At 38.9% G+C, this 1,153,433-nt stretch overlaps 7 protein-coding genes, 1 long non-coding RNA gene, 1 other non-coding gene and 1 pseudogene across 18 annotated transcripts in view; 5 read left to right on the top strand and 5 right to left on the bottom strand.

Annotated features, from left to right (window-relative positions):
• Window positions 1-90,708, top strand: part of Vsig1 (V-set and immunoglobulin domain containing 1) — a 168,819-nt gene extending 78,111 nt beyond the window's left edge. For 2 of the 6 annotated variants that reach the window (XM_037198914.1, XM_037198915.1), the window contains 7 exons: window positions 66,794-66,957; window positions 70,316-70,423; window positions 76,329-76,527; window positions 82,651-82,806; window positions 83,217-83,336; window positions 87,681-87,822; window positions 89,441-90,708. In XM_037198914.1, the coding sequence (XP_037054809.1) occupies window positions 66,805-66,957; window positions 70,316-70,423; window positions 76,329-76,527; window positions 82,651-82,806; window positions 83,217-83,336; window positions 87,681-87,822; window positions 89,441-89,789 (1,227 nt within the window). In that variant the 5' untranslated portion in view covers window positions 66,794-66,804 and the 3' untranslated portion in view covers window positions 89,790-90,708. Of the gene's footprint in view, window positions 1-58,783; window positions 58,932-66,793; window positions 66,958-70,315; window positions 70,424-72,485; window positions 72,592-73,178; window positions 73,279-76,328; window positions 76,528-82,650; window positions 82,807-83,216; window positions 83,337-87,680; window positions 87,823-89,440 lie in introns of those variants that run through there. The other 4 variants (XM_028876984.2, XM_028876985.2, XM_028876982.2 and 1 more) reach the window with 4 other exon arrangements.
• A 13,568-nt stretch (window positions 90,709-104,276) lies between these two features.
• On the bottom strand, window positions 104,277-108,940 carry Psmd10 (proteasome 26S subunit, non-ATPase 10). Its single transcript, XM_037198794.1, has 4 exons — window positions 108,917-108,940; window positions 107,994-108,140; window positions 107,738-107,904; window positions 104,277-104,430 (listed from the first exon to the last, which is right to left on the bottom strand). The coding sequence occupies exons 1-4, from the start codon at window positions 108,938-108,940 to the stop codon at window positions 104,277-104,279; spliced, it is 492 nt and encodes a 163-aa protein (XP_037054689.1).
• Window positions 108,941-110,365: 1,425 nt separating this feature from the next.
• Atg4a (autophagy related 4A cysteine peptidase) lies at window positions 110,366-172,778 on the top strand. The gene is made up of 11 exons (XM_028876902.2): window positions 110,366-110,584; window positions 113,311-113,487; window positions 143,869-143,975; window positions 147,160-147,235; window positions 149,138-149,312; window positions 163,033-163,378; window positions 163,500-163,578; window positions 167,544-167,692; window positions 168,896-168,952; window positions 171,466-171,574; window positions 172,248-172,778. Exons 1-11 carry the CDS (start codon window positions 110,563-110,565, stop codon window positions 172,316-172,318), a joined length of 1,368 nt encoding a protein of 455 aa, XP_028732735.2. The 5' UTR covers window positions 110,366-110,562; the 3' UTR covers window positions 172,319-172,778.
• A 1,691-nt stretch (window positions 172,779-174,469) lies between these two features.
• Window positions 174,470-468,074, bottom strand: Col4a6 (collagen type IV alpha 6 chain). Its single transcript, XM_028876978.2, has 45 exons — window positions 467,803-468,074; window positions 467,553-467,604; window positions 330,076-330,159; window positions 243,199-243,333; window positions 240,997-241,041; window positions 234,971-235,087; window positions 232,669-232,737; window positions 231,017-231,052; window positions 227,683-227,745; window positions 226,354-226,389; window positions 226,135-226,176; window positions 224,968-225,060; window positions 223,406-223,459; window positions 215,393-215,452; window positions 214,263-214,307; window positions 213,740-213,793; window positions 212,966-213,035; window positions 211,871-211,978; window positions 210,635-210,793; window positions 209,546-209,650; window positions 208,162-208,322; window positions 207,273-207,452; window positions 206,550-206,733; window positions 201,716-201,787; window positions 201,353-201,460; window positions 200,124-200,345; window positions 199,596-199,757; window positions 197,870-198,040; window positions 196,910-197,053; window positions 195,216-195,341; window positions 194,596-194,777; window positions 192,021-192,084; window positions 191,316-191,390; window positions 190,782-190,889; window positions 190,594-190,695; window positions 188,080-188,157; window positions 187,681-187,806; window positions 183,740-183,856; window positions 183,283-183,444; window positions 183,034-183,132; window positions 180,824-180,970; window positions 180,242-180,358; window positions 178,767-178,958; window positions 177,793-178,079; window positions 174,470-176,046 (listed from the first exon to the last, which is right to left on the bottom strand). The coding sequence occupies exons 1-45, from the start codon at window positions 467,811-467,813 to the stop codon at window positions 175,786-175,788; spliced, it is 5,085 nt and encodes a 1,694-aa protein (XP_028732811.1). The 5' UTR covers window positions 467,814-468,074; the 3' UTR covers window positions 174,470-175,785.
• LOC119086617 lies at window positions 269,184-284,212 on the top strand. The gene is made up of 3 exons (XR_005089920.1): window positions 269,184-269,523; window positions 273,864-274,011; window positions 284,123-284,212. It is a non-coding gene; the product is annotated as an uncharacterized LOC119086617 (long non-coding RNA).
• On the bottom strand, window positions 301,842-317,027 carry LOC114698293 (annotated as a pseudogene).
• A 1,337-nt stretch (window positions 468,075-469,411) lies between the features above and the next one.
• On the top strand, window positions 469,412-671,057 carry Col4a5 (collagen type IV alpha 5 chain). 5 transcript variants are annotated; one of them, XM_028876973.2, is made up of 54 exons: window positions 469,765-469,835; window positions 527,390-527,526; window positions 540,440-540,499; window positions 544,258-544,347; window positions 550,385-550,429; window positions 555,858-555,902; window positions 555,985-556,047; window positions 558,419-558,472; window positions 558,793-558,819; window positions 561,035-561,115; window positions 562,446-562,508; window positions 565,427-565,462; window positions 565,552-565,593; window positions 565,757-565,849; window positions 567,240-567,293; window positions 567,389-567,445; window positions 568,125-568,169; window positions 571,810-571,863; window positions 572,968-573,009; window positions 575,052-575,184; window positions 582,685-582,858; window positions 583,197-583,280; window positions 588,104-588,196; window positions 589,850-589,920; window positions 590,201-590,392; window positions 591,252-591,420; window positions 592,794-592,886; window positions 592,981-593,085; window positions 594,399-594,496; window positions 595,964-596,114; window positions 607,578-607,691; window positions 610,735-610,902; window positions 611,788-611,877; window positions 612,327-612,476; window positions 615,529-615,627; window positions 620,280-620,369; window positions 621,107-621,246; window positions 628,524-628,650; window positions 636,041-636,121; window positions 637,266-637,364; window positions 638,345-638,395; window positions 639,611-639,796; window positions 641,486-641,494; window positions 653,573-653,581; window positions 656,720-656,853; window positions 657,834-657,906; window positions 658,227-658,298; window positions 661,807-661,935; window positions 662,202-662,300; window positions 664,309-664,521; window positions 666,051-666,228; window positions 668,105-668,219; window positions 668,629-668,801; window positions 669,844-671,057. In XM_028876973.2, the coding sequence occupies exons 2-54, from the start codon at window positions 527,443-527,445 to the stop codon at window positions 669,923-669,925; spliced, it is 5,079 nt and encodes a 1,692-aa protein (XP_028732806.1). In that variant the 5' UTR covers window positions 469,765-469,835; window positions 527,390-527,442; the 3' UTR covers window positions 669,926-671,057. The 5 variants fall into 5 exon arrangements, with proteins under 5 accessions (XP_028732807.1, XP_028732806.1, XP_028732810.1 ...); XM_028876977.2 differs by having other exon boundaries at window positions 628,524-628,587; window positions 636,050-636,121; XM_028876974.2 differs by lacking the exon at window positions 527,390-527,526 and having other exon boundaries at window positions 469,412-469,835.
• LOC114698339 lies at window positions 577,825-577,927 on the top strand. Its single transcript, XR_003735339.1, has one exon. It is a non-coding gene; the product is annotated as a U6 spliceosomal RNA (small nuclear RNA).
• A 15,847-nt stretch (window positions 671,058-686,904) lies between the features above and the next one.
• On the bottom strand, window positions 686,905-701,300 carry Irs4 (insulin receptor substrate 4). The gene is made up of 2 exons (XM_028876972.2): window positions 697,553-701,300; window positions 686,905-689,375 (listed from the first exon to the last, which is right to left on the bottom strand). Exon 1 carries the CDS (start codon window positions 701,284-701,286, stop codon window positions 697,570-697,572), a length of 3,717 nt encoding a protein of 1,238 aa, XP_028732805.1. The 5' UTR covers window positions 701,287-701,300; the 3' UTR covers window positions 686,905-689,375; window positions 697,553-697,569.
• Window positions 701,301-1,044,967: 343,667 nt separating this feature from the next.
• Gucy2f (guanylate cyclase 2F, retinal) lies at window positions 1,044,968-1,130,255 on the bottom strand. The gene is made up of 18 exons (XM_028876901.2): window positions 1,129,447-1,130,255; window positions 1,120,590-1,120,891; window positions 1,103,618-1,103,972; window positions 1,102,189-1,102,276; window positions 1,097,978-1,098,074; window positions 1,091,718-1,091,849; window positions 1,083,671-1,083,760; window positions 1,075,055-1,075,231; window positions 1,072,635-1,072,791; window positions 1,067,400-1,067,549; window positions 1,064,114-1,064,262; window positions 1,061,957-1,062,120; window positions 1,061,044-1,061,236; window positions 1,057,490-1,057,664; window positions 1,054,339-1,054,437; window positions 1,051,264-1,051,358; window positions 1,045,152-1,045,240; window positions 1,044,968-1,045,055 (listed from the first exon to the last, which is right to left on the bottom strand). The coding sequence occupies exons 1-18, from the start codon at window positions 1,130,174-1,130,176 to the stop codon at window positions 1,044,968-1,044,970; spliced, it is 3,330 nt and encodes a 1,109-aa protein (XP_028732734.1). The 5' UTR covers window positions 1,130,177-1,130,255.
• Window positions 1,130,256-1,153,433: the final 23,178 nt, after the last annotated feature.

The raw sequence follows: 1,153,433 nt of genomic DNA on the forward strand, positions 1-1,153,433 counted from the left end.
TGTCTTCAACAGAAGTAAGAACCTGGTACTCCAAGGCTTAAGTGAAAATGACTTCAAGGATTTTGGAGTACAAATGCTGTGTGGTGCCCTGATTGGTCAAATATGTAAACTTGAGATATTCTAGTAACTCATTGTTATGGGCAAAGTGGGAAGGAAGGCGACAGGATAGGCATGTTGGATTTTCAGTAAGAAACAGCTGCAGTTAAAAAGGAAAAACTTAGGGCAGGCCAAACTTAGGCAAAATGACAAAGTAAATGAAATTGCCGATAGACCCCAGTTCTCCTTGGATATAAACACAGGAGCAGAGGCAGATAATAGGCAGCGTGTATCTCATTGCTAAGAGAAACTTTATAGTAGAAAAAGAACATGGGACCCAGATCTTGCTAGATTTGGCTAAACTCCTAGATCCGTTATATACTAACTGTGTAATCAAGATAACTTAATGTCTCTGAGCTTCAGTATCCTTGACTGTTAAATGGTGATAATGCTGCTTATTGACTACTTGAAGTCAATATGAGGACTGAATTGAGAACTCAACTGGGAATGTCCCTAGTAGATATACCCATAGCACATAGGAGGTACTACATGTTAAACCAAATGCATTTCTACATCTTACACCTGCTAGTATGCTAATGTGAACATTTTGGGTGTCTTTGGAACCCAAGGGGGATGAAACTATAATGGTGTGATTTCAGGCAGTGGAGATCTCAGCCTTCTGTGATCAGTGTCCATCTGCCAGCTCAGCAGGCTCGCATGACACACAAAGTAATTTTTAATTCCAATACAACTATGCTCTGTTGGCAACTAACCAGTGGCCAGGTGGCCATTTGTTTCTTGTACAGAACTAGAACACATAATGGAAAGTAAAGGCTTAATGTAAAAATGCCATAGTCCAAAGCCAATTTGATAGATTGAAGCAGAACTGAACTCAGCATAAAAACTGATTTCAAGCCTGCAACAGGAACTGCTGATCTACTAACAAAGTGGTGTCTTTTGATTTCAAAAGCTCAAGAGAGTGCTTATTACCAACCAACCAAAGGGAATTATGTATAATGTGATTAAATCTTAAAGGTTAGGGCCTTCCATAGTAGTCTCAGAAAGATGTGAATGGAATCTTATTATCAATATCGATATAAACCTTAATGTTTCTTTAAATGTAGAGTAGCCTAATAGTGGCATCACCCTACAGCTTATGTGCTACAATAAAGATTCTAAATAACAGCAAGGAAAAATTGTTTTGTTGGGATGGAATGCCATTATGTGTTTTTATGTAAGTTGTGGTGCCATTTTTCATTTCACTTGTGTGTAGTCTTTTAACTAGCATGCTTGTACTGTATTTTCAGGTCAACTTTTTAACCTTTATAATCTAGCACATAGCAAGGTAATAGCAGTGTGCAATAACATTGAATACAAAATGAAGGATCATACAGAGTAGCCATAATTTTCTGACCGCAAATAAATTTTGAGCATTAGAATATATATAGCAGAGAAATCAGTAGAAATCAGTAGAAAAATACATAATTATCCAAATAGATGAGAGGAAGATATGGATTATTTAAAATGGTGGGCTGGAATCAATCCAGGAGTACCAATCCTAGGGGATAATTCTGTCTGAATTGTAAAGATTAGAGGAAAGGTATTTTCTATGAGCATTTTACCAGGGTCTGAATCTTATTCTTGAAACTGTATTTTGCTCTGTAAATATACTAGCACAAATCATTAAGAAGTACATATAAGAGGTCCATTAGTAATTAGGATATCTAGGGGAAAGACAAGACAGATAATGTTCAGTAAATATTAATTTAAAAACTATTTATCTAAATTGTTTATTTTTTAAAAACCTATTTGAGGTTGGGGTTTTAGCTCAGTGGGAGAGCGCTTGCTAGGCCCTGGGTTCAGTCCTCAGCTCCGGGGAAAAAAAGCAAAAAATCATTTATCTAAGCTAGTCAAAGTAGCTCACACCTAGAATCACAGCACTCAGAAGCTCAGGCAGGATGATTGCAAGTTCAAGCTTAGCCTAGGCTACATAGTGAGATCCTAACTCTAACAACAGAAAGGTGAGGTATCTAGTCAGTGTTCCAGCATGGATGGGGGAAGGGCTACAAGACCCTATGCCTAGTTGAAGAGATATAAGAGTCAAAGACTGCTAAGGGAGGGAGAGTCAGTTTTCCTTCAGAGATAAGCCCTCAGAAGGGTTGCCCAAGCCCAAATAGTCAGCCCTATATACATATATAGAATGGGAATTTGAGAGGGGGTGGGGGTACAGGAGGAGCTGGAATGGGAAAGGAGGGGAGATATGACAAAAAATTCATTATATTCACATATGAAATTATTAACTAAAAATAGGAAAATTTTAAAAAAACTGGCTATTAGAAGGCTAAGGGAAAATAAGAGATTGTATAGCCATAATGACAAAGTTCATATTAACTCACTTCCCAAGCAAATGTTTCTGTAGGACTGGTAGATTTTGGAGAGAAGACACTGGCTTGATATTTCATATTGTTGGCATAATTGTGATGAGATCTCAGTGTATGGACTTTTCGTTCTGTGCGTGATGTGGACAGAACAGGTTGGGGCAGAAGAGAGGATGTGTGGGTGCATGGGGCCTAGAGGTTGGAAATGGCTTAGAAGGAAATGAAATCAGGTGGACAGAGGGGACTGGGTTGATGCACTGATTTGTGTCCTGGTCCAAGCTGGAGTGTAAGAGTAGATCTGGCTGAGTGGAAAGGTTGGATGTGGTATGAGAAGAGCCTGACAAAGCCTAGAGGTTAGTTTCTATAAAGGGTCATTTTTATTTGAAACAGGGTCTCATGCTATGCTCCAGTAGTCCAGGTTACCCTGGAACTCCTTCCAGTCCTCTGCATCAGCCTCTCAAAGTAGATGTTGGAATTATAGGTGTGTAGGATATCACACAACATACTCACTCGTCATAGAATGATGTGTAAGTGTGGAATTCCTTTTCAGTCGCTCGAGCAGTGTGATAGTTTGTCTTTTGATAGATGGATTAGTCCTAACTGAAGGAAAAAATATTTAAAGATTTATATTATGTATCAGTAGCTGAAGAGAAAGAAAATTTGTGAGCCATGGGCTGAAGTCAGGTTAAGAGCGTTGTTTTACTCTATCCGTATTTTTTTTTCTTTTTTGCCTTGTTTTAAGCTAGATACATTTGTCGAGAAGGAAGTAGAAATGTGGCAGTTTCATGAATCAAATCAAATGGGCTAGTGGCACAGGTTATTAGACAAGGTAAGAAGGGACAACCATTTTGTCATTTAAAAAAATTGTATTTGCCAGTTTTATGCATGTGTATAATTAATTTTAGTCCTTGTCACCCCATTAAACTGTTTCATTTCCCATTCTCCCACTAAAACGCTTCTTCTCTACAAATTTGCTTCCTACTTTCATGACTTATGTGTGACTGTCTGAGTTGAAATAGGATTGCCTGCGTAGGAGGTTGTTATACGATTTGAGTGGTTACTTCACTGAAGAAAGTGACACCCCTTTCCTCTGCCACCATTCCCTATCAATAGTCCCTGAGAAGAGTTGTGGCCTCATGAACACTTCCCCTTTCCATGATGAAATGTTAACAGGTTCAATAGTGTGGGGTCCTTGTATAGGTAACCACAGCCTGTAGGGAGCTCATGAGTGCATTGGTCATTCCATGTGCTCAAAACACTGTTTCACAGCACTCATCCTCAGACTCTGGCTTCTGGCGCTTTATAATTTCCCACCTTCTCTTCTCTGAGCCTTGCAGTATGGTGGTGTATGTGTGTGTTGTGTGTGTATGTCCCATTTAGAGCCTAGTACTCCACAGTCACAGGCACTTATTTTTTGCACTTTGATAGATCCAATGTAAATCTTTTTATTACCTGCCATTAATTTCAAAGAGAAGCTTTTCTGATAAGGACTAAGAGCTATACTTATCTATAGGTATGAAGACATATATTTAGATGACAGTATGATACTATGTCAGTTCAACAAACCAATATTAGTAGGTTCTTCCCTAGGGCCTATGATCTCCCCAGTCATGAGTTCTTGCCTAGTTTTACAGTACCAGCATCTCTACCTGTGGATTGTGCCTTGAATTAATTTAATTTAATTTAATTAGAAAATGTATGGTTACTCCTATAGCAGCCATGCCACTATTGAACCAATGGACATACTGTGTCAGATGGGTTATTATAGTAGTTTTCATTGTTCATAGCTGGGTAGAACTGTTGATGGCTTTTCTCTGTCAGCAGCCTGCATAGCACCTACAAAAGTTAGCAAGGAAGAAGCCTCCAAGTCAGTACCAGTGCATGTTGTCTTCAGCAATAAGAACTGAATTCTGCTGAGCAACAAAGAGCAACAGCAATAGCTTGCATTACTTGGGAAGGGGGTGTCTATGAGATCATCCTCAAACCATTTTATCTTTTTTTTTTTTGGTTTATTCGAGATGGGGTTTCTCTGTCTTACAGCCCTGGCTATCCTGGAACTCTTTATAGACCAGGCTGGCCTTGAACTCACAGAGATCCTCCTGCCTCTGCCTCCCGAGTGCTGGGATTAAAGGTGTGTGCCACCAGTGTCCAGCTCCATTTTATCTTTTGAGACTCAAGGAAATGGGGAAACATATAATTGGATGGATGGAAGGATGGATGGATTTACTGAGTCATATCATGGAGCAAATCAGATTGAGAACCTTACACTTAAGAATAGGAAGGCTACTGCAGATATCTGTTGCCTTAACAGAAGATTCTTTTTCTTTTTCATGGCAATTACACAGATCATTTACACGAAGACACATTTAGCAAGACAGAAGCTTTAAAAACATAAGCCTGTGGGAGGCAGAGGCAGACGGATCTCTGTGAGTTCGAGGCCAACCTGGGCTACCAAGTGAGTTCCAGGAAAGGCGCAAAGCTACACAGAGAAACCCTGTCTCGAAAAACCAAAAAAAAAAAAAAAAAAAAAAAAAAAAAAAAACATAAGCCTGGACTCAACTGGCAGTTTACAAGGAGAGCCCCAGAGCTGATTGCATAGAGGCTTTATCCATCTTGTATCATCTGTGGGAGGCCAGCTCCGACCTTTTCAAGGATTCCTATGAGGAGGAGAGAGTAATAAGAAATTTTTAGATAGAAAGATAGCAAGCAAAGAGGAGAAAGGGAGGACCTGGGTCAATACCCAATGGCCCCTTCTGCCTCTTCAAAGGAGCTTTTTATAACAATGCCAAGGGGCAGGGCAAAAAGCCCCCCCCCTTGCTAAATGAAAGCACACCACAGAGCCAAGTGTAGACCCTTCCAAACACCTGGTAACCACGCCTGTGGTCAAATCATCCTCTTTATGCAGCCCTGCTGTGTAAAGCAAGCTCAGATTCTTGGAACCTGAGTAAGTTCTCACTAGAAAACCTCTGTGGGTCTCTACAGTCATCCCTAAAATCTGAAGAGTATTGTTTTTTCCAAATTTGTTAAACTTTGTGGAGGATACAAATATAAAATAAGCAGCTGTTTCTTATATAAATCCGCCCACTAGGTAGGGTGCAGCCGGCAGAGGCACCTTAATGTAAGCATCCCCAGCAATATTCCATGCATATAGTAAGTATGTTTTTTATTCTGCTGTCGTAAGAGCCTTCTAAGATGGAAAGATGGCTCTTATATTTGTGAGTTTAAGGTTTTATATCTAATTTATCTTTCATCATAACTGAGGAAATTACAACTATCTAGTTTTCAGCCACATCAAAGACCTGAAAAGGAACATAATGGTACCTGAGAAATGATAGATGGATGCAAGCAACTTTCAGGAATCTTGCAAAAGTAGACCAAGACAGCTGGCAGCCTGGACAGTCACCTAATGTTTCTCAGCAAACTCACAAATATAAGATAGATAGGACATCTTCTTTAATATTGTAACTATAATTCTTGCTTGGTAATTGTTTTGTTATATGTAATGTTACCATGTTAGAGTTAAAACCTTCCTTTTTAAAAAAAAGAAAAAAAAAGGGGAAGTACTGTGGATATTGCTCTATATAAATAAAACACTGATGGCCAGTGGCCAGGCAGGAAGTAGGTGGGACAAGGAGAGAGGAGAATTCTGGGAAGTGGAAGGCTGAGGAGGGAGACACTGCAGCCACTGCCAGGACAAGCAACATGTAAAGACTCTGGTAAGCCACCAGCCACGTGGCAAGGTATAGATTTATAAAAATGGGTTAATTTAAGATAAAAGAACAGTTAGCAAGAATCCTGCCACGGCCATACAATTTATAAGTGAAAAAAAAAAAAAGATGGAAAGATGGTATTCAGGGAAATTGTGATTAGCTACACTGGAATACAGTCAGGGTTTTCAACACCCAAAACATACAGAGAAACAACAGAAACTCTCTCTCTCTCTCTCTCTCTCTCTCTCTCTCTCTCTCTCTCTCTCTCTCTCCCTCCCTCCCTCCCTCCCTCCCTCTCTCCTCTCTGCTCTCTCTCTCAGAAACTAAAGAGACTATACATGTACATGTTATAGCTTATGATGATGATTTTAAATTTGTAATTCATAAATGTGTTCAAGGACAGCCTAGACTACATGAAACCATGTCTTAGAAAAAAGTCCTCAGAGATATAAAGTTAAGTGAATCATTTTAAAACTGTAGATGTAGATATGTGTATTTACAATTTGTCTATAAAATTGTGTGTGTATTTTTCCCAAAAAAACATAGAAAAATATATATGTATATGAAACTGCTAAGAGTGATTACTCCTGACAAGTAGGGGAGTAGAGGGAGCTTTTCTTCTGTAGAAGAAACTTCTCTTCTACTTAACATTTGATGCCATTTGAATGTATTACTTTTGTAATTAATAGAGTTGATGTTAAAAACAAATCTCAAGGCTAGGACTTAGCTTAGTAGTAGAGCATTTTTGTAGCATGTGCAGGCCTTGGGTTGAATCCCTAGCATGGAAATAAACATAAATCCAATCATGCAGCAGAGTTATTCCTTCTTACCTGCTTCTCTTCTCCTTCCCCTTCCTCTCCACCTTTCTCCGCTCCTTATTCTCCCTCCTTTTCCCTTCCTCCTCATTTATTTTTTCTTTAATTTCTTTTTACATGTATTTATTTGTATGTTGGGGAGACATGCATGGTGCATGTGTGGAGGTCAGAGGACAAGTTATGGGGATAGCTTCTCTCCTAGTATGGGACTTGAACTCAAGTCATCATGCTCCCTAGCAAGTACATTTACCCAGTGAGCCAACTTTTTAGATATGTTACATTTTTATTTTTAATTACAAATGTTCATGTTTCATAGCACTATGTGCATGTGACTGCAATTGCTTGCAAAGGCCAGAAGAGGGCATTGGACCCCTGGAACTGTAGTTATAGTGATGAGCTTTATGGGTGCTAGGAACTAAACTTGGATCCTCTGAAAGAGCAGCAAGCATTCTTACCCTCCAAGCCATCTCTCCAGCTCCTCACTGAATCATTTTGCAAGGCTTTTTTTTTTTGTTTTTTTGTTTTTTTGTTTTTTTGCAAGGCTTTTTTTTTTTGGTTTTTTGAAACATCACTCATTATATAGCCCAAACTCCCTTTGAACTCTATGTAGTTCAGACTCCAATCAAAATTGTGATCATCCTTCTTCAGCCCTTTGAGTGCAGGTTTAGCAGGTGAATGCCAAACTGCAGGGTTTTTCTTCTTGTTTAATAATAGCCCAAGGTTATTGTATCCTAATTCTGGAGGTTAGAATTCTAATAGGCCTAAAATCCAAAGGCTAGCAGAGCTACAGTCCCTGTAAGGGTTCTGGGGGCAAGCTGTTTCCTTGCCTTTCTAGCTTCCATTTCTGAGCTGATGGTTCTTTCTGCTGTCTTCAAAGCCAGAACTGTGATGTCTTCTCACAACTCTTTCTTAGACCCATCCCCAGTTCCCTATATGCCCATTTTAGTGTTCTCTTTTTATTTTTAAAGCCTATCAAGTCCAATTTGTGGTGATCAAATACTCTTGGTTGTGGGGACAGCCCTGGGGACTGGGTGGTCTACCAGTGGTCCCACCCTTTAAGAAAACGGACTCACTTTTTCCAAGCAGGGGACAGAAGAAATGCCTGTAATCTCAGCATTCAAGAGGCTGAGGTAGGAAGACTGCCACGAGTTCAAACTATCCTGGGCATAGTGAATTCTAAACCAGCCTCTCAACAGGTTGAAATCATGTTGAAAGAAAAGAAGAAAGAAACAAAAAGGAAAAAGCAAGGATTAGGGAGAGGAAATGAAAAAGAATTAGCTAGAGAGCATGGAATAGGGGTGCTGGTGGCTGTCTAGAGAAGCACTCAGCTTGGTTCCCTGGCACAGACAAAGAATTGAATGTCCACGAAAGACAAGACTTGTCAGCTTTATTCCTTCAGAGTGGGAGAGGCTCCGAGTCCACTTAAAGGACTAAAGGGAAGCTGGCTTGGGTGTTTTTATAGATTACCCTTTCCCCTCTTGGTCTAGTTTAGATAGCTCCACCCTGGTCTTCCTGCCCACTTTCTTCCAATGTCTTATGGGAACAAGAAATTTCAGGGAGCCCACTTTCATTTCCTTTGTCTACCTGTGTCCATCTAACTATCCTTCAGAGCAGGCATTTTCAGACATGATAGAAAAACTCAGAGGAAAAGAAAAGATTTGACAATATTAAACTTAAAAAGTTTCTTAATGCAAAAATTTACATTATAAATAAAGTTAAAACCCTAGAGATCAACTGAAAAGTGATTGGTATACATGTATAAAGGGTTGGTGAATATCCATAATGTAAACAGCAAGTCACTCTGAGAAGACAGTAAAAAATGACTGAATTTATCCTCTTATCTAGCTCAAAAGTCATGTGTGTGCAAAAGAGAGAGAGAGAGAAATTTTCAGACATAGTATAATAGAAACAGAAAAGGGTTGTAGATATAAACTCAACCATGCCCATATTTTACAAGGTGATGAAAAAAAGAGATCATGAATTTGAGAGCGAGCAAGGAGGGGTATATAGGAGAATTTGGAGGGAAGAAAGGGAAGGAAGAAATTATATAATTATAATATCATAAATAAAAGAAAAATGGTTATTGGTAGAATGGGAGAAATTATAGTAACTCTAGTACATGCTGCCTATAGGAAACCCATTTTAAACCTAAAAACAGGGACTTGGAATGGTTAAGAACAGATACTATTCTTGCAGAGGACCCAAGTTCAATTCCCAACACCCCCATTAGGTGGCTCATAACCATGTGTGACTCTAGGTCCAGGGGATCTGACACCTTCCAGTCCCTGAGAGCACCTACACTCAGGTGCGCATACCCACACACAATACACAACTAAAAATAATATTTTAAAATTAATATAAAGCATAAATTATATGTAAGAGACAGGAAAGTATATATGAATATGTCATCACAAAAATACATTTCAAATTAAATGAACATTGCTAGAAATAAGACATTTCTTAATGATAAGGTGTCTTATTCATTGTAATGATATAATCCTTCCATATATAAGGATCTAATAACTGATATTCTAAGCACTTGAAGCAAAGCTGGCTAAACTTAAGGAAGACTAGGCAAATCCAGTTTAGATTTCAGTACCCATCTCTTGATAATTAATAGCCCATGGAGGCAGATAGGAAGTATATAGAAAACTCAAATTCTTGGTAAGATGGAAAACTGGCAGCAGCTTCTTTATGGCCCAGTGGAAAAGGAATGTCAGAGTAAGAACAAATAGACTCTGTTTTAAAGGAGGAAGACCATCAGAGAGATGACACTCAAGAGGACAGAGGAGAAAAATCATAATGTTGCAAAAAGAAGTATGCCAACCCAAACCCAGCTCCAGCCACATGGCTCCTCAGTGGGGGTGAGGAAGCAGAAGCGTCATCCAAAGGACAGATAATCCTGATGAAGTGACGACACTGTCAGTTCTATCCACCAGACAAGCCTACAAGCCACACAAGCCACAAATCAAGTTGTAAAGATTGTACAGAGAGTGCCTTTGATGGCATGAGTCATCAGTGGAGAAGCAGTCCTTGATGCGGATGGTTATGGCTTGGAGCCATCTAGAGGAAATCTAGAGTTAAAAACTGAGCTACCCTTGGGCATTCAGAACAGGGAACCATCAAAGTCAAGCCTCATCAGCTCACCACACTTTCAGGATAAAAGAAATCCCTGGGAAGCAATTGTGAGGCACAGAAAGGCCAGACACCGACAAGCTAAGTACAGGATGGCAGGAGGGTTGGCTCGGGCAGTAGAGTGTATAGAGAAAGCCAGCTGTGCACTTGCTATGTGGACGCCAACCTCATGAATTGAGAATGAATATGGAACTTAATAGCCCCGACCCTCGGGTTAGTGAGAGGGTCGGCTTCCGAAACCACCTATCTGCCAGGAATTCACTTCGGGAGTGCACTCCAAGAACTAAAGACCACTCAACACCCACAGTCTCATTCCTCCAACAGGTTATTAATATTTAGTGGACTTTGACAATAAAATGATGGGCCTGCCTGTCTAGACATCAGTCCTGTGGAAGCTTCTCTCACTCTCAAGGCACTTAAGATACACCTTCTAACTAAAATGTTAGCCACTGTGGAGTCTCAAGAAGGTGGGAGAACCTTTTCAGCCCACAGACTACAAAGCTAAGAGGCTCCTGGAATGAAAAGAGGGGGGTTATTAAAATGGAGATAGCTCTGGCAAACATCAGACATGGTTGCAATACAGGCCCAGAACCAGCCAAATGCTTCTAGTTTCTGGTCCTCCCGCCTTATATCTTTCTGCTTTCTACCACCACTCCCTGGGATTAAAGGCTGGCTTTCTGGGATTAAAGGTGTGTCACCATGCCTGGCTGTTTCCAATGTGGCCTTGAACTCACAGAGATCCAGAGGGATTTCTATCTCTGGAATGCTGGGATTAAAGGTGTGTGCTATCACTGCCTAACTAGTGGTTTTTCTGTTCTCTGACCCCAGATAAGTTTATTAAGGTACACAATATTTTGGGGAACACAATACCACCACAAGACCCTGTCAAAAAAAATTGATACTTGGAAAGAATTGCACACTGGAGCTCCTGTTTCCATAAAACAAATGATAATAGAGATAAGAGGTCATATAGGTCCTGTATTGTGCTGTCAAATGCCAGTCTCATATTTAGATATGTTATCCAAACTAAAAGTAAGCTTCAGGGTTAAACTACTCTGTAGGTTCAATGGACTTGACAGATATCTACAGGATATTCTATAACAGCTCATTCTTCTCAGTTCATGGAGCTTTCTCTTGAACAGATCATGTTCTAGGCCACAATGAAAATCATAGTTGATTCAAAATGATCAAAGTAATTGTTTGTATTTTATCATATCAAGACAGAATAAACTTGATAATAATAGCAAGATATGCTGGCTAGGTTTATACCAACTTGATACAAGCTAGAGTCATGAGCCCAAACACATCAGGATGAACAGTGATGAACAGTGATGTGGAAGCATAAACCATATAAACCTTTTCTCCCCAAGTTGCTTTCGGTTGTGATGTTTTGCTACAGCAATAGTAACTCTAATTAAGACACAAGAGAAATCTCAAAAACAGCACAAGTACTTGGAGCCTGAAAAATACTTTCTTGAATGAGAAGTGAAGAAATAAGTGAGGACATTTTGTTCAATCTTAGAAGGCATGCAGCATCCCTCCATAACTTATGAGAATTCAACAAAGACAGTTCAAACAGTAAAGTTTTTTTGTTTTTGTTTTTTCGAGACAGGGTTTCTCTGTGTAGCTTTGCGCCTTTCCTGGATCTCACTTTGTAGACCAGGCTGGCCTCGAACTCACAAAAACCCGCCTGCCTCTGCCTCCTGAGTGCTTGGATTAAAGGCATGTGCCACCACTGTGGTGGTAATCTAATTGTACTGAAATATTATTTTGATTGTATGTTAATAAATAAAGTTGTCCGGGGGTCAGAGCTATTAGAGCCATAGCAAGAGTGTGGCGGTGGTGGCACATGCCTTTAATCCCATAAGATCTCTGTGTGTTCAGGGTCAGAGCTATTAGAGCCATAGCAAGAGTGTGGCGGTGGTGGCACACGCCTTTAATCCCACAAGATCTCTGTGTGTTCAGGGTCAGAGCTATTAGAGCCATAGCAAGAGTGTGGCGGTGGTGGCACACGCCTTTAATCCCATAAGATCTCTGTGTGTTCAGGGATACAGTCAGCATTGGAGACATATACCTTTAAGACCTAGGGGGCTGTACATTCAGACGGTGACGAGGCAGTCATGTGTTTGGGTTTACAACCAATGAGAAGGCAGAACAACATACTTTAAAAAAACTAACCGACAGGAAGTAGGTCTCTTTTCGCGAAGCTGGGACAGCAGAAGGAAGGGTGAGATTTAGCTCTGAGCTCTGACCTCTTGGCTTTCTCTTTTACATTGTTTCTGTGTTTCTTATTTAATAAGACGGTTGGTTACATCAACACACCACTGTCTGGCTAAGAGTAAAGTTTATAGCAACTGGTACATACATTAAAATTTCAGAGAGATCTCAAATAAATAGTATAATGATTCACCTCAAGGTTTTAGATGAGCAAGTAAAAGCCAAGCCAGGAAGCATTAAGCATCAAAGAATAATGTGATCAAAGAAAAAATGAAATGGAAACTGAAATAACAGTACATGGAACCAAATCAAAATATTAGTTTGGAATATCAAGTTGACAAAACTATTTAATTTTACCAAGAGAAAGAAAAAAAGAGTCAAATTAATAAAATTACATATGAAAAGGGGGAAATTACAGTAGATTCCAAATTAGTCCATAGGACAGCCATTAGGGAAGCCTGAGAAAACTTATGAAATGGGAAGTCTAGGGAAAATAGTACATTCCTATACACACTAAATCTACCAAAATTCAGTCAAGTGGATATAACCAATTTAAACATCCATAGTAGGCAGTGGTATCTAAACAGTATCGAAGAATCATACAACAAAGAAAAGTTCACAACTGGATGGATTTTCTGCTAAATTCTACCAAACCTTTAAAAGAAGAGCTAATACTAAAATCCCTTAAACTAATCTATAAAATAAAAAGATAGTAATGCTACCAAATTCATTCTGTGAAGCCAGCCTCATGATGATTTGAAAACTCAATAGGGACAGAAGTAAGAAGACATATGCAAATCTGTTTACACAAGGAACATCAATTAAATACATGCAAGATGAATTCAAGAGCATGTGGTTTCACCCCCCACATACATACAGGAATCACCATGTAGACTCAGTAGGTTTATTTTATTTTTTAAACCTTTTTTTAAAAAAAGATTTATTTATTTTTATATATACAGTGTTCTGCCTGAATGCCAGAAGAGAGCACCAGATCTCATTACAGATGGCTGTGAGCCACCATGTGGTAGCTGGGAATTTAACTCAGGACCTCTGGAAGAGCAGTCGGTGCTCTTAAGCTCTCCAGCCCTGACTCAGTGGATTTAAAAATTTAGAGTGCCTGAAGTTGGGAGGGAAAAGAGTTTGGGGGGTGGGAATAGTGGATAAGTTTGAGAAGAGGGAAGAAAATGAGTCTGATAAAAATACATTATATACATATACACAATTCTCAGTTAAAAAGCAAACAAAGACTCACCACTATATCAAGTCAAAAGTAGCTCATAATATGGAAACAAATAGCTACAAAACAACACATAAATCCACTTAAGGACAGAAATCATGATCATTGAATAGATGCTCAAAAAGCCTTTGATGAATTTCCACATCCTTTAAAAATAAAAATCCTGAAGAAAATTTGAATAGAAAGAACACACTTCAACAAACAACAGGCTGCATGTAACCATACTATAGCCAAGATTATACCATGTGTGGAAAATCTGAAGGTGGTTCCTCTAAAATTGGGGGAAAGATGGTGGTATCCATGCTTGCTGCTTTATTTTATGTTTGAAATCTTAATGAAAGCAAAAAGACAATATAAAAGGGATGTGGATAAGATAGGAAGTAGTTGCTGGGCGGTGGTGGCACACGCCTTTAATTCCAGTACTGGGAGACATAGCCAGGTGGATCTCTGTGAGTTCAAGGCCAGCCTGGTCTACAGAGTGAGCTTCAGGACAGGCACCAAAACTATACAGAAAAACCCTGTCTCGAAAAAAAACAAAAAGGAAAAAGGAAGAAGTCAAATTATCTGTTTTGAAGATGTCATGATCCTATAATTAAAGTCTCTAAAATTTCCACCAGAAAACTCTTAATCTGATAATCAGTTTCATTTTTAATAAATTTATTTTTGATAACAATTCCATTAAAGTAACTATGTTTCCAAATTAGCTATGTAGCCAAGGCAAGTGCTGAATTCACTCTGTGGTCCAAGCTGGCCTGGAACTAATAAACCTGCCTCTTTCTCCTGAGTGCTGAGAATTACAGGCAATGCCACCATGCCTGATTAAAATTATGATATCCATTTTCCCACATTCATCTCTAGATTCATTGTAATGCCAAGAAAATTCTCAAGAGGTTCTTTGGGAAAGAAATCGACATGCTTAATATCAAATTCATAGGGAAATACAAGTAACCTAGACCTGCCTAAAGAACTTTAAAATATAAGAACTAATGGAATTTAGCTTACCTGACTGCAAGACTTTAAAAATTAGTATGAACAATACTGGTATAAAGAGGATATAGAGCAGTTGAACAGACTTGTCTAGAAATATAAATGTGGACCATTGACTTTTTTTTTAAAATAAAGATGCCAAGGCAAATTCCACTGAGAAGGGATATCTGTCAGGCAATAGTGCTGGGACAGCTGGACAACTATATGCCAGTCAATGTCCCCCAACTTTTATTCCACACCATGTATAAATGTTAATGCAGAATGAATTCCAGATCAAAATGTAGGAACTATAGCCCTCAAGATTCTGGAAAGAAAATGGGAGAAAGGTCTAGTCATCTTGGTTTGGAAAATATTTAGTAAGACATAAATCTTGAGCTAGAAAAGGAGAGAAACCAATACACTGGACTTCATGGGACTGTGAAATGTTTCCTATTCAAATTGCCCATATCAAATATAAAAATGCAACTAAAAACTGGAAATATTTGCAAAATATGTTTCTGACAAAGAATTGGTATGTAGAATGTATAAAGATTGTTGAAAGCTCTTTAATGAAGATGTAAACAGCTCAATTTTTGAAATGGCAAGAATTTGAGCAGACAGTTCACCAAAGAAGACAAACAAATAAATGAAAAGACATTCATATTGTTACTCGTTAGGAAAATGTAAATTAAAGCCACATGAGATACTGCTACACACTCTCTGCAATGGCTTAAATTAGCAACATTGACCATAATTAGCATTTATAGGGGCAGAACTCTCAAACATTTATTTGGAATGTAAAATCGTATGTCCAGTTTGGCAGAAAATTTGTCAGTTGCTCACAATATTATACACACACACACACACACACGCACACGCACGCACACGCACACGCACACGCACACAGGGTGTGTGCATGGTGGGCTTTCACGAGCTCTCCTTACACCTTTACTTGGGTTTCAGGAATCAAACTCGGGTTGCTAGGCTTGTGTGACAAGCGCTTTTACCTGCTGAACCATCTTGCAGTCATTGTTGAGACAGGGTCTTTCTATGCAGCCCAGACTTGGGACTCACAATGTTCCTGCCTCAGTCTCCTAGAAATGTGCCACTACACCTGGCTCACAAAGTTAAATAGTTTTCTAACATGCAGCTAAACCATTTCTTTCCTAGGTATTTTTTCAAGAGAAATGACATCACATTTATACACATCAATTTACACATGAATGTTTAGAACAGCATTAGAAACAACTCAGATGCCATCAGTTGGAATGGATAAACAAATTTATTTTGTAACCATTCGATAGAATACACCAACTTTTTAAAAAGAGAAAACTATTGACTCACATGACAATATAGGTGAATCTCATAATAAATATGCTGAATAAAAGAATGTATAAAAGAGTAAATAATATATAATTCCACTTTTTATAAAATTATAGAAAATTCAGAAAATATTCTCTAGTGCTCAAAAGAATATCAGAAGTTTCTTGGGAAGAGGGGTACATTTAGGAGGGATGAAAGAAAATGTTTGCAGTGATAGATATGTTCATTATATTTTTGTGATTTCAATTAAGAAAAACTGTTCAGTTTTACTTTTAAAATGTGCCCAGTTGTATGCCAATTGTACTTCAATATATGGCTGTAACACATATTCATATATACCCTCACAAACATAATTTGTGATTGTATGTGCATGGGCCTATGATAGTTATATGCACCACATGCAAGAGCTTGAGGAGTCCAGAAGAAGGTGTTAGGGCTCCTGCACCTGGAGTTCAGGCAATAGTAAATGGCCATGTGTTTGCTGAGATCTGATCTCGGGGTCCCCGATAGAGCAGAAATGCTCTTAACCACTGAGCTATCTCTCCTGTCCCCCAAAGTCATTTAAAAGTAACACTTGTTCAATTCCTTTTTTTGAATTTGGGGTCCCAATAGGGTATCACAACTAATTCCTGGTAAGACTGGGATTGGAATTTAAGTGTTTTTGCTGGTATGGTGGTATGCTCCTGTAATACCAGTACTTGGGAGGCCGAAGTGGGAAGATCATCACAAATTTTAAGTTGACATGGTCTACACAGCAACTTTTAGAATAGCCAGGGCTACATAGTGAGACCCTGTCTCAAAAAAAGAAAAGAAAAACAAAGAATTTAAGTGTTCTTATTCTGCATATTGCTCTTTTTAGTATACTGAGTGAAGAGTTCAGATCAAAGGAATGATTATCATTTGGTGGATTTTACAGACTTCCATATTATACTTGTGGGAAAGACATAATGAAAAGGGTTGGGTTTTTTTCCTCCCCAGAATACATTCAGTAGTGTGCTGCAGCTGATCTGTAGTAGTTAGTGAAGCTGATGGTTATTTTTTTTGAATTTGCAAATTAGTTATTCAATAGTGGTTAATAAAATTTATAATTAAATTATATTAAAATACAGATAATATTCAAACTCATCACTTCCTAATTTTTTTAGTATCTTTTACTTTTAACTATTCTTAAGGTTTCTATTTTTCCATGTATATGTATGTGGTGTGCACTTATGTGCAAATGCATGTGAACATTTGTGGAAGTCTCATGTTGACGTTGGGTGTCTTCCTCAGTTACTTTCATCCTTATATATTGAGGCGTGATCCCTCGCTTGAACCGTGAGTTCACTGTCCTGTCTCCATCTCCAGAATACTGGGATTACAGGTAGGCCTCTCACATGGGTGCTGGGATAGAAATTTTTGTCCTCTTGATTGCATAGCTAGTGTTTATCCACTAAGCAATCTTCCTCACCCCTCTTTAAGATTACAATGAGGTTACATTGGTAGCTTGATATTGGTCATAAGGAGAGTAGGTATAATAATAAATTGGCAAGCACAATACATTAGGGATATTCCTTCCCCTGAGAACTGATTGTTAAACCTGTACTAATACATCTCTACCTCAAAAGCACCATTAAAGTCTGGCTTGGAAGGCAATGTATCAGTGTCTAAAGTTATGATTGGTGAACTGGGGGTGGAGGGGGTGGAGGGGGGGTGGAGGGGGGTGAGTGTCCTGGGGCCCAGCTTCTTAAACTGTTGTTTGTCATGCCACATAGCTTCATGTAACTGAATGTGTGTGTGTGTGGGGGGCGTCACAATTAATTTGCCAACAGTAAAGGGGTTGTGGACATACAAAAACCAAAACTAATTTCAAATCAAATGTATAATAAATCCAAGGAGTTTCTGGCATTGTTTCCCCGTTATCTCATGTGACTTCATTGTAGTCTTGGTTCTGAACAAAATGTGTTCACTTTGCACTGTGCACCTGGCCCAGCCCACAACAAGACAGTGCACACCTGCAACACCCTGTCTCTGTGCTGTGGGATGGTCTGTATGTCAAATTGCTCTGATTGGTCAATAAATAAAACACTGATTGGCCAGTGGCCAGTCAGGAAGTAGGTGGGACAAGGAGAGAGGAGAATTATGGGAAGCGGAAGGCTGAGGCAGAGAGATACTGCCAGCCACCACCATGACCAGCAGCATGTGAAGATGCCGGTAAGCCACCAGCCACGTGGCAAGGTATAGATTTATGGGAATGGATTAATTTAAGCTATAAGAACAGTTAGCAAGAAGCCTGCCATGGCCATACAGTTTGTATGCAATATAAGTCTGTGTTTAATTGGTTGGGTCTGAGCGGCTGTGGGACTGGCAGTTGACAAAGATTTGTCCTGACTGTGGGCAAGGCAGGAAAACTTTAGCTACAGCTCTGTGCCTTTAGCCTTGAAGAGAGGCAAGATAGATTAGGTAGACAGGTACTCTTTAAGTGATTAACGTATCTTGGCAGCAGGTTGACCCAAAGTAAAGGAGATGAATGCACAGTAAAGGCAGAGATAACTCCCTAATCAGTTATCCAGTACAAAGTGGTCAGCACTGCAGTCATCTGTACACAAGCAACAAAAATGGACTCAGCAGGTTACGTTTATCTATTTATACATATATATGTAGATAGATAGATAGATAGATAGATAGATAGATAGATAGATAGAAATAATAGTCAAAGAAAAGAGATCATCAGTTTAACAGGGAGTGAGGGGTGACATGGAGGTGTTGGAAGGTGGGGACATAGGGGGGTTGGAGAGAAAAGGCAAGGGGGAAAATAATGTATTTATATTTTAATTAATATGTAAATTTTGAGGGAGGAGCTGGAGGGATGGCTCAGCTGTTTAAAGTACTTGGGTCCTCTGCAAGAGCAACAAGTTCAATTCCCAGCACTTACGTGGCTGCTCACAAACATCTGTAACTCCGGTTCTGGGTGATCTGACACCCCCTTCTGTTTTCCAAGAGCATCGTGTGCACATGTTGTACACAGATACACATTCGAGCAAAACACTCATACACATAAAATAAATACATTAATAATAAATGGAAAGGCAGAGCAAACTGACTTTCATCATGCTTTCAGTTAGCTTGGGAGCCGATGTGAGAAGCCAAATTTTAAACCAAAGCAGCTTCTAAGTACCTGTTACTGTGGGTGCTTAAGAAATGTCCACTGTTCTCCTAAGTGCTGAGGGTGGCAAGGGGCGCCTGGGCAGCACAGTAAAATTGACCCTGTAGACAGGGGTGCAGGTGAGCCAGCCCTGAGGGTGTAAGAGGGGCATAGCTGGTACTGCCTCCCTCGCCTGTGGTGTGGTGGTGGGAGCCAGGGAAAGATGACCTGCCCTCTTGTCTCTACCACCTCCAGCTGGCCAGAGAGCTGACCCTCCACTCTAACCAGCTGCAACACTCTGGAAAGTGGGCCATACACCTTGTCTGGGCAGCACAGTGGAGCTGACCCTGTTTATGGGTGTGGGTGAACCTCCCCTCCCCCAGAACATGAATATGAGACATCTAGCCCCGCCCCTTATCTGCCATATGGCAGCGTGGGCAGGGAAGAGATGCCCCACCCCGCACCTTCATGCCTGAAGGGGTGAACTAGCCAGGACAGTGGTGAAGCACTCCCCCTGCTGGTAAGGATGGAGAGCTGGCTGGCTGACCAACCCTGCAACTACCCAGGCCCAGAACCAGGGTTGTGAGTTGGCCCACTCCAACATCCAGCCCCATCTATAATCTTTGGATTCGAAGCTGCAGGATCTCCACGACACAGAGCAACAACATGATATTTAAGAGGAGTCTCAGTGAGGACCCAGCATGGAAAGTGTAGCAGAAGCCAGAGGCCTCAAACCAGACCAACAACTCTTTGCAATGAACACTTGCGAGTAAAGATACATGCACAAAAGGGTTTACTGTGTGACTCACTGTGTCACACTACAGCTTCCATGACGAGATTTTTCTCTTTTCTTTTAAATTTTATTCTATTTGTGGCGGCAGGGGGGGGGATTGCAAAGACAGAGGGTGGATATGAAGGGATGGGGAGAAAAATGGGATCGAGATGCATGATGTGAAAGACACAAAGAATAAATAAAATGTTAAAAAAGAAATGTCCACTGGTTGGGCCAGTAAAATGATTGAGCAGGTGAAAACACTTCCCGAACAAGCCTGACCACCCAAGTTTGCACCCTGGAGCCCATGGTGGAACTGTGGCACATGTCTGAACTCACACAGAATGCACACATCAAAATTTAAAAGCAAAAGTCTTAAAAAAGAAGCATCTACTGGTGGCAGATGGCTTATGTGGGAATGGACACATGACAGGACACTAAGAACTATAGAGAGTTTCATTAAGATTAATGTATGAAAGAGGCCAGTTGGCTGAAGACTCGGTATCCTTCTTTGAGCTATATGCAGCAGGGTACATGAGAGTAAAGCATACAACAAAGAAATGCTAGAGGAGGGTGGTGCATTATAAATAACCTTATAAATGGTGCTAAGACTCTGGCCCAATGCTTTTGAGCACATACTCCCCTCCCCCCCAACTTACTAGTTCATACCCATTCTCAGGAGCGTCTTTATCTTTCTTAAATTTCATTTCTATTAACCTTACCTTCTTATCCCTGGTACAGTGTTTTGTTCTGAAATATAAGAAACTGGAATTTGGACTGGAGAGATGGCTCATAGGTTAAGAGCATTGGCTGCTCTTCCAGAGGTCCTGAGTTCAATTCCCAGCAACCACATGATGGCTCACGACCATCTATAATGAGATCTGGTGCCCTCTTCTGGCCTGTAGGGACACATGGGGGCAGAACACTTTATATATAATAAATATATAAATCTGAAAGAAAGAAAGAAAGAAAGAAAGAAAGAAAGAAAGAAAGAAAGAAAGAAAGAAAGAAAGAAAGAAAGAAAGAAAGACTAGAAATCTTCACTGCTACTCCATAGTCCAGATTCAGATCCACACCTATAACAGAAGTCCCTTTCCCCAGGTAATTGCATTCTTACCACCTTCTCCAATGTAGGTGTTTATTGATAAGCCATCCCCTTCCCTCTCCTGTTCTCAACAATAAAACTCACTTGCCATGTATGATCTAGAGCTCTAGGCACCAATCAGGAACTAGTTTCATAACCTAATCAAAGATTAGGTATTAGTGGTCAGATGCCATCTTCTAATTTCCTCACCACATAGTAGGTTTGAGTACATTTTTGGTTTTGTGGTGCTAGAGAATCAAGCCCAGGGCCTTACCCATTGTTTGGAAGACACTACCAGTGAGCTATATCCTCGGCCTTTTTCTTTTTCTTTCTTTTCTCTTTTCTTCCCCCTCTCTCTCCCTCTATTCTCTTGTTTCCTCCTTTGACAGGGTCTCACTGTATTGCCCAGGCAGTCCTTAAACAGATCCCTCTGCTTCGGGCTTCTGTGCAGCTGGGATTATAGGTGTGTACCACCGCACCAGGTGCTCTTTAAGAAGAACACAGAGAAACTGGTGTGTGTGTGGGGTGGGGGTTGAAAGCCTGGAAGTAGACTGAGGGCAAGTTAATAGATAGGGAAAACACCCATGCTGTATAGGCAGCTTCTGACTGGGCCTTTAGGTAGAGGAAGCTTTAAACAAAAGGAAAGGAAAAGGAGGTGAAGTGGTCAGGTCTCTCTCAGTAAACTCTTGGTATTTTCAGCGTGGTAGCAGCTACGGTATGAACCTTAAAATTACAGCCTTTCATTTAGTATTCACATATCATTTCCAATGGGATTTTCTGTCGATACATTTTTAACACCTCCACCCCTTACCTGCCTTGTATCCAGAGTCAACTGTCCCCTGAAGTTGTCACTAGTTGGTAGATTAGACCCTGAAGCTTTCTGTTATCTGTGAGCTTCTGTCATAGTCATGGGTCTGAGCTCAGGTGGCAACTGCTGAGATTTCCAGGTCCTTATATTCTGGGGCAAAGAATTGCACTAGAGATAAATGGTAAGATAATAGAAATAGAGACAATTTTTTAAGAAAGAGAAAAATACGCCTCAGAATGGCAACTAAAGGGAGCAGTGACTCTGGAACAGAGGGGGGTAGGAGCTGAGTTTTTTTAATCTTTATTTTTATTTTCTGTGTATGAGTATTTTGCTTGCATGTATATCTGTGCATCATATTTGGCCTGCATGTATATCTGTGCATCGTATGTATGCAGTGCTTTTAGAGGCCAGAAGAGAGTGTCTTATCCCCAGGGAATGGAGTCACAGACAGTCGCGAGACATTGTGTGGGTTCTGGGAATTGAACCTGAATCCTCAGAAGAGTAGCCAGTATTCTTAACTGCTGAGCTGTCTCTCCAGCTCCAAGCTTTGGTTGCTTTGACTTTTCTTGCTCACTTTTCTCTTTCTTGCTTTTCTAATTCTTAGTTGCTTTCCATTACCTGTGTGTTTCAAACAAATGATTGTTTTAATTTCTCTGTTCACTTTACTTTCTTGCTTTTCCAGCTGCTAGCAACCCTCCCTGAAAATACTGGAAATTCAGTGACATGTTCATTCTTTATTGAGACTGTATCATCCTCCATTTCACCAAGCCACTCTTTAATTAAGATGAGAATAGACTGGGCATATTCTGCCTTCCACAAAAGAAATAGTTACTAATAAAAGCAATATCAACTTTTACTATTTAAAAACATCTTTAGACAGCCTCATACTTTACTGAGTTTTCTAAATTAATTTTGTGAAGTAGATTTTAATTTGTGATACTGTGTATGAAGCCCAGCAATATCAAATAATTACCTAAGGTCATATGGGTTAGCAAGTTGATAGAGTGAAAATTCAAACCTATGACACCAAAACCTGTGCTCTTGACGATCATACCACTTTATTTAGATTCCAGCTAGAAATAGAGGAAGGGGGAGTGGACACTTAAAGAACCATTCTATTTAACAAATGTATGTGTACCCCCTATTATGAACAAAAGTGTGTGGAGGATAGGGAGATAAATGTGCATATTCGCTGCCCTTAATGAAATTAGTAGGACAGATGAGACAGGACCACTGTTTAAATGCCTCTAATAAAAGCAGAGTTAGATCAGTACCATGACATAATTATGATAACTGCCACTTATTGAGAACATACAATATGTCAGATATGATGCATTCTGCAATGTTTAATTCTCATGATGACTCAGAGTATTGCTCTATTTTATACATGAGTGAATAAGTGCAGTAAAAGGTTAATTAACTTCTCTAGCTGGGAAGAGAGTGCTACTAGATCCTAAGAGGAAGAATAGGCTCAGTCAGTGTACACCTCTTTTTGAGTGAACTGGAAGTATATGCACCCACGACAGTGTCTGTAAACCTGAACCACCAGTGGCATTAATGTCACATGTACCTCAGCCAGCACTTGTTTTAAAGCAGTGGAATACCTGGGTCACATTCCATTTGCAATCTTGAGACCAGTGAAGGGACCCTAATTACAATCATCAGGTGCCTACCACCACCCTTTGTTGTTTAAAATTAATGAGTATACAAAGTGGCACTGAATGCCAGAATACTATACATCAAAGGGCTTTAAATACTAAATTTTATGTGTACTTTACCAGATAAAATGAAACACTCATGTTAATATAAATATTATTAAAAATACTTGCAAATAAATAAAGATATCAGACACCAAAATTTTCCAGACCCAAAATCTACTCAACTTAATGAACTTATACACAGTCAGAATTTCTGTAAAGTTTGCTGTATGCATGCAGGTTATATTTGCCTTTTTAATATTCTGCTAATTTTTATTAAAGGCAAATAAATGTAACCTGCATGGTCGCAGAAAATTTCTGCAGTTGGTTTCAAAAGCCCGAAAGACACTGTTAAGGTATACATCAGTTGAAACAACTTAACTTCTGATAAATAAAAATTGTAAATGATCTGGGCAGTGGTGGTGCACATCTTTAATCCCAACGCTTGGGAGGCAGAGTCAGGCTGATCTCTGTAAGTTCGAGACCAGCCTGGGCTACAGAGTGAGTTCCAGGACAGACTCCAAAGCTACACAAAGAAATACCCCTCCAAAAATTTAAATGAGCTCCTCAGTTGTTCTAACTACATTTCTTCTTAAAACGTTTTGTTGAAAATTTTTTCACACAATATATTTTAATGTTTTTTTCTTTCTCACTTCCTCCAAGATCATCTCCATCTCCCTACTCACCCAACTTTGTGTTTTTTCTTTCTGTGTTTCTCTCTGTGTCTTTAAAAACAAATAACATAAGCAAAAGAATCAAGAAACAAAAATCACATAAAAACAAAAATCCAAACAACCAAGCAAAAGATAGATAAGACAAAAAGTGCCCAAATGAAGCAAAAGTCTACAAAAATACCATTGACTTTGTTTTGTGTTGGTCAACTATTCCTGAGCATGGGGCCTGCCCTGAGGTGTAGTTAATATACCCAGTGATACTCCATTGGACAAAACTGATTTTTCCTTTGCCAGCAGGTATCAATTGCAAATAACTTCTTGGTTAGGGGTGGCAGCCCATGTCCACTTCCCCCTCTCAGTGCTAAAACCTCATCCGACTTGGACTTGTGCAGACCTTGTCCATTCTGCCAGTCTCTGTGAGTGCATATGTGCATCAGTCTTCTTGTGTCTGGAAGACAATGCTTCCTTGGAGTCATCCATCCTCTCTTGCTCTTACAGTCTTTCCATTTCCTCTTCCACATAGCTCCCTGAGCCCTGATTGGGGAGGGGCTTGATAAATTTCTTAACAGCAGTAGTACAGAGGTTGAGGTTAGCAGGGTAAGGATTTTACAAAAGAAGTCAGAGGCAAGGGAACATAAGGCTTGGAAATGGTAATACAGGAAATCATAGCTAAGTAATAAAGGTGATTTTTAGCAAGAGAGCCTTGAATGAATGGAAGTAGAGGCTATCCATGGACTTGAGAACCTAAGGAATGGAATGGTCATAGTGTTAGCATGGAAAATCTGGGAATAGAAGATTGTGTGTGATTAGAAGATGGGATGCTTCAGTTTATAATGCTGATTAGTTCCTGATTCTGTTGGAGTGGGGAAAATTTCAGGGGTGGATACTGTATGTGTGGTGAAGTTGAAAAATAATGTCCTTTTAGAGGACGTCAAGGAATTGAGTGGCAAGAGTTGTCAGATGGATTATCTTTAGGGATGTTGAAGTCATTCAGGATAATGGTAGACTTTGAGATGAGAAAAAGACTGAGCAAGGACCAAAGTCACTGATTAATGAAAGGGAGGAGTCCCAAGGTAAATTCATAAATGGTTAGGAGAGAAAGGGGTTATAATTGATTGACCTCACAAGATCAGGCTTAGGTTGTATAGTCTTTTCTTTTGTTTGATGAGCACAGGAAAATAATGATCTGAAAGCAGAAATTTGGACAAACAGAACACTACCCTAAGCCATCAGGTTGCAATGAAGTTCAAGGGGGTGAAGGGAACTCTCGATGGGCCTGAGGATATAGGAAAGTTACTGAACATGGTGAGACAATTCCAAAGATACAAACATAATTTTCTGCTTCTGGAAGAGGACTGTCAGGTAGGAACAGGGTCAAAGATGATGATGGATGGGGATAATGGTGGAATAGACAGCAAGTGCCCAGAGTGGGAGGAGAGATGATCTATGTATGGATTTAGTCTCAGCAGATTCTTAGAGGAAAATAGTAACTCGGCCTAATGGCTGGAGTTTCCACTAGCCTGTACTTCATAGTGCAAAACCTGTTACTGGTATAGACTGGAGTGGTCCGAGCCCCAGGACAGACAGTTTCCATCTCTGTCCTTGTGGTCTGGAGTGGTAGCAACCGTAGTACCTAGAGCTGCACTTCTCTGACCAAATCCTGTCTCTCTACTTTGTTGTGACTATAGCTGTTTTTCCAAGTCATTTAACTCCTTTGTCACATGATCTGCCCATCATTTATTTCTCAAGCACTCTGTCAACCTTCTTCATTTTCATCTCTAGCCAAGCATGGTGTGACACACTTATAAGCACTCGAGGGGATGCCGTAGGATGATAACTATGAGTTTAAGGTGAGCCTCGTCTAAATAGTGAGTTTCAGTCCAGTCAGGGCTACAAATCAAGACTCTGTCTCAAAACAAAACAAATTATTTTCAGTTCTATCAACTACCTCTCCAATATTTCCAATAGCCTTGCCTCTGGTATATCCATTTTACTTACAAAATAGAAGAAATCCAAATCTAGTTCATACCAAAAATTCTACCATCTATAGATAGCAAGTGGTTTTAGTCTCAGCTGGGCTTTCAACACTACCTTGGAACCATGTGTCCATTGCTAGCACTGTGTCCTGCTCACCCCAAAAGCCATTTAAGTGATTCTTCTATCTTTCGAAATCCTTCACCCCACATCTCTCAACAAGCATATCACCTGGACTACCACTGAACTCTAGATATGGGGGCTATAAATAACCTTAACTTCTTTCCAGCCAACCTAATCCATCTTCACAAAATTAGCAATGTAAATTTAGACATGGCATCTGTGCTCCATATCTTCCTTCCTTCTTAAGAAGCTTGTGGTACTGTTTAACAACCCTCCCTGCTGCCCAGCTGTATCTTCAACTTCCCTTTGCTACACATTTACTGTTGTATCTGATGTACACACACACACACACACACACACACACACACAGAGAGAGAGAGAGAGAGAGAGAGAGAGAGAGAGAGAGAGGTATAAATATGTTCCAGTGTCATTCAGCATAAAACAACAAAATGTCCTTTCAAACAAATATATCTCTGACATTTATTAAGCCCATTTTGACTGAATTAATTCTGCTTCCACTGCACAACAGCTTGTATGGGGGTGGGGGTGGGGAGAAAGGAGAGTAAAGTAGCAGAAGGGAGAGGAGGAGGAGAGAAAGGGGGGAGAAAACAGCATAGGTGCTGACAGCGTACAAAAGGATGCTTTGCTATAACCATGGGAATATTAAACAGCTATTAGGATGATGATGTTTATAGAGCACATGTGTTAACATTGCAAAGCATTTATAGTGCCTTTTAATTGAAAAACAAGTTAGAAAATAGTGTGTGGGGGTTGATTTCTTTATTGGAAAAATGTGTGTAGTGTATGTATAGTACAATGATAGGCCATAAAGAGAAATGCCAAAATGTTACCAGTGATTGTTCTGGTCTGAATGATAACTCTAGTTCCCAAATATCTTATGACTCTCTTACACTAAACACACAAATTTTGCAAAAACCAAACAGCCTCATGCTCATAGATCAGTGCCTTTCTCAACCATCATCAGAGAAGCTTCCTCCTGCAGCAGATGGGAGCAAATACAGAGATCCAGAGCTGGACAACGTGCAGAGAGTGAGAGACCTTGGAACACTCAGTCATAAATGGGATGTCTTCATTAAACCCCTCCCCTAAGGGCTCAGGAAACCACACAGAAGAGGAGGCAGAAAGAGTGTAAGAGCCAGAGGGGATGGAGGACATTAAGGAAATATGGTCCTCTTAAAACAACATGGTTGATGCACATATCAACTCACAGAGACTGAGGAAGCATGCACAGGTCTGCACTAGATGGGGCCCTAGAGCTGAAGTAGAAGTGGACACATGCCCTAATCCCTAACCCAAAAGCAATCAGCAGTTGATAAGCACATGCAAATGAAAATTTAGTTTTCTCAAAAGGAGTCTCACTGGGGAAACCAACTACTCCAATGTGTAGACTGCATGCCCAGAAGTAGTGGCCAACAGAAAACAAACTCAATGGCATGTTTTGAAGGTTCCTTGTCTCATAATGTTGTGTCAGGGCTCTTTTTTAAAAAAATTATCTCATTTTTTATTTTATTTACATATTTTTATATATTTTTTCTTCTCTCCTTTCACCCTACAGGTACTTTGCATATATATTATGGCTTCTAGTTTAGTGTTTTTATGAATTCCTCAGTGTGTGAATAAGTGGGTTTCTTTCTTTTGCCTTCTCTTGTGTTCTTTTTCTTATGTTTTTTTTTTTTTGGTCCAATTTCAATGTGTCACTTTTTCTTTTAGCTTATGTTTTATTTTCTTTTATCCCACATAAGCATGTCTGTTTTCTAATGAGGGACAGAAAAGGGGTAAATCCAGATGGGATGGGAGGTGGGAAGAAACTGGGAGGAGTAGAGGGAGGGGAAACTGTAATCAAGATGTAATACGTGAGAAAAACAATCTTTTTAATAAAAGGGGAAAAAAGAAACCAGCAAAAAGCTATCAGATAACTTGCTTTAAAGGAGGGAAGGAAGGAAGGAGAGAAGAAAGAAAAGGAAGAAAAGGAAAGAAGACACAGCCTGCCTAGATACTAGGTTATTCTTCCCTCTCCTCTAGTCTTATCTCAGTCCTTCTCTTCCAATCTGAACATTTTGAATAGTCCCCATTCATGGCTTTCATTATGTTCCTTCTCTCTGCTCTTAATTATTATCAGTCTCCCCCTTGTCCTCACCAAGGTCTTCCAAGATAGCCTTGTTGCTAATTTACTGAATGTTTCTCTACTTATTTGCCCCTGACCAAACTGTTGGGCTGAATTTGATATTATACTGCATTTTTCTCTCTGCTTCATCGTATTCCCACCATCCCTTGGATCCCAAGACAATGAGGTTTCTTTGCAACAAATATTTGAACTGCAAAAGCAAACAAAATTGAATTTGAATCATGTCCCTGCTACCAATTATTAGCATAGACTTGGTCAGGGTACTCTCATGTCTTTGAGCCTCAATTTCCCCCTCAGTAAAATGGAATGATAATGCCTACATTATAAAGTTTCATTTGGCATTAAATGAGGTGATATTTGTAAAGCATTTAGCACCACCATTGGCACATGAAAGATGATATTGACATTTGAATTGTGATTATTCCCAGTTCTCTGAATTCTCATTCATCTTCCTTTTTAAAAGCCAATACTCTCAGCCCAGTGGTGGTGGCACAGGCCTTTAATCTCAGCCCTCTCAAGGCAGAGGCATGAAGATCTCTGTGAGTTAGAGGCCAACCTGGTCTACAGATAATTCCAGGACAGCCAAAGCTACATAGAGAAACCCTGTCTCAAAACACCAAAAGTAAATGAATAAGTAATAAAATAAAAACCAATTCTCTCTAGTGTTTTCTTCTTATTTTCAATATCAGCCCTAGATAATCTTATCCAAGTTCATGGCTTCAATCACTATGTTCTACTGATAAACTTACAAATACAGACGCTGATCTACACCTTTACTCTGAGTTTAAATCCTTCTAAAAAAATCTGCTTGAGGAAGGCAGTTATCAACTGGAGGCCATTTTGTTGGGATACTCTGGAATAAGTAATTTTTGAAGACCCAGATTTCCATTCCTGTATGAACTGTCCAAGTGGTGATGAATGTAGACCTCGTGGTTTAGAGAAGTTAGTAACATGATTAAGATCACAGAAGGACACCGGACAGTTGTGGTACACGCCTTTAATCCCAGCACTCTGAGGCAGAGCCAGGGGGATCTCTGTGAGTTAGAGGCCAGCCTGGTCTACAGAGTGAGATCCAGGACAGGCACCAAAACTACACAGAGAAACCCTGTCTCAAAAAAAAAAAAAAGAAAAGAAAAGAAAAAGAAAAAAATCACAGAAGGAGCTGGCTGGGGTACATATCTCTAGTCCCTACATTTAAGAGGCAGGAGGAGGACCTTGTGTTGTTGGCCAGCCTGGATTCCGTAGAAAGATCCTCACCCCCCAACACACACACACACACACACACACACACACACACACGCACGCACGCACGCACGCACGCACAAATGAGCACACACAAATACATGCATGCACACTCAATGCTCACATACGTCCCTTTATAGCTATGTCCAAGAGACAAAGTCTTAGGAAGAGGTTAGGTCAGATGTGTTAGGTCATAATACTAATGAGCAAAGGTAGAGGGTCCAAAAAACTTTAAGTCTTGAGATTATGATTGAAAAGTTGCAGGGAATATGAAGGTTCTCAAGAATACAGTGTGCCTCCAAGCCTGACAACAACAAAAAGGCCCGTATTATGTGATTCCACACATTAAATTTATGAATAAGCAAATATATAGAAGCACAAAGTAAATTATTGGAGCCTGAAGTTGGGGGTGTGAACTAGGCACAAGAGGTCATATATGGATAAAAATGTTCTATAGTTGATTCTTAGTGACAACTTTGTTAAAGCTATTAAGGAACGGTATACATTAAACAAAACAGCTGTGCTGTGGACTAAACATTCAGGTATCCCCAACATGGCACTAACAGAACCTGTGCTTTAGGAAGTGAAACAAATGGGGGGGGTCACCAAAGTTTAGGAAAGCCACCATAAGATGGCATACAAGACATCAGAGTTTGAGAGATCCTGAAGTAGTTATTTGAGTGTATACTGAGTATGAGCTTCCTTTCTGAGCCACTAAGGAAGTAGAAAGACTGAGAAGGCTATGTTGAGAAGTTAAGGAGAAGCTAGGCAAAGGATTGGAGAGTGGAAGAGTGTCTCCCTGCTAACTCTACCACTGAAATTACTATCCAGATGTGTATGATAGTGTTGTGCCCAGATCGTGACCCCCAGAGAGACCACCAAAGACGAGCATGCCGGAATGCAAAAGCAAGGTTTAATTCTGGATATCCAAAAGCAATACAAGCCTAGGCAGGGACTTCGTCCAATACATCCAACACAGTGGAGGCTGGAGGAAGCGCCCACCTGTCTGCAAGCTCAGTTTTTAAAGGGAAAAGTCACAAGGTTACATCATTTAGGGGTGCTGGTACAGGTACAATTCTGATTGGCTTGCTTCTAGGGACTTCTAAAAATTACTTCTAAGGAGTGGTTGCCCGCCACCATTTCTCATTGGCTGCCCTCAGGTGGGGGCATTTGGTGATTACACAGTCACTATGGAAACTAGGGTTGGGACATTCTATGGTCAAGCAGTTGCCTAGGGGGCCAGGAGAGGACATTCCATAGTCCGGCAGCCATTACCTCCTGACTACCTTGTGACTCTGTACTTTTACACTTCCTGTTTCTGGAATCTGAACTGACTGGTCTCAGTAACTTCTGGCCTGTTCCAGTAACTTATGGCCTGTAGCTAAAAGGAGCAGTCTTAGGCCTTTAGTTTTGGGGTGAGAGCATTTTGGTCTTATTTTGGTTCCACATTTCCCCCTTCTCATGTGCCTAATGGAACCCAATCATGGGTTTTGGACAGTTAGCTCGTAAGTATCCCTCTCTAAAAATGGCCATGTATAGTTAGCCATCTTGTCTCTATGTCAGGGAGTTTTCTTTTGACCCAGCATTTCAGCCTTTTCTGAACAGGGATCATGGGTGACGTTCTCTTCTGGAACTGCTTCGAGCTGGCATTGGGGCGCCGATATCAGGGGGCCCCAAAAGGCTGAAAAGCTAGTCAAAGACTGGGCAAGGGGACATTTGTCAGAAGCATGTAGCTGCCTGACCCATAGGGACAGACAGGGAAGAACCATGTTAGCTGGGCTGGTCCACGTCAGCTTTTAACAGGTTTGGAGCTCACAGTCATCTGGAGCAGTGGAGTCAGCAACTGAAACCTGGAGGTGACTGCCAGCCAAATGGAAATCTGTTGAGACAAATTTAAACTAGGAACAGAAGTTAAAATTTATGAACTTATTTGGAACCCTTAGGTCCATACCCTTAGTAATGGGAAAATCAGTAGTCCCAAGACCAGGAGAGAGGAAAAATACCATTTTTAGGAATACTTATCTGGGGTACTTTTGACCTCTGTGAAGTGGGTCTAGGTTTTCATGACTCTTTTGATCCTTTGAGGCCTACTTACAAAATGACATAAAAATTTTAGATACATTAGTATTACCAATCTGTACTGAAATCCATATTGTAAACAAAGCAGGTAATGGGTATCTGTAAAACAGCAGAAGTGGACTCATACCTTTGAGTCCCAACAAGAACTACAGATTTGGGTTAAAAGCTTGTGTATTTTCCTTCTGTCCAGAAAGCCAGGTATAAATTGGACAGAGATTTTTGACCTGATGAGAAGCACTTTTAGGTTTACATTTAGACATATTTAGATGACATCTAAAACAAATCCAAAATGTTGAGCTTGTGACTGAACAGTAAGTAGTCATTGCTCTACCAGCTCATCAGGGCTCCTAAATGTTAAGCTCTGAACCATAGAACAGGAGAGTAATCTGAAACATATCTCATTTTAGACTCATATCTGAATCTTTATGACTTACTTAAACTTTTATATCTTAGAACATTTTCCTAAAAGTGAGCTAACAAGCTAGCTATGGCCTTGCAGAAGGATCTGGTTGATGCTGCCATGCTGACAAAGTTAGAGCTAGCCTGGCCATCAGTACTGTCAGAGATCTGAGAAGGATAAACTATATCTGAGTGCAGACCAAGAAGCTTCTAATCCTATAAATTACAGGGACCAAACCCTACCCAGGTCTCCACAGCGTTGGAGGCACCGGTCAGAACAGCATCAATCTTCTTCCGCCATCAGGTCCATAAGGCAGAGTATTTTTCCTGTGGAATAGGGACATGGAAGACTGACCTTGGTCATGCAAAAGGGTGCAATCAATTCCAGTGTCCTACTGCTTGTCCACAGTCTGGGCTGGGTCCTGGCTGCAGGCGTTTCACTGGGGCATCTTGCCCTGTGGTCAGCGTTGTCATATTTCAGGCAGAGACGTTGTGGTGCCTCGTACGTAATCTTCTTTGGAGACCTTGGGTCACTGCTAGGATCTGGAAGCCTGTCTGATATAGTAAGCTTTTAGATCAACATTTAAATGCCATATTCTGCAGATCTCTGAAGTATGAGGGCTGTCCAGGTATATCTGAATAGACAAACTTTGTTTCTAATTACTTGTTTCAAGCTCAACCCTAAAAACATATGCAAGAGACTGAGTAAATGAGTAAACTTACATCAGTACTTACTTACCCTGACTACAATTAAAAACTTGATTACTTATGACTGATTATTTATGTTCTCTAACAATCTACAAAAGTAGCCTAAAAAAATGCTTTTAAGTTGAAGCTCTTCTAGCATCAAATACAGGTTCAGTAAAGAAACCAAAACAAAATATCAATATAAGGAGAAACATTTTTTTTAAGCCATTGGTTTTTAACTATAAAAACTGTTCTTAAAAGACTGAGATCTCTCAAATGTCTTCCACCACTGCAACTAGACTCTTTTTGGAACTCTAGTCCTGCCATACATTTGCAAACCTCAGCTGTTTCCTATGATTCCTTTATGTTGCAAAGTTTGGCTGCCAGAGCAAGGTATATTCCTGTGAATAAAAGCACTGATGTGCAGCTTTAATAGTAATCAAATAAACATATGTTGCCATCTATTTAAATTCTCTAGAAACTTGCTGTTGAACACTTGGTAAAAGACATAAGTATTAGGTGTTAACCCGAGTAGATCTTTATAACCTTAGTAAAAGATGGCTGCCAGCCACATGGCTGCCCATGAGGTCACTAGCCAAGATGGAGGGAGCCACGTGGTTGCTGTTTAAAGCTCGTTTTTCTAAACAATAATTACTTGCACACATACACACAGTTGGATCCAAGTTACACACATACATACATACAGTTAAAGCTTGCTTACATTTTCAAGTCACATGCCTGTATACATACACACATAAGCAGTTTGCAGAATCATTAGCCACTTTTAAGATGAAAACCAATAAGAATTAAGTTTCAAATTCAGTATTTGCAGGTATAAGAAACCATAACAAACAGTTTACATCATCCTTTGTTCCCTCAGACATTTACTCCGAATTGCGCTTTTTCTTTTCCTTTAAAACAGAAACTCTTACCAAAGTCTTTCTTGTGATTTCCCTCAGTACTCTAGAATATATTGTAAAGTTACAATATTTTAAACAAGAACAGAAATACATGCATACACCATAACAAGAATAACTCTCAATTTGCATCCGCATTGTACCACAGACGAGAAACTGTTGGTGACATTCCATTCTTGGAGCCAGACCTTGATCAGGTTTTAGCCCCAGGGCAGGTCTTGGGAGCCCCACCCAACAGCTTGGAAGAGGAGGACGGGGAAAGCGGGGGAAAGCATGCACCATGGAGACAAAAGATTGCTGTTAACCTCAGATTTTCAAGAACACGAGAATGACAGACTGAAAGCGTCTCCACGCCCTGGCTGGGCCCACAGACCTGTAGGCCACTCCTCAGCTGTGACCCTGGAGGGGCAGTTAGTTCTCTACCAGGCCCCACACTGAGCTCCTTGAGGCTCCTGCTGACTCCTGCCAGCTCTGCCCCATGTCCACACAGGAGCCCAGCCAGAACCTGCCCGCCATATCTGAGCCCCACAGTGCTCACAGCCCGCTCTAGCACAAAGCCATGCCTAGTTCCCATGCAGCCAAGCCTCTACTCCACAGCTTTTTGAGCGAGCTGGGGCCCGAACCCGCTGCATCTAGGCTCCGTGATGCTCACGGGCCGCCTAGCCCTCTCAGCAGCGCCCTGGGTCCCCGAAGTAGCAGTTGTGCAGCCGCTGCCTGCACTCATTGCAAGCTTTCTGCTGCCTACTGCCTGTGCTCTGGTCAGAGAGAGCAAGGAAGCAATGTTAGGTTAGTCTGTGCCAGTTCAACCACCGAAGGGGTCTCCATCCCTTCGGCTGGCAATCGACCCACAAGTCCCAATGCACACACAAGCTCAGGCATAAAACACTCACACATGTGGCCACAGTTCTCACACATTTATACATTTATGAAGGTATAACAAATAACACTGACGAACAAGATAGGCAGACAAAAAGGAAGAACAAGGGCCCTACAGATGGTCCAGGCAGACAGACGAGAGTCCGGAGAGGGAGCCTCGATAATGCCAAAGACCTACAGATGGGACAGGGACAATTCTCCCGATCCCCAGATGGATCCAAACAGACGGACCCCTCATGGGCATCTCCCGATCCCCAGACGGATCCAAACAGACGGACCCCTCACGGGCATCCTAACAGACGGACCCCTCTCGGGCGTCCTATGACGGGGGGACCTGTGAGGACCCCCGCGTCCTGATGAGGGGTTGGAACGTCTTCCAACTCCTCCAGGTCACCTTACAGGCGCGTCCGCCAAGGTGAGCCTGTCAGATTCAACCGGTGGCTTCGGATAAGAAAAGGAAAACAAAGACAAGAAAATGGAGCGCTCTTACCGATCGGTGCAGATGAACCTCCGGAGCTCTTAGGTGTCCCGGCGGGGGGTCTCTGGGGATCCCGGAGAGCCCCAAATGTTGTGCCCAGATCGTGACCCCTAGAGAGACCACCAAAGACGAGCATGCCGGAATGCAAAAGCAAGGTTTAATTCTGGATATCCAAAAGCAATACAAGCCTAGGCAGGGACTTCGTCCAATACATCCAACACAGTGGAGGCTGGAGGAAGCGCCCACCTGTCTGCAAGCTCAGTTTTTAAAGGGAAAAGTCACAAGGTTACATCATTTAGGGGTGCTGGTACAGGTACAATTCTGATTGGCTTGCTTCTAGGGACTTCTAAAAATTACTTCTAAGGGAGTGGTTGCCCGCCACCATTTCTCATTGGCTGCCCTCAGGTGGGGGCATTTGGTGATTACACAGTCACTATGGAAACTAGGGTTGGGACATTCTATGGTCAAGCAGTTGCCTAGGGGGCCAGGGAGAGGACATTCCATAGTCCGGCAGCCATTACCTCCTGACTACCTTGTGACTCTGTACTTTTACACTTCCTGGTTTCTGGAATCTGAACTGACTGGTCTCAGTAACTTCTGGCCTGTTCCAGTAACTTATGGCCTGTAGCTAAAAGGAGCAGTCTTAGGCCTTTAGTTTTGGGGTGAGAGCATTTTGGTCTTATTTTGGTTCCACAATAGGAAACTTAGAAGGAGTTAATGGTGAGGAGTATAGTTTGTGTCTACTAGAAACTAGATCACATGACCATTTATGAATGGAGCTATTTTTCCTTGCTGATCTGAAGAAGACTGGAAATAATGGAGACTGCCTTTTTTGGAGGAGGAATCACTTTGTTTCAGATCGAGTGGTCTGTATAGGTTGCCAGATAAAATATAGGCAGTCTAGTTAATTCAAATATAACATAATCGATAAATCCTCTCTTAGTATAATAGTGTGCTAAATGTTTCATAATACTTATGCCAAATTATTACTCATTTATCTGAAATTCAGATTTCCCCTTTATTTGTAAAATATGGCAATACTAGCCAGGCATCATGAAGCACACCTTTAATCATACTATTTGAGGGTCAAAAACAAGTGGATATCTGTGAGTTCGATGTCAGCTGGTCTACATAGCGAGTTCCAGGCCAGCCAGGACTATGTAGAGAGACCTTATCTCAAGTAAAAAATAAACTTGATACTTTTGTTCCTTACCAAAGCAGTATAGTGGTGGGTCCAGGGTCTCTTCTCTGTGAGTAGCTCTGCCCATCTGTGTGGTATTTGTGTAGGTCCTTTCCCCAGGCTGACTTGATACACATTTCCAGCATGTTGTTTTCTGTGTTTGCTATGCTTTCCAGAAAATGCTGACTAGAGAGTGCTGGACTCGACACGTAAGTCATGAATGAGTACAGTCTGTCAGTCGTCCCCCCGCAACACACACACTTTTTTTGAGACAGGGTTTCTCTATGTAGCCCTGGCTGTTCTGGAACTAGCTCTGTAGACCAGGCTGTCCTCGAACTCAGATATGTCTGGCTCTGCCTCCCAAGTGCTAAGATTAAAGGTGTGTACCACCACCACCTAGCCCTGACAGCCCATTTTTATGCTTCTAAATAACATCAGCTTAAGATCATTCATAAAAGAAGGTGTAGATTATTGTCCATCGGTCCCTAAAATTAAGGTTAGATTTCTTATGACTTTGTTGACAGATTAAGATTATTCCTCAGCCAGTCAAAGAGTTGACGACTGTTACAGCCAGTCCTTAAAAGATATCTGCAGAGGGTGTAGACCAAGATCAAAAGGGGGGAAAAGGCTGAGAGAGGAAAAGCGGAGGTGAAAAGGCAGAGCAGAGGATGGAGCAGGAAGAATGTCAGCACTGAGTCAGACAATAGGGGGCAGAAACAGTTCCAGAGAAAGGACTTTGGGGAGAGGACTGAACACATTAGACTCTTTCTAAATCGTTTTCTCTGCTTTTTTCCCCCATTAAGGACAGACACTCATTGTAATTTAGCTGTCTAATTTCTGCTTTGTGTTAAGGCCCCATGCAAATGCAGGAATCTCTGCATATCACAAGACTTGAAAATGGCCCAAAGAAGTTCACAATTGTGTTCCAATTTCATCTGCCCTCCTAGTCTGACTGCAACTTAATATGCCATTTTATGTTGATAACCATGGGAGACCTGCCCTTTCCTGAACAGAAATGGAGGAGGAGTGGATTAGGGGATGGGAACAGAGGTGGCGGGACTGGGAACCATTTAGCTTGTTATAACCAAGGGCCAGGGTGACAGAAAGGAAAAAGGCCTTGTCCTAGCTTATGACTGTCATCGAGTTCTCTGCTCCCAGAGAACTGAAAAGCTGGAGAAGCTCAAAAGGCAAAAGGAGCCAGGCATGGTAGCAGACATTTTTGATCCCAGCACTCAGGAAACAGAAGCAGGCAAGTCTCCATGAGTTCAAGGCCTGGTCTACATAGTACGTGGTAGGCCAGCCAAAGCTTCATAATGAAACCCCTGTCTCTCTCACACACACAAAAGAGCAAAAAGGAAAATAGTGGCAGTGACTCCAGTCACACAATCCATTAACCCTTTTAGAGAATGAAACCCTGCAATTTTTATGCTACCGCAAAACACTCGGAGCACGTAAGTGGGAACAGGACTTATTTGACTTAGCAAGGGGCCTCCGTATTGGAAGGAAGAACATTCCTTAGCTTGGTCTGTGCTTCCCTGAAACCTCAGTCAATTGGAAGACTTCTCTAGACTCAGGCTGAGTCAGAGAACCCAAGCCTTTAAGACTAAAAAAGAGTGAAAGAGACAGCAGGGTTTATTCAGTGTCTGTGCATCAGGGAGCCAGCACTTCAACCTTAGCGAACACTGAGCCAAAGGGTGACTGCGGTCGGCCGGTGGGCACAGGCACATCTGCTTGATCAAGAGTCATCTGGAGACCACTGGTGCAGTGCCACTTCAGCTGACCTCCTACTCTTAGTGCATCTTGATATGCCACGTTTTGTTGATATCCACAGAGAGGAGGGAGGGGAAAGTGTAGCCAGGATGGAAAAAGAAAAAAAAAAAAAACCTTTGTAAAGTGCTGGCTGAATTGTCCCGACCATCTAATGGCAGGGACAGTGCAGGTGGTGAAGAAACAAAAGGAAAGAAGACCAGAAAATAAAGAGACAAAGTTGCAAGAAAAGCCTAGGCTGTGTTAACTTTTCAGTTCTTCTCACACACTGAGGTGTAACATGGAGGTTGTAATATGGAAGCCACAGAGTTAATGCAGTGACTGAAGTCACTGCCTCTGTTTACTTTTTGAGGCTCGCCAGGGTTTCGGTTGTCTTTCTCAATGAACCATTTGTGCACCCTCCCCTTGAATACACACATTCCAAAGTTCAAACCCCAGATGTTCCCCTTCCCCCACAGCCCAACTCCAGTCTTTCCAGTGCTTCCTCCTCCCAAGCCTCTGTATCCCAGTTGTCCTCATTTCCTTCTCCTGTAGCCACAGACCGTGGCTGAGCTGTGAAGGGAGATGGGGATGCCGGAAATAAAGGAAATTATGGAGGAGGTGGAATAAGAGCTAGAAGACAGAGGCAAGGACCGTCTAGAATGAGACAGTGCTACAGGTGTGTTCATTTTACAGTTTCATGAAGTATATTCTTTAAGCCAATCATTCATCCTGTCCTGAGTAATAGTGTGGGCTTAAAGTACAGAGGTTCAAATACCTAATGTTGGCACTTCCTGCCCATACAGGATAAGCCATAATAGGAACAGTACAGCAGGTTGAGTGGAGCCCCTGACAAACTGGAAAGCAAAAATACTGTTTAACAGAAACAACTACTCAGATGCTGGCAGTTACAGCCATGGGGGCCTGGCTGTGTGATACTGCAGCATCGAAAGAAAAGTCAGCCTGCTGTGATATTTGTCAGTAATCCAAACACTTGGGAGGTTGAGGCAGGAGGATCAAAACTAAAGCCTAACCTACACAGTGAGACCATGTCGTGTGTGTGTGTGTGTGTGTGTGTGTGTGTGTGTGTGTGTGTGTGCGTGCGTGCGAGAGAGAGAGAGAGAGAGAGAGAGAGAGAGAGAGAGAGAGAGAGAGAGAGAGAGAATTGATGTGCTCAAATATGGGTGCAAGTATGCTATGGCACCTTCATCAGTTCTTGGTATTTGAGCCTTTGTACTTTGAAGTATAAAGTTATTGTTACTTAGGACATGATGAGTGATGCTGGCACGAAGATGGTACATCACAAAACTGAAAAATGAATATACTTGTAGCTTCCTCTTCTAGAAGGTCTTTCCCTCCGTACCTATCTTGTCGAATCCTGTCCAGCTCTTACACCACCTCCCCAGTCAGGTCGTCCCTTATTTCATACTCCCCCATTTTCTGTCTGTGGCTTGTGTTATCGCTACAGTTGGGGGAGATAAGGGCAAGAGAACCCGCATACAGAGGAGTCCTTGGTGGAGAGAACACTGGGAATGGCCTGGGAACATTCTGTGAGCATTCCACCCCTGCCATGCTGTGAGAACACTGGGGTTCCACACGCCTGCTTCAGCCCCTTCTTTATGTGGGCTCTGGAGATCCTAACTCAGGCCTTCATACTTGATTGGCAAGTGCCACCGAGCTGTCTCCCCAGCCAAGACCCTGCCTCACCAAAACAACAAGAAGAGGGCCCATGGCATAGCCCCAATTATTTCAGTTAGTAAGGTGCCAGCCATTACATTCAAAAGAAAAAATATATAGGTCTAGCTGTACACATCTTTAGGCCAGATCCCTGCAAGTTTGAAGTTTGCCATTCAGTCTTAAAAGCTTAACTCTCTACAGTGGTCTCCCTCATCCAAGGTTTAATTTTCTGTGTTTCAAATATCTGCAGTCAACCATGTTTCAAAAAGGATTACATACAAAATCCTAGAAGTTGACAAGTCATACATTTTAAGTGATTTTATTGTATTATATTGAGATAATTATTTTTAGTTATTACTGTCACTCTTAGTGTATACTGTTAGTTGCTGTTACTCTTAGTATGTTATAAATTAGTGTGTATAATTTACAAATGAAACTTTTTAAAAAAGATTAATTTTATTTGTGTATTTGTGTCTGTGGGAGTGTATGTCACATGTATGTGTGGTTGTTGGTAGAGCCCAGACAGGACATCAGATCCCTTGGAGCTGGAATTAGAGGTAGTTGTGAGCCACTATGGATGCTGGTAATCAGACTTGGGTCCTTGGGAAGAGCTCTTAATTGCTGAGCCAACTGTCTACCTCCATAAATCAGCAAGCCAGGTGGTGGTGGTGCACGCCTTTAATCCCAGCACTCGGGAGGCAGAGGCACGAGGATCTCTGTGAGTTAGAGGCCAGCCTGGGCTACAGAGTGAGTTCCAGGAAAGGCACCAAAGCTACATAGAGAAACCATCTTGAAAAACCAAAACAAACAAACAAACAAACAAACAAAAACAAAACAAAACAAAAAAAACTTCAGCACAGATATATGCAAAGGGAAAGAACATAGTATATGTAAGTGTATTATTTATACTTGACGTTGCTGTGATAAAGCATCTGAGAAAAGCAACTTAAAAGGACAATGATTTATTTTGACTCACACTTTTAAAGATATCAGCCAGCTACTTTCATTGCTTTGGGCCTAAGGCAGAGGCTGCTCACCTTATGACAGCCAGGAAGCAGAAATAAAATAAATTATTTAAAAGTTCTGTCAGTAAGAACACACACACACACACACACACACACACACACACACACACACACACAAAGATGGGTTAAGGTCAAGGTATATCTCTCTGGAGCACATCCTCAGTGGCGTACTTCCTCAGACTAAAAAGGTAGTCCTCTTGATTTTTATCACTTCCTAATAATGCCTCCAGATTATAAATCCACTGAAAGATGGACCCATTGCCTTATGAGGGTGTCCACTTTCCGTGATTAGACCAATCAGCTTGAGACCAAGACTTGAACATATGAGTCTTTGGGGGGATACTGTTAGGATTCTGTACATGCGAAGCTCAGGGTCTTGTCTGGCGCCTTACACCATCAGTGGGTGATTACGTACTGCCTTAAAAAGCTGGACACAGACCTCCATGCTCTCTCTCTGTGCTCTCTTCCTGTGTTTCCTCTCTCTGTTCCTGCTCTGTTCCCTCCACCAGGCCTGGCTATCCTCCACTTCCCTCCAATAAAGCTCTAAAACTAATATTAGGTTCTGCCATGGCCTGTGACTCTTCTGCCTACCAACCAGCACTGTTCATCCTTTCATTGGTGCCATGACTCAGATCTTGGATAGGAAGTTTTCTTCACAATCAGCGTCCAGGGCTGAATGTTGTGGAACCCTGTACCGAGGGCCTACGACCCTGCCTGCTGCCAACCTGCCGATGCCACCACAGTACTGCATTGGGACTGTGCTCATACAACCGCTGCTGCAGTCCGGCTGTGTCCCGCCGCTGCTGCTACAATTGGTGAGTCCCTTCCCATGACTCTGCAGCCTGACTTATATTCTTTGCGCCAAACCTCCTGGGGGGGGGGGTGTCTTCAGACCATGCTGGCAACAACACATTTTCTCTCCTGATGAGGAGGTCAATGCTGTCAGATCACCAGGTGGTCCACATGCTGTGTATGTTTCCAGCCCTTACTCATAACGTGACGACATTTTGGGTAACTTCTGCTGATTCATAGATCCTTCCTCTACCTCAGGGACGCTTGAGATAGTACCCTAGGATCCCAATTTGTTATTTTAATTTTTTATTTTTTTCTCTGCTGCAGCCATGGGACAAAGGGGTGGATACCAGTAAAATTGGTGGATACCAATAGATTTGGCTGTATAATAGCTTCACGGGAATTTCTGCCAGTGAACGGGCAAATGAAGAGTTACTTTAATCCCAAGCTTTCTGCTAAAGCTCTGAACCCTTCTCCCTCCCCATTTCTGATGTTTTCTCTGCCACATGCAACCATTTCTGTCTATCTGACTTCTGCTTTCCACTTTCTGCTTTCCGTTTTCCGGCAGTGAGTGGGCTTTAGCCCACCTCACCTTAGCTCCTGAACAACTGGGCAGGCTCTCCAGTGTTGTGTGGGCTGCTTCTGCTGACTCTCACCCACCTCAACTTAACTCCTTCCACTCATTCTCAAGCTGCAGTGAGAGGCACAGGCGGGTCTGGAAGCAGGCTAAGATCCATGCAAATAAGTTCATAGTAATCAAGATGGCTCTTAATTCAGAGATCACTTTATAGCCTGCCTTCAGGCAAGTCTTCCAAAAGCTGTTCTCAAGCCAGCAAACATCAAGGAAAAAAAATTCAAGACATGGAGTAAAATCAGTCTCTTGTTCCCCAGACCTCCCAAGTAAAACTTAAGCATCTGGAGAGCAAGACTTCTGACCCCACAGGCGAAAGTGTCATCTGTGGCATTTAAGGAGCACCAGGGAAGAGATAAAAAAGCCCGAGGATGAAATTGCCAAGTGCTGGCACACCTGGCTCCCAAAAGCTGTTGGGTCCCTGTTTTAAGTGAGGAAAAAGGCCACGTAGGATAGCGAGTACACTGCCAAGCCACCAGTAGCCTTGTTGAAAGTGCTGCCTAGAAAGACAACCGGTCAGCTGACTGCCCCCAGGTACTAAGATGGCATGGGAACATCAAGCTAAGACCTCCAGCAGACCTAGCCTTGGCTACAGGCTTGAAGGGAACTCAGAACGCAGCATGGAAGTGATCTGTTTCTTTCCTTCTGGACACCAGAGCCACTGACCTGGTCCTGGGAGTTTTGGGATATTACCTCTCCTTGTTTCCCTATTGTTGGGGTACAAAAGACAGCCTTACCCACCTCACCAGATTTAATTGCACTTTCAGGGTTACTTAATGGGAAAAGATTTACAGCTAAGATAGGAGCTTTCATTTCATTGTTCACTCCATGTGCCTTGCTCCAGACCCACCTACCTGTGCTTCTCATTCTCATGCACACAGACAGGGCCCTGATCTCTGCCTTGTCCCTAATTCCAAAGAAATAAGTTCTCCTTCACCACAAGCTTTTCTCTTCCCAGTTCCCTGTTCTAACTCACTGCTCAGCTAATGGCACAGGACCACCACAGAACCGGAGTCCAGAGATCATCAAGTAAGAAACTGTAACAGCTAAAAGGTATTTACACCCCCAGACCCAAAAGTGTCTGGGCTCTACAAAAACAGACTTTAATATAACCATCTATTACTATTAAATGCTCTCAACAATTGAACACCCGTGTCTCCTGGATGCTAAACTAGTAAAGGAACAGGTACCTTAAAATAATCTGTCTATAAAAGTTAAAAACATGTTCCAATCTCTCTGTCTCTCTCATTAACACTAACCAAAACAAGCAGAGTACTACATACTACCATGGTCACTAATCTTCTCATGGCTACTTCTTAACATGTTCAAATTTTTTCCCAAGCCCCAGAAACCAGCTTAAATGTATCTGGACAGGTCGGATCTACTTCAGGCCTTTCCTGTCTCATCAGCATTCTGTCAGACACAAAAGCGGCCAGAGTGCCAAGCCAAGAGGGATGGACGGCTCCAGAGTAGAGGACCGCCTTACTCACCATCCCAAGACGCCTGTCTTTCTTGGAAGACTCCCTTCCTTATTCCGCCTAAGAGTCAACTGATGCCCACCAAGTCAGCTGGAAGCAGTTTTTCCAGGAGAAACGATGCCCCTATTCCTATTTACTTGTTTTTTTTTTTTTTTTTTTAATAATAAGCAAAAGTCTGGAATGTTAGGATGCTGTGCATGCGCAGCTGGGGGCTTGTCTGGTGCCTTACGTCATCAGCAGGCAACTATGTACTGCCAGACACAGACCCCTACTCTCTCTCTCTCTCTCTCTCTCTCTCTGTGTGTGTGTGTGTGTGTGTGTGTGTGTGTGTGTGTGTGTGCGTGCTCTCTTCCTGTGTTTTCTCTCTCTGTTCCTGCTCTGTTTCCTCCACCAAGCCTGGCTCCCCCCCTCCGCCCCCCGTCTTTCCCTCCAATAAAGCTCTTAAACTAATATTGGGTTCTGCTGTAGCCCGTGACTCTTCCACCAACCAACCAGTGCCGTTCATCCTTTCAGATACTACAATCCAAACAATAGCAATAGAACTTGACACTATCAGTGGTTTCAGGTATCCACTGGATGCCTCCAGACATAGCCTGTATGTATAGGGGGAGGCTACTATACTTAGAATAGCAGGCAATAGTCTCAAAGTATTACCTTTTCTTGGTCACCAGCCTTCTTCCTGTCTACCTCTTTCCTTCCTGTTGCTTTGTGGCCTAATACAATTGGAGCTGTTGGCCATATCACCCTCTATATTCATATGTATGTTGCTCCTTCTGTTACAAGCATTATTATACACATTTTCACTTCAACATCTTTCTGCCTAGTGTGTTTCTTCCTGGGCCATCTCTTTCCTTTGAAAAACTTCCACTAGTCCTTCCTGTGTTTCTAAAAAGCCATGTAGTGTTTATTGTACTGTTTTGTCATCTCCTGTCTGCTCATTTTTCTCCACTACACTGAATGGATAAGCCTGACTCATAAGAGCATGTAAGAAGTATTTGTTTGGAAAATGAACAAATGAATAAATATGTTATCTGTTATATGCAAACATGCATCAAGAAAAATACAGAAATTTTCCCTTCTATAGCAACTCCTACATTTATTCAGTAACAATTTTGAAGAACCTGTTGTGTGCTGTGGACTATTCTTGGTAGGGGGGGGGATACAGGACTGATCATACCAGAAAACATCTGGACTCTCACACAACAGTAAGATGCTAACCACATTATGTATTATAATGGAAAATGGCAATGAAACCTATAAGGTGGAAAGGTTTCTAATAAGAAGGTAGAGTTTGCAGGTGAACTTTCAGAGAGAGGAGTTGGGGACAGGCTCTTTGAAACAGGTAACACTTAAACAAAGGCCTGAGGGAAAGGAAGGAGCCCATCAAACTGCTAGCTGAGGAAGGGCATATCAGGAAGCAGGGACAGCAAGTCCAAAAGCCCTGAGGTGAGAGCATGTTTATCATGTTTGAGGAATAACAACAACATCAGAATGGTTATGGAAACGAGAAAATGGTAGAGTGGTTGAGAGAAGAGCTGAGAGAGAAAGTGAAGGGTCAGACCATGTTACCATCAGCCTACCCAACCTGCACTGAACAAGAAGCCTAGCTGAGTACTGGGATAAGGAATGTTTACCTTTCTAGAATGCATGGTGTCCACTTCAGGGAGATATGCATAGGCCCAAACAGCCTTCCTTACAGATAAATGTTTCCCTTAGATGTCTCCTTACCCAGAATCCCCCAGCAGGTTCTCAGATGTAAGTACCACAGCAGAGCAGGAACTGTTTGCCTTGGGAGGACCATGAGCTGGTGGAGAGTGGCCAAAGTTCTTTCCTGCTGCTCAGGGCTGGGAACGGGTTATGTTACCTCCACCCGGTTGGAAAGGGCTCCAGTCTTGTTATTCATGTGATATGCTGCTATATAGAAGTCTCAATTTCCCACTTCTACACCTACTCTCTCTCAATAAGTCACACCAATAGTGAGGAGACCCAGGTTCTATGTCCCCAACTTTGCCTCAGCAACAGGCTGTGAGCCTCGGGACAAATGTGGCCGTGTGTAACATGAAAGTCCTGAGGTCTGTGTTTCATGTCAGGCCACTTGATTTCTAAGCCTTGCCTCAGGCTGCCCCCGCTGTGGCTCAGCAAAGCTGAACTGTTTATTTAAAAGCAGAACAGAAACTGGGCTTTAACTGAACTGAACTAGTCTTTTCTCTTAAACTTCCCCTTTCCTGGCTTCTCTCCTGCCTGTCCTGACGCTCCCATTAGTTATGTCTACAAACAAGGGTGGGAGGCTGTCTAGGGGCAACACCTAGGAGTCAGAAGACCTGCAGACCTGTCATCATGCCTCAGTCATTCACCTAGAAAGCAGAAAGAAGTGTGTCTTTCTGGAAGGTGTAGGACACAGACTCTCGAGACTGTTGGAGTTCCTTGGGAGAGCCTCAAGTGGACTCCCCCTCAAGATCACTCAGGAGAAGAAGCTCACTGCCTGGGAATATGTTTTACCAGATGGTTGTTCTAAAGAGAAACTTGCTCGATGTAGCAGTTTGCTCTGGAACAAGCTACTGTGTAAAAGATTCCCGAGCTGTGGGTTATTTCAGGCCTTGAGGCACAGTTTAATCCACTAAATGAGCATATGGAGGAGGACACAATTTGTCAGGGCCTGACAACTCAGAAGAAAGCCACATGTTCTTACTTGGCTGCTCTCAGCTCTGGGCTTCCTCCTGTGTTGCGGCTGCAAAGCATTATGGGACCCATAAGCCCATCTCATCTGAAGTACTAAACAGAGCAGAAAGACACAAGACTGGCATGTAGTAGGCTTTTGCAATTGGGGTGCAATTGATAGCCCAGTGGTCCAGAACCTAGAGTCAAAGACATACCTCAGTTGAGGGAGGAGGACAGAAATTTCTTTTATACTCTTAAGAGTTAAAACAGCCTGTGAATTTGGCCAGGTCCAGGTTACAGGCTCAGATAGCCTTTTTTGTGACTCTTTTTGTAAATATTGAAGTGTAGTCAGAACCAGGATGTTCACTTCACTTTAAACTATGAGTCGTATGAAGTGGCATAGGTAGAAGCACCAAGAGCTAGTGCGAGCCGTGGGAGCCGTACATGTCTCATCTAGAGGTAGCAGCTACTATTCAGCTACACTCATCGTTGCCATGTTGCAGTCAACCTGGATGACGCATTTCTGTTTGTTTTGTTGGTTGTTTTAAGACAAAGATCTCTTTCCTCTGTGTGTGTGTGTGTGTGTGTGTGTGTGTGTGTGTGTGTGTGTGAGTTCGTGTGTGTGTGAATGTGTGTTGAGTGGTGTGGTTTCATGGGACTCAGGCTAGCCTTGAACTTGCTATGTAGCCAAGGTTGACCTTGAACTTAGGATCTTCCTGCCTATACCCCCAAGGTAAAGGGGTTTGTGTTCCCATTCCCAGTTTATAAATGACTTTTAAATTATTACAGAGCTTTTGGAAAGGCCGTATGGAAATATATTGTGGGAGAATTTTAAAATATATACATATAAAAATAATTTAAATGTAGTTACCCTATATCAGGGAAATAGTACTCCTACTAGACACCACAGGCTAACAAATAAAAAGCTAAGAGCCAGGAATGTTTACCCTTCTTGGAATTGTTGGCCTGTGAGATCCCATAGAGCTCCAACTACAGAATATACCACATACTTGTGCCATAGAACATGGAGAAATCAAGCTTGTACATATCTGGAAGCTTCATCTCTACTGGCCAGCTTTCCATAGTGCTGGAAGATGTTATGAATGTTCTGGAAGATAAAATGGTCAAACTTACCCAGTCACACCTAGCTTGGCAGGATGTCCCCACTTGTGCAGTAGTGACACAATGTCATGAGAGGAAGCAACTACTTTCTGATTTGGACTTAAGGCCTGCTCCACAAGGTGAAACCCACAACATATACCATTGTCTGAGCCAAGAGCCTATGACTAGCCAGATCTCACGCTCTAGGGAGAACCTACTACTACTACATTTTCTGCTAAATGGGCATATATTAAACTGACCCCTAATGACTTCCTGTTATACCCATAAATTAGTTCATCTCTCAGCCCTCATCAGAGACACTTCTTTTTGCCACAGAGAGCAGTTAACACAGAGACCCACAACTGATCCCAGTGCAAAGAATAATGTAGAATGCTCAGCTCTGAAGGGACCTTTATATCACACACCTCCTTCAAGGCTCAGAGATCATCATGGAAGAGGAAGTGGCAAGACTGTAAGAGGCGGAGGCAGTTGGTGGTTCCATACATGACACAGCAGTCACATGAAGTCACAGTGGTGATAACAGCATGCTCAAGCAGACCAAATCCATAGGATAGAGTGGGGAGGCGGCTCAACGTCCCACCTCAAGTTGAGGCAATTGATAGCTGTTAGAAGAGGGGGAACTTGTTTTGTTTAAAGGTGTGGCCCCTCGTATGTTTTCCTCCCTCACAGTGGATGGCCACACACTCAATAGTACATAGGCAGGACAAATTGGGCTCGGTGTACTTACAACCATAAGGACATAAAGTTGGGAAAGCAATGAAGAAAAGTTGGATCTGGGAGGAACTGGGGAAGGGGTGACTATGATAAAAATGTAATGCATGAAATTCCCAGAGAATTAATAAAAATTCATGCTTGAAACTGAATTTGTTTCCTTTAAATGCTTTATGAAATTGTTCAATTGCATGCATGTGTGTGATAGATTCTGGCTACCCTTTCCTTCCCTCCTCTTACTCCCACCAGCCCTTCTTCTCTTGAGTTGCCTTTCCACCACTTTGATATGTTGTTTTGTTTTTGTTTTGACTTTGTGGCCCGTTGGCTTTAACTGAGCCTTATATTAAGTGAGATAACCCAGGTCCAGAAAATCAAACCTATTTTTTTTAGATTACTTTTAAACTTTAGCCTACAAAGTCATGGATGTTATCATGGCATCTTCCTGACTATGTGTCATTATACCTTTTCATTCATTCCCCTCCCCCACTGCTCCCCATGACTCCTCCCCCATTTCAGCTGGTTCTCTTCCTTCCTCTTGGTATCCCCTTCTGCTTTCTTATCCTTTTATTCTACTATCCACAGAGGAAAGATATTTATAAGAAATTTTAGAATTTCTCACATTTCTGTGTTGGTAATTAATTGTATTTATAATTGTATAACAACCATATTGATAGCACCTAGTACCTGTGGACACTATCCTAAGCATTTTGCAAATAATAACTTCTTTTAAATTCTTGTGAAGTAGCCCTTGTTACATCTTAAGTTTTAAGAAAATGAAGGCCAAAGATGTTAAGTAAGCTGCCCATGGCCCTTCAATTAGTGACAGAACCCGTATGTGCTCTTTGTCACTTTACTATGCTGCTGCTTCAAGCACAGCAAAAGCAAATATATAATATATATATACCAAAACTAAATACAGTCACTGGAGAGGTAGCTCAATGAATAATTTCAGTTTCTGTTTTGCCAGCGCTAGGGCCTGAATTCAATCCCTGGATTCTATGTGTCTTAGTTTAGGGTCACCATAGCTGTGATGAAATACTATGACCAAAAGCAAGTTATAGAGGAAAGGCTTTATTTCACTCACAGTTCTGCATAACAGTTCATCATCAAAAGCAGTGAGGGCAGGAACTCAAGCAGGGCAGGAACCTGGAGGCAGGAGCTAATGCAGCGGCCATGGAGGGGTGCTGCTTACTGGCTTGCTCATCATGGCTTCTTCAGCTTGCTTCCTATATTATTATTAATACCCCTTTTATTAAAAATAGATTCTTTTTTCATACAATATATACTGATTACAGTTTCCCCTCCCTCTACTCCTCCAAGTTCCTCCCCACTTAGCCTCCCATCCAGATCTACTCCCTTTCTGTCTCATTCGAAAAGAATAGGCTTCTAAGAGAGAACCACCAAATATTACAAGATAAAATATAGTAGGATAAACCAAAGACCATCACATCAAAGTTGGACAAGACAAACCAACAGAAGTAAAAGAGCCCCAAGAAAAGCACAAGAGAGACTTACTCATTCACATAGTCATAAATCCCATAAAAATACTGAAATAAAAGCTATTATATATATGCAGAGGACCTGGTGCAGACCCATGTAGGCCCTGTACTTGCTGCTTTGATCTCTGTGAGCTTTGCTCAGCTGATTTGGAGGAATTTGTTCCTCTGGTGTCCTCCATCCCTTCTGGTTCCCACACTCATTCCACCGCCTCTTTTGCAGGGTTCCCTGAGCTCTGATTTCTTAGAGACCCCAGAACCACCATCCCAGAGATGACAGCACCTACAATGGACTGGGCCCATCCCCATCAATCACTAATTAAGAAAAATTGAATTTAATTTGTATTTACAATAATGTGATTTTTTTAATTATTAAAATAATCCCCAAAAGTTAAGAAAAGAAAAAAAAGAAAGAAAATGCAATACAGGCCTGCTTACAGCCTCATCTTCTGGAGACATTTTGTTAATTGAGATTCCTTTCTCTCAGATGACTTTAGCTAATGACACAAGCACCACCATGTAAAAAAAGGGCACAGTAGTATGTGTTTGTAATCCTAGTGTCAAGAAGACAGAGACAGGCCAAACTCTGAGGCTCACTGACCACCCAGGTTAGCCAGCTAGACATGTTCCAGACAAATGAAAAACCCTGTCTCAAAATAAGTAAACAAAAAACAAGGCAGTCAGTGCCCATGGAATGACACCTAAGGTTGGCTGATGACTTCCAAATGCAAGGGAACAGACGTGCAGGCATACACACACACACACACACACACACACACACACACACACACACACACACACACGCATGCACACCCCCCAAAACCTCCACAATGCAGAACTAACATCCAATATACAAACCAACCACCACCACCAAAAAAACCTAGGCCTTTTGCTGATTATCTCTCTTTTAAAGTAAATTCAATGGAATCCACCAACTTTGCTATTTTCTACTGCTTTTGTTTGTACTTTGTGAGCTTCTTCATGCCTGAATCCCATCCCAACATTTTTCGTATTTTTGAGATATTCAATCCTGGTTTCTTTCTAGGACTTTCACATAAGTGATTTTATCTCTTTGTCTGTTATTCCTGCCCTCAGAAATGCTACAGCTCTATCTCTTCTTCGTCGTCCATTATAAATCTTCATCGTCAAAAACACTGCTCTGATCTGACCATTGCATATTGTACATGTATCGAAACGACACATGGTACTTCATAAATATGTATAGTTACTATGTGTCAGTCAATTAAATAATATCCTGTTCCCTTCCTCCCAGAATCCCTATCTTCTGCCAGGCAGATTTACATGGAACTCATGCAACAATGATACAGACCACATTACCCTTTTTGTACTTAATGCTGTCTGTGTCGCCTAACAAAACCTATCACAATCCTCTATTACTTAGTATTAACCTCATGTGGTGTATTTGGCAACAATGTAAGCTTGGGAAGCAGGGACTGTATATTGACTACATGTTTTCCTGTTTCTTTCTGGGTACCAAGAGGTCTTAGAACATAATGGGGAAAAGCATAAGCTTTGGATCAGTAACATCTGGGTGTAAGCCCTTGTTCTGCCCATGGCAAGTTATGTGACCATTGCATATAAAATACTTACCCGGGTTACTGTCATCTAGTAAGCTGTTATCACTGGGTAACCTGTAATGTAGCTCAGATACTCTTAACCAATTTGTGCAGTTGTGAAATGTTTCAGTATTTTCATTTCAGTTTTAGCATTTCCAGTTTTGAAGATTCTTTTTGATCAGATAGGACATTTTCAGAGAGTATTTTATGTAACTGATTCAAACATCAGGCCCCACACTCATCCAGTAGAACATGATTCTTCATCATTTGAAGAATGGAAACAGAGAGGGTGGTATGGGACGCCTTTGTGTTCAATATGGATAAGCTTGTGCATGTGTGTGTTGTCCACGTGGGTTCTGTGCAGCTACTCATATGTGTGATTTTTTTTCCAAAGCAGACTTTATGGCATGTGTTTGTACAGTGCGTCAATACAAATTACTTAGGAGTAGGCGTCCCCAAACACTTTAATGTACACAGCCAGTTGAGTCACACTATCGGTTAACATACAGTTCCTGGTACTAACCCTTTCCAGCCTCTCTACTATCGCTAGGTAAGCAATCTCAGACTACTCAATGGAAGCTGACTCATTCTTACTGTTAAAACATGATTTGCCAAAGAACTTTCGGCATAGTTCTTCCCTGTGGTACAGGAAACAAGTAGTTCCCAAATTCTACTGGACAGGAACCCTCATGGCCCTCTTTAAATATACACCTGAAGTCCCCCTGCTTCATAGTACAAATTAGCATTTTTCTAGAAGCTTCTGGAAGATTCTCAGTCAGATACCCAGAGTATACACTTGAAAACTGCAACTTCATATTAGGTTCATTACTGATAGGAATTCAGGTCTTGTACGTGTGCACAGCAGGGCAAGGGTTACTCTCTTTGTATAGCAACATCACAAAATTCACTTGAGAGTTTGATTTGTTGGAGTTCTTACCCTGAAACTTCCAATTTTGTTGTTGATACAACTAAAAATTACATGGTACTTTTTAATGTTTGCAAGGCAAAGCAGTGTTAACCTGCTATTATTGTTGGGACTGATTATGTTAAAAAAACAACAAATATAATACATCAAATGCATCTAAATGAGTGTTATCCTTCAAAAGATTGAGCTTGAGATACTATGAATATGAAAAATAGAGTTCACCATACTGCTTTTAAGCATTTGGTGGGTGCTAATATCAAACCAGGTCCTTAAGCCACAGTGATTTAACCATACATTAACAGCACCTGTTCCAGAGCCAGGTGACTCTGGAAGCCCTGGCTCTGGCATCTAGATGATTATTGAAACACCTTCTTTGGAATCATTCAACAGAAATATAATATGTAGGCTCTAAGCACTGACAATATAATGCCTATTCATATACAATTTAAAACTAAAAATACAAACCATAAAAATATATTTTAAAAGTCCCATAAACTCTGATTTCTTCATGGTAACTGTTTTGGTGAATAAACACTACATTGTGAAAATCTTTAGCTAAGGATGTCTCACTCTCATTCTTTTGTTTCTATAGATCTTTATCTCTTTGATTCACATGTAGCTTTCCTAAGAATGGCATAGATTTCTTATGGAAACCTCAGATTGCCTCAGAGCTCACAAACCAGTCAAAGGTAACAGACTACTGTAATCACACCTCATTTATTAACTACAAAACAGCATTACTTTGATGATCACTTGCCTTATAAATGAGACTTGGCCTCAAATGACTTAACTGTTTCCAAAGAGTAAATCTCATTCGTGTGATAATGTTTTAACACTATCCAAGACATTAGAATATTTAAAATTGTTTTACTGTATCTCATAATCCAGAAAAATAAAGTTCAGATGTATTGAACCTATATTCATAAGTTTTTCCATTTACAAAGTAGTTCTTATATATTAGCTATGTGTCAGGCACTGTTCTAAACCCTCAGAATAGTGAACAAAACCTGTGAATTCTTATCCTTCTGAATCATACATTCTTCCTAGTAAACTAGTACAGTATCCCCTTCTTGTTAATGGAAGATATGTTCTAAGACCCCTGATGAGGCCTGAGACTGCAGCTACTGCTTAACATTATATATACACACACTCTATTTTCTCCTATACATGCATGCCTAAGACAGAGTTTAATTTATAAATTAAGCTCAATAAGGGATTGATTAAAAGTAACAATTAAAAGAGAATAATTACAATATAATGAAAGCTACTTAATGAGGGTTTTTTTTTATTTCTAGAGTTTAGTATTTAGTAGTTTTGAGGTATGGTTGACCCTGAGTAACTGAAATCATGGGGGAAAGAAGCAGACAGGGAAGAAGAGAGTACTGTATGTTAGAACAAGCGAAAAGGTCCAGGGGGATTGGAAGTCTGATGAGAAGTCAGAATGGAAAATTGTGTGAACAGCTTGTAATCCAGTACTCAGAAGGCCCTCAGATGCAGAAGGGTCATTGAAAATTTAAGACCAGTCTGGTCCTACACAGTGAGTTCCATGTGAGCCGGGGCTACATAGCAAAACCCTATCATTTGAAACAGTGAGTAAAAAATGGACACCTTGGGGACAAAAAAAAAAAAAACAGTTTAGCAGAGACTAGAAGATAACACAGGAATTCTCTCTGTTTATCTCCTAGAGGAAATATTCCTATGTAGTGTCAGCCACCAGAAGGAATATTCTAAAAAGTGAGAACTTGCCTTATGGGCTGGCGACTCAATAAGGAGAGCTGTGTGGCTGATGCAGAGGAGTGAGAGGCAAGTATGGTAGATGAGGTCACAGAGGTTATGGGGTTGGTGAGACATGAATTCCAGGGTCTTTCAAATATTCTAGTTTTAAAAAAAAACTTTAAAAATTTTTAATATTATGCTTTATTTAACCCAATGGATTCCAGATGTTATTTCAACATGTAATCTGATGTGTGTGTGTTGTACTACAACACATCACAATTCAAACTAGCCATTTTAAGAATGATTGAGGGTGATTCATAGCATTAACTTGGGTCTACACAGGCACACAGACACATATGTCACATATATGCCTACACACATGAAAAGTGGAAAAAGATTTAAAAAATTCCTAGCCACCTTGCAAGAGTTCAGAATCCATAGCTCTGAGAAAAACAGAGAAGGCACTAGACTTGATTTAACTTGGAACCTATCTTGCTCCATCAGCAACATAGAACATATTGGTCGAGGCACAGCTGTGAAGGCAGGGCAGTATCACGTTGTAACTGTGATAACAGCGCAAATGAAAGAAACATTCTCATTGTTAACAAGGCTTTGAGAAACGTGCACTCTTTCACATTCTTGGTAGAGATTTAGGTTTATGAACAGTTTCTGGTGGACAAGTTTGTAGTCCACCAAAATTTAAATACTAGTGTTCTTTCATTCAGCAATCTTTCACTAGGAACCCAATCTACAGAAACAATTATACAACCTATAGATACCTAATTGGCAAAAATGGTCATATGAATGGGCAAAATATAAGCAAAAGATGTTCTTAGCACCATCGTTCATAGTAGTAAAACATGGAAATGATTTATTCTATTATTAATTTTCTATTGGTATAGAAGAAAGTATAGTATGCTTATACTATGAAATATTATGTAGTCTTCAAAACAAGTAGAGCACACCTGAAGATGTAATTGGACATAAAGACAAAGATAATAAAGCTGCTTTTTATGTAGAAAATCAAATTATAGAGTAATATGCATAACATGATCAATTTTCTGTTAAAAATCATTATGTGTCTCTTGAAAGGATTTTGTTTCTAGGTTTTGCTTGTTTGTTTCTTTGAGACAGAATCTCAGACTTTTGCTGGGTTGGCCTTGAACTCAGAGAAATTTTCCTACCTCAGCTTCTCATGTACTGTTCATTGTGTGTTTCTGTGTCAGCATAGAAAATGCTAACAGCCTGTTGCTTGTGAGTATGAGGATGAAATTGAACATTTGGGTGAAGGACTAGTGGTGTGATTTTCTTTTGTACATCCCTTTATTTTTAAAATTCCTTTGCATTCTAAATGAATTACTTTTATAATTTTTAAGTTAAAAAATGAGAGAGTACCTTTCTGAATGGAGATGGAGGAGGACTGGTTGGGGGGTAGATGGGACGTGGGGGGAAGAAATGGAAGAAGAGGCGGGAGGAGAAACTGTAGTCGGTATGTAAAATAAATGAAAAATTGTAATAAGAAAATGAGGGAGTGACGAGGCCACACTTTTCTGAACGTTCCCAGGAGAGAACTCAACAGGCAGCACATTTGTTACAATATAATCAGTGTGCCACTGTGGATTGTGATGGGAACAGCCTCTATTATGCACTGTGTGGCCTTGGGAAAAAAACACGATGTTTCTGAACTTCAGTTTTCTCATGTAGAAAATGTAGATAATACCTGCCTTACTTATTTTATCTCTAGTTATGGAAAGAAAATGGAAAAGCAGTTTAAAAATTATAGAGCCCTCTAAAAATGTGAAGACTCATATTTTATGTGCCAGTTAACGGACCACTTCTTTTGAGCAGTGGTCAAGCAACATAAAAATTCAGTTCCAAGTAGGTGATTTGCATGATTTCCTAGAGTTTAATGGAACTCCTGAGTTTTATGTAGCAGCAGTATAGATATTTCACTTGAATGTTCCAGAGTGTTTTGTGTGAACTATCCCTATACAGATAGGTTTACTCTACTTCACTAATCTTAAAGCCAATTACTTTAGTCATGTAGCATTAGTCAGCAAGCTTTTCCATGCTTAGTGTCTAGCATTCATTCCTCTATGGCTAGGTGGCTAGATATCCAGGTTTATCTGGGTCTGTCTCAGTTTACCCTGACCATCTTGTATAATTGCCAATAATGCCCTTTTTATTCCACCAAGTATCCTAGTTATAATGAATGCCTTAGGGTTTCTATTGCTGTGATAACACAAGATAACAAAAAACAACCCGGGAAAGTGTTCTTTGGCTTACATATTCCAGGTCATAGTCCAGTGGAGGAAGCCAAAGCAGGAATTTAAGGCAGGACCTGAAGCAGAAGCCATGGAGAAATGCTGCTTAGTGCCTTTGCTTCCCCTGGCTTTCTCAGTTTGCTTTCTCATACACCCCAGTACCACAGTGGTTTGTGCACCCCCCACATCAATCATTAATCAAGAAAGCATCATGTAGGCTTGCCTATAGGCCAAATATGGAGGCATTTTCTCAGTTGAGATCTCTTTTCCCAGATATGTCTAGGTTATCGTCCGGTTGATACAAACGAACCAGGCAATCAGTTATATTGACACTCTACTATGGTCACATATGGAACATGGGAGGAACATAGAAAGCCCCTGGTTGAAAAACACCATACCTAAAAAGAAGACTAGGTCATGAAATTTGAGAGGAAGGGAGAATGGGAGGAAATAGAGTGGGGAGATGGGTGTGGAGATGATATAAATACAGTACTCACATAGTGAAAATCTCAACAAAAAGAAAAAACAGAAAATGGCTAAATCAAAACAAGCTCTCTTTCTCTACCCGACTCCCATACCAAGAGAAATGCCAGTGGTTTCTAAATGAAAATGGTGGGTCTTTGGGAGACTTCTAAAAGCTGAGGCTTAACCAGGGCTCATAAGAACTGGTGAAGGCCTCCAGAGGGCCACCCTACGAGCTGTCCTCTGGTGCAGAACTTTCCTTATACTTTTTATCCTCATCACATTGATTAATTCTCATGATCCAAAATTTATTTAGAGAACAGAAGCAATTGATCATCAAATAGTGAAAAAGAGGTTGCAAATTGTTCATTGTTCTCTCCTGCCTTGAAGCTGGGATCTTCTTTTACAGAAGGGACTGTTTCCTGGAGGAATACAGATAGAAAGAAAAAAGAAATTTGGAGTATGAGATATCTGCGGAGTGAATTTTCCCTTAATGACAACCTAGGAACTCAGGGGACTGTGAAGGTGGGCTCAGAAAGGAAAGGAGGTATCAGGGGCATGCAATACTTATTTGCAGAAAAATGTCTTGTGCACAGTTCTTGCCTTGAACGGGAAAACATGTTTTTAAACTCTGCCACCTGCTATTTCTTCTCTTTCTCCCCATTCTCTATTGCCTAATACCCAGAATTAGGCTGATTCTCAAGTAACATCTGCATAGGTCTGGGAATATGACTCATCATATTGCTTCTGCAATAATAATTGATTACTAGGTACATTTTTGGACACACTCTTAAGTTATGACCTTCCTGCATAAGGACTCATCTTTCTCCCTTAAGGGTCTCACTCTCCCTCAAAGGGTTCACAGTCACTGGATGTAGGTGAGACTCAGTTAATAAAAAGGAAACTACAGAGAACAATTGAGTATCAACTGTCCAATACTGATTTTCTCCAAACAAAATGTAAATTTATGACAGAGGTATCCCAGCGAGGGCTGGCATGTATATTTACAAAGCCTAAGAACATGCTTAGACATCAAAGTGAGGGAATAGAAAATTCTGAGGAATGGAAGTCCTTAAGGTTTGGTGTCAGACATGGGTGTGGATAGGAAAAGTCTGGAAGGAGGTGTTAGGTCTGATAGACGTGAAATGGTTTTCTTAAGAGGGAGGAATTCACTTCACTAAAGAAAGTTGGAAGTAAAATCGTTTTTTGTAAATTAAAGTTCATAAAACATATCATTTAAAATGAGTGCTTTTCATCTGACTAAACACTTTGAGCAATAAATTTTTGCAGCATTTATTGTGGCTATAGTTCAGATGTAATGAGGACTAGATCATGAAAAGCTGGGAATCCAGATGAAAGACTCTAGGCTTGCTGGCAGTCCACAGACAATGTTAATGAAAATGCATCATTAGAGTTGGGACATTAGCCTGAGACTGGTATACTGATGAAGGAGAAAAAAGTCCAGAAGAGCATTCAGGAGGCTGCTGCTGTAAACTAGATCACAACGGAAGCAGCAGGTTGGAGAAGGGACAAATTTGAGAGTCACTGTGGAGATGGAAGCAGCAGGACTCAGGGAGGCCCTTAGGTTTCTCAGAGTTCCTTAAGCATGAGAGGAACTCTGTCTGAAATTCATGTTCACATTTTCCCATGCCCTTCTAGTGAACCTCTAATTTCTGAAGAAACCCTGTAGCATCTATGAAGTAACTTAATTCTGCAAAAATGCAGACTCACCTAATGCCAGACTTGGAGCATCTATTCACTTACCTGATTTTGCACATTAGGTTAGTGAGTGTTACTGTGTTTCTAACTTTGGAGACATGAGAATGGAATTTTACTTGCAATTTTGATAGAAGGTGTTTATACTGGTGGTCCTTCAAAAAAAAGTCATGTGCCTTGAATTTGTTCCCATAGAATGAATACATTTTTACTTCATAGTCTCTGGGCCCTTCTTCTGAACCTCAAATCCCCTGAAGAAACTGTATCACCAGTTTACTAACCTAGTTTATGAAAGGTGCTTAGTGGATCAATGCTCTAAGACTTTCGTGGAACTATGGGAAATTAATTAGCCTTGTCAAATTTTATTTGTATAAGTTCTCTTCCAACTATATCTTTGTGGAACTATTTGAAATTAATTAGCCTTGTCAAATTATATTTGCATACGTTCTCTTCCAACTATATCTTCTCTCCTCCAAGTACAAGTTTTTAATAAGGTTGATTTTAAACAATGAAACCTAAGAGAATCTGTACAAAGAGCTGGAAGAATTTAAATCCATGAGTTTATTATTAACACAGTAGCAAATATATCAAGGGAACACACCCCGGGAAAAGTGTTTCAAATAAACACAGATCTGCTCAGAGAGGTCTGTACCCAATAAGCAAGCTGGAAAAGGCCTATTTGCTTGATGATGCCCAGCAGATAAGCCAGGCAAACCTCGGTGTGATTGAAGAAGCCAGTTTGAAACTCAGCCTAGTTCAGGCAAACTCCTGACTGGCACCTGCTGCTCCAAGCGATTCTCAGAATGATGGTGTTCGCATTTTGGAAGGTCTTTCTGATCTTAAACTGCCTTGCAGGTAAGGAATGGATCTAACAACCACCTACGGCAACTGGAAGTCGAATTTCTCTTTAGACTAAAATTGCAAATTTTTACAAAAATCTTCTTCTCCCAGACTTCCAAGAGATTGTGATTAACGTGCTGGTTATTTTCAGAACTCTTGTTTAGCAAATATGTTCTGTGTTGATGATTGGGAGGTCAGTCTGCGGTAAAATTGGCTTACACAGCTTCTGAAATGTGTTTCCCAGTTTCTTTGTTTTCCTGTTTTCTTTATTTAGTTCGAAAGGTAAACATGTAAATTTACTCAGAAAGCACAGTTTGTGCTTAAAGATAAGATTTCTGTTTTAGTTCAGTGTATCCCCTAAGCTGGGGCTCAAGACTACGTGAGCATATTTGTGGAGAGAGGAGAGAGAGACTCCTGGAGTGCTCGGTTAGCGAAGATTTCCCATGGAGAGTAGTTTTCGAGTTGTAGGAATGTATTGCAGAAATTATACAATTGACTTATGTAACAATATGGTTGATTTTAGGAATTTGAGCAGAACAAAATCATTTTTAGAGCCTCAAATCCCTGTGTTTATTAAGCTCAGGAGACACAATTTATTTGGAAAGTCCCTTGGCTGAGTTTTTAAAGCTAATGCCTTGTATATTTTGAATCTGTTCTGATGGTAAGTTAAGTTTATGGTAGCTACAATAATATTGTTTATCAAACAAGGGAACTCTTTTAAGTCATGAGTAATGTTAGGCTGTCATTAGCATGCAATTTTATAAACATATTTAATGATACAAAAACATGCTCAAGATAAAGTATGTGAAAAGTCATGACACACAACATTAATTATAATAAATTAAAAGAAGATAATATAACAATCATGATTACTTCTGGGTGATATGATTAAAAATTTTGATGTTATTTCCTTGATATTTTATGATTCGGAAAAACATTAATTGTAATACTGCCTTGTGGTTAGTAGTAAATCTTTAAATATCCATTGTTAAATGTTTTAACAAAGATGTTATATGGAGTCAGAAGTCACCAGAAAGCAATTTTGAATTTATTCCATGATCTATCCTGGTCATAGAGCTGGAAACATGTTACTTAGTTACTTTATCTTAGAGTTTTGTTTTTATTTAATAGGTGAGGAAAATCTTGGTCATCTTTTTCATTTGTTAGCTAGTTTGGGTCAAACCATAGGTTTTCTGTACCAACCCTCTATGAGCACACCTTTAGTCAGCATAATTCTTTATGTAAAGCCTTACTCTGTTCTATATTAGACATAGGATCACAACAGATACATGAATGACTTTTATTATAAGTATGTACATATATCTATATATAATTTTACTGATGATGAATATAATGGATATTCACTATATTTGAGAATATGGAAATTTATAAATAAAATATAATCTTACCACTCAGATTTGAGTACATTATCTATTTTTCTTTATAAGAATGGATATTACCCAGTGGTTGGCTGTGGATCTCTGCATCTGCTTCCCTCAGTTACTGGATGGAGATTCTATGATGACAGTTAGGGTAGTCACCAATCTGATTACAGGAGACGGCCAGTTCAGGCACCCTCTCCACTATTGCTAGTAGTGTTAGCTGGGGTCATCCTTGAGGATTCCTGGGAACTTCCCTAGCACAGGTTTCTCCCTAACTCCATAATGGCTCTCCTGGAGTCCAGTCGAAGAGAGGGAGGAGGGATTAAATGAGCAAGAGGGGTCAAAATCATGATGGGGAAACCCACAGAGACAGCTGACCCAAGCTAGTGGCTGCTCACGGGATCTGGACTGACAGCTGGGGAGCTTGCATGGGACGGAACTAGGCCCTCTGAATGTGAATGACAGTTATGTGGCTTGGTCTGTTTGTGGGGCCTCTGGCAGTGGGACCAGGATCTGTCCCTGGTGCATGAACTGGGTTTTTGGAGCCCATTCCCTATGGGGAGATACCTTGTTCAACCTTGATGCAGGGGGAGGAGCTTGGTCCTGCCTTAACTTGATATGCCAGGCTTTGTTGACTCCCCATGGGAGGCCTTACCCTTTCTGAGGAGTGGATGGGGGTTGGGTTGGGGGAAGTAGGAGGAGGGGAGGGATGGGGTTGGTATGTAAAATGAAAAATTTTCAAAAAAGGAATATATATTACATTCAAATGGGGCCTATACCTTGTACCTCATTTTTCTATTATTTAAACAATGATTTAGCATGATGTTGGGATCTTGATTGTAACTTTCAGTAGATGACCCAATCAGAGTAAGCCATAAATACCTGCGTATTTTTTCTTAATTAATGGTGTGATTTTGTTGTTGTCAGCACTGTTTGATATATGCTGTGTATTTATGCATATATGTTTTAGCTGGCCCAAAGCAAAATCTGATAGCACAGCAGGTGGCATGAAAATATAATATCATCTGCTGTAGTCACCTTCATATGGAAGGCATATAAAGGAAGATTTAGGTAATCTACACGTGTTATTCACAGAGATCCAAGTCACTTTACTGATCCTGAGCCATTAGTTGATAATACGGCTATAGGAAAAATGATAATGTCTCTATAAAAGTATAGTTCCATGCTCAACCTGCATTTGTTTCCTAAAAAGGATATTTTTTTGTATCAGGCATGTTGCAAGGAACCTAGTAAACATGTTGAAAGAATAATTTGCCACCCTCAAACCCAAACATCTGTAAATGATTTTCATATTCACGTTTAAAATCAAATTTCTGCACAGCTAATCAGGAAGACGTTATTTTAATCAAAATACTCTCAGTGATGTCTAAGGTCTTTAATTTCCATTTCAGCAAAACTAATTTTAGTTAAAACTTTCTTGTGCAAAATTGATGCATGTCGTTTTAGCTCCTTGGATATGTAATTGTCACCTGTTGGAAAGATATGTCACCCTTATTTTCATTTAATGGAGGTATGCATTTCAAAGAAGTAATATATTTGAACGTTGGTTTTGAAATCAAATGCAAAAATTGTATGATCATTTGGTTATATTATTTTTTTAACTAAAAAATGAAGCAACTTTACATGGAGGGGGATAGAAATGAAATCATTTGAAATGCACCTAGTAAATACATCCAATTGGGCAGTGTTTTTGCTGTGGCACCATAGTAGTCTAATCTTCCAAATAAGCAAGGACCGCATTGTAGGTAATAAATGAATGAATAATCATCACAAAAATAGAGCACATTTAAACTCTTTAGAATGTTGATTAATTTAAGCATACACATCTTGAATTCTTTTCCTTAGATGATAAACATTTATTTTTAGAAGCAGTCATGTACATTTCAACCACATATGCAGTTTTGCTTTGTTTATCAATTCAGTCAAGTCAATGAGGAAGATTATAAGCCAGGGTTTTGTTTAAATTGGGTATTAATATTTAGCCTGTAATTTATTCACAATTTGGTTAATGTGGGTATTTTTATTTTCTCAATTTTAAATATTATTTTCAATATAAAGTAAATTTAATCCAAAGAAAGAATTTTTTTCTCCTGATACTCACAGAACTGCTTCCTGGTTAGTACTACATTTGCCCTGTTCATTATCTGCATGTGACTATCTAAATTTAAATTAATTCAAGCTAAGTAAAATTATAGCATGACTTCATCGGTTTTCAAAGCCACATTCCATGTGAGTAGTGACTACTGAATTGTATGGGGTGGAGACAGAACACTTCCATGGCCACCATCATCCTCATGATCACAGAAAGTTCTGCTGGACAGTGATGAGCTAGAGGGTGATCTTAGATGATTAAATAATATGCAGTAACAGAATGTTTTCATATTTTTTTTTACTATCCAGATCTTTATTTCCAATCACACTCTCCAATCCAAAGATATATTGCTGTTTACAGAAGTGGTTTATTCTATGTACAAGACAGAAAATAGAGAAGACTGACCCAGGCTAGTAAAGTACATTTGTGGGGCTCTTCAAAGAACCAACTGAAAGAGTGGCCAGATGCTAAAAATTGTGAAATTAAAGTGAATGAGTTAATAAATAATACTTAGATTATAACTAAAACTAGAAGCTAAATGCCCATGAACCCAAAATTCCTGAATAGGGCAAAATTAATGACAATAGAAATCATTTTGATATTCTGGGATAAAAACCACTATATCATTTGGGGATATATTTATATATATTTCTTGTCCTAGAATATCAAAGCGATTTGGGCAGTTGTATTTCAGGAACTCAGTTACTATGACTGCAGTTGTTTGAAATCTCTACTCCATTTAACTATTGCCACTCTACTCAACTAATCCCATCTCAAGGCTATGTATGGAAGAGGCTTGCTATACTTAATTATATGCTTTTCAATATACTATTGATGTTAAAGAATACCCGATATGTGTGCATTTCCTCTAAATTATGCGCCGTGTTGTATAGATTAGTATGATGCATTTAAAAATAGATAAAATATTGATGGTTTAGAGTGTTTCACAAAGCACTGAAATATCGAATTTCCTTAAACAGATGAAGTAAACAGTTGTACCATGAAGGAAGTATTTTGTAAAGTTTTTACATCTATTTAATTATTTTATGTGCATGAATGATTTACCTACATGAATGTCTGTGTATCATGTATGTTCCTGATGCTATAGAGGTCAGAAGAGGGCATCAGATTTTCTGGAATGATAGGGATGATTGTGAGTCAGCATGTGGGTGCTAGAAAGGATACTGGGGTCCTCTTCAAGAGTAACAAATACTGTAAACCACTGATCCATCATTCCAGCCTCCATGAAGGATGCCTTTTAAGAATATTGATGTTTTTTTTTTATTAAAATATAAGAAAAATCCATTTCTGAAGGCTCATCAGAAGTGTAAGTATAGGTACCTGTTTTTTAGACTCTTGTTTGTCAGTGTTTTATTTTTTCTAGATATTTTATGTCATCAGATTTCTTTGGAGTATTCCTGAATCTTTTTCTCCACTTGTATTACTGTCATTGACAGGCAATATTTGTGATGGGATCATTTAGGGATTGACTTGTCTCTCTCTGATGTCCTGGGACCTTAGGCCTCCTAACTTTTGTACATATTTCTTCTCACCCTTAAAGTGCCAGTTTGTACAAACAAGACTATTCATTAATTCTTAATTTACACTTAGGATTTTAAACACTTGCTTCTGTGGTGATATATCCGCTTTTTTTAGTGCTCATTGGTCTGAGTAGAGTTTCTTCCCATGACATCTTTCCCAATCATAGCTCCTTAAATTTCCCACCAGCGCATAATCTTCCAGTGTGAAGGAATAAAAGATATGTTCTCTGTCTAATGCTGTTGTTGATACCTTGATACCTGAAATACTCTTTTTTTTGTCTTAAAAAATAGATCTAATAAAGTGGTCTGGTGATTTTGCTTTGCAATTGTGAGGCAATGTGAAGTGTTCTTAAAAATGTCTCACTTTAAAGTTTGAAAATACTGTCTGAATTCCAATATGTAATTTCTGAGCTTTTATAAATCTCAAATTATTACAGACACATGTGTCTATTATAAAAAATAGGAAATGTTTGAATCAGATTTGTATTGCTTATATCATTAACTTTCAGTCACTACCACTCTGACCTGTGCTAGAAATGGCTTTCTGTTGCTTTGACGTGGGAGGCAGAGATTGGGACTCTTGTTCAACATTATCTCTCCAGTATTGAGCATAAAATTGATGTTCAACACATTCAGAGTCCTAGTTAGACAGGAAATGTAAACTAAAAACCTATTACATATCAAAGTGACCATAGCTAGTATAGTGTGCATTTATTTGTAAAAATTTTTTTTGAGATTATAATTTACTTATATTTCTCCCTTCCCTTTCCTTCCTCTAAACCCTCCCATATGTACTACCCCTTATTCAAATCCATGGCTCTTTTCTTTACTAATTGTAATTATATAGTGTATATTTCAAAGTCGCTAAGATAATACATTTTAAATGTCCTCATTACCAAAAATGATAAATGTGTTAAATGATGGCTATATCAGTTAATGATACAATTACTGTGTAATATATCAGGACATCAAGGATACCACACATGCACCCCATGTGTACCTTTCAGTTAATTTTAAATTGAGAAACAAGGAAGTCAAATAAGAGTCAGACATTACAGTCATCTATTTCCCTGAAGACTTCTTTCTGCATTGCTGGTGATCAAAATCTGCTAGGCAAGTACTCTACCCCCAAGCTGTATTTCCAGTCCTGGAGACTTTTTTAATGTATAACTTCATCCTCAATTTTCCTCTACTTTGAATTATTTTGAAGTAAAATTAGATTATTTGTCTTCCCAAGAAACCCAAGTGGAAATAATAGAACTAAAAAAATACAATAATAAAAATAAGAAACATGCTGATAGTCTCAGTAGTACAGCAAAGATGACAGAGAATAGAATCTGTATCTAGTGAAACTATCTTTCACAAATTAAGGGAAAATAATAATGAGATTCTCAGTCAAAGGTAGAAAAAGTATCTTCACCTAGCAGGCATACCCTTAAAGAATAGCTAAATGAATTATTTCTGAAATAAAGAAGCTGATAAAAGGAAGGGTCTTAAAGCATTATGGAGATAGAAGGAACAAAAGAAATGTCAGAAATATGAATATATATATATATATAGTTGTCTGCTTTAATTTATGAGTTCTGTATATCATATGTGATGATTGAAAGAAAAACTACAGCATTCTCTTATACCATTATCTTCTATTTGAGACAATGACATTTAAATGTTGAGAAGGCAAGTGGACCAAAACATAAGTGAAATTTACACATATCACTACAACTAGTAAAATATTGACAGTAGTAGATTGTTATGCTTCACATATTCATCATGGTTTGTTTGGTCTTTTATTTTGCAGTGCTGGAATTGAACTCAGAGCCTTGTGCAGTGCTGTAAATGACATCTTCTTATATAAACCACACAGCCCACCAATAGCATAATGAACATTTTCTTCAAGCACCTACAAAATGTGGACTGAGAGAGACCACATACTCGGCCATCCAAACCTAAATTTAAAATAAGTGAAATCATACAAATCATGGCATCTCAGTATAATGCGACCAAACACAAACCAGTAATGAGAGCATGAACTTTTAGCTCAGAAGTACAGTGCCTACTTAGCATGCACAAGCCTCTGTTTTCTGGCTTCAACACCACAAAAAGTTACGGAGGTCCCTCAAAATGATTTCTCAATGTACAATATTTCTACCTACATTTTCTGAGTTAAAAATTAAAACAAAAAATTAGAAAAATACACAACATATATTCCTTTAGTCACCAGATCAGTAGCTTTATTACCTATTATGTAGATTTTGGTTCACTTCAGTACATACTCATAAAGGATGAAAGTGTATAAGAAAACTGACATCCTCTTACTACCATGGAATAATTTAGATCTCCCAGTGAGCCCCACCACATACAGTGCTCGTAGGTATAGGACAGTTAACTCGTCCAGAGTTTTCCTAGTTTGGGCCTTGAAAGCCCTGGCAAAGCCTTTGCTTCTGACTTACCTAGTTCTTTAAATAAATGCTCTGTATTCAAGGACCACTCTCTCATGGAAAATCTGGGTTGATTGATCTCCATACTCAAACCTTTTAGTGTTCCTGAGTAAAACCATAAGAAGCTGTGTATAACATGACCCTTATATGAATTACCATATATGAAATACCAGTGATATTATCTCACCATCATCTAGGTTTTGATCATCTTCTTGTCATAATTTGTTAGAAAATTATGAGTTAGAAAGTCTTTCCTGTGTCTATTGTCTGCCTCAGGTCTCCTGTATGTTGCATTCTACTCTCTTCCCCATCTTAGAGTCTCTAAACAAGATGTTTTGTATTTTAGGATGAAAATGCCATCAGAATGTATGCACTACTAATTATCTGATGATTATCTTTTCAGGTCAGGTTCGTATGGTGCAAGTGACCATCCCAAACACTTTTGTGAATGTGACTGTTGGGTCTAATGCCACTCTTCTCTGCCTTTATACCACCACTGTGAAGTCCCTGGACAAGCTGACAATCCAATGGTCTTTCTTCCACAATAAGGACACGGAGCCAGTTTCTGTAAGGATTCTCTAACTAAATTACTCCCACTTAGTATTTCTCTCTGAAAACTGTTGGGATGAGAATTATGAAGGAACAGTGGAATATGAAGGAGCTAGTGAGAACAATGACAAAATTTGAGACACTGAATTTTTAGATAGCTGTTTAGGGATGGCAGTCTATCTAAATGACTTGGTCTTTGTGCTCCCATGTTTATGATTGTCTGTTATCTCAATTTTGATTAGTCAGCATCATGTGTACCACGTATTCCAGAATAACCACAGGCTTCCTCATAGGTGAAGTAATCAGTAGCTTTTAAAGGGTATCTTCCAAATATCTCCCTGTTATTTCCAGAAGACTCTAGTTCACATGCAAACCCTAATGAATCTGCCTAATGTAATAACTGGGATCTGCCTGTCAAGGGAATTCACTCATTCTTCCAGATTGAGTCCTGACACTTTGAGATTCCCCAGATGGATGGAGAAGGGCTGTGGTAGTAATGAACCCTATGTAATCAAGGGCAGCATGAGGTCAGAAGACAAAAGATGGAAGGGATAGACAAAGGTTTTGGGAGAAGTTGCCAGAACAGGGTGGATGAGCACCTATGGGGAAAGATGATTTCACAGGCAAACTGCCTAGCTATATTTTCCTTGTTTGGCTTTGAGAATTACTCTTTCTGAAAATTATCCCAAGAGCTAAAATCATATTACATAGATGTGTGTGTGTGTACATCTGTGCACATGTGTATGCAAACACATTTACCATTCCTGCCTCTATACATCCCTTGAAGAATAAGGTCTACAGTTACCAGGCTCACAAAATGATTCGTGACCCCAAATAGTGAAGAGACCAACAACGGTGGTTTGGAATAGTCAGCTGCACCTGAGTTGGGCTTTGGGGGAAAGGGGAGATTTGTTCATTAGGAAGATGAGGGAGGGTGGCCTAGAAGGAGAAGTGGAAGGGCCGGGCAGTGGTGGCGCATGCTTTTAATCCCAGCACTTGGGAGGCAGAGGCAGGTGGATCTCTGTGAGTTTGAGGCCAGTCCGGTCTATAGAGTGAGTTCCAGGACAGCCAGAGCTACACAGAGGAACCCTATCTCGAACTAACCCCCCCCCAAAAAAAAGAAGTGGAGGAGAAGGAAGGTATTAGCTTGGAGGAGCCACATCTTGGCTTCAGCTGTCACTGACACTTTGTAGGTACAGAATTTCTCTACTTCAGATTGTGAATGTTTCCTTATCTCTCCACAGGGAGATTCCATCATTGCTACCGTGTATTTAAAGTTAAACAGTTTTGTTTAATATTGGTTATTGTTAGACAATATTGGTATCACTCCCTGCCTCTCCCTCTCTTTAAAATACAATAGAATGATAGTACTCATGGGGAATGATCTGTTGTAAGGCATATGAAAACACTTGAAAAATATAAAGCTCTCTCACTTTTATCCCATGGAAACATCAACAGCAGGACCATCAGCAGCAAATAATAACACTAATGCTGCCAATTTCTATCACCTAAAGTGTCCCGATATGTTTGTGTCAACTAAGAAATAATTGCTTTTTCCCACTGGTTATTTTCACTTAAGATGGCAATAATCACATGATCCATTCTTTTAAAACTTTGATTTCTTAGTAGTCTTGTCAACACATTGTCCTTCTCATTTTTCTAGTGGTAGCTGCATTCAGAGAGACCTCGGCATCTTTTGAAATGTCTTGTGCTTGATAGTCAGTTCAAGATGTCCTCAACTTCCTGGAGGCCAGGCCAAGCGAATCTGAGCTCAAGAGCGCAGATTCTTCACTTTGTATGCCCCGATATTGGAATTTACAGAGCCACTCATGATTGAACTCTGGCCACTTAGAAGCAGGGAGAAGATTGTGACTAGCAATAAACTTTTCTTAGGAAGAGACTGCAGGAGAAGAAGCTTTAGGCAATTGCAGTGAGTTTGGCTGGAGCTTGGGCCTTCTCTTAGAAGAGCCTTTTAAAAATCTTTTGACAAGTATTTGATGAATTGCTTTCTTTACTTGCTAGATCACATGAAGTTCTTTCCCCTGAGCTGCTAGATCAAATGAAAAATGCTTGAGACCATTGCAATACCTGTGCTGAGGATGACAAAGAGGACCAGGGCTGCTTGAGGACAAGGAGGGTGAAAACCACCCACCCCAACACAAACTTTCTTCTCTCCTGTTTCCCCATCTTACCTTAGCTTACTTACCCTTGCCACATCTCCATCACAGCCCTCTTTGAGTCTCTACTTCAATATAACTGGATTTCCTCTTCTCTCCTCTTCTTCCCTTTCTTCCCTCTCCTCTCCTCTTCTACCATGCATCCATGGGCTTTTCTTTGGGATCAGTTTGGGGTCCCAGTAGAAACTTTTGGATGAATGTCAGTTCTGCTCCTCACTCTGCCACCTATTTGCTGGCTGGATGACCCTAGACAAGTCACTTTCCTTTTTAGAGATTCAATTTACCCACCTGTAAAATGGGGATACTCACCTATCTTGACAGCTTTAATGAAAAAAAATTGGAGGAGATTGTTCTTATGAAACACTAGGAAGCCTTCTATACTGCAAACGTTTGGTGACTATGAACTATTATCATTAATATCACCATTCATAAAATTGGGCTTTTCAAAATCATCTCATCCATGCCCCAGCTATATCAGCCCAACAAGGTATACTTAGCATAACTATATAACTCAGCTGTGACAGCGCTCTAGGAATTTCCTGGCCTTGGACCCCCAGTTGCTCTCCCTACTAGGTCCCTAATGGCTGGAGGGAGAGCCCAAACCCTTTTCTCTGCTACTTCTCATTCTTGAGCAGAACTTGTTCAGCTAAGAGTTCACAGGGTTGAGATAGTATTTTTCAAAAGAGAATGTGGCTTTCACTCCAGGTGCCTTCCCATTTTTATACATTTAAATGTCTGTAGAATACGTTGTAAGTTCATCTAGCGAATGCCAGTGGGATGTTTGTGGATGTTAAAAAGAGATCACTAGGCTGTAGAGGTAGCTCAGTTGATAGTATGTTTGCCTAGTGTGCATGCAGCCCTGTGTTCAATTCCCTAGCACCACATACACCAGACATGGTCATGCATGCTTGTAATGCTTGAACTCAGGAGGTAGAAGAAGGAGGATCAGAAATTCAAGGTCATTAATGACTTCCTAAAAGTTCAAGGCCTGCCTGTGATACATGAAGTGCTCTCTTAAGCCACCATCTCCTCACATGTATCTGTAATAGAGACTGCTGTTTATAGAACGTTCTGTGATATATGGGAGTAAGGTGTTGCTAGACTGACCACTGAGTGATTTAATTCAACTCCTGGGTTGATGTGGCAATATAGCATGTAGCATTCAGCTCTCAGATCCACCCATTTCTGCTCAAACACAGCATGGCTCGCATCCCAGTACTGAGGGTATGGAGGAAAAGGCAGTCAGTCAGTGTCTAAAAATGGTGCATGCAAGAGACGCTCGGGGAAGATGTAGCTGGACCTCTCAGGTAAGAAAACCCATTGATGTACTACTACTAGATCCCTCCACTAAGTGCAGCCTAGGACACTAGCACCTGCCTTAGGAGTGGGATGGAAGGGTTTATGTTTGGTAACAATACAGATCAGTGCTTCAAGCCCCATATAAATCTGGGGAAGTTTGTTTTGTTGTGGTTTGGCTTTTAAGACAGGACCTGTATCGAGTACAGGATGGTCTTGAACTTCGAATCCTCCTGCTTCAGCCTCCTAAGTACTGAGATTATAGGTGTGTATCATTTGTGCTAATAAAAACTAGAAAAGTATGGTCTTGAGAGATGGCTCAGCAGTTAAGAGAGCTTGCTGATATTACAGAAGACCTGAGTTTGATTCCCAGCAGCCATGTTAGATGGCTCACAATTGCCTAAATCCAGGGGACCCAATACCCTCTTCTGGCCTCCTTGGGGCCTTCACTCCCATGCACATAACCACACACAGATACATATGCATATTCATAAATAGTTTTTTAAAAATGAAATAAAACCCAGAGAAGTGTTTTTTTGTGTGTGTATGTGTGTTTACCTTCTCATGCCCATGCCTAGAATTCTTTCAATCCTCCCCCAAAAGATTCAGGGCCCTATGGCTGCTCTGATCAAGCTAGTGGCCAGCTTTTGCCACATCTCTCTCTCCTTCTCCTCAAAACCATTGCATTAAACAGCAATTTACTCTGGGGGATAGTGTTTCTCAGTACCCAGGGCCACATACTGTGTCTCATTGAAGGCCCTCTCTAGGGAGGTCCCTTTGGTGCATGGAAAATGCTCTTTCCACAAGTCCTCTGATCCTGAGGACAAATATCATCCTTTTGGTCTTCCTTTCAGAAATTTTCTGTGTCCAAAACTATGGACGGCTTCACACCATCCCTCAGGGGGCAGTCTCCTCTGAAAACTCACCTGACACAAGCAGGCTACCAAGTAAGTTTGGGGAGATTTGGTACCCCTCTGGCCATAGATTCTTCCCTTTTCCATCTGGCTTGTTATGCTAGAGCTAGAGACAATACTTAGCCATGAATAAAATGCACACTGACACGCTTAGCATGGGTCCGTTAGACAGTGCTCCACTAGAGTCCTTACAATAGAAATCCTTCACCATCCTGATATCCATGACATATGTACACTTTGGACAACTCCTTCCCCAGAACCTAGTGTCTTCGTATTTTATGACTTCTTACATTTTTAAAACTGTTCTGTCCTTTCTGTTGGTTATATTACTTCAAATGGTTCGGCAATCTTGGTGTGTGTGTGTGTGTGTGTGTGTGTGTGTGTGTGTGTGTGTGTGTGTATTCCATCACTTTAGGGGAATTGAATAATGGAGAGGCATTTATTTTATTCTTGAGGACCTTCAGCCCTTAGTGACATTTGGTGAGTGCTGGCTTAGAGCTGCTATGCTCTGTAACACATGCCACAGAGCCACACAACCAATTGTCCCAAATGCTGCTGTTGCTGTCAGGGAAGAACACTATAGGTCTTCCATCTCTTCTCACGAATGTTTGTCTATTCTGGACTTCATTTCTGTTGAAGAAGTGCACCTAAGCAGGGATCTCCCATTATTTCAGACAAAAAGCACTCTCAACAGTCACTCAAACAGTGGACAGCTCAAGCAAATAACAAGAGAGCCGTTCTGACAGCATTCTGTTTCTATTGTGTACAATCCTAGCCTTCACAGTACAGAAAGACAAAATTCTGGCCTGAAACCTTTGCCACTTTCCCACCCATGTCTAGCTGTTTTAGGAACAATGCCGGAAAGCAAGAAGCTGGAAGGGAGGAAAAGGAAAGAATGTGTGGTTTAGCTGTGGACTCCTGGGCTTCCATATCTCCCAAAGGAACCTGGAAAACAGTTCTGAAAGCTCATGGCATTTAGTAAAGCCAACTCTCACTCAAATCGAAAGCAGATGGGATCCTTTCAAGCCTTCTTGCTCACACATCAAGCTTCTAGTTTGAGAGTGGGTGGTGCAAAATGGAGGAAACAACTGGCTGCCAGCTGCAGCCGTGTGTGACTAGGAACTTGGCATGGCAGGCAGCGGAAGGCTGCCGTGCAAAGATACCAAGGAGCCTGCAGTGCAGCTGGAGAATGCGGAGTGCACCGTGTGGCCGAACTGTTCAGGATAGGAAGCAGCAGACCAGGGAATGGCAGCAACTGGCATGAGGTAGGAAAGGGAGATGGTCCTAGGCAATGGAACGGTCCCAAAGGGAAGGTAAATCATCACCGTTCTCTTGGGCAGGACTGAGAGTGCTACTTAATGCTTGCGGTGGGAATCATGAGGCTCGGATTCCACATTTGACTATAAATTGACTATGTGACCTTGGAAAGAATTATTTCCTCTATTAGGGCCTCAGTGTCCTCTGTAATAGATGAGAATGAATCAGAATTTACAAACTAGAGGCTCGGGGCCGATTTGGCCAGCAGATGTATTTTGGTTGGCTGGGCCAGCATTTTGTTTCCACAGGTTATGCCAGCTTTTCAGTATACCATGGTCCCCTTGGCCTTTATAAGTCTACCCCTACTTCTAGACCCTGGCCCACCTTGTTCTCATATTTCTAATATCCATCTGGCTCCTGAACCTTAGTGACGTGAACTAAGTGATCTCAAAGAGGATCTAATCACTAATAGGCTTCGGTGACTCTACCCACCGGCCACCAGCATGGCAAAGAGGGCAAGAAGAGGAGACATTGAGAGAAAGCCCTGCTTTCTGTGGCAGGATTAATGCTGTATCTCATTGTGACATCATCAAATGTCATAAAGCAGGGCTGGCCTGTCTCCTCTTGGGAGCAGAGGAACTGCTCAGAGGCTTAGGTTGGAAGAGCTGTCCTGATGGCAGCAGGCTGTGTCCCAGGTAAGAGGCTGGATCTCATGCTGCAGTTACCACATAAATAGACTTAGTGTCGCCTGCTGTGTAGCAAAGTCCTTCGATAAGTTAAATCTACATCTGTCTCATTTGAATACCTTGAGTTAATTGTAGCTTTCTGGTTTCTAGTCAAATACTGCCACATCAGGGTTAAGTTCAGGAGGCGTGAATAAATGAACTACAGGACACTGTGCTTAGGGCAGGAAAGAATGTTTGAGAAAACAGAGGAGAGAGTATGTTGCTTTCACTTTAATGATGCTGATGTTTTAGAAAAATTTCCCTTAAAAGTCTGCTTGTTGGTCTTCCTTTCAAATGGATCCCCTTTCTGTGTAAAGGAGAAGAGCTGTGAATCCCACTGGACAATATCTTCTTTTGGGTTTTCTGACTCTCTTCTCTTTTTAATAGATTGGGTGGGTAAAGAGCTCTGGGCAAGGAATTAGGGGAACTGTTTTTACTCCTGTTTAAATTCGTTTTGCTTCTGTGTTTCTCCCCCTTTTTTTTCCAACTGAGGTGAAATGGAGGACATCATCCATGCTAGGCAAGTGCTCTTCCGTTCAGTTTCACACCCATCCCTCAACTGTTAGTTTTGTGCCATTTTTAAAACCTCCCCTGGTTTCAGTTTCTTCCTTGAAGTGAGGCTAATGAAGTAAATGAAATGGAAAAACCATCTAGAAGCTTTTTTATGAAAATAACTTGTCTCATTAGACTAAAGCAATCCCAATTTATGAGACATAAACAGCAGTTGTGGAATGACACACATTTATATTAATTTAGCAAACTGTGGACACAGAATATGTATATTGTGAAGGGAACTGAGGTCTCATTACCTCATCTAGTGATTCCCAGGTTGTAGTCAGTCATGCCCCAGCCTCATAATTTTTGTCATATTTGTGTATCCCTGAAACGATTTTTTAGTTAATAATTTCTATGTTGACTGAGGCTTTTAAATTCCTAAAAGCTGAGTGTCACCTAAGCAATAATATCCCTAAGGTTACATATTTGGTATGCTAGATGTATTCTCTTGCACATATTAACGTTAGAGGGTTTTCACGTAGACATCACTGAAAATCAATGTCCTCCTTTGGAAAACATTGCTCTGGCTCCTCGTTCACATGTGGAAACTAAAAGGTTAGAGAGATTAGCTATCTCTGCTTCTTATCACCCAGCAAGTTGCTATGGAGGCATAGCTAGGGGATACCTCATGTGACTACATCACAGTCAGAGGCAGAGCTGTGGGGAAAACCTAGGTCATGTGACACCTAGGCCAGACTTCTCTCTACCACATCATTCTTATCCTACGTTTGCCATTAATACCTAAGATCCTTGCAATTTAATGGAGATGGGAGTAGAGTTCAGATATTTCTTTAATCAGTTATCTTATTATTTTATTTTTTTGGTTTTTTGAGACAGGGTTTCTCTGCGTAGCTTTGCGCCTTTCCTGGGACTCACTTGATAGCCCAGGGTGGCCTCGAACTCACAGAGATCCACCTGGCTCTGCCTCCCAAGTGCTGGGATTAAAGGCATGTGCCACCACTGCCCGGCACCAGTTATCTTATTATAAAATTTATTTTTTAAACAATTTTGCTATATGATAGTATCTTTTTATTATTTTTAACTTTTGTATATGTGTACTGTATTAAAACATTTCGTCCCTCCCTTTCCTGCCTTCCTCTCCCGTATCTTCCCTTCCACCTTGGTCCCTCTCAAATTCATGTGTTTTTTTCTTTAATTATTATTATTACATATATATGAGTAAACATGTAAATACAACCCGCTGAGCCCATATAGTATTGTGCATATGTGTACATTTTTAGAGCTGGCCACCAGTTAGGGGGCTCATCCCCGGGGAATCCTGATTCTCCCTCTTTCCGCAGCCACTAACTCCTTGTAGTTTTTTTTGTACAATGTGTTTTGATCCTATTCACCCCCTGTACACTGTTCCCAGATCCATTCCCCTTCCTTACCCACCCAATTTTGTGTCCTCTCATTTTCTACCCATCAAATCAATTTGTGATATATATACATATTCCTGAATGGGTGGCCTTCCATTGGCATGTGGTTGACTTATCAGGGACAACACTCTTGAAACTGACTTTTCCTCTCCCAGCAGCTATCAATTTCCAATTGCTCCTCAGCTAGGAGGGGTGGACTTCATGCCCACCTTCCCTCTCCGTGGGAGAGTTGGTCTTGCTTGAGCATGCATGAGAGTGTTTTTAAGGATCATCTTGCTCTCTAGCTTAGGTGGTCCTCAAAATCATGGTGCCCCTGCTTCAGCTTCCCAAGAGACTGAGACTACAGGCATATGTCACTGCTTGCCTCAAGTCCAGTACATCGTAAATGTAACAACAGCAGCAACAAGTGAATCCTGTGCCTTCAGATGAGTCACCTGAAGTTCTGAGTTCCCTTATTTGACATGGAGAGAAAGATGGTAGCTAACATGGGCCAAGTGCCCTGTAAGCATTTTTTTACTGTTTTGCCTGGTTTTATCCCACCACAGCCACTAAGAGAGAATGAGACCAACTGATTTCTCAGGGAATAGTCTGTCCTGAAGCTTTATCCTTCTAACAAACAGAATGAATCCAGGTGTGCTTAGCCAAGAGGTGTGTAAGCATGAAAGGAACATGAACATTTGGAATTTTAGGGAGCGCAGTCTCAGTGGGCAAGGTAAACTCGAATCAGAAGTTCATATAGTGGTAATATCTCTTGAGATATATCTCATATGCGGAAGAGTTTCTACCAGGTAGAGTGAGCAGGTGAGTGTCATGTTTTCCTAGCCCAGGGTTAGAAGTTGAATCCTCTGAATTCCAATTGTCCCCTCTTCTGTAAAATAGGCTTCCCACTCCCTGTGCTAGTGACATCACAGAGCTGTTGGAGGCAAATGAGGTAATGGCTACCAACAGCAGTCAGAAAGTTAAATGCCCCACTGAACTGAGAAATCTTGACTACAGGGACCACAGATAGAAGGGACTTCCTGGTAACTTATCCTCAGCCTGGATACTCTCAGGTTCTCAGTTTTACTATTTTTTTTTTTACCCTAGATTTTCTACTCTGAAGGTGGACAAGCTTCAGCTATTGGGCAATTCAAGGATAGAATTATAAGGTCGACTAATCCAGGTAATGCATCGATCACCATTTTGCGTATGCAACCAGCGGACAGTGGAATTTACATCTGTGATGTCAACAATCCTCCAGATTTTGTCGGCAAAAACCAAGGCATCCTTGACGTCACTGTGTTAGGTATGGGCATTATTCTCATGCCTTTTCTTTCCATGAAGCAACTTAGGACAGTGAATAAGTTGTGGGAGCCCGTTCTCGGGTTCCTCGTGGCTTTACCCAGCAGGTCCGAATAGAGGATGATCAGGACCACGGGCCTGAGTGCAGGTGTCTGAGATGGTCTGCACTTGGCTGTGCTGGGGGAGGAGGTCTTTTGTGCCATCCCTTGGCGTCTCTATAAAAACCCTGGGACAGAGACAGTCAGGGCCCGTTGGAATAAGTTCCAGGCCCTCTTGAGGCTATCCTTTATTTTCTGTTTATCCTCGAGATATTCTCCGAAATAAATCCTTCTATCTAATATTTCCTGCTGCTCTCCCTAAAGAAAACTCTGGGGAGCTGTGGGGTTGGTGGGTAAACACCCCACAATAAGTCAAAGCACTGGGTTATGGTGTCAATTATGTCCCTGGGGCTAATTGTCCTCCCTATTCCTTTTATTATCAGAGACTGTTTTATTTAAGTTTTAGCTTATTAGTAGACATAGTTTTCCAGCTCAATCCGTATAATGATACCTAAACATTACCATAAAATGTACAGAAACAGTAGCATCCCTAGCTTGGAAGGATAGAGTGAGACAAATATTGGCCCACCAAATGATCACCAGTAACTTTCGGGAGGAACTTGCAATTAGAGCCACACTTAGCTACAAGAAGCAACTGTCAACCTATTTATTCCTTTTTCCAAGCCTACCACTAATCTTACCATGAAATCATTTTTTTTCAAACAAAGGCAGAGAGTCTACTTTGTTTGTATTTATCTTTAATTTAGTTTTGTTTTACTTTGAGGCGGAGTCTTGTGGAGCCATAGCTAGTCTTGAGCTTGCTATGTAACTGACTTTTTATCTTGACTTTTGATCAGGAGGACTCTCTTTTTTAAAAATGCTAATGCTATTGGAAAAATGTTACTTGTTAAGCCATTATTAAGAATTAAGTTATGATGAACACATATTTCTTGTATGACATTGGACAAGTCACATATGCTCTGAAAATAGACTTGGAACAGTTCATTTATTCAGGATTTGTGGTGTCCCTACTTTGTGGAAGGAAATACAAGCTTAGTAGTGATGGAGACATGGCTTCTGCCCTTGAGGAGTACTCAATTTGCTTGATTTCTAGGGATCTTTCAGACTCCTGAGTGCTGTGGATGATTGATTGATAAATAAAGCTGATTGGCCAGTAGCCAGGCAGGTAGTATAGGTGGGATAAGGAGAGAGGAGAATTCTGGGAATTCTGGGAATTCTGGGAAGGCTGAGGCAGAGAGACCTGCCAGCCCCGCGATGACAAGATGTAAGATACCGGTAAGCCACGAGACATGTGGCAACTTATAGATTAATAGAAATGGGTTAATTTAAGGTAGAAGAAGTAGATAACAAGAAGCTTGCCACGGCCATACAGTTTATAAATAATATAACTGTCTGAGTGATTATTTTATACTTGGGTTGTGGGACTACAGGGCTTGGTGGGACCTAGAGAGAAGCTCTCCAGCTACACCCGAGAACCCAGCAGGGGCTAAGGACCTATTTGCAGACTCTCAAGTAGAAAGTATTAGAAGGAGGAGGAAAAGGCTTGAAGCCCTTGCCAGCAGCCCAAATGGATATGCATCATTGGAAAGGAAGCAGTAGGCCAAATCAGTGACTAACTAGTTAAGTGGTTCAAACAAACAACAAACGACAACAAGATGCACATCTCCGAGAACTATCCTCAGTTACCTTGCTACCCATGTGATTCTAAAAGGAACCAGTTGATGCTTACTATGAGGTGTGCCATTGCATTTACCCTCCTAAAAGAGAGGGAAATGTTGCTCCGGGGCTAATGTTTAAGAGAAGGTTTGCTCAGTCAGTTGTATTTTGTTGTGCTGAGCCTTGTGCTCAGTATGATGTAGGAATAGATGCACCTATTCCTAGGACAGCTTATGTGGCAGTTCAGAAGATCAGTCTTTCGGGGAAAAAATAGTGTGGCAAGATTGCCAAAAACCATGAGACTGAAAAATCAGTAAACTTGGGTTCTAGGCCTTTTTCTGTTCTCAGTGACCTCATACAATGCAGGCCACCATTGTAAGATAGGTTTTAAGTCTGTCTTCTTTACTGATTTATTATGAGAATCCAATTAGGTGCTGGGGATTAAAGAGCCTTTTAATGTTCAAGTAATTTGAGGGATTAATCTTCTAATGATTTTCTGTTGCCCCTGTGTCTCTGGGGTGATCTGAGCAGAAGCAATTTTCATGAAAAGGCTTGGAAATAGGCCTGAGATAAGCTAGACAAGAAGGTTAATATTCTTAACTTGGAAATTCAGAGGATTCCCAGTGAATTTCCACAAGCTAAAGATAGCTTGAGCTAGTCTGTTTTTGGTTTTGTTTTCTGTGAGTCTTTGGGTCAGATAAGTCTTGCCATGATTTTATCATGCTTTTTCTTGGAGCAGCCAGAATCCATAAAATGAAGATACTGAACAATCTATGGCTTTCTTTCCACAGAAATACTCAAAAATTCTATTCCTATTAATTCAGAAAAGAACAAAATTATCCTATGAATTTCAACTTTCCAGAAATTAGTGATAGCAAATAATCTCTAAATTTTCAAAGTCTGTTTGCAGTTCGTGAATCCCATTGCATATGAGCACCCTGATTGGGCCTGGGCAAAGTAGAGATGGGTGGGTCAGGGGGACCAGTTGTAGGGAGATTTACTGATGCCCCATTGAGGAAGGCTCTTTATAGCACTACATTTTCAAAATCTCTTTATTGTAACGAACTCACAAACAACAATGCCACACAGCTAGATTATGGTAACCACTCAAACACTTGTTCTGGCTCAAACTCAGTGCAACCCAATGAACGTATGAAAAGTTAGAATGGCCATGCTTAGGCCTTTCCTCTTTCACTCTCAGTTACATTTTTATGAACTTATTCACTATAAAAAAATCTATGAGAGAGTTGAAACTAGAAAAAAACAATTAGCTTTACATTCTCTTTTATGATTCATGTGTTCTTTTGCCTGCATTCCATCCTTTCTCATCACCTAATAGTACCCTTTCTTGGTCACCTTTCTAAATGCTACACTACACCCACAGGTATGTTATACAAAATGTTATACTACATCCATAATGCATATATGTTTATAGGTAAACAGCTGTGAACATGGGCAGAGTATAGCAATGCATCTTTGGGAGACAATTCTCACCCAGCATGGCTATCAATCACGTGTATTTGCTTTGCATTCAAGAGTCTTAATCAAAGCCTGAGAACATGCTTCAGTTACTGTTCTAAGCAATGGGAATAGTAAGCTGTAAAAGATAGGGTCCCAGCCCTCCAAAAACCCACTCTAGTGAAAGAGACAGATTGCATGAAAGCTTTCAGTAGGGGAAGCTAGAGAAGGGGAACTGGAGAAGGCTCCTCAGGGAAAGCGACTTCTGTGCTGGTTGAAGAAGGATGCTCAAGAGTGTGTCAAGCAGAGCACAGGCTGAAATGCAGGGTACAATTCAGGTGAAGACAGCAGCAGTGGGCGAAGAAGCAGGTGGTTTGGATGGCCATTCATTTAAGAGCTTTCCAGTGGTTATGACAACCCTGGAAAATCAATCTCTGAAAAACACCCAGATAGACTCTGAATAATTATTATGTGTACATTTGGAATGAGCACTATCTCCATTCTGCAGTTTGGCACATAAAAATTATTAATTTAGAGGAGCTTTGTGAACACACAGAAGCATTTTCATTTATCTTCTGAGATGAGCCTTTTCCTTCTACCTCAATTCTGATGGAAGCAATAAAGGCAAAGGGTAGATCAATGGCTTAGCTGGTAAAACATACTAGCTCTTTGGGGGTATTTTAACTGGATGAAATGTCAGCTCAATTCTGATCCAGTAGTTTTAGAAGATATATAGGTTTGCAGCTTGTCTCAAAATGAGTCACCTAGTGTTTTGTTCCTAATAAACAAAGGAGAGATAGAAGGAGAAAAAGCACAAGAAGAAGAGGCCTAATCTGGATTTAAATCTAGACTCGGTGAATGAGTACAAGTTATTCTAGGTTGCTGTCTATAATTTAGTCCTAGTGCCTGAGGTTTAATGGTGAAATACCCATGTTTTTCTGTTCAGATTGTTCTGTTCTTATACAGGGACTATAGCATTCAGACCATTTTTTTAAAGACATTAAGCGTGATCATGGTTAAATGGCCTAGTTTAAGGTAGGTGAATCAAGTTTTTCCTATCTCAGAAAGCCATTGTTAAGGAAGAAAGGATGGAAATCTAAATAAAAAATGCTCTAAATCAGATGACACCAGTTTTCAAAGGATAGTGAAGCATTTTGAAGAGTTGTGCTTATACACACCTGACTTCTTCATGTGTACAAGGGTTTGAGTCTGAAAAGGGTTACCAGAGCAGAAGCTGTTAGAAGATTGATTTCAATAGCAAAAATTAGTCCAGTCCATAGCCAACAGCAATTCTGTGTGCAAGGTCCTGTTTGTGGTATTTTCTTTCGGCTGGCCAGAGGTTAGATAATTTCTTATTCATATTTTATAGATGAGACAGTTTGAGGTTTCATTGTCCAAATATCTATAGGGTTAAGTTGGAGAGCTGGTGTTCTGTGTGGATCCAGATCTGTGATCATGTGTCCCAGGAGAACCGAAGAGTAGTCTGAAGCATTTAAGGTATAAATTTCATAAGTTAGAGAGTGTTAGCTGCTAGAGGGATGGTTTTTATAATCCAATTTAAGAAGAGCTGGGTATGGTAGCATATGCCTGTAATTCTAGCACTTGGAAGGTAGAGGCCAGATGATCATGAATTGAAGGTTTAATCTCCAGCCATATAGCAAGTTCAAACCCACAAACTAACCAACCAACTAACCAGCCAAACGTAAAAGAAAAGGATGACTGTTAATTGGAAAGTAAAGAACGTACGATCATCATCTGTGTAAGTTATTAAGAACAGACTAATGGCACAAAGTAAGGAGAATGGGGAGATTGTGATTCACAGCTACTCACAGAACTTCTCCATCCGGGTATTGTCATCAACAGCTGAAAAACCAGCACGTTCCAAACTGCCCCCAGTATCACTCCTTCCTCCTCATCCTTTCCTTTAAAACATGTTCCTCTACATGAATTCTTTCTCTTGGGTGGTGGCAGGATCATGGACACAATCAGAAGCCTGGGAATCACCATACATCTTACCCTCTCCGTCATCCTCAGTAGCTATCTGCTCCTAGCTCCTGTGACTCTATTTTCTTCATACCTCTTGAGTCACCTTTCCCTTGGTTCAGGAGCCCTCGGTATCAGAGAGAGCTCCATGTGAAGTGTTAGGAAGACCACCATTACTACCTTTCTTAAGTTCCGTCCATGGCTCCCTGGTCCCAGTGCAAAACATGTATACTATAGAGCCCTCCCTGACACAGCCCCCAGTGCTCTGTGATTTCATCTCTCACTACCCTTAATCCCACTTCGGAAGTGACAACGTTGCTGTTGATTCTGCAGTGCCTAGTCCAGTGCTGGACACATAGCTAAATGCTTGTGGAGTGGCAGAAAAATCAAGACTACATTATCATATAGCACAGATGCAAAATGGGTCTCCTCTGCTGAGGAGAGACACAGGCAAATTCAAACCTTCTAGCCATTTCAGGTCAGCTATAGATGAATAAATGAAAAACTGCCTTAGCCTCACAAAGAAATAGAAAAAAAAGGTAGTATTAATGGAATATTTTAAAAGAATTTCTAAAAAGGTTTTATCTCAAAGTATTTAAGGGCTCTGTTTTCATTTAAGATGGCTTTTTAAAACACAAGCTATGTTTCTACTCAGAGTTTGCTTACATTTGGCTGTTTTAATAAAGGCATATTTTAGGATACAATGAGGAAATGCATGGTTATAAATCCGGGGAAGAGGCAGACAGAGGAGACACTATTTGAATCCTAATGGCTTCCTGACTAGATGATCCCTGAAGCTGAAGTGTTCTACTGCCATCTGGTGGCCCAACCAGAAAATTGCCCCCAAAAGGTTTTTAAAGAATAAAATTAAATAAACATAAGTTCTGTGCAATGAAAGCAGGAAAGTGGCTGCCAGTGTCACAGGCTGCCATTTTCTTGCAGGAATCTTACTTCTTGTTATTGCCTTACAGTCAAACCTTCCAAGCCCCTTTGTACCATCCAAGGAAGACCAGAAGCAGGTTACCCTATTTCCTTGTCTTGCTTTTCTGCCTTTGGAACACCATCTCCTGTGTATTACTGGTATAAGATTGAGGGAAATACCATTGTGCCAGTAAAAGAAAGTTTCAGTGAGTATTGCCTTCCATAACTGCCGGCCTGGCCTGGTGATGGGTCACTTAACAGTATGTGATGCTGGATGCCTATCTGAAGTTCTCAAGCATCTTTCCTTGATGTCAGTGTGTGTGTGTGTGTGTGTGTGTGTGTGTGTGTGTGTGTGTATGTGGAGTGGACGTGTGCTTAAAATGATAGCCATCTGCTAACATGATGACTGTGATGTGTCTGCTTCCCAGAGTCTAGAATTCAGCTGAGAGGTGGTAAATATGGCGGGTCTTTGGTGGGCTACTTGTAGAGCATCGCAAGAGACCTAGTTGAATCCTATTCCTCTCAAGAGAGGCCATTGTAAGAAAGCAGGTGGGCTTTAAACAGTGCAAACTGACATGACAAGAGATTTTAATGATCTGTTTCCTGATTTTGACAGACTCGGCCACTGGAGTTTTGGTTATCGGAAATCTGACAAATTTTGAACAAGGTTATTACCAGTGCACTGCCATAAACAGTCTTGGCAATAGTTCCTGTGAAATTGACTTAACCTCTTCACGTGAGTTGACTATACGGCTTTCATACTTTACCCTTCAGTTAAGTAGCCTGGGTCTACCAGTTGAACAGATTTATTAGGATCTCTCTTTAGTCCTTCCTGCCTCTGGAGATTCCTGAGCTTTACTGGTAAGTTGATATGATGAATCTAAATCTCTCATTTTTACATAATAATCTGTTCCCCAAACTGTTCGCCAAGTAGTTTATTTAAGCGCCACACAAACATTAGAAAGTAGGTATTAGTCTCTGACAAATCAAAACAGCAGTATTATTAACAGTCTAGGATGCTCTTTCTCCTGCAGTTGATAAATGCAGCTAGCCCCTCAGCTATCTTTTTCAAATATACAACTTACAGACTTCCTGCTTCTTGACTGCCTTATTAAGATCGGCCTCTAGAAACCACAGGGAGACACTTCAAGATAAGACACAGGCGGGACTTTCTGACAAGGACTTTGATAGACCAGGAAATAATAGCAAGAACTGATAAATGAGCTTGCTCTTTCATGAAATTTAAAAGCTTTTGCACAGCTAAGAAAACAACAAACTGAATGAAGAGGTAACCTAGAGAATGGAAGGCAATCCTTTACAGCCATTTGGCCAACAGAGGATTGACACTCAGAATAGATAAAGAACTGAAAAACAATTAAATACGAATAATCTAATCAATTAATCAATAAATAGGCAGATGTTTTGTACAGACAGGTCTCAGAAGAATTACAAACAGGCAACAAGTATATGAAAAAAATGCTCAGTGTTTTTCACCATCATGGAAATGTCATCAGAATTAGGGTGAACTTCCATTTCACCCCAGTCATATGACTGTCATCAAGAAATCAAAAAACAAATATGGGCAAGATACACAGGAAAAGGAACCGTTATATGCTGATGGTGGGAATGTGAACTAGAGAAACCACAATGGAAGTCGGCATGGAGGTTCCTCAAGAAACTAAAAATAGAATTGCCGTATGACTCAGCTGTATCACTTCTGGGTCTATAACTAAAAGAATTCAACTCAGCATGCCACAGAGATAGTGGGATAAACGTGTTTGTTTCAGTGTTCCAGACTCATAGATTGCTATCACCTAATGAATGAGTTTTATTCAGCCATAAATAAACACTCCAGTTCAGTAGCATTTTTTTTTGTTTGCAGGAAAGGGAAGTGAGAATTACCATATTGAGCGAAATAAGCCAGATCCAGAGAGACAAATATCACAAGTTTTTCTTTCATAGGCAGAACCTAGATTTGTTAAGAAAACATGAAAGTTGGACAGGGCTGTTTAGGGAAGAGAAAGGGACCAGTAGGAGAAGAATGGAAGTGGAACGAGAAAAAGTAACAGGGATGTGGATATGATCCAAATTACACGTATACATTCAGGAAAACATATGATACCCATAATTCAATGTCTATGTTCTAATGAGAAATAAAACCAAAAGTTTAAAGACAAAAATCTGCCTATAGTAATAACCTGGCAGTCTCATCTACAATCACAATACCTAATGATTACTGTTATTACTATTAGTATTAAATTATTTCCCAGACACTTGGCCAGGTGCTACATGAGTAATATCTCACTCAACCATCCCTACTACCCTGTTTATGGAGGCAGAATAAATATATTGTAGGTCTTCTTTTCTTGGAGGGGACACTGAAGCTCAGGGAGGTAAATGACTTGCCTGCTCAAGTTCATCCAGTTACTAACTGCACAGCTGGGATGCCTCTAAATCCCAATCTTCCGTTGAAAGGCAGTTATTTGCTCTCTGAGATTTATACTTAGGAGCCTTAGGATTGACAGATTAGGCCAATCCTGGGACAAGCCCTCATGAGGGATGTCTTGCCAAACCTCATAGGGACCGACCACTTGACAATACTTAGAGCCATGTTATCTGCCCTCCATTCCCATCATTTTCAGCTCTTTCCTGTGGCTGTCTCTGTTGCCTTTCTTATTTCTCAATTTTTTTGTCTGCTCAGGGAGAGATAGACTCACACTGCAGATGTTCAGCCAGGTAAGGTTAGTATTCACATCTTCTTTCCAACCATCTCCAGCATTTTCCTGGCTTTCCTCCCTCCTTCCCGCCCTCTTCTCTTCCTTCTTGCCTCCTTTCCTTTCTTTGCCCTCCTGTCCTCTTCTTCCTAAGTCACCCATTGGATATCAACTGTGGATCATCATAAGTGATGCAGAGACAGAAGTTAAGAAGAAATATGCCTTTCACTCACATAGCTCCCCATTTAGCTAGAGGGCCAAACCATGACTGCATGCACTAAATGCTACATTATAGATCTACACATGTATAGACACCCAAAAGAGGAACACTTATGGTTACAGATAAGAGGAACACTTATGGGTACAGATCTGGAGCAGCTGGGCTGACCAAGTACTATTTGAGCTGGCACTTGAAGGCACTAGCAAAGGCTATTGTTTCTGTCAAATGGAGAGGCTGGATGGGGAACAAAAGCAGAGCAGCAGCTGTAGAAAGACAATTGGCTCATGGTGCAAGAAGAGGAGGGAGAGCCACAGAAAATATCACTCAGAAATGGAACCACAATAAAGGGAGAGCTGCTGTGTTTGCGTCTATTGAAAGGAATTTATTATTTCCTCCCAATTTCAAAACTAGTGATAATGTATTAAAAACTAAACAAACCCCCAAATGAGGCAGCTAATAACCTTTGGGAAAACATTTTTAAAATGCCGTACAACAGAGAATCATAGTATGGATATTTCTGAGTTGTGAACAGTATTTAATTTTCATACGTTTAATATTTAATTAAAAATAGCACTATAATTGTATTCGGAGAGTGTGGTGGGAGATGAGGAGTGCTCGGAAATTCAGAAAGGAATAATGAACATGGGGAAAGGGAGGGCCATCTAAGAGCAAGCATAATAAAAATATGGAGGCAAGAGCAGTTTTAGAAACGTCCCAACAGTCCCACCCAAACGAGTGGGTCAAGAGAATGCTGTTTTGGTAAAAGTTTAGAATTATTTAATTGTTAAAATTATTCACATGTGTTTTGTTTAATTTCATTGTTTTATATTGTAGTCCTTTTCACTCCGCCCATCCCCCTCTCTCACTCGCCTGTCGCCCACTAGAACCCATTTCTCAACAAGTCCCCTCCTCCTTTCATGTCTTCTTTTTATGTGTAGCCTGCTGACTTTAGACTTTCTTGCCTAAGCATCGGTGGGAGACGATTTGCTGGAGAGAGGTCCGTTTATCAATGGATACACCACTGAAGAAAATGGCATTCCTTCCTCCAGCAGCTGTTGATTGCCAGTGGTCTCTCAGAGAGGGGTTGAACCTCATGGGTCCTTCAGTCATCCATGACGAAATGTTAAAGGGCCCCCATATTGTGCAGACAGTCACAGCTGTGATGAGTTCATGAGTGCCGCAGCTGTGCCATACCCAGAAGACATCTTTCGACTGCCTCTCCCCCCTTCCTCTGGCTCTTACACTCTTTCTATCCCCGCTTCTACAGTGTTCCCAGAGCCTAAGTGATATAGCTGAGTTGTCCTAGTTAGGGTGTTTTTGAGACAAGTTCTTTCTATGTATATAGCCCAGGCTGGTCTCGAACTCCTGATTTTTCTGCCTCAGCCTTTTGAGTGCTAGGATCACAGACATGCACTGCTTTGCCCAGCTACATGGATTTCTTCAATCATAAAAAGGTGAAGGACTTATTATATAAACTTAGTTTCTCCTTTCAAAATATAAACTGTTGATCCTTGTTTAAGGGGCAATAGATGGGTATGGGCTGGCTTATGACCCAGACATGTTCTGTCAGGGACGACACTTCCGGACTTGGAGGTCTGGTGCTCAGCTGGATTGTCTCACACTCATTCAATTTTTCCATAGACTGATGTAATAAACCAGATGCCTGTTTATCCAGATGGCCATATCCTTTCCCGGTGGCTAGAATGCAGGCAGCTCTTTCATGAGCAAGGAGTGTGTGGAGAAGCTTTTTTATTTCACTTAGGTCCTAGGAAAGCTGATGAAATGTCCTTGCCTATAACGGAGCATGTTTCTGGCTTCCAGATTGCCATGACATGTCTCTGGCCACATAAATGCACACTGAAAACTTTATTCCCTAAATACTGCTTTAAAAACAAACTTGCCCGCCAAGTGCCCATATTTTTCTTCACTTGTATACATGTCAGCATTAAGCTACACAGCCAAGGGCCTCATACTTTTCATCCATCAGGATCTAACTAGCAGAATTCTGGGGGTTTCTACCCCCTCCACCTAGACCTGCCACTTTCTTGCTTTGTGAGTCTTCTGGATCGTTTTCACTAGTCTCAAACGCATGCATATGAGAAGAAAATGTGTTCTGATTTACCCGCTATCTGTCTGTGTCCTTCAGATCCAGAAGTTGGAATCATCATTGGGGCCTTGATTGGTGCCCTGATAGGTGCTGCTGTCATCATCTCGGTGGTGTACTTCGCAAGGAACAAAGTGAAATCACAGCAAAGGAAGAGGGACTTAACCCCCAGCACTGAACTTGAGTAAGCCTTTAGTGACCTACATTCACATTGCCATTGCTGTCTTTGCTTGAATACAAGCACTCCTCGGGAGTAACTTTCAATCACCTCTCTCTCCCTCAGCACTCCTTCCGCATAACATAGCAAGGTGAACATTCTGCTTGCTCTCACTGCTTTTTCATGATTGAGCCCTGTTTTAAGAGCCCTCTGTTTTAAGCATTTATATCGACTAATTTAATCATCACAAAAGTCCTTTTAGGTCTTTTTTTATATTTATCTTCATACCGACATGACTGTAAACATAATCATGAATGTTTTTTTTTTTCAGTTCCTTTATTTTTAAATTAATTTGTGATGGCCCCTCTGGGGGAAAAAAACAAGCATGTTTTGATGTAACGGGCGACCTATGAAGGCAAAAGTAGATAGGGCCCAGGGAAATCAGAAGTTGGTTGGCCCATGGCCTGGGCTCTTAGCCATACTGCAGTCTCTTCTGCAGTGTAGATGATGCTCATTCACTTGCTCACCCTTCCTTCTTCTTTTTACATTCATTTTTTTTTGAGATTATAATTATTTTCTCCTTCCCTTTCTTCCATCCAAATTTTCCTATATCCTCCTCCTTCCTGCTCTCTTTCAAATCCAAAGCTTCTTTTTTCATTAATTGAAATTAATGAAACAGTAGCAAAGTTTGTTATGAAGGAGCAACCAAAATAATCTTATGGTTGGGGTCCCCACAACATGAGGAACTGTATTAAAGGGTCACAGCATCAGGAAGAGTGAGAACCACTGGATTAGGGCCTATTTGTCTCTAAAGCTCTACTGTATAGTGTCATGTGAAATTTCCAAGTTTGAAGTTCCCTAATGTTTTTCTGGTAATCCTTTCTTATAGACCAATTGTATTTAGGGATATATATGTATATCATTAATAATGTACATATGTATTCCTAAATACAACTTGCTCAGTATGTATAATGTTACCCGTGTGCCCGTTTTTGTGACTGACTACTTGGTATTGGATAATGAATTGATATATCCTTCCCTGGATTTAATTTAATTTAATTTTTTATATTTAATTGATTTAATTAATTTAATCTAATTGATTCCACAAATAAGTTTTCTATACCAATCAGGAGCCAAGTCTTGTACTAAGGAGTTAGAGACACAGATGCAACTGAGCCATGCTTTGACCCTCAAATACCTAATTAGCTTCTTAGATTCTTTATATCAGTTTTCCACCTTTTAAATGCTGGCGTGTCTTTTTGGACTTTCATATTGTTGAAATCTAAACGTTCTAAACTCCAAAACAGCACACATGGTCTGACAGCAAGTCAAAATATCAGAATGAACAGATGGCCTAAATTATTGGTTCTCAACCTGTGGGTCACAACCCCTTTGAGGATTGCATATCAGATATTTACATTACAATTCATAACAGTAGCAAAGTTACAGTTATAAAGTAGCAATGAAGATAATGTTATGGTTGTGGCCCACAACATGAGGAACTGTTTTAAAGGGTCACAGCTCAGGAAGGGTAAGAACCACTGGATTAGGGCCTATTTGTCTCTAAAGCTCTACTGTATAGTGTCATGTGAAATTTCCAAGTTTGAAGTTCCCTAATGTTTTTTCTGGTAATCCTTTCTTATAGACCAATGACAAAGGCAAGCCATTCCCGAGACAATGAAACGATTCCAGCTGAAAACATCCAGCTAGAAGCAACTCTGCCATCTTCCATCCATGATGCACAGGACACCGAACCTGCTACCACCATCGTAGAGCCAGAATATGAGCCTAACCCCCCTCTTGAAAGTACCACACAGCCTGATCCTGAACCAGAGCCTATGCCAGTGTCTGAGATGGAGATTCAGCTAGAGCCAGAGCTGGAGGTGGAGCTGGAGCCAGAGCCAGAGCCTGAGCTCGAGCCTGACCTCGAGCCTCAGTCTGGAATTATAGTTGAGCCTCTGCGTGATGAGGAAAAAAATCCAGTTAAGGCATAGGCATAGATAGGTATGGCCTTAAGTGTGGCAGTTCTTACTTAGGAACCTATTCCTGGCCTTTAAAATTCGGTGGACTTAGCCTCCAGTTTGTCCTTCCATCATGGACAACCCTCATCTAACAACGTTGCTCATACTCACCATTAATCCAAAATAATAAATGCAACTACTAAAGAAATGTACAGGTTTCTTTGGTCTTAGTATAGATTACTTAAAACTGTACTAATACGTAAATATAACAAATGACAAGGCCGGGATGAGTGGTTCATTTCTAATTCAGTTGGAAAAGCATTTTTAAAAGTATGTTCTGTATTTTGTAGTCACTCTTTTTCATGGCTCACATGTGCACACAGTAAGATAGAGTTCATTTGAATATTAATTTTAGGATTAGTTGTCTTCCTTGTTCATTTTTTATACTTACCACTAAGGAAACAATATGACACAATTGGCTCGGAAATTAGGAAAAAAAAAAACATTTCCCCAAAATAAGAGGGTATGTATCAATTGGTATATGCAATTTAAAACTAAGTTTTACAATTTATCGCATTAAATCTTTATTAAATCACTTCAGTGTCAAACACTTGAGCATAGCAATTTTTTATAACTTATTTTTTTCACTGCCAAGTGGTGTACAGACAAACAATTTAGAATAAACTTTTTCTTGGTGAACATAAAGTGTTGTTATTGGAGGCAGTTTTGAATATGCCTTTGAATAAGCTATTATGTTATCACTGTCGGATGCTATCCATTTTGGCAGTAGGCTAGGATGGTGTTCTCAGTGAACACAGTCTATTTTAGATAATCTAAACTGGTAATTTAAATAATCTGTTTTATTGTTTCTGTAGTCCATGTTAAGAGAATCATCACTCTTATAAATGATAAACAATAAGTAAATGCTTTGATAAAATCCTTTCTTCACTTTTTAAAAGCTTTTCCATAATCATATTTCACTGACACCTCACTCTGAAGAAATTTACAGGTAGATTTACTTTTTTACTTGTGTAATCAATCATATCTGAAATATTATTTTAAGGCTCAATAAATAATATGCAATGAAATCTTATTTAGTGATTACTAACTTTCTTTTTTAATAACTATTGTTGTATAATTTAAGTACTATAAGCTGTATCCATTTTAACTGTACAATTTGGTGAGTTTTGAAAGTTGTACACACTCATGGAACCACCATATCTATGCAGATTTTTTTTTTTTTTTTTTTTTTTTTTTTTTTTTTTTGCAGAACATTTCCACCAGCCCCAAATGTTTTCTGATGTCCTCTTTTTAATTAATTCCATTTTTTTTGTTTCCATTGTGCATCCTAGTTTTGTACCTCTAGATTCTTTTTTGTACCTACTTCTGCCTGCACTTTTTTTTTTGATCTTTGAATCAGTAGCTTTTTTTTTTTTTTTTTTTTTTTAATAGTTTTATTTGTTTCTTTTCTTTTCCTCTGACCTTTTTATAATGATCATGGTATCAATATGTTGAGCATTGTACTTCTGTATATTACAGTCATGAACTATTCTTGTTCTATGTATCTTAATAAAAAATTCTGTAAAAAAAAAAAAAAAAAAAAAAAAAAAAAAAAAAAAAAAAAAAAAAAAAAAAAAAAAAAAAATCTCTGTACATTTTACATGTTATTTATATACTGGTATCTTCAGCTAATGAAACTGTCTCTTCAGCTAACATGTACTTTTCACATCTGACATCTGGTATCTATCCAACATGTAAGAAATCTTGTGTACTAGCGTAATCCCCACCTTATCATCAGAGCCCCCCCCCCCCCCCCCCCCCATACTATCTGTCTATTAGAGAGACATTCTTTTTTTTTTTTTTTTTTTTTTTTTTTTTTTTTTTTTTTTTTTTTTTTGTACGATACCTATCTAAACGATTTTTTTTTTTTTTTTTTTTTTTTTTTTTTTTTTTTTTTTTTTTTTTTTTTTTTTTTTTTTTTTTTTTTTTTTTTTTTTTTTTTTTTTTTTTTTTTTTTTTTTTTTTTTTTTTTTTTTTTTTTTTTTTTTTTTTTTTTTTTTTTTTTTTTTTTTTTTTTTTTTTTTTTTTACTCTATCTATCTATCTATCTATCTATCTATCTATCTATCTAATGCCCATTTATCAATTGAGATAAACATTACATACCTTTTAAGGTGAAGTAAACTAATGTTTATTACTTGTGCCACGTCGTGAAAAGAGACAGCAAGCTTTACTTGTGCATTTTCTTTGATGTGTCAATTAGTAGCTACTCTTGGGGATTTCTGAAGCACCAATGTTTCCGTTAACAGGTGAAATAGAATGCAATGCTCTAATATAAAGTGCCTGATGGGTATAGGACGAAAACTGCTGAAGGTCCTGAGAATGACCTAAATTTTAGATATTGTAAATTAAATACCAAAATTACCAAAATGGCTAAGTAGCTGAAATTTATTTTTCTATTTCTTGCCCATTTCTATTATGAGTAAATCACAGGAAAAGAGATTGGCCTGTAATAGTCAATAACCATAGGGCCAAATTTCTGATGGATCAGTGTTGACTAGGAAGGCTGCCACCGTTGGTGGTTTTAAATGGTCCTGTACTTACTAGAACAGTTCCATCTGAATACTGATGAATAGTTGATTAATGATTTTTTCACATTTTTGAGATTACAGATCACCTTGTGAGTCTGCTAAAGACTATGGACGCCTAGCCTTTGAAAATGCTTATACACATAAGATGTCACATACAGTTGATTTATGTTTTTAATACAGTATTTTAATATTTGGGGAATTCATAGAATATGAAATATATTTTGATAATGTTCACCCCTTTTTCCTCCCCCAAATGCTTCCCAGATCCACCCTCATCTCCCCTCTCCTCCTAACTTAATATGTCTTAAAAAAACCATGAAGTCCAATTTGTGCTGTCTATATACTCCTGGGTGTGAGGCCATCTATTGGAGTATGGTCAACCTACGAGAGGCTACACCCTTAAAACTAAATCTCCCTCTCCAAGAATCCATTAACTGAAGGTCTTCAGTTAAAGATGGGGGCTCATGAGCCCATTTCTCCTTTATGCTAGAATGCTGACTAATTTCAGAATTGCTCTTGCACAGGTCTTGTGCAGGTAATCATAGCTGTTGCATGTAGGTAACCATAGCTGTTGCATGTTCATGAATGCAGTGGTCTTATCATATCCAGAGGATACAGTTTCACTCCAGGCTTTCCTGACCTCTGGCTCTTACAATCTTTCTGTTCCCCTCTTCTAATATGGTCTCTAAGCCCTGGTATGGGTGTAGATGTAACCAACCGTCTTATTAAATAAGAAACACAGAAACAATGTAAAAGAGAAAGCCGAGAGGTCAGAGCTCAGAGCTAAAATCTCACCCTCCTCCTGCTGTCCCACCTTCCCAAAAGAGAGCTATATCCTGTCTGTTCGTTTTTTTTATAGTATTTTGTTCTGCCTTCTCATTGGTTGTAAACCCAAACACGTGACTGCCTCGTCACTGTCTGAATGTACAGCCCCCTAGGTCTTAAAGGCATATGTCTCCAATGCTGGCTGTATCCCTGAACACACAGAGAGCTATGGGATTAAAGGCATGTGCCACCACTGCCACACTCTTGCTATGGCTCTAATAGCTCTGACCCCCGGGCAACTTTATTTATTAACATACAATCAAGATCACATTTCAGTACAATTAGAATACCACCACATATGGGTGATATGGACATCCCATTTGTAGTGAGCATTCCTGCCCTCTTATTAGTTGTGGGCTTCTGCATTAGCCTCATGCACTGCACAAAGAAACTTCTCTGATGAGGTATAGGAGCTGCACTAATCTGTGGGTAGACAGATACATATTTAGAAGGAAATTTGATATTATATCCACTTAGCAAAATACTAGTAGTAGATCTACCCCTGAAGTGGGTCCTTGTCAGTACCAATTTTATTTCTCCGTGTCCTCTGACTAAAGTGTTATGGTATCTTCAACAATAGGGTCTTACCATTGAGTTCTCATTGGCCGCCAAGATCAGGGTGTCACATAGAGTTTTAATAGTCTTATAGAATCCATGAGCCCAAATATTGACAGTTAACTTTAATATCAACACAGAAGGCACAGTGAGTAAATTTGTGGATGATTTTCTCCTGGGGGATTTGAATGCCTATTGTGCTGTATGACAAAACTGATTCAAAATGATTTTGGTGGCTTGGAAAGTCATTGAAGTCAACAAAGGAATTATACAGTAGTATAAGGAAAAGCCAGAATTTTAAAATACAGAGTACATGTTGTCCATGTGAAAACCCTGGCATTTCAGTCTTCCCTGTCAGTCATCTTCCTGGCCTTTGTGGAACTGTGAGTATCCATACTCCTGTTAACTTAGGGAACTTCTTGGGTGCTAATGCCTTAGGCAAGATTCAGCTCTCGGAATTACATCCTTCCTTACCACCTTTTCAGTTGTGGTTTCTCTGTAACTCTTGTCTGATGAACATGAAATTTCATTATCCAGTGATTGAATTCAGGTTGATGAATAAGTTAATCATCTCAAGAAGTATTTGCTTTTTTTAAGAAGTAGAAACCAGAGAAGGAAGATGTATTCAATGTAGCTACTTTGAGAATAGAGACAAAGAGATCTAGCAAATCCCCCAAGTTTGTCTCTCTTGGGTCTTGAAGTGAAGTGAAAATTTTAATGAAGGAACACACATCTTAAATATACACATATACACATTTAAGCATTCTGTATCAAGGTGTGCTCTTGTCTATGATTGGCTCATCACTGGACTTCAGCCTCATCCTGTAAGGTGTTCTGCTATATTGTTAGAACTATATGAAATCTCTGTTGCTGGAGGGCTTCTCTCCAGGTTCCCCAAGCCCCGCAGTCCTACAATCCACTTATAAAGTAATCACTCAGACGCTTATATCACTTATAAACTGTATGGCCGTGGCAGGCTTTTTGCTAACTGTTCTTTTATCTTAAATTAACCCATTTTTATAAATCTATACCTTGCCACGTGGCTGGTGGCTTACCAGAGTCTTTACATGGTGCTTGTCCTGGTGGTGGCTGCAGTGTCTCCCTCCTCAGCCTTCCGCTTCCCAGAATTCTCCTCTCTCCTTGTCCCACCTACTTCCTGTCTGGCAACCTACTTCCTGCCTGGTCACTGCCCATCAGTGTTTTATTTATATAGAGCAATATCCACAGCACTTCCCCTTTTTTTCTTTTTTAAAAAGGAAGGCTTTAACTTTAACATGGTAAAATTACATATAACAAAACAATTACCGAGCAAGAATTATAGTTACAATATTAAAGAAGATGTCCTATCTGTCTTATATTTGTGAGTTTAAGGTTTTATATCTAACTTATCTTTTATCATAACTGAGGAAATTACAACTATCTAGTTTTCAACCACATCAAAGACCTGAGAAGGAACATAATGGTACCTGAGAAATGGTAGATGGATGCAAGCAACTTTCGGGAATCTTGCAAAAGTAGACCAAGACAGCTGGCAGCCTGGACAGTCACCTAATGTTTCTCAGCATTGTTGGTGCATTCAAAGTGGCTCTAGGCCTAGAGTATCTGATAGACCATTTTTAGAAGCAGGAATTCTGAGAGACCATCTTACCCTGTCTTGGCAGAGTACAGTGGTCGCTTTCCTTGTGTCCCACTTGTCCAGAAAGGACAGCATTTTATTTGTACTGTCAGCCATCAAGGCAAGGACAGTTCTTTGCCCAGTAGGCCATTTTGTGCCAAGAAGACAAACTTCCAAATGGAAATGTCTTAGAAGCCCAACATTCTCTCGGGATCAATTGGTGCAGCCAGGAGCAATTGTGTCTCACGTCAACAGAATTTTAAGTTATTTAAATGCCATATTCTCTAGGTCTATGAAGTGTTTGAAGATTACCTATCTATCTGAAATATATCTATGTATACCTAGAAGACTTAACTAACATGGCTACAGATATGATTATCATAGATGACTAATTATTAATCTATTTTTTAATTATCTATTACAATTTTAAATGAGTTACATAAACATAATACCTCAAACAAGAATAGAAATATATATATATACAGTATAACAAAATTAACTTCAAGTTTGTATCAGTAAACTAAAATTTATATCAATGTAAAACATTTTAAACATAAACTAAAATCTATACCAATGTAAAACATTTTAAACAAGTTGTTCTTTAAACGTAGGTTCATTAATCTACCCTTTTATCTTATCATCTCTATATCCTCCTATATATCTATATCATATCCCCTTTTGTTTTTTAGAAAGAGATCACATTTATAATCAACTTGTTTTAAATAAAATTATTGGTTTTTGTCTGTCCCACACCAGAGGGCTCTTCTGATTTGGGACACAAGAATCTCTTAACCATTTTTTTTAAAGCAATATGTCTGGGTTTAGAGGGGGAGTGAGCCAATTCCACCTCTAAAGCCAGCTTGGTATATTTGGGAATTTGGGCATAGCATCTCTTACTACTTCCTGCTGGAGGGGGGCGCTGTATCTTATGGGGACACAAAGAAAATTTTAGGCCTATGGGGTAGTCCGTGAGGCTGTATTGTGTGAACCAGTTGCCTTGAAACCACTCTGGATGTTAGATCATCTGGGCCATGGTGTCATCGGAGACCTTTCAGGGGGTCTTGGCTGGTGAAACCTGATGTATCTTAATCTGGAACAAATCCACAGCCTCTGGCTTTCTGTGGAAACAAAAGCAGAACCTCTTTTCCAAAGCAACATATCCTTATAGCCAAATTTTGAAGTCAAGTTACCTTTAAAATATACATTTTAGCATAACTCAACAGCTTTTGTAATCAAATTTTTTTTTAGTTACGAATATCAAAGAGAACATAATCCAGATTCTCTGTGTGGTAGCCATCTTTACGTGGCTTATTTTTTATATTACCTTGAGCCTATTGCTTTAAACTGCACCATTCTAAGACTGAAATGGCGCTGTGGCTGCTGGCTCCGCCCACTTCAGCTTCCCAACATGGCAGTAGTACGTTTTCCGCCAGCTCTGGGAGTCATCAAGTCTCAGAAATAGTGGGTCTAAGCTTTTATCAAAGCAGCATGTAGTCTAGAAACCTCTTTTTTTTTTTTAATACTAGTAAAGACTAAATCTACCACACAGCTTAATGTGCCGCTGGCAGACGCCTCATTTCCGCCATACTGTCGGTCAAACGCACACGCCAGAAACCTGCCAGTGTTCAAACCTGTGTTTTGCGGCGTCTAGCTGCCCATATGAGACAAGAAGCAGGAACCTGGTTTTGGCTCTGTTTAGGATTGGTTATTAAATATTCTCAGGTTTAAGGTAGAAACTCGAGCCGTTGGGCGCCATTTGTTGCTGGAGGGCTTCTCTCCAGGTTCCCCAAGCCCCGCAGTCCCACAATCCACTTATAAAATAATCACTCAGACGCTTATATCACTTATAAACTGTATGGCCGTGGCAGGCTTCTTGCTAACTGCTCTTTTATCTTAAATTAACCCATTTTTATAAATCTATACCTTGCCACGTGGCTGGTGGCTTACCAGAGTCTTTACATGGTGCTTGTCCTGGTGGTGGCTGCAGTGTCTCCCCCCTCAGCCTTCTGCTTCCCAGAATTCTCCTCTCTCCTTGTCCCACCTACTTCCTGCCTGGCAACCTACTTCCTGCCTGGTCACTGCCCATCAGTGTTTTATTTATATAGAGCAATATCCACAGCAAATCTCTTTCTGGGAGAAATACTCTCCCTCTGGCTGGACCCTTTTCCTTCCTTCCTACAACATAAGATTCCTGGAAAAATTCCCAGAAATGTCTTTGGTGTCCATTGCTTCAATAGTTTGATAGATACAAGTGTCTCTAAGAATACATCTATTTCTGCTAGGCTGGTTATAATTCCCCACTCTTAATTAATTAACTGCCTTAATAAGTCCACCTTGAGGTGGAATATGTCTGTGTCTGAAACAAAATAAACTAAGTATGGACCAAGGTTAGAACACTTGTTAATGCTAGGTAGCCATACATAAAAAGCAATTTTCATAACCTCTTTACTTTTAGTTATTTTTGAAAGGGCTGGCATAAGCAGCTCGAGCGTGTTGATTTGAGATAGGGTCTCATCATGGATTGGCCTTAAATTTATAGTCCTCCTCTATCAGCTTTCTAAGTTCTGGGATTACAGGCAAGTGCTGCCATGTCCACTGAGACTTTACTTAATTCTCTCAACTTCTGCCATGGTCTTTGAACAAAATTATCTGAAGACATTACTAATTAACCAACTACTGGTTTGCTCTCCATAGTCCCACGATTTCAGGGAGAGATTTGTCCTGGTTGGACTGATTTGATCCCACATTAGGGGAGTAAATGACAGGTGTCAAGGACTTAGTGCCAATAATCCCTCTAAGCCCAATTAAGGAACTGGGGTATAGATGAAGTGTCATAGGTCAGGCATCTCTGAAATCCATTCTGCTTGTCCTGTAGGTAACGTCCTAGCATCTCAACTGTACTGTTTATGGTCCTTAGTAGAGTGTTAGAAGACAGTTGTAAGGCTCTACAGAAACAGCTAGCAAGTAAAGCACTGGAGTCAGCTAGAAGGCTTTATAGAAACAAGAGACAAACTTGACAATTAAGTAACCAGGCATGTATTTACAAATAATTGATAGCTATCAATCTTTAAGAGGCATCTACAAATGGAACCTGCAACAGTTAGCACCATGACACAGAGCTATACAACAACTACTTCTAAAGAAACATTTAGACTCTGTTCTAGTAGAATAAGTTTGTAGCAATGACAACCAAAAATTTTAATCTCTTGGCAAACTGAGGAAACAGTGCTTCTTATTAAGCACAGATTACGTACAAGTATATTTTATATATACAATAACAAGTACTTATTTTGTCAGTGTAAACAAGTATATACCCACATTTTAATTAGCAAGATTGTCTGGATGACAATTTTTGATGCCTTCGTAAATCTGTAAGACACTAAGAGGTCAGAATTATACCATACATATAATTAAACCATTTAGGGTGAGTCTTTGAAGGCCCATAATTATCCATTTTCAGTGGGTAGAAGTTTCTTTCAGGAGTCAGTAGCTAAGGGAACTGTAGGGTGTGTTCTCCCCCCCCACACACACACACCTTGCTGTTGCTCGCTTACTGTGGTGTTTCCTTGTTTTTTTTTTTTTGAAGTGGGGTCTCACTATGCTAGCCAGGTTGGCATCAAACTCATGGGCTTAAGTGATCCTCCTGCTTCCTCCTCCTGAGGAGCTGCAACTGCAGGTGTGTTCCACCACCTTGAGTTAGAATTTTTACCTTGTTTGTTCGTGGAAGGGGCCCACTATGTTGTTCAGGTTGCCCTTGAAGTTCTGACAGTCCTCCTGATTGAGCCTCTTGAGTATCGGTAATACACATGTGAACCACAATTATTTCCAGCTTATCGTTCTCTCCCTCTCCTCTCCCCCCCACTCCCTCCTCTCTCTGTGGGTCTGTGTTCGGCATGCTATGTGGACGTCAGGACATAGTGAACAAATTGCTTCTTTCTTCCCTTCCTCTGAAAAAAGAACCTTATGTTATTAAAACATCATAAATTCTATATTCTGTAGATCTCCGAAGTGTATGAAGACCACCTGCCTATCTAAAATATATCTGTTTGACCTTGAAAACATACCTCACATGACTACAAGTTTGATTGTAATAGGTGATTAACTACTAACCTGTATTTCTTTATTATCCTAAATAGTTTGTAATAACTTTCAAGAACTAGAAATTTACATTACATTATTAAATGAGCTGTATAGGTACAATACCTTGAACAAGAGTAGAAACGTATGTACAGTATGTTCTAACAAATAGCCTTAAATTTGTATCAATATACAAACATATCTTAAGAGAAGAAAGATACAGTATAATAAAAATAACCTCAAATTTGTATCAAAATATAAAAATCCATAAATATAAAATATTTAAGACTAGTAGTTGCTTTCTTGGTTTAAAAGTAGATTCAATAATCTACCCTTTTATCCTATTTCTATATCCCCCTTTTTTCTTTTTAGTGTGAGATCCCTGGATCTAATCTCCGTTGTTCAGCTTTTTTTCTGACCATTATCAATAACAAGTTGTAACCAACCCCCTAAACAATGACAAATATCCATAATTTATTTTTGGAAATGTGGGCATAGTTCTCTAGAAGTAACTACTTCCTGATGACTGGGGGCACTGGTAATCTTTAGGGGACGCTGAGAAAAATTAGGATTATGGTCAAATCCTGACTGGAGTATTCTGTGAGGCTAGATAATCTCAGCCAGCAGCCTTGAAGTTGTTCTGGATGTAGAACTCAGAGGAAACTTCAACAGAGGCACTCTGAAACATTGGATCATCTAGGCCATCTGTTCCCATCGGAGATTTTTCAGGGGGTCTTCCTCAATCAAACCTGATTTTTCTTAACCCAGAATGAATCCATAGCCTCTTATTTCCTGTGTAAATAAAAGCAAAATATCTTTCCCAAAGTAACACATCTTTTGACTTAAATTTTGAAGTCAAGATAGTTTAAAAATATATAAGTAGGTTTAATCTAGCCATTTTCATAATCAAATGTCTCTCAGCAGTTATTGGTTGTTCATTACCAATCAAAAAATTTAAAAGCAGCACAGTAGCATATGGTATCCAGACCTCTGTGTATTTTCCATCTTTAAATGGCTTATATTTTTTTTATTACTCTATTCCTTTTACAAGGACTTTCTTTACTCCTTTTCTTTTCTCTCCCAAGCCTACATATATTTTTTAAACACACTGTGACCCATTTAGAGGCTCTTTTTGTCTGAATCTGTCCTTACATCTGTAGTCATTTCTGTCTGCATGAGCAAAAACCCTGCTGTGTAACTTAGATCATGGTGTGCTGGTGCTGGCTCCTCTCCCGTTGGTTCCCTGAGAGTCTAGTCACGTGGTGGTGGCATATTTACTGACAGCTCTGGGAGCCATGTTTACCACCCCAGCTCTGGGAACTTTCTAGGTCTATGCTGCCACCAAGTATCATGCTGCTGGCTGTTCATAAACACCATTTCAGTGTTTGGTAGCAAGGCCTCTTAAAAGAGCCGCCCCATTTTTGCTGCCAGGAAGCTATCTCTTAAAGGAGCCATACCTCTGCTCATTGTCAGCAAACAGAGTCTACTGGAGAAAAGGCAGCTACCAAGAAGCCGTGCTTGACTCCATTCTTGTGTGTCTAGACTCTCTTTTTAAGCTTTGTCAGGTTTTATGTAGAAATTTCAGCCACACATAGAACACCATATGTAAACAGATGTTTCCATGTCCCAACTGCCCAGTCCCAAATAACTGACTCAGAGGCTGAATATGAATTATAAATGTTCAGCCAATAGCTCAGGCATATTACTAACTAGCTCTTACATTTTAAGTTAACCCATATTTCTATTTATGCTTTGCCACGTGGTGGTACCTTTATTAGCATAGTATGTTCATCTTCTGCTCCCTCTGCATCTGGCTGGTGACTCCTGACTCTGCCCCTCTCCTTTCCATCATCCTTAGTTTGGTGGTCCTGCCTATACTTCCTGCCTGGCTACTAGCCAATCAGCATTATATTAAACCAATTCAAGTGACAAATCTTTACAGTGTATAAGAGGATTAGTCCACAGCACAATGCCAGATGATGGGGGACATATTAGAAGGGTGGAACCCAAAGTTCCAAGATTTTGATCATAATCCATTATAGTGAACAGTCCCTACTTACCCTGAAGCTCCAGAGGCCCATCAAGATCTGATCACTGAAACAAGTTGCTCTGGACTCCCAGGAAATTCAAAAGGCTGTAGGAGCTATGTATTAAGGTACTCTTTTACTTTTAGCACTTAGGAAACCAGAGGGTGATAGGAGCTGTATGCTAGGAACACAGGAGAGAAACCAATAAATGCATGCCACTGCTAATTTAAAGAAAAGTACAGGGTAGGTGTTACAACTAATCCCAGCGATTATGAAAAGGCCAGAGTACCATCTACTTGGTTCATTGTTTGAGTATACACACACAAAATAGTTTGGGTTCTGGGGAAGCTGGGTTTTGTTACTGGCTGTTTCTGCAGCTCTCCGTGTTTTATCTTCAAAATGGAAATGATTTCTGTCTCAAAGATTAAAGTGAGAATGGATATAAAAAAAATCTTAGAAAATGGACTTATTACTATTGTTGAACTATATCTTCTGATAATTGATGTGGTGTTCTTTATTATTATTCAGGGGAACTTTTAGGGGAAATCATGGCTCCCTTTGAGGGTTTGATGAAAACTATAAACACATAAAAATACACGAAGTTTTAGGCAGTCAATAGGACTGTAAAGCTGGAGCCATGATCCCCAAAGTGAAGAACATTTTATACCATAACAAACATACCAACAGACTGATTTGAGGGCTCAATAAAAATGATCAATGAGTATGAAAACAGACAAGAACCAGATATAACCATGTTAAGAAATTCATTAGGGTTGGTGTAATTGAGGAATTATGGAGAGAAATACTGGGGGTCAGAGAGATAAACTAAGACATCCTATCATATTGAGACACAAATTTTCCTCTATATAGAACCTAACTGAAATGTTAAATTTATATGTTATGCTGAATGTTGTATTTTCTATAATAGAAACTTAAATATGTAATATCTTTCAGTTTCAGGGCTGGAATGATAGCTCAGTGGTTAAGAGCAGGTCCTGTTCTTGCAGAGAACCCAAGTTCAGTTCACACCACCCATGTCAAGCAGCTCACACTGCATTTAACTCCAGCCCTAGGGAATCCAGTGATCTCTTATGGTCTCAGCAGGCACTTTATTCACATACATAAACCCAGATTCAAAACAAATGCATCCACACATAAAAATAAGATCTTAGATTTTGTTTCAATTAACCTATTTCTTCTATATTATATTATTGGTTAGTGTCACAATTGAATTATCTTATTCTCTGAGTTGATTTTGTTATTACAAGACCTACTGACCTGAATGAGCTTTGTTGCTATTTGGTTTCCTATAGGAACAAGTAGCAATTTGATCAGTGTCAGAGATAATTAAGATTCTGGTTTATATAATTAAATAAGTAATACTAAGAGCCTACCAATTTCCTGAAGTTTGGTTCAATCTGTACTGCTTATTGAAGAAATCTCAAAATTTGTAAAAAGGAAAGGCCTTTACCTCCTCCCACTTTGGACCCTATGGGATAAGACTTACTTTCTGATCCTATTGGGAAAAAAACACACTAGAAATGAATAATTTCATCATTTTTCCCACCAACATTTAACAAATGTTGCTTTCATAAGAAAATACTTCCCTTACTCGTTCCAATAAAGATTAGCACTCAGAATGTTCATGTCAAAAAGTTTTGTTAACAATAACGCAGCTCATATGTACAAGACTCATTTTAGTTACTGGTCATTTAAGTCTTTGACCCCAAATTAATGAAAGTTTGTAGATTTACTTAGATCCCATCTTTTAAGCAATAAGTGCAGCACAAAATTAAAATTCAAAGAGTCACTTGGACTACATTTGCTGACTACTTATCAATTAAGATGCTTTGCTAAATAGAGTTCAAGTTTATAATTATTAATTTTCTTTCACTCTACATTAACTTGGCAATTCAAAAGATTACTATTTTTTATGGATTTTAGTTGCAGTTCAAGCTCCATTAATTTTATTGACTTCAGAACTATCTTGAACTGAAAAATAGATCTTAGCTCAAGATTTTAAGGTTTAAGTGAATGTGTAACTGACTTGAAAGAAATTGGGAGATTCTTTCAACAGTTTATTGCTTGTGGCACTAAAATACAAGTTTTGTAGTACTTGAAATACAAATCAAAATATATTTTGTTATGTATCCCTTTAATAAGCTTGACAATTCTTTTCATTTACAAGGTGAGTTGATATAGATACTTTTAATTTCTTTTTTAAAAAACGGTATGTCTTATTGTGGAGGAAAATGGCTAGTCAAAAAGGTACATGACACATAGGCTGTGGTTGTTGCTCTTCATTATTTAGGAACATACAATTCAACTTAAAATTTGGTCCACTAAAATATAGAACTCCCCCCTCCTCCGTAACAAAAATAAATTAACCTCACAGTTGAAAGAGAAATTTGGCAGAGGTCTCAGTGTGACCTCAAAAGACAAGTCAGGCTTTGTGTCACCTGCACAGAACCCGCCTCAAACCCCCTGACAGTCCAACTGGCTGCCTGTTTCTGGACTTGTTCTGTTCCGCAGCAGGACAGCAGGTGGATGGGAGGATGCTCAAGACTCATGACAGCCACAGGACCACTTACTCCAAATTAAGCAAGGTTTAATGGAGAACAATAAGTGACATCAGCAGAACAATCTCAAGAGTTTTGTTGCCTGAACAGTGGGTTGTAAGCTTAGAACAGGGACTGGAGCAGGAGCGATACAACATGTAAGATTCTGAAGGTGAACAAATGCTTTCAGTCATTCCAGATGCCTTGTGCGCAGTACAACAGTTTCCAGGACAGTGAGGACAACAAAACCCACAAAGAATAAACCCAAGCTGCTTAACTTTCTACAAGTCTCTTGAGTATTAAACCCAGGCCACCCTTGGCCACTTGCAGGGGTGTCTTTTCTTCTTTATTCTCAATGTAAATACTTGCTCCTCGGGTCACCAGTAATTTTGCTTCTTCCACTCTCTCCTCGTCACAGGCTAAGTGTCTGAAATTGGGGATCACAAAGATGAATGAGTCACTACCAGTTCTGTATAGTCGTTAGGATTTCCAGTCTAAACTGCTTATCCCTGGACAGTGGTGATACTGGAAAGTTATTTCATCAGGAAAGGGAAATCAACTGGCATGGGAAAGACTGGAAATTAAACCTAACTAGAATAGCTCTATAAACCAGATCATAAATCATGCTTCTGGTCCCACTAAAACACACAGTTGGCTCTAAATGCTAGCCTACGGCACAACTTCCTCATTTGATGGAGATTAATGGTAACTTACTCTAAGCACTTTAATGTAATAATAATTCAGGGTTAGAATTAAGGGAAGCTTCAATTCATGTTCTGCTTCTATAATAATGCGTGACTTTTGGAAAAACACTTAAAAAGATCTGATCTCAGTTGATTCGTATATCTCCATTGACAAATCAAGGTACAATTAGCACCGGTTTACAGTAGAAGTTGTCACAGAGTTTGTTAAAGTTCTTGTTCTAATGACAGAAGCCAACAGTTAACTTGCTGAGGAAAGAAACCAACCTCTGCCAGTCACATATATAGTTTGACAGGCAAAGTATTAGGCACTTTATACAGCATTTTATTTAAACCTCACAGTAATCCAGTGAGGAAGAAATTACGACTATAAAATTACAGAGAAGGAAATTAAGGGGAAGGATGGTTAAGTTCCTTAATATGCATACTTAATGTAGTTGCAAAGGGGCAGCACTTATATTGAAGAACAGTATCCATGAAATTCTAAATCCTACTTTCTCCCAAGGACCCTATACTATCTAATTCCTAGACTATTTCCAGGCCAATGTGATTAATGACACATGGCGAAATAAGCTAGACTATTCATTTAAAAAAAACAGTCGCTTAGGCCTACAAGAAAGATTTTTAAATTAAGAATTAAGAAAACACTATTTTTCTTGGTCTTCATTGGGTCCCTCCCCTCAGAGATTGGGGAACCCTGTGGAAGAGGGGCATGAAAGACTGGAGTAGTGAGAGGAGATGGAGGACCCCAGGAGGGCAGGGCCCACTGAACCAACGAAGCAGGGCTCACTCAGAAAGTCAGGACACGCTGGGGTCTGCACCAGATCCTCGGTGTGTATGTTATGGCTGTTGGCTTGTGAGAGTGAGCCTCCAAACAGTGGGAGCAGGTGTGTATGTGAATCTTTTGCCTGGTCTTAGGAAGTTTTTCTGCCCACTGGGCTGCCTCAGCCAGCCTCGTTATGAGGGCTCTTGCCTTGTCTTATTGTACTCTGTTCTGCTGTGTTGGCTGATATCTTTTGGAGGCCTGATCCTTAATAAAGAGGAAATGGAGGGGGGGTGGATCTGGGGGAGAGGGGAGGTAGCGGGGATCAAGGAAGAGTAATGGAAGAGAAAAATGTGTAAGAGAAGAATCTATTTTTTTTTTTTTCGAGACAGGGTTTCTGTTAGCTTTGCCTTTCTGAATCATTGTAGCCAAGCTCCGAACTCACAGAGATCCCTGCTCTGCCTCCGATGCTGGATTAAGCGTGCCCACCGGCAAGAATCTATTTTTAATAAAGAAAACAATATTTTTATGACAGGATCTCTCTATGTAACTTTGGCTCCCACAAGAACTTGATATGTAGACAAGGCTGGCCTTGAACTCAGAGATCTATCTGTCTGTCTCTCTTTCTCCCAAGTGCTGGGATTAAGGGCATGCACCATCACTGCTGGTCAGTATTGTTTGTTTTTGTTTTCCAAATAGTGTCTCACTGTGGAGCGCTGGCTGCACTGAAACTAGCTATATTGACCAGGCTGGCTCAAACTCACAGAGATCTGCCTTTCTTTGCCTCTCCAGGGCTAGGATTAGAGGCGTGTGCCACCATGTTCAGCCCTTGAACTTTCAAAAGCTGAACTTTCAAAAGCTGTCTTAAAGTCAGAGGAGAAAAGGTTCAGCCTTATTCTAGACTACAAAAACACCCAGAATTTCTGACTTGAAAAAGATCATTATTCAACAAAGGAGAAAAATGGGTATGTAAAAACCACACACAAAGACAGACAGACACACAGACACAGACACACACAAACACAAGGTAAAGGTTGGCTTGAAGTTATCCACATCCATCAATCCCAGGTAGATTTAAGAGTCACAGAAGTGAATATTTAATTCCTCTCAGGATGAGAGAAAAGCTTTCTACTTGTAATGGTAATGAATAGGTTTGGCTACATAGTAACTGGTCACTTGTGATAGTTGAAAAATCAGGAACAAATAAGTAGACAGACTGAGAAAATATTTTCAACTGCTATGACATAATGTTCCTATTTTTACTGTGTCAAGAGCACTTAAAACGACAAGAGGGTATATATACTACATGGCATACTGAGGTCCCAAAGCCACCAGGACGAATGAGGAAGTGTTGGAAAGTGTGGGGGGGGGAAGCAAAGAGCTTTGTTTTGTTGTTTTGTTACTGTTTTTGTTTGTTTGTTTGCTTACTTTGTTTTGTTTCTTTTGTGGGAGGCACTGTAGGGGTGAGGGGAGGATACAGGGGGATCAGGAGGTAAATGGAATTAAGGCACATGATGTAAAACTCCCAAAGAATTAATAAAGAAGTTTTTACAAAAGAGTCTATCAAAATGAATGAATTCCCCTGGAAGGGAACAGAGAGGCCACAAAATGTTATAATTTTAGGCATTAATAAATTTCAAAATCAGTAACAAAATGGCAGTTCTAACCATGAAGGTCACACTGTGTACAACACGAGGGTAATTTAGAACTGATGAGGAGGTACTAGGTACTGTTAAGATGCTGTTGGGAGGGTATAATGAGACAACTCCTCTGGAAGCAATTTGTCTTGAAGCATGTGTATTTGTTGAAACAATCAACTTCTAAGTCTATCCTAAGGTCACAATCAGCAATATGGGCACAGATTTTCTTAAACAAATCAGTCAATGCAGCATTACTTAAAATAGTCAAAGGCTCAAAGCTGTTTAAGTAAACAGTATCAGGAATGACTAAATCATGGCACATGTATACAGCTATCATAAATGTTTTAAATGTATTTAATGACATTGAAAATGCTCACAATGTGCCATGAGATGAAAACATAAAATTATTACATCTCAAATTTTGCTATTATATGCTACATATATATATCTGCACATAAACAACTGGAAAGAAATATTCAAAAATGCTATTAGTATTTTTGGGGGATAGCAAAATGATAGTCAATTTTAGTTTTTGTCATTATGCTTTGGCATCCTTTCAATTTGTTTTTTTGCTCTTAGCATGGATTGCACTTCTAAGCAGAATAAAAATGACTGCTATTGGTCACTTACAGAGGAGTGTTACCCTCAGTGTCTTGGATGTTTGTGGATGCTTTGTAGAACAGAAGGACATGAACCGTCTTCAAGTTACCCTTGGCTGCTGCCCGGTGCATTGCTGTAGCCTCATAATGGTCCTTCGCATCTGGATTAGCCCCACCTTCTAGCAACATGACAGCAATCTGGAAAGGAGGACAGGAAAACGATGCGGAAGTCTGTTTCTGTTCACGTTTAGAACGCAAAGGGAAATACTGCAGGGACAGAAGCACACCTCATGCCTGTTTTTCGAAGCAGCATAGTGGAGGGGTGTGCAGCCATTTTGGTTGACAGCATTCACTTGGGCACCTTTTACCAGGAGGGCTTTTACAATCTCATCCCGGCCAGCAGAAGCAGCAATATGAAGAGGAGACCAGCCTGCCTGTATAAAAGGTGCGTTTTTACAAACGCCAAGGAGAAAAGGGACAGAGGTATGAACATTAACATTTGTTCAAGGTTTAGAGAGCTGTATAGATAACTTAACAACATTCTCCTCCCACTCCATTAAGCACTGTGGAAAATTTGGAAACAAATATTTATACAAAAGAAAAAAGGAGCTGGAGAGATGGTTCAGTGGTTAAGAGCACATACTGCTCTTTCAAAGGACCTCCCTTTGGTTCAGATGGAGCACAAAGGTCTGTTATTCCACCTCTGGGGATCTGATGCCCTCTTCTGGCCTCCAAAGGCAACTGCACATAGATGGCATACTCTCACGGATACACACAAATAAAAATAAAATCAATCATTTAAAAATAGCCACAATCCTAGAACACAGATATGACATATAAGACTAATTCTAATACATTTTTCTCCCATACAATAACTTAAAAAAATAAAAACTATAATCAGAGTATATGAAATTCTGTCAGGTGTGTTTTCCACAATTTCTACTTAGCATCATAAGAATTTTTCTGCCATTCTTTGGAATGACTGATTTCATATTAACTTACAAAGTATGTATACCATGCTCTATTCAATCATTCTCCCTTAAAATTTTTATTTTCTTTTATAAATATTACTTTAGTAAACATCTCTGAAAATTAACCTGTGCCTACAAAACAGGCTCCATTCTCAGTTTTTACAAATCTTATCTTTTTACTTATATGTATATGCATGTAGGCCAAAATGGGGTGTCAGGTCCTCTGAAGCAGGAATTACAGGAGGCTGGGAGCCACCCGACATGGGTACTGGTATCGGGAACTAGGGGGGTTCAGCCCCTGAATAGTCCCCTCCAAGGGTCCAGGAAGAATCTACAACCAGCTGATAATTAATCTTTGATGAAAAGAAATGAATCTATGTACACGAAACTCCTTAGTTCATACACTTTATTATTCTGTGATAGTTCTCTCTCTACACAGCTTCTATTCTGCTCTCATGCCTAGCTCCTTTCTTGCCTGATTTCTCTCTATATTTATCTACTGTCTCCTCTAGGTTCTATCTTAATTCCTTCATCTAGTTCTGTCCCTTCTAGGTTCTCATCCATCTAGTTCTTTCCCCTATCAGCTCCTCTCCCGTCTCCTTCTCTCTCATCTGGGTTTTCCTCATGTTGTTCTTCCCCTTCTGGCTCTTCCTCATCTTCCATCTCGTTCCTCTAGTATTCTCTTCTAGCCCTTCAATCTAGTTCTTCCCCATCTCAGTTTGTTCCTCTTTAGTTCTTACCCATCTAGTTCTTCCATTATCTTTTCTCTTCTCCGACCTGTGCCCTGGAAGTCCCGGTATAAGAAGGGAGGGTCCGAGCTAAATTGTGTAAAGCTATTACTTAACGTCCACCTTACCTAGGTGGTGTCTCCTTGTGGAATTTACCTTAAGTCAGGAGACTAGCATGTGGGTTGTTATCATTGTTAATCATTGAAAGTTGGGCGCCCACCTGGGCGGTGTTTCCTGTAGTCCTTGAAAGTGGCCAAGGGAGATAATCTGATTCCAGAGAAAGCCTTTCCTGAGGCTGTTCTCCAAATACCTGGAATGTGTATGTCCAGAGAGTGATTAGTCTACACTGTTAGCCCTTTGTTAGTCAATTGGGAAAGCTATGAAGGCACACATGATTTTCATAACAGAATACAGCTGATATATAACAAGTCAAACAACACCAAAAACTCCTTGGAATTTGGCTTCCTCTGGAGGAATTCCCTGATCCCTCCAGGTAGTTACTTTGCCATAACCAGCTGAGTTCTTATGATATATTCCTGCAGCCTGTAGCATACTGGAACCAAACCTTGGTCCTTTCTCCAAGAGCAGCAACTTAACTACTGAAACATCTCTCCAGCTCTCACAAGTCTTATCTTAATATAGCCAGTATCATTATAATAAATGTTTCTACGTAACACATATACATCTAGGCCTTTATTATTCAGGCAACATTCACCAACAATTTTAACATAAATATGTTAACAGTCTTTTTGAGTTCATAATAATAAGCCCCGAATTACAGAGTTTCCTTACCATTCTAAAATAATGTAATCATTAGCCTCTTGCCTATTCACTAAGGCCATACTATCACTTCTACTTATAAAGGTTCCAATTTTGTTTATGAGCTTAATATTCAGACTTCAGTAAATACAAGGCTGGGGTGTAAAGATAACCCCGGGTTTATCAAACCTGCCTAGTACTTACGTCATCTTTATCATTCACTGGCACTCCAAGTTCCAGCAAGAATTCAACAATTTCTGTATGACCAGCTGAGCATGCCCAGTGCAACGCAGTTCTGCTGTCCTAGATGGGAAACAGGGAAGCACAGCTATCAATTCCTGAAGACAAGTAAGCAGAAGAGTGCTGATGCTGGCAAACCTCCAGTTTGAACATAAGAAATGGAGAGCACCAGGTCCTCAGGTAGGTAACCTTAAGCCATATTACTTACCAGCATTTGAGAGGCCCAGGTATTAGTAACATGGGAGAATAACACCAATAAACGTAAGGAATTCTGGGCAGCATAGAGTGATAAAAGCAGTGGTTTCAATACAGTGGCAGAAATGGAGATTTGCTGTGTACAATTCCAACGTTTTTCATGCCTCTGTGAAACACTGTGCCACTTTTAGATGCATCATTTCTTTTGACCCTCACCATTCCATATGGTCCCTATTATCCCCCATTTTACACATAAAGAAACTAAGACTACTTCACATAAGCAACTTATCCAGTGTTTATTTATCACATAATTTAATCCAAGCTCTGTGACTGTGAAATCTCTATGACCACACAAACTTCAAGTGAGAGGTTCTACAAAGAAGATGTGAATTTTTGTTTTGTTTGGTCAGGGTCTTGCTATGTAGCCAACATTAGCTTCAAATTCTCAATCCTTTCCCTCCATCTCCTAAGTGCTAGGTTTACAGGCATATATGCCACTACATCTGGTGAACACATGGATGTTACGGAGAAAGAAATTAGAAATGTTCATGCAAATAGTTGAGATTATTTTATAAACACATACCCCACAGAATCAGTGCAATAAAATTGTGATTTTTAAATAACGAGGTAGGACTCATGATTCTCAAAGAGTCCCTATTTGTGTTGCTTGCCATACTTCTTAGCCTTGAGTAATATAGTGTGATTGTATGTATGCATGTATAATGTGTGTGTGTGTGTGGGGGGTGCTGGTGGGTCAAACCTAGGGCCTCCTGCACGTTAAAGCAAGTGCTCTACCACTGAGCCTGTAAAGCAACTTGACTGTGACACTCTGGGAGTTGCCTGGTTGCGGGTAGAGGCTGTATTAAGAATTAAAAGGAGGGCCGGGCTGTGGTGGCACACACCTTTAATCCCAGCACTCGGAAGGCAGAGGCAGATCTCTGTGAGTTCAAGGCCAGCTTGGTCTACAGAGCAAGTTCCAGGACAGGCTCCAAAGCTACACAGAGAAACCCTGTCTCGAAATAAACCAAAACCAACCAACCAACCAACCAATCAAAAAAAGAATGAAAAGGAGAGGGGTAGAACCGCCATCACTTGATACTTCTGTTGGTGCCCAGGGAGGGAGACAGCTGAAAGAAGTCTCACTGCTGTGGACACCTGTAGCCTTCCATGTCAATGTCCCCAGAGAGCAGTTAAACTTTATGAAAAATTCAAATACTCATAAAATAGAAGGAATATGAGAGAGACCCAGGACTTGGTGGATAGGAGGCTCTCGAGTAGATGGACAACCTGGGTTACACAGGGAGATCAAATCTTAAAGAACAAAAGAAGTAAGATAAATAAAATTAACATTAACTCATTTAAAACAACTAATAGCCAATTTCACATTCAGAATTCCTTGTCTCCTACAAGCCTTTTTTCAGGTGGTTTAAATCTGGATGCAAATAAAGTCCATAAATTAATTGCTTATGGTTGTTATGTAAAGCTTCACAATCCTGACTAATGCTCCCTTTTATGCCACTGACTGATTGAAGAATGGTTACATTTTCAGTGGATTAAGTTTTAATATAATCCATTTTATTAAATTTAAGCTGTATTACCAGACAATAACAAAAGCAAACTGGGTGGACACAGGGGAATTCTCCTGTTGAGTAATAAAGGAAAATTCCAAAGACTCTTCATTTTGAGCTGTCCTCTAAGAGACACAACATGGAGATTTTTGAAGTGTTACACATTGTGTTACTAGTGTTTAACACCGTGTCTGTCAAACAGAAGGCAATCTATGATTTAGAAAACCATGAAGAAAACATGAGATTTTGTTGATCAGAACAGAATCACTTTCCACTGTCCATTTACTTTTGTTTAGCCTCCATTCACTGAGTTCCACTGGATGTGGAAATCCCATTCTTTCTTCACGGTATAAATAACCTCCCTTTCTAAACAAAGACCTTTCCGAATATTTCTATAGATTCTTCCCTTTCCATCCTGAAATGAATACGTAAAGTTCTTTTGGGGGGGGCGGGGAGGTTACAATACATAATATTTCATTTATGCCTACTTTTTCTACTTAACTAAAATTCCCGGCTCCTCTCAAACTTCCTGGCACAAAATAGGCATTCAGTTACACGTGGTCCATTAAATAGGATTACAACTAAAGAAAAAGAAATCCACATGAAAAGCTTTCTTCACAAAACTCTCAGTCTCTCAAAGCCTGGGCATTTCTGAGAAAAGCGGGAGATGTTCTAGAAACCTAAGAAATTCAGCAAGCAAAGCGGCTGCCCTCTCCCCCTCCCAAAACAGTCTGTTGGGGGCTAGAGTCGGACAGCAAGTCTTGAGCTAACCCAAAGCTATGAGAGGGAGGAAGGGGCGGGAGGAGCTCAGAAGTGGCCTTGGACCAAGTCAAGTCCGGGAAGCCATGCAGGGTTTCACTGACGCCCGCGGCTAGGCGACTGGCCTTCGGGCTGCTTTACCTGATCGGTTCTAGTAGCTAGAGATATATCGGCCAAAATGTGTTCCTTCAACTCATCCAGCTTCCCGGTGTAGGCCAGGTTGCAGACCATTAGGTTAGACACACACCCCTCCATTTCGCCTTCCCAGGATCTCCGTGAAACTCAAGTCCCGCCCGTTCACGGCTCCTGCTCCGGCAACCAATCAAAGAGCTAGAGGTTCTCCAATCACTGTTCTCTCTGTTTTCTGTGTTGCCCGTCCAATAGCCCGGAGCTTCTGGGAGTTGCAGTTTGAAAGAATTTCCGGGCCTGGAGGCATCTTCGCCGGCTACTCAGTTCCGGCTCCTAGCAATGTGGAACTACAAGTCCCAGAATCCTCTGAGAAAGCCGTAGTCAAGTTGCCGGTGGAATTGGCCCAGGATGACAGCTGGAGAATGGAGTCAGGTAATGGGAGCGGCTTCTGGAGGCACTGTGTGAAAGAGCTAGGGTGGGTGGTCGTTGGAGGGCCAGTAAATCGGCCACATGAAACGGAAACTGTACCGGGGCAAGAGAGTTCTGATCCTAAAGATCTTGTTCCTCTGGGCCCTCACTTGCAGTGGCAGGCGGAAGGGACAGTAGTTGGAGCTGAGTACTACCTCTTGAGCTTGAACCACGGACTGTAGCTACCCTCCCCCTCCCTCCCACTGTCCAAGGAGTGGAAAGAAGCACGGGCTAGTTACCCTGCCATCCCGGCAGAGTGGCATCAGAGGAGGATTCTGCCACAGCAGCGGTTACACATGACACCATACAGAGGTGATGTGCCAGAGTGATGCTAAAGACAGGGTGTGATGCCATAGGAGCCACTTGATACCTAAGAGACCTCAGTGAGTCTGTAGCCTGGTGACATCGCTACTCAACTGTGGTCACCTTAGGGATACCAGGGTATGATATTGTCACTTTAATATCATGGTAATGGCAATTACATCGAGGCTGGCTAGAATGTTAAGCTAACAATGTGGGTTTTTTTTTTTTTTTTTTAAGGAAATTCCAAATAGTGCTGTAGCAGAAGAGATGCAAGTCTTATCTTTTATAGAGCATATCCGAAAGGGTATTAGAAAATATGTTAAAAATATAATTTTTAAAAATGATCATGTTTATGTCTCTCCTGTTGTGATATAGAACAGGGTTTAGAAAACTTCTTGTAAAATGCCAGGTTATAGATATTTTAGGCTTTTGGCGGGCAAATGGTAAAACCAAGTCTAGAAGACAAGTTATGACAAAGTTAATTGATGAAAGTCTAAATATAATAATAGTAGAATATATTTTTAACACAGAAATACTGAGATCAGAATTATTTGAGAGAGGTACTATTTTGCTTAATTGAGGTTTAAAATTAATATTTTCTATCATCAAAATCAATTCCAGATATTCTTTAGTTAATGAGATTTTTAATCTATTTTAATCTATAGGAAAGTCTTTGAAAAGCTACTACCAAGTATTGATAATCCATGAACACACATTATTTTAAAGACTATTTTATTGATTGTATGTGTCTCCCTTTTCCTCCTTCCCCCTCCCCCGTGTGTGTGTGTGTGTGTGTGTGTGTGTGTGTGTGTGTGTGTGTGTACATGCCTTGGCATGCACGTGGAAGTCTGAGAACAACTTTTGGGAGTTGATTCTCTCCTTCTGTCATGTGGTTCTGGGGATTTAGCACAGGTCATCAGGCTTTATTGTGGAACTATCTTGAAGGTCCTAAGTTCTAATTTTGATTTAAATAAATTTAAACATTTTTCCAGAATAGTTTTAGATTTATAGAAAAGTTGCAAAGCCAGGTGCTATGGCTCACACCTTTAATCCCAGCACTTGAGAAGCAGAGGCAGGTGGATCTCTGTGAGTTTAAGGCTAGTCTGATCTACAGAGTGAGTTCCAGGACATCTGGGACTACATAAAGCAAGACCCTGTCTCAGAACAAATGTTGCAAAGATAGTACAGAATTCCTACATATTCTCTACCCAGTTTTACCTTTTCCTCCCTATATAACATTTTGATTATGGTAACTTACATAGCATAAAAGTCAACTGCGGCTAGGGGTACCCAGTAGTAGAACATTTAGCTGACATGTGCAAGGCCCTAGCTTCAATCCTCAACACTACAAAAACAAAAACCAAATGAAATGCACCTATTTAAGTATTAATTGATTAATAGTTTCAGAGTTATGCAGCTATCACAATGAATCAGTTGTAGAACATTTTGATCCTTCCAGTAAGATTTCTTGCCCATTTTCACTTAATCTTTATCTCCACTTCCTGCCCAGTGTACTCTTTGTCTTTATAAAATTGTTCTTTTTTTTTTTTTGTTTTTCGAGAGAGGGTTTCCCTGTGTAGCTTTGCGCCTTTTCCTGGAACTAACTCGGTAACCCAGGCTGGCCTCGAACTCACAGAGATCCTCCTGGCTCTGCCTTCCGAGTGCTGGGATTACAGGCATGCACCACCACTGCCCGGCTAAAATTGTCCATTCTTAATGTTTCACATAAGTTAAATCATGTAAGATTTGTTCTTTTGAGTCTTGCTTCTTTTACCCAGCATAATAGTTTTGAGACGTAACCATATTGTTACATGTGTAAGTACTTCCTTACTTTTGTTGCCTAGTAATATTCCAGTGTGTGGGTAATACATTTTGGGGTATCTACTCACCAATTGTTGGAAATTTAGTTGTTTTTTTCCCTAGTTGTTGGCTACTGTGACTGATGCTGCTTAGGACACCGATGTACACATCTTTGTGTGGACATTTGTTTTCATCTCTTGTTTCTAGATACCTGAGGGTGGAATTCCTGGGTAATGGGACAATTGATGTTTAACTTTTAAAGCAATTACAAAACTGTTTTCCAAGGCAGCAGTCACATTCTGTGCATGAGGCTTCTTGTTGCGCCACATCCTCACGCACATTTGTTCTCAACTGGGCTCTTCTTGTTGTTTTGTTTGAGAGTCTTATTCTGAGGTCCAGGATGACTTCAAACTCACTATCCTCCCGCTTCAGCCTCCGAAATACTTGGATTTCAGGTGTGTGCCTTGCTCTTTAAAAAGATTATAGCTGTTGAAGTTGGTATGACATGATATATTATAGTTTTAATGTTTATTTCCGTATGGAGTGGCTAGTGGGAGTAAACATCTTTTTAAGTGTTTATAAGCCATTGCTGGATCTTCTATACATAAGGAGCTGCTTCTGTGCTTATTGAAAATCGGGTTGTCATTTAACAGTTGAGTTGTAACAATTATTTCCATAGTCTAAATCCAAGTCCCTGTATATGATATGTAAATACTTATCCCCAATTCATAGTCTGTCTTTTCCCCTTTTGCTTTTATTTTGTTTTTGTTTGTGCTATTTTGTTTTTTGAGACATGGTCTCACTGTGCATCCCAAGCTAGTGTCACACTTGCAGTCCTTCTGCCTTTGACTCCCGAGTCACTATTACTGGTGTGTGCCTCTGTGTTCAGCTTTTTCTGTATCACAATGGTATGTGTTTTGGAGGGAAAGGTTTTGATTGTTTTGTTTTGTTTTGTTTTGTTTTTGTTTTTGTTTTTCTATGACAGGGTTTCTCTGTGTAACAGTCCTGGCTATTCTGGAAGTTGATTTGTAGACCAGGCTGGCTTCAAAACTCACAGAGATCCGCCTGCCTCTGCCTCCCAAGTGTTGGGATTAAAGGCGTGCACCATCACTGCTTGGCAATTTTTTTTTTTGAGACAAGGGCTCACTCTGTAGTCCAGGATGGCCTGCAACTTACTGTGTAACCCAGGCTTGCCCAGGACTCATAGTGATCTTCCTGCTTCAAGCTCCCAAGTGCTGCTGTTACTGGAATCAACACCAGGCCTCACTTATATTTTGATGTTTGGTAAGTCTGAATTTATTCTTTTTTTTCTTTTTAGTGTTGTACCTAGTTAGACTGCAGAATCTAAGATTCTGATGAGTTATTTCCTCATATTTTCTTCTCTTTTTCATTTAAGTCTATGACTCATTTTGTGTTCACTTTCTCTGTGGTGTAACATCAGGTTAGCTAAGGTTGTTATCCAGATTGTTCTAGCAGCATTTGCTGACTCTTTTATTATTAAAATTTTAATTCTCTCTTCTATCAGTGTACTGATAAACATACATTGTATATTTTAATCAACTCTTCTCCACATTTTGTTCCAGTTTAATTAGTTATCTTTGGGCAGTGTCTTCTCCATGATAGTATGATCACACCGCATTTCTGTATCTTTAGAAGCTTTTGGCTTGTGGCAGTTTCTCACATTTTGCTTGCTTTGATGACCTTGGTAGTTTTGAAGTGTACTTGTTAGATATTTTTTAGGTCTATTTTTCTTATGATTGGACTGGGGTACAGGAGCATAGGATTTTAACTGACCATATTTGCTGCTTGAGAAATAAGTCTATTGTCACATTTGCTTTGGGGGATGTCATTACGTTGCAGATTAATCACTTCCAACTGAAGGTGAAAGATCCTCAACTGCACAGGGAAGTGGATCTTGGGCTACAGAAATAACCTTTCCACTGTAGCAGGAATCTTAAAAGTTCTTATTAATAAAATCAAACCCGAGGCAAGTTATTGGGGTCCATGCTGGTAGATCAGAGAGACAGAACAAGCCACAGCTATCTCACCTCGCCGGATCCTCAGCTGGTCTTGTCTCCTCAGACTGGAGGCCTCTGAGTCCTCATCTGGAATGGGTCTCAGCTGAATTACTGCTCAAAAGCCTGAATGCTTAACCAGCCAAAAGCTTCTAGTTTCTGGTCCTCACGCCTTATATATCTTTCTGCTTTCTACCACCACTCCCTGGGATTAAAGGCTGGCTTTCTGGGATTAAAGGCGTGAGTCACCATGCTTGGCTTTTTCCGATGTGGCCTTGAACTCACAGAGATCCAGAGGAATTTCTATCTCTGGAATGCTAGGATTAAAGGTGTGAGTGCCACCATTTTCTAGCCTTTGTATCTAGTGGCTGTCTGTTCTCTGACCCCAGATAAATTTATTAGAGTACACAATATTTTGGGGAACACAATACCACCACATTCCACTTGCCTTAAGGTCTAAAGACTGCTGCTAGAACTGCAGTGTGAACTCAAAAACAATGTGTTCTACCTAGGGCTTACTACATGCTACTTAAACATTCTAGGTCAAACCCTCAGTACCATATAAGTCACACATGTTGGCACATGTCTATAATCCCAGCACAAAGGAGGTGCAAATCTAGAGGAGCAGGAGTTCAAAGTCATGCTTTTCAAAGTCACGCTTGGTCACATAGAACAACACAGCAGCCTGAGCTTCATGAAACTTGGAGGAAATAAGACAATGCCACTGTGTTACAATGCTTTTCTTTAATATTTGAAATGGATATTTTGGTGTTCTCTTATGTAGAATCTGTTGTCAGGGAATGGCTTGGTGTACTTGGCTGGCATTTTTAACGTGGTCATGTTTCTTGGGAAAAATCATTTCTTTTTAATCTTAAAAAAAACATTACTATGTTTCTTTCAAAACACCACAATCCAATTAAAAAATTACTTTGGTAAAAAAAACAAAAACAAAACAAACAAAAAAAAAACCCAATGTGTTCTAAATTTGTGTGTGACTGGGGATACTGTTCCTGTTTTAACTTTTGCTAAAAGGCAGCTGTATTGTGGTATAAATTGTATGCAATAAATCTCATTGTGTCCAGATATTAAAAGTTCAATGTACTTGGTTATAAATCTAGCTGGGCGGTGGTGGTGGTGGTGGTGGTGGTGGTGGTGGTGGTGGTGGTGGTGCACGCCTTTAATCCCAGCACTCGGGAGGCAGAGCCAGGCGGATCGCTGTGAGTTCGAGGCCAGCCTGGGCTACCAAGTGAGCTCCAGGAAAGGCGCAAAACTACACAGAGAAACCCTGTCTCGAAAAACCAAAAAAATAAATAAAATAAAATAAAATAAAATAAATAAATAAAATAAATAAATAAAATAAATAAATCTATACTGTTGTGTAACCAACACCAAAGTCGAGATATAAAACATTTCCCTACTTTCCCTAAATTCTCACATGCTCCTTTATGGCCTTTCTTTTTCCCCACTCACTGTTCTTGACAACTACTAAGCTGATTTCTGACCTTGTAATTTTTTAAGTACATTTATTGATTATAAGCATTTATAGAGTTGTGTTACCACTACCAAAAGCTTGTTTGAAATCATCTACTTTAACTAAGAAGGAAGCTTTGTGTCTCCTGTCATTCTTCCTTTTGCTGTCCTTATACAAACATTAGTCTATAGGGTTTCATTTTATGAGCATTAACTACAAATAAGATAATAAAAATATGTGGCCTTTTATGGCTTGCTTTTTTCACTTAATATAATCATTTTAAAATTTATACAACTATATCATCACTCCATTTATTTTTATGATTGAATATATTCTGTTTTATGATAGTTACCTATTTTGTTTATCCATTCATCAGTTTATGGCCACTTGGGTTATTATTACCTTTTGTTACTTCTAAATATGGCTGCTATACTTTATGTGTAAGTTACTGTTCAGGCATGTATTTTTATTTCTTTTGTGTACATATTTAGGGGTGGATTTTCTGGGTCATAGCCATATGAGCAACTCCATTTAACTTTTTGAGGGTGTGTCAGACTCTCCCAAAGTGGCTATTTTATCTTCTCACAACAGTGCATTTGGATGAAAAGTTTTCTATAATTAACTATATGTATCAATATCTTTCTTTTTATTATAGCCTGTATAGTGGGTATGAAGTGACATTCCATCGTTTTGACTTGTCCCAGCACCAGAAGTATATAAAACATCTTGCCATCCCTGATAGCTCAGACAATATTAAGCATTACAATGGCTTTACTCCTGCTTCACTTAGAAGTTTTGTTTTCTAACTTTAGGTTGAATTAAGACAAATTATCAAGTGAGCAGCAAAAGCTAATTTTTAATGCCAGTTGGTGTTCAGCAATTGTGGTTGAAGGTGGTTCCCATACTGTTTCAAAATGTAAACATCATTTTCATTTTGCTTTCCACAGAAAACATGTCAGATGGACTAAATTTAGTCTTGTATCTGTAGTTTGCTAATGACCATTGTAGAGAAATGTGCTCCATGTGTAGTAGGTGATCTATAAATATTTATCCAGTTTATTATGGAGGCCTGTTGTATTTACCAAAGGAATTGTTATACTGATATTTAATCATAATAATGCATCAAGGAATGTGATGTGATTGTTAGAAAAAGCTTAGAAAAGAACAACACCCAGCATATCCCATACTGAGTTATTTGTTTGCATATTCTTTTATAGCTAGTATGATGTGCTTTTATTTTATTTGGTAGATGTGGTAGTTAACTTTGGATTCTGAGTTCCTTGACATAAGTGTAAGCTCCTTCTTTATGTTTTGAAAGATAGATGATAGATAGATCTCACAGGAAAGGTCTTGTCTTTTGTGGTGCTGGCCCCAAGTTATGGAGGAACAATACAGTTGCTGTTTATGTTCATCTTGGGACAAAGGGGCCCTGTTAGGGTCTGACTTCTTTGCTACTCATATGATTGACTGTTCCCTATTGCCTTTTCTTCTGGCCACATAGATTCTAGGTCCTAGAACAAGCAAGTTAGCCTTCCAGACTTAAGTAAAGCATATGCTAATAATTAGCATCTGTGGAGCACAAGTATCAGATAGTGTGTCTCATGTAATCCATACACTAACTCTTTGAGGCCCTCCAGGCCCTGCATTTTTAAAAAGAAATTTTAAACAAATGGGCATCAACAATAAAAACTAGTATTGCATGCCTAGTAAAACTTGGAGCTAACATACAAATTCAGACAGTTTTATTCCCAAGCTCTAGCATGTAACTGCTATAATGTACTGCTAAATATTACTGAAGATACAATTATGTGTAAATGCAAACCCCAGATAATGCAATAACAATTCCGTCGGAGGGCTCTGGGCTGTACCTGCATAACTGTGGGGGAAATGACATGATTTTTGTGCTGTACAACCGAACTCGCTACATCTGTACTGTTCTTCTTTGGTGCCCCTCGCCAAACAGCACTAATGAGCACTTAAAGTGTGTTTAAGAATTGCTTTTTAATTTTTGTTTAATTTAAAATTAAATAGCTTCTTATGGCTAGTGTTTACCATTTTGGATTGTGTAGAGAGAGGTAATTATCCTTCATTTATTTCCTTCTAATTATCACCAAATAGTTTACTCACTGTAAATATTCCTTCCGTGGCAGAAATGAGAAAACAGTGATAGGAACCTGGGAATACCATACAGGGAATATATGCAGTTCTACATAACTACAGGACAACCACGGGAATAGGTTTTAAGTTTTCTGGCATGAAACTCTTCCATTCTTACTACTGACTAGCTAAGGCCCGAATAACCTACCCCAAGCTTTCTGCAATTGATTTTTCACTATTTGAAAATATAATTTATGTGTCTCAAGATGAGACATTTTAATATTTGTTTTTGATGCCACTGTTAGAATGTCCCTATTATTTTATGTCATTGGTCTATTCAAAATATTCCCATTAAAAAATCTATTTCATCATAAACCTGACATACTGTTATAGCAGTTTGATAAGGCATTTTATTTACCACTCTTTAGTACTTACATTTTTTGTTTCTAGGTCATTTATAAGTGGTTTCCTTAATTTTTGTTATGAATGATAAAAGAATCACAACAAATTATAAGAACACAGAAGGGCTTTCTATGCTCTTCGTTATGTTTACCTCATCCATTACACTATACAGAATAATAATACAATATCAGATGAGATCGGGCACATTCAAGGTGGTATGGCCATAGATTAAAATGCAATATCAAAACCAGGAAATTGACATTGAAATGTTGTGTTTTGGATAGGAACTGTCACTCTATCAAAAGGTCCCTGTATTGATGGCTCCATTCCCTGGTTGAGAGGTGATTGGACCATGAGGGTTAATTCATTAGATGAGAGTGTACTGAATGGGCTGTTAGGAAGTGGGGCCTGCTTGGAGGAAACAGGTAATGGAGATGTATGCTTTTGGTGGTTATGCCTTATCTCTGCCTCTTCCTGTTTATCCTTTTGCTTTCTGGTTGCTTAGGAGGTGAGAAGCTTTCCTCTGTCATGCCCTTCCACATGATGTTTCATTCTCGCCTTAGGCCCAAAGAATAGAGCCAGCCAGCCATGGGCTGAAAGCAAAATCAGCTGTCTTCCAGTTAGTTGTTTCTCTCAGGTATTTGTCATAATGGTAGAATATTAACATGTGGAATAATGTGTGTGAATAGCTTCAAGGTGTGTATGTGTGTGCACATATGTGTATGCATTCATATGTACAGTGTATGAGTGTGCACACATTCATATTTGTATATATGTAGGTACACATGCATAGGCATGTATGTGTATGTTGAGGCCAGAGGTCAATGTCAGTGGCTTTCTCAGTTGCTCTCTGACTGAGTTTTTGAGAAAAGATGTCTCATTGGTCTTGAGCACACCAGTTTGACTACACTGGCCAGCCACTGAATTACAGGATCTGTCTGACTCTCCAGTGCTGGATGACTGATGATCACCAAACCCAGCTTTTTGTGTGGGTTCTGGAGGATCTGAACTTCAGGTCCCCGTGCTTACCTTTTTCTAATTGAGCCATTTCTCTAGCCAGGCCATGTTGTTTTGACGTATATAGATTTGTTTAACAAATACCACAACCAGGAATTATTCTGTCAGTATAAAAATCTGTCTTCTGCTATTCCTTTACAGTCACTACCCATCACCAATTCCCTGACAGCTGTTAACTGTTGTTCTTTTCTGTCATTATGTCTGTATGTTCTATATTCCAAGATATATTTTTAATTTCCCTTGAGACTTCCCTTTTGACTGATGGATTATTTAGAGACAGGATGCATAATTTCTAATTGTTTGGAAGTATTTTCTTTAGTCCCATTGTCATCAGAGATATATTCTGCATAATTTCAAATATTTATAATTTGTGTATGTTTTAGGACTGAGGATATGGACTCTATGTGAATGTCTCTTGGAAGATTGAAAATTTATATTCTGCTATTATGTAGAATTTTCTGTGTATCCCAATCGTATCTGGTGGGTTTATTGTTGCTCAGATTTTTTTTGCCAAATCTTGTGGTAATTGGCTTTATTTAGCCATTTCGCAATGTTTATATATGTCAAAACATATTTTATACTATAAATGTAAAGCATATGTGCCTGTCAATTTAAAAATAAATTACCTTTTTCTGAAATGTGGAATTTTTTCCCAATTACATCTTGTGTATTTCTTAAACACCACACAGTTTTTCTTCTCCTTCTAGAACTCTAATGACATGGATATTTAATATACTGTTATGGTTCCATATGTCCCTGAATCTCTGTTCACTTTTTTCCAACTTACCTTTTCTTTGTTCTTTGCTGCTCATATTGAGTCTTTTCTATCATTCTATCATTAATTCCCCCGATCCCCACCATGTCACCTTCTTTTGTTCTATTGAGATAAGTCAGTGAGTTTTTTTTATCTTGATTATTGTATTTCTTCATTCTAAAAAAAGTGGTGCTTCTCTTTATGCCTCTTATTTTTTACTGAGACTTTCCATTTTAAAAAATTGGTTCTGCAGTGTTGAGAGTTGCTTGTTTGAATCGTTTTAAGATGGGTAGCTTAAAAATCACTGTGGAATAATTACAATATTTATGTCATCTCAGTGTTGGTGTCTGTTAAATGCCCTTTTCCACTCAAGTTGGTATACTCCTAGTTCTTTGTATCATGAATACTTTTGTGCTGTGTCCTTGAATCTTTATATTGTGACTCTCTGGATCTTATTTCATTCTCCTGTTTTGACAAGCCTACTTTGACACCACTATAGTCAGAGGAAGAGAGAATTACTTTTATGTTGCTGGGTATGGATGGGAGTCAAGTTCTCCCTTCATGATCCATTTATCCTCAATGTAGGGATAGGGGTGAGACTATTACTAGGCAGGGGTGAAATTTAAGGCCCTCAATAGGTCTCCACTGACACTACCCTGACTTTAAGAGGAAGGTCTCTACTACCATTATGTACTGGGGGAGTCATTGATTCCTGGCATGGATAAAAGTGCTGGATCTCCATTCTGTTTTTCTTTTTTCTTTTTTCTTTTTTTTTGGTTTTTTCGAGACAGGGTTTCTCTGTGTAGCTTTGCGCCTTTCTGGAGCTCACTTGGTAGCCAGGCTGGCTCGAACTCACAGAGATCGCCTGCCTCTGCCTCCCAAGTGCTGGGATTAAAGGCGTGCGCCACCACGCCCAGCATGTTTTTCTAAAACTATTTCAGGGAGATGGGGAAGATGGTGTGTAACTAATGCCAGATGAAGGTAGAAATCTAGTTATCGTATTTTGTGATGAGAATTGGGGTTAAATTTCTATTGTATTTGACAGGATAATTATTGTCTAATAAAAGTTTTCTTTGTAGGTTGTCACTTTCATGTTCTTTTGGCTGGAGATAGCAAACTTTTTTGAGGGACATTTATTGACTTCTCTGTAACAAGGTTCAACAGAGCCGGGCGGTGGTGGTGCACGCCTTTAATCCCAGCACTCGGGAGGCAGAGGCAGGCGGATCTCTGTGAGTTCCAGGCCAGCCTGGGCTACCAAGTGAGTTCCAGGAAAGGCACAAAGCTACACAGAGAAACCCTGTCTCAAAAAACAAAACAAAACAAAACAAACAAAAAAAAAAAACAAGGTTCAACAGATATTACTAAAACCCAAAACCCAGAGGACTCACTTCCATGGTATTATTTAGGCCCTAAGGACCCTAGCAACCAGAATACCTTGTCCTTTCTACCTTTAAGACATATAAGAGAGATGAATATATTTATTTATGATGTCTTGTGGTTTTAGCTGTATTTCATAAGAGGAACAGAGAAATGTGAGTCTACTTCATGTTTTAGTAGAACCAGAACATGTAAGTGGTTGCTTAAAGAAAACATGGATGTTGTGTTAGTTATAGCCTCTCTCCCAGTTAATTAAGAATAAATAAAATCACTCTGACCTTCATTCCTAGTCCCCACCAAACACAATTCTATTTTATTTCAACTAATTTGACTGCTTAGATTTTTTAGATATCTAATATAAGGGAAGAAAAAAATGGTCTTTGTCTTTTTATGGCCTACGTTATATATGTGTACTCACGCGCGCGCACACACACACAAACACACACACACACACCCCTCCAATCTGAGAATTATGAGTTTCTAACATTTTAATCGCCTGAATAGAATTCTCTTTATTGAAAAAAAAACCCTACTCTCTTGACTTGATTTCTTTGCTTTGGATTTTTATAAGATATAGGGTTTCATTCTCTAGCCCAGGCTGACCTAGAACTCATGGCAGTCCCGTCTCAGACTTCCAAGTGCTGGGATTATAGCCATGGGCCATGATCAGTGGTTCTCAATCTTCCTAATGCTGTGACCCTTTAATAAAGTTCCTCATGTTGTGGTGGCCCCTACAATCTTAAAATTATTCTGTTGCTACTTCATAAATATAATTTTGTTGCTGTTCGACCCCCAAAGGGGTCATGACCCATGGGTTGAGAACTGCTGCAATAGATGGACTATAATTCAGTCATTTTTTTGAGTAAGTCCATTATTATATTTTTGGTTGTGAGCCTAGCCTTTAACGGCTGAGCTATCCCTCCAGCCTGAGTAAGTTCATTATTATGACTCTAATTTTTTATATCATCCTATAGAACCACGATATTCTAAGACAAATTTATTTTTTCCATGTTTGCTTTTGTACTGAATTGTCCCAGTGTTCTTGCTAGGTCTGTGTGTGTGTGTGTGTGTGTGTGTGTGTGTGTGTGTGTGTGTGTGTGTGTATGTGTGTGTGTATGTGTAGTGTTGTGTGTTTGCATGTGTATGTATGTGTAGGCCTGAAGTCAATATTGGGTATCTTTCCTCAATGGCTCTCCACCTTTGTTTTTTCAGACAAGGTTTCTAACTGACCTTGAAACTCCCAGATTTGACTAGACTGGCTGGCAAGTGAGATTCAGAAATCCATGTCTGCTCTTCCCCAAGGCTGAGACTATAGACATATGCCACTATGCTTGGTTTGAACGTGGTTTCTGAGGATTGGCGTTTAGATCTTCATGATGTGAGTTAGGCACTTTACCCACCAACCCATCTCCCTAGGCCCATATTTCATTTTTATAATTTTTCTTTTTCTTTTTTTTCGTTTTTCAAGACAGGGTTTCTCTGTGTAGTTTTGGTGCCTGTCCTGGATCTCACTCTGTAGACCAGGCTGGCCTCAAACTCAGAGATCCACCTGCCTCTGCCTCCTGAGTGCTGGGATTAACAGCATGTGCCACCACTGCCTGGCTCATTTTTATAATTTTTGACTCTTGTTCCTTTTTGCTGCTTTCAACCTACATTTGCAAAATTACCCCCACCTCCTACCTACTTCGGCTCATCAATAAGCTTCTTCATTGGACTTAGTGTCTGAAGGGAATTCTTTTCAAGGTCTAGATACACTGTCTCTGGGTATTTTCTTTGGCTATCTGCAAGCTTGCTCTTATTTGGAAGACTTTATTATGGGACTGAGAACTACATCACCAGGAACATGAGCTCTGGAAGCTCCTGGAACCAGATCACCCTGTTTTTTCTTCTTTCAACAGAATACTATAGGGCTATCCAATTGAGGTTTGTCTGCTAGGGCTACTGAAAAGAACAAATGGTGACAGGAAGTATTCTGAGGTAATTCTAGCCTGCATCACTTCCTCTCATCAAAGAAAATCCTCGAAAATGTGATATAACAAAAGGCACCTTCCATTTGAGGCACCGAAAAAGAGTACTTGGGGTGTTGACAAGGAGTACAGAGTGAGGAATATTTTTAAATTTCAACTTCATGGTAGATGGCAAAGGGTAGAAATGAGAATGGCCTTAAGGGGCAGTTATTGTGAAATCCAGACTTCAAGGGGCCCTACTGTACTGTGTATATTGCATGGGTAGTACAAAAGCAGTTCAAACTTCATGTGTGAAATTAATATAATGGTTGTTGCATGGCTAAAGAGACATATAAAACTCATAACTGGAAAAAGCAAACAAGGAAGTTACTAATTGCATTTCCCTTTATGTATCCGTTGTCAGTACTTATAGTATAATTGTTTCAACATCTCAGACATGTTAAATTTTGAGTATTGACTGACTCAACTGAAATGCAAGGTATGTGTAACAAGCTTTGAAATCTAAGTTCAGTTATCATTGGCCACACCCAGGTACACGTGTTTCCTTTGATGCATCTTATCATTTCTTTAAGATTATGTGATAAATCACTTTCCCATTAGTTTTCTCATTACCTGTTCATTGCAGAACCAGGAGGGAAAGTATTATCAACATTTTATGGATGGGGAAAGGTAATCTCAGAACTTGGAAGAGTGGTCTGAGATGACATGACTATCACTGGTGGACCAGATAGAATCTAACTCTTTGGATTATGGGTAACATTCTACTATATTTTCTTTAGGTAAGATTTAGGGAGCAAAATTATTTAAAATATACATTTGAGCACTTTAAAGTTCTGAAGAGTCTGTTTCAGTGGGTATTGATTTATAAATTGGGTAGCTCTGTTGTAGAATATTATTTTAAGATGTGTTACTTTTGTTTATGTTGCATTTGTTTAACTCTGTGAAACTGTGTTACTGTGCCTGTCTAAAACACCTGATGGTCTAATAAAGAACTGAGTGGCCAAGAGAGGCAGGAGAAAAGATAGGTGGGGCTGGCAGGCAGAGAGAATATATAGAGGAAGAAATCTGAGAGGGGGGAGCTAGGAATGAGAGAGGAGGAGGAAGACTTCAGGGGTTAGCCACCCAGCTACACAGCTACACAACCCAACATGGAGTAACAGGAAAAGCCCGGAGACAAAAGGTAGACGGAATAAGTTAAGATGAGGAAAGCTGGCAAGCAGCAAGCCATGCTAAGGCTGAGTGTTTATAAGTAAGAATAAGCCTCCATGTGTGATTTATTTGGGAGCTGGGTGGTGGGCCCCAAAAAGAGCAGAATACCAACAACAACATAGCTCTAAGGCACAGGCGGTTTAAGCTTCACTGAGGAGCATGAGAGGATGTAAGACTGTTTGATTGATTGTAATGGAAAGCGCCCAGAGATTAGTTGATAGTTTCTAATTAGTAAATTCTATTACTGATTGGTTAAAATTAATTTTCATTTTCCTGTTTACACTGTTGGAGCCTGGTTTGCTGAGGTAGGAATCAAAGACTCTGGAGCCATCTTAGCCTAATAGCCTGTCCCACATACTTTTTATGCACATGTATGTATGGGTGTACATGTGTATATAAGTGAACATACATGTGTGTGCTCTTGTGTGTGGTACTGGAGGACAACCTTAGTGGTCATCTTCAAAAACACTGTCTGCCTCCTTTGAGACAAGGTCTGTCATCACTGGGTGCTCTCTAACTAGGCAAGAGAGGGTGGCCAGTCCCGGGATCTTCCTTTCTCTGCCTCCCCAACGTTGAGATTGCAAATGTAACTACCATACATGGTGCTTTATTACTTGGGTTTGAGGAATCAAGCTCAGGTCTTGCAAGGCCCAAGTGCTTGACTGATTGAGCCATATCCTAGCCACTCCTATCAGCTTTTTATTAAAGAACAAATTCAATACATTTCCCTGATAATAACCAACTGATGCTGTCATATTCAATAAAGCCATGATTCACAGTCAAAATAAATCCATGTATATAGCTAGGATTTAGAATGATATAAATGGAAAAAATCTCATAATTAGATTTATAAGTAATATCTGAAGTTCCTAACTGTTTGCATTTAGATTTGATGTGTATGTATACAGGAAGATAGAATAAATTCATTATATTTTATTTTCTGATAATGGCAAAGGATATTGTTAATATAATTTTGATGTTTATCACTAGTAAGTTCTGGAAGTAAATCTAATGTGGAAACTTAGCATTTCCTTTTTTCTTATAGTTATACCTTAAAAGAGTAAAGTACATTTTTATATGAATGTATGAGGCTTTTTATTTATTTTTCCCTTTTATTGAAAACAGATTCTTTTCTCATATAATATATCCTGATTACAGTTTCCCCTCCCACTTCCTCCTCACCTCACCTCCCTTCTGGATCCACTCCCTTCCTGTCTGTCATTAGAAAAGAACAGGCTTCTAAGAGATAACAACAAGACATGACAAAATAAAATATAATAAGATAAAACAGAAACCATCACATCAAAGTTGTACAAGGTAAACCAACAGAAGGAAAAGAGCTCAAGGGAAGGCACAAGAATCAGAGACCCATTCATTTACACATTCAGGAGTCCCATACAAACATTAAATTGAAATCTAAAATAGATATTCAGAGGATCTGGTGCAGACCCATGCAGGCCCTGTGCTTGCTGCTACAGTCTCTGAGAGTTCATAGAGCTTTGCTCAGTTGATTTGGAGGGACTTGTTCTCCTGGTGTCCTCCATCCCCTCTGGCTCTTATACTCTTCCTGCCTCCTCTTCTCTGGGGTTCCCTGAACTCTGAGGGGGAGAGATTTTATGGAGGCATCCCACTTAGAGTTCAGTGTTCCAAGGTCAGCCAGACTGTCTGTCTGTCTGTCTCTGTCTCTCTTTGTATGTGTCTTTGTTTCTGTCTGTCTCTCTTTGTCTCTGTCTCTCTCTGCATGATGTCTGATTGTGGGTCTCTGTATTTAGTCCTATGTGATGCAGGAGGAAGCTTCTCTGATGAAGGCTGAGCAAGGCACTGATCAATGAGTACAGCAGAATATCATTAGGAGTCATTTTATTGTTACTTTTTAAAAGATAAGTAGTATCTGGTTTTGCCCTAGGTCTCTGGGATATCTGGTCTCTGGTTCTTGGTCACTTAAGCAGTGTGGAGTATGGGTTCCATCTCATGGAGTGGGCCTAAAGTCACATCAGACATTGCTTGGTTACTCCCACGAGTTTTGTGTCACCATTGCCCCAGCATATTTTGTAGTCAGGACAGATTGTAGATCAAAGGTTTTATGGTGCGTTGGTGTTTACATTTCTCTTTTGATAGCCTGAAGAATACCTTCCTGCATCAAAGACACTGGAAGATGGGGTGAAAGTTCTTTGTATTCACGAGCTCAACCTCTCCATGTTCAGTGAGTTGTATGGCTGTTGTCTTCAGAAATAGGGGCTTGCTGTCAGTTTATGGAGAGCAACCTATTGTCTTGGCAACAGCCTGGGTGTTTGGGGATTTCCACAGGACTCGCTTGGCCAACTACCCAATTGAATATAACCCAGTCCCAGTACTAGAAGTTTCGTTTAGTGACAAGAGATAGTCAGTTGGGACTTCATCTCCACAATTACTTGAAGACTTCATTGGGATTGCTATTTTAGGAAGTTTACACCGCACCAGGTTTCCATACCACACTTCAAATGCCCCAGTACAATTTTTTTAAACAGTCTCACTATGTAGCCAAGCCTGGCCTGGAGCTTGCTTTGTAAACCAGGATATCCTTGAAATTATGATATAACCAAGTTTATGCTTGAATTTGTGATAATCTTGACTCAGTTTCTCAAGTACATAGCACACTAAGTACACAAATCTTAAATGCATAGTTCAAAGAAATTTTATGTATGTAAATACCACCAAAATCAAGATATAGTCATTTTCTGCCCCTTAGAGAGTTCTGTTTTCTCTTCCTAGTGAATATCTTCTCCTGAGATAACAGCTGTTTTGATTTCTATAATCATATATTCATTTTGCTTGATTTAAGCTTTATTTAAACAGAATCCCACTGTGCTTATTCTGTGTGCTTCTGGCTTCTTTTGCTTAACATATCTGTCATATCCAGGTTTTTTTCACTGCTGTACAATATTCTTGTGTATGATAGACCACATTTTAAGCTTTATTCCTATGTTGATTGATTTTGATTTATTTCTAAGTTTATGGTATTATAAATTGCAGATGCTTTAGGCATTTTAAAACGTATTTTTGGTTCACAAAAGGCATTGATTTCTTGGAACTAAAGTCTAAATGTAGAATTGTTCTGGTATATTTAATTAATAATTCTTTGAGGAATGTCTTAATGAAGGAACTTTCCTCTGAACATCTTATAAGGAGACATACTTTTTGAATAATCATAGTTAAATATGAAAATTTACTATATTTTCTTTAGTAATTTGAGATTCTCTGCCTTGCAGACATTAGAGAACGTTTTTCTTTGCCCAGTAAGCTGAATCTTTCATGCTTGTGGAGAGTTATTTATTTTTCTGGTGTCTGGTATATACTGTGCACATTGCCATTTACTTTCAAGGTCTATCTTTTTTGGATAGGGTCAAATTGTCTTTTCTTGGGCAATATGTTTCAAATGATAATAAAATAACAGGAAAGCCAAGTTTACTTTATAGAATTTTTCCTTGGGATCAACTTGGAATGCATCTTCAGTTTTGAAAGTGAGAGTACACTTGCAATTTTATGTAATCCGCACACTTGACTTTGGCAACTTAATTTTACATTATTTCAAAGGTAAAGAATTTTTAAACATCATATGTCTGCTGGCAACATTTCCTAATGAAGTGTGATATTGCAAGGGTATGGGGAAAATTCCTGAGGTTTGGGAGGAGGTGGAGGTAGTTATAAATGAGGACAAAACTGGAAAAGTGCTTAAAATGAGGACTACAGTTCCTGGAAAAAACTCTAGTTTTCCTGAGGTGCTCTGACACTTAGTGTGTTACCAGAGGGACCAAAAGGAGACCACCCTTAACCACATTGTTTTTGTTTTACTGTCTTTGTTTTATTAATAGCATTTAATAAGTGTTGAATAGTTAAAAATGACATGGGGGATTTTTTAGTGGACAATGACTTGATATACTACTTCTGTAAATTAAAAATTTCTGTATGTAGTTATGGAGGTGTTAGAAATCCTTCAGAGGCCCCATGAATCCTGAGTCAAATCCAGAATCCTTATTAAGGCTGCCAAGGTCAGCATCTTCTGGTGCTCAATGTTTTCCCAGCCTCACTTCTTGCCAGGCCCCACATGATGTCACTACTATAGTCTTTCCAGCCCCCCTTTCCCTCTCCTCCTTCTCTTTCTCTCTGTCCTCAGTCTCTCTCTCTCTCTCTCTCTCTCTCTCTCTCTCTCTCTCTCTCTCTCTCTCTCTCTGTGTGTGTGTGTGTGTGTGTGTGTGTGTGTGTGTGTGTGTGTGTGTGTGAGAGAGAGAGAGAGAGAGCGAGAGAGAGAGAGAGAGAGAGAGAGAGAGAGAGAGAGAGAGAGAGAGAGAGAGAGAGAGAGAGAGAGAGAGTTGTGTCCATGTTTGTGTGGTTGTGTTCAGGTGAGTGAATGCATGTGGTGGATGTACACATGTATGCATGCATATGGAGGCCGGAGGTTGGCACTGGGTGTCTTCCTCAATAAATCTCCACCTTATGTTTTGAGGTAGGGTTTACCACTGAACCTGGACCTCACCACTTGGCTAAGATGGCTTGCCAGTGAGTTCCAGAGATTTAGCTGTCTCTGCCTCCCAGCACTGGCATTACACGAACGCATCACTGCTCCCAGCTTTGATGTAGATGCTGCACATTTGAACTCAGGTTCTCATGCTTGTGCAACAGGCACTTTACCAACTGAGTCGTTTCCCTCTGGCCCTGGTTCACACTTCTTTATCCTACAGCATCTTTTCCCTCCCTAATTTGATGAACTCTCCTTTCTGTTACCGTCACCTTTCTTTCCAAAGCCTCCTCTAGGCACCAAACTAGGTTAGGCAAACTACATCTGTGCTCCCTTTGGCTCACCATACTTTACAAAATTTAACTTTTTATTTTGCATACCAGAAAATTTTCCATGGCCTAGTCCCAGACTGGTCACTTGGTAGGTACTGATTAAAGATTGGCATTGATGTGTAGATGAATATATCAACCAGCCTAATTTTTTTCTAGGTAGGGTCTCATGCAGTCCAAGATGACCTCAAACTTGATATGTAGCAAAGGCTGACCTTGAATTACTGATCCTTCTGCTTCAATCTCCCAAATGATGGGATTACAGGCATGTCCTACTATATCTGGCCTTTTATATGACCAAAACTACAGGGGATAGATGATTGCTACATGCCCTGAAATTTACAGAGTTCATTTTGATGCAGAGACATGAGATGTCCACAAATAACAGTAATCTAAAGTACAAAGGGCTTGGTGCCATAAAGGAGATATAAATAAAGTACTGTGACAAAGAGACAATTAATGGGAAAACATAGAAAGTAGCATTTGAGATAAGGAATTAAGGGCAGGTAAACAGGAGTGAGCAAAGATAAGAATCTCTCATGTCGGGCTGGAGAGATGGCTCAGAGGTTAAGAGCACTGCTTGCTTTTCCAAAGGTCCTGAGTTCAATTCCCAGCAACTACATGGTGGCTCACAACCATCTGTATGTAATGAGATCTGGCACCCACTTCTGGCCTGCAGGTATACATGCAGGCAGGACACTGTATACATAATAAATAAATACATCTTAAAAAAAAAAAAGAATCTCTCATGTCTCATACAGCTTTGGGCCAAAGCGAACAGATACTATGAAGTTGTAATGAGCAGTAGGAAACACTTGGAACTTTGTGAAGTAGCCCTGTTGGAGAAGCCCACTAAGCTGATGAGTTTGTATTTGTTGTTTTCTCAAGTGCAATAGCCTTAAAAGTCTGGGGCAGTTTTTTTTTTTAAAGCCTAGTGGCATTAGCAGAGAGTCCCTTATGATTAATGTATGAATGAAATATCTTAAGATCTTTTAAGGAAACTGTTATAATTTCTGTAGCCAATAGTATAGAAAAACCCCATGACCTTTAGCTCTTTGACCGTTTCATATCATACTTTTTTCAGTGAAAACTTACTTATATGAAGTAACAGATCACATGACCAATACAGTCTAAGAAGTGAACATCGAAACTGACAAGAGAAAAAACACTACCAAGACAGAAATGCCTTATATAAATGCAGAAACATAGAAAACGTTGTTTGCTTAGGAACCATTTCCAAAACATTGCCTTTAGCTGTCTGGAAAATTCTAGATACAGATGAATTATACTGCTGGCAGTTGTTACTTTCCGGGTAGTTTTAGGTCATTCCAGTTAAATACAACTATGTTCTTCTAACCTCAGTCTGTCTACTTCCTCTATAAGCAGTGAGTATTGCATTCCGGTTGTTTTATGGCATCTGATTTCTAGCTTTGTAAAGCCAGGCCTTGAACACTGTAGGCCTCAATTATTACATTTTCATTGGCCTCTGTCTTCTGTACCTTGAATAGAGTTTGCATCATAATAACAATATAGAGCAGAAAGAATGATGGATGAAGACTAAGAGTGACTTGTGTTAAGTCCTGGTTATGCTGTTCACTAGCTGTATGGCCTTTGGCAGTTGTATCACCTCTCCCAAGACTTTGTTCTTTCATCTCTAAGATGGAAATAGTAGTCCTTGCCCTGTCTTTCTGAAGGATCTGTGACCAGGGATACATGCAAGTACTCTAAAAATGGCCAATGTCTTTACCAAGAGTTGGGCTTCACTGGCTAGCTTTACACTCTATGATGCAATCCCATCTTTCCTCTCACAGTTCAATATTGCCCAGGACCTACCCTCTCTCCAGTGCAAATATACATAGTGTTGTACTCATCTGGAGTATTTGCTTCTCTCATCTCTGCTAAATTCAAGCAAAAATTTAAACACCAATTTCGTCCTCCAGTACCCATTGATTTCCCTTTTGTTAAATTTTGACAATACCTAGTGATTGTCAACACTTGCCTTGTGAATTGTCCTTTATCCTTATCTTCCTTTCATGTAAGGCTCACATTAAATCATTTTATGACCCTTAGCTGGTTCACTTAACATTTACTGAATATTTACAAACTGTTTTCTGTTTTCTTTGTATTCTTCATAGTACCAAGTTCATAACGCAATAAAGAACTATTAGTTCATTTACTTCAAAATTTACATGTAGACTTTAAAAGAGACATGTGAACTCATCTTTCTCCAGGACTTGGAGTACTCCTACTGTCAGCTCGCTCCACCCCTTCGCCTTCCTACAGAACCACAGAAGAGTCCTGAGAATATAACTACTTACAGTAACTTCCTGAGATGATGGAAGTATCTTATGTCCATGCTGCCCTGCATAGTGGTTATTATCCGTTGTGCTTTTTGAGTGACTGAAATGTAGCTTAGTGCTATGAAGGACTGATTTTCAATCTGCTGCTGAAGCTTGAACTTGGAGCCCCACACTCACTACACATGCACTTTGCCATTCCCTGAGCTACTCTCCCAACCTCTTGATTTTTTAATTGCTTTTAATTTAGAAGGCTTGTGTAGCGAGTAGCTTCTGTATTGGACAAGTGGCTTTCTAACCTTTTCTAACCTTTCTAACTTTGATCATCACACTATGAAAAATACATTTTATATTGTAATCTAGTTTATATAAATGTAAGCAGGATCAGCTAATTGCCTCTGTGATATTCACTTTCACTTTTTGTTTGTGGTGGTGGGGATGTGTGGTATATGCTTGTGTGTGTGTGTGTGTGTGTGTGTGTGTGTGTGTGTATGTGTGTGTGCATATAGACGTAAGGAGGATGTTTGGTGTCTCTCTCTATTGCTGCCTGCCTTAGTCTCTTGAGACAGGGGCTTTCATTTAACTTGAACTTTATTCTTTTGGCTAGGCCGGCCGGCCAATGAGCTCCTGGGATCTGCCTATCAGTCCACACTGCCTCCCCACCCCCACCAACCACCATAGCCCAACACTTAGATTACAGACAAGCAAGACCATGCCTTGCTTTATTTTTGTTGCTATGAGTGCTAGAGACTCAGACTTTAATGCTTTTATTTATTTATTTATTTATTTATTTATTTATTTATTTTGTTTTGTTTTGTTTTTTTTCGAGACAGGTTTTCTCTGCGTAGCTTTGTGCCTTTCCTGGAACTCACTTGGTAGCCCAGGCTGGCCTCGAACTCACAGAGATCCGCCTGGCTCTGCCTCCCGAGTGCTGGGATTAAAGGCGTGCACCACCACCACCCGGCTATTTATTTATTTTTTAAGTGGAAAACAGGAAAAGGAGATTTATTCAATATGGCCACGCTGGGAAGAAGAAAAGGACATTCAACACACACACGAATCTGTCTTTGGGTCCTGAAGTGAGATCAAAGTTTAAATTGAGGGCCAAGAATATGCACATCTAAGCAGTCCTTGTCAGGGTGTGGCTATGCCCACCAAAAGTACTGGCTACAACACACTATGTCGACTTCATAACCCTTGATAAATTATGGCCTGAGGTTTTAAAAAAATACATCATACATTTTAAAGTAGAATCTGAAGCCCAAAGAAGTACAGTCAGTCCTCCAAGGTCACAGGTTAAGTTAAATGGCAGAGTGAGGCTAGAACTTACATTTTGGAGTTCCTAGTCTAGAACCATTTCCAACAGCTCTTCTTTCTCTTTACCATGCTATGTATGGAAAATCACAGAGAATCAGAGATAAGAATCAGAAAGCCAGTTAGCATGCTATTTGACTGGATAGTGTCAGTTTCATGGTTTCGGCATGAGTCATGAGCTCAGTAATGGAGGGTCACTGCTGCCTAGGTTTAGTTTGTCTTCTACTGTCCAATGTCACTGCTGTAACAGCATGGAGGTAGAATACTTTTAACCCACTCCATGTGGCAGCGATTGAGTGGCTGGATTAAGAGCGAGAAGGCATTAAGAATGAAGGTCCTTCTCACCTCCGTTGTAGAAGAGGGACCTCAAATCTTACATTATATGGCCACTCAATATTTTTTCTGCATCCGTGTATCTAGTGCGCTGCCCTCTGACCAGCAAACGCAGATGGTGGTATGTTCAGAGCAACACTCGTCATTGCCCAGTTTCAAATTGTCTAAGTTCTTGATCGTCAGAAGAGTCAGGCACAGGGAAGGAAAAGAATGAAGAGGGGACAGGACCTGTCCAGAGGTCAACAGAGACTGGGGGAGACCAGAGCAATAAACAAACCCAGGCAGACGGAAATGAAGGCACATTCTCCAATGTGCCAGACTTTTGGTGTTCTGGACTTTTCTTCTGACTTCTGGCCTTTTTAAGTAACGTGCTACCTACTGTGCTTCTTCTTTTCAAAATTCCTTTGGAGGTTGGCTGCTCCTTATCTTTGTAAATCTGGCACCCTCACCTGCGAGTCTCAACTGTTCTGGTTTCTCCAAGCTTATTACCCACCCACCCACCCACTCCTATGTTTTCCCGTCAACATGGCATCACTCACGCTTGAAAACTCCTAGTTACTTTTTAGTCTCTCAATTTTACCTGCCCCACCCTACACTGAGAAGCTTGCCAAGTCCATCCAGTGTTTTCTCAACCAGGAAGTTCCTCCCTTCCCCATTTCAGCGTCTATCTTATTGCCATTGTTGTGAGTGTACTGTATGAGAAACAGATGGACATGTTTATGTCTTTCAATAAAATCAGTTTATTGAACAACAACAAATTCGTAAGTTATACTGGTGGCCTTCCGTATACAATTTGCCAAGCAGCCCTGGTTTTATTCCAATCTTAATTACTAATATTTAAATCTCGGATCATACATTGCACAACAAACAGTAATTCTGTTTTTATGTGTGAAGGTTCTAGAATAGCTATAGAAAGGTTGGAGTTCAAGGAGTTCAAAAAGGCCTCACTGGATACAGGTAGAGATCCAGTGCAGATGCAAAGAGCATCCCTTCAGTGGTAAGGCAAGGTACCCAGCTGGAGAGCTGCTAAGGCTGAGTTGTTGGGCTACAGGGGTTGCAGGCTGAACTGAGTTGAACCGTAGAGGCAAGGTCTAGTACCGGGAACAGATGGACTAACAGACTTATGGACAACAATTTGAGTAGCTGTAGGGACCAAGCCAAGCTGAAGCCCTGGGGACAGTCACGCATGCCTGCTAATCCCTTGACAAGCATCCCAGGTGATCAGATGGCCTGTGTCACTAGGGGTTGTTGTCATAGCAATTTGAGATGGCCTTCGGGGTCTTGGTGAAGATGTTGAACCTGTTCCTTCTGGTGAGTTGAGTAAGTTCCTGGACCTGGTTTTCTGATAGGCTTTTAATATGCCCATGTGTCATGGAGCCCCAGCTTACCAGTTTGCAAATGCTGCATTTGTAATTCTTACATTTCAACAGTCCTTTCACACCCTAGTTGGTCTTGCATCCCTTCTTTTTCTCACCTTCTATCCTCCTCTCCTTTATATGTTCTACATTCTGCTATTATCTGATTCCAGACACATCTTCCCTTGTGGATTAAAATCCTTTGAAGGACTAATACTGTTTCTCACTGATTGTTTTTTCTTCATGCCTAGCACATAGTAGGTATCCTGTAAAGTTGATGGAAAGAACTAGGGATAGCTATTCGGGTGTGTGTATGTGTTTGCTCCTGTGAATGTTTTGACTGTGAAGATGTGACCGACCAGGATATTAAATATGCATGTATTGCTGAGGAGGCTGGTCTGGAACTAGCAGTCCTTGCTTGCAGTTAGAAAGGGGAACCTACAAGGAGTTAACCTCTGTCACAAATTCCTCCTGGCCCTGAGATTCCCTGGCCTTTAACTCCACCTTAGAAAACTTGTGGCATTTCTTTCTTTAGAACAAGGTTCACAGTATCTTGGAGCCTTGTTTTGTAAGTGTCTTTGTTAAACTGTAGCAAAAAAAAATCTTGTTTTTTCAAGGCAATCTTCTTTTTTCACTTACTTGCAATTTTCCAAAACAACCCTAAGAAAATACAGTCATTCCCTGGGAAAAGTATGACATCAGCAAAAATGGCAGAGCAAGGACCTCTGAAAATTCTCTCCTTAATGGCAACCCCCACCCCACCCCCACCCCCACCCCCCAAAAAAAGCCAGGCAGCACATGTCAGAGTCAATATTTCAGAATTCTGGAAATGAAAAGGCTTGTACCAATTTAGGGGCCGTGTAGCCAAGAAGACCAGCAGCACGTTGGGAAGAAGAGTTTTGCAGTAGTTCTTGTCGGGCCCCATCTTTGGCCTTGTCCTTTGTAGCTAGAATATCCTTGAAAATCACCAGCCTCCAGTCACAGAAACTCCAGCTGCCTAGCAGCCACTATGGCTCTTCTATAGTTTCAGTTCTGAAGAACTGTCCCCATGTCCTCTGTCCAGTTGTTCTTTGGAAGGCCCCACTTAAAGTCTTATTTACTTGACCTCAACTCTGGGTTGCAGAAAGCCTTTTACCCAGGGTGTTGTTTTTTAAACCATTAGACACAATTACCTTCTCAGTTGCTCGAGGCAGTAGATAACCTTTCCAGTTAACTAATCAGAAAGCTTCCAAGGAAAAACAGAGGGCTAAGATACCTCGGGAATTTCTAAAAGCTTGAGATAGTCCTGAGAATCTAGAAAACACATGTATACACAGGGCTGTTGCCTTCCCAAGGCTGTGTGCATATTCAGGACACATTTGTATAGGTCATAAATTCTCATTCTTGAGCCTTACACAAGCAGAAAATGGAAGGCAGAGAGATTGCCTAGCTGGGTTGGTGGCGAAGACATGTCCTAACATATGTATAAATCCCCTTGGTCAAGGATGAAAGGCATTTTGGTTACAGGAGTTAAAGGAAATCCTGGTTTAATCATTAGCTAATCCAGTAGAGACGTCAGTACAATAATTATTCTAACAAGGTAGAGTTTATTTTTCCTTAGGCCTAGTATCAGTTCATTTTGGTCAACCAAGGCATGTTTGGATCCTCAGCTTTAAACAGCCTGAGAGAACAAGGCTTTATGAGTTTGGTATCTTGTTTGTTAAACCTGAAGGGCTAGCCAAACGGAGTTTGTGGAGTGAGGAGAGTTAAAGGCTTTGCTGGTAGTCCAAAGTAATTGTGTCAGAAATGAGATTTTTTTTGTTGTTACTTACTTCAAGCACTTCCCAGGTGGCTTTGCCTTCTGTCTGAGTTCTCCTGGTGACGGACCTCATCTTCCTTTCCCAGGTGCACTTACAGATAGAGACTCTGGGCCACTCCTGCCATTTCTGTTAAACTCATCTTCTGTTTGTTGTGCACATGCAGCCTTGACTCAGGACTTACTGAGGACAGACACACTGCATTCTGGGAGTCTGTCTTCTAAGAGGAGAAAGGATACAAATAGAAGCTCGAATGACCTTCTTGCAGGCCTAGCACAGCTTGAGAATGGGTGAAGAGCCAGAGTCAAATTCTTTGGCTACCATTTCATTCAGAGCCATCCTAAATGAAGCAGGGCAGTTGTCACAGACTTTAAAGGGCTGAACCAAATTGACCAGATAGCTGGCCAATGACTCACTGTGGCAGAGTTGGCAATAGATATCCCTTCCTTCAGTCCATACTAAAAACAGATCTAAAGTTTCTGTGCATACATGCTGTACATTGATAGTGTCACCTGTCTTCATTCTATCCAGTATGCCTGAGAGGTTGTCATTTTCCCATGCTCCTCTCAAGCTACTCCAAAAATTATCTTTTCTTACTGTGGAAGAGCACTGGGTGTTCATTTCTACCTGGTTTCTCTTGTCTGTAATGGATCTCGGGTGGGATGGAGAGGTACACCATGTGATTTACCCCGCCTCTGTCACCCACCACCCCCTGGGAAGGGCTTGACCTGAAAGATCATTTTTAGCCTGGTATTTCCTGTGTGTGGGCCAGGGCCCGAGGCCAGAGGCAGAGAGGTTAAGAGGGCACAGGTTCTCTGGCAGAATGCTCTCTGGGGAATGAGATAGCCGTCCCATGGCTAACTTCTTTAAGTGAGAAACCCTATTACAGAGACTGTAATCTTAGTAAGGAAAACAAACGGATGGAGAAAGGCTACTTACATTCCTGAAAGATGAGAATTCTGTAATATGTTTCAAGAAAATACTCCCACTTAACTGTGTTTCTAAAAGTGCTTGCACAGATTGTGACTTCAACCTCCAGCAAAGTCTTTTGAGCAGAGACACCTGCCTTCATACTTGGCAAGGTCTCCTTTATACCTAGGAGCATTTATTTCTATGAAGACATCATGATTCTGATTTAGAAAACAAATCTGGCAAACAATCTGGCCTTTCAGGTGACTTAAACATATCCCACAATGCACTCCCACAGGAAAATACACCCATGGGACGCTTAGGGACTGCTTTAGAAGGGTCCTTGTAGCTACTCGTAGCTGAACAAAAGGTTCCCTATTCTCTCTTAGCTTCCTTTTGGAGAGGGGCTAGGGAGCCTTCGAAAGCTGAGAGTTGGGATGTAATGGATGCCTTTGCCTTTAACTCACAGCAAATATTTCTCATGCAGATAGAAACAAATTATGAAATACAGCTATCAATTTATTTATTTGGGTACATTAAAACAGATTTTGATATTCTGGCTTAGAAACATATTTCCTACCTATAATATTATTATTGCTTCAGAAGAAAATTACTTAGAAACAATTTGGAGGCAGGACCCCTATACCTACCCATGTCAGTCTTGAATCATGTAGCATACCTCTTCCTCCCTCCCACAGATGTGAATGTCCACTTGAACACCTCTCAGATCACAGAGTTGTAAGCTCTAAGAGTAACTCATGGGATTTAGCTTGATTTCACTTGGTTGCTTTATCTTGAGAGATAACTATAGATGAATATATTAGGAAAACTGGCTTTTGCTACTGACATTCAGCATTCAGCACCTCTGAAAGCCTATGTGTCTGGAAGGGGTGGGTTCTTGTGGGAGCCCGTTCTCGGGTTCCTTGTGGCTTTACCCAGCAGGTCCGCATAGAGGATGATCAGGACCACGGGCCTGAGTGCAGGTGTCTGAGATGGTCTGCACTTGGCTGTGCTGGGAGGGAGGTCTTTTGCTCCACCCCTTGGCGTCTCTATAAAAACCCTGGGCCAGAGACAGTCGGGGCCCATTGGAATAGGTTCCAGGCCCTCTCGAGGCTATCCTTTATTTATTTATTTATTTATTTTATTTTTTTTTTTTTTTTTTTTTTTTTCGAGACAGGGTTTCTCTGTGTGCTTTGTCCTTTCCTGAACTCATGGTAGCCAGCTGCCTCGAACTCACAGAGATCCGCTGCTCTCCTCCGAGTGCTTAAGGCGTGCGCCACCACCGCCCGGCCCTTTATTTTCTGTTTATCTCCGCAAGATTCTCTGCTATAAATCCTTCTATCTAATATTTCTTGCTGCTCGCACTCAAGAAAACTCTGGGGAACTGTGGGGGTGGTGGGTAAACGTCCCACAGGTTCTCAGCATACCAATTCCTTAGCAAACACCAACTGTGTGTCTGATGATTTAATTTAATTTTATGGTGTCCATCTGCCTAGCATTAGGGTCCAATCCTATAGGTAAGATTTCAGTCTGACAAGATTGCCCACACTTGAGATACCAGTTGTGACCTTTTCTTTTGATTAATTGACTATAAAGCGTGGTTCCTATTACTACTGTCCCAAATTCCTCCCCACTTGTGGCTTAATCATTTGCAAGGACTGCTCACAGAGCTCAGGGAAGTACTTACTGACGTTTACCCATTTATTATAAAAAAAAAATTGCAAAGGATGCAGATAAATAGCCAAACAGAAGATATGTATGGGAAGTGGGAGAGGCAAGAAGCTTTCTATTTCCTCTGCAGGCACCAGTATGTATTTAACATATCCAGAACTCCCCAAATCCCAGCACGCAAGAATTTTTTATGGAAGCTTCATCATGTAGACATGAGCTATTTTTGACTCAATCTCTATCCTCTCTCCCCTTCCTGCAGGGTGTGGGGTGGAATGAATTTTTCATACTTTTAATCACTGCTGAGTCTTGCGGGTGACTAGACCCATCTGAGTGCTCACCAAGAATGGTCTTATTAGAACTGAAGGTACTCTTCAGTTCTACATTTTATACAGATGCAAACAAACAAGGAAAGGCAGGTTACAAATCAGAAAATGAAATTAAAGTGGTTCAAAGTCCTTATAATTCTGTTCAAAAATCGATCGGAATTGTATGCTATTCTGATGGTATTAATGGACTTTTCGGAACTTCTCAACATAGTTACTGACTCTCAGTATGCTGAAAGAGTGGTCTTACATATTAAGACTGAAGAATTTATCCCTGATAAGTCAGAATTAACCGTTACTTATTCAGTTACAAGAAATAATCAGAAATAGGAATCATCCCTTATATATAACCTATGAAATTACAAGGGATTAGGAGCTCCATGTCTGGAACTAGGATTTAAGACCAAATACTAGAACAAAAAAAGAGATGCATCTGACATCCCAGTGCTCAGGAAATTACAGGGATTTTCAGAGCTGTGTGCCAGAAAACGGGGACAGCGAGCAAATATATAGTTCTTATTATATCACAACATCACAATAGCCATTTGTGAATCTCAAGAACAAGTTCTATTTATAGTCAGCCTCAAGAGCCTTCTTTGTAGGAGCCATATGTGAGTAAGATGGAAAATAAAAGCACTGTAAAAATATCGAGTCTTCTAGCTACAGTGTTATCATCCTGACAATAGTACATTCTCCAGGCTTGTCACAGCCCCCTCCAAGGTCTTGGCTGCTGGAAATCTCACCATAGAAAGCTCGCCGTATTCTCTGTGAACAGACAGGAGCCATTACTGTCTTACCTTGGTCTGCTTTTGTGGGGAGAAGCTAGGTAAGTGGATATTTATGAAGGAGGCTCATGAAAGGAAAGAATTTTAAAGTAATTCTGGGCATGTGGCTTTTCAGATATCATTTTAAATGGAACCATGAGAAATAGGTCACAAATAGGCTGAGAAAGTAGCTCAGTAAAGTGCTTGCTGTGTGCCCACTTATTTAAATATTCTTTTGGAGTCAAGCCGATGACCTTTTTACTTTCAGGGCAATGGTAGAAATCAGCGAATCATAGAAATAAGCCCTATCTATGAAATTATATTTGTGCTCATTCATTTTCCTTTAGTTATGTCCAAGTATGAAAACCAGATTACTATTTTCACTGACTACCTAGAAGAATTCCCGGATACAGATGAGCTGGTATGGATCTTGGGGAAGCAGCATCTTCTTAAACAGGTAAGCTGGGCAGCACTGATCAGCTGAGGTGGGTGCCTGGGGTTAAGGGTTTCTCATTTTCTTTCTTGGGTTGACAAAACATTGTCTTGATAAGGGCTAACACTACTCTGAGGCAGATTACCTTGCTTGTTGTTGCACAGCTTTCCAAGGCCTCGAGAAGCCTTAACCAAGCATTTACGTGATATGGGATTTTATTTGCACAATTTGCAAAAGCAATGTATTTTTATTATTTTCTGTAAAGAAGCCCTGCTCCCATTCCAGAAGACTTGAGATTCAAAAAAACATGCCTTTATTCATAGTATTACTAACCAGTATCTAGTCATTGGGCTATATATTTCTTATTCTTATCATATCTTCATGCTTCTAGACAAAACACCCAAGGACTTCCACATAAGCCACGGCTTTCAGAAACAATATCAGACACAAGAAATCTTCTCTTTCAGATCTCCTTGTAATGACTGCACCGTCCTAGTTGATTCTGGTTTTGTATATAACTTCTAGTTATTTGCAGTAGATGGAAAGGAGGCTCGAGTTTTCCCACTTACCACAGCATTCTTAAAGAGTGGAAAAGACCCAGTGCTCTGAAATTGATAAGGACTCTACATCTGTATACAGCCTGAGCTGGGAAAGAGGCAGCTCCGAGAGGTATTACTTCCCAAGGAGAGATGTATAGAAGTCCTTAGCATAGAGTAAGAGATAGGAGGAAGCTGATTAAAGGGCAGGAGAAGAAGTAAGGCCTTGCTCTTCCTGCCCCAGTGTTTTATTGTGAACAGTAGAGAGATCATGAAGCTAACCATTAGGGAGACTTTAACTCTAGCCCAGTGGTTCTCAACCTGTAGGTCACGACCCCTTTGGAAGGACAAATGATCTTTTCACAGGGGTCACATAGCAGATATCTTGCATATCAGATATTTGTATTATGATTCATAACTAGCAAAGTTACAGTTATGAAGTAGCAATGAAATAATTTTATGGTTGGGGGTCACCACAAAATGAGGAACCGGATTAAAGTGTTGCAGCATTAGGAAGGTTGAGAACCACTGCACCCCTTAGGGAGACTTTGTTTAACTCTAACTTGGGAAAGGGGCTTTCTCTTTCTGAATCTTCCCTTCCTTTTCCAGGACTTAAAGTGAAGGCTTGAGGAGGATCTTTTCTAGTTCTACTTTCCAAACAACAAGAAAGTCTAGGGTGCCACATATGCCCTTATTCAGATACTTAGTTTCTCTCCCTCTCCCTCCCCCGAGAAAGGGTTTTACCCTATAGTTCAAGCTTACCTAGAACTCTAGAACTCACTATGTAGACTAAGCTGACCTCAAATTCACAGCAATCTTCCTACCTCCGCCTCTCAAGTGCTGGGATTACAGGCATTTGACACTATGCCTGGCTGGGAAATGCCGTTCAAACTGAATTTTTTGTTTGTCAAATTCCTCCCTAGCATAGAGCCAAGCTAGAAGGACGTATAGCGCCTGAAGAGGCAAGCATGACCTGTGTGAATGTTTAAAGGGTCAGGCATATAATAATAGCAACATTTGGCATAAACTTACTGCATACTAGATTATCAATTAAGTGCTTTATAAATGTGTGTGTATGTGTATATTTTAACTTTATTCAAATTATCTTGTTGGATACTCACATCTCCTCAATGAAACAGGTATTGCTACTCCTCATTTTACATATGAGAGGACAGACACTCAGAAAATTTGAGTAATAAATTTATATATATAGTAGGTAGCAGACTCAAGTTAAGTCCCACCCCTGCTACAAGGTTTCAGTCTGTAGCCCAGGCTGGCCTTGATTTTGCAATTCTCTTGCCTTAGGCTCCGAGTATGAGGATTATAAGAATGTGTCACCATACTCTTGGGCTGGGTCTGTAGCTCAGTTGGTAGAATACCTAACATGCACCAAGTATTGGATTCAATCCCCCAACACCCCATATACTGGGACTGGTGGCCGGCCATGCCTGTTAGCTCAGCACTGGAAAGATAGACATAGAAGAATCAGAAATTTAACATCATCCTCAGCAATTCTGAAGCCATTTTAGAGTACATTAGATCCTGTTGAAAGTAGTGCTTTAAAAGACAAGAAGAGAACTCATTTTTTTTTCAATTTTATTTAGTTTATGTGTATGAGTATTTTGCCTATATTCAGGTCTGTGCACTAGGAAGCCAGAAGATGGCATTAGATGCCCTTGAATGGAGCTACAGATGGCTGTTAGCCACTATGTGGGTGCTGGAAATTGAACCCAGGTCCCCTGGAAGAGCAGACAGTGCTCATAACCACTCAGCCATTTTTCAAGGCCCAAGAACTCTTACTTTTAAACATTATCCATCTCCCAAAATGGGGGCTAGGCAATGGGGACAACAAAATGAAAAAAAATACATACAGCTCTATTTTTTTTATTTACTCAAAGAGATGATATTAGAAACTATGGGTAAAATACAATGAATATAGATGCTATACTGAATACACATTGCATGTTGATATTAAGAGGGAGAGGGATGACTAGAGAAGACAGAAACATATCCAAGTATGGGAAGAAATGAAGAAGCCATAATTGTAGTGATTGAAGGAAATTTGCATCATAGAATGCAAGAAATATGCTTTGAAAAGGTATGCAAGATATTTGTGTTATTATACATTCACTTATATGAAAATAGGACCCTAGGTACTATGGATAAAGTTCTTAATACAGTTTGCAGGAGCATTTCCTTTTTAGTTAAATGTATGCATTTGTACCCCTGTTTCTGCACATGAACCTCCTCCAAACATATGAACTCCTGGTTTTAGATAATAGACGATGGGCACTGATACTATCGTCATTCAGGCTGGAGGTGACTGCCTTAGTGGATTATCTAAGATACTTGCTTTTCCTATTTCTTGTCATTTGGGCATGACCTCAGTGGTAATACCTGTTGGGATCTTGAAAATCATTGAGAAGGAGTCAGGAAGCATCTAATATCATTAGAAGAACCTGTAGAGTAGCGCTGGTGAAAATGAAGGTAAAGAGAAATATTGAAATTATTAGGCTCAAATGAGATTAGGTTGCCTGTGAATTTCCCTAGTTCTATAACATTCGTTTGATTGGCTATCTGAAAATAAGCTTGCTGCTGGCATAGAAGTCAAATGTAGGCATTTTTTTAAGATGGGATATGGTGATTTAATTTTAATTTCACATTTAATTACAGAAAAATCTAAGCTGTTGTCTGATATAAGTGCTCGTCTATGGTTTACATACAGAAGGAAATTTTCACCGATTGGTAGGTATATCATTTGTTGTGCTGTGCTCTCTTCCTTGTAGATAGCTTGCCTGAGGTTATCAATGACATCACAGAAACCTCAGAATTAACAGCTCACTGTGGCAAAGAATTTGATTTAGGGGAGCAGGTAAGTTTACCATTTTATCCAAAACTGTCATTATGGAAGTAGCCCATCACATGTGGTTCCATGGCGTTGTAGTGTTAAACCGTTAGTCATTTTGACCCACCTTCAAGTGTTCATGCGACAGATGGTATTTAAAAAAAAATCAAATCAGCTTTAATTGGGTAATATCTAGCTATTAAATTACCTTTCACTGCTATATGGTACTATTTGACTATTAAAGAAGCGTGGGCCTTGAAGGAAAGAAAAGAATTTCTTCTATTATTTTCTCATAAAATGAGAACATTTCAACATTCAGAGATAAATTAAGAGAGATTTCCTTAGAATTTATCCTAGTCTGTCCCTAGCTGCCACTTAGGGGAAAAGAAAAGGACAATTCGATAAGTGCGTTTGCTCCATCTGAGAGGATTTGTAAAATGTGAGCAGTGTAGTCATCCCCTAGTGTCATGGAAAGATGGGGAAAGAGTCTAAAAGTGGTGGAAGTTACTCTCCTAAAAAAGAACCTTGTCTGACCAAGGTTGGACCTAGTAATTGGAGTGAAATTAACCTTTCTGTGATGGGCCCAAACTGAAGTCCACACAAACATTTTCTTTGCTTTATAAGCAGTAGTAACACAAAAGAATAATCTTTAGTGTCCTGGGGTCCTAAACTGTTAAAGTTCACTGGGGGAAGAGACCTTTACAAAGCTCGGCAACTTTTTAGTCAACTCTGACAGTGTTTGTAAAGAGCTGATTTGTCTTTATGTGGCCCTCACCCTACCTTTTCTGCACTGATCTAACCTTAATCCCAGCATTAGCAAGAGCCTTCCAGCTCCAAAATCCATTCACTCCCCTTAGTGTTGACATAGCAATACTGCTTCAGTCCCTACAACAAAGCAGTTGGGATGAGGGAGGATAACTTGGCCTACTTGTTGTCAAGAGTGATCACTTTTTTGAAACTAGTATTCTGAGATCATACTTCTGAGTTGGAAAACAAAATCAACGTATCTGATTATGTTGGTCCTTTTGAATAGGACCCTAGTAGAACTCATCCTGGCCACATGTGTGACTTTAACTTTACATCAAATCATCTTAAAATGGGACCCATGGTCTCATTTATTAACTGGCTTTGTATATTTTAAAGACATAATACATTTCTAACTTATTAATAGCATTTTATGTAAGACCATATTCAAAATACCAAGTATCCTATGTGGGGTCTAGAACTGTTAAATATTTTCTCATTTAATTCTTATAATGCCCACTGATAGTAGGCAGAGTATGTGCTATTATCCTCAATGTATAGATGAGGCTTAGCTTGTATAACTAGATATCAGTCTTCTGCCTAATATAGGGTTCTTTCATCTATTTGTTGTTGTTTTGAACTTCACTAACTACATTTAGAATAGTCAAGAGCCTTTCATATGTCTTTGATCATTTTGATGTCTATCCTTGGTGGTAGTATTTGTGCTTTAGTCAAGGTAATCTCCTTGTTGCTAGTTATCCATGATGGTCACTTACCAAAATAGCATGCATGCTCTGAAGTCTTCAAGCAAGAAACCCAAGGAGCACGTTTAGTTCATTTGTTTGCTTTGTCTTCGACTGTAGAATCTGTTTCTATTGATTTGGCATTGCCTTTACAAGTTTCACTTCTATATTCAAACCCTGTATGAACTCTAAGTGTATTTATTGTCTCTCTTTTCAGAGTTCATGTACATGTATATGTGTTTGTAGTTTCAAATATGATTGAGAAAAGATTAATTTAGGGAACACATTTTCATGCCCATACCATTTTGCCAACAGGGGGAACAGGCCCTTCATCTGATGCCGGCTGGGGATGTATGCTGCGCTGTGGACAGATGATGCTGGCTCAGGCCCTTATCTGTAGACACTTGGGAAGGGGTGAGTTCCATTTGTTCTACAGATGGTTTCAGAGACATCTGCCATATCACTTGTTGCTCTGGTTTAAGAACATTCAGTAACAAAACTGCAGATCCCAAATTGCTTTCTAACAGCTCAAGTGGTGGGCTAAAAAGTCAACCAAGCCCATCATGAGAAGGAAAGAGCTGATACTTCCTTATGACTCACCAAACGAGAGTTATTTTCCGGGCACAGAACTAACCTGGGGCAGATGTATCATTTAGAATTTCCATTTTGACTACTGTTGGAATGGGTCGTTAAAAATATCAGATAATGTCAGATAAAAAAGCTGTGGCTCTAAACTGGCATGATGGTAATCCTGTGCTCAGGAGGCAGAGGTGGGCAGAGCTCTGTGACATTGAGGCCAGCCTGGTCTATTAGAGAACTACATGACAACCAAAACTTCCTAGAGAGACCCTGTCTCAAAACACAAACCAAACCAAACAAAAAGCTGTGGCCGGCCGTGGTGGCATACACCTACAATCCCATCCCTCAGGAGGCTGAGGTAAGAGAACTGCTGTGAGTTTGAGGCTAGTCTTGCCTGCATACTGAGTTTCCAACCAGCCTGGACTATGGAGCAAGACCCTGTTTCAATAAATAAAACAAAAGAAATACACAAAACAAACTGAAAAGCTGACAAAGAAAACAGGAAGAAGGGTGTGGTGATCAGTCTGTTTCTTAACTATTTTAAAATACCCATCTAGCTCAGGATATAAGTGACCTAAAGGAAGTGCTCAGTGAGGAAGCTAGTACTATTTTGGGTTTTGTTCAATGAGTATGTCCATTTGATAATGAAGAAATCCTTAAATTAGCTTCCGCAGAGGGCGGCTTCATTATTTAAGAACCTTCTAGTAATTCTTGTTCTTATTTTCTCTGGGACATATGCATGCTTCTTCATGGACCTCTGTAGAATGATCTTGGATGGACACCAGTTCAGACATTCAAGTAAAAGTCCAATTTCCCATGTTATCAAGCTTCTGAAATTCCTGGCTCTTGTTAATCTCACTGTGCAGACTCACAGGTCCTGTGCCAGTGTTTTGGAGAGGATCTGGAAAGTGCTAGAGAAGGTTTTGGAGCTTCTTGCATTCCTGCCAGAATTTTGGCTATTCGTCCTGCTTTCTCTGTGCACTATCATCATTTCTAGTTCATTGGTGAGAAAACTGAGGTTCATGGCAGTGAGATAATTTGTCCAGGGTCAAGCAGTCTAGATGTGAGATTATAATTCTTATGCTCTGATTCTGTGCCCAGCGAGTACTCTATACATACTTCTTAATCTAGACTTATTATTTTTTAAGGGATAAATCCACATTTTATTAGCATATATCAATTGTACAAAGTAGTAGGTTTTATTGTGACATTCCATACATTGTTTATATTTTGACCATAGTCACTTTCTCTATTACCATTCCTTTTTGAAAAGATTTTATTTTTTAGTGTTTACTATTATATTTGTATGTATGTTTGTGTGTACATGCATATGTGCACATGAGTGTAGTGCCTGCAGGAGCTGGAAGTGAGCATTGAATCCCCTGAGCTAGAGTTAGAGATGGGTGTGAGCTACCTGACATGTGTCCTAAACTTGGGTCCTTTGCAAAAGCAGCACAGTGCTGTTAACCACTGAGCCATCTCTCCAGACTCTCTGTTACCATTCCTTATCCCTCCTCCCCACCTCCTTTGTCCTCTTTCACCCTACCCCCATAACCAGTTTCATTTTCATGCCTTAATTGTTTTCTCTCTAGATTCCACATATGAGAGAAAGCATGCAATACTTGTCATTGTGAGATTGGCTTGCTTTTAGTTTCCTGGTTACATCCTCACTAGTTATTTTTTTATTACTTATTTATTCTCTCTCTCTCTCTCTCTCTCTCTCTCTCTCTCTCTCTCTCTCTCTCTCTCTGTGTGTGTGTGTGTGTGTGTGTGTGTGTGTGTGTGTGTGTGAGAGAGAGAGAGAGAGAGAGAGAGAGAGAGAGAGAGAGAGAGAGAGAGAGAGAATGCATGTGAGTGTGTATACTCTGTACCATAGTGGAGATCCATTCTCTCTTTCAACTATGAGGGGCCTGGATACCTGTAGCACCAATTGTTAGAAGGTCTTATTAATAAAAACAAACCCGGGGCCAGGTATTGGTGTGAACGCTGGAAGATCAGAGAAGCAGAACAAGCCACAGCCTCACCTCGCCAGTTCCTCAGCTGATCCTGTTTCCTCAGACTGGAAGCCTCTGTGTCCTCATCTGAATGGGTCTCAGCTCAAAAGCCTAAAAGCTTAACCAGCTCTAGTTCCTGGTCCTCACGCCTTATATAACTCTCTGCTTTCTGCCATCACTTCCTAGGGTTAAAGGCATGTGTCACCATGCCTGGCTGTTTCCAGTGTGGCTTTGAACTTGCAGAGATCCGGGTGGATCTCTGCCTCCAAAAGGCTAGGATTAAAGGTGTGAGTGCCACCATTTTCTGGCCCCTATGTCTGTCTAGTGACTGTTCTGTTCTCTGACCCCAGATACATTTATTATGGTGCATGATATATTTTGGGGAACATAATATCACCACAGAGACCAAGCTCAGGTCACTGGACTTGGCAATACACACTGTTACCTGCTGAGTTATCTTGCTAGTCCTTTTAATTCATTATTTAAAAACTTGAAGGTGATTTTTCTGAAAGTGAATTTTTGAAGTAGGGGCATACTGGAAAATCCCCAGAGGCATCAGTCACAGTTGTTTCAGCATAAAAACAAGTAGCAGGAAGGATTTGGATGGATCTTGTAGTTAAAATAAATTAGAAGAGGTCATTTTGCAAAAGTCTTTTGGATTCTTTCGTATTCACTCACTTTAAAATTAAGATGAGGTATTCATGTGGCAGTCATCAGAAAATATTTGGTTGTCCTTAGCAGCCAGTTAATCAAGATTTCCCCAGAACCAGATAGTTCAATAACTATTGAAATAAGTTGGCTGTGGTTTGCCCTATCGGATATGATAGAGCTGAAACTTAAGACTTAGTTTCAGGTAGCCGGGTGGTGGTGGCGCATGCCTTTAATCCCACTCAGCAGAGCCAGGCGGATCTCTGTATTCGAGCACCTCTAGTGAGCTCAGAAGCGCAAAACTAACAGAGAAACTGTCTCGAACAGACTTAGTTTCAGAGAAACTAGGAGCAAAGGGGAACTGAGGGAACCAGAGATGATGGCTTGTAGTCTTAGTTACATTTCCAAAGTTGTTAATTCAGACTCTTTTGAGACCCTCCAGAGAGAAATTTAGGTCTTGGATGCAAACTTACTCTTCCCACCCCCTGCCCAAATCCCCAAATCTGTCCCTTTAGACGGAGTTCCTAGAGCTGAGAGGTGATTCTGTAGCACTTTGCAGTTCTCTTCAGTAGGTTCTATGTGGGCCCTGTCACATTTGGGGGCTCTGTTTGTTTAAGGCACAGATGGGATCCTTAGAATGCACAGATGGGATCCTTAGAATCATGGTGATATGTATTTTGATCTTAAGGAAACTGTGAACACCTATCAGATTTTTTTTTTTCTTAAGCTTGTTGTGAATTTTTCTTAAGATGCTGTTGAAAGTTAGAGGCAGTGGCATAAAATATATATATAATCCTAGCACTTAGGAGGCTATGGCAGGAAGATCACTACAAATTTGAGGCCAGCCTGGTCTACATAGTGAGTTCGAGACCATCCAGGGCTATATGATGAAACCTGCATCCAAAACAAAAACAAAAGTGTTATAAAAATGGGGCCAGGGTCACAGTTGAGTGGAAGAGTGCTTGTTGTGTACAAGGCCCTGGCTTCCATAGCCAGTACTGGAAAAAGTTGGTGCAAAAAAAATTGTTAGCATGTATTTTTTTTTTGAGATATGTTGTTATTATGTAGCCCTCATGATCCTAGAACTGATCCTGTGACCCAAAGTGCTCGCAATTCTATATTTCCACTTCGTTGGATGACCCTATCGTGCTGTCCCACTATTCCCCAGAGCATCTCTTAATGGGCGCAGGCGATCAAATGTCACATAGAGTGGTCTATTTGCCAGTGTATTCACGTTGGTGGTGTGTGCTCGTGTGTGTGTTGTTGTGTGTCGCTATGGACATTCGTGTGCACTATCACTAGATTCACTCACAGTTAGTATGTACTAGCACTATCTTCCTAAGGTGCCCGGTTAGTCCAGAACACCTACTGAGATATTAATGTGAGACAGTGCTGCGCTCCTCAAAGCTGGACCTGCAGATCTTTGTGGTTTTCCAGAAGTGCCTGCAATCCCATCTCCCCTAGGGTGTCCTCATCCTCTACAGGTCTCTGTCTTCCCAATATGGATTATAGGTGCATATTACTACCGATAAATGCATTTTACTTACTTACTGTGAGCAATTCTTATCGTGGCTCGCTGGAAATTTCACCATAGCGCTGGTATAGCCACCACTCGGATGCCCTCATTGGCTCTGTTGCGACAGTGCACGATTTTACTTACCCAGAGGTGCGATCATGATTCTAGATCCTCCTCTTATATTTTTGTGATGATAGACTTAGTTCGGTTATATTTGTTTAGTAAATTTATTTGTTTGATGTTACGATTAAGAGTCACACACTTTCTGTGTTAATATATAGCATCTCCAGGGGCCCTTACATCCTTTGAACTCACAACTAGTAATCTAAGAAGGCCCTGGCTCATCCCCTTAAAATTGAAATTGTCTCACGGATAGCCGGTACCTTCCAAATTGCTCGATACTCTACATATTATTACTTTTCTTTACAATATAGTATACCATTCACCTCATTACCCAATTCTACAAAAAAACTGGTGTGGGTGTGAGTTCCTCACTTCTGGGCACCAATAGACCTTGCATTAAGACATCCGATAATGGGATTGGTTGTTATGAGAGTGTAAGATAACCCAGCAGTGAGACTTCAGTTCAAAGGATTTGCTCATTTTTCTTTCCCTGGCTTCCTGGCACCTGGTAAAAATTTTCTGTGTCAGAATTTGTCACTTAACCCCTGCATCTCGAAGTTCCTGACTATTGGCACATAAGCTGTCACAGAAATAAGCCGAATAAAAGCCTTGCAGTATTTTGTGTCAAGGGAATCAGACACAATAGGCTAAGGATAGGCGTTCTGGGTTATACTTCTGAAAGCTGTGGCTAAGCTTTTGCGCATGGAAATGGAGGCGCGGGTTTGATGACCGCTGTTGTCTGTTCAATATCGTTTGCGGCGAGTGCGGGTCACCAGCACGAAAGAGGGCCAAGTTTGCAATAACTCTCTGTGAGAGTTCGATAGTGTACCCTCACACGTTTAGTCCCAACTTGTTGTCCACCATTCACATTAGCTTACACCGAGTGATTTACTGTCTTTCAAGCGATGCGAACAACCCTGCTTTTCTCTTTTCTTACTTCCTACACACCAGCCAACTTAGAACTCAGCTCATATATATCAGCACAGCAACTCCATGCTTAATCCATCGAAAGGAAGATGCATTATATGAAAATGTTAAGCCAAGCACCTTTCACTCCTGAGTGCGTCATCCAATTCTGTTTGATGTCATGCTTTGTTGATAATTATATCCCTGTAGATGTACTGCATCCATGTATCCTAGTACGAGAACAAGTCTCTAAAGGGTCCGCTAGCATTATACTAAAACAACCGTTATATTGCTTATTTCACCCTTCTCCCCCCACAGCACCACCCTCCATCATAAACAGCAATAGGAATACCTTTGCATTCTTCAGCCATGAGTCCCACTAAGCAATGCTTTCTTGTGTGTTCCATAGACTAACTGTGTTTTGGGCATCATCTCCTGCCCTACCCACACACCAGATTGGAATCCTTGCGACGGACGACAACAAAAGAACACCCATATACAAAGAATAAAGGCAAAAGGAACAATTCTTGCATGAGTGTTCCTAGATTACGATAAGAGACTGAGTTGCTATTCGATTCCAATCAGATGGGATAAGACTCCCTGCAGGTCAAAATATTTAGTACGTTCTCGAGAGTATGCTGTGAGCCTTTTTTTTCCTTTCCTAAAGTATAATAAATTTGAAATTTTACTGAAGTCTTTGTGTCCTTCTTCCTTATAATCGCACTATTCCGTCAATCCACACTAAAAAAATCACAGTGAGTTCCCTTGTTCTGCGACACTCAAACAATAAAGGTATCTTATGTGGCCTCCAGACATGTATTATATATTTTTTTCTTTAATTCAACACCAGCCATCAATTGTGGTGCTGTTGTAAGCTTGGCACAATGGGCAGAAAATCAATTGGTGAATGGTTTGGACCAAATACAGTCGCTACAGGTGTTAAAGTAAAGTAAAAGTCTGGCATCTGCTTGTTTCTGCTGCTCTTATGCTTCTTCCCCCGCTCCCGCAGCCAAACCCTAAACCTCCCAGCGTTAAGTGTATGCTTGGCAATCCCAATCTTCCCACCATAAAAGAAACCAGGAACCGTTCATGAACTTCTTCTACTATCCATTTTGTTCAGAACTTCTGGCCCATTCATTATCTTGAATGATGATGAGTTAAGTAGACACGCGTCGACCTCCTTGCTTATCTTTAAACAATAAACCACATTGGTTAAAGCTGTAGTCATGTATAATAGATTTGGCTGTATCCAGGTTAGTACTCATTGCTCCTGTTTCCACCCTACAGATGGCTGTTCATGTGCCAGGGAACCCATCGGCCCGGGTCTTTATGAAGTTAATAGGACATATACGTGACTAATCTGCCTGGCTGCTTAATTCTGACGCTGTGACGCGCAATTGAACAATAGACTCCTATTCCAATCTGTATAGTAATAAAGCCTCATTAATGGGGCTACAGAAAGATGACTCAGTGGGTAAAAGGTGCTGTGCTCGCCACATCCATGATGGGATAACCACGACCGATTTTGAGGCGGCTATCCCTTTTGCCGTTAACAGCCTCCTTGCCTCTGTGACTCAACCGAAGGAGAGAAAACCCATACAACGTTGTTCTGGACTCTCTTTCCCTACACCACAAAATAACTCCTGGCACGCCAAACACTTTTAACACCCAATTCAAGCAACATTTCTACCCACAGATAACAGAAAGCATTGTACCCCACTGTACCCTTCTCATAAAATAAACCATTGTTTTCTTAAAACTCACTAATTCTTTAGCATTTACTGGGTTCCTTTACTATGTTAAGTACGGTACACAGATTAGACGTAGCCACGTCCTTTGGCGCCCAAGTCAAACATGAGTGTACATCACTTTTCACCTGGGATTTATGGTGGGAAGGAAACAGAGATTTTCTCACAAGGAGCGTCATATTGTGGAGATTACAGCCTATTCAATCGTCAATGTCAAGCCACTCGAGCACACACTATTAACGGAATCAGATACTCACATGTCATAATAGTCACTTTATATTCCAGTTGTCTTCTGCTATATAGATGAGGTAGAGCGGCTCAAGGTGTAAGTGGTGTGAATGTCAATCAGTACACATCTGTAGGGCATTCTTGTATTTCTCTCCTTCTGCCATCTGCCAGTGGAGGAAAACTTCATGCACAGACTGTATTGTCTCACCCTCGTACCATCACTAACCACACCCAGGTGCTGATAAACAGGGATGAGGCAGCCAGAACATGAGAACTACTATCAACTTGGGGCCCATGATTATTATACCTGCCATGGCGCACTTTCCTGCCGGGTCCATAGTGAACTTAGCCACGGTCCAGCCTGCTTCAATCCCATACAATCACTATACACACCAGCGAGAAAATTTACAGGCAGAATTCCATAGTACAAGTCTACTTCGACTGTGATTTCATGGTAAAATAGATGAGATTGGAATTTAAATCACAGAGAAATAATTTCAGACATACTAGAAATGCGAACGATAGAACTTGTACGGAGCCCTCTCCTCGTATTCTCGGATAATATTTCTGTGTATGCTCATTTCGTATTATTCAGCCTTGCACTCTCAATATAATTAAGGAAGGTCTGTCCAATTAGCTCTTCAGGCAATTTCATCAAAATATTCCGCACAAGGGCTCTCTTCGTCAAGGGCCATAACTGTCTTAAAACAAAATTTTGTCCCATGGTTAAGTTAGCCAATTCTTAGTCTTTTCTTACTACTTGCAATTACGAGATGCATATGCGTGCCTACTCGAGTAGCACAATAAATTTAGGTTGTTCTTAGTATCATGGATATGCCACTTTGGATAAGGGAACCTTGATTCTTGGATTTCTCCCATCGAGAACACACGCATAAAAAACTCTATAGCTCCTGGCTTTATTTCTCTACCAAGTGTACGTTAACCAGTAAGCTAACTTGTAATGGTACCACAACTGAATTCACTTTCTTGCTGCTTAGGATTGGTTACGTTTCAAAACAAGCCTTAAGATCTGACAGTCATAAAACATTCTGGGCATATCGGTACACTTTGCCTATAGTCTGACCACGTAACGATGAGGGAAGTGGCAGCATTTCCGGAAGTGCAATAGGGTCTACTGGTACAACCTATCCCGAGAAGAATGTATACAAAATAGTTCAGACGTCATCTCATTCACGTGGAAGCTAGGGTCAAAACAGAGTTTCAGCCGCGCCCATATCGGGATTGCTGGTTTCAAATGCAATTCTTTCTTATTCATGGTGTGATTGTATCTTGATTTTTTTTAACAATGAACAAATGGACGGTATTATTTTATTTATTTTAAAACAGCATATTGTGTTCGAAGGGTATCCAGTTGATCAATTTTATCCAGACCAATCTTCTTGCTAGAAAGGTGCATTATTTAAAGTTCTTCTTCGGTTCTATGAATCTCTGCTCTCCTTCTCTTCCCGCTGCAGAAAAAGAAGAACCTGGACAAACCGACGCGATGTGCGTTTAGTAGCACTTAGATGTCAGATCCCCCAACTAGAACTAAGTGTGCCCTCGAGCATTCATTGGCGGCCAGAAAGATGCCCCAAGATTAAAATTCTTATCGAGTTGAACAAAGGAAGATGCATGATTCTTGTTTCGCAATCCTTTTTATGTTCTCAATACATGCTTGTGCTTCGGTTTCTGAGTTGACAGTGTGACGAACATTCTAGCCTTACATCAATATCTCCTTCCAATTTTTTGAGGTTCCTCACTCAACCACTTCTAGCATTAATGTCCTCAGACTTTGTTGGATTGCCGTCGCACATAACAATAAGCAAACAGATAACTCTCACTCTAAAACAAAGTGTGAATTTAAGATGCGATGATTATCGCACTAATCTCTAAGAAGAACCATATTGAGACATAAACTGCAAAAGTTATTGCTGTCTTCTTACACTATTATAATAGTACTAAACTATTGAACTAGTATCATTGCTTTAACAACAAATGGAGACTGTTGCCCCTCATTAATATGATCCAAAAATAGGCTAAAGATTTTGGAGCTATTGTAGCTACCCACTACTAATACATACGACAAAATCTTAGGAACATATCTACCCACCATTAAGATTTTACCACTTGTGGAGACTGGGAGAATTTTCACAAAGCCCCTAGAATTGAATTTGCCAAAACCAGAGATTACAAGACATGGGGTCCTGGTTTTCCATAACTAGCGAAATATAAATGTCATTTTCTACGGGAGGAGTATCCATTGCCACTCACACACTATAGTTAAAGACGTCCCATTACACTTACGTGTGCGCAACTTTAAAGCCATATTTGGGAACATATCGATATCACAAGATCCAGTATATTTGCAAAATCTGGTTCTACTGAATACATGTCATTTCCTACACCAGCATCAACCAGAGAGTCCTTACACGGCCATCATAACATAGTTGATCAGTATTGACATAGTGCACTAAGGGCCAATTTGATTTTCTGACCATAACTCCCTTAGAATATTCAAAATTCTCTGGTTTCATACGAATAGCACCCAATGCTTCATACATAATTTCTCATTCTTCTTCTAGCCACAGCACCGGGATAACAGAAAGTTTTGATCACAAGCGCATTTTTACATAACTTTTGTCCAAAAACATAAACTATCTGGGCAAACCCAGGACCCAGGGCTCTTTATTTCCCATTCAGTGTCTCTTTCCACGCGGGTGCAAGTCAACGCTCTTATAGGCCTGAAATGAGGGTGGAAGCGATCTGCGGGCGATTTATAGGATAGATTCTGGTCTCCACCTACTGGTCATAATTTCCTTAATATTCAAATTACAGCATAACTATGGAAGGAGACACTGAGTCAATTCTACTGAATCACTAATAAGACCTATTTCTACACTATCTAAAGTTAAAAAAAACTAAGTGAACCCAGGAGGTTGGAGAGCCTAAAATGAATCACAATATCACATACGAGTCTTCCAGTTGAGAGCGATTTTTAATTGGCAAACTGGAGACCGTCCGTACAACCTAAAATACCAAGTAAACATTATAAATTTAGTTAAAGTTTATAAGTTTAAAGTATAACGAGGTCGATAGAGAATGACCGAGGATGTGGCTCCACTAAGTACTGTGTTTATTTAATAATGAGGGGTTCTTATTATTTTTTGTTCGAAAAAGCATTGATAAAGCAAGAATACTTTTAAAGGTATAATAGATAACCGAACCAACTATGGCACAAACGGACATACTTCTCTTATGCCAAAACAGTTACGTGGAGAGGTGGATCAGATTTCATTCTCCCTTGAAGGAGCATCTTCAGGCGGCTAACACTGTTGTAGCTGTTAATTTAACGCATCCGATGTCATCATACCTTACTGTCACATGTAATATAGCAGTGAGTTCAGACGCTTCAGAAATAAACACAAAAGTATAGGTGGAGGCCCAGGACCAATTGGGGCAGATGCCACAGCAACTGAGTGTAAAAGATCATGAATATATCACCTAGGTTTCTGGCCATTGTATAGACATGCACACACATCCATCACCAATCACATTCGACACACACACAGAATCAAACAAACGACCAGCTCTGGGGCTTTCAATTCCAAAGAAAGAAGCAAAGTTCGCCTAAAGAAGATTGGGCAATTGAAAGAGGGACTCTTTCGGAATAAATTGATTTTGGAACAATACAGCATCTTCTTATGGGAGAAAGGCCTCTTTCAGAGACTAAACAAACTTACTCTAGATACACAGATTGTGCATTATTTTGCTAGGTATTATTTGTAAGAGATAAACAAACAATTTTTCCAATAGGAATTCCAAACAATAAATCATTCATTGCTTCTAACTCTCAGCTTGTGGAGCATGCTTGTGTAAGGCGAAAGAAAGGATGGAGCAGCCAATATAATTATTATCTGTGTGTGGAATTAATCTTTGTAGAGTGTAGTTATTTATTGAAATGTTTATCCAGTGAGAACTGCCGACTGTGTTATGGTCAGATCAAGCCCGAGACCCTGCGATTTTCGAGCACACTTTCACTTAAAAATATTATACCATCAATATTAAGTTATTTGATTTTGGAGGACTATAAAGATAACGTTTGCAATATGCCTTCAAGATGCCGGTAAAATATATCCTTAATGTATATTATTTAAAGATAATCCTACGTGTCGAGCTAATAACAGACAGAATTGACACCTGAGTTTCTCAATGTACGCTCTACATTATAAGGCTAAGCTAATAGCAATCAATATTTGGACCTTACTATACTTCTTCAAAGTTTTGCACCATTTCACAAATATCTGAAAATGGAATAGTTATCGTCTCACACTTTTACAAAGTTTTTTCCCACCTCTTCTGTGATATGTAATTTGCTTTTAGCCATCTATCTATTTTAAAGTGGTAGCTTATTTTTTAAAATTCTTTTGCTCAATTTGGTGATATCCTAGATCACCATGAAGATATAAATGGCTAAACTTAGAGCATTACCGACCTCCTCACAATCGCCAAAATGGAACTATCGTCACCATCCCCACTGTAGCCCTGATTCATGTTCTCCTTCTCTGTGATTCCCTCAGTAGGGCCATACCCTCTCCTGACCTCAAAACCGCTACAGTCTGTCACTCGACACGTTCCTCCATTGCGAAGTCTGGCATTTCCGAGGCTAGTCATAGAGCTGGGGCACGCAGAGAAGCAAAAATATGGGAGTTCTGGTCCTACTATTTTCTCGTCACCTTGGCTCCTTTGTTCTCTGGCTTCCCTTCTTTTTTGTTTCCAAGCTCAACTCCCAAATACCATTATGGGACCCACACTCATATTGACGCTTTGTGATCTCCTCTCTTCTCTCTCGTCACCCTCTCCTCTTCTCGGTATCGTTCCTGCTGTGCATGGTCCTTACTCCTGCCTTCTGCCGTCTTCACTAGCATTTCTACACAAGCGATTCACCACACACCACACACACACAAACACACACACACGACAGTTTGTACGCTTTGGTGATAGCGAATTTGGTTACTCGAACCTCGAGAAGTGCAGGATTTCCGAATCATGACAACTAGCATAGGTGCAATTATCCTAGGCACGTGGGTTGAAAAAGCTGAAAGCCACACCAGTCCCCAACTAGTATCATTTTAACTAAAATATTATAGCCAAGGCACTCCTTTTTAACATTTTCTTCAAAAGGAAAATCAATAATTGATGACACTAATCGTCTTCCCTCCTATATTTAAGGAAAACACCAAATACCGTTTGGAAATCCACTTTTGATAATTGGAGGAACTTTACTGATACATAGATGCCATTTCTTTTCCTCCAATAGGAATACTTTCATCGTGGCCCATTTGAGAGATCGATCGCGTAGAATATTTCTGTCCCACCCTTCCCCCTAACCTCACAAGAAGTCATTGGGCCGATTCCTTCTTTTAGAAGCTCTCACTTATAAACAAGTCGATCTGTGGTATTCCTCCAAAATCGCCTGCAGAAAGAGGAAATTTTCGGCGCGGACTACTCTGTCAAGGCGCAGAAGCCCCAACCCAACACAGGTCTTTCTGTGGTCTCAGCCCTGTGTGATACATTAGATAAACTGGAAATAACAGTATGTACCATTAATCCAGCTGATAATCATCCAGTGCATTCTTCCAGTGTTGTTTGATCTTTCTAGCTTCTCGCAAATAATAAGCTTTACATTCTATTAACCACAAACACAGTCTTCCAGAATATATCACACACTGTTGATGGTAATATACTTACTGGATGATTTATGTTTCTATATGTCGCATTCGACACACAGTGAAAATCACTCTGAAGATATCTAAGCATGGACGATCCTAGAGCAACGGGGACATACCCTGATGCTCGCAGTCCTACGACTAGGTTAAAGACTTGTGCAATTGGAATGATATTACTTCCTTAACATACAGAGAAGATTCAGACAAAATCGTGGCAGTACTAGAAGGGACAACTACTGCGAGCCTGCTCATATTCACAGAGACACGGGAGGCCTGAGGGAAAAGCAAGAGTGGGCTCTGATAATATACCACATTGGGGAGTTGAACAAGTCAATTAGACCCTGAAAGGAGAGGTAAAAACTGTGAATATTTATATACTCCAGACAGATGCCGCACAGGGGGCTTTTGCTGCAGGAAGCAAAGGTGTGTTTAACTAGAAGTATCGTGATCCTGAAGATCAGCATAGGTAAGATGGGGATCAGATAAGAGGCTTGTGCCGGTTATTCGGCAGGCACAGGCTTACTTTTCCAAATCATTGATTGGCAGGCTCTTGGAGGGAAGGGTGTCTAAAGCTGACTAAGGACACCGACACGCCGAACCTGGTGGAAGATATACATAGATATCCTCACATAGCTACCTCCAAGTGACTAATTTAGAAATGAGATTCTTGCAAAGAGTCTAGAATATCTGATGGACACTAAGAAAGTGCGCAATGGCCAATATGAAGAGCCAGAAGCTGAAGGAATAGCCTGCCATTCCTGTGGGAAGTGGGGCTGGCTGGTCCATGGTGGCAAAGGAGGGGGTCTTCCAGGCATGCTAGGTCCCTCTGTTTTACCTTTGAAAAAGCTCCTATTCCTACATCCTCCTGCCTCATCCAGATCTCTTGCCTTCTGTTTCTAGAGAAAATGTGCTGTGTTCTTCCCGTGGGTGCTGACACAGTTGATGAGAGCCCTCCTGATTCTCTGACCGCTTCCCATCAGAGTAAAGGCCCCTCTGCCACATGCCCAGCTTGGAAACCCCTGCTGCTCATCGTGCCCCTTCGCCTGGGCATAAACCAAATCAATCCTGTGTATATTGAAGCATTCAAAGTAAGTCTCCTTTTTTCTTGAGCCCATTGCTGCCTGCCCATCACACCGCCATGTCAGCACAGAGATCCGTGAGCAGCAGTCCACAAGTGAGTTGAGAATCTTGCATTCTCTTTCCCTTTAGGAGTGTTTTAAGATGCCACAGTCTTTAGGGGCTTTAGGAGGAAAGCCAAATAACGCCTATTATTTCATAGGATTCTTAGGTAAGAAAGGATGAATTGCAAGTAAGTTGTCATGGGCTAGGGAAGGGTGTGGGGCAAAGGTGTTCCTGGGCTATAGGAAGTTCCAGTGAGTGGGCATTGCTTTAGCCTAGGGATACTGTGGCCTCTGGTCAGCTCCTTCTGTCTCCAACCTGACCTATACAGTTAATTCTTGCTTCCTTGTGCTTGATGGATCTGGGGTCCCCATTATGCTTCTATTTCTTTGCTTCTTGATGGGATAGTTTTGCTCTTTTCTTCTGGTTGGACACAAGGTCCCAGCATTGCTCCAGAATGGTCCTCTCCTGCATGTGGGTCCAGAACAGTTGGGTTTCAGTACTTTGCCTTTGCTGATCTCCTTTCTATTGAAGTTCAGGCAACAGCCTTGAAGCATCCACTGGTTGCCCAGGTCACCATGAATAGACTTGCTGTCTCATTATTTAGAGCCATGGATGGGTAGAAATTAGATGAAAAGGCAGAGTTGACCCTTTCCCAATAGTGTGACTAAGCCTTAAAAATAGGAACCTCTGTAGTCCTCTATAGTTGGGTATGGTAGAGCACACCATTAATCCCAACACTAGGGAGACAGAGGCAAGTGGATCTCTATGAGTTTCAGGTTAGCCTGGTTAATAGTGAGTTCCAGGCTAGCAAGGGCTACATAGTGAGATCCTGTCTCAAAAATGAAACAAAACAAACCTATTAACCTTCTAATGTGGGCCCTCCGATTAGTCCGTCATTTTCTGCATATGGTGGAGGTCTTGCCACTTTACTCTAGCTGTGATCAGACACCTTGAAAGCCCTTAGCACATGGCATGCTAGATGGTCCATCTATGCTCCGTTTGTTCACATGTCCCTTTGGGAACCTGTTAAGATACAGACTCAGTAAGTCTAAGATGGGCCTGCAACTTGCTCTTCTAAGGGTCTTCAGTGCTGCTGCTGCCCCGCAGACAACGCTTTAAGAACCAGGAGCCCAGCCAGACACCTGATGAATGCTGGGGATTGTGAGAAAAGGAGGGATATGGCTACAGAGATTTGGCACAGGACATTCTCTTCTGGAAATAGAGCGGTCGGACACTGGGATTCACGAAAGTCATGAACTTAGACTGCTTGCCAGGCAAGAAGAGCTAGAATAGCTGAACAAGCACCAGGAGAGAATATGCAGAGAACAGAGTAGAGCGGGCACCGATCATCTGCTCAGATCTCCTTTGGAGATCAGGGAGGTGGGATGGTAACACACATGACTGCTGACTTTGCACACGAGTCCCCTGCTAGGTCGTGGCTTGACAGCTGGAGAAAGATAACTCAGGCTCATGTTTCTGTCCTTTAAAAGACGCCAGCTCTTGACTCTCTGTTAGGTCATCTCATGGTAAACTACTTGGCAAAGAGTTAGACATAGAGTAAGTGTTCAGTGAGAGATGGCCCCACCCATTACCACTGTCCGTCCTTAGTTCTTTGTGCCTGGCTTTCTTGTGGGGCTTGCCACACAGCTGCCTCTGTTTCTGTAATGCTGCCATCTATTGATCCAGCCTTAAAATGACAACTTAATGGAAAAATCTGGAGCTCATAGTACCTTGTATTTTTCTAAGTACAAAACCCAGTATTTGGAGCCATGAACTTTCAGATGCCCTTTTTGTCTAAGCTTTGGAGTTCTTGTCAAACAAAGTGATACAAAAATATACAGCCATCACTATCACTTAGTATCTGTGGTTTCCCGTGGCTAAGATCTGACTAAACATGCATCAAAAGTATTTTTGGGAAAAGTCTGTACTGAACATGTCCATACTTTTCTCATCATCATTAGCACCCCTGCAAGAGAGACTGTTACTTTCATTTTGCACATAGTGAGATGAAGATTAAGAGAGATTATTTACTCAATGCCACTCAGCTAACAAACAGAGAAGTCAGGATTTGATCCCAATTTGGTCATCTCTGTCTGCCCTCCCCACCTCCCATTTTTTTCCCTAGGGCCCTCCTGCCAAGTGGGCAGCTGGAGAAGATCTAGCTGTGGGAGGCTCTGGCCATGTTGATACTCTGGCTGTCAGATTTTGCTTGCTTGGAGAGAAGGAACTGTTTGTTCTTTGCTCTTGGGTACAGGTTGCCATGTGGAGATCTGCTGCATTAGCCCCATCTGTGCAGATGGCTGACCAGCCTGCCTGTTCTCCACAGGCTGCAGTAGCGACCCTTAGTTAGTCTCAACGTCAGTTTTTGGACGTCATGTCTTCTGCTGTATCTCTTATAGATACTCTCAGAAAAGAAGCAGCCTGCAAAGCTGTCTCCTCTCCACTCATGGGCAAAGGTCATGGCTACAGTCTGACAAGCTATTATCGTTTCTAATGTTTTAACTTAAAGCACTCTGGGAGATGGTTGGGTTCTATCCCTCTTGGGATTTCTGTCTTTATGTCCCCAACTTCCCTTTCCAACTACCTTTTTGTAAGGCCTTAGACAAGCTTCATGCTGAACATCTTTGGTGTTGCTCTTCAGTGTGAGCCGAAGCTATTGTGCTACTGATCTCGCTCACATTGGTCTAGTGAGGAATTTGTGCCTTGACTTTCATGTTTCAAATCATACGGAGATGCTGATTTCCATACTCATAGCTATATGTTTGTGAGTAAATATGTAACTCAAAGTAAGATCATTAAAATAACTTTATATTGGGTACTGTATTGCATATATTTTGCAGAGGTGAACATTTCTGGTTCTTATATACCATGTAAGGTATTAGACCAGGCCCCATGACACCAGTTGAAAATGAGGGTGTTTGAAAGGCAAATGAGTTAGGCAGTTTGTCTTTGTCTATGTGACAGAGTAGTGAAACTTTTCACCAGGCATCAGTAACATATTCTTTACCAGTGGAATCACAGAGATGTGCCCTCCTGCATGGAATTACAAAGACTTTGGGGGCATTTTCTTGCTGCTAGTAAATAATCTTTTGTCACCTGAGTTGAAGACATAGAGACCTAGATGGTCTTGGGCCTGGAGAGTGAGACCAGATGCTTCTTGAGGTATTTATGTCTACTTACCAGCATAGGAACTTCTGCCCTTTAAATATTGGACCACAGTAGACATTTTATCATCTCTAATCTCTTCCAGGGTCGTGTTGAGGTTGAGCTTTTGCAGCTTAGCGAAGCATGGCTTTTCTCTTAGGTGTGAAACTCCCTCATCTTGGACTTAGGCTTTGGCTCAGTGGTAAAATGCTTGCGTAGTATACACAAAGTCTTGAGTTTGATCTCCAGCAACACACACACACACACACACACACACACACACACACACACACACACACACACACACACAGGTCAGGCATTCCAAGTAGTTTTTTTTTCCCCAGTGAATCTGTGTTTACATAACAGAGGCTATCTTTTCTGATGGAAACTGACAGATTTGCTCACAATTACTAACCCACTAGCTAATTGCTAATCATGAACAGGCATCAGCATACTGGGATCTGTTCCACAGAGCTTAACTTCCCATTGTGTGTGGGTAGAATTTCCTTTGGAGGCCAAGGCTTTATCCATTTTGAGAGGTGCTCTCTGAGTATGGGTCTGATAACCAGTGGTGTGTCTCAAGATGCCTTCCAATGCTGGAAGGTGCAGATCGCCCCCTAGTGGCATTGGAGCTCACAGCTTTAGGGATTCTCCTATCCCTTCTTTGCAACTGCTGCTCACAGAGCCTGCCATGTCATCCTGTGTTCTCTCATTCCCACCTTCCCCAGCCCTATCCCTTTTCATTTTGGAAGTTGGACTCAGGGGAGATGTGTTAGGTCAAGTCTTCTCTTTGATTAGATTTTGGTACAGATGTCTCTTCTCCAGCATGCTTACCCTGGCTCTGGGCTTCCTATCATCCCATTCTCATTGTCGCAAGGGAAGGGGTTAGGAGAACTACGGGTAGGGTGGGGGAAAGTGCATCCTTAGGATAGCTGGGGGGCCAGGGCCAGTGGTTCTTCAAAGATTAAACATGTCTTTGTAAAACAGGTGATGAGCTGATTTTCTTGGACCCTCACACAACCCAGACCTTTGTTGACACTTCTGAAGAGAGTGGACTAGTAGATGATCAGACTTTCCATTGCCTGCAGTCTCCACAGCGAATGAGTATCCTGAACTTGGATCCATCTGTGGCCTTGGTGGGTGTTTGAAGGAGCTCTGGTGGCAGCCTGTTAAATGTGGATTTCTTGGCACTTGCCCAAGTTGTCAGGTAGCATAGCAACAGTGCATTTGCTCTGCACCCCCAAATGAGGCACTATACTATGGCAGTTAAGCACTGACCCTGGGTCCAAACTGCTCAAGTTAGAACCTAAGCTCTGCTACTTAACTAGGTAGGAAAAGTCACAACCTTTCTGAGCCCCAGTCTTCACATATCTGGAACAAGGGAAATGATACTTCCCTCATTGTTTGGTTATATGAGGTGTGATATATATATAGGCAGTTAGCACAGGATCAGGCACACAGAAAACAGGGTATAAACATTAGTAATAGCATTAGCCCTCAAATGTTTGCCATAGAAATATAAGGTGGGAAATGACAAGAAGGGATAGGGAGTAAGAATCCTTGAGAGGTCAGTATCTATTTCTTGATGCCCAAATCCAGGAAGTCTCGGGCTTGTTCTAGAAAGTGTTATTGTTATCAACATATATTGAAAGGGCCCCTGCCTGTGAAGTAGCCAGTATTTCTTAGGCCCTTCTGCATCCTCATTTCCTGTTTCATCCATCAGAGCACTAGTGATCAAGGACTGAGCACTCCCCTCTTGTTTTGGACCATTCTTGTCCTACTGAGGGATGACCGTCAGGCAGAAGGATACTTCTGCTTCTCACAAATATAATAGATAATTTTTTGAAGAGTCAAAGCCACGTTTTAAAAGTAATGCTTCTAGCTAAAAGTACTATTTGGATTTTTTTCTCCTGCTGTAATAGAATAGTGTGTGTGTGTGTGTGTGTGTGTGTGTGTGTGTGTGTGTGTGTGTACACTAAATGTGATGAAATTAACCCCATGCTTTAGGGACTGATCTCCAAGTTAAAATACCTAACAATGTTGAGGGGAGAGGAAGAAGGCAACAAAGAAACAGAGACCAGGAGGAAGAGAGGAGGAGGAAGGGGAAGAATGAGTACGGAAGGAGGGAGGAGGAGACAGGAGAGAGTGAAGCAGAAAGAGAGGAAAGGAAGGAAGAAGAGAGAGATTGGCCATGCGTGTGCATCTGTAAACCAGTGATTTCAGGGAGAGAGAGCCCAGGAAGTCAGTGGCCCAGACAGTGGTCCACCTCCCAATTCTGGGACAACAGCTCCATCTTGTAAAGGGAAATTCTAAATAGTGTTCTTCTTCCTCCACCCAAGGGGTTTTTCTGCAAAGAAGAAAAAGACTTTGATAATTGGTGTAGCCTTGTCCAGAAGGTAAGGATGTACAATTTTTTTAAAAGTATAAACATGAAAGCTACTAAATCTGACTCCTTTTTAAGATTACTTTCACATAGTAACACCAAACCAGTCTGATAGAATTTGGTTACAAGAGGAGGAAACTAAGGTAACAAAGAACCTGTCGGATATGGAGAACTCTGCATAAGTTTGGGACAGGCGAAGAAAGACTTACGCCTGTAAGTGTGTCAGCTGAGTGATAGACTCGGCGCTGCCAGTGAGTGCTGCACCTCGCCAAGGCCATGACTGCCAGTGAGTGCTGCACCTCGCCAAGGCCGTGGCTGCCAGTGAGTGCTGCACCTCGCCAAGGCCTGCTGCAGTGAGTGCTGCACCTCGCCAAGCCTGACTGCCAGTGAGTGCTGCACCTCGCCAAGGCCGTGAGCTGCCAGTGAGTGCTGCACCTCGCCAAGGCCGTGACTGCCAGTGAGTGCTGCACCTCGCCAAGGCCGTGATGACTGCATGCCAGTGACTGCAGGCTGCTGCATGAGTGCTGCACCTCGCCAAGGGTGCCATGAGTGCTGCACCTCGCTGAGTGATGCTGCTCAGGCTGTTTTAACCTCAAGCCACCAGCTTCATATTGCTCAGCCCGAATTTCTCCCCTGCTATGGTTGTAACATTGAGATGGTTAAAGAGACTAACATGTTTTCTAGGTGTTTAGTGGTTCATTTACAACTCAGTATATAACATTGTGGTTTAGAGGACTTTTCCTTCTATTACCTGGGTTATTTATCTAAAATACAGGCCTGTGACCACTGAAAGGGATCAGCATTTGCAGAAGTCTGTGACAAATGATTTTGTTTTCCTTTTTGGTATAGCGTGTAAAAGAGCATTATTGTATTGGTTTCCTAATATCTATCCATTTCCCTCATTGTCAGCCTCTAACACACCAAAATAGATGTCATATATTGATATGTGTTCACTGAATGCATTAAGGGAGATCATAGGAAGTATTTTTTAAAGTATCTGGTGGGGTACCAGAGACATGAAGTTCTGTCTTCCAAAACCAAAGGATTACAGGACCCCAGAGTGTTGTATGCAAATGGAGGAAATATTTTTCTTTACAAGGAACAAATGATTAACACTGATGTCCCTAACTGAATCTGTAACCTCAGATAATAGCTTAGTGAAACAAAATGTAGATTTTCCAGTTATTTATTTATTGGAGAGAAGTTATTGCCATGTGGCCCAGGCTAGCCTGGAACTCAGTAGGACGCCCAGGCTGGCATTAAGCTTGTGATACTTCCTCCTCAACCTCTGGTATACTAAGATTATAGATATGAGCCACTATGCCCAGTTCAAGAGAAATATTATTATTACTATTATCACTGTTGCCACAATTCTGAGGACTGAACCCATGGCTTTGCACATTCATGGAAGTGCTCTGTCACTGAGCTTTATCCCCAGCCCAAGAGAATTATTTTTTCTTTGTAGTGGGAAAAACAACAAGTAGTCTTATTGCTGTAACTGTGTAAATATTATTCACAAATAAGGCATGTAATGTGTTACATATATATGTCCTTTCTTTTTTCTTCTTTCAACACACACACACACACACACACACAATGTACTTTGGTCATATTCTCTGTCATTATCCTCTCTTATCTCCTTCCCACCAAACTCTTTCTTCAACAAGTCCCCCGTCCTATCTTCATGTCTTTTTGTTTATTGTTTGTAGCCCATTATATTTAATTAGGGTTGCCTGAATCACTTGAATAAGGGCCTTATCAGTGGCTACCACTGAGGAATATGCCTACCCCACACACAACCAAGAGAATTATTTTTTAAAGATTCACATTTATTACCTTTACTTATGTGTTTGTGTGAGTATGCCCTGTGTATATACGTGCCAATGGAGGCCAGAAGAGGGCATTGGATCCTCTGGAGCCTTAGGTACAGGTTGTGACCTGCCCATTGTGGGTGTTCGGCACTAAAGTTGCTTCTTCTGGAAGAGCAGAAAGTGCTCCTAACCACTGAGCAATGTTTTCAGCTCTAAAAGTTATTTTTTAAAGGAAATGTTTCCATTTTAGAATGTAGCAATGCTGCATTGATGTTTAAAGCCCGAATGACAATTTAATGATGACTATCATTTAAACCAAGACAAATTTGGTCTCTAACTGAAGGCATGCAAATGTGTACCAGAATTCTCTTGGGGCATATTTATTTTGATTAAATGACTGTTTTGAATATTTCACCCCTCCACTTAGCTGAACCTGTATACCTGGTGAACTCCCTGAGCCCCCTGACTGGATCAGTCCATACTGGGCTCCATTAGCTGTCTGCTCCAGTGTCCTTATTGCCTTGTCAATTGGACCCAGAATTGACGTCAGCTGAGGTCTTTAGATGATTCAAGAAGAGGACGAATGTATTTTCTAGGTCCTTTTTGCCCACCTATCAACTACCAGGCTACTCTCACGGTTTAGTTTCTTGGACTGCCAAGTAAGCAGAAGTGTAGTGACTCCATGGTATTTACAGCTCTTTCTTTGTCAACTCAGGAAATTCTAAAGGAGAATTTGAGGATGTTTGAATTAGTTCAGAAACACCCAGCACACTGGCCTCCCTTTGTACCTCCAGCCAAGCCAGAAGTGACAACCACAGGCGCAGGTAAGCTGTTTCTGTAAGCTCTTGGCCAGCAGCCCCGTATGTTGCAACTATTTGCTGAGATAAAAACAATTGTGGACTCATATCACTTATGAAAAAGTGAAGTTTCTACTCATCTAGCCTGATCTAAGAATGGTGCTTCTGAATATTTTAATCTTCGGAGAAGCTGACATTTGTTGGTTTTAAAGAATACTAACAAAAGAACATTAACTTAGTGTAAAAGATTTGTTATTCAAAACTCAAGATGACTAGAATTTGTTTCAGAATAACAAATCAGAGGCATGGGGCCTCAAAAAGTACCTTGAGGTTTGGGTTGGTAGTTGTATGCCTGTAATCACACAGAAAAATAAGGCTGGAGGATCCTCAGTTCCAGGCTGGCTTGAGCTATATCCCAAGACCTGGTCTCAACAAACTGGCAGAAAGACAAAGAGAGTGCCATGGCGAGCCTTAACCAGATCACTGGGAGCAGGCCTCTATAAACAGGCCTGGTTGTTTTGAGTCTTACAGAAAATTTCTATACTTTATAGTAGTCCTAATTGTACATTTCCTCCAGACAAACCCTGCTTTAGCAAATTGATTCAGACCCACAAAGTGGCAACGGCTGGGTATTATCTTGATTGAGAACATCAGCCCGAGTGTCAAGCTTTTCTACTTTCTCATTTCTGTATTCCAACAGAATTCATAGACTCTACTGAGCACCTGGAGGACTTTGACCTGGAGGAAGATTTTGAGATTCTGAGTGTGTAAGATAGTGAGAACTCAATGTAAAGGTCTTCTGCCTTCCATCCGGCACCACAAGAACTTGTTACATAAAACTTTTCTGGTCAGCAAGTGCCTAATATGCCAACAGCATACAAACTCAATAGCAATTATGACTGAGCCAATTATGGTTTTTCAGAAATTAAAAAAAAAAAAAGATCAGTGGCATCAACCCTTCCCTGAAAAGAAAGAGAAAATCATAGAGTCTAGGAGAAGGATTCGGAATCCATTGCCTCCAGCTTGTCTTGCATGGGGACAGCAAGTCTTCAGCAGCTGGAATGGGAGCATCTGGGAGACAGACAGCAGCTTCCGTGATGCTGCAAGTACCAGCGGATGAGATATGGTTCTGCTGTTCTTCATCCTTTCAGGTGTGACCTCTTTGGGGATAAGTACTAAGAAGAAGTCTGCTTTCTTGCTCAAATAATAAAATAAATGAATCAGGGAGAAATACTCTTGTGAAATTATTTGAATGTGTAGTTTACATAACTATAATTTTTACCAAAATATTTGTCAAAGAGATAATGTCAAGTGTCCACCTCTTAATTGTCTTCTGGTTTGGAGGAACCTCTTCAATAGGTCACAGTCTCCACCCTTACTGATTCTTTTGTTTGATATCACCACATCCTTAAGTCAAACCATGATCGCTTGAATCAGAGGGGAGCAAACTTTTTTTCTGTAAAGGAGTAGGTAGATACTGTTTTAGGCTTTGTAGGCCATGTGGCCTTTGTTGTAACTATTCTGTGCTGTAAAAGCAGCCCTAGACAATATGCATGTGACTGAGCATGGCTGTAATCTACTAAAACTTGATTTACAAAAGCAAGTGGAGGGCTGGCCATGGCCTTAACCAGTCGCTCACTTAGTGTTCACTTTTGTTTGAAGGATTAAATCAATTGTTTGAATTATACTGTTTTGAATGATAACTATATTTAGAAAGAACTAGTCATATGATGACATTTACTGTGTCCATAAAATACATGTCCAAGTCATTTCAGGACTAATAACTTTCTAAGTTTTGAAGCACATACTCGTTATTGTGCTGAACATGTGCTGTGGAGGATGCGCAGTTCTCCACAGTATCTCTCCATCTTCCTTTTGCTGCCCCATTAAGTTGGTGTTTCCCATGGCTCTGCAGTTCATCTTCATCCTTTATGGAGTTCCACAGGAGGCCAGTGTCTGCAGTCTCGAAACCAGCACTGACCAACTCACGTGGTTCCTTAGGTTCCATCTTTTCCTTTCCTTCCTCTCTTTCTCTCCTTCCTCCCTCCCTCCCTCCCTTCCTCCTCCTTTTCCCCAGTATGTTATGTATTCCCTATGTTCAAAATTCAAAAGATGCAAATGGTATGGGATGAATTCCCTCCTCCCACAGGTCAGTTTCCTTCCCTGAAAACTCCTGGGATATTCTTGTTTATCCTTCCCCAGGATTGCTTTATGTGTATGTAAACATATGCACATGTTTAAGTTGTATGTACATATAACTTATATGTAACATATGCATATGTGCACACATGTAGTTTAGACTTAATTTTTTAATATTTATTTGTATGTGCCTGTGTGAGCATATGCACATATGTGTGTATACCTATCTCTGAGTACAGGTGGAGGCCTGAAGAGGACGTTGGGTGCTCTTTATCATTCTCTCCATAATCATTTGGGAGAAGAGTTCTCCTTGAACCTGGGGTTCACATTTTCTTGGCTAGGGTGGAAGTCAGTAAGGCCCAGCCATCCTCCTGTCTCCACTTCCCTTGAAGCTGGAGTTTAAGGCATACACAGAATTCATGGCTTTTTTTTATGTGATCTAAACTCCAGTCCTCCGATTGTGCAGCAAGCACTCTTAACTGCTGAGCGATCTCTCCAGCCACAAGATTTCATTTCATTGACTTCAATATTTCCCTACGTTTAATTTATCTGTAAATGATCCTGAGGCCACTGAAGAATGAAAGCTCCTTTCTTGAACTCCAGCATGTGATAGGGATAAAAGCAGTTGAATGCTTATTGTAAAATATGTTGGGGTTTGTTGACCAGGAGAAGACTTTCTGCCCGTTCACTCAATCATTTTCTAATTTTCCCTGTTTCAATGTTTTGTTATAAAGTGTAGTGAGAATAGATATTAGGAAAAAGTTTTAAAAGAGTCTCAAAAAGTCAAATGTTCACATTTCCTTGATTTTATTTGCCATGTACAAAGCGAACACCATTCTTGACTTATGTAGGAGGTGATGACGACAGCAGCTCAGATTATACTGGTTAGGCTTTGCCTGTGTGGGCGCAGTTTACATAGGACTTAAAGAAGTGAAGTCACCCGGAGGGGACTGAGTGCGTCATGTCCGCGTCACTGAGTGTGTTCTATGCAACTGGTAATTAAATGAATTGCTTCAAACAGAAGACAGCATACCTCATGGCCAACTCAGACTCTACTTTGGGTCTGCTAACAGTAGTGTGTGCTAGATTTTGATGAGATTTTGAAAAAAAAAAAAAAACTTTCAAATAGTTTAAAAGGCTACGTGTGAAAGAGTAGTTGGATAGTCATTTTATCAGAAAGTCTCGAACAGCCCCAGAATGCAAGGAGCCAACACACTGCAGCTTCAGTGTGCCACCTGCACAGATTTGGGTGGCACTTGGAGTAATCAGGGATTTCTGAGGAATGGGGACATGAGATTTACCTTTTGTTCCTGGAGTCAAAAGCAAAACTGACAGCTCCATATCTATTCATCCCTCTGCCCTAGGCCAAGAAGAAAGTGAAGTGGTTCTCGTTTCCTCTTGTGAACTTGGTCATGCTTACTGCATCCTTTGTTCTGCTTTGGACCAGACCAAGTTGTCCATCTCTCTGGCGGTGGAGAGAGCCAGCCAGGGAGCAGTGATTTGCCTAGGACCAAATGTTGGCCTTTCAGCCTTTCCTAATCAAGATGGGGCATGGACTTAACTCTGGAAGGAATCACAGCTCAGTTCTGGCTAACGGCTGGCTCCTCATTCTAATCCTGCTGCCTGCCTAGATATAATAGGCTGCCTTGAGTAGGGAGGTCTAGCCAGAGCCATACTTTTAGGGTAGAAACCCGGAGTTCTAGTTTAAGTCAAATGTGCGGTGACTTCTTGTCATAAAGAAATAACTTAGCTGGTATGAAGAGCTTCCTGGTCAAAGCCGTGAGGAAAGCTCTAGCAGTCTTAGAAAATGGCAGTCCAGCACATCTGTCTGAGGTAGCCATGAATAATCACACACATATCCAAATGGAACATTAGCACCAGATTGATGGACATAGAACAGCAAACCCTAGCACAGTGGACTTATCTGTTGGGCCTGAAGGCTGGGATGACCAGTGTCCAGTAGTCCAGTCCAAATGAGACTCTGATGTACAACTTGACAGGCAAATGGCTTCAGGCCTTTCTTTCTCGGACAGCCCAGATGTGTGAGGTGACGGTTGTGAGGGGGTAGGGAGGGTAGGGGCCGCGTGACAGGCAACCCCCTACAGATTTTTCATACACACCTGGCAGCGGCTCACCCTGGTGTGGAGCTGCCCGGTTTTGAGCGTCTCAGAAGCAGGCTCTTCTCGAAACTGCTGTCTTTCCTCCACTGTGGTCAGCCAGAAGCTGTACTTGTTGGCAAAGTAGTGGCAGGTACCACGGGCACCGTTGCACTCAATGAAAGGAGTGGCCCGGAAGTCCTCCAGGCAGGAGCCAGGGGAGACTAGGGACTGGCCTCCGCCCTCAGCCCCAGCAGCAGTGTGCTGAAACACAGAAGAGAGGGAGCTCTGTGAGCTGGGCCAGAACTCACGACGGAAGTGCTCCATGTCCTGTTCTTCAAGGCCTGCAGATGGGCCCCAGTGCAGAACTCCCGACCCCGAAAGCACTCAGCTTCTAGGCAGCATGCTGAACCTGGCCTTCGGGAGCAGGCCCCGGCTGGCCATCCTTCCTGGAGGAGCTGGATGAGGCACTCCCCTCCTGGCTCCTCTGTGCCCTCCATGCCACGTGGTCAGTGATTACACGTCAACCAGTGTTTCCCTGTCTGCTCCTATCATGCAGGCCTCACAGCTTGGTGAGACAGACCCTCACTTACCCCGGTTCTCCGCAGGCCTACGCACCTTGACGATTTTTAAATTATAGTGGTTTATTTTAGGTGCAGGTTGGTTCTGGGAGCCAACTCAGGCTTAGTGGCAAGCGCCTGTACCTGCTGAGCTACCGTCCTGGCCCCGGATATACACCTGAGCAAGGCTGGATTTAGGTTTCCAAATGAACAGTGCTCTAAGCCCTTACTGTGCACTGTCCTCCAAGAAGGAGAAAGAATGTCATACTCCCCAAACGCTCTTTCTTTGAACAGCATGTCCCCCTATAGTTCTCATCCTGAAATGACCTACACTTGAATTCTTTCCATTTTCAACCTGTGCCACACCCTTTAGAGTGACATACAAGATCTACTACCTGATGTTACCTTGCTAAGGGAAGGCCTGGGTATATTTGACCTAAACTGTCTCCAGCCTCCCTCACTTCAGAGGGCTTCCTAGGAGTTCAGTTTCTAGGTCACTCACGGACTGGTAGTCTCCAGTCACTGCACCTCCAGACCTCCTGGTCTACATGCCAGCTGCCTCCCTTCAGCTTAGCCGGGAACACAGGAGGCTGAGATGAGGCTTCAGGTACGTCTGCATCAGCAAGTGGCCAGCAGCCGGGCCATTTGCCCTCCAGTTTCCTGAACTTTCAGAGAGTGATACTTGGCCGATGACTCAGGCTTTTGATAAATGGCAGATTTTGGTGAGGACAATTGCACTGGGACCTTTGGTGATTCATGGAGAAGTCCTGGCCAGTTTGGGGACTTCTGTGAGTTTCACATTACACTTTTCCTGGGAGTTGTCTTAGCCACTCCTGATCTTATTTAAAGAAACGACCCCAATAGTTACAGACTCATCTCCTTGGATTTGCTGATGTTCTCTTTCTTAGCTAGACACACAGCACATCAGGCCACTGCCTTTACACACACACAAAATGGAGAGGCAACACAAGTGCTCATAAAGCCATACATGCACAGTGTGCCTTCAAGTGAATCTTGAAAAAGAGATCAAAAAGAGACAGCAGAAGCTAGACAGATCTGAGGGGGCAGTGGATGGCAAGGCAAAGAATGTTATGCTCGGCTTGATCAGTGCAAGAATGTGCTGGCCTCAAGTGAGGACAGCGTTTCCCTCAGTATCTGGTCAGATTACAGTGTGTTATATTCTTCCTTTGATAGTGACAAAACTGAAGAACACACAGAGTAGAGCCTTGGCTTGTGACTCATACATGTTCTCAGTCCAGAACACCAGGTTCAAATTGCTCTCTTCCCCTACAACCACAATGGGCTGTAATTCACATCTTCATCTCTCTTCCTGTTAAATTCTAAGTGTCCCTTGAGCCTGGAATCAATGGGAAGACCCTTCCCTGAGCTCTTCTCTCCTACCTTCTACCTCTGTGCCTGCATGGAGGGACAGAATGGTTCAAGGTCTTACCATGAGGAAGGAGTAACCAATCCAGAGGCTGCGCCAGCCCAGAGGGCACTGTGGAATGGTGATGTCTTGGCTGTGCACAGCAATAGCTTGTGAGGGTGCCTCACATACAGAGCAGCGACTGATGTACTGGGGAATCTGGGTCTGGCCCACAGGCATCATGGGAATGGGGGCAGTAGTGGAGAGCCAGTAGGATTTATCATTGCGTCTGGCATAGTGGCACACTTCATTGATGTTGCAGTAGATGAAAGGCATGGTGCTGAATCGGGGCAGGCAGGAGCCAGCAAATCCTGGGAAGAGAAGATGGGCAAGGATCCGCTAAGTGCTGGCTAAAGGGCGGGACCACAAGGCCCAGAGTAGCTGAACATGTGAATTTCCAGCTAAATGCTTGCTCAGAGCAGGACAGCTCTCTCCTTACAGTCCGGTGACTCTGGTACATGCTGGAGCCCGAGGATCAAATCATTTCATAAATGTATCAAGGGAGCTGAATAATGATGAGACTCTTTTGATAAAGTGAATAATCACTCCCTAATTAATCTGCTTTGTAAAACCAACGTTTAATAGATGGAATTCACATTTAAGAGTTAGTACACCTGCTGCTAATGCAATTAATCCTGGAGTAATCATTACTGCCCTGCAGGTCATGTTACTATTGTTACAGCTAATCATTAATACTTAATGGAGGCTTAAATATATTTTACATTATGTGATTCATGAATTCCTTACACCACTCTATGTGACATGTACTAGAAATATCTTAGTCCCATTAAGGGAGGATGAAAGCTTGGAGACGTTGAATAATTTACTCAGGGTATGTGGCTTTGAAGTGGTAGGACTTTGAGCCTAAATCCTTTTGACCTCAGAGCTAGTGCTTGTGGTCTACTTTGCAACCATGGGTCTAAAGGACTGTGAGAAGAGAAGAGGTCAGTCCTTGTAGGGACAGGGAACAAGGACTGGCTGTCCGAGCCAGTACTTACCCAGGTCCTGGTTATGGGCTTTCTCCTGCCCCTCCACGAACAGCAAGCTGTAGCCCGTCCACAGTCGGCTCATCCCGACGGGGCACAGGGGCACGTGTTCTGACTGACTGTGTTTGACCAGTGTGTAGCCCACTCTCACACTGTGCCCAGGCCTCCCAGGCCTCCCCAGGGGACCCTGCTGCCCTGGAGCTCCTGGGAAGAAAAGAGCATCCAAGTGAGTCCGGCACAGATGATAGCGACACTAGCCACTCTGCCCCTAAACGCTGTGTGAGGCACATCATATACATGTGCTGAGCCATGTGATCCTGATGTCGCCCAGGAGCTGGCACTATTAGCAGCCTACTCTGCAGATGAAGAAACTGAGGCTGCCAGCTGCTACAGCTAGAAGATCAGTGAACTAGAACTCCAACTCACATGGGTCCAGCTACAGAGCTCCCATTTTTAAAGAGAAACACCATCCATTACCCCTCTCCAGCCACCTGGCCTTGGGTTAGGCCTTGGGCTGAAGAGTAAGTCTAGTGGAATCCTTCTCATGCCCAGCCTTGAAGTCTCTCACAGGACAGAATTAGCTGCGGAATCAGAAGCATTATACATAACATTAGCATTAGAAGGACAAGGCTTCACTCGCCTCTCCTGTCCATGCTGGATATGAATTGAATGGCAACATTTTACGACTGAGCCTCAGAAGTATTCTCTCTCAAGGACAAATGCTTTGTCGTCCTTGGTATAAAAGGGAAGATAAGTGGTGGAACAATGGGCAGATATACCTCATCTCCAACATTATATCTTGAGCTACCTCTCCATCCATGTCAGTAAGACAGAAAGTCATGAAAAGCAAAGCCAGAAAGATCAGGAGTTTGAAGCAAGCCTGGGCTACATAGTGAGTTTGAGGGAGGGCAAACAGGGCTATGTGGCAAGATACTTGTCAAAAAAAGAAAAAAGAAAAAAAAGCTGAAGAACCCAGACAAGGACTGGACAAGGATTTGGAAAAATTTGTTGCCTTCTTGAATCATGCAGGACTTTCCTTCTTAGGCTGGAGGCTGTGCAGTGTGAAGAGAAGAAGGACAATGTAGTGGTCTGCATAAGAATGGCCCCCATAGGCTCCTGTAGTTGACTGCTCAGTCACCAGGGAGTAGCACTATTTGAGAAAGATGAGGAGGTGTGGCCTTGTTGGAGGAAGTGCGTCTCTGGGGGTGGGCTTGGAGGTTTCAAAAGCTCAACCCTGCCCTCTCTGCCACTGATCCACTGCTTACCTGGCTACTGCCATGCTCCCCTCTATGATAATCATGGGCTAAGCCTCTGAAACCGTTAAGTAAGCCCCAATTCAGTGCTTTCTTCCCTAACATTTGCCGTGGTCACGGTGTCTCTTGACAGCAATAGAACTTTAAGACAGACAAGAACTCAGCCTGTGAGCCCCCTCAGAGCGGCACATTCACCACAGGGTTGACTAAGTCTCCAACTTTCGGTCACCTGACCTTCAAATCCTGGAGGTCCTTGTAGTCCAGGGAGACCAGGATCGCCCAGGATTCCAGGTGGGCCTGGAAGACCACTGGGGCCGTCCTTGCCAGGGATGCCAGGTAGACCTTTAGAACCTGTGGGAGAGAAAATCCACACGGTCGGGGAGGGCTCAATATGGAAGGACGGTCCACAGTCTCTCTCCTAAGACTCATGTGCAGTCCCAGGGAGAGCAATAACTCACCCCCTTTGGGGGCAAAGCTGGGACCCAGAAGCCAGCTGTCCTGGCCCCAGCCCCATGCTTCCTCCACTACTGTGTGCCTCCTTTGTCACTCAGCACATCTCTATCTCCAAACGGAAGTTTAGCCATGGCAAGCTATCGAGGGGAGAGACTCCCATGTTCTCTGAAGACAAGGAAACACTACCCCATTGGCTCCCTGGCCTTTCCCTTCCCTGGCAAGAGGTCTGAGAGCCTTGTGAAGTAGCAAGGGAGATGCTTGATGAAGGCCCCTTCTCAGAACTCTACCAAGCCAGGAGCTTCAGCCTCTCAACCGAGGCCGTTCTGCTTCCCAGCTGGCCCCTTCCTCCGCTGTCATCCTTACCTTGCAGACCCACAGCACCTTGAAGCCCAGGGTCTCCCGGGAGGCCAGGGATGCCATCAATGCCTGGAAGACCCAAAGGTCCTGGAGGAACCTGGATAGCTTGGGAAATTGGTGTGTGTCCTGGAGCACCCTGGGGGCCAGAAGATCCTGAGGGCAGGTGGTGAAATAGCAGTGTCAGGCTGGAGCAGAGGAGGGCCACGGGTGTCCCTCCCTCTGCCTGGCAGCCACCAGCTATCTGCTCTTTCTCTTTGTGCTCCCAATTCCCACTTGATGCCTCCAGGGCAGATCACATAACCCTTGATGGGACCTTCTTTCCCCATCTCCTTCTTAGTGGCTTGGTGGGTCCTTGTGGACAAGGCAGGGAACAAGGCATATCCACTTTGGCTCCCCATAGCTCAGGATGGAATCTACTTGGTGCAAGGCAGTTAGGAAATGTCTGCTGCAAATATAAGTAGGCCAAGACTTGGCTCAGCGATGGAGCAATTATTTACTTACATGCTGGTCGCAATGCAGTACCAAATATGCTGTTGAGATGTATCCAACCCAGGGGTGCAGTTGGCGTCCTGCCTAAGAGCCCCACCCAAGTCAACTACCTTACAAGTAGAATAACTTGCTTACTAATTCACTAAGCAAGTATCTCTTGAGTGCTTACTATATGCCGAGGTCCTGGAGATGTGAGACTAGAGCCGTGATGGACATTTATGGATATTGTGCTTAGTGATGAAGATGAACAATGCACAGTTTGACAAATACCATTAACCTCCTCATGCAGATTTTTCTTTTTTCTTTTTTGATTTTTGTTTTCAAGATGGGGGTTTCTCTATGTAGTCGTGGCTGTCCTGGAACTCACTCTGTAGACCAGGCTGGCCTTGAACTCACTGAGATCCGCCTGCCTTTGTCTCATGAGTGCTGGGATTAAAGGCGTGTGCCACCACCGCCTAGCTCAAATTTTAATAGGGACTCCGAAGGAAATGAATAAAGCCGTGATGATGGGAGGGCACATAGGGTGGTCTGGACAGAGGGGTCTGCTTTAGAGTCATCAGTGGATTTTCATAGCCAGGGACTGTTAAGCTGGAACTATTGAAACATGAGAAGTATCTGCAGACAGACATTTAAAGAACTGAAGGACAAGAGAGCATCAGGAGCCATATACAGTATTGATGGGAATGTAAACTAGTGCAGGCACCAAGAAGATCAATATTGGAGCTCCTCACGAAAACAGAATTGCCATAGGATCCAGCAGTACCATTCCCGGTAATATACCCACAGGCCTCCCAAGTCAGCATACCACAGAGAGACCTGCACATCCATGTTTATCCCTGTGGTATTCACAATAACCAAGGTTTGGAACCAGGCTAAGTATCCATTAACAGATGAATGGACAAAGAAAATATGGCACATAGGCATGAAGGAATTTTCTTCTGTCATAACGAAAAGAAGTATGTCATTTACAAGCAAATGGATACAACTGGCGAACACCAGTTAATGTGAGATACACACAAGCATCCATATATATACGACATAAACAGAGGAGAAGGGAACTAGTAGGAAGGCGAGGAAGGGGCAAAAAGAAGGTGATTGGGAGAACATTTGAGAGGCCAACGAGCAGTAAAGGGTACAGGCTGGCATGAGGATAAAAAGGGAGTGCCACACATGATTTTATGGGCTCTAACTAGTTCATTTTTATGCCATGAATAGAATAACGGTTTGTTTTTATTGGCAACTATATATGAAAAAATGATTGTTGTTGGGGAAGGAAGGGTGCTACATGAGAAATGCTGATGGCTTGGACCTGGAGGTAGCAGCAGAGTTGATGCAAAGTGAGCAGGTATAAGGCCTGTTGGGGGGAATACAGCCTCAGGGGCTGCTGAGGGACTGAACGCCTAGGTGGGGATTTGGCTTGAGGATAGAGGGAACGTTGCTTCTTTTCTGAACTGAGAGTAGTGGTCTAGATGCAATGCAGAAGTAATACAGGGGGTGGCAGTGGCCGGACCCATGGTAGCAAAGCAGTAAAGACCTTCGGTCCTGGGAGCGGATGGGGACAGAGGCGTCTCCAAAGTAGAGAAACTATCTCCTGGGTTGGGGAGCATGATCCCCTAGTTGCTTTTGTGGCGTGGTTGGACAGCATGGCTTCTAAAAGCACCTCAACCTCATGCCTTACCCCTTCCCTTCACAGCTCAGGCTTGACCCACAACTTGCCCTGGACTCACCTCTTGGCCCCGCCTTCCCCTTCATCCCGGGAAATCCTGGGTCTCCTGGTGGCCCAACCTTGCCAGGAGTCCCCATGAAGCCAGGCTCCCCTTTCATGCCTGGCAAGGGACAAAGGAAAACAAGTCAGGTGTTGACATGGTGGTGATGAGGGAGACTGGGCAGGAAGGACACCATCCACAGGCCTCTGCAGGGCCACTGGACAGTGCCGTGGTGACTGATGGGTCATGCAGCTGGTGGAACAGACTTACCTTTCAGTCCTAGATCTCCAGAAAGGCCAGAGAAACCTGGAAGTCCTTGGTTTCCCTTGAGCCCTTGAAGGCCTGGAATTCCAGGGAAGCCAGGGTCTCCAGGGTCACCTTGGTCTGAGGATGGGCCAGGGGGACCTGGAGGTCCTGGAAGGCCTGGGCGGCCTAGGGATAAGATTGGAAGAGTAATGAAGTGCAGGAATATGGGAAGGTGCTGAAGGCCTAGGGACTTAGGTGGCCATAGGGTTTTTTGTTGCTGTCCCTGGAGTCCCCATGCCCTGACTTTCTGAAAAACTTCAGCAAAATGCAGCTAGTCCCTCAAATCTTGGTGGAAGGGAAGAAATTGAGGACAAGCATATCCATGCATGCCCAGCAACAGGGAAAGGGCTGCATTATATAAAGCATGTACGAAAACATCAAAGCAGGGTGGCCAGTTCTATTTAGAGCTTCTTGTTTTTACCTCGTTCTCCATCTAGGCCTGGCCGCCCAGGGTCACCAGGCTGTCCTGCTATGACTGAGGGCAAAGAGATGCCTGGGGCTCCGGGGGGACCAGCAGGACCTTGGAGACCTGGGAAACCTGCAAAAAATAAATAAAATGGGGCTTGGTGGGCTTCCTATGTCTAGGAGAGGCCCGGGTGCATTCGGAAAATGGAAGCCATTAAGGTAGCTGCAATACCAGCGGACACCAGCAGAGGGCTCTTCTCCCTTCATCCTATCTGCCCAGCAGGCAGACAACAGTAACTAGGGAAGGCTCAGACTTCCTTTCCAGCTGGAGCTTCGTTTTATCGGGATAGAGCTATGGAAATTTCTAGCTTCCCAGTTTCACTGGTGATGGAAATATTTTAGGCTGTTTTTCTCCAAATCATAAATAAAAGAAGGCATGGCTGAGCAGCTGGAATTTAAGTTTCCCAAGTGTTGTTTGTTATTAAGCACACTGGTACATCAAACAAATTTTCCGAACAGCTGTGTGATGCTGCCCTAAAGTTACGGCTGCTGTATGACTCAACCCAGACCATCCAGAACGAAGGCAGAATCCCCCTGTGTGTCCTAGGTTTCTGAGCTATCTTCTGATACTTCAAGGCGAACAAAAAGACAGTCTTTTATAGTTGTCAGATTAGTGGGATGACGGCTTAGTTGCCTGTTGAACACATCGCTCTGGACCAGATATCGGATCCCCTTTGGCCAAGGTGAATAGTTACATGATAGAGCATTTACAGAGTCCCCTGCCAGACTCTCATAATACTTTCCATGCTTTTGATTTGTGGAACAATTTCTACTATAAGTTAAAAACAAAACCTTTCATCAGATGACAAAATATTTATTTAATGCATGTGAAATACACATATGGCACTCTTGATGGGGAAACATCAAAACTACCTATACACATGTGGTAGTTCCTGCTGTCCACTAAGCGTGGAACAACTGTGCCAACTGGCATATTCTAATGGAGGGGCAAATAAGAAAAGCCAGTGTAATCTGGTGGAGATTCTTTTTTGTATGTGAGAAGAAAAATCCAAAAATATGATTACTCAATTTCCCATCTTATAGCCGCCTTAGAAAACTGGCAAATCCATGTAAACTTGGAAAGAGAGATGGTAGATTAGCCAGAGTAGGTGTTTAAAATAGCTCATCAATGTATTGAATCACAAAGAAAACTGGAGATGAAAAGGTTGATTTGGAGAAAAGGCTCTTGTTAATTTTAGGTCTGTACGAGAGAAAAAAACAAAAAAAAGCACACAAAGAGCTACATGCTGCTCCTGGCAGCGCTGGCAGCTGTGTCGGGGTGACTCTCTCAAGTACTTTTCTTTTTCGTTGAGTAAGGAGCTGAAAAGAAAGACACATTGCATGCTTTTTCCTGGAAATAGCGCTTTATACATGTATAGGTGCATATAGAAAATGTACGTATTTTATATCAACTGAAATCAGGCAAAACGGACAAGGACAATACCATAAAACCACATGTAATGGAGTAAGTGTGGGCAGCCTACAGATTCGAAGAGTCCTCCACGTCAGTTTTTTGAAGACTTGCCTGCCCTTTATCCTCTTTCTTGACTTCATAGTTACGCTAATCTATCATCAGATACTAAATAAATGCACTACTGACCTAAAGTCGTGCCCAGATCTCGTATTGTTAACAACTTACCATTATCGTGTGTGTTTGGGTGGAACTCAGAGAGCAGCTCTATGGGTTTGGGTCTCTCCTTCCACCGTAACTTTGGTTCCAGGAGTGGAACTCAGCTTTTCAGGCTTGTAACTCAGGTGCCTGCACACACTGAACCATCTAGTCAGCCCTCATATGCTTTTGGACGGAAACTAAAATGTTCTACTTGAGGGGCTGCAAATGCAAAATGATCGTTTTGCTAACCAATTCCGATGGCAAAGCCTGAGGAACTCTACATATATAAATGTGGGCTCTAAAGATTTAATGCAAATATGAATCCCGCAGTATAATTGCAAATCATTTAGCCAAAGGTATCGTGAGCACAGGGAATGCAGTGTTTTTAGGCTAAGTCTGTTTTGCTTCCACTAGCAAATCACAGACAGTTTCTTCTGGTGGGTACAATACAGGCTGTATTCTTTTTAAACAAATTGTTCCAATAAAGAATAATCCAGGTATGATGAGCACATCTGCACTCCATTACCACAACTAAAGAAAAACGAAGATGTAATTATCTTGTTAATTATGTGTGCAGCCTCCATAGACTCCATCCCCGTCTTCTCGGAGACAACCATTCCCAAATTCTGCGTTCACTTCCTTCTTTTTCATAGTAATTTGTCATGAATATTTGCAACCGTAAACAGTATGTTGGTTGTTTTGCTTATTTTGAACATCTAATGACAGAACCACACCAAATGTATTCCCTTGTGATGTGGTGCTCCTCATAATTATGTTTCTATAATATATCCATCTTGATGTGTACTATTTACTGTAATTGGAATTATGATTTCATGTCAGCTAAAGTAAATGAATAATTTCATAACCAGACATTCACAGTCAAGATTTATAAACAGAAGAAGAAACGTCATATGCTTCCCTCTGGTACTATCTTCTCTATGTCCTGGGAAAGAAGCCACGGTTGTTCTGCAGGCTCAGACCCTGCTTTGAGCTCTTCCTCTGGAGAAACTCCCAGCTCCCCCAAAAGAACAAGTTTGTCCTGATCAACAGAAAGATTAAACACAGAAACAACAGATGCCCCAGTTCCAAGTGCAGCAGGAAATGAATTAATGTGTACACTGGAAACATATGTACGCTATGTAAACTGAAAGTGTGGTAAGATCTAAGGCCCCAAATATATTGCAAATATCACTTCCCAAGTAGCATGTCATAGCATAGTGCCCAGTATTCCTGGGGCATCAGCGAGACGCTGAGATATGTTCTTTGACACACATTATCCTACTGCTGATAGAATCCTCAGAAAAATCTGTGAGACAGTTTTGTTATTATATCTGTTTCACAGAAAGAAAAAATGAGTTCATTTGGCATTGAGAGACAGGCATGTGCTGGGCGGTGATGGTGCACACCTTTAATCCAAGCACTTGGAAGGCAGAAGCAGGCAGATCTCTCTGAGTTCGAGGCCAGCCTGGTCTACAGAGTGAGTTCCAGGACATCCAGGGCTACAGAGAAACCCTGTCTCGAAAAATCAAAGAGAAAGGGGGGGCATGGAACTTTATTGATTAGGATCATGCAGCTTAGTGAGAGGGAGAACTGAAATTTGGATCTAGAGGCCATCCTCTTAGTCATGAGGCTATACTGCATTCATTTCCTGCTTTACATACAGTGGAAAGACATTATGGGTCTCCAGAACATTGCTAAGGAAACTGAAGAATGGTAATTCATTCTGACTTTTTTGAGAATGTTTAGAGAGGGACACCCAGAAAGACTTCAAGCAGTGTGTGGAGCTGAGATCAGGGTGGAATTTGGTTTATGAAAATATAACTGATCCTGATGGAGGGCAGACTGTGGGCCTGGCCTCAGGAGGCCCTTATTCTCTCAGTCTTGACTTTCTTCTGCCACTCAGTGTCTCCCATCCTCATGGAGCACTAAGGAAATTGTAGCTAAGATCTCACTAAATAGACAAACTCTGCTCCTTGGAAGCATTCATCCTGGGTCCAGCCAAGTGTGAAAAAAGAGGTCCAGGGCTTAACTGGAAAGAGCTAGGGGGCAAAGGGAGGCTAGAGGGCACTTGGAAGAGCGCTCCCCAGCGTTCTTTACTGGAAAGTCACAGGGATAGCCTATCATCCTTTTCTTAGCAGTCACTGTTAAGGACTCTTAGACTCTCCAAAATGCAAAGCCAAGTATAATTCAACCCTGTGAACCATGTGGACCTGATCAATCCCAAACCCCGCGCCCCTGCCAAGGCCTCATTCAGTTTCTATAAGGTCTGACTTGAGCCAACTTACCTCGGTCACCTTTTTGTCCCCTTGAACCTTGTTCTCCTGGGTCTCCAATGCCAATTCCTGGCATTCCCTTTTCCCCCTTGGGACCAGGCAAGCCAGCAGGCCCCGGAACACCAGTGATACTGGCTCCTAGGAAGAAATGCAGAGGGACGGGACAGAGCTCAGGGGAGACAGCCCTTAGGCGTGATTGACTTCCCTGTGGCCTGGAAGAAAAGCTCATTCCCACAGAAAGGCAAAACATCCTCTTTCCCCCTTGTATTAAGAACCTCCAATTGAAGACTGGTGAGGATAACTGAGTCCCAGGATATGGGATATGCTACAGTCAAGAACACATGGAGGATTTCTTCCAGGCTTCTGAAAGAGCCTTATGTCCTTAAACTTGACCTTCAGGGCTTTTCTTACCTGGAGTGCCATGGGTACCCTTGGTGCCTGGAAGTCCATTCAGTCCATGTAAACCAGGTGGTCCAGAGAATCCTGAGGACAGAAAAAGCCAGTTTCTAACATACACCCTGTACCTTGGGTTCTCATGATTCTTATAAGGGCCACTGCAGCTTTAAGAGTAAGATGGCAGTTAATAAGCTGTTAAGGTTTGGATCTAAAATGTCTCCCAAAGGCCCAAGTGTTGAAGGCGTATTCCCTAGTAATAGTATATTCAGAGGCAGAGCCTTTAGGAAATCATTAGACTACAATGATTCTGACTTTAGAAATGTACTAATTCAATGTGACTCAAAACTTAATGAGTTATTGAGTGGTAGAGGAACTTGTATGAAGTGGAGCCTAATTAGAGGAAGTAGCTAACTGGAGGCATGCTATGAATGGAGATATTTTGTCCTGACACTGACTCTTATTGCTTCCTGAGCACCATGAGGTGAACAGCTTGAGGACACAGCTCTGTAACACACTCCCTATCATGATATTCTTCCCTACCAATGATCCAGCTAGAATGAAGCCACGTGACAACTGTGGACTAAAATCTCTAAAACCAGGAACCCAAATAATTAGGTCCTCCTACTTTTCTTGTTTTTGTTTGTTTGAGATAGAGTCTCATGTACCTCAGGATGCTTATCATTCTCTATGTAGTTGAGCGTGACCTTCGACCTCTCATCTTCCTGCATCCACATCCAGAGTGCAGAGATTATAGGTATGTGTCATCACTCTGGTTTATGCAGTGCTGGGGATTGAATCTAGGGCTTTGTATATTCTGGACAAGCAATCTACCAACAGAGCCACACCCCAACTACCGCAGGTATTTTTAATAAAATGTAGGAGTAGCGATGCCAGGACCTTGAGTTGCCTTCTCCCAGAAACTGGGTCTAGAAAATTAAAGCAAGGAAAAGACAACATATGCCAGGGCAATAACTTTCTGTTAGGGCTTCATAGAGTAGCTGCATTCCTCATTTCTGTGATCAGATGCTTGACTCAAGCAGCTTAAAAAGGGAAAGGCTTATTTTGGCTTGCAATTTGAGGATACCATCTATCATGCTGAGGAAAACATGGCATCAGGAACTTGAGGCGCGTGGTTACGTTGCATCCATAGTCATGGTGTAGAGGGTAATAAATGCTGGTTCTCAGCTCGCTTTCTCCTATTTTATTCTAGTCCAGGACTCCAGCCAGTGGAATGGTACTTCGTATAGTTAAGGTTGGTCTACCCACCTAAGTAAACCCAATCTAGAGAATTCCTCACAGGCATGCCCACAGGCTAACCTAAACTACGTTGTCCCTTGAAAGGTGTCCCCAAAGCTTGTCTCCTAGCTGATTCTAGATTTTTATCAAGTTAACAATATCAAGTTAACCACTTCACTTGGATATAGTTTAATGTGTTCCCCCGAGGTCTCCACTGTGATATAATGAGAGGTGGTGGGATCTTTAAGAGGTGAGGTTTACTGAGGTTTTGTCACTGAGACTCTCCACAAAAGGAATAAGGTAGTTCTCATGGACCCTGAGTTCTCATAATTGTGAATTTCTTCAGAAGCGTATGATTGGCCCTACCCCTCACTTTGACCTCCTATCGAGTTGTGTGATATCTCTCTCTCTCTCTCTCTCTCTCTCTCTCTCTCTCTCTCTCTCTCTCTCTCTGCCATGATGCTAACCCCTCATGAGATGACATAGATGTCATCCCCCATGAGGTGACATAGTTAGGGTATGGTCCTCCTTAAAGCCAGTGTCAGAGCTCTTTGGAATTACTGCCTCAAAAATTATAAGCTAGGGGCTGGAGAGATGGCTCAGAGCTTAAGAGCACTGACTGCTCCTCCAAAGGTCCTGAGTTCAATTCCCAGCAACCACACGGTGGCTCACAACCATCTGTAATGAGATCTGGTGCCCTCTTCTGGCCTGCAGGCAGAACACTGTATGCATAATAAATATATAAATATTTAAAAAAAATTATAAGCTAAATCTATTTTCTTTCTAAGTGACCAACCACAGGGATTTAATTATAGTACTGGAAAGCTAATGTGTTTTTCTTGTTAATACTTTTCTTTGTAGCTCTCACATTCTTCTGTTCCCATTCATAATTGGTCACTGCCCTTCTTCCTTCTTTTTTACTGATTAAATATTTATTTATTTTATGTGTATGAGAATTTTGCCTGCATGTACATTTGTGTGCTACACAAGTGCCTGGTGCCCATGGAGGTTAGAAGAGGGCATTGGATCACCTGGGACTGGAGTTACAGGTGGATGTGAGCCACCAGGTAGGTGTTGGGAATCAAACTCAGGTCCTCTGCAAAAAACAAGTGCGTTTTTTGAGCCATCTCTCGAGCCCATTCTACATTCTTCTTTCCCATTAATCCTCATTTAACACCTCACTCTAAGTATGGCTTAGGCCTGGCTGCTACATTCTAAGATGAAGTAGTTGCCATCTGTTATGAGGAAAAGACACCTCCTCCTACTTCCTCCCCACAAACACACATACCTTTAGTCCTATTAAGCCAGAGGGTCCAGGATGGCCAATTGACCCTAGATGGCCAGGGGAACCTGGGAGGCCTGGGTCTCCTCTCATACCTGAAATCCCTTGAAGTCCTAAATGTAAAATGAAGGCAGACGTTGAGAATAGGGTATGGCTTGAAGCTACCTTCTTCAGTAAAAGTTGTCAAGTAGCACAGTACCTGGGGACCCAGGAAGGCCAGGATCTCCAGCAATACCAACTTTTCCATCGTCACCCTTGTTTCCTGGGTAACCTCTGTCACCAACTAGTCCATCTTTTCCCTTTACACCTGTAAGGTCAAGAAAATTGCTGAATGATTAGTCTCCATTTCCGTGGGAAAACAGGAGTGGGAAGGTGAAAGCATTTTGAGATGTTGAGGGAACTTGATTCAATGAAGGAACTCTGGGAAAGATCCTGGTGGTTGTTTTCATATTTGGAAGCTGTTCCCAATTGAGACTTACACAGACTTTTTCTGAGTGTCTTCCAGAAGCAAGAATGGTGGATTGAGATGTTTATGCACCAAAGTTTAGATGAAAATATGGAAACTACATTTTGGGGGCTACACCATGCTAAAGGTCCTTATCAGTTTGCCTGGGAAAACTACAGGTATTCACTGGATAGAAGTTGAAGAACTTGGGGCTGGTCTCCAAAATTCCTTCTAGTCCATAAGTTCCGAAGCATTTGCGAAGTATATGCAAAATTTTCTCAGCCTTACCTTTAAAACCTAATTCACCAGGCTGTCCCTTGGGTCCTGGGCTTCCAGAAATGCCAAGTGTTTGGCCTTGGTCCCCTGCAGGTATAAGAAACAGTTTTTCATTTTCTTTTGCCAAAGGAATCCTTTCAATCTTTACTCCTCAGTTCAGATTCAATATGGCCATAGGAGCTTCTTGACAAAACCATTCACCGAGTAAAAGGACCAGGGAGTCTACCAAGCTACTGGCGTGAGCTGTTCTTGTACAGACCACTCCTTCGTTGGAAACACATCACTAGGCCCAGTATGTGTGAGAAGATGATAAGTGGGACCTGAAATACGACCAGAATGGAATAGTGATTCTTGTAAAGACGGGACCTATTCCTGCCTGGGGGCAGGGGGGCTGTGCTCATCAGTCGAAGAGTTGCTCTGAGCTGAAGTTCTTTTATGCTGCTGTTTTGAAAACATTCCTTTGGCTTTGTATCATTTATTTATTTGTTTGTTTGTTTGTTGGCCCTGAAAGTCCCGGGAAGAGATTTTGGCAGGTACCATTGTTGCTGGTATTGTCTTTGGAGAACAAGGAGTGCAGAGGGTGTTTGGCTAACTGGGAAATATAAAACAAATTCGTTTTCCCTCTAAACACAGCTCTGGCCACCCGCTGAGTTATGAGTTGGTAGAAAACCTTACCTTGGTCTAGGCAAACGGATCAAAAGAGAAAATGTTCCCTACCTTTTAACCCTGGGATACCAGTTGCTCCCAGGGGACCAGAAGTTCCAATGCGACCCTGTAAACCCTTCAAGGCAACATAGAAATCATTATTTCTGCCTAGAGTTTGGAGATGCTCACCATCTTTCTCCTCTCTCCCAACCCCTAGCCATTGCCCGAGAGATGCTGATTACACTCTTTGTGTTAGGTGGGACAGGAGATATATCCTGTAGATGGGAAGGTGCTGAGCCAGGGATAGACATGCATACTTAGGGCTTGCAGTGGGGAATATTCCATCTGCAGATTACTCCTAGTCATATCATTCATAACCTATCAGAATTGACATCTCAATGCATCCATGTATGGCTGCATTAATTATTAAGTCTCAGAAAACGTAGGACATGAATCCCAGGCCAGGAACTCAATTTGCTCTGCAGCTATTCAGCCACCACCATTTTGGCCAAAGCTATAGAGTTACGTCACATCATCATCACTTCAGCCAGGTGTGAGGGCGCATGTCTATAGATTTAGCACTCAGGAAACAGAGGCAGGAACTTCACAAGTTCCCGACCAGCCTAGTGAGAGATCCTGTCTCAAAACTGGAAGAACAAAACAATCACAAACAGTAGTCTTGCTTTTCCTAGCAGGCTAAGGCTCACAAGGAACATGAGTTGTCCTGTTACCAGGTAGCAGGCTGTAAGTGTGCAGGGTGCTAGCCTGCATTTGGATGAGTAGTTTCCATATTCACAGCGAAATCCACCTGCACTCCCTGGCAGTTTTCTGAAACACTCTGCATCTAGGGAGTGTTTATGTCAGCTGCTTTCAGCTGTTCTCATGGTATCTCGTATTTGAAGGTATTTGGAGATGTACCCAGGAAAAATGCATGCCAGTTAGTGCATTGCACAGGAGACTGAGGAATGGGCTGGGTCACTATTTTCATTGGCCTGCTACCTTCGATGGCACCTCCTCCATTCTGCCTGTTTTCTGGCCTGGCTTCATATAGCACACTGCTGTAGATATAGATGTTCCTAATGTGAGTCTCTGCTTACGCTGGGAACCCTTTCTCCCCCAATGCATTCCCACTGTGTTCTATCCCTCCCCCTCTGTGAGTTATGAGGACTTTAAGCCTAGAATGATTTCCTTGGAGAATGTTTGAGCCATGTAAGTGTATCCTCTCTACCAGATGGACGAATGCTTTTGAAAGACAAAAATTTGCTTGTAGGGAGTACAGGTATTTGGGGTCTAATCATTGGATCAGACTACTATTTATGTAGAACATTCCATGTATGTGACACAATGTTAAGTGCTTTGCATGTCTCATCTCATTTAATCTTCACTACTGTCTGAAAGGAGTTTGGCTATTCGTCTACCTTTTTAACGGATGGAAAGAAACATAAGGCTCAGTGGAGTTAATTAAGCAAGGCACACAAGATCACAGAGCAAATGAGAGATGAAGCCTGCTGACATTCAAATTCAGGTCCATCTGTCAAACCTACTCTAGTTTATTCTGTCTTATTTATGTTTTTAAATGTGTGTGTGTAAAACACACACACACACACACACACACACACACACACCACACCACACCACACCACACCACTACCATGCTACCATGTGTGCTGGTATCCATGGAGGCCAAAGAATGCTTTGGATGCCCTGGAGCTGTAATTCATAGGGAGTTGTAAGCTGTCCAAAAAGAACAGCAAGCAATTTTAACCACTGAGCCATCTCTACAGCCCCTACCCTGCCTTTCAAAAGCCCAGATAATCTAGACTTGAATCTTTGCTAGTTGTTGTCCTCTGAGGTACTTCAAACACCTTCCTATTAAACCATCAGGAAATCTCCGAATGCTATGCTTAGAGATACAGCTCAGCAGTAGAGCACTTGCCTAGCATGTTTGAGGCCCCAAGTTTAATACTGAGCAACACCCAAAACCCTACACTTATTTTTAGTTGTGGTGTGGTGGTGCATACCTGTAATCCCAGCACTTGCAAAGGTGAGGCAGGAGTATTATGGGTTCAAGGTCTCCCTTGACAACGTAGTAAGACCCTGCCTGAACACCTTTTCCCACAATTTGTGGATTTTTACATTAAGTCCAGCTTAATGCGGACTCTAGGGTGCTGGCAGTGGGGGTGCAAACAGAAAGGTTTGTAAGGCTATTCTTCTTAAGTCCCAGAAATATTGCTTAGCAAGTGAGAGTCTCTGAAGAACCAAGTAGGAGCAGTTCGATACAGAGCAATGAAAAGTGCCTTGCCAGGCCAGCAGCAGCCCCACAACTCATGATGAGATGGTGCCTTGAAGAGCAGGCAAGATTCGGAGACTGCAAATTAGGCAGGGGGCTTTGCCTCATAGGGTCAATAATGGGAGCCAAAACACAGAGGAAGGGGATACTGAGGGAAAGGGTGGGAAGATGTGTCTCACACACACACGTGGAGAGTGAGCACTTTGATGTTATCGTGAGGGCAAGGGTTGGAAGTAGCCTGGAATCAGAAAGATGGGAACCCAAGGCATGTGCCTATGCGGTGAAGGATTTTTTTGGGTTTTTTGTTTGTTTGTTTGTTTGTTTATGGTGAAGAGACAAGAATCTGGATAAACTTACACTTTTTCCTGGCATTCCTGGGAAACCTGCGATCCCCAGGGACCCCTTGAGGCCGGGTAATCCGCTTCTTCCCACAGATCCAGGGGAACCTGGCTTGCCACTGAGTCCTTTGATGGTATTGGACTGTCCAGGAGCTCCAGGTGGGCCTGGTAACCCTGGGATGCCAGGTTCTCCTTTGTCACCTGGGAAAGAAGCAAAACCTGTTAGAAAAAGGCTAGAGGCAACACGAACAATCTGACTAGGTGCAGGTGCTCAAGGTCATATACCCAATGCACTCTCAGGTGACGGGGAAGTTGGCTTGGGGAGAGGGTGGTGGAAGGAGGTGCCCTTGATGTCTTTCCAACTCAAACATTTGGCAAGTAGCTCAGTATCTATGCCTCACTATCTACCAGGCTCTTTCTGGGTACTGCAGACTGTGGGTCAAAATTTCAGTTCTACAGTGGCAATAGTCTCAGAGATCAAGGGACACTCAGGAAGAGGGAAGATAGCCTCCTTGAACCCCATGTTGTCTCCCATACTGCTGTTCTTGGGGGTGAGCTTTGCTTTTCTTGGGAAGGAAGCCAAGGGTGGCTGTAAATCCTTTCTTGAGAATGTCTCCTGAACATCCCCTGCCTCAGCACCTCTGGGTCCAAGAAATCCATCTGATCCAGCAGAACCTCGAGAGCCTTTTTCTCCTTTGAACCAAAGGGTCAGCATTGGAGGTCTTGGACCGGACATGCCGACTGACCCTGGATCCCCTCTGTCTCCTGAAGGAAAGCAGATTAGGCAGTCAGCATGAGAGAGACAGTTTACACACAAAGTCACACTAGGGCTGACCTTTCATATTGTTTCTTACCACACTACCCCCCAGCCCAGTTTCTAGGCCTTTCTGTCCTCTTCCCTATCCCATCCTCAAACTTTGCATTTCTGCATACCCTTTCTCTTTCTCCAAACCCAAAGAAATCAGTAACTTTAGACCCTACTCAAAATTATCTTGGAAACAACCTAGATGCCCATCAACGGAAGAATGGATGAAAAAAATGTGGTACATATACACAATGGAGTACTACTCAGCAGAGAAAAACAATGAAAGCATGAAATTTGCAGGCAAATGGATGGAATTAGAAAAAAATCATCCTGAGTGAGGTAACCCAAACCCAGAAAGACAGTTATGGTATGTACTCACTCATAGGTGGATTCTAGATATAAAATAAAGAACAATCAGACCACAACCCATAGAACCATAGAGGCTATATATATAACATGGAGGTCCCTAGGACGACTGTGGCTTATAATAAGTTTCGGGTTTACTCAATTATTGAAAAAAAATAGCCAAATGAATGGAAACACATGAACTATGAACCAAAGGCTGAAGGGCCCCCAGCTAGATCAGGCCCTCTGAATAGGTGAGACAGTTGATTGGCTTGATCAGTTTGGGAGGCAACTAGGCAGTGGGACCAAGTCCTGTGCTCATTGCATGAGTTGGCTGTTTGAAACCTGGAGCTTATGCAGGGACACTTGGCTCAGTCTGGGAGGAAGGGACTGGACCTCCCTGGACTGAGTCTACCAGGTTGATCGCAGTCTTCGGGGGAGGACTTGTCCTGGAGGAGGTGGGAATGGGGAGTGGGCTGGGGGTAAGGGGAGGGGGTGGGAGGGGAAGAATAGGGGAACCCATGGCTGATATGTAGAACTGAATGGTATTGTAAAATAATATATATATATATATATTATATATATATATATATATATATATATAGAAAATTATCTTCCAATGATGCACTGGGAATATATAGCAGAGGCCTTCATTTTGGTTTGAATAAGTATCCCCCAAAGATCTGAGTGGTAATGGCTTGATTTTCAGCCATTGACTTCATAGGGAGGTGAGGGAAGCCTTTGATGCAGGGAGTCGAGAGGGAGGAAGTCAAGTTATTGGGTACACGTTCTTGAAGGGGACTGTGGGACTCTCGTTCTTATCACGTTCTCAGTTTTGCTTTCCAGCTGCCATGAAGAAAGCTCTGCTCTATGATCACAGATGGAATCCTCTGAAACCGAGGTCTAAAATAAATCTTTTCCTTCTTATAAACTGTTTATGCTAGGGATCTGTTGTCAGTAGTCAAAAGCTGACTGACACAGTCCATAACATGTAGTGTTAACTCTGAAGGGAATAGTCTTTTGGTTTCAAAGGACTTAATTCAGAAGTCCAAATTTTTGTGTAATACAGAGGTGGCATTCATCACATGAATGACAAAGTTGACAAGCAAAATACACTTTGAAAAACAACGTAGTCATTTTGGAATCTCTCCCCCCGGCCCCTCGTCTCTTTCTCCCCCCTCACCTTTTTCACCCGGAGTACCAGCCTGTCCAGGTTGTCCCACCTTTCCAAACGAACCAGAAATTCCTTTTAATCCATCAGCTCCAGGAATACCGGGAAGACCAGGTAAGCCGGGAAACCCTACTGGTCCAGGGGACCCCTTTTCACCTGTTGAAGAGTAAGACTTAGACCAGGTAACCTAGGAAACCCTACTGGTCCAGAGGACCCCTTTTCACCTGTCGAAGAGTACGACTTTCTTTTATTATCATTTCTGTTGTACATACACGAGAACAAAGAGGCCAAGAAAGGTTGAATTACTTGCACAATGCCACAGAGCTAAGAAGTTGCAGAGAAAGGATTTGAACACAGGTTTCTCTAACTCTGAAGTCTTAGTTAGTTTTTTTTTTTTTAAATCAACCAAGCTTCTTAGTTATTACATATTCTAGGACTCTCTGAATGTGTAATAATTAACCACCAGAAAAAATGTGGACTCTTTTGTTTTACTTCATTAAGTTCAGAGCGCATGTCAAAAAAAGCCTAGGTCCAGGAGGCCAGGGATGAGCACAACCTTGCCCCTTTGTGCTAACCAATTGTATGCCCTGCCCTGAGACTAGCCATTTCCTCCTGTTTAAAACGGAGATGCCACACACCTGACCACTGCTATGGCAATCATAGAAAGTGAGAGCTGTCAGGAGCCTTGGTGTGTGCCATGCTGAGTGATCTATATGGAGCTGTTATTGCCCTGGCTCTTTCTGACCATATTAGTCTTTCCACTGTTCCACACAGCAAGCAGTTTGAGTGACTCCCATTAGGTGATCATCTTCCTTCAGTGCCAGCCTGGTCTAAACATCTTGCTACAGGAAAGCCCTGCCTACCTTCTGTTTCCTGGACAGAGAGGAGGGGGCAATTTGGGCAGCTCAGAATAAATGCTCCTTTGGGGTCGCCCCTGCCGGTTTCACTGGCCTTCCCAATTACTTCACTTACCCTTTTGGCCTAGGATGCCTGGCAACCCAGTGACTCCTGGCAAACCTGGGCTTCCCAGGAAACCATCTGTCCCTTGAGAACCAGGAAGGCCTTTTATCCCAGGTAGACCTCGTTTTCCAGTTGACCCAGGTTGACCTATGTCTCCTCTTTGACCCTTCTTTCCAGATTGCCCTGAATGGAGAGAACACAGGTCAGCTATTAAGTGAGATTCTGGACAGATTTGAGTCACTGCTTATTCCCATTGGTTCCGACTGGCTGTCTTGTTAAACTTTGTTCATGGCCTTTTAACAATACCCAATGAGAGCTGCCAACAAGCTGAGTGCTCAGTTGGTCAGAGCATTAGGACCTACCACCCAGAGCACCATGCTAAATGCATGTCGCTTCTAGCATTGACACAGTGATGGGCAGGAAAAGCAACCCCCTTGTGATTATAACTTCTTCCTTTATGGATGTGCTTTACCCTGGAGCCTCTGAATGGAGCTCTGGGAAGCCAGGGCGGCAATTGGACTCCGGTTTCCTGGCACTTACACTCTGAATCAAGTTACAATGGTTGCTTCCTGAGCCAATTCGTGAAGTAGAGGTTAAAGCTGAGCTGTTGTTCGAACTTCCCAGGGAGTCTTGGATACAGGGTTGCCCTTTTAATCCCTCAAGCAAGCGGTTAAGTCAGCCAGTTCCTTAGCATTATGTTTGAAAGACCCCCTAGTGCCAAGTACTGGAGAGGCCCACAAGGCCCATTTGATCTCCCAGATACCCTGAGTCTTCTTTCACCACACTTTAAGTTGGTCAATGGGATTAACCTCCGGAGCTGCTGCCCAAGTGGAATGTCCAGGTACAAAGCAAGGAAATTAAAAAACCAAAGGATTCAATCAGTGACGACAGAAGTATTTGGGCTCCCAAGGACCTCAATGAATGGCTGACTTAGCTTTCCATGAAATGAAAAGCAGCAAGTAGCTGCGAGCCCCAGGATTCCAATGGGAAGCTGTGAAGAGAGTTCTCTAACCAGAGAGCTGAAGACAATGGGAACCAACCCTCTAGCAGGGGCTCAGGGATCCCTGGCCTTGTAAGCAAGGCCATGTTATAGGGGATAATCAGATAATTCCCCAGTGGGAAGTCGTAGTCGGTGAGTTTGTGGGCTGTTGTTTTCCTTCTTCTTCATGTCACCAGCTTATATGAAGACCCCGGAAACAGAAGGACAAAGGACATAAAGCAGATATTAATGGCTCGGCAAATAACTCAGCTTCAGTCACTTCGTCCAGGAGGCAGAGTGGGGATGATGGTACTGAGTGAAAGCCACTGTTTGCCTATAGATCTTCAGAGGCATGTTCCCTTGACGGGCAGGCCACTGGGGCGTGGGGGCGCAGCTTTAGCTCTCTGTAGCTCAAGTCAGGCTCACCACAGCCCAGTGAGGGCACAACACAACTCAACACAGGGTGGATTCTTTAACAGAGAAAGGCCAGGGGCAGGCCAAAGCATCCAAAGGGCAGGAGGCCATGGAAGGCAGACATGGTAGAGATCTGTTGTCACACTGCAGAAGCTAAACAGTAACAATGTGTTCTGCCTGCCACAGCCAGAGCGATTTCGGATTTGACACTAGAGAGGTCAGGAAAGTCAAATCTCTGAGATTCTGACCATATCACACTGCCACTATTAGTCCCAAGGATGCCTGAGTCTAAGTGAAGCCTAACTAAAGTCTGTCAAGTTGGGATTCTTCCTCTAATGGACCTACCTGAAATGCCTGGAAGGCCTGCTGGTCCTGGGAGTCCAGATGTGCCCTTGATGCCAAATGTATCACTAGATCCTGAGGGTCCTGGCTGTCCTGGTGGTCCTGATGTTCCAGGGTTGCCCTTCTCACCTTTGGGGCCTAGCATACCAGACTTCCCATTCAAACCTAATGAAAAGGAGGGGGCAGGTGTTCATAGCCTAGATCACAGGGAGGCGCTGGGGCACCAAACCATCTTCCAGTAGAAGGGCTTGGCCCAGGATTCACCTCAGACGACACTGTCTTCTTTTGTGAACAGCTTTGCAAGAATTTGACTATTGGTTACAGCTACTCCCAGAATTACTATGATAGGAAAATGGACTCCAACCACATAAGGAAAATTTTCCTCAAAGAGAGCCGGAATAGAATGTCATTTTAGCTTTCTTGTTAATTATCCCAGATTTGGTCATGCATTTCACCCATGCATTCATGCAAAGACAGTAGTCACTATAAAGCTTTCTGTTCATTGTTAAGTAAAGTGTCAAGAAGAGTCACCCGTGGGTCCTGGAAGGCCAGAGTCTCCAGGAAATCCTTTGTCCCCTGGCAATCCCTGTAGGCCTTGCTCCCCTGAAGCACCATTTTCGGCACCAAAGATGTCACCAGTGGCTCCCTTGGAGCCTGGTAAACCTGGACTGCCAGCCTTTCCAGGCAAGCCATCTTTTCCAGGAAGCCCAGGGAAACCAGGCAATCCCTTTTCCCCACGAGGTCCAGGAAATCCTAAATGTAAAGAGGCAAAAAAAAAAATAAATAAAAAAAAAAATTAAAAGGCCGTGGATGTTTAGAAGCAATTTGTCTAGATAGAGATCTGAGACAGATTTTTCTAATACAAAAGCTAATGTATTAATAATAGTCAGCAGTCTCCATTCCTTGGAGAATTTGTGCAGAGGTAGGAACTATAACATGTGAGTGGAAGGAGGTTCTAGTTCTGGGAAGCTGGGAGTAGGCACAGCTTAGAAACCTGCTCCTGTTCCTGGGGTCCGTAGTTGCTAAGAGCCCAAGTCACACCAAGGCCTTCTGGCCAAAGCTCAGTCTCTCTTGCAGTTGTTAAACTCCTGTAGTCATGCCCTCCTTCTTCGTGAGTGGGCAGACGGTAGTGGAAAGAACAGAAGAAATGCTAGACACTAGAGCAGGTAGCCAAGGAGAAGACTCAAACGCTAGAACAACGGTGGTTCAGAACTTATAGTGACACACAGATTATGGGCTCTATCCTGGAGTTTCTGCTCACTGGGTATTGTGAACACACTGACAGTTTGTGTGACTATCAAGTTCCCAGGTGATGCAGATGCTGACCCAGGGAACCCAGACGGAGAAGCAGTGGCACCCTGCGGTCCTGAAGCTCAGGTTGGAACTACCCTACAAAGGGGAAGAAATGGGTAGCTTCTATTGGACTGAACTGAACTTCTTTCTCTGACCTCCAAGAAGTCCATGTGGGATATTGGCATGTGACTGGTAAGCAGATAGCTGCAGAGTCCTGGCTTTGGCACTGGTGGCTTTGTGAAGTATCAGTTGCCTCATCTGAGAGTTAAGGGGTTGCCTTCATTGGTTTTGCATGGCCCTTATTGTCGTGGTATGCCCTCATTCTATGGCTCTCCATTGCATTTTTACTGCAAGTGGAATCAAAGGATTTCAGCCACACCAGAGAGCAGACCTAGCTTATTGTCATCAGTGGAGAGTGAAAACCATCCAAACATAACAGCCGCAAAAGGGATGCCTTCTTTCCTTACCTGGCAGTCCTGGGAGATGAATTAAGCCCGGACTTCCGGGCCCTCCTTTGCTTCCATGAGTGCCAGGCTTGCCTGGAATTCCAGGGAGGCCCCGAGTTCCTTTAGAGCCTGAAACCCCAAGTGAAGGTAGTGAGGAGAAAGGAACACTAGCACAGATAGGCTCGACACATGATGTTTAGTCCACAATTCTACTCTCTTTGCCGGCTTCCCCAGTCTCACTTCCCCACACCACACTCTCCAGCAGCTGTTTCCTCAGTCACCATAAACACCCTCAGCAGAACCCTCATGTGCTATTGGGATCCTCTGCTTCCTTTGATTCAAGGCCCTTAATGTGTGCTTCCTTTCCCTGGCCTCATTCCATACCTGGGGATCCAGGAGCTCCGGGAAATCCTGATGGACCAAATGACCCAGGAATAATACAAGGCAAGGTGACTCCTGTAAATGATAACACATGGAACTGTGAACTCATCAAGTCAGAGAAGAGTCTCCCTTCATGTGCTCCTTTCCTCCTATTCTATTTAGTGGACAACCATTATGTCCCCACTCAGCAGCTAGGCGCACACACAAAAAGCTTGACATCCGAAACTCTTGGGAGGAACTACTAGGGCAATTGCTTATCTTTGTTCTTAGTGTTCAGGTGTCAGAGTATTACTTATTGAACCATTGGTGCCTGCTGAGCAAGCAGTCACCTAGGCAAAGGGTGTTACCTAACAAGGATTCTTAGAGTGCTGCGCAGAACAGCAACTTCTGTCATTCCTTAGATCTCTTCCCATGGCACTTAGTTTCACATAATTATGATACTCGTTTTAGGTTTTTTGAGCTACTGTTCGTTCACATACTTTTCCTTTTTAAAAATTATGAATTTATTTTTAAAATTGTATGCGTATGGTTTTTGCTCATGTTGTCTGTGCACCACATGTGTGCCTGGTGCCCATGGAGGCCAGAAGAGGGTGTTGAATCCCCTGGAACTGGAGTTACGGATGTTTGTGAGCTTCCTTGTAGGTGCTAAGAATTGAAGCCAGGTCCTCTGGTAGACTAGCCAGTGCTCCAAACTACTATGCCATCTTTCCAGCCCCAGCACTTTTTTTTTTTTTTTTGCAAGAGAGTTTTTTTTTTTCAAAGCATGGGGCTCTTTTAAAGCAGTTCATTTTGAGTCTACTAAAACTTATTGGCCATCATTGTTCAGATAAGTGTAGGTCTAAATTAAGGGAATACTTAAGACCACTCCCTTGGCCATGACAGACAAATTGAGACTCCTCAGCTCCTTATTGGAAACTGTAAACTCTGCTACTCAGGGAATAGAGTTAGTCAATTTCAGTATTCAAGATGCTGAAATTAGCATTCACAGCCTTTTCTGTAGGAAATTCTTTGCTCATTCATACTGCAAATGAATAGTCTGCAGGATCACAGAGGGGAGGTTTAATAAATACCGGTGACAGATTGTTTGTGGACTTCCTCAAGTGCCATTTATAAACAATTGCTATGCTAATTAAAATTAGTCTCTCCTATTCATTAAAACAATCCCCAAGGTCTGTCTTAAGCCACAGAGCCAATAATTCCAATAAAAATCTGTAGCATTTGTTAAAAAACAATAACAAAAAAACCATGGCTCTAAAAAACAGGATTATTTTTGAAAATTATGTATAAAGCCTATGATTCAGACTGCTTACACAAGTAGCTGACATTTCTCCTTTTACTCACCTTTGCTCTCCAATATAAAGTCTTGCTTAAACAAATAAAACAAACAAACTCACTTGTTTTAGTCCTAAGTCAAAATTGGGAATTGAATGGTATATTGCACTGGTTATTTTGGGCTCAGGAGGCAGACAGACCTTAAGCTGGTGTCTTATTTCTGTTATTACACATCTGTATTAACACAGCTACTTAAGTTCTCCGAGCCTCGTGGGTCAAAGGGGAACTACCTAATCCACTCGTGTCTGTGAGATGGAAGCACTTGATACAGGGCCCAGCACCCTGCTGCGTGCTCAGCGAACGGTAGTTCTCATCTTCCTTGAGAGAGGTTCAGAGGCGCTCCTATCAGTCAGTCCCTTGCTTTCTACCTTTGTCAGTCTTGTGATGGTACTTGATAGCCTTCCAGGACTTGTGCTCTTCTAGTCATACACCACACAGGTATAAAGATTCTGGCCATCAGCACAAATCCTCTGCCACGTGTTGTCATACCCACCTCCATCATGTCAGACACTAAGGTGGCAGAGCTAGCTATCTCTGAGAATTGTTTCCCCCTTGTGGAAATGTGTTCTATTGACAGGCACCTCAGAGGGAGATGCTTCCCCGGGAGGGTGCTTCCAGTCCTGTACTCTGCTGGGGTCCAGAGTTTTTGAATGAAGGGAAAAGACAATCCCTGGAGCTGGTGTGGTGAAGGAACCCTACACAAGACTTTCCTGCCACCCAACTAACTCCATAGCCCAGCAGTTTCAATGTGTCTGTATCTTACTGTTGTAATTCTATTGCCGTACTAATATGCCACAGAACAAACTAAGTAAAATACAAATATCCCTGAGTGGAGTGTAAACGCAAAGCCACCCATCTCCTCAATTTATCAGACAAGTTATAGAGATTCTTTTCACCCATGAGAACCAGATCAGAGCAAAGCTTTTAAAAGATAGAACTGATGCCACTCATCCATTCTAGGGAAGAAAAATGGTGACCAGAGGAAGGTACATAGAAACAAGAAGAAACCAAGGACACATTTCCCTCCATAATATCCCCTCATAGTTTTGACACAGACTGCACTGTATTGTATTTTGCATGAAGGGATTTAAAAATGATGGGAAGGTTAAGGACTTAACATCAATTTGTATTGTATCTGGCTTTTACTCTACATTGCCATGTTTTTAGCTTCACATTCCTGAATTCAGACCATTCTCAATAAAGCAGAAGTGAGCTTTAGCCATGTTATGCTTTATAAGTGCAACAGATGACCACATTATTCAGAATTTTCACCATGAGTACCAAAATTCATCTTTAGAATATAAAGGCACCTCTAGTTTTCAAGATTATAGTATTTCTATTTGTTTTGAGACTAAATAATAGAGATCAGACATACATGACTCCTTGCACATGTACCTTGCAAGGCAAGTTATAGCCCAAAAAAAGTTCAGAAAATTCAATTAGAAACCCATCAATCCATCAACATACATGGTGAAGGAAATCAGCCCCTCTCAGGGACTGCATGGCACTTTCTTCGCAAGTCCCCTGGAGGTATGCACTAAGGAGCCCTTAAAGAAGTATCAGTGGCCAGTGGCAGCCTCTGCATCCAAGCCTCACAATTACTCTGCCTCCAAAAAGGGTGCAATGTAGCATTTAAGATATCCTGGGTGTCAGAGACAAATGTGAACAAAAGAGACAAGGCGTTTTGCCGACATCGATGTCTGAGACCCTTAAGACGTAGTGAGCTCTTACCTCCCTCTGAGCCAGTCTCTTCTAGTCTGCAGCAGGGGAAAGATTAGGACAGCGGAAAATGAAACCAAGACATGCGTCTGTTGAGTCCTAAGGGAGGTCTTGTGTACAGAGCAGATATACCGGCCCCCCACATTCATCGTGGGGATTGAGTACAGTGCTAGCACCCGCACATAATCAAGTACACAGAAGCCCCCTGCAGTAATAACCTGGGTGATAGATTACATTGAGAATCTGGAGCCAGAGCCACCACAGGGACTGTCAGTTGTCAGCGTTCCCAGAGTTTGTAATAATTCATACCACTAAGTTGAACAGCTTCTGATGAGTACATGCTCTTCCCTGGCAATGCAGATGTCTAGTCCTGGGCTATCACTGGTAGGAATAGGCAACATTTAGAAACAGCATCTTACATTTTTGTGGCATCTAAAATGGCTATAATGCATAAAGGTGCTTTTAAATGATTGTAAAAGAATGCTACATTTAGTGAGTTATATTTAGCTACTGAAGAGAAAAAAGAGCGACAACATTCTAAATGAAGTACTTGCTGTGTACACCTTTAATCCTAGCACTCAGGAAGAAGAGGCAGGCTGATCTCTGTGAGTTCAAGGCCAGCCTGTTCCTACTAGATTGAGTTTTATTTGTTAATCATTCAAGGTTTAGGAAGGATTTTTTTTTTTCTGCAAGTAAATATTGGTCTCAAGGGATGCTGCACTCTGCTAGGCAGGTTGAGAGGGTAAGAAGCATCACCTTCTTCGGTATCTTTCAGAGACTTTACAGTGTTGTCGGTAAAGGGAAAACCATTAATAGAAGCAAGCATAATTTAAGTACTAATGGCACAGTGGAGTAGTCAAGGGAAGGCTAAATGGTAGAGGGTATTTAATTGTCAGCAATGTGCGTAAATAGAATTGAATGGGAAAGTCAGCAAGGAATAGAAGAGAAACTATGAAGGAAATGGTCTTTTGCTCATGTATCCATCCATCTAACCATCCATCTATCTTTTCCAAAAGCACATAGGTATTTGATAAACTAGGTATGAGATAATGAGAAGTTACCAAGCAAGAAGAGAAAAGAAATAATGTGAGGCATTTCCAAGAATGAGATAACCTTAAATTTTCAAACTTCGATGACTATGAGAAGTGTGGTGCCATGAATAGAAACACAGAAATCACAGAACACAAGGGCTATGATGAAGAGGTTTTCTGACTGTACAAAAGACAAGTTATGGTATGGGACCTTCATAATATATAAGCTGGAATGTTGCCTATTATTATCCTTGAAATTCATGAGGGAAAGTAACTTATTGAAAGGGAGTTAAATATCATACAAGGGTTAAGTTAGAATCCCTGAGTAATCTGAGGTTGTGTCAGTTGGGAAAGATTTTTGTCTGTTGATGGTATAACCATACAACTTAGAGAACTATTTATCAAACCTCCCACTAACTACTTTGATGGTATTTACAACAGAGTCATCCATCCTCTCCTTGAACTTTTCTATGGACTATGAGCTCATAGCCCATCTAGGTGGCTCTGTGACATTTTCAGATAGCTCAATTAGGAGAGTTTTCATTAAGAAGAGCTGAAATACACATTGTTCTACCTTATAAACTTACCGAAATACAGTTATGATCCATTTCCTACTTGAAAACCCTTGAGGATTGACTGTAGTGATTACAGCTAGCCAGATCTCTTTTTATGACGCATTTCATGCCTAATGAGTCATGGCCACTCTACAAAAGGTCGATTTTCCAAGTCTAAAACTATCTGATTGTATGACTCACCCTGAGCTCCACGGAGCCCTTGTTGCCCTGGTAACCCATCTACTCCTTTATCTCCAGGAAGTCCACGGGGCCCAGGAAGTCCTGGCAGCCCAATTCCTGGTGGTCCAGTTGGACCATCATGGCCCTTTTCACCAGGAAGTCCTGGTGACCCCTTTTCACCTGGGAAGCCAGATCCACTGTCTCCCTAGAAAACAAAGAAAAAGAGACTGAAAGGTCATTTAAAGACTTATCTGAAAAGGCTTCTAACCACAGTAATGAGGTAGTCACTGAACAATGTTTTGTGTTTTGTGAACATTCCCCGTCATTCTAGTTTATTGATCAGCCTCTGAGTTTGCTGAGTGGAAATGAGTCTTGCCAACTCTGGGTGATCTGACTTGACAAAAGGTACTAGATGAGGCTAGGGGAAGAAAGTAGGAAGTGAGGATGGCAGCAATGACCATTGAGGTCAAAGAAAACAACTGGATTGCTTGGAGGACAGAGCTGTTGGGAAGCTGAATCATTTTATATGGATATGGTTAATTATTCCTAGTGCTTATCAAATGAGATAAGTATTCTGAGACAAAAATCTTATTTTACACAAAATGAAAGCATGGAGTCAACATGTTTGGGGGGGGGAGTCAGACACTCTGTTCTACTTTATTCTGTAATGTAATGACCAGTAGATCTCCCCTAAGTCCACTATGATGATTTATAGAGCTAATCATCCAGGAGTGATCTACTCACCTGAATGCCTGGAAGCCCTGGTAAACCTGGTATTCCATCATTGCCTGGAGCTCCTGCCATACCTGGGGTCCCCTGGGGACCAGCATCACCTTTATCTCCTGACAATTTTGATCCTCTACTGATGGTTGGTTCTCCTTTCTTTCCTTTGAGGCCTGTATGACCTCTCGATCCAAATAACCCCTGAGAAAGAAACAAATGGCAATAACCAGGAGATGCAGACTTCATAGAATTCTGGTGCTTAGCAAAGCTATGACCTAAAGGAAGTGCTTAAAGATAATATTTCACGGTGTTCTGGACATGTGATTATGTCTCTGTCTTGGATAATTACTTCACATTTTCGGTATCTTTTCCAATTTTGAAATCTCTGAAGACTGGGCTTCATCTTCATTTCTAAGCAATATCACCCAGCCAGGCAAATCTAGATTACTGCGTGGAAGGGAAGGAGGGGACAAGGGTAGCTTAAATCAGAAAGCTGCTGCTTTCGAGACCCTCTGGTCAGATTGCTGCATGTGACCAAGGCCCACGGTTTACTTTGTTTTTGTTTGTTTTCAAAGGCGCTCTTAATTAAGTCTCTGCAGAAGATTTTCTCCATTAATTCATCAGCACAATTTCCAATTAGAGCTTAGACTCACAAAAGGAGTGCTCCTGATTTTTCAATTGTTGAGGAAATTTCCTGTGCACCCAATTATCATTGTGATTTGTTACTTGTCAGTGGTAAACAAGAAATGATTTGACTAACTGCATGAATTTAAGCAAAATCTTCAGAGATTGTTATCATATATTTATTTTATCCCTCTCTTTCTTTCATTAGGAAAACGATTGATGGGGAGTGAAGAACATTTAAAATCCTCCATTCCCCCTCTCTGTACCAAAGTTAATTAAGACTTACTGGAGTCCCTGCTGGGCCAGGTGCACCCCTAGAGCCTGGATCTCCTCTAGTCCCTTTAATACCAGGTAGGCCAATGGGACCTTGTGTCCCAGGCAGGCCTGGTTCACCATGTGGTCCAATGTTGGGGGCACCAACTTCACAAGCACAAAACCCAGAGTCCCCTGAAGGAAAAACAGACAACAAATACACAAATACAAATACAAATGACAATAACAAATAAAATAGATTATTTTTCCAAGAGTGGTTATCTATGACTTGACAGGCTTCCCTTGGGGGAAAATCAAAAGACTTTCAGAGACTCAGATAGCCTAAGTTCACTGTCCATCAGAAGACATCTGTGCTAGTGAGTCAGTTTTTACTAGTCTTGGGTGAGGTACAGCTATCACTGAGTCTCATGCTGAGAACCACCGATTGCCACTTAAACAACTGAGAGTCTAGAATTTAATTAGTTCACATATATTGATGTGACTGATGATAGGAGCGTCAGTGAAATGCCTTTTTAAAGACAGGTCGCATGTAGTGCAGGTTAGCCTCAAACTCATGTGCCATTGAGCTCAATGTCAACAAAGTACTTCTGAAGACATACCAAGGAGTCACAATTATATAACCTAACCGATTACAATGCTTCCATGAGCACAGTCTGCAGAACGCCAGGTGGTAACAAATGTGGTTGGCTATATTTCCCTATGATCCTGAAGGGTCTCTTCTTACTTTTAGAAACAGATCTTGGGAACTCTGAGAGAATGGTCTGTTCCTTGGATTAGTAAAAACTGAGCATAAATGCTCTGAAATCCTAAGCAGGGGAGATTTTAAATTTTTCAGATTAGGGATGATTATCTGTCAAAGTCTATGTAATATTGCAGAATCCAAAGACTACAAAATCGGAATCATTTCTGATCCTAAGCATTTTGAATAGGCAAAGACAGTTTGTATTTCTCTAGTGTGACCCTAGACCTCCCAAATGAACCACCTGGGATGTGGTGTATGAGGCAGCTTGCTGGGTCCCTGCTTGTTTTACTGGAGCAAATACCTTAGGTCTCGACCTACACAGAGTCCTAAGGCTAATGGTATTGGGAAGCAGTGTCTAGACAAAGCCTTGCAAACTGGGATTATCTGTGCTGGTTAGCACCCTGGAATGCTGACAATAGCTTCAGCAGGCTCAAGGGGTGGAAAGAGCAGCCCATAAGCCTCTTTGTTTTTGTCCTGTGTGACCTCAATTTCTAACTTCATTCTTAGAGCCCCAATTAAAGCACTTCCAACAGTCCTATATCTTCTCTCGAGAGCCCAGAATACTTCTGTTCAGGCTATTGTCTTGATCAATCCCATTAAAGTCTCTCTAGGGCTTGGGGGAGGAGGGACTAAGAAATTCAAGGGACAAAATCACCTTTTACTCCTTTGAGGCCCTGATGTCCTTTTGGACCTCGTTCTCCTCGGAGACCAGGGAATCCAGGCTCCATGCTAGGCAAGGGTCCCGTCTCAAATGTGCGATCTGCAGGATTTAAAAGAACACATCTCCGTCTCGAAGGCCTGGGTCCTTGAGGCTCAACACACAGAGTAGAGTAGGAGAAAAAAAATCCCAGCCTGGGATACCTGCCAAGTCTGCTGCAGAAGAGCCAACCGGACTCTCGTTTGGCTCTATTCACTCTACCAGCAGAATGACTGTTATCGCCCCCACACTGCACTAGATTCGGAGATGAACAAAGTAACTCAATAACTCAGTAGTGCCAGTCTCTAGCCCAGAAAGCTTCATTTGGGCAAAGAGGAAGCAGGTGCCAGCTGCAGTGGTCAGGGGAATTAGGCTGCATAGAAACATGCTGGGCAATACTTCCAGCCTTGCGGATTCTCTCACAATCCAGAATCCCATCTAAGGAGAATAGGCACTGTGTAGTTGTGCATATTTTATCTATCTATCTATCTATCTATCTATCTATCTATCTATCTATCTGTCTGTCTTTCTATCAGTTATCTCATACTGGGAAAAGAACCCATTGCTTTGCACATGCCAAAACCCTGTCAAACTGGTCTATACCTCTAGCCACCTTCCCATGAAGGCTTTTAGCAGACACCTTGAGGATCAAAGCATGGCTTCTCCTTTCTCAGATTCTTAGCCTACCTGACCAGAGCTCGGGAAACTCTGAAAATCCAAATCTGTTTCCCTAGAATCTGAAAAGCCAAAGTCCTGGCAGGGGGTGATGGGGATGTGGGCATTGAGAGCCGTGTAGGACAGAAGGGTGATGAATAAGGAAGTTAGTGTTTGCTCATCATCAGCTTGCTCATTTCTTGAAGAAACAGGCACTCCACTCCTGTTCCCGTCGGTAGAGGTGGAGCTGAGGCCGATGGGATAGAGCCTTCATTGTTGCCCTCTGCTGTTAGCTGTCCTCAGTGAGCTGTTTCTCCTGTGAGGGGCCCTGTCAAAATCCTAGTGGTTCTGAACCATACCTGGGTCTCAACATCAAAAAAAAGAATAACTTACTAGGTGGGCCTGATGGGCCTGGTAGACCTGGTAAACCTGGTAAGCCTGGCAAACCAATTCTGCCAGGCAGGCCAGCTTCTCCAAAGGTGGTGCGTCCTGGGTCTCCTTGGTCTCCTTTCAGGCCTGGAAATCCCTGAGGCCCGAGGGCACCTGGAAGACCTGGAAAGATACCACCCCCCCCACACACAAAATGCTCACTATAGCACCCCACTGTTTGGGCATTTTCCAGTTAGCAGTGAATAGACAGAACAACACAAGGGAAGAATTAGAGAAATCATTTGCTCCTCTCTTTCATGACAGTTAGAAAAGTCCCTTGGGAATCCATTGGCCTAACTGCCTAGGAAACTGTGGTTAACTTGTGAGGAAAAGCTAGGTTTTTAGCCTCTGACTGCTGCGTTTGTTCTACTCCAGTGCTGGGTCCAATTGTATCTTCTATGAATGGCTGCCTTCAAAACACAACTATCCTTACAGAGGCTCCTCTCTAAGGAATTTAGAAACTAGTGACTTTAATAGACATGTTTGAGCATTTATACTAGGGACAGTCCTGCCTTCCAGACTCTGGCATGCTCTTTAGCTGCCCTATAGAATGGAATATAGATTTTCTCTTTCCGTGATTGGTTCATTAGTATACGCATAGGATCACCCATAGGATCCTGGGGACATTCATTTTGTGCTAGAATTAAGCCTAGAAGAGGGTCTGGGTGCAGATCTATCTATCTATCTATCTATCTATCTATCTATCTATCTATCTATCTTCTATCTATCATCTGTCTCTCTATCTCATGCTGAGAATTGAACACATTGCTTTGCACATGCCAAGAAACTCTCTCCAATTGGCTTACACCTTTAGCCACCCCTCATAAAGGCTTTTAGCAGCCACCTTGAGGATCCAGCATAGACAGATTCTTCTTTGTTAAACTCAAATGACACATCCAGGGGAAGAGTGAGAGGGCTCCAACCACCCAGTCCAGATCTCTAGTTACTTCCAGCCTCAATGGCAGTCTGGACTTGTCTTTCTGCCCGTGGTGCTCATTGAACTCAAAGGAAAGCTACTGACCTAGGCCCTCTCTGCAATACCCTAGCTTTAGGCTAACTATGGGAGAACATACTGACCAGTCTACCTTTCCTTCGACCTTGGGTAGGTATGTGCCTGGATCCCGAGTAAGAGAGGGAGATGCTAGGAAATAGAGTTCAGAGAAGACTGATCAATGCAGAGAATGGATTAGTTTGCTTCACCTGTTAACGATGGGCGGCCAGGGGCGCCAGAAGGGCCACGTTGGCCTTGGATGCCTTCATCTCCTCTAAGGCCTGGGGGGCCTGGCACACCAGGATCTCCAGGATAACCTGGCATTACAATGAAAAAAGAAGTAAAAAAACAAAATGGATGCTCACACTTGCCACAAAATGTTGGAGAAGAGGTGCAGGGAACTGTCATCGGCCTGGCAGTTTTTGTTATTATTCTCTGGTCTCCTAGATGCTGATGGTCTTAAGTGATAATGGGTCTTCCAGAGCTAAGGCTCCACTAGTATTTAATTTTGTAGCTGGATCTCACTATGCAACCCCGGGTGGCTTTGAGCTTACTCTCCTCCTGTTTTAGGCTTCCAAGTTCTGGGATCACAGGCAGGTACCATCATACCAAGTTACTACTAATACTTAAAACTTGGTCTTGTTAGAGCCTTACTTTTCTGACAAAACCTAGAAATTACTAGGAAGGTTCTCCTACTGCTACTGTTACCGCCTTAAATGTTTATTGTTGATGTTAAGATGATTAACAACACTTCTTTACAGTTTTGCTATAGGTTTCTTTGGAGTAGAACTCGGGAGGCCACTATCAACACTGGGCATGAAGATGAATAGTGAAGGCAAAGAGGAAGGGTAGAACATACCTAGTAACTAGGATAAGGACAGAAGAGGACGAACTTTCTAAGTATCACACTGCTCAGGGCCCTAAGCAACTAAATCAGGAGCATGCTTGAGATCGTCTTCCTGAAACCCTGAATATTCTATAGTCTTAGGCTGAAGGCAGCCCAGCTGAGGAGGATGTCAATCCTTCCCTAAGCATTACCAGGAGCACCTTTCTGTTACTCAAATTCAGGCCTAGGAAAGCCCAGATTCATGTCTTGATGGATCAACCCAAAAATGAGAAGCTGTCTTGTTTTGTCTTGTCTAAGAGATTGGAATTCCATTCATTCTCTAAGCTCAGGACTCATGAGTGGCCCTTGATACTGTCAGTCATCCAGTGGATGACAGTGTGTCCTTTCAACAATTACAGGAGATATTGGTTCTAACACTGTTTTTATTTCCTCCAATCAAATCAACAAAGAGTTGCACCTGAGATCACGGCACCATCTGCATCAGTGAAAATGTCTGGGCCTCGCAGACCAACGCCACCCTTTTCACCCTGTAAAGATTAAATAGATTGAACACAAAAGTTCCTTTGGCAACATTACCTAAGATCTATGTGCCTTCAAAGCACCAGGAAAGTAAAAAGTCCCTTCCTCCTTGACTCCTGATTTCCAGGGTAATCTAGTTCAGAGGTTAATTTCCAAGAACAAGAAATTGAAGATGAAGGTGACACAAGGTAGCCAGATCTGCAAATTTGTCAAGGACTAGGGATCTCAATTTTGTTTTGCAACACCACTATAAGGCATCCTGTTTCTGGGCTGGGAAATGTATTACAAACACAGATAACACAACCAAGGAAGAAACCAGATTTCAATTTTTTCCTTCTGTTCTCAGCAGGCTTAAGATTCTAACACCTACTGCCTTTATTGTTTGAATGATGACAAAGGAAGTCGAAAGAGTCCTAATTCTCTGCAAAGACAGGCTCAGTGACTAGAATCTGATTCCGAGGAATACCCAGAGTGGGTGGTAAGGTAGTCAATAATAGGATGCATTGTCAATAGAGAATTTTAAAAACAATTTTGGTAGCATCCGATGAATGTTCATCAGCTTTGTGTGCAGCATGGGGCACATGCATTTCTTGAGAAAAATGTGACACCTAAAACATCAAAATATTAAAAATACTCCATAAGTAGGCATTTATAGGAATCCTTCACTTTTTCACATCTCAAATCCTGGAATTGTACTTCTCAATGATATTACCTTAATTCCTGGGAACCCATTAATTCCAGGAAAACCTGAAGTCCCCTTCTTTCCCTGTGATAGAAACATAGTTATCACTAAGTTCAAGTACAAGTACATAAGGTGGGCTGCCTTGTGGATTATGCCAAGGCGGATAGTACAGGGATCTTGCTGTCATTCAGAGTGTGGACAGCTTTGCAAATTTTTCCAGATGATAATATAGCATCAGGTAGTCAATATGCATATTGAAGTGCATAAGTGTCACAAGGGTATGGATACAAGCAGGATAGCTTTGCCGACCCTTGATAACATGCCACAGTATATTACTACATTATGGCATGACAGAAACCAAAAGGTAATGTAACAGTGGTTGTTCATCTTCTTGGGTGGAGAGAGAGAGAGAGAGAGAGAGAGAGAGAGAGAGAGAGAGAGAGAGAGAGAGAGAGCATTATAGGCGATGTCTCCATTTGGCCATGTTAAGTAAAGCAAGATCTTTTGATTAGGATTTTGTAAACCAATGCTTTATAGATATTAATCAAAATACCTGTCTCCCTGGATGTCCTTGTATTCCTTCTGAACCCATGGGACCCTGTAAAGTGAAGAACCATGTCTTGGAAAGTTGAATAGATCACACCAGAAAAAAAAAAAAAAGCTTCTAGACTCATATAACAAAGTTATCCACTTGAGTTCAGGATTTAGTAGCTCCTAAAGTCAGGTAAGAAAACCTTTCTAGACCTGGCTTAATGACTTTTTTCTAGGCATTAACCCACCAGGATGAATAGCTTCATGGAACATTTTTAAAGAACTAAATAAATGGAAACATTTTAAGTATTAGGAGGAATTGAGTCAAAGGGTTGGATGGTATTATATTTAGCTGATTTGGTTTCAAGTCAGAGGTTTTAAATAGACCATTGGATGACCCCTTTTCTGCTACCCCAAACATATTCTTTGTTGGAGATTGTGAGTTTAAAAACAAAAGATAAGGGAAAGGAGAGAAAGAAACGGAAGAGCAATAACTAAATATTGCTAAGTACTCAGAGACTTAACATCCTCATGGACAAACTAAAACCACAATTCTCTAAAATGTGCTTATGTAAGGTGAAAGTTGACCAATTTCTTATAACCCAAGGTCTCAGTTCCTGAAAGCTAGGAATCAGAAGGGATGATAATTATTTCTCCATTCAAAATAAGATTATTTTGGACAATGCTAGCTCCAAATGTCATTCACTGTGTTCTAGAAGTTCCCAATCTTGTTTATGTCCCATAGAAATTACACCTGGCTCTCTTTCATTCCTATTCTACTTCTTGCCCACATTCCCTTGGAGTACAAAAGAATAAAGGCAAGAAGGCATGTGCATCGTTCTTTAGCTCAGAAGAAAATTACATGTGAAAGTCAGAAGTAACACGTAGGCCGGGGAGCCACCTAAGTGTAGCAGCTACATCATTCCTTGATCAAGGGAGCCAATCAGCCAAAAGAATGGGGACAAGTAGAGAGGTAAGCCTGCCAGAAAGTTGAGATGGGAAATAAAAGAAGCTTAGCTAGCTATCAAATTACATGAGCAAGGGACCAAACAAGACAAACTGAAGACAAGAAAGAGAGCTACATTTCTTTCAAAAAAGAAAAAGGATCAGGTGGCTTGATGGACACAGGCAAGTGACACTCCAGGTTCATACCCTAGGTCCTGGCAAACCAAGGATTCCCCTTTCTCCTTTTTCTCCAATAGATCCAAACTCCTGGGGAAAAAAAAAAGAAGCCAGAAATTATAACACTCATTTTCTCATTGGGATGGTGTGGTGACACATACCTGTGATTTCAGTTCTCTGGCTAAGGCAGGAAGATTCTCATGAATTTGAGGCCAGCCTGGGCTACATAGTGAGTTCCAGGTCAGCCAAGGCTACTTTGCAAGACTCTATCTCAATCAATCCCTTATTTTCTCATTGGTTGCATGGCTCTACTCAAGGGAAAGAGGCAATTTCAAACCACCTGTAACGAGTCCTTAGGGAAGCTCCTTATATTGAACATCTTGCCAAAAAGCACATAGAGAATGAGTATGCCCTAGACCATTCATACAGCATTGCTTTGTGGTTCTGGAAGTAATGCCCCTCCCCCAAACACTATTGCATGTACTTGTACCATCATGAGCTAACAGCACAGGAATAATAAAGTGCCTAAACTCCCACTCTGATTTTACAGATCAGGAAAAACTTCCAGGAAGGGTAAGATCAATAAGAAAGCCGAGTCTTCTGATTCCAGAGCCCTTTCTGGAAGAACCAGCTGCATTCTGCCATCTAGGAACTTGACTCTGACAGAACAATGGAAGGTTGTATGGATGTTTGGGAATTTATACTAGAAGGAAGACATTTTACCCTTTAGATACAAATGAGAACCACAGCATCGTTTTCCATGGGAAAGGAATATTTCTACCTACAGTCCCTCACTGGTACTGTTATCTTGTCACATCCTAGGAGTAAACCCAAGGGGATTGCTAATCAGTTCCTTTTTCACTGCTACAAGAAGTGAGGACTTATAGCCATGGGTTTGATTTTTGGGCTCTCTAGAAACAAGCAGGAAATCTAAGAAGCAGACAGAGAGAGAACTTTGTCAAGTCTGGGTCCAGGGCCAACATCCAGCCCCCAAGTTATAGAAATATTCATTACCAAAGTGGATAAAATCTTTCATGTGAAACTTACCTGAAGCCATTTGTAACTGCTTAAAATTGTACATATTGGACCATGGGTTTTTTGTTTGTTTGTTTTAGCACACAGCATTTATTCCTATTGGAAGAGTAAAGGAGGAAATGAAGCTTTCTCAAATATAAGCTTTTCTAAAGATGCCAAATGTTGCTGTGGCACATCTCCCGTTGTTTCCTCGATGTTCCCTGACTCAGCTGGTATGAGGACATTGTCTTGATCCCATCTGTATCCTTTTCTTCCTCTTAAATAATCTGTGTATTATCACAAGTACTGAAACATGGATGAATATTCCTGTGGCTTTATAGGTTCAAGAGTTTAAAAAAATCAAATGTGGGATTTTCTATTGCTTTTTCATTGTGGAAATGGTATCTTTGGGGGGTGCAGTTTAAATAGAGCTTTGGTTCCCACTTCTCTTTTTCCTTCTCTGCTTCTATAGAGTTCAGTCCTTCTGCTGACTATAGTGTATAATTTAAAAGGACTGTGGTCAGCTAACACCTCTGAACTCCCCCCCCCAAACTTTTTAAAGAGAACATGAAGTTGGGTGTATACGGAGGTAGGGGAGCATCTGGGAGGAATTGGGGGAAGGGAATGAATATGATCAAAATATATTCTATGAGATTCTCAAAGATTAAATAAAAATATAATTTAAAAATCAAATGGAATGCAAATTCGTTTGAAATCTTAACTTCTTCCACTCCATATTTCAAATTGGAAACGGAAGCATGCTGCCACCCAGCAGAATGTGTCTAGTGTTCTCTAAAGTTGAATAATTCAAATAACCTTCCCTGACCTGTCCAAAAAATGTTATGGCAGCTAGTGCTGCCCCAAACTCTTTAAACATAAGACTTCTCTGAAAGAGAGTTTTCTAAGTGGAAGACCTCTCTCACAGCCTTTCCTGTCTCCCTCTGAAGCAAGTGATTGCCGACTGCACATGTGCAAAGTGATCCAGTAAATACCTGCTGATGATGCAGAGAATGTAACCACGGCACAAGGTACACAAGCAAGCAAACAAACGAACAAACAGAAGTGCCCAGGAACTGTAACACGCCTCTATCCATCTTTCCAGGAGGATAAATACAAGAAAGTCTTTTATTTCTTCAAAAAGTGAGAGAACCTGTATTTTCCCCACCATTTTGAGGTCCAGAGTTTGTGAAAAGTATGAACAAAAACAAACGTGAAAAAATGTAAAAAAAAGAAATCTCTCTCTCTCTCTCTATGTTAGAGCCAATACACGATAAATGGCTTGGCAAGATACTGTGCTGCGGGACTCAGCTTGTCTCCCGGCACAGAGAGGCACTGTTCAGAGACCTCGCTGAACAAGCTGTTCTAGCTAGAAATCCTGGGACCTGATCCATTACAGTTGGCCTTGGCGCACAGTCCTGTCATGGCGGCCCCCCACCCGTCTACTCACCCTTGGCCCAGAAACCTTCTTACAGTACTAGCTTAACTCTTTCAGCCCTCGTTCTCCAGGCCTCAGGGCTCTTGCTGCTGTTTTGTTTTGGAGGAGACTCAGTCAGAACACTCCACCTACCCAGGAGTCCCCTCGGATCTACTGAACAGTTACCTTCAGGATTTGTCAGATTCATCTCTGCTCTCACCCAGAACCACTCTGTCATTCTACCTTCTCCCGGGAGGGGGGCCATGTTCCTGGGACAAAGGGCACATGGGTATACAGTTCCGACAACCTCCAAGGAGGGAACTGTGGCCGACAAGTGTGAGCGTGCTGCTGGGGACAAGGGAGGTGAAATGAGTGAAGCTGGGACCAAGCCAAAAAGTCAGGGATTTTTAATTAATTAATTAATTAATTAATCAATCAGTTTAGTTATTTTTAAACCACAGAGGGTGCTAGAGAAAGAATGTGAGATATACATCTATCAGATTGTGCATCTTCTCTCCTGCAAAGATTTGGGCTAAAATAGGAAGGAAGGGGGAAATCCTTTGGATTCCCTAGAGATTTCTGTCCTCTGAAGGCCTTGCTTTTCAGTGAGCATGGGTAACTGAAAGCTGGTGTGATGGAGGCTCTAGGTTCCAGAACTGTGCTTCTCCTGAAAAGCTCAGGATGCCTCACATATGCTATCACCTTTCCTCTCGTAACTGTTCTGTCAGGCACATTAAGGTATTAATGAATGTCCACATTAAGCTGGTAGATGCGTCGGAGTGAAGGCGGGTCTACGATTTGGCTACCGTCACGCACTAAATCCTTGTGGAGGCAAGCTGAAAACTGCTTCCCTTTTTCCATTCTTTGAAATACAATGTGCAATATAAAAGGAAGCATTTCCCAACTTTGATACTTTTGTTTTCCAGTCAGGGTTTCTGGTTTTTCAACCAGAGTTGTGAAGCCTTGAAAAGACGGAGCTGGGAACAGTACTATGCTTTCTCATCACGTGTTGCCATCAGTCAGTCTCTTTTACAGGAGGAAAGGAAACGCGTTAATATTGCCGCGGAGGAAACCCTCCGAGGTCTAAGTGAAGAAACGGGGAGGGAGGGAGGAAACATGAGCCAGTGAATCCCAAATCCCAGAGCAGCAGAGCTCACAACATCTTGGCGATTGAGAGCCAAAATACTTCCACTGGGTGACTTTCGTGAATTGGACTGCAGGGGGCAGTATGGTATGAGGAAACAAATTCTGAACTGGCTAGCATTCAACAATATAGAAAGGCGAGCAGGGTCGGCATGGGTCTGCACCAGGTGCTCTGCGTATATATCATGGCTCCCAGTTTAGTGTTTTTTATGGGATTCCTGAGTGTGTGAACGAGTGGGTCTCTGTTTCTTGTGACTTCTCTTGTGCTCTTTTCCTTCTGTTTGTTTCCTCCAATTCCAATGTGTTAGTTTTTATTTTATCTTATTATATTATAATCCTTTAGAAGCCTATTTGTTTTTTAATGTGAGACAGAAAGGGAGTGGATATGAAGGGGAGAGGATGTGGTGAGAAACTGGGAGGAGTAGAGGGAAGGGAAACTGTAATCAGGATATATTATGTTGAGAAAAAAACTATTTTCAATAAAAGGAAAAAAATTGGTTAAGAAATGCTCAAACAACACTTATTCATTCCGAGAAAAAAAACCAAGAAAACAAAAACCTTGTCCTGAAGGGCAGTCTCAGCTCTCTGGGTAAGTAGCTGTGTGACTCTGGACAAGCCTCTTCACCTGCTCAGGACAGGAGGGACAAACCTCGACTCACTTGCTCATCTCACAAGGATGATGCCAAGTGACAAGAGTCTGTACAGAATGCTCTACAAAGAAAGGTAAAATTGTTATTCCTAAACCTCCTTGCAAGATGCCATCTAATAGAAATATAATGTGAGCCAGTATGGTACTTGCAGTTTTTTAGTATCTATGTTTCAAAAATGAAATAGCAATTTTAACAGTTATCCAAATCCATCATAAATACGAGTTGTCTCAAATTACTCTTTCCACACTGATGTTTCGAGATCCAGTGTGTATATGCTTATGGTACAGCTCATCTCATTTCAGATGAGCCACATTTCAAGAGCTCCATAGTCATCTGTAGCTACAGATTATGTCATCGTACAGGAAAGCGTTGTAAAGTCTTCAATACAGTGCAATTGGACCTCAGAAGGATGACTAGTTACGGCCACCGCCACATTGCTGGAAAGTAGTCCAGCAGTTTGCCCAAGCCCCAGAGGTGGAGTTGATTCCAAGGTGAGGGTGCTCTACCTTCCTTTCCCATTCACTAGCTGCAAAACTGATTAGAATCAAGGGAGTAGAACAAATGATTCTCTGTGCCCCTTTGTGTTTGTGGGGTAACAGGAATCCTGATGGAAGCAATCTGTGCCACTGGTTCCTGGGCTGTGCTTCCTGACCACACGGTGAGACACAGAGTATTTCACAGTACTACCAGGAAGAACTGGAGTCCACAGTTATTCCCACTGTGCCAGCAAGTGGGAGCAGGCCTTGTCGTCCTGGATTGGTCCACATTCTCCCAGTCTCTAACCCCAACCCATGAAAATGTTGTCAGCTTCTTCAAAACACATTTTGTCACGTAAGAGACAAGAAAATGCAATGCAGTGGCCTCTTTCCAGTTCTTATGCAAACAAGGCACCTGAAAACTGGATGTATTTATGATCATAGATTTCTGCCTTCTTAACTGATGTTAAATGAGACCTGATTATCAGGTTTTCAAAATTCCCTATTTTTGAGAAATACTGAAGTGTTTAGGATGAAATCTGTTGATTCCATGCTTCCGATGGACTATGTGCTGCTAACTATGGAAGCAAGGTAATGAGTAACTATGCCATTGTCTTTGTATGTATTTGCAATGTTCCATAATAACAAATTTAGCTTCTTTGTCAAAAATCAGGTGTTCATAGGTCTGTGGGTTAATGTCAGGGTCTTCAGTTAGATTCCATTGATCTACGTGTCTGTTTTTATGCCAATTCCAAGTTGTTTTTATTACTATAGCTCTATAGTAGAGCTTGATGTCAGGGATGGTGATACCTCCAGAAGTTCCTTTGTTGTACAGGATTCTTTTGGCTACCCTGGACTTTTTGTTTTTCCATATGAAGTTGAGTATTATTCTTTACAGGTTTGTGAAGCATTATGTTGGGATTTTGATGGAGATTGCATTGAATCTGTAGATTGCTTTTGGTAAGATTGCCACTTTTACTATATAGAAACTCCCAGGAATCCACAAGGATGATCCCAGCTAAGACTCCTAGCAATAAAATCCTAGTGGAGAGGGTGCCTGAACTGGCCTTCTCCTGTAATCAGATTGGTGACTACCCTAACTGTCATCAGAGAGTCTTTATTCAGTGACTGATGGAAGCAGATGCAGAGATCCACAGCTAAGCACTGGGTCAAGCTCCTGGAGTCCAGCTGAGGAGAAGGAAGGATTATAAGAGCAAGTGTAAGGGGATCAAGACCACAATGGGGAAAACTACAGCTGACAGCTGACCCAAGCTAGTAGGAGCTCATGGACTCTGGACTGACAGCTTGGGAACCTGCATGGGACCAAACTAGGCCCTCTGAATGTGGGTGACAGCTGTGTGGCATGGGCAGTGTGTGGGCCCCTGGCAGTGGAACCAGGATTTATCCCTGATACATGAACTGGCTTTCTGGAGCCCATTCCAGGGATGGAATGGAGGGATGCCTTGCTCAACCTTGATGCAGGGGGAACGGGCCTGGTCCTGTCTCAACTTGATATGCCAGACTTTGTTGTCTCTACATGGGAGGCTTTACCCTCTCTGAGGAAGGGAGGAGGTGGGGAGGGAGGGGAGAGGGAGAAGGGAGGGAATGGGAACTTGGTATATAAAATGAAAAAAAATAAACTTAAAAGATATAGTATGTTTATCTTTCCACTTCCCTCCATTTCCATTGCTATCACCATGGCCTGAGCTATTACCAACATCTTTTGCCTCGGCTGCTGTAGTAACTTGTGCTTACTGCTCCAGATCCTCCCATCTGTCCCTCCCCCAGCCAGAATGATCTTAGTAATACAATCCGGGGATGGGCAGATGGGATAAAATTCTTGCAATGCAAGTGTGAGGAGCAGAGTGTAGATCCCCAGAACTGACTTAAAAGATAGGAAGGCACGGTGACACCCTATAATCCCAGCACTCAGAAGACAGAGGCAGGGATCCCTGGGACAGGCCTGGATTCTGAAAGAGACTCTGTCTCAATAAATAATGTGAAGAGCAATCTAGGGAGACATCCAATGTCATCTTTGGGCTTCCACACACATGTATACATGCATGAATATGCACTTACACACAAAGGTGCACTCACACGTATATAAACATACATATACACAATGCATACACTTGTGCACACACACATACACACACACACACACACACACACACACACACACACACACTCACCCACAAATAGCTTCTCATGACACTTCAAATAAAAGCCACAATTGACTTCTGAAGCTGGCTATGACCCGAGTCCTATGTCTCTCAGTTTGTTCTTTCCTTTCCATTCAATTGCTTTATTTTGGTTTTTGAGATAGGGTCTTGCTGTGTAGCCCATGAGAACTCATGACGGTCCTTCTGCCTCAGCCTCCTAGTTGGTAGGACTAGAGTTATATGCTACCATGCCAGGCCTTGACCACTCATCTGCTGTGCCTCTGAAGTGTTGAGCTTTTCAACCTCAGGGTGTTGGAGCTTAAGGTTCCCTCAGGTGAAAAGCACTCTTTCTCATATTTACATGATGTGTTCCTTCATATTATACAGGCTTCAGCTTACTTAGGACTTAATGAGAGAGGCTTTTGTTGACCACTCTTTCCCAATGCTTTATCACTGCACTCATCCTTTCTCTTTTGTATATCACCATTGCATGGACTTGTTTTGTTCAGTTTTCTTTGTGCCACTGGGAATAGAAGCCAGGGCCTTGGGGGTGCTAGGCAAACAGTGTACCACTGAGCCACATCACAGCTCATGAATTTGCTGTTGATTCATCTCTTGTTTTCTACATTCCTTATAATTTTTCCATTAGAATGTAATCTCAAAGACAGAGAGGAAATTTTATTAGTTGCTCTTATAGCCTCTGAGTCCAGTGGAAAACGTGGCACATAGAAGCCTTCCAAAAACAGTTGCTGAGTGTAAGAATCTAAGTGGGGAGGCAGATAGGAAAGTAAAGCTAGGATTACTCAGAACAGATATTGTTTATTGAATGCTTGATAAGTTCCAGCTATGTACAAAGCTTTCTCTCATGTGTGTTATCTTATTTCATCTTCAGATATACTCTATCACTGTCCTCTTTTCTGGCTAGGAGAACAAAAATCAGAAATCTTAAGAGATTTTTGGCCCAGAAGGCAAGTCTAGGTCTGTTTTAACTCTAAAGTTTGAGCATGTAGAGCCATGCTAAAAGTTCCATGAGGTCAGGAAACAAAAATATTTCCTTCAAGACATTCAGTGAAGACGGTAGCATTCACAGAAATAACCATGGGTGGAGGTCTTCCTGTCAGCCATATGGTGCTTTTTATACAGCAAGACCCCAGAATACATGTTTACCAAGTATGAAGACTTACCGGGAAACCTGGAGGGCCACTCATGCCTGGGAGACCTGGAGGCCCTGGTTCACCCTGGAAAGTTAACCAAAGGCTAATGAGTAGCAGCAAGAAGGAATGAACATGAATGATAGAGGCCCCTTCAAAGTACTTGGGCCACTAAGTAATGAACCAATAATTCTGAGTATCACAGCATGGGACAGTGGTATAGATCCATATGCTTGCCAGGTTGTCTTAGTTTAGGGAGCCCCTAGGCCTATGGTAGGTCAATGAATAATACACATTCTCAGTTGAATTGAGACAGAAGAATGGTTAGTTGTGGAAGAAGCTGCTTCAAAAATACAGGCTACAAAGAAAAGAATGACCTCAAGCCAAGGCTAAGAATCAAAATTTGGAAAGAGACATATAACATTCTAATATCTCTCTTCCTGAAGTGCTAATTTATCTTACATGAACTGTGGAAAAGCTCCCTATGGTTTAGGACAGATTGGAGGAGCAAATAATCTCCCACATACTCTTAGATTGATCCCAAATCAAGAATTTCCCCAATATAAAGCTAGAACAGTTATTCTCAACCTGTGGGTCATGACTCCCTTGGGGGGGGGGTTCAAACAACCCTTTCACAGAGGTTGTATATCAGATATTTACATTATGACTCACAAAAAGTAGCAAATTACAGTTATGCAGTAGAAATGAAATAATTCTATGGTTGGGGGCCACCACAACATGAGGAACTGTATTAAAGGGTCACAGCATTAGGAAGGCTGAGAACCAGTGAGCTAGAGGAAATGGAGTTGACCACAAAGACAACATTAAAGAAATGAGACTCTGTATGCTTCCACCTGGGTCCCTTCATCATGGAAATGGAATCACAAAATTCAAAGGAACCCCAAGAAGGAAGGAGATGCAGGCTCCTGAAAGATATCAGGTCACTTTAACAGAATAGAACTGTTGAAACACAATCATGAACACAGTCATGAACATCCTAACAGAAATGGGCAGATTATGAAATATAACCTCCAGCCTTGGCGGTTGAGGTAAGGCAAATTATATCATCCACTGCCACTTGTTAACAATATTCCCTATATTTAAGGTCAACTATTTCTTTCCCCCAGTGCTGCGAAAGGACCCAGGGCCTTGCACAAGCTCTCTACCACTGAATAAAGCTTAGAGGGCAAATGATGTCTTCAAAATGATAACTCAAAAGGAAACATTTCTACTCAATGCATTTGGTGGACAACTTAAATACTGAGAGGTTTGGAGTTCAGAGGAAAAATATCCAAGCATGCTATGCTTGTTTTAATTTATTTGTCATATTAAAATTGAATGTGCACGCCTGAGATAAAAAAAAATGTTTAAATGAATAGTCAGATACAGGTATACTCACATCTACACACCAGAAAACAACTCAGGATGTTCAGAATTCTTTCCATCAAGAAGAAAACAAAGAAGGCTTTGCCTTCCCTTCCAAAACCCATTACTCCCACTTTGGAATTGGCTCAGGTTAGTCTGATTACTAGACTTGAATTCTAGTATTAACAGGAAAGGGTCAGTTAATTTTTCCTATAATAAATGTTTGATACCTTGGAGCCTTTTTTCCCTTTGGGGAATCCCATGAATTCTAGTTCCCCAGTAGATGGAGGTGGTCCTGCAGGGCCAGGGAGGCCAACATCCCCCTGTAAAATCAAAGAGAGCATTGAACAAAGGATAATTATGCAGACCAATTTTGCAAAAGGTAAGCTTGTCTTCTGGTTGTGATCCACAAATAAATTGTCCATTATTTTGGTCTTTTTACTACATTGTGCCAAGGAGAAAAACCAGTTTCATTGATAAGGGATAAGAAGAATTGTAAGCTTGAGAGTGAGTTTTGTACTATCACCGCAGAGGGATAAAGCAAATGGATGAGAGAAAAACAGATTCACAGTTGCATGCTCATATACAAAAGGGTAGTGAGAGAGCCACATAGGATTTGGGCAAGGGGAATGGCTACCTCTTGCCAACAGTGGTAAGAATCTATTGGGTTTGTGTAGCCTGTAGTCCATAGGCTGCTTATGGCCACCCACAATCAAAAGTAGCTATAGATGTGTCTCAACACAAAATTGTAAACTCTTAAAAAACATTATGAGATTTTTTTTCTGTGATTTTCTTTTAGTAAAACTGTGGCACAATGTCAAAAGGTTGTACATGTCTGATTGGCCCATAGGTGAGAAGGAAGGGAAGAGAAGAGGATAGTAAAAGAGACATTAAGAGAGACAGAAGAGTGAGAAAATACGTGTATGAGTGTTTGTGTGTGTGTGTGTGTGATCGTGCGTGGTGGTGGTGGTGTGGTGTGTGTGTGTGTGTGTGTGTGTGTGTATAGGAGGGTAAGGGGGAAAAGAGAAAGAAGATTAGAGAGAAACAGGAAGCAAAGAAAAGGAAAGAGCAGGCAATAGAATAAGCAAAACACAGATAAATACCTAGGTGGAAGAAAAGGAAATAATACATTTTAAGAGAATATATTTGTAGGCAATGTAGGCTTATACATAGGAAGCAGAGCAAAAATTTTTGAAAGGAAAGACTCCAAAAGCCCATGTGTGTGGCATGTGGCTATGTAGCTCTCAATGGCTCCCATAGGGGAATTATGTGAAGTGGGAAATGGCCATTTTCTAAGACAGAAAAGAAACCTGTTTATTCAAGCATGCATATATGTGTATCTAGAGACATTTCTTGGAGTATGTGAGATGCAGATTGTATTTTCAAAATCTGTTTACCTTGACTCCTTTTTCTCCTTGGAAACCTAACCCCATATTTCCCTGGGGCACACAGGTACATGGAGGAAAAAAAATCAATTACTAATAATCTCTGGCAACTTAAATTGGAATGTGTTATTTTTATTTTTTTAACTAGAAAATAGATTTCAACCAGTATCTTTGTGGGAAAAAATGAGAGAACTTGGTGGCAGGACGTAAATACTACCAAAGCATACTTACATCAGGACCAGGAGGTCCAGGTGGGCCTGGGGGACCCTGGATTAACAAGTAAGAAAAGAGTGAGTATTTCTTCATTACAGACAAAAACAAAACAAAACAAAACAAAACAAAACAAAAAAACAAAACGTGGCCACATTGGGCAATAGCATGGATATGCTGGCTCCCTGCTTAATGCAGACCAGCTCTGGAATAGTGGATTTTTAGCTCCATCTTTCATGATTTCTTTTGAAAAGATTTTTATTTTTAATTATGTATATATTTGTGTGCCTGAGTGTGGGGTTGTGCACACAAGTGCAGTGACTGCCCACCAAGGCTAGAAGATGGTGATTGGATCCCATGGAGCTCCTGGAGTTTACAGACAGTTGTTGGTTATTGTGAGTTACCTAGTGCTGGTGCTAGGAACCAAACTTGGATCCTCCCCAAGAGTGGCATGTGCTCTTAACCCTTGATCTATCTCTCCATTCCCTCTCTTTATTTATTTCTTTTATGCTCTTTTGAAATCTCCCAAATTGGCCTGGTAGTCACATTTATGTGAAGGCAGTAAAAATAGCATGTGTTATTCCTTATAACATGCTAGGAATGTTTCGATGTGACTTGGTGAAGTTCAGTACTAGTAGTAAGTAGCAGGATTTAGGCGTTCGTGAGACTGACCTGGGGACCAGGCCTTCCCAGAAGCAGAGTTGACTAGCTATATTCTTCCTTTACCCGTGATACATAGTTTCAGTGTCAGAAAAAAAAATAGGTAGGTACAGCTGTTAAAGATACAAGGCTGAGAAGATTTAGAAGTAGCCTTAGAAGGGTAATGGTAATGGTTGGAATGATTAATTAGCAATACAGGGCATAATTAGGGAGCAGACGGCATCAATAGATGTGTCAAGTATCTGTTTTCTCTTGGTTACACCTCAGGTTGAGCTATACTAGCAAGCTTTAGGGGCACAGAATGGATGGTTAGGAAAAAACCCCAAAACCCTATCAACAAGGACAACAAATATCTCTGAGCAAGAGCAAGTTTCAAGCCTGGAGTGCTGATATGCCTTTAATCCCAGCACTCAGGAGGTGGAATCAGGTGGACACTGTGATGTCAAAGCTAACCTGGTCTACAGAGTGAGTTCCAGGATAGCCAGGGCTACATAGTGAGAGCCTGTGTCTAAACGAAAGACAAGGGAGGGAGAGAGGGATAAAGAGAATGAACATGTTCTGGTATAATCTTCCAGCAATGGCTTTTGCCCTTCTGTGAGAGAGCCTGAATTACATAGGCCTGTGTTTGATCCCTGGCCCCGTGAAGAACGTGAGTACCGCAAACACACACTAGCCTTAAGGTGGCCTTACTTGTAAGCCTGGTGGTCCTATGGGTCCTGATTCTCCAGGAGATCCAGGGGATCCTGATGGACCCTGGAGACACAAGAAATTTTTAACAAGGTCAAAAGGCAAGATAGCTTTTCAAAAAACAAAAACAAAACAAAAAAATACGTCCACAAGAATTGTATGAGAGTTATTACAGCATTTTTATTCATAATAGAAAATGTTGGAACTGTTCCAAGAAGTCACTGGTACAGGGATTGATAAATGAACTGTGACATACAACAGTGAAAAGCAGCAAATTTACTTATATATGGAACAATATGGATGAATCTCAAAAGCACTGTGGTGAGAGAAGCTAGACCCAAAAGCCTATATATTATATTATTCCATATATATGAGTCTCTAGGTTAATTGAAAACTGATCTGCACTGAAGAATAATCACAACAGTGTTTGCCTTTAGGGTGGGGTAGGGACAGGGATTGACTGTGAAGAGGCAAGAGGGAATTTTCTGGGGTGATGCTATGTTCTGTGGCTTAATAGAATTTTGGGTTACCTAGGAGTATGCATCTGTCAAACTTCAGCAAACACACATTTAACTTTTGTGGTTGTCTTTGCATATACATTATAAACCAAAAGGAAACAAAAGAAAACATTGAAGTTTAACTGATACTAGGCATACTATTGTATTTAGGAGTAATTCAGTGACATGCTTTGAAATGCATCAAAACAGGGTGAACTGATGGATAGACAGTGATAGATAGATGGACAGGAGAGTAATAAAGAGATTCTAGCAAAATATTAAAGTTATGAATGATTATTTTAAAATTTATTATACTTGGCTCTGTATTTGAATTTTTACTATTAAAGTTTTTTTAAAAGAAAAAAATCAAGTTATTTAGTATCAGATAAAACTTACTTCAAGATTAAGGATATTAACCAGATATAAAAAGGGGGCATTTCATAATGATAAATGGGTCAATTCCAGAAGATATCATAGTATTACATATATCTATACATAACAAAAAAGTTTCAACACACACAAAGCAAAAACTGATAGAATTGTAGGCAAGCTAGATAAAACATGTTATCATTAAGTTTCAATATCTTTCCCTCAGTAATTTGTAGAACTTAAAAAAAAAAACAGGTTACTGACTATCACAATACCATCATCTATCTTGACAGAATAAATATTACTTAAATCATTATAGCCACCACCTGCTGGATATGTGTTTTCGCAAGTTTTGATCATAAACCCAACTCCAGCAAATTTAATAGGATTAAACACCAGAGTGTGTCCTCTTAATTTTGCTAAAATCAAACTAGAAATTGATAATAGAAAGGTAGCTAGAAAGTAGCCAAATACTTGGTAATAAGAAAATATACTCTAAATATTCCACAGGTCAAGGAGAAAGTAAAAAATCACATGGAAATTTAGAAAATGTATAGAATTGAGTATCAATACTTAAAGCAAGATTGAAGTTAGGAGAAAGCTGGTCTGGGGACATGTAAGGCTCCATGTCAGTGGGGTAGCAGGATGCAGGTGGTATGTGCCTAAGAAAGGGATGGAAAGCCTAAGAGAGGTCAAAGTTTAGACAATAGGAAGAGAAAAAAGAATTAGAGGATTCTCTAGAAATGAAGATGCTATGATCTACTCATCTACATAGAAGAATAATCACAATGGTGTTCACCTTTAGGGCAGAATTGGGACAGGGATTGACTGTGAAGAGGTAGGAGGGAATTTTCTGGGGTGATGCTAATGTTCTGTGACTTAATAAAATTTTAGATTGACAACCAGTAACAATCTATGGTCTCCTTATTGATAACAAACCTTGTCCTCAAAGCTAAGTCCTTTTTGCATCGTGTCTGTATTGACAGGTAAACACTACGTCTGTGAGCAGGGGACTGAATCCTTAAGAGAAATTGTGAAGCAAACAGAGTAGTTAGTATTATATGAATTTAATGAACACACCTTTAAAGCCATTTTTTTTTTTAGCTCTGGAGACCCTCTATACCTTGATCCTTAGTTATGTTTGTCTTTTTGTGTGGGCTTACATACTTCATATTTTGTATAAACAACCATCCACTGCTAGCAAGTCTAAACTTTATCCATACTTCTTAGAAGCTACATTCTCTTTCATAGATACATATCTCCTATCAGAATTTTAGATACATAGTTCTTCCCTAAGGGCTTCTGGAATTCTTCTGACACATTGCTACCCTTACATTTTTCCTTCCTTTGTGGGAGGGACAATGTCTATATTGTCTGTGGGATCACCCATAGCACTTTGCTCATAGTGGGTACTCCATATGTACTGAGAACTAACAAGACAAAAGAAAATAAGGAAGAACAAATACAAAAAATAGGGGACAGTTCTTAAGCTTTTTCAAAAGTAAGCAGTGGCAACATGGAATCTCAAAGAAAAAGAAATTTCTTAGGAGTACAACTTGTGGACTTTCATGTACTCTCATCAATGCCCGAAAATAAATTGCTGTATGTGATACCTTTAGAAGGAGTGTGTACATAACACTGGACACACAGAAAAACACTTAGATGATTGCTGAATGAAAGGCATGGTACTTTCCTAATACTCACAAGAGAATAGAGTGGACTTCCTTATCCATTGTTTTCCTTTCCATGTTTTAGTCACTCCATCAACCACAGTGAACAGGAAAAGTATGAAAGTGCTTATGTTCAAGGACCTGTTAGGTAGTCACCCAATGGCTATGTCTCATAGCCTACATTATTCACCTCACTTCATCACATCACAGAGGCTTTGTGTTGTGTCACATCTTCACAAGAAGAGGAATGCTGAGTACAGGACACTAACTTACTTTGAGAAGGGATTCAGGTTGTTGTTGTTGGGGGGAATCACACTAACATTAGTTTTATTACTTATCTTACTATAGTATGTTATAGTTTATTAGCAACTGTTGCTAATATCTTACTATGCTTAGCTTATAATTTAACTCTATCATACATACTTAAGTACATAATACTAAGTCCTATATAGACCATGCTCTACCTCTGTATCATCTATATACAGAGGTAGAGCATGGTCTATATAGGACTTAGTATTATCTTCGGTTTCAGGCACCCACTGGGGGCTTTGGGAAATATCTCCTGCCAATAAGGGGTGCATCAGATCTCTGATCTAAGTCTGAAGACTGCCTGTCTTAAAACTTGAGGTGGGCAGTTCATCATCTGGAAAATGCAGATAGTGTGACTTGTTCTAGCTCAACACTCTGGATTTTCCATGAGTAAGTCTATGAGGCCTATTGAATTCCACCAAGAAGAGAAAAAAGATAACCATTTGTGAGTTGACAAAGCACAGAGAGGTCAACACAAGAAGCATGACTTACAGTGATTCCATCCAGTCCAGGCAGCCCAGGATCCCCCTGAGAAACAGACAAAGCACACAGAAGAGATTAATAAATCAAGCCCGCAGGGTTTCAGACAACCAACCTAAGATTCATGGGGATAGAAACAGATTGCTGCAACTTAGGCCCCTGTCAAGGTCTTGTGTTTTAAAATGCATAAATCGCCTGTATCTAACCATTTACTTTTTCCCTGTGAACACTCTGGACTCTAGAAAACACATATTATAGCCTTGGCTGAACAAGATTTCCTATTTTACCTAGATTAATTAATTTTCACATTTGCTAGGAACTTATCAATTAGAAATGGCTTCTGCAGGCTGGTGATTTTCTGCTCTTTTTGGAGGAAAGCAAAGCTACCTTCCCATGTGCCTTCATCCCCAGAGAATCTGTGCCTATATGTATACAATGCAAATCAGACATTTCAAGGGAAAATCAACAGAGCATACAGACTCTGATTACGTTTTAATTACTTTGCAGCATCTTAAGCCACTGTATGAATCTGTAATATAACCATCTCGTGGAAATTGCTGTGTTCCATTGGATCCAAGGTTTCTTTGATTTCTGGCAAAACCATTTAATCAATGTTTGCTAAGACAATGGCTGCATTTTGACACCTGCTAGTCTTGCCCCACTTGGCTTCCAGTAAAAAATCTCTAAGCTCCCTGTAGCATGGAAAGAACACTGCCTGAAGTTTAGTTCTTCAGAGAACTGGCCATCTGGCTCTGAGTAAGTCACATAGCCTTAGGTTTTTCAATCCGTAAAATGAGTGACATGACTCCAAAAAACATGAGGCCCTTGTCAGATTTAATGTTCTAGCTTCTGCTATGGCACCCACAGTCAAGAACCCAAATCTCCTTGCTTCTTCTCTAGTTATCCAGCTGTTCCACCCCCATCTTTGCTTTTACAGCCAGTTTCCAAGGGTCTTTCTTGGCCCTGTACCCAAATGGAAGACAGAATAGTGGTGTCAATTTTCACAGTAAGCATGGTGTATTCTCCCCTCTGGTTGTGGGCACATAAATTCCCATTTGCTACCAGGCCAGTGGAGGGTTCTTTTCCTAGTCTGGGGAGGAATCATTTGAAACCAGCGTTTATTGAGGCTCCACAAAGTCACCAGCTAGCACACAGAGAGAGTAAACCTCAATAAAGGAAGATTCCTGACAAGAGATTAGATTCCAGTCAGTTGCAATGAGGACTGGCAAATTTTTCTAGGCATTCGGGAATCTAGAGAAGAAGTGGGCAAGGATGCTGGGGTGATAGCCATTCTAAACTGTGTAATGATATGGATCCAAACCAAGGCACAGAGACACTAAGGGCTTTAGAGGAAACGAAAACGTGTCTGCCTCTAGAAAATGTTTTGGCTTGTCAAAGAAAATAATAACCATGCAAAACTGTTTGCCAATTTGTCTCTTATTTTTGGTGCAGATTCTGGAAAGCAAATCTCTTGATAGCACAGTTGCAAACATTTCTGCTAATGTTTCCACCACAAGAAAGCTTGGGGTCCTTCTTAAAGCAGCTGGGATTGCTCCTTAAGCAGGGACACAGCTAGTTCTGGAAGTAATTCAGTCTGAGGTGGGGCCCAGCCCTGGGGAACCTCATTTCCCACCCATTCAGCCGCCTGCTGTAGGAGCTTTTACCTTCATTCCTGTGATGCTGCCTTGAAAAGGAGCAGATTCTCCTTTTGAACCTTTGTGACCAGGCAGACCCTGGGTAAAATATGAGAAACTGGTGAGAAATGCATGTTCACACTGTGCATGAGCCTGTGCACTCACCCCCTCCCCTCCACACACACACACAGAGTTTTGCTAGCAATATGACCTGATTAGACAGACGATCAGGCAATGAGAACTTGAAATTATGTGTCTTAGTCTGTGAAAAAATTGGCTGTGTTAAGGGGCAAAGCCCAACCTCTGAAGAGCTCATCTCAAGGCTGGCTGCCTTTCTTCTGTCTCTACGTCTGGGGCCTGTGAAGGGATGAGGGCTAGAAAGCAGCAGACTATATCTATTCAGAGCACTGCTTTAAGTAAAGCTCTACCCCTTTTAGTTATACATTACTAACAGGGTCTTGGTCTAGGTCACAGGTCAACAAAAGTTGTAATGGATCAAGACAGTAATTTAAGTTTTGTGAGTCAAATCTGGGATCTGTCACACATTTTTTTAAAATGTTAAAAAACAGGCTAGAGACTAGGTGCTTTGTGTGCCAATATGTAGGCTATGGGTCTAAAAGATAACTATGAAACCAAATTCATCCTGTGTTTCTGCCACAAAAACTTAGCTTTGAACCTTTGGAGAGGCTAGTGTGTCTCATTATTATCATGGAAAACAGTTCAGTGTACCCGATTGCAGTCTTTCAACCAGATTTTTTCTGTTGTCTTAGTAGTAAGTGCTGATTCATATCTGCTACCATTATGGTCCCCTTGGGGAAATAAATTAATGATTTTACATCTAAGGGGAAGTCCAGATTAGTATTGGGGATACACTTAGGGGAGCAAAGTGTTGATTGACGATGAATTCCTCAAGTTCAGGGACTACTGGTATATTAAAACAATAAGGGCCTAGAAATACAAATTAGTTTCTTGTGCTTCCCCTTATTTTTGTGGTCCCTATTCTTTTCCAAGAAGCTTCAAAGACACTTAGTGAATGGATATTCATCAGGAGGTAAGTTCAGCTTAATAAACACATACTCAGGTTTCTATTTAAGCTTAAGGTGATATTTTAGGCATGGATTAGATTTCTACTCTGGGGTTCTGTCATTCAGAGGATGTCTGTTACCTCAGACATTTATTCCATTTCTTGGGGGTGGAACTCCAGCTTTGCTAGACTTCCATTATCTATTCTACCCCCCTTTCTATTGCCACGACAGTATTCAGGAGCCGTCATGACTCATACAGATTATCCCGTATTAACCACAGTCTTCCATGTTATCCCACTGGCGTATATTGGTTTGGTGTCAGGGTCCTTTAGGCCAGTTTGGGGCTTGTACTTTGCCTGTCTTCTTTGTCACATTTTCACAAGTATTCTCATATGCCACAACTTGGTTATTGAAAGCAACTCATATACATAGGACATCTGTCTAATTGGTGGCATGATTTCTAGTTTCATAAAAGTCTCACACCACAATTCTTATAGATTTAGGTTTTTCCAATTTAGGTTAATATTGAGCTTGAAATGTGTTGCTTTTCTCTTTCCAACCACTCATAAATTACTTCTACTGTTTACATGATATACGTAAATGGCATGATATCTGAATATCGGACCTTGGTCTGAATGAATGAAATTAAACAAAAGTGGAGACATGAGACCAAAAAAAAAAAAAATAGAATATTAACCTTATAATCCAGGGTAATGATGTGGGGTGGGAAACAAACGAAGTACAGTGTTTCTGTACTTCAGTATCACTGATACTGGACAAATTGGTTTGTTGATGTTCTGGCGTGTGTGCTATCCTGTGTCCCTAGTTGTGACATCTAAAGTTATCAATACTAATTCAAATACCTCCAAGGAGCAAAATTAACCCTGGTTAAGAATAACTAGTATAAACCAAGCTTGCCACACCTCTAGCTTCTTGTTAATATGCTCATGATCACATGAAGGTCTTCCAAGCACATCCCAATATTACCCAATATGGGAACATGCCAAATGGCCCAAGTGCATGTTTTACTCTGAAATGTACTATAGCTATTATTTGTTTGCTTGTTTTAATAATCTTGACAATTCCACAAGTAGCATTAAAAAGTAACCTAAAGCCATGTAGAGTGCACATCCCACAAGTGGCATCTATGAAGAGTTTTGCTGTTGTGGTGCCGTCAGTGTAAACTCTTGCATTGGACAAGGTAGTACAGTGACTCTCTGCAGAGACTTAATGAAGTTCCCAAAGAAACAAAAAGGAAGACTTTTGGAGGTGCATTTGCAGTAAGGTACAAAGATCCAGTAACATACAGGTGGTCCTAAAATCCCAGGGTAGCCATCAGGGCCTGGAAATCCAACAGCTCCGTGAGTTCCATTACAGCCATCTAGGCCAGGTGGACCTCTGGGACCTGGTTGTCCAGGGTGTCCCTGTTCAAAGAGAAAAGAAGGGATCAAATCAGGTGCACGACTGTCAGCGAATTCAAAAGGCTCCACAATGAGAATAGCCAAGTGCACCACTAAATTCTGGTTTGTTACTCCCTTAGCTTCATCATGTATGTTTTCAAATTTTTCCTTTGTACCTAGATATATGTTGCCAATCACAGCTCAAGTTATCCCCCACAAAAAGACATCTGGTGCCCTAATAAGATTCAAGCTGAAACTAAAGGGCTCAAACATGGACAGATACGATAGTTAAGGTACTAAACTTCACCTTCATTGAGAATAGAGATATAAAATGGGATTTAGCTATCTGGCAGCTGATCTGCTATCAGCAGAGAACTATGCCAAAGTTTGAGATTCCTCAGACCAGACAGATTCTGGAATAACTTTCTGGGAATGGAGAACAGGAGAATTAAGACACCTGTGTTTTTTCTTTGCCTGGCCCCTCCTCCAACCCAAGTCTCCAGAAGTCTACATACAACTAGAAGATAAAGGGAAAGGGAACCTGCTTGGTATATACTATTTTCTTCTACCAACACAAGTACAGTTCCCAGTAGTTGCCTGAAAACCTAGATAGCAGCAAACTTTATAACCCCATGCCTTTCCCTATGTTTTCAGGCAACTATTGGGCATCTTAGACTACATCCCAAATAAATAAAGGGGGACTATTGTATCAGAGGAAAGACTCATTTACCATATTCTTGTAGAGAAAATGTGCCACAGAATTCCATCTCATTATTTATTGTTACTAGAGTTGTAGAGGGTAAACAGACCATCAATATCAATGTGTGATTTCAGACTACTAGAATGGTGGTTTCAGCTTTGCAGGGGAAACATTCTGCATGCTTGAGTCCTCAACTCCATTGCCAACTGGGATGAGCCCCAGATCTGTTCTTTTGTTAGCATAGCTTTTGCAGGTTGATGGTAGACCTCAAAACTAGCACAAATGTCCTTTTCCTGCTTCACAATTTGATGGGTAGATTTTGTCTTAGGTTAGATTGTAGTAATCTCAGCACATGAATCTTTTCTTTGCTCTTTAAGCTAACTTTCACTTCTTTAAGGGAAGTATTTTACTTCTGTTTATCACATCTGAATTGCCAGCATCACTAATCTTCTGCTTTAGGACCATTATTAAGTAAAATGTAGATTATATGAGCACAAGTGCTGTGATACTGCTGTGAAAATTGATCTGCTAAAGATAGCTACTTAGTGACTAATAGGCTGCTAGAGAATATAGCATAAATATTCATAGATATGCTGGAAAAGGGGATGATTCACATCACAGGTAGGATGGAGTGGGTTGGCATTAGAGTTCATTATACCACTCAGAACAATGTGCAATTTAGAATTCATGAGTTATTTCCATGGATAAGGAGGGACTACTGGTAATTTGAAAGGCCTATTTTGAACGTTTCCCTCAAATCATTAAATACACATTTCTCCATTGAAAGTATGTTTAAGGGAAGGTGGAAGTCTACCTTTCATTAACCTATCCAATAATCTATTAAGCTCACCTGTTTGCACCATGCCCCAATACAATTGGCTTTTATTAGACTAAAACATTATGTTCTTCAAATCTGAAACTTATTGAATTCATATGAGCTATTAAAAAAATGCTTACTAACTCCCCAGCTAACCAATTGCCCTCCCTGGTAGTACATATGGAGAAGAGAAGAGATGGATCCTTAACTGAAACAATTACCTGACATGTGATTGTGACAAACTGGAAGTGTAGGTGAGATTTTAATAAGACTAGATAATTTGTGGCCAATCAGTTTTCCGTAGAGGAGATGCCATGTGAACATATTCCGTTCTGTTAACCAAGATCCAGATCCAGCATCAGTTCCCATGTAGAGCTTTCATATAGAAAGTTGTTTTTTTTTTAGATAGCCAGATTTCCCTACAGTATCTGTTGGACAACAGCTCTATAATAGCTCTGTAATGTTCCAGTATTAATGGTTTGGAGTCAGTTGTTCCATCATCCATTGGTGTTTCCCTGTAATCCTGCCACATCCTCTAAATCTATTCTATCCACCTCTATTTAGTCAAGCTCTATGTGTGGGGTTCCCAATTTCCTAAGGGTTATCTTTCAGCCATGTAGTAGGAATAAGTTAAAGCAATAGTCTATCTCAGTACTAAAGACCTTCCTTACTCCTGGGCCATCAAAACTTTTATCTAGACTCTTATCTTTTGGTATCCTCATGGAATGGTTCTCTGGTTTTCTCATCTAAACTCCTAATACCTCTCACTGGTAGGGAAACCTGTTTACCCCTTCTCTACCTTAGTGAAATTCTCTGGAATTAACCTCTGACCACCAACTCAGACTTACTGCTTCTTTTTCATTCTACTGATACAATGGGCAGTGAAGGTTTTGAGCCAGTCAGATTTATGTTCTAATCCAGCTTTACTATTTTCTGGCTGGAGCACTCAATTCCTCCTTTGGTAAATTGGTGATGAATAATACATGACTTATAGAGGGGTTGTCAACATTAGAAACAACATTGTGCTACGCTTAACATCAAGTGTTGTTAAGTAGCAAATGAGTAAATGGTTAAGTCTTTTTTTTTTTTTTTTTTTTTTTTGGTTTTTGAGACAGGGTTTCTCTGTGTAGCTTTGCGCTTTTCCTGGAGCTCACTTGGCAGCCCAGGCTGGCCTCGAACTCACAGAGATCCGCCTGGCTCTGCCTCCCGAGTGCTGGGATTAAAGGCGTGTGCCACCAATGCCCGGCTATGGTTAAGTCTTAATCTAGGAAAGTCAGCAAGGATAAGGTATAGGGTGGAGTTATACCTCCTTTTAATGATCAGGACCACAGAATTTCTGGCACTTTGCCCTCCTTGGCTATAGCTAATCATTTTACTGGAGTGTGCCAGATTCCAAGGGCCTCTTTGAGTGGGTCTCATGGCTCTATATATCTACAAGGGAATGGATCTGCTGTGTTCCAGAAAAGTTGTGTTCCTAAGACCCAAGTCCCAAGGGAGAAGTTCCCACGATGAGTGCTATGTGATCACTTTCAGGATATAAATCTAGTGTGCTTATTTACAAACCTCTAAACTAGGGGAAAAGTTTGCTGCTGACACCCTGGGGAAAGCTAAATCTCATTTCAAAGGACATCTTGCAATCTTCTGCTCTCAACTCATTTTAAATGAAAGTATTTTAGAAATGTGCATCTGTGACAGGTGCCAACAGTGCTAACTCACAACTGGGATATCTTAAAGTCCTGAGTTGTACCATCCCCAGTGCCTTTTGAGCTGATGTTGAATATCCTAGTCGTAGGCAAACTCTGTTTGCCCTCTCCACTGGCTCGTGTGCCCTTTCATGCAATGAATTGGTTTATCATGAAACTGACTCTATGTTGAAGTTGTCTACATAATAGTAAAAAATGGAATTTGGAGACCCAAACCAGTGGCACATGTTGATGATCAGCCATTGTTAGGAGGGGAACTAGATCTGTATAGTGATCCAGTTTAGTGAGAGGTGTCAGAGAAGCTGTTGGCTTTAGTTGAATGGTTTAATATGTGTTGCTAAAAGTTGAACAGACAGATTAGTTGGACAAAGGCTGTGGGGTCTGTGTTTTTCTGTCTGAGGTAGCTCCATCAATCTGGGAGCTCTGGCTTTTACAGACACTAGAAGTAGGTGTCAATTCTTCAAAATGTTTTAGGCTCACTGGGACTCTTGGGACTCGGGGGGAACAGAAGACGTTATCTGTACTTTAAAGGAGCTAGAGAAAATCATCAACACCCAGGGAACTGTATGCGTCAAGGAACTAGAGTAGCGAATCACATGCCAAGGACTCCTGAGATCTTCAAGAAGGAAGGAAGGAAGGAAGGAAGGAAGGAAGGAAGAGATAAGTACTGCACAGAAGGTACTCAACAGGTGTGTCTTAGATAGTTGGGAGAGGCAAAGTCAGAAACTAGAGAAATCAAAAGTCTAAAGGAAACACAGACAATCTTTGGTCAAGGAAAAGGCAAGAAAGTTGGTGTGTCTTTTGGGAGCAGAGAGCTCATTTAGAGGATTCTGGAGAGCTGCAACTCGTTCTCCTAAGCAATGAAACCACAAAGAGAAGTGATCAATGCCTGAATTGGCCATAAGGTGGAGGTGTCTGTGGCCAGCTGGACTTGGGGACCACTTCCATGTTAGATTTAGAAATAGCCTAGGCAGTACAAGATTCACTTCTTCTCTGTTCCAGCTCAAAAGAGAGAATGGGGGTGGGGAGGATAGTGACATCAAATGTTCCATTCATCTGTGCATCTCTGGCCCAGCCAAGTCTGTGGGATGATTGGGCAAGGCTGCCCTCCAGTTTGGCAGTTACACTTATCTCATGAGCCTGGAAGACACACTCTGGGCAGGGATTCTGCCCTGTTGCAGCCATAGGTACACAGCCATAAAAAAATGTAGGTGGATGTCAAAAAGGATGGTTATACCGTCCACTTAATTTTTCAATTGGCCTGTTTCTGGACATTTTCTAGACACTATAGTTGATTAAATGCAGATATCTGATGGGTGATGTGATTTAAGTAAGAAATACAAAGAAACTGAGTCTTGTATTCTTAGATCTACAAATGTCTACTAGATTTGAGAGAAAAATAGATCAGATGATGATATCTATGAAGGGAAAACCATATTCTTCCTGTCCTCAGAGTAGAGTAGGAACACATAGCAGCTCAAGACATTGTTGCCTAGAGATTGGAACAAAGAGAACTGAATTATCTCTGGTGGATACCAGAAGGTTGTATAGCATAACATAAGACAATGGGTAGTCTAGAGTTTCCCCAGTAGTGTTTTGATAAGGTTCAAAGAACTTCTCAGGGCTTGTTAGAAGGATAAGGGCAAGCTTAAGACCCTCTCAGGTGGAGGAGCATTCCTTTTTTCTACTGTATAGTCCAAGTCTCTTTAACAAGACTGAAAAATCTTGTAGACAAACATGGCCAAGGTTATGTATTAAATATAGAAAGAAAGTGGTAGGGACAAAAGTAGAAAGTGATAGCCAGTAGGTGCCAAGTATTATACAAGACCCTAGCCACATAACCTTTGACCTACAGTCTGTCCTGCCTATGGGATGTTCTGTGGTAAGGGTGGCCTAGAGATTGAGGGAGTGGCCAAGCAATGACCAGTCTAGCCTAAAACACATGCAAGGAGAGTAAGCCCATGCCTGACACTGACTGGAGCATCAGGACACACAGGCTGGGTGACCCAGAGACATAGGATAGAACCAAACATGACTGTGTGGAAAACATGTCAATTTGATGATGCCTAACACTATTCTACTATACACATAGATTGGTGACTAGTCCAATTGTCATCAGAGAGACTCCATCCAACAACTGATGGAAACAGATGCAGGAACCATAGCCAAACATTAGGCTGAGCTCAGGGGATCCGGCTGAAGAGAAGGAGAAAGGATTGTAGGAGCCAGAGGGGTCAAGAATAACACAAGAAAATGCACAGAATCAACTAACCTGGGCTCACAGGAGCTCAAAGAGACTGAACCGACAACCAGGGAGCCTGCATGAGACTGACCTAGGCACTCTGAATATATGTTAACAGTTGCAAAGCTTGGTCCTTTTGTGGGAATCCTAACAGTGGGAACAGGGGCTGTCTCTGACTCTTTTGCTAGTTTTTGGGACCCTACTCCTCATACTAGGTTGCCTTGCACAGTCTTAATACATGGGGAGGTGCTTAGTCTTACTGCAACTTGATATGCCATATTTTTTGATACTCATGGGAGACCTGCCCTTTCCTAAACAGAAATGGAGGGGGAGTGGATTGGGAGCATGGGAACAGAGGGGGATATGGGAAGGGGCTGGGAGGAGAGGAGGAAGGGAAAACTATGACTGGGATGTAAAATAAACAAATAAATTTTTAAAAAATAAAAAAGTTGCTTCAGTGTACACACTCACCGGAATCCCATTGATGCCAACAAATCCAGGAACTCCCATGGGGCCCTAAAGAAAGGAGAAGGAAGAGAAATGTGTGAGACAATCCAACGGATGCCTGTTAGGTTCAATATGTTTGCTGATGGGATTTGAGGACTTAAGTTATTGGTTTTTTTTTTTTTTTTTTTGGTTTTTCGAGACAGGGTTTCTCTGCGTAGCTTTGCGCCTTTCCTGGAGCTCACTTGGTAGCCCAGGCTGGCCTCGAACTCACAGAGATCTGCCTGGCTCTGCCTCCCGAGTGCTGGGATTAAAGGCGTGCGCCACCACCGCCCGGCTGTTATTGGTGTTTTATATCTCCTTCCTCATGCTGTGTTGCCCCATGTCTAAGGGATTGATCTAAGGTCTTGAGCATGCTTATGTTCTTGTGTTAAGCAGTATAGTGGAAGACCTACAAATTAATGCTCCATATTACAGGGAACCTTTACATCTTTGATAAAAACAGAAGAGCTTTGACTAATCTAACAAAATTTTTCTTTCCATTTTTTTTCCCTTCAGATAAGGGTCCCAAGCTTGCTGTGGGATGTTAATGTATGTCCTGTGGGAGCCCTTCTTGGGTTCCTTGTGGCGTTACCCAGCAGGTTTGCATAGAGGATGATTAGGACCATGGGCCTGAGTGCAGGTGTCTGAGATGGTCTGCACTTGGCTGTACTGGGGGGATGGTCTGTATGTCAAGTTGCTCTGATTGGTCAATAAATAAAACCTGATTGGTCGTGGCTAGGCAGGATGTATAGGCGGGACTAACAGAGGAGAAATAAAAGAACAAGAAGGCAGAAGGAGACGCTGCAGCCGCCGCCATGATCAGCAGCATGTGAAGACACCGATAAGCCACCAGCCACGTGGCGAGGTATAGATTTGTAGAAATTCGTTACTTTAAGATATAAGAACAGTTAACAAGAAGCCTGCCACGGCCATACAGTTTGTAAGCAATATAAGTCTCTGTGTTTACTTGGTTGGGTCTGAGCGGCTGTGGGACTGGCGGGTGACAGAGATTTGTCCTGACTGTGGGCAAGGCAGGAAAACTCTAGCTACACAAGCTAGACAACCCTTTTTATCAGAGGACATGTGCAATTCTTGCTTATCCATAAATGACAGTTCCAGTGCAGGCTAAGCCACAGACTTATTCAAACAAGTCAAATCACACCCCCTTTCAGGCACCACAACCTCTTGATGGTAAAGCCTGTCAACTGCAGCCTCTTGGTTCATTCTGTTCCTAAGTACAACTCTGGGTGGCCTTACATGCTGTGCAATGTATTCCTTTCCTAAGATGTGAATATATGTGACTCATGAGTTGCATCTAGATAAGTGTTATAGCTTCAGCTACCCTTATAGTTACTATGGCAATCCCTTCTCCACAATACGAGATTAATAAGAGGTGATGATAATACAGAGGGTCAAAATTAAGTTGTTAAGATTCAGTAGACCAGTCACCATGTTATTACCATTCATTTAGTGCATTCCCTTCTATTTATGGCCCAGAATGCTTCTAAGTCTGAGTTCTTGCTTGCTAGTCTTATCTGTTGTATGTTTGATATCTACTGATCAGCTGATCAGACTCTCTACCTAAGCACAGCTCAAACCCACATGATTTCACATGAGTGTGATAACTTGTGGTGTAAGTAACCAATATATTCACTTGATTGTCTGCTATGAGAGTCTCCAGAAATGGTTTCCTCCACCACCAGCCCATCATTTACTCTATTTATTTCTTTTTCTTTGAGATGGGCGTTTTCATGTAGCTTGGCTGCCCTTGAACTTGTGCCAATCCTCCTGCTTCTGACTCTTGAGTGCTGTGATTACAGATGTCCATCACTATGCCCAGATCACTCATTCACTCATTTTCTTTCTTTTCCCTTCCTTCCTTCCTTCCTTCCTTCCTTCCTTCCTTCCTTCCTTCCTTCCTTCCTTTCTTTTTCTCTTTGTTTCTTTCTCTCCCTCCCTAACTTCCTTCCTTTCTTTTCTTCTAGTTTTATTTTATTGCAGTATAGTCATTGTGCATGTTTCACAAAGACATTTTCACACAAGTACATATACTGTACTTTGACTCAGCTCTTCTTAAAGTATTTGCCCTGGCACCAAAATATTTAAGGACAACAGTATTCCCCTGTGAATTGAGCCTGAACATTTGACTTTTGTACTTATAACCCTTGCATCAAAGGTGCATCTTACCTTATCTCCTTTTGATCCATATGGTCCCAGAGGGCCTGGGGAGCCTCTTTCTCCTTTCAAACCCGATAAACCAGTAGGACCAGCAAATCCTTCTGGACCTGCTGGACCTTGAGTTCCAATTGGTCCAGGGCGCCCCTAAAGATGGACAGAATGACTGAAAATTGGTCAACAGAAGATTTAACATCAACATTTCCAATTTTCTCATGCACAGAGTCCAGGCACCATTTCACTAAATAATTTTGGCTTAAAGATCTGTGAGGCATGCCATCGTTCCAGACATGGATCAGAAAAGGCTATTTTAGGGGCTACTAAGCTTATTTGGATAGAACACATTTTATAAGCACATTTAATAAGATTCATGTGCACCAAGATCCTTCAACTTTGTACTTCTTAGGGGATTAGTTATTCAGGCTGGATAATATTGTACTCTTCCTAGTTAATGCCAGGCCATCCATCAGAATGTCAAAATAGTGAAAGAACAGAACACTGGAGAGCACCATGGCATTTTATAAGTTACATCCAAATGGCCAACCACATGCTTGCAGTGAAGTTTAGAAATGGCCATGTCTAAAGAATGCTGCCCTAGGGGGCCAAACAAGGGTGACTCCAGAAACGGCCAGCTCTTCAAAAATTCATCTTTGTCAGCTGATCCCAGGATCCCATCATTGTACCCTGGCAACAGATACTCACAAGGAACACACACACACACACACACACACACACACACACACACACTCATTGTTCATTTTTTCTTCCTACCCCCTTTCAGTCCCTCCCTCTATTTGCACAGCACCCAATGTGTAAAGCACAAGGAGCCTGAGCATATCTATTAAGTATCAATTATGGTAGCAGGAGTGAGCAGCCTGAAGATTTTGAATGCCTTGGTTATAAAATGTCTGTAACAATTAAGTCTGAGAGTTCAGGCTGACATTTTAAAGCAGACTGAGACTGAGAATTAACCCCAGTGGGTGCAAAACAGACAGCCTGGACTATCATTTAGAACAAATCCCAGTAGGGACTTATTTTATTTTGGCTGAAAAGTGAAAACCATTAGCAATGCGCATTACCTAGCTGAGAACTTCGTATCTGGTAGAAAGCCCATTTCCATAAATGCTTCCAGTCCCACCACCCCACCCCTTTAGTGACTGTCTGCAATTTTCTAAAAATCTGTGAAAACTCTGAAAAAAGCCCATTAAATATGCCCTTTCCCATCACCTTCAAGCTTTACATTTTAAAAGGCTGAAAACAGAACAGATGCCTTAAACACCATGTCTAGAGTTATGTCCTGGTAATGCAAGTGCCCACCAGCTGTGCTGGTCCTCTGGGGTATAATTTGCAGTGTCAATCAGGCCTATGAAGACCTAGAACTCTCGAAAAGAAGTGAAAGATGTTCTACCTGATGAGATGCAAATCTCTGGAACACTATCTGTCACTCAAACTTTCCCATGCTCATGGTGCAGGCCATGAACTGTCTTTCCGACTTCTAAGAGAGCTGGGGTAGATATTGAGTATTCACTTTTTAAGCTGTCATGTGCCATTGGTGGAATTTTGTTTAGAATCATTCTCGTGTTTGTCATTGAAATTGACTCATGTGCGCGCGCGCGCGTGCGCGTGCGCACACGCATGAGTACTACTAAAGAAAAAAGACCCGCAGTACTTTAAAGACCATTATGCTAGCATTCGTTAAAGGTGAGTGAAGGAGTGGGAAACTGGACCTGGGTTTCATGATGAACATACACGCTACCCTGATAGTACCAGTGTGGAACAGGGAGTAAGAGTTTTAAGTACATGGTGGAAAGGCTGCCTGGGAAGTCTGTGGAGCACAACACCTGGCCCATGACTGGGGGAGTCATGGCTACTTGGGAAGGCCGAGCAAACTCCAGCTGGAATGGGTCTGGAAAGTTAGGCAGGAAAGGTGAAGGCCTGGTGTGGTCAGATCCAGAGAAGCAGCTGCGCGGAAAGCAGTGCTCAGTGTTGTAACTCATCAAGAAGCATCATGAGCATCACCAGGAGACCGAGGCAGCCTGCCTGAGGCTGGAACAAGGGAGGCAGATAAAAAGCAGCTGCTGAAGGAGAGGACTCCTCGGTGGGAGGACAGGGACAGGGCGGGCTGTAATATTACTAACAGAGAAGATCCAGCCAGACCACAGAATGTTTGGCCCAAATCTCAGCCCTCCCAAAGAGGTTCTTCCATCAAGGGTAGGGGACACGGTCAGTCATTGGACAGCTACTAAGAGAGCGGGTTGTCTTTTGGCTCAGTTCCAACCCTGCTTGCATTGCTGTGGGAGCTCAGGCAGTGCTCAGTGTGAGCACATGGACTGACACTATGCACCCCTGCTCTCTTGTGCTTCTGAATGCACTGCTCATCAGCATAGGTAAACTAGAAAACTTAGGCTTGAGAAATGCTGAGGGACCTAATAGAATTCTGAGTTGGTCTAGCAGAGGCTGGTTTGGAAGGCTGCTTGGTTGAACAAGCATGCTAAATTAGCCAGGATGTTGCAGATAACTCCCCTAAAGAACTCGTGAGATTAAAAACAAACAAGCAAATTCCAAAGGGGTTTTTGGAGAGGCACCTCTTGGAGAGACAAAGATTCTGGGGCTGCTCTCAGGTTGTTTTTGGTGGCTTGGCTGTGTCAGCAGCTGGCAGGAAACCTCCCGGGCTGACTTCAGCGCAGGATCCTGCCAGATAGATGTCTGGAAGCTTCTGAAGAACTCCTTGAATTGCCTCTCCAGCAGACAAGATTTGAGACCAGGAATCTTCCCACCCACCCACTGAAATCCCTCACACACAGTGGCACAGAGCACCGTGGACAGGTGAGGGCAGCCACGAGAAAAGGAGAGAGACACTTTTTTTGGGGGGGGGGGTGGTGGTTCTTGATCTGTGTTTAGCATTGCTTGGGTTTCTCCCACCCTCATCTCCAATGCGTAGAATTTCAGTGTGCTGCTCAAGCTTCATACTGAATCACGGATAGACTGCAGCATGGTTGTTTTTGTTTTTTGTTTTTTTTTCCCTGCAGACACTTATCTACAACACTTTTTCTAATGACCAGCAGAGGTCAGTGTGAGAACATAGAGACTGAAGATAAACAGGTGGGTGGGTGGGCCTTTCTCACACAGAGAAAAGAGAAATCAAACCAGTGTCAGGGAAGTCACAGAATGTTCAAGCAGGAAAGGCCCTTGGAGACCATTTAGCCCAAGGTTTATTTTATATGGGGTGGAGTAGGCTGAGAGAAGAAAGATTTTGGTGTTTTTTTTTTTTCTTTTTTTAGGTCACATAGCTAGCAGGAACGGCATGAGACTTAAACCAGGCTATCTATCTCCTTTCAGTGCTAGGCTCGTTGCCTGTTTGTTGGCTGCAGATTTCCTAGGGGGTCCTTGAGGGAGGCTGTCTCTCCCTCACCCTAGATCCTCCTCTGGGACTGTTCCCATCAGTAGGCTGCAGCAGCCAGATGCTCACTCATCATTTCTCTCTTCCTAACCCTGATCACAGACCCAATCTGCAGCACCATCACTGTTTGGATGGCTAGCAGAATTTCAATGGGCTTGGACTAATGCCATGCCCTGATACATGTCATTTATTTTGGCAGATGGACCAATCCAGGGCAGAAGGGACTCCTCCACGTTGTTCCAACAAGCTCTCCTGCTTCCATCTGCTCAATATTTTTAATGTACGCAGCAGGACCTAATTCTCAAGGGTTGGGAATTGTGCCTGAGGCCAGGGACTATAGGTCTGCAGCTCAAGCTGGCTATCTCCTCCTGATTATCGTGATTTGGAGTCAGTACACAGTTTAAGGTTACCTTTGATTAGAACCAGACAACGAGAGTAATAAACCCATTAATGGAGTAGTAGAAATATGCATGAATAGCATCTAAGAATCTTAGAAGCACATACCTGAAACTAGGTGGGATGGCAAAACTGATGGAAGAATCTGACTGCATGATTTGGTGTACTTCTGCTTTTTTATCTCCCCAGCAAGATTCTGGTGATCTTCTCTCATAAAATTAAAATTTGGTCCTAAGAATCTGAAACCCATTCCCACTGATGCATGAATGATTGACAACTTTGAGGTTTACTTTTCCCAAGGGGAGGCTTGTCCTTTACTGGAGAGCAAAACATTAGGCCAGGGATGCAAGTGATATTTACAAAGCAAAGAGGGTGGCCTTCCTGAGGATCCAGCTGTATTCTAGGAGGTGGTGGGTAGGGCAGCACTGTTACATGGCCCTGGAATCAGAGCTCCTCAGAGCCATTTTAGTTATACTCGTAGGCAAGTTACTTAGCTATTCCGAGTGTCAAGGGTTTGAGTACTATACACTGTTGTATAGGGTTATTGTTTAACATTTCAGTGGGTCAATGATTGTAAAACACACCTGGTACCTACAACAAAAGTGTCAATTCCCCCTTCTTTTTAGGTATCGTTCATGATAGAATGGAGACGTTAAGATTGAGTAATTCACACTCTTTGCCTGAAGCTTAAGATATGCACGGATGTTATTGAGAAGCCTTTTTTTGGTGGGGGAGGGGCGGGGTGTCAGGCAATGACGGAGCATGTATACTGACAGCCAACATCTGTGAGACCAATTCTCCATTCCTTATAGATTGTGTCCTAGTTCTCCCAGACACTGGGGTCCTCAGTGTCTGCTCATATTTTATCCCAAAGCAACACAAGCTACATTTTAATACCACTTCCCCCACCTCAAGTATGAACCTCTAGCTGAATTTCACCTCTGAATATGTCATAAGCCTATAGCCAGTGTTTTAGCTGGTCTCTGCACTGTGATGTTTCAATTCAACCTCGACAAGAGCTTATTGGCTTATTTGTTTTCTCTGCAATCCCATTCCCTAAACAAGTGCTCATCTCAGTACTTGGCAATAAATATTTGCTGAATGGATGGAGAAAGAAATGAATGAATATACATACTGAGAAGTCAGTAGCTCAGAAAGGACATGACTTCTCAGAAGATCACAGAAAAGAGAGCTGCATAAGATTTGGGAATTACCCAGTTCAGTACTGAGAATTACCCAAGTTCATGCAATATTAACTCTAGACTTTTGGAAACCCAGTATAATTATACCTTTTAGAGCTGTTAAAGGCTGATTTCGTCTATATGTGCTATAATTCCTGAGCACTTTCTGTGTTCTGAGCTCTGAGTAGAATGGTTTTGTTTCCTATACTGAATGGTAGCTGTCTATACAACAGTGAATTTATTCAGCACCTGCCCTATACCAGGCACTCAGGTGAAGATGGTGGGTAAGCATCAGTTTCTGCATTTGTGATACTTATAGTTTTGTTACTTGAAAACAACTGTGCATGGCTCATCAGCAAGCGAATTCAACAGTTTTCATCTCTGGCAGAGTTCTGAACTAGACATGTATGTAGCTATGTGTGGTTAATGAAATGGTGATACACAGGAAAACACACCACATGGCCCACCCTGCTTCTTGGGAATGAGAAGGCTCATCCTAAGAAGTGGTTGTGAATAAAGTTGTAGGCAATACATTTTAAAAAGTGTACTGCATGAGTGCCAGAGGAATTCAGAGATGTGTGATCCAGCAAGAGGTTAGAGACATAAGGAAAGTTTTAATAATATGGTAGGGAATGCATTCCAAATATAGAGAATGACATGCTTGTGGAAATTAGGAAATCAACTTTTGTGAGCAGTGTTAGTGTAACCAACCGTCTTATTAATAAGAAACACAGAAACAATGTAAAAGAGAAAGCCAAGAGGTCAGAGCTCAGAGCTAAAATCTCACCCTTCCTCCTGCGGTGGTCCCAGCTTCCCGAAAGGGGAAGTGCTGTGGGATGGTCTGTATGTCAAATTGCTCTGATTGGTCAATAAATAAAACACTGGTTGGCCAGTGGCCAGGCAGGAAGTAGGTGGGACAAGGAGAGAGGAGAATTCTGGGAAGCGGAAGGCTGAGGAGAGAGACACTGCCAGCTGCCGCCATGACAAGTCGCATGTGAAGACACCGGTAAGCCACAAGCCATGTGGCAAGGTATAGATTTATGGGAATGGATTAATTTAAGCTATAGGAACAGTTAGCAAGAAGCCTGCCATGGCCATACAGTTTGTATGCAATATAAGTCTCTGAGTTTACTTGGTTGGGTCTGAGCGGCTGTGGGACTGGCGGGTGACAAAGATTTGTCCTGACTGTGGGCAAAGCAGAAAAACTCTAGCTACAAAGCAGCAGCCAGGCTTCGCTTGAGTGAAATGAGAAAGGGAGTAGAGGTAAAAACCTCTGGGTCCTAAAGGGTTTACTATGGTTCACAAGCTATGTTTTAAATCTTACATTGGCTCCCATTTACTTTGGAGTTTAGACAGAAAGCCTGGTATAGGAGCTAAGGGGACAAAGATTCAGAGCACAAAGTTCTGGATTCACATCCCCTCTTCATCGCTGTAGGACAATGGCACAAAGGATGACCTCAATTTCCTCATCTTTGTATCAAATAGAGATAATGTTAGTGTCTACTTCATGGGGTACTTACGGACATTAGACAAAAATAATTAATGGAAACCATGGGTTTTACTGCTTAGAACGAGGCAGATTCACCTGAACATGTTAAAAGACAGATAGCCACACCCCACCCTTCATTTCAGACTGGCTAGGTGTTGCTAAGAATGTATGTACTTAGTAAGTCCCCAGGTGGTACTCATGCTACTGGAGTGAGGGCCACACTTGGAGAATGTCCACTGAAAATCATCTTGCATGGTACGTAGAAGAATAAATGTGCAATAAAAATGAATATTTATTGGCACAGTTCTATTAGTAGATTACTGTTTGTGCAGATCAGTAGTTCAAATTTTTGGGAACTCTCCCCAAATTCTTTTATTCCTATGGCTCAAGGCACTTCCACTTCTTTCTAATTCTGCCATGATAGAAGAGAAAATGAAGTGTATGGGCATCAGAACCAGAGATGGAGTACTGATGCTGTACAGACCTCTTGGATAGAAATGTCGATAGTCTGGATTAGATTGCTAGTCCTGGGGATGGGGAGAAGGCAGCACTAAGCAATAGTTCAGAGACTAGAGGTAACAAAGGTTTTGTGTGAGACTGGACTTCAGTAAAACTGAGGGAGGTGTGAAGGTTGACTACCATGTTATTTGATAGGGCCTCTGAAGGATCTCTACACTGCCTTGAGGAAGCCTGGGAGATAGAGAGCCCTTGGTGGGAGATGAGCAGTTCCTGTTTGGACAGTCTGTGTTTAAGAAGTCTGGGAACAGCTGAGGTCAGGTTCAACACTTGCTTTTGCACTAGCCTGGAAGATTCGAGAAGTCAAGGGATGAGGCTGGCTTTACTCATCGCATCTTTGGACACGCAGTATTTAGGATGTGGTAGACATTGAAAACATAATTGTAAAAGAAAAGCTGTGAAATAAATGAAAATGGAGAATTAAATGCACACATGGGACAGTCGTGTAGCTTGGTTTACTTGTGGTACTCCTAACACTTTGGCTGGCTCTTGAAACCCATTCCTCATACTGGATTGCCTTACCTAGCCTTATTAATACAAGGGGAGGTGCTTAGCCTTACTGAGACCTGATATGCTATGCTTTGTTGATACCAGTGGGAGGCCTGCCCCTTTCTGAACAGAAACAGAGGAGGAGTGGATTGGGGGGGTTGGAGGGGGAAGTGTGAGGACGGAATGGGAGGAAAGGAGTGAGGGAAAACTGTGGTTGGGATGTAAAATAAATAAAAAATAAATAATTTTTAAAAATGTACACATGGACCAGCCTGGGCTACCAAGTGAGTTCCATGAAAGGCGCAAAGCTACACAGAGAAACCCTGTCTCGAAAAAAACCAAAAAGAAAAAAAAAATGTACACATGGATTCATTTAGAAGATTCTTTTTTTTCTGGTTTTTCGAGACAGGGTTTCTCTGTGTAGCTTTGTGCCTTTCCTGTAACTCACTTGGTAGCCCAGGCTGCCTCGAACTCACAGAGATCACCTGGCTCTGCCTCCCAAGTGCTGGGATTAAAGGCATGCGCCACCACCGCCGGCTTCTTTCCAAGTCTTATTAACTAGGGGCAAAATGAGATTAAATAATTGTTGCTAGCCTGAAATGTCCCCAGGAACTCCCATGAAGTGGAGTACAATGATTCCTGAGCTCCAGTGCAGGTATTAGCTGGCTTGGATTTTACAAATCATCCTTAATTTACAACTGTAATTCTTATCTTAGTTATAGGGTATGGATTTGGGGGATGAAAACTTTAATAGAATCTGGCCAAAAGAGACTAGCCATACAGTAGAGTAAGGCAGATATTAATGAATACATGCTCAAGAGCAGAGGTACTTAAGGGAATTCAGAACAATACTTTTCTTTTTGCCCTTCCTCGGAGTCATTGCAATACTTCCGAGTGCAGGCTATGAACCTCAAGCTGAGAAGCAGTTAACCAATGGGCCTTAAAGCCCCACAGGTGCTCAGTGGTACAGCTAGTGTTAGGGCTTTCCAATCAATCCCACACTCCTTTATTGGAAAAAAAATGAGATGAGCAAATACAGGGCCCTCTAAAGTCATTTTCCTACTAGCAGCACTAAAGGAGTCCCACTGTCTGTGAAAGGGACCAGGGAGTAAGAATACTGGCCGTGGAAGGATATCTGTAGTATTTGGCAATGAAAGATTTTGGCTGGCATGATAGTGCATACCCTATAATGGTAGCACTTGAGAGTTAGAGGCAGAAAAATCAGGAGTTCAAGGCCATCCTTGGCTACACAGGTAGGGTGAGGCCAGTGTGGGCCACAAGAGATCTTGACTCAAACAGATACACAGACAAAACAATAAAAAATTAAAAAGAAACCCAAATAACAACAACATAAACAAAAATATCCTTATGTAGATATATAGAATTTTGTGACCCACAAATCTCTAGTTTGATTTGATAATTTTAGCATCATCCACATTTTGCCAGTAAGCAAGAGGAATAACCCTTCCTATATAAACAAACAAAGAAACAACATATACAAAGATTTTGTAGATAGATAGCTATGGGCAGCTATCGAAGACTCAGTCTCCAAAATTGTCTGTGTCACTGCTAAGTATGAATATCAAAATCTGGCTCTCTATGCCCTAGATGAAACATTTCTTTTCTAGTTCTTTAGCTGTACTCAGTGTTTGAAAAAGGCAGCCCTGGCATGAAGACATGCATCTACAAGTTTTGTTTGCAGACACACATCTACCCGCTCCACTGGCGGTTGTCGGCATGTTGAAACTTTGGGAAAGACAAATCTTAGAATGACACAGTTAACTCTTACCAGGCAACTCTTTCCATCGCTCTCTTCTACCTCAACACTCACAGTTCTCGTTCCAAACGGAACGGAGATTTCCTTCTACCACCTCTCTACCTTGAACACTGCTCTGAATACAGAAATGCAAACCCATGACAAGAGCTGTTCTGGACAGAAAATGTTAATCTCTTATCGATATGAGAGAATTTTATCTCACTTCACCCAAAATCTTCCCTGGAACGAGCATTAGGAAACACAAATATAGAATTTAATACATTAAGAAAACGTACTTCAAGCAATGACACTAAAACTTACACATATAAAGGATTTCTTTTTATGGGTAATGGGTAGTTTTCTTGGATCTAGTAGATATATTTTGATGCTCTAAATGTTTCAATGGTCACATATTAATTTCTCGGTGGATGAGGGACTATGGGCATGATATGCATATTTTATAATCATTATATAGAGCAAAAAGGCGAGGATTTAGTTTCTAAATGTCAAATATTCTCTTTTCCCTGGGAGAATGTCTGGATAGAGGCAAATAACTTGATGAATCTGCAGGTCTGTCTTCTCCATGACAAGTTCCTAAATCTGTATCAGAAACAAAACCAGAATCAACTTTCCAATAATTGAACACTACAGGGACCAAAAGTCAAACAAAATTGTAAATACGGGCAATACTTGGCCATATAAATGGAAACAAAACAAACACCTCGGGAAGTATTACAAATGGTTAAATGAGCCTGTTCATTCCTTGAAATGAATGCATAGTCTATACATAGAGTCCCAGTATGTATGAGCAAATACATATGGCTCTTTTTGGCATGAATTTAAACTACAACCAGAATATCTGTTTCAAAAATGTGGAATATTTAATTCGTTATAATTTTATTTTCCTGTTTAGATGTTAGAAGAGCCTCTTGGAGGCCTCTTTACAATGATTTCCAGCACACATGAATTGTTGTCTTTGCCTGTCTGAAAATCCTCCTGTTTTACATAAGATTTTAAGATTTATGTTTAAATCTCCACTCTCAATTTCCTGCTGTATGATTTGGAGAAAGGTGACTAATCTCTAGGCTTCTGTCTTCTCATCAACAAAATGGGGTTATTATCTGTCCTATTTCCTGGGGTGCTTTGAGCATTTACTAGAGACACACGTGAAAAGGAGCACTCATTCCATTTGCAAAGCTTTGCTTTGGGGGGGGGAAGTGAGTAAGTAAACTTCAATTTCAAAACAAAATTCTCATTTATTGGGCTCCTAAGGCAATAAGCCCTTAAATGAATAAAGATTCACAAGGAAGAGGTTTTGGTAGAAAAAGATTGAATGAAACAAGTTGCAGAATTTAAAGCAGTGAAAGGTGGGGGCAAATGGTCTGGCACAGGATTCTCATTATAGTTTGAAAGTGATTAGACATACTGCTAAAATATGTGGTTTATTTTTAAACATATAGTTTAATTACCATTGAGAGCCAGTGTTTTTCTTTCAGTTTTCCTATCAAAACAGCCTTGGTTTTGTAATGAAAATCACAGCAGAATATAACCTGCCAGAGATTTCACTTTAGAGTAATTTTTGCTGTAGAGTGTCTATTCCATTAGATAAGGGATACTTGCAGCACTTTTCCCTGACATAATAAATTATCCCTCACTGCTATACTACACAATCTTCGGTCTAATACTGAGCTGGTGTGAGGTGATTGTGTCTGGATCAATGTTGGCTTCCTGCATTCTCTTGTGAGAATCCATCAAGTTTTGGCAATTGAGAAGTAACAGAGAGCAATTAACTACTGCTTCTTAAAGAGGAATATGATAGGATCAAAGGAAATCTCTACTAGGACTCACTTATTATAAAGCTCCGAGATCTCTCAGAGGGAAAAGACAAGAAAAGGATAGCAACGATGTATTTACATAATCCCAGTATTGTTCTTGTGAAAATGAATACCCTGTATTCATTTAGAACCAGAGCAGCATTCATATCCATACTCATGCAGATGAAAAGATACATATTCTAGCCCAAATACATATACCCATGGGCAGAAGAATCTGCTAAAGTGGTAAGGCTGGGTTGTACTCTGGCTTATCTTCCATTATACTTCCCAGCTAGCAGTGAATTTGAATTCAAGAAGCTGGGATGACTTATAGCTCTTCTCACCTTTCCTCACTCCCACTGTATGCAATTATTCCCGTGGGCTAGCCAAAGCATCCACATAGACACACATAGGCCAAAGAGGAGACAGGAAGAGGGAATCTGGAGGGAAAAGATTTCACATTCTGATTTGTTTTCACTTTACACGATGGGCAGTTGAAATCGAGTTTTGTATGCACATGAAAGATAAGCCAGAAGTGACAGTAGATGTAGTATGGGTGACAAATAGAAGCTCCAGAACTATTCGTGATGTTGGGAATAAAAGCTACATGTCTGTATTGGAGAAGAACTTCAGATTTCAAAAAGTGTTTTCATGCCCAGGACTCCATCTAATAATCAAAATGACCCTGTCCTAAGTATAAGTGAGAAAGTAATGAGCCTGAAGTTTGAACAATGACTCCATGGACTTACAAAGTAAGTTAGCAGAGCCATGTCTCCTTAGCCCCAGTCCAGCCCTCTTTCCACTACTCTCTTATTAAGCAATGAGACAATTCTATTGTAAAAACTTCCATGAAAGTATCATGCAATTCTACTCCAACCCTGGATCTGGAGCATGTTACATCTTTATTTTCCCTTTGTCTTTCTGGCTACTCAGAGGCACTCTTATTAAATAGGTAGATACACAAAGCACAAAGAACTCAAACCAATCTATTCTGTCCCCCAAGAACTCATCAGTTCACGGACCAATTACTGAATGTCTACAATGTACAAGGCATGATTCTGTATGTTGGCTACAGACATGGATGTCACAACATCAGCATCTCCTTTGATGTGCTTGTGGTGGTTTGGGTGAGAATGGCCCCCATAGGTTCAATATATTTGGATGCTTGGTCCTCAGTTGGTGGAACTATTTGGAAGGACTAGGGGTGTGTGGCTTTTTTGGAGGTGGTGTATCACTGGGTGTGAGCTTTGAGGTTTTAAAAATACATGTCATCGCTAGCGAAATAGCTAAAATTGTGTCCAAGGTTGGAGAGTAATCTAGTAGGGAACTAGATTCCTGTAAATGATGATTTACTATAAATTTTAGCCTCATCAACAGTGAGAAGTCTGAACTACCTATAGGTGATGTTTGGGCCTTTTCTTTTTGCCCTGTGGCTGTGGACCAGATGTAAGCTCTCAGCTACTACTCCAGTGCCTCCTTGCCTTCCTCCTGCCTTGTTCCATGCCATAACAGACATGGACTCCAACCTTCTGATACTGTAAGCAAGTCCCTAATTAAATGCTTCCTTTCATAGGTTGCTTTGATCATGGTGTCTCATTTCAGCAAAAGAAACATAACTAAGACATAGCTCTTTGTCCAAAGCAGAAAGATAAACTATATACACAAAGGCCAAAGAGGGCAGGAGGGATATGATTCTGAGTCTAAGCACTGTTGATTAATCTGTCTTGGAAACAGCATCCTTAAGTCCTCCATACTACAGAGTGAAAGGAGACATGTAAAGACATGGCTCTTAAGTCCTCCACACTAGAGAGTGAAAGGAGATGTGTGAAGAAAAGACTCAGGACAAATTCAGCTAACCAAGAAGGAAGTGAAGAAATTGTATTCAAATTCATCTAAATTTTCTCAGTGCCCATAAGAATCTTGGACATAGGCAGAGAGAGAAAGTAATTGAGCCAAGGGTGACGAAAGGGCAGAGGACACGATGTGAAGGTCTCTGGGCAGTGTTAAGGCTTGCCAGGAAGCACTAAGAGCGCCATTGACTCTGGAGCAGTGCTCCTCAACCTGTGGGTCTTGACCACTCTTGGGGGCCAATAACCCTTTTACAGGGGTCACCTGAGACCATAGGAAAACACAGATATTTACATTACCATTCATAACAGTAGCAAAATTACAGTTATGAAGTAGCAATGAAATAATTTTAAGGTTGGAGGTCACCACAACATGAGGAACGGTATTAAAGGGTCACAGCATTAGGAAGGTTGAGAACCACTGCTCTGGAGAATGTGTGCACGCATGTGTTCTTCAAACAGCTTGCAAACAAGAGGAACAGATAAAACAGGTGGTGGGGATTTCCAGAGTTGGGGACTGCAAGATGCCTCAGGAGTCCCAGAGGTGAAAATGAAGTTGAATGGGAGGACAGACTTAAATGGAGGGTTATAGGAACGTGGAAATAGCTAAAATTTGGTTGGAGAGTAAATTAGAGGGGAGCTAGAAATTCCTGATAAATGACGATTTACTAAAAATTTCAGCTTTTCCAAAAGTAAGAAGTCTGAACTACCTATAGGTATAAGTTATGTACAGCATTTAGTATTTCAGTCAACTCTTTGATTGAGTCTTGAGCCAGAGACCCCGTAGAAATGCGTACCAGGAGAAAATCCACTAGACTGTTACTGATGTTATGCCACATCTGCCCAGGCTGAAGAACTTGATGCTTGGTCTAATAGTCCATGCAAAGAGAAGGTTTTCGCTACTGTAGAAATAATGATTCCGACTTCCCACATAGGGTGAAAAGCAGCTTACATGCTCAAGGCTCATCAACCAATCAGGTTTTGTCAGAGATCTTCAGTTCTCTGTGTGTTCCCACTTCCATTCTGTCAATGACTGGTTAGAACTCACTGTGTCCGACTGTTGAGCAGTAAAGACACTTAAACAATGTGTTTGTCATCTGGTTCCCAGGAGTAATGTAGAAACTATTCCAAGAGACCTCCGGGGGAATCGTGAAAGGAGGCTCTAACAGTAATCAAATGGACCAGAACAGGGACTAAGAGAAGGCAATAGAGGAAGCAAAACTGGCCAAAGCCCAGGACGCATGGAAGAAAAGGATTACCAAAGTGTGTAGGGGGGCTTAGCCTGGGAGGCCTCTCTATTTTACCTTCCCTTTCACCTCTACTTTTTTCATTCCCTGCTTTTATGAGGATTTTAAAAGCTTCTAGATCTGGTGCTGGCAATCTTTCAGAAAAAGTTAACAGAGAATTCCGTACATATAAAGTCCCCAATGAGGCCTGCCTCAGCCAAGAGGAGCAACAATTGTCCCTACAGCTGAGTGGAAAACAAACCTCAGGTACTTTCCCCTCCCAGGCTTTGAGTGCTTCAGGTCCTCTGGACTGAGAACTCAGCAGCTAAATCACTCTTTGACTTGCTGACTGACAAAGACAGGCTTCTTTGTTAGTCTGGTTTCAACCAGTCTAAACAAGTGTAGGCTGTGGATTGGGTTGGGGAGAGGGCTATTGTGAGTCCATCTGGAAGGGAAGAATAGGCCACAAGGGGCACAAGGAGGAGGAAGGTGTAAACTAACCTTCTGCCAGGAAGGCTACTCTATGGTTCTTATCTCTTAGAATTGTAGTGGAGGATTAACTTTCCTCTCCTTTTATCTTTCCTTCTTTTCATCTTTAAGCATATTCTGATCTGTTTGGTACTAAAACAAACAAACAAACAAACAAACAAACAAACAAGCAAAATAGAGAAACAAAACCCTGTCTCTGACTCCCTGATGCTTACTTCCCATAAACTACCAGATCAGCTCTTTACCACATCATCTCTCTACTATATCATCTCTCTACCACTTTTCTAGAATAAATTTTTTGATGGACTAGTCAAAAGTCCATGCCTCTGCTCTCCTCTTTCCTATTCTTCCAACTCCTGGCAGTCTAGGTTGACAAATACCTCTATCTTGAGAGTCTTCTTGGGGAAGTAACAAGGGAACTATGCTAAGTCATGGCTAACTAAGTTATGCAATAGACCTTGTCTGCAGTGTTTGCCATTATCTTTCCTTTCTGAAACCTTCTCCATGGCTTTCAATACCTCCAGGCTTCTGTGTTCTCACAGCCCTCTTCTTTCCCCACCACTCTGCTCAATAGATCTTGTCAGCCCTCTTCTGATTTCATCCACTGCCTGCAGATTCTACCACCTCGGCTATACAAAGAAGACCCCATACTCATTTGTTTCTCAGGGATTGTCAATTCCCAATGTCTGCTTCATTCTTATTGTCCCATTAGGAGTCAAGAATTAAAGGTTAACTTTGTCCATACTTAGATCACACAGAGAGAGTGTCAACAGCCTCTGTAGCCAACCATAACTGCAATTCTTCTAACATTCTCTGGACAGTCACTTTCCTAGTTATGATCCTATTGCGGCCTTATTCAAAACTGTGAATCACACCTATTATTTAAAAAAAAAACCTGGATTCTTTCATCAGGCATTGAAAGCCCTTCATCCTTCAGCTTACACCTGTCTTCACAGCCTTATTTTCTACTAAACACCATTACTTGCCCTGGACTTTAGATATAAGTCTTCACTGATAAGTTAAACCTGTCCCGTACTTTCCCAAACCCTTTGAAGCAAGTTGTTCACTCGCTAAAAAAAACTCTTGTCTTTCAAGGCTCTCTACTAAAATTATGTCCATCCCTAGAAAGTCATCTCAAATGTGAATTCTTCCAAACAGATTTCTCTGGGTGGAGTCTTCCTTCCCGTATCACTTAAAAGATTGTTTTTGGAGGAAATAAGCTATAGAGACCTAAATTAATCAGAACTCTCAGTTCAATGCAAAATCTTATTCACCCCTGTTATACCTCTTCATCCTTATTCCCATTCCTGTCCCCTCTCAGGTACCTTCTCTAATACTGCAATTCACTCTTTCTTTCAGGGTTATCTACCTATCATCTACCTATACTATGTATGTGTATGTGCTCAAATCAAGATAGATGTCTTTGAGCTACTTATATTCTAGTTCTTATTTTTATAAGAATATCTTAAATATCTATATTGATATTCATAAAAGTACTTCATTGCTTTTGATCCATGTATTATATTCCATTCCATTTGGCACACTTTATTCATACTGATAGACATCTAGTTTTGTTGCAGATGATTCCGTGATTAAAAACAATGATTCTGTAATAATATCCTTGAAAGTGTCTCATTGTTTTAAACAAATGAAGAATTTCTCTAAATATATACCCTATATATATATATGTATATATGTGTGTGTGTGTGTGTGTGTGTGTGTGTGTGTGTTTATTGAGCTTTAAGAATATTTTCATCATTTCTGTCAATACATACAGTCAAGTTTCTCTTCAGAAGCTATATCTACTTATGTTCCCATAGGCAATATACAGACATTCCTTTTCTCTCCCTGCATGCTCATAAATATTTGGCGTTACCTAACTTCTTCATTGTTGTCAACCTTAAGAGTACAGATGAACATCTCACTGTTGCTTTAATGTCATTCCTTTGAATACCAATAAAACCAAATCATCTCTTCATAGGCTTCCTGGCCAGTCTAGTTTTTCTTCTGTGATCCCCATTTTGTGAATGTACTTTGCCCATTGTAACTATTATATTTTTTGTCTTTTTTATTTTTTTATTAAATTTTTTTATTCCATTTACATACCAATCACAGATCCCTCTCTTCCCTCCTCCTGCCCCTCAAGCCTCTCCCACCAACCCACCCCCCCATTCCCTCCTACAAGAAGGTAAGGCCTCCCATGGGGAGTCAGCAGAGCCTGGTACATTCAATAGAGGCAGGCCAAGCCCCTCCACCTGCCTCAAGACTGTGCGAGGTGTCCCACCATAGGTAGTGGGCTCCAAAAAGCCAGCTCATGCACCAGGAATGAATCCTGATCTGCCAGGGGCCCCTTAAGCAAATCAAGCTACACAAATGTCTCTCTATAAAGAGGGCCTAGTCCAGTCCCGTGGAGGCTCCACAGGTGTTGGTCTAAATTTCATGAGTTCTCACTAGTTTGATTTGGTTGTCACTGTAGATTTCTCCATCATGATCTTGATGCTCCTTGCTCATAGAATCCCTCTTTTCTTTTTTCAACTGGACTCCTGGAGCTGGGTCTTGTGTTTGGCTGTGGATCTCTGCATCTGCTTCCATCAGTTCCTGGAGAAAGGCTCTATGATGACAGTTAGGGTATTCACCAATCTGATTACAGGGGCAAACCAGTTCAGGCACCCTCTCCACTATTTCTAGTAGTCTATGCTGGGGTCATCCTTACAGATTCCTGGGAACTTCCCTAGCACCCAGTTTCTCCCTATCCCCATGATGTCTCTTTCTATCATGGTATCTCTTTTATTGCTCTCCCACTCCATCCCTGCTTCAGCTTGACTACCCTGTTCCCTTATGTTCTCTCCCCCTACCCTCCATTGTCCCCACTCATCCCCAGTTTACTCTTGGAGATCTCATTTATCTCCCCTTCCTAGGGCAATCCAAACATCCCTCTTAGGGTCCTCCGTGTTAGCTAGATTCTCTGGAGCTGTAGGTTGTAGTCTGGTTATCCTTTGCTTTACTTCTAGTATCCACTAATGAGTGAGTACACACCATGTTTGTCCTTCTGAGTCTGGGTTACTTCACTCAGGATGATATTTTCTAGTTCCATCCATTTGCCTGAAACTTTCATGATGTCATTGATTTTCTCTGCTGAGTAGTACTCCATTGTGTATGTGTACCACATTTTCTTTATCCATTCTTCGGTTGAGGGGCATCTAAGTTGTTTCTAGGTTCTGGCTATTACAAATAATGCTGCTATAAACATAGTAGAGCAAGTGTCCTTGTGGTATGCTTGAGCATCCCTTGGGTATATGCCCAAGAGTGGTATCATTGGGTCTTGAGGTAGATTGATTCCCAATTTTCTGATAAAACACCATACTGATTTCCAAAGTGGCTGTGCAAATTTGCACTCCCACCAACAGTTGAAGGATGTTCCCCTTGCTCCACATCCTCTCTAGCATAAGCTGCCATCACTGTCTTTTATCTTGGCCATTCTGACAGGTGTAAGATGGTATCTCAGAGTCATTTTGATTTGCATTTTCCTGATGACTAAGGGTGTTGAGCAATTCCTTAAACGTCTTTCAGCCATTTGAGATTCTTCTGTTGAGAATTCTCTGTTTAGTTCTGTAGCCCATTTTTTAATTGGATTGTTCATTATTTTGATGTCTAGTTTCTTGCATTCTTTGTATATTTTGGAGATCAGCCCTCTGTCAGATGTGGGGTTGGTGAAGATCTTTTCCCATTCTGTAGGGTGTGTTAGTTTACCAGAGTTCTTTGGACACTACAGAAACCAATGACTTTTCTCAATCTATCATCAGTCTGACAGTGTCTATGATAGTCATTCATGAATTTAAAAATCTTAGAGTTCATGTGATAAAATCCATGGTTTCTATAACCTAAAATTTGTGGCTTGACAGTCCTACTTAATTCTTACAACATTTCAAACAATAAAGAAACTTTTATTTTTTAATTCTCTCATACATTACATTCCAACTGCAGTTTCCCCTCCCTCCCTTCCCCAATCTCTCCCTTCCACTTAGCCTCCCCTGCTAGATCCACCTTCCCTCTGTTTCCCTTCAGAAAACAGCAGGTCTCCCAGGCCTCAACCAAACACTGGATAATATTTTACTATAAGATCAGGCACATACTATCAAATCAAGGCTGAATGAGGTGACCCAGTAGGAGGAAAAGGGTAAGTAGGCAAAAGAGTCAGTGACTGCCCCTGTTCCCACTGTTAGGAATCCCACAAGAATATCAAGCCACTCAGTCATAACATATATGCACAGGACCTATCTCAGACCCATATAGGCTCCCTGATCTCTGTGAATCTTGCCTGATCAATTGATTCTGAAGGCCCTGTTCTCATGGTATCCTTGAACTCTCTGGTTCCTCTGATCCTTCCTCCCCCTCCTCTGCAGGATTCCCCAAGAGCAGCTTAATGTATGGCTGTGGGACTCTGCATCTGCTTCCATCAGTTGCTGGATGAAGTCTCTCTGGTTCCTTTGATGATGATTCTGCTAGGCTCAGGTTCCAAAACACTCTACAGGCAGGACAAGCTGTAGGCTGAAGGTTTTGTGGCTGTGTTGGTGTCCCATTTCCTCCACTTGAGGCCTTGACTGGTTACAGGCTCTGTGTGCCCCATTACTAGGAGTCTTTGCTAGGGCTACTCCCATAGATTTCATGTAGTTTCCCTTGTACCAGGTTTCCACCTCTCCCCAAAGTACCCCCCCCACATTCCAATAGTTTCTCCTATGCTCCCTCCTCCCAACCTGATCCCTCCTGTTCCCAACCCCACTTGCTCTCAGTTCACCCACAACTATTCTATTCTATTTCCCCTTTCCAGGGAGATCCAAGTGCTCTGCCCACCCCCAACCCTCCTTGTTACCTAGTCTCTCTTGGTCTATGAATTGTAGCATGGTTATCCTTTACTTTATGGCTAATATCCATCTATAAGTACATACCATGTTTATTTTTCTGGGTCTGGGTTATCTCACTCAGGATGATTTTTTCAAGTTCCATCCATTCTCCTGCAAATTTCATGATGTCATTGTTTTTAATAGCCGAGTAATACTCCATTATGTAAATGTACCACTTTTTTTTATCCATTCTTCAATTGAGGGACATCTATGTTGTTTCCTTTTCTGACTTTCTGACTATTATGAATAAAGCTACTATGAACACAGTTGAGCAAGTGTCCTCATGATAGGATGGGGCACACTTTGGGTATATGCCCAAGAATTGTATTGCTGGGTCTTGAGGTAGACTGATTCCCAATTTTCTGAGAAACAATTGTATTGATTCCATCATGGCTGTACAAGTTTGCACTCCCACCAGCAGTGGAGGAGTGTTCCCCTTGCTCCACATCTTTTCCAGCATGAGCTGTCATTTGTGTTTTTGAGTTTAACCATTCTGACAGGTGTAATATTGAATTTCAGAGTAGTTTTCATTGCATTTCCATGGTGGCTAAGGGTGTTGAACATTTCTTTAAGTGTTTCTCAGCCATTTGAGAGTCCTCTGTTCAGAATTCCCTGTTTAGCTCTGTATCCTATTTTTAAATTAGACTAATTGGTTTGTTGATATTTAGTTTCTTGAGTTCTTTATATATTTTGGAGATCAACCCTCTGTCAGATGTGGAGTTGGTGAAGACCTTTTCCCACTCTATAGGCTGCCATTTTGTCCTTTGATGGTGTCCTTTGCCTTATACAAGCTTTTAAGTTTCATGAGGTCCCATTTATTAATTGTTGATTTTAGTGTCTGTGCTATTGGTGTTTTGTTCAGGAAGCTGTCTCCTATGCCAATTCATTCAAAACTGTTTCCCTATTTCTCTTTTATCAGGTTCAGTATATCTGGTTTTATGTTGAGGTGTTTGATCCACTTGGATTTGTGTTTTGTGCAGGGTGATAGATGTAGATCTATTTGTATTCTTCTATATGTGGACACCCAGTTATACCAGTACTGTTTGTTGAAGATGCTTTTTTTCCTGTAATATATTTCTAGCTTCTTTATCAAAGATCAAGTATTCATAGGTGTGTGAATTTATGTGTCCTTAATTCAGTTCCATTGATCAACATATCTGTTTTTATGTCAATACCATGTGAGTGTTTAGAGTGTTTTTTTTTTTTTTTTTTTTTACTATAGTGCTGCAGTACAGTTGAAATCAAGGACGGTGATATTGCCAGAAGTTCTTTTGTTGTATTGGCTTGTTTTTAGATATATTGTTTTTTTTTCTTTTTCTATATGAAGTTATTCTTTTGAAGTCTGTAAAGAATTACATTGGGATTTTGATGGGATTGTATTAAATCTGTAGATTGCTTTTGGTAGGGTGGCCATTTTTTACTATGTTAATCTTACTATGATCATGGGAGATTTTTCCATCTTCTGATACCTTCTTCAAAGACTTGAAATTTTTATTATACAGGTCTTTTACTTGCTTGGTTAGAGTTACCCCAAGATATTTTATATTATTTGTGGCTATTGTAAAGGGTGTTGTTTCCCTGATTTCTTTCTCAGCCCATTTGTCATTTGTATATAGGAGGGATACTGATTTTTTGGAGTAAATTTTGTATTCAGCCACTTCACTGTGGGTGCTATTCAGTGGTAAGAGTTCCCTGGTAGAATTTTGGGGGGTTGTTAATGTATACTATAATTATCATCTGCAAATAATGATATTTTTGACTTCTTCCTTTCCAATTTGTATTCCCTTTAGTTATCTTATTGCTCTTACATTTGAAATTTTATTTTCCACAATTAGGTTTTTGATACAATGATAGGTCACCTTAAAATGTGATATGGGTTGGTAATCTGACTGTTTTTCTCCAAAGACTATTATATCTTAGTATTTTTCAGTTCATGATACCAAGATAATATGACAGGAGATACTTAGCATAAATCTGACAAAGTTGGAGGGCGTGTTGCTTATAGTCAGAGGTGGAGGCCGTCAGGCTAGGGGCACCAGCCACTTTAGGTCCTGCTTGGATATCTCAAAGCTCAAGAAGATCAACAATTCCACACAACTGTAATCCATTTGCATCTTGTAATGTGACATAGACTGGTAAGCTCTGTCATTTGGTGAATAACTCTTTCTAACACCAATCTATACCTAAGTTGCTTTGAAATGTTATTTATTTTATCATCACCATTATCTGCTTCTTATATGCTTTTGGTTTTCTGGCCTTTAATTGCACCACCATTTAGCAGCATCTTCTCCTCTCCTTGTCCCCACCCTGTCCCCTCATTGCTGTAACATTTTTCAAAACTATAGGAAGAGTAAGGCACCTATCTATTCTTGTTTTAAAACTAATTTCAATATCCATAGATAAACAATACCCACCCCCACATATGTGTACATATTCTACTGGTATTTCAATTGCAGTGATATTTAACTCATAGATTTTGACAACTTTTACTCATAAATCATTCCATTCTTCAATAAGGTATATTTGAACATGCATTCAGGTCATTACATTTGTTGTTAGAAGGATTTGCAAACTGTGTCTATAAAATATCTAATGTTCTTTTTTGCTGGATTAATTAGTTATAAAGATATATGTTAAAGGTTTTCTTTTCTGTCATTATTGTGAATGGTCATTCCATACATAGAACCTATATTCAGAAGGTATCATAGACTGAATTTCAAAATGTCTGTTTCCCAAGTAAAGCTTGGACATCTGAAGATGGTCTTTTGTCTAGTATACTTTTCTTTCCAAAGAAAGTGCTTTGCCAGAGTAATTTCTCATTTAATACTGGTTGAGGACACTTTAAAACATTGGCTTAATTGAATTGAGGAGACCGGGAAGTACTTCAGAATGCTTTGGAACTTATTATCCATGTAATTTCTGAGCAACAATGCCATGTGATTTTCATTTAAAACCAAATTAGTTTTGTTTTTTTTTAATTAAATATTGGAGAAAGATAAACTTTCAATTATTAATTAATGTATTTTTTTGTTTTTAAAGCATGATAACCTTCTATATACCCTCTAAGGTAGCTTAAATAATGAAAGATGGAGACAGAAGGATCTCTGCATGAACAGAAACAGCAGCAAATGGAGTAAGCTCTGATATACACCAATTGGGATGAGATTTATGGGAGACTTCTGATGTGAAGAGAATGTTTTTAGATTTGTTTGGGATTATAGGGGAGTTAACTATAAAAATTCTTTATGCTGTACACTTACGACTTTGGTTCATTGTATTTGTAGTGTCATATAATTTAGAAGTTTTTCAAAGGAAACTTATTGGAGGGTTGCAACATATACATATATATGTGTGTATATATATACATATGAGAGATAAAAGATATAGATGTATATATAGACACAGGCATAGACACAGATATAGTCTTCTGGCTGGTAACAATAACATGTAGTACTAATTGTGAGTCAGGTTGGTACTAAGCATCCATAAGGATGACTTTATTAAATGCTTGAAAAATACCTTATGACATAAGTACTATTATTGGCTGTACTTTATATATGAAGAAAATAATGCAAAGGTTAGATAAATCCACATTCATAGATTTGGAAAGTGGTAGAAGCATTGCTCCAACTAAGGAAACTGAGTGTTGATTCTCAATTTTTTAAAAAGATTTACTTTTTTATTTGTTTTATGTGTGTGTATACCTGAGTGTATATATGTGTACCATATGTACATAGTGAACATGAAGGTCAGGAAAAGGAACTGAATCCCCTGGAAGGAACTGGAATTACAGGTGGCTGTAAGCTATTGCATTCTGGGAACTTACTCTGAGTCTTCTATGAGAGCATCCAGTGCTCTTAACTACTGAGCTCGCTCCGGCCCCAGAATCTGCGTTTCTAATAGCTATACTGAACTACCTTCTGGTAAATAGTACTATTACAAATGTGGGAGGGGGTAGGGGTGGCTTTGAACCCTGACAGTAAAGCACCCTCTTGGCCATTCCTTTTTAGAGAGAATTTATCTTTGTGAGGGGTATTCTGTTGCACTTCTGCTGCCATGATTTCCAAGGATTTGAATTTGGAAGCTTTGGAGAAGAAAGGAATTAAGCTCCTCCTGTCTTTCAGTCAGATTATTCCTATGGTCTTTCTAAAGTGATGGGTCAAAATAGAGTCCACTTTTTCCTTTTAAGATTTTTATTTTTGAAGACTTTATAGAAAAATGTAGAAAGCACAATTCTGGTACCAACCTCATACCCATCACCTGATTTTGGGTATCTTTGCATAACCATTATACACTTCCTAAATCTAAGAAGTCAACTCTGGTATAATCCTATTAACAGTACACCCTACTTTATTTAGATTTTTTAACAGTTTTATATTAATGCTTTCTGTGCTACAGGATCCAAACAAGGATTCTGTACCACAATGAGTAAAAAGCATTTACATTTTAAAATTGTGGTAACATACATATCATTCTTCCTCTTAGCCATGCTTAAATGCATAGTTCTGTGTCATTAAGTCCATTTATATTGTACAACCATCACTGCCATTTATCATATTTTTAATGTTCCACAACTGAAACTAGTAAAATGCATTTTTATAACAACAAAGAAAATATGTAGTCCAGTGTAGCAGGAGCCAAAGAGAAACACTGCCATGCAATTAACAACTAAGTTGCAACAAGACCAGACAAAAGGATTGATTCATATGGGAACCATGGAAACAGCTAAATATGAGTGGTTCATGTGGAAACATCTAGACTACTTTAATAGCAAACTCTCCTAAAAAAAACATGTCTTTGGCAATAATAAGCTAGGCAAATCATTTGAGTGGAATCCACAACCCAAACAAGAAGCTGCAAATGGTTTTTCAGAGAAGACAATTTTGTGAAACTAATCCAAAAGAAAAAAAGTCACCAGGAAAAACATGGAGCATATACCTGTTTTTAGAAGAAAACCTACAACTTTAATTTGACATACTTCTGGAAGTTACCAAGCAATGTGCATGGCACTTGAGTGAGTGATCAGCCACCTGGTATAGATGTCTCTAGTGGCCCACATGAGCCTACCAGCATACCAATTCATGTATTCTATTCCTTTGAGCGACTTTCAGAAAACCATACTGTCAGTTACCTGGTACTGGGGACAATCTTGTAGTGTCTAATGAGGTCACATAGCTATTGTTGCAAGTATTTGACTACATAAAGAAGGAGAAAGATGATCTAGTGTAGGAACATGTTAGTTATTCTCAGTCAGTGCTTTTCAGGCTGTACTGTACCCATGAATCACCTAGGGATCCTATTAAAGCACAGGTTCTGATTCAATAGGTTGAGGGTGATACTCAGAACTCTGTACTTCTAACAAGCTCCCAGGTGATGCTGACATTACTGATCAATGGATCGCACTCTAGTAGCAAAGGAGGAAACTAGTATTTTTAAATTTGGCCTCATACTGGAATCACCTAGAAGCTTGAAAAAAAAATACTGATACCTAATTTCATTTCCAGAGGTTCTGATTTAATTTTCTCACTTAGGGCATGTTATGGACTGATTGATGTTTCCCCAAAATTCATATGTTGAGGCTTTAATCTTGAATGTGACTATACTAAAGACAACGCCTTGACCAAAGCGATTCAGGTAAAATGAGGTCATAGGTAGAAAGTTGATCCAATAGAATTGGTGCCCTTACAGTAATAGGCAGCAGACCTGGGCTGGAGAGATGGCTCGGTGGTTAAGAGCACTGACTACTCTTCCAGAGGTCATGAGTTCAATTCCCAGCAACCACATGGTGGCTCACAACCATCTGTAATGAGATCTGGTGCCATCTTCTGGCCTGCAAGGACACACACAGACAGAATATTGTATATATAATAAATATAAATAAATTAAAAAAAAAATAGGCAGCAGACCTGTCTCTGCCTGAGAACACAATAGGAAGATGATAACATGTAGTCATCCTACAAAGCCAGGAAGAGAGTGTACACCAGAGTTTGGCCATGCTGGCATGCTGGTATTGGACAGCCAGTTTTCAGGATCATGAGAAAATTAAATTAAATTCTGTTGTTTAAACCATGTAGTATTTGGCCTCCTAAGGTAGGATATGACCTAGAAGGTGTCAAAGGTCTCCTAGTGATACTATTACTTAGAGTGGAGCATCCAAAGCTCCACTCTAAGTAATAGTAAAAGTCATTGAACTATCACAGATGCACTCATTTATGCACCTACATGAACACAAAAGTTAAGGAATATTCTTGGGGAAACATCAGTCTGTATTATCAATTTGTATTTGAGACATGGTCTCATGCAGTCCAAGCTGGCTGCAAGCTGTAGCCAATGATGACCTTAAACTCCTTCCTGAGCCTCCTGTCTCCTCCTTTCAGGGGCTGGGATTGAAGGAGTGCACCATCATGCCAGGAATCACATCACTGATTAATTCCAGGATAGACAAGCTCCTTTCCTGTTCAAACAATGGAGTTATATCCACCAAGAAAATGAGTGTTTTCCCTAAAGGTGACGACAGTTCATGCGATGTCTGTGAAGAAATAGCTCTCATATTTACATTGTAGTTCTCTTCCAGAGAAAGCTTAAGGACAGTGTTATGATTTGTGTCTTCTGTTTGCTGGCTTAATTCTGTATGGGATCCCTTTCCCGCTCAGCATGTGGGAATCTTGCGGAGAATGAACCATTCCCATAAGTTTTGCTAACATTTTTGCTTTCTTTCCAGGAGAACAATAGGAGAGCTCTTTTCCACTATACTCGGATTCCATCAGGCATCATTGTACTATCATAACATGTATGTGTTCACTTTTAAGGACTTGAGGGGCTCAGGATCAACAGTGAGTATTGTCAGGAAAGAATTGACATGATTTGAAAGACTTTTACAGCAAAATCAAGGATTAGAACAAATGAGTTAAAATCTATCATCAGTCATTTCCTACAGACTATTGGTCATAAATCATAAAAACATGCTACTGGGTGCTGTTTCTTCAGGCTATGCTTATTCTTGGATTGGCAAATAATACCACATTGCCTCATGTTTCAGGCCCATGGTATCTGAACATATACACCTATGCACTTGATGTGCTGAAAGGCACAGCCACTGAACAACTGTTCTACAAAGCAACCCCTAATCATGGAACTTCCTTTGAATGCTGAGAAGGTCTAGAATCTTTACTTGAAAAGGTCTTTGGAAAAGGATTCAATACTTGGTGTATATGATAAGAGCATAGTGATTAGGTCATAAAACTTCCAAAAGCTGTTGAAATGGTTCAGATTTGTAAACTTCAGGCTGGCTCAATGGTCTGAACCACATCTTTTTCTCTTGGCTGCAGATAATCAAGAGCTAAGAATGAAAATTCTTATCAATTTTCTTATAAAATTTCTTGGGCTTGTGCTTTGGTAGATAGCCCCAGGCACTTGTCTATAAAAGAGCCAGTTTATGTGGTCACAGAGCTTGGCTTTACCTAGAGTGAATACATGTCTACTTTCAGATAACTTTATATATATAAAACATATATATATATATTCATTTTTATATATATAACTTATATATATATTCATTCTGGCTGCATCAAGAGACAGTTAAAAATATATTCTAGGGAGAACAGTTACATGCAATAAAATTCAAGACCCTCATAAATTCTCAGATCCCAACCAGCAATGTTAAGGTATTTTCTTTTTTTATTATTATTAAATTTTAAAAATTTCTTCTACATACCATCTACATTTTCCCCTCTCTCATTTCCTCCCATTCACTCCTCTGACCTCCTTTCTAACCCCTACCCCATCCACTCCTCAGAAAGGGTGAGGCCTCCCATGAGAGTCAACAAAGCATGGCACATCAAGTTGAGACAGGACCAAGGTCCTCCCTCCTGCATCAAGGCTGAACGAGGCATCCCTCTATAGAGAGCAGGTTCCAAAAAGCCAGTTCATGCACCAGGGACAGATCCTGCTCCCACTGCTAGGGGCCCCACAACAGACCAAGCCACACAACTGTCACCCACATGCAGAGGGCCTAGGTCGGTCCCATGCAGGCTCCCTAGCTGTTGGTCTAGAGTCTGTGAGCTCCCACCAGCTTGGGTCAGCTGTCTCTGTGGGTTTCCCTGTCTTAATCTTGACCCCCTCCTTGCTTACATAATCCCTCCACTGTTTAAACCATATAGTATTTAGCTGACTATTTAGATTAACTGCAAGCAACAGAAATTAACTCTGCATGTATTCATCCAAAAAACAGCAGAGGTGGCCAAATTTTTTCTGCTAATGGCCAAATAATAAATATTTTCAGCTGTGCAGGCTACAGTGTATCTATTGCAACTATTCAACACTGCCATTGTAGCACAGAAGCAGTCAGAGACAACATTCAAATGAATCTGTATGGTGGCGGTCCAAAAAACTTTTATTTAGATAAACACAGGCAATAGGCTAGATTTAGAGTTGCCAACCTGTAACATAGAGACTTCCAGAATGGGTGAATGTATGAGGCAAACTTTGGAGCTTGATAGGAAGAATCTGGCCAGATTACTATCACCACAGGTGCTGATTACCTCTGTGAATTGAAGTCTGTCTCATCATCTTAGTTTCACTTGCCCCAGATTGAAAGTTAAATGGAATGCATCCTGTTGACTCAGTATAAGTCCTGTGCCCACATCCTCGTTACCCAAAGACAGAGAAACGGAGTATCTGGCTTTTACTGTGAGATGCGGAATCCAACTTTACACTAAATGTCACATAATTGGAGAATCTTTCCAAACCTGAATGACATTTGGATGCTAAGCAATTACAAATAGCAAATATCTACTATGCCCCACAAAGTTCTTGGCATACTATCTTCCACACAGAAAGTTTTCAGTGATTATAACAATGGTAACGATGATGCTTATTATTAGCAATCAGAGACCTGGCACAATGTCTGATTCATGTGGTGTGTGTGGCACCCAAACGCCTACTGTGGTTCTTCCTTCTCATAACTGCCCTACTCCTACTTTCCAATTTGTGTTTCAAAGCCAATTATTCCCTTAAATTTTATTCTTACACTTCTCATTGCCCCCGGACCATTTCTGTGGGGATGGTAGACTGTCATTTGAACTAGTTCATAATCCCAAATAATCATTGCTCTTCTTTCCCTACTTAAAACTTGAGGCCTCGGATGTACCACTGTTGTTACATTTGCACTTCTGGCATAAGGGATGGAAATAGTTTGTGATCCTGTCTCCTTGTTTCTGCCTTCTGCTTCTGTTATCCCCTACCGTTGTCAATTCACTTCATGCACAGTGACCACATTCAGATTCCAATTCCCCAAAGAAAACTCTAAGGGCCATTAAGTTGCTCAGAAACCTTTAGTGCCTTTGTCTACTCAGAGCAACTTAGATTGCGGTCTGAAAGTGGGCTACATCCCTGAGAACTGTATGAAGAAGTAGAGCATCCATGTGTGGGGTTTTGATGACAGGACAGGATATTTAGTTTGTACCAGACCCTCAAAGGAACTTGTAGTACCAAATATTTAACTGATGACCTAAGGTGGTGGCATAACTTTTCTGTATGTTTGATAATGTATTAGTTTTATAATGCATTAGTGCATTAGTGTAAGTATTTAGTTCATAAATAAGTACATATTAATGGGGGATGCTTGTTTTGATAAAAATGTTTTGGAAATACTATTATAACAGATGAAATGAAAATTACTTTCCTCAAAAAAAAGAAAGAAAGAAAATTACTTTCCTCCTCACTCTCTTGTATGAAGCTATTTTTTCTATCCTTATCTTTTTTCTTAAAAAATAAATTTATTTTATGTGTACGGGTTTTTTTTTGTCTGCATATATGGCTGTGCACCCCCTGTGTGCCTGGTGCTCAGGGAGGTCAGGAATGGGTGTTAGATTCCTCCCTGGAACTACAGATGATTGTGATCAGTCATATGGGTGTGGTAATCAAACACAGTATTCTCGAATACAGCTAGAATACTTATCTGCTGAGCCTTCTCTAGACTCTACCCTTATCTATTATTTGAGTCTTCCACATATATTATAGATTCATTTCCAGGTCTAAACTGTGTTTGTGTGCTGTGTACAGTCGTTCACTTCTCTACACATTAGAATTATATTCATGTTCTTGTAGCTTGATCTGCTTAAGGGGCCCCATGGCAGTAGGATCAGGATCCATCCCTGGTGCACGAGCAGGCATTTTGGAGCCCACTACCTATGGTGGGACACCTTGAATAGCCTTAAGGCAGGGCAGGGGCTTGGACCTGCCTCCACTGAAAGTTCCAGGTTCTCCTGACTCCCCTTGGGGGGGTTTTATCTTCTTGTAAGAGGGAATGGGGGGTGAGTTGGAAGGGAAGGCTGGAGGGGTGGGAGGAGAGAAGAGGGGAATCTGTGATTGGTATGTAAGATGAATAAAAAATGTCTTAATAAAAAAGAATTATATTCATGTTCCAAGGTTTTAGGAAAATTCCCACCTCTATCCAAAAGCCCTATCTGACTGCTCCATCTGAAACACCAGTGGAAAACTCTGCAGCACTCACCATGATGCTTAAATAGACAGCTCTTAAGTGTGTATGGTGCATGTTTTACAGACTTATTTCCTACAACTAGAAAGTACACTAGGAGTGCTGGGTAAAATGGAAGATTAGATGATTAGATGCTGACTCTGTGTGACCTGGTACAGAAGAGTCGAGATCAAAATAAATAGGCTTTTTCCCTGGGAGAGAAGGAGAACATTAGAAACCTGCAAAGAGAGGATAGGACAGCTGAGAAGTGTGGGAAAGAAGGAGGGAGGAAACACCCTCATTAAAGGAAGACTGTGGAAATACTTTCCAGATCCTCTAAAGGACCTACCACAGAGCTTGAATTAGTGCTTAACAAAGACTCCCTGAATGGAGACAAAGCAATAAGCTGCTTGCGATGCAATGGGATGGAGTCCTCCCATGTTCCTACCAATTATAAGGCTATTGGTTGGCAGGTGAATGAACTCACATGAAGTAGTGCTGATGATCTAGAAACCAGGTGTCAAAGAGTAAAAAATCCGAGTAAACAAAATCCTATTCTGTCACCCCATAGAACATTGTTCTTCCCCGCCTAGTTCTGCAGGGGTCTCAATTTTCTGTTAAGACTAATTTGATAAATGTGTTTCAGGGGAAAGTATTAATGACTGATAATGTATTTAATGCATGACCTCATTCCAGATAATGGCTGGAAAACCATAATAGAGACCTTCACTGGAGTGGTGGAGAATTATCAGCGGAGGCACTAACAGGATATGAGGGGGAAAACTAGGCTTGGTGCATCCTCATATACTTCACATCACATTCCGCAAATGAAGCATCAGAAAAGGTAAGTAGGGCATCAGGAACGTCTCCCCATTGCAGGGGATGAAATGTCTGTCTGAGGTCAGAGCAGGCTCTGCAGCGCCCACGCCATTGTCACCGTTTCTCTCTGGTGCTATCTGCCTCCCATGATATCTGCCTCCTTCCCAGGAGCCCACAGTTGTAGAAAACCCAAGTTGGGATGAAAATATCCTTCACTGCAGAGTTCCATGTAGTTTGCAGTGTCCTGAAAGACATGAAGCTTGAAATACGGCATTTCAAAATCCAAATAACTCTAAATTTGAAGCTGGATTTACTGCAACGGGTCGAGAGTCCAGGCCTGGATAACAATGCAAATGAAACTTCCATTTCCTTTTGTCAGTCCCATGACATCTCTGTCCTGGGGATGAGGGAAAGCCAGCTGGGCAGGCCAGGAAATCGTAAATTTCCAATTAGCATTCAAGTACTTGCTTTCTGTAGAGCATTGCCTTTTCCTTAGTCTTCTGGGTGGTGGTAAAGGAGCTCTGGTAGCTACAGACAAAGCTTAAGAACTCCGGACCACTTCCCGAGAGGGACCCCAGTAGGAGAAAATGACCTGTAGTGTTTAAAAACTTTCCTTTACTACCAAGTGGTGGGTGAGCATCAGGCAAACATCCTGAGTTGTACTTTTTAACTCATCTCAGTTCCTCTTGGCTACAGTTTATGAAATGATTAATTCCAACCCCCAGGATCTAAAGAAATTCACGGGCATTGATGACAAGGCTGTCACCCTTCCTCTAAAGCCCCATTTCTTTGTACACATAGTCTCCCCTTCCAGTCTGATCATTATCTGGAGGACAGGGGCCTTTGTCTAGAAATTCCTTCTCTCGGTAGTACAATCAGGGCTTAAGTGACTCCCTGGACCTGGAGAACCCCTTCCAATGCCCACACTTCCTGCCTTGAGAGCTCAGAATTCATGACTGTGCAGATGAATGGATTACACACTTGGTCAGAGATTAAGCCTGGTCCTTTGTAAGGCAACCTCTGAGGTCTGGGGGAAGATTTGACCTGTCAGGATCTGTGTTCATTCTGCCTTGATGAGAGCCAGAGCAAAACAGCCCTGGCTGTACAGTCCCACACTCTGGGGTGTGATAATCAGCAAATTGCAGAGAAGGAATTGGCTTTTGCCTGATTCTCATTGTCCAGAGCCCAGGCTGCACTGTTTACTGGATGGCAGGCTATTTTTCTCACTCCATATGGTGGGGCCATCTCTTGCCAGGCAAGCCAAGAAGGAAGGGCCTCCTTAGCTAAGTAAGCTTCCACCAGAAAGAGTTTCAAGGAGCATAATGCATAAAAGTGGGGTATACCCAGGATTCCACCTCGGGGAGGGGGAGCTGACACAGGTAGAAAACTTGGGTCTCAACTTTTCTTTCTTGGCTTTAAGCCTTAATATTTAGGTGTAATAGGCTGAGAATATCATTTAAACAAGAAAGGCCACTGGCTGTAACACACCAACTAGGTATTCTGGGAAGGTGAATCATTTTAAAACCAGATCGCTTCAGCTGCCTGTAGGGTAACACTCCTACTTTAGCTTGCTCCTTAAGTTAACCTCATGTATCTGTCTGTTCCAGTGTATCTTCCGCAGGGACAACGATCCTGCTGCCCTAAACAGTATCAGATCCTCTTGTTATGATACTATCATTTGTCTGTATTTAATCTAGTCATCCGATCAACACATCTTTGTTTCACATTTGCCAGTTTAGCTCCAGACTCTGTAGATACAATAGTGAATGAAACTGACTACGTTCCCAGCCATCATGTACTTTCCTTCATAGTAGGAGAGATGAAAGGATGGTAACATAGTAAATTAAAGTCCAAGTGTGAAACTTTATGCCTCTAATTTTTTTCAACAAGTTTTACATTGATCAATGAATATCCTATAATATTCACTAATGGCTAATTATTTCTCCTTCTTTCTAGTTTAAATAACTCTGATATTAGCCAATAACAACAAAATAGTCATGAGCAAAAGAATCATATTTTATCTGTTTTCACTGTTATGTCAACAAAACGCACTCACATAACACTATTTATTGGTTGTGCTAGGGATCCAAACATTGCACTGTTTACACCTTTATAATAACATTTCCCTTTCTGAATTGTGATGATTAATATCCTGGCCTTATGTCACCCTGTAGTTAGCTACTCGAAGGGAAGGACTATGCCTGACTCATCTTTGCATCCCTAGAACCCAGCCAGGTGTTCAAGAACTATTTGTTGGAATGAAAATCCTGGATCCCTACCACCAGTGCAGAGGCCACTCAGTGATTTGCATGCAAAGCCCAGGAAGAGCAGATGATGATGATGATGATGATGATGATGATGATGATGATGATGATGGGGCTTATGTACCCATCCCAGGAGAGTCCAGGCCAGGCTGGGATAGATCCATAAGCCCCCCCCCCTCAGCTACTGGGAGTTTTATTCTATGATTTGTGAATTTCTGTGAGCCCCATCATCTATTTGCTCATGGCAGTTATTGTAGATTATAACAAATCTAATGAGGACTCTTGGAGAACAGACTGTAGAAGTTTACAGAATTGTTTGATTCAGTGAAGCCTAAGGGGAAAACATTTATTAAAAAAGAAGACCTTCCAAATAGTTAGAGGCAACTTTCTTGCCTCATAAGACACACTTAAGCAGAGATGACACAAAATCTTTCTTGGCTGTTTGAGGACTACCTGGGCCTCCGAATGATTTCCTAGTAGACCATTTTCCATTGTCTATTATATATTGCTTAGTTTTCTTTCAGGTATATAACCCTAATTTCATTATGGATAATTTTTATGATCACATATCAGAAAAGAATAATGTCACAAAAATCCAGACAGCGACAGTACTGGACAATCAAGTTTTCACTAGCATTTCAGTGGGATGTCTATAATCTTATTATGCTCACACTTAATTTAAGGGAAATAACTTTCACTATTCTCTGAGGTAGCTAAGTAAATGTTTAACAAAAGAAGTCCCAGATAGATGGAAGACATCAGGAAACTCTTGATACTTGGTATAAACTAGCATACTTCTAGTCCTAATATTGTGAGAAATCAATTTGGTGATATACAAGGAGAATAATGAGTCTCTCTTAAGGAAGAAATTTTAGTCTGTACTATCTACATTACACAGTTCAGACTTCTCTAGATCTTGTATCAACTGATGTGGTAACACCGGTGGGCACTGTGAATACATATATGCCTATGAGCTTTCCTTATTCAGGAGAATTATTCTTATCTAGTAGAGTCAAAGAGAGTTCAGAAACTAGGTATACGCCAGGGTGGAGGGATAGGAGTGGGTAGGAAAAGGGAAGTTATGCTTGGAGAAACCAGCAATGGAGTAAATCATTTCGTTTACTTTGTCTTATCTAGGCAAATCTGGACTTCTTAACTCTAGTGATTTTTTTAAGCAACAATGGAAAATGGTGCTTTAGGGGAAAACATCAAACTCTGACCACATTTTGTATAAATTCTTCTGTAGATAAGCCAGGGAAGCTTTCCAGAAGCTGCACACTTACAAAGACCCCCAGTGTTAGCTTTGCTATTTAGTCAAACCACTAAATCCCATTGGGATAAAGAAAGAAGAACAGCACCCCTGAATGGAGGAGTGTCTATTTCCTGAAGAGAGTTGGCCACAAATCTCTGCTCTGGTGGCCTACTGTTTGAATTGGACCAAGGAGTGGGTCTACATTATCTAGAAGGGCCTGTTAGTGTCTAGTGTTTAGCACTTTAGTAACTCTAAAATGTAAAGCAGCATTTTCAAAGGGAAGGCCAGGATGGAGAGAGGGAAGATGAGAGAGAGGGAAAAGGAGAGGGAGAGAGGGAAAGTCACTTAAGATACTAGGTAGAGCAGCACAATTTGACCTGGACTACCAAAGGCCCACTAGATACAACACAGAATTCAGAAGTTCCTTTCTCTTCTCTCTCCATATCCTAGTTCTGTTAGTACTCTGGGTCTGCTCTGCAGTTCTCTCCTGCTATTGGTTCTGACAACCTCAATCTGCCACCAAACCTTGACTCTGCTTGCCCATGTTCATTGGTCACACTTCCACCTAATTACCTGGCTGCCAGAACACTTGTCCTCCCTCTCAACTTTGATTTCTTATGATAATAGTCAACTCTGATCAAAACTCCTAGGGTTAAAAAAAAAGACAGACCTTCCAAAATCTATAAAAATACATTAAATGACAAAACCTTGTTAGGAAATTAGTTACCTCACTATTAGAGTCATGGCTGCTATGAAGTCATCAGAAGGTAGCAGGAAGGGGCAGTGAGGTATTCTTTAAGCATACTATTCAGCGAGACTGGAGATTTGGCCAACTTTCTGTGATCATAAATGAGTCCCTCCTTTTCTCTGAATCTCAGCTTCCTTATTTGAAAAAGAAGGGTTATAGCAAAATCAGTTTTCAGAGACACCTAAACCAGTGGTGGCTTGAGGTAGTACAAGATGATTTTTTCCCCCAGTTGATTGCTATTCATTCTATTTTACGTTGACAAAACAGATCCATTTTAAAATAAATTTTCATTCAGGTTAAATTGAGGACCAATCAGAAGAAATGTATAACAAGTATTAATTAGTTCTAACCAACAACACAAACTAGAGTCACCTGGGAACAGGGAACCACAATTGAGGAATTTACTTCCATCAGATCTGCCATGTTTGTGATGATAATTTCTTGATTAATGAGTGATGTGGGAGGGCCCAGCCCACTGTGGACAATGGCACCCCTGCACAGGAGGTCCTGAGTTGTATAAGAAGGGAAGCTGAGCAAGCTTGTCAGCAAAGTTCCTCCATGGTCTGTGCTCCAATTCCTGCCTCCAAGTTCCTGTCTTGAATTCCTGCCTTAGCTTCCTTCTATGATGGACTGGGATAGGGAAGTATAAGTGTCAACTTGTCATAAATTAGAATCTTATGAGTAGGGAGTGTCAACGGTCAATGAAGGAACTGTCCTGATTGCCTTAATTGATGCTGGAAGACCCACCCTGATTTCTAGGCTTTCTGTGTCAGATTGGGACTACTTGGCTGCTGGGATACCCAATCTCAAGGACCCAGCAACTACTGTGTTTTAAGCATCTGAGGTGTGGTGCAGCTGTTGTTACTATTTTAACATATGCTGACTTAACAACTTTACACACACACACACACACACACACACACACACACACACACGCGCGCGCGCGCGCGCGGCGCGCATTTTTGAGTCTGAATTACAGAAGTCCCAAAGAAAAAATATTCTTCTCCAATTATGATATTCTGTATTAGTGAAACTGTAGACTCTGGAACTATTTCAGAGTTGGATGATTTAAGGTGAAACATTAGGAAAATAAAGGGAGGGGAGGTAAAAGTGGAGATTCTCAGAGGCTTAACCCCAGATGTTTTAAACAGAGGGTCTCTTTCATTCAGATTCCCTTGGCAATTTAGAGACAAATACGTTTATATGAAGCTAACATTTGGAAGGCTCACTTTTATACTATATGCTTTGTATGTAGATTCTATAGGAAAAGCTTCAATTTGAGGTCTAGTAGTGAGACATGGCTAGTGAGCTGAATGGATGAATTCTTGTGTGGCCATTAAAATACTTCAGTGTTGGTAGATTATAAGGCATCTGATTTCATGCGGTGTAAGGGGGACAGCAGCAACAAGATTGAGAAAGAAGAATGAGGGGTTGGAAATTTATGAGGCTGATGTTGGTAATTCAACTTTCCTATGAGTGTAGACTTATATATAATCTGGAAAGACCATCTTTCTTAAGCCAAACTAAGTCTTGGAGGAAAGTAAGATAGAAAGAAGCCAAGACAATCGATGGGATGATCTTCAAAGGAGACAGGAGCTCAGGCGAGCTGTGGGCTCTGACTGAACGAGCTGCTGAGAAGCCCCAAACATGTTCAACTTTACCTTTAGTTTATATGTGTGTTGGTAGAGTACATTCCTACCCTCTTCTCAGTTAAGTTACATGTGTGTTGGTAGAGAGTACATTCCTACCCTCTTCTCAGTTAAGTTACATGTGTGTTGGTAGAGAGTACATCCCTACCCTCTTCTCAGTTAAGTTACATGCGTGTTGGTAGAGTACATTCCTACCCTCTTCTCAGTTAAGATACATGCGTGTTGGTAGAGTACATTCCTACCCTCTTCTCAGTTAAGGAAACCTCTCTCTCTCTCTCTCTCTCTCTCTCTCTCTCTCTCTCTCTCTCTCTCTCTCTGTGTGTGTGTGTGTGTGTGTGTGTGTGTGTGTGTGTGTGTGTTATACTTCTTTCAAGACCCCAGGGTATGGAAGGAGATAAGGCATTCTTGTGAAGGAAATTGCAGGTATATATCTTTAGTTGAAGAGTCTTCCAGTGGAAGACTGGCCCCTTCAGTGGAGCTGAAGTGCTTTAAACACTTTGAGATTTGGTTTACTTAAAACAGCACAAAGAACCAATTTCAAAGACAAATACTGGATCTTTAAGACACAAGGTAATTTTTAAAAGGAAAGAAAGTAAGAAAGAAAGAGCCAGACTTGGGTGCATGCCTTTAATCCCAGCAAAGGCAGCTTGATCTCTTTGAATTCAAGGCTAATCTGGTTTACATTGTAAGTTCCAGGAGAGCTGAAGCTACAGAGAGGGACCACTGTGTCTCAAAAAGAAAGACAAGGAAAGAAAGAAAGAAAGAAAGAAAGAAAGAAAGAAAGAAAGAAAGAAAGAAAGAAAGAAAGAAAGAAAAGAACAGAACAGAAAGAGCAGGATGAAAATGGTGGGCATGCCTTTAATCTCAGCAGAGGCAGGTTGACCTCTCAGAATTCAAGACCAACCTGTTCCACATAGTGAGTACCAGGGGAGCCAGCACTACATAGAGAGAACCCTAAATAGAAAAAGAAAAAGAAAGGAAGGAAGGGAGGGAGGAAGGAATAAAGAAAAAAAGATCACTAGTAGCTAGTAAGCCTCCCCAATAGAACTTAATAGGAATGTTCAATGGCCGGATAAACTTTAGGATGTAAACACGTTTTCTAAACAGAAGCACTGACTGTTTGCTCAGAAGCAGATGAGATGCAGCTGGCAGGAAAATGATAATGCCATTGAGTACAAATATACCCTTCTCCTGATTGTTCATTTGTAATAATCATACCGTTTAATAAATAATAATGGTTCTCGCCTTACAAATCATTTAACACTGAAAATCTAAAGAATCTTTTTGGAACTAAATATTAGATCATAAACACAACCCAAAGTACTAGTAACAATGACTCATAGGTTCTTGCTGTTGTAAGAGAACAATGAAATAGGTTCCTCTCCTCTCTATTGAAACTGTGAAGAAGTAGAAACTGTCTAACAATGCTTCCAGTGTTATTACACTTAATAAACACGATCTTGGTATAGAAACTCTATTAAGAGTTTCAGCCATGAGTCTAAAGAACAAACCATTGAGGGAAGAGCAGCACATTAACAAAGGCAAATACTCGGGAATTTTCTGAGGATAACAGCAAGAATTGCACTTCTTAACTGGGTCTGTATTCCCAGAAGACCCTACTAAGCTAGAATGAATTGTTTCAACTAGTGGGGTGCTATGTCTTCCTTCTAATCAGGTGGCATGAACACATGTGTCTACAAAATATTCAGCTCCTACTGATGAGAAAATATGTCAAATACTGGCTTTGGATGTGACCATTACACAAATCAACAGCTTGACCCAGTTTATGGAATTGGACTTCAGTTTTTTTTTCTCCAAACATTCCAATCCTTACCCAAGGATTCTACAAATTCTAAAACAGTGGTTCTCAATTTGTGGGTCGAGACCCCTTGGGGAGACAAATCCCTTTCAAAGGGGTTACATAAGATCATCGGAAAACACAGATTTATTTATAAGTCATAACAGTAACACAATTATAGTTAGGAAGTAGCATTGAAAATAATTTTATGGTTGGGGGTCACTACAACATGAGGAACTGTATTAAAGGGTCACAGCATTAGGAAGGTTTGATGGGGGAATGTCTTTCTGTACACTGCAAATATGTGTTGCTCTGATTGGTTGATAAATAAAGCCGTTTGGTCTATGGCAAGGCACCTTAGAGGCAGGAGACAAATTCAAAGAGAGAGACAGGAAGAAGGTGGGGAGAGACGATAGTTGCCCAAGGAGCAACATGTAGTGAGGCAGAGGTAAAGCCATGGAACATGTGGCAATACATAGATTAATAGATATGGGCTAATTTAAGATATAAGAGCTAGCTAGCAAAAAGCTTGAGCCATGGCCATGCAGTTATAATTAATATAAGCCTCTGTGTGTTTACAATGGGAGAGTTTTGTCCCAGCTGCTGGCAAGCAGGGACACAGGAAATCTTCCGACTACAAAGGTTGAGAACCACTGCTTTAAAACCTATGATAGAAACTCTTGGCTAAGTCAAAGAAGATCATGTATCTGCTGGTCTATCTAATCTGGCATAGCTGATTTTCAACTCAATGAATTGTATTATATGGACCTGTCACTTTTTATTTTATATGGATTAATAAATTTATGTGGCCAACAAATAAAGATCTAGACTGATAAACTATTAAAGGGAAAGGAAACATTTTGCAAATTAGGTACACAAACTTTTATTGTTTGAAGAATATTTAATTAATGTGGGATGATGGAATTTGATTTTGTGCAATCTACTGTATTTGTCTCAAAATGTCCTGTAATGGTGCTGTTTTCCTAGCATAACATAATGTGAGTAAAAGTGTATTAACATTTAAGACAGGAAAGGAAAAGGCAAATTTGTTCAATGGTTAGCTAACCTCTTCCTCCTTTTAGTGGAACTAATAACTTGGCTGCTGAGCATCTTGAAAAGTCTCAATGTGTCCAGAATATGTGATCTTATTCTACCTTCCTCACTGGAGAAAGTAATCATACCCAAGCAGTCTTTGCCAACTAACTCTTCCCCAAATTAGAAGCCATCATTAACTCGGACAATGCTCTTCCTCTGGGAGCTAACCATTTAGTGTTCTGTTGCCCTACATGATAGTTGCTAGTCATATGTGGCTAGAATGGAATAAAATTTTTTTAAAATTCAGATCCTCAACCACATATCTCGAGTGTTCAGTAATTATATATGGCAGGAGACTACCATGTAGGACATCACCAATGTAGAACTTTTGCTTCACTACAGAAAACTATACTGTATGGTGATTGTCTAGAAGGTTGAAGAATTATACCTGGTATGGATGTGGATTCCAAAATGGCTTAGGGTTTCATAAACTACCATGATAACTCATAGCTAGAAAAGTTCTGAAAATTCAATTTCATCTCTTTAAATTTACAGATGAGGAAATCGAGGTTTAGAGATGGTCCATAGCTTACTTGTAGCAGATTTGAGATAAGAACACAGGCTTCCTGATTTTGAAGCTGCCACTAATTTTACTGTGTGCTTCATTAGCTTGTGACCATCCCTTACCAGCATCAGTAGCTTTAGATAAGTGACCAGATGTTTCCACCATCACTCTCCCAACATACCAGTATTTTAGAGAGAGAAACATCAGGAGGACATTGGATAAGGCCAGAGATGGGGTAGAATATGCAATTATGCAAGTAAATACCTAGGTCCAGAATTAAGAGTAAACATTCCAACTGATCTATAAATATTTAACTAAAGTCATACATCTGGGCCCCAAAGAAGCAGGTTTCTTCTTGGCATTTACAATTAAAATGGATTAATCCTCTGAAAATGTTAATACTAACCTTTCTAAATGATAAACACATCCCAGGCTACTCCACTGTGAGTATAAATGTATAGGAACACATTACTCACTGGGTAGCTGACCCCTGACAAAAACACAATGCTCTATTCTTAGTGTACACTGATGGCATTGCTTCAGTAAGGGGCTTGTTGGATCCATAAAGGAAATGGATAAGTTTATAAGGCCAATTAGGCTGTCCCCCAGAGGTCTGAAAGCAGGGTCTCATTTGAGTGGGTCCAATGGTGGATCCAAAAGCCCAGGAGAGTTCTAGGGTGGTATATTTCAATTGGCTACCATTTTCTCTACCACCAAGAAACAGTGGCTGGAGTAAAATCTCGGGGCAATATATCATGAGTGGGTGTTGCATTTCACTGCTCTCATATTTCTTCTCGGAACTTATCTTTTAACTATATGATTCAGAACAGGTACCCACGCAAAGAAATCCAGCTTGCAGAAACAAAATGAGTTCATTCTCTCTCCTTCAGGGAATCTGCCCTCCACTCCCACCCAGTTCAGGTACGTACCAGGTATGTTTCTGGATCAACCTCAAGCTATTGTTTTATTATTCCTCTACCAAGCTAAAGCCATCACTTACTTTCCAAGGGACTGGAGGTGTTAGGGCCTTAATGTATTCTCCTCTGTCTCCACTGAAAACCAGTTAGTCAAAGAGGAAATATTTAAACCAAACGTTTATCACTAATGGTAGAGATTCAAGTGTAAGTTAGGAAATAAATGAAACCTCCAGAAATTTGTTTTGAGAGCTGGGCATGGATGTGTATACTTTTAATCTCAATACTTGAAAAGCTCAGGCAGAAGAATCACTGAGATTTTTGAGGTCAGACTGGCCTAAATAGCAAACTCCAGGCCAACCTGAGCTAAATATTGAGACCCTGTTTAGAAAAAAAGTGAAAACAACAACAAAAATCAACCATTTACTCAAATAATAACAGCAGTGGCAACAATAACAATACAAAAATATGTTGTGAAGAAGAATGTGAATCCCCTTGCTTTCAGTCAACATCACCATCTGTGGTGAATATTATGTATTCTAAATTCTTCTGTTTTTTTTTAATTTCATTTTTTTACAGCTGAATAGTAATTTATTTTGTATAAGCAATACAGCTTTATTGTCTATTCATCTGTTGATAGACATCTAAGTTGTTTCCACTTCCTTGCTATTGTAAAGTACTAAACATGGATGTCCTTTATCTTAAGAGAATTAGTTGCCCCACATTTCATTCAATTTTGTGAAAAAGAAATTGAACCCTTCTTCAGGCAAACAGGAGATATTGGACTGTCTACATTTATCAAATACTCTGATACATTCAGTAACTATGCGCTTTAAGGAATGAATTGGGGGAGGGTGGCAGGTGAGATGGTTTAGGAATTTAGAGCACTTGCTGCTCTTCCAGGAAACTTGAGTTCAATTTCCAGTGCCCACATGGTAGTTCATAACCATCTGCAAGTCCAGTTCTAGAGTATCTGTCACCCCCTGCTGGCCTCCTTACTCACCAGGTACATATATGGTGCACAGACATACATTCAGGCAGAACATATATTGACATAAAAATAAACAAATAAAATGCATTTTAGAAAGAAATGGATGATGGTCTGTGGGTAAGTTCAGTGATGAAGCTAGTCTTTAGCTTGTGTAAGGCTCCTGTTTAAACCCCAGCAATCCCCTTCCTACACTGTCCCACAAGGATGAATCACTTTAGCAAATGTTTATGAAGTCCAGGAAAATCCTCAAGCCCCACCCCAAACAGTCACTAATGGTAAGAGTCTGGTATGAAACCTGGTTTGTCAAATAGAAGGTATTTATTATTTGTAAATAGAAGGTATTCTATTAACTATTATCAAGCCAAAAAGGTTTGACTGACTCAGAAACTAAACCCACAGATAGAGAAATGAAATCATCCCAAGAAGTTCTCCAATGAGAGTCCCTGTGTCCTACTACACAGAACAGCAATTCTCAGCTTTAACTGGAGTATTAAAATCAAGCAGATTCTCCTGTGGAGATTCTGACTTAATTGGTCTGGCATTGAAGCTAGGCACTGGTTTTATTTTAAATGCTTCCCTGGAGATGCTGATATGCAGGCAGGATTGAAATGCACTGCCTGGAGCACAAGGATCCACTCAAAATTTTCCTTAATCCATCTAAAATGTCGCAAATAGATTAAGACAGTGATTCCAATTTTTCTTTTTTCATTTTCACACGCACGTGCAAGCGCGCGCACGCACGCACATGTGGAGCACTGAGGCTGATATCAGGAAGGACCCTTGAGCTCTCTTTCACCTTATCCATCAAGACATCATCTCTTAATCAAATCTAGAGCCCACTGATATGGCTATTCTCCTAGCTCTGGGGTTCTGCTGCCTCTGCTTTACAATGTGGCCCACCACAATCATCTGGCATTTACTTGGAATCTGGGATCTGAACTATGGTCCTCATGTGTATATGGCAGGACTTTACCCACTGAACTGTCGCTGTAGCCTCTCCTTCTTGGTGGTGGTGGTGGCAGTTCAGGGTATCATATTTGCTAAGAGGTAGTTCCAAACATCATTTTACTGAGTTTTAAAATTTTAATGTATATTCATTGTACAAAATGATGGGTCTCACTAGAACATACATGCATATGTACACACACATAGAATCACACACATCATCTACTTTGCTCATATTTATGTATCCATTACCCTCTCTTTTATTCCCTGTTTCTCTTCACCAGACCCCTTCCTCTCGCAAATAGACACACTTATGTTTTCATGATTCTTACACACACACACACACACGCACACGCACACGCACACGCACACGCACGCACGCACGCACGCACGCACTCGCAAGTGTGTGTGCATGTATGCATGCATACGTGCTTAAATCTAGACCTTCTATATGAGAGAAAACATGGAATGTATGTCTTTCTGAGTCTGGCTCAGAATTTTCAGGAGTTGGTGCAAAGAATCCACAATTTTATAAGCTCAGATGGTTCTAATACAGCCAGCCTAGCAATCCACGGAGGAGAGAATAGGCTGCCTTTGGGAACTACAGAATTCAATCATCTGTAAATCTGCAATGGTGCAGAGTAGCGGCATCTCTGGTTGCTATGCTATGTGAATCTTACCTCTGGAGAACTTAATTTATCTGAAGCAGACACCTGGTATTAGTATTTAAAAAAAATGTTCCCTGTAATTCTGTGTGCAATCAGACTAAGGAACTATTGGCTTGGAGTAAGAACATCGAAAAAGAGCCAGCCTTCATGTTCATGGCATGCATCACTAGTCAATTCTGGCATTCTTTCCTATAGTGTCCATTTTGGCCTCATAATTCTTCTCATTATGTTGTAGCCAACCACAGTCATGTCTAGAATGGGCAGGCAATGACTATTTGTTATCTTTATCTTAGATCCCATCTGGCAGAAATCTAATGACTTCTGGAGGGCCCACCCTGGCTTTTATTTCTAAACATAGTACTTAAATGTCCAGATGATTGTCAGCCAGTATATTGCTCTGAAGAAGAAGATGGAAGCCAGAGGTGGATACAAGAGGAAGATCTAACATGTAACCACCTCTTCTACACAGTGAAGTACTTTTCTTTGTTTTGAGATTCACTACATTCACTTATGTATCTGGGACTGGCCTTAAACTCTTGATCCTCCTGCCTCAGCCCCCAGAAAGTGCTGCAATTATAGGCATGTGTCATCATACTTAGCAGTTGAAACGCTCTCCACTTCAGGTCATGCTGCACAAAGAAAGCCTTATGCTTCTAGTTTTATTCATATCAGGTTAATGGAAAATCTAACATCAAGTGTATGGAAACAGGCAAACATGAGGAGAGTTTGCTCAATGGCTATCACAAATCCTGGGCGGGACCCCTGATGACCTTGTTTATGTATCACTGTGTGCTTTCCATAAACATTTCCTCTACTGAAAGCTTTTTTCATAGTGCACATGTGTAGTGCACTGAATCTAAATATGTATCTCAGACTGTGGTTTGCAGGAGAGCACTTGGCCTTCAAAATAAAACTTGTCTTTTACTGTGGTGGTGTTTCCTGCTTTGGAAAAGGGCCAAACAAGCGCAAAGATTCAGCAGTGTTTTCCATAGTTGATAATTATGTGGAATGTGAGGAGGGCAGAAAGAACATAATTTTTTTTTCTTCTAAAGAGGCCTTCTTTCCCTGGGGCCCGTTGTTTCAACAAGTGCATAACCAAGAGCTGCAAGAAGCCTGGGCTTCTTCCCATCTTGGTAAGCTTCAATAAAGTAACTTTAAAGGCAGCAGATCATAATCTTGATTAAGACTGGAGAGGTAAGTGTACATTAAACCTGCCAAGGATCCACAAGTTCACAAATGAGGAAATTTCTCTGAAAGGCAGGTAGCCTGGAAGAAGGCAAGGAGCATGGTCTTTGGAGGTAGACTATGTTGAGTGTCTCTACCATTTAGTAGCTATGTGACTCTTAGTACTTATGTGACTTTAAGTAAAGTACTTAACCTCACTTATCTCAGTATCTTTGACGCAAATGAAGGGGTTGTACACTTCCTTCCTTATAGGCTGGTACCTAGTTTTAAATTAGATAATGGTCCCTTTCTATAAAGCCTCTTAAAACAGACCAGTGCCTAGCTAATGCTAAGACTGGATGACAGCTAGTCTGTGTGCAGGTCATTGTTCTGTGTAGACATTTCATTCAAATTCATATTAGCTTTTCTCAGGGGATGATTTCTAGATAATCAGGGTCTGGGTAGAGCAAAAATGCTGTGGGATGGTCTGTATGTCAAATTGCTCTGATTGGTCAATAAATAAAACACTGATTGGCCAGTGGCCAGGCAGGAAGTATAGGTGGAACTAACAGAGAGGAGAAAAGAAAGAACAGGAAGGCAGAAGGACTCACTGCCAGCCACCGCCAGGACAAGCAGCATGTGAAGATGCCGGTAAGCCACGAGCCACGTGGCAAGGTATAGATTTATTGAAATGGATTAATTTAAGCTATAAGAACAGTTAGCAAGAAGCCTGCCACGGCCATACAGTTTGTAAGCAATATAAGTCTCTGTGTTTACTTGGTTGGGTCTGAGTGGCTGTGGGACTGGCTAGTGAGAGAGATTTGTCTTGACTGTGGGCAAGGCAGGAAAACTCTAGCTACACAAAAAAGCATCTCCTCCTGTGGATTACTAGATGATATTCTGCATCAGAAAAATCAAAATTGGGTTTAGGTTTGAGAACCAGCTGTTTTAGGGAACACTCTTGGTGGTTCTGTTATATATTCAAGTTTAAGGAACTACTACTCTTCATAACAGGGCTAATGTCATCTGGTTTGTTCATTTTACAAGATATAGTTCTGTTATATGGGCGAAACAATGTATAGTAACTTGATGCAAATGACACTATAGATTTTCTAAGGAATGTGAACTGACACCATGTAGGTGATAAGACAGGACATGAAATAAATCTAGGTTCTAGAGTCAGGGAAATTCTGAAACAGAACATCTGACTTCATTGCTTCCTTACTCATCTACATAGTAGATTAATAACTGATAAGGCATATTTTGTCTGGATTCAACAAAGATGCCAAAGTTATTTTAACTATTAGGTATGATTTAGTCTACAAGCCAGGTACTTATGATATTGTAGCAATCAATGGGACAGAGAACACTCCTGCCTTCCCTAGGCTCACATTGGAGGAGACATAATAAATAATTCAAGTTGAGACTAAATTTTCACTCATTTTTGATTCATAAATCCACTTCCAACAAGAATAAAACTTCTATGTAGAAGAAGACAAAAAATTCAAGTAATTTACAGGTCAGTTGGTCTTGCAAACAAACACATGGTGCTCAGGTGCTATGGGCTTGAGAAGATGTTATCAAGGGAAGCCTGATACAGAAAAGGGCCACTGTTCAGATGTGACTTGGAGGGGGTTTGAGGCAGGTGAATGGAGTGGGAAAAGAACCAGATGATGAGGATTGGCGGAACATAACAGGCTTAAAGTTTGATTGAAGAGAACATGAAAGGTCTTTGGGTGTCCAAATAGGTTCTCAAGACAGAGAGGAAAGAATAGTGCTGGATGAAAGTGATGCAAAGGACCTAAAGCATCCAAGCTTACTTACTCACACAGTCTTGTGTTAGGCTGTACGGTTAAGTCTTTTTCTTATAGGTAGGTTCTCAGACCAGGACATCACAGATGTTTTCCCAAATAAGTGATACTCCAGCTGCACCTCCATTTGAGTTCCAGTTTCTGCTTTGTTTTGAGCAATAGAGCTGGTTTTAAGACAACTTTTTTTTTTAAATCAAGTTTTCCCAAACACTGAACTTAGATTGCATGGAGACAGTTGCTCCCCACACTCATATTTCACAAATGTATATCCAATTACTTAATTATAACTAGTGTAATGGATTTGGCAGCAGCACAAGTACTTCTTGGTAAGTGTTCAACTCCGTGTGTGGAAGCAGAAGTATAAGGGGCCAATAGAAGCAAGGAAACTGTCCTTGAGCTTCTAGTGCAGCCCAAGCATTAGTCAGCATGTGTATTCAGTAGGAAGGAAACCGTCAAGTTAATCCAATCAATTCAGTTAAGTGGAGGTAAGGAAAGCTTTTGTTATATTAAAAGGGTTTATCTAAAAAGGCATAGGTAATAGATACCACAGTCTCAATTCACTGCTGTAGTTAATTCTTTTTTAAAGTAATTGAAATGTACATCAGCTAAGATGAATAATTGCTAATACTTGTATAGTGCCTACAATGAGCACAACATGATACCAAGAACATTATGGACATTATTTTATTTAATCTCCGTGAAACCCCATAGGAAGCAGCATGTATTGTGCCCATTTTATGGATGAATAAACTAAGTTAAGAAACTTGCCAAACTGTCGACAGCAAAAGAGACTCAGGTCTAGACAGTCTAGAACCCATGCTCATTACTATTATACTGTATTGTCAGGCATCAGGCAAGCTAGTTAGGAGTAGACCACAGAATCCTAACTTCCACTCCACAGTCCGGTGGTGGTGGAGTATTCCAAAGCAGCTGGCATCATATTCATGACAACATCCATAGCCTGACTCTTCTCTTTCCTGATTGTTGCTGACATGGTACAACATGTACAGTTCTCTTCTGTGTGATGATCCAGCATGAAAATCAGGGCCCAAAGCAGACACTGTCTGAATTTATTGACTTTCTGAAACATCAGTACGTTTTTTTCCCAGTAGCAACATTCCCCCTGCACAACCTTATCTTTATCCCCCGCCCCACCCCCCTGGATTTAGCTGTCATTTCTGAAGGCTCATAGACAGCCACTGTCTCTTGGTTCTACCATTACAGAGACTACTTACCTCCTGTCTCCAAAAATTACTGCAAGTAATCAGTCTTCTAGTCTTCCAAGGAAACATGGGGAAATAGAACATTAGAAATCAGCCTTTTGGCTGTGGCTGAGCCATGTGAACCATCAGAATGAAACTGAGCCTTACTGAATGGGAGAGCCAGGCAGCCATATCAACCAGCTGCTGTAAGTTATGCTGTAAAATAGACCAGGAATGAAAACTGCCAAGGAAATGGGGGATGGAGCTGGGAGGCTTTCAGAACCTGGAGTCACAGGACCTCTGTAGAGATGCTTTACAAGAGCCAAGCACATTGTCAGCATAGGCCAGCCAGAAACCCAGAGGGGCTAAATTTAAGGTCAGGTAGTATTTTCTACCTATAGGATGCCAGAGGCCAGATTTAGGAGTGCAAGTATGTTGAAAGACAAGGGCACAGAGTTGCCATGGAGACTTACACTAGAGAAATTCTTAGTCAGTGTCAGAAAGATCAACTTAAATCTCTTTGGGCTAGGAATGAGAATCTGTAGTCTGAAATTCTACCTGATCAGACAGGGCAGGACGGGGTAGATACATGATGTGAGAGCCACTGGAGTACAAAGGCAGGCAGGGAAGCTCAACCCCAAACTACCCTGGGCCTATTAACGTCTGAGTGAAGCTCAGAATCAGCAGTCAGTAGACTGACAGGTTTGTGGTGATTTAATAGTTCCATTCTTCAAAAGATGGTAGTATGTTAACTTTAAAGTTTTTCTTGTTCAACTGCCATGTGATATTTGGATTTTTTGAACCCATTTTTATTTAAAATGATTATTTGCATGATCTGTTTCAGAGATAGGAGAATTTGTGTATAGGCTTTGTGTGTGTGTGTGTGTGTGTGTGTGTGTGTGTGTGTGTGTGTGTGTGCGCGCGCGCACTGAGGGAATTTCATTTATCTCCCATGCCTAGTCAGATTTGAATGGTAGGAGGTGATGACTATGAAAGAGGGAAATGGACCAAATCTTAAGGGCAAATGAATGAAAGAAAGCAGGACCATGCCTCAAAGTCGTCATTGCCCCAAATACTTGGAGGTCTTTAGCAAGTTATGGGAATGTAGTAGGGATACTGAGAATGGTAACACACCTATAATGAAGAGTTGTGAGAGTTGGGTTTACATTTTGGCACTCTCCAAATTTTTGGTGTGATCTTGAGTGAATCATTTAGCTCTGAGCATCATGTTTTTCATCTGTAAAATGGGAGCAATATATCGCCTTACCCATCTGTGGCAGATTGCACTTTTGACTTTGATTCTTTGTTGGTTCCTTATCTGTGCCATTTTAGTGATTTTTGCTCCCTACATGAGATGGGGTATACTTCCCACTAATTGATTCTGGGTTGTATTATATAACTTACATCGGCTAACAGAATGTTATGAAAATTAACTGTAAGTCTTTTATAGACTATGCCTAAGAGGCATTCTGTCTATTTGCTTTTGCATTGCAGCCTTAAATATAAAAAGAAAATGCTGAGTCTAGCCCACTGATGTTTGGAGGAGGAAAAACATGAAGCATAACTGCATCCAGCCTAGGAACTCCTAGCTTACCACAGACTCATGACTGAGCCCAGACTGGCCAATGCTCAGCAAACTTGGGGACCACTGAGATCTATTATAAAGGTTTTAAGCCAGTGAACTTTGGGGCAGTTACATAATGACACTCAGTTGATAGTTACTTAAAGAGGTAGTGTGTCTCCCATGTAATGATAGTGTAAAGGTAATTTTTGAAATTTTCAATGTTAAAAAAAATAATCCAATATTCTAAATGTAACTAAGAAGCTTGATGGCCTGGAACAATAAGAGAACGAGAAATTGAGTCATTTTCTCTTCTTGTAGGTTGCCATTTGCCACATGTTAACTGGGGGAGCTAAGTCCCAGTCTTCCTCCCCAGTGAGCTCATGAGAAGCTACAGTTGCACAGGAGGTACTGTCCAGGTACTTCAGGCAGGACAACAAAACCTTGAGCAAAAAGAGATAGAAAAGGGATGGCTTAATGAGAAGATGTTCAGACCTCTTCAGACAGCAGAGCAGGATGCCAACAGCTCTTCACTGTACTTCTTCAAATACTTGTTCAGCTCATTAAATCAGCCATAAAATCAGTCACTGGTGGTGGAGTGCTGTGAGCTGTGGCCGGCAAGCTTGCTGGGCAATAATTCTGTCAGCTCTCTGTTCCAAGCAACTGTCTCTGAGAGCTCCAAAAGCTAAACACAGGAAAACCACACCAGCCACAGGCCTCATCAGCCAATAAACCTATGATGGAAAGCAGCAGCTTGCATGGTTGTTTCAAGTCCCAAGAGAGGGACAGCTTGACTCTAAAAAACCCACTGGGCTGACTAAAGATGCTCCCATCATCTACAATTTACTTCAGAGTTTGGGACAGGCTGTATTTTTACCAATAAAATAAATATATGAGATATTTAGAAGACCTTGGCAGGAAAAGTATTAGTAAATGTGAGACTGCAGGCAGTGTATTTTGGGAAATAATATTAACTGGACTCGGTTGAATAGCGAGTAAATTATTTATACTCTTAAGGACTTGGGTCAGACTCAACCATTTAAGGCAGGGAGAAATGGCCATCTGGTGCTCTAGCTACAAGTGACCAGCTTACGTGTGACACAGCACATCTTGAACTACAGCAAGAAATATGAAACAGAATCAGATATTGTCCCAGAAAGTTTCTCTTTAGGGGTCTATAAAGGGGGGGGGGGAATCCTGGGCTCTCTTAATTAGCCATTGATATTGCTAGTTCCTATTTCATGCCACTGTCTGGTGTGAGTACCATCCTACAGAGCGTGAGAAGCAAGCAAATTACTTTATTTCCATTCTTCATGCTCCCACCTTGGCAAAGAAGACTCGACAGTGGATGAATTCCCCGTGTTATCCAACAGCAGTCAGGTATACCTAAGAACACCTGAAATCTAATGAACACATTTCCACTTCTCCTACCCTAAAAGCCAAAATAGATTCTCATCACCAAATTCCTTATCACTATCTTACCGTGTTCAAAGCTTGCAACATGTCCAGTCCTTTACTCTCATATCCCCAGGGATTTCACTTTATCTTTCTTTCAGGTGTGTCTCTCTGTTTTATTTTAAACAGCTTGAGTGACACATAATTGACACCATACAATTCACACTCTTAAAGCACACAGCAATCTAGTAATCCTTAGAAGGTCCTTAGGAGCTTTGCAAAATTCTGTAAACATCACAACTTTAGAACATCTTCACCATATAAAAAGGAGACTCCATCACCACTAGTAGTGACTTCTTATTTTTCTACACATGCCCATGTTTCCTTTTCCCACTGCTCTACTGTCCTAGGCAGTAACTTACCCACTCCCTAGGTATATCTGTGTGTTTGTTTGTCTCAGCCCACTCCCTTCCTCTCCTCTGCTCTAATCCAGAGTCTCTACCCTATGGTTTGCTCACTGTATCAGCCTATAAGCTCTTTGATCTCCACGTTTTCTCAAAGTTTCTTCATATTATATTTCAGGTCATCTGCCCCAGCAACTGCTTCCTGAAATCAGTTTATTTCCTCTCTCTTAAAGGAATGAGAGTGATCCTTGGTTTCCTGTGGCATCAGTGCCTCTGTACAGTGGCTCAGGTACTCTAGCTTCACTCACTGGGTCTAACGGCAAGTCAGTGTATAGAGCACCGCTTATCAACTTAAGACTTTACCCAAATGATTTCCTTCACCCAGCGTATTCCTTAAACCCCAGCTCTCTTTCTAGTAAATACATGCATAGCCAGCTTAAAGTTTCTATCTCTCCAAGAAAAAATTCCGAGAAAATACCCACTAGATGAATAGGAACCCAGTTAAAAACAAACAAGTCAAGGGCAAAAGCAGAATCCAGAGTATTCCCAGTCTTCTTACTGTTGGGTTATTGGTGCTTTCTTTAGCAATGGCTTTTTAGCCAATCTCCTTTCTTTCCCTCTCAGGAGCCTTGATTCAGAATGGCATTCATTCACTACCTCTATTTGCCAGTGGTTCTCAACCTTTGGTGTGCAATGGAGTTACTCAGGGAGACAGAATACTGATTATCCATTCTTTTCATGACAGATTAAGGAAAGCCCTAGAGGTGGTGAGTATACCTAAGGACACCTGAAATCTAATGAACACATTTCCACTTCTCCTACCCTAAAAGCCAAAATAGATTCTCATCACCAAATTCCTTATCACTATCTTACTGTGTTCAAAGCTTGGTATTCCTGGGTATCTGTGTCCCAAAATCTACTCCAGGTAATTTCCAAGTTAAGAACCACTGATCTTCATTATCACCAAGCTTTCCTGCCATGCTTTCTCCATTTTTTTTGCTCTCATCTGCCCTAATTTTACTGCTGTTTCATGTTCATCTCCAAGTATTTCATTTATATACTCAAAATCGTTCCATGCCATATATACATGTGTGTGTGTGTGTGTGTGTGTGTGTGTGTGTGTGTGTGTGTGTACCAGGGTTTGCTGTTGCTGCAAAACAAATCTCTATGCATTTAGAAGATTAACTTTGGAGCTTAAAACAATGAAAACTTATGAAGTCACAGTTTTCATCAGTACAATTTAGCTGGGCCTCTTCTCAGGGACCCTCACTGTTTTAGAATCTAGGGTTTTAAAATTATTAATTTAGGTTTTTTTTGAGCCCTCCAGAATAAGAGGTGAGTACTATTTAAAACATAGTTTCTTATAGTTCCCAAGAGGAGGTAGTTTGCTCTACCAAATAGAGCCATGTAGGGAAATACCAAGGACTGTGAGCAGATGAGGGGGAGGAGTATCATGAGCAGAGAGCTTTCTATGGTTTCTATGGAGAAATAGAAGGCAGGGTAACAGGTCTTGGATTGGCTAGTTTGAACAATTCACTGGGCACTGGCATATGAGGTTATTTCTACTTTTCTGTTACCTGGACCTAAGATGACAGATGCCGAGGAATAGTAAAAGACAGAAAGAAGGGGTGGTTTAGAGTATGGATCCTGGATTGCCCAGTTTTCACAGGTATAGTATGGTCTGGGATATGCTATTTGTTGTCCCTAAAATTTTCCTTAGCCTGGGGAGTTGCTCCTCCATCAGTGGCAGTACACTTTACCAAAGAATGAAAAAAATGTAGAATATAAGAAAACAGCATTAATGTACTCTCCTGGCTCTCCTGGCTGAATTCACAGAACTAACTAGAGCATAATTTAACATCATTTGCCATCAGCAAGATGAAGTTCTTTGTGGCTTTAGGACTAAGATTCTGTTTTCTTGCTGGTTTCCTGTGGCATTTAGTCTTAGGAGGTCCTCCCAGGTACTAGTCTCATGGGTCTTTTGAACCTTGAAGATTTTTCTTCAAAGTCAGATAAAATTTTTACATAATATAATCATGAAAGTGACGATTGTAATGCCTTTATCAGGTAATATAAGTTAATTAAGGAGGAAGACCCTGTCATATTTGTAGATGAAATATTGAAAAGAAGGGGTTGTACACATCATACAAGCAGTGGTATGAATTTTAGAATTCTGCTTTTCTCCATATGAATTTATTTAAATGACTATGTTTTCAAGGGAGAAATTCTGGGAGTGTATGTGTGTATGTGAATACTAATCAGTTATGTTTAGGGGAATTTGAATGGCATTATTTTTAGATGATATTAATTTTTATTTTATGAAATACATGTACTATTCAAAAAGGAATAATGTGGAAGGGAATAAACAAAAATAGAATGAAGACCCTTTCATTTGATTAAATGAAAACACAAGTCCATCTTGTCACATAGCTTATCTTGAGCATAATTCCAACTATGTTCAAATAGTTATCCTCCAATAATACCTCCTTAAGACAATCTCATACTGAAGGCAAACTAACTGCTTTGGCCCGCATTTACCCTGTGCTTTTCTACCTATATGGCACACTCATAATATACCACTTGATTTCTGCCCAAATCCTGTCTGTCACTCAAAGTTCACTGCAGTCTCCCCTATGAAGTCATTCTTTCATCAACCAGGAAGTTTCGGCTTACCTAGAAATTTCTGAATAATAGAGCAGACAATTCAAACCCTCAAACTTGAGGGTCATTGTGCCTACATTTATACTCTTGCATCTTGGAAAGTTTTACCTGGGCACTCTATGGTTAATTGTTTAATCTTTAATAAGCCAGAACGTATGCTGAAAGGACACAAGGGAGAATTTGAGAGAAAAGGGAGTAAAATTCAAAATCCAAGGAACACTGGAAGAGGAAGTATATCAAAATCCCTAAGACAAAAACCCAGGAGAAGCTGTGTATGCCTTCAGGAAGAAATACTTGTTTGGAATTGAGATTTTGGAAATCAAACTTTGGCTAGATGTAAATGAACTGAGCTTTGATGTTCAAGCCCCAAACATAAGCTTTGCCTTGGAGAATACCCTGGAAAAAGTTATAGAAACTAAGTAGGAAGTAAATGCATCATGAAACCAGGCAATGCCATTAGTGATGCCTCTGACTATTTTTTTCAAAACAGACATTTCCTTCTGCTGAGATCTCTTTGTAGAAATCTACCATGTTAATTACAAGTAAGGAAAGTTTGTTTGTGAATTCTCAAGAAGTGAACTTATCCAAGAAAAATAATCATGCCTTATGACAAGTTTTCCCTTTCATTTATGCCAGTTGGATTATGAAAGTCAAAGCTAAGAATAGTTATTTTCCAGACTTGAGCTTAAAATAAACCTCATACCCCATCCTCTGTTACTCACTCTGTTTTTTCAAGAGGGGCACAAAAGGACAGCCAAAGAGCTATCAATTAATATACAAGAATGACACTATGGTGGCAAACCAGGTGACCTCACCTTGAGCTGGTATTTAGAGCCATAAATCTCAATTTTCTTTGTTTATAGACTAATCAGAAACCATAGCACTAAAAGAGAACATGCTAAGTTCCAGAGAAATAACTATACTATTAAGTCCTGCTGTTCATTTACACATACTATGTGACAGCTACTTTGCATGTATGATCTTAGTTTTTATAACAATTCCACTAGCTGGGCAATCTTACCTAACAATGAAAGATGGCATTTGAGGGCAGTGAAATAGATGTGGAAACTGAACAGTTATCACTCACCTCTTCTTTGACTTTTTCTGGTGTCAGGGGTTGGGGGTGGTGGTGTCTTGGCATGAGACAGGGTTTCTCAGTAGTAGCCCTGGCTGTCCTGGAACTCACTCTGTAGACCAGGCTGGCCTCAATCTCAGAGATCCACCTGCCTCTACCTCCCGAGTGCTGGGGTTAAAGGTGTGCGCCACCACCCCACCCTTTGTTTGACTTTTAAGGAGAATGGCCCAAAGCAATTTTTTTCTTGCTTGTCAGACAAGTGATTATTTCTAATGCAGCAACCCACTCTGACATTCTGGAGTGTCTTCTGTCCGCTTGATAGATGGAATGGAGAAGAGGATTACTAGAAGCTGAAAAAAGGGGTGCTCCCATATTCTAATTGTTACACGATTTCCTCCCAAACTTACTTCCTTTTCTGGGGCTGCTTCCTTATCTGTATTCTGCAAGAGTCTGACTAGATTGGTGGCTTGGAAAAATTTGGAAGCTAGAAGAGGTCAGTGTAGTGGCAGTGGCTGAAAGAGCAGAGGCAGAAAGGGAAGGTGGACAGCCTGTGGTGAATCTTAGGGTTTGAATGAGACAAAAGGGTGACCAGAATGCTCACTGATTTCCAAAGGGAAAGAGGTGGGATGAAGACAGAGGCTTTAATAGAGAATATGGGAGTGGGAGTGGGAGGAAAACAATTGGAGACTTTTTTAAAGAGGTTCTGCTGGTAGATCTAAAGAAGGGTCACACTTAAAAAAATGTGAGCAAATGCCCGGTATGGTAGAGCCTATCTTTATTCCCAGCACTTAGGAGACAGAGGCAGGCTGCTCTGCATAGCAAGTTCCAGTACAGTCAGGACTGCATAGTGAGACCCTGTCTCAAAAATAGGAAAAAAGATGAAAGAAGGTAAGAAAGAAAGAAGTGTGAGCAAGACAAAGAAGCCCAAAATACAGAGGCAGGAAAAAAAAGCTTAATGTTATATTTATTGATTTGCTAATCCAACTCCATTGCCCTGGCTGACAGGTAAAGGGCTGACAGCCCTTGCGCTTTAGGCATAATCCACTGAGAAGAAGGGCACAGAAACGTAAAGCTGAATGGGTCTTTTATATGTCATTAGATGAAACTCTCAACAAGGTGGGGGTCTTGGTGTTGTTGTTGTTTTCCTTTTTTCTTTTTCCCTGAAAGACCACCTAACCCTCCTTGATTTGCCTCCCCTGGGAAGAATCACTGTTAAGATTTAGATACTTCACAGATTGAGTGCAATCCCGCTCAAAGAATGATACATTTTACAAATCAATAAAAAGAAAGTAGAAAGAGAGGTCCTTAGCTATAACAAGTGTTTTCAATTTATAGTATTAATAGTATTGGACAGGTCAAGCTGCCATCCCAACTTTGATAGTCATGGTCAAAGAGATAATACTTAAAATAAATGGAACCAAGTTCTAGTTTTTGTGATCATACGGCATCAAGTTTCAAAAATCCATGTTGAAAAAAGATTTCTTTCCACTTTACCTGGAAAGTAGCTTAATAACCTAATCTCTATTTCCTCATTCTGAAAATATCTGCATACTCTCATAAGTTGTTTTTGGTTCACATTGCCTCTCTACCCCCATCTTTCCTTTTACACGATGGCAAGATATAGTGTTTATCTAAATTATTCTAGTATGAATAAAAACTTGGGAGTTAGAAATTGAGATTAAAATCTGATAAATCCAAGGAATAGTGGAGAGATGATCTGCTGACCCTGCTTTCCATGTTTTCCAGGTCCCAAAGCCCCAGAAATCTCCCTCAGCCCCTCCTTCTTTCCTCCTGTCCCTCTCCATCTGACTTCCTCAGTCCTCAAACATCTCTATGGCTGATCCCAGTCAGCCAGTCACTAACTCCATCCTTGATTCAAGGTGGCTTTATTAGCACAGCTGAGTGGCAGTGAGAATAATTCTTCCACAACAGCTATTACCAAAAAGAAAATGGTACCAGACACAGTGCCTTGTCAAGTCAAAAATCCTCACTTTCCCAAGTGGCCCAGGACTGTTCATTCTGGGCCCTCAATAGGAAACCAACTGAGACAGAGCAAGGCAAAGAGGATAGCTACTAGACATATTCCATTATGAACTTTGTGGACAGGTCCACAGTAAGCTAGCCCTCAGGATCTAGAGTAGAATAACCAGCAGGGAAAGCATCCTCCCGAGTTCATAATCTGGAATCCAAATCAGCACTGAAAGTTCCATCCTAACTTCTTCCACCAAAGCATTTCTTTAAGATGTTAGTTTTCTATTCCAAACCCTTATGCATGATAAGTTGCCGCTTCACTATGACTTGGCATAAAGAATAATGACGGTTGTGATGCTAATCACACAGAAGCAATGTGATTACAGGAGGAGAGAGCTTTTACAGGGGAAAGTGAAAATGTCACACTGCAGTGTCTGAAGTGAAGGTTGTTAAAGCAATCAAAGCCATTAGCAACTGGAAAGCACCCAGGCCTGACTTCCTGCAGAGTTTTTGGTCTGTGTTCTCAAGATAGCACACAGAGCTAGTGCAAAATGCTCTGCAGGAACATTTAGTGAGCCAGCTATGACATGTGATTTGTGCAGCATCTTGAAACAACTGCCATTTTTTCAGTAATACTTTCCTGCTTGAGGAAGAACATTGACCGGCAACGTGGCTGGCCCTGAAGAGAATGAAGCCCAGTTTGACATGATAAGAGCAATAATGGCCCTATAAATAGTGAAAAGCTGTTCAAATGGTCATTGAGTTGTAGCACCCAGGTGATTCAGCCCTTCAGATCAGTTTATATAGACAACTGGAAGAAAGTCCGTGTAGGTGTTATACAGTTGGGAGAAAAGCTTGCACCTACTGGGGGCCAACTGCTTCTTTCAGGACGAAGACAAGGAAGGTCAATAGCATGCATTATGAAGGGCCTTGGAAAAGTTGGTTTCAGATGTAGGTGGTGGTGACTTTATTAGGAAAGAAAGCGAGCAAGCCATTTCAGGACTAAGATATAAACACATTGAATGGCCTTGGTGTCTGAGACACGATAAATGTAGTTAAAAGTTAAACAAAGTGTAAATTCCACTTCTAGCTTGGTGCCACTGACCTGGAAAATGGAATAACTCTGGCAGTTTGATATAAATTTAAAAATATACAGAGATGTGGGGGCTGGGATTTTAAAAAAAAACAGCTTTAAACCAAATTGCATAAATTTTAAATTTCTGGGTATCAAAAAATACATAGGGTGGGTTTTATTAAGGTTATTTTAAAGCCAAGAGTCATAATGTTATTCAAACATGGATAAGAACCTTTTCAGAACTATGACAAGGATCTGAACTGGACAAGTGTTCCCTCCATATTCTTACTCCCCCATTCTTTGCTAACTGATTGAACTCTGATATTTTAGCTAGGAATAGTAGCCACCCAGAATAAAGACCAGTTCTTTAAAAACTTTACACTTATTTACGTATTTATTTATTTAAGGGCAGTGCACACCCATCATGGTGAGTATATAGAGGTTAGATTACAACTTGTGGGAGTCAGGTCCCTCCTTCTACCATGTGGGTCCAAGGGATTAACATCCTTACCTCATAAATTGTCTTAATGCCCCCCTTATGCTTTTCTTGGGTTGGTCTACTTTATTTGCCAACTAGTTTACACAGATTAAGAATGCACCCAAAGCAATAGAAGTCTTTTATTGCATCATTCAAATGTCCTAGATTTGCCTAATAATCCAGTGTCTTATTTATCTAGCTGGAAGCTTAGATCTTATTCATTGCCCAGCTATATTGTTACCTTTTCAGAAACATAGATACTATTCCAAAATGTTGTGATAGCCTTGTTCTTAACTTTTGTGGTTTGCTGGACCAAAGCAAACAGCTAAATCTGAAACAAGTTCGATATCACTTCCTTCACAAATTAACTCGTCTTTCTGGACTTGTGATCCTAAACAAGTGGCATCTATATTCATCTGAACCCTGAGGATGTACTTTTCACCCAAGAAATTTTGGATTTCAACAAAAGATCCATTCTATTGAAAAAAAAAATGGTATTGATGGGGAATTGAGTGTAAAAACTCTTCATCTTGTAACAGAATCTCACTGTAACATCCCTGACCATATTCTGTACTTAACTACAGATAGTATGAATGAAAGCTAGTCCCTTTCTATTTCCCCACTATTTGTCAACTTATAGTCTCTTCTTTTTCCTTCTAAGGATACCAAGTTCTACATTTATATGACTGCAGTCCCTCCAGAGAGTTCTTCTGGGGCCCTTAGTGATAACTGTGTATTGCTTTTGAGTGATGCTGACATTTTCTGGAGTGTAAACAGTTTTGTTGCTAGGAACAGTCTTTATTTTTGAAGTAAGAGCAAAGCAAGACTATAATTTTCAACTTCACTTTCAGATGAATGCGACAGTGTACTAAAGTTTTGGCTTATGTAAATGCACTCAAAAAAGTGATGCCATATGTATTAGTTTTTTGTCAACTTGACACAAGGTAGAGTTATCTGGGAAGAAGGAACACCAATTAAGAAAATGCTTCCATAAGATCAGCCTGGAGGCAAATCTATGGGGTATTTTTTTTTATTGATGATTGATGTGGGAGGGCCCAGCCCTTTGTGTGTGGTTCTACCGTTTGACCCATGGTCCTGGATGATTTAAGAAAGCAGGCTGATCAAGCCATGGGGAAGAAGTCAGTAATCATCATTGTGACATGGCTTCCAGCCATAAGTTCCTGAACTGAATTTCCTCCTTGATATAGTACAACCCAAGAATTGTATAATGAAACCTTTTCTTCCCCAAGCAGGTTTTTGGTCAGTGTTTTATCACAGTAATAGAAAATAAACTTATAAACCATGAAATGTGTAAGTGTTTTTAAATGGAAGGGTATTCTTGTTTTTCCTAGTCTCTTGCTCTGTTTCAGTGAAGATCTGTTGATTTAAGTTAGAGTAACAACTTTGGACTCAATTTGAAAATCATAAATGGAGGGGTAACAAGATGGAAAGAGCCTATGGAGCTGTGTCATTCAGATACTTAACTGCCTAGGTAGACTTGAACAGCATCTCAACATTGCATTCTTCATCTTTCCAAGTTCTATTTAGGTCTTTCTAAAGTCTTGACCTGTTCAATCTTTCCTTTAGGAGCTTTAATATGTGCAAAAACAGTTATATTAACTATTTTAAAATACCTGTTCACTGATTGCATCTTCTCTTACTGATAGGACAGTTTTTGAATGACTGACTTTTCTCATTAGTGGTCAGTATTTTCAGCTTATCTGAATGTCTGATGGCTTTCTATTGGATGCCAGATGTGAATTTTATCTTGATTGTTGCTGGACTGTTTGTATTTATATACATATACTTGGACTTTTTTCTGGGAAACAGTTAAATTACTTGGGAAAAGTCTCTCCAGGCTTGTTTTATTAGGCAGGCCTAGAACATCCTTGAATCTAAGGCTATTTTGACACCATTCCAGAAGCAAGAACTTTTGAGTACTCAGTCTGATGCTCTGACAAAAAGGAGCTGTTCCACTTTGGTTGAGCATCGAAGCACTAATATGTCTGAGCATTGCAATGGTTATTACTGTTCCTTTTGGATTTTTTCCTTGGTTGAGGTTAAATTCCTTACACACACATGTTGATCAGTACTCACCCAGGCAAACATTAAGTGGAGACTTACCATAGATCTCAAGTCCTTTCCCATAGCCCTCTCTTCTTCAGGACTTTGCTGTGCAAATTCTAGCTGCTTTGATACCCCAGGACTTTGAGCAAGGATCGTCTCCTCACCTGTGAAACTCAGCTTTGGTATTCTTTCCCCATACCTTTGCCTGGAAGCCTTCCAGGCACTAAGCCGGAGAAAGTTCCAGGGCTCAGGGGCTTGCCTTCATTGTTTCCTGTCTTGTAGGGGTGACTGGTTGTTTTTGTTTGTTTGTTTGTTTTTTGTTTTTGTTTTTGTTTTTTTTGGTTGTTGTTGTTGCCTCATTTCCAACGTCTGAAAGCTATTGTTTTCATTTGGTCTGGTTTTGCCCTGGTTTCCAGCAGGAGAGTAAATCTGGTTCTTGTTATGCTATCTTGGCCAGAAGTGAGGAATTGTACATCAGAGAGGAATAAACGGCTCTATTATTTAACCCACTATTATTTGAGATTTTCTGTCATTTGCAGCCAAATTGAATCCTAACAAGCACAGGGCTGATCCTTGGTTTACATGGGAAATCTTCTGATCTCAACATAAAGAAGCCCTCCTTTTCAGAACAACCATGACTAACGCCTGAAGAAGAAGGTCAAAGATCTGGATGAAAACCGAAAGCTCTGTCATTTCCCATGAGAAGGAAGATGCACAAGCAGCCAAATTAATTCCCACTGGTGCCAGCTGACAAAATCAAGTATATTTCCCACTTAGTGTGATTAGATTCTCATTCATGACGACAGTAGTTGTAATTGGGTAAAAATGTACTGCACAGACTTTGAGCTTCTATTATAGAGTAGGCAGTAGGCTCAGTTCTAATAATATAGGCATACATACTGATCAACCAAATGTGTAAGAGAACTAACTTAGACCAAGGCAAGAACTGTCCAAAAAGACTGAAACATAATCAGCCATGAGCAGTTCACAATTTGGATAAGGGACCTTTTATATAGATAATATCCCTTGTCATGTGAATAGCTCATGAATTTGGTTAAGAAGCTTAGTGCCAGCTTATTTTATTAAAATGAATCTCTTCTATTTTTTTTCTTTTAATTAGGGATAATGCCTTTTCAACTCAGGGCTCTGCAGTGAACCAAGTAATTTATACTTTCAGTCTTAAGAGGCTGCTCCTGAACAGGATATATTCATACAAATTTAAAGCTTTACTGATATCATTGCAATAGAGAAATATGTTGGACACAATCCTAATGAATGATTAATATCACCACTAGTTGAGGGGAAAAGTGGCATTTTATTACTCCCAATGAGAGCATAACATTGTGGTGAAAAAAATGTTTAATCACAATATATTCACAAGAAAAAAATCATACAAATCCACTTGAGATACACCTGAAAAATATTGGCCTGCACTCTTAAAAAAAACTCAATGTCATAAAAAACAAAGGAAAAAAGTAGAATCTGAGAAACTTCTAGAGCAGTGTTTCTCAGCTTTCCTAATGTTTTAACCCTTTAACATAGTTACTCATGTAGCGGTGACACCAAATTATTTTTGTTGTTACTTCATAACTGTAATTTTGCTAATGTTATGAATCATAATATAAATATCTGTGTTTTCCAGTGGTCTTAGATGACCCTGTAGAAGGGTAGTTCAAACCCCCAAATGGGTCTGTGACCCACAGGTTGAGAACTGCTGTTATAGATTAACAGAAATCAAGGAAACTGACTAACTGAATGCAACACCCAGTATTTTATTGGATTCGGTCTTAAAACAAATACAAAACACAGCTAATAGAATATCTTTGGGAAGAGTGAGTGAAATTGAAATTGGAATGCGGATTTTCTAACTATGTATTGTGTAAATGTTGTATTTCCTGGTTATGGCGATTATAACATGTGTATGTGTGTATGTGAGGTGGAGGGAGGGAGAGACTGAATCACTGCAATTACTCTAAGTATCAGTGTTGGAGGCTTAGCTCCTTCATTCCTCTGGGCCTTCCTTTAACTCGTTCCACATTCTGAGATATCTCACTACCCTATACTTAATGTTTCCCACTCTTATGCCTGATATTAAAAAATAAGTTCTGTGCCTAATGTCCACACTTTAGTTCTATTGTGTAACAGTTTCCTCTGAGATTGAAATATTCCATTCTGCAGGGAAGCACTTTAAGACAGAAGGTAAACAATGGAAAATAAGCTTCAGGAAGTCCTTGAAACTGACCAGATTCGTTAGTACTCTCCTTCCCAGGAGTTGACAATAAAGACTATTGAACAATAAAGCCAAGCTGCAAAGAAGATTCTGAGACCAAAGTAGTTGCCTGGAATATGCAAAACAAAAAACAACAACAACAAAAACCAGTAAGCGACCTGGAAGAGATTCAAAATAATTGATACACTCTCCAACCTGTCGAGCTACCTGTAGACTATGCACTGTGCTCTAGGTTCCCAGATTTTGTGAGCTGTCAGCCATGTTGGGGTGGGATGTGGTGATATTTTACACAATCCTATCTTCTGATGAAAGCCACTGGTAACTTTGGGATGTATGTCCTGATTTTAAAATAAGTATTACTTATACACCATGATTATTATTATAAAATAATGTTGTGTTGGCTACTTTATGTTAACTTGACACAAGCTAGAATCATTTAGGAAGACACTCAATTGAGAACATGTCTCCAAAAGATTTGCCTGTAGGCAAATATGTAGTGCATTTTCTTGATTAATGATTGATATGGATGGGCCCAGTCACTGTGGGTGGGACCACCCCTGAGCTGGTGGTCCTGGACGCTATAAGAAAGCAGGCTAAGCAAGCCATGAGGAACAACCCAGTAAGCAGCATTCCTCCATGGCCTCTGATTCAGCTCCTGCCTCCAGGTTCCTGTCTTGGGTTCCTGTCTTGACTTATGTCAGTGATAGAGGGTGATCTAAAAGTTGCAATGCTTTTCTCTCCAAGTTGCTTTTGGCCATGGTATTTTATCACAGTAAAAGAAACCTTAATTAAGACAGTTGTACAAACACTTGTTTGTTGGCATACAAAGTAATGCCACCATTATTATCTTAATAGATGTGTGTAAGATGTGTGTAAGAAGTAGTAGTGAGGAGCCCCATGTAAGTGCTTAGAACCAATTTCGTCCTCTGTACGAACAACAAGCACTCTTGAAATGCAGCCCTGAATTTTGTGTTCTAAAGGCTATGTGGAGAACATTTAGATTACTTTTGAAAGTACTTTAAAGTTAATATCTAAGAAGGCAAACAAGTAAATGAAATGTTTACTCTCTGTGCATTACCTTGTTCATTTTTGGGAGCATACTTAGATATTATAAAGGCAATACAGCAGGGGCACATGACTAGATTGTTCATAATTATTATAGTTCCATTGTAATTGTTGTACCTTTGCTAACATGATACATTATTGGCTTTATTTATAATTCATTCACTACACTATCCCTAGTCAGAAACACAGTTACCATTGTAGCTCACTTCTCAAGGAAGCCATCTTCTTTGGATGTTAATTTCAGTATTGTATTTACTGTAAAAGTGGGCATAGTTTATACCACCATTCTTTCCTCCTCCCACTACATTCTGAGGTAGCTAAGCTTTCTCTGTCCTCCAAAGGGACCCAGGTAGTTTCCAACAGAGCCTGCCACCTAATACTGTCTTCCTCCTTTACCTATTTCCTTCTAGTCCTATTTCTGTAGAAAGCAAACACCATCCTTGCAAAGTGAGACATCATCTCTTATAGAAATTGTCACTTTTTAAATACGAGTTCTCAGTGGAAGAAAGAGCCACCTCCTCCAGCTTGTTGTACCATCTTTCACAAATGAAGTAAAGAAAAGGAATTTAAATGTATAGTGATAGAAACCATTATGTTGTTTAGTTTAGAAAATTTAGACTATGGGAAGTAAGACAAAAATTTCAAGATTCACGTATAGGTCAAAGTAAACCGTTAGCAGCAGCAAAATAATCAAATCCTGAAGCAAATCACTACAGCAATCTGTTTCAATGCAGCTCAGAGAATTTCTTAGCCTTTTTCTGAAAGTCTTAATATACAACTGGTATCCTGCCAGCACCACACAGTAGACAACAAGGAAGACATTCACTTCAACAGCTATCTAGTTAAATGACATGTCAGTTTTATTGCTGAGACAATTTTCTTCTTGTGTCCAAGCGGCCAAGTGTGTGTTCTTTAGTCACTGGTAGCATTGTGTTTGGGGAGGCATTTATGATGGTTGAGGGCATGTATGTTTGAACTAGACAGATCTGTGATTGTACCCTAGCTTTACAATGTTCCAGCTTAAATCCTGTTTCCCTTTTTTTTTTTTTATAAATGGAAATGATAACAGTACTAACTAAATGAGCAAACTACTGACTAGATGAGTCAAGTCCTTAGCAATGTGTCTCACTAATTTTAAGTACCTAAGGACAACTTCTGCTGATAGTCAAATTTGGGGTTCCTTGCTTTTAGACTGTGTAGCAACAGCCCCTATTTGGACCTCTGATCATTGCTTACCATGCCCATGTAAATCTTCAACTGATAACCTGTCTACGTCCTACTTGAGATCTTATTCCCAATCTCTTGAATCTTGGTAGTGCAAGGGTTATCATCTCAGCTAAATTTGGGCCTTTGCTTCTGCTCGACCACATTTCTCTTGCAGGATGACTTGGTCTAGTTAGGCAGGTCATATCCTGGCTGACATTGACATTGTGCCTATTCGTGCTATGTATACTCCAGGCCAAGTAGAGTTTTGCTGTTTGATGACAACCGGGAATCACTGGTAATTCTTAAAGATGGAAAAATGACATGACTGCTTTGAGAAAAGCAGTCTAGGATTTAATGCCAAAAATGATCTTTATGCTTTTAGTTGATTAAACTGGCAAGAATTTGTAGAACAATTTAACTTGATTGGTATAGTACATGGCAGGTACTTCCTTGCTTAACAAATAGTTTTGCCTTGGGGGCAGGCAGCCTAGAGAGAGTTCAGGCCATGTAACATCATGGGTCCTCAATCATGCCCCTTTTATACACTCTCTGATGCTACTACCTACCATCTATTGAGCTGTTTGAGGGACATTTACCATGTACATTTGATTTAGAAATCACAGCAATACTGTGATATGTGTGCTGTTATTTCTCTGGTGAGGAAACAGAAACTTACTGTTTTTTAATGCCCAAGGTTATATAATTAGCTTGGGGTAACCAGACCAGAACTTAAAATTTAAGCTCAAACTATCTATCTCAAACAAACAAAAGCCCAAATTATAATAATACACACAAGTCTGTATATATATATATATATATATATATATATATATATATATATATATATATAGTTTAAATGAAAATTTCTCACCTGGGCTGACAACATTCTCTCCAAGAGACAAAGACTATTTAACAAATATCCTGACCATTCTTTGTGTTGTTGGTCATGGTTTTCTAAGTGACTCCTAAAACACTGCCTTTGGCTGCATTCCCAGAAGTGGAAGGTAAGATATCATTTACTTCATAAACGGGGCCCAGAGACCCATGAGCTGGACCTGATCTGAATGTCTCATTCATGAGGTTCAGCTTTATGGTACCAAAAGGCACCATACAAGCTTCCAAAGGAGGGAAGCAACAAAAGATCCAACTCAGCTATGACATTTATGAACCACAATGACCAGTATGGTACAATAACCCTAGGAGTGCAGCAGTGGCACCCATACCTTGGTGGTAACCAACAGTTCTCTAATTAGACTGGCTCAACAAAAGATAAATCATAGCTGGTGCTGGAAACCTAGCCAACTACTCAGAGCTAGTGAAGCCATGGACCTTGGAGGAGAACCTACAATCACCACTTTACTACACCAGCACAATCCCTAATGACATTGCTGTCCTTATACCCACAGATAAATGTAGTCTTCACCCTACATCAAGGAAACTTCTCTTACAGGTGGAGACTACTACAAAAAACCACAACCAATCAAAACAGAGTTGTGCAGAACACTCTAAGTGGATCTACGAAGGAACTCTTGCACTTAAGTCTCAGTGATCATTATAGAAGAGGGAGCAGAAAGATTGCAAGGGCCAGAGGAACAGGGAGTTTGTTGTGAGATTGTGCTTCCTAGTAATGTCAGAGGTTACACACAAAAGTCTCACCAACATGACTGCCTAAATAAATATGAGATAAACAAGGACAACAACAATAGACATGTTAATATTTTTTGGGGTCGGGGGAGCCCAGGAGACCTCAACCCTACACAAAGAACTGTAGGCAACTAAGTAATGCTGAGAGTAGTCTTCTTTAGGGAAGAGTACACCAATTGATTTTCCAATTCCAAATGATCATCCCTGAAAATACATATACAAGACATATACAAGTAACATTATATAGACTGATCAGGTTGTATTTACAAATTTTACACACACACACACACACACACACACACACACACACACACACACACTGAGGCACTGTCTCAAAGATCCAAAACAAACTTACAAAACCATACCTTTTAGACCTTCAGTGCAAATCCATATCACTGTCTGAGAGAGATTTTTGTCAGGGGACCTGTGTACTATATGATATGATGTGGGCCAGACATGTGGTTGTGAGGAATAACAGCAATGACACAATCCATCAGTCAGGGACAAAGAAAAAGAGGCCAAGAAGTGGTCACAAGACACAACAAATGTCCCCTTTTGTATCATTATTAACAAGAATTATTCCATGGCATAAATGAGAGACAAAGGGAGTAAAAAGGGGGGATGTTGTACGAGTTTGGGAACCAGAGACATCTGTCTTTGACATTCACCTTCATCACTTATATGCTGTGGGATTTTGCCAAGCTATTTAATCTCTGTAAATTGTAGTTGCATCATCTGTAAAATGGACTTTAAAGTACATATCTGTACTTAAAGGCTGCTATGAAAATTAAAATGAGATGAGGTGATGTTATTATATTCTGGAATTAGTTGGTGATGACAGGTGCACAATCTTGTAAATATACTAAACTCCACTGAAATGAATTCCTTAAAAGGGTAAATTCTATGGCACAACACTTATATCTCATTAAAAATTACAAGAGACTATATACCTAGTACAACATATAACAAAGTAAAAGCTTTATTTATATTGGTAACAAAAATTACTAAGTTTATGTTACATGTTACATTTATCATTGAATGATGATGGTGCTGATGAAATAGATATCAAAGATCATCTATTTTAGCTCTGACAAGAAACTTTTGTCTCTGTGAACACTCTTCAATCAAGAGAAAGACATAAAGGTCTTGGGCAGAGCACTTTCCCAGCATCCTAAGGCCCTACATCCCATTCCTAATGAGGGAGTTGGAAAGCAGGAAGAGAGAGAGAGAGAGAGAGAGAGAGAGAGAGAGAGAGAGAGAGAGAGAGAGAGAGAGAGAGAGAGAGAGATTATAAGTGATATCTAAATACATTTGGATCACAGATGGGATTCACTAGGCTAGAAGTTCATTTGGCATCTATAGGAGGCTCAGGAGGCTCAGGAGGCTCAGGCAGCTGGGTTACTGTGGTGGATTGAATGAAGTCACCTCTCCCAAATAGGCTTATAGGGAGTGACATTATTAGGATGTGTGAGCTTGTTGGAAGAAGTGGCATCACTGGGGGTGGGCTTTGAGATTTCAGAAGCTCAGGGAAGGCCCAGTGGCTTGCTCTCTTTTCCTGCTGCCTGAGGATCAGGATGTAGAACACTCAGCTACCTCTCCAGCACCGTGTCTGCCTGCATGCTACCATGTTTCCTGCCATGATGATAATGGTCTAAATCTCTGAAACTGTAACCCAGCCCCAATTAAATGTTTTCCTTTATAAGAGTTGTCTTGGACATGGTATCTCTTCACAGAAATAAGAAATCTTAACCAAGACAGAGGTAGAAAGAATTACAACTTTCGCTTTGGGAATCTACCAACATTTCTTTTGGGAGCCTTGGTCTCCTGTGAGCCCAGATAGACACTGGAGGATCTTTAACAAATAACAGTAGAAGCACCCAAAAGCCACCAATAGTTGGAAAATCATGGAGGCCTTTATATCACTTGCATATCAAACACCTTCTGGAAAACTTAAATAAAAGGGTCCTTAAAAGTTAATGACATCTAGAAATTAAGTTGATTAGCAAGTTCAAACTTTAAGGAAGGAAATGCCAATTTGAAAGAATATTACCAAAACTTCTCTCTACGTGCTAGGAAAGTATTCTACCACTGAGTCACACCAGCAGGTCTAATCATTATTCCTTTCAAAGTGAATAGTTTGAATTTGTGGGTTCATTTCCTCCATTTTGTTTTTGTTTTTGTTTTGTTTGTTTTTTGGTTTTTTGAGACAGGGTTTCTCTGTGTAGCTTTGGTGCCTGTCCTGGATCTCGCTTTGTAGACCAGGCTGGTCTCAAACTCACAGAGATCTGCCTGGCTCTGCCTCACAAGTGCTGGGATTAAAGGTGTGCCCCACCATTGCCCAGTCATGTCTTCCATTTTGTAAGACAGATTACGATATTTTTTTCTGCACTTGGGAGGGAACCATCTAGCAATGCGCAGATAGGCTGAGCCATCTGTAAAGCAGGTTGTTTACTGCAGATCAGATGTATAACAAGTAAGCAAGGATGTAGGGGTTAGATGACCATGGACTAGAACCACATGGGTTTTATTTAATATCATTTCAAATTCACAGTAAAACTTGTCAAATTTTTGTGTGTGAGTGGTGAGAAGAAAAGGAAGAGGCCATAATGTAATGCTATAGTTGGCAGAAGTTAATGGCTTGAATGATTATAAAAACTAGATATTCTATTTTCAGTGGTAAAAAGAGACTTGGATCAAAGATCCTATTTGGTAATTACTTCATTCTCACTCAAAATACTGATAAATTATATTATTAGATCATCAACACCTAATGGATGTTTTGAACACTCACAAGTTTTCTAATAAAAGAAATTCTCCACTTTTTCTAATGCCTATCACCTAAGGAGCCATATTCTCAGGGTAATATAAATACCATTTGTAAATTTATACAGATGTCCATAGGAACTAATGAGTGTACAAAATTGCTCAAAGTTCAAGATGAATAAAAATATAGTTAATCTAATACTATAAGAAAAGTGAATTTATGTTGTGCATTTTGTCAGATACAATAGATAAGCACCATCCTCGCTAACATCTAGCTATCTTTGAATTTCTCCTTTAAACCCAGGGCAGAATGTATTGGCATGATTAATGGGTACGAATGGCTACTCCCTCCATTTTATGGTCCCATTTTTTAAATGAAAAGGGGAGTTCAAATGGCTAGTGTGTAACTCCCTTCTGGAACCCTGTTTCCATGAGTCTCTAGCCACCTCCACTGCAGTTAAGCAGTGGGTAGCCATTCCAGCTTGGATCTGGAAGTTCCAACCCCCATTGAGACTCTGGCAACTGTCACACCTACGAGGCGGGCGAGGGGAGGCGCTGGAAACCCGAGAGCTGGATGGGCCAGCACTCTGTGTGCGCTCTGTGCCTGGACCCTGGACGGTGGAGGTAGACTGAGCAGAGCTCCAGAGAACACCGCTAGATTGCGATACACCTTCCCCAGACCCCCGCAACCTACCTATTCCTCCATTTGTAAGCCATCCACTAAATAAATCTTCCTTTTAACTATGTGGAGTGGTCTTTATAATTTCCCCAATAGCTTTTCGTTACATTTCTTTTCTTAGGCTCTTCTCCAGTCTCATTCTCTCATGCCCTGTCCACGGTAAACTATTTGCTGTGTGTGTGTGTGTGTGTGTGTGTGTGTGTGTGTGTGTGTGTGTGTGTAAGGACGCATATCTTCTTATTTTGAGGGAGGATTTCGAGACAGGTTTCTCTATGTAATGCTGGCTGTCCTGGAACTCGCTCTGTAGACCAGGCTAGCTTTGAACTCAGATATCCACTTGCCTCTGTCTCCCAAAAGGTGTGCACCATCACTGCCCATCAGACATATATCTTCTATTGCATAAAGCACTCCATAAGAAGGTTCAGCACAAAGTACATATTAATCATAACTCAAAAGACTTAGATCAAATAAGAGAGAATAATAATAACATTGACAATAACAATTGTAGTATGGTAGTGATGATGACTATTGAATGTTTAATGTATGCTAAGTACCTTATACATATCATCTCCTTTAATTCTCATTCTAAATAGTAATTCATTCACTCACTCAACAAACAAATCAGGCCAAGTTCTTTTCTTCTTTAAGCAAACAAGATGGGAAACTTGGTCCATATAGGTAGGAGGAGAATCAAAGGAATTGGTATCTTGAAAGTTAAGCCAAAATGTTTTTTTTGTTTGTTTCCTTGTTTTCTAAGAGAGCACACAATGCCATTTCTTTTTTTGTTTTGATTCATTTATTTTATTTTATGTATGCAAATGTTTTACCTGTATGTGTGTGTCTGATACCTGTGGATCTCAAAAGAGGGCATCAGATCAAAAGAGGGCATCTGCTTCCATGGAACTGGAGTTGGAAGCCACCATGTGGGTGCCGGGAACCAAACCTGGTTTCTCTACAAGAGCAGCAAGTACTCTTCACCACAGAGCCATTTCTCTAGGTCCAAAAAGCCTTTTTTAATGTTAATGAAAACAGAACTAGCAATTTTGTCACTGGTGACTTTTAGGAATGGTTCAAGGGAGAATATGAAAAGTAGGGATTTTGATTATGAACAACCCCTTCAAGCAGCTATGTCTGTGGGGGAACCAGAAAAGTAGCAAGATTAACTGTGGGAGGAGTGGAAAGTCTTTAATGGTGCTACTACCCAATAATTAATGAGATACTTTTTTGTTTTATATATGCCAGCATATTTAATGATCAAAGCAGTCCTTTAGGAGCACTGTTATTTCCAGGTCAAAAATGGAAGAAGTGAATGGTTGGGACATTTGGCTAATTCTGAGTTTCTTAACCTTAGCACCACTAACAGGTTGGGTTGGAGAGTCCTATATTGTAGGGCTATGCATTGTAAGGGGCTCAGCATCCTCCATGTACTCTACCAACTAGATGTTTCCTCACTTGTGGCCACCAGAAATATTTCCAGACATTGCAAAATGTTCCCTGGGGCATTTCTTCTTGTTGATACTGCTGGATAAGGATCATCTAGTAAATAGTAAAGGCAGGACTTAAATGATTGATTTACTTGACTCCAATCAAAGTCAGTCCTCTTAACTACCATACTCAATTTACTCCCACAATGACAAATTTCCTACCATGCTTTAGGTACCTATGAGTCCCCTGGCAATAGAAATGATATCTGGTCAGTAGAATTTAGTGTATGTTAGACTTACAGATTCGTTTATTTGTCCTCCAATATGAATTCCTGCTCACAACTCCCCTTGCTGGGATTTGAATATCTGAGCTTCTGTTATATTTTACACCTACAAAGTTGAGCTTTATACATTGAACAGATACTAGATGTGCAAATCTGCAAGTGTCAAAGCTTAAAATATCTGGGTGTGTCCTGGTTGAAGAAGCCGCAAACAAACCTGTACCATTAAAGCCAGACCTCAGTTCTGTTAATAGTTCACTATATTTGCTGATGAGTGGATCTAGCACAGACAAATTAGAACTGAAGTTTTCTAGAATTACCATTTATTGGAAAAGCCCAACTTTAGAAGTTTGGTAAGGAGAACCAAAAAAGCCCGCCTGGCACGATGTGACAAAGGCCTTCTCCTTTACTGGATTAAGGGAGCCGCTCAGGATATGGCTGCTCCAGTATACCACTAGCCCTGTTCTCAGGAACTCAGTTTTTGTGTGTGCACAGCTTTATTAGTTTGTATCAGTTTTCCACCTTACGAAATTTCCATGTTTGATAAGCATCTCTAGTCTCAGTGTTTTAGAGAAGACTCATCAGGACTCCACAGAGACTTGGTACTTCAGATTTTAACAAACTAAGGTGATCTGTGGGTAGAGTCTGAGCCCAGAGAGGGCTCTGATAAAAGAAGATAACTGCCAGACATTCTACAGGACACAAAAAAGTGAATGAGAGACTCTAGGCCTGTGGGCTGAAGACAGATGCCCCAACTTTATAGAGGAACTTCGGATGACTGTCCAGGCTGCCAGCTGACTCTGTCTACTCTCGCAAGACTCCCAAAAGTTGCTTGCATCCTTCTCCAGTTTCTCAGGTAATATTATATCCTTCTGAGGTCTTTGATGTAGTTGAAGACTTGATAGTTATAATTTCCTTAATTATAATAAAAGATAAGTTAGATATAAAACCTTAGACTCACAAATATAGGATAGATAGAATATCTTTAATTTTGTCAAATACAAATAAACTCGATATTATAAATAGACTATATATTGTAACTATAATTCTTGCTTGATAATTGTTTTGTTATATTAATTTTACTATGTTAAAGTTAAAACCTTCCTTTTTTTAAAAAAAGGGGGAAGTGCTGGGGATGTCTTTCTGTATGCTGTGAATGTGTTGCTCTGGTTGATTGATAAATAAAGTGCTGATTGGCCAGTAGCCAGATAGGAAGTATAGTATAGGCTAGATAAACAGAGAGGATAATGCTGTGAAGTGGAAGGCTGAGTCAGGAGATACTACCAGCTGCCGCCACCATGAGAAATAAGATGTAAAGATACTGGTAAGCCATGAGCAATGTGGCAAGGTACAGATTTATAAAAATGGGTTAATTTTAGATATAAGAACTAGATAACAAGAAGCCTGCCACGGCCATACAGTTTATAAGTAATATAAGTCTCTGTGTGTTTACTTGGGTCTGAGCAGCTGAATGAGTCAGGTGGACACAGGAAAACTCCAAGTACACATGTTAGACTTACAGATTTATTTATTTGTCCTCTAATATGAATTCCTGCTCACAACTCCCCTTGCTGGGATTTGAATATTGTTCTTTTCTCCCCCCTTTCCTTCTTCCTTTTCTCTCTCTTCCACTATCTTTCTCTGTCCCTCACTCACCCTTGGTTCAAACTTTCATCTGGTCATCATGGTTCTTCAGAATCTCATTTCCACTGTGGGCTTCAGTCTCCTTATATGGAAGATACAAAGGTTGGACTATGTTATTCCTAAGGTGGCCTTCTGGCTCTGACATCTGTCTTGTTTGTTTATATGCCCTCTTTGTTTTCATGGGATAAACACTTTGGAAGCTGGGGCAAAGTTCCAAGGCTGGGTTTGTTTTGTGTCATGTTTGCTTCTTCCTAAATAGTTTTTCCCACTTCTAAGGACCAAGGGCCACTCTGGCTTGGGCTGCAGGTGGGCGAGGTAGGGCAGCAGGTCCACCAGGTAAGCGGTTCAGGGCCACTCTGGGAGCATGGACTGGTAGAAAAATACGATCACCTCTGCTGGGATCAGCTGCCATAGCTTCTTATCTCAGAAGCGTTTCCACTGGTCTGAGAGGTGACCTGGAGTCTTTGATGAGTAGGTGGGCAGCATTGTGAGGCCAGCTGCCTGTGGGACCAGGAGCTGTGTGTGTGTGGGGGGGCAGCTTCTGAGATGTGATGATTGCTCTATATGTTATGAATTCCCCATACTGATTTCGGGGTTGTATGAGATTCCTGCTAGGAATATGAGAAGCTTCATGAAAGCTATGATGGAGCCAGTCAAACCTATGAGCTGTATATAGGTAGAAGGGATCTTGCTTCTTTTTGTTATTGGAGTGGAGCTGGTGAGACCAGCTTCTATCCTGTTACTGGAGCCCAAGCTTGTTTAGATTTGATTTAAAGTGTGCAACTCAGGAACAAGTTAAATTCTCATTCTGAACAAGCAACTGGAGTCATGGCTCCTGAAGTTTTGATAATGGATTTAACTAGGTCACTCAACTCCCTGTCACATGCTTCAAAAGCAACCCATGTTAGAGGCATTTTGAGCTTCTGGGATTCCCTACTGCTGAGCCTCCCTCTGTTTCTTCCTGAGCTCTTTTGTGGTATCTCTGTGGTTTGGGAGAGTAATATCAAACCTATGTGGATAGACAGGTTTGGGTACATATTTTAGTTCATGGAGTTAAACAGGTTTTAAGAACAAAAAATGCTCACTGGATGTGCAGCTTTTTCTCTCTATGTATGCTTAGTTAATAAATTCTTCATTGGCATTGCAAAGACTTAAATGCTTAACTCCAGGCTTCTTTCTCTTCCTTGAGCTCTGTGAACTTTAAGGTTCCCTTCTTATAGCAAAGAGGCCCTGTCTACGGAACCCCCTCTCTTCCTTTTGTTTGCTTTCTTTTTGTCTCTCTCTCTGGGGAAACCTGGCTCCTGAACCCTGGTTACCTCTCCCTCCATTCCGGGCCCCACAGCATGTTTCTCTCCAGCTCCCTTCTTTGCTCAGAGCTTTATTGGCATTTCTCCCAGCAACATGGGAAGGGGACAGAAATCACTGACTCGTGTCAGCTCTGTGAGGGAACCCAACTAAAGCAGTGCAATGCCAAGTCACTACAATTACATGAACTAGCAAAGACATGCACAGGGACAGAAGCCATGATTTCTTTGATATGAACGATAATAAATCATATACATTAATCTTCCTGAAGGAGGAAGGAATGAGCATTTGTTTTGAGTTTTCAAAAATGAAAAAGTAAGTCTGTGCACAGTATGAGACTGCCAGTGTCACAGCTGGTTCAGGATAAGGGCACAACACTAAGGTACCTGACTGATTTTTCCACTTTAAAATCTGTCTCTTATGAAAAGACTTCCTTTTTCTGCCTCCATGATACTCCAACCTCTGTTTTTTATTCAAAGTTTCCACAACAAAATTCATTGATCAGGAAACAGATGACCTTGGAGAAACCATCAAGTTGATCTTCCTCCCTGGATACCACAGGAAATCCTTGGGAGGTTCTAGTGTCCCACAGAAAAACCATCTCACAGTCTACCTCTGTGATGTGGATTCCATTTGGCTTGAGGATGAATGCTTTTAATGGGATTGGCAGGAACTATGCAATGCTTTGAAGGGGTTAAAGGAATGTAATGGAAAGGAGCAAGCACCATTTTCCAGAGCATTCAAACAGTAAAAATAGGATACATTCATCTAACTAGAAGCCAAGCACCACCAAGTCACTAGCTCAGGTGAATGTATATTTGTATGTTCTAAGGTGGACTCATTCAGAGAAATGTAGCATCTAAACAGCAGACAATGTAAACCTCTTATTCTTTACACTAGAGGTTTTGGACATGCCACTCAACTTTTATAAACAAGGAGTCTGGTATTTGTCCTTTATGTCTCTTACTTCAACCCACCCCATTTATCTCCCACCAACTTAACCTTCCCAAAGAAACATTTCTGTAACAATGTTTTAAAGAGTTTCTTAATCATACCAATACATACAAACTTCTTTGCTTTGGGGGTTTTGTGTCTGCTCTTTAGACTTTGAACTATCTGCATGGCCAGGTAGGTAAGCACTCCACTGTCCCTTCCTCCAGGAAAGGCTTGGTGTTTGTAATATGTTTGCACTGTCTAGAGTGCCAGCACCAATGTTAGGTCCCTGGGTGCTTTCTTTAAATGTTTGTCTAGAGGGTTTGAACCTCACATAACACAACGAGAAAAATGAAATAGAGAATCTAGCCTAGGAATCCACTTCTGTAGATTTTTTAAGTGGAAGAGGTCATTGAATAATTGGACATGTGCCACATTTGTTAAAATAAAAGCCCTTTTGAAAGATGACAATGAAGCCAATTTCTGCAAAGTAATGTACATTTTCCCATTGACTTTTACTAGTGTGCAAGAGAGATTCTGTACAATTAATTTTGTTGAACATTCTTGGAAGACTTGCATTAATACATTCCCCCCACCAAGTAGACTCCAAATGATTTCTCTGACATATACTCAGTAACTTCAACTCTATAATCTGAAGTCCATTGCAATGAGTTTCCATACAGTGAGTGGCCTGCAAAAGGGGAAAGACCTGTTTAGAGCTGCAAGATATGACATGATCCCTCCCAAACTTGTCATCCCAGAAGAAAACCAGGCTTTACTTAAGCATGAAGTTCATTTCTTTAGCCCTTAAAAGACAAAAACATTAGTAAACATTTTAAAATCCAAACAAAAATTGATGGTATTCTGGCAGTATGGAGTTATTGCTTGCTGGGCTAGAAAAATAAAGGGAATTGATTTTTAAGTATCTGGTCTATGTCTAAGCATATTTTCTTCACTCCAAGTATTCTTCAATTCACAATAGTCCAAGCACTGTAAATAATGTAGGGAGTTGAGACAATGATGGGCATGGGGAGAAGAGCCATTTGACATAATAGGAAGAACAGGAAGCAAGGGGAATGAGATGCTTGGTTTAGAGCCTTAGCTATGTCACTTGAAGGTGGCCATGGAAGTCTCTTAACCTTTCAGGTACTTTCTTGTAAACACTTTCATGTTTAATATGAGAAGAAAGAGTACTCCTGGGCATGTGATGAAAGTCTTTTACAATCTATGATTTATAACATTGGTGCTGGATCCAACCTTCCCAAGTTTGAGATTCTGCAATCTTTCAAAATTTTATTCATTTTATGCATATAGGTGTTTTTGCCTGCATGTGAGTCTATGCCCCATGTATATGCCTGGTGCAGGTGTCAGATTCCCTGGAACTGGAGTTACAGATGGTTGTGAGCCAATATATGGGTCCTGGGAGTTGAACCCAGGTCTTCTAGAAGAGCAGTAAGTGCTTTTAACTCCTGAGCCATCTCTCCAGGCCCAGATTCTGTCATTTTGAAAAAAGTGCTTTTTGCTGTCTCATTTCATCTTCTGAGATCTTCACTGTGTTGCTTTTTGTGGTGCTCTCAGGGTGAGGCTCAAACATTCTTTGCATTAGTCTTCTGTATGGAAATCACAAGCAATCTGGTGACGGCTACTTTTCTCTTATGCAGAGTTCTTTTGTATGTTTGCTGGTCCTCATGTAGTTTAAGTGTGGTCTATGTCACTTCTCAAATTGTGGGTCATGGGACTTTGTAATTGAATGTGGGGTTCTTAAAACTTTTGGCAAAGGTAAAGGTTTATGGATACACAAGGACCAAAAACTGAATTCAGAATCAAACACATAATGAATCTGAGGTGTTTCAGGCAGTACTTGCCTTTGTGGCATTATACAGCTTCACTGCAGCCTTGATTCTGAACACATAACACTAGCACTAGGTACTGAACATGCCACACAGTTGTCAATGGATGCTGTTGGAAACACATCCACTTAGGTCTGAGATTACTATATGTTATGAATTGCAGTGCTTTTCATATATATATATATATATATATATATATATATATATATATACACATACACATATACGAATACACACGCACACACACGCACACACACATATATAGTGGTGGTGGTTTGAAATAAAATGGCCCCTAAAGGGAGTGGCACTATTAGGAGGTATGGCTTTGTTGGAAGAAGTGGGTCACTGTGGGGGCAGGCTTTGAGGTCTCCCATGCTCAAGCTAATCCCAGTGTCTCAGTTGACTTCCTGTTGCCTGTAAGATGTACAACTTTCAGCTACTTCTCCAGCACCATGTCTGCCTGCACACAGCTGTGTACCACCATGATGATAATGGACTGAATCTCTGAACTGTAAGAGGGCCACCCCAATTAAATGTTTCCTTTGTAAAAGTTGCTGTGGTCATGGTGCCTCTTCACAGCAATAGAAATCCCAACTAAGACATATACATTGCTCTTATAGAATGGTTTAATTACAAGAAAGAAAGACTTCTAAATGTTTTTACATTATTCCTCAGCATGTGTCTTTGGATTTATTGTGGTAGAATGTTTGATTTTAAAATTGATGCTTGAGTTGTTGACTTTAGTTTCATAAAGAGTTATTAATTGAATTTTGGCTTAGGATTAGGTTATTATTTCCAAGAATTTCTGAAATGGCTGTACACATACTTCTTTGTACTATTTATATGAAATGGCCTTTCTTAGCATCAACAATTAGACAATCAAAATATCCATCAACTCTGAAAAAAATTTAAGATGCTCTATAGATCAGTTACTTGTCTTATTGCTATAACAAAATACCTAACAACAGCTTATTTTGGCTTATAGTTCCAAGGGTACAGTCCATCAAGGTAGAGAGAGTATGGTGGCAAGGGCAAGAGGTGGGTGCTCCCATTCTTTCTATAATCAGAAAACTAATCAATGAATCTTGATACTCAGATGGCTTCCTCCTTTTTACTCTACCTGGCAGGTAGGATGGGTCTCCTACCTCTGTTAATATAATCTAGATGATCCCTCACAAACATGACCAGAGATCAATATAATCTATAATATTCTATATCTTGTAGCAGCAAATATTCAGCAGAGATTTGGATCTTTATGTAAAAACTAACAAGCAAACCTATCTAATCATTATGCAAATTTGCTTTAATCTTTAACAAATAGTGAAATCATATGTATATGGAATTGTTTTATGGTAAGATCCTTCATCATTTATCAATAGTGAATGTTGGATTTGTTATATACGTGATTGGGTTACTTAAATTTTGGGGGGCAAAAATGGGGTATGAGTAGGAAAAACACTTAGTCTAAACCTGTATTTTTCAAAGTCCTTTGATTAAACAGCCCCTTCAGTTAATAAAAAGTAACTTTGGAGTTGGGATGTAGCATCACAGCATAGTGCTTATCTGATATACATGAGCCCTAGCTAGGCTCAATGCCTAGCACTGAAAGCATGCTTCTTTACCGCATGTATGCCTTAGAAGAGATTATTAATAATTATATATCATATATCTGTTCTTCTCTTTGTACATTTACATGAATCTATATACACACACATATAAGATGAAACAGCATGTTAAAAGCCTTGGTCAGTGTCCTAGTTAGGGTTACTATTGCTGTGATGAAACACCAGGAGCAAAAGCAAGTTGGGAGGAAAGGGTTTATTTGGCTTAAACGTCTTTGTTGCTGTTCATCACGGAAGAAAGTCAATACAGGAAGCTGGAGGCAGGAACTGATGTAGAGGCCATGGAGGGGAGCTGCTTACTGGATTGCTTCACAATGGCTTGATCATCCTGCTTTATTATAGACACAGGACCACCAGCCCAGGGATGTCCCCATTCACAATGGGTTGGGCCCTCCTTCATCATTCACTAATTAAGAAAATGCCCTATAGGCTTGCCCACAGCCCAAATTTATGGAGACACGTTCTCAATTGAGGTTCCCTCCTCTCAGATGACTCCACCTAATGTCAAGTTGACATAAAACTAGCCATCAAAGGTAGTATCCTCTTCCCTCCCTCCATTCCTTCTTTCCTTCCTTTGCTCTGAATCAAACGTAGGGCCTTATCACACTATGCTGCATCTACTACTACTCAGCTACACAACTCTAGCCTTAGAATCTTAGTATCTCTAGATTTTCTTAACATAATCCTAAGTATATTGTAATATTTTCTTCCAAACCCAATGGATTGACTTGCATGTCCTAACTCTAATACCAAATTGTGAAGACCACTTATCTAGACTCCGAGATTTAGAATCTTTGGACAAGTGGCATGCTTTTGTAAAGTTCATTTCAAGGACTCTTTCCTGATACCCTGATGATGAATTTTTCATGCTTGCAGAGGTGACAAAGAATAAAGGGATGGTTATACAGACTGGTGACACTGGAAACAATCTCATGAAACAGAATGCGGAAGAGGGAGGTGGTGCGAGGAGGCCATGATGGGGAAAACGCAAAAGAGAGACGGAGAGACAGAAATGCTAAAGCGAGAGTGAGGGAAGTCTAGAGGTGTGTAGGAAGAAATTAGGGACTAGGCAGAAAAGAGAACAAGGACAAAAATTGGAGTAAGTAACTGGCAAGGGACAAAGAAGGCAGTTTCTAGGAGGAGAGAATATGCCACAGATTGATGCACAAGATGCTCACCTATGGTTTGATATCCAATATCTCTGGCATATGGATTAGCAGAATCAGTGAAAGGAAAACTGAACAGTCTCTAAAGACAAATGTCTTGTGCATATGACTCCTCAGGTATGTAAGGTGACCCCAGTCCTTCCCCTCTGAGATGGAGATAGATTTAGACACTATAAGGATAGTGAACCTTGCTGAACTAAGAGTAAATTTCAAAGCTAAAACTGCAAACAGAATGATTCCTAAGCAAGGCAGGAAAGAATGTTATGGTTCTGGCAGATAGCTATCCCTGTGACTATCTTCAAATGGCCCAACTTCAGTGTTAGGAGCCCCTGCTAGCAGCAGGAAAGAAACCATGGCTGGGGGGCTGCAGCCCTAGTTCAGTGATAGGGTGCTTGCCTTGCATATGTGGGGCCTTGGATTTGAACTCTAGTACCTCAAAAGAAAAAAAAAACACATCACTGTGAGTGACTAAAGACAGAGGAAGCTTCTTAAAGCCACCTAAAAGTCAAGATTGTCGAATGTTGCTCTTCATATCTCAATAGCACACTGGAAAGCACAAGAACTCACTCTGTGGAAAACAATTTCAGAACACAGTAACAGAGAGTATAAGGTTGATCATGGGAGGTGGTAGGTCCTTATAGGCCACATAACCCACTGCTTTTTTTTTTTAAAAACTTCAAGGTATACTGATACCCTCCGAGGAGAAAACACTAGTTGGCAAAGCTCAGGCATAACACTTAGTTCTCTAGAGAGCAAAAGAAGTCCTCTCGTCTTTGCAGTTGTGTATTCACCTTCCCCTCCAGCTACATGGCTTCTTTCTAATAGAAGCCCCCCTTCTAGCAAAGAAAATAAACTCCATGTATGTTCCAATATGATAAAAAAATGATTAAGATCATCTGTGAACATCTGCTTGGCTATGAATGCAGCTTGAGCCAGAGCACAGCCACTAACTTTTAAGAGTATCATCAATTACCTTGGACCTGAATTACAATGTGTAATTACCAAAGGACCTTTCCTACCCCCTTTCCCTTCTGCCACCCAGCAGCCACCTCCCTGCTCAGACTTGGGCCCCTTACTCTCCACCAAAGGGAAGAAACAAGTGAAATGCAATCCCATCATTTTTGCACAAGATTAAGAGGCTTTAAGGAAAAAGTTGGTGGAAAGGAGAAGGAAATCAGTGTCAAAAAGTTATGAATTATTTGAGAATGCCCTTATCTTGTTGGAGCAGATTGCTGGCAGTAAAAGAAAACATTTTTTTTTTTGCTCAAATCTCTTGTAAATACAAAATAAGAAGTTATCAGGCAAAAGAAGAGCCAATGTAAAAATCTCAGAGGAGTTAGGGAAAGCAGGATTCCAAAGCAAACAGTAAGAGCCAGAATGTGAAACCCTGACAACCAGTGGGATCCAATGAACAGGAGGAAGTGCCTTGGATCCTCCTTTTTAGTGTTGCTGTGTCCTTTCTGGGTAGGAGACTTCCACATCTTTATAGTGATCTCAGACCTAACCCAGGACATGTCAAGAAGGCCTGGAATTATACATAGTCAGTTGGTCAGCCCTTTATGAAACAGTGTATCATGCTTGACAGCCATGCAGGGTATAAGAAGACACAGTGTCTGTCCTTTGGCTGTTCATCAGACTGGGCAGTGCTAAAAACTGATTAGTTTACTGTAATTCAGCATAAAAGGAAGGATGATAAAGTAGATAACATCAGTTTTATAGTTCATGGAAAGTTGATGCTTGTATTTAAAGGATGGATTAACAGAAGGAAGTTAGCAGAGAACAAGTACAGCCAATGAATGGATAGCACCCTCAGAGTAAGTGGTGCTATCAAAAACACATACCTAGTTCTGACTATATATATATATATATATATATATATCATATATATATTTAACATTTATTTCTCACATGTATATCAAATTATGAGAAATAAATATGTTACATATATGTATATGCTTAAAATTTTGTTTTATTTTGTGAAGAGGCAAAAGTTTTGTAGTGATGAGAGGTAATGCTGGAGAGGTAAAGGCCAGGTCTTGGAGCGTTTTGTACATTTGGTAATTAAGGTTTTAATGTGAATCTATAGGGGTGGTCATTGAAAGATTTTAATCACCAGTTTCATAATGATATTTGTGTTTTGGAAAAAATAGGGAAGCACAATGATTAGGAGAGAATGAAGTAAGGGTCTGGGAGAACAAACTATACTGGATTACAGTAGTTCAGGCAAGAAACGATACAGATTGAGATTGAATAAGCTAGTATAGAGAAAAGCGAATAGTTACTAGATTGATTAAGGTAGCTAAACTGATGACAGATTGAAGGGAAAGAACACAGGAACAGTTGCTAGCTTTCTGGTGTAAGCAACTATTTGATGTGCCATTTGCAGAGAATGCTTGGCTTCCCCTAGGTAAAGCTCATTTGTCCATTTTATGATTTGGGAAGTGATGTCCTACCCAGCTTGAGAGTTTACAAAGCTTCAGTTTCCTGAGAAACTGATCTCAAATGACTCAAGTTCTTGTTGATCTGCATCCTGCTGCTGCTCCCAAGAAAACATATTTACCATTAAGTCCAGAACCTAGATGCACTGGGCACTAGTTGGTCAATTTATTCTCCTATAAACAGCTGGTATTCATTGTATCAGCTGACTTGTTCCATGGGCACCAATACGACTCACAATTTTCTTGTGAATTAGCCAATTGCTAATTCTTTCCTTCCTCCCTCTGTAACCCACAGACGTCTGCCTTATCCTACTCTATTCCCTGTTGTTTTATTATCATCCTGTTGGACCGTGTGTTAATGATCCTTTAGATACAGTGGATAGTGAGGAGTTTACCATGTTGTACATAAACACTAGAAGGCTATGACAACAGGTAAAACTCTGAAAATATTAAAAACAAAACAACAACAACAACAATAAAAATAGACCTCCCTCACACCCCAATTTCAAACACACACACACACACACACACACACACACACACACACACACACACACTAACAGGCAATAATGCCTATAAAGGAAACATGAAAGGGGTAGATATGTTAACCTAAAGTGCTTTGGTTGATCCAATGGCAGGAAAACAAAATAAAAATAAAATCAAGAGAGTAACTCAAAAGAATGCTTCTTCTGGATAACAAAACTTAGACCCAAGAAAGAAGCTTGAAAGTCAAATATCAAATTTAAATGTCTAGCTTTGTTTTTAAGGCAACGACTTTTATTTAACACTAGGAGATATGCCATCTTTTAAAAATTGTCCTTTTATAGTAAGCTAAGATTTCAGTAATAGGATTTAAGTAAGTCATGTTGTACCGTCCCTAAGACGAGAAGCACAGTGAGGCTTTGCAAAGTGCAATGCCGTTCTCCCACACTTGGCTGGAGCTTTTACCAGGTATGGCATAATTTGGAGACATCAGTCCTCAATAGCTGCAGTACAAAAGGGCTGGATTGTGGTTTGTAGGCATGCTAGGTGTTGGGAAATGTCCCAGTCAGTTCAAGAGGCCTTTGGCAAAGGAAAGGTACATACTGCCCATCAAGTTATGTAGTTGATGTGTCTTGAAGGAAGGAGGCGGCCTGCCAGGGGCTGCAGCATTGCTCAGGAGTGACCCAATCTTCCGCTCCCCTCCCAGCTGGAGAAGAACAGCTTGAAATCCAAATGGGGCCCTCTGCTCAGCTAAGGAAAACATTCTCAAATCTTTCTGACATCTGCACAAAAAGCAGACCAAGAGGTTGTCCTGCATGGTTAATAGTGCTAAAGCCAGATTAAACAACTCTGCTTGTCCCTGGAAATCTAGGAGTGCTGGAAGGGTGACAAAACAGGACACAGAGGTTTTGTGGCATTAAGCACTTACGTTCCCAGCTTGTTCTAAGAGCATGGGCCTTACTTGTTTGTGAAAATACAACATTCTGTCTCTTGCCTCATAAAATACAGGTTGGTGCACTGCAACAAGCCTGACATATATTCTCAGAAATCTAAGACTTCACAAACAGACATTAAGAAGACAGTTAACTGTTGAGTCTGTGGCTTTTTAATACTGAAACACAGCTCTGCACAGTGATAGCTCATTTTCTTCTACCCTTGCCCATGCAACCACTCATATTTGCAAAGGAGAAGCCAAACTTGGGCTCCAGATGTTTGGAACTCAAATGAAGGCTCCTCACAGAATCTTGGGGAAAAAAAATCAAACCTCAGCCTTGGCTTAAGCGGTGAGGTAGCTCCAGGTATGTGTGCCTGGTATGGGGTTGGTCTCACTTCAGATCAGTCATTGTTAGATGATCCTAATGCAACAAGTAGTTGAGGGCTTCTCAGTTCCCTGATGGTTGAGTTTTAGTCACCATTTCCTACCCACCACAAGCCATCAGGAAATTCTCTTTTCGGACAAATTTCACGTCTTCTCTGCTTCCACATGGGCCATTTTTATTTGCCATATCACTTCAAAGGATATGTGCACGAATTTCCCAGAAGACACGAACTTGCAGTAAATATGCAAGCATGGCCTGAGATTCACAGGTTGTCAGTGAATGAAGATACATTTCACTCACCATATTAGCAAAACTGTGGCAACACAAACACTCATATACCAAAGGAATAAGGATATGAATTCAAAGATGCTTTGTGGGGGTAATTTTCCAGTAGTTTTGAAGGTTGACACATATACATAATAATTCTGATCTTTACTATTTATGTAACTATCAGCACAAGAAAGTCTGTATAAGTATTTTCAATGTAGCATTGCCTTTATGAAGTGGCAAAAACACAGAACAACCTAAAATGATCAGCAAAGACCATTCATTCAACTAGAAGTAGAAGAAAAGCCCTTGAAGATGAACACACAAAGACACATACACACCCCAAACCAACCACCACCACCACCACCAAAACTGAAAATAAACAACTCCCCAACACATTTCTATTCTATTTGGGAACCAATATTTTAAATGAAGAGTGAATGTATATATGTGTGCACATTACTGATTTCACATAGAAAAGAGTCACAAAGACAGTAGTGGTACTGAGAGACCATCAAAAGAATCTTTGCTTTGTCGTACTTCTGGTACATTGATTAAAAGGAAATAAGGGCCAGCGAGATGCTTCAGATGCTAAAGGTGCTTTCTGCCAAGAGTGACAATCAGAACTCCACTTCTGAGACCAAATTGGCACAAAGACAGAGCCAATATGGTACAAAATGGTACAAGGAGAGAAAAAAGAGAGTTCCATCACTGAGGCCCAAATGGTACAGAGAGTTGTTATCCTCCGACCTCCACATGCATGAAGTGCCTTTCAACAAAATAAATCAATGTAATAAAAATCCTTTTAAAGAACGCACTGGCCTTGGTGGCTACAATAAACATAGCTTCACTAGAAGGCCGGAGTGGGTGAGTGAGTGAAGCAAACAGGTAAGAAATCAAAAGACCTACGTAATAGCTGGGAATCTGTCATCAATTTGCTGTGTGACTCCAGGAAGTCATTGTCCCTCTAAATCTGTTTCCTCTGAACAGTCAGTGGATAAGATGAAGAGCTCCCTAAAATGCTGTCCTTTTCTGAGAGCTTATGATTCTCTAACTTCATGTCTTTAATGTATAATGGGCATGATCCTTTCTGATGGCTTTTTATTCTTTTCCCTCAGATTCGGGCATAGTTTGACATTTCACTGTACTGCAAATGGAAGATAATGAAAGGGAAGGCAGAACGGTCACCGTGTTCCCTGTTTGGCTATGTATTTGAAGGTTTGGTTGACCTATTTATGCTACTACCTTCCTTTGACAGTGTAGGCTCTTTGGCTTATTGGAGTTTGATGAGAATGCAAACATAACATAATTCTAGAAGTTAGAAGATCTGAATTTTACACAGTGGCCCATAAGTTCTGGGAGAAAAACATCTATCTATAATTTTAGTAGAGTGAATGCCTTTGAATACATTTTCTACATTATACTTAAAGACACATGTTTATTTGGTGAAAATTACATGATGGCTAAGTGTATATAGACACTGATGGAAATGCTGTGTTTATTGTGATTCATGTGGCACTTTGTATGGATGTGTAAAATGTATTTTAAAACATATCCTTTATTTTAATAGAGTATTCACAAACCATTTTTATAGTTGCCTGTATTTCTGAACTTTACAGCTTCCCCACACTCTTGATTCTATCCCCCAATAAGTCAGTGATTTGGGACAAGTTGCATCCCAATCTGTAGATAAAAACTGCATCACCTGTTCCCTAGAGTGGCAGGGAGAAACTAAGTGGATATAAATGAGCTATGAAAATTTCCACATATCTACAAACATTATCATAATCTGGTTCTGCACAATCGGACTAGCTTTTGGAAACCCTCCAATGACACTGTGGGGGAGCCTTAGCATTAAATCAGTGAAGGAAACCTCTTCATGGTTCCTCAGAGATTTGACCAGTCCCTTTCTGCTTATTAGTAGTGAGCAAAGCTCCTTCCAAGTTGTTCTCATCACTTTGCTTGTGCTCTGAAATCATAAGAGTAAATTCTACACTACTTAATTTTAAAGGAAACATAAAACAGATAACATCCTCTGGGGACTATTTGTCTTTCAACAATGCAATAAGCAACTTACTCTTGTTCCCTTCTCAGGAGAGCATGTACAGCTTCCACTGCAGTCTTGGCCCCCACATGGCTTTGCATAGGACTTCTTCTGTCCCTATTTAAAAAAGAGAAAACATTAGTAGATCATGTTAACCAGGAAAAGACATTACGCCAGGGAATCTAACTTTTAGTCACATTCCTTAACCAAGTAATGGACTAATGATTTCATCCAATGATGTCATTATTTGAAAGAAAGACTCCACTTATGCTAGTGTGATGGCTATTCTTGGTTGTCAACTTGACTATATCTGGAATGAACTATAATCCAGAAATGGAGGGCACACTTGTGATCTGAATCTTAAGGCAAGAAGACAACATGCCTTTACTCCAGATCTTGAGGCAGGAAGGCACAGCTTTAATTTGGACCATACCTTCTACTGGAAGCCTAGATAAGGACAATGAAAGAAGGAAGGGTTCATTTTTTCTTCACCTGTTTGCCCTCGTCTTGCCATCAAATCCAGAAGACCAGGTGAGACACCCAGCCTCGTGGGACCGAGCAGCTACTAGATTCTTGGACTTCCCATTCACAACCATTGTTGGGCTTGTTGGACTTCAGTCTGTAAGTCATTCTGATACATTCCCATATATTTCTCAGTTTGACTGTTCTTAGGCCACTCCTGAGAACTCACCTTGAGGTGGTCCCTAGTTACTCCCTTTGTTACATTTTCAGCATCAGACATTATCTTCTACCACCAGAACACAAAATCTATTTCATTAAGGATGCCATCTTTCTTGGACAACATTGTAATCTCAATACCTAAAGCAATGTGATGACCCTCAAGTAATGATTAATGACTACCAGATGACACCATGACATGAATCAAGACTAACCTAGAAGATTTGATTTTAACATGTAGGTCTTAATGTTTTCTAAGTCCTCTCTCTACCAGATCCACAATCCAAGGACTCCACATGGAGGAAAACTTTCATTCTGACCTTATCCACTTCGGAAAAACAGCTAAACATAAATTCTAAGTGATATCTACAACACAAACTTTATCTCTAGAGTGGATTTAGTATCATTTGACTTTTTGTTGTTGTTGCTTAATAATGGTCATTTTTCCCCCAACGAGAGAGGCATATTTATGAGCTGACCTCGCACTCAATCGTTCTTCCCTCTCTGTGTAATGTGTGCCTTTTCCTAATTCTCAGAGAACACTGTGAATTTTTCAGATCGTCTCTTATCTCTTTAGACATTCCCACAATATTTTATCACCACAACACCTCCATAATAAGGTAGTGATGGCAGAGCTATGACAAAATATTACTATTTTAGATTCCAAACACCTTCCCAACATGAGCTGTTTTATCTCTCTTTTATGCCTTTGACATGCTAAGTGGTACTTTACACTTTCCAGTTTGCCCTCCATTTTACGGTATGCACACGGGAAAGTTTTTCATGAGAGTAAGCGTAAGGAATACTCTGAGAGGAGGCAGCTTGGAGCTTGGAGCTGGTGGAGAAACAGAAGAAAATAAAAATAAAACCAAGAGAGCAACTCATTTCTGTTTCATGTATTTATTATGTTCCTTTGTAATCCTGAAAAGAAAGTGATAGGATTGATATACTGGTTCTAGATTTCACCCTTGATGTCGTATTGTTTCATATGGAACATTTTTCTTCTTAGGATTATGGTTATTTTGTATTTGCTTGCCCATACATTCCTGCATTTTAAATCACTCTTCAGGGAATGTTTATAATTAGTGGGAGGAGAAAACAGTTATACATGCTATTAAATGGGGAAAGTTATATCCTTCAACTGAGAATACTCAATGGGTTTATTTTGGAGCTATGTTCCATTTCCACATGGCAACTGTTTGGTCTCCCATAATATTAGCATATCAAACTGGAGGCAGGGCTAAGCAACAGTGAAAAATTGGTCTATAATAGACAAAGAGCTTCCATATTTCTACTATAAAAGTCATGGAGCTCAATAAGATAGGAGAATAAAATGCCAATGATAGTAGCTGAGCAAAAATACAAGGAGCGGAAACTAAGGTTTCCTAGGAATTCTCCAGAACAAGCTGATAGGGAGGCATCATTGTTCTCTGTCACTGATGAAAGTAACCAGAGAAGTCCCATTAGTCATTTGGCAATTTCCTGTAATGCTGGCTCTGGCAGTATCCACAAAATTCTTCAATTACAGTGATATGGACAGAGTAAAGACGCTAAGAAAGTCGATTCTCTATCCTGAATTGTATGGGGCCACTCAAATCTCAGTTTTCTCAGTAGTCATTTCTACCATTGAGTACTCTCACCTTCCACTGAAAATTCAACCCTCCGTTTACACCTACAGAAAATTAAAACTATGAAGACCTTGGGAGATAGTATAATGCAGTGTTTTTCTAAAACTTTACCAGACCAACATTATCACTCCTATTACAAATATTTATTATTTTCCTTTGTAATCCTGAAAAGAAAATGATAGGAATAAGTTAGAAGGATGCAAGTGACTTGATCTGGTGGTGCAGGACTATAATGCCAATTACTTGGGTGTCTGATGGAAGGAAGATCACAAAGTCAAGGATAGTCTGAACAACTTAATGAGATCTTGCCTCAAAATAAAAAAGTGAAAAAGTATCTTAGAGATATAGCTTAATGGTAGAGTGCTTGCCTAGTATATGTAAGATCCTGGGTGTGATGCCCAGGGCAAAAACTAAAGACTTTATCAATAGTTTGAAACCCATATATTATGACCTAATTCTATTGTGAAGAAAAAAAAAACAGGTGATTTAAAATGAAACAATATGTATTTTGATATTGAAAATGTCCTTTAATGCCGGGCAGTGGTGGCGCATGCCTTTAATCCCAGCACTTGGGAGGCAGAGGCAGGCAGATCTCTGTGAGTTCGAGGCCAGCTTGGTCTACAAAGCGAGTTCCAGGAAAGGCGCAAAGCTACACAGAGAAACCCTGTCTCAAAAAAAAAAAAAAAAAGAAAAGAAAAGAAAAGAAAAAGTTATAATGGAAAGTATAATGACATAGTCAGCGACTCACAGCTGTGTATTGAATCATCACAAACACGGCATCCTTCTGAATTGGTGATGCTGGCCTATGGCATTGATAACTCAAATGTCAGGACTGTGGTTGAGATTGGTAACGTGAGTCTCTGAAGCAGTAAATAGCTCATTATAACACTGTGGAAAAATGTCATCTTATGAGATCTCCATGAGTAAACTGGGGGTGAGAGGGGACAGCAGAGGGGAAGGGATGGGGGATGAGAACATGAGGGAATTGGATGGTCGAGCTGGGGGAGGGACAGAGTGGGAGAGCAATGAAAGAGATATCTTGATAGAGGGAGACATTATGGGTTTAGGGAGAAACCTGGTGCTTGGGAAATTCCCAGGAATCCACAAGGATGACCCCAGCTTAGACTACTAGCAATAGTGGAGAGAATGCCTGAGATGGCCTACCCATCAGAGTGGTGAATACCCTAACTGTCATCATAGAGCCTTCATTCAGTAACTGATGGGAGTAAATGCAGAGATCCAGAGCCAAGCACCAGGCTGAGCTCCAGGAATCCAGTCAAAGAGAGGGAAGAGGGATTATATGAGCAAAGGGGCATCAAGATCATGATGGGGAAACCTACAGAGACAACTGAACCAAGCTCATAGGAACTCACGAACTTTAGACCGACAGCTGTGGAACCTGTATGGGACTGGACTAGGCCCTCTGCATATGGGAGACAGATGTGTAGCTTGGTCTGTTTGAAAGGCTCCTGGCAGTGGGATCAGGATCTATCCCTGGTTCATGAGCTGGCTTTCTGGAGTCCATTACCTATGGTGGGACACCTTGCTCAGCCTTGATGCAGTGGGGAGGGGCTTAGTCCTGCCTCAACTGAATGTACCAGGCTTTGCTGACTCCCCATGGGAGCCCGTACCCTTTTGGAGGAGGGGATGGAGGTTGGGTTGGGGGGAAGAAGCTAAGGGGAAGTAAGAGGAAGGCTGGGAAGGGGATCTGTGGTTGATATGTAGAATAAAAAATATCATCTTGTCGCTTTTTAATTTGGTAGCTTTACTAAGGAACACTAATGCCATGGAAAATCATTTCAATATATAAAATGTACCTATGTTCTGGAGTCTGATAATTATACCCATTTTCACCTACATGAATGTAGGTCAGAATACAGTATAATTCGTCACAGTGTACATCTATCCTTCAAGGCCCTAAACTTTTGCCAGCATTTAGATAATCAAATATATGGCTGACCACTTCTAAAATACCTTGTAAGAGCAAATTCCTTGTGTAAGAGGCTCTAATGGAGTTATTTTGGTCTGGACATAATGGTAAGGAGCATATCCTAATACTTATGATCTTAATGCCAGTTCTATCCCACTACTCCACATGTCAATGCCACATTCAAGTCTCATATCTTCCCTAGCCACCTCAGCTTCAGTGAAAAGCTGCAGGACTCAATGCTCCCATCATTGAACAAGCATCACATATTGCTATGGGACAGTCTTTCCAACGGTCCTCAGGTTGTGAGGCACAACAACTTGTTTCTTCAGCCAGATGGTAATGTTTGTGAAGAAAAACCAAGCTTTTTTCTTCCAATATAGTTCCACAAGTGTTAAAGAGGAAAATCTATGTTGTATGTACTGCCTGAGGTATTATTATGTTAGCTAAAATATACAAATTATGGGCCTAGTGAAATGGCTCTTTGAAATAAGAAGCTTGCTGCCAAGGCACCAAGCTTGATGAACTGAGTTCAATTTCCAGGAACCACACAATGGAAGAAGGAGAGAACCAACAGACTCCTAAAATTTGCCTTCTGACTTCTACACACATGCGGTGGCATATGTACATGGGAACACATACACCTCCCTCTCTTTCTCTTAATATACATATACATACATAAACACAAAATAAATTAATGAGTGTAATGTAAAACGTTTAAGTACAATTATAGAGTTGATCAGTACAAATTTAAATCTCAGCTCTAATATTTGAAGGTGGGTGAACTTAGGGAAGTGAATTTATCTCTTTTAATTTAAATATTTTTATTTATCCTTTGAAAAATTAGCACATTCTTATTTGTCTGCTATTACTCTTCCCTAGTGCATACACCTTGTCTACCTCTTAGCTTCATGTCCCCTTTTTAAAATTGTTATTAATAATCACAGCTGACCTGAGCTCATGGGAGCACATGCACTCTGGACCAACAGTTAGGGAGCCTCCATGTGACTGACTTGGGCCCTCTGCATGTGTGTGACAGTTGTGTAGCTTGGTCTGTTTGTAGGGCGCCTAACAGCGAGATCAGGACCTGTCCCTAGCGCTTAGCTGGCTTTGGGGAACCTGTTCTGATTCTGGATTACCTTGTCCAGCCTTTTTGTGGAGTGTGGGGAGGAGCTCGACTTGATGTGCCATGCTTTGTTCAAGCCCATGGGAGGCCTGGCTCTTTCTAAAAATGGGGACAGAGGAGGAGTAGATGGGGAGGGGGTAGATGGGAGTCGGAGAGAGGGAACTGGAGGAGAGGAGGGAGGGGAAACCGTGGTCAATATGTAAAATAAATGAAAAAATGTTAATAAAATAAAATAAAATAATTGCTTGAGTCCAATTAGTGTTAGGCATACATGCAAGGGTGTGGGGCTACTCACTGCTGTGTGGGCCACCTACCAGCAGACATGTTCCCCAAAGAGAGTGATTCTCTTTACCTCAGCTACTACTAACTGCTAAGCTGCTCCTCTGCTAGGCATGGGGCCTTGGAGGCCCTTTATACACCCATAATGGATTTTTTTTTTGCCAGCTTAATCTTGTGCAGGCCTTGTGTGGACAAGCACAACTGCTCCGAACCGGTGTATGGAACAGCCATGCCATCATTTCAAAGCTTTCCTCCCCATCTTCCAGATCTTGCATTCTTAACACTTCCTCTTCTATGATGTTCCCTAAGCTTTGAAGTGGGTAAGTGTGTGTGTGTGTGTAGGGGGGGTGATAGCTCTCATACTCAGTGTTTCAATCAAGAAAACGGGAATAGGATGTGCAGTCTAGTCCAGTGGAAGATTCAGTAAGTATATAATAGAAAGTACTGAAGTACCTAATAGCTTCCAGTGTTAATTTTCATCATCATGTTAATGTTCACTGTGTCAGACTACTTAACATTTCTGCAACATTTGACCTTGCCTTTCTTGAACTGACCACCAATGTGATATGCCCTGGTACTTTCACAGCATTTTATCATTCAAATAGATATTTGGCTGGGTCAGAATGTCCACTTGGATTTGCACATGTTAAATAGTTTTAATATCTCTTCCTTCTCATATCCACCTCTTTGTAGATAATGTTTATCTGCTTTCTACCTTCATACCCCCTTTCCTATTTACTACAAACCAAACTTCTAGCTAGTTATTCAAACTCACCCCGAATACCATCTTCTTGATGAAGATATCAAAAATGTAGCCTCCCTCTTCTAACAATTTCAGTAGATGTTCTAGTTCTCTCATTTTGAAAATTCCATTCTGTCTTAATTTGCTCAGTTGATTCTGCCCTCAGACTGGGGTCAGGATTATGTCTGCAGCTCTGAAACCAGTAACCAGCCAGGAAAAGGATGGGAAATAATTCCCCCCCCAAACAAGTGAGTTTCTCGTGTTGCACCTGGCACTCCCACTTTCCCCTTCATTTAAATAAAGAGTTATATTACTTTGCCCCCCTTCACCAGAAAATATATGTTTCCAGAAATCATGGGTGCTTCTGCAATTCCTGATGTCTGAAATGATAACAATGCAGAAGAAAGCAAGAGACAGACTATAAGGAGAGCTCAGCCAGGGTAAACACAAACTACCTTTGTGAACAATTTTATACAGTAGCTAGCTTGGGTCACAAAAGCCTGGCTGTGCAACATTTTAGTTTGTTCAGTCATTCAAAAAATTTATTAAATGTCTATTATGTGCTAAGCACTGCATTATATATGAAGTGTAGAGGAAATATCACACAATCACAAGAGAAAGGGAGTTCCTATTTTCATGATGTTGATAATCTAGAGCAGTGGTTCTCAATCTATGGGTCAGGACCCCTTTGGGGGGTTAGAATGACACTTTCACAGGGATTGCATATCAGATATCACACATATCAAATATTTACATTATGATTCATAATAGTAGCAAAATTACAGTTTTGAAGTAGCAATAACATAATTTTACAGTTGGGGGTTACCATAACATGTGGAACTATACTAAAGGGCCAAGCCTTAGGAAGGTTGAGAACCACTGCTCTAGAGAGAAATCACAGAGTAAAGAAATAAATGTGAACTACCTATCTGTAAGTTGATATACACCATGGAAGTGAATAGGAAAAGATAAGGAGAATAGGAAGCATCATGGTCAGAATGCTACTCTGTTGGGAAAAATCAGAGAATACTTTGTTATGAGAAGAAAATAGTGCTTTTTAAAGCAAAGTCCTTGGAGTTTCCAGGAAATGAACAGTTTTGTTCCTTCCTGCAGTTATAACCATTGTGAGGTAACCAAATCTCTTGATTTTTTTTCCACTACCAGTTTAAGAAAGTTGAGACACTACAATTATTTATTTATATCTATACCTACCTTTCTAGATGTTGAGTTTTTGGAGATGAAAGCCGTGGTTGGTTTAATAACAAATAAATCTAAATCCTCTATGCCTCAATGCCTGACATTATTTTTCAGGGCTTTGTGAGGTTTGATGTACTACTCCTAGTAAAATGCTGGGCATATATAAGATGCTCAATATATAAGATGTTAGATGGGATGAACTGTAACTAGAGTATCCAATATTGTACAGAAGGTCCTTAAGAGTTGCTCACTCAATGACCAGTTCTCTTTAAACGTGAGGAAATTCAGGCTCAGCTATTATATGACTTCCTCAACATAGGAAGTCAAATACCAGAGTTGGGATAAGAAACCAGGTATTTCGATCTCTAGTCCCTCTTTTTCATCTTGGATTTATTGCAACTAGCTTCAAGATTAGTCTGAAAATGAGCAGCCAGGGAAAACAAGGGAGAGTGAGAGATATCTTTATATGCAGTTTTCAACATTACATTAGTTACTTCCTATTATTACCTTACAATTAGTGCATTTTCTAGACAACCTTCATATATGAGTCTTATAACTAATTTAGAAACAACTTTCTGTTCAACCATTTTCTAAATTGAATAAACAACACCAATACTTATAAATTTCAGAGATGGTGCCATTTGCCATTTAGGCTACAAAGTGAAGACTTGAGGCTAGGTCTTCTCTTTCCAGTGCACAGCTGAGTGAGTAGAGGAGGAAGATGTTACAAGACAGTAAGATACTCTTATACTATCCATTCTCTGTTGTTGGGCCCAGGGTTCAGGAATCAAGAGATAAACTTCTTGGAGTGCATTAGACATATTCCTGGGGCCACATTCATCAGCATTGCCAGCGTGAACATCTGCAACACACTAAGCTAAATAGTTCATGCCTTTTATCTCATAGAACTGTGGGGCAGGCACTGTTACTATCATATTTCATAAAAGAAAAAAACAGGTTTGAGCAGTTAAACAGACATCTGTCCAAGGCCACAAGGTTTCAGTCCCAAGTTTGGTTCCAAATCTCAGAGCTTTTCTGGTAACTCAGATCCCCTTTAACAACGTCCTAATGTTCCTCAACATTGTACTAATAGTACAGAGAGTCACTATGACTTTGAACAGTTATAAAACAAAAGCTGCTCAATGAAATATAAACAAATACACATGTTAAACCATACTGAGTTCTGTCCCAGGTTTAATGTGTATTTCCCTTTGAAGAAAAGCTCCCCATGATTTTATGAATGAAAGACTGAGAAGAGAAGGAAGTGAGCTGTAGGAGCTGGCTCCTCACCAGATGGGACTTGTCGCCCACATTTTATCTTAAAAAGAAGCTGACACCAGACACTGCTGAGAAGTTCTAAAAGGCACTTCTCTCTAACATCTGCTCAAGTGTTTTCACACCAGACACAAACATAGCAGACAGGGTCAGGGAGTCAGAGAGAAATGAGCATTCTGGATTGCATAGGAAAAGCTCTACATATCCAGAATGAAGTAGGACCGATAGGGATGTATCATTGCTTGGATAGAACTTAAAATTGCCTAGCAAATACTTAACACACAATCTAAATGTTGCCCATGAAAGACAGTATTTTCCACTGAGGGATGCTCATGTGTTAAGTTTGCAAGACAACTGAGGAGGCAGAGGTCCCATAATTTGCAAATAATCAGAGTGGCTAGATTTAGCAAATAAAAATTTAGAATGTCAAGAATATTTTTGTAACATATATGCCCCAAATTGTAAGTATGTTCCATGCAATATCAAGGATGTACTTACACTAAAACTCTTCTCATTATTCATTTAAAATTCAAGTGTAACTAGCTGTCCTCTAGTTTAGGAAACCATACAAGTAGTATCATGACATTGGTGTGTCAAGCTCACTTGTGGTGTGTGTCAAAAGTAACGTTCAGTAAGAAAATATAAACTCCGTAAAAGTAATTTGGGAAATATAGGAGAGGGCTCAAGTTTCTTTCCATAATAGAGTCAGTTTTTATTCATTTATGTCCTAATGTAGTATGAAAAGTAGGTGGGAAAAAGTAAAGTTATAATTATTATTTTAAGGGTTAAATTTGGTAATTTATATCTAAAAAACAATTGTTTATTGAGTACCTGCTATGTCTCAGTATCTGTAGTAGATTCTGTGGATCTGATGATGAATAATTGGATATGACCTGCACATGAATGTTTGTAACTGTTTTCTTCATGTGGAAATAGTCCAAGTACCCATTAACAGGTGAATGGATAAAGATATTAGGATGCATTTTGTAAAATGATGTAGTATTCATCAATAAAAGAAATAAAATATTGATTATATACATATATATATAGCCACACACATATGTATACACACACACACACACACACACACACACACACACACACATCCACAAAGTTAAGCCTCATGGTTATGTTGAAAGAAGCAGAAACAGAAGAGCATTGTTTGTATGACTCCCCTTAGGGGAATCTCTAGAATACACAAAGTGCATACATGTCCCTACAAACCAGAGTAGTGATTACTCCTTCTGGGGCGGGAGGATAGAGGCAATTGGTAGCATAAGGGACTTTCTAGAATGGCAGACTACGTTCTATGTTTTATTTGGGGTAATGATTTTTATTACACACCTCTGACTAAATTTCTATAATCATATTTGCTGTATATTTATAATCTCTGTGTTTTGCTTTTGTAGACTACACAATGTAAACAATAAATATAGTTCCTGCCATCATGGAATAAACTTACTCTTATGGAATAAACTTACATAAGTGCTTAAAGAATAAGAACTGTGCTAAGAGTAACTGAAAGAAAGTCAAGATGTTATGTTAAAATTTTAACATGAAGACATCTACATTTTTCCTTCATTAACAAAGTAAGTGTTAGTGAGCTAGGGAGATAGATCAGTTAGTAAAGTGTTTGCTGTGTGAGCATAAGGACCTAAGTTTCATCTCTAGCACCAACAAAGAAAGCCAGGCAAGGCAGCACATGCCTGTAATCCTAGGGAAGGCATAGACAGGCAGGTCCTTGAAGCTGTTTCAAAAAATATGGCAGAGCACAATTGATGAAGAGATCCAGTGTCAACCTCTAGCCTCCACGTGCATGGGCAATGACATGCACACACACACACACACACACACACACACACACACACACACACACACACACTCACATACATACACACATCCCCCAAATAAAAACTATTTACCTGAGTATTACCTTGTTTCAGGCACTGGACCTGAACTTAGGTGCATAGTGTTAAATAAAGCAGATTTGGTGCCCTAAGCTCAGTAACTTATATTTGACACTGGAAAAGCAAACAATACTCTTTCAAGGATATGTGAACATCCAACATGAGCATCTGGCCTCATTTGTGAGACAGGAGAGGTTTTATATTAGAGAGGGTGGTATGAAGAGTGAAGAAATGCCAGTAAGGTGAAGGGATGAGGCAAGGCAAAAATCATTCCAGGAAAGAGAACATTAAGTGACAGAGAGCACACCATGCAGTGAAGTAAGAGGTTATAGTAACCGAATCAAGAAAGGCAAGGGGAGGATGACAAGGGTTCATCTTGTACAGGAAGGCAAAGAAACATCTTATGTTTAATACATGAGAAGAAGGACCTCACTAATTTTGGTCAGAGAGTAACGTGGTCAGATTGAGGTTTTGTAAAAGGGAAAAAAGAACATGTTTCTAGTGGTAGTAGAGAGGAGGAGGGACGACTAATTAGGAGACTGCTACAGAGATCCCCATAAGAGAGGATGGCAGCCCGAGCAAGGGTTATATGGGGGTTGGCTAGAGAGAGGAAGCAGACTTTGGAAAGAGTTAAATAGAAAGGATGCAACTAGGAACTGAGCAGGGTTGAACCAAGATCACTTCCTTGCTTTGAAGACAAACTTTAAGGCACATTTTCCAAATACAAAGGCAGGCTATTAGACATTATAGGAAAAATATTTTTTAAAATATTTTAAAAGCACATTTCCCTGAGGAACTATAATCCCAATAAAGGAGACAATTATTATGAAAATAAGTAAGTGAGAAGCATCTTTCTAAAGATCACCTAAGCACAGGAACCCGGGAACGTAATTTATAGACCTTTAAATCAGATTTGACTTTGTATTGCAGTCCTATCCCTGTTCTGGTCATAGGGGTCAGTGGTGGTTTGATTGAGAATGTCCCCTATGGACTTATGTATTTTGAATACTTAGTTCCAAGTTAGTGATGCTGTTTGGGGAGGTTTAGGAGAGGTATCCTTGCTGGAGAAAGTACATCACTGGTGATGAGATTTGAGAGTGTGTATCCTTGCCCCATTTCTAGTTATTCTTTGTTTGCTTTTGTGATTAGAGATGTGATCTCTTAGCTTCCTGCTTTATCTTCCTGCTACCATGCCTCCTGTACCATTGTGGACTCTCCTTCTAAACTGTAAGCTAAAGGAAACTCTTCCTTTAATAAATTACCTAAGTCATGTTGTTTTATCATTGCAAAGAAAAGTAATAAATAAAAAGCCTGTTGACCAGCTATTCATTTTCCTGGAGTATTTTTCATATTCCATCCACTGCTTGGGAAATCTTAGTCATGTTCTCCTTTTTCAATCTCTGGTAATAGTTTTATTATAGCAACTTTACTGAGACGTAACTCATATACTACATTTCTCACATTCTTAAATGTCACCTTACTTCTTTTCCAACGACTTTTAATGTTTAATTAAAACATCTATCACTCTCACTAACAGCCTGCCTTTTTGACTACTTCAGAGGAACTGTGATGAGTATTTTCCAACTAAAACATACAGAATGATTTCGGGTGGTTGGACTGAGTTGTTTCTTCAGCTGTGCAATGTGTGGTATGGCTGTGCATGCTCTGCTACACCCTGAGAGCTTATCTTGTTCCTGCTAGACTTTATTTACATGGTAAATTTCATGTGCTTTAGTGGCTTGGCTGAGAATATTACTGCTCATTTATTATATGATGCCCTTAGGAAAGCTTGTGGCAAGTTGAAAACAAAATCTTTTAGTGTTTCTAAGTGGGAGCTTATGTTAGGATAGAAGACCTGACTATCTCTCCACAAGTTGAAAAATATCCTACAGGAACAGAGAAGATTGGGATTCCAGAACAGACTGTTTCCTCTGTGATTAAGTCTAAATGGCCAAGAATACTGCCATTTCTGCCTTTTGTATCAGGAGGAAGGAATCTAATGAATGTCTAGTTGAGAAAGACAGGGTGTCCAAGTGTAGTAGCAGGAGACTGACTGGGAGACAAACTAGGTTACTTCCGTGAAGATAGTGAGTCATGATGAGATAATTTGTAAGTCCTATAAGTGTTGAGAAAGCTAAACGAGCTTCAGCTTGCTCAGAGATGGGGGAAGATAACATTGGAAAGGGACTCTGCTACAGAAAAACAGAATGGCTCATAGGAAATCCACTAGAGTGACCCTGTCTGTATATTTTAGTTAAATAACCTTATTTAAAACAATTCAGTGATTTCTAAGACAGTTTGAATGACTGAAAAAAATTCAGATTTCTTAGAATGTCTCTGAATACCCATATGTGATCTTTGCCTAAGGTATAGCTTCATTTGGGCCTCTCTTCCGTCACTTAATTTGTATGAACTACACTACTTTTCATTTCTTGAGTATGCAAAGCCCCTTGTACTCTTATAGCACTTCTATATATTCTGATTTTGCCAGATGGGACTACCATATAACACCCTTGAGTATATATACCTAAAGGAAAGGAAGCTAGCATAAGTAAGGTGTAGCATGAATCTTAAAAGTTCTTATTAATAAAAACAAACCTGAGGCCAGTTATTAGGGTGAACACTGGAAGATCAGATAGACAGAACAAGCCACAGCTAACCTCACCTGGCCAACTTCTCAACTGATCTTGTTTCCTCAGACTGGAAGCCTCTGTGTCCTCATATCCGAATGGCTCTCAGCTGAACTGTGCTGCTCCAAAGCCTGAAAGCTTAACCACCAAATGCTTCTAGTTTCTGGTCCTCACATCTTATATACCTTTCTGCTTTCTACCACTACTCCCTGGAATTAAAGGCTTGCTTTCTGGGATTAAAGGCATGAGTCACCATGCTTGGCTGTATCCTTGAACACATGGATTTCTGCCTCTGGAATGCTACGATTAAAGGTGTGTGCTACCACTGCCTATCCTAAGTATCTAGTGGCTTTTCTGTTCTCTGACCCCAGATAAGTTTATTAGGGTACACAATATTTTGGGGAACACAATACCACCACAGTAAGGCACAATACAAATAGCTGCACACACATCGATAATATGGCACTATCCACAATAAAAAGTTATGGAATCAGTCTACATGCTCTCAAAAGGTAAATAGATAAAGGAAATGTGGTATATATACAGAATCAAGAATTACCCAGCCAAAGAAGAATAAAGTTGTATCAGTTATAGGAAAATGAAACTGGAGTCATAATATTAGGCAAAAGAAGCCCAACACAGAAAGACAAAAAAGATGTGCTTTCTCTCATACATAGAATCAAGATTTTTAAAACATGAAGGTCAAAGAGAAGATATTACAGTAAAGTGGAGATGAATATGATTCAAGTATTACTGTGTATGAGAGATTTTGTATAATGGATATTCCATGATAATGATGGTGGTGGTGATGAAAACCAAATCCATACTTTATAAAATTGAGGAGATAAAAGAAAGTAAAAAAAAATCACACAAATAGGATAATTAAAACACCTCTGAACAATAAAAGAACTGCTGGAGGTCTCATCATTCCCTATTTCAAGTTGTACTACAGAGCTACAGTAATAAAAAAAAACATGGTATTGGCATAAAAACAGAGTCATTGATCAATAGAATCAAATTAAAGATCCAGATATAAATCCACATACCTATGGACACCTGATTTTTTTTTTTTTGAGACAGGGTTTCTCTTTGTAGTTTTGGTGCCTGTCCTGGATCTCACTCTGTAGACCAGGCTGGCCTCGAACTCACAGAGATCCACCTGGCTCTGCCTCCCGAGTGCTGGGATTAAAGGTGTGCGCCACCATGCACAGTACTTATAGGACACTTGCTTTTTAATAAAGAAGACAGAAATACACACTGGAAAAAAAAGACAGAACCTTCAACAAATGGTGCTGGTCAAATTGGATGTCTGCATGTAGAAGAATGCAAATAGAGCCATAATTATCACCTTGCACAAAACTTAAGTTCAGTAGATCAAAGACCTCAACATAAAACCAAATACACTAAATAAAATAAAGTATTAAAAATAAAATTATATATGTATATATAATATATATATTAAAAAATAAAATTATAAGCCGGGCGTTGGTGGCGCACGCCTTTAATCCCAGCACTCGGGAGGCAGAGCCAGGCAGATCTCTGTGAGTTCGAGGCCAGCCTGGGCTACCAAGTGAGCTCCAGGAAAGGCGCAAAGCTACACAGAGAAACCCTGTCTCGAAAAACCAAAAATAAAATAAAATAAAATAAAATAAAATAAAATAAAATAAAATAAAATAAAATAATTATATATACATATATATATATATATATGCCACATAAAGATGGAAATTACACAGAGAGACTGGATTATATTTTCTTGGGATTTTTAACTGGAGAGAGACATTTGATTATAAATCTGTGGATATCGTTCTGTGTAAATAAAACACTGATTGGTCAGTGGCCAGACAGGAAATAGTCGGGACAAGGAGAGGAGAATTCTGGGAAGTGGAAGGCTGAGTGAAGGAGACACTGCCAGTTGCCACCATGACAAGCAGCATGTGAAGATGCCGGTAAGCCACAAGCCATGTGGCAAGGTATAGATTTATAGAAATGGGTTAATTTAAGATATAAGAACAGTTAGCAAGAATCCTGCCACAGCCATACACTTTGTAAATAATATAAGCGTCTGTGTGTTTATTTTATAAGTGGGCTGTTGGACTGCTGGGGCTCAGCAGGACTGGGAGAGAAGCTCTCCAGCTATAAGGCTGCTGAAGTAAAGCAATATGTATATTTTAAAGGTATCTTGACTTCAAAATTTGGATCTAAGGATATGTTGCTTTGGAAAAGAGGTTCTGCTTTTGTTTCCACAGGAAGCAAAAGGTTATGGATTTGTTCCAGGTTAAGATGGATCAGATTTGATCAAGCAAGTCCTCCTAAACTTTAACAGATCATACCTATCACCAAAGGTTATAGTCAGTCTTTCCAGGAGTTGAACATTATCTCAAATTTTCTCAGGATCCACATAAGATTACCAGCACGCCCAACCAGCAGGAAGTAGTATGAGAAGCTATATCCAAATTGCCAAAATATTGTTTGTAAATGTTTATTTTTATTTAAATGGAGTTGATTATAAATGCAATATTTTTCTAAAAAAGAAAAGGGGATAGTATAGATATGATAGGATAAAAGGGTAGATTATTATTATTTTTTTTTTATTTTACACCACCATTCAGTTCAACATAATAGCCACAGATTCCCCTGTTCTCCCCGTCTCGCCCACCTCCCCCTCCCCCAGCCCACCCCCCAATCCCACCTCCTCCAGATCAAGGTCTTCCCTGAGGACCAGGGTCGACCTGGTAGAGTCAGTCCAGGCAGGTCCAGTCCCCCCCTCCCAGACAGAGCCAAGCGTCCCTGCATAAGTCCCAGGATTCAAACAGCCAACTCATGCAGCAAGCCCAGGACCCGGCACCAATGCACAGCTGCCTCCCAAACAGATCAAGCCAAATGACTGTCTCACCCATTCAGGGGGCCTGATCCAGTTGGGGGCCCCTCAGCCTTTGGTTCATAGATCCTGTGCTTCCATTCATTTGGCTATTTGTCCCTGTGCTTTATCCAACCTTGGCTTCAACAATTCTCGCTCATATAAACCCTCTTCTTTCTCACTAATTAGACTCCCAGTGCTCCACCAGGGGCCCAGCCGTGGATGTCTGCATCCAGATTCCTCAGTCCTTGGATGGGGTTTATGGCACAACTATCAGGGTGTCTGGCCATCCCATCACCAGAGTAGGTCAGTTCCTGCCGTCTCTCGACCATTGCCAGCAGTCTTTTGCGGGGGTATCTTTGTGGATCTCCGTGGGCCTCCCTAGCTCTCTGCTTCCTACCCTTCTCATGTGGTCTTCATTTACCATGGTCTCCTATTCCTTGTTCTCCCTCTCTTTTCTTGATCCAGCTAGGATCTCCCACTCTCTTTCCCTCGACCGTCGCCCTTCATTGTTCCCACTCATGACCAGGCTGTTCATTAGATCTCGTCCATTTCTCCGTGTCTTTTTTGGGGTCAAAAGGGTAGATTATTGAATCTGCATTTAAAGAGCAACAACTTGTTTAAAATGTTTTACATTGCTATGGATTTTAATGTATTGACACAAATTTAAAGTTAATTTTGTTATATTGTATGTGTATTTCTACTTTTGTTTAGGGTATTATGTTTGTGCAGCTCATTTAAAATTGTAATATATAATTAAGAAATATAGATTAATAATTAGTCAATCATATAATCAAACTTATAGCCATGTTAGTTAAGTTTTCTAGGTGTGAATAGATATATTTCAATTAAGTAGGTAATCTTCAAACATTTCAAAGACCTGCAGAATATGGCATTTAAAATGTTTTTAAAACTTAGACTGTTTTGGACAATGAGACATATCTGCTCCTGGCAGCACCAATTACTTCAAGGAGGACGATGGGCATCAAATAAACTCATTATGGAGTTTGCTTTCTTTGCAGCAAAAGTTAGCCACTGGGCAAAAAAAGTGCCTTTGCGTTGACTGATTGACACTATGTCGCATAAACTGGACATGCAGGCTCATAGGAAGGGGACCACTGAACTTTGCAAGATGAGATGGTTCTTCAGGTTCCTGCCAGATATTCTGCAAGACATAGGGAGAAGCAACTGAGAAACTATAGATCTATAGGCTGAAGATGGATGCCCCACCATAGTAGAGGAACTTTGGATGACTATTCAGGCAGCCAGCTGTCCCTGTCATTCTAGATTTTTGAAAGTTGCTTACAATGCACTTCCTATTCATGTAGGCAATATTATATCCTTCTGGGGTCTTTGATGTAGTTAAAGACTAAATAGTTAAAATTTTCCTTGGTTAAGATAATAGATAAATTAGATATGAAACCTTAGACTCACAAATATAAGATAGAATTTTTTTTTACTTTGCCAAATACAAATAGACTAGATATTATAACTGTAATTGTTGCTTGATAATGGTTTGTTATATATAATTTTACTATGTTAAAGTTAAAACCTTCCTTTTTAATAAAACCAAAAATGGGAAATGCTGTGGGAAAATGCTCTTGTACACTGGTCTAATAAAATGCTGATTGGCCAGTAGCCAGGCAGAAAGTATAAGTGGGGTGAACAGACTAGGAGAATGCTGGGAAGAGGAAGGATGGAGTTAGGAGTCACCAGCCAGACACAGAGGAAGCAAGATGACAAGGCAGAACTGAGAAAAGGTACCAAGCCACATGGCTAAACATAGATAAGGATTATGGTTTATTTAAGTGCAAATGCTCATCAATAATAAGCCTGAGCTAATGGCCAAGCAGTTATAATTAATATAAGCTTTTGAGTGATTATTTTATAAGCAGCTGCAGGACCACATGGCCAGGCAGGACCAGGGAAACCTTCTGACTACTGTGGTGGTATTGTGTTCCCCAAAATATTGTGTACCCTAATAAATTTATATGGGGTCAGAGAACAGACAGCCACTAGATACAGTGGCTAGAAAATGGTGGCACTCACCCCTTTAATCCTAGCATTCCAGAGGGAGAAATCCATCTGGGATCTGTGTGAGTTCAAGGCCACATTGGAAAGAGCCAGGCATGGTGACACATGCCTTTAATCCCAGGGAGTGAGTCTTTAATCTCAGGGAGTGATGGTAGAAAGCAGAAAGATATATAAGGCATGAGGACCAGGAACTAGAAGCATTTGGCTGGTTAAGCATTTGGTTGGTTAAGCTTTCAGGCTTCTAGCAGCATAGTTCAGCTGAGATCCATTTGCATATGAGGACACAGAAGCTTCCAGTCTGAGGAAACAAGATCAGCTGAGAAGTTGGCCAGGTGAGGTTAGCTGTGGCTTGTTCTGTCTATCTGATCTTCCAGTGTTCACCCCAATACCTGGCTCAGATTTTATTTCATTAATAAGAACTTTTAAGATTCATGCTACAGACAACATACACTCAAACCTGATAGTAAAGAAAGTGGGGAATAGCCTTGAGTACATTGGCACAGGAGACAACTTCCTCAACAGAACACTGATAACACAAGCACTAAGATCAATAATTAATTAATAATTGGGACCTCATGAAACTGAAAAGCTTCTGTAAGGCAAAGGACACTGTCAGTTGGATAAAGAGGCCACCTACAGAATGGGAATTCCAACTCCACATCCAATAAAGGACTAATATCCAAAATATATAAAGAAACTAGATATCAAAAATCCAAATAATCCATTAAAAATGGGGTATAGATCTAAGCAAGTAATTCTCAACAGAGGAAACTCAAATGGCTGAGAAACACTTAAAGAAATGTTCAAAATCCCTAGCCATCAGGGAAATGCAAGTCAAAATGACTCTGAGATTCCATTTTACACCCGTCAGAATGGCTAAGATCAATAACACAAGTGACAGCTCATGTAGAGCAAGGGGAACAGTCCTCTGTTGCTCTTGGGAGTGTAAGGAGCCACTGTGGAAATCAATATGGCAGTTCTTCAGAAAGTTCGGAATCAATCTACCTCAAAATCTAGCTCTACCACTCTTGGGAATATACCCAAAGGATGATCCATCCTACCACAAGGACACTTGCTCAATCATGTTCAATGAGGCTTTATTCATAATAACCAAAGATTGGATAAAGAAAATTTGGCACAATTACACAATGGAGTATTACTCAGCTGTTAAAAATTGACATCATGAAATTTGCAGGCAAATGAATGGAACTAAAAAAACTCATCCTGAGTGAGGTTTTCCAGATCCAGAAAGATAAATATGGTATTTTTTCACTTATAAGTAGATATTAACTGTTAAGTAAATGATATCCAAGCTACAACCCATAGATCCAGAGAGGTTAGGTAAAGAGGAGGAGTCTGGGGGGGGCACACATGAATATCTCTAGGAAGGGGAAACTAAATAGATTTTATAGATTGACTGAAGGTGATTGGGGATAGGAATGGGACTATCAGGTGGTGGGGGAAATAGGGTGGAGGGAGAGAGTACAGGGAGAGATGGCTGGAATTGGAGAGCATTTGGGGGTGTTGGTGTGGAAACCTAGTGCAGAGGAAACTCCTGGAAATCTATGAAGGTGATCTTAATGAGCACTCCTAGTAATGGGTAATCAACTGGCAAGACTTCCATTGGTGGGACGAGGGCACATTCAGTTCAGTTGGTGGCCAAGTAGGTCCCATGGAAATCTCTAAAAACCCAGGCTGTTGCTAAGACAATGGATTACTCTTTGCAAACTGACATTGGGCTCCATTGCCAAGGACAACACACACACACAACACATTGAACATAGAGAAGCTGAGCTACTTCCTACATGGAGCATTCTCTCCTCTGTCATATTCTCTTTGGTGTGGGAAAGTACTCTGCAGTTTACCAAAAGAGAAACATGGACACCAACAAAGGCACAAAGCCTTTGACCTATAATCTGTCTTTCCTGAAAAATATGCTAGGGCAACAGTGGCACAGACTTGTGGGAGTAGCCAAACAATGTCTGTTTTGATGTAAGGTCCACTCCACAAGAAGGAACCCATACCCAACACTGCTTGGGTAACCAAGAACCAGAGAATAGGTATCTCAGAGATCTAGAGTAAAACCAAACACTACTGGTCTAAAGGGCAAGGGTCGAGGGAAAGAGAGCTTAGGGGAGCGGGAGATCCCAGCTGGATCAAGAACAGAGAGGGAGAACAAGGAATAAGAGACCATGATAAATGAAGACCACATGAGAAAAGGAAGAAGCAAAGTGCTAGAGAGGTCACAGAAATCCACAAAGATACCCCCACAAAAGACTGCTGGCAATGGCCGAGAGACAGCCGGGACTGACCTACTCTGGTGATGGGATGGCCAAACACCCTAATAGTTGTGCCAAAAACCCCATCCAACGAGTGAGGGAACCGGATGCAGAGATCCATGGCCAGGCCCCAGGTGGAGCTCCGGGAGTCCAATTGGCGAGAAAGAGGAGGGTTTGTATGAGCGAGAACTGTTGAGACCAAGATTGGAAAAAGCACAGGGACAAATAGCCAAAGGAATGGAAACACATGAACTATGAGCCAATAGCTGAGGAGCCCCCAACTGGATCAGGCCCTCTGAATAGGTGAGGCAGTTGATTGGTTTGATCTGTTGGGGAGGCATCCAGGCAGTGGGACCTGGACCTGTAATCAGTGCATGAGCTGGCTGTTTGGAACCTGGGGCTTACACAGGGGCACTTGGCTCATCCTGGGAGGAGAGGACTGGACCTGCCTGGACTGAGTCTATCCGGTTGAACTCAATTCCCAGGGGAGTCTTTGCCCTGGAGGAGATGGGAATGTGGGGTGGGCTGGGGGAAAGTGTTGGGGGAGTGGGAGGGGGGAGAACAAGTGAATCCGTGGCTGGTATGTAAAATTAAATTAATTATAAAATTAAAAAAATAAATTAAAAATTCTAAAGTATCAATAAAATGATCCCTAATGATATTCTGCTATATTCATAGATCAGTGCCTTATTCAGTCATCATTAGAGAGGTCTCCTCCGGCAGCAGATGAGAGGAGGTACAGAGACCCACAGTCAGACATTATGCAAAGAGAGAGTCTAAATTGGAGATCTCCATCAGATACTCCCCTCAGAGCTCAGGGAACCCTGCAGAAGAGGAGGCAGAAAGATTTTGAGAGTCAGAGGGGCTGGAGGACGCCAGGAAGACAAGACCCTGTGAATCAACTAAACAAGGCACATGAGAGCACAGACACTGAAGCAGCAAGCACAGGGCCTACATGGGTCTGCACCAGGTCCTCTGCATGCATCTTAGAGCTATCAGCTTAGTGCTTTTATGGGGCTCCTGACTGTGAGCATGAGTGCCTCTCTGACTCTTGAGTCTGCTCTTGGGACTCTTTTCCTCCTGTTGGGTTGCCATGTCCAACACTGATGTGATAGTTTTTGCTTCATATTATATTTTATTTTGACACGTTTGGTTGTTATCTCTTAGAAGCCTGTTCTTCTCTAATAAAAGAAATAAAGTGGATTGAGAAGGAAGTGGAGGTTGGAGGAACTGGGAGAAGTACAGGGAGGGGAAACTATAATCAGGATATATTATATGTATGAGGAAATAATAATAATAATCTATTTTCAAAAAAGGGAGAAAATCACACAAAGTACAAAACCAAGTCCATAGCAGATCAAGACCTCAGCTTTTATTTGCCAAGAACATGAAGTTATTTCTACTTCATTTTATTGCTGAAATTTTAAGACAAAAATTCTTTCAGAAGTGTAGTTTTGTTTGCATCATGAGCAAGGCAAATCAACTTGTCATGTATGCCTGGATTTCTAAAATTAGAACGAACAGCCCTAAACCCTTTCCATCTGCAGAAAATAGAAACTAGTCAAGTAGTCTACTTTGTTAGTGGAAACTGACTTTAAAAGCATCTCTTTCTCTCTCATACATAAAACAGAGAGAGAGAGAGAGAGAGAGAGAGAGAGAGAGAGAGAGAGAGAGAGAGAGAGAGAGTCCCCTCTCACACAAATCATCACATGTCAAAAACAAAGTCAAATTGCAGGTCAAATATTTTGCAATTAGCTAAACCCACACACAGAGTGGCCCAGGATTTCTGTCTCATATTCCATGTGTTAGTACTTTAAAACTCATCTACTTTTCTTTCTATCTCTAGGCAAAGTGACACAAAAATGATTTTAGAAAGCCTATTTGTGGAAAAGATGTAGTTACATCTTCTGTTGTTTATTTATTTATTTGTTTTTTTCCGAGACAGGGTTTCTCTGTGTAGCTTTGCACCTTTCCTGGATGTTATTTTTATTTTTATTTTTTTATTTTATTTTTTTTTACAAAACATAAAATGCCAAATCTCACCCGAGAAAAATAGATAATGTAGAAAGTTCTTTCCCTATTAAGGAAATGGAATTGAGAGTTAAAAATATCCCCATAATGGAAACTTCCGGGCAATATGGCCTCAGTGTTTGTTTCTATCAAATATTTAGGAAAAAAAATCCTGTGTTATCCCAACTCTTCTACAAAGCTGCCTATGGGGGGATTGTTTCTTATCTTACTGATTCAAGTAGAACTATTATAGGGCAGTCATTTTTAGAACTAGTTCATGCTTAATCATGAATGTAGTAGCAAATGGTTTCAGGTTGTTGGGGCAGGAGGGGAACATACATGTATTTCCAATTTTAAAGTCTCATTTTTGTCATATCTAACTCTGTGGAGAGTAGCTGTTGTTTTTGTTTATCTCACCCACTTTCCATTCCCATTTTTTCTGAGCATTTGTATCCTGTCATTCTTGGATGTGACATAGGTGTGGCCATGCATGGCAATATTTTTTAAGATATATAGGTTAAAAATTTTTTAATAAAATTTAGGTTTTAATTTCAGCAACATAAAAGTGATGGACATTATGGACAAATGTAATTTATTTCAGGTATTGTAAGTTGGTTTAACAACTAAAAAACAATGAGCGTTATCAGTCATACTTATGATCAAAGAAAGAACTGCATGTGACAGGCTAAAATCTAAGTAGATGTCAAAAATGAATTTGAAAAAAAATATTCTTTGTTCTTGCTTAAAAAAAGGCCCAAAGCAATGTAAAAAGTAAAAGGTACCATCTTCAACCTGCTAAAATATATCTACAAAACCAAACCACAGTTAAACAGAGCAAATCTGCAACAGCAAAACCAAAACCAAACCAAACCAAAACAAAAACCCAAACAAAACAACAATACTGCAATTAGCATTATACCAAAAGATGGAAGACTTTAATACTTTGGCCATTAAGACTGAGAAAAAAACAAAAATCTCTGCATTTCTATCACATTTTCATTTTCATTCAACGTGGCGCTTGTTCTACCCAGAGCTACGAAACGTGCAAAGAAGATAGATTCAAATTTGAAGGGAAGAAGTACAAAAGTCCTTATTCACAGATGACACAAACTACAGAAACGATAGTATGAAATCTACAAAAGAGGTATCATACATTCAATGCAATTCAAATTTTTACATGGCAATTGGAAGTATCTGACATAGTTAAATGACTTTTGAGAGAAAAAGGTTTAAGTTACAGCAATGAAGATATCTGTGCTAGTCAGTGTTTCATTGCTGTAATAAAATACCCAAGAAAAACAATGTAAAGGAGGCAAGATTTATGTTGGCTCATAGTTTTAGATAGTCATTTCACGGTCACTTTATTCTATTGCTGAATGCTTGTTTTGAGGTAAAATATCATGGTAGCAGATAGAGGGGGTCAGGAGGAACTGACACTATATCCAACTGGGTACCACTTCATTTGTTTTCTACTAAAGAATAATTCCATCACATTATGAATTCATTAATGTATGAGACCACAGGTGAGTTTATTAATATTGACTTGTATAAGATCAATGAAACAATCTGTTGTATTTCTATATGCTAGAGTACCCTGTCAGTGGTACCCATGCCTTCAATACAAAATCTTTCATGAGACATGTCAGATTCAAACCATAACAACACTACCAGTTTAAAGACTGACACACAAATATCAGTGGAACAGAATAGAGTGTCTAAAAAGATATCTACATATACATTGGCAACTGATATTTTTATAAAGATGCAAAGGTAATTCAGAAGAGAAAATAGTCTTCAGCAAATGCTACTAGAAAAGGTGGGCATTCACATACAGAATAAATAAGTAATGAATTTGGATCTACACCTCATGCTACGTACAAAATCAATTCAAACTATATTACAAGCATAATAATGTAAGCACAAAGCCTTAAAACTTTCAGTAGAAAAATTAGGAAAACCATCTTTATATTCTTATATTAGGTAAAGATGTTTTATATAATACTAAAAATGATATATGAGACATACTGAGAAACTGGACACCATCCAATTTTTTTTAAATTACTTGTGCTAGATCTGATCATTAATCGTTGTCAACAACTTGACTGGGCTTAGAATCATGGAAACAAACCCCTGTGTGTATCTATAAGAGTATTTCCAGAAAGGTTTAATTAAGGAGGGAAAACATACCCTGAATATGAATGACACCATCCCATGGGCTGTGCTGGTTAGTTTTGTCCATGTGATACAAATAGAGTCATTTGGGAAGAGAGAACCTCAGTTGAGGAATTCTGTCCATCAGATGGCCTGTGGCCATGTCTGTGGGGAGTTTTCTTGATTGACCATTGATTGACTATTGACCATTACTGTGTGTAGGGACACACCACCATCCCTGGGCAGGTGGTCCTGGTTTGCAAAAGAAAACAGGATGAACAAGCCATGTGGAGCAAGCCAGTAAGCAGTACCCTTCCATGGCATCTGCATCAGCTTCTGCCTCCAGGTTCCTGCCTTGCTTGAGATCCTTTCCTGATTTCTCTGGATGATAGAGTCTAAACTCTAAGCTTTTCCCCTATGTTGCTTTTGGTAATGCTTTTTTTTTGCACAGTAACAGAGAAGAAAACTAATATAGGTGGGTCCTGAAGTGAATGGAAAGGAAAAAGCAAGCTGAGAAAAAGCATACACCTCTCTTTTCTGACTCTAGCCACAATGTGACCTGCTAACTCATTCACCATCTACCATCCATGACCTCCCTGTCATGGCAGATTATACCCTTAAACTGTAAGCCAATATTTACCCTAATTCCTTCCCTTAAGTTTCTTCATGTCAAGTATTTGATCACAGCAACAAGAAGAAATCAATAAGGAAGCTATTACATTAGTTTTAGAATGTAAAACTCAGAGAAAATATTTATGAACCATCAATCTCTTAAAGGATCATGAGTACAGGCAATATTATAAATATAAAATGATGATATTGAGCAAAAACAGTTGGAAGAGAAAGCAAATGCATTCTGAATTTCTAGAACACTAAATAGCAGATTTTTTATTGTGCCAGGATTGAGGGAAGTGGAGAGTTGTGAGGGGAGGATTACAAAGAAATGTTGGAGTGTGAAAGATTAAGTCTGCTTCCTGGACTATGATGATTCATTCATGATTGTGTATATGTGTCTAAACTTGTGAAATATATTTTATGAACACCATACTGTAACTCAGTAGCACTGTACAAACACAACAAAGTATGTGGGTCATTTAAGGGAGGCAAATCTGGAAAAATAGTAACAATGTGAGCATTAATAATGATATCTGTACTAAATGAAATGATTACATTGTTAGTGATTCCATAACCTCATAATGGTGCACTTCCTACACACACACACACACACACACACACACACACACACACACACACACACACTTGTGCATGCACACGCATAAATGTACATGCATATACCACTTATATTTGGTAAATAGTAAAATTTATTTTGAAAATATTTTTTAAAAGGTAATGGAATCAAGCATTTCTCCTAATTTTCCTCACTGAACTATAACTGAAAGTAAATCATAAAAATTAATGAAGGGGTGTTTCTTTAAAATGAAGTGCTCAAGAATGCATAAGAAAAGACAGAATTATAGAAGCAACAGGAATGAAGAAATGGAGTAAGGCAATAAATACCAACATCTGCTAACATTACTGAAAAGGGAACAAACAGATATCACAGATATTTTATCCATTGCTAATGATGAAAGTATCTCGAACCAGTATGTGGAATAGTCTACTGGTGAGAATGGAGTCTGATTATTTCTTTTTGAAATACAGGGTCTTGTGCATGTTAGGCAACCCCAAATTGCCAATCCCTTTTTAATGTTTTATTCTAACTTACTACATTTATTCATTTCATGTGTATGTGTGTGAAGTGCACACAAGCCAGAGAGTGAGTATGGAGGTCAGAGGAAATCCTGCAGGAGTAGGTTCTCTCCTTCCACCATGTGGTTGGGTACTACAGAATCTAACTCAGGTCATCAGAACCAGTGGTAGATGTATTTATTAGATGTACTATCTCACTGCCCTCTATTTTTATTTTTCATAATTAACTTACAAAGTAGCAGGTTTCCACATAGCATTTTGATACATATTTCGTTTTGGTTGATTCTCTCCCTGCTTCCCCCTTATCTCCTTATCCCTATTTTTTCATGGTAACCTTGTAAGTATGCCCCAGTATTCTACTTTCTACTTAATTACATTGTCATTCATGCTTCCTTGCCTTACAGCCAGTTTTCCAGTCTCATGGCCTCTTTTCTGGATTCCTGGACATTGCCTTCATTTACTCACCTAGATATACATATTTAACAAAGACTGAGCCTTACCTTTGAAAAAGAACATATGCCTTTTGTATCTGAGCTACCTCACTTAATACAATGCTTTTCCAGGTCTGTTCATTTTCCTGAAAATGTTATAATTTAATTTTCTTTATAATTCAATAATTCAATTGTACATTTATATTGTGCTTTATTATCCATTCATGTGTCAGTGGACATCTATGCTGGTCTCACTTCTTAGCTATTATGAATGGACTGAGCAAGCATAAACATCCATGTGAAAGTTTCACTGTAGTGTGAAGTAGAGTCATTCATACAGGTAGATATGTGCCCAGAATTGACATAGTTGTGATTTTGATTTTTTTGAGAAGCTCTTCCACACTGGTTTTCCTGGTGGCTGCAATAGTTACACCATCAAAATGGTGGATAAAGGTTCTTCTTTCCCCATATCTACTCTAGCATTTTTTTTTCATAGTAACTGATGGGTGGACAGTATCTCAACACAGTTTAAATTTACATTTCTCTGATGCTATAGATAGTGAATGCTTTTGACTCTCCACACATGCATTCTGTTGCTATTGCTCTTGTTGCCCTCCACAGGGGGTGGAAGGTAAGTCCCTATTGTTGTAGACAACATGCACTTCAGAAACAGGGCCCCAGAGTTTCCTGGGCTAGTACTGACTGGAATGGCTCTTCCCTGAGGACTAGCTTTCATGGTACCAGAAGGCATCATGCAACTAACAGTTCTATCTCCTATGATGCCTATGAACAACAACAATGACCAGCATGGCATGATAACCCTAAGGGTACAACAGTGGCATGTATATCTTGGTGATAACCAAAGCTTTCTAGTTAGATTTAAGACCCTTTCAACAAGAAGGTATTTATATCTGATACTGGAAATCTAGATAACTACTCAATGTTAGTGAAGTCACAGTTATTCAAGGAGAATCTACAACCATTTTCTAAACCAGCATAATCTCTAACAACAATCTATAAACATCTGTTCTTATACCCACAGATTAAATGTAGTCCTCAGCTCTCATCAAGGAACTTCTTTTTGCAACAGACAGGATCTATGACAGAAAACCACAATCGATCCAAATGCAGACTTGTAGAGCACAGTCCCAGTAGATACATCTACAAAAATCTCTTGTACCTAAGGCTCAGGGATCATTGTGCAAGATGGGGCAGAAAAGACTGCAAGAGCCAGAGAATTGGAGAGTGTTCTGTGAGTTTGTGTCTCCTAGTAACATCAGCAACTACACCCATAAATTCTTACCAATGTGACTTCCCAAATATGATCTAAACAAGGAGGACACCAATGATTTTGCCAAACTGCAGGGGGAAAAGTCCACAATACCTTAATGCCACACAAACAAGTATAGATAACTGAGTAAAACTAGGATCAGGAGAGGCGGCCCTCCTCAGGGAAGAGCACATTGATTGGTTGTCTGGAATCAAATGGCCAGCCTTAAAAAACATACACACAAGTAACATTATATGGACTGAAGAGGCTATATTTAGGAATATATGCATATACATATATGCATGTAATAATGAAAAAGGTCATTAGTTTAAAAGAGAGCAAAGAGGGGTTTATGGAAGGGTTTAAGGGAAGAAAGTGGAAGAGAGAAATGATATAATTACATTATAATCTTAAAATTAAAAAATATTTATTGAGTATTTGTATTTCTTCCTTTGAGAACTGAACTGCTAAGTTCATTGGCCCATTTATTGACTGGTGGTTTGGGGTCTTGGTGTTTAATTTCTTTTTTGCTTTTAGTTGTTAAGTCCATGTCTGAAATACAGCTGGCAATGGTTTTCTTTCATTCTGTAGGCTGTTGACTCTATTGATAGTTTATTTTGCTGTGCAGAAGCTTTTAAATTTATTTTCAAGTAATTTTTGGGGATCAAGAAACAATCAACTCAGCCGGGCGGTGGTGGTGCACGCCTTTAATCCCAGCACTCGGGAGGCAGAGCCAGGCGGATCTCTGTGAGTTCGAGGCCAGCCTGGTCTACAGAGCGAGATCCAGGAAAGGCACAAAGCTACACAGAGAAACCCTGTCTCGAAAAAAAAAAACAAAAAACAAAAAAAACAAAAAAAAAAGAAAGAAAGAAAAAAGAAACAATCAACTCAAATTAGAAAAGTCTTACAGGGCAAAATAATCCACCTTCTTCAACAAAAGAGTGAGGAGAGAAAAGAGAGATTGAGAAAAATCTATAGATTTAGGGGCTGCTCTATCCTTGAACTCATGAACAGATGGTTGTAGATGCCAGCAAGTTTGAAATTCACAGTCTAGTATGGAGGCCCAAGGAAGAGTTGAGGCTGGAGTCCAAAGGTATTTTGTCTTTTTTTTTTTTTTTTTTTTTTTTAATCTTTAGGATTGTGCATGTCATACGTATATGAGTGTGGGTGCATGTGTGTTGTGGTATACATGCTGGAGGTCAGAGGACAGCTCTTGAGAGTCTATTCTCTTTGTCCACCTTATTGAGGCAGGGCCACTTTTGTTTCTGCTGTCAGGCTGTATACTCAAGGATTAATGGCCTGTGAGTTTCTAGACTATTCTCTAGTCTCTGCCTCCAATCTTGCCTTAAGATTACTAGATCACAAATGCCTGCCACTGCACCTTGCTTTTTAAACATGGATTCTAGGGGATCAAACTCAGGTCATCAGGCTTGCACAAGTGCTTTTATATACTGAGACTTCTTGCTAGTCCTCCAAACATATTTTGGAAGCAAAATTTCTTTTTCCTCAGGAAAGTCTTCAGGTATTCAAATGATTACCACATCAATCATTTGATTACAGATTACATTACAGATTAGTCTGCTTTAATCAAAGTCTACCAGTTTAAGTGTTCATTCTTCTAAAGAATTTATCTGCAGTAACATCTAGACTGCTGTTTGAAGAAATGAACCAAAGTCTGCCACAGTGGTTAATGTCCATTAATATTCTAGAACTAAAACCACCTGTGGATTGCCTTTGTTTGTGTGTCTCCTTATGAGTGACCTCAAGGGTGGGTGAGAAAAAAGGAAGGCCAAATGGAAGAAATCAAGGTATGGGAGGAACTTACTATCTTCCCCAATCTTTTACTCATCTTTAAAACCAATGAACCATTGCATCATTCATCCGTTCAGAGGCAATAAAGTAACATGAGCTGGAATTCCTTGAATGAGTTTCTAGTCCCTGCTTTATTTTTGTCTGAGTAACTCTGGGAAACTGGCTTTGCATTTATTGATTTCTACTTAAGCAACAGCAAAAAAGTCTCTGGAATTCTTTAAAGCAAGTATGGTCTAGAAAAGATCTTGGTTCAAATCCTGCTTCTGACACAGACTAATTCTGAACAAGTTCCTGTGGCCCCAAAGTAGGAATAATAACTCACAATAGAACTGTTCTGATGATCAAATAAGACAAGTTGAGTGCACAGAGTACCACAGATGTTACATGAAGGAAACATCTGTACAGATGGAAAGTTAATCCCTCTTAGAAAAACATAACTTCCAACAGAGACTAATTATAAGCAGGGACCTGAGAAAATCCATTTGAGAGTCTTGTACTGCTTTTGTTATGGCAGAATTTGACTTCATTTGGGAAGAATATTTATGATCATTTGATATTCTTTCAGGTCTAGATGAAGTCCCTTGGCTCTTTAATTCCCACGAGCCACTGATGGCTTGTGGTGTGTGGGAAACAAGCTCAGTTTAAGTCATGGGAATTTCTGTAGCCCCAGAGAGAGGGTGACCCTTTTGCTATGTGACTATTGGTAAGATGTGGTTATCTTATTTAAGATTCACAAAATGAGTAGCACTGATAGGCATTGCTTGTCATGGTTTTGTATTTGCAAGCAAGGAAACTGAGACTCAGAGGTGGATGAGGTAAATTGTCTAGGAGTACACAGCTAATAACCCCTGAGGTGGATTTCATTCCTATGTCTGTTTAGAACATGCACTATTCACTAGAAGACTCCATTGCCTCTCCTTGAATAGGGAATCCCTTCCTCTTTAGTCACAGCCACATGTGTATTTGAGATGTTTAAGGATTTTGTCATTGGAAAATTATTGTGTATGTGATATGTGTGTACATACATATAAATATATATACTCGCTCCCTCATACACAAAGTCCAAGAACTTAAATAATTAAGGGGTTAAAGAACCAGGATAGATATTTTTTCTTGAAATTCAAATTACTTTCTGAGTCCTTGAATGGGGTGGGGCAAGGATAAGTAGAAAAGTCACTAAGAGGGCCGTGGCTCTGCTTAGCTGAGATCCTTGACTGTATATCATATTTTAGATGAGGCTTGCAAAATTAATTCCAGTAGTTGTCATGTATTTAGTGTTTACAGTATGTCAGGCAATTGTGTGTAACCCTAGGCACTGCACCATAGAGTAGCCCAAATAATCTTACTCAGCAAATAAGAAAGCTGAGAAGTCATATCATTTCTTAAGGTCATGTAGCTAGGAAGTAACAAAGCCAAGATTCAACTCAAAGCGCAGAGCTCTTGTTTCAAACCAACTAAGTGGATTTCTGGAGAAACATAGCAGTTCTTCAGTAAACTAAACATAGAATGACTATGCCATCCAGCAATTCCATAGCTTGGTATATGTGCCCAAAGAACTAGAAACAAGTGTCCAGGCAAAATCTTGTAAAACCAACGTTCCTAGCAGCTTTATTCACAAAGACTCTGAGGTGCAAGTAACCCAACTCTCTGTCAATAGCTAGATGAAGTCTACCTGCAATGAAATAGTACTCATCCATGAAAAGAATGGTATATATTATAACTTGGAAGAACTGGGAAGCCTTCATGCTAACTGAAAAGAGTCAGACCCAAAAGTCATGAGTTCTATGATGTAATTTTTTGTCAACTTGACACAAACTAGGGTCATTGGAGAGAAGGGATCCTCAACTGAGAAAATACTTCCATAAGATTGTGGAGCATTTCTTTGATTAATTATTAATGGGGAGGACCAAACCCTGGCCCATTGTTGGTGGTACTGTTTCTGGGCAGGCAGTCCTGGGAGATAGAAGAAAGGCAGATGAATATGCGCCTCAGTAGCTCCTCTGTGGTTCTTCTTTAGTCTCTGCCTCCAGGATCCTGCCTTGAGTTCCTGCCCTGGGATATGTACGCCAAATAAACCTTTCCTCCCTGTGTTGTTTTGGTCATGGCCTTTATCACAGCAGTAGAAAGAAGATTAGGATATGTAGCTATATGAAATATTCAGTACTGATAAATTCATAAAAACATGAGATCAGTATTGGTCCTGGACTGCTTAATGTGTTTCCATTTTAGAAGATGAAAACATTCTAGAATCAGATAATGGAAATATTTGGAAAATAGGGTGATGATTCTTAATGCCAGTGAATTATACTTTTAAAAGTTGTTCAAATGTTTGAACACTTGGTCCCCAGGAGGTAGCTGTTGGGAAGATTAAGAGATGTGGCCTTAATGGAGGAATTATGCCACTGGAGATTTTGAGGTTTTAAAAAGTCTCAGGTCGTTTCAAGTTGGTTCTCTCTGCCTCTTGCTTATAGTTTAAAATGTAAGCTGTTCCTGTCACCAGGCTTTCACTCCACCATCATGGACTCTAACCTTCTGAAACCATAATCTTAATTCAACAATTTTTGTTTATAAAAATAAAAATAAAATTGTTCAAATGGTATTTTTATCATAATAAGACTAAATCAGGAAAGCAGTTAAGAAGTTATTGGTCCCTGATTTTCCCTGTGCCTAAAAGCAATGCTTCTTAAACCCTTTACAAATGTCTCCTCTCTGCTGGGCCATAAATACTGAATCCCTTTTATTCTTTCTATCTAGCTCTTACCATCCCTTCCCTATTGTTCCTTAGACCATGGGTTTCAGAATCTTGAATACTACCCATTCTTCACAGTCTAGGCTGCCCATCCAGACTTCACTGACTGTTCATTCGCTTGTTTCTCAAATGAAGACCCAGGTCCAGATGTGATGGTGCGGGCCTGTAATCCCATCACCTAGAAAGCTAAGAGGATCATGAGTTTGAGGCAAAAAAGAACTCTAGAACGACCAAAGTGAAGCCCACTTTGGCCATGTTTTCTTTTCTATAATACCCCAGTGTCTCCTTCTCCCTCTCCCTCTCTCTCTCTTTCCTTTTGTTTTTTGAGACAGGGTTTCTCTGTGTAGTTTTGGAGACTGTCCTGAAACTCACTCTATAGATCTGGCTGACTGAAAACTCAGAGAATTCATAGAGATCCACCTGTCTCTGCATCCATCTGCTTCTGCCTCCTGAGGGCTGGGATTAAAGATTAAAGGCATGTGCCACCACCACTGGGCCCCCAGTGTCTCTTATAGCACTTAAGAGTTGTTAAATGCTGGGCAGTGGTGGTGCACATCTTTAATCCCAGCACTTGGGAGTAGTTCCAGGACGTCCAGGGCTACAGAAAGAAATCATGCCTTTAAAAACCATAAAAGAGTTGTTAAATGAATTGGCACACACACACACACACACACACACACACACACACACACACACACACACCACACACAGAGAGACAGAGACAGAGAGACAGAGAGACAAAGGCAGAGACAGAGAGACAGAGAGACAGAGACAGAGACAGAGACAGATTCTTTTTTTGTCTTTTGCTCTGTTGAAATTTGTTGCAAAGGTGGGCAGTAATCTGATGATTTGGTTAGAAAACATCTGGATCACACAGTAATTCTTTGTTTAATTTATTGGGGAACTGCCTCATTGCTTCTTTTGTTATGGAAAAGATTTTGTTAACTTTATGTCTATGGTTACATATCCTTCAATGGCATTTTCTGTTTCTTTTCCATTTTCAATCACCTTTCCATGTGAGGTACATAATAGATTCCCAACAAATACTTATGGTAAACGTTCTACAGATTCATGCAATGGGTCCTCACACCATTGCTGACATATCAAATAGGACTGTATAGTCCAGTTCTCCATCAGAAAATGAACAGTCCAGTGTGTTTCAGTTTACAATCAATTAAATTCAGAGGAACTCCTGCTAGTGCTGATAGGAGTAGATAGACACCTTCTAAGAGGAGGCAACAGCATATGTTCTGAATCACAACAGGCATGGGAGTAAACTCTGATTCAGGGTTTACAAGCTGTGCAATCTTGGGCAAGTTACCTCTGCTCTCTGAGCTTCAATTTCCTCACCTACACACTAGGATATGAGTTATAGTACCAAAACTCATTGCTTTTTCTTCTCACGAAGAGCTGTAGTATAGAAGTTTTTCTATTGAGTTGTGAACAATGCCATGAAGACCCAATAATAATGATTATGGAAAATCCAGGCTGATGTTGTAGCACTGTAATTATGACCTTATATCTTCTATTAGCTGTGCCAACCAGATTCCTAACCCTGAGAACCAAAGTGGCATCTGAAAGGAGGACTAGTTTGCATCCTGGAAGAAGAACAAGAGATCTGCTGGTGGCTTTCCAGCTGATAATAGAGAAATCAGTGGACAGGAACGACATGGCATTCCCAGTGTTTAACCATAAGAATAAGCCTTTTAATTCTTTAAGCCCCGTGGATCTCTTGGACACATGGTTAGTCATCAATTTACTTTGGACATTTGATTGCTCATGCATGCCAAGAGAACTGTCCACATTTGAGTAGACTGGCTCATGCCTCAGCACTGGAATTGGAGGCTGAAAAGTGAAGTTACATGAGGTAGGAAGAATAAGTGGAGTCAGAACAGGAAACGGCCTTGGGAATAAAGATCTGTAATTTTTGTAAGGAATTAACAGTGCACATACATAGTAGGTTTTAGATTGCTCTTACACAGGAATCTAAGCTTCTTGTCAGTATCGCTGGAGGGGTTAGAGTAGCATTGGGAGAGAGTCCTGTACTTGCAAATGCACTGTTGGTACACAGTTGGCTGCTCTACTAATGCCTCAACTCTGCTTGTAGGATTGTTTTCTTAAGGTCTGAAGAAAGGCTTGTCTACTCTGTTGGGAGGACCACTTCTAGTCTGTCTACCATACATTGTGATCTCAGAATCCATGGTTCGAAATGAGATTGCACTATCGTTAACATCTACAGGAACAGTTTTCTTCGCTCTCGTTCTTGAATCTTGTTTCGAAAATGGGTACTAATCTGAACACTGGGTGTGAAAACAGCTGAAAGTGTAAGTAAATTGTAAGTATAATATGCAAGAAGTTAACCAAGATAGGATCTTATTGCCAGGCTAAAGTCTACAAGATATGAGAGAAACATCAGCCAGTCTGCTTGATTCATGCGTTTGAAAATGGCCACCTTGAATAGTCTCTCTACATTCAATTTCCTTTGTGGCCAAAATTCTGCCCAAAACCACAAAAAATGTTGGGAAACAGATTTTTAAATTGCCACTTCAGAATGAGACTAAGTTTGTAGAAAAGAGCTGAATAGGCTTTCAGGAAAACTAGGAGTGGCCAGTAGCATATCTCAGAAAACAGTGCAGAAGCTTGGAGCTTCAGTTCTCTTTGGTTTCTGACTAAATTAGACCCACTAGTTTCTGAATTCTAGTCCACAATCCTGATGAAAATAATTTTATATTTATGTGTGTGTGTGTGTGTGTACAATTTGCAATCAACAATATATTAATATATTTACAACAATATATTGTAAATTATATTTACAACAATATATTAAAATATCTTAAAATATCCCTCTCAATCTATTCTGTCTGTGATTGACCTTTCCCCCTTTTAACTTTTCAATTCTTTGCCCTTTGATAGGTTCTCCTTTTAGCACACTTGTATTTTACTCTGCCCAGAGTCATTGCTCTCAGAAGTTCACTTCTTAGCCCACTTAAAGCCCCAACCTTCCAAATTTGAAAAGTCCCTGTAGTTGGAGCCAAATCCTCTTCTTCCATGTATTTACAGATAACTCTGTTTAAGCACGGCATCCAGTAGAAGTGTAAAAGCCTCCCTTCTTGGGAGAGTCAGCGATATAATTAGGAAAGGAATGGATTTTGATATCAGGAATGAAAGTTTGCCCAGCCCTTAAATCCTGGAACCCCAAATTCAGCTACCTCCATGTAGTTCAGTGCCTCTGTTCTCAACTGCTTTTCTGGACCTGCCTTCTACTCCGCCTCTTGGCCTCATTTTAATCTTTTTGGCTTTTGACCTCATTACTTACTTTGCCTTCTCAGTATTGCCATGGATTTGATTATTGCTACAGCTTCTCTGTTTCTGAGCTATCTGGTTTTCTCCTCAGTAATTATTCAACTCTCTTGCTATGATACAGTTCATGGACCTGTACCAATACCCTACTCAACTTTCTAATCTTACGCACAGGACCCTGGTACTCTGTTCAAACCACCTTTCTAAACAGTATAGTGATTACTCCTGGAGCTAATTTTCTATGTTTCAAATAGCTTTGTAATGCTATACTTTCATACTAATTCATCCATCCATCCATTCACTCATTTCATAGTGAATAATTATATGGTCATTCATATACAAAGAATATACAATTAAAGCTATTATCTAGGGTGGCAATGAGGAATTTAGTAGAACCTTCGGTGAAGATAGAAATGCTCTGTAAATATGCTGTTCAATTAGCTAGCCAACCACTAGCCACTTCTGGCCATTCAAAACCTGAAATGTGACTGGTGCAACTGTGGGACTATATTTGCATTTTTAATATTTTAGTGGTACTGGGAATTAAATCTGGAGCCTTGTGTATGCCAGACAAGTAAACTCTACCATTGAGCTACATGTCCAACTCACTCTAATTGTTATTTTGAAGTGATTTTTGTGCAGGGTGAGGTGATCTAGTTTCATTCATACATTCTACATGTATATATCTGGTTTTCCCAGAATCACTTGTTGAAGAGGCTGTCTTTTCTTCAATATGCATTTTTGTTATCACTGTCTAAAATCAGGTGGCTCTGGTTATGTGGATTTATTTCTGAGTCCTTTGCTTTATTATATTTGTCAATATTTCTGTTTTTGTGTCAAACCATAATGGTTTTGCTACTATGGGTATGTAGTTTGATTTAAGGTATTATGATTCCTCTAGCAGTATTCTTTTTGATCAAAATTGTTTTGTATATTCGATACTTGTTTTCTTTTCTTTCTTTTTTTTTTTTTTCTGGAGCTGAGGACCAAACCCAGGGCCTTGGGTTTGCTAGGCAAGCGCTCTACCACTGAGCTAAATCCTCAACTCCGGATTATGGTGGTATTTTATTTGTACTGAAATGTGATTTTAATTGTATGTTAATAAATAAAGTTGCCTGGGGGTCTGAGCTATTAGAGCCATAGAAAGAGCATGGTGGTGGTGGTGCATGCCTTTAATCCCAGCACTTGGTAGGCAGAGCTAGGTAAGTCTCTGTGTGTTCAGGGATACAGCCAGCATTGGAGACACATGCCTTTAAGACCTGGAGGGCTGTACTTACAGGCAGTGATGAGGCAGTCACGTGTTTGGGGTTACAACCAATGAGAAGGCAGAACAGAAAGACTATATCAAGACAAACACACAGGAAGTAGGTCTCTTTCGGAGAGGTAGGACCACCGCAGGAGGAAGGGTAAGGTTTTATCTCTGAGCTCTGACCTTTTGGCTTTCTCTTTACATTGGTTCTGTGTTTCTTATTTAATAAGACGGTTGGTTACATCTATACTGGATATTCGATACTTGTGACATCACATGAATTTTAGGATTTTCTTGTGCCGTTTATTTTTTTTTCAATTGATGTGTATTCATTACACATGGTACCTAGCTCCATAAGGATATTTCATACATGTATATAATGTATTTTAAGAATATTCTCCATCATTACAATTGTTTCTAATCACCATTAGTCTCCTTTAAATGCTATAATGTCATCTCATCACTTCTATAACTTTAGTCTTCTTAGTTTCCACTTTTCTCTCTATATAAAACATTGCCTCTACAACCTTGTCTCCTTTGTTTCCTGATAATTTAGCCATTGAGAATAATGCTGTGGTAAATACCAATGCTCATGTACTGCTGTGGTTTGTTAACTTCAAGGCCTTCCAGTGTATACCCACCCAGGGGTGGTATAGCTGGGTCATACAATAGATACATTTTTAGATTTTTGAGGAACCTCCATAATGGTTTCCATAGTTGTTTAATTAGCCTACATTTTGAAGTATATGGGGGTTCTTTTTTGTTCACGCCTATGTCAGCATTTGTTTTTTAATGACTGCCATTTTGACTGGGACAAGATGGAATATCAATGTAATTTTAAATTACTTTTCTCTGATGGTTAGTGAATTTGAACATTTTCTCATATGGTTCTGGTGATTTGTAATTTATCTTTTAGGAACTGTTCATCTCATCAACCGATTTATGTATTCAGTTATTTGATTTCTTGTTATAAAGGCTTTAGTGTTCTGTAAATATCCTGCATATCATTCTAACAGTTTCAAAGTTTCTGGCCTTATGTTAAGGTCTTTGCACAACTGGAGTTGATTTTTCCATGGGGTGAATGACTAGAATCTATTTTCATTCTTTTGCACATGGATAGCTACTTTTGTGGTGCTGTCTTTTCAACAGTGTGTATTTTTGACATCTTCATAAAAAAATCATATGGCTATAGCTTCATAGGTTTATGCCTCAGTCCTTCATTTCACTGATTTATGTTTCTGCTTTTATATCAATATCAAGCTGTTTTTGTTACTATGATTCTGTAGTATAACTTGAAACCAGGTATGGTGGTACCTCCTAGATTGTGTTTTGAGCATCTGGGGTTTTTATGCTTTAATACATACATTAAAATGTCTTTCTGTTTCTGTGAAGAATAACATTGGGATTTCTATGGGGATTGCATAAAACCTGTACATGTAATTCTTCTAATCCATAACATGGATTAGAATTAGAAAACATCAGAATTCTTGTAATTCTATCTTCTAGTGTCATCTACAATTATTTCAGTGTTTTTAAGTTTTAATTGTAGAAGCCTTTTACTTTCTTGAATAGGTTTATTCCACAGTATTTTTGCTGTTGTTGAAACTATAGTGAATGGTACTGAATTACTGATTTCTTTTTCAACATGGTCATTGTTGATATATAGGAAATACACTAGTTTTTTTGTATTATTTCTTTATCCTGCCATAATGCTAAAAATATGAAAAATACCAAGAGTTTTCTGATAGAACATTAGAATTAGGGTCTTTTAAGTATAGGACAATGTTGTTTGCAAATAAGGATGATTTGACTTCTTTATTTTCTATTTGTAGCTCCTTTCTCTGGTCTTACTGCTCTGGCTACGAATTATTGCACTATATTGAATGAAAGGAGAGAGATTTGGCAGTCTTGTCTTATTCCAAATTTTTTAAGTTCTTTTCATTAATTATTTGTATGCTTATGTAAGGTGGAGGGGTACAAGTGTGTGCATACTACTGCACATGTGTAGAGGTCAGAGGACAATTTTGTTGAGTTAATTCTCTCATTTCATAGTGGGATCTGGGCACTGAACTCAGGTCATGAGGATTGTTTGGCAAATGCTTTTATCCACTGAACCACCTTGTCAACCTTGATTACAGATAAACGTAGAGGATATTACAGGTAAAGACAGGGTATTTAAAGAACCTTTATAACAAGAAATAAAAATGCCCTACTAAACTGGACAGTTCAGATCTGTTTTTATAGTAGACTTAGTTGAAAAACATCAAAATTATCAACTTTTCTTGATTTTGTAAGATGTTTTCTAAAATGGTTGCCTCTGTAATCCCCAATACAGAAAAAAATCAATAAATGCAATCAGTAAGTATAGGCATACAGTAAAATACTTCATGGGCTTATAGAGGAACAACTCTCATATTTTTGTGCATACTTAGAAGTGATTTTGACAATTCATGGATCAAGAGTCAGCTTGTGTGAAGTAATTCATTCAGAATAACAAATACAGTGTCCTTATATGTGTAAAGGCTGACTAAGAGTAAAGCAATAGATGATGCATCTGAACCCTATGACTTAGGGCTTTTCTAAACTCCCCATGGGCTAAACTTTATTACTTTTGGCATGAGACAGTACCTTACAGGCCTTCAGTACAATTGATACAAGTTGTTCTTACTATTTGGGAATTACCATATCATCCAACCTACTCCTAAGAGTTCTCATTTGAGGGTGAACTCTAGTTTCATCCCCCTTGGAAAACTTTGCTGAGCTCAACAAGTCAAAATTAATTGCTCCTGCTGTGGAATAATTTCCACTTGAAAACATTGCAATGACTCTTGGTCAGAAACATATTATTTGTTTCTTCCTTTGAGAATTGTACTTGATTATATAAAGGATCCCAGAGGACCTAACAATGCACCCACCAAAGTCTTGAGAATTTTGATGAATGAAATTACAACATATGAAATAGATAAGATTCAGAGATGCAAAGTTACCTTTGAGGAGACAGTTGAGGTTCTAGGCTTATAGCCAATTCTGACAGTAACTCAATGAATGTTGTTATTCTTAGAAACAGAGCCCACAGGGAGGAAGAAAATGACTTGGAAATACTAAAAGGCGGGATGTTCAAACAGAGCTCATTGGCAATACAGCTCTGCCAAAACTAGGAGGAAGCTCTGGCTCAAGAAAACTACCTTCTGTCCTCTGAGGTCAGCACATACATCCTCAGGATGGATAGATCATCCCATTTGACGTGGTTGCCAGAAAATATTAGCATTATGTAACCAACTGTCCATGCAGTGGTGCCAAGTACACCAAGAGTCCTCTTTGCTATCCTCTGGCTTCCCCCATGGATTTTCCTACAGGCTGAAGACTTGTTGATGTAACCATCTGTTTCTCAGCTGTAATGATGTTGTTCTAATTGTAAAATCAATCAGTCAGTATTCTAGTGCCAGTATCTGCCTCTTGTTGGTAGTGTGAGGTCTATCCTAAAATATGATTGTTTCAAATTGGAAATATTAATTTTTGAGAATTTCATACATAATTACTATATTCAAATCATTTCCACTCCTCCTCTTTTCTCTCCAAGTGCTCCTATGTGCCTCCCCACCCCTCTCAAATTCATAACTTTTTCTTTAGTTATTGTTGTTACATACAAAATTATATATATACATATACATACATATATATATATACATATACATATAAAACCATTTGGTATTGCTTATATGTATGTATGTTTAGCACTGACCCTTTGAGATTGGGTAACACAACAATTAGGGAGCTCCTTCTCAGAGAAAACTGATTTTGCCTCCTCAGCAGGCATTGATTGCTCTTTATCTGGGTGTGGGACCTTCTGAAATTCCCTCCATTCACATTGGTATGTTGACTTGTGTTGCCATTATGTATAACTTGTTTAGGCAACCTTATTGTTGTGATTTCATATGTGCCACATCTTTGTCATGTCTAGAAGACACTATTTTATGGTCCTCTGGCTCTTAAAATCACCCACCCTTCCTTGAATTTTCTCTGAGCCTTAGATGTAGGGACTGTATTGCAGATGCACCAATTGGGACTAGACACCCTATGACCAATTATCCTCTGCATCTTAGCCAGTCATGAATCTCTGTAATAGTATCCATCTGTTGAAAAAAAAAGACTTCTTTGATGAGGGGTAGAGTATGATACATTCACTATTGCCCTTGAACTGACAAAATTGTTTCCCAGTATACTAGTGTCAGACCCAGAAATGTGGAGGACATGACAAAGTGACACTCAAAGGACTACAAAACTCTTTCCTGGGAAGACTTCTAAGCTATCACCACCTTTGAAACAAAACTACATGGCATTCAGAACTACATGGTATTCAGTGAGTAAGTGGGAATGGCCACAACACATTCTATGAATAACTTTTAGCAGAAATCTTGCTGCACAGGTATGTTCCCTCCTTATCTAGGAAAGTTTTTCAGAGACAGGTATATTTTGCTAAGTTCTCTGTGCCTGCAAAAGAGCAGAGTATAATACTTGGCTAGTAGATTCTCATTAGAGCTTGTATGAAAATGACCCTACCAACTTTCAAAATGGTGGAATTTGAAGTGTGTGTGGAGCTAGCTTAAGAGTCAGAGACTTCACTCAATTTTTCAAACATGCATTTTGGAGACCTTTATATGTTATAGCTGTACACACACACACACACACACACACACACACACACACACACACACACACACACACACTTTTCAAGGTGGACTAGAAAACAAGAAGGACATGGTACTTGGCCTCATGAAATATATACGACCAAAGACTCATTCAAAGAAACAACTATAAAGAAGGGCATTAAGTAGTATATTTGCACATATATAGATAGGTAGTTTGTTTTCTCTCAATGTAAAACATTAGACATTGTTTTAAATACTATGAGGGAATGGAGAAAGGAGTGCAAGGGGAAAGTTTAAGTTAGAGGAGTATTCAGGGATGGTCATCCTCACTAAGTTATTTAAGCTAAGATCTGAACTACTAATTAGTCTTAGAAACAATTGGAAAGAAAACATTCTAGGAGGTAGCAATAAGCAATATGTAGGCCCTGCATATTGGGGAATTGGTGCAGCTGAGGACATAAAAGTATAATTAGAACATACTAAGTGAGGGGAAAAAGATTGAGTTAAGGCTTAAGATGGATACAGAGCCAGGCATTGTGGGTTATCCTGAGAGTTGTGGGGACCAGAGAGCAAACAACAAAGGGTTTTGAGTTGTGGCAGACACTTGGGCAGACTTGAGTTTTGTAAAGACCATTTTAAGTGCCCTGTGTGGAATATACTAGGGCATATAGAACTAACAAGTAGATAGTTCAATTGTAATAAGCAACTCCATGTTTTTTAGCCATTTATGGCTCTTCTCCAGCATACAATGATAGTGTCTTTCATTTGTCTCAGATCCATCAAAGGCTACCAGTTGTTTTCAGAGTAAAGGCTAAAATCGTTACAAAGACCTTTAAGACTCTAGATGCTTTACCCACTTATTCCTTTAACTCACTAATCTACAACTCTGCCTCTCATTCACTTCATTATTGCCACATTGGCCTCATTGCTAAACTATATTACACTCTCAAAAGTAGGATGGTGGCACTAGTTTTTGCTTGAAACATTCTTCCTCTTGGCAGCCATAGACCTATTTTCTTATTTCGTTTCAATCTTGGTTCAAGTTGTATCTTTTTCAGGAAGTGTATCACTTTCTAAAGACAAGGTCTTTTGTATTTGGGGCTGTCCTCAAAATTACTAGGGAGATAGGTATGAACCTGAACTTTTGATCTTTCTACCTCAACCTCATGAGTGCTGAGATCACAGGATATGCACCACCATGCCTGGTTTTGTGAAGTTCTGGGGATCAAATCCAGGCCTTCAAGCATGAGAAGCAACAGCTTCCCTAACTGAACTATAACCCCAGCCCAAAGAAGCCTACATTGACTATCCTACTCAATATTGCAAATCACCTACCACATTTCACTTTTCCTTATCCAGCTCTTTTCTTATTTTATGATAACCTCTAAGACCTTTTTGCACACTGCATAGTTAACTTATATATTCTGTCTGTTTCTTTCCATAAAACAAGTGGAATGAAAGTTGTTTCTGTTTTGTTTAATGCTGGAATCAAAGTACCTAGAAAAAAAGACCCGGCACACAGTAGGCACTTGATAAATATTGATGAATGCCTAATTGGTATGGAATGTAAAACCAAGGTCTGAACTAGTAATATAAATTTGTCTTCAGTGCATACTAGCTCAGTAAAGCATTACTTAAGTAAAGCACTACGATTTGACTAGGGAAACAAATAATGAAAAATGAAAAGGTACAAAGCCAAACCTTAGGGAACTTTATCATTTGGAGGTCAGAGGAAGCTAAGTCATAGCAACAGATTTGGGGAAGCATCCAGGAATGTGGGAAGAGAGTAGGCTGATAAAAGTTCTTATAATAAAGGCAGACAAGAAGCCACTATTGCACCTCAAAACAATATATTCAGTACAGTGTAGGCTTCTCATCTCTTGCTTCAGTCTATGTAGTTGATTTACAATAATGATCTACTTCCTCCTGTTCATTTTCCTGCATATCCTATATACTGAAATCAAATGAGCATTCCTACAAATACTCATTTTCAGTATTTACTAAAAGACAGTATGTTAAGAACCAAAAAAAAAAAAAATGGTAACAGAAGAAGAATTGCCAACTAAAATCAGCATATTCCCAGACAAGCCCCAAGCAAACAATCTTTGGCCTCATTGCATTTCATTCCTCTCAAATGTGGGTATAGAGCCTTGACACAAGGGGAGGAGGTTGGTCCTGGGTCCTGCCTGAACTTGATGTGCCATGCTTTGTTCAAGACCATGAGAGCCCTTCCCCTCAATGGAGAAGGAGGAGAAGCAGGAAGAGGAGGGAACAGGAGGAGAGGAGGGAGGGGAAACTGCGGTCCATATGTAAAATAAATTTTTAAATGTTATGTTATTTAAATAAAGAATCACAATTGTATACTAACAAGATGGCTTAGTGGATAAAGACATTTGCCATTAAGCTAATGACCTTGGTTTAATCCTCAGGACTCACAAGGTAGAAGAAGAGGAGAGATTCCTGTGAGTTGTCCTCTGACCACTATACATGCACACCTGTGGCCTGTCTGTGTGCATGTACATGTGCAGAGATACACATACAATAAATAAATGTAATAAACAGGTTTTGAGCCGGGTGGTGGCGGCACATGCCTTTAATCCCAGCACTTGGGAGGCAGAGCCAGGCAGATCTCTGTGATTTTGAGGCCAGCCTGGGCTACCAAGTGAGTTACAGGAAAGGTGCAAAACTACACAGAGAAACCCTGTCTTGAAAAACCAAAAATAAATAAATAAATAAGTAAACAAACAAACAAACAGGTTTTGAAAAAAAGAACCACTGTCATCTCATAGCATTATCATGGAGATCCAGTGAAATGAATGCAGAACAAGCATATGGGGCTTGTTCCCTAAGCAGCAACTGCCCAGTTTCAGAGGCAGGGATGAACTATATCTTGTTTCCAGTGCTGTAAGCCAAGCTGACTAGAGCGAAAGTGGGGATTTGGATAGGATGAGGTTATGAGAACTAAGACTGAGGGCACAGCCACTCTGCCTTGTTAGGTCACACATTGATTTGTGGCTCACTGTGGCCTTGCACAGTTTTCCCTAGCAAATTCTCAAACTTAAGAATTATGAGTTGCTGCTAATCCCTCCTCTTTTCTCCAGAGGAAGAGAAGCACATTCTCTTCCCCTGGAAGTTGTCCACTTTTTCTTCCTTTTCTTCATCCAGAGTGCCACAGCTTCCTCTGGGGACTATTTTACCTCTTTCTTGTTGGTGGAGGGCTTCTCTCCAGGTTCCCCAAGCCCCGCAGTCCCACAATCCACTTATAAAATAATCACTCAGACGCTTATATCACTTATAAACTGTATGGCCGTGGCAGGCTTCTTGCTAACTGTTCTTTTATCTTATATTAACCCATTTCTATAAATCTATACCTTGCCACGTGGCTGGTGGCTTACCGGCGTCTCTACATGCTCTTCTCCTGGCAGTGGCTGCAGTCTCTCTCCTCCTTCTTCCTGTTTCCCCAATTCTCCTCTCTCTTTGTCCCGCCTATACTTCCTGCCTGGTCACTGGCCATCAGTGTTTTATTTACATAGAGTGATATCCACAGCACTTTCTACTCTCTGATACTTACTATAACTGTTGACTATGGGTTTTACATTTACGTCAACACTTAAGTTAACATACATATATTAGTTACTATTGCATAACTGTCACCCCAAAGCATGAGAGAATATGGGAGGAAGGATTTATTTTCAGATTTTTCATAGGGCTTAGTCTATGATCTTCTGACTTCATGTTTCTGGGTCTGTGGTGAGCACATCATGGAGGTGGAGATGTGTGACAAAAGTTGTTTGTCTCTGGATAGCAAGGAAGCAGAAATTAAAGAGACCAGGGAGAAGGTTTAACCCTCAAGGGCACTCTCCCAGGATCTTACATTTACCAGCTAGACTGCACCATCTGCACTTTCTATCACCTTGCAAAATAGTGCCACCAATTGGGGCCCCATGAGCCTGTTTGAGACATTTTCATACATAAGACATTATGATACATAATACTGCTTTGGAAATGCTTTTACAGCCTAGCCATCTTAGATGGTCAATATTCATTTGTCTATAAAAGTTGTACCTCTAAGAAGAGTAAAACTAAACATCCTCACACAGCAAATATTTATTGTGCAACTACTGTTTACTCAGCACTGTTCTGTATGTTGAGGATATACTAGTGAACAAAACAAAGATTCCTGCTGTGGTATGGTCTGTATGTCAAATTGCTCTGATTGGTCAATAAATAAAACATTGATTGGCCAGTGGCCAGGCAGGAAGTATAGGCGGGACTAACAGAGAGGAGAATTGAGAGAACAGGAAGGCAGGGGGAGACAATGCCAGCCATCACCATGACAAACAGCATGTGAAGATTCGGTAAGCCACGAGCCATGTGGCAAGGTATAGATTTATGGAAATGGATTAATTTAAGCTATAAGAACAGTTAGCAAGAAGCCTGCCACGGCCATACAGTTTGTAAACAATATAAGTCTCTGTGTTTACTTGGTTGGGTCTGAGTGGCTATGGATCTGGCGGGTGACAGAGATTTGTCCTGAATGTAGGCCAGGCAGGAAAACTCTAGCTACAGATTCCTGTCCACACATAGCTTGTATTAGTCAAGGAAAGATTACTGCCACACATCCTAAGACTACAGAATGATATCTTAATTGCCATCAGCAAGGTACAAATAAAATTCCATGGATTCAATTAGTGGTATCAGGGGAACCAGCATTGTGGTGCAATGGAATGAGCATAAGTTTTGGAGCTGAGCCATATCCTAGCTTACATTCTCATTATGTTACTTTAGTGCAGTGGTTCTCAACCTTCCTAGTGCTGCGACCCTTTAATACGGTCCCTCATGTTGTGGTGACCACCAACCATAAAATTATATTTGTTGCTACTTCAAAACTGTAATTTTGCTACTGTCATGAATCCTAATGTAAATAGCTGACATAAAGGATATCTAATATGTGATCCCTGTGGGGATCATGACCCACAGGTTGAGAACTGCTGCTTTAGTGAACTATATGCCTTGGATAAATGACTTAACTTTACTGAGCTTAATCTTTGAAATGATTAATTCATGCACAGCTCTTTACACATTCTATACCACTAACTCTACTACTATCTTAATCCTTTAGAATTTTCACATATTTGATCTAAGGGTTTGAAAATTAGGAAAATGTTTAGCATTTTTTAAATTTCAATTTGTTTATCTGTACACTGTGGATTAAGATAATTACTCCTTGGGTTGAGCATTAAGACTATGTATTAAAAGCTTCTTGTAAAGTGTCTGTCTTTTTACATTGCTCAGGTCACCCACATACTTATAGTCAGTGTTCAAAAGTCACTTAGGGGCTGGAGAGATGGCTTTTCCAGAGGATCTGAGTTAGGTTCCCAGCCCCTACAACAGGTGGCTTACAGTCATGTATAACTCCAGTTCCATGTGATCCTTTGCCTTCTTCTGCTTTACTTAGGCACCTGAAAATGTGTGGTGTGCACAGAGATATGCAGAATACATACATTATAAAAATACAAGGTAATTTAGAAAACTCAACTATCAGTATTTTTGATGAAAATCTACTTGGCATGCATATTGTGAGGAAATGTGGCATGCACATTCCTGCCCTGCTGCCCACATATAAATAAAAAGTTCATTCTCTCCATCCCAAAGTGTTTACCTCTTTAGGGGCAGTGGAACCAGGAAGAATGGAATTGACAAATGAGGTGGACTAAAGTCTAATGCAATAGCCAAATTTATTAAGAGCATCAGGGTTTATACTGTGAGGGTTTAAAAAGAGACATCTGAGTAAAGTGTCCAATCACAAGTGCAAGCCACATGTGGAAAAACATGTTTTTCCTTAGAGGCATATGATCAAATAATAATAGCCAGTTGTATTGAATAATCTGAAGTAAACTCACTCCTATCCATTATACCTGGGAGTAGCATGGAAACACATTCTGAGAACAATTCTGTGTTTTGAAGAAACTGAGGTCACAAGACTCTTGTTTTCTTGGAGTTTTTTTTTTTTTTTTCTTCACAATCACTCAGAATTCTCCTCACATGATTCCATTCTTGGACTGTGTTCCAACACTGAAGAAATCTAATTCCTTTCTTTTTCTAAGCTCACTGCTTGGAAAATCTTGTACAGCTTGAGGATGGGAACCCAGACTAGGGTCAGCAAGGCAATGAAGAAAGGACACACAGACACAGACAGACACACATAAAGAAAAGCTGGGGTCAGGGAAAGCGGGCTCTCTGATGGAGATGAACCCCTGCCTCCTTTCCTGAAAGCTCGGTGTTTTATTATATACAATTGAGCAGGGAGGTGGGGTTATGACATACAACAGAACAAGAAGGTGTGTTTATTACATACAGACAAACACGGAGGCAGGGTTTACGGGGTGCAGCTGGATCAAGAAGACAGGTTCAGCTAATCTTGGTAGGAGCAATGTCTGTAGGGGGAGAAGTCTTCAGGCAGTAAGAATTCGAGAGAAGAAAGCTACAGTGGACCTTTGCTGCACGCACTGTCGGTAATTGAACTCAGACCTAGGAAGCCTTTGGCACTCAAATGGGTCTGAGGTATTGTTTCTCAGACCATGACCATGCTCATATCAAACAATACACATTCTCACAGGACTTAACTTGTTATCTACAACCCTACAATGAGTGATTCAGAAGTGCTGGTTACAGTCAACCAAAAGCTGCAGGAAGCTCATATTTATGAACGACTAGAGAAGAACCTAGTTTATTTTTTTTACACCTCTTTGTTTTTTAAAACAAAGTAAGAGTGGAGCAGAAGACAGGAGCAAAGTACTCAAAAGGCAGAGGCTGGAACCACTGGGTAACAGTTCAAAATCTCTAACAGTTCTAGTTCTGTTTGATGGTGTTGGGGGCTGAACACAAGCCCTTATGTGTGTCAGGCAAGAACTCTACCACTGTGCTGCATCATCGGCTTAAGCATTTCTAACTTTTAAAATAAATACATGTACTTTAGTATCTATCGTTGTGATACTAGTAGTGAGACTACATAAAAACAAAATATTCCCTATCATGTAGAGATATACACCAAAGTATTTCTGACTGAGATGCTGAAGTTACCAGCAAATTTGAGTTTTATTTTTTTATTGTTTGACAATTTCATATAGTTATATAATGGGTTTTAGTCACTTCACTGTTACTCCTAAACTCCCCTTTCTACTGCCTGATTTTGATTGTTATTAAACTTTTAAATTTGGGAATGCTTTGAGAGTATTCCAGTTTTTTAGCAAAATATGCCAGGCCCAATTGTATCACAAATCATAAGTTTATTTACAAGGTGATGCTCTAGCCAAGTTCCTTCTGCAACCCCACCTTATTCTAATCCAAACACCCACTACTTGTACAGTCCATCAGGGTTTAACTGAACACCGGCCTTTATATATGTGCAACAATTTGGGTTTGATGTTCTTTTTAGAATCTACAAGTAGAGCCAATTCAATTTAAACAAAACATCTACTATTTATAAGACAAAAGAATAAGACTCTTTCCTTTCTGCCATGTAAGTTGAAAACAATACTGTAGGAAAATCAGAGTTGTAGATAACAATGACAACAATTTATGGCAACCCAAAATTAAGAGATTCTCAAGGTCTGCTTTTGGTTGTATTTGAGTCAAATTTTATAACAAAACTTAGGACTTATAAAATAGCCCCTATTTTAAGAAGAAACATAACTAAATAAATGCTAACAGAAATGAAGAGCTGTATCATAAGGTCCCATGCAAACTTCCAAAGAAAGGAAGCAACCAATATTCCTACTAAGCTATGGTGCCTATGAATTACAACAATGACTAGCATAACAAGATAACTCTACGAGTGGACTAGTAGCATGCATTTCTTGAATGTAACCAACAGCTTAATAATTGGACTTAAGACCCTCTCAATAAGAAGGAAATCATGCCTAGTATTGGAAACCTAGTCAGCTACCCAGGGCTAGTGAAGTCATGGTTATTGGAAGAGAACCTACAATCAACAGTTTACTAATCCAGCCTCATCCCAAATTACACTCTAAATATTTGTTATTATACCCACAGATAAATGTATTCCTCACCTCTCATGAAGGAAATTCTCTTTGCAACAGACAGAGTCAATTACAGAAAACCACAACAGACCAAAATGCAAAGAACAAGATCCTGTGGTGTCCAGTTCCAGCTGATACATCTACAACACAATTCCTGTACAGGAGTTTCAGGGATCATTGTAGAAGAGTGGGTGGGAAGACTGTAAAAGCCAGAGGATCAGGAAGTTAGTTGTGAAATATGTCAGAGAAGCTACACCCAGTCTCATCAACATGGCTGCCAGAGTAGAAAGAACCTGATCAATGAAGACACCAATGAACACATTAACAAACAATGGAGAAAGCTTGAGGGACCTCAACACTAGACAGAGAACTATGGGCAACTGGGGAATGGTAAGATTGGGAGAAATGGTTTTTCCCAATGAAGGGTCCCCAGTTGGTTATCCAATACTAAGTGGTCAGCTCTGAGATTATATACACACAAGCAACATTATATGGACTGAGCAGGTTGTATTTATAAACTTAGGAATGTGTGTGTGTGTGTGTGTGTGTGTGTGTGTGTGTGTGTGTTTATCCAAGAACAACTAAAGAATAAGAGGCTGTAAATTTAAGAGAAAGCAGGGGGTGCATAGGATAGACTGGAAAAAGGAGAGGGATGGGGGAAGTGATTCTATTTTCAAAAATAATATATATAGGAATAATACATCTTCCATATAAATGCTACAAGGATTAAATGAGAGGCAATTCATAAAGCATTTCATAACACTGCCTGCTATATAGTAAATATAATTTTCACTAAATATTGCCTTTTTACTCTTAGAGGAAGGCAGCACCCACTTGGCACCTGTCTGTATGGTTGTATGTAAAAGAGTCAGCTTATCTTCCAGTTAAATATTTGTGTCCTCAAGCCTCCTGGTTTCCCTTACTCTAGTAATTATATTTTGGACCTGAATTTCTTAATCTTGACTGCACATTGAAGTTAGAGGCAGTAGATTTAAAATGTGGGTGTCTGACCCCTACCTCCCCACCTCCAGAGAGCCTGACTTAATTCATCTACCATGGAGCCTGGGCTGGGCAATGGGATTTTTCACCCCGCTCCCTCCATGTGAGTCTAGTGTGCAACCAGAGTTGATAATCCCTTGATTTCAAGCAGATGCTGCACATCTGTGCAGAGATGATGAAAGACCAAACTATACTATTGAAGTAGGCAGAATACTACTGCAGCATCCTTGATCCTGGATTCCTCCCAAATCTCTCGACCCAGGGTAATGATCACTAATCCATGAAATTTATGCTGGTCCTCACCTGTAGTTACAAATATCACTCATCCATACTGTGCACTTCTCCACTAAATATATTCAGCTGGTGCTAAACGGGGATTAAAAAGCTTAGACCTGGCCTCATAATGAGGTTGAGTAATGTACCAAGGTAGTCTAAGAGTTAATCTCATTAATGTTGATCTCCTATGCTTGGGCTGTTAGCTGTTGCTCAGCTTTTATTAATTTAGGCTTCAACATGTATCTGCCTTGTCCATGATTCCAGATGGTGCTATAACTCATACCCTTCTGTCAGTTCCAGAAGATGACTACATGTGTTTTATTTAGATAAACTGTAATTATGCTGACTTTCAGCTGTTTGGGTAATTTTGGTCCATTTGTGGGTGATAAGTGGTAAAATCCACTCTTCATTATTACATACTGAAAATCATCTGAAAACAGATTGGTTTTCATTAATGAATTCTCCTGGGATGGGGGTGGGGTGAGGAAAGGAATCCAGTACCTTGGAGTTTAATACACATAGATTAAAAAACCAAGTAACACAACTTTTATTTGCATAGAAGGCCCAGAGCCAGAGAACAAAACCCTACCTTGAAAGGGCAGCAATTAAGAATAGGTCTCCAACCTGTATGTCTATGAGGTGTTCTGGGCTAGTTGAGACACTTAATCCAGTCCAGGATCTACTAATAATACAAGTACACTCATTGCCTCTACTTGAGGTGGTGTTTGTCTAGGTGACAACCCTAGCTTGTAGTTGATTTCAATACAAAATGGAGCTATAAATCATACCCACTCAAATACTTGCATTTCTCCCTAGATTATTTTCTCTGAAAGTTTCACAGCTTTGCTCTGCCAATTTTATTGGTTCTTTAAATAATATATAAGCTGGGCATAATGGTGTACACCTTTAATCCCAGCACTTGGGAGGCAGAGGAAGATGGATCTTTGTGAATTTGAGGTCAGCTTGGTCTACAGAGAGAGGACAATCAGAGCTACATAGCGAAAACTTGTCTCAAAAATAACAACGAAATTAAATAAAATTACTATACAAAGTAATGGGTTACATTGCTTTTGACAGAGGAAAAGAAATATGACTTTTACATTAGGAAAAGATTTAGACAGCAAGTTGCTGAGTGCCCAAAAAATATCTAGTTGCAAGTCAATTCATCAATTTGAAATGAAAGGACCCAGAATCAGAAACAATTGATGGCTGTTCATACAGTATTATATTAACTTAAAACATTCTTTTCTGAGGCAGAGACAGTTATAAATCTGCGAGTTCAAGGTTAGCCTGTTCTGTATAGGCAGTTCTAGGCTAGCCAAGACTAAAGAGTGAAATCCTGTGTCAAAAATGACAATAACAACAAAAATAATTATTCATTAGAAATAAATCATTGGTAACAGCATTTAATGTGGACTTCAGTTGCTCAAAAAAGTTAAAGATGTCCTTTTGAAATCTAAAATAAAATAAAATAAAATAAAATAAAATGCCGCCTGAAAGGGCTGTAAGTGCTGAGCCTCTGCAAAACTGAAGCTTTATCTCACTCACAAATCTTCTGTGTTCCAAAATCTTCCCCCAAACTCTGGGATTCTGCCAATAGGATGTCGAAAGCAGAAAGGAGACTAGTTGAGGTTTAATTTGTTTGTAAAGCTGTTCCTCCTTTCTTGTTTATTCTTGCTGGCCAGGAGAGATGTCCTGGGCTGCTTTGTTCTTTGGCTAGGATCACTACCTTACCATCTGAAGGGCTTTTGAAAGCTTTACTCAGCTTCCTTGAAGAAAATGGCAAAAGCAAGTTTTGCCTTTAAGCACATTCTCAGAGGAAACTAATGTTCTGGGGATTCTTAGGGTCTGACTTCAGGCACTGGAGTCTTGTTTTGCTATTTTGAATGCACATCCAAGCCCTTAAGAAACATTTCTTCTGGAAATGAAGTTGCTTTTATTCTTGGGGTTTGAAAAAATAGATATAGTACTTACTAACTACAATCAGCAAAGAGTAGATTTTTATGGAGAGAACATCCATAAAAAAGAAAACAACAAAAACAATGCCTTTGTACTTTCCCCTGGCATTTAATGGTAGATGGCTGAGGCTTCCTAATCAATTTGAGTATTGTTGCTCTTCTGTGCTGCTTTGTTGGAAGACTTTTGGTTGATGGATACATGTGTTTCCATACCTTTCTCACCTCTCCTTTCCTCTGTCTTGTCTTTTGGGGTGGGGTGTTTGCCTTTGAAGCCAGAAATAACTGGCAAATTGTGTTCATGTTCATCCCAATTTGGAAGAAGAAGACACAAAAGGCTACCATTCTTTCTGGTATTTCAGTCTATAAAAGTATATATTGAGTGTCTGAGTAGTAAGTACTATTTACCATTTCAACCAAGAGTTAATTCATCAGAAAAATCTAATTTAAAACTCAAGGTCCCTTCCAATCCCCTAATCCTGTTTATTTCTTATCCTGAACCTTTTAGGGACATTTATTATTTTTAAACAGAATAACATTTTATTTATTTTCTGTACTTTTTATTTTTTAAATATTATAATGTATTTACATCATTTCCCCTTCCCTTTCTTTCCCTCAACTCTCTTGCTTTCTCCAAAATTCGTAGCCACCTTTACTTAATTGTTTACTTCAATTGTTGATATATATTCCTAAGCATATAAATACAGCTTGTTCAGTCTACATAATGCTACTTGTATGTATATGATCTCAGTGTTGACCACTTGGTATTGGATGAATATTTAGAATGTAGTTAAGGATTAAGCTGATTTAGTAAAGTGGCACCTATAGGTTTGTCTCCAAGATTCATGACTTTACTAGCCCTAGAGATTTGGCTAGGTTTCCATTACCAGACAATATTTGTCTGGTTGAGTGAGTCTTAAATCCAATTTGAGAGTTGATTACTGCCAAGGTATGAGTGACACTATTGCAGCTTTAGGGTTATTGGGCCATGCTGGCCATTGTTGTGGTTCATATACATCTGTGGTAGTTTGAATGAGAATGGTTTCCCATATGCTCATATGTTACAATGCTTGGTCTCCAATTGGTAGAACTCTTTGGGAAGGATTAGGAATTGTGGCCTTGTTGAAGGAGGTATGTCAATGGGGACAGGATTAGAGGTTTCAAAAAGCCCATACCATTTCAAATTTGCTCTCTATACCTTGTGCTTATATCTTGAGGTGTAAGCTCTCAGCTACTGCTTCAGGGCCATACTTGCCTGGTTGCTGCCATGCTCCCTTAAAAGCTCCCAATAAACTCTTCTATAAGTTGCCTTGGTGTTTTGCCTCAGCAATAGAAATGTAACTAAATCAGCATCACGACGGGGTAAAACTGTTGGTTGTTCTACTCCTTTGGAAGCTTGCATTGGCACCTCTGGTTTCATGAAAGCTAGTCCCCAAGGAGGAGGCTTTCAGGTCAGATTCACTTCAAGTCCTCTGGGCCCTGTGTCTGAAGTACATGGTGTCTTCAGCTATCGGGACTTACTTTCTATCTCTGGAGAGCATCCAGTGGCAATAGCAACAGCTTATTACGTTCTTGTAATCTCTTAGAAATCTCTGAACAACAAATTAGAATAAATAAAAATGCAATATTGTCATTTTAAATTTTCATTGTTCATATTAAATTTTCATTTAAACAAATTTTAAAGTATCTAATTTAATTTAGTTGAATTGTGTATGCTCATGCTTGTGGATGCATGTACCATGAAATGTGTGTGGAGGTCAGAGTACACCTTGTACAAATCAGTCCATTGTGTGTGCTTCAGTGATCAAAAGCAGGTAATCAGGCTTATCGGTAAGCTGCCTTTACATGCCTAGTTGCCTTGATGGCCTCACACTGGTGGTATGTTTTTACTGAGGAAGAAACTGAAGCAAGGAAAGGTAAGACGATTTGCTAGTACTGTGAGTACCCCTGAAGAGGAACAAAATAAACAACAAAAACACAAACAAACAAAAAAACAAACTCCTTCTCTTATGAATTGGGTTCTCTTTTGTTACATTTTTCCCAGTCAAGAAGGTTTCTGTTTCCTAGAGGGAACTTGACCATCTACCCTAACGAAAACAACAGTGCACTCCAGAAAAAAATGTCAATGTCAATAGATCAAATACCACTGGGGTTTGCACACATAATTTACTATAATTTAAATCAACTCTTCATCAAGAATTACACTCCTTCACACATGCTGATGTCTGTCTTTCAGACTTGTCCTTCAAGGAAGAAATGGAACTCTGGGAACACGGCAGCGGAGGAGCTGAGCTGTCAAGGGAGTCCACACTAGAGAGTGAAACAAAGATTCCAGAGAGGTCTGTCCATTTACCATAGCTTTGGCTGCTATTCTCAGGTTCGGAAGGAATCTCTCTTTCAGAAAGAGTCAGCCATCATGCATTGTATTATGACTGCCACATTTGTCTCTGGTATTGTTTCTCTAAAATCAAGAGTGAGTAGAAGCAATGAACAAATTCCATTTTACCAGTGCCCCACTGGGCTGGACATGTATGAAGGATGGATGGCCCCAGGATACCTGATCAGGCCTTGTATGGTGAGGTAACCCCAAGCAGGGAGGACAGAAGAAAATCCATTAAAAGCAGCTCCGAAACCCCACTTCAAACAATGGGGCCAGGCTGCAGGCAGCAGGGAAACAAGCAGCAGGCAGGCGGACCTGGCTGCAGCAATAAGGGAATGCAGGGGTGGTTGTTTTCTGAGCTCTGGGGGTGACCTCGGGGCTTGGAAGCTGAGTCTCAATCAGCCACCCTATCAGCACAGCTGCAATTGTAACTCAAAATCAGTCTCTATGTAGAGTGGTCTACGGAGTGGAAAGGGCCAGGACTGCCTCCCTGGTCTTTCCACCCCATCTGTACTCACAGATAACGATCCCCATTAGTAGTATTATCTTCAAATGCGTGTGGGACATCAGCATAAATATAGCTAACATACCATTTCTGTGAATACAAATACAATTGCAGGACCTGTACAGAGAGGATAATAATCTATGATAGCTTTTCATTTTGTAAATGTATTTCCTTCACGGACAGCTATTTTTCAAAGAACATATCTGCATATAGGGAGAGAAAAACATGAAAGGCCCATATAGTCAAATGTCAGCCATGTTTGTCTCTAGATCTTGGAAGAACAATTGTCTTTAAAATCTATTTCCTTTCCTTTTCCTGTTTTGCTTGTATTTTCTATTTTCTAGAAATAAATATATTTTCCTTGGGCCATTTTAGAAGTTTTTTTTATGTTGCTGAAATTAAACAAAACAAGGTTTTGACCTACCTTAGGAGTGTTTAAATTCACCCCCAAAGAAATCATTTGAGACAAGAAATTAGTATTTCTAAAGATAGAGCATGACACAACCTATTCATGTACCTATTGGTGCATGTGTGTGTGTGTGTAGGGGGGGGTTCTATAAATAAGGTCTAATAAACCCTTGGCAGGACTGAATACGATTAGTAGAGGCAGTCCTCAACTCTAAAAGAAGAGTTGCCCAGAATTCTGATGGTACTGAAAGTCATAATCCTGGTGGATAATATATATATATATATAGCTTCACTGTCAGAATCTTATTTTGAAGCAATACTCAGGGCTTTGGTTGGTCATTCTCTGCAAGGATGGGAGTAGTAGCATACTAGATTCTCACACCAGCTCCAAGCACTACAGTGCCCACATCTCAGCATCTCTTGTGGTCACATGGAGAGCTTGCAGTGGGCCAAGGCTGGAGTATTTACACCGTGGAAATCAGGGAATGCTACAAAGCAAGGCTTGCCCTCCTCCCACAGAGAGCTGTTAATTGAATATGCAAGTACTGCCCCCCCGACACTTCTATTCAGCAGAGCTATTGTCTGATGCCCAAATGAGGGAGTGAAAAGTTTTATTTGTACCAAAGCAAAGTTGTATTGCTGTAAAAAGTGAAGAGGTTGGAGCTAGCCCAAGTTTAGCTTTTGGCTTTGCCATTTGTGAGCCAGGGACTCTTACTCCCTGGCCTTGGCCTCCATTATTTCATCTCTACTTAGGAGAGAACAGGGACAAATTATTCTGAACTGGAGAGGCAAGTATTATTAGGAGCTTAGACTTTGGAGAAAGACAGGCTTTGCTTTAAATCTTGGCTCAGTATTTATGAGCATCTGTGTGACCTCAGGCTAGTTACCTAACCTCTCTGGGCCTCCATTCACTCATCCGTAAAATAATAGTAATAATACCTTCATTATAGGGCTTTCATTAGGATTAGATGAGCTCATTCTTGGTAATCACAGTTCCAGACATCAATAAATGTTTGTTATAATTATTAAACCTGTTCCTGCTTGTTCTTGACACATAATGTCATAGAACCATGAGGTGAAACCTGGTTTGCTACAATATCTGTAGGACACTACCTGGGCTCTGCTAGGGAAACATTTAAAGCTATTACAGGTAAATCAACATTTGACATAGCTGGAAAGCATGTCATGCAACATAAATATACAGAATATAAGGGGCTGGGTGAAGCCTAAGAAATAAAGTTTGACAGACTAGGCCTTTTATTCACTTATTTTTATCTAATGCTCATGCTCCTTGGGTGAGCCATGTGTTTATTTTGTTTGTTTTGTTTTATTTCCTTTCTCAGATGTAGACATTGGGGTTCTGAGATATTAGCTATCTTTTTCAAAGACCAGCAGCTGTTAATTTGCAGAGCCAAAAGTCTGTTCCAAAAGAGACCAGACAGATACCACTGAAGGGATTGAGAAACAGTATTTTTTCAGGAGACAAACACTACGGAAATTCAGACTCACTTGATTAAACAAAAGGTGGGAATCTGGGTTTGGTGACAGCGCACGCACGCACGCACACACTCATTTTTTCCAGCATTCTAGAATCCTGAGACAGGTGGACTTCTGAGAGTTTCAGCACTGCCTGTCCTACAGAGGGGTTACACAGCAAGACAAAGACTATTGCAGAAAACCAAAACCAAACCAATCCAAACTATCCAACCAACCAACCAAACAAACCTCTCTCCTGTTAGCCAGAGTGTAGCTCAGTGGTAGAGTGTTTGCTTAACATGCCCTGGGGTTGGTGTTGACCATTGTAAAACAGAAACTAACAAATCAACCAAACAGCCAGATGTGGAGGTCCACACCTGCAATCCCAACACTCTCTAGGCTCAAAAAAGGGAATTATGAGTTCAAGGCCAGCCTGGCTACATGTCAAAAGCTTTCTGAGAAATAAAGTTTTAAAAAGCAAGCAGAAAAAAATAGCTAAAAAGGAATCCTGCAACAAAAATAGTATCGTAGTAGGCATAAAGTTGCAGGCTGCTCTTGATAAATCTGGTAATTCTGTATAAAAGTTAATCCAAATCAAGAATGTTTTTGAAAATTCAGTTTCATCTTTTCCTAAATCCTTTTGGATGGGACCTTACCTTTCCTAAACAGTCTTGTTGAAATTGGATCCCTGAGCCAGCATCATCACCATGATTTAGAAACTTGTGAGAAATTCAACTTCAAGGGTCCCCTATCTCAGACCCACTGAATCAGGAAGCCCATCAGAACCACTCTGCCCAACCCAGGGTCCAGCAGGGCTACTAAGGCATGCTACCATTTGAGAAGCCCACTTGTAGTGGGTAGACGGAATTAATGAAAGTCACACTCAATTCAGATATCTACAGAAAATGTTCTCTGTAAATACGTTGCCTTGACATGTTTATGGGTGGTGACAATATAATTGAATATTTAAAACACTCTTACTTCAAGGAAGACTTAACTCATCTTTCCATAACTAACAACTACATTTTACAGAAGACTGAGTTCCATGTTTCATTACTACATAGGCACTTGTAATTGCAAAGCAAAACTCTTTCAAAAAAATGATAAATGATCTTTGAAGGATCTTACTTAGTATGGACTATGGACTCCATTTCTCGTCTGAGGGCAGTGGACAGTAGTGAGGATGCCTAGTTGACTGTCAAAATAAAACCTTGCTTCTCAAGAGCCAGAAGTCAGGTTTAGCCAGCACTAAGCAGGGAAGTTTTGCTTCTACAACTGAGCCTGGGCAAAGACAGGCAATCATTATGAAATGGCTTCTGTCCTGGCACTGAATTGTGTTTTCTTTCCACAGTGAATTCTGCCCGAGCCAAGCTGAACCTCAGAGTTCCCCAGTCAGATCTCAGGCATGTATGCTAGCACCTTGATTTTGCTTCATTTCAAGTCATGCCACTGCTGTCCCCAAAGAACTGTGCCCTATCAGCAATTTCCCTTTCATTCCCAAAGGGAAAGGAAATGAGTTTCTGATCTGCAAAGACAGAAATGTTGACAAGGGCTGTTTCCAAGGATCAGATGTTCTTTGCTTCTCTTCATAATTACCTGCATTTTCTGAGTTTGAAATGAATTATTTTAGCAATAATTTTATTTATTATTAAATAAAATTAGTTTTGATGTTTAATATGGAAATTTAAGTTAAAAGCAGAAAACATAGGCTGTAGTTTGTATCTGTGTGTATGTTAAAAGGATAGATTGGAGAGAACCTCACAGATACTTTTAGCAGATAAAACGCTGTTGCTGTGACCTATGACCTCTGGGAAAGCTCAAAGATGGTAACAGCCTCACAAGATTGGACTTTAAAGTCAGATATTTCAAGATTCAACAGGAAATTTTGCTCATAGAAGAACAGAAAGGAGAGAAAGCCAAAATTGACAAAAGAAATAACTTCCAACTAGGGAATGATGATATTACATGCAAAGAAAAAAACATCAAAACTGTACCTCTTTAGGCAGCAGGAAGCATAAACACACACTTGGACATACATGTGAACTCATACAGAGGCAAGATGGCAAGCTATCTGTATAGTCACCATACAAAGTTCATAATTAGAACACACTGGCTGGAAAAACACACATTGTACATTTGCTGGGTTATTGACATTTTAATACAAAATCTCCTCTTTTCCATCAGAATGGCAAGGTCTTCAGGACACATGAATGTGGTGGTATTGTGTTCCCCAAAATATTGTGCACCCTAATAAACTTATCTGGCGTCAGAGAACAGACAGCCACTAGATACAAAGGCTAGAAAATGGTGGCACTCACACCTTTAATCCTAGCATTCCAGAGATAGAAATCCCTCTGGATATCTGTGAGTTTAAGGCCACATTGGAAACGGCCAGGCATGGTGACACATGCCTTTAATCCCAGAAAGCCAGCCTTTAATCCCAGGGAGTGGTGGTAGAAAGCATAAAGGTATATAAGGTGTGAGGACCAGAAACTAGAAGTATTTGGCTGGTTAAGCATTCAGGCTTTTGAGCACCAATTCAGCTGAGACCCATTCTGGATGAGGACTCAGAGGCTTCCAGTCTGAGGAGACAAGACCAGCTGAGGATCCGGCGAGGTGAGATAGCTGTGGCTTGTTCTGTCTCTCTGATCTACCAGCATTGATCCCAATAACTGGCTCGGGTTTGATTTTATTAATAAGAACGTTTAAGAATCCTGCTACACATGAATCTTGGTCAGAATATTATCTCTTATAGCCTTTGGGAGTACAGAGAATGCAGGCATTTCGGGGAGTGCTTGCAGCGAGGCGAAATGCATATATATACAAATGCTGTTTACCTAGCTGTAGCCTCCATTTTCTTTCCTCCATGCCTGGATAGAAAGGAAGGGACATATTCAGCTGCACAAAATGAAATTCTAAAGCTATGTTTAGTGAGAATACAGCTTAACAGTTTGCTCTGTGTGAACAGCAAAGTGCTCACTGCAAAGATGGGCATGTACTTTGCCAGGAAGTAAGGAGTTAGGGAGTTGATGTGCTTTGCATGCATGCTCCACAGAATCCTCATGGCAAAATTTCCAAGAGGAAATTAGTCTCACCTGATGATGAAGAATCTCCTCTGAGGAGGAATTAACCCCAAAGAAATGGGTCCTATCTATGCTACACCTACTGTTTTCTTTCATCTTTACTGTCTGTTGAAAGTACAACCTGGACACACAATGATGTCCCAACTTGGCTTTGAAAGCATCAACTGTAACAAACATATGACTTTAAATATTCCAACAAATACAATTATATTTGAGAGAGGATAATGAAATAAGTCTGAATGTTTAGTTAAAGCAAAAAGCACAAGAACTGAATTGATTGTGGATGCTTTTGGCTACCATACCAAGTTTCTTCAAGGTTTACATGCTTTTTCGCCCTGCCATTAGGCTATGCAATATAGTTTTTGAGCAAGGTAGGTAGTGGGCAATTCTTGCTCATCCTTGTATGAGACTTGCTAGAACTTTAGGGTTCCTTGTAGAGTAGTCTCTCTCTCTCTCTCTCTCTCTCTCTCTCTCTCTCTCTCTCTCTCTCTCATGTTGTTTTCTTGTTTTGCTTTTAAAACAGGATCTCTGACCTCTTTGTATAGCCCAGGCTTGTCTTGTACTCACAAGCCTCTTGCATTGAATGGTTTCCCACATGTTGGGATTATAGGTGTGAATCATTGCATCTGGCCTGGAGATGTCTTCATTAAGGGAATATATATGGAATATATATATGTTTATATACATATATATTAAGGGAATATATAATATATAATTAAGGTACTATATACATAGCAGCAAAGCTTCCTGTTTTATATATATAAAATTTCAGTTTTTCAATCCCCTACCAGTTGGACTCTCATCACATACTCTCCTTGGCATAACAGTGATTGGTTATGAGTTCATGAAGTGGTATAGAAGAAGCTGTTTGAAAAAAATTGCTGAGCTATATAGGGCAGTGGTAGAAAGAAGAAAGGTCAGACAAGGCCACTGTCTTCAGTGTTTGTAGGTTGTCATGTTCTTCATTCTAAGGCTTAGGTATGATGCCGCAATGTAGTATCATAATCTGTACTCAAATAAGACTCTTTCACTTTGCCTGACAATAATGCAACAGGCTTCATCATATAGATTACTTCTTGGCCAGCCTTCAAAGATGGCCAGAAGCCCTACAATTGTGGTCTAGACATGAATGTGAATCAAGCTACAGTTTAGTTAGGACTGTTGAGCAAGCCTTAATAGAGGATATGAATGTCATTAGCAAATGATTATAGAGTGAAGAAGAAGCATCTGGGAGAAAGGAAGCAACATTCAGTAAAGGAGGAGGTAGTGGGAAAGATGTAAGGGAAACAGCACGGGATATATACAAGAAACACAGGGTAAGCACTCTGGGATGTGTATGATTACAGTATGCCATGGAAGTAGTGAGAAAGAAAGCTAGAGAGTTGTGTCTTAAAAAGGCTTCTCAATTAAGCTTAAGGATTTCACTGTATTCAACTAGTAAGAAAGCATCATGATTTTTTTTTTTTTTTTTTTGGATAGGAAGTGATATTCTCCAAGAACTACGTCAGCAAGATTAATAAAGGGACCAAGGAAAGGAGAGAGACTTTGCAGATGAGATGGATTAAGGTATCTCATGTGTATGAGAGAGTGGCAAGATGTGGTCACTGCTTTCAAGGAGCACAAACTGAGGTAAGCTAAGACCAACCATCCCCAGGAGACATCCCATGCTGCTCAGTCCACTTTGGACTATACAACTATACAATCCTGGAGCACTTTCCCCCCCAAGTGCTATTTTTTCTGGCCACAGCCATTACAGGCAAATTGCAGTCCTGAATTTTGAAGCCTATGACTAGAAATTCTTGTTATTTTCTTGTATTAATACCTCCTCACTCACAGGAGGGAAAAAAAAAAAGAACTCACAAAACAGCCTTTCTTTTAGAAAGGTCTTTAAAAGTCTATTTCCTCGCTTAATTTGGCAGCCCAGGCCTTTATGGTGTAGCAAATCTTGAAGCTGACATAGCCAACTCCTCTACTCTCAAATCACCTGTGCTAATTTGCCGAACAGACTTCTGAGAGTACAAGTAAATATCATTTAGAAAGAAAAACATGCTATCTCTATGGCAACGAGAATGTCTGAGAAGGAGCCCACCTTGAAGTCACCAAACAATAGTCTCTTTGAGAAATCTCCATGGCTGGGGTTAAACAATCTCTTATTAAGAAGGTTGCTTGTTTTTAATGTCTTTCAAACCCACAAATATAAGCCCCGCCTCTTAACATTCCTATGCAGGTGGTCACTCTCCTTTTCAGAGTGCACTGAAAAATGAAGTTGTGGTGCAAAATGATTCAGACTCCTCACAGAGTAAGCAATTATTGAGAAGCCACTTTGTGCATATCCCTGTGCTAAGTACTCTACAGATAGCATAATAAAAATGACAAAAATGATATCCTTTGAGATATGAAGATCTACCCATGAAGACCCTTAAGAACAGGGGGAGGCCTGGCCAAAATTATCAGGTATTCATATTTCAATGACTGTTGGCATTACAGAGATTGTGTGCTTAGATTTCCTAAACCAGTTCAGCCTATATCTACTTAACTATTAAAAAATATCCAAGAGCCTTCAGTATTTCAGGATTTAAAATATTTGTTTCAGTTGTTTCTATAACAAAAAGCTATAAAGCTTCCTTTACTTTTTCCTAGTAAATATGTCAGTTTTGTTTTTTATTTTAATTTTAATTTTTTGAGATTATAACATGGTTATATTATTTTCCTCTTCCTTTTGCTCCCTTGGAACCTTCTTATGTCCCCCTTGCTCTCTTTTAAATTCATGGTCTCTTTTTCTTTAATTGTTGTTACATATATAAATGTATACATATGTATTTCTAAATACATAAATACAACCTACTCAATACGTATACTATTACTTTTTTGAATATAATTATAGGACTGGTCATTTGGTGTTGGATAGTCAGTTGGTGTGCTCTTCTCTGGGGAAGACTAGTTTTAGACACAGGGCCCAGAAGCCCCCAAGCTAGATCTGACCTGAAAGCCTCCTTCCTGAGGACTAGCTTTCATAGTAGCAGAAGGTGCTAGAAAGCTTTATTGACAGAAGCAATGCCCTGGGTTTTGGTTTCAGAAAACAGAATTCCTGTATTTGTTATTCACTCAACCAAATAATAACACTTACATATGCTATCCATGTAATGAGCCAGACAGATGAGGTCCCAGTCTTATGGAGCTTATAATCTGGTGATTTCACACACACATACACACGCATGAAAGCACTCACACACATACACGCAGGCATACACATGTGTGTATATGTGTGTGTGTGTGTGTGTGTGTGTGTGTGTGTGTGTGTGTGTGTGCACCAGGTAATTAGAGATAGTGGATACAAATGAAAAAGAAAATCAAAGGTTGACAGAACATTACTATTTTGGTCCTTGATTTAGGTTGGGTGGACATTTGTGTGATGGTAAAGAGTCATGCAAAATTCTTAAGAAAGAGGGAAGAGTTTTCCTCTTAGACAGAGTGGGAGGGCAGGGAGGGTGATACCATGATAGGTGAGGACATCATGGGAATAGGAAGAGGCAGGGTGCTGGGGAGACTCTCAGGGATCCACAAAGATGACCCCACCTTGGACTGCTGGCAGTGGTCCAGAGGGTGCCTGGACTGGTCTACTCTGGTGACTGGTCTAGTGAATACCCTAACCATCATCATAGAGCCTTTGTCCAGTGGCTGATGGAGGCAGATACAGAGATCCACAGCCAGGCACCATGCTGAGCTCTGGGAATCCAATTGATGAGAGAAAGAAAGGATTCTGCAGGCAAGGGACATCAAGATCATGATGGGAAGACATGCAGAGATGACTGGCCACACTAGTGGAAGCCCATGAACTGTAGACTAGTAGCTGTGGAGCCCCATGGGACTGTACTAGGCCCTCTGGATATGGAAGATGGTGGTTTGGCTCAAATTGTTTGGGGGGCACCTAGGTAAGGGGATCGAGATCCATCCCTGGTGCATGGGCAGGCTTTGGGAGCCTAGTGACTGTGGTGTGACGCCTTGCTCAGCTTCGGTGCAGTGGGAAGGGGCTTGGACCTGCCTAGGCTCAGTGTGCCAGGCTCTGCTGACTCCCCATGGGAGACCTTAATTTTGGGGGTGTGGGGATGTGGGGTGGCTTGGGAGAGAGGGCTGGGGGGTGGGAGGAGGCAGGAGGGGGGATCTGTGGGTTATATGTAGAGTGAGTAGAAAATTTCTTAATAAAAAATGAAAAGAAAAAGAAAGAGGGAAGACTAAATACAGAATTTTGGAGGCAAATAATATTGATTAGGAGACAGGTTTTTTTCTAGCTGATTTGCATACTGAACTCATTTTATTTTCACTTGAATCCTACATAGTACATTCTGCTAATCTCAGAGGAAATTGAACCAAAGACAAACTGTAAGCCTAACCTAAGATCAATACCTAGTAATAGACAGGTCAAGGATCAGAACTAAATTCTGATTTAAATTAGGTAAACTTGCTCCAAAGTATATATCTTAACATTTGGGAAATGAATCTAAAAATTATTAATAGACTTTGGAGCCAACAATGTAGCTCAGTGGTAGAATGCTTGTCTTCCATGAGAAGGTACTGGCTTCCATCTCCAGCCAGAAGGAGGAAGAGGAAGTGGAAAAGGAGGAAATGGTGAAGCAGAGAAGAAAAGATGATGATGATGATGATGAAGAGGAGGAGGAGGAAGCAGCCTGAGCTGCCACTGCCACCTCTTTAACCCAAAGGCAGATCTCTTGTAAGTTTGAGGCCAGCCAGAATTACATGGTAAGAATCTGTCTCAATACTCCCCTCCGAAATAGCTGGAACTTGTATAATGTGGATTAAAATGTCTTGTAAGTGCTCAGAAGCCAGCCTGATGGTTCAAACTTGATATTCTAGTCACTTGAGATGGTGAAGTAGGAGGATCTCATATTTGAGGACTTCCTGAGCTACAGAGTGAGTTCAAGGCTGGCTTTATCAACTTAATAAGAATATGTCTCTATACAAAAAAACAAAAGAAAAGATTTGGAAAGCTAATGTTGGCAAGGTAGGTTGAGGGAGGACATGTGGGGAGATATAAGTATATGTGGTGGTATTGTGTTCTCCAAAATATTGTGCAACCTAATAAACTTATCTGGGGTCAGAGAACAGAACAGCCACAATATTAAACATAGAGGATAGGCAGTGGTAGCACACGCCTTTAATCCTAGCATTCCAGAGGCAGAGATCTGCCTGGATCTCTGTGTGTTCAAGGATACAGCCAAGCATGGTGACTCACACCTTTAATCCCAGGGAGTGATGGCAGAAAGCAGAAAGGTATATAAGATGTGAGGACCAGAAACTAGAAGCATTTGACTGGTTAAGCTTTTAAGCTTTGAGCAGCACAGTTCAGCTGAGATTCATTCTGGATGAGGACTGAGAGGCATCCAGTCTGAGGAAACAGGATCAGCTGAGGAACTGTCAAGGTGAGGAAGCTGTGGTTTGTTCTGCTTCTCTGATCTTCCAGCATTCAGCCCAATAACTGGCCTCAGGTTTGATTTTATTAATAAGACCTTTTAAGATCCCTATTTCACTATTCTTCCTACAAGGGACTTCCGTCTTCTCTCCCCCACCTTCTCCATTCTCCAATTTGTGCTTTTTTCTTGAAATATTTTTAGGAAATAATCATTGATGTTGTATTTGATGGTCTGGGCTAGTGTTTAATAGGGACCAGGAGACCAGTGAACAAAGTATTTTATCACCTTGTAACCCTTACATTACATAGACCTGTTAAAGTCACTTACAGGCTACATTCAACTAATTTATCACAAATAATTGTTAATATACTAAAGTTTTCAAATGGGTGAAAGCAGACTTAAGGTTATCTCTATATATTAATAACATGCGGGTTCCTTAAGAAGTCTTGTCTGCTATATTTGCCAAAATTTGATAGGGCCTTGAATGCCCATGGTATCCCTGTTGTAGCACTCAGAACTCTGCAATAAATTCATCAGTTTTCTTAGTCTTCTTTTCTAAGCTATGAGTTTCTCCTGGGAAAGATGAAAATATTCTTTATTTCTGTGTTTCTAGTGCTAAGCACAGCTCCTGATGGACATTTGTTTAACAGGAACATGAATACTGACAGCTAAAATAATCAAGAAAAGATATCAATTCCTTTAAGGAGTAAAACGGCTTCACTGTGTTTTACCTGTAATAACTAGGCAGACCTAAATTCAATTGATAGTTATTTTTAATAACATTTTCTCATCTGACTCTGTTGGTTATGGTATCACTCAATCAATATTCTTTTTGACTCAGACTACAGATGTAGAAAAGTGAAAGCCTTTATTCTTTTGAATTTTATTTATGAGCCAGCAATATAGAAATGGTAAGATTTGGTAGGATAAGGAAGGTGAAATGGAAAACAGGAAATTCTGATAGTTTCTAGAAGTGGATTTTTTTAGATGAAAAATGGGAAGAAGTCATACCCTAAAAAGATCTTCAGTATTCTAGACATGGATGAACACTAGAGATGATTGGTTCAAGATAGAGAAGAATCATAATCTGGTAGCAAACCTATTCATAGTACTTCAAAATACTATCCCTAAGCCTGTGCCAATAAGTTATCTCTTATTCCTGAATCGATACCTTTTTATTCTCCAATGGCACCATATACACCCCCCTAAAATGTGCAAGTCCCCAGCATTATTTCCTCTGATCTCCAAGTCAAAATCACAAAGTAGGCAATGCCATTATATTCGTTTTAGAAATGAGAAGGGTGAGGGCCAGAGAATGAACTATATTATGCAAAACCACACAGGTACTCAGTAACTAGAGCTGTGACTCTAAGCCAGATCTGTTTGATGCCAAATTCCTTGCTTTTAACCATTCTGTTAATGCTCCATCCCTATCTAACTCAAGCAAGCTCCAATTCCAGATTTCTTATTATCCTGTCTTGCCATGGTAATAGAGGATACACTGGTACACTATCCACGTAACACCTTTCTTGGTACTAGGAAATTCAGGATAATGTCTAGCACTACTCATTTCTTCTTAAAATTAAACACAGATGGCTTAGCATTTAGACTCTATTTAGCAGATCTTCAATTAAATCAGTCCTACTTAGAAAAACTTATTAAGCCCCTACTAGGTGCCCCTTCTGTTTTTCTGGGCTCAATTCAAATTCCTGACTTGAAATGGGAGTAATATATAAATGCAGACGGCAAGAGTGGGAGCAGGTGGACAAATGAAGGCTATTCATTTTATATGGTCATGTGTTTTAGAAAGATAGAAGATGGAAGTTGCCATCATTTGCTTTGGGAAGTGCAGATTTCAGGGCAATACCACAGGCATAACAGATTTGTAGTTAAGGAAATAAAGAAGTTAGATGTATGTATCTTACTTGTATAGAATCAACAGATGTGATCCAGAACTACTATAATCATAGCAGCTGCTGGAAGACCGGGCACAGCTGTGCAGAAGCCATTAACTTCAGAAGAGAAGGATCTCTATGCACAACAACAGCTGTGTCAATCATATTTGAAGGTAACCAGATGTTTTGTGTCTGTATGGTAGCTAGTATTGAATGCTGTTGCACAACTGCTAAATAAATCTCAAGCCCTAGAGCTCTATTTAGTTTTCTTTCATCTCAATTGCTAAGGTTCCCCTCATCTTTTGATTTGTATCAGGATCCAACTGCATGCTTCATATTTCTATTTTGTTCAACTATGATTCTCTTCAAACATACACTTATCAACAAACCAATTAATCCAGTATCTACTATGAATTGGTGTATTTAGGATCACTAGTAAGTATCATTTCAGGCCGCTTTGGGATCTGTCTCTCATGAGCTTTCAAACTGATAGTATTTGGGAGATAAGAGTAACTCATATTAGAAGCCTACTAGAATTTCCTGCCCTACCTGTGACATGGCAAATGAAAATGAGACAGGAATATCGGATTTCAGTGTGCAGCAGAGAGACTGATGTCCTGTGGTTAGCTTAGTCAGGGCTGTATTATGAAGTAATTGTCACTTGACCTCTGGAAGGAGGGGTCTCTGAAAGCAAGGAGGAATAAAAATGGTTTATTAGCAAGAGAAGGATGGATCCGGAAAGTGAGTCTGGGGATAGGTCAGGGTGGACTTATGTTCTCAGTGAAGAAGGATTCTGTCATTTTAGAGAAGCCTGAAAACAAGAAACATCCTGATGATAGGCTACAGGATATTGCAAACATCGATTTACCATTTTTAATTTTGTGGAAACCAGTCCCCATGACCCCTCCATACAATATTTAATTATTCTTCTGCTATCACTTTTAATTCTGTTTCCAAGGATTTTTCCCCTTGGTTGATTAAAATAATATATTTATGGTATGAACCCCCAGCTCTCAGGCCTTTATCCCTTAGCAGTCGCAACCTGAAAAGTCACTAAGGCCTATCACACTGTACTCAGCTTAATTAACTGCACAAATAGATTGTTTCTCTAACACAAAAATTATCTGGAGAGAGAAATAAAAGGATAGGAAGAGAAGCTACAAGAAGCAGAAGCCAGAAGACAAATTTATCTCACTCAGGAAGCCATACTGGTTATCATAACAATAACAAATATTTATAGAGGGCTTTCATCCTGAAGAATCCCAGAGCCCCAGAGCAATGAACACTTGTGGTAAATAGATTAAAGGAGCTACTCAGCCCTCCAAGAGAGGAAACTCTCTGCCTCAGGCCCAGTGCGCTAAGTCATTCCTGGGACAGTATTCGATTTTAGCCAAGGGATTTTAACGGGATCTGGATGCAGCTTCCAAGTTATAAAACCTAGACAGCATGCATAAAGAACACCCCTGAATCTTTTCACAGGAGAGAGCCTTGGAGTAACAGCTATAACCACGTTCATTTAAGTCCCTTGCATTAGGATCACAGCAGCATCTGAGGTCAGTCAAACGTCACTGACTTGAGATCAAAGAAGTCATGCTATCAGATGTTGTTTTATATCTTAGCAAGACACATCTAAATTAATCAAATATTTAGTGACTATATAGAGAATGATTCATATTCTGTTCAGAAAGTCCAGGCATACTTGGAATAATCAAAACTTAACGTTGTTCTAGGAAAACATGTTAGGCATCTTCGGTTCTCAAGTTTCTCAATTTGGCTGTGTGTTCTGCTTCGTGTGTGCCTGTGTGTATGTGTGCATGTGTGAATGTGTGTGGAGAAGGAGAGAAGGGGGGAGAATATGTACAATAAGTCTTTTTGCTTGCCTGAAGGAGTGGTCAAAAGTCATTTGACTCAAGGTACCAGTTGGAAACCTACATTTCTCAGAAGTTCCCACCTTAACCATATGTTTAATAAAACATCAGCAAGAAAATCTGCTTGCAAGAAGACAGAACTTGGAGATATGGGATAAACTGGATTATTAAGATCACTTAGGTTTTCACATGATTTCACAGTTCCTTGGAGCAAGGGTACCAGGAGGTGCTAGGCTTTGATAATAATTTTTTGAAACCCACCAAGTCTATGTTGAATGACTATAACTAAGGGAGACTTTGTGTCTTTCAAAGCAGACCACTGGTCTTTGGAGAACTCAAGTTTGACAGCTTTTCTTCATACTGAGCTGAAATGTTATTTCCTATAGGTTCGTTCAATCCATTGATACTACCTCTGATCCTGTAGCACACAACAGAACCATGACAGCCTTCAAATAGTTAAAGACAAATACTTAACCAGAAGGCTCCTCTCTAGTCTCAACAGTCTCACTCCCTTCATTTGTACTGTACATATTCTAAGCCACTGTCTTGAGAACACAATTCAGTTGTTTTCCATATGTGCGAAACCACGGGGTCTTGAGGTATGATGGGATGTGAAGTGTAGAAGAATGAAGGGCAATTAAGTTACTTGGTATAGGGATTATGCTGTATGTGAAGTTATTGCAGGTAAAAACAATGATGCAATCACCTGAGAGCCACTTAGAGTGGCTGACAAGAACTGGACACGTGAAATACAAAAATGAACTACGTATATGTGTCCTATTGGAAGGGCACAAACATAGAGCAGGATTATTATTTATAGAGATGTCATAGAGGGTGTTTGTTGTTGAGCTAAGAGTTGCCTTTTTGAGTCTTATAAATCAGTGATTTCATGCATAAACAACATCCAACAATCACTCATATGCCCTTGCATCTGGATGTTCAGAAACTCTCTCAAAGATCCTTCCTTGTCTTAGTGAGAGTTACAATTGCTGTGATAAACACCATGACCAAAAGCATCTTGGGAAGTAAGGGTTTATTTTGCTTACACTTTCACATCACTGTTCATTGAAGGAAGTCAGGGAAGGAACTCAATCAAACAGGGCAGGAACCTGGAGGCAGGAGCTGATGCAGAGCCCATGGAGAAGGGCTGCGTACTGGCTGCTAATAGATTGTTCAGTTGTTCTGCTTTATTATAGAATAATCTGGACCCTCACACATCATCACTAATTAAGAAAATAACTGACAGGCTTTTTTCAGCAAGTTTTTTTTTTTTATTTCTGAGATTATAATTTGATTATAACATTTCTCCCTTTCCTTTCCTACCTCCAAACCCTCCTATATACCCCATTGTCCTTCAAATTCATGGCCTCTTTTTCTTTTAACTGTTAGCTTAGCCAGTACTAAGCATGGCTCCATCTTCTTGAGTGTGTCTCTACTTGGTTAGTTACCAAGATATGTGTGTCACTACTTCATTTTTAGGGTTATAGTGTCATGCTGGTCTTTGATGTGGTTTATAGGTACCATACCTGGGTAATACTGTTGGTTGGCTCTTTCTTTTGGAAGCTTACATGGTGCCTTCTTATACCATGAAAACTAGTCCTAAGGGAGGGATCATTCAGGTCATTTCCAGCTCAGGAGTCTCTAGCCCTGTTTCTAAAGTGCATGATGTCTTCAGCAATAGGGACTTACCTCTATCTTTGGGGGGTAACCAAGAGTAACAGCCATAGGCTATATGATTTGGGGGTCTTTTGGACAGCCCTGGCCAACAAATCAAAAGAGGGCTTCTTATGTCTGGTGTTGGGGTTTTTATTAGGGGGTCTTTGGCTCTTGAAGGGAGGGCTATCAGCCCAGATGATAAAAGTTCATTAATACTATATATGTATATTTATACACAGTTATGTGCAATGAAGTTTTTTAAAATAATAGGATTCCTTGTGGCTTTTACAGATATCCTTAGTGTTATTACCCACCTACAACAAGATCTTATGGAGGCATTTTCTCAATTGAGGTACTCCTCTCAGGTGATTCTAGCCTGTAGCAAATTAGCATCAAAACTAGCTAGCACAATCCTCAAAGTCTAGTTAGTGAAAGATGTTCACAGGAATTATCAAGTGGGAGTTTAATACTCGCGTTATCCTAGTGTTTTCATCCAAATAGAAATCATGATAAAAAAAAATAAAAAGGAGAAGCTGTATTGCCGTTAGCTCCCAAGCACAGGCATCCCAAGCACACCACTAGTAAGCAGAAGAGGCTCAGAAACTCAGTGTCCTGACCCTAAAGCACATGCATTTAGCTGCTCAGTTGAAACTTATCTCAATGCCAAACCCATGTACTTGAACCCCACCTTCCCACACACCTGCACACTTGCTACCTGTGTAGGGACCTTCAATGATTATCCATTCATATCAGACATTCTGTCTAGGTGTGGAAAACACAATAGCCTGCACTGCAGTCTGGAAAAAATGTTGCCATCCTTTCAAAGTTGTGCTTTGACTGCCTGTCAGATAGGGCCATATGTTCATTGAGGCATATTTCATTGTCCAATCACAGTAGCCATTCTCATTGAGATTGAGGAACCCAGAGCAAATTAAAGGACACTGCCTCCACTTTTAGGCGGCCTTTGTTTTCTTCCAAATCAATTCAAGAAAGTTTTACTGAACACATTCTGAGTTAATACATCAGATAACCACTGAAAACTCCCTAATGTCTACTGAAAGCAAAGAAAAATGCCATTTTTCCCACATGATACATGTTATACATGACCATTTAATGTGATCTTCATAACAATTTTGAGCCCCAATTCCTCCTTCCCAGTATGCACTCATGTGTATCTCCATGTCATACCCACAGTGTATGACTTGATGTCTCTTAAACAAAACCATGTATTTAGTATGTATGTACTCACACTAGGCCTTTTATACAGGAAGCCATTACCTACTTGTGAGTTCATACTAAACTTCAAATTCAACCCTAATTACTTTCTGTAACTTTTCTGCCTCACTACCCGCCCCCCAATTCGGCAGTCTCTGAATGCACCCCCAATGTTGTTTATTAATGCTACTTTTTAAATGCTCAAATATTATTTCCACTAGATTCAGAAGTGAAAGATTATCTCAGGTGGGGCCTCATCTTCCTAACAACTGTTCAAGTGTCTGGGGCAAAGTATTGTTTGGGAAATGATGAGCAATGGCTGGAAGGAGGTGGGCAACCAAGTTCTCTATTAACCCTTGAGTCCCTTTGGAGGTAGGTACTACATCTTATTCACTTTTTATACCCACTGGGGCTTGTCTTCTGCATATTCATAATAAATCCATGTGGAACTGAAAGACAATTATATTATATTATATTGTCTTATAATACATAGATATTATAATGTCTTATAATACGAAAGTCACTGAATGTTTAGTTGCTGCCCAAATGCCTAAGTTGTTCAGAGAAAGGAGGATGGAGTGTGGGCTGTAAGTGCTTAGAGAAGTTTCACAAATTGTAATATGCGTATGAATCATCAGGTAATTTGTTAACACACAAAGCTGATGCAATAGGTCTGCTAACGGTCCGATGAGACTCCCAGGAGATGCTGACGAGATCTGAGTAGTAAGGAAAGTGCACGGAGCCTTGATGGAGAGGATGCTTACCCAAGGTGCACATCCTACCTGCTGAAGTTAGATAAAAAGAGCACCCTAGGCAGGGAGGACAGCACAAACAAAGCAGTAGGAGCAGGAAGAATGCTGGATCCACAGAAGAGTGGAGAGCACCCCACATGAGCAGAGGGTGTCTTCTACATGTCCATCATGATCATGCTAGAGAGGTTAGGTGAGACAAGTGGGTTACACTGAAAACTCTTCCAAGAACTTGGACTTGCTTTGTAAATCCTTGTGCAAGAACTTGGTTATCATACTGATAATTTATATCCTTGGAGAACTTTTCAGCATATGAAAGCATATTTCCCCATGTATTTCTGATTTATCTGTCCCTCACAACCCTAAGAGTTAGGTCAGTTGTTTCTCATTTTCACTTTATAGGCTGGGGAAACTGAGGACCACAGAACTGAAGATTCTTTCTCCAAACCTGGCTCAGAGTCAGTACCATAATCAGAATTTTGTGACTCACATGCAAAAGTGATTTTTTTCATCATCCTGCAGGTTGCCACTTGTGAAATTATCTTCATATTATTCCAATCAATCCTTTAACTATAGCTCATTATATAGCTAAGGAAAATTTTCCTTTGGAGTTTTAATTCTGTGACTCCCAAAGACTATTAATTTCCTTCTACTTAGTCATTGAGGGGTTTCTCCCTGGCCTCCATCTGTTCTCATTGTTTGTTGAGGAAGAATGAAGTAATTGGAGTAAGAATGTGCAGAGGTACCTGCTAACCTATTTTGTTCAGTGGGGGGAGGGGTGGATTCATCAAGCCACTTTGACTCTCTTTTTTCTTTTATAAATATTTTTATTTTATAATTAATGTAATTTTACATATCAGTCATGGATTCCCCTGTCCTCCCTCCTACTATCCCTAGCCCCCCCAATCCATCCCCCATTCCCACCTCCTCCAAGGTAAGGTCTCCCCTGGGGAGTCAGGCCAGCCTGGTAGATTCAGTTGAGGCAGGTTCAGTCCCCTCCTCCCTATACCAAGGCTGAGCACAGTGTCTCAGCATAGGCCCTAGGTTCCAAAAAGCTACCTCATGAACCAAGGACAGGTACCGGTCCCACTGCCTGGGGGCCTCCTAAACAGTTCAAGCTCATCAACTGTCTCACTTATCCAGAGGGCTTGGTCCAGTTCCATGGGGGCTCCTCAGCTATTGGTTCACAGTTCTTGTGTTTCCGCTAGTTTGGCTATTTGTCCCTGTGCTTTTTCTAATCATGGACTCGATATCTCTTGCTCATATAATCCCTGCTCTCTCTCTCGATGGTTGGACTCCTGGAGCTCCACCTGGAGTTTGGCCATGTATCTCTGCATCTTCTACCAGTCACTGGATGAGAGTTCTATTATGACAGTTAGGGTGTTCAGCCATCCAATCATGAGAGTAGGTCAGCTCAGGTACTCTCTCGACCATTGCCAGTAGTCTATTGTGGAGGTATCTGTGGATTTCTGGGGACCTCTCTAGCACTCTGCTTCTTCCTATTCCCATGGGTTCTTCATTTATCATGGTCTCTCTTTCCTTGTTCTCCCTCTCTGTTCCTGATCCAGCTGGAACCTCCCACTCCCCTAAGCTCTCTTTCTCCAGACCCTTGCCCTCCATTACCCCCTCCCCTCACCCCCAGTTTGCTCATGTAGATCTCATCCATTTCTCTGTCATTGGGTGATCCCTGTGTCTTTCTTAGGGTCCTCTTTACTAGGTAGGCTCCCTGAAGTTGTGAGTTGCAGTCTGGTTATCCTTTGCTTTACATCTAGTATCCACTTATGAGTGAGTATATACCATGTTTGTCTTTCTGAGTCTGGGTTACCTGATCTTCAAATAAGAGATAATGCCAATAATCTTTCAATTGTTCCACACAATAGAAACAGAAGGAACATTACCAAACTCCTTCTATGAGGCTACAATTACTCTGATTCCCAAGCCAAACAAATATGCAACAAAGAAAGAGAACTACAGACCAATCTCTCTCATGAACATTGATGCAAAAATACCCAATGAAATATTGGCCAACAGACTCCAAGAACACATCAAAACAATTATCCACCATGATCAAGTAGGCTTCATCCCAGGGATGCAAGGATGGTTCAACGAAAGTCTGTCAATGTAATACAGCATATGAACAAACGGAAAGACTCTCTTTCTTATAGCACCGGTGTCTCCTCACTGAGGACTTGCACTTGTGGTTTCACTTGCAGAGCACTGTGTCTCCAAAACTAGAGAAGTATCACTCCATTTCTGGAGTTTATTGATCTTCAAATTTTTACTTCTTTGGTGATTTCTTTTTCACATAATAGCATGACTAGCGCACTGATAGTATATGCCATTAGTGTCCTGTATTTGCTGCCTTTTATGCTGAAAACATGTTTTGTTGCTTCAGAATGAAATGGTTTTGAAGTCCATACACAGTTGCTCAGGAATGAGGAAATGATTTCTCTAGAAAAAGATTGACTTAATTCAAAGTGCTACAAAACTTGGATCATCAAATATAAGTGATAGAAACCTAACAGGTTCTTAAGCAGCCTTTCAGGCTTATTAATTCCTACAGTGGGATGATGAATTATGTCTACCACCTCATGGTGTTACTGTGATAAATGAATGGTATTATGTTTACAAGGCACTTTGCACTGTCACACTCCAGTGTTGGTACTCAGTCAATGGAGGTAGGTCCTTTCCCACTTACTTCCATGATTACTGAAAGGAACATGAACAGAGACACAGAAGGAATACTGTCTTTAAAAAAAGGGAACTAGAGAACCCAGCTGTTATGCGACAAGTTATAATTGTGTGAAGGTAAGGCACAGCATCTGGATCAGTGATTCACACTATTTAAACTGAGATCTACAGGAAGATATTTGTTTTACATTGTTTCACAAAATAATTACTCTCGGTAATGATATTGGAAAATTCCATTCCATTCTATTTCAACCTTATCCACTTGGTTATACTACATTAGTAAACACATGCTGGCTAAGATCTATACCAGTGAGTTTTAAACAGAGGTTTCAAACTGTGGTTTGCAGAACACTGATTTGCATGTCCCCCGACCATTTCTATGAAGCAAGAAAAGAGAGATGTTTGCAGAGCTACACAGGTTATGGGCTCTACTCACCCTTTCAAAATGCAGCTGAAATGCTTCCTCAGAAAGCATTCTATGACTTCCCAGGAAGAGATCTTATTCTTTTGTTTCATATAGCTATATGATCATGTTCCTTTCCCTTGGATCCTTTACTGCAATTCATAATTTTGTGTTTGTATGCTTTTTTATTCATTTGCATCTCCCCCACTAGAATGTAACATTCAAAAGGACAAAGATTTTTTCTATCCTTTTCAGTAGTATATTTTAGCTTCTAGTCCATCCTAGCACCTAGGACATAATTTGTTCTCCATATGTATAGAGGAATAAATTAATACATACATGAAGAAATAAAGGTGCTCACAGACTCAGATATAAACCCAGTCAATAATGCTACACAATTTTATTCAATGTACTGAACTGCTTGTTGCACTTCTGTTAAAAGAAAAAACTCTCTCCTACAACCTACTAGAATTTAATAGCTTCTGGGAGAGGAAGAGTCCATTTTCTTGTTTTAAAACTTTTACTTTCCTTTTAATCACGTGTGTATCTGTGTGATTGTATGCCATCTGGAGTTGTAAATATTCTAGATCCTGTGGTATTATGAGCTAGGTAGAGAATTAGGAAGTAAGAGCTGTCATAACATATCTCTTCACACATCTTACCAAATCTTCCACAAATCATTCTGTAGTAGAGATTTACTGAGTCCCCTCTATAGTGGCAGAGTTCAGAAGCAAGAACACTGAACATAAGAATATTAACAACTGCCAAGGTTTGTGAGTTCTGGTTGCATGTAAAATACATTCTGTATAGATTCTCTAGAACTCCACCTTGCCATTTTAGAGAAGAATCAAGCAGACCTTCAAATTCTGGGCTGGCTCTGTTATTACTGCTGCTCTTAGGACCAGGGTTAGAGATGAAGAACTGGAAGCTCCAAGAGCAGAGCACATACTGTGCATACTTCTGCTCACATGCTAACTCAGGCCTACACATTAATGTGTCTCTGACCCAGTTATAGCCTCCAGACTGCTGTGTCTGGTGGGCTGTCTGTGCTTTCTCAACTGCTTTCCACCAACATCCTCTGCTCCACCAAGCCTCAACTCAAATATGACATCTTCTCTGACACTTTATTCATGCCTCTAGAGAGATGAAGTAAGTTTCTCTTCCATACACAGCCCCCAGGCACTTTGTTCAAGCCTTTATTCTTGGATCTAGGAAACCATCTGTTCTCTGGTTTATCACACTCATTATGAACTCTACCGAGACAGGGCCTGTCTTATTGATTTCCTTTTTAAAATAACATCTATTGTGTATTTTTAATACAGGGAAGCATAAAAAAGAGAAAAAAAGAATAGTAATTTATCTCCAAGAAACCTCTTGTGGCCTTTAAAGAAAAATTCAATATGTGAGCATAGTAGGAAAATTCAAATTGTTCAAAGACATACAAAATGAAAATTAAATGTCTCCCACTAGCTAACCTTCACCCAAGAAGAAATCTTGGACAATAGATTCTTACTTGATACACCAGAAAATCATATATACACATATCATAAACTATGTATTTATTTTGACTTGTTGAAAAATTTCCATTTTAAGCTTAATGTTATATGCCTTAATGTTTTCCATTAATTATATATCTCTTGACACTTTTTTCAAAGCATCACACATACCACAATCTCATTCTTTTTAATAGCTGCATGGGATATTATTTGGGATGAATATGTTAGTTATCTAGGCTTCTATTTATGCATATTATGCTTTTCTAAATATTACCATTATAACTGACACCTCAACAAAAAAAAGTATAAAAGTTTCTTCTTGTGAATGTGAGACAATACCATATTTCATTGAATCAAAGATGCATCCTAATTTCTGAGATATTCAAATACACATACAAGTTCATCTATATAATAAATATGCATTATATACTCAATTAAATGTTATATGTTTGTGGACCATTCACCAAGAAATAGAATTGATGGATCAAAGAGAATTGAATTTTTGACACATGTTGTTAAATGGCTACATAAATTTCTACTCTCACCAGTAGTGTGTGTGAGCAAACATTTCCCCACACTCTTGTCAATATTTGGCAATTACTTGGCAATAGCCAACTCTTTAATTGCTAAAGAAAGTAGTGGTAATTAGCTTTCATTAATGAAGTATGATTGGAGGATAAAAGCATTAAATGCTTTCCCAGTCTTCCAGATTGGAGAGCTCTGATATATTGCAGAATCCCAACAACCAACTGGATTCAACAAATTAGAAGTTTTCAAGTACATGTCCATTCAAAGAGGGTTTTCTATCCAGAGCTGCAATTCTAAGCTAAAGAACAGCAATTAAAAAAAAAAAGAGGACATGTGCAGTGTTGGGTACTGAAGATAAGAAAACCATTGCTCTCCTCCCACAGATGCAGCTGAGACCGCTCAGAATTGATGCAAGGATTCAGCTAACTCTGCCCTGTTTACTGACCTTGCTTAGCTGATTATCTTCTTCTGTTTCTGGACTCTTGTTTTTCAGGTATCCACCAAATCATGTTTCTTCTGCAAAAAGATCTGCTTCTGCTCAGAAAGTGTTCCTTCACTATATTCATTAATTTTGACATCTAGGTATCACAAACCAGCCCTAGACGTTGTTGCACATTCAGTTGCCATAATCCCTTGAATAGCTTCTTCTGTTGCTTTGTGTTGGGCTGGGTGACATTTTGCCTTCATATGGATTACAGTGTTACCAAGGTGAGGGGACTGCCTGGAACTACTTCTGCCTTGGGAGAAATGAGCTCATGAATGTCTTTCACACAGTAACCACTTAATCAAATGCCCCAGTGAATAGCAGATATATATTCAACAAATGCAATAGGAGTAAGAACTGTGGAAAGAGATGGAATTGGAACAATGTGGAACATGACGGAAGTGATACTTGGAGGGAGAGACAAGCAAGGGAGACAGAAAGAAGAATGGTGGAGGACCGAGTCAGCTGAGCTGCTGCTGAGATTATGGAAAACAAGGAAAACCAAAATCTCCTCTTTGCTTTTCCCAAACATAATTATACTCCTTATCTGAAGTGAGAGTTAACAAAGCTAAGGGGATGACTGAAACACTTTTTTAAAATGCTTTGCAACATCAAGGAAATGAATAGTTATTTTTTCTCATTGAGGAAGTCTGTTTCCCAACACCAAAGAATGGGCCTTCTTTAAAGGAACAGTTTCCCAAAGCAGTACCTGACTCTCATAATCTCAGTATCTACAATAAATTCACTAGTCTCCTGTTGTAACATGGTCCAACAATGGAATTGTGTGAGGGGAATTCTGAATGCTAGCGAAAAAACTCCAAGAAAACAAGACCAGAGTCCTGTGACCTTAGTTTCTTCAGAAACACGGAATTGTTCTTGGAATGTGTTTTTAGTGTGTGTGTGTGTGTGTGTGTTCCTCAGATGTAGTGAATATGAGTGAGTTTACTTCAGATTATTTATTACAACTGGTTATTGCTATTTGTTTATATGCCTCTATGGAAAAACCTGTTTATTGCCACATGCGGATTGTCCTTGTGATTGTATTTTTTTTATGTGACTTTACTTGTGTGACTCATCTTAACCCTCAGAGTATAAGTTGTCTACTTCTCTGAATAAAGTTGGCAATTGTATGTGATTTTAGTCTGCCTCACTTATTGGCTGCATTCTCCCAGGTCTCACTGCCTCCAGGGTGGTAAAGCATCTTCTTTTGTTTGGAATTCCTATCTAATCAAAACTAATCATGAGACAGATCTTTGCTGGACATATATGAATAAAGAACCTGGGGTTGTTACCATAGCAGGGGCTCCTGGGAAACCCCTGTGAATGAGCAGAAATGTGGCTGTGGAGCCTGGCTTTGGGAAAAGGCTTCCTCGGTGTTCTGTGAAAATTCTATGCTGACAGGAGTTAAATCAGATCCATCTAATGGCATTTCAAAAACAGAGCTACAGTTTAATTCTCTTCATTTAGAATGACTAGGGCCAGACAGATTTAGGTAGTGACAAGTTGAAAATAGCAGAGATGCCTCAAATCTTGTTTTCTGGTCCAAGGTTTGAAGAAGTCTCATAGTGTGGGGGAGGGGGCTGTTAAATAAACCAGGTCCACTCAAGTCCATAGATTCAAGATGATAAAATTCTCAGGCTAAAGAGGAATTAAAGTAGATTCTTTGTATATGCTGACTTGTCAAGTAAAACACTCAAACCAAACTAGGGTCCCAGCAATCTGCCATGTACTAAGTGTTTATGGAAGGTTACAAGAAGTGGAGCACACATGGTTCAAAATAAATCATTTAGTCTTCAAATCGACCATATTAAGTATATTATATACTGTTGTGGGATGGTCTGTATGTCAAATGTGTTGCTCTGATTGGTCAATAAATAAAACACTGATTGGCCAGTGGCCAGGCAGGAAGTATAGGTGGGACTAACAGAGAGGAGAATTGAGAGAACAGGAAGGCAGAGAGAGACACTGCCAGCCGCCGCCATGACAAGCAGCATGTGAAGACGCCGGTAAGCCACAAGCCACGTGGCGAAGTATAGTTTAATAGAAATGGGCTAAATATATGAGTAAGAGCTAGACAATGGTAGGCCTGAGCTAATGGCCAAGCAGTTTAAATAATATAAGAGTCTGTTGTTTATTTTATAAGTGGGCTCTGGGATTGGCAGGACTTGGCGGGAGCTGGAGAGAAACTCTCCAGCTACAATGTACTATTACATCAACTTAATATACAGCTCAGTTCTAGATCACCACAACAAAGTGAGTCATATGAATTTTTTTTGTTTACTAAACATATAAACATCATATTCAAATTATACTCACCCAGTGAGTATGCAATAGCATTAAAAAACTGTATACTTTTGTTTAACACTTTTCTTGCTAAAATGGTATCAACTGAGCCTCACAAAAAGGTATAATCTTGTTGCTGGTAGAGGGTCTTGCTTTGATGGTGATGGATGTTGACTGATCAAGGTAGTAGATGTTAAAAGTTGGGGTGGCTTTGACAATGTCTTCAAATAGGACAACAATGGAGTCCATTACATCAAATGACTCTTCCTTTCATGAGATATTTTTCTGCACCATGAGATGTTGTTTCTCAGCGTTTATACACAATAGAACTTCTTTTAAAATTGGAGTCAGATATTTAAAAACCTACTTCTGCCTTGCCAACTAAGTCTATTTAATGATCTAAATGCTTACTTGCCATTTCAGTAGGGTTCATAGCTTCTTCACCAAGAGTAGATTCCATTACAAGAAGCTAATGTCTGCTCATCCATAAGCAGTGAGTCCTTGTCTGTTAGCATTTTATTATTAGATTTCAGCAGCTCAGTCACAGTTTCAGGCAGAACTTTTACTTCTAGCTTGGCTGTCATTTATACCACTATCTTCTGCTACATTTCCCTTCTAAGTCTTTGATCCCTCAAAGTTATTTATGGGAAAAAACAACTTTTTTCCCATATTCCTGCTAATGTTCATTTTGACCCCCTCCCATGAATTAAAAAATGTTCTTGATGGCAACTATAATAATGAAGGCTTTCCACAATATTTTTCAATCTACTTTTCACATATCTGTCAGTGGTATCTCTTTCTTAGTCAGCTGTAGCCTTATAGAATGTATTTTTTGAGGGAAAAAAACCTGAATTCAAAATTATTCCTTGAACCATGGGCTATATTATAAATGTTGTATTGGCAGGTACATTAATCTCATTGTACATTCCCATTAAAACTCTCAGGTGGCCAGGGGCATTGTGAATAAGCAGTATAGGTCTCAACTGTGGGCTTAAAATATTCAGTAAGCCATGTCACAAACAGAAGTGCTGCCATAGAAACGTTGTTATTTCATTTATTTAAAAAGCACTGGCAGAGTAGCTTCAGTGTAAGTCTCAATAACCTAGCATTTTGGGAATGGTAAATGAGTGTGGTGGTTTGAATGAGAATTGTCCTCAGAGGATCATATATTTGAGTGCTTGGTCCTCAGTTGTTGGTGCTGTTTGGGAAGGATTAGGAGATGTGGCCTTGATGGAGAAGATGTGTCCTTAGGGGTGAGGGGTGAGGTAGCCTTGGAGGTTTCAAAAGCCCTGTGTCTTTCTCTCTCTCTCTGTCTTTCTCTACCTGCTACTTGTGGATCAGGATGTAAAACTCTCAGTTACTACTCCAGCACCATGCCTGTATGCTTTCCACCATGATGATCATGGACTAACCCTGAAAAATGGTAGGCAAGCCTCCAATTCAATGCTTTCTTTGATAATAATTGTCTTGGTTATAGTGTTTCTTCCCAACAATAGAGCAGTAACTAAGACAATGGGCATTGGTTACCTCTAAAAGTCATCAATTGTGATTCATTCCTTAAAAAGATAGACCTCTGGTATTTGGAGGCTTTGAAACAACATTGGCTTCTCCTTTATGGCTGTGAATACACTAGGCTAGATCTTTTTCTAGTATAAAGCTGTCTCATATACACTGGAAAGCTGTTATTTAGTATAGCGACCTTCATCTATTATCTTACCAGATCTGGTAATGGCTGGAGCCTCTGCAAAAACACATACTGCTTCACCTTGCAGACTCTCAGAATCACTTTCTTTACTTAAATCTTCTGAACCAGGGGCTGGAGAGATGGCTCAGTGGTTAGGAGCACAGCCTGATTTTTCCACAGGACCCAGGTTCAATACTTAGCACCCACATGGTGATGCACAGGCATCTGTAACTCCAGTTGCAGGGTAACTGACACCATCTTCTGACATCTGAGGGTTCCAGAAATGTACATGGTACACAGACAGACATGCAGACAAATTACCCATACACATATATAAAATTAAAAAAAAAAATCTTGTGAACAGACCTTTGTTAGCTTTAAGCTACCTAAGTATCCTTACTTCCTTCAGCCTTCACAGAATTGAGCTGTCTTAAAGTAATGTTGTGGCTAGTTTGGTCTTCTATTACGAGCACAAAAAAGATCTTCATCTTGGATTGTATGAGCCAGGGAGATCAAGGTCATGATGGAGGAACCCATAGAGACAGGTGACCTGAGTTTGTGGGAGCTCAAGGACTCTGGACCAACAGCTAGGGAGCTTGTATGGGACCAACCTAGGCCCTCTGCATGTGTGTGACAGTTGTGTAGCATGGTCTGTTTGTGGGACTCCTAGCAGTGGAATCAGGACCTGTCCCTGGCACTTGAGCTGGCTTTTAGGAACCTACTCCCCATGCTGGTTGTTTCACCCAGCCTTGATGCAGGGGGAGGAGCTTGGTCCTGCCTCAACTTGATGTGCCATGCTTTGTTCAAGCCTATGGGAGGCCTGCCCCTTTCTGAATGGAGAGGGAGGAGGAGCTGGAGGAAGCTTGGAGAGGGGGAGAGAATGGGAGGAGAGGAGGGAGGGGAAACTGCAATCAGGATGTAAAATAAATGAAAAAAAAATTAAAAAGGTCTCCATCTACACAAATGAGGCTGTTTTATTTTCTTATCATTCTTATGTTCACTAGAATAGTATTTTTAATTTCAAAACTTCTACAACCTGACTAGTGAACAAAAAAGAAGCCCAGTGTGTCATTTTTTCTTTCAATTGGTTCTTTACCATGCTTAATCTTCTCTAGATTATGATTTAAAGTGAGAGAATTGAGTTCTTCTGTTCTCTTGAACTCTTGAGCACCATTGCAGTGTTGATTGCCTTAATTCAATACTGTGTGTCTCCAGAAATAGGGAGGCCTGATGAGAGAGAAAGACTGGGGACCAACCAGTAGGTGGAGCAGTCAGAACATTCAGTATTTCTTGATTACTAATAAAGTTTACATTTTAATAAGGGTGTGGTTTGTGTCGTGGCAAATAAATCACAGTGATTATCCAGAAAATCAAAGATTACATCTTACCATACCAGATAGGAAATAGTTAATAAGCTTGAGACTTACAGTGGTGTTGGGGAAAATGGTGTCAACAGACTTGACTGATCCAAGTTTCTCTCAAATTCACAGTATATGGAATTTTAATAAAACGAAGCCCAATAAAACTTTTAGTAAGGAACTTGCCTGAAACCATAACTAAATAGGCAAAGGAGATTAAAAGCTTGGCTGTTCAATTAGAAAGGTTATATCCCTTCTATCATATGATACAGGTTGAGTATAATCAGTACATCTTATCTGAAGTGCTCGGGCCCACAAGTGTTGTTTTGTTTCATTTATTCTCATTTTAGTGTAGTTGCATATTCCCAATGGGATATCTTGGGGATGAGACGGAAGCCTAAACACAGAATTCATTTATGTTTCATATATACTTTATATAAATTAACTGAACATAATTTTATATTTTAAAATGTTCCTGAGCTTCGAATTCCACTCATCACGTGAAATCAAGTTTGGGATTTTCCATTTGTAACATCATGTCAGTATTTAAAAATTTTGGATTTGGGAGTTTTTTGGGTTTTAGATTTGGGGATTAGGGAAACAAACTCTTCCTCCTATCTCTCCAGGAAGCTATTTAAGACATTTGATAGAGAATATTCTCTCTCATCTGTGTTCTGTCCTATCAGACTTTTCCTTATTCTGGTTCTAGGCCTTCATGAATGTAAACTCATCCTCCTTCCCTCTAATCTTTTCTCTTTCTTTTCATTCTTGAGCCTGTTGGAAACTTAAAAGATGTACAAGATTTAAATTACAATTCATGTCTCTCAAAGAAGTTTGCAATTTCTAGAATTCCCTAATTGGAACTTCCTTAACTGCAGACTCTTGCACTAAGGAGTCCTAAAATTTGGAGCTAAGAAGTGACAAATCTAAGATCAAAGAGCTATCAAAGTTTGCACAAGGACCAAAGCCAAGTAGTGCACTTTTCCCTGGGCTCTCCCTCTCACTGTTTCCCACTACCCCCAAGAGTAAACATTACATCACTTCGTCCCCCAAGTCCACCTTCCATACACCATCTTCTTCATTCCTATCCAAAGCAGATCCTCTACAACAGTCAAGGCTGTCAACTTAAGTTCATGTCAGTGTTCACTTACTTACTTTAGTGATACTTCACACATGTGCACCTGTTTGTGGGTTTACAGATTTTTTTTTTATGACTAACGTATGCTCTTTTGACACATAAGCTCTGTTACATTGTTTTCTTTATATTCTTTTGTGTGTTCCAGTGGCCTTAAAGTTGTTAAGTAAACACTGGTTAAATTAAAAAGTATTATCTCCTTAATAACCCCAAATGTTTGCTAAAATAATACATCTTCCCCCAAAATAAAACACAAAGCTAAAAAGACCCTTTATCAGTTCTCATTACAATTTGACAAAGTACACACTAGTTAATTAGCCCGTGGCAAAGGCTGACATTAAGACTTATTAATTAATAATGCCAATTAATCACAAGCCTTACATAAGCCAAAAGCAGAGAAGTAGGAAAATATGTTAAGCAAATTTTGTTTTCAAGAATATATTCACATGAAAACCAAACACACATTTACTGCATTACAAAAAAGAATATGATCAACGAGCTTCCAAATGATGAAGTTTGTATCAGGACTAAAACCAGGTGCCTGAATCCCAGGTCAACACTCTTCCTTGCAGCCTCCCTTTGGTTATTTCCCATTACCTTCTCAAATTAAACTCTCCATATAAACCATATTACATCTCCTCATTCCCCAAGTCCATCTGACACACATCATCTTCTTCATTGTAGTAACTGCTGTAGGAACTGGGTAAAATCAGGAAACTTGGCAAGTCATCTTCATAGTAACCCTCTAAATATTTAATTCTCAAATCACAACTTTGATACTGGAAAATATTGGTATCCCACTGGAAAATGGAGAAACTAAGACTGCCAGGCCAAGTGACATGTGGGTGTATAAGGTACATTTGATGTGGAATGGATTTTCTATTCCTGTATTAATGTTCATGAAGTACTAGAAGAATTGTCCTTAAATACAATGCCTGGCATTGCTTGGCAGTTTCATCTTGTAGGATAACTTCAAAGGGGATGTAGTGGTGAGAGTGAAACTCAGTGATATATCACTTAGTCCATTCAAGACCCCGTGTTTGATCCCTAACACCACACAGTGAGGGTATAAGTCCAATCTTATTTTCAACACACAAATGATACTGTCAGTAGTAGGCTAATCTCTTGGTAAGCAAGTCTCTCATTTATTCATTTGGTAAATAGCGGTCTTCCTTTTTACTCACAAAGTCCCTTGACAAGCAGCATGACCAAGAAAAAGAGCTAGAATCCCCAGGTATAGTCACAGAACTGCAGCAATTTAGGGTGTTTTTTTTTCCAAAAATGTTAATGACTACTTGATTCATCATACTGATTAGACTTCACATTCACTTTAAGGATGAGAGTAAAGCTTGACCCTCCATGACACAGAAGGATTGTTGTTATCAGCTCCTGGCAGAATTTCATTTAGTTATTTGAAATATGGAGAGCACACTGATTCATTTTTAAAAGGCTTGCAGTCTTTTTAATAAAATTTACAAAAGTATTTTCAAAGTATTGAGTAAATGGAAAAGAAAGTGCAATTGCGTTGTCTTTTCAAAGTTGTCTGTCCCCTGGAAGCCATTATCATCCATCTGAGTTAGCTCAAGGGCTTAGTATCATTTTAAGTAATCAAGAGGAAGGCTACAGGCTTTCTAATCTAATTGCCATCTCCAGGGAAGTGCCTTCTTCACTCAGCTAGGTTGAAGCGGAAAGAGCATCTTTAGGAAGTAGGAAGTGATTTGAACTGGACATTTTTCAGTCATTTTGATGGTGCTTGTCTCAGGAATTAAGGTGTTCCTTCTCCCTGCCCCAACTTGCTATTTAATGAAAGACACTGGCCTCTCTGAGTCCGTGCAGCAATCTCTCTTCTTAGTGAATATCACTATTCTATGCTGGTAAGCATACTTCTCCTTAACATTTCAGTGGCTGCACATTTCGAGTCTCCGGAATGTGTACTGAAACCGTTGAAAGACGAAAGGAAATAGTATTATGCTAAAATAGGTTTTTCCCTGGGCTGTCTGTGGAAGAGACATTTCATAATCAGAATCAGTGAGAGTTTAGAAACTTAATACGGCATCTGAGAACTATGGGAAATGCTGTTAGCCCCTTGCTTTTAACCCCTTTCTTTGTGTTCTGGTGCAGAATAAGTGCCTTTACCTATTCCAATGCTGCCTTTTCTCCGGACATCTTAACATGTGAGTCAGGCCCCTGCCTGATTTCCAGCATTGGCAGTCTGCACTACTACAGTTATTTGCTTCCCACCTGCAGCTTCAATCATGCTCTAAGCCCTGGGTTGCGTCTAAATCATCGTGGAGGAAGGAGGCATTGAAAGAACCCCAATTCAACTCTCTATAGTTAACGCCACTTAGGAATCACTGCCCTTGCTAGGCTAACTGTATGTCTCAACTCCAGTTCTCATAATTTGAGGACTCCTCTATTCAGTTCACCTCAGAAAGCTTTAATGAGCATCACTTCTGTGTCAGGCACCCTAGTTAGCACAAGGAGATAGCACAGCTTAGTCAAATTTCTGAGATGGAATCTTAAAATGTAACAGCCTTAGTCCAGACACAAAGATATGTCCAGGGTGCTATTAGTCTAAGAAGGACTTAGTCATCACCTTTTATGTTCACTAATTATGAATTCTTCTACCCCACTGTGAATTGCTCATATTTCCCGAGTCTCCAAGTACCCTTAGCTGAGTACATTGGTATTTGTAGGGTTGGAGGGTTACAGACATAATTTAAGAATATATATAATATATAAATAATAAATATATATATGTATAATTCAGGAATATACACATGTTTATTAAATGTATTATGTTCCATGTTTCTAGGCCCCGTGGTACATGAAACATAGTATATGTTGCTAGGAATACCTGTAATCCTAGGTAGTCTGGAGTCTGAGACAAAGAGGATCACAAGTTTAAGGCTGGCCTTGGAAAAAGAGCAACATCCTGTATTGAAATTTTAAAAGTCCAAAAAAGAAAAAAGGGGTTAGAAATATAACTTGTTGGTGCAGCATTTACCTAGCATGTGTAAAAACCCAGATACAACTGCCTAAATAAAAAAAAATCACATGTGAGTGTGTTATACCTTCTTTGAGTTGGGAATTTGGAAAAAAACCTCACCTTGATGTTTTAGGTCTTGGCACTAGTCAAGGTATTAGCTAGGACTGCAGTCATTTGAAGGCTTGCCTAAGGCTAGAGGGTCTAATTGTACAATAATCGTACACATTTCTAGGCTGCAACACACTGTTTCAATATATGTAAGCACTGTAGAGTGATCAAAGAACTGTAATCCTCAGAGAAAGACCTATTTCTAAGGTAGCTGACTCATGTAATCTTGACAGTGACAGTTACCAGAAGATCGCATCTCTTCTTCCATGAAGGCTTCTTCATGTGGCCTCTTGAGTGTTCACAGTCACGTGGAAGCTGCAATGTCTTACTTACCCTAACAAATATCACGCACATATTTCTGCAACATTTCATTGGTTATATAAATGAGTCCCGAGTCAAAATGAGAGGAGACCACAGAGAGGATTGAATAGGCAGACTTAAGGATCATTGTGAGTCAGCTCAGAGACTGTCTACCACAGACATCGAACAAAATAAAGAGGGGTTGATAGCAGAGAGACTAAAAAGATGGTTGAAAGCACAAAAGGGAAGCAGGGATGGTGGACTGTGTGCACCATCATACGAGGCACAATGATAATAATAATAATGTACAGTAATAGACACACAGATAATATACTGCATGAAGTAAGCAATCTGTTGACAGAGGCAACAGAAACGAATTAGAAGGAATGGTCCAATTTTAATTATGCTACATACTGGCTTTTTACTTGTGTTTTGAAAGGCAGGTCCACTCACTACTATACCACAAACACTGAACTCTCTGTATATTTGTATTATGAGTTTTATACACAAGAAATACTTTTGAGTATTCATGGAATAATGATTCCTTCAATACAGTCTAGACTATTCTTTTTATCTTCTACTCAGAATGTGCATGAAGACCAGTAACTTTAGGAAAAAGTACTATTTATTTTTAAGCATTTTGGGAATTTTGTTTTGTTTTTATTCTGCTGAGCATTTTAGAAACTTTGATGTGTTAATATGATGTGAATCTCCATGTAGAGAGTTCAGTAAACACATTGCCCAAGCTTATACAGTCCTAATAACTCATCTTTCCTCTGAGAAACTCTTTGGTACATATACTGCATATACATAATATTCTTTAGGAAATGCTGACTTAGATTAAAGGTCTTTCTGAATAGCCCTGGCTGGACTAGAACTCACTATGTAAAGCAGGCTGATATTAAACTCATAGAGATCTGCCTTCAGAATACTGGCATTAAAGGCATGAATCGCCACACTGGGGTCAAGGTTAGAGTTTTAAGCCAAGAGACTTACGAAAAATTAACCAGCCTGGTTTCTTCTTCTTTCTGGGAACATGACTGGGTTATATTTGTTTCCCTTACTTGAAGTTTGGTGTAGCCCCTGAATATCCAAAGTAAATAAGTAGAGAGATCAGTGCTAGACATATTATAATATATGTTCTCAAATTATACCTTAGAGCCATAGGAATAATGACCTATATGATAGTGGTAGAAAAGAGACATGTAGATCTGCGAAACAGAATAGAGGATTCAGAAATAAACCCACATAGTTGCAGCCACTTCATTTTTAATCAAGATGCCAAAGATTACATTGAAAAAAAAAAAAGATAGACTCTTCAACAAATGTGCTGGGAAAAGCGAGTTTCTAAATAAAGAAGAATAAAGCTAAATGTGGGTTCCGTTTTGCACAAAAGTCGATTCCAACCAGATCACAGATCCAAATGAGAGAACAGAAACTAGAAGAAAACATAAACAAAACACTTCCAAATATAGATCTAGACAAGGACTTTCTGAAAAAGACACCGAATACTTCCGGAAATAACCCCAAGAATTGGCAAATGTGACTGCATAAAGTTAAAAGCTTCTGCTTTGCCAAGGAAATAATCACCAGAGTGAAGAACACAGCCTGCAGAATGGTGAAAAACTGTAAAAATTTTAAAAACAACTCCCTAAATCATACAATCAATTAATGGGCTGATGCACTGAGTAGATAGTTCTTAAAAGAAGAAATACAAAGAGACAATAAATGCTTTAAAAAATTCCATATCCTTAGTCACCAGGGAGACACAAATCCAAACTGTTTTCTATGTTCATCTCACTCCAGTCAGATGTACGTAATCAAGAAAACAAATGAAAACAGATGCTACGGATGTGAGCAAGAGAAGATCGCTTATTCACTGCTGGTGGGATTGTAAACTGGTATAGCCACTATCAAAATCAGCATGGAGGTTCCTCAAAAAACTGAAGATGAAATTGCCATATGATACCACTTCTTGGCATATATCTAAAAGATTATAAGCCATCATATACTAGACATACCCTCACAGCTATTCTTATTGGGGTATACCTCACAATCATTAGGTAATAGAACCAGCCTATATGTCCATCAGTAGACGAATGGAATTTATTAATAGATGGATAGAAGAAAATAGGATACATAGATATAATGTAATTTTATGGTCATGAAGAAAAAAGAAATCATGGCATTTGCAGGAAGATAGATGGAACCAGAAATCATTCTGATAAGTAAATTAAGCTAGCCTCAGACAAATACTATGTTTTCTCTCATATGCAGAATCTCAATTTGTGTGTATGTATAAGGAATGAAACAATAAAACAGATCATGAAAAGACAGGAAGAAGAGATCTGAAGAGAGGTGAAGAATTAGTGTGTAATTGAATACATATAACATGAAGAATTAGTGTGTAATTGAATACATATAACAAATTGGGAGGAGGAAAAGGACCGTCAAAGGGAGAAAATCAGTACGTAGGAGCACAGTGTGGACAAGTACGGACAAGGAATAATGACATGTAAGTATAAAAATATCGTAAAGAAATCCATTTCTTGGTATGCTAATATACTAAGTCCACACCAAAACCGAGGCTTAAGGAACATTGTAAAAGAGGGGGGCAGAAAGGATTTAAGAGCTGGAGGATGGAGGAAGGGTGCCGTGTAATGCTGTCTTCTGGACATGATGTAGCTATTGCAATTATGAACTCACAGCAGCTTTAGTTACCTACACAAGACCAAGACTGCCAAAATTCTGGCACAGATGAGGTAGATGATCTCCAGGCCTCACTCCATACTGAGGAACTTTCACGGTGGATACTAGCTGGGGATGGAGAAGCATTCTTTACTGATGATATGACAACTAGTGGGTTCCACATGCTTTTGTGGATGGTCCCACACCCATGCAAATATGGACAGCACTAACTGCACTTAGTGGGTTATCAAAAAAGTCATGAAGTTGAGAGAGGACAGATTGGGGGAGGCATGGGAGAGACAGAAAGAAGAAATGGTGGGTAGATATGATAATATTTCGTATTCCTCAAAAATGAAAAATAAACACTAGACAGAATTTTGGCTAATGACATATTGTTAGACCCTCATATATTCCTTCTAGGAGTTGTCTTAGTTAGGATTACTATTGCTTTGATGAAACAACATGACCAATAGCTTGGGAAGGAAATGGTGTTTTTGTTTTGTTTTTTGTCCACTTACATTTCAATATCACTTATCATTAAAGGAAGTCAAGACAAGAATTCAAACAGGAAAGGAGAAGCCTGGAGACAGGAACTGATACAGAGGCCATGGAGGGGAGGAATATTGCTTATTGTTTGCTTCTCATGACTTGCTTTGACTTTTTAATAGAACCCAGGACCATTAGCCCAGGTATGGCCAGCTGGGCCCTCCCACATCAATCACTAATGAAGGCAATCCACTACAGGATTGCCTACAGCATGATCTCATGGAGGCATTTGCTCAATTAAGGTTCGCTTCTCTCTGACAGTAATTTACGTCAAGTTGATACAAAAACTAGCCCAGATAGGAACGAACCATAAAAACTTTTCCTGTAGTCTTCCATGTACTCTCCTTAGCTACTTTCAAACCTAAAGGGTTCCGTGTGAGAATGAAAGGGCCGAGGACTGGCAAACTGGGGTCCATGGTCCAGATGCAGCTCCCACCTATTTTTGTAAATAAGTTTTACTGGAACTCGATTACTGTTATTTGTTTAAATGTTGTGCAGGTTGTTGTTGTTTTTTTTTTTTTTGTCAATAGTAGAGATTAGTTGTGACAGGCACTGACCCACAAAGTCTTTGTTACCTGCCCCTTTACGCAAATGCCTACTGACTCTTGTCAAGTCACAACAGTAGCTTGATGAAGGGAGACCGAGTCCCAGAATATCTGCACAGAAGAAAGGCACCTATATCTTCTGTGGATCCACATTCTGGGTTTATTACTGTGGTTGACCTAATGCAGGTTAAAGGGTATACTGGGGATTGTTTTCCCTGCAGTTTAACTCTCTATTTTTGGTACCTTCTTTTCACATAGGGGCAATGTCTATACATTTATCAAGATTACTTCGCTGTGTTGAAGTACCCTGCACTTAAGGTTGCAGTCCATCCTGTTGGGACAGCTCCCTGGGTTGATACAAAATGGGGACTCCCTTTACAGCAGGCTTCCTCCCTCCCTGTCTGGGTAGTGTCTCTAGGCCCTGAGGCCTGACCTTATCTGTAAACTGTAAGGCTGGATGCCTGACCTTTGACACAGATCCCTGCAGATACTCTCTCCCTGCTGCCTGTATGATAGCTAGACATCATGTTTCAGCTGTATGATAGGCGCATGCTGCCAAATGCAAATTAGGTGATACCCTAGCTGCTGTTCTAATACTGTATATCTCCCCTCACTCTGGAATAAAGCTGATCTGTAACACTGGAAACTGTGTCCCACAAAGCTGTTTCCATTGTACTTACAATCTATAGATGTAACCAACTGTCTTATTAAATAAGAAACACAGAAATAATGCAAAAGAGAAAGCCGAGAGGTCAGAGCTCAGAGCTAAAATCTCACCCTTCCGCCTGCGGTGTCCCAGCTTCCCAAAGGAGAATCTATTTCCTGTCGGTTCGTCTATTTAAAGTATTTTGTTCTGCCTTCTCATTGGTTGCAAACCCAAACACGTGACTGCCTCGTCACTGTCTGAATGTACAGCCCCCTAGGTCTTAAAGGCATATGTCTCCAATGCTGGCTATATCCCTGAACACACAGATATCTATGGGATTAAAGGCGTGTACCACCACCGCCACACTCTTGCTATGGCTCTAATAGCTCTGACCCCCGGGCAACTTTATTTATTAACATACAATCAAAATCACATTTCAGTGCAATTAGATTACCACCACAACAATCCTTCTGAACCTTATTCCTTCATTGACCAGCAACTGATGATCCCCAAGGAAGGAGACACACATCATGGAACTATTTTTAAATAGTCTTTTGCATGTTCCATGTGCTTCCTGCTGAGAATGTCATTGGTATAAGTGATACAATGGACTATGCTTTATTTATATTCTTAAATCTCTATAAATTTAAATGACATGGTGGTTCACCCCAAAGCCTCACTTAGAGGCTGAGGAGTATCAAGGGTCCAAGACCAGCCTGAGCTACACAATAAGACCTTGTCTCAAAAACCAAACAAAAGATCTCCAAAAGAAGAAAACCCCATGAAGTTTCATACTGTATTGCTAATATGCTACCTACAGCATATGGTACAGTTGATTGAGATGCAATCGTAATGTTTTGAAAGTGAGCAAATACTAGATTCTGCTGTTTCATATTTAAAACAAATTAACTTTTCATTTTTGTAGTGTTTTGAAGATTGAACTCAAGACTCCACACATGTGAGGTAAATGCTTTACCATTGAGCTACATTCCCAGCCCCATATTAACATTTTTAAAAAGCTTTCAAGATTGGATGGTGTACTGGGTGGTTTTGTGTGTCAACTTGACACAAGCTATAGAGCCATCAAAGAGGAAGGAGCCTCTGCTGAAGACATGCCTTCTTAAGATCCAGCTGTAAGACATTTTCTCATTTAGTGATCAATGGTGGAGGGTCCAGCCCATTGTAGGTGGTGCCATTCCTGGGCTGCTGGCCCGGGATCTATAAGAAGGTGAGCTGAGCAAGCCATGGGGAGCAAGCTAGTATGCAGCTCCCCTCCATGGCCTCTGCATCAGCTCCTGTTTTTGGAATCTTGCCCTATGTGAGTTCATGTCCTTCACTTCCTTAAGTGATGAACAGTAATGCTTAAGTGTAAGCCAAATAAACCCTTTGCTCCTCAACTTGCCTTTTGGTCATGGTGTTTCGTCAGCAATAGAAAGCTAACTAAGACAGATAGTAAAGAAGGAGCACTTCCTCCAGGTGTTGGAGAGCCCTAAGTCTTTATTCTGCCCTTGACTCTTCTGGTTCTATCGCTTCCTTCACTGTTGACAATAATCAAAAGACTGTGCCTCGGCTGGACAAGACTTTTCTTTTTTAAAATAGATACTTTATGTATGTAGAGATGTATGAATATATATGCACTTACCTGTTACACTACTTATGTACAATCATTTCTATAGTAAATATACCAGATTTTTTTAAGGGCTTAAAGTCCCTTGGCCCTAAGACTTGATAATGAGCCCAAGAATCCATAATCTAATCTCACACGATAAAGCTTCAACATGGGATGTCCTAGATTTGTACATTCATTGAAATTCTTAAGCAGGGGAATTCCTGCTGTCAGTCCACTATTTTAAGAACACAGGCTAATAGACCTTAGTCTATTTAATTAACATAGATTAAATATAAGAAGGCTATTGTTTACCTCTATGAATCAAGAAAGTTGTTTATATTCTTTCTATATAAATTGCTCTCTACAGCTTAAGAAGATTAGCTCATAAACTAGTTCGAAAATAGCTGAATTGCATTTTAAGAAAAAAAAACAAGTTTAACTGAATCACTTTTTTTTATAACTGGGTTTTCTTCAGGGCTAGGGGCATAGATCATGCACTGGCCAGAGTGAAAAGTGAAGTCTCCATTGGCCTGCAGGTTATTTACTGAGGTTTGTAATAGATAGGGGACAGGATACACATTGAACCTAGAAGCTTTTCCATATGGCAATAACATCAATTTCAATCCAGAACAATCGCAGTATTGATTAACTTTTGGGATCTCTTTTACCACTACTGATCTGTCTCATCTTTTATTCAACAACTCCCAGAAAAAAATTTAGAGGCAACAGTAGAATACCCAAGGCAAATCACACTTGTGAGTTCTCTACAACACTATTACTTCCTCTGTTTACAAATGCTCCTTAGAGAATTAGGACGCTGTGCAGTTTTCAGTACTTTTTAAAACAACACTATAAAGGACGCTGATCCAGAATTTAAAAACCCCAGGCTCTTGAATCACTAAATATTGAAATATTTCAATAAATCACTAAACTGGCACTGGCCTTATTTTCTTCATGTGAAGAAAGAGGATAATGATAATCTACTTCACAGGGTTGGTGAAAGTTATTCAAAGAAATGTATTGATATAAATCACTACAATGTTGGAGATACAATGAAACTGTTATTATATTATTAGTATATTTTTCACTATAAAGTAGATCAACACCATCTTTACAACTCTATTTGCTATGATTTTTCAAAACATAAACTATAAAATAGATTAATGCCATCTTTACAATTATATTTGCTGTCATTTTTCAAAATATAAACTATCTGGTAAAAAAGTGATCCATTTGTTAATGTTCCCTTGAAATGATATACCATCAAGCATGATATATATTTAAATTATAGGTCTTATTGTCTATTATCATTTTGACTGTCTATCTAAATTCTCTGAGAATTGTGAATATATCTTATACCTTATGGGTTACAATTTGTATCTCCACAGGGAAGGTAAAGTAAGTGAGTTAAACTCGGTATATGCAACTTGAAAGCCTAAAGGGATAGTCCATTAAGTCCAAGTGAACATCCCTACTTAGGAAAACAGGCAAAATATAGCCATGATCTAGCTTGTTTTCTAAAATAATCTTAAGGTGCAATTTAAAAATGTGAATTCTTTTAAAGTTTATATGTTGAAAACCTTTATATAAATAGTGCTGTATGCATTAACTAAAACACATGAATAGGTTCATGCTAGATTTTTTAAGTACATTTTAGTAGCTTGTATGACTGGGTAGTTGCCTATCCTTTTTGTACCACAACTTCTACAATTACAAGATGTATAAAATAGTGCTCAATTCACAAGACCGTGTGGAGATTAAATATGATAAAATACATAAAGAAAAATTAGAATAGTGCCTACTAGATGGTGACCCCTGAAATGGCCATAATCCTAATCAACAAAAAAGGTATTGGCACTGGGCAGTGGTGGCACACACCTATAATCCCAGCTCTCAGGAGGCAGAGGCAGGCGGATCTCCGTGAGTTCAAGGCCATCCTGGTTTATAAAGCGAGTTCCAGGACAACCATGGAGGATACACAGAGAAACCTGTTGGTCTTGAGAAACAAACAAACAACAACAACAAAAAGGTATTGGCAACAAGAGTATCATTAAGAGGACAACATTACTATTAATATTGATAGCATGAACATACAGCCTAGTGTGTATTTACAATCATATGAAATTGATGATTTTTTTTTATTAATAACACTTTTAGTTCCTTCTTCCTAAGGTTAGTACAGTAAGAGGCACAAAGTAGAAACATTTGCTTTCACTTCTTTTCCTGTTTCTTTTTTTTTTTTGTTATGTCTAATTTAATATCAAGGTATACTGATTTTTTTTTAAAAAAAAAAACATATTCTCTTTCTCTCTTGAACAGGAACTTTCTCTTCCATCCTTACTGTTGCGGCTTCAATTTAGGTCCTCATCATTTCTCCAGAAAACTGCAACAATAGCATTTTCACTGGTATTGTGGTGACTATATTTCCTTGGCTTTTCTGGCTGTTGTGGTCCCCCTTTAACTTCCACAGTAGCCAGAGAGATGCTGCTAAAATCCAAGTCTACACACATCTTGTCCCCATCCAAATATCTGTAAATGTGCTACAGCAACACAAAACCATTTCTATCTCATATCTACTTCTTCTCAATTACTATGTGACATTTGGGAAGTTACTGAGTTTTTTTTCCATATCTATTCCAGTGGGTTGTTGTAAGGACTATGTGACTTAATTTAACATGTATCTTAGCTACTTCACTACTGCTGTGCTAAGATACCATGACCAAGGCAACTTATAGAACAAAAGAGTTTGTTTGAGGCTCATAGTTGGAGAGCATCATGGTGGACAGCATGGAAGAAGGCAGGCAGGCAGGCAGGCAGGCAGGCATGGGGCTGGAGCAGTAGCTCAGAGTTTATGTCTGATCCACAAGCAGGAGACAGAAAGTAAGACTGGATTTTTGAAACTTCAGAGCCTGCCTCTAGTGACAGACCTTCTCCAGCAAGGCCACACCTCCTAATCCTTGTCTGACGGGTTCCACCAACTGGGTACTGAGCATTCAAATATATGAGCCTATGATGTTTATTTTCATTTAAAACACCACAATATGTAGAAAATCTCCAGCATTTTCTGGCATGTAACTTGATAAATGGAAATTGTACCTTCACTGTAGTTTTATCATTGCTTTTATTAACCTGTACATTAATCCCTAATATTTAGGCACAAAGAACACCTGTTTTTAAACATATCAAAGTATTCTACACCTCCACACCTATGACTCAGTTACACTGTGACAGACTAGTTCTAATTCTGGGGACAAGTACTGTAAAACTTCTCTCCTAACAATCCCCTGAAACAAAAAAATAATCAAAAATTACTGTTTAGAGGATAATTAATATCAAAGGAGAGAATAGAAAATTAAAACAAGCAAAACAAAAAGTTAAAATCTGTGGTGATATTGTGTTCCCTGAAATATTGTACACTCTAATAAACTTATCTGGGGTCAGAGAACAGAACAGCCACAATATTAAACATAGAGGTTAGGCAGTGGTAGCACATGCCTTTAATCCTAGCATTCCAGAGGCAGAGAGATCTGCCTGGATCTCTGTGTGTTCAAGGATACAGCCAAGCACGGTGACTGACGCCTTTAATCCCAGGAAGTAATGGCAGGAGGCAGAAAGGTATTTAAGGTGTGAGGACAAGGAACTAAAGCTTTTAGGCTTTGGAGCAGCACAGTTCAGCTGAGAGGCATCCAGTCTGAGGAAACAGGATCAGCTGAGGAAATGGCAAGGTGAGGTGGCTGTGACTTGTTCTGCTTCTCTGATCTTCCAGCATTCACCCCAATAACTGGCCTCAGGTTTGATTTTATTAATAAGACTCTTTAAGTTCATGCTACAAAAACCCTTTTCCTTCTTCCTTCCTCACTCCTTTCTTTCTTCCTTCTTCCCTCCCTCCCTCTCTCCTTCCCTCTCTCTGCCTGTCTTCCTTCCTTCCTTCCTTCCTTTCTCCCTCCCTACCTCCCTCTCTCCCTCTCTTCCTCCCTTTCTTCCTTCCTTTCTTCCTTTCTTTCTTTCTTTCTTTCTTTCTTTCTTTCTTTCTTTCTTTCTTTCTTTCTTTCTTTCTTTCTTTCTTTCTTAGAGAAATAGGAACAGAAATAAAATGACTAGCACAACCATCACAATTTTTATGATATAACACAAAGAGTACTTGAAGAGAAATTTATTTATTTAAATATATGTGTGGTGCTTCTTATTCCCAATTAATATGTGATTCCTTCAGATAATGGAGTATGCTTCATAATGAACATAGGATCTGCTATCACAGAGACTATGTCGACTAAGCCCCTTGTGAATAGATTGGATACGCTTTATCTCCCAATGGCTTGATCTTGATCATACTGAGGTGGTGATACTGAAGAGGTGGAGCCTACTGCAAAGGTCATTGGAGACACTGCTCATGGGAGGTATTGTTACCATCTTATCATTCACTGCAATACTATTCATTATAATACCACTGGCCATGAAGTCCCCACCAGAGCTGAGCTAATGCTGGCACCATGCCCTTTGAACAACACAAATTGCAAGTTAAATAAACTCTTTTATATATTACCACGCATCAAATATTTTTATAGCAATGGAAAATGGACCAAAACTGCCTAAAACTGATGTTCTTCCTGCTTTAAACTTCCTGCCAGAATCTGATGTTCCAGAGATAGCATATGGAAGGCTTTGCAGCAACACATAGTTAGCCTTTGATAAAAACTGTTATAAATGTTCTTTGGAAAAGTACTTTTGTCTTTATTTTTCTTTTTGAAGTACAATGAGGACCAAAGGCATGGGCCAAATGGTAAATCTGTTGAGGCTTGGTTAGAATGGTAATATAATATTTAAAGAAACATCACTCAACAATCTCAACTAATAGACCCTCCCAGAATCATCTTTACTATTTTTAAATTTACAAATGATATACTAGAATGCATACAAACAATAGTTACTTCACATCATATATAAAATAGCCACCTAAATCAACATGTAGAACATTTCCAGAATTGTAACAGGCTTGCATATGCCACCATAAGTTAATTTTGACTATTCTCGAATTCATGAAAATGCAATCATAACAAGGTGTATTTTTTATAGTTTTTTATTATTTTTTTCATTATTTTACATACTAACCACAGTTTACCCTCTCCCCTCCTCTCTTCCCATTCCCTCCACTGTCTTCCATCTACTCCCCGCCCCCCATCCACTTCTCTGTCTCCATTCAGCAAGGTATTTTTGTTTGTGTCTTTTTTTTTTTTTGAGATAGTCGTATATATACCAGTCTGTCTTTTAAACTGACTAGGTGGCCTAATGATGACCTTGAACTTTTGATTTTTCTTCCCCTGCTTTAGAGTGCTGGGGTTACAGGCTTCTAACATTATGACTGGTTTATGAGGTGCTGGGGCTGAAACCCAAGGCTTGGTGCATGGTAGGCAGGCACTGAACCAAGCCAGTTATATCCCCAGCCCCTTGAATCTAGTTTTTGTTTGTTTGTGTGTTTGTTTGTTTGTTGTAAGTAGGCACTATAACTACGGTTATGTTACTTTGTTCTTTAATATCTAGAAAGCTTTACATTTGACAAAATAGAGTCGATGATTGTTTGGTTTGATTTAAGAAGAACCAATTTCCTCTTCTTTACATTTCTGTATGCTCTAAATTATATTGTCTGTTTTTTAAAGTTAGTTATGGGTGAGCAGTGGTGGCACACACCTTTAATCCCAGCACTCAGGAAGCAGAGGCAGGTGGAGCTTTGTGAATTCGAGGCCAGCCAATGCTAATAGAGAGACCATGTCTCAAAAAAGTTTTAAAATGACAGTTATTTTCGTGTGTGTGTGTGTGTGTGTGTGTGTGTGTGTGTGTGTGTGTGTGTGTCCCCTCAGGCATGTTCCAGCATATGGAGATGAGAAGACAACTTGCATGTGTTGGCTTTCTTCTTTTACCATGTGGGTCTCAGGAAGTTGAACGTAGGTTTATAGTCTTGGTGGCAAGGGATCTTAACCCACAGGGATCTTAACCCATAGGGATCTTAATTCATAGGGAACTTAACCCATAGGGATCTTAACCCATAGGGAAATTACCCATAGGGAACTTATCCCATAGAGATCTTAACCCATAGGGATCTTAACCCATAGGGAACTTAACCCATAGGGGTCTTAATCCATAGGGAACTTAACCCATAGGGATCTTAACCCAGAGGGAACTTAACCCATAGGGAACTTAACCCATAGGGAACTTAACCCATAGGGATCTTAACCCATAGGGATCTTAACCCATTGAGCCAAGTCACATGTCTGTGTTTTAGGTTTGATCCTCCAGATTTCATAACAACTGGAACAAATATACTATGTTGTTGCCAGCCAAAAATTTACATTTTCTGAACCTAACTTATGCCTAAAGAGTCCCTTGCCAAGATAGACATCAATCATTTTCCAAAGAGTTCTATAATAAGAGAAACTGGTCTCATTTTGCCTCATAGTTAACCATTCTGTAGTTTTCTGAAGAGTTAGAACAAACATGATCCTTGGTCTCCATATTACTCATTTCAACATGTCTGATCCAGGACAGCTTTAAAACAATTAAATCATTCTCATGGCCCTTATGCTAGCCAATTTTTTATATGTGCTTAAGTGTTTAAGATGTTCATTTTCTCTCCCTTTCTATTGTGTAAACTGTGAAATAAAAATATTAATAAATATTAATGAACCCAATCCCTAAAATAATTTTAAAAAATAAAAATAGTAATTCTTTGCAGCAAGCTGCCAACTGTCTGCAAAGTGCTGGGAGTTGGATGGAAGCTCTTTTCCCTCCCCAGGTATGTGAAAGCACTAGCCTGTACCTGTGCCTCTCACTGTTCGTGCATTCCTCTTGTGGAATTCAGGTCAGAATCTCAGTATCCCCCACCTCCACCCCTCTTCTCTTTCTATACTCCTGTCTCAAGGCTTCCCGAGAAGAAATACACAACCTTGGAATGAAGGAGGCAAGCAGAGCCTCTTCTTTACTCATCTCAGGATCTCTGCATTGGCCTGGGTTTCCCCAAATTGAGCAAATTCATCAAATGTGTCTGGACAGAGGTGCTTTGCTCTTATTAAGGGCACTCCAGCACAAAGGCATTTCTCTTATCTAAAGTCTGGGGCCCAGAACCTGAACTGCTGTTTGTGAGATACCTATAGAAGCCCTGTTAACTCTTTCAGTGCAGGAACGTATGATCCAGGATTATTTCTCAATGCTAGAGTACCATTCAACAGGCTTGATGGGGAAAGAATGCTTCCTACTGAAAACAAATTCAAGGTACAATTCACTTAAGAGTTTATAAAGTGGTGTCATCCAGGTAGTGAATCACAGAAAGAGAAATGTGTATGGACTAACGTGGTGTGAATCTGAACTGTCCCCCACTACCTCACCTTTTGAGCATTTGTGTCCTGGGTGTCTATTTTGCAGAACCTTCAGGAAGTAGTCCCTGTCTGGCAGAAATGGGTCCCTTAGAAGCAGACCTCTGATGATTATAACCCTGCCCTTGCTCTGGTCCCCTGCTCTGCCACCACGGGGGCCACTCCACCAGGTCTTCCAAGCTCTCTGAAACACCGAGCTAAAAGGACCTTTTTCTCCTGTCAGCTGTTTATATCAGGTATTTTAGTCACTGCAATGCAAAAGCAATGAACTCAAGTGCAAATGCAGGAAAGACAACCAGTGCAGTTCGGCCTGGGCTCCCTCTTCTTTCCACTTCCTTTAAGATCTAATTCAAGTTCCAACCACCTCAGGAAGCTTCTGTAGCAACAAAGGTAACGGTTAACCTCTCTTTCCCCTCCGATTATTTATTTCACCAAGTAGCATATATCTCAACATCCTCTCCATTTGTTAGGCCTTTGTATTTATACATATGATTCTCTTCCAAGAATGGAGCAACTTTCTTAAAAAGAAAAAAAAAATCTTTTATACATCACTACTTCCACAAATATTCTACACACACAGTAGATTCTAAATCCTCAAGCAAGTAGACCATCTCTTGTTCCATTAAGCCAGATGCCAACTTTACTTGGAGGTCCAGTACAAGTAAAGATGTTGTCTATATATGTTAAGTTGGCAATGTAACTGCACTTCCACCTTCTTGTCCTCATAATTTCCAAAGCCTACAAGCAGCTTATGAATTAAAAGTGATGATCTGTTTGTTGTTTTGAGTCCTTTCTCAACCTCTGTAAAGGGAGGTTACTGACTGAACAATAAAAAATATTTGGTGTGTTTACATTTTATTGTTGATTATTAAATATAATTAGCATGTAATTTTATTTAGCTCTCTATTTCTTTTTTAACTTAGCTTTTTTAGTTTTAGATTTTAAATGTATTTTATGATTATTAGTGTTTTGTGTACATGTATGTGTGTATCTGCACGCCTAATGCTCACGGATGTCATAAGAGGGTGTTGTATCCCTTGAGAGCTGGAGTTAGAGATGGTTGTGAACCACCATGTGAAGCTGAACCCAGGTCCTCTGCAAAAGCAGGTGATGTAAACTACTGAGCCATCCCTCTAGCCCCTCTTTTGCTATTACTTAAACAAGTTATAGAATTATTAGGTAATTGGGACCAATGTGTTCTATTTTATTTTCATAGATTTTGTTTTTGTTTCTTTTTCATCTGCCATAGCCCTTGAGTGTAGCACAATGTGTGTATTTGCCGATCTAAGATAACTTTAAATGAATGGAAAATATTCAGAAAAAAAGTAGATGCTGGACAAAAGGAACAAATAAAAACCACAGAAAGGCAGGGTGATCATGAAAACACTGCAGGTGTTCACTTGCATCTATTCCCAATTAGGTAGATCAGTCTCGGCCTGTGTGTGCAGGACTTGCACTGACTACACTCAGTGTGAACACATCCCTAGAGCAAATAAATACCATTTTACCTTGTTACCCAATCAGATAAAACATGTGTCTATTGAAAAGGAATAAGGAATAGTCACCTGACATTTTGTTTTAAAAATAGTTAACAAGGCCCCAAACGATAAGCACGTATTTGTTGAGATTATTTTATACACACTACCCTGTACTAAAGTAGATGAGAATTTAGTCTACAAAGCAGTTATTCATAAAATTAGTGCAAAAGAAAAAACAGCAGAACTATGAGCACTCTATGTTTTTAAAAGTTAAATACAGCTCATTTGGCTAAGCTAACAGGTACTCTCCCCGCCCTGCCCTCATAGCAAGAACTGACTAATGCTGAATCAATCTTTTCAAGCCCTTGGCTCTGCCCATCTATTTTAGACATTATCAGATTATGAGTCACTTTACTTTTGCAATTACTTCTGCAAATTTCCCCTTGTTTTAAGTAAAGAATGGACTCTTTAAAATCATGAGGCTGGGACTGCTCATTACCCTGCACTCCTTTGTCCTTTCTGTCTCTGACTCATTTGGCAGTGAAGGTTTTGGGCACCTTCTGAAAAAAAAATGTTTTTAAATGCATGGACCAAAACCCTTCACAGCAATTCCTAATACTGAAACGTCAATAACAAGAAAAACCAAATATCCTGTTGGAAGTCAGACTAAGTAAGCATTACCTCTTGCAGCTCTGCTTTCTAGGGGGAATTGGTAACATTTTTTGATCTTTATTTGGGGTGACTGTTAGCTGTACTTAGATCCATCTTACAAAACTCCTTGGAGCTACATGTTTATGATTTACTTACTTTATAACTTCAAGGTTCAAAACATTAGCTAAGAACTGAAAGATTACAAATGAAATCTACTACCTTGAAATGCAGTTCTAAAGTTGGATGTGGTTGCACACACCTTTAATCCCAGCACTTGGGAGGCAGAGGCAGGTGGGAGCTGTCTCAGAAAAAAAAAAAAGAAAAAGAAAAAGAAAGGAAAAGAAAAGAAAGCAGACAGAAAAGAAATGCAGTTCTAGCCACAGACTGGTATAGGCTTTCCTTGAATATTAAGACCCTCAGTTAAGAACTTAGATACAAGAGGTAAAACAAGATATGCAGAAAGGTATGAGACGGGATCTCTTTGCTTGTATGAACTAACAATCTGACCAAAAAAGAAGACTGATGAGCCTGAAATGTGCCAGTAAGTATATGGCACTTCATAAAGAACCAAATGAGAGGGAAAGTCAAAACAGAACAGTGAGAATAAATACTCAGGAGCTTGAGTGTTAGAGAAGAATTAGAAGAATGTGGAATCCACATTGGAATGAAATGAAATCCTTAGGGGAGTTAAAAGGGGAGCATCCTTTTGGTAGTGCATCCAGTGAAACGCTAGGGAGGCCTTATATCTACTTGATGACAGTAACTGAGGCTCATTGGTAAGTAGGAAAAAAAGTAGTAACTATTTCTGGGTATAAAAAAGGAAGAACACTTACTTGGTTTCTTATTAATAGAATACCACTCCAGATCTTGATTTTGGTTTTGCTTTAAGAAAAGCAGTTAGAAGGCCAGTGAGCTGGCTCAGGAAGGAAAGGCACTTTGCCACCAAGCCCGGTGACCTGAATTCAACCCCGGAAACCTACGTAGAGGAAAGAAAGAACTGACCTCTGCGGAATGGACTCTGACTTCCACAGGTGCAACACACACACACATACACACACACACAAAAAAAAAAAACGTAAAAAGTAATAATAAAGAATACTATTTTATGAGTTATAACAAACACTTTTAAATGTTATGTAATGTATATTGTTTGCTGGTTAGTGGTTTTAAGTAGAATTACTCAATGACTTTTATATTGTGGGTTAGTATATAGTAGACTAATTTGCCAAAAACAGGAAACTCTTTAGATACTACAAATCAAGCAAATCTGGGTAAAAGGATAATAAGATATGTTCCTATTTGGGTCAGGAACATGCCTCCAAGTTTTCAATTGGATTCTTTCCAAGTGTACTGTTTATCCAAGTGCTAACCCTCCAGGCAGCCTTCTTTTGAACACACAGAAAGCTTGGGCTGGAAGGAGAATGAGACACTCAGAGAAAGCATCAGACTTTAATAAGCATTGAATAACATGATGATTCATCTTTCTCTATTCACCAGTTTGAAAGTTTGATAATAAAAAGAGACCATGGAAAAAGCCATCCAAAGAGATGAACGAAGATAATAGAGAAGCTTCCAAAATTCCCAGCCAGTTCTTCATGCCACTTGTCTGATGTGGAGGTCACACTGAGTTGTAAGCTAGGGATTGACATTTTCACACTGAGAAACGTAGTGGAGATGGCAGATTTCAGGGAGTTTGCTGTGTGTGTGTGTGGTTTTTTTCCTAGCACTTAAAAGTCCTGCTGCCTTCGTCACCATGACTGCCAGTCAAGGCATGCTTTATTATTTCTAGCAGACGTACTAGCCAGATTACTTGGCTGCCAATACAACATCTTTTCTGAAGACCAATACTAAGCCTACTTTATTATAAAATGGAAGTCAGTAAAGTTTCATATTTGCTAGGAAAATATGTCTAAGAAAATCTTCTCAGAAGTGATTTCTTGATTCTGTTTACTGATGAGCTAATATTTTTCTGTCATTAACCGCAGGAAATATAAGTTCTTTAGTTCACAGTTTAATTTTGCATCTTCCTTACTAATCCCTTCACCCCTTTTCTCCTTTCCTCTAATTTTCAGAGTCTCTTAAAAATGAAAGAATTCTACGCTACGACGTTAAAGACTTTGGTCATAAATCATACACAGATAGTACCATCTCATTACTCATTTTAACAGGGAATACATTTTTCAGCATTTTAATAGTCACCACAAGATTTTCATAGCCCACTTATTTTGCCCTTAACTTAAAACTAGAGCTATCTCTCTGAGCAATGATGAAAGGACTGCACCTTCTATCTGGTGTCCAAATGTAACTATGTGAAATTGCTCTGCCTCATCTCATCTGAACGTCAGAATAAAAAGCCTTTTGCAATTTCCAGTCTGCTTTCAGAGAAGAACTCTTTTCAAATTCCAAGCCTAAAAAGGGCCAAAAGATAAAGCTTTGAATTCTATTTTTTAAAGGCCGGTGTGTGTGTTTAAGCACATATACACACATAAATGATAATTAGTCATAACCTCCTCAGACAATAATAACTTAAGCTTTTCTTTTGCACGTGTTAAATGTTTCTTCCCTAAATGTAACATTTCCCTACTAAACATTTTATGATGTATTTTTATAAGAACAAGTTTAAAAAGTGGTCCAATGTAGTGATATTTCCTTTTTGTGTTCAGATGTTTACATATACTTAGAACATTGTTCCCTATACTACAACAATTAGAATATTATCTGCTCAAGTCTAGATTTCTTTTTGCTATTTCTATTTCTTACACTTAAAATTTAATTTATGATACCTGTCATACATTCTGGTTTATCTTATGAAATATGGTCTTAGTTTCATACAAATAATACCCAACTCTCTCCTAAACTATAATTTGAGTTGGTAATCCACTATATCTTAAGTGCATATGTGTACTTAGAAATGAATTTGAATCAACTAACTAGGCTCATAAGGGATCATGGAGACTGAACGGACTATCAGCAAGTCTGCATGGGAATGCATATATGTTACAGTTGTATACCTTGGTCTTCTTGTAGGACTCCTAACAGTGGGAGGAGGGACTGTCTCTGACTCCTTTGCTGGCTTTTGGGACCCTACTCCTCTTACTGGGTTGCCTTGCCCAGTTTTAATACAAAGGGAGGAGCTTAGTCTTACTGCAACTTGATATGCCATGTTTTACTGATATCCATGGGAGGCCTGGCCCTTTCTAAACAGAAAGGGAGGAGGAATGGATAGGGGTGGGAACAGGGTGGGGTGTAGGGAGGAACTGGGAGGAGAGGAAGGAGGGGAGAAGCAGGGGAAACTGAATTAATCTATCCCTATCACACAATTACATGATTATAACTTGACTGTTACTATATACTTGACTTCCTAAGGTTTATCTCCTCTATTGATAAATCCCAAAGCTGATATAAATTATGCCACTTCCCATGTTAGTGAGATTCTAGTTTTGTGAGATGAACAACTTACAAAGTGAAAACTTTTTTTTTTTTTTTTTTTTTTTTTAACGTTCATGGTTTTAGAAGTTTTGGTTCATGGTTATTTGGTCCTTTGGGGCCTGTGAAAAGGCAGTATATGCTGGTGTGGAAAAAGTAGAGTATACAAGTTGTTCATCTCCTGGTGGCTGGAAAGCAAAGAGAGGGGAGAGTGACCAGGGTCCCTATTGTCTCTTTCAAGGGGAAGCCTCAAAGTGGCCTTGCTTACTCCAACTATGTGTTACCTTCTAGGGGTTTCAAAACCTCTCATTAGTACCTGAGGCTGATGGCCAAGCCTTTAAGACGTGGACCTTTTAGGAGACATGCCACATCCAATCCATTTCATTTGGTTACTGCAGCAGAATGGAGGGAGACATTATTACCCTGCTACAGGGTTTATCTACTTCCCAGGTATCAGAAGCATAATTAGCCAGTATACTAGAGTAATTTGTAGAAAGTTCATCACTCGGGAATGGCAACTGTCAGTTCATTTCATGTATCACACGTGACCAGTAAAACTGAGGAGTCAAAATTACATATATTGACAGAACTCACTGGAGAGTAATGAGATACAGCTCTTCATCTGATTATAGTCAAACTCAGAAGCACAGTATACAATAATCTATATTATTTAGTCTTATTTCCTGTACCAAACACTTCATTTGGACTTCACCTCTTCAAAAAAATTTTTAGCTATTATAATTTTAATAAAACATTTCTCCTTCCCTTTCCTACCTCCAAACCTTTCCATAAGCCCTTCCTGCTCCCCTTCAAATTCATGGCCTTTTTTTTTTTTTTTTTTTTTTTTTTTTTTTTTTTTTTTTTTTTACTAATTTTGATTGCATTCCTAAATGCAACCTCTTCAGTATGTGTAATGCAACCTGTATATATGTTTTTAGAGCTGACTGTTTGGAACTGGACAACTAATTGATGTACTTTTCCTTGGGGAAGGCCACCTTTTCCAGCCCCAGCATTTCTCAGTTGCCTACAGATCTTTGTGGAGGGTTGGGCCTCCACCTCTTAAACAATTTATAATTCACCTTCTCCTGTAGTTTTATTTTGCTTTTTTTAAATGCAAGGTCTTGCTATATATCCTTGTTTGGACTGGAACTTGCTATGAAGACAAGTCAGCCCTCAAATTCATAGAGATCTACTTGTCTTTGCCTCCTGAATGTGGGGATTAAAGACATGTGCCACCACACTTAGCTCCCCTGTATTCTTTGGTACTTAGTAATAGATGTTACTTTAGTAATGTTGAAGTAAATGAATGGAAGTGAAGACTGGTCATATATCATTACCATTTTAGAACACTGATCATATTTTTCCTTATCATCTAAAGTATAGTTCAAACCATGTATCCATCTTGAAAATTCTGCTGCTTTACTCTACTTTACTATATTTAAAGTCAGTCTTTCAGACCAATTGTTGGCAAATGTGTTTTTTTAAACAGAGCATTCTCACCCACCCTCCCACCAACCAAGCCTACAATAGTAAAATAAACACACACACACACACACACACACACACACACACACACAGAGAGAGAGAGAGAGAGAGAGAGAGAGAGAGAGAGAGAGAGAGACCTTATGTTTGTTCTCAAAGCACCTCAGAATCATTGCACTTACAAGAATAGTTTCAAATTTATTGCCATCTTTAACTAAAATGGGACATGCTTAAGGTCTGCGGCCTCCAATTTTAGCATACTCATTCAGGACATACATGTTAAATACTGGCACTACATCCTAACTTAATTCTCTTTGATTTTAATACCACATGTTTTGCTTGAGTAAGCTCATCTATTCCTAGTTTCAACAAAATGCCTGTTGTTCTGGTTTCTATATATAGTCCACATCTCTACCAAAATTTACTGATTCTAATAGCTTTGTGGCTATTTCCACTTGCATGAACCAAAGGACAGTGGGCATATCTGAATTCTACCATAAACTAAGGCTGTATGATACTTACTAAATCTTCCCCTTTCCCATTTTGTTCATATTAGTCATTGACATCACATAGCTAGAAACTCAGGATGAGAGTTGTCCTCAATAAGAACCTTTGCCCTTACCGCAAATGTACTAAATCATGACATTCTGACAATTTTATCTCCTAAATATTTCTAATGTGTTTTTCCACTCATCTTCTACAATCCTTGCCCTACTTAGCTTTATCTTAGTCTCCTATTTACTTGGGAGTACTTAAGAAAATCTTCACTTAACTCTTCCGTAAGGCTTCCAGTACTCAGCCTTACATGAGAATCTTCTGGTATCACTTACATGATAAAATGCAGGCCTCTTATTGTCCAAGATTCTCCATGGTGTGACTTCTACCTGCCACTTCCTCATTTACAAACACCAACTTGTTTGAAATTCTTCATGTATACCATTGTTTCTCCCTCGGACTTCGGGCTCAGCGCAGTAACTTCTACCTGATCCAGTCACTCCTTCTATCCCTCACCCATTTTGTGCATCAACACCCCTCTGTCCTTTAGGGTGCCCCACTGAGGCTGCCTTACATGCTTCTGTGCTGAGAGTTTACAGTGTTTTGTATAATTCAATAATGTCACGTGATGATATGGAGACAATTTCTGTGCCTGCTTTCCCCGAGAGATTACATTCTTGAGGGCAAAAACTGATGGTGATGGAATGTTTGTGGAAGAAAGGAGGAGAGGAAGGAAAGAAGATAGGGAGAGAGGGAGAAAAGGAAGGAAGTAGGCAAGTGTTCTCTGAGTGTTTAAGAAATAGCAATCTAATCTTACGTACTAGAATGTAAGGAGATAAATTAATATCTAACTATCAGGGTTTTAATAACATCTGGAGTTTTGCTATGAGAATTCTTAACTATGGAAGCAAATTATGTGCTATAGAATGAATGGCTTTCTGTGATGGCTAATGACTTTTAGATAGTTCCTAAAAGTGAGTTTTATAACAAGAAACTATTCAGTCTAAAATCAAATGGTTCTTGCTTCTCCCATGAGAGATTAATATTAAATGGAAAATTCTTGAGAGAGCTTTAAACTATAGTTTGAAAATCAGAATGATTGAATGCTTAGTGATTATTAAACAGTACAAATTTGCTTTCCTTCTTCAGATGATATTAAACCTTTCAAAATCTGAAAGTTTCAACTGGCAAGCTCCTTACCACCAAGAGATCAAGACCAATTGGGAAACACTTAGCAGTTTATATTAATGCTGGGGAAATGGAGAGAAGAACTAAGCATAAATTTTACTTTAAATGGAAAGATGCTTAGGGCAATGAGGAACTTCTTCAAAATCCAGAGAAGGGAACCTGAATACAATTCAGAAACTACTGAACATCAGTTATTCAGGGCTCTCCAAGAACTTCGTGAGGAAATAAAACATTATCCTTGCTTTCAAGGAGCTACTAATCTCCCAGACAAGGCCTTTGCAAAGATCAAGTCTAACCTCTACACTTGTGTTCCAAACTTGTGTTATGGAAACTAAACTTAATGGCTGACGAAGAATTTGAGATCAAACATTTTACCTCTCATGGGAAAAGTTTTTAAGAATGTTCTAGGTAAACCCTAAAGATACACCGAACAAAGGAATCTGTAATTTTGTTTCAATGTAATTTAAGAAATTCAAACATCTGCTGCTAATGGTGAGGGTGGTAACTGGGGTAATCATGACAGTATCAATTAGCATTTAATGATGATTGTACCTAGCACATTGCAAAGCCCATCATGTTCCTCAAAGAATATGTACAGTGATTTATTTGATTGTCACAAACCTCTGAGATGGTGTTTTTATGACCCTTATTTTACAATCAGGGAAGGCTTGAGGAAGTTTAGTCACTTATTTAAGACCCCACTTTTTTCAATTGGAATTTTGGGGTGTAGTAGAACACAACAGATACAGGGCTTCACGAATTCTAGGCAGTCTAAGCAATTTTATCACTGAGCACTGAGCTACATACTTAATCTTTGTATTATTTTAAGAATATGGGTCACTTATTAAAACAAAGAAACTGTTATAGTAGCAATAAAGGTCCACTCATGGAAAATTCCTTATCAAGAGAATAAAATCTCTGGTCTGTATGGAGATCTAACATCAGTTAGATCTATGCTAAAGAGATGGGTGGAATAATTAGTCCTTTAAAGAGATACTACATTTTTCCTTCCCAGAATTCCTGTTGGCCTACCACAATAGCTTAGAGGTCCATAGCCACACAACCTCTTAAGTTGGCTTGCTTTAAGCATAACTTTGCCTTTTTTTTTTTTTTTTTTTCTCGAGACAGGGTTTCTCTGTGTAGCTTTGCGCCTTTCCTGGAGCTCACTTGGTAGCCCAGGCTGGCCTCGAACTCACAGAGATCCACCTGGCTCTGCCTCCCGAGTGCTGGGATTAAAGGCGTGCGCCACCAACGCCCGGCTATAACTTTGCCTTTTGAAGCATACTTTCCATAACACTCTGGATGTCACTCTTTCTAAAGGCCCCATTCCCACCACATGGTTGACTGCTGCCATGTGTCTAACCTCCATGCAAGCTCAAACGGGGAGGCTTTTTTTCTTCTAGCTTCCATTTTCCTCCTCCTGGCACTGCAGAGATTTCCAGCTTGCTTGCCCTAGGATGTTTTTTGTTTAAACTCTAATAAAAATGTCCTCAAATTTCTATTGAGTCCATTTAAAAATTCTTCATTTATGAGACTAAGAACCCTAAAAGGGAACCCTGATTTCTCTGTTATCAGACCTGGCTCTGTAGCTATTAGTACTTACTACATCTATATGAAATTTAATTCTTTCACTTGCATCTAGAAAAAAAATGAAGAACAAAATTGAATTACAGATGTTGATAAATGACTGTAAGTGTCCTTCTTTTCACCTAGTTTCATTTTTGGTAGAGAATATCATTCAAATACTACATACATAAACATATGAAAATCTCATGCTAATGAAACATTGCTTTTGCATTCTTCATACATTATGCCTTTGTATATTGTTTCAGTAGGTGACAAAGGAGAACTTTCTATTCAAAAGCTTCAAAAATCACAGTTTAGGACACTTAAGATGTAAACTCTTGGAATTAATAAGGGATAATGTCTACTGAAATTAATGAAATGCTTGGGATTTTCAGTCTCCATTAGTTAGTAACTTTGCATATACTATGCCCAGCCTTTAAGCAGGCTGTATTTGCAGAAGACACAATTACTTTGGCTAGAATAACTGGGTCTAACAATATGAGGAAAGGAATCTAGCAAACTGCTCTTCCTAAACTATGATCAATAGAGCATCCTAGAGACTTTTTGTAATGGCTACAAAGATAGATAACACCACATTATTATTTGTTATTATAATTATTATTGTGATACTATGATGTTGGGAACAATTCTCAGCAGCATTCAGTTAGTATGCTAAATGGTATGTAGCATTATCTCATGTATTCTTTTTCTCAATCCTTTGAGATAGGGAATCTTATTTTACCAGTGCCCAAATCTCAGGCTTGGATCAGTTTGAAGGACTGATATCACTTTTACAAGGTCTCACTGCTAGGAAGTGGGAGCACAAGAATGGACCTGAGCTAATAATACCTTTTGTGCTTCTGAGTACTATGACAAAGAGAAATCCCCAACAGTTAGCTAACCCAAAGCTCCAGTGTGCTGTTCATTTTGATTACAACCCTTCAAAGATAGGGAAGACATTAGGCCAAGAACAGAGCAGATGGAAAATTTTGTGCTGAAGATCATGCCCCTATCAAGGACATCAGTGGCACTGCAAGATCAGAGGTGAAGACAGTCTGAAATTCTACCATTGAATGACTAATGAGACTGTCCCCATCAATGTTTTCACTAAGCTGAGTATGGTCAAAGCTTCTGTTTACATTAAGCAACTCATTCTAGTTGCATCCTTTGAGGTCTTCCCCAGGGTCTTGCTCTTAGAGATTCAGGAGAAAGACCCCCAGAGGGGCGAGAAATTGAGGTTTTTAAGGAAGTAATTGGCAAGAAGCAGGCCAATGAATTTTAGAGAAAGAGTAAGTATGTTTTCTGAAGATTCCTATCTCAGGGGTAGAGTTCAAAGTGGAGCCCATGAAATGATTTCAAAACCTGGTAGAGAGAGCTTAACAAGAGGAAAGCCAGAAGAATGCATGGTTCAGTAGCCATTAAGTTGTTGACCTTCCATAATTTAGTACTTCTGTAATATTGGGTTACCTGTTGACCCAACTTCACATTTACTCAACACATATTCTAAGCAAGAGCATTTTATTTATTTATTTATTTATTTATTTATTTATTTATTTATTTATTTACTTATTTATTTTACTTACTTATTTAGTTTTTTTTTTCTTTTTTGAGACATGGTTTTTCTGTGTAGCTTTGGAGCCTTTTCTGGAATTTACTTTGTTGCCCAGGATGGCCTCGAACTCAGAGAGATTTGCCTGCCTCTGCCTCCTGAGTGCTGGGATTAAGGCACGTGTCACCACCACCTGGTGTAAGAGCATTTTATTTTGTGCATAGGAAAACAGTTTAGGGGTTTGAGGAAGTGTTCCGTAAGAAGGGTGCAGACATAGAACATAGACGCTATCCTAGATTGGTCTTTACTAGAATTTTTAAGAAAATATTGACTTTTAAATTAAAGAAACACTAAATTCACTGATTGACAGTAGTTTTTACCTAAAACGTGAGATAATTGAGGAATATCAAAATTAGAAGATAATTCAAAGGCTGTCTGTACTCAATTTCTTTCAGAGACGAACTATGTTTTAATTTTAAAGTAATTATGTCATCTCATAATGCTTTGGTTATAATCATGTTATTCATATATCTTCACAGTAAATGTATCTTTAATAATGTAGTAACCATTTTAGGATGAACTGGGCTTTAACTTGCACTCGTTAGCAAATCTCCAGCCATTTATAACACTTTAGTTCATATTCCTGTATTACCAAGTGACATTGGTACCAAAAACTCAATTTTCATCTTGTATGAATGACAAATGTGTTGAATTTTTAAAGCTTAAACAGAGACTATTTATTCCAAAACAATTTTCCCTAAACTTTTAATAACAGTTATCTGTCTAGACATCAACTCATATGAAGAAGGCAGAGAAACCTGTCAGAGGGTAAAATGATCAACATCTGAAGAAATGAAAAATTTGGGCACAGGAGAGGTAAATGAAAAAATAAATAAATTGTACTTGAATGTGGTGATTAATGTGCAGGAAAAAATAAGCTCAGAGGTAGACCAAGGCAGGCAGCAGTTAATGTTTCCTTTTAAAAATCTTGCCAGTAAATCATAATTACATACCAGGGTCATAACATCTTTTTGAGGTGCTACGTTTCATTTAGCAAAGTGTATTAAAATATGGGGAAACAAAAAGGACAAAAACTGATGATAATGCTAATAAGTCTACCCTTTAATTTCAATATGCCAGGTGATAAAAGAGCTAGGTGAATTTGTTCTCCCTGTGACATAGAATGGAAAAGTCTTAAATAAAGACTATGAAAATGTATAGGGCCTTGTGTACTCAGCCACTGTTATGTGGAAACTTGGCTAGAACCCTAGCAGATGAGCAGGGCAGGTATAAATGAAGCAACTTGGGAAGCGATGAAGTTAAAGACCTAAGGGTTAGAGTGGTAGAGTTAAGTTTTTCCCAATTGGTATTGAGTTTTCCATTAATCCAAACCCACTAAAATAGAGGCTTAGATAAGGATATTAGGTCATCTGTTAACTTATTTAATTGATTCACAATGTTCTAATATAATAGCAGGAAAAATAGAAAATGAGATATATGCTTCAACTACCTAGAATTGCAATTATCTGAGACTTGTAAATCCAGGTGCCTGTGTGTGCCAAAATTGATGCTTAGAACATTAAGCTTTATTGCAGAACCTGAAGGCATTTCAAGTGCATCTCTTTAGTTTCATTTCCCCCCTCTAGTGCTATTCAGAGGAATGGCCTGCTCAATGTTGAGGCTAGAGATGGGATCAAAGGGAGAAAAGATTTATGGAGACTATGTAAGGGAAATCACAGGGGTGCCTCTTGTGCAGGACTGGATTTTATGGGCAAAACCAGGCATTTTCACAAAAGCAAACCAAGATCTTAATGAAGACAGGGAAGAGATAAGCCTTATCAAGGAAAAAAGAAAAGTCTCACAAGAATAACATTGGTGTTTGTGTTAAAAGAAACTCAGGAAATGTGCTCTGGGACCCATCCAAAAAGGTTGTTCTGTGAGTGATAGATGGTGTCAGTAGATGTAAAGGCATAACTATCTTTTTTTTTTTTTTTTTTTTTTTTTTGGTTTTTTCGAGACAGGGTTTCTCTGTGTAGCTTTGTGCCTTTCCTGGAGCTCACTTGGTAGCCCAGGCTGGCCTCGAACTCACAGAGATCCGCCTGGCTCTGCCTCCCGAGTGCTGGGATTAAAGGCATGCGCCACCACGCCCAGCTCCATAACTATCTTTCTTAAAACAAGTATTACATGTAACACAGGCTTATAATTATATGACGGAATCTGGCATAGTACTAGGACAATGATTTACATCCTCACAGATAGAGTACAGCATACAGGCTGGAGGGTCTGTAGCCCTTCCTCCCTAGGAAATTGTTTAGCCCCTTGCTTGTTGTGACTAATCATATTGTGTTAGAAAGCATTCAATGTTTGGACAACCATAAACTCAGAAAGAGTGTGAAGGAGAAGTGAAGGGAAGGATGCATGAGCATGCCACTTAGATCTGAGGAGCCATGCTTTCATTCTACTGCTTTTGGCTCTCCTGTGACCTGGTACTCCAGCACCACCTCACTCCCCCAATTCCACTGAATGGGAAAGGAGACTGAGATGACATAGGAAAGTGGGTTTTGACAGCGAATTTACAATGAAGAGTCAAGTGGGCACACAGCTTCTGATCAACTAACCACTGCATAACAAAAGTACTGCCTGGAACCTGGAGGCACTACCTGGAGTTTCCCATTGCAGTTAACAAACTTCTTGTATATAAAAAAAAGTCTGTACAGCCTGGAGGCCTGACCAATAAATTTGGTGCATTCATGCCCGAGAATCAAGGCTGAGGAGGCAACTTTCTTTTGAAAGGATTTATTAGTCACTGCTGCACAGTCTGTAGTATTTGATTCATTTATTCTTGGTTGAAGAAAATAGAAGGTCAATAATACCTTATTGTGGAACTTTGAAGAGAATGTACCCCTTAAATATTTAAGATTCTTGTTTTGTGAAGTTAAGGATTTAATCTAGGTCCATGTTGGGCAAGTCCTTTCTATTTATCTGCATTCCCTCTTATTGGCATACAGGGGGGTTACTATGCCAGCCAAAATAATGCAAGGGTTAAAAAAAGGTTTATATGGAGATATTTATGCCACAGAACAGTAAGCTCCAGTGTCACAGAAAGTTCTTGTATACCCATTATAGATGTAACCGACCATCTTATTAAATAAGAAACACAACCAATGTAAAAGAGAAAGCCAAGAGATCAGAGCTCAGAGCTAAAATCTCACCCTTCCTCCTGTGGTGGTCCTAGCTTCCCGAAAGAGAGCTATTTCCCTGTGTGTAAGTCGTTTCATAGTCATTCTGCCTTCTCATTGGTTGTAAACCCAAACACGTGACTGCCTCATCACTGTCTGTATGTACAGCCCCCCAGGTCTTAAAGGCATATGTCTCCAATGCTGGCTGTATCCCTGAACACACAGAGACCTATGGGGTTAAAGGCGTGCACCACCACCGCCACACTCTGTCTATGGCTCTAATAGCTCTGACCCCCGGGCAACTTTATTTATTAACATACAATCAAAATCATATTTCAGTATAATTAGAATACCACCACAACCCATTATGCTGGCAGGAAGATTTGGAAGGAGTTCAAAGTCAATCTTGTCTACATGGTGAGTTCAAGACCAACTTGTGCTACATGATAACTAGTTAAAAAAAATCAATTTATTTAAAAAATGTGTGACGGGCAGTAGTGGCGCACACCTTTAATCCTAGCACTCTGGAGGCAGAGCCAGGCAGATCTCTGTGAGTTCAAGGCCAGTCTGGTCTATAGAGTGAGATCCAGAACAGGCACCAAAACTACACAGAGAAACCCTGTCTTGAAAAACTAAAAAAAAAAAAAAAAAATGTGAATCTACTAATGTGACAATTTGTGTTTTAACTTAAATACATTTTTAAAGAAAGAAAATGATTGAGTTGATTCCATGGAGGTTCTGGCTTACAGAGTTAATCATGGCATTGGGGGTGGTTAGGGTCATTCCAATCTATCTGAAAGTTATTTAGCACAGCCTGTAAAATCCTAGATGAAAAGATGAGAGGCTAGGCATTAGAAATACCTTGCTGCTTCTAGCTACATTTAGAGTTTCCACTGTTTTGCTGGAAATAGGAAACATTGGCCTTGGCTGTCTTCTAGTCAAGTGAAAATTGGATTACCATCCTTGATCCATGGTATTCTTGAGGATGGCAAAGACTAAAGGCCAGGTAGGAGTTAATATTGATTGCTACTGGTTTTCAGGGACAATATAGGTAATGGCTAGTAGTTTTTTTCTTTTTCTTTTTTCTTATTAAGAATTTTCTATTCATTTTACATATCAGCCACAGATTCCCCTGTCCTCCCTCCTCTTGCGCCTTTTCCCAGCCTTCCCCCTCAACTCACCCCCCATTCCCACCTTCTCCAAGTCAAGGCCTCCCGTGGGGAGTCAGCAGAGCCTGGTAATTCAGTTGAGGCAGGTCCAAGCCCCTATCCCCTGCACCAAGGCTGTGCAAGGTGTCATACCTTAGGCACTAGGCTCCAAAAAGCCGGCTCATACACCGGGGTGGATCCCAACCCCCACAAACAGGTCAAGCTAAACAACTGTTTTGAATATCCAGAGGGCCTAGTCCAGTCCCATGGGGGCTCCACAGATACTGGTCTACAGTTCATGGGTTTCCATTAGTTTGGCTAGTTGTCTCTGTACTTTTTCCCATCATGATCTTGATGGCCCTTGCTTATAGAATCCCTCCTCTCTCATCAATTGGACTCCTAAAGCTTGGCCTGGCGCCCAGCTGTGAATCTCTGCATCTGCTTCCTTCAGTAACTGATAAAGGCTAGTAGTTCTTATCTGTACAGAGATTTCAGAAATATCACATCCTCATGAGATGTTAATTGGAAGATTCCATTCGCTCCTTGTGCAATTTGTGACAAAGAGCATGGGTTGAGGATTAAATCTATGGCCACTGAATGGAGCACAGGGAAATTCCTAGACATAGAAATTTCAGTGGGTTGTTTATGGGACTCTGATAAACCCTTCACAATCATACTCTGTAGTTGGTGACTAATAGGTTGAGGAGGAAACGATTATATTCAATCTGCCTGTTAACAGCAAGACTGATCAGTTTCAGTAGAAAATGCTCTGAAGAAGAAAGAAATACAATAGGATAGTGACCTAATGTCCCAGAAATCTTGATGCTATCTTCTAATTTTTCTCTCCAATTATAAGATGTTGTTAATGCTAAGACCATTGCTAAGGCTCACTCTCTGCCAACATGGAAGAAAAAGAGAACCATCTTACTCAAGAGATCACACTTTGGAAATCACAATCTTCTAACAGGGTTGTATTTCATCACAGCAGCACACATGGAGGGCTTTGATGGGCACTGTGGCAAGCTTGTGGGCTCTAAGCCCTATTCTTTCCAAGAAAGCCAATGAAATTCTACCCCTAGCATACAGTAGCAGTGGTTAAAAACAAACATGTCTTTGAGGCAGAATTGGACCGTTGTTCAGCAGTTTCTAACCCTAGTCTAGACAACAAATTTTAGGGAATTTCAGGGGAAAGGGGGATTAATGGAAGTGTCCCAGAATAGCCATTTCTTGCTTTCTGGAGGCAGCACCATTTCGGAGGACCTCAGCAATGAATGCGACTTTTCTTCTTTCCAGTTAATTGATTTCATGTAAACATAATTTTCAAAGGACTACAAACAGTACCACACAAGCCCACACATACAAGCCCCTCTCTAACAGCACATATCCAACTCTACAAGATCTCATTAATTTAGGATCAGGAAAACATAATTTCTACTACCTATAAGATCTATAAATGAATGAGTGAAGCTGCCAGACCATTCTTTCATGCTATAACTAAAATTTAAATCCTGCTAAGAAAACTTTTCTAATTATAGTGGTCTCAAACTGGTTCTTCTCTCAGTCACTGAAACCAATTAATTATATTTGGACTTAATGTTTCCCAAATATGTTTAACCTGCAGTTTCAGGATTGCTATGAATGCAGCTTAACAACAAAATTATAAACTTACTTAAAACATAATTGATTTTTTTATCAAACTATATCTACACATGAAAATATCACAATGAAACCCATTATTATGTATCATTAATAAATGTTAATAAAGCATTATGCAATTCTTTTACTACTTTACTTTGGGAACTTGATTACACAGTTCTCAAGCATGGACTTCATAGATGTCAACATCATGTGACAAAATCAGAAGGTTGATTGTGGCTGGCCCAGAAGAAGCTTTTAATAAAATAGGAGACCTTTTTGTCAGTTGGGATGTATTGGGTCACAAAATGGATAAAATAATAGGCAATATAGAACTGTAGGAACACAATTCAACTTGTGGCTGTGTAAATGATGTTTCTGTCTATCATTTAGGTGGCCACTTATCATTAAGCTCCAGTCCATTTCATCTACAAAATGGGTATCATAACCCATACCTAGTTCAAATCAGATAAAAGAGTGCTCTTTAACCAGATTTGTGATAGTATTGTTATTATTAATCATGTCAATATTTGAAAATAGGTTGCTTAGAATTCCTTCTGGGAGAATCATACTCAATTCATTAGTTGTAAAATATTTCTCATTATATATTATGGTTTATCACTTTAGAAGCCTAACCTAAAGAGAATTACTTCTTTCTTTTTTCCTTCTTCCTTCATTTTTTTTTCTTTTTCTTTTTTTTTTTTTTAGACAAGGCTTGACTGTATAGCCCTGTGTGGCTTGGAACTCACAGTGATCCACCTGCCTCTGCCTCCTAATTACTTTGACTAAGAATGCTACCTGGCCTGGCTATTAGAGAATGTCTAAGTAATGCATATTGAGCTGCATATTGGAGATAAGGCACCTAAAGGAGATCTGACTATAATTCACCCTCTACCTGAGAAAGAACATTGAGGAACAAGGAAGGTAACTAAGTAAGTACTTCAAAAGTGAAGTAGACAATAATTTTGAATGTAAGAGAGATGGTTACATAGGGGAAATTGCACCAGAATATCTGCTGTTGAACTTAAACTCACAGATTTGCAGTCTTTGAAGACACCTAAGTATATATTTGGCACGCATAGAATTTTGCATCCTTTTCCATTCTTCCTGTTTGTCCTTCCTTACATTCAGTGATAAAACAATGAATGGCCATGAGTAATTGTGATGATATATTGTGCACCCCAATAAAACTTATCTGAGAATCAGAGGACAGAGCCAGCCACTAGATTAGACATAGAAGCCAGACAGTGATAGCACATACCCTTAATCCTATCACTGGGGAGACAGAGATCTGTCTGGATCTCTGTGAGTTCAAGACCACACTGGGAATAGAGCCAGGCATGTTGGCACACACCTTTAATCACAACACTTGAGATCACTTTTGCTTGGGAAGCACACATGCCCTTAATCCCAGGAAGTAAGATGGCAGGGTAGAAAAAAGTATATAAGGTGTGAGGAAACAGGAACTCACACTCGAGACTGAGGATTTCATAGAGGTAAAAACTTGTGGCTGGCTTGCTCTGCTTCTTTGATCTTTCAGCTTTCACCCCAATGTCTGGCTCCAGTTTTTATTATTATTATTATTATTATTATTATTATTATTATTATTATTATTATAAGACCTCTTAAGATTCATGTTACGGCCGGGCGGTGGTGATGCACGCCTTTAATCCCAGCACTCGGGAGGGAGAGGCAGGTGGATCTTTGTGAGTTCGAGGCCAGCCTGGTCTACAGAGCGAGATCCAGGAAAGGCACAAAGCTACACAGAGAAACCCTGTCTCAAAAAATCAAAAAAAAAAAAAAAAAGATTCATGTTACAATTAATCACTGATTAAGGCCTAGTTAGATATTGGCATAAATTCCAGTGCCTTCACTTGGTAGCCTTATGATTCTCAGAAAGCTATTTAACTTTTCTGAGTGCCAAGTTTTTTCATTTGTAAAATGGAATAATGACAATATTTACAGTATAGAGTCAGATACATGTATTATTTCAAAAATATTCATTATTATTTATGAAATAGATAATAGATACTGTTTATAACCTTCCTTCATAAATTTCCCCAATAATGATTCAGTCTTTACAGTTATTCATTAACTCTCTCAAAACTATGCTGTCCAAATTCTTAGCAAAAACCAGAAACAAAGAAATATATTAGTAATAGTGTAGATATTACTTGTATTTTTGTTGTAAGTTATTCAGGATAATGTTTAAAAGTATTGGGGGTCAAAGGGAGGAATCTAATTTTAGACAGTGATAAATGGTAGAGAAAATATGTGGAACCCTTCCGTAGTGAAGAGCTCTTAGGAAGATTAATGAATAGACAAATAGTAACCAATGGTAATACTTACTTAAAATTTAGTTTATTCTTTTAACTCATCAATTTAAGAATGACCCCTCCTTCTTCTCCCCTCTTTCTCTCTGCCTATGTTTGTGTTGGGTGTGAAATATTAGTTTGATATTATAAGAATGTTTATTAAAGTTAAGAACTTGTGGATCCCTGCGAACACACTGCTGACACCTACATGTGAGATTCTAGTAATAAGAAGCAAGAATAATTTTCTGCTCATAAGTGATGTGATACGATAAGTAGATCTAATAGAACAACGCTAGCTCACTCACGTCTAAATTTATTGTAGGAAATTACTTATAGCATCTGTAATCCAGCTGTTCTAATGGTGTGCATATTTTGGAGACCATTTTTAAATGGTTTGGATAAATTTTCCTTTATTATGTAGAAGCCTCAATTTAAATCTGTAGTTACTGCAGAAAGTAAAAGGGCACTGAAAGACAAGCCATGGCCACGAAATGCAAATGATTATGATAATGTTCACAAAGGTCATGGCAGATAGGCAGAGAGTCGAAAATTTTTCAAGATGGGTGATAGGAACATGGAATCATATGGCATTGTACTCTCTGCTTTGTGTATGAAATTTCCCATAAGAAAAAAAGTGACCTTATTACTAAGTGAATAAAATAAAGGACTCTGTGAGAAAATATGGACGAAATTTCCATTCCCACACACATGCCATAAACAGAACTGACATTGCACTGATGCCTGGTGATGCTGCATGTAATAACCCCAGGATCAGTGTGGAGAGTAACAAGATCACCTGGTACCACAGGGTAAGTTTTGGAAAAATATTAGAGCAATATTTGAACAGTTTCCTTGCGACATTCTTTGACAATGTCCCTAGTCTACAAATTATATCATTGAATCATATAAAAATCAAATTCCTTGCCTGGCGGTGGTGGCGCACGCCTTTAATCCCAGCACTCGGGAGGCAGAGACAGGTGGATCTCTGTGAGTTCGAGGCCAGCCTGGGCTACCAAGTGAGTTCCAGGAAAGGCGCAAAGCTACACAGAGAAACCCTGTCTCGAAAAACCAAAAAAAAAAAAAAAAAAAAAAAAGTCTGGAAGAGACGGTGACACACGCCTTTAATCCCAGCACTCGGGAGGCAGAGTCAGGCGGATCTCTATGAGTTCAAGGCCAGCCTGGTCTACAGAGCAAGATCGAGGATAGGTACCAAAACTACACAGAGAAACCCTGTCTCAAAAAAACGGAAAAAAAAGTCTGGCTCCTGTGGCTAATCCACATAGGGCCAGTTATTTGTTTACTTCACGAAAGAGCACAGGTTTGTTGACATAGGAATTCCAGGAATCTGATTTTATGACATGGAGTTCATCTAAGTACTTAAAAGAAGACATTCAGATGTAAATTTTCTTCTGTTCAAGATTAAAGGGCCAGATTCTGTTGTTGCCACTTGTCTTTGGGAGTAAATCACAGCAATCAGTTAGACAACTTTCTTTATAGTAGGACCTGGCACAATAAAAGGAAAACAGACTGTGAGTCAGAAATCTTGAGTTCCAGTTCAGGTTCCTCTAATGCAGGACCAATTAGTTACATACCTTTGGGCAAATCATTTAATCCCATCTTTATGGTCAAAGGATCACAGAAGAATAGTTATTCCTTTACCACAGCAGTAAACAGTAGGAGGTAAGTGAGAGGCAAAGGGAGACTACTTCCTTGACACTGAATTTTCTAAGCTAATGTATCTGTTTATCATTAGGAGGCACAGCAGCCACAACACCAAATGGTAGGAGGAATTCAAGAAGAAAAAAAAAGACCCAAAATACCTGGCACTAAACAGCAAAATTTGCAGTATACATACACAAAGGTTATCAAATGGATAAAAATTGTTGGACTTCTGCAGAAGCAAGGACCCAGAAAAATGTTTCCAGACAGATCAGCAATCTTTCTACAGGGTAAATTAAATAACAATGTGAGAAGGTCATTAGTGTTGTTCCCTAAATATTTCCAGCTTTCCATCTTCAAGACACATGCTAGGACTTTATTTCAATGCACACAAGAAAAAGTGACACATTCCACCTATAAATAATATTTAATTAGTAACACAGTAAAGAACTTCCAGAGTTCTCTTTGTCTTGCCACCATAAGTATGTCAGATTATGGCTGCTCCAATTAGGTCCTCAACTGAGGAACAGGTACTGGCTCCACAGTGACCATGATGGCCATGCTGTATATATAAACAAGGAATGATCTTGGGTTATTCCACACAACTGAACTACGGAGGGTGGTTTGCTGTACAGTGTGATGTATCCCATCCTGGGTGATGGGATGGCAATTATGAGGGCAAGTATCCTACCCAGTAGTGGACAAATGTAGCTTGGCTGCTTTTCTCTAGGCTCCTGAGCTTCCATTAGTGCCTCGGTACTTCTCAAAGGCTTGTGCTTTCAAGTGTTCTAAGATTCTGTTATGAACATAAGCAGAAGTATGTCACTGCTACTGGCAGCTAATAGTGGACATGAAAAATAAAGAGGACAGCTCAGGCAGGACAGGACAGGCTCAGGGGACTGGTAACTTGATATAAATCCTTCCTCTCATTCTCGTCCAAGTAAATAGTGACTGAAAGTCATGTGGCTCTTCAGTGGCTCATCCAGAATAAGTGGCCCCAGGCCAGTATGAAGCAAGCAGGTATTCTTTCTAATAGAGCTGGCACCCTCACTTGTCAGTCTCTTTTGCAGGAGAACGTGAGAAAAGCTGTACAAACAAGGAAGGAGATAATGTCTTTTTTTCATCCCCCGAGGCCCTTAGGGTAACCAGGCTAAGAATAGTGTTATAAACTGGGGGATGAAATTACACACACACACACACACACACACACACACACACACACACACACACACACACCTTCACAATTTAAAGCTAACTAATCTTTACCTCAGTTAATTTCTCCCTAAAACTCAGAGGACCACAAAATCCTGCCCTAACCAGGTCTGTTAATGGCTACAGGGCTATTACTAGGCCAATGAAGAGCACCTCAGAAAGTTTGAGGCAGTAATTGTTGGTTGTCTTCTTGGCAAGCTCTTTGTCTACTAGAAGCACGTGAGAGAAGTGATTAGACGACAATTCACTGCCCATGGCAGCTCCAGTTTACTGAGCACATGCAGTGAGCAGGAACGTTAGGAACACTCTAGCTAATCCTCTCAACTATATGAGCTAGCTTTTCTATTTTTCCACATAAGGAGGCTGAGGAATACCAAGAAGGTATAAAAACCATGGAAAGGGACTGATGTTGAAGGCAAAGGAACAAGTGTAGGTTCAGCAGGTACAAGCATATTTATTGCAGCACTGCTCACAATAGTCAAGATAGTGAGCACTCTGGGTGCCCATCAGCAGATGAATGGTTAAAGAAAACATATATTACAGTCATTTTTCTGTGTCTGTTTATGTCATTTCATGTGTGTGCACATAATGCATGCTCACCTGTGCATGAGCACATGCATGTAAGTGCATGTGCATGCGGAGGCCTGAAGTTAACACTGGATGTGTTTTTCGTTTTTCAATTTCCACTTTATTCATTTAGACAGTTTCTCATTGACTCCAGAACTCACCTACTCCAGCTACTTTAGCTAGCCAGCTTTCCCCAGGGAATCCCTTTATCTTTGCCCCTCAAATGCTGGAATTAAAGGTGACCACCACAATTTTGGTGGGCTAAAGTATTTGGGAATAATTGGTTAAATGGAAAAATAGCTATGCAGCAGAATACCTTTGTTAATAGGAAATACATATTGTTTGGGGATGATGTGGCATCATGCTGTCAACTTACTTTATAATGGCGAAAGAAAAAAATCCATTTAAATTGTCATTTCACCATTTTGGTGTTGTGTATATTAGATTATCTTCAAAAACTTTTAAAACAATTTAAAACTTACAGAGATGTATCAAGTATAGTGCAGAATAAAATGTTTCAAATGAACACATATTCTCTCAGATTACAGCGAAAGCATAACTAAAACGTAACAATAAATATATGAATATGAATCTTCTATAATGCAGAAAGGATTTGCACTCAATTTGACTCTGAGCTACTATGTTTTATATTTAAAAATTGACTTTCACTCTGCTCTATATACTGACTGAAAATGAGGAGTCAGTAGAGAGAAAAATCATCTATCTCTCCTAGGACTTTTACCTATAGTAGACATTGAGGGCTGTAGTGACTGGTGAAATCAAGTTGAGGGTTAAAAGCAATTGCTGGATTTTAAAACAAGGTAAACTATAGCTCACTTCTAGCAGGGCTATTGTACCTTCAATTTTGAGCATAATCTTAGGGTATAAAGCAGTAAGGGGCAGATCTGACAGGAGGGAGAACAGAAGAATCTGGAAATTAAAGGGTTGCAGCTGCAAGCTTTTGACACACAATATACTGCCGCTTTGTTCTCATCATTCCACTAAGACTAAAACTCAGAAAAATGAGGGGTAGAAGGCAGTTCAATATACAGCATTTACTTAGCAAAGAGTGAGGTCCTGGGGTCCATCTTCCACACACACTTGCACACACTTGCACACACACACACACACACACACACACACACACACACACACACACACACACACACACACAAACGCAATCCTTTTTTTCTTTAAATAAATTAATTAATTTATTTTTAATTTTTAGCTGCTAGTGCTTTATTATTGAGTATTGTCAGCTTCATGTGGGAAAACCTCCAGAATTTGTTAATCTTTTTTTTTATTTTACAATACTATTCAGTTCTACATAATAGCCACAGATTCCCTTGTTCTCTCCCTTCCTGCCCCCTCCCCTTCCCCCCAACCCACCCCCCGTTCCCACCTCCTCCAGATCAAGGTCTCCCCTGAGGACTGGGATCGACCTCATAGACTCAGTCCAGGCAGGTCCAGTCCCCTCCTCCCAGATTGAGCCAAGTGTCCCTGCATAAGTCCCAGGTTTCTTTAAATTAATTTTTATACAATGTATTTTGATCACATTCTTTCCCCTCCCCAACTCCTCCCAAGTCTTTTGTCTTAAATTGGAGATTTAACAAGTAATGAAAACTGAAAAGCCCACTAAATTTGATATTTAATTATTAATTTCAAATTCTATTTGTTGTTTCCTTTACAGAAAGGAAATGTATATGAACAGTAATAACATGGTAAATAACATTTAACAAGAGTAAATGAGATATGACGTGAGAGACTTGGAACTCACTCTTCATCATTGACTAGTGAAATGAAAGAATGTGCCTTCAATGGAAGGGAATCACATGGTTGGTGTCAAGTCTCTAACAATAACCACAACATCAACAATCACACTCTAAATATTTATTAACATTTACTGGGTACCAGAAAAGATATGAAGAATTTTATGTGTGTTTTCTCCTTAAATTCTATGAAGTGGGTGCTATTGTTCACAAAAAGAACAATGAAACACAAATATGTTAAATGGTTTCCGCAGGGGGAAAGAACCAGGATATTGCAGATGAACTTTGATTAATGATTTAATTCTAGCCCTGGTCTGTAGCAATATCTGTCCAATAGACACTCCTGTTATGAATTACATGAGCATCAAATGCACACATCCCTAGTGTCGGTCTATACCTACAAAGCACTGCAGTAACTGCTATTTAGGGAAAATAGTAATATCATCATGGAGTTTTTCCCAGTTTTCTTAAACCGTCGTAGTTGTTAGAACAGTCAACACCATGTATCCTATATACTTACTATGACTCTATCTACTCATCTAGCCATCCATTCATACATCTATGCATACATCCAACTAATCTTTGCCTCTAACCTGTTCATTCTCCCAAATCATCTCTTTTATTCCTTCCCCTGTTCAAGAAGTTGTAACAACAGCAACATATCCACACAATACAGGCCAAATTCTTCTCTGCTTTGATGTTAAGGCCTCCCATAATTTGACCCTGTTTCAACTCTGCATAGTTATTTCCCTCTGCTCTGCAGAAAAATCATCCTGTGCTTTGGCCAGACAACTCCTAAGGTCCTCCACTTAACCATATTTGTATCTGCTACAGCTATACTGGGAGGTGGTTCAGAGTGTTCACTGCAAAAGGAAATGTGACTAAGGTCAACTGGGGGCTGAAGTCTAGCCTGCTTTATGCTCAAATAGGAGTGTGGCCTAGAGCAGAGCTATATTTGCTTAGAGGAAAGGGTGACTTTAACTTTTTTAAAAAAAATTGGAGATGGTCTCACAATTTAGCCCTGGCTGGCCTGAACTAACTATGGAGACCAGTCTGGCCTTTAACTCACAGAGATCCGCTCACCCATGTCTCCTGGATGCTGGGAGTAAAGGCATGTGCCACCATGTCCAGGCAAGGATGCCTTTTTAGTTTCCTCAAAGACATTATATGGTTGATGGCTATGATGCACATTAACCTCTTCTCTTTCAACCTTCTTTAGCACTTCATTGTGTCCTGGGAATTTTAATGGGGGTCGAGGAGGTGTTTCAACAATCCTACATCAGACTTTAATTTCACTGCAAATATATTTTAAACTTAAAGAAAGTAGTGAAACCAAGTATGCACTATGCAAATATGTTAGATTCCATATATTTAAACATTGGAAAACATCACTGATCATGTTAGTATATACTGCAAAGTTAATTTGTGTTTGTGTGTGTATGCGTTTGTGTATTATTGAGATAGAGACAGAGAGAACTGTGTGGCTACTGACTGGGAAATAGAAGTTTCTGTTTAACTGAGGAATATCTTGAGACTGCAATACAAGGTATTAATCCAAACAGCCGTTACCTGATGAGATGCACTATTAGAGTGCATCAGAATGTTCTCAACATTATGCAACCAAAATAAAACAGAGACGCTGGGGACTAAAACATCTAAGGTTCAAGTTAAGATTTTTTTTTTCTGCATTCTTTTCAGTTTCTTCTTAGTGACTTATAAACAAAATACTTATTTTCCTCATGTTTGTATTTTGGGAGATTGTATGACATTTTGGCTGTAAGGAAGTATATATAAAGATGTAGAATTTGAAAAATATTCTAATAAATTCTTTCTTTAACTTTAGTAATATAGATATTATCCACAAAATACTCTGTTTATTTCAAGCTAGGCACTAGAAGATATTTATTTATGCAGTTTTATCCCTGATTTTAAGGGAACTGCTCTACTCACAAGCAGAAGTAAGGAAATCACAGGCATTTTGTATTGTTTCTGTCAACTTCTTCCCTTAAGTAAAGAAAAATGGTCACTTAAATGCTTAGCAGGTCTAAAAATGCATCACTTAATGATTATTCCCTCAAGAGAAAAATCTGTCTTTTGAAGACCAATTTGGCCTACAGAAGACCCAAGCCAATATATTCCAGGGAAGCCTAGCATCTGTGAAGTAAATGTATATGTTTCATGGTCAAAGAAATTTGGAGTAGCACAGGCTCCCCCTTAACATAAGCAAATCAGATTGAAAGATAATAGCAAACTAGTCCCATTGATGTTAAACAAAAGGATTAGGACTTCAAAGATGACTGGAGAGGTGCCTTTAGAAAGAATCTTTGGTGGAGACTAGGATCTCCATAAGAAGTCACAAAAGTAGGGCCTGAGAGATGAAGTAGTTTTGGATAATTTGTAACAAAATAAATAACCATCCTAACTCTTATTTCTCTCATAGGAAGCTTGAAAAACATGCTTAACAATAATCAAGCAATTTTCTCTAAACTGTTCCCAAAATGGCTTCCCCAAGAATCTCTAAGAGAGTGAAAATTACAGTGAGTGGAAAAGAAAAACAGAAATAGTCATTTAAAAAAGGAATATATTTAATCATTTTCCTAAGATCATAGATTATAATGGAATTGTATTTGAATGTAGGTGTATTTGTCTCTAAACACAAAGCTCTTTGAGTCATTCTACAAAGAATTAAAATCCAGAAAAGGAACGGCAAAGTTGCATGTGGAACTTCCATAAGGAACTTGAGAAGAGGAACACACATCAAGGCTTTGTTACTGGGAGTCTATAGGTTCAAGACTGGTCTTTGTCAGTCTCACCAAGGTAGGTAAAACCAGCCACCACCAATACACTATTAAAGTAATAGTAAAAACAGGTAAAGGAGGTTTGTTAAATGTGGCCACTTAGGGAAGAGTAACAAAGTCCAGTGCTTGTGAAGTCCATCTTCCAAGTGCCAGATCCAAAGGAAACTCCATGGATTAATATGCTAAAACTTTGGACTTCTGAAGTCTTAATATAATGGTAGCAAAGCAAGAAGGAAAGAAATCTGAAACATTTCTCATTTTTCACATAACTTAAATCATTTTCTCAGACCTTTACAACTTGCATTTAATGGAATTTCCTTTGTATCCGACACCAAGGTCCTGACATGACTTCTAGCTTTACACACAGAGCAAGAGGTATGCTTAATTCAGCACTCCTGGTCCAGTTGTAATCCTACTCAGCACTGACCCTACATCCTGTAGGCTCCAGCCTGTCCTGAAAGGTGATCTGATAAGTTGTCAGAACCGTGTGAAATCTCTTCCTGGGAGACAACTTCCCCTTCTGGCTGGCACCAGGCTTCATTCAGTCTTTTTCTTTTCCCAGTGTGAGATTATTGGGGCAATTCCATTTTTTCTCGGAGTTCATTGTTTTAGTAGACTGGTAGTCAAAGCAGGGGGTGGCAAACAAATGTCCCTCTTTAGAATATCTTTGCTTCTGCCTGTATGGCTTCAGATTGCCTAAACTTTGTAAATCTGGAGGCGGGAGATATGTGTTGCAGGAGTGAGTCCTTTGTGAATAAAGGGCTCCCTATTGGATTGGCTCCACAGGGAATATCCAGCAATAACTTCAATGCCAATTACAACTCACAAACTCACATAGAAAAACAAGCCAGAGTACAGGTATTAAACTAACGCTTTTTAAAGATTCCTCTAACTTCATTTCTCAAAATGTACTAAGTCACATTGGGTTAAGAGTTGACATTTCCCTTCCCATTGTCAACCAGAATGTCTGGCACACAGTAGGCTCTAGATAAATTTTCACTGAAGGAAGAGCAAAAGAACAAACAGCAGTAGCCGTAAGGAGACAAAGAAGGCAAACTTAAAGAAAAATTAATCCCTAAACTGGGTTTTAAGGGACTGAGAACACAGCCATGCATAGAGACAGAAGAATAAGAAAAAGCAGTGGGAAGACAGGCAGAAAGATCTTCCGTAGATTGAGCCAACATCAGCAGGACAACTGTAAGCCAAACTTGAGTGCCACAGGACAACAGCAGCGGGGGGTTGGATGGTACTAAGGGGTGCCATGATCCTGTTTGTTTTAGAATAAGCACTGCAGCTTCTGGAGAGGAAGGCTATCAGCAAAGGGGGTGGAGCAGCAGGAGAGGACTGAAGCCAGAACAGTTCAGTGTGTTTGTAGAGACTCCAGATAAGAGATGATAAAAAGCCTCAATTGGAGACAGCACACTGGTGTGCTTTTACCTAATTCTACCCTTTTCTTAGATCTGTGAGCTTAGATAAATCTTAAATACCCCTGGCAAGAGAATACTTGTCCTATATTATTTCACAGGACAGCCTAGAGCTATTTATGAAATGAGAGAACGCTTTGTAAACTTGAAACACTGCAAGATATTTGTTACTGCCGTAGACATGGAGAAAACAATGAGGAGGGCAACATAAAACATGACCATTGCAGGTAGCAGAATCTAGAAATGAATCCGCTCGGATCTCTCTCTTTTGCTCATCTTCTTACGGACCGTTTGTCAAAATTGGGGGATTATTTTTAATTTCCCATTAAAATTACAATAAATAGAGGATAATTGTCAGAGGTGGGATGGATGTTTAAGACCTACTTTGCACACAGTATGTTCACACTATCTCATTAGGAGGAAGACATCATTTCCTTTTCTGGTGATGAGAAAATAAATCTAAGGAAGGTAAATTAAGTTACACAACTAGGAACAGTGGATAGAGGCAAAATGATGATTCTATCATCTCTTAGATATTATAGCATTGAAGAGAGTTTTTAAAAGTATTATTATTGTTGTTGTGTGTGTATTATAAGGCGGGTGTTGTGTGAGATGTGTGAGGGGGAAAGATACACACATGTGGATCCAGAGGACAATTTTGTGGAGTTGGTTCTCTCCACCTTGCATGTTGAAGTGCTAAGAACTTACTCACTTAGCTATCTCACTGACCCCAGAGGGGTTTTGTTGTTGTTTTTTTGTCCTTAAAGCAATCAGTAGTGGATTTGTCATTAGAAACTCTTAAGATACACAATTTCTGAAAGCCATTGGGAGTAGACTTGTATATTCACTGGAAGGTCATGCACTAATCACATAGAAAAGCCAGTTCAGAAGCTATAGATGTATGAATGGGAAACCAGTCTAGAGATTTGTGATAAAATTAGTAAAAGTCATTGATGATATGTACAATGAGATTGGTGATTGATTCTATAGTTTGTTCCTAAAACTGCCTGGATGGTGAAGAAAGTAAAAGTAAAAAAGGTAGTAGTCAGTTGAAATGTCAATGAGAGTGACTGGAAAATAGTTCTATCTTTAGATATACTGTGTTTGGTGCAAAATAGAACAATAGCTGGCTTTAGTTGAGTGATTATACTAAACTCCAGGCCCTGTTTGAAGTGCTTTTGTGTGTGTGTGTGTGTATATATATATATATATATATATATATATATATATATATATATATATATACCAACGCTCTGAGAGACAGGGCTTAGTAGACAATATAGGGTTGGAGCTCAAAAGGCACAGTGTCACTGAGATATAAATTTGATTGTCATCAATATACAGAGACATAGTTCACGCTGCTGAGACAAAAATGTGGCCAAGTATTAAATGCTGAGAAAAGTAACAAGTTTAGGACATGAAACTCTTAAGATTGTAAGTTCTCTCCAAAAGATCATGCCTGATTTGTTCACCACTGGGATATTAGAGTGTAACACATTCCTTCCAGTATAAAGGTCTCTCCATAAGTATCTATTGAACGAATAACATTTGTAAACTATCAAAGAAGCATTAGTTAATGGGCCACAGAATTCTGAAGATCAGAAGGAGGATTTCAGAAGGATTAGAAAGTGGGAAATTGAAAGTAGGAAAGACAGAATGGGTACTGGCAAGAAATCCTTGGAATTGGTAGTTAAGCAGACATTGGTAGCTGAAACACAGCAACTATAGTGGAGTAGACTCAGTCTGGGCTGTAATATAATACAGTGTTAAAGAAGAAAAAAATAAGAGAGAAATTAGCTTTAATTGCATTGAAAAGGTTAGATTTACTGAAGGAAAATAAATTATACAGTTTTACGTTTCTGGGTTTGCTTTGGGTTTTGGCTTTTGGTTTGCTTTTCAAATGTAGGAGAGTTCAATATTTGTTATAGAAAAGAAACTGGAGATAGAGGCCTGCTCTGGAGTGTGGTTGATATAAAATGGACTTCATATTTTTTTGTGTGTACTTTTTTGTTTATTTAGGTACCCTCTGTCTTTTTGGTTTTATTTTAGAGAAAGAGATAGAGAGAAAGAGCTTGAAGTTGGATGGTTAAGGTGGTGGGGAGTTGGGGAAGGGGAAGGGGAAGGCTATATTGTGTGGATTTTTTTTTTTAAGGAAAAAAAGCCACTAAAAATAAACTGGGAAGGAATTCTGCTGATTTCTTTCTTTCAAAAGTATACATCATAACTTACTTTTTGATAATTTCACACATGTACACAGCATTTTTTATCTAATTCATTCCCCCAATCCTCCTCTCTCACTCTTCTCGCATCCCATCACCACTTTACCCTCCCAGCTTCATGGACCCTTTTTTAACCCACTGAGTCCACTTAACACTGCCAGTGCATGATTGCAGGGCTACTGGAGCATGAAAAACCTACCTGGGGGCACATTCAGAAGAAAACTGACACTTCCTCCAGCCGCCATCAGTTGCAAATGGCTCCTGAACTCCATTAAAACAACATTCATACTTTGATGGCTGCTGTAATGACTGGGTCAGTGACAATGTGAAGAAGTACCCTGGGTATGCTTACACTTTTGAAAGAAAGAAGCTAGTATTACAATCAGATCTTACTTGAATATGGATGACAAACATGTTTTTATCCTTTATTCTCTTCCCTACCCAAATAAGTGTCCTATTAGTCTTTTGACTTTATGTATGCTTGGGTGTATTGGAGACTTTAATGAATGCACACTTGAATATAGGCAGAATGAAATAAAAACATAAGGACTCTCACTACTTTCAGGATATATTTTATATCCTAGACATGATAGTCTAGGATGTGGTTTGTATTTTTTATATGTTTCCTATGAAGATACTTTACTATTAAGCAGTCTCCATTAAGGAACATAATGAACAGCCCTGTATGAAAAACAAGTTTCTAGGAGAGATGGCTCAGAGGTTAAGAGCACCGACTGCTCTTCCAGAGGTCCTGAGTTCAATTCCCAGCACCCACATGGTGGCTCACAACCATCTGTAATGAGATCTGGCGCCTTTTCCTGTATACATACATAATTAATAAATAAATAAATCTTTAAAAAAAGTTTCTAGAGAGTAGGGTGCTATTTTTATTTAAATTTTTGCACATTACATAATCTGCACCAGACCCTAAAGGATTTCTGGTGTTCTAGAATCCTAGGTTCTGTCTCACTAAGAGACACTGTGCACATACTTCACCTGAAAATCAAATCTAATGGATTTTTAACATTTAGCTTTCCATTCCTTTGTGTAGGATTGCTTTGTAAATTCTTAAAAAGAAAAAGCTCAAATGTAGCTAAATGACATTATCTTTAATTGCTCATCAATATTCCATTATTGGCAACTTAATTTGTACAGCATGAAGAGACTTTCTCGCAATGAAGTGCAACAGAGTTCCTGTCAGTGTATTCATACGTTGTTTACATTAATATCACTCAAACAAGGTATTGCCAACCCAAATGCCTACAACTATCTGGAAAGCAAAAAAACAGCACAAATACAGAGAGTAGAGTCAAAATGAAGAGAACACAAAATGCAAGGACATTAAGAGAAAAAGCGTCCCCTCAATAATAGCATCTCCTGAGAAAGTATTTTGTGACTCTCCTCTCTCTCTTTCTTTGTCATTAAAAAAAGAGCTTTCTAACACCAATGATGCTTCGCCCAAGTAAAGAAGACTGAACGCAACAGTTCTGGAGTTAAGGTAACATAGTAAGTATTGTCCGTAGACCCCAAGACTTATTCCAGTCTTAACCATGGCTATTGCAACTGACATAGCGGGAGACATTGTAAAACAATGAGACAAAAGTGTACAACCCAGATGGAGAGACTCACTTCAATGGTTTGAAGGACTGAAAACATTATCCTCTACCATAGGAAATGACAATATCTCAGAAATGTCTGTCCATCTACAATGATCATATATTGCTTTTACTTAAAAAAAAATCAGAGTCTGAAAATAGAAGTTTTACTGGGGGTTATTCTACATTTTTTTAACCAGTGGCAAGATTTCTGGACAAAGTGAAATCAAAAGCTGGCATTTTCAATAAATGTAGTATAGACCCTTAAGGAAACTCATAACTAAGCTTATATACTGGAAGAACCAGGTAAAAAGGTGTACAAGAGCCTGAGATCAATATTTCTTCTTACAAAGACTATCAGAAACATACTTAAGAGCTGATATTCTGACTTAAGGGGTCACTAAATTTTAGAATTCAATCTTCTGGTATTATTCTTTCTTTATAGGAAAGATCATTTCACCTCACTGATATTTTCTTAAAGACATCATGTCAGGACAAAGTGCTTATTTTTTCACAAGTATGTTGGTGATCTTATTGAATTGAAATAAGTACAGCTCTAAAAAAGTATTTGAAACTTTTTTTTTTAAAAAAAAGGGCCAATCAGTTAAAATAATTACAATTTACAAGATGAAATTTTCAAGCGTGTTTATTTATTGTTTGTGTTGTAAATGACTTTAGCTGTTATAGTTTTTCTTTTTTAAACCAACCAATAAGACAGTACTCAATTAGTTAATAACTTATTATTTGAACAGCATAAGTGACTAGCTCAACTGGAAAACTGGCATATCTGATCATTTAGTCATTCCACCTTTGTGGAATTATCCTATTAATGATGTTGGGTACTTCTTTACTTTCTGGGCTTCATTAAACTCCTTTTGACCAGATGTCTACACAAATTCCTTTGCCTGCAGTCCCTAGGTAAGTTCATGGATAATACCTAAGCAGCCCACTAAAAGTTACGTTTTAGAAAGCTTTTCTGTCCCAAGCATTTTAGCTTTTTGGTGCATGAAAAGACTTACAAGAAAATACAAAGTTTAATTCCCATTTGATTGGTGCCACTTTCAAGTCCCAGTCCTTTATGCCCTTTTCCACCCTTAAATTTATGTGTCAATCTCTGTTCTTACAGGTTAGGGAAAAAGCTATGTTTCTTCAGCTTTGCAGATCTGCCTATGGGTGCAAAAGAAGCCATCGGTGGCCAGTCATCTGAAGTTGTCCTGAAGAGATTCACAAATGTGTACATCTTCCACTACTACCTCTATTTTCTATTTTCCAAACCTACAGCGATGTTTTAAGACAGGAAGATTGCTGAGTTCCAAGAGCACTATACTAACACTATGCTTGCTATCCCTCTTCAAGAACCCTACTAACTCCTATTAGAAAGGCTCTGTTTTGGTGCAACCCTCTGTTACCCCCAACAGAAACACAAGAAGAAAAGAAAAAGACGAGGGGGATGTCTTTTGAAGCCTTACCGCTTCTGCCAGTTCTTTGGTCAGGCATAAGGAAACCAGGAACAGCCACAATCTGAAAGGAGAAGGAGGGTGAGAAACATGGGCTCTCTGGACGACAGGGTCCTGAGTGAGGAACACCCCCCTCCCATGTCCCTTTTGATGCCTACTCGCACTTTTTTTTTTCAGTGACAGAGGTGCAAGTATAGTCCTGGCTGAGCAAAGCAGCCCAAAGTTGGAAAGGGGAAGGAAGTTCTGAGCAGCAACAGCTCACCCAGGGTGCATGCTTGTGGCTCCTCCGGAGCTGGGTCCCAGGAGACTGCTAAGCTGCTCCGCGGCGCGGGCTCATCAGGGCTCCGTTGATGCTTGGCAGTTTGTTCCTTACTCAGGACAGTGTAAAGGGGCGAAGTGGCTTAGTTTAGAAGAAACTAAAGTCAGCTGCTAGATAAAAAGTGCCCCGAAGGAAAACACACTCAGCGGTGCCCGCTACAACTTGTAGCACTCAGGAGATAGTTCCATGCGCCAGGGGAGGAAGGAATGGAGGGGAACGGGGCGGGGTTGTCTGCTGTCAATCATCCCCCCCTACCTTGGGAAGCTGCTTGTCTTTCTCAATTTCAAGCATCTCTATACATAACAGTCCCAAAGCTTCACGTGCAGGTCTCTAGAGACTTATACACAAAGATCTATGCAACTAGGCATCATACATTTCCATAAAGTAACACATGAATAGAATTAGGTATGCTACTACTATATAGGCAGATAGACCTGAAAGTGCCTTTACACAGGGACCCAAATGCATGAACTCTTATTCTTATTCCAATTGATTGTATACTAAGCATTTAGGAAGGTGAGGTGGGTGGGGGTGGGAATCTCTGTAGTTGTAAGTCTACAATCTCTAAATTAACTAGAACCTGAGATCTTCATAAAACTGATTCAAAATATAGAGAGAATGTAGTTTAACCCAGGGGCTGAGAATAGAAATGTTCTGAAGAATTCTTCAGCAAATTCCTGAAATACGCTCCAAGGAAGTCCACACAAAGTATCTTCTTGGTCTTTTGGTACTTAAAAAAGGTCTATAAGACTATCAAAGCAATATTCATGCCTACTTCATCTGGGAGACACCAATTCTACTACCGTTAGCTCCATATAGACATTTCTAGTGAGGTGTTTGTGTTTATTGTACAGAATTATACTAATATTATTTAATTACCTGCCATAAGTCCTTCTGAAACACAATTATGACAGTCATACTACCTTCTATATTAGATCGATATAGGTAATAGATGTTAATTATGGCACTCGATGTATGTAAATAAAAGCACATAACTAAGTTATGATAATATTAAACTATATAAAATTATTAACCTACTTAATGCATCCTACATATGCCACAACATGCATTAGGGATTCACAAATATGTATGTTCATTTTCTTACTTCATTTGTAGATATCTAATATTTTCTCATCTTCTGCTTGTACACAGAAACTCTGTGCCACGAGCACTTGGAATGCAAAGGCCAGCAGCCCAGGGAGCAGAGGCAAAAATTTGTTTCTAATGATTAACAATAAAAAGCACCATATCTCTGAAGTCCATCCGCTAAAAAAATAGTCCCAGCTCAGGTCTGTTTGGAAATGGCTTTGAAGCTCAAATCAGAGGGAAAGCTGGACTGATCAGGAAAGAGTGCCATTAAGAGAAGTTACAAATCAACAAATATGAAATCTTGGTTGTTAGACTTGTGGCGTTCAGTCAACTGGTCTTGAAGTTTCCCTCCCTCAAATAACTGAGCGTCACTCCCTCGCAGGTTGCCGGTGCAGTGTGAAGCAGTGGCGGAGTGATACTCAAATTCCCCAGCGCTGGCTGGGAGGGGGCGGTGCAGGGAAGAGAGCGAGGAAAGTAGATTTGTAGGACGTGAGTGAGGAAAGTTTGCAAGTCCCAACAGAAGGCAAAGTGCTCCCGAGAGACCGGCTTTGGGAAGGGGAGGGGGGAGGGAAGAACAGCTTCTTCTTTCTTGTTCTTGTTCTTTTTTTTCTTTCTTCTTTTTTTTTAATCGCTTCATTCTTATAAAAGCTTTTTCTTCACTCCAGTGCACCAGCATAATTGGGACACTCACTGTCCCTTTCTAGCTCTAACTCTCTTGCCAATAACCCCTCAAGATTATGTCAATCGGTCCGAAAGGACCTGGGATTCTGTGCGGGTGCTGAAGGAGCTGCGGGAGCCAGAGAAGAATGCAAGTGCGTGAAGTGTGCCTGGCCTCCAGCTGGTTCTTACTGGCCCTGTGTCTGTTGGGGCAGCCCGCAGAGGCGGCGGTAAGTCCTCCCTCCTGCCCCAAAGCTGCTCGCTCCCACGGAAACCACTGGGTCCTTTACCTTCCTTACTCCTTGACCTTGGCTAGGGAAGTCAAAATTAACTTTTACTAGAAAGAAACACAATTCACAACGCTGGTCGGAGGGAGAATTTCAAGTGTTTAAAAACAGGGCCGTTTGCTTCCCTGCAGCTTACCTCTTCTGGGGCAAGAGTGGAGCCAGGGCTGGGCAGGGGTGTGGGGTGCATATTAATGGGTCACTGGGCTCTGGTGGGTATTTAAAACTTTCCTCCTCTCTACTCCCCACCTTGGGCTGCTGTCTGCCAGCTAGCTTTTTTCATTTCTTGTATCCAGCCCACGCACCCTTTAAACTTGGCATATAGTTTAATATTTGGTTCCTCTGAAATTTAACTACCGCCAAAGTGTTAACAGCCTTGATAGAGTTCTTTTCTTAAGCAACATGAACCTACCCCCACCCCAGGTCAGTAAAGTTCTGACCTGCTTTCTGACCTGTTGACATCATTCCTATACAATTATTAAAGCAGCATACCAATCAGAGTGAAGTAGAGAAGCATACTCTTATGCTTCAGGAGTTTTGCATCGTTTTTTTTTTTTTTTTTTTAAAAAGTTAGGGATTTCTGTTTGTTCACTTTTTTAAAAAACTCACAAAACGACCTGAACAAATTGAGAATTTGCCTTTCACCTATTTAAAAGAAAAGAATTCTCAATTCTCTAATGGGCATGAGCTTTTGTGGGTTAGAAGAGTGGGGGAGGATGAACATGTGAAATGACAGAGCAAAAAGTTCCACTTGCGTTTAGGAATGTAGCATGGATGCCACAGTCTGCTGGGTAGTCCCAACACCCACTCTCTTTCTGGAGGTAAGAGGTAAATGCAAAGGGATGAATGGCTTTGTTGCAGAACATATTCTCCAGTTTGAAGGCCATAGTACTTAATTTCATTTAACCTGTGAAGAACTAAGTGTGTGACACATTATTTAAGTGTTACATTTGAGTAATCATAATGGATATTTTTTAAAAATCACTTAACTATGACATCATAGCTTAGGCCTTCACATGGTTAAGTGACTTTCAATCCTTTAGATGCAGCTCCTATACTACAGATATTTCTGGCTCCATTTTAAAGTGACCTGACAGGGTCCTTATAGCACTCAGCACACCTCAGATCACATTGCCCTCTGTAAATCCTGGTAAAAACGTGTGTACTGCTGGTATAAAAAAGTAACTTTTCTGTTACTGTAATCACAACATAATTATGATGGAAAATCTGCTGAAAACCCTACACATATCAACTGTTTTAATTATGCATGCTATCATTTTCTCTATCAAAGTAGATATATGATTTAATAATGTTCTTTGGGTGCAGAACATTTTTAATGGGTAAGGTTTAGACAGTCAATATGGCTAAAGATTGTTAAAATAAAGTATAATTGTGCTATAGAAAATAGCTCATTTGAAGATCATCTCAGTGCCTGTTGTTTATAGCATTTGCCCCAGGGGCAAAGATTTTGTGGATGATTCATGAAGCAATCCTTCCTTTTAATGATCTTGCTATTAATAAATCTGCAATAGATACCAATTATACAGGTGTGTATAACAACACTACATGCTAATTTAAATTTACTTAGATTAAAAATGAGATTTTTGTGCTTGACAAAACTTATGAGCAAGCTTTTTTTGGATTCTTAAATTAACAAGTGTTTGTGAACTAATTGTTTTTTTCCCTCCTATACAATTTTTTAAAGGACGTTTTTCCTTGACAATTTCCTATGATTAGAATTTTGTTCCTCTTTTAAATCCACGGGTTTGTTTTTCCTGCTTCACAAATAAATGGCCTAGTTAAATGAAAGTTTTAATCATCTCAAAACTATGAATGGTATCTGCTCTCCATACTTGTGCTAGGGATATTGGTGGCCTTCTGCAGAGTGAAACTTGACCGTAGTGTGGTTAGTCTTTCACTGAGATTGTCTAATATTGTGGCATTTATATCAGGAAGATCATTGTTTCTTAAATCATTTTACTTTTTCATAGTTATGTGATTTCTCTATCTCTGAAGTCATGCCAGATTTGGATATCACAAATATATGGAAGTTTTTAAGGTAGAAAGTTCATTAGGTAGAGTAAAATAACCCAAGTACTAAATGGTTAGCAATAACAAAACAGGCAACTTTAGGCTGGAAGGGTCATTTTTAGCATATTTTTATGTTAAGGTAATTATAGTTATACAAATTATCAAATATATAAGTTTGTAGATTTATGGATATAGCATGTACAATTATACTACTTCTAGCATACAAATGTCTATGAGTTGTTTTTAATGGATGACAGCAGATGCATTTCTATAATTTAAACCATATTGTGTACCTTATGACCAGTGGTAAGAATTTATCAAGGGTAAGAGTAAGGCTTTTGGCAAAGAAATAATTTTTCTTCTATGAAATGCTCGATTCTATAGGAAGAAATGGTCACCATTGTTTTTGTTTATGTTGTTCAGTATTTATTATGTGCTAAATACTTTGCTAGTATAGTAAGGTAAATTTCCGTATTTAGTCTATTTTTTATGGTGCTAGGGATTGAACCTGGAGATTCAAGTGCACCATATTTGCTCTGGGGTCTCTTCTTAAGAGACATAAAATTTTATGTGCATATATATATGTATATATATATATATACACATATATATATACAGAGAAAGCTACTTTATAAGTGAAAAAACTATGAAACAAAGAGATTAAGCAACTTGCTAAAAGTCACATTGTAGAGCTGGTAAATTTAAATTCATACTTTGCCCTTAACTCTCTTATGCTGTGTCCTCTGCATTTAATCTATAGAATTATGTTGTGTTGAAAAACACATGGATTTCTATTACATTTTTTGGACACAGGAGGTTTAATGTTGATGATAATGGGGTTTACATCTCTTCCTGCTCATTTTATGTAAAGCAGTATATCATAATGTAAATAGATGTGTACTTTAAAGATCAGTTGGATCTCTGTGTGTATACAGAGTGAGATAGTTTAAATGCAATCTAAAATCAATATCAGGTTGTATGGTTTTATGTAATCTCAATAAAATTTAGATTTATAAAGCACCTACAACTTATAATAGATTAATATCTTTGAAAAATATTGCATAGGTTTCTTTCTTGTTTCCTCAATAATTTTAAGTGTGCTGAAATGTCCAGAAATATGCCTGTATGGTGGTACAGCTTTGACAAAATGATCAATTCAGTTTGTTGATTTTTACTAATTGACCTATACGCTCATATCTGGTTTTGTTCACTTAACTATCTATCTTCAGATGTATTTTTTTTCGTAATTCTGAGGATCAAATTCAGGACATTGAACCCACAATCCAAGCACTTTAAAATTGACCCCCATCCTCAGCTCTGTATCTGTAGTTTTACACATATATTTCTGTATGAACCTGAGCTATTATTTTGCAAGGGTGCATAATTTTTCCCTGTGTCTTTACTTGGCTGTTGTTTTTGTATATGCAAGATATGATATCCTTTTTTTGTCTTAAGTTAGTTACCCTTGACAGCTTGGTTAGAATAGTATTTGTCAAATTCATCCACTATAAAGTCATTTTTTCCCATTGCAAGCTCATCTTATGAGACTGTACAGAGTGATATTGTGAGACAGTCCAAATATCCAAATAATCTATTTCTTTTTTTAGAGACAGGGCCTCTCTTCAGATTCTGGCTCACTTTGTAGATCAGGCTGGCCTCAAACTCACAGAGATCCAACCGCCTCCGCCTCCCAGAGTGCTGGTATTAAACGTGTGTGCCTCCCCACCTGGCTAAAAAAATCTGTTTCTAATGGTACTTTCTTCATCAATGCTAGCATCTGTTAATGTTTCCAGCATGGTTGATTGCCAAAGGTGGTTTTAATTTAATTTTCAAAATTGTTCTACACTAATTAATTGAATTTTATTATAATACATTTTCACTGTTTTAAAATTATTTACATATTATTAATTCAGTACACATAAAATGAACAAAAATGTATATTTGTTTCATTTTTATATATAGTGAATTATCTTTTTATTACAAGTATTTACTGAAATGATTCTAAATTTGCCAATCCTGGAGTTCTTTCACATTGGTTTCTATATCCTTTGATGTGTTTCCATCACTTTGGAGCATCTCTTCATTTACTAGCATCACAAAACTTTCCTTGTTCCAACCTTGGGATGAGCCACTTTTCCAAGGATTCTATACTTTTTACAAAACAGAGATATTTAGAAGCCAAGATGTGGATACTTGGCATGCTCATTGTGACTCTGCTGTCATTTCGTAGCCCTTTTCAGCAGACAGGCCTAGGAAATACACATTGTATTAGTTTTATCTATAATGCCTAACACACACATACATTGTAGGCAATGTAGAACAGTAGATACATACCTGCTTCTACATCAATCTCTTCAAAGCTTTCTATATGTTGAAAATCATAAATTCATAACAATATCTCAAATTGTAGTCAAAGATGACTGAATAAACATACATACTTGATATGGCGTGATCTTGTTGTTTTCTTCTATCTCCTATTTCTGGAGGAAGGAGAGGGGAGATACTGGGGATTGAATCCAGAGCCTTAAACTTGCTAAACAAATACTCTTGCAATTAGCTGCATCCATACCTATTTGCTTGCTAACTCTGTTCCATTCATTCTTTATGTGATTTTCAAGGTCTATCATGGTCTTTCCTGTAGTTTAGCTTTCTTATATATTATTTTCTGCAGTACACTTTTTCCACTGTGCCCTAGGAAAGCTTTTTAAAACACTTATAGTGTGGAATGGATATTTTGGTTTCTTTTCTTGATTCTAAGTCTTTGCTCATTCTAGCATGATGTTACATTTTCAGCAGATACTTATTCATGAACTCCTAATAACTAAAGAGTTGCATTTATACTGTTCTATTTAACTACAGTGCCCACAATTCTCTCTCTCTCTCTCTCTCTCTCTCTCTCTCTGTGTGTGTGTGTGTGTGTGTGTGTGTGTGTGTGTGTGTATGTGTGTGTGTGTGTGTGTGTGTGTGTGTGTGTGTGTGTGTGTGTTTGCTAGACATAATAGATGAAACTGAGACAATGTTCTTTCTGCCTTGGTGGAGTGTACTTGTTTCTCCATAATATCACAATTGCTGATTATACCTTTCTTTGAACAAATGCAATATTTAGCTTCTCCTAGTTTACTGTGTGTTTGATTTTACAATTATTTTATTTTAGGAAATTTTATATATTTTCTTCATTATATTATTAGCTATTTGGAGGCAATAAATATATACTCCCTATTTAACCAATTTATATGGTGACTTTTTGTCTAAAGACAAGTGCTATATCAAATGTCTCTTCAGGTGCCTGCCCTGAGAAGATTTCTCCCAGATTCCTGGGGAAGATGCTGCAAGCGGCGGGGATACTAATCTGAGGGACATCAAATGAATCTTTTACACAAAACTCTTTAGTCCATTCACTTTATTCTTATAAGACAAAATTCTCTCTACACAGCTTCAAATCTGTTGTTATACTTAGCTCCTCTCTGTCCCTCCCTTTCCTGTCCTCTCATAGTTCTAAATTCCTTCCATCTTCGTTCTCCATCATCGTCCCCCACCTCTCTCCAGTCCAGTTTCAAATCCACATGCAATGCACAGTTTTCTGGCCCCTCCTCTTTCTGCTCTGGTGGGTGAGAGGAAGTCTGCATCACAGCCTGATGCACCTGGTAGGTGAGGGCCCTTTTGTTCTGAGTGAATTAAAGGAGGGTTAAGCTTAATTTACACAAGAAGCAAAGATTTGTACCTAACATCCACTTGGCCTTGGCTGTTTTCTCAGAATGGATATTTACCTTGTTTAAGGAGACTAGCAGGTGGTCTGAAGTGCTTGTCTATCTGCATTTTGTCCTTGGATGTTGAGAGTATCTCAGATAAAATACACTGTTAGAAATTCTTAGAAGAAGAACTAATTGGGAAAGCTATCATAGCATACAAGAAAATCACTGCAGGAACCGGCTAATATATATTCAAAAGCTAATATTACCAAGACTCCTTGAGGCTTAGTTTTATCCTCTGGAAGAGCCCTGGTTCTTCTGGGTATTAGCTTTTGCTATAGTCAGCTGAATTCCTGCTTCATATTTCTGCAGCCCACATCAGTGATATGTGATCAATTCTGGGAAATTAGAAAATATGGGAAAGTATAATGAAGCAAAGAAAACTTTGACCACAATTCTAACAGTGGTCCAGAAATAACTTCTTTTATTCTTTTGAGATTTTTCCTCCTTATATACATATTTTTCCTGGTTAAATTATAGAATCATACTTTGTTCAATTTTATTCATTAATTTTCAGTTATGAAGTCTTTATCTTAAAGTATGGAATTCTTTGTTTATTTTGTTTTGTTTTTGAGACAATGTTTCTCTGTACAGCTGTGCTTTCTTGGAACTCACTCTGTAGACAAGGCTGGCGTCAAACTCAGAGATCCTTCTGCCTCTGCCTCCTGAGTGCTGTGATTGAAGACATGAGCCACCACTGCCTGCCTTGAAAATCCTTAATTTTAAAACAATAATTTTAAGTGGCTTCTAAAAATATTATTTATATTTATACAAACCACAATTTATACATTCAATTTCTTGTTTTGTTTGTTGACACAGGCTCTTTCTACTTAGCCTAAGCTGCCCTCCAATGTGCAATCCTTCTGCCTCAGACTTCTAAGTTTGGATTACAGACATGCACTCACCACTATATCCTACTTTTGTAAAGTATGTTTTTAAAATTCAAGATTGCTAGCTAGTTTAATCAAGTATTCCATGAACATATTATTTTGTATTTTAACTTTCTTTTTTTGTTTCTTTTTTGTGTTTTTTTTTTTTTAGATAAGGTTTATCTGTGTAGTTTTGGTGCCTGTCCTGGCTCTTGCTCAGTAGACCAGGCTGGCCTCAAACTCACAGAGATCCTCCTGGCTCTGCCTCTGAGTGCTGGGGTATAAGGTCTGCACCAACACTGCCTATTCTGTATTTTAATCATTAACTACTACTGCCTCTGTCATGAGTAATTAATGTGTTAAATACTTTTGCAATTTTTAGTCTTTGAATAATGAAGTAGACCTTAATACTCAGCAAACCTGTAAATCAACATATAAATTATGTGAACCTTTTTAGTAGTTATGTTTGTTAAGGAGATAATACTGTTTTCACTTTTAAAAATTAGGTTAAATTTATTTTTAGTTAATACATTAAAAATGTGTACTTGAGCTGGGTGGCAGCAGTGCATGCCTTTAATTCCAGCACTCGGGAGGCAGAGCCAGGTGGATCTCTGTGAGTTCAAGGCCAGCCTGGTCTACAGAGTGAGTGAGGTCCAGGACAGGCATCAAAACTACACAGAGAAACCCTGTCTCAGAACACTGAAAAAAATATACTTGAATGGACTACTGTATGTTGTTTCAAAATGTGTATATTGTTTAAATCAGGCTAAATATACCTACATCATCAAAAATGTATCATATCTTTATGGTGAAAACATTTAGTATCTGTATCCTAGTTTATTGAAATGTCGGTGGTGGCGCACGCCTTTAATCCCAGCACTTGGGAGGCAGAGGCAGGCGGATCTCTGTGAGTTCGAAGCCAGCCTGGGCTACCAAGTGAGCTCCAGGAAAGGCGCAAAGCTACATAGAGAAACCCTGTCTCGAAAAGCCAAAAAAAAAAAAAAAAAAAGAAATGTACAATACAAAATTGTTGTCTGTAGTCAGCCTCCTGTGCATTAACAAATGAACTTCTTACTCTTATCTAGCTTAGTTCCCACTAAGTTCCCACTAAGCAACCTTTTCCTATTCCATTTTCCTATGTATTTCTGTGCCTTGCTTACCTTTCATTAACATAATAATTTACATTTCTCTCCATGTTGTAATGACATGTGTTTGTTCTTTATATGGCTGGATATTATTCAATGTATATGTATACTGCTAGTTTTTTCTTTGTCAGTGAATGGACACTTAGGTTCTTTGCATTTCTTCTCTATTGTAAATAGTGCTGCTTCGAACACAGATGTGTACCTGTCTCTACATACAGATTTAATTCCTTTTCGATATATATTTAGGGTTGAGACTGCTGGATCAAATGATTGGTCTACTTTCAAGAGTTGAGGAATTTCCATATTTTCCATATTGGCTGTTTTTATTAGCACTCAAACCAACAAGTTCCAACTGTTGCCTTGTAAGATGAATTGCTAAATTGTCTTATTAATAAAAAAAAAACCCTGGAGCCAGATATTGGGGTGAAAACCAAGAGATCAGAGGAATAGGACAAGACACAGCTAACTTCACCTCACCACCTCCACAGCTTCCAAAGAGACCTACTTCCTGTATACCCATGCTTATATGCCTTTCTGTTCCTGCCATTTCACTTCCTCTCTCCGCCCAACTACATCATTTCCTCTTTCTGCCCAGCTCTGTCAATTCCTGTCTGTCTGTTCAGACCTCCAGACCTTTATGGTTAACTAGTGTTGGAATTAAAGGTGTGTACCACCATGCCTGGCTCTGTTCCTAGGGTGGCCTTGAACTCACAGAGATCTGGATGGATCTCTCCCTCCCGAATACTAGGATTAGAGAGAGGTGTGTGCTACCATTGCCTGGCTTCTTTGTTTACTATATAGCAGCTGGCTTTTTCCTATGATCCTCAGATAAGCTTTATTGGGGTACAAAGATGAAATATCACCACATTGCCTTTTTCTCTACATCATTGCGAGAACTTACTGGTTTTATTCGTGTGTGTGTGTGTGTGTATGTGTGTGTGTGTGTGTGTGTGTGTGTGTGTGCATGTGCATTCAGAGGACAGAGGAGAACACTGGGTGCCTTCCTTATTATCTTCTATATATAATATTCTATATTATCCACTTACTTTTTGAGACAGGGTCTCTTGCTGAACCTGAAGCTCAACTTTGGGTAAGGCTGGCTGGCCACTGAGTTCAATGGATCCTCCTGACTCCATTTTTCAGTGTGGGTGTTATAGGCCTACAAGGTCGTGCTTGGCATTATGTGGTGCTAGGGATTTGAAACAAGGTCCTTATGCTTTCACAGCAAGCACTCTTATCCACCATGTTGTATACCAGCCCCATTTTGTTTCCTTAAGACAAGATCTCTGTAACCCAAGGTGACCTCAAGCTCATGGTGATTCTCTCTCTTTGGTCTCCCAAGTGCTGAGGTCATAGGGATGCTCAGTTTTTATCTAGAATATTTGATTTTGTTCTATTGAATTTGGGGATTTCATTATATATTCTAAATATTAAGCACATATAGATACACACATATCAACTATCTTGTCTCATTCTGCATATTATTTTTTATTCTCATGATGGTATCCTTTCTGTACTTGAAGCTTTTGGTTGATACAATGCTTTCTCTCTCTCTCTCTCTCTCTCTCTCTCTCTCTCTCTCTCTCTCTCTCTCTCTCTCTCTCTCTGTGTGTGTGTGTGTGTGTGTGTGTGTGTGTGTGTCTGTGAGTCACGCAGAGGTTAACTAACTGTCTATGGTGATATAGTTAATGTGATTAAGACAGGGTTTGAAGCAATGCATTCTGGCTCTATAACCTCATCATGAGATTATTCACCATTTTATATACATTAAAGCAAAGGAATCAAGTTATCCCAAAAAGGGAGAGGCTGAAGAGATGTTTCAGTGCTCTAGAAGGCTGTTAAATTTTCAGCATCCTTGTCAGGTAGCTCACCAACTCCCTGTAACTCCTGCTTCAGATACCTTCTTCTGGCCTCTTTAGGTTAGAAGAATATTTACCATTGTCCCTCCCATAATTCTTCCCTTTAATTGATCACTTGACTTGTCCCATCATTTAACAACACTTTATTATAACTATCTAGGGTATTTACCCACAATGGCCTAGATTTTAAGAGCCTGCCCATCTTGAATAACAATCCTCCTTGCTATAATAAGGCAATGCAGGATCTCAACCCACTGGCTACCTCCCCTAGGGAGTTTTGTGATGCTTTTGGAATGTAAAGCCTTTCTGCTTCCATCCCCCCCCCAACTCTTTTCACCATCCCTAAACCATAGAAGCCTACTGGGCATTTTCTTAAGTGGCTATGCATTTGCCTAGTCCTTTTGCTCTCTTTCATCTTACCTTCTGTGGTACTCCAAAAGTGTCACTCTTTTAATCTATGTTACCCTCCTTGGGGTGATATCACCAGAGCCACCATCTCTTCTGTTCAGAAAATTAAACTTGTCAGGATATATATAGAACAAGTGGCTCCATCCATTTCGTACCCTTCCTACTTGGCTTTCTCTTTGTGTTTCTGCAATACGTAAATGGTTTTATTGCTCGCTTGCCAGCCATGTAGCTTGTACAATTCAAATGTATTTCTCTACAAAAGTCACAAACTGTTATACGTTATGACTTCTCCAGGTGGCATTTGAATAGGGGAACTTTAATTGCCTAGATGATAGGTACCTTCTCTTGCCAAATTACTTCTCAACATGATTTTACCAAATAAGCTTCTATTAGTAATGTATAAGAGAGCCTGTGAGATAATCTTAATATGTTTTTTTTTTTTTTCGTTTACTATAGGGACGATGGCTCAATTTATGGCCTATTTGGTTGGCCAATTTGGCCCTATCCTCTAATGATTTTCTTTTTAAAATGTAATCATTCCATCATTTCATCCCACTTTGACTATAGCAAACACAGGCTGGAAGTCATTTTCAAAAATATATTCTTGTTAATTAACATTATAAATGAACCACCCAGCCACTTGGCTAAATCTTTATTATAAAAATTAGTTTCTTTTAAGAGAAGCAGTTCTTAAGGGGTTTTGGGAGAGGCATCTTTACTGCGCTGGGTGACACATAGGCTCCTTTCATTTTAAGAAACCAGATTCTCATTTTATGCATCAATGCTTGAGTATATTTACCTTCATAATCTGTACAGGTCCAACTGTCCTTTATTCCTCTAGCAGCTTCTGCTGGCCTTTAACCAAAAGGCAGGATGGCGCCTGCCACTCTGTTGAAATGGGACTCTTAAATCCCTTGTTATTTGCTAATGGAAGACAACCAAAGGCAAATTCTACAAATGAAGCAGGTTTCTCCTATAATTAATTTTTCAGTTAGTCACAAACTCTTGCATTTGGATGTAATTTGATATAGAGAGTAAAGCGTCATTTATAAAGAAGTACCAATCTGTTTAATCAAATTGTATTTTTGACAGTAAGTAAATGAGACTAAGAAATTAAATCAAAGTATTTGTGGACTCCTCCTAAATATAGGAGAATTAGGTTGTTTGATTCTAGAATTTCTTATAGCCTATATGACATTTAATTCTGGAGGAGATTAAGATGTTTGGAGAAAAGTGGCTTTAAGAAGGAGACACTACACTGCCAGCTATGGTGGCTTGTGTCTTTCTTCCCAACACTCAGGAGGCAGAGGCAGGCAGATCTCTGAGATTGAGGCCAGCCTGGTCCACAGAGTAGGGTTCTAGGATAGTCAAGGCTATACAGAGAAACCCTGTCTCAAAGATTGCCCTCTGTGCTCCCAAAAGACACTACTGGAATTTTATAGCATATTTTGTGTATTCTCTATGTACCCTCCATTATTTTCTTAAAGAAAGGGAGACCCTTCTTCTCTAATAGACACAATATGATGTCTCTTTGCATGGAAGAAAGGCATAGTGATGCATTTGTTTCAGATACGTTACTTTCTGTTGCTTGTGGTTAAACATTTAAATTCTTTTGTCCTAAAATGGTGGGTTTATTGCCCCTTTTAAATTGAGTCTTTTGTAAGAATTTACTAATTGTTTTCATTTTATGTGTATGACTGTTTTGCCTGCATGCATGTATGTATACCATGTGTGTTCCTGATGCCCAAAGAGGCCCGAAGAAGGCATCAGATCCCATAAGAGGCCCAAAGAGGGCATCAGATCCCCTGTAACTGAATTACAGACTGTTATTAGCTACCAAGTTGGTACTGAGAACAAATTATTTGTCTCTCTGCAAGAGCAATAAGTAGTCTTAACCAATGAAACATCTCTCCAGCACTATGAATAAGTCTTTTAAATGTTACTAACTTTTAATTTTAATATGGTTGTTTTAGTCAATGTTCTATTTTTGCGAAAAGACACCATGAGCAAGACAACTCTTATAAAAGAAAGCATTTAACTGGGGCCTGCTTACAGTTTAGAAGTCAGTCCAGACAGACACGGTGCTGCAGCAGTAGCTGAGAACTTTACATCCTGATCCACAGGTACGAAAGAGAGAAGGGGTATGGATGGATGGTGTGAGCCCAACACCAGTGACACATTTCCTCCAACAAGGTCACATCTCCTCTAAACAGTTCTGCTAACTAGGGACCAAGCGTTTTAATATATGAGCCTATGAGTGCCATTCTCATTCAAACCAACACAATGGTACACAGTGATAGAAATCTTTAATTTAATCTTTAATCTGGTACCTTTTATGAGGGCAAGAAGATACTGAAACTAAAACTTTTGTAAATGGGTGCTCTTCAGAGAGCTATTACCATATAGGGAAAAACAAAGTGATTGGTGAAATTATGATGCTAGTTACTTGCAGAAGCAGATGTGGAAGGTGTCTTTTCACAAACTTGTTCTAGCTCACATTGGTTTAGTGATTAGAGAGCTGGCAATGTGGTTTTGCAATCTTATTTATCCTGTTTATACATAACCAATACCAAAGAAAAATGGAAATATAAAGTTATGCTTATCTTTTCTGCCATCTTCAATAGAATTACCAAATCAAAGTCTTTGTTTTTGGTGCCAGGTGCTGAAAGAAACATTCTTCACTTATAAAGCAGAGCAGAAATAGCTATGAGGTGATGGTAGTAATTTTTTCAATTCTAAGGTAGACAGATGTAACCAGGATGTATGCCACATACAACATATAGATGGGTTTCTTGTTTACAATCCACTATTAATAGTTATTAAGTGAATGCCGAGTTTTGTTGGGGAAATGTCAATTTATTTGAAATGTTTCCAGAGGCATGACCTAAAATCAGTAGATTAACTTACAGAAACTTTCAATATCAAAACTTTTCTAACAAAGTATTTTTGTGTGTGAGACGTTTCCTAGGAAGATACAACACACAAATCTATTCATCCCAGAAAAGGAATCCACAATACCACAACCTTACAATTACACCAAAGCCCAAATTCATGAACCATTTCTGTATAAATTTTATAGTCATATTAATTTATGGATTTTGTTCAAAATTTTACTTATTCCATAGTGATTTTTGGAAAAAACAATGTCTTAACAGTATTCAGTGTTCTGATAAAGAACATTGTGTATGTTATCATTTTATTTCTTGACAATGATTTTTACTTTTTATTGCATATGTCTTATATGCACATTATTGAATTTATATCTGAGTATGTATTTGAATAGTATGACTAGTATTCAATTTTAGTTATTAATTCTTAGGAATACATGGATTCTTACCTATTGACCTATTTACTAGAGTTTTAATGAACTTAATTTTTAATGTCTTTCATAGGTCCTTTATGATTATATGCATGACTGTGTCAGCTATGAATCAAGATAAACTTATTCCACCCACACCCACATGCACACACACTTTTAGCAGTTCTGCGAGTGGAAGCTAGAACTTCACACATTCTAGGAAAATCTTGACAATTATCTGTATTATATCTCAATCCTTAGATTTCCTTATTGTGTTCTCTCTCTCTTTTTTTTTGTTTATTGTGACAGGGTTTCTCTGTGAAGCAGCCTTGGCTGTCCTGGAACTTGCTCTGTAGACCAGGCTGGCCTGGAACTCAGAGATCCACCTACCTCTGCCTCCCGAGTGCCAGGATTAAAGGTGTGTACCAACACCACCCAGCATTATGTTCTTTTTTTAATGTTGCTTCCCCCCCTTACCTTATTGTCCTTGGTAGGGTCTTCACAGGAAGTTACCTTTCTTAAGATTTGAAAATAATTTTTCCACAGCTATCTAGTTCTTATGGAAAAAAGGATAAATGTAGAAGCGATTATTAGAGCAAAATCTGCTTTCAGCATTTTAAAAAATTATTATGCCATACCTGTGTTGTGTGCAGGCACATGTGGAGGCTAAATATCAATGTCTGGTATTTTTCTCAGTAGGTCTTCACCTTGTTTCTTTGTCATAGAGCCTCTCATTGAGTATGGGGCTTACCCTTACACTAGATGATAAGTCAGTAAATTCCTGCGTATGCCTCTCTCCACATCCCCAGTGCTTAAGTTACAGGGCCATGGCACCAGACCTGGTTTTTTACATGGATGCTGAGGATCTAAATGCTTGTGCAGAAAGCTTTGCACCCATTCAGCCATCTCCCTATCTCTTGCTTTCCTATTTTTTTAACATGAATGTTTTTCATTTGTACAGTCTTAAAACTAGTTGTTGTCATTTATGTGTGAATGTTTGTATGTATGTATATATGTGTGTCTATCTCCATTTGTACATCTATTTATAGCTATAGTATGAAAATTACCTCAAGAATAATGATCATATTTCATACTTCTATACTTTGCATTATAAAGCAGACTTCCATTAAATTAATGGAAAGTAAAATTTTATGGTTAATTGATTTTCTTGTACTCAAAATATCATTTTTAATTATAAGAGAGTGGTTTGTGGTATTTCTTGTGGTGTTTATACAAAGAGAAGACTGGGATCATCTACACAGTTTTATTTGCTATAACTTGTTTTTCTTTAAGAAATTTTCTTCTTTTTGATAGTATTATAGAAAATAAGTTAAAGTACATATGGATTTGGCTACTGTTAATAATGTTTCTATTTGGTTTATTTTTCTGTGAGGAAAATTTCTCCTAACATTCCTTTATTCTGACTTAGCAATGCCCTGGAGGAAATGTCCTATGTTAATATCTTGAGTTCACTGAAGTTATTATATCTTCATGAAGCTTTCTATAATAAAAAGCTCTATTTTAGCTTTGGTATCTCTTCTGAGTAGTTCTTAGCCGGCTAGAAATAAGTCAATTGGTTCAGGGTCTATGCTAATGTTAATTTTCAGTCTCTTTTAAAAAAGAAAATAAGGCAGTCAATTCCTTTCACATTGTGATTTTTAAAATTAAGCTATACATTTTTCCCAGATGTGTATATGTTAAAGATTTCTACTGTCTTATGAAAATTTATATCCCCAGACAGTTTCACTATCACAACATACCTATTTCCTAAAAATATTTGATAAAATTTGGAAGAAGAGAAATAATAGCTTTTTCTCCTTCTAGTTCTCACAGTCAGATGAATTATTGGGTTCTTAATATTTTACTTCAGAAACTATACTCAAGTTCTAGGAATTTGGTTAATGGCAAAAAGATTCATTCTTAGCAGTAACTTCTCTCAATTCTATTTGTTTGCTTATCTTTTATAGCCTATTTAGGCATTCCATTTTTCTCCACAGTTCCAGCAAAGACTTCTTTTTGCTACAGTACAAACTCATTAGACCTTATCACTGTCTTCTTGCCTTCATTTGTGTCTACTGTATAATGGAAAAAAATACAAAGACTAATGTTGGAAAATAACAAGTGAGATCTAACTGAAAAGGTCACCTTTTTTAGAGGCTGAAAAAAGGTTCATCTCAGAGGCTTGAATTTGTTTTCCAGACTAATTGACTGCCATTTTTAAATTTGTAGCTTGACAATCTTTATTTTAAGGACACTATTCATAGTTCTACACTCCATGATGCAGAGATAGGGAAAACAGAAATACTGTATTTTTTTAGATGTGTAAGTCATAATAATATGAAATCAGTAATCTACTGGAAAACAATGGTAAGTTCAAAATTTGATATTACTGATTTTTTTGAGGTTTTGTGAACATTATACTTTTCAGGTTTTATTTTAAAATCAGACCTCAATTTAATTGGGAAAGGCTGGAAATTTTTAGTGGTAAAAGTTTATTACAGATTGTAGGCTTTCTGCGTTTTGCTTACATGTCTACTTTTTTATATTTTTTCATCATATTGTTTAGAACATATTTTAAAATTATAAGGGAGTTTAAATATTAATAGACTGGGAAATATTACAGGTTCTCATGAAATCATTTAATAATAGAAATGTGCACTCATTAGACCCTTAACTTGGTTGCTTTGGAGTAATTATGGCACTTAATTTTAGCTCCTTTTTTAAGTTTAGAAAGCCAACATGCACATGCGCACATAATACATGCACACCCCCCACCTCACCCCCCCACACAGAGAGAGAAAGAGAGAGAGAGAGAATGAGAGAGAGAGAGAGAGAGAGAGAGAGAGAGAGAGAGAGAAGTGATAGTCCAAAGTGAATTTTCTGTATTATCATGTATCTTAGTTGCTTTTTTATTGTTACAAAACACCTTGACCAAGGCAATCCATAAAAAAAAAAGTTTAATTTTGGGCTTTTGTTTCCAATACCATCACAGCAGGGAACACAGCAGTAGGCAGTCAGGCATAACACTGGTGCACCAGAGCACTAGCTGAGTGCTTTCATCTGATCCACAAGCTTAAGGCACCTCCTTCAACAGGGTCACACCTCCTAATCCTTCCCAAACAGTTCCACCAACTAGAGCCCCAAGCATTAAAATATATGAACCTATGGGGGCCATTCTCATTGAAACCACCACATTCCACTCCCCGTAGGCCTGTAGCTGTATCATAACGCAAGATGCATTTAGAATAACTTCAAAAGTTCCACATCATGCAACTTCTTTATAAAAGATGAGACAATATTGAAAACCTGGGAAATTAGGGAATCATCTAAGTGGGAAGGAGTTCACTCTAGAGACTGGCTGAAGCCTCTCCAGCTTCAAATGAAGTATTCCAGCACAATGAACATTTTCTGTGAAGATTGCTTGCATAGAAACATTATCTCTTTTTTATGGAGTGATTTTATATTTTTTAGTGAAATGTAGATAAAGGAGATTTATTTAATTCAATGTGGTCAAATTGAGAAGAGCAGAAACACAGAGGACCAGTGACCATCCATGTCCATCTTTTAGCTACATGGAGATACTTTAAAGAGTGTTAAAATAGCAGCAAACTATGCTTAAAATCTAAGTGTATATCGTCTTTCTTATTGCCTACATAGGAATCTCATTAGAAATCCCGTTACACTAAAAGACATATGTTAACTTTCTTGTGAAACCCTTATGGCCCATGACTTTATCTTACTATGCCCTTTTGGCTTAAGAAATTGCAGAAGAGGACATGGAAAGAATTTAAGAGCTGAAAAATGGGAATGGGCTACTTAAAAAAAAACAACAAACATCTTCTGGCCAAGACATTACCGTTGTGATCATGAACTCATAGTAGCTTCAGATGCCTACAGAATAAGTATGTCAATCTAGGCATAAATAGAAGAAAGACCTAATAGATTCTGGAAAAGAGATAGTGACTGCCTTCAGTTGTGTATCTACCAGGCTCCAGTGGTGACACTGGCTACCCTGGTTAGCTAAATGGGTCTCTGTAGCTACAGTTTTCCTGCCTTGCCCACAGTCAGGACAAATCTCTGTCACCCGCCAGTCCCACAGCCGCTCAGACCCAACCAAGTAAACACAGAGACTTATATTGCATACAAACTGTATGGCTGTGGCAGGCTTCTTGCTAACTGTTTTTATAGCTTAAATTAATCCATTTCCATAAATCTATACCTTGCCACGTGCCTGGTGGCTTACTGGTGTCTTCACATGCTGCTGGTCATGGCGGTGGCTGGCAGTGTCTCTCCGCCTCAGCCTCTCAGCCTTCCACTTCCCAGAATTCTCCTCTCCCCTTGTCCCACTTACTTCCTGCCTGGCCACTGGCCAATCAGTGTTTTATTTATTGACCAATCAGAGCAATTTGACATACAGACCATCCCACAGCACTTCCCCTTTTCTTTTTTTAAAAAGGAAGGTTTTAACTTTTACACATCTCCAAAGCCAGCTTGGTATATTTAGGAATTTGGGCGTAGCTTCTCTTACTACTTCCTGCTGGAGGGGGGATGCTGTATCTCTGGGGACACAAAGAAAATTTTAGGATCATGGAGTAGTCCATGAGGCTGTATCATCTGAGCCAGTTGCCTTGAAACGATTCTGGATGTTGGATCATCTGGGCCATGGTGTCATCGGAGACCTTTCAGGGGGTCTTGGCTGGTCAAACCTGATGGATCTTAATCTGGAACAAATCCACAGCCTCTGGCTTTCTGTAGAAACAAAAGCAGAGCCTCTTTTCCAAGGCAACATATCCTTATAGCCAAATTTTGAAGTCAAGGTACCTTCAAAATACACATTTTGGCATAACTCAACAGCTTTTGCAATCAAATGTTTTTCTTCAGTTACGAATATCAAAGAAAACATAATCCAGATTCTCTGTGTGGTAGCCAACTTTATGTGGCTTATTTTTTTTTATATTACTTCGAGCCTATTGCTTTAAACTGCAGCCTTTTAAGCCTGCTGACTCCGTCCACTTCAGCTTCCCAACATGGCGGTGGTACGTTTTCCACCAGCTTTGGGAGCCATCAATTCTCAGAAATAGTGGGTCTATGCTTCTTATCAAAGTAGGGTGTAGCCCAGAAACCTCTTATTGTTTTGTACTAGCAAAGGCTAAATCCACCATGCAGCTTAATGTGCCACTTGCAAAGGCCTCATTCCCGCCATACTGCAGGTCAAGCACACACGCCAGGAACCCGCCAGGAACTCAAACCGGCAGCTGCTGCTCATTTGAGAGAGACAATTAGGAAGCTGTTTTTAGTTCCGTTTTAGAATCTCTTCTCAGGTTTTAGGTGGAAACTCTTGCCAACTTGTTGGGCACCATTTGTAGCTAGAGTTTTCCTGCCTTGCCCACAGTCAGGACAAATCTCTGTCACTCGCCAGTCCCACAGCCGCTCAGACCCAACCAATTAAACACAGACTTATATTGCATACAAACTGTATGGCCGTGGCAGGCTTCTTGCTAACTGTTCTTATAGCTTAAATTAATCCATTTCCATAAATCTATACCTTGCCACGTGCCTGGTGGCTTACTGGCGTCTTCACATGCTGCTGGTCATGGCGGTGGCTGGCAGTGTCTCTCCGCCTCAGCCTTCCACTTCCCAGAATTCTCCTCTCCCCTTGTCCCACCTACTTCCTGCCTGGCCACTGGCCAATCAGTGTTTTATTTATTGACCAATCAGAGCAATTTGACATACAGACCATCCCACAGCAGGTCTCTCTCTCTCTCTCTCTCTCTCTCTCTCTCTCTCTCTCTCTCTCTCTCTCTCTCTCTCACACACACACACACACACACAAAAAAAAAAAAAAAGAAAGAAAGAAAAGAAAAAAGAAAAAGAAAAAACAAGCAACAAACAAAAAAACCCACAAGTCATGAGTTAGGAAGGGAGGTATGAGAGAGGGAGAGAGATAAGAGAGGATAGAAGGAAAAAGTTATTAGAGGGCATCATATACTTGAAATTGTCAAAGAACCAACTAGATGAAAACAGAGAAGGGGGATAAAGTTTCTTAGCAACACTTTGAGATGTAACTTGAAATCCACGAAAATGGTATATATGGCTACTACAATGACATTTAATACATAGCTCTCCTAGTGAGAAGCCCATGGCCTTGTTGTATATGCTTTATGTTTTCCCCAAGTGCCTTTATTTCTGTTTTCAAGAAACTCCAACAGTGTACCGTACTAGCCGGTTGTAACATTCTTTTCTGTGGGGAAATCAAGGATCTGACTTTACCTGAGTGGAGGTCCTTAAAAGGTCAGGAGGTGTGGAGGTCCTTAAAAGTTCAGGAGGTTCCTCAGGCTGCTGAAAGCAGCTCTGGGCTGGATCTCTTGCTGTAACACATATGACACAGACATTTCTTTAAAGTGAAAAAGAAGAACAGGTGTGGTGGTTTATTCCTGTAATACCAGGATGCAGGCTGAGGCAAAAGGATTATCATGAATTTATGGCCAGCCTGTGTTATATGGTAAATTCCATGCTAAGGCTAGGCTTTGAAGTTTTTTGTGTTTTTAAAAAAATAAAAGGTAGAAACATTTAAAAGATGACATGTACTAATATAAAATACTGGTTCTAAGATTATGAGCCTTTTTTTGCTTTTATATGCTATTTCTCTGTTAATATGTATTAGTTTTACAATAAAATGTTGTTAAAAATTGAATATTAGTTTATTTTATATTTCAATGTTTTTGGATATTTTTCAAACAGAACTGGCTCACTGCATAGCCTTGAATGGCCTGGAACTTACTTTGTAGACCAGTCTGGCTTCAAACTCAGAGATCTGCCTGCCTCTGCCTCCTGAGTTCTGGGATTAAAACCATGAAACAACTTACCCAGCTTGGTTTTGGATTTAAACGATTTATTCATTTATTTTGCCTGCAATTTTTTTGGCAATCCCAATATTTTTTTATTTATTTATTATTTTTTATTTGTTTTTCACTTTTTTGTTTTTTTTCTTTTTTAATTAAGAAAATTTTTCATTCATTTCACACACCAATCAAAGCTCCGTCTCTTCCCTCCTTCTGCCCCCCCAGCCTCCCCCTCCCAACCCACCCCTCACTCCCACCAACAACAAGGTCTCCCATGGTGAGGCACAGCCAGCAGAGGCAAGGCCAAGCCGTTCCTCCTGCCTCAAGGCTGCACAAGGTGTCCCACCATAGGCAGTGGGTTCTATAAAGCCCAATTATGCACCAGGGATGGATTCTGATCCTACTGCTAGGGGGCCTCCCAAGCAGAACAAGTTACACAACTGTCTCACCATGCAGAGGGCCTAGTCCAATCCCATGTAGGCTCCACAGCCATTGATCCAACTTTCGTGAGTTCCTTCTAGTTTTGTTTGGTCATCCCTGCATGTTTTCCCATCATGATCTTGATGCACTTGCTCACAGAATCCCTCTTCTCTCTTTGACTGGACTCCTGGAACTCTTGTGATTGGCTGTGGAACTCTGCATCTGCTTCCATCAGTCATTGGAGAAAAGCTGTGATGACAGTTTAGGGTATTCAATGGTCTGATCTCTGGGGCAAGCCAGTTCAGTTCAGGCACCCTCTCCACTATTGCTAGTAGCCCTGGCTGGGGTCATCCTAAGGGATTCCTGGCAACTTCCCTAGCACCGGGCTTCTCCTTATCCCCATGTTATCTCTCTCTATCATGGTATCTCATTCATTGCTTTCCCCCTCCCTCCCTGTTCTAGATCAACCATCCCTTTCCCTTATGTTCTCATCCCCCATCCCCTACCCTCTATTGCTCTCCCATCATCCCCAGTTTACTCATGGAGATCTCATCTATTTCCCCTTCCAGGGCAGTCAATGCATCCTTCTTTGGGTCTTTCTTGTTAGTTAGCTTCTCTGGAGTTGTGGGTTGTTGCCAGATTACCCTTTGCATTATATCTAGTATCCACTTATGAGTGAGTACATGCCATATTTGTCTTTCTGAGTCTGGGTACCTCATTCAGGGTGATATTTTCTAGTTCCATCCATTTGCCTGCAAATTTCATGATGTCATTGTTTTTCTCTGTTGAGTAGTACTCCATTGTGCATATGTACCACATTTTCTTAATCCACTCTTCAGTTGAGGGGCATGTAGGTTGTTTCAAGGTTCTAACTATTATGAATAATGCTTCTATGAACATAGTTGAGCATGTATCCTTGCGGTGTAATTGAACATTCCTTGGGTATATTCTGAAGAGTGGTATAGCTGGGTCTTGAGGAAGATTGATTTCCAATTTTCTGAGAAATTGCCATGCTGATTTCCTAAGTGTCTGTACAAGTTTCCACTCCCACCAGCAGTCATCTGACAGAAGGCTGATCTCCAAAGTATATAAAGAACTCAAGAAACTAAACATCAAAATAACAAACAATCCAATTAAAAAATGGGCTATAGAGCTAAACAGAGAATTCTCATAGGAAGAATTTCAAATGGCTGAAAGACATTTAAGGAATTGCTCAGCATCCTTAATTATCAGGGAAATGCAAATCAAAACAACTCTGCGATACCATCTTACACCTGTCAGTATGGCTAAGATCAAAAGCACCTCAGACAGCTTATGTTGGAGAGGATGTGGCACAAGGAGAACACTCCTCCACTGTGGTGGGTGTGCAAACTGGTATAGTCATTTTGGAAATCAGTATGGCAGTTTCTCAGAAAACTGGGAATCAATCTACCTCAAGACCCAGCTATACCACTCTTGGGCATATACCAAAGGAAGGCTCAATCATACCACAAGGACACATGCTCAACTATGTTCACAGCAGCACTATTTGTAATAGCCAGAACCTGGAAATAGCCTGCAATTGTTTTTATGGTATCATTATCACTAAAAGAAAAGAAGACTAGATAAATAAGAAATAAAAGTTTTATTGTTTTTATCACTATTTCTGGCAAATAATAGCAGCTTTCCAAAAGGAAGAATTTTAAATATTTTTTAAAAAGTGTTTCTGTTTTGATTAAGAACATTTGGAATTTGTAAGTTATGGAGTAATTTTCTAGTAGACACTTTAAGAAGGTAGTTTAGCGGACATTAGGCCCTGTCCTCAATCCCAGTCATACCCCCTCTATATAATAAGAGCTTAAAAAGTAATTTATAGTGATGTAGAGCTTCTCAGTGATAAATGCCTACTTAAAATCAATGAGAAATTGAGATTTAGTACTATAGTTCATTCTGAAGCCTTAATAAAATTAAAATTTTAGCACTTGCCTTTTTCTCAATATTTGCTGAAAGTGTGGATTCATATTACCTGCTGCTGCCAGTCCTTAGCCAAGGTGTAAATTTTCAAGGCAAACACATTCTGTCAACATTGGTGAATTTAGTTGGGAGTCAGTTCTGTAATAAAGCTGAGAATGAGGGTTTTGTGATCATGCAGAGGATGGATAAATGCAATAGCAGCTTCAGTACGACCTTTTATAGTAGCACAGAACTTCCCTAAAATAAATACTTATTTAAAAATGAAAAGAGGTGGGGGCAAGGTTTAATAAGAGGATGGTAGATAGCAATAGAACACACTCATCTTTTTTCTTCTTTATTATATCCATTTTCCTAGTTACAGCAAGAATTTTTAAACTCATTGATGATTAGTTTAAGGCTATGTACATTAACATTTTTGAGATTTGAACAAAGGTTTCTATTGCCAAGAGGATATAGATTTTCTCATTGTGTCTGGAAGTATAAAGGTGAATGCAGCTGGGAGAAATGAGAGTGCATTCCCTTAGGCATGCTCATGCTCTTGGAGGATTTTTTGCACATCTCTTAGTCATTCCTTTGTCAGGTAGTCATAAAGGAGTGTGGGAGGTACATTTAGCTTTTCCACATTGCTGCCTTCATCTGTTTGATCACAGCAAGCTGTTAGGCTAGACTTTATTAATGAAGCAGAGAGGGAATGCTCAGAGTCTGTCTTGGATACCAAAGAATGAGTAATTGAAAAGACAGTCTGCTTTAACAGTTTGGTGTTATGCAGTAGACAGGAAATGTATCGTGCTTTGAATGGTTGTCCAAAATGTATGCAATAGCTAGCTTTGAAGTGTCTAAGGCAGTGTAGTGGAATGGTTTAGTTTAGAGCATTAATGTCATACTTGATTTTAGTTGTATCGTCCCTTTCTCCAAATTCCATTATTATTACTAGACTAAGATGTATTAATATCTGACAAAGAGTTAATATCCCATAAATGATAACTGACTTTCCATGGGATCTGTAATGTCTTCTTCAAATATAACTAAGATTAAATTATATATATATATATATATGTGTGTGTGTGTGTGTGTGTGTGTGTGTGTGTGTATAATATGTGTAATATTTATTAAAATACAATTAGGATCAATCTTAGGCCTAAATTATTTGTTTCACTTTCCAGTCAATTTTCTTTGTCTCTGCCATTTTACCATAAGTGGAAAGGATGGTATTAATACAAGTTTTTAGTTTATCTCTATAGATATTTGTTAGTCATCTTGTCATTTGTGTATATACCAATATTTGATATAATTAAAAACAGATGTAGTTGTGGAAATGTGGCAGATGATTGGAAATGAAATGAAATGGTGCCAACAGAGAAATAGGAAAATGGGGAAATGGGAATAATTCTAAAGAGAACATTAGAACTAACAAGTTGATAGGCAGCTCCAAGGAAGAAAAGTTGAAAATACTTTCTCTAATTTTGTAGGAAACATCTTTAGATTTTAAATTGCTAGATTATTTCTGGTTAAACTGAGTGATAATAACAGGAAAGCTATGATTGTCTCTATGGATATATGTTAAACATATGTTGATTATGCCATCTTACTCAAAGGCAATTTAAAAAAATACTTTGAATATTTCTGTAAATACAGCATGACATTTAGCAAATTTAAGGAAACAAGTGAATAACTTAGCTATTCCAACAATGTTTTGCCTTCGCATTCCTTGGCACAAACAGAGACCTCAATGAAGCATCCCTCATGGGAGTTGCCTGGGGACATCTTACTGAAAAAGTCCAGGTCTCAATTCAGCCTCCTCTTTTATTTTCTTTATAAAGTCATTATTATTGGGGTATAATTTACATATGATAGCACGCACCAAGTTTTTCGGAAATTTTAACAAAATTTGATAAACATGTTGCTCACAACAATTAGAGTACTGATCAGTTTAAGCACTCTAAATAATGTCACACAGATTCCTATCTTTGCAAATCTCACTCTACCCCTGTATACTTAAAACAATAATGTCAAACTGCTCTGTCACTATGAAGAGTTGCCCACTTTGGGCATGTGATTTTTATTTCTCTTGGATGAATGCAAAAGAATAAAATTGTTGGGTCATGCAAGTATATATTTAACCTTATAATTAACACTAGAAATACTTGCTGAAGATATTGTATTATTTTATATTTCCACCAGCAGTTTATAGGATATTTTGCCTACTGGGAGTGGAATGCAGGGGCTTGCACATGTTAGGCGTGCTTTCTATCCCGGAGCTACACAGTCTGCACAGGGATTTTTCCTTTTTCTGTTGTTGAGACAGAGTCTCACTGTGTTGCCCTGGATGTCTTGGAACTTCCTATGTAGACCAGGCTGGTCTTGAACTCACAGAGATCCACCTGCCTCTGCTTCTGAAATGCTGGGATTAAAAACATGAGCCAAGAAACCCCTGTCTAAAGCAGGGCCTCAGGATCTCAGATGGCTTTGGTAGTGAGCTGCAATGTCAAGGAAAACTGGGATTATTATCTCTAGTATTAATCTGTCTACATATAGTAATGTGGAAAAGGCATAAGGGTATTAGCTAACAGATGGTTCCAAATGTCTTGTGTGTATGTTAAACTGCTTCTGTTTCTCTTCCTGTAAAGCAGAATAATGTTTACACCAAGTCTGCCTCCTCTCAGGAATATCATGTTAATAAAAGTTATGTCCATAAAAAAAAACATGAGCCACCCCAAAAGACATTTAAGGAATTGCTCAACATCCTTAGCCATCAGGGAAATGCAAATCAAAAGTACTCTGAAATTCCACCTTACACCTGTCAGAATGGCTAAGATAAAAAATGCTTACAACAGCTTATGTTGGAGAGGATGTTGAGTAAGGGCAACACACCTCCACTGTTGGTGGGAGTGCAAACTTGTACAGTCACTTTGGAAATCAGTATGGTGGTTTCTCAGAAAATTGGGAATCAGTCTACCTCAAGACCCAGCTATTCTACTCTTGGGCATATACCCAAGTAATGCTCAATCATACCACAAGGACACATGCTCAACTATATTCATAGCAGCATTATTTATAATAACCAGAACCTGGAAACAACCTAGATGGCCCTCAACCAAGGAATGGATAAGGAAAAGTGGTACATATTCACAATGGAGTGCTACTCAGCAGTAAAAAACAATGGCATCATGAAATTTGCAGAAAAGTGGATGGAACTAGAAAATATCAACCTGAGTGAGATAACCCAGACTCAGAAAGACAAACACAGTATGTACTCACTCATAAGTGATAGTAGTTGTGAAGCAAAGGATAACCAGGCCACAATCCACAGCCCCAGAGAAGCTCGGTAACAAGGAGGACCCTAAGAGAGACATACATGGAGGGCCTCAGGAAGGGAAAACAGTTAAGATCTCCTTGGTAAACTGGGGGTGGGAGTAGAAGGGAAGGAATGGGGGAATGGGAAAAGGAAGGACTAATACGGTCAAGTGGAGGGATGGACAGAGAGGGAGAGCAATGAAAGAGATATCTTGGTAGAGGGAACCATTGGGAGGTTAGGGAGAAACCTGGTGCTAGGGAAATACCCTAGGAATCCACAAGGATGACCCCAGCTAAGACTGCTAGCAATAATGGAGAGGGTGCCTGAACTTACCTTCTCCTATAATCAAATTGGTGACTACCCTAATTGTCATGATAGAACCTACATCCAGTAACTGATGGAAGCAGATGCAGTGATCCACAGCCAAGCACTGGGCTGAGCTCCTAGACTTCAGCTGAAGAGAGGGAGGAGGGATCACAGGAGCAAGTGAGGTCAATATTATGATGGGGAAAACCACAGAGAGAGCTGACCCAAGCTGGTGGGAGCTCATGGACTCTGACCTGTCAGCTGGGGAACATGCATGGGACTGAACTAGGCCCTCTGAACGTGAGTGACAGTTATGTGGCTATCAGTTTTGGGAGCTCCTGGCAGTGGGACCAGGACTTATCCCGGTTGCATGAAATGGCTTTTTGGAACACATTCCCTAGGGTGAGAGAACTTGCTCAGCCTTGACACATGGGAGGGGCTTGGTCCTGCCTCAAGTTAGTATGCCAGACTTTGTTGACTCCACAGAGGAGTCCTTACCCTGAGGAGTGGATGGCGGAGGGGATGGGGGGAGATGGGGGTGCGGGATAAGGGGAGGGAAGGGGAACTGGGATTGGTATGTAAAATGAAAGAAAAAACTTTTTAAAAAATAAATAAATTAAAAAAAATGAGCCACCACAACCAGCTCTCTATAAGGATCTTTAATTATAGCCATCTTGGTGGATATGAAGTAATTGCCTTGTTATTTTAAATTGCATTTTCATTTTTATTGATAACCTTTTCAAGTGGTTATTGAACATTTTTTGAGACAAATATCTTCTTAAAATGTTATCGATATTATAAAAATTGGAGTGTATTTGTAATTATAAGTTACTTACATATTTTGATTACATATTCTTTGTCATGTGTGTATTAATATATATGTTGCTAGTGCATGATCCAAGGATACACAAAGTATTTTACCTAGTCTATGAACTATATTTTCTTTTTCTTTTTTTTTTTTTTTTTTTTTTTTTTGGTTTTTCGAGACAGGGTTTCTCTGTGTAGCTTTGCGCCTTTCCTGGAGCTCACTTGGTAGCCCAGGCTGGCCTCGAACTCACAGAGATCCGCCTGGCTCTGCCTCCCGAGTGCTGGGATTAAAGGCGTGCGCCACCAACACCCGGCTTCTTTTTCTTAATTGTGTATTTGAATTAGAATTTAAAATTTTTGATTATGTCCTATTTTTCAAATTTTAAAAATTTGTCATTCCTTTTTGCATTGCCTACAAGAATCCTTTATGCTTATATATTAATTAGATATTGCTTATTTTCTTCTATGTATTTAACTTATTATATATACTGAATGCTTTTGATCTACTCAGAATTATTTTTCTGCAGAGTATGAAATAAAGGTCCTAATTAACTCCAAATATTTATTATTTCAAAATAATATCTGACATCCAATAAGTACATTGTGTCCATTCTGCTCACCCCTAGACTCAGAAAACCATCAGCCAGTATACTGTCACTCTGGATTTATCCATTCTGGATATTTCATAGAGCTAGAATCATAGATTCCAACTTTTACATCTCTTCACCAATATCTTCTTAAAAATTTTTTTTATAATGGCCATCCTAATTAAGCAAGTAGTGTTTGTTATTGTTTCACTTTTCATTTTTGTAGTATTGAATGATAATCTGCATCTTTTCATGTGTTTTATAATCACTTGTACATAATTTTTATACAATTATCTATTCAAGGTCTTCAAGGTCTTTGCTTTTTTTAGATTGGGCCATTTGTGCTTTTTCTTTTGATTTGAAAGAGAAATGTATATATTCTGGATATTAGACAAATAGATCATTTGCATATATTTTCTCCCATTTCATGTTTGTCTTGTCATTTTTTTGTGATAATGTTCTTTTATTTTTCTTTTCTTTTTTTGGGTTTTTATTTTGTATTTTTGTTTTGTTTTGTTTTTTGAGACAGAATTTTTCTGTGTAGCCCTGGCTGCCTGGAATCTTTTTCTTTTCTTTTCTTTTTTTTTAAAAAAAATTGTATTTATTTATTTTTACATCTCAACCAAAGTTTCTCCTCCCTCCCCTCCTCCATTCCCCCCCTCCATCTCCCCTTCCCCTTCCCTAATCCACTCCTCTGTTTCTGTTCAGAAAGTGGCAGGTCTCCCACGGATATCAACAAATCATGGCATATCAAGTTGAGGTAAGATTAAGCACCTCCCTTTGCATTAAGGTTGGGTAAGGCAATCCAATATGAGGACTAGTTTCCCAAGAGCCAGCCATTAGGGACAGCCCCTGCTCCAATTCTTAGGAGTCCCACAAGTAGGCCAAGTTACACATATATGTAGAGGGCCTATATCAGTCATATGAAAGCTCCCTGGTTGTTGGTTCAGACTCTTGAGTTCCTAGGATCCCAGGTTAGTTGTTTCTATGGGTCTTCTTGTGATGTCCATGACCCCTCTGGCTCCTACACTCCTTCCTCCCTCTGTTCAGCAGGATCCTTCCCAGCTTGGCCTAATGTTTGGCTGTGGCTCTCTGCATCTGTTTCCATCAGTTACTGGATAAAGGCTGTCTGATGACAATTGGGGAAGTCTGATCACCAGTCTGAGCACAGGAGATAGCCAGCTCAGGCTATGTATCCACCATTCCTAGGATGTAGTTGAAGTTTTTTCCAGTCCTGCCTGGCCATGGTCAGGACAAATCTCTCTCACCCTCTAGTCCCTCAGCCGCTCAGACCCAACTGAGTAAACACACAGAGACTTATATTACTTACAAATTGTATGGCCGTGGCAGGCTTCTTGTTATCTAGTTTTGTTTTTTCTTTTTTATCTTAAATTAACCCATTTCTGTTAATCTATATGTCACCACATGTTCCATGACTTTACCTGCTGCCTTTACATGCTGCTCCCTGGACAGCAGACTGGCCTCTCTTCCAGCTTCCACTTCACAGCTCCTCTTCTGTTTGTCCTGTCTATCCTATACTTCCTGCCTGGCTACTGGCCAATCAGTGTTTTATTTATTCACAATATACAGGACATCCCACAGTATTAGGAGTCTTAGGTAGTATCATCCTTGCAGATTCCTGGGAGTTTCCCTTGCACCAGGTTTCTATCTGGCCCCAAATACCCCCCTTCCCAGTCATCTCTTTCAGTGCTGTCCCCCACATCCACTCCCCAATCCAATCTCTCATGTTCCCATTCCCATACACCCCCACTCCACCCAGGAGATCTGTTCTATTTCCCCTTCCCAGGGAGAGCCATGCATCCCCCCTTGGGCTTTTCTTGTTAGCTAGCTTCTCTGGAGCTGTGGATTGTAGCATAGTTATTCTTTATTTTACAGGTAATATCCACTTATGAGTGAGTGCATACCATGTTTGTCTTTCTGGGTCTGGGTTTTCTCACTCAGGATGATTTTTTTCTAGTTCCATCCATTTTTCTGCAAATTTCATGATGCCATTGTTTTTCACAGCTGAGTAATACTCTATTGTGTATATGTACCACATTTTCTCTTTCCATTCTTCAGTTGAGGGACATCTAGGTTGTTTCCAGGTTCTGGAAAAAAGCTGCTATGAATATAGTTAAGCAACTGTCTTAGTGGTATGATTGAGCATATTTTGGGTATATGCCCAATAGTGGTATTGCTGGTATTGAGTTAGGTTCACTCCCACTTTTCTGATAAACCATCATACTGATTTCCAGAGTGGCTGTACAAGTTTGCACTCCCACCAGAAATGGAGGAGTGTTGCCCTTACTCAATATCCTCTCCAACATAGGCTGTTGTTAGCATTTTTTTATCTTAGCCATTCTGACAGGTATAAGATGGAATCTCGGAGTCCTTTTGATTTGCAAGTCCCTGATGGCTAAGGATGTTGAACATCTGTCTTCTTAAGTGTTTCTCAGCCATTTTAGATTCTTCTGTTGAGAATTCTCTGGTTAGATCTGTACCCCATTTTTTAAGGATTGTTTGATCTTTGGGTCCATTTGCAATTTCATGTGATTTGAAGACTGACTTCCATGCGATTTAAAGATTGGCCTTACCATTTCTCTAAAACAAAAACTGTTGAAATTTTAACATTGATTTAATTAAATATATAGATTGCTTATTGCTGCAGTCCCTTAAAAAACTAAATTGTTCAATCTAGGAATATACAATGTCTTTCCATTTACTTGGGTCTTTTGAAATTATTCTTTCTCAATGTTTGGTAGTTTGGTAGTGTTGATAACCACTGAGTCATATTTCCAACTCCTGGAATTGTTTTCTTAGTTTCAGTTTCATGGTATTTGTGTATAAACAATTCTGCCATGTTCTTATACAATCAATTTTACCAAACATTTTCGTTGCTTACTAATAGATTCCAATCAGTTGTGCCAAATGTTTTCATTGCTTATTAACAGATTCCAATCAATTGTGTCAAATATGTTCATTGTTTATTCATAGATTCTGTGAGGTTTTGCTTTCTGGTGATCATGTCATCTGCAACATTAATAGTTTACTTATGCCTTTTTTATAAATTATTTTATTCTGAATATGTGTGTGTATGCAGGTTTATCTTTATGTCTTTTGACAGTTGGATTGTAAGGGATCTCTGTGGGTTTCTTTGAGGTTATATTACATAGAGATTTTTATTTTGCTTATTGATATCTTTTACAATATTAGTAAAGCTTTCTGATTCTATTTCTTTAAATGTTCTTTCTGAGGCATTCCCCCTTTCCTTTTTTGCAGACTACCCTAAAGCATATGCTGGTCTGTTTAATGGGGTCATTTAAGATGTCTCAGGTTCTGCTCAATTTTCTTCAGTCTGTTCCTGTTTATCTTCCAAACAGGTTCATTTTAATTGCCTTAGCTTCAAGTTTTGGGGTAGTTTCTTTTGCTAACTTAAATTTGTTGACTCCATAAATTAAAATTTTCATTTCAAATATTGTGATTTTCAGCTATCAACTTTCTGTTTTTATTCAAGGCCAGCAGGATCTACATAGCGATTTCCAAAATAGACAAGTCTACATAGAGAGACCCAGTTTCATAAAACAAACTTTTGACTTTGTTACCTGTAATTTTTGTTATATTTTCATTTCCTCTCATATCATTATGTTTTACACTCACTTTACAAATTTCCTACAGAATTTTCTTTAGTTCCTTGAGCACAATTAAGATATCTATTTTAAAATCTTTGTCCAGTAAAGCCAATCTCTCAATGTTTTCAAGAATGAAAGTTTCAGATTTGGCCACAGTTCTGCTTTTCTTCGTATGTTTTGTGTTTTCATTAACAAATAGATGTTTGAATATTTTAACTGGAAATCAAATCTTTACCCTGCACTAATGTTACTGTTATTGAGTGCTGCAGTTAGTTATGTGTTTAAACTCTTTCCAATCCATTTTTGCAAAAACATTTCTCTTTCTGTGTCTTTTATTGAAATCAGTGCTCATTTACTGATATTCAGCTTTTATTTTTCTTTTGCAATGCTGACACTCAAACCTAATGCCTCACATGTGCTACACAAGCATTGTACCAACTCATAGCTTATGTTAGAATAGTGTTTTAATATACTGTTCCTTGAAGGAATAGAATGACAGAAGAATAATGAACGGTTAAAAAGAAATATCTCTTCTTTTTGTATATTGATTTTGCTTTTGGGTACTTCTTTAACATTGCTAGGCAATTTGGAGTTATTTGGCAATCAGTTAAAGTGAAAGTTTTCAGAAGTCTTCCATTGGCATGTGCCTAGCTGTTTAAATATCTCAGTACCCAGAGCAGTTTTCAACATCCTACATATATTTTTTTTTAAGTAAGTCCTCTCAGCTTTCCTTACATGAATTTGGTGTGTTGTGTGTCTTCTCTGTAATTTTTACCACAGGCAACTGCATGTTGTTCTCTTAGAATGTTTCCAAAGATGCCTACTGTTCTTTTTATGAGTTAATAAAAAAAGACAAACGTCTTGCATCAGTCTTTTAAGCAACTCCCACAGGACTTGGAACAGATAATCGAGAATAAAATTTTGACTGCTCTGACAGGAAATAAGGACAAGGGTCCCTTACTATAAACATGACTGATATCAGGTGAAGTAGATGAGTCAAGGGCAAACAAAACCATAACATATGTTCTTACCATTTAAAAGTAGTGTCTTCATTCAGTATTGTTTTTCAGTTGCTGAAAATTTTTTTCAGAGCTCTGTCAAAGTTGTTGTTGGTTTATGCTTAATTTTCTATGTTTCTTTGGTGAAGCATGTGCCTAGTCTTGCCTCTTCCACCATTTCACTAATGTCCCATTTCTTCTCCAGTGCTAGCATGCAGATGTTTTGCACTGTTGCTGCTCTTCTGTTTTTGAAAAGACGGTATTTTAGATAGTGAATTGCATCTTCAGGTTTGTTGCTCATTAACAAACCATGGATGGATGGATATACTCAGTTTCTGAACCCCATAGGCTTATTTTGTTTTTTAATCTGTCTGTCCTTATCCCAATAACACACTTTCTTGACAGCTATGGTTTTACATTAAGACTTGAAATAAGACTACTGCAAGTTTGTCTTAACTATGAGAACTTTCTTGTTTCCATATAAATTTTGGGGAAAGTGTCCCAATTTCTGAGTTGTCTGGAATTTTGACTTTGTTTCATCTTTCAAATTCACACAATATTGAATCATTTGATATACATCTCCTGATTTTCAGTTTGCTTATTCTTTAAGTTATCTATCAGTGTCTTATACATTTCGGTTTAGTAGTTCTATTATTTATTAATTTTACACATTTTTCAGGAATTGTTGTATGCACAATGTTGGAGTGATTGGTTTTGAAATAGCCCTTGAAGCCTCATTCATTGAGAGCTTGTTACTCAATGCACCAGCATTCAGAGGTGAGCTCCCAAGAGACAACTGGACTCATAAGGGCTCTAACTTAATCAGCAGATCATTCCAAAGTTTGAGTTCAAAGCTGAATGCATTTAAGAGTCCTAATGTAGATGTGGCCTATATGGAAGAAGTTGATTACTGAAGACTTCACTTGAAAGGGTGAAGTCTTTTATTTTGCCCTCATTGTCTGCCCATCCCAGCACATGTGTTGCCCCCTTAAGGAGAGTGGCTTTTCTACCACATGTACCACACCCTCTACTGTAATGTTTTTCCCTGCTTTAAACTCATAGCAATTGAATCAGCCAATCATGGATGTATAGAAGCCTGTGAAACTATGGAACCAAATTAATCTTGCTGTTTTTCATATTCACTTATTTTAATATATTTTTGTTATCTTAGAATAACATATATCTGTATAATGTATTTTGATACTATTCACCCCTCACTACTCTCTGTAACTTCTTCAAGATTTAACCTTCATTCACCAGTAAAGGGTTGGCAATGTCTAGAGATATTCTTTGCTCCTAAACTGTCTAGTGAATACAGGCGGGTGATGCTGCTAAGTGATGCTGCTAAGCCCAGCATGGCTACTTATTCAGTTTCTATGACAACGAATCAACTAGCCTGCAATATTGCTTCTGTAACTAAATACTGTATTAGGCGTAGGCTTTAAAAACATCGAACATTTTTAAAGCTTTTATATGCATATATTGAATGGTGACCATATTCTTTCTCATATACCATTTTTCATTTCCTTTTTCCTTGATTTTCACAAATGCAGACTCTATTCTTCAGATAAACCTGGACTAGCAAGCAATTTTCTTTGACATTTGTCTTTTGCTGAGAAACAGAAGAACTTTGTGAAAAACCTTGCAAGTATTTTAGTAAAAAACATTTTCACATTTGACTAAATAATTTTGAAATAGTATGTATTGGTGGGTGGAATTTGGAAATATCAGGTTCTGTACAAGACAGTGGCCATGACTGTCTCTGTGGCTCTGGAGGCCATAGGTTAAAAGAGAAGACAGCTGTCAAATGATGATGTCTAAGCTGAAAGTTGGTTTATTCATTTACTTCAAACCTTAGACAGTGGTTAAGAGCACTGGCTGTTCTTCCATAGGGCCCAGGTTCAATTCCCAGTGCCCACAGGATGCCTCACAACCATTGTGAACTCCAGTTTCAGGAGATACAACATCCCTTTCTAGATTCTGTGGTCACCAGACCTATGTGGTATACAAATACACATGCAGGCAAAACATTCATATTCATAAAAGTAAAATAAAAATAATTTTAAAAGATAATTATTCCTAAAATGTTTAAAATAAAAATTAGCAATGTGCTTGGATCAGAGGTATGATGGCCAAGAGGAGACTTAAGTATTTATTTTCAACCTAAATAACTTGAAACCTTCTATTGGAAGTCTAAACTGATGGTAATTTTGAAAATCTTGCCTTATGAATGAAAATATTGATCAGAAGGATATCTGAGTTACTTTCCCCTCTTTGAATTATGTTAAACTGGTTGAAATTCCAGTTTACAATATCTGTTGGAACATTATAGATGCTGATTATTAGTTACTTTTCTCATTTCTGTGACATAATACTGGTAAGAAATACTTAGAAGAAGGAAGACGTAACTTTGGCTTGCAGTTACAGAAGTTTCTGTCCATTGTGATGGATAGGGCAGAGCAGAACAGAACAGTTCATGCCCAGTGCCCAGAAGCAGTGCCAGAACTTCCCTGTGCTCACTAGTGTTCTTTCCCCATTTAGTTCTTACAGGCCCAGATTCAAGGCTGATCTCAATCCTTAGTCAATTCTCTCAGGAAACAGCCTCACAGAGCCATCTAAACTCTAGAGGTATTCTTTAATAATTAATCTTCTAGGTGCTTCTCAATCTTGTCAAGCTGACAGTATAAATTAACCATCACATTATCCAACTGAATACTATTCTATGAGATTGAAATGAAATAGCAGTATCTGTTTATATATATGCGATATAAAGTATATGCACATATTATATGTGTAATATATATGCACACACATACATATATGTTACAGTGTGTGGTACTGTGGATCAAACCTAGGGTCTTATGCTTACTGGGTCAGGCTCTACACTAAACTATAGCCCCAAGCCTTTAGAAAATCTTGGGATGTGATTTCACTAAAGGTTGGCTTGATACTGCAGTCCAGGCTAGTTGCTAATGCATGATCTTCCTGCCTCAACCTCCAAAGTAACTGAAATTTAATTATTGTTACATGTGTATATGTGTGTATGCATATATATTAATAAATACGTAAACACAACCTTTTCAGTCTGTATAATGTTACTTGTATGTATTGTTTTGGGGACTGACCCAGTTCGTAGCAGAAAATATAGTCACATTTTATGTAAGGTATGTCTTTAACGTAATCCAATGGATGATCAAGTACAAGTAGATTTGAGTATATTTTATAATAAATTTTTATAAATCCATGTACGTTATCATTTGGAGGCTAACTTTAGAATTGGACAAAAATATGCCCAATAATTTCTTATCAAGGAGTATTTTCAATATTAACAGAAGTGAGACATTATTGTGGCTTCTTTTTGTTGAGGAGTGCTTCCTGGAAGAGGGTAATACCAGAGATTACCCTGGAAAATAGTGAAGATGTAGAACAGCCAAGTGAAGTGATATAGTGTTAGGGAAAGTTGGAGAGGAGGGCTGAATTGCTAACACAAATCTGAGAACAGGATTGTGCTTGATTTCTCAGACTAAACTGGCTAACGAAGCCACATGTTTGGTAATGTGGAAAATAATCATTGCTCATTTGTTGACTGTCTTATCACAATTGGGCTGGAAAATGTTGAGATGCTTTACAAAAGTAAGTAGTGCTGTTAACACCAGCTATCTCCTTTTCTTGGCTTTGGCCGCTTCATTTTCTATGTGTATTCATTTCTGAGGGCTATACTGACAACCCAAACTCTGAGTGTCTTAAAATAGCAGACATGTGTGTCACACACTTATGGAGGTCGGAAGTCTAAAGTCGATGCACTCGCCTGACTGCCTTTTACCTGATTGCTCCTCTTCCTTGCTTCTGATGGTTGTCAGCAATCCTTACATTAAGGTTTCCAGGTTTTGAGTCTGTCATCATGGCGGCATTCTCCAACTTTGTGTCTCTGATCAAATTCCTCCGTTCTAGTAAGGATATTTGCTACTGAGTTAAGGCCCTGAACCAACTATGAACTCATATGTGTTAATTATATCTGCAAAGACTCTCTTTCACTTAAAATCACTTTCTGAGACAGTAAAGAGTGCATGCACACTATCCAACTGACTACACAATGCGTAAGAGATTTTCATTTTTACTTCCTCCCTCCCTCCCTCCCTCCCTTTCTCCCTCCCTCCCTCCCTTTCTCCCTCCCTCCCTCCCTTCCTCCCTCCCTCCCTCTCTCCTTCCCTCCCTTCCTCCCTCTCTCCCTCCCTTCTTTTCTTCCTTCCTTCCTTCCACTTTCCCTCCTTCACACCTTCCCTCCCTTTCTGTTTTTTTGTTTGTTTGACAGTAGTGAGAATTGAACCAAGACCTTGAGCATTCTGAGAAAGCACTCTAACGATGAGTCATAGTTTTATCCAATTTTGTATTTTTAAAATATTTATTTTTATTTTATGTATGTTTTTGCCTACATATATGAATGTACACCACACATGTGCCTAGTGCATACAAAGGCCAGAAGAAAATGTCAAATCCACTGGAACTGGAGTTACAGAGAGTTGTAAGCCTCCATATGGATGTGGAGAACTGAACTCAGGTCCTCTGCAAGAACAGCAAGTGTGTGCTCTTGACCACTGAGCCATCTCTCCAGCCTCCCATCTTGTGTGTTTTTGAGACTGGGACTCACTAACATGCTGTAACTAAGCTTAAATTCACTCTGAAGCCTAGAAAAGCTTTGAGCTTTTGATCTTACTCACTCAACATCCTGAGTAGCTAGAATTATAAGCCTGCACACACAAGCCTGCACCCTGAAGCCTGGCGAAAATTTCTCAACTATGTTTTTTTTTAAATTAAAATATCGTTACACTTTAATATGTTTGACCTAATGCACCAAATAAAAAGTACTATAATTAATGTTCAGAGAGACTGTACAAGGCTAAAAGTGGAATTTCCCAAATTATTGCAATTCAAAAAAACATAAATCAGTGTGACTTAAGTAGAGTAAGAATGAATGAATGAATAAATAAATATTTGAGGAAGAAATTTGGAAGGTTGTCGTCATACTTTTACATTGCAATGTATGTGCCTGAGTAGGTGTATGAGTGTGTGTGTGTGTGTGTGTGTTTGCGCATGCGCGCGTGCACACACACGTGCATGGGGGGGGGAGTAAATTTAAAAATAAAAATTTAAAAATCAAATGAGATGGTTTATTCAATTTAACTAATTAAAAAATAATTATACTCATGATATTATAATACAGCTCCCTCATCCATATGTAAAGTATAGTTGGTTATTTGTTCCAGAATATTGTTTGTTTGTTTTTTCTGACCAAATACTGTTTGGGAGCTGAAGGCTTAGCTAAAGGGAAAGGATTCTTAGCATTACATCAGGAAATTTCAGTATGGACACCATGAAAGAAGCAAAATAAACTTGCTTGCTTATTTCATGACTGAATAAAATGGCATCATTGGGTCTTGTCTTTCATCATGTTGTTCTTTAGACAGAGGAAATTAGCTGTATAATTACTCTGGAAGATGATTTGTGCTTTAGATTGCTTTTCTTTTTGCCACCTCCAATCATTTTTGATTAGGTCCTATGTTCATGGGGTTCAGAATTTGACAGCTATAACACACACACACACACACACACACACACACACACACACACACAACCACACACTTAAAAGCTTCTCACACTTTGTACCCCACCACAGTTATCCTTGCCAGACACTGGCAACATTTCTCATTTTTACTTCTAGAAAAATTTCATACATATACAAGAATGGGCACTTGCAAACATATTCACACATTCCTTGTTCCCTTGGTGTTTTTGTTTGTTTGTTTTGTTTTTACATATATCTCTGTACTTTGTTTTACAGTGTTTATATAACTGTGGAAAGAGCTGTGGTCTCATAATATTTGATCATACAGATGTAGCACAATTTATCTAATGAGTCCCCTATTGTGAGATTATTAAGCTTGTTTCCTTTCACTTGCGATTGCATTTATATAATGAATATGCTTGTAAGAGGTCATTTTAGATATGTGCGTCCGTAGATTGAATTTCTAGAAATGGAATTGTTGATTTGGATGGTATTTACTCTCATCATGTTGATGGATACTGCCAAAATTCCCTCTGCAAGGTTGGGCCAATTTATATTTATACTTGCACTGTATGTGTTTTTTTTTCCAATTGTCACCAACACGATGAGCAAGGAAACATTACATCTTTACAAATATGATAAATTAAAAGCATCTCACTTTGGTTTCACTTTGAATTTTTTGTTGTATACTATTAAGCCTTTTTCATATATGGAAACCTGCATTTATAAAATATAATATGTATAAGATAATTATAAAAATTGTTATAATGGCTAAGATGTTTCTGAATTGATGAGCACAGTGTCTTCAATTTCTACTTGCTGTCATGTTTTTTAACACAAATAACCAGGATGTTTCCAGAGAGCACATTTAGGTCAAACTCAAGCCAAGAGTGCTTTATATATTCTAAGCTTTTATTAGCTTCTGATAGCTCACTCATTGTACAATTAACATACCATAGTATTATAGTCCACAAACAAATTAACCTGAATCTCCTATAAATTTCCTTAAATGTTTGTTTGCAGAGGATGGAATATATCAGTTCATTTAAAATGATTTGAATTACTCAAGGGATTTGTCTCAAGTTTTTGTTACATAATACATATCATACTTATAAAATATATTTTATATTCCAAGAAAAATAGAATTTTTCCTTATTAAGAAATGTATCAATAGCTGGAATTTGCATAGAATTGTTTAAAGTTGTGACATGTTTTGTGATTTTTTTCCCTGTCAATACCTAAGACCCATTACAGGAAGGCTAGGAGTACAATGTATATCTAAATGTTTTCAATAAGTCATAAGTGACTCTAGACTTTCTTACATCAAATAAATTGTTTTCATAGCTTTATCTACAGCACTGTAGATAACTTCCATTATAGCACTTATCAGAGTCAGTGATATTTCATAACTAGTTGTGTCTTTTTCACTATGTTATGAAGTCATACAGGGTATAATTATGTTCTTCTTTAGCACTGACTAAATGATGAACTTGATACAATATTCCCATAATCCTGACAATAAAGAGGTGAAAGCAATTGGATCCCAAGTGTGAGGTTAGCCTGGGCTGCATACTGATTTTGAAGTCAACCTGGGTTATGTAACAAAACATTGTCAAAACCCAAACTAACCCAAAAAATAAACAAGACCAGTCAATCGCAGAGGACAACATGCTCCATTATTATATTTGCATAACATTTTCAAATGATAAAATTTTAGAAAGGAAGAGCAGATTAGTGAATTCCATAGGTGAGGACAGTTTCAAGATGCACGCTTATAGTGTGGGAAGCTTTAGGATTATAACTGTAATGGAAGCCATGCAGGAGAAAATTGAATAGAACTAAAACATATATGCAAATAAATATGAATAAAACTGGTATGATGTATGTAATAGCTATAATCAAAACTTATATCCTAGTCATGAGCAGATTCAGTCATTTGTCAAGATGTTAATACTGAAAGGAAATGGACAATTTGTACTGGGGGTCTATTATTCCTCAGAAATACCTATAAATCCATAAATTTCCTATTATAAAGTACATACCATTTGAAAAGTTATTCAATATGCTATATAAATCTGAGATGATTTTCAATAGTGAACATTTTATAAACTCAAACTCAGTATGTAGCCCAGGCTGGACTCACACTTGCTCTTACTTCCTTATTGTTGGGATTACAGGAATGTGCCAATGTGTTCCCCTAGTTATTTTTCTTTTCTTTTCTTTTTTTTCCACTTTCTATAATTGCTGCATCACATTCCACATTCTATATGTATTAGCTTATTAACTTACGTGTTGAATGAAATTTGTGTTGATTCCAGTTTGGAACTCTTTCAAATGCAAGTGCTGTAACTATTATTACACATATTTCTGTGTGAACATGTTTTCTGTCTTTAGTGTAAATGATTATGGCTGTAATTACTGTGTCATATGGTAGTTACATATAGAAGTCACAAGAAATTGCCAAACCATTTTAGGGAGTGCCATTCCTTCATTCCCTTCCCAAATGAATTTTGTAATTCTGCAATCTCACTATCATCAACATTTCTTGCTGTCCTGGCTGATTTTTTTTTTTTTTAATTTTAGCTCTTCTTTTGGGTACATAGTGATATTTCAGTGTGTTTTTAGTTTGCAGTTCCCTGGTAGCTAATGATATTGAGTATCTTTTATGTGTCTGTTAGCTATGTGTGTTTCCATTTCTGTGAAATAGCTTGTCCGGGTTTTCCCACCATTTTCTAGTTGGACTGTCGGTTCTTTCCACTGTTTGTTGAGGGCTCTCTGTAAATCTTAGGTATCAGTACTCTATTGGCTATGTGATTGGCAGATATTTTCCCTGAGTCTATAGTCTGGGTTTTTCTTCTTTAAGCAGAACTTTCACAAAAGGATTTGAAATATAGTGAATAGAGTGAAGGCTAAGTCATTTTTTTCTTTTCTTTTCTTTTGATTTTGCATGTGGTGTAAATTAAAAATTCTCTGCCTGGCTCTAGATAGTGAATATTTTCTCCTACATTCATTTTTTTCTACAAGTTTTGCAATTGTCTTAAGATTTAAATATGTGGTCCATTCTGAATTAATTTTTCCATAGATGCTTTTGTTTTAGAATTTGGAGCTACATTGAGATCTTTTAAATTGTAGAGGTCCTCTTGTGCTGTGTGCCTACTTTTTCCCATGTTTTAACTGTTCAACATTATGTTACTTTTTTGAGTTGAACATGGCTTAAGATGTAATGAAGTATGAGTCCAACAGAAATGGCAGAGCAGAGGTCCTCAGAACCATCTCCTTCTATAAAATGCCTAAAACAAACTCATACTTTCAACATCCTGGAGTTTAATCAGAAGTACGCAGCAACCAGGAAAATACTTGAGAACTAAAATAATAATAATAATACTTGGATCTCAGTAATGGGGAGTTGTACCATTATATGTACCCTGACTTGTTTAATTCTCTGCCCCATGGCTTGAAAAGGCTTTGAAGGTAACTATCTATATTCCACTGTGTTAGTCTGTTTAGTATAGTTTCCTAGGACAGAAGATAGTAAAGTGACCTTATTCTTAAAGGATTGTGTTTGTTTCCCTTTGACAGGCATAGACACCTCCTAAAAGTCAGCTTCTAGGGCTTGTTTTTAAGAACTCAGAACTGTCTCGAGGAGGAGGTGCATTTATGACAAATATTTAATACTAATTATCAGCTGTTCTTGGGGCTAAGGATACCAATTCAACAAACAATTTTAAAAACTTGATATGAGAGCCTAAGAAATAATGTAGTTTGAAGAATCAGGGCAAAGTTGTTGTTGTTTTTTTTTTTTTTTTTTTTTTGGAGGGGACCTGAGAAGCTTAAAGCTTTCACTTCTGTGTGACTGAAAGTGAGGCCTAACCTAGAATAGGAAAATTCTTGTGTGAGTGATGGAAGTCTACACATATACAAAGACAGGACATTGTTTTAGGCATCATAGGAAGTCTGTCACAAATGGTTAACAGCTCCCCACTGACACAACAGGAAGAGATTTTAGTAACCACACACAACATGGACTGGAGAATAGAAAAGTAGTTCAGAAAAGTCACTAAACAAGCAGTAATAACCCCAAGCATTGTTAAACCCTGGAAATGGATGTTCTTTCAGATTTAATCCATTATAGTATGAAGAATGTCTTTTTTTTTTTCTTTTCTCTTACCTGGTAGACAACACTGCATGGCTCAGCTACATTCCTAGCCCAAAATGTTCTATTTTCCTAGAAAAGAGCCACACAAAGAGGAAAGAAACAACTAATTTAAAAATTAACATAATCTTCCCACAAGGTGGTCCAGATATCATATTTACTAGGAAATGGAATTGTATCAGCACAAATAGAGCTATATATAAGGAATTCAGAGAAACTTTTAGGATGACCTCAGAATCAAAAGAAATATACAAGCATCCATTAGAGGGCCCGCTTTTCATGATTTTGGACATATACCCAGGAGTAAAATTTCAAGATTATAGGATAATTCTGCTGTTGCTATTTAGAGGAACTGCCATACTATTTCAAAGCTCTACAATTTTTGCATTCCAAACAATAATGAATAAAGGTTTCTAATTTCTCTGCATTCTCAATAACACTATGTTTCTTAGAGTAGACATCATCATGTCTCAAGTGGTATCTGTGTCTTTGATATCATTTCCCCAATGGTTGTTGATAGTTTCTTTTCAAGCGCTTGCTGATTATTTCTATATGTTTTGTGAAGAAATCTGTTTTATTATTTTGTTCACCTTTTGGAGACAGGGTCTTTCTCTGTATCTTAGGCAGGCCTTGAACTTACAACCTTCCTACCTCCACCTCTGGAGTGCTGTTTAATGTGTACTTACTTTGGTGGATCTCTGTGAGTTTGAAGGCAGCTTGGTCTACAAAGCAAGTTCCAGAACAGGCTCCAAAGCTACACAGAGAAACCCTGTCTCAAAAAATCAGTAATAATAATAATAATAATAATAATACATACAATACTTTGATCTTTCTCACCCATTACCATCTCTTTCTCCCATGCTCCCCTCTCCCTGTTCATCTTTATGTTTTCCAGTTTCCTTTCTACTTTCATGTCAAATGTATAAGAAACATACTTGGAGAACTGATAAACAAGTTCATTTTTTTTTTTCAGTTAAACCCCTTTGGGGATGAATTCAATTTAGTGGCTTGGCATCTTCTTTGCACTATCCTATGCTGACTTATTTACATACTCAATTTGATGAATTCTGCTGTTAGTAGAAATTGTGAGTCAGTATATGTACTAATTTTTAATTTCAATTATGTTTATCCAAGATTATGTGAATACTTCATCTACATAGTTATCAAATACAGTTCACTTGAGGTAGTTCTTCAGTTGATTGGGGGAATTAAACAGCACTTTGTGTTTAAACTCCCTTCCTCACAATACAAGGATGGAAAGAATGGTGGCTGTGGAGCTTTGACTGGGGAGGGGAAAGAGAGGGATAAATGAGACTAAGAATGTTTGAAAAAGCCACAGGGAAACATTATTTTATATTTACCTAAAACACACACACACACACACACACACACACACACACACACACACACACACACACAATTTTTCAACACTTAGTGTTCCTTTATTTGGAGTAACGATGTAATTAAAGTCAAACAAGGCCCTAATGTCATAGGATTTGTATACTTAAAAGGACACACACAATTTGATTTCTCTCTGCCACATAAGGAGATATCAACGAAATCAAACCCTGAAGGAACGTTGATTTTAGAGTTTTAAGCCTCCAGAACTGCAAAATAAAAAATTAATTTTGGTTCAGCCACCTAATCTGTGATATTTTGTTATGGTAAGTAAAATGAGCTAACATGGTTGTGGTATTAGGGAAAATTAAATATTCCAAATTACAAATGTTTGCACTTTATATTGAGAGCACAAAAATTGTATGTATAGTTTTTCATATTAGAAAGCAGGGATAAAACTTCTATTATTCAATATAAATGAGTCTCCTTCTTCCTGTGAGCATGGCTATTTTTTTTTTTCATTTTGCAGTTATGTACTCTTACACTTAAAGGTATTTTATGGGCTTCAGCCAATATTAAATATTCTTCTTACTGAAACAAAGTACACTGTACTTGACTAATAGGCGTGTTGACAAGTCGGCTTCCTAGTCTTTTATAAAGCTGTTATAGTCTTGAAAAGCTTTCTTATTTAGGCTCTGGATATCATTCCGTTGAGAGATAAACAATTTACACATATTTTCTTCCATCCTGTAAGTTGTCTCTTCACTTTGTCAATTGTTTTCTTTATTGTGTAGAAGCTTCTTAGTTTGATATAATCCCACTTTTCTGTTTTTGCTTTTATTTGCCTTTGTTTTGGGACTCATATCCAAGAAGTTATTGTTTATACTGATACAATATTTAAGAAAAATTTTATTACATTTATTTACTTAATGACACACTGGTGGAGCCACAAGGACAACTTCCAGGAGCTTTCTCTTTCCACCATGTGGGTACTGGAGATAAAACTCTAGTCGTCAGGCTTGGAGGTAAGGGCCTTACCTGCTAAGCCACCTGTCTGGCCCTTCCACTGATATTTCAAAGTGGTTTTCTAGTTAGGGTGTTTTTTTTTTTTAACATTTTTATTGATTCCTCAAGAATTTCATGCATTTTATTTTCACCTTTCCTCATCTTCTCCCATAGTCACCCCAATTCTATAAACACACAACTTTATGTTTAATTTTTTAAACCCACTGGTGCTACGTATATACTTTTAGGTGTATGGTCATCCTCTGAAATATGTTAGACTTGCCAGAGACCACACCCCTAAAGAAAACTAGCTCTCTTGTTCTCCCCTGGCATCTATCAACTACCAAAAATTCCTTAGCTAGGGGTGAGACTTTGAGCCCAACTCCCTCCTCCATGCTTACATTTTCTCTTGCTGCATGCTGTCGCACTTGCTGTGTGTTTGTGGTCTTATCATCAAGTTCTGGTGGGCAACAAAGAGCTATGGGCATAGCTTTTATAGTTTGCTGCTCTTTAGGACACCTGTGGCCAACAATATGAGGGTAAGTTTTTCATACCTGGAATGAGGCTACTTATTTTGCAACATATAGTTTTGGGGAAGAACATTACCCACCATGTAGGGTAACTTCAATTAAATTCTATTATGTGATATATATTAGAAGCAGGGATTTTATATATATGTATAGAGAGAGAGAGAGAGAGAGAGAGAGAGAGAGAGAGAGAGAGAGAGAGAGAGAGAGAGAGCTTATAAAATAGTAGCTTTCCATATGGCTTTTAAAAACATCCTAAGTGATAATTATCTCTCCCCTGCATCCTCCTCTTCCAAACCCTCCCATCCGTCTCTCCACTTACAATAATGATATCTCCCATTATTCCCATCTCCTCCTTCATATCCATCGCCTGTGTTTTACCATCCTTCCTCCTTCAATATCTTTTTCCATGTTAGTTGAATACATTGTTTTATACCTTCTAATTATGTTCTTGCTTGAGTATTGAGATAATATAAGGAATTTACAAACCTTAGCAAAATAGAACATTCCAGTTTAAAGATGAGCAAATGGTGGTAAGAGGCGTTTTCAAAAGAAGAACTACAAATGGCTAACAATTACATGAAAAAAATACTCGGTATCATTATCCACCTGAAAAATCCAAATGCAAAACACAGTGGTAAAATTTTGCCTCATCAGTGTTATATCCTGGATATACAATTTTGTTTGTTTATTTTGGTGAGATTATGCATTGTAAATATATGGTCCCTATATCTGTCCTACCTATTAAACATATTAAAGATGATATATGTTAATGAATTCAATTTTGAATTTTTGATAAAATCTTATTTAATGTTTTTTTATGCTGCTTCTTTGTCGTCTCCAAAAATTGTTGATTAAGCTCAAATTATAATCATTTTTTCTTTATGTTGGTTTATTAAATGTTTCTATTTTTTTATTTAAAAACATTGTTGGTTTCAGTTTTTGTTTCTTAGTCGATGATCCATTTCAAATTTGGTATGATATAAAGATTGAATCTTATTTTTCTATGTAGGGGCATCCAGTTGTTCCAGAAGCAATGGAATATATTTTTGCTCTTTGATTGTTTTGATGGCTTTCCTTAAAACTAGCCACATGCCATCTCACTTCTGTTTGTTTGTTTGGTTATCCTTATGCTGGTACCACTCTGTCGTAATTATTGTACCTTTACGGTATTTCCAGTAGCCAAGTTTCGACTACTCTAAGGTTAATATGTAAAAAATATCTAATAAAGAAAAGTAAACTTTTTTTTAAGTAAATTTATTTTACATCATTTAGTTCAACATAATAGCCACAGATTCCCCTGTTCTCCCACTCTCGCCCCCTCCCCCTCCCCCCAGCCCACCCCCCATTCCCACCTCCTCCAGATCAAGGTCTCCCCCGAGGACCGGGATCGACCTGGTAGACTCAGTCCAGCCAGGTCCAGTCCCCTCCTCCCAGACCAAGCCAAGCATAGGTGAGACAGTCATTTGGCTTGATCTGTTTGGGAGGCAGCTGTGTGTTGGTGCCGGGTCCTGGGCTAGTTGCATGAGTTGGCTGTTTGAATCCTGGGACCTATGCAAGAAAAGTAAACTTTTAAAAATTATAATAAATTTCATTTTCCTGATAAGAATTGTGATTCACTGGAGTATTTTCCTTGAATAGATTAACCATTATAATTTTCAGCATGTTAATACTATTAACTCAGGACATTTCTCTAATAATTGAGCATAATTACCAAGTAAATTTGAACTTAACATCAGGTAACATTGCCTGGAACTTAAAAAAGAGTCTCAGGTATGCAGGGTAACTACACCAGTTCTACACTTAACTCCAGGAGTTAGGCCATAGAAGAAAATTGAAGAGTAGAATAATATTAATAAATATAGCCAGGGATATAGCAGAGAATTTAGGCATTGCAGAAACCCCTGATGTTTCATGGGCAGGACATTAGGGAGTATATAGAACTGATTCTTATTTTGTTCAGTATTTCACCTGTAAGAATATTACATGAATGTTCTTGCTGTGAATTCTAGTCACTGAGCTTTCCTATTTCCATTATATGTGAAACTATTATCTTACTTAACTTACTTAGTTGTGTGGTGGTTTCTATATTCCTTGTAATTCATCTCTTTTTAACACTAAAAAAGTTTTTCTGATTGTTTTATATCTGACTGTATTGTTTCTTACTTCTCATATTTAAAAATGTTTCAGCAGCAGTTATGAAAAAGCTCACATAGCTTAACACATAATTATTTGAGTCTAAAAATGTGGCTCTTTTAGCAGTCACATTGTCTTCCCTTAGATAAGGAATTAGTTCTTGTGCTCATTAGTTTGAAGGCCACCTTCCTTGTTGCAAATAAACTGAACAAAATGTTATTCAAATACCAGGTCAACCAAGTCTCTGTTGCTTTTCTTTCTCTCAGCAGTTTCCTGAAAAGCTTTGGTTCTTTTTAAAGTTTGATTTTCATTTTCTTTCAGGTTTATGTTCTTCCATCTGCATATCTTTATTTTGCTTGTGCCTGTCTTCGTTTCCATAGTCAATGTTCCTACATGTTTTAAACTCCAATTTAGTCAAGGTTCTCTGTTTTTTCTCTGGTTTGTGCATATTTTCTTTCTCATTGTGGTTTGTTTGCAATATGGATTTTTCACTCTTGTCATTCTTCATAGTCATTATCGTTTCAAAATGTTATCATTTGACAGTAATATATTTTACACTCTTTAATTCTTGTGTATAGATTTCATTCACAGAAAATCTCAATTTGGACTAGTTTAATTTCAGATGTTACACAGTCTATATTGTATTGACTATAACAGATCTAAATTTATTTATTTATTTATTTATTTATTTATTTATTTAGAACTTTTTTTTTAAATTTTATTTTACAATACCATTCAGTTCTACATATCAGCCACAGGTTCCCCTATTCTCCCCCCTCCCACACTCTCCCCTTACCCCCAGCCTACCCCTCATTCCCACCTCCTCCAGGGCAAATCCTCCCCCGAGGACTGCGATCAACCTGGTAGACTCAGTCCAGGCAGGTCCAGTCCCCTCCTCCCAGACTGAGCCAAGCGTCCCTGCATAAGTCCCAGGTTTCAAACAGCCAACTCATGCAATGAGCACAGGACTTGGTCCCACTGCCTAGTTGCCTCCCAAACTGATTAAGCCAATCAACTGTCTCACCTATTCAGAAGGCCTGATCCAGCTGGGGGCCTTTGGTTCATAGTTCATGTGTTTCCATTCATTTGGCTATTTTTTTTTTCAATAATTGAGTAAAAACGAAATTTATTATAAGCCACAGTCGTCCTAGGGACCTCCATGCTATATATATAGCCTCTATGGTTCTATGGGTTGTGGTCTGATTGTTCTTTATTTTATATCTAGAATCCACTTATGAGTGAGTACATACCATGACTGTCTTTCTGGGTTTGGGTTACCTCACTCAGGATGATTTTTTCTAGTTCCATCCATTTGCCTGCAAATTTCATGCTTTCATTGTTTTTCTCTGCTGAGTAGTATTCCACTGTGTATATGTACCACATTTTTTCCATCCATTCTTCCGTTGATGGGCATCTAGGTTGTTTCCAGGTTCTGGCTATTAAAAATAGTGCTACTATGAACATAGCTGAGCATGTATCTTTATGGTATGAATCAGCATTCCTTGGGTATATGCCCAAGAGTGGGATGACTGGATCTTGAGGTAGTTCAATTCCTAATTTTCTGAGAAACCGCCATACTGATTTCCACAGTGGTTGTACAAGTTTACATTCCCACCAACAGTGGAGGAGTGTTCCCTTTGCTCCACATCCTCTCCAACACTGGCTGTCATTGGTGTTTTTGATCGTAGCCATTCTGACAGGTGTAAGGTGGTATCTCAGAGTCGTTTTGATTTGCATTTCTCTGATGATTAAGGATGTTGAGCATTTCTTTAAATGTCTTTCAGCCATTTGTAGTTCTTGTTTTGTGAATTCTCTGTTTAGCTCTTTAGCCCATTTTTTTAATTGGACTGTTCAGTATTTTGATGTCTAGTTTCTTGAGTTCTTTATATACTGTGGAGATCAATCCTCTTTCAGATGTGGGTTTGGTGAAGATCTTTTCCCATTCTGTTGGCTGTCTTTTTGTCTTATTGACCTTGTCTTTTGCCCTGCAAAAGCTTCTCAATTTTGAGAGGTCCCATTTATTAATTGTTGTGCTCAGGGTCTGTGCTGTTGGTGTTTTATTTAGGAAATGGTCTCCGGTGCCAATGCGTTCAAGAGTGCTTCCTACTTTCTTTTCTATTAAGTTTAGTGTAACTGGGTTTATGTTCAGGTCTTTGATCCACTTGGACTTGAGTTTTGTGCATGGTGACAGATATGGATCTATTTGTAATCTTTTACATATTGACATCCAGTTATGCCAGCACCATTTGTTGAAGATACTTTCTTTTTTCCCATTGTATAGTTTTGGCTCCTTTGTCAAAAACCAGGTGTTCATATGTGCATGGATTAATGTCAGGGTCTTCAATCCGATTCCATTGGTCCGTATGTCGGTTTTTATACCAGTACCAAGCTGTTTTTATTACTATAGCTCTATAGTAGAGTTTGAGGTCCGGGATGGTAATGCCTCCAAAGGTTGCTTTATGGTATAGGATTCTTTTAGCTATCCTGGGTCTTTTGTTTTTCCATATGAAGTGGAGTATTTTTCTTTCCAAGTCTGTGAAGAATTGTTTTGGGATTTTGATGGGGATTGCATTGAATCTGTAGATTGCTTTTGGTAAGATTGCCATTTTTACTATGTTAATCCTACCTATCCATGAGCATGGGAGATCCTTCCATTTTCTGATATCTTCTTCAATTTCTTTCTTTAGAGATTTAAAGTTCTTATCAAAAAGGTCCTTCACTTGTTTAGTTAGTGTTATCCCAAGGTATTTTATATTATTTGTGGCTATTGTAAAGGGTGATGTTTCTCTGACTTCTTTCTCAGCCCTTTTATCATTTGTGTATAGGAGGGCTACTGATTTTTTTGAGTTGATCTTGTATCCTGCCACTTTACTGAAGGAGTTTATCAGCTGTAGGAGTTCCCTGGTAGAGTTTTTGGGGTCACTTATGTATACTATCATAACCTCTGCAAATAGTGAAAGTTTGACTTCTTCCTTGCCAATTTGTATCCCTTTGATCTCCTTATGTTGTCTTATTGCTCTAGCTAGAACTTCTAGTACTATATTGAATAAATATGGGGAGAGTGGACAGCCTTGTCTTGTTCCTGAATTTAGTGGTATCGCTTTGAGTTTCTCTCCATTTAATTTGATGTTTGCTGTTGGCTTGCTATAAATTGCTTTTATTATGTTTAGAAATGTTCCTTGTATTCCTGATCTTTCTAAGACCTTTATCATGAAGGGGTGTTGGATTTTGTCAAAGGCTTTTTCAGCATCTAAGGAGATGATCATGTGTTTTTTTTTTTCTTTCAGTTTGTTTATATGGTGTATTACATTGACTGATTTTCGTATGTTGAACCATCCTTGCATCCCTGGGATGAATGCTACTTGGTCATGATGGATGATTGTTTTGATGTATTCTTGGATTCAGTTTGCCAATATTTTGTTGAGTATTTTTGCATCAATGTTCATGAGGGAGATTGGTCTGTAGTTCTCTTTCTTTGTTGCATCTTTGTGTGGTTTGGGTATCAGGGTAATTGTAGCCTCATAAAAAGAGTTTGGTAGTGTTCCTTCTGTTTCTATTGTGTGGAACACTTTGAAGAGTATTGGTATTAGTTCTTCTTTGAAAGTCTGGTAGAATTCTGCACTGAAACCATCTGGTCCTGGGCTTTTTTTGGATGGGAGACTTTTGATGACTGTTTCTATTTCTTTAGGGGTTATTAGTCTATTTAAATGGTTTATCTATTCTTGATTTAATTTTGGTATGTGGTATTTATCCAGAAAATTGTCCATTTCTTCCTGGTTTTCCATTTTTGTGGAGTACAGGTTTTTGAAGTATGATCTGATGATTCTCTGGATTTCTCGTTGTCTGTTGTTATGTCTCCCTTTTCATTTCTGATTTTGTGAATTTGGGTGCTCTCTCTTTGCCTTTTGGTTAATTTGGCTAGGGGTTTGTCTATCTTGTTGATTTTTTCAAAGAACCAACTCTTTGTTTCATTGATTTTTTGTATTGTTCTCTTGTTTTCTATTTCGTTGATTTCAGCCCTCAATTTGATTATTTCCTGGCATCTGTTTCTCCTGGGTGAGTTTGTTTCTGTTTGTTCTAGAGCTTTCAGTTGTGCTGTTAATTCATTGGTATGGGATTTCTCCATCTTCTTTATGTGTGCATTTAGAGCTGTGAATTTTCCTCTTAGCACTGCATTCATAGTGTCTCATAAGTTTGGGTATGTTGTACTTTCATTTTCATTGAATTCTAGGAAATCTTTAATTTCTTTCTTTATTTCTTCCTTGACCCATTGATGTTTCAGGTGGGCATTATTCAGTTTCCATGAGTTTGTGGGTTTTCTATAATTTTTGTTGTTGTTGAGGTCTAACTTTAAGGCATGGTGTTCTGATAAGATACAGGAGTTTATTCCAATTTTTTGTATCTGTTGAGATTTGCTTTGTGGCCAAGTATGTGGTCAATTTTTGAGAAGGTTCCATGGGGTGCTGAGAAGAAGGTATATTCTCTTGTGTTAGGATGGAATGTTCTGTAGATCTCTATTAGGTCCATTTGAGTCATAACATCTGTTAGGTCCTTTATTTCTTTGTTAAGTTTCAGTCTGGTAGATCTGTCTTTTGGTGAGAGTGGTGTGTTAAAATCTCCCACTACTAATGTCTGGGGTTTGATGTGCATTTTCAACTTTAGTAGTGTTTTTTTTTTTTATGAATGTGGTTGCTTTTGTATTTGGAGCATAAATGTTTAGAATCGAGACTTCATCTTGGTGGATTTTTCCCGTGATAAATATGTAATGTCCATCCTGATCTCTTTTGATTGATTTTAGTTTGAAGTCTATTTTATTAGATATTAGGATAGCTACACCAGCTTGTTTCTTAGGTCCATTTGCTTGGAAAGCCTTTTCCCAGCCCTTTACTCGGAGGTAGTGTCTGTCTTTGAAGTTAAGGTGTGTTTCTTGTATGCAGCAGATGGATGGGTCCTGTTTTCTTATCCATTCTGTTAGCCTGTGTCTTTTTAAAGGTGAGTTGAAACCATTGATATTGATGGATATTAATGACCAGTGATTGTTAATTCCTGTTATTTTTTGTGGTTGTGTTGTGTTGTCCTTCTCTGGTGTATGTTGGTGTGGGATTATCTATTGCTTGATTTTTCATGGATGTGTTTAGCTTCTTTGGGTTGGATTTTCCATTTTAGTGCTTTCTGTAGGGCTGGGTTTGTGGACAGGTATTGATTAAATCTGGTTTTATCCTGGAATATTTTGTTTACTCTGCCTATGGTGATTGAGAGTTTTGCTGGGTATAATAGTCTGGGTTGGCATCCGTGGTCTCTTAGTGTCTGCATAAGATTTGTCCATGATCTTCTAGCTTTCATAGTCTTTATTGAGTAGTCTGGTGTTATTCTGATGGGTTTGCCTTTATATGTTACTTGGTCTTTTTCCTTTGCGGCTCTTAATATTTTTTCTTTGTTCTGTATGTTTAGTGTTTTGATTATTATGTGGCGAGGGGATTTTTTTTTTTTTTTGATCCAGCCTATTCGGTGTTCTGTAAGCTTCTTGTATCTTCATAGGTATTTCTTTCTTTAGGTTAGGAAAGTTTTCTTCTATGATTTTGTTGAATATATTTTCTGTGCTTTGAGTTGGTATTCTTCTCCTTCTTCTATCCCTATTATTCTTAGGTTTGGTCTTTTCATGGTGTCCCAAATTTCCTGGACGTTTTGTGTTACAACTTCTTTGTCTTTAGTGTTTTCTTTGATTGACGAATCTATTTTCTCTATTGTGTCTTCAGTGTCAGAGATTCTCTGTTCCATCTCTTGCAATCGGTTGGTTATGCTTGTTTCTGTAGTTCCTGTTCGTTTAGTCAGGATTTCTATTTCCAGCATTCCCTCATCATGTGTTTTCTTTATTGTCTCAAATTCATTTTTCAGATCTTGGAATGTTTCTTTCATCTGTTTAATTGCTTTTTCTTGGCTTTCTTTGATTTCTTCCCATTTTTTGTTCGTTTTTTCTTCCATTTCTTTAAGAGAGTTTTTTATTTCCTCTTTAATGGAGTTTTTCATTTCCTCTTTAAGGAAAGTTTTTATTTCCTCTTTGAGGGAATGTTTTATTTCTTCTTTAAGGGCCTCTATCATCTTCTTAAAGTCATTTTTAGGGTTGATTTCTTCTGTCTTGGTATGTTCAGGTCTTGTAGGTGTAGAATCACTAAGTTCTGATGTTGCCATATAGGTCTTTATGTTGTTGCCTGTATTTTTGCACTGGCGTCTACTCATCTCTTCCTCTGTGCGGTGCAGGTGGTGTCTGTGTCTGAGAGTGCCTCTCTGTTCTCATTTTTAGTCTTGGTTTAGTAAGAGTTCTTGGTTAAATTGGTGCTATTGGGCAGCTTATTTCAGTCGGTGAAGTATATACTTATGATTCTGGTGATCTGGTTTGGTGTCTGGGTAGCGCCTTCTTCTGTGTTCCCAGGTCACGTTTTGTTCATTTGTCAACTCCTCAGCTGATCTTGTTTCTTCAGACTTCAATCTGTAGGCATCTGAATCCTCTCCCAGATGGGTTTCAGCTGAGCTGGGTAGTCTCACCAACACCTCCAAGTTGTTGGGTTTCGCAGGATCAGCAGCTGGGCCCTGGGTTGTCCTCAGACGGAGTATTCATATTCGTTCTGGTTCTGTCCCATGGATATAGCTTCTTCCCCGAGTGTTGGGGTTAGAGGCGTCCCTGTTCCAAGCTGCGTCTGCTTGTGTCTGTCGCCGGGACTGTCTACCTCTGCGGTCCACCACCGGGCCTGTATGTCCCTGTCAGCTGCTGCTGGGTCTGTCTGCCTCTGTGGGCCGCCGCCGGGCCTGTATGTCTCTGCCAGCTGCCGCTGGACCTGTATGTCTCTGCCAGCTGCCACCGCGGGCCTACCCACCTCTGCTTGTCACTGCTGCTGGGCCCGTCTACCTCTGGCGGGCTGCCATCGGGTCTGTATGTCTCTGCCGGCTGCCGCCGGGCCTGAATGTCCCTGTGGGCCGCCGCCGCCAGGCCCGTCTACCCCTGCGGGCCGCGGAGGGCCTACCTGCATTTGCTTATCTCCGCCGCCGGGCCCCCAGATCCAAATTTATAATTGACCATATTATTTCCATTTAAGTTTTCAATAAAATTCAGATTGACTTTCTTTTGTCATTTTCTCTTCCTAATTGGAGTGGTCCCTCTTTCCTCTAATACCTATTTATTTATTTATTTATTTGCACCAAAGTTCCCACTAAAGAGCCTAGAATGGCCTCTAAGTCATTCTTTGTTTATCAGTCATATAGGCATGTGCCACCATATCAAAGTCACATCAATTAATTTATACTTCTTCCATTACAGAATTTTGTGTACTATAGTTATGATTTCATAACAGCTGTTGATTTGCCTCTGTGTTTGTCTAGCTGAATTACAAAATCTCTTAAGGTGGATTCTTTATTCCAATTCATGTTTGAACAATATTTCTGTATCTCCAGCAATACTCATTGCTTTTGAGATAATTAAGATTCATGTAAATGTTTATAGAACCAACTTGTGTTTACCCCATCTATTTATGTGCCTATATATTGTAGGGGACTAGTAACTGGAAATCTAGCCAGTGCTTTCTTAATAACAGAGACATTACGCTCGCTCAGGTAAAGATACTGTAGACTCTATTCCAATTTTATCTACTTATAGATCTGTAACTGTTGTACACTAGAGGTACTGTTTTGATTTCTTTTTTTAAAAAATTATTTTATGTGTAGGAGTGTTTTGTCTGAGTGTGTATCTGTGTATGACTTTCATGTCTGATGTATATGAAGAGGCCAAAGGAGACATCAGATTTCCCGGAACTGGAATTACAGGCAATTGTGAACCAACATATGGGTGCTGGAATTGAACCCAGGCCTTTTGGAAGAAAAGCCAAATGCTCTTAACCACTGAGTAATCCCCCCCCATTTTAATTTTTAATATATTACATTTGTTTCATTGTTTCTGTTTTGAGTTCAGCGTTCCAGTGAAATTAGGCATGCAAATATCTATCCAGTTAGTCTTGAATCCTTCTAAAATTGTTATGCAGCTCTTAGACCTTTTCACCCAGAATTTCCTTAATAACCAGTGGTAGGTATGATGTATAATTTCATGGTAAAGTGATATTTCAAAGCCAGTTGCTGGATTGTTGCTACTTTCATTATAAGCCTATCTAGATGCTTTTTTTCTTATAAGGAACTCTACACGTCCATCTTCCATATCTGTTTGTCAATCATCTTCTCACCTGTGTCAACTGGTCTCATCTAGAAAGGGCTAAGAAAAAGATGATTTTTGTCATTATAATTATATAAAGTGACAATAGATTTTGAAGAGCATACAAACAAGAGTTTCTTTGGAAATAATTGTCCCATATGACTGATTATGGAAAGAGTACGGTCAACTTCAATAGGAAGTTGTTAGTTTTCAAAACATTGACTTGAGAATATATAGGGTGTGTCACAGTTATAATTTTGCAGCATGGTATTGGAGTTTTATATTTGGATGAGTTTATGGGAATGTTATATTATTTTCCACATTTCATATGTTGTTTTATGTAATTAGTGACACAATTACATTACTTAAAATACCTTGTCTTTTCCTGTTGTTCACAAATGAAACCGGTAGAACTGAAGCATTCTTGCTTTGTGTGTTTCTGCGATTTCTGGTCATTCAAAAGCATGAACTGGGGAGATTTCATATAAAACACTTGTCTGAACGTTGTAGTAGAGTTTAAGATCATATTAGCTCCTCTGACTGTGAATACCAGCTGCTGAGATGTTCAGCCAGTAATTCCATTAAAAAACATTCTTGTCCACTCAACAGGGAAAAAACCAAATTCTTCTTTTTCTCTTCCTGTAAATAGGCAACAAGTAGGCCTAGGGCATCTTAGTGGATTTTTACATTGGCATAGAGTCCTGGATTTGGACTCACTGGGACTTAAATGCACTTAGAACACAGAATTTGATTGCTTCATAGGAGACATTCCAGGCATATTTATGCTCAGCAGAACTCTGAAGTTTTGATTCTTATAATCATGTTTCTGTGGTCTTCTTGTTTGCTGCTTTTATCTATGTTGTTAGTACTTTTCCGAGTCCAAGTGTCTTAGTCAGGGTTCTCTAAAGGAACAGAATTGATAGAATAAATATATATTAAAAGGGGATTTATTAGACTATGGTTTGAGTAGTCCAACAAAGGCCAAGAATCTGTCTGTTGTTCATTCCACGAGATTGGATAGTTTAGTAGTCCCAATCTGGTGCTAGAGTCCCACAGTATTCCTAGAAATCTGCTGGTCATCACACTAGACTTCAACCCCTAAGAAGTAGGTTCTCATACCTGCAAAGGAACATCTCAGCAACAGGATAGATAAACTTGCCAGGGACAGTGAGGACAAGCAGACAAAAAACAAAAGCTTCCTTCTCTTATCTTCTTTTATGTGGGCTGCCACCAGAAGTTGTGGCTCAGATTTAGGGTGGGTCTTCCCATCTCAAATAATCTGATAAAGAAAATCCCTCACAGCCATGCCCGGTAGCTCGAGTCTTAGTGTAATCCAGATTTAGTCAAGTTGACAACCAAAATTAGCTGTCACAAATCCACCTCTTGTCAACTTGATGCACAATCACATCCCTTATCTCATGCTCAAATTCCAAATGAAGACAATAACCAGGGCATAATTATGCCTAACATGATATAACTGTCCCATGTGTACTCCCAAATAAATTATATATTTTAGAATGGGAGAAAACGTTGTTGAAGGAATGCTTAGTCATTTAGAATCTCATAACTTAAATGTGATAATAACCACTGATTTCGTCTCATTCTATAATTACTTTACATGAATAAACTGCTGGAGAGATGGTTCAGCAGTTAAGAGCACTTGCTTTTCCAGAGGACCCAGGTTTGATTCCCAGTATCCAAATATAGCTCACAACTGTCTATGACTCGTCCCAGGGGATCTAATGCTCTCTTCTGACCTACTTGGGCACCAGACATCTGTGTATGTGTGTGCAAACTTGTGTGAGAATGCCCTTAGAGGGCATTGAACTTCTTGGGGCTGAATTTATAGGTGTTTGTGAGCCACACACCATAGATGATAGAAACCTAACTACAGTCCTTACAATTGAGCAGCACGCACTCTTAAGCACTACAGCCCGCACGCTGTCATTGCTTTGAACCGCTAATTTTCATTTGGAAAGCTTTACTATTTACTTCCAATGGAATTATTTAATAGTGCAAGGAATTTGTCATGTGGAATTAAGAGATGTGAGAATTTCAGTGTCATCTTACTTTGTGATCTTAAACAGTCATTTGATCCCTGTAAACTTCAATTTCTACATTTTAGAAACAGAGATCACTATATTTGGATATATTACAGAGATAAAATAGTTATCATCTTGCCTACAAATTGCAAAGATCTATACATGTGGTGTTTTTCATTTTTATTGTTTTGTAAGCTTTCATCACAAACTTCCTAATTTATCTTCTATATGTACTTTCATATGTGACAAGTAAATATGATAGTATGCTTGAGAATCCATGTGTTAAGAGCATGATAAATTACTATTACCCCACATTGTGTAAAACAGTGTTTTTTTTTTTTTTCAGACTATTCCTTGCCCTGAGAGACTCCATCTTACAAGAAGTCTAGAAGCAGAGAGATGAATTCTAGTACACAGGCTTCTTTCTCCTTTTTTATTGCAACCAGGATCTTAGCCAGTGGAATCATGCTCCTGACATTTAGGGTCTGTTTTCTCACCTCAACACAAGCTATACACTCCCTCACAATGATACTTAGAAGTTTGTCTCCTTGGTGATTCCAGATCCTGTCACATTAATAATCAATATTAAGAATCACAATAATGTATAAATGCATCAGGCCATTATATTACTCTATTAATATTTATCAGATTTTCATATTAGTTTAAAATAAATAAAATTTATAACTGGAGGTTCTAGCACAACCCTATAATCTCAGCTACTCTGGAAGCTGAGGCAGGAGAATTGCAATTTCAAGGATGACCTGAGCAACATTGGAGTACCCTGACTTCAAATAAATAAAAATTGCTGGTGATGTAGTTCTGTGATAGAGCTCTTACATAACACACATGAAGGAACACATTTGAACACGCAGTACTGAGGACACTGAGGAAGAAAGATTGCAAGTTTAGAAACAGTATGGACAAATTAGCAAGTTCCAGGTTCAGCCTGAATTATGTAGCAAGATTCTATCACCAAAAAACCTTTTTTTTGTATTTATGTATTTTATTGTGTGTGTGTGTGTGTGTGTGTGTGTGTGTGTGCATTGTCTGTGTGTCTCCCCCCCCCCCCGTGTGTGTGTGTGTGTGTGTGCGCGCGCGCACGCGAACGTGTGTGCACATGTATCATATGTGCACCTGATGCCCATGGAGGTCAGATAAGGTCATCATATTATATTCACTGGAACTGGAGTTATAGATGGTTGTGAGTTCTGGGAACCAAATCTAGATCTTCTGTAAAAGCAACAAGTGTGTTAATCACTTAGAAACCTCTCCAATAACCTCTCCAAATAACTTTTTAAACTTAAATTTGGCATACTCCAAGCTAAAAATATTGGAAGACAGTCATTTACAATATGAGGCTTTCCTGAAACAGCTCTATATTAATTAATGAAGACTCATACTATGATAGTAAACATTTTGATCTCTGTGAAACAACTGTAGAACCCAATAAGAGATTTTTCTCAAATATCTTTGATTTTTAGAGTTTAAGTGTTCATTTCTTTAAAATTATTAATTTACTATTAGTATAATTTGGCTGGAGATTGAACCCAGGGCTTCATGCATGATAGGATTTCCATATATAAATATTAACCTAAGTTAGAATGACATTTGTTAAAAATGCACTCTATGATGATAACATAAGAAACAAAGGAGCCAGGTATGATAGTGGATACTTCCAATTTCCGTACTTGGTGGGGCACAAGGCTCAGGAATTCAAAGTCATTGTCATGTATACAGAAAGTTTGATAACCTGGGCTATATGAGATGTTGTCTCAAAAAATGTATAGGAACCAAATACAAGCTACCTGAACCAAGACCAACCTCTTACTCCAAGTTTGAGGTAACAATGAACATAAATTAGACTATGTAATTTTTGGATATAGAAGTCCTGTTTATCTAACCTAATTACTAAAAAAAAAAAAGTGAGTGCCATTTCACATAAGTTCTCTCTAGTAGTACTTGTAAATAATTACCCAATGGCTGGGCAGATGTCTCAGCAGCAAAGAGAACTCAGAGGATCCAGGTTCAGTTCCCAGAACTCACATTAGGTGCCTCACAACTGCCTGTAACTCCAGTTCCAGATCTGCAGCCTTATCTGTTCTACATTAGTATCCCATACATGTGATATACACATGTGAAGGCACATGTTTATACACATAAAATAAATTTAAAAATAAATACATCTTTATAAAAGTTAAAACTTAAAAAAAAACTACTTAATGCAAGGCATAGGCTTATCTTTCTTGCACCAAATGTGAAGTTACAGTTGCTAATCTGAGAAACTTGTCTGTGGATTTGTAAGATTACAGTATTCGTAATGAAGTAACTGGTAAATCATCCAGAGTAAGTATTAGAAATGCTGCCATTTGTTAATTGATGTTGTCTTAGTTAGATTTCTATTGCTGTGAAAATACACCATGGCCATGGCAGTTTCCTTATAAAGGAAATCATTTAATTGGAGTGGCTTACAGTTTCAGAGGTTCAGTCCATTATCATCATGGTGGGACATGGCAGCATGCAGGCAGACATGGTGCTGGAGAAGGAACTGAGAGTTCTACATCTGTGGAGGCAACAGGAAGTGGATTGTCTCACTTGGCACTGCTTGAGCATATATGAGACCTCAAAGCCCACCTCTACTGTGATACACTTCCTCCAACAAGACCACACCTGCTTCAAAAATGCCAAGCTTCCTAGTAGTGTCATTTACTTTGTGGGTCATTTTCTTTCAAATCACCACAGATGTCTTCAAACCTCAGGGCTCACTTTGATCAATGTGAGTTTATAGGCTTTCTTCTATAACCTTCCTTTTTTTTCCAATCCCAAACTGTTCTCCACTGAATAAACAACAGCAACCAAGTTTCTCAAATAGAAAAAATACGTTATTCTTCAACTATCCCCATAAATTTCAAAGTTTTAATAAGAAGTGAAGTAGCAGTAGTAAGTTATATAATTGTGAATTACTTATAGGTACCAAAATTTAATTTTACATGTGTGCATTGTTGTATTTTTGTGTGTCATGCATGTGTGTCTATGTGTGGATATGTGTGTGCCACTCCATGCCTTCAGAGGTGAGAGAGCAACTTCAGGTGTTGGTTTTCACTTTTCATCTTGGTTGAGGCAGGGTCTCTTTGTTATCTGTTGCTGTTCTGCATACAGCAGGCTAGCTAGCCTTGTGAGCTTCTAGGAATTCTCATGTCTCCACCCCTCATCTTGCTGAAGAAGTAGTGATATGGCAGATACCCACTACTGTAGCACTGATAAGTGGTGAGGATTTGATCTCAGTTCCTCACATTTGTATGGAAGGGCTGTACCCACTGAACAACCTCCCCTGCGCCTACATCATATTTTAGTGAGTCACTTAATGTTTTTGCTCTAAATATGGAGAAACTGGCAGGTGTTGTTTTGATTAAAAGGCTTTCCAACTGATTAATGTGTTCATCAATAATTTGATTTTTAAAGAAAACTTTCATTACAGTGAGAAGAAAATATTTCCTCTTCATAGAAAATCTGGCAAAATGTCTTGGCTTTTGCTCAGAATTTGGAAGCAAATGAGAATCAACTGGAAATATTGGAGAAGTCAGGGGAATAGTGCTGGCTCTGCCTCTGCTACTGATGGGCTCTGCATTTTTTCACATTTAAAATGATAGGAGTACATTAGTTAATTTATAAGATCTATTACAACTCCTCTAACATTGTTTTATTGTTAGCATTTATTATAAAGAGATATGATGTATTTATGGCTTGTGGCAGGATATCAATGAAAGGTTGTACAAAAATATCCAAAAGTTTTAGCTTTGAATTCAACAATAAGTGATTAACAATTGTTCTTCCAGTGGAGATTTTGTGTTATGTTATCAGGTTCAAGACAACTTGTTTCTAAAAATTCCATTTAAAATAATGTCTTGGCTTTGAGAGATGGATCAGCATTTAAGAACACTGGATGCTCTTCCACAGGAACTAGGTTCAGTTTCTAGCACCCATATGGCAGCTCACAACCATCTTTAACTCCAGTTCTAAGGTATCTAATGCCCTCTTCTGGCCTTTGTGGGCACCAGGCACATAAGTGGTGCACAGACATCCATGGAGGCAAAACACCCACACACATAACAAAATGAAAAATAAACTAAAATAATGTCTTCTAATCGAGTCTTAAACTCAAAAGAAGAACCATTGCATGTTAGGATGACATAGTACTGTACTATATACTTGTGGCCCAAAGTTTAACTTGTACTGAAAACCATCAGTTCTATTCTTCATCACTCTTGAATACCTCAATTAGTTATTCAAAGGTAAAAATAGCAAATAATTTGTTTTGTTTATCAACACTTAAGTCCTCTTTTCAGTCTTCTCCCTATATTATACCATTTTCAAATCAGTAAGTTGTGCTTTCATATTTTGAGTATGTGAATATTATTGATATGCTGTTTGCTGTAGGTCTTTTATTTACCCATGCAATGCATTTATTGAGCTTTCTTTCAAAAAGTGCTATAGTGATCTAGTTCCCTCACATTTCCCCTAGCTTAGGAGACCAGACTGAGGCATGACTGTACGCAGCCTCTCTGTTATTTTCTGGCATATGAAAATCTAATTCATGTAAATATATTAGTTTATATTCAACAGCTTTATTAAACTATTCTCTGCAGAAATTCTTTTGAATTTTCTATCCCTTTAGTCATTTAACCTGAGTGGCATTTGTGTTTCTTTCTCAAACTTTCCTTTCCTTTCAAAAATTGCCAGCGCTCTGTTAAGTCCAACTTCATCATGTTTTATGTAGCATTTCTACATCTATACTCTTTAGTAAAAAATAAGTCTGTAATTTATCCTTCACATTCAGTCTTATGTAAGTTTGGTTACAAAATTAGACTAATTTTATCTGTTCTTTTCTCTGATGTTGTTCAGTTAGATTTGAATCCTGTACTCAAGCTCAATAACATTATGGTTAAGTATTATGTTGTGTATGATCTCTGACCTTTTACATTTGTTCAAATTAAAGAACAGTGTATGGTCAATTTTAATAAATTTCTAGGATTTATCTCATATAAATTTGTATTTGTCATTTGATGGATACATTGCATTATAGAAGTCCATTAGAATAAGTTCATTAGTCATGTTCAAATGTTTGTATGTCCTTACAGATTATTTTGTTTACATTTTATACCAGTCAGTTGTGAGAGATTTGTTTAAGATCTCCAGCTACATAGATTTGTGTGCCTTTATAAATCTGTTGGTTTTTATTTTATGTATTTTGGAGATGTTATTAATGTGTATAATTTAAGGTATTTTAAAGAAAATCTTCCTTGTGAACCAAATCTTTTATCATTCTGAAGTGACTTTGTTTTATCTTTTGTAATGTGTTCTGCCTTAAAATCCATTTTGTCTAAAATTAATACAGTGATACCAGCTTTCTTTGGTTATTATTGTGCCTAGCTTTTTCATCTTTTATTTCAACCTTTCTATGTAATCTTAGGCTTTTGATGTCTCTGATAAATATCATATCATACATTCTGAAATTTGCTTCCTTTTTTGAAGTTCTAAGGATATTTGTTTCCAACGTTTTTCTCAAGGTTCTTACCTAAGATTTTAGTAGCATTTTCAAAACATTGTAGGAATATGTAATGAAAACAATTACGTCTTCATATAGACTCAGTATCTGTCAGTGTTTTGCTGTATTTGCCTTACACTTCTTTCTCTTGCTGCCTAGTATTTCTATGTGTGTGCATGTTCAATGATTAGTTAAAAGTAACTTACTGACAGCATGACACCATGTACCTAACAACCTCATCACAAATCGTGTCTTACATTAATTACTAATAACTTATCACCCCTGAGAAAATTAATCATTTTAAAGGATCATGTCTTTTATAGTTGTTTATGTCCTGCTTTTGTTTATTCTCTTAAAATTTCAAATTTCAAGATAAAATTTTGATTAAAATTTTCCATGGACCTCCTCTGTACATCTTGGGAGGAGAGGAGCTGTCCTCCCAGTGAACTTTACTTTCAAGGATGTTTTATAATAAATGACTTGAGAACTAGTGATAGTTATCTCCCTTTGCAAGAAAAGTCAGTTATGTTTACCTAATAGAATAATAAAAACAAGATCTCAAGAAAACAGTTCCTGCTCCTTGTGAGATAAGTAAGTTCTTTAAATACCTGGTTTCTCTTCAGCAACAGCCAGCAATGTGACCTGTGTGAAGGTTCATACTGTCTGCTTAGCATTACCCTGTGGAAACGGCAGCGTAAGGAAGCCCAGAATATGGCTTTGAGTAATACATTCTTATGTCTGATTCACAGGTCTTACATTTTTAAAACTATCCCATAACACTGGGGCAAAACTTACTTGTTAGTTTTCAAGTAGAGAAATGTCTTAACCTCTTCTTAGTTGTTGACTGTGTATCTTCCTATATTTTATTCATTTATATGAGTTTTAACAGCATCTTTGATATATAATTTAAACACTTTTCAGTTTGTCTATTTAAAGCATATGTTCAGTAGTTTTGTAGAGTATGTACAGAATTTTACAGCCATCACCCAAATGAATTTTAGAAAATTTTTATTAATATGATAAGAAAACCATACCCCTTAACTTTCTCTTCCCATTAAAACCAGTCACAGGCAACTACCATTCTACTTGTTTCTATAATTCTATCTATTCTCAACATTTACCGTAAGTAAACTCATGTCAATGTGAAATTTTGTATTTGTATTTTTACTTAACACAGTGTTTCCAAAGTACATGAATGTTGTAGCATGAAACAATATTTCCCTCCTCTTTCTTGTCAAATGGTATTTCATTGACTGTGTATACTACATATTATTTAATAATTTCATCTTGATGGATATCTGGGTTGTTTTTTATCCTTTGGAATATTATTTGTAATGATTTATGAATAGTCATATATAAGGTGTTTTATAGACATTTTCTACTTTTCTTGGATATATGCCTAAGTATGGAAGAGTTTGGTAATTATGTTTGTTTATTAACTGCTAGACTGTTCTAAAATGGTTATATCATTCCGCAACCACACCAGCAATGTATGAGGGTTTTATCTAGGCTCCATCCTCAGTAGATGTTATTATTGTCTATCTTTTTCATTAGAGCTAGGTAATAATGTATGAATTGATATTTCAAAATGTTTTTGGTTTTCATCTCCCTAATGACTAATGATACTATGTTTGCACATGCTTTCTGTATCTGTGTTTTTAAAATAAATAACAATTAACATTTGTTGCCCATTTTAAAATTGGAGTACTTGCATTCATAATAAGCTATGAGGTCTCTTTATATATATATGTATATATATATTCTCCTTTATGAGAAATATGATTTATAAATATATTTCACCTATCAAGTATTTTCACTTTCTAATTCTGATAACTTTAAAATTTCTAAAAAAGACTTGTGTTTCTTTTATTTCTCTCTGTGTGTATCTGTAGCTGTGTGACTAAATGCCATGTACACATGAGTGTCTGTGGAGGCCAGAAGAGCTTCTAGATTCCCCTAGAGCTGGAGTTCCATGTGGTTGTGAGCCTCTGACATGGGTGCTGGCAATTAACCTCTGACCCTCTTCAAAAGCAGCTTGCCCTTTTGATGAATTTCCTAAGAGGGACTGACTAAGCAAATACCAGAAATATGTATTCCAATGTTTGCTTTTAATTTTTTTTATAATTTTACCTTTTCAATGTGTTTTCTATTTTAAGAAAAAAAAAGTTAAAACATATATGGAGTCATAAAAGGCCCAGGATAGCCAAATACAATCTTGAGCAAAAAGAACAATGCTGCAGAGATTACCATTCCAGAAGTCAAGATGTATTACAGAGCCATTGTAATAAAAACAATATGGTACTGGCAAAAAGAAAAGACATGTAGAGCAATGGAACAAAATAGGATGAGCTAGAATTCAGCCACTTTATATTTGACAGAGATGACAAAACATGAGCTGGACAAAAGGCATCTTTAATAAATAGTGATGGAAAAACGAGGTGTCCGTGAATTGGGAAGAGAGTATGGAAGAGCATATGGGATAGTTTGGAGGGAGAAATGTAATTAAGTTTTAATCTAAAAAATTACAAATAAAATTGTACTATTAATAAAACCTGGATGTCCACATGCAGAATGAAATTAGACCTGCATTTATCATCTTTCTCAAAAACTAACTCAAAAGGGATTGAAGACCTCAACTTGAAACCTGAAACACTGAAACTACTAGCAGAAAATACAGAAACTATCCTATATGATAGAGATATAAGAAAGGACTTTCTTTTTTTTTTTTTTTTTTTTTTTTTCGAGACAGGGTTTCTCTGTGTAGCTTTGCGCCTTTCCTGGAGCTCACTTGGTAGCCCAGGCTGGCCTCGAACTCACAGAGATCCGCCTGGCTCTGCCTCCCGAGTGCTGGGATTAAAGGCGTGCGCCACCACCGCCGGGCTCTAAGAAAGGACTTTCTTAATAAGACTCCATTTACCCAAGAATTAATGACCAAAAAATGACAAATGAAATTTCTGCAGAGCTAAAGAAACAATCAACCAGATGAAGAGAGAGCCCACAGAATGGGAGAGACTCTGCCAGCTGTACGTCTGACAGAAAGTTAATATTCAGAATATACAAAGAACTAAAAAAAAAAAAAAAAAAAAACCAGTCAAACAAACAAAAATGACCCTTTCTAAAATGGGCCTGGGACATGAAAAGAGAGTTTTCAAAAGAAGAATAAAATGGCAAGGAAACATTTCACAAAATGTTCATTGTACCTAGCCAATGGAGAAATAAGGTTAAAAAAGAGTTGAGATTTTACCTTGCCCCAGTCAGACTGGTAAAGACCAACAAAACAACTGACAACAAATACTGAATAGGATTGGAGGGGAGATCCGCTGCTCACTGTTGGTGGGGTTGCAAACTAGTCCAGCCACTCTGGGAATCAGTGTGGAGAATCCCCAAAATGTAAAAATAAATCTATCATATGACTCGGGAATACTACTCCTTGGCATGTGGTCAAATGACTCAACATCTTATTCCACAGATACTTGCTCAGTCATGTTCATTTCTGCTCTATTCAAAATAGCTAAAAATAAAAACAACCTGAATTGTGAAACAAATGAATAATGAAAATGTGGTACATATCCACTATGGAAAACTATTCAGTTGTAAATAAAAACGAAATCATAAGTGTTTTCAGATAGATGGATAGAACTAGAAAAAATCACATGGAATGAGATAACATAGATCTAGAAAGACAAATGTCACATTCTATCTTATCTGAAGTTCTTAGCTCCAAATCTTAAGATGTGAGCAGATAATCTGGATTTTTAGTATCGAAACGTAGTGGCTTGAGGGAGAAATGTCCCCCATAGGCTCTAATTTTTTTTGAACACTTGGCTCCCATTTGGTGGCACTGCTTGGGATATATAAGAAATATAAATGTACTTTATGTTTAGACTTGAGTCTTACCCTCAAAATATTTCATTTATCTATATACAAATGTGCCAATCTGCAAAAGATAAAAATGCCAAAACATTTCAGGTAATATTCTAATCTGTTTTTTATTTTCATATTTTAAGACCTAAAATTACTATTATTATTTTCTACACTTATCCTAATACCATATACTAAACGATTGTTTTTGAGCAATAAATCTTGGAGCAGTTCCATACTGTTTTAATTATTATAGTTTTATGATATATTTCAATCTGTGGTAATATAAACCTTTCTTAATTTTTATTTTGATGTTTTCTCATAGAATAAAAACTAAAAATATTACTATAGATCCATAATTACAATGCATTAACAACCAACCATCTGTGATTTTGTAGAAATAAACTTTGCACCACAGTATTGAAAAGATGAAGCTAGGATTGATGGCCATGCTACCACTCTAGCACTTGAGAGGCTGAAGCAAGAGTAGTACAAGTTCTGTGTTAGTTTGGGATATAAACTCTGTCTCAAAAAGAAGCTAACTAGCAATACCTTCCTATTATACTTTTTTTTTCGTGTAGACTTAGGAAATCTTTTAAACTGAGATATGTAGTGTTCATTTTATCTCACTATTTGCCTCACCCAAATTTTCTTTCATCATATTGCTTGGTGTAATATTTTTTCCTAGTCTACAAAGATTTTCTGCCTACCTTCCAAGTGTTATTAACAATTCTTAGCCTCGAGGGAGCTATCTTTATTAACTGTGATAACCATGGATAACAGTCATTTTCTTTTACTTGGTGAATCCTCTAGAACTATAATTAAAGCTTGAATCTACTGAGCAAAATAATATTATCTATGTCTGTCATTTTATAAATGAGAAACAAACCCTAGAGTCTGTAGACAACTTCTCCATGGTCTCATAACGATTGACTTGCTATAGAAAGATCAGGATATATTTCTTGCATGTTATTACTTTTCCCATTACTGCTATAGCATTATTCCACTGAATTTTAATTACATTTTCATTTGTTTATGGCTAGATTCTTAAAAACTAGGTTTCAAGTTCCTTAAAGGCAGCAAACACCCAGGTCTACACATTTTGTGCCACTCATAGACATACCATTGTGCTTTGTGCTTATTAGGTACCTTGTCAATAGGAATAGACACTGCTTAAAAACGAAAAGCTGTTCCACCTAATGAGATGTCTAATTAGGGCCATTTCCTTATGGCGTCCCATTAATAACTGCATGGAAAGTGTCATCTAGTGGTTGGTGTGTGTATTACAATGACTTGGCTTTATAGTGTTTCTTTTTTTTTTTTTTTAACCCAAGAGTAACAGTCCTTTTATAACCTATTGGTATAAATCGATTATAACTTAAAATTTTAAATTAATTTCAAACATTTTTTCATAAATCTTATGTGTTTTAAGGAGTGTTCTCTCTAAAATATACTTCATGTTAGTTGATAAAAAGTTTAATACGATGAAATCATTAATCTTGAGAAACATTGCATATAACCATACAAGAATATAAAACGTCTTATTTTTTCATAAATTATATTTTAATATTTATGTTATGGTCAGATATTGAGACGTGAAATATATATTTAATGGGAATTCATGTTGGTTTTGTTTGTATTAATAAAATTCTATTACGCCTTTTTTTATGATTTTCATTACTGCAATCTGTACTTGGTGGAAAGATCTCTTGATTCAAATGTCTGAAAATGCAAAAAGATTTCATTTTTATATTTATAACAAAATCTCATGTGCATATATTTCATACTTTAGTTGTAGATATACTTCCTAATGTCAAATATTATTCTCATATTAGTAGCCATTGTGGATGAGCATTACCCTCTGTTCCTTTATTAATAGTGCAATTAACTGTTGGCAATATTTACAACCTAATTCAGGTATTATGAGCATTGACTATTCCTTTCTCAAGAATTTGTGAATATGTGGCTTCTAAATTTTATAAATTCATAGTTTAGAACCAATAATTTATCTTTGCATAAGCCAAAATTACATGGATTTATTTACATTAATATCTTTGTGCCTAACAAGTTTTTTGTCTTCAATAATAATGCTTCTTATTTGATGAAGGATTACACCTAGATAAACCTAATGGAGTTATAAGTTGACATGTAATACTGAAAACAGAGTATAATCTAAGTACCTATGTATAGTAATGATTGTGTGACTAATATGCTTCTATTACTGTGATAAATACCATGACCAAAAGCAACTTGGAGAGGAGAGGGTTTATGTTGATTTCATGACCCAGTCACTGTCAATCATTGAGGGAAGTTAGAACAGGAACTCAAGGCAGGAACCTGGAGGCAGGAACTGAAGTGGAGTCCATGGAGGAGTGCTGCTTACTAGTTTGTTCTTATGGCTTACTCATCCTACTTTCCTATACAACTCATGAGCACCTGTCCAGGAATGGTACTTTTTACAATGGGCTGGGCCCTCCAAAATCAATCATTTATGAAAAAATAATGCTGCATAGGGTTTCCTACAGGGGTCATTTTCTCCATTTGATTTCCCCCTTTCTTGTCAAGTTGACAACAAAAGAAAACAAAACAAAAAAACAACAAAGAACCCTATCCAGAACAATAACAGATTTTAAGTTGAAGTATCAGCGTATACTTTTATTGGAACACACTCTTGCAGTGTGAGAGATGCTTCTATCATTACACCATTTTGTCTTTCCTTTATAATCACGGAAACAGGTTTCATCAGGATGGTGTCTTCTAGTTTGAGGCATAGTTAATTGATAAGAATTTTGGGAGGTTTTCTAGTAAAGACTAGTGAAAGGAAAACTTGGAAGACAAGACAGGAGGCTGGCTTACTTTTTAAACCATGGGCTCTGAAGATGGAACAATGATTAGCAATGTTTTATATTTTCCTTGTGCAAAGGCTTTCAGTAGTTGGCTTGACAAAATGTGTTCTGCTTTTTTTATACATAAATACTGCACTATCTGTATATATCATCCTAATTACTATTAGTTTTTCTAAGCATTTCAGCTCCACAGTAATGTCAAAGATAGTTCTGTATGCTACGTGTCACTTACTCTCTTCCCATTATCTAGGTGCTTTTATATTAGAGAAAGATATTCTCTGCCTTCAGGACTTCACTCCCTAGTGTAGTTAAATTTGCTTGTTAGTCACAATTCAGAGCATTTAGGCTTTGTATAAAGCTTGGAATGGTTAAAAATTGAGCTATTAGTGATGAAAGAACAGGGACAATGAATAAAAGGAGATAAAATACAGCATTAGATGGTCTATGATCCACGTGAGGTGTTCCTACAGCCTGGACAAGTGATAAACCATATCAATCAGAATGCTATATGAATTTTCTTTTCATGTTAGCATCTTTAAAAAAGATATTACTCAGCTGGGCATGGTGGCGCACACTTTTAGCCTGGCACTCAGGAGGCAGAGGCAGTGCATGGAATCTCTGTGAGTTCAAGACAAGCCTGGCCTGCACGTTAAGTTGCAGGATGGCCAGGGCTATGTAGGACCCTGTCTCAAAAAGATGAAAGCAAAAAACAAAAAGATATTCCTCATTGTGTAAAGGAGATGGCTATCAAGGGATGATTTTTATCCCTGAAACTTACATGGTTAACAACTTCATGTTGTTTTCTTACCACCACACACATGCTACAACATGCATGTACCAGAGAGAGAGAGAGAGAGAGAGAGAGAGAGAGAGAGAGAGAGAGAGAGAGAGAGAGAGAGAGATGTAAAATTTAAGAGATACTTAATAGTTTAAAATTATAAAACTTTCATTTGTTCATTGTGAAAAGTTGAAAAAGAAATACATATAGCAAAAGCTTGGATATAAATTTCCATTGTCATTTGTATGTATCCTTTCAGATTTTTTCCTTGTATTGATTCTATAAGGTTGAATTGTTGCATTCAGTTGGCTTCTAAGTCTTACTTGCTTTCAAGTTTGTATTTAATGATTTCCCTTTCTCCTTATATAGGCCTGCCATGGGTGTTCTCTTGGATCAAAATGTGACTGCAGTGGTATAAAAGGGGAAAAGGTACGTTCTGAGTAAAACAATCCAATGCTGTTCGTGAATGAAATTAGGCTTCTGTCAGTCCACAAATAAATACAATGAATTCTACTGCATTACAGAGGGAACTTACAAAGATTAGATTGCATGTTCTCTGTAAGGCACCATTTAATAAATATTTTAGGCTTGGTACATAGAAGTTCTATTGCATTTTTTTTCTGAGGATTGGATCCAGGACTTTGCACAAGCTAAGCAAGCAATCTACAACTGTGCCACATCCCTAGTTCCTTAAAAAAAAAAAAACACAAAACACAAAACAACAACAAAACCCACAAGAGCTATTAAAAAATAACCCAAAAATCTTAGGGGGCAGCATGGGAAAGGACCAGGAAATGTTCAGGGAACAGGGAGCAGGGATTGGGGAGAATCAACAAAATGAATAATGGATGAAAATTCTTGCTAGAAACCTGTTACTTTACCAGTGAATTGTTTTGTTTTCTGTTAAGATAGGATCTCTCTATGTAGTTCAGGTTGGCTTGGAGCTCACTATGTAGATCAGGCTGGCTCACCTTGAACTCATACACAACCATCTGCCTATGCCTCTCAAGTGCTGAGATTAAAGGCTGAGGCACCATACCCAGCTTTACAGGAACGTTTAAAGATTTAATAATAATAGTAAGAAGAAATCCTAGCTCTTGGTCCAGTCAAAATATGCCTCAGATGACTTCTAACTTGAGGGCTTTTGTCTTCCAGCCCCTTTTGGTCTGTGTGTCAGTAACTGACATCAAAATTAGAAATTTAAAACAGGATAATGAATTGCAGACTGAAGAGAATTGTACTAGGAGATGGGCATCTTACATTATTACTCTTCTCTCTTCATAACTCAATAAACTTTTTTTAATGAGTAAATGACTGGATGTTACTAATTATATATGAAGAAAAGTTAGTGACTACGTCTTTTTTTTTTTTGTTTGTTTGTTTTTTTTTTTTTTTTGTTTTTCGAGACAGGGTTTCTCTGTGTAGCTTTGCGCCTTTCCTGGAGCTCACTTGGTAGTCCAGGCTGGCCTCGAACTCACAGAGATCCGCCTGGCTCTGCCTCCCGAGTGCTGGGATTAAAGGCGTGCGCCACCACCGCCCGGCTGTGACTACGTCTTTAGTGAATATACCAGTTAGTCACAGAAGTATTCATTAACATAGTGAAAGATGTCAAAAGTCCTGGTGGCAATAAGTTCATTTATTTATTTTATAGAATCTTATTTCCAAACTCCATTCTGCCATGTAACACACTGCCCCCTAGCAGAGACCTATTAAAAGTTACTGAATGATGTTCTACATAACACTCATGTAAGTAACATGTTTGGGGGATTAGCTTTGCAGCAAGAATGTTTTCTATAGTGTCAAAATATTAAAAGGGATTCATTTGGGATTATAAGGGATGGAAGGAAGTAGAAGGGATCATCTTTTAAAGGAAGGAAGTACACTTGGTGAATTTACGTTTATGTAGTTATTACTGCTTGTACCTCTCAGTCTGTAAGACAAAGGATGGCTAAATGCTTACAAAGAGTCATGGTCATGGTTAAGCTGTCGATTGACCTTCTAATAACTGGGTTGTGCCCAGTGGTAGAGTACTTGGCTTCTATTTGTGAGACTGTAAATTTCATATTCATCACTACACAATAAATGAACTAGACTTACTACAAAATAGGTTTCCTTTGTATAATTTATCAAAGTCTGAAATCTCACCGTTTTTTTTTTTTCCTGGATTTGGATAAAAGCATTTGCTAAAAATTTTGTTTAACCCTTTAAGGAAGTTCATTTATTGAATAGATATTTCCTGAATATTTGTTCTATTGGACACTAAGAATTCAAGGTTGAAGAAGCCATGATTGTTTCCATGCAGGGGTAAAGGAAAAAGTGGTATCCAGGGTAATTTCTGACTGAGATAGATAAGCCAATAAAGTTTGTGATCTGCATATTAAGTTTACATTTAGTAAAAAATTTAAAACTTCTCTTTGTCATGACTTCACACATAAAATTGAAATAGCAATTTTACTTTGTCTTGTCATGGAGAGTAACAAGTAGGACAAAACATGGAGGGAATTTGAAGAATGTGGCATACAGAAAACTCTCAACACAGGCTATTTTTATGGTTTTAAGTGCCTGTGGAAATGCTTAAGAGTTACTAATAAGAACTTACCTTTACTATTTTCAACTTCCCAGGGAAAGAAAGAAGTCAATAAAAGAATCTAGAGTAATACTAATATTTAAAAGGTAGCAAAGGGAGAAGAATACTATTTGACAAAGAACTTTTAAAAATCTGAGCAAGGGCAGGTAGGGTAAGTCAGGGTTGTTTTTTTAAGTTTGTCTTTCAGAAATAGGCATACCATTTCACATTCAGTCTATGAATATGTGAAAATTACAACACAAATCTATAATGGTTTAAAAGGATTAAACAAATACCTAGGAAGTCAAGGTAGGTACATGACTAGTGTTAGCTTTTCTTACTATTTATTTTAGAAATTAGGTGGAAAACCCTACTTTTAGCCTGTTCTTACACAGGAAAGCTATAAATTTTTACTTTAGCAAATGTTCTACGTTTGAAACTCTCAGGATTGTTCTTCTAATTCTTTTTGCTGCTGTATATTATTTGATTTTCTGTCTCAAGTTCTGTGATAATGTGAGAGAATTTCAGGATATAACATTAAAAGGTATAATGTCTTATTGATATCAACATAATTAAGCTTCCTTCCTTTTCTTTTAAAAATTTTACTTGTGTATACATACATATATATATATATATATATATATACACACACACATATGTATATGTAACAAATGTCATTAAAGAAAAAGAGGCTATCAACCTGAGAGTGGAAGGTATGAGGGGATTGAAAGGTGGGCACCAGGGAAGAGCTGGAGGGAAGAGAGGGAGGGGATAGATGATGTAATTCAATTTCAATTAAATTACATTGAAATTGTGAATTAAAATGCACATTTTTAAAAATTAATTTTTAATGTGTGTGTGTGTGTGTGTGTGTGTGTGTGTGTGTGTGTGTGCACATGTCACAGTGAGTGGAGGTCAGATGACAACTTTCAGGAGTCTTTCCATGCTTTGGTTTCTGGGGACTGAACTCAGTCAGGTCATTAGGCTTGGTGGCAGGCATCTTTACCTGCCTAGCCACCCCACCAGCCAGCATCCTCTATTTTCAGTCTCTGGTTTATTCTTATTTATATCTGTAACCCAGATATACACTGCTGTGCACATAGCATACTCTATACTTTTGACAGAGATATACTCTAAATACCAGCTGAAATGCCAACATGAAGCTATTTTGTACTTAGGGAAATATACTGGAACTAGATTTTTTCCTTCTTATTTTTCTATCTGAGTGAAACTTTCAGTCAGAATTTTAGTCCTAGCTTTGCTAGTAACAGACCATTCAATAATTTGAGATAATCTAGCTCTTAAAATTGTGAAAAAAAACTTAATCGTTTCCCTCTTCTTTATAGTTGAGTTGAGGTTAAACTCTTGCCATTATGTTCTCACTTTATCTGTGATATACTGTTTAATTCTGCAAGTACTAAAGAGATTAAATATATTGGATGATTTGTGTTTTTCTCCTCACATCTTCTGGATTTGTCCATGTTAGTAGATACTGTGGACATATAGTATCACTATATTAAGTTGCTTTCGTATTACAGTCATTTGAACTTTCAGAAATCCAACTATGCCTGTGCTTAAAAGTTCATAAATGACTTTCCTTTCCATTTTTCTTCAATTATAGGGAGAACGAGGATTTCCAGGTTTGGAAGGCCATCCAGGTTTGCCAGGATTTCCAGGTCCAGAAGGGCCTCCAGGACCTCGGGGACAAAAGGTATTTGTTTCCGTAGCAATCAGCAATAGCAGAGAAATTAACCCGCCCTAAATGTAAGACAAAACTGTCAATCCAACTAAGAGCTCACTGAATTGTAATGAGAAATTGTTTAAATCAAACAACAGAATTAAAGGGAAAGTTATTTTCTGTTTTCTTTATTTTTCATAGAATTTATTTTGTAAATATTTTAATTGAAGTAGATTGCATTTTTCTCTCCTACCTTTCCTCTCTCAAGGTCCTCCCAGCTGCCTTCCCTCAGACTCCTCCCATACCCCCGCATTCTAAAGTTGATGACCTCTTTTTCTTTGATTATAGTTACATATGCAATACATGTGTGTTGCACACACACACACACACACACACACACACACACACACACATATATATGCAACCTACTGAGTCTGTTTTTGTTATTTGTATGCATATGGTTTCAGTGCTGCTAATTGGACAGTTAATCAGGGGGTGCACCCCTGGAGAGGCTAATTGCTTGTAGTTCTTGGTCTAGCACTGGGACCCCATAAATTGTCCCATTTCCACATTAATATGTCCATTGATACTGCTATTATTCCAGACTTGATTGTTTCACACCGGACTTCTTGGTATAAGACTCTTTCCGTCCCCTTTTTTGCGATGTTCTCTGAGCCATAGATGTAGGAATGGTGATGTAGGGCTGCGGTCCCCACAAGACATTGATCTACTCCCTGACAACCCCTCTGACCAGTTGAGATTTTTTTTATGATGTTCTCCATTTGCTGTGGTGAGACGCTCCTTTGGTGAATAGTGGTAGCTATACTTACTCAGGAAAGATGGATCTTCACTTTAGTGGGGTTTGTTTGTTTGTTTCTGTAATTTGGACATTACTACCATATTCAGATTTTTTGAAGATGTTGTTTGTTGTATATGGTTGTTGGAATTGTTTCATTAAACTTCTCCTAGGGAGATGCAAATAACTATCTTCTCACCCAAGATGGACACCAATGACAGACCAAAGTAGGATTTAACCAAATTCCAAGTTGGTGAGAACAATGAGTTTATTGGACTTGATAAACTGAGCATGAATAAAGGATTGCATACAGAAGTGTGGGTGACTCTAAAACAGCTGTATCATGGATAATGATCTCATGGAGGGTGCTGTTGAGTTCCACTTTGAATTAGCCTTCTAACTTTCTATGTACTCTGGCATCTCCCTAAATCACTTGCAGCTGCTGGGTGGGGGAGGGTCAATAGCTGGAATCTCAGATGAGGGTCTCTAGAATCATTTTCCTCTTCCTACCAGGGAGTGTTAAAGCTCCATTATCATTATCACAGACCTTGTGTATTAGTTAGGCTTCTCTGGAGGAACAGAACAAATTGGATGATTCCCCCATGAGTAAGGGTAGCATCTCTATGTGTATGTTAACATGGGGAAGTAGGAAAGATAATAGTGAATTTGAGACTGGGAGAAGTGTCTTTTAGTTTTTACAGCTCTTTTGATTCAGTGCCCCCACTCTATTAGATAGACTAGTGAAGTGGTATGTGGAGGGGCCAGTTCTATTCACTTGCCCAAAAAGTAAAATTTGACTTAATGACATTTTTCTTATAGCTTTATTATTTCATATAATGATGCTGTACCATATCTTTAATGGATATCACCGAGTAGTTTTCCAATAAGGAGGAAAATTAAATGCATGGAGACTTTTTATATATATTTAGTTATACCATAAGTTAGATGTTTCGAGAAAGATGACATGATTGTGAGGAGATAGCTTTGTGGAATCCAGCAGTAAATGGGACCTGTGCTAAAATTCACTGAATAGAACGTGAACACTAAGGAAATACTAAGACTCTAAATGACTGCATAGAATTTTGTAGATGGGCCATTCAACTGAATTTCCTAGGTGCTATAACACAGCAAGAGCAACGGAATGATGCTTGCCACCCAGGAGTGCCTAAGAAGTAGCCCAGAGATCTAAAAGCAGTAAAGTTGATGGGATTGAGCACTAATATAGCAGCACAATGCACTGGAACTTAAGCACAGTCTTGTGAAACTCAAGTGGGAACACAAATTGATTAACTTTCAGCTGTGTTATGGAAATGGATGTGTTGAAATAGAATGTAATTTGAACCATAGAAAAAGCTATATTTCCTGAGTTTGAGTTTATCTGGGATCAGGGCCAGAGTTTCTTGCATGCCATGCATATTAAGAGTAAATATTTGTGTCTCATTAAAGGAAGTTACGTTAAAATGATTTTGAAATAATTTAGCATTAACTGAGACTGTTTAATGATAGTGTAACAGTTAATAAAGATGTGCTTCTGTGCAGATAAAGTTTAACCTTTGTTGCAACTTTTTCATTATTTATAAAGTGGGAATATATACTGCTTTCTAAACATCTTAGATTCTACACCTGAAAGTGCACCTTGGTGTGCTTGGGTATTTGTGTGTGTGCAAAGTTAAAAAAAATAGAATTATTTTTCATTGGTATACTCCTATTTATGAAAGTATAGGTTTGTAAAATAAACTGGCCACTTAGCTCAGTTGGTTAGAGTGTGATACTGAGATACATATATATATAATAATACATATATATACATGTGTATTTGTATAAATGTATATATGTAATGTTGCAAAGGAGTTCTTTATTGAATAAAATGTGGTTCATTTTTATGGGTAATAAATTCATTTTATTCAAGATAAATATAATGTATACAAAAAAATCTCTTTTCCACCTGTGTGCTCATTGGTCACTGAGTACATATCCATTCTTTCATCCCCTTTATTTATAAAATAAAATGTGCCATGCTTAGTTTGTTTTTTTCCTTATATCAGTGTACCCAGAACATGTTATTCTTACTACATTCAATTTCATTGTCTATAAGCTATAATGTTGTAACCAGTTCCCTATACATGATTATGCAGTTTTCAACAGTTTGCGGCTATAAACCATAACTGCTAAGATGTAAAACTTGGATTAACTTTTTTGTATCAATAAGCATGAATGTGTAAGATAAATTTTGAGAAATGAATTTCTGGATCACTGGATGGACGGATGGACACACACACACACACACACACACACACACACACACACGCATATGTATGCACATGTGATTTTTTTACAGATATTACCAGATCACCGCTTCTCAAACACATATAATTTACCTTTGTTTCAGCAACAAAAACAAAAATATATTTCCATACAGCTTCATCACTATTTCTATGAAACTTTTCTATTTGTCATTATGGTAGAAGAGTGATCTTTCAGTGTGATTTCAATTTGCATTTCTTTTTTTTTATGAGTAAGAATAGGCTTCTCACAGATCCAAGTGTCATTAGTCTTTTCTATGACCTGTATTTTCATGCCATTTGTCCATTTTCTGGTGGAGTTTTGGGATTTTCATACTTTGCTGACCTGTTGGTTAGTAAGATGATTTCCGTGCACATACTGTGAATTTCATTATTTTCCCACTTGTCCTTTTTTTTGCTGGGTTTGTACATGAAAGTATATGCAATTCTAAGTCTCTGTTTTTCAAAGACCCTTTTTTTTCATTTTTTTATTAAGAAATTTTCTACTCACTCTACATACCACCCACAGATCCTACCTCCTCTCACCCCCCAGCCCTCTCTCCCAAGCCACCCTACATCCCCACATCCCCCAAATCAAGGTCTCCCATGGGGAGTCAGCAGAGCCCAGCACACTGAGCCTATGCAGGTCCAAGCCCATTCCCACTGCACCAAGGCTGTGTAGTACTTGGATGGGAGACCCTTTTCTTAAATCATATGGATTTTCAGCAGACCAAATCTTGTACACTTTAAGGTTATACATTAATTCTCAAAAGTTTTCTTTCAGTATATCAATTTATTTTTTACCTGTGTGGAATCTATTCTGGTATGTTGTTTGTGATGTAAAATCCACCTTTATCTTTTTCTCCACTTATACCCAATGCCATAGTCATTACATAGGAGTCATCATTTATTTGTAGTTTCATTTCCCATGATTTCAATTATGTGCCAGCCACTGTCTGAAAATAATTAACTGAAAAGTTCTTAAAATTAATAGTTCATTGGTTTTAAAGAATTCATTACAGTATATTGCTATACTTGTTCCATATTATTCTTAGTTATTGTTAAGTTCCTACAATGTCTATGTATTTTGTTGTATCTGTGTGCATGTAAGAAAATATACAGCATACATAAGTTTGGGTACTGGCCACAATTTCAGGTACCTATGTGGGGTCTAAAAAGTTATTCTTTTTGGATAAGGAGTGGTTTCTGTATGCCAAATTCATATGAACTTTCTTTCTGATGGTCTTCCCAGTATTCAGTTTATTCAAATAAAAGACTCAAACTATATGAATGATTGAAGCTTATGCTCCACTTTTATATCTGACTGGTAGCAGGGTCCACTCACTTCTCTTACAGTTTTTCTCAAAGATACTGCTGGGGATTTTTTTTTTTTCATATAAACTTTAGAACTACTGTCTAGTTCTATTTTCATTACATAAAATTTCTAACTAAACTGTGATTACTTTTTAAATGTTGAATTCCTTTATTAAAGAACATAGAATTCTTTTTTATTATTTTACTATTTCTTTGTGAACTTCACAACTGTTTTAAACTATTCCTATTGTAAATCCTGTGCATTATTCACTGCAAAGTATTTTATTTTGCCATTTATAGTTGGAGTATTTTCTTCTATTAAGTCTCCCAAATTGTTACTATAATAAAGCTGTTGACTTTTCAATATTAGTTTTATGTACAGTTGTAGAATTACCATATTGTTATAGTTGTTTAAATATCTTGGTTTTCAGGCATACCATTGTATCATTTGCAAATAGTGGTTTTATCTAATCTTTTGTAGAATTTTCTGCTTTTGAATCTAGTGCTAGGGATTAAGCTCAGGGCCTTGTATGTTTTAGGTAAATGTCTTACCCAGGGGTAACTTCAGCTCCATTTTTTCTCACTTTTCTTTCTTGTTGTTTTGTTTTTATTAAGACAGTCTTACTCTGTGGTCTACCTGCCCTGGAACTTTCTATGTAGACAAGGCTGGACTCAAACTTGTGACAATTTTCCTGCTTTAGCCTCTTGAGTGTTGGGATTACAGATGTCCTCCACAACTTCTAGCTTTCCAATTTTCTTTCCTGAAATACTTCCTCTGCTTTAACCTTGCTGCTTGGTCTAACTGGTGCAATGGTGAAGCGGTCTTATCTAATTTCTGCCTTCAGTGAGCAGACATAAAATATTTATTGAACAAGAAATCTTCTAGTTATTTTAACTGGGAATCAGAATTCATTTAATCTTCTTATAAATGCTTCTGCTTTAGAACAAGTACATCATTAAACTTTTAAAAAGGAGAATATTTTATGGAGACTTAATGGATTTTGCATTAACAATATCCATGTCACTGATGCCAGAACCTGTGGATATACTACTTTACATCAAATGGTATTAGTTTTTCTTTATTCAAAATTTAAAAGAAAATCCTTAACAGAAACTTCACTGAGATAAGATTTAAACATTTCAGTGATACAGGCATGACTAGAAATGGGTAGGTAGAATTTGCAAGGAGTAGAGAGCAGAAGCTGAAAGGGAGAGTTTATGGTGGTTAAGTTCTGCCAGTAGAAGGTGCTTTTTGAAATAAATGGCAAGATAAAAGCAGAAATTCAAGAGCAGAACATACAACTGAAGTTTAAATATGCCATAGAAGCCGTCAAGATTTCGAGCTTTTCTTTTTTCTTTTTTTTATGCACAAATGATTTCAGAAATAGCTGTATTGCTATCTTATCTTCATTTTCTTGTATGCCTCTTGTATAACTTTATGCATGTAAAGTTTCTTCTTCATGTCAGCAGTCTCCCCAGAAAAATAATGGCTTTTCTTGATATTGTTCATATAATTTACCAGTGTCTTTAGCCTTAATAATAAATCTTCTTTGGGCATAGGAATTTAACACTAACTTTACAGATATTTTTACAAAAATTTAAGACTGCTATAATGGGAAATTAGTTATTTGATGACTGATTTGAAGGACAAAAGAACTAAACATACTGTGTTTTTCAGGGTGATGATGGAATTCCAGGGCCACCAGGACCAAAAGGAATCAGAGTAAGCAATATTCAGTATATGGTAAATTCTTCCTTGATGTCAACAGATAAAAACAAGTGAAATGATAGGAGACAACAAGAAAAATACTAGTTATTGTTGCACATACACATATATATACACTAAACACAATCTAAGTCCATTTAGTGTTGCTTTTATGTATACCATTTCAAGGCTGACCAGTTGTTACTGGATAATCAATTAGGAGGCTCATTCATGGGGATCATTAAGTCTCCCTCTCTCCAGAGTAGTTAATTATCTGTAGTTCTTTGTATAAGAGTGGGGCCCTGTGAGATTTTCTTCATTCACATTAGCACATTTTTTCCTGAGTCACAATTAAAAGGTAATATCCACCCTTGTGGGGAAGTCAAGATTAACCAATATACTGTGTTCAGCTCACTTTCTAGTCTAGGATCCCCCTATCAGTGATCCTGACCACAATTAAAATGGATCTTCTCATACAATTAATATAATCAAGATAATCTTCATGGGCATATCCAGAGTAGTGTTTCCATGGTAATTCTAGAGTCTGTCAAGTTGACAACTAAAGTAAAATATTACTAAAACTAAAATAAAATAAAATATGACACCTAAACACATGGCTTTTTTTTTTTTTTTTGGTTTTTCGAGACAGGGTTTCTCTGTGTAGCTTTGCGCCTTTCCTGGAACTCACTTGGTAGCCCAGGCTGGCCTCAAACTCACAGAGATCCGCCTGGCTCTGCCTCCCGAGTGCTGGGATTAAAGGCGTGCGCCACCACCGCCCGGCCCAACACATGGCTTTTAAGCTGTAACTTTCCATGCCTTTTTCTCATAGGCTCAAGAGAATGATAAATGTAAAACTCATTCAGTCTATCATTTAAAGTCCCCATAGTCCTAAGTCTCTTAGCTATGAGCTTCTATAAAATAAAAAAAAAAAACAAAATATATACTCCAAAATAATATTGGCACAGAGTAAATATCCCTATTATAAAATAGAAGAATTGGAACACAGCCACAAGTAATCAGGTCAATGTAAAACAAAATCCAATAGAACAAATAACAAATTCTGAAGCTCCACGTCCAGCATCTGGGGCTTATAATGTAATCAACTGGAGTCCAAAACACATGAGCAACCACACACACCTTCAGTTCTGCCACATGCGGCACACATAGAGTCTTTTCTTGGCTGGCTTTATTCTACACCCACAGCTTTCCTTTGAAGCTGTCTCTTGTTCCTGTCATCTCCACTGTCTTGGTGTTTCAACTGCAACTTAAAGTTTGCCTTTACAAGTTCACATATTGGCTTCTTAGGGATTCTTTCCAGGGGCATCAACAACACCATAAATCCCCTGGCTTTAGATTCTTTTTAAAACGTTAGAGCAAGTCTCAGTGACCTGCTTAATCTTGTATCTTTCATGCCTCTAAAACTTGTACAGTCTGGGAGGAAGGGACTGGACCTCCCTGGACTGAGTCTACCAGGTTGATTGCAGTCCTCGGGGGAGGACTTGTCCTGGAGGAGGTGGGAATGGAGGGTGGGCTGGGGGTAAGGGGAGGGGGTGGGAGGGGGGAGAATAGGGGAACCCATGGCTGATATGTAGAACTGAATGTTATTGTAAAATTATATATATATATATATATATATATATATATATATATATATATATACAGTGAAGCTAGATAATAATAAAAAAAACTTGTACAGTATGAACTACACTGCCACGTTCTGCTGCTAGCTCTTGATGGAGCCTCTGATGGCTGGGATTTTGCTTTCAGGACACCTTTTCTTTTGTTCCAATGCAATGTAGGAGGTTCCTCTTCATTAGTGCTGATCTCTTTAACAGTTATAGCTATGTTATCAGTACCAGCCTGAAATTCTCTCCTGCATTGAAATGTCCTCTGCCAAAGAAGTTAACCCATTATCTTTAAATTTACCTTCAATCAAGTTTTCAGTTCTTGAGCAGAATGAAGCCAGATTGTTGGCCTAAATATCACATTAATAGCCTTTAGCCCAGTTGTTGAGTCCTTGTTCACTCTGACATCTCAATGACCAGCCCCTATTTTACACATTTCTCCCAGCTCTGCTTTTAGCATTTAGGGACTTTTCCAACTGAATGTTTCAACTTTTCCACATTCCTCCTGAAAACCAGTTCCAATGGCCTATGAACTGCATGGGCAGTTTTATCACAACAATGGTCCCAATTGTTGTTACTAATTTCTGTCTTAATTCTTTTCCTGTTGCTGTGGTAAAATTCCCCGATAAAGGTAACTTAAGGGAGAAGGGGTTTATTCTGGTTTACAGTTCAGGAGTAAGCTGTCCATCATGATGGGGAAGTCAAAGCAGCAAGAGTTTTCAACAGCTGGTCACATCACTTTCACAATCAGATGCAGAACATGGTGAATACATCCATATTAATGAGCAGCTTACTTTCTCCATTTTATCCAGTTCAGGATCCCCTGCTTAAGAATGGTCTTGCCCACATTTACAATAAGTCTTCCTATATCAATTGATGTAATCAAGATAATCCCCCACAGATTTGCCATCTCCCAGGTGATTCTCGAGTCACCTTAGACAGCTAAGCCAACTAGTCTTCACAGCTGGTACGCACATGGCTGGTTTTAGAATTAGAGAATGCTGAGGCCCCCAGCATGGTGGCACACACCTTTAATTCCAGCACTTGGGAGGCAGAGCCAGGCGGATCTATGAGTTCAAGACCAGCCTGATCTACATAATGAGACAGCCAGGGCTACACAGAGAAACTGTCTTGAAAAATCAATAATAATAATAATAGTAATAATAATAATAATAATGAGAAGAAGAAGAAGAAGAAGAAGAAGAAGAAGAAGAAGAAGAAGAAGAAGAAGAAGAAGAAGAAGAATTATTATTAGAGGGTGATAGTTTTTCCAATTTCTGAACTTTAGTTTCTTCACATGCTAAAGGTAAAGAGTATATCTCCAAGATCTCTTTTTGCTCAAAACGTCTACTTATATGATAGTATCTCTTACTTTGATTATTAAATGCATGGATGGTTACATAGCATGCTTATGTATGATTATTACACCCCCAAATACTGTAATTCTTTGATATTCAAATGTTTAGAATAAATTGTGCACAAATCTTTAAAAACATTATAGTTGCTATATAATTTTAGCAGCATGTGGTATCCCAACTTGGTACATCATACTTGTAATATTAGCAGTTGGAATGCTGAGACAAGAAGATTGTCATGAGTTCCACACCAGCATTTGGTACAGAGTTGGGAATCTGTCTCAATAAATTTCAAAACTAAAGCCAAAATGAAAAAATCCATGTAGGTTGCCTTATACAGTATTTATGACTTGTGTAGATACAGTACTGGAAAAAAAATAAGAAAGTCAAAACCTTTAGTTTGTCAGGTATGACTGATTTTTGTAGTAAATTGGCATCATATACCTTTGAAACTCTTTATAATAATAGCACTATATCTCACAATAGCCTTTTATAGTTACCTGTGCTAAACACTGTGGAAACTAAAAAGAATTGGTCATTTTATTAATGGCTACTTCTAGATATCTTGGGGGTGTTCAGTTAGACCCTGTTTCTGTTTCTGAAGTACAACTTTAGAAGTGCTTGATATGATAGCCTGTATTTTTAGGTCTCAACTTACACACTACTCTTTTGTTGTTGATGATGTTTATTTGTTTTGTGTTTTCAAGACAGGGCTTCTCTGTGTAGCCCTGGCTGTCCTGGAACTCAATTTGTAGATTTTGTGGTTTGCCTGGAACTCACAAAAATCCATCTGCCTACCTCTGCTTCCCAAGTGTTGGGATTAAAGGTGTGAGCCTCCACCACCCAGCCCAGACTGTTATTGATATGCAAAGTTTAAAAGTGAAAAAATTAAGTTTAGATGAGTGCAGAGAGTACACAATAGATTAAACTTCCTTATGCTTGTTTTTGCTTTCAAAACAATTGAACATTGACATTTTACTGCCTCTAAACAACCACTATTTTTGCAAATGTTTTAAAGTAAATCTCTCACATCTTTCACTTTACCAACGAAAACTTCATATGTTCAGTATTTATTAACAACTATATTCTTGTCTTATATTAACAACTTATAGATTATTTTTAATTCAGTCCACATTTTCTCAGGCCACCATTTTAGCTGGAATTTTAATAAATGAATGAACTGCTATGACAACTACTTGAAGTAGTGATCAAGGAAGAATTTTTGAGGATTTTTTTCATTACAAATACATGTAATTTAATGTTTCAAATGATTGTAGTTATTACTTGTTTTGAGATAAGGTCATACTAGGTAGTCCTGGCTGGACTTAAACTCACACAGTGCTGGGATTAAAGGTGTGTACCACTGTTGTCTGTTGTTTTTACTCTTTACTCTTTTGGATCTTTGCAGGCCCCACCACCTAGCTCCCAAATAATTCACACACAGAGGCTTATTCTTTCTTATAAACGTCCAGCCTTAGCTTGGCTTATTTCTAGATAGCTTTTCTTTAATGATCTTGTTTACCTTCTGCCTCTGGGCTTTCACCTTTCTCTATTTCTTTATATCTTTTCTTTCCTTCTTATTCAGTGTCTGACTGTGTAGCGGGGTGGCTGGTCCCTTCCTTTCTCACTCCCTGATCTCCCTCTCCTTTTCTTGTTCCTCAATTTTTTCTTCTTTTTTCTCCTATTTATTGTCTCTACCTGGCAGCTCCTTCTGTCTTTTTTTCCTGCCTTGCTATTGGCCGTTCAGCTCCTTATTAAACAAATCAAGTGCTTTAGACAGGCACAGTAACACAGCTTCACAGAGTTAAACAAATGCAACATAAAGGAATGCAACACATCTTTGCATCATTAAACAATTATTCCACAGCATAAACAAAAATAACACATCTTCAACTAATTCTCCTAGTAAATTCATTACTCACAAACCTGAAAGAATTTTATATGTTCAAACAGACATTTCATCTACTGCTCTTCTTGCAGCTGCTAACTGTAATGAAGACTGTACCTACAAACAGGAGTCTCTAGTTTTCTCTAAAATGAATTTTAAAAGCATCTATGTGTATGTGGATGACAGTTGTGTGGCTTGGTCTCTTTGTGGAGCCCCTAGTAGGGGGACCAGACTATGTCCCTGGTGCATGAGTCGGCTTTTTGGAACCTATTCCCTATGGTGGGATGCCTCAATCAACCTGGATGTTGCGGGAGGAGCTCAGCCCTGTCATGGGAGGCCTTACCCTTTCTGAGGAGTGGGTTGGAGAGGGGAGGTATAAAAGACATGGGGGAAGGGAACGAGAGGAGAAGAGGGAGGGGAAACTGTGGTTGATATGTAAAATAAATTAAAAATTTAACAAGGAAAACATCTCCACGAAAGAGCTTTTCTATAGTTACCAAACCAATATTGGTTGGTAACAGTGAGGCACATTTGTAACAGCCTCATCATTAGCTCAAGGGATTTCTTTACTGTTACAGGGTCCTCCTGGACTTCCTGGTTTCCCAGGGACACCAGGTCTTCCTGTAAGTATGATTTTGATTATTTTAAAGTCCTCTAAAGAGTAATCTAAGGAATACCATAAGTGTGTTATATGCCTTTTCAAAGGGAATGCCAGGCCAGGATGGAGCTCCAGGACCTCAAGGTATCCCTGGATGCAATGGAACCAAGGTGAGATTTATTGAACTTAATTGTGGACAGTATGTTGATCATAATAGACTTAGTCTGAAAAGAGATAGAGTGGCTTTGTTTCTAAGTCAACATTTTCAGTATATTAGATAGCAGTAGTTTATTTGAGCCTGTCTAACTAGTAGGGATAATGTATTGCATTAGAGGTTACTTGCAAATCTTTATGCAAAGTCATATGAATATTAAAAGTGAATTAGGATATATGTATTTCACATACTATAGAAGTTGTTATGAGTAATGTCTTTTATTAATTTTGCCTTACGAATAGGTACTATTTAAATTTTGAATACTTTAAGTTAAAAAAATTTTATTGTATGTTATTTCTGTAGTGGAGGAAGGGGTTCACATATGCCATGAAACACATGTGGAAGTCAGAGGACAACTTATGGAGGTTGATGATTTCCTTCAACCATGTAGGATATGGATATCAAATTCAGATTGTCTGTACTTTGGCACCAGACACCTACATTTACCTACCAAATCATTTCACTGATTCATGCTTTATTTTTTTTAACTTACTTATGGGTTACTGTGAAAACTACAAGTGTTTCATAAGCAAAAATGATGCACTTAACAATTTGTAAAAAAAAAAAAAAAACATTAGGTAATGTCACTTTTCTTGTTTTGAGTAAAAAATTTGACATTAATGTACAGCAATGGATAATGAGAAAAATGAGCAAAATTTGCTCTTCTTTTAAAGTGATATATTGTAGCCTCTTTTATGTAAATGTACTATTACTTTATATTTATCTTTTAGCATTTTCTATTTTCTGCATAATACTTTATAAAATTACATCTACCTATATCTTTTTAATTAATGACATGCCAAATTTTTACATTAGAATGTGTACTTTAACTTTTTTGCATTACAATGAACATGTTTTCTGAGAATTTTTAAAACACATAAAATCAACACAATACTTTTCAACCCAAGTATTTCCCAGGTCTCTATATCTCTTGCCAACAATAATTTTTTTTCTTGACATGGAGTTTCACTATGTAGCCTTGAATAGCCTCAAACTCACAGAAATCCACTTGCCTCTACTTCCCAAAGTTCTAGGACTAAATGTGCACATGCTTTCCACAACAATTATAATTTTTTAATGTATAGATTTATTTGTAAGGCAAATGTCCAGATTGAGAGATTTGTGTCCTTCATTCTAGCTCAGGCAGTCTTTGGTGATAGGACCAACATAGACCAATGAACAAATTTCATGAGAAAGTAAACCACCTTCTTTTTCCTATTCTGGTGACATAGCCATGTTTTGGTTGGTTTGTTTCTTCGTTTTTTTTTAAAGAGAGAGAGAGAGAGAGAGAGAGAGAGAGAGAGAGAGAATGTTCAGCATGCCTTATGCAACAAGAAGACCAGTACTCAAAGTTTTAAGTAGGGAGGCCAAATGCACATGCAGGTATAATATATTGTACGATTAAAAGTAGTCCTTTTCTAGATCCAACAATTAATTTATGTAATTTATTTATGTAATAAGTTTTATACAAATTAAATGATTAATGATTTTATTGCGCATACTGCCAGATTAGAATTGTCTTACATTTCTCACTAGGTATGTAGAATACAAATCCTAATGTTGCATCCACAATGTATGGGTTATTTTTTCCTTAATGTCTTCTAAACTTGAGATGCAGCCACTTCCTCTCTCTTTGAACCTACATTTTCCATGTATAAAAGATGATGCAGAGAAGGCCATTTGACAATAACTCAAAAACTCAGAGGTGGAGCAATTTTACCATTTTAAGCCTTCTGACAGGTTTTTTCCTAGAATTGCTATAGCATACATAGGTATTTGAAAAGAATTTGCGTTGGTGTTCTTTTACCTCTATTTTAACTGGTTTCTAAACCAAATGTCTATATTGCTACTTTACAACAGTGAATGAGAGAAATTGGGTACCTAAAAAATATAATGGCCTGCAATTGCGAGAACTGTTGTTACTGTCTTCTTGGTGCTATTAATAGCCTTCTTCCTTGCTATCTTTTCGTTTTACAAAAATAATTTGAAATACTTTACAATAAAGTAAAAATGAAATGGTAAGTTCGAAATAAGAAGGTATACACATAGTCAGGAAATTGGGGCAAATCATTAGCGATTAAATGTGACAATTATTGGAAATCTGTATTGTGATGGTCTCAAAATAGATTTTTCAAAAGCAAATGACTGTGGTAGAGTTTTTCCCTTTAGCTAAAAGTATCTCGGTAAGTTGAATTGTTATGTAGGTTGATGCTAATGAATTTTTGGTAATCTGGTATGTTTCAAATAGCTTTTAAAGAAAATCATTGTTTATACAGTTATTTACTATTTTGTATTTCTCTATACGCTTTCTTTTTAACTCCTTCTAGGGAGAACGTGGATTTCCAGGCAGTCCCGGTTTTCCTGGTTTACAAGGTCCTCCTGTAAGTTTTAAAATTCAGAATTAAAATGAACTCAGGAATTAATAGAAAACGTGTGAATACAAAGTTTGTTCATATGGAACAAAGTCACATATTTAAAGTAGCAAACTAAAGTGTTTTTTTTTTTAAGAAATGGCTAAAAGGGCTTCCTCCTGAATAAAACCATGGATTCTATGCTAGTTAATACAAATATTACTTATAAAATGTTATGAAGTGACCCCATAGAAGTTTATTCAGATTGTTTTCCTTTTGTATAGCATGTGTTCTTTTTGTTTACTCCTGCCCAATTTGTATAAAACTCCCTTCTTTCTCTTTAACAATAGGGACCTCCTGGGATCCCAGGTATGAAGGTAAGCACTCATGCTGAGAAGATAAACAGTTTGAATAAAATGTGTAGAAAGTCTGTAGCTGCAGTAGGATAGGAACTACAACTTCTGCCTCAAAATGACTACTACATATAGAAGTTATGCAGCTACATATGGAGAAATGCTCTTTAAGCAGTATACTGTGCTGTTTTCTATACTGACATTCTTGAAAATGTAAGTGTTGGTGCTCAAATATTTCTTTTCTGATACCTTCAGACTTTATCTTCTTGTGCTTTGATAGGATCGACTATTGTTTCTCTCTAGATGTGTATTCTTTATCGCTGGCTTCTGTAACACTCTAGATTCATAGTTTTTGTTTCTTTCTGCATCGGACGGTCCTGCATTCTTTAGTACAGGCTCATTCTATTCTATCCAGCAGTCATCAAGAACCTGGCCTGACTCTTCCTTCTCCTCTATGCCTGGTGACATTAATAATGTCCACAGTATTTATTGATGATCATGCAGTTACTGACCATCTATATTTATAATTTCAAATTAGTTTTTTTGTGTTTTTCTTTTGGAGTTCAAGATGTATGTGTTCGACAACTTCCTTAAAATCTCTGCTCAAATACCTCCTAGATGCTCAGATTAGCATGTCAGAAGTTAACTCTCAAATAACCCTGCCCAATCCATTGAATCGCCATATGTATATAAAGCTTATGTCAGTATAGATTGCATGACTTTTACATGACTTTTAAATTGTGGTTTTATTAATTCTTGAAAATATATACATTCAATGTGTTTTGTTTTTATTCAGCCCTCACTCTTCCAGGTCCACTCCCACATTCTTATACTCCATGACCTCCCCTTTTCCCCCCACAGCCCATGGAGTTCCAGTTGTGCTGTCCATATTCTCATGAGTGTAGGTCCGTCCACTGAAGCAGGATCGCCCTGCCAGGAACCATACCCTTAAAGATAATTGATTCTCCCTCCCCCAGATGCCATCTGCTATCAATAACTTCTCAGATAGGGGGAGGGGCCTCATGCTGCAATTCTTGTGCAGGTCTTGTACAGGCAACCACAACTACTGTGAATTCCATTATGCCCTATAGACTGTTTTGCCTTAGTCCTTAGCCTCAGGCACTTGCAATTTTTGTGACCCCTTTTCCATGAAGTTCCCTAAATCTTGGGATGAGGAGTGTGATACAAATTTCCCCATTATGATTGAGCATTCCATTAACACTTTTTCTCTACACTTTGATCAGTTATGAGTTTCTGCATTAACCATTCTCCACACACAAAGAAACTTCTGTCATGAAATCTAAGGGTTGAGTTGATATGATATGAATTTAGAGGGTGGTTTGGTACTATGTCCATTTAACAAAATTTTAGTACTAGGCATATTCATTGGTGCCGATGAGCATCCCAGCAATGGGCTCTTGGCCAGACATATACTACCAGGTATGAGTTTCCTACTGTGGAGTGGGTCTTAAAACTAATCAGAGAGCAGTTGAATACCTCCATAACAGTAATGCCATTACTGTACCCATGGGTGTATCTTGTCATGCTGGTTATTGTAGTAGCGATGACCTTACATTAAGGCATTTTTTTTTCCTGGATCACTAGTACCACTGGTCTGAATTTAGCTCATTTGAGAATTTAAAATTACTATTATTTTTTATACCAGACTTCATGCATGCTAGATAAGCACTCTACCACTGAACCAGGCCAGCATTCAGCTACTTGTGGCAAATTACACTTACCCTTAAGGTTGAGACCTACATGTTCTTTGCACGTGTTACTCTTATTTTACTATCCAGCTAACTCTTTGTGTTACTTATCAATCACTATGCCATTTTGGTTTACTTTAGAGACTGTGACAGAAAATACTATCTTCTTTACTTACTGTGGTTTATGTTTCTGTATTATGTTGTTAGCCTCATGAGAAAAGAAGCTCTACTTTTTTATTACTAAGTGCCCAGAGCCTAACACAATTCTCCACAAATATTTTATATCTAATACATATTTTTAACTAATGAAGAGCTAAAAGTGTCACAAACTCCTAATAAATCTTACTGTACTTCAGTATACTAAGGATACTTCTTAATTTACTTTTCAGAGGTAAATTTGTTCATGTTATTGGTATACTTAATCTTTCACTGTATTTATGTACTAAAATGAACTCTCAGATTACTATTTATGCTCTTGATGATTTTCATGTATAATAATGATTATAACTTCTATTGTTGCTTTCTTTTAGGGGGAACCAGGTAGTATAATCATGTCATCACTGCCAGGACCAAAGGGTAATCAAGGCTACCCAGGTCCTCCTGGAATACAAGTAAGCATATAGGGATTTTCTTCTTTACTACATGATTAAATCAGAGGATCATGCAAGTCCTGAACCTTCAGTACTCCCTGTTTTAGTTATACAAATTATCATTTGAAGTTTTCAAGGCATCAATGTATTCTAAAGTTAAAAAACACAACATGAAAAAACAAAAAAAAAAACACAACATGGGATAGGGAGGCTTTTAACAAGCTATATTTGCATTCATTTACCTTTAGATCCAGTGTCCATGGATATTTGTGTGCATGGCATCAAAAATAACTTCCTACATTCTTCTTGTGCTATAGGTAGCAGTAGAGTCCACTATAACTGTGCTTTTTTTTACAAACCCAAATCATTTATTTCTCTTTTAAGATATCCAAAATGCCATTTGAAACAGTATCAATTATGCATGACATCTGAGCATACATACTTTGAAGGCTGAAGGAATGTAATTTATATATCGTAAACATCAAGTATAATCTTACAAAAAAGATTGTGTTACTTTATAGATAATATACAGAAAAATCAACAATGGATTTTGAGTATTTATAGAGGAGAAAGTCTTATTTATGAGAATCAGTCCCTTTACCAAAAATACAAATCAGAAGATTTTGCTATTTGATTGCTAAGATACAATGTTTGGGATATTTTTTCTTGTTTTCTCTTTTCATTCTTTATTTGACATTACTCTCTTAAGTTTGTTCAATCTTGCCCTTGATAGCTCATGAAATTTATTATAAGTATTTAAGATAAAAATATAACAGTATATCCAGAATCTATGCTGATACAAAGCAAAAGGAACACCTATGAGACTCCAAAACCTTACAGAACATTTAAGAACTAAAACATCACAAATAATTTTGAATCAATATGATTTTACCTGGCAGCCACATCCTTTTGGATTCTCTCAATACATAACTAGTGGCCTGAATAAACTGTTGATTCTAAAGCAGCTTTATTCCATAAACTATATTAGCTTTCCTTTATAATATATGATACTCATATAATTTTCTATAATGCTTCTCTCCTTGGCTTGTTAAGATTCATTCATATTGTTTGGTTGTAGTTTATTTTATAGTATTTCATTATGTATTTATCATATGTTTTTATCTATCATTGTAGAACATAATCTTTCTGAAAGCTATCTGATATCTTTTATTGAGTTACTTTATAAGCTACTTAAACCTTCTATTTGTATAATTTTTAAGTTCTGATAATATTGCAGGGGTATAGACTTATGAAAATACTTTAAGTTGCATTCATTTATTTCTTTATAAGATAAATGGTTAAGTTTATGGGATTTTGTTTTTCATGATTTTCTTTACTCCCTTTATAACAGGGTCCACCTGGTCCCAAGGGCATATCAGGGCCAAGTGGTCCTGCTGGACCACCAGGTTTAATGGTAAGTTTCTGTAGTTGTATTTTCCTCCTTTGCTTTCTGACTCAAAAAACATGATTACTGATTGTATTACTTGAAAGTTAACTTAATTTTAATATTCATGCCTTTAATTTTTTTATTTAATGGTGACTCTGTTATGGTGAAGAGTATATCCTAAGTAAGCAAAGCCTCTATGTTTTCATACAGGTAAAAAAAAATAACACACATAAAAGTAAATACGTGACAAGGAAGCTGGACATATAGTTCCATGGTAGAATGCTTGTTTAGCACATATGAGGCCCTGATCTTTCCAGTGCAGAAAAAATTAAAGATAATAAATCCTATTATAATACTTAGATTTCATCCTAGTTATGATTGAAGTTAAGTTTTTGCTGTTATCCTTTTTTTAAAAAGGCAACAAAATTGGATTCCTGTCAAAGTAATTTTTCACATGCCATTTTGTATCCCATAGTCTATGTATTAAGTGACAATTTTGATTATACCTGTATGGATAATGCACTTTTGTTTGTGACAATCGGTTCTTACTCTTAAGTAGAGGAAATAATGTGTACTTAATTCCAGAAGAATCTATTGTACCTCTTTGGGAAAGGCTTAAATACACACCCTCCCTTTCAGATTGTTTTAAGTATAAACATCCTGCAGTGCAGGGGACACTGGGCTATGGCACCTCATCATAAGTCTGCTGTTACAATATTGGTGTTGTCTGGGTCGGGTATCAAACCCTGAATTTGTTTAACCCTTGTAAACTACTTAACTGATTAACTCCACACTTGTGTATAGTCCTTTAAAGACCCTTATTCAGCAGAGGAAGCAACGTCTTATAAATGACAGAGGTATGATATGTAAATACACAGAGAATGCTAATATTGAAAGTATCATACATAAGCAAACAAATGCCTATTTAAATTTTCCTTTGAAAACGTTCTTTACTCTTGAGAATTTCATACATGTATACAATGAAATATGATCATGCTTATCACCCATATCTCCCCTATAACTCTCCCCATATCTCTGTCAATATTTTCCCTCCCAACTTCATGTTTTTAAAAAGTAACCCTTTAAGTACATGGATGTGAAGCCATCCACCTGAGCATGGGAATTCTATCAGTGTCCACATCCTCAAGAAAGGATGATTTCTCCCTTCTCTAACAACCATCAACTGATGAGAGGTCCTCAAGGAGAGGCGGGGCCTGAAGGTCATCTACCCTATATAGACTAAGTTTTTGCTGGCATGATCTTGTGATGGTCTTACAGGCAACCCCAGTCTCTGTGAGTTCAAGAGTGCAATAGTCATGCCATGTCTGGAAGACAGCATTTCACAGCTCTCCTTCTCATCCTCCAGATCTTACAGTCTTTTACTTTCTCTTCCTGAATGTTCCCTGAACCTTGGGAGAGGGTGTTGATACAGATATCCAGTTTAGGGCTGAGCACTCAGTCTCTTATTCTCTGGACTTTGACTAGTTATGTATGTCTCCCATTGACTACTCCCTAATACAAAAAAGGAGCTTTTCCAACCAAGGTGAAAGACAATCCAGATCAATGGGTATAAAAATAAATATCTAAAAGGCATGTAGACAGCATGACCATTTAGCAAAATAACAATAGCAGGTTCTACCATTGGGCCTAAGCCCGCCCCAGCCACAGGCTTTTGACCAAGGTTACGGTTTGAGGTATGGCATTTTTTCCTGTGGAACAGGCCTCAAATTCAATCAGAAAATGACTAGTTACCCAATAACCGTCATGCCACTATTGCACATTGATGTGTTTTTTCTCCCAGCATTCTATATAGCATCTCTGGCACTATGAAATCTGGCCAGAAGGGAGAAAGTTTCCTGGTGTGTTTGAGATTGGTTTCTCTGTATGCTACCGCAAAAGTATGAGGAGTCTTCAATAATTGGGTCTACTATATAGTTATGGAGGGTAACCAAGAAATATTTATTTAATTTTTTCATGCCCTGAGACATTTTCAGAAACACAAATACAACTGCATACAACAAAGCTGGTTTAAAAATGAGCATGTGGCCTGGCCCAATGGTGCACGCCTTTAATCCCAGCACTCGGGAGGCAAAGGCAAGCATATCTCTGTGATTTCAAGGCCAGCCTGGTCTACAAAGTGAGTTCCAGGACAGCCAGGGCTGTTACACAGAGAAATCCTGTCTTGAAAACAAACTAAAAGAAAGGAAGGGAGGGAGGGAGGGAGGGAAGGAAGGAGGGAGGAAAGGAGGGCAAAAGAAAGAAAGAAAGAAAGAAAGAAGGAAGGAAGGAAGGAAGGAAGGAAGGAAGGAAGGAAGGAAGGAAGGAAGGAAAGAAAGAAAGAAAAGAGCATGTGCTTCCTAAAAATGAACTTCATTGTTTTAGATACTTTGTTACCCATAATTCTGATTTAAAAAAAAATGTTCTGGGGCTGAAGAGATGGCTCAGAGGTTAAGAAGCACTGGCTGTTCTAGAGGTCCTGAGTTCAATTCCCAGCAACCGCATGATGGCTCACAACCATCTGTATTGAGATCTGGTGCCCTCTTCTGGCCTTCAGGGATACTCGCGAACACTGTACACATAATAGTAAAAAACAAAAACAAAACAATGTGTTCATTCAGTTATTTGGTGTTGGTACTTGTGCTGCCTGTCCCTCTCTCATATCAATCCTAACTTTCTACCCCTGTCGATTCCCATCTGTCACCAGAGTGTCTACATTGTTTCAATCACTTAACTGTGTGTTTGGATACAATCATACAATGAAGAAGGAAAAATAGGATTTTTTGTGGCACCCCACTTTAGGACACAGTTGCTTTACCACTGAGCTATATCCCCAGTCTTAAAAATGGTTTGAAGGGCCCTTTCAGTTGTCACATTTATGAAACCAAATAATTTGAAAGGAACATCTTAATATAATGTTTTTTTTTCTCATTTCTGTGTCTTCTAAGGGCCCTCCTGGACCACCAGGACCACCAGGACCAAAGGTAATGTTCTTTCTTTTTACATCATTTATTTTGTGTAGATTAGTTTTTCTTATTGTTAATGATAATATAAACTGAAACTTTCTCTTCAGGGAAACATGGGCTTGAATTTCCAGGGACCCAAAGGTGAAAAAGTGAGTAAAGAAAAAGAGGTTTATTCAGCCTCCGTGTTTCTCCATTCACACTCATTTGTACTGTCTTTTTCTTTCCCCTGGTTTTTACAGTGGACACACTTTATCTATATTATTACTCGTAGTAGACTGCTAAATATCGATGTATTTTTTGCTATGTAAATAGGGTGAGCAAGGTCTTCAGGGCCCACCTGGTCCACCTGGACAGATCAGTGAACAGAAAAGACCAATTGATCTAGAATTTCAGAAAGGAGATCAGGTAAGCCCCCACGGAGGGGAATTTGATGAAGATTTTTGTTGTAGATGTGTTAATTAGCATTCTTGTGATAATCCTTTCACAGTGTGTGCGTATACTGAGATATCACATTGTGCATTCTTTTTTATTAATCATTTTTTTCATTTATTTTATATCCTGACCACAGTTTTCCCTCCTCTCCTCCCACTCCCTCCCCCACCCCTCCTCTGCCCCTCATCATGCATTCATAATATGTACAATTTTGTCAATTATAATTCCTTTAATCAATTTTTTTAATTATGAAAAATTAAAAAACATGTTTTATGTTAAAATGAACTATATATAGAGATGTACTCTTAAATGTGCATGTTCTTTCAGTAACAAGGACTTCGAATAATTAAATTTTTAAAAATAGATTTATCAGGATATCATCTTCATGCCGAATGATTAATCCTTAAAATATATAATTCATTAGTATTCACAGGGTAGTCAAACTATTTCCACAATGTACTCTTAGAAAATTCTCATCACCTCCTTGTAAAAACTCATGCATATTAGTTTTCATTTCATACTCTCCCCTAACTTTCCATTTTCTATTTCTTTACCCTGTAGATTGTCTATTGTTAGTGTTTCATAACAACAGAATCAGGCCTTCTTTGCCCATTGTTTTTATATGACTTAATGTTTCCATGTTCAATTACTGTTTAGCATGCAGTAGTAGTTTATCCTTTTTATGGCTAAATAATATTCTATTGTGTGAATATAGTGAATCCTGTACTTACCTATTCATCAGCTGATGGCCATTTGGGTTGTTCCTGTTTTTGCTGCTTGATTTATACTCATAGCTAAGACCAGGTCCTGCTAAGGTAGATTGTCATTATATGATACTTGATTTCTCTGAGGCAACAAAAGAAGATCAAATGTTCTTTTAGCGTATACTGACCTACCTTTAAACAGACAAGGTTATATGCATTTTAATTCACTTAAATGCTAATAAGAATATTGAAAATAAAAAAAGTTTTTAAAATCTACTATCAATATGAATTAAACCACTTAATTATCTGTGAAAAGATACATTGTTTAATAGCTCCCACGTCTTCTAGTTTTATATTCTTTTCTCTTGCTTTTTGTAAAATACTTTACATGAATGAAAAGAATTCTTATGACATATCTTGTTATTTAGCTCATACTGATACTGGATATTAACTGAAATGAAGAGCGAGTTTTATATTATGTTTCCGAACAGATTTCAGCTTCGAGTGAAAAACATTCTGCTCTCTGTTTATATCTGATGAACCTAAATTTCACATTATTAAACATGTCCAGTAGTTAGAACTCTACTGAGTTCTAGTAGTTATAGTGAGAATGCATATTCTGGTATTAATGCGCTTCAATTCTCCCTATACCTGCATAGGGAGTTCCTGGTGATAGAGGCCCTCCAGGACCTCCAGGAATACCTGGTCCTCCAGTAAGTATTCTAAAATGCTTTAGAATCTTTTAATATGAACTGGTATTGATATACAATATCTCATGAACCAACATGAAACTACTGTTTATGTGCAGGGTCCTCCTGGTGGTGTGAAAGGTGAAAAAGGTGAGCCGGGAGAGCCAGGCAAAAGAGTAAGTGTTTGTAAAAATTCTAAATATACACACGTGTACCAGGCTTTCTCGTTTCAGCCACCAACCAGCTCCCAAATCATGACATGGAGACTTATTATTAGTTATAAATGCTCGGCCTCAGCTTAGGCTTGTTCCTTGCTAGCTCTTATAATTTAACCTGTTTCTCTTCATCTACTTGGGCTTTTTACTGTTCTTTACTTCTGCATATCTTACTCTCACTGCTTCTTATGTCTGGCTGGTGGCTGCCTGGCTTCTGGCCCTGAGCATTTCCCTCTCTTTCTCCCTCATTCTCTTCTCCTTATTCTCTCTGCCTGCCAGCCTTGCCTATCCCTCTCCTGCCTAGCATTTGGCCAATCAGGTGCCTTAGGCAGGCAAGATGAAACAAATGCAACACATCTTTACATAATTAACCACACATCCTGACATTGTTAAACAAATGCAGCATAAACAAATGTAACACATTTTTACATAGCTGAATTTCCACAAACACACATGTGGGAATATTTCTTTCTTTTTAAATCCTTATGTCATTGCCTGAAAATATCACTACAGGTATAACTTATTTATAATAACTGTCATTTAAAAAGTCCGTTTATATAGTTCAAGGCAGGACTAATGATTGCTATAGTCCTTAACTTTCTACTTCCTAACTAACAAATTATTGTTCTTGCTCTGCCAGGGTAAACCAGGCAAAGACGGAGAGAGTGGCCAACCCGGAACCCCAGTGAGTAGCTATGGTTCTTTCCTTTAACAACAACAACAAAAAAAACCTTTGGTAATGTTTGCACTATTTGTAGGTGGTCGCAAAAAAGCAGGGGGCACACAGTATGGAGTTTGGAAATAGCTTAAATGAATGGAAATTATCATCACTATTTTGAATATAAATTTGAAATATCTCCAGTTTTAAGGCAGATGTAATAAGGTATGCTTTATCATCTTAGATTCTTTTCCAGTTGCTGTAATGACATAAAAAAAAATCTTCTACAGAAGGATACAGTCCACCATGGTGGGAAGACATGCAACTTTCAGGGAAAGCATGGAGACAAGAGCAGAGATGGGCTGGTCACATCACATATTATTATTATTATGATGATGATTATTTACCATTCCATATATGTACATCTTGCATACTGACCACTCTCACCTCCCACATACCTCCACACAAATCTCTTTATCATGTTCATGTCTATTCATTTTGTTTTGTGGCCCAGAAAGATTAATTGAGGCCCTTGGTAAGGCTGAGTTTGGAGCTCTCCATTGGAGCCTGATGGGCTCAGTAGAGGAGGGCACATAAACACGGTGATTCCTCCTCCTGCAGAATCTATTTAAAGTCAATAGTTTAGAGGCAGAGGATAGGACCCCAAGAGTCCCTCCTCTTTTTCTGACTGACTGCTGTGTCTGGGCTGGTCTCGTGTGCTTGCAGTGCAGGCAGCTACAGCTGAAGTGACTTAATGATTACAGTAGTGGAATTAAGTCTTGGGGATGGCATTTAGTAGCCCTTTACCCTATCCTTGGGCTCTTACATACTTCCTGCCAATTCATCCACAATGTTCTCTGAGCCTTAGAGGGGGTGGTATAAGTGACTTTTTTGTGACTTTGCCTACATCTGTCACTTTATTCTGTATCATTAGCCGCTATGAGTGTCTGTATTCACCACTGTTCATTGTTAGGAGAGGCTTCTCTGATTAAGTCTGGGGACCGCTTGTGTCTATGGGTATAGGCAGAGGTATTTAGGATGCATTTGCTGATATATATGAAAGTTAACCATAGAACACATTCACTGCATGGGCCTACTTCCTCTTCAGACTTGGGTTGTTAGCTAGGCTTATACTACCAGGCATTGCGTTCCCCTCTTCCCACCTGCCTCATGTTGGATGAGTCTTAAATCCATTCAGAGGGTAATTGGTTACATCCTACAATAAGTCAAGCTGCTATAACACAAATGGAAATATTTTGCTTTCCAAATGATTTCTTTATATACCTTTATCCTTGTCAAGCCTTCCCCCACCCACACCTTTATTTCCCCAATCTTGCCCCTCTATATCTGCCTAAGCCTTTGTGCACAGTAGCCCCCCTCTTTACTTTTTTCCCTATCATCCTCCTATCCTTTAAGGTAACCTCTTTGCACCCCCATTTATTTCCCTGTTTCCTAGTTTGCACAGGTACTATACATGAGACATACCGTAATAAAGAATTGATCCTCTTATGAGAGAACATGTGGCATTTGTAGTTTGGAGCCTGGGTTATCTCCCTTAGAATAATTACTTTTTTCAATTCTGTACATTTTCCCTACAAATGTAGATGAATTTCTAAGCGGTCTTATTAAATAAAGAACACAGAGCTAAATATAGGAGTGAAAGCCTTAGAGATCAGGGAAATAATGAGAGCCACCAACTACCTTACCTCACCAGCTCTGTAGCTTCCAAAATGCCATGACTTCCTGTTTAACCCAGGCTTTTAGTGCCTTGCTGTTCTGCCCTCTCATTGGCTCTTAGCCTAGCTACCTCACTTCCTTGTCACTGCCTGTCTGTACAGACCTCCAGGTCTCTATGGTTGGTACTGGGATTAAAGGCATGTGTCACCACGCTTGGCTCTGTTCCCTACTGTGACTTTGAACACACAGAGACCCTGCCTGCCAAGTGATCGGATTAAGGACGTGTGCTACCATTGCCTGACTTTTGTGTTTACTTAAAACAGCTTGCTGTTTCCTCTGATCTCTAGGCAAACTTTATTTATTAGCATACAAATAAAATATCACCACATACAAATTTTATAATTCCATTTTTCTTTACGTTCATCAGTTTTTGGGAATCTAGGCTGCTTCCATTTTCTAAGTATTCTGAGTAGAACAGCAATGAACATGGGTGTGCAAGTATGTCTGTAGTAAGACATAAAGTCTCTTATGCCTTGCTGTGATATAGCTGAGTCGTATGCTAGTTTTCAGTGTTTTGAGAAATCCCAGACTGATTTCCAAAGTTGCTATACTAGTTTACATTCCCACCAACAATGTGTTCTCCTTTCCCAACATCTGCATCAGCATTTGTCGTTACTGATATTCATGATGGCAGTCGTTTCAACTGGGCTGAGATTGAATGTTAAAGTAATTTTAATCTGAAGTCCCTCAATCACTAGAGATATTGACTAATATATTGTTTCCTTGCCATTTGCATGTTTTATTTTCTTTTGTTTTTAGATGTATTTGTTTATTTATTTATATGTGTTTTGCTTGCATGTATGTATGTGCACCATGTAGGTGTCTGGTGGCTAAGGATTTCAAAAGGAGTTCTAGCACCATGTGGGTGCTAGGAACTAACAACAAGTCTTCTTCGAGAGCAAAAGATGCTCTTAACTACTGAGCCATTCTCCCCAGCTCCTGTAAATTTGTTTCTTTTGAGAACTTTCTCTTTAATTATGCAACCCATTTTTAAATTGGGTTGTTTGTTTTCTTAGTATTTAGCATTTTGAGTTCTTTGTGTATTCTTGACAACAGTCCTCAGTCAGATTATGTATAGCAGGCAAAGATTTTATTCCATTTTGTGAACTACCTTTTCAGTTGAATGAATTTCCTTTGCTTTTTAATTTCACAAAATCTCATTTGTTGATTGTCTTAGTTACTTTTCTACTGCTGTGCCAAAAAAGCATGACCAAGGCAACTTGCAGAAAGAAGGGTTTGTTTGGACTTAGGTTCTAGAGGAATAATGGTCTATCATGGCAGCAAGCAGGGCATTTGAAACAGCAAACTGAGAGTTCACTTCTGGAACTACAAGTGGGAAGCAAAGAGAACACTAGGAAGGGTACCAGGGTTTGAATCCTCAGAGCCTGCCCCCAGTGCCATACTTCCTCCAGTAAGGCCGCATGTAGACCTCCACAAACTAGACACCAAGTAGTCAAATACCAAAGCTTATTGAGGGACTTTCTCATTCAAACTACCACATCAGTTATTGGTCTTATTTTCTGTGCTACTGGAATCCTATTCAGAAAGTCTTTGCCTATACCTATATGTTGAAGCATTTTTTTTGTTTGTTTTAGCAGTTTTAGGGTGTTAAGTCTTATGTTGGAGTCATTGATCCATTTGGAGTTGGGTTTTGTACAACGTGAGAGATAGGAATCGAGTTTCACTCTTCTGAATGTTGATATCCAGGCTTTCCAGTACCATTCATTGAAGATACTTTCCTTTTTCTAATGTGTTTTTTCTTGGCATCTTTGTAGCAAATCAGATAACTATAGTTGTACAGACTGTATCTTCTGTTCTGTTGATGAACTGATTTAGTTGGTATTCACACTACTTCTGTGGAGGACATGATTATTTGGCATCTTTTCACTTTGCCAAGTTTACTGATTTCACCCTATCCCCTGTTTTAAAGGGTTTGCCTGGTGATCCTGGTTACCCTGGTGAACCAGGAAGACATGGTGAAAAGGTAAGCATTTCTGCATTTTTGATGTGTCTGGTTTTATTCTTAGTACCATAAACTGTTCCCCTGTTGGTACTGAATTATAAATGAAAACATCATAATTTGTTAGTGTTCGTAATCATGCATGCCTTCTTTATCCATTTTTCCCTTTTATTCACTGTCCTCTAGATTTTCTTGCATTGCCCTAAATCACAGGGTACGTGGGGAAATGCATGGGACTGCATTTCCATTATAATGTCAGTGCCTTTGCTGCAAGCATGTATCAGGCAAACTTTTAAGGAGAGGACTGAGCACTAATTCAGTGGTTCTCTTACTCAAAAGCTTAGAGCTGTAAAATTAGAATGTCTCCTCAAAACCTTTCCCATTCTGTATGCAATTATTGTTTGTAAATCTGTGGCTAATTTTTTGTAGTTTTCCCATTGGTCTGATGCATCCTAATTGAGGTCATTTATTTAGTTACCTATCTTAAAAGTGACTCTGAAAGCATATATGAAGCACATAGTTTTCCCTATTTTTATCACATCACAAAATATTCAGTCCTCCATGCCCTCTGTTCTCTAACTGCTTTGTATCAAAAGCAAACTGAAAAAAAAAATTAGAGCAAACTTGAAATATCCTGAAGTTACATATTTTACTGATGGCTTCTCTGTAAACAAGATCCAAGTTTCACTTTAGCCTAAAAGACATAATTGGAATAAAGGGAAACATGAAATACTTAAAATGGGGTTATGTTTCAATTAATAACTCATGAGGCAGACTAATATCCCTAGAGCTGGGAGTATGAGAGAAGTCTATTCTTGACTGTTGGCCAGTAGAATAACAATTGAATATTGTCTTCTCCCTTTATGACAAAGAATGTTGCTGATAGAAGTCTGTCCAATATCTTCAGCTTTTAAATAAGCCAGAGAAGTTAATTGATTTTGGTCAAGATTATGTAGCCAGTAAATCCAAGACAACATCAAGGTCTTTGTAGGTTTAGACAAGTATTTCATTAACTCATGTTGTGCTTTGCATTTGATTACTTTATTAATGACTTCTGAGTCTTTGTGAAATTCAATTGTTTCTTGAGGAAATCAGTGTTTTCATGTCATTCTTATTTGCATTGAACAGGGCCAAAAGGGTGATATTGGCCCACCTGGACCTCCTGGACTCGTAAGTTTTTCTCTTAAGTCTCATTTCCCAAATTTAGTATTGCTTCATCATTTTTGCACACAAGTTATTTACTACCTACCTTTTCCTCACAGAACATAAAAATCCAAATCATTACCAACTTCTATTGGTTTAGTAGCCACTATAGCTTTTGAAAAACCAATAGTGCTAGCCTCATAGTGTTCTGCCTATGTATTACTTTTTCATAGTTAAGGTCCAAAATTATACATCGTTGTTGTGCATCATGATTGTCAACCCCTTTCTTAATCAACCAGCAGGTGGCGCAACTGCTGCTTACAAAGGGTCCAGAAAAAGAATTCTGGGGGAAGCCGGGATTGGTGGTTTCCCCTGCAGTGCTCAGGGCAAACAGATCTAGTCCTAATAGGTTTTCTCAATTTGTAAATGTCTGATTCACACCTCTCTCCTTCCTGAGTGTGTGATTTCTGGGGGCTCTAGATACCAAGTAAGAAATTGCATATGAAAGAATCATATAGGGGAGGTGGCATTATGAATTTCTCATCATATTTAAATTCATTGTAGAATTTAAGTCATGTACATTTATTTCCAAGTGTATCAAGATTAAAAAGAAAATAACTGTTGAGGTTCAACCAATGTTTTTGGGTGAGGTTTTGGTAATTCTCTAGCAGTGAGTGCTGTTCAACTTAGTCTATACACTCTGACATTTTAGTTCTTTTTAGCTAATATGTCTCACATAGTAATCCTTAGAACACTACCAAACCTAAGGAGGCCATACTTAATAAATATTAGATGATTTTTAGTCACTTTCATTTTAAAATCATAATTTCAGTTCTCCAGAAAATAATCTTTTTAGAAAACGAGAAAAATAAAATCAGGAGAGTACAGCACACTTTCCCTTTGAGACTGTTACCTCTTTTCGTATTTTAAAAATTTTAGTCTCTTGTTCATTAGTACTTTTTACATCCATTCGAGGTAAGGAGAAATACCACAATTTGCTAGCGGGTATTGATTTGTATGACAAATCAACTTGAAAATTCCTCTTTTGTGAAACTCTGTAGAATACAAGTAGATCATGAGAAGATGTAAAAGATGGGCACGGTCAATTGATTGACTATATAAATGCAGTCTTCCTGAAAGAGAATGCTTTCAAGGAAGAGTGATATGTGAGTTGACATATGAAAAGCTTGGGGAAGGCGCTGCAGATGTTTGGAAAGGCATATGTAAAGGCACATAAAAATGTGCACATTGGGGGGTGGTGGCAGCGGTGACGCACGCCATTAATCCCAGCACTAGGGAAGCAGAGGCAGGCGGATCTCTGAGTTTGAGGCCAACCTGGGCTACAGAGTGAGTTTCAGGACAGCTAGGACTACCCAGAGAAAAAGCCTGTCTCAAAAACCAAACACAAGAAAAATGTGCACATTATGTATGTGAAATGGTTATAATCAGACAGGCTGGAGTGATGAGAATTCATTGCAAGAAATAATAGGCAAAGAAATAGGTAAGAGTGATACTGAAAGTAGTTTGACTGAATTGAGGACTACAAGTAGCATCATGTGCAGTAAGAAGTCAGCAATTAGTGTTCTTAAGACAAGTGGTTTACATAGAAAAATTGATTTGAGGAAAGTGTGCAATGTAAATAAGCTTGAATTCAAGGGAATAAACTTAAAGGCAAAGTTCCAGTGTGAGATCAGGAGAGTAATTGTGGCAAGAGGATAGAGCAAAGAAAATTAGAGGAATTTTTTTAAAAGAATTGCCAGGCTTTAGGTGACTGGAATTAATTGTTAGTTATATAGAAGAGGCGACAAAAAATACTTCTAGCTTTTTAAGCCTTGGGCTCGAAATTGTTATTACATGTTTCTTAATTGGTTGGAGGGTAGAAGTGATGAAGGTGACCTAATGTATGTAGCAGTCTCAATGAGACTCAATCTGTATGATAGACTTACTGATTTTTATATCTAAGAACTGTGTGAAAATGCAGTATTGTAACCACATGTAGCTGCTTACTTACATTTAGAAGAGCAAACTTCTTCTTCATTGAATCCCTGAATTTCTATTTCCATGAAAAGGTAATTCCTACACATGGGACTGGTGTGACTGTGGGAGAAAAAGGAAATGTTGGGCTACCTGGTTTGCCTGGAGAAAAAGGAGAGCGAGGATTTCCTGGAATACAAGGTCCACCTGGCTTTCCTGGACCTCCAGGTAAAAGAGATTGTGTTTATATCTCTGTGCTTACAGTATCCTAGCCAATCAGTGCATACAATTTTATCATATTGGTTTGATTGGGCATGACAGTAGATGACATGAATATTTTATGCTCTACTCCCTGTTTGTTTGTGTAAGATGTATGTCTGTGTGCTGGTGAACTCACACATGTGCACACCTGTGGAGGCCATAAGTTGACATTGAGAAGATTTTCTGCACTTTTTTTTAAAGCCTCTCAATGAACCTGTAGCTTTCTGTTTCTACTAGGCTTTCTGGACAGTCATACCCCAAGATCTGAATGTCTGCCTCACCATACCAGATTTTGAAGTGGGCTCTGTGGGTCTGGCCCAGGTCCTCATGCTTTCCCAATCTCAGTCTATCACTAAACTGTCTCCTGTATCCAAACGGGCACTATGTAAATGACCTACTGTACCAAACCTGTGTTACTGCGTTTCCCACCCAATTCTTCCATGTCCTTTTAAACTCCCACTTAAATGCCATAAATCTCACTTTTACTTTCTATTAAAAATGTATTGTATGAAATAGTTCCTTGATCTGGTAGATGAATCATCACACTTTTCATGCTGTCAGAGGACAGGATGTTGACGTAACAAATATCCAACATTTCTGTATTTCATATATAATATTGGTAACCAGCACTGTCCATTTAGAATTCTAGAATCAATGAATTAGAAATTTCCATGTTAATTTTAACATGTAAGAAAATTTTAAGGTTCAATTGACGTTTATATCATTCCCTTAGAAGTTGCAGAGTACACTGTAGCACTTACAATTTGGCCATAAATTAAACTGCCCTTATGTATCCTGTTTATTAAATTGTAAGACTCTATACAAAATTCATTTAAAAAATCCATTTCAGTATCAAGCACACATATATATTCAATGAATTATAGGTCCTTTCCATTCAAAAATGTGTAACTAAGGAAATATTGTCATGATGAGGAAAGTGACACCTTCTTAGGAAGAAAATAATAAGTGTGTGTTTCATTATGGTCTAAATATGCACTTTTTATTCCTTATCTCAAAACAATGAGCTAAATATCTGTTATGTCTAGAAAATTAAAATAAGGAATTTTTCAGGCTATAGTAAAAGAATTCAGGATTTGAGAGACATAAAGGAAAAGTATGACGTATAAGGGATAAACTTATTATTTCCCAGAACTATCATGAGTGAGTCTAAGTATAAAAGAATGGGACAACAGTATTTGAAAACAAGTAATGGCTGTGACCATCCATCTTCTTAAAGCATGTGGGCGCGCACACACACACACACACACACACACACACACACACACACACACCTCCAAGAAAAGATCATTAAACACCAACCAAGAGTAAAGTAAGAACAAAATTACAAAGCTCCATGACTAGGTTCATTTCAGAATTTAGGAATTAAAAATAAAATAAAATATTAAAAATAATGAAACAACTCTTGAAAACCTGCCTAAGGGGAAAAAAGGAACATTGCCTGAAGAACAGTACGAGTTTGCAGAAAATAATGGAGCATAGTTTCACAGTAATAAGGACAAATAACTATGAATTTTGGAGCCTATATTTTACTAAACTGCCATCCTGGTGTGAAGATGGGATACCTAGACGGTTTACCACCTCCAAACCTTCTTTTAAGTCATTACTAAAGGTTTTACTCTGACAGCAAGGGAAAGAATATATTGATAAAGTAGGGGTGGGAGGTAAGATAAAAGGATCATGGACTAAGATAGATATGAATAAGCTACATTAACTTTAAGTTCATAATAAATGTGGCTTAAGTAACAATCCAGGATGTATGTGTGAATATTCTTTACATGGTAAGGGCAGGTACAGAGAGGAGGATGATGAGAAGTCAGCCAGTGATAATGTTGTTAGTTTTCCCTTATTAGTATGTAAGAATATAAATATTATTCACTATATGTTTTTTAAATACATATTTAAGGGGTTTGGGGTGGCTCAGTGCATTGCGGTGTTTGCCACACAAACATGAGGACCTAGGTTTGAATCCCTAATACTGATGTAAAAATCTAGGGACAGTGGTGCATGCCTTTAATCCTAGCACATGTGGGACAGACACGAGGATTCCAGGGGCTTTCTGACCAGCCAGTCCAGCCTCGTTGTTAAGCTCTAGGTCCAGTGAGAGAGTCTGTCTCAAAACCGCATGGAGAGTGATGCATATACACACATATATCGGGGTGAGGGGGAGACAGAGGAAAAATACAGATTTAAGTACATAGGTCAAAATTTATATGAACCATTATTAGAAAAGAATAGAAATAAAATGTACAATTTGACTCTGATTAGAGGGAAAACAGACCAATCTGTACAGTAGAAGCTAAAATTAGGCCAAAGGAAAGATAAGCCTAGATATACTCTTGCACTGCTGGTGGGAATGCAAACTTGTACAGCCACTGTGGAAATCAGTATGGCGTTTCTTAGAAAATTGGGAATCAATCTCCCTCAAGATCCAGCTATACCACTCCTGGGCATATACCCAAGAAATGCTCAATCATACCACAAGAGCACTTGCTCAACTATGTTCGTATCAGCATTGTTTGTAATAGCCAGAACCTGGAAACAACCTAGATTCCCTCAGCCAAAAAATGGATAAAGAAAATATGGTACGTGCTCGCTTCGGCAGCACATATACTAAAATTGGAACGATACAGAGAGATAGCATGGCCCTGCGCAAGGATGACACGCAAATCGTGAAGCATTCCATATTTAAAAAAAAAAAAAAGAAAAGAAAATATGGTACATATACACAATGGAGTATTAATAAGCTGTAAAAAAAAACAATGAAATCATGAAATTTGTAGGCAAATGTATGGAACTATTTAAAAAAATCTGAATGAAGTAAGCCAGCCCCAGAAAGACAAACATGGTGTGTACTCACTCATAAATGTATATTAGGAGTGAAGTATAGGATAACCGACGTACAATCCACAGCCCCAGAGAGACTAGATAGCAGGGAGAGACCAAAGAGGGATGCATGGATTTCCCTGGGAAGGGGAAATAGAAGAGATCTGAGTAAAGTGGGGGTGGGGTGAGGGATGAGAGGAACAGAGCATGTTGGGCAGGCTGGGCACAGGAGGCAAGTTGGGGGCAGGTTGGAGAGGGAGAGTAATGAGCGAGACATCTTGATAAGGGGTCCATTTCAGGGTTAGAGAGAAACCAGGTGCCAGGGAAACTCCCAGGAACCACAAGGATGACCCCAGCTAAGATCCTTAGCAATAGTGGAGAGGTTACCTGAACTGACCATCTCCTGTAATCAGATTGGTGACTACCCTAACTGTCATCAGAGTCTTTATCCAGTAACTGATGGAAGCAGATGCAGAGATCCACAGCCAACCACTGGGGCGATCTCCAGGAGTCCTGTTGAAGAGAGGGAGAAGGGATTGCAGGAGCCAGGGTGGTTAAGATCACGATGGGGAAATCTGCAGAGACACCAGACCTGAGCTCATGGGAGCTTACGGACTCAGGACCAACAGTTAGGGAGCCTGCATGGGACCAGCCTAGGCCCTCAACTTGATGTGCCATGCTTTGTTCAAGCCCATGGGAGGCCGAACAGACCCTTCCTGAATGGAGAGGGAGGAGGAGTGGATGGGGAAGGGAGTAAATGGAAGGGGAGTGAGGGACTGGATGGAGAGGAGAGAGGGGAAACTGTAGTAGGTATTTAAAATAAATGGAAAGAATGTTAATTAAATAAAAAACTTAAAAAGATTTTAAAAAAGAAAATAAATGACAGAAAATACTGAAAAGCAAATCATTAACTCCAACAAATGTTAAAAGATCAAACACAAACTAGATGATACTAGATAAAATTGAGATAAAATACTTGTATAGTATGCAGAATGTGTATCACTGAAGCAGAAAGGGGAAACTTGCAAGTAAAGTGAAAAATATAGTAATTAAATGATTGATAGAAAAAAGTTGTCTTAATTCTAATGTCAAGTGAAAGAAAATTCAATGAATATATGCATTAACAACACAGGTATTTTATATTAATAAATGATGGTGCAATGGTTAAAGTCATACCTTTACACATCTAATGAGGCAGTAAAATTTATAAGCTTCAGGGGGTAAATTGACAGATCTTTAGCACATTGAATATATTAAAAATAAGGATATAGATATTTTGATCAACATAATCAGGCTGTAGTGTGAGGAAAAATATTCTAGGAAGCAAAAATATATATTCTGTGCAAATTTACATAGAATATTTATAAAAATAGACAGTATTTGACCTGGAAAGAATCTACAGTATGTATGTTTGTGATTCTCTGCAACCATAGTAAAGTAGACTGGGGAAACGTCAAATATTCTTATATTAATATTTGCATTTTGACACAGTTAAAAATAATTCCAGAGACAAGGTGAGACATATATGACAATGCTAAACCACTGAATGCTAAGCCACAATAAAATGTGCTTTATATCAAAACTCATTGACCATAGCCCAAACAGTTCCCCAATTCTACCATAAAGCTACAAATAACAAATTAAGTGAGAAATGGGAATGTAGCATGAGGTTATATCCCTAGAAACAAAAAAGAAAAAAATGGGCTAAATTTAACTCTCTCTCTCTCTCTCTCTCTCTCTCTCTCTCTCTCTCTCTCTCTCTCTCTCTCTCTCTCACACACACACACACACACACACACACACACACACACACACACACGATGAAATAAGCACAAACATGTGGAATGGGAAACTTTACCAGAATGAAAAAATATATAAAATGAAAACTAAAATAGATACAGGTGAATACAGACACCAAAATATGTTGAAAAGAGTCTGAAATGAGGATAGATTGACAAACACAGGCAAGATAAAACTCAGAAATGGTACAAATAAAATTAGTAAAGAAAGACGATATTGCCATAAGTTTTTCTTTTAAGTTACTGGAAAACTATATATCTCTACTAATAAATTTGACATTCCAGATGAAACATAAACTCCTTAAGCAACAAATTGTTAAAGAAAGTTGTTATGAGAGAGTAGGAAGCCTAAGTCAATTGCCATAGAACAGAAGTTCTCAACGTGTATGTAGGTCATGACCCTTCTGTGGGGGTCACCTATCAGATATCCTGCATATCAGATATTTACATTACTATTCATAAGAGCAGCAAAATTATAGTTATGAAGTAGCAATGAAAATAATTTTAAGGTTGGGGGTCACCACAACATGAGGAACTGTATTAAAGGGTTACAGCATTAGGAAGGTTGAGAACCATTTTCATAGAAGATTTTGAAATATTGACAATCTCCATGAAGAAGTGTTGATTTACAGGTTTTTTTTTATAGTTTTATGGATGAATTCTACCAAAGTGGAAAAAAGATAATCCCCATATTTTGAATAGTTGCAAAGCATAAACAGAAAACCTAATAACAGTAATAACAAACCATTTATAGCACAATAAATAAAATGATTCAACCTCATTTATTAACAGAGAAACTATAATAATGTTAAATTAAACTGACCATATTTTTCCACAAATCATATTTGATGTTATCACCATTTAATTTTACCTCAAGATGTCAGAGATGTTTCTATGTTATATTGCTGTAACTGACTACATTAACAAAGTAAAAGAGAATAGACCAATAAATGTATAGAAATTGACAACAGCAAAAAAGCAATTGAGCTACCCCCAAAAAATATAGGGAAGAGCTCATTCCAGGCTTTGTAAAATACTATTGAATGGGGATGGAGAGATGGTTCAGTAGTTTAGAGAGCTGTTTGCTCTCCTAGAGAACTCAAGTTTGGTTCCCAGCACCTACATGTTGGCTTACAACTGCTCCGAACTTCAGTTCCAGAGAATCTAATTCTCTGTGACCACTGAAGGCACCAGTACACACATGGTGTACACAAAATCACACAGGTTCACACACATACATATAAATTAAAATATATAAATAGTCATATTGAATAACCTAAAATTACTAAATATATACCAAGATGCACTTTATGTAAGAGATCAATATTTTAAAGTTCATTATATCAATAAATATCCTTTAGATGTTCTGGCTATCAGATTTCAAATTCCAATGAGATTTTAAAGGGAAATTTACAAGTTGATCCTAACATTATGAGTAAACTTTTAAATGTATAAAAATAATTTTTAAAAATATTGAATTATTTCTTTAGAAGTTTTGAAAACAACGCATAAAATGTGTTGATATGAAAAAATAGGCAGTGGAACTGAAAAATGTACAAGAAGCAGAGTTATGTTTTATTTGAACATATTAAAGTACCCCCTCTCTCTTTACATTTTGACACTTTCATATATATATATATATGTTTAATATATTGTGATTATATTCCCCTCTCATTAGCTTTTGTTATCCCCCTTAATTGTCCTTTAAACTCCTTCATTCTAACTAGTCCCCCAGTGGCAACACTATTGGTGAAAAAAGGACACCCCTCCTCCATCAACCATTAATAATCAAAAGGTCCTTGGGAAAGAGGAGATTCCCCATGGTACCTTCATTTTCCATGGTATGGCGTTGAAGGACCTAGCTTATAAAAGTATCCATAGCTGCTATGTGTTCATCATTTGCAACAGCCATGTCATACCTGTATAAATCTTTCTTGGCATACCTCTCTTTTTTTTTTCATTCAGCCTTAGTTTTTGTTAAACTTCCTCTCTACCCTAACATTACCCCCAGTACGCATCCCTACTGAAACCTTCCTATGCTTAATAGCCCCCTCCCTCCCTCATTACTAATAATTTTCTGGTATTTCTGGGGGTAGAACATCATAGTGTCTAAGAGGGAGTATTAATTTATTAGCAATTTCCAAAAGCCATAAAATTACCTATGTTTGTTTGTTTTGTCAAGACAAGGTCTCACTATGTAGCCCTGACTGTCATGGAACTCACTCTGTAGACCAGGCTGGCCTCGTATTCACAGAGATCCATCTGCCTCTGCCACCTGAGTGTTTGGATTAAAGACATGGGCCACTATGCCTGGCCATTACTTTAAATAATCATATCTTATACTCAAGCTATTACATCATTTAAAGCATTTTACCGTGCAAATGTTAATTCTCGTAGAAAAACTTACTACAAAAAAAAAAAACCAACTGAACAGACACTAAGTGTGTGGTGGAAGGGGTTTAAAGCAAGGGGAATAAGAACAAAATAGTGTGCATTGCCTCTTTCATGCAGAATCAGACTTAGCTTTATATTATGTGACATGGCAGCAGAAAGGAGACTGTTTAGGTGGAGAAAGGGTGAGAGAGGTCAAGAGAGATGAATAAGGTAGTGTGGAAATGGATATGAACATATATATGAAAATGCCATAATGCAAGCCATTATGTTGTATATTAAAATATAATTTTAAAATTTTTAAAATGGAAAAAGAAAAAGGAAATCCTACCAACAGATTTTATCATTCCTAATGTCTCCTAGAGAATGAAAATAATTGTCTACAAAGTAAGATCATTTTGGTCACTTTTAATGGGTACATTTTCTTATTTAGGGACAGCAGTCATGGGTCCTACTGGTCCCCCTGGATATCCTGGAGAAAGGGGCCAGAAAGGTGATGAAGGTCCTCCTGGAATTTGTATCCCTGGATCTCCTGGACTTGATGGACAGCCTGGGGCTCCTGGTCTTCCTGGGCCTCCTGGTCCTCCTGGCCCTCATTTGCCACCCAGTAAGCTGTGTTTTCATCCTGACAAATTTGGCTGTTCTTTTGCTTTATTTCATTTGTAAGTGAATCTGACTGAAGTTTGGTAACATTATTTATATTTCGAATTTCTAAGAGATGGCACTGCTATTTTTCGTTTGGGGTTTTGGTTATGTATTGGTCTTCAGTGTTCATTATCAACAATGTCTCCATATTGTTTATTGAGTAGTATTTTTACAGAAAAGAGATTGAAAATAAGTTTTTTTTCTAGATTTTGGGGCTTTTTATTTCTTTCTTTCTTCATTTTTTTTGCCTAGTCTCAGCATTTAACAACAATTAGCTTATTATCTTATCTTTAACCTCAGGTGAAGAGATATGTAAAGCAGGCCCTCCAGGTCCCCCAGGATCTCCAGGTGATAAAGGACTCCCAGGAGAGCAAGGAGTGAAAGGTTTGGTACCCAAGCATCCCTTTCTTCATTCTTTTAACTTCAGTCTTAAGACAGTGATTCTCAAACTCACACTCCAAGATCATCTCCTTAACAATAGTGTATTCTTCCATAATGTTGATTTCATGTCATCTCTTTCTAGATTACAACTTCTAATAACTTAATGTTTCCTTTCCTCATAGTTTAGCTTACATTACATGACCAATCATTGAAATCAGTCCTATTATTAAACTCGACTCCTTTTCCTTTCTTCAATGTTGGCATCTGTAACCCAAGTACAGCATGAGTAGTTTCAGATTTCCATTTTTTCTGATTCTGTATTTTCCTTTCTCTTTTTAAACTTTAATATTTACTCCCTTATTGTCATTTTTACATTCTTAACTTGCTTCCTTCTACATTGACAAGTTAAAGCAATAACAAAAAATTTCATGGATCTTTACCACTACATGCACTGACCTACTTGCCATTCGGGCCCATGCCATACCCTCATAACTAATCATAGTCACTGGTATTACTTAAAGCCCGGTAGTCTTTATGCCCTCCTGTTTCTTCAAGGGTTTTGATTTGAAAATTCTTGCCTAGTTTTTCCACTTTTACTGCAAGTACTAAAATGATCTCAATGTATCTAGAAAGTAAATGACCATAGTGTAGGCCTCCTTCTTCATGGGAAGAAAAACAAGCAGATGATAAATACAGAGGTTCTGTTTGCATAAAAATGCTGGGTAAATCGTCCAGCAGACAGACCTGACAGATGAAAATGTAACCATTTTATCTAAAGTATAATTTATTTCTATGTAGAGGACTGTGATAATTAGTAGTCTCACACAGAAGCCTTCTAAAAGACTGAATTGTCATCATGCTGAAATTGGATGGGGCTGATAAATCAACATATAAATGGCTAATAATATTGATAACAGAGGGAGAGGTTTTGGTCATTAAAGTCTCTATAGTTGAATAGTGACAATGATTTTCCATGCCATTAGTCTTGGTTTAATTCCACATGGAAATTATAATAAGCATTATTATTTTTTGTTTCGTTTTGTGTTTGTTTAATAAGAGTGTCTTAAATCTTTACCAATTTATGGTAGACTGAAGTTAGTTATTAGTGGTAGTGGTGGGTTTGGAATTATAATAACGTTTGATTGAATCTTTTGTAACATTATTTTTATTTTGTTCAGGGGTAATGCTAGTATTTGGATATACCGCACAGTGACAATAGAAAAACATTCAGACTTGTCATGCACTAATTGAGTAATTTGAAGGTGTTAATGGTGGCTTTTGATAGAGTTAATTATAGTTGTGTTATCAGTAAATTATGAGGTCAAAGTTTTTGTTGAATCTAATAATATGAGAGATTGAGTAATTTATGTATGTATGTATGTATGTATGTATGTATGTATGTATGTATTGGTTTTTCAAGACAGGGTTTCTCTGTGTAGTTTTGGTGCCTGTCCTGGATCTCACGTTGTAGACCAGGCAGGCCTGGAATTCATAGAGATTCTCCTGGCTCTGTCTCCCGAGTGCTGGGATTAAAGGTGTGCACCACTGCCGCCCAGCTGAGATTGAGTAATTTATGAAGGTGAAGAAATTGGTCTTGTGAAGATACAATAGTTATGACTGTATTATAAAGCTTTAGAAGTTGAATAATTGTAGGCAGAGTTTTCCTGTCCTGCAGCTGCTCTCAAATAAGCATTCAGAGGCTTAATATTAATTACTAATGCTTGGCTAAATAGCTCAGGCTTGTTACTAGCTAACTCTTATACTTAAATTAACCAATATTTCTTATTTATGCTTTGCCATGTGGCTTGGTAACTTTTCTCAGTACAGCGTGCCCATCTTGCTCTCTCTATGTGTGCCAGCAATTCTCTGACTCCACTCTTCTTCATTCCAGCGTCCTCAGTTTGATTGTCCAACCTAACTTTATGCTGTATTGCTATAGGCCTGTCAGCTTCTTTATTAACCAATGAAAGTAATACATATTAACAAAGTACAAAAGGATTATCCCACAGCAGAAATAGTGTGGAATCTTGGTCCTTACTTGCACTTTTATTATAATTGAGATTACTGAAGTAAATTGAATAGTAATAAGAATTGAAGACATGGGTACTACAATTTAAAAAATAGATACACTTGTTTATCTTTTAATTATTTAATAATTCCTTTTTGTTTCACTGGGAATTGTTGAGAGATTACATTTGGATATCTAGATAGATTAGGTAACTGCTTTTTTAACCAGGTTAAGTCTAGAAAATTTGAAGCTGTATTTTACTTAATAATTAGTTTATTAGTAAATAACAATGCATTGTAGTTAGTAAAAATCTAGAAAATCAGAGGAACTGTGGGTAGATGAAGAAAATTAAGTTGTAAGGTTAAAGTCATTACATTACTTTCTTAGGATAAAGTTAGGCCTAAAATATTGATGGTGAGGGAAATAGTTTAAGGAATGCACATGCAGTTATTTGTGGGGCATTTTTTGAGACAATGTTGTTTGACATATGAAGTCTTGTGAAATGCTGCCAAATAGTGAGGTGTTTTATTGACTTAATTAATAATGGGAGTTATTTTTTAATTAATTAATGAAAAGAATCCAGATAGTCCTAAAATGTTGAAAAAGAGAATTCATGTGCTGCATACAGCTGTTAGGGAAGTGGCAGTTAATGTAATTAGAAGAGCTCAGATATTAGAATACCCTATGCTTGCAGATTTTATATTATCTTTAGAGTGAGTGCTGGGCTTGCAGTTGTTATTGGTAAATTGTATAGCTTTGGCAAAATCTACTATTTTTCATATGCCTTGCTCATCATTGAGGTTATGGATGATGGTCCAGAGCATCTAAATAATATGTGTACAGATTTTGAGAAAAGCTAAGACAAATCCAACATTCTCAATGCAGTTATATCAAAAACTTATAAAGTTATTGTAAAGTCGTATTAGTGTCTGTTGAGTACATCATTCGAGTAATGGAAGTCATATATCCCTATTCTTCATCCAATTAATAGTTGAAATAGGTTGTTCACAGTAACTGGAATGACTATAGTAAGAAATATGAGTAACTGAAGAATTGACTGATATTAAGATTTGAGTATGTATCATAAAGATAATTTTATAATTGATCATGTAGCAAGTGGTGCTACTACTAGCAATATGATACTCTAGTTTCAAAGCTCAGAGTTAAGTATATAGTTTGAATTGCTATCCCTTGTAAGTTAGAGATTATAGTTTTATGACCTAAGTTGATAAATATTGTTGTTGGTAATATAATTATAATAAAACTCACTTAAATGAGTATTTTTATCTATAAAGCATAGTAAACATTTTTGTAAATATAGGAGAAGGAAATTATAAGCATTACTAAGATAATAAAATATTAGTTTATTTATTTTATTTGGAGCTGTCTGAATGTTTTGGTTTGGTTCCTATGACCAGTGGACAGTTATTCTTTAAAAGTAAGAAAGCCATATTTTTATCTCTGATTACATAAATTGGCAGTTCATGCACAAGTTTTTTTGATAAATCAGAAGTGTGAGGCTTCTGTTATTAGATTTATAATGTGTTTTATTGAAATTCTGTTTACAATATGGAAATTATGTAATGAATTTAAGATTAAGGAATGGTAGAATTAATAGGGTTATATCCAATGATTATTAAAGTACTTTTATGTAAATGATGAGTTAATATTGTACTTATATATAATTCACTCATTACATGTTGCTTAATATTTATAAGGAATAGAAAGTGGCAATATGTTTGGAAAGAATGATTAGAAATAGGATGTAGGACCATCAGGAGAATTGAGATCTGGAAGGAGTTGGGAGAGGGGAAAGAATATGATCAAAATATACTGTATGAAATAAATAAATAAATAAAAATATGAATAGTTTACCAATTAATGATAGATATGATAGCTAGATTTATAAGACCAGCTCCAATTCCTTGGGATGATATTAAGGGTAGTATAGTTTTTAAATCTTTAAGCAAAATGTGTAATTTGGCTGTGAATACCAAATAGTATTGATGATGTAAGGCCATGCTCTATTAATAATTCTGTAGTTCCAATATAACTTCATAACTATGTCTTGAGAATGACTACAATAAGTAGTGGTGTATGGATAACAGATGAACGTGCAATTCATTGCTTTAAGTCTGTTCATTGCAGGCAAATGGAGCTTGTTATAATGATGGCTCTTCTGTTGAATATCCACAAGTTTTTCATGTAACTCACAGTGAAAACTGTAGTCTAGCATGGTTTCTGTAACTTGGTCCCACTTCCTCATTCAGCTTCAGCAGTCTGACCTACCTGCTGTTCCTTGTCTATACATAGAATATACTATACTAGTTATGCAAATATCATACCTTTCATTTTATATCGATACCTTTTCAATGAGCTCTGTCCTGACCTCACCCTATTTCAAATTGCAACCCACTTTCTCCCACCACTCATCTAGCACACTCAGTCATACTTACAAATTTCCCCCTACAAACATATTTTCATATACATTTAAAAGCTTACTAGATTTATTATTAACCTATTTAATATGTAATTTAATAATTTATTACCTGTGTTTATTATTCTTTCCTATTGGTAGAAAGTTAGCTCCACAAAAACATGGAATTTTGTGTGTTTTATTTCAGCACTGTATCACAAACACCTAAAGCATTCCTCTGTATACTGTAGGCACTCGTTATTTGTCTAAGAATTGATTTTAGACATAGGCTTCTCTAAACACGCTGTTGAGTACGAATGCTATTACTTACAGTTGACTTCTTTAGAACCTACCTAAAGAAGGTTTAAGTAACCTTTCCAGTAATGTTTATTTTTTTACCAGGTGACAAAGGTGACACCTGCTTCAACTGTATCGGAACTGGCATTTCAGGGCCTCCAGGTCAACCTGGTCTGCCAGGTCTCCCAGGTCCTCCAGGTAAAATAGTCTTCATATCGACAATCTTTTGTTGGCTCTTTGAGTGTGCTAATAGTTTTATAATGTTATTAGGTTCCCAATTTATAGCTAGTTACTTGTGTCTACAAATTATTGAATCTGAGATACCTCTCTTATTAAATAAATCACCCTTTTGTTTATAATACCTGAATCTACCAACATTCTGTATTACAGCATTTGGTATTATTCAAATAATTACATTGTCCCCAAAGTGAAATGACATAGAGTCTTCTAGAAAACTAGGGAGGATGTTCATACTGTCTGAACACCAAGTATGGTTTCCAGAGCCAGAGTCATTGGGGATATATAATATATTGTAATTAAAGAACAAGGTTTCTATTAAAGTTTTGGCAACTAGCTGCCAATATTCCTTTCTACATATAAGGCATCCCCCCTAATTTTGAGTCATTTTCCAGAACCACAGCTATTCCACTCAATTAACTCTTCACATATGCCCGATATTATATTTTCTTGAGTCTACATATAATGCCTGAGTCCAGCCTGATAATAGATTCCAGACTGTTACCAGTTTAGTGTGTCTACCGAAGACACAAATTCATTGGGAGTTTGGAAATACTTTTTAGCAAGCCTCATAGCTGCCACTATTCCCATCTAGTTTGTCTTCAACTTGAGAGTAAATAGGAGTCACACAGAGGGCTTGTTAAAATCCAGATTGCCTTATGTTCTGATTCAGTAGCTCTGGACCAAGCAATTCTTAGCAGTATCCAAGCATTAACTTTTAAACTAATAAGCGGATAATAATGATGCAGTTAGTGCAGAAATTCATCTATAGAGTCACTGCTTTAGTAACTTTTTTCTGTAACCTCTGGCACCAAACATAGGGCACAAACCAAATCTTAGGGAATGGCAAACCAAAAAAAAAAAAAAAAAAAAAAGAGGGGAGGACTAGGACTAGTAAGGATATAGGAAGATTGTATAACTGAAAGTTAAGATATGCAGGCTCCTTTGATTTCTTCTCCCCTTGACAATAGGATGGTTGTAGGGACTCAAGCCCTACCTCTCAGTTGCGAAGAATACTCAGGAGTTAGAAACACCCGAGGATGCAATGCTGTCTGTGCTGCTAAATCCATTTACGTATAAGGAAGTCTGGTTTCCGGCTGGCGAGTTGGCTCAGTGGTTAAGAGCTGAGTTTGATTCTCAGCACCCACTATCTGCAGTTCCAGTCCTAGTAATCTGATACCTTCTTTTAGCCTCCATGGGCACCAAGCACTCAGGTGGGGCGCAGACACACATACCACACACATGAAATAAATAGGCTTTGTTTGTTTGTTTGTTTTTTGAGACAGGGTTTCTCTGTGTAGCTTTGAGCCTTTCCTGGAGCTCACTTGGTAGCCCAGGCTGCCTCGAACTCACAGAGATCCGCCTGCCTCTGCCTCCCAAGTGCTGGGATTAAAGGCATGCGCACTACTGCCCAGCTATGTAAATAGGCTTTTTTTTTTAGAAAAGAAAAAGGAATTTTTTTCCTATTGAGAACGTGAAAGAGGGAAGAGTATGACTTAAAGGCAGTAGGGTAGAGTTCTCAGTTTAACATCTAAGTTTGTGAGGCACTGTTGTCAATATGAGCATGATTGGGCCTCAAGGCTCAGAGCTCACGTGATTCTCCGTGTGTCTTAGGATCTCTTGGATTCCCTGGAGAGAAGGGTGAAAAAGGACATGCTGGAGCGACTGGTCCAAAAGGATTACCAGTAAGCCTTGATTGTATTATGAGCCACAAAGGACTGGAAGGAAGCCATGTGTCCTTTGATTTTCGCTTATAGACACATACATTAAATTTAGGTTTAATATTAAATTATAATTTATTTTATTCCTTCCCTCTCCCTGCTTTGTCGTCCTTACTTCATACGTTACTTTGTATACTAAATGTTATAGTGTGGGTTAATGGAGCAAATTGGAGAAAAGAATGTTAGAAAAAAAAACTGACTTCCTTTTTGTCTTTCTTCTCCCTCGTTTTTTCTTTCAACTCAGGGCATACCTGGACCTCCCGGTGCTCCAGGCTTTCCAGGATCTAAAGGGGACCCTGGTGATGTCTTCACTCTTCCAGGAATGAAAGGTGACAAAGGAGAGTTGGGTTCCCCTGGAGCTCCAGGGCTTCCTGGTCTACCTGGTACTCCTGGAAAGGATGGACTGCCAGGACTCCCTGGCCCCAAAGGAGAGCCTGTGAGTTGGCTTGATAGTCTTGCTTTTATGTCAGACTGGCACTTAGTAATGTTAGGATAGGTTCTGTTTCAGTGCTAGAACTCATACTTGTGTGTGAGATCATACACTTAATTCTCAACACACTACTCCCCGCCCAAAAAAAGCTTGCTAAAGTAAAATAAAGAGTGGGCCTAATGCTTAGATGAATATTTTACTGATGCCTAAAATAAGAAAATTTTACATTGAAATGGTACAATGTTACTAAGTAGTAACTTACTATTCTCTTACAGTTTTATAAACTTAATCCATTACTGTATTAATTATTACTAGCCATGAATATATGGATAGGAAGTTAAAATGCTTAGGAGTCAGTGTGGCATTCACTTCTTTTCCAAATCTCTCTGTGGGATATTTTTTAGACATGAAAAAAATCTAATTTGTTTTGTATATATAGGAATGTTATAGATTTGTGTGAATAGATGGCCAGGTTAAGATACTAGAGAGCCAAACACTGAGCATAAGTCAATGGTCTCATTTTGTATATAGCATACAGTCTTGGATATTTGAATGGGAAATATATATTATAATAGGATAAAGAGACGATAACCATCTTGACTTATGGTAGATTGTAAACTTTTTGAGAGCAGAGACCTTGATCTACTTATCTTCTCAGCTTGTAGCAATGGCAGATATTTGTTGAAGGAGGTGATGAGTACGTAAGTGATCATAGATGCAATTTAACAATATCACACAGTTATGTATATAGCATTTAAGAATTATTTATGGCTGTTTCATGTCCCTGATTGTATTCATTCATACTAACCTACAATCTGAAGTTGTTATATCAGTGTGTTTCTGTCTTAAATATTTCCATTTTCAGGGTGGAATTGCTTTTAAGGGTGAAAGAGGTCCTCCTGGGAACCCAGGTTTGCCAGGTCTCCCAGGAAATATGGGCCCTATGGGCCCTGTTGGTTTTGGGCCCCCAGGCCCTATAGGTGAAAAAGGCATACAAGGTGTTGCAGGAAATCCAGGCCAGCCAGGATTACCAGGTAAGTTTACTATGATTGTTTGTTTGATTTTAATTTTTTGTGCTTAAAAGCAAAATAAAAATATTTGGAAATGTGTTTCTCTGGCTATTTATATGCTCCAAGCAAGGGAACAGAATGCATTTGTTTAAAGTGGGATTCTTGTTAAGTTTTTTCAGTCATTTGTTGGTATTGTTATTTGTATTTTATGTGTGTATATATGTCTGTGTAGTTGTTTGCATGTGGGTTGGAGGTTCCAAGCACATTACATTTTTTAAAAAATTGATATTATAATGTAATTATAATAGCCAGAAATTGGTGGCACGTGCCTCTAAGCCCAGCTCTGGAGGCAGAGGCAGGCAGATCTCTGTGACTTTGATGCCAGCCTGGTCTACAGAGTGAGTTCCAGAACAGCCAGGGCTACACAGAGAAACTCTGTCTTGAAAAAACAAAACAAAACAGAAAGATACAGTATAATTTTAAATTTTTCCTCCTTACCTTTCTTCCCTCCAACTTCAACTCCTCCCATGATGTAACTCCTTGCTCTCTTTCAAATTCATAGTCTCTTTTTATTTAGATGCTGTTGCATATATATGTATGTGTGCATATATTCCTAAATACATAAATACAACCTGCTTAGTCTGTATAATGTTACTTGTATAAATATATTGTCAAGGTTGAAAACATGCACCTTAATTTTGGAGACAGGGTCTCTCATTGAACCTGAAGTTCATTGATATGACTAGGCTGATTAGCTGGTGAGCTCCAAGGATCCGCCTGACTCCATACCCTCAATATTAGGGTTACAGACATGTGCTGCTGTGGCTACCTTTTTTTCTATGGCTGCTGGGAGTCTCAATACAGATTCTTATTTAGCAGTCACTCTGCTGACTGAGCTCTCTTCTCAACCTCATTTATGTTCTGATTCTCAAAGAAAGGAGAAGATAGGTGTTCCAGATGAATGGGGGGTGGGTGGTAATTTGATTTCCTGGGGTTTTTGTTTTGCTTTGTGTTGTGTTGTGTTGTGTTGTGTTGTGTTGTTCTATCCAAGCCCTCTACTATTGGATGATGCCTGCCCATTCTGGGTGAAGGCAGACCTTCCCTCCTTAGATCACTGATTCAAATGCCCTTCTCTTCTGGAATCATGGGTCGTGGGCATAACCAGAAATACTTGCTTTATCAGCTATCTGAATCTCCCTTAATCTAGTCAGGCTGACATATAAAATTAATTATCAAACATCCTCAATCATAAAAGTACCTAAAACTGCCATCTGCTCTTCTTTTTCTCTTTGAAATTTCATCCTTCTATTTGAGACCTTCCTAGAATATACAAAGTGGGATTGTTTTCTTTGGTCAGGTAAATGATTCTCACTCCGAAGTAATCCATCTGTTTTCAGGTCCTAAAGGTGATCCAGGCCAGACCATAACCCAGCCAGGGAAGCCTGGCCTGCCAGGTAATCCAGGCAGAGATGGTGAAGTGGGCCTCCCAGGTATGCAAAGAATTTACTTTATTTCAAAACGTCTTTATCACTTGGTTTCTTTCTTTGGAAGTTTCCCATTCTTATGCTATCATTTTTTTGATAGGTGATCCCGGACTTCCCGGCCAACCAGGCCTACCAGGGATACCTGGTAGCAAAGGAGAACCAGGTATCCCGGGGATTGGACTTCTTGGACCACCAGGTCCCAAAGGTATGTTGGACCAGGTACCGGACTGTGTAGATTAGCTGGTTAGTATTGTACTGCTCTTTCATAATACAAAACAAAGTAAGTGTAACTCTTTTGCTATATGTTGTAATAAAAAGTCACACTGGGGCCTGGAGAGATGATGCAGTGACTAAGAGTACTGTCTGCTCTTCCAGAGGACCAGGGTTTACTTCTCAGCATCTCCATGCAAGCGCCTAACCACCCGTAGTTCTAGTCCTAATGGATTCAGTGTCTTCCTCTGGTTTCTGGGGGTACTAGGCACACACATGGTTCATGTACATACATGCAGACCAAACACCCACACACATAAAATTAAAATGATAAAAAATTTAAAATATTAAAAAAGAAAAGTCACTACATGTGCCATAATTTTGGAGACTGGGTCTCTCTTTGAACCTGGAGTTCATTTTCTCTAACAGTCTAGTGTCAAAACTATCTACAATGTTTTTGGTCTCCTGGATGGAGATGGAAGAGGAGTGGATTGGGGGTGGAAGGGGGAATGGGGGAAAGGGACTGGCTAGGATATGAAATAAATAGATGAATAAAAAAAACTATATACATTTCAGAGATGCAGAAATTATTATTCATGTGCTAAAAAACATTATAGGAATTATTATATTTTGTGTTCATCATTGTGCTCTTGGAGCTTAGAATAGTTCCTGGGAATATAGCAAGCACTAAATAGATATGTAATGAATTAACAGATTGTATTAATCAGAAAATACATTCACTATACAATATGCAATGTTTATCCCAAGTAAAATATTCCTTTGACTTATTGAAATTTGTTTTTTTTTTCTACATTTCTGCATTATTCCTCACAGAATTTATTCTCATGAGTAGCAGGGCAGCTCCTTTGTGTAATGACAATCCTCACTTTTACCAAACACTTCTATGTCAGATTTGATTTTATGTGTTAATGCTTCTATAACACATACAGTCACATTAGGTCATCTCTAGAGGTACATGATAGGCATTCTGTCACATTGCATCATGATATAAGCAGAAGGGAAGTTCTGTATTTTTATGTGGTATTCATTCACAATATGTAGTTCTGACTTATTCTATATTCTTCAGAAGAACATATTTTCTTCTACATCCATTACTCTGTGGAAATGAAAGGCTAAGGTGGTTGAGAGAGAATCTATTAAGCCTGATTCTAAGTGGATATACAAAATGCCCGTGTATTTTTAACAAGTCAGTGTATAAAGCATGATTAGGGAGATGAGAATGTAACTGTTTTTTAAAACTTATTCTTTCTGTGGATTTAAAAAAAAAAATGGCTTGCTATTTTGCAGGTTTCCCAGGAATTCCGGGACCTCCAGGAGCACCTGGAACACCTGGAAGAATGGGTCCAGATGGACCTCCTGGGTCACCAGGCTTTCCAGGACCAAAGGTCTGGAACATTTTTTAAAAGATTAATTTGTTATGTTTCATGTGTATGAGTGCTTTGCCTGCATGTGTATGTATGTGCACCATGTGCATGCCTGGTGACTACAGAGGTCAGAAGAGGGCCTCGTATGCCCTGGAACTGAAGTTATACACAGTTGTTAACTACCATGTGGGTGCTGGGAATTAAATCTGGTTTCTCTACAAGAGCAATCAGTGCTCTTACCTGCTGAGCCATCTCTCCATCCCCAGTCTTTTGATCTTTCTGTCTACTCTACTGTCCTTAGTCCTAGTTCCTATTTTAACTTAGACATTGTCACAGGTCTTTATTATATTGATTAAAGTTAACTATATTTTCATTTAAAAATAAAATATCTAATCCCAAACCATCTTTAATAGACCAAAAGGTAATATTTAGATCCAAAAGTTTCTTACCTTTGTTTAGACAGGTGGGTTGTTAGATTAAATGAAAGAATCCAGTGATCATCTTTGCCTGTGCTTATGTATATAAACAGTAACCCATTTCATACTTGTCCTACCTGTGAATGATTGGTGAAGTTGTGTTGGATGTATCAAGCCCTTCCTGTATTGTTTCTTCTGTCTCAAGTCCATCAAAGACACATAAAGCACATCACTGCTATTTGGTATTACTAATAAACACCTCCCTTTATATTCTTTCGGTTGTGTCTTATTTAACCTCAAACACTTTTCAGCCAGCCTTCAGCTAACTGCTGCAATGCATAATTATCCTGACTCTTCTTGTATTTTCTGTGCTTTAATGATTTCATCTTGCTGGGTTTCATCATTATTACTTGTTTTCCATGGGAAAAGCAGCTATGGGCTCTCATGAGAAAACTACTTCTCCGTTGGCTTGTTTTTATTTTATGATGAACATTTTCAAATAAACACAAAAGCAAAAGAAGTAATATAATGAACTTTCATATATCTGTCACCCAGGCACAAAATTATTAAGATTTTAATAATATTTTCTTAATCTTCTCCTGTTTTTTGGGGGGAGGGGTGTTCTCATTTAACCCAAACCTCAGAAGTACATCATTTCACTTGCAATTGCCTCAATATTCATCTCTAACTAAATGGAAAATTTATACAGAAACCACAATGGCATTCTAAGACTTAGTCAAATATTAAAAATAATTATTTGGATGATCTAATTCTCAGTCCATATTCACATTTCCTCACTTGGGTACAATGTTATTTAATCCCATGCTTTTTTAGTTAACTTTCTTATTTTGAAACCAGTCCAACTCATTTAATTTGATTTTACTAAACCCTGTTTCCTAACCTTCCAGATGTTTCCTCTAACACGCCTATTACTTTTCATTTAATAATCCTTTCCTCACCATAAGAGAGAAGTATTACTTTGTATTCTCTGCTTTAAATTCTCTGTAATAATTGGTAAGCATCAGGAAAGTCACGGGACTTTTCCTTGTGTTTTGTCATGTGTATGCTTAAGGGAGAGCCAGGATTTGGGTTACCTGGGCCACCTGGGCCACCAGGATTCCCAGGTTTCAAAGGAACACCTGGTCCAAAAGGTGATCGTGGCTTCCCAGGACCTCCAGGTCCTCCAGGACGCACTGGCTTGGATGGGCTACCTGGACCAAAAGGTATGGAGGCTCTTGCTACTTCTCAATTTGCTTTAAAGTTTTGTTGATGTTGAAACATTTAGAAAAGGTTGAGGATCATAAGACAGTTAAGTGGAGAGCCCATGATGCTCTTCTGTCACTGCTATAATTTTGTTCATATTCTGCTAGTTAGTTTTAATCTTTATTTCCTCGGAAAGGTAATACAAAGATATTTGCATAAAAGTAACAGACCTGAGTGTGATACCATAGTCCAATAATCCCCTCATGTAGGAGTCAGAGGCAGAAGGCTCAAGGGTTCAAAGCCATCCTCGTCTATGTAGTGAATTTTAAATCAGCCTGGACTACAGAATAACCTGTTTCAAAAACAAACAAACAAACAAACAGACAAACTGATGGAAGTATTTCTTTCACTTCGTCCCCCATCCACTTTCCTCCTCCTCATCCCATAGGTAATCTCAGTTGAGTTTCTTTTTCTCGGTCCATTGTTCCTCTACACAAACACATAAATAAATAAACACTTCGGAGGCTTTTTCTTCATTTGTCAAAACAGAGGGCATAATTACCTTTTACCTTTCTGTGTGTTTGTGGTGTGTAGTTTTATAATTTAGGAATCACTCTGTGTCAGTGCTTGCAGCATTTAAAAGCATTTAGTGGGCTAGTATTTAATTATATGGGTATACTATCAGTTGCTACTTGTTGGAATGGGTTTTTGCCAATCTTTTCTGATTACAAATATTGTCACATGTGTTATGTCAGATGTGTGAAGGTGTAATAGTAGACTAGAGAAACAAAAATGAATTTTCTCAGTAAAAAGTAAAAGCCTCTCAAGGTACTGTGAAATTTCTCACAATCTGTGCCATTTACATTTCTATCAACAATGAATGAATGTACTTGTCTTAGCCAATCACTTCCTGACTATGCTAAAATAAAACTAAACAGCAAACAAACAAACCTCCTGGATTTTTCTAGCCTGGTGAAAGTTTATAAGTAGGTTTATTAGTATAATTTTTTTCTTTAAAAAAGTTTTCAAATACACAGAAACGTTAAAAGAATTGGACATCAAATGGCTATCTTTCCGCTGCTTGGGCCCAGCAGATAACATTTTGTTTCCCTCCAAACTATTTTTAATTAAAATACTGTAAATATATAAGCTAGAGATATAGCTGTACAGTAGAAAACTTCCCTAGTATGTGAAAGGCCCCAGATTCAAGCCTCAGTCCCAGAAATGGAAATTCCATGTCTAATACAAGGTAGAAAATACAACACAATGACTGTTATATACACCCATCACTGGTGTTCTACCCTGAATGTTTTACTATACATGTTTTATCATATATCTGTCCATCTCACCATATCTCTATATAGCTGTTGATTTCTTTTTGATGAATATCAAAACAAATTGCAATAGTGGTGCACTTCTCCCTAAATACTCAGCAGATGTACAATAACTACAATTCCAAAGGTGTCTTATGTATTTTATTTCTATATAAAATCCATAGATGCATTTTCAGATTGGCAAATATAATCCAATATCATATAAACATCCCAGGGTTGGAGATGCAGCTAATTGGTAGTGCTTTTCCCTGCAATGCTCTAAGTCTTAGTATACACATGCACACACACATAATATATACATATATTTACATATATATATATATATATCCAGAAACTGTCTTTATTCCATTTTCTAAATAGTCTGTAACATCCACACAAATATTGTTATGAATGTTTTTAAATATATTGTTATTCTGTCTGTTCTGGATTCCTTGTGTACAGAATCATGCAATATGTACATTCTTGTAAAACATCTTTTACTGAGCATTTTTTTTAAGAAAACATTCACTGTGCTCATCACTAGTTTTTATTACTAAGAAATTACTAAGAAGCAAGACGACATTGTGTGGACACCTGGCTATGCCAAGTTGCTGACTGTTACAAGAGAAGCAATTAGAAGAATTCTCTAAGTCTTTTGATGGATATATGCTTTCATTTTGCTTAACCATGTAGCTAAGATTAGAATGATGCTCATGTGTGCTCACTTATATAAGAAACTATTAGGTCTTTCTCCAACATGGGTATGCCATTTGAAAATTTACACCAATATAACATTAATCTTGATTATCTCCAGCATTAAAGTTTTACTTACTTTGTAGTAGTATTATAATTTACAATTTTAATTTATATTTCTCTAGTGACTAAGGATGTTCAGCTTTTTATCAGTTCCCATGGATTATTATTTAGATATTTAAGCACTTGTCAGCTTGAATTGATGAAATGTGTTGTGTTTTATGTTAAGTTGAAGGTATTCCTAGTATACCCCAAATACTTGTCCCTTTTCTAGAATAAACTCAGAAATATTTTATCCCTGTATTATTTACCTATTCCACATTTCTAGTGTGTTTGGATGAGAAGTTTTAATTTTATTGTTTTATTTATTTTTTAATTTATGTTTTCTATTATTATAATTTTGTGCCTTGTGTAAGAAATATTCACCTACCTAGCACTACCAAGACATCCAGTCCTAAAACTGTCATTAATCTCAAATAATTTGAGTTTATGTCATTTTATTTAAAATAGAAACCTAACAGTGGATTATGTGGGGATCTCTATCAAATCAAATACTGTATAAAATGTATCTTTTTCTTTGCTGTCAATTCTGTTTCATTCATCTTCTTTAACTAGCATCACGTTGTTTACATTACTGTAGCTATAGATTAATATGTGAGCTCCCATAATATAAAAATTAGATTTGTTGTTAATTTTTTTTTTTTTTTGGCTTTTCGAGACAGGGTTTCTCTGTGTAGTTTTGGTACCTGTCCTGAGTCTCACTCTGTACACCAGGCTGGCCTTGAACTCACAGAGATCCACCTGCTCTGCCTCCTGAATGCTGGGATTAAAGGTGTACACCACTGCACCTGGACTGTTAAATTTTTTAAACTATACTATGTACTTTGCTTTTCTTCTCAGCACAGTTCAAATGTATGTCCCCTACTGTGAGTGAATTAACCATCATTTCATATTTTAAGAGCCTCATTTTCCCCTGTGAACTGTTGATTTCATTTTGCCATTTCTCTACTGCTTTAAGCTTCTTGAATTTGATATCTTTAAGTATAAAAAAGAATAGGATTAACATAGCTGGCTTGGCTGGTTTTATTTCACTGGTCAGTTTGCAAGGAAAAGAATTCTCATGGCCAATATATTGGAGACTTACCTAAATTAAATCCATATTCCTGAATCATGTTGAGTTGATTTTCATTAAAACATTATATATCTCCACTTAATTTTAGCCAGAACGGATTTTGTTGTGAAAATCCCAAGGCTGCTTCTTCTTCTTCTTTTTTTTTTTTTTTTTTTTTTTTTTTTTTTTTTTTTTTTTTTTTTTTTTTTTTGGTTTTTCGAGACAGGTTTTCTCTGCGTAGCTTTGCAAGCTTCTTCTTCTTAAGTAAATTCTTTTAATAACACCTATATATTTTTGACTAAATAAGTTTGAGGGGTTGTAAATCACTCAGAGTTGTAGTGTTTTCCAACAGTAAGCCCATGACTAGAAATTGCAAATCAAATTATTCTGAATGATAATCTACTGGTAGTCTTTTTCAGGAAATTCCCTACTGTATTTTGAGACATGAATTATGAAGATATGAACCGTAGCATATTTGAAACATGTACTTTTTAACCATGCATTTGTTTAATCTTTTAAAGGAAATTTAAGATTCCCATATATTTAATAGTAAAATCTCAGCAGAGTTTGGAATGTTTTGCTTGATGGTTTTGTTTTCATTTTGAGACAAGGTCTCTCTATGTAGCCTAGGTTGGTCTTGAACTCATTATTCCCCTGTTTCCATATTCCCAAAAATGGGATCTCAGATGGAAGTCATTGGGCACTACTTCTAGTATAGTTCTTAACGTGCTAAAAGAATTAATATTTGGGCATTTTTCTATGTAATTTCTTTATTTATCTAGCATTTATTATGTTTATATCCTGGACCATGTAATACTTGAGTCACTAAAAACATAAAGGTATAAATTCTGCTCTTGAAAAATCTCAGAAGTTGCTCTCTACTATTAAAAAAATCTAGCTCAGTGGTTCTCAACCTTCCTAATTCTGTGACCTTTTAATACAGTTCCTCATGTTGTAGTGACCCCCAATCATAAAATTATTTCATTGTTACTTCATATCTGTTTTGAATTTTGCTACTGTTATGAATCACAATATATACATCTGATATATAAGATATCTGATGTGACCCCAAGCGGTCATGACCCACAGGTTGAGAACCACTGGTATTGCTATGATGGTAGCTTTTTTAATGTGTGTGCTAAAAACGTTTCAAATCAATACATTATTATCAAAACTCAGCTATCAGACTACAATAAAGTGTTTGACCACCATGACTGTGGTTTATGCTCAGTGGTAAATTACTTGTATAGGAATTTACTATGAAAGTTTGATTCTCAGGACTTATGTCTCCAAAATCTTCACTTATTAGACATATTTAGACAAATTAATAGATATTGAAACTCAATAACTAAACTGTAAAAGGAAATTGGTATGTCATTTTCAAAACAGTATAGACACCAACAATAAATATAAATAGTTAATACCTGTGATGAAATTACTCTGTGAGTAGAAAATATTCTTAATCTCGAATATCACAATTTAATTATGCAAAACGAGAAAGGAATAAAGATAATGACTTTAGAAGCATTCTGTTTAGCTCATATATTAATTTATTTCAGGATCTCATTTCAGGTTCTTGGAGGTATAGGAGATTACACTTTGCCTGAATCTTTTTAAAGGATATTCTAATCAGCAGAAATAATATAGAAAATACTGTGACAAATGAAATGACATATTTGGAAATATTAGAAGTAAAAACTTTTGATAGCAATAAAATGTGTATCTTTTTTTTCAAAATCAAGAAAATGCACCTAATATATTTATAAGGAAATATAAATATAATATAAAGTATTTATTAAAAACTTGAAATTTTAGAATTGATTTTTTTAAATCCTATGTATTAGTGGGAAGGCTTGATGTTGTCAATTATCCCCATTTATAAATAAATATAAATCACTTTCAATGAGAATTTAAGAAATTATCCAGAAGCACTTCATGAAACTGATTTAGAAACTCAGTATTTACTAAATACACATTAATGTATGTTAAAATGCCAGTGTAATTATTACACTGTGGACCAGTGCAGGAATAACAAGTGAACTAGTAGAAGTGTTCTGAATGATATATGTATGCCTACATAAACTTTGTATTTCACAGAAGTATCTTCATTAATCAGTAAGGAAAGAGTGAATTCTTTCAACATTGATATGAATAAATGATCTCACTAAATGAACACCTAATGCATAATATATAAAAAGAGGGCTTAGAATTATAAATATTATAATTATAAAAAGTAATTAAAGTACATTTGAAATATTACAAGAAAATGATATTTTATATTACTAGTTTATAAAATTTCAGCAGCTCTTTTAAGTAAAGTAAATACAAAATTAAAGATAGGAAATTGTAATGCTATAATTTCCATCATTAGATGGTCTTGATTTTTCCACCCTCATCCAAGAAGTATATACAGTACTTTGTTCCTCAAATCTTAGATGGTCTTTTAATAAAAATCCCAGAGCCAGATATCAGGGTGAAAGCTGAAAGATCAGAGAAGAAGAACAGCCAGCCAGTAGTTCTTACCTCTATGAAATTCTCAGCCTAAAGAGAGTGAGTTCCTGTTTGCTCATGCCATATAAACCTTTCTCTGCCCTGCTGTGTAACTTCCTGGGATTAATGGCCTGTGTGCTTCCCAAGCAAAGGTATGAGATCTCAAGTGCTGGAATTAAAGGTGTGTGCCACCACTGCCTGGCCTCTATGTCTAATCTAGTGGCTGGCTCTGCCCTCTGATCCTCAGGCAAGTTTATTAGGGTACACAATATATTACCACAGTACTTAGTCTTGGCATTGTGTGGATGGATACAAAAATAGGATGCCCAGAATTCTAGTAGGAAAGTGTCAGGAATTTTACCTAATAAGAACAGGACACGATTATTTTCCATGCATGCATGTTAGCCAAGGAAGGGCAGTAATCTTGGCCATTAAACAAACCTGAGCAAATTAAAAATATATTTATTAAGAAGTAAATACCAGGAAATTATATCAGGAAGATACCTATGCTTGGAAAAATCCTAACACTTAGAAAATATCCTGAGTACATAAATAAACCATGAATCAAAGAATAAATCATTAAGACAATTAACAAACATGTCTAATTGAGTGAACATGAAAGTAAAACGTATCTAGTTGCTCAAAATGAAGTTTGTATGCTAAAGATTATATTAGAAAAAAAGATACAAGCCTTTATTCCCAGCACCCGGGAGGCAGAAGCAGGCAGATCTCTGAGTTCGAGGTCAGCCTGGTCTACAGAGCAAATTCCAGGACAGGCAAGGCTGTTACATAAAAAACCCTGTCTCATAAAAGATCTTAAATAAATTTTTAGAAAATAAAGAAAGTAAACAAATTGAAAAGAATGTATGCAAAAGGAGAAAATATATCAATCATACGAAATTTAAAAAGCAGGAAATTTATGTGAAACCAAATGAGCTTCTTCAAAAAGTCCAATAGAATTGATACACATCTAAATACAAATGAATTCATTTGAAAACTGTAGGAAACTGATAAACATTTAGCCAGGATGACTGTGAAAACAGAACCCTATGGGTTATGAATATTAAAAATGAAAATAGGGACATTATTACAGTACCACTATAGACAATAAAGGAATAGCAAAGGACTATGACAGATAACTGCATGCTGGCAAATATGGTAACAGAGAAAATGGGCCAATTATAAAGTATTGCTAAAATGTATTGATGATCACTGGTAAAGAAATTATACATTTTTTCCTAAAATTGAACTTTAAGTATAAAACTCAAAGAATACTTCAAGTGCACGTGACCTCTCTGGGAATTTGTATCAAACATTCTAAAAAGCAGTAATAACATCCCTACGCAGTTTCTTTCACAGTAGAATACTGGATCACTTCCCAGTGGTTGTGAATGAGGGTATCAAAACCAGGCAAACAAGACAAAACAAACAAAAATCCCTAAGAACAAAACCTAAGTCATAGGCCAAAATCTCTCAATAACAAATAGGTAAAAATTTTCAAGAGAACAATAACATGTCTAATATTACAATATATAAAAACAGACTACATCATGAACAAATAAACTAATTTTATCTTCAGAATACAAGCTTTGACATCTGAAAAGTATTCAGCATAATTTGCTATTTCAACATTCTAAAGAATTACATATATGCTATTACCTTAAATATTGCTAATAAATTATTTAATAAAGTTCAACATCCATTCCTTAAAAAAAATACTTGTAGAAAGTTATGAACTCAAGAAAACCTGTTAGCTGGGCTTAGTGACTCATGACTATGAACTCAGCATATGGTAGGTTGAGGCAGATAGATTTCCTCAAGTTCAAGGACATCTTGGAGTACATTGTCTCAGGCCACCTTGCTGGGCAGTGGGAGGCTGTGTTTCATAATAATTGTCATTAATAATGAAACCCCAAAACTCATTTTTATGATATAGTCTTTTATCATAAGTCTTAAATGATTTTTAAATTTAGTTTAGTATAATTAATGAACAAAGAAATGCTTTCCTCCAAAAGATAGGCTACAACACAAAGTTGTTTGCCCAAAAATTCAATATTATACTGGAAACATTTAGCCGTTGCTATAAGACAAGACAAAGAAACTAAAAACATACAGATTGGAAAGGAAGAAATTGCCTATTCATACATAATATGACTTTATACTTAGAAAATCATCTTACACTAAACCTTAGAACAGAAATAAAGTTAATTTTAGAGTATAGGTATTAGGGCGCATATACAAAAATTTTTACAAATTAAAAGTAGATGAAAAGGATTATTTAAAATAGCACCAAATTTCTTAATGTTCTTATTATGCATATCTCTAACAATTTGTGCAGTATTTATATGTAAAGAAAACTACAAAAATACCAATGACACAAAACAAATACAAATACATTGAATGATATACTATGCTAATTATTGACAAGCACAATTTTCTTAACATACCAATTTTGTCCAAATTAGACTATAAATTAAAGTATTCTTAAGGAAAGCACAGCCGAAGTTTGTCATTGTTCTAACATTTATGTGGAAAACTGAGCAACCTACAGTAGCCAAAACCGATTAAGAAAGTGCAGTGTTGGAGAATTTGATTTCAAGACAATACAGTCTTCTAGTGGTTAATATATCTTGGCATATGTGAATGAAGACACATGGGGTCTAGAAATAGAATTGTGCTTTATTCTTTTGTGGAGCTGGAGATAGAATCCAAGCACTCACATATGCTAAGCACACACACGAAGGCTGGGGTAAATTCTATCCTCACAAATATAAGTTTCAGTAGAAAAAGAAACCTTCTATCAAACAGTGCAAAATCTATTGTGTCTATGTGTATGAACCAGGCAAATGAATCTCCCATTTCTAGTTTTATCTCAGAATAGATTGGAGACCCACAAATAAAGCTTCTAGGATACAAGCACTCCATGTTTTTCTGTAAAAAGTCAAACAGTAGATTATTTTAGATTTAGTGGACCACATGTTTTTGTTGCAAACTCTCTTTTTGGATTACCCTATGTAATCTTTGTTTCTCTCATTGATGGGACAAAATAACCAGCCAAAGACACGAAGAAGGAAGGATTGATTTGGGTTCACAGTTCTAGGGTACAGCCCTAGACGTCATGATAAGAAGGGGCCGACACGACAGCAAAAGCGCGAGGCAGCTGCTTTCCTCGCATCTGTAGTTGGGAAGCAAAGAGATCAAAGTGCTTGGCTCACGTTCTCCTTTTCAAAGTCTGGGACCACAGGCCATTGAATGGTGTCAGCCACATTCGGATGGATCTTCGTACCTTAATCTAATCTAAATAATCCTCTACAGTCTAGTTTAGAGGCTTGGCTCGAAACCTTGTCAAGTTGATAATCAATTGTAAGCATCATATGTTATGAAAAAATATCCTCAGCTCATAGACAGTGAAAGCACAGGTCTATAGGTAAAATTTGGCTTTCTTTTAAGTAAAAGCATAGTAGAAAAAACTTTCTGATCATAACCTAGACAAAAGCTGTTAGATAGGACACTAACAATCACAAAAGGGATGACTGCTAATTTGGACTTCATTAAAATAAAATATTTTCATATCATGTATCTAGCGAAGTATTTGTAAGCAGAATATATAAAAATCCATAAAACTCAACAGTCAGAAAACAACCACCGCGTTCAAAAGTAGAGTTGGAAAGCATTGCCAACTATTTAAATAGATATTTATATTTCACCCCAAAAGACAAATAAGCTAGTATGTGTAAGAATCTTCAATAGAGCCATCTGCAAAATGTAGGTGCAAACTATAGTGAGATAGATACCTGACTATAAGAATTGACTTTCTTTTCAAAAACAAGAAAAATGGCTACCAAGTACGTAGCATAACTACGAGTTTTTCACATAGCTAATTAGAATGCAAAACAGTGCTTTGAGAATCCATTCGATCTCCAGCACAGGAACCAAAATCAAGCTTAGTTTCACTTTTAAAATTTTGTGCCAGTATAGTAGAAAGGAAAGCGTGGCCTTTCACTCTTAAACTGCAATCCCACTTCTAAGTATTTACTAAAGAAAACTGTGAAGCTTTACATAAAAATCTGTAAGTCTTATGAGCCCAAATGTCCATCAAGCAACAAAGACTAACACAATGTACTGTATTTATGCAATGAAGTACTTGATTTGTGGTGTTAGGAATCAAGTCTAAGACCTCATGCATGCTAAACATACACTATAACTGCTGACATAAATCTCAGCCCAACATATATCTTTCAAAAATTTACAGTCAATTTCAATAGGAAAATAAATCTTTACAACAAACAGTGCTAAAATGATTGGATATCTGTATACACAACAAGCATAAATGAATCTCAAATGCATCATATTAAGTGAACAAAGACATACTCAAGAGGCTACAAACTGCATGATTGCATTTACTACATTATGGATTTGAAAATTTGTAAGAAATAAACTGGAACACTAGTTGCAAGAAAATTGACATGTGGAAAAGGATCAACCACTGATGATAGGTCCTTTTGAGGACTGATGAAACAGTTCTAAATCTGGATTTTAGTGGTGGTTATATGGTTGTATACATTTGTCAAAACTCATACGAGGATGCAGTGAAAGAGCACCTACCTTTTTCTTTTCTTTTTTTCTTTTCGAGACATGATTTCTCTGTGTAGCTTTTGAAGCCTATCCTGGAGCTCACTTGGTAGGCCAGGCTGGCCTCGAACTCACAGAGATCCGCCTGCCTCTGCCTCCCGAGTGCTGGGATTAAAGGCGTGCACCACCATCGCCTGACTTTTTTTTTTTTTAATTCAATGTTTTTGTTAATTCTTCAGAAATTCATACATACTATGTGGGTTTCTCACTCCTGCCTATAACACCTTCGAGATCCATCCTTCACCTCTCCATGCCTCCCAACTTTATTCCTCTTTTAAAGAAGAAATAACCCCCTGGGTCCAACTTGCGCTGCCCATCTACTCATGAGTCCACTAGAACAAACTACTAGGGCCACACCTTTAAAGGAAACTGACTTTCCCTTCCCCAGAAGCCTTCAACTGTCAGTAGCTCCCCAACCAGGGATGGTGGCATGAATGTCCGTCCACTAGTTTCATCTTTTGCAGGCAACAGCTGCTGTCCAGGCCCTAAGTGCAGCTGCCCTGCCATGTCCAGAGACACTGAGTTTCTCTAGTCCTTCCTGACTTCCGGCCCTTACAATCATTCCACGCCGTCTCCTTCAATATTTTAATAGATATAATAATTTTGAAAAGTGAGAATGATAGGAAATGCAGGAAGTGACGTCTCCATGTTAAATTATTTTAGGCAAGTTGGGGAGAAGCTTGAGCGCATTTTCAGCCACATAACCTTGAGTTAATAAAAAGGAAGATGGTAACATTTGTCTCCTTAAAGATAGGTGATTAAAAACTATATTTTCTTAAGTAGAGAGTTACCCAGTATGTATTACACAGAGAGTAAGAAGGTGTAGGTTAGAATCTTGTGCATTTTGAGAGGTTGAGACAGGTGCTGAAGTTGACTGCTTGCCTTGTGTTAAATGAGACTCTGTTGATGGGATTTCTGCTTTGGGTACTTACTTTTACTTTTCTTCCCATATACACTAGTCTCACTGCATCTTTTTATGCTATATTTGGTTGATATCTCTGGAAGCTCTGCTCTTTTCTGAAAGAAAACAGAAGAGCTTTGTTTCTAGGGGAGAGGGGAGATGGGGGACACCTGGAGGATGGGAGGGAGGGGAAAAGGTGGTTGGGATGTAATGTGTGAGAGAAGAATAAAGAAAAAAGGGGGAAGCTATTGTTTTAAACATGTAAACTGTGTTTTTTTATAAGGCGATACTGGATCAAATGGACAACCTGGCCCAGTAGGGCCTCCTGGGCTTCCAGGAATTGGTATTCAGGGACCACCAGGACCACCAGGAACTCCAGGGCCAATAGGCCAGCCTGGTAAGATCACAGTAAATGTGCTTCTTATAGGACTTGCAGTGTATATGAATGTCTTCCAGCAAAGTGATTTAAGAGGCAATCTATGTTTTTGGGTGTGAGCCTAGCCTTTAAATGCTGAGCCACCTCTACAGCCCATCTATGGGCCGGGTGGTGGTGGCGCACACCTTTAATCCCAGCACTCGGGAGGCAGAGCCAGGCAGATCTCTGCGAGTTCGAGGCCAGCTTGGGCTACCAAGTGAGTTCCAGGAAAGGCGCCGAGCTACATAGAGAAACCCTGTCTCAAAAAAAAAGATGTAATCTATGTATGTATATAATTTTATAAAATTGTGAATTATATAGATCACAGTGTAAGAGCTAATTTAATACTTGATGTTTCCCCTCTCTGTTCATCTCACATCCATCTATTTCTAATAGCACAATTTGATAATTACACAGTTACCATTACCATATAATCATTGAACAATATAGTTCTAGAAACATAGACCTCAAACTGTTAGTGCTGATTATTTCATACCAGAATAGCTATTGTGCAGTAAAATACAAGGCTCGCATGTAGAACTTCTTCACATTATTAACATCTAAAAACCATAATGAAGGTTCCACAAAAATGTTCTGTAAAAATACATCATAGGCATTTTGTTTCCTTTGATCCCCTCCCCTTCCCTTCTGCCCTAGACTAATAATAATTTTATAACTAAGAACACTAAGTTTGAAAAAAAAAAAACAAATGGATAGTCAGAAAGGCATTGTGAACATATAGCCTAGTGATTTTGCCTCCATAGATAAATAATTGTATGGCTCTTCTATATTTGTACAAGACTCTATACAAATTGTGGATTCTGAGTGAATTCATAGTTTCTATTTGCTCAGTTGTAGTAAGGGCCATTCTCAGGCTTGCATTTTGGTATTTCAAAGTATTGTAATAGTTCATTAAAAGAAAACAAATATGGAACATTTAACTGTTTTAACTCACATGAGCACATCAGAAAGTTGAGCACAATTCAGATGTACATGTAATTCTTTTGAGCATATAGATATATTTTCTGACCTTAAATGACACTGGATATGTTGTCTGTCGTTGCATTAAAAATCTCAGAACAGTGCTTAACAGTATAAAATGGCCATGAAGGCTATTTTTATTCATGTGCTATTTTAAAACTCGATTTGAAGGCACACTGTATCTTTTTTATGGCTCCTGACATGTCGTTACTGATTGAAACATTAAAAGAAAAGAAAAGAAAAAGAAAAAAAAAACTTGGAGTCATGCTTTGAACAGAGTTGCTATAAATAGTTACTTTATCATTCATGGAAAAAACACTTTGTCCAAACTATAATAGCAGTGGGATCTTGAAGAAGAAAAAGTATTTTTAGTTTAGTTTTGGCCATTACAGAGTTCACCTGCTATTTCACAAAGAAAGATAAAATATATTTATCATTTCTGTTGTGTTTTATTGTTGCTTGGAAAAGTGCATGACTGCGTAGAAGCACTTTGAACTCATGCATCACAGCTGAATGAAAGTAAAACACCATTAATAAGTATCTTAATGAAATACAAAATTTTAATACATACTTCCTTTTAACTATAGCTAATACCTTGCAATTGTTTTATTTATTAAATCATCTAATACTCTATTTCTATACCACTTTCCCCTTCCTCTCTTTGGTAGTATATGCATATATTGATCATAATGACTGCATAGGATCAGAACTATGCACATTAATACATTTTAATTTACTTTCATATATTTGCCTATAAATTTTTTCTTTGTCACAGACTTTAATATCTTAACTAATATTATTTGGCAGTTAACAGAAATTAGCATGAAAAATTATTCAATGCATTCTCAATATATAGATTTTCAAGTCACATTTTTATTATGCATGGAACATATATTCATTTTTAAGGTAAATTTTATTATCATCACCAAGGCAGAATATTAACTTCACCCATTTTAAATTATTTTTATTTTTAAATAGTAGGGTGATCAGCAAGATTATTACCATTTTCTTGCTAAACCTGAGTTATAGTGCATGACTAAAACTTCTAGAACCTTATATAAAATAATTATTTCATTTTGCAATAAAAAAAACTTAATACAAAAGAGTAAGAACTGATAGTATCATTAAAACAACATGTAAGACAAAGCCAATATCAAACCAAACCAAACTGACTTATTTGATAATTATTTAGAGGGGCCAACATAATATGTACTAATAATTGATGCCTATTATGTTAACCTTTCTAAGTAATTATCAAATAATGGAACAGTGAAAATCCAACTTTGGTCAGTGGGTCAGTGACAAATCATAAAATGTTAACAATCTACAATGATATAAACTTGAAGAAAATGCATTTAAAAATTCTTCAACAATTTACTGCTATAATCTTATTTATTGAATATTATAACTGGAATACTGGGGCTCCTATTTCACAGTTTTGGTATTTTTTGTGCTTTATTAAAAGGTTAGTCAACAATCAGCTAGGAAAATTTTTTAAATTGTGTTTTACCAAAAGTAATTTGAGAAAAACCATCTTAAAGAAATATGATTTACAGAATCTAAACTTGGTGCATGAGCTGGCTTTTTGGAGCCCATTACCTATGGTGGGACACCTTGCTCAGCCTTGATGCAGGGGGAGGGGCTTGGTCCTGCCTCATCTGAATGTATCTGGCTTTGCTGACTCCCCATTGGAGACCTTACCGTTTTTGGAGGAGGGATGGGGGAAGGTGGGGGGTGGGGGGAGGTGGGGGGGAGTGGAAGGAGAGATCAGAAGGGGATCTGTGGTTGGTATGTAAAAAGAATAAAAAAATTTCTTAAATAAAAAAAAATCACTTGATTCTTCCTGACAGAAAAAAAAATTATTTAAGATGTTAAAGCTTGATTTTCTTTAGTCATTTTTACATGCACAATGCCAAAAGACTCTCTAATGTACTCTCTTAGGTTTATCATATACAGATCCTGTCACTTCTTTATGAGAAAAATAACCAGATCCATCATTTAAAAACTGCTTCAATACTTACTAATGTTATGTTTTGTTAACTAGGGTTACATGGAATACCAGGAGAGAAGGGAGATCCAGGACCTCCTGGGTTTGATGTTCCAGGACCCCCAGGAGAGAGAGGTAGTCCAGGGCTTCCTGGAGTCCCTGGTCTTATAGGACCTCCAGGATCACCTGGTCTTCCAGGAAAAGCAGGTGTCCCTGGATTCCCAGGTAATATTTAATAATTTGTCTGATTGAGGATCAATGAAACTAATTTTAGTATGACTCTGACAAATAATTTTCATATTACATTTTATGGATTAGCACTCTCTATTAAGGAAGAGTGTTAAGTGTATGAATGTTGGAGACTCAGGTTGCTATTTGCACTATACTCTTATTCTGTATGCCTGTACAAGTTATATATTACTATATAATAAATGATCCGAAATGTAATTGTTTAAAGCAACTTTTCAAACATTTTGCTTAAGATTCGGTGGGTCAGAAATCAAGGGGTGCCTTTCTTGGATTATTTTCTATAAATTACGTGACTCCAAGAAGAATTTTTGGAGTTGAAGAATCCAAATCTGTAATGGAAGTTTTCTGACACTTGGGTATTTTTGTAGCTCATGTAGCATCTAATCATTCATAAAGCCTCTTATCACTGTAGCATCCTTCCATTGCAAGTGGCTTCCCAAAGAAATAATTTCATGAGACAAAAATGAAGTCCCGGAGAGATAGCTCAGTGGCTAAAAGCATTGGCTGCTTTTCCAGAGAACTGGATTGGGGTTGGATTCCCAGCATCCACATGGTAGCTCACAATTGTCTGTAACTCTAGTCCCAGAGGATCCAGTACCCTCTTCTGGTCTCCACGGGTACTGCATGCACATGGTGCACAGACATACATGCATCCCAAACAACCATACAAGTAAAATAAGAATAAATATGTGATTTTTGGAGAGAAAGGAGAAGGAGAGCAGGAGGGAGTAGGAGAGGGAGAGAGTAGGAGAGGGAGAGGGGAATAAAGAGAGAGAGAGAGACAGAGACAGAGAGGGAGAGAGAGAGAGAGGCTTTCCAAAATCCCAGAAGACAGAAGCAACTAACTGATATTTTCCAAAGGTGCCAAAGGAGAAATAGGTATGATGGGCCCTCCAGGCCCACCTGGACCCTTGGGAATCCCTGGCAGAAGTGGTGCTCCTGGTCTTAAAGGTAAGAACTGGAGTTCACTGACAGTTGTGTGTGACAACGAAAAGTAAACATTGTGTTCTGTCAATATAGGCTTTGTTTTTCCCATTTTAAAACCAGCAGTGCTTGGTGTTTTATTTCTTTGTGATATGTCAGTTAAAAAGTCTTGTTTTCAGTTTGTTGACATACTTAATCTGTATGCCTGAAACACTGTAAATGCTGAGCCCATAATCTGAGAATTGAACTTCAGATTTTTCTTATGGCGAGCCTTTAATCATCATCCAAATATTCTAGAAAGCAGAGAGATTATTACCTGACTTTTAAAATATGTATTCACTCAAGTAATTCATTGGCAGACATCAAATTACATAAATGTTTTGAGTGCTTACGAGTCCACCCAGTTATGAGACAAGGGATAATTTTACATGCATTAATTATGGATGGACAAACTTGGTGTGCTTTGTTGATTTTAGGTGATGATGGCATGCAAGGTCAGCCAGGGCTTCCTGGCCCTGCAGGAGAAAAAGGTGGTAAAGGAGAACCTGGCCTTCCAGGTCCCCCTGGACCAATGCATCCAGATTTCCTGGGATCAAAAGGAGAGAAGGGTGAGCCTGGCTTACCAGGTAAGTGAATGGATGTATTCATAAATACATTTTTTTTTTACATATGTGAAGTTTAATTTGGGGGATGGTACTAGATAACAGACACAGTTCCATATGGGTGCTAGCACACTTTCTTTCACTATACTATATACCCAGTCCCTGAAGTTTAATTTTACACATATTTATCAATGTATGTATGTGTGTACATATGTATGCATTTGTTTGTTTGTGTGTGTGTCACTGAATGTGTCAAAAAACTACTTTCAGCAGTCAGCTCCCTCCATCCACATTGTGAATTCCAGGAATTTAACTTAGGTTATTGGGCTTTTCGCAAAGCACCTTTGCCTACTGGGCCATCTTGCCTGGCCACTGACATTTTATTTTAGGTATCAGAGGAGTAACTTGGAGGTACTGGATTCAACAAGTCAATTAGATACACAACATTTTGGTGGTGAATATTTCATTTGATTCGTGATGTTTCATTGATTAGCTTTCTGCTTGAATATCTTCTGTTGTTTACCTGTCGTGAGCTACAGGAGTTTTAAAAAAGACTTGGGGAACTGGGGAGATGGTTTAGGGAATTGAGTGTTTGTTACACAAGCATGAAACTGGAATTTGGATCCCTAAAACCCACATAGACGCAAAACAGGCACATGCCTGGAATAGTAACACTTTTGAGCAAAGGCAGGGGAACTCTAGGAGACCTTTGAGTTCAGTGAGAGACCTATGGTCAATGAACAAAATGTCCAACAATCTATGAAGGCTTCCAACTTCAATTTTGGGCCTATATGTGCACCTGCAAACACACATGTGCCAAGAAACCTATGAGCACACATACATACATATGTACATACATACATACATATGTACATACATGCATAAGTAAATACATTCATAAATAAAACAGACTTAAATAACCGCCTTCAGTTTTCCAGGAGTTTAGAAAATGATATATAGCCACAATAATTTGAGAATAACATTTGAATGTGGTGGTCCTTTTCGTTTTTTTCTCCTTGAATCCAAATGAAGGTGAATAGTATCATGTTGTATATAATAGGTTTTAAATTATAAAACTATTCTTTTTATAGAAGTATAACATAGTTCATCAAAATACCATAAAACATATATATATATATATACAAATTAACATAAAGCGCCTATAGAAAAGAAAGAAAAGTATTTGTTGAAAAAGTACTAGCCTTTCAAACATTATGAAACTTTAGATTGGTCATTAATTTGTAGCTTTCAGCACATTTGCAATTCTTTTTGTGTTCTACAAATGTTGTCAGTTGTACATGTGTGTATGTGTGTGTAAACAAATGTTATAAGTTTCACATTGAGCATGATTTGATGAAAATTTTCCTTAACGTATTATTTCTTACACTGGAACTTTTCACAAAGTACACAAAGGGGCAGGAACATGTAAATTTTAGGATGACTAAAATGGAATGTCTTTCTTAGGAATCTCTTCTTTTAAAAATAAGATTCTTATTGATTAATTGATTGACTGATTGATTGGTATGTATGCATATATGTATGCTACAATTCCTATGTAAATGTCAGGGGACAACTTATGGGAGTGAGTTTCCTGCTTCAGTATGTGGGCTCTGGAGGTTGGACTCAGGTCTTCAGGCTTGGTGACATGTTCTTTTATCCACTGAGCAATGTCATCAGCTCCTGGAGTTATTGTCTTATGTGGCTTTTTTTTTTTTTTTTTTTTTTTTTTTTTTTTTTTTTTTTTGGTTTTTCGAGACAAGGTTTCTCTGTGTAACAATCTCTGCTGTCCTGAAACACACTCTGTAGACCAGGCTGGCCTTGAACTCACTGAAATTCGCCTGCCTCTGCCTCCCTAGTACTGGGATTAAAAGCGTGGGCCACCATTACCTGGATGCTTCTTTTTTTTAAAAAAAAAAAAAAAACAAAACAAAAAACACATGCTTTCTGAATTATAGAAATGGTGAAACATACTTGACTTCTACCATAGTATTACTAGTAAAATACTTTGAGACAGATAAGAACCAAGAGGAAGTTGACATTTTGGGCTGATCTAAATTTCTTGATGAGAGATAGCAAAAATTGGAGAAACTAAATAGTCTGTAGTACATTTGGCCACTGCTATCATTGCTACAGGTAGTCAGGACCAGGCATTGAACATTATTTTGTTGTTCTGGTTTGAAGTGCTGAGGATCAAACTCAATGATAGGCAAGTTCTCACTGAGCTATACATCCCATCACTCTCCAGGGCCATCTTAATAATTCATGATCTACATCTGTATCATGTTAGAAGCAAGGATGCTGCAAAAGTACCACTGCCAATTCCAAAAAAGTTTGGTAATTTATTCCCAAAATGTGGCAGACATCCTGCGGAGCATCCTTACCCTCCCAAGCACTACATAAGGGATTTTTTTTTTCAGTCACAAGCATTAATTTTAATCCCATTCGGTTACAGCTAGGTTTTTTTTTTTTTTACTTTCATTTCATTTTTTAAATTTTATTAAATTTTCTATTCAAGCCCAGATCCCCCCGTCCTCCCCCCCCAGTCGATAGAGCATCAGAAAATGTGATAAATCCATGGGAGTCTGGTTAAGGAGTATTAGGGAAGGGATGGTTTCTATCCATCTTTTCTTCTCTAGGCATCATCTTGAAGTTGATTTCTGCTGCATCTTTTTTGGTCATTTTTTCATTCTCATTTGTCCTAGGAATTTTGTCTTCTTGATTTAGGAAATCAAGTGAACTATCAGAAAAATGAGTTTTTGTCACACAGCACAGAAACAGAGAAATGGTTAAAGTGCAGCAATTCCCCAACACACACACACACACACACACACACACACACACACACACACACACACACACGAGAGAGAGAGAGAGAGAGAGAGAGAGAGAGAGAGAGAGAGAGAGAGAGAGAGAGAGAGGAGAGAGGAGGGACGGAGGGAGGGACGGAGGGAGGGACGGAGGGAGGGACGGAGGGAGGGAGAGAATATGCCAGTTTTTTCTTGTAAGCAACTTTTTTGGCAAATTAATTTATTATTAAGAATCAGCCTAACTTGTTTTTAACGCTTATCCTTGGAAGGTATTCCTGGACTTTCAGGACCAAAAGGCTACCAGGGTTTGCCTGGAGACCCAGGGCAACCTGGACTGAGTGGAGAACCTGGATCACCAGGACTACCAGGTACGTAAAATAGACCACTGTGGCGTTTGACTAGCTAACAGAAATCCCTGGAAAAGTAATTGTGACCTTATCATGTTTAATTGATGATTTGGATCCAGTCGTGATAAGTGCAGTGAGCCTTGGAAAAATTGTTGACACTTGACCCAAGTTTCAACAGACAAGATATACAGGACATTTTATTTTGCTTATTCAGATTCATAGTTTGCTCTCATCAGAATATATGTAGAACTATGATTCAAGTAAGGTGCTACATTTTATTACAGACACTCCAACATATAAATAAGACAATTCTCCGGTAGGAACCTGAAAAAGTCACCAGTGCTTTTTGCTTTTGTTGTTGTTGCTTGTTTGTTGCCTGCAATGTAAAAAGATGATTGAAAATTTTAATTTTTAAAATTTCTTTTTTTATTTAGAAATTATTTCTCTTTTATCCTTTTTTAATTATTTTTTATTCACTTTACATATCAAACCACAGATCCCCCTCTCATCCCTCCTCTGATTCCCCTCCTTTTCCCCTCCCCCAACTCACCCCTCACCCAAAAGGCTAAGTTCTCCATGGGGGGACAGCTAAGCCTCTTACCCATTGCCCCTACATCAAGGTGAGCAAGGGGTCAGACCATAGGGAATGGGATCCAGAAATCCATATCATGCACCAGGGACAGATCTTGAACACACTGCCAGGGGCCCCACAAACAGACCCAGCTACACACTGTCTCTCTTATGCAAAGGGTCTAGTCCAGTCCCATGCAGTTTCCACAGTTGTCAGTCTAAATTCGTGAGATCCTAAGACCTTGGTTCAGTTGTCTCTGTAGGTTTCCCCATCATGATCTTGACACCCCCCCCCTGCTCATATAATCCCTCTTCCCTCTCTTCAACTGGATTCCCACAGCTCAGCCCCGTGCTTGGCTGTGGATCTCTGCATCTGCTTCCATCAGTTACTGGATGAAGGCTCCATGATGACAATTAGGGTAGTCACCAATCTGATTACCAGGGTAGGCCAGTTCAGGCACCCTCTCCACTATTGCTAAGAGTCTTAGCTGGGGTCATCCTTGTGGATTCCTGGGAATTTCCCAAGCACCAGCTTTCTCCCTTACCCTATAATGTCTCCTTCTATCAAGATATCTTTCATTGTTTTCCCACTCTGTCCCACCCCCTGCTCGACTATCTCGTTCGCTCATGTTCTCATGTGCCATCCCCTAGCCTATATTACCCTCCCTCATCCCCAGGTTACTCATCGGGATACCCTATGCTTCCCCATCCCAAGGTGATCCATGCATCCCTCTTTGGGTCCGCCTTGTTTCCTAGCTTCTCTGGAGCTGTGGGTTGTAGTCTGGTTATCCTTTGCTTTACATCTAGTATCCACTTATGAGTGAATACATACCATGATTGTCTTTCTGGGTCTAGGTTACCTCACTCAGGATGATATTTTTTAGTTACATCCATTTGCCTACGAGTTTCATGATGTCATTGTATTTGCAGTTGACTAGTACTCCATTGTGTGTATGTACCACGTCTTCTTTATCCATTCTTCAGGTGAGGGGCATCTAGGTTGTTTCCAGGTTCTGGCTAATAGGAATAATGTTACTATGAACATAGTTGAGCATGTGTCCTTGTGCTATGATTGAGCATTCCTTGGGTATATGCCCAAGAGTGGTATCACTGGGTCTTGAGGTAGATTCCCAATTTTCTGAGAAGTTGCCATACTGATTTCCAAAGTGGCTGTACAAGTTTGCATTCCCACCAGCAATGAAGAAGTATTCCCCTTGCTCCACATCCTCTCCAACATAAGGTGTCTGCAGTGTTTTTTATCTTTGCCATTTTGACAGGTGTAAGATGGTATCTCAGAGTCATTTTGATTTGCATTTCCCTGATGAATGAAGATGTTGAGCAATTCCTTACATGTCTTTCATCCATTTGGGATTCTTCTGTTGACAATTCTCTGTTTAGCTCTGTAGCTCATTTTTTAATTAGATTGTTTGTTATTTTGATGTCTAGATTCTTGCATTCTTTATATATTTTGGAGATCAGCCCTGTGTCAGATGTGGGGTTGGTGAAAATCATTTCCTATTCTGTAGGCTGTCATTTTGTCTTATTTACTGTGTCTTTTGCCTTATAGAAGTTTCTCAGTTTCAGGAGGTCCCATTTATTAATTGTTTCTCTCAGTATCTGTGATACTGGTGTTATATTTAGGAGTGGTCTCCTGCCCCAATGCATTCTAGGCTACTTCCTACTTTCTCGTCTATCAGTTTCAGTGTACCTGGATTTATGTTGGGGTCATTGATCCACTTGGACTTAAGTTTTGTGCACAGTGACAGATATGGATCTATTTGCAGTCTTCTGCATGTTGACATCCAGTTATGCCAGCACTATTTGTTGAAGATGCTTTCTTTTTTCCTTTGTACAGTTTTGGCTTCTTTGTCAAATATCAGGTGTTCATGTATGTGGAATAATGTCAAGATCTTCTATTTAATTCCATTGGTCCACATGTAGGTTTTTATGCCAATACCAAGCTGCTTTTATTACTATAGCTCTATAGTAGAGCTTGAAGTCAGGGATGGTGATGCCTCCAGAAGTTGCTTTATTGCAAAAGATTGTTTTAGCCATCCTAGGTTTGATGTTTTTCCATATGAAGTTGAGTATTGTTCTCTTAAGGTCTGTGAAAAATTGTGTTGGGATTTTGATGGGGGTTGCATTGAATCTGTAGATTGCTTTTGGTAAGATTGCCATTTTTATTATGTTGGTTCTACCTATCAATGAGCATGGGAGATCTTTGTATTTTCTTATATCTTCTTCAGTTTCTTCTGTCAGGGAATTAAAGTTCTTGTCATACATGTCTTTCACTTGTTTGGTTAAAATAACCCCAAGGTACTTTATATTATTTATGGCTATTGTAAAGGGTGATGTTTCTCTGATTTCTTTCTTGGCCCATTTATCATTTGCGTATAGGAGGGCTACTGATTTTTTTCAGTTCATCTTGTATCCTACCACATTACTGAAGGTGTTTATCAGTTGTAGGAGTTCCCTGGTAGAATTTTTGGGATCACTTATGTAGATTATTATATCATGTTCAAAGAGTGAAAGTTTGACTTCTTCCTTTCCAATTTGTATCACCTTGATCTCCTTTTTTTGTTTTATTGCTCTAGCTAGAACATCAAGTACTATGTTGAATAAGTATGGGGAGAGAGGACAGTCTTGTCTTGTTCCTGATTCTAGTGGAATCTCTTTGAGTTTCTCTCCATTTAATTTGATGTTGGCTGTCAGCTTGCTGTAAGTTGCCTTTATTATGTTTAGGTATGTTCCTTGTATTCTTGATCTCTCCAGGACCTTTATCATGAAGGGGTGTTGGATTTTGTCAAAGGATTTTTCAGAATCTAATAAGATGATCATGTGATTTTTTTTCTTTCAGTTTGTTTATATGATGGATTATATTGACAGATTTTCCTATTTTGAACCATCCCTGCATCTCTGAGATGAAGCCTACATGATCATGATGGATGATTTTTTAATGTGTTCTTGGATTCAGTTTGCCAGTATTTTATTGAGTATTTTTGTACCAATGTTCATGAGGGAGATTGGTCTATTGGTTGAGAGTTTTGTGGGGCACAGTAGTCTGGGCTGGAATCTGTGGTCTCTTAGTGTCTGCATAACATCTGTCCAGGACCTTCTGGCTTTCAGAGTCTCCATTTGAGAAGCCAAGTGTTATTCTGATGGGTCTGACTTTATATGTTACTTGGCCTTTTTCCTTTGCAGCTCTTAATATTGTGCCCCTGGGCCTAAATTCTAGAGGCTGGGGTGATTGGCTAGGAGAACAAAGACTCACCTTTGGGTCCAATTGGAGCTTAATTTTTAAAATTTCTAAGGATAAAATTTTCCCAAGCCTCCTTGTAATCTGTTACAGCACAAATGCTCTTATACTGAATGGTTTGCTTTAGTTTTTGTCTTCCTTCTCATTCAACTTTCAGCTGCTTGATTTTAGTTCAGCCCCTAAGGAAATAAAAAGGTCTTTAATCTCTTAGAAGCTCTGAAGGTCATTTGTTTGCCATCAAATTCATACCGCATTATCTTGAGGGATTGAGAAAGATGGATTCTCTCCTGGTTCCTTCCCAGCATCTTTTGCATTCTCTTCCCAAAGCTGGAAGTCACCGGTGGCACTGGCAAACATGTAGGTGACATCACACAGCTCAAGCACCTGTGTTGTTCTTAGTAGACTCCTCAAATACACCCAGGTCAATGCAGCATCTCTCTGTCAAATTGCCAACCCTTATCTCTCTCTGGCCTAATTATAGTGGGGCTCTGTTATTACAGAGATCCATGGCTGAAGTTGTATTAAACATTCTTATATTGGATTTGTCTATGAGAACACAAAAAGGGGGTAGTTATACATACACAACAAATAGATCATTGAATGCATGGAATTGTTTTAGGAGAAGAACCAAGGGGCTCAGGTAAAATTACCTTTATTTTTATGAAGTTGAATTTAAAGACCTGCATTAGCATTATTATATTCCAATATGTTACTAAGGAGACTTCTGGGAAACTTCCTACCTATTTCACACTGAGTTATATCTGTGGACTTTAATACAATGAAATTTATCTTTTCAATCCCATGATGTCATTTCTTTGCTTTAATTTTACCAACATTACTTTTCTAGGTCCCAAGGGTGACCCTGGTCTCCCTGGTCCACCAGGACTTACAGGGCCTCCTGGGCTTAAAGGAAACATTGGTGACATGGGTTTTCCTGGTGAGTGATGAAAAGCCATAGTCATTTAATCCTATTAATATTCACTGCCTTTTTTCCCCCGTTGAGACCGGGTCTCATGTAGCACAGGCTATCATCAAACTTGCTATATAGCTGAGGATGATCTTGAACTACTAGTCCTCGTTTATCTACCCCCAAAATACTGGGATTATAAGTGTTTGACACCATGCAATGTTAATAATGTATTAAAGATCAAACAGCTTTATGCATATGAGGCAAGCACTCTGCCAATTGATCAATGACCCAACCCTCATTTTTATCCTTTGTTGTTTTTAACAGAAAAGATGTTAAGTGTAAGGTCTGGGTATGTAGAAAAGTGATAGCATGTAAGAGGCCTGGATTCCATCAGCAGCATTGGAGATGGGGCAGCTAATGTTGACAGAATCAGAGTAGGACAGTCTCTAAAATAACCAATGGATAAACCTCTCACTACAAAAAATATTTAAAGTGACTTAATAAGGGACAGAATTTTAAGAAATTAAAAAGTTAGAATTCAAAAACATACGTGTTCTCTGGCTTTTTCTCTTCAATCAAAATTTCTTTAGAAATAGGTTGATATATAAGCCGTGTGTGAAACTCACTATATATACTCGGTTGCAGAAGGTTTTTTTTTTTTTTTTTTTTTTTTTTAAGATCTTTTTGCTAAATCACATTCATCTTAGGGTTGCAGTAAGTAAAGACTATTTTATTAAATATTATACATTACATATCTTCAACAGGCCCTCAAGGTGTTGATGGGCCCCCTGGGCCTCCTGGAGTTCCTGGACAACCTGGCTCTCCAGGGTTACCTGGCCAGAAAGGAAGTAAAGGAGAGCCTGGCGTTTCAGGCATTGGTCTTCCGGGTCATCCTGGTCCAAAGGTAATCCTATTCTTCTGATCACATCTGAGAAGTTATAGCTTTTCTTTAACTGTGCTCACTTCTAATTATTTACTAAACAAACTGCAGAATGACAAGGAATATTCTGAGCAAAGAATTACTCCTTTCGTTTTCCCTTAGGTTGTAAGATCAAGCTGGTAATAAGGAATATATTATCTAGGGGCCTATCATTAGTTTTATTCCTAAGTAAAATGGGAAACAAACAGAAAGAATATCATGATTGTATATTATCCATTTTAAAATTGAACCTTTTGATTTCAAAACAGATAGTATACAGAACAGTTATGCTAGTATTTAACTATATAGCATAGACATACTAATGGCTTGAATCAGGCTTTTGGCAGTGGAAATGATAAGAAATTGTCTGATGCTGAACCATAGTTCATAGGTCAAACCACAAAGATTTGCTTATGAAATTTGAGAGAAAGGAGGGTGTCAAAGGATGACTCTGAATTTCTTGGCCCCAAAATCCTGGAAGATAGGAAAGCTTTTGCAAAAAAGAAAGTTTGGAGAAAAATATGAAGGATGCAGTTTAGTGATTGCTCATATTTTCTTGATGAAACAGAAAAGTTGTCATGAGACAAAGGGATGAGGGAAAAGACTGGAGGCTTGACTTCAAGCCTTCAAACTGTCTTCTTCTGTGGTGAAGATCTGTAGGCCTGGGAATATAGTCCAGTACCTTTTTTTCCCCAGAAATAGTTCCAATTGGCCCAATATCATCTGTAAGAAATTCCGTTTTTTACTCAATGATTTAAAATTCTGTTTTTTAAACTTCTTATTTGTTCATACATACTGTTTTCTATAATGGACTAATTTTAACATATAGTATAATGAAAACCACCACTATAAACCATCTCTGAATTTATAATTAAAGGTATCAGAAAACTGTTTGAATTGAAAGTTATCTATAGTACTCTTAAAGCAAGAGGATAATTTTTAGCTTTTACTTCTATGTGGCTTATAGGTATACTTCAGTAAGATACCCATATATACAAGAATGAAGGTGACAGAAATTAGCTGTTATAGAAGGCCCTAAATGGTCCAATTCAAAAATAAGCAAGAGCCTTGAATAGACCCTAAAAGCCATATGCAAATGGCCAGTAAATACATGAAAAGATGTTTCATATCACTAATCAATACAGAAATGCAAGTTAATTACACAGTGATATAATATTTTGTACCCATTAGGGAGATTCAATTAAAAACTAGTAAACAGGGCCTGGGGATGTAGCTTAGTTGGTGGAATGCTCACCTAACACTTGTGAATGCCTAGAATTCATCTTCAGCATAAACTAGGCATGATGGCAAACATCTTATTAATAAGAACATTGAAATGTGGCCATCCTCATTGGTCATATAAATTCAAATTCAAATTGCAGTAAGGTACCACTTCCCACTCAGTAAAATAGCCACTTCCAAGAAGGTTGGAAAGGATGTAATGAAACTGGAAGCCTTACATATTGCTGGTGGGAAAGTAAAATGATACAATTGCAATGAAAAAATATTTGGTGAGGCTTCAAAAAGTTATAGCTGTCATATAACCTAGCAGTCTTAATTCTATGTATATATCCAAAAGAAGTGAGCGTGTATCTCTTCACAGAAACTTGTATGTGAATGCTCATAGCATCATTATTTATAATGATCAGAATCTGGAACAAATTCAAATGTCCTTAAGTGGATGAATGGCTAAACAAATCATGCTTTATCTATACAATAGAATATGTGATTATTAATAGAAATAAGGTACTGATATAATGTAGATGATTTTCCAAAATTCACCCTAAGTAAGTTAAGCCAGACATAAGATGCCATATTACATGATTTTATTTATATAAAATGTCCAGAATAGGTGAAGCAGCATAAACAGCAGGGTAAGTGTTGCTGGGACTTGGAGTGATAAAGGAGTGTGGAATTACTGTTAATGAATATAGGGTTTGTTTTTTTTTTTTTGTTTTGTTTTGGTTTTTCTTTTTTTTGCACGCACGTGTGTGTGTGTGTGTGTGTGTGTGTGTGTGTGTGTGTAAGATTAAATTTTCTAAAATTAGATTTCGATGATAGCTGTCCAACTCTGTGAATGTACTAAGAACAATGAACTGACTGGCTTGTGTGATATGTAAATTATTTCAATAAGTTGTACAAATAATTTTTCCTCTTTGATGGGAAATCTGATACAAGATTTCTACCTATAAACATAATGTTTTCACATGTCTTGAACTTAATTTAATTTTTGGATGATTTAAGTTCTAGTATCCTCAGATTTGATGAACAAATGGATGTTGGTTTCCTTGCATTTGGTTTTGAAGATATTTAAAATAATTATAATATAAATTATTTGTATATACATATAGATAGATAGATAGATAGATAGATAGATAGATAGATAGATAGATAGATAGATATCTTACTAGACCTACATATAGTGCTACAATAGTATGGCATAGCTTGATTTTATGAGTCACATTTTCTTTGATGTATTTGTGACAATTTGAGCCACATTTGTCTATACCAGTCTGGTATTTGGAGCAATATTATTAATAATCTTTTCTTAAATAGTGAAAGATAATATTGAATCTATCATCTTAAATATAATGCCATGTTTTTGCAATGTTGATCACCTTTCACATACATATATTAAATCCTTTGTGGTACTATTTGGCCTGGCCAAGCATCCTTGTACTATTATTTATCAGTTGTCCATATTAACTTAATATTGCCCTAGTTGGGAGAGCTAAATACATAGGAAACCTGAAGAACTTATTATATACTCTGCCTTGCTTACTTTGAGAAAATGTCAGTGTTGTTTACTGTGTTCAGACTTCATTTAAGCATGATGAGTAAGGCCCAGCAATCTGTGGGTTAATACAGTACATATGGTTGCCATTATCATTCATCTTAAAATGTGTGGAAAATTAATTTTATATTATGTGCTATGTGGATTGTCTTTGTTTGTTTGTTTGTTTGGTTAGTTGGTTTGCTTGTTTGTTTTATATGCACTCTTACTCTATAGCTCAAACTGGCCTGAAACCCACTATGTAGCCCAAGCTGGCCTTGAACTCTATATTTAACTTCTTCAGCTTTCCCACTGCTGGAATTATAAGCATGCATCATTTTACCCAGCTCTTTTAACCATGTTATTGAAACACACACACACACACACACACACACACACACACACACACACACACAGCTCTTTTAAGCAGTATTATTACAATATACATACATACATACACACACAAGAACACATACAAGAGAAGGGTAAGAATGAGAATATTGGGGGTAACTTGGTTTGGATTATAGTATTGTGGTTACATCCTTTTATCCAAACTCATCAACATGTATGCATTTAATATGTACAAATTTAACATCAATAGTACCTAAAGTTTACCCAAAAACGTTGTATTAACTGCTTTTTGTTAATATTGTTTTATCTTTTGATTGATACATTCTATTTGTGTGTATTTATAAGGTACATTTAATGTTTTGATTTGTGTATGCATTGGGTAGGTAGAGAGTTCCCCTTAAATTTTTGTGATTTTTATTGTTTGAGAATTTCATGTATGCATATATTTTTCATTAAATCCACTCCACTATTTCCTGCCAATTTCATCTGTTATTTAAAAATAACAGAGTTCACTTAGTGTGCTTGTTTGTGCATGGGTGAAGTGCTATATACCAGTGCAAGTGGCAGTCCCTCAGAGGCTGCATCACTGAAGAAGCTGGCTCTCTCTCTCCCAGCAGCCATGAATTGCCAATAGCTCATTTACATGGGGTGGGACTTCATGCCCACCTCCCACACACCATGCTGGGATTTTGTCTGGCTTGGTCTTGCACAGGTCTTGCACATGCTATCACAACTGCTAAAGTTCATGTGGGATAACTACCCTACTGGGTCCAGAAGACAGTGTTAAATTCCTGGTTACTTTTAACTTTTTTAAAAAACATGGAGCCTTATTATTCATTATATTCACCAGGCCATGCTATGAAACATGTAAATATGTTTCATCTATCTAGCTGTATTAACCAAACCTTCTGTCTATCTCTCCTGTTTATTTTCCATAATCTCTGGTAACCAACATTTTACTCCTAGCATCTGAGAGAAGCATGTATCGTTCTCTGCTTAATTTCAGTGAACATAAGGTTCCCTGGGTCCATCCATGTTGTCATAAGTGACAAAAATTTCATGCTGTTTTGAAGCTTACTACTAGTCTAGTGAACCACATTTTCTTTACCCAATTATCTGTTGGTGAACACTAAATAGGTTCCACATCCTGGATATATTGAACAGTGCTGCAGTAATCGTAGGTGTGAAGGTGTCTTTTTAACCCGGTGATGTATGACTAAGAGCAGGCATGTTGGATAACATAGAAACCCTGTTTCAAAATGTTTGTTTAGTTAACTTTCTTGGTCTAAGGTAGAACTAGAACAATTCTACATTTCTTTGTAGTATCCTTCATCCCCATGTGTGGATAGAGCTACAAAAAATGCATCATCAGATAGGGACTACTTCCAACTGATGGGCTACCATTTTATGTTTAATGTTACCACTCAGCAGAATATGGGGTTTGTCCTATCCAACCAAATGTTTTCCATTCATTGTTTTCATTTTTTTCCCAGTAGCGTTGCTTCTTCAATTTTACACTTTCAAGCAAGAAGGCATGTAGCTGGAGAGTTTCTCTCCAGGTCCCACCAAGCCCCCGAAGTCCTGCAGCCCATTTATAAAATAAACACAGAGACGCTTATATTATTTAAACTGTTTGGCCTAATGGCTCAGGCTTCTAGGTAGCTGTTCTTATATCTTAAATGAACCCATTTCTATTAATCTATAAGTTGCCATGTGGCTCGTGGCTTACCGGTATCTTAACATCTTCTCATGGCGGCGGCTGGCAGCATCTCTCTGCCTCAGCCTTCTACTTCCCAGACCTCTCCTCTCTCGTTGCCCCACCTATACTTCCTGTCTGCCTACTGGCCAATCAGCATTTTATTTATCCATCAATCATCCACAGCAAAGGCAAAGATTAGCTTCTCCATTAACTTTGATGTAATCTATAAAATAGCACAAACTATAAATATATTTTGGAGTCATAGCTTGCAGTATGGAAGATAAGATGCTAATATTACTAAGACATAGTAAAGATTGATTATGATCAAAATACTTAGCTTGCCAATTGGAATTTTAGTAAGAGAAATGATATTGAATCGAGGTTCTAGTCTGAATGGTGTATGTGATACAACACAGAGACCATACAATCAGTCTTGTTAAAAAGAAAAGATATAGTCTCCCAGTGTTACTATGTTTGTAAGATTATTACCGAGAGGTAAATTTGGCTCATTTTGGTTTGCTATGCTTGCATTTCAAGAATCTTATCAAAGCTGAGTATAGAATGAATGTAAATATTTACAGCTTCACTGGATTCAAGTCACTCCTAGCTTTGCTAAAAGTCCAAATAGACTTGAATTTTTGTTTTCTTGTGTTGATGCATGAGATTCCTGGTCTGATCTTCTGATTTGTCTGAATCTTCTCCTCTTTATTTCTTAAGGCATGTCTTTTCTGAAACCCATAGTTTCCCCATGATAAATGTATGAATTACAAAATGTTAAGTAAAGCTTAAGCTAGTAAATTGTAATTCATTTCAGAAGTCCTTATATTATTTAAAATTTGCTTGCCATGAGAGTAATAAAAATTGTGCTGAGGGACAGAGGTAATGCAGCTTAGAGATTGGTATCATTTGTGGAATTTAACATACTTTACTTATCATAAATAATAAGAAGAATGTTGGGTTCTTTCCAGGTTTGCCCATAATAGAATATTAGAATTTCTCCTATGTTTTTCTTTGATATATAAATTTAATTCATTCATAAATAATGAAGGCCAGGCTAGGATGAAGCTCAGTGGTACAACACTTACCTAGTTTATCTGCATAAACATCTAATGTGGGATCAGTTCAAGCCAAGTCATTATTAGATACCCATTATGTGCTCCAAAATGGGCTATGTGTTTGACGCATAAGCGGTCAGAAAAAATGCATGCATCCTCAGCTCAAGATTCTTAACTGTTGAGAAAAACATGTAAGGAAATGGGACAGTAATTTAAAAACTTATTAGAATACTATAGAAACACACAAGTCTTAAACAGCAAGTCTTATTCACTCAGACAAGTCCAAGAAGGAGACATTCTGCAGGTGATATTGAACACTACCATGCCGTTGAAGAGGTCATGTTCCTCATGAGCAGAGCATGAGTACCATGGTACACATTTAGAATTATGGTACACTGTTTTCATCAGTACTAGGGAAAAGTTTTAAAACTATTAACGTGGATAGGAATTCTTCTATGATTGTATTGAAAGAAATATAATGTAAATATTCATTGAGGAAAATAGTAACAATATGTACATTGCCTGTGGCCACAAAGATACTTTGAATGAAATTCAAGAGTTATAATTTGCATATGATTTACACCTGTTGAGGAATATGAACCTACCCTGACATCACATGTGTGTCCAACCTTTTGACACTGTAACATGAAATTGTCATCTATAAAGTTCAGAGTCAAGAACTGCACAATGAAGTTACCAAAAAATACAAAGGTCTTATAATTTTCATGTATTTTTTTTAATTTTGTATCAAGCCACATTCATAGCTCTCTTTGGCTGCATGCAGCCCATGGGCCATGTAGGCTGCTTGTCAAGAATAATTTCATGAAAGGAACAGATTATTAGATGTCCATTAAAAAATTGGTAGATTGTTCATGATAAGATAAAAATCAACCTTTTCCTTTAGAACCTAGTGTAACTATTGACTTATGATAAGCCATGAATTGATTAAAACCTATAAAGATGACAAACCACAAGTTCTGAAGTCAAAATTCAGATGCCGCCACTTGCTAGCTGCATCACTATAGCAGGCAGATGATAATGTTACCTTTCTAATAGGATTGGTAAGGATTTATGAGATTGATATATCCATGTAGCTCAGGAATAGCGTGAGCTCTGGAATTTGATAGACTTCAGTTCAGATCTTATTTCTGCCACTTACTAAAGACTTTAGGCTCTTGATGTCTGAGATTTGGCCTTCTCTTTTATCAATGGAAATGACAAATGTAAGCTCACCAGGCTGTTGTGATGATTAAGGGAAGCAATTTGTATAAAGCACTTACCAGAATTTCTAGCACAGAGTAAAAGCCCGATAAATAATGTTTCATTATTGTACAATCAGCATCATGAACAGACTTTAGTTTTGTCTTTTCATTTGTGTTTTCAGGGTGAACCTGGTCTACCTGGATATCCAGGAAACCCAGGTATCAAAGGTTCCGTGGGAGAGACTGGTCTGCCTGGATTACCAGGAAGCCCTGGAGCAAAAGGGCAGCCAGGCCTGCCTGGATTCCCAGGTAGGTGTGTTTTTCCTTACTGTCCCTTTCCCCTTTCCTTTCTTTTCCACTCTCACTAGTATTGGGAGCCACCTCGTATTTGACAGACTTGCATCCTGCACTGGTTAGCAACATAATCTCAAAGTAGAACTTTACCTTTCTTTGCCCAGCTGCCTTTCTGTGTAATGAGAACGAGTGCTTATGACTCAGCAGGCCAATATCCTGTGGGCAGAGACACTTGTTTGGTGGAGTATTTTTCAATCTTTGACTGCTAGCCAAAAATCAATTCGGAGGCTTTACTAGTTTTTCAGGTGATAATGCACTCTGCCAGGCTCTGGCCTGCTGCTGATTCTTTTAGAGCACTGGCTGCAGGCACACAGCTGGTAGCTGTTGGTAGAACAATCACACTGTTCATTCAGATGACAAGAACTGAGGCATTCAAGCAAAGAGACAGCACTATAGTCAAGTAGATAGCCTGACCTAGATTATTGTACCTGTTATTTCATGATTTTGTGTGATTTTTAGTTTGCTTCTGAATCTCACAGTGGCATAGATGAGTCTTTGGTTATTTTTTTTTCTTAGCCTTTTAATGGAAATTCCTGTCTCTGGAAGAGTTTATACCTGTGTATAGACCTATGAATCCACCACACAAACCAAAATCAAAATGTTATTTTTGTTTACCCACACCACTTTTTGCCCTCCCTGTGATAACTATTATCATTACTTCAATCACCCTAAGTTAATTTTGCCTGTTACTGAAATTCACAAAAGAGGAATCATGCTTTATGTATTATACCAGTGGTTCTCCACCTTCCTTATGCTGCAGTCCTTTAACACAGTTCCTCATGATGTGGTGAGCCCCTACCATAAAATTATTTTGTTCTACTTCATAACTGTAATTTTGCTACTGTTATGAGTTATAATGTAAATATCTGATGCACAGAATATCTGATATGCAACTCAGGGGGCGGGGGTTGAGAACCACTGTATTATATCATTGTATATGATTTCTTTGACTCATAATTATGTCTAAGATTCACTAGTCATGTTGTATATGTCAGTTATTTCTTTTCTTTGCTGTGTAATAATTGAAAATTTGTTCCACAATCAATTATGTATTCTCTAGTTGATGGACTACTTGGTGTTTTTGGTTTAGAACTATTACTAAAAATGAAGTAAATATTCTTTGATATATCTTTGATGGAAACATGCTCCAATTTCTCTAAAACAGCTAAAACTTGTGCAGACACTGAGCTTAAAGACTTCTCCCCTCTGCATTAGTTGTGTGGAATGTTAAATTAGTTTGGAACTGTACATTTTACATGTAGCATGAATCTTTAAATGTTTGTCATATTTTAAACTTGTGCAATGGACAGGATGGGCTATTTTAAAGAGGATCTTTAATGTCTCCTTTCTTGTATTTTGAAGACCCAGGACTTCAAAATGGATTGTTGAGAGACTGTTTTGAAAATTTGAGAAAAACAGAAACAAAAGCTCTCAGCTTATTTGTGATCTTCCCCTCTATACTTAATAAGGGAGAAAGATGATGGATTCATTTCATAATGGGAGTCCTTCCATAGAAGTTTTATGGACTAATTTAAAAATGATTTTTTAGTTCTTTCAATGTGAGTTCTGAAGCTCAGGCCTGAGCACTTGCTAACTCTAAAATGTGTCTTTTTTATTTTATTTTATTTTATTTTATTTTATTTTATTTATTTTATTTTATTTTGGTTTTTCAAGACAGTGTTTCTCTGTGTAGCTTTGCACCTTTCCTGGAACTCACTTGGTAGCAGGCTGGCCTCGAACTCACAAAGATCCGCCTGCCTCTGCCTCCCGAGTGCTGGGATTAAAGGCGTGCGCCACCACCACCCGGCCTAAAATGTGTCTTTTAAAGGCCTTGTGATTTTTCAAGATGTTCACATTTTTTTCACGAACTATCAGAATATAATGATTTTTATCAAATACTGAAGGACTTACAATTTAGGAGCCATAAATGAAGAGTGGTAATACTACCAAATAATTGCTTAAAACTCAAAGCTGAGCCATCAATAGTGTTTATGACCAAAACAGGAAGATATGAATTCAGTAATCTGAAGTAGGAAGACTAGATAGTTAGATAGATAGATAGATAGATAGATAGATAGATAGATAGATAGATAGATAGGGAGATAGATAGGGAGAGAGAGAGAGAAGCTACAAGCTTCTTTTGTATATGTGTATATATGTATGTATTTTCCCCTGTAAACACAAAATGAGATTGTAGCCTATCTCATTTTCAAAATACATTGTAGATTTCAGTTAGTACATTGTACTGTGGCTTGAAATATATTCCATGAGTCTATCCTAAATTCTTCTCAAGAAACTGTAGACACCAGAAGGACCATGCATACACAGGGGCCATGCCTCCTAAGCCTCCCCAAACAGTATCACTAACTGGGGATCAAGTACTCAAATGCCAGAACCTATGAGGGAGATTCACATTCAAATCACCACTCTAGTCATTCATTGGATTTTATTAATCATTGAAAATTAACTTGTACTTTGCTTTCTATTCAATTTTTTTCTCTTATTCGGCTTTTAATCCACACCTCTCTACACTATTTTAAATGACTGTTCTAGACATTTCAGTACTCTTATTTTCCCATACTAAAGCAATGTTACACCAGATATATATATATATATATATATATATATATATATATATATATCATGATTATTTATCAAGGTCTTTGTGATTGTCTTCATGTATTTCATTTTTATGTGCATGACTCTTATAATTAATTGCTAATATCAATTTTTATTTGCTAGTGACAATATAAGAATTTCTGTATGCTAGGCAAGTGTTCTACCACTGATTGCTTTTCTAGCTTTATATGTGTTTTAAACTGTTTATTGAACTCTAAATAATTTATTAGAGAAAGGAGGATTGATTTTTCCATGTACCTATGTATTTTCAACTTGAATTGTTCTACATTGTTTTATATCACAGTTCCATTTGGTATTATTTCCTAGAGCCTAATGTACTTCCAACTATCATTTATTATGAGGTGACTGCTGGAGACAAATTATCTCACATTTACCTGAAAATGTCTTTATTTTACTTTTCTTGTAAGAAAATTTTAACTCATTGGGGATAGGAGTTCTAGAGTTTGAATCCAAGGTCTTCTGCATGCTAATAAAACACTGTACACTGAGCCACATTCCTAGCAGCTAGAACTCTGTCTTTGACATTTCCCCCTTCATCACTGAGTATTTTTCTACTATCCTTTGATCTGAATGTGTGTCCTGATAATAAGTCATTGTTTTTCAAATCATTTTCCCTGTATGTTATACCCTGCTTTTTTCTGGATACATTTCTATTTCCTGTACCATTTTTAAAAGACATATTGTTTTTTTGTGGTGTGTGTGTGTGTGTGTGTGTGTGTGTGTGTGTGTGTGTGTGTGTGTAGGGATATGTGATTGTGCATCCAGGTGCCGAGGACAAAATAGGGCATCATATCTCTAGAGGTAATTATAGGTTGTGAGGCTGTGAGCCTCTGTACTTAGGTGATAATAGGAACTGAAGTCTGGTCCCCTGGAAAAGCGTTATTCCATGTTACCACTGAACCATCTCTCCAGCCACTATCACTGATTTATTCCATTCTCCCATGATGGGTTGTCACTGTATTTCTTTTTTTTTAATTGTATTCCTTGATCTGTAAGATTGTTACTTTGGAAGAACCTTAAGACGTTCCAGCTATTTGCTCTTCATGTAGTTCTTCTTTCAGATATTTTCCCCACTCTTTTGGGGTGCATTTATAGTAGTAATATGTTATTCAATTTTGTCTCATTGGTTATGGAGGCTTTTGCTTTTTTTATAGTTATTTACTGTGTGTGTGTGTGTGTGTGTGTGTGTGTGTGTGTGTGTGTGTGTGTGAAAACACATGTGGAGATTAAGGAACAACCTTAGGTTATTGACTTTCTGCTTTCGCCATGGGAGTTTGAGGTTCAAACTCGGATTGTCAGGCTTGGTGGGAAGCACTTTTACCCAGTGAACCATCTCACCAGCCCTGACCCTATTTTCTTTCCAGTTTTGGTTTTGTTTTGATTTAAATTTCACAGCTGTTATTAATTACCTTCATGTTTACTGATTCATTTTTTTTCTGACTTGTTCTATATTCTTTTAATATGCATAAGAAAATTTGATATCCATTTTCTTTTTTAAGAATTACCTTATTTCTCCAGAAATTAACTATTTTCTTCACTCATTATGTACAATTTTATCTGCACATTTTTTTTTCTTGTTAATTTTTCTGATTCTAGCAGTGAACCCAGGGCAGCACATGTATACACTTTTTCCACTGAGCTATATAACCAGTTCCCATGGCTGTAGGTTCTTGGCCACATTTATAATATCCATTTTAAAGAAGTTTTCTACTTATTTTAATATTCTAGTAATACAGGAATCTAGTTCTGTTATTTGTTCTTTTCTGGTGTTTAAAATTCACATTCATTCATATGTGTTATCATTTGTAATGTGCTGTATTAGTTGCTTTTGAATTGCTGTGATAAAACGCCATGACCAAGACAACTTATAGCAGATAGTGTTTAGCTGAGAGCTCATAATTCCAGAGGGTTAAAGTTTGTGACCATCATGGTTGGGGGCATGGAGGCAGACAGACTGGTGCTGAAGCAGTTGCTGAGAGCTCATATCTCTATAAACAACTATGAGTCACAAAGAGAACTAACTGGGATGGATGTGGACTTTTGAAACCTCAAGGTTCACCCCTACTGACTCATCTTCTCCAACAAGACCACACCTTCTAATCCTTTGCAAACAGTTCTACCAACTGCTGATCAATCATTCAATATGAGCCTATGGAGGAAATTTTATATATACATACATACATATATATGTATGTATATATATGTATGTATAATACATACAGCATATTCATGGTGTAGAAACTAAAAATTTTTAAATGTCAGTTGTCACCAGAGTGGTCTATCAATTTAAAGTGATTCCAGTTCATAACCCAAACAATTTTGAAAAAAAATCACAGGGCCTAGAGAATTGGCTCAGGGGTTAAGAGCACTGTTAGCTTTTGTAGCAGACCCAGGTCAATTCACAGAACCCATATATCAGCTCACAACCATCTGTAACTCCAGTTCCAGGGCATTGGACAATCTTTTTCGAACTCCAAGGCAAGAGGTACTCATGTGGTACACATACATACATGCAGGCAAAAGCACTCATATGCATAAAATAAAATAAGTAAATCAAAAAAAGAAAAAGAAAAACGTTAAGAAACTAATTCTAAAATGGAAAATGCATATAGTATTTGAATTAATATTGGAAAAGAAAAACCTTCATTGAAAAAGCTTGGTTGATGGGTTTGCACTCCCTGATCTCAAGGTGTGCAGTAATTAAGGTGGTATAGTACTTGCATAAAGATTAATAAGTATATTAATATAAGAGAACATAGAGAATACAAAAAGGCACATGTTATGCAATAAAATGACATGAATAAAGGTCCCAAAGAAATCCAATAGGGAAAGTAAAGGCTCTTTGATAAAGATTGCTTGGTATTTGGGCTGTGAGCCTAGTCTTAAATGGCTGAGCCATCTCTTTGTCCCTCCATGATGTTACATACTCACTCATAAGTGGATATTAAGTGTAAAATAGGATAAATACACTACAGTCCACAGACCCAGAGAAACTAGGTAACAAGGAGGTTTCATGTGGTGGTGGGGACGCCTGGAATCTCACTGAGAAGGGAAATAGAAGAGATTTCGTGAGTGGTCTGAGGGCAGGTAGGGACAGGAACATGAGCAGTCAGGTTGAGGGGGGATGGAAGAGGAGAGTACTGAAAGAGACTGCTAGAAAGGGGAGCATTCCTGGGTCAGGTAAAAACCTGGCACAATGGAATCTTCTAGGAATCTACAAGGAAGACCCCAGCTAGGACTCCTAGCAATAGCAGATAGATAGCCTGAACTGGCCATCTCCTGTGACCAAATTGATGCCTAGCCCAATTTTCATCAGAGAGCTTCATCCAGCAACTGATGGGAACAGATGCAGAGACCCACAGCCAAACGTTATGCAGAGTTCAGGGAATCCTTCAGAAAAGGGAGAGAAAGGATTGTAGGAGCCAGAGGTGTCAAGGACACCACAGGAAGACTCACACAATCAATTAGCTGGGGATGATAAGGGCTTGAAGAGATGGAAAACACAACCAGGGAGCCTGCATGGGACTGACCTAGGCACTCTGCATGTATGTTACAGTTTTGTAGCTTGGTCCTCTTACGGGACTCTTAACAGTGAGAACAGGGGCTGTCTCTGACTCTTTTACTGGTTTTTGGGACCCTACTCCTCACACCAGGTCACCTTGTCCATTCTTAGTCTTACTGCAACTTGGTATGTCATATTTTGTTGATACTCATGGGAGACCTGCCCTTTCCTGAACAGAAACAGAGGAGGAATGGAATTGGCGGGGGGACACAGAGGGGGTGTGGGGAGGAATTGGGAGGAGAGGAGGGAGGGGAAACTGCAGCCAGGCTGTAAAATAAATAAATTTATAAAAAGTGTAAAAGTCAATAACTTCAAATGAAGATAATTGATAGATTTAATTTGAGCAAAATTTAAAACTGTTCATCAAAGAAGGCCGTTAGAAAAATAAATAGGAAAGCTACAGATTAAAAACTGTTGGCATATTAGACAGACTGAAATCTGGTGTAAATAATTCCTATAACTCAATAAAAAGAAGTATAATTCAAATTTCAAAAAATGAGGAAAACTTTGAACTGATATTTCACAAAATAATATATGCTGATGCCCAGTTAACACATGAAAAGGTGACCAATGTCATTGACTGTCAGAGTAAACATACTAAAAACAAATGGCTAACACCATGGCTGTTTTTTTTTTAAATAATTGATATTACAACATATATTGTGCATAGATCTGGAACAACTAACTGGCTTTCTCATATGCTGCTGTTTTAAGTCTAAAATAGCATTTCAGTGTTTTTCTTTAATAAAACACAAAATGAATTTCACTATGGCCCAGAAATTCCACTCTTTGCCATTTACTCAAGATAAAGACATATATCCACAAAACAAGATATGCAAAATGTCCCTAGTCACTTTATTCATTATACCTGGCAACAAATTCATGTCCAACAACAGATGACTGCATTTAAAACCAAGTGTCGAATGGAGTACTAAAAATTTTATTACCAGCAAAATACTGCTGTAATCACCTTTATATTTATGAATATGTAATAATATTAACTCCTGTCAAATTATCCAGCAATCATCAATATCTTTTGCTCTTTATTATTTCAATGCTAGTACTCTAAATTTAAGCTTGAATTGTAGCTCAGAAAGCAATGTGTTTATTTTCTTAATTGTTCAACTGAGCTTTTTATTCTAGGAACCCCAGGGCTTCCTGGACCAAAAGGTATGAATGGTCTTCCTGGTAACCCTGGCCTTCCAGGAGAACCTGGTCCTGTAGGTAAGCATGAAATAAAAAGATATTGCTATTCTTTAAAACTAAGGTTTTTTCATAGTCAGTGTGGGGAGTTCAAGTACTGTTTTGCTATAAGCATTTTCAAGAAAAAGAAATGTAGTGCTCATTCACTTATCATTGCATGAACTGAATAACTTTTAATTTAAAAATTACCAAAATTTATCTCTAGTAGGTATTATTGTTTAGGCATACATTTTCCAGGGAGAGTAATTCTCTCTAGAAGGGCAATTTCTAGCAAAGTTTTTCTTATTAACTTTTAAAGTGAATCCCTTGTCCTGGCCTATACCTATAAAAGCACACATTTCCTTTTGAATAATATGAAGTCATATTAAAATCTGTTGGGTAGGCGGGAGGAAGGGAGGGGGCAGGAGGGGGGAGAACAAGGGAATCCGTGGTTGATATGTAGAACTGAATGGTATTGTAAAATAAAATAAAAGGAAAATAAAAAATAAAAAAATCATAAAAATGTTTTGGATAATGATTTATTAGATTATTCCTTATGATCATCATTACCTTTCTTTGTTTATTCTTTATTCTGCAAGATTTCAAGATTTAGGCCAGGCAGTGGTGGCACACACCTTTAATCGCAGTACTTGAGAGACAAAGACAGGCAGATCTCTGTGAGTTCAAGGCCAGCCTGGTCTACAGAGCTAGTTCCAAGACAGCTAGGGCTACACAGAGAAACCCTGTCTTGAAAAACAAAAACAAAAACAAAGAAACAAAAAAGATTTAATGATTTAGAGGAGTAATTCAGAAGTACTTAGTGTGTGTTTTTTAATTGTGTGTGTGTGAGTGTGCATGTGAATGTATATGTCCATGGAAACAGCTGAGCCCACTTTGTTATTTTTCTTTGTTCGTTTGTTTGTTCCTTTGGTTTTTCAAGACAGAGTTTTTTCTCTGTGTAGCCCTGACTCTTATGGAACTCACTTTGTAGACCAGGCTGGCTTCGAGCTCATAGAGATCCTCCTGCCTCTGCCTCCCGAGTGCTGAGCTCAAAGGTGTGCACCACTGCCGCTGTCTGTACTTTGTTATTTTTAGAGAGAATTGTTTGGAGCTTTAATATGAAAACTGAGAAAGGATGTGGAAGGAAGTTAAAAGGGTCAGTATAACCTGCTGTGCTATGCTTTAGGTGGTGGAGGGCGTCCTGGGCCACCAGGACCTCCTGGCGAAAAAGGCAAGCCAGGTCAAGATGGCATTCCTGGACCAGCAGGGCAGAAGGGAGAACCAGGTAATATAGCTTTTCATTTTTTCTAAGTGTATAATTTCCTCCTGGTCTGCTTTGATTGGTCCTTTTACAGCTCCACTAAGATTCTTGTCTTCCTTATCTTCTAAGGTACCACACATTTTCCCCTTCCAAATTAACTTCTTCCTTGGTATCCTGAAGATACTAGCTCATATTCATTGAACAGATTGCTTTTCTTTAAAGAAAAAAGTTCTAAATATTGTCCATTCGCTTTCACAACAACAGTGCCCAATCTGTACTTTATTTATGTATTTTTGTCTAAGTATACAAAGTATGACTGAGAGTCATCACAAGTAGAGTGGATGTTGGTATGGTTTTCTTTCTTCAAAATGCCTGGGGATTGACTTCAGGTCATCAGTCTTGGTGGCAAGTGCCTTTACCCACTGAGCCATCTTGCCAGCTCTGTAATTTTTCCTTTATAGTGCAACTGACAAATCAGGTGACAAATATATGGTGACAACTTAAAGAGTAAACCTATACCAACCTCCAAAAATGTTTGTTTTTTCTGTATGTGTGAGTGTTTTGCCTGCATACATGTATATGCACCAGGTACATACCTTTCTGTCCTTAGAGGTCAGAAGAAGATGTTACAGACAGTTGTGACCCACCACTGTGTGGATTCGGGGAACCAAATTCAATTCTTTTGAAAGACCAGCAAGTTCTATTAACTGCTGAGCTGAAACTCTGGTCCCTATACTTTTCTTATGTTAGAATTGTTCGATGTTAGAAGTCCGTCTTCTGGGGCTGGCCATGGAACTCAGCAGTAAAGCAATGCTTGGGTTCTGTCTGAAGAACAAGAAAGGAAGGGTTGGGAAGGACAGAGGAAAAGGAAGGGAGTGGGAGAAAGGGGATAAGGAGAGCGGGGAGGAAAAAAATATTCAGCATGTTTGATATACATAACACATATTAGAAACCTAAACGATCAGTTATCCATTTTAAATTGTTTTTATTTTGTACCCTAACAGGTCAACCAGGCTTTGGAACCCCAGGACCTCCTGGACTCCCAGGACTTTCTGGTAAACCTTAACAAATCAGGTTATAGCTACTTTTAAAATGAAAATATTCCCCAGTCCATTTATTTTTCTATCTTGACCATGTATTATTATAAAATACATCTGAAATTTAAAAAAAACTTAAAGTTCAATTTACTTTTGTAATATTTCTCATTGCTACTTACTATAAGGCACTATGTTTAGCAAAAATGACATCCTTATGGAGAATTCAATAAGTAGCCTTTCATTCATGTCATAAATACTAAGGACAAAGAAAACATAAAAAGGTGAAAATTGTAGGAAATTTAGTAGCTTTCATTTATCTAGAAAACCACTCTTTTCTCTCTGCAAAAGCATTATCAGAGTAACATATGAGACAATTCTGTAGAAATATGTACCAATAATAGAAATGCTTCTTGAAAACTCATCTAAGAGCTAGGCATGATGAAAGGCTGAGGAAAGAGGACCATGTGTTCTATGCCAACCCGGTATATTGAGAATTCCCAGCCAGCCTGATCCACATAGCAAGAAGATCTGAGGTGTAGATACAAATCTACTTCTTTCTCTAGTATGTGATCTTACAATAAGCACTAAATAGTTAAGATAAATCCAAATAATTACAGACTTGTATGTTGATATCTTGAAATGACTATTGACTGATCTCTAGAGGCTTTTCTCAAACTAAAATTATATCCCCTAAAAATTCTAATATCCTTTTCATGATAAGTGTTGCTTTAATGTGCTACTGTTTTATGGTTCTTAATTATTAGTGTTTTATAATAAAATGTCAAAAGCGGTTTGTCTAAATTATGATTATAAACTTTTAGTATCATGGTCTGAATATAATAGTAGCCATTGAATTTCATTAGTTTTAAAATTAGACCCAAAACTTTTGAGAGTTGTCTTCATCCATCTTGAACCAATTCTTGAAGCTACTTTATGCTTTTTATATTTTGCCTATCTTATTTTCCTCATAACTTCTGATCATGTGTTCATTGTTCTATGTCTTAATACAAAGGATACCTTTTAAAATGCTGGCATTATTTCTATATTGCTAATAAGTACTTCTGGTGACAGGTACATGGTTTTAATAAAGAGAACGGAGTTTTCATGTATTTGAAATAAAATCATCCTAGTGAATTTCATTAGGTTATCAAATAGTTTCAGGCTTATAGGCCAGCTTATAATTTAGCATTCAGTATTATTTAGTGTATCCCTAATTTTACATTACTTTTACAGGTCAAAAGGGTGATGGAGGATCACCTGGCATTCCAGGAAATCCTGGTCTTCCAGGTTCAAAGGGTGAACCAGGCTTTCAGGGATTCCCTGGTATGCCAGGTCCCCCAGGTCCTCCTGGTTCTCCTGGTCCAGCTTTGGAAGGCCCTAAAGGAAACCCTGGGCCTCAAGGCCCTCCTGGGAGACCAGGTATGATCATGCGTGGTACAAGAAATGGTCTGTTTACCAGTTCATTTATTTCATTTTGCTGGCAGGTTATTCTGTTTTTAGGGTTTTAGAATTTGTCACATGACAACTCCTTATAAGAAAATAGCTTGGTTCATACCTAGCTCATTCTAATATATACGTCCTTTTCAGTAATGCATGTATTATTTAAGTTCAAGTACAACAAAACAACTTGAATGAGAAGAAGTGAAAATGGTGGTTATATTAGTATTGTTATTAATGATAAAACTATACTAATAACCTGGCATCAAAATGCAGTTTATATTTTTTAATGTAAGCTTCTCAGCATGTCATCACAGAAATCATTCTAGTGATCACCAAATACATGCTTGTGTTCCATACCAGAAGCTGTTGCTATGGTTCTGTCACATGATCAGCAAATATCACCAGGCACAATTAAAAAAAACTTGATCTCTAGGAACTAGGCTATGAAATTTATCTTCAGCATCACAGCATGATCAGATTGACTCATAATCTCTTCATAGCTCATGTCTGTACCTCACCTTTCCTGTGCTCACTCTTCAGTAGATCAGTTTTGCACACAAGGTTCACATTTTCATTTTGTGTCTGTGCTGTGTCATTCCATCTACTAGTTGGGGAATATTCATTTTCACCCCAGGTTAATGCTGCTGAGCCCAATTGCTGGTGATAGATTATCAAAAGATTTGATGGACTTTATATTCACTTTCATTAGTAACTGAAAATTTAGTCTTCATTATTTTTTTAAAGAAGAGAAATTTGAAATATAAAGAAACCAAACAATTGTCCTTTCATTGCTTGAAAATTCTTAATTCATTTTTAAAGTGTACCTTGAAATGAAAATTTGTATTTATATTAGAATAAAATTGTGAGTAATTGGACTTAATTTTACTAACATGTACCCTAAACACATGAATTAAACATTGTCACGTACTGGATTCAGAACATCATTTTCAAAGTCAGATTTAATGTGAGCTAGCTTGACTGTTCCTAGAGGGTGTTGCTCTTCCTTTATTTACTACTGAAGATAACCAGCAAAAAAAATTCTCAGCCACATTAACTCTCTTGCATGCAACATAACGAACTGAAGCCAGTATCTTGCTTTGTTTGCATGTCACAATTCAAATAAACCAAACTATTATCCTTATATATTCTAATTAGCACTGTGGTTATTTGTTACCAGGAATGGAGCTCTTGGTTGAACATTTCTTTAAAATAATAACAGAAAAGCAGTTGTCACAAACATGCTTTTGCAATCACTATTTTAAAAGGATAATCAAAGTTCTCAGAAGAAGAATGCATACCTAATGAGTGTTTGATTTCTTGATTTATTTATAAACTACAGATCCAAAATAAAGTTTTAAACCAGTTTCTCTTAGAATTGAAAGTTCTGAGTCTGGGCTCATAATAATGAACATCATAAAATGATTTTTTTGAATTTTCAAGCTATAGTGTGTGTATAGTTTTCATTTTAGCATTAATGTTAAATGAGGATAATTTGGTTTATATGAGATGCATGAATATGGACTTTCAGGGTGTTCTATTATTAAATTCAACTTTAACTTGAAAGTGTTTAGTATAATGCTTTAGTTTCTTGATGTTTCTAACAGTTTTGATATTTTCCTTTTTGTTAACGATGGAATTGGGCCTTGGTGAACTTCCATCCCTATCCAGGTCCTCCAGGTTAGCTCCTTAACTCCAAAGTAGTAACTGCATGAAACTGAAAACTTTGCCTATGTATTTATGTACATATATTATATAGTGTGTATATACATGTATGTGAGTTTGTATATATACCTACCATTTTTAAGTTTTTAAATAGATTTTAAGAACATATGCCAATTCAATTTTTAAATAGTGGCCTGGAACTAAGTAGTCAGAAAATTGTGGTGCCAAGTTTCTCTTGGAATGAGTCCATATTATCCAATTAGGAAAATGAACTAAATTAAATGCTTCAAAATTCATACTTCTATGTCATTATTAATTGAAATTTTATAATACTCAATTTTGTCAAAAAATATGTTTCTTTTGGTAGATTGTATTTGTTATTGTTGCCTTGTAAACTTTTAATGCAATGAAACTAAACTTATTCAGAAAGTCATCTTAAAAATAATAATGTATATTATCAGATCATGCAGATAATGTAATCTTTGATTGGCTGAAAACACACACACCTCTGTAAGGTTATCTTTTTGTCATGTCTTTCTTTTTATTATTATTAAGAAATTTTCTATTCATTTTACATGCCAACCACAGATTCCCCTGTCGTCCCTTCTCCCACCCTCCAGCCTTCCCCCTCAACCCTCTCCCCATTCCCACATCTTCCAAGGCAAGGTCTCCAACAGGGAGTCAGCAGAACCTGGTACATTCAGTTGAGGCAGGTCCAAGCCCCTCCTCCCTGCACCAAGGCTTGGGAAAGTGTCTCTTCATAGGCACTAGGCTCCAAAAAGCCAGCTCATGCACTAGGGACAGGTCCTGATCCCACTGCCTTGGGGCCCCCTAAACAATTCAAGCTAAACAACTGTCTTGCTTATCCAGAGGGCCTAGTCCAGTACCATGGGGGCTCCTCAGCTATTGGTCCACAGTTCATGCACTTCCACTAGTTTGGTTAGTTGTCTCTGTGCTTTTTCCAGTCATGGTCTCCATATCCCTTGCTTACTGAATCCCTCCTCCCTCTCATCGATTGGTCTCCTGGAGTTCCACCTGGGGCTTGGCCATGGATCTCTGCATCTGCTTCCATCAGTCACTGGATGAGGGTTCCATGATGACAGTTAGGTTATTCAGCCATCTGATCACCAGAGTAGGCCAGCTCAGGCACCCTCTCAACTATTGCCAGTAGTCTATGGTGGAGTCATCCTTGTGGATTCCTGGGGACCTTCCTAGCACTCTGCTTCTCCCTATTCCCGTGGTGTCTTCATTTAACATGGTATCTCTTTCCTTGCTCTCCCACTCTGCTCCCATTCCAGCTTGCATCTCCTGCTTGCCTAAACTCTCATCAGCCGTCCCTTGCCATCCATAGCCCACTCACCCCCAGTTTGCTCATGTAGATCTCATCCATTTCTCCATCACTGGGCAGGCAATCCATGTGTCGTTCCTAGGGTCCTCCTTACTGGCTAGCCTCCCTGGAGCTGTGGGTTGCAGTCTGGTTATCCTTTGCTTTATATCTAGTATCCACTTATGAGTGAGTACATACCATGTTTGTCTTTCTGAGTCTGGGTTACCTCACTCAGAATGATATTTTCTAGTTCCATCCATTTGCCTGCAACCTCGTGATGTCATTGCTTTTCTCTGATGAGTAGTATTCCATTGTGTATATGTACCACATTTTCTTTATCCATTCTTCAGGTGATGGGCATCTAGGTTGTTTCCAGGTTCTGGCTATTACAAATAATGCTATGAACATAGTTGAGCATGTGACCTTGTGATATGATTGAGCATTCCTTGGGTATATGCCCAAGAGTGGTATAGTGGTCTTGAGGTAGATTGATTCCCAATTTTCTGAGAAACTGCCATGCTGACTTCCAAAGTGGCTGTACAAGTTTGCATTCCCACCAACAGTGTAGGAGTGTTCCCCTTGCTCCACATCTTATCCAACATAAGCTGTCTTCAGTGTTTTTTATCTTAGTCATTCTGACAGGTGTAAGATGGTATCTCAGAGTTGTTTTGATTTGCATTTCCCTGATGAATAAAAGTGTTGATCAATTCCTTAAATGTCTTTTGGCCATTTGAGATTCTTCTGTTGAGAATTCTCTGTTTAGTTCTATAGCCCTTTTTTTTTTTAGTGAACTATTAGGTATTTTGATGTCTAGTTTCTTGAGTTCTTTATATATTCTAGAGATCAGCCCTCTGTCAGATGTGGTGTTGGTCAAGATTGTAGCTGAAGTTTTCCTGTGTCCCACCTGGCCCATGGTCAGTACAAATCTCTCTCACCTGCCAGTCGTGTAGCCGCTTGGACCCAAGTAAACACACAGAGGCTTATATTAAGTAAAACTACTCAGGCCTACCACTGACTAGCTCTTACATTTAAACTAACCCATAATTCTTATTTATGTTTAGCCACGTGGCTTGGTAACTTTTCTCAGTTCTGCCTTCACATCTTGCTTCCTCTGTGACTGACTGGCGACTCCTGACTCAGTCTTCCTCTTGCCAGAATTTTCCTTGTCTGTTTATCCTGCCTATACTTCCTGCCTGGCTACTAGCCAATCAGCATTTTGTTTATCAGCCAATGGGAGCAACACATTCACAACATGTAGAGCACCATCACCCATCAGAAGATCTTTTCCCCTTTGTAGGCTGTTGTTTTGTCTTATTGACCATGTCCTTTGCCAAACAAAAGCCTCTCAGTTTCAAGGGGTCACATTTATTAATTGCTTCTCTCAGTATCTGTGGTACTGGTGTTATATTTAGGAAGTGATCTCTGGTGCCAATGCATTCAGGACTACTTCCTACTCTCTTCTATCAGTTTCAGAGTAACTGGATTCATGTTGAGGTCTTTGATCCACTTGGACTTAAGTTTTGTGTGTGGTGACAGATATGGATCTATTTGCAATCTTCAACATGTTGACATCCAGTTATGCCAGCACCATTTGTTGAAGATGCTTTCTTTTTCCATTGTACAGTTTTGGCTTCTTTGTCAAAAATTAGGTGTTTATACATGTGCAAATTAATGTCAGGCTCTTCAATTTAATTCCATCGGTCCACATGTCAGTTTTTATGCCAGTACCAAGCTGTTTTTATTACTGTAGTTCTATAGTAGAGCTTGAAGTCAGGGATCATGATGTCTCCAGAGGTTGCTATATTGTACAAGATTTAGCTGTCCTAGGTTTTTTGTTTTTCCATATGAAGTTGAGTATTGTTCTTTCCAGGTGTGTGAAAAAATGTGTTGGTATTTTGATGGGGATTGCATTGAATCTGTAGATTGCTTTTGGTAAGATTGCCATTTTTACTATGTTAATCTTACCTATCCATGAGCATGGGAGAACTTTCCATTTTCTGATAGGTTCTCCAATTTCTTTCTTCAGAGACTTAAAGTTCTTGTCATACAGATCCTTCACTTGCTTAGTTAGAGTTACTCCAAGATATTTTATATTATCTGTGGCTATTTTAAAGGGTGATGTTTCTCTAGTTTCTTTCTCAGCCTTTTTATAATTTGTATATAGGAAAACTATTAATATTTTTTTTAGTTAATCTTGTATGCTGCCACATTACTTAAGGTATTTATCAGCTGTAGATGTTCCCTGATAGAATTTTTGGGTCACTTATGTACACTATCATATTGTCTGTAAATAGTGAAAGTTTGACTTCTTCCTTTCCAATTTCTATCCTTTAATCTCCTTTTGTTGTCTTATTGCTCTAGCTAGAACTTCAAGTACTATATTGAATCAGTATGGGGAGAGTGGACAGCCTTGTCTTGTTCCTGATTTTAGATGAATCACTTTGAGTTTCTCTCCATTTAATGTAATGTTAGCTGTCAGCTTGCTCTAAATTGCCTTTATTATGTTTAGGTATGTTCCTCTGATCTCTCCAGGACCTTTATCATGAAGGGGTGTTGGATTTTGTCAAAGGCTTTTTCAGCATCCATTGAGATGATCATGTGTTGTTTTTTCTTTCAGTTTGTTTATATGGTGGATTACATTGACAGATTTTCATATGGTGAACCATCCTTGCATCCCTGGGATGAAGATAATGGTAGATAATTTTTTTGATGTGTTCGTGGATTCGGTTTGCCAATATTTTATTGAGTGTTTTTGCATCAATTTTCATTGGTCTGTTATTCTCTTTCTTTGTTGCGTCTTTGTGTGGTTTGGGTATCAGGGTAACTGTAGCCTCATAAAAGGAGTTTGGTAATGTTCCTTCTGTTTCTATTGTGTGGAACAATTTGAAGAGTATTGGAATTAGCTCTTCTTTGAAATTCTGGTAGAATTCTGCGGTGAAACCATCTGGTCCTGAACTTTTTTTTTTTTTTTGGTTTGGAGACTTTTAATGACTGTTTATATTTCCTTAGGGTTATTGGCCTATTTAAATAGTTTATCTTGTCTTGATTTAACTTTGGTATGTGGTACCTATCCAGAAAATTGTCCATTTCTTTCAGATTTTCCAGTTTTGTGGAGTACAGGTTTTTGAACTATGACCTGATGATTCTCTGGATTTCCTCATTGTCTATTGTTATGTTTCCCTTTTAATTTCTAATTTTGTTTATTGGATACTCTCTTTCTGCTTTTTGGTTAATTTGGATAAGGGCTTGTCTATCTCATGGATTTTTTTCAAAGAACCAACTCTTTGTTTTATTGGTTCATTGTATTGTTCTGTTTGTTTCTATTTCATTGATTTCAACCCTCAATTTGATTATTTCCTGGCATCAATTCCTCCTGGGTGAGTTTGATTCTTTTTGTTCTAGAGCTTTCAGGTGTGCTGTTAAGTCACTAGTGTTAGATTTCTCCATCTTCTTTATGTGGGTATTTAGTGCTATGAATTTTCCTCTTAGCACTGCTTTCATAGTGTCCCATAAGTTTGGGTATGTTGTACATTCATTTTATTGAATTCTAGGACATCTTTAATTTCTTTCTTTATTTCTTCCTTGACCCATTGGTGATTCATTTGGGCACTGTTCAATTTCCATGAGACTGTAGGTTTTCTGTAAATTTTGTTGTTGAAATCTAACTTTAAGCCATGGTGGTCTGATAAATAACAAGAGGTTATTCCAATTTCTTTTTTGTATCTGTTGAGATTTGCTTTGTGACTGAACATCTCATCAGTTTTAGAGAAGATTTCATGGGGTGCTGAGAAGAAGGTATATTCTTTTGTGTTAGGGTGGAATGTTCTGTAGATATCTATTAAGTCCATTTGAGTCATAACTTCTGTTAGCTCCCTTAAATCTCTGTTAAGTTTCGGTCTGGTAGATCTATCCAGTGATGAGAATGGGGTGTTGAAGTCTCCCACTACTACTGTGTGGGTTTTGATGTGCGATATAAGCTTTAGTAATGTTTCTTTTACAAATGTCGGTGTCCTTGTATTTGGGGCATGAATGTTCAGAATTGAGACTTCATCTTGTGGATTTTCCCTGTGATAAGTATGCAATGTCCTTCCTGATCTCTTTCTATTGATTTTAGTTTGAAGTCTATTTTATTAGATATTAGGGTAGCTACACCAGCTTGCTTCTTAAGTCCATTTGATTGGAAAGGCTTTTCCCAGACTTTTACTCTGAGGTAGTGTCTATCTTTAAAGTTGAGGTGTGTTTCTTGTATGGAGCAGAAGGTGGATCCTGTTTTCATATCCATTCTGTCAGCCTGTGTCTTTTTATAGGCGAATTGAGACCATTGACATTAATGGATATTAATGACCAGTAATTGTTAATTCCTGTTAATTTTTGTTGGTTGTATTGTGTGTTTCTCTTCTTTGGTATTTGTTGGTGTGGGATTATCTATTCCCTGTGTTTTCATGGGTGTATCTAACTTCCTTGTGTTGGATTTTTCCTTCTAGTGCTTTCTGTAGGGCTGGATTTGTGGATAGGTATTGTTTAAATCTGGTTTTATCATGGAATATTTTGTTTACTCCATCTCTGGTTGTAGCTGGAGAATGTACACATATATGGTGATTGAGAGTTTTCCTGGATATAATAGTCTGGGTTGGCATCCATGGTCTCTTAGTGTCTACATAACGTCTGTCCAGGACCTTCTGGCTTTTATAATCTCCATTGAGAATTCAGGTGTTATTCTGATGGGTTGCCTTGATACGTTACTTGGCCTTTTTCCTTTGCAGCTCTTAATATTTTTTCTTTATTCTGTATGTTTAGTGGTTTGATTATTATGTGGCAAGAGATCTTTTTTTTTTGATCCAGTCTATTTGATGTTCTGTAAGCTTCTTGTACCTTCATAGGCATTTCCTTCTTTAAGTTGGAAAGTTTTCTTCTATTATTTTGTTGAATATATTTTCTGTGCCTTTGAGTTCGTATTCTTTTCCTTCTTCTCTCCCTATTATTCTTAGGTTTGGTCTTTTCATGGTGTCTCAGATTTCCTGGACATTTTGTGTTATGACTTTCTGGCTTTAGTGTTTTCTTTGACTGATGAATTTATTTCCTCTGTTGTATCTTCAATGCCAGAGATTCTCTCTTCCATCTCTTGCATTCTGTTGGTTATGCTTGCATCTGTAGTTCCTGTTTGTTTACTCAGATTTTCCATTTCCAGCCTTTCCTCAGTTTGTGTCTTCTTTATTGCCTCTATTTCAGTTTTCAAATCTTGGACTTTTTCATTCACCTGTTTAATTGCTTTTTCTTGGCTTTCTTTAAGGGATTTATTGATTTCTTCTAATTTTTTGTTTGCCTTTTCTTGGAATTCTTTAAGGGTAATTTTCATTTCCTCTTTAAGGGCTTCTATCATCTTCTTAAAGTCATTTTTAAGGTCTATTTCTTCTGCTTCTTCTGTTTTGGGATGTTCAAGTCTTGCTGATGTAGCACCACTAGGGTCTGTTGGTGCCATATTGGTCTTTATGTTGTTGACTGTATTTTTGCACTGGCATCTACCCATCTCTTCCTCCACTCCAAGCAAGTGTTATCTGTGTCTGAGGGAGCCTCTTGTGGTCCAGTTGATACTCTGTTCTGATGGGAGCTCTTCGTCTAATCTGGGCTCTTGGTTCAATCTGTGCTGATGGATTCTGTGTCTCAGGGAGCAGATCTTAGTCCAGTGGGCACCAGTGGGCTCTGTCTCAGGGAGCAGCTATTCCCAAGTGGTGCAGGGTGGGACCTATTTTCTGTTCCCAATTGGTGCAGGGTAGGCTTATGTTCTGGTTTTCACTGATGTCACAGGGGGCTGTTTTCTTGGCAAGGAGGTGGGGAAGGGACAGCTAGCTGGTCCCTGGGGCACCAAAGGCTTTGGGGAGGGGCACAGGATGTGCTGCCGGGGCCTAGGGGCTAGGGACCTGGTCTGCCCAATCTGGAGATGGGGCCACCTCCTCTATAAGGTTTTCAAACAGCTACATATTTTGGCTTGTCACATATTTCTAAAGATTTGTTTTTATTTTAACTTATGAACATATTTGTGTGTCCATGTGTGGGTATGGGCACATGAGGCCAGAGGCATAAAACTCCCTAGGAGAGGAGAGAGACGGTTCAACAGTTAAGAGCATTGACTGATGTTCCAGAGGACCCAGGTTAAATTCCCAGGCCCTCTGGTCATATCAGGATAAAAATAAGAAAAAAAAGAAGGAAAAACTCTCCTGGAGCTGAAGTTACAAACAGTTGTGAGCTGTTTAGCATAGGTGCTGAGAACTGAACTTGAGTCCTCTGCAATGTGTGCTCTTCACCACTGAGCCATCTTTTTAGGTCCTTTTTTAAAGTTGCACTGCTGTGAAGAAGAATATGCATAAATAAAAAAAACACTCAGTGTAGCCAGCACAAGTTAAATGCTCACTATAGTATATGTTCATCACATATGCAAACAAATTCGCCAAAGATAGCTGAGAATTGTGGCACACGCCATTAATTCCAACACTTGGGAGGCAGAGGCAGGCAGATCTCTCTGACTTCAAGGCCAGGCTTATCTACAAAGTGAATTCCAGGACAGTCAGAGATACACAGAGAAACCCTGTCTCAAAACAAGCAAATCCAAAAAACAAACAAACAAAAGTACACCAAAGAAAAATTACCAAGAGCTACCCAATAGGGAAAAACTGTTGATTTCTAGTTTTGTTTGTTTGTTTTTGTTTAATGTGTACCTAATCTAGGATGAAAAGTTAGCCATGGATATCTCAATGTATTTATTATTTTTCAAAGTAAAGAGTCCTTTTCTCATTTGTAGAAAGAAAGTAAAATGAGAGTAAAGTATAATCCTGAGGTCTGGCTTTTGATAATGGGGAGTCCTTTTTTCTAAAATGAACCAAAAATTCAGTTTGTGAGGGGAAGCCATGAATCTGTATGTAAATTTGATTTTTCCCATATCAACCCATTTATACATACATTTGTTCATACATACATATACAAACACAAAATAATTTATGTATATGAATTTATTTACTAGGAATTTTTAAAGATGGAAGATGGCATGACATTTTTTCCTTTTAATCTTATTTTAGTTATTTGTGTTTTTCTTTGTTTTGTTTGTAACATTGCATCCAAAGCTTCCCCGCCCTCCCTCTTCCCAGTCCCTCCCTCCCCACCACCATCCACTCCAACCTATCCACTCCTCCTCCACTGTTTCTCTTCAGATACAGGCAGGCATCCCATGGATATCAGCCAGCCATGGAATATCAAGTTACAGTGAGACCAGGCACCTCCTCTTCTATTAAAGGAGGATAAGGCAATCTGGTAGGAGAAAGGGTCCCAAAAGCAGGCAACAGAGTCAGACACACCCTGCTTTCACTCTTAGGAGTTCCACAAGAGGACCAAGTTGCATAACTGTCACATAGGTGCAGAGGGCCTAGGTCAGTCCCATGCAGGCTCCCTAGTTGTCAGTTCAGTCTCTGTGAGCCTCTATGGGCCCAGGTTAGTTGATTCTGTGAATTTTCTTGTGGTGTTCTTGACCCCACTAGCTTCCACAATCCTTCTTCCCACTCTTCCGTAGGATTCCCCAACCTCCGCCTGATGTTTAGATGTGAGTCTCTGCTTCTGTTTCCATCAGTTGCTGGATGAAGCCTCTCTGAGCACAGTTGGGCCAGGCACCAAACTATGAGTACAGCAGAATATCATTAGTAGTCAGTTCATTGGCTTTTTTTTTCCTTTTTTGCCAGTAATGTTTGGTTCTATCCTGGGTCTCTGGAGGTATCCTACCTCTGGGTCCTGGCTCTCAAGGGTGAGCTCCCTCTCAGATATGGGTCTCCAGCCGTGCCAGTCATTAGTTGGTCATTCCCTCAATTGCTGTGCCATGTTTCCCCTAGCCCATCTTATAGGCAGAACACATTGTAGGTCCAAAGGTTTGTGGCTGGGTTGGTGTCCCACTCTCTCCACAGGAAGTGGCAAGACAAATTTTATTTAAGACAACTACAGTAGAGGAGATCCCATTATGACAGAGAAATGTAACTAAGCTCAACTGACAATAGAACAGAGACAAGTAAAGACTTCTGGGACAGAAAGAGAGTTATTTATTGGTTGAAAATTAATGAGAGGTATTTAAAGGTAGGAGGAGTCTTGTTAAACTGACTTCATATTGATTGTCACTAAAGACAGGCCAAGGATTTAGACATCAGACGGGTGAGGAACTTCATCAGATGTTAACTATTGAAGAGTTGGACGTTGAGTAGCACGAAACTGATGTGGTTGGATTTTTCCTGTAATTGGGCTTTAGCAGGCAAAACTTGGCTGACAGGGTGAAACCTAGCAGGAAGTCTCACACGTACTGGTCTAAGGTTTGGTCAAAGAGAAGTTCATTTTTCCTACAGGAAAACTGAGACCCAAAATGGCTGAGAATCTTGCTTAAAGTCATACATGCTGTTAGTGACTGACTAGGGGCTCCCCAGTATGAACCCTGTAATTCTTCCGCAACAGCTTGATGTTTATGATCTGCTCTCTTGATAAGTTCATGGAACCAAACTGCCTGTATCATTTTAGGAGACATGGCTGTAGCAAACTGGGTCTTGGATCAAGTTTGTCTCTTTTCTTTTTTTCTTACCTCGAATCTCTATTAATCTCTAATAACATCATCTTACATTCTTCCTAAGTAGATGCCATTGAGTAGATTAAGACACTGAATGTGATTCAACTATCAGCAAGATAAAGACAAAGTTAGGAGGTACTTCGAAGCAATTTTGACTCTTTTCTGTCTAGCTTGCCTAGAATTTCTGCTGCTTTGATCACTGCTAGATGGGACTGCTAGCTAGGATTTTTTTTTCTGAAATACTAGAATATAGTATTTTCTGAATACTAGAATATATTTGAAGAAGGAAGAGAAAATAGCCATGTTGCTTTAAAACCAATTTAACAACTTCCCATTTGTTAAACATGCTCAAATTGTAGTTATTGAAATCTAGCCTCTGTGATGTTTACAATAGGTGAAGAAAGTAACTTTGAATGGACATTAGAATTAAAACATGTTACTTGACCCTGTAACAACATCAGCAATCACTAATTATATATAAGATTCTGTGGTCTTATATATGGTTTCACTTTCAGTTAAATTTAATTAGGTGATTTGAAAAATAGTGGAATGAGACCTCATTCATAAAATTGACTTGGCATATAACTCATTAAAACGTAGCCTTTTAGGAAATGAAGTCTTAGAAGTTTTGCTATGATATGGTCCAAAGTTTCCCATGCTAATGAACCATTAAGATGTCATATATCAATAAGATATCTTCTTGAATATTCTTCTTATTAGGTCCTTCTAAATCAAATATATATATATATATATATATATATATATAATATCTTTAATTTGAATTATACTAAGTAGCAATTCTAATCTAGTTAATTGGGTGGCCAGACTTTAAGTCATTGGGTATTTGTTGTGTGTGGTTTGGAGACTATTTAAAAAGTAGAAATATATTTTTCTAAATTTGAAATTCTCAAATGCTTTTAAAGTTCTGGTTTTAATCATCATTGTTTTCTTTTAGCATCTTGCACATGTCAGATAGTAGTTCTATATTTCAAAACTTGACTTTGACCCTTATATAAACATATAAGGGAGGACAGTATAGGTAACATTGTTCTTGTTACATTCAGAGAGATTGAATTCTCCAGAATCATATTGTTATTAAATGACAGAGTCAAGAGTAAGTTCCAAGATCTTTTAACACCTGGGACTCGGTGATCTAGCACAATTTATTCTCTGTAATGTCCAATGTTTATAAATCATAGCAAGAACTCTAAGAAAAGGGAAATTGTGTTTATAGTCAATTAACACTAACCAAAGAGTGTTCTGTTTGTAGGCTTTAATATTTTTATGTAGTGATCTTCCTTTAAATGGTGAATAGCCAGATAATATGTGCATTAAGTAATAATTTTAAGTTGTTATAATACTTAAAATGGCTTGGGGTGGGATATTGCATGCCAGAATATCTTAAAGCACCTCTTCACTAATAGTCTTCATATCATTGAAAAATTCAGATATTTGTTTTTAAGTTCAATGGCTTTTTATGCTTAAGTACTTATTACAAATACTAATTTATAGAAGATGGCCTCCTGATTTATTATGAAAAAAGTTAAAATGTGAATTTATGAAAAGGTATTTGAATAAGACAAAAGTAAAACTGATAATGGTGTGACCTGGTTTTTATTTTTCCATTGAGTCGCAAGGGAACTTTATAATTATAATTTTGCCTATGATGTTTTGAAAGTTAACTGTTATTTATCATATTGGGTCACTCTGAACATTCAAATAAATTTTCATTTCATGTTTTTATTGAAGGATGGCAGAGACTAAGATATGCCTAAATATTTATTCACAGTTACCTCTTTGTTAAAGGAAATGAAGGCTTTTGGTGAAATGGTACCATCTTGCCAACTTTAATGTTTTGAGTAGCTTAACTTTTAGAAATGCATAGTAGAAATGTTAACAAATTCTCATAAATAGAGTCCCTCTCCCATTAAATTAATGATCAACAGCGTATTCTCTAGAATATGCTTTATTTGAAAAAGATTTAGTTCTATCTATTTCTGGGTGGGTCTGTTTGCATATTGATTGTGCTGTAGGTATAAGAAATGCTGACAAAGGGGATTATTGTTTAACTTTTTCTGTAATGTGAACCACTTCTAACTCATAATCTTATTTTGTACTGTGTGATGTCTGACACTGCTAACATCGATCTTTGGGCTTTGGTGAACTCTGATCTTCCCAGGTTTCCAAGGTTAGACTCTTCACTGGTCAGTTGTCTCTTTTTTTTAATGCTTTATATATGTGATAAGAGAAATGCACTTTATTGCTGTAATTCAGAAGTCATTGAAAATGATGTTATCCTTAAATACTATCCTATTGGGTCTTGACAATTTGGAGAAGGTAATATGACATATTTACTATTGAGTTTGAAATAATATATCTTTGAGATCTGATTGATTGTAATAGATACTTTCATATGCATATATGGTGAATTTTAAATAGGCATGCAAATACCTTCACATTGTAAACTGCAAGATATTTATTTAAGCAAGCATCTGGATAATTTCTAATATCTGCATATGGATTTTTTTCTTCTTGAAATATGTTTTTGCCCATAATTGCCCTGAGCTGTGTGTTCAAGGCTGTTTTCAGTAATAGAGGAAAGAAGCTATTGTATACAGTTAAAATAAAATTCCTGTGTCCTTACTAGATTGTTAATTTAATTTTTAGAGACAGTACAAATGCCAGGTCTGAAATGTTATAAAATTCCCAGTATTTTATTTTAGTTGAGAAAAGAATAGTGCCTTTTCATCAAGTGATGCAATATTCTAGACCTTTTCATTAAATGATGCAGTATTCTAGACCTTTTCATTGAATGATGCAATATTCTAGACCTTTTCATCAAATGATGCAGTATTCTAGAAACTCCAAACAGAGAAAGATGGCAGTCAAATGTTCAGTTTTCCCCACCTTAAATCTTCTGTTATCATTTTCACTAGGTTGGTTCAGAGTTCGTTTAGTTTTTACCTAACAGCCTGATTTACTACCGGACTTGTAGTCTAACTTGAACAAATTACCATGTTTATTTAGAAAACCTCATTCTAGTGGATTTGACCTAAGCAACTGTGGTTTTGTTTTTTAAGTACAAAGTACCCCCCAAACCTTTCTGTACATTTGGAAAGGAATTTTTTGTGTGATTGTGATGTCTACTTGCCAAGCTAATTGTGTAAAATGTAAAAATTAATTGCTGTTTTATCATGCACTTGCTTCCTTTTTTGTCATATTCAGATAACTGCCACATTATGAAATCACTTGAAAATTCTTAAAACATTAAAAACCTTGTAAGATCTATTCTTATCTTTGATTTTACTACTAGTATTATAATTGTATAAAAATATCAAAATTCTGTGGTTTCTCCTATTTAATAAGCACTGAACTAAGTAATTTTTACCTGCTATTTCATTTAATCTTTCCTAAAATCAGGTAAAAGCTAAGGCTATTTTTTTGTTTTTATTTCTTAGAAGAAAAAAACTGAAGCCGAAAAGATGAATAATCTTGTTGGAACCCAGCATTGTAATTCCTGTACCCAGTCTTTTGAATCACTGTGGTATTCTGTCTCATTAGTGTAGTCCCTTTGCTTTGGAGTCATAAAAATTAGGGAAGATAAAGTTTGAGTTTAATCTCATGTCAAAAATTAAACCTTTTGCCACATGTAAACACCAGCCCAAGGTTCTAAATTCCTATGTATATAGCTTATGAATCCTTTTAAAACCATACCCTACATATTTTTTGTTGAAATCAATTTACAAAATTAAGACAACCACAGATAAGCATGCTAGCTTAGCTATGGCTTTATAATTATTTTCTTTTAAAAAATTTTTTATATTTTTAAAAATATTTTTTATGTTACTTTATGTATAATGATCATTTTGCTTTCATGTATGTCTGTACACCACTTGTGTGCTCCTGGAACTGGAGTTAGAGACAGTTATGAAGTGATGTGTGGGTGCTAGGAATTGAACCCAGGTCCTCTGGAAGAGCCATCAGTGCTCTCAACCTCTGAGCCATCTCCTGAACCCTGTAGTTATTTTCTTAACACAAGACTAAGTAGTCTGAGCCTCAGCTACTAAGCACTCTACAGACATGTAGCATTTATTCCATGCCTTCCTACAAAAAGCTTGCCCAGTGATCAAACTACCTGGTTGTTTAACAGAACTGATATCCTTATTTAGAATGATATATTTAAAATGTAGTACAAAAAATGTAATACAAATTTTTTAAAAGCTTAGCAAAAAATTGAAATATTTTGAAATAAATTTTGTATGTCCTATACTGAAACAATAAGTACCTGATATTTAAAACATATTCCATGTGTCAAACACATCACTAAAATGAACTTGAAGTTAGTGTGCTTAAGTGTCTTAATTGTTCAGTAAGTCATTGCTTGGAGGCTAGATGCTTGCCTAGCATACATAATACATAGATCTACACTCTTGATCCACCACACTACAAAAATTGCATAGTAATGAAAGATGAATGAATATAGCTTCTTATGAATAAAATAATTGAACTTTTTGTTATACTAGAAGTCAAACCCAGGTCCCAGTCAAATGCTACATTCTCATCCCTAAGTAATTTAATTTTAATTGCAGTAGGAGAAATGACTTGAACTCCTGATTGCTCTATAGCAGTCATTCTTTACCTACTATGGGCATTTATTAGTATACATATTCTTGGGCACCCTCCCCAGTGATAGGACCAAAGCTCTAGGAGTGACCCAGGAAACTTGTTTCAGCAGCCCCCTTCCCACAGAGGCATACTGCAGTTTGAGACTAGTGGTCTGCTATGTCTCATTTCAATTCACATCAAACACTTTTTCAGGAATTACAGAAGCAAATACTATCATATCCAGAGTTGCTTTAGATCTGAGTTTATTATGTCTAGTAGAAAATAAATGCAAGGGTCTGGAGAGATGGTGCTGAGTTGATAAAGTACTTGCCTAGTATGCATTGAAGCCTTCTTTTCAATCCCCAAGATGACATAGACTAGACATGGTGGTGCATCCCTATAATCCTAGTACTTGGGGGTGGAGACAGACAGATCAGAAGTTCAAGCTCATTCCTGGCTGTATAGTGAGTTTAAGGACAATCTGAAATACATGAGATACTGTTCCAAAAAAGAATGTAAACTCGAAGAATCTACAAGTCAGCATTAATAATAATAATAATAATAATAATAATAATAATAATAATAAAACCTACATTTACACTAGGAAATTACTCAGTCTGCATCTATGTATTTTATCCCACAAACTAACACAAAGATGACTGATATTTTAAAAGCCTGACATACGATACTAAAATGTGGCCATTTGTTGTGTGTTATCAAGGTCTACCAGGTTCTGAAGGTCCCCGTGGTCCCCCTGGAAATGGAGGCATTAAAGGAGAGAGGGGAAACCCAGGCCCACCTGGGCAACCTGGCTTACCTGGTTTGAAAGGAGATCAAGGACCACCAGGACTCCCGGTAGGAAATGGGAGGACTCTCTGTAGGAAATGGGATTAGACATTTGGTGATAGAAGAGTATGGGTGACAGCTCTCAAAATGGGAATTCTGAACTGCAGAATTTTATCACTCATCATGTGGCTCACTGGTGAAGCTAAAATAAAATAGAAAGCAGGGTTCCTAGTCTTCCCACTAAAGTGTCTTTGCTGTTTTATAGTAAAGGGATTTTGGTGAAAGCAAACCCGTGAAAAGGAAATTTACATGCACACATCAGTGCATTGCATTTGGATGAATATACACATAGGGAAATGATTATGGTGAGTGGGAATAGTTTAGATGTTGAAATTAGGGTCAGGGTCAGGTTTCAGTTCCATTACATGGTTTTGCTTTATGTCTATAAAGAAAAGAGCCACCCGAGTTCTCTCTCTTCACCTATAAAGGAAGTAATGTATACAGTGACTCCTGTGCTTTGTATCTTGGTTTGAATAACCCAAAGAATCATATACTTTTTCACTATTTCATTCAAGCAGATTCCTGGTAGACAGACTGTACTTTCTGGGCTGTCTTCCAACTGTGAAGACCTCCTTATATTAGAAAACATTATCCTTAACATTTTTCCAGTAACTTATTTTTCCATACCATCATTCTTCTTCTAACTACCTAGATTTAAATATTTAAAAGTTACAAGGTAGTGAGAGGCAGGATTAGAATTTGAGTCCTTTGCAGGGCGGTGGTGGCACACGCCTTTAATCCCAGCACTTGGAAGGCAGAGCCAGGCAGATCTCTGTGAGTTTCGAGGCCAGCCTGGGCTACAAAGTGAGTTCCAGTAAAGGCGCAAAGCTACACAGAGAAACCCTGTCTCAAAAAAAAAAAAAAAATAGAATTTGAGTCCTTCAAGTTTAACTGGAAAAAAAGTTCTCTAAGCAATATTTGAATCGTCATTCCTCTTCTCTATCCCTTCCTAGTTATTTTTCTAACAACAATGATTTTTATTTATTTAGGGTAATCCTGGCCGGCCAGGTCTCAATGGAATGAAAGGAGATCCTGGTCTCCCTGGTGTTCCAGGATTCCCAGGTATTTGAAAGGATGTTTTAAGGTTTTCCTTTATGTTTTTAAGTATTTTTATTTATTCTTTGACCATTTCATATATTCAATGTATTATTATCATATCCACCCCCACTTCCTTCCTCCAGCTCACCCTATCCATCTCTCTCCCAAGATCACGTTCTCTTTGATTGTTGTTGTTGTTATTGTTATTAACAATCCCCTAAGTTCAACTAGATCCAACTATAGTAAGCTCCTTTGGTAAAAGCATTTTTTTTTTCTTATTTTCCTATGTAAAGGCTGTCTTGTTGCGTTTTCATCCAATTTTGTTTTATGTATTATCTTTCCAGGAATGAAAGGACCCATTGGAGTACCAGGCTCAACAGGCCCCGATGGGGAACCAGGCCTTACAGGGCCCCCAGGTAAGAATTGTTCTTCTCCTAAGGCTCTTTATGCCTGTTATTAGAAACATGAAAGACTTTTAAAATTTCCCATTCTGTCTTTCCAAAATATCAACATAATTTCCTAAACTCTTTATTTAGTTATGTTGTATTGATAGCCAACCTATTAAATTTAAAATAGATTCAATATCAACAAAAAAGCTTTAAATTTTTATTAACTTTTATACTAATATGACCATATTCAGTTGACCAGATCATAAGGATAAGTTGCTGTGTACATTTGTGTATTTTTAAATTAAAATAAAAGTTTTATGCTAATAGGATTATAGAAATTTCTCATAAACTACAAAAGAAGGTATCTGTTGACTGATTCAGTAACCGTCTTAACAAGCACAACAAAGTACTATAAATATGTCAAAATCAGAATGGGCTTGTCAGAAAGTAGGGTTGTCTTCCCCTGGAGACAGGAGCAAAAGTTCTTTTTTTTTTTTCATCAACCCTAAGAAATATATTTAATTTTAAAACTATTTTAAAAAAATATTTTATTAGTTTTTTGAGAGTTTTGGACATGTTTGGATCATAATCACTTCCTTTCCCCCACCTCTTCCCAGATCTAGCCCCTTCTCTATACACCCAACATTAAAAAACAATAAACTGCTGGGTGGTGGTGGCGGTGGCGCACGCCTTTAATCCCAGCACTCAGGAGGCAGAGGCAGGCGGATATCTGTGAGTTTGAGGCCAGCCTGGTCTACAAAGCGAGTTCCAGGAAAGGTATAAAACTACACAGAGAAACCCTGTAACGAATAAATAAATAGATAGATAGATAGACAGACAGACAGACAGACAGACAGACAGATAGATAATAAAATAAAAAACAATAAACCACAACAATAATTTTTAAAAAGACCAATTTGTGTTGCCCAAACATTCTTGGATATATGGCCTTCCACTGGAACATGATCAACTTATTTAGGACCTCACTCTTAGAGAAAACTGATTCACCCTCTATCAGCAGCTAACAACCGCCAATAGCTCCTCAGTGAGGAGTGGGATTTTGTGCCCATTTCTGCTCTCCATGCTGGGATTTGAACTTACCAAGTTCTCATGCATGCCATCGTGAGTTCATCTGTCCAAAAGACATTGTTGCCTTGTAATCATCTGCCACCTCTAGCTCTTAAACTCTTTCTGCCCCTCTTCTTCCACAACGTTGGAAGTACTTCCTGAGTGTTGGGAGTGGAGGTGTGTGTGTGTGTGTGTGTGTGTAAATGTGTATCTGTGTTTATGACTGAGCATGCTCCATTCTCCTATTCTCTGTGCCTTGGTCACTTTTGGGTCTCTGTATCACTGTGTTGATCAACACCTACTGCAAATAGAACTTCTGATGAAGGTTGAGAGATGCATTAATCTATAGGTATCATGATAAATCATTACGAGTCAGTTTAATATTATGTTTATTTATCAGAATAATAGTAGTATATTCTCCCCTGGAGCCTATGACCTGTCTAGCCATAGATTCTGGCCCAATAATGGTGCCAGTATAGGATTCAGCTTGTGAAGTGACACTTAAATTCAATGAGAAAGTGTTTGATTACCCCCATGATGTCTATGTCACTATTACACCAGTGAGCATGTTGTGCTAGACCATTCATTATTGTAGATGATAAGGTTCTCAGGTGGTATGATTTATGGCTACTTTTCTCCTCTGTTAACATGCCTAACCCCATACAACAGTAGGAAAGCTGACCAGTAGAGATGAAGCTTCCAGGCCAGTACTAAGTTTGATTTCTGAAAATTCATTGACTCAAGTCTATGGTGTCTTCAGCAATGGGGCCTTACCATCAAGTTTTGGGTAACCAAGAGCAGATAATGTCTAGGGTGGTCTATGGGACCTCACTGGCCAACAACTTCAAAAGAAGTAACTTATTCCTGGCACTGGACATTTCATTTGTTAGCCTTGTAGCTCTGTTACTGAGTAACTTTTTAACTTTTGTATGTATATATGTGGAAATTTCTTCAATACTAGGTTTCCATATGACACTTTCAAAAGTTTTTAAATGGTATTTGTCCATCCCATTGTCCCTCCTCTACCTTGCCCTCCCTTTCCCCACCTCAATTTAATATTTACTGTTCCTTTTATTCCCATTTAACACTTAATAACAGTGTTTTCTATCTTTCCTTCTCAGAAATCCCCTCTCCATGATCCCTTAGTACTTTCTTGACCTCTATGAGTATTCCAAATGAATCACACTTATCTGATGACTCAAAGCTAACATACACAAATTAGAGTAAACATGATGTTTGTCTTTCTGGTTATGGGTTACTACTCAGAATTATTGTTTCCAGCCTCATTCATTTACCTGCAAGTTTCATGTTATAATTTTTCTTAATATTTGAATTACATTTCACTGTATAAATATACCACATTTTCATTATCCATTCATCAGTTGATTAATATCTAGGCTGTCTTCATTTCCTAGCTATTGTGAAGAGAGCAGCAATAGACATTGAGTAGATATCCCCTTTGGTTATGTACTCATGAGTGATAAAGCTGGATCATATGTAGATATTTTTCTAGCTTTCTAAAGAACCTCCACACTGATTTCCACAGTGACTACACAAGGATGTATTCCTACCATCAGTGAACAAATGTTCCTCTTTTCCCACATCCATGCCAGCATTTGTCATTTTTTGTTTTGTGTTGTTCTTTGGATGTTTATGTGTATGTGTTTGTGTGTGTTGTATAGGTGTGTATATGTTTTGTTTGTATTCTAGACATTCTGACTAGGTAAGTAGTTTTAATTTGCATTTCCCTGATGGCTAAAGATATTAATCATTTTTAAAAAAATTATTCTTAGCCATTTGTAACCTGTGTTTAGTGCATATATGGTTAAGTTTGCAATGTCCTGTTGTTGGATTTTTCTTTTAATGAGTATAAAGTTTTCCTCCTTACCTCTTCTGATTAGTTTTGGTTTTAAATCTATTTCATCAGATATCAGAATAGCTATACTATGTTTATGTTTTAGACTCATTTTATTATAATACCTTTTCCCATCTCTAAGATGGTATCTATCATTAGTCATTGGGTATGTTTCTTGGAAGTAACAAAAAAGACAGATCTTCTTTTCTGATCCAGTCTGTTAATCTGTGCCACTTTACTGAAGAGTTGAGAACAGAGTTGGGTGGATAGAACTGGCAGCTGGAACTAGGCTGTCTGCCTAGAGATGAGGGGGGCAGGGGTTATCAGCATGGGAGGATGGAGTTGCTGTGTGAGTCTGGAGTGTCCTTGCTGATGAGGACTCCTGGAAGGTAGGCCAGAAGGCTGACATGGGCTAGTTTTGATTTTCTTGATTAAATAATTACAGTTTCCCCAAATAAACTTCTGTTTAATGTGACAGCAGTTGCAGCAGTTAAATATTTTTCGCTTGTTTGTTTGTCATACAAATACATCTTTTGACCATAGACCAATTTCACATCTGTTTCTTCTGACAGTTCTCTTCACCATCTTCACATTTGTGGCTTTGCTTCTTAGGTCCTCCCGGGTTACCTGGTCCTTCAGGACAGAGCATTATAATCAAAGGAGATGCTGGTCCTCCAGGGGTTCCTGGCCAACCTGGATTGAAAGGTCCACCAGGACTTCCAGGCCCTCAAGGCTTACCAGGTACCTTGGTGGATCACTGTTTAAGACATATCTATTTGAGAACATTCCCTTAATCTGCTTCTTACATGTTAAAAGTTTGTCTCTGCCAATAATAGTCTCAGCTAGAAATGGAGTACCAGTCCACCACAGGTCTCACTTCTCTTCTTGAAAATGTTAAAATCTCACGTGCAACCATCATTTAGGCCCAACCATATTTCTTTGAACTCCTCTGGGGATGCTAATTTACAAGACTTGATTGTGTTAAACATCCATTTCTTTTCCTGTAGGTCCAATTGGCCCTCCAGGAGATCCAGGGCGCAATGGACTCCCAGGCTTTGACGGTGCAGGCGGGCGCAAAGGAGACCCAGGTCTGCCAGGACAGCCAGGTAAAATGATTAAAACAGTGCTGCTGGTTTTAAGGTTTATGTTTTCAAGACCTCTGGATGTGGGGCTGTACTTGGATCTGTGAGAACTTCTTATTGAGATAGCAGAACTAGCTGTCACATTCGGAGCTGGGGAAAAATAGGAAGGCACATCCAAGGAGATGTACTATACCAGACAAGCATAAAAATGTTGCTTTGCTTTTGCTTGTATATAAAGCACTAGAAATCCAAGATATTCTTCCAGGTACTCAAAATAGTTACTAGTTCAACTATTTTTATTTATTTTATTTTATTGTAGCAGGGGTTTAAACCTAGGGCTTGAGTGTACTGGGCAGGTTACTATTGAGACAGCTCTACTCAGCTAATTTTCAGTGTGTTTATTTAAATCCCTTAACTATCTTAGAACAATTTTTAAATCTTTCTTCATGTTATAATATTACAGAAAACAATTTTCCCATAAATGCAGTAAATTAAACAATCACCATAGAACTTTGAAGATCATGGTGAAGTCTCATGCTGAGAAGATATATTAATATACAGATTTTAAAGTCAGTAATTTGTAGATGCTCTTTACAATATTGACCTTGGAGCAGGCCAATGGTAACACACACCTTTAATTCCAGCACTCAGGAGGCAGAGTGAGCTCTGAGTTCAAGTCCAGCCTGATCTACAAAATGAGTTCCAGGAGAGCCAGAGCTGCACAGAGAAACCCTGTCTTAAACAAATAAACAAACAAAAACCAATATTGACTTTGGTATCTACTAAAGTTTACTTCCTCTTGTTTTGTGTTTTGACTCAATATGTCACTATATAATGATGGTTGGCTCAGTCCTTACAATGCAGCCTGGGTTTGCCTAGAATTCATGGCAAACTTCTTACTTCAGCCTCCTGAGGACTGAGACTCAGGTCCCTAAATTTCTATCTGGAGTTAACCTACTTCCAAAAAGTATTTGATTAAACTTGTAAAAAAAAATACTAATATGATTGCACACACCTTTAATCCCAGCACTAGGGACACAGAGGAAGGAAGATCTCTATGAGTTTGTGGCTAGCCTGGATCTATAGAGTGAGTTCCAGGACAGCCAGGACTGTTACACAGAGAAACCCTGTCTTGAAAACAACAACAAAAAAAGTAGGAAGATTATAAACTCAATAGATTGCTAATATGTTAATAACTCTAGTTTATATATATATATATATATATATGTACATATACACACACACATATATATGTATAAAACAAGGTAATATAAACACAAAGAATGTGTGTTAGGAAAAAGTATCATTGGTGACAATACAAAGTAATGGTACATGTGGGCCTTTGTAGAGCCAACACTGCCAATTCAGTAACTTTGTATTTCCAGAGAATGAACAAATTAGTGACATTTTTATCTCAGACATTGCTATGAAGTGTCCTAAAAGCAAAAATCAGCACACACTGTGGTTAATGGCCTAGATATAATAACTTTTAAATAAGTTCATGCAAAGAAGATCCAGTGGTATGTTAAAATGATGCATTTTGAAGGCTTCTTAAGAATGTTACCTATTTTCTAAGCAAGTATTCTTCAGAACAATTCTCCAGATGTATTGAAGGGAAAATGGTTCAGCACTGAAGCTAGCAAAACTACAGAAACCATACCCTTCTTTTCCTGTTGATAAACAAAACAGCTGGCTGAAATTTGGTCATAAGATTCAAACTCCCTTAGTATATCAACAGAATAGATAATATACCGTAGGCATCACTTCTCCCTACCTAAAACTTTATTCTTCTAGAATTTTAATGATTCATGTCTTCAGCCAATGCCAGGAGGAAATAAATGCAATCTCTTTGAGGGCAAAGAAAATAATCTCATTTGTTTCTCTGCCCATTATACATGGCAATGCTTTTATCGATACTATATAAATATTGAATAAATTAACTAATCAAATTAAGTCATTATGCTTTCTTAATAGCCACAATAGTGGCTTAGAGCTTACTTAATCTTGTACACTAATGATTTCATACAAATAGGTACCCGTGGATTGGATGGTCCCCCAGGACCCGATGGATTGCAAGGACCTCCAGGTCCCCCTGGAACCATCTCAGTTGCCCATGGATTCCTCATCACACGCCACAGCCAAACAACAGATGCACCACAATGCCCACAGGGAACAGTCCATATCTATGAAGGCTTTTCTCTCTTATATGTACAAGGAAATAAAAGAGCCCATGGTCAAGACTTGGGTAAGACAGTTGGCATTGAATTTCTTTCTATGCATTTTGTATTTATTTTTAAAATATGGCCTAGAGTGACCTTAGACAAAGTGCATAACTCTGTTCTTTGGAGCTTTCAAATTGAAGAGCATGTCAAGGCCAACTAACTATAGTCACTTTCAATGAGTTTTTTTTTTTAATTTTTATTTTATTATTAAGAAATGTTCTGTTCATTTTACATACCAAACACAGATGCCCCTCTCTTCCTTCCTCTTGACCCCAAGCTCTCCCCCCCAACCCACCCCCCATTCCCACCTCCTCCAAGGCAAGGTCTTTCATGGGGGGTCAGCAGAGCCTGGTACATTCAATTGAGGCAGATCCAAGCCCCTCCTCCCTGCACGAAGGATGCGCAATTTTAAGTTCAAATTAAAATCATTGTCGCTAGTACAAGGTATCATTTTTGGTTTAAGGCAAGATGACTTCAAAGGGACCATGTTTCCTTTTATTTAGCTTAGAATGAAAGCAGTTGTCCTGAGCTCTATACAGTATAGCAGCTACTTCATTACACAGCCTGGTCTACAGAGTGAGTTCCACAACAGCCAGGGTTGTACAGAGAAACTCTATCTCTAAAAAACAAAAAAGGGGAGGGGGAGACAAATAAAGTATTTATTTTGTCCCATAGTGTCATAGTTTCACTCCATGGTCAGCTAGTGTCACTGTTTAGCCTTAAGGATTCAAAACATCATGGTGGAAGGGTATTGAAGAGCAGATATGCTCATTTCATAGTGATTAAGAAGTAGAAAAATGAAAGCCTGTGCTAGTGTGCTTTTCTTCTTTCCCTATCTCTTTTTTCCCCTTCTTTATCCCCAGCCTATTGGATGGCATCGTCCATATTCCAGAAGGGCTTTCCTTTATCAGGAAACGCTGGCACACCTAGAGGTGTGTTTTGCTAACTTTGTAGGTATGAGGGATGTCTCACGGCACTGAAGTGGGAATCTAGATTACACATCAATTGGACTTTGACTATCCTTTTCTTTGTTCTTCCTGCAATTGTTCCTTCTTCTTTCACGTTTGTTTCTTTCACTTTTGGTTTATCTCTAGACCTGTCTGTAGTTGGTTAGCATTGTTATTAATATTATTAATACACTTGAAGAGATTGCTAGCCCACACAAGATACATACTGAACATATTTTAGAAAAAAGGGCAGCATGGAATATGACATTGGTAGAGGCTGCACAGATTTGGTGTGTGTCTTTTATGTGTACTCAAAAATGTATAGACGTTCTTCAATAAACACCATTGTTTGTAGGATCCATAACCAATTTAAAAATAACACTGTGGAATATGTAATTATCTATAACAAAAAACTGCATACATTGTAAAATACGTTTTGATTTTATAAAGGATAACATGAGTGAATTCTAGGATTTCAAAAAACCATGATTTTTAATCTAAGGAATATGCACCAATTTCATTATGAAGCATTGTTTTTTATGATTTAAGGAAAAACTAGACATCATAATGTATCCCTTCATGTTTTTCTTTTCAATTCTTCCTAGGAACCGCCGGCAGCTGCCTTCGTCGATTCAGTACCATGCCTTTCATGTTCTGCAACATTAACAATGTTTGTAACTTTGCTTCAAGAAATGACTATTCTTACTGGCTTTCCACCCCAGAGCCCATGCCAATGAGTATGGAACCCCTAAAGGGCCAAAGCATCCAGCCATTCATTAGTCGGTGAGGCACTGGTTTAGCTTTGACTTTTACCAATTCCAGCTTAGTTTAGCTAGTAAGAAATGAGTCTAAAATGGATAATCAATGCTGTTCATCCCAAGTTATATACAAGAGTGATTTTTAATAACCTAGTATTTAGTTTGAACTATGTTTCTTGAAGAACAACTTTTGACCAGGTCTTACGACAAACAATTTAATATAAAGAGAACTCAGTCTAGTCATGAGGCAAATATATTTGTGTATATTTGTGCAAATTTGTACTAATGTGGTGTATACCCAGCTTAGGCTAGTTGCTACAAAAGATCAAATAAAACATTTGGCAAAAGTATAGAGGAAAGGATGTTTAATTCTAACAGGAGAAATCTGAGGATATGTATCTCAAAGAAATGTTTTGTACTGATCTGTCTTTGATATATTGGAAAACAACTAGATACACATGTAGTTGTAAAGGAAAGTCATAGTAGGAGAGAAAAATGAGAATGGATAATAGATAAATGTCTTACGAATTTAGTATTTCAAGTTTCCATAAAAAGAAGAGATTAGAAAGTTATCTTGAGCACAGATATTAGAATGCTTTAACCGCCAAATTATAGTTTGGAATTTATTTGGTATATTATAATGAGCAGCACTACCACCCCTCAAAAATATTAAGATAAAGTTTAGGGAAGATTAAGGCACTATCATTATACTTGAATTACGTAGGGATGGCCCTTGGGTAGAGTTATGTTATACTAAATAGCTATTGTTCCGATGTGACTGGATTATATCTCACAGGGAGAGACACATATCACATTATTATGATAAACAGAAATTGGGAGTTGAAGTAATACATAAGATTTGGCACTCCCTTAAAGTAACCAATCAAGGCTGGTCCCATTAACAGAGATTTCTTGGGGGTTTTCCACATTGGAACAGTAACTTAAATCAATCTCTTGAGAATATTGGATAGTGCTACTTTTATTGTGATCATGATACAGGGTTCTAGTAACTAAGTCCAATTTCTTTGTCATTGAATACAAAGATGCAACCTAATTTGGCTTGATTAGTAAATTCGTAGTTCCTTTGGCCATATATTTACCTAAATCTGTGTGTGTGTTGTGGGTGGAGGAGCATAGCAATGCATGCAAATGTGTAGGGGAGAATTTTTTTTCAGTCTCAAATTTGTGGAGTAAAAGTTTCCATAATATATTATGTATTATGCAGATAAATTTTGCTAAATCAACCTGCATCATATTTCAAGATGTTCCCTCATGCTCTTTATTAAAATTTAGATATATGCAGCGATATTTATTCTATGGCTGTTTTTACTTATTTTATAGTTTTCAACCACATCTCTCCTACTTCCTGGGTACCTCCCCAGCCATTCTGGGTCTGTTGTACTTACCCAAATATGGCCAAATATTCAATAAATGTCTTTTGGAGGAAGGATACTGGGTGGAGATTGAGAAAATATCTGCTTCTTGTCTTTTCCAGTTTACTAGACATTGTTCTTACCACAGTCATAGCATTATTAAGTGTCTACATCCAGTTGGGCACTTTGACAGCAAGTATGTAGAGCACAGTAAGCCAAACTCCTACAACAATTACAGCATTGCTACACAAGTCTGTAGCAAATTTATGTCATAATGGAAAATGAAAATGCAATAGTTGTAATACTACAATGTCTTGAAAAAAGGCTTGCAATTTTTGCTTATAAATGTATGATGCATGTGGAAGAGAGTTCTTATGCAAAAATGATATTCAAAGTGCATTTTTCTCCTCTTCTGATCATTGGGGACACAGTCAAGGGCCTCTATAATATGAAGGCTTCTGAAGAGTGATTATTGTTTCCTACATATTCACTCTGTAAATCATATTCTCTCTCCATTTCCTTTACCAGATGTGCAGTATGTGAGGCACCAGCTGTGGTAATTGCAGTTCACAGCCAGACTATTCAAATTCCACATTGTCCTCAGGGGTGGGACTCTCTGTGGATTGGTTATTCCTTCATGATGGTATGGAGCACCCATCCTTGCTTTTCTCCTCACAGTTGGCCTTCCATCATATATTTATTTCTCCCAACTTGAGACAGCTCAGTCACTTATGTAGTAATAAACTTGAAAACTAAATAGCCTTTGTCCAAGCACTGTATTCTCCCTCCCACGTTTTCTATAATACATTTTATGTATTATACATTTTTATATAAGTATGTATACTGTATATTATAATATAATACATAGATTATATATTTATGCCCATTGCTTTTATTGACTGCTCTTGATGTGGATACTGTTCTCTTACATTTAGTCCTAGCTTTTTTTTATTGCATTCTAATTAGTGGCCATATTAGGTATATATTATTGAATAATCACTAAAGTATTATAGCACATATATGTTGTGGAATATTTTCCTTATCTTTTTTAGCATACAAGTGCAGGAGCAGAAGGCTCGGGCCAAGCCTTAGCCTCTCCTGGTTCCTGTTTGGAAGAATTTCGTTCAGCTCCCTTCATCGAGTGTCATGGGCGGGGGACGTGCAACTATTATGCCAATTCATATAGCTTTTGGCTGGCCACAGTTGATATGTCAGACATGTTCAGGTGAGTTGCTTATGGCTTTAGTTCAGGCCTAGAGCCTTCTTCATTGATACTAGGGAAGAGAGAACCTATTCGTGGTGGGATATCCCTTGTAAACTTTAGGAATGTGTTCGACTTATTTCTTTAGTCTTAGCTTGTTCTGCATATCTACCTAACTTGTAATATAGAAACAAACCTTGCTAATGACAGGTAAGTGTGATTACAGGTATCTCAGTTTTACCTTTTCAATAACAAAGAAAGGTCAGGAGTTGGTTTACTAAAATGAGACCATTTCAAGGATTGAAACTATAATTTGTATTGTCTATCCCAACCTCACAATTCTCTTTCTAAGAATGTTTTCAGGGATTTCATCCCAAGTCTTTGAAGGAATAAAATAACACATAATATTTGTATTTCTGACTACCTCAATCTTTTGAAGTTTGTCTTTATTTTTATGTGCTGCTTCCTTCTTGATATTTATCATGTATTGATCATCGATTGTCTGAACTTCTCTCATCCTATGAATATTAGGAAAGGTATCACAAAAAACAACAGCAGAGAAACAAATATATGAAGATAAAATAGTGGGGAAAGCAGTCCCAGAAATACATGTGAAGATACAGAGAATGAAGTGTAGATGTATAGTGGAGTTTTATTCTGCCATGGAAAATTAAATTATGTATGAAACCAAGAACCCTGATTTCAAAATAAAATAAATTCAGACAATTACCCATATTTTCTGTCTCATTTCTGAATCCTGGATTTTAAACACACACACACACACACACACACACACACACACACACACACACACACACATCAGATAGATAAAGATAGATAGATAGATAGATAGATAGATAGATAGATAGATAGATAGATAGATAGATAGATGAATAGATAGATAGTTTTAAAAATAAAATAAATCATTAGGTCTCTGGGAAAGCTGCTTACCAGAAAGAGAATGTCTTAGATGTTAATTCATGCCTGTAATAGAATTGAAATAGCAGAAGTGTATGGAATTGAAATCAGAAGAGTAAAGCTGATTGTTTCATTTTTTATTTCCTAGTAAACCTCAGTCAGAGACACTGAAAGCAGGAGACTTAAGGACACGTATTAGCCGATGTCAAGTATGCATGAAGAGGACATAACATGCTGAAGAATTTTTGAGTTTTTTAATGTGATTTTATATATATATATATAATTATTATATGTGATTCCCAGAATGCAATGTCTCCCTTACTCTCCCCAACTTCACCACTGCTGCCACCAATGGTGCTACTACACTCTATGACAAAGAGAGCATGCTGACTAGTAACCACGGAGATTCAGATGTACCTCAGCAATGTGCCAGAGCAAGGTCTTACTTCTTATGAAAGAAATGGGGAAGGAACTATACTTTTGGGGTCCAGAATAACATTCTTCAAGGATTATAAGATGAAGAAGCCTATATATTTTGCCCAGTTACTAAAATGGCACATTAAAAAATCAATGAAGGGAAGAATCATACTGAGTCAAATTAAAGACTGCTCTTTGAGGAAGAATTCTTTTTCATGGTGCTACTAATCCTACTGTACCCCAGGTTTTTGATAGAAAGGTGTTAATCTTATTTTGCTCTGTAAGTAAAGAATGTGTATATTCTGTAAACAACTTCTTAGTTCAAAATGTTGAGTCATTTAAATGTAATCTGATATAAACCCTTCCTTACCGAAAATGTATGAAAGCTTACACTGTAGACAGCAAGATTTTACATGGGGGAGAATTTATCCTTTCATTGACTTACTACTGAAAGCAAATTAATTGGGACTTTTATCCCCCAAGTTATTAACTGACTTTTAAAAAATACATCATTTAAGTGACTTTGATCAGAGTTTTAATGGTTTAATGTTGCATATCAAGTTATCATATCCAATGGAGCAATCCTTTTTTCTATATTTTCCAAGACACTCATGATCAGATGTCCCATCTTCAAATATTTATATCTTGTTTTTGCTTGTTCCCAACAATTTTGAGAAACAAAATTTACCCATAATAACTAAGGTTTCTTATTATCCTGGTGCTTCTCATGTAAGAATTATTCTCCTTCGGGCTCACTTGAGTAAGAAGACAATATTTGGTTAGTCTTCTCTCTTCAATTACAGAAAGCTAATGGGTTTTTAGAAACTTTATTTTAAACATTTTATTACGAATAGTCATAGGATATCTTATTTCTTTAACTGTCATCTTCTCACTGGGTGTTTTTTAATTCACCAATATCAACTTAATTAAAGTTATATGTTGTAATTATGGCTCATTGTCTCTCTATTCAGCATAAGTGTAAAAACATTCTCATTTATATTGCTACATCAAATGCTCCTTTCCCAGGCAATTTGTTTCTGTGTCTCTGATCATTCTGATTGCTGGCAGAAAATATACAGCAATGAAAACTTTTTCCCATGGGCAAAAATAAACTACTGGAAGATGCTCTACTGATAGCAAATTTCTTGACAGTGTTGTATTGATGGATAGTAAAGAACAAGTTTCTCTTTATGGAATAATTCATTAATAATGTTTAAAATAGATTAGTGAGTTAATATTTCTAATAATTAAGAATGAGCTACATCTAGCTCTCTAAAACAACCAAGGACCTGTTAAAAATAAAAGGACTTTTAAAGCCTTTATAATAAAGTTTGTGTGACAGCTGAAAATATAGCAACCAAAACAATTTCTTAAAATTTTAAATCCCAATATGAACCTATGGGCAATCTGAAGCTTAGAAAGTATGGTGACAAATTGTAGAATCTAAACAATAATAACTATTTTAGGTTTTATTTTCATGTAGACCAATGTAAAACACTGATGTGTAATTTTAGCTGAACTCCTATGTCCATTCCACAGATCATTTTTAACATGGCATACATCTGAATGTTGCTCCTTGAGTGGCAAGAGCAAATGTGAATTTTCAAGTCCTCACTCACATATGCCTGACTGAAATTTCACTTCAAACAAGAGCCTTTAACTTGTAGATTGTTGCATGTGCAGATAATATTTGTATTTCTTAAAGCCTCTACCTCTCTCCAGCCCTGTTGTATTGTTTGAGTACACAAACCCAACCCAGTAAAGCACTTTGATATTGTTGACCCTCCCTTGACACGGATTGTTCAAAAACTGTTATGAATCTAGCTATTCTAGGAATTACCTTTGAGGAGTATTACAGCCATCCAGAATGCATGGTTTTACCACTTGGGCCAACAGTGAATCAGTTGTTTTGCTAAATTAGCTCATTTTACTACCAAACATGTTTGTGTGCCAAATGTTTTTTTTAACCAGTTAATAAATTTATTTCATTATTAACCTGTTACATAAGAAACAACTCCAAACATTCTACTGCTAGATGGAAGACTTGTTCCATGGATACCTCTAACTTTTGGAAGACTAGATAGATGACAGAGACAGACAGACAGAGATTATAAGTGTGTCTGCCTTTCTTAGGTTGGCTTGATCTGCCATGTTGATGTAGTACTCATTGCTTCCAACAGAGTCTTTATTGGACAGTTTGTATTGGACAGTTGGTGCTTCCATAGTGTTTTTCCCTTCCAATGAAATTTGAAAACGACTTTCCAATTCTTATGGTACCAATGAGGTTCTTTGCATCAATTAGCGTGGCTAATTAAAAACTCACTGGCCAGTCCACACCATTACCAGGTTATACAGAAGTTAACACAAGATGGCACTGTTGCCTATAAAAATGTACCAGCATGTGTAAAGACTTGTTGAGCCCATTGTTGAAGATGGCAATGAGTTTGTATAAGCTCTTAGCCCATGTTTTAAGCTTCATGTGTTTCTTCATTGTCATAAAAATTGAAACCAGTAGAAAATAATTATAAGGGATGGGACAGTTTCTCAGTATGTGCATCCAAATTCAAAAGACATCTTCAATGTCAAAGGTTTCATTCTTAGCTTAATTAGAAGTTGGCTCTAACAGCACTTCCTTAGCCTCTCAACACACAAGTAAAGAAACCACTTTTGTTTGGCCAAGACTTCAGTTGGCTTTAGTAAGCAGAGAATCTCTTTTCTCAAGCTGGGCTATTTGGCCATGTTCACCCCTACGTAGCTTCAAAATAAACTGAATAGTATTTAAAAATTGAGTACCATTGTTGCTTTAAGTATAATATTTTGGGGGGTTTATTTGTTTTTAGAATTATGCATGGTTCTTTAAAGGTTGCTGTGGTGGAAATAACTCACATGTTGATACAGTGAAGGACTTGAACCCAGATAACCCTCCTCTAAAGTGTATGCTAACAAGCAGTCATTGGATGCTTATTGACCCTACCATACCACAACAAATAGTAATCCAGTATACACCCAACCAGAAGACATGTGGTTATCACGATGTGTGATAGGCAGAACAGACATGCTATTATGTCTTGGATTACAACTCCTCCTGACTGTAGTACAAATCTTGGGTATTTACCAACAGTAGATATCCATTCGGAAGAAGCTTGTTTGTCAACCTCTTCCTCGATACCTGAACAGACCCAAATCCCATTTCGGTAATCTTAGTTCTCTATTTCCCTGAGAAGACAGCTTGCCAAACACCTGAACCTACAGAAAAGCAAATAGGTGGTAGCATATCTTTTGTGCCCATTGTCATTATTCACCACTTCAGATTCACATCACATTCTTCACCCTGCTGTTTGCACATAGAGGATTCCCAAGCCCTCTGGCTTCTGGGCTCAATCAGCAGGATACTCAGGCAGGATAGTGAGGGGGCAGGGGAGTGACACTAGTGAGATTAGGGTATTTATTTTCATAGCTCCCTCTCTGTAGGGTCACTTCAGGTTGTTTTGTGTCCCTCAATAGAATGTCCTTATTTCTCTTGGAGAAACTTGTTCTTCTTATCTTCCTGTCTCATTCAAGTCATCCCCTTCTAATAATCCTTTGTGGTCTAGGTGTGGCTACAAGTTGGCTCTTGCTATTCTGATAGACATAGATTCATTAATTACTGTATTTTGCTAATTAAACTCTTGTCTAATTATTGTAAATGTGTTATCTCAGTACTATTGATAATGCGACTAATACAGCTCTGGTTCTAGTTTCCAAAATGTAGGGATGGTGCCTATTGATGGTAAATTGGGATTAATTTATAAAGCAAATATGTGTATGCATGATTAAGGATCTTTCAGTAGAATGGAAAGACAGTCTACCACCTAATTTAAAACCTGGCTTAGTACATTGTATTGGGAGCTTTGTTCCACATTTCATAGGGTGAAATGGGACAAAAATGTGTTCATTTTGGTGCAAAATTCTTTACTTTTCCCAAACATAGGATCTTTGAGCTATGCACTTGGTCTTCTTCCTTTGGCCATTTGGCTTGGATGGTCCTACTACAAATGCAAAACAAGCTCACTTGTCCCATGAGCAGACTAGTTTCTGAATACCAACATCTGATCTTTGAGAGCTCCACAGAGTCAATTCATGGTAATGCTACTTCCAAGAGAAAATCTGTCAAATTAGGTCTGCATGCCTGCAAGCCAATGAAATGGCCCAAATGTTACTAGCTGAGAAATGGGAAGTTTACTCATTCTAGCTTCAAGAACACCTGTCCTTCAGATCTGCTGCCCTCTAGGGTGCCACAGAAAATGCTTCCAGTAGAAAATGCAGAACTCCAACCTGAAATTGGAGGCCATGGGTTGTCTGAGACTACCCCTAATTTCAACCAGTGCCACACAGAACCTACCAAAAAATTAACATTCTTCATTTTCAAGTGAATTTTTTTTCCTTTCATTTTATCAGGGTCAATAAGGCATTTGCTATTGCCAGTTCTGCTTCATGGTCAACAAAATATTTGCTAATGCTACTTCTGCCATGAGACACAGTTGGAAGCCCAGATTTCAAATCTTCATGTCTTCCTTTGACACATTATTATGACCCTTGATCAGGCTCTCAGGAAAACTACCAATAATACTTCAATAGCCAACAGTGAGAGTAATGATTAATGTTAATCAGGTGTCATTAAAGTTTCATTCTTCCCATATCTCAATTGAGTCTTAGTAACTCTGGTGTATTCAAGTGATGCTAGCATGGTCTCCAACTTACAGATGTGTAAGATGAGCATTGGAGTGGTCAATTAAATTTCCCCAAATCTGAGACAAATTGCTAATTCATTTTCACTCAAAATTTCATTACCACCTTTATGCACTAAATTGTCCTATTTTACAAAATTCAGAATCCAGGGATGAAGATATTATTCAATCAGTATTCTTTTGCCTATCACATGCTAGACTTCAACATCATTGCATCGTTTGCCAATATCACACACAAACACACAACACATACACTAAATAAATAAATAAATAAATAAATAAATAAATAAATCACCAGAATGCTGAGTGTGATAGAAATTAATAAAAGTCTACTACAGGGATTTCTGCCCTGTGGAAAATGTGTGTTTGGGGAGTCTTGGTTCCCAAGTAAGAATGAATGTGTTTCCTGTCATCAATGCAGCACGGGAGACCCTTTCAAGTTATCCCTTGGAAACAGAGAGCTTGTAATGAGTCCACTCTGCCGTAGAGAAATCATGTTCATCCACTCTGTTTCCACAGATAAAGAAAACTTTGTGGCTCTGGCTTGATTCCCAGCTTGTGAACTTCCTTGAGGCTCTTGAATACCGATAAGCTCCCGGAGTTTGAATGTTCTGATTTGCAAACGCTCTATTGTTACTAGTGACCACATTAAGGACCACTTGTGTAATTCTGAAAACAGTTCTACTGACAAAGCAGAAACTATTCTTTAATTCCAACTGGAAAAGAAGTTTATTACATTTTATTGACACAGCGTACCCACAGAGAACCAACTTTATTTCCTTACCTGTAACTTAACTTAACCCTAACTTGTCTTCCTTGTTTGGTTCTGTTCAGCAGAAAATGAGACCAGGGATCAGATCAATGGAACAAGCCAAGTGAACCAGACAGTACGTAGTAGTCTATGAGATTAAAGAAGCCAAAAGGGTTCAAGAAAAACTGAGAATCTATGTCGAAGTAAAACTGTGGTTAGCTAATGATAATTAGGAAATAAATAAAACAGCATGGCTTTGAGGTTGCTGTCTGTAAAAATGTCCATATGTTGACAGTACTTTCCAAGGGGGCAGGTAGTGCATGCTTTCCCTTGTACCAGCAGCAATATAAAAAAGTCTCCCCGATGTAGCAGAAAGTGCTCTCAGTCCATATCCATTTTCACCAGTACTTCCTTCCCCAAAACCTACTTTCTTTTATCGTTTATAAGCAAGCAGAATATGTGGAGACATTTCTCTTTGCAGGTTTATCTAGTTTTGCTTTGTCTACTTGGAAAATCTTTTACTAGGTACATAAGTATGTTTTATTATTCTGTCCTCTTGATGAAATGATCTCTTTTCCAGTATGATGTTGGTAATGTGCCAAACAAAAATAAATATTTTGCAATAAAGTCTGCATGAAAACAATGTAGTCTCCCAGCTTTCTTTGTGTTAATATGAACCTGAGACACCTTTTCCCATTACTTTACTTTACACTCATTTCTGTATACTTAAAGTACACATACTAAGGGTGTGTATAGCTGGACAAAGTTATTTGTAGAACTAGACAATATTGTTATGGAGCTTCCATCTTTGTTGCTCAGACTGGCCTTTAACTAACAATCTTGCTGCCTCAGTTTCCCAAATACTAGCATTGCAGGTTTGTACCACAATGCCTGGCTTAATGAACTTTGCTATTGATCCAATTCGTATTTTGTTCACTTTTAATGCCTTGTTTTGTATTAAATATGTTTTCTGATTCCATTTTATCACTTTCATTACATATTAATTATCTTTCTTTCTTTAATCTCATGACTGTTCTGCAGTTTATAATATACATCTTTAACTTCTAACAGTTTATGTTCATATCATATAATAGCATCTCACGAATGTAAGAGCATTATGGGAACATACTTTCAATTTTCTGATCTTAAGCTTTACGTGGTTTTCATATACTATACTTTCTATATATTTCTTTTTTTTTTTTTTTTTTTTGGTTTTTCGAGACAGGGTTTCTCTGTGTAGCTTTGCGCCTTTCCTGGAACTCACTTGGTAGCCCAGGCTGGCCTTGAACTCACAGAGATCCGCCTGCCTCTGCCTCCCGAGTGCTGGGATTAAAGGCGTGCGCCACCACCGCCCGGCTCTATATATTTCTTATGCATTATAAGCCCACAGAGCATTGTCATATTGTTTTGCTTAAGTAGTATATCCTCTTGTCATATAGAACTCAAATTATATAGATATTATTTTAATTATTTAATAGTTTTACCATATTCTTAAGCTTCAATTATCATTACAATCTAATTCCAGAACATTTTGAACACCTGCCCAAAAATCTTCATGCCTATTAGCTATTATTGTTTCCCCAGCCCATTCTCCTTCAACTCTATGAACCCACTAATGTACATCTGTCTTTACAGATCTGTCTATCCCAGACATTTTATAGAGATACAATCATACACTATATGATCGTTTGACTTCCATAATTTACTGTCATGTGCTCAAAACTGCATCAGTGTTGTACCATGCAATAATAGTTCAATTCTTTGATCTTTACAATAAGTATTTTAAGAGAAATAATTTAAGCAGTGTTTACTACATTCACAAAGTTTCCCAATCACCATCTCTATCTACTTCCAAAACATTTTCCTAACCCCCCAAAATAACCACATATCCCTTAAGCAGTCGTAAGTCTTCTCTAAAGATCCCGATAGCCACTAATCTCCTTTCTGTTCCTATGGATTTACTAATTCTGGATGTTGCATATGAAGAGAGTCATACAATACTCGATCTTTCTCACCTGGTTTCTTGCATTTAGCATATGTTTTCATGCTTCATTCGCATTAGAGCATGTGCCAGCGCTTCATTCCTTTTTTGTGCTGCATAAGAATACATTGTGTGAGACAAGGGTCTAACTTCTTTTACATAAACTACCCAGTCATCCCAACTGCATTTGTTGAAAAGAACTTCTTCATCAAATTGTGTCCATGTCTATATAAAAATTTTACAGATTTTTCATTGCTACTGTTTAAGAATACAAGTCTCTTCTCTCTCTCTCATGTATTAACAATGTTTTTGAAACTTTAGTCAATACATTATTAGCTCTGGTAATATTTTCCTGAATTCCTTAAGGTCTTCTTTATGTAAGGTAGTATTATATGCAAACAGACCTAGTTTTATTTCTTCCTTTACAAATTTCATTCTTTTTATATATTTCCTTGATTGAATATTTATTACATCTATGTAGTTTCCATTTACTTGTGTCAATTTTGGCAGTTTATTTCCTCTGATTTAGCTTATTTTATCTAATGCATTTAATTGATTTGCATGCAATCTTTCATAGTGTTCTTCTGCAGCCATTGCTATTTCTTTAAGGTTAACATTTCCTTCATTGCTAATTTTAACAGGGGTGTATCAATTTTGTTGATTTTTCTCAAGAATCAACTTCCAGTTTTATTATTTCTCCCTGTTATCTACTGTCCACACCATTGGGTTCTTCTCTACATTTTACTATTTTCTTCTGCTTATTTTCAGTTTAGATTGTTTTTCGTTACTAATTCTTGGGTAAAGCTTAGGTTACTGATTGGAACTCTTTCTGCCTTTTCATCATTTCTTAAAGATTGATTTTTATTTATTTTATTTATTTGTTTTTGTATGTGTATGTATGGAAATATATACCACTTGTGTGCATGCCCACAGAGACCAAGGTAGGGTGTCAGATCTCCTGAAACTGTAGTTACAGGGGCTACAGCAATTGTGAGCCACCAGACCTGGGTGCTGGGAACTGAACTTAGGTCCTCTGAAGAGCAGCAAATGTTTTTAAGTATTAATGCATCTCTCTGTCCCATCTTTTTTTTTTTTTTCCTTAAGAATATGATCACCCGGACCACACTAGTGGAAACACGAGAACTGTGGACTGGTGGCTGTGGAGCCCCCATGGGTCTGGACTAGGCCCTCTGGACACCGAAGATGGTTATTTGGCTCGAACTGCTGGGGCGGGGTGCACCCAGGCAGGGGATCTGGATCTGTCCCTGGTGCATGGGCAGGCTTCTGGGAATCTGGTGCCTGTGGTATGATGCCTTGCACAGCCTTAGTGCAGTGGGAAGGGCTTGGACCTACCTAGACTCAGTGACTTGGGCTCTGCTAACTCCCCATGGGACACCTCGATTTGGGGGATGTGGAGATGTGGGGTGGCTTGGGAAAGAGTGCTGGGGATGGGAAGAGGGAGGAGGGAGGGTCTGTGGATAGCATGAAGAGTGAGTAGAAAATTTCTTAATAAAGAAAAATAAAATTTAAAAAAATAAAATAAATATTTGGAAAGTGGGAAAGCAAGAATATGATCACTCTGATACACACATGCAGATAGAGGACAATTTAAAGAATTCTGATCTCTCTACCATGTGGGCTGCAGGGGATGGAGTTCAAATCCTCAGGCTTGGCAGCAAGTGCTATTATCAGCTGAGCCATTATCTCATCTGCTCTTTCTGATTTTGAATATAAACATTTTTGCGAATAAAATTCCCTCTAAATGCTGTCTATCTATGCCCTGTAAGTATTGGTAGATTTCTATTTACTTTAAAGTGGCATCTTATTCTATTTTTTTCTCTCATTTTTTAAAAACATTCTTTGAGAATTTAGTCCAATATATTTTGATATATTCAGCCCCTTCCCCCAACTCATCCCAGATCCAATTTCCCTTCTCTAGCCCACCCAATTTTGCATCTTCTTTTTAAAAAACAAGTCTAATTTGTATTAACTATAGGTACTCCTGAATGTATGGTATTCCAATGGCAGAATAAGAGATGGTAGAGTGTTCACACTTAACCAGACATTTATATCCCAACCCTAGAACTCCAAACTTTCAGGGATCATTGCAGCAATATTGTAAGAGTGAGGTGGTGGATACTGAAATGCAGCTATTTCCAAGATACAGCTGGACAGTTACAACAACATGCACAAGACCCGTGCAAGCTCAAGTCAGACCAAATCCCAGCATGGAAAAGGGGCACAGAGTCCCACTTCTAAGAGAGGAGTTATTGAAAAAGCTGTTGAGAGATGGAGAGTCAGCTTTCTTTAAGGGTATGGCTCCTAGTAAGGCAATTTATTTTTTTATCCATTGGTTATTGCAGGAGGTGTTAGACACTTTCCACACTTTTGTGAATTTTCCATTATTCCATTCCAATACAGTTAGAGGATATACATTTTTTGATATTGAAGATTGAAAATGTTTGTGACTTGTTTTTATTAAGTAACATATGATGTCATTCAGAATATGTCCCAGGTACTCTTTGGAAAAATACGTCTTCTGTTGCTACTAAGAAAAGTATTCTATGAAAGTCTTTTAGGCAACAGATCAGTGGATTTTGTTTCTTGATCCATTCAATAATACATATACACACACATATATATGTGTGTGTATGTAATATATGTGTGTATGTAACAATGGCTAATGGGGGAAAAAGGTCATGAATTTGAAAAAGAGCAAGGATGGTTATATGAGAGGGCTTAGAGGTAGGAAAGTAAAGGGAAATAATGTTACATATAACAGCAAAAAATAAGTTTGTTTTTTTTTTTTTTACAAATCTGTTGAACCTAGTTTGAACACATTGTTGTTCAAATCCTCTGCTGTCTTTTTTTAAAGATTTTTTTTTTAAAATTTTATGTGAATGAGTGTTTTACCTGCATGTATCTGTGTATATCCCCCATGTCCCTGGTACCCTTGGGTGTCAGAAGGCGGCAATGGAACCCCTGGAAGTGGAGTTACAGGTGGTTATTAGCTGCCATGTGTGTGTTGGGAATTGAACCAGGGTCCTCTATATGTGCATTCAGTGCTCTTAACCACTGAGTACTCTCCAGCTTCTCTTCTATTTTCTTGTTGATCTCTTCCCAGTTGTTTTTCATCCATTACTGAAAGAGGAGCATTATGTTCTGCAATGCCTATTGTTGAATTGTATATTCATCACTTCAGTTCTAACATTTTATTTCATACATTTTGGGAATTTATACTTGCCTCTCTATATATAATTGTTACATTTTCTTATGGTTCAAAATATCTTTCAGTTTTTATAGTAGTAACTTTATCTCCAAAGTCTGGTGTAAGACAAATTTTAAAAGATCTTATTAATTAAAAACCCAGAGCCAGATTATTGGGGTGAAAACTGAGAGATCAGAGAAGCAGAAAAAAGCCAGCCACGTTCTTACTGCTAGGAAGTTCTCAGCCAAGAGAGAGCTACTTCCTGTATACTCACACCTATAAATCTTTCTGTGCCCTGCCATCTTACTTCCTCTTTCCACCCAGCTCTATCACTTCCTGTCTGTCTGTACAGACCTCCAGACCTCTTTGGTTAACTAGCACTGGAATTAAAGACATGTGTCACCATGCCTGGCTCTGTTCCCAGTGTGACCTTGAACTCATAGAGATCCAGATGAATCTCTGCCTCCCAAATGCCAGGATTAAAGGTGTATGCTACCAGTGCCTGGCCTCTATGTTTAATATAGTGGCTGGATTTTTCCTCTTATCTACATGCAAGCTTTATTTGTTAGAGCACAAATAAAATATCACCACAGTCTGGGCTATTTTATTAGTTTGTTTGTTTTTGTTTGTTTTGTTTCGTTTTTAGATTAACATACCACTTAGATCTCTTGGTGGCTTGAGTTCATGATTTACTTTCTACTGTAACTTAACTATTTCTGTGTGTGGTTGCCTGCAACTTCAAAGTCTCTCTGTTAGGCAACATACATTCAAATTATGTTTTTAATATACATTCTACCTTTAGAGTGAATTGTTCAAAACTCTCCAATGCAATGCAATTTTGGAAAAGGTAAAATTGGTAGCTGACCTTCTGCTTCCTCAATTCAGGAAATTTTCTTCAGTTCTCCCAGCCTGTCAAATGCAATGAGCCAGGATAGGCCCAGGGCTCTTCAAGTTTCTCATCTTTCTGAGATCCTAATCTTTTACTGTTCAAGCCCAACATTTTTTGCAAAGCATTGTTCCATGTTTTGTCTGCTTGTTGAGGTGCAAGGATAATTATTCTCTATCTTGGCCAGAGGTTGAAGTCTTTCTAAATCTTTTTCCCTCTCATGACTTAGAATGACTTTGTGCCAGCAAACAATGCATATTCCTTCCAACATTAGGTCAAAATCATTCCAGAGGACATCATTACTGTGTAACAACTTTAGCTTTTAGTGTCTTGTACTATAGATATTTGTGTTAATCTTTTATCTCAGTTACAACTTAACTTTTTCAATTGGAGTTTCAATTAAGACATTTTTTCTCATTAACTATATGTAACACAATGTATAGTTTCACTTTATTATCCATGTGGAAAGTAGAAATTTTTCTTTTAGATTTTTTTAAAAAATCATTTTTAAACTAGTATATAAAGTAATAGGTTTCATTATGACATTTCAAACATAAATGTTATTATACTTTGCTCTTATTCGTTTTTCTCCTCCACTGTACTCCCTCATCCCTCTGAATCTCCTCTTGTTAAACCTCTTTCTCTTGTTTGAAATTCTTTGAATTTGCAAACAAGAATATTTTGAGTAACCGATACAGTAAAGACATTTTTGGTGAGAGTTCAGAGTGTTCAAAGGGGGAAAAAAGAAAACCATAATGTTTGTTCCTATATATGCTACTATACGGTAGCAGTAGTAAGGTGGTGCTGGAACAGAAGGATGATTACATTACAGCCAACCTGGACTACGCAGTTATTTCAAAGCCAGCCTTGGCTGTATAACAAGACCCTTTCTCAAAAAGAAAGAGAAAATCTATATATCACTCTCATTTCCCACGGACTTTCATGAATCATGAGCTCCTGACTAGGAAAACCTCTCCCCAGTCAATTCATCCTATTTCCCATCAGACCTTTTATCAACTTTATTTTCTAGAAAACATGATTAAGATAACTAGAAAACATGGTTAAAATGACTACTCCAAGGAAGAAAAATGAGTGAAGACGTTGTTGAGAGTGTGGTCTATAGCACATCTAAAAATCCTTATGTATCTCCACCCAATTCCAGCATATAAAAGGGTCAACTACTAGTTTGAAGTTTAAATGTTGACCTAATGCTGTTGTCACATTCCCACCAAAATATCTGGCTGTCTTTTGAAACGAGATATTTTCAGGGTACATGAGCTATATGCACTGTAACTGATATGCTTACCTGTGACTCTAATAAATAAATGCAGCCTCCAATACTTTTCTTCTTCCTAAAATGAGCATGAATTACATAAGAGGGAAAGAAACAGTACAAAAGCAAGCTCATCCACAAGTTTCCTAATTTACTGATGAAGAGGTGAAAACAATACAGAAGTCGAAAGTAAAACACATTTTCAAGGCCCTGCACACATATGGTCCCTGAAAATGAAATACAAAAAGCCAAATGTTGAAAATTTTCTTGGGAGTTGCAAGTTTGGAAATTCAGAAGAAATTATAAACCTCACTTTTTTTTTCTGGTGATACCTAAGACTCTGCTTTCCATTTTAACATTTCTTTGGTCTCTTTGTAGTTGAAATGCCAATCCAGAATGCTGCCAGTGACATAGAAGACCCTATAATGGACATTCTGAGATTGAAAACTCAAGGAGCTGATTGCTTCTAGTTCAGTTGTATGAACTCAAATGCTTACTATTAGGTAAAATCCGCGGCTTCTTCCTAAATTCTCAAGACTTTGTGTAAGTTTACCCCATTTACATAGCACAGCACTGTCTGTTGCTGACAAATTCCAATGTAGCATGCAACAGTGGTTTCTAATTGCTTTAGCATTTATCATGCACAAGAGACGGGAGGAAAGTTGTCTCATTTTGTACAGCTCAGTTGCATTCCTTATCTCTGAAGTACACTTAAGCAGCAAACTGGTACTTAAGGTAGCTGCGTGAAAGCCAGCATCTATTAACATGCATATCTTGGAGGGAAAATGAATTGGATTTTCTAAAACGGAATACAGCCCAACCTCATTCCGTGCATTAATTTTGCATAATTTCAGTTTTGCACATTTTATAAATGAGAGGCCATGCTCTGAGTTACCCACATAAATTCTCATGCTCATATTTTCCAGGTTATGCCTTATGTCAGCTTTGTGTGCAAAACATTTCTTAAAAGCATTTTGGTGCGTTTCCAAGATGTCTTTTGAGGTCAATTAGCACCTATTAATGTTTTTCTAAACAATCACTGGATGTGCTTACCCAGTGTGTACTTAGGCATCTTTTATCTGACAAGTGTTCTGAAAGGTTTTATGTTTTAAAGAAACAGTACTCATTTTCCTGAAAATGACATATTTTGTTATGCTTTATAGCTAAATAAAATTCCATTGTGTGAACATATCCCGTGTTCTTTATTCATTTCTCTGTTAATTGACACCTAGGTTGATTCCATAACTTAGCACCGAGAATAGGATGTGAAAGTAGAGGCAAAACTATCTGGAGGGATGAATGGAAATAAAAGGAGGGTAGAGAAAATGGAGCGTGCATTGAAGGTCAAAATACATGATATATTTGCATGGAAATCATTTTATAAAACCCATCACTGTATAAAATAAATATCTGCCCCCAATTTTTATAGTAAAAAATGAAAGAACTCCTTGACATCTTGTAAAGACTATTTGGTTACCATTAATGAGACAAGAAGAGTGAGGAAGCTGAAGTTTTGTGTACTCTTATATATAGGTGCTTCCTGCTGCTGAGTTGTGTTGATTGTCAGCAGTCTGTCCCTACTATTCTGGGAATTCAAGTTGTTACGAATTAACGCCTAAATGAGCATACAAAGATAACATACGCTGAAAAGCACCAATGTGTGCATTTATCTTTGAAAATTCATTGGAAATGAATAATATGTATATATATATGTATGTATATATAATTGTACATACATAGTTCCATAATATGTATGTGTTATATGTATACTTATGAGTATATATATGTATACATACTCACTGTAAGTGAGTTAGTATTTATAAATTTTTATATACATGCATGAAATTAGAATAACTGAAGTTCTTGTTGTAGTGTCTCTTTTTTCTTTTTATTTATTCTTTGTTTCTTTCACACCATACATTCACTTCTTGTCCCTTCATATGCACCCTCTGCCCTTGCAACCTCCCCCACAAAATAAAATAAAATAAAATAAAATAAAATTTAAGAGAAAATCAGTCTCATCATGGAAGCTGTATGGTGACACAGTGAGTCATGCAGTAAATGCTTTTATCCACACATCTTTACTTGCAAGTGTTCATTGCAAAGAGTCATTGGTCTGGTCCAAAGCCTCTGGTTTCTGCTACATTATCAACGCTAGACTGTCACTGAGACTCCTCTTGGATATCCTACTATTACCCTGTGTCATGGAGATCCTGCAGCTTTGGGTCTGCAGGAGGACCCCTTCACGTGCTCCAGCAGATCACAGATGGGGTGGATGTTGGAGTGGGCCAACACATAACCTTGGTTCTGAGCCTGGGTAGTTGCAGGGTTGGTCAGCTGACCATTTCTCCCTTGTGAGCTCTCCCGTCATTGCCTTATCTAGTTCACCCCTTGCAGCAGTGAGCAGGGGCTCCAATTTTCTGCTTTCATGCCCCCGGAGTCAGATATCCCACACCTACACCTTCACGGCCCGCTCTACTCTGTTGCATAGGAGCCACTCTCCCAAGTGTGGCGGCTGGTAGGGGACAGGGCCAGCTCTCCTGCTCTTATGACCTCAGGGCCAGCTCTGCCACCAGCCTCAGGTGTTGATGGGCAGTGGGAGGAGGGCATTTCTCTCCCATCCATGCCGCCCACGTGACAGATGGGTAATAGGGACAGCTCTCCCCTGCTCACAACTTCGAGGTTGTTTCACCCACAACTCTCCCAGTGGAGTTGGCTCTCTTGTGCTTCCCATTCGAGGTGCAGGGCTTGCTCTCACAAGGGTTGTAGCTGGTAGGGGACTGGGCAACTTCCCCACCCTTATGATCGCAGGGCCAGCTCTTCCCCACCCATGCCAACATATGATAGATAGGTAATAGGGACAGTTCGCCTATGCTCACAACTTTGCGGCTGCCTTACCCACAGCTCTGCCAATGGAGCTGGCTCTATTGTGCTGCTCATGCGAAGTGCAGGGCCTGCTCTCCTGAGTGTTGTAGCTGGTGGCAGGCAGCAGCTCTCTTGCACTTATGACCTCAGGGCCAGCTCTCCCACCTGCCTCAGGCATTGATGTGGGAGGACAGGGAGTGGGAAGGGCATCTCTCTCCTGCCCATACCATACGGTAGCATCTCTAATGATAAAGGTACTTTAATTATATTTTTCCATTGTAATATTCTATTACATACATCCTCTGAAATGTACCCAGAAATCACAAGCTGCACAATCAGCATAATGGTTTGCATAAAGACAGCTTGTCTACACATGATTTGAGACCTGCCTTTTTCACCCTGTAGCCCATCTGACCTGTGTGCACCCACTGGTTCCCAGATTTGCTCTCATTTTTCTATATGGCAAGGATGACCTGGGAAAGGCCGAATAGGTAATGGGATAACCATATCTTTCAGTGTTTCTTAAAGCCTGTGGATTCCAAAAAGACTGACAATGAATTCATGATATTCAATCTACTCTTCGTTCTGTAGTCCATCGGTGTGAAAATGCTGTCTAATGGTGTATTTTTCATGTACTAATATTTTCTTTTTCCGTGATTAAAAATAAGGCAATGAAAAGGGAAGCCTTCAAAGGATAATGTTAAGTGGCATGGAGATAAAGTCCAATTATAAACAATTACCTCACTCTCCCAGGGTAGTTGATTCAATATAGTAGTCATTATATGGAACTATTGTCATGGTCCACATGTAAACTCAGGGCAGTCATTTTGTAATGTTTTATACTAGTATCACTTCTACATTTGTAGACTCAAAAGTGAGTTGATTCTATTAACTGTATCAAAAAGTTTCATGTTTGTAGGGAAAATGACAGACATGTTTTAATTACCACAACTGCTTCATTCTGAGAAATGGCTGACAGTCAATTCTGCAAAAATTGACTTGTAATGAAGTCAATATACTTGTAATGAAGCCGAGACAACTGGATAAAGCAAAAAATGAAACTTCACTCATATAAGTTACATGAACACATTTATTGCAAGTAGCTCTATGGAAAAGCAAGTCAGATATATATATAAACACTATACAGAGTTGCCAGGTTGTCTCCCAAAACTGCAAACGAGATGCTTACAAACAAGAAAGTTTAAGGGTATTTACAAAGGAAGACAAACACAAAGCAACTCAAAGCAGGTCTGTGAAGCAGAAATAGCAAATGTAATGAACCGTTGGAACTGTAAAGCTTTCGTTTTTACTGACCACGTAACTATGTATGACACCAAACTAATGTAGCAGTCACACACAAATCGTTCCATCATTGCTTTTTCTCAGCAGCTTAAACATCACTGGAAGGTAAGTGGTGTGTCGGTACACATATTCCATAGATTCTTCCATCACAATACTGAATAAATTAATTCATTTGATCTGTAAACTAAGAAGTTATGTCAGAGAGATTGCATATCTGTTATGCTGTACCTGTGACTATTTGTACCTGTGACTAATTGTATGGACTGTTGTGTATGAGGTTTCCATTCATTTATTCAGCAAATGTGCTACCTCTGTGTTCTACCTTCTGTACCCTGTCTATTGGCAGCCCCTAAACCGAATATGTGAGTAAAGGAATACAGCAGTTTCCCCCAAATAATCTTTTCTTGCTACAATTCTGAACGATTATGACAACTCACTTGAATCTAAAATGGTAACAGAAGGCCTGAAGAAAGGCTGCCTAAAGCGTACACTGTTACGATGAACAAAAGCCACACTGCACTACTGAATTAGGTAGGAACAAGAGAGGAGCCTGAAGGGACTGGTGAAAGTGATGCCCTAGCAATGACCAGAAACTGGGTCAGTGACTGGCATTGAAGCTACATCCTCTCAGCACAATTCACACAAGGAAAAAGGAGCACCCCCCCATCCCTTTGCTTGGTAGGCAGGGAGAAACAGTGGAAGTCTACTCGGTTCTTTAGAAAGTTAGTTCAGCAACATGTACTAGAAGCCTGCTCAAAGATAGAAGCACACGTTCAAAGATGTAGGAACCGAGTGGCAAAGAACTTGAGGTAAATATTACACTACTTCAAAGTTGCACATTAAATGCGAAGCAATTTTTTTTAAACAGAGTTACACACAACAGGTACGTCTATAATCACATGTTCACAGGTACACAAGGGTGTTCATACACACAAATGTGTGCATACACACACTAGCACTCACACACTTTTGAGACACTTGCTCAAACACTCACACCCATCTGTGAGATGATGAGGTTTGCCAGTGATGGACCACAGCCAAGAGCTGTATGCCAACACATAACAAAGCTCTAAGCAAGCTTCAAGACCTTTGTTTCTGTCCTGTGTGGTCACCACCTGCTGTTATCATGTTCTCAAAGGTCCAGGTTCCTAAAATCTTAATTCAGTTTCCATCAGAGGCAAGCAAAAATAGGAATGGGGGAGCTTGCTCTGAATTTTTTCTTTTAAATTTTGTACATCTTATATTGGCTCAATTGTCCAGAAGGAGACAAGGCCATATAAGAGGTTCCTTTTGGCTTAAATTTTAGGCAGATGATCAATTGAGAGGTAAACACTAATTTCTGAATATGGGAAACTAAGTTCTTTATAGGTGTCCTGGGCATGGGAGGGACAATGGTTACAGGGGGAAAGGACAGAAAGAGGGGGAGGCAGTTTGAAGAGTAGGAGAGAGGAGCCCCCAGAGAGGCTTGGCTCTTTTCAGGGATAAATGTAGGTTTCAAAATAAAATCAAAACAATAGGTTTGGAAATGTTCAATCCACTAGCAGAGCATGGCAGGTTCTACATGAACAAGTAGACAACCTGCTCCTTGGCTCTGCCTTTAAAATACTCTGTCAAGACATCATGTTAGTTGATTGTAAGTGTCGATAGAATGTTGTAGTGTTGTTAATGAGCAAACTCAGAGATAATTTGCCCTTTAGTCATGTCTTTAAATATTGAAAATGCCTCGTCAAGATAGAAGTTCAGTTCACATTAATTCTTTGATCAAGAAATGTCTTAAGTATGCATTAATCAGAAAAATATTCCAGATCATACCTACCTTCTCATTCATATATATGGTTATCTGCCATTGTTTAAAGATGTTCACATTGAAATTTCATCTAAGTATTATATGTCATTAAAATTGATGCTGGCTATATTTACACAGACTGAATATATTTTAAGAGAGGAAAAGGGAAGTGTTATGAGATACTAACTTACAGCATCTCATTCCTTTCAAAGAGAGAGATCAGGGAAACTAAGAAATAAAGCCAATGTACAGTGTGCACATCTTTAAGTCAATCAATGGATCCAGGGGGCAGTAGTGAGAATGAACTCCATGAGCAGGCTCATTCAGTTGCCACAATCCAGTTGAGTGGTAGAAACTGAGGCTAGTTTCTGTTCAGAAGCCTCAGAATTTTCTTTCTTTTAGGCAGATCTGGAGTAGACGAAGTTGAAATTCTGTGTCACTTTTCTTGTAAAATGTGTTTGGTTTGGGTGGCAATGTAATCACTCTATAAAAAAAAAATGACAAAAATTATTTTCAAAATTGGTGTAAAGACTTGTCACCCCCCACACATTTTTAAACAAAAGGAAACAAAACCTAAAGAGGTTCCTGAGAGACGCATTGAGGATACTGCCTTGGCCTAGACATGGTTAAGCAAAACAGTGGGCCTCCTGTGCAGAGAAAACACAAGCTGGGCAAAACACTAGGATAATTACTCCTGTACCCAGGATGTCAACCTGGTACTTCTTGTGGGCAGTTTGCTTGGAATGTGTGAGCACTGTTCAACTTCATCCCAGTGGGCCCCGGAAGGGAGCCTTAAACAGAAAATGCTCTTCCTTCTCCTACATGCTTAAGTCTGTCTTTACCTTATGTGACACAAGTCAAAGTATTTAAGGACAATCTTGATAAAGGTCTTCTGACCTCATCATGGAATTTCTCCTAAAAGAATTAGTTATAACTGCAAAGATTTTATGGAAATTTCCATTTCTTTACCAAAGTGGTAGGGCTCTCTTAGCTATCGGCTTTAATGTGAGGGTACACATCAGGGAGGATGGTGTGTAGAGCAGTGGGAAGTAAGTATGTGGAGGAAGTTGCTGGAATGAAAAAGGGAAAGAAAATGCCCAGCATGCGGATTATGGAGTACCAAGATTACTTTAAGCTCTGCTTACGTCAAAGTATTTAGTGTCACCTGAAACAAGCTAAAAGAATCCATGGAAAGCTTTCTCCAGAGTAGGCTTCAAATGAAAGCTCTTTATTTAAACTCTAAGTATTTCTTTTGATGGCTATTTTAATGAATGCGCTAAGACTGAGCATCAAAGTCTCCGTCCTTCCCCTACCTATTGTGGTTATTAGTCACATCCATTGTTCTTTCCTTCGTATTAAAAGGCTTAAAAAGAAGTACCCTAAACTAGGAAGTATTAAGTCTTCCTGTGAGTACTACATTTGTGAAATTTTAGGTTCTATTAGGATAAAAGGTATGTGTGGTCACCACAGATTGATTAAGTGTGGATGTGATGTGCATATTAGCAACTCTCATGGAATTTTATCAGATAGCATCTACATGTTTTTAACAGAAATGTGATGTTTCGAAAGTATCTCACCAATTTAGCTTATATTTTTAATATAAATATCATCATAAGTTCATATATATAGTATATTGCAATTACTTCAAATGGGGACTTCTGAGTAGCATATATTATACACTTCATTTCATACATTTTTGCAGAAATATATAAATTAAGTTCCTAGGCTACCTAAGTGACCATGCTTGGCATTAAGACAATTTGTTGATATTGGAGTCATTTTCCTTTATTCTTTCCTTTAAAAAAATAATAACAGCAGCTGTAACGAAGAGTTGTTGTGTATTTCCATGCTTTCCTATAACACTTGTGTCAACATTGGGTAAAGAGTGAATAACCTACCAAAACCCAGAAAATGGTCATGTAATTTCAAGTTTACAAAATATGTTTGTCAATTCCTGTTTAACTATGTTAGTAGACAGGAATAATGCTTTCCAAAACAGAATATTCCCAAAATAATATAACTTGCTTTTTAAATGCATCATGGAAACTGGAGCCACAGATTTGTATTTATAATTCTGTTTTCCTTAAACCCATATTAAAATAAGTTTACATTTCCCTGAGCACATTCCAAGGAACAGCCAAAGGGAGCAATTCAGAAGCTTGCTGAGTAGTGGAAGAAAGCAATTCAGGATTAAACCTCAATCTGAAAGTCTACAAAAGGAATATTAAAGAGCTGACAGTCACACCATGTGTTCATTTCCCATTCACCATCAGAACAATGAATGGTGATGCTTTTGGTAGTGTTATCTGCTCTGGACCTATTTTTCCATTTGATAAGGACCACTTTTAAAGATTTATTGTGTTTCTCATTTTTCAATTAGTCAAAGTTCTTTTTAATATCAAGCTAATTCAACCCTTTTAATAACTGGTATATTCTTAAAGTAGGGTTTTTCTTTGTAAGAGAGAAAACTTCAATAGCCTTTGATAGGTCAAAAGATGCTTCTTCCAAAGTCTGTCAGGTATCATTTTCTTCTTAAAAATTAATAAAGATAATTTTTCAATTTCAATGTGTATAATGCTATAAACCCAAGCATTAATCTTTAATATACTAATGAAGCACACACGACTTTAATATCCCTGGAAATGTATAGGTTAGACCAAAAAGGCAGTTCCTCCTAGTTATCCCAGATTTCTTTATAAGAATCATAAACGTGCCTCTATTAGGGTTTGAAGTCTGAAACAGTAGACCAGAGAAAGGTGTAATTCCAACAATATGTACCATTTTTCTCTCACTCTCTTTTTATTCTCCCAACCTTATTGTCTTGGTTATCTTTTCAACTCTAATTTCCTCTCAAAGTCATATTGAAAATACTGTTCATTAGACAGCATGCTATCTTTGCAGTCTGCGGATGATCACATTATCAGAGGTAATCAAGTAAATCAGCCAAAGCAAAGAGGCCAAAGTGAACGGAGAGAAATGGAAGGCTGGGCCCCAAAGATTAATATATAAAATACATAAAAATTCAACCATGCTACTTAGCTTAATAGTCACTGGATTATATGCAGGTTTCATCTCTTCAGTAAGAACTGTCTCCACACCTTTCTGTGCTTGACGACTATACAGGATGATGATCTCGTATAAGTTGATAAATAGGAAGTACTGTCCCTAAATCATGAAAATTAGCAAGCACTGCTGCTGGTCTTTACAGTGCCAGTCATAGTATTATTTCTGTGATCAAATGATAAAATATGCTTTTCTCCACGGTGGCTCTGATTTCCTAAGAGAATTGTCAAAAGAATCTGGAATGAAAATGGATGCCACTTGTAACGCTCTGTGTTTTTAAAGGGCAGCCTAGTTGTCTCGCATTTGCCCATCACAATCAGGCTCTGGGCCACATAGATTGGTTCATCCCAGTCCTGATTATCTAGAAGTAGACTGTTGGGGATCAGTCACTTCATTTATCATCCTAGGTTAGTTTCCTCACTACTTCCCAACACACGCTTGGGCTCTTTCACTCTGCTGCCTAGTTACTGCTGATGTGAAGAATGCAAGTTACTAGAATTTTAATATGTTCTGTCTTCAATTTACCAAAGACATATAGTCCCTCGTTCATTGTTGAGTTGAAACTCAGAATAAATTAACCTCATAGAAACACTGTTATAAAAAACTGTCTACGGATGACTCTATTTGACCTCTTCAGTTTCTGAACCAACAGAGGAACTGTTTCATCCAATCATTTCTCTAAGATGCACTGAAGTTTCAATTTGGGACTCCATTGAAATAGGTCTTTTAGCTGTGATGGATGATAATAATAATAATAATAATAATGTATCCTAAACTCAAAAGATTAAAATCACAATCACTGGTCATTCATTCAAGGGCTGAGTGGAGGAGCATGTGTTCAGTTTACAATATCTATTTGGAGATATTGGCTTGATTGGCACTCTTTCTATATTTCAAGTCTTCAAGTAGGAAATTAGTAATCATATTCAGGCAAATTATATAACTTCTAAAATGTACTTGCCTAAAGCACAAAAAAAAAAATAGAAAGAAACAACAAAAACATAAAAAAAACATACATTTCTACCACACCCTTTTCCCTACGTGTCTTATTTCATTCTGTTTTGCTCAATGTAGTAGTTTAGATTAAAATACTAGATTTATATAGAAATAATAAATTAAACGAAGAGACTCATAATAGCTGACAAATGCCATTAGATTATGAGCAAAGGCTTAGAAATCTAACTTCAGTTAAGAAATGACTATTAATTGGAATTTATTGAATACACCCTCATTTCACTTTCTTTCCTTTCTGATGTTACACACACACACACACACACACACACACACACACACACACACAACTTGTGTTTGGGAAGTCAGAGTAGCTAACTCCTATCTAGATCAGATTTAAAACATTAAGTTCCAGCTGAGGTCAGATCCTTTTTTTTTTCTAAAAGGGCAGTAGCAAACAGTTCAATGTAAGGAAGATCACCTGAGCCCTGACAGATGATCCAGCTATAACACTCTAAGTGAATTACAACGATATTTGCTACCATTGAATTAAAGCGTACTCACGCTTTTGCTCCCAATGCTTTCATATATAATAATTTTCATCAATATAAAAGTGACAAATTAAGCACTTGGTTAAAGGGCAGTGTGATGTGCTAGATGGAGCATTAGATTGGAAAACAGATGTATGAGTTACATTTTCAGCTCTGCCACTTACCTTCATGAATACAGGAAATTTCTTAACTCCAGCTTCACTTCCAGTACTTACCATCAGTAAAATAATGAATGTGAATGTGCTTTGAAAAATATAAGGCAATCAGTCTGTAACTGGAAAGCATTCCCTCAATCAAGAAGTTAACAATTTAACAACAGTCCATTTGAAATCACACACTGTAATCCTTACTTCTTCCTGCAATGGCCAGCCGAATCTGTTCCAACATGAAGGCTGTATTTTTTTTTTTTTTTTTTGAGAAACCCTAGTTTGTTCCCCAAGATAAACGCCTGCCAATGACTTGAAGTATTTTGGTTCATGTTTGGCGATTAGAGACAGGGAAAGAAAGCTGGAGACCCTGGTTGAGTATTTATGAATGTCTAACAGTCTGGTGTGCTTAATTAAAGTCCTGGCCCTGGTTTCAAAGAGATGTTTTGCTTGTAGCTGACATTTTTATCCTGGAAGCATCAGTCTTAAAATAGAATGAATGCAAATGAATAATGATTGCCAACAACTTTAGCTAACTTTAACTGAGTGAGGTCCTCTTTAATTGTTTAGGTCAAATACCTCATTACTCCAAAGAACTATCCAGATTTTGGGGGGTGATGAATGCTACATGAAATAAGTGATCCATCAATTATGGTTGGGAAAACTCTGGTATCTAGAGATTATATTATAGCTATTTACAATAAATACAATCCAATACAGTAAAAATGATTTGCTTTCAGCACCTGCAATTTATAGCAACAGGACTTAGCAGCAGGACAACGGAAAAAGCTTGGGCTTCCTGTGTGGTGAGAATAGGACCTAAATTGTCAAAAGCTAATTACTAGATTTTGGCCTTTTAATACCAAGTACTATCATAATATAACTAATTTGGCTGACCAATTATTTCATGCCATCTACAGCTGCCCACTTCTTACTTTTATGTCTTGAATAAAAATACCAGAGAAATCTACATCCCAGATCACTTTAATCTATCAATTTTATATCAGGTAATGTATTAAAAGAAGGAAAAAGGCACACAAGGGTTTAGGGATGGACTCAATCACATGGGAAACGACACTCTTCTAAATGCTAATGTGTTCAAAGCAGCCTTCATCATCAAGGGATTGCTTTAAAAATATTTCATTCAATATGAAAATACATACTCAGGTTATATTCTCGGTGTTTCTTTCTAATTGGCTTGCAAAGCAACTATAAAATACTTACATGAAGCTTGACTGGAGACAAATAAGGTTAGACATTCATTATTTTTGCATTGCATGATAAACTGGTCTTAATAAATCATAATATCACTTACATTATAAAAAATTCCAATATAACAATACCAACTGTGAATAATCTTATATGTGACACTTTTAATGAAAGTTAAGACTAATGAAAAAGAAACACAGAATTTTAACTTAGCTTTATGTTTCTAAATTAGTAGTTAACGGTCACAACCAAAATACTGATCCCAACTATATAATAATACAAACATAGCACTTCTCTGTTCCAGTTCTAAACACATTCCACAAACTGAGATTAACTTAATGAGCTATGTGACTCCTAATACTGTGTCTTTGTTCCCTGTTGACAACACTATTTGTTTCTTAACATGACGTTTTCATTTTTAAATGCTAGATAAGAAAATAAAGGCAGAACAGAAATAGGTGAAAGTTCTTCTATAACTTTAGAGAAAAACACTTCACAGACAACACTTTATCACTTCACATTAAAATGCTAACTAAAGTCATTTCCTGCAGTAGGTTGTTTCAATATCACACCTCCTCCTGTGCCCTTCCATATGATATATTGTAGAAAATTACATGTCAAATCTACCTTTAGCACCAAGAAATTAGCTAGTTTTCTGAAAAATTAAATCATTAGTTTAAATGCTTGAATTTCACTTCAGTGTTAAACCAACAAAATAAAAATACATTATATTTGTAAATGATTTCATGCTCCAAAACGCTTCCATATTCATTCACTTATTTCAATACTCCTTCTTGTCTATGAGATACAACTTCAGTGGTGTAGTCCCTCAGTAAAGTTAGGAATTTCCTCAATAAACAATACAATTAGAGCATATTAAATCTCCAAAATAGCTGCAAAGCCATTAAGCAGTAATTTATATAAACACAATGGCCACTGGATCTTAATAATCCTCAGAAGTCAGAGTTTATTTGAAGAACAGTATGATTTCACTATTCTTAATTTATGTGTGAACGAAGATCAGAGTATTGGAAAGTGTAGGCATCATTTCAAAGAATCGCAGGGTCACAAGCAGCTACTCTGATGCATCATCTCTTTTGATGTGGTATTTTACATCAAAGTTGTACACAGTACCTTCAACAGTTAGGCTCCAACAAAAGCTTGAGGGTGATTTTGGGGTGTACTTTCTGTTTACTTGTCGCTGAAAGGCTGATTACCTGATTATAAGTTCTTGGAAATGGAATTATGACTTGACTTGTAAATACATCGTTATGATAGTTGTTCTCTCTCTCTCTCTCTCTCTATCTCTCTCTCTCTCTCTCTCTCTGTGTGTGTGTTGTGTGTGTGTGTGTGTGTGTGTGTGTGTTGGAGAGGAGCCTCACAATTTAAAGGACTTTGGGATTGAGTCCTTTGCAAGTCAGAGCATCCTTTTGTTGTTTTAGTGATCACTCTCTTGGTATGTCTGTGCTGCAAATGTGAGTTTTTGTATGGCAAGTTTTCTATAGCAAGGAGAGAAAGAGGAGGTAGGGGGCTACACCTGCACTGAATGGGGAGCTTGTAAGGTAACTGTTGTGATCACTCCCCAACTTGTTATGCCTGATCAAGCACAGTGGGCAAAGATGAAATCACAAAAGCATTCCAGAGCACAAGCAAAGCAAAAATGTTCACTAAACTGACTACTGGAATGAAAACTGCTGGGAACTGTCCCTTCACAGGGAAAGAGGATATTCTTCTAAAGAGAGAAGGCAGGGCATGCTACAGGGGTGTCTGCCATCTGCAAACATTGCTCGAGAATCTCTCAAGACAATAAGAGGAAATTCTGGACAAACTTCACTAGATTTGACTCTTCCACTTCTTCCCTCAGCAACTTAGGACTTGAAACCCTCCACTGCTCAGGGTGGGCTGCCCCTGGAGTCCTGTCTTCTTCCTCCAGCCTTGTTACCTTGCTTTTCCTTGATTTCTCAGAAGACACATCATTTAAATGTCTCAAATGCTTTTTAAACGTTTGAAACAATATTCATATCCATACTCAAGATGCCTCTAGAGAGGTGGGGTGGGGGGTAAACGAAGAAAGGAAGCACAACAAAAGTGACTTGCCTTCCCCTACCAGTGGCAGAGAAAAGGAACACTCACGGTTTCTCACAGTTTATCCTGTGTAAAAACAAAAACAGATCAACACAAAAACACTTTCCACAGCAAACACTGTCTTTTGATCACCTGGGGTTTGGGATTATCTATGCACTCTCTCACCAATCAGCTGACAACCGAGAGTTAACCTTTTGGGCAAATCACTGCAAACTAGGCAAGCAATGACTGTTTTTGAGAAAGTGACTATGTTAATAGTTGGCTTGTTGCTGCTAAACTTCCTGTGCCCTCACTCAGCCCTTGCACTTAGATTGCGCACTTGCAGAAAAGCAGCTTTAGTTGTAGGCTTGAAAGTTAGTTGATGCAATTCACTTTTCCGAAGGACTTAGGGAAGGGGAAAGCAACTTTCATGCTGCTCCTAAGAAATAAATCCAATGTTTAACAATTGGCTCTGTCAGATAAATTTATGGGTTAGATAAAAGCTGATGTTTTCGCAAAGACCGAAAAGGTACCATGTGAAAAATGAAAACTGAATTCTACTCTCTCTAATAACACTAGTAAACGAACTATGATCTCACTTATCGCTAACATCGTAGCAAGTAACTCATTAGACAAATTCCATTAACTTCAGGAATTTAAATTATAAATTCACCAACCTCTTTTTGGAGAGTGATCACTTCTTGTAGTCACGTCTGGCAAAGTCCATTCTCACGTAAATGTCGTTGTCTTCGTCGTCGTTGTCCTCAGAATCCGCTCTCTCTGGGGGTCTCAGCACCCGTCGCTGGCGAGGTGGCGGTGGTGGAGCGGCAGCGCGGGCCGCCAGGTCCTCACCTCTGGCAGCTTGGTTAAGAGCTCCAGGATTCCAACCTGCGGCAATATCCTGGACCCCTCTTACAGCCTGGGCACCAAGAACATTAGCAACAGGTTGGAACCAGCGAACGGAGGCGGAGTCAAATCCGGCAGTGGCCTGGAAGCCGGCAAAGAAAGCGCCAAAGCCGGGGGCCGCGGCTAGCGCAGAGACCACAGCTAATGCCCGGCTCACTGCCAAGAGGGGCGCCCCAGCTGGAACAGCAACCCGGGCAGAAGCGGCGGGAAAGTCTCTGTCCAAGCTGTCAGTCGGGAAAGCAGAGACAGCGGCTCGGATGTTGGCAAATAAACTTTGGGAACGGCTTTGCTGGCGTCTTCTCTCCTGCACTTCCTCCTGCAGCAGCCTAGCTACAGGTGGCCGTTCAGAGAATGGACCAGGAGAGAGAGAAACGTTCATACAGCACTCAGAAAATGGGTCGACTACACAGATTTGACCAGTTTGAGCATCATAGCGAATGGTAGTGTCAGCAAAAGGCACGACTGGTCTAATGGTTGGGTTGAAAATTACTTCAATGTATTCACCCTCTTCCATAATACTACCTGTAGCATTGCCTGGGAAAAGACGAAAGGGCCACCTAGCACCGGCCAGATAGATGGTGTTGGCACCTGGTAGAACTCTTAAAAGATCTGAAAGGCGGATTGTTGGATTTGAAAAGGGCACCCCGATTTCAATATTCAGGTAGCTAGAAAAAGCTGTGAGTCTGGAGTCAGCAATTAAGCCCCATGGATCTGGCAGTCCTTGAGCAGGGGGAGCTGGCACTTGGCGCTCTCTCTTAATGAAGTCAATGTTGATATAGTCACGAGAGCTGTCAGCTCCTCTCTGCTCCTGTGTGGGCTCTACTGGATTGGGATTGATTTTATTTCCTTTTGCAATAAAAGAAAGTCTGTTAGGTCTCTTAGCCTTGTTCTCTGGGGGCTCATCATCTGAAGGCTTTGCAGGTAACCCCCTATCTCCAGGTTTTGAGAATGACCCCTCAGTGGAAGGCTTTGAAGCCACATCTTTGGCGCCCTGGCTGAAGGAGGCTTCTTTGTCTAGACCCCTCCCCAGGAATTTCCCAGGCAACATCGGAACATACTCACTATGGTCGCTCTGTCCCAAGGGTGAACTCTGAAAAGGACTTGGCAGAGAGAAGTAAGAGCTCCAACTTTTGGAGGAAGATCCTCCCTGAGGATTGGGGGGATTTTTAGGAATTGCACCTGCTCCAGGAGCCATAAACATGTAGTCACTGTCACTGTCATTGTCCTTAGAGTCATCCTCTTTATTAGTATCTGGTGCTTTTGGAGGACTTGGTGCAGGTGGTGGTGGGCTCACTCTGGGAAACATCATCATGTACCCTCTGGAGTCTTCAAAGGGTGACCTAGAGTGGCGCTTTTTTGAAGCAGAGGAATTTTGAGGAGCCATTGGCATATAGTCACTGGAACATGCAAGAGGAGCGGCCACCCCTGGCCTCATTGGCACATATGGGTCATCCTCATCTTCATCGAAAGCTCTGGCTCTGTGTGGTCCCCGGGTTGCACCTTCTGAGCTCTCCATATCTCTCATCTCTTTGGCCTCTTTGCGTTCTTTTGTGGCTCCCCTGTCAGCACAGAAATAAAGTCGGAATCTTCCTCCAGACTTCCCTTTTCCACCAGCTGCTCCAGCTGTTGGTGGTGGAGGTGGCGGTGGAGGCAGCATTTGCTGTTGCTTATTTTGAGTGAATTTACTAAAGTATGATCTCTTCTTCAGAGATTTTCCACGGTCACCATCGTTGGAGTTCTTTCCACTTCCTGAGTCCTTGCCTCCTCCTGAGTTCTTGCCACCACCTGAGCCATGACCATCGCCAGGTCCCTGGCCACCACTTGAACCATGACCACCTCCAGGCCTCTGGCCTCCACCTGAGCCATGGCCATTTCCTGAGCACTGGTTTCCTCCAGCACCCTGACCTCCTGAACCCTGGCCTCCTGAGCCCTGGCCGCCTCCAGATCCCTGTCTGCCACCTGAGCACTGGTTTCCTCCTGAGCTCTGGCTACTGGTGCCTTGGCCACTTGAGCCCTGTCCACCTCCTGAGCCCCGGCCATTTCCTGAGCCCCAGTTGTTCATGGGCATGTAATCACCTCCGTTCCCTTCCTCGCTTTCCTTGTCTTTTTCTTCAGAGTTGCCAGAGCTGGAGCCCGAGGCTTCACAAGCTCTGTTGTTGAAGACTTCATCAGGGTGTGAGACATGTTCACGGGGGCTAGGAGCCACCGGGCGGAAAAAGCTGGGTGGTACTGAAACCGCTCTCCTGGACCTGCGGGCTCTGGGCAGGTGCCCCCTTCCTCTCCTGGAGGGAGGTAGAGGCTCGTTGGGTATGAGGCGCCTGGAAAAGAGCATCTCTTCCCTATCACCGATAGCCCTGAGGCGGCAAAATTGCTCAAAGCGGGGTCTTCGGAGCCAGCCGCCGGGCTCCAGCGGGAGCAAGCCTAGGTGCCTCCTAGTGGACAGCAGGGTTAACAGGTGGGCGCCAACACTGATGCTGTAGCTGCGGCATCGGGCTCTGTATTCGTCTGCGCACAAGGCTCTCATTTTCTCCAAAAACAACTCATGCATATTTTGGGCCACCACACTATCATCTACCTGCATCCACAGCTCCCCTGGACCGATGACGGTGGACCTGCCGACTTCCAAGAAGAAGTACTGCTCTGAGTGCCCACAGCGACGAATGCTCAGGAGCTGGACGACCACACTGGCCACTTCAGTATTGAGCCTTACAAACACGACCTCTTCGTCGGTAAGACACAGCCGGAACACGCCGCTCAGCTCTTTTCTGTGCCCCAGCCCCCTGGGTTTCACTACTACCTGCCACACATCTTTGTAGAAGCGTGGCTCCGCCGCCGCTGCTGCCGCCAGGGCCCCCGGCTCTCCGTCCGGCTGCGCGCCTAGCGTGCCGCAGCGGCGGCGCTTGCTCTCGAGGATGAGGCGGCTGAGGAGCAAGTACCAGCTTTCTTGTTCCGACTCGTTCTCGGCTACCATCGCGAAGTACTCGTCCTGGGTGAAAAGGGCAATGAGGTGTCGGTACCGGGCATCAGCTCGTTGGCTCACGGAGAAGCACTGGTAGAGGATGATCACGCGCCTTGGTGGGATGAGCGCGGGGACCGCAGCACCGGAGGCGGCTGCCTCTGCCGCAGCCGCCGCGGCGCGGACACTGTGGCGGAACTTCCTGGCATTTTCGTAGTATTCGAGCCGAGCCGGTGCGTCTTCGGTCTCGAGTTTGAGCACGAAGTAACGCCTGTGCCCATGCTTCTGCTTCCTCAGGTAGCCGCGTTTGCAGACTTCATCCCCGACGGGGAGGTCCTCCTCTTCGGACTCGGAGTCTGACCGGGAGCCAGTGGCCGTGGGAAGCCACATGGCTCCCGGACAGGACGACCCGGTCCCAATGAGTGCGGTCGGGGTTCCGGAGGAAAGAAGCGGGGTGGTCGCCACTGCTGCTAGAGCTGCGGAGGCTGCTGCTGCTGCAGCTCTCAGTCTCCTTAGTGCTCGGTCGCCAGCGAAGGAGCAACTCGCCATGGTGATGCACGGTGGTTTTAAGGTGAGCGGAGGGAAGGGGGGGCTCGAGAAGGGAGGGCTGGGGGAGGAGGCGGTCCCCCCCCCCCGTCTGCCCGCCCCGACCCCTCCCGCCCGCGTCCCCGCCCACTTTACTGGGCTCACAGCGGCGGGCAAAACAACACGTGACTGTCGCCTCACGCGGAGGCCCGCTCCAGATCCAGCTGCCCAAGCAGTGGAGGGGCGCAAGCGGCCACCATTAGAGGTGTGCAAGGGAGGGGACCCGGGGGCCATGGAGGCAGAGCCATCTTCAAATCGGCAGAGATTCTTTGGATGAATCTCAGAGCCTTTGGTCCAAGGCAGAACCGACAGGAGGGGGCGGGGCTCTCTAGCCACACCAAACCTAGTCCAGAGTCCCAGAAGGTGGGATAGGGGGTGCACGTGAGGGGTGGAGGACAGGGTGGTCCCCCACTGGACCAGGATGGGGCGCCACAGCCCACATTCAATAGGCTGCGGGGGGCTAGAAGTGATGGGAGGAGATGGGGCTGGCAAAGCGAGGGATGGTTTGTTTGTTTATTTAGGAAGCGGGGACCAGGTGAAACCTTTACAAGGTTCTGATTGGTTAGGATACGAGCCAATGGGAGGGTCCAGCAAGGGGGTGGCCCTGAATTCATTAGTTTAGTGGAGGGGGCTGCGCTGAGGGATGAGGGGGCGTGGCTGGGGTCCCAGAGTAGGCTTCTCAATCCGGTTGTCTCTGGATCAGGCGATAAACAACCCTCGGAAAATAGCTGTTAATGGTGGTGATAAATTCCTGCGAATCCCAGAGCCACGGTGACCCTTCTGCCGGGAGACCTCTCTCTTTTCTTTCTATAGCTCACATACATTTTCCGCTCTGATCGCAGTCTACCCTAGTCCCTCCCGCTTCTCACTATGAGCTGTGCTTCTTAGCAGAAAGTGTCAATAATCTCTGGAAACGTATTAAAGACCTGCTGCACACCAAGCTGCACATGCTTCCTCGCCCGCTCCACCCCTGACAAAAGCCAGCGACTCTTAAGATTCAGGAATAACAGCTGTGCCTTCAAAATTAACGCAATCTGCACACACAGTGTATTTCTAGGCCACGAAACACAGGTTCGCTAGAGGTGATGTTTCTATTTGATTGATGACGACTATGAAAGTACAAATTTGGGGGCCTGTGAAATATACAGCCATGTTGGAAAAAGCCGGACTTGATTCCTACCGAAAAACAGTGTTGAGCTGTCTTGATATCTTCTCGAGGGCGGTGCTTTGAACGGTGCCTTTTAAGGAATTAACAAATACTAACTTTCTTTTCCCTTGAAGGAGACTGGAAAACTTTACGAAAAGAAAAGCTCCTGTCTAGAACAAAGGACTGTGCTGAATATATGCCCTCGAATAGATTTTACAACCTTCACTTCAAGAAGGTCTTTGCTTCATTTCAGTTTACAAATTGACTTCACACACAAAAAAGAACCCACTGCCTCCCTTCTTGTTGGAGAATGTGCCGGAGTGTAAGGTGTAAGTGCAATCTCCTGAAAACTGTCTTTTCGCTCTTCTCTTTCCTCTCCTCCTCTCCTCTCCTCTGCTCTGCTCTCCTCTCCTCTCTGCTTCTTTCCTCTCCTCACCTCTCCTCTCCTCTGCTGTCTTCTCCTCTCCTCTGCTCTCTTTTCCTCTCCTCTCCTCTCCTCCTCTCCCCTCCCCTCTTCTCCTCTTTGGGGTGTCTCTGTCTCTCTCATTTCAGATTCGTAAGGATGGAGACAGGTTGAGATGTTGTTAAAGTATCAAGAAGTGACTGCATGTGAAAAGAGGAATGGTGGAACAAATAGTATTTTTCTTTCACAGAATGTAATGTCAGTTCACCCTCGTCCTGAAGTAGATATTGCAAAGGGTAATATTTATAAATCCAACAGCAAATTAGGCAGAGATACATCATAAAAAATAGACTCCATCTCCTTTTAAGAATTCTCTTTGTTAGCAACAAGAGAGATATATTAAAATAGATGGCACCTTCGTGATGTTCAGGTTGGGGAGGGGCAAAGACTAGGAACAATCATTAACATGTCTTTTGCTTCCAGCAGTTTATAAATCGAGAGAATTCACAGGTGCTAGAAAAAACTGTGGGTTTGGGAACGGGCTGGAGGCAGGATGAATAGGGGCTGGAAACAGGATAAATCTGAATGAACTGATGTTGCTACCCACAGGTTTCAGCTGCTTAGTCACATATGTACAAAATTCAGTACATTTAGAATCAAAACAATCACAGATACATTAATTTGAACTTCTTAGGATATTTTATAACTTCCTAAATGCACGGGTTTTGCTCCTAATAGAATTGTAAAAAAGGCAATGTATATGAAAATATTGTAACATAAAATTTTAAAATATATCAGATACATTATAGTGCTTGTTAAATAAAATTTGGAAAATTTTGAACAGATTCAAGAATCCTTGTGACTCTACCACCTATGTATATAGAGTTTCTATATAGACTTATATGCATATTATATATATATATATATATATATAATTTGCTATCTTGTTCTTTTCATTCAGCATTATATAGTAATGCTTTCCCATATTTCTATGAATCAGACTAAACATCATTTAAAAAGTAGTATAATATCCCACACAATTGTGATAAAACAATATATTCTCAGTTCTAATGTATATTGTTGTAATTAATCATTTTTCAGTATCATAAATAATACTGCCGTGAATATCTTCAATCTCTGGCTTTAAATGTTTAAAACATTACCTTTACAAACTGAAGACTAGAATTACTGAGGTAAAATATGAATATTTCATACATTATTTTTTAAATATTACATCACTTTACCCTGCCACCACATCATTTGTGGTCATTAGATAGTCTTAGTTAAAAAAAAAAAAAAAAAAGAAAGAAACAAAAAAAAACTTAAAAAGAAAATGCTATCCCACTGTTATAATTTTAGTTTTTGTTTGACAGTAAAGTAAAATGTCTATATGTATGTCTACCCACTATGTATTTTCTTCTATAAATTGTATTTTAAATCCTTTGCTTTATCTGTCGGATTCTTATTTTATGTATGGATTTGTTTACATAATAAAGATTTTTAAATTTTGTCATATTTGTTACGTCTTTTTCTCAGCTGATGACTTTTAAAATCACATTAAACTTGATTCTCTTCTATTCTAAGGAGAGGTGTGAATTTTTGTCAGCATGTTTTGTAGTGCAGGCTATCAGAGAGCTCAGGATCATTTGTAATCATCTCTTTAGGAGATCGTATATCTGACCGTGGATGCTTTTTGAAAGGAAAAGCCAACTTGGTTTCCATGTTAACTATTAGAGAGAATCTACACTAGATCAATTTTATATAACATTCTGAAACAATATGATGGCATTCTCTAGTGTGAGGGGAAACCAATGTATTTTTTTTTAAAGGAAGAGTAGAAATAATTTTTGAACAACCACAGTGAAAAGTTAACTGTGCTGATCACTTTGTGCTCGAGGTATATAATTTGACTACAGCAGAGTGGAATTAGAGCTATAGTGAGATGTTTCATGTAGGGATTTTCCTTTGTATGTTTTTTTTTTTTTTTTTTTTTTTTTTTTTTTTTTTTTTTTTTTTTTTTTTTTTTTTTTACAATAGAAACGGATCGGATCTGGAAGCATGAGCCCTGGTGAGCAGAGAGAATATTTGACTAGAAAAGCATCATTTTCTGCCGACAGGCCAAGCAAAGCTCTGCTATCCTAGAGTTCTTCCAGCACAGAAGCTTTTGGGAGAGCCCACCATTACTGAAATGCAGCAGATGCTGCAGCTTGCCTGGCATATATTTAAACTTTCATCGTCCTGGACAACTTAATGATATAGAATAGTTGTTTAGTTTAGGTCAGGTTTCCATAGCCAATATAAAGCAGAGGGTTGGCACAGATATCTCAATGGTTCAGACAAAAGGTGGAGACTTTGTGTTTAGCCTGAACTTGCCTCAATGCTCTCCTTTCCTTTGCCTGTATGTTGTGTCTTAGGGCTTTTGTGTGTGTGTAAGGGGGGCGGGGTTTGCTAGTTTTGTTTTTGTTTTTTTTTGTTTGTTTTTGTTTTTGTTTGGGTTTTTTTTGGACTTGTTGCTCAAGAAAGCAAAAGTTGCTTTACATATCCAGTCATTAATGCTTTGAAATGTGGAGTCTGAACTGAGCCTGATACACATCATTTTAAAGTAATAGATAAGAAATAATAGCATCTGCAATAGTTCATATTTTGTTCACTAGTTTAGTTTAGGAAAAGCCTGCAAGCATTGCAGCTGCTATTTTACATCTAGAAAGCAAAGAAAATGGACAAACCATTGTGGTATCTTTATTCTTCCTGTAAAAAGTATGCATTTAATGGGGTTTGCTTTCAAAAGGATTTTCTAGGCATCCTGTTATAAAAAAAAAATCATTTGACTGACTAGTCCCCATAAGTAAAAGTTCACGCTTCCCTTATCCACATGATTATCAGCATTCAAATTCTAAGTTGTACTGAAATAAATGTAGCTAATTAAAATGTGAATTTACTTAGCAGAAAAATTAAACTGTTACGTCAAATATGAACAGTTTCAAGAGACATTATTCAAGAGAATAAAGCATAAGAAATTACCAACATAATAGAGCTATTATTCTTGCCCAATGTACAAATTATCCTATAATTATTAACTCTTATCTTTGTGAGCTAATGTCCAATTATGTAGATCAAAATGTGGTAGGACTCCTGATGCTCAAAAATGATGCTAGTGGTAATGATTGATTTCTCTGTGTTTGAACATAAATAAAGCCACGCGTGATGAACATGCCTTCTCCACTAAGCAGAGATAAAGGCTGTTGCCTCCATTTGCAGATGATGGCTTTGCCTCTAAGCTTTTTTTTTTTTTTTCTCATCAAACCCTCCGCTGAAAACAACGGTGAAAAAGCCTGCCTGCTACACCCAGACCAGGCCTGTTAGCTGCTTTTGTTTCCCAGCAGTCTGTGGCTAAAGTAATTAGAGCAAATATGTGGTTTAATTAGGCTCCTAAAGCTGCCCTGTTATCTTAAGAGTCAACTGAAAATCAACTTTGTTAACAATTAAGCATTCCTTTCCATCTCCAAAAGAGTAAAAGTTATTTGCAAATTACTTTTAGTAAGTTTGTTAAACATCAGAACAATGAAATAGGATGGATTTTACATAATTTTAAATCATTTCACACCATATATTTTGTGTATCTGGATTAAAAACAAGGAGCAATAGAAAGTGTTATACTGTTACTTGTTGCTATCATGTGTCAGAAAACATGAATTCATACTTCCCCACTTGTCTTCAAAAGTTATAATATTTCTTCAGCAAATAGGATAGTGCCATGGCTAATGTATTTTTAAAAGATTCATGATTTACTGTATGGTTTCTAAGTTTTATTTTTATTTTGAGAAACGTCTTCTTTGTTGCCCAGGCTGTTGTTAAAAATCTAATCTCACGTGAACCTCCTATTTCAGCTTTCTGAGTAGCTGAGACTACAGTGAACCCAGTGTGACCAGTTTAAATTTACTAAGCAAACATTGTAGACCTGAACTTTCTTTTAAATATTAAGGAAAATATATGAAGATAATATGCATTAGGTTTAATGTGAATTGCCCTTTTTCACATGGTGCTGCAACTATCGGCTAGGTTTTACCCTTTCTTCTGCTCTTCAATTGGCTACTCTCTTGTCCAGTCTTCTTATAGAATGATAATTTATCATAGTACTCTCTGCTCCTGTATGTGTAGAAGATTCTTCCACATTTCTCTACTATATCAGTCAGATTTTTAAGTCTAGTATGTACATTCTTCTCTTCCTATTGGAACCCCAGTCAGCCCCCTTGTCCTCTTTGTATATAACCCATTCTCTATAAAGCTAGAAGCCATTAAAACTTGCTCCTTATTCTATTAAGACATCGTCTTACTGTCCATATCCTCTGGTAGATTGGCTTCCTTGAAACATATTGTATATAATTTATGCCTTTCCATCTACATGTGGACTATTTCTCATGTGTATAATGCCATCCCCCTCTTCATCAACTTACACAATTTTGTTAAGACTTAAATCAATACTCAAGAGAGTTTCTCTCACTTAATCTGACTACAACCATCTCCTAATCTTCTTAAGCATTGGATATAGATGGAGTTAAGGACTTAGTTGATATCCGTAGATATAGTCTGATCATTATTAATGACAGTCATTGTTAAATTACAGAAATACTTTTCTGCCACTCAGTATCTGTTCTCTCAAAATGCTCCACTTCTTTTTCCCATCTAATGATCCTGGGTACCCCAGTCCTTTCCCAAGGTGTCCATCTCTCCATTACTCAGTATCTGTAAGGCTGACTATTAGCACTATTACTGCTGAAAAGGCCCCCCAAACTTAAACCTTGACAGCATGAATTGTAATAGGTTGACGAATGTTTGGCAGGTTATCTGATGCTTAAAATTACCTTACCTGGTTGTACACTAGTCCTTGAAATTGAAACATTGGTGTGGACCATAAACTTTTTGAAGACCAAAACTATGTCATAGTCATATATTGCTATGTATCTCTACTGCCTAAAAGAGTGGTTGGAAATCACCAGTACATGTCTGCTTTAGCGATGGTAAGAAACAAAGGAGTATGGGAGGTGTGGAGCAAAGGGAAAGGAAAAGGAAAGAAAAGAAGAACAGAAGGGAGAAAGGGAAAAGGAAAAAAGAAATTAATGCCTCAGATAGATTTAGATGGCCAAGGCAGGCCACCTCATTTTCCAAGTCATTTCTAGAACTTCTCAGGCTTTCCACGACTTAAACCTTACTTTCCAAACTCTTCCTTCACAAAGCAATCATTCCTATTTTCTTCTCTCATCTATCATGGGGAAGCAAATATTTTTCACATTTGTATTCCTTTCCTATATTGCAATTGTTGTCAGAAACCTCAGAGAATATTTGTACTCCTATATTTTCTTTCCCGTCTAAAGGTCCACTAGGGAACAAAGCAAAATTCCAAACTGAGCATTGCAATTGATAAATATAAAATTAATACTGGTTATAAACCTCCATTAAGAAAAATCACTTATACATTCTCAACATCATTATTTTTCCTTTCCCATTCTTATACTGAAATATGAACTTCTTTTTCCCTATATTCTCCATGTTGTGCTCCTTATATATTCCCAATGCTAATAGCCATCCAAGCACACAGATGAGATCCTCAATAAATACTTGTTGAGTGAGTAAATGAAAGTGAAAATGATGTATATTGAAGTTCAAATAGAGAAGCCTTGAGGACTGAAAGTGTTCTTGGAAGTGATCCATAGCAAAAGCTCAACAGAAATATCCATCTATGTGCTTTAATTAACTATGTACTTGCTAAGCAAGACCATTCAAAATATTTCCATATGTACATTCTAAACCCATTTCATAATCATTTTTATTTTCCCTTTTTGTCTGCTTTCTTCCTACTACATTTTCATAGCAAATATGTAGACAAAGTTTCCACATATGACTTACGAGTTTCTTTTTGCAAATCTGTATATTCAATCAACAATTATTTCTAATGTTTCTGATGGTTAAATGTGTTCAACCTTCCAAATAATCATCTTAAGGGTGGCTTTTGGGGGTCTGCAAGTGATGGTATTATTCTTCTAGAGGACCCAAATTCAGTTTCCAGTACCCCTGTACCTCCAAGCTTCGGATAGATTTGAAGCCTCTAGCTTCTGTGGAAACTTGCACTCATATATACATGATCAAAACTAATAAAAATATATCTCATCCATTTCTCTGTCATTAGGTGATCCCTGTGTCTTTCTTAGGGTCCTCTTTTCTAGGTAGCCTCACTGGTGATGTGAGTAGCAGTCTAGTCATCCTTTGTTTTACATCTAGTATCCTCCTATGAGTGAGTACATACCATGTTTGTCTTTCTGAGTCTGGGTTACCTCACTCAGGATGATTTTTTCTAGATCCATCCATTTGCCTGCAAACCTCATGATATCATTGTTTTTCTCTGCTGAGTAGTACTCCATTGTGTATTTACCCATAGCCAAGGAGCCCCCAACTGGATCAGGTCCTCTGGATAAGTGAGAGAGTTGATTAACTTGAACCGTTTGGGAGGCCCCCAGGCAACGGGACCAGGACCTGTCCTTAGTGCATGAATGAGCTGGCTGTTTGGAACCTGAAGCCTATGCAGGGACATTTTGCTCAGCCTGGGCAAAGGGAGGAGGGGACTGGATCTGCCTCGATTGAAACTACCAGGCTGAGCTGAATCCCCAGTCTTTGCCCTGAAGGAGATGGGAATGGGGGTTGTGTGTGCTGGGGGTGGGGGTGGGGTGGAGGAGGGAGGACAGGGGAATCCGTGGCTGATATGTAAAATTAAATTAAATTATAAAATAAAATAAAAAGGCCGGGCGTTGGTGGCGCACGCCTTTAATCCCAGCACTCGGGAGCAGAGCAGGCGGATCTCTGTGAGTTCAAGCCACCTGGCTACCAAGTGAGTTCCAGGAAAGCTACACAGAAACCCTGTCTCAAAAAAAAAAAAAAAATAAAAAATAAAAAAAAATAAAAAAATAAAATAAAAAAACTAATAAAAATAAATCTTTAAAAAAAAGAGATCTGTTCTCAGAATACAACCATGTTAAGTTTCTCTGTGGAGCCTTCTGTCCTGGAGGATTGATTATGGACTCTAAACACTTTTCAATTGCCTCTGAGTGTATGCTTTATCTTCCTAACATTTGATAAGCTTCCCCTCCTCTGAGGGCAGAAAATATATTTCTTAGCCCCTCCACAGTGCAAAGAATTTGGTGATTAAAGTTGAATGAAGAATTTTACCTAAATACAAAATGCTACCTAAGGTGATGAAACTACAAGACAATGTATAATTTTGTATAAAAGATGAAATACCAGTTTATTCAGTACGCTCCTTGCTATTTAGGGCCATTGTAGTTGACAGTCATTGTTAGAGATCACATTTTGTTTAGGCTTGCTAATCATTCTTCCTTGTCAAAAATTTCCATGTGAGGTATATTAAAAGAGCAACAATACAGGACAATAAATCATGATTATAAATGTATCACAGGGTACGTTTGAAATACTTAATTTCTTCCCTTAATGATATCTTCCTTCTTTCCTTTAAATACACCATCAGAGAAGATCATGAACTGTTCTCTAAAGAATGTAATTTGAGTTTAGGAGTTAGAAAGTAAAATATCTGTGGTTATGTATTTCAGGTCCTTTTTGAAATTTGAGATTAACAAGTGAAAAAAGAAACAAGTAAAAAATCATTTCATTTTTGATCTAGGAACAAGGTAAGTGTTTCCTCTGTCCCACTGTGCTGGTCCCTTCATTTGTTATGATATATAAAAAATAATCATGATTGAATTGGTTTAACTGTTGATAGTTGTTACATGGATATTCTGTTTGTAGTTATTTAAACTATACATTTTTTTCATATATATGATCTACTTTACAACCAAAAGAGATTTTAGGAAAAAATAGCATCCAAAGAAGGAAGCTTGAATACCTCACTTAAAATCAGTCAGGTTTTTGGTTAAGTAACATTCTGGAAGGACTAAGGTTAACATTTGAGTATAGTGTCTAAGAAATAAATTTTGTTTCTGATATAAAGTGCCCCTTAGGACACAAAATGAATATTTACTAAAGACAAAAATAATTTTGCTTACTTAAAAATATTTCTTGAAAAATTGTTTTAAGACCCACCTGGAGATTTTTGTTACATGGTTCAACACTCTCCTGGAGTCTTCAAGCACCCAAGGATGCTCCAAAAGTGAGTTGAGTAAAATGGGAAAACTAGATGGTATAGTACCTCGTTGTTCAAACTGATATTTAAACAAGGAAGACCTCATTTTTCTTATAGAAAAATCCTTTTCTATCATTTTGTACTCTGTGTCTATATATGTGCATAATACAGTGGTGGGTTTAGTGTAATTTTTCTTATCAATAACACAGTAAATTGCTTGAGGATAGAGACAATCTCTTGTTCCTCTTCTATGCACCTTTCATGGCTTAGTTCTGTAGTCACATGATACTTGTGTTTTCTTTGCAAATGCATATATGTCATATTTGGATAGCTTGTGACTACTCTGTCTTATCCCTTTTATAACCAGAGGAACGTGCTAGAGGATATAAGCACATAAAAATGCATTGTCTTATGATGTAGATATTCTAAAGACATTTATAACCATTAATTTTATGTTTTAGGACACTTGCACAGTAACAGTTATTAAAATGTAAATATTAAAGCGTGATGTTATTTAAGAAACCTTTTGAAAAATTTATGTTACAAATCAATTTTGAACGTTTTCAGACATCTGGATTGAATACTTGCTCAGAGGATCACTCTGTAGGCTCTTGCCAAAAGTAAAAGCAAGGCATGATGGCCTATTGTTGAGAAATGTCCTTAGTTTTATATTATTTGTAATACAAATTATTTTATTACGTACAGTCTTTATGTGGGCAGCTGGATTGCAATGTATCTCTTAACTTTTCCATGTCCTCCTTCAGCTATGGCTAAGTGCTACCATTTCATGAGGATTGTATAAGTATGATTTATCTTTGTTTTATAGTTTTGAGTACTCACTCACAAGCTCTTAACCATTATACACAAGGATCAGTGCTTCTCTCTACCTTCATCAGAGAAGCTTCTTCTTGCAGTAGGTGGTAATTAATACGGAGACTCACACCTGGTCAACATGCAGAGAAGAAGAGATTGTGGAAAGCTCAACTGCAAACAGTATATCTGAGTTCCACAAAATCAAGCTAACCAAAAGCTCATCATGAATGGGGGAGGGGCGCATAAAGTTCCACCCCTAGCTGAGAAGCTCTTGAGAACTGATGGCCTCTAGGAGAAAGACGCGGTTTTCTTCAGGCAGACCGCCCCAGAGAAACTATCCATGCTTAAGCAGATGGCCCCACCCCCATGCACAGACAGGCAGCAGTAAGTGGGCTGGAGTAGGAGCTATAAAAAAACAAAACACAAGAACAACAACAAAACAAAAACGCACATAAGAAAGTTGTGAGTTGTGGGGGAGAGATAAGGGAGAAAGCAGAGGAGGGAGAATGTGTGATGTGATCAAAACACAAGTGAATATATAAATACTCAAAACAAAAACAATGAAAGGGTAGTCACATGCCTTCAAGTGTTTCTGATGTAGATTGAAAGAACTGGTATATACTTTTCAGTTTCTGTGTATTCAAATTGTTCCATATTTTGCACCACCAGCACCAAGAAAGCTTTATTATGACATTTAAGCCAAAATCTTAACATTTTTCCTATTTGTTATTATTTTTTGAAAGTATACTATAATTGCATCATTTCCCTCCTTCCTTTCCCTACCTCCAAGCGCTCCCCTGTACCCTTCTTGTTGTCTCTCAAATTTATGGCTGCTTTTACTTTCATTGTTGTTGCACATAGATGTATATGTGTGTAAATATATGTATATATGTGTATTTATGCGTGTATGTATGTGTGTATATGTGTGTGTGTGTGTGTACATATATATTCCTCAATATATAAATGCAACCTGTTTAGTCTGTATAATGTTACTCATATGTGTATTTTCAGGGCTGACCATTTGGGATTGGATAACCAGTTGGTGTGCTCTTCTCTGGGAAAGACTTTTTTTCTCCCACTCTCAGCATTCTTCAGTTGCCTGTAGTTCTTTGTCTAGGGTTGAGGCCTCATGAGCTTTCCTCTTTCCATGTCAGCACATCTATTGGTTTCCTGCTTGTTCAGCTCATGTTTAGGCAGCCAGGTTGGTGACTTCATGGGTGTAACTTCTGATGTTTCTAGTAGACACAATTTCACAGCAACCAAATGAAGATCATAATACTTGGAGACCTGATCCTAAGAGAGAATCTCCAGTACATCAGGCAAAGTGTAAGGAAGTGGAAGGAAATGAAGGTGAAGAAACTATAGCTAGAACACAAAGGGCTCTGCAGGCTTAAGAAGAACCCACTGGAGGAGATAATAGAATCAATTTTGTTTTTTACAAAAGGTCACTTTCTAAACTTCCCTTTTCAGTAATTATAAGCGGCTAAGTTCTACAGGGGTACTTGAAAGCATCTCAGTCCTGTCCACATACATTATTTTTCCACATCCTGTTATATATACCATTTCTCCATTAGGTAAAAAGAAAAGTTCACAAAATGTTGAATTTACTGAGGTCATTCAGTCAAGAGGTACAAGCAGAACTTTCGCTGGTTTGACCCAACTCCAAATCATACACTCTCCATTCCTCCCCTTTGTGTACCAGTCATTTCACTGATGTTCAGCTGTACACTTGATGTTCTAATCAGCTTTTGAAACTTTCATCTCAAGAAGAAAGGACAAAAGAACTCTCTAGGATGCACTTAATTTTTTCTTGGCAGGAAAAAGAAGAGAGTCCCATGGATCTAGATAAAAAAAGTTGAGTGTTCCACTTAGAGGAAATCAGATTCACAGTGGATTTTTTTGTACAAGATGAGCTGCACTCAGTGTAGCTAATGCTGTTTTCCAGAACTTTGATTATGGGACATGAAAAATATAATACAACAAAGTAGAAAAAGGTTAAGGTAGATGTACACCAAATAGGGTACAATAGTTAATACAAGTAAACACTACAAAATGGAAAGCTCTTTCCAGTAAGTCAAATGTAACCAATTACTAGAGAAAGTTTTCCATAGAAATGGTTTTAATAATAACTATAGCTAAACAAAAAGACATGCCTTCAAAAGCATACACAAAAACACGGGACATGATTTGGGAACATACATCAAGTATTATTTCCCAGCACTGATGCCTCTATCTGTAAGTACACAATAAAAGAACTGAAGCATAACCAAATCCATTTGCTTTGTGGTCCTCATGATGTGGAAAATCAAATGACTGAAGGAAGCCTAGCAATCAGCATACATCTTGACAGTAACCAAAATGAACCAAGTGACCCTACCTAACTCAGAAAGTAAACAAGAGCTCCTGTGGTACTGCCTAGATGCTCCAAAATATTTTAAATGCTGGGGTGGGGAGACTACAGAAAGTTGGTATACATAACCCATGCCATACAATCTTGTGGTCACAAGTTCCAAATACATTACAAAAACTTTATAAATACAAGTATAGCATACACTGCTCTCATACCTTCAATATGGATTCAGAGACTGGTATGAACCACAGGAAGCAAAATTAACTTGGCTGTAAAATAGGTAAATTGTTGAAGAGAAAGGGGGGATATCTATAGCACATGTTTTCTATGGAGTTACCAAAACAAAACAACATGCCTTTTTTCAAATGGCAACAGCACTTAAGTCTTATTTTTGAAATCATTAGATCCACAACTCTTAGCCGAGTGCTGTCAGCAGAAAGAACGCTAGCTCCAGGTGTGCATCATAATTGTCTGAAGTCAATCAGGACATTCTATCCTCCTGGCATTAGTGACTGACTGAAGAGTGGGCATGTAACCCAAGCCTAAGCCAATTACTACATCTTACTCCTCGGGGCTCAGTAATTAATTTGAAGTAGATAAAGGATTTGGTCGGAGTTAACTACTGCACACTCTCTAAAAATGCATACATTGATGTATTCTAGTTGGTAGTTTAGTATGAGAAGTCAAAACTGTATAATCATTAACTAAATCAAGTTTGTGGTGGAAGGAGCCTGGATCAATCCTATGTGGTCCTTGGGGACTAGTATGGACACCACTGGGACTAGAGTTGAGATTCAGAGTGAAGCTGTATCCTTTCTAACATCACTAAACCACTAGACCAATCCTTGCCTAAAGCTATTATCTGACATTTTTCAGTTCAATAAGCTAATAAATTTTGTTTATTGTTGGAGACAGCTTAAGGTTATTTTTTTTCAGTGCTTATAGCAGAGAATCTTATCTGACGCATGAACACTCCAAGAGCTTGTAATAATATAAAGGTAAGAAATGAGAGCAGGTTTTGACCAAACATTCACTAGACTAAAGCAAAAGATTCATGTTGATGAACACTGGACAATCATATCAGATAACCAAGAGAGCTCAGATTGCAGAGAAACTTGAGTAATACAGCCTGGATTTGTTGGGCAATTTGGAATAATGACTTGTTCTTGAAGAAAAGTTAATGACATGAATGAAGTGGTGACCTAGCATTATTGATCAGACTGAGGTATGCATTGATTATAGAAGAAAGAACAAGAGCACAAGGAAACCCTCAAGGAGAAGGTTAAGAACTAGGCCTATGAGAGTAATGATGGAAAAGGAAAAAGAAAGATGAGAGGCCATGGAAGACAAAGTACTATTAGTAACATGGACTCTAAAGGGAGATTGCCTGAGCTTGCAACTGCCTCCTGCTATTGCTAGTTGTTCTCTCCAATACCATGTTTTAGTTACTAATAGTACCACTTCTATTCAACTATTCATATCATCTTCTCATTCAGTTTTGAAACTTCAATCTTCTCACATTCAACTTTTCATGTGTAAAACGGGGCATAAAATAGGACCTATTCCTTGAGTCATCCTTGTGCTTAAATGTGAAAATGCTCAAAATGTTCAGAAGAGTGTAGCACACAGCAGTATTACTAAATGCTAGCTGTTATGCAAATACTTTGCCATGACAGACTCAAGAGTGCCTAATGACTGACTTGAATAACAACAACAACAAAAATGGAAGAGAGGTAGATTCAGAATATATATGTTCTAGCTACAGCGTTGCTTCACTAGCTGTAGTGAAGTCGAGCAACTTCTTGCCCTTTTAAGGAGACTGTGATTAGTCATCCGTGAAAATCTATATTTGGATTAGATAATCTGCATGGCTGTCTTTAGACCTAATATTTTACGAGTTCATAAAATCTCAGTAAAGTTCTAGAGAAAAAGAATGTTAAGCAGCGTGGCCATGTTAATCTTCTTTCTCAACAGTTGTGAAGTAGACTGAGTATCAAACTGTTTAAATGCCTTTGTCAAGATGTATAATTAAAAGTAGCACTGGAAGGCAGCTTCAAACTCTGAACACCACACTATTTATTATGACCTGTTATCTTCAAGCTAAACAGTTCAGCCATAGCTTTTGGATACCCTAGAAACAGTCTGGTTATTGTCAATAAAAACAGAAATTGCAGACACAATACAGTATCAATGTAATGTGTTGTACATTACTGAGAACTTTTCCCATCTTCATGAGGGCAGTAATTGTAGTGTTGAGGAGAAACAGATCCCTTAAAATGATTGTCTAAAATAGGAAAAGATTCTTTGATGAGATCAAAGCATTGGTATGATACCACAGGGTCCGATAGAGGATGAATATATCACTGAGATATATTAGTGAGAAATTATATTGGCAAATTAGATATTAACAGATATGACTGTCCAGTGCAGAAAACCATGTATATGATAATAATGAAATAAATATAGCACAATAAAGAAATGCATATAGCACAATAAGGCTACATAATGAACATTTTCTATCTGCTGGGTCAGCCTCAAGTAATAACAGTTCATTTAGATATGAAAACATAAGAAAATACAGTTGAAGAGGTCCAGTGTAATGCTCCACATAGAAACTGAAGGCCTAAATTTGCAGGTTAATATTTTATAGCATATTATTTATTTCATACAAAGAAAAAAGTGGACAATCCAAATTCTTCAGAACCACCCCCCCCCAAAAAAAAAACTTTTACAATTGAAGGTGACATAGAAAGGCTAGGCCTTTCTTGAACAAAATGTCACCAGAAATCTTCTATTTATTTTAAAAAAATAGAAAATCAATAAAGCAATCTAGGAGAAAAGGCAGGCTGGTATAGATCCCACTAGAGTAAAAGAAGCTAAAGAAAAGCATGGAAAATGGGTCAGGGCCATGACAGAAGTACAAAGAAAATTGGGGGCAATCTAGGATGACAATTTTTTAAATGAACAATTGACATATATAGAGAGCTAAAAATAAGTAAGAACACAATATAAATACACATAATTTTGTGATTTTTCTGGAAGTTTTAAAGGAATAATAGCTGAATCAAAATGTAGGCCAGCATGTAGGGAGGGATATATAACAAGCTCTTAAGCAGTCTAGTAGGAAAAAAAACTAGCCACTTAAAATGCCAGGTTCCGTACACACTCTACAAGGTCCGGCCTAGATGCTTGAAGAAATAATAGTCTCTGTGTATCTGGGATACCATGATCTGTGACAAGTCCCTTACAGGAAATGTTATATTATCTGTATATTACTCATGTACATTATGCTGTATTTTTTAAATGATCTCTAGATTATCTATAATACCTCATACAATACAAATTTGCTGTAAATCATCACTATGTTGTAATCTGGGGATACTGATCATAAAAAAAAAACTCTACATGTTCACTAAATGTCATCATCTTAAGACTTTCAATCTGAATTTGGTTGAATCCAACAATGTGGCAGATTCAGAGGGGTGGTTTTATTTTTTTACTTGTATATGGTTATATATATACAAAAAACATAAAATTAGACAAGAAAGGGGAAACAGAAATTCTGAGTGGAAAGGAATAACATTTTGTTAATGTGAGATATACAAATAAAGTTAGTAGCTTATCATTATTATAGAAGACTTCACAAGCATAAAAAATAATTTTTCACAGTATATCATCCAGGCAGTGTTGATATTTTGAAAAACTTCAGCTACTTACAAATACACAAGTCAAGTGTTTTATCTGGGAGAAAAATTACAATTGAGGTTTGCATAAAGCAAACAGCGCTTTCTGTATAATGAGATTTGTAGTACTCAAAACAAAGAATATAGTATTGAGAGGTGAGAAATAGCTACAGAAGATACCACAGAAGAGGAATTTACTTTTTCTAACTACTGTAAGCAAGAAAACCAGAAATACCTATAATTTCATTATTCTATTTTAGGACAGTGGTGATAAAATGTTGCTGTTGCTAATTTCTTTTCAACATACTTCAGCAAAGTCCAGCCCCACAAGAGCACTTTATAAAGCCACTTCAAAAAGACCAAGATTATATACAGTATATACAAATGATTTAACAAACAAAACCTGACCTCTCCGTGGCTATGTAAGAAAACAAAAGAGGCTTGATAAAGTGGTGGAACATGTTTTCAAAAGTGAAAAAAAAAAAAACCCTTAAATACATAGACAAGTAAAATGTAATCTATTTCAAGGATCAGTCTAACTTGTATTTCCTTTTAAAAAAATTATCTGAGACATGAGGATTATCAAGACTTTGAGGCCATCCTGGGCTACATGGTGAGTTTGAGATCAGTCTGGGCTATAAATGAAAGCCTATATGAAAAAAAAATGTCAAAAACAGAAAGTGACAAAAAGAATCACTGGAGCCACATTATAATCGTGTCATGCAAAAGATGTATCAGGTGTGAGTGTGTGGCAGTGTAAAGACCCAGTAAGGCATGGGTAATTTCTTCACTGAGGAAGCTACTAAAGAGAATAATACCACATTATCAACATCCAAATGCAAGCAGTTAAGGCAGCAAGTTCTAAATGGTATCAGGTGTCATTTACTCAAATATCTTGAAGAAACTAAAAAGTTAAAGTATAGTAACTTTGGTTACTTGCAGCCATGAACATCTGCCAAAAACAGGACTGAAAAATTTTAAACATAACTGATACCCACCAATTTAACAAAACCCACTAAGAAATTCCTTTAAGGATTTACTTCCGTAATTTGCCACCTAACAACATGAACAGCACTATGGTGTGTGAGTCCTGGAATATATGTTGAAGAGCAAGGAATAACCTGGCAGAAATCAGCTCTGTCTCCTTTCTCTTCTCAAAGTCTTCTACCACTTTCTTAAATGCATGGGTGTCTCTATAAAAACATGTTCATCTAAGCAAACTGATATTTTCTGACAAATTCCCAGACATAAAATATTCTAAAAACTTTGGCCTTTTCAGTATTTGTTTATGACAGGCATTTCCTAAAGATTAAAGAACTCTGTATCTGCAGAAATGTTTCTCATTGGGTAGGGGAATCATTACCCACACTAGTGTAATCATGTCAATATACTGAAATCCTGGTAACCTACTCCCTTCTGCTACTTTGTTCCCATATTATTTCATTACATAAGTAGAGCACCGAATATCAGTAAAATCATGTAATATAACTTCAAGAAGTAAATTCAAAGCTACTTCCAAAGCAGATAAGAGCATGCTGCTTTCATCGATGTTCACATTTTGTTTTATCCTTGAATATAGTTGACTTTTGTAGTCACTTTCCTTAAAACTCCCTTTCATCATTTTGCTGCCATGTTGGCTAACAAAAATGTCAGCCGCTTTTTAGATGAAATTCTTTTGATGAGTCAAAAGTCATTTCTCATACACTTAAGTCTTAACCGCTTATGTACTGATGCAATGCTTTTAATAAGTGAACTTTTATTATAACCCACACCCATGTGCTTATGGATAGCACTAACTGGACGTAGTGGAGAAAGATGCACAGCAGAGATGGAATGGGAGAGATGGAAAGAGGGAGTGAGGGATGGGTATGATCAAGACGAAGTTTTTGAAGAATACATTTAAATTTAAAATATAGAACTACCTACAAACTTTACCCAGTTTCCTTCAATAGTGTGTCATCAAGCAAAACATAGTATTAAAAACAGGTAATTATACAATCTTCCCATATTGTTTAGATTTTACTGCTTTTACCCCTGTCATTATACAAGTCATGAATGTTGCCCTTTTGTAACCACACCCATTTCTCTTGTTAACAGCTACTAACTGCTTTTTGTCTTCTGTGTTTATACTTTTGTCCTTTCAATCATGTTATACAACTATAACTATATAATGAAGAACAGTTTGAGATTGGTCTTTTTATCAAGCATAATTTCCTGAATATGCATGAGTTTTTGTTTTGAATTATTTTTTGATGTTTTGTCTTTTTTTTCACTTATTTTGAAATTAGCATACAAAGTAATACGTTAATAATACTTTTGGTTGATGTTCTTCCCGTTACCCACCCCATCTCTCTGTCTCAAGCTCTGCTCATGCCCTTCTATTTTCATACTATGTGGTTCTGCTACTTTCTCCCTAACGTTTAAAGCTTCTTACCCTCTCCTAGTTTCATTGAATCACTGTCAAAGAGTTTGAGGTTTCTCACTAATTATAAAGACAAGAGAATTTCCAAAGTGGTAATAGAAAAACAGAAACATACACAGCTGATGACTCCTGAGAAAAGGATAATTGTCTTCCTCCAGGGGTGACCTCCTTTATTGGCTCTCTAATGTAGAGTGGTCAGCCTTGAATCCATTTACACACAAACAACAAAACCAAAAACTGGTTCAGAAGATTTTATTTTTATAATTATAAATATATAATATACAATATACATAATAATAATTATCAAATAAAAACGCTGTCAACTTGAGAGCCAGGGAGACAGGAGAGGTGCAAGGCAGGGTAGCTGGGAGGGGCTCAGAGGAGGAAACAGAGGGATGAAAGTGTTACAATTCCATTACAGTTTTTTAAAGTGAGAATACAAACAAATAACAACAAAATAGAAGAGTTCACTCACAATAAACTTTGACACTTTGAAATATTGAGCCCTACAATCCATAGCAACTATCATACTGCTTTATAATAGCTCTCCTAATTTGCTTCAGCCACACAGAAAGATAACATTATAAGTTTCAATAACATTTTAAGTATACTAGTAAACAGACCTGTACTTAAGGTTTTTTCTCATAAAATATGAAGCAATTAATAATATCAAAAATTTCAAAGTTGTCTTTTATAATCTGATCTTCAACAAGAAAGGAAATGAATTTGATAATAGATTTTTGGAAAAACTGATTCATTTTTCACTAATGATATATTGTCTCTAGCCACTTTAGTCACTCAGGATAAATTTTATTATTAGCCATGGCTGCTCCAAAATTAAAATGCGGCTTTAAAGAAAAATATAAAACAGTAGAACATTTTTCATGCAAACAAAATATAGGAAAACACAAGCCCCTCTATTTACGAGCCTTTTGAAATTATGTGAGGTTTTTTTTTTTAACAACTATAATACTGTATACTGAAACATTTTTAAATATCTCAGTGCCTTTTTTGATTTAACCAGAGTGAGGATTTGTTAGGCCAGTGCTGAAGTTTTAAGAAGTTGGTAACATAGATTTAGGTGAAGTATTGAAACTTTCAAGCTGGCAATACTTGCCAAACTAGATGAAATTAAACATTTGTTTTTGGAGGATGGACATAGAACAGGAAGCCAAGCTTTAGAGGTCCTCAATGTGGAGTTAGTTAGAATCCTCATACATAAATCTGGAGCTTCAAATGTTTGAGCATGACTTAAGAGAAGTCTAAAAATAAATCTGTCTCCTCAACACACCAAAATGGAAATTGATTGTCTTGAGCGTAAGTGTTGAATGCGATTTAAAAACATATTGTCCCTATAATTCATGATGAGAAGAAATCTTCAACATGGGCAGCTTTTAGTGAAAACGTGTACTGGACATCTTCTATCAAAGAGATCCAAGACTTCAAACAAATAATTAAGTTATTTCAGCCTACTAGTATTCTCCAACATCTTAAACATGGAAGCAAAACATTTTCTGTGATCACCTGCTTACCACTCAATAAATGTTTACTGATTAAAATTTAAAACAAGAAATTGATAATTGAGACTCAGTATACTCAGATTGTTTTTTTTTTTTTTTTTAAAAAAGCATTGTAACTAAGAGCAGAAACAAGATTCAGCAGAACCAAAGTAAGCTATACTAAAGCTCAAATCTTGGAAATGTAAATTGCAAGTCTATAAAATCTACAACAAGATATAGTAGAAAATCTATATGATCATTAGTTTGATGATAACTACTTAGGTATAACACCAAAACAGAATATTAAAAAGAAAAATGATAATTGTGCTTCATTAAAATGAAAACCTTCTGTTATGCAGCTGACATTGCAGCTGACTATGCAGCTATCCACAGTGAGCTGGAGGCTAGTAGACTCAGTAGTTAAGAGCTCATACTTCTCTTGCAAAGGACCCGAGGTCAGTTTCCAGCACCCACATCAGGAGACTCACAACCACCTGTTACTCTAACTCAAAGGGGATCTGATATCCTTTTGCTGGCTTCCATGGACACCTGCACTCACATGTACAATCGCCTGCCATCCCATACAACTTTTTAAAAAACAACATCCACAGTCTAGGAAAAATTATTTACAAAACATATATCAAAGGACTAGTAGCCAAAAATGTACAAAGAAATTTTAAAGTCCAACAATAAGAAAACAAACCAAGGAAGGATTATAGGACCCAGTGGTATCAAGGACACCACAGGAAGGCTCACACAATCAATTAGCTGAGGTTCATAAGGACTTGCAGACACTGAACCGACAACCAGGGAGCCTGCATGGCATTGACCTAGGCAATCTGCATATGTGTTAACAGTTGTGTAGCTTGGTCTTCTTGTGGGACCCCTAACAATGGGAACAGGGGCTGTCTCTGACTCTTTTACTGGCTTTTGGGACCTTACTCCTCATACTGGGTCACCTTGTCCAACCTTAATACATGGGGAGGTGCTTAGTCTTACTACAACTTGATATGCCATGTTTGGTTAATACTCAAGGGAGACCTGCCCTTTCCTAAACAAAAAATGGGGAAGGGTTGGATTGGGGGTGGGAACAGAAGCGGGGGGGGGGAGGACTGGTAGGAGAGGACAGAGAGGAAACTGTGGCCAGGATAATAAGTAAGTAAGTAAGTAAGTAAGTAAGTAAATGTATTATTTTAAAAAGCTCAGAACTGTTGAGGTTGAGTACTCAGTCCTGAATGGGACATATATCTAAGCTCACCAGCAGCAGCCTGCCCACTAAAGGTCAAGGAATACCTGGAAGAGAGAGGAAAAAAAAACTAAGAGGAGGAGTATGAGGAGGAGTCCCGTGAAATGCTGTCTTTTGGGCATTATATATATATATATATATATATATATATATATATATATATATATATATATATATTTGATGAGTTGGTGAATAATCAAATATAATCTAAAATTAAATACGTAAATAAGAAATGGCATAAGCCACCAGACCATACAAAATGAATAAATAAAGTATCAGCTTCAATTGTACACTTAATTTTTTAAAATTTGTATGCTGTGGGTTGGAGAAATGGCTCCATGGTTAAGAGCACTTTTGATATTGCAGAAGATCCAGGTTCAGCTCCCAGCACCCACATGGTGGTTCACAACCATCTGTAACTCCAGTTCCAGGGAATCTGACTCCCACTTCTAATTTTTGTAGGCGTCATGCACACGTGTGGTGCACATACATACATGCAGGTAAAACATTCATATAGATAAAAATATGATAAAATAAACCTCAAAATTGTATTTAGCTATGTAACACTATCATGTTAAGTTTACAAACACTTTTAACATTCTGTAAGATTTTATATTTCCCTATCTACAAGTATCTCAAATGACATATTTGTAAGTAGCCTTCTTGAGAAATAATTCACATCCCTCACAATTAACACATTTGAAATCTTTTAATATCTTTTTAAAAGTTTTAGCATCATTGCTAAAAATTGTGGAACATTTTCACCACCCAGAAAAAAAAGAAAACCTTTCCCATTAGCAGGTACTTCCATTATCTCTAAATGTCTACTAATCTGCTTCCCGTTTCTATTAATTTGCCTGTTCTGGTAGTTTTATGTAAACAGAATCACACAAAATCCAGTGTTTTGAATTTGGTTTCTTTGATTTACAATAAACAAGACCTAGTCACATTACAGAATGTGCTAGTATTTCATTATTTATTATGACTGAATACTGTTCCCTCGGGTAAACATACTACTTTGGAATAGATATATGAGGGTTCGGTTTTTCGTGTCTCCACTAGAACATTCTATTTTCTTTTATCCCTCCCCCCTTATTTTGGTTATAGTCATCATAGTGATTGGAAAGTAGTAGCTCTTTGTGATATTGATTTTAGCTTCTCTGGGGGCTAAAATTCTTTTGATTTTTTTAAAGCTTGAAAAAAATTTTATTAGAGTTTTAAAGAAAAGCTTCGGGGTGGCATCTGCCCAGAGGAGGAAGATGGAGAAGAGAAAGCGAAAAAAAAGCAGGCAATCTGAGTTGAGGCAGCGTGGAGGTCAGCCACATGGTGGACAGGCAGTCAAATGGCAGGGAAGGGAGGGAGCTTTAGAGAAAGACTGGAGGTCCAAATATTAGGGAGGGAGTACCTCGGGAAGAGACGGGGGAAAGGAAACACTAGGTACACAGTTCTGCATGGGCTGACTTACAAAGCTTCCGGGCTGCGGCTCTGTGACTGTTAGGGGCAGGAATTCTGAGAAAGAAAATGGCACGATCTTATTAAAAGAATGATTAGTCCTATCTCTTAAGGTGAGTTTGGCTCCCTAGGGATGGCCCCTCCTTCCTAGGGTTAGTCCTGACTTCCTGGGGGGGTCTGTTAGCCAGATGACTGACTTGCATAACTGGATTCATCCGCTTGTGTCTGGATAACTTGGAATGCTAAGTAGACCTCCACCCAAACCAATTGTTTTCCCTAATAGGCCTCCACCTAGCCCTGATCAAGACAACTTAACACACAACCCCCACCCTCTAAAGAGACAACCACCAACCACAAGACCATTTAGGATTTTTAGTTTGTTTGTTTGGTCTTGTTTTGAGGCAAGGTCTCTCTGAATAGCCCTGGCCGTTTTAGAACTCACAATGTACACCAGGCTGGCCTCTAACTCACAGAGGACCACCTACCTCTGCTTCCTGAGTGCTGGGATCAAAGTCATGTGCCACCACACCCAGATCTTTTAGGAACCAGACCAAGGTTCTGGTTCCCTAATACTTCTGGAATTTCTGGCCACCAGCCAAGACAGGATCAAAGGCTTTTTTTTTTTCTTATAACAGGACAAGAACCAAAGGATTAATGCCCTGTCCCTAAACTGCCTGTTTCTTTTCCTGTCCTCATCATTCCAGGATCTGAAGAGATAACCCTAACTGTCATTTAGAAAACTGATAGATGACCAAATCTGAATTCTTACTGCTGTTTGGGTTACAGGGTATAGCAGTTGGTGTACTCCTCTAGCAAGCCTAGCTCAGAAACCCTGAAATTGACTAAATAGCCATTTGAACAACAGCCAGGTGTAGGGAGGAAAAGAAGTCCTTGACTAGTGCCTGAATAAAGACAAGAAAGAGGAGTAAAGGCAAGAGAGAAGTCAGGAAGAAGTGAAATTCAAGCGCCTTGAGTGAAAGAACCATTTCCTTCAGCTTCCTCTAGGAACAGGCCTGAATAATGCAAAGGTTAGCATTGCAAGCCCTAGGCAGAGAACCAGGAGAAGCCAGGACAAAGAGCACTTTTAAAAGCCTGAATTAAAAAGCCATTATATAGCCGGGCAGTAGTGGCACACAGGAGTAATCCCAGCACTCGGGAGGCAGAGCCAGGCAGATCTCTGTGAGTTCGAGGTCAGCCTGGGCTACCAAGTGAGTTCCAGGAAAGGCGCAAAGCTACACTGAGAAGCCCTGTCTCGAAACCCCCCCCCCAAATAAAAAGCCATTATATTCTTTTTTTTTTTTTTTTGCAAAGTAGCAAGAACACTTTACGCATAAAAACATGAAGTACAGATTAAAATGTAACATACTGAGAAGACTGACAATTAGCCATAAAAGTAAAGATACTTAACTGTTTGGGGTTTCCTCTTACAGGATTCCTTTTATTAGTTGATAAAGGGTAAGTTTGAGTGGTTGTTTAGATAAATATATTAAATTAAATAACCATTTTCTCTACTGAGTATAACCCTTCACACAATGTTTCTCACTTTTTATTAATTTTTTTGTTTATTACTGACCAGTTTCCCCTCCCTTCTCTCCCTCCACCTCCCCCTTCCCCCTTCATTCATCCCCCCTCCATCTCATCTCTGTTCAGGAAGGGGCAGGCAAATTCACATGCCCCCCCCTCTGTTTTTCTAGGCAGGGTTTCTCTGTGTAGCTTTGGAGCCTGTCCTGGAACTTGCTTTGTAGACCAGGTCGGCCTTGAACTCACAGAGAATCCATTTGGCTCTGCCTCTCGAGGTCTGAGATTAAAGGTGTGCGCCACCATTGCCTACCTTTACATGAGCATCAATTTGGGCTCTTTCTTGGGGTTTTCTTTGGTCTTCAAGGCAGGATTCAAGAGTGATGAACACAGGATTCATTTTGAGGCACTTTGATAGTTGTTAGGGTGGCTAAAATCAGAGTGTGAGATCTCTCTTCAATGGCTCCCAGAAAGGGAGAGAGAAAAGAGATTTAACCATCATTTGATTTTGAGGTTATAACAATGGTGGGCATGTGTCTTTTGCTGTAAGGCCTGTATAGGCACTGCAGTGTTTAACTGAGCCAAAGCCATGATGTTCTATATCTGGATGATCTTTTCCTTACCAAGGAGAAAATTATTAGTGAGAAATGGTTGTCTAAATATCATCTCCTGTGGATTTAAGTGAGGGATAAAATTCCTATGTATGTTTTCATGTACTTATGAGCCATTTGTATATCTGTTCTGTAGAAATGTGAATTCAAACATGTTGCCTGTAGATTGTTGAATTGTTTTTCCCCTTCCTTTATTCCTCCTCTTCTTTCTCCTTCTCCAATTTAGAGAAATAATCTCACTGGAGCTCAGGCTGCCATGGAACTCTCATTGTAGCCCCAGGTTGGCCTCAAACTAGTACTAATTCTTCTGCCTTAGCTTACCAGGTACTCTGAAATAATAAATCTGGCCCTATTACATTTTTCTTTTGATAGATTATTGTTTGATGTACTGTACCAACTTCACAAAAGAATTGTTTATACATTTTGCATATAACTTATTTACCAGATATAGGAAATATGGCTGTTTACTTTCACTTTGTTACTTTTTAATATTATAGTATCCTTTCCCATGTTTTGATGGCTTTAATAATGATATTTTGAACATGACTTTTTAATGCCAAAAAAGTCATTTGTTATTTTAAAATTCTTTCTGGGTTGCATTTTAGAAATACTTATCTAGGGCCCATGAGATGCTCAGTGGGTAAAAGCACTTGCCACACAAGCCTGATCCCAGGGTTCAGTCTCTAGAACCCATGTTAAAAAAGAAGCCAACACCAAGGTTCACATCTGTAATCCTACTAGTTCTATGGGGAGAGAGGAAGTATAGACAAGAGATTCAGCTGGATGCTCATGGGCTAACTAGCTTGGAGTATGTGGCATGCCAGAAACAAGAGACATTGCCCTAAAAGTCAGGTGAAAGAGTAGATACAACTCACAAAAGTTGTCCTCTGATCTACAAACATTCCATGAGGCATAGGTACACATACATGATTCTCATGCAGTCACATAAACAATTATAATAAATCATTAAATATGTCTACCCAATGGCCTTATTATAGCTATTACATTATGTTTCCTACTAGAGCGTTCTATTATTTCTGGATTTTATTCTCTTTCAGTGATCTTTGTCCTTCTAACAAATGACATCTCAATTACTATAGCTTTGAGGGCTTGTAATATGGTCACATATATTCTCAAGATTTTTTTTTTGATTGAACCAGATACTTTTCAGTTTTATATGAGTTTTATAGTTAACTTATCACTTTCTATATACGTTTTTATTAGAAGTTAGGTTTAGATGACAACAAGTTTCTAGTTCATTTTGATGAGAATTGATTTCTTAACAATGTCTTCTCATTTGTGAATATTACATAATGCTCACTTCATATCTATCTTCAGAATGCCTTATAGTTTTCATCATAAAATATACATCACTTATTAAATTTAGTTCTACTTGAAATTTTGTTTTCTATGATTAATGGCATTTTAATATTTACAGTATCTTGTTTCTGTACTATATGAATATAATTATTCTTATGGACAGATTTTTGTGTCTATCTCCATTGCTAAACTCTTGTGATTTTTCTGTGCTGATTGTGTATATTTTGGGTATATTGTATTACCTGAGAAAAATTATAGCTTTTCTTCTTTCTGTTCTTTCCCATTTCTTCTGTTCTTTATGCATCTACTGTATTTTATTTCAATTTCACATTGTATTTTATTGTTCTAGCTAAGTTCTTCATTACAGTAAAGCATGGAAGTTGTAATAATGGACATTTGCCTTCTACATGATCTTTAAAAATATTTTCCTTTTTAAATAACTACCTGCACTCTTCTACAGAATGTTCAGATTCTTTTATATCAGATAAGAAGTTTACTTATACTTTTAATTTTCTATTATTTCTCCCTTTCCACTTAAAGCATAGAAGTTATAATTTTTCTTCTATTGACTTATGTCTACCTAGCTCATGGGTTTTCTGTATGATATTTTTATAGTTCATTACTATTTTCTAATTTAGTTTTGATTTCTTCTTCGACTGCCAGTCATTTGGCAGTGTATGTCTTAATTTCCTATACTTGGGAATTTTCAAGTAATCATTTCCTGTGGATAATTTTTAGTTTGCTTGCAGTCTGGTCAAATAAAATCATATGATACAAGTCACTTGGTGTCTTATTGAGTCATATAATACAACTGAATAGGTAATAATAATTTTCTTGTTTTACATATGTGTCTTCAAAAATTGGCTTTAGAGTTCTATTTATACATGTACATTTTATCAAACTTTGATTTATTTCACTGAACACTTGCATTTCTTTATGGAAGTATCTTCTTGATTTATTGTTGTGCTGAGAACAACCCCAATACCTTAGGCATGTTAAAGAAGCACTCTACATCAAGCTACACTGCATCCCCTTGATCTATTAATTATTGATAGAAATGTGCTAAATCTTTTCATTATGATACATTTGTTCTTAGGGTCTTGCATTTCTATAACATTGTGCTTTGTATGTTTGAAAACATGTAATTGGGGACAAGTTTTACAATTTTTGTATTTTCTTTGTGCATTGAAATGATATGTGACATTATTTAATAAACGTTTTTAATTTTAACATTTTGGTTGTTATTACAATTCATCATTATTTTCAATATTTTACTTTTAAATTTACCTTATATTTTTGATATTTTTCTTTTAACATATAGCTGAAAATTTCTTTAACTGTGATAACTTTAATGTTCAGGTTTTTAACGCACTGAACTTTTCACTCAGAAGTAATTTTAGATTACATATAAGTTGCAGAAATATGGATTTCATTGAGAATGACCAGTATCATTTTTCAGCATAATATATGCATACCTATCTATCTATAGATATCAAATGTAGATAACAAATATGTTGAAAACACAATAGCTCTTTCCTAAGTAGATCAGTGCAATTTCACTTGGGTTTCACTATTTTGTTTTTGAGACATGGTCTTACTATATAGTCCAGGCTGACATCAGACTCACAATGCTCTTGTCTCAGGTTTCTGAGTGCTGGAATTGTAGATGTATACCACCAGACCCAGCTTGATGTTTCTTAAAATGATTTTTTAATACATAATTGATGTTTTTTTTAATTTTTGTTGCTGTGACCAAATACCTGAGAAGAAACAATGTCAGGGAGGATGGAGTTATCTTGGCTCATAGATTGAGGGTTCGACCTATCATAGCCAGGAAGTTGGGGCAGAAGGATTATCTATAAACTGTGGCAATGGGAACTTGCTCACATCTGGATTCATCAGTAAGCAGAGAAAACAGAATTAAGTTATTCAGATGCTCCCTGCTTGCCTCAGCTCATGGGATAGTGCTGCCCATATCCTACACTGAATTAATCTTTTCTGGAAAAGTCCTCATAGACATACCTAATAATGTGCCTTACCAATGCCCTGAGTGTTTCATAATCCATCTGCGTTGACAATTATAACACCCTTGCAATCATAAAAATCAGGATGCATTGGCCTACTGCTAACTTTTTAAGCTATGAACTCCATTCACACCTTTACTAATTATCTTAGGAATATTTATAGAAAATATTTACTTTCTAATTTAGGGTCCACTTCAGGATTGTATAACACAATTATTCACTATGTTCCTCAGTTTCTTTTAATATAGAACAGTTCATCTTTCTTAGTGTTTGATGACTTTGGAAATTTTGAAAATTTTATTTATGCTTCTCTCTAGAATACATTTAATTGTGTTTTTGTTTTTTTTTTTTTTTTTTGGTTTTTCCAGACAGGGTTTCTCTGTGTAGCTTTGCGCCTTTCCTGGAACTCACTTGGTAGCCCAGGCTGGCCTCAAACTCACAGAGATCCGCCTGCCTCTGCCTCCCAAGTGCTGGGATTAAAGGCGTGCGCCACCAACGCCCGGCTTAATTGTGTTTTTAAAATGTTTTTCCACAAATAGATCTCAGGTACACATTTTAGTATCTTTAGCTAATTAGGTTCACATACACATTTTGTAAGAGTACCAGAAACACCATTGTGCTCTGTTAACTTGGTTAAGGCAGAATCTTCAAGGTTTCTTCATTATGCATTACCATTTTTCAACTTTTTAAATAGTAAATTGAACAATAATTTGAGGCTATGTTAGTCTTAAAATTTCTGCAACTTGTGTTAGTCTACATTATTATTTCTAAAGCCGAGTAAGAAGCTGGCTTTAGCTCAGGAGTTGCTAGCCAGTTTGGAAGACATAGGCAGAGACTCTTTTTCAAAAGCAGTTAAGATTCCTTTCAGTTTGCAGGGGTCATGAAAATTAGAAGCTGCAAACATTCACATAAAAGTTTTTTGTGGATGTAAGGTTCTGTTCTTGTGACTAGATACCTTAGGAAATGGAGTAGTGCTTTGCATAGTAAGGGTATGTAACATCCCAAGAGTGTGCAAGCTGCATCCAAAGTGCAGGTACATTTGTACTTCACTAGCAATGCCTGAGTTCTCATTGATTCACAGCTTTCACCAACATCTTGTTTGCAATAGATTTTATTATTTTTCTTTCCTGAAAGGAAAATTTATACATTATACTTTAAATTTTTATGGTACTAATAGCTGAGATGCTTCTTAGATCCCATTTGTGTACTTTTGGTGAAAATCCCTTAAGCTGTTCTTTATTTGGACTGTTTCACATTTTGAAAATTCTTTATGTACTTTGGGTATAAATATTTGATCAGATATATGTCTTATAAGTAGATTGTTTCAGTCAGCTTTGCTTTTGTATTCTCTCTCTCTCTCTCTCTCTCTCTCTCTCTCTCTCGCTCTGTGTGTGTGTGTGTGTGTGTGTGTGTGTGTGTGTGTGTGTGTGTGTTGAGACAGGGTTTCCCTGTGCAGCCCTGGCTATCCTGGAACTCACTTTGCTGACCAGGCTGGCCTCAACCTCAGAGATTTGCCTGCTGCCTGCCTCTGCTTCCCAGGTGATAGGATTAAAGGTGTACACCACAATACCTGCAGCCTTTTTATTCTCTTAATAGTATCTTTACAAAGCAATAGATTTTATTTTGATGAAGTTACATACATCGGGTTCTCTTTTGCCTTAATTATTTTTTTAATTTTGAGATCATCATATAATTACATCATCCTCCCTTTCCCCTTTCTTCCTACACCTTCTCCCATATACCCCCTTGCTCTCTTTCAAATCCATGCACTAATTGTTGATGTATACATGTATTTATTCCTAAATACAAGTTCTTAGTCCATATAGTGTTACTTGTATGTATGTTGTGTAGCAAGAGTTTTCCTGCCTTGCCCACAGTCAGGACAAATCTTTGTCACCCGCCAGTCCCACAGCCACTCAGACCCAACCAAGTAAACACAGAGACTTATATTGCTTACAAACTGTATGGCCGTGGCAGGCTTCTTGCTAACTGTTCTTATATCTTAAATTAACCCACTTTTATAAATCTATACCTTGCCACGTGGCTGGTGGCTTACTGGCATCTTTACATGCTGCTTGTCCTGGCCTGCAGTGTCTCTCCTCCTTCTTCCTGTTTCCCCAATTCTCCTCTCTCCTTGTCCCGCCTATACTTCCTGCCTGGTCACTGGCCATCAGTGTTTTATTTATATAGAGTGATATCCACAGCACTTCCCCTTTTTTTCTTTTTTAAAAAGGAAGGTTTTAACTTTAACATAGTAAAATTACATATAACAAAACAATTATCAAGCAAGAATTACAGTTACAATATTAAAGAAGATGTCTAACTTATCTTTTATCATAATTGAGGAAATTACAACTATCTAGTCTTCAAACCATATCAAAGACCTGAGAAGGAACATAATGGTACCTGAGAAATGGTAGATGGATGCAAGCAACTTTCGGGAATCTTGCAAGAGTAGACTAAGACAGCTGGCAGCCTGGACAGTCACCTAATGTTTCTCAGCATTGTTGGTGCATTCAAAGTGGCTACAGGCCAGCCTAGAGTATATGACAGACCATTTTTAGAAGCAGGAATTCTGAAAGACCATCTTACCCTGTCTTGGCAGAGTACAGTGGTCACTTTCCTTGTGTTCTGCTTGTCCAAAAAGGACAGCATTGTATTCGTACTGTCAGCCATCAAGGCAAGGGCAGTTCTTTGCCCAGTAGGCCATTTTGTGCCAAAAGGACAAACTTCCAAATGGAAATGTCTTAGAAGCCCAACATTCTCTCGGGATCAATTGGTGTAGCCAGGAGCAATTGTGTCTCACGTCAACAGACTTCTAAGTTATTTAAATGCCATATTCTCTAGGTCTATGAAGTGTTTGAAGATTACCTATCTATCTGAAATATATCTATGTATACCTAGAAGACTTAACTAACATGGCTACAAATATGATTATCATAGATGACTAATTATTAATCTATTTCTTAATTATCTATTACAATTTAAATGAGTTACATAAACATAATACCTCAAACAAGAATAGAAATATATATATATATATATATATATATATATATATTATAACAAAATTAACTTCAAGTTTGTATCAATAAACTAAAATTTATACCAATGTAAAACATTTTAAACATAAACTAAAATCTATAGCAATGTAAAACATTTTAAACAAGTTGTTCTTTAAAAGTAGGTTCATTAATCTACCCTTTTATCTTATCATCTCTTTATCCTCCTATATAGCTATATCATATCCCCTTTTCTTTTTTAGAAAGAGATCATATTTATTTTATTTTTTTTATTTTATTTTATTTATTTATTTATTTTTTGGTTTTTCAAGACAGGGTTTCTCTGTGTAGCTTTGCGCCTTTCCTGGGACTCACTTGGTAGTCCAGGCTGGCCTCGAACTCACAGAGATCCACCTGGCTCTGCCTCCCGAGTGCTGGGATTAAAGGCGTGCGCCACCACCGCCCGGCAAGAGATCATATTTATAATCAACCTGTTCTAAATAAAAATATTGGTTTTTCTCTGTCCCACACCAGAGGGCTCTTCTGATTTGGGACACAAGAATCTCTTAACCATTTTTTTAAGCAATATGTCTGGGTTTAGAGGGGGAGTGAGCCAATTCCACCTCTAAAGCCAGCTTGGTATATTTGGGAATTTGGGCGTAGCATCTCTTAGTACTTCCTGCTGGAGGGGGGTGCTGTATCTTATGGGGACGCAAAGAAAATTTTAGGCCTATGGGGTAGTCCGTGAGGCTGTATTGTGTGAACCAGTTGCCTTGAAACCGCTCTGGATGTTGGATCATCTGGGCCATGGTGTCATCGGTGACCTTTCAGGGGGTCTTGGCTGGTGAAACCTGATGTATCTTAATCTGGAACAAATCCACAGCCTCTGGTTTTCTGTGGAAACAAAAGCAGAACCTCTTTTCCAAAGTAACATATCCTTATATCCAAAATTTGAAGTCAAGGTACCTTTAAAATTTACATTTTGGCATAACTGAACAGCTTTTACAATCAAATGTTTTTGTTTTTGTTTTTTTTTAGTTGGGAATATCAAAGACAACAAAATCCAGATTCTCTGTGTGGTAGCCATCTTTACGTGGCTTATTTTTTATATTACCTTGGGCCTATTGTTTTAAACTGTACCATTCTAAGACTGAAACTGCGCTGTGGCTGGTGGCTCCGCCCACTTCAGCTTCCCAACATGGCGTTTTCTGCCAGTTCTGTGAGTGATCAAGTCTCAGAAATAGTGGGTCTAAGCTTTTATCAAAGCAGCGTGTAGCCCAGAAACCTTTTTTTATTAATACTAGTAAAGACTAAATCTATCACACAGCATAATGTGCCACTGGCAGACACCTCATTACCGCCATACTGTTGGTCAAATGCACACGCCAGGAACCCGCCAGTGTTCAAACCTGCATTTTGCGGCATCTAGCTGCCGTATGAGAAAAGAAGCAGGAACCTGGTTTTGGCTCTGTTTAGAATTGGTTATTAAATATTCTCAGGTTTAAGGTGGAAACTCGAGCCGTTGGGCGCCATTTGTTGCTGGAGGGCTTCTCTCCAGGTTACATCAAACCCCGCAGTCCCACAATCCACATATAAAATAATCATTCAGATGCTTATAATACTTATAAACTGTATGACCGTGGCAGGCTTCTTGCTAACTGTTCTTTTATCTTAAATTAACCCACTTTTATAAATCTATACCTTGTCACGTGGCTGGTGGCTTACCGGAGTCTTTACATGCTGCTTATCCTGGCCTGCAGTGTCTCTCCTCCTTCTTCCTGTTTCCCCAATTCTCCTCTCTCCTTGTCCTGCCTATACTTCCTGCCTGGTCACTGGCCACCAGTGTTTTATTTATATAGAGTGATATCCACAGCAATGTTGTCAGGGCTCACAATATGATCTTGGATAAGCAAATGGTGTGCTCTTCCATAGGGAAAACTATTTCTCCCTCCTTAGGGTTGATGCCTCTTTCCCCATTCACTTTGGCATATCTATTGGTGTACCTGTTGGGCTCATGTTTAGGTAGTTATATTGGTGAGAATTTATTGGGTGTAGCTTCTGACATTCTTAGGAGACAATATCTCATAGTAAACTCCCTGTTCAGCTTCTTTCTTTATGGATCATGTGTACAATGTCATATCTAAGAAATTTTTGCCTAACTAATAACTGTTTTTTTTAATGTTTTCACCCAGAAGTTTTAGTTTTAGGTTTGAATTAAAACCTATGGCCACATTTGACTTTAGATTTCATGAGGATATAAGGTAAGGATAAAAGACCAAGGAGTTTTTGTTTTATTTTTTTTCAATTTGGATGACTAGTCATTTCCAAAACTTGGATCTAAAAGGTTTTCTGTTTCTCCAGAGTTCACACCTTTTTTATATACTGTTTTGTTTCAACAGTCCATGTCTGTTCTTTCACAAATACTACATTAATCTGATTACTATCACATTGGGATGAAGTTTTCATTCAGAACATGCTAGTTATGTCTGATATGAGTCATGTTACATTCTTTTAAATACTCTTAAACATATTTCATTCTTTATTACAGATTAGAAGTCAGAAGTCCAGAGCAGCTAAATGACCCAACCAAAGTTATACATCAGGACTGCTAAGACTAAGTAAGTGGAGTTAGAACCTAGATATTTTGACTATAAATCAGTGCTCTTTTCACTATCCATCACACTTTCAAAAGCAACATGATGGAAGAGAGAAGGTATTCATTTGTTATGAATAACCTTCATCAAGTTTCACATCCCTTGAAGACCAGGGCAAATTGTAAGAGATACTAAGCAAAGGATGTTAGGTGCGCGCTGTGAGTTTAGGCAATCCTTTCTGAGCATTCTCTAAAGCTTCCATATTGAAAATATAAAGCACAGAAGCCGGAGGGACAACAAACACACTTAGAAACATGGAGAGCATGTCTTTTTCACTGTTCCTTTCTCAACATGTCAACTTACTCTTGGGACATTGAACCTGCTACACTATTCTGAGACTCAGTTTAACCGATTTAGAGACTTTCTTACTCCAAAAGGAGAATGTTTCTATGTTTCTAACAACAGAAAAAGTAGCAGCAGTATTCAATTCTAGTCTTTTGTATTTCTGGGTTGCTACCCGGGCTGTAGAGAGAGTGTGGAAATTTCAAGTTAACCAAGGAAATGAATTTAGGAATCTGTCTTCAACCTACACGAACTTCTCAACAGCCTACTGCAATTTTTTCCTCCTGACTAGCAAGCTGAGATCTGATTGATTAGATTAGCTTATCAGCAAGTTTCAGAGATCCTCCTGTCTCCTTGATCTCTCCCTCCCCAACACTAGGATTCCTGGCATGTGCCACCATGCCTTAATTTTTACATAGCTTCACATGCTTGTACAGTAAACACTCTACCAACTGAGTTATTCCCCAGCCTCTTTTCAATGTATTAATATGTTATATTAGAGTTAGTGACTTCTATATGTTGAACCAACCTTGTTCCTGAGATGAAACTTAGTCATGTTGTACTTATAGTCTCCTTGAATTCAATTTGGAAGGGTTTTATTTCCAACTTGTTATAATGTAATAATAATCTTCTGGATTTGTTTTCCATATCCTGCATTTGATCTGGCTTCTTGCATTTCTGGAACTTTAAAACGTATATTAGGCTTTTGCTTTAGAACGTTGGTTATTTGTGTGAGCACTGATAAGTATATACTTCCCTTTTAAGATGACCTTTTTCTGTACTCTAGTGGTTCTAGTAACCTGTATATCAATTTTAATTTGATTCTTGTAATTGTTTTTAACTTTCTCTTTGATTTCTTCAATGACATACAGTTCATTCAAAAGTATGTCATTCGGTAGAAAAGACCACAGTGACTGTGGTAGCCCAGACCCAGAGAGACAAACATCACATGTTCTCTCTCATCATAGACTCCTACCTCCAAATCTTCAGATGCCCTTGAGTAACTGCCAAAACCAGAAAAGTAAAAAGGGAACGTTGTCTGGGTGAGGGTGGGTAGGGGGTGGGTGGGGGAACAACAGAGCGGGGAATACCAGGATACGTGTGAGATGATTAGAAATATGTGAAAAAATGAGGGGGGCTCTCTATTTAGGTAGAGGTGAGGGACAGAAATATGAAAGAAGGAGAATTAAGGGTAAAATAACAGTAAGTACCAGTAATGTCTGAAAAAGTCATGAGGAATCATACTACTATCTACCTAGAAGAAACCTATAATGCACATAAATCTCTCTATAAATATACACATATAGTTTAAATGAGATTTTCTCATCTGGGTTGACAATGCTCCCTCCAAGAGCCAAACAAAATATAACCAAAACCCCAACACCATGCCTAAGAAGCCCTCTTTTGAATTGTTCAGATAAGGGTTGTCCAAGAGACTCCCATTATAGGCTACTGCTATTGCCCCTGGTTGTCTCCAAGAGGAAATTAAGTCTCTATTGCTGAAGACACCGTGCACTTCATACACAGGGCCCAGAGACCTCTGAGCTAGAACTGATCTGAAAGTCTCCTCCCTGAGGACTAGCTTTCATGTCACCAGAGAGTGCCATGCAATCTTCCATAGGAGGAAGCAACCAACAGTTATACCCAGCTATGGCACCTATAAACTACAACAGTGACCAGCATGGCATGATAACCTAAGGGTGCAGCAGTGGCATGTATATCTTGGTGATAACCAACCGCTCTCTAATTGGACTTAAGACCTGCTCAACAAGAGGGAAATCATGCCTGGTACTGGAAATGTAGCCAGCTACCCAGGGCTAGTGAAATCATATTCTCGGAAGAAAACCTAAAGCTGCTGACTTAAGAAACCAGTATCATTTCTAACTTCATTCTGAATATTTATCTTTATTCCCACCGGTAATTATAGTCCTCACCCCTCATCAAGGAAACTTCTCTTTGCAACAGATATAGGTCATTACAGCAAATCACAAGCAATCAAAATGAAGAGTTTTGGAACCCAGTCCCAAACAATTCATCTACAAAGTATATCCTGTACTGAAGGCTTGGGGAATATTGTGGAAGGGGGAAATGGAAGGATTGTAAGAGGCAGAGGATCAGGAAGTTTGCTGTAATATTGTGTCTCCTAGTAATATCAGAAGCTACACCCGTGAATCCTCATCAACATGACTTTGTCAACATGAGCTGCACAAGGACAACAATGGACACGCCAAAGTGGACAGAGGGAAGTCGACTGCTGTAACAGCTATGACTGTTTGACCGTGTTCACTTCAGGCTAAGATACTGTGTCCCTAACTTGTATAACATTTGACACAGAATTACTAATGTCTCGGTCAGAGGAACTTAGTAAATTCCAGTATTAAAGTTAAGAAGGAAATGAGGTAAGGGTAAGAGAGCGTAAAGTAATAATCTTGAAGAAATTATATGAGTTCAATGTATGAAAATGAGGGCTGGAGAGATGGCTCAGTTGTTAAAGGCTAAGTTCACAACCAAACTAAGTAGCTAAAATGTTATACATTAGAGTTGGAGAAAAGACAGACAAACTTAAGAGCTTTTTTTTTTTTTAACTAGCTAAAGGTACTGAACCCTTAAAAAAACAAAACTATACTACTAAGAGAAAAAATGATAATTTTAAAAATAAAGCATAAGTATACGAAATAGAAATTGATATAAAATTTGAAATTATATAAACCCAGATGAGCAATAAACTAAAACAGAACACATAACATTCCTGATCAATGCTTCTTGCCATTGGGGAGGGGGGCGTGGAATCAAACCTGTGTGTTTAACTTAGTTCCATCTGTCAGGGTACCACATCAAGTTCAATCTCAAACTTTCGGGGAAGTGTATAACTGCTTGTTGCTGTGATAACAGTGGGTAGTGTTGGAAATCTATGACTTCAGGCTCTGTTACCATGCTTCTGGGGCTGTCTCCATGGTGTCTTGTTTCTATCCAGATGCAACAAGCACCATGTTCCACATTCCACCCAATCCTTCCCAAGGTTCTAAATGATCTCTTGCTCTCTTTGCAGTTTGGGGCAGGGGAGAGGGAGATTTCACCAACAATTTGGTTTTCTAGCAGCACAAACTTTCTGGGACTTTGATCATGGTGACTTAAGTCCACCACAGAACTTTCCTCTGGTCATATGTTGGGGTTGGAGGCTGCTTACAATGTTGTGGACATGGGCACCATGCCTTACGTGGCATGACTTCTTCTAGCTTTGTTGTCTTTTCCTTCTCTAATTCTGCTGGACCCTGTCCCACAAAAGAAGAGGCCAGATGCAGCTCATGTGTAGCTATCATTCCCTCTGCTGCTACCACTGCCAAAGAAAAGTTTGACAGCTTCCCCACCTTTTATAATCAGCTTCTGAGTCCTCTGTCCACTGCAGGGGATTCCAGGGCAGTAGCACATTGTTCTTTGTTTTTGTTTTTTGTTGTTGGTTTTTTTTATTTGTTTCATGATAGTTTAAATTGTCTTTTCACTTCTTTCATTGATTTCTGAATTGCCTGTCTTTCTCTTTTTGGGACAAAGTCTAGTTTTTCTTATTTTCAACCTTTCTACCAAATCACACAAAGGCAATCTCTGAATTTTCATCATACCAAGAATTTTTTCTTTGGCAAAAGAAAATTCTATACCCTGAAAAACTTATAGCTTTTATTCTCATTACTTTCTGGCCCATTTTATGAGAAAGTAAGCATATAGAAAGATGATTTTCCCCCTTGGGCCATCTTTTAAATGCTTTCCTTGTGTTTTATGTAATGTTCTAAATATTTTTCCTGACCCTTTCTATCTTACCTGAATAGCTGATACCAGGAAATCACCTAAAAGAAAGAATTTTCTTTACTTGTACTTTTGCTTAAGGTGAAAATTTTCTCTCTTACTAAAACTCTCTTATGGATTATCACCACTGCCAATTTTATTACTAGTTGGAAATTACGTGGTTTGTATAAACCTTGCAAGCTCTGTAAGTTATAGAAGCTTCAGTAAAATTATGTTATAAAGCATAAGCAGAGCATTCCTTCTTTTAGCTATCTCTGGAAAGCAGCCTCACATGATAAAACTACTCAGCATCTAAAAGAAGAACAAAATAAAACACATCACTATTATAAGTTGTGTGTGTGGTATATGTGTGCATGCTCATTTACATGAGGTATGTGTTTGTGTGTGTGTGTGTGTGTGTGTGTGTGTGTGTGTGTGTGTATTTTATTGTGGTTACTGCTAGGGGTGTGGGTGAGAGTTTACTTAAAGGAATATGGATGACTGAAAGGTAGTTACATCACCCAAGCATGGGTAGTGATTCACAAAAGCTCTCTGCAAGGCTTGTGTGCATGTCTATAGGATATAGTTTCCCATCCTCAGCAGTCCTTACAGCTTATATAATATTGAGGCAAGAGACAACTTGTGAATCTGGTAAGCTTCAGGGACTTCATGAGATTTTTTTAGTTGTTTACTTCTTGGGTCTTAAGGAACCTCCTTTTAAAACCCCCATGGGTTTTCTCTCTAGGATGTAAAGTTTCAATTTGGAGGGAACTTCTACATGACAGTATCTGGGTGTATACACATGTGAGTTCACATACACATGTGTGAGGTAACCCAAAGTTGACATCAGATTTCCATTTTATTTATTGAGGCATGTTATCTCAATTGAACCAAAATTGCACCAATTACAACTAGTCTAGCGAGCCGGCTCACCCTAAGAATCCTGTGTCCCTGAATCCTATGTGCTGGAATCACAGGTGGCCTGCCATGCTCAACTGGCCTTTTTGTGGGTGCTGGGTATCCAAAATCAGTTCTCATGCTTGTATGGCAAGCACTTTATCTACCGAGCCACCTCCCAAGCCCAACATTATTAATTTTTCCTCTAACACTACAGGTTTGGCCATCAGCATAGGATTTGACTTATAAAATAGCCCAGGTGACTGTTCTACATTTAATAGTTTTGCCAGATTTATGGCATGAAAAATCAATCCTTGCCACCTGCTGCCTAACCATTTACACTTTTCCACATATTAGAAGGCAATGGCTATTCTCTGTCACATGCAGAGAGAATAATTATAACTACAATCAATAACTTTAGTGACATTAGATTAAGATATTCGAACTGTAAAATAATAGCATAGTGGTACTTGAAAGGAGAAATTTAGAGAACAGAAAAAAATCTTTTGGAAAATAAAAAAAATGAAAGCATAAGTGGACTATTTAATAAGAACAACGAACAAAAATATGGAAAGTGTGACAGCAAGTGAGTTCAATTTCTTTTCTTTCTGAAGCAGAACATATTTAGAAGATAGATGAAGAATGTATTGTATGCTTAGTGCCAACACTATAGCACAATTCAACAACAAGTTGTAAAGTTGCTCAGTTGAGAAACAGTGCAAAGGCAAAGAGTGATTAAAGAAGAGTCTCAGTGTCAGCCTCGGGAGTCCACATATACACACGAAATGTTTATGCACACACCCCCACATGTGCACTCACACACAAGTGTGAGCACACACACCACATACAGACACATGCAAATATTTCTTTAAAAGGCTAAAACTAGAATTTCTTTTGGTAGAGAAGGGGTAGAGGAAGAAGATTACTCTTTTCACAGTAGTTTTGTAGAGCTATTTCTAAAAAAAATTTTCAGTCCTGGGCATTGAACCCAGTGCTGTGTGCATGGGAAGCAATTGTTCTGCCACTGGGCTAAATTTCCAGACTGATAGACTGCCTTTATAAAGTCATGTATCCACCTCCAATGATAACAAGAGAAACGCAGCCCTACCACTAGGTTACACATAAGTGGAGTTTGAGATTAGACAAAAGCACTAAAACTTGTCACAGCATGTTTCCCAATTATCAATCATAGATGACTAGGAAGAGCCTGATAGTCTTTGAAGCTTTTTCATTAGTGTCGTCCTTGATCACCACCACCACCACCACCACCACCACCACCACCACGGCCCCAACTCCAAATGGCAAGATAGAATCTTGGCAAGTTAAATGAAAAGGATGGATGAAAGAGTCAGTATAGTGATCTTCAGAGAGAAAATAATAAGCAAGGAGAAGAGAAGAAACATTCAAGGGCATCCTAAATATAAAAGCCTCAAACAATGTGGCTTTCTATGCTCCACTGAGAAACAACAGCAGCAGAGGCACATCAATTTGAATCCTGTAGATGCCAGAGATTGAGTGACTATTCCCGGAGTTTCTACAATAACGTCAGAATAGTTCCAGAAAAAAAAATTATCATAAAGCCATAAAGCATCTCCAAATGTATTCTAGTTTTGTTCAAGAGAGTCCTATACCCTCAGCACAAACGAAGTTAGCTAAGGTGACTACAGCCGTCAGTCAATTCATAGCATGAATGCTGGTATTTGTCACAAAGTAGTTTGATGTTCTATTGGCAACAAATGCCCAAAGTTTCTCAGTTACTTTCAGATACTCCATTTACCTTACCTCCTGATTTGTAAGTTTGAGGCCAGCCTGGGCTACAGAGTGAGTTCCAGGAAAGGCACAAAGCTACACAGAGAAACCCACTACAAAACCCTGTCTTGAGAAACCAAAAAAAAAAAAAAAGATTTTTTAAGACTGGAATGATAAGAAAACAAAGACTAGGGAAATTATGAGAATGAGAAAGCTTTTATTTGAGAGAGAGAAGGAGGGAGGGAAGGAGAGGGAGAGAGCAGGATTGCAGAAAGCAGCTAACATGAAATTACTCTTTGGCATGAGCTTTATTAGGAGAGGGGTCTTCACAATCTCTGGCAGACACAATCAGGTCTTGAAGTGTGGGAATGTTAGGAGAGATACAGAATACACATAAATAGATGAAATAAAAATTGAAAAGTATTGTCTAAATAATTATGACACAATATTTTCCTATTAGGCTGGTGTAGATCAAAATGCTTGTAATATTTCATTTGGACACAGTGAAAGGAATGCATTATTGCTGTAAGATTAGATTGCCCACACTCTATGGAGAACATTTTAAAAACAATCCCTCCAAACTAAAATGGGACAAACTAATAAAAAAGATTTGGAAATTTCATGTCTACATGTTTGTAATACTCCTAGTATTCAGGAAGCTGAGTGTGCTAGTTGTCTCGTCAACTTGACACAAGCTAGAGTCATCTGGGAAGAGGGAATCACAATTGAGAAAAATGTCTCCATCAAATTTCCTATAGGCAAGTCTGTAGGATGTTTTCTTTATTAAGTATTGATGTTGGAAGACCCAGCACACTAGATATAAGGAGCAAGACATAAAGTAGCATGCTTCTATGGTTTCTGCTTCAGTTCCTGCCTCCTAACTTGAATTCTTGTTCTGACTTCTGAGAAATCAACTGTGAACTGTCATGGAAACCAAATAAACCCTTTCCTTCCTAAATTACTTCTGGTTGTGGGTGCTTATCATAGCAACAGAAAGCAAAGGAAGACACCAAGGCAGATGAGTTATCAGTTTGAGGCCTGTCTGGTATAGATAGCAAGCCCCATGTTAAAAACCTAAGAGCTGGGGTCTCTCTGCTCCTCCCCATTCCAGAGACAGTCACATCATTTCATGCAGTACTAACCTTGACCCTGAGGCACAACGATGAAGGTCAGAGTCAAAGGATCTGGCCATATTTGGTGGCTGAAGACCAAGGCTGCTTTCAACTCTAGCAAAATGAATGTTGTTGCCATCAATGACCCATTCATTCATCTCATCTACATACTCCAATATGATTCTACTCACAAGTTCCACAACAGAATAAAGGATGAGAATGGGGAATTTGTTGTTAATGGGAAGGCTATCTCTATCTTTCAGGAGCGAGTTTCCACAAACATCAATAAGGTAATGCTGATACAGAGTATGTGGTAGAGTTTACTGGTGTCTACATCATCATATGAAAACCTGACCCACATGTAGGGTAGAGTCAAAGGGTCATCATCTCATCCCCTTGTGCTGATGTCCTTATTTTGTGATATGTATGAACCACAAGAAGTATGACAGCTGTTTTAATTAGGATTACTATTGCTATGATGAAACACCATGACCAAAAGCAAGTTGTAGAGGAAAGGGTTTATTTGACTTATATGTCCACATTGTAGTCCATCAGTGAAAAAAGTCAGGACAAGAACTCAAACAGGGCAGGAACCTGGAGGCAGGAGCTGATGCAGATGCCATGAAGGAGTGTTGTCTACTGGTTTACTCCTCATGGTTTGCTCAGCATGACTTCTTTTGGACTCAGGAACCACCCAAAATGAGTTGGACCCTTCCCCATCAATTACTAATTAAGAAAATGTCCTACAGATGTGCCTATAACTCCATCTTACAGGGTATTTTCTCAATTGAGGCTCCCTCCTCTCAGATGACTCTAGCTTGTGTCAAGTTGACATAAAACTGACCAACACAACAACTCACTCGAGATTTTAGTGAATATCAATAAATAGTCATAGAAATAAGAACTGGCTTTAGAAGGTTTCAAGCAAAATGCCCTTCTTGTTCAGAAGTAAGAAGAAATAATACAATTTTCTTTTATTGAATTCTCAGCAGTGGCAAGTTTAGCTCATTCTCCAACATTTAGACTTGGAAAATTATTCAACACTGGAATGTTAGCTATAAAATGGTCCATTTTAAAAATTATTTTTCCAATAAAGTGTACTTCAAAAAGTAAGAATTGCTTCAATTAAGTCAAATAAATACATCTCAGTTCCATGCCTTCAAATTATTTCCTTAGATGAACACACACTTGGAAAAGAGTGCAATCATTCCCTCAATTACATTATAGGGCTCAGTTCTGTTGACAATGGGTTGGAAGGCATAGTGACCTTGATATGCTTAATATTCTGTCCCCCCCCACCCTGCACCCCCCACCCCCGAGCAATCCATTGCTAGTAGACTGAGAAAAAAAGTCCCACCTCCACAAGCCTGGCTCTGAAAGTCTTTTTTATTTTTGTATGTCAGAATTCCTCTCATTGGCAGGGAACAATTGGGAAGATGGGTCATACTGCAAAGAGAAATTTCATCCATGCCTGAGCCCACAAGAGACTTTTCTTCTCCAAGGAAGTCAGTAATTGGATAAATGCATTAACGGAGTAGAGATGACAAAGGATATAATCATTGAACTTGAAGATAAGTTGTTAAACATTATCTACTCTAAACTACAGAGATATTAGATGAAATAAAATCTAAAAGGAGTTTTCCCACCCTGTAGAACAATTATAAAAGACCTAATGTTTGTATCAGCAGAGTCTCAGAAAAAGAATCAGAATGGAGTTGAGTTAAAAAGGATGCAAAAAAATGATGGCTGACAACTTTCCAAACTTGGCAAAAGACATAGACTTTTAGATTCAAGAAGATGAATGAATCCCAAACAAAAATAAATTGAAAGTGGTCCATGTCAAGACACTTCACAGTTAAATTTCTGAAAATTAAAATGATAATAATAAACCAAGTTATTGTGAGGATTAATCAACGTGTCATGAAAATTTCCTGAGCCTTAGAAAGTGTTTAAATAATATGACAAATCACTATGAACTTCTCTCTTTATAACCTTGATAGATATTCAGAGATGGTCTTTAATATTTAAGAACAGTGGGAATATCAGTAAGTTCAATAAATATCAGTAAGTTCAATAGTATAAACTTCTTTGTACATTTCATGCAGGTTTTGTAACTGTTTGGGATTGGAATGTGCATTTCCTGTGTGTGAAAAGGGCATAGGCATAGTAAGAGACCAGGTCCAGTCAGGATCCTAGTAGGAAAGATGTGGTACACCTAGATGAGGTCAATGAGGAAACTTTACTAAAGTTACACATTAGCAAAATGGGTGTGAGATTAAATTCAATAAAGACTTGAGAAAAGAAATACTGGCACAAATGGGAAAAAAAGACTGCACAACCACTAGAATTCAAAACAAGCTGTATGAGAGGTCTATCTGACAGATCACACAGACTTTGATAGCCTTAGCTAACTCATGACAATTCGATAGAGCAGAAATTCAGGAAATGAATACCCTGGTCTCATTGTGCTACCCTTTTATCATCTGCTAGAACCAAATTGGCCAAAGATAATGTGATTATCAGGACAAGTGGTCCAGTTTATGCAGCCCATCCAATCATTTCCCAGGCCACTGAACTAGATGGAGTAGAGTAGAAACAAATCTAGGAAAACTAATAAAAATAGCTTACATGGGAAGTTTGAGTTTATCCGTTATTCATGCCATAATGTGAATTATTTTATGTAGTGGCTAGAATTATTTCTCTAAGGAAGGACAAAACATTAAAGAGATGGGGGAGTAAGAAGACAAACTATTTTTAGTATAAATGTTTTTAAAAGTAATTTTTACATTGACTTATTATGATAAGGCATATGTCACTATGCATGTGTGGAGGTCAGAGGACAACCTGTATGAACTGGTTCTCTCCTTCTAAATTGTGGTTCTAGGGGTGAAACTCAGGTCAGCAAGTTTGGCAGCAAGTACCTTTATCTGAGCTATCTCACTGGCATCCTGCATTGCTTTGAATTTACAAAGTTACCACAAGGCTTTCTTTTGTGAACAGAGAGGCTACCTGGAACTGAGAAGGAAGATCAGTAAAAGAAATGAGAAGTATGCCAGTTCTGGGAGAGTGGGTAGAGGCAGGCAGATCTCTGCACTTGAGGCCAACCTGGTCTACATAGTTAAGTTCCAGGACAGCCAGAGCTACAGAGAGTAATTCTGTGTCAAAAAAACCAGAGAGAGAGAGAGAGAGAGAGAGAGAGAGAGAGAGAGAGAGAGAGAGAGAGAGAGAGAGAGAGAGAGAGAGAGAGAGAAAGAAGAAAGAGACAGAGTGAGAGAAATGAGAAGTGTCAAAACCAAGTGAAGATACTCTTAATTTTACCTGTAGTCCTAGGTTATGAAAACCTCCCTGATTTCCTCTGCAATATCTTAACTGATGCACTGTATAAAATGGATAAAGACAGCCATCTGAGTCTAGGTTCAAAGCTTTCAAAACCTAACAGTATCTTAAGAATGATTAGTGTCTAGGCTTTTAGAATTTTTAAAACAGCCGTCTACAATTGCCAAATATGTAACCAAGTGTTTTAAAGCAGGAATTCCATCTATACAAATATTCTCGAAGCTCAACATACCTAACATATTCAGTTGAACTCTGATAGTTATCGTAATAGTCAAGGAATTAGAACTTTATTACTGCTGCAGGGGTTTCTCGCACGGGCAGTACTCCTGCTAGGGGATTCTGAAGTCAAACTTGTAACTATCACTAACCAAAAGAGCTATGTGATTGACTGCTGTGTGTCCTCTTTTAGTCGATATTCTAATACAGACACTACAAGTGTGTGAAAGAGCTCCCTGCAATTGTAGGCTGCTTTTGAGTCCTTGAGTGCCTTTCTTGTAATGGCTTATCAAGAATGCACTTCTGTAGCCATTGATAGAAAAACGGCCTCTTAAATTTTTTACTTTTTCTCAAGTCTCAGGTCTCTTATTCTAGAAACAACTGTCTTTGGTGTTGCATGGCTGTGGGTGTGAAAGGGATGACAACGCCACTATGTGTGTGTCCTGGTTCTAATTGGCCCACTAATAATTTACTGAAAATCATAGATTAGACTGTGTTGCTAGGTTAGTGCTTTTAAATAGGAAATCACTGTCTGTTTCCTGAGTTTTAGAAGGAAAAGGAAGTGTTTTCTTTCATCTTTGCTTTGTGTTTTGTGGTAGATGGCAGACAAAAGAACCATTAAAAGTTTATGGATTTGGTTACAACAGCATAAACTTAGCATACATGAACTCATGTCTTCTAACGACTATTAAATACAAATAACATTTCTATAATGAATTAAAGCTGAAAAGTGTAGCAATTACACGTGTTTTAAAAATAGTTTCTCGGAATTGCATTTCAGATGAGAAGCAGAAGAGCTGAGCATAGTGCAGCATGCCCTCATTCTCAGCACTCAAGAGTTTGAAGCAGGAGGATGCTGAGTTTGAGTCTAGCCTGGGTTACAGAAGGAGAAGGAGATACTTCATCAAAAAAATGAGAAGAAGGGAGGGAGAGGGAAAGAAAGATGGGAAGGGGGAGAGAGGTAAAGATAATTTATTTTAAACGCTCTCCAATGGAAATAGACGTTCTTATTTAAGCTATTATCTTTATCACTGATCTATCCCATGGAAAAGCCACTCTTTCAGCCACTATAGGAAAGAGTGGCCAAACTTCCTTGTAGCTCACAATCTCTCCATAGTGAAAGCAATTCAAATACTCATTCACTTCGAGTAGATGGACAAACTCTGTTCCTTATGTGTATACCATGGAATACAACTTACCAATAAAAAGAAGGAAACTTTTTTTTTTTTTTTTTTAGTTTTTCAAGACAGGGTTTGTCTGTGTAGCTTTGTGCCTTTCCTGGAACTCACTTGGTAGCCCAGGCTGGCCTTGAACTCACAGAGATCCACGTGGCTCTGCCTCCCTAGTGCTGGGATTAAAAGCATGCGTCACCAACCGCCCGGCGAAAACTATTTTTTTTAAATGGTTTTATGAGACAGAGTTTCTCTGTGTAGCCCTGGTTGTCTTGGAACTCGCTCTGTAGACCAGGCTGGTCTCGAACTCACAGAGATCCACTTGCCTCTGCCTTCTGAGTGATGGAATTAAAAGCCTGTGTCACTACAGCCCAGCTAAAAGGAGGAAACTTTAAAAAACTGTAATAACATAGATGAATCTTAAGTACGTATTGTTAAACAAACCAGATTCAAAAGGCTACATATTGTCTGATTCTATTTATATGACATTCTTTGAAATGAAGTTCTATAAGGACATAAATCAAACCAATTATTGACAGTAGATGGGGGGAGAATTGTTCGTTACAAAGGGGAAGATAACTTTTTGGACTACAGTTGTAGTTACACAATTTGCTAGCTAGACACTAAAGGAATGAATTTTAGTATATTTAAATACATTTAGCACCTACATAAATACCACTTTTAAAAACACACCATATGATATTATTTAACTATTATAGTAACAATTATTCAGAGCAGATTAACCACCAGCGAAATTTGGGAGCTCTTTTTTTCCTCCTTTTGCTGATATTTTGGTTGGTTTCTGGCATGTTCACATTCCAGCTGAAATACGAGAGATAAAATTCAAGTGGGGCAAATTTTAAATCAGCTGATACTTATCTTGGGAAGTGTAGAGGTGAATATTGGAAAGCAAAGACCTAAAATTTGGTTTGAGGAAAGGGTAAGAATTAGAATAATCTTCAAAGGTTCTGAAACTCTAAAATGTTTCCTTAAAATCTACCAGATATGTTTATGAATATCGTATATATTAAAAATTACAACCAAGATGTGTTAAACATATTCATTTATTCAGTTTATGTTAACATGACAAATGTTTAGTATAAAATTAAAAGTTAAAAAAATAAAAGACAACAATGAGAAGAGTGACATCACTTTATATCTTTGCAAGTCTCTTAGATGAATGGTTTAATAGAAGACAGATGGCTTCTCACATCAATTTCTGCATTTGTCTTCTGATATCTCATTGTACTGTAAATTTGTAAAGGACATGTGAGAAATGAAAGTAATACTTTAGTATTATTATAAAGTAAGTTTGATCCTATGGATCCTTTGAGGAGGTATTAGAGACCTGTAAGAGTCCTCAGATAGGGACTGGAGAGAGAATTTAGCAGTTAAGAGTACTGGCTGCTCCTTTAGAGGACCCAGGTTCAATTCCCAACACCCTACAGGGCAGTTCATAACTGTCTGTAACACCAGTTCCAGGGGAACCATCCCACCAGGCATGAATGTGATACACATATCTATATAGGCAAAATACCCATACATATAAGATAAATAAATTTCAAAAAGGGTCCTCAGACTTCACTTCTAGAACAACAAGGAAGAAGGACACCCATTGTGAGCCAGACACTGCACATTATGTTTTGTATGCATACTTATCTCTCTCACCTCATAGACAAGGAAGCAGAGTTTGGAGACCAAATAAGATATTCAAATCAACCAGTAGTAAACAACAGAGTTAAGACCTTTCCACCCATAAACTAGTATTTTCTTCACTGTACTCTGATTCCGTCTTCACTGATCATTAAAATGTGACCACAGAGACTGTTTCTACCCAGTAGTTGAAAAAAGATGAACTTATTAAGAAAGAAAGCAAAAATTTACATGATTACTGTTTATTTCAAGTGTTGGGAATATATTGCAGATAAAATTGAAAGGGACTAATGATTCCAAGATAAGGCATGAATTAATATTAGAAGCAAATTCTAAATTCCCATTTCAAAATTATGCCTTTTGCTGTTTTTCGAAATCTAGAGCACAATCGTTTTCCAACTGCCTTTTTATCCCCCAGTATCTCTTGGAGGAAGGGATCGATAAAACTAATTCTCACTTAGGTGTTAGGGATTTAATGATACTAGTCTGAGCAGTATTTTTACTACCTGAGGGTGGGGAATGGCTCTTATTCATCTTTGTAACCCCAGCAACCTGCACACTGTCTGGAACTGTCAGTGTTCAATAAATATTGGTTGCCTTCATAAATAATGGGAAGTAAAAAGAGCCAAAAAGGGAGCTTTAGAAACCAAAGAAAGAGTGGAATTGTAGTTATCAACAGGGTAAATTCATGTATTGAACTAAAATAATCATAAACCATTTAAAATTACATATCAAGTGTACAGAGTAAGAGAAACCTTTGCTTTAGTGTAAGTGCCCTTTAAAAATCAGTTGGATTAGGTTATTTCAGAAACTCTGGGAGGTAGATATTCTTGATTTGACAATGATTAGTTTTTGGGATATTAAAATTAGCTATTAATTACCAGCATTTACAAGTAACATTTCTTTGCCTGCATTATTTTCAGGCTGGTGGTTTTCCTCACGGGTGTTGGAGCGAAGGAGAGTGTAACTCCCTTTCAACTGACAACAATACTGTTAATTACTTCTCCCATCAGTGCTTCATAGCTTGTGCAGCGATCAAATTAAAGCTCCTAGTCATCTTTTACATTTGTCCCATCTGGTAGCTTGACCTCATCTAAGAGGAAAGGAGCCTAGTAATTGTAGGGAGAAACAAAATTGGGGCATGGCACGTAATAGGTATCTTCTAATAACCAAGTCTCTTCTAATATCACTATTTCTTTTGTCTCTAGCCAAATTATGTTTATACTGCATGCAGATTTTTTTAAGCATCAGAAGAATAATGCAAATGATAATTGTGTTTGGCTATTAACAAAACGTGTGTTTTCAATTTTGAATTTGGAAATAACCATGTTGAAAGTAATAGCTTCCAGCCAGAATTCATCCTAAAATGCTCATGGAGATTGGCTCATAATTCATGCAGTATTATTAAATCTTTGTCATGTTGCTTGCTGCCTAACATCCTCTACCATAACTCTAAGACCAATGCTGGATTTGTCCACCTATAAAGAATGATCGATAGACAAGGATATTAGGTTTTGTCTTGTTGGTGTAGCTGACTTATTGAGTAATGAAAAAACATTAATTTCCTATCAGCTGGCAGGAGAGATAGCTGTTATTATAAAATCTAAAGGACAAGTTACCTTATTCATGTGTTTGTGACTGAAAGATGAGATTTAGGGAAATTTAGTTTTTAGTTAAGTAAGTTCCGAAGTATTTGGATTCTATTATGAATCACAGCCAGTTTCTATGTATGTCTAGGCCTTGAAACTGTATGAGGCTGAGCAAAAGCCATCATTATTTATGTCATGATTATCCTAGGTAAAGCTGTCCATATATGGTAGAGAAGATTTAAATGCGATTAATTTCTTTTTTCATCATTGCATACATAACTGAATATTGTACTGAGCTAATTGGAATTAGATGCATTGACTTAAGTAATAACACACCATTAATCTTTGAAAATACTTCTCAGTAAATAGAAATGGCTAATGTGGCCATTTATTTTTTCTCCCTTAAAAGCCTATTTTGGAGTGGGGTGCTTCTTCACTCCTAGAGGTTACTGCTATGTGAAAGGATTATCATCCATGTAGTTCTATCTCCAGTTGTTCTCTCTTCAGACTTCACTATTCTCTCTGAACAGAGGTAGAGTGACATGGTGAAGTGAATTAGTTTGAAAATAAAAGCTGTATTTGATCATCCTTCTCCTTTGTTCTTAGAAATGCTTTACATCCAATCTTGCTCTTCTTTTGCTTTGGTAAAGGAACGACTTCCCCATGCATCCAGTGGGGAGAAACTTGCTCCCATACAGCAATGTCTGTGACTAGGATATCATTATTCAGTCGGGGATTTATTGTCAGGGCATCCTTGGTCAGCAATTAAAGCTCACTCTTTTGTCTTGTTTCATAACTGGTTCAGAATTTAGGCAGGGAGATGTAAACTTTCTAAGATGCCAACACCAGTCTCGATCTTAGCCACTGAGCCATTCTTTTCTGTGCAGCCCACTCCCTCATTTCCCTGTCTAATCAGAAGTTTCATTTTCTTTTGACCTGTCCACCGCATCGTCAGAAGGAACTGCAGGTATCACTATCATTGCTAGTAAATGCCATAACCTTGCATGTTACTTAGAAATAACTCAACATCTTAGAAATGAAACAAAAAAATCAATAGTAAATTTCAGGCCATGTTTTTCCTAAGGCACTGTAGATTCAGAAATGACCTGCTCTCCTTACCTAAGGGGAGACATCATGATAGAGAAGTCCCTCCCTTTGTGAGAACAAAATTATTTGAGATATTTATACAACTACCTTAGAAAATCTCCAATTATCTACAATAAAATATGAGCGGGATATCCTTTACTTCCATCACATTCTCTTTATTTTCCTCATTCAGAGGTATATTAAATGTATATATGTATTTTATTTTGTTGTGAGGGTTTGATTTTCTTCTTGATTTTCTCTCTTATAAGACTCTGATTTCATGCCACCCAAAGGAATTTCCTGATAGGAAACTGTTTGTAGGTAAATTACCCATATCAATTGATATAACCTGGCCAAAGAATGGCATCATGTTGCTGTCCTTATCTATGACAATTTGACAATCTGTTAAATGAAAATTCAAGCACAAGAAGTATTCATTCTGCTCCTGACATATGCATGGCTTTATTACATTCGGGATGGGATATAAAAATTGTGCCTATTTCCATACAGCGTGTTTAGTCACACGGCCCTGAAATTGTCATAAGACTATCCCAAAGTTCAGGATTTATGCCTGAGTTTCCAAATCATCAACCATTCTCAACATATGCATAAATCTCTCAGAGCCTAGGATTCAACTTCTTGGTCATGTAGAATGAGGCATTCCCTATCTGGGTTGTATTTTCAACATAAACATTTATGATTGTAAAATGCCTAGAAAATACCTACAGTAGTCTTTGGCCTCTGGCCCAATAAAGGAATTTCTGCTACTTTATCCATTATGATTGGTCATATGGTCTAAGACCTCGTGATGGAAGTCATGTACTTCAACAAGCCAGCATTTATAAAATTGTTTTATTGTAAAGTTTGTATACTATTTATTTGTAAATTCAATATTTGTCTTTGAAAACATTTTTCCTTCTATATTTGTACTAAGCAGAAGTAGATATTACCTTAGCAATAGAAAAAGTGTAATGTTAAGGTTGTTAAACACATCTTTTGCCAACAGTATCTATGAAAGTGAGAATCCACAATGAAGTCTAACCTCAAATATGAGGAAAGCATCCTAAGAGACTTCTCTAGTATGTTGTGTTAAACATACTTTTTTTGTTAAAGCTGAATTGGTGATATGCCCATCTCACTGCCATTCTTTTTGTTGTTGATGTTGAGTGGTGTTGCTGCTGATTGTGGAACCTGGGGGCATTGCACATGCTAAGAAAGTCTTCTACCACTGAGACATATCACTCAGCTCTTAGTTGCCATTCTTCTACAAAACATATTGCTGAATTTTACATTCTTGTGGAAGATGCAACTCCTCCAGAAAAATTGAAGTATACACAAAAACAAATAGCAATGTATAGCTGGAGTTTTCTCCAGTCCTGCCTGGCTCACCGTCAGGACAAATCTCTCTCACCTGCCAGTCCTGCAACCACTCAGACCCAACCGTGTAAAGACACAGAGACTTACATTATTTAGACTGTTTGGCCTAATGGCTCAGGCTTCTTGTTATCTAGTTCTTGCATCTTAAATTAACCCATTTCTATAAATTTATACCATGTCACATGACTCGTGACTTACCAGTATGTTACATGTTGGTACTCATGGTGGCGACTGGCAGCATCTCCCTGACTCAGTCTTCCACTTCCCAACATTCTCCTCTCTGCTTGTCCTGCCTATACTTCCTGCCTGGCTACTGGCCAATCAGAGCAATATCCACAACAGCAGTGTTAGAATCTAATAATGTAGGAAGAATTTGAAACTGAGTAAGACCACCAGGAACTATGGATTTATATTTCTACCAGTAACTGAATTTTAGGTAAATTTGTCACAGCTTACTGAAACAAAATAAATAGAAATTTATTTTGTCTTATTAAGATAAAATAAAACAGACTTGGAATCATTAAAAAATATAAGATATGTGCTTGGTTTAAAACATCCTATATACAGGACTATACTTGACATTTGGAAGAAGTAGCAGAATCCTAGGGTCAATGAAACAAAGATGGCATGGCCACAGTTACTAATGATAGTTATGGGAAGAGTAAGAGAAGGTCACTATCCTATTGTAAGTGTAAAGTACAGATATATTTGAAAGAGATAACAGTACACAATAACCCAAACCATGAATAGTGAACCAAATCTTCCTGAAAAGAATAACTCACATGGGAGATCACCAAGTACTTCTGGACACAAGAGAATATGATGCAGACCCTCAGGAGAGTAATATCTTGATCCTTAAGATCCCCATCAGAATACAAACCCGGTTGGGGGAAAGTGAAATGTGACCCACCTAGAATATGCCACCTTCCAAGAGAACTTATCTAATATGTTCTATAAGGCCTGAGAAGATTTACAAAAGTTGTTGATTATTTCCATTCTTGCTGATTCTTAGGACATGACAGAATATCAGGAAGATATCTTCAAAGGGTATGAAATTTGAGAGAGTAAATTTGAAGCTGGAAACAGTTATTTCTTTTGTTTGTATTTCTATGTTCTTTTTTATTTTGTTTTGTTTTTTAAATAGTAATTTTATAATTTATTTATTTATTTTAAGATTTTTTTTAATTTTATGTTGATTGTGTCTCACCTGTCTGTGTGTCTGCAACTGGTGCTACAAACAGTTGTGAACTGCTGCCATGTGGGCACTGGGAATTGAACCCAGGTCCTCTGAAAGAGCAGCCAATGCTCTTAACTGCTGAGCCATCTCTCAAGGCATCTATGTTCTTTTCTGATGGAGATACAGCGCCAGAAATAGGATTAGACAAGAAACAAACATGGAGTGCACCGTTTAAGGAGGCACTCACTCTCAGAGTCATGCAAATGTGGGCAGAAATTGCATGTTGCAAGAACTAAATGACTTGTTAAATTTTGTGCCTTAGAACTCACTTTTGCTTTAGATTATTGCTGGACCTCCTAAGATTTGGACACTAAAGAGTGGGATTTGTTGGGAGTGTTTTCAAGCAACTGTGTCATTAACTTCCTTGAGGCCAGAATATGCACCCCCTCAACCCAGTTTTCTCAGGGATGGGTGAGTTGCAAGTATCTTTTATTTCCAAGAATAGGAGAAGCTCCATCTTGTTTGTTGGCTTCTCTGATGCTAGTGCTGACAGGACATGGAGTTCACGGTATTCTGCAAACACTCTCAGTACGGAGGAACTGTTCTCTTGGGGAACATTCAACTTTAAGAAGACATGTTTACAGCTTTCCTCTAACACAGGTATGTGCACATTTGTCTCTGTCACCAGAGATGCTCCTAATATAGGGTTTCACGGTTTTCATCTCCTCATCTATCTCTCATTTTCCTTTCTTCTTTACCCTTTCACATTAACCCACAGCCCAAGATGTAATGCTGAATTCCTGAGCCCCATTGTCCAGAGATAGAGAACCCAGGTTCTGAAAGATTCGTGTCCAGAGTTCTTGTACCAAGGCTCAAAGAAACTAGGTAGCTAGGTGCGTGATCTTCTAAGTAAAGAGGATCCTGAGAATCAAAGAAATTGGAGGTGTATGTTGGAGAATGTGTCACCCCACACAGCTCAGGTACTTGATATGTGGAAGCTTGCTTCATCTTGAGAACCAAATCTTGGGGGTTACTGGATTGCCCTGTTTAGAATACTGTTCACTTCCCTATTTTTACCTTTGTCCATGTAGAAGATGTGCAACAATTCTGAAAATAGTGAAGTGTCTGAGTTGGTATCCAGACAAGGAAATGTTCATCTCATAGCCTCATGTCCCTATGCTCTATATATGCCATTGTTGTCATTGTGTGCTCAGCACTGCAAGACCCTTGGGGGTCATTGAAGAAGATTTGAGGACCAAGATTAGAAAGGACAGAAAAATTTTCTTTATTTTACACTCTCAATGGAAGGGAATCGCCGTAACTATAGTGTCTAGAGTGAGGAAGGTTTTCCCAAAAGGTAGATGCAAAATGAAGACTGTCTTCACTGGTTCATTTTGGGGAGGAGGCCTTCTGCACTTAAGACTTGGAATGATTAAGTAGACAAAATGTAGAGATGGGGAAGCATGCAGGTGAGGGAGGGATGGGGCAGGAATAAGAAGTTCCAGTGTGTGCTGTTGTATAGCCCTACACATCAACAATGAAAGTTGAGGCTATTGCTTAATGGTACCTACTATGTACAAGGCCCTGGGTTTCATCACCAGCACTGCAAAAAGATTTAGCTCTTAAGAATACTAATGGATCGTGTATTTCAAAATTTGGATGTTTTAGTCTTCTGAAATGTTAGTTATTTGAAGAGACAGCTACATTAAGCCTGATTCAAACATTACCACATTATCACGTGTGTATACAAGAAAATGTAATGTTGTCTCCATTCATGTCTTTAATTTTTGTTTTCTTATGTATCAATTACAATTTTATTTAATTATCAGATATGGTGGTACCCTCATATAATCCCAGTACTAGGGATGCTGAGGCAGGAGTGTTATAACTTCAAAGTCAATGTGACCTATACAACAAATATAAGGCTACTGTGGACTACAGACTAAGAAAGACTCTTCCTCAAAACAAATAATTTAATTTTAAAGACTGTTGTTTAACCTTGCACCTGACAGCTTGCTCTGAGTCTGCAGCTGAGGGGACATTGAACTGCTAAGCAGTTTACCCTTAGGGAGTCTCAGGAAAAGTTGCAAATGTTAGTGAAGTTACTAGCCCAGGAGCAGAAAGAATATTTCAACCTGTTGTCTTTCTCAGCTGCCTCAAAAGTGACCCCAAGTGTATGCGCATTCTAGAGCGGCTCCACAGTTGGGTCCTGACACACCCACAAGCTTCCTATAGAGAAGCCTTCTTTGCTGTGAGGCCAGGATGGGGGTGGAGTATCATCTGGCTGCTTCAGAGGATTTGGTGGTTGGAAAGAATTTGGTGGGGAGTTAAAGGGAGATTGTGGGAGAAAAACAAAGAGAAAACAAAGCCACTCAGTGAAGTAGAATTGAAAAAACCAAGGCAATGTTAGGAAAATAAAAATGGACGAAATATGGTCAAACGCAGCACTGCTACTTTGGAATGATTTTAATTCTGCTTAAACAAGCAAAAAATGATTTTAGAAACGCAAGAAAAGGGGTATCAGTTTTTTGGGGCTGTATTTATATACATAATTAGTCTTGAACTAAATAGTAAGGTAAATACCATTTATCTGTTCATACTTTAATTAAACGTGTTTAAAATCTCTGTGTGTGTCTCTGTCTGTCTGTCTCTCAGTCTCTTTCTCTGTATCTCTGTCTGTCTCTGTCTCTCTGCCCGTCTCTCTCTCTGGTCCTTCTCCCCCTGCTCCTCACTTTCACCCTCTTCTCTTCTGTGTACTCCGCTTCTTTGCACCCTCTCCCCAACTCTCTCCCCATTCCACTTAATCCCCATCCTGTTTTTCTTCTTTCTGACCCATCTGCTCAGACCTCCCAGAGTTCTCCCCTCTGGGGCCCCAGTGTTGACTTTTTGCTCTCTCCTTCACTTCCTTCCAGTACAAGGCAGAAAAGGAGAAAACGCTTTAAATCTTTACATACACCGACAACTGCCCTCATTTACTCTAATTGCAGAGTGGAGCTTGGGGGTGAGTACAAAGGAACAGTAAAAATCCGTCTAAATTAAGGAAAACTCGAAGTAATAGAACATTTTGAAAGAAATGTGATCTTATTACTTTCAAGTAAATTCAGTAATACCGTTAACTGGAACAGAATTTAGGAGACTTCAAAGTGCTTTAACAAAGAGATAATAGTCATTAATAATTAGAATTATTTGAACATAAATGCAGCTGCTTAAGGCCTATACTCTTAAATACAAATGGGCTTCTATCTCCTTATGTGCACACTAAATCTGCCAGCAGGTCCCTTTTCATAGCTGCAGGTAAAATAATCTTGTTATAAGGATTCTTTGTAACAGCGATTCCATGTCACTGCACGTGGTCCCTTATAACAGCACTTCTGTTGATCTGGTTACCAGAATTAGTGACAACAAAGATGTACAACATGGGGAACAAATGCTTTTTCTAGTCCTTGTCTGTTTAGTCACTAGTCTTTGTAAAGATCAGGAGCTCTTTCCCATTGCAGATGGTAAATGGGAGAAGGGCAGTGGAGGTGTGCTCTTCTGGAAACTGGTTGAGAGATGTGTTTGTGCACAGATCTGTATCTGTGAACACTGACTAAAGGGAGGGGAAGAGTCAGAGGGAAATGATTGGATGGCAGATTTGAGGGAGTATGGCTGTGTCTGTCTGTGGAAGGAAATGATATATGCCTCCATATGTATTTAGGCTTGGCAAAAATGTATTTGTGTGTTTGTACTTGAGAAAGAGAGACAGAGAGACAGAGTGAGACAGACAGACAGACAGACACACACACACACACACACAGAGAGAGAGAGAGAGAGAGAGAGAGAGAGAGAGAGAGAGAGAGAGAGATTGGAACTTTTCTATAGATCTGTATCTTTACACAGACAAGCCATGAAACCACTTGTATAAACATTGTGGGAAGGGTGGAGTTTGTGAGAATTGGAGGTTAACTGTGAGTGTAGCTATGTATGATCTATATGTGTGAGAGGGCCTAATGTGCTGTGTTTCTCCTAATAAACATCCAATCAGCTCTCCCCGCCCTTCTGTTCCCAATACATTCTGGTTCAAGGTAAAACTAGTCAATTTTCAGTTTTTATCTTTTGAAATTTTATTATTATTATTATTATTATTATTATTATTATTATTATTATTATTGTGCTTGGGTGGATGCAAGCACACACATGCCATTGTACACACAAAGAAGTTGGAGACAGTTTTTGGGTGCCAGTTGTCTCCTTCTGTAATAGGATTTGGAAATTGAACTCAGGTCATCAGGGTAGTCAGGCTTACATAAAAAAATGTTTTTTTAACGCTGAGTCATCCCATTTGACCCTATTTCTAATTTTGTCTTTTTCTCTTAACCCATAATCTCAGTTTTTCTCTCCAGGAACATACATTCAGGTTTGATTCTAAAGTCTGAAGCATTTTTAGTACCCTAGCAGGTAGAAGTAGAACAGGCAAGTGAAAACTGTTGGGAAAGCCTTGAAAAGCTGACTTTAAGGAAGGAGAATAGCATCTTTTGTTGAATCCAGCAACTGTAGGATACAGGTGATACAGGCTGTGCGTTAATGCTAACAGTCCAGGGATATGTTACCTATGCTTTTCCTTATGATTTCCTTAGCCTGCTTTGGGAGGTTATATCATGAAGCTTTGTTATCATTCCTCTAATCACATGATTTCTCCCAGTTTCTGAGTTTGACCTTTTATTATTACTTGTTCATCCATTTAGTAAATATTCAGTGACAGTTATTAATGTGTCAGGTAGTCTTCCTGGCATTTAAAAGGGACAAAAATTTGATTCCTGACCATCAGCTCATATTCTAATATAGAGACAGAAAACTAGCAAAGAACAGAAAATTATATACCATGTGAGGTAAGTGTTGTGGACTAGGGTAGACTAAAATAGTAGAGATTGGGAGTTTAAGTGTAGAGGTAGGTGTTTAAGCTGAATTGTCTGATTTGCTTTCACATTGGAGACATTCGAGCAGAAACTTGAAGGGGCTGAGAGAGATTATGCAGAGGCTGGGTAGGGGATTCTGCAGTAGAAGAAATTGCTATTGCAAAAGCCCAGTGGTAAGAACACGCCTGAAATTTTTCAAGACAGTGGAAAAAGCATGTGACAAAGTGAACCAGCAGCAGGAAATGTGCTTTATCAAGTAAATGGTAAAGGATATTGGAAGATTAGCCAGGGTATTTTGTTTGTTTGTTTCCTCTTATGTAAACTGGTTAATGAATAACATTATAGGGACTTGAAGGAAAAAGAACATATGAAAGGAGCTTGGAATGTTGCAGACCTTTTTATGAAATGCTCATTACTGTAACTTCTTCTCAGTCTCCTTACCTAGTACATGATGAACCTTCTAACCAAGTGCAGAGGCACACACGGAGAATGCCCACACTTTCAAATCTGAAAATCTTTAGCTTACTTCTCCCTTGCCTTAGTCTATCTCTAAGAAGTAGCTGTGGGTTGGGGGATGCACCTCCACTGATAGAGTGCTTACCTAGCATGCAAGAAGCCCTGGAATTGAAACTCAGTACCTTGCAAAGTAAGGCAGGGGGCACACAGCAGTAATTTCAGCACTCAGGAACAAAGTCATTCTTGACTATGTATTGAGTTCCAGGCCACTTGGGGTACATGAGACCCTGTTTCAGAAGAAAAGAAGAAGAAGGACAAGGAGAACTGGGGCTTGAAAGATGGCTTGACAGTTAAGAGTGTTTGCTGCTTTAGCTGAGGGCCAGAGTTCTGTTCTTAGCACTCACACTGGATAGCTCACAAACTTGAGCTCCAGTAGAATCTGACACCTCTAGCCTCACATGCTCATACACATACTCAGAGACAGACACACAATTACAATAAAAACTAATCTTTTTATAAGCTTAAAAAGAATGGTTTCTTTCCTATTCATTGTAAGGCTAACCCTTCATGTTCTATCCATTTCTTCCTGCATTTTACAATGCTGCATTTCAATAGGCTCCATACCTTCTGAAAAGACGTACACATAGGCCTCCCTTACTGTAATATACTTTCTTTTAACTATACTACCTACTCAAGATGTGGTTTCACCTCTCCTCTCCGTGGAAGCTTCAGTTTTCATTTATGTAGAAGCACACATAGAAACTAAAGTCTCTGTGATACACTCTGCCCTCTTCCTCACCGAATGCAAAGTTTATTTGTAGTCCTTACTCATTCTTGATTTGTTTGTACTGTTCTTCAATAAAAACACAGCCATTTGATCAAAAGTGATATAGATTCAGATTAAAATTCAGTTTCTGTCACTTTTTTTTTCTTTTTCAGTCCTGGGGGTACATTCCATAGCCTTGCACATAACAGGCAAGTACTCTCCCACTGAAGTACAGCCTCAGCTCTCTGTCTTTCGAAAAATATTCTCAATATATAGCCCAAGCTGACCTGAAGTTCACTATGTAGCCAAGGCTGATCTCCAATGTGTGATTCTCTTGAGTGCTAGCATTACAGGTGTGTGTCACACGTAGCTTATGTGGCTATTTTGATTACATTACCAAATGGATAATAATGTACACTTTTGCACTGTTGTAAGGACCACAGAAAATTACACTTGAAACACCTAATATATAGTAGGTATTGAGTAAGTGATTTTCAATCTAAAGTAGGCATAATTAATAAATTAATTAAGTGGTTTTGTTTTTATCTACTTTCTGTAGTTGTGTTTGACAAGTGCTTTTGCTGGTCTTTCTCTTCCTGTCTCCTTTCAAGGATTTTTTTTACCTCAAGATTTTGCCGTTTGATTTCTTTTCTCTTGTCATACTGCACTCCCTAGCACCTTATCTACTTCTGCCTCTAAAACAAGTGCTGTGGGATGTTCAGTATGCTGTAAAAATATGTTGCTATGATTGATTGATAAATAAAACATTGATTGGCAAGTAGCCAGGCAGGAAGTATAGGCAGGACTAGGAGAGAGGAGAATTGGGGGAACAGGAAGAGGAGAGGAGGAGACTCCAGCCTGCCATCCAGAGAGCAACAGGTAAAACCATGGAACACGTGGCAACATATAGATTACCAGAAATGGGCTGAGTTAAGTGTCAGTGGTAGGCCTGAGCTAATGGCCCAGCAGTTTAATTAATATAAGTTTCTGAGTGATTATTTTATAAGTGGTTGCGGGGGTCCGTGGTGCTGGGAAGAACTGGAGAAAACTCCAGCTACATACAAGTATCTGCACAATTTTGACATCTAACTCCTAGAACCTTTTCTAAAAGCCTGATGTAATTTCCAAATAAAGATCCATGCATTACAGGAGTCCTCCCTAATCCAAGGTTTTGATTTCTGCTATTTCAATTATCCATAGTCAACCATGGTTTGAAGATATTAATTTCAGAAGTCAGCAACTCATATATTTAGAATTGCATGCCATTCTAAGTAATATGTTAACATATTGTACTGTCCCACATCAGCCTATCATACCTGGAACATGATTACTTCCTTTGTCCAGAATACCCATCTTGCGTAAGCTAACAGCCTATCAGTCATTTAGCATCTACTCCTCTCTCACAGTAGTACCACTATTTTTCCAGTAACACTATTTTACTTAATGATTGCCATCCAACAAAGGAATAGTAATGGCAGCAATTCAGATAAGCCAAAGAAGTTGTACAGTGATTCACTTAAGTGAAAGGGTGAAATAAGGGGAAAGGTCATATGCTGAGATTGCTAAGATCTACAAGAATGAATTTCCTACCCAGAAAATGGTGAAGACAGAAATAAAATGTACTCCCTTTGCCGTCACATTTCAGGCTGTGAAAGGTATAACCACAGGTGGGCCAAGTACTTTGTTAACAGGGAACAGGTATTAAATTAGTGGGTGGAAGACATGTACAGAAAACATGCTCTAACAGATTACAACATGTGCCAGAAAGCCTTGAGCCTATAGGAAGAGATTCTCTGAAATATGACTGTCACAAGTCACTGTGGGGAATGGGTGGTTACACAGGTTAATGCATAGGTTTAGAATGAAAATAAAGCAAGTATATAATATATAAGGTTTTATTTTATGCATGGGTCCCAGGCATCTACTTGGACTTTTAGAAATGTATCCCTCATAAATAAGGAGGGACTGCATGGCATACTTTCTATGATTCTGCTCTGAGGATAAGTGAGAAAAGAGTTGGTAAGGTCAAAAACATAGGGATAGCTGGGGGAAGGTACAAAATTCTAGGCAAAAGCCTTTGGCTTGATAATGTGAGGAGTTCAGACAAGTAGAGTAACAGAATTTAAATTTAGCATCTTTATGAGGGATTACCAGGTCAAAGAGAAGCTGGGGCAAGGGAGCCATTTAATTAGATACTGTGATAACCAGATATTACTTTCTATGATGTTAGAAGGAAAAAATGTCAAAACCCAAGGAGCCTTACAGAGAAAGGATATGAAAAATTTGGTAGCATATTGGATATGGTATAAAGATTTCAAAGGAATCAAAAACATTTCACCGCTGTAAGAATGAGACACTGGAAAACTAATGGCGATTTTGGGAGGAATTTTTGTGTTGAAAAGGATCAGGGAAGTGAGAAAGGAAAGTGATTAAGAGTTTTGACATATTAAATTTTAGGAGACAATAAGAAACTCGGGGGAAAATACCTTGTGGGTAATGGAACTAGAAAACAGAAAAGGAAGTCCAAAGTTTGTTAGTCGGTACTGTATTAGACTCATTTGTATACCAGGAATATCCAAATGAGGAAAATAGATGAAATCCCCTGAAGGAGTGCAAACAAAGGGAAATAAATGGACAGGGGATGAAGAACTGATCTTTCAGAGATGGCCAGAGGGAAGAGGTGGGAGGAAAAAGGAAAGCTTGGAAGAAGCAGACAAAGGAATAAAAACCACAAAAGGAGACACGGTGTAACAGAAGCCTACTGACTTTTGCACTAATTCATCAGGCCCTGGCTGACTCTTCTGTTATACTCCTGCTCTCTTTCACTCCCCCACCTGGGTCCTAAGCTTTTCTTCCCATCCATTGTCTGGCTGGGCCTCCTGGGCCTCAGAGTGTAATTATTATTCCTACTGTCTAAATCACTCTGAATACATGCTTCCCTGCATCCATCATCTATTAACCCTTCCTTCATAGGTAGTTAGTATGATCAAGCATACTTATTTGCACAAAACATCATGCTATAGTTACTAATGTGATAAGTGATGATGAACTGGGATAGAAGAGAGGAGTGTCTTTCCTTTCCAATAAGATGAACTGCAAGAACAAAGTGTAGCTGTTCTAATCTGCATGTATTTGCTCAGAAACAGCATGAATGAAGAAGTGCCACACAGATACATTCTTATTAAGACACTACTGTGTGCACAGCTGCCCCCAATTAGTGAAAATTCTGTGAGTAAATCAATATGTAACATGAGCAACAGCAGAAATAACATCTTCAACATTTATGTGTATCGTTTTCTCTTTTTAAAAATATTTTCTTTGCTATGCATCTTGCCTCTATTTCTTTTTATCTGTGACTCTTTGTTTTCAAATACTCACATTTTATGTATACCCGTATATGCTATCAGACTCTGAAAGATTTTGTATGCTAACTTTCATGTGAAACTTTTTATTTATATACTTTATGCTTTTCTCTGTGTTGAATATTCAACAATCAGAATAGAATTAATAAATTTCATAGCAATTCAACATATGAATTAAATAATTTGTTTTCCATATTTGTGTATCTGATAACATTTTATTAACAGAAAGTACAACATGGGGATCTAAAAACTGTCTTTTACTGCAAAGTGGATATTTTCTCCTGCACTTCCACTTTACTTTATTGAGGCTCCACAAAATAAAAGCCATGGCTTCATCTTTTCTTCTCATTACCCCCAGGAAGAATTCTTGAAGAAAAAGTGCTGGAAAACTCAGATTTGGTGATGAAAAATAGTAACTTACAGAACAATGAAAATAACTCAACTCAGAGTAGAAGAAATACAAATAAATTCATACATAGTTACATCTTGGTCAACCTGCTGAATATTAAAGACAAGAAGAAAATTTGAAACTGATGAGAGTAATGGGACCTCACACATGGAATGTCTTACTCTTTGCTGTTAAATGAAAATATTGCAAAGTTGATAACTTATACAGAACAAAATATTACTTTTGTTCTCTATATTACTATACATTATAATAATATATCAAGATATAGAGTCAAAGAAGTTGAAGATTAAGGTGGCAATGGATTCAATGTAAGATTCTTCCTTGAATGCTATCTATTTACATTGAAGGAAATTAGAAGGTCAAAAGGGCCAAACACTGTAAAGCCTTTGTGGTAAGGGCCTTAATCCTATTCATGCTGCATGGTCCTCTGTGATACAATCACATTTAGATGGTTTCATCTTTTAATACTGTGACATTGGAACTCAAGATTCAACATGGATTTGAGGGGGCACAATATACAAACTGTAGAATTCTGTCCTTATACCCAGATTAGTATCATTCTCATGAATAAAAAAATGTATTATATCACAGTAGCCTCAAAACAATTAATTCAGACCAACATCAACTTTGGCATCTCAAGTCTAATTTTAAAAATGTTTAAATCAAGTATGAGTGAAGTTCAAAATCAAATTAATCCTCAGGCAAATTTCTCTGCAGCAAGAAATGTACAAGATGGGGCTGGAGAGATGGCTTAGCAGTTGAGAGCACTGGCTGCTCTTCTAGAGGACCCTGGTTCAATTCCCAGCAACCACAGGATAGCTCACAGTTGTAACTCCAGTTCCAGAGTTTCTGACACCCTCATGCAAGCAAAACACCAGTGCACATAAAGTAGAAATAAATAATATATAAAAAAGAAATGCAGAAGATTAAAATACTTATGAGTTTGTATGGTACAATGGTGAGACATAAAATAGGTATTTCTGTTACAAACATAGGCACAAGAAAGAAAATTGAGCCGGGCAGTGGTGGTGCACGCCTTTAATCCCAGCACTCGGGAGGCAGAGCCAGGCGGATTTCTGTGAGTTCGTGGCCAGCCTGGGCTACCAAGTGAGTCCCAGGAAAGGCGCAAAGCTACACAGAGAAACCCTGTCTCGAAAAACCAAAAAAAAAAAAAAAAAAGAAAGAAAGAAAGAAAAGAAAATTGAGATGATTGGTTTCCCATAAGTCTCTAAGTAAAAAGGTATAAATATCATTAAATCATAAGGCTTGAAAATATTCACATTTGTTTACATTTTAACCACCCAGAAGGATTAGGCTAGAAAAAACCCTAAAATATATTCAATTGGAGAAAGAAGAAATAAGGCTATCTTTATTTGTAGATAACAAGATTATATATATTGAACACATTGAAGATTGAACAACATAATAAAAATGTGTTGGAAAAAAATAAGCAAATTTAGTAAAGTTGCAGCATACAAAACCAACATAAAAACATCAGCAGTGTGTCTATAAATTAACAAGAAATTGTCAGAAAAAAGATTAGGAAAACAGTTCAATTGATAGTAAAATCAATAACAAGAAGATGGTACTAAAATTCATATGGGACTACAAAACACTCTGAATGGCTAACTCACCTCTGAGAAAATAGAAAACTAAAGATATGTGTTCCTTAATATGAAATTAGAGTACAAAATCCTAAGAATTAAAAATGTCCTGGCTGAGAACTCATAGATTTATTAGTGAAATATAATAGAAAATTCTGTAATTAATCCAAACATGTATGACTAGTCAAATTTGATAAGAGGACCATTAAGGTATTTTTAGAAGATACTCTTTTAAATAACTAACACATGGAAAACTGGATTTCCACATACATAAGAATGAAATTTGACCTTTATGTTTTTACTGCATTAAAAAAAAACTCAAAGTAAATAAAAGACCTAAACTTAAGACCTAAATCTATAAATTTCAAGAATAAACAGGAGAAAACCTCTTTAACATCTGTCTTGACAATTTTGCTTTTGTTGGTTTTTTGTGGCAGCCATTTATGCAGATACTTACGGCTGTTTGAGATGCTTAGAAAAAGTGACATAAACAAGACATTTATAACCACCCCATCTATGGCTCAGAGGACACTATGTATGAGAACTGAAAGAATATAAAAGCCAGGAAAAAGGGAGAAGAGATGTAAAATGGTATCTTCACGGCATCACACTGACATTGCAAAAATGACCGCATAAAGCTATGGTTACCTACAGTGAGCCCACACAAGACTGAGGCTATCAATAACCATTTATGGATTAGAGAAGCACTAATGGGTCCCTATCCTTCCCTGCTAAACTACTGACAACTGATGGGTTGGATTTGGGGAACAGGGGACAGTCATTGTCTTCAGTAGCCTTTCCAACCCAATGGTTGAACCTGTCAGTCTCCATTGGATAGTTCAAAACCATGGCCAATGATCATCATTAAAACCAGAGGGTCAAAAATTAAAATGAAAAGGCATAAATATGGGGAAAGAACCTGTAGGGAGGAAGTGGGGGAGAATAACAAGAGTTCAAGGAAGATAAGAAAAGGTGGAGGAATGAATGTAAACAGAATGTGCTGTATGTAGAATTGTTAAAGAACATATTTAATAAAAATGCTATATATGTTTTTTCTAAAATTTAGCAAAAAAAGAAAACCTTATTGTCACTATTTTTGCTATCATTATTGTGATGCTTGAGTGTATGTGCTGACTTGACTGGTCTAAACAATTCCAAGATTACTGGTAAGAGTATTATTTCTGGGTTTGTATGTAAGATTATTTCCAAAAGAAATGAAAATCTTGAGTGGATGGACTGAATAAATAATCTGTATCTTCACTGATGTGGACCTGATAGAGAAAGGATGCATTCTTTCTGTCACTCTTTATCTTCTTGAACAAGGAAATCCATTTATCCTGCCCTCAAAGATCAGATCTCATAGTTGTTGGATCTTTGCACTCTGGGGTTACACTATTTGCATCTACTCAGTTCTTTGATATTGGTCTGAGAATAACATTATTGGGTCCCAGGTCTATAAATATACTATTTATATTTACTTATCTCATAGAGACATATATAGTACAGATATCACATAAATTTTGTTTTTATGAAGCTCTCTCACTAATACAAGTATCAAGTTAATGACTATGGTGATTCAGGAATTGAGTTAGTTAAATCAAGTACACAAATCAGCTATCATGTGTGGTTTCTATCCCTACCCACAATACAAAGGTTATTCATTCAAACACTATTTTCTGCTTCTATTTATACAATATGATTATTAAGGGCTAATATAAATTACCCAGCATGCCAAGTCATGCTTACAAATCTACCTTCAATCTACATTTGGGTGTGAAAATTTCAATGACATGTTTTTGTAAAAGGAAAGATTTCCGATAGCTGAGTCTGAATATGGAGAGATAACTTTCAAACAACCTATACTTCTGGTGTCTACATCTAGAATGAGAATGAGAAAGTAATGCTGTCCTAAACAGCAAACAGTAACACCTTTCAAGTAGTTGAGGAACCTCAGAACAGAGTGATGCCGGGTGACACCAAATAAAGCAAAATAAGACAAGAACTCCATAGAAATACCATTGAGCTTGATATGCTAGGGCAGTGATGGCAAAAGTTCATGAGAACAACCAATCTTATCTGATTTGACTTAAGGTCCACCCCACAAGATGGAATCCAGACCTGTCGTTGCTTGCGTGCTGGAAAAGAAATGGTAGCATGTGACTGAAGTAGGTGAGCTATACATCAGAATGAAGACAAGCACTTCCAATTGGCTATCTCTTTCCAACAGGGTAGATGGGTCTCTAATCATTATCATAACTGTACCTTAGCCAAATTACACAGAGATATTTAAAATCGCTAAGGTATGTGAATTAGTGTGGTATAAGGAATATAATATTAACAATCCATTTTTTAGAGCACATAAGTTTATTAGGTAGTTTTTCATAATTAATTCCCAGAATATGTCATACATAAAGAAAAACATATCACAAGCAAGCTGGGTGATGGTGCTGCACACCTTTAATCTCATCTCTTGAGACATCTGTTGGGAGACAGAGGCAGATGGATCTCCAAGTTTGAGGCCAGCCTGGTGAGTTCCAGGACAGCAGGGTTACAAAGAGAAACCCTGACTAATACGCACGAAATACCCTCTCTGCCAAGTCAGTGTCCACACTCAAATTCCTCTACAACAAATCCTCCAAAGTATTTGATATATTTCATACTGTATTGTTTCTCTCCACCTCCCAGGGCACAAGGTTCTGCATCAAAACTGAACGTCTGGCTTTATCAATGAAACCCATGAGACACCGGCATACTTCCTCCCCTTCTGTTCAGAACCACGCAGCTCCTTAGATCCCAAATGTAATGAACAATCCATCTTTAAAAAAAAAAAAAAAAAAAACTTTTATTGAAAATTTTCACACACTGTATTTCAAACATGTTTTTCTGTTCCAATTTCCTCCCAGATCCTCCCCACCTCCCTACTCACCCAGTTTGATGTTCTTTTGCTCTCCCTCTCTTTAAAGAAACAACCAACCAACTAAACCAAACAAAACAAAACAAGCACACAAAAATCCCTCAAAAACAAAAATCAAAAGAAACAAACAAAAGGCATATAAGACAAAAAAAATGTCCAAATAAAGCAAAATAAGACAAGAACTCTATAGAAATACCATTGAGTTTGATATGCTAGGGCAGTGTTGGCAAAAGTTCATGAGAGCTATTATCACCAATCTTATCTGATGTGACTTAAGGGCCACACCACAAGATGGAATTCAGACCTGTCGTTGCTTGAGTAACCTAGAACCTGAGATTAGATAGGCCAGGGACTTAGGGCAAAATCAAATACTACTGTTTTAGACAAAACAGAATGAAGAGGAAACAGAAGTAAAATGACTACTAGTGACATTCTGCTATACTCATAGATCAATGCCTTGCTCAGTCATCATCAGAGACGCATCCTCCTGCATCATATGGGGACAAATATAGTGACTATATTTTCATTTACAAGTAGTTATCAGCCGGAGATTGCTTCTGCATACCTATCTGCTGCATACATATGCAGACCTAGTGTATGTGACTTCAGTCTCTGCAAGTTCATATGTGCTGTGATCATGTTCATTTAGAGGGTCTTGTTTTCTTGATCTCTTCCATTTGCTCTGGCTCTTACACTCTTTCTACCTTGTCTTTTAGAGGGGTTCCCTGAGACCTGAGAAAAGGGATTTGGTGAAGACTTCCTCTTTAGAGGTGAGTGTCCCAAGGTCTCTCATTCTGCATAATGTCTAGCTGTGGATCACTATATTAGGTTAGGAAAATTCTTTTAAGATTTTGTTGAAAATATTTTCTCTGCCTTTGACCTGGGTTTCTTGTCTTTCCTCTATTCTTACGATTTGTAGATTAAATCTTTTCACAGTGCCCCAGATTTCCTGGACGTATTTGCCAGGATTTTTTAAGGTTTAACGTTTTCTTTGACCAAAGAATACATTTCCTCTGTCATGTCTTTATTGCCTGAGATTCTCTCTTGCATCTCTTGCTTTCTGTTGGTGAGGCTTGCCTCAGAGGTTCCTGTTCGAGTTCCTAAATTTTTCACTTTCAGATTTCCTTCAGTTTGTGCTTTTTTTCTGATTCTATTTCAACTTTCAGGATTTGAACTGTTTATTCATTTCCTTCCACTGTTTATTTGAATTTTCATAGATTTCTTTAAGGGGTTTATTCATTTCCTCTTTAAGGACCTCTGTCAAATTCATTAAGCCTATTTTAAGGTCTTTGTCTTGTGCTTCAGTTGTGTTGCAGTTCTCAGAGCCTACTGTAGTAGCATTGCTGGTCTCTGATGGAGATATATTGTCTTGGATGCTACTGATCATGTATTCATGTTGACATGTAAGCATCTGGGTTTGGGGAGATTGTATTTCCAGGTGCTGAAATCTGATTTTGTCTCTGTTGGGTGGGTGTTTTGTTCCTTGGTTTCTGTTGCCCTCTATGTTTCTTAGGAGAGTGTGGTGGCTTTGTGTTGCCTGGTAGGAAATTTTTCTGGCATGGTGGTAGGTGTGATCACTGAAGGTTCTGGGTAAAATGTGTTTCTAGTATTGGGAGGTGACACTCAGGAACGGGGATGAGCTAAAAGGGGGACTGAGGGGATCTCCAGGAGGATCAAAATCAGGATCTTCCACCAGGATCTGCTTAGCCTCCTGGGAATAAGGGCAGAGAGTGTGGAAGGACCACAGCAGGCAGTTTGTTACAGATCTGAGGATGAGACTGGGGGCTTGGATATGGAAGAGTGGAGGGAGAGTGAAGATCTAAAGCTCACCTGCCTGCTTCCTGGGCCTACTTGCTTCTCTGTCAGGCATGTCTGATGGGTCCCCAGAGACTGTGGGAGAAAAGCTTTGTAATCCACTGGAGACGTAATTTTACTTCATTCTAGTATTTATTTCAAAGCAAAAGCTCATAGGCACTGGCATGTACATATTTATTAGGACAAGATTTGCAATAGCCAAGTTATGGGGAAAGGGCAGATTCCCATGAAGAAATGAATGGATGAAGAAAGTGGGGTAAATAGACACAATGGAGAAGTATTCAGTGAAAGGAATCATGTTGTTTGCCAGAAAATGGTTAGGACTGGAGAACTTAGACTTTTGACAATATGAGTCAGAATCAGAAAAATAACTATCACACATTTTCTTTGGGAAAAAATAAGAGATGATTGGGAAATAGGAGTTGGACTGTTTGAGAAGAGGAAAAAATGAAGTGGAGGGTGAAGGCTAGGGTAAATGAGGATGGTAAGGAACACAGATGTCACCAAGGTATATTTGTGTACATGTATATATATAATATATGCTATATATATGAATAAGCCACAAGATCCAATATTCTCTGTACTTAGCATGTGGTACTAATAAAAAGGATTGGGCAGAGTTCCTATAGAGGCATATCTTCAAAGAAAGTGTACAAAAGGATAACAGTTTCATTTTGTTTTCTTTTGTCATTTTTTGTAGTGTTGATCTTTTGCCTGTTTGTTTTGATTTTTGTTATGTTTTTATGGGATTTCTTAGTTTCTTGCTTGCTGTTGTTTTGTTTTAATTTTGTTTATTGTTTATTTTTTAAGAAAGACAGAGGGAGAGTGATGAGGGAAAGAGGGAGAGAGAAAAAACAGATAGTTCTGTGCTTAGGGAAGTGGATAGGATCTGGGAGGGGTTGAGAGAGGGGAAAACATGATCAAAATATATTTAGAGAAAAATTGATTAAGAAACATGTTCAACATCAGTAATTAATAGTGAAGTGTTACTTAAAGTTACAGCAATTTTGCCTTTACCAAATGATGAGTGACATATGCTAGCAAGGGTGTGGACTAGAGCATCCCTGTACACTATTATTACAAATGTAGATTAGAATACCCATTATGTTAATCAACTGTCTCACTTATCCAGAGGGCCTGATCCAGTTGGGGGCTCTTCAGCTATTGGTTCATAGTTCATGTGTTTCCACTAGTTTGGCTATTTGTCCCTGTGCCTTTTCCAATCATGGTTTCAACAATTCTCGCTCATACAACCCCTCCTCTTTCTAGCCAATTGGACTCCCGGAGCTCCACCCGGGGCCTGGCCGTGAATCTACCAGGCTGAGCTGAATCCCCAGGGGAGTCTTTGCCCTGGAGGAGATGGGAATGGGGGGGGTGAGCTGGGGAGAGGGGGGGCTGGAGGAGGGAGGACAGAGGAATCCATGGCTTTTAAGTAAAATTAAATTAAATTATAAAATAAATTTTTTAAAAAAAGAATATCCACTATGGTAAACAGTATGGATCTTCTGGAAAAAAATGTTTAAAGAGATGAGTTACCCAGCAATACCACTACTGTGTATATGTTGAAAGAAATGTCAGTACATTGAAGATAGATCTATACTCCCAAGTTCATTGCAGCATTTTTCATGCAGCCGAAATAGGAAATCAAGCTAAGTTTCTGTTGGCAGGTGAATGTATACAAAAGAACATTATGAATTTTTTTTGTATTTTATAATTTAATTTTACATATCAGCCACGGATTCCCTTGTTCTCCCCCCCCCATTCTCATCTCCTCCAGGGCAAAGACTCCCCTGAGGATTGAGTTCAACCTGGTAGATTCAGTCCAGGCAGGTCTAGTCCCCTTCTCCCAGGCTGAGCCAAGTGTCCCTGTATAAGCCCCAGGTTCCAAACAGCCAGCACATGAGTACAGGACCCGTTCCCACTGCCTGGATGCCTCCAAACAGATCAAGCTAATCAACTGTCTCACTTACCCAGAGGGCCTGATTCAGTTGGGGGGCTCCTCAGCTATTGGTTCATAGTTCATGTGTTTCCATTCGTTTAGTTATTTGTCCCTGTGCTTTATCTGACCTTGGTCTCAACAATTCTCACTGATACAAACCCTCCTCTTTCTCGCCAACTAGACTCCTCCAGTTCCACCTGGGTCCTGGCCATGGATCTCTGCATCCGGTTCCCTCAGTCATTGAATGAGCTTTCTAGCACGACAATTAGGGTGTCTGGCCATCCTGTCACCAGAGTAGGTCAGTTCGGGCTGTCTCTCGACCATTGCCAGTAGTCTACTGTGGGGGTATCTTTGTGGATTTCTGTGGGCCTCTCTAGCACTTTGCTTCTTCCTAGCCCTGTCTCATGGATGAACTCAGATGTCATAAAGGCAAATGAAATAAACTAGACACAGAAAGACACATGTGTGATCTGAACTTGTATGTAGGATCTAGAAAAGTTGAATCAATAGAGGCCGAGAAGAATGATAGTTCTCAGGGCATGGGGTTGATGAGGATATGTTGATCAAAGCATATAAAATTCCAGATAGATGAGAGCAATAAATTCAAAATATCCATTGAATAACAAAGTGACTCTAAATAATACCAATTTTTGTTTTCTTGGAAACTACTAAAAATGTTGATTTTAAGTTCATACCACAAAACAATATGTATGAGAGGTAATGAATATTTTATAATAGTCAGCTTAATTTGGCCATTATACAATATACATATATTTCAAAATACATACAATTATTTTTGTCAATTAAAAGAAGGAAGAACAAAAGAAGGGAGGAAGGAAGGAAAGGCAGAGCTGCCCTATATCCTCAACTCACCGCCTGAGGTGCTGTATCATAGTTCATCTTCTAGTCGATTCTGTTGAACTCTTGGAGCTTCTAAGCCCTCTTGTTTCAATATCATCTGTACCTAATAGTTTTGTTGAAGAGCATAATGATTCATCAGAGAATTCTTAAACAAAACTGGATTTAGAATGAAAGCAAAGATAACCTGCAAATGATCTTTAATTGAATCTCTGTTTTCTTTGGTTTGCAAAAGAGACTTGTCCTCCTTCAATAAAAATGAGTCTAATACAAAAAAAAAAAAAAAAAAACCAAACCCAAGAATGGAATGGGTGATGGTTTAAGGGCCTCTTCAAATGACTCCATATTTCTACACCTGTCCTTGCCTGGAACTCTTAATGCAGATCATCCTCTCCTTTTTGAAATGTTATTCTCTTGGTTTCCATGACATTGTACCTTGTCCTGATCTTATCCTACCTCTGTCTCCACTACTTTCTTTCTCTTTCTACCTTTGTTGTTTTGTACTCATTCATAATCCAAATGTGTATACTTCAGTTTAACATTTGGCCCTCTGCTTTTCTGTATGTATACAGACTCTCACATCATTTCAAATGCTATCAAAATGTCCATGACACACCATTTTTTCCTCCTAGTCCAAATATGTTCCTACATTCTGCTCATTTTTAACTTTCTGCTGAATATTTATAATTGATTCTTTCCCCTCAACTCAATGACTCTTGAAATACCTTTACTATTACTACATTGTTACTCTTCCTGCAAAAGTGAATATTATTGTGCTTTAACTATGTCCATTAAAAGATTATTTTCCCAGTTGTGAAACCTCGACTGTCAGTTTTTTTTATCTTCTCAATCACAAAGTTCTACCTAGTCTTCCTTCCCAATTATTCTAATATTATTGCTACCTTTTGTTTCCCACAGCTTCCCTTGCAGCTATGATTCTTACTATTTCACACCTAGGTTACAGTACTGTGCTGTTTTATACCTAATGCACAGTAATCATCTCCCCTGTCTCCTCTATTTCTTTACTGTAAGCAACTTTGGTCTAGCCTCATATAATTACTATGTATTTCACACTATGTCACTAAATAAATCTATTGGTTCCTGTTTAACATTCAAATGCATTATCTTTTACTTGTAATCTTCCCAATAGTAGAGCCCTAATGCTCTTGCCCAAACTTTTCTTCCACAATTTCCTATAAAATTTCAACTTCTTCACCTCAAAATTTCTGTACTCTTGTTGCTGTGCTACAAGTATTATTGTTGTATCAGAGTCAATGTTCATTTAGATTTAATCATGTCTTTATTCATTTCTTCACTCTTTGTCTCTTCTTTTTTCCTAATCTGAATCCTTTATAAATAACTTCAGTTATAGTTGAGATCTGCTAATGGAAATGTTAGTTTTTGTTTGATTGAAAAAAAATCTTTATTTTATCTTTGTCTTTAATTAATGTTTTTGATAAATGCTAACTTCTAGTCTGGTGGTTGTCATTAAGTTAAGTGAAGTTATTCTATTGTTTTGTGATTTCTTTTGTTGCTTTGGAAACATCAACCTTGAATCTCAATTGCTCCTTTGAGGATAATTTGTTTCTCTCTCTCTCTTTTTTTTTTTTATTCAAGGCACTTTTCTTTCAAGGTTGTCTCTTTCTCTTTGAGAGGCCTTTTATATTTCTAAGACTTCTAGAATTTATGAATTAAATTTTTATCATTACTTTAAGAAAATAATTTCAAACATTGTATCTTGAAATTTTGCGTCTGTTCCAGGTTCTTCTCTCTCCTTTTGTATTTTTATCTTGTCTATTCAGTAAAAAATTTCATACACTCGAGTATTTTGATATAATTATTGTGATGTAAGGTTTGAAATCAGATATATCATCCACATTTTCTTTTCAAAATTATTTTCTTGGGATGGGACCATCACTCATGTGTAAAGCACTTGCCCAGCATGCATAAGACTCTGAGTTTGCTCCACAGTAGCTCTGGTTTTTGTTTTTGTTTTTTTTTAAAATTTCTTCCAAGTTCTTTGCTTTCCATATGCCAAAGTCTGAATGTTTCTGTCTCCTCAATATTCAAATTTTGAAACTGGTAACATTGCCTAATCCAATTTTGTAATCCTGTCTTAAATAATTTCATCCTTCTTGAGGGATGTTGAAACTGCTTTCCACAATAGTTGGATTTTTTTACATTTTACATTTCCTGAAACATCATTTGATTCCAGCGCTTCCACTAGCATCTTAGGCCATGCTGCTACTACCTGCTCCTCTTGCTCCTCCTACTTCTTCCTGTCATCTTATTGGGGGTGAGGGAGTAGCTCACTGTGTTTTTTGATTTGTTTTTCCCAAAGAATTGATGTTGCTGAGGATCTTTTTTGTGTTTGTTGGCAATTTGTAATCTTCTTTGGAGAAATCTCTATTTATGACCTTTGGCCATTTTAAAATTGAATTGTCTTTCTATGGTTGTTATACATATTCTTTATGCCACCCAGATACTAGAACCTTAGCAGACAGTCTGTAAAGCTTCTCTACCATTCTGCGAGTTGTCGTTTCCCTTTGTCGATTGTGCCCTTTGGCTCATAAGTGTTTTGTAATTCAATTAAATTTAAATGTATCTGCTTTTTTCCCTTTTGTTGTTTATGTCCTTACTATCACATCAAAGAAAACAATGCCAAATCGAAAGCTATGAAGATTTATTCCTATGGTTTCTTCTAAGAATTTTGTTTTACCTCTTACATTTCCATCTTTTAATACATGTAGAGTTAATTTTTCTAATGTTGAGTTATATTCTATATAGTATAAGCTCTAAATTTAATTCTTTTGTATATGGTTGCCCATTTGTCCTAGCACCATTTATTGAAGATAGTCCTGTCCCTCATTGAATAGTCTTAGTATCTTTATTAGGAATCAGTTGATCATAAAATTTTAAAATTTACTTATTCTATCATATGTACATGTATGATACTATATGTGGATGCATTCTATTATGTGATTCTGGTAATATACTTTAGTTAGTACTGTTGTATTTATTTATTGTATATCTGTGGCAGTGCATTGGGGGAATGCAATGTGTATAGTTGTGTGTGGATGCCAAGAAACAAACAGAAGTAGTCAGACTTGGTGCCAAGTGCCTTTATCCACTGAACTATCTCATCAGTCCAGTAATATAGTTTTTGATTACTCTGCCTTCATAATTGGTTTTAGAATTGGTAAATGTTAGTCTTCCATCTTTGTTTTTTTCACTGTTGTTTACTTACTTGTGTGCCTGTCAATGTCATTATAAATGCTATTATAAACATGTACATTACCATTTCTGTTCTCCTACCAAAAAGAGATATTAAGATATTGTTAGGTAGTGCATTAAATCTCTGGGTTCCTTTGTCAAGCATTTCTATCTTAAATGTATTAGCCCTTCCAATCCATGAAGGATTTTCTACTTAACTAAGTGATCTTTGATTTCAACAATATTTTATAATTTCTAATATTCAATCTTGTATCCACCTTTGCTAGATTTATTTCTATGTATTTTATTATTTTGATACTATCATAAATTGAGTTTTCATTGATTTTCTTCTTAAGATATTCATTTCTAGTGTATTAAATATAGCTAAATTTTATGTTTTACTTTTATAGTCCACAACCTTGATGAATTTCATTTTATTCATTTTTCTATTTTCTAATTATTTGTTGACAGCATTTTACTTGCCAAGGCTTTCTATTTGTTTTAAGAGTATAATTGCTTTTTCAGTGATGTAAACATTGTACTGTATGCTTGTGAACTGAGTACATAATATCCCAGTGGCAGAGTTATAAAATTTTGGTGCAAAATGTATTGTCCTAGCACATATGATTGTCATAGCTGACTGGCAGCTACACTGTAGCTCCTCACTGGGGTGCTCATGACCATATTTGCTTGAGAGAAAAAGGAGAACCACTAGATGGTCATGAACTGACCCTCTAAAACTGTAAGCCAGTACCCAGTTATTTTTTTTTATGAGTTGCCTTGGTCATGGTGTCTCTTCACAGCAACAGAACATCAACTAAGACAGGCTCACCTGAGCCATCATCTTGGACATCACTACTGAATGAATTGTCATGTGCCACCTGGGAACTCCCATTCAGTCCAGTCCATACCTGGCCAAGAGGACAATGTGATGACATCTAAAATAGCACTTTCTCTTCATCCCTACCTAAAGTTGACTTTCAGTTTCTTCATCTGAGTTCTTCCTTTTCTTGTACCTTTAGGTCACCCTGGTGCTTGCTCATCTTCAAAGGAGCTAGATAACTACCAGATTTTGTCTCATAGCTGCTTCAGCCTCTCCATAAGCAACTCCTCCCTCTCCCAGGCTTGGCTTGGCAGGTGATTCAGCTTCATTTTCTCACCACTACTTGCTACTCCTGGAGTGGGCTTGAGTAACAGGGGTAGCTGAAGTAGCCACAGAGATAGTGGGATCCTGGTCTGAGTGGCCCAGGGACCCACTCCCTCTGTAGAATCATCTTCCTTTGTGAAGCCAGTCCTCCACTGACCCCTTCCACCTGTGAGCCCCACTCCCATATCTTCCCCATAAGCTCAGAATTGTCCTTGATGCAGTTTTTCTGATGACTGTTTTAAGTCTTTTGAAATGTGCTTCCTAATTCAACTTTCTGCTCAGTTGTTCTCCTCCAAGTCTGTTCCTATGGTTCCAGGAAAGAGTAGAAGTTGTTTCCCCTTTAGCCTCCATTGGTACCTAAGTGGTTTATCATTCATTCTTTACTACTGCATGAAGGCAAAAGTTCCTGCTTTCCACTGAGACTGCAGGAATAGTTCCTTGGATAAAAGGATTATATAATTGTCACTGACCTTCTCCACTGGACCTCCATTGATAGAGTCAAATGTGAATCTAAAACATACCTGATAATACAACAAAAAGCCTCAAGATTTTTTTTCAGCCCATCTAATACCAATGATGAAAGAAGTGATGTTACTTCCAGATAGTGGTAGAAATCCTCATACTGGCATTTAAGTGACAGGAGTTCATGGGGACTCATTAATGCCTAGTAAAAATGAAATTCAAGTTTTGTACTTGACTTTCTATGCCACCACCAATAAGTATATTTAAGTTATCTTACTGCAGCTTGAATAGAATAGCCTTGCTGTTGTAGGAGGCTACCTTGTCATGGAAGAGTCCTTTATCACTAGCTTGCTTCACATTAAATGTTAGTGTGCAATGGTTCAAGCACTCACCACTTGGCCTAGATGAACCCTTACTTCAATCTTACTCATGCAAAATCAACTCAGCTTGGCTTCTAAAACCACAAACTATAGACATAATTTTATTCTGGAATCTAAAAGTGTAAGGTCAGTGTATTCCCTTAATAGATTCTCATGAAGGCCCACATCCTGGCTTGCAAATGGCCTCCTGTCACTGAGTACTCACATGACCCATCTTGGTGTTCATACATAGGACAGGAGAGAGGACATAATCCAGACACATTCACAGAGAATCTTTTTCTTTTCTTATAAAATCAGCAGTTCTATCAAATTATAGTCTCATCCTTGAGAATATATTTGACCTTAATCACCTACTAAAAGTGCTATCTATAGTGATGATGACATCAGGGGATTGGTCTTTAACATTTAAACTTTAAGGGACACAATCAGTCCAAAGCACTCTCCTTATACTTTCTCAAGTTCCTTTTATACAACAGGAGCAATTTACTAGGCTACAAGTTAAGAGCATGTTAGCTGACATTATCCAATTTCTCTTCAGAGTACTCAACTGATTTGGCATAATACTTTTCACATTGGAGACTGTCACTGTTATGGTTTGGAACTTAAATGTTCCCCAAAGGCTCAAGTATTGAAGGCTTGGACCCCAGCTCATGGCTCTATTGGAGATGTGTAGGAAAACTTTGGGAGAGTGGGCCCTTGCTGAAAGAATTGAAGCTGTTAGGGGCATGCTCTTGAAGGATGGATTGGAATGCCAGCCCTTTGCTCTCTACTTCTTTGTCTCCCAGCTACCACAGGGTGGGCAGTTTTGTTCCACAGTGTGCTTCCCATCATGATGTTCTGCTTCACAACAAGTCCCTAATGGCAAGGCCAAGTGACACTAGACAGAAACCAGGAGCAAAAACTATCCTCAATAAGTCTCATATCTCAGATACTTTTTCAATATGATAGAAAGTTGGCATACTCACTAAACCAGTTGAAGAGAGAAGAAGGAAAAGGAAGGAACTGACTGTACTGGTGGAAAGGACTGTACTACTAGAACTGAGATATTTCGCTCTAACGGAGAAACATCATGTTCTCTTCAAAGATTCACTACTCAGTCTAATCCCCTGAGTCCTTAGCATGGATTTCATAGTCCACAGTTTTTAATCTATATTTCCCACTTCACCCCACCCCACCTTACCCCACTATTTTTATCCCTGTCACCTATAACCCAGCCACAGAAAAAACGCTCTCTCTCTCTTCCAGCTAAACCTAGTGTCTTAAAAACTTTAGGCAAGCACTGTACCACAGGTCTATACCCTTAGCTATACAATAAGTCATTTCATAATTCCAAACTTCAACTTTTGTACAAGTCCCATTATTTGAAATGGCCTTCCTTTTATTTTGTTTATTTTTACTTTATTATTTTTTACATCCTAACCATAGTCCTCCCTCCCTCCTCTCCTCCCAGCCCCTCCCCACCACCTCTCCTCTGTGTGCCCCCATCTACTACTCCTCTGTTTCTATTCAGAAAAGGGCAGATCTCCCAAGGATAGCAACAAAGCATGGCACTCCTCCCCTTCATATTAAGGCTGGTCGAGGCAAACCAGTATGCAGAATAGGGTCCTAAAAGTGGACAAAAGAGTCAGAGACAGCCCCTGATCCCACTGTTAGGAGTCCCACAAGAAGATCAAGCTACACAACTGTCACATATATGCAGAGGGCCTAGGTCAGTCCCATGCAGTCTCCCTGGTTGTTGGTTCAGTCTCTGTGAGCCCCTGTGAGCCCAGATTCTTGTGGTGTCCTTGACCCTTCTGGTTCCCACAGTCCTTCCTCCCTCTCTTCTGCAGGATTCCCCGAGTTCTGCCTAATGTTGGCTGTGGGTCTCTGCACCTGTTTCCATCAGTTGCTGCCTTAAGCCCCAGGATGACAACTGGGCTAGACAACAGAATATTGTTAGTCATCATTACATTGGCATTTTTTGCCAGTCATGTTTGGTTCTATCCTAGGTCTCTGGGCCATCCAGCCTCTGGGTCCTGGTGCTCCAGGAAGTGTCAGGAATGGGCTCCCACTAGTGGCATGGGTCTCAGGCTGGACAAGTCATTGATTGGTCACTCCCACAATCTCTGTGCCACCCTTACCCCAGTACATCCCTTAAGCAGGACAGACTGTAGGTCAAAGGTTATGTGGCTGGGTTGGTGTCCCAGTCCCTTCACTCGTAGTCTTGCCTGGTCACAGGAGAATGCCAGTTCAGACTATGTATCCCCTATTACTAGGAATCTTAGCTGGGGTCATTCTTGTAGATTCCTGGGAGTTTCCCTTGCACTAGATTTCTACCTCACCCTGAAATGCTCCCCTTTTCCATTAGTCTCTTTCAGTACTCTCCCCCTGCAGACCCTCACCTGATCCTTCATGTTCCCATCCACACCCGCCCCTAGTCCATCTATGAAATCTACTCTATTTCCCAGGGAGATCCAAGCACTGCCCCCTCCCCTTGAGCCCTCAGTGTTATTTAGCCTTTCTCAATCTATAGATTGTAGCATGGTTATCCTTTATTGCTAACATCCACTTATAAGTGAGTACATACCATGTTTGTCCTTCTGGGTTTGGCGAACCTCACTCAGGGTGATTTTTTTTTTCATTCCATCCCTTTGCCTGCAAATTTCATGTCATTGTTTTTGTTTGATTGTTTCAAATTTAACTTTTTATTGATTCTTTGTGGATTTTACATCATGCATCTTGATACCACTCATCTCCCTGTCTCTTCCCATCCCCCCTTTAGTTAGTCATCCTCTCCCAGGATAAAATAGGATAAAATTTAAAAGAAAATAGAAAAAAGAAGAAAAAAAAATCTTGTTGTGGAATCGATGTGACACAGTGATTCACAAAATTCTTTAGTCAATATATTGTTCTTTGCAAGTGTTCATTGCATTGAGTCATTGGTCTGGTTTGAGGTCTCTGGGTTTTTGCTACATTATTAATACTGGACTCCTCTTGGATATCCTGTTATTGTCCCATGTTATGGAGATCCTGTAACTTTGGGTCTGCGGGACCAGCCCCTTCACATGCTCCAGCAGATCATATATGGGGTGGATGGTGAGATGGTTCATAGCTCTGGCTCTGGGTTTTGGTGGTTACTGGGTTGGTCAGCCTGCCAGCTCTCTCTCCTTCATCCTCAACACCAGGGTGAGCTCTCTAGTACTCTAGCTTACCTTTATGTAGTAATCAAAGAGAAGTGGGGGTGATTTCCCTGCTCTCATTTTTTTGGGGGGGGTCAGCTTGCCCACACCTATACCACCAGAGTCAGCTCTACTGTGTTACCCAGGCAAGGTGTAAGGACCACTCTCCCTAGTTCTGCATCTGTTGAGGGACAGGGTCAGTTCTCATCTGCTGCAGGTGGCAAGGGGCGAGCAGGGGGGAGGTAGCGTATCTTTCCCTCTCCCCCATAGCACATGGCAGACAAGAGATGCAGGGCCAGCACTCCCATTCTCACAACCTCAGGACAGGCTCACCTGTGCCCCCACCAATAGGATCAGCACTACTATGGTGCCCAGGTGAGGTGCAGGGCCTGCTCTCCTGAGTGTTGTAGGCAGCAAGAAGTGAGGGGCAAGGTGGCATCTCTCCCTTGCCCACACTATATGACAGATCAGAATTGGGACTTGATCTCCCACACTTATGTCCTCGGGGTTGGCTCACCTGCACCATCACCAGAAGGGTCAGCTCTACTGAGTTGCCCAGGTGAAGTGCAGGACCTGCTTTGCCAAATGCTGCAGTGAGATGCTGGGCCAGCTCACCAGTTCTCCTGACCTCAAAGCCAACTCTCCCACCTGCCAGGGGTGAGGGAGGGGAGGGCATCTCCCCCTTGTTCACACAATCATATAGCAGATGAGAAGCAGGGTCAGATCTCCCACACTCACATTCTTGGGGCCAGCTCACTCCCATTCCTGCCAACAGGGTCAGCTCCACTGTGCTGCCTAGGTGAGGTGCAGGCCTCCTGCCTGCCATAGGTGGTGATGTCATTGTTTATAACAGCTGAGTAATACTCCATTGTATAAATGTATCACAATTTCTTTATCTATTCTTTGGTTGAGGGGAATCTAGGTTGTTTCCAGGTTCTGGCTATAATAAATAATGTTGTTATAAACATAGTTGATCAGGTGTCCTTGTGGTATGATTGAGCATCCTTTGAGTATATGCCCAATAATGGTATACCTGGATCTTGGAGTAGATTGATTCCCAATTTTCTGAGAAATGGAAAATGGCCCTTCTTTTCTTTGTGAACAAGTAACTCCTTCAAAGCCCAATGAAGATGTTACAATATTTGTGAAGAATTTTGTGGCTCTTACAGGAAAAAAAGTGAATCATTCCTTTGTGAATCCTTGGCATTTTCTTCATGGTTCTATGATAACCCTTTCAACATACCTTGTAGTTACTTATTTACATCTTTCTCTCACTAGGCTGACTAAAATGTTTGAGTACAGGAGCTGTTGTCTTCTTGTACTTTGTATACTTAGCATCTAGTGGATAATACACTGTTAGTGTATAGTTGGAAATGTATATACTTTCAAGCAACACAATCTAATATTATTCTGGATACTCTTCTTACTTAGAAATGAAGTTTGTTTTTTTATAATGTCAGTATAATATAAGATAAATAGAATTTGGCATGTAATAGATATATGTCTATCTTGAGATACATAAACATATGTATTGATGCTTTACAAGAAATCTTGTGACATACAGACATGGTGTGTTTCTGAGCAGCGAATAAATTTGATATCTCAAAATTTAAATAGCCCTGAGGAATAGTGTGTGCATGCATACACAAGCATTGATACTTGTAATTTGCTTTTTCTGATTCACCATGATTTCAATTTTGGCATGTAGCTCTGCAAATCAACATAATTAATGTGGATTCTACAGAAAAGTAAATAATTCAACTTTCTACTACACATATCAAATCTACGTTTTTTCTATATAGACTCTAGGTAAGTCAATGTGACAAAAATCTGAGTTTCCCTTTCAGGTGAGCTGTGGTACTTGATAAATTTAATAATGGGAGATTTATTTATTCATTCCTCTTTTGAAGCAAGGTCATACTATGTAGCCCTGGTTGGCCTGGGTCTCTCTCTCTCTCTCTCTCTCTCTCTCTCTCTCTCTCTCTCTCTCTCTCTCTCTCATATATATATATATATATATATATAATTTTCAATTTGCAGAGACCCACCTGTTTCTGCCTTCTAAGTCCTGGGGATAAAGGTAAGCATCACCATGTCCAGAAGGATGTTTTTTATTAAATTTTAAATTTATAATGCTGGCACAATAATGGAGACTTAATGACTTGAAATATTAAGGAAGCAGAGATTAATAGGACTTGACTTGGTTTTAAAAGCACAAGGAAACAGATTCAAAGAAAAGTGGAAAGTAATCACTAGATATCTATCTATAATATAGACTTGTTCATAATGGCACAAGTGAAGAACCAGAGCAGTAAGTATTTCCACCAGTAGAGGCAGAAATATATGAGTTTTCCTTGCCAGTCTATAGTCTCAAAATCAATGCATCTCAGTGTAGTTACTCTGCCAAATGCAGCAACATCATCTAACAGCTTGTTAGAAATTCAAATTCTGACTTCCCATCCAAGACCTTCTGAATAAGAAATGTCAGGGTACAGCTCAGCAGTCTGTGACAACAAACTGGGCAGGAGGGTCCCAGATTCACTCCTCTGACTTTGTACACTTTATGAATTCCATAGATAATTATGTGTCATCTTCCCTCATTTTTCCTGCACAAGGTTGATTATACATTGTTTTCAAGGGTTTGATATTCTTATAAGGGTAATCTCAGCTCTTTTTGATTCTGAGCATTGTGATGCTTGGGTTCAGAGTCCTGAAGACCTAGTTTAGTTCTCTGTCCTTAGATTCTCTTCAGAAGATAAGCTTCATCTTGTCAAATCTTGATAACCAGAAAAATGCTCTCAAATAATATAAATCATGTATATTGCCTTTGGGATATGCAGAATGTATGTGGGAATAAGCTTTGTCTAAAATCCCATTATAAGATTTCTGGATATTTTTAAGGATATAACAAAATAATGTGGAGATAAATGTATTTCTTTTTAACCTTATTGGTAATTCTGAAGAACTGGGCATCTTGGATGTTCACCAATAAGGGATATTTTTTTACACATATATTATTGAATATTAGATCTCTGTTAAAGGATTTAGTAGTTCAACACATTGTTTAGGAGGATATCAAAAATATATATTCTAAAATGAAAAGGCAAGTTCAAGCTACACAATGGTATTATTGTTCATTTTAACTTATAGGAGGTGATGGGCATTTGACTTTTTCATTATAGATATGCTCTATAATGATAAGAGAGAAATGAGGTCTATATTTATTGGCACCAAATGATAATACAATATTATTTCAATGGAAAAAACGACAAAGCAGCATACTGTTCTTCTGAAGTAGTTTCTATATTGACAAAGTTTTAGGTTGCATCGGTCATGTGTTTGTTAAAAGCTGTTTAGTTGTTAGCATGAAAACATGTGTGTTATGCTGAATATAATTTTTATAAGTTAAAAGTCATAAATAAACATTGGATTCTAGTTAAAGACAGACATACAGAAGTAAAGTGTAATGATTTCTACATTTTAGTTTGAAAGGCCTCAAAAATTAAGATGGGTTGCTCTGTGATAAAAGAAGTGGAATGGTTATAAATTGTAGAATCAAGGTAGTGAACACACAGGAATTCACTGCACTTTTCTTTCAGTTTCTCTGGATATTTGAAAATTTTCATAACAAACTTCATTGTTCTGTCTTTGAAACTCTCCTGATTCTTCATGATTTTGAATTATGCATATGCTCTGTATGTTAAAACAAAATTAATAAAAAGTTAGAGCAATATTTATTATTGACATTAAAACATATCCTGTCTTTTAACTGAACAAATAAGCTTATAGAAAATTGTATATAGTATATCTCATTATTATAAAACAATGTGTTTATACAGACAAATTAAATGTCTAGAAGGACATATATGGAATTGTTAACACTGAAAGACCCCAAAAGATACAATAATAGCTATGTGTATTCAAAAACACAATGGACATTTCCATTTAAAAATTGAATTAATTGGTTTTAATGATGACAGATGGTATAATTTAGGGGGAAATGGAAGCTATTTGAACCTCTGCTTGAATACCTCTGGGGATCAGGAACCTACCTATTTCTAAAGACAGTCTGTTCTATTGTTGGAATAAGCCCCAATTTTAAGGATTTTTTTTTTTTGTAACAAGCTGAAATCTGCCTGCCTTCATTTTCTTATTGGAATAATATCAAAGAAGATGATATTCTACTATATAGTGATCTCATAGTAAAAACATAACTGAGGCAACTGACCAACAAAAGGGCTGGGCTTTAGACATTGAAAAGAGGGACCAATTGTTTTTAAAAGGAAGGCATGGTGAATGCAAAGAGCTTTAACTCAAACACTGTTACCTAGTGTGAGTGCTGACCAATTCATTTGTGCTAGCCTTCTGGGGTCTCTGGTTGTTCTCAGTAGGTCTGGCTGTGTTATCTTGTAAAGGAACACTGTCACTCTGGCAATTCTTCCTAGCAGGAGTATGGCTAGGTGTTTCAAACCAGGACTGAAATAAATAGCTGTGCCACCAGAAATCCTCAGCAATCAGAAAACAGTGAAGTTGTAATCAAACCATCAAGATGACGATTATATTGAAGGATGTAGTTTTGTCTGTGATATGTGTTTGAGAAACAACTTGTCAGGCTTGCAGATGATGGTAAATTACACAAGGAATGCTAAATAGTCTCCAAGACACAGTTCAATAAGGAAAGACTTTGACCAATTAAGGAAAATATCCCTACGGTAACAGGATGGAATTTAAAAGGAAAACCCACAAACGGTTACTTTCAGTGTGTACCTTTGGTTAAGCACTTATTTAAAAGGAAAAAAATGGGCAGAATGGAAGTGATCAGCATTTAGCAAAACCTAAACCTTGAAAATGTTGTGAGGCAACACACCCAAGCAAATCTCAGAATAATATATTTAAAAAAACATGGAAATCATATACTATATTATAAATGTGCCAGATTTCTCTCTCTTTGTCTCCATCCTCCTAATACTTTCTAGTCCTTACTGATATATTTATACATTTCCAGTTTTAAAGATGTGTTTTATTTTATTTGTGAATTATAATGTGTGCTCACAAATCTGTCTGCAGACATCCACAGAGACAGAAGTAAGCATTGGATTCTTTGGATCTGGAGTCATAAGTGTTTTGGATCTACCTGATATGGTGTTGGGAGCCTAACTCTGGCCTTCTGATAGAGCCGTAAAGACTCTTAACATCTGAGCCACCTGTCCATCTCCAATATACTCTTCCTTTTCTAGATAGCATATTATAAAAACACAACATAAACTATAATGCAAGTTAAAAGTAAATGGAAGCCTGATATCATATACATACAGATAGTGTTAAACAGACTGAGTAAGCAAGTTGTATATATGTATTTAGGAACACACACACACACACACACACACACACACACACACACACACATATTTGTAAAAACAGTTTAAAAAAAAAAAAGAGGCCATGAAGTTGAGAGCGAACAAAAGGGTTCATTGAGAGGGATTGGAGGGAGGAAAGGGAAGGGAGAAATGATATAATAATATTATTATTTCAAAAAGATATTTTAAGATAGTGTTTTAAAAGAAAAATGGCAAAGAAGATAAACAAGCATGGGCAAGTAAAAGGATTAGAAATGTGATTTATGCCAGGAAACTTTCTATGGCTGATAAACACTTAACACACAAAAATCAGTAGCTTTCCTATATACAAATGATAAATGAACTGAGAAAGAAATCAAGGAAACAGCACCTTTCACAATAGTCTCTAATAATATAAAATATCTTGGGATACCTCTAACTGAGCAAGTGAAAGACTTGTATAATAAAAACTTTAAGTCATTTTATTTATTTATTTATTTATTTATTTATTTATTTATTTATTTACTTGCTTATTTACTTACTTATTTTTTTCTTTATTTTACATACCAGTCACAGATCCCCCTCTTCCTTCCTCCTGGCCCCAACCCACCCCCTCATTCCCTCCTACAAGAAGGTAAGGCCTCCCATGTGGAGTAAGTAGAGCCTGGTACATTCAGTTGAGGCAGGGCCAAGCCCCTCCCCCCGCATCAAGGCTGTGTGAAGGGGCCCCGCCAGCTCTCATTGGACCAAGAGTTGAGTGATTCCTCCCACCCAGAGAGTCCCACCTCGAGTCCTTTTTAAAATGTATGTATTTATTTTACATCCTGACCACGGCCTCCGCTCCATCCTTTCCTCCCACTCACTCCTCGCTCATCCCCTCCAACCTCCCTTAAGCCACTCCTCCCTCCCCTGTCATTCAGCCAAGCATGGTCTATCAAGCTGCCATTATTAAGACCAAGCACCTCCCCCCATATTCAGGCTGGGCAAGGCAATCCAAGATGAGGATTAGGTTCCCGAGAGCCAGCCAAAGCACCAGGGACAGGCCCTGCTACCATTGCCAGGAGTCCTACAAATAGACCAAACTACACAACTGTCAAATATATGCAGAGGGCCTAGGTTGGTTTCATGAAGACTCCTTTGTTGTTGGTTCAGACTCTGTGAGTTCCCAGGAGCCAGGCTAGCCTTTTCTGTGGGGTCCCCCCCCCCGGCCCCGCAATGTCTTTGACTCCCTTGATTCCTACAACCCCTCCTCCATCTCCTCAGCAGGACTCCCTGAGTTCAACTCAATGTTTGATCTCTGAATCTGCCTCTATCCGTCATTGGATGAAGACTCTCATCTGATCACAGGAGATAGCCAGTTCAGGCTATGCATCCACTGCTGCCAGGAGCTGGGGACATCCTTGTAGACTTATGGGAGTTCTTGTATCAGGCTTCTACCCAACCCCATAAAGCCCCCCTTTCCAGTCAGCTCTCTCAGTACTTTCCCCCTCTGCCAACCCCCAACCCAACCCCTCAAGTTCCCATGCCCACCCACCCCTAGTCCACTCAAGAGATCTCTATTTCCCCTTCCTAGGAAGATCCATGCATCCCCTTGTGCTCTTCCTTGTTACTTAGTCTCTCTGGGTCTGTGGATTGCAGCATGGTTATCCTTTACTTTACAGTTAATATACACTTATGAGTGAATACATACCATGTTTGCCTTTCTGGGTCTCAGTTACCTCACCCAGGATGATTTTTTCTAGTTCCATCCATTTGCTTTCAAACTTCCTGATGTCATTTTTTTAACAGCTGAGTAATACTCCATTGTGTAAATGCACCACATTTTCTTAATCCATTCTTTGGTTGAGGGGCATCTAGGTTGTTTCCACATTCTGGTTATTACCAATAAAGCTGCTATAAACATAGTTGAGCATGTGTCCTTGTGGTATGATTGAGCATTCCTTTGGGTATATGCCCAGGAGTGGTATAGCTGGGTCTTGAGATAGATTGATTCCCAATTTTCTGGGAAACCACCATATTGATTTCCAAATGGCTGTACAAGTTTGCACTCCCACCAGCAATGAAGGAATGTTCTCTTTGCTCTACATCCTCTCCAACATGAGCTGTTGCTTGTGTTTTTTATCTTAACCATTCTGACAGTTGTAAAATGGAATGTCAGAGTCAAAAACCTTCAAGTATTTGAAGAAAGAAATTGAAGAGGATATCAGAAGATGGAAAGATCTCCCATACTCATGGATCAATAGGATTAATATAATAAAAATAGCCATCCTCCCAAAAGCAGTCTACAGATGCAATGCAATCCCCATCAAAATTTCAACATAATTCTTTACAAACCTTAAAAGAACAATACTCAACTTCATACAAAAAACAAAAAAGACAGGATAGCTAAAACAATCCTATACAATAAAAGAACTTCCAGAGGTATCATCATCCCTGATTTTAAACTTTACTACAGAACTATGATAATAAAAACCTCATGGTATTGGCATAAAAATATACAAGTTGATCAATGGAATCAAATTGAAGTCCTAAACAAAGGTCCACACACCTACAAACACTTGATATTTTTTTTTTTTTTTTGCAAAGAAGCCAGAAGTATACACTGGGGGGAAAAGACAGCATCTTCAATAAATGGTTCTGGTGAAACTGGTTGTATGCTTGTAGAAAAATGCAAATAGATCCTTATTTATTATCCTGCACAAAACTCAACTACAAATGGATCAAAGACTTCAACCTGAAGTAGAAAGTGGAGAATAAGCTTAAATTAATTGACACAAGACTTTGTTAAGGGGACACAGTTAATAAGTGGGACCCCATGAAACTGAAAAGCTTCTTTCTGTATGGCTAAGGACACCATCATTTGGGCAAAGTGACAGGCTATGGAATGGGAAAACTCTTTATGAACTACACACCCAATAGAGGGCTAATATCTAAAATAAATAAAGAACCAAAAAAAAAAAAGAAGCTAGAAAACCAAAGGGAAAAAAACACCACACATAACTCAATTAAAAAGTGGGACAGTACTAAGCAGAGAGTTCTTATAAATGAGAGTAAAAATTGTTCTTGTTTGTTACTTGGGAATATAATTTAATAATGTCTGTTAAAATGAGACTTGTAACGCCTGTAACTCATCAAATTTGCTCCTTGTTATTAGAGGCATCAGTGTTATTCAGCTCTACTTTCCTTGGTGCACAGTAAGGTTACATATTGGTTGGTTCTCTTATTGTTAATTGAGACTGGATGCCTCATTCTGTATAATGAGTTATTACTTCTTTGATAAGTGGGCAACTGTGAATAGTTTCCTTTTCTCCCACCATGGAAAATAACACCGTTTAATATACTGCAACAATTTTTTGCATTATTATGAAATAAGCTTCTGGATGATTACAATTAGCAGAGCCCTTCCCTGACCCTCCGTGGACACCATGTAGCTTTAGAAAGAAACTATCTTTTTATTGACCAATATTAAGACAATTCTACTGATTGTTACATACTAAACATATAGGAAATGATATACACAGTGCAGTAAATTTTGCACAAGATTAATTGAAACATAGGATAATATAATATGTCTTTTATAACTGTCCGTATGTGTTTCCAATATATGCACATGAGTAAAATAAATGCATATTATAACATACATTCAAAATAGTGTTTAAGGACAAGATTTATTAGGCTTGATTTGGAATTAATGTTAAATAGGATTGCTACTCTCATAGATTTAAACATTTAAAGGAAGAATATGTTAATTTTAAAGCAAATTATAACTTCAAAAATAAAATATAGATGGGAACATGAGGGATCAGGAAGGTTGAGTTGGGGGAAGGACAGAAAGGGAGAGCAACAAGGGAGATATCTTTTTTTGTTTGTTTGTTTTTCGAGACAGGGTTTCTTTGTGTAGCTTTGCGCCTTTCCTGGAACTCACTCTGTAGACCAGGCTGGCCTCGAACTCACAAAGATCAGCCTGCCTCTGCCTCCTGAGTGCTGGGATTAAAGGCGTGCGCCACCACTGCCCAGCGGGAGATATCTTGATAGAGGGGGCCAGTATGGGATTGGGGAGAGGCCTGGTGCCAAGAAAGCTCCTAAAGGTTCATGGGCATGAACCAGCTAGGACTCCTGGCAGTGGTGGAGAGGGTATCTGAACTGACCTTTTGTGGTAAGAGGAGCTTGGTCCTGCCTCAACTTGATATGCCTTGCTTTGTTGACTGCCCATGGGAGGCCTTACCCTTTCTGAGGAGTGGATGGGGTAGAGGTAGGGTAAGAAAGAGATGGGGGGAGAGAACAGAAAGAGGGGAGGGAGTGGAAACTGTGGTCGGTATGTAAAATAAAAACGACACATTCTGAAAAAAATATAATACAGAAGATTTTTACTCTCCACAAAGGAATAAATCCCTCATGTTAGAGTTTTTTTAACCTCCATGGAGCCGCTCGGCAGTAGTAGCACATGCCTTTAATCTCAACACTCTGGAGGCAGAGGCAGGCAGGTTTTCGTGAGTTCCAGGCTAGCCTGGTCTACAGAGTGAGTTCAGGACAGCCAGGGCTACACAGTGAAACCCTATCTCGAAAAATCAAAACCAAACAAAAGAAAAAAAAATCCTCAGTGGTATATGCTCAGTGCAGGATAATTTGCCTGTGAATATCCATATGAAAATACACAAGCTATGTAACTTTGAGTAGGTATTCTAAATACTTCATTAAGAAATTTGTTCAATTAGTTGTTGAGCATTCCATTTGTGGAATGGAATGTTGCCAGAAATTCAAACAACAACAAAAGAAACAGCTCTAGAGTATTGATATGTATACCTGTCTAGAATAAATTATTAAGTGGCACAATGTGGAGAATATTTTAAATAATTACCCTTCGTATAAGGAAACATAATATGTACGTGTGGGGGAGTCCTTTTTCCCAAACTAACAAATACAAAAACAGAATGCCAATTTCAATAGATTGTTAATTTTATGAAAGATAAGAAGACAGCAATGGGTTTCAGTATGTCTATGAGTTGAAAAAGATAGCGTATACAAGCCTTAATAAACCTCAACAGGATTTTTATTTTACACTGGAATATTAGAAGTACAGTGACAATTAAGGATTGTGTCTGCAGAAATTTCTACAGAGGACTTAAAAACTTTGTCTGGGAAACAGAGTAACATGAAAGCAAAGGAAACTGGAATGCCTCCAGCATCACAAATCAAAAAATGGATACAGTTAGCCTGAGAGCAATGCTAAAGTCACATTATGATGTTTCTGTAAGCCTGCATGCTAAAATGGACATTTCTGTCATCCAAAGTTACTATTAGGCAAGCAAACAAATTGGAAAAGTTTCCAAACACCACTGAATTCAAAATGCCAGCAAACTATGTTGAGTATCCATCCATTCACATTAGAGGCTTTTTCCCCTCATTTTATTATGTAGTGATTCTTACTATGCTACCTCTTCCTCATCAGGTACTTGGCCCACAATGAGATTACCTTGCTATCACGATAAGGGAGGTGCTTAACCTGATTTATTCAGTAGCATGATTAAATCCACTGGACACATTTTTATCTTCAGTTGAATTACAAACAGTAGCTTTCCCTTAATGTGCTTCTATGGTTCAAAATAGAAGCACTTACTAAAACAACTAAATTTAAACATGAAATATCAAAATAAACTGTTCATACTGAATACTGTTACATGGATTACCTGTTCTAGAAACTACTGAAAGCTCAGAGCTGGGACACAGCTCCTTTGGTGAGGTGCTTGCCTTAGCATGGAAGGAACCTTAGCTTCAACCCAAACACTGTATAAACCTGGTGTGTTGCTCTCAGGGGGTGAGGAAAGATAATAAGTTTAAGAGCATCCTTGACTACATAGTAAGTTTGAGGACAGCCTGGGCTACATGAACCCCTGCTTCAAAAAATATACAAATCTCAGGATCCTACTCCAGTTATGTTAAATCAGTCTCTATGAGGATTAGATCCAAGAATCTGTCACTTTGATAAACTTTACTAGTTCTTTTGACCACACATATAAGCTGATCAACTGTCAGCATGCATGAGTACTGTGGTAGCAGAGTTAGGAAAGCAAAATAGGGAGAAAAACTTTTTTCCTCGAAGAAGTAATCATTTACAAACTAATCAGATGTGCAGAACACGTGGTTAGATGAGTTGGACATTACCCTAAGTTACCTGTCTTACAAGAAAAATGATCAAATTTCCTATTGATGGTAGGAAAGTTTAAGCTGGAGGAAGCTACCGAGGATAAATGCATGTTGATGCTGATGGTGACAGCGATAGACATCTGCTAGATATCTTTTCAGTAAATTCATTAAAAGTACAACTAAATGTGATTGAATTTTTCTGTCTCTGCAAGTCTTCATATGAATAATTCACACATCAGGAAAAAAAAGAAAGCAATCTTTTGTCAGGCCATGCATGTGTCTTCTGACTTTTGGTGCAGAAAATATGGTTGCCTTAGTTATACAGCATTGAACCCAGGGATTAAGTGCAGCACAGACAAGTAGATTTGTGCGTCATCCACGAAGATGATAATTGAATCCAGGAGATGGAGGGTGTTGACCCTGGCAAAGTAAACCCATCATATTCAGAACTGTGCAAGATGGTGGTTTTTGAATTTCATCAGAAGTCAACGCCATGGGCAATCAGCACTTAGCAGCTAATCTCTCTTGATAGCACTTTTAGCTTGGCTGATTTATTCACTCATTCAAGGAAGAGGTACCTCCATCTCTCTTGTTGACAGCTTTTAGAGTAACTAGCTTTCGTCTTCTCCTAATGAGAAAGTCTATAAGTCCTTTTGATTTGGGGAGCTCTAACAGTTTCTCCAAGAACAGATAGTGTTTCATTTGTATAGCAATAAAAAAGGCCTCGTAAGAATCTTAAGGCCAATGGGAAATGCTTTAATGTAGAAGTGTGGAAATACACTCCATAGAAGCAGCCAAAGATATAAGATTCAAACTAATGAAGACTAATATTCCTGAGGACCAGACCAAGGCATATGTTTAGGATTCCATAACAATTTATGGTATCAACAACAGCAGAGACTGATGTGATATTAACAGTTACCCTTTGATGTGCCTCTGAGTTTTTCAGGGACCCTATCAAATCAATCGAAAGCGTAGAATGACTCAAAGTTTTTTTTTTTTTTTTTTTTTTTTTTTTGGTTTTTCGAGACAGGGTTTCTCTGCATAGCTTTGTGCCTTTCCTGGAGCTCACTTGGTAGCCCAGGTTGGCCTGGAACTCACAGAGATCCGCCTGCCTCTGCCTCCCGAGTGCTGGGATTAAAGGCGTGCGCCACCACCGCCCGGCCAACTCAAAAATTTTTTAACCCACAATATTAACAATTCATTCCAGGAATTTGATGATAACAAAATAGAACAAAAATAAAAATTTGTTGATCCCTACTACATAACTAGCCATTGAATTCTGTGTTATCTGTTTCCCTTTCACAAAGATGTTGAGGGAGCAAAGGCTTAGATCACAGGGATCAGAAGGACCTAACCCTCCCTTGGGACTTCTGGAAGCAGGTAATCATTGTTAAATACTGCAAAGAATATTAACTCTAAGTCTTCATTTAAACTATTTTTTGTTTCTTTTGTGAATGAGCAAAACTGTTGGGTGTTGGCCATCTGGGCCCTTGAATGACAGCTGACAGACTATCTCCTTATGCCTAGCTGCCTAGAACAAGGAGCTGTCAGCCAAATGGGCCCTTCTTTGGCAATGCAATCCTGAGAATGCCTCCTCCCTGATTTGTACACTGTTTGAATAACGTGAGGAAACTGCATTTCAGCTACAGAGACCACTGTAAGCAGAGCTACTGCAAAAGCCATGCCCTCTGTTTCTGAAGGCTTTGCTCCAGTTATTTATCCAGAGTGGATAAATAAAATGTGGTACATATATACAATGGGTGCTACTCAGCAGAGAAAAACAATGACATCATGAAATTTGCAGGCAAATGGATGGAACTAGAAAATATCATCCTGAGTGAGGTAACTCAGACTCAGAAAGACAAACATAGTATGTACTCACTTATAAGTGGATACTAGATGTAAAGCAAATGATAACCAGACTACAACCCACAGCTCCAGAGAAGCTAGCTAACAAGGAATACCCAAAGAGGGATGCATGGATCACCCTGGGAAGGAGAATAGATGAGATCTCCATGAGTAAACTGGGGATGAGGTGTTGGCAATTGAGGGTAGGGGATAGGGATGAGACCATAAGGGAATGGGATGGTTGAGCTGGAACAGGGAGGGAGGGGGAAAGCAATGAAAGAGATACCATGATAGAGGGACATATCATGGGGATAGAGAGAAACCCAGTGCTAGGAAACTTGCCACAAATCCCCAAAGATGACCCCAGGTTGGACTACTAGAAATAGTGGAGTGGGTGCCTGAACTGAACAGGCTTATCCCAGTGATCAGACTGGTGAATACCCTAACTGTCATCATTGGAGCTTCTCTCCAATGACTGATGGAGGCAGATGTAGAGATTCATATCCCAATACCAAGCAGAGCTCCAGGAGTCCAGTCAGAGTGAGAGAAGAGGGATTCTATGAACAAGTGCATCAGGATCATGATGGGGAAACCTGCAGAGACAACCAAACCAAACTAGTGGGAACTCATGAAAGTTGGATCAATGGCTGTGGAGCCCGTATGGGACTGAACTAGATCCTCTGCATGGCAAGACAGTTGTGTAGCTTGATCTACTTGGGGGGCCCCCTGGCAGTAAAATCAGAATCCATTGCTGGTGCATGATTGGGCTTTGTGGAGCCCACTACCTATGGTGGGACACCTTGTGCAGCCTTGAGGCAGGGGGAAGAGCTTAGACTTGCCTCTACTGGATGTGCCTCCCCATGGGAGGTCTTGCCTTCTTGTGGAGGGGAATAGGGGTAGGTGGTGAGGGGAAGGCTTGTGGGGGGCAGAAGGAGGGGAGAGGGGGATCTTTGATTGGTGTATAAAATGAATGAAAAAATTTTCTTAGTATAAAATAAATAAAATAAAAAAGAAACACAGCACCACTTGTTGAAGATACTTTCTTTTTCCATTGTACACTTTTGGATTCTTTGTCAAAAATTAGGTATTCATAGGTGTGTAGGTTAATGTCAGGGTCTTTAATTAGATTCCATTGGTCCATATGTCAGTTTTTATGCCAATACCAAGCTGTTTTTTTTTATTATTATTACTGTAGCTCTATAGTAGAGCTTGAGGTCAGGGATCGTGATCGTAATGCCTCCAGAGGTTGTTTTATTGTACAAGATTCTTTTAGCTATCCTGGGTTTTCTGTTTTTTCCATATGAAGTTGAGTATTGTTCTTTCCAGGTCTGTGAAGAATTGTGCTGGGATTTTGATGGGGATTGCATTGAATCTGTAGATTACTTTTGGTAAGATTGCCATTTTTACTATGTTAATCCTACCTATCCATAAGCATGGGAGATCTTTCCATTTTCTGATATTTTATTCAATTTCTTTCTTCAGAGACTTAAAGTTCTTGTTATGCAGGTCCTTCACTTGCTTAGTTAGAGTTACCCCAAGGTATTTTATATTATTTGTGGCTATTGTAAAGGGAGATGTTTCTCTGATTTCTTTCTCAGCCCTTTTATCATTTGTGTATAGGAGGGCTACTGATTTTTTTTTGAGTTCATCTTGTATCCTGCAGCATTACTGAAGGTGTTTATCAGCTATAGGAGTTCCCTGGTAGAATTTTTGGGGTCACTTAGGTTTACTATCATATTATCTGCAAATAGTGAAAGTTTGACTTCTTCCTTTTCAATTTGTATCCCCTTCATCTCCTTTTGTTGTATTATTGCTCTAGCTAGAACTTCTAGTACTATATTGAATAAATATGGGGAGAGTGGACAGCCTTGTCTTGTTCCTGAATTTAGTGGAATCTCTTTGATTTTCTCTCCATTTAATTAAATGTTGGCTATTGGCTTGCTGTAAATTGCCATTATTGTGTTTAAGTATATTACTTGTATTCCTGATCTCTCTAAGACCATTATCATGAAGGGGTGTTGAATTTTGTCAAAGGCCTTTTCAGCATCTAATGAAATGATCATGTGTTTTTTTCTTTCAGTTTGTTTATATGGTATATTACATTGACAGATTTTTGTATGTTGAACCATCCTTGAATCTCTGGGATGAACCTCCTTAATCATAGTGGATAATTTTTTTGATGTGTTCTTGGGGTTGGTTTGCCAATATTTTATAGAGTATTTTTGCATCAATGTTCATGAGGGAGACTGGTCTGTAATTCTCTTCTTGATTACATCTTTGTGTGGCTTGGGAATCAGAGTAACTGTAGCCTCATAAAAGGAGTTGGGTAACATTGCTTCTGTTTCTATTGTGTGGGACAATTTGAAGAGTATTGGTATTAAATCTTCTTTGAAAATCTGATAGAACTCTGCATTGAAACCATCTGGTCCTTCCTAGGCTTTTTTTTTTTTTTTGGTTGGGAGACTTTTAATGTGCTTGTTGTGTCTGTATCTTAGGGGGCCCCTCTGGGTCCAATCTTAGCTCTTGGCCTAACTGGAGCTGGCAGATTCTGTATCTCAGGGAGCTGCTCTTGGTTCAATTCAAGCCAGCTCATTCTGTGACTCAGGGAGCCACTCTTGGTCTTATCAGGGCTCTTGGTCCAGTCAGAGCTGGTGGATTCTGTGTCTTAGAAAGCTTCTCTTGGTCCAATGAGAGCTGGCAGATTCTGTGTCTCAGGAAGCCACTGGTGTTGCAGGGCAATAGGTATTGGAGTAGGGCATGGGTCTTGTAGATTGCAGGGTCTGATGGGGGGGAGGTTGGTGGGGGAGGCTGGCCGCAGGAGTTTTCCCTGCTGGCCAGCAACTGGGGCAGAGTTGGGTGGTGCTTCCCAGGGACTGGCTGTGTCCCAGGGCCTTGGTCCTAGAGACAAGACTCTCTGGGTGTGAGAAGAGTCACTCACCTCTTGGTCCAATGAGAGCTGGCAGATTCGTTATCTCAGGAAGCCACTGGGGTGGCAGGTAGATGGGTATTGGGGTAGAGGGTGGGTCTCGTAGATTGCAGGGTCTGATGGGAGGTTTAGGTGGGGGAGCCTGGCTGTAGGAGTTTTTCCTGCTGGCCATCTACTTGGGGCAGATTTTGGTGGGGGTTCATGGGGACTGACTATGTTCCAGGGCCTGGGTCCTAGAGCTCTCCTTTGTTTCTAATCCTGAGAAGACAACATGGCTTTTCTTGTCTTTTATTGCCACTTTAGAAAAATCATGGGTAGAGTGGGTCAAGCTGATAGTATTAAGAGTGAAAAAACCCTTGGCTTCCAGCCACAGGCAGACTACTAGCAGCTAAGAATCAGCTGTGGAGTAATTCCTTGGGCTATAAGCCCCAGGAACTCCAAAAGCTCTAAGCATTCAGCTCATTCAGTGACTAAGACAGGCGTGAGTAAGAACTCCAGAGAGGACATAGACTGTAAAGTTCTAAGAAGGCAAGAGATGGGGTATTGGTGAAATTATTAAGGCCACTCCATGTAGTTAAAAGGAAGATTTATTTAGTGGGTGACTTACAAATGAAGGAATAGATAGGTTGCAGGAGTCTGGGGAAAGTGTATTGCAGTCCAGCGGTGTTCTCTGGAGCTCTGCTCAGTCAACCTCCACCATCCAGGGTCCAGGAACAGAGCGAGCGCTTGCCCATCCAGGTCTCGGGTCTCCAGATGCCTCCCTTGGCCCTGCCTCGTAAGCGTGACAGTTGCCAGAGTCTCAATGGAATAGCTACCCACTACATCTCCCCCTTTTTGTCTAAATAAGAAGGTTCTAAACTAGTACAAGACTATATACAAAGAAATGGTTATCAAATATTGTCCAGGAATAATGAGGGATAATGACCTAGATAAGATGGAACTACAACCAATGCAAACAATATCAAGCAAGAAACACATACTAAAATCCAGAGAAGTATAGAGCATAGGTAAATGGCATGTTATAAAGATCATTCCAAAAGGTGTCCTATCCTAAAGAACCTGAATCTAATACTTAATATGTTCTATCTAAGATATTATATATACTAAGTTGTAACTATAACTGGTAGTCTTCAATCACTCTATATAAATAAAACACTGATGGCCAGTGACCAGGCAGGAAGTATAGGCAGGACAAAGAGAGAGGAGAATTGGGGAAACAGGAAGAAGGAGGAGAGACACTGCAGTCACCGCCAGGACAAGCAGCATGTAAAGACTCCAGTAAGCCACCAGCCACGTGGCAAGGTATAGATTTATGGAAATGGATTAATTTAAGATATAAGAACAGTTAGCAAGAAGCCTGCCACGGCCATACAGTTTGTAAGCAATATAAGTCTCTGTGTTTACTTGGTTGGGTCTGAGCAGCTGTGGGACTGGCGGGTGAAAAAGATTTGTCCTGACTGTGGGCAAGGCAGGAAAACTCTAGTTACAGTGGGGGACAGTTACGACTCCAAAAGCCAAGAGGATCCAAAGAGCTGAGGCAGTGAGCTGCGGTCATTGGAAGAATTAGTTTCAGAGGCATCAAGAATTAAGAGCAAGGGTTCCAACATCCAGAGCTGAAGTCTCCAACACTAGCTGGGGGAAGTAGGCAGATTTGAAGGTCCAGAGATTTCTCTAGCCTCAGCACCTAAAGCTATATCTCTAGATTTGCACACTTGGGATAAAAAGTCTGTAGGCTTTGTTTGTTTGTTTGTTTTTTGAGACAGGATTTCTCTGTGTAGCTTTGTGCTTTTCCTGGAACTCACTTGGTAGCCCAGGCTGGCCTCAAACTCACAGAGATCCGCCTGGCTCTGCCTCCCGAGTGCTGGGATTAAAGGCGTGTGCCACCACCGCCCAGCAAAAGTCTGTAGTTCTTAAGAGCCTAGAGTTCTAAGCTTCTGTGGCCTCAAGTCTGATCCCTAAGCTATTGACACACAGGTGGTTAGGGCTGCCAACACCGAGGAAGCTGTCAGTCATGGTTCCACCTAAACAGAGCAAACAAGCACCCAGCTTACCATTGTTAATACGGGGAGGCTAATGCTATTTATATTCATTTTGAATGCTTCTTTGAATAAAAGGGAAAAAACAAATTGCAAGTAACAAATTTTGTTATAAATTTAGTTTATCTTTTACCAAAGCTCATGTGCATCCTAGAAATAATCTAGCCACATGATACTTAACAAGATTTTGCTACCTATCAGCTTTTTAATCTTTTAGGTCCATACTTGAATGCAGGAGTTGCATCACAGTTGATATTACATTTATTAAATTACATACTTGTGTGTGTGTGTGTGTGTGTGTGTGTGTGTGTGTGTGTGAATGGAAGTCAGAGGATAACTTGCAAGAGTCAGTATTCTCCTTCCACCATGAAGGTCCCAGAAATTGAACTCAGGTAATCAGCCTGCAGGAGCCTTTAACCAATAAGTCATCTTAAAGGCCAATGATATTTTATTTATAGAACAAAAAATAGCCAATCATCAATATTTGGAGTCCATCTTCATTCAACTGGCTAGTCCTCATGCCCTCATTATAACAACCAATATATAAAATTATTTTTAAGTTGTTTACTCCTAAATTTTATTTATAAATTCATACAAAAAATCTTATATCAATGCATTTTAATTGTCATATTACTCTTCCTGTTCATGCCAATTAGTGTATAAGTCATATAATACTTCATTTTCTTGACTCTAAGCAACCACATGGAACAAATCTTCAAATATTATTTGGCAAGATATCTCAAATACTTTTTGGAAGTTGCAATGATCTTACTTTTGCTCATTTCAGTGGTTACAACTTCTTCACCAAGATTCCCAGCTTTTCAGTTTATATATCTACTCTACCAGAGGAGATGCTCAAAATTGGCAGCATCCATGATCCCATCTTCTATGGTATGGATGCAATTTAAGGTGAACTTCAAAAACCTGCTTCATTTTATGTTCCCCTTCCCCATAAGGTATTTCACAGGCCCCATGGTTGCAGCAGAAGCAGAAAGCTATAAAAGTATTTATGGTACCACTTAATGTGTAATATATGGTAGATGAGCTTCAAATACTGATGTGATCTTGCTAAAACTCAACAAGTGAATTATTTTGGTTGCAAAAAGATAAATGTATCTTACTTTCAAATTATCAGCTGTTCTCAGTGGGAGGTGGAATAGTGATTTGCTACATGGAAAGCTTTATCCTGTAGCTAGAGTTTTTCTGCCTTGCCACAGTCAGGACAAATCTTTGTCACCCACCAGTCCCACAGCCACTCAGACCCAACCAAGTAAACACAGAGACTTATATTGCTTACAAACTGTATGGCCATGGCAGGCTTCTTGCTAACTGTTCTTATAGCTTAAATTAATCCATTTCCATAAATCTATACCTTGCCATGTGGCTCATGGCTTACCGGCATCTTCACATGCTGTTTGTCATGGTGGTGGCTGGCAGTGACTCCTTCTGCCTTCCTGTAATTTCTTTTCTCCTCTCTGTTAGTCCCACCTATACTTCCTGCCTAGCCAATGGCCAATCAGTGTTTTATTTATTGACCAATCAGAGTAATTTGATATACAGACCATCCCACAGCATTATCCCTTGTCATTTTTACTACGAAAGGAACAATTACCAGGTCCCACCCCTGCCACCTTATACCTGGATGAATGTGCAAAGCTTAAACAATTCTTTGTTATTCTTTTGGTTTTTAAATAATATTTTTATTAATTCTTTCAGAATTTCATACAATATAATTTTGGTCATATATATCCTCTTTCCCCAACTCCTCCCAGATCCACCCCTGCTTCCCTACCCACTCAAATTCTTGTTATCTCTTTTTTTTAAGCCATCCAAGTCCAGTCTTTGTTGCGCAAATACTCTTGGGTGTAGAGCTTGCTCAGGAGTATGGCCAATCTTCCAAGCATCCCATCTTTAAAGAAAACTGGCCTTGCTTCTCTCAGCAACTATCAAATACTAATAGTGTCTCCACTACAGGTGGCACTTCATGCCCACCTACTCCTTCCTTGTAGGATTTTGTCTGGATTGAATTAAAAGACAACTTGTATATGCTTTCACAATCAGTATGAGTTTATATGTGCTATTGCCCTATTGAGTCCAGAAAATACTATTTTTGCTTTGTTTTGTTTTGTTTGTTTTGTAATGCACCATCTATTGCTCTTATACTCTTCTTGCCCCCTCTTTGGAAATGATCTCTGAGCCCTGGGGGAAAGGGTGTGTTATAGACATCCCATTTAGGGCTGAGCACTTTGAGGTCTCTTACTCTTTACATTTTTGCCAGTTATAGGGCTCTGTGCCAACTGCCATTTTATACAAGAAGAAGCTTTTCTGATGAGGGCTGAGAGACGCACTAATCTATTGGTGTAACAATAAGTTATTATGAGTCGGTTTGATACTGTGTCCATTCAGCAGAATAATAATAGTAGTAGGCTTTTCCCAAGGGTCTATGACCTGCCTGAGCACATGTCCTTGGCCATGACTCTGCTGTCAGATATGAGCACCATCTCATGGAACAGGCCTTAAGTCCAATAGGAAAGTAATTAGTTACTCCCATAACTTTCATGATACTATTGTACCAGTGGACATATCTTGCTAGAACAATTATTATTGTATTTCATAGGGATTTTAAATACGTTCTTTCATGTAGATTGAATTTAATACAGCTTTAAAACTTTAATATCCTCTATCAGCCCTCCAAAGCCAATCCGAAGAGATGTCTTCTATGAAAAGATGGTAACACCACTTTAAGAGTAGTTCTCTAGACTTTCTTGTCATACAAAATAATGCCCCAATTTTTTTCTATGTAAACCATCTAGACCTAACTCTATGTTTATCAATTCTGATTTCTCTATTTGAAATGATTTCCTACTTACCCAACCTGATCAACTTCTGCCCTCCTTTCAATACCTTTCAACGTTGCTTTCTTTTAGAAGGCTTCTCTAATGATGTATACAAAAACTAATTTTTCATTTTGTGATATTATGTTTTTCATAGCTATAGTATTTCTCAGTTACATTTCAATAATTTATTTACATTAGTGTCTATCTCCTGTATTCTGTTTCTTTAATATCATCTGACATTGATGCTTAGTTATTTGATATATCAATATATCATACTGTAAATTATGAAATCAATAATTGCAAAATCTATTGACAAACCTCCTCCTATAAATTATTTTTATTTCATTTTCACTGTGATAAATATTGTACAGATTGCATTAATAATTAATCAGACATGTGGTATTCATATAACATAGACATAAAACATAAATTTTATTTATATCAATTCAGGAACTGAGGCGATTTAAATGGAAAAGACTCAAGATTAGATATAAATTCCTCTCATCAGTTTTCATAAAATAATTGTAATTGTGTTCAAGTACCTTAAAAATGAAATTATTTTACATAAAATATTTTATATGCCAATCAATAATTATTCTTGTCTATTTCTATTGAAACAAATTCTTTTAAGGATTTCCTTTAGTATACAGGTTTTTTTGTGATTTTCTTCGGTATGTGCTCAAGAATAATGGTACTCTGTGGAGAAGGAACTCAAACATGGAAAAAAGTGTAAAACTGTACTTGACTTCATCGGATGATAATACACCTAGAGAAAATTATGTTCAGGACAAAAGATCTGTTGAAACCCCTTTTGTAAGCCTCAGTATCCTTTCTTTATGTAAACATGGCACATAGGGTAGCTTACCACTTTATATTTTTACATTTTTGTGAATTTCATGCATAAAACTATATTTACATCATGTCCACTACACAATCTCCATACTCCAATGCCTTCAGCATCACTACAAACAACTCGTTCCTAAACGCATGAGCGCTTCCTAATTCTTATGTGTTCATGCTTGATACTATTAACATAGCCAACTATCCATGGCTGGGGAGGCCATGAACCCTAGAGGATGCTGCCATTTTCCTAAACCAGTATAAGTTTTTAACTGCATTCTAAATACCTATCCTTATGCCCAAAGATATGTGTAGCTTTGACCGCTCATCAAAGTCCCAATATGTCTCTTATACATATGCTTTCCCTCTTCCAAGTCTATTTTCAGGAAATTATCTGAAATAACTTTAAAGAATTTTTGTTAGTCCATAGCTCCATATTCAAAATTAAGGGTTTCTTAGCTGTTTTTTTTTTTATTATTTTTTAAGGCAGCATATAAAGTAATGGATTTCATTATGGTATTTTCACACATATGTGTCAATATGCTTTACTGCTAATTCTCAAATTCACTTTTAATGGAGAGAAAATCCTTCAGTAGATAATAAAATTTAAGGCATATTTTTAAAGAGTACCTGCATTAGGGAAACGAACCTTACTTAAAACTAGAAAATACATCATTATGACCTTTATTTACTCTCTACTCAATTGTGACTTTTGCTACACATTTTGATATACAATTTACCTTTTTGTGATAGCACATACATTTCCGTACTTTATGACATTCTTATTCTTAATTAAAAAGTGAATGTGTCCTGCTCACCAGCTAGCTATACACTTCAAGAACCTATCCAGAGACAAAAGAAACCTTTCTTTTTTCCTAATAATGAACATAGAGTGAGCTTCTGGAACTATATTTTCTCATCAATTTTTTTTTAGTATCTTAGTATTTAGCTTCATCCAACTTTAAAATATTTGTATGATTTTTTTCATTATTAAGCAAGAGTTAACTGTACTTTAAATCGGTGATGTATTTTTCCACCAGCCTCCCAGTTTAATCTTACATAAATATGTAAAATGGGTAAACAAGTTGTGAGTCTCTGTGGAAACAAAGAAAAGTATACAGACCCAGAAACAGATTTTTTTTTTTTTAGACAAGGATTCTCTGTGTAGACCTAGCTGTCCTGGAACTCGCTCTGTAGCCCAGGCTGGCCTAGAACTCAGAGATCCACCTGCCTCTGCCTCTCAAATGCTGGGATTAAAGTTGTGTGCCACCACAACCCAGCTGAGAAAGAGATTTTATTATAGTAGACATCAAGACTCATCTTTCTTCTAAGAAAACCAAGTGTAAATTTTCAATCAAATTGTATGTAGAAATATAGTGGCTTCAGGGGATGGAGGAGTTGTGGAAGAATCCAGAATAGAAGATGATATTAATGTTTCCCTCAAATGAGGGTAATGTAATTATTGTCTGTGTTTTAATGTATATTTTGCTTTCTAATATTGGAGATCAAATCACAGGCTTCAAGGATGCTAGGCAAATGCTTTACCAATAACCTGAACCCCAGGTTTCCAGGTCAAATGTGTTCACGTATAGAGCCCATTAGTGTCCCTAGCTACAAAATAGTCAGAGTTTCTGTTTCCTGTCTATCTGAAACTAGGGTTAGATGAGAAATGTAGAGTGTCATTTTTGAAAGGCATTGTTGGTATCTAACAAATATTTGTCATTGTAAAGGCAAGTCAAACAATCAGTTATTTGCAATCTAGGTTGCTGACAGAAAATATATCCAAACCATATAAAGAACACTCACAAATTAATTCTTAGAATATGGAATACCCAACAACAAAAAAAGCAGATAAAGATTTGAACAGGCATCTATCAAAAGAAGACACCTAAAATGTCAATAAATACATTAGAGATGTTTAACTTCATTAGTCACCGATGAAATACAAATTAAAACAACAGCAAGATGTTACTATAAATTGACCCCAACATTGCTAAAAGGAGAAAGAGAGTAAACATCATAAGCAATTTGAGCTGATAGGACTATAAACTAAGACAATTATTCTGGAAGATACTCTCATATTATCTTGCAGAAACTGAACAAGTGCATGCTCTGAGCCTAGCAATTTTGCTCCTAGCTACTCAGGCAAAATAATCCTATATGACCAACAAAAGACATTAGCAAGAATGGACACAGCAAGCATATTCAAAATAGTTGAACCCTGGTCTCAAATGCCTATCAGCACTGTAAGTACATGAATTTTTATAAACCCAAGTGTATACAAAAGAGTACATATAAAGATGATTCCGTTATCTGAAGTACAACTACAAGGACCACTAGTACATAAAGTTATAAATCAGGATATAGTTATGTTTAAAAAGGAATAAATGGAAGGAAATATGAGAGTGGCCTGTAACACAAATCTTAAAAGGTCTTATTAATAAAAAACCCAGAGCCAGATATTGGCGTGAAATCTGAAAGATCAGAGGAGTAGAACAAGCCACAGCCAACCTCACCTTGCCCACTCCTTAGCAAATCCTCTTTCCATGAATCCTCAAACTGAAAGTCTCTGAGTCCTCACCCTTGAGGGTCTCAGTTGAACTGCTGCTAAAAAGCTTCTAGTTCCTGGTCCTCACACCTTTATATACCTTTCTGCTTCCTACTATCACTTCCTGGGATTAAAGCCATGTGTCCTTCCCAAGCAAAGACATGAGATCTCAAGGGATTGAAGGTTTGTGCCACCACTGCCTGGTTCTGTTTCCAGTGTGGCCTTGAATTTACAGAGATCCAGACAGATCTCTGCCTCCTGAGTGATAGGATTAAAGGCATGTGTGCCACCACTGTCTGGCCTTTATGTCAAATCTAATGGCTGGCTCTGTCCTCCGATCCTCAGATAAGTTTATTAGGGTACAGTATTAGGGTAAACAATGTATTGGTGTGCACAATATATCACCACAGTTGCCTTTTAGATTCTAGGTTTATTCTATTTTGTTTTCCTTTGCTTTCTTTCCATTTTACATGGGGATGTTCAATTCATGGAAATTTCTTGAGCTAAAAGTTAAAATTTTCTTCAATACTCTCCATGTGTGTTATGTTTCAATGACATTTTTGAAAAATTAATGTTTTAGGACTCTGAATTCCCTAATTGATCCTAGTATTGGTTGGGTATATGCTAACTGGCAATAACTACATCATTATTTGAATAGCTTATCATCTGAAAATGGATTGGTAATTATCCTATCTTGGGGCAACTTGCATAGCTCAGTGGTAGAGTACCTGCCTAGCATGTAAAATACCTTGAGTTCAAACTTCAAACAGATTTACTCTATCTTATAAGAATCTATATAGTTCAATGAATAAATGAATTCTTGTAAAGTCAGTTAATGAAAGAGCTTATCTAAACAATATATCATTTTTTTTGAACTATTTCAGAGACAGCCCCTTATTATAATTAATAATATTGTATTGTGTACTTAAAATTTGCTTATCAGATCTTAAAGAGTATCATCATAAGAAATACAAGTAGGTATTGGGGATTATAAATGTATTAATTAGTTTGATTGCATTAATCATTCTAAATGTATATATATATATCAAACCAGTACTTGCTGTATTTTTGATAGATATAATTTTTATTTAACAACTATACTTCAAGAAAGGTGGAAGAGAGGGAGGAGGGATTATATGAGCAAGGGGGGCCAAGACCATGATGGGGAAACCCACAGAGACAGATGACCCAAGCATGTGGAAGCTCATAGACTCTAGACCAACTAAGGAGCCTTCATGGGACCAACCCAGGCCTTCTGTATGTGGGTGACAGTTGTGTTGCTTGATCTGCTTGTCCGGCCCCTAAAAGTGGGACCAGGATCGGTCCCTGGCACACGAGTTGGCTTTTTGGAATCTATTCCCTATGGTGGGATGCCTCACTGAGCCTTGATGCAGGGGAAAGGAGTTTGATCCTACCTCAACTTGATATGCCATGCTGTGTTGACTCCCATGGGAGGCCTTACCCTTTCTAAGGAGTGAATGAGGAGGGTAGGAAGTAGATGGGGGAAGGGAAAGGAAGGAAAGGAAGGAGGGGAAACTGGTTGGTATGTAAAATAAATTTTGAAATATAATGAAAAATGTACTGCCACCATGGGAAAAAAAAAAAGAAAGGTGAAAAGAAGTAGAACAGAGAGCTGGAGAGATGGCTCAGTTGTTAGGAGCCCTGGCTACTACTCTTCCAGAGGACCTGGTTTTAGTTCCGAGTACCCACATGATGGCTTATAACCATCTTTAAATGCAGTTCCAGGGGATTTGATGTCTTTTTCTGGCTTCCATGGCTACTAATCATGTACATTGTACACACATACAGGGAAATCACTTACACACAAAAATAAGAAAATTTTTTAAGAAGAGTAATAAAAAAAAGTTCATTTTCCCACGGCTTCTTCATTTCCCATTAAAATTATGAATGTTTTTAGGTTGCTTTTCAACTAATTTTCGTCATTTTCCACATATTTGAATTGATATTTCTTATTATTTTATATCAGTTATGTAAACTGCACAAAAGAAAAACAACTTACATGATTTCTTTTGAATGCCTGGACAACACCATGACAGATTCATGGAAGGTTCTGGAGCAATACAAAATATCATTTTTTAAAAAATTAATAAGCAAGCCTGACTGTACATAGACAAGAAGACCACAACTACCTCCCCAAAATAGAATAAAATAAAATAAAGTGGGTAAATAATAATAGAGAGGGAGCACTAAAATTGAACCAAATAAATGTGCAGTGCTTTTGACCCACTCTCCGATAATAATGATCTTTTATAAAATGCTGTGCCTGCTGATGTCCTTGAAGGAAAATGTACTATAAAGTTCAATAAGGCCTCAGTTTTAAAAGAATTCACTTCCAAAAGCTTTTCAAGAACCCAAACAGCAGCTGCTACAATTGTCCCGTGTTGTTTCCTTGGAGACCTCATATCCCCCCTAAGAGGACAGACTTCACCTCTTATTGGCTGTGACCCTGTGAACACAGATGCCTAGTTGTAGCTAAAACTAACGGGCATCCCAGGAATCTTAATAAAGTAAGGAACAATATGCTACTAACATTACCTAGACATGGTGAATGAGGTAAGAAACTCAGTTTCCTCTTCAGAAATTCAATAAAGATTGTTAGAGACAGGGACTGGTGGGCTCTTTATGCCTTAGTAAAAGAATACATTATACTTGTTTGATTTTGTTGTTATCTTCAAATCTTGTCTAATCTCTCAAGTAGCTATGTATTAATATCCTAGGTGGTGTTTCCTGTCTTTAGATAAATGTGAACTTTATTAGCAATCAAGGCAGCATTTTCAACTTCTCAACTTTTATGTCAATAGAGAATGGCAGCATGGTCTAATTCACTCTTATTTGCCCTTTCTTTAGTATCCATCATTTAGTTTTCATTATTCTTTTAGCTGTTTCTCTATTTATCCTCTGCTTTTCTTCGTTCCATCCTCCATCCCACTCTAACTCTTTTCTTCTCATTCACTTTTCCTTTATTAATTTTGTTTACATGCTTTTTGCTTTTACTTACATGCTTTTTTCTTTTTTCTATGATAGACATTTTGCCTGTCTTGAGGTTTTGCTCACTTATAAATGTTTTCCTAGAACAGTGTACATTAGGAGTCATTGGAGACTGTGATTAGCTATGTATGGTTGTGTGTTTGTAAAGGATTTGTATGGATGAGCAGGAAAATCTCATGATGATACATATTTATGTAGAAATAAAGATATTCGTAGATGCTCCAACTACTCCTATTTTTAAGCCTCTTCTTTTTGTGACCAAAGTGACTTGGAAGTTCTCTTTCATGATTTCCATTATAAATTTTCTGAGCAACACAATTTGATGCCTCAGTTTGATATCAGCATCCACATCCTTTGTCAACAATGTAAGATTTGAATTAGGACAAATAAGGTCAAGGGTCAGCTCGCATGCAATTGACCAGTGTAGTCATTCAGGGTTCCATACTAGAAGTACTTGTGCTTGATTAAAGCTCTGCTATTGCTATCTTGGTATTCTTAGTTTTAGGGGCTTTTTTTGGTTTTGTTTTGTTTTTGCTAGTTATGTTTTGTAAAACAACACATGAACAATGTTTGCACTTGTCTGTGTAGACAAGTGGAATGATGGTCCATGCATGTGAGCAGAGAACATAAATTCAACATGATTGTTTGTCTTCATGCCATTCTGTCTGTGTGCATATAGTGTTTCTTGTGTCCTAACAGTCAGACTTCCTGTAGATTCATTCAGTTTCTAAAGAATGAAGCCTAACATGAATAAGAAAGATGTTGCTGGTGAGAGAGTCCACACTTTACTTATCTATAAGAGCTTGTTTCTAATATAGAAACACAATAACTTAAAAACATGAACTATCAAGGAAACTTACCATGTTCTTCTTTATGTTACTTCCATATAGCACATACTCATTTAATCTGGAAATAATGCATACAAGAAAGGTGAAAGCTAGAACAGATCAAGGCTCCTTTGCATTGGAGTCCTTCCATATTCAACGTAAGCTGAAGAGAGAGAGAGTGTTGGTAGAATTTGAGTTTCATGATAAGTAGAAGGAAAATGAGTAAAGTTACAGTTGTTCAGTGTTTCTACTGTTCCAATAAGACAACATGAGTTTGAGCTATGAAATTGCCATTATTTCATGTGGTACAGATTGTATCATTTAGATAATTTCACAGATAAATTCAAAGGCCATATGTTTATATCTAAAATTGACACTGTACAATATAATGACAGAGCAGCAAAGTCTTATGCTAATAACTGTCATTTCAAATGTCACTAAAGACAACTAGAAACTACTATGGAAGATCAAGAGGGACGAGGCAGCAAACTCCAGAAGGAAAGAAAAAGGGGTAAGAAAAAAAAGGAAAAAAGAAGCTTTTTATTTAGTCCATAACTAGATTCTTAAATAAACAAGCCCCTCGTTTTTTTTGTTTGTTTCTTTGTTTGCAAATTTTATTGCTGTATGCATTCAGATCTAATAGTGTTTCTGCATTTTTTAGGCAAGGAGTGGAAAAGTGGTCATTTTTACTCAACTGACATGGGTTAGTGAATATTTTCACAGATCAAAAAGAACAGAAGAGAAACAGTCTTTCTCCTTTTTATACACCAGGAGTCCTATGGTGTACATGTTGTGCAGGTTTTCTACTAGATTTACAGAGGCTACCCTTTTCCGCAAGGCTACCGTAAGATGGTCTTAAAATTAGATCAAAGTAAAGTTTCCATTCATTCATACATAAATGTTTATTCGCTGTGTACTTACTTACTGCCTCTTATGCAGTAGTACAAATTGAGTTGTGTTGAGTTACTGCTGTGAACAATACAGGAAAAGCTCCTGTCCTCATAATGCTCTAATAACATTTAACATATTACTAATTGGTGAAGTGTATTGACTCTTAGATTCTCCTATCAACAAATAACGTAATTTATGGTTGCACATTTCTCACGAATTCACATACCTCTGTCTACATACCATGATAAAAGGGAGTGTAAGGTGAATTAGATGATGAAACCTCTTGGTTTAGGTATGAAAACTTTCCTTTTCCCTTGGTAGCAGCTTTTTCTTTTTAAAAATATTTTAGGGTACTGCAGAGATGGCTCAGTATTTAAGAACACTGGCTGCTTTTCCAGAGAATCTGGGTTCAAGTCCCAGAATTCACATGGTGACTCATAACTATCTATAACTCCTGTTCAAGCAGATCCAGTGATCTCTTCTGGTTTTCACAGGCACCAAGCACACACATGATGAAAAGACATATATGTAAGTAAAACACTCATACTTAAACAATTTTTAAAAGACCTTATTTTTAAATCTGTGTATGTATCTGTGTATATTTCTGTGAGGATGGAGTATGTAGGTATGTGCGTGAAAGTGTAGGTGCTCATGGAGGAAGATGGTGTCCAGTTCCCTGGATCTGGAGTTGCAGGTGGTTGTGAGTTGCCCAACACGGGCACTGGGTGCCAAACTCAGGTCCTCTGCAAGAACAATATATACTCGGAAGTACAGAGCCATTCCAGACTGAGTAGCAGCTTTTCCCATTCAAATTATGTAAATAGTTTTTTCAGTTCTTTGTCTTGATCTAGGTATTCATCACTATGGTTTTCCTCTTTGAAGCTATTTAATTAGCTTCAACTGTAAGTAAAGCCTCCTTCTTCATCCAGGCTGAAAATCTCACTGACACATTTGGTCTGTTTCCTTGTAGCCCATATCTAAACAATCCTACTCCCAAAGTCTTCTTGAGATCCATTTCTTCATCTCCGTCCCCTCTCCATCACTCTTTATTATGACTCACCTGCACCACTGAAAAAAAAATGACTCCCTTACTCTCAGTATACATTGACTCTCAACAGCTAATCAGGACAGAATGGACCTCATGAGGCCTTCCTCCACCCATGATGAAATGTTGATGAGCCCCATTGTGTGCAAATGTCTACTTATTTACAAAGGAATTCTGATCTCTTCTCAGTCTGATTCTGAACATTTCTGCAATAAGCATCATTGATATTTCCATCTCTTCCGAATACGTTTTTTATATTTAGAAACATTCTTATGTAATAAAGCCCGCTCTTTAAATATAAAAGTCATATCTCAAATTCTTAGCCTCCTTTGCAGCTAGGAAACAAACCTGTAACCTAGGATATACCAAACAAGGACCGTCATGTGAGACATTGGTTTGCAAGTAACAAACTGGCTCTGTGAGGAGGTCTCATATTTCTGTCACAGTGGTGGCAGATCTAAATCATGAGAGCAGTAGCAGCACAGATGTGGCATTGGCACTGGCCACGCTATCAGTTAAAGTCAATTAAAGGTCTTGGCACTTGGTGTTTGCCAGTAGCAGAAAAAGCAGCTTTTTGTTATCTGGACAGTTCCAGGCTGTGGCCTTGGATAATATTCCTGAAAACTTAGGGTTAATGCTTTTCTTGCAACCTTCCGCCAGCAAAGATACTCAGGGCTACCTAACATTTGTTTACAAATATTTTTCTTGCTTTACATAACTGGAATGTGTTTTGTTCTAAGAACCTTAATGGATACATTCCTTGTTTGAGTTTGTTTTAGAACCGATTCCTCTTGCAAGCTGCCATACCAGATTATTTACTTATGTTTCTGAGCTGCCTTCCATATGCTGTTTCCCTATTTTTAGCATGTATCCCATATCCCCAGTTTCTGAAGCCTAGATATATGCTACAACTCTTCAGAATATGGAATGAAAGAGTTTGAGCATATGCCACAAACTCTTCTGCCACGTTTTTTAATTTACTTCAGCACAGTGTTCACAGACTATTTTGCTGTCTCAATATTGGCTGTCTTCCAGGGGAAGTCATCTTCCCTGAGGCAGTCTTTAAAGACATAGCACCTGGCATGTAGAATTTCCCTCATGGTCTCTCCCTTACAACAGCTTGACTTTATTTTTCCAGGAGTCCTTTTCTTTAATTAAACTTAATGACATTATTGCAAAAGTATGTAAATATAGGCCCACGGTAAAAAAAAAAAAATCAAGTAGTACAGAGAAAGGAAATAAATATCAATTAATAACCACTGATCAATCTCAAAGAAAAAAAAGAAAGAAAAAACTCATTTTAAGAAACACTGGGACCAGAAGCTGAAAGTCACTCCTGTGCCCTACCTAAAGCAAAAAAAAATGCTGTACAAACTAAAAACATCAACAACTCCTAGCATATCTATCAAACAGGTCAGGTTACCGCTTCTCTTCAAAACTGGAGGAACCAACAGCCAAATGCAGAAGATAGAAAATTGCTGGAACATTAAAATGTCATGTTCAAAACATATATACACTTTCTTGCACATGACTTTCTCAAGATCTTAAATCATCCTAGAGTTTACTACATATTAGTTTACTACATTAGTAAATAATGAAGATCACTTTCATTTATTTACAGCTACATAACATTCTATGTAAGGAGGTACTATTCTTTACTATACTGAATCAATTTCCCTTATGCAGACATTTATTTTGTTCCCAGTATTTGTAAATAATGAATATCACAACAGAAGTTGCACTGCAGTGATTACTATGGAATTACTTGATCAAAAGTCTATTGGATTCTGAAGTCTGGGGAGATGGTTCAGTCAGTAAAGTGCTAGTCTGTCATGCAAGCCTAATAACTTGATCTTGAATTCCCACCACACATACAAAAAGGCCAGGTGTAGCAGCAATCTCAGCACTGGGGAGGTGAAGACAAGAGCATTATTGGGACTTACTGGCCAAATAATCAAGCCAAACTGGGCAGCTCCAAGTTCAATCTCAAGTAAGAGCAATGTGGGAAAGTAGCTGAAAACAACCTCTAGCTTCCACAAGCTCTCTCTAGCACATGTAGTTTTCTTAAACAATGCAAAAGCATCCACAATGCCATAGGTATTGTACCACTCTGTCTTCAGCCCAGTAATGTGTGATAGAGACATTTACATGTAACCTCTACAAGTGTTTTATTAAACATTGTTGAACTTTTGCCAATTTGATAGCTTGGAAAGACTATATTAGATTTATTTTAGTTTCCACTTCTTTTACTATGAGCCATTTTATATCACTTTAAAATTATTTGTTCATGTCTTTGGTACACACCCCTTTTTTTCTAAATTGGGGTTTGGTCTTTCAATCACTGAATGTATGGGTTACTTTTCTGGTAGAGATATGATATATAATGAAGCCATTTTCTCACAGTTTATTTGTCTTTTCTTATGTTAGTCTATGTGGGATATAACAAATTACATATTGAATTCACCAGTACTTCTTTTATTATACTGGGATTCTGAATTATATGTAAAAAGCTTTTCCCAATAACATAATTGGTACAATTTCCATTTTTACATTGAATCTCTTTTATCCATTGAAGTTTGTTATTTATGATGTGAGCTATGGATCTTTCTTTTTATATATAAAAAGCCAAATGATTATCCAGTTGTCCCAATACTGTTTATCAAAAAGCCATCTTTATTCCAGAGATTTTAAGAGCCACCATTACAATATACCATAAAAACTTTTTTCTTTTTTTATTTTCTTTTTTTTTTTAGAGATGATCTCATGAAGTTTACACTGACTTGAACTTACTATGTGGACAAGGATGTTATTGAACTCCACATATAAAGTTCTGGAAATACAGGTGTGAACCATGAGGCTCAGTTTATGCAGTGTAGGGTAATCTCACCTAGGACCTCGTGCCTGCTAGCATTATCTGAATTATATTTATTCTATTGACCTACTTTAATTAGGTTATTCCTGACACATAAAATAGATGTGTGTGTGTGTGTGTGTGTGTGTGTGAGAGAGAGAGAGAGAGAGAGAGAGAGAGAGAGAGAGAGTTTGTATGTGTGTGTCTGTGTGCCTTCCTGTATCTACCTCCTGTCTGAGCTATTTACAGTATTAATCAGTTTTTTTCTTGAAACTAACTTATGTGGCCCAAGATGCCTTTGAACTCTGTACTCGTCTATTTATAAATGATGCTACAATAAACATTGCATTGATGGATATTTTGTTTGGATGAATGTCTTCAAATATTCTAAATCATGCCAGACAGTGGTGGCACACGCCTTTAATCCCAGCACCCAGGAGGCAGAGGCAGGTGGATCTCTGTGAGTTCAAGGCCAGCCTGGTCTACAGATGGAATTCCAGGACAGCCAGGGATACCCAGAGAAAGCCTGTCTCAAAATAAAACAAAACAAAACTTTTAAGTCATGAAAGATCTAATTACTTTTCTGATTTAAAAAACATGCATGTTCCATGGTTCTTTTTCTTTTGGAGTTTGTTGATGCATACATTTCATTGTTGATGTTTCTAAAATTTATCTACCCTTTATAATGAGATACCAGTCTTTTTGTTCGTAGATCCTGTGTGTCAGCATTTTATTTGTGATTTTTTTCCTATCTACATTCCTAATTTATATTAATCTACAGCTCTTTTTCCTTCTTTGCTTTTTTCCAGGTATATAATATGAGGAAAATAGGGTGCAAAATGCCCTTCTTTTTTTTTTAATGCTCTGAAACAGTTTGATCAGAAAGTTTCTCCTTTCAATGACCATTAATCACTCAAGCATCAAGTGTTTTTGATGGATTACATATTTGACTATTATTTATATTTCTTTTATAAGTATTACTCTGCACATTTCTATTTCTTCTGGGCTGATTTATGTCATCTTGCTTATAGTACATTGCACCTAGTCTTTCAGCTTAGTTACATGAAATTATATGTAGTATCATCTACAATTTTATAATCTGGATTTACAGTTTTCCTCCTCTCTGATTTGTGACATCTCCTTTATTTTTCTTGATCATGCTTGTTAATGTTTAATTAGTTTAACTTAGAATTTTTGTGTTTATGTTTTCATTATGAAAATTTTGAAAGATGCCCATTCATGGAGCTCACAGGGAGGCACAATAGAGTGGAAACAGAAAGCACAGAGTTTAGAATATCCCCCAGCCAGAGACAGAGAGGATCATTAGGGATTATGCAGGAGACAGGCAAAATAGAAACATGGGGGAAGAGGGGACTGAGAGCTTGAAAACAAGGTAAGGTGCCCAGAGTTGTGGAAACTTACCTGGAGGCTTAAGAAGATGAAGACCACACAAAAAGAAAGTTGTATTTCCCATGGAGCAGAAGGGAAAACGGAGGAATGTGAGTTGCATAGCAGACATTGCCAGGTAAGGAAGGGATCAGATAAAAGGAGTGTAGACTGCCTGTGGACATGCTAAGTGACAAATAAATTAAGGTAGAAAAGAATAAAATAAATGATTTGTTCATGTTAGAAGATAACTGAAATATTGCCACTTTGTGAAAAATTACCATTAATGTTTTACACATGTGACTTATTTTATCTGTACAGCAACTCTATAATACAGGTATTACTACCATCATCCTTATAGTTATATAGAATTAGTACACACACACACACACACACACACACACACACACACACACACACACATACACACACGTGAAACTTTGCAAGACTGAACAATTTGCCTGCCCCAAATTAGCCAGCTGGTAGACTCTCAATCTGGGATCTGCTTCAACCTGCAGTCTGCATGTCACACACAGGGCTGACACACTCTGCTCTCTGTCTCTTCCTATGAGCCCTCTAATGTTTCAATAGAAACATTGTAATCATTTTGGTAAATGAAAAACATATGAAACTGGCAGTGAACACTTGACACAGGGACTTCTTTTGATAAATGTTTCTGGCATGCCTGCCTTTGTGATACACAGAAGGAATTCTTAATCTGCTATATTATTTGTTCTGCCACGATCCTGTAAAATCCCAATAAATGGGCAATAAGAATGTTCACCCTTGGGTGGTAAGTGTCTGATTTAAAAATAAATAAATAAAAATGAAGCCATGTAAGTGTATTGTTCTAACCAAGTCCTGATTTCTGATTCTTTACTATAGATTTTTAATCGTTATTGTACTGCGAGTTTTAATTTAGAAATCTTGGAAAAAAATTAAAGTGGGATAAAAATTCTCTCGGAATTAAGCTCATTCAAATAGCTTTTCAGCAGGTCAGGATTCTTGTACAGAAAATTTGTCATTGCATTCTCATTCATCAAAACACAGACTTTCATGTCAAGTAGCTGAGTGCACAGGAAGGAGGCGTGCAGCTGGAGAGTCAGGCCTTTAGTGTTTAACTGAGAGGAAAAGCCCAGAATTATATGCAGGACACGGTATCCATGGCAACTTGCCCAGCAGCTTTTAACTTTTCAACCTATCAAAAGATAATTCTTTGGTTTTCCTTCAATCTTCTTCCTTGGCTTTTTGGTCTATAGTCATAATGATCACAGATTCATCTAGCACTGTTATTTGCTAAACAATAAAATGTTGAATGATCATATTACATTATCGCTAGTGAACACATACATCTTCACTAATCTAGATTCCCGTAATTAACGATCTTTCACCGTTGCAGCAAGACAGGGCTGTGTGAAAACTCATCTATGCTCTAGTTAAATAAAAGAGAGAAAAGCTTTGCCGGGCAGATGTTATTATTGGAGAACTGCATTAGTATACATCTAAACAATTGTTACATTCACTGCAGCACAGCCTTGATTACTTAGACTGTTCAGCGATAGGAGGTCGTAATTGATTCACTTTCCCTGTTCACTGAAAATTAAGTGGAAAACCTTTATAGTTATAACCTGTGTTACCAATTCCTCTGAAAGGTGCTAGTTTACTTTGAAGCTTGAGCTATGGAGTTCACTGAGTAGAACTGATTCTTTCTTCCATGCCAGGGGATCTTGCAGACCCTGAAGCTCATGACTCTGAAAGTCAGGGATCCTAGGAAACACGTATGTAGCGGCAGAGATGAAGAATGTAGAAGAGAGTGTTCAGTGTGTGCTGATGCCAAAACATACTCTGAATTTTGCTTTCATTTTAGAAATAAATTCTTGATAACAATTTTTCTTTAAACCTGAGGCAAATGGTTGTTTGAGGCAGTACAGTACTGGTACAGCACAGCGTCTGGAGACCGCTTATTTGGTTTAGATTTGGGTTGTACGTTCTACTAACTGTTGGTTTTCAGCAAGATAACAAATCTCCCTGCATATCATTTTGCCTATCGCTAAAATAGGAAAACCCATTGAACTGACTTCATAAGGTAACTGTGAAAATTATATGAAGATGCATGTTAACTGCTTATGGCAGCACCTTGTATATAGGAAGTAGCCAGTAACTACAGGCTATTGTTATTTCTCCGAGAGTGCCAAGCGGGAATCTGCTTCATTGAAAAACCCTCCGCTGTGTTCAGGGTAATTGTAATTGTACTAAACAATCCATTCTGAACTCTGCGGAGACAGGTCCTTATGGAGACAAAAAATTTCTTAACATAGTTCGAGTAACTGCCTGCACTTGAAAAGTAATAAAAATGCATGTCTTTAAAAACATTGTGTATTTCAGATTTTCCACTACTTCACCCAAACCCTGCCTCCAATAATGACTCACGATTGTGAAACTATATTGAGCATTTGTTTAGCATCTCTATGTGTGTCTTCAAATGTGTGCCAACACTGAAAATAATTCTAAAGACGAAAAAGGTAGCTTTTTTTTAAACATTCACATCATATTTATGCTTTTTCGTGATGCAGAGATGCTCTCAGATAGCAATTCGTTATTATTTTATTTGGCTTTTTGTCTATCACCTGAGCTTTAAGCTCGTTTCCTTAGAAATACAGTACTAGAGGCTTGAATAAATAAATAAATTGAAGTCTGTCCACACACACTAATACGATCATTTTGTACTTCCACAACTGTGGAATTTGTGTTGGAAAAGTGGATCTACTGGAGGATATCTAAAAGGTGATTAGAATTTATTTTCGTGTCCAGAAACACTAATACTGGGGGAGATTTGTAGCTCAATCATTCCTAATCCCTTAGGTGAAGTTTCTATGGAATCACACTAACTCATTTACCCTCTCTCTTTCACACTTAACTGCTAAGCCAATCTCTCACCACCACCCCTGACTCCCCACCCTGAGCCCACTGCACCCTGCTTAGCACCTAGGCTCTTTCTCCCCTCTGTGCCTAACTAATCTTCTGAGGGTTTGAAATGTGTGTTTTCCTGGATGCGTCCCTTTGTTCCTTTGTTTCTGCCTGAGAGTACACACGTGTCTCTCTAGCGGCCGTGGTCTCTGTTTGCCATTGTGTACGCGTGAGTGGGTGACTGTGTATGCTTCCAATGGAAGAATTGGGGTCTGGGAGTAATCGGTTGTATGTTATCTGCAAATGTCCCTTAAATAGGCATATACAAACATCTTCTATCACCATTGTGGCCTGCCTTCTTAGAACTACCTTAAATTTTCCGGCAGAATTCACATAGCCCAGACCCTGCTTGGAAGGGTCCAGAGGCTTGAGTTTTCCCACTCTTTTCTTTTTCTCATTTTGTATGTTTTGAGAGCAGTGGCCCCTGGTAACTTGCCCTCTAACTCCCCCTTTTCCTACCCATTTCCCTCCTCCTCTTTCTAGGCTGTGCCAAAATCTCCCCAGCAACATCTAGAGAGAAAGGAGGAGGTGCAGGCAAAGGGGGACACAACCAATCATTAGTTTGGGAAAAATATACAAGTTAATGAAATGTTGGCTCAGATATTGTTCCTGGGTCTGTGGCTGAATGTGAGTTTTCTGTGTATGATTAGCACCATCGAGTAATAGAATCCCGATAAGAGACCTTTTTCTTAAAACACAAGAATGCTAACCAACTTAAACTTAAAACATACTTCAAACACTTACGAGGACCAACTTTTGATTATAATGACTTCTCTCCTAAAGCCTTGTTAAAATTGAATGCAACATTTTCTTCTAACAGGCAAGCTTACCTTGCAGTAACCTGACAAGAATTCTGATCACCCTGAACAACCACAGAGGAACCGAGGTCTGGATTCCAGTCCCATTTCCACTATTGACCTACTGGATGACCTAAGACATGTTGCTTGAAGGCTTTATCTCATCTTGCCTGCTTTTGAAGGAAAACTACTTACTCTTCACACATATGATCACCTAAAACTGGAAAATGTGGAAGGGGGCATGTGAATGACATTTAGGGGAGATATTTAGACTTTTATGAGAATAGCATTTAATAAATCTTAAACAGTTAGCTCTGCAAAAAACTGCCCTCCAGTGACTCGATATGCCAAAGCAGGTCTCAAAAACACTTAGGAATTGTAGGAATCGTCTGCAATGAACTTAGTTGTTCTCTCTGCACCTTCTTTGCTACAGTGCCATTTAAAAATGTTGCTAATGGACTCAATATTACTCTTTGAAAATAGATTATTTGGGGTATAATTGGTATACAGTACACTGAATATGTTTAAAGTGCGCGATTTGATGATTGATTTAATATATGTGCATACCCACGAAACTGTAACCACAATCAAAAGATTATGGATGGGTCTATCAGTCAGACAAGCTTCCCTTATTGTAATTCCTCCCTTATGCTCTGCACTTCTCTTCTCCGTCCCCAAGGAAACCAAGGATGTGCTTTATGCTATGACACATTAATTTGCAGCTTCCAGAATTTTCTGTAAGTGAAATAGTATGGTGTGTACTTTTTATTAGCTTGTTTTTTTATTCAGCATAACTTTCAGCATTCATTCAAATTATATGTATTAATAACATTCATTTCCATTTCTGAATACTATTCAACTACCTAATTACAATACAGTCCTTTTATGTGCTCGTCTATTGAAAAAAGGCTGGTTCCAGTTTGGCTATTGGAAACAATGGTGCTCAGGACAGTCATGTATGCATTTGTGTAGACATACACTTCTCTTGTGAAAATACATGAAACGGGACTTATTGAGTCATATGGTAGGAGAAAGTTTGTGTTTATAAGAAGCTATCAAATGTCCTCTAAAATAGTTGTACAATTTATTGGTTCTAACATCAATGCTTACATTTGATACAGTCACTATTTTAAATTTCAGCCATTTTAGTGTTTGGGTAGGGACACTTCATTGTGACTTTACTTTCTAAGTCTCTAATGATGAATTAGATCTTTTCATGGGCTTATTTGCCATTCATATCTCTTCATTAATGAGCTGTTTCATTTAGTTGTTCACTTATTGAGTGTTGAGAGTTTCTTGAATATTCTAGATACAAGTCCTTTTTAAAACAGGTAATTTGAAAGTATTGTTTCCAGGTATGATTTGCCTTTTGACTCTTATTCATTGAAGAATGTATGTTCTTTAGTAAGATGAAGCTCAGTCTTCTTTTGTGAATTATGTTTTGATGTAATAACAAAAAAAGAAATAAAGAAAAACTTTATTAGACATTTAAAAGAGTTCCATAAAGATATATGTGTTACTTGCCTTACCAGATATTCTTAACTTGGAGCCTAGGGACACAGTAGACTGGTTTTAAATATTAAACAGCTATCTCTGCAGAATTAAAAGCCCATTTCCCCCACCCTTTATCAAGCTATCAATGTAATTAAATCTCAAGAACTGCAAGCAGCATGCCAATATATAGTATCTCCATTATACACATACAGTAGATATAAATAACCTTGAGAATATAGACCATAAAATGCAATAAAATAATTAAGAAACTATTTTGCAGTTATCATAACTTTTTTCAACATGATTAGTTTATTTTTATATCCAGTATAGCACAGTGGGAATCAATATCTAGAATCTTTAAAGGACTATAATATTTCAACATCAAAATTGCAAATAATCCAGTCCATAAAAGTGCAAATGAATTGGCAGTCAAAAAAAAAGACAAAATACAAATGACCAATTGTAACATGAATCTTAAATGCTTCACATCTTTAACCATCAGGGAAATGTAGGTTAAAACCACACTGAGATTCCATCTCATCCCAGTCACAATAGCCATCAAGAAAACAAATGACAGCAAATGCTGGCCAGAGTGTGGAGAAAGAGAAGCAACCCGGATTGACTGCAGCTGGGAATATGAACTGGTGCAGCCATGATGGCAGTTAGTATGGAGGTTTCTAAATAACAAAATAAAAATAAAACTATCATATGATCTAGCTATACAACTCCTGAATCTATACACAAAGGAATCTGAGTCAGCACACCACAGAAATACCTGCATGTCCATATTAGTGACTATACTGTTCACAAGAGCTAAGATACAGACCCAGCCTAGATACTTATCGACCACGAAATAGATTTTTTAAATGTGCCATAAAGATACAGTAGACTTTTCTTAAAATTTCCAATAACCAGGTATTATTGTATGGACTGGGGAGGTGATATTTCTGTCTTTAGGAATACATATATACATGAGTACATATATATGTAACTATACATGAGTATGTATATATGTAACAACTAAAGGAAAAGAAGCCATGAATATGGGAAAAGAGCAAGCAGAATGGTTGAGAGGAATTGGAGGGGGAAATGATGTAATTATATTATAAATTAATTTTTAAAATTTATTTATTTGTTTGTTTGATGTCCCAGCCACAGTTTCCCCTCCCTCCTCTCCTCCCCATCCTTCTCCACCCCATCTCTTCCCACGCCTCAATCCACTCCTCCTCTGAAAAACTAAAATTATTGTTAAAAATAATTTGCCTTTGACAGTGGATATAATCAGCTTGCAAACTTCCTGAAAATTCAAGTATTTTCACCATAGGCCTCCCTTTGATTTCTCTCCTGTACTGAATTCAAGTTTAACATCTTATAGAAAGATGTCATGTTCATTTTTTTGTTAATATCAAAGTGAAATCGAGGGTTTATTTTCTCCAAAAATATTTTTAAATTATAGTCAAGTCCACTGTTAGATGATATCAATAAAGAGTGTATGCTATTTGAATATTTTGAACAGTAATCAAATTTATTCTAGACATTTAAAAAAGCTTTTGTAGACTTGCAATATGATGCCTCATATCTATTATCCACTCAGGAGACTGGGGCAGGAAGATGACAGTGAGTTCCAGGCATGCCTGAATTACGTGATGAGTTCTATAGATGGAGCTTCAGAGCAAGACTGTCTCATAACTAACAAGCAAACAAGACAGGCCAGCAAGCTGGCTCAGTGGGCAAAGATGCTTGCTACACAAGCCTCGTGACGTGAGTTTGAGTCCTGAAGCCCACATAAAGTTGGAAGGAGAAAACTGACCCCACAGTTTGTCCTCTGACCTCCACACAGGTTGTGGTACTATGCATGTGTGCATTCAGAGACACATGACATACACATATACTTCACACACGATAATAAAAGTTTTTTAAAATGCAAAAACTAAACCAATCAAATCCAAAATGAAACAAAACAGGCTTTTATGGCTCCTAGAGGAATCTGTGACATAAGGAAAATTGTGTAATTTTATAAGGGCCAAGAAGATGTCTCAGTTGGTAAGGTACTTGCCACATAAACATAATGAATGACCTGAGTTTGATCCCTTGGGATATATGTCAAAAAGAAAGAAGAAAAAAAAAAAAAAAAACAGGTGTGGCGGTGTGTTCCTATAATCCCAGAACTGGAAAGGCAGAGACAGGAGGATGGCTGGGGACAACTAGCCAGCCAGATCTATTTGAATCTGTGAATTCCAGGTTTAATGGGAGACCCTATCTCAAAAAATAAGAAGGAAGGTGATTGAGGGTGAGAACTTGCATCTACCTTAGTCCTCCATATACATTCATATATGTGTGTACGTGCATCCGTGCGCACGCACACACACACACACACACACACACACACACACACACACACACACGCAATTGTTTTTCAGAATGCTAGCAAAAGATACCAGGTAGTGTTGTTGTTTATTAATAGTTTTGGAACAGGTAGGTTGAAATGTCCTTGTTTAGATCACTATCCGAAGTGTTTGCCTCGTTGTTACTTGTTACTTCAATATCCTTTTATGATGTTAGGAAATTTCAAATTCATGTATATTTAAGGGCAAATATCATTTCTGCTATTTATTGAGTGCATAATTTTGAGAAACTTAATTTACTTCTTTGTGTCAGTTTTTGAACTGTGACATGTAGGTAATGAGACCTGTCTCAGAGGGTTATGGTGAGGATGTGCTAGATAGGCACATTGGGTCTAAAAGACAATTACTTCCTTTCATTTCAGTATTTAAAGGGACAGAAAACATCATGCATCATATTATAACTACTGAGATATTTCTGAATGGATCCCTAAATTAGCAGATAAAATGATGTCCTTTTCTGCTTTCAGGAAGCAAGCATTGAAGTCTAGTGGAGTCAGCTGTGCTATATTAGTCTCAGCTCAAGGATGGGTCTGAGGGAGTTTCTAGAGTGAGGAAGTTAATTTCTGGCTCACCAATTTGGCTGTTTTGCCACTTTAATCTGCTCCTGACTCAAGGCCTTTATGGACTGCAGTCAAGATTCTGAGTGTCAAGCATTACCTCATTCAAATACACAGTCGTTTCTTCAACTAAGCCCCAAGGGTAAGACACAGCTTCCAGGACATTGATGTAGTGGCTTTCTGTCTCTTTTCATCTATGGATCCAGGAAAAGTTCTGTAGATCACCTGCGTCTCCAACTCTCATTTGCCACAGGCAAAAAAAAAAAATAAAAAATGAAAAACCCAAACTTCTTCAAACTAATGGGAAGCCTGGCTCTACTTTAAATGAGACACCAATGAGGTGATGTCTAGTTTAAATGTCATAAGCAAATTACTTATTCATGCCAGAAACCAAAGTATAGACCTTGCCATACTACAAATGTTAACACATACAAGAGATCAATCTATGGAACTGTGACCTTTGTAGACCACTAACAGTCCCTTTTGGAGTCTTCATTCTGGGAAGTATTACTCTCCCAAGACTGCTTCATGTTCTTTTGATCATGTAGTAACTCAAATTTAAATTGCCTTTGACTTTTCTTAGACAGCATGAAATAGTGAAAAGAGCACTGAATTCTACATCAGACAGATCCAAATTTGAACCTTTCTATGTTAATAACTAGCTGTGGTTAATTTCAGCAAGTTTTCCCAATCTCCTGGTGCTTCTGCTGTAAAATGGATATCTAGTAAAAGAATGCCCCTGTAGCTAGGATATAACCCATAGAAAGTTCTGTAATTCATTACTTACTTTTCAGACACAAAGCTAAAGAGAAACAAACCAAGAAGAAGCCATTGCTATGCCAAGGTCACATTTATAGCTTTCAGAAGAGTGATTTGGCTAACAATATCTTTAGTTTTTTTTTTTAAGTCACTTTTGTCTGGTGGTGAAGGCACACATCTTTAATCCCAGCTCTCAAGAGGCATCTCTGTGAGTTCGAGACCAGCATGGTCTACAGAGTGAGTTCCAGAACAACCAGGACTGTTACACAGAGAAACGTTCTCTCAAAAAATAAACAAAAAAAAGTCACTTTCATCGCTTCCAACATTCCAAACACCGTCTCTTGATATTTATTTATTTATTTATATTTATTTATTCGTTAGTTAGTTTGTTTGAAGCGAGGGTCTCACATATCTGAAACTGTTTCTATACCTACTCTTTAGCTATGAGGATGACCTTGATCTTCTGCTCCTCTTGCCGCCACTTCTCAAGTTCTGGGATTAGATGAATAAATCACTATGGTTAATTTTTGTGGTACTAGGGAGGGAGCCCAGGGATTCATGTATGCTAGGCAAGCATCCTACCAACCGAGCTACACCCACAGACCTGCAACACTGCCTTGAGAAAGAATTTAAGTATTCACTACTTCTTGTTCTGACATACTTGATTTGCTAAACTCAAATCTTGGGTTATTGTAGTATGAATCTTAAAAGGTCTTATTAATAAAAAAAATGGGAGCGAGATATTGGGGTGAATGCTGAAAGATCAGAGAGACAGAACATGCCACAGCTAACCTCACCTTGTCAACTCCTCAACCGATCTTGTTTCCTCAGACGGGAAGCCCCTGTGTCCTCATCCAAATGGATCTCAGCTGAACTGCTGCTAAAAGCCTAAAAACTTAACAAATCTAAAAAGCCTCTAGTTCCTGGTCCTCACGCCTTATGTACCTTTCTGCTTCCTTCTGTCACTTGCTGGGATTAAAGGCATGTGTCACCATGCCTCGCTGTTTCCAGTGTGGCTTTGGATTCCCAGAGATCCAGATGAATCTCTGCCTCCTGAATGCTAGGATTAAAGGTGCGTGTGCCACCATTTTCTGGACTCTATGTCTGTCTAGTGGCTGTTCTGTTCTCTGACCCCAGATAAGTTTATTAGGGAGCACAATATATTGGGGAAACACAATATCACCACAGGTTATTCCACTTTCTCACTTTTCAATGTCCAAAACCAATAATACTAAACCAACTGGAGGAAATTGGGAAGTTGTGCAAATGAATGTCATGTCAAATTTGTGTTGTCCAATCTCAGCCAACTTTTAGCTCTTTCACCCAGGTTATGGCTCTTCTCCAAATCCCCAAGTAGCAATTCCAAAACTTCTTAGCTCACCATCTCCCTTATCTCTTAAGAAGCTCATCTCAATTGTTAATGAACAAAGAAAATGAAAGTTATTTAGTACATATAGCTTCTCTCAACTTTCCATGATAATAATAATAATAATAATAATAATAATAATAATAAATTGCCTTTATTTAAACTCACTGTCCCTTCTTTCTTCTAGTCTCAGAAGTTTTTCTTTTCCTGCCCAGCTCTAATATCTCTACCTGCCTCTGATATCTACCTCTTAGTATTCTCTCAGGAGCCTCATTCTGTCAACCATACTGTCTCTGGAATCTTCACTATATCTCTCTGTCACATACAAACAAGTACAAGTTTCTCTCATACTGAGAATGTAGTAGCCCACTCTAGATGCTCTATCCTCACTCATGCTAATATCTTCCCATCCCCTTTCTTTTTTCACAAATGTATTAGTAAGGGTTCTCTAGAGGAACAGAACTTAAAGAAGGAATTACATATATACAGGGAATTTATTAGAATGGCTTGCAACTTGTGGTCGTTAGTCTAACAATGGCTGTCTACCAATGGAAGGTTCAAGAATCCATAGTAGTTGTTCTGTCCATAAGAAATCCAATCGCAGCTGGTCTTCAGTGTATTCTAGAATCCTGAAGAAGTAGGCTCTAATGCTAGTAAAAGCATGGACTTGCCAGCAAGAGCAAGATCAGGCAAAGAGAGCAATCTTCTTTTTTCCATGTCCTTTATAAAGGATGCCAGATTAAAGGTAGATCTTCCCACCTCAGAAGATCTGGATTAAAGGTGTATCTTGCCATCCCAAAAGATCTGGACTAAAAGTAGGTCTTCTGGCTTCAAATGATTTAATTAAGAAAAAATCCCTCACAGGTGTGCCCATCCATTTGGGTTTTAGTTCATTCTGGATGTGGCCAAGTTGACAACCAAGAACAACCATCACAGCAGATCTCCTAAAATTGAGCCATACCACTGTCTCCAATTCTCTCCTCACTTCCCATTTTCCTTAAAGACCATGATAATAAACTGCTCTATACCCCCCAAACCTCCAATGAAAGTGTTCTTACAAAAGAAATTGACAAACTCCTAAGGCACGGCCCATGAACTTGTACTTGATTATTTTTTTCATCTTTTTTTGAGATTATAATTATATCATTTCTCCCTTCCCTTTCCTCCCTCCAACTCCTCCCATGTTCATCCCCTTGCTCTCTTTCAGTTTCATGGCCTCTTTGGCTTTAGTGGTGAAGTAAAATAAGAATCCAATACACGTTTATATATTTGATTCTTTTAATGCATCATTTTAGGTAAATATGGCATTATTGAAAATGTCCCTCCTGAGATCCTCTCTCTCTTGTGCTTCTGCAACACTGATTGTACTGGGGTGGAACCCAGGACATGAGGCATGTAAGACAAGTACCCCACGACTGCACTACATCCCCGCCCTTGTCGATTTTTTGAATTGTAGTTTTCCATGAAGCCTCGTTCTTGTCCCTTTATAGTCTCAGTAGCCACAATATCCTGAGCAAATTATGTCATGCTTTTAACTACCACCAGAAAAGTTATTAAATCTCTTTTACAAACCATGCTCCTTACCCATGTTTGGGGTGCTTTTATCATACTCTAAAGGTAAAAAATATTGAAATTAATGTGGAGGCAAGCTATAATTTCTATAGTCCAGTCTGATCTCTTAGCTTGGTGGTCTCACAAGTCTTACCAAGGTGAAACTTATGTTAAGTGAAATGTAAAAGAAGGCCATCCATCCATCTCTTCTTATGCTTTTTCTTTGAGACAGGATCTTATGTAGCCCTGGCTGGCTTCACTTTGTCACCAAGGATTTGCTGTGGATATCACTCTATATAAATAAACACTGATGGCCAGTGACCAGGCAGGAAGTATAGGCGGGACAAAGAGAGAGGAGAATTGGGGAAACAGGAAGAAGGAGGAGAGACACTGCAGCCACCGCCAGGAGAAGAGCATGTAGAGACGCCGGTAAGCCACCAGCCACGTGGCAAGCTATAGATTTATAAAAATGGGTTAATTTAAGATAAAAGAACAGTTAGCAAGAAGCCTGCCACGGCCATACAGTTTATAAGTGATATAAGCGTCTGAGTGATTATTTTATAAGTGGATTGTGGGACTTCGGGGCTTGGGGAACCTGGAGAGAAGCCCTCCAGCAACAAATGGCGCCCAACGGCTCGAGTTTCCACCTTAAACCTGAGAATATTTAATAACCAATTCTAAACAGAGCCAAAACCAGGTTCCTGCTTCTTGTCTCATACGGGCAGCTAGATGTGGCAAAACGCAAGTTTGGACACTGGCGGGTTCCTGGCGGGTGCGTTTGACCGGCAGTATGGCGGAAATGAGGCATCTGCCAGCGGCAAATTAAGCTGTGTGGTAGATTTAGTCTTTACTAGTATTTAAAAAAAAAAAAAAAAGAGGTTTCTGGGCTACACGCTGCTTTGATAAAAGCTTAGACCCACTATTTCTGAGACTTGATGACTCCCAGAGCTGGCAGAAAACGTACCACTGCCATGTTGGGAAGCTGAAGTGGGCGGAGCAGCAGCCACAGCGCCGTTTCAGGCTTACAATGGTACAGTTTAAAGCAATAGGCTCAAGGCTCAAGGTAATATAAAACATAAGCCACATAAAGATGGCTACCACACAGAGAATCTGGATTATGTTCTCTTTGATATTCATAACTAAAGAAAAACATTTGATTACAAAAGCTGTTGAGTTATGCCAAAATGTATATTTTAAAGGTACCTTGACTTCAAAATTTGGATATAAGGATATGTTACTTTGGAAAAGAGGTTCTGCTTTTGTTTCCACAGAAAGCCAGAGGCTGTGGACTTGTTCCAGATTAAGATACATCAGGTTTCACCAGCCAAGACCCCCTGAAAGGACTCCGATGACACCATGGCCCAGATGATCCAACATCCAGATCGGTTTCAAGGCAACTGGTTCACACAATACAGCCTCACAGACTACCCCATAGGTCTAAAATTTTCTTTGCGTCCCCATAAGATACAGCGCCCCCCTCCAGCAGGAAGTAGTAAGAGATGCTACGCCCAAATTCCCAAATATACCAAGCTGGCTTTAGAGGTGGAATTGGCTCACTCCCCCTCTAAACCCAGACATATTGCTTTAAAAAAAAAAATGGTTAAGGGATTCTTGTGTCCCAAATCAGAAGAGCCCTCTGGTGTGGGACAGAGAAAAACCAATATTTTTATTTAAAACAGGTTGATTATAAATGTGATCTCTTTCTAAAAAAGAAAAGGGGATATGATATATAGGAGGATATGGAGATGATAAGATAAAAGGGTAGATTAATGAACCTACTTTTAAAGAATAACTTGTTTAAAATGTTTTACATTGGTATAGATTTTAGTTTATGTTTAAAATGTTTTACATTGGTATAAATTTTGGTTCATTGATACAAACTTGAAGTTAATTTTGTTATACTCTCTCTATATATGTATATATTTCTATTCTTGTTTGAGGTGTTGTGTTTATATAACTCATTTAAAATTGTAATGGATAATTAAAAAATAGATTAATAATTAGTCATCTATGATAATCATATCTGTAGCCATGTTAGTTAAGTCTTCTAGGTATACATAGATATATTTCAGATAGATAGGTAATCTTCAAACACTTCATAGACCTGGAGAATATGGCATTTAAATAACTTAGAATTCTGTTGACGTGAGACACAATTGCTCCTGGCTGCACCAATTTGATCCCGAGAGAATGTTGGGCTTCTAAGACATTTCCATTTGGAAGTTTGTCTTTTTGGCACAAAATGGCCTACTGGGCAAAGAACTGCCCTTGCCTTGATGGCTGACAGTACAAATGCAATGCTGTCCTTTCTGGACTAGCGGGACACAAGAAAAGCGACCACTGTACTCTGCCAAGACAGGGTAAAATGGTCTCTTAAAATTCCTGCTTCTAAAAATGGTCTGTCAGATACTCTAGGCCTGTAGCCAATTTGAATGCACCAACAATGCTGAAAAACATTAGGTGACTGTCCAGGCTGCCAGCTGTCTTGGTCTACTTTTGCAAGATTCCCGAAAGTTGCTTGCATCCATCTACCATTTCTCAGGTACCATTATGTTCCTTCTCAGGTCTTTGATGTGGTTGAAGACTAGATAGTCGTAATTTCCTCAGTTATGATAAAAGATAAGTTAGCTATAAAACCTTAAACTCACAAATATAAGATAGATAGGACATCTTCTTTAATATTGTAACTATAATTCTTGCTCGGTAATTGTTTTGCTATATGTAATTTTACCATGTTAAAGTTAAAACCTTCCTTTTTAAAAAAAGAAGAAAGGGGAAGTGCTGTGGATATCACTCTATATAAATAAACACTGATGGCCAGTGACCAGGCAGGAAGTATAGGCGGGACAAAGAGAGAGGAGAATTGGGGAAACAGGAAGAAGGAGGAGAGACACTGCAGCCACCGCCAGGAGAAGAGCATGTAGAGACGCCGGTAAGCCACCAGCCACGTGGCAAGCTATAGATTTATAAAAATGGGTTAATTTAAGATAAAAGAACAGTTAGCAAGAAGCCTGCCACGGCCATACAGTTTATAAGTGATATAAGCGTCTGAGTGATTATTTTATAAGTGGATTGTGGGACTGCGAGGCTTGGGGAACCTGGAGAGAAGCCCTCCAGCAACAAGGATTACTCTGAATTCTGATCTATGTACCTCCACGTCCGGAGATGACTATGATATGCTACCATACCCACATTTTTATGTGGTGCTGGGTGCCTAAACTAAGGCCTTGTGAGTGCTAAGCAAGCACCCTATCAAGGGTGTTACACTCCAAGCCAACCCTTGCTGTTTTCAGTTAGCGTTGGAAAAGTTTGCTCAGATTCCAACTTCCCAAGTAGACTCTCTGTTTTGGTCTGTGTCTACTTTGTTTCTGTCTGTTGTCCTTTTAGCCTGTTGTGAGAATGTGTCTCCTGGTAACATCAGAACTGACACCCATAAAGTCTTACCACCATGACTGTCAAAACCTGACCTGAACAAGAATGACACTCATGGGCATTCCAAAGTGGATGGGGAAGCCCAGGAGACCTCAGCCCTATACAAAGAACTACAGGCAACTAAGGAAAGCTGGGAGTGTGAGAAGGGGACCTCCCAGGGAAGAGCACACCAATTGATTGTCTTGTGCCAAAAAGTCAGCCCTGGAAACATACATACAATAACATTATAAGAACTGAATAGATTATATTTAGGAATATATAAATATATATGCATATATGCATATAATAACAATTAGTGAATAAAGAGGCCATGGATTTGAAAGAGAGTAGGGAAGGGTATATGGGAGAGTTTGGATGGAGTAAAGAGAAGAGAACAATGTTGTAATTATATGTACTATAATGTCAAAACTAAATATAATTTTTAAAAAAAAAAAGACTTCCTAACATTGCTAACCTGTGTGTAACTTAGCGATTCCCTTCGTCTCCTCAGTTTTCCCATCACAGACATAACTTAGCATGGTTTCTTGTTTACAAGTTGGATCAATGATTTTTATACCTGGTCACTAAGCAGTACAGTTGATGGGTTCTTAAAACCGTTCTTATCCATCTATTCCTCCCAGTGTCACTGCTACCCACTCAGTCCAGGCTTTACTTCAAAACTTTCTTGACCAGCCACTCTCTTTTAATCTGTCCTCTAAGTCAGCCAGATAGGTCAAAACTGTAAATCTAAAACCCGTTCAACAGACACCATAGACTAATGATCCGTATTAGTCGTCTGCTGCTGTGGGATGGTCTGTATGTCAAGTTGCTCTGATTGGTCAATAAATAAAACACTGATTGGCCAGTGGCCAGGCAGGAAGTAGGGGGGACAAGGAGAGAGGAGAATGCTGGGAAGCAGAAGGCTGAAGCAGAGAGACACTGCCAGCTGCCGCCATGACCAGCAGCATGTGAAGACACCGGTAAGCCACCAGCCACATGGCAAGGTATAGATTTATGGAAATGGACTAATTTAAGCTATAAGCACAGTTAGCAAGAAGCCTGCCATGGCCATACAGTTTGTAAGCAATATAAGTCTCTGTGTTTACTTGGTTGGGTCTGAGCGGCTGTGGGACTGGCAGGTGACAAAGATTTGTCCTGACTGTGGGCAAGGCTGGAAAACTCAAGCTACAATCTGCTCTTCACTCTCACATTTTTCTTTCTGTTCATTTATTGCCATACTTATATACTATCTATACTATTATTTAGGCAGCATTTTAAAAAAAAATTACTCACTTAAAAAATTAACTTTATCCAGAAAAATAACATCTGTGAAACAATATTTTTTTTTTTCGAGACAGGGTTTCTCTGTGTAGCTTTGCGCCTTTCCTGGGACTCACTTGGTAGCCCAGGCTGGCCTCGAACTCACAGAGATCCGCCTGGCTCTGCCTCCCGAGTGCTGGGATTAAAGGCGTGCGCCACCACTGCCCGGCATGAAACAATATTTTTGAATGTCTAATTTATTTTTCTTGATTATACTAAAATAACTATAGGCCTATTAAAATTATATATTAACCAAAATTACATTGCATATGTAGAGCACATTTGGGGACACACTACTGAAACTATTTAATGGATTAATAACAGCTTTCTATGATCTGGTCCTTGAACTTGACCTCTCTTTATGTTGCCCCTCATGCCCTGTGTTCTGGCCATGTTCCTTGCCTGTTTCAAATGGATTATTACCTTGTCATGATACCTCCTTGCCATATATAGACACACATTGTTTACCTATTCACACATCTTTTTGTTGTGACTGAATTCTTCTTAGAAATTCACTGTTGACTGGGATCTGTTTTGTGTGTGTGTGTGTGTGTGTGTGTGTGTGTGTGTGTGTATGTATGTATGTATACTACATGCTTGTGTTATTCTGGGATACTAGATGACAGTGATAAGTTTTTTCTGAGCATGTATTCTACCCTTAAAATAACAACAGTATTTTCGAGTGGAAAAGTGTTTGTCCTCAAGACCAATCTGAGTCACTGTTGTGCACTGATATTTTATTCTTTTCCCTTCCAATTTAATTTACATTTTGGTTTTATTTGCGGGTGGGGGTAGGGTAGGGGAGCAGGTATGTGGATGGTAAAATGTGCATGTGGTGATCAGAAAGGCAGGCAGCTTTGGGGAGCTGATTCTCTCCTTCCATCATGCATTATGGGGATTGAACTCAGGTTGCTATCAGGCTTGTGTGACATACACTTTTACTTGTTGAGGCATCTTGCTGGTCGTCTTTCAAGTTTCACTTAACATAAGGACTCATCTTGGTAAAATTTGCAAGATCACCAGACTAAGATATTGGTCTAGAATATAGAAATTATCACTTGCATCCACATTAATTTCAACATTTTTATCTATAGGGGATGATAAAAGTATCCAAAGAGAGGGAAAAGCCTGTGCTTATTTTTTCGTATTTAGCCAATTGAACTGACTTCAGATGTTTTGATTTTCTGTTGAGAGCAAAGCTCCAAGGAAAGAATGAAAAAAGGGTAAAGTTGCAAGTTTTTGAGAAGAATTTTAGACTCCTGGATGGTACCTGAGAGATCACTTTGTCCATCTGCCTCATTTTACAGATAAACAGTGAATGATGCCAAGAGAAAGGGAAATTCCAAGCGAAACAAGGGATATTTATTTATTTACCAGCACAACCCCTCTCACACACAATTGTTTCGATTGCTTGTTTGTGTTGGGCAGGATAAAACAGCATTCAGGCCCAGGATTACTCACAGCCCCCACAGAAGACTGCAGGGTGACCGTTGTCTCCAGGCACATTCACACAGCTAAGATTCAGGGACTATGGATCCATACTTTTCCAGGGAAACTTGCTGGAGCCAGGAGTTTCAATGTACCATAGCAAAATGACGTAACAGAATGATTGTGCAAATCTTTGTACAAAGCAGGCTCTTTGATAATTACTCTTAATAATTATCTTCAAACTCACCATAGCACAACTTGAAGCTTTACTTCCCAGAAGAGAAATTGAAATTTGGGATAGAAAGATTTCAGAGGAAGGTAAAGCAATATTGTGATTAACTCTGCCTAAATTAGCAGTTCTGTACCCTAGAAGTACATAGCTACTGGTTATATTTCACATTCTAGATACAAATATGTAGTAAAAATTAGTCATTTATTTACTTATTTATACTCCGAATTTTGGGTCTTACTAATAAACTCATGGAAACTTTCAGACTAGTGACTGATTCTCTACCTTATTAGCAGATAATACCACCATTCCTGTTTCCCACTCCTCATTTCTTTGCTCATTAGGGAGAAGAAAGGAAGTGGAACATAAATCTCTGCATTTACCTAATTATCAAGGGCCCTGGTAAAACTTGTGATTAGGAAAGCGGTAGAAATGAGTGGATAAAAATGAATTGTAGGGCTTACCTGTAGAATTATACTTAATCCATACCCTGCCTTTCTCTTATGGCCCGAGTTAATTAAGAAATGACTGTATGCACAGTGTTCTTTTTAGACAGAGGTGGATGTCATAGAGGGTATTGTGTTACCTCTCTATATTTATTAAATAAGAAAGAAAATGGTACAGGGAAGTGAGGCTCTGTATTGTAGCAGAAAACCATCTCATTTTAAAATCATCTTCAGTTTCTGAATTATGAAAACTAAATGGCAGCATATACTTAAGGTGGTATCCATAGAAGCAAGGCTACTACTGTCTATTGTAAAATGAAATTATAATTGTGGGGCTTGGACAAAGCTGGTGTGCTTAGGCTGTCTACAAGTTATCTTTGTAGACAAATGGCTGAACAATGCCATTTTGTCTTTTGGAGACAGAGGAGAGCAGAACAGGCATTCTCGAGGTATTCCATCAGTTAACCTCTTCAAACAGAAACTAGAAGCTGGTGTTGATTTATATGAGTGGGCTCCTTCAGCTCATGGGCCCATTTCCTCGCATCATTGGCATCTTCCTTCAGAAGGACTGGCTTTTTCTAATAAACATCCCATTTGTGCTTTGTTTGCCAAGTCACGCATAGACTTTCAAGTTTATTTCAAGCCTCTTCATTATTTCTCACATCTCATGCTGAAAACAGAAAGCAAGTAGTATTTGTACACTGAATAACATTAAATAAAAGACATTTAGAATAGTGCCATTTAGAAACAAAATCAGGCTATAGAAAAAAATCTGAAAATTAAGGAAGAATTTTGATGTGCTAACTAAAATATCAAAAGTTCTTTCCTCAACAAAGAATCAATGCTATTGGTCAGTGTAAAGTAATTGGGTATAATCAGTAATGCCTTGGTTGCCAGTGGTAGGCCTAAGGCCTTCCTAATGCTTTGACCCTTTAATACAGTTCCTGATGTGGTGACACCCCCCCAACTATAAAATTATTTTTGTTGCTACTTTATAAGTGTAATTTTGATACACTTCTGTTAAGAATTGTAATGTAGGCCAGGCGGTGGTGGTGCACGCCTTTAATCCCAGCACTCGGGAGGCAGAGCCAGGTGGATCTCTGTGAGTTCGAGGCCAGCCTGGGCTACCAAGTGAGTCCCAAGAAAGGTGCAAAGCTACACAGAGAAACCCTGTCTTGAAAACCAAAAAAAAAAAAAGAATTGTAATGTAGATATATAATATGCAGGATATCTGATATGTGACCCCCCCAAAAAAAGTGTCACAACCTACAGATTGAGAACTGCCAACCTAAGGGATTGGTAGCGGCAAAGGAGAAATAGAAACAAAAAAGAAGAACAACAAAAGAAGACAATTAGTCCAGTTGATAACAGTACAAGCCACAAAAGGATGGTTAAAGAGAAATGCATGCAGAGAGAGTGGCCAGTAATATGTGTTTCTGGTATCATTCTATGTAGATAGCAGGACTGTAAATTATTCTTTTTTTAAAAGATTTATTTATTTATTATGTATACAGCATGTTTGACTGCAGGCCAGAAGAGGGCATCAGATCTCATTACAGATGGTTTTGAGCCACCATGTGATTGCTGGGAATTGAACTCAGGACCTCTGGAAGAGCAGTCAGTACTCGAAACCTCTGAACCATCTCTCCAGGCCTGTAAATTATTCTTAAGTTAAGGTTTTAATGTAGGGAAAGGAATAAAGCAAGACATTGTTTATAAAACGTGCATACTTAAAAACAGGATTTTAGACATCCTAGGTGTAAAACCTTGACCCATGAAATTGTCATATGTGTTCTCATTCCTTTCACCCCTATTAGTGGTAGTGGCTGTATAATATAATTAGAGGAAAGTTAGTTACAGAGCAGTTTGATAGCTAGAAAATAGGTTTTAGATGTATTTGTGCATTGTGTGGTTACGTGGTACTCAACACCAACATTTTTATAGTTATAAGGACAAGATTCTTTTTAAAGAAATTTGAGACTTATGTATTGTAGAAATTATTTTAGATAAAATAATAGAATCTTCATACTGTAGTATAAATCCTTTACCTAAAATGGCTGCCGGAAGTTATATCTTAAAGAGTTTGCCAGTTAGCTTGCTTCCCATGATTCATAATAAGATACATTAATTTCTCTGAGGCGCTTAAGAAAAAGAATACAAGGCTTCTTTCTAACCATCAATGAAAGCACAACATATGCCACTCTCCCACTTTGGGTATTTCAAGTTATGGATTCTTGGCTCTTTGAGCTAGAATGAAATCCCATCATGAACTTGTGTGGTTAGCATCAGTAGTTGAGTAACTAAGACAAATAGAATTAGTAGTCTTCTAAAAGCATGATTATATTAGCTGCAGAGTTGTACTATTACACAGACCTTTAATAAATTCTTTAAAAATTTGTTTTGCATGTGTTTCTGTGTGTGGCATATGTACTTATGAAGATCAGTGTTTGCGTGTTTCTAGGCACCATGCAGGCCTGTGTGTGTTTGTGTAGGTCCAATGTTATGTCAAGAATCTTTGTTGAGATCAATCTCCACCTTATTCACTGAGGCAGGGTCTCCCAGTCAATTTCAGAGCTCACTGGTATGGTCAGTTTGGCTAGCCAGCTTGCTCAGGGATCTCCTGTCATCACTTTCTGAGCACTGGAATTACAGGTGGACTCATACATACATGGCATTTACATGGGTGTTAAGAATCCCAGCTCTTGTCCTCTTGCTTGTATGAAAAGTGGTTTACTAGCCTAACTGTTTCCCCAGCTCCATAAATTGTTAACACAGCATATTACAGACTAGAAGGTATATTTTTTCTATAAGAGTTTATTATCAAATTCTTCAAAGTTACTCATTTTTTAAAAACTTTAAATAAGCTTAGCACAGTAATAGGTTAAGTACATAATCAAAAGATCAAGTAGCATAGAGAGGTTTATAGTAAAAAAGAGGAAAAGCAATTCTCCCCTGCCCACACCTCATTACCCTCAATCTTGCTCCTTAGTTGCAATCTTTTTTCCAAACATTTCAATTTTCCTCATATGTTCTTCATATCTCCAAGTAATAGAATAATGTAATGAAATCCTAATTACCTTGAGATATTTTCTATTAATATACTGTGATGCTAGTTATACATTTCTGACCAGTGCTCCTCTCAAAATAGTTCATATCTCTATTCTCAGCTCAACACCTAGTTACCTTTGCAATGTTAACTATATGTAGCTCAACCTGTCTCTAATTCCATGTCTTTTGATATCACTTTGTGACTCATCCTCTTCCTGCTCCCACTCCTTATCAGCTCTTACCTTTTAATCTGTGTAAGCCATACTTTTATTTTTGCATTATTAAGGTTAGCAATATTTGCATCCTGTTAGGCACTCATAGTTAAGTAACATGTGATTGCTTCTATGATTATAACTACCATGTTCATTGTATAGCCAAATTGCACACTGGAATTATTACATAATTGCCCCTCTTATCAATGGAGAATATGCCAGGGATCAAATTCAAACAAATTATACCATTTTTATACTCTAATGGCCTTGATAATGTTCTCAACCTATTAAACATTTAATTACAGTATTAGTGCTAACCTTTCCCATTTCTTATTGCTAGATGCCATTGGCGTATTGAAGGCGAGACATTGGCTACACTCACTCTAACTCCAGAACACTGCAGCAATTCTTTAGAACTTAGACCATCAAAAAAGGTTTTCAGGGATAGGTAATTTATTGTTGACATTTTCTTAGAATTGCTGGCATATGGTGGTAATAAAAGCTAGCCAACTTTTATTTTATTTTCTATTGTTTTGAATTTTGTGTTTAAAATTGAATCCTCGTATTGCCTCCAAGGGTGGCAGATGACTCCCACTGCCCTGGCTAACTGCACACTAATGCTAGTGAGCACTCTCCCAGAGATCTCTCTTATTTTTCCAATATCTGCTGTGATACCCTGACTGATCAAGGACTTCTTGCTATTCCAATTTTTCTTTACCTTTTCCTTGATTCCACTTCATTTTTCTCTGTTTATTATTTCATTTTGCCATAACAATTCTTAAGTGAGTCCAACAAAATAAGCCTGCTTAGTCTTTCCTTGTCGGAAAAATGTCTTCATTGTATAGCCTTACTTAGTTGATACATTTTTCTCGGTCTAAAATCGCGGATGAAAACAAGTGTCCTCAAAACATTGTAGGTATTGTTCTACTGTCTTCTAGAATCTGATTTTGACAAATTCTATACAGATCACATTTTCACTCATTCAGGCCTGATTGTTTTTATAGGAATTCTTAAAATACTCTTTTATATTTTATGTTTTGGAATTTTATCATTGTTCCTCTTAATACAGTTCTTTTCAAAAATCATTATGACAAGTAGCTTTAGAGCCTTTTCATTTATTGAATGTCACTTTCAAGTAGAAAGAAATAATCTTTCTCTACATTGCTCTATCTTTCATTCTAACTGTCTATTTTTCTTATTTTTCATCTCTACTTTGCATACAAGTGAAGGACAGGAAGTTTCCATCTGTTTACCTCTCAACCTTTGCATTTGAATTTTTGTGTCTCTTTTAGAAATCATATTTTTAGCTTCGAGTAGTCCCTTGTCCTCGTCACAGGACGTGGTTTGTGTGTGCTGTTTGCAGTTGTCTTCACTTTCACATTGATAGTCTCATGTTCAAAGTCCATCTTTATTAATTCAATTTCTTTTAAATTACAGGCCTTCCTTGATTGTTTTCTGGTCAGCAGTTTTTTTTATATTTATTTTACTATTTTTTAAAAAGAATCAATGTTTTTTATATCTATATTTGTGAATGAGAAAACAGAAATAACAAGAGCTCTGTGCACAAGAAAAAGGCTATGTATGGTCTGACAGGCTTTCCTCTAACTTGTAAAGGCAATGAATTCGCTGGTGCTCTGGGGAACTCTAGACACCAGAATGAGGAGGGCTTTAGAAGCACTAACTCTAACATTAGCTCTTAGGTTCTCTCCAGGAAGTCTCTGAGTCAGAGCAAATAGTTGCATTGCATTCCTTGTGAAGGAACAGGCAATGTGTGGGTAGATCAGCACTTCATGCATATATCAAAAGAACTGAGTTTCCCATTTTCACCCCACTTCTTACTCCCACTCCAGCTGTGGCAACTCTCCTTTGACTCTTTTCTAGGCTTCTACCAAAATATTTTTACTGTTTAATAGTATTTCATCAGCCTCTTAGGCTTCCAGAAGTTTGTTGAAGACTTTTATCTCCTGATGCTCCAAAATTCATCTCATTCTCATAGCATTCCCCTGTCTCTCAACAAGTAGTAACTGAGCACTTATAGGATTCCGTGCCAGGCACTGCCCTAAGCTAAAAGCATAGCAAAGAAAATAAAAATGTAGGAGTAAATGTTGAGGACACACTAGAGGAAGAAAAGTCAGTCAAGGATTATTTTTTAAAAAGGCAACAGATCAATGAGGTAATTTCAATGAACGTTAAGTTGTATAATGAAAATATGCTAATGTGATAGAAATCAAAATATAAGGAAAGCATTCAGTAATCTGTTGCATAGCATTACATGCCATAGACATTCAAGAGAAAAGATTATTACAATTATTTTCTGTTGTTATATACCTATTTTATACACTTTAAAAATACAATGGCACACTCTATCTGCTGGAATTTCTCATTTATAATAAAACTAATATGCTGTTTAATAATGTATGACATGACATGCTATTTTTCAAAAACAATGGGTATTTGTGATTTTTAAAAACTGAAATAAGCTGGGTATGATGGTATATGCTGGTCATTCTATCACTTCAAACTGTGAGGCGAAGCTGGGCGGTGGTGGCGCACGCCTTTAATCCCAGCACTCGGGAGGCAGAGGCAGGCGGATCTCTGTGAGTTCGAGGCCAGCCTGGTCTACCAAGTGAGTTCCAGGACAGGCTTCAAAGCTATACAGAGAAACCCTGTCTCGGGAAAAAAAAAAAAAAAAAAAAAAAAAAAAAAAAAAAAAAAAAAAAAAGTGAGGCGAAAGAATCATGAGCTCAAAGCCAGCCTGGTCTACATAGTGAGATTCTTTCTAAAAAACAACCGAAGAATGGAGGTAAGTGAGAAATAATAATCTCCATTCAGGTTTGCCTATTCTCCATTCCTCGGGCTCAGGTTCTTTTGACCTACCACTTCTAATAACGTGTGTGTTCTATGCATTACCTTGAAAATTTTAGTTTCAGCCTGGAGAGATGGCTCAGAGGTTAAGAGCACCGACTGCTCTTCCAGAGGTCCTGAGTTCAATTCCCAGCAACCACATGGTGGCTCACAACCATCTGTAATGAGATCTGGAACCCTCTTCTGTATACATAATAAATAAAGAAATCTTTTTAAAAAATTAGTTTCATGTGTTACCTATTTATTCCCAAATATGAAACACTGGGGTTTTATTCTTATTCTCTGTTGCCATTTCAGATTCTCAGACCTCCTTGTGTACTCAGAACATTCTTTTTAGTCAAATTAGTGAACAGTGTTTACATTATTATAGACACTCAAAAATTGCTCACTTGAGAGCAAAGTTAGGCAGCACAGAATGTGCTGAGCAGCTATTTTCCCATATTTAATAGTAAAATTCCCTTTCGCTTTTCAGTGCCTTCCCTAGAATGTCTTCCTGGGTCCCCCCCCTCCCCCCACCCCGCCCCAGAGATCTCCCTTCTATCCTGAGCCTTTGGATCCAGAAGAAATCTTGCTACATCCACAGGCAGACTGCTCCAAACTGCAATTGTTCTCCCTAGGTTATCATGACTGACTGGCCCTTTAGGTTCGATCCATCTCCTGAATACTAATACTGTGACTTATTGTTCTTTATTTCTTCCTTTCTTTTACTAAAGCTCATCTTTATCCAATCTCCTGCAAAAAGGTGCATGGCCGTGGGAGATTTCTTTGGACTGATCCTTTGGCTGCAGGTAGGATTTTTGGTAGAAACACAAAGTTCCCTTCATTTCAAATACCATCATGTCCTAAGTATTCAGAGTTGTAGCAAAAACTGAGTCGTCCAAGTTCTCATTTGTTTGAATTTGTACACTTTTAGGAACTCTTTAATTCCTGGGAAAATTAAATTTTCCAATAGTTTAACTGCAGTTATATGTGTGTATCTGTGTATGCGAATATGTGAGAGGAGACACAGACAGAAACAGAGACAGTGACTTTTCCCTAACTACACTGGGAACATGTTGGAAACTCTCAGTCTGACGATTCGTGTCCTGCAGTTCTTGGACATTCTTAAATAATGTCCCCCTCTCCATTTCTCTGTCCTGCTTTTCCCTCTCCTTTTTTTACTTTCTTTTTTTTTTTTCCTTTTGGAATGCCTGTCCATCTATTGCCAGACTGGATAGATTTATTTAATTTTCCTTCAAAATTGAGCATTTAATTTAACTGATTCTTCTTTCAATATTTTAGTGTTTCAGCCATTTGAAATCTACTGATAATTGTTTTAAGATTTAACATCTGATCTATTTTCATCAGTGTTAATTTTCACTATTTAGTAGTAGTTACATATAGTATTCCATAATGTAAATTAGATAAAATTATTTAAATCTTCCATAATCTTACTAGCATCTTTTTTTCTTGTTCTGACAATTACTATCAGAAGAGAGATAAACATCTGTCACCATGAGGGGCTGGGAGTCAAGCTCAATGCTACACAGCATACCCTTAACATTGTCAAGGCCCTGGGTTCTAGTCCAATAATTAAAAACAAATGAACAACCTCCCCTTGGGTTATCGAGATGGTTCAGGGGGTAAGGATCCTTACTGCCAAGCTGCCCACCTGAATTACATCCCCAGGACCCACAAAGTGGAAGGAAAGAAGCATGAATGTCTACAAGCTATCCACTAACCTCAATCCATATGCTGTAGCACAGTCATCAATGCACATAAATAAATAGATGTAACTTAAAATTAAAGGCAAATTACCTCACCAAGAAACAAACCAAAAAAGCCTATAACTGTGTAAATTTTTCCCAGTGTATTTGTATCAATATTTCCTTGTTTTATCTTTCTGATGAATTGAACCTTTTCCCATTATAATCTAGTCTTATTTATCTGTGAGCCTTGGATAAGACACAGGACACCCCACCCCTACCAATGACAGAATTAGTACTGTATGTTTGGTGATTCTCCCTCTCTCTCTTTCTTTCAAGGTTATATTCTCTGATATTTGTGTTCTAGTAATGGTGACTGCTTTTGTATATTTTTAAAATTATACTGCATTCTGTAATTGTCCATATGTTTAAAGTCTCTCTCTCTCTCTCTCTCTCTCTCTCTCTCTCTCTCTCTCTCTCTCTCTCTCTCTCTCTCTCTCTCTCTCCTTTTCCCCCCAGTTTTAGGTTTTTCAAAACAAGGTTCCTTTATGTATCCCTGGCTGTCCTAGAACTCACTTAGTAGACCAGGCTGGACTTGGACTTAGTGTTCCTCCTTCTTCTGCCTCGGAGACCTGGGATTAAAGGTGTGCACCTCCACCACCCTGCTAAAGTGTGTCTCTTAAATAACATGTTGATAATTACTTAAGTCACACCTGTTCACATCTATCTTTTAATTGACATGCTTAATCTACTTATGTTTAACATTATTAATATAAGTAACTAGTTTATTATTTTGCAACTTCTACTTACAATTTCTCATTGGTATTTATCTCCTTTCCTGTCTTCTTTGTTTTACGAATTTGTTGGTATTGGTTTGAATCTATATATTTTTAAAATCAATTTTAGGGAGGTACAAGAATAAGACAAATTATAATTTTACATTTAGAGGAAAACTAAGACCTTCAGTGTGCCATTCCATGAAAAGCATATGCCTAGTTTCTCATATTCCTATCAAGATAGAGAATATTTCCTCAATTTCTCCATGTTAGCCCTACCACCACTGTGTAAATGTGATCTGATTTTTGTAATCGTAGGCAGTTATTCTGTGAAAAAAATGCACACTAATTCACTCATTCATTATTTTTTATTGCTGAGTACTAGTCTATTTTATGAATACAGAGCTGCTTATTATACTCTTATGACAGACTTCTGACTTGTTCTTACATTTTTTTACTGTTATCAATGAAGACATTATGCCATTCTTAAAGAAGTCTTTGTAAACAAATGTTTTCAAACCTTGGATAACTGTATACAGGTGGAATTATTTGTTGTGGGAGAGATATGTTTAACTACATGAGAAATTTCTGAATAACTTTCCAAAACTGTGGCATTTTATCTTCCTACCAGTAAAGTTATGGGCATTCTTGTTGCTCTATATTGGTGATTCTCCACCTGTGAGTTGTGACCGCTTCAAGGGTCAAATGACCCTTTCACAGGGGTCACCTAAGACCATCCTGCATATCAGATATTTACATTATGATTCCATTTGTAACAGTAGCAAAATTACAGTTATGAATGTAGCAACAACAATAATTTTATTGTTGAGGGTCACCACACCATGATAAACTATTAAAGGGTTGCAACATTAGGAAGGTTGAGAACCACTACTCTTGATACTTTCTAACTTGTCATTATCATTTTTCCTTAGCAATTCTAATGAGTAAGTCAAAATTGTCCCAATATGGTTTTATTTTTCATTTTCCTGATAAAGCAATGACTCATTATCATTTTGTGTTCTTATTGGCTAATCAGCTATCTTTTGAAAATTATATTTTCAAATGTTTTGTTCAGTTTTCCTGGGTAGATCTTTGTTTGCAATCGACACACAAATTCTTTCTATTATATATAAACTACTTGTTATACATTGTAAACATTTTCATTCAATCTTCTGCTTCGTTTTTTTTTTTTTTTTTTTTTTACTTAGTGTTGTCATTTGATGAGCAGAAGTTTTTAATTTTGACTAAGTAAACAGTAACTTTTTTTCCTCTTATGGTGCATGGTTTCTTCATTCTCTGTAAGAAGACTCTGTTTACCCCAAGTCTGAAAAAGGAGTATCATACATATTCTTCTAGTGGTTTTATACAGCTTTGTGACATGTTCAATATTGTTTTTGTTTGCTACATGAAGTAGTATGGTAGTCTGGGATTTTCCTCCACATGGATACTCAATTATTCTAGTGTCATTTGTTGAAGACATTCTGCTTTATTCCAGTAAATTCTTTTGTACTGTGCTTGCATGTGAGTTTATATATGAACACTATCTTTCCCAGTGATATTTTTGTTTTATTTCTGATGTCAGTGTCACACTTTGGTGTTCACTATAAAGTCTTAAAGTCTATAAGGTTTTAACGTCCTTTAACTTTGCTCTTTTTTCCCCCAAGATTGTTCTCACTATTAGGGAGTCTTTTGATTACCTAAATAAATTTTAAAATCTGATTGTAAATTTCTACCATAAATAAATAAATAAATAAATAAATAAATAAATATTATAACAGTGTTTTCAGAATTGCATTGAATCAATGTCCTATAGAATTTTGTATAATGGTCAAAATGTTTTGTATCTATGATATTCAATAGGATAGACATTGGCTACTTGCTTGTGGCTTTTAAGCAATCAAAATTTTATCTATAATGATGGAGGCAGATTTATGTACAAGACGTTGTAACTTTTTATTTTTATTGCTTCCTTCCTCTGATAAGTGGTATGAAATTGACGAATTTTTCTGTAGATTTTATTTGTTTGTTTTTGCTTTTTGACACCTCCCCGCCGCCGCTGCTGCCGCAAGCTTCATCTGGTTCTTTTAAGAGTTATTTTCCCCTCTGTTGAAGTTTTATATCTCTCTACAGAATTTCCCCTTTTTCCTTCTAATTTCTAAAATGTACTTGTGGTAACTGTTTCAAACGTTTTCTTGTCATACCAGATGGTGGTGACACACACTTTTAATCCTAGTATTTGGGAAGCAGAGGCAGGTGGATCTCTGAGATCAGAGGGTATATTCTAGGAGAGCCAGAGCTACATAGAGAAACCCTGAAAAAACCTTTTTTTTTTTTCATTAATTCTAATGGCCTGATAATTTCTATATCTTCCTTATGAATTTTCTAATAATCTTGCTTATGTTCTCCTGGTTCTTCTTATCAATTAATTTATTTTATGCTAGACACTGTAGATGATACTTTCCAGATACTCTTGAGTTCTGTTATCTTCTTTAAAAGAGTAAGTATTGTTCTGGAAAGCAATTAAATTCCTAGAACATCAGCTGAGTGTGTTGTTGTTTGTCTGTATTTCTAGCACTTAGGAGGCTGAGGCAGGAAGATCACAAGTTATTTTGGACTACATAGCAAGAACCTACCTCCAAAATTTTACTGGCTGTGAACCTTACTAAGTATGAGACCAATTTACTAGACAAGATATGCTCATTTGTGAAATAGTAGAACTACTGTTATGGGACTAACCAGCTGTCCCCTGATTGAACTTGAGGCTCATCCACAGGAGGGAATTCATCCCTAGAACTGTAGCCTTAAAACAAACAAAAACATGTCAACTGAGATCAAAGGCCCTAAGGGGGAAACACTATTAAGTTTCTCCTGGATAATGTCTAGGCCTAGTTTTAAGTTTTGTTGGTGATAGAAGGGGCTTCAAATAGCCCCTACTCTTAGATTGTGGCTCTCATTCCTAAATGTAGTCATTTTCAGATCCCAAGCGAATGTCTGGCATGTTCTTCAAGGTCTTTTTCTTCTGAAGGGCCAGCACTCCAGTCTATCTTCAGCACTACATATATTCTGAAATCTCTAACTCTCAAGTCTCTGAACCAATGTTTTCTGTGAGGACCCAGTTGTAGCAGGAATCTTAAAAGTTCTTATTAATAAAATCAAACCCGAGGCGAGTTATTGGGGTCCATGCTGGTAGATCAGAGAGACAGAACAAGCCACAGCTATCTCACCTCACCGGATCCTCAGCTGGTCTTGTCTCCTCAGACTGGATGCTTCTGAGTCCTCATCCCAATGGCTTTCAGCTGAATTACTGCTTAAAAGCCTGAATGCTTAACCAGCCAAAATCATAACCAGCTAAATGCTTCTAGTTTCTCACCCTCACGCCTTATATATCTTCCTGCTTTCTACCACCACTCCCTGGGATTAAAGGCTGGCTTTCTGGGATTAAAGGCGTGTCACCATGCTTGGCTATTTCCAATGTGGCCTTGAACTCACAGAGATCCAGAGGGATTTCTATCTCTGGGATGCTAGGATTAAAGGTGTGAGTGCCACCATTTTCTAGCCTTTGTATCTAGTGGCTGTCTGTTCTCTGACCCCAGATATTTTTATTAGAGTACACAATATTTTTGTGAACACAATACCACCACATCTCCTCTCTTTTTGTCTAAAATTAAAAAAAGCTTATAACTAATACAAGAAAAACTATCTAATAATATACAATATATATAGACAAAAATTACATTAATGATGTCTAGTCCATTAACATTTGACCGATTCAGATAAAAACTCCATTATATAAATTAACAATGTCCAGTCCAGTAACATCTGATAAACTCAGACCAAAAAATTTTCATTACTTATCTTATTTAAAACATGTAGTTCCTTTTTAAAATTAGATTCCATAATCTCCCTTTCTATCTTATCATATCCATATTTTCTCTTTTTTCTTTTCATAATAGATTCAGTAGTCTACCTTTTGTCATTTTTATATCTTCCCCTTTTTCTTCAGTGTAGATTCAGTGATCTACCTATTTATCCTATTATTTCTTTATCTTTTTCCTCAGAGTAGATTCGATGATCTATCTCATATCTATATTCTCTTTTTCTTTTTGCTTTCCTGGGGTGAAGATATCTTTAGGGAATCTTGAAAAGAAAATTTTTGGGTTAATCGTCAAGTCCTGTATCATTTGTCCATTCTCTGCATAAAAGGAAAGTTCAGGGCTTGTTTCAAGTCCTTGTTCGAGTAGTCTGTCAGGCTGTATCATCTCAGCTAGTCCTCTCGAAATTGTCCTGACCAGTTTGTAGTCCAAAGTCGATTTTTCCATGGTGTTAATCGCTTAATGGCTTTATCATAGTCCATGTGGAATCATCATTGTAGGATCTTGTCATCTTTTTGAAGATTTCAAAGTCACTGTTAGACATAGTCATGGTTTCCTTCGGCTTTTTTTTTTTTTTTTTTTTTTTTTTTTTTTGCCTCCTCTGTGGTTTGGAGCAATCACAGTCTGATAAATGTCTGTCTCTAGGAACCATGAACATTCTACCCTAGAACAGAAAATCTTCACAATAATTTCTCCCCACCATTTGTCTTGCCAAACTTTTCCAAACTGACCTTTGCCGATGCTTTCTTGTAACACGATGGTCCTGGCAATTCTTCTCTGAACCAGCAGCAGTAAACCCTTCGTCCCAGGTAGCAGCATCACCGCAGTCACCAACATGATGAGAAGGAGCTGGCAATGTGGAGCAGTAGCCACTGCTTCCATGGTCCCACCACTGTTTGTGGCTCAGTCTGGGCCAAAGCTTCTCCCAAGCCTCCTAGGCTGGCTCAAACTCGGGATCCTCCTGCCTCTGCCTCCTTCAGCAAATCCTACCGGTGCGCGCCACCACAACCGGCTGAGTGTAGCTTGGGCCTGCGCTGGGGCTCACAAGGCCACAGGCAAACAGCTTTTTCATGAATTCGTAACACGAACGTTGGGCGCCAGATGTAGCAGGAATCTTAAAAGTTCTTATTAATAAAATCAAACCCGAGGCGAGTTATTGGGGTCCATGCTGGTAGATCAGAGAGACAGAACAAGCCACAGCTATCTCACCTCACCGGATCCTCAGCTGGTCTTGTCTCCTCAGACTGGATGCTTCTGAGTCCTCATCCCAATGGCTTTCAGCTGAATTACTGCTTAAAAGCCTGAATGCTTAACCAGCCAAAATCATAACCAGCTAAATGCTTCTAGTTTCTCACCCTCACGCCTTATATATCTTCCTGCTTTCTACCACCACTCCCTGGGATTAAAGGCTGGCTTTCTGGGATTAAAGGCGTGTCACCATGCTTGGCTATTTCCAATGTGGCCTTGAACTCACAGAGATCCAGAGGGATTTCTATCTCTGGGATGCTAGGATTAAAGGTGTGAGTGCCACCATTTTCTAGCCTTTGTATCTAGTGGCTGTCTGTTCTCTGACCCCAGATATTTTTATTAGAGTACACAATATTTTTGTGAACACAATACCACCACACCCAGTCCTGAACATGAAGACCTAAAGATTTGGATAAGAAACCCAAGGGCACTGCTACAGTATTAAACCCCAGCTCCAACAAATTTCAATGACAATACCAATGCATAACTCTGATTTCTCTTTGCTTCCTGTAGTGAGGTAGTGAGACTGATGTTTTTTACTTGGGCTGCATCCCCTTGTCCTAGAGTTTGAAAATTGTCCAGGGGCAGAAAGCCAGGAGTAGTGAAACACAAACTGTGTGTTTCTCCAATCTTAAATGTTTCAGATGTGCAGGTCCACTATCATATTCTTGGAAAACTACTGTTACATATACTTTGAGTGGTACAAAGGCTCATTTAAGAGGAACTGAGCTATACCTACAGGAATCAGTTATAGATATTTATAAAATTGGGACATTTAAACTTGAGTAAACTATAAAATAGATTTCCCAACATATTCTCTGAGGACCTTGGGACTTTCAAGAAGGATCTGATGTTTCTCAATGTAGTTCCAGCTGCTGCACCAAATCCCTATGCCTTTTACCCTAGGTGTAAGAAAAGAAAGAAATTGAGCATTTCATCAAATACTTGCTATAGAAGTAAATGTACACTTTGGGAAACTGTATAGTTACAAGAGAACTATTAATTAGGCACTTACATCACAGCCTTAGACCTGCAGCCCGCTTTAAGAAACTCCTTGATATTCTTGCTTGCATGAGAGCCTCAGTAAAAAGAACTTGCCAAAGAATATCAACCAGAAAGATCCTAAATCAATATACCACAGACACTTGCAAATCCGTTTACATGGATTACAGCTGCACTAGTCACAAGATCCAGGAAATGTAACTAGACTAGATATCCAGCAATAGATGCATTCATTGTTAAAGAAAATATAATAAACACACATTTATTTATAGTGGAATTGTATACAGCCTTAAAGAAAAATGAAATCATGACATTTTTCAGGAACATTGGTACAACCTAAAATAATTATGTTAAGCAATGTAAGTCAGACTTTACAAAGGCAACATTGTGTGCTTTCTCTTATATGAGGAACCCAAATTTAAAATTAAATATCTGTGTAAATATCTGAGTATGTTTATATGTTTATGTGTTTGTAGGTCACAACACTAGACATGAGATCTTAAGAGGAGAGAAAAAGATCTTAAGGGAGGTAGGAAGTATAGAAGGTAATGGAATATATATAATAAGAAAGTAAAAGGGGAGCTGAAGAAAGAAAGCAAAAGAGCTAACTGGAGAGGGAGGAGAAGAAGAAGGGCAGTGGTTGATGGAGAATGAATGTGGAGAGCAGTGGTTGATGGAGAATAAATATGGAGGGTAGTGGTTGATGGAGAATGAATGTGGAGGGTAGTGGTTGATGGAGAATGAATGTGGAGGGTAGTGGTTGATGGAGAATGAATGTGGAGAGCAGTGGTTGATGGAGAATGAATGTGGAGGGTAGTGGCTGATGGAGAATGAATGTGGAGAGCAGTGGTTTGATGGAGAATGAATGTGGAGAGCAGTGGTTGATGGAGAATGAATGTGGAGGGTAGTGGTTGATGGAGAATGAATGTGGAGGGTAGTGGTTGATGGAGAATGAATGTGGAGGGTAGTGGCTGATGGAGAATGAATGTGAACAAAGAATAATGACACTTACATATAAAAAATGACATGATGAAAGTCAATACTTTGAATGCTCACCTAAATATTAATTTTTAAAAAAGAGATAATACTGTTACAAATATTCATGAGAATATTCTAAGACACTTTCTGAATTAAGAACTTGTCATGGATTTAAATTATCTTCTTTGGGGATTTTCAATCTTTCTTGAAGACTTTGCATCCGATAATTCTGAATCTGATAATATTCCAACAATATCTAAGGTCATTATTTCAAGTCTTGATTTATTAAATCAAACATAAATTCCTAGTTTCTAAGATGACAATTTTAGGCAACTAGAAACCTCAGTCAGTATGCCCTGACAATCATGTATGGGCAAAGGGGATACAAGGAAGTTCCCTTCCTTAAAAGCCTAATAATATATAATTTCTATGGAGCAGCTCAATCTTTACTGCATTTTTCTCACAAAAGCTAAGAATTTCTGAGACCCATTACGGTTTAATGAGCAAAACATTTGTGGTTTGCAGCTTATCAGTACACGGACATTTTCCATACTGGTAAGTTGCTAGTGTATAGACTAGAATGATGAAATGAACATCAACTCTGTCTTTATCCTCTTAGGCTTCAAAAGTCAGAACGTAACATTGCAATTTGCTCACAGTACAACAACATAATCTGTACATAAGACATCTGTGTAAACTGCCAAAGCAGCCCTGTTGGAACAGAAATCAGGAAAATGTACAAGTAGTTCCATAGCTTTACTATTTGTACTATCCTCGAGTCCCTCTGATGATTTCTTTCCAATAGAGTGGGTTGTCTGAATTGCATTGCTAGGTAGACAACACTTTTCTTGCTGCGTTCCTAACAGCATAGCCACTGAGTGGAGCTACACTGCCCTTATAAACTCCAGGTGATGCTGAGTCATTCCAATTTGAAATTTTGATGCTGAAAGATAGTTCAAATTCACCGTTTTAGGTTGATCAAACGCACAATTAACTGCAAAGGGTCTCAGATTAACCTGGGTCTTGAACTGGACCATCAGAGGGTATCCATAATAGTACTGCTAAAGAAATTCAATCCCTCTGAAGCTGTCAAGATGAATTATCTATCCATAAATAATGTCTTGTCTGGAGGAATTGCAGTGCTTTTCAAGAAGGCAGGGATTTTTTGCTGTTGTTGCTATCTTGGTCACACTAAATGTAGCATAGCTGGGGTCTGTTGCATGAAAGCCTCAGATAAAAGCAATCTCTAATGTTCTGGAATTGACTCTGGTATTTGAAAGACTAAGAAAGGATACATACAACCTGTGACAAACTATTTGATGTAACTGCCTAACGGTGTCTACTTTGCCATGTGGATGGAGAGCAGAGAAACAAAGGAATCCAGAAGGCAGGAATCCACGTTGATTTGGAGGGCTATTCGAAGGTACTCATTGAGTGAGACCTCTTGTCACAGTTTCCCAAAGGTATCCCAGGCAGTTGTTTTTCAATGCATGGATTAACAAGTCCTACTGTTTTCAACAATGCAGCCTGCTCATTGAGATTCCCACAATTTAGAAGACAAAAGTAACTGCAGGAAATTTGAAAAGCCTACAGAGGGGTTGGAAAACACACGTACAGTTTCCTGCCTTAATACGCCCTAGAAAACAATTACGATGAATATTTTTGTGTTTTCTACTTTTTGCATGCATTTAAAAGCATTAAGGCTTTTTTTTTAACGTAAATAAAAGCTTTTGTACGTGGCAAAGCACTTCCAAGCTGCTCATACAACTAAACTAAGAAGTAAATTTAACACCCTCATCTTCCCACCCAGCTGTGCCTAAATCCTGTGACTAAAGACACAGGTTGCTGGTTTCTGTTTTTCACATGGTTTCAAATTTAACTAGAAAATACCTCTTTTTCTTGGTGTTGTATTTATTTACTTTTCTACAGTACTGAGGATTGAACCCAGGGCCTTGTGCATGCTGAGAAAGTATTCTAACACTGAGCTATATCCCCAGTCCTTCTTTGTGTTTTAAATTGCATTTATTGACCCTATTCCATTTAAGATAATTTGGTGGTTGATAGCAGAGATTCTGAAGCATGAAGAATGCATGGGTTTAAATTTTGTTCCTGTTACTTCCTGATTTGGTGACTTTTTTGCAAGTTCTTTGATCTCTCTAGGCTTCAGTTTTCTCATGAGTAAAATTGATGATAACAATACTACCTACAGTAAAGTTATCTAAGGGATTACATGAGTTGATATGTGTCAGATAGTATGTGCTCAGTTTATTTTATTACTTTTATTTGAATGGTGAGAATGTAACCTATGCTCAAGGATTCTTATTTTCATTATATTTTCCCGTATTTTTTATATTATTTTATATTTATAAACTTTGATAAATTTATATTTCTTAACTTTAAACTAGTCAGTATCAATTTGAAATGTGAGGTGTGAAAGAGGTTGAAATTAGCATCTTTTCGATTATCTTCACTCCTCTTCTAGTTTTTCCCACTTTCCAACTTGTGTAACTGTATCTTTCCTTTCATGCAGTTATGTAAGTTAATACTCACTTTTCATCATCATTTCATTTGCATTTTGTTTTATTTTGTTAGGTTCTTGGATCCTGTGAGCCCGAGGATTCGTAGAAGTGAAAAAGCAGGTCCTAGCTCACTTGCTGAAGCCTAATCTGCAGTGTAACAGGGTCCTCGGGTAATTTCTATGTTTTCAGGTGTTTAAGAGGAGTATTTCTCCAGTGAACACACCAAAGAGAATTGGGCAAAGCCCAGGAGACCTCAACCCTACACAAAGAACTATAGGCAACTGAGGAAAGCTTGGGAGCAAGAGAAGTAGTTCTCCCCAGGAAAGAACACACCAATTAATGGTCAGCCCTGTAAGCATAAATACAAGTAACATAATATGGACTCAACAGGTTCTATTACGAACATATATGTAATGTGCAAATACGTATATGCATGCAATAACAATTAGTGAAAATAAAAGACCATGAATTTGAAGGAGAGCAGGGAACTGTATATGGGAAAGAATGGAGGGAGGAAAAGGAGGAGAGAGATGTAATTAAATTATAATCTCCAAGGGAAAAAAAGGAATGCTTCTGAGCAGTTATTATCAACAGAACTGCATCCTAGGTGATTCTGATGTACAAGCAGGAATGAGGATCTTTGGCTTGTAGACAACCATTATGACCTCGAAGTTTGCTTGAAACTCCCCTTTGATAACCAGATAGATCCCTAAAATCAACCCCCTTCCCATGCATCCCTTCCAGGGCCTCTCTATTCCAGGCAGTTTCCTGTCTTTAAAATGCAGATGCAGTTTTCAGGGTTAATCTTGACAACAAATCAAGCTGCCAAACACTTTAGGCTGTCAGTGGGAGGGAGGGTTGGAGGAAGGAAAAGGAGCTTGTTGACTATTTCTGAATCTCGAACTTTGCATTGAAAATATATGGCCCATTTATGTTGTATTTCCTGATTCTAAGTGTAATGCTTACATCTCTGGAGTTCTTTTGGAGGAAACCTTACAAACTTAGATTTAGATTTTGTTTTCTTCTCCTCGATTTCCCCCATTTATCAAATTCCATCTGCTTTGTATTATTACAAAGGACCTCAAACTTTCTGTGCTATTGCTGAATACATTTTGCTGTTTTAAAAATATAGGCGGTGCTATTACTGGGTAAAAAGGTCATGAGACACGACAAAACCCAGTATCAGAGCTTTATTGGGGGGTGGGGGGCAAAAGAACCAGGCCTGGGGAAGAAGCACAAGCAGAGAGTGCGGGGTGGGGGGGAGTCTGTGTCCGGCTTTTTAAGGATTTCCATGGACATGCACAGGTGGGCTTACTGAGCAATGACACGCATGCGCTGATTAGGTGACCACCCTGCACACATTTGTGCAATCACACAGCACACGGATGGTGTAAGATGCAAGACCACTTGCTTAGCTCCTGAACCGCAGCTGGAGTGGTGGCAGAATCTTAACATATTTCCTGTTTGCAGGCCCTGCTATGGTTTAATTGTATTTGGAAATGGGTTTCCTTTATTTCAGTGAGACTAGGGAAAAGAAAAGAACTTAAATCTATGTGCGTGGTCCTCCATCTTTTCCCAGAACACCTTCTCAAACTGAATATGAGATGTCTGTGGTAAGAAGCATTTTCAGAACAGTCGCCACCACACCTCAACACTCTTAAGCAATTACTTATGATCAAAAGAATCATTTAGACAACAAATAATGCATTGACGCAAATTATTCAGGAAAGACTTGCCAATAGCTCCTGGAGTTTGCTTGGTTCTTTCAGCATTTCCTTTCAATGTGGTGTGTTAGACGTATTGACTTAATCATGGTATGGCATCTCCAGCCTTTCCCTGGCTATGTCTACGCAGACAGAGTTGAAGATTGGTCTGTTCAAATTCTGGGTGTTGCTTTGATGTCCTCTAGAATAGCATACTGACAGTGAAATGCATTTGGTAAACAACTGCTACATGACAGAAGACTGAAGGCCTGGACTCTACCTGAATGATAGTCATTTATAACACAACACTTAGTCTCTGTTAATTCACTAGACACTGAACCAATGAGGGCTTCTGTTCTTTAATTCAGGAGACATTGTCTGGGTCATATGAGTCTAGAAGCAGATGGGCAGGTGTGGCACTGCTGTAATGATCAATAGTAAAGATTATCACACAGACATTTCTTTAATAGCTAAACTACTGGACTCCTCTCTGACAGAGCCATCTGTTGATGGTTTTTAGCTGCACTTATGGAGGGCATATTAGAACAATAAAATGAAGAAAGCAGTAATGCTTTTCTAGTTCCTAAAAAGCGGCTGAAGTATACTTTCTCTATTACTACAGCAGCTGATCACCACAATGGAATCCCTTTGTTAGTTTAAAGACCTTCTTTTAGATAAGGAAGAATGTGGGTTACGTACACCAGTAGGCACTGTGTTGTGCAATAATTCTGTTCCCTGGACTCTGTTAAATTGTAGGGTGTAGAGATTCATTAGGGTGTCAGTAGAATTATAGTACAGTCTTGCTAGGATTTTTGCTGGGTTTTCCTTTGTGGAATACATCCTGACACAAGAGAAACAATGCCTAGAGTAAAACCTCTTTGCTAGTTCTCTGAGCCCATGGAGCAAATGCCAATATTCTAAAGGAATTCTGCAGTCTGTTGGATAATGCTGCCTTTGCTCAAAACATATGTTGGCCACCTGTGGTCTACATTTATCCCTTGTTGCTACTTAACCATCCGTACTAAGAATGTTTTCTTAAAGGCCTTCCCCCTTCAACTTTTCTCTAGTTTAGTGACTTGGCTAACTTTTCGCCTTTTTTTCCCACTGGGGTTCTTGCCTCACACTCTTCCTCAAATAGGAGGAAACAAGAAACTATTGACAAAGTGTTTTAAAGGGCTAAAGTGAAAAAAAAAAAAAAGAACAATATGTGAAAAAAATGGGCTCCCCAAGCAGCGGAGATATTATTCAAACAGAAAACACTCTGTTTTCTAAGAAGTCTTTTTGCTGGAGTTAGAGCATATGGTCCTTGGTGGTGGTATAACTGTTCATATCCTGGAATTTCTTATAGGAAATAGCTCCACATCAAGTGGAAACTTTGCTAGGGACAGAGCCCTAGAAGAAAAAAAATCAAAGGGATTTGTGAAAACAGAGAGAGCAAGAGCAATCTTGAGACAAGAAAGAGAAGTGCAAAGCAAGCAATGTGATAGAGGCAAGGGAAGGCTGCTTTTCTGCTGCTCCCCGGGAGCAGTGTTGACAACTGTCTTCTTTACTGTCCTGCCATACTAGCTCTGAAGAAGGTAATCAAAGACAAACTTGGAAAGGCAAAGCAGACTGAGTAACCTTACAAAATGTTTTCAATGAGAAACCATTTATATAGGTTTCTAAATCATTAGAAGAGTTACACATTTAGTATATTTTTCTTTAAATCGCAGAAAATCATATTCAATTAAAGCAGTCTGACAGAAACTGCATGAAATTTGTAGTTCTATAATATGTGGTAAATAATTAGCTCTATCCCTCTATGAACTTGGGTGGATTAGTAAATATTTATTAGCCTCAGTTTCTATTTTTAGAGACTAAGCTCCATAACATTTCCATGAAGCATTTCAACATATTTCAAATGTGATCATATTAAAAAGTACATGGCTACACATAAATTGTGATCATTGTCCTCATTTTAAGGCATAAGCTATTAACTTATTAAGACAAAAAACGTATTCTTCTGGTAACTGTCAAGTAGAAATCAATTGTAGAAGGCTTTTTCTTTGGGTAGCCAGCTCATAAAAAAATGACATGGAGACTTATTATTAATTATCAAAGTTTGACCTATAGCTTAGGCTTTGTCCTACTAGCTCTTGTAACTTAAATTAACCCATTTCTATTCATCTTGTGCTGCCATGTGACTCATGGTTTTTGCCTCTCTTCCTTCATATCTAGTTCCCTCTACATCTGCTAGCGACTCTGCCTTTCTCTTTCCCAGAGCTCTCTCTGTCCAGAATTCCCTGCTATACCTCCTGCCTAGCTATTGGTCATTTAGCTTTTTATTAAACCAATCACACTGACATATCTTTACACAGTGTAACTAAATATCTTGTAATAAGAGTTCTAAGAGATTCTCTATGTGGTCTTTATTGTGTTAATCTCAACATTTGCAGTTTCAGTTTTGTAATATTAACCATTTCTGATATTTGAGCACCAAAATATATCTTTCTCCTCTGCTGGTGGGGAAAAAATTGAGAAAGTTAGATTTTCTCCAAAACCAAGATGGCATCCTTTATCCTTAGAATTGCTTAAAATGTACATTTGAGAATGACCAAATTGAAAAGTATCTATCTTTGGTAGCCAGGTGCTTGTAATCAATAAATTCTACTTGTTCAAATATTCTGAATTTTTAAAAATAAGGAAGAAAATGTTAACTAGTTTTTGGTAGGTGAAACTGAGAAGAACATGGCACCAGTTGGACATTTTCTTTTTTACACCTATGTGTTATGATCCTATCACAGATGAGGCAGGTTGGTTAGGTGGTTTTGAGAAGGGTAATGAATTTTAATACCAAATAACAATACTCAGAATTGACAGAACATCTGATATTCAAGTACTTCTCAGACATCATCTCATTAATTTTCAAGCCCATCCTGTGAAGCAGATGTTGTTTTTGGTTTACTAATAGGGAAAACACATCTCTAAAAGGTCAAAAGGCAGGGTAAAACGAGTTAGAAATACAGCTAAGGATTAGAATCCAGGCCTACTGGCTTCCACTTGATTCATTTTATTGCTTTTTTGAAAATGTCAGAGGTGATAACTTAGGTCAGAATTATTCTTTCTACTGCATGAAGTTAAAGAATGCATAGTGATAAGGATGTCTAGACCTTGGGATTTTGCTTGTAGTCTACAGTCTACCATAGATTAAATTCAGAACTATGTTTAAAGGGTTTTAATAATTTTTTTTTATTCCTGAGATCATCAGAATGTACTTAATGTAATTGTCTCCTGGGTGTGCTCCACAAGCCTTTCTCTTGAATTACATACCTCCAAAATAAAAGACAATGCTCATAGGTGAAGAAAGAAAATATTAAACAGCTAGCTAAATCCTTATCTCTGTATTTTTATATGGCCACAAATTAATAGTAGTATTTAAAATATTTGCCTTCCCATGTATCATATCATGTCTTTCATAATTGATTTTTCATTTGGAAAATAAGTTAGTGGCCCTGTCTCTCAGTATAGTTTTAATCAAGTTGTACCCACACTACAAGCCATAATTACTAGGTCGTGTTTTCTAGAGCTCTCAGTAATTAATGGGCTAGTATTCTAAGAAATCTGATATTAAAAAGTCATCTTGGAGTCTTAGATGTTAATTCCACCTCTCATTTACAGAGCAAGCAGAAAATCTGTTGAGATTATGTCAAAAGACTAAAATATTAAGGGGATATTTTTCATAATCACAAAGATTAAAAAATAATACCTCATTTTAAGTCTAAATATTGTTTGATTGGTAGTTATTTAAATAGACAATAGGATCTTTTGTATAGTCCCTCTATTACAGGAAAATCATCAGAGCTGCTCTTAATATCTTCTGTTAGTGATAATAAAAATTAAGAAAAGATGATTTTATGTGAGAGAAGATTTGAGTTTGTTCCAGAAATTTGCTTTCAATAAGTATTTCCCCCTTTGCATGCATTAGCTTAAATAATAAGGGAAAGCAGAATAGTTGATTTGTTTTTGGTGTCATGTCATAATTACCAGATTCATTAAGAAAATGATAGAAATTTTATCAAATTATAGGAAGATGTTTTGAAAACCATCATCTGTGTGAAGTGGCATTTTCCTTTCTATTTCTAAGGATTTCTGATATTTCCCAAAGTACTCATTCTGCTTGAGGAATAACATGTTTTGGGATGGTGGGTATTTTTTGTTTGTTATTTGTTTCTTAAGTTATACTATCTCAGTATTTATATTTCACTCAGAGGTCTTTCTATCTTAATAATATCCAAACTCATGCACTATTATTCTAACAGTATGCAACCATTTAAAGTAAATAAATGACTCTCTAATTCATTCTGATAAAAAAAAAAAACTCTCCAAGTCTGTATCTTACTAATTCTCATGAATATGTTGGTCAGTTCTTAGTACATCACCTCAAAATTTTACCAGAATTTTAAGGGTTGTCTTGATTTTCTTTCCCCTGATGAAAGCAACTTATGGGAGAAAGGGCTTATGAAGCTCACAGTTGGAGGATGTGCTCCTTCATGGCAGGGAAGTCACATTCAAGAGTTCAAGAGCAGTCAAAAGCAAACTGCAGTGGATTGATACATACCAGCTAGTGCTCATCTCATTCGCTCCTTTTCATTCATAGCAGAGCCCACATTTAGGATGAGGCTCTCCATTTCTATCAATATAATCAAGTTCATACTCCAAAGATAGTTTCAGAGGTCCTTCTCCCATGTGATTCTAGATCATGTAAAGCCCACAATTAAAACCATCACAAGAGATCTTCCTTATTTTCAATTCAATAGTCATTGGTTGAACATTAGACTAAACACACTGGTTTTTTATAGGTCAGCAAACATATAGATGTTCACAACTTGATGACAGAAATAGACATGGAAACATTAACTTCTAAACAAATATGGAATGTACAGAGATGCGCAAGTGGTATTAGAAGATCAACATGCTATTCCAGGTTACAAGCTTGGGCAAATGAAGATATCCCTCCATTATCTACCAATGATAATGACTTCTAGTATCCCTAGAGATTTGTTTCCTCAAAGACTGTATTTCTTCTTCCCTGGAATCAACCTTCCTCTATGCATCTTCCTTTTAGATGTTGATGTATTTGGTCCAATAATTGAAATTTCCTTTTTTTTCTACCTGAAGAGTAATTTGGATGTCCAAGCCCTAACTTAATTGTATCATTTATTTAAAAAGTGAGATGGTTCAGTGGGTCAAAGCACATGCTGTGAAATCCTGACCACCTGAGTCCAAATCCACAGACTACTCAGCACATCAGCAGAAATAAGAGAGACCCTGTATCATCAAGGTAGAAAGTAAGAATCATATGTGTATTGTGAACGCGCACACATGTGCACATGCACCTATATATATTATGTATAATTCAAGGTAAATATAAAATGATATAATTCCTTGAGGCTATATCCAACAACCTTGGTGTTATCTGTCCCCCTTTCCTGCTGTATTGACCTCTCTCCCTCCTTTCCAGTTAGAGCCCCCTCCCTGTTATTCCATTTCCCACTTCATATTACCTGTATCCTGCTATTACCATTGTAAGCTCTCCATCCAATGATGTCTTTATACTTTTTTGATTTTTGTGGTTACTCCATGTTGCATACTTACATCTGAAGATTTGGAGCTAGGAAATGCAGATGAGAAATAACATGTAGAGTTTGTCTCTCTGGGTCTAGGTTACCTCATTCAATATAATCTTTTATAAGCCTCACTGCTGAAGACACACACCTCACACTTAGGACACAGGCCTCAGATCATTCAAGCTGCATCTCAACTGAAAGCCTCTTTCTTGTGGTCTAGCTTCCATGGTTCCAGAAAATACCATGCAAGCTACCAAGGAAGGGAAGCAATTAAGCAGTCCTACACAGCTATGAACAAGCATTGAAAGACATGCATAAAGGTCCAATAAGGGGCACTCCTGTGTCATTGGCAACCAACTGTTGTCACCAGGAAGAGAATCAGGCTTGATACTAAAAACCAATCCAGCTTCCTGGAGCCAGTGAGGATATTAGCAACAAACAAACAAACAAACAAACAAACAAACAAAAAACTACTACAACTACTTTGTTAGACCACAGTAATTCTTCATTACATTCTAAATTTTATCCTTCTACTCAAAGATAAGTGTAGCTGCCCCTCCCCCTCATCAAAAAAAAAAAAAAAAAAAAAAACAAAAAAAAAACTTCCCTTTAGAGCAAATGGAGACAATCTCAGAAAACAACTACTGGACCCAATACAGAGATGAACAGATTTTTGGGTGTCCAGTACTGATGAAAAAACATCTATATCATAGCTCCCACATTCTATGGCTCTGAGAACATCACAGAAGATGGGGCAGAAAGACTGTAAGAGCTGGAAACCAGGAAGTTTGCTGGGAAATAGTCTCTCCTAGAAATGGCTGCACAAACAAGATTTGAGCAATGGCAATATCAGTGGATATGTTAACAAGGAAGGGGAAACTTTTGAAGGGTCCCACCTCTATACAAAGAACCACAAGCAACTAATGACTTCTTGGAGAAGGAAAATTAGCCTCTCCCAGGGACAAACTCCTTTTGGTTGTCCAATGCAATGAGGTCAGCTCTGAAATCATATTCACACAGACAACAAAAAATGGAGTCAGAAAGTTTTATATATATATATATATATATATATATATATATATATATATATATATATATATTGTAGATACACATGCAAACATACATGCATGTTTGTATGTAATAATATAATAAAAAAGAGACTACCAACTTGAGAGTATGGGAACATGGGAGGGCTTCAAGGGAGGATATCTGGGTAAGGGGAGGGAGGAAGTCAAGGGGAGGTAGTGACACAATTCTATATCAATTAAAAATGTATCTACAAAGTATAAAAAAGTAAAAATGTGTCTTCCTCGTGTGTGTAGACTCATAACATGAAAAAATACAACTATTAACATAAGAATATTGCTTCATGTACCATGTAAAGTCATCTCAGATCACAAAAGCTATGCATGCAACAGTTGAGAAGCTAATGTGCTGATCTATATCTAATCTATATGATTTATCTAGTTAATTTGTCACAATTGCACATAAAATTGGTAGGTGATCAATCTGGTTAAAACGTGTGCAGATGTGTGTCACCTCGTTTATCTCCTTCAGATGAGATCAAATTTATTTGCACAATGATGAAGACTATGGAAAGGTGCTATGGCTGAGGTCTGAGAGAAAGTGAGAGGTGACAAGTGAACAACAGAGCAGCGGAAAACTGTTGATTAAGAAAATCTCAGGACTGGGAGGGATATGGCTCAGTGGTAAAGACTTGCCGAGCACATAGAAGGACCCACATCTAATTTCCAGCACTACTAAAAACAAGTAGAAGAAAATTGGAAGTACAGACAGACTTAACTGACCATCAGCTCTGAGGAAAAAGCTTGGACCAGAACATTGAGAAAACAGGCAACTAACAAGAGACTTGGAGTTTTGTGCCAGCAACAGTAGCATGTAAATAGGTTGAATTACTGTTTTTCTTGTCACCATTTGTAAAGTAATGTATGCTTCTTTTACTCTCAGGTCATCATGATCCACTTTGGAGAAATATGGTGTGAAATCAGGGACATCAGTGTTTTTGACACCGCAACCATTTCACTCGAGAGACTCCCAGGACCTCAGGTGCTGGCAGTGTGGACCAAAAGTAAGAGGTCAGCTGGCTGGTGGCTGCTTGAAAAGCCACCGGGAATGGTCTGTGTGCGTGAGCAGGCTTGAATTGTTATCATCTCTGTCTCTTTGGGGCAAGGTGATGATTACAAATATTAATGAGGAATGCCTGCTTGAGCTCAACTGTATTCAACTCAAATGTGAGTTTTACTGTTGCTGTTTTCAATTTGTACCATTAACAGAAAACATTTAAGAGGAAACCATAAGATTAAGGATGAAACCAGGAGGCTTGTGGTGAAACCCAATAAGATAGTATCACCATTTTGTGTTAATTGGTTTTAACTAGCAATCAAAAAGGCCAGATGGCTTCCTCTGGGAAAGAGAGCACTAGATTTTAGGGAAATATATGCTTGTCCTTCTTCATGAATATTCGTAATCTTGTTCTTGCCAACATCATCATTTTTTCATTTTATCTCTTCAATAACAACCCAGATTTCATTTGCATGTTTTTAAGACTATGACATCAGTATTGAAATATCAATCTGTGGAAATTTTTACATTAGGATGCGGACCTAAAAGTTGGTGTGCTTTCACAAATTGAGGAAATGACAGTCTTTGGGATGTATTCTGGATGATTTAGAAAGGAACGGCAGAAATTGACAATGAGATAGTTAGGTTTGTTTGTAAGATCTGAAGCAGTCATTTCTGGAGAAGGCCCTGGAGTAATAGCTGATAAATTATATGGCAGTTGTAAGGACAGTCAACATGCTAGGGGTTGGAGGGTTCGGGAAAGCTTGAGAAGTGAAGCAGAAAAATGAAGCAGTTTGTAGCATGCAAGTTACGCCCAGGCTATCAGATTAAGTTGTAATAATCAATATGCAGCTCTGTACTTACCCTCAAAAAAATAAGATCTTTCCATTTTCTAGGGTCTTCCTCTATTTTGTCTGATGTGGTTTGTGTTAAAAGTTCATTTTGGCAGGATGCCACCATCCATTCTACCTGTTACTTCTATTCATTGCAAGTTTGTTTTGTTGTTTTTTTTTTTTTTTTTTTTTTTTTTTTTTTTTTTTTTTTTTTTTTTTTTGGTTTTTCGAGACAGGGTTTCTCTGTGTAGCTTTGAGCCTTTCCTGGAACTCGCTCTGTAGCCCAGGCTGGCCTTAAACTCACAGAGATCTGCCTGCCTCTGCTTCCCCAGTGCTGGGATTAAAGGCATGCTCCACCACAGCCCGGCTTCATTGAAAGGTTTTTTTTTTTTCTCTTGTTACTGTACTATGTTTTATTCCAAACAGTCCAGTAAGAATTACTACTATTTACATGTCTAGATCTTAAAGATCAGACTGAATAGAATATTTGCCAATATTGATTATCAGTCTAAAACATTCATTAACTAACATCTTTTCAAAGGCGTCAATCAAGACTATATATAGGACTACAAAGAAGCCACATTTCCTAGCTCCTGACACTTAGAGTTTTAGTTGGGCGGATAAGAAAAGAATCCATCAAAAAAATCCAGAAGCATTCTAAAATAACTTATGCTTTAGGGTTTTTTTTTTATGAATGCATTAGAACTTCAAGAAATGGTTTCTCACACCTCCCAAGTGGAGTTTATAAATGTTCTGAAGAAGCTACCATTGTTCAAAAGAATCTTTCTAAATCTACTTTTGGCTTTTGACTTCAGAGCCTGGGATCCATTCTCTGGAGCTTCCTCAAAGGCCCAAAATATTTCTATTGTGAAGATGACATTGATCTCAGGTAGCAGGTAAAAACCATTTTGAACTGTTACATAGGAAAGCCAAATGAAATGAGTAATGCTACCTTGGGGTTAAGTGGAGGTGTGCCTACAAAAAATTGGGCTGCTTTTTGTGAGTGGTTTAGAAATTGACTTTGAAAGTAGTTTCCCTATATGAGCTCCCAAGTCCACTTTTTCCTGGTGGAGATGCCCTCGCAAGAGGTATAGAGCCTTCTATTTACCAACAGGTAGTTAACCATCTGGATAGTATGACTTTTAGGGAAGTTGGACTGTTTTCCTGTAGAAACAATGCTATAAGGGCTTGTTTGAGTTCCAGAACAAATCACAAAGTTGTATTTATTCCCATAACACAGCCGAAGAGGGGATTTGTACTTTTTTCACTGTAGCTAGTCAGGTTTTCAAGGTTTATTTCCTCCGTGAGAAGGAAAATGCAGCTGGCATTCAAGTTCTTCCATAATACCCGAGACAGGAGCTGAGTGACAGAATTAAAGAGATGAGCTATTCCAGGTAGAGGAACAGTAGTAATAGATATTCTGGGTATTCTATTAACTTGTTTACTCTATGCTTGTAAAACAGTCACTTCTCGTAAATTTTGATTTGATTCTGTCCCTTTTTAAACCTCGAGTCCTTGCTCTATAATTTAGCCCCTTCTTTTATTGTTTTGGCTTTTATCATAAACTGGCTCTTTCTCTTCCACCTGCAGACTTTGCTCAAGGTAAACAAATACATTTCCATCTACCTTGATTCTCTACACTAGATTTCATTACTTCTTTCTCCTGTCCTTGCTGCACAGTCTTCTCAAGAGAATAGCTTGCTGCATTGTCAACTTCCTATATAACACTTGATTTCTTATAGCCTGAACTGTGTCCCAGGAACCATATGTTGGTAAACTGACAATTCAAAAAGAAAAAAGGCGGGACTTCCGGTGAAGCCCCCCCCCAAATCACCCCGCCCTCGGCTTCATTTTAACCAAAGTGGGGCGGGACTTCCGGTGAAGCCTCAAAAAGAAAAAAAATCCCAAGAAACTGTTTTCATTTGGTAGAGCCAGGAGCCTGACTGCAGGGTAAATAGACTGAGCAGCAAGGCTTTGAAAGCACAAATACCCACCACTTCCTGTGCCATTTGGTGATGAAAAAAGAGAACAAAGTTGTAGCTGAGATGGGAGCTTATGGGAATGGGATGTGAGGAGGAAGATTTAAGCAATGGCTTTGATTTGACAGAAAAGTTCTGCGTATGATTTCAGTCACAAGGAAATATGCCAATGGAGAGGGAAAGATTGGAGATGTTAGAGAAAGTGAGATTAAAGGGAATGTATGGATTTGGAAAACGGTACTAACGAGACATAGATGCATGCATGAATGAGAATGTACACACACACATACACACCACCTATAGTATAAGTCAGCAAGCTGGTGTGCCAGGAGAACAGATAGTATATATTCAACCTGAAGGTTTGTACACTGGAGAACCAAGAAGAGATGATTCTTCAATTTGAGACCAAAGGCCAGAAAAGGCTGACATCATAAAGACAGACAAGCAGGTGCAGAAGATTATACATCTTGTTTTATTCAACTTTAACTGACTGCAGAAGGTCAAACTGCATTGGGGAGGATAATCTGCTCACTTAGATTATCAGCCACATGTTAATCTCAACTGGCTGTGGTGCTATACATCTATAAATCTCAGCACTCAGGAAGCTGAAGAAGGAGGATTATGTGTAGCATGAATCTTAAAAAGTCTTATTGATAAAAACAAACCAGGAGCTTGGGTTAAAGCTGGAAGATCAGAGAAGCAGAACAAGCCACAGCTTCCTCACCTCGCCAATTCCTCAGCTGATCCTGTTTCCTCAGACTCTGTGTCCTCATCCAGATGGATCTCAGCTGAACTGCTGCTCAAAAGCCTAAAATCTTAACCAGCTATAGTTCCTTGTCCTCATGCCTTAAATACCTTTTTGCTTCCTGCCATCACTTCCTGGTATTAAAGGCTCTTGTTACCATGCCTGGCTATTTCCAGTGTGGTTTTGAACTCACAGAGATCCAGATGGATCTCTGCCTCTAGAATGCTAGGATTAAAGGTGTGTGTGCCACCATTTTCTGGCCTCTATATCTAGCGACTGTTCTGTTCTCTGACCCTAGATAAGTTTATTAGGGTGCACAATATTTTGGGGAACACAGTATCACCACAATTATGGGTTCATAGCCAGCCTGGGCTACATAGTGAGACTTTGTCTCAAGAATAAAAGAAACGAGAAAAAAGGCTAACTTCATCTAAAAATACCATCACTGAGGCACACAGCGTAATATTTGACAAAAACGTCTGGGTACCCTATCACCCAGGGAAGTTATAATAAATTATATAAAACCATAAGACAGTGTAATAATATGACAAACAATATTAAGTAAAACTAAGACCCTTTGTACCATCCTGAAGAATCATTCTCTTTGTACCAACTCAGTCACCTTCCCTCACCTAGTTTGGCCACATCTATTTTTCCTGCCTTTTCAAAAGCTTGCTCTTAGAAAAGTTGTCTATGAGATTTTTCTTATCTCTTCATAGTCAAGCTTCCAATTCAACAGGACTTCAGAAATGCCTGGAATATGTAGATGATTGTAGCCAGTGTAACTCATTTTAAGTTCAAATTGAGTAGAAGATGATGTGACTCCTATGATAGATTGACTCTTTCTTGCTGTAATCATTCCTAGAATCTCTAGGATCAAATAGATTTTTTTTCATATCTTCCAACTTGATTTAACCATTAGCTTGCCTTCAGAATGTCATTCTCCATGTCACAAATATTCTTTTGTTAAAAAAACAAAACAAAACAAAAAACTACTTGCTGGAGTCCTATAAACTTCAAGGCTAGATTTGACCACTACTTTCGATACTGACTGTGTTTTTTAGTACCAGCCAATTGTATATGTCATTGAGGTAATTTCAAATTCATTATCTGACTGCACATACCATTCTTTTGTCCAACATTATTTGGATGTATTTCTGCATTTGAAAACTATATTTCATAAAGGTTGGTTTATCAAGTGTAGGATTGTTAGTAATATTAACACATAAGGAAAATAGAAATTATTCTTCAGTTCGGACTGTTACATTATAAAGACCACTTGTCAAGAAAAAACTTGATAAAATACATCATTTATCAATAACTTGTATGGTTTCTAGACAAAGTCTAGCAAGTATTGAAGAGCTACAGGGGCATTATTATAGCCAACACGAGACCATCAAGGACATTCTGCTCATGTTTCCCTTTTAAGTAAATTCCCAACATGGAACACCAACTTTCACCTAAATCTCCATGCTTTACTAAAAAACCCCTCAAGATTAGAGGGCTTAGAATCCATAGATAAGACTTGTGAATTCCTTTTTTATATGTTGATCCAAAAAAGTACTCTTGGTTTATGTATTATAATTTTCAAAGTATTCCAAAGTCTCCATGACATTTATTCAACTAGATGCAGCATATCATGGCCCTTGGCCTCAATATGGGACTTTCGTGCTTACTTAACCACTCATTCAAAGGTTCCCCGTATCAAGAAGTTATAGACTAGTGTAGTATGGACCATCAGGTTATATTCTTTTTAATCCTCTTGGTAAGTAAATTTTGTGCTTAGTACCCATAAAATGCTAACATTTTACGTATCTTTTGAAAAGATATCCAATATGTTTCCAGAAAGCAACCACAATATTTTATCTGAGGTATACACTTCATCAAAGCTTTGTAGAGTAACCTACATCCCATTATTGTCATTTAGATTTGGGTGTAAAGATGCCTAAGTGCTTCTATGTACCATGTCTTCTCTGCTCTCCACAAAAGGTATTCTTTGCAAACATCAAAGGCAGTAGTGATAAATGGCATGCATCTAATGCATAAAATTCCACTCCCACATCTATTTGAAGGTAGCCTGCTTCACTTTCATGAAGCCACACTGTATCAATCTAGACAATTCTGGCTGAAAATAACCACATGTAAAAAATCCATGTAAAAGCAGATGCTTTTTTCCTAAATTACCTAGGTAATGGTAGATGTGTAAAAAGGGTAGTAAGATCATTTTTTGGTGAGAGAGAGACAGATTATCCAACTTTACTGTGATATAGATATGATAGGATGAAAGGGTAAATTATTGAATCTACTTTTAAAGAGCAACTTGTTTAAAATGTTTTACATTGCTATGGATTTTAGTTTATTGATACAAGTTTAAACTTAATTTTGTTATACTGTTTATATACTATTGTCATTTGAGGTATTATATTTATGTAACTCATTTAAATTGTGATGGATAATTAAGAAATACAGATTACTAATTAGTCTTCTATGATAGTCAAACTTATAGTCATGTTTTCTAGGTATACATAGATATAATTCAATTAGGTAGGTAATCTTCAAACACTTCCAAGGCCTACAGAATATGGCATTTAAAATGTTTTAAAAATTTAGACTTTCTGGACAATGAGACATGTCTGCTCCTGGCAGCACCTATTTACTTCAGGGAGGAAGATGGGCATCAAAGACACTCCATATGAAGTTTATCTTCACCTTGACAAAAATAGCCATTTGGGAAAGAAATTGTTCTTGCCTGGACTGTTTGTTCAACTGGATATACAGGACCCATTGAAAGGTGACCACTGAACTTTGCTTGGTGAAATGGTCCTTCAGGTTTCTGCTTCACAGAGGAAACTGTCAGACATTCTACAGGACACGGAGAGAAGTGACTGAGAGACTCTAGGCCTGTGGGCTGAAGACAAATGCCCCAACTTTACAAAGAAACATTAGGTGACTGTCCAGGCTGCCAGCTGTCTATGTCTACTCTCTCAAGACTCCCAAAAGTTGCTTGTGTCCTTCTCCCATTTCTCAGGTAATATTATATCCTTCTGAGGTCTTTGATGTAGTTGAAGACTAGATAGTTATAATTTTCCTTAGTTATGATAAAAGATAAATTAGATATGAAACCTTAGACTCACAAATATAGAATAGATAGGATATCTTCTTTAATTTTGCCAAATACAAATAGACTAGATATTATAAACAGACTAGATAGTGTAACTGTAATTCTTGCTTGATAATTGTTTTGTTATATGTAATTTTACTATGTGAAAGTTAAAACCTTCCTTTTTGAAAAAAAGGAAAAGGGGAAGTGCTGTGGATATCACTCTGTATAAATAAAATGCTGATTGGCCAGTAGCCAGGCAGGAAGTATAGGTGGGACAAGCAGAGAAGAGAATTCTGGGAACAGGAAGGCTGAGGAGGAGACACCACCAGCCACTGCCATGAGTACCAACATGTAAGATACTAGTAAGCCATGAGCCACGTGGCAAGGTATAGATTTATAGAAATGGATTAATTTAAGATAGAAGAACTTGATAACAAGAAGTCTGCCACGGCCATACAGTTTATAAGCAATATGAGTCTCTGTGTGTTTACTTGGTTGAGTCTGAGCAACTGTGGACTGGTGGTTGAGAGAGATTTGTCCTGACTACATTACTGACTTTATTAGTGTCACTAGAAGAAAATGTTTTCTTAATTTTCAAAGAAGATTGAGAGGCCAGCCTTCACATTTCAAATTCCTGAAAAGATAGCTGAACTCTAGAATTCAGAGGAGATGTTGAGATGAGAAAAAGCACAGAAACAGAGTTGTTGCTTCTAGAAACAGAGTGAAAATGGAGTACCTCTCTGATATCATAATTAGACAGATGTAAGTCCATATTTTATTATGTCACACCATATGAAGACAAAAAAAATGTAGCTTAGAGCCAACTCCTTCCAAGCTCATACTTTAAGGGTCAAAGAGTGAACTAAGTGTAATGCACTAAACAAGAATGTAATACTAAACCCATTTGTTTATTATTTTCACATTTTATCTCCAATACATCCAGAACAGTTGTCTAAGTAAAACTTTCTACTCTGATAACCACTACAGATGTTCAAAAATGTGACCTTAGTATTTTGGTTTAAACATAAAAATTCGAAGTATAGATATGCTTGATTTTCTAACATTCTGTTCAGTATCTGCAATATTCAGCCAGGCTGAAAGCTCAATTTGTCCAAGAAGAAATTAGCAAATGGATGCTCTCCCCAACCTCCTCCTACCCACTGGTTTTACTTCCTATTGACTTCAGAAAATCCTGAACTACTTTGTGAGAAGAGAGAATTTTGCTTTATTAAAGTTTGTGCTACCCCAGCCAGATACCATAGATAAAAGCTTCTTCATGTAATGAGTTAGAAGGTAGAAAGAAATATTTTTGAGCTAGAAGAGAAGCATGGAGAGTATTTTTCTTATAACATTGACTTTTGTTTTGTTAGATTTTGATTTCAATTGTTTGAGAATCTAGGCTTGAATGTGTGTGTGTGTGTGTAAGACAGGAGATTTCTAGGAGATAGGTAGTGATTGAGAAATGTGTTAATAATGGTATGATAAGATTTATTGGACTGAGGTTTCCACTTTGTAGTAGATCCAACAAGTACTAAGAGCCTACAGCAGTACAGTACAATGCTTATCTTCTGAAGATGGTGAAAAGAGCATAGGCTCAGAGATTTCTACTGTTGAAACAGACTATGATAGATCCAGGTGTGTGGTGGGGAGTGTCTTTGTGTGTAGAGTAATCCTTGTAGAAAATGTGTATGTGAAAATAAGAAACTAAACAGTATTAAAATAGACCATCTGCCTAGACTTGGAAATGATTCTATTATATTGAACAATCCCCAATAGTAGCATTTTACCTGTAGTAAGTATTACTTAGCAAAATAAAGGATAGCATTACTTTTTGAAAAGGAAAGAGAATCATTCATTCTTTTCTCCCATCACTTACCTATGCATGTTATTTCTTTTCTATTTGAAGATAGACTACTATATAGTACCGACACAAAGTTTAGCCAAAAAGTAAAACTATAAGGGTACAAGATTGACACGTAATCAAAAACAGTAAGAAAACAATATATTCGTATACACTTCTATTTAGTTCAAATTTTTCTGAGGGAACCAGAGTACACTCCTATATGTTGAAATTCCCTGTTGCACAAGAATGTACTAGAAAATTATTCTAGGGACAGGTGTTGACAACTGGATTTATAAGTTAGTCACCAATTATCTCCAAAAGTAAAAGAGCAGCCATATACATAAAAAAGACATTTTAAAATATATTTGAAAGAAGAGAGAGAAGAAACCAGACAAATAAATATATAATGGTTATGCAAAAGATCAGGATAATGGTCACCTAAATAACAGTGGCATCTTAAAGTAACCACAGAGACCAGAAATGTTTGTCCAGAGTGACTTCTCCTTGAGTATGTAACAAAACAAGCTTGCCATTGGATAACAGTGCTATGACTTTTCATGATGCAGAGGTAGAGGTAAGGAAGAGCTAACAAGCACCTTCAACTAACAGCCCTGGAATGATTATGTTACGCTCTGGACCAACCTTTGTGGGAAGAGAAGAAATGGGAGACGATGGTAAAAGTGATGCTATGGTGAATTTCTCAGATAAGGATAATAAGGTGCCACTCTTAATAGCAAGCAATTTGGGACTCAGTGAAGAGGTCTGCAGAGAGGATGCATAAGGTGGCCATGGTAACAAGAATGGAGACTTTTAACAGAAGTTTTTCAGTCATTTCAAAGAGAATATGGTTTGGAAATGAAGTAGAAAAGACACAATAGTGAATGAATGAGGGCAGGGGACCAAATCTGAAGAAAGCTGGAGAAAAGTAACACAACCATTAGAATGTAAATTAATAAAGCATTGAATAACAGTGGTAGTTTGTTTCTTGGAAAGTTCAACAAAATTGACACAACTCTACCAAGAAAAACAAAAAGAAGAGTCAAATTTCTAGAGTCAGAAATTTATAAAAATAAATAGACTATATAAAAGAATATCATGAGCTATTTTATTCCAATAAATTGAATAACTCACAAGAAAAGGAACAATTCCTAGAGTGACATAAACTACTGAACTTAACACAAAAAGGGTAGGCAATCTGAGTACATCTCGAGCAAGAGAAGAGACTGGATCAAAGGGTACCCACAGAGGACAGACAATGGTAGAAACTTGGAATCTGAGCACCAAGAAAGTTGTGACAGTAGGATCTCAAGTTGGAGGGTAGCCTGGGCTATCTAGGAAGGCCATTTGCTCAAAACAACTCTTTCTCTCTCTCTCTCTCTCTCTCTCTCTCTCTCTCTCTCTCTCTCTCTCTCTCTCTCTCACACACACACACACACACACACACACACACACACACACACACACAGAGAAAAAAACAAATAAACAACAAACCTTCCCACAAAGGAAATGACAGAACCCAGTGGACTTCATTAAATTGTACCAAAGACTCAAGAGATCAATGCTGAAATTTTTCCTAAATAATTTTTATGGCTCTTGTAATACCCTGACTCCAAAGTCAGAAAAGGCATCACAAAAACTTTAACACCTAAATCATCATATAAACATGAACATATGAATCCTTGAGAAAATAGCAATCTGAAACTTTCAACGTATTTCGAAAAAATATTCACTGAACTTCAGTGGGTGCCATGGAAGCCTGTGAACAAATCCAAAAGGGACCTGTGAAGAGCTAAGTGTGACGAAGGAGAGGAAGGACCACAACAAGGCATAACTTTTGGAAGTGATGATATGTGATGCACCACTGTGTATATTCATGAGGGTATTGTAACTAGAGTTTTCCTGCCTTGCCCACAGTCAGGACAAATCTCTATCACCCGCCAGTCCCACAGCCGCTCAGACCCAACCAAGTAAACACAGAGACTTATATTGCTTACAAACTGTATGGCCATGGCAGGCTTCTTGCTAACTGTTCTTATATCTTAAATTAATCCATTTCCATAAATCTATACCTTGCCACATGGCTCGTGGCTTACCGGCATCTTCACATGCTTCTTGTCATGGCAGCGACTGGCAGTGACTCCTTCCACCTTCCTGTTCTTTCTTTTCTCCTCTCTGTTAGTCCTGCCTATACTTCCTGCCTAGCCACTGGCCAATCAGTGTTTTATTTATTGACCAATCAGAGTAATTTGACATACAGAACATCCCACAGCACTTGCCCTATTTTTTTTTTCAAAAAGGAAGATTTTAACTTTTACTCATCTCCAAAGTCAGCTTGGTATATTTGGGAATTTGGGCGTAGCTTCTCTTACTACTTCCTGCTGGAGGGGGGGTGCTGTATCTTATGGGGACACAAAGAAAATTTTAAGATTATGGAATAGTTCATGAGGCTGTATTGTCTGAGCCAGTTGCCTTGAATCTGATCTGGATGTTGGATTATCTGGGCCATGGTGTCATCAGAGACCTTTCAGGGGGTGTTGGCTGGTCAAACCTGACGTATCTTAATCTGGAACAAATCCATAGCCCCTTGCTTTCTGTGGAAACAAAAGCAGAGCCTCCTTTCCAAAGCAGCACATCCTTATATCCAAATTTTAAAGTCAAGGAATCTTTAAAATATACATATTGGTTTAACTCAACATCTTTTACGATCAAATGTTTTTCTGTAGTTAAAAATCCCAAAGACAACACAATCCAGATTCTCTGTGTAATATTCATCTTTATGTGGCTTATATTTTATATTACCTTGAGTTATTGCTTTAAACTGCAGCATTCTAAGACTGAAATATGGCTGTTGGCTCCACCCATTTCAGCTTCCCAACATGGCGGTGATACATTTTCCCCAGCTCTGGGAGTCACCAACTGTCAGAAATAGTGGGTCTATGCTTCTATCAAAGCAGCATATAGCCCAGAAACCTCTTTTTTTGTTTTGTACTAGTAAAGGCTAAATCCACCACGCAGCTTAATGTGCCACTTGCAGAGGCCTCATTCCCGTCATACTGCAGGTTCAGCACACATGCTAGGAACCCACCAGTAACTCAAACCAGCAGGCTGCTGCTCTTTTGAGAGGGACAATTAGGAAGCTGTTTTTAGCTTCGTTTTAGAATCTTTTCTCGGGTTTTAGGTGGAAACTTTTGCCAACTCATTGGGCACCATTTGTAGCTAGAGTTTTCCTGCCTTGCTCACAGTCAGGACAAATCTCTATCACCCGCCAGTCCCACAGCCATTCAGACCCGACCAAGTAAACACAGAGACTTATATTGTTTACAAACTGTATGGCCGTGGCAGGCTTCTTGCTAACTGTGCTTATAGCTTAAATTAATCCATTTCCATAAATCTATACCTTGCCATGTGGCTCGTGGCTTACTGGCATCTTCACATGCTTCTTGTCATGGCAGCAGCTAGCAGCGTCTTCTTCTGCCTTCCTGTTCTTTCTTTTCTCCTCTCTGTTAGTCCTGCCTATAGGGTATTTCCAGAAAGGTTTAAGTAAAGAGAGAAGAACCTCCCTAAATGTGGGTGGCATCACCCCACAGGCTGGTTTGCCAGGCTGAGTAAAAAGGACAAAGCTAAGTTAGCATTACCATCCATCACTTTGTGCCTATTGACTGTGGATGTAATATGAGCAGCCACCTCATCGTCCTGCCTCCATGTCTCCTTTGTCATGGTGGACTATACCTTTACACAATAAGCTCTCCCATCCTTAAATTGCTTTTGTCAAGTATTTTGTCACAACACCAAGGAAACTAATTAAAACACATGGGGATGAGCACAAAAAGACCCAAGAGTAATGGCACTGTCTGGACTAGCAGAAACAGACGTAGGTACACATCAAAAGGATGTAGGAGCAGCAAATGGAAAGGGTCCTAGAGAGAGCATCCAAGCAGAAAGTGGAGTACTTCAGCAAACAGCCAGGCATAATGAGTGTTATGACATTCCCAAAGTCAACCAGGTCAAGTAGAGTTCCAGCTCCTGTTGTGGGGGCAACACTAAAGGAGATGCAGGAGGCCAAGCAGAGGTTTCATCTGATATCTTTGGTGTATTTCTAGAAATATTGTTCTGCATGAGCCCTCCTATCCTGTACCAGGATGGTGATTTTTGAAACTCTGTCACCACATTCTGAATTTTTAATAAAGAATATTGTCTTTTTATCCAATCTTGGTTCCTGGGTAATACTAGAATGTAATCCTTTTTAGCTTGACCTAGAAAGTTCTGCATTTATCCAGAAGTTAAGGTGATTTCTGTATATGTGCCAAGAGGCACACTCTGAGGCTGTCCAGCCACCTTCACCTGAGGGACATGGCTGACCCTAGAGGATAAGGTGCAGACACTGATGGGGATTGCAGCTTTAAGACCATCACCAGACTCTCAGTGAGATGCCCTGCCAAGTCCTTTCCAGCTTGGGACCTATACTGATCCATCTAGATTTCAAGGAAGTCATTGGCAGCTCTGAAGCCTTCAAACTGCCTTTTAGCCATCTGAGTAATGAAACCATATTGTCTGGGTAGCAGAATAGAATTCATGGACAGAATACAGGCTTTGAATTCTTCTGTTTGGCGTTCAGCTTTTACTCTCAGTAAGGCTCTGTGTCTGCCAAAGCAGGCATTGCTAACAGATCATGGAACCTGGGCACAGAGAGTCTCCCAACCCTCACCTAAGGCTCTTAGCATGGAACCTGTTTGACATTCCAGGCATAAGGACATCTCACAATTGGTAGGGCCATGGCAGGGCTCCAGCATAATCATACATAGACACATTACAATGGGAGAGTTGTGGTACCAGTTATGGAGAGCTGAGATGTTTATGAATCTAAATGAACCCATGTGACAGCCAAACTTCATAGGCTGCCTCTGTTGGCACAGACTTGAAAAAAAAATAATGAAAGATAATTCAAGTATAAAATTGGGGCTGTAAACTGTAGAATTTTAAGATCTAGTCATCAAAAAAAAAATTTTAAAAAAGAATGATACACAGTGACCAATGAGACAATATTCCAGGGACACCAGTGTTGGAGAATATTAGTTTAACTATGTAAAGATGTCTTGCATTTGTTTATGTTGTAGCATATTAGCTTAACTGCATAATGATGTTTTGCATTTGTTTATGGAATATTAAACTATGTAAAGATGTGTTGCATTTGTTTAACTATGTAAAGACATATTGCATTTGTTTACCTTGCCTGCCTAAGGCACTTGATTGGTTTAATAGAAAGCTAAATGGCCAATAGCTAGGTAGGAGGTATAGGAGGGACTTCTGGCAGATAAAGTAAATAAGAGGAGGAATCTAGGCTCGACAGAGACAGAGGAAGACAGAGGGAGAGAAGATGATGCCAGGGAGACACCAGAGGCCAGAGAGACAGATACAGAAGAAACAAGAAAGCAGGACATACAGAAGGAAAAAAAAAGGTAAAAAGCCCCAAGGCAAAATGTAGATGAATAGAAACAGGATAAATTAAGTTATAAGAGCTAGTGGGACACACATAAGCTAAGGGCTGAGCTCTCATAATTAATAATAAGTCTGTGTGTCTTTACCTGGGAGCTGATTGGTAGCACAAAGAAAATACCAACTACACATCAGCTTGATTTAACATCCAAAAATCAACTAACAAAATGGATCATATATAGCCAGGTGCAGTGATGCAAGCATGTAATCCAAGAATTCATAAAGAGGAATCAGAGTCAGGGATATATAGTAAATTTGAACCTAGCCTGGCTAGATAGCAAGACTTCTAGGGCACCCTGAACTGCATAAAGACACCTTCCATCTCAAACATAAATAAATAAATAAATAAATAAATAAATAAATAAATAAATGCAAGTTTAAAAACACTTAAATGCATAATATATAGATTAAAAATAACAGCAGTTCAATAGATCAGAAAAAAAAATATTTAAAATCCATACCCTTTTATCATCAAGCAATAGAAGGAAACTTTCTCCAGTCCCCCCACCCCCCACCCCCCACCCCCCACCCCCGCCGCCGCCGCCGCTGCTGCACTACATTGCTACATATTCTTAGATGGACCTTTAAGCACCCTATTCCATCATTTTAGTAATGTCTTAATGGGTGGGAAATTTCTTTACTTGGAAAAGGCCATTTATGAAAACTCCATAGCTAACATCATACTTAATGGTGAGAAAATGGACTCTTTCTCCCTAGTAACTGTATAAGACAAGGAAGGCCACACTTGCCACTTCTATTAAACATCATACTGGAGGTTCTAGCTAGGGTAAGTAAGCAAGAAAAAATAATTAAATAACCTTCAGATCAGGTAGGGGGAAGTAAAGCATGTCTGTTTGCAAATGGCACACTCGTGTGTAGAAATTCCTAAAGAATCTACTAAGAGACTATTAGAACTAATGAATTAGAATGCTTGCAGGAAATTAGGCTAATTCAAAAAATCCCTTGTGTTCCTAATATTTGCAATGAGTGATCCAAACATTAAATTAACAAAGCAAGTTTTATAATAATAGCACATAGAATGAAATATTTTGCAATAAATTTAGTAAGTACAATGCCAAGTTTATACACTCTGAAAATTCCTAAGTTTTGAAATGTTTTTTCTTAGTATCATAGAAGATCCAAATAAATGGAAAAATAGCCCGTGTTCTAAGGATTCAATTCAATGTTCAGGTTAATTATTTATCGAAACTAAGCTGTTACTAAAATATGCTGATGGACCTAGAGCTACTGAAACTTACTGAAGAACAGTAAGTTGGGAGGACTTATATATCCTGATTTTGAAATTAGTATTCAAGTCACCATGGTGTAAGCCTAGAAATATAAGTCAGTGGAAAAATTTTGAGAGTCTAGACACTGAAACATTTATGGCCAACTCATTTTGTGTTTTTGTTTGTTTTGGTAAGGGTGTCAAGACTATTCATTCAAAAATATTCTTTTCAATAAATTTTGCTGGAACAATTGCATTTCTCCATGCAAAAATGATGGATGTGGTTGCCTACAACACACTATATTCAGAACTTAACACACATACTTAAATATGAGAGTAAATACTATAGAAATCCTAGAAGGAAACATAAGATAGCTATCTACGACCTTGAATTTGGCAAAGGAAATGGAGTTTCTCCTTGAGGTAATAAAAATAAATTTTTAATTGACTTTGGTGATGGTGGAAAATATTTGAGATTACATTTCAAAAACTATTGAACTAAATGCTTTAAGAAAAAGGTGTAACTTTTTTACAAACCTTAAAATAATATTCTACAACAAGGTAATGTTATTTTTCCTTCTGGGACTTCCTATGTATAAGTAATCTTAGATTATTAATTTTCTGCCTCACAAAACAAGAAGAAAAATGTGAATAGTATATAGTATAGGCATTATGTCTCAATAATGTTTTATTTTGTAAGAATTTTTTAAATATAGTACTAAAATTATGCAGAAGGGTTTTTCAGATTCCCAAGGGACCCACAGCACAAAATAAGATAAGAACAATTAATGAAAAACTACTTCAGCAAGGCAAACTTAGTCTCCCAAAGAGACTGTTCTGCCCGGTACAGGAATCACTAATCACATGTGGATATTCATGGTTTATTTAAATTATTAAATTAAAATGAAGTCACATTAGAAATTCATTTCCCAAACTAGGCATAATAGCACATACCTATATTCTTAGCCCGTCATCCTACTGTTCAGAAAGCTGAGGCAGGAGGATCTTAAGTTTGCTTAATAGCCACACGATAACTACAGAACTGACCACAGATATAGGGCAATTCCATCAAGATAGACTATGTTAGTCAATACTGACTAGCTACTGTTTCTATACTCACTCTTCAGATTTAACGATCACCAAATTTTCTGTAAATGCCAAAAAAAAAAATCACTTTCCTGAACAAGTAGTTTATTCATGCCTCTTTCTCTCTGTCTCTCTGTCTCTGTCTCTGTCTCTGTCTCGCTGTCTCTCTCTCTGTGTGTGTGTGTGTGTGTGTGTGTGTGTGTGTGTGTGTGTGTGTGTGTGTGTCTGGTGTGGTGTGGTGTGTGAGTGGAGCTCGGAAACAAAACTTTAATTTCTTTGTGTATGTGTCTGGTGTATCTGTGTACAGGTATGTGCATGCAGATGCCAAGGAGGCCAGAGGAGGTTATCAGATCCCCTGGTGTTGGAGTTATAGGCAACTGTGAGCCACTTCATGTTGGTGGTGGGAACTAAACTCAGGCCCTCTGGAAAGGCAAAAAGTACTCTGAACCTCTGAGCCATCTCTCCAGCTCCAAGACAAAACTTCAAAATAGCCTTTTACATTTGTGTGATCCTAAGACTTTGCACATGAAAGAGTTTACTTTGATGTATCATTATTATAATTATTAATTATGGAGATTTTTTTTTTTTTTTTTTTTTTTTTTGCTTTTTCGAGACAGGGTTTCTCTGTGTAGCTTTGCACCTTTCCTGGAACTCGCTTTGGAGACCAGGCTGGCCTCGAACTCACAGAGATCTGCCTGCCTCTGCCTCCCGAGTGCTGGGATTAAAGGCGTGCCCCACCACCGCCCGGCAATTGGAGATGACTCAGCCGTTAAAGGCTAGGCTCACAACCAAAAATTAATAGGTATCATACATTTTAGGTAACTGCTGAATCCATTTGTTTTTCTTGTTTCTTTGTGGTGCTGGGAAATGAACCCAGAACTTTGCACTTTCTAGGTAAGCCCTCTACCCCCGGTCTATACCCCCAGCCCGAGTCATAGGTAATTCTTACAAAGCTGCATCAATATCAGACATCATACTGCTGTGCTATAGTGCTCCTGGAGCTCTGCATGCATTTTCTCATTTAATCCCACAACACTCCATGCTAGAACACGTTCCCATGTAAAAATGAATTTCTTTTGTTTACTGGACTGCCTTCAAATTGCAGGCAAACCTCTCAAGACTTCAGGTAATCAGAGTTCATAAGAAAGGACCTGGAGGCACACTGAAGGTATCCAGCAATCCTAATTTAAAAGTAGCCAGCTATTTCAACACAGGTGAAATTTACTTGATTGGAATACCTGAGGCTGAATGCAAATTAGAAGATGGGCATCAAGTGTCCTTAATAGGAAGCAAAAGATTTTAATCACTCTCATATTGTTCGGTTTGCAATTGTAGATGGAACAACAGCAGTAGCTACAACAACAACAGGACTATGCAATTTAGCTACTATATAATGAAAAGGCTGTCATTGGCTTGTCTGAGTGCTAGCCTGTGATTTCAAACTTGCATGCCAGCTTTCAACAACAAATTCGTTTCCCACCCTGAAGCCATATTGTAGATAGATTTTTTTTTCCATCTCTACTGTTCTTTTCTTCCCTGGAATGTTCTCCTTGACATGCATTGCAATTTATAAGTATCGGAAACAGCAAAATATGAAACTAAAGTTAGGAACAAATTTGACAATGTAACAAAATTGCATCATTACAAGCTTCCCACAAGAAATGTTTATAGTGCATTTATCACTGTCATTTGGCTTACACTGGCCTCTTGGTAGTGACAGATATTTTCCTGGGAAAGAGTAGCATGGGGATTTTTATTTTAGCAGAGCTTTAGTTAATAATACGAATGCCTGTTCAGAGAAGTCATGATGACCTTTAACAGTGATTTAACGCATGACTCAGACATGGACCACCAATAAGACTTAGGCGTTCTAGTAGTGCTAAAGTAGTTTGTAATTTACCATTTTGTTCTTCTTTTAAAAGGGGAATAGGAAATGGCATGCTAATCATGTTTATTTTCTACTTGCAAGACGTCATTATGCATTTCAGGATTTGAAAGAATGGTAATGGTAGACTGATTTATATTAGCTGTTTCTAATAAGGCCTCCTATAAGTACCCTGCAAAAAAAGAAGGTCTATAAAGAAGAAAGACGGCTTTCATCTATAAGAAAGAAAGGGGGCTTGATTCAGAATTCTTTCCTGTATCTGATGTGCATCAAGCATCTAAGAAAGAGTTCTATCTAGTTAACCTTCCTTTATTTATACTTTGAAAAATAGTTTGCAACTGAACATGAATGCACACCTCTACGGCTCTTTCCATATCTTCACAACTACAAAACTACCACTTAGCTCCGGGGTCACCAGACTTTCTACATAAAAGCCAAAGAATAAAATATTATAGGCTTTGCAAGCCATACAGGTCTGTCAGGCTACTCAGCTTTGCTATTGTGCTATGAGAAGCATGACTTTGTCATAATACATATTTATTTAGGAACACTGGATTTTGAATTTTATATACTTTTTAAGTATCATGAAATATCATTATTTTGTTTTCAATCACTTGAAAAAATAAAAATAATACTTAGCACCAAGGCCACAAAAAATGGGTGGTCTGATTTTTCCTCAGGCTACAGTTTTCTGGCCCCTGACTTACAAAAAGATATACTATAGTTATAGCTTCGAGTAGTAACACTTGCCTCTAATCCCAATACCAAGGAGGCTGAGGCAGGAGGGTTGACAGTTTAGACCAATCTGGACGAAATGGTAAAAGCCTGTTTCAAAACCAAACAAAAACATTGTTTTGCAAATTGTTATGCATTCTCAGCACCATTTTTATAATTTGTTTCTTTTTGGCTTTGGAGACAGGATACCACCTTTCAGCCAAGGCTGGTGTTCACTAGGCATCAGAGGCTAACCTAGAACTCATAGATCCTTCCATTTTCCTCAGCTTCCAGAGTGCTGGTTTTACAGGCCTCAGCCACCATGTCTGGCTTATGAAGTCTTCCATGGAAGCTGTGAGCTGACCAGTGTTGGACAGCAGAGGGATGATGGCTCCTTGTTGACAAAATAAGATGCGAAATTCTTTGCTGGGATAGGTGCCACCACCAACTCCACGATTACACAGAAGGGCCTAAAGATGACAATGGCACCGGGTATCCAGACATGCTACAAATGAATCTCAGATAGCCAGGGTATCTGTTTTACATGGAGTATAACACCAAAAGCACCCAGCAGTGCCGGACTACAGAGGGATCTAAAAGTCTCACACTGAAAGTCTAGAAAAACGCTGGCATCGTCCCCATGGCACTTCCCTGTCAACACTTCCTTTCACCTTGGCTCCTATAGTCCTCTAATTGTGACTCACTCACAATTAAATGTTGTAAATAAAATGAGAAAAAAGAACATATGTACAATGGTCAGATTTTTTAATTGCCTCTGAGTAGTTTGCCATGGATAAGAGGTAGTGAAATTTAATTTCCATTTTATAGGAAATAAACATTGGAGGATTCTACAAGAGAATCAAAGAGAATGAGAGAGTGATGTCTGCCTTTACCACTATGGATTTCCTCTTCCTGTCTCAGGTTTCCCCATCACTCTCAGCCTCTGTCACTGTTCTTCTTTTCTGTTTCATCTCTCTCCTTGTCTTTATGAGTATTTTCTTCTCCTTCCACTTCTCTGTCCACAGTTTTCTCAACCTCTTATTATCCATCTTACTTTCTTTGTTTCCCTGTTTCTGTGCCTGTCTCAGTTTCTCACTCTGCTACCTTCACTCAGTCTCCCTTTTGTGTTGCTGGCTGTGAATGTGTGTAGCTGGTTATGTGTGTTTCTTTGTTGCTTTCTGTGTGTCTTTGTGTCTCTATAAGTGAGTTTGTCTGTGTCACTGTTTGTGTCTTTGTGTATGAGTTTCTCTCTGCGAGGGTCCCTGTCTGTCTCTCAACCATATTTATTCACACAAACACATATTCTCAGGCCTGTCTCCTAGACATACAGGAAACAAAGCCAAGTATTCTGGGGCATTGGACCTATTCAGAAAGAAGTAAAATGGAAGCTCTCTAAGTAAGAGTGGGAGCCCCTTTAACGCTCATTCTGCTTGTCCAACTCTATATCAAAGATGTACTCTAAATGCACAGTTCTGATGTTTTTTTTTTCTGAGGAAACTCTTTAAAGAAAATGGAATTTGCTTTAAATATTGGATGGTCAGGGGGATTCCTGTGAATGCGGTCTGAAGATGCCCCCACACAGCACAAGTTGCCATTGTGCTAGCATGCCCTCTTTAGTGATTCATGTTATTAGACACTTAGATCTCAGCTTCCTCAGTCTGGACATGGGGGAAGGCTTGACAAGGGGATGGGCTAGTCCTCAGGCTCCTGGATGGTTACCTATGTTGTGTTTGGAGGAACAGTTTGAAGACATTTGAACAGAATACATTCCGAAAACTAAGTACCAGAATGGGTGATCCCCAAAGTTTCCTCCCCCATTCAGAATACCCTGATCCTAGCTACAAAGCCCTGCGAAGCCTCTGTAACTAGCTCCAAAAAGTCTGTGTGCTGTGGATGCTTCATGGTTTCATTAGCTGTACTTCTATGTGTATTTGACTCTTTTTGGTATATGTTTTTTTTAAAAAAAAGTCCCCTGATCATTTGGCAGGTTTATTCCTGTAGGCTTGAAGCAAGAATATAAAAAGAAAATTCCATATCCCCATCTTCTCACGTTACAGAGTCAAAGCAAATATAGGACCCCCAATGAACACCAACAACACAACAGACTAGGGTGTGGCCTTACTTCAGTTTAAAGCACAGAACAGAGGAGCAAATACTTTTCTGAACAACATTAGTTTGTGCCTATCATATCAAACTAGATTGTAGCACCATTGAAATATGCTAGTGTAGCGTTTGGGAGATAGAAGGGGGCGCTCAAGCATTTTTATCTTCCAAAAGTCCAACTGAGAAGTCACTCTAATATTTCCTAGGACACTTTTCTTTGAAATCTGAAGGCAGCGACTTTTCTCAGATTGCCTTGAGAGTTGTCAAGTATGGACCAATACTCTTTAATTCAGTAGCCAACATCTCATTCAGTGGATCCTGCTAATGAAGAACCCTTGTTGCTCCTTTCCATTCACAGACGGCACAGATCTCAGAATAGTGGCCCCGATGCCCTGTTCCACATGTCTCGCAGCTTTCAAACAAAGCCAGTCCTTTCTGATGTGCTTCTAATTCTAAACAAAAGCTGCTCCTTTGTCTTCCTAGTTTTGACATTCTGAACAATTTCAAGGAACCCTTTGGTGACTCTTGGTGTTAAAGCTAAATAAATCTTATCATTGGAAGTGCTCTCTAGTTTGTGGTCTTTAGGAAAGGCGATTTTACATCAATATCTTCCCGCAATCATTGAATAAAACTGGCTACAAATTTGCACTATGTCCCCACAGCAAGAAATATCTCACTTCCGAGTGACTCCAATACTACAAGTTAAAATGTGCTGGAATGGTCCCTTCTTCCAGTTACATCCCTGTCACTATGTTTGTCAGTGATGGGGTCTGGGATGCATGCGAATTCAGGAATTTTGACACCCCCCCCCACTAATTCAGAAAGATGTTGGTAGAATTCAGCTCCCTTCTTGTCTCAGTGTACAGAGGAGAAACTGTTGATCTATGAGTAGGACAAGTTGGGAGGAGGAGGCTAGCAGATAGGAAACCTTAACTACAAGCTATTTGAAAAGAAGATGGATTTATTTTTTTTCATACATCATAAGGTAAAATAATCTACAGAAGACATTCCAAATAGGGCTTTTTCTAGGTAACTGCTTGCAAAGATTTGTAGCAGTTTAGCTAATTAGTTTAATAATTACACATAAATGAAGGAACCACTTTAAAAGCATTAGATAATGCATACAAAGTTTTAAAAATTTTTACAAATCTTTGCAAGAAATTTTTTTGTTTACCATTGCAATTACTTCAACAAATTGGCTTCTAAATCAGTAGACTCCAAACTGAAGGCATTTGATGGCATGCTGCTAGCTGAGGATTGGCTCAGCTTGTGTCCATTCAGTTAATTCTCTTACACCTCTGTATCCCTTCCCCCAAATAATGCGACCTCAATAGGGTATTTATTCCATTGATAATAACTCTTGCACAGAAGCAAACCAGGGAAAGTGAATATTTGCTGCTGCTGTTGTCATTAACCATTACTCATTTTCAAAATTGGCTGAACAAAACACTGTCTATGGGCCATGTGGCCTGAGAAAGTGGGTCTGAAATGGTGCACCCTTCTAATGGAATTGTACCTGTATCTATGATGAAAGAGCTCTCTTTGCGAACTAATTGTATAAACAGGAGAAATATTAGCCTACTTCAGTGGGAAGACCTCAGCAGCAGCATTTATAGCCCCAAACTGCATATCCTAATTATAAATGAGCTGTGCCTATTTGTCAGACCACTTACAGATCTCTGAAACATATAGATTTGCCTTTTATCCTCTTGTCTTAGTCACTAGGATTACTTTATGTACTTGAAAGTAATGAGATTGCATTCCCCCCTCCCAATATCCTATCACTCATACTTTTCGTTTAAGACAGACTGACCTTTCCCCCCAATTAGAACAAATTAGTGACGTTTTACTTCATCTCAAAACCGCTGAGCCTTTGTGAGAGCTGAGTCGATAGTGGGGCCCTAATGGGGCCTTGAAAGCTGAGCAGGAGAGAAAGGAACACAGAGAGAGCAGAAGGGGTAAAGGAAGCGGGGTGTGGGGTGGGGGTGGACGCTCGCAGGATGATGACAGAGGGCAGGGAGGTGGGGCACTGGTTAGGACTCGAAAGGAAAGGAAAAAGAAAAAAAGATGAGCGTTGGGTGGCCTGTGGACAAGAGAGAAAAGTGGATTGCAGAGGGGCCTGGGTGTTGAGGCTGAAAATGGAGGAAAAAGGAAAGAAGAGAGCCAGGTGTGGGAGCATTGAGCTCAAAATGGGGCCAAGTGGGGAGGGTGGTAAAGGGGCCCCATCCTCCGCTTTCACTGGGGCTCTGGCTCGTGATGTGTCCCGAACAGAGCTCCAGCTTACTGTCTGCTCTCAGTATTACCGGCTCCAGGGCTTTTTCTTTCACACCAGCTGGTAGCAATATATCAGGAGAAAGAGGTGGCTCAAGGCACAGTGCTTCTGTAAAGAGGATGGCACTAGAGTCACAGTTTTAGACTGCATTTACTGTGAGGTCTGGTGAGTGATCTGATTTCTTAGATTCTCACTATCTAGCTTGAGAGTTAAGGGCAAAATTCTCATGCTCCAAGTTGTGGCTAGTATCAAACTGAGTTACATGCAGGCAAGCGCCTAGCACAGGCTCAGGCATGTGTAATAGCAAGAGCTCAATAATATCCTTTTGGGTGCTTTGCTCACTTTTGAAGACACACGGAACCATTTGTGGTCCCTTTTCTCTACAGTGTTATCAAACCTCTTTGTGATATGGTTGGAGAGTCCCAGCTTTTTACTTCTTGTCAAGTCTCTGAAGCCCTGAACCTAATGGGCTACCCTAACCATTTATGGCACCATTCACAGTGAGCTCTCTTTCAGATTTGACTATCTTACTTTGAGAAACAAGACAAATATCATCTGCTTTAGGCCATATACCTTACTTCTGCCTTCATTCCTGCTCTCTGCCACTCCAGTGCTGGGGATAGAACTTAGAGCCTTGGATATGCTAGGCAAGAACTCTAGTACTAAGCTACCCCCTCAGCCTTTTAAATTTTACTCTGAGACTGGATGTCACTAGAACGTTCAGGTTGGCCTTGAGATTATAATCCTCCTGCCTCAGTGTCTGAGTAGGTGGAATTATAGGTCTGTTCCACATGCTACGCTCCACTATTAAATAGTGAATACAACCCAGGAGAAAGGGAAAGCCAAATATGCATGGCATGTCTTCTTAGTGCTTACATTTTACTTCAGGAATTACAAGAAAACAATATGGAATTGCATTATAAGCCTTACATTTGAATGGATACAAATATACTCTGACATAGAAAGTAATATGAGTGAATTTCAAAGATGAAGTATGAACATGTGACTTGAAGGTTATTTCCCTTTAAGACTATTTTAGCTTGTGCTTTTACATCCCCTAGAAATAGAAAAGCATTCTTGCTATAGCTACACAGAGTAGTGTGCCATAACAAATAGACCCCAAACTGAAGTGCCTCAATCATAAGAGAAGTGTTTTCTCTGTTCACATGTCAGGTGCTCTTGCCTTTCCTCCCTGTAATAATTTTGGGATATAGGCTGCTTCTAGTTACTGATTCCATTTTCACCTATGCTGCTACTTCTCAAATTTTAATGTGCAATGGAATTGCCTGTGGATCTTGCTGAATCATAGATTGTGATTCAGTAACTCTTCAGTGGGGACAGAGAGTCTGCATTTCCAATGAGTTCCAGGGTATCAAATGCTGTAGATTTAGGAATGTGCATTGTGAAGCAATGCTTTAGAGTAATGGTGATCAAACAAAGCTGTATGTTTCATTGAATGTTCAAAAATTTAATGGGTATTCAATACCAAGTGGTCAGCCCTAAAAATATATTCATACAAGTGACACTAAATGGACTTAAATGGACTCAGCAAATTATATTTATACATTTATGTATGTATATCAAATTATATATATATACTCAAAGAATAAGAGACCGTGAATTTCAGATGGAGAAAGAACATGAGTCTAGAGAGAGTAGAGCGAAGGGGGAAGTATTGTAACTATATATATTTTTGTCTTGTCTTTGTTCCTATTTTTTATTTCTACAGATTTTCATACAATAGATATTCATTACATTCTTTCCCCATATAGCTTCATTTTCTCTCTCAAAACAAACAAACAAACAAAAACCCACCCACCAAGTCAAACCAATAGAAAGCACCCAATAACACGGAATCCAGTTTGTGTTGGCCATCACCTCCTGAGCATTGGGCTGCACGAGAGTGTGGTTGATATACAGTGTCACTCCACTGGAGAACTAATTTGACATCTCCCAGCACTTGTCAATTGCAAATAGCTTCCTAGTCAGGAATGGGAGTTTGTGCCCACTTCCCTCCTTCATGTTGGGAATTTTGTCTAGCTTGAGTTTGCACAGGTCTTTCAAGCTGTCACAGTTCCTATGAGTTCATATGTGCATCGGCCCTGTTGTGTCTAGAAAAGTCTCTAAAACCTCTGGCTCTTATCATAATCTTTCTGCCCCCTTTTCCACATAGATCCCTGAACCTTGATAAGAGCAGTGTGATCAAGACATTCCTGTCAGGGCTGAGTAGTCCAAAGTCTCAGTTATGGGTCTTTGTGTTAATTGCTATAGGCTGCAAGAAAAAGCTTCTCTGCTGAGGGTTGAGTGAGGCCCTGGTCTGTAGGTACAGCAACATGACATTAGGGGTCATTTTACTGCTATGTTCATTTAGCAGGATAGTATTAGTAGGTTTTCTCCTAGGCCCATGACTTATCTAGTCTCAGACTTTTGTAAAGGTTGCATCTTATGGAATGGTCCTTAGATCTGGTCAAAAAATGGTTGGTTATTTCTCTAATATTCATGCCATTATTACACCAGTGTACATATCTTGCAGGCATATTGATATTATAACTCACAGGGTTCATAGCTGACTGACACGATGATTACTTTTCTCTTCTGGAGGCCTGCAGAGTACTTCCCAGTACCACAAACACTGGTCAGTAGGGATGAAGCTTCTAGTTGGTCACCAGTTTGATTTCTCCATAATGACATAAGTAAGTGATGTGTTCAGCAATAGGGCCTTACTATCAGTTTGTGGAGGGCAACCAATAGCCTCAGCAATAGTCTGTGATGTTTGGATGGGTCCATGGGGCCCCTTTGGACAGTGACTCAAAAAGATGTAACCCATTCACAGTATCTGGGGTTTTATTTGGTAACATATGCTATCTAGTTAGGACTTTGTCTCTCCCATTATATGGTGACTCCATTTATGTTCCTTTTATATATGTATGTATTTTGGGAAAGTTCCACAGTAGTAGATTCCCATGTATTTTCTCATAAGGCCTTTAGCATTACTTATACTACCTTTACTGCGCCCTCCCATTGCTTCCGCACTTAATTCTCCTATTCTATTAGTTTCCCCTTTACCTTTTATAACACTTTATTCCCTTTCCTTGGGAGATCCTTTACTTCTCCCTGTTCCTTTACTCACTACCTAATCTGTGTGGATATTATAAATGAAACACTCATAGCTAAAGCTTAAAAAGCCAACATTCACATATAAGAGAAAACATTTAACTTTAAAAAATTGAAAGCTAATGGTACTGATATAATTTAAAAACAATAAACTGCACTTTTTAAAGTGTATATGCACATGAGTTTTGAATAATGTATTAACCTGTTTGTTGACATAATCAAGACACTTGTCATTTTCATGATTGCAATCAGTGTTCCCATGCCCATTTATAGTCAATGTCTACCATCCCTATCCTCACTCAATAACCAGTCTATTCTTACCTTGGGCTTTGTAGCATTTCATGTTAGCTAAGTCAAACATCTCTGGTATCACTCACTTAGGATAACAGTGTGAGATTTAACCATGCCATAATATATATTTGTAATTTTTTCTTTCCTATCACTGAATCATATTTCATTGTGTGAATGTACCACAATTTATCTACTCACAAGACAATAGGAATTTGGGTCATTAATAGTTTTGTATGATTGTAAATAATGCTGCCATAAATATGGACTTATGATAGTTGAGCATGTTTTCTCTAATAATTGTCTAAAAATTAGCTTTAAGTCATGTGGTACATGTACATTTAACTAAAAGGTAAAATATTTTCCCCAGGTGTCTTTTTTTTTTTTTACCTTGTTTCCCAATGCTATGGAAAGATACCTGAGATAACTAATTTTTTAAAAAGGTATTTATTTTAGCTCATGGTTCTGAAGCCCAGAAAATTCACAAGCCATCTAGTGAGGACTTAATGGTGTTTCAGTTCACAGTGAATGCATGTGTAAGATGTAAAACATGAGGGGCAGCCATATTTTCTCATGTGATAACTAACCCAAAACTTGGGAGATGGATAGCACACTCACACAAAGAATGTCATTCATTCCATCAATCTTTGGAGCTCCACTGCCAAACAGCCCCCTGCCTTTTAACATTCATACATCCAGAGTCAAACGGCAGCATAAGTTTTGGTGGGGAAAAACCATACACAAAGTTGCACCATTTTGTATTCCTGCTAGTAATGTAGAAGACTTATGATAGCTCGAAATCCTCAGTGATGTTTGTAAATTATCAACTGTGAAATTTTAATTATTATGTACTAGTATTTCATTGTGGTTTCCTTTTCATTTGCCTAATGATTAATGACACTGAAGATCTCATGTGTGTGTTGGATGTGTGTATGTAGTTGCGGATGGGGCAGGAGGACATGTGCATGCATGTGTATGGAGGTAAGAGGTTGACACTGGGAGTCTGGGAGTCTTCCTTGATCATTGAGGCATGACCTCTCAGTCAGCCACATTGCTACTCTAGCTAGCCAGCTTTCTCTTAGTATCCCTTGTCTCTGCCTTCCAAGTGCTGGAGTTACCAGCAGGCTGCCATGTCCACCCATTATTTATGTGGGTTCTGAGGAATTGGATTCTGGCCCTCACACTTACATTGCAGGCACTTCAATCTCCCTCCTCAGACACCAGAAGTTCATATTTTTAAAAGTCTAGTTCATACATTTGTTTTCTCTCATTACCCTCTATGTCTAAACAAACTTTTGCCTCTTTTCTGATTGTAGAGATTTTATATTATACTTCTAGAAATACTATAGTCCTGATGATTTTATGTTTGGGGTCATAATCCACCTTAGTTAATCTTTGTGTGAGATGAGAGGTAAGGATCAGGCTTAATTATTTCAATTTGGGTATTTATTTTCTCCAGCATCTCTTGTTGAAATGAATTTTAGCTCATCATTAAATTATCTATCACATTTAACGAAAATCAACCAATCAAATCTGTGAGTCTTTTTCTGTGTTTTTTTTTTCCATTGATCTCTAAGTAGCTCCTTCTGTTCCTATTAGCATAGTAAATCATGAAAACTTTAAAATCAGGTAGTAGAGTGCTCTAGCCTTGTTCTACTCTTTTCCACAACTGCTATGACTGTAATGGGTTTACATTTAAATCTTTTTTTTTAATTTATACAGAAAATCCTATAGATTTTTTTAAAATTTGGGTCAGCTTGATTGTGAGTATCTATTCGGTTATAAATGATGTTGCCTGTTTATTTGCTTGTTTGTTTGAGTAAAAGTCTTACTATCCTAGGCTATTCTGTAACTTGTTAGGTTTTCTTGGCTGTACTCAATTCATGACCCTCTTAGGATTACAGGTGTGTGCTACCATGTCTGGTTGAATTTTTTTCCTCCTTTTTGTTAAAGCAATATTTAACCATTAAAAATTGCATATAAATTTAGTATAAAATTGTTTCACCTTTTGGTTAGGTTTATACCTAAGACATTTATTGTTCTGGTTGCTATTATGAATGACATAGTGTTCTTAATTCCTTTTTTGGCTGTTCATTATTGTTTAGGAACTGCATTGAATTTTGGGTATTGATTTTTTTTTTGAGACAGTGTTCCTCTGTGTAGCTTTGGAGCTTGTCCTGGAACTCATTCTGTAGACCAGGCTGGCCTCGAACTCACAGAGATCTGCCTGCCTCTGCCTCCCGAGTGCTGGGATTAAAGGAGTATGCCACCACCGCCCAGTATATTTGTTTCTTGATTGTTACTCTGATTCATACTTCATACACTGTACCACATAATGTAGTAGTCATGGGCATCCTTATTTTGTTATAGATTTTAGAGAGAAGTTGTCTCCACTTTCCACTATTGAGTAAACTGTTCGCTGTGAAATTTTCATATCTATCCTTTATTAAGTCAAGGTAAGTTACTTGTATACTTTGTTGAATGCTTTTATCATTAATGATTGTTGAAGTTTTTCAAAGGCTTTTCTTTAAAGAAAAGATCATGTGTGAATTTTTTTCATTCTGTTAATGTGGTGTATCATATTCATCAATGTGTGTATGTTGAACCATCCTTGTATCTCATTGTGTTAGTCAGACTTCTTGTCTATGACAAATACCTGATACCTGAAACAGTTTAGAGTAAGAACGTTTTACTATGCCATATCATTTCCTTCACTGATTCCAGTCCAAAGTCAGCTAGATTCATGACTTTGAACATATACAAGGCGGGGGGGGGGGGGGGGGGGGGAGTGACAAAAGCTTTGAATGAAATGAGTGGCCAGAAAGGAGAAAAGGGGATGAAAAAAGGGCCACGGACAAGGCATATCTTCTCAGAATACATCCCTGTTGACCCACTGCCTTCATCTAGGCCCCACTTTCTAATGTTTCTAACACCTTGCAAAGTATGACTACCAGCTCGGGAACTAATATTCAGCATGAGCCTGTGGGAGACACTTCATATTCCAGCCATAACACTCACAGACGGTGGTATAATCCTTTTAATGTGCTGTTGAATTTGGTTTGTTAGCATCTTCTTGAGGAGTTTCACATGAATATTCATTTAGAATATTGATTTATAATTTCCTTTTCTTATGGCATCTCTGTCTAGCTTTGGTATATGGGAAATAGTGACTTACATAATGAATTTGAAGAGCTGGAGATGCAGATCAGTGTGTAGAGTGCCTGCTTAGTATGCAAAAGCCCTTGTTTCTATCTACAGTACTACAGAAAACTGATCATCCCAATACCAGGGAAATGGTGGCAAAGAGGATCAGAAATTTAGGTAATCCTCAACCACATAGAGTTTGAGGTCACCAGGGACAACTTGATACCCTCTTTCAGAAAATGAGGGATTTGGAAGTTTACTATATGTTCATTTATTTGTGTGAGTTTAAGAAAAATTAATTGCTCTTTGACTATTTCATGGACTACTCCTGTGAAGCAGCTGGTTTTAGGGTTTTCTTCGTTAGGAGGTTTTTCATTACTAATTCAACCTCTGTGTTTGTGAGCATACAGCTCTGGCTTTCTACTTATTCTCAATACTGAAGGCTGTGCAATTTCAGGAATTTTTCCACTTATTCTAGGTATCATGCTTCTTAGTTACCAAATTTGTTGATGTAATTATTCATGATAGTCCTTCATGATCCACTTCATTTTGAGGCATCTATTGTAATATTTGTTTTTCATCTATTTTATGTACTTGAGTCTTTTCACTTTTTTTCTTGTTCCAGTTCACAGTCTGTTGATTTGATTTTTTATAACACCAACCACCACTTTTGTTGACTTTTTTGCCTATTCTCTATATGAATGTATAATTGACTTATTTCTGTTTTACTCTTTTCTATTCCCTTCCAACTTTTTAAAAAATAATTTATTTATTTTTATTTTATGTGCACTAGTGTTTGACCTGCATGTATGTCTGTGTGAGGGTGTTGGATCCTCTGGAACTGGAGTTACAGACAGTTGTGAGCTGTCATGTGGGTGTTGGGAATTGAACCTGGGTCCTCTGAATATAGCAGCCAGTACTCTTAAATGCTGAGTCATCTCTCCAGCCCCCTCTTCTTACTTTTAACTTTAAGCTTATTTTATTCTTGTCTCTCTAATTCCTTGAAATTTAAAGCTGAGATGCAAAAAATACAGACAACAAAAACAAAAGTAGCCAAATAGGATTGTACCAAACTAAAACCTCTCTGGGTCACAAAGGAGAATCAGAATAGAAAAACAATCTTTATAATGGGGGAAAGTTTTAATGCCAGGAAGTAATATCCAAAATATAAAAAACCTGTGTAACTCAGTAGCAAAAGAAAGCAACCCACCCACAAACCAAATAACCTCATTTTAAAATGAGCCATGGGTCTGAACATGTATTTCTCAAAAGAAGACCTGTAGCAGACAGAGGCTCCTCTTAAGCCCAAGTGACTTCTAAGAACCATATCTTCTACTGGCCTTGAGAGTAAAAAAGAAAAAAAATGGTTAATTTTGGCTACCTGCATGGTCTTAAACACCCAACAGGAAAATATAACTAACAATTAAAATAATGGGAATGCTTTTTTGAGATTATTATATGATTATATCATTTCTCCCTTCTCTTCCCTCCCTCCAAGCCCAACCAAGTACCCCCTTGCTCTCTTTCAAATTCATGGCCCCTTTTTTCGTTATTTATTGTTACATTCGTGCATGTATATATTTCTAAATATAACCTGTTGAGTCTATATAATGCTGCTCCTATACATGTTTTCAGAACTGACCATTTGGCATTGGGTGGCCAATTGGTGTGCTCTTCCCTTGGGAAGTGTATTTCTCCCACTCCTCAACCTCAGTTGCCTCTAGTTGTCTGTGTAAGGTTGAGGCTAATGCTCCAAAATGCTGCATTCTCTAGACATTAGGCTTAACACCATAGGAAATATTGTTTAAACAACTCTTTTCTTTTCTTTTTTTTTCATATTTTTTTATTTATTTTACAATACTATTCAGTTCTACATAATAGCCACAGATTCCCTTGTTCTCCCCCTTCCTGCCCGCCTCTCCTTCCCCCCAGCCCACTCCCCATTCCCACCTCCTCCAGATCAAGGTCTCCCCCTAGGACTGGGATCGACCTGGTAGACTCAGTCCAGGCAGGTCCAATCCCCTCCTCCCAGATTGAGCCAAGCGTCCCTGCATAAGTCCCAGGTTTCAAACAGACAACTCATGCAATGAGCCCAGGACCTGGTACCACTGCCTAGATGCCTCCCAAACAGATCAAGCCAATCGACTGTCTCACCCATTCAGAGGGCCTGATCCAGTTGGGGGCCCTTCAGCCTTTGGTTCATAGTTCATGTGTTTCCATTCATTTGGTTATTTGTCCCTGTGCTTTATCCAACCTTGGTTTCAACAATTCTCGCTCATATAGACCCTCCTCTTTCTCACTAATTAGACTCCCAGCGCTCCACCTGGGGCCTAGCCATGGATCTCTGCATCCAGATTCCTCAGTCCTTGGATGGGGTTTGTGGCACGACAATTAGGGTGTTTGGCCATCCCATCACCAGAGTAGGTCAGTCCCGGCTGTCTCTCGACCATTGCCAGCAGTCTTTTGTGGGGGTATCTTTGTGGATTTCTAAACAACTCTTTTCTTATTAAAGATTTTTGTGATAAAGAAAATGTTGCCCAGATATAGGATTTCAGAACTTGGCTCAGTTTTCAACCCTGCAGCACCCACTTGCTGCCTAGACAGGCCCACTGTTGTTTTAACCTGCAAAGAGAATGATGCTTACATTTCTTCTCTCTCTCTCCCTCTCTAGAAGCCGTATGAGAGGTCCCTCACACCGTGATTCTAGCAACTCCAACAGCTATCCAAGTACCTGGAAGTAGATCCTGGGTTCATCACTCTTGCATGCCAAAAGAAAAGAAAATCCTCGAAGAGGAACCCCAGGGGATGGATGCTCTTGTGAGCACATCGAGAGATTCTAATGAACTTTGAACAATTTACAGTCACCCTCCTTACTGGCTTTTCCTGGTGCCTGTCTAGAGTGTGTGCTGCTAACTCCTGCCTTTACTTTCCCTTCACTTCTCTTAGCTCTTCCAGGTGCCAGTCAAGGGCTTCCTTCCCTCCCCACATTTGGTAATTACAGAAGAAGTCAGGCCACTGTGGTGCTTTCAGAGTCTTGACCGACCCACTGGAGGAGCACCTGAACTGTCACCCTGGATGCTTCCATTCAGCTGTCAGAAGCCAGACAGGTCATTGCCCTAATTTGCTAATGGCAGTTAGGGTTACCTCTTCAGAGAAGGGAATTATGATAACAAAAGGGAGAAACTGGACAGGCAACTCAGGGCAGGGACCCCACAAGCAGCTGTTTCAGAAATGTCCTTGTTTCTCTAGCTGGGAATGGCACAAGGGAGCTCTGGTTTCTTATCTCCTCTTAAATGAGCACCCTCCCCCGCCCCCTGCCTAGAGGCTATACTTAAGGGTTGGAACTAAAGCTCTAGCCCGAACATTATTATTTCGTCTGGAAAACAGCTTTGGGACTAGATCCCTAGATTTTCATGGTGAAGATAAGTTATATCTATTCCCCAGTTCAGCCCATCTCCTAAATGATTTTCGGATCCCCTCTTCAGAAGGGAAAATAACACAGCAGCAGTGAATGTCAACTAAAGGAAAAGTATTTCCTTCTCATAAACAGGATAATATCTCTGACCTGGGTGGAGACTTAACATTTCATTTGAGCAGAGTCAATGACCTAGAAAAAGAATCACCCCTCAGGACTGCAGGACCACCCTTAGGAAGGCAGATTCACCCTGTGTTATGCTAAAGACTAGGAGAGTATGTACATTTCCTTCCTTAGGTCTGCCCACCTTCCTGACTTAGGAAGGTTCAACTTTTCCTTTTTCTTCCCTATCCCCCTGCCCATTTCCTTCTCTTGGATGCTGGCTAGAACTTAGCTCTTCCTAGTACTTTGGAATTCCTTATTTCTAAAGCCATCTTTCCTAACACGTGCCTGACCTCCATTCTGGCTTAACTCAAACAATATAGCTTTTTTTTTCTCCTTTTCTTCTCCATTTCCCTCCTCCAGACAGCTGCTGTGATTTACAGCTTGACTGCCTTTGCTTGTTTCTTTTAAACTCTGATAAAATTGTCCTAGATCTTTAAAAAGAAAAGAAAAAGATGCACAGACATCCAGGACATGTGGAAAGCTGCTCAGCATCTCTACTCATTGAGAAAATGAAAATAGGAAAATTGAAAGCAGGATGGAATATCACCTTAAACCTGTCTAAATGGCATTATCAGGAAAACAAAAGACAACAGAGGTTGATAAAGGTGTAGAGAAAATTGCAGATTGGATTGTTCACTGGCATAACCATTTTACAAAATAGTGTTGAGTGTCCTCACAATATCACACAGAATTATGCGATCTAGCCATCCTACTTCTGGGTATGGAAAGAAAAGGAAATATGGATCTCAGTGAGATATTTCATATCCAGTCACATTTTAGTCCTATTCACAATAGCCAAGACATACAAACGTTTGTTATCAGGTGAGTGGGGATAGAAAATATACATATACACCACAGATTATTCCTCACATAAGAGGAGGAAACCCAGCCATTTGTGACAACATGCACGAAACTGGAAGGAATTTTTCTGATTGAAACAGTTCAGACACAGAAAGACAAATACTGTATGATTGCCCTTGTTGTGAAAATGAAAATAATCATACATATAGAAATGAAAAGTAGATACCTACCTTTGGTAACTTTGGCTTAAAGTGGCAGGATACAGAATCAACTTCCTAAAATCAATGGCTTTTCTGTATACCACCAACAAACACACAGAGAATGAGATCATGGTCATGTTTCCATTCATAACAGCTTCAGAGAAAATAAAATATCTAAGAACAAACCTAACAAGGCACTGAAAGACCTCTACAATGAAACTATAAATCTCTGAAGAAAGAGATAGAGAAAAATACTAGAAAATGAAAAGTCACCTCATTCTCATGGATTAGCAGAATTAATATTGTAAACATGGCCATCCCTTTACCTACTTTCACCCAGTGTTTCTCTTTAATTCAAACATGTACCTCTTATAGATAACATTATGGTTATTCTATTTATTATATTATATTATTATTATTTTATCTGTTCAGTCATATTGATTGCTCAGTATTGTCCATTTAGATTTAAAGTCATTGTTGATAAACAAGAACCTACGATTGGCATTTTAGAATGGTTTTCTGATTATCATGCGGCTTTTCTTTCTCTTCCTTTCTGGCTGTCTTTTGATGTTATTTGCATTTTGTAGTAATTTTCTTTGTTTTGGTTCCCTTTAAGTGTTAGGTATCATGTTTGCTTCATAAAAGGATTTTTGTTTGTGGTTGGCTCCAGACTTTCTATATTACCTTACAGTTCCAACCTTCTCTCCTAAGTTAGTGTAACTTCAATTACATTTACAAAAATCACTTGAACTTTACTTCTCTCCCCACTCACTTTCTGACTCATTTCTAGGATGATTTCATTTGCCGTGTAGAGTCAGTCAGCAGCAGCAAATTTTATTTCCTGACTTTTATATTTGAGTAAAAGTAATTTAGTTGTGACCTTTAGAGTGTTTCAATAATCTATGTGTCTATGTGTTTACTCTTCTCTGTGATATTTATTCCTCTATGCCTCTGCACTGTTCTTTATCATGTTTTCATTTTAATTTGAAAGAATTTCCTTAAACATATCTTGTAAGACAGGTCTACCACTGAGGAACCCACTCTGTTTTTGTTTCCCTTGGAAAGATTTTTCTTCTTTCATTTTTAAAGAAGAATTGTAACAGGTATAGTGTTCACGGTTGGCAGTTTTCTTTTGATATTTAGAATATACCCTCTTAGTTTCTTTTGCTAAGTTTCTATTGTGAACCCTGCTATTTGTCTTATGGGGTTTGGTTATGTCTTAGTTTGCTTCCTATTGTTGTGATTAAAAATTCTAATCAAAACCAACTTGGATAGGAAAGGATTTATTTACAAATCACATTCACTGTCATAAAGGGAAACCCAGGCAGTAATTCAAGGCAGGAATCTCAAGACTGGAACTTCAGCAGATGCCTAGGGGAGAATACTACTTACTGGTTTGCTCACATTCAGCTACCTTCCTCTCAGGCCCACCTGCCCTTGTGTGGCACCACCCACAGTGGTACAGATCCTCCACATCAATCATTAACTAATAAAGTGTCCACAGACTTGCCTACAGAGCATTCTGACAGAGGCAGTTTCCCTATTTAGTTTCCATCCTCCCAGACGACCGTGCTGGTTTAAATGAGAATGGCTCATATTTATTCCCCAGTTGGTAGGACTATTTTGGAAGGATTAGAAGATACCCCCCCTTTTTTGGGGGGGGTATGCTACTGGGGGCAGGCTTTGAGGTTTCAAAGGAGTTTGGCCATTCCCAGTGTGTCTCTCTGCCTTCTGGTTGTGTCTCAAGAAGTGAGCTCTCAGCTGCTGCTCCAGTGCCATGCCTGCCTGTCTGTTGCCATCTTCTCTATCATGGTGGTCATAGACTCTATCCCTCTGAAACTGTAAGCCCCAAATAAACCCTTTCTTCTATAAGTTGCCTTAGTCATAGCATTCTATCACAGCAATAGAAAAGTAACCAAGACAATGCCCCCAGCTTGTGTCAAACTGACATAAATCTAAGGAGCACAAGTAGCTTGTCACAAGTTACTTTTCTCTTGTTACCTTCACATTTTTCTTTTTACTTGACTTTTGACACTGATTATAATGTGTCTCCATGTACTTTATAGAGGTACACTATTATGCTATGTAGGTGAACTTATGGTCTTGAACTCCTGATCTTTCTGCCTCTACTTTTTGTGTGTTGGGATTTATAGGCATGTGCCTCAACACCTGGTTTAGCTTTATAATTTTGGGTGCCAGTTTTACTATCAATGTTTCAGGAACTTTCGGTCATTATCATTATTATAAGCCAATTTTGTTGTTGTTTGGTTAGTTTTTGAGACAAGGTATGGCTCTGTAATCTATGTTGGTCTCAAACATTCTGTATAGTCTAGAATGGCCTCAAACTTGTAATTTCCTCCTGTTCTAGGTTTGTAAGTGCTGGAATTACAGGTGTGTGCTACTGCACCTGGCATCATTATTTCTTCTGCCACTATCTCTCTTTTCCTTACGATAATTTTACAATCTGCGCTTATTTGGCTTTATAATGTACTATAAAATCTATAGATTTTTTTTCCTTATTTTTTCTCTTCCGACTAGAAGCCTATCCCTTTAGACTTATGAGGGGATTTTGTCCTAATAAACCTAATATATGTTGAAAATATCATAAATTCAAATTTCATTTCCGCATATCATAGGTTAATATAGTCCTGTGGAATGTCATGTTTGCATGCATGGTCCTGTGGCTGATTGGTTGCTAAGGCTCACTGCTACTGCTCAGATCACAGGACAAAATCAAACCACAGATAACTTGCTTGGGAAAGGATAAAAATCACAAGTTCAGATTACATTTTCTTCTGACTACATTTTGCTTTCATACCATTGTGAAGTTAAAAGAAAAACATTGTAAATCAAACCATTATCTGTCTTAAAATGAATAGATTTTCTCCCCTGCTTCATTATTTCTACAGTTGAAACTTCATTTCATTTGTGTTTCATGTATTGTCTATTCCCCACTTTAGAATCTCTATTTCATTTACTCTGGTCGCTTCTTCTCTGAACCTCTTATTTTATTCCTGTAGTGTTTTTCTGATACCACTGAAGTGTTCATCTGTCTTCTCTTGTGGCTTATTCAAAGTGAGTTTTAAAGTCCTTTTCAGACAATTAATGAATTTTCACTTCTCTAGGGTCAGTTACTGAAAAATTATTATGTTCCTTTTGGGCTGTCATGTTTTCTTGCTACCACCCCCACTGCCATACACACAACACACACACACACACACACACACACACACACACACACACACACATTTCTTGTGGCCTTGCAACGATGTCTTCACACTTAAGTAAGCATTCATCTCTTCCATATTTTAAGGACTTACTTTCATTGGGAAATATCTTCCCCTATGGGTGAACTTAGGGGTCCTGAGTGAGTGGATTGTGACAGTCTCAGCTTCAGAAAGGAAGTACATTGAATGGTCCAGCTTCAGAGAGATTGAAACAGCATAATGTTTGTGGCATTGTAATATAATGTCAACATCACTGAAGATCGTCAGGATCTTTGGCAGCCAAGGATACTGATGTCTGTATCAGCATTGAGAGTTCTCAGTGGTAAAAGGTGCTGGAGTCACCCTATTTCACCTATAGACAGAAGTCACAACTAACAAGAGCCCCCCTTGAACTAGATATGGTATATGGGCACATTTGCTGTGGTAATGGCACCAGTGTACAAGGCATGGGTATCTGTTGAGTGTCTTAGAGCTGAACTTCATTATAAGTACATGGTGGTATGTGGGGCTTCCCACAAGAAGGCTTAGGTGCACTGCCAGACCTATAATGAGAATAGTGGGTCACAGTGATGATTCAGGCCTTGGAAGATGGTGTAGTATATAGCAGCTACTCTGACCCCAGGAAAATAAGTTGTAACAGTGACCCCTGCCTTGGGGCTAAGAATGAAGGGCACGTAGATGGCTTTTTCTTTGTTGAGAGTGCAATGGTAGATTTTCCTGGTTTGCTACTTCACTATGTTATGATGTTATCTACTCTTGAGTTTCTCTATCAACTGGGTTTAGTGTCAGTGAAGATATGTGGGTTCTCAGTGGTATAATATGCTTCTATACATAGTGATTGCTAGAATCACTATGGCCATCCTTCTCTCCTTTCCCTCACTGAAGGTAAATTTCCCCAAGGGGATCCCTGCTGGAGCTCTAAGATATTTAAGAGTAGGCAGAAGGATGATAAAAATAAAACGCTTTTTATTGCTTTCTGTGTGGCCCACCCTTGGTTTTTGTGCTTTGTAGATTTTTTCCAGAATAATTTGGTGTAGGCAGAGTTTTTCATTGAGACCAATGGCCGGCTCCCAAATAGCCACACAGAGACTTAATATTAACTATAAATGATTGGACAATAGCTTAGGATTGTTACTAACTAGCTGCTACAACTTAAATTAAACCATTATTTTTTATCTAAGTTCTACACATGGCTCATGGCTTCTTACCTCATTTTCTACACATCCTGCTTCCTCTGCATCTGGCTCTTGACCTCTTAGATTCTGCCCTTCTTCCCAGAGTCCTCCTGGTCTGGCTCTCCCACCCAATCTTTCTGCCCAGCTATAGGCCAGTCAGCTCTTTATTAACAGTAAGAACAATACATATTTACAGAGTATAAAATTGTTCCACAGCAATTTGGATTCTAGAATTCTTTCAGAATAATTTTTATTAGTATGTATTTCTTCACTCATTATTTTTTGGTAGAGAAGTAACAGTCATTATGACATCTTAAACTGTTATTTTATTGATATCACTTCATAAATTTTATCATTTTAATGTTTTTAAAAATAATTTTTCCTTTTATTAAAAATAGATTTTTTTTCTCACATAATATATTCTGATTATATTTTCCCCTCCCTCTGTATCTCCTAGTTCCTCCCCACCTCCCTTTCCACTAAGATCCACCCCCTTTCTGTCTCTTATATAAAAACAAATAGGCCTCTAATGGATAATAATAAAATATAATGTAATTAAATAAAATATAATAAGATAAAAAACTAATATATCTGAATTGGACAAAACAAACAAAAAGAAAAGAGCCCAAGAGAAGGCACAAAAACAGAGACCATTAAAGCACTAAATTGTAAGACAAAATAGATACACAAAAGACACATAGAGCAAACAAGACAGAAGAATCTGTGTGTGTGTGTGTGTGTGTGTGTGTGTGTGTGTGTGTATTTGTGTGTATAAAATAAAATAACAATGTGGTGATATTGTGTTCCCCAATATATTGTGCACCATAATAAACTTATCTGGGGTCAGAGAACAGAACAGAACAGCCACTAGACAGACATAGAGGCCAGAAAATGGTGGCACACACACCCTTAATCCCAGCATTCCAGAGGCAGAGATCCATCCGTATCTCTGTGAGCTCAAAGCCACACTGGAAACAGCCAGGCATGGTGACACACGCCTTTAATCCCAGGAAGTGATGGCAGGAAGCAGAAAGGTATATTAAGGTGTGAAAACCAGGAACTAGAAGCTGTTAAGCTTTTAGGTTTTTAGCAGCAGTTCAGCTGAGATTCATTCTGGATGAGGACTCAGAGACTTCCAGATTGAGGAAACAGGATCAGCTGAAAAGTTGGCAAGGTGAGGTTAGCTGTGGCCTGTTCTGTCTCTCTGATCTTTCAGCACTCACCCCAATACCTGGCTCCAGGTTTGTTTTTTATTAATAAGGCCTTTTAAGAATCATGTTACATAACAATAAAAATAATTTTTTTTGTTTAATAGGAAATGCCCTAACATGAGATTATGAGACCAGGAACCTCCACAGATATCATTGAGTTCATTTTCTGTTAGCCATCTACTGCTGGGTGTGCAGCCTGACCTTAAGATTAGTTTGTTTCCCCAGTGAGACTTCTTTGGAGGGAACTAAATTTTCATTTGCAAGTGGTTATTACTTGCAATAGAGTCAATAAATTATATCTTAGCAACACTTAAACTTTCTCCTAATGAATGGGATAGTTCTATGTTCTTTCTCCAGAGATAGTGGTGAAATTTTCTGGGACACTACATAGCATTGGTTTTCAAGCCTATCTTTAAAAAATATACATTGAGAAAGGGTTGGCACTGAGAGATAAATATATATATATATATATATATATATAACACATATATTTTAATATATATCCAATATAAAGAATATGTGCGCCCTCCCATGCATAGTAATGTGCAAAGAAAAGAAAAGAAAATGACTTGGAAATGAAATCATCACATTCATTTGTATTATTTGGCCAAAGCTACTTACTAGGAAGCCATTTTCAGAGCACGCTTGCACATTACAGTAATAAAGAATGGAATTTGGTGAGGTATTGGCTGCTTTTGAAACAGTTCTCCTAAGTCTCAGGATGATTGAGGGAAAGCACTATGATATTTTATTTTATCCTGTCAATTATTCTTCAAAGCAATGTTTCACAAAATGTGATTCATATTAAGAGAAATGGCTTTAAGTGAAATGAAATGGAAGTGAAGTGAAACCTGGCAAATGAAATTGTTGAATTACTAAATATATATGTATGTATACTTACCTATACATGTCAGAGTGTTTGTATATTAGTTTAAGTAAGAAACTTCAAAAAGTTGGTATGTACAAGTTTACACTCCTACCAGCAGTGGAGGAGTTTACCCCTTGCTCCACATCCTCTCCGGCATGAGCTGTCCCTTGTATTTTTTATCTCAGCCATTCTGACAGGTGTAAGATGGAATCTAAGAGTTGTTTTGATTTGCATTTCCCTGATGGCTAAGGATGATGAACATTTCTTTAAGTATTTCTCTGTCATTTGAGATACTTCTGTTGAGAAGCCTCTGTTTAGGTCTGTACCCCATTCTTTAAATGGGAATATGGCAGTTTCTCAGAAAATTGGGAATCAATCTACCTCAAGACCCAGCTATATCAATCTTTCATATATACCCAAAGGATGCTCAATCATACCACAAGCACACTTGCTCAGCTATGTTCATAGTGGCATTATACATAATAGACAAAACTTGGAAACAACCTAGATGCCCCTCAACTGAAGAATGGATAAAGAAAATGTGGTACATTTACACAATGGAGTATTACTCAGCTGTTAAAAAATATGATCATGAAATTTATAGGCAAATGGGTGGAACTAGAAAAAAAAATCAACCTGTGTGAGGTAACACAGAACCAGAAAAACAAACATGCTATATACTCACTCATAAGTGGATATTAACTTTAAAGTAAAAGATAGCCATGCTACAATCCACAGACCCAAAGAGGCTAAGTAACAAGGAGGGCCCAAGGGGAAAGCGTGGATCTCCTGGGAAGGGGAAATAGAGGAGATCTACTGGTTGGGCTAGGGGTGGGTGGGCATGGGAACTTGAGGGATCAGGTTGGGAGGTGTGTGGAGGGGGAGAGTGCAGAGAGAGATGACTGGAAAGTGGGGCTTTGTGGGGTTGAGTAGAAGCCTAATGCAAGGGAAATTCCCAAGAGTCTACAAGAATGGCCCAGACAAGATTCCTGTCAATAGTGGGTGCATAGCCTGAACTGGCCACCTTCTGTGATCAGATTGGTGACTACCCAGGTTGTCATCAGAGAGCCTTCATTCAGTGACTGATTGATGCAGATTAAGAGACTCACATCGGGCCCAGCTTGCAAAGTCCTACTGAGGAGAGGAAGGAGGGATTGTAGGAGCCAGGGGAGTCAGGGACATCTCAGGAAAACTCACAGAAACAGCTTGCCTGGCTCATGGGAACTCACAGAGTCTGAACCAACAACCAGGGAGCCTGCATGGGACTGACCTAGGCCCCATGCATATATGTGACAGTTGTGTAGCTTGGTCCATTTGTGGAACTCCTGGTAATGGGAGCAGGGTCTGTCCCAAGTGCTTTGACTGGCTCTTGGGAACCTACTCCTCATACTAGATTACCTTACCCAGCCTGAATACAGGGGGAGGTGCTTGATTTTATGGCAGCTTTGATATGCCATGTTTTGCTGAATCACAGGGGAGGGAGGCCTGCCCCTTTATGGATGAGGGGTGGATTGGAGGGCAGAAGGGAGGAGGGGGACAGAGCAGAAGGAGAGGAGGGATGGGAAGCAATGGTCAAGATGTAAAATAAATAAATAAATAAATAAATAAATAAATAAATAAATAAAGTTGGTATGAAAATGTATTCAGTAAATTAAGTTCTATTATTATTTTCCTGTGACAAACAAATTGTGAACGTCTGAAATTCAGCAACATTCATAACAGGAGATTAACATTTGGAGCCATTACCCTCATAGAGGCAGTCATATAAACATTGAGTAGAAATGGAGGCCTAGACCCAGGAAAGTGAGAATGTGGGGAAGTAGAATGTCACGTTTGTGCAATAAACCACAGCAGTGGTACTCAGCAATCTACCAGTTACTTCAATAAAACACTCATTTATCTCACACTGCATAATATGTGTGTCTACATTGTCAGAGCTCACAAAACATAAGACATATCATTCATTAAAGCAAAGTAAACTACTTCAGAAAAAAAGAGTACTTTAAAGTGATTTTTTTAATGTTTCACTATCACCATTATACATGGGGTGTTTGCAAGGTTATTCTGCTTCGAATTTATATTTTGTTTGTTTTATGAGTTTGTATATTTCATTGTCTGGTTGCTTGCTTGTTGTTATGTTGTCTCTCTTTCCTCTTTCTCTTTCTCTGTCTCTTTCTCTGTGTCTGTGTCTGTGTCTCTGTTTCTCTCTCTCTCTCTCTCTCTCTCTCTCTCTCTCTCTCTCTCTCTCTCTCTCTCTCTCTTGGTTTGATTAAAGGCATGTGCCACACCACCTAACCCTGTTATTTTTTTCCTGCTGAAAAAACAAGTTCTGGAACCTTCCAAGAAGCCACAAGAAGTAGATGGGTATTAAGTGGGTGACAAGAACATCTCCATTGTTTTTGGTCCTTACTTCACCTGCCAAATCAAGATAGATGATAAGTATGTTTTCTACCCCTCCAAGCTAAGGCATCCATGATTCTGTTTCCTGGCTCTGTCATCCATCAACTTGATGAAAGTTCAGTTAATTTCAAGACTAAACATACCACAACTCTTTCTGACTGCCTTTAAGTGGGCTGAATGTAGAGTATGGTCCAGGCCTGAGAAAATACTGAGGTAGAAACGAGTGGAAAGCAGAGATGGAAAAGAAAGGGAGTTTCCCATCTATGTTGTCTTTTAAACACCAGCATTGCAAACAGGGAACTTATCTTACATACAAATTTTACATCAGAACCTGATACCAAGAGTCGAATTTTCAGTTTCTCCAGTTATATCTTATTAGAAGGATACTTGGTGTATCTGCAGACTCTCCAGAATTCCACGGGAATATGATCACTCAATATAATGGTGACATGCCAAGTGCTACTTGTAAAATTTGTTGTTGAGCAGTCTCATTATCAACTGATGCACAGTGTCAGACTAGCAAGAGGCAGTTCAGTTGCTGATTAGCGATATCAGACACAAGCCAGCACATGTTTTCTCTGCGAGCTTTCTTGGAGCCCATATGACATGTTATCACTTAGATAATCTCCACCATGGCACATCCCCCAACTCCTTTGTACTTAGGTGTGTGTCATAGTCTTTGAATGACATAAAACAGTAGACTGACACAAATCAAGCCAGGACTGTCCATGGCAAAAGGTGTTACTTGGGTGTTACTTGCTTTTGCACGCAATGACAGGGGGGAAAGTGCATCCCAATGTGGATTATAGTTGCCATATTAACATTAACTGGATCTGGGAAGGATAGTAGAAATCAAATCCTGGTTATTTACTAAAGTTATTAAAGGGGGAAGTCCCCTCTCCCCCTTCCTCCTTTTCTGTCCCCCCACCCCCTGGCCCTCTCCCTCTGTCTGAGTCCTTTAACTTTTCTGAAGAATATACTAAAAATACTGTGTTGTAAACATACAGCAGGAAACAATAGGACAGGTATATCAGAGCCGAAGTCCCTGAATTTTGAGACTTTTCACATCAGGAGAAAGATTTTGTAAGATCTAAAGAATTAGGATTTCAACACTGATTTTTTTTTTTTTTTTTGATGCAGAGATGGTAATCAAATGGCATGACCTCCTGACCTGTTTATGTCTATTTCCTCAAAAATTAAAGAGAGAAAAAATTTTCAGACACCAAACAACAGGAAGTACTACTGTATTTTGGATCTAAATTGAAAGAAATAGGGAAAATGAACTCTGAATTTCTACCTAAAGCCATCATCTGGACCACAGCGCAGTGACTGACAGAAAAATATCCATTTTGCTGAGGTAGATTGTGAGGAGAAAGTGACACAAGGAAAGAGTGCTTGGTCCCCTGTAGTCTATGCCTATAGATCAGTGGTGCAGGTCTGATGTGAAACTCTGAGACAGGCACTGAATTGCTACAACGACATAAGTTAAATAATTCTCAGAATGAACTGAAGACTGGAAGGCATTAAGTTTTCTACAAGCCAAACAAAGAGGCCTTAGCACCTAGAGCAGTCCATTGTACACAGGGAGCTTGCCAATATGACTAAATGAGCCAAGAACAGACTGTTGTTTTAGGAGTGACATCAGCAAGATGATGGAATTGTCTAACAATGTTTCCATAGAAACACCGATTTTGACAACTGCCACCAGATGAGAGCATTTTTGTGCAAGACCAGGAGTCTTACAGCGAAATTCCAACACTATTGGAACAAATAATTCTGAAATAGCAATACAAGCAAAAGCAAGAGAAAACCATCTATTCCTGTGGCAGTGATTCAGGATGCTGCCAAAGAAACACATTTTTTCTCATTCTACCTAGAATATTAAAGTGATTGGCATGGTTAGGTGTTTGGGTGAGGCTAAGACAAAAAAAAATCATAGGAACAGACTTTTCTGCTCTGTGGACTCAGTAAGCCTTCTTGTGAAGTAATTGAGATGTTTATCATTAGGGGCACTCTGAACATTCCATGTAACTCATCCATTATTGCCCATTGGACATGTCCCTGAATGTACTCTGAGACAAATGTCTCATGCATATAGCTGACTTGACTGTGTGGCTGAAAGAAGCATTTCAGGGTATTGTCCTAGTAAAACCAAAGAAGAGACTCTAAATACCTGTCATCTTTTGTGGGACCAAAAGAAGGCATGTAATCTTAACTGGTATACCCCAAAATGGAAGAAAGATCATAGAGTGGGAACATCCATAGAGAATTGTGAAAACTTCAAAATCCTTTTCTGGTCGTATTGGTGAGAGTGCTTCTCAAAGTGAGTAGGCCATGACTTCTTTTATAAATAGAAAATAAGCAAGGTACAACTTTAAGTATTATAAGAAAATTAATCTGACAAAAGTAATACAGTGAATTTTCCATCAGCTTATCCCCCTCCCAAATGAGACCTACAAATTATGTTAACAAAGAATAAAAATAATTGTTTAAGGAAGTTCTGAGAATGACCAAGAAACACAAGTAAGATGTCAGAAAAAAATATTATGTGTTGTGTGATTGAATTAACTTGCTCTCACCATAAAACAGAGAATTGAATATATTAATTTCTTAATGTAAGCTCCTAATAGCTGCAGAGCAAGAACCTCTAGTAGAAAACCAAAAGGGAAAGGGAAGTGACTCAAACGATACCATTAGATAAAAGCAACAAATCACAGAAAAAGAAAAGTAAAAAGAAACTTCAAAACAGCCAGGAAAAACCCAAAAGGTTAATAGTAACATCATACTTTTCAATAGCTGGTTTAAATGTAAATAGAACAAAGTATCCAACAAAAGACACAAAGTGTCAAGCTGGCTAAAAAAAACAAAAAAAAAAACAAAAACCTTGATTTTAGTTTAAGCCTTTATATCATGGGCTAAAAATGAAGAGATGGCAAAAGTGTTCCTGAAAATGGAAAGCCGAAGATGATACGAGCAGCTATACTTAATATATGAAATGACAAATAAAGAGTAAAAAATAAAAGCAACTGTGGAAGAGATCAAAAAGATGGAGTAACAGCCTGCCACATCACAGCATGTACACAAAGTGAAAATGAGCAAACTGATAGCAATATGCTACTGTGAGTGGACAGCAATACCTCACTAGCCATAATGAACAGATCATGCAGACTCAAAGGGAGCACGGGGACAACAGACTTGAATTACTCCTTGATCAAACTGACCTAATAGGCCAATAACAAATAAAACATTTAACCCAAAGAAGCAAAATACAATTTTTTAAAATCTAAAACATAAAGACTCTATTCTCAAAAATAGATAAAATATTAGACCACAAAGCTGGTGCTAAGAAATTTGAGATTGAGAAATTTTTTGTATCATTTCAAATATTTTTTTCAACCACAGTATGAAACTAGAAGTCACTAACAAAAGGAAAATGAAGACCCAGAATAGTGGCACACACCTTTAATCCCAGCACTCGGGAAGCAGAAGCCTGAGTTCAAGGCCAGCCAAGGCTGTACAGTAAGAGAACATCTCTCCAAGAGAAAAAAAGGAAAATATAAGATTGACAATATGTGAAAATTAAATGGTGATTTCCTAGCAACAAATGTGCTGAAATAATTATTAATAGGAAAATTAATGCAATATCATGATTAAAATGAAAATTGAGATAAAATACTAAAACTTGAGAAATACAGTTAAAGACAAGAAGGAAGGTTACATTGATAAACATCTATGTTGGAAAAAATGAAATAGTTTAAATAAATTAAGTTTACACATCAGGGAACTAGAAATAAAAGTCCCAATGTTAACACAAGGAAGTAAATAACAGAAGACAGAACACAAATAGAACAAAGGTACGAAAACAGACAAAAGCCATTATTTTAACACTAACAAAATTGAGCTAATGTACATGTAAACTCAAGTTCCCAGGGAAAAAACGCTTGCCTATGTTGAAGATTGTATAAGACTTAGAGACTGATTGGAATTTCATGGTCTTGCAGAATGAGAATATTGCAGATCCAGAAACAAAATTCTATTGGATTATCTTTAGTCCCTTCAAATTTTATTTATTGTTCACCTGTGTCAGACCTAACATCCTTTTTAAAAATTAAAACTTCTTTCACTGTATGTATTCATTGAACTGTGCAATATTCATTGTGTTGCATAGGAAACGTACACAGAAGACACACACACACACACACACACACACACACACACACACACACACTGACCTAACATCTTTTGACAGTCTGGTAAAACATTTGGAATGTTTTGTTAGCTGACCGCTAATTTCTACCAGCCCCAAAGCTAAGAATGTCATCAGATAACATTTAAACCCTGTAACAGAGTTTCCCCCACTTAGTTACAACCAACCAATCTGATGTCCCCAGCATTGTATTTGGTAAACGTTTTGATTTATGATTTTATTCTATAAGAGTTCATTTAACTACTTCCATGATAGAATATGTTATATGTGGCAAACTGAATCCATGCTTCTGTTGCATGATCACATATTTGATTCTGAATAAACTTTTCCTGGAGTAAAAGCTATATTTTACACCAAAATATATAACATAAAATGAGATATTACAACTGATATGACAGAAATAAGATGATCATAAGAAACTACTATGTCAACATAAATGCAAATTGAATAACCTGGAAGAAATGGGATGATTATAAGAAGCATACCATCTACCAAAATCAGTTTGTGAAAATAGAAAACCTCAACACTGACAAAGTAAAAAGGTATTAAGTTGGTGATTAAAGAAAAAAAACTGTTGCCTTAAGAGAAAGCTTAGGACATGATTGCCTCACTAATAGACTCTACAAAACCTTTAAAAATGAATAAATCCCAATCCCTCTCATGCTCTCCCCAAAACTAGAGGGAAGGGAACGCTTTCAACCTTATTTTATCACACCATCACTGCTATCAGAATGTCACAAGGTAATCACCAATGATGAAGAGTTTAGAGAACACCTGTGCATTGCTGATGGGCATATAAACTAGTATAGGGATTACAGAGAATACAGAGTTTCCTCAGAAAATTGAGACAAAACTACTATATACTATATCAGTCCCATCACTGTGTGTATATATGAATGGAGGAAAGCCACTGTTTCAAATAGGTCTCTGCACTCCCATGCCCCTTGCAACATTATTTACAACAAAGGAGATATGGAATGAACCCATTTCTGTTTAGGAACATATAAAATCATACACACATATATTTTCATAGTCACACATATGTGTAATGGCATAATACTCAGCATTTAAAAACAAGCAAATCACCCTGACATGATATCATACACTTGCAATTCCAGCATTTGCCTGGCTGAGACAAGGAAACAGAAAGCTTCAAGCTACTCCGGGCTATCTAGCCAGAACTTGTGTTTGAAAACAATATGAAGAAGAAGAAGAAGAAGAAGAAGAAGAAGAAGAAGAAGAAGAAGAAGAAGAAGAAGAAGAAGAAGAAGAAGAAGAAGAAGAAGGAGAAGGAGAAAATCCTCCCATTTGTGGCATGGATGAACCTGGAAGACATTCTGCCAAGTGAAATAAGCTAGGCACAGAAATCCAAGTACAGCATGACCTCACTTGTACACGGAAAGGAAAAAGTAGAACTATTAAAGAAGAAAGTAGAATGATGCTTACAACAGGCTGTGGACTCTAGACAGATTGGGTAAAGCATAAAACCTTTCATGTTTTAACAAAATTAAGTTCTACAGATGTAGTGTACAGTACATTGCATACAGTTAATGAGTATATATATTGTATGTTTGTGGATATGTGCTAAAAAGGAAATCTTCAAAATTCTTATCAGAAAATGATGGTGGTTTATTGATTAGTTTGACTGTGTAATAACTACATAATTTATACTAATATCAAAATATTTTTGTCAATCATTCCTCAGTAAAGATGAAAAATAAAAGATCATCTCACTATGTGAAATCCCAGGAAGGTTAGATGATGTACAAATAAGTCAACAGTCTTCCAGAAAAGTATCCAATAGTATACTTTTGCAGGAAGACATGAAGATCCCATAATCAACTGATATTCACAATTGCAACCTGAAATAAAAGCAAAATTAGACTTTCATATTAGCTGGAAAATATGACCCATAGCTACAAGAAAAATCATTTCATAGAAACAGACTCAGAAATTCCAAAAGAGATGGAATTAATAAAGAAAAGCAAAACAGGTATAAATGTGCTGAAAGATTAAAAAAGACACATGAACATAAGAAGAAAGTAAATGAACGCATTTAAGAGGAAAGAAATAATAAAAGTGAAATTATGTAACCAAAAAAAGGAAAGGGCAATATCTCAAAAATTCATTGACCAAGGATAACACTAAATTAAGTACTTCAGAAGAGTACTTCCAAGACACCTGAAGATATAGCAAACATGACCTTTCAAGATAGAAGCAGAATAAATAGAGAGGAATTCAAAGATAATCATTTCGGAGGAAATGTGTAGGCAAATGGCATAGTTGTTACAAGCACACGATGTTTTGAAAATGGCAATAACTCGATGTGGCTAGACTATAGAGTGTGTGGGAGTGTAGGGTGATGAAATTAAAAAGTTAGATTAAAGTGTACCAAGTGTACCTTGCATGCTATGCCAAGAAAGTGAAAGCTATACTGTGGACAATGAACAGCCATTTAAGATTGTGGAGTGAGTGCTTGATATGATAAGTGGTGCTTTCAGAAGGAAATTTGGATTATTGTAGGTAATAGCAGTATCAAAGAGACACTCTGTGAGGCTTTTGCAGAAGTAAGGATGGAACAGGAAAGCTTGTGCAGTGAATAAAAAGAAGAGCACACCAATTGGTTGCCCAATGCCAAATGGTCAACCCTGAAAACATACATGCAAGTAACATTATACAGACTGAACAGATTATACATACATACATACATACATATGTGTGTGTGTGTGTGTGTGTGTGTGTGTGTGTGTGTGTGTGTGTGTGTGTAATAACAATTAAAGGAAAAGAGGCCATGAACTCGAAAGAAAGCAAGGAGGTGTATATGGGAGGGTTTGGAGTGAGGAAAGGAAAAAGAGAAATGTTGTAACTAAATTACAATCTCAAAACCAAGCCAAAACTGAAGGCAAATTTCTAAAAAAAATTTTGGTGTGTGCCTGTGTATGTATACATGCACATGTGTATGCATATTTGCATGTGTGTGGGTTTCACATGTGTGTGTGTGTACACATATAAATATATCCAGGCAGGGTCTCTCTGAAACCTACAGCTCAGCAATTCAGTTAGTCTAACTAGCCAGCCTGATCCCGGGATTCCTTGTCTCACAGTACTGTTATTACAAAAGAGCCACCACACAACACTTGCTGGGAATTTCCCTAGATTCTGGGAATTGAAATCCCAGTCCTCATACTAGAATGCCACGTGCTTTATTCATTGATCTAGCTCCCCAGCCCCAAATCTGTAAAAATTTCTAACAGAACTCATGATTTTGTGCTAGGACTTTAAAGAATCTAGGAAGAGGGATGCTGGGTATGATGAAGGGGCAGAAAATGAGTTATGTATTTCTGCTGTGAGCATACAAGAGACTTCTCTGACTGAGAACACTAAAACAAATACCATCTGGATCACTCAGAGCTGAACATCCTCAATTTTAAGATTCTGTGAAACATCCAAGCAGAAAGAAAAATAGCAAATCAGATAAGTGTAGTTAACAGCTCCCACAGAGTGGATTAGTACAGGCAAGTAGATGGAGAATTTTTAAATGTCTAGATTCATATGAGAAAAAGTCACAGGAGGAAATATCAAGAACAGAAGCATGTACCAATCAACAGAGAAGCAGAGTCAGTCACAGAACTAGGCGAGAGTGGACTTTGAGAAGCCATGAAAGATATAGCACAGAGGAGAGCTGCACAGTTCTGAGAGGCCAAGAACATTTTTTCTACTGTAAGAGGCTGTCTTTTGTTTGTTTGAATCTGGTTTAATCAGTACATCTAGTAAGACTGGTTTCAGCAGAGATAAGAGCAGACATATTGCAGAGGACTGAAGACTCAGAGAAAAAGAACAGAGTCACTGACTGCCAACTGTTCCTTCAAGTTTAGCTGTGAAGAGCGTTAAAGGCATAGTAGGAGATACAATCTTTAAAGGTAGGTGACTTATTTAACACACAGTATTTTAGTATATGCCTCTAAGCATACATATGCATCCAGTGGGAAAGGAAGAATTAAAGCATATAACTAGATAAAGGGTCGTTGATGGAAAACGACTGTGAAGGTAAATCATGGGTAAGAGTTTTTGTGTTTTTTTGCCTAAAAAATTAAGAACCCTCTTCTAAGAAAAGAGCTAAAGCAACAAGTATAAGAAGATTAGTTCTGAGTTCTTCAAGATTACTTTGAGGGCTGGAGAAATGGCTCAGAGGTTAAGAACACTGGCTGTTCTTCCAGAGGTCCTGAGTTCAATTCCCAGCAACCACATGGTGGCTCACAACCATCTATAATGAGATCTGGTGCCCTCTCCTTGTATGCAGGCAGAATACTGTATACATAGTAAATAAATAAATCTTAAAAAGAAAAGATTACTTTGAATTTCTTGGTTAAAAAAAAGAATCATGATCCTTTTGGTAATGGATAACCACTTTAGGGCTCATCCCCAGGGAAGACTAATTCAGCTCTCAGCATTTTTTAGTGGCCTTAGTTGTCCTGTGAGATTTCTCCTGTCCACATTAGCATGTCTATTGGTGTTGTTATTGTTCAGGTCTTGTTTAGGCAGTTGTACTGTATTATGGGTGTAACTTCTCTGGCATTTCTAGGAAACCCTGACACACTTTCAGGTCCTTTGGCTCTGACCATGGTTCTGCCTGTTCTTCTGAGGTTTTTCTCTGAGCCTTAGGTGTAGAAGTTGTATTGTAGATGTATCCACTGGGTCTGGATACCCTATGATCAGCTGTTCTCTGCATCTGGACCAGTTGTGGTTTCCTGTAATGGTCTCCATATGTTGTAAAGGAAAGCTTTTTTTTTTTCATGCAGTTAGGAATTATGTTGGTCTAGCAGAGTGGCATTAGTAAATTCTTTTCTAAAATTCATGATCTCACTATCCTTGGGCAGTTATCTAGGTTTCCAATACCAGGCATAATTTCCCTCTTGTTACAGATGTTACTGACAAATGAAAAGTGGTGATCTATCAGAAAAATACTTGATTATCGATTTTGAGGGTATATATGAATTTATAAATGTTAACTTGAAAACATGGCTCCCACCAGTGTGCTTATGCCACTTTGGGCAATGGTTCTGTATCTCTTAGGCTAAAAATTAAAATAAAATAGATCTTCACATTTAGTTGATGGTAGTGGTGGTAGGAAATTTATGGAGCAGGTATAGTAGATAAATTACTAGACCTGGGAATGGAAGATGAGGGTTAGGAAACAAAACAAGTGATCATGGCGCCTGACCTTTACACTGAGCATAAAGATGTAATTAGAAAGACCGAGACTAAGAAAAGGCAAATGTTCTAGTGTCTCAAGGATAATGGAATCAATGCAATTTGAATGGAAGAATATTAGATGATTTGCTCAGAACATGAACGTTTGGAGGTAAATTTTCTGGAGGTCAAATAGTTCAGTATGGTAATAGTCTAGACTGTGATTATTGAGTTGCTGAAGCTGAGTGGAGGTGGTATTTGTTGGAGTTAAGTGGGCTCAATAAATTGTAAGGCTATGCCGTCAATGTTAAACACTCAAGATAATTGGTGCTGGTCAAAGTAACACATAAACCAGGAAATGCCAAGAGATCAAAGAACTGATTTTGAACTTCTGCACAGTCAGGAGCAGATTGGTAAGGGTTCTCATCCATCTGGTACTTCAGGGACCCATTCCCTTTCATTTTGTAACCCTGACAACTCAACACTATTTCCAAGGTTGCTGCAGCAGAATAGGAGAAGACACAGGTCAGATGGGTACTTTGACTCTAAACTTGGATGAAGCTTGGAAATGATATACATCATTTGAGCTCACTGTTTACTGGCTACTACAGTTCAAATGGCCTGCTCTAATTACAAGGATATAAGTTCTAGCTGTTATAATCCTCTTCATGTCAAACAGTAGGATTTGGAATAGGGGAAGAAACTAGATTAAGGTTGTTGCCTTTACTCTAATGGAAAACTGATAAAGGGCCAAATTCTTAAAAGTGTGCTATAGGAACATCATTTTGACAGTGGAATTCAGAATGCATTGAAGGAGTGGTAGTTATTAGAGTCAAGAAAAATGACTAGGAAGTGTGAGATAATGGAGTCCTGACTAAGAGTAGTCTCCATGGAAATGCAATGCCTTATGCAGGGCACACGAAGGGAGAAAAATATCAGCAAACTTTGATAACAGTTGCTGCATAGCTTATCTGCCTTCAGCATTAATCCTCAGAAGAACCAGCTTGACCTTGGACAGGGATGGGAGAAAAGAGAAAGATAGATGAGATGTTTACAGAAGAGCTCACAATGGTAGAATAATGGGCAGAAAGATTAAAGGGGAAGGGAAAAGTGGGGAAAGAGCCTGAAGAAAGGGCCCAATGGACACATGACCTCTGAGTTGGGAGGTAAAAGGCAACAGTGATTAACTGCTGCTAAAGGCCACACACTGGCTGTTCTGGCATCTCCCCTATGAGTTGGAAAACTTAAAGAAGTACCTTGCCAAGTTAGCTTTTATTCACTGTTATTGCAGGCTTTATGTGCCAAATGCATTGCTCCACATAGAGCATTTTTCTTTTATTGAAAGTAGTTTGTTTTCATACAATATATTCTGAGGATGGTTTCTCCCTCCTCCACTCTTCCCAGTTCTCCCCAACTTCCTCTCCCATTGGGACCCACACCTTTTCTGTCTCTCCTCAGAAAATAAACAGGCTTCTTAGGGATAATAATTAAGTAAAATACATACAATGAGATAAACAAAAAACAAACCAATTAGAATATGACAAACAACCAAACAAGAAAAAGAGCCAAAGAAAAAGCGCAAGAAATTCATATAAATAGAGAGATATACACTTATTCTCACACACAGGAATCCCATAAAAGCCCAAACCAGAAGAAGCCATAATATATATGCAAAGGTTAAAAAAAAGTCTTGACTTAACATGAGACAAAGACCCTCCAATGATGCTGCTGAGTTCATTTTGTGTTAGCCGTCTACTGTCCGGCAAGGGGCCTACCCTTAGCAGTGATTTGTTTCTCCAATGAGACTCCCTTGAAGAAAATTAAATTTTTATTTGCAAGTGGCTACCAATTCAAGATAGATTCTGGGTTAGGGATGTGGGCATGTGTCCATTTCTGCTCTCAGCTCTAGGACCCCCATCTGGTGAAGACCCATTCAGGCCCTGTGCATACTCTTTCCCTTTCTGTGAGTTCATTATGTGTGCTAGTCCTGCAGTGTCTAGAAGACCTTAAGTCTTTAGTGTCCTCCATCCCTTCTGGCTCATACACTCTTTCTGCCTCCTCTTCTAGAGAATTATCTGAACACTTAAGGAGGGATTTGATGGATACTTCCCTTTCAGGGCCGAGTGCTCCAAGGTCTCTCACTTTCTCTGTAATGTCTAGCTGTGGGTCTCTGTATTTGGTCCTATCTGCTGCAGGAGGAAACTTCTCTGATAATGGCTGAGCCAGGCACAGATTTATAAATATAAAAGAATGACGTTAGGAATAATTTTATTGTTAGATTCCTTTATCAGAGAAGTAGTATTTTGTTTTCCCCTAGGTCCCTGGCCTATCTACTCTCAGGTTCTTGATTAACCAAGCAGCATTGGGTACAGGTTCCATCCCATAGAATTGGCCTTAACTCAAATTAGATTTTGGTTGGTTACTCCCACAAGCTTTGTACCACTATTACACTGGCGTATCTTACAATCAGGTCACTCTTGTGGATCAAAAAATGTGTAGCTTGGTTGGTGTTTACCTTCTCCACTGGTAGCATGTACAGTACCTTCCAATATCATGAATACTAATCTGTAAGGGTGAAGTTCTAGGTAGGTAGTATCTTGACTTCTCCATATACAATGAATTGTATAGGTGTTGTCTTTAGCAACTCTCAGTTTGTGGACAGCAACCAATAGCCTGGGTTGCTTAGGTGTTCCCATGGGACCACTTAGGCCAACAACTCAATTAGATGTAACCCAGTCTCAATACTGGAAGCTTCATTTGGTGACCAGAGATGTACAGTTGCAGCTCTGTCCCCCTGTTATTTGGCAGTTTCATTTTAGATCACCTTCATATATGTATATATTACAGGAAGCTTCTACTGTATTAGGTTTCCATTTTGTTTCTCATGTGACTCTTAGTTTTAGCTGTCCCTCCTATATTCCCTTCTTGTTCCCCCTTTCCCCCCTAGTTTGCCTATCCCATTCCTGACTCCTATCCATCCATCCACACATAACTATTTATTCTATTTCTCCTTCCTAGGGAAATCTATCTGTCCCCCTACTCTCTACCTAACCTCTGTGGTTATATAGATTGTATGTTATTTGTCAATAACTTAGCAACTAACACCCACATATAAGTAAATATATACCACATTTGTCTTTCTGGGCCTGAGTTACCTCACTGAGGATGATTGTTTCTAGTTCTATTCACTTACCTACAAATTTCATAATTTCATTTTTAATGAGTGAGTAATATTCCATTGTATAAATGTACCACATTTTCTTTATCCATTCATCCATTGACAGACATCTAGGTTGTTTTCAATTTCTGGATATGATGAATAGAGCTGCAATGAACATGGCTGAGCAAGTGTTTCTGTAGTAGGATGAACTGTCCTTTAAGTATACGCCCAAGAATGATAGAGCTGAATCTTGAAGTAACTCCATTCCCATATTTCTGAGGAACTGCCATACTGATTTCCATAGTGGCCATACAAGTTTGCCTTTCTACCAGCAATGGATGAGTGTTTCCTTATTCGACATCCTTGCCAGCACGAGCTATCATTTGTTTTAGTGGCTGTACAAGTTTGCCTTTCTACCAGCAATGGATGAGTGTTCCTTTACTCCACATCCTTGCCAGCATGAGCTATCATTTGTTTTATTGATCCTGGCTATTCTGATTGGTAGAAGATCAAATCTCAAAGTAGTTTTGATTTTAATCTCCCTGATGACTAAGGATATTAAGCTTTTCTTTAAGTGTTTCTCAGCCATTTGAGTTTTCACATTTGAGAATTTTCTGATTAGATCTATACCCCATTTTTAATAAAACTGTTTTCTTGATGTCCAGGTTTTTTTTTTAGTTCTTTATATATTTTTTATATTAGCCCTCTATTGGATGTGTAGTTGGTAAAAACCTTTTCCCATTCTTTAGCCTGCTGCTGTGTCTGAATGACAGTATCTTTTGTCATTCAGAAGCTTTTCAGTTTCATGAGGTCCCATTTACTGATTGTTGAACTAAGTGTCTGTGCTACTGAAAGTCTTTTCCTGTACCAATGAGTTCAAGATTATTCCCCCACTTTCTCTTCTACCAGTTTCAGTGTATCTGGCTTTATGATAAGGTCTTTGATCCATTTGTAGTTGAGTTTTGGGCAGGGTGATAGAGATGGATCTATTTGGTTTCCTCTACATGCAGCCATTCAATTTGACCAGCACCATTTGTTGAAGATGCTGTCTCTTTTCCATTGTGTATTTCTAGCTTCTTTGTCAAAAATTGGCTGTCTGTATGTGTGTGGACCTATGCTGGGGACTTCAACTTGTTTCCATTGATCAACATGTCTGTTTTTTTTTTTGTGTCAATGCCATGCTGTTTTTATCACTATAGTTGCGTAGTACAATTTGAGAGCAGGCATGGTGGTACGTCCAGCAATTCTTGTATCATTCAGGAGCATTTTAGCAATCCTGGATTTTTTTTTTTTTTTGTATTTCCATATGAAAATGAAAATTGTTCTTTCAAGTTCTGTGAAGAATCATATTGGATGTTCAGTTTCCTCAAAACCATTTATGAAACGGTTGTCTTTTCACCAATGCATTTTTATTGGCACCTTTGTCAAGACTCTGTTGGCTGTAACTGAATGGGTTTGTTTCTGTGTCCTGTGTGTTACTCCATTGATCTACACGTCTGTTGGGTGTCATGCTGTTTTTGTTACTACAGGTCTGTAGTATACTTTGAAACGAGGTATTGTAATACCGCAAGCATTCTTCATTTTGTTCAGTATCTCTTTGGCTATTCAGAGTCTTTTGTTTATTTTTAAGTGAAATAGAGCAGATTTAGTAATGATTCCTTCTTCACTTTTTCAGGTTAATCTGTTATGCTCTCATAAGTCCTATACATATTTGCATTCTCAACAGTCTCCAAAATCCGATCTCAAAGCATCTGTATCCTAGCCAGGCTGTGGTGGCACACACCTTTAATTCTAGCACTCAGGAGGCAGAGGTAGGTGGATCTCTGTGAGTCTCAGGGCAGCCTGGTCTACAGAGTGAACTCTAGGACAGCCAAGGCTGTTACACGGAGAAAACTTGCCTCAAAAAAAAGTATTTGTATCCAAAACTTAGTCTCACTGGATTACTACATTCCAAAAACACCTAAGACATGACCAAAAGTGATCAGAGATCACTCTCTGCTGGATCTGAAGCTTAGAACAGCAACTCAACAATGTTTTACAGGAAAACAATGAACTGAATTTGCTTTTTTAAAAAAAAAGGTACCTATGGCATGTCAAGGATGAGGAAGATAAAGTGTGGAGGCTGAGAGCTGAAGGACACCATTATGAACTTATAGAAGTGTGTAAAATTGAGAGTAACTGGTTTATAGGGAACTGGAGAAGAGTGGTGTCACAGCTAGAGAGATAGGAATGACTCAGAGTTTGACTTAGAAGACATAAACAAGATATTTTTCTTAATTGTATAAAGTATGAGCACACCACTTCAAATTATTTGGCCAATAATAAATTGAAAATAGCTATGAGCATTTTGTACATATTAGCTCATTTAATTCTTATTCCTGTCTTCTGAGATCAGTGTATTCATTGTACCCACTCCAGGAACCAAACAAAAATGAGGCAGGCATGAAGCCTTAAGTAACTTTTCCAGAGATTTCAGAGCAATAGAACTGAGACTCAATCTCAAAATAAGTCTCTCCAGAGTTTATGCTCCTGAACACTCTGGAGTACTGACTTACACCAATGTAATGTGCCTTCTTGGCATAAGTAAATAAGGCATGACATGAAATAGTCAGATGCAAGAAATCAATCAAGGGAAGAAAAGGCACATGAGTAAAACACACACACACACACACACACACACACACACACACACACACACACACGCATACTGAATTCTACTTTAAAAGATGATTGATTATATCTGATACTGGAAAAATGGAATAGACTAACTTTTCCTTACTAATTCAACTTAATTTTAGGCAAAAGTATTGAACATTATATATGAAACAAGTAGAAGACTAATAAAGACTGAGAAATCAGGACAAATAGTGATCTTGGGACCCAAGGAATAGCATAATGGTGAGTTCCCTTTATTTTCTGTTTGCCTTATATATCCCAGACATGAAACTGAAGAAGTCTTCAACTAAGAAATACCAACGGGTGAAAACAAAAAGTTCCCAATAAATGCCTATACTCCCTAGCCAAAGGACAAGCAAAAGGGACAGCTTAGTGAGCCAGTAAACTTTTAGATAATAACTATTCTACCCTAGCCAAGCCCCACTAAAAAAATCTGTGACTCTATCCCACAGATGCCAGTAAAGGACATGTAGACTCCCTACCACCCTCTCAGGGCTATAACCAGGCAGCTAAATATCAACAGGCTATTGTGAGACAAGCCCAAGTAGGGAACTGGGATTTTTAATCAGTACAAGCTGAAAATAAGGACACCTTCTTGAATCTTCACATGTCAGTGGAGCCCAGCAATAATGATGTACCCTCCCCGTCCCTGTTGCAGTGGTTTCACAGGGAACAGAGCAAAGTGCAAGAACTTTCCTCACTGATCAGCAATGCTACGTCCACTGTCCACCCTTCCCCACATACCAAAGAGACACCCGCACAGTCCATCCATATTTTCACTGCACTACCCTCAACAGATAGAATGGCACTTGGAAAGAACAAGTCTTCCATACCGTTCTCAACTGGGAAGCATCTGTGTAAACTAGTAAAGGCACTAGAACCTCGAGCTGTCCGCAAGAGTAATAAGGAACCTATGCAAGTTCAATGTCAGGGGAAGGTGACTGATAAATTTGGACTTCTACTCTCACCTGTCAGTAATAAGGGAAATGGCCTTCTTTTCCAAAGCAGTGTGAGAAGCAACCAAAATACAAGTTGGAAATAAGACCGAGAAGTCTGATACAGTACACATAATATGTCCAGGTTTTAGTAAATTTGACTGCTGCACCTATAACTAAGATCTCAAACTCAGTAAAAATACAATCAATACATGCTCCAAGATGACAGTGACATTAATATTTTCTGACAAATGCTTTAAAGAAGCCCCTTTAAAATGTCCCAATACACAGTTACTTACTTAAAAAAAAACCTTAATGATTATTTTTAATTCTCTAAATTTATAGGGCATAAGGTGACATTTTAATATTGATATACAGTAGATACTGATCAAACCAGCATATTTTTCTTTTTTCTTTCTTTAAATTTTATTTATTTTTTCCATTTTCCATCCCAACCACAACCCCTCACTTTCCCCCTATCCCAACTCCTCATCCATTCCTCAGAAAGGGTAAGGCCTCCTGTGGGGAGTCAACAAAGTCTGCAAATATTTATTATTTCAATCTTCTTTTCACTACCATGTGCCTGGGGCCTTCTAGCACTTTTCTTTTAGTTATTCACAAAATATCCAGGGCAAACTCTATCTGTATATCAAAGACACACCTGTATGTACATATTACTGTTGCTCTATCTACAATAGATAAGATATGGAATCAATCTATATGCTCATAAATGATTGATGTTTGAATAAAGTGCAGTGTATATATACTCATAAATTGGAACCAAATGAAAACTTATATTTAGTAAAGAAACAGGAACTTTCAAACAAACAAACAAAAAAAAGTACTCAAGAATTTGAGTGAAGCCAAAAGACAAAACTCAAAGAAATTCATACCAAGCCATATAACTAAACTTTTGGAAACTCAATGACAAAGACAGTATATTGCTATAATGAGACATGGCACCTTATGAACAGGGCACAGACATTGACACCAATTTTTCCATACATGAAACATATAGAGACTAGAAGCTAGTTCCATTGCAGTTTTCAAGTACTGATAAAACTGTCAACCCATATTATTATACCCAGTCAAAATATCCTTCAAATTGTAGCAAAAATTAAGTCATTTTCAAACAAAGAAAAATGTTCTTCCCTGAGGAAAGTTTTCTAAATGGCAGAAAAGCAATAAAAGAAGGAATAATTAAACTTCAGGAAGAAAAGAAAAAAGAAAAACTTTGTTGAATACAGTATGTTTTCCTCAAATTTAGTGTTCTTATTATTCTCAACTTTTGAAACAAAATCTGTAACATTTTCTGATATGACTCTAAATGTATACTAAAGTAACCTATACTAAGGTAGACAAAAGAATACAGGGAAGGAAAATGTTGCTTGAATATTAAATCAGTCTTATAATAAAAAAAAAAAACCGATACCAGCTATTGGGGTAAATACTGAAAGATCAGAAAGTCAAAGGAACAAGCCACAGCTACCACCTCTTACCTCACTAATTCCTCAGCCTGAAAAACCTCTAGTTCCTTTCTCCTCAGCCTTATATACCTTTCTCCGCTCAGCCATCACTTTCTGGGATTAAAGGCACGTGTGCTTCCCATGCAAAGGCATGAGATCTCAAGTGCTGGGATTAAAGGTATGTGATTCCCAAGTACTGGGATTAAAGGTGTGTGCCACCGTTGCCTGGCCTCTATGTTTAGTGAAGTGGCTGGTTCTGTTCTCTGATCTTCAGCCAGTTTATTAGGGTGCACAATATATCACCACAGGAAAACAGAACAAAGAACAAAGAATCAAGCAGAAAGCTACCATGATATATCAAAATTACATTAATTGTAAACAATCTAAGTCTAGCAATTAAAACAGTGGAAGTTTGGAAGAAAAAAAAATATAACTTAATCCTAAACTACCTACCAATATATTCAAACTTCAGGCATATAGATTTACCAAGGACAGAGAGAAATTGCATAATAACAAAAGTATAAACAACCAGAAAAACATACTTAGTAAGTGTACGTGGATTAAACAATAGTGTTACAAAATGCTAAATACAAAATTGACAACTAAAATGGTCACATCCACAACTCTGGATAGAAATTATAACATTCTTCTCAATAATAATTGGAAGAACTAGAACTGAAAAATCAGTAAAGCTATTGAAGAATTCAACCGTTCAATCAATTAAGGAAGTATTCATTATATAACAGAATATATATTCTAAGTGGATATTTCTTCAAAATACTATGAGAGAGTAACCAAACTAGAATATATTAATGGCCATAAAGTAAACCTTGACAAACCTGAAAGCAATAAAGTCACAATGAACTCTAATTAGAAAATAAATGCATTTCGAAGCTTTTAAAAAGCTAAATAAGCATACTTCTAAATCCAAGCATCAAAGAGAAAATATAAATAGAAATTTAAAAATATATTTAGATGGTGATGCTAAATGAAGAAAAACTCGAAAATTTTCACTAAAATCAGGAATGAGGCAAGGATGTCCATTCCCCCTTCTCATGTTCAACATAGTGCTTGAAGTCTTAACTAGAACAGTAAATAACTAGAACAGTAAATAAATCTGAAAGAAAGAAGTCAAATCATCCTTATTTACAGATTATATGATTCGCTACATAAAACACCTTTATATTTCTGCCAGAAAAATTCTTAAACCTGATAAATAAAATCATCAAAGTAGCAGGATGCAAAATTAACATAAAAATCAGTTTCCTTCCTATACACCAATAACAAACATATAGAAAAAGAAATTAAGGAAATAATCCCATTCATAGTAACCTAAAGAAAGACCTTAAAATAAATCTAACCAAGGAATTGAAAGACCTATCCAATGAAAACTTTGAAACACTGAAAAAAGAAATTGAAGAAGAGTTGAGGGGAGGAATAAGTAACTCTAAGGTCAATTGAAAAGCCATATGAAACTGTTATTTATTAGGAATGTATTTTTCATATAAAAGAATATAATTGAAGATATCCTACACAGGAGATTATGTTTATCTGGAAGCTATAGGTTACCAAATTTAAAAAAAAAAAAAAAACAGTTTCAGATGTGGGATACTTCCTTTCAAATTGGTCACAGGTATCCCAGAGATTTCCCAAACAATACAAACTATTGCCATTGCAATTGGTTGCCCATCAGAATGTGATATACTATTGCTCAGACACAGCAGACATTGGATATAGGACATGAAGAAATTAAGTCGATACTGCCTAGGAAGCTTCTGCTTACTAGCTCTAGCTTACTGAAGGTGCTATGAGGCTGCTGGAAGAAAACAAAGTCATTACCAGTTTTACCCAGTTGCAAACCCTGTAAACTTCAATAATATCTGACATGGCAAGGTATGTTTAACGGGTGTGATAGAGCATAAATATTATGGGGATAATCAGCTGTTTTCTGCTTAGACTTAAGGCCCACTTGACAGGAGGAAATCCTTGCCTAATACTGGAAATCTGGTCAAGAACTCACAATTGGAGCCCCAGGGCTGAGCCTATTAGTGTTATTTTGCTAAATGTAAATAGCATAAAACTTCCCTCTTAGTATCTATCACTCTATTCATACTGTACTGTAGCTCTCAGGCTTCATCACAGACATTTTTGTGCAGTGGGTGGGGGTTAACACAGAAACTCACAACTGGTCAAAGTGCAGGAAATGAGTGACTATGGAGTGGGCAACCACAAATAGGACATCTGTATCACATGCCCATCCCAAGGCTCAGGGACTACCACCGAAGAGGCGCAGGAAGACTGTAAGAGCCAGAGGACAGGGGGAATCTGAGCAACACAGTATCTTCTGGACATGACGGGACTGCAGTACTCATGAACTTAGAAGCTCTGGCTGCCTGTACAAGGTGTGAAAAAGGTCAAGCCACTTAATATTCTGCCATGGAGTAGGAAGGGGTTCATTACCCCCCACACATAAGTGAGGAACTAGACAGTTGATAGCTTCTGGAGGAGGAAGAGTCAGTTCTTTAGGATATGGTTCCTGCTAGGTAGACCATACTCTGTCTGATGGTCCAATACCCAGAATCATGTGGGCAGCTCAAATTGTAATCAATGGGTCATTAAGTTGAATATTTTTTTTAAAAAAAAATATGTTGAGCTGAATGTAAATGTGGATAAGACATACCAAAATATTTGGGACATAGCTAAAATAACACCCAAGAGTTAATGCACAGCACTGCATGAAAATAAAACGTGCAATCAATGACTTCAATGCTTAAAATCTAAAAAAAAGCAACACAAATACAAAGCAAGCAGAGGAAATAGTATAAATAAGGATATATAAAACTACCATGACTCAATAATGAATAGAGATTTCAATAACCTAACATTTTATATGATTTTTAAAATATTTCTTATCTGAGAATTTCATATATGCACATATTGTATTTTAATTAAAATTGCCCTCCCCATTTCTTCCCCAAACTCCTTCACCACTTTCCATCCCAACTTCACATGCACTTAAAAAAACCTATATGTTCATAGGTATGCAATCATCTCCTGGAACATAAGCATCCCTTTCAAGAGCCACATCCCTGAAGAAAACTGACTACTGTCCCTCTCCCAGATGCCATCAGTTGCCTGTAGCTTCTAAACTAGGCATAGGACTCGACGGCACTCTCCCCTGTCCATGCTGGAATTTTGGCTTGATCTTGTGCAGGTCATGTGCATGCAGTCACAACTCCTGTGAGCTCATGTGTGCAGCAGCATTGTTATGTCTGACAAATCTTATTTTGCTGCAGATGTCTGCTACCTCTAGCTTTTACAGCCTCCCCACCCCCCTTTTCTGCAATGATCCCTGAGCACTAAGGGGAGAGGTTGGGATAAGAATGGCTCACTTTGAACTGGAGATCCACAATCTTATTCTCTGCGTATTGACCATGGTGGATCTCTGTGTTAATTTCAAGCTATTGAAAAAAAAGCTTCTCTGATGAGGGCTGTGATATACACCAACTTACGGGTATAAAGAAAAGAACTTATGAGGAAAGTTACTACTATGTCCATTTAACAAAATAATAGTACTATTAGTTTCTCCTCTAGAAACTATGACCTAGCCAGGCACAGGTTTTTGTCCCAGTTAATGATGCCAGGTGTAGGTTCAGTTATATGGAGTAGACTTTAAAAATAATCAGAATGTAGTTGGTCACTCCATAAAATTTATGCTACTGTTGCCCTGGTACATGTATCTTGACAGGATATTCATTACTGTAGATCAAAGGCTTCTCAGCTAAGTAAGACTGTTGATTACTTTTCTACCCTGAGAGCATGCACATAACCTTCCAGAACCACCAAAGCTGGCAAATAGGAATGAAGCTTCTAGGTCAGTACTAGCTTGATTTCTCCATGTGCCATGATGCAAGTGTGTGGCATTGTTAACAATAGGGTCTTACTATAAATTTCTTGAGAGTAACTAAAAGCAATAGCAATAACCTATAATGTTTAGGAGTGGGCCAATGGGACCCCACTGACTAAAAACTGGAAAAGATGTACTTTATACCTTGCACTGGTTTCCTGTTTATAGTTCCAGACCACAATAGTTTTCACCAGATAATTCAGCCTAATATTTAAAGAATAATTAACTCAACTTTTTCACAATCTCTTGGAGGGAAAATAGTGGTGAGAATTCTGAAGCCTACTCAAATCAAATATAGCATAAAAACAAAAGCTATAGAGAGCAAAACTCATAGACATTGGTGCAAAAATCCTTAACAAAATACTAAGAACGGAACTCAGATGTATATAATGAGAATTATATATCACAACCAAGTAGCATTTACTCTAGAGACACAAGTCTGTTTCACGTCTGAAAATCTGTGCTATTCGGCATGTTAGCAGTCTACAAAAGAAAAATGTATGTTAATATCAATCTATTCAGGAAAGCAACTGGATTAAATTCAACATTCATTCATGATAATTTCTCTTAGAAAAAAATAGGAGCAGAAGGGAATTTCCTCAGCATGAAGAGCATTTGAAAAGTACCTGAAACTAGCATTACAGTAAATGATGACAAATGAGTGCCTTTTAAGCAATAAATGGAATTCTGTGCAATGCAAAAGAGCAAGAAAAGAGAGGTTTATATACCAGAAGAAATAAATTCTTTCCTTTTTGAAGATGATATGATTTATCTGCATAGAATTTCCCAATAAGCTAAAAATAAATCTTATAAAATGAATGTTAATTCAGCGAGAGCCTGGGATGTAAAATCAACCTGCTAAAACCAAGTACAGTGTTTCCACATAAAGGAAGGAGCATAAAGCCGCTGAAGTTGAAAATGTAGCACTGCTTTCATTTGCAGGAAAGGAGGAAGGAGGGGAGCAGGAAGTAGAGTAAATGAAACAAGAAGAGATGGGAAGAAAAAAACAAAAGAAAAAGGTATAATTAGAGGCTACGGAGAGTAGAATTCTGGAACACATTCATTGTTATAGTTAGACAGGAGCATGAATATTGAGGTACAATATAGCACACTAAAGAAAATAAATTATAATAATATGTTGTGGATTTTAAAAAACTAGAATTTTGACAGCTTTCATCATTAAGAAATAATTAACATTTGAGGAGATGAATCTATTGAACTATATTTAAACATTGTATTATGTATATATGTATTGAAACATTATTCTAGACCTGTCCTTAAATACATTGTATGTCTTTATGAATTAAAATTAAAGTTTAGACAAGAACGAGGACAGCACCAATTGACATGCTAACAAGGAAGTGGTAAAGCTCACCAGGCCTCAACCTTAGACAAAGAACTACAGGCAACCAAAGCGTGCTGAGAGCAGGAGAAATGGTCTTCTCCAGGAAGAAGGTCCCACGATTGCTTATTCAATACCAAGTGGTCAGCTCTGAAAACATGTACATGCCAGTAACATTATATAGACCAAGCAGTGTGGTGTGTGTGTGTGTGTGTGTGTGTGTGTGTGTGTGTGTGTGTGTGTGCATGATTAAGGACAAGAAGGCCATGAATTTGAATGAGAGCAAGGGTGTACATGGGAAACGTTAGAAGGATGGAAGAGAAGGGGGAAAATGATGTACTTATATTTTAATTTCAAAATACAAAAAAAGTATTTAAAATATACTTGATACTGTTCATTCAAACTAAAAAATTTTAAGTTAAAATGAATTACATAAACAGGATAACCAGGCTATAACACACAGTCCTAGAGAAACAACAAGGAGGACCCTAAGAGAGACACATGAATCACCATGAAAAGGGGAACTAGATGAGATCTCCTGGGTAAACTGGTGAGGGGAGCAGGGGGTGGAGAGGGAAGGAATGGGGGATACAAACATTAAGAACCTGGATGGTCAAGTTGGGGGAGGGACAAAGGAGGGGGAAAGCGACAAAGAGATTTCTTGATAGAGGGGGCCAGTATGGGGTTAGGGAGAAACCTGATGCCAGGGAAACTTCCAGGAATCCACAAGGATGACTCCAGCTAAGACTCCTAGTAATAGTGGAGAGGGTGCCTGAACTGGCCTTCTCCTGTAATCAGATTGGTGACTATCCAAATTGTCATCATAGAACATACAGTAACTGATGGAAGCAGATGCAGAGATCCACAGCCAAGCACGGGGCCGAGTTCCAGGAGTCAAGTTGAAGAGAGGGAGGGGGATTATATGAGCCAGGAGAGTCAAGATCGTGATGGGGAAACCCACAGAGACTGCTGGCCCGAGCTGATGGGAGCTCATGGACTCTATACTGACAGCTAGGGAACCTGCATTGGACTGACCTAGACCCTCTGCGTGTGAGTGACAGTTGTGTAGCTTGGTCTGTTTGTGGGGCCCCCAGCAGTGGGACCAGGATCTGTCCCTGGTGCATGAGCTGGCTTTTTGGAACCTATTCCCTATGGTGGGATGCCTCACTCAGCCTCGATGAAGGGGGGAGGAGCTTGGTCCTGCCTCAACTTGATATGCCATGCTTTGTTGACTCCCATGAGAGGCTTTACCCTTTCTGAGGAATGGGTGGGGGTAGGGAGGGAGGAGGTAGGGGGAGGGAACAGGAGGAGAGGAAGGAGAGGAAACTGTGGTTGGTATGAAAAATAAAAAAAAAATATTGCTGCTATGCTCTTGGTCACTCTGTGATCCTCACATATTACCTCTTATTTCTTTTGTAATTCTCAGTAGCTGATTAATCACTCTAACAGGTCTCTAAATCTTCCTTATCTGCACATCTTCAATTTCCTGAAAAATAGCCACATGAGAACAAATTTTTCTTTGGGATGTAGCAACAGGGATCAGAACAATATTCTCTTGAGAGCTTAATATAATGAAAAGAAGGCAGTCCTGGGGCTTCAGAAATTGTACCTCATCCCAGTCTTTACTAATTAGCAGAGGCATCTAGGAAAAATCTACTTATTCTCTGCAGATTTTAGTAACCTCGTCATAAAAGAATAATCTCTGAGGATGCCATTAGCTGTGACATTCTAGGAAATAAAACATAGGCTGCCCTAGGGAAGAGAATCTTCCTCATCCTGAGTTAATTGGACTGGGTTTGCGAATGCCATTCCAGTTCTTAGACACCTGTAATGATTGCTTACTCTTAAGAAGTCACTGTGGTTTGAGGGCCTTCTATATGCTGGGGCAATGGAACTGATGTTGCAGATAAGCTGTTTGTGTAAATGTTTGGAAAATAGGCCACCTAGGAGAGGCAGTGCAATGAGACAAGAAGTTCGTGTCAGGCAAAAGGTGCTTGAATCTGAGACTCAGGCAGCTCAACTCAGTGGTGCTTGGAAGGAGTCTAGATGAGTGGATGCAGCATAGAAAGTAAATTTCCTATTCACCAAGACCAGCCAAGACATGCCTAATGAGTAGTAGTTCTAAACACACAAGGATATTATTAAACCAGTGGCCGGAGTTTAAATAAGGAAAAGTGAAGAGAGTAGAAGGATAGGGAGAGGAAAGAGGAGAGAAGAAAGGAGAGGAGATGGAGAGGGAAAGAGAAGGAAGAATATGAGAACAGGAGAGGAGAGAAAGAGAGAATGCTTAACAAGGTGGAAGGTTCAAGCATAATATACTGTGACAACCTGATTTACCTCCCAATCTCTTCTTGGTTTCAACTTCCACACTATCATCAAATTTATTCACTGAAGCCCACAGCAGTGATCTTGTCTTCTGAAAGAGAGCAAAAATGAGAGTATTAGGAGAGTTTGGAGGGAGGGAAGGGAGGGGAGAAATATTGTAATTTAATCTAAAAAATTAAATGCATACATATATACACACACACCTTTATAAGTGTGTATATATGTATACATTTTTTACAGTTGATATATAGTTGAAATATTTTTTTTAAAATGTATACAGTTAAGGTTCACAGTACGACTCTATACATATACATATATAGGTCATATGTATGTGTGTGCACGTGTGAAAATAATTATCCAATCGAGAAAATTAATTCTATAATCTCGTGTCATTACCATAGTTTCGAAGGTACAGAAATGCATATTGATTTTAAAGACATTCCTGTACAGAACCATTTCAGAAAAGAACTCCAGGGTGCTCTCTGCAAAAAGTACCACATCAGAGTTTATTTTTTGTGGCTTCATTTTCTCATGTTTAGCCACCAAGACATTCAGAGGACGCTGTAGTTGGGGATTAAAGGGGTCCAAGTACAGTTTGTACTTAGTATAATCTATGTAATGATGATCTTTCAGGCATGCAGAATACAATAGTTTTTAAAGGGGGTCATGGCAAGACTGCAAAGGAAACCCTGCATGGTCAGACCATGTGCTACAGGGTGAAAATTCCTCCGTGAAGCCCCCAACATTCAGCATGTAATAGACCTGTAGGAGTAAGCTCGAAGATACAATAGCAACTAAGGAAGGCAGAGGAGTGAGTCAGCAGCACATGCTGATCAGGAAAAGGTACAGGCAGTGTGGAAAGCAAGCCCAAGAAAGGCTATGGTGGCTACAGCCTGTTAGTATATAGAAGTGACTGACCTTACAAGCCCTTGAGGGACCATACCTACCATTGTGTCAGCATGGGTCTTTGGGAATTCACATTTGGCTAGATAGTGGTAATACCTTGGGCCAAGCCTCTTTCCTTTTATACCACAAACATTCACTCTGTTATATAACTTACTTTTTATTTCTAAAACTTTTACACGAGTGCCTCAAGTCTAAGAGTTTGCATTTTGAATTTTGAACAATACTGCAACAGTTAAGATTGTACAGAGTCAAGGATGGACTGACTACAATTTTCATTGTGAAATGGACATGAACCATGAACCATTAGATGTTCTGGGCAGAATAATATGGTTAGGATAATGGGCCCTCAAATGGCCATGTGATAAAGGGTGGCACTATTTGGAGGTGTTATAACTTTTTAGACATGGAGTTTTGTATGTGGTCCTTATGTCATTGGAGACATGCTCTCAAAGGGGGTTATGGGACTCTGATCTCTTCCAGTCTTGCTCTGCTTCCTGCCTTGTGTGGTGAGGGTTTTTGCTCCATTATATGATATCACTATGCTTTGATGTCCTCACAAGTGACATAAAGCCATGAGGACACACAGTCTTTGATAGGAATCTCCAGCCCCATAAACAAAAACAAACCTTTTATATTTATAGGTTAACTACTTCAAACATTTCCTTCTAGTAACAGCGAAGCTGACTAATACAATATAGAAATGTCACTGATTTCTTTTTTGATTTTGTATACCAAATGCTTAGTGTATTCATTTGTTAGTTCTAAGACTTTTTTTTTCAGAGTGTGCAGGGTTTTCTATATATAATAACATGCAAACTGCAGAAACAATTTTTCATTTTCCTATTCATTAGAGATGACCTTTCTTCCTTTTTTCCTTCCTTCTTCACTCCATCTATACCTTCCTCTTTACTCCTGCCTCTCCCTTCATCCCCCTTTCCTTCTTTGCTTCCTTTCTTTCTTAACTAATTGCTCTATGCAAGCCTTTAGTACTGTATTAAGTACAGTAAGAATTTTCATTTAATCATGAAGGAAAACTGCTTTTCCCACAACTAAGTACAAATATTTGTTTGTCTTCACATCTATAAATATTTGTTATATGCATTGTTATGTGTTTGTATTGTTATGGTAAATTGCATATATGATGATAAATGCAGTATTGTATTGACAGCTTTATTATTATATAAGGGCCATATTAATTTTGCCAAGATATTTTAGTTAAAATATGTTTATTTTATTTTTATTTATTAAGAAATTTTATTATTTATTTTACATACCAATCACAGATCCCTCTCTTTCCTCCTCCCACCCCTTTAGCCTTCCTCCCTTCCCAACCCCCTATTCCTTCCTACAAGAAAGTAAGGCTTCTCATGAGGAGTCAGCAAAGCCTGGTACATTCAGTAGAGGCAGGTCCAAGCCCCTCCCCCTGCCTCAAGGCTGTACAAGGTATCCCACCATAGGTAGTGGGCTCCAAAAAGCCAGCTCATGCACCAGGGATGGATCCTGATCCTACTGCCAGGGGGCCCTTAAGCAGATCAAGCTACACAACTATCTCACTTATGCAGAGGGCCTAGTCCAGTCCTGTGGAGGCACCACAGATATTAGTCTAAATTTCATGAGTTCCCACTAGTTTGGTTTGGTTGTCTCTGTAGGTCTCCCCATCATGATCCTGATGCCCCTTGCTCGTAGAATCCCTCTTCTCTCTCTTTGACTGGGCTCCTGGAGCTCCGCCTAGTGTTTGGCTGTGAATCTCTGAATCTGCTTCCATCAGTTACTGGAGAAAGGCTGGATGGTGACAGTTAGGGATACTCACCGATCTGATTACTCTCTGTCTTCTGATTGGACAATTTAGTTCACTTAAGTGAAGAACCGTTATTGGTAGGTAGAGTTATTATTGCCATTTTGTTCATTGATTTGTGTCTCTTTCATTCTTCCCTTTTCCTTCCCTTGCTGTGGTTGTCTGTTGCTTAAGCATTTTTGTGTAAGTTGTGTGTTTTGATTCCTTTCTCTTTACATTTTGTGTATTTACTATACATCTTGTTTGGTGGTTAATATGAAGATTGCACACATTTTATAGCTTTAGCAATCTTTTTTAATCTGAAAGCAACTCATCTTCAAATGCTATAAAAACTTTGTAATTTCACCCACATAACACATATTTTTAAGCATTTCCTGGGCCACTTGGCTATGCAAATCTTTTCAGTACTGTGTATAAGACAAAAAAGAGATGGGTTTTTGGGATGAATCCCACAAAACCTGGTGTCCATTCAGTTTACCTCTCTTCCCAACAGTAAATCAATAATAGACTGCAGACTTTCTCTTGAAACTTAGGGTGGGGATGAAATAGATAAATTGAACATGTACTACCTACTTTTTTCAATGTATATATTCTTTGATTTCTGCTTAGAACTTACCTGTTTGACTACTAGACCTCCACACACAAAACCAAAACAACCACAAAAAAACCACTCATAGCTGGTTTTAATAACTGTTTTACTTTGGAAAGATGATGGTTGAAACTTTTGTTCCACCCTCTTCCTTAAAATTTTAACTACCTAGCACAACTTTTGATGCCTTCCTAGATCTTATTACAACTTAAAGAATCAAGATTTACCTTTAGTTATTATTTAGACATCTATCCAGTACCTCTCTCCGTCACCCCCACTTGTTAGTCTATCAACAAACCACTTGGCCTTCCTAACCTGTGTCCTGTTGCCTTTATATATCTGCCACCATCAAAAATTTCTCATCCTCTTTCTCTGTGAAGTTTTACTTAAGTATTTTAGTTAGTGGGTGTTTCTTTCTCCTCCTTCACTGTTATAGTGCTTTGCATTGCATTGAAGAATTAATCATCATAATGAACTCCACAACACTGTCTCCCTCATTTCCATTTGAGTGGGTGTGTTTGTGTGTGTTTGGACTTTTCTCGAGGAAATATGTATTCCCTTTTCAAACTAAGCTGGAGGAGGTTTAACCTAATACTATTTTGCATGTCCTACAGTGGTTACAATACCAATCACTCAAGGGGTCCTCAAATTTCACTGCTTTACCTTAGCAAATACTTAAAGTGTCCCTGCACCTCCTTCCTTAAACAAGCCCTTCTTACTCTGAAAACCTCGCAAGTGTAGCTTCACTAATTTCTACAAAATCATACCTGGCTTTCTAAATGCAAGTAAGATCTGACTCCTCATCTAAAATAAGCCCACCAATTGCTTCTCATCCCCTAAAGAAAGGGTCTATGACAAGAAGCCCTACTAGAGTTTTGTAAAAGCTAAGATCATTTATTTTTAATGTTATTATCTGCTACCCTACCACACCCGCACTTAGTCTGAGTCTTGATGCATGGTACCATGCTCAGCAAATACTTGATGACTGAATGAATATGCAAATGAGTTATGAATCATTTAATGTCAAAAATAAAACTTCCAAAATTGTGGTTTTGGAAATGTAATTCAGTCTTATTGATTTACAGATTAGTAAAATGAAGTTCAAAGAGTTTAGCCCTAAGCCAATGTTCATTTCAATGTCATGAGAAACTGAACTTGGGCACATTAAAAATGGGTCTTCCAAAATGGAATGGAATGCTCATTCTCTGAGCTTTAAATGGAGAAAGCATGAAAGGAACAGGAATGGAATTCACTGGTCTTGGATAATGCTAGAAAATGTTAGAACTTGGAACAGTATAGTATTTTTAAAAGGCATTTATTTCCTTATTTGTAAAGTATGTTAAAAGCCCAGAGCCATTTTCCAAATATACTTATATAATTTTATGAAGCAAAAAACAAGCAGGTACCGAAAGATCAAAATAATAGCTAAAAATTAAAGGTGTGGAGACTTTGTGTTTGCATAGGTTTTCTTAGAACATCCCACCTCAAATCTAAAGGGAACTTTGACCTCAACTTTTCAATCAAGAGAAGCTTAACCACAGACCAAAAAGTCATCATATGACTTCCTCTCCAGAAGAGCCAGTTAGAGTCCAAAAATCCTCTACATTTTGAATGTAATAATAATAATAATAATAATAATAATAATAATAATAAAATTAAAGGCAAGGATATTATTTTGCCTAAATACAGAAGTCTTAGCAGCCATCCCTCTACCTAGGGATACCACACAAAAACCATGACCATAAAGAGTTCACTGGGCAGAAGCAGACAGTGATTTAGCAATTTTAAAAAGAGGAAGAGTCACTGATGGTCAGAGAATAACAGCCCTTTGCTGGGGATGGTCTTTCTGTATGCTGTGAATATGTGTTGCTACCATTGGTTAATAAAGAAGCTGCCTTGGCCTATGGCAAGTTAGGTTATAGCCAGGTGGGAAATGCAAGCAAAGATACAGGGAGAAGAAAGGCGGAGTGAAGGAGATGCTGCGAGCCCCCACCTGGGAAACAAGATGTAATAGAACTCAAGTAAAGCCATAAGACACATGGCAACACATAGATTAATAGAAATGAATTAATTTAAGATGAATGAGCTAGCTAGTAATAAGCTTGGGCCATCGACCAAACAGCTTGTAATTAATATAGGCCTCTATGTGTTTATTTGAGACCAAACAGCTGTGGGGCACAGGAAAATTTCCGTCATAGTAAGTAAATGAATTTTTCTATGTCTCCAAATTCATTTTCCATGATATCAAGATTTAGTTGTTACTAAAATGTCGAAGACTTTCTGCATTTATTACCCTTTGTGAGATTGTTGCCCATCAAAAATGAAAATGGGTTTCTTTTTCAATACCAAAAGTATGTGAAACCACTCCCGTTTGTCCTGAAGAAACATGACGTTTCTTAAAAGTGGCACAGAAACAACCAGCTTGGAAGTTGAGTATTTACAGGGAGAATGTGTGTGTGTGTGTGTGTGTGTGTGTGTGTGTGTGTGTGTGTGTGTGTGTCTATAAATCATCCACACAGAAAGAATTGCTTTATGGTAAAAAGTAGTCATGTATTGAGAAATCAAACTAAATTACAAATTCCTCAACCAATGAGACAACGCTAGATGAAATGTTTAGATTTCCTTTTGTTTCCCAAGCACTCTGTTGAGCCATTTGACATTTTCAGTTCTTAACTTTTTTCTTAACCCTGGACTTCTGTTTCTGATGAATCCTGAAGAGTCAGCTTCTTCTGAAGGACAATTCTTGAGTAATTGAGAGACTCCTAGAAGCACGAATTCTGGACTTTCTGGGCCATGTGGTTTAGCCAAATATTCATATTCTCTCTCTCTCTCTCTCTCTCTCTCTCTCTCTCTCTCTCTCTCTCTCTCTCTCTCTCTCTCTCTCTCTCTCTCTCTCTCTGTCATCTTCTTACTTTTTATTTACTTTTTTCTGAAAGAGAGAAATAACATGAAGGTGGATGGATATGGATGTGGGAAGGATCTTGGAGCAGTTGTGGGAGGGGAAAGAATGTGATCAAAATAGGTTGTTTGAAAAGAGTCATTAAGTAAAACCACAGTGAAAACCATAGTTAATGGAGTAGGATTTGAGACCTTAAGAGAACCAACTAAGTTCTTGAAATCAGAATATGGAAATTGTATAATAGTTCCTCATACACATTTCAGAAAATTACTAATATTTTCTTTTATCTGTTTAACAGCTTTATTTATGTAGGACTGGCATAGAATAACACACATACTTACATAACCTAGACTGTCTATGACATGGCTAGATGATTTAATCTTATGGGTCTATTGTTGCATATGGGGTCCATCATTGTCCCAAATATTCTTTATGTGGCCCATGGCTGTGATTTCAATCTCTAATATATTTTTGCTTGGTCATTTTGTTTCTTATTTCATTGGATTGTTTCTTTGCACTTGCTTGAAGATCACTGAGCTTCCTTAAAACAAATCCTTGCTAAGAACAGGTAACCATTACAAAATGAACTCCGTGGTTTTTGTATGTGTGCATTTTGTTTCATTTTGTTTAATATGTATTTTTGTCTCTTTAGAGGAGTTATGGGAGCAGAAAGAATGTGATCAAAATTATTGTGTAAAAAAGCCAATAAAAACAAAAAAAACCAGAGGTAATACTATAGGTAATGGTGAAGATGAGAATGCTTTTCCCCTAAGACAATGAATAAGACATGGAAATTTGATATCATCTTTAGATAACATTGACAAGAAATTCTGACCAGTGCAATGTGATAAGAATAAAATTATAAAAGATATCCAGACCAAAATAACTTTCTTTTTGTTTGCAGACTGCATGACACTAAACAGAAAAACTACTGGACCTTAAATGAGTTCATCCAGGATGCAAAATATAAGGTCTACAATTTAAACTTGATTGTCTTTATGTTAACAATCATATATGGTAAACTAAAGTTTAAAATATATTTAACAATAAGATAAAATGTTAAGTACTTTCTTTGTGACAAAGCTGAGAAGAGTCAGTAGACTTCCCATATGAATTTAAAATATTGTTGAAAGAAAGTAAAGCTTTAAATAAATTGAGAATTATTCATTGTTTACAACATCAGAAAGCAGGACATGAAAATGTCATTCTTCCCCAAATTGATCCATAAAGTCAATGCATTTCCAACCAAATTATGAGAGATATTTTCTATAGAATGTGGCAAGCTGATGATTGTAAAATTCCTATAAAAGAGAAGAATCTGTGGGAGGTTCACATTTTCAAAAGAAAAACAAAGTTAGGGTCAGCTAGCTGTACTTGGTTTCAAAATATATTATTTTTTAATTAAGAAATTTTTTATTCATTTTCAAAGTATATTATAAAGCTACCATAATGAAGAGTGTATGGTATTGGCATGAAGATGTACAATGAATTTATATAAGGATGAAATTCATGGCACAAATGTATTTCTGGACAGTTGATTTTTAACAAATCTTCAAGAAAAAGTTTGTGGAAGCACAATTACTTTAACAAATGTTGGTGGCATAATTGCAAATAAGTGAACTTTGAGTTGTATGTTGCATTGCAAATATAAAACATAAGTGAAATGCATCAGAGAGTCAAATGAAAAATATTGACTTATAATGTTTATTTATTTAAAGTTTTTTCATAAAATATGTTTTGATCATATTATTAACCCTCCCTCAACTCCTCTCAGATCTTCCTCAGCTTCATGTTTGTTTTCTGTCAATTTCTATCTCTCTTTCTCAAAAACAAAAAAAATGTGAACCAAAACAAACAAATAAAAAATCCAGTAAGACAAAACAAAAACAAACAAACAAAAAATATGAAGTATATTTTGTGTGGGTTAACTCTTCGCGAACATGAGACCAGTCTAGGAGTTTGGTTGATCTATCCATTGTCATTCCATTGGAGAAAACTAATTTTCCCTCTCGTTGAAGCTATGAATTGCAAATAACTTCTTGGTAGGACTTTTTGCCTGTTTTCCCTTCTCTATGTGGTGTTTTTTTTTTTTTTTTTTTTGGCTTGCAATTGTTCAGGGTTTTTAACAGCTGTCATGGTGTCTGTAAGTTCATATGCGTATCAGTACAGTTGTATTTGGAAAATGCTATTTCCTTGAAGTAATCTATTGCATGTGACTCTTACAATCTTTCCACTTCCCCATCAACAAAGATCCTTGAGCCTTGAGGAGAGGGTTTTGATCAAGACATTCAATTTAGGGGTGAGTGCTCCCAAGTATCTCACTCTCTACACATAGTCCAGTTCTGGGTCTTTGTGTTAATTACTATCTACTACAAGAAGAAGATTCTCTAATGAGAGCTGAGTGAGACACTGATCTATGGATACAGTACTATGTCATCAAGAGTTATTTTATTGCTATGTTCTTTTAGAAGAAAATAATAATAATAAGTTTTCTTGTAGGTCCATGACCTATCTAGTCTCAGGTTGTTGGTCACCTCAGCAGTGTCAGGTATGGGTTAAATCTCATAGTGTAGTTCTTAAATCCAATTTAAAATTGCTTGATTATCCCCATAACATTGGTACCACCATTGCACCAGTATGTCTTGCTATTGTAGTTCACAGAGTTTTTAGCTGAGTGGCATTGATGATTACTTTTCTTCTCCTGTAGTGAGCAGAATACACTCCAGAATCATGAATGATAGAATGAAACCTCTGGTTAGGCACCAGTTCAAATTCTCCATGTTTGATGACATAAGTAGATGTTGACTTCAGCAATATAACCCTACAATCAGGCTGTAGAAAGCAACCAACAACCCTGGAAAATAGCCTGTGGTGTCTGAGAGCATTCTATAAAACCCCTTTGGCCAATGACTCAACAAGATGCAACCAATTCCTGACACTGGAGGTTTTACTTGGTGGCATACGATATCTAGTTAGGGCATTGTCTCCCCCATTATAGGGTCACTCCATTTAAAGTCATTCCATATAAGTATGTATTTTAGGAAGCTTTTATAGTAGTATGTTTCCACATGATTTTTAAAGGTCTTTAATATTAGTCGTCCCTCTGCATATTCCCTCCTTTACCTTGCTTTCCCATCCTCTTCCCCCATTTAATCTTCTGATTCTAGTTTCCCCTTTATCACTCAACAATATTATATTCTATTTCCCCTGCCTTGGGATATCCCCTTATCCTCTTGATCCCTTATTATGCATCTAATATCTGTGGTTATTCAGATTATAGCACACACATTAAAAAAGCTTAAGAGCTAACATTTACATATAATAGAAAATATGCAATGTTTGTCTTTTGGGATCTGGGTTACCTCATTCATTATGATTGTTTCTAGATCCATACATTTACCTGCAAATTTCTTAATTTCATTTTCCTTAGCATCTGAATAATATTCCATTATACAAATGTAGCATATTTTCATTATACATCTAGGCTGCTTCTACTTCAAGCTATTATGAACTCAGCAGCCATTAACGTGAGTGAACAAGTATCTCTGTAATAAGCTGTAAAAATCCTTGAGGCAGGTACCTATTGGTTAAAATATTAAGGCAACTCCATGTAGTTAAAAGGGGGGGTTATTTTATGGGGTAACTTACAAGTGAAGGGGTAGGTTACAGGGTCTGGGAAAGGTGTAGCTCAGTCTGATAGTGTTCTCTGGAGAACTCTGCTTGGTCTACCTCCAGTGTCCAGGGTCCAGGAACCAAAAGTGCGGCCCATCAGGATCTCGGGGCTTCAGGGGTCCTGTCTCAGCTCCATCTTGTAGGCGTGACAGTTACCAAAGCCTCAATGGGGGTAGTACTTCCAGGTCAAAGCTGGAACCCACTACAGGTACCAAAGAGTGGTATACCTGGATCTTGTGGTATATCAATTTTCAGCTTTTAGAGGAACCTGCATGATGATTTTCATAGTGGCTTTAGCTGTTTACACCTCCACCAGCAAGGAATAAGTATCCTTTTTCTCCACATCCTTGCTAGTACCTGATATCATTTGTTTTTACTAATCTTAGCCATTCTGACTGAAGTAAGATGAAATCTCAAAGTAGTTTTACTTTGTGTTTCCCTGACAACTAAGGATGTTAAACATCCCCTTAAGTGGTTTTCAGTCATTTTTTTTCCATCTTTTCAGAAATCTGTTTAGTTCTATACTCCATTTTTAATTGGGTTATTTGATTTCTTGATGCTCAGGTTTTTGGTAATCTGTTTTTATTTTTGTTGTTGTTTTATATATTCTACATACTAACCCATTATCAGGTATGTAATTAGTGAAATTTTTCCCATTCTTTTGGCTGCTGCTTTGCCTGAATGGTGGTGTTCTTTGCTTTACAGAACTTTCTAGCTACATGAGGTCCCATTTATTAATTATTGTTCTTAATGCCTGCAAAATCAGATCCTGTTCATCAAGCTTCTATCCCACCTTCAAATGCAACAATGATCAATCAAGTGGTTCTCATGTCATACCATTCTGAAATTTTTTTCTACCTGTCTGTCACACATTTAAAGATCCTTGAAATTACATTGGTCAGATTACATTATAAGCCAGGATAATTGTCCCTGTTTCATAAATTGCTGCTATTTCTCTTTAATACTTGCTCTGTTGCTAAGCCAAGGCTTCATGATGTATCATTTTCAACTCCCCCTTACTGTTCTTATATCATTTGTCTGGTATTAATTTGGTTTAATATGATTACCCATTCCATTCTAAAGCTAGCTGTACAGAATGACTGCCTAATCTTCAAGATAAGGACCAAGGTGTTTGGTTTGGACACTAAATATCTGCAGTTAATGGAGAGTCTCACAAGTTAAGGGCTCACTCCCAAAAAACTACTCCCACTTCAAATGCTAGCCATAAGTAAAACAAACTTACCCATACGTCTACCTAGCAAGCTCCAAATTCAAGGGATCCCATAATCCTTTTGAGGTTTAATGCTTCATTATGTGCTATGCTGATGCTTACCATTTTATTAGGAATTACACAAAATGAACACCCACATGAAGACATACATAAGGCAAGGTCTAAAGGATGGGAGTGATAGAAAGCTTCTAATACTATGTTTGTGGAATCCAGGCATGTCACCTTTTTGATACATTAATATGTCCAGTACCAAGCTCCATTGCATAGGCATAGTTAGTTAAATCATTAGCCACACAATCATATTCAGTCTATAGCCTCCCCAACTTCCATGAAAGGTTTCCTTTTAACTCTAATCTTCTAATTATGTTGCTAGGTTTTTTGGCAACCACCCTGTATCCTACAAACTTTGACTCTTTAATTAGCGTAGCAAAGACAGTCCTATAACTCAGGCAATTCCAAGCCCAAGTGTATTATTTATTATGCCATACTCTCTATGTTAGCAACATTGGAAGATTTTATTTTCTCTGATGGCCTTTAAAATAACACCACATAAAAAACTGAATCACTTTTCAGATGTGGTGTAGTCAGTCAGAGGAAATACTTGTCTACAATTATTCTTTGATTTTTCCTTAGACTGTATTGTCTTCAAGAATATTTAGAAAAAAATGAGAGACAGGAAGAAGAGGAGGGGAGGGAGGAAGATGAGGACAAGGAGGGGGAAAGAGGATGGGAAGTATGGAGGAAGGGAGGAAATTCTCAATGTAGTACAGAAAACAGATACATGGGCCAATCACTTCAGTATGGTCTGAGAGATCATGGAACCTTCATGGAGAATCGATTATGTCTAGAAGAATGAGTGTGAGGCAAATAAAGAAAAGTAAGAAGTTGGTTCCAGGCAGAGGTCTCATCTCAAACAGTAAACTGGTTAAATAGACAAGCAATCCTTCTTGGTGTCTACCTCTTACTTCTTTCTTATCCCTTCTTTTCAGTCTTTTTCTGTGGCTTTAATTTACTTCCCATATTGTTGCATCCAAAAGGGAAAGCTTCATCGTCTTTCAGAGAACTCCCTAACTTCAAGCCTTCTTGAGCTCTGTCCTACCTTCTTCCAGTGCAGGGCATAGAAGTAAGCAAAATATTTCTGGGGTATTTGCAAATAGTTCTCCTGCTCAGATATTCAATAACTACTCACAGGCAGTACAACTTTGTTATGTGTCAAATCCTTCTTTAAAAAGCTCTCCTTACTGAATTTCCTTCAGTCCTTGCTACTGTCTACCATGAATTCTTTCTTCCAGTCAAGTAATGTTATTTCCTGAGTTAGCAAATATGATTTGTTCACCCCTGTCTCCAAATGATTCCACATGCCAAGAGTCTCTTCTAGTCCCTTTCTCCTCCTCTCTGAACATTGCTGATGATAAATTAAACCCATGACATAAATAGAGCCCATGGTAGTAAGCAAAATCAAGTAGCCCCCTGCAGCCTAGACTAGGTAGAACTATCTCATATGGGCAAGGCCATCACAAATTGGGAGCTTTGGGGCTAGCTTTGATCTCGAGGTCCCTTGAGATCTCAAGGAAATAAGAACACATGCAGTGTGGAACTTATGTGTCAAAGTCCAAGGTGTTAAGGCTGTCCCAAAGAAATATTGGGTCATAAAGTTTGACTTGAGTGGTCCTGTTGGAGCCATTGTACTCATTCATACATCTTTCTGCTTTTCCATTGCATCGCTCAAAATCTAGTACTCACCATCATTTCCTTTTATCCTTACTTGAAGAAAGCAGAGTCCAGTGATCACATGATACAGTATGAAGCACTAATCTGGTATATTTCATGGGAAGATGCCACAGAGTTGCATGGAATCGCTGCTATTCAGTGGCTACATTATCTTAAGCACCTCAATGTCCTTATCTATAAAATGGAGACACTGACATTATCTGTATTAGATGCATCGTGATTGTCTGTTAACCTTCTATAGATCAGTCTTGCCAAACAATCAGCTTCCACAGGGCCCTTTAGTGCCTTCACTGATGAAAACAATGTGCATTCTAGGGCGCTCAATTTGGTTGCAATTAAAAAGGTGGGGATGTCACTCAGAGGGAGAAAACTTGTGTAGCTTCACAAAGTCCTTGGATTGAACCCCAACACCAAAAGGTAAAATAAAACATGCTTTATATAGCTCCAAAAACTAAAAATATATTTCAGAAAGAACTGTTTTTGACCAACAGGTCTTTCTCAGATATCTAGAAGGAAAATAGTCTACCACAGTCTTGTAAGGGCTGGTTCATTTCTTCTGAGGTCAATGTTAATTTAATTCTACATGTTTTATTTATAAAGAAAGTAATATTTATATATTGAATATTTATTATGTGTAGGCATTCTAAAACATGTTTTATACATGTTACTTAAATTAAACCTTTTCATAATCCTAATTAGTAATAATAATGATGTTATTGATAGCTACAATTAAATAGTATGTATTATGAGCCAGACACTTTCATAAATACTTTATTTTTATTAACTAAGTCATATAACACCTAGAAGCAGTAGGTACAGTCATCACTGTTTCCCCTAGGTTTTACATCTATATATTCAACCAAATGTGTGCTGAAGTGATTTGGATGAATAATTTGCATCTTTACTGAATATGTCCATTTTTCTTGTCATTATTCCCTAAACAATACAACATAATAAGTAACAACATTTGCATCATATTAAGTATCAATAACTATTTTAGAAATAACTTTTATATTTTTTATTTTTGAAATTAAAATGTCATTGCATCGTTTTTCCCATTCCTTTCCTCCCTCCAGAAAACCATGTAAGAAGTTCTGTGCAAGTGCTAAAATGTATAGGAACATGTACGCAGATTCTGTGCAAATACTCTACTATTTTAAATAAGGGATTTACACATCTGTAGACTGGGGTTTTTGCAGCCTGGAACAAATCTCACTAAAGATACTGAGGGGTAAGTGCACTATTGTTGGCTCACTTTACAGATGAGAAAACCTTAGCACTGAATGGTTAAGTAATTTGCTCCAGACTACACAGCTGATAAATTGTCTGACTCCAGTAAACATCTTTTAGCCATTAAACTGTAATGCATTCCTTATGGCTGCAGTTCTAATCTACAAAGTCTCTGAAAAAATAATATAACTATTAATGTTCTCTTACTTATGGTGATTCATCTTACATAAGGTGTTCATTTACTCATTTCCACCTTCTTATCTTTTTGAGTGATCAGTTGAGTGACATAAGACAAATTGCTTCATACCTTTAGTTCTCTATTTCCTCTCATAACAGAAATGATATCCACCTAATAGAATTATTAAAACTGTCACCCCAAGCCTATACCAACCCACTACTTAGCAGACTGTCAATAAAACCAAATGTTAGTCTTCAAGTCCTCTTTGTGCCAATCAACTAGAATCTCCCCAACAGTGTTGGTGCTCTGGATCCCTACTTCCTCTAGACTTGTCCCTAAAAGTACCTGCCTCTTTGTTTTGGCTATGCATTTTTTTTGTCTATCTTCCCACAGCTCTCTAAGATTTGTTCATTTGTGCTCTTCTTATCTGGATCTTCACTACTTTCTAGGAAAAGGTTTACATTTATTCCCTGGATCTGCCTGTGTGTGGCTGCTCCACCTATCACTGAAAAGCCAAATCCTAGACCTACATCTGAATAATCCAGCCCTAGGCTACTAGACCTTTCCTAGAACAGGTTATGCAACAACATGAAAGCTGTTCATTACTGAGTTCACCTCAGGAGTCTCTTGTATCAATAATGCACCCTGACCTCAACCATTGTAATGCTAATTTCCATCTCACAGCTTTTCTGCACTATTAAGCACCATCCCAAGCCATACAGACTATGAGCACCTGGGGAGACAATTTAGATGGGAGACTCCACCCATCTTTGTTCCCAAATAAAAATCACCACTGATACACATTTACTTTATGCCTCGTGCATTGCTAAGTAGTCTATAAATAACCTCACTGAAACTGTCCAACAATAATTTATTAATTTTGTTCTCTATCTGTGGCAATTGAGGTGCAGAAAAGTAGAATTAACTCACCCAGGATCACATAACTAGTATGGCAGATATGGGACCAGATTAAATCATCAGACATTTTATCACTGAACAGTATTGCCTCCCAGCTTACATCATATCCACTCCACTAAGTGTCCAAAGATACTGCTGTGAGTATTAATAGTTCAAGAACTATTGAAAGTGTTGCCTTCTCTTTCCTGTTAACCCTAAGCACACAATGATTAAGTGTGGCTTTTCTTGCTCTTGGCTAAGCCCAGCCTTCATGTATCTCTCTCTCTGGCACCATGTCACCTGTGTGCTAGAAGGAAAGGGAGAGGCCATGGCAGAAGCTGGTGGGTTATCTTGGTGTTCATGGGAATCAGCCTTCTAACTCAAGAAAGCTATTAAACAGGCCACAAATTCTTACTGAAAAAAAAAAACTATGGAATTTTCAACTCCCTGCCATTATTCTGAGTCAATTCACCCATATACTTCATGGCAGGTGACCAAAGAAGAAAATTCCCCAACCTCAAGACCTTATTTGACACAACTGCCCTAAGCCCTTGAATTTTATTCCTGACCTTTCTATTCATTGACATTAAAAATATTTATTTGTTAAAAATCTTTTTATTTATGAAAAATATCTATCTACCTACCTGTTTATCTGTATGTGTGTGTGAATGTAGGCACACGTGTACCTCAGCACACCTGTGGAGGTCAGAGGACAACTTTTGGTTCTCTCCAGCCATCCTGAAGGATCTTAGGATAATCAGGTCATCAGACTTGGGAGCAAGCACCTTTGTCTGCTAAGTCATCTCATGGGTCTGGGTTTACTTTTTTTTCTCTGTGCAGTCACCTCTTGGGCTCACCACATTCAGTTTTTGCCCCTCTCATCACTAAGAACAAGCATCCCTTCCTTTTTCTGAATGATTCAAGATTCTGCCCCTAAAAACTCTACTCTGAAAGTAGTTGGCTAATATCAGCACTGTTTCAGCCTTTGATGTAGGAGAGTGGGAAGCAGAAAGAGACTCTGAGAAAGATACACAGCTAATGTATCATGTTTGTATAAATTCTCCTTCCTATCTCAGGGGTTACTAGTTCCAGGACATCACAATCAGTGAATGCTCAAGCCCTGCTAAAAATGCTATGATATTTGCTAATGCATATGCTTCCCTGTTTTACAGTGCCTCAAGATTACTTGTAACAGCAAATATAATGTAAATGTTACATAAATAGCTGCTGTACTATATTGTTTCAGGGAAAATTATAAGAAAAACGTTTATCCCTGCTCACTGAGGGCACAGTCATCATAAACCTAATTATACTGCATGTACATCCAGTATGAGTTGAACAATGATTAATCAAGTGAAGCAGAAAAATGAAGCTCTGTGAAATGCTGGGAGATTCAGTGTGCCTACACATCACTGGGTTTAGATAGAGCTGGCATAGTGTTCAGCACCCAAAAAGTTCAAATTTGGCTGATTTTAAATGTTCACAAGTTTCTTTTTATTATTTTTGGCCTGAGATTGGTTTATTCCATGGACCTAGAACCCTCCTGTTCTGGTTTGAATAGGAAATGTTCCCAATTAAACAGGTTCATGAGATGTGTGTGTGTGTGTGTGTGTGTGTGTGTGTGTGTGTGTGTGTGTGTGTGTGCTGTTCTGAGGATTGCACCCAGGGCCTTATACATAGTATGTATGCACTCTTACACACTCTACTAACTGAGTTATACCCTTCAGGATTATACTCTACATTAGCGGTTCTCAACCTTCCTAATGCTGTAACCCTTTAATACAGTTCCTCATGTTGGGTGACCCCCAATCATAAAATTATTTTCATTACTACTTATAACTGTAATTTTGTTACTTTGCTAATTGTAATGTAAATATCTGATATACAGGCTATCTGATATGTGACCTCCAAAGGAGTCACAACCCACAGGTTGAGAACGACTGCTCTCAATGCTTGTGGTCGCTTCTTAGTTTTTGTTTGTGTTTGCTTTTGCAGTGCTGTGGTGCTGGTGTGGGCAGTGGGAGTGGGCTGCCAGAAGCAGATCAATAAATGCAGGCCTTTGGAGGTTTATAGCTTGATCTCTAGCTATAGCATTGTTTTCTGCCTCCTGTCTGCTGTGATGTGAATATCTTCCTCCACATGCTTGTATTGCTTGTACTGCCATAAACTAAACGGTTCTTCCCCGTCTTAAACATTAGGGCAGATTAAAACCTTATGTTAGCTATTATGGTCATGGCAGTGCAAAGGTAACTAACATAGCAGTTGTATAAATAGCCAGCTATATATCCTGAACCCTAGTCCTCCTTCATTATTAATAAACTTTTTGTAGTCCACCTATCCATCCTACAAAATAAGCGTGGGACAGATACTTCAGGATATGTACAGCTATACCATATTCTCTAAACTATAAATCACAACACATATACTCATTCTGTAAATGTGATATTGGCAACAGCAATGGAATATTTGAATTTATGACTGCCCTAGAAATCTTTGCAATAGCATCACCATGTTTGTATAGTTTGATGAAAGAATGCCTTACATGCCTGTATACTCAGAAAGATGTATATGATAGCCTGATGTATTCATAACACCCTACTACACACTGCCTTTTCTTTATACACTAGGCAGTCTTTGCCTTCAGTTCTTCATATTTGTCCTACTTGTTCACACTAGACAATGAAAGCTACAACAGTTCCCCAGTATTTCATGGATGTATGTTTCTAGACTTTTGTTAAGCACCTGAAAACATGTGGAAGGAAACCCTACATGTATCATGGTTTCACTGGTACAAAACTGAAGTTGATGCCTCCCAAATATCTCTACTAAGTGCCTGACATGCACTATGAATGTAACTTTTGCATTGGGGGGGGGGATGACAGAAAAACTAGCATTAATTTCTCTTTCCATATTTACAACTTCAAACATGGAAAATTCATTCTTACCTCAGAAGAAACAACAATGTACAACTCTTTCTTCCTTTATTAAGTCAAGAATCTTTTATGAGTTCACATACAGGAGAAGCGCTGCACTCTGCTTATCCTTGATATATCCAAATTGTCACCAAACTGTTCTTGTATTTTAAGGCTATTGTTAGGTGAAGGTTATGTTAAGTAAGGGTTATTTAAATAAAGTGCTGCAATACTGAAAAAGTTGATCTGATGACTGAGATGACTCCTAAGTGACTAATGGGTAAGTGCTGTATACAGCATGAGCATGCATGACAATGAGATGCTTCACATCCTAGGCAGGACAATGAGAAGTGCTTCAATGTTTCATGAGTCTACTCAGAATAGTGCATGCATTAAAATTTCCAGAACTTTCCAATTAATACTTTTAGACAGAGATTGATCATAGTTGACAAATGTCAGAAAGCAAAAACCCTAGCTAGAAGGGTAAAAGTATATTTCCTTTTGTGCGAAGCCTTTTTTTCTGTCCTTGAGAATTAATGTTCTGTGTTTCTCGGGACCTTACTCTAAACAGTACTCCTTTAAGTATGTGTCCATGACTTTTTTCATTCATAGTGACATGATCTTACCCATTGGACTCATTGTAGCTAGCACTTGTTGAGATTACATTTTTGCCTACCTTTTGTTTCTACTTCTACCATTAGAAAAACAAATTCCATGACACTTTGTCTGTGCTATATTATTCACTACAGTCTGTGCAATATCTAGCATGGAGTACTGCTGTGGAATATTATTTTAAGATGTGCTACATTAGTTTATGATATGAAATATTTGCTTAATGATACAAAGATGTGTTGCATTCTTTTATGTTGCATTTGTTTAACTCTGTGAAGCTGTGTTACTTTGCCTTTCTAAAATACCTGATTGGTCTAATAAAAAGATGAATAGCCAATAGCTAGGCAAGAGAAAAATAGGCAGGGATGGCATGCAGAGAGGATAAATAGAAGGGGAAAAGAGGGAAGAGTGAGAAAAAAGAGAAAGAAAGGATGACACCAGGGGCCAGCCACACAGCCACACAGCCAGTCACGAAGTAAGAAGGAAAGCAAGATATATAGAATAAAGAAAGGTAAAAAGCCCAGAGGCAAAACATAGGTAAAGAGAAATGGAATAATTTAAGTTAAGTTAGGAAAGCTGACTAGAAATAAGCCAAGCTAAGGCCAGGCATTCATAACTAAGAATAAATCCCCGTGTATTTATTTGGGAGCTGGGTGGTGGGTCCCCTAAGTGCAAAGAATAAAAAAAAAACTACAAAATACAGTCTACACCAAGTAGGGAGTTTTTGTGTTTATTTGTTTGAGTTGTGTATGAATGGGTAGCTTAAAGTGACCACCAACCAAGAATTTCAAAGATATTAAGCTAAATGCAAGAAATCCCTGGGAAGAGGAGGGTCCTAGAGAGCATCTGGATTTGTTCCTTTTTAACAGCAAGTTTGCAGATAGGAGTGTAACAGATGAATAAATGATGAGTTCTTCATAAGGACTATATTCCTCTGTAGAGTAGAGTACCTATGGATAGTTGGGATGCAGCTCAAGGTCATTTAGCTCCATCTCATTCTCTCTTTCTGTTCCCCTCCTTCTCTTTGTCCCTTTCTCTCTCCCTCTCTCCTCTACCCCTTCTCTTCAACTTCCTTCTCTAGGAGTTAAGAAAGGAAGTGAAGGGGGAGCAGATTGAAGGAGCGAGGGGTTATAAAGCAAAGTGCTAAAATGAGTGAAGAAGCAGAAGAAATGCAGGAAATGATGGGCAAATATGTGTAAGATAGGAACACCTTTGTCTCTATTAAATAAAATTAAAATATAACTGCATCATTGCAGGATTTTCTTTTCTGTTTTGAAAAGAGATGGGGAATGCTAGCCTAGAAGGCTATATTATTGGCTAACAGTCCTATTTAGGTTATGCTCTTTCCAGTTCCAAATTTTCTGGAAAAGACAAAAGCCTTAGGGGAAAATGCCTCCATTTTATGTATAGATTTGTTTGTATGTGTACGGGGTGTACACTGTGTGGGAGTATAGGCACCCCTCTATTCATGTGTGGAAGCTGGAGGTTGACACTGGGTGTCTCTTCCTCTATCTTATTTTTAAGACAAGGTCTCTCAAGCCGGGCGGTGGTGGCACACACCTTTAATCCCAGCACTCTGGAGGCAGAGCCAGGTGGATCTCTGTGAGTTTGAGGCCAGCCTGGTCTACAGAGCGAGATCCAGGAAAGGCACAAAGCTACACAGAGAAACCCTGTCTCGAAAACAAAAACAAAAACAAAAACAAAAACAAAAAAAAAAAAAAAAAGACAGGGTCTATCATTGAACTGGAGCTCACCATTCAGGCTATGCTGGCTGCTCAACAATCCTCCTAGATCTGTTTGTCTCCATACCCTCCTCACTCTGCCAGCGCTGAGGTTACTGACATGTTCCACCACACCTGTCTTTTACTTAGGTGCTAGAGAACACTTTACCCACTTGGCCATCTGCCTAGCCCATTTATGTAGTTTTAACACATACGCACGGGCACATAGTGCACTGTTCAATTCTGTCAACTTTGGCATTTCCAAGCCATGTCATTGTTATCTGTGTGTCTATTGATTGTGTGTCTACTGGCTCTTGCAGAACAGGGGCCTGGGACTCCAGGGAATTTGTCTTTTCCTCTGTAACCAAGTGCTTAATGTTTGTTGGAAAATGTGACGAAATATAAATGAAGGGGAAAGCTGTCTTCTGATGGTGACAACCCAGGCATCCCACCAGCTTGCTCAGTTTGTTTAGATAGATATGTATGACTCAGATAGCAGCATACCTGTGCCTCTTGGAAGACAAAGACCCAACTGCATAAATCGTCCAGGAGTCCAAAATATAGAGCACAGAAGAAAAAATAATTTTTAGGAGATTGCTAAGCAAGTTTGGCAAATTGGAGACTTGGGGAAAGTCTGGGGTATGTGTCCAAAACAAACTTGCAAAATACTGGCTGATCCCCAGGACCCTGGCTAGGACATCCTAGAAGCAGGCCTGTCAAGTTGGACATTACACTATTTATAGTTACAAGATAGAAAAAATGAGGAGTGGCAAAAAACCAGGAGCATAATTAGGAGTTGGCTAGCAACATCTTGGATACAGTGTCATTAACAGTCAAGCTTGCTTCTATAAACCAATGGATGCAAGCTTTTCAAAAAATTACATTTTCAAGAAGAAAATGAATGTGCAAAGGGAACCATTGTATGACTTAGCATTTTATAAAATGAAAAAGATACTTGTATTTAAAGGGAAATGTGCCATGGAGACACACCAAACATGAGATATTGCAGGCTCGTAATTGTGAATGTGTGAAACATATTAACTGTATTGTTACACTGCTACAAGTCTACAGGGAATTCTTAGGAAGACAACTCACATAGGGAATGGGATTTTATCCACAAAGCTTCACTGCTTCTTGCGCACTCTCTATTCCTGCTCATGGCAAATTGACAATCTTTAGGTTAGTCATAAAAGTGAGTGTGGAGTTCTCAAAAGTACAGAATTTCCATTTTTTCTATTGTATCCACAATGATAAAAAGTTATTCTGATAGTGAAACAGGAGTTAAAGTACAGGCATAATGATCTATTCCTCTTCTCACTGTAGAAGCTCAAAAAAAAAAAAAAAAAACCAGTGTCTGACAGTTCACCTCTCTGGGTCTCTGATATTCCAATGCTCAATTAGCATTTAATGTGTGTTCCAAATAGAAAATCTTCTCCTTCTGTGTATAATGGTTATAACCAAGATGCAGTGTTATTTGAGGATCTTACAAGTGTGTGTGTGTGCGCGCGTGTGCATGTGTATGTGCGTGCGCGCGTGTGTGTGTGTGTGTGTGTGTGCATGTGCGTGTGTGTGTGTGTGTGTGTGTGTGTGTGTGTGTGTGTGTGTTTCTAACCTCTTTTTCCAAGGCATCCATATGAATGACAGAAAACCTGGCAATGAAATCTGTGACTTCATTCTTTCAGCTCAGTAAGCATAACCAATGTTGGTCATTATCTTTTTTTTTTTTTTGAGTTTTTTTAAATGCAAATAATTATTTTTTTTTCCATTTTTTTAAATTTATTTATTAAATTTAATTTTACATATCAGCCACGGATTCCCTTGTTCTCCCCCGTCCCACCCCCAACCCTCCAACTCCTACCCCCACCCCCTCTCCTTTCCTTCAGCCCAACCCCCAATCCCATCTCCTCCAGGGCAAAGACTCCCCCGAGGATTGAGTTCAACCTGGTAGATTCAGTCCAGGCAGATCCAGTCTCCTCCTCCCAGGCTGAGCCAAGTGTCCCTGTATAAGCCCCAGGTTCCAAACTGCCAGTCATTATCTTACATGAAATGGAAGTTGCCAATGTAAACTTCAAAAGCCACTGCATTTTCTGGAAAACTTTCATATGGGCCTCCTGCTCTTCACGCTCATGCAGTGACTCCTACCGCCATTTTGTCACCTCCAGCTCCCAAGACGCTGCTTTGTCCAAGAGTCCCAACAAACTCTCTGACCTCTTACTTACTGCTCATGCCAGCTGTAAGTTCCAATAGCAGCTGAACTCTTGGGTGAAGGAGCCAATTAAGCCTAAACTACCTTTGAGGCTCAGGGATATTCTTGGCTTTTGAAACATCTATGGGAAAGGGTTTTCTCCCTATTGCTTCAATCTCTAGAACAGAGAAGTCAGAGACCAAGACTGCTGTGACCCACCCCCTCTTGCCAGTGCCCTTCAGGTAAAAAAAAAATAAAGACATCATGAGGCCTCCTATACTCCTATAATCTACAAGGAGATGTACTTGGCATGAAAATATCATCCCACCATGCCTCATGCCCACCAGCCAGCATATGCAATCAGGGCAAAAATCGCACTTCTTTCATGTTCAACTCACAACCATTCCTACCTTTCTCTTACTTAAAATATTGATGCAGTGGGAGAGTTGAGTGCCAAGTGTGACTTCAGGCTCCATTTAACACCCCAAAAGGATCCCTGAAGTCCTCATGGAAGACATTGCATACTTGTATTCTCTTAGTCTAGGATTATAGGGTCTGGAGAAAAACTGCTGATGAGAACCAGGAAACCACCACTGAGTAAGGGGACAGTCCTTCTGTTTTACCATCTCCTGTGTTAGGATGGTTGGTACTGAGCCCTGTGCCAGGGGAGGGGGATCACCACTGGTGGTGAAAGGGAACATTATGGATATCGAGGAGAAGCAGAGAAAATAAAATAGGTCACCAATAGCCATACAAATTGACCCTTCCAGTCCCACAGAGCCCAGAGTCCAAGTGATAGCTGCCAGGGCTCCCTGTGAAGCTCTGGAAAAACACACAAAGTATGCAGCTGCTCATAATGCATCAATGAGCTGATCATTAACATAACTCATGAAAAATTTGGGGACTGATACATGATTTGATTCTGTGAATAGGATGTCTTTTGACAGCCTCATGAGTCCTGAGAGACACCAATTGAGATGGCAATAGGGATGGGGGCAAAGACACACTAAAGAGGACCTCTGGCATCTTAGAACCCTGAGCCTGGAAGAAGTGCTAGAGAGAAATAAAAAGTCCAAGATGAATAAGGAGCAAGTAGGAATGGAAACAAGCACTGCATTTTTACGAGGGCCCCACATAAGAGCCGTGGATTCCCCATATCTTACTTACTGTATTTCCTATCACCTCTCCCCACTGACACTCACTGAAACTTTACTTTCCTTCTCCATCCCCATTTTCTCCCTATATTCATTGTCATGGCACCAAAGCCACACATCTGCAAGTATGAGGCTTTGTCCCATCCCTTCTTGCTTAAAAGCTGTTATCTACCTCCAGTGTCTGACAAAGATGCTGCTTTGCAAGTTGGTCTCTTTTGCTGCCAAATCGCTTGCTGCCATGCTGCTCTAAGTAGTCGCATCAGTCAGTTATCTTGGGTGTTCTGGGAGGGCACAGAGGTCCCCCTTTTCAAAGATTTTCCTCTGAATTCAAGTACTACTTCAGAAGGGCGGACTGTCTATGGCATCCGCCTGCCTGTCCTTTTAGCACAACCATCCTTTTTACCTTAATTGTCCTCTACCCAGCATCCTGCTCAAACTTTTCTGTAACATCTGATTACATTGGTCATGAAGTTGCTTTTCCTTTTGCTGCACAAAGGACTCTTTCAGAGCTGTTAAATGTACTTGGTGGCTTTTGTGCCACTGTTCCTTTTTATCTTTGTATTTGCATAGGAGTTAACCCAAAGGAATCACCCTCAAAAGATAGAATACCAAGAATGACTATAAGCAGGAAAAATGTGGAGACAAGAGATCTGTCTATTCTGCTTCTGAAAAGGCAATTGTGAGGATGAGGACCATACTATTGGGTCACCAGGGGCATTTGCCAAAGCACAAAGGTTGCTCAGTTATTTTTTAAAAAATTGGTTGGGGTAAAGGAGCACCAGAGCTACCGAAAGTGATTTTAACTTTCTGCCCTATTGTTCAAATTCTCAAGAGCTCTTACCTTTAGAAGATCCATACAATAACTTTCTTGGGTCATGGTATTTATTACAATGAATAAAGTCTCTGAAGCTGTATTAACCAGAATGCCAACAACAAAAAGATACTCTTTTGAACCCTGGGATATTCCCAAGGACCATGCATGACACATGATTGCTTCCAAGCTGCTATAGTCTGAATGGCTCACAGAACTTATTTGTCAGAACTTGTTACCAGCTCTAGTGGTGGAATAGGTAGGGAATTGGGGGCAGTGATTCTGTCATTTGGCCTCACAAATGGATTAGTGCCTTGTAAAAGGTCTAGAAAAACTCATACTCAGTGTCCACTCTACAGTTTAATGAGTTCTATGAAAAACTTAAATGCATACTAAAATTTGAGCAATGCTGTGGTATTGTGGCTTGTAAGTTTTTGTCCCTGCCAGAATTGATGCTGAAGTCCGATCTCTGATGCAACAGTATTGGTAGAGGGGGCCTTTGGAAGGAGACTGGGTGAGGGCAGACTCTGTGAATGGTGATAGGCATCCTAAGAGGGCTCAGTTAAAGGAGGATAGATAGACATCATCAATAGACATTGTATTCATGTATGAATATAGTACAATGAATCCTATTAACATGTGAAATTAATGTGTGTTAGTAAAACAGATATTTTTAAAGAGCTTAATGAAGATAAGTCATTACTGTTTTACCATTCACCTTCTGCAATGTAAGGACACAGCATCCTTCCACTCCAGAGGATGTAGTGATAACGTGTATACTTGAAGTGCAGACAAAGCCTTTGCCAGATGCCAAAATCTATTAACACATTAATTTAGAATCCCAGGCTCCAGAATTATGAACAATAAATTTCTATTATATGCAAATTTCATAATTTCAGGTATTTTTTAGAGTAGTATGAATGGATTAAAACATAAGGTGTTGCTAGCAATGTAGAGGTGTTAGTGTAAGAGATGGAGTTGGCCCTTCATGTCTGTGGGGTCTGCATCCATGGATTCAACTAAATGTGAATCAAAACTACTTCAGCAAACCATGCCCAGAAGTAGATGGTCAAAACAAAATAAGCCAAATGGCATTTTTGGAGGTTTGTTTTTGTTTGTTTCTTTGTTTTATTTTTTTTTTATCACATAATGCTTTTGGGGGGCTTTTTTTTTCTTTATAGGTCATCTGTAAATGTATTATGGTTTCTGGTTTTGTGTTTCTATGGGATTTCTGCATGTGTGAACACGTGTATCTCTGCATCTATATGTGTTTCTTAAGCTTTTTCTTTGTTTTGTCCTACTCTGGTTGGTTGGTTGGTTGGTTTTAATCTAACTCCATTTTATTGTTTTTAAGATGTCTATACTCTAATGGAAAGAAAGAACGAAAGAAAGAAAGGAAGGAAGGAAGGAAGGAAGGAAGGAAGGAAGGAAGGAAGGAAGAAAGAAAGAAAGAAAGAAAGAAAGAAAGAAAGAAAAAGAAAGAAAGAAAGAAAGAAAGAAAAAGGAAGGAAGGAAGGGTGTGGATTTGGGTGAATGAGGAAGTGGGGGAGAACTGGGAGGGAATTGGGGGAGGGGAACCATAATCAGAATATTATATTAAAAATCTAATTTCTTTTCTTTCATTAGAATACTTATTAAAAACTATGTTTGTCTATGTGCAGCAAGATAATATGTAACTCAGAATTGAGCCTCCTTTTTTTCCTTTTTTTATTATTAAGAAATTTTCTATTCATTTTGCATACCAATCACAGATCCCCCTCTTTCCGCCTCCCACCCCCCAGCCTTTCCCCCAACCCACTCCCCATTCCCACCTCCTCCAGGGCAAGGTCTCCAGTGGGGAGTCGGCAGAGCCTGGTACATTCAGTTAAGGCAGGTCCAAGCCCTTCCCCCTGCACCAGGGCTGTGTAAGAATTGAACCTCTTAAACATGTGTTCTCCTAAATTACATCTGAGAATGAATTGTATTTCGCACCCTAGAATGGGCCTATGTTAGTTTCATTTTGTTGTTGTTGTTGTTGTTGCAAGCAAGGTAACTTACAGAAGGAAGAGTTTATTTGGGCTTATGGTTCCAGAAAGGTAAGAGTTCATCAAAGTAGAGACACATGACAACATGGTAGGCCTTGTGGCAAGAGCAGGAAGCTTGGGAATCAACCTTCAACCCCAAGCACAAAGCAGAGCAACTGGAGGTGGTCAGGCTGTGAACTCTCAGAGCCCACTCCCAGCATGGTACTTTCTCCAGCAAGACCACACACCTCCCGAAACAGCACCACCAACTGAGGATCAAGTGTTCAAATGCCAGATTCTACAGGGGACATTTCTCATTCAAAGAACCACAGGGCCTATCTTTATGTTCAAAATGAATATCATATTCTTTCACACTTACAAAGGCATGACTCTCCTTCCCTGTACTTAAGTATGGTACAGAGTCCTTCGTGACAGTCCTTACAGTGGACACAGCTTGCCCACAAGAAATGGGAAGTAGTCATGAGGTCCATCTGTTCAATAACTAGGACACTAAGGGTAAGCTCATCAAAGAAGATAAAGTAGCTAGACTTTTGCCTACTTAGATCATCATTCAATCTAGTAACTCTGCTGCCTGTCTATAAAATAGTAATCTTTTTAATTGTCATATTTTATACGGGATTTTATTCAACTTAATTAGAAAGAAGCCATCTTCCAGCTCTAGAACTAGATGGTGAATCTTTCCATTGAAAATCATATTATTTCTAAATGACAGATGCATATGCTTGAACAAAATCACACTCAGATTATCCTAAAATTGAACATTGACATAGGAAGATCACGTTGAGACCAGCTGATCCCTGGTAAGTGACTCTCTCTCACAAAGCAGAATTATATTATGCCAAAGTTCAATTTACTGCAGTAAAATAGGAAAACAACCATCTCTTAGGATATCAAAACAGGAGTCTAGTGGCTAGATAAATGGCTCAGTGGTTTAGAGCACCTGCAATTCTTCCAAAGGGTGCAGGTTTAATTCCCAGCACTCATATGATACTCGCAACCATCTGTAACTCCAGTGTCAGGGAATTTGACATCAGCTTCTGGCCTCTATGGGCACCAGGCACACAAGTGTACAGAGACATACACACAGGCAAAACCCATACACATAAAATAATTTTTAAAAATCCAAAGGAAAAATAATGAAATTGGTAATTTACATACAAAAATGGGAATCTGGGTTTGTAAATGAATTTGGTTGATATAAACTTCTCAAGGCTATTTTAATTTCAAAATGCACTGTTTTGAGCTAGGGTAAATCAGAAATAAAAGGAACTCCTTGGTTCCTTTTTATTTTATTTTTATTCTCTCATACATAACATCCAGACCACAGTTTTCCCTCTCTCCCTTAAGCTCCTCCCCCAGTCTCTCCACCTACCTCCCCTTTCCCCTTAGATCCACTCTCCTCTGTCTCCCTTCAGAAAAGTGCAGGCCTCCCAGATATATCAACCAAACATGGCATAATATGCTACTATAAGATCAGGCACATACCATCATATCAGAGCTGGACAAGGCAACCCAGTAGGAGGAGAAAGGTCACACAATCAGGCAAAAGAGTCAGAGGCAGCCCCTGATCCCACTGTTAGGAGTCCCACAAGAACACTAAGCTATTCAGCTATAACATATATGCAGAGGACACCTAGGTCAGGCCCCTATAGGCTCCCTTATTCCTGTGAGCCCCCATGAGTTCCTGTCAGTTGATTCCATGGCCTACGTTCTCTTTCCCTGACCTGTTTGGTTTCTCCATTCCTTCCTCCCTCTCTTCCACAGGATTCCTGAGCTTTGCCTAATGTTTGGCTGTGGGACTCTGCATCAGTTACCATCAGTTGCTGGATGAAGTCTCTTTGGTCTCATTGATGATGATTCTGCTAGGCTCCAGTCACAGAACACTCTACAGACAGGACAAACTGTAAGTTGAAAGTTAGTGGCTGGCTTGGTGTCCCAATGCCTCCACTTAAGGCCTTATCTGGTTACAGAAGACCACTTGTTCAGGCTCTGTATTCCCCCATTACTAGGAATCTTTGCTAAGATAACTCACATAGATTCCATGGAGTTTCCATTGCACTAGGATTCACCTTGCCCCCCAAATGTCCCCCATATGCCCCCCAATTCCAGTCATTTCTTCCAGTATTTTCTCCCTCCCCCCAACCCCACCCAACCCCAGTCCACCTGCAAAGTCTATTCTTTTTCCCCTTCCCAGGGAGATCCTTGCATTTCCCCCTTAATCCGTCATTGTTACTTAGCCTCTCTGTGGGTCTGTGGACCTTAGCATGATTATCGTTTACTTTACAGCTAATATTAACTTAGAAGTGAGTATATACCATGTTTATCTTTCTAGGTCTGGGTTAACTCACTCAGGAGGATTTTTTCTATTCATTTGGCTGCAAATTTCATGATGTCATTGTTTTTGATAATTGGGTAATACTCCATTGTCTAAATGTACCACATCTTGTTTATCCATTCTTTGGTTGAGGGGCATCTAGGTTTTTTCCAGTTTTGGGCTATTATGAACAAAACTGCTATGAATGTAGTTGAGCAAGTATCCTTGTAGTAGGATGGAATATCCTTTGTGAATATGCCCAGGAGTGGTATATCTGTGTCTTGAGGTAGATGGATTCCCAATTTTCTGACAAACCACCATTGTTGCTTTAGTTTTCCTGGTCCTGCCTGGCCCACGGTCAGGACAAATCTCTCTCACCCAGCAGTCCCACAGCCGCTCTGACCCAACCAAGTAAACACACAGAGACTTATATTATTTACAAATTGTATGGCCATGGCAGGCTTCTTGCTAGCTGTTCTTATATCTTAAACTAACCCATTTCTATTAGTCTATAAGTTGCCACGTGGCTCGTGGCTTACTGGTACCTTACATCTTGCTTGTCATGGTGGTGGCTGGCAGCATCTCTCTGCCTCAGCCTTCCACCTCCCAGAATTCTTCTCCTCCTTGTTCTGTCTACCCTATTCTTCCTACCTGGCTACTGGCCAATCAGAGTTTTATTTATCAATCAATCATACACAGCACACCACATTTATTTCCAAAGTGGCTGTACAAGTTTGCACTCCCACCAGCAGTGGAGGAGTGTTCCCCTGCTCACATACTTGCCAGCACGAGCTGTCTCATATGTTTTGATCTTAGCCATTATCACAGGTGTAAGATGGAACCTCAAAGTCTTTTGTGTGTGTGTGTGTGTGTGTGTGTGTGTGTGTGTGTGTGTGTGTGTGTGTGTGTGTGTGTGTGTGTGTGTGTGTGTGTGTGTGTATGTGTGTGTGTGTGTGGTTTTTTGACACAGGGTTTCTCTGTGTAGTTTTGGTGCCTGTCCTGGATCTCACTCTGTAGACCAGGCTGACCTCAAACTCACATAAATCTTCCTGCCTCTGCCTCCCAAGTACTGGGATTAAAGGCATGTGGCACCACCACTCAGCAAGATTGTTTTGATTTGCATTTCCCTGATGGCTAAGGATGATTTGCATTTCCCTGATGGCTAAGGATGTTGAACATTTCTTTAAGTGTTTCTCAGCCATTTGAGATCCTCTGTTGAGAATTCTATGTTTAGATTTGTACCCCATTTTTTACATTAGATTATTTGGTTTGTTAATGGCTAGCTTCTTGAGTTCTTTATATATTTTGGAAATTATCCCTCTGTTAGATGTAGGGTTGGTGAAGATATTTTCCCATTCTGTAGGCTGCCATTTTGTCCTATTGGCACTGCCCTTTGCCTTATAGAAGCTTTTAAGTTTCGTGAGGTTCAATTTATTAGTTCATCTTAGTGCCCATGCTGTTGGTATTCTGTTCAGGCAGTTGACTCCTGTGTCAATGCATTCAAAGTTGTTCCCCACTTTCTATTCCATCAGGCTCAGTGTACTTGGTTTTATGTTGAGGTCTTTAATCCACTTGGACTTGAGTTTTGATTGAGGTAATAGATATAGATCTATTCTATAGATATTCTATTCTATATAGAACTATTCTATATAGTTGCATTCTTCTACATACTGACATTCAGTTAGACAAGCACCATTTGATGCTTTCTTTTTTCCATTGTATATTTCTGGCTTCTTTATCAAAGATCAGGTGTCCATAGGTGTGTGGAGTTATTACTGGTTCTTTGATTCAGTTCCACAGATCCACCCATCTGTTTTTATGCCAACACTAAGCTGTTTTTATTACTACAGCTCTGTAATAGAGATTAAAATCAGGGATGGTGATACCTCCAGAAGTTCTTTATTGTACAGGATTGTTTTAGCTATCCTGGGTTTTTTTTCCATATGAAGTTGACTATTTTTCTTTCAGAGTCTATAAAGAATTGTGTTGGAATTTTGATGGGGATTTCACTGAATCTGTAGATTGCTTTTGGTAGGATGGCAATTTTTACTATGCTAATCCTACCTATCCATAAGCATGGAAGATCTCCATTTTCTAATATCTTCTTCAAAGACTTAGAGTTCTTGTCATACAGGTCTTTCACTTGCTTGGTTAGAGTTACCTCAAGATATTTTATGTTATTTCTGGCTATTGCAAGGGTTTCCCTGATTTCTTTCTCAGCCTATTTATCGATATAGGAGGGCTACTGTTTTGTTTTTGTTTTTGTTTTGTTTTGTTTTGTTTTAGTTAATCTTGTATCCACCTACTTCACTAAGGTCTTTATTACCTGTAGGAGTTTCCTGGTAGAATTTTTGGGGTTGTTTATATATACTATCATATTATCTGCAAATAATGATACTTTGATTTCTTCCTTTCCAATTTGTAATCCCTTGATTTTCTTTAGTTGTCTTATTGCTCTAGCTAGAACTCCGAGTATTTTATTGAATAGATGTGGAGAGAGTCAACCAGCCTTGTCTTGTTCCTTGTTTTAGAGGAAGTGCTTTGAGTTTCTCTCCATTTAATTTGATGTTGGCTATAGGATTGCTATAAATTTCCTTTATTATGTTTAGGTATGTCCCTTGTATCCCTCCCTGCTCTCTCCAAGACTTTTATTATGAAGGGGTGTTGGATTTTATCAAAGACAATTTTAGCATCTAATAAGGTGATTTTTTAAGATGCTTGTTTGTAGTCTAATGAGGGAAAGAAAAACAGGTGTGGATTTGGGTGAGTGAGGAAGTGGGGAGGATCTGGAGGAGTTGGGGAAAGGGAAATCATATCAGAAAATTGTATTAAAAATTTATTTTCAATTAAAAAGTAAAAGAAAAAAACTTTGGTAAAAAGCTACACCTCTACTGAATCCGTACAAGTTTGCTTTCTTGTTGTTATTCCCTAAGAAGTATAATGACTAGTTACAAAATATTTACATTCTATTTAATGTTATTAATAATGTAGTTATTTGAGCCATGTGGGAATATAAGCATAAACTCTATATAAATGCCATGCCATTTTTTTAATTATCTTTTTAAATTTTTAGTTATGTATATGTGGCAGTATATGCTATGTATGTGGGTGCCTGCAGTGGCCAGAAGTGTCAGATCCCCTGGAGCTTGAGTGAAGTGGCTGTAAGCTGCCTGACAAGGGTGCTTGGAATTGAAATTCGGGACTTTGGAAAAGCAATACATGCTCTTACCCACTGAACCTTCTCTCCAGCCTCAATAACACCCTTTTATCTTTTATTTTTTAATACAGAATCTGAGCATCTACAGACTCTTGCTATCCACAGAGGTCCTAAAATCAATCTGACAAGTGTCTATGCCTAGAAATGAGGATATGGCTTTGGACCTAGGTGGTGAGTCAAACCTGAAATAGTTCTTTTGTTTGTTTATTTAGTGAATGCTGGGTAGAGTGGTTTGAAAGAAATTGGTCCCCAATGGGAGTGGCACTATTAGGAGATGTGGTTTTGTTGGAATAGGTATGACCTTTTTGGAGGAAGTGTGTCACTGTAGAGGCAGGCTTTGAGGTCTCATATATGCTCAAGACACATCCGGTGTCACAGACCACTTCCTGTTGCCTCTCAGCTCCAGCTCCAGCATCATGTCTACCTGCACACTGCCATGATCCACTATGATGATAATGGATGAAACCTCTGAACGTGTAAGTCCCCTCAATGTAATGTTGTTTTTTTGTTTTGTTTTGTTTTGTAAGAGTTGCAGTGGTCATGGTTTCTCTTCACAGCAATAGGAACCCTAAGACACTGAAGATTCTGTGAGGAAATCATCAAAGGAAATTCAGGAGAAGGCTCAGGAAAGGAGAACTGCAATGGAAGTATATATATATACAGTATTACAGTATACTGGTAGGAATGAGCAAACATAAAGACTATTCTTATGAGGAATCAGATAGAAATGGTAGTGGAAAGTGGAAGAAAGGACATCCTTATTATAAAGTCACAAAAAGTTAGCCAAATTGTGTCAATGTCATAGGACTTTGTGGAATGAACTTGTGAGTAATGAATGACAATATAAGGCAAAACTCTAATCAGCAAGAAATTGAGGTACTACATAGCTTCTCTGAACTGTTACAATAATGTGTGAAGGGGGAGAAGTGACTAAAAGCTGGAATTTGTAACCAAAGGCAAAGCAAAACATAACAATCTGGAAAGCTCTTGGCCTCGTGTGTGTGTGTGTGTGTGTGTGTGTGTGTGTGTGTGTGTGTGTATACAAATATACATACACACACATATATATACACACAGATATATAATATATATGTATATATGTACACACACACACATACACACACACACTTGTTTAGGAGAGAAAGCCAAAGCCAAGGTATGGCTATAAAAAAAACTTAATCAAGATAGTTGGAGACTGAGTTCAAAGACATTTTACATATTTTCAAGGTGTCTAGTCCCATTACAGGTCCATCAGGGCAGGCTTTGGTAGCAGAAAAAGTTCAAAGGAGAAGACTGGGGAGCCTATAGGATCTCATGTATTACTGCTAATACCAACCTCACATTTCTGCTCCTTAAACTGTGCTACAACCCTCTTTCACTACCCTATCTGTGGATCACGTGGTTAAGGTACAAAGTATTCATGTGATTAGTTTTGATGACCTACAAGTTTTTCTGATTTTGTAGGTATTCATTATGCACAAGGCCACATCTATCTATAGACTTCAAAGGACGCTCAGAATACAACTGTGAAAATTATGCCTAGTATGGTCTGTGACATCACAGAAATTTCACACTAATATGGTGTTTAATGAAGCTGGGAGGGGCTACCCAGGAGCCCCCAGAACTGTACAACTACTCACATGCAACTCTAACCTGGAAGACACATCAACACATGAAAGTATGAGTTGTGCCTGGCAACCCTGTATAAGTGGGATTCCCTTGATTTCTTGGAATTCAAACCCTGCCCCAGTGAGTTTAGAAGAGATGACATGGAGTCAAAAATTATTATTCTTAAATCCTCAAGTTTGAATGTTTATTGCCTTCTTGCATTTTTAACTTATTGGGGACCTGATACTCTTTTCTTCTTATCTATTTCTCCCTTTTAAAATTGGAATAATTATTCTGTCTGTTTCATCAATATATTTTGGAAGCATATAACTTCTTTGATTTCATAGGCTGATAGTTGGGGGGGATGGTATTTGCCTTATGATAAAACATATCTTTGAGCCTAACTCATATGTGACTTAATGGTATTCTGAATTTTATATTTTCAGCTTATGGGTTGTTTAGATGTAATAAATACATTTTGCATGTGAAAAAAAGCACAACTGGGGTATTGGAGTATAATAATATGATTTGAATGTCCCTGCAAATTTTTCTTGATACCTAACCACATTTATGCCCTTATGCAGTGGTTATGTCCTCATGAATATGACTAGATGCCTTTATGAAGAACCTGACTTAAGTTTACTCCTTTTCTCTCCATCCATCTCTTCTACCATGTTGAGGTCCAATGGTCTTCCCTTCCAGAGATACAGCAATGAGGTATCATCTTGGAAGTAGAAACAAAGTGCGCAGAAGAAACTAAACCTGTAAACCCCTGATCTTAGACTTCCAAACTCTGGAGCTCTGCAAAATAACTCTCCATTGTTTAGAGTTATCATTTTGTTATCATTTGTAATACAAATGGACTAACAAAAACTATGACCTTTACTCAACTTGTGGAATATCTTGCAGAAAAGCATGGCAATTTGCAGAAAAGCCAACCTTCTCAGAAATAGAGGTAGAGGACTCGAGTCAAAGGCTACCATAGGCTAGCCACATTCATCCCTCTCTACATTCTCTGAGCCCACTTCTCATGTGCCTCTTATCCCACTCAGCTCAGAGCCAGACCAGAAAGACAAATCTATTAATTCTTCCAAGTGAGATGGCCAAGTTCCAAGTGCAGGAAGGAAACAATCTTATCAGACCTCTGGCCCATTGATAAAAACCACAGGAGGAAATCATTGAGTTTTAAATTGAGAAAGGGAAGTCTTAGATAAAACTAGGAATTGCCTGGGAGTTTCCTCTTTAAAGCCACTGTTTTCTGCATCAATAGAAAAGCTTTTTTTCATAGCTCGTGTAATTTATTTGTGGTCTAAGAGCTGAAGTGCTGTCTCCTGGTTAGTTTATAAACTGTGGTGGAAACTAGTTCCTCCAACAACCATGTTCCTTACTCTACTTCATTTTTTTATTCATTAGGATGCTTCTAGAGATCTAGGGTTGTCTTTTGGACACTCTATGGGGTTTCTAGACCATATGTTGAGGTTTCATAATAGAAGAAACTGCTGGAAAGGGCAAAGGGACTCTCTGAACCACATCACTGTAGATATGTTAATATACAGAATTTTTTTGTCTCAGTCTTTCTAGTGTATATCCTTCCATTCTAAGGTCCATTTCATTGTTATTGTGAGGGTGATTTTTTGAATTGTACTGAATCGGCTAGTTAACTTGTATTTCTTATTCAATGCTATTTTTCATCTATGCTCAGAGAGAGAAGAGATACACAGAAGAGAGCAGCCTAGAGGGTGAAGTAAATACATAAATGGAAAGATGAACAAGGCTTTCAATTTGAATGGGATCTCTGTCCTGAGAAACAATCCTAAGCTTGCTTAATTCACTTAAAGGCATAACCTGTATTGTTGAGGGATGGTGATGTAAAGGCTTTTTGGGAAGTTAAGGAGGAGTGGAAGCCCCAGTTTAAAAAAAGAGAGTTTAGGGAGCGATGCAATGCAGGCAGTAACAATTTTTAGAAATTCATTGTAACTGAATATGAGTTATAAACCTAACTCATATACTATTCAATTTACTCAAATGTGTGCAGTTCGATACTTTTCGATATTTCACCGAGATCTGCAATCAGCAACATTATTTAATTTTGGAATTTTTTAACAATCCTGAGAAGAAGCACTATGTCCACAAACCGCCACAGTTTATTCCTTCTAGACTCTGTCTCTAACCCTAAGTGTAGCAATCAGGGTAGAATGGTCTTTTATTAAGTTTATTACTTCAAAGCTACTATCTCTATAAACATGAAGCTTAAAAGGTCTTATTAAATAACATGGAATCAAATATAGGGGTGAAATCCTTAGATCAAGGAAATAGGGAAAGCCACCAGCCAACCTCACCTCACCTACTCTGCAGCTTCCAAATGATTGACTTCCTGTCTAGCCAGGCTTTATTGCCTTGCTTTTCTGCCCTCTCATTGGCTCTCTTAGCCCAGCTACCTCACTTCCTCTTCCTACACAGTTCTGTTACTTTCTGTCTGTCTGTACAGACTTCCAGGTCTCTATGGTTGGTACTGGGATTAAAGGCGTGTATCAAGACCCTTGCCTCTGTTTCCTAGTGTGGCCTTGAACACACAGAGACCCTGCCTGCTAAGGGATTAAGGGTGTGTGCTGCCTGACCCTTGTGTTTACTATAGTGGCTGGCTTTCCTCTGATCTCCAGATAAGCTTTATTTTATTAACGCACAAGTAAAATATCACCACATTTCAGCACAAATAAAATATCACCACATATCTCCAAATTAAGAGGACAACAGTGCATCTAGCCATATCTGACTCCTAATGGTGACAATACTGTCAGAATCATGACATCACCTTACCAAGACAATGGACACTGTCACTGCCATTTTTACTTGCCAACTAAACCTGATAATTATTAAAACTTGAATTATGAAACATGACACAACTCTCAGAAAATGGTATTTTATACCCACAGTAAGCACCTAAGCTACTACTTATAAACCAAAACATTTTAGAGTGACCCAGATCAGCTAATATGTAAAGCAGCTTATGTTTAAGATAGAGACTCTGGAGCCTGGAAAGTGAGTATCCAGTAGATATACAACTTAACTCTAGCTAATTTTTGCCTTGCAGGATCTTAGGTCTATGTTTTCAGACTTTTTGGTTTTCCAGGGGGTAAGGAATAAAGTTGAAAACCAGAATCTTTCTGTGAATTTTTTCTCATTTTAGACACTGGCAAAAAGTTTTACAAAAACTCATTATGCAATCCAAACAAAATGTGTGCTGGCTAGAGCTGGTCAATACTCTTATACTCTTACACTCTTGATTCAAAACATTACTTAATTATTTCTCCTATATTCACTATTATTAGCTGGTCACCTGCTTGGGTCCCACTCCTTCAGTCTGTTAGCATTTTTCAAAAAGCTATTCTATTGTAGCTCTTTCTTCTCCATGGGAAAACCCAGATGTACCTGTCTTTGAAGAGTAACTTAATATATCAAAGAAGAGCATGAAATTAGGAGTCTGTGAAGTCTGTGTCCAACACCAGCTGTACCAGTTACTATAGGTGCATAATTGTGCATGTTTCTTTACCTCTCTCAGTCTTAGTTTCTTCATCCTTAAAATAAGCAAAATAAGCTCTAGTTCACACACTGTTGTTGTTGTTTTTTTTTTTTTAAATCAGTATTAGGGACTGAACTTAGTGCTTCGCACATGCTACACAAATGTTCTACCACTGCTTTGTAGCCATAGCTACTCTTTTCTGTTTTGTAAGTTTGGGAGATGATCTTAGTAAGTGGCCTAGTTGGCCTGAAATTCACTGTAGCCCAGGCAGGCTTTAAACATTGTGGAATATTCCTTTACACTGTGTGAAGCTATGTCACTGTGACTGGTTTAATAAAAAGCTAAATGGCCAGTAGCTAGGCAAGATTTGGGGGACAGGGAGAATGCTGGGAAGAGAAGGGAGGAGTCGCCAGTGAGACACAAGAAAGCATGACATATAAGAGATGAGGTAACAAGCCATGAGCCACATGGCAGCACATAAATTAATAGAAATGGGCTCATTTAAATTATAAGAGCTAGTTAGGTGTCCCATCATAGGTAGTGGACTCCAAAAAGCCTGCTCATGCACCAGGGATGGATTCTGATCCTACTGCCAGGGGGCCCCTTAAGCAGATCAAGCTACACAACTGTCTCACTATGCAGAGGGCCTAGTCCAGTCCCAGGCAGACTCCACAACTGTGGATCTAAATTTCATGAGCTCCCACTAGTTTGGTTTGGTTGTCTCTGTAAGTTTCTCCATCTTGATCTTGATGCCCTTGCTTATAGAATCCCTCTTCCCTCTTTTCTACTGGCCTCCTGGAGCTTGGCTTAGTGCTTGGCTGTGGATCTCTACATCTACTTCCATCAGTTACTAGATGAAGACTCTATGGTGACAGGGTATTCTCAACCTGATTACTGAGGTCAGGCACCCTCTCCACTATTGCTAGTAGTCTAAGCTGAGGTCATCCTTGTGGATTCCTGGGAATTTCCCTAGCACCAGGTTTCTCCCCAACCCTATAATTGCTCCCTCTATCTCTTTCATTGCTCTTTCACTCCATCCCTCTAAGAAACCTAGCACATAGCAAGTGCTTAACAAATGTGATGCTTAGTTTTAATTGTCAAGTTGACAAACCTAGAGTCATCTGAGAAGGAAATCTTAATTGAGGGATTGCCCAGATAATATTGGCCCATGGACATGTCTGTGAGTTAACTTGACTGTTAACTTATATGGAAGAGCACAGGACACTGTGGGCAGCACCATTCCCTAGCAAAGGACTATAGAAGTATAGAGACAAGGATGCACATAAGTAAACATGCATGCATTTATTTCTCTGTGCCCTTAACTATGGCTATGATGTGACCGACTCCCTTAAGCTCCTACCAATGTGACTTCCCCATAGTGATGGACAGTAATAGGATATAGAGCTAAAATGAACTAGAATTTTCCTGGAATTGTGAGCTAAAACAACCCACTTCCCCCTAAGTTTCTTGTTTTCAGGGTATTTATCACAGCAACAGAAAGGAAACTAGAACAATCAATATTACAGGTCATCCTTACCTCTTTTCTCATGTTGTCTAACATTGGATGCACTGGAGCCCTTAACTCCATTCGTGTCTGCCCTGTTTACAACATTGTAATAACATTGTTTACACACATAGCATGAAATGCACATGCCACAGCATTTACCAGAACCATGTCCAGTGTCACTTTGGTGCCCTGTAACTTCCAAACTGTTTAATTTTTCTCATGTACTTTGTAATTATTAAATGTAAAGGTATGCTTTTAAAATGGTGAGTCTCTCTGAAGCTTCTGCTAGAACAAATCCCATGTACACTATTAAGCTCTTTAAAAAGACTTCCAAGAAACAGTCCTGAACCAACCAGTTTCATCAGACACTTTGGACCTCACCCACAGAACATCTACCTACTCAGATTTGTATCACCCCAGCTCCCTCTGACAGATCTCTTATTTTTGTCTGTATCTATTTACTGATCTCATGGGGTACATTTCATAAAATATTTTCACTTAATTCCATTAGTTCTCCATATAAAAATGAATGCCTACACAGTGAACTAGCACCTACTCAAGTTAAATGCGAAAAAGAAGAGAGAGTTAAACCTAAGAGAATATTCCAGGCTCTGGGAATCTGACTACCTTTAATCACATATGATGGCTCCATGTGTTACAGTACCACAGATAGTACCCCTTTAGCTTCCCAAGTAATCATCTTCAGTAATGGCTAAGAAGACAGCTGTTTTCCAGGTTTCAGAAACCCTGTCACATTCCAGCTATCCATTTCCATTTTCTGGAGTAAGTGGACACAGTTTATACATCAGAAAATAATTTTCAAAAGTATATTTTAAAAGCTAATGTTAAGAAGATAGATTCTGCTTTGGAGATAACAGCACTTCCTTGAGTATGAAATTCAGATATGTTTATAATGAAATCCCATTCATCACTCTGAAGTTATACCTCATGTGTGAAGGCATACCAGCTTCAGGATCTCCAATGGCTCATCCCACTTCCATACCTTTTGGAATCTTTTCCAAACAGCAATTCCACCTTGAGTACTTTCCCTTTAGGCAGCCAAATGTTCTTTCCCATCATTTAAACAGCTTAGGAAACCCTACCAGTCTTCCAGTTTTCTCAGCTTGATTGGACAACTGACAAAGGTTTGTTTGGTTGTTTGTGGTTGTTTGTCTTTGGCGGAGGCAGGCTCATCCAGAACGTGAAACACACACAGCTATTTTCCTCTCCACAAACATGTATTTAGCCCTCATTATCTTACTTCGACTAAAGTGTGTTTACTGCTCATTTACATTGGTAAAATTTGTGTCAGTCACAAATTGAAAGGAAAGCAATCACTTCTGAAAAAAATAACAGTTTTTAAGTTCACGACTCAGAATTCTACTGATAATGCTAATGTACAGTGCACTGATTTAATAGCTTAAGTAAAATCATTAGGTTTTGGCTACAGATGTTAGAGTATGAAAGTGTGCACTGCCAGTGTGCCTATTATAAAATACAAATGCAAAATTTAGATGCATGGGGATGAATTACAACTCAGTAATTTATTACTCTTTAATAATAAATTTTATAAAGGTAGAATTGTATGGAAAGGTAATAAAGTAAGTGTGAGTAGGACTGACACATCAATCATTGCTTTTGTCTGTCATATACACTACAAATATGACAAAATAAGCAATGCACTAGAAAATATAAAGTAACAAAGTGGTTCTGAATTACTCAAGTCATATGGACTAGAATTTAGTACTAGTTGTACATGTATGTTTGATCTTGGTGAATTACCTTCCCTGAGCCTCAATTTTATTAACATTTGTTAAATCACTTATTTATTTGTTTGATTATTTATTTATTCATTCATTCATTATGTATTATTTTTCCTCTTCCATTTCCTTTCAGAAAAGAGCAGGCCTCCCAGTGATATCCATAGAACACAGGATAGCAAGATACAATAAGACTAGGCACAAACCCTCCTAATAAAGACTGATCAAGGCAACCCAGTAGAATGAAAAGGGACCCAAGAGCAGACAAAAGAGTCAGAGGCACCCCCACTCCCGCTATTAGGAGTCCCACAAAAACACCTAGTGAACAACCATAACATGCATGCAAAGGACTTAGAGCAAACCGATGCAGACTATATGATTGTTTCGGTCACTGTGAGCCCCTATGAACCCTGCTTAGTTAATGTCTGTGGGCCATGTTCTACTGGAATCTTCCACCCCTGGCTACCACAATTCTTCCTCCCCCTCCTCCATGTGGTTCATAGAGTTCCAAGGGGAGGGACCTGTGGACATCTTCAATTTGGGTTCTCTTTCTACCTAAAGTTTGGCTGTGGGTCTTTGCATATGCATCCATCAGCTGCCATGGGAAGCTTCCATGATGTCAATTGGGCTAGGCACAATCTATGAGTATATAAGAATATCATTAGGAATCATTTTATTGATTTTTTTTTCTATCATAGGTCTCTGAGCTATCCAGCCTCCAGTTTCCTGGTCATGTGTCTTGTGTGTGGGGAGGTGCATGTGAATACCAGTGCCTGTGTTGGATCCCCTCGAGCTGGAGCTACAGGTAGTTGTGAACTGCTTCCTGATATGGTACTGAATCCAGTTCCTCTGCAAGAGCAGTACATACTCTTAACCCATGAGCCATCGCTCCAACCTTGTTTCCTAATCTTCAAAGTTAATATCATGACAGTCTCTACATTAAAGTGTAGTGAATAATTATTAATAATATATGGAATGTATAGAATTATTAGCAATATATAGCACTTATAGTTCAGGCATTTGCTCTAGCCTTTTTCTCATGCAGTCAACTCCAGCACCCTGTAAAACAGGTGATATTATTACCTCCAGTTATTAGGCTCAAGTTCCCCTCAAAGTATACATTTATTTTTGAGATTATAATATTATGTTTAATTTTTAAGTAAAATAAGCATATTAATATAGTTACCACTCATACTGTAAGTCAAATTAATTTGATTGGAAATATTCCCTCCCTAACAAACAGACAGGTTCCACTAAGAAAGAAATGGGAGATTTCATTGAGCAAGGAAGAAAAAGAAGGTTAATTTTGGAAGCTACAGACTGCTTATTTAAGTGTAGGCTGAGAGAGAGGAAGCTGTCATTAGGCTTGCTTCTGAAATGACAGAAAAAACCAACCTGGAAAAAGACAACCAAAACCATTTCACATTGGTCTGTCTGGTGCACTTCTGTCCTTAGTGAATCTATATTCTCAAGTTGTGAAGAATTCTGGGAATCCTCCAGAACATTCTCCTGGGATTTGAATTGTACCTGAAAGGAGGAAGCCACTAAGGACAAATCAGCCAGGGAATCACACCCTGTTTCAGAATTGTTCCCTCCACTTTAGATGCTGCCCCTCAATGCTGTAATAGGAATAAAACACCAGTAAGGTGATACATTAAAAAAAGGGGGGGGAGCAAGAGATGTTACTTGAGAGTGGGGGGGGCGAGGGAGCAAACAACGGAGGAGGAGAAAAGAAGTACACTAATTAATCATGGGATAAAGATCCTTTGTTTACATACACTCACAACACAGATTAAAAACAAAAGCAAACCATCTCTATGACCTAGGTCACCCCTATAGGGATAAAATCAAGGTCAAAGAAGAGAAGAAGTACTACAAATAGAAGAATCATGCTTCAAGTGACCTTCCATCTCAGTTTGAGATAATGAAGCATAGAAAGCACAGAGACACATGTACAGCTGTGGAGACAGAACATCTTCATACATGCGTACTCTTGTTCAATATATGGATGTGGCTGCATGCCAAAACTTCTGTAACTCACGCAGATGCAAAATGAGGTATACATTGCTAAACACTGAAATGCACACCTATGCATCTCCATGAGTACATGCACACAAATTCAGATGTGAACACCAGAGAGGTGTGCATGAGGGAATGTGATCACAAACAAGACAGTTGTGCACATTGTAATTGCTTTCATATATCAAGGAGCACACAGGACTTTACTGAGTGCTCATCACTTTAATGTGTTGACTTGTTAACCAAATGAGGATGTTAAACTTGGAGTAGATGGGAAATTGCCATGAGTCATGAAGCTCCTGTGGTTACATTAGAACAGGAATGCCAAATCAGACCCGTGTCCCGAAAAGCTGACGCTCTCCTCTTCCCTTCTACTGCAATCCTTCATGACAATTCACTTATCTATAAGCAGATACAAGCATAGCTGTTTTGGGGTCCCCATGCTCCCTAGCCAAGGGAACTTTGAAATAGTCTAATTCCCAGTCTGTTGTCATCTTAATCAAGTGTTTGAGCAAAACAATCTAGAGTTCTTTCAGGTAAATTATAATGTGTTTGAACTACCTTCAGATTATTGAAATATAAACAGTTCTGTATCTTGGAACAAGGCCAGGCAATATTTTAAAATAATAACACTATAATTAAAGCTTGGGGTAAGCTTAGGATTTTATTTCACCTTAATGAAAAATTACCTTTCACAGAAGAATAAAAGCAAGATTCTAATTAATTAATGTTCTAATTGTTCTTCCTTCTTGCATTCAGCATGGCAATTTCACCCAACAATATGCTGCACAGATGTCTACATGAGAATACTAGCTAGTTGGTTGCTTCATTTTGCTGTGCTATTCTGGGCAACTCTGCTCGGCATCCCTGTGATGTCACATGTAGGCACAGAATAGGATTCACTACTGTGGGCCCACATCCTGGAGAGTTGAAGAGTTTCTGTGACTTCTAGATTAAGGAACCCAGTCCCTTGGTTTTCTGCAATCTAGCTCGCTCCTGCTGTCTTGATTGAGTCATTATGCCTATTCTAAGAGTACATTGATTACATGATAATTTGTCTGACTATCCTACTTTAGATTACACGGAGAGCTATTACTCTATTGGGGCAAGAAAGACAGGATGAGAAAGAAAAAGATGGAAAGACATAGAATGTTGATATTGTTCTGGGAGCACCGGTGTTTGAGTCGTGGTATAGGTTTCTTGTAACAACCCAGTTTCTGGAATAATAACCAGACCCAGATCTAGGCACTAGGGGTTTCTTCATCCCCACTCCCGACACAGCCAACATGATAGTACTTCCTGAGAACTAAAGCCTTTCTTCCTGGGGCAAACAAAATCCAGTATCTTGCAGTCACGATGATGGTGCTGAGGAATGTTCATGGCTAGAGCTTTCAAAAACAAACAGAAACAGTTTTTCAATGCTTTATAGTTACCAGGAAGATGAAAACTCATTGTAACCTATCGACTTCACAGAAGACAGAAAAGATTTGGACAAAACACCCAATGAAGAATTCAAGGGAAAAGGCATGCTGTGTTTAGAATGGTGTAAACACTAAACAAACACTAAACATGGGGTCCATCATGCAGAGCAGTTAGTCCTGCCTGAACAAGCAAGGGGCTGACAACCCCACTGGATTTTTTTTTCTCCTGAAGAGACTGAAAGGAGAACAATAGGGGTCAAACTGCAAAACACGCGGCCAGGAAAGCAAGTCTTTTTCCTCCCCATAGGATCTGTGAAAGACGGTCGAAAACAGTATAACACCTAGGGCCCCTTCAACTCTCTTCTGAAAAGCTGGGGGTTCTTCAACACCTTCCCTCGTGTTCTCTCGATATTTGTATATTGTAGGGATGCAGGAAAAGAGGGAGCTTAGGTCTTACAGGCCGATGGCAAAGTCAGAATCAGAACTCTGCCTTCTTAAGACTACCGACTTAAGAGAGCTATTTAGTTTGATATCTCATTCAATTCTGTGTTTATGGTATTTACTGTGGTTAAACACATAGACTACTGAACTCAACTGCCAGAGTTTGAATTCAGACTCTATTACTTCCCAGCAGTGGGATCCTAAGCAAGAAGCTTAATCGTTCTCAGTTTATTCAACTATAAAATGAGATATAACAATACCTCCTTCAGAGGATTTTTAGAGGAAATTACATAGGATATTACATTTAGAACCTTTGGGTTCTTGGCACATAGTGAGTATTCAATACACAAAGCATTAGATATTGTCTATATAACATTGTGTCTGTGTTCATGGTGTTCATGGTGTATGTATGTATGTATGTATGTATGTATGTATGTGTGTATGTATATGTGTCAGTATCTTTGTCCATGCATATGGAAACCCGAAGCTGACATCAAGTTTCTTCTCTTATTGCTTTTTTTATCATTTGTTTGTTTGAGACAGCGTTGAGCACTCAACATGGAGCTCACTTCCTGGTGGTCATGCCAGTGGAGCAGCAGGTGGCAATTGAAGTTCAAGGTATCGGCACAGCAGGAGGCAGCCCCCTCCCCTATACCGGAATTTCAGTTAGACAAGGCTCTCCTCATCCTCCTGAGACCACAGACCCTGGAATGCCTTTTGCTTCTGCTGTGCCTTTACATGTTCGCTGCTGCTATCACCTGCCAACAAAAGAGTTGGCTATGAAAAAAATACTTTCTGCTTGCTCATGTTCTGTTAATATGTAAGAAGTTACTTAGACATAAATGTATATGGATTATTGGGGTGACTTTGTTTTTAATCATGTAAAGGAGATAAAAGACATGTTTTTACCTGTACTCTGTAGGAATTTAGTAGAAGCACTGTATGGGGTAGATATTAGAATGAACAGCTATTTTTTTTAGAAGTACCTTGACCTTGAAGAATCCTTTTGGAAAACAGTGATTGTTTTGCTGAAAAGGCTCTGCAGCCATCCCATGACTTTGATCATAAGACACGTCAGGCACACCTGAGGCTCTTGTATTATTGTGTATTGCACACGATACACAATAAAGGACTAGAGTCATGGAGGCATGTGATGCTCTTCTTCAATAAGACATGTAAATTAAGATTAGGGACGTCGGTATGAGGAAATACTTTGCATAACAATCAATAAATACATCTTTGTACAGCTGTTCGGGGTCTAGTCCAGTTCAATGCCTTAGGAGAGGGTGGACCTTCCTACGGTCACATGGGCCTTAAAATTTCATCTTGGCGTGCCTTTTGTCTTCAACCAGCCATGAAAGACCACAGAAAGAACATGGAGGAATAGAGAATAAAGATGGAAATGATCAAGAGAGAGTGTGAGTGGCCTTTTCCCTAACCCCCTCAGATAGAAAAGTCTAGTGCACACTGATGTTGTCCTTTGAGCCCTGTGCTGCTGGAGGCTGGCCCCCCAGGCAGCGATGTGGGAGCCCACAGAGGTTTCCTAGTGAGAGCTGAGCTTGCTTTACCAACAGGGCTGCATAAGAGGATGATTGGACCACAAGCCTGGGTACCAGGGCTTTGGAAGGGTCTACACTTGGCTGTATCTGGCAAGGGAGAGGTCTTTTGCCTCTAACCATGGCATTGTTATAAAAAGCCGTTTTGCATAAAGTTTTGGGCTGTTGGGTATTAACCCAGGTTCTCCGGAAGTTATCCTGTGTTTCTGTCTTTCCTCTCGTTGGCTAGGTCTATCTTTCTATCTACAAGTTTCTCATCCCTCTCTCCTCAAGAGTACCCTGGGAAAGGTGGGGGTAGGACCACCCCCTCACAAACAGCTATACTCACTCATTCTTTTAGCTAAACTAACTGACCAGTAAAGCCCTGGGGTTCACATGCTCTTTCTTATTCCCACCTCCCACCCTTTCCCCGGTTCTTGGGTTACAGACACATATGCTGAGGTATGAAGTTTTTACATGAGTGCTGGGAATCTGAACTGAGGTCTTCATGCTTTCACAGCAAACACTTGACCTACTAAGTCATCTCCTCCCCTTCTGTAAAATATCTGAGCACTTACTAATTATTGGTCAGGTAGACACATAGCTGAATAAATGGCATTCATATATATCAATATTATTCAAAACATCTATCAAACAACATACATGAAATAAACCAAAGAAAGGAATTGTCTTGACTGTGGGGTTATCAATCTGCTGATAATCTCAATGATACAATCTCATTTTAGGCAGTTCTGCTGAACTACCAGGGTAGATGCTCATTAGGTACCAAAAATGGAATTTCTCTGTTTATTGTGGTATGTGTTTTCTTTAAAATGTTTTTCAGGGACTGAAGAATAAAATTTATCTTGAGATAAATGTAAGGGAAAAAATCAAAATATGCTGAAAGGGATATGGTGTAACAAAGCTTTCCTCCTGGGTATCTTTAAGTAAATGATATTTTATACTCATTTTCAATGCTACATTCATTATTTGTTACCAAGTGTTGCTATAACATTAATGCAAGCTATAGATAGTTATTTATATCCCAACTATAATGGCAAATAGTTGCATTCTCCACTATATATGATTTTTATCTGCCATATGTGTCTTTTACTTTATTGAGAAAGGCAAGAAAGAGCAGAAAATAACAAATCTACAAGGTCAGCTGTCCAAGAAAATGTTCCAAATTTATACGTACAGTATACACATTGCAGCATGCAAAACCTCTTCCAAGATGGCTGTCATTTGTCCATGTTGATTTGGGAGGGGGAGTGTGATTAAGTCCCAATGCAGATGCTGCTGCTTCTTGGTATTGATGTTTTGTTTTCCATGGTCTTTCTAGCTCTGAAGTTTAACGTTCTGAACATAGCATTGTTCTTTTGGCTATCACATCACACATAATGAAAAGTATCTTGATTTTAAAGCCAAGCACACCATGAGCACTCATCTTTGTTTTGGCCCAAACAAAAGAAGCAGAGTCTAGAGAAGTCTCCTTAACTCAGAGTAACAATTTCATTTTACAATAGCCTCAAACACTGCCAAGTGGATCATCCTTTGTTTGGGCTGACTATTGGTTTGGAATTAAAACTTGGCATTCTGTGAAACAGGAAGCAATTACTTCTTCAATGTTAAAATTTATTTTCCACTTTCCCATTGCAAAGCTCAGTATAATATGATACTTTAGGCTAACGAAGAAACGTAAGTTGAACATTCTCGTTCCACATCCACACATGTAAGCCCTAAAAATGGCTCTGTTTCATGCAGATAGGATATAAACTTTCATGCTACTCCAGGTCACCAGAAGAACATCTGAAAAACCTTTAGGGATTCAGTTCAGTGGGCTCTGCTGTTTCCATGGACACTATTTTTAGATTTTCTTATACCTCTTTTCCAAGGAGCAGGTGGAAGAGGCAAGGCTGTGTAAGTACTATACGCTTTCCTTTCCTTAAGCCTTACTAGCCCCAGAAGCCCCAGGTCTGAAGACTGGGGTATGGGTCAATCAAGGGTGGTATAGTGGTATACTGGAGTTTGCCTGCACTCGCTGAATGCCAATTTGTATTCTCTCTTTTCAGATTCATATTTTGTAATATCATGCTACTAGCTTATAATTAACCACAGTGGCCATGCTTTCACCATGGACATTAGCAAATCAGGGCTTTATCTCCAACCACCAAGTTTCCAAACATTTGCCAACACATCTCCAGACAGGATCCACTGTTATTGTGTCAGATACAGCACCATTATGTTGCTAGGTGAGGACCATCAGGACCTTAGAGACTCTTGGCAAACCTTGAGGGCATTTTGCAAGCTGAAGAGTTTCCAAGTATTAGGACCAGGCTATCTCTGTTCAGTCCCTCACTTGAGTAATGTTTGTTGTGGCAGTCCTAACAACATATTTTCAAGGGTATTGGATTATCTAGCTTCCTCACGCATAAAGGTTCTCACCTCATCAAAGAAAAATCTGACGCCTAAGATGCTAGACACTGGTATAGATTAAATGCCAAAGAAGGTAAATTGGGGGAAACTGAACACAATAAAAGGAGCAGGAACTAGTCTGCTTTCAAGTTTCCAATCATCATTTTGGATAAGGAGATCTATTCTATCAAAGAAAGAAGACTGTAGACAAAGCCCGGGACCAATTTGAACTTTAATGACCAAAACAGAAAGAACTGGGTTAAAGCCAATTTCTAGAACCAATGAAATGATGGAAATTGAAACAATACAGGCACAGAACAGACAGGCTTTAGGCCATGTGTGAGTCTAGGCAAACATGAAACACATGGGAAAATCTCAGAGCATAGACACAGCTCCTTCTTATCTTTCCCACACTCATACCTTTTCCCTGAAAGTGGTGGGTAACATCTTGATAATACTGAAACAAGAGAAAGGTATTTATTGGTACTCTGCCTCTGTTCGATGCCAGAAAAGGTTAAACCCAAGTTTGCTTTCCCAGTATAAGTTCAAACTCCATTTCTATATCTGACACTACCACATATTTGGCAAATATGAAAACTAGAAGAATGTTATATAGTTCAGTGCCCTGCCTTTACTTTTGAAAACTGAGGCCCAAAGAGATGGATTCTCCAGGTTTTCAATGTTGCCTTGTGGCAGATCTTTGCCAAAGGCTCAGGATTAATATAGATTTGTAATGTACAAGCCAAGTGTTTTGTTAGAGTTATCATTTATAAATATTTCAGTAGAGATGGCAGGTCATGTCCTTATAATATTGTGGAATAGCCCTGATAACTCAGTTCCTGGTCCTGGCTATCTCACTGCAGTCTGAGATCTAAAACACTTCCTCCAGTTAATTAAAGTATTTACATATTTAATTCACTTACAGCCGAGATATCTTTACTTTAATAGTTATGAATAGAAAATGCTTGATACAGGAACATCTATGATCTAGATGCAAACTATGATTAGATTTAGATACAATTCTACCATGTGTAGGGAGAAAAAGCATGGCTGGTGGCTTCACTGTATTCATAACCAACAGGCATGTACCTCCTGGTGGTACTTTCCTTATTGTCAGAAAAAACCCACTGGCTTAAAATGACATGAATAGTTGGAATAAAGCTTATCTCTGGATTTCAAAATTTTATGACTGTTAACTTCTTTGTGCTTTAACCATGTTCCAGGTGACTTGCAATGTAATTACCTCAACACAACAAATATTCCTGCATAAAAATATCTGCAAAAAAGTTCTTCTCAAGATATTTAGACTCATTCCAACTAGCTTGACTCACCATTTCTATCAACAAACCCAATATGATCCCCCACCCCCAACATCAATTGGCTGACCACTGCTATCTTTGGTCTTCATTGAATCTTGAAGATGTTCTTGGTCCAACATCACAGGGTCTCCTTATAGACATCACTTTGCAAATGTATGGCTATCACTGCCAGCTCACAAATGAAATCAAAGGCAATGAAAGGTGAAGGCAGTTGCAGAGCCCAAGCTAAGCCAAGACCTTTAAAGAATTTCAACCTGTAGGCCTCTTGCTTAGACCACCACATGTATTATCTCATAGATTTGGCTATCCTGGCTCTGACTTTCTAACATAAATGCCATTTACCTTGGGAAAGAGAAAATTATGATTACTTACAATACAGAGTGGGTTGACAGGGCTAGTGACAACTGCAGACAATACCCATAGCAAAAGGAGGGAAGTGTATACTATTTTATCTGTTTTTCTTTGCCAAGAGGGCCAAATCTCAGCATTTATCTTCATTCATCCTATAATTAATGAGCACTAGAGTCCAGTTGCAGGACTTAAACTGAGATACAACCACTTAGTGATTATAAGACAATGGACACATGAACTAAACTTCTATTGTTCAATTTGCTGATCTATGAAATATAATTGGTGGGATTTTTTTTTTTTAGATCAGGTAAGCACATAAAAACTGGTGTAATATAAACCTCCAATAAATATTTATATAAAATCACTATTATAAGCCAAAGTGAATTATTCCCAAACCCTGCCCTATTAGAATAGCTGTAAAGAATGAGGTAATTTAGCTTGTTAGACTATTATTCTAAATATGTGAATAGAAATGGAATCCAAGTATAGTAGTGTCCAAATGAAGAAAGAATATGCCTTTATATTCAGTTTATTTAGAGAATGTGCCAATTAGAAGCAGATAGTACTACTGCTATTTTGTAAACAATTGCTTACCTTAACAATTTCAACTATGTGAAAAATTTTCTTAAAACAACATAGGTTGGCTGACCACTGCCCTCTGTAGACCTTAGTATCTCCAACTGTGGGATGAAAGTCTTGAATTGAATTGATTACTAAAGGCCCTCCAGGTTCTGACATTGAATATTTTTTCTATTCTCAGTTCTCAAGTGCTATTTTTAGAGAAGTAAATTGAACTTTTTCAATTTCAAAGTAGATGGACCTTTTTGTTGGAACTGCCAGCAACCCAGTATTAACGCAGAGACTTTTTATTAATTTTAAAAGCTTGACCATAGCTTAGGCTTGCTACTATCTAGCTCTTACAACTTAAATTAATCCATTTCTATTAATTTATATATTGCCACGTGGCTCATGGTTTTACCTGTCCTCCAGCATGTCTTGCTCTCTCTGTATCTCCTAGTGACCCCACCTTTCTTCTTCCCAGTGTCCTCTGTGTCTGGCTTTTCCACCTATACCTCCTGCCCAGCTAATGGCTGTTTAGCCTTTTATTAAACCAATAAGAAGACACTTTGGCAAAGACACATCTTCACAGTGTACAAAAAGATTATTCTACAACAGAACAAACCTTGGAAAAATTTTAATTGAAGTTAGGAAATGAAATGTTGTAGTGACTTTTTTCTCAAAGTTCAGAATAGGCATTATCTTGGAACCAACTAGATAAAAAAGATCTCAGTCCCCAAACTAGATTTACTGAATCAGAAAAAAAAAAAAAAACATTTAAACAGTATTCCCAGGTAACTTTTAGCCACACAGAAAGCTGAGAAGCCATCATTTAGTCTTAACCTTGTTGGTACATTAGAAACATTAATAACTTTTTATATGCTCGCCATGATTTCACAGGTCTGTGGTAAGGATTTAAAAGTAGTGATCTCGCCCCCAGCTGGATCAGGCCCTCTGAATGGGTGAGATAGTCGATTGGCTTGATCTATCTGGGAGGCATCTAGGCAGTGGTACCAGGTCCTGGGCTCATTATATGAGTTAGCTGTTTGAAGCCTGGGACTTATGCAGGGACGCTTGGCTCAATCTGGGAGGAGGGGACTGGACCTGCCTGGACTGAGTCTATCAGGTCGATCCCAATCCTCGGGGGAGACCTTGATCTGGAGGAGGTGGGAATGGAGGGTGGGCTGGGGGAAGGGGAGGGGGGCAGGAGGGAAGAGAACAAGGGAATCTGTGGCTATTATGTAGAACTGAATAGTATTGTAAAATAAATAATAAAAAAAGAAAACCACACACACAAAAAAAGTAGTGATATCATTTTAGAATCAGTTTTTTGTTGTTGTTGTTGTTGTTGTTGTTTTTGAGACAGTTTCTCTGTGTAGCTTTGGAGTCTATCCTGGAACTCACTCTGTAGACCAGGCAGGTCTTGAACTCACAGAGATCCACCTGCCTCTGCCTCCTTAGTATTACCTTTGCCTAGTGATTCTGATGTGAAATAAGGCTTACAAACACTGATAAAGTCCACAGTTTCTTCATAAAACAAAACTGAGATCCTTTTCCCACAAATGAGGCAAATGACCTGTTCTAGTCACAAAGTCTCAATTATAATTAAGCCTAATAGTTAAACCTCAGAAGAAGACCCCACTCCTGTAGGCTTACTACTTCTGCTGTTGTCATTAAAGCTGTCTGCCAAAAGTTTCTCCCTCCTGAGACAGCAAAGAGAGCAGGGGTGTTGCAAAATCAAAGCGACTCAAAAAATATTACAAGTCACTGACATTGAAGATGGATAGCAGCCTGAGAAGAATGCTGATTCTGTTCCCTATCATCCATTATAAGGAATGTTGCAATTAAAGACAGGCTGACCTAAGGGAAATCTGTATCTCAAATCAATTCAGCAGGGAATATTGTAGGCAAAGGAGCAAGAAACTAATTAATTCTATAGCAATTTGTAAGAAAATGAAGAGTAAGTAGAGAACATTATAAGCAATAAGACAATGAACCTGTTTCTACCTTGGGTCAGTTGCAGTACTGAATAACCATGTAGCTAGGGACCTGCTTCTCCTCATCAACCCTGGTCTCCTTGGTCTCTCCAGACTACTCTTACACCTGCTTCTGTCTGCCAGCATGAGTCCCTCTTCCCAGTCCACCTCCATCCTCGTGGGATTCAGCCTCTTGGCATGGACCCAGGGTCCCCAAAATTCTTCTCCTACCACTCCTTTTCTTCTAGCCAATTTCTATCCCATTGTGACTCCTAGCACCACAGAACAGCACTCTGCCAGGGATCCACAGCTGACACACTTGACTGGGACCTGGGTAGGCTACTTTTGCCTCCTTTCACTCCTCCATTCCAGTCTCTTTGGATTATCCTTAGACCTGGGGCTGCCTGTCCACCTGAGCCCTCATCACAGACCACTTCCATAATGTGGGACTCAACTTATTGGTGTAGACACAGGACCATCTAGTTCTTTTCCACTACCCATTTCAGTCTTTCCTTCTAGGTATTCTATATTCCTTTGTGACTCTCCACTGATGCCAAGAACCATTCTTTACCAGGAACCCCACAGCCACCACATTTGGCTAGACTCACCCATTACTTTCAGCATCTCTCCATTCCTTAGTGACTCTGTATTGACCCACAGAGTGGTCTCTAGCAGGAACATACAGCTACCACACTTGGCTAGGACCCTGATTGAAGCAACAGCAACCAAAGAATAGAACACTCAACTGTAGCGGTAACGCCCGCATTACCGATACCCGTTCACCATGTCCGAGCGAAGGGCTGCGGGATTAAAAATAGAGACAAGAGACAGCGAGTCATTCGCCACGGCTGAATGCCGAATGCCGTTTATTGAAAGAGGGAAGAAACCTTAAATACAGGCTTACAACACAAATGGAGGAACCCCCGGAGGGCATAAGTTCGCTACCGATGGTCTACATTCCAGACCCAATGTTCTACATTCTTTCATCTAAGTTGTTTACACCAAATACAGGATGTAGGAACAAAGAACCTCCAATAAGCTCTCCGGGTGATCCTTAGGTGATAAGGAGACCGGCAAGGAATCTGAATAGGGAGGACATCTGGTCAAGGTCAGCAAGCAAGGGGGCAGCCACTCACAGTCGGGGGCCAGGGTCCATGGGGCCCACACTCATCTATTAATGGTGAGACCACTGGATAACTATACCCAAAACATCACAAATATCATAACTCCAGATGCCTAGATCCCCTTACAAAAAAAGTCACAACAATAGCAAAAACATGAACAACCAAGACAATATGCATCTACAGAAGTCAGCAATTCTGTTGTAATAAGCCCTGAGAAAACAATTTAACCTGCAGCACAAAACAATAACTTCAAAATAGCAATTACATACATGTTCAAGGATCTTTAAGAGGTATCAATGAACAACTTAAGGAAGACAATAAAAACACAAATAGTTGAATGAAATAATGAAAGTTATTCAAGACAGAAAAGTAGAATGTAACAAAGAAGTAGAATTGCCAAAGAAAAGCAAAATAGAAGAAAATTTTGAAAGGGAAAACTCAGGAAGTCAAACCAAAAGTGAAGAGGGAAGACTCACAGATTAAAAGACATGGGAGAGAGAATTTCAACTCCTGGAAAGAAAGTAGAAGTGGATAGCTCATTTTGAATGTTTTTAAAGAAAGAAGAAATAATATCCAAAATGAGTAGATGGGAAGAAATAATCAAATTCAGCTGAAATAAATGAAATAGAAACACAAATAATACAAAGAATCAATAAAACAAAATTTTGAATCTAAGAATATTAACAAAATTGATAATCCTTTAGAAGAATGAACCAAAAGAGAGAGAGAACCCAAATCAATAAAATTAGAAATGATATGAAAAGGAAGAAATTACACCAGACACAGAAGAAATTCAGGGAAGCATAAGGACACACTTTAAAAATCTGTACTCCACCAAACTGGAAATTATAAATGAAATGGATTAATTTCTTGATATATATGACCTACCAAAGTCAACTCAAAAAGAAATAAAAAACTTCAATAAACCCATAAAACCTAATGAACTAGAAGCAGTAATTTAAAATCTCCCAAATTAAAAAAAAAAGCCCAGGATAAGATGGATTCAGTGAGGAATTCTACCAGACCTTCATAGAAGAACTAATGCCAATACTCCTCAAATTATTCCACAAAATAGAAACTGAAAAAACATTTCCAAGTTCTTTTTATGAAGTAACTATTACCCTGATACCAACAACAACAATAAAGCCTCAATGATTAAAAAAAAAAACTAAAGACCAATATCCCTTATGAATATAGATGCAAAAGCTCTCAATAAAATACTTGCAAACTGAAGTCAAGAACACAATCCACCATGACCAACTTGACTTTATACTAGAAATACAGGCATGGTTCAACATTTATAAATAAATAAATAAATAAATAAATAAATAAATAAATAAATAAATAAATAAATAGAATCTGCCACATAAAAGACTAAAAGACAGAGCCACATGATCATCTCCTTAGATGTAGAAAAGGCCTTTGACAAAATCCAACATCCCTTGTGGAACAAGAGGAACACTCTTCCACTACTGGTGGGAGTGCCAACTTGTACAGTCACTTTGGAAATCAATATGGCAGTTTCCCAGAAAATTGGGAATCAATCTACTTCAAGACCCAGCTATATCACCCCTGAGCATATATCCAAAGGACACTTTACCATACTACAAGGATACTTGCACAGCTATGTTCATAGCAGCTTTATTCATAATAGCCAGAAACTGGAAACAACCTAGATGTCATTCAAATGAAGAATGGATAAAGAAAATGTGGTATATTTAGACAATGGACTATTACTCAACTGTTAAAAACAATGATATCATGAAATTTGCAGGCAAATAGAAAAAAATCATCGTAACCCAGACCCAGAAAGACAAACATGCTATGTACTCACTCATAAGTGGATATTAGCCATGAAGTAAAGGAGAACCATGCTACAATCCACAGACCCAGAGAACTAAGTAACAAGGAGGGCTCAAGGTGGGGATGCATGAATCTCACCATGGGGGAAATAGAATGGACATTGGCAGTGGATGAGCTAAGAGACCTAGAAGGGGGAATAGGGATGGGAACAGGAGGGATCAGGTGGGGGAGGATGGAGATATAGAGTACTGGGATAGACGGTTCGAATTTGGGGGCATCTCTGAAATGAGCTAGAAACCTGTTTGCAATTGATACCTACTGCAAAAGGGAAAATTAGTTTTCTCCAATGGAGTGACAATGGGTATATCAATCACATTCCAGGGCAGTCCTCTTGCCCAGAAGAAGTTAGCCAACACAAAATGGACTTCATAGTTTTCATGGGCTTTTGTTTTGTTTTAGTATTTTTTTTAATCTTACTGAGGTTTTTGTTTGTTTTTTAGTTTGGATATTCAATTTTATTTTAGTAACAATGCTTTTAGTAAAATTAACTTCTCAGTGGGATATTTAATACACCAAACCTCTCCTTTCTTAATTTCTCTGGATTTTAGATTTTTTATTGTTGTTTTGCTTTTTTCTTCTTGAGAGAGATAGAAAGAGCATGAAGTTGAGTAGGCAAGGAGTTGGGGAGTGTCTAGGATGTGTTGGGGCAGGGGAATGAATATGATCAAAATATATTGTGAAAAAATATTTTTTTTAAATGTGGCTAGCCAGAAGAGCACCATTCCTCAGTAGGTAGACCTCTTTATTCCAAATTGTGTGGCATATCTTCTGGGCAGGGTAAAAGAATATAGTACAAGATACCATTGGAAGCAACACTCATTTCAATTTAGAAAGCATGAAATTTTTCAAAGCATTAGTATACTCTGAGATGAAGCATCCCCAAGAGGAGCTTGATGTGCCTAAAAGAAGCTATTGAAGCTGCTGATGGTGGAGAGAAGGACCAGTTCTTGTCTCAAGGTTACACTGTAGAATTTTCTGCCTCCAGAAATCACCGCAAATTGTAAGTTGTTCATATTTTAAAAAGAATACACCATCTACCTCATAAAATGCAAACTCTGGAAAGGGCAAACAAAGCACAAAACAGTTTTTGCAGGCTATCTACCCTACCCCATGTAGCCTAGGGCAGAGGCAGATGGAAAATTTAATGTGTTCCTTGGACAACCTCTCTCAAAGGCTAGATCCAATCATTTGAGGGGGGTTATAGACCCCTAAGTTATTCATTAGCAAGTGTGAAGTGTGCCCAAGGGATATTGCTGAGTCAACTTTACCTTAATAGCTACAAGTATTTGTTAGGATTTATGAGTAATTCCTTTAACATCACTTGATTAGGTTGTGTTAGAAAAAAAAACTCACCTATAGTAGCTTATACTTGCCAATTCCTCCATCTGTAATTAAGCAGCAAGTGGAACAAAACTTTGGGAGCCTACTATGTGTTCTGCAGATAAAATAGAAGCAGGTAAAACATGGACTGAGAAAGATAGCATATCATCTTTACTTTCAAAGAATTTCTTTTAAAATGGTAGAGCAAGGACAATTACATGCAGTTGGGAATCAGTGGAGGAATGGAGGTGCTTGAAAAGACTGATCTTATGGACTGATGGCCGAGGAAGAACTTGAATGACAATGTTCAGAAAGGGATATCTTTATGTTTTCTTAAAGCATAAGCCATTTCTAAACAAAACAGTCATGTCATGTCTATGAGATTGTTGCTTCAAAATATGGTGTCCAACCATCTGTTTGGAGTGGATATAGCCTTTTCTCAAATGTGGCATTTTTTCACTAAGCAGTTATTTGAGCCCATATTTTATGACAGGTCTTGTTCTAGGATCAAGATCTATGCCCTCAAACAAAGCAGGAAAGTCCTTGCCCTTGGGAAGACTGTGTTCCCATTGATGAGAGAGGTGAAAATCACAGATCTAGGTATGTATAAAACAGATGTGAGCAGAGAGTGGTGAGAAAATGAGCTGAGGTTTCAGTGGAGTGAAGGAGAGGGCCAGGTACATATCTTGTTTCCTAAGTCAAACTTGTCTTGCATGGGCATCAGCAAGCCTTTAAACTATACCCTGTTGCTCCCAAACTATACCTGTTGCCACTCGAAATGGTAGATTCCACTTCACTCCTTTAGTCAAGTGAACCTGCTTATAAGCTAAAATATTACTCTAGCACTCCTTTGAGTTGACAGACTATTTTGGAGGGAATTTGGTGACGGCTTTAATTAGCGTTGACCTTAGAGCAATGATAGAAGTTAATGGCTTAGTTTGGGCCCAAACAGTTTCATAAGCACTAGACTTACTTCTACCAACCACTAAAATGCACATTGAAGCTCTTTAAGATGCTACAGTTAATCCAACTGTGTTACTGCTCTGATCTTTCCTTTTTATAAAAACAACTGGGAAATCTTTCCTGAGTTTCAGCTCAGAAAAGTCCTCCTAACTTCTCTTTGATCTTGTTAGTTTGTTTTAAAGAGCATGTTATATCTACTTTGCGCTGTAAGTCTTATGGAAGCTTCAGACCAAAAATAATAAAAAATGTGAACTGACTTAAACGTGTTTTGCTACACCTTTCCAGCTCCTCTCAGTGCCAAATACAATTCCATTAAATCTGATAAGCCAACTTCATGTAATGTCTGTCTCCTCAGTAGACTATTAACTATTCAAAAATGGGAACTGTGTGTTATATTTTGTTCTCCTCTACATACCTACCATACTGCTTTGCTTCTAGGTCCCTCTATAAATACTTGCCTGGTGACCAACTAAATACTTGCTTGGCAATCAACTAAATATAGCCACTGATTGAGGTAAGACTGGACAGAAGACACAGTACTACAGAAACTGCGTTTTCAAGTCCTTTGTTGGTAAATTCACTTAGTGATGTGATGTGCTCTGTTCTAGCGTCAGTACATGGAACAAGAGGAATGAGTGACATAAACAATAGCAGCTTCCTGCACAGGAACTGAATCACTCAGTGGCATGCTTTCTGCTTCTATTTGTAGCCCAGGAAACCAAGTCCTCTCTTACATGCATCACAGCAGAGACATTTCAGTTTCTCTCTTTTAAGGGAATGCAGAACTATGAGTATTCTAATGCCCCCTCTTTACACCAGGACATGTTATACCTGACTATTTGGCAAAGTGTCAAAAATTACTTAGACATGTAAAATAGTACGATTAATCAAGAATGGAGAAACACTTCAACTAGATTGATGGGAGAGGCTATAAAATTAAAGGGACAGATAAAAAAGATGTTTTGCAAGCATACATTAGGTAACTGATAGGCTATAGAGGGAAGGCATATGTTAACATTTCTGGTATAGCACTGCCACCTTTGTCAGCAGTAAAACAAAAAAGCCAACAGGGCATGGATCTCTTCTTAAGTTTGCACCATCTCGAGAACCCAGTGTTAATTGGGAAGGGGGATGAATTTAATGACTCTTCTCCCAGCATTCTGTGTATTTGTTTGAAGTTCAAACCTGTTTAGTCATCATTGATTTGTTGTGGGGCTGTCAAGTGTGATTTATCAGAAGCCTGTTCATGGTGGCCTTTAAAATATAACCATCTTATTGCAGCCATGCCATTTGCCCCCAGTATCTGAGAAATGACTCAGTTGACATGGTCATGGTTTTTATAACTTGCTAAACATATAATATGCTTGCGCATTTATTAATGATTCTATTTCATTAGAACTTGGTCACTTAGTAGGTGGGTGCTAAATAACTCTTAGCTCTGAAAGTTAATTTGAACATTAAAGTATGTATCCTTACCCACATTTCCCCAGTAGACCTATGGTAAATGAAATGGCTGTGACCATTGGAACCTGTGGCAAATGCTATATGTAAGGATGAAGGCTGGTCTGCTTTGCTGTCAAAGGCAACTACTTATTCAATCAGTAATCAAACTAGGTAAATGTGATTTCTTTATCTGGTTTTTGCTTTTGAAACCATGTTAGCTTTTTCTTTCCTTAAAAGTGACAGAGTACTTTCCTTGTGTGCAGAAAGTATTTTCCCAAAGGATATGGTAAAACAGAGCCTGATACAGGACCCACTGAGTTTAACTAGGGTACCAGAAAAAAATACCAAAGGTCTGTGATAATTGTATGCAGTTGTGATCTTCTTCTTGAATAAATTAGGATTTTCCCAAGACATTTCTAGATACAAAGGATCATTTATGAAAAGTGTAAGTAAATTAGTGAAGGTATTATGCATACCAAATAGGCGACAATACAATGTTATTTTTAGCCTATCATATTGGTAAAATTTTGAAGAGCAATAAAAATCCATGTTTTTATATTTGGGGGTGGTAAAAATAAATACTTTCAGATACCATTAACTAGAGTATTTTTGCCATTTGGAAAACAATTTGACAATGTAAATACAAAGGATAAATGTATGTGCCCTTTGAAACTGTAACCCCTCTTTTGGCATGCTGACTATAGATAAACATGCAATATCAAATGTTCAGACACTGTGATAAATGATAGAATAAAATTTGTATGCACTATGCTGAAATATCTCCAAGATATAATATTATTCTATGTAGGCAGCAAGTGAAGACCTCAGAGAACTGATAGTATATTCTAGTCCAGACCCAAAGGCCTGAGATCCAGAACGGTGTAAACCCAAGCCTAAAATCCAACAAATACAAGACCTAAGAATAAAGCAAGATGGCTACCAGTAACAAAACAGAACAGGAAGTTTCCATCTCCAGTTCTCCTTGAAGAAATTATTTATGTCAATTACTCACAGGCCAGAATGTGTTCGGGAAAAATCTCAGAACCCAGTAGTGAGACTGAAATACTTCTTTGATGCACAGAACTGAGAAAGCTGTGTTAAAAAGACAAGTAGAACAGTTTTACTTTGATTGTATTTTTCCTCCCCAGGCCAGCACTACATCATACCACAAGGGATTCCCCAAGCCCACAGTTTCTTGAGTACAGTAAATAAAGCCAATACAGAAATCTGGTTTCCTAGTGATCTGGAGTAATTGCTAGAAGGTCAATTTCTATTTCATCTCATCAAAAACACTTCTAGAATTGTCAAGGCTATCTAACCAACAATCATCTAGTAAAATGGGAATGTATAGAGCTTAAAGAGATCAGTGTGTGAATCCTGGTGGATAAATCCTATCTGTTGGAGACCTCATCTTTCCAGAAAATGCAGCCAACAATGTTTCTCACCTTGTGGATCAAGCCAATGGCTCTAGCTGGCCAGGAAGCATAGGCAGTAGGTAGTTCTGCCTACTTAAGTCTAGTCTGGACATACAACTTGCTGCTATTCTCACTTGACAATAGAATACACCCTACAGATTTGCCCCATTTTATAACCTATACTTTAGTGCTTCCTGATCATGAAGTCCAGTTAGTGGTACTACCTGATCAGGGACCATATGGTAACCCCAGTACATTGTATGAGATTGTGAAACCCAGCCAGTGGCCCAAATTGGCCCTGTAAACTAGCCTGCAAGTACCCTGTTCTGTCTATAAAGCACAGCCAAATGCCCTCGACAATTGTAAAACCCAGAGTGAGACCTTGTCTGAATGCAAAGTCAAATCAGTGACACCTTCTAGCCAGGAAGCCATCTACAGCTTCATACAATCACAGGAGATCATTGGGCCCAGCAAGTACCTACTACTGACCTCAGAGCTCAGCCAGAAACTCTACCCCAAGAGGGAATGTAACCATCAGTTAGCCAATAGACCAATGAATCTCAACATATGATAACTCACCCTAAATTAGAAAAGGACCCTATTAGCAGTTCCACTTGCCAGAATATGTTGAAAGCTAGTTTGCACAGGATAAGTGGTCAAGGTTTTAGTAACTGAAGCAAATTTGTAAAGGTTGGACTAATTTATCACCTCCCCACATGTACAACTACCAATACAGGGATTATGAAGAATCTGGGACATATCATACCACCACAGGTGGTATGAAAGAGAAAGGCCTCCACGGGCTCATAAATTTGAATGCTTGATCACCAAGGAGTGGCACTATTTGAAAGGACTAAGAGGTATGGCCTTGTTGGAGGCAATGTGTCACTGGGGAAGGGCTTTGAGGTTTCAAGGGACCAAGCTAGGCCCAGTGACTTTCTCTCTTCCTGATGCCTGCATATCTGGATGTAGAACTCTCAGCTCCTTCTCCAGCACCATGTCTGCTTGCATGCCACTATCCTCCCACCATGACAATAATGGAGTAAATCTCTGAATCTGTAAGCCAGCCCCAATTAAATGTTTTTTATAAGAGTAGACATTGCCAGGGTGTCTCTTCACAGCAATAGAACACTGACTAAAACAGCACCTAAGGAGACTAATGTTCCGATATCCAGAAATGGAAATCTATGAAGTGATTGGCAAAGAATTCAAAATTCTTCTCTTAAGAAATTTAGTGAATTACAGATTCAAGACTAAGCAAATTTAGAAAGACAATACACAGGCAAAATGAAAAGTATAACAAAGAAATCGAAAACATTTTATTAAAAGACACCAGAAATCTTGTAGCTAAATAAACAAGCATGGAAGTAAAATTCATTAGCATGCTTAAACCACACTGTATTAAGCAAATTAACGAACCTGTAAAGTCAAAGAGAGTTCATTTAAAATTACTCAATCAGAACAAAGCAAAGGAGAAAAGGGAAGCTTGAAAAAGTACTATTGGGTTTATAAGAAACTGTGTAGTACAACACTATGTACATTATGAAAGTCTGTGAGAGAAGAGAGGAAAAAATGAAGATTGGAATAAAATCTACTTGAGGAAACAGTGGATAAAAACTTCTCAAGTTTGAGAAGAGAAATGGGCAACCAGATTTTGTATATTTCTATACATGTTGAACCTAAATAGATATAGAGGGAGAAAGATCAGAATTAAAGGGTCAAATTTTTAAAAGTTCTGAGATAAATAAAAGGACAGGCTCACATCACATGCAAGTCCCCATAAAATTCTAACAGGGTTTCTCAGCAAAAACCTTGCATACCAGGACATAGGGGAAAGTATTCAAAGAAAAAAAATAACAGTTAAGAATAGTATATACAATCAGCGTTTCCTTAAGATCATTTGAGGGATAGATAGTATGGAAACTTAATACCATAGAAGCTTCCCAAGGTATTGAGAGGGAATTTGACAAATAATCGGGGAGACAGAGCCATCAAACAAAACATCCGTTCCTGGGATTGGGTTACATCTAATTGAGTTGTTGGCCAAAAAGATCAATGGGAACCTCCAAATAACTCAGGTTGTTACCAAGTCTATAGGTTACTCTCCACAAACTGACAGCAAGGTCCCATTGCTGAAGACATCTACATAACCCACTGAACATGAAGAAGTTGAGATGGTACCTAAAAGAGCCTTCACCCCTATGTTCTAGCATTTTTGGTGCATGAAGGAATTCTGCATACCACCAAAGGAGAAATGTAAACACCACCCAAGCTACAAACCCTAAAATCTACAATGGTGTCCTGTCAACAATATATGCTAGTGCAATGGTGGCACAAAGTTTGTGGGAGCAACCAGTCAATCTTATCTGATTTGACCTAAGGGCCACTCTACAAGATGGAATGCATACCTGCCACACTGCTTGAGTGACCAAGAGCATGAGACTAGATAGTTGAGGGGCCTAGAGTAAAACTACTGTTAAAACAACAAAAAATAAATAACAAAAACCCATAGCAATAAAATGACTCCTAATGTCATTCTGCTATACTCATATATCAGTGCCTCCTTGCTCACCCCTCATCCAAGAAGCTTTTTCCTGCAGCATATGAGAAAAAATACAGACACACACAGAGACATTATGCAGAGAAAGAGAGGCCTTGGAACACTCAGCCCTCAATGGGATATCTCCCTCAAATCTCTCTCCTCAGGACTCATTGAAGCCTGCAGAAGAGGAGGTGGAAAGAGTATAAGATCCAGAGCAGATGCAGGACACCAAGAAAGGAAAGCCCACTAAATCAACATGATCAAAGCACACATGAACTCAGAAACTGAGGCAACATGCACAGGGCCTGCACGAGTCTGTACCAGGTCCCTACATATATAGTATGGCTTCCAGTTTAGTGTTTTTATGGGACTCCTGAGTATGTGAACGAGTGGGTCTCTGTCTCTGTTTCTTATGCCTTCTCTTGTGCTCTTTTCCTCCTGTTTATTTTGTTCAATTCGAATGTGTTAGTTTTTATTTTATCTCATTTTATTATTATACCTTAGAAGCCTGTTTTCTAATGAGAGACAGAAACTAAGTGGATCTGAATGGGAGGGGAGGTGGGGAGGAAGTGAGAGGAGTAGAGGGAAGGGAAAATGTAATCAGGATGTATATGTATGTAATACGTATACACACATACATATAGAGAGAAATATAAATAAGAAAATCTCTTTTCAATAAAAAGGGGAAATAAAATAAAAAGGCTTCCAAAATGCACAAAAGTTTAGAGAGCTGTGATTACCACACACACTGCATTACCAGAGATATTAAAAAGGGACCCTTTAAGTTGAAAGGAACCAACACTAATAAATTGAAGTAAAAATGTAAAAGCCTTACTAATAAAGATCACTATATACTTTGTCTTAATTAAGATTCCTATTGCTGTGAAGAGACACCATGACCATGGCAATTCTTCTAAAAGAAAACGTTTCATTGTGGTGGCTCACTTAGAATTCTGAGGTTCAGTCCATTAGCATCATAGTGGGAAGCAAGGCAGCCTGCAGACAGACATGGTGCTAGAGAAGGAGCTGAAAGTTCTTACATTTTTTTTTAATTTTATAATTTAATTTAATTTTACATATCAGCCACGGAGAGTTCTTACATCTTGACTCACAGGCAACAGGAAGTGGTCTGAGACACTGGACATGGCTTGGGCATATATGAAATCTCAAAGCCTACCTTCACAGTGACACACTTCCTCCAACAAGGCCACACCTACTCCAACAAAGCCACACCTCCTAATAGTGCCATTCCTTTGGGGGCTATTTTCTTTCAAACCATCACACACTCTAACTCAAAATCTCCCCAAATCATAACTGTTGGATGCAAATCCTTTCAAATTTGGTATACAAGTAAAAAGAAAAATGAAATAAAATAACACAGCATTAATTTAATAGATACACAATATTTAAAACAAACGATGAGAAAAGCAACCTAAAGTGTGAGGAAAATATAAAATTGGCAATTTCATATACAAGTAAGTTATTATAACACTAGTAAATGATGTTATAACTGTAATACTTTTAGAAAAAGAAATCAAGCCATGTGTTAACAAAAAGTATCAAATCACCAAGAGAGATAGCAAGACACAAATAAAGGAAAAATGAACTTTAAAACAATCAGAAAAGAATAGCAAAGTAGCAAGTCCTTATCTACCAGTAATTACTAAAAATGTATATGACTTGACTATCCCAATCAAAAACATTAGTGATAGAATGAGCAGAGAGCTAAAACCCAATCAATTCTGTGCTGCTTGCTTTAGGTTTAAGGTCACACATGAACTAAAACCTAAGCATGAAAAGATGATACCCCATGAAAATCACAAGCAAAGAAAATTGAGGGGGACATACTTACAACAGACAAAATAAAATCTAGACATGTCATGAGAGACCAAGTAAGTCACTACATAATGATAAAGGGATCAATTCATCAAAACCATATAAAAATTACAAATATTTATAGAAAGAGCATTGAACCATCTAAATATAAAAGTAAATATTAAACATACTCAAGGGAAATAAACAGATACATGGTTATGGTAGGAGAGTTTGACACCCCACTTTTAAGACTAGGTACACCATTCAAACAGTATATTAGAAAGAAAACTGGAGACATGCACAGTACTATAAACTAAATAGACCTAACAGGCACATGCAAAGCTTTCTATCCAATAATACCAGAGTACACATTCTTATCAAAGTCATACAGACAATTCTCCAGGACAGGTCAGATGTTAGGCCATGCAATAAGTCTTGAAGAATTCACCAAGATTAAAATTGTATCAAGGAAGTTTCCCAAGCCACAATAAATGAAGCTAGAAAATAACAGGGAAAAAAATTGAAAAAAATGATGAATAGATAGAAACTACAAACACATTCCTGTTTTGGCCAATGGATAAAAGAAGAAATCAAAATGCAAATAAAAATATCTTGAGCCAATTAAAAATACAAAAACACAGCAACATTCTAAAAATTTATAGGCAGACACAAAAGCAGTATATTTTAAATTTGTAGAATATTAAGACAAACAACTATGTCAAACATCTTTAATTTTCACCTCAAATAACTAAGGAACAAAAGAGGACAAAGATGGGAGAAAAAAGTAGATCATACAGAATAGATCAAAAATAAATGAAATGGAGTCAAGGACAAAATACAATTTAACTGAGAATTAGTTTTTTGAAAAAGCGATCAAGAAAAAAAAGATAATACTCAAATGAATAAATTATAAAAGAAATATGGATCATTATAACTGATAACTTGGGAATACAAAGGATGGATCATTAGGTTAATGCTATGAACGACCATGTAGCAACAAATTAGAAAATCTAAAGGAAATTAATATATTTTAAGAAACATCCTATATACCAAGACACAATCCTAAAGAAATGGGCCTTAACAGAATAATTAGTAAGAGGATTGAAGCAGTAATCAAAAACCTCCCAACAACAAAAAAAAATCCTTGCAGGTCCCAATAACTGATGAATTCAAGCAAGTATTTAGAAGATAGCAATTCTTCTCAAACTCTTAGAGATAATTGAAGATGGGAAGACAGTGAACATTTGCCTTGATATGAAAACAAGAGAAGGAAACAAGAAGGAAGTTAGAGACCAATATCTCAGATGAATGTAAATGCAAGAATCTCTTCAAACACACACAGACAGACAGACAGACACACACACACACACACACACACACACACACACACACACACAGAGAGAGAGAGAGAGAGACAGACAGACAGACAGACAGAGAATAAAGCAAATATACTTCCAAACAAAGAAGGGTGCATATAGCCTATCATTACAGTCAATGGCAAAAGGTGAAATTTTTAAACACCAGGGACAAGGCAAGGACTCCAATTGTTTCCATTTCTATTCAACACAGTGTTAAAAATCCTATTCAGAAAGAAGTAATTGGTGTCTAACTCAGAGAATAAAACAATAAATTTGTATCTGTTTGCATATGACATGAGCATAAATGTAAGAAACCTTACCAAAATAAAAACAGTAAAAACTAACTCAGAAAAGTTCCAAAACACAAAATCAAAATCCAGTTGCATTCTTGCACATAACAATAAACCATTTGAGTCCTGTGTACAAGACCATTAAGAAAACAATTGGGTTGTGTTGTCCATCCTCAATATGAGGACTTTTCCTTGCCTTTTTGCATTTTGTTTTGTTTTATTTGGCTGTTGTCTCTTGGAAGCATCTTCTTTTCTGAAGAGGAGACAAGAGAGAGTGATTTGGGGGAGAGGAGAGGTGGGATGGAGCTGGGAAGAGTGGAGGGAGGGGAAACTGTGAGAAAAGAATCTATTTTCAATAATAAATTTTTTTAAACAAAAAAAACAATATATTGGAATAAAGTGATTAATGAGATAAAAGATACATAGAGAAAACTATTAAATAGTGATGAAAGAATAGATAAACAGAAATGATATTTTATGGATTTGTATAATTAATATTACTAAAATACCCATACACCCAATAAGTGATCTATAGTCTCAGAATAATACCTACCAGGATTCCAATAGCATTTTTCATTCTCATAAAAATAGAAGAAACTTTAGAATTTGAGGAAACATGAAATATCACAAATAGTTAATCTTGAGAAAGAAAACCAAAGTAGAAAAACAAGCAGACATTGCTATATTCTAATATCTAACAAAACAAACTTCAAAGCAAATCTTGTGAGAAGACATGAAGAAGGTCACTTCGTATTAATCAAAGAACAATCCCTCAAAAAGAAATGGAAATTCTAAATATATATATACACCAAACACAGGCTCACTGGACTTTATAAAACAATGATACTATATATAAGGTCATAGAATAATTCCAACACACAAATAGTGACTTCAAATATAATGCAAAGAATTCTTTCAATTTTTCTGCATTTGCTGAGACTTTTTTTTTGTGTCCTAATATGTGATCTAACTTAGTGAAAGTTCCATGTGCTGCTGAGAAGAATGTGAAACCTATAACGTTTGGATGGCATATTCTGTAGATGTCTGGTGGGACCATTTGATCTATAGTATTAAATTCCAATGTTTTCTGTCTGATTAACTTCTAATAGCAAGAATGGGGTAGTGAAGACACTAACTATTGTCACCTTTCTAAATGGGCATGCTATCAAACTACATATATATATATATATCCCCACAGACTTGTTCTGTCTCAATCTCACACAGATAAGCTTCCCTTAGCAGTGGGTAATAGTTAATATAGACTCCTAACTGGTCAAAATGTTGAGAATCAGTGAATGTAAGTGCTCAGCCACAGATAGATCATCTATATCGATCTCTCCCCCAACCAAGGCTCAAGAAGTTTCATGAAATAATGGAAGAACCAGAAGATAGGGAGGAGATCTATGAAATGCTGTCTTCTGAATAGTACATGACTGATCTGCTCATGAACTCACAGCCACTGTGACTGCCTGAACAAGATTAATAAAGTCAAAATTTTAACATGGATGATGGAGGGCTTCCCCTGGCCCCATCCCTACCTGAGAAGCTATTGGCAGTAATGACTGCTGAGAGGAGGAAAGTCACTTTTCTTTGTAGATATGGCTAAAGGTAGGTTGCCTATGCTCTCGTGGATGGCTCCATACCCATGTGCATATGGTCAGTGCTAACTGGGCCCACAGAGCTATTAATACTAATTTTTGATGGCATAAATTCAGGAGGGAGACAGGTTACTGGGTCCTGGGGGAGGTAGAGAGTGGTACGGGAAGTAAACAAAATCAAAATACATTGCATACATGTATAAAAGTTTCAAAGAATAAATAAAAATATTTTAAAATGGTCTATGGAACTGAACAGAGAGTTCTCAAAGGAAGAAACACAAATGACTAATAAATCCTTTTTAAAATGTTCAACCTTCTTAGTCATTACAGAAATACAAACTGAAACTACTTTGAAATGTCATGTTGCTTCAATTAGAATGGCTATTAGTTTAAAAAAATGACTACAAATGCTGGCAAGGATATCAGGAAATGGGAATACGTCTTCACTGTTGGTGTAAGTGTAAAATGGTGCAGCCACTGTGGAAATCAGTGTGGAGGTTTTTCGAAATGCTAAAAATAAAACTGCCATTTGACCCATCAATGCCACCCATGGGCATATACCCAAAGGAGCCCATAACCTACAAAAGAAATACTCGTATTTTCATGTTCATATGGCTCTGCTCACAATAGAGAGGAAATGGAACCAGCCTAGATATTCATCAATTGATAATGAAAATGTAGTATATATACACAAAGGGATTTTCAGCAGTAAAAAAGAATAAAAATACAAAATTTGTAGGAAAATGGATGAACCTGGAAAATACTGTACTGAATAAGGTAAGCCAAGCCCAGACAAGTCTTGCATGATATCCCTTTGATCATGAAAGCCTAGCTATAATCTTTTTGAATAGTGTTCTTAGTATTGTGTAGCATGAATCTTAAAGAGTCTTATTAATAAAATCAAACCTGGAGCCAGGTATTGGGGTGAATGCTGGAAGATCAGAGAAGCAGAACAAGCCACAGCCACCTCAACTCGCCAATTCCTCAGCTGATCCTGTTTCCTCAGACTGGAAGCCTCTGAGTTGTCATCCAGAATGAGTCTCAGCTGAACTGCTTCTCGAAAGCCTAAAAGCTTAACCAGCTAAAAGCTTCTAGTTTCTGGTCTTCACGCCTTAGATACCTTTCTGCTTTCTGCCCTCACTTCCTGGGATTAAAGGCTCACTTCTTGGGATTAAAGGTGTGAGTCACCATGCCTGGCTGTTTCCAATGCGGACTTGACCTCACAGAGATCCAGAGGGATTTCTATCTCTGGAGTGCTAGGATTAAAGGTGTGAGTACCACCATTTTCTAGCCTCTGTATCTAGTGGCTGTTCTGTCTCTGACCCCAGATAAGTTTATTAGGGTGCACAATATTTTGGGGAACACAATGCCACCACAGTATTAATTGTTGATAAAATCAAAAAAGATATAAAAGGTTTATTATATGGGGAGGGGATAGTAGAACACATTGAACATGAAATTTACATTTTATAAGCATGTTTAACATTATAACTTGAAAGAAAAAAATTGAGTGGAGGTAATCTCCATGGAAGGATAATGCTCTCCCAAGAAGCCAAAGGTTATTAAATCAAAGTCCCAGTGCCATGTGTGGAGTGCTTACCTACATGTTGTTGGTCTATGAGACTCCAGAGGATGGCACCCAAATATGAACTGTTGCCAATGCTCTTGGTTGCCCACCAGAATTTTATGGTAAGACCCAGTTGCTGAAGACAACCATATACTTTTGTCACAGGACATAGAGAAGTCAAGTTGGAGCTGAGCTGAAAGCTTCCTCCTTACTAGCTAGCCTTCACAGCAACTGTTGGGAAAAGTCATCAATGGTCTTACCCAGCTTTTAATCCTACAAGCTACAATCACAACCTCCCAGGCAAGTTTTGCCATTGATGCAATAGTTGTGTTACTGGTACGGAGGTAATCAACCACTTTCTGGTTGGATTTGAAACCCATTCCACAGGATTCTGTAAATCTGAAGTCTCCACAGCTGGGGAGGTTATAGGCCCAAGAGAAGAACATACTACTGCTTTACTAAATGTCCATGCTGTCAAACTGTCTCCTAGATGCTCGTGTTTATACTCATAGATTCATGTGGAGCCAAGTTTTCATCAGAGAAGATTCAACTCTTAACTGGACAAAGTGCCAAGAATAAGTGACCCTAAATGGGATAGCTTTATCACCCTCTCCAAGGCTTGAGGAACATTACAAAAGAGAAGGCAGAAAGAATGTAAGAGCCAGAGAATGGGAGATGTGCAGCAAAATATGTCTCCTGCATATGGCCTAGCCATTGTACTCATGAACACACTGTAGCTGTGATTATCTGCATGAGATCTACACTCAATTTGGCCTGTCAACATTTCCTCACAAATGCATGAAACTGCCAAAGGGGAAAAAATTAACCCAAAACTTCCTGACCTTACTATGTTGCAAAGCTATAGTTAACAAAACAGTATGATAGCAATATTATAAGTAAATTTGCTGCAATTCTGTGGGTTTGGTCCCAGGTTTTGGCACCAAAGTGTGAGTTTTGCTACTCTGGGGAAAGGTATCCTGACTACTTGGGTAATCAGGCAACACCTTGAGCTGCTTAGGACAGCTCTGATGGATGGAGCAAAAGAGACAGCTCAGCTCCGAAGTTTGAGGTATCCCAGACACCTCGAGCTGCTCAGGACAGTTCAGCTCTGGAGGTGTCCAGGACACCTAGAGCTGCTTAGGACAGCTCTGATGGCTAGAGCTACAAAGAGACAGTTCAGGCCTGAAAGGGAAATTTTTCTGACTGCTTGGAAGAGTCAGGCCTAGGACTGCTTTAGCAGGGAAGGGTATCCTGACTGTTCGGGAAAGTCAGGCCTGGAGCTGCCAGAAACTCTGCAGGGAAGGGTATCCTAATTGTTCGGGAGAGTCAGGCTATACCAGGTGTGATGGGGGATGGTCTCCACACAGGATATAGCAATCCTGCTTCTCTCCTTGAGAGCCACTACAGCTGAGCTTTGCTCAGCCCCCACTTAAGGGAGCTTCCTAGCAGAGCTTTGCTTCTTTTGCTTCACTCTGTAAAAGGGGAAACCCCTGCAAGAAATGTAGCAATCTCCACCGGCTCCAGAGAAAAGTATTGCTTTTTCAGCTCTCTCTTGCTCTGTCCCCTGAGGGACATCTCAGCAAGGATCTTCTCTATACAAGTGAATGAAGATTTTCACACCCAAAATTCATTTAAGAAAGAGATTTATTTGGTAAGGAGGGGTCCAGGAGAGTAGCTGCCTCTACCAGGGTGGAGGGAACAGTTTTTTAACTGACCAGGCAGGACAGTTTATATAGAATGTTTTGGGGGCGGAGCCAACCAGTGATTGGTTAGTTTCAAAAGTCAGTTGGCCAAGGGCAGAGATGGCTCTGATCTGATTGAGCCAAACTGTGTTTCTTTCTGCCCTGATCTGAGCCATCTTTCCTTAGTTCTGTACTCTAGGGTCAGGGTGAGTTTCTTTAACCAGCCCCTTTTCCCTACAAGTATGTTTTTAAAAATAAATAAATAAATAAACTAATGTAACAGAACAGAGCTCAGTTATAAACTCATAAATCTACAGCCTACTAACTTTAACAAAGGTGTCATAATGTAGAAAGTCAATAAATGACTAGAAAGATGATACCCATATGCAAAGAATGAAACAGTTTTCCCATCTTAGGCTTGTCCTAAAAAGTGACTCTGGGGCTAGCAAGACAGCTTAGTGGACAAAGATTCTTCCCCCCTTGCCTGACAACCGGAGTTTGAATCTCCAAACCGATATGGTAGAAGGAGAGAATTTACTCCAAGTTATCCTCTGACATTCACACATGTGCCGTGGAACATGCACACACACACACACACACACTCGTGCTAAGTAAATAAATATTTTATTTTTTTCTAGTAAATATTTTTAAAGTGACTCCAAATGGAGTATCAACTTAAATGTAAGACCCGAAGTTATAAAACTGAAGCCACAGAGAAAAAAATCTCTTGCCGTTAGTTTTGGTATATATATATATATATTATATATATATATATACCGATGGGACTACATCAAATGATTTTTTTCCTTTCCTGAACATGAAGTAAACAACTAAGAAAATGAAAATGTAACCTCTAGAAGAGAAGAATATATTTGCAAGCCATATATCTGATAGCAAGTTAAAATTCCCAACTATGTCTGAAATACATACAACCAAATAGCAAAAAACCATCAAAAGATACTAAGTGTTAGTGAGGATAAGTGAAAATGGAGACATTATGCACATCAGTATGGAAGTTCAAAAATTCCAAAGAGAACTACCATATGATTCAGCTATTCTAATCTGAGTATATATCTAAAGGAAAGGAAATATGTAACTCAAAAAGATAAAATTCACATGCTTTTTATCATTCACAAGCAATAACATTGGCATGCTTATTATAGTACAGTTTACAACCCCCAAGACATGGCAATAACTATTAATGAATTAATGCATTAAAATGTGATAATATGCAAAATAGAACATTGTACAGCTATAGATGCCATATAGATACCACTTGTGACATCATAAGTAAGCAAAGCAAGCACAATATCATGTGAAACAAGTGAATAAGAAAAGAAAATGAGTAGACTATGATCCTACTTTTAATGGGATTTTTTAAAAGTTCAATAGAAGCATAAAATAGAATTGTTGACAGGGTCTGAGGAATGGAGAAAATGGGATGTTAGTTAAAGGTACAAATTTTAAGTTGAAGATAAATTCATCCTGGGGATCTGATGGACACTTTAGTGAATATAGCTTAGCTAATAATAATGCATTGCATAGTTGAAATTTGTTAAAATAGCACATCATTTTATTGTTTTGTGTATAAATAGTAAATTTTATGATCAAATTTTCACATCAATAAGTGCATATCAGTATATCATAGCCCTATGCTCATATCCATTCTCTCCCTAACCCAGACTTATCCTTATGCCCCACCTCAGCCCCAGATTTAAAGTGCTCCCATCACACAAAAATGTTAATTTTGCAAAACTTTGCACATGTTAAGTAAATTGATCATGGTAAGCTTTTCTCTCTCTCTCTCTCTCTCTCTCTCTCTCTCTCTCTCTCTCTCTGTGTGTGTGTGTGTGTGTGTGTGTGTGTGTGTGTGTGTGTGTGTAGAATCGTTCTATAAACCTTAACTATATGCATTATTATTTGCTAAATGTATCAATAAAACTGGAAAATGAGTAAAATACATTATATATTAATTGTATTTATGGTTGTAATGATTTTACATACAGTAAAACTTGATAATTAGTTCTTATGTGATTTCTCTTCATGAAATTACAGGAAGAAATGAGATTGCTATCTTTTTTTCCCAAAGGTATAATCTGACACTCAAATTGTGCTTTTTCTATTACTTTTGACAGACTGTTAAGAATTCTTGTTTACTTTTTACACTTTCACTGCTGCAATTTATCTTCTGCTTTGCTAGAAGGTGTTGTGAATAGGAATTCCAGAAGAACATTACTTTTTATATTGAAAAAAAGAGAGTTCAATTTTGAAAGCACCTAAAACAATACTAAAGATAAAAGTTTTAAAAAAATAGAAAAGAACAAAGAAGATGCAACCTTTTTGCTTGAGTCAAAGGGCAGGAAAAATGCAACACATTGTTATATAAAATATATGCTTGTATTATGTCACCTGACAAAGCTATCTATAATGAACCAAAACTTACATCTCACGGCTTTTGAGGCTAGAATGTCCAAGATCAAGGTCCTAGCAGAGGCAATATCTGATGAAGGCTGCTGTCTACGTCTAACACAACACCTTTGTGCTTGTATCCTTCAGAGAGATTGAAAGCTATATCTCCACATGGTGCAAGGGACAAAGGAGGCAAACTTGTATCACTGCCATTTTATAAGGAAATGTTCAACTTTTAAAGATGGAGTCCTCTTAAAAATGTCGAGTCAGGTATTAATTTTAAACACGAATTTTGGGAGTGACAGACACATTCAAACCGAAGCAGAGACATGATCATTTTGTTCTGTTCATCCAATGAACTGGAGACCATCTACAATAGGATGCATTTGGTTTTATCCTGCCTATTAAATGTTTAAATTTTTATTATTTTTAATTATTTTTATTTAAGTGTGACATATGGACATGTGTTCAGGTGTCTAAAAGTCTAGAGTTGTCAGATTTCCTAGAGCTAGAGTTATAGACAGTTGTGAGCTGCCTGACATTGATGCTGGGAACCAAACTTGAGTTCTGTGTAAGAGCAATACATGCTCTTAATCAATGAATCATCTCTCCAGCTTTCAATCAATTGAATCATCCTCCACCACTGTTAAAGCTAAAAATAATGGAAGATGAACTATATTGGCACCCAAGTAGCCCAGACAGGTTGACACACAAAATTGACCACCTCAGTATGTGTTGTATGATACACATTTTTTGAGAGATGGTCTCACTATGTACCCCTGACTGGTTTAGAGCTTTTTATGTGGCTTACTATGTGGTTAGCCTTGAACTCACAGAGATCCTCCTGACTCTGCCCCACAAAGTGTTGGAATTAAGGGTATGTAACAAGTCGGGTATAATTTTTATTAGAAGAATAGAAGAGACAGTTATGTAAAGACAGAAGGAAATTCTAAGAGCATCCCATGTCTAATGAAGTAGACATGAAATTTGGATGGTTGACTGGGGACTTATGTCACATTATACTTGCTTCATAGTTTGTTGATGGTAGTAACTATGATTATTAAAATGAAACTTGTATTTTTATTGTTTACAATTTATAACTTACTTGATAATAAAATAGAAGATTTTGTAGTTGACCTTCCATTACTGTAACAATTTGCTGAGATTACATCCTTAGAAAATGTCTCTTATGGAGAGGGGACAAAGCATTCAAGCCACAGTAGAGAGGTAGTTTCTTTGTTATTCATGAAGCCAGGGTTCCATAACCCTCTCAATGACCTAAAGTCCTCCTGACAAACCCCTCCCCTTAAAATTTTCAGCCCCTCCCAGTGGCAACAAGATGGGATCAGGTCTTTAACACATGGACCTTTGGGTGATGCTGAAGATTCAAAATACAGACAAAAAATTAGCACAAAAATACCTGTAGCTCGTGACAACTGTTTGTAAGGGACAGAAATACAGGATAAAAAAACTCATCCCCCACTCCTTGATATCGACTGGATTGTGAGACTAGCACATTCCCCCCTTTGTTCTTTACTTCCTCTCTGTTGCCCTGCTTTACATAGGGTACCCATTGCTCCTCCTGCTTTCGGATTCAGTACCTCTAAATGCAAGAACTCCTACTCCTGGCTCCTTCCTTGCGAAAATTTTGTGCTCTAATTTGCTTCTACTTTTTCTTCATGTAGTGATTCCCAACCTAAGGATCATTAATAAGCAGGAATTGTCATAGTAGAGTAAACTTGTATATGAATTAATCAATAGATGCTACTAACTGTTAAGTACTGCATTTACTCATTTGAGAAACATATGACATATACTGATTGGCCACTATGTGTATGTACAGCATTATATTAGAGATCAGACAGTTTTATCTGAGGGTTAATGGTGGCAAAGGTTTAAGAAGGCTTTAGGAAATATAGTACACAAGGTATTCCAGTCTGAAGGACAATTCCTATTAAGATCATTTCTTTGTGTCATTTTGTGCTGTAATTTTTTTCCTCTACTGACCAACTCATAGGGATTAAGACTGGTTGTATATATCTATAGAGCCACTATCATTTCTGCAGATATTGTACCTTTTTGAGTCACCTTTCAACTTTTAAACCATGATGTATGTCAACAAACTATAAATTCTGGTCACTCTAAACCATGCAATGGAAGCAATTGTCCCACTCAGGTAAAAGCAGGATATTTCCCATGGGACTCCTCTATGTAATAGACAAGCCTTTTTGTTGTATGTGTGTTTAGTAGCAGGGGGTTTCCTGTGGAGGGCAAGGGTGGTCTTTAAGCAGGGGCCCTTCAAGTTATATTTCCGTCCATGCTTTTATTTGTGCATCCATTAAGAATGGATCTTAGTGTGGCCTAAGAATAACGTAACACTCAACAGACATCAGCTTTGTGGGAGGTCTATAGTGGGGCACAGAAACTGTTTCCTCGGATCAAGTTCAGGGAACTCTAAGAATAAGATGGAGGCCTGAAAAAGTGTGGTTCTCCCTCAGGTGATTTTGAGTTGTCACCCTGGCCATGTGCTCTGTGGATCTAGGAATTTCCTTTAAGTCCCCAAATAGCTTACTTTTGAACTGTGCCATCGAGGTCCATTATTTTTATGAAGCCAGACTTCCTCATTCTCTAATAGCATGCTGGGAAATTTTCTGTTTAAAAACATACAGTTAGAAAAAGAAAGGAATAAATGGGGAGGGTGTGGTACTGGGAGCTTGAAAATCATGTTTGGGCTGATGAGACTGAAATTCCTTGTTATAGGAGGGCTGGTTCAGAGCTTGCCTGCTTGCTTGCTTGCATTTTATATTCAGTGTGGGGGCTTGGGCCAGGGAACATCTGTCAGACCCAAGAAGGCATAGAAGGGCAAGTTCCCTTCCACTTGTCTTTCCATAATAAAGTTGGATCGTATCTGAGCATGAAACAAGTTTACATATAGAAAGAAATGGTTTGGGACATCACTGAAAGAAGAAGACAAGGCCTGTGGAGCCAAGGACTTGTGCCACTTTCAATTTTAAGTGTTGTTGAGATTTTTGCACTCCTAAAAGGAGACTGAGGGAAGGGAGGGAAGGTCATGTGTTGTTAATTAGGAAAGATGGAATGAGAAGAATGCTAAGCTATAGCTTAAGCTCTCCTTCTAGGTTGAAGACAAGCCACATGTAAAGTTTAAGATGCGTGTTTTTGAACTCATCCTTCTGTCCCTCTGAGCAGCTCCAGTGTATGGTAAAGAAGCAGATGTGGCAAAAGAACAGGATGTTTCAGGCTTTGAGTTTCAAAGGGCCAAATGGAAGTAGAGGTCTGGTCCTTTGGTCTTTCAGTCACTGAAGATTGAAGGATTTGTGGCTCTCTGGGGCTGTATTTCTCACTCTGAACAGGAGCCCTGTTTTTTCAGGTGTGACTACAGGAGAGAAAAAACAAAAGAACAATCAGCGATGTGAAGGAAGAATGTGGGATTCCTCAGGGATAATGGTAGAGATGTTACCACTTCCTGCTTTGCCAAGGATCCTTGCATATTTCACCAAAACTTACTCAAGGACCCTAAATGCGACAATTTTTAATTCTTCAAATGGGGAGAAGGTGCCTTTCTTGGGTGAAAGCTTTCTAGATATATACCTAGGTCTCCTCTAGACAGAAGAAAAAGGGGGATGTTTGCCTGGGGAGAACATAAGGAATTTTAATGATTTCCTGTGTAAAAGTCTTTGAGGGGTCTTGGATCGCCAGTATAAACAGGAGGCATTTCAGTTGATTGGATTTATGTTCCTGAAATCAGGAAACAGGCCAACATGGGCCTCTGTTTGGCTCTGTTCCATGGGATTAGAAATTAGAATGCAAGGAGGAGCTGCCTCAGATTTCATCCTATAGTCAGTGGTACTCTTCTTGGCTTTTATCTCATCTACTTAAGTTTACATATATTGGAGTATATATAAAGATAAAGGCTTGCATAAATAAGCATATGAATATGTGTATATTAATGTATATGCATATTTGGGCATGTACATGTGTATGCATAAGTGTACATAAAAACTATCTCCAACCTTGGTTTCAACAATTCTCGCTCATATAAACCCTCCTCTTTCTCGCTAATTAGACTCCTGGAGCTCCACCCGGGGCCTAGCTATGGATCTCTGCATCCAGATTCCTCAGTCCTTGGATGGGGTTTCTGGCACGACTATTAGGGTGTTTGGCCATCCCATCACCAGAGTAGGTCAGTTCCGGCTGTCTCTCGACCATTGCCAGCAGTCTATTGTGGGGGAATCTTTGTGGATTTCTGTGGGCCTCTCTAGCACTTTGTTCCTTCCTTTTCTCATGTGGTCTTCATTTACCATGGTCTCCTATTCCTTGTTCTCCCTCTCTGTTCTTGATCCAGCTGGGATCTCCCACTCCCACAGGCTCTCTTTCCCTTGACCCTCACCCTTCATTGCTCCCACTCATGTCCAGGTTGTTCATGTAGATCTCAGCCATTTCTCCATCATTGGGCGATCCTCGTGTCTTTCTTGGGGTCCTGTTTTCCAGGTAGCCTCACTGGTGATGTGAGTAGCAGTCCAATCATCCTTGTTCCACCTCTAGTATCCTCCTATGAGTGAGTACATACCATATTTGTCTTTCTGAGTCTGGGTTACCTCACTCAGGATGATTTTTTTCTAGATCCATCCATTTGCCTGCAAACCTCATGATGCCATTGTTTTTCTCTGCTGAGTAGAAACCAAGGTTGGATAAAGCACAGGGACAAATAGCCAAACGAATGGAAACACATGAACTATGAACCAAAGGCTGTGGGGGCCCCCAACTGGATCAGGCCCTCTGAATAGGTGAGACAGTTGATTTGCTAGATCTGTTTGGGAGGCATCTAGGCAGTGGGACCAGGTCTTGTGCTCATTGCATGAGTTGGCTGTTTGAAACCTGGGGCTTATGCAGGGACGCTTGGCTCAGTCTGGGAGGAGGGGACTGGACCTGCCTAGACTGAGTCTACCAGGTCCATCTCAGTCCTTGGGGGAGGCTTTGCCCTGGAGGAGGTGGGAATGGAGGGTGTGCTGGGGGGAAGGGGAGGGGGACAGGAAGGAGGAGAACAAGGGAATCTGTGGCTGATATGTAGAACTGAATGGTATTGTAAAATAAAATAAAAGGAAAAAAAAACTATCTCCATTCTCATAGAAATAAAAGGTCAAAAGAGTGTCTGGTCTCCATGGTTGGAATGAGTCAAAAAAGGATCTCTTTCAATCCTAGGACAATATACCTGTTAGATTCAAAGTTTGGATTATATGGATGTCCTAGCTAGGGTTACTATTGCTGAGATGAAACACCATGACCAAAAGCAACTTGGAGATGAAAGGGTTTATTTGACTTACACTCTTACATCACAGTTCATCATCAAAGGAAGTCAGGACAGGAACTGAAACAGGGCAGGATCCTGGAGGCAGGAGCTGATGCAGAGGCCATGGAAGAATGCTGCTTACTGGCTTTCTCCATGTGGCTTGCTCAACCTGCTTTCTTATAGAACCCAGGGCCACCAGACTAGGAGTAGTCCCACTCACAATGACTAGACCCTCTTACATCAATAACTAATTAAGAAAATACCCTACAGGTTTGCCTACAGCCCAATTTTATGTAGGTATTTTCTCTATTTGAGACTCCTTCGTCTCTGATGACTCTACTTGTATTAAGTTGCCAGCATAGTGGTCTTGAATTCATTTCAGAAGATCCATTCAGAAGATCCATAGGCCTAAGCCTATGGAGTCTAGATCACTATCATAATCCATTATACCATGTCTTCTGCAAAGAATTTGACAGTCCTTGGATCTGATTTAGGCTTTGCCAACTTTATACCTAGTAGTATAAGCAAACAGTTTACCAAATTATAGTAGCCACATTGATTATTTCCTTACTTCTCCCCTATGCACAGTGCCTAGAGGATCACATTTCATTCTTCTACAACCCTGGGAGGTGCAGACTATTACCCTCAATTGAGGACAACACTGTTCCTTGGTTGAAAAGAATCAGTTTCCTTTTTAAAAATTAAATATAATTACATCATCATCATTCTTCCCTTCCCTCCCTCCCATCTTTTTCATGTACCTTCCCTTGCTCTCTCTCAAATTCATGACCTCTGTTTCTTTACTTGTCGAGATATATGTTCCTAAATATATAAACACAACCTGTTCAGTCCATATAAAGTTACTTATATGTATATAATTTCAGGGTTGACCACTTGTTATTGCACAATCAATTTAGGAGCTCTTCCCTGGGGAAGACTATTTCTCCTCTCTGAGCATTCCTTAGTTGCCTGCAGTTGTAGAATATTATTTTAATATTATTTGCTTATGCTGTGGAACACTTGTTTAATGATGCAAAGATGTGTTGCATTCTTTGATGTTGCATTTGTTTAACTCTGTGAAGCTGTGGTACTGTGCTTGTTTAAAATGCCTGATTGGTCTAATAAAGAGCTGAATGGCCAATAGCAAGGCAGGAGAAATAATAGGCAAGGCTAGCAGGCAGAGAGAAAAAAATAGAAGGAGAATAAGAAAGGAAGTAGCAAAAGGGATCAAGGAATGAGAAAAGGAGGAGAGGGGGACTCCAGGGGACAGCCACACAGCCAGACATGGAAGGAAAGAAAAGATCTACAGAAATAGAGAAAAGTAAAAGCCTGGAGGCAAAAGGTAGATGGGATAGTTTAAGTTAAGAAAACCTGGCAAGAAACAAGCCAAGCTAAGGCCAGGCATTCATAAGAAAGAATAAGCCTCCACATGTGTGATTTATGTGGGAGCTAGGTAGCAGGCCCCCCAAAAGAGTAAAAACAACAACAGTCCTTTGTCTAGGTTGACATTTCCCCCTATGTTAGCATATCTTTGGCGTCATCCTTTGAGTCAAAGTAAACCTAGTCAAAGATAAGTTCAGTATTGGAATCCGGAACTGTCTTCAAAGCCATGGCCTTAAATATGACTATGAACTACCTCCATGGATACATTTTATATTCATTGTATTCTGAGTCTTTGTGAAATAGTAAAATTACCTTGAAAAATACCAAGTCTGCTTTCTTTACCAGAATGTTTCAAGGACAAAATAAAAGAATAGCTATTCTACGCCACAAACAAAATACAGAACATTATTGGCGAGGAGTTGTTTTGGAGTTGGGGTATGCAAACACAGATAAGATTAAATTCCTTCCCTTCAGGAGATTTCCATAAGGACAATCTGCCTTGAACTCTCCTTGTCTGTGAAGCTGCCTTAACAAGCGTCAAACATTAGACAAGTGCCTGTTTCCTAAGACACTGTTTTATTACATGTACAGTGAAAGAAAGCTACCAGCCACCAGTTTGGAACAAGCTAGGATAAAAATCACACACGGCTCTCAGCAGCTCCCTACAAAACTTGGCAACCAGATGCTGCCAATTCCCAAGGCAAATGAATGGAGAGGAAACAGGCAATAATTTGAAATGTGACTATAATGTAACGTGACTGCTGCTTTTTGCACAATCAGAGTAGACATGCACATCCAAAGGAGTGATGTCCCCTTCAGACTAGCACCTTGGGAGACGAAATCCCCTGTACATTTATTGCAATGATGTTGCCATTGCTCAAAAACACTTTTTGGAACTTTTCGTCTCTAGCAATTGACTTCCAAGCCTATGGCACATTTTCTTAAATACCCTCAGTGGTGATAAATCGTTGTCCTTTAAGGGTGGATTTGATTTTAGCAAATAGCCAAAGTCCTTCAGAATCAATCCTAAAGAAGAAGGTGGATGATCAATTGCAGTAACAAGAGTTCTTATAAGGGAATAAAACACTTCTCCATTCTTTTTTCCATCCTATTCTACTCTACCCACGTCTCTCTTTCCCACTCTCTTTTACATGTACGGCTACAAGCCAATAAGACCACTGTGCTAATGTAGTTAATAACCCAGTGTTGAACAGACACTACTGTCTAAAGTTTCAAGGCTAGGTGAGAAACAAGTAGGACTATACACTGTTTCCTGTAAAGCACAGGATGAGAACCTCCACTTAAGAGAATCTTCAGGGTAATAAATGAGCTTAAATAAAGAAAACAGAAAAGCACAAACTCCAGATTATTTATCTACAAGATTTATCTTATCCCTCACAGATGTCATAATTTTAACAATTATTTTTTATTGAAAACAATCATACAAGATACTTATCCCCCCCCCCAGCTCCTCACAGATCCCCACCCACCAAACTCTGCACTCTTTCTCTTTTCAATAAACAAACAAACACACACACACACACTCACAAAAACAGAAAACAAACATACAAGTAAAGGACCAATAGGCCAAAAACTATGCCCAAACCAAACAATCTGAGACAAGTCTACAAAACTACCATTGAGTTTGTTTTGTGTCGGTCATCTACTGCTGGGCATCGGCCTACTGTGACATGTGGTTAATATGCCCAATGAAACTCTATTGGAGAAAATAGTTTTTTCTTTGCAAGTGGGCATCAATTCCAGATAGCTTCTTGGTTAGGGGTAGCAGCCAGTGTCTGCTTTGTATTCTCAGTGCTGGGACCCCATTTAGCTTGAACCTGTGCAGGCCCTGTGCATGGTCCCACAGTACCAGTCATGTTGTGTCTGGAGGACACTGCTTCCTGGAAGACATTCATTCTCTCTACCTCTTACAGTTTTTCTTCCTCTTCCACATAGCTCCCTCATTCTTGAGGGGAGGGCTTGATGAAGATAACCCATGTAGGAATTGAGTACCCCCAAATTTCTTACTTTCTGCACATTGTCCAGTTGTGGGTCTCTGTGTCAGTTCCCATCTACTACAAGGAGAAGCTTCCCTACTTGTAGAGAAGCTTGACTGAGCAAGGCACTGATCTGAATCTCAGCCCTGGGTGGCCAGTACAGCACTTCTCCATGTCAGCAGGAATGTCCTGTGACTTGGTACTTCTTTGCAAATACACCCAACAGGGGAGAGCTCAACATTTCTAAATAGTGACTTTCCAAATATAAGTTAGAAATAAGAATTCTGCCTCTTTGGGGCTGGAGAAATGGCTCAGCAATTGAGAGCACTGTTTGTTCTTCCAGGGGACCTGGGTTCAATTCCCAGCATCCACATGGCAGCTCAAACCTGTCTGTAACTTCAATTCCAGGGTTTCCGACACCCTCACACAGACATACATGCAGGCAAAACACCAATGATCCTAAAATAAAAAATAAATTATTCTTCTAAAAAAAGAATTCTGCCTCTTTATCCATTCTGACAACAAAGCAGTGAGACCACAGCAGAGTTGGGTTTGTCCCTGAGCAACATGGTGAAGGTGCAGAAAAGCACATTGCTGGCCATTGTACTTCTCGAGATCTCAACTTTCAGCCCCTTGCCACCTTCTTCAGTTGCAAAGAGAGTGGCATCAGGGCCCTGACATTAGGGAGTTAGAAGATGATCCATACTTTAGAAAACAAAGCATTGGAGACACAGTTAATCCCACAAAAGGACACCAGACTACCAGAGAATCTTGATGTATCAATAAAGAGATACCTTTAGGCAAAACTAGAGTATATCAAATCACCAACCAGGTAACACCAACCACTTCTGTGGAGCCATCCCCAGAATCAGCTGTTTGCCTGAAATGCTGACTTTTTCTTTAAGAATCAGAGTTCAGACTATAGTATTTCAGAGCAGACAAAGCTGTTAGAAAAGACCTTTCTCTGTTTTTAAAAATATGATGTGCAAGTGGATATGACAGGTAACCAGAGTAAGAAGTAGCCTTTTTCTAGATCATACAAGGAGAGAATGGTCCTGCTGGGATAGAGCCCGAGGCCCTGGATTTGCCATCATACTGGCCTCTTTCCTGTAGGCCAGCAGTTATTTGTAGAAATGCCCAGCTCAGGGCTGGAGAGATGGCTCAGTGGTTAAGAACACTGACTGCTCTCCCAGAGGTTCTGAGTTCAATTCCCAGCAAGCACATGGTGACTTATAACCACCTATAATGAGATCTGGTGCCTTCTTCTGACCTGCAGGGACACATTCAGGTAGAACATTGTATACATAATAAATAAATCTTTTAAAAAAAGAAAAAGAGGGCTGGAGAGATGGCTCAGAGGTTAAGAGCACCGACTGCTCTTCCAGAGGTCCTGAGTTCAATTCCCAGCAACCACATGGTGGCTCACAACCATCTGTAATGAGATCTGGTGCCCTCCTCTGTATACATAATAAATAAATAAATCTTAAAAAAAAAAAAAGAAAACGAAATGTCCAGCTTGAGGGCTAAGTGAAGTGGGCCACAATTCCCATGCTAGTTGCCTTCTGCTCCCAATAAAAACTCTTGCATTCCTCCTGGGAGAAAAGAATGAGAGAAATATCAGAGTCCTATGCCATTTCCAGAGGCCCAGCAGCTTCCCTCTTGAGGACAAACAATCCCTTAGGGGACCAAGGAGCTTTGCTCTTGAGCCCAGTCAGCTAGCACCTCTTCCACAGAACCTCAAGTTTGTTATTGAACCCTCAAGATAAACTATTGGAGGAAGTATTCTACCAATAATGTTTCTGTAGGGCCCAGAGCACATGGTCTTGATTAGGATGAGCAACAGCAAAGCCGATGTCCCCCTGTGAAGGTCTGAAAGCAAATTGAAATCTGGCCAGTATTGTCCCAGCAGCCATAGGCTAGCTTCCAACTGCTGCTTGGTTCCAATTCAAAGGTCAGGGAGATGACACCTGCAGGAGGCCAACCTAGGGAAAAGGAAGCTGGAAGGACTGCAGTTACAGGGATGTTTGTTAGAGAAAACTTTCCCCAGCTTCCTCTCTGTTCCAGCTCTAAACCTCAACATGCTTGAGCAGAGCTGATTGCCAACCCACCTCATCATGAAGTTCCAAGGTGAGATTTCCCTAGACACGCCATCAGTTCCTACCTTCTGTACAAAGTCTTTCCAGACAACTCTAGCTCACTAGAACACCTCAATAGTCCCTTGGCTTCCTCAGCAAGAACACGGTAGCTTATAGTTACATACCTCTCTCCACTGTTGTGCATGATGTTTTTGTCTCCAGTGGGCATGTTGGCTTTTTCTTACTTATTTATTTTTGTTTGTTTAACAGTTTCATACCTTTATATAATGGACAGTAGTTGTTTACACCCGCAACCACTCTGTCATTTTTCTGTGTGGCTGGATGCATTTGATTAGAGTTTCTTGCCTGTGAGTGAGTGGACGGTTATTTGCTGGAGCAAGGACACTTTGCTTTTTCTTTCTTAGTTATATCAAAGGTTCTCCACATTGGAGCCTACCTATTCCTTCACACAACTCATAACGCTTCACTCAGGGATTTGCAGGAGTTCAACAACAAAACGGAGGTCACAGAATCACAAATGGGGTTCTCTCAATTTTTGCTGGATTATCAAATCCAAGTTGCCTCTATGATCCTGACTATGTAGTCATGCTGTATAGGAAGAAGTGCAGAAATGGCTAACCCGTTAAAAATTCACCTGAGAGAAGGAAAGTTTAATGTGAGCCCCTTAGTTGGAATAGTTAGGCACAGGACACAGAGAAATACACTGTGAGGAGAAATATTCATCTATAAGAGATTTAAAAAAATTAAGAAAAATCTAACTTCTTGAACGCTGGTGCAAGGTAATTCCAAATCTGAGACCGATAACTCTTACTTGGGTGTATCTAGAAGGCCAATTTTTAATGTCGTGGCTATTTATGTGTCAGTGGTGGGGTACAACTTTAGAAAAGCCAAAATCCTTATAGAAGTGTGTGTGTGTGTGTGTGTGTGTGTGTGTGTGTGTGTGTGTGTGTGTGTGTGTACATTCTCTTATTTTATAGACTATGTCCCGGTTTGGATGTTACTACATAGACTAATAGCTCTATCACTCCTTCTCTAACATATTACATCTGCATCTGCATATTACCCTGTGTTGGGACACTAAGTTTCATGAAGGAAATACCTAAACACTTCCAGTAACATGTCCCAGTCCACACAATTCCTGCCACCAATTAGCTGGCATATGAATAATAGGCTGACTGCCATCAATGCTGAGTGGAAATACACAATCTATTAATCAAAGCAGAATGAGGTTTTCCTCAAAGATGCAGAGTATTAGTAGAAATGGAGCCTGAGCTACATGACAATGAATGGAAGTAACTCCTTCATATCTTAGGAACAACTGGTTTCTGATTTGTATTTTTTTATTTTGTTTTAGGGTTTGCTGTAAATCCCTAAATCACCAAAGAAATTTAGAAATGTCTTCTGAAGGATTATTCAAAAACAATTAGGACAAAGGTGGTTCTGAATATCTTCTAGGCAAGTGTCACATGCCTCCGTGGAATTTCTTTCTAGCTTGTCAAGCTCACCAAACTGTGTTACACCATTCCCTTAAGCCAGTGCCCTGAGCTGTTCAAACTCCATTTAGGTTCTCCATAATGTATTATTCAAAATGATGAGCATGTCTCGAAGCCTGAATGTCTTTTCCTCCTTTGTATACCCCATGGTACCTCACCAGGACTGCCCACTGAAGACCTACATCTCGCCTACAAACCAAGAGGAATCAGCTTATATCAGCACACTGAAAGAGATAACAGACCAAAAGAAGTACTTACAAACACTGAGCAACGAGTTTCTCAAGAAAATGTTTCAATGTGAATGCTTTGGACTTTCTCTGGGGTAGTTGAAGCTGTTTAACACAGTCCTCTTTTATGTCCTGACATTTTGCCATGTTAAAGTCCTCCCTTTTAGTGACCCAGAAGAAAAGTAACACCAATCCAAGGACAGGAGCCTGGCCCCCTTTCTTTGCCCTATTCTCTTTCATTTATGCTGTTGTGTTTTGGGTTGCCACATACTCATTTTAATAGCACTGAGTTTATTAGGGACATTTTCATACAAGTATATAATATACTTTGACAATACTCCCCCATACACCCATCTATATTTTATCTTCTCTTCTGTCCCTTTCCCAATTAGTCCTTTTGTTCTCTTAGACAGAACCTTACTCTGGAGCTCAGCTTGCCTGGCTTAGAACTCAACATCGTCTGTTTCAGCCTCCCAGTGCTGGAATTACAGGCATGCTCAGCATGTCCAGGTAGTTACCTTTTTTCCTCTGGAAAGAAACAGAAAACACACACATAAGAGGGAGAGAAAGAGAGAGTGAGAGAGAGTGTGTGTGCGTGTCTTCCCAAACAAACTGAGTTCTACAAACAAACTGAATTATAGGACTACACCCTTATCATTGACAGCAATTGGGAGGCTAGGGCGAAAAGAATATGAGTTTGACACAAGTCTGGATTACATGAGCAGCCAAAGGATGGGTAAATAAATAAATAAATAAATAAATAAATAAATAAATAAATAAATAAATCAGTACTAATGAAAGAATTTTGTATTTCATAATAATCAAGGAAAACGGAATGTTCTAGCACCCTCCCAAAAATCATCACAGACTGTTCTTTTCCTCTCTGTCCATTGACCATTCATTCCTTTTGCATCCTTTAGGTGTAGTCTTACCTAAAATCCTAGTGGATTATCAGAGTGCCCCAAAATCACTGCCAGAGGCCACAGCTGGCTCTGTCTGAGACTCAGCAAGTTAGCATGTTTGTCTAGTAGGTACCACAGTGGGATTTAGGGAATCCAATGGTGTGTCCCTGTGTTGGGACACTAAGTTTCATGAAGGAAATACCTAAGCACTTCCATAAATCCATGCAGACTGACTACTTCACATCTGCTTTTTTGAACTCTCCTCAGGTCCTTTTGAGTATGTTTAGATAACAGCATGAGGCATACCAGGGCAAGGGAGTGCCTCCTGGTTCTTATGTTTGTAGCATCGTCCTCAAGCCCTGAATTGTCAGGCACACACAATCTGGTTGTCTAACCATATGCAAATATGATTACAGCACAGCTTATTGCCATGGCCCCGAAACACTCGGGGGCAAAGTTTGAGCTTTCCTTTATTTCTCCTCCTCTTTCTCTGGCTTCCTTTCTCTGTCCCTGCCTTTCTTCCCTTCCACTTTGCCTTTCTTTCATCCTTCCTTTCTCTGTTTCTTTTCAACAACCCTTTTAGGGTCAGAAAGAAACTTAAGGCAGTTCCTGGAAATCTGTGCTGTATTCCGTGTGGCTGGATGGAGACAAGTATGCTAACTTGGCTGCAAAGTCTCCAGCATGGCCCAGAGCTTACTGGCCTTGAGGCCTGGCCAGGCCTGACTTGTCAAGTCAGGGAATCCCTGCTGCTCTTGTACTCTGCTCTCCATTGCTCTGGCTCAGTTCAAGGCAGAGCTCAGTGGCTCGCACTGTCTACATTGGCAAGACCATGCTGTAGTAACAGGCCAGAATGAGGTTTTCCTCAACCCACTGTACAATCCCCTGGGAAAGTGGATGGCCCTACCTCACTGAGAACTCACTTCCTCTTAAGACTTCATCATGAAGTTGTAAAATGCTCAATGACTTCCTTCAAGATTGGAAGGCGTACAGCTGCTGTCAGGCCTGGAATACTCACCACAGGAAGCTTCCAAAAAGGGGAAGAGTTCCCAATTAATGAAAAGCAGTTAGCTCAGCAGCTTAAGGGAGAAGCAAAGCTGGACAGAGGCAGTTTGCCAGGATGGATAAAGGCATTTCCTATTTCAACTGGATAAATAGCATGAAAGGAAGTTCCCTTAAACTTTTGGTTGTGCCGGGCAGTGGTGGCGCACGCCTTTAATCCCAGCACTCAGGAGGCAGAGCCAGGCGGATCTCTGTGAGTTCGAGGCCAGCCTGGGCTACCAAGTGAGTTCCAGGAAAGCGCAAAGCTACACAGGAAACCCTGTCTCGAAAAAAGAAAAAAAAAAAAAAACCTTCTGGTTGTGAGCTTAAGCCAAACTTTAAGGGGAAGTCTAGTTTTCTGGCAGGCAATGCCCCAAATTTAGAGGAAGTCAAGGATGGCTTCTCCAGAGTGGATCAGATTGGGAGCAGGTTATCCACATCTTGTGCAGAGAACACCGACTATCACGTTCCAATGGAACAGTTGGTACTTCTGATCAAAAGAGAAACCTTGGTGGGGCAAAAGTACCCAGTCACTAGAGACTTCTTCTTATCTATCCATAAACTAGAAAGCAGGATTCCTTTCTACTAGGAAAGATTTCAAGAAAAGTACATGAAATGGTTTGTAAAATTATTTATATGGCACTAAACAAGGGATGGGCTGTCACAGAAACTTCAAGGGAAGCAACAGTGTGATTGTTTGAACAAGATTGACCCCATAGACTCATATATGTCTGTGCCTAGTCTCTAGCTGATGAGCCATCAGAGAAAGATTAGGTGTGGCCTTACTGAAATAGGTATAGCCTTGTCGGAGGGGTTGTGTCACTAAGGGTGGGCTTTGAAGTTTCAAGAACCCACTCCAGGCCCGGGTGTGCTTGCTCTCTCTCTCTCTCTCTCTCTCTCTCTCTCTCTCTCTCTCTCTCTCCCTCTCTCTCTCTCTCTCCTCCCTCCCTCCTCCCTCCCTCCCTCCCTCCCCCTCTCTGTCCTGCCTGAGGATTAGGATGTAAAACTCTCAGACACTTCTCCAGCACCATGATTTTCTGTGTGTCACCATGCTCCCCGCCATGATGATAATGAGCTAAGCCTCTGAAACTCTAAGCAAGCCCCCAGTAAAATGCTTTCCTTTGTAAGAGTTGTGTTGATGTAGTTTTCCTGCCTTGCCCACAGTCAGGACAAATCTTTGTCACCTGCCAGTCCCACAGCCGCTCAGACCCAACCAAGTAAACACAGAGACTTATATTGCATACAAACTGTATGGCCGTGGCAGGCTTCTTACTAACTGTTCTTATAGCTTAAATTAATCCATTTCCATAAATCTATACCTTGCCACGGGGCTGGTGGCTTACCGGCGTCTTCACATGCTGCTGGTCATGGCTGCGGTTGGCAGTGTCTCTCTCCCTCATCCTTCTGCTTCCCAGAATTCTCCTCTCTCCTTGTCCCACCTACTTCCTGCCTGGCCACTGGCCAACCAGTGTTTTATTTATTGACTAATCAGAGCAATTTGACATATAGACCGTCCCACAGCAGAGTTGCCTTGCTGATGGTGTCTCTTCACAGCAATAGAACACTAAGACAAACAGCCAGTGTATAAACTAAAGCCAGCCTGGAAGAGGGATTTAGCGTTGTAGGGAGGATATTGGAACCACAGGAGCCTGCAGATAAATCTAGTCACATCCCTTCATTGTGGTATTAAGGAAACCAAGTGTGCTATTTTTTTATTTCTCCAACAAAGTTCTTAGTGGAACAATTTGAAAGGAGGAAGGAATTATTTTGGCTCACAGTTTAAGGGGCTTCAGTCCATGGTTGGTTTGACTCTATTCTTTCTGGACAGATGATGAGGCAGAACATCATGGCAGAAGTTAATGATGAAGCAGAGCTATTCACCTCATAATAGTTGAGAAGTAAAGAGTGAGGGGAAAAGGGGCTGAGACAAGGTATGTCTTTTTAGGACACTCCCAGTGAATAGCTTTCCTAAAGTAGGCCCTTTCTTCCACAGTTCCATCACTTTTTAATAGTCTGTTTAAAAATTGAGTTCATCAGTGAATTAATACATTGTGAACACAGAACCATCACCCATCCATCTCCCCAATGCACTGTCTCTGACTCCTGCTTGCATTGGAACCAAACCTTCAATATATGAGCCTTGGGGGTGGGGGTGGTAATACATATTCAAATAAATACCAAGCCTCGGAGAGGGATAAGTTATTACCAGAAATGACACAGCTAAGAAAGTGAGAACCAAAACTGGGACTTGGGCATTTGGACTCTAAGTAAAAGGATCTTTTCATTCTATAATCTTTAATGCAGAATAGTATTAGGAAAGGAAAGGATGCCCTAGATGTGTATGAACATTGTACAGACAAGATTATGTCTTCTAGTGCCACTTTGCTGTATCCAAAAGCCACGCCAAGCTTGTTGATAGAAAAAGCACCAATTAATAGGACACTACAGATTTTAGCATATTGCCTACACCTTCTATCTTTCTTAACCTTTTAACTCAGCACTTTCCTATACCGTGTCTTCATATCAGGCTATTCTGCCAGAATATATATATATATATAGATAGATATATAGATATATAGATATATAGATATTGCAGTTACAGTCTGCCACCATGTTTACACTGGTCTGTGTTAAAAGTATATTAATTAGAGCAATGAAGTAACTTTTTATAAATTAAATTTACTCTAAATGCATCCTTCCTACCTGGGGGAACTAAAATAATCACTTTTAAATAAAATTATGGATATTTTTATTTGTAGATTTTTTTGTTTCACAAAATAGAAGCCAGAGACTGGCCACCCTAGACCATTCACAAATTAAATGATTTTCATTTTTCTCAGAAGCCTTAAACACTAAAGAGTACTGCAGTAATTTATCCATCCCCTTTTTAACAATGTATCTGGACCTTATTTCTACCTGCCACTGCTTTTTTTTTTAAACTTTGTTTCCTGCCCTAGAAGGTAAATCTTCAGAAGCAGTGTCAGATAATAGTGATGCTAATGCTAATCACTGCTCTATCAAGTGCTTAATGAGGTGCCTAGGGGAAGGCACACACATCATGCATGTTTGTTAATGAAACTGTGGGTAGCTATAGTATCATTAATAAATGAATTGCCTACTGATATGGACCTCACACAGCCTTCAAACTAACCTGCTTATCCACTGGCACAATGAAAAGAAATAATTTGCTCCATTAAGGGCATTCCAAATGAATTTTACCATGGTAAAGGGAGACATTATAAAGTTGTTCACGTGTATCAGAACACCACACTGTGTACCTTAAATATATATGATTTCAATATCTTAAACAAAAACGATGTTTCTTGGAGTTTGTTAATCATTATTATGTTCCTATTGCAGTGTTCTGGTGTGTGTAAATGTAATGTCTTTTCATGCAAGTACCAGGACTAAAAAACATATGAAGTCCGTACAGAACTAGAAACATGGAAGCAGCAAGGCATAAAAGACAAGTCCTGCATCCCAGAGTCATCTGATCTCTGCAGTATTTGTGAATAAGGTGCCCTTTGTCTTGAGCTAGAGTAAAAAGAAAGGTTTAGCATGTAACTTTTATGCTACTCTATGAATCTGTATGTTTCGTACAATTATTACTTAAATTACTTCACTTAAATTTTCTGATTATCCTAAGGCTTCCTTTATTAAGCAGTCTATTTTATTTATATTCACATGTATTGATTATACAAAGCAACGGGTTTCATTGTAACATTTCATACAATCTTGTAATGTACTTTGTCACTACTGGGTTTTATTGTGATTCCACATATGAGAGAAAAAATGTGTGGTATTCTCCCAATTTGGCTTATGTCATTTAAAACAATGAATCTCAGTTCCATCTATTTCCATGCAGATTATATAATACTTGACTCGAGCTCCATTGTGTTCATATACCAGATTTTCTTTATTCATCTTTTAGTTGAGAATTACTTAGTTTGCTCCCATATCTTGGCAAGCTGATTTTTACATTTTTGGTTTATGCCTGCCTGGAAATGGCATAGCAGGTATATAGAAGTTATAATTTTGATATTTTGAGGAACCTCCGTGTTGATTTCCATATTGGCTGTAGAGAACAGAAGAGGGCATCAGAGTCCCCAGAGCTGGAGTTACAAGTGGTTGTGAGTCTCCCAATAAGGGCTTTGGAAAACAAACTCATATCCAATGCAAGAGCATAATATATTCTCAACCACAAGGCCATTTCTTTACCCCTTAAAATATTTTAAAATCAGTCAAAATAATGATTTTATTAACATGTTTTAATTGTACACATTAGTCAGATTTAGTGTCTTAACTCCATTTATACATAGAACATGCATTGGTCATATCCAACCAGCTTTCTTTCCAAGTGCCTCTCTAGTGCCCTTCCCAAGCTCACAGTCTATTTTACTTTCAAAAATAGTTGTTCCAAGTTTCCACAAATGAGAGAAAACATAGCACTTTTCTGTGTGATAATTTTGTTTGATATAATAACTTGATACAATACCCTCTAGTTCCATCAATTTTGCTGTAAATGGCAACACTTCATTCTTCTTTCTCACTGAAGAATAGTTCACTGTCTATATAGCACATTTTCTTTAATTTTTCATCTATTAATGGACATATACATAGATTCTATATCTTCACTATTTTAAATAGTGCCAGAATAAGCATGAGCACACATGTATATGTGTATCTGCTGTGTACTATTTTCATGTTCTTTGGGTTATACCTAGGGCTAGGATAGTGAAATATATGCTAGTTCTATTTATTTACTTCTTTATTTATAGCAGTTTCCACAGTGTTATCCAGAATATATGAACTAATAGTCATTCACACTAGCAGTGTCTAAGAGTTCCTTTTTCCATATCCATATTTTTGTTTTTTGATAATAGTCACTCTAACTGAGATGGCAGGGTATCCCATTGCAATTTTGGTTTTCAATTCCTTCATGGCTAATAATATCAAGCATTTTCCCCACGTATTTACCCATCATTTGTATTTCTTCTTTTGAAAATGTCTATTAAGATCCTTTGTAATTTCTTAGTTTGATTGGTTTTTACTGCTAAATTAGTTGAGCTTTTACGTATTCATGATATTAATCTTCTGTCAGCTAAATGCTACTAAATAGTTTCCCATTCTGTGAGCTATCTTTTCATTCTATTGATTATTTTCTTTGCTGTGCAGAAGATTTAAGCCTGATGTAATCCCATTTGTCACTTTTTGCTTTTATTTCTTGTGCTTTGGGGGTTCTATCCAGAAGTCGTTGCCTGTGCCAATACCTTGAAGTGTTTCCCTTCCATTTTTCTCTAATAGCTTTTGGCTTGTTTGAGTTTCTTTCTCCTGTGCAAGATAAGAAATAGAGAGACAGTATCTAAGGAGCTATTGGCAACTGATGGCTCCTGGGAGAGACAGAATGAGTTTTCTTCGGGGATATAGGCCCTGAGAGGGTGCCATGCTCTAGCAGGTGGATCTATACCCTTGAACAGACAGTCAGCAGTAAGTATACTGACTGGGTTTAAGGGGGGGGGGACAAAAATGAGAAGGAAGTCTGGAGGGAAAAGTGAGAGGGCAAGATAGAAACTGGATGGAGAGGAAACGGGATGAATTTCATCCAAACACACTATATGCATGTATGAATTCTCAATTTAAAAAAAAAAAGACAGGAACGAAAAAAGAAAGAAATAGTAATGAAAATCCAGTCAGCATCTGCATGTGAGTGTTGTTTCCCCAGCCCCATTTATTAAAGAGGTGTGTCTTTTGCACCTTTGTCTGGAATCAATTGACTGTTGGTATGCAGGCTTATTTCTGGGTTCTTTTCTCTGTGCTTTGAAATAGACATCTAAAAGTGAAACTTCTGGCTTTCATTGGCTTTGCAGTTCTATCTCATATTTCTGGGAGCTTCCTTTTCCTTCTCTTAGAAAAACCTTATCTCCACCTTTGTGCTACACTTTCGCTGGTGACTCAGGAAGTACAATAGTTTGTGAAGACTTACAAGGAAACTGCAAGGAATAGTGAGCAGTGATAAGAAGCTAGAGGGTGCATTCAATGAAGGAGTAAGTGAAAGAGAGTATGCGTTGTATTTATCCTTGACTACATCATTGTTTACACGGTCTTGATTCATCCTTATTAACCCATTGCATTTGTATAATTTTTCTTAGCTATATCTGGAGTTCTATTGCCAAGGTGCTATTGATTTGAGCTGGCATAGAGTTGACAAATTTGATGGAGGCTCTTCTTTCTGTGAGAGTCCAGAGTAAAACAATCAGCCATATGGAAAGGTGTCTGAAAAATGCCAATACTTGATTAGGGACACACTGGTCATTTGCCTTCACCGGAACATCTTTTTTTAAAATATTTATTTATTTATTTAGTTAGTTAGTTAGTTAGTTAGTTAGTTAGTTAGTTAGTTATGTGTATGTGTGTTTTGTCTGCATGGATGTCTGTGCACCACATGCATGCCTGGTGTCTGCAAAGGCAAGAAGAGGGCATCAGATCCCCTGGGACTGGAATTACAGGCCATGGTGAGTGGACATATGGGTGTTGAAAACTGAACCAGGGTTCTCTAGAAGATAATCCAGTGCTCATAACCACTGAGACATCTCTCCGGCCCCTCATCATGATATCTTATCTCTCATCTGACATGGATTTTTATTTTTACCCACAACCCATAGATTAAAAGTGAAGCCAAAAATGTTCATCCTAAGATCAAGGATGCTTCAGGAAAGCAGCCTGAAGTACAAATGTGCCATGCATATCTTACCTAACACTCTATTCATTAACATGTAACTATTTGATCAACCAGTACGTTGCAACCCACCAGCATAAATCAGAAAGAAGCCATCTTACCTGAAGGTTTTTCACACCTCACAACTGTCCTGTGATCTGCAGCATCTGCCATCATCAGCTTTCAAAATCAACCTTACTGGACTTTTTCTTTGAGACAGGGCCTTCAACTCACTATGTGGTTAAGGATGACTTTTTAACTCCTAATCTTTCTGCCTCAACCTACCAAGTGCGATTTATGCAATGACAAGATTGTACCCAGGGATTCATACATGCTAAGCAAGGGCCCTACCAACTCAGCTACAGCCCCAGCTTTGAATTCCTTAGAATTTTTAACAATCTAATTGAATTACCTAAATATAAAGTACATAGAAAACTGTAACTATAAACATCAAGTCTACAGAAAACATTATAACTCAGTTTCTTATTTTTATATTGTTGTAATAAAACACTATGACTAGGGAACCTTATATAAAATAAAGTATAATTGGACTTATGGTTTCAGAGGGTTGGAGTCCATGATGGAAGAGCGAAGGTGTGATGGCAGCAATAGTTTAATGCTCATGTCTTGATCCAAAGTCAGGAGGCAGAAAGCAGGCACATTAGTAACAGCACAAGTCTTTTGAAACTTCAAAGTCCACCCACAGTGACACAACTCTTAATCCTTCCCAACAGTTCCACCAACTGGGGACCAAGTATTCAAACATACAAGCCTACAAGGGCGATTCTCATTCAAACCACCATACCTGGAGTCAATATTGAGGTATCAAAGACTTATTTTAGTTTACCAATGTATTATTAAAATTTGTCAATAAGCATGCATGTTTTTTATAACTTCAAATATGTAAGATAAATTCCCTTCTGGATGTAGACTTAGTGCCAGTTTGAACTGGTTGAAGAGGGAGCATGAACAAATGCCACAAAGTATCTGAGAAGTAGCTGGGCTAGAGGCACTTAGCCTCTTGAGTTAAACATTGGTGTTGCTAGCCTGATACAAGTCGGTCCAGATGTTTTCATGGTGGAAAAGGAGCTAGGTGTTGCAGTAGACTTCTGGGGTCGCTAAGGGGTTTGTTTACCATCACTGTCTCTTCCACTCATAGAAACAAAGGATTAAAGTACTAGGTGTTCAAGGCACAGTTGAAATGGATTGAGTTCTGAGTGGAGGGAATGAAGAAGTCCATTTCTTGCTTCCCTTCCACTCAAAGAACCAACACAAATTATCTTAGATCCATGGGCCCTAAAAGTAAGGTTAGTTCATGTGTCCCTTTTTTCCTCTTCATTCACAAGGCAGCTGCATCTTCTGCTACTGCTCTAACCCCTTTGAATCTCAGTATACTTTTTGCAGCATGGAGTAGATAATCATATTTGGGGCATTAGCCCATGGCTCTGCTGTCTATTGGTTTGAAGCTTGAGGGTAAAGTAGATTTGCTTTCATACTTGTCAAGGTAACCATGTCTGCCTGTAATCCCTACAGCCATGCCCAAGTGATGGATGGCAAACAAATAAGAATCTTTGTATGTACAAACTAAGCATTGTTCACAAAGGTTTTGTTCAGATTCTTATCAACAGCTTATTGTTCAACAGTATTGGATTTGAGCTTGGGGCTTGTGGACAGCTGCCAGGACCATGAAACATCTTATGAGTTCTGATGACTTGCTCAATGTGTGTCTGTAAGGAGCCTGAAGAAGCTCCAAAAGGATTCTAGGAAAGATGTCAGTTCCTTGCTTTCTTGGGTCTGATGATCTTAGGCCATTTGAAATACTGATTGCAGACTCAAACTCTAAAGATAAGAGGCTTCTAATGTCATTTGGGAGTTATCTGAATGGGTCTTTTGTCTAAGTTCCTGTCTCAAATATTTTATCTCAGGAATAGTACAAATTTGGGGGGGGGAAATCAGCTAAGGTTTTTGGCTTCAGTTAGATTAGCTTTTGAGCTTTAGATACCTTTTACCAAGAGGTTGAGACTGGCTAAGCATATTAACTGGAATCTTATTGGTTACTAGTATCTGGGGGCTTATCTCAGTTTAGGAATATGAGAAGACAACATGATGTTTAAATGAGCTAAGCCAGGGAGAAGAGTTTCTCTAAGAACAACTGATACCAGTCTAGTAGGAACACACAAACCTATTACTGTCTTCTTTTCCAAGGATTTCCTCATATGTTATTCCTGTTGAGCCTTACAAGTTTCCCATGAGGCAGGTAAAGAAGGAGCAAATGTTCTCACTTGACTGGTGAAGAAACTAACACCAGAGAAGTAACATCAGTTATCCCAAACCCCAGCAAGTTAATGGTGGAACTTAAAGTCACACTGAGATGTTCTGACTCCCAGAACTACATTCTGTCAGCTAGATGCTATTTTGCTTCACGTGATAGTTTCCAATTTTTTCTAAATATTGATTAAGTGCCTCCCACATAATGGAGATTATTCTAAGAATTGAAGATAGGCAGTGAACAATATAATATTTGTCTCCAGACAGCTTATGTTCTGGTGTGAGGGGTGATAATCAATAGACAACTAAACAAAGATATCATTGTTCTAGTGTCTTTTGGGTGCCATAAAAAGAAACAAAATGCATGGGAATTGCTTTTCTTGATATGTAATTAAAGAAAGCTTTCTTCATTAAGATGATATTTGAGAAAAGACCTGCCAGAAAAGAATAATAAAATAATATGGGAACAGATGGGATTGCATATGTATAAACTGAGGCAGGGATGTGTAATGTATTTGAGGAAAATAGCAATGAAGTCAAAATCCATTTTCTATGATATCTACTTATAGCCTCTATATTTAAAAGTAAAAAAATAATAATTCCATCTTTGTTTAATGTTCATGCTCTCATATAACATGAGGGGTTTACAGCTTGTATGATCCAGAGATATTCAGACCATGAGAGTGACTGAGTTACTCCATCAAGGCAGAGGGTTTTCCAAACACAGAGTAAAGCTCTAACTCTGTGACTTTAGCAGCAGCAGCAATCAAAGACTGAACTAGACTACATGCATCTCAATTTAGTTCATGTTCAACATTAAGATTTTGAAAAGCTCTGTGTTAGTTTGGATTCAGGCTCCACTTTGAAACAATGTTAAGGAAAAAGCCCAACAACAAACATCGGCTGAAGTCACAGTTCATTGAGAATATTTTTGCTTCATCTGGTCTGAGGTTCAGCAAATGAGTGAGGTAAATTCTGGTATTTGGTTCCTGTTTTGGATACAGTCAAATTGCAGTATTCAGTGTCCATCAGAACTCCTTTCTGTAAACAGAGGTAGAACTTCTTGAAGTATTGATGGTATTGGTGGTGTGGGACTTAAAAAATAATTAGGTAGATAGTTTTCCTTCTGTCAAAATTTTTAAAGCAAAACTACTTTAAGAGGCTTAAACTTTAACTAAATTAATGTGGTAATGCAGTTTCTTTCTACTTATTTAATTTCAAAATGTGAGGAAACTTATTTCCACCTACCAAGTTACACAAAGTACAGAGAATGCAAGCTCTGATTCTGGTTGCTGAATATGCTTGCCTCCGCCCTTTCATGTTCTCCAGTAGCTGCCATAGTCATCAGATATCTATTGGACCAAGCCCCAAGGCTAGGAAACTGTTCTCTCAAATGGGCAATAAATTTCTAGGATTCAGAATTATAAACATCCCCATGTCTTTACAGCATCTGTCGTGAACCATGTTATTTCAGTTTCCCTGGACAGTTTCACATCATGTGAGTATAGTTGAATGAGATGGGACTCATAATAAAGATGAATATGCTTTTGATTATACATTCCATACATCACCTTTGTGACCTTGAATAATTTGCTTAAGTCTTACAAGCCTCAGTTTCTTTGTTTGCAATTTGACATTCATAATAGATTGCAACTTTCTGCACCAATGCATGGATCAGAAGATACATATGTATATAGTTTCTGCCATGTGTTAGGTACACAGTGATGATGATGATGATGATGATTCCCTACTAAAAGGAACAGATTTAGTAGTTTTCTGATTTGAAACTAACATTTACTAACTGACTCTTCAAAAAATTAATGATGCCTGGAATTAAGAGCCCCAGTTAATGTTTGCTCTGCAAAGATGAGCTAAGAAAACATAAAGATTTAGAAATTCCACAATGACTTGATTCGTCACAGACAATCCAGATCATGTCCACACCCCTACAGCAAACAAAGTTCTACTGTGCAGATAGTTTATCTGGTTTGGCTTCTTCTGTGACTTACCAGAGTATTTGCCAGATCTCTTTGCCATATGTGCCAACCTTCCCTTTTCTTGCTTTTGACACGAGATTGGAAGGGAGTCAGAAAGGAAATCCAATACTTGCCCTTCTGTTACTGCCTCTTTGACATTGTGATTTAAACTCAAACACCAGGAAAATTCCTAAGCATATGCCAAGGATTTCCAGGCAGCATGAGGTCTTCTGATTTCACAGAAGGAGGACCAACCAATGAGTGACCCCAGTGAGTAGCGCCTTGGGCATCATCTAGAGGACAGTTTGTTGCAAATTGTGCTGTTGTGGTTAGTTAGATAAATGGCATTTTAGGTTTTCTGTTGACTGACTGTTCCACTGCTTAGCATTCAATACATAACTAATCCTTTCGGACACCAGAAGTTTCCATGAGACTCTGGAAGCTTAGAGGCAGGGAAAGATCCTTTCTTAGGGGGCTTCTGAAGGAGCTAGCACCTTGTTTTAGATTTTTGGGTTCTAGAATTTTTTATAATAAGTTTTATAATGTTTTAAGTAAAAAACAAAACAAATTAATCATCCTGTCATCTCCCTGGAAGCCAAACTTATCTCTATGTAACTGAGCAGACAGGAATTTGAGAACATGTCAGAACTACAGATCCATTAGAAAATGTGTCCATTGCCTACTCACTTGGAACACATTCAATTTCCTCTTCCAAAGACAGAGGTCATTGCTGCAATGAGTATCACAATTTAGTGAATTAGCATTCACTACTATAAATACCATATGGAATTTAGAATTACTTAATATGAAGGAGAATTTTATGAAGTTCATCTGAGTCTACAGCTATTCCATGCCAACACATCTTATCTCGTCTGATCTTGGAAGGAATTAATCTGACAAGATAGAGGATCTGGTAGTTCTTTGGTAGATAAGTCATCACAGTTATAATTTTTCAAAGTCAGTGAACTTGGGCTAAAGTGCTTGAAAAATAACTGGTTAATACATGATCATAAACTGATCCACAGATTAGTAATTTCAAGTCTCTCTCCCCTGGAAGAGAAGAAATCTGAACAAATAGGCTATATGTGTGACTTACTTCACTGTAAAGTATAAAAACTAAATCCATTTGGAAAGTGTAAGTCAGGAAATTATTAAGAGCATAGACTAAACAAAAATTTGTGATCTTTCCCTTGTACTGATGTGATATAACTAGCCAAAATTTGAGCTTGTCGAAAAATTGGCACTATAGATGAAGGAAGAATATACAAGATCACATGAGAATATACAAGTGCCAAACAAAAAGATGCAATTAATCACCAATAATGTATTGGCCTCATAATGGAAAGGGGTCATACTATGGTGAATAGAATTGCAAACATTACAGAATTAAGGACATAGTATACTTTCAATAGTGGATTCCCCTATTGACAGAGTTTGAATTTAGCAGCTATTATGCACCTGAAACAGAGAAATGCAATTCTAGTTCAAGCTCTGTCATTTACCAGCAGAGTAAACTTGGAGAAGGTACTTTCTTATTGACGATTATTTCCCTAGTCGATGAAATTAAAAAGTTGAAGCCAAAGACATATAAGATCCTTCTTGCTTTGAAATTCTACAAACATGTTTGTTGAAACTATAAAAAGGAATAAGGAATAAAAACAGAATATTTGGGGGCCAGTCAGTGGGACATTTAGGTACATAACAATGATATCTATCATTGTCATCAACCATTGTGCTTGACCTGATTTCTTAATACATGCAGTGTCATTGCCAAGCACTTGATACATTGTGCCAATATTGCTATGAGTCACTGAGTTATTTTCATTGCTGTGTTTATGCCAGCTACTACTCTTCACACCTAGAATAAGAGTGTATACCCTATCTGGTGTCAGTACCTCATAATTTACATGGAATAATAAGGTTCTGGTAACCTCTAAAGTGATTTACTTTATTAGTCTGTGAAGACACCAAGAAATTTGGAGGTATATACTTCTTTATATTTTCTATACTATAAAGAGGCTGACATTTCTTTAACTCAATGGCACACATTTCAAAACCACAAATGCAAAACTGTAAGAGTTACCCTCACATCCTTCAGTGCTTTCAATATAATTGTCTCTCAGCTAGAATTCCCATCAATAGAGAAGAATAGTATGATCAGTCATTGAAATATTTGTATTTAGCTTTCAAATGTGGTATTAGGTTTTTATATGAAAAGTTTTGATAATGCTCACACTACAGCAAATATTGAAGTATACCACAGAAGACCAGCTTAGGAAACTTCAGAAGGTTCAGAAGGTTTACAGCTGTCAGAATGATAGACAGGGATAATTAGGGGAGGAGCTGCAGTCATTTTGCCAGAGATGATATCTTTTCTAATCACATCTACTACCAAATTTTTCAACAGTTAAACATTTTTTCTATAGGCTTTATTTCTAATACCTATGAAGAACCCTAATCTATAAACTGGCATGGAAAAAAGAGGTAAAACAAGCTAATAGCAAAAGGAGGTAAAATTGGTTTTGGTAATCCATCTGTCTATAACAAAAAATTAACTGAATTGATTATATGATATGATCAAGTGAAAATTATCATATACGTATTCATAACCTTCTCTTTCCTCTATTGCATGAAGGAGAGATTTTTTGTTTTCTCATTCCTAGAACCTATCTTTGGCAAAATCCATCTTTGATCTTTTGTGCTGTAGAATCCAGAAGGGGCAGAAAGAGCATATCAGAGGGAAGGGGGAAGAGTTAAACTACAATCAATGGCAATGGCATAAAACAAAGTTCTCAGGGAGAGGAGGATATTGAGCAAGGTGAGTTATTTTATGTGGATGTTTAGGAATGGTTAGGGAGAGGTGTTGTATTAAAGGGAGAGGCACTGGAAACATGGGGAATGGGAGTTTTTAAAAAAGCAAGCAAGGAATTGTGACTTCAGTGGTTTACTCTTAAGTATATACATTGTAGCTTTTGATTAGTACATGACTTAGAGTTCTTTTGAAATTATTTTCAATTACTAGACACACCTATACTCATCATGGAGGTCCAAACTCCCTAAGAGCTTCAATAATTTCATAAAAACATCTTTCTCTAGGTTGTGTGCCGTGGCCCTGTAGATATGCAATGGCATTTCATAGCAGACCTGACAAATTGGCTTTTCCCAGTAGCTAAGCACCAAAGCCCTCCCTGGGGCCTTAGCAGTCTGGTGGCAATAGCACTATTCCTCATCCCTGACATTTGGTTAAAAATTGTAACTTCCCCCATAATGCTTTGAAATCAATTTCCTCTTCTTCTGTCCTCATGGAAACTCTGTGAGATTGCCCTATGGTCCTATGATGTAGGATTAACATGTGTATTTTTATTGTCTTTTGCTCCTAGAGATAACCTGCACAGAATTTGGCAACAAGTTTGTCACCTAAAGGACAACTTGATACAGAAGATACTTGCAAGTAGATAGAGGTCATGTTAACTGTCTGTTCCAGGTTTCCTTAAATCATATTATACTATTATAGGTGAACAGAAAGCAACTTACCTAAACCCAAATACTTTAGCTTCCTTGGAGGGTAATGAAGGGAAAATTCATATTGACTTAACATGACGTTTATACGCCTTTCTGTCTTTTTAAAGAGGAAATGATTTCTCATTGAAAATAATGTCTATGGATTCTGTAAAACTACATTTTCACCAATAAAAATATCAAGTATATAAAAAAATCACATTATCAATTCCACTAAATTAAGCAGCAGGGAAGAGATGAAGCACAGAGAAGCTCATGGGCATCATTTTTCCTCAGTAGGGAAGTATGCAAGCAACTGGGGAAGGGCTTGTGTTTTCTCTTATTCCTTTAGCTGACAAGAAACTCAGGTAAAATTTAATGACCAAATATGATGGATTTGTCAGGGAGTCTGTCTGAATTATCTAGTACTATTTCTTACCATCTGTCCTTTTGGGGTTTTTTATTTTGTTTTCTTCTTCTTCTTCTTCTTCTTCTTCTTCTTCTTCTTCTTCTTCTTCTTCTTCTTCTTCTTCTTCTTCTCTCCTCCTCCTCCTCCTCCTCCTCCTCCTCCTCCTCCTCCTCCTCCTCCTCCTTCTTCTCCTTCTTCTTCGTCATCATTGTTGTCGTCGTCATCATCATCTGAATTATCCTGGTTTGGTGTGTTTTTGACATTTGAATACTGCTTAATTGTTTTAAGAACATATGCAAAGGAATTATACATGTAAGGGTTCTCAGTAGAAAGAGATCTTAATTTAATACCCCAAATACTATCTTTCCCACCACTTGATTATTTAGCCTCTGAAGACGTCCAGATAGAGAAGAGATAGCACTATCTCTAAGGCTCAATCACTCAGTTGTGGACAGCTCCTGGTCACTAGGAAGTTCTTACTTATGTAAAGTTTAAAGCCCCCAATTATATAATTTGACCCAGATTCTTCTTCGAACACAGAAAACAAAGTGAATATTATGCTCACCAATGAGTGCATTCTTTTCAGCACATGAAATGGTAAAGGGCTTGCTATCAAATAGTAACTATCAAGGGAAAAATAGGCAACTAATTACAACATAATAAATATGTAACTTAATTTGGTTGTTTTAAATAGTATGTGCAGAATATGAAAACACTACATGCCTTTGCAAATAAAAATAAATTTAACTTCCAATAAATGCAATAAATACAATATAGTGTGCTTTCAAATAATATGCATAAAATGTTGGTAAAAGGGAGGTGATGTAGATAGATACATGAACAGAAATACAAGAAAATATTAAGCCAAAAGGAAAAATTCACAGAAAATCCATTTATTTCATACAGTAAAATACATACAGAGTGCCTCTTAAGTATATCAGGCACTGTATAGAATACAAAGAGGAATCAAACATTGTTCAAGCCCTCAAGAAGTGTGTAATATTCATCTTTTCTTTTAAGTCAAAGGATAATGCAAGATAACAAATGTCCAAACACATTAAAAAGTTAATAGTTCATATCCACTAAAGAAGTAAAGATAAAATTATTATAGGAGTTGAAAAATAAGGATATATACTTAGAAGAAATAAGAGCTTTCTAGAGGAAGTGATATTTAACTAGACTTTCTTTGAAAGATAAGTGGTATTTGGACATGTGGAGGCAAGGAGACAGAGAAGGACTTTTGGGTAGAAGGAACAGCATTAACAAAGGCATAAAATAGGAACCTGGACCAGGTTAGGGGAAGCAGTAGGTATGGGCTAGAGCAAAACCTGGGAAGCAGAGGGTAAAGAAAGCTAAGTGAAAGCCAAGGAACTGACAAAAAAAAAAGAAGAAAAATAAACAATGACATTTTTAAAGCAGGGATATTATAAGATCAGTACTGTAAGCCACCCCCCCCCCAAAAAAAATGCTGAATACAGAAAAAGTTTTATATACAGTGGTGGGGGTCGGGGGAAATATCTACAGGAACATAACCATGTTGTAACATGCTTTTGGAATACTATCTCTGAAAAATCATTAAAGTAGCACTGCAGTTTCAAATTATAGGCATAAATGGAGATGATTCACACGAATGCTTGTGCTCGAAGCAACTGAGTACACCAATCCAAATCTGATCAAAGAGGTTCTACATGTTAGAAAATAGTCTTACTCTGTGTCTAGATGGCTCCTAGATCAAGAGATGCCTAAAAGAACAACCCGCTCTTGATTCTGAACCACACAAAAGACTAAATTAAAATACTGTCACTGATAAAGAAACAAGTTCCAACAGGCCGTTTTCTAAGTTGTTTCTTTTTATTGCCAGTGTGACTTAAAACAATTGCTTTTCCTTTGCTTTATAATCCTAGGAAAACATGGTCATAAAGAGTTCGTCTGAGGCTACTTCCCAATCTGGGCTCAATCGTCTCTGCAGCTGCTGGCGTCAGTGAGCACAGGGCAAAGCCTCTCTTTTGGCAGCCTGGCCTTACTGGGTACACAACTGTAGCCACAACTCAGCATCTTTCATGGCTTTGATGAATAAAAGTGCTATTAATAAGTAGCGATCATATTCAGTTTTTATCTTGCTTTGAAGCAGGAAGGCTTGGTTTTCCTCTGTCTCCCCTCACTCTAAACTCTGGCCCTCATTTGTATGACAGACACGATGAAACCATTCTTGACATCTGCCAATGTCAGTCATAACCTCGGAAATTTCTAGGAATTTAATTCTGTCAGACATTAACCATGTACCATAACCTGTGAATGAGCCCAACCCATAGGATGAGGCAGAACTGGAAACAGAATTGGAGACACAGTTGTGTCTATTTATATCAAGTCAACTTAGTAATTGTATAGCCATGGATAAGATCGCATATGTATGATAAAGGCAATTTATTTGCAAGGACTTCACAATCTTTCCTTTCTTGCCGACTTGTGATGGTGTCAACAGTTGCACCATCCCATGCTAAACTATTCCTGTCAAACTTGTGTCTCTGCATAAAGTTAGAACTATTATGCCCAAGATCTCTACGAAGTAGTTTCAAATATCAGAGGTTGTTCTAGATAAGTTAGAATATTTTCACCTTAGTAAAAATGGTTGTTTATCTGCTAACTAAATGGTGAATTCAGGGAAATGTTTTCTCCTTTCTGAAGCCCATAATTTCCTCCATAGTGTGATGGACTTGACATCTCCAGTCTCTGCCAATTCTATGATTATATGGGCAATTTAATTGGAATCAAACACCTTTGAAAAATATTTAGGGACACCCAGAGCCACTCTGATCTATAGGGAGCCCAAGTGAGTATACAGATTAATGATTACTTCTGTTCTAGGTCTTTCTTTGAAAGTGATCCATTATTGCTTAGCCTATAGCAAATCCAAACTGAAAAATAAGGAAAATGCCAGGGTTTCCACCAACCACTCCGGAAGAAATCCAAACAAAATCCAGTTAACAGCCACAGCATGTTTTATAAAAGCTAGTTTCTGTCTATGGCTGTGCTGCACCTACCAACCATCTTCACCTGACAAGGAGACATGAGACAGGAAGACAACACATTTCATTATGTAGACTCCATGACTTCCTTTTTTAAAAAAGATTGATTTATTTATTATATATACAGTGTTCTGTCTGCATGTGTGCCTGCACACCAGAAGAGGACATCAGATACCATTATAGATGGTTATGATCCGCATTGTGATTGCTGGGAATTGAACTCAGGATCTCTGGAAGAACAGTCAATGTTCTTAACCTCTGAACCATCTCACCATCCCTCACTACTTCCTTTTTAAATTATTTTTGATACAGGCTTTTATATATCATAGTCTGGCCTCAAACTCACTAAGTACCTGATGTTGACTTTGAACTTCTGACTCTTGCCTCTACCTCCTTAGTGCTAGGATAACAGTCATGTACCACTACACCTAGCTTATGGAGTACTGGGTGTTGGACCTAACTAGGACTATGTGTATGCTAGGTCAGCACTCTACCAACTAAGCTACATTCCACTCCATATTCCATTATTTTAATGATCTGTACAATCAACCAGGTGGAAAATGTTCTTAATTAGATCACCCATATTTGCCTGAAGAAGAGGTTAAAGCAAATGGTCAAACCATTGTGGTCTTTCAGCTAATTAATGCTGACTTGATTCAACTGAGTAAGTTATATTCTGTTGTTTGATTATCACATAGATGTGGCCACCTAGTACACAAAGTACTGCTGTTGGCTATTTGCCACTTCCTACTCCTTGCAAGTTGATTTCATTTGGATTGAGGACGAGGATGTGATGAGACAAGATTCTTGCTAATCTTGCTGTTTGTATAATAGTAAGCCTAAGACAAGGCAGTCATGGGAGTCCTTAGGCCAATACAGCTTAATAGAGTAGCTTTATGTAGTAAATCAAGTTATAAACCTTGGAGGAGGTAGGTAGTCATCTGTTATCCCATTCTTCTTTGCTATGCCAAGTGAGATAAAGAACAAATGGATCACTGAAATCTGCCCACATTCTACAAGATTCAACTCGTACCATAAAAATATTAGAAACATTGTTAGCAAGAAAATAAAAGCAGAAGGGTTTAGTTTGAGAACCAGCTAACTTCTCCTGGCTAGAAGATATGACATCATAATCTATTGAGCCAGCCCAAATAGTAATTACAAAATAGAATAAATGATGTAAAGAGATTTTGAGCAATTCCAACCTCCTTTGTTGATTTCTGTGTTTTCTATATTTTCTATAATTAACACATACTGCTATTGAGGTCTATAGAGAAAAAGCTAAAAGAAAAAAAAATTCCTCATAGATGATCATTTCAGTAAGTCATGCTGAGAATGTACAATAAAACTTCAAATGAACAAAACCTAACTTATACCTCATTAGCATTTTGTTTTCTTTTTGCAGTAATCCATTCTGAGAAAAGAAACAAATCACAAGGAAACAAGAAGATATAATGGTTAAAATGAAACTAATTTAAATCTCTATTGGAAAATCCTTAGTTTTCTAAATATTTTGTATAATACAGGAAATGCAAACCACTTAAAAACATTGCTTTGAAAAAATCATTTGGGTCCCCACCATCTACAGTCACTGTACTAGCAAGCAACGTATTGATAACCCATTGTATATTAGAAATCAGACTATAGTCCCACCAAGTCAATCAAATGAAAGTGAGGAATATGTTACTTCTTCATAAATAATTAATAAATACCAAGGCAAATAGAAGAAAGCTATTAATGGTGAAGGCATTCATGAAAAAGAAGCCAAGAAGGAATAGAACAGCTTTACACAGAAATTCACTCATGATTAAATCAAGGAAAAGAAGATGTGGTCATAAAGAATGCTGATAGGCTAGAAAAGGTACCAGCTAAGGGGCAAAAAAGGAAATAGGGGATCAGATCAGGCAAACAGCGAGGGAGCACTCTCTTTAGGGCTTGCTGCCCAATGAAAGATTTGAGCTACCCCACCGGTTCTCCACCTTCTTAATGTTGCAACCCTTTAATATAGTTCCTCAGGTCGTGGTGACCCCCAATCATAAAATTATTTTTGTTGCTACTTAATAATTTTGCTACTGTTATGAATCATAATGTAAATACCCGATATGTGACCCCCGTGAAAGGGTCATTTGACACTCCCCAAGGGGTCATGACTCACAGGTTGAGAATTATTGGGCTAGACAGTAATTATTTTGAAGACCTACACATTGGGAAGCCCAGAACTGGAGTATGTCTGGGATGATCCTGATCCATACAACACTGTACCTTAACCCTAATACCCATCCCCTGCCCCAGTGACCCCTCCATTTTCATAGTAGAGAGCTTTGCTACCCCTTCTGAAAGAGGAACACTGCTTGGAATCATCTCTCATTCTAGAAGTAAAGTCTTAAAAGCTCAGCTTTCAACCGAGTCCTTGATACAAGTAGATGATGGCAATTTTATGTTCCCTTCTTCTCTAGAACACCCAGAAAAGGAGTAAGAAACTCATCTCAAGAAAGTGAAGCCAACATCAGTCTTCCTGCATCCTCCTAAAATGTTGGCATAGTAAGGAAACCACCTAAGACTGTGAGAGATATCAGTTCAGGGCACTTTGAGTTAGCACTGAAGGCAAAAGAAGAGCTAGGCTTGGTGTTTGTCTCCAACTCACATTCAGGGTAAGTTGATTATGGAAAAATTAAAGAGTGAGAAAGGGACCAATTATACCTTAGGCATTTCTTCCTTTTAAAGGGGTTGTTCCAAAAGAATTAACTTCTTTACTGGCTTACATGTTTGGGTTAGGTTTTAATAAAGAGATTATTTTCATAATAAAGGGGAAGAAAAGCGTGCTTAACCACTTTAAACATGCCTGTGTCTTAAGCCTTGCTGCTTTATTCCATGTGACTATGGCAAGCCACTGCCAACAACCTCTTGAAAATACAACCCGGAAAACTAAAAATACAAGTAAAAACAAATGTTGAAAGGGATCACTTTTAGGGACATGGATAAGGGACTGAAGACAGAGTAGTCAGAAGGGAAGGGAAGTATAAAACTTCAAGGAAATTGCTCACTTCTATAACTTCTATATCTTTTATTCTGACAGTGTCTCTTATATTTATTCTGTCATGTTCAGTGTATGTCCCTGAGGCCCAGGAAGATTTTTCACCTACCAAGGACAATTCAATTGTATTGTCTAGATTCTCTTTACTTGGATAAGAAAAGAGACAATAACAATTTGAACAATAAGCAGTAAGAAAAGAAATTTCTTCTTAGCCTTCAGTTATCCAGATAACACAGTTAGCCAGGCTCATTTCCTGCCCTCCATTCTCTAGGCATTCCAATCAACTAAGATCACAGCAGAATAGGAGTACCTGTGCATTTATTTGCTGGAAGATCCCTTTTCCTTGATCTAATCTCATATTTCCCTGGATCTAATCTCATAGTATCAGAATTATAAAGTATCCTCATTAAAAAAAAAACTTTCTAGACATTCAAATGAAATTTAAAGGGAAACAAAGTGGCTCCTACTTTTTTGTGAAAATAGAGACTTTCTTATCTTCATTCAAGACACCCCTGATGCTTTGGAGTGACTAAACTTAGATATGGTTCTCAACCTTTCCTTGGTGTTCACATTCACTTCAGTCTGCATTCAAATAGTTTGTTTTTTGTTTTGCTTTTGTTTGGTTTGGTTTTGGTGATATATTGGTAATGAACAAAGCTTATGGGCAAAGTTCCTTCCCAGAAAACCCCATACATTGAGATTGGGCTTGACTTATCCCTGGAGATTGGCAACCACTGAGGAATAATCATTCATGAATATCTTGCTCAGGCAGAACAATGTCTTGATCTGGAATGAGCTTCTCCATTGCCTTGTCAAAAGGAGATTCAAATGCTGGAGCTCTTTCCATCTAGGTAGGAGAAAGAGAAAATAGTAAGCATGCTTTCTCTATACAGCCCCTTCCACAGGTTTTCAATATGACTGATTCTACCCACATACAATCTCTGTCCTATGAATAAGCCATAAAGTACTAAACTTTCTGGATCTTTGAATGAATAAACATCATCACATCAATTAACTTGGCATGAATACATAATTTACTTTTCACAAATATTGAACAAAGGAGGAAGAAAAATATACAGGTAGTTTTTAATTTGCTAATGAATAATTAAACTGTGGAATATGGAATACTTTCCCCCACAGAAACTATAAGATTATATGAATACAATGCTCAGATTTCTAGCCAATCAGAAAAAGCTGATATAGTCCATTAGCTCTAATCTAACTTTCCTTCTGAAAGCAGAAGGTTAGCAAGCTTTTCACCCAGTCTTTAAGTCTAAAGTATCTTCAAGGAAAAGGTTTTTAAAAGGTGAAGTGAAAACTGATTTTCCCATCTTCCTACTCATTTAACCCATCTCCCAGGGATCCATTGTACTCCTGTTCTCCCAAACCTGCCTCTGTGACTCCATTCTTCACAACTGACAACTTCCATAATTCTCCCTATCCCTATCAAAATGAAACTCTCAGGTCCTCCTAAACATAGACTAAAGTTCCTCTTCATTATGATAGATATGGGTGATTAATTGCTTTGTACTCTGCAAAAGGTACATCCGTGGATAAAAGAAGTGGCTTGTCGGTCTCAAATTCACCACAGTTAGTGAAACTTAGGAATTGTAAGGAAGGGAAGTGAAAAAGCAGGTGTGGGAAGCCATTAGTATCTAGGGATACAAGAGAAAGCGACTGGATCAACAAGTTGGCCCTGCCTATCAGGCAGCCCCTGTAACCAATCTGTCAAAGCTGTGTCCCCTTTCCTAACATCTTTCCTTCTACAATGTCTGACTAACCACATAGGGCTTGATCAAAGTTTGTTTTCCCTTCATAGTGCCAATGATGTTGGCAGCAGGTCAGAACATTCATAGGTATTATGAGTCTTTTGTACATTGAGTCTATTTCAATAAGAATCAGCTTGCAAATTCACAGAAATTTGCAAATATTCTGCAGTAAGTGATCTCATTGTGTGGCATTAATGTGGGGCATTTAATGAGAAATAAATGAGTTACTTGGGAATTCTTGGGTTTAGGTTAAGCTTTCTGAAATTTGTTAAGGGTGCTGCTCGTTCTAGAGACTTTGTGATTTTTTCACAGGCCACCAAGGTCAGAATGGGCAATTAATGTTATAATTAAAGCACAAATACAAATGAAGCCAGGATCAGAGGTTGAATCCCCTCCTGGGCCAATAGTTTCAATGTTTCATATAGCCACAGTCCTGGCTAGCTGCCGAGGGTCCAATGAGTAAGTCTTGTATACAGCCTAAGCTATATCTAAAGCCAGAAGAGCACCACCAAGCACACAGTAATGATGGTGAGTCAGCTGCACTATGTTCTGCTGCAATGTCCAACACATTTTTAGGAATAGTAGGTTCTTCTACAATTCATTCAATGTCTGCTTGACTCTTTCAGTGGGGGAGGGGGGTGTTTCAAGAGCTTCTAGACTCTTTCCTGCAGTGAGATGGGGGAAAGGGGAAAGAGGAGAGGGATAGAGAAAAATAAGGGAGAAAGAGAGAGATCGAATCTGTGACTGGCAGTACCCTTGTTTCCCTAGTCATAGGAAAGAATGTTTCAGGAGTTGGATGACTGTGTGTCCCAGCTGCTTATCTGCTTATGCTGGTCAGCAGGAAAGAACAAAGCCAGACCACAGGTGGCAGAGAATCAGGAGGTGGTATTGAAAGGCCAACAGCAGCTGCTTGTGAAACAGAACATTTTTGACTAGTACATAGTACTTGTGATTGTCACAAAAATGAAGATACACTGTGGTTTTCTTATGACAGAACCACTCACAGACAGTTGATGAAGGTAGCTTGAGAATAGGTGTTATGTGGATGCCTTTTGTAGATTTTGCTAGAATTGTGATTATTCTGGACCGTGATAGAAAGCAAGTGACCAGGGGTGTACAGAAATACTCGACTGTTTTTCTTAGAATCTTCTGATATCTGTCGACTTTTGTGACTTCCTAAAGATACGTGGAGAAGGAAACATGCTTTAGGGCCAAAGTTTCTTCCCACGGAAGAGAGAAGAAGAAATCAATACACAGGAGGCGAGTGCAGTAGTTTGCACTTGTAATCCCAATGCTGGGCAAGCAGAGACAGGAAATTTCCTGGGGCTTGCTGGCCAGCAAGTCTAGCTGAATTGGCAAGCTCCAGGTTCAGTAAGAGACCCTGTCACAAAATAGAAAGTGAAGAAGACAGCCAACATCAGACATCAACCACCAGCATCCACAAGCACATGTGATTGTCGCAAAAATGAAGTCATCAAAGTCTACAGATATCAGAAGATTCTGTAGATGATAGAGATATCAGAAGGTAGGGAACATAAGGAACCAGTAGGTCCCTCAGTTATAATTATGTGGTCATAATTATTTTGCTATTGCTCCTACAAAGCCATCTCATCTTAGCAGGGAAAAGGGAATGAGACGTTATCCTGAGTCCAAGCCAGGATAAGTAATCTTATTTGCTTAGCAATTCCACCCATGGAAAAGATCAAGCAGTGCCTCCAGAGGAAATGACATAAGTGTCCCCTTCAATATAGCCATGCCAATGTATCCCACGAAACCGAGGATATTTCTGTGTTGCCTAGATAGATGTATCTACGGACCTGCAGTGATTAACCATATGGCACAGGTGCTCAACAATGAGAGACAGGTGCACCCGCCTGATAACTGTATAAAAAGGCCATAGTTGTTAGCATTCAAACATGTGATCAATGGAGAAGACAAGGAGCTCTCGGGCCATGGCAGCCAATATCCCTCAAAAGTCTAACGTACTCTGCAACAGGCCTCACCACAATAAGGTTTTTGCCCAACTCAGTGGAGCTTGGAAGTTCCCCAGCTACACCACCTTCTGCCAAAAGAATACAGTCTGAAGCTGGCACACATGCCAAAGGAAGCCCCAGCTTGGGAAATCTGGCAAGATTTTGTGCCCTGTTTTCTCACTGGTCGTTACCTTATGGCTTGTTTCGCACCAGCTGCCTTTCTGCTTTTCTTCTTTGAAATGCTGCGATCTCTGCTGGTTGCAAGCCATGGCCCACTTGCCTGCAGGGCAGGAAACACCAAAATAGGTATAAAGAGAGTATGCCTGATTGGGGCATAGGAAAACTGATCTCGTGATTAGGTCTGAATTCCACTTACCCATCTTTGCCCACTGGAGGAGGTACAGGAAGAGGTTTCGTGAAGCCTTTTTTTCCAATAAGCCAGAAGGTCTCTTCTGTGCCTTTGCCCTTATTGAAAATACAGACAACCTTAACCACATAAGAGTAAACTTTTCTAAAAGCATCCTTTGGTCAGTAGGGTACAAGCATTCATTTCAGCTCAGAAATAGTCTCTGTTCTCCCAGTGTCAACATTCCTTGTACCTATTTTTCTATGTGGCTTCCTCACCATATGCACCTGAGGCAAGACAAGCTCGAGATTCAAAGTGAACACCGTATTAAGCTACATTCAGATGTTCTATGTACTCACCACTAGACAGCTCCATCTTCAGCAACATGTGAATTTCTTACTTCAAAGCAATCAAACATCTGATGGTCAACTGAAAGTGCTGTTTATGATTTTGGCCCTGATCTTTTGGCATTAAACAAGCCACTGTCTTTTCCTTCTAGAGTACATGCATGCAGAGTCTACTTTCCCCTTGCTCTACAATCCAACAACTTGTATAAAAACCCAGAAGAGAATGTACATGTCATCTACAACTTCACTTTTAAGCCCAGGGTGTCTTGATTGCTGTGAGAAGTCTATATTTCTGCAGCATAGTTTTTCTTTCTGACCAGGGATTCCTCTAAGTATGTTAAGACCCCAAGGATGCCCTCATTTACAGGCAACTTGGTTGGCTGTCAAGAATCACAGATTAGCCGGGCGGTGGTGGCGCACGCCTTTAATCCCAGCACTCGGGAGGCAGAGCCAGGAGGATCTCTGTGAGTTCGAGGCCAGCCTGGGCTACCAAGTGAGTTCCAGGAAAGGCGCAAAGCTACACAGAGAAACCCTGTCTGGAAAAACCAAAAAAAAAAAAAAAAAAAAAAGAATCACAGATTAACAGGCAGTGGGCACATGCCTTTAATCCCAGCATTTGGGAGGCAGAGGCAGTCAGATCTCTGAGTTCGAGGCCAGCCTGGTCTAGAGAGCAAGTTTCAGGACAGCCAGGGCTACACATTGAACCCCTGTCTCAAAAAAACAACAACAACAACAAAAAGAATCACAAGCCTTAGAAGAGAAAGATCATAAATTCATGCTAGTCACCACCAGACTATCTCTCTGATGACCCTGAATCACCTCCCTCTATTCTTTCCCCCACTTTTCTAGTTAATCTTTCTCTTAATGTGCTTCCCTTTCTCTTCCTTTCAATTATTTTTGCCTGTCTTCTCATTTCCTCCACTTCATGAGAAACAAAGTGTTTATTTAGACAGAAAGCCACATATATTCTTTACTTAATAATAATGGCAATAGCCATATACAAATTAGGATAATTAAAGAGTCTCCAAGCAGTTTGCAAATATTTGGTTCAAACAAACCCACCATGAGACAAATAGAAAAAGAATACTCCAAAGCCCAAGTTCCATTAACTGACAACCACGTAATTCACTTTCACATAGTAGGACTGTTTGATGCTGCTCTGTTTTCTGAAGAGAAAAATAAAGACAAGAATATACTCTATCACTCATTCTTGTATTTGTATATCCTTCCTATACCACAGTTTTGAATTTAAAAAAAAAATGGTTTTCTCCATAAGCATCTCACAGAATAGTTAACAAAAAACAACGACCAGGCCACCTTTTCTAAAACATTAGGCACTATTTGTCTACTCCCCTGTCACTTTCGTCATGGTACTTGGTGAAATGTCCTACAGAACAGTTATTTAGTAAATGCGCAGACAGTTCTATTAACTGCAATTCCTAACTTTTGAACACTTAGAATTCTTATAAGGTTCATATCGTTGGAACTCAAACTTGAGGACCCAACTCTTAGCCATATTTAACTGTCTCTCTTGAGAGCTACCGGCCACTAGGACAGCAGCTAATTTCCAGAGAAACTTTGTGAATGCCAAGATTATGGGTGGGTCCCGGGTCACTCTGGAATGCCCAAACTAATGCTTGCAAAAGACGATGGGAGTGTTACAGGCTCAGGCCAGGGTCCAAAACAAAGAGTATACGAAGGAGCTCCCGGGGTTTCTTGAGGTTTTGAAGCTCATCCAAGCTGATTCTTGGAATCCCAGCTCCCTGTTTAAACACCAACTTCCACTATTCTGGAGACAGGAAGAGAGGAAAAAACAACCAAAGCCAGGAGCAAACTCTCTGGCCCAATATCAATCCCTAGGAAGTCCCAGAGGACGCCCCACCCCCACCCAGTGTGCGTGCCAAATAACAGCATCTTGCTTTGGCATGACACTTTTAAGACGCTTTCACATCTCCTATCTTATTTATTCTTTATAGAGGTTCTTGAAGTATTTTTATTATCAGTCTCATTCTACAAATTGGAACACTGAAGTCCATGACATTAAATGGCTCATTAATAAACAAGCATAACAGACTTGAACCCAAGTCTACCAGAATACAAACTGCCAATGCCTTTCTCTCCATGCTACATGGTTTCTCCAGTATATTGGAGTCGCAGGGCATATCTAGAAGCTAAAAGCCAACTCTTAGGATCTTGAAGGTTGTGAGACTAATTACTTCCTAGTAATCTCAGGTAAGAATGCTGTGGGATGTTCTGTATGTCCTGTGGGAGCCCTTCTTGGGTTCTTTGTGGCGTTACCCAGCAGGTCCGCATAGAGGATGATTAGGACCATGGGCCTGAGTGCAGGTGTCTGAGATGGTCTGCACTTGGCTGTGCTGGGGGATGGTCTGTATGTCAAGTTGTTCTGATTGATCAATAAATAAAACCTGATCGGCTGTGGCTAGGCAGGAAGGATAGGCGGGACTAACAGAGAGGAGAAATAAAAGGACAGGAAGGCAGAAGGACTGACTGCCAGATGCCGCCATGACCAGCAGCATGTGAAGATGCTGGTAGGCCACCAGCCACGTGGCAAGGTATAGATTTATGGAAATGGACTAATTTAAGCTATAAGCACAGTTAGCAAGAAGCCTGCCATGGCCATACAGTTTGTAAGCAATATAAGTCTCTGTGTTTACTTGGTTGGGTCTGAGCGGCTGTGGGACTGGCGGGTGACAAAGATTTGTCCTGACTGTGGGCAAGGCGGAAAACTCTAGCAACATAAGAACACTCCTCTATGTAGATAAACAGAAACACAGAGAGGATGGAGTTACTTGTCTGATGTCATGCAATGATTAGAGAACAGACTTTCATAAGCCTAACAATATTATTTCTTCATTTTTTAGTTCATCTGCATGTGTGTGTGCATGTGTGTGTGTGAGTGTGTGTGCATGTCTGTGCATCTGTGTGTGTTATGGGTTAAGAGAAGGAGTAAAAAAGATTGGAGAAGAGAAATCACAAAACAATGCTAATATTTATATACCAGAGAGCCAAATAGTACTTAATCCCAGAAATTAGAGACAAAGTCTGAAAGCGTCGACCTCTAGCAATGAAAACATACATTTGCTGAGAACAGGAGTTTAGGGAAATCTTTTCAGAATGAAAGTCTATTTAAAAAAAAAAAAAACTTTGAGAAATGGAACTGATATGCTATGATATGTACAAAATTTCAGCAAGAAGCCTCAGATTTGTCATGAGAACAGTGACCTAAGTAAACTCAGCTAAGTGAACAGGTAATAAAAATGACCTAAAGTTTTATAAAGCCATCAGGAGGAAAATACTGAAAAAGCAGAACTGGCTGGTTAGGCATTGGTAAACTTGTTGCCAATATAATGCAGCAGGGGGGTAAGTGGACATGGAGCTTAACTCTCCCGGTCAGCCAAGCTTGTCATCTCTAAATGAGTCATTTCCCAAGCTGCCTCAGCTTCCTCATTTTGGTCTCTTTCTTTTTATACCCACCCAATCACTATGAATACCCAATGTAAGTAATTATTATATTCTATGCTTTTGCCCAACCTAAGCCACTGCCTGTATTCCATTAAGGCAAACAACATAGAAAAAAAAGTCATCACTTCAGTGAAGGAAATAACTAAAGGAAGAGCATTGCTACTGGATCCAAAGGTTGAGCTCCAGCAAAGAGGTAGTACTGGAGGGAGTTCAAGCATCAGTCAGCTGTAAGGAGGCCATGTTTGTAGCCATCATCTTTGAAATCACAGCTGGCTCGTCTGCACATGTGGTCTTTCTTCCCCCAAGTACCAGGGCAACTTTTGCTTACAACAACAGAGTGGACGAGAGGTCAAATCTTTTTTTTTTTTCCTGTTTTTTGAGACAGGGTTTCTCCGTGTAGTTTTGGTGCCTTTCCTGGATCTCACTCTGTAGACCAGGCTGGCCTCGAACTCACAGAGATCCGCCTAGCTCTGCCTCCCCAGTGCTGGGATTAAAAGCATGCACTATCACCGCCTGGCAAGAGGTCAAAATCTTGGATTAAGCCATTCTGAAATGTAGTAGCTATCTGATACATGCATGAATTACCTATCTCTAGTACAGTAGAAACCTCCTTTGCCCAACTCCTGCTATACAGTGTGTAATTTCTGACTCTCATGGGGAAGGAAGTGGAATGAATAGAAACAAACAAAAAAAGCCTTTCCTATGTTCTCCCTTCTCATTGTGTCTTCTCCTCTTCTTTCCTTTCAATATTCCTTCCTTTCCTCTTCACTTTCAACCCCGCCCTCTTAATGTCTCTTCCTCCTGAGGCTCCTGCAACCCTAAAATACAAGGCCCAATGAGGCAGGTAAAAAACACTCCTTCCTCATGCTTGCACTATCATCTTCCAAAATTCCCTGCGATCAGGGAACGTTTGGGTTGCAATAGGCTGCTTTGAAGTTAAGCCTCATTTCTCATGTGTGTACTTGAAACTCCTAAAGAGTCGACTTTTCCTGTCTAGAATCTGTAGAGGAAAGAAAAAAAAAACACCATGGGACTAGGGCCAGTTTTTCTCTTTTTCGGTTTCAAAAGTGAGAGCTCTTCAGTTCTCCGGCTTTTAGGTGAAATTTCTGTACCCAGCAATATGAGGAAAGTGCTTCAGCCTTTGTCCCTCACTCCTGGGAAATGACAGAATGTACTGTAGAATCACAAAAGCCTTGAGCGATCAGATTTGCTGCCCAAGTAATAGCCCTACCCCCAGTCCTCTGCAGAAGTGATGAAAAGCCTCTGTCCCCTCAGAAGTGAGTCATCCCACCTACCAGAAGATATTAAAGATCTATTGGAAGAGCCAAACTAACATGAGGTAGAGAAAGAGGGGATCGATGAGAGTTGGGCCTTCAAATCTTTACCTCATAAAATCTAATTCCATGGAAATCACCACCACCACCATTCATGAATGACAGAAAGAAATGCACCACCCTTACTACCCATCTTTTGCTTTTCCTTATGAATAATCACTTAAAAATCATCTTCATATACCATGGTATCATGGAAGCAAATCAGGCGTACTGAGATTTGGCCTGATTCTGAAGGCAAATGACTATGTGACCCTTTCAAAACACTTCACCTTTCTAGATCTTGATTCCTCTCCTGAAACGGAGCAAGTTAGATCATCAGATCAGATCCCTGGTGTCTCCTACATTTAGGTCCACAAGATGAGAAAGATAAGGAAAATTCAGTGGAAATTCCAAAAGAGAGATTGGATTATCTTAGTGCCAAATTCCAGGTCAAATAATAGCCTCAACAGACAGGAAATATGTTATTAAATGTTTGTCTTTCATGGAAACAAACTGTGTCCCCATCCCCAGCCCTTCCAGTGGCCCTGGCCTTGGAGAAACACCTGTGTATATAATGGGCCAATGATGTGAATGAAAAGTCAAAAAGGGTAGACATTGAGTAAGCTGAAAGAAAATCTAAATTCAACAATACTATTTAGTAGTGCAAAAGAGCAAATAAAATGGAAATTAGACAATCAAAATAACAGCATAACTCATTAGTAAACCAAATTCTGGACAGTGCTTTTGGTTAGAAAGATCAAACTTACAGTCTGAAAAAAAATGCAGAAAGATTTTCAATTCTCCCACACCCTGTTAAAGGTTAATATTTCAAAAAGAAAAACAAAGAAGCACAAGACAACCTCAAATGGAACTCGAGAATTTGCCCAACTTGCAGCTCCGTGTCTCAGACTCCCGAGTGAGCTTTCTCAACAGACCGTGACCTCTCGAGACACAGGTGTGTCCAAGTGGTTTGGTTCCCCAAACAAAAGGTCATTATACCTTGAGCTCCGTCCTTCCACGAAGCTCTACTTCATAGCCTTCACCCAGAGTTCGAAGAATTGTCACCGTGCTGAGACTGACATGAATTCGGTACGCTGTAAAAGAAGGGGAGGCATCACTTCGGCTCCTTTCTCACTGGTAAAATCAATGAGACGTTAACAATGTAATGAACAAACGTCGCCGCTTTAGAGTACACAAACCTCTCAGAAAAGTGGAGAGAGAGAGAGAGAGAGAGAGAGAGAGAGAGAGAGAGAGAGAGAGAGAGAGAGAGAGAGAGCTTTAGTCCTACTTAAATAAAAGGAGGAGGAGGGGGAGGAGTGATGACCTCATCAAAGAAGGCATTAGTAATAGCACCTATCAGCCCTCTTGAGACACTATCTCAGATGAAAGGTCATGCAACAGCAGGGAGTCAACTCAAAGGTTGAGATGGAGCAAGCAGCAACAACCACTGTGCTCTCCGCTACAATGTAACTTCCGCCGAGGGAAGTGTGACTTGAGCAGCCTGGTGCACTGGCAGTTATTAAGGCTGAATTATCCAGACCTATATAATCCTCCTTTAGATTAAAAAGTGTCTTTTCCAAAACGGGTGCACTTACAGCCATCTTTTAGTATTATCATATTTAAAACATCAGTGGGAAATAGCCCGAGATTTCTGTCAATCAATATTTTGGGCGCATCAGACATCCCCTCTTTTTATGGACAGTGAGTGCTTCCAGATACAAATGTGCATGAATATATTGTTTTGTAGTCTTGGATTCCAACATGTGACAGGAGCTTTACATTGGGGAATTTGATCTTTAAAAATTGATTGAGGACTAAATTGTAATTCTTTGCTGAAGACCAACCACTTGCTCCCTGAAACAAGGTCCCTGAGCCTCCTGATAACTGTTACTATATGAGCTGACACCTTGTTGAGATTGAGTCTTAAGTAAAAGTCCAACACCTGCTCTCATACGTACTCGCAGAAGCGGTCCATCTAGAGTCTGCTTATGATCTGACTAGGAAGGCATGGCTGAAAAGAACAAGAAATTTTTATCATGTATAGTCATAGTGACTCTCCTTTTCTTAACAGCACACTACTATTGTTTGTCTTCCTCACTGAATCACATTCATCTAAAGCCTCTACTCAGTAAAAGGTTCTGTTTCTAAAAGCCACATCCCTGACTAGTGTATTCATTCCACTAGGTGCCATGGACTAGCATGTGATCTTCAGGAAGTCGGGTGATCCTGCTTATGAGGGCATATAGCTCAAAAGGCAGTTGATTTCAACTATGTGATAAGGACCACTCTTAAGTCCCTAATCACTCCCATTCAAGAATCCCAGTCTATTTAACTGGATGTGAAGGAGATACTGATGAAATTGATTTTTTTTTTTTATTAAGATGGTTGCTACATGCCCTAGTGTCACATTCAACATGAGGTCAGAGGCTACCTCTTATCAGACCCTCATTCAGTGGCGGGGCTGACTGCCATACTCAGTTCATAGACTTTAGCAAAGCACACTTACCGGGTTCAGGAGCACAGAGGTCACCCAAGCATGCTTCTTTGTATCTCATACAATGCCTTCCTTGCAAAGCCAGGGCTTACTAAACACTTATTGTGGATGATTCAGTGCATCCATTTTCTCTTTGTGCCTGACGACTAGACAAGATGCTACCTAAATCCCAGAATTCAATTTTGCTCTCAGCTCTCTATTTCCAAAGTGAAATGTGTGGAGCTTTCCCTAGTGCATACCAGAATATGACTTCAGCCTTCTTTGAGCTTACATCAGTTCTAAGCATTGTGCCAAATCTGCATTGCAGTTCCATGATCATTTTCACTTCATCTTGGGTTGCATTTCAAGCGCAAAGTCATACGCAAAGTCATATGCACAGAGTGGTTCCTGGAGGACTACTTCCATGGCTTCTGTCATATCTGTGGGGTTTTAAAGACTTTCCCAGATGCCAGAAAATTTATTCTGCAAACACTTTCTAAGTTCTGTGGTGCCTCTTAATCATGGCTGCACAGGCTAGATAGGCTAAGACTGGATCCATTGTATAAACCTGTTTCTGTACATGAAGGATGCAGAGTGGGGTCACACAGGGCACCACCCGCGGTGCTACAGGCCACCATATCATCAAGGACTAGTTTCAGAATGGTGCAGAAGCTGAGGACGAGCTTGCCTTGCCTAGTAGCTGCCAGCGCCAGGACTGCTGATGGTTTAAATGATTGCTTTCTTTAGCTTAAAGAAAATCCATGAAAACTGTGTATAGAATTTAATGCTGTTCCGTATGTTTTCCTTATAATAACATTTGCTTTGCTTAACCATGATAGAAATAAAAAGACATATTGTGGTGCTGACCGTACCTCAGTAGAGGCAGTGAGCAACCAAGAAACCAATAAAGCATCTTGTCCACAAAAACCAACAATGACAGAATCATTTGTACAATTTTATTTGCAAAGAAAGGAAGAAATAGTAGAATCTTTGCTACTATGATCATTTTGAAGGACGGAAGGAAGAGTTTTATGTGCAGGCAAGTTGGAATTAATTATTTTGGAATTCCAAGCTCCTTAGATTGAAGGATTATTACTAGCTAAGTTCTATGGGCTTACTTGATAAAGCCAGAAACTCCTGGGGTCCTAACTAGTTCAAAAAATTGGACTAAAGCAACAAAGAGCAGCAGCCAGCTGGGAGGCAGCTGGCTCATGTGCCTTCACAAACTAGTTGAAAACTGAAAATGTCAGTCTCTTATCTAGTTCTTTTCTCTACATGACTCCTTCATACCTACCAAGCTGGCCAATTCTTTCTTTTGCCCAAATGACTTTTTTAAGTTGTTTTGATCAAAGTGACTGGCTGTTTCAGTGTCACTTAGCTACAGCTCTATTTCTAGAACAGGAGAGGTACATGTTCAGTCCAACATCACCCCCTACTGGTTTGCTATTAGAGACCAGAGAAATGTGTGCTAAGTCTTAATCGTCTTGAATTATCTTTCCTTTTTCCTTAAAACACTGAGTACCCCATTTTCTTCCTCCCCTTTGAAGAATCACTTTCCTAATCACAAGATGGTCCCACCCTGTCCATCTATAGATACTCACGTAGCCCGGTTGATTCCATTCGTGAAGCTGTGTTTACAGTGTCGCCAAACAAGCAGTATCTGGGCATGGTGAGGCCCACTACTCCAGCAACAACAGGCCCTATTAAACAGCAGGAGAGTGGGGCTGGAGTCAACAAGTGTGTACTCAACACTACTAGAAAAGACCCACAAACAGGGTGGGGGCAGCTTTGCAGAAGAACCAAAGTTGCCATCAAACCAATCTAGAAATCTAAAGGAAGACTGATGATTGAGTAATGAACTCTAGTCTACAAGAAAGCAAATTTACCATGCTCCAAACATGACTACCTTTCTGATTTACACCTCTATTGTAGCAACAGTTTTACTCAAAATGATGATATCTGCCAACAACGATAAATAAACATCAGGATCAAACCAGAAAAGCCTGAACAAGGACTCAGGATTCAAACGGGTTTGTTGCAAAGAGAAAATGTGACTGTTTATTGTGCCTTAGGGTTGAAAGAATCTTGTAAGTCTATCTCCCAACTGTGTCTACAAAGAGAATTATTGCTCAGACAATCAGAAAATGTGGAAACAAGTAGAGCTGCCTTTCCATTATCTGTGGTAGGAGTGTAGAAGAACAGTGCGCAGAGATAATCTAAAATTATTTCCCATTTGTTCTTGCAGGAATTTTTGTTCTTACACTATTATGGCCGTGTTACATGTTCAAGATAACTGGGAAAAAAAACACTTCAGCAGGCAGACAGAAAAATGAGTTCAACAATCTACTGAAAGGCCCCCAGCCTTACCTTTCTGATTTTTTATTTTTCTATTAAAATAGTCAGCATTATATTTTTGCTGTTTCCTATGTTAAAGGCATTGTTTTTGTTTCCAGGGGTTCTTTCTGCTGTGAATAAGAGCAAACCAGAACTAAAACTGTATTTTTTTTATTTTAATTCATTTCTTTCTTTTTTGTAGCATCTACTTGGGTATCATGGCAGGCACTATGGGAGTTAAAAAGAAATAATATATGGCCTACATTATACCAGATATTCACATCTGAATGAAGAGAAGAGACTACCAAGCAGGAGGCAAGCCAGGCAATGTGGCTGAGGCCAAACAAATTGTACAGACAGAAGAACTGGAGCAATTTAGAAGGTGAAGAGTCATAAGGAAGAAGGTTCCTGTGGGCAAGGTTTTTCCTGACTCTTGGAAGGTGAGTAGGATTCAGTTACAGGGAAAAGAGACATAAATGAAAGGTTTGTGATTGAGACTTCAGAATGCATGGTCTTTTTGGAAGTTCTTAGAGAAAACATTCTTCCAGTTCAGGCATCTGGGGAGAAACTACAGATAAGTTTGGGTTAAATGAGTTGTACAAAATGCAGTCGTTAGCCCACTAGAGAATTTTGAGCAAAGGTTATATGCAGAATATTCTTTGTCTTTTTTTCTTCTCTGGTCAGTGTATTGGATGCATTGAAGGAGGAGTGGATAAACCTATAGAAAAGCTATTAGGCATTTGATGTCGTGAAACCAAATAGAAGGCTTTGGAAAGGAGGTGATGGTGGAAAGTAGGCAGCCAAAGTGGGGACCTGAATGACAGACATTATGAGAAGAGAACCAACAGGCTTCCTGGCTATCTGATTGAGGACCATCACTAAACTGGCATGGGGCTCTAGGTTTATGTTCATTCATTGGAAAAGACAGTTTGAAAATTTAAATACGTTACATTTGAAATAATTATGAACTGCCGGGAGGCAGTGGCACACACCTTTAATCCCAGCACTCAGGAGGCAGAGCCAGGCGGATCTCCGTGAGTTCGAGGCCAGCCTGATCTACAGAGTGAGATCTAGGACAGGCACCAAAACTACGCAGAGAAACCCTGTCTTGAAAAACCAAGAAGAAAAAAAGGAAAAAGAAAAAATCAGGAACCACCTAGACTGAGGTACGCTTAGGACACTGCAGGTGTGACACTGGAGCACAAATGAGGACAGAGTTTTCTTTGGAGAGAGGGTGAGCAGCTGCTATAGTCAATGAAAAATATGAATAAGATATGGTCCCTTCTGCCAAAGAGCTTAAAGTCTAATGCGGTATAGACAAGACAGTGATAATTATGGGAAGGATGAATAGAGAGAGGCAAGCATGGAAGCAATATGGTGTTATTAAAATGATCAGTCCAGGAAGGAGATGCTGGTGGCCTAGACTTGAGTAGTGATTGTCAAGAGGACACAAGAGAGTCTCAAGAAATGTCTAATAGGGAAAGAAGTTTAAAACCTCGCAGTTGGGGCTGGCAAGGTGATTCAGAAGACAAAGGCACTTACCACCAAGCTTGACAACCTAAGTTTGAGTTCCAGGACCAACATGATAGAAGAAGAGAACCAAGTACTGTCAATCGTCCTCTGACCTTCACATAAGCACTGTGGCATAAACACATACATGGTAAAATAAAATAACCAGTAGCTGGTTGAATATTGAAGGTCAGAGGGAGAGAGGAGTCCAGGATGACTTCTATGATGATAATCAGGTCGTTGGCAGTAACACTAAATGAAATATAAAGCACAGGCTAAAGAGACATTTGTATGGGAAGAAAATAATTCTGTTTTAGACCTGGTGAGTCTAAGGACAAAGTGAAATGCTCAGGTGGAAATGTCACACATAGGTGTGAAGCTTAAGGGAAAAGACTGTCCTGGAGCTGTAGTGTTAAAAGGAAGTGTTGTAATTACATTTTAAGTTCTGAAACAGTGTTTATAAAATAGATAAATTGTCTACAGTCACCAGCATATATGTAATACTTAAGTGGAAAAGAAATTGGGGGGAGGTGCTTGAAGACATTTATGAGAGAGGGGATAAGTCCAGGAAGAAAATGTTCTTGATTAATTGATTACATTATCCTAAACCTCACAAATACTTGGCGATCTTGTAGCATAGTAAATGTAGACATGGCGGTGAAAACTGAGAAGGGTAGGCACCAGTCTATACTGGTGGTATAGACAGAAAAGGAGCTGCTGTCCACTGCCGCTGTGGAGGTGGAATAAAGAAGGAAAACTGGCTAAGCAGAAAGAAATGAAGCATTGCTGGACACCAGGATAATCCAGCTGTCCAGAATCAGAGGACGTCTACACATTTCTCCTTCTTCTTCTAAGGCTCCTATGAGGCACATGCAAATGGTTTCTCTTGCCTTCACTAGCTTCTATTACCTGAGTGAAGGCCTATACGAATTCGGACTGGCACTTCTGGCATGTGTCGCATCTTAAAGGTGCCCACAGAGCTCAAGATATCCAGGGACATGTTGGCAATCTCAGCAGCATGCCTACTGCCATTCCTCTTTGGGAGGCCCGAGGCCACCATATAGGCATCTCCAATGGTCTCTACCTGGGAATTACAAAGAGTAGGATTAACAAACATGTAATCTATTTGTATTACGAGAGAGAGAGAGAGAGAGAGAGAGAGAGAGAGAGAGAGAGAGAGAGAGAGAGAGAGAGAGAGAGAGAGAGAAAGTGTTTCAGGAGTATTATGGAAGCCAAATATGTAAAGTGAGGAAGACAGTGTGGGGTTGTCAATAATTCACAGGCCTAAAAGTCCATCAGAATCATTTAAGGAGCTTCATTAAAATACTGATGTATAGGCCTCACAAGCAGAGATTCTGAAGTAAGTATAGCTTCTTCAAAGGCTATTGAATGACCCTAGGAAAATATCAAGCTTCAAGAAATTTCTATATGAAGGGAAAGTGGGACTATCCCCAAGATGTCCCTGGCAAATTACTTGGAGAAAATGTACCCAAAATACTGTCAGAGAGAAAGCCTTTCTCTATCTAATTTTAGAGAAATGGGCAGCCTTGGCAAAGCACAGAGAAAGGCAAAGAATGACAAGAAGAGTCCACCTCCTGATTTGTCATGCTAATATGACAATGTCACAAACCTTTTGGCTATGTGACCTAGGTCTTTCCCCACCAATCACCTCTTCCTCTCCTATTGCTATATCCTTGAGAGGTGATAATTCTGCCCTTTGCCTATTCTGCAAGAACAAGAGATTTTTTTAAAAAAGAATCTGATCTGGATACTTGGAAATAAAGACGAGTCTCTGCTCTTCATCTTCCCCATGGAGTGTGCTCACTCTTTTAGGTAACTCGTACATGGGAGTTTTTCAGAAGAATTCAAGTCACAAGCAAACTGGAAGGACTTCTATGAAATGTGCCAGTCAGGATGGCCTACTACGAATTTGATTACAGCTAAAAAATTTAATGAAATTCTGGAGACATACTGCCCTGCATAGAATCTCAGACTCACCACTTACAATCAAGGGGCAAGTCGCTTAATTCCTCTTTGCTCCATCCAGTGTGCCCATCTTTAAAATAAGATGATGTCAATGCCTCACTTGTAGGATTTTTAGCACTAAATAATTTAATGTGCATCAAAGCACTTAAAACTGAGCAGGTGGATGATACCATACATTAAGTGTAAGTTATCACTACCACTACCATCATCACCACCAACAACAACAAAAAAGCATATCTTAAAGTCAGTCTTAGGACTATGGTTATTCAGTTCCATAAAATGAAGTTTAGGATTCACCAACGGGGCTCACATAATGGCTTTCTAAATAACCAATAATAATGGACATTAGCCCCCATGGGACTTTTACTTCAATGTGCTTCCCTTCAGTCTCCCAGCATTGGTATGGTTTGGAGGGAAGATTTCCATTGTCAAATGGCCGTGACAGACTTAACAAAAGAAGGGTTAGAATGCAAATGTTATTTGGGAACAGTGAGTTAGTGGCTGGCCATTATCAGAGCATGGTAGTTGACCACTTAGCTTTGATAAGTTGTTACCCCAGAGACCCCAGTGATATAAATGAGGACATTAGAACACAAAGCCCGGCACAGGTGAGCCCTGGTATGTAGATGGCTATGAGGAATTATGGGATGCAGCAAAGGACATTTCATGGGAAGCAAAGACATAGAAAAGGATCTGGTTGAAATGGGGCAGTGGAAGAAGGGAAAGTGAGAACAAATCACCAACTTCTGCAGTAGACTTACTTCTCACATCCATTTTAGATTATCAAGTTCCAAGGGAGGTGATTCCAATTTTATAGGTAAGGAAAATGAAAATACACACACATTCGGTGACTCACTGATGGTTCAATTTTTATTTCCTTTGCACTGTGTTGTTTTTAATAAACAGGCTTGAAATTTTAGATTCCATTTTTGGATTCAGACAGCCCTGTTCCATCTTAAAAAACAAACCACTAACTCCGTACTGCAGCCAAGAAGTACCAAAATAGCTAATGGCTTCATCCCCAGGACCCCCAATGATTGTCTGAGCAGAATCAGCTGGATTGATTAAACTAGTGGCTGTGTTACTGCCCATGCTGAATCATCTTTGATTTTAGTTTCAACTGAATTAGCTTTCAGTGATTTGTTTTTCTCTTCAGGCTTCTTGAGTTCAACAAGTTAAGACAGGTAGTCTGATTCCATAGATTTTTTTTTCCTCCACAGTGGTTTCCATGTGCATTTCTTGATTAGTTTGCAGCTCCTACTGATTGACAGGTATGATGTCTATTTCTGAACCCTATTTAGATGACATAGTTTAGCCCTTAAGGGTCTCTATCTGACTAATCTGAGATAAATACACTGCCTGGTGTGTGATTTGAGAGCTGGACCATTTGAGGCTACTGTGAAGGATCCGATAAATGAAGCTACTCATTCCCCAGCTTTTCCATGGTTCCTAAGACATGAGTTATCTAAACTTCAGGATACCTGAAGCATCTTTTTCCTCCAATATGACAAGTATCCATGCCACTAGCAACTTGGGAATGTCTCGACAGAACTATGAGACTTTTAGTCATTTTCTACCTATTTCTACCTAGAGACAATATACCATGTAAAAGGAAAAATAGTAAGGAAGCATTGGAACAACAAGAGTGAAAAGAGTTATCTGTTTTCTCCTCATATTCTGCAACCTTTGATTTAAAAAAAAAATGGAACTAAGCTGGAAGGATGGGAAATGGTGAGTTAATACTTCTTCAAACTTTAGATGAATAGATGTACTTTGGGTTAGCCTGTATCAATCCCCAAAAGTTGCATCTTTAGAATACTCTGGTGTAATGCTGTGTTCCTTGTATAAAAACAATACCTAGGGCTGGAGAGATGGCTCAGAGGTTAAGAGCACTGGCTGTTCTTCCAGAGGTCCTGAGTTCAATTCCCAGCAACCACATGGTGGCTCACAACCATTTGTAATGAGATCTGGAGCCCTCTTCCTGCAGGCATACATGCAGGCAGAACACTGTATACATAATAAATAAATAAATCTTTAAAAAAAAAACAATACCTAGGGAGAAAATCAAATTTTCATAGCATGTATTATATAAACATAAACTTTACCTAGGGCAGCCATCAACTATGAGAAAATCATCAGTATTTCTGTCATCTTTTCATTACCCAGCACAATACTTTCTACACTGTGAAGATGCATCCAATGAACTACAATAGGTCTCCCCATCTTAACCTCTTCTTAGTCATAATTCTAGAAAACATCTCAAAAGAAATCTTTCTGGCAATCTGTTCCTTATTTGAGACTTGTTCTGCCTGGCCTTCATTCTCAACAGAATAGTAATGGAGTGATGTGCTACCTTAATTTTCATTCCTAAAAGACAACATTCTGCAAAATTGCATCCTTCAATTTTGGAATACACATAAATAAAACTCATGTACAAAGTTTCATGCTAGAAAGCATTAGTCTGCTAATTAACATACCTTGTAGACATCATGACTACCAATGATGGCATCAAAGAGTGTGTACAGGTCATTCAGAAGATCCACCACTTCAATGGGCTCACTCATGGCTGAGATGGTGGTGAAGCCCACAATGTCACTGAAGTACAAGGTGACCAAGTCAAATCCCTCAGGTTCAACTGTGCAGCCCTTTTTGAGGGATTCAGCAACTGATCTGAAAAGTAGACATAGCTATTCCTAAGAAGAGATTAGCCTCCTTATGTAGCACACACTAAAGACAATTTCTCTAAAAATCACTTTCAGGTAAATGGTGAGAAAGAGTTTCACCTGGGTAAGGCATATATTGAGTACAAAGAATGTGTCAGGTGCTGGGCCAGGTGCTGGAATATAACATTGAGAAGACAGATCTGGTCTCTGTCTCCATGGAGTTTCTTAAACTCCCAGGGCTTCTACCTTACCCTCTCTCTTTGGAGTAATGTTCCCTGTTAGTTTTCCACAAGACTAGTTTTAGCAATGATCTCCTTGAAGACCATATTACTTGGGGTGGGTGGGCAATGGAAATTCTAGCAACAGATAAGGGAGAAAGTCCCCTGGAAATAGGCCTGCTTCTTCTCTTTAAGAACTCCTGTTATTTGTTTTATTCTTAAATTGGCCATCCTCTTGGCTCAGTCATGAAGTAAGATATAGAAAAACCAAGCCCCCCCAAACGGAAATGATCATTATGTTCCATAGGAAGTAGGGAATTAGGATGTATGTTCTGTTTCCTTGCTTTCCAATTCTACTTTGATTTGAAGGCGTGACTCAAAGCCATTGGGAATAGAAAGGGTGACGGACAGGGGGAGGGAACAGTTAGTTGATGGGTAACTTCTTTCTTCTTTTTTTAAATGGAACACACTGCTATAATGATTCACACTCCTCGGGTATTCACACATACAGTGGCAGCATCTGTGTTAGAAGCTTTTCCGTTTTCTGTTTTTCAATTTCCAGTTCTTCAGTCCGTTCCCGGATCAAATCTTCCAAGTTGCTAGAATACTGCTCCAACATCCGAAGCATAGAATCAATAATATTAGTCTTTTTCCCTTTATTGAAAGTTTTAAACTAAAAGTAAAAGAGAAAGAAGAGCCTATGACTACATGAGCCCCAAACTCAATACTGATGGAGCAGGCCTCACCACAAATCTTTTCCTCTGAAGGGCCACATCAGCAGAAATGAGCCCAGATATAAATAGGAAAGGTCTCATTGTCACCCTGCTCCATTCACAGAGCACTTTCCATTCCATAGCCCCCAAAATTTCCTCCCTTACTCCTGATTCTTTCGAGCCTGAGCACAGAGGTTCAGAGCAAGACATTCCAGTTCTGAAATGCTATAACAATAGTAGCCAGTTTTAAGGAAATAGGGTTTGGTCTAGAGCCCAGGTCAATTGTGGGTAACATAAGGAGAAATAGGGCAGGAATTGATGTTTTATCATTGAAGTTATTAACCTACAAAACCACCCTTATCCTCAAATGATACAGTGTTGTCAAAGACGGTCTTGACTACACAGAGTGTTCCAAATATAACATGGCAAAATTTCCCTCTACTTCTTCCCATGTGATCCAATACTAAATGGTTCCATCTAGTATCTGCCTTTCATATCAGTCAGGGTCATGTAGAAGTTTGGCTAGTTTTGGCCTGTGTTGTTCCTTGATTTCTAAGAGGTTGCTGCTTGGTATGAATGTTCAATAATCCTCTCCAGACCTTGTCCATCTGCAAAGAGCTTAGTAACAGAAGCACTACAATCATGAGATGGTAGCTCCCTCCATGATGTTATAGTCACCATGTTCAGAACCAGAAAATATTGGTAGTGGCTTTGCTGGGTAGACTATGAAGGTTCTGCCCAACAAAATTTCTACAGCATGGCCACACATGCTCTGTATAGCACTCCTTGCCCCAAGGTGGACAGTAGAAGGTTCCTTCTAAAATCTGTCCTCATCTATATGTCCACAAAGATGCGAAGCAGCCAGTTCAAATCCTCTGGGCTCCCCCCATAGCCTCACTTAGAGAAGCTCATTCACCTCTTTGCGTTTAAGCTGTATTAGATGAAGGAAGCAAGGAGGCTACACTTGTCATCAGACAGACTAAACTTCCAGTAAAGCATTTTAGTGAGGGTAGCCCCAGTAATGCTTTGTTTGAAAGTTGCATGATGGGCACTCTTACTATCTATCAGCAACTTCTCTCCTGCCTTCTGAAATAACATCTTTAGCATCAACACAAGGACAAATGGTTTTTCCTCCTGCCTCACAGTAAGTTTTTAGAAATGTGACCTTTATGGTCCTTTGCTTTTTCCATACCATTGAACACCTGTTTGAGTGTCCTCAAGAACTCTAGCCAGACTAATGGACTTCCATTGTTAGCTGGAGGACACGGATGACTTCCAAAGCAGGGCCCTCTCAGGCTTTCAGTCCAAGTCTTTCTCTTTTCCGCCTCAGGTACCTGCCAGTCACAAAGCAACTGAGTGCTGGACTCTAGCCAGCCTCAAAAGCTTCTCTCCCAGAGCTGACACAGCACTCACGGAGAGCACCCACAATTTCTGTAGCATGCAAGTCAACAAGGCTTAGACTGCATATGCCAACAGAGGAACTCTGTCTTGTCTTCCACCCTCTTCCTAGCTCTGACTCTAGGAAAACTATCACCATCTTTAGAAATACAATATCTTAAGGAGAGGGGTTATCACTTTCCATGCACCCATTCCCTCCAGTAGCTCTCAGGAAACCTAAGAAATCTAGTTTTATGTTCTACACGAACAACCTTTCAAACAAGACGTATTTTTTATGACCCTACATAAACAACCTGGCATCACCTAAATACTATACTCAAAAGAGTTCCTTAGAAACACTGATAGCTGTGTGAGAAGTACCACATGTGCCAGGACCATCATAGAGGATGTACTGGTCTTATTCCAGGCCTAAGGACCTCAAAGCCAGTCCTGGGCTGCTTCTTAAAGAGGAATGTCCTTTCCCTTTGTAAGGAGCCCCTTCTGCAATATAAGGACCCAACGAGTTTAGCCTCAGAGAGGCAAACTACGGGGTAATTATAATTTTAGTAGATTTACCTGGTTAAATATTTCATCAAAAGTTGGTCGTTGTTCTGCAGCCTCAGCCCAGCATTGCTTCATCAGCTGGAGACATTCTGGAGGGGCATACTCAGGAGAAACCACAGGTCTATACACAGGGGGAGGCTTTTGAAGTCTGTCTATGATTTCTGACAAGGCACAAAAAGAGAAAAGTTTGTGAATCAGGAGAAGTGCACCAGGATTCAGCAGAGAGCTAAATCTCAGCCAAGAAAGGGATTTGTCAGGAGAAAAGATGAAGGGACCTTTTCTTTAATTTCTCCTCAGATAGCTTTAATGTTGAGTACATCTCAGGAAAGGCCTTTTGGAAAAAGAGTGAGAAACTGATCAGTTGGACTCTTGTTACCATGCTATCCTGCTTCTGCTAGGTTATAGATGCAGTTTATGATGCCAATTCCAATAGGGCAGCTTCAGTATCCTGTCCTCTTCACCTGTCCCGAAGTCCCCTCATAATTACCACAACAAAGACACTGAGCCCTCTCTGTGAGCCTATATCCAGCCAAGGTTCATGCATTGGTTCCTAGGATAATCACTAAACAAAGGGAATTAAAAACAACAGTGAACAATTCGGGGCCTTATTAAGACTCTCATGGCTGTTGGTCAATGAATGCTGCTTAGAGTGGAAAATCTATTATACACCAAGCTATAGAATGGGCACTTGGCATGTGTTTGTTGTTTAATTGGATGCTCAGCACAAACAGGTGAGGTGGGTGCTCTTATTCTTCCTGTAGATGATAAAACTGGAACATACAAAGTAAGTAACTTGCCAGAAATCACATGGGTAGTGACAGAGTTCAGGTCAGAACCCAAGCTATCTCCGTCTATTACACTGCTCCGCTTCCAAATGTCTCAGGTCTCAAACTGCAAGATCACAGAACCCCTATATAGAGCCAAAAGTCTTCAGTGGCCAAAGGCTTAGTTTATCCATACCGAGTCTTTTTCCAAAAGCAGAAAACTCTTTATAAATAGGAGAAAATCATTAGCTCCCAATGTCCCCATCAACTCATACTGAGCCTCAAACTCATTTTTCTGCTTCTAGCCTTAACTTCTCCAAACCATTCTAAAAACATGTATCTGGTCATGTAACTTTCTAGTTCAAAATGCCTCCATGACTTCTATTTCCAACAGAATAAAGTCCAAGCTCCTTAACATGGCCCTGACTATTTCTTCAGACTTGCTACCCATCCCAAGTCTCCTCTCCACCACCACCCTCAACTTTTAACCTCTGCATCCACCACCAAACTTTGACTGTCTTTTCTACCTCTGCATTGACCATAAGCCTTCAGTAGTGCTACTGCATATCCTAATGCGTGATGCTAGCCTCCAGGGAAGGAGTTCTGCTCCTGCTTCTCATTTCTCTCAGCTCCTTGTATAGCACAGCTTCTTTAACCCAGAGTAGCTTGTAATGGAGCTTCCAGTGCCATAGATTCCGTGGGAACGAACCCCTTGGAAAATGACTTCTCCAGGAAGTCTACTTTTTTGTCATGACGTATGTAGTTGACTTGGTCACTTCTCTGCTGAGGCCCAGCATGGCTTATTCCCTTGAGGATTTCACAGTCCAAGGAGATAAGCAATGAAAAATATTACAAATGCTTTAGCAGATACAGAGAGATACAGGTAAGAACAAAGAGGATGCACACTGAACAAGTCAAAGGAGAATTTCCAGCATTGGTGGCAGGAGTTGCATGAGCCAAGTGGGAAGAAAGTGAGGAAATTCCAGACATTATGAATGGCATGTGCAAAGGCAAAGAGGTGGGGGAAACCATGTACTCTCAAGGCACTAGAATACTAGAAGTGACAAAGGGTAAACACAGGCAGGAAGTGGATGGAATATGAAGGGCCATTACGCCACATGTGGAGCCTGGGCTTCATTCGGAAAGAGATGAAGAAAAGTTGGAGGGCATTAAACACAGTGTGGCATGGAATGCTGACTGTGGCAAAAGACAGCTACATAACTTAGTAATATTTCCTACGTCTTTAAAACCATTTACTTTGAAGTAAATTTAGACTTCCAGAAAAATTGTAGTAGTACTCAGTGATTACCTGCATACTTCTCAATGAGCTTACTGTAATGTTAACACAAAATACCATTGAGGACATTGGTATTTGTCTAGTGCTATTACTACAGTCCTTATCTGGATTCTGTCAATGTTTCCTCTAATGTATTTTTTTTCTGTTCCACAATCCAATTCCAGATCTTTTTCTGCATGTAATTGTTGTGTCTCAATCTCTTCCAATCTGTGACAATTCTTCATTCTTTTCCTGTCATTCATGATTTAGATACACTTGATCAGGATTGGCCATTTATTCATTTATTTATAAATTCCACACTGGCCTGGAACTTGCCATCCCCCTGCCTTGATCTCCCAAGAACTAGGATAACAAGACTGTGTTGCTATGCCCAGGTGCTATTATCCCCACAAGGTTATTTTGTAGCATGTCTTTCAACTAGCATTTATCTGAAGCTCTCTAGTGATTAGGCTGAGGTTATTCTTGGCTTTTGTTTTTGTTGTTGTTGTCAAGAACCTTACACCACAAAAGTGCTATACATACCTTAGTATGAAATAGCACAAAGGTGATATACTATCTTACTGCATCATGTCAGGTGTACATGATGTAGCTGTGTCTTAACCTTGACCACTTGGTTAAGGTGATGTCACCAGGAGCCTCAACTTATAAACTTACTATTTTTCCATTTGTAGTTACTAAGCATCTTCCAAGATCAGATGAGACAGGGCGCGTTCAGAGCGGTATGGCCGTAGACAGTTACTAAGCATCTTGGAAGCTCATACTCAGACTATGCAGCTAACTTGTTTCCTTTAAAATCTCCACTAACTGATTTTATTCTTCATTGACAGATCTTACCTAACACTCATGTGTTTCGGTGGGAGACAGGCAAGAAAAATCTGTGGCATTGCTACATGAAAAGACTGGCATCATGGAGTATCATGAGCAGTACTAAAGTACTTGATAAGAAGTATCTCAGAAGAGCAGAAGTACTGCGTGATGGGGGTAGTGCAGACTAGAAAACTGACAGAGGTCCTAAAGTCCCTGGATTATATGTGAGTTTGTAAAAGGACCAGCTTCCTGGGTGAGAAAATTTCTTCCAGACGCTAAAACTGTCTGGCTCCAAGCCCTACCTTCATGTAACAGACAAGAGCAGCTCTTTGCAGAGTAGCAGGCTGTTAACACAGTCTTCCAGCAAATGGTGACCTGCTGATACGGGACACAGTGGGCCCCTAGTACCCTTTTCTCACTTTCGGCTTACCTCTGGCAGGCAGATCCATCATGCAGAAAGGAGCACCCCGGACCATCACTTCTTGCATGATGATGGCAAAGCTATAGACGTCTCCGGCAAATGAACCTAACCTGATGCCCCTAGGGGCTCTTAACAGTTCAGGGGCCGTCCACAGCAGCTCTGCAAAGAAAGAATTATCTAATAAATGCGAGGAGGATTAACTGACATCTGCAATGCCCTACAGGGCTCTGAGGGTGCTGTTTTATTAACTGCTTTATATTTTTATTAGACAGACTGGCATGCTAGTGCCCCTCAGGGTCTGAATCTATTAATATAAGTGATTACACACAGACAGAGAAAACTACTCTCTCCACCGCCCGCCCCCCCCCCCCAAACCATGCAGCAAGACACAGTATAAAGGCGTGGGGAAGGTCAGGACACCAGAAGTGAAGGCACTATCTGATGCTTGCTTTCGTGCTCTCTTGAGTCTGCAAGTCGCAGTTGGCAGGTTTCCATGGAAAGGCAAGGGCAGTGCCAGACTGGTTGCCATGGATCTGCCGCTCGCTAAGATCTATATGTGTCTGGTAATTTGATTGTGCCGGGGCTCAGGGATTCACAACTTGCTTTCTCCAGGTCTTCTCTGCAAGGATTAGAACACCCTCAGGCCTCTGGTGTTCCTTGCAGAGCCAAAAGGTACAGCAGCTACATACCTGACTCTGCAAATATTTATTGAGTATCTACTATGTAGCAGTCACTGTGCTGGGGGGGGGGGGATGGTGCACATGAAGCAAACCTTCACTCCCCCAAGAAGAGTTTACAGACCAGAGGACAAGACAGCCATGTGCATTCCTTATTGCAATACAAGAGGGTTAGTGATGAGAAGCACTGTATGGCACACGGAAGTGAATCTATTAAAAACCAAATTGGAGTAATGGCTGGGTTCTGCCGAACCTTAGGCCCTGCACGGGGTAAAAGTTTATCTCTGCTCCCATAGTTTAGCAGTCAGAACATCGAACATTTTTGTAGCAGGCACCTTAAAATATAAAGAAATTGATTTTATTATATAAAAGAGGAAGTCAAAAGAGGAGGCAGGGGTTTTTGTTATTGTTGTTTTTGAGCTATATATATAAAAAAAACATCATTTCTCTGAGTTAAAAAATTGGTTGAATATGGGTAATTTCATCAGATTTAAACTAACAAACAACTGAGCTGGCTAAATTAATCCAGGAAGACTTCCTGGAAAAGTTCAATCTCAAATGTGCTCATTAAGAAGGTCAAGGGTGCAGCTTCGGGAGCCGAGAGGTGAGGGCTTTGCAGGCAGAAAGAACAGTATGTGCAAAGGAACAAGAGGCAGAAAGGAGCAAATTGCGGGTGGTGGCAAGGTGGTAAGCAGATTAGTGGAGGGCTGAAGACAAGGGCTCTGGGAAGGAATAATGAGAAAGGAGAAATGGGGCTGGTGAAGTGGGGGGAGGAGGGGGCTGAAGAATGGGGGCAGAAGGTGAGAGGCCCTGAGAGCCAAATGAAGGCATTTGGAGTGAATACAAAAGGCAGTGGGGGTGCTGGAGCTGAAGAGGGATTTGATGAAAACCCTGTTTGGGAAGATTAATCTGGCAGTCTGCACAAGCCGGGTGGAAGGAGAAAGGCTGGAGTCAGGGAGATGGGCTAGGAAGCTCCTGCACCGTGCACCGAGAGCTCGCCTCCGTGAGGTGAGCGGGACCTGAGTGGGGGTGGGGTGCAGCAGCGAAGCGGGGAACCAAATACACTGAGGGGCTCCAATGGAAAAGGAAGTGACAGGGTCAGATACCTCCTCCCTGGGCTTCAGGAAGGAGGAGTTAGAGGAACCGTGTTTATGTCCAAACTGGAAAGCTGGAGAATGCCTGCTAAGGGGTCTAGAAGCTGGGGCCAGGGCTAGGGCTGGTGATGGCTACATTTTTATCACGTTCAGTGTGGGCTTATTAGGAAGGGAGCCTAGGAGACAAGTTCCTGCGAAGCAAGAAGGTGAGTAGAAAAGAGATTATTTCTTTTGTTAGTAAAAATCCAGGAAAGAGAGCTGGGCGGTGGTGGTGCACGCCTTTAATCCCAGCACTCGGGAGGCAGAGCCAGGTGGATCTCTGTGAGTTCGAGGCCAGCCTGGGCTACCAAGTGAGTTCCAGGAAAGGCGCAAAGCTACACAGAGGAACCCTGTCTCGAAAAAAAAAAAAAATCCAGGAAAGAGAAGTGTAGCCTTATTTTTAGACAACCATGGTGAAGAGGCCTGAACAAAAACTTCTAGACTTGGTCTTCTTCATGTGCTCATCTTCTCACTTTGCCTTTCAAGTGTCTTTTCCCAGGAACAGGCACCTCTGACTTCCAACTCAACACCCACCTCTGTGACAGTCCCTGGTACACTCACAACAGAGGTCCACTCATGGTGGTGGTTTGCTTTTATGTCTCCCTTCCTAGAAAAACGTATTTACAAAAAAAAAAAAAAAAAAAAAAAAAAATGACTGAATGATCCTTTAGTCCAAGGAATGTCTTCCCTGACTGTGAGATTTCAAACAGAGGAAGTTGAGGAGGGAGCGCCAGAGTGGATACTTGAAAGCAAAATCAAAAATGGCACTTGTTTCTGGCATGCTCTCCCTGCACATCTAAAAGCATGAGACGGGGAAACAAGCAAACTGTCTGGTAAAAGCTCAGTTATTAAATACAATCATCACCAAATAGGACTTTCAGAAAGCACTGGCCTGTACATTGCTAATGGCTAAAATGAGCTTGGATCTGGACTACACTACAGTCAAGAGTGAGCAGTAAGGAACACACCTCCCCATCTTCCAACCCATGCCCACTTCCTCGTGTCCTCTCCAGAACCATGTAAGAGTCACTAGCTACCATTACACATGGGCCGTCCGAAAGGGGAGGAAAGTTACTTAGGCTTCTTTTGTGTTGGCTACAGGCACGACTTACTCTGAACTTGTCATACTGATAAAGTCAACTTTGAAGAACCATGACGATATAGCATTAAAAAAAAAAAAAAGAAAAGAAAAGAAAACAGAACTGGAAGTCAAGAGATCTGGGTTTATAAATCCCAGCTTGACTACTAATCAATTTATTTTTTCTGAACCTCAAGTTTCCCAAAGCAGAAGTTGAGCGAGATGACTTTCAAAGACTGACCATTTACAAGGCTCTATAAGCCTCATCGTTTAAGATGGAGATCAGCTCCATTGTTTCTTTTTTTCTCATTCATTCATTAATCTAACAACTATTTATTCTGCCAGACACTGTGAAGTTACCAAAGGACTCAAACCTGCTTCTTATCTCCATGGAGTTTATAATTTGGATATGGGGAATAGACAACTGAGTAGATAAGTATTACTAAGAAAGTACAAATCCACAATAAATTTGGAGACCTTAAAGATCTTGAAGAGAGCAACTTAGCTGGGTGTCAGGGGTCACAGGAAACCTCTTGATACAGCAGTACTTACACTGAGTCCTAAAGGAAGAGGACTTAGCTATGCTCAGATAAGTGTTTGTGACAACGAGAAAGGAAGAGTATCCTAGGCAGAAAGCATAGCATGTGTGGGAGGGCTGAAAGAAAGAGACAGCTTGACGTACATAAACAACCTGAAGGAGTTCATCAGGGAAGAGATAGAGGAGAAATGGTTAAGCTCAAATCAAGTAAGACTTATGTCAGTCATGTAAAAGAATTTGAATTTTACCCTAAAGGCAATGGGAAGTCATTCAGTGAGGGACACTTATAACAAAATCAGATTTGCAGTCTAGAAAGTTCCCTCTGGCTATAGTATGTAAGTAATAGACACCAATTTGGACAGTGGAGTAAAATAAGGGTGAGAAACCAAGGTACAGACAGAGACAGTAGACAGGACACAGCCACAGCCATACACACACACACACACACACACACACACACACACACACACACAGAAGCATATACACCCCTATAGGCACAGCTCCACACAAACTGAAGAAATCCTTTCCCCACTTAAGACCAAATGTTCCTACAGTTGAAAGTTTTGCCAGTCTGTGAATTAAATGTGAATTAAATGGAACTCTGGAAAAGTATTGTGTTTTACCTTTTCTCAATGTCTAATTTTTATAGAATGTTAAGTACCTGCCATCTCTGCAGCTATTATCCCAACACCCTATTGTAAAGCAAGGCAAATGGCAAACTAGGCATTCAAACTAGAATTAGACAAGTAATTACCACACAGCTATGTCAGGGACAGGGGAAGGGAGAGGGAGCAGGAGAGGGGAAATATCACAGCTGTCACTATGATTTTTCAAGAGTTTCAACTCCTCCAAAACATGAATGGACAGAGAAGGAGAAAGCTGGGGTTTTTGACTAGGTGAAGACCTGAACTGAATTGCTGCGAAGTCACTGTGTGGTCTTAGTAACTCATGAGCCTCTGTCCTCTCATCTGTAAATGGGCGAGTTGGACTAGATGGAGCCCTACTGTTTAGTGCTGCATACATTTTGGGAAGTGCAGATGTGATGCCCTCAATGACTAGCTGTCCATCTCTATCAGGCCATGTGCTTCTCTGTCTTTTATTGTTCCTGCCTCCCATGTAGCAAAGTCAGCAATCTTAAAACTTGTAAGGCCGCCGTTTTCTAGTGGCCTGTCTTTGAGGGATTGTCTGTTCTCCCACACCTCACATTTCTCTTTTAGCTTTGATGAGTTATGATTCTGCCAGGCATTCCTTGGCGATGCCACTTGTGCACTAGACAGAAGACAAAAGCACAAAATGGATGTCACAAGCATGCCTGCTTCCTTCCAAGTCTGTTGCTCTGTCTAAAGCCATCCCACACAACCCAGAGAGCACTCATTTGCAGGGTAATGCCTCCTTGCTTCTTTCTCTCTAAAAGACACAGTGCTGATATGCTCTAGTGGCATCCCATTCTAGAATATACCTTGTGGGGGTCCAACTTCTAAATTACTCTCCATTCAATCTGACAAGTATTTATTGAGCGCCTACTGTGTGCCTAGCACTCAGCAAGATTCTCCAGGGACTGCTGGGGTGTCTAAACAATACAGCCTAATCCTGCCTCAGCGGGGACTGAACATTATTGCAATGGCTTTGTTTGGAAGGAAAGGCTGGGCTGAGGTTACAGCATGCAGGCTTCATTCAAGTCCCTTGGCTTGGAAATGAGGCTGGATTTTCAACAAAAGTGAAGAGTTGAAATCACCAAAAGGCTTTAATTCAATGCATAGTTTCATTTGAACCTTGAAGTTACCTTGTGTGCATCAGAGGGTACAATTCATTGCTTACCTTCTTCAGAAGGTTCCTCTTCAGAGAGTCTCAGCATTTCTAAGATGTCATTAAAGCCATAATCTGTCACCTTTAGTACAAAACGCCCATCTACCACACAGTTCCGAGATTTCAGCCTCCCATGAATAAATTCTTTGTGGTGTAAGTATTTCATTCCCTGCAGATGATACAACAAAATTGATTTAGGCACTCATTTAACTGTTTTATGCTTTTAGAGCCAATTTCTGTGATTGTTAATGGCATGGGTGATTATGATCCAGAATTCAACCTTTCTCCCTTATTTGCAGGCAAAGCAAACCTTTCACAAGGTGTTTAGACAAAGTCTAGCTCTAAAATGCTTGACTTTGATTAAGAATCATATCTTGTGTTTATTGAGAATTATGTGCACTGGAAATCTATTGACATTTCAAGCACAAGATGGATCCATATGCGTGTAATTGCCAGGAACTGAGAGATTCTGATTTTCCTCAACAGATCTAATGCAACTTTCAGTCCATTATTAGCAGAAGTAGAAACTGGTGAGGCTTTGAGGGATGGCAATTTAACAAGAGCTACAAAATTTTTACATATGTATACTGTAGGGGTTCTACTTCAGAAAAAACATGTATGCTTGCATGTACGTACACAAACGAAGCAAGGAAAACACTCACTGCAGCTTTGATTTTATATAGTGTATAACTGGAAATAAACTAAATATCAATAAGGGAGTAGCTAGATTTATCTTGCATTCTTATCCTTGCATATTCTGTAACACTTAGAATAAGGTTGATCAGTACATACTTATTATAGTGATATAACTATAAACCAATTAGTTAGTACAAAATAGTGAGTTGCCGAGTTATGTGATGGCATGCACATTAAAAACAAATGCAATTGTTTTTAATATATGTAAATAAATGTAAAATGAATTTCAAGTCTAGCTTCCAAATTTTTAGCAGTAGCTAATTTACAGTAGAGGTGAGAAAAGGAAGAGAGTTGGATAAATGTCAATATTTTTCCCACATAGATTTGTAGCACTTGATTTTAATTTAATGTACTATTTTAAAACAAAAGAATAGCTAAAGGATGCTAGATATTTCTGATCTGTGGGATTGCTTGAGAGCCTTTATATAACATTCAAATGTGATGTAGAAGAACTCTCCATCAGATGAGTTTAATCACTCGGCAGAGAAACACATCTGTATTTTAGTGCAGTCATCTCAGCACTGTTGATGCCAAGTGTCCTTTTAGTGAACTAGCTCTGCTTTGCAGCCTGATACCTCTTTGATTTCTCATGCTTTCCATTTTCTGCTCTCAGGAAGGCATGCTCTTCAGCACTTCCAAACCTAGTCTACAATGGGCATGCTTTTCCCTAGGATAGCTAGTGACTCACCTGGGCCTGAAGAAAATTGTCATTTAGAGACGTCTCTCTTAACTAACTAGGTGTTGCTTGCATTGTGAGTAGAAATAGCACTAGAATAGAAACTGGTCGGTTTGCATTTGTATTAGCTGTGACATTACTAACCACCACAGCATTCTACTATCAGCTCTTTCACATAATAGTCAGCTGATAAATACATATTAAGAACCTATTATGTGTGCTAGATATTGCAAAATAAAGACTGTCTCATGTAGCTTCTCTGAGCCTCTGGGGGCTTGGAGAAGGTTAATTGTGGCCACTTTACAAAGGGAGAATGAGATAATGTCTTCCCCTTTCATACCTCCTTGAAAATGTTTAAGTCACTATACAAAATTCAAGGCTGTGATTAATGTGTACATAGCTCAACAAGTACTCAAACCAACTCCATTAAAATACACATACACAGAGCTTAATGTCATCTCATAGAGTTCATTGGCTTTATAGAAGATCATCCATGGACCTTTCCATAAATTCCCATTGTAGTAGTCCATGGTACATACAATGGAGCTGCTGCCTTATATAATCAGTGGACATTTGTGTTCCAGCAGTAGAGTCCCACATCCACACTTAGATATGCAAAGTCTCATCATTTAGTTCCAGACTGACACCTTCTAGAAAATGAAAGCCAGCAGCTGGCTCTAAATAGTGTGGAAAATTCTAGGAGTGAGTATTTCCCTATATCCACAAAGCAGAGAAGTGGGATATGGCTAAAGGCAGAAGAGGACTTAATGGTAAACAGAAGAGATGGAAATGTGGCCCTCGGATTGAGAAGAAACACAGGCAAATACTTTCTGTATCAATACTCCATAATGCATATGGACAAAAGGGTGGAGGGAAGGTAGAGAGTCAGTACTTGGGAGACAAGGCACAGGAGTGAAGCAATCACAATAGCCCACAGGAAAGAAAACATCTCCAAATCATACATTTCTGACCTAAAAATCTAGAACAAAAACAAGTCAAAATCTTTGTAAACTTCAAAACTGTAAGGAAAATCCAAGACTCCCTTAGTCTTGCCAGTAACCTTGATGAGATCCAGCAGTAGTGATGATTTGAACATCCAATCGAGTTTCACATCATCATTAGTCAGTATGTCTTCTAGGCTCCTCCGAGAACAAAATTCTGTCACAATGGCAAACATCCCTGAATCATAGAAGAAGCCCACTAAAGGGTTGACATTCTCATGCCGCAGGTCTTTCATCTGCAAAGAAGACATACAGAGAACAATAGCAGCTGTCTTCTTTCAGTGGCTGACTGTTGACTGTACTACACAAAAGGTACAAGAATAAGGATGTGCAAGATGCCCACATGAAGACCCCTGTTTTTATACAAATTGTAAAAAATGAGAAAATAAATATATTTTATATTCTTATTTGAGGTATGAGAAAATGATAAGATCATATGAGAAAAAATAAATACACCGCAGTCACTTGCCCCAAAAGAGCTCACACTCAGTGATAAATAATAGCAAAGTGATCTGAAAAATATATCTCACCATGTAATGTGTTTTAAAAGAGACCATGAGATGTTGAGTGAGCTCAGAGGTTAAATATCTCATCCAGAATAGCAGCAAGGGAGGGAGGTATCAAAGGAAGCTTTCCAAAGAACTGATAACTAGACTGTACTGAAGAACATACAGGAATTGACCAATTGACTTGATGGAGGGGCAGAATACTTCTGAGTGAAGGAAACGACACCAGGTTTAGTCTTCCCAGACTACTATGTAATGGGGAGAATGTGAAATATCAAGGTAGAGAAATAGACAAGAGCCACAAGTCATGGTGTGGATATCATAATTTCATTGTCCTATGTCATAATTTTATGGAGAAACCTGGGATGGAATTTAAATAACTATACTCTATTAATATTCCCATTAAATAGATATAAGAGGAAAAAAAGTCCTCCTCCAAATCATTCTCGGATTCCTAGTTGGGTTTCTGAAAAGATGGTGGTGCTGTACACCAATACAGGAAATTTGAGGAAAGTGTAGTGGCAGGTTTGGGGTGCTCCACCACATCTTGTTTATTGTTTACTGTTCATCCTGCAACTAGTTGCTATACAAGTTAGCTGATAATTTACAGTCACCACCATCTCAAGAAAACTGTCCTGTAGTCTAGATCCACTTTACTAAGAGGCTACGTCCCACCCATAGACCTCAGGCAAAGAGTGAACGGGAAAAGCTTACAAGTTCAGCCTCAAGATAAGATCATGTAGTTTACTGTTGTTTCAGCAGTTCCTCTATGCCAATGCTTTTCAACCTTCCCAATGCTGTGACCCTTTAACACAATTCCTAAGGTTGTGCAGACCCCCAGTCATAAAATTATTTTCATCACTACTTCATAACTGTCATTTTGCTACTGTTGAATAGTAATGTAAATATTTTCAGAGATAGAGGTTTGCCAAAGGGGATGCAACCCACAGGTTGAGGACCACTGCTCCATGTGAGCTCATCGTAGAGCTAGCCTCCAGCTAGGATCAAACGCTTGCTTATCTTTTACCTCTGCTCTACCTTGTTTCTTCTGTCATGTAATTTGAACAGAAATGTCCATCATAGGCTCAGGTTTTAGGCAACCTAGCAAGGTAAATGAGAAATTAAACTTCACTGTGGAGAAACTCAATCATGTCACACTGAAATAAGGCACCCAGTATATCAAGCTGGAACTTTCCTTAAATTTTTTTTTCTTTTTTTGATTCAGGGCTTCTCTGTATAGTCCTGGATGGCCTGGAACTAGCTTTGCAGACCGGGCTGGCCTTGAACTCAGCGATTCATCTGCCTCTGCCTCCTGAGTGTTGGGATTAAAAGTGTGCGGCACCACCACCAGGCTGGTTGGAACTGCTTTAGAGTGTTATGTCTGTGGTTTAGATTTCAGGAAACAGGCCTGAACTGAGATCAAATGAATGGGAATTTTAAGTGTGTAGATGGTAGATAAAATCAACGTGTACATTAAGATTACCTAAGGAAAGTATGTAGAAAACAGAAAAGGGAAAAATATATCAGTGATTAAAGGATGGAAAAAAGAACAGCATACATTTAAAAAAATTAGAGGTGATGCCATAGAAATGAAGGAAATCATATTTAGACCAATATGATTAACACCATAAGACATAATTCATAAAAATCAAATAAATATCAGAGAAGTCAGGTAACGTGAAGAAAATGGTAGTTATTAATTACAGAACAGCACTATGCAAACATGTTTACACAGAAACATACACAAATACATACTTGTGCATGAGTGGGTTCTCTGCATCTGCACATTAAACTGATCATAGATAAATTTGAAAAAATTGACTTTATACTTAACATGTATAAACAGAGCTTTTTCTTGTTACTTCCAAAACAATATGGCAATTATGTACATAGAATTTACATAGCATTTGGGCATTACAAATAATCAAGACATGATGAAAAGTATGTGGGAGGGTGTACACTGTTTGGATGCAAAGTATTCTTCCCTCTTCTGTAAGAGATTCCAGTATTCATGGCTTTGGTTGCTGAAACCAGTTCCCTGAATATAGTAAGTACAACTCTCTGGCCATATATAATTACATACATGTGTGTGTGCATACAGTCATGTATACACAGGCTTAGAATGGTAACAACATTGAATGACTAGAAACAGACTAGGTTTTAGACATATAAATGTCATGATGTGTGAAGTGAAAGAAAGAAGTCAAAGACTATCACATGGAGTTTGAAGAAGATGGCAGTCCATTTACTGGAATAAATTGTACTGTAAGACCTTCAACAAGATGGTCTGAGCCAAAATTAAGTTAATCCTGTGAGTTCAACACTACCCTGGCTACATAGCAAGTTCCATACCAGCTGGGGCTAAATAATGAGAATCTGTCTCAAAAATAAAATATTAAAAGGCCAGTGTTATAGCTGAGTGATTGACATGCTTTGAACTCAGGTTCAATCCCCTAGCACCAAAAGACATTAAATATTTGGAGCATATTTGTTATAGCATCTAACATTATCCTAATAGCCAAAACACTGGCAAATTTTGGACCTATATGTCTACCTGAACTTTACAACCATCCATCCTCAGATGTAAACATGAGAAGAGATCCTCTGTTGAAAGTAGATAGATACCTACATGCAGTCATATCCTACAAAGACTCTGAATAAGAAGGAAAGTCTGGAACATTTTCACAAGGTGAACAATTACTAGGTAGACATATACTTTATCTCTTCCATAATGCTTACTTAGCTGTCTACCACCAAAATTTCAAGGGTTGAATGCATCTTGCATCAGGACATTTGTTATTCCCCTATCTGACATAAAACCCTTAAGCATTCAACTCCCAGAGATACCTGCTTCTGAGTCAAATACTAACCCACATAATCTTAAGTACTTCCTTGGCCAATTAAAAATGGTTCTGAAATATGGCAATATTAGAATTAATCCCTCCATTACACCAGCAGTGGTGGCACATGCCTTTAATCCCAGCGCTTGGGAGGCAGAGCCAGATGGATCTCTGTGAGTTCAAGGCCAGCCTGGTCTACAGAGTGAGATCCAGGATAGGCACCAAAACTACACAGAGAAACTCTGTCTCGAAAAACCAAAAAAAAAAAAAAATTGTTCATTGATACATATTGCAGCAGCAAGGTTTTTCTACCTCCATTGGCTAGTTGGCTATACATATCTTTTTCTAGCACTTTATTTTGTTTTGTTCATTATATAAAATATTGTTCATATTCCTGTATCAACCTATCTACTACTGCCTACCACCCAGAAGTCAATAACCCTACAGAACATATTATTAAGGTACTGGAAATGGAAATTTTTTCAGGATTATTTTCTCTTTTATTTCATTTTTTAAGTGTGTGTGTGTGTGTGTGTGTGCATGTTAGAGCACACATGTGCAGGCATGTATATGTGAATCCAGGTACTCCCAGAGGTGCCCTGGAGCTGGAGTTACAGGTGGTTGTGAGCCGCACTGGAAATCAAACTTGGATCTTCTGGAAGAGCAAAACATGCTCTTAACCACTTAGCCATCTCTCCAGCTCCTATACTAGAAATTTTATGATCTAATACTTCCAACCAATATACTGCAAGAGTCAGAGAAACTTTTGAATGTTTTAAAAGTATACATTTTTATTTTTATTTATGTGTATATATGTGTGTAAGAGTATATGACACATGCATGTGTGTCCATGAAAGCCCGTAGAGGGTGGCAGATCCTCCAGAAATGGAGTTACAGATGATTATGAGCCACCCAACATAGGTGCTGGGAATTGAATTAGGGTCCTCTGGAAGAAAAAGCCATCACATTGAACTGCCAAGCAATCTCTCCATTCCTGGGACTTTTCAAATTGTGTACCTCTGTCCCCACAGCTTTTTGGCAGCATTAGGAATATATATGAAAATTAAGAAAAGATGAAAATTACTACAAAATGTGTTGACAAATACAAAACAATATATTTTAATTGTCTTAATTTCTATAAAATATGTATGAACATTTAAAGTAAAAACTGACCCTGTATTATGTGGTTCATGACATACATAAAGGTAATATACATTCAAACATTAAAGCAAAGAATATATATAGAGAGAAGCTAAAAAGAACAATGTGTTTACAAATTCCCGGTTTGGGGTAAAGTGGTATATTATGACAAGTTCAAAATGCATTCAGGACTTTCTAGAACAATTACTTAAAAAAATGAAGTATACCTAAAATGCAAATATAAGAAGGAAATTGAAGTCCCTCCACATAATTTTAGCCCAAAGGAAGGCAAGAAAAATGACCAGAATAAAAGAGAGGACTAGATGAGATGGACGATAAATAGCAGAGCAAACTCTGAACTATTTCAGTTGGTACCTCAATGTACTGAAGACTACAGTTACTAAGTACAGGTTGCAGAAAAATGGGGAAAAAACGCCAAAAAAAATGTATGCTGCCGGAAAGAAAACATTAAATCCATAAAATAAATAGATTGAAGGTGAAAAGATAGAAAAATACACACAATTGAATAAGAGGATGAAGTGGTGATATTATTATTGAATAAAATATAAATCAGGAAAATAAGTATTTCCAGAGTGAATGGTTTATAAATGATAAAAATGATGACCACACTATCATAAATGTACATGTGAGGCTGTATCCTGGAGCTGACTCATACTGGATCTGAGGAAGAAAATTTTACAGAATTCTGTCAACACTGGGTTTGCTGATATTACATGGGTAGGTAAAAAAGAAAAAAACTCATAATGGAAGTATTTACAAAACAGTAATCAGAAAATATTCAAAATTGTGTTTTTTTCACATAGAAATGTTATAAAGTATTTACTAACACACTAACATGTATACCTTTCCTTAACATTAGAGTATCAATGTACACAAAGAAGAAAAATCATAGAATTAAACAATAGAGAAAATTTAATGAAAAACACATTGAAAAGAATGTAGTAAGGATGAACCAAAGGCTGAGGGGCCCCCAGCCGGATCAGGCCCTCTGAATAGGTGAGACAGTTGATTGACTTGATCTGTTTGGGAGGCATCTAGGCAGTGGGACCGAGTCCTGTGCTCATTGCATGAGTTGGCTGTTTGAAACCTGGGGCTTATGCAGGGACACTTGGCTCAGTCTGGGAGGAGGGGACTGGACCTGCCTGGACTGAGTCTACCAGGTCGATCTCAGTCCTCGGGGAGGCTTTGCCCTGGAGGAGTGGAATGGGGGTGGGCTCGGGGGAAGGGGAGGGGGTGGGAGTGGGGAGAATAGGGGACTCCGTGGCTGATATGTAGAACTGAATGGTATTGTAAAATAAAATAAAAGGAAAAAAAAAAAAAAAGACTCGACCTCACACACCCCAAGAAAATCCAACCACTTTTCCTGGATTATCCCAATAAATATTTTCAGCATTAAAAAAAAAGACTGTAGTAAGGATATATAAGATCAAAAATGATCCTAACAATTAATCTTTCTGATAAACATAGTTGTACAAAAAAAACCCCTAAGTATCATCCAGAAGTACTTTAAAAGAATAGTGTGGAATGAATAAGTGTAATTCATTCCAGCTATGTTAAGATTTCTTCAATACTTATTTTAAAGCAATGTACCTTACTATATTAACAGAATAAAGGCATAAACAACACTCATTTCACCAGGCAAAAGAAATTGTTTTGAGAAAACTACATAATTGAAAATTCTAAACAATCAGGGGTACATATATTTGACTTAGAGATAGTATTAGACGTAAGTGAACTGTTTTGAATCCTTTTCTTTTAGAACCAGAAATATGGCAAAGATGTTGACCCTCCCTAACCAACTGCAGAGCCTATGTATGCATAATGATTGAAAAATAAAATAATATAAATAATAGGGGAGAAGGGAAGGCTCCTTCTTATAATAAATGTCAACCAGTAAGTATAGAAAGAATGTTAATATTATAAAATTATTGCCAGGCAGTGATGGGCACACACCTTTAATCCCAGTACTTGGAGACAGAGGCAGGTGGATCTTAGTGAGTTTGATGCCAGCATGGTCTACAGAGTGAGTTCCAGGACAGATAGAGGATACGATACAGTGAAACCCCATCTTGAAAAATCAAAAAAGAAAGAAGAAAAAATTATCAATTAGTAAGTAAAATAGTAAGAGTGAACTATAAAAAAAGACCCAAGAATGGTGTCTCACACTTTTATCTCAGCTCCTAGAAGGCTAAGGCAGGAGGATTGCTATGATTTGGGGGCCAGGCTTTACTACAAAATGAGTTATAGAACAGCCTGGGTTACAGAGTAAGATCGTATATCTCAAAAAAAAAAAAGAGCAAACTATTTCTATAGATGCAAATTATTTAAAAAACATGTACTAATTCTGTGGGACAAAGTAACTCACTGGTGAGGAAGCTACGTAGTTATCACTTCAGCAACATACTCAAAGTCAACATCACCAACAGTGGGATGGTCAACACTGTGTGTCTCCTGGATAAAGTGCACAAAAAGACTACATCACTCCTGGAATTATGTGGCTAAAGATGAATAAAATAAACCATGAGAATATTGGGCAAAGCCAGGTAGAGGGCAAATTTACCAATAACTGACCAGAATTCTTCAAAAACTATTAAGGTGAAGAAAGAGAAGTCTGAGAAGTTGTTACACCAAAGAAACCCTAAGAAATATACAACCAACTACAATATGGAAACCTATAGTGCAAACTGACATGGGAAGAATTGCATTATAATTGTATTGTATTAAGACAATTGATAAAATTAAAATATGGGCAGTAATTTAAATAACACATTGTATAAATGTTATATTGTCTGATTTGGATCATTGTACTGTAATGAAGTATAAAAATGTCCCTGGCTTTAGAAAACACATGCAAAAGAATTTAAAGGTGAAAGGACAATGTCTGTCACTTACCTTTAAATGACTCCAAATGTATAATATATAGGCAAAAGAGCAAACTGTAAGCAAGTGCTAAATCTGAGCAGACTATGTGCAAGTCCCCTGAAACATTCTTGAGGGTTCTTCCATAAAATTGAATTCATGCCCAAATTAAAACTCAACATACACACACACACACACACACACACACACACACACACACACACACACACACATCAAAAAGAGAAGGTGTGATGCACAACCCCCTATGTTGGCTTATCTCTTTATTCACACACTTATATTTTATCAGCTTCCATAGTTTGGGCCATTTTGTCTCTTTATTTTGAGTATAATTTTTAGGATTAGCATCTCAGGTCATAAAATCACTGTGAAATGGGCTATTTCAGCTGCCTTTGGTCCTCTTGGATTTATCTCTGATTATTTTCCCTTCATTCCAGGCACCAAAATCCTATGTAAGGGAAAAAAACACATCATGATAGTTCCTCTTAATCCTTAGGAAACCCCTTGTTCCCCATGGGCCACACCCCTTGTTTCCTTTCTTTCCTCACTTGTACTGTGGTCTGCAGGCAGTTGGTCCTCATTCAGATCTGTTGGCATGATTTACCTGCTTTGTAAATATGGAGAAATTTACTGTTAGTAGCATTTGAAGGAACCAAAGACAGTATCCACAAATCTTTCATGGACTCCAATCCAAGTTCAAGGAGGAGACAAAAATTTAAATGGCTTAGAAGAGATCATGCCTGACTTATTTATAGGCTGCTTCCTTGAGTAAACCATCCAAGGACACTTTGAACATAACCAGTGGAGTTAGGAAAACACCATATTTCAAACACTAATTATCAGGTGAATCATCAAGGTCTGAAAAATGGGCATATTGATGATTATGGTATACTTAATTGATAATTATCTTAATAGGCATCATTTTATAAAGAAGTTATGAGCCAGGAATATGCAAGATGCATTTTGTGCATTGTCTCTTAATTCTCTTCCTGATATAGGAGGGAAGGCAGTAAAAAGCAGACAAACATTTTGCAAATAGGGACATGAAGGCTCAGGGAGTTTGGGTGATAGGCGCAAATTAATAAAGCTCCTTCTTTGATTCAGATTCAGTGTTTTCCACTTTCCTACCTTTGCCATTGTGTCACAGAATCATACCAAGCTAGTAATAACAAATCTGCCCTTCTCCTGTACAGGTTTTCTAAGGTTGCCTCATTCTGGATGGTCACTGTTAATTACTTAGAAGAAAGTATTGGTTTGAATAGGAATGAATAGAAATGAGGGTTTCTCGTACCATTTCAAACACATCACTTGCACTTGATTTGATAGACTTAATGTCCCCAAAATCTCCAGGAGGGAACTTCTTCAGCCACACCCAGTCACCCTGGAAAGAAAAGGGATAGAACACTGATAAGATTCAGTTGTCGGCAGCTAGAGCAATGTGCCTTCCACATAAAAGCCTTAGAGTAAAATTACCACTACAAGTCGATTTTGTTTTCTCCTCCCCACCCTCTACACCAAAGAAATTCCACATTCCGGGTTAAAATGAACTCATACAAAGTAGCTAAAGTTAAAAGTGTCAAGGCACTCAGAGCAGGGGAATAACCCACATGTATGCAGATCCCAGGAAATACAAGGATAGCACTCGGAAATGTCTTCCTTAACTAACTGCAGAAAGTTGCTAGGTCATTTCACTTAGTCATAGCTAAGTGATGTGGGACTGGGCTCACGTCGATTAATGGTGATGGCTGGTGATTGCAATTCCCACTGCCTTGAGGCATCTGTAGTGGGAAACGCAAGGCAGGAGATGGAGTGCCACAAATGTCTGCAGCATTTACCTTAACTCATTTTTCTCTTGTGTGACAGACAGGCCATGGGGTCAAGGTGGGGGCTCTCTTACACATTCATCGTAAATTGACTGATTTAAACGTAGATTAAACATTTTTAATTTTGATTCATATGTGTACTGCTACAGTAACAAGTCATCTAGACCCTTTCCAAAGTCTCTTTCCAACTTTTGCCATTCATAATAATTTTATTTTTTTAGTTGAAGTGTTTGTACGTCTAATGGGATAATTTGATGCATGTATACAATGTGTAAAGATCAAATCTGAGTAATTAAAATTGATTCTTAACTTTTGCAACACAAAAGTACAATTTTTAAGGTCACTGTCAATTCAAACTCAATTATTTTGTTGTCTTTCTTCACTTTTGCTGCCAGTACCTGATAATTTTCTTCTGCATGCATAGCCTCAAGGAGTCATCAGTCATCAAGCCCTACTTAGTTCTGTCCAACCAAAATTTTTTTAAAAGCAATATAAATATAGATTCCTTTTCCTCTGTGATAATGATAATGTCTTACACTGTGCTCCCTAGTCTTCGAAGTGCCTGCACATCTATTACCTATAGCCTGGAGAGTCCATTTCAGGCTGCACCTACTTGTCATCAAGGAGAGATAATAAAGCAGAGAGCTCTGTGCAATCAAATTGTGAAAATAGGAATGTGTAACCACTCTCTTATTAAGGAATATACCCAGCTGTAGCTGTTCATCTGGAAAGCTGCTAGAGGCAAAGGCTAATGGTAGCTGCCGGCATCACAGTAACTCTCCTGCATTTTGTATTACAAAGCATCTCCTAGCCAAGGAGTTCAAAGTCTCTCAACTAGGGAATGACTCTAGATTTGTCCAGAGCTGGACAAATCTGTGAGAGCCAAGCTCATTGCCCACAAAGCTCAGAAAGGCAATGTGGCATGAGTTGGTGCCTGCAGCAGAACAGACAAAGTGGGACCCTGGACCAGCTGAGTTCCACAGAACACCTAGAGAATCACAAAGTGCAGAGTTGGGACCTGTAGTCTGGATGTTATCAAGTCCTCTCCGTAATTCTGAACTATGTTCAAGTTTGCAACCTAAAGCCCAGCCTTTCCCCTGGCCTTATCTCTGTGATGCTTCCTTCATTCATGGCCTCTCCATTTGCCTCACACTAAGCTTCTCTTATCAAATTCTGCTCCCAGGCAGGGATCTAAAACTCATTCAGAGAAGTCAAGAGAACTGCTGTGTGGTGGTGGTGGTGGTGGTGGTGGTGGTGGTGGTGGTGGTGGTGGTGGTGGTGGTGGTGCACGGCTTTAATCCCAGCACTTGTGAGGCAGAGGAAGGCAGATCTCTGTGAGTTCACAGCCAGCCTGAGCTACAGAGTGAGATCCTGGCCAGGCTCCACAGCTACACAGAAAAACGCTGTCTCCAAACAAACAAAAGTCAAGAGGATCTGCCACAAGCTTAATTATTTTATATCTCAAAGGATTTTGCCCTTTACAGCCATCAAAGGTTAAGCCTTAAGATGATAGAACAAAACTCTAACTGGAATTTTTGTATAATGCACACTAATGTTTTTTTTGTTTTTGTTTTTTTAAAAGCCTCCTCAGCCCCTTGGCAACTGTCACTTGGCCCTCAGTAACTACCAGCTGCTATAGCACCTTAGTGCTAATTAGATAATGATGTTTTCCCTCAGGTGGAAAAAGAAGCCCTAATTCTTTGAGTATATAAGTGTGCACTTTGTTTTTGGGCAGCAACCTTGGGTACATAAATGCACGCACATTTTACAAGCATGCATGTTCCACACTCACATTTGCTCACCCGCACCCTGGTCACAAAGGAGCACATCCCACTGGTAGTGTGTACATTCTGTATATCACCAAGGTCTCCCTGCCAAGGGAAGCCTCTTTTAGGAGGTATAGAGTCTGACTATCAGGGTGGGAGAAACAAACTGGACTTAGGGGCCCATGATAGGAGAAAGAGGCAACCTCAAGGAATTTCTGAAGCAAAATAATGACTGAATAATATGCATAATCAGTAATGATGGTATAGAGATAGATGTGAGGCTTGACACCCTACCCATTCCAAAACTAGACCCAGAAACCAGAATGTCTGCATCTCCTTCTGTACAACTCACATTTAAGTTAGAACATATTGTCACTGCGAACAGAACCCTCATAGATGTGATGCCCTCATATGGTGTACAATCTGAACATCAGTTAATTACTAACAGCTCTGTCTGTCTTACAGGTCATACATGATACCTTCTTAAATGGAGTTAGCTCCATCAGAGACATAGGTTGTTGACCTTCTATTTGGATTATTTACTGCCAGAGTAGCTAAGAACAGTTTTCCTGTCAAATCACTAAATTTGAGGTCAGGAAAGGGTCTTACATACACATAACTCAATCTCATACCTCCATAAAGAACCCAGAACAATAACAGCACCAATATCTTCCAGTGCCCACTTTGTTCCTCTTTTCCCTACCAGGCTCCCCATGTTTGGAGTATTTGATTTGCTTACATTTTGGTTCTCACACAATCCGTAAGCAGATTTATATTGCATCTGTGTGCATCCTTGTTCATGAAAAATGAGGGGAAAGGAGGAAATGGGGAGGTTTTCACATGGACTAAATAGCTTTTGTTTGGGACTTTTAAAACAGATTGATAAAATATTTCACTTATCACTTACTTTTTAATTAAGAGAAAGAACCATTAAGTTCAATTCATGGAAGTTTTTTGAACTAATTTAAAGTCTATCTGTTTTGCACTAAGGCCATTGTGAATTAACTAAAATAAGAGAACAGATCCTAAACACAACTCTTCTTCAAGCTCAAGGGTAGCCTTAGCAGATCCACTTAATCAGTCTTCTCTTCAGCTTTCCCGCCTTTAGAGCAAGGTACCAGATGAGTTCTCCAGGATTTGTTACTTTAATGATCTATAGCTCCATGATGAGAGACAATGGCTGACGGAAGGGAGAGGGGTAGAGGGAGCTCAGTGTTATAGGAAGGAAGAAAAAGAAAAGGTTCTGAGCATGGTAAATGAGTGCATGGAGAAAGAAGACTCGAGGAGCAACACATGGGGAGAGGCTAAGAGTTAGAAGGTTGTAGCAGGAATCTTAACAGTTTTTATTAATAAAAATCAAACCTTAGGCCAGTTATTGGGGTGAACTCTAGGAGATCAGAGAGACAGAACAAGCCACAGCTAACCTCACCTGGCCAACTTCTCAGCTGATCCTGTTTTCTCAGACTGGAAGCCTCTGTGTCCTCATATCTGAATGGCTCTCAGCTGAACTGCTGCTCGAAAGCCTGAATGCTTAACCAGCCAAATGCTTCTAGTTCCTGGTCCTCATGCCTTATATACCTTTCTGCTTTCTGCCACCACTCCCTGGGATTAAAGGCTCACTTCTTGGAATTAAAGGTGTGAGTCACCATGCTTAGCTGTATCTTGTATGCTTGCCTAGCTCTGCCTCCCAAGTGCTGGGATTAAAGGTGTGTGCTACCACTGCCTATCCTCTATGTTTAATATTGTATCTGTTCTGTCTCTGACCCCAGATAAGTTTATTAGGGTGCACAATATTTGGGGGAACACAATACCACCACAGAAGGTGCCCAAAAAGGAAGCAGAAGATGAACTCGGGGACATCTCCTGGATTTGGGTCAGGATCACATTGCTTCCTACCTCATCTCTCCAGAACCCCAGACTCCGGTTATTAGAGCAGATCATGACAAATGCCTAACAGCATCTGCTGTCGCTGCTGTCTCCCACGCTGGTCAGCTCACCTGGCTCTGTTTTCTATATTCAAAGAATATAGAAAATATCTGTGAAAGGTTACACATCTGTACATGAATCAGAGTATGACTATTGTGTCGCTCAATACAATGTGTGGGACCCCCTAGATAAAAAGCCTGTCTTTGGCTATTGACCATCTACAAGCCTATTATGTGGAAATTCCAGGAATCCCAGGTACAGTTCTCCCATTTGGTTGGTTGGTTGGTTGGGATTGTTTGTTTCTTTGACTTTGCACGTGCGTGCAGTAGCAGTAGTACTAATTCATGTGTGGGAAGTTCATGTGCACTTGTGTTCATGTGCATGTGGCAGCCAGAGGTTGAAGTTGGTTATCTTTCTCAATTGCTCTCTGCCTTATGTTTTGTGACAGGTCTCTTACTAAATCTGGAGACTGAAGACTAAACTAGCTGGCCAGAAAGCCCCAGGACTCTGCCTATCTCCAACTCCTGATTGGCAGGATTATAAACACACACTGTTGTACTCAGGTTTTTTTAATGGGTTCCAGCAGATTAAACAAAGGTCTTTGTGCTTCTGTGGAAAACAGTTTACTGACTGAGCATTCTTCCCAGTAAAGGGTTATCATTATGCAGCTCTAACTTGTTTAGTAACTACTATGTAGTTCAGGCTGTACTCCTGTAACAATCCTCCTGCCCTAGTCTCCCAAATGCTAGGATTACAAGTATGTATCACCATGCTTGGCTACAGTAACATGGATTATGGAAAACTGACTTGTTTGCAACAGAATCTACTGGATGCAGAAACCTCAAAAACTTCCAATAGAGGACCATTTGAGCAAGCTGCTGAATTTTTTTTTTTGTTTGTTTGTTTTTGGAGACAGGGTTTCTCTGTGTAGCTTTGGAGCCTGTCCTGGAACTCACTCTGTAGCCAAAGCTGGCCTCGAACTCACAGAGATCCGCCTGGCTCTGCCTCCCGAGCGCTGGGATTAAAGGCGTGCGCCGCCACCGCCGGGCGAACTTTTTGTTTTTAATCTACTGATTCAATTGACTTACACTCTATCTTAGATATCTCTTTAACCTCAGCCAGGGAGTTTTGTAGACTGTCTTTCTTCCTTTACACCTTAATCTCAGCCTAATATTTACTTCACTATATGGTATTATTGTTATTAACACCCTCCTGGGGCTGGAGAGATCACTCAGGAGTTAAGAGCACTAGCTACTCTTCCAGAGGACCTGGGTTCAATTCCCAGCACCCCTGTGGCAGCTTACAACTGTCTGTAACTCCAGTGCCAGAAGATCCAACACCCATTTCTGGTCTGTGTATATACACACAGGTGGTGTAGATATAAATGTAGGCAAAACAGCCACACGCATAGATAGATAGATAGATAGATAGATAGATAGATAGATAGATAGATAGATAGATAAATGTCTTTTTTTTTAAAAAAAAAAAAAGAGCATACTCCTTTTGTGAAGATAAAGATCCCCCCCCATGAATTGACTGACCAGCAGTCATTTATGGAAAGTTATATAATCAGCTTCATGTTCAACTTCCAAAACAAGAAAATATCTGACAAAATCTTCAAGGGCAGTAACAGGCTTTTATTTTTCTTTCTCGATTCTACACTGTAAACTTTCAACCCACCAATAAAGTATACCATGATTGAACACATTAATTTGTCCACTGAATCAAAGAATCATAGCAGAGCCATGCCAGATGTGGCCTTGGAGGCTTCTCTCTCTAGAAATTACCAAACCTGGCTGCACATATCTAAAAGTATATCAATTGGCTTAAAACATACATCAATACCTGGTTGCAGGTCCCTACCAACTGAATACCAACAAGAATCAACTGGTAAGAATGGGAGTTTGAACATGGCTCTTTTTTCATTTTAAGTTTCAGAGGGCAATTTTAATGCATCCCTGGGATTAAGAACTCACTTCAATTTCTAATTTGGTAAATGAAAAGTGAAGGTTATTGATACTTCCTTCAGAATGTTGTTGGTGTATTGCGACTGTAAAGACCTAAGTTCACACTGTTTGACATTCCAAAGCTATTGGATCACTTCTGCCTTTAGTTTTTCATAGAGGAGATTCTTCAAAATCTCAAGCTCACATTTGAAACAAATCCCCTCATTGATTAGATTAAATCACAGTAAAATCCAGAGGTTTCCTGCTTCAAATTAAGATAAAACTCTCACCCTCAGGTATACAGAAAGACCATGTGTGATGCTAATTTGGTGTGTAGTCATAGGCAATCCACTTGTGAAACTGGACAATTCATATGTGTGTGTGTGTATATTATATATATATATATGTATGTATATGTTTATGTATTTATTATGTATATATATAAACAAGAATTTATTTATCACAGTTCTAGAGGCTGGAAAGTTCAAGGTCAAGGGATAGTAGATTCAGTTGTTGAGTGAGAATTGCTGTTTATGTCCAAGATGGTGTTTTCACATCCTTTGAAGTGGAGAAATATTGTGTTGTCCCATGGTGGAAGGCAGAAGGGCAAGCAGGCCAAATGCTGTACAAAGTTTTGTTTATAAGGATTTTACTCACATTGATTGAATCACTTTTTAAACTCTCATCTCTTTTTATTGACACATATTCATTGAACACAATGATAAGTTTCATAAAGACAAGTTCTTTCAAGAATATTCTGTACTTTAACCACAGTCATGCCCTCATATCCTCCTTCTCTCCCTGCCACTAATCTCCTCCCTTCCCCCGAGTCTTCTACACTCATGTCATATACCTCTATATATGTTTATACATTTCTAAAAGTTCTAGGATCCATAAATGAGAGAAAACACATGATATTTGTCTGAGTCTCACTTTTTCACTTAATATCTCAGGCTATTACAAATGTCATGATATTGGTCACTAAATTTTAACACCTAAAGTTTGGAGGTAACATGTTATTTATTTGATGGAGGAGAATATTCTTAGAAAATCCATTGCAGTAAACAATCTGAATTCTTCCCTGTTTTAGACTTCTTTTACAGTTCCTATTGAAGGTGAGCGTGTCTGCTGCTCTCAGGAGTGTCTCCAAACACAACAAGGGAAGCACACTGGGAAAGCCTCACTTAGGAGGGACAGAAGGCCTCACTTAGGAGGGACAGAAGGATGCTCTAGTTTCCCTTTACCCCCTGCTTAATGTTTTCCTCCTGAGAAGAAACAGCTCATCTCTACAAGTGATGTAAGATTTGTTCTGGTTGCCAAATCTTAATATCTAAGAACAATGGGGAGGAGGTGACCTCGTAAATCTTGAAAGACAGAAACTTCAAAGGGATATTTCTATTTTATAAAACCGAAAGTAACCTGTTATTCCCAAAGATAGTACAGGTGAATAAAAAGAAAATTTTTAAAGTTTCAATGTCACCAGAAGGTTACAAGTGTAGGAAAAGCAACTAGACTTTGAAGATTCCCTCCAAACTTCACCCCACATATCTGTATCTCTAGACATCTCACACCAAACAAGTAACTCAGGCAGTCATTTCTTCTATTACATATAGTGTTGTGGGATGACTGGCCCATTTAACTATGTGGGTCTCAGGTCTTTTCCCCACAAACCTAATAAATGCATTGAGTTGAAGTAGCAATGAAGTTTCAAGTAGAAGATCAGTTGCTGGGGAAAATCACTGTCAAAAACATCAGTCAAGAAAGCTTGTAAATAGACACAGACAGGAAGACTTGGGGGAAAACAACTGACTCTTCAATGACAGCGTTGCTTTAAAAGCCTAGGAGGCTGCAGAGTGAAGACCTTTTACATGTCTTACCTCGTAGATTGCTATGTTGGAGTTCTCATAAGTAGCTGGAGTTAGACTGCCTGAAGAAAAGGACAGCCTTGGGGACCTCCCACTTTGAACTTCTGAGATAATCTGGAAGCTTACACTGGCACGACTTCCTCTCTGTGAAAGGATTAGGGGGAAAAAGGTTATAAACAACATTGTCATTATTTAAAACCAATTCATTATAACCATTCAGAACACTTTTTAGGCTATGGTTGAAAACTGACTTAAATTCTACATACCACCAAGGAACGGTTAACATTGCCAAGTATTTTTTTCTCCAAGATAACTTGCTTTTTTAAAATTAAAATATAATTACATCATTTTCCTCCTTCCCATTCTTCCCTCCATCCCTTCCTTTGTATCCCCAATTGCTCTTTCTCAAATCCATGGCTTCTGTTCTTTAGTTGTTGTTACATATATATTTGTGGATGTGAATTCCTAAAGGTAAAAATACAACCTCCTCAGTCCCTATAATGTTACTTGTTTGTTTTAGACTGGGTCTCATTGTATGGTTTATAATGCATAATCTCCTGCATCAGCCTGTCAAGTACTGGGATTACAGGTACGCAACACACCACCCCTGGATCCCAGAGAGAATTTGAGGCAAGAAAGAATACCTGTCACTAATTTAACCTGGAATCCTCATTTTACAGACATGAAATTTAGACCCAAATGGTGAAATATTTTCCAAATATCATCTTGTCAATCATTTAGTTATGAGAAATGTGGTTATAGAGAAATCAAAACTTTTAAAAATAGAACTAGGGGATAACTTCAGTCCCTCACTCCCAGTACTGGCTCCATTTTGTTCTGCTCTGCCAACTGGCATTGTTCTTTCTGAAGATGAGATTAACGACAGAAGGCCTCCCACCGAGCAATTAAGTTGACACAGAGTAAGTGGGTTATGGGCCCATGATAAGTGTGAGGCTGAAGTAGGCCAGATTCTTTATTCCTTGATTTTACTTAGACACACAGTCTGAAAGGGGGAGCTGCAAGCTTCCCAGTTGAAGGACAAAATCAAGAGAGTTCTCTACAATCTGTATTAATCTTTACAGATAAGCTCTTATATCTTCAAATAAGCCAGTAGACTTATTTTATGTGAAGATGGATTAAATCAACAGGTACCTCAATCTTTTTCTCTATAGTTCTTAAAATGTCATTTAAAGGAATTACAATGAATAGAAAATAGCAGATATCATTGTTATTATCTAGGCAAGGCCCCCAATAACACCATTTATTCATTTCTTATTAATTACTTTTATTACTAGTTGTCATAGTAGTGTTTCCATTATTTTGAAACAAAGTCTCACTCTGTAGAACAGGCTGGCCCTAATAACATAATTCTCCTGCCTCTGCCTTCATAGGACCAAGATTGCTGGCACATACCAACAGAGCTCAGCTTCTCTTCTCTCCTTTTTATAAGGAAGAAAAAGACAGCTCAAGAATACAGGGGTTAAAGAAGGACTTTGGTGTTATAGTTCCCTGTCCTGCAGTCTTTCTTACCATCATGCTTTCTATCAGTCTTGCTTGCCAATAAGAATTTATCCACGGGGCTGGAGAGATGGCTCAGAGGTTAAGAGCACTGACTGCTCTTCCAGAGGTCCTGAGTTCAATTCCCAGCACCCACATGGTGGCTCACAACCATCTGTAATGAGATCTGGCACCCTCTCCTGTCTACATAATAAATAAATATTAAAAAAAAAAGAATTTATCCTAAGTACTTTCTAACATTTCGATTACAATGGTCCTTCATCAACTGAAAATAATTGGTTGCCTTAGCCTTGACTTAAGTTCTTTTGGTACCAAAACTATGACAAAGTCTGAAGAAAATGTTCTGAAATTTTAGCAGCTCAAGACTTAAGCGCACATGTAAAACCTGACTCTTCACATAACCCCTCCATCAACCTGCGCTCCCTCCAACCGAGCAAGGCCAGGGAGCCATCTACTCCCCTTCTAGTCTTTATTTTCACATCTCGGCAAAAGCACGTAGATGTGTATTAAGACATAGACCTCTCTGTGAAGGGCAAGGGAGAAAGTGATAAAATCTGCCAAAATCCACATACACTTGGATTTCAGCTTCACTTTCTTCTCAAACCTTCTTTTTCTGACCTGACTTCTCCTGCCCTGCCAGTTTTTCTAGACTGAATTAATTCCGTATTTCTCCAAGAGTTTACACTTTCAGACATTCCTTTTGGATGGAATTCTTGGCTTGGTTTCTTGACTGATTAAACACAGCCAGCTGCAAGTTTGTGACTGCAGAGCAATTAAGCAAAATGTATGCTTCCCCTATCTGTTCCACTCAGAAGCCTTGACAGAAGCCAAATGCCAAAAGGGGACTTGGAGGCCAGAGCTACGTTCTTCTAGGGTAATACCATTCTTTTCCACTTAGACCAAAACACTTAAACAAGCATTAACACTCCCTAAGGGGCTATCGATATTTGCTGTCTTTTTCTCACTCTTACAGTAAAAAATTGTAGTGATGTCTTTATTCTCTTCCGGTCAAAATGTATGCCTAAATGAAACGCTCTATCATTGTGTGTGCTGTCATAAACCCTAGGCATTCTGTCTGTCTGTGTGTCTGTCAGTAGCACTCACTGCTGTGTTTTTTATGACATTTTTCCAAGTCCTGGCACACTTTTGACACACAAGTGCAGTTTATATATTAGTATAAATGAGAAGGCACGTGGATGGATATTTATTACAGAATTTACTTTGCTATTACAAGATCTCTGCATTGAAAAGGCCAATTTAGGCCCCAAATTGAGCATAGTTATTGTTTTTGCTACTTTAGAACACCACATCCAGGCAGCTGTCAAGAACTGTCAGGCTGACATGGGTAAAGCCAAATTAATAAGGGTTTGGGAATAAACTGTATGCTCTGACCGAAACTTTAGTACATTCATCTCTGTTTTCACAATGACTTTTATGACTGATCACATTTCTAGATAAAAAAAATTAACAAGACTGAATTATTTCATCTTAGAATCAAGTCACAAATTGGGATTGCTTCACAGCTTTCGTGTCAGGGTCTGCACTTTCTCCTGCTTCAGTTGAGGAATTTCATACAAAGAACACTGAGTCTTGAGTTTGAAAAACCCAGACCGATCCACCACCATGACTGCTGGTGTCCTCTGGTGGTTTCAGAAACGGAAATGAATTTTTGTGGCATGAAAATAGTAGAGATTTCAGCCAAAGTAATAGGTCTGCCTTTCATCAGCACATTTCTAGGGAGGTGATATTCACCTTCCAAAACCATCTGAGGATTTAAACCAGAGGATTCTAAATGGGAAACGAAGCAGCTAGCTCATCCGTTCATTCGATCAACCATACAGGACATTATCACCTAACTCCATTCTTCATACAGCCAACTAATCACATGTAACTTTTAGTGTCATTTTTAAGCAGGTGACCAGTTTGCCACTGAGGTAACCAGTTCTTAAATCTGGTGTAGTCAAATGACAGCAGTAAAGGGCACGTGGTGTCTCTGTGTCTTCTCTCGACATCTTGCCACCCCACAGTACATGCAAAGATCGGTGTCATTATTGCAGCCAAATAAACTAGCATAAGGAACCACACCAGCTCCCTTGACAAAAATCCCACACCCCCACCCCTACCCCGCATGCTCTCTTTCCATGCTTCTGTTTATGCTGTTTCCTCTGCCTAGAATATCTATCTCTCAGGGCCAGAAAGACAGGATGGAAACTGAATAAAACCACAGAAAACATGTCTTTTACAAAAAAATGTAACTACTCACTACTAAATTTTGGCCGACTGCCAACAGTTAAAAAATATATTGATGATAATTATACAACTTTATAGAGCACAGTATGATGCTGTTCATAGATACATACATTGTATATTTCTCAAATGAGGATACTTAAATTGCTTGTCATCTCAAACATTTATCATTTCCTTGTGATGAGAACATTCAAACCCCTATATTCTAATTATTTTGGAGTGTATCACACAACAATGCTAGCTTGCAATCACCCTTTTGTGATAAATGCCAACACTTACAACCCAACTTTTACAAAAGCTCATAAATCCAGATTTTTTTATGTGTAATTTCAAACCTTGCTACTAATTTCTCCTGGGAGGGTCAAAGCAAAATGATTGATAAGCAGTCTGCCATCTAGGACATAGACAAATTCTACCTTCCCTTCTTTTAAGCCTCAGCTTTGGATGCGGATCTCTGAAAAGGCTCCTTCCACTAATCTGACTTCTCTGAAGTCCTATTCAATCTCCAGCTCATTTGTTCAATTTGGCATTTATTGATTTCCTTGCATGACTTCATTGTCTTTAACTTGACTAGAATGCCCCAGAAGGTAAGGACTACATGTAATCTCAGAAAATGTGTCCCAGGGACAGTAGCAGGTCCTTAGGAAGATTACCTAATATAACACAAATATAAGCAGGACTCTTGTGAAACTCAACCCTCTATAATGAGTTGAATCATTGTTTTCCAAACTTTTATTTACAACTGTGAACAGGTTGTGTGTTAGAGGCTAATGTAAAGTTTCCCTAAAAGGGGTTATATGAAGTCTAAGCTAAACTATTGCCCAGAGTAGACTATGTTCACTTTCAGAACACAGTGCTAAATCAGCATTATCTAACTGAAATAGAACATGAAGTATATATGTAATTTTAATTAATAATTAATACTCAAACATATGTCATGATATAAATTAATTAATTGATATATTACATAATGCATAATAAACAAATCTGAGTAACATTTAGATATCCTTAAATATATATATATATATATCATTTCCTTTTTTATCTTTTCTTTTTATTCTCTCATACAATACTCATTTCTTTTTTAATTTATTTTAATTTTATGAATTTGTCTGTGTGTACGTATACGCATGCTACATGCTTGCAGGTGCCTGTGGAGCACTGAAGAGTGTGTTGGAGCCCCTGGAGCTAGAGTTACAGGGAGGCTGCTGGACATGGGTGCTTGAAAATAAATTCAGGCCCTCTACAAGACCAATACAGCTTTTAAGTGCTGAGCCGTAATTCTATTCCCCTATATTATTTCTTTATGTCAGTAACCATTGGCCTCCTCTTTTTCTTTTCTTTCTTTTTTCTTTTTTGTATACTATGCAGTAAGTTTAAATTACAGTCACTCAAGTGTTCTATAGAACACTAGAATTTATTCCTCCTGTCTAACTGTAATGTGATACCAGTTATCTAATCTCTAGTTCCCTGCGTTCTACCTTCCTTGTGGTGGTATTGTGTTCCCCAAAATATTGTGTATTCTAATAAATTTATCTGGGTCAGAGAACAGACAGCACTAATAAAAGCTAGAAAATGGTGCACTCACACTTAATCTAGCATTCAGAGATAGAAATCCCTTGATCTCTGTGATTCAAGCACATTGAAACAGCCAAGCATGGTGACACACGCCTTTAACAGAAAGCAGCCTTAATCCAGGAGTGGTGGTAGAAAGTAGAAGAATAAAGGCGTGAGAACAGAAACTAGAGGTTTGCTGTTAAGCATTTGCTGGTTAAGCATGTGGCTGGTTAAGCTTCAGCTTTTGAGCACATCAGCTGAGACCCATTCAGATGAGGACTCAGAGCCTCAGTCTAGAACAAAACCAGCTGAGATCCAATGAGTAGCTGTGGCTTCTCTGTCTTCTGATCTACAGCATGACCAATAACTCGCCTCAGGTTTGATTTTATTAATAAGAACTCTTAAAAATCCTGCTATACTTCCTACCCTCTGGGATCACTCATCCATTCTCCTAATTCTACATATGAGCAGGATCATGTGATAGTGCCTTGCTATATCTGACTTATTTCCTTTAGCATCACATCCTCTAGTTCAATCCATGTTGCTGCAAACAACAGATTTTGTTCTTTTGTGGCTGAAGAATATTCCATGACACATATGTAACTATGTGTGTTCTAACAGTCATAGTAAAACATAAATTAAAATAGATAAAATAATTTAATAATATGCTTTCTTTAACCCCATATATCTAAAATAGTTTTTGTTTATAATCAATTTTTTTTACAAATTTTTGTGAGATATTTTATGGGTTTTTATACGAAGTGTTCTAAATGCAGTGTGCATTTTACTCTTGTGTTTTTGGTTGTGAGCCTAGCCTTTTAATGGCTAAACCATCTCTCCAGTCCATCCATTTTCATAATTGAAACTAACTAAATGACTTATATTCAATGGTAACTTGTAGCTTCTGGCTATGATATTGGGCAATATAGCCAAGAAAAGGGGCTACTTACCTTACTGCCAAAGTGGGGATTAATAAATGTCACATCTTCCAAAGTCAGTAGAATTCTGTTGGGTCCTTTAATCAACTGGATTTTATTTATACGTCGCCTGAAACAAATATGAAATAAAATAGGGGACAAGATGTTTTTGCAGACTCTGAGGGGATCTGCTTTACCATAATATCTGCAGCAAAGGGAATCAGCAACTTACTGTTGTATAGGGATAGTATCTCAGACTGATAAAATAGTGACCTCCCATCAGGAGCACATTCAAAACACCTGTAAATAATTTTAAGGAATTCTGCATAGTTCGTACACTATGCACCCTAATAATCTTAAGGTCAAAAGTCATTGATCTCTGGTTTATACACAAAAACACATTAAGGAAACAAAGCAAAATAACACAAATTAGGTAAGATTCCCTAGCCTTAGGCAGGGAACTGGAATCCTTGGTCCCTGGCTACAGGCCCAGATTTCTGCCCATAAGACCACTTGTCTTGAAAAGTTGCATCCATGCGTTGCCAAAGCAACAGATTGAAAAGTGGAAAAATTCAGTCAGTTGTTTGCTTTGTCTACACGAGTCCAAACAAGCGGGCTGACTTGGGTTTTTCTGTTTTGTTTTGTTTTCCCTGTTACCAAATTAGTCTCTTGTCTGAGTAATACATAGACACAGTTTAAACATGACTCTCTCCAAACATGCCCATTAATTTGCAGTCCATGTAATTATTTTATGCAAATCAATTAGTAGACTTACATAAGAGTGTACAATGTCTACCCCACACAATCAGATGGGTGTACCAAACAATTTAGGATCAAGACAGAACATTAGTCTGTGCAGCTCTCTCTCTCTCTCTCTCTCTCTCTCTCTCTCTCTCTCTCTCTCTCTCTCTCTCTGCTAGAAGCTAAATTCTGATTTTGTTTTTTTCCATAATTCAATAATGCAATGTGTTCACTGCAAGAGTCAGGGTGAGAAAAACAACCACTGAATGCTTTGTCAACTGGCCTAAAGAGACTTCTATAACATCACTGTAGCTTTAAGTACCAAGAACCCAGTCAATTGTTCTCCATGACTTCACTGGTTTGGAAACAAACAAACAATTAATGTGCTCCTAATTGTCTGCCAACAACTATGTCCCTTATCACGGTGGGAGCTGTTGCCCTGCAGAGGAAATTAAAAGAGCCCTGTAGTGACTTCTTGGATAGAGCACATGAATCTTTTGGCAAAGTAAAACATCACTTCCTAACTTATCTGTTTCTTATGTGTAGAAAAATGTCTTAAAGCAGGCACACCTGTAAAAATAATTGTGCTTCAAAATACAATCTAGTAGAAAGTAAATTGGATTCCCAGTCTGGGGTGGTGGTGCTGGTACAGATTTTGTCATTAATTAGCCAGGTGCAGGTGACCTTGGATAAATAATTTAACCTCTTCATGCCTCAGTGTCTCCTATTGAGTTGGATAATAGTCCTTACATTACCAGCTTTAGAGAGTTGTTTGGAAAATCAAATGGGATAATGTATGTGTAAGTGCTCTGAAAAGCATGAAGCACCAGGAAAGAAGCACGGCTCATTATTATTATTATCATCATTAGTATTACAAAGCTCGGGAGAGCTTCACAGAAAGGCAATGCAATCTGGTTCAGAGGAGCAGCGAGTTCAAAGAATCCTTTGTTTTTGGGTGGTTGGGTTCTTTGCATGTCTTTCTTTCTGGGGAAAAAAAAAACCTTAAACAATCAAAACACACAGAAAAGGAAGGAACAGAGAGTCACTCTCCTGCAAGTAATCATCTATTACAGAAATTCATCAGCCGCTCAGCTCTTCTGATTGCAGCCGTGGTGGGCAGAGAGAGGGAGGAAGGCAATGAAGAGGGGTGCCTTTTATGCTTTGTTAGCTGAGGAACCAAGGACCAAGAGACTCTGGGAAATGATGGGCCTTGTTCTCATCTCTGAGTTTTCTGTGACCACTTGAAGTACCAATTGTCTCAAACTCATTTACCTCTCCAATCATTTTCCTCTCTAATCATGTCCCTCTCCAATCATTTTCCCCTCCAGTCTTCTTTACCCTTCAGCTCACAGCTCCAAACAACCCCCACCGCCACCACCACCCACACACACACACACACACATCCTTGTGGGTCCTCTTTTTTTTCCCAGAGTACCAGTCCATTCAGTTTAAAAGACCAGCAAGAATTATAATTTGAGAATGTTGATTAGTAATATAAGCTGCTGACTGGGTGGAAAGAGCCTATGACTCCTAAAATCTCGAGGGTGGGGGTTATTGTCTGTCATTTGTTTTTTCCGAGTGTCTAAGGATATTAATTAAATATTAAATTATTTGGCAACATGTAAAGGATATTAAATTTCTGTTCTTAGCACTGACTGACATGTCCCAGCCACAGAAGTTAGAAGAAAAATGTTCTTTGACCAGATGTCTTTATCAAGTGTGTCTTAACAATTCATAACCTACCTGCTCTTTTGTGTGTGCTGATCAAGTTTTTAACTAGATGATGCTTTTTCACAGGGATGCCAACGTGTTAAATAGGAAGACTAACACCTGTTGTGATGGTTTGAATCTCATTTGTTCGTAAGTTAATTGAAATAGCAAAGCTGAAGGGCTCTTCAGCATCATCTAATTTAATTCTTTCACTGTACAAATGAGAAAATCCTGGCCAAGTGAGGTTAAGTGACTTGTCCAAGTTCATACACTCTACCTACTTTTTATTGGAACTTAGCAAAATAACTCCCAATGAGTCCATACCATATTATTGTTGAGACTACCCTTGCAAAGAGATGACAAGGTGGAGAGACCTACTTCATTTCTCACTGTCCCCAAATTACTCTCATATGGACACAGTCCAACTCTTAAAATACAAAGATCATAAGAAAGGATTTTCAGATTAAGTGACATTCAGACCAGTCTTGAAACAGGTCATCAAATTAGTGAACCACCTGTTAAAGGATTTGAGGGAGGAATACAGAGTTGATGATAACTATGACGTTGATGAATAGAGGGGGTAGTTTCTATCCAAGGAAGAAGAACAGTAGCAATCCGGATTGTTATACCCTCCCTGGTCAAGAGGTATAGATGTTGCTGGGCGGTGGTGACATAGGACTTTAATCCCAGCATTCGAGAGGCAGAGAGGCAGGTGAACCTCTGAGTTTGAGGCCAGCCTGCATTCTGGACAGCCAGAGCTTCACAGGGAAACCCTGTCTTGAGAAAAGAAAAAAAAAAAAAGGCGTAGATGTCCAGATGAAGATTCTGGGTTCACAACAATTAGCAGGAAAATATGGCGTATCTACAAAGGGCTTAAGTTTTTCCATTTATTGAGTGCCTACTAGGAGTCATGTATGTGGTAAGTGCTTTGCTTACTTTTGCTTATTCAACCTCTATTGTAATCTTGTTTTAAGATTGTATTTTTAATTATATGTATATTTGTGTGTAAATATGGGTACACACAGGAGTGCAGTGCCAGAGGAAGCCAGAAGAGGTCATCAACTTCCTTGAGCCTGGAGTGAGCTATCTGACATGGGTGCTAGGAGCCAAACTCAGCATTCAGTCTTATCCACTAAGCTACTCTCCAGCCCCTAAAATAGTTCCATGTATTCTCTGTGTGTGCATGGGGGGAGGGGTGTTGAGCACTCATGAGCCACAGCATGCATGTGTAGGGCAGAGGACAATTTGTAGAAGTCAATTCTCTTGTTTCACCATTGTGGGTCCCAGGATTCAAGCTCAGATCTTCAGACTTGGCAGCAATTGCCTTTATACACTGAGTGATTGAGCAGGACCTGCTACTCCAAACTTAGGAATTAGCACCACTCTTTGTAGAGCTTAGAATCTAGCCAGTCTGCCTGCAATACTCCAACTCCATTCCCTACCATATCATTTGGGGAAGGAGATGGTTCCTTTTCTAGCAGGAATGGGGCATAGATAAGCAGTAATAAAGAAGCTTAAACTCCTGGTTCTTTTATTTCACCATTATGTTGAGAGCCAGATCTACTCATAGGTAACATCACCACTGACACTACAACTGAGAACGTTATTCTCAGCATCCTGAAAACACTTCATTCTAAATGGGGCCAGTAAAGATGGTAAATCACCATGGAAAAGAAAATCAGTGGGTCATATAATGAGGCAATTGTACTGAAACATGACTTCCTGGAAATCAATATTAACAAGGCTATTGTGGACTTCTATTTTGTGTATATAAAAAAGAACAAAAAATGTACCTTACAAAGTAAGCAAATCCATTAACAGACAGCAAGGCTATAAGCAAAGCAAGGCAGACCATCATGGCTAAGGCGGGGTCGATACCGGCTGAGAGGGAAAGAAAAAAAGAGAACAGCATTGGAACAGAAAAGCAGTAAATACAGCCCACCACAGAGTGAGTCCTTGTGCTTCCTGGTGACTCTAAAATCAAGCCACATGTACCTAACCTAATTCCATTTTTCTACAGCACAGTCTGTCTTGTTGACTTTATGGACAAGAAAGCAATTTCACTGTTCTGAAGCAAAACCACTCACCACTCTGACAATAACAAATCACATGAATTAAGGCTGACCAGGGTGTTTTCTTTGGAGGAGAAAGTCTACAAATGGAAAACTTTGAGCGCATTAATTTAAGTTGGACAGCAATAAAATTCTTCAGAATAGGTATGGCATCTTACCTGTGAAGGGTAAGTATTATGCTGTCTAAAATAAAGAACCTTTTTAATCCATCTGAGTCCTCAGATTTGTCCTTTAAGGGTGAGGTACAGTCTGGTTTTGACAATTAGTGTCTACATAAGCATATATGTTGATCTCTATGAAATCTAAATATCTAAATAGATTACATATATTTCAGGGGGAAGTACATGATGATGTGAGTGAAGAAGCAGTTGGATGTGCCATGTTAAAGGAAAATCAGGGTCAAAGCTTATTTCAAGTAGATGCACTTGTTTTTGGAAAGGTATAGGCAGATACTTAAATCAGAATACTAGGGGTCCTTCTAAAGGTACCCTCTGGCTCTCAGAGACTTGATGAAGCTTCCCTCTTCCAAAAGCTAAAAGAGTCTTACTAGTCAATCAAACTGCTAAGGGACATCAGAATGACTAGCTGTGGTTCCTACCCTCAAGAAGCAGTATATTTTGCGGAGTGAGGAGACACAACCAATCCATGAGAACCAACTGAAAATTGATTTTGTGCTAAGCTGTAAGGTGGAAAATTTTAGTGTAATGGTAGTTTAGACAGGAGATGGTGTAAATAAGGTATTCTTGGGGTAGAATCTGACTGACAGCATTTGGATATACTATGGGATACCCAGGTGATCTTTTTAGTAGAGGAAAACAACGAGAGGCCCCAGGCAACTCAAGTGAGGGAAGCAGGAAGATACTCTCCTTTTATTAGAACAATGTCTTTGAGAAAGACTGAGCCTTCTTTCAGAACCCATGGTGGGTTAGCTTTCAAATTGTGAATGATTCTTTAAGGCTGGGGAGTGCCTTTTGTGGTTCTGATTATTTTTAAATGAAGGGGATGGAGTCCTAGACGTCTGTGCAATCTGCAATGCAAATGTGTGACTTTGAGTGTGTTTCAATATTAAAACAGACCGTGTCTTAAAGAAGTGCCCCCCCTATAACTCCCACTGAACTAAACTATCGACCAGTGCGTTTTCATTCCCTACCTCCTCGGCAGATCTTCCCTTCTGCAAACCAGCATTTTGCATCTGCACTAGCGGGCCTGCCACCAGGGAAGTGAATGGGGCTCCCTCTGAAGCGAAGCAGTTCCGTTTCCATGTCCACCGTGTAGGTGCTGCGCAGTTCCCATTCTTTCCAGTTGGTGTCCAGGATTACATACTCAGAAATTCCATTTCCATTCGAATCTGTCCTTATCAACTGGTTGAATCCATAGAACTGCATGCGTCTGGAATGCTGAACCAGGCCGGCAGCACTAGCCTGTCCATTTTCTTTCAGAGCATTATTCACGGCTTGTGCGATAAAGTAAATTGAGTTGTAGATGGTTCCAAACAGTGGTGAAACCTATTTTTAAAAATTACAATTATCTTGAGCCCTAGTCACCCTAGAGCAATTTCAGAATATATTCCAAGCTTCTCTTCATTATTATGTGCCACACGTCTGAATGGAGCAGAGCTATGAAGAGCCGGGGGGGGGGGGGGGGGCGGGAAATATTTCTAAGGACTTGCTTGGCTTCTCCCCTGAATTTTTCTGTTTTTCCCCCAAGGCCTCCACATCTTTAAACATATCAAATATGACAATTTTACGAGCAAACCAAGTCATACACAGTATACGTTTATGCTCCTCAGCTTAAAAAAAAAAAAAAAAAAAAAAAAAAAAAAAAAAAAGGTGATTTAGGGTTAAAAAGAGCACTAAACACAAGCCTGAGCTAGACAAGGGGAGTTCAAAGGAAATTTAGCAGGCTAGTTACTGGTGCAATGGTCATGGGGAAATGACTTCCTTGCACTACTAGAGTGGTAGGTATGTCCTCCTGTCTGTCCAAAATACCTAGTCTACTAGACACACTCCTCAGAGAGGTAGCTACTAGGATCCCGTTTTAAATGCATAGCCACACACTAGACAACATGCATCTAAATCAACAAATCCCACACCCTATGGGCTTGCAAAGTTGCAAAGTGTGCTTTGATGAGAAACCACTGTAAGACAGTAGGTATGCTACAGAAGATTGCATGACTCTGCCTGCTACCCAGTTGTTACAAAGGCAATGCTATTTGTATACTATGCCTGAGATACTGCTCATTAACCTTGGAATAACTCCTGTATCTTTTATCATAAAAGGTGAAGGAAAAGATCAAACAATCCCTGTACTCTGCAGCCTCCACAACCACGGACTTGTGGTTTCCTATAGCATTTCAAATAGATTACGGAGGTCATTTTAGCAAGCTTTGAAGAAAGCTGATACTGTTTTTGTATCCTAAGGTCTACAAAGCTAACCTCCTGTGACAAGCTTCATGTGAGAGAAAAAAGTACTTAAAATCAACCAAATATGCTTGTGTTGGAAATGCAATTCAATATACAGAGCAGTATAGTAGCTAACAGAATAGTTCCATGCTTTGTTTACATAGACTATGGTGGGACAACTATGACTACAAATTAGCATCACCCGAAGAATATCAACACCAAGCTTATAGCAACGAATTGAGATGCTAAATTTGGGAGCCAGAGGTCCGAATTATGAAAAGCATCCTAGAGGTTCTAATATATCTAAAATTAGTAAAAGCAATGGACTGTTCCTAAGGAAAGAATGTTTGGGTGCATCACACATTATTTCACTCAGTATCTTCAATAAAATGATAATACAGAATTATGGCTATCCTAACCTTTTATGTCATCTGATTAGGTATCTTCATAGGTAGAGAAGGGAGATTCAGAGATGCTAAATGATCTGACAAGTTCACTCATTCAATCAGAAAATCAGGGCTAGAATATAGGGCTCCTATATCTTGGGTTAGTATTCTTGATTGGGGGGGCATGGTGGCTACAGTCCCTTCTGCTTCTTAACTCTCCTAAAAATTCTTGACTTTTGGCATAGTCAAGTTCTTGTTTAGCGTTCTGTTCTCTTCATATTAGAGTGCCCCAAACTCAGATCTTTAGCTTCCTTTCTATCTATAATCTCTCCTTTGGTGACCACTTCTGCTATTATGAATTGAAATTGCATATCTATGCCATAACTCTCAGATTTAAGGTTACAGTTCAGACCTCTCTCCTATATTTCAGACTTAAATAGTCAACTGCTTACTTCAATAACTTTATTTGCATGTTAAATTTCAACATACCCCAAATTGATCTTCACCCCACACCCCTTGTACCATCTCTAATAAGTATCCCTCATTGTTTTCTGAATAGCTACTGTATTCTTCCAATTATTTAGACTACTGAGTCTCAGTCTCCTGAATTCTGTTTTCATGAACTCTCTTCACTACCCAACCCCAAGACACATCCTCCAGAAACAGATTAGAAACAGTTCAAAACAAGATGTCCACCTTTAGTGAACAAGAATACACAGAGATCCTTTAGGAAGTCTTCAGTAATCTCGTGTCTGGACTTTCTTGACAGTGGTAGCCTTTAGTATTCCTGCAAAAGCCCAAATACTTTCTGAGATATTGGTATGACACCAAGTGAAGGAAGGAAGGCAAAGTACAAAATCAATACTAGCAAAATAAAATAAAAACTAGTTTTTAAACACCCACAGGGCAGCAAGTCCCTGAAAGCAGAAAAGAATGCTAGTGTTCTGTTCTGAAAGGCATAGAGCCTTCTGGGAAAGAGACTGTATCTTTCTATCTTCTACCAAAATAAAACATTGAAACTCTTTTTTAAAATCTGCCTCTGAGTTGATACACTGCACTGTTTCCTGCTAGCTCGTCTATCCTGCCCTCTGTGTTCTTAGGCAGGCCGGTTAGAACTGACTGACTGACAGCAACTCTCTAAGATTACTGAGACTTGAAGCTTATTCTTGGGGAATCTCTTGCCTATGCTGCACAGACACACACACACACACACACACACACACACACACACACGAGAGAGAGAGAGAGAGAGAGAGAGAGAGAGAGAGAGAGAGAGAGAGAGAGAGAGAGAGAAACCTGATGTGGGTATCCTCATAGCCACAAAGTTATAATGGAGAAAGGGCTTGAAGTTAAGAGAAAAGCCTAGCAGCAGTATTCAATTACAAATGGGATCTGTCACCATGGTCCACTGTCCATGAGAAGCCTTGGGGCCTATTTCACCCATTCTACTCCTTAGCAATGGAAATTTTCCCTTCACATAAGCCCAAAGTCCAAAGCATGCTCTGCTAGTTTCAATCACAAAAGTTCTCTAGTTGTATTTGCAGCAAATGATGAGAATAAGATGCAAAAGATGAAACAAGGGAAAACTGGACATGCTCCACAGCCCTGTTCTGGCTTCTCACAAAACTGTAAAGAAGTGTGGTGGTTTGAAAGAGAATGTCCCCCATAGGCTCAAATGTTTAAATATTTGGTCCTGAGTTGGTGGAACTGTTTGGGAAGAATTAGGAGGTGTGGCCTTGTTGGAGTGGGTGTGACCTTGTTCAAGAAGATGGGTCAATGGGGTTGTGCTTTGAGATTTCAAAAGCCAACAGCAGGCTAAGTCTCTCTCTCTCTTTCTCTCTCTCTCTCTCTCTCTCTCTCTCTCTCTCTCTCTCTCTCTTCCTCTCTCTCTCTCCCTCTCTTCCTCTCTCTCTCTCCCTCTCTCTCTCCTCCCCTCTCCTCTCTCCTCCTTCTCTGGATCAGATGTAAGCTATCAGCTACTGATCCAGGACCATACCCACCTGCCAGTTGCCATGTTCCCCACTGTGATAGTCCCAACCTCACCCTCTTAAACTGCAAGCCCCATTAAACACTTTCTTCTATAAGTTGCCTTGGTCATGATGTTTTGTCACAGCAATAGAAAACTAAGACAAGAAGCAAGACAGAATTGGCAGGAATACCAGTCAGACAGATGACTTTGCTGACATCATAGTCCAGAATTGGAAGACCAATGATGATCTGTGCTGCTGTTTTTGTTTACTGTGTAGGTCTGAACCTAAATGAATTGTAAACAAGTGGCAATTGAAACATATCATTGGATTTTATTTCCTGACTTTAGATAACTCTATTCTAAGCCTTTTAGAACTTCTAAAGATGAGAAGAAGGCCACAGTAAGGAGCTCTGAATTTGTTCAGCAGTTTATGCTGTTATTAAGTTGATTATCATCATTTCAGATTTGTTGTGCTTGAGATGGCCTCAAACTTGCTTCCAAGGAACTTGGTCCTCAGAAGTGTACATTAAAACCTACTTCCTCAAAAAGTCATTACTTTAATGACAAAATGGCAACATCAGTTTTGAACAGGAAGCTAGACACATGTAGAGATTTTAAATTTTTAAGTTAATTTAATTTCTGTTGTTAAAAAATGACACTTAGGCCAGGCAGTGGTGGTGTACACCTTTAATCCCAACACTAGGGAGGCAGAGGAAGGCAGATTTCTGAGTTCCAGGCCAGCCTCATCTACAGAGTGAGTTCCAGGACAGTAAGGGCTACACAGAGAAGCCCCGTCTCTCAAAACAAACAAACAAAAAATGGTACTTACAGTAATTCATGATCACAACCCTTGGACTTAGCCAAAAGCTGGATTAAAAAACATTTGTTTGGTATGATGCTCATGAACACAATACTCTTATTTTACAGAGAGTAAGGTAGACAGACAACTCACTTCAAAGTTTTGGAAATCTTTCTTTATACCCTGTCTGCTGGGCTTCTTTCTGGGATGCTCCAAGCCTAACTAGCTCCCCTTCAGCTTAGCATCCCCCTGCCAAGCACACATATTTGGGACAATGGAAGACAATAGGTATATGGATCATCCTAGGAAATCTGGAAGATTCTCTTTGCTTAAGGCCACACGTGGGGAAAATATCCAAAATGTGTGTTCCAGCAATACATGACTGTAGCCAACAGAATTTCATTTAAAACAAACATCAGAGTACAATAAAAAAAAGGGGAGAATTTAGGCACCAAAACCTAATTTCAGAAGTCTATTTTGTGCCCAAGTATAGAGGTACATAGTAATAATCCTTGCTCAATCATCCTGAGACCAAATTAGGAAGTTTGTTAGTGATCTCCCACCCCTAAATCTCTCTATTCTGATTTACTGTTCTCTTCTCACAGATCCTTGTAAAGTCTCACTACCTCCTACATCCAAGTAAAACAATCCAATAAACATGTTCAGATCAAAATATTTGCCACTTGGTTCTGTTACTTCCTTTAGTGAAGAATGAGCACTAGCTATTAGCTGAATGTAAAAAACTACAGTGAGGCTGATGTGTGCTTCCATGGTCAGGTTTAGCAATCTTTGGTGGATCTCAAGACTGTCACTTGTCTTGACCTTGAGAAAACTGCTTCGAGCTTTAATATCCTTACACATAAAATAAAGATGCTAGTGTGTACTTTGTGAATTAGCTTGAGGATGCAATGGGATCATTTATGTAAACTCCTTAGTACAGAGTAAACACTAAATACACAATGCCTGCTATTGTTTGTATTTAGGAAGAGGAGTTCCTGTCCCTGGTAACATCATCCTGTAAATGTGGTGGTTATGCCCTTATTCCAGTCTTGAATCTATGACCAGTTGTAGTCTAAATGTCCCCAAATTTTAAAACCATTCCTTCTTACTGGGACAAAGATCTATTTATATTTTGTTTTCCATTATATCCCTTGATGAGTTCCTGAGTTGTAGTAATAACTACTTTATTAATAATAATGGCTAACATTTATTGAGGGGTTATTAGGTGCCAGGCAAATCCATTAGTGTCTTGACTCATTTGAATCACACAATTCTGTGAAGGGGTACCATTACTATGTGCAATTTAAAATGACGAGAAGCTACAGAGTTTAAGTATATTCAAGGTAGCCTCTTTGAAGCTTTTAACCAATGTTCTATGTCTGAGCTCAATAAATATTTGTTGAATTAATTACAGAGCTGTAGTAAACAATGCAAATGAATATTATATGTACCCTTTTGTAAATTCTTTTGTCCTTCATGTTTTGTCCATAGCTTCCTGGTATAGGGAGAAGAAAGAACAGACCATTAGTGTTTCATAATTAGCAATATCAAAGTCCTCTGCAAACCTGAGCCAGAGACCATGAAGAAAGGAGGTGGCTGTAGGAGTGGTAACTGATTTTGCAGAGTGGAGGCCAATCAAACTAATGTATCTTCAGAGGAAAGTATTGATAAGCAGCAAGCAACTAGGCTTTCTTAGGATACTGGAAAGGGTTAGTAGTTAGAGGAGCTCAGCACTGTGCTAGTGGGGGTGAGGGTGAGCATTTAGGAGAGAAAAGTCTTTGGATATCTGAGGGAGGGATACTTAGACATCTCCCTGTCCTGACATCCACTGAGAAGAGAAAAGACCTCTAAAAAAAAAAAAAAAAAAAAAACAGAAATGCATTATGTTCATTCACAGCAACTACAGAAACAAAACAATAGAAACCAAGAAACCGGGAATTGAGATGGGGCACCAAAATCAGTGATGAAGTTCAAGTCTTCATGAAGCTGAAAATGAGAATCTCAGACTTTTTCACACCAATTTGTGCCCCGATTCCGGCAGTCAAGGTTAAGAAGTCTCTACTCTGAAGACAGTCATCGACTCAAGGGTCAAAACTGCACAGATATCAACTAAAACCAACAAACCAAACAAACAAAGTAAAATGAGACAACAGGTGACTAGCCAACTGCTCTCTGCAGAAGCCCACTAGGTAACACACCTACCTTCAAATCTGCTGTTTCGAGCTCCATTCTTAACTATAAGCAGATGTTCAGATTGCCAGATATTCAAGCAAAACTTCTAACAGTAAATACAATGATTGAAACAAAGAAACATGAAAAATGAGGAACTAAGGGGAAAAAAAACAGAAGTGGACATCAAAGAAACTATGATATTTCCAAAGAAATAAGAGCTCTCCTTTTCCTTGAGTTCCATATTCACAAATTCAACCAAATGCAGATCTCAACAATACAACACACATATTTGCATGCATATAAATATATATTCATATATTTCCTTGTATATATACTTGAGAAGAACATGTATATACTTGAAACTTTTTCTGTTATTCCCCATATAGTATAAGACATAAGTAGCACTTACATTGTATTAGAAATCACAAATCATCTAAAGTTGATTCAGAGCATGTGGGAGAAAGAGCATAGGCTATCTACAAATGCTATAGCACTTTATATAAAGGGCTTGAGAATGCATGGACTTCGATATGTGGGGGAGATTCTGAAACCAATGTTGCATAAATACTGAAGGACAAATGTAGTCTGTCTGTAGTGATATATTGTGTACCCTAATAAGATTTGCCTGAAGATCACAGAACAGAACAATCCACTAAATTAAAAATAGATGCCAGGAAGTGGTCGCACACACCTTTAATCCTATCACTCAGGAGGCAGAGATCCATTTGGATCTCTGTGAGTTCAAAGCCACCCTGGATTACATGAAATTGATTCAATCTGGGAGAGAAAACAGAGAAACAGAGGCAGGCAATGGTGTCACACACTTTTAATCCCAGTACTTGGGAATCACATGCCTTTAATCCCATTACTAGGAAGGAAGTAATATGGCTGGGTGGAGGAAGGTATATAAGGTGTGAGGAGACAGGAACTAAGCCTTTTTCAGCTGGAGACCTTTTGTCTGAGGACTCAGAGACATTCAATCAGAGGATTCATGGAGTTGGTGAGGTGACATGTGGCTTGTTCCTTTGTCTCTCTGATCTCTCAGCATTTACCCCAATATCTGGCTCCAGGATTTTTATTAAAAGGCCATTTTAGCAATTTGTGTTACATTTGTCCTTGATGAAAAAGGACACCAATAAAATAGAATGGACTCTTAGAAATTAAAAATGCTGTAAGTAAGCATTTTGTAAAAAGAATCGGTAAAAGACTAAGAGCACAAAGTTCAGGAATTCAATAAGGTAAACTAAATCAAAGATATGGAACATATAAGAGAGTAATAAAACTATTAAAAGATCAGTCCAGCATAGAGAGCAAGCAGAGGAAATGTTTACACAAAAGATACTTGCACCTCCATGTTTATTTCAGCACTATTCAGAGTAGGCAGAAGAAGAAGGCAACCCAGATGCATCGTCTCAGCAGATGAATGGATGAAGAAAAGAAAGTGTAAGGAACACTCACCTGTTAAAGGTAAAATGTTGTCATTTGCAGCAATATGAACTAGAAAACCTTATTCTTGGCAAAAAAAAAAGAAGCAGAAATACAAATACCATATGTCCTCATTTATTTAAGGAAAATAATAAATCAACTTGTAAGAGTACAGAACAGTACAGGGATCTCTAAAGAAAAGAAAAGATGAAAGCGAGAGGGGACAAATAAATGAAGAGGGAACTGGGAAGAGGGGAAAAGTGTGGATGGACATCATGGATGCATGATGGATGTGTATATGGAAATACTAGCTTGAATTCTATTTATTTTCCAAATATGCATTAATAATTATAATAAAAGTAGAACTAAAACTAATCATTTAAGTGTTACTTATTTATTGCTGTTTTGTGATTTAATTTATTAGTTTGTTTCAGACAGGGTCTCATGTATCTCATGCTGATCTCAAATTCTCTGTGTAACCAAGAATAACTTTAAACTTCTGATCCTCCTGCCTCTACCTCCTTAAGTGCTGGGATTATTGGAATGCAGGACTGGGGGTTAAACCCAGGGCTTCTTGCACACTAGATAAGGATTCTACCAACTGAGCTACATCCCCAGGTTCTCATCACTTATTTAGATAAAAGATTTCAATACTTTTAATATAAAAGAAGCTCAATCTAGAAAATCTTCCCTATCTAATTGTCTTCCTAGAGCTAATTAAAACAAAATTATTGAAAATAATATCAAGTAAATAATATAAGGAAATCTCCCAGGAAGAATGGGCTTCTAGATCAAAAAGGTCTACCAAAGGAAAAGTATAAGATGTGTTAAAGACTCATACACCATCATATTCCATAGCATTAGAAATAAAGATAAGTAAAGCTGAAGATTCAGCTCAGTGGTAAAGTTCTAGTGTGAGTCCCTAAATTCAATCCCCAGTAACTCCCCATTCCCATGAAAAGAAAGTAAACTTCAAAGGACTGAGGGAAATGATGTTTTCACCAAGACTGATACAGTAAAGATAGACTAAAGAGTTTCCCAACATGCAAAATGTTAAGTATTTACCACACATGCCCTTTTCAGAGGCTAGTAGATGTGCTCAACAAAATAAATGAGAGAACAAATCAAGAAAAACAGGAGTCATTCGAGTTACGAACTGCAGTGAATCCAGTCCAGAAGAGAGGAAAAAGGAATTTGTAAGGTGAAAATGGAGAATTCAGACAAATAGTTGTGTGGCACTCTTAAAAACCATAAGCTTAGATGGGACTAGAAGGCAAGGAGCCTCAAGGAAAACAAAGTTGATAAGGGATTTTACGGGTTTTATCATGTATAAAATTGTTTTGAGAGGATTTTACAGTCTTAGCAGGAAGCGTAGAATGACTTAGAGATGCAAATGAAAGGAAGTTTATTTTGTGTATAAGGTAAACTTACTGGTATTGTTGGAACACATGTCCTAAAGAAACTTGTGATTTCTGCAATATCATAACTGAATGATACTGAGATGGATACTTTATTTAAAATACTGCTGGATGTAGTAGCCACTAACAGAAATAAGAGGATCAGGAGTCCACAGCCATCTGTCTTGGCTACATAATAAATTTAAGGTATGTTGGGATTCATGAGACCCTGTAAGAGAGAGAGAGACAGAGACAGAGAGAGAAACATACTTATATTTAACTAAAAGGAGTTAAATGTGACATTATCATATTGAGGATTGGAATCAGGATAAGAAAGTGAAAAAAAAAAAAAAAAACAGGCGGTGGTGGTGCACGCCTTTAATCCCAGCACTCAGGAGCCAGAGCCAGGTGGATCTCTGTGAGTTCGAGGCCAGCCTGGTCTACAGAGTGAGTTCCAGGACAGGCACCAAAACTACCCAGAGAAACCCTGTCTCAAAAAAACAAAAAATATGGGGGTGGGAGATGGCTCAACAGTTAAGAGAGCATACTGCTATTTCAAACAACCGTGTCAGGTAGCCAGTAACTCCAGCCCATGGGGTCCAACTCCCTATTCTGAACTGTGTGGACTCCTGTACTCACATGTACATACTCATATACTCTCATACACACACACACACACACACACACACACACACACACACACACACACACACACAGAGGTATGATCTTTATAATAATATAGATGCCTACAAGAAAAAAGCCCCTAAACCACATGACAGTAAATACTTCTGATGAAGGGGAAGACGGAAACTTCAGAACAGCCTTTTTGTTTCTATAAACATTTCAGCACTTCCTGACTTTGAAATTGACATGTATCCATCTCTTTGATAGTGTATTTGCTTGGCTTTAGTCTTTATATTTTATCTTTTAAATGAGGCAAGAAATAAATTGTGTTTGAAACCTTTGCTATAGGTAATGAAGCTTATGTAGAGAAATTTCAAGTTCATTGAAAGCTATTAGGCAAAATAATATATCCACATTTTAAAGACATTTATTTGGCTTATGTGTATGTGTGTAATCTGCATGGGTAAATGTGTGTCACATGCATGTAGGAGCCCACAGAGGCCAAAAAGGGCGTCATATTCCATGGAACTGGAATTATAGAAGGCTATAAGCCATCATGTGGCTTCTGGGAACCAAACCCAGGTCCTCTGCAAGAGCAGCAATGCTCTTATCTACTAAGTCATCTCTCCTGCCTCTACATCCCTACTTTTTAATCAATTATATTATTTTAAGTATGAGTTATATCTAATACACTTGCTAATCCAGAACCCATTTGTTCACTCATTTATTTTTTCCCTGTGTTCATGTAAGCCTCATGTAGACAGGAGTAAGTAATATGCAGGTAAATGTTTAACAATGAATCTATAGCTACAATAAAAGCTTCCTTTGTAGTGTTTTCAAGTTCTGTTCCTGTACATGTTCTTTCCATGCCTGATTTCAAGCTACCAAAATGATTGCACCTATTTGCACCTATTTGGCTTTGGTGAACTGGTTCCAACATAGCACTGAGAGAAACTGTTCCTGTCTTTTCCCCTGTTTTCTCTCTCTGAACTTAATCGCAGTGCTTAGTGCATGGTGACTGTTCAATAAACAGCAGTTCACCTGTTGATTGAAAAAGAACAAACAACGTAAGCCCAGATATAGACCAATGTTGAATGAATGCAATCTGTCTGAGAAAACCATTTAAAATTCTCAAAGCCAAATAATGTCGACCACTGAAAATATTGAAAGACCCTCTGCTAATAATCAGAAAACTTTGAGAGAATGAGAAGCTGTATAAAGTCATTGCTCTTTGTGACTAAAAAGGTTCCATTGTGTATCTATACTACAACTTCTTTTTTTTGTTTGTTTGTTTTTTGTTTTTTGTTTTTCGAGACAGGGTTTCTCTGTGTAGCTTTGCGCCTGTCCTGGAACTCACTTGGTAGTCCAGGCTGGCCTCGAACTCACAGGGATCCGCCTGCCTCTGCCTCCCAAGTGCTGGGATTAAAGGCGTGCACCACCACCGCCCGGCCACTACGACTTCTTTATGCATTCATCTGTTGATGGACACCTGAGCTATGAAATCATGTTTAGAGATTTTGTGAGAGCAGAAGGGCAACTGTCTACGGGGGACAAAGGGAATGAATGAGAGAGGGAAGGATGGGAGAGAACAAGATGAGGGATCTGCTCAAAGCTATTCTATACCTGAATGGAAAGAACCTTCTGGAGCCTGATCAGACAAATGTACTTCTTTGGTTTTTTGGGATAGGGTTTCTCTGTGTAGCTTTGGAGCCTGTCCTGGAACTCACTCTGTAGACCAGACAAACATTTTAAATTGAATTTTAAAAATGTAAAAGCTTTTAAAAATTAGCCAGGCCGTGGTAGTGCATGCCTTTAATCCCAGCACTCGAGAGGCAGAGGCAGGTGGATCTCTGTGAGTTCGAGGCCAGCCTGCTCTACAGAGCGAGTTCCAGGACAGGCACCAAAGTTACACAGAAAAAACCTGTCTCAAAAACAAATATCCAAAAAAAGCCTTTAAAAATTAAAACAAAGCAAATACAGATAGCTGAAGTTAGACTGTAAGATGATGCTGTGTCACCATCAATCAATACCAAAGGAGAAAAAGGATAAATGAAGACAAGACAGAGCCAAGCATCCAGCTATTCAGTTTATACATGCTACTTAGTTTAATCATCACAATAATCCCAAGACACAGGCCTCCCCATTTTACAGATGGGGAAACTAAGAGTCATAAACTCCAAGCAATTTTCTCAAAACAGTAAGGATGAAATCTAGCTTTCATGTTTTTATATATATTTTTTATTTTATAATTAACTTAATTTCACATATCAGCCAGATTTCCCCGTCCTCCCTCCTCCTACCCCCTAGCCCTCCCCCCCAATCCACCCCCATTCCCATCTCCTCCAAGGCAAGGTCTCCCCTAGGGAGTCAGCCCAGCCTGGTAGACTCAGCCTAGGCAGGTCCTGTCCCCTCCTCCCTACTCCAAGGTTGAGCAAAGTGTCCCAGCATAGGCCCCAGGCTCCAAAAAGCCAGCTCATGCACTGAGGACAGGTCCCAGCTCTACTGCCTGGGGGCCTCCCAAACAGTTCAAGCTAATCAACTGTCTCACTTATCCAGAGGGCCTCATCCAGTTCCATAGGAGCTTCTCAGCCATTGGTTCACAGTTGATGAGTTTCCATTAGTTTGGCTATTTGTCCCTGTGATTTTTCCAATCATGGTCTCAATATCTCTCGCTCATACAATCCCTCCTCTCTCTCACCGATTGGTCTCCCCAAGCTCCACCTGGGGCTCCCCGTGGATCTCTGCATCTGCTTCCATCAGACACTGGATGAGAGTTCTATCATGACAGCCAGGGTGTTCAGTCATCCGATCAGCAGAGCAGGTCAACTCAGGCACTCTCTCGACCATTGCCAGTAGTCTATAGTGAAGGTATCTTTGTGAATTTCTGGGACCTCTCTAGCACTCTGCTTCTTCCTATTCCCCTGGGGACTTCATTCATCATGGTATCTCCCTCTCTGTTCTCCCACTCTGCTCCTGATCCAGCTGGGACCTCCCGTCATGTTTTCATTTTTTGCTTACTTTTAACTGACATATTAAAATACAAAATTATACATGCTAATGAGATACCCAGTGATGGTTTTATACATGTTTACCTTCTATAATGTCTTTAAACATTATAGCATTTATGAGATAACTAACATAAATAAGGAATCATTCATATAATCTATCATTTAAAAATGAAAATTTTTTTTTAAATTCTTTCTTCTAGCGGGGCGGTGGTGGCACACGCCTTTAATCCCAGTACTCGGGAGCCAGAGCCAGGTGGATCTCTGTGAGTTCGAGGCCAGCCTGGTCTACAGAGTCAGATCCAGGACAGGAACCAAAACTACACAGAGAAACCCTGTTTTGAAAAAAAAAAATTCTTTCTTCTTCCTTTTGGAAAAACATGCTGCAGCATGGTATCTACAGCCATCCCATTATGCAGTTTCTTACTCCTACTGAGCTGCACCTACGTCTTCCTGGATCAACCTAGAGCTAGGGTTAGACCTAAGTTTGCCTCTCTCTCGTTATAGTCTCTTCCGGCTATGCCAGTTCCCTTGAAAAATACCTTTAAGAAAAGTCATTTTTTTTAATGGTGGTTTTGCTTATCAGAGACATGAGGTTAATTATCTCACCTCGTTTCTTTGCATTCTTCAGTTACACAGATTTAGCCTATGTACCTGAAAAGTGGGAGTAAAAATGCATGCAAGGAGGCTTTTTAGAAAAATAAGCTCTGTACTCTGTTGTAGCTCTCTATCTCCTTGTCTAAAGCAGAGTGCAGGCTGCCTAGCAACCAAGCTAATGGCGTCCTTTTTTGGGGGCATTAATTATCTTATGTTTTGCACAAGTTCAAAGGATTTGAATCAAATAACTAGAGTGCAAGGTCTGAGTTTTTTTATATCAACAGATGTGTTCGTATATATGCACACCACACACACACACACACACACACACACACATGCACGCACACACATACCTCTTCTTCCCTGAATCCAATGACTAAAGGAGAAAGATGACTTCTCAGATTGTATTTATATGATGCTGTATCACTGCCTTCAAAGGCACAAAAATTAACAACCAGAACCTTTGTGTATAACTACAACACAAAATGACTGATCTGAGCAACTCCCTTAGCAAATTCAGGGAGTCCTGTAATTCCTGACTGCAATGAGCACTTGTTTTCAGGTGTTTGTATCCCCTATAAGAGAGCTTCCTAAGAGACACAGCGGTGGTGATGCAGAACAGTCCAGTACTATCCGTACTTTTGTGAGTCAGTTTTCTTAAAAGAAAAACAATCTGAGAAATCTTTGCTATCGAGGCAAGAAATCATATGTAATCCTAAATTTCATCTGAATCACTTTTTCATAGAGAAACAACCAATAGGACAAAAAAATAAAAGCTGGTAAGACTCCTAGCAATAAATAGTGAGAGGTGCCTGAGCTGGCCTTCCCCTGTAGTCAGATTGGTGACTACCCTAATTGTCATCATAGAACATATATCAAGTAACTGATGGAAGCAGATGCAGAGATCCACAGCTAAGTACTGGGCTAAACTCCTAGAGTGCTGCTGAAGAGAGGGAGGGATGATATAAGCAAGGGAGAGGTCAAGATCACGATGGAAAAAAACCACAGAGACAGCTGACCCGAGCTGGTGGGAGCCCATGGACTCTGGACTGACAGCTGGGGAATATGCATGGGACTGAACTAGTTCCTCTGAATGTGGGTGACAGTTGTGTGGCTTGATCTGTTTGTGGGGCCCCTGGCAGTGGGTCCAGGATTTATCCCAGGTGCATGAACTGGCTTTTTGCAGCCCATTCCCTATGGAGGAACACCTTGCTCAGTCTTGATGCAGGGGGAGGGGCTAGGCCCTGCCTCAACTTGGTAGCCAGACTTTGTTGACTCCCCAAGGAAGGCCTTACCCTCCCTGAGAAGTGGATAGGGGACTGGATAGGGAGAAGTGGGGAGCAGAAGTGGGGAACTGTGGTTGGTATGTAAAATTTAAAAAATAAATAAATAAAAAGAAAAGAGAAGTGAGAAAAAGCTGAATTAACAGCATGTCATTGGGGAATGTGAGAATTAGACACAATCTCCCTTCTTCTTGGCTAACTGAATTTCAGTTTTGTTCATACTGTTGGCAACTATAGACTATATCACAGTGGTCATATTCCTCTCTCCAGATTATTGTGACAAAGAAGGTCTGGGGAAAGTCTACATGGATAACTTCTGAGGGATATTTTCTGTCTTCAACAGAGATACAAGAACAGAACATTCCTGTTTTGCATTTCTGAACATCTATACCTGTGTATAATGTCTGGAACTGTAGCAGTCATTTGTGGACCTTAAGGTGATTTGCAAAGTGCTAACAGTGAAAAACTGGATGACATTATTGATTTGCTGGACTGATCACCACTTGAGCTCTCTGTTTCACATTTTGCAAAATAACAATTATTAAAGACAACACCTGTTGAGTCCTCTGTTATTTATAGTGAAAATCAATAGCACTGATATAATATCCTTAATAAATTCTTGAACTTTGAAATTTATCCATATGACATTCTAACTGCCTTTGAAAATGCTTACTGTCTGTGTCTAACTTCCAACCTATAGAAACTACCACATGGGCTGGAAGTGGGTGCACATAACTCAAATTTTCACATTTGGGAAATAGGAGCAAGAGGATTGCAAGTCCCAGGCCAGCATCTGCTATAATGAGGCCTTGTCCAGAAAGAAAGAAAAGAAAGAAAGAAAGAAAGGGAGGAAGGAAGGAAGGAAGGGAAGAGAGAGAGAGAGAGAGAGAGAGAGAGAGAGAGAGAGAGAGAGAGAAAGGAAGGAAGGAAGGAAGGAAGGAAGGAAGGAAGGAAGGAAGGAAGGAAGGAAGGAAGGAAGGAAGGAAGGAAGGAGAAAGAAGAGGAAGAAAAAGAAAGAAAAAAGAAAGAAAGAGAGAGAGAAAGAGAGAGAAAGAAAGAAAAGAAAGAAAGAAAGAAAGAAAGAAAGGAAGGAAGGAAGGAAGGAAGGAAGGAAGGAAGAAGGAAGGAAGGAAAGGAAGGAAGGAAGGAAGGAAGGAGGGCTGGGGCAGGGAGGGAAAGGCAGAAAGACAGGAAGGAAGAAAGGAAGGGAGGGAAAGAGGAGGGAGGGAGATAAGGAAGGGAGGAAGGAAGGAGGGTAGGAAAGAAGGAAGTGACAGAAGCAGGGAGGGAGGGAGGGAGGGAGAAAGGAAAGGAGGGAGGGAAGAATAGAGAGGAGAAGCTTCCATGTGTATTTCTCTAGCACAAACAACTCCTTTGTTTTCCTGTCTTCCTCTTTCTTCTGTTTTTGCTCTCTACACACTTCTCTACCTTCTTCCCCTTCCACTCCTTTTTATTTCTCCAGCCTTTAGTGACTTTAACCTTTATGTATGTATGTATGTATGTATGTATGTATGTATGTATGTATGTATTGTGTGTGTGTGTGAGTGTGTGAGTATGTGTGTGTGTAGGTGTGTGTGTGTGTGTGTGTGTGTGTGTGTGTTTATAAAACCTAAGTAGAACCTGCTCAATTTGTATAATGTTCCTTGTTCCTTGTAGGTATGTTTTCAGGGCTCACCATTTGGCACTAGACAACTGACTGGTGTCCTTCCTGGGGAAAACCACATCTCCTGCTCCCAAGCTTTCCTCTGTTGCTTATAGTTACAGCCCACTGTCTTGTCTTGCTGGTGAATTGGTTCCAAACTTGGATCACAAGAAAGACTTCTATTTTATTAGCTCCCCTTGAACAGCCCCAGCATATGTTAAAATATGTTTTGGTTTCCTAGTTTCTAGTTACCAGAGAGAAGAGAAAGCTGGCAGAATTGGGGAAATGTTGGCAGCTATTCATCTGACAGGGACTTCTCAGAATATGTGGTAAGGGGGAAAAAAGTCATTCATTTTCTCAATATATATATATATATATATATATATTCTTGGCTTATGCCAACTTGTGAGTGTGCACTTACTTGATGTGAATCAAGCTTGTCAGGAATTTCTCCACTGGCTGCTGCTTCTGAATAGGCTTCATAGAAGGTCTTTTCATGGGAGTCCATTGTAATAGTCAACACGGCATCGTAGGCTTCGCGGAGTTTTTGATTGTTCCTCAGGACTTGGTAGGGGGTGTGCTTATAAGGTAAGCTGTAGAGCAGCACGTCATAGGGGACAAAGACGTAAGTCCCATCAGTCATTTTCAGATCATGAGCCAATTCCAAGAAGTGTGTCTGAGTCTCTCCCCCAATCAAGGCTGAATGCATACACATGATGATTACTGAAACCAGGGGGGAAAAGGTTATGGTAGTAAAACGTAGAGGCAGAAACCAAACAAGAGAAATAAATAAATGTGTTCCAACCAATCACTTAGAAATGATTCCTTTCCTATGCCCACGGGATGAACAAGATACTGAGGTCCTAAGTTAAGGCTGAATAAGTTGCATGTAGAGGCAAGAAGGACGTGTCTACAGGCTGCAGAGCCTAATTCTAAAGAGGAACAATAGTATAACTTGGGGGCAGAAAACTAAGAGTCCCTAAGGTTGAAAGGCCTATCGAGGTTATACACTGATAGTGCTAAGTATAGCTGTGTACTTCTGGGTAAATGACTTATCCTCACTGAGCCTCCAGATGGCAACACTTCATGAAGAGGTAGTAATAATGTAAGGAGAAAACTCATAAGGTGGGTCTAGTATCTACTCTTGTATCTAAGAAGGATAGATGGGGAGAGAGGCCCATAGTCACTATGGCTTTCTGCTGTCCACTCATTACAAACACGCACTCCAGCATATTTTGACTAATGTCCCCTGCTCTTACCAAAAGCCATTATAGACCATGAATGGCACTAACACATACTCATCCATAAATGCCACTAATATTGTGGATGATATGTTCAATTTTTTTCAATCTAACTTCCCTATAATTGGAATTACTTCGCACTCAATTTAATTCTTTCTAGACTTATGAAACTATGTTGTTTGGCAAGGCTATGCTAGAATGGGCTGGATTAGAGGGGGCCACGGTTGAAGAATGGCAGCTAGATCATGAGACCGAAAGTCTTATATCCAATTTTGTCCTTGGCATGCTAAATGAGTTTAGTTTAAGCCCACTTGTGCTTCAGTGCCCACATCTTTAAAATGCAGATTCCAATGCATTTCACAGGTACATTGAGTAGTTTAATTACATAATGCCTGGCAAGTACTCTGAGCTCCTTGAAGAAAAGCAGAAGGCCTATCACCACTGGTAAATATTAATTATACATGCTTCTATGGAACCTTTAACCTGAGGAACTAAGTGCTTAGCTGCTTTCAATGACTGGTCTTTGGCCTTACCGTATTGCTTCGTGTGTTTTCAAAAGCTTTCTTTACACTTTTTAAATACTCCTGAAAAGTTTTGCTTTGGCACTAGAGCTGCCACTCCTCAATTATAAGCCACCCGGTAACTTTTAAAGTAGATTTTTTGATTGTTTGTTTGTTTTTCGAGATAGGTTTTCTCTGCGCAGCTCTGGCTATCCTGGAATTCTCTCTGTAGACCAGGCTAACCTCAGACTCAGAAATCTGCCTGCCTCTGTCTCCTGAGTGCTGGGAGTAAAGGCGTGTGGCTTAAACTGCTGGCTTGAGATGGATATTAAAGATACACACACAAAAACATACATACAACTCAGCCAAACGAGTTTTTAAATGACCACTGGTTCCTGGAAAATAAATACTTTAAGAGGATCTACGTGTATCCCAATGCTCAGACCTTCCTTTGAATGCTCTAAGGAGATCTTTGGAGTGATCTCATGAGCCACACAAAGAATTCAACTTCAGCTGTAGATAACCACACACTATAGAATGGGAAAATATGGCACCAGAGAGGTTTGGCAAGTCAAGAGTTGGGCTTAGGAAGAGAAATGAAAACTACCATCACCCTCTCTGTTTGACCACACCATCAACCATGAATTCGTTTGATCTAATGAGTCAAGTTGAAGGGGGCAGGGTGAGCTAAACCATGTGCTTTAGTTAGTGGCTAGTTCATCAGTATTCCCGGCCAGGAAGTCAGTGTCGGCATTTCTCCTGACTTGATCAAGGTTATCAAACACGGCTCCATTTAATTCCCTTAAGGAATATTGAAATCACTGCGTGGAAAACATTAAATAGGATGAAGTATTTTGTGTTTATTAAGATACAAATATTTCAGAGCATTCAGTGGGAGCTATTATGACGTGCCATCCAGACACATCCACCTCAGGACTGACACACTCCCCCAGCTGCTGAGAATGTTAGCTTGTGATAGCTAATGCCTCACCAATAATTAACCTCAGCTGAAGAGAGCCGCCTCTCACAAGGTCACAAGCCTTTAGCAGTGAACTGAAGCTGGCGGGGGTTGACTCACACGGAGCCTATGGTTACATTTTCTGGACATCTGTAAGCCAGTAAACAACATGTTATTAGCTTGAAATTGGCCATAGTGAAGGTGATTTACTCTATGGAAATCAGCAAACTACAAATCAGGGCTTTCTCATTCCTGGGAAGAGGCTTGCTAAAACAATTATTAGCACATTGTACCCGTTCTTTGAGTCAGCCTACACCTAATGAGCAATTTACACGGAGTTGTCCCAGCTCCAGAGCACCCCTTAAGGATTGGGTGAGGCCTTTGTTGCTAATTCTTCCCACCTAATTTTCTAGCTTTCTCTTCCTCATGAGTGTTATACTTGAAAATAATCACCAATAAACTTCATGCACTCAAAGTTACATCTAACACCAACTTCAAGCCACCCTATATCCTAAACTGGCTTCTATTTGTTGCCTTAGTTTGTATATGACAGCTTCTTCTATGAAACTGTGGACTTCTTTGGGTCAGAGACTGGGTCCTTTTTATCTTTGCACCTGGATACACACACACACACACACACACACACACACACACACACACACACTCACACACACACACTCACACGTGCACACATACCCACGCACACACAATTGTTTAGATGAACACTTGCATGCTAGCAAATTCCTGGGAGAAAAGAGTCTGCATTCATGTATTTTTTAAGGGTTCTATGAGGTATATGAGACATGGACATATTTGCATTACTAAGAAAGCAGAACAATAGGAAGATATACTCTTGGGTAAGTAGATACTCGCAAGCTTATATTTAATGCCAAGTGCCATTATCTTACCCCTCAATCTGATTCTCTTTTTTCATTGCCACATATAAATGACATTTTTTTAAAAAGGGAGTCCAAATTTCCAAAACTAGGAAGACTATTTAAGAGTATCTAACTCAACCTTTCCCTCTCATTTTTAGCTGAAAAAATGGAAACCTTGAGAGGGTTAATGATCTCAGGCCTCTATTTTTGCAAGGCAAGAACTTGCCATTGAACACAATTAAAGTGGAAAGCATAAACACTGAATTCAAACAACAGCATCTTAATTTAATAGATTGAGTGCTTCATGCACAGGGATTTATGGACGCATCTGTTCTACGAGATGGTTTTCACTAAATAGCTTTTATTATCTCAAAATTACATTCATTAAAATGGGATTTGACCTCTAAGTTGTTGTCAGAAAAGGATTAGTATACAGAAAACTTAAATCCTAGACAAGGTTTAGGTCAACAGGTGGTCACCAAGTAATATTAATTTGTAAGTTTCCATCTTGATTGTTAACAGTCAAGCCCTTCTATAGCCAAAACAAGGACCAGAAAACACCCCCTCCGGAGATCATATCTTACAAGAATGATAGGAGCACTTTCTCTGGTACATGTGCACTCCACTTGAGCTGCCTAGCAACCAAATCTTCAGACTGCGGCGCTGCCTGGGGTAAGCTATGTAGGACCTTCTCTCACTTTCCCTGTTTCTAGAAAGGACTATCATGAAAACCCAGGGATAGCCAGTCCCTGGCGTCCTCAACTCTTCTTTCTCTTCCTATAAGAAAGTCTCTACCCACTATTTCCTTGAGATAGATTGTTTGTATTCTTCAGAGGGCAAAACTTTCAGACACTGTTCTGCATGCCTATGATCCCAGGACGAGAGAGAAGTGGGCAGGATGCTCTTGATGAAGTGTTGCAGTGCATGGCCATCCTGAACTATACATAACAAGTTCAAGGTTAGCCTGAGATACACAGGAAGGCCTCGTCTAAAACAAAACAAAAGAAACCAAATATCCAGCAGTTCTCACTTTATCTCACAGACACACTGACTATAGAATCCTCTGTGGAGAAAACAGGGGTCTGGTTTTCACACCTTGTGAGATGGGATTGGTTCCATGAACTAGTCCTAAAGAAGCCTTTGCGACCATACTCACGTTCGTGAAACCTCAATGAACAGAAACCCCTATTCTTCTGCCCTCCACCTGCATTTGGGACTTCGGTGTGCTGTTTTCTTCCCCTGCCATTCATTTTAGCCTATTTCAGTTTAATGATTTGCTAAGACTGAAGGGAGAGCAGAGCACAGGAGGGGAGAGGCAGAGAGGACACAGAGCGGAGGAAGCTTAGAGGCTTCCTCTAGTGCTGGGTCTTCAATGATTTGACCATTGCTGAGAGTGGATCTGCTCATAAGGGCAAGCGGTCTTCTCACCGTTTATATTTATGCACACTTAAATTTATCGATAGGGAACTCTATACTAAAATCCCTAACAGGACTAACACCCTTCACCCCAGTACGGCCAACATCACTGTCATTAGTGTTGGAAACGGGGCTTAAACCTGGCACACTTGGAAGCACTTAAAATCATTTCATCATTTCATTCTTTCCTAGAATTAAGAAAGAATAACAGAAACCATATGTATGCAGAGAACACGGACTCCCTAGTGCATGTGTTTTATGAGCACATCTCAAGAAGAGAGGAAGTGATGAAGTCCTTTTACAGTGATGTTAATGGGTCAGCAGGGTGAGCATCACTTGGGGACTTACTAGAAATCCATATTCTGGACCACACCCCAGCTTCTCTGAATCAGAAACTTTGGAGAAGGAACTTAGCAAAGTGTTTGAAGAAGCCCTTAGGGAAGTCCTGATGCTCACTTAGATTTGAGAGCCACTACGTCAGATAATCCTGAAGACACATACCTCAGCTGTCCCATTCACTAGCTGTGAACACCAGGCAAGTTTCTTACCCTTCTGCCTCAGAGGTCTTACCCATAGAAATAGAAAAGAGTCATCAGCGTTAGTTTATAGGGGCATTGAAAGAATTGAATGAAGCAGTCCATGTAAAGTCCTTTAAAAATGCCTAGGATATAATAAATTCTCCATAAATACTAGGGGTTATCAGTTATTCCTTTATGTGCAAGGATGTAATCAATGTAAAGAAGCTGGTCAGGCCCTGGCTATAAAGACAGAAAACTGTATTTAGTTTGAGGAGAACAAGAGAAGGCCATTTTGACTGCCACAATAAAGCAATTCCCATTTGGAAAGATTTAAAGGAAACCCCAAATGGTGGACAACCAGGTAAACTCAAATTGAAAGGATTGCCAACTAAGAAGACAGGAGGGATTGAAATCATCATTTGAAAAGTCCTCTGCCAGCTCGAGGTAAGGCCTCCTGCTGGCCTTTGTAGGAATAAGAAAAGGAACCCTCCTGGGTAGATGCAATTCCTCAGGTGCTTTGCATGGCCAGTGAATGCTCCTTTGTGCCAAGGGACAAAAATCTCCAGCAGGGCTCATGTTTGGAGGAGCAGAGAGTGGATGGAATTTAGACCCCCATATCCACTCTGCTAGGTTCCCAGGCACAGGGCCCACACAGTATTCCTGACTGCAAACTGAGGTTTTTGTCTTTGATTAACACCTCCACTTGACTTTGTTAGAAATACAGATGTAAAGGTTATTGGCAATCGCTTCCAAGATTTAAAAGAAATGAGCTGATAACCTTGAAAAGGCTGAATCCCCCTACTCTGAGGCTTTATTGCCCCTATCATCTGGTGTTAACAATGCCTACACCTATCTACTTGCTCTTGTGAGCATCACAGATATTGTAAACTTCGAAGAAGAAAAAAAAAGACAAAAAACCCAACTCCTGCAAAGTACTAACAATGAGATGGTCAGTGTGTAAATACCTTGTAAACTGTAGAGCGCTGCTTACATGTAAGGTAGAACGAATAATGGTTTCTTTTGTTGTCTCTGTGACCCAACATCTAATAAAGCCTCTGCTCTTTCCCTTTCTAAAAGTCTGTAGCTATATTATTGTCACTCTACTGTTTAATTGACCATCGCCTCCATGCTGTGTAAACATGATTCAGACTTGTTTCTGAGAAAGACACTTCCTCTAACTCCAGTGAAGCACCAGTCATCTGGCCTAATTGGAAACATTCATTTACAAGAGACAGAAGTGGCATATGGACCAAAGCCTGCTCTTCTCTCCCCTCCATCCCTATTACCATCACCAGTCCCACCAGCCACAGCCACTGTCACACAGGAGCGCCATCACTGTTACTGTGAGCCAACCTTCCCACTACTACCAGATCTCTTCCCAGGAAGGGGTCCCTTCCCACTGTAGTCTGTGTCCCATGGAGTTACTTGATCATCCCATGGAGAACTCCCGTCTTGGGTCACAACACTTGGAGCTCTTGCTTTCTCAGCCTAACAAGACCTATTTTCTCTTCTGCCGCTGCCACATCTCACCTACCAGTCGGCACAGACTCAAATCCCAACACTAAACTGTACCAGTTGTGGGAGCCACATACTCCTCTGCCCACTCTACACAGAGAGACATGCAATCACACTCAGTCTACAGTCCAGCTTACAGCCCAATTTCTCTGCTTCCACACCCAATCACATCGTAACTCACATCAGTGAGGTCCCGGGACACCTCATCTGAGTTTGCTTATGTTTGTCAGAAACAGAGGAAAATAATCCAGGAGCACAGAAATTTATCTTTACCCCCGATATTGTGTCTTTCAGAGTCCTCCTCCTCCTCCTCCTCCGCCTCCTCCTCCTCCACCACCTGCTACTGTCAACCTTCTTACAATAGGGGCTTTCATTGCTCCTTAAACAGTCTCTGTTGAGGTCTCCTCATTCTCAAAATTCCCATGCCTTTAGTGGGCCGATTCATATCATCATCAAACAGACATTCAGACTAAACAAAGGTTAAGGCAAGGATGACTGGTCACTTCAAATGATGAACATTTATTTGCATTCTAATTACCATAAAGGCAGTGCCTCTGAAGTCTGCTTGTGCTTTAGAAGTACCTGGGAAGCTACTTAAAAGACCTTTGCTAGTGGGCCCACCACAGGCCAGTTCAATTCAAGTCTCTGGAGGTAGCTTCAGTCATTTTGAAAAGATGCCCAGGTAATTCTAGTGGTCAGCTAATGCAAGAACTCTTGAAAAAAAAAGAGGTAGGCTTCCAATGGTAAGACAATAAGATGCATGTTTGGTACCTCTCTACCTCAAAGGCACTGGTGGTGGTTAACACTCAATACTAATTCCTCTCAGGGGCCTGGATTTCTTTCACATTTCATGATCGGGACCAAAATATGAGTATAGTATTTAGAATGAGTGGGATACGACACACCCATGGAAGGTAAACTCCTAAGAGACATAGGACTTCATGAAGCTCTCTAACTTACTATAAAGTTCTGATATATGTTGTTTTGTTTCTAGCATGGCTCTTCTCTGGAAACAATTTTCTATTTTTAAAAATAAGTCTGTGCTCGGCAAGTACTACATTCTGTTATGAAGTAATCAGAGCCACACTGACCGCCTAACACCGAAGATTTTATAGACTGGAGTTTACAGACTGGAGGACTACTGTAGATCCTGGAACTAAATCTTCTGGCCTTCATCTGCCCGCAACGATCATAATTAAGGTCCAATAGTGGAGACACTTGAAATTTAAAATGGATTCTGGCTACAAGCCAGGCCTAAGATGAACCGTTCTCTAGCAAGTCCATTGTTGCGTTAAAGAAATGAATGGGGACCAGGACTAATCCTAGAAGCAATCAGTTTGACAAGTGGTTTCTGAGCTACAGGTCCCGAAGTGATGGAATGGCTGCAGTTTGACAATGGGCATTGTTCCCATATATCACTGCCACTTCCAGAGGAAGGTAAAGAGGAGATTTCTTTTACAAACCAAATAAAGTGGATGGAAAAGAAAATATCAAAAGCAAGTGTCAAAAATGTAAGAAAAAAAAGAAAAAAGATCTGATTCTAAAGAACAAGGAAGGCTCCCTCCCCAAATCAACTCAAATCCTGTTAGTAATTGCAGCTTCCGTGAGTCAAGTCCTCTGTGGTACATTTTGCCTATTTCCTCTGCAAGAATCATTTCTGAGCACAAAGCTTCCCTTGAAATGAGAGGCATATTAACACAAAACCTGCTTTGCAATGTTTCATCATCACCTAAGTGCCCTCCATACCAATGAGCTCCATGCTGCAGGCACAAGAATCCCACTTTAGGAGAAGAGAGGTTCTAAGTGAGATGTGATGACGCACGATACTGGGCACCTATGAAGGGACGACTCAGAAGAGAGTCAAAAGCAGATCTCCACTCCATGATTTAAAAAACAAAAAACAAACAAAAAAAAAAAAAAACAGACAAAAACGAAAGCACAAGAGTGCATTGTTGTGGTCCTCAGAACAAAGACAAGGTGTGGCTGCATCCTCTTGATGCCATTCTTCTACACCAGCTGCTGAGATCAGGTGCTGGTGCACAAGGGTATTTTGACCCTTCTCAAAATCCCTATTAAGTTCCTAAGATTGGCTCTGCTGAAGTCACATTCTTGGGGTTTGAGTATCTGTGAGGAAGGCATGCACATAAAGAACTAGGAAATATATGCGAGCCTAGAGTATGAAGGCAGAAAACCTTTTAGAGATTGTCATGTTTAAACCACATTTAAACCCCAGCCGGGGAGCAAGCACTCACTGCGAATTCTGTCTGCCTGTCGAATCTGCTGCAGAGCTTTCTGAATGCTTTGGCTGTCTTGTCCTGTGGTCAGGACGACCCCTACAGGTAGGCCGTGGCTCTGAAGAGCACTTGAGACTCGATTGGCTGTATGCACCCAAATGTCTTCATCCGAGGAAATAACCCCAGCATGAGCCCACTGGAAATACTTCATGACAGTTACAAGCACCCGGACAGGAGAAGGGAGTGTCCGAGAGAAGGTCGGGTGGCTATGTTTGTTATCTAATTCATGGTTCACACAAGCCCAAGAGAAAATCCCTTTGTCCCAGCTGTTTCCCAAGAGTGAGGCTGCCTCACAGTAGCCAGGGTTGGCAGGTCCAACAAATCCGGAGGCCATCTGCTGGTGGGAAATGAAACTGGAGAGGGCCTTTGGAGTCTGGCAGTCTTCATTAAGAATCACATATTCGAACGAGTAACTCCCGTCAAATGACACGTCCCGGCTGATTCGTTCAATTGCTAAAGCAGCAGCAACCTCAGGCAGGGCCTTTGAGAAGAATGGATCACATGTCCAGGGGCCTATGACCCCTATCTTGTAGGGGAGTGCTCGCACAGACTGTATGAGAGACAACAGGACCAGGAGGCACACGTATTGTAGGAACTTGGAGGACGCAAGGCCATGATGTCCTGACAGTCTACTGGAAATGGTAAACCAGGACAGAAGTTGAGAAAAAGACCAGGGTCCGAGGAACATAGCCTTGCTGCCTTCCAGCAAGCTAATGATGAGATACTGGAGGATTACTCTGCCCTCTGGAGATGGACAGTAGTGTTTCCGAGTGCCTGTCAACCAGAGAGAAAGGTTAGTTACGTGATTTCTGCAGCCTCTCAGGGAAAATCACTTCTGAAATACAGCCTCCAAGTTGAAATCTTTCTTTCTGCACCCCAACCAAAACTTTGCCTCATCCTGTCCTCCTCACCTCTGTAGACAGCATCTTCTCCATCCACTGTTCACTCGCATGTTTCAGTCAAAACCTGTAACTATGGAGGCTCCTTGTTTGCTAGCCTCCACATTCAGTCCACCACCAAGGCCAGTTGATTCAACTTTAATTATAACTGCCCACCTCACAATGTTCTCATGACTACATTAGGTAACATACGGGAAGTGCTTATAACATGGCCTTGATAATCATTAGAATTATATTTGGTGGTGGCGCATGCCTTTAATCCCAGCACTCGGGAGGCAGAGGCAGGCAGATCTCTAGTTCGAGGCTAGCCTGGACTACAGAGTGAGTTCCAGAACAGCCAGGGCTGTTACACAGAGAAATCCTGTGTTTGAAAAACAAAAACAAAAACATATTTAGTGTACTATTATAGTCATGATGGTTTAAAAAATGTCCATGTGCCCCCATACTGCCTTTCTAGAGATAGACAGGTGAAAACAGATAATAGCAACACCAAGGAAAAAGAGCTGTTTGAGGTAGCTCACACAGAAGAAAATGAACAATTGTCTCAACTCAGAGGTGGGGAGAAGAAAGGTGGGGAAAGGAGGAGCAGAGGTAGGGGGATTATAAGCACTCTATATTTCTGGCTGTCATAAAGATGCCTTTTTTGTTTGGTATCTCTGTACTTACAGCATTTTGTACTTTCAAGCACAAGAGAGGAGGCAGAGGAAGAGAGGGAAGAGAGAAGGGAACAGGAGAAGGGAGGAAGAAGAGGAGAGAAAAAGGTGATCTCTCTAGAATATGTGTTGAAAAGCTAAAGGGAGCCAGATAACTGTGAGTCACGGTAGAGAGTCCCATAAGGCTTTCACGGCTTTCCTCTTTGCTGACAATATGGAGAACGAATCAGAGTTTAAAATGTGTGTATGTAGCTGAGCATGGTGGCGCACGCCTTTAATCACAGCACTTGGGAGGCAAAGACAAGAGGTCTCTGTGAGTTCGAGCACAGCCTGGGCTATTACACAGAGCAATCCTATCTCAAAGAAACAAAGTCTACATTAGATTCCAGAATTTCAAAGCATTTCATCTACCTACCTGGATTTATAGAATCAATCAAGGCAAAGGCCGGATGACTAAGAGTTCTATATGTCATGATTTTTCAAACTTCTGACACTGTACATGGCATTGTCATCTACAAAGTTCATGCTCGAGAAATGTGCAATCCTGTTATCCACCCCCAACCACAAAATAATCTTATAACATTTTAATGCATTTAGGATTTGTTTTGGTTGGGCCAACTTCCCAGCTCTCCCTAGCTGCATGTCAGATGTGCCTGCTAGCTGTGGTGTGGACAGTGGGCTGGAAGGCTGGCAAGACCAAGAACAAGACAGTATGGAAGCACCCATATGAGCCATAAGAGACCAAGAGCAGAGGAGAAAAGATGTAATTATAGGAGAATTCAAATGAATTTCTCCCAGATGAAAACAATCAAGGAAAATCTCCGAGAATCCACAAGACTTAAAGGAAACAGGTCATAATGAAGACTTACAAGCCAGTAAGGAAAGAGAGAAGCTTATTGTGTGCATGATGAAGCTTGGAGGATACAGAGCGTTTGTCAGTACCACACTCTAAAATCAAGTAAGTGAAAGACAGCTAGGGGCCCAGGAGACTTAGACCCAGAGAGTAAGGATGCAAGTCTGAGGACCATAATGAGAAAAAATAAATAAATAAGAATGAATTAATGATTTCAAGTCAGCCAAGACGACAAATGCAAAAAGCTTCAGTCTCTGCATCTCTTACCCCCTCTCCTGTTCTTCTTTCTTCATGCTCTGATAAATGTCACATAGTTCTTCTGACGCATCATCTGACAAGCCTAGGATCTGGAAAATACCATGCCTTCTGTGTGGAATCCCTGCTTCTGTTTTCCCATGCTTCCCTTCCAGGCTCTTTTGATGAACTCTACCTTCAAGAACTAACTGAAGTGTTCCCCACTTTGTGCTGCTACCTTAGGCAAACCTCCCAGGTTGAGTTCAATGCACCCATATTCACAACTGTGAGGGAAGGCATTACTCTAGCCCATAGCTCTCTATATTTCTGGCTGTGATAAGGATACAGACCTGACTGATGGCTCTGTACTTACAGATGTCGCAGGGAATAAGCAAGGATGAGGGTAGCAGTGTGGAGAAGAGACCCCACTGGACCAGGAGTTCCTAAAGCCAAGTTCCCAGCAAAGAAAATCAGGTGAGTGTGTGTGAAAGAAAAAAAAACAACAACATTCAAGTTGACTCGAGGCCATGAATGCCCTCAAGAAATAGAATTATACTCACAACTGTGATCACAACATTTAGGAAATTAAGAAAAAAAAAAGACTGCATAGAGTTCAAGGATAGCCCAGTGTACAGACTGAGACCCTGTCTCAAAAGAAAAATTTTAAAAAGAACTATATATATATATATATATATATATATATATATATATATATATATATTAAAAAAACATTAGTTGATCAAGACAGATGATAATGAGGAAAACCATTAGTAAATACTTGCTTGAATCAAATGTCAAAATAATGGCTTGGCTCCCCCCCAATAATCCTGCCTCCAACTCCTAATTTTGTGAGAAACTCTAATTGGGGCACACCTGGTAGATTTTAAAGACCCACCCAACTAGGGTGGCCGACATTCACACTCAAGGGCAGGCTGTTTTAAATGACAGTGGAGGGCAACATGGGAAAGGAAGCCGTTCTGAAAGTAATATGCCGAAGACTGAGGGGTGTGAGGGTCAGAAAGAGACTCCCAACTGCTTTAGGGGTAGAGAAAGGAGCTTCTGGGATGGCTGAAGACTGAAGATCTCAGATCCATTACAAGACTCTGAAAGATAATACGGTCTAATCTCTCTTCCATAAAAGCCCACACCTGGTCTGTGTGCTCTGGTGGAAGCATGTGGGTCAGACACAACCTGAAGGATAAGGTGTGGGCTACAAGCTGACATCTAGTAAACAGTCACGGGCTTCTTTCCGGGCTTCTTCCCAGTCCCAGTGGGAGGGCTCCCCGTTTCAAGTATGTTTTGTGATGAAGATATTGAATTATAAACTCGTAGCTTAGAGGCCCTCACCCTTCCAACCACCACGGGTGGACAATGAAAGCAACTCCATGTGGCGAATGGATCCCTGTTTCCAGGAATAAGGTGAAGAAGCTGCTATCGCTCATATGTGGCTTGTGCGTTACGAAATTCACGATGAAGCATCATCCCTGATGTAATGGTGTTGTGCTAGAACTCTGGAGAGGTAAGCGGGCCTTTAGAGGGACTGACAGGCTTTGGAGGGACATGGTGTTCACAAGGGATGACTAAGTTCTTGGGAGAATGAGTGCATTCTTACAAAGTGAGTCCCTAGTGGTTCGTGCCATGTGATCTCTTAGATGTGTTCCTACCATTTAATGTCACCTGAAATGTTACAGTTCACCACGAGGCCCTCAACGGGTGCAGCTGCAGATCTTGAATTTCCTGTTTCCAAAGCTGTGAGCTTAATAAACATCTTTTTTATAAAGTACTAAGCCTCAGATATGTTGTCATAGCAACACAAAATGGACTATGAAGACAGACAATTGGTTCTTCTAACGCAAATATACCAGTTTTATGAGTTCTTTTCCATAACCTGTAGATTTAAATTAGAAATCAGCACCCAGAATAATAAAGGCTAAAATGTACTGAGTTCTTAGTATGCGAAAAGCACTAGGTTATACCCCTTGCATCTATTATCTTATTTTAATAAGAACTTAATTTACAGAATTCATTATAGCACTTAGAGGTACCTGCTGTCATAATTAATTATAGATGAGGAAAGAATACTGAGAAAGAACAACTTGCCTGGGGGTGCAGCATAGTAGACTGAGGATTTCCACAGCAGTTGATTAAACACTGTGATCAAAGGCTTATATATATCCCCTAATCTATAAATAACTGAGATCCCCTCATTATGCCTTCGATTCGACTCAAATTGAATTTTATTGACTCATTTGTGGTTTAAGACTTCCTTAGTCCTCCCCTCTCCATGAAAGAATAAATTAGACAAAGAGGTAGAGAAACAAAGGAAAATTAAAAATTCACAATCTAAATAAAAGAAGCCTGTAATTTGAGTTTGATCCTAGCCCTGCCACACCCTGACTTGAAGCAGACTGTTGCAAAAGTGGAGCTGGGCGGTCACTAGTTAGACGGCCTTATAGATAAAGCCTACCCTGGTGTTCAGGAATGGAAGTCTTAGAAGTACATCCCCCAGCGCTCAATTTCTTCATCTGGAAAATGGGGTTAAATATAATCTATAATCTTTTGAAGAGAACTGGTTAAATAAATTACAATGCTAAGCACACAAGTGTCTTTCCATAATGCTGGTTCTTCCTTGCTGCTAGCGAAGTGAATTGTATTGACAATCAGGAGGCCAGGTCTCTGGATCCAGCTCTGCTAGTGACTCACCACGCAATGGTCAACAAATTGCTCCCCTTTTGGCCCTAACCTGGACCTTGGGATCTTCAGTTACCTGTCTTCTCTGGCATACACGGATGCTGGCTTCCATGCTTCTTCCAGACAGCTATTCCAAACCACCCCACTATTAAAGTGCTTGCTAGACCGCTCAGCATCCCCCTGCAAAAAGCCTCCAGCTTCTAAGAGGCTTCGTCCTCAAGTTTCAGCCCCAACCCTTGTCCACTGACTTCCATCTAGCAGATCCAGTTTCTTACTTTTGATTCATAAGCCTTGAGGAAGGACCGAACATGTGAAGCCTGCTCTCTCTCCCCTTCAGTGCGATTTATACTATGCTGACAGCTTGGAGTCCTAAAGCCATCACTTACCATCATTGTTCCTACACACATTCAGACCCTGAGCACTTTGCACTTTGCCTGGAACATAGGAAATGCTCAATAAATACTTGTTGAGCAATTAGGAAGAGGAGAAACAGCAGCAATGAGATGTTTTTTACATTGCTGTGTTGTTGAAAAGGCCCTAGTTCAGACTTGGGTCAGTATCTGCCTTTCCAAACTATCTGTGAAGTAAAGTCTGCCCCTCAATTTTTTTCTCAGTTCTTGCTGGCCACTCCGTTAATAGAGAGCAAAAGAACTCTATAGAAAACTCTCTTGAAATAATCTGCATGGATATGTGAGGAATGAGAAGATACGGTGCCTTCTCTTTCTCCTCTCAAGCGAGGTGGTAAGGACACTTCATGCCAGATGATCAGTGTCTAGTTTGTCATACTTTCAAGCCCAAGTTGTACGTATGTGAAGAGCATCCATATTTTGAAGAGGAAAATTAGAGCTTGTAAATCAAAGACATCTGCTGTCCGTTTTAGTGTACACCTAGCATGCTAATGGTATAATCCAAGTCACTCTTCCCAAGCACAATGCCTGACCCATCTCAAATTCTAAAACATTGGCTTTTCTTGAAGTATTTTTCAAAGTTTATATGCACTTATAGCATGGGCCCTTCCGCTAGCCATGGGTCAGAAAGTGCCCCTTGCCCATCCCTCCCAGTTACTGATGCTCTTTTCCTTCATTAACGGCAAGGTTAATGCTCCGCCAAGCTGAAGATCTGTCCTCTCACTCTTTCTGGCATGTGTGTCCTGCATTAAGCACCACTACTAACTCTGCTGGGTCTCCCTGGAGAACCAGAATTGTCTATGTTGCTACAGTATTTCATCTTGATTCCCCAGCTCAAGACTTTACGGGAGGAAAGCTTATTCTTTAAAAAGAATCAATAGAGGAGTGAAAGGAGGAATGGAAAGGGGAGAAAGTGGAGATAAGAAGGGGAGGAAGGAGGAAGGAAGGAAGGAAGGATGCCTTCACCTGTTGGTTTTGATTTAAAGACAAATTATAACGCTCTTGTGTAAAAGGCCTTTGTCTATAGCCTTCAAAACAAGCCTGCGGGAAGGTCCCCTAGGGTTAATGGGAAGCATACACATAAGAAAAATGAAATCTCAAGTTATGAAATTTTGGAACTAGAACACGGCTGACCCACAGTTCTGGGGTCGTTGCCTAGGTAACTCAGGTATGAAGACCTGCACAGGAGTCAAGCTTCCTCACACAGTGCTTAGCACACAGGGATGCACCATCTCCTTTCCGGTACTTTTCCCAATCTGCTGGACATACACGGAGAACGACTGTGACACACAGAGCTGAGGAAAATGGCTCCTCACCCTAGCTTGTCAAGCTGGGGACTTCTCTGGATGATTGATCTTTGCAGTTACAGCCTGAATCAAGTTAACAGCTTGGCTAAGACAACATCACGAAGAAATAAAAAAGAATCATGAGAGAAAGTAAATAAAAGCTTGGAGGAGTTTTTAAATCCAGATCTTGATTTAAATGCCTCGCTCTCTCTTCCTCTCTCTCCCTCTCCCTCTCTCTGTGTATCTCTCTCCCTCTCCCTCTCCTCTCGTCCTCTCCCTCCCTCTCTTTCCTTCTTTTATACCACATATCACAGTAAAAGTAATGTATCTCAGACAGCGTCTGAGCTCACAAGTGGGCTGTTTTTCTTCCCCCGTCACTGTCTCTCCTATAAACAAGAGTTATCAACTCCTTACCATGTAATTCACCATTCAAATATCTTCAGTGGACAGCCTGCACATGCAGATGCACAGCTACTCCAATGCATCCATTTCTGCACATCTTCTGGGCTCTCAGAATCCTGCCAAGGACTCTGGTCTGTTGACAAATTCCATTGAAAGAGTAAATAACTGTGAGGCATAGTAAACCTTTGGAAAAGCACCCGAGCATCCCCACACCAAGACCTGGATTAGGATTTAGAGTGACACTTCTAATCCTTTAAAGTGATCGCACCTGTAAGAGCTGACCTAAATGCATTGACCCAGAGGCTAATAATTAGAATCCTCTAGATGTATGTGTCCTCCACAGGCTACTGCCTTCTTCTACCGTTCTAGGCAGACTCACATGGCCTTGGATTTTGCCTTTTGTTCCTTCTAATACCTCCAAAGCTCCACTTCCTCCAGGACAGCTAGCTCGAAATGCCAGGACACGCATCAGCTGTGTTTCTGGTCCAAGATATGAATGATAATCCAGAGTGGCTCCCTGAAAAATTCAAAGTACAGGAAATTTCTCTCCCTCTTGCACCTCCCTTAGGGGCCTGCACTTCCTTTCCTTCCAAAGGGGGTTGCTAACTTCCCTGTACTCCAGTCCTCCTTCTTCGTCCTCTAGAGTTCAGATCTGCGCACCATTTATTCAGGGCTCTACTCCGGAATCCGGAGTTGAAGAGTTGAGATATTAATGAATAAAACTGACTTCTATTAAGTAATGGTTACTACATGAAAAACCATTTTTTACAACAGCTTACTTTTGGTATAATTCACCTATCATATCTACTCTCATGAAATGTATGATTTAGAATGTTTTAGTATATTCACAAAATGGTACAATTATTACCAGTCTCTCACTCCAGAACAATTTTCATTTTCCCCACAAGGAAATTCTATGCCCGGTTAAAAATCACTCTTGATTCCCCTTTCCTCCTCCTTTCCTCCTATGCCTAGTTAACCACTGATCTGCTTTCACTTTCTGTGGCCTGCCTTTCCCGGTGGACAGCTCATTTAACTAGAATCATGCAGTATGTGGTTTTTTGCATCTACCTTATTTCACTTACCATTATAGTTCCATGATTCATGCTTGTTCTATCATTCATGAATACTTTACTCCTTTTTACTTAAGTAAAGGTATTCTCTGGGCATTTGTGTGTATGTATGTGTATATGTGGGCATGTGTGTATATATGCAGAGACAAGAAGTTCACTGTCTTCCTCAATCACTACCCACTTTTTTTTGTGGGGGTGGGGATACAGCATTTCTCATTGAACCAGAATTTGGTTCGAGTGGTAGCTGGCAAGCCTTGGGGATTCTCTGTCTTTGTCTCACTAGCACTGGGATTACAGGAGCACGCCACTATGCTCATATGTATGTTCTGGGAAATAAACTCAGGTGTCCATGCCTGCACCGCAAGCAGTTTACAGACGAAGCCATCTCTGGAGCTGCAATTGCAGAGAAAAAATTTAGGCAGGCTAGGAGGTGGTGGCACACACCTTTAGTCCAAGCATTCAGGAGGCAGAGGCAGGCAGATCTCTGTGAGTTCAAGGCCAGCCTGGTCTACAGAGATTCAGGACAGGCACCAAAACTACACAGAGAAACCCAGTCTTGAAAAATAACAACAAAAGCCATGAAGTGGAAATATTATTTCCTTTTCTCTTGGGTACATACATAGAGAAGTTACTGGGCAAACATATTCCTGTTAAGCACCTGCAGAGGGCGCCCATTCTTTCCTTCTCCCTTTACATAAATTCAGGGGATTGAACTTGGGCCTCTAGGCTTGTAAGTTCCTTTACCTACCGAACCATCTGGCTGCCCTGTGTCCTTCCTTTGCAATTACAGTTACAAAGAAAAGAAAATACAGTCCTTTACATTTACTGTGTTTCCTGCTAAACACTACAGGACTTCAAAGACGTATATCATGGAAAAGTGGCAAAGGCTTACATGGCATTAGAGAACAATCCTCATATCCCTTCATGATGGAGATGCAGGCTGGAGCATGGACTATAAAAATAGATCCCCAGTGGCAAGTCCCTACTTAGTCATCCAGAATGAGGCCTTGGGACATGTTCTTTCTTCAAGTCTGGAAATCTTGTATGAACCTGGGGAACATGTTTGGAAAAATAAGTATAAAAGAAAAGGAAAGCTGCTAGACAAGATGTTAGACAAATTTCTACACCCTCCTATTTCCAATGAGGGCTCTTAGTGGCAATTTCCAACCCTTAGAAAAGGTTTCATATGGCTTTATGCCACTGAAATTTCTTTTTTAGAATTATTTTTTGAACAATATTTGCTATCTTTATGTGTATGAGTATTTTGTCTGTGCACCACATGATAGAGGCCAGAAGAGGGCGTCAAATTACAGATGGTTGTGAGCTGCCACGTAGGTACGAGGAATTGAGCCTGGGTCCTCTGGAAGAGCAGCCAGTGCTCCTAACTGCCGAGCCCCATCATTGAAATTTCTTTAGCCCATTCTGTAGTAATAGCCAAGGTCTCTCTCCATTTATCATGCTTATCATGCTTGACAGGAGGTATCAACAGGATGTGTCATTTAAAAGGACAGTCTGGGGTCAGGAGCAATATCATAATTACCAATTACTGTACACGTCCTCACAAGTGGCACTGCAAATGTATTATTTTGCACAACAACCCTAAGACACAGGGACAATTCCTAACCTCATTTTACATGTGGAGAAACTGATTAAGACCATATAGGTTATGTTGCTTGACTAAGGTTACACAGGAATTCAGGGAGTGTGGTTTAAGAACTTAACACTTAATAATTTTGCTATATTGCTTCAGACTGCACAGAAACAGTAAGAAGGTAATTTCTATGCACATATTTTTGTGCACATATATGTATTTATCTATGACATTACAAATGGGCTTGGTTTTCTGCAGTTTTAACTGGACAGATGGAACTTGGCTCCAGCTGTCATAGTCAGTCCAGAAAGCATGGCCAGCGTAGAGCTCAGTGCTGCCCTCTGGTGGTCAGCTTCAAAACTGAAATTATACTAAAGCTGTAATGACAGCACATAGCCACAAGATGTCACTATTATATCATCATGACTATAAAAATTCCTCTAATGTGAATTTTTAATATTAACAAAAGGGTTCACATGCTGGTTATGAAAACATTTTGTGAGACAAAGCAGTGAAAAATCATTAAAATATTTTGTTTATATTGAATATCGGATATGTGAGACAATTTGCTACAATGCAGGCTGGCCCAAATTTGTGGCAATCTTCCTGCCTCTGCCTCGCAAGTGCTGTGATCAGAGGCGTCAGGCACCGCACTGAATTTATATTTTATTTTATTTCATTTCATTTCATTTCACAAGACAAGATCTCATGTACCTTTCGCTGGCCGGGAACTGTGTACACCAGGCGGGCCTTGAATTCACAGACCTGCCTAATTCTCCTTCCCAATTGCTGGGATTAAAGGCATGCACCGTTATACCCAGTGCAGTTATTTTTTTTTTAAATATAACATTACAACATACATGTTCTCATTAAGACCACTGGACCTACCTTCAAACCATTACAACGGGACCTACCTTCAAACAACAGCTCCATCTTTCCTAACTTTATGAACTGAGATTAAATGTGTAAATTCCTTAAATCGTGAGTTTGCTTGTGGGGATTAAAGATGGTAAGTCTAGTACACAGCAAGAGCTCAAATCATGGGTTTCTTATCAAGGCCTTGTAAGTCTATGGTAGGCCCTCTGCACTTTCGCTTTGGGAGGCTGTGACCCATATCTTCTCCCACATACACTGACGTGAAATGCTAAACAGAGAGTGAAGAAGAACTTAGAGGCTTGGGGAGATGGCTCAGCACCGGCTGAGCACTGGCTGCTCTTGCAGAGAGCCAGGGTTCGGTTCCCAGCACATGGCCGCTCGTAACCATCTGTAACTCCTTGCTGGGGCCTCAGCATCTGCCTCTGTCCTCAGAAAGCAGGCATGCGTGCAGTGCCCAGGCATCTACGCGGGCAAACACTCACGTGCATGAACCGAAAACAAATCTTTTATTTACAAAAAGAAGAGCTTGAAGAGTTTTAAAGCTTTGACTTTACAATGTATTGTTTGTCCTTTTTTCGGTGAAACTTACATGGTTGTTCTCTGAGACTCATTCTCAGTATAGCCCAGATTGGCCTCAAACTTGTTATGTCACTAAGTATGAAACGGAATTTCTTTTCATTTTATTTTAAAATTTGTTTTTGAGTGTGCATGTGTGTGTGTGTGTGAGAGAGAGAGAGAGAGAGAGAAAAAACAACTTGTGAGAGTCAGTTCTCTGCTTACACCATGCAAGACCTAGGTAGCAAACTCAAGTCATGAGACTTTGAACTAAAGTTCAAAGCACTGAACCATCTCATTGGCCCTAACACTGAACTTGTGATCCTCCTGCCTCCACCTCCCATGTATTGAGGGTAATTCTTATAAACTTACCATTCAACCAGCCATTTTGACAAACTACTGAATTTTTCTGAGTTTAAAATGTAAGCATTCATAAAAATCAATGCACTGTATGTTTTGACATTTACTTAACATTTACATTTATTGACTTGGATTTCAGAGTTATCTTTTTTTTTTTTTTTTTTTTTTTTTTGGTTTTTGAGACAGGGTTTCTCTGCGTAGCTTTGCGCCTTTCCTGGAGCTCACTTGGTAGCCCAGGCTGGCCTCGAACTCACAGAGATCCGCCTGGCTCTGCCTCCCAAGTGCTGGGATTAAAGGCGTGCGCCACCACCGCCCAGCATTTCAGAGTTATCTTGATGTGTTGAGCCAGTAACTCCAAAAACTTTAGTCAAGTTTCAAACTCCTTTGCAGATTCTTGAGAACTTTACAGACCTAAGGCATTGTGCCTATGATGTTTGAAAACCAAAGCTTCTGGTTAATATCATTATCATGCCCCTTATACATTATTTTTATGGCCACAGAATATTTGTATATATTCCAAAGTGGGATCATCTATTTCCTATTATTATAGTTTTAGGTTTTGTTTCCAATTTTCCCATTATAAATGATGCTGCAATGTGCAATCTTTAAATATAAACCCACTTATAATACATTAGATGATTACTTTAGGACAGATTCTCAGAAGTGATATTTACCACATCAGTGAATATGAAGATCAGTTATAGTTCATAGCATATGTAATTATTTTACAAAACACTAGGACCAATTTGTGCTCTCATCAATAGCAAATAAAATAAAAGTGTCCATTCTATGGCTTCTCAATAGCTTCATGGACCTTCCAAAATGACATTTTGTTTTAGTATGTATTTTTATAATATGTGATTTAATTTTAAAAAAATCTGTGTCTATGATTTTGTAAACCAAACCCACATCCTGTCTGGTGAATTATCTGTCTTTTTCTGTATCTAAGGTCCAAGAGTAAGCAGACAATGCCCCCAAATTAGTATTTTCCCGAAATTATGTAAGACTGTACAGCAAGGGGCCTGTGAAATGGCTCAGTAGGTAAAGGCGCTTGCTGCTAAGACTGGGGACCTGAGTTCAATCCCTGGGACCCACAGGTTGTCCTCTGACCTGTGTGTGGTGGCACACGTATGACCACATACACACACAGAGATAGATGCATGTGTACACATGCACACAGTAAGTGAAAACCAAACAGGACCAAGAAGCCAGTTTCCAGAAAGGAGGGGAGCTCATCCAGACAAGCCCAACTATAAGCATGTTGGTTTTTTCCCTGTATGGAATTTGTCAGCCTGTGGTCCAAACAGATGCTAAAAGGGGCTTAAAAGAGGCACAAAAGTCAGAATAGCTTTAGGTAATGTCTGAAAACTCAAGAGAAGAAAAATTGGAGTTTGAGGTGGCCCGAGCCCTGCTAAGATGTGAGTAGCCTTGAGTCTGGGGAGACATAGAAAGATGGAATTGGCGCTAAGCACAGGCCTGGCCATCTGTTAACCTGCCAGCCATGTAGCAAAGAACGAAAGACCAGAAATAAAGAAGAGTGGCTAAAAAGTAGTGTGGAGCTAGCGAATGCTTCACAAAGCTACCGAGGAACTTCTGGAAGCACACTGACTCTGGGAAACAGCCATCCCCGCATCTCAGGTTGTGTCCCCCTTGATCTTAGGAAGGCACAGGGTAGGGCTGGAGGGATAGCTCAGCCGTTAAAGGCTAGGCTCACAACCAAAAATATAAGGAATGCACAGGGTAGATATAAATGGAGTCTAGCAAATATTGTGACCTAGTCTCCACTCCCATCCCAGAGGCTGTATTGACTCGAATCACTTGTATTTCTGTCACTTGGCAGAAACCAGTGTGGGTCATCTTTGGAAGGACACAAGGCGTCTGTATACTTTTTCAAGCACAAGGGCACAAAGTCAGTATTAAAAAACCTGAATATCAAGAAACAGCACCAAGAAGAAGGAAAAGCACAGGCAATATAGACAGACTCAAGATGACCCGGTTATTGTAGCGAAATGGCATGGGCTATAAACATAAGAACATAAAAGACAACACACTGGACTTCACCAGAAAACATAACTGTAAGAGAAAATCAAATGGAAATCCAAAACTGAATAACACAGAAAGTGAATTTTTTTAATATTTTTATTTTATAATTAACTTAATTTCACCTATCAGCCACGGATTCCCCCATCCTCCCTCCTCCCCCCCCCCAATCCATCCCCCATTTCGCACCTCCTCCAGGCAAGGTCTCCCTGGGAGTCAGCCCAGCCTGGTAGATTCAGTTGAGGCAGGTCCAGTCCCCTCCTCCCTACACCAAGGCTGAGCAAAGTGTCCCAGCATAGGCCCTAGGTTCCAAAAAGCCAGCTCATGCACTAAGGACAGGTCCCGGTCCCACTGCCTGGGGGCCTCCCAAACACCATTGCCAGTAGTCTACAGTCAGAAAGTGAAACTATAAATTCAATAGAATTATGTTTTGTCCAACATAAAGCCCAAAATTTACCAATATGTTGTAGGATATGACAAGTGCCAGCTATTGTCCCTTTTGGAAAACTGTCCTCCCTCCATTTCTTAGAATATTTAGGGACTGCCTGTCTTCATGCCCTGTCACCCTCCTATTCGAGTGTCGGCATGATGACCTACCCAAATGAAGTGAGCTGTCCTCGGAGTTTTGACCTTGAACTGAAAATACACAATGAACTAGTTCACAGTGCCAGTGGTGCCTTGGCAAAGTAGTCCATTGTTTTCCTCGATGTAGATCCCAGTAGATACTGTGGTTTCTATGTTTTCTGAGACCAAATTGTTCCTTGTTTTTCCTGACAAAAGTCGACCCACCCTCTTCCAAATTGGTTCCTTGACTAGTAACTATATTAGTTTGTATAAGTAATAAACCAACTCCCACACCTCTGTGGCTTAAATATGTAACTCTGTCAATTTCCTAAAGGAAATGAGCTGGAAGACTGTGCTCCACAGCTACCTGGTTCCACTTTTGCTATGCCCTACTGTAGACCTTAAGAACTGTCTTAGTTAGGGGTTCTAGTGTGGTGAAGAGACACCATGACCATGGTAGCTCTTATAAAGGAAAGCACTTAATTGGGGCTGGCTTACAGTTCAGAGGTTTAGTCCGTTATTATCATGGCGGGAAGCATGGCAGCACGCAGGCAGACATGGTGCTGGAGAGGTAGGTGAGAGCTCTACATCTGGATCTGCAGGCAGCAGGAAAAGATAGTGAGACACTGGGCTTAACTTGAGTTTCTGAGATCTCAAAGCCCACGACTAGTGACATACTTCCTCCAACAAGGCATCACCTCCTAATAGGGCCATTTTCATTCAAACCACAACAAGAATCATCTACATTTAACTGGCAGGATCAAGTGTGTGGGAGGTGTTCTATGGAATGTGGAATAGTGGAAATATGGAAAGTGAATAGAAAGCATTTCTATTCACATTACATTGCCCAGAACTCAGGAATGTGGCAACGCAACACTTTGCAATAAGGTGAGCCAAGAAATGTAATCTGCATAGGTTTCTGGAAAGAGAAGAACTTTGATGCATTAGTTTCCTCCGTTACATGGGAGATAAATTCCAAGCCATCTACTCATGATGCATAGTACTGAAACCTGCATAATGTATTTTCATATACATAAATACCTATATCAAATTTAATTAATAAATTAGGCACAATAAGAGATTATCCATGACTAAGAATATAACATATAAATATAAAATATACCAATGGTATCAACATACTGAGATAAAACTGCCAGGTCCATTATCTTTGTACTTTGGGAACATTACTAAATAGAACACAGGTTCCTTGAACACAAACAATGGCACACTGTATGTAGCAATCAAGCTGATAACAAAGATTGCTACTAAATTCATAATTAGAAGATAGAATGTACAGGCTGTATACACTTGACAAATAAATTATTCATGTACCAGACAAGACAACACAGGATGGCGTAAGATTTCACCACACTTCTCAGAACTGTGGACAACTTAAAACTTGAGGATTATTTTGCAAATTGTCTACATAATGATTTGGAGCACAGTTGACCATGAAAAACTAAAATGTTATAAAGTTAAACTGTGGCTACAGGGAGATTATTGCAGTGATGAACCTCTTTACTCTATACTGTAGTCAAGGTCATCTGTCACTTGCTAACAAAGAACTACAGTCAAGACAGTGAAGGGGGTGTTTTTTTTTAATTTATTAATGTATTTATTATGTATACAGTGTTCTGCCTGCAGGCCAGAAGGGGGTGCCTGATCTCATTACAGATGGCTGTGAGCCACCATGTGGTTGCTGGGAATTGAACTCAGGACCTCTAGGAAGAGCAGCCAGTGCTCTTAACTGCTGAGCCATCTCTCCAGCCTGGGAGGGTGTTTTTTAAAACAGAGTCTTGTTATATAGCCCTGGATGACCTGGAACCTGCTACATAGACCAGGCTGGCCTTCAACTCATAGAGAGAACTCACCTGCCTCAGCCTCCCTAGGGATGAGACTAAAGTCATGCGCAGGAGATAGGATCTTAACAGACGGAGCCTGTGAAGGGGAAAGACAGAAGGGAAGTTAGTGTAAACAAAGAGAAAAAGCAGCGCTGTCTGGTTTGTCTGGAGCACTTGAATGCATATTAGAAGCAGTATGAAGCAAGGCTGCAGGAGATTGGGTCCTGAATACAAGACTAAAATCTATAGACGGGCAATCAACAAATGACAGCCAGCCTCTTAATTAAAACAACAAAAACTAGGTATTTTTTTTAGCTATTCTTTGAGAATTTCATAGATGTGTATAATGTATTTTGATCATATCCACCTTACATCCCTCTCAATTCCTCCTAGACACCTCCCTCCATGTCTCCGTCCCAGCTTTCTTTTTGACCTCAAGTCCCCTTAGTTCTGCCCACATGTGTGTGAGTGTAAGCCAGTCAGTGGAGCTTGTTGTCCACTGATTTCTGAGTAAAAGTCTGGTGGAGCACATTCATGCCTAGTTAATTGGATATTGCCTATAGATGCTATCCACATATGATGGCAGGATTCAGTAGGGACCACACGGAATATACAGCCCATGAAGCCTAAGAAGATTTGCTGTCTGGACTCTGACAGAACAATGTTTCAACACCCTTGTGAGCTATTGGGAACCACTGGGGGATGTTGAGCAGGCGAATGCTAAGCAAGCTAGCACTACCACGTAGATACACATTGATATGTGTGCAACAGTTTTTTGCCTTGAGCTAAGGGGGTGTGTGCATTTGTTACTTTTCTGTTGCTGTGATAAAATAACAAGACCTTTTTAATCCCACTGACCATTACTGCAATAGTAATTGGACAGGACTAATCACATTAAACCTCTTAGACAAGGTGATTTTTATTTTCAAATTTGTTCTGAGGGAGGGGCTCTATAACTTGAAAATTTTCAATTCTTTTGTTTAATACTTGTGGTGGTTGCATTGAGAATAACTCCCATAGGCTCATAGATTTGAATGTTTCAGCACCAAGGAGTGGTACTATTTGAAAGGATTAGGAGGTATGGCCCTGTTAGAGTAAGTGTGGCCTTGTTGGAGGAAGTGTGTCACTGGGGGGTGGATTTCGAGGTCTCAGATGCTCAAGCCAGGCCCAAAGGCTCTCTCTCTTCCTGCTGCTGGGGATCCAGATGTAGAATTCTCAGCTACCATGTCTGCCTGTGTGTGGCCACGCTTCTTGACATGATGAAAATGGACTAAATCTCAGAAACTGTAAGCCAACTCCAATTAAATGCTTTCTTTTATAGGACTTGCCGTGGTCATGTTGTCTCTTCATAGCAATAGAACATTGACTAAAAGAACACTGGATCAAATCATCCTGTTACAGTGCTATTTAACATGTGCATTGTCTCGTGATATATAAAATTTGGTTTTTAAATGAAAATTTATTTAAAAAAGAAATAAAATGGTGGGAAATAAACAGACCCATATCAATACACCAAGAAATGAGGTAGATGAAGAATAAAGGAAGAGCAATGAGAAACTTCAAAATATCTTGTTGCCTGTAGAGCTAAATACAAATAAATCTGCAGTCACTGTACATACAATAAACTAGCATCTCCATTGAAAAATCAAAGGCAAAGGCAGTGAGGTGGCTCGGCAGATTGAGGTACTCACAACAAAGCCTGGCAACCTGAGTTCGAACCCCAGGACCCACATGGTAGAAAGAGAGAACAGACTCTTGTGAGTTATCCTCTAGCCTCTACATGAGCACTGTAGCATATTTACACCCACCCACCCCCAAGAATAATAAATATTTTAAAATTTAAAGTCAAAGACAGGACAGTAAAGACTTCTAGTTCTAATCATAAAGGATTAAATTTTTATCTCATTTACTCCCAGACTATGTAAGAAAAAAGGAGGAAAGTCCCAAATAGCCAACATCAGAAATGAAAGAAGGAACATTTCAATTGATTCCACACAATGAAGGCGATACCAAGAAACTATTATGAACTAGCTGAAAGCTCTATGTGCCACTCGGGCCACTTGAAGCCAGTGGTTCCAGCAGGGCTATCAGCGATATGTCCTGGGGGATATTGAGCTACTGACCAAATTGCTGAAGAATATGCAGAGCACTGTGAAGCTGACACAGTGTTGAAGAGGCCCCTAACTACTGGATCTCACATTCAAGTCCTAACTGGGCTCCGGAAGACCCCTGAGCTAAAGCATCCCTGGCTGGTCCTTAACAAAGCAGACTTTCTGGACCTCACAGGGCAGCAGATTCTCCAGCATTCACAGGGGAAGGGCTTAAAAAGTGTCATTTTTGCCATCTGTAAAGGATGAAAACATCAAGCAAATGTCCTGAGAGTCACAGAACTGAACAATTGCTGCTACTTCTACCACTAAGCAGAGAACCTGGAGTATCATGATGGTCAGTAGCTGTCCCTTGTATGGGCATCAGTGACTCTTCCCCATCTTGTCCCTGAGGCGGCAGCACCTCAGGACAGGAAGAGCTGCCAGAACGCGCAGTCAGCCAGAATCTGCTGGACACTTGTGCAGTGATGAATCCTCCATCAAAACTGTGCAGACAGGTGTGAAGCTGGTCCCATGCAGAAACATACTGGACTATCTGGTTTGCAAAGAGACCATGGGTGACTACCACCACCTCTAAACCTTCTAGTAGTGCAGGCTATTCAGGTAATCCAGAACTGGAGCTTAGGTAGTACCTAGGATATGCTAGAGCCCCACCCCCAAAGAGGAAGGCTGAGAAGTTAGAGAAGACACAGGAGGTCAAGGTTCTCCCAGGCATGCATTGTGTCAATGTCATATAGTCCAATTACATGCATGGCAGTCCTTGACTTCCTCCCAAGCATCACAGTGGGCTGTTGGACTCAGTGAGGCTGAACTGTAACGTTCTGCAGGCCCTTCCGGCTACCATCATAGACAACTGGACCAGCCGGGGGTTACATGGCCTCCTCTGCCCTCGGTGGCTGGGATACTTGAATTTGGCACTACTACCACCAAAAACGCCACTCTTATCTCTAAGACTCAGGACCCTGCTCTGGGTAGCACTATGCTCTCCTGATACCAGCTCCTGTCGCCCTGCTCTCAGGAGGCCATCCCTAGTTATAGTGACTGGGCCTTGGCTTTCTGAGAAGTCTTGTCTGTATGGCCTATTTAGATTTCCTCTCATCCTTAAGGAGAAAGTAATGCTATCTCGGAGGAATCAAAACTATAATCTCTATTTTTTTTAATTTGCATTTAAGAATGTTTCTCTCCCTCTCTACCTCCCATTACCTTCCCCCTTCTCCTGCCTACACCCTGTCCCTGTATTCTGAGAGTCTCACTAGCCTCAAGCACTATAACCCTCTTGTCAGAGGCACCTGAGTCCTGTGATCATTTGTGGGTGCCACCACTCCCAGCTAAAGGGCCCACCTCTTCCTCACCTTTTTTTTGTGTACCCATAATACATTGGGCTCATGTGTTAAAAAAAAATCTCCCTCACCAATAGGCTAGGCACAGGCAAGTTACAGACTGGGGTCCTATGTCAGATTCTCCACTGTCTCATAATCCTACAGTAAATAAGGAAGAACACTGCTTCCAGCAACGGAGTTTGTTTCACAGGGAATTGTTGCTATTGCCTGTGTTAATATTGTTACTATTACTTGGGCTTGAAGGAGAAAGATGGAAGAGTGAAGCTCCAGCACTGGCTTGTCCCTCAGGCCCCAAGGCCAAAGCATCACCTGAAAGGTGAGCACCTTCTCCCAGTAAGACAGAGAAACCTAGAAGATGATCATGGAGTGCATCCCAGAACTGTTGACACCCACATACCAGCAGGCACCCAAAGGATGCTGCTATCAGAAGCTTAGATTCTAGAAGGAAGGGGAAGGAGCTCATCAAGAAAGAAAGGAGGTGCTTCTGGACTGGATGGGGCTCAAGCTGGTCTGTTGATCGAACCTCTTCAGTCTGATAAGGATACACTGGGATGTGAGTATAAACCCTGTCTTAGGGTTTTGTTGCTGTGATGAGACACCACGACCCTGGCAACAGTTACAAAGGAAAACATTTAATTGGGGCTGGCTTACAGTTCAGAGGCTTGGTCCATTGTCAGCATGACAGGAAGCACGGTGGCAGGCAGGCAGACATGATTCCAGAGAGGTATCTGAGAGTTCTACATCTGGATCCAAAGGCAGAAGGAAGAGAGAGTAACAATAAGCCTGGTTTGAGCATCTGAAACCTCAGAATCCACCTCCAGTGACAGACCTCCTCCAACAAAGTCACGCCTACTTCAACAAGGCCACACTTCTTAATAGTGCCACTCCCTATGGGTCCATGGGGACCATTTTCTTTCAGTCCACCACATACCCTTTCCTTCTTGTAACTGACTGCCATCATTAGGGTGAGATTTGCACTGGTGCCTCCTGTTGGCTGCTGGGTAAGATTAACTTGCCCTAAGATGTGCCCTCAGCACTCTCCGCTTTCTGCTGGTGGAGGAGGTATTCAAAGATACGTGGCTGTGCCAAATGCAAAACACATTGGAGAGGTCAGATCAATATGTGAAATCAACATTAAAAAGTAATGTTCCTACCATATCCAAGAATTGTGTAAAAGAAGAAGAATATGAACACATTATAGAACACAACCTAGATGCCTGTCAACCAAAGAATGGATGAAGAAAATGTGGTACATATACACAATAGAGTACTACTTAGCAGAGAAAAACAATTAAAAAAAGAAAACAACATAACATCTATAATTACTACAAAATATTTGTGAATGAAAAAGAGGTGAATGATGTCTATAGCAAGCAGGTAGGCTAACAGCAGATCTTCACCTCTCCTTCCATCCCTCCAAATCTAATCACCTAGTGTCTTAGTTTAGGTTTCTATTGCTGCCATAAAATACCATGACAAAAAGGCAAGTTGAGGAAGAAAGGGTTTATTAGGCTTACACTTCAGCATTGCTAAGCATCACTGAAGGAAGTCAGAACAGGAACTCAAACATGGTAGAATCCAGGAGGCAGGAGCTGATACAGAGACCATGGAGGGGTGCTGCTTACTGGCATGCTTCCCATGGCTTGCTCAGCCTGCTTTCTTATAGAACCCAGACCAGCAGCCCAGGGATGGCACCACCCACAATGGGCTGGGTCCTCCCCTAATTGATCACTAATTGAGAAAATGCCTTACAGCTGGCCTGGATCTCACGGAGACATTTCCCAACTGAGGCTACTTTCTCTGATGACTCTAGCTTGTGTCAAGTTGACACACAAAAGCAGCCAGGAAACCTAGTTTCATCCCCGCATCTACAGCAGACCACCTGCTGTGGCCTCCCTGTCCTCTCTGCCCTCACCTCCTGGGAATCTAGCAGATCTTAATCCTCCAACCTCCCTCCCCACTCATCCTGTTGTCCCAGTCCCCAACTAAGCAGACATTCTCTAGGAACCTGTTGTACCCCAGAGACCACCAAGGAGCCAGTTTCCGATGCAAGCCCATAAGGGTCCTTTTATTCAGGTTCAACCTGGGCCGCTGCATGGCAGATGGAAGGAAATGTGATGATAGCCATGAGTCCAAGTGTAGAGGGTTTTTATAGGGAAAAACCACAAGCCAGGAATTGGCTACTTGGGATTAGGTAGAAGGGGCAAGGTGATTTTTTGAAACTATTGGTCTAGACTTTTGGCGGGAACAACAACCCACTGAACAGGATTATCTGGACTGTTCAGCAGGATTATCTGGATATCTATCTCCAAGGCCATAAACCACAGACAGGATCCTGTTAAGCTTTCCTTTCCTGTATAAACAGCAGATAGGACGTCTGCAGGAGGATACTGCTCTGTATCTGTTTGAGTTATCATTGCATATTCCTGAGCCTGTAAATTAAGTCTAGGCTTTCACATTCCCCGCTTCACAAGTACCAATGACAGGACTCAATCATGAGTCCTACCTGTCCAGAGGTTCAAGGGTATTGGGACCTAAGAACCATTAGCTAATAGATTTTCTAGGACAGTGACATCTGTATCTATTGCCATTTTTTTTTTTTTTTTTTTCGAGACAGGGTTTCTCTGTGTAGCTTTGCGCCTTTCCTGGGACTCACTTGGTAGCCCAGGCTGGCCTCGAACTCACAGAGATCCGCCTGCCTCTGCCTCCCGAGTGCTGGGATTAAAGGCGTGCGCCACCACCGCCCGGCTTCTATTGCCATTTTTTTAAGGTCCTGTAGTTCTGACCTTTGAGTATAACCAGATTAACATCTTATATAGTACCTCTTTGGTTCTGCATAAAGAAGGTCAAGTGTCTTATCTTATTGCAGAACCATCTCAGTTAATAAATTTATCTATTGGCAACTCTGAACCTATTTTCCTGGTATGTCAATGGGCATTATAGTTGGCCATCTTGCCTTTATGCCAGGGAGTTTCCTTTTGACCCAGCATTTCAGCCTTTTCTGAACAAGAAACATGGAATGATGTATTCTCTTCTGGAACTACTTCAAGCTGGCATTAGGGCGCTATAGTCAGGGCCCCAAAAATGCTGAAAGACTGGTCAAAGACTGGGCAATGGTGCATCTGACAGAAGCATGTGGCTGTCTGACCTCGTAGAGACAGGAAACGATCACATCGGCTGGGCTGGTCCACGTCAGCTTAGAGCAAGTCTGGAGCTCACAGTCGTCTGGAGCAGTGTAGTCAGCCAACTGAAGCTTGGAGGTGTCTGCTAGCCAAGTAGAGACCTGTTAAGACAAACTTAAACTAGGAACAGAAGTTAAAATCTGTGAATTTATTTGGAACCCTTAGGCCCATACCTTTAGTAACTGGGAAAAGCAGGAGTCTCAAGACCAGGAGAGAGGAAAAATACCATCTTTAGGAATAAGCTGTACTTATCTGACCTTTGTGAAGTGGATCTAGGTTTTATGACTCTTTTAATCCTCTGAGGCCTACATGAACTATCTTACAAAATGACATAAAAGTTTTAGATACATTAGTATTACCAATCTATACTGAAATCCATGTTGTAGACAAAGCAGGTAATGGGTATCTGTAAAACAGCAGAAGTGGACTCATACCTTTGAGTCCCAACAAGAACTACAGATTTGGGTTAAAAGCTTGTGTGTTTTCCTTCTGTCTAGAGAACAAGGTATAAATTGGACAGATTTTTGGCCTGATGAGAAGCACTTCCAGGTTTATATTTAGATATATTTAGATGACATCTAAAATAAAACTAAAATGTTGAGCTTGTGACTGAACAGTAAGTAATCATTGCTCTACTAGTTTATCAGAACTCTATTAAATGTTAAGCTCTAAACTGTTATATCATAGAACAGGAGAGCAATCTGAAACTTTTTTTTATCTTAAATCATTTTCAGAGATCCTCAAAGCTTAGAAGCTTTCCTATCCTCAGACCTTTCTTAGACTCATATCTGAACCTTTATGACTTATTTAAACTTTTATATCTTAGAACATTTTTTTAAGTGAGCTAACAAGCTGGCTATAGCCTTGCAGAAGGATCTGGTTGTCTGATGCTGCCACCCTGACAAAGTTGGAGCTAGCCTAGCCATCAGTACTATCAGAGATCTGAGAAGGATAAGCTATATCTGAGTGCAGACCAAGCAGCTTCCAATC

The sequence above is a fragment of the Peromyscus leucopus genome, chromosome X (genome assembly GCF_004664715.2).
Source record: "Peromyscus leucopus breed LL Stock chromosome X, UCI_PerLeu_2.1, whole genome shotgun sequence".
Classification (NCBI taxonomy): Eukaryota; Metazoa; Chordata; class Mammalia; order Rodentia; family Cricetidae; genus Peromyscus; species Peromyscus leucopus.

What these genes read in the sequence shown, in the direction of transcription:
- Col4a6 (XM_028876978.2), bottom strand. An exon ending in CTGGACCTCCTGGTCCTGAT is followed by an intron (nt 226,177 to 226,353) that starts GTAAGTATGCTT and finishes TGTGTGCCCCAG; the next exon opens with GGAAATATGGGGTTAGGTTT. An exon ending in GGGGAAGGCGGGGCCAAGAG is followed by an intron (nt 180,971 to 183,033) that starts GTGAGTCCAGGG and finishes ACCTGCCCTCAG; the next exon opens with GATCTTCTGGCCCCCAGGGT.
- Irs4 (XM_028876972.2), bottom strand. Translation starts at nt 701,286, where the DNA reads ATGGCGAGTTGCTCCTTCGCTGGCGACCGAGCACTAAGGAGACTGAGA.
- Gucy2f (XM_028876901.2), bottom strand. Translation starts at nt 1,130,176, where the DNA reads ATGTTCCTCGGACCCTGGTCTTTTTCTCAACTTCTGTCCTGGTTTACC. An exon ending in TACTGCTGGATCTCATCAAG is followed by an intron (nt 1,072,792 to 1,075,054) that starts GTTACTGGCAAG and finishes TATCATCTGCAG; the next exon opens with GGAATGAAATACTTACACCA. An exon ending in AATGGAATCAACCGGGCTAC is followed by an intron (nt 1,051,359 to 1,054,338) that starts GTGAGTATCTAT and finishes CTTCTTTTACAG; the next exon opens with CGTACCGAATTCATGTCAGT.
- Atg4a (XM_028876902.2), top strand. Translation starts at nt 110,563, where the DNA reads ATGGAGAGCACCAGGTCCTCAG. An exon ending in TGTATATTGAAGCATTCAAA is followed by an intron (nt 163,379 to 163,499) that starts GTAAGTCTCCTT and finishes CTTTCCCTTTAG; the next exon opens with GAGTGTTTTAAGATGCCACA. An exon ending in TTATTTCATAGGATTCTTAG is followed by an intron (nt 163,579 to 167,543) that starts GTAAGAAAGGAT and finishes TTTGTAAAACAG; the next exon opens with GTGATGAGCTGATTTTCTTG.
- Psmd10 (XM_037198794.1), bottom strand. Translation starts at nt 108,940, where the DNA reads ATGTCGGGTGGCTCCCAGCCTCCT. An exon ending in CTTCGAAAAACAGGCATGAG is followed by an intron (nt 107,905 to 107,993) that starts GTGTGCTTCTGT and finishes CCTCCTTTCCAG; the next exon opens with ATTGCTGTCATGTTGCTAGA. An exon ending in ACTGAGGGTAACACTCCTCT is followed by an intron (nt 104,431 to 107,737) that starts GTAAGTGACCAA and finishes CCCCAATTTCAG; the next exon opens with ACACTTAGCCTGTGACGAGG.
- Col4a5 (XM_028876973.2), top strand. Translation starts at nt 527,443, where the DNA reads ATGAATTCTAGTACACAGGCTTCTTTCTCCTTTTTTATTGCAACCAGG. An exon ending in CAGGACCTCGGGGACAAAAG is followed by an intron (nt 544,348 to 550,384) that starts GTATTTGTTTCC and finishes TGTGTTTTTCAG; the next exon opens with GGTGATGATGGAATTCCAGG. An exon ending in TGGTGTTCCAGGATTCCCAG is followed by an intron (nt 657,907 to 658,226) that starts GTATTTGAAAGG and finishes TTATCTTTCCAG; the next exon opens with GAATGAAAGGACCCATTGGA.